This window comes from Ovis canadensis, chromosome 4, assembly GCF_042477335.2.
Source record: "Ovis canadensis isolate MfBH-ARS-UI-01 breed Bighorn chromosome 4, ARS-UI_OviCan_v2, whole genome shotgun sequence".
NCBI lineage: Eukaryota > Metazoa > Chordata > Mammalia > Artiodactyla > Bovidae > Ovis > Ovis canadensis.
In genome coordinates, this window is record NC_091248.1 from 81,889,714 (window position 1) to 82,885,821 (window position 996,108).

Consider the following 996,108-nt stretch of genomic DNA (forward strand, 5'->3'; position numbering starts at 1 on the left):
GGGCAATTAATGCCACGCAGTACAACTATGAAGCCTGTGCTCTACAGCCTGCAAGTCACAACTACTGAACCCTGTGTGCCTAGAGCCCAAGCTCTGAAACAAGAGAAGCCACCACAACAAGAAGCACACACACTGCAGCGAGGAGCAGCGCCAGCCCTCGCCAGAACTAGAGAAAGCCCACGCGCAGCAACAAAGACCCAGCGCAGCCAAAAATGAATGCATAAATAAATAAATTTTAAAAGGTGGGAACCTTTGATAGCTCAAAGAATGCCATTCGAGGACAGCACATTAATTCCTTCCACAATATTTACTGAGACTATATTATACATCAGGTGCTGTTCTGGGTACTTGCAATACATTATTGAACAAAAACAACAAAACATGTCCTACTCCCTTGAACTTATATTCTAGCATAATAAAGAGTGAATTACAGTTAGCAAAGGGAATTAAGATAGCAGGAGATAAGTGCTATGGAAATAAACAGAACAGGGTCAAAGGGGTCAATAATCCTGGGGTGGGCACTATGAGAAGGGATCAACAGGGTGGTCAAGGACATCTCACTGAGAAGGTGACAACTGAGGAAATTCTCCAAGGAGGTGAAAGAGGGCCAAGAGAACTTGTGGGAAGACTGTGTTTAATACTAGATACTCCATTTTTCCACTCTGCTGAGGGACTTTATTATTGGCACCTTCCCTGCCTCCAGCCTTCTGAGAGATCTCAATCTGCCAGGGAAGTGAGCCACTGCTTCTCCTTGAAACAAAATTGAGAAATTCTGTGTGTCCATCTCAATTTTGTGCACTGATGTGGATTTCATATCTTTTGCCATTTCACATTTAACACCAAGATACAGTGCTTGTGTTTAAGTAAAGACGAATTGCCTTAATTTTATTGTTGCTTGTCATTATCACATTAACACGTCATTTCCAGTTAATGCTTGCTTGTGAGAACTGTAACCTGGACAACATCATGGGAATGATTAGTCCTTGAAAAGTAAGCTGAACCAAATGCACTGCATTTAAGATTTGGATAAATTATAAATTCTACCAAAATTTAGAAAACATTTGCGAAGCTGTCATGATTCTACCCTAACATTCTCTAAGTGAGACTTTCCAGTTAAGCAGGAAAAAAGAACAGTCTTGTTTTGGAGTGAGTCCTACACTTTTCAGTTGTGTCACTGCTTTTTAGGTAAACTCAGTGGGCCTCCGAGTCCTTTTCTGTAAAATAAAGAGCTGGATTGGTTGATCTGTGTGATCCCTTCCAGCTCCCAGATCCTTTGACTCTAAATAATCATTTCATCAAGCTATGCACAGATTCCACCTTCTGCTTCTTTTAAGGGGCTTCCCTGGTGGCTCAGTGGTAAAGAATCCATATGCAATGCAGGAGACACAGAAGATGTGGGTTCGATACCTGGATCAGGAAAATCCCCTGACGAAGGAAATGGCAACCCCCTCCAATATTCTTGCCTAGAAAATTCCATGGACAGAGGAGCCTAGTGGGCTAGTCCACAGAGTCTCAAAGAGTAGGACTCAACTGAACCCACATGCATGCTTCTTTGAAGGAGACATTTATTTTGGCCAAAACTGCATTTTCAAAAGATTCGAATATAATTTCCAGTTACCTTGCTTGCTTTCCAAACTGTTAGTCTTAAGGTAGTGATCATTAGCAGTTTGTTTATACATAATACAGATTAATTGCGTATCACAACACCATGGGATTCAGGATCAATTCAATGATAGTACATGATATGTTAAAAAATAAAACCCATTTTAAATGCTCTACTTTTTAAAAAGAATAGGTGTTTGGTTTTTTTTTAAATTATTTCTGATGCAGCCATCAGCTCAGAGAGTCTTCAAACTCCACCATCCAAAGCACATGCATCTAGAGAAATTCACCCTACATTCAGGACTAGTGGGCTCTGTGATTTCAGGGTGCTATAGAGATTTGGGAGCCAAACCCCAGTCTTACTCAAACAGCTGTGGATCCTGGAAAAATCATTTAACCTCTTTGCTCAGTTTCCTCTTCCACAGATTGAGGGAGCTGAAGGGGATGATACTTAAGTCCGTTTCTGGTCTAAATTCTGTGATTCCTGAATAAACCACACTCCTGCTTACAGGAATCTGCAGCAGGTTCTTCTCACCTGCTCTGGAAGACGTCCTTACTCCCTGCAGCCCAGAAGAACAACACTCACAAATACTAAAGAGCCATCTAATGACTGTCTGTGTGTGTGTGCATGCATGTTCAATCGTGCCTGCCTCTTTGCGACCCCATGGACTATACACAGCCCACCAGGCTTCTCTGGCTATGGAATTTTCCAGGCAAGAATACTGGAGTGGGTTGCCATTTCCTTCACCAGGGGATCTTCCCTACCCAGGGATCAAACCCATGTCTCCTGCATTGGAAGGCAGATTCTTTCACTACTGCACCACCTGGGAAGCTGACTTAATTTGGGCAGCAAGATTTTGATTTCCTTTTATGGAACATTCCCTGGGGTAAAGTGTACTATCCAGTGGAATAACAGCATAGGATATTTTGATTGCTGGAGGATATTTCATCTGGAAATCAGGCTTCAGTTACATTCCTTTGATAGTTTTCACTTTCAGAACAAAGTGAAAACCCCCAAAGGAATGTTTATACTTAGAGTTTAAATCTATTGGAATATGAAAAGTATCTAAGAGTTAAGCATCTGTAAATATTTAAGACAAGGTGAAATCACAAACACTATTTCTAATAATCTCTTTTAAGTTTGAGTAGAATCCAAAAGGAATGAACAAAATCCTGGGAACACTTTGATGTTAAACTGTTAACTCAAATCATTTCTAATAACTCAAATTGTAACAGAGAGTTGGAGGAAATGCATAAATTGTCCGTACAAATACACAACACTACATATAAGAAAGTGGATCATGTAGAAAAATCAGACTTACTGCCTGAATTTTCATGATTTAGCTATCCTACCAGGCCTCCCTGGTGGTTGAAACAGTAAAGAAACTGCCTGCAATGCAGGAGGCCCAGGTTTGATCCCTGGGTTGAGAAGATCCCCCAGAGAAGGGAATGGCTAAGCACTCCAGTATTCCTGCCTGGAGAATTCCATGGACAGAGGAGCCTGACAGGCTATAGTCTATCACAGTATATATTTAATCTTCTCAATAACCCATAAAAGTAATAATCGTTTGCCCTATTACAAGATGGTGGAAACTGAGGTCCCAACAGGTTATATGAATATTGTAAACTGCTTTCCCTTCAAATTCCAAAGAACATAAAGATAGTCCTTGATCAGAGTCATTCATTCAGTCATTTATTCATTCAAATAGAAACTCCTATTTCTAACATACACTGCTGTAAGGTAAGCATCCTCTAAACCCACCCACTTCCCTTTTTTGACTCAGTTTTCACTGAATATGGGAACTCAGAGAAATGATTAGCTCTCTTGTATATTTGCCTCCATTATCTGATTACCCCTCTATCCTGCCTTTTCCCAGGATAAATTATAAAATTTCCTTTCTGCTTCTTTTTGGAACCATTTTTCCAAAAGACATCTTCTCTTTTAGGAGCAGAATTGCAAACGAGAAAGAGTAGTTTAGGAGAGAAACGTAAAACAAAAAGATTACCACAGCGTTTTTCCATTAGCACCATGACATTTCTAATAATCTACACAGAAGGATTTTTTTTTCAGCATCCTCCTAAGTGCCTCTTGAAAACCTCTGTGACATACACGATAGCTACTGACTAATTTGTTCTGGCAGAAAAATGAGTTCAGTATTACTGAAAATATGTTTCCTATCACTAGATCTTATTCAGGTCATTGAGTGGCTTTTCACTGGTAGAAGGGAGTAGAATTTACCTTTAATGAAATATTATTGAGAAGAGAGGGAAAAATAACATTTTGACCTACTCCAACATTAGCAAAATGCAAATCATAGTCAATTTTCCGGGAGGCGGTATTTCAATAGTTTACATTTCTGTGGTTTTGCATCAATCTGAATATTTTTTTAAAACAAGGTGAATGAAGGGTGGAAACAGACTGTGAATAAACAACTGTGAAAAACTAACTTTAAGCAGCTTTCAGCTTAGTGATTGAGATAATGCCATTTCTCCAGAGAAGTTCTAAATATGGAGGAATAATGGAGAGCAGTTTACCTCAAGCTGTGTAGCTCCCTAAACGAGCAGGGGCTGGGCATTGACGAGGGGAGGACTGTACAGTTCCCACAGCAATTTCGGATTGATTAAGGATGTACTAGAGACAGGTTTCAGTGGGTGTGGTGCGGTGGGGGGTGGGGCGTCACATCTCATTCTCCCATTTTTTTTTTTCTCTTCCTGTGCAGAGGTGTGGGTAGCTACCATGTAAATTGTAGATGTGGGTGATTAGGATGTTAAGTGGAAGAAAGGAGAGCTCTTCATTATTCTTCTTTTGGAAATAAAAAGGGATACAATTCAGCAATCATTTGCCTACAATTTGTCAGCACGGCTAGGATGCCAGCTTCCTTTCCGTAGGTGAGATTACTTCCTGCTGACACCAAGAGGAAGCAGGATGGACAAATGCGTGAAAAAGAAAATTAACCTCAAAGGGTAGCTGGTTTTTTTTTTGATGGTGGCAAGACGTTTTTTCTTGCATTAAAATTAGATGTATTGATGACTGGCAGTGACAGAATTTTAACACTGAGAATTCAGGGTACACAGATTCTCAGGTGCATAAGACCAGCGTTAGTTTTGAGAGACAGCTCCAACTACTTGGATTTTGTCTTTAGCTATGCAGAACCGAAAAATCTGAACATTTAGCAGAATGCCTTCGGTAAAGTATGCCACGAAGTAAGAGTCACTTCTGTACTCATAAAAAGCTCCACGGTCAAAATCATATCAATAAATGCATGTTTAATTAGAGTTTATAGCCAGAGAAAAAATTCAAAGATTCTTTCCTAGATGACATTTTTAAGAGATGTCTTATTCTAAATGCCTCATGGCAAAATTTCAACCCAAATGAAATAAAATATGAGAGGTGGCTGGTTATTTAGCAAGATCATTGTCATTACACAGAATTGGACTTTTTTTTCAGTTAGAGCTTTATATATATTTTGGAGGTGGTTTACTGATACAGTGGCTTATATTTATAATTTTCTAATTAAAATGTATCATTCATATCAATTTTAGAGAAGTAACCAGCTTAATCCATGGCATTTAATCATTCGGATTTGTTCTGACATTTTTAGAACATGAAACCTAATACAGAGGTATGATTACTTTGCAAAAGATTTGCAAGGAAGGTGACATGCCACATGAGATTTTACAGAGGGAAAATGGACTAGTTTGGTAGGGTAAGAGAAAGAAAAGATCTCAATGTCAATTCTAAGTACATGCGTGATTTTCAAATCACCTCTCTCTGAAGTCTAGGAATAACCTTTTATGTAAACTTTCCTCCATTTTATCACATTCACTGTTCTACCCTGTCCCTCTTTAGATTTAAGAGGAAAAAACAAGGTTAAATGTGCAAGTAACTTTGCTAACCAACAGCCAAAGGGTGAATGCTTGATCCACTCAGTAGGAGCGTGTGGGCTCCTCTGGACCCATCACCTCATGGCTTCTTGCCTGACGCTCAGACTCTGACAGGATGCCCTAATACTGTCTCAACACAAACAGAGGGTATTTAAGAAGTGTCCTCTCCAGCCGCTCTGTACCTTATAAGAAATTTACCACAAAGAAGAGACTAATACATCTAATTTTAACACAAGAATAAAACGTAAGACAAACATCAAGAAAAAAAAAGAAGTCAACTGGTCCCCTCCAGCCAGACTAACTTTCTGGTCCCAGGTGAGGGAGGGCTGTGTGCTGGTGACTTTGCTAAAGGGACAGGATTTAGAAATAGGGAAGTAAAGCAGGTGAAGTAAATAATCCAATTATTTATTTTAAGCTTCAGAATGGAGGCTACTAGACATAGATGTGAAAAGACAGTATCAGATAGGCCTCAATTTGAATCTTGATTCTGACACTTGACCTTGGAAGAATGATTGAATATCTCTGTTCTGCAGTTAATTCTGTTATAGAACCAAGAATATGATACCTACCTTTTAAGGTTAGTGTGAGGTCTAAATGAGATAATGTGCGTGATATATTGAGCATGGTTTTTGACTGACAGTAAGGGCTCAATATCATTTGGGTATTTTTAGGGCTCAACCGGAGAAGGCAATGGCAACCCACTCCAGTACTCTTGCCTGGAAAATCCCATGGACAGAGGAGCCTGCTAGGCTGCAGTCCATGAGGTCGCAAAGAGCGACTTCACTTTCACTTTCCACTTTCATGCATCGGAGAAGGAAATGGCAACCCACTCCAGTGTTCTTGCCTGGAGAATCCCAGGGACGGGGGAGCCTGGTGGGCTGCTGTCTATGGGGCCGCACAGAGTCGGACACGACTGAAGCGACTTAGCAGCAGCAGCAGCAGCGGCAGGGCTCAACATATTTTTTTTGTTTTTGCTTTTAGAGAGCAATACCTTTTAATATTCAAGGACCAGAGGGTCTTCGTCTTCCCTTCTAGCTTTGAAAAGGATTTTTTTTTTTTGATAATTGCTTTTTTATTTAGGCTGTTAAAATGTATTTGTTTTCTCCGAAATGGTATAAACCAAGTTTAAACGATAATAATAGCACTTTATATGTTGGTCAGATGTGCACTGATTGGTCACACCCGGAGTAGAAGAAATACCCTATGTCTTTATATTGTTGGAAAAGAATCCAGTTTGAGCTTACCCTTGCTGAATTTGAAGAGATGTCCAAAAATGACTGGTTAAAGGGACAGGGAAAAGGGATGGGGAATCTCCTTTTACCCTCCTCCCCCTTAGACTTTAGAACATGCTAGCAGTTATTCCTGGTATATAGAAGGGAAAGGATTAGAATATATAGAATATAGAATCCTCCGGATTCAGTCTCTCTGGCCCTTGTTCTGTTGGTTACTTGGTAAAGCTGACTGGTGCCCCTTCTCCATGTGTCAACATCCTGCCCCAGACAGATTACAGAGATGCCCCAGGGCAGCCCTCACCACGGAACACAGTCACATTCTCAGAGGCTCCCAGCACTGCTTGTTGGGTTTAGCCTGCACTGGCATCCATGCTGCCATTTTTTCACCTGATCAGTTACACCTACAGAGGTTCTGCAACTGAGAAACCCACTATGCTGATGTAATAGCCAGATAAATCGGGCTATGATGGCCCCAAATATTAGTAACTTGAGTCAACAAAGGTTCATTTCTTTCTAAGCCCAGAGTACAGATGGAGGTCCAAGTATTATATGTCTAAGTATTTAAAACTTGTCAACCAAAGTAACAAATGAAATGTGTTCTATCCTCTGGTATGGCTGTTAGCATAACCAACACCATCTTGGGCTTGTTCTGTTCCTCCTGTCCTTCCACTAACCCTACCTAGGTCTGTACTGTGTAGTAAATCTCTTCTCTATTGGCAAGGGTTTTGCCCTTAATAGATAGATTTTAGTGTTCATTAGTTGTGGGTGGCCTGTATGCTCTGTTAGTCCCCAAACAATGATACTGACACATTTCTGGCAACCACAAAACTAGTCACCCGTCATAAGTCAGATACAGTTATGACATAGGAATACATTCCTTGTCTCTGAGCATGTACCCTCATATCCTAGTTTCAGTTCAGTTCAGTAGTTCAGTCGTTCAGTCGTGTCTGACTCTTTGCCACTCCATGGACTGCAGCACGCCAGGCCTCTCTGTCCATCACCAACTCCCAGAGTCTACTCAAACTCATGTCCATTGAGTCGGTGATGCCATTCAACCATCTCATCCTCTGTTGTCCCCTTCTCCTCCTGCCTTCCGTCTATCCTAGCATCAGGGTCTTTTCCAATGAGTCAGCTCTTCGCATCAGGTGGCTAAAGTATTGGAGTTTCAGCTTCAACATCAGTCCTTCCAATGAACATTCAGGACTGACCTCCTTTAGGATGGACTGGTTGGATCTCCTTGCAGTCCAAGGGACTCTCAAGAGTCTTCTCCAACACTACGGTTCAAAAGCATTAATGCTTCGGCACTCAGCTTTCTTTATAGTCCAACTATCACATTTATACATGACTACTGGAAAAACCATAGCCTTGACTAGATGGACCTTTGTTGGCAAAGTAATGTCTCTGCTTTTCAATATGCTATCTAGGTTGGTCATAACTTTTCTTCCAAGGAGTAAGCGTCTTTTAATTTCATGGCTGCAAATCACCATCTGCAGTGCTTCTGGAGCCCAGAAAAATAAAGTCTTGCCACTGTTACCACTGTTTCTCCATCTATTTGCCATGAAGTGATGGGACCGGATGCCATGATCTTCGTTTTCTGAATGTTGAGCTTTAAGCAAACTTTTTCACTCTCCTCTTTCACTTTCATCAAGAGGCTTTTTAGCTCCTCTTTACTTTCTGCCATAAGAGTGGTGTCATCTGCATATCTGAGGTTATTGATATTTCTCCTGGCAATCTTGATTCCAGCTTGTGCTTCATCCAGCCCAGTGTTTCTCATGATGTACTCTGCATAGAAGTTAAATAAGCAGGGTGACAATATACAGCCTTGCTGTACTCCTTTTCCTATTTGGAACCAGTCTGTTGTTCCATGCCCAGTTCTAACTGTTGCTTCTTGGCCTGCATACAGATTTCTCAAGAGGCAGGTCAGGTGGTCTGGTATTCCCATCTCTCGAAGAATTTTCCACAGTTTATTATGATCCACACAGTCAAAGGCTTTGGCATAGTCAATAAAGCAGAAATAGATGTTTTTCTGGAACTCTCTTGCTTTTTTGATGATCCAGTGGATGTTGGCAACTTGACTGGTGGTTCCTCTGCCTTTTCTAAAACCATCTTGAGCATCAGGAAGTTCACGGTTCACGTATTGCTGAAGCGTGGCTTAGAGAATTTTGAGCATTACTTTACTAGCATGTGAGATGAGTGCAATTGTGTGGTGATTTGTTTATTCTTTGGCATTCCCTTTCTTTGGGATTGGAATGAAAACTGACCTTTTCCAGTCCTGTGGCCACTGCTGAATTTTCCACATTTGCTGGCATATTGAGTGCAGCACTTTAACAGCATCACCTTTTAGGATTTGAAATAGCTCAACTGGAATTCCATCAACTCCACTAGCTTTGTTCATAGTGATGCTTTCTAAGGCACACTTGACTTCACATTCCAGGATGTCTGGCTCTAGGTAAGTGATCACACCATCTTGATTATCTGGGTCATGAAAATCTTTTTTGTATAGTTCTTCTGTGTATTCTTGCCACCTCTTCTTAATATCTTCTGCTTCTGTTAGATCCATACATTTCTATCCTTTATTGAGCCCATCTTTGCATGAAATGTTCCCTTGGTATCTCTAATTTTCTTGAAGAGATCTCTAATCTTTCCTGTTCTATTGTTTTCCTCTATTTCTTTGCATTGATTGCTGAGGAAGGCTTTCTTATCTCTTCTTGCTATTCTTTGGAACTCTGCATTCAAACGGGTATTTCTTTCCTTTTCTCCTTTGCGCTTCTCTTCTTTTCACAGCTATTTGTAAGGCCTCCTCAGACAACCATTTGGCTTTTCTGCATTTCTTTTTGTTGGGGATGGTCTTGCTCCCTGTCTCCTGTACAGTGTTATGAACCTCCAACCATAGTTCATCAGGCACTCTGACTATCAGATCTAATCCTTTGAATCTATTTGTCACTTCCACTGTATAATCGTAAGGGATTTGAGTTAGGTCATACCTGAATGGTCTAGTGGTTTTCCCTACTTTCTTCAATTTAAGTCTGAATTTGGCAATAAGGAGTTCATGATCTGAGCCACAGTTAGCTCCCAGTCTTGTTTTTGCTGACTATATAGAGCTTCTTCAGCTTTGACTGCAAAGAATATAATCAATCTGTTTTTGGTGTTGACCATCTGTTATTGTCCATGTGTAGAGTCTTCTCTTGTGTTGTTGGAAGAGGGTGTTTGCTATGACCAGTGCATTCTCTTGGCACAACTCTGTTATCCTTTCTTCTGCTTCATTCTGTACTCCAAGGCCAAATATCCTAGTTGAAGTATAGAAATGTCCCAAAGGCCCTTCAACTGCACAGAGAATTACAGTACAATCAGGGATACTGCTGTCTGTCTAGTTCCACTCTGTATGTAATTCATGCTATAATAAATTGATCCATTGACTATGTGCAACTGCCTACCTTGTTTTTCGGTCTCAAGATACTTTCTTAGTTCAGTGATAGGTACTTTTTGTTCCCTCTGATTTCAGATATTTCTTAACTTGAGAAATATAACTTTACAACAACCTGTAAAACAAGACTTTAATTTAGAGTTCTGAGATGCTTTCTTACAGTTCTGTGTTAGAACTTGGTAGTAAACAGCATGATAGCCTTTTAGCCCGTCCAGCTCCTTTACACCTTATCTTACACATGCAAGATCTGTAAGCGCTCTTTGACATTTCCCAAAGGGAGCATAAAACCAGAAAAGATTAGCATGCAGACTCTGGAATCAGACTTGTAGACTTTTGGGCAAGGAATTCTGAGAGCCCTGTTCTCTAAACCACAGAGGTGAATTTGCAAACATGGAATCCACAAAGAATGAAGAGTGACTATATTTTGATTTGTTTGTGTTCAGAATTTCCTGAGAGAAATGAACAACTGGGTACACAGAAAGAGGCAAGGTGGGATTAGTAACTCTTCTGACCATCCTGGTGCAGGGGAGCCCAGATTTTAATAACCTAGTGTTGAGTTCTTCGGAGAAGGAAAAGGGATCACTTCTTTTCCTTTTTGCTGACAGATCTCTGTGTGGGTGGAGGAGGACCAATTAAGCTCAGGCAGTTTACATCACACTGGTGATCACTGTGCCATCCATGACATGCACTGCACAGTTAATTAGCCCAGCGCATTCTTACTCCCTAGTTCACTTAGTCGTCCATTACCACCCAGTGGGGTAAGCACAGCATGAGGGCAGAAGGAGCCAATGAGTTGTTACAATAGCTGCTTTCAGATGAGGAAACCAGGGTTGAGAGAAAGGCTATAATGTCACTTAATTCTTGAAACTCCTGGAAGTCTTCAAGAGGTTATAGAACCAGAAAGGTAGAGAGTCACTTTTCTAGACCATCTCTGCATTGAATCATGCAATCAATCATAGGCACAATATTTTGTTAGTAAGGAGAGCCTGAACAAATCACTATTGATAATAAAGGAAAATAAAATAAAACCTGAATAAAAGAAAAAGAGGCGACACCACATGCCACTTCACTGATTTGATTTCTTTGATCTCTGATTATCATTTGTAAAACTTGCCTTCAGCAAATGAATGACTTGCTTGCTATGGGTAAGACATTGCACATACTAGCTCTATGTGCAAGTTAGTAAATCCTCAAATCAGCCCTGTAGGGCTCTCCTCTTTCCATATATGAGAAAGTGAAGGCTTAGGGAGGTTAATTAACACAGCAAAGGTCACACTGCTAATAAGCAGCTGAGCTGGGATTCAAATCCCCATCCATCTTCTCTATAAGCTGGGCTGTGCCCTTAATCAGATATTTTAGTGATCATACTGGCAGGTTCATCATAATATCAATATATACGTTGCAGGGCTGGCGTGCAAATTAAAGAGATGATATATACGAAAAGTGTTCAGCAAACCATGAGTCCTTGCAAAGCTTCGCTGTGATTATTTCTCACAGTTTTACACAGAGCCAGCTCTGCTGTCCTTAGTGGCCAAATCTATATTAATCCCATAATTCATCCTTAATCCACCAAAGTCTTGTTTGGCTGGCTTTCTCTATAACCAAAGGGATGTTGAAAGTATGCCTTTTGTAAGAAAGATTTAACACCTGCTGCCAAAAGGAGCTGGATAATCAGAGGAGAATAGATTCACTTACAAAAGATATAGATTAATTTGGACATTATTTCCCTACATAACCAGGCACAAGGAGGCAGACAATCCAGGGAGGGATAATCATTCTGAGAGTGGAAGCACTTATTATAAATAATTACCATGTAATTATCCTCAAGTTCCCTGAGTCTGTAGTATGTTGCTGGTTTTAGGAGGTGGCCCTTCCTTACTAACTGTAAGGAGACAGTTTCCATCAATTTATCAGGGCATGCGTCTGTGCCTTACAGCTGGGTCATCACCACTTGGGCCTACTTCTCAAAGCTGATGGCACAACAGTTGTGGGGTCCCTTCCACTGGATCCATTCTGCTCTTCTCTCCTCATAGCACAGTGACTTTTTTTTAAATTTGCAAGTGTGTGAATGTGACACATCTGACTTCTTTTCTGAAGCAACATGTTTATAGAGCAAGTTCATATCAAACCAGTCCATCCTAAAGGAAATCAACCCTGAATAGTCTTTGGAAGGACCGATGCTGAAGCTGAAGCTCCAATACTTTGGCCACCTGATGCAAAGCACCAACTCATTGATGCTGGGAAAGATTCAGGGCAAGAGGACAAGAGGGCAACAGAGGATGAAATGGTTGGATGGCACCATCGACTCAAAGCACATGAGTTTGAGCAAACTCTGGGAGATAGTGAGGGACAGGGAAGCCTGACGTGCTGCAGTTTATGGGGTCACAAAGAGTCAGACACAACTGAGCAACTGAACAACAACAGCAATACAATGGGTAGACTGTGATGTTCCTGTTTCTGATGCTGCCTCCAAGCTGTGTTCTCAAGCCATGAGGCGCCATAGAAGATACATAACAATACTTAAAAGGAACAATGGCAGAAGCCGTGACAAGTGAAGGGAAAGACACAGCCACTTCCAACAGGGACGTGGCTCTGTACAAGGTCAATTCCTCTGATTTTCATTCTAGGTCTGCATTATCTTGGTAGCAGCAGCTACAAATGTGAAAGCCAAGATGACTGGAATTGTATTTATCTGCTTGAGTCGTGGAAATGAGCTATTCTGCGTCTTCTTAGTTGGAAAGTAAGACTGCAAAGCTCTGGTCACAGATCAGTGAGGGACGTGCTTTTCTATGTGTCCAGATACAGTGGGAGACACTGGGCGAGAAGACACAGTTCAGTGTCTGGGGTAACTCAAAGCATGACAGTCACAGGCCTGGAACCTCACAGACTGAATCTCACAGAGTGTCATCATCACTACTGCTATAGCTATGGTTTCTTGGGCCCATTCTATATGACAAGTACTTTATGGACACTCTCTCATTTCACCCTTTTAACAACATGGTTTCTTGGGCCCATTCTATATGACAAGTACTTTATGGACACTCTCTCATTTCACCCTTTTAACAACACTGTGAGATAGCTAATATTATTATTTACCATGAATGAAAGAAAAAGCTGAGATTAAATAACTTCGTTGAGGTCACCAGATGGCAGGTTCTAGATTTGAACCAGGGTCCAACTCATGCTCTGAACCAACAGGGCTTAACAAACCAGAAGCTCCCCTAGGATGTGCAGATACAGAGAACTCAGGGCTCAGGGGAACCCTGAAGTCATCTGGACCGATCGACTGGCCAATTTAAAGCTGCTCTCAGAAAAGCCAGTCAGTGAGACTTCCCTCTGGATTGTGCTAAAAGATACTGAATTGTGTCTTCTCCCTCAGTGTCTTTCACTGTATCTGGATGCATGGAAAAGCATTTCTCTCATGATGGTGCAGTAGCTAAGACTCCACACTCCCAATATATGGGGCCCAGGTTCAATCCCTGATCAGGGAACTATATCCCACATGCTGAAACTAAGAGTTTGCATGCTGCAGCTAAGACCAAACATCCCTAGTGCCACAACTAAGACCTGGCAGAGCCAAATAAATATATATTACAAAAAAGAAGAAGAAAACTCAATCAAAGAAGCAGCCTTAATCAATCTTTCTACAAAGCCATTCTTTTGCCCATCTTTGAGAACTCCTGATACAAGGAATGGGTTAAAAATATTATTTCTAGCAGTTTGATCCTCCTATGCATGTCATATATTTTTTTTTTCAGCTGTAAAGTTGATTACATTTATGGTCATTTGGAAAAAATGTAAAGAAATACTCTTTAAAGTACTAGAAATATTTGACCAGCTATGCCAAAATAAGCCAGTGAATAGTGTAGAAAAGGAATACATTTGTCCTTAAAGAAAGAAATGCACCAATTCTCTCCCATTTAATTGTTGATTATACCTGTGCAGTCTGGATGCAAGCACAGCCTACAGATGACCTCCTCCACTGAAGTGTGGTTTCCAAACAGAATTTACTCATTGGTTCACTAAATGGGTTATTTCAGAAGCCGCAGGTCACTAGACAATGGATATTAATAAAGAGAGGGAAACTATTATTTCATGAAAATGTATAGATTCATCCTTTTTGCCCATCCCATGGTTAGCCATCCCCAAATCCTCTCAAGGTACCCAAGTATCTTTCCAAGTTGTACCCTCCTTTCCATAGGGACTGTAGTGTGTTGACTAAGGCCTCCCGCCTTAAAATTCATATCCACCCAAAATCTCAGAATGTGACCTTATTTGGAAATAGGGTCTCTGTAGATGGAACGGGCTTCCCTCGTGGCTGAGTAAAGAATCCACCTGCCAATGCAGGAGACTTAGGTTCAACCCCTGGGCTGGGAAAATCCCCTGGAGGAGGGAATGGCAACCCACTGCAGTATTCTTGCCAGGAAAATCCCATGGGCAGAGGAGCCTGTTGGGCTACAGTCCATGGGGTCACAAAAGAGCTGGATACACCTTAGCAATTGAGCACAGTAGACGGAACAAGTTAAGACGATGTCATATTGGATTACAGGGGTCCTATATCCCGTGACTTGTGTCTGCAGAGAAAGAAGAGAAGACATGAGACACACAGAGAAAAAGCCATGCAAATGTGGAGCAGATATTGCAGTGATGCAGTTACAGGGAAGAAGTTTGAGGGATTTCTGGGAGCTGGAGAAGGCAAGGAGGAATCCCTCCCCCAGAGCTTCAGGAGAGAGCTGACCTGCCACCATCTTGATTTTAGACCTCTCCAGAAATGTGAGAATAAATTTCTGTTGTTTTAAAGCACCCAGTTTGTGGTCATTTATTACAGAAGCTCCCCTCATCTTTTGCACGGGATTATTTTTAGTGAATTAATAGCAAGGAAAAATTGGAATCAACCCAAATGACCAAATGTTGGAAAATGGTTGATTAAATCATAGTATACTCATATAATTGAACATTATGTAGCCATTAATATGTTTTTGAATTAACAATGTGTGAAAATAATTGGGATATAATATGCTAACCGCTAAAGAAGAACACATATCTCCGTAAGATTCCAATTTTGTTTTAAACATATGTTTGTTCAGATAAAGATTAGACAAAAATATACCATTTGGTTATCTCTAAGGAGTCACAATGGGATTTTTATCTGATCTTTTAATATAGCCTCATAGTTGTATAAGGATCATGTATTACACTTATAATAAAAAAAAAATAAGCGATACAGCTTACTTGAAAAATTTAGAAGACTTTCCAGTTCAGTGGCTTTCAATTTATTTTGACCACATCTTCTAGTAAAAAATATAATTTGCATTATGACTACAATAGGCTGAATAATGCCACTATTTCCAAAGATGTTTGAATCCTAACTTCCAGAACCTGTAAATGTCACTGTTGGAAAAAGAAAAAAAAATTCATTCTAGGTTCTTCTGATTGGTAAGAATTAACCTGACGTAAGACAGATTAATAGGAGAAAGTCAAATTTAATCATGTATAGACAGAGGTCCCATAAGAAAAATGGGGTAAATAGACAAGTTAGGTAATTTAAGAGTTACATGCCATCAGAGAAAAGGAGAAGAGAGTAGGAATTTGGGATCTCAAAACAAGGAAAGGAAATTCACAAGGAGATGAAAACAAATGTTCGGTAAACAAATGTTTGCTATGCAAACGTTTGATCTTAAGGCCCTACTTGGTTTCCATACCACTCCTAACGTGTATTCTTTGTAGATATCTCTGGTGATGGTGCTCTTCCTGGACCAGGCCCCTGATCTAAATTCTTTTAGGCAGGTTAAGGAAGAGGTTTTTTTTTTTTTTTTTTTTTTTTAAAGACTTCCAGAGTCTTCTGCTTCTTAAAGACAATCAACCTAAAATAATCCTCATGCCAAAGAAACACAATTTAGGCTGGCAAATCTGGCTTCCTTACAGTTTTGCCTTTGAAACTTCCTCAAGAAGTTTCACAGTCCAGAAGTTCAGTTGGTAGACTGCTCTATCTCGTTGAACCAGTTTCTTAGTACTGACAATAGGTCACTTCAGTTAAACCCACTTCAGGAGATGCTGATTTAGGTGGGCTCCCCAGACTTACAGTGCAAGCAATCAGGTGTTTAACAAGAGGCACCTCTACGGAAACACCTCTACGAAATGGAGGGGCAGATCATCAAGGAGTTTGAATCTGGTCTTTGAGGTCATGACAAAGTCCTATTTGTCAAGGTAGGAAGGTTGAATCTATTTTATTTAATAGTTTGTTAAGGGTGGTCTGACCTTGGTCTTAAAGGAAGAATTTTTTTCCCACCAATGAAATTTTTCTCCAGAAAAAGATAAGTGTGTAGAATTTAGTTCCTTACATAGTGTCAGTTCAATTCAGTCGTTCAGTCGTGTCTGACTTTAAGACCCCATGGACTGCAGCATGCCAGGCCTCTCTGTCCATCACCAACTCCCAGAGTTTACCCAAACTCATGTCCATTGAGTTAGTGATGCCATCCAACCATCTCATCCTCTGTCGTCCCCTTCTCCTCCCACCCTCAATCTTTCCCAGCATCAGGGTCTTTTCCAATGAGTCAGTTATTCGCATCAGGTGGCCAAAGTATTGGAGTTTCAGCTTCAACATCAGTCTTTCCTAAAGGACTGACCTCCTTTAGGATGGACTGGTTGGATTTCCTTGCAGTCCAAGGGACTCTCAAGAGTCTTGTCCAACACCATAGTTCAAAAGCATAAGAGATAGTGATGGCCTCAGCACATACTCTGGTACATTACATTTAGTGCCCACCACAACCCAATGAAGTAAGTACTTATGAGAAAACCGAGACTCAGTGACATTAAGCAATTTGTTCCAGATCCGAAAGTTAATGCTACGGTTACCCTTAGCTGCATAACAAACTCTCCCAAACTGAAGTGACTTAAAATAACAGTGAATTTTTTCCCCGATTGGTGGGCTGGCTGGGCTGTTTCACTGCTGACACGTGCAGCTGCATTCTGGCTGAGGGTGGGCTGAGCTGGAAGGTCCCAATGGCTTCTCTCACCAGGCTCCCAGTTGGTGCTCTTGTCCCTGAAATGCCTCGGTTCTCCTGCACCTGACCTCTCACTCTACAGAGCCATACCAGCTTCTGGTCATGGCGGTCCCAAGGAGGCTGTCTCAGGGTAGAAATTGCAAGGCCTTTTGATCCTAGGAAGAAACTGGCACTTGCCCACATTCTAATGGTCAAAACAGGTGCCAAAGCCAGTCCTGATATAAGGGGAGGGAAGGATATTTCACCTCTTGATGGGAGGAATGGCTAAGTCACCTTGCAAAGGAGCATGGTGACCTTGTTTTGGCCATCTTTAAAAACAATGGATCAGAGTTAGTAGCTTTAGAGCAGAGCCAGGATTCAAAGTCAGGTGGCTTGGCTAAGAGGCTTTCATAATTGCCATTTCTGAACCATGGGACATGTCGGGGACATGGAAATGATGACACTCCTGTATTTTTTCTTATCTCTGTGCTCCTGCAATCTCCTTATCTTTTTAGACTTAAGAAAAACAAAATTCAACTGATTAAAGATCTAATTGGTTTTATTAAACGATTCCTGAACTGGGCAGCACCCCATCTAACAAAAAGAAAGGAGTCTCAAAAAGCTGCAGAAAAGCAAAGGTTCTTAAAGGCACAGGAAGGGAGGGACAGGAAGTCATAAATGAAAAAAATGAATTATTTTAGGCAAGGTCGTCTACTTTGGGGGGACAAAAGAGTCTACCAAGTGAATTATCTCACTGGTGCTGACCAGGGAATTCCAGACTGATTGGTTGAGATTATGTTAAAAGGGAGGGGAGGTTGGACTTGCAACTAGGTTAGGTATTAAGTCTTGGTTTGGTGACATGAGCTTAGCACAAGTGACACCATTGTGGGTCTGTTGTTTCTTTTTCTTAAACAAGTCTCTGTCTTCCCCCTAGTGTCTGGCTCAGTGGCCTGAACCTAATGGTGGTTAAAACTGCCTACTCAGGTAGGCCCCTTAAAAGAGATGGCCCTGAATGGGCTACTTAACCTCTCCAAGTCTCAGTTTCTTGAGTGCAAAGTGGGGACAGTTATAACACAGAGTACATCCAGTTGCTCTAATATTCTGATGCAGTACTGCAGAGAAAGCACTTGAGAATGCACAGTGCTGGTTCTCAGTGCGCCCCCAGCGTTAGTGCTACTACCGTGTGGAATAACTATCTAGGAATGTATGTTGGGCATTTAAACAGGGGGAGTAAAATACCACCCTGCTTCCAGATGCAAACAACAGATTTGCAAGCACCAGCTTGGGGAAATTATTTCAAAATACTGTGGAAATTCTAAGATAGCAGCTTCAAAAAGGTGGGAGAGAAAATCAAAACGCACAAAGGAACAAACAAATCAAATGGAGCTGCACCGCACGGTCAATCTTCCTCGGTTCATTGTTAATATCTCACGCTGAGATTGCTGGTTTCTTTCAGGATGGAAAAACGCTGATGGGGCGCGGCCAGATCGCGGGGAGACATGGGTGGGGACGTACCTCTGGCCCCTTAGGTCTAGGTCACGTGGGTCTCCTCCTCCTGAAAGGGGCACTCTAAACCTCGCGGTCTGCAGGACACTGGGGGACTACGAGGGGCAAGGGAGAAAGCCGCCTTACTTCTTCCGGAGTCGGGAACCCTGAGAGATCGGTTCTTCGTGCACTCCGAAGCCGGGAGGAGCGCGGTCTGGCCTGCGTAAGTGCGCGGCTCCGCGGAGGTCGCTAGTCCCGGGACTCACCGGCGCCGGGAGGGCGGTCTCATCAGCCTTTGGCACCGAAAAGGAAGACAGCTCGGTGGCGTAAGATGGGGTCGGGAGATCTTGGCTGGCTGGTAGTTTCCAAGTTGGATAATTCTTTGCGTGCGCTCAGCCGGGAACACGCTCCCGAAGGCTCCTGATTTCAGTGCAATCTGAGGACATCGCCCCTGGGCTTCTTCCAAGCCATGGGCGCTTCAGGGAGGCTCAATGCTGTGGGGTCCTCAGTTATTCTCAGTAAGAGGGGTGGGAGGGACACGCCCTCCTCCTTCAGCAAGTCTCTTTGGGATGTTTTGATTTCATGGATCTTATGGAAGAAAGTGGAAAATGCCTTCGGTTAGTGCGTGTCCCACAAAAGGAGACTTGGCTTGAGCGAAGCAAGGAAGGCACACGAAAAGGCTCTTTTTCCTGGAATACAGAACTAGGAGGAAACCAAGGCCACGGGGCAGGTGGAACGAGCTCCCTGCCAAGTGGATTTGGTCCCTGCAGGGAAATTCATAGGCGCCAGGGGGACATGCAGAGGTGTGTGAAATGGAAGCATCCAGTGCCTTTCCGGTCCCCTTGATGTCCTGGGGGAAAAGTACTTTGGCATATGTATGGATTTGAATCCTAGCATTGCCTTTGGCTAAGTGGTGACCCTGAGCAAATTATTTATGCTTACTAAGCTTCTGTCTCTCCATTTAAAAGATACTTGTCCTTTCCACATCCCCTTAAATGTGCAATGAAAACTTTTTACTTTTTCTTTTTTGTTGTTGTTGTGGGATGAGTAAGAACACAGATTTAAGGAGGAAAAAAAAAAGTCCTGTGGGAGTTTGATTAACTTGAAAAAATACTTTTAAGAAAGTTGTTCAAAATAGGGATTGGAAAAATAGGGATTTGGGAAAGTAACTGCACTGGCTTTGTTGGCATATGAATAAGTCTGAAAAGTTGTCAAAACCCTTTAGCTGATTAGGCTTTCTATATTTGTACTCCAGGCTAATCTAAGTCCAGTGGAAACCCTTTATAATGTAATGCAAGTGTTCTTAGCAAGAAGCAGTCTTACTCTTCTTTCACAGGAGTTGGTTCTTTGGGATGGGCATAAGTGGCTCCACAATATATGTGAATCCCATTTATAAACTAATTTAGAGTGGAGTTTTACTAGTCTTAATTTATAGCCTGAGAAATAAGTGAGCTTTGACTGACAGGCAGTTCAAATGACTTAGAAGAGTGGTAAGGGAAGTCCCCTGGGTTTATCATCAGTTCACTCCCCTTGGTGAGGGAAACAAGATGCAAACACCATGATAGTATTTTGTTACTGACTTTTTGTTGTGGAAAATGTTTGGTTTGTTGGAGGGGGAAATTGTGTTGAATATTACCCTGGTATGCATGGAATTAAGACAGCAAGAGAGGAAGGACTTAGTTACTGCCCCAGATAACATCAGACTCCCCTATATCTTTCTCCAAATACCCAAGTTGAATAGGTACCGACCCATTCTTAATAGGAAGTATAGTTCATTTTAAAGAGCAAACATGTTTATTTAACATTCCCAGGGGTTTAATGATGTGGGATTTTCAGGGACTGAACTAAGAACATCTTAAAAGAACTTAAGTAGGGAAGTGTGTGAAAGTTTTGTGTCTGACTCTTTGCGACCCTATGGACTGTGGTCCTCCAGGCTCCTCTGTCCATAGAATTTTCCAAGCAAGAATAAAGTTATGCATAATTAGAAAGGTGCCTCTAGAAGAACAAATCATTAATATCTATACTGATTTGGGAGAGATGTAAGCTGTAAGAGGGCTAAGAACTATACTTTGTTGGTCAAAATCAGTAATAGAGTTTGAATTTTCATGCTGTGCAGTTGCAAGTTCAAAGATTTAAGCAATAGACTGAGTTCACAGGAGAGTGGTCAGGTGCTTTCTTCATAAAACCTATGCTGCTGAGTATAAGCACACCAAAACCAGAGTACTGAGATTCCTCTCTCTTGGAAATATTGCAGGTACTGCCTTGAATGAAGCCACATGCTTTACTTTTACTGCTTTAACCTAGAATCTGAGAGCAAGATGGGGGTGGGGGGACTAACTGCATGCATTAACCTGAACAAGCAAATTCTTAGCATTACATCTTTCCAGTATCCTTAGGTCTTATCTTCTAACTTTTTCTCTGTGTTCTGATTCTAGTTAGTGGCAGTTTTAAATTGCTAGGGTTGTTTACCGGCCAAAATAATTATTTAGGCATCCCGGGGCCAGCTCTTCCTCCTTTCCCTCTTGGAACTCCATATTTTGTTACTCATCTGTCAGAAAGACCCTTTGGCATATCTTCTTGTACCTGTATGGTTATCTGGAGAGAAGAACCCAGCTCTCAAGAGAGTCATTCCTTCATCTTACATGGGCTAATATTTTTCCCAATGTCTGACTTTGAAAGTTTTCAAACATTCAGAAAGGTTGAGAGAATTTTACAGTGTATTGTATACTCCCACTTAGATTCTATTGTCATTGAACTGATACTGATTTGATGTCTCCTATTTGCCTAGAGCTATGCTTACCTGTAAAGACGTAGAAAGCAAAGTAAAGCTGGGAATAAAAAAAGACTTGATTTGGTGGGAGAATACATTTTATGAAGGGGTCATATCACTTTGGCCTGCAAAGTTATGCCAGAATCACATTGTGGGAGACATTGAATTTCATGGCAGGAAGTTTATACTTTATTCTGATTGCATTTGGGAACCAATGAAGGCATTTGAGGAGAGAAATGTCTTGTGCTTTAGAAGTTCAGTCACGCAGTCGTGTCCGACTCTTTGCGACCCCATGAATTGCAGCACGCCAGGCTTCCTTGTCCATCACCAACTCCCAGAGTTCACTCAAACTCACGTCCATCGGGTCGGTGATTCCATCCAGCCATCTCATCCTCTGTCATCCCCTTTTCTTCCTACACCCAATCGCTCCCAGCATCAGAGTCTTTTCCAATGAGTCAGCTCTTTGCATGAGGTGGGCAAAGTACTGGAGTTTCAGCTTTAGCATCATTCCTTCCAAAGAAATCCCAGGGCTGATCTCCTTTAGAATGGACTGGTTGGATCTCCTTGCAGTCCAAGGGACTCTCAAGAGTCTTCCCCAACACCACACTTCAAAACCATCAATTCTCCGGTGCTTAGCTTTCTTCACGGTCCAACTCTCACATCCATATATGACCACTGGGAAAACCATAGCCTTGACTAGATGGACCTTTGTTGGCAAAGTAATGTCTCTGCTTTTGAATATGCTATCTAGGTTGGTCATAACCTTCCTTCCAAGGAGTAAGCATCTTTTAATTTCATGGCTGCAGTCACCATCTGCAGTGATTTAGGAACCCCTCAAAATAAAGTCTGACACTGTTTCCACTGTTTCCCCATCTATTTGCCATGAAGTGATGGGACCAGATGCCATGATCTTAGCTTTCTGAATGTTGAGATTTAAGCCAACTTTTTCACTCTCCTCTTTCACTTTCATCAAGAGGCTTTTTAGCTCCTCTTCACCTTCTGCCATAAGGGTGGTGTCATCTGTATATCTGGGGTTATTGATATTTCTCCTGGCAATCTTGATTCCAGCTTGTGCTTCTTCCAGCCCAGCATTTCTCATGATGTACTCTGCATAGAAGTTAAATAAGCAGGGTGACAACATACAGCCTTGACGTCCTCCTTTTCCTATTTGGAACCAGTCTGTTGTTCCATGTCCAGTTCTAACTGTTGCTTCCTGACCTGCATACAGGTTTCTCAAGAGGCAGGTCAGGTGGTCTGGTATTCCCATCTCTTGAATTTTCCACAGTTTATTGTGATCCACAGAGTCAAAGGCTTTGGCATAGTCAATAAAGCAGAAATAGATGTTTTTGTGGAACTCTCTTGCTTTTTCCATGATCCAGCAGATGTTGGCAATTTGATCTCTGGTCCCTCTGCCTTTTCTAAAACCAGCTTGAACATCAGGGAGTTCACGGTTCATGTATTGCTGAAGCTTGGCTTGGAGAATTTTGAGCATTACTTTACTAGCGTGTGAGATGAGTGCAATTGTGCGGTAGTTTCAGCATTCTTTGGCATTGCCTTTCTTTGGGATTGGAATGAAAACTGACCTTTTCCAGTGCTATGGCCACTGCTGAGTTTTCCAAATTTGTTGGCATATTGAGTGCAGCACTTTAACAGCATCATCTTTTAGGATTTGAAATAGCTCAACTGGAATTCCATCACCTCCACTAGCTTTGTTCATAGTGATGCTTTCTAAGGCCCACTTGACTTCACTTTCTAGGATGTCTGGCTCTAGGTGAGTGATCACACCATCATGATTATGTGGGTCATGAAGATCTTTTTTGTACAGTTCTGTGTTTTCTTGCCACCTCTTCTTAATATCTTCTGCTTCTGTTAGATCCATACCATTTCTATCCTTTATCGAGCCCATCTTTGCATGAAATGTTCCCTTGGTATTTCTAATTTTCTTGAAGAGATCTCTAGTCTTTCCCATTCTGTTGTTTTCCTCTATTTCTTTGCATTGATCACTGAGGAAGGCTTTCTTATCTCTTCTTGCTATTCTTTGGAACTCTGCATTCAGATGCTTATATCTTTCCTTTTCTCCTTTGCTTTTCACTTCTCTTCTTTTTACAGCTATCTGTAAAGCCTCCTCAGACAGCCATTTTGCTTTTTTGCATTTCTTTTCCATGGGGATGGTCTTGATCCCTGTCTCCTGTACAGTGTCATGAACCTCAGTCCATAGTTCATCAGGCACTCTATCTATCAGATCTAGTCCCTTAAATCTATTTCTCACTTCCACTGTATAATCATAAGGGGTTTGATTTAGGTCATACCTGAATGGTCTAGTGGTTTTCCCTACTTTCTTCAATTTCAGTCTGAATCTGGCAATAAGGAGTTCATGATCTGAGCCACAGTCAGCTCCTGGTCTTGTTTTTGCTGACTGTATAGAGCTTCTCCATCTTTGGCTACAAAGTATATAATCAGTCTGATTTCAGTGTTGACCATCTGGTGATGTCCAGGTGTAGAGTCTTCTCTTGTGTCGTTGGAAGACAGTGTTTGCTATGACCAGTGCATTCTCTTGGCAAAACTCTGTTATCCTTTGCCCTGTTTCATTCCATATTCCAAGGCCAAATTTGCCTGTTACTCCAGGTGTTTCTTAACTTCGTACTTTTGCATTCCAGTCCCCTGTAATGAAAAGGACATCTTTTTTGGGTGTTAGTTGTAAAAGGTCTTGTAGGTCTTCATAGAACCGTTCAACTTCAGCTTCTTCATTGTTACTGGTTGGGACATAGACTTGGATTACTGTGATATTGAATGGTTTGGCTTGGAAACGAACTGAGATCATTCTGTTCTTTTTGAGATTGCATCCAAGTACTGCATTTTGGACTCTTCTGTTGACCATGATGGCTACTCCATTTCTTCTAAGGGATTCCTGCCCATATAGTAGATATAATGGTCATCTGAGTTAAATTCAACCAATCCAGTCCATTTTAGTTCATAGATTCCTAGAATGTCAGTGTTCACTCTTGCCATCTCCTGTTTGACCACTTCCAATTTGCCTTGATTCATGGATCTAATATTCCAGGTTCCTATGCAATATTGTTCTTTACAGCATCGGACCTTGCTTCTATCACTAGTCACATCCACAACTGAGTATTGATTTTGCTTTGGCTCCATACCTTCATTCTTTCTGGAGTTATTTCTCCACTGATCTCCAGTAGCATATTGGGCACCTACCGACCTGGGGAGTTCTCTTTCAATATCCTATCATTTTGCCTTTTCATACTGTTCATGGGGTTCTCAAGGCAAGAATACTGAAGTGGTTTGCCATTCCCTTCTCCAGTGGACCATATTCTGTCAGACCTCTCCACCATGACCCTCCCGTCTTGGGTGGCCCCACATGGCATGGCTCAGTTTCATTGAGTTAGACAAGGCTGTGGTCCATGTGATTAGATTGACTATTTTTTGTGATTATGGTTTCAGTGTGTCTGCCCTCTGATGCCCTCTTGCAACACCTACCGTCTTACTTGGGTTTCTCTTACCTTGGGCGTGGGGTATCTCTTCACAGCTGCTCCAGCAAAGTGCAGCCGCTGCTCCTTACCTCGGACGAGGGGTATCTCCTTACCACTGCCCCTCCTGACCTTGAACGTGGAATTGCTCCTCTCAGCCCTCCTGTGCTCGTTCCCTTAAGCATCAGTGTTAGGCTGAATTGGTGTGGAGGGGACCTGAAGTCTTACAGACAAGTTAGGAGGCTTGACATAAGTCCTCAGGGCGCGTGAAAGTTGACTTGTACACCAAATGTGAAAAAGAGGAAGAAGGACGGGACTTTGCCTGTAACTTGACATTTGGACTCAGTTTTAGAGCCTTGGGTGCCATTAAGAATTGGGAAATCAGAGGAGGGGGTAGTTCAAGAGGGATGTTAATGTTTTGTCATAAGACTCCATGGGTTTGAGGGACCAATTGCGTACCCATGTGGAGGAGCCCCTACTGAGAGTGGGGAACCCAGTAGCAAGGTGAGGACGAAACAAAATTCTGGACTAGCAGTTAGTGATCCAGGGGGTGGTTGAATGAAAGTGTACGATGGAGAAAAAAAGGACAAGACCTTGGAGAAAATCTGACTATGTGTGAATTCTTGGAACAGAAAAACATATAGATGTTCAATGATCAATTTGCATTCAATATTTTAGTGATGATTCTACCTACAGCATTGTTGTAGCCCCTGTTCTTGACAGCTTACAACAGTCAATCTAAAGAGCATACCTATTTAAGTAGAGTGATGTTTTTCCTGTTCCCACTGCAGGAGGCGTGGTGTGGAGAAAGGCTGTGAAAAGAGGGTGGAGAATGAAATGACAGGGTAGGGAAGAGAGAAAGTGAAATACTATTTTATCTAAGACTTTTAGAGTATACAGTGCTTTATCCGTGTAAGCCATTTCTGAATACCAGGCATCTAGGTAATCTAATGAATTCGTCTATCTTTCACAAAGCAGCTCCTACTTAATCTGGGAGCCATATCACCCTGTCATGATGGTGGTCATACTTTCCAGACAAAACCTCAGGTGGGACACATATTCTGAATGCCTGGTCACCAAACCTTTATCCAACTGTTTAGCAACCAAAACTTTCCTCTCCCTTTTTATATTAGTACTTTTGTATGTGCTCTATGTGATGAATAAATAAATGCTCAGCTCTGTAAACCCATCTTATTATAATTTACCACTGACTAAGCAAGGGAAATTAGATTTAATTAGCATCTATTCCGTGGTTAGGGGCTGTTTTTCAGTCTCAATTAGAAACCGAGGGCAGGGACTGTCTTTTGTCTCTCTACAGTATTGCGTATGAATTCATATATGTACATGTATCATTGCCATCATAACAATGAGTGGTAGTATAGGTCCACTTGTACACAGGTACTTTGTCTAATGGTACAGTTTTTAGGCGGCGGAGCCACATTTGAAGTTGTGTCTAAATTCTTTGTGTTCCTCCCATTGGACTGTATTACCTTCCCAAATGCTGACTGACTGCGTGCCTGGCATTATATCACATGTTTGAACATGTGAGTTCCTTCCTATCACCCCTCTGATTTAGCAGATAAGTCATAGGAAAGCTCAAATCAAAACTGGTTATTTTTAGTGGGGTATCTGCCCTCTGGCACTGTCTTATTTTCACTTAACTTCTTTTTTAAAAATGTATTTCATTGAAATATAGTTGAGTTACATTGTCGTGCAGATTCGTGCTGTACAGCAGAGTGATCCAGTTGTATATATACACATTTTTTTCACTTTTTTCCATTATGGTTTATCCTAGGATATCGAATATAGTTCCCTGTGCTATACAGTAGGACCTTGTTTATCCATCCTGTATGTAATAGTTTGCCTCCCACACTCTGAGTCCATCCCAGCCCCACCCACTTTTCTATTGGTGACTACCAATCTGTTCTCGCTGTCTGTGTCACCCAGCTTCTTTAACTCTGCAGGAAGCGTCAAACCTTCTCAGAAATCCCACCTGCTCAGGTTCAGTTTAACAATCACTTTACTAATTCTTCTGAAGATCACACCTTCAGTCCTCTATGCTATGCTGAGTTTCTTTGGTCCTGTCTGGCTCTTTGCAACCCTATGGACTGTAGGTTCCCAGGCTCCTCTGCCCACGGGATTCTCCAGGCAAGAATACTTGAGTGGGTTGCCATACCCTACTCCAGATGATCTTCCCAACCCGGGGCTCAAACCCATGTCTCTTATGTCTCCTGCATTGGCAGGCAGGTTCTTTACTACTAGCACCTGGGAAGCGCTAAGAGAGAAAAAGTCTCTTTTTTATTTGTTTACCTGCTTGTTTCACTCCATCAGTCTTCTGTTTTTCCCATTGTCCCACTTGCTTACATACCTAAAGTCATGTTCCCTTTCGTTCCTTACTTTCCTTCCATCCAAAAGCTTTGGAGAGAGAGTGGAATAGGATATGGGGCTTACAGCAGAATTTATATTGACTCTGTAATTTATTGTAATTGACTCTGACGTGTCTATCTGTTCTCTTTATCCTTTGTTCTTGAAGTTGGAAGTAGCCAGCGGCACAGTGAGCAATAGGCTTGGCATTGGGAGTGAGGTAATCAGCCAGTGAGTAAGCCTTGTGTTGATTAGTAGTGGTTTGGAGGATGATGTTTCTTGTCTCTTACTGCAGAACTCAAGCAGTCTGCCTGCAGATACTGGGTTTTGTGCATGCCTGCCTTCTTTTCCTGAAGGTAAGTTCTATACCTTTTTAATCTTTGACACCTCCACAAGTTTTAGCAAAGTATTTTGTGCTTTAGTTTATGCCCAGAAAAATCCTTAATGCATTGAGTTCTGTTAAAGAAGAGAAAACTCTTTGTATGGAGAAAGAATGTGGAGAGGCCTCCACCTTTGCAGGATCCAGAAATGTGATTGTTGCAGGGAAAGCCCTAACTGGGTAAAGCCGGTAAGCTCCCAAGGTGGGCCACAAAAAATGTAGAAAGTTAACCTTTGTATAATGAGATGTAAAATTAGAGATGACGAATCTGTGTAAATTGATTATTTGCCATTACTGTTCTAATAATGGTCAACACTATATCTAAAGTGTCTGTGGTTTGTCTGTATGATGTTTAACTTTCACTTTAAACCACACAGAATAAATTAAAATGAAAAAAAAAATGAACCAGTCTGGAGCCTTGTAGAGTTTATATTTGACACATGGGGAAGGCAGTAATAGCTAGTTCTTAAAACGAAATAGTTTCTGCCTAAGTTTCTTGATGAAGAATGTTATTGTTGTTGTTTAGTCCTAAATCATGTCCTATTCTTTTGCGACCCTGTGCGCTGTAGCCCTCCAGGGTCCTCTGTCCTTGGGATTTCCCAGGCAAGAATACTGGAGTAGGTTGCCATTTCCTTCAAAGAATGTTATTAGCAATCAAGAAATCATCTGGAAATAATTTGGTTTTTTTTTTTTCTCCTCCTCTGAGTACCGGAATGTTTGTAGAATTAACTTGGCTTGGAGGAGAGTGAACCCCTTGTACTATTGCACAGGCACTTTCAGAACTGGGAGACTACGGCACTTGCTATGAAACCAAGATTCTTTCTGCAGTTCACTGTAACCCAGCACCTAAATGTTAGTATCTAGAAAGTCTGAGACTTCTGTTTCTAAACTTACTGGAAGCCACTGATTTGGAATTTGGTGATAGGTTTTAAAAAAATTCTATGCTCAGTAAACATAAATGTCTTGTAGCATAGACCAAAAAATAGCCTTTCACCAATTTCCAGCCTTGCAGACACTCAAATGTTAAGTTCACCCGACACAGACATGAAAGTTCTTTCATTGAGGTAGCCTGCAGGAATCATCACTGTGACTCAGAACCTGCAGCAGTTTTATCCCTATGCTTGGCTGCTTTTTAGAATCCTAGAAATTCCTAGACAGGAGGGCATGTTGGGAATTAGATAGTACATCTAATCCCCATAATTTGCAAATGAAGGAAGTGAAGTCTAGAGAGAGAAGTGAATTGATTTGCCTAAGGATGTACCTTTGACAGAGTGGTTTTGGTGTCAGGGTAATGCTAGCCTCATAGAATGAGTTTGGAAATATTCTCTCCTCTTCACCTGATGTGAAGAGCTGGCTCATTTAAAAAGACCCTGATGCTGGGAAAGATTGAGGGCAGGAGAAGGGGATGCCAGAGGATGAGATGGTTGGATGGCATCACTGTCTCAATGGACGTGGATTTGAGTGAACTCCAGGAGTTGGTGATGGACAGGGAGGCCTGGCGTGCTGTGGTTCATGGGGTCGCAAAGAGTCTGACACGACTGAGCGACTGAACTGAACTGAACTTCAACTTTTTGGAATAGTTTGAGAAGGATATAAAGTCTTCTATAAATGTTTGTTAGAATTCCCCTGTGAAGTCATCTGTCCTGGACCTTTGTTTATTGGGAGGCTTTTGATTACTGGTCAATGTCATCACTAGTAATTGGTCTGTCCAGATTTTTTCTTTCTTCCTGACTCAGTCTTGGAAGATTGTATGTTTCTAGGAATCAATCTATTTCTTCTAGATTGACCAATATGTTGGTATATAATTTTCCAGAGTGTTCTCTTATGATTATTTTTATTTCTGTGATATTGACAGTAATGTCTTCCTCTCTCATTTTAAATGTTACTTAGTTGGACCCCCCATCTCTCTTTCTCTCTCTTTTCTTTTTTTTTTTGATGAGTCAGGCTAAAAGTCTGTCAATTTGATTTATCTTTTCAAAAATCCAGCTCCTAGTTTCAGTGATCTAAGTCTCTGTTTCATTTATTTCCGCCCTAATATTTGTTCTTTTTTCTGATTTTGATGTTTGTCAGCATAATTCACCTACATAAATTAAAAATCCAAGTCTTATTAAAATTTTCATAACAAACAATTTTAGTCCCCTATCTGACCACTCCCCAACCTTCCCTTATCTCTGAGGTCTCCTTCCATACTCTTTTATACTGGTCAATGTCATCACAAGTAATTGGTCTGTCCAGACTTTCTCTTTCTTCCTGACTCAGTCTTGGAAGATTGTATGTTTCTAGGAATCAATCCATTTCTTCTAGATTGACCAATATGTTTCTTCTAGTCTTTAACTTCACATTTCTAAATAATGTGCTTAGTCTGTTTCTCGATGTATTGGTTTTAGAGTTACACTTTTTATCAGTCTGAGGTATTTTCTATTAATTCCTACTAAGCAAAGTCAGAATTTAGCATTCTAACATACATTATACCCCAGCTTTCCTACCCTCTGCCCTGTTCAAAGCATTACAGAGTTTTTTGTTGCTGCTATAATCCATATCTTCTGTTTACTATACTGATTGTGTAAGTATTGCTCACTACTGAGCTAAGGAGTGTACACTGGTTGCAGTGCCTTTCTTGTATGATTTGATATTCTTCATTGAGTTAATAATTGCCTCTTTTCAGATTGTTTAGTTTTCCATGCCACTATCAGAACTTCTGTTCACTGAGAGAACTCTAGTATCCTTAGATACGATTTTTCACAAAACTCATGAAGTAATCAGTCATATATATATTTTTATATGTGTGTGTGAGAGAGAGAGAGAGAGAGAGAGAGAGAGAGAGAGAGAGAGAGAATGTCAGTCATTCAGTCCTGCCCAACTCTTTGAGAATCCACAGTCTGGAGCCCACCAGATTCTCTCGCCATGGGACTCTCCAGGCAAGAATAATAGAGTGGGTTGCCATTTCCTTCTCCAGGGGATCTTCCCGACCCAGGGGTGGAACCATATCAATATCTACTGACTTTTATTTTTTTCTGAAGGGTCTTCCCTGGATTCTTCTGTGTCACTGCTTCAGTCTGCATTGGTTTTCCTTCAGGCATACAGCCGTCATCTTGGGAGCGCTCCTTTGTTAGTTCCCCTGCTCGCGGGATCCCGTGTTTTTCCCCTTTGGGTTTCACTTTCTCGTGTTAGTGGAACATATGTGTTGGTAGCTTTCTGACAAGTGATATATGAGTCAACTTTTTGAGGCTTTATGTGTACTTGAATGTTTCTTTAATTTATGATCATTTTTGTTTGATAGTTTGGCTGAGTATACAATTCTAGTTTGAAAATGATTTTCCTCTAAGCATTTTAAAGGCATTTTTTTCCTACAGTGTCTTTTAGCTGCCGTTGCTGCTGTTTAGTCCAGTGCCATTTTTGTTCTTGATTCTTTTTATATACTATCTCTGTCTTTTCCTCTGTCTCTCTTTTTTCTCTCACGTTTGCTGTAGTCTCTTTATTTTTGAAATTTGTTCTATGTCTTTTTGTTCCTTGATCTAAGAACCTGATGATTCTTCTAAATCTGGAAATTATGTCTATACCTCTGTATTATTCCTTTAATAATTTCATACCCTGAATTTTACCTGCCTTCTCTTTCTAGTGCTTCCCTTAGTCAGAGATTGGCCTTCACAAGATTTCTTTGACTTTACTGTTCCACTCTTTTATCAAAATTTTAAAATTACTATGACCTAGTTTTAATTTTCAGGAGCACATTCTTGCTGTTTGTTCCTTCTTCATATAACATTCTATTATTTAATGAATGCAATGTTTTTTCTTACCTCCTGAAAGATATTTTTTGTTTTTGAAGAGCTATTCAGTTCTATGCATTACAGTTTTTTCCTGAGTTTTTTTTTTCTTCAAATAGTTTCTTTCTTTCCTTTTCAAATTAAAGGCTTTCTTCCAATGTCCAGTGGCTCTTTGCAGTCTGGTTTATATTAAGTATGAGAAATTGAGCTCGTGGTTGGAAGCCCCATTGTGTTGAAGGGATTTTTCAGAAAGTCCCTGAAATTGATTGGTGGGTCCAGGAATTTTCATTGGAGGACCTCACGTGTCCATATATATAGGTCCTTTCTCTAAGATGCTTCACTTATTCCAGAGAAGAATCCTTCAGTCTCCTGCACAGGGTGAAAGATGGAGACATGGAGAGCTTCAGAGACAGTTTTCTTAGAGCTGAGTGTTAAGGGGCATGTTTGGGGTATATCAGTAGGTAGAGTTTCTCTTAGTTTTCAATTGAGTGCCTCATTCCCAACTTTTTCTGTTTCATATTCCCAATACAAGAATTTCTCTAGCTTAATTTCCCAAAGAATAACTTTTCTATAGACTCTTTTCTTTCCCCTGATGGAGTGGGGAAGGGTATCTGAAGCTCTACCTGCTGTTACAGAGTTTCCTCAGTTCTTCTGTTTTCAGCTGCACGCAGTTTCATCAATTCTGTTTTCAGCCGCACGCCTCACTGTTACCCTCTTTGTATCCAGTACTATTTTTGAACCTTTCTGTGTTTGTAATGTGAATTAATTAGTTTGTTTCTCGTTGGTATTCTGGCTTCATTATCTGCAAATGATTTGTTCACTTTTTAAAATTTTTATTTTATATTGGAGCACAGTTGATTAACACTATTGTGTCCGTTTCAGGTGTACAGCAGAGTGGTTCAGTTTTATGTAATTCTTTCCCCATTCAGGATATTTAGGGAGCAGAGGTCCCTGTGCTATACAAAAGGTTCTTGTTTATCTGTTTCAAATTTAGCAATGCGCATGTGTGAGGGCTTCCCCAGTGGGTCAGTAGTAAAGAATCTGTGTGCATTGCAGGAGATACAGGGGACATGAGTTTGATCCCTGGGTTGGGAAGATCCCTTGGAGGAGGAAATGGCAACCCACTCCAGTATTCTTGCCTGAAAAATCCCCTGGACACAGAAGCCTGGTGGGCTACAGTCCATGGGGTCACAAAGAGTCGGACACGACTGAGCACACATGCATGGACACACATGTACACCGTGTACATGTTAGTCCCACACTCCATCTGACAACAACAAAGTCTGATGTGCTGTATTTGCTTTTGTTGTTTCTATTTGGGCGGGCATGGGATTTATACCTTTGAAAGTATCTTTTTCACTTTAACAGGGTTTCATGAAGGAGCAGAAACAAATGTGTTCAGTTCACTGTTTTAACAGACAAATTAGGCTCCATTTTGACAAGCTAGTTTAATATGCTCATGGGACATCAGGTGAAAATGTTCAGCAGGCAGTTGAATAGCTGAGTTCCTTTTAATAGGAACTATTATTTTGAGCGGTGTCAATAGAAAGTGCTACTCAAAGTGATGAGACCACCACGGAGAGAGTGTGTGGAGTGAGATAAGCTGTGGACCAAGAATAGATTCCTGACAAACCCGGTATTTAAAGGAAGACAGAAGAAGAAGAAACCATGAAGGAGAACATTCTAGAATTTACCAAAGGGGTAATGTCAATGTGTCAAAGAAGTCAATTGAGATAGTGGCCAAAACTTTTTTTCTTTTGCAAAGTGGGGAACATGGACATCACTAATGACTTTGGCAGGATGGTGTGGACAAGTCCGAATGCAGCAAATAAGAGAATAAAAATAGTTTTGTTTTGTTTTGCTTTCAGTAATCACTAAAGAAGCAGTAATGGGGGTGTTTCCATGGTTCAAGAACCAGATGAACAAGTCTGTGGGCTTTTTCTGTTGTCTCCTCTTGGGATGCTGTCACACTTAATTTTAGGATATTTAATGAGATGATTCAGAACTGCAACCTTTTGTTATTGCTGAATAGTCTGGTTGTGACTTTGCTGCCCTTTTATTATCTGTGTGTAGATATTTCAAATGGTTTGATTTTAGAAATAATTTTTCACCATCCATTTTCATAACTTTCCAAGGCTGGTGTGGGCAAGCCAAACTGTTAGGTACTTCAAATTCTGAATATGTGAGTGAAGCTGATACTAGTAACCACTTCTTTTTTCAATCACATATATGATGAAATGTTTGCAGAATAATAGAGACAGAGGGGTGTAGTGGGAAAAAATTCCAGCCCATTACCCTTAGCATAAAGCCCAAATTCCATTCTATTGGAGTTTCTGAAGGAGCCTCCCCAAATAGCAAACTTTTTGCTGTTGCCTGAGGTATGGGGTAATTGAGAAGACAAAGGAACAAGGCAGGTGGAGAGTAAAATATTACCTTTCTTACTAAAAGTGACTGGGTTGGGTTGGTGCTCTCACTTCTAGGCAAGTGAACTAAAGCCCAGACTAGAGAAGACTTGCACAGACATGCACAGCCCACGTGTGGAGATAGAAAGCACTATTTCCTGCGGAAACACTGGGAGAGCTGAGCCCAACATGCCCAATTTATCCACATTTATCTATCTGATAAATCTTTCTACCTCTCCTCCTACCCTCCTCAGAATGAACAAGAGGGTGGCAAGAGGCCAGCCTTACCAATGATGGAAACATCAGAGCTGGGAAGAAGTGAGCCCCCCAAATACATGTTGGCCTTCAACACCCTGCATGGTCTGATACCTGATCCCATTTGTACCACCCTCCCCATCACTCTCACACTGCTACCATCCTGGCTTCCATCCTGGCTTCCATCCTGATTTCTCTAGAGGAGGGGTCTTTGCAGTCACTATTCTCCAGCCCTGGATAAGGAAATGGCAACCCACTTCAGTATTCTTGCCTAGAGAATCCCCTGGACAGAGGGGCCTGGTGGGCTTCCGTCCATAGGGTTGCACAGAGTCGGACACGACTGAAGTGACTTAGCATGAGTGCATGCACTGGAGAAGGAAGTGGCAACCCACTCCAGCATTCTTGCCTGGAGGATCTTGCCTGGAGGAGCCTGGTGGGCTGCCGTCTAGGGGGTCGCACAGTTGGACACGACTAAAGCGACTTAGCAGCAGCAGCATTCTCCAGCCTGAAACTCTTCTCTCTAGATAGTCACTTGAAACTCTCCAGTACCTTCAGATCTTCCCATGTGTCACCTCTTCAGAGGGACCTCCCCTTCCACCCGACCCAAAAATGCCACTCCCCCACCATCCCTCTCTAACCCTTTACCCTGCTTTGATTCTCTTAATAGCTTTCCTCTTTCTTGTCTCCTTTACGTGGGAAGCTTCGTGAAGGCAGACACTTTGTCTCTTTCGTTTTCTGTGCCTGCATTGGAGTCTTGCGCATAGTAGAGCTAAACTCCATAGGAGCTAACATATATTTGTTTATCAAATGAATGACCAGTCCTGTGAACTTGGGGTCCGTCCCAGCTCTGCTACTGACTAGAGTGTCACTCCTTGGGAATTTGCTCCATCCACCTGAGTCTCTGTTGAAGAGCTGCATTAACTCCTTTCAAGAGTGATGGTGAGGATACAATGAGATAATGTGTGCAGAAGAGATGAGGGAAACACTGAAATGATCTAAGTTCTTGCATAGGGATTGCTCCCAATGACAACACTGTCTCTTTTGGAATCAAGGAGGAGTTAATTTCTTGTCACCTTAGTGACAAGTGATGGCTTAAGGTGATGACATTGAAAGATTTCCCAGGACCATCCTCACACAAAATACTCTTATCCATTATACCCAGTTTTATCCTTGTATTTGCCACATTGTGTTTCCTGATTTTTTTATGAAAAATTTAGTCATAATAGATAGCAAAAAGGAGGTTCATTCTAAAAAAATAGGAATACATTTACTTCAAAAAAAAGAATTTCTCAGTGGAAAACATTTCTTTTGCCATGAGTCTTAAAGGATTGAGGGCTTCAGCCATTCCCCTAAAATTATTTTCCAAGTGGAAGGAAGCTAGAAATTAATTTTGAAGCAATTTCTGAGCATGTGAGTTTCACTTTTTTGCAAATAAACATGCCCTTAAATCACTCACAATTTCAGCACCTATAAATCTTGCCAATGGCATGCCAAGATAATCCAGTTAACCCAGAATTCTGCTTTTTTGTCAAAAGTTGCATGGAGGCAGATTTTGTTGTATTATGTTATTTACATAATGATATATATGAAATCAACCCTGAATATTCATTGGAAGGAGTGATGCTGAAGCTGAAGCTCCAATACTTTGGCCATCTGATGTGAAGAGCCGACTCGTTGGAAAAGGTCCTGATGCTGGGAAAGATTGAGGGCAGGAGAAGGGAGGATGAGATGGTTGAATGGGATCACCAAATCAACGGACATGAATTTCAGCAAACTCTGGGAGATAGTGAAGGACAGGGAAGCCTGGCATGCTGCAGTCCATGGGATTGCAAAGAGCTGGATACGACATAGCAACTGAACAACAACAATATGAAAAGTGTATGGACTTTGGACTCATCTAGATCTGGCTTCAAATTTGAGCTTTTACTGTTTAATGGTTGAGTTGAGAGCTTGAAAAAATTAACCTCATACTTGAGAAACTAGTCAACCTAAGATTAAGTTTCCTCATCTGAGCATGTCTTATATAAACCTTGAGACTTAAGGCCTTTCTAAGAAGAGTGATACAGATATAAATGAAATAAATAAAACACATGCTGTCCATGAGCAAGTGAGAGGCTCTGAAACGTTCATTATATAACCAGGAAACCCATTTTAATTTGTTTGGCCCAGATTGTCCTAAACTTTTATCCTTATAAAACCTAATAATACCTTGCTGAATCAGTATTCTATAGAGGATTGTGTAGGAAATCCCGGCTTGCCAGAATGCCAGACATATCTTAAATGTAAAATCCATTTATCTTCCCTTTCCCATTTTATTGCTGACCTCTCAGAATTTTCACCCAGATGCTTAATACTAACTTAAAGTAGAACAGTTTAAGTTCTACTATTTATTCCTTTATCCCCTCCACCTTGGCTTATTCCACAGTCGTCCCGACTATCCAGGTAGTAGTTTTATAGCAGTGCTATAGCAAAGTACCACACATTGGGTGGCTTAACTCATCACAGATTTATTGTTTGAGACTTCTGCAGCCTAGAAGTCCAAAATCATAGTGTTGGTGGGGCCTTGTTCCCTCTGAAACCTTTAGGGAAGAATGTTCCCTCGTCCTCATTTACCTTCTGGCAAAAATTTTATTTTCTTATGTTATTTCCAAACTCACCTGAGTAGGGAGATAAGATCCTGGTGCACATCGCTCATTTTGGAGATGCTGTTAATAGTATTATGGGCTTCCCTTGTGGCTCAGATGGTGAAGAATCTGCCTGCAATGCAGGAGACCCAGGTTTGATCCCTGGGTCAGGAAGATCCTCTGGAGGAGGCAATGGCAACCCACTCCAGTATTCTTGCCTGGAGATTCCACGGACAGAGGACTCTGACGGGCTACAGTCCATGGGGTCACAGAGTCAGACACAACTAAGAAATTAACACAACATTAGCAATATTGGAATTATTGAATGGTCTTTGAAAATTGATTGGTATTGGCCTCACTTCTTTGCTGTACTGCTTACTACCTGTGTGATTCTGGGCAAGTAACTTAAATTCTCTGAGGATCAATTTTTCATCTGTAAAATGGGATAAAATATAAAGTAGTTGGCACAGTTCTGATACATGGAGTGCATTTAATGATGGGACTTTTACTGATATCATTATCATGAGGATGCCTTGGATCATGGGGGCGGCCTTCCTATTTCAACTGTTATTAACGTTTTGGGACATTGGCTACTTTCACTTCCTACCTCCATTCAAATTTTCTTTCTGGTTAGCATGAGATTTCAAAGTAAAGCCCCCTATTATAGTGTCAGATAGTTTAAGTTCCTCCTCTTCCTGATTCTTTTCATTCACCACCTGCCACATGTGTTGAGTTTGTCTCCCTTTCCTGTGAGCCCAAGGATATGGTGGCAGAGATAGGGATGACTAATTCAATTAGCAAGATGAGACACCACTGTCTGATGCCAGAGGGGGAGCCTGTGGAAAGGAGATAGGCATGTAAGTCTCAGGACCCCTTCAGCAGAAGCTTGCTCATCGCCTTGTATATCATGTACTATGTCCTCTCTGGGGAAACAGTGCTTCAAATATCAACTTTAGAAATTAAAATGATGCCTTAAGGAGAACGAATACTGGATCCTTTGAAATAAAGGTTTTCTTCTACCATTTGTTTTCGTGGAAATCCTTAGCAAAAAATAGCTAGATTTGGGGTTTGGGTTGGTATTTAATTCAGGGTTGCACGATAGCCCTTCAAGATTCAAATGCTTTGGATATGCCTGAATAATCTTGAGAGGTGACTGAATCCTTTTTAATAGGGGGACCACTTTTAGGTACCTTTCTTTAATCGCAAATTTTGTGGAAATGTCTGTTACTAGTTGGCCTGTTTTTTGTTTGTTTGTCCGGGGGAATGTTTTTCTTGTTATGGGAGTACTCAAGGCAGTTAAATATGTGAGAGGACTCCAAATAAATATTTTAATTGCAGCTATGACATTTATTACATGAACGACTTTTATCCTTTAGAATTACCTATAATGTAAAATGCAGAAGTGGGAAGGAGAGAAGAAAACATAGGGCTACTTAACATGTTTGCTCTTTGTCCTCATTCTGGAGTTTTTGTTTCTAACTCTTCTTTTCACTGGTAGAACATGCACTTTCCGGTGGCTTTCTCGGATTTCTTTTCTCAAAGCCTTGCCTATCTGAGCATATTAACTGGTTGCTTCTACACACAGGTGACAGCTTGGCAGGATTTCCCCCTTTTGTCTCTTCTAATCATTTCCATTGGAACTGGGATGTGAGTTGATGGAAAGTAGTTTCCAGATCAGTTTTCAAGTAAGAAACATGAGACTCACATGAGCAGGTAATAAAATGTTGAATATTTGTGGTGTTTGCTGATTTCTATGGTATAAATATTCCCATCATGGCTGATTTCAGGCTACAAGATGTTACTCAACACCAAGTTGCAAAGAAATGCACAGTAGCAAACCATTATATAATCTTTCAATTAGATAAATATGAAAAATATAACTCCAGAGCATAGATGATAGAAAACATAGTAAACATGGTAAAATAGTTCAGTAGTGATGAGTTTTGAGTATTTATCACTTATTTTTTAATATAACATATTTAATGGTAAAGCTTCTATACTCTAATTTTGAACAATAGCTGCATTGAACAGCTGACTCTCACAGTTCCTGGAGATCTAACCATTGGTTTTAACATATTGACTGGGACCCAGAAAAGTCATTGTCCCATCCAAGGTTCAGTGAATGAGTCATGTTAGAACCTGGATTAGTACAAGTCATTTCTAAAACCCAAATTTCTCTGGAAAGACTTACTTATTGACGTATCTGTTTATTCATTTGTTTATTTATTTGTACTACATGCTTTAAAGATCTAATGAAAGAAATTTAGACTGTAGCAGACCATTACTATCTATTGAGACAATAAGAGGCAAAATATTTAAATATATATAATTACAACCACAGATGGGCGAGTGGAAAGCAGATTAGATTTAGGGCCATAAGTGAATCCTGGCTTTGAGTCTTGATTTTGCTGCTCAGCAGCTTACAACATATTTTATTCTCTAGTTCCAGTTGTCTAGACTGTGAGATGAAGGAATTGGACCATATGAACATATACTACCTCCTGTATGTCTAACATATCATGATTCATTATTTAGACCCATCAGTTCAACAGCTATTTGCTTAGAACCAATTATATTCTCATTTGTTATGGACTCTACTCCAGGCAGAACTGGATATAAATGCAGTCAGATGAATTATTATTAGAACAGCATCTCATGTTAATGCAGAGCCTTTTAATTCAACAAAGAGAAACTTTACTTTGAGTCTCTGAGGTTCTATGACAGTATGAGATCAGGACACATCTTCACAGAATGTTAGCGAGAGCAGAACCTATTCTGAAAGGACAAACAGAACTCTTACTCCTAGGAAACGCAAGAGGTCATAACCAGGTAGTAATAAGGAATAAGGAACAAGCCATGCCTACCAGTTGCTTCACTGATAAAAAAGCAAAATCAAAAATGACTTTCTTCTAATTATAAGATTAGTTATTATAGAAAATTTAGAAATTATTAATGAGTATTAAATAAGGACAATATACTTTACACCCAATTTAATAGCTTCCTTTTCTTTACCTAATATTTTAGTATATTTTATAAAACATTCTCAGTAGAGTCATTTTAATTGCTGTATATGATTCCATTTTTTAAATGTACAGTAACTTATCTTAAATTGTTTACATTGTTGACAGTTTATTATTCTAAATAATACTGTGATAAATACCTTTGTTGATATAAAAAAATTGTCTCTTGTACACATGATTTCCAGTTGTAATATTTTAGGTTTTTAGTAAGGTTTTGGGCTTCACAAGTGGCGCTAGTGGTAAAGAACTTGCCTGCCAGTGCAGGGAACACAAGAGATGTGAGTTCAATCCCTGGGTCGGGAAGATCCTCTGGAGGAGGGCATGGCAACCCACTTCAGTATTCTTGCCTAGAGAATCCCCATGGCAGGAGAGCCTGGCAGGCTATAGTCCATAGGGTCACAAAGAGTCAAACACGACTGAAGTGACTTAGCACATACATGCAGTAAGGTAGTTATAGTGAATCACAGATTTTGACCTTTAGCATATTTGATTCTGCCAATATTGTTTTGAACTTGCATATATTTTATTCTGTTTCTGAACATTCATTAAGAGGAGCAGTTTGCCTGTATCCTTCAGTAAGATGTATTTGAACTGGAAATAACACCAATGTTTTCATATCACTTCAAGTAGATACATAATACAGTGTAGGGTTAATAATTTTTTTACTCTCTGCGGGCAATAACTTCCAATACAGAGTTTATTAGTTTAGAAAGGACTCAATAAATGTTCAATAAATGAAAAGATTTTGGCTAATTTAGGATAGGCAAAATACATTAGTGAAAGATGTGAAGAAAGAAAATACTCCATTCATGATATGGCTTTCATTTTCATCAGGAGAGATGACAGCTAAGCACAGTCCAGGAACTCTGACCATTAAATGAAACAGTGAAATGAAGTATGTTGTTTTTTTAATTCACCTACATGGGAAACCATGACTCTAATAGTTATTTGATTAAATGTTAATGGGGGCTCCTAAGTTGACCCAGCTCTTGCTTTTGTGTGTTGGATTTATGTCAGTTAAAACAAGACCAATTTCACCTTTCTTTCTTTAACATCTTTGAGTCAACATTTGCTGACAAAAGAAGTTGTAACTACCCTGGTTATTTAAATATTAATGATTTCCATTAAAGGGGGCTGGATGTTTACAGCAGAATGATTGAGAAATTAGCTGGTATGATTAGTTCCTTGTTTCTGCCTGCAGGAAAAAGCCTCTTAATGGAAGAGCTCCTTCCAATGTTTTTCATACCACAGATTTTTTTTCCCCATGAACCAGAGAGTAAGATTGTTGACTTCAAGCATTCCTTGAAAGCAGCTGTTATTAAAACATTAGCATAACAAGTTCTTATAATTAAAAAAAAATCTTTCATCAGTGCTATAGTGGTCATAATACTTGGGCTTCTTGGGAACTTAATTTCAGTTTCTAAAGTCATTTTGTTCCTTATTATAGTAAATAGACAAAACCACTCTTAAGTACATGGTCTATTTGGTTGGGCTTGTTTACCTTAAGTCTGGGGAATTCTATTAAGTTAACCACGAAAGATTTGACAAAGGTCATGTATTCAATCAAATTATAGTTATAAACTTTTATCTTATTGGAGAAATGTGGCTGAGAACCTTTCTAAATTTGCTAGAACCAATATTTTCCTATTATGCTAAATTGGCTTGTGATTAGCATGTGGTTAATAGATTACAACACCTTGTATGTTTTTAAGGTATATTAATGACTTGGTATATTAAGGCACTGAACAATCAAGCCAAGCATTGTATTTGCCTATATTGTATATTTCTCTTTGCATCCAGAATCTGAGTGAGCAGAGTATTTAACTAGCGGTAGTACAGAGTCATTTAATAGCACTGGTGCAAGAATCATATTACTTAATAGAGTCAGGATTAACAGAAGCAATTGAGGCACCTGCCTTGGATGTAAAATCTAAGAGTGCCAAAAAACTCAGTAATCAAGATAAATAATATTTAATGCAATACTTGAAAAAATCAAAGTCAACTCAAAAAAATCCTTGATGGACAAAATTTCAAAATTAAAAAAAAGAAAAGGTCCCACTTTACATCTACATCAGACTCACTTTACCCTCAGCCCAGCCCTGACTGCATACTAGTTCTGATTTCTCTGTTTTGATGTCTGTAGATAAGGTACTCCTTTGAGTCAAATTTTCCGTGTCTAAGATTGATGATGATAACCCTTGTTTTCCTGGCTATCAGGAAGTTCAAATCAGCTAAAAATACATTGGAAAAACCCATTGTAAATACAATTTACATGTTTACAAGTTTAGGGAATTCACCACACATTTTTTCAGCAAACATCAGGTTAGAAGATCCTTGAAAAGCTTTGTGTTAATAAAGTGTGAGGTCTAACTTTTGAGTTCACTGGACAGCCTGCTATAGGGGTAAGGGCCTGTAAATGGTTGTAGGATCTTCTGTCTCTTCTTTCTTTTTTTTTTTTGAATGCAAAGTTTGGTGATTTGTAAGAGATAAAAAGCTGGCCAGAAATTATTTTAAATTTCCCTGCAAAACACCCGTGGACAAGTCAGGTCTCACCTTTTCTCAGGCTTTGCCTTCCACCAGTGATGCCTTCCCCATTTCTCCTGCCTAACTGAGCTCCACCCACCTTTTACTCAGCTTCTACCTTGGTAAGGTCTTCCTTCCTAGGTTCTCCTGTCCTGAAATATGTTCTGAATCCTCTGCCTGGAGTAGATGACTGTCGCTCCCACTCTGTGATTTGTTTAGAGTCCCTGTTGTCTTCTTGGTTCCTGTAATCCTTCATAGAATTTATTTTCCAGACCACAGTTTTAGAAATAGAAGCTGTTGTGCTTGTTATATTGCCAATCACTTAAATAGCCTTCCATTAGATTGTTAATTTCAGGATGAGCAAGGACTGGGTTGATCTTATTTAGGCTGTATCTAAGGTACTTAGCTGGTGAAGGCGATGGCACCCCACTCCAGTACTCTTGCCTGGAAAATCCCATGGACGGAGGAGCTTAGTGGGCTGCAGTCCATGGGGTCGCTGAGTCAGAGACGACTGAGCGACTTCACTTTCACTTTTCACTTTGATGCATTGGAGAAGGAAATGGCAACCCTCTTCAGTGTTCTTGCCTGGAGAATCCCAGGGACAGAGGAGCCTGGTGGGCTGCTGTCTCTGGGGTCGCACAGAGTCGGACACGACTGACTCGACTTAGCAGCAGCAGCAGCAAGGTACTTAGCAGAGAGCTTTATGTGTATTTTTTGAGTGACTAAATGAGTGTTTTGCATATAAAGGGGTTTGGTAAATATTTACTCTTTGGATTCATTTGTGGAAAGTTATTGTTTTCATTCTAGGCCCAGAGGGAACGGTTGGTGCCATGTGGAAGGCACTTTTTTTGCTGGTTTTGTTGGCGCTTAGCCCTGGTGCTGATGGGCTGTTTCGCTCCTTGTACAGAAAAGCCCATGTTTCCAGACCACGTAAAGGAGACCCAGGACAGCGGTTATTTCTGACTCCTTATATTGAAAGTGGGAAACTTACAAAAGGTAAGCCTAAATCTGAAACCGCTGAAACTGTATAGTTTCAACAGTTGTTGTTTTAGCAGATGTCTCACAGGATCCAAAGACAATATATTTTACTCAATTGTTTCATTTCATATATTAACAATTTGATATCATATAGTATCCGAGTTTTGAGCCAAAAAGAAAGTTCATCAGGGTCAGATTAACTAGTAGTTGAGTCTCCACATATCTATTTATAAAACTAGTATATTGCCTGTCTACAACTGGTCATTTAATGAAAGAGAAAGTGAAGTCACTCAGTCATGTCTGACTCTTTGCGACCGCATGGACTGTAGCCCACCAGGCTCCTCCATCCATGGGATTCTCCGGACAAGAATACTGGAGTGGGTTGCCATTTCCCTCTCCAGGAGATCTTCCCAACCCAGGGATCTAACCCAGGTCTCCCGCATTGCGGGCAGACACTTTAACCTCTGAGCCACCAGGGAAGCCTGCTCATTTAATAGGGCTAATAATAACCTCAGAACTTACTCTGTGTCAGTTATTGCTTCCAAGCATTGGATATAAAATCATTTAAGTATCTCAACAACCTATTTAAGCTTCTTTACACAGAAGATAACTAAAGCAGGAAGAAATAGTTACTTGCCAGTCATGCAGACACCAGCTGGTAGATGCAAGGGTCACATCCAGACAGCTTCATTCCAGAGTCTAAGCTCATAGCCATTGTGCTTGGCCCCTTTGCCTGAGAAGTTATCTGAGTCTTAGGACTCATTTTCCTCATTGATTAGATGGAGATAAAACAATTCACCCAAGTCACAGAGATGTTAAAAATATCAGATTAAAAAATGTACATGAAAACTCTTTGTAACCTGTAAGTTGCTCTCTAAATACCTGTATTCGCTGATGGCTTTTATTTAGAGATTGTCCTAATACCAGTACAAAAAGTGTCATTTGGTGTCATCAGAGTCTAAAATTTATGACCTGCCTCTGCTATTAATGCTTCTTCATGCTTAGGGAAATCACTGTATAAGATAAATGATGTAATCTTTCTGGACCTCATGATGCTCCTAAACTATAAAATAGTATATAGACAGCTATCCTGAAGAGCTGTTTGTGAAAGGAAGCAGAGAAATGGGGTGGTGGATGAGGAGAGTTATGGAGTCAGGAAGGGTCATTAAGAGAGTAAGAGATAATGACAAGAGTGGTCCAGTAGAGAAGGGAAAGGTGATGGGATGGGACATCGCATGGTGGAGCGTATCTTGGAGATGAGCATCCGTAGATGGAGGTTTTGGTGTTTGCTTTGGATTTTATCCCTAGTCACATGTAGGAAGGCAGACTTAATGCTTGTGAAGCTGATATGCTGGTAGATTTCATGGGCATGTGGAACTCAAACTAGAGATTTTAGGGAAGTGATCATTTTAAAGGTAAAAAATAAATGCATATACTCTGTATGGAAGTTTAAAATAAAGCAACTTTTCTTCATTTGAAGAGATCTCATAGTCAATAGACTGTCTTCATTTTTTTTTAAAATTTAAAGCCAAAACATTTTCCCTTCTTATGTGTGCATTTGAGTTCTGTTCATATATCTTTGCCTGAAATATCCATTGATTCCATGTTTCATGGTTTTTTTTGGTAAGAAAAGATGAAAAACTTTGATAATATAGTCAATGATAATATAATGAGGCAATGCAGTCTTTTTTTAAAAGACTCAATTTTGCTTGATGTAGAAGAGTCATGAAAATATGGCAGCCCAGCGGTACAGGCTGATGTCACTGGATGTAAATGAAGAGGCAAATTATCATTAATCTAAATCCACCCAATTGAGTCATGTGCATTGCTTTTCAGTTCAGCTCAGTTGCTCAGTCGTGTCCGACTCTTTGTGACCCCATGAATCACAGCACACCAGGCCTCCCTGTCCATCACCAACTCCCGGAGTTCACTCAGACTCACGTCCATTGAGTCCATGATGCCATCCAGCCATCTCTTCCTCTGTCGTCCCCTTCTCCCCCTGCCCCCAATCCCTCCCACCATCAGAGTCTTTTCCAATGAGTCAACTCTTCACATGAGGTGGCCAAAGTACTGGAGTTTCAGCTTTAGCATCATTCCTTCCAAAGAAATCTCAAGGTTGATCTCCTTCAGAATGGACTGGTTGGATCTCCTTGCAGTCCAAGGGACTCTCAAGAGTCTTCTCCAACACCACACTTCAAAAGCATCAATTCTTCGGTGCTCAGCCTTCTTCACAGTCCAACTCTCACATCCATACATGACCACAGGAAAAACCATAGCCTTGACTAGATGGACCTTAGTCGGCAAAGTAATGTCTCTGCTTTTGAATATACTGTCTAGGTTGGTCCTAACTTTTCTTCCAAGAAGTAAGTGTCTTTTAATTTCATGGCTGCAATCACCATCTGCAGTGATTGTGGAGCCCCCAAAAATAAAGGGTGACACTGTTTCCACTGTTTCCCCATCTATTTCCCATGAAGTGATGGGACCGGATGCCATGATCTTCGTTTTCTGAATGTTGAGCTTTAGGCCAACTTTTTCACTCTCCACTTTCACTTTCATCAAGAGGCTTTTTAGTTCCTCTTCACTTTCTGCCATAAGGGTGGTGTCATCTGTATATCTGAGGTTATTGATATCTCTCCCGGCAATCTTGATTCCAGCTTGTGCTTCTTCCAGCCCAGTGTTTCTCATGATGTACTCTGCATAGAAGTTAAATAAGCAGGGTGGCAATATACAGCCTTGACGTACTCCTTTTCCTATTTGGAACCAGTCTGTTGTTCCATGTCCAGTTCTAACTGTTGCTTCCTGGCCTGCATACAGATTTCTCAAGAGGCAGGTCAGGTGGTCTGGTATTCCCATCTCTTTCAGAATTTTCCAGAGCTTATTGTGATCCACACAGTCAAAGGCTTTGGCATAGTCAATAAAGCAGAAATAGATGTTTTTCTGGAACTCTCTTGCTTTAGCTTCTTCAATAAGTGGATACTGATGACTGAGATTATGTTCATTCACAAAGCAGAGTCAAATACTCATCACCAAACCCTACCAATCCACAGATGAGGGGCTTGAGACTCAAATATTTTACATGACTTGCCCAAGAGGACACAGGTAATAGTAGCAGAGATGGGATCAAGATCCAAATTTTCTGCCTTCTGCTCTGTAATTTGCCTACTATAATTTATTTTCCTTTGTTTAAAAAACTTGTCCTCTTCTGGAATAATCAGATGCACACACATGAAACAAGGAATCAGGCAATGCACGCTAAAGTGCTAAAGGATTACATTTGAGGTAGATATGCTGTAATTTTTTAGAAGGAAGCTATCCCTGTTGGTTGGCATAATGAGGTAGAAAATAGTAGTAGTAGTAATAGTAGTAGTAAGAAATAAATAGCTAACATTTAGTAGTAATTATATCCCCTGTTCCTGTCACAGTGCCTGTATGTAATAGGCACTCAATAAATATTTGTAGAATTTGATATGAGACCTAACTATGTTCCTGGAATTATGCTTTATACACATTATCTCTTTTAATCCTTAGAGCAACCCTAATGAAGGATGAATAGTTATTGTTCCCATTTTATAGATGAGAAAACTGAGGCCTAGAGAAATTAAGTATCTTGCCCAGGGCTATGTAAAGCTAGTAAGTGGCAAATCTGACTTTAAAACCTATCTGCTGACTCATGATTCCTGGGTCAGGAAGATCCCCTGGAATAAGAAATGGCAATCTACTTCAATATTCTTGCCTGGAAAATTCTGTGGGCAGAGGAACCTGGCAGGCTATAGCCCATGGAGTGGCAAAAAGTCAGACACAACCGAGCACGTGCACACGTGTGTGCACGCACACCTGCGTGTATGCACGCACACACACACACACACACACACACACACACACACACACACACTGCTGACTCACAGCTCAAGGTAGGAACCGCTGTGCTATGTGGCCAGACTTGAAGATATAGGGTGAGATTTGGACAAGTAAGAAAGAGTCTGCACATCCTGAAAGAGGAAGACAGCTTAATCAGCATTAAGGGAAAGTGTCTTTGAATTGTACATCAGGTAGAACCAAGTGCAGAGAATATAGAGAAATCTGCCTGAGATTGTCCGCATCTCTCCCATTCCTGGATTTCTTGCCTATGAGCATTTCCCTCTTATGGATGTTAACGGTAGTAAAGAAAGATTTCAAGGGAAGTAGTTTTATCTTCTATCCTTTTGTGCCAACCCTGTTAGATCACCATCTGATAAGTGACAACATTTAAAATATTAAATCTGGTGTAACATCACTTTCTAAAGTTCTGTTACATAGTCAAAAATTTTTAAATGGAATTTTAAATGGCTGATCCAAAGTCTGGTACATCTGGGTATTCAAATGTAGCCCTGACAACATAATTAAGGATAATCTTATTCATTCGCTTTACTGAAAGTTCAGGAAGCTTTGGACAGATGGTCAGCTCCCTCCCCTGAATCCCTTTTGTGCATCAAGTCTGTTGAAATCTTAGGGACATGAGTCTTAATATCGCAACAAAACATTTCTGAGATAAACAATAGTTCACAATAAGACACAGAAAATTTTAATTTCTTTTAAATTCCCAGTTAACTAGCTTAGTTTTACATAGTTGTAATTGTGTGTTTGCTTTCTCTGCAGCTTGAATAAACTGTCACTCCCTGAAACAAAATGAATAAAATTAATAATTTTAATTAAAATTAAAATAATTTTAGTGTACTTCCAAATGCTGCCTTTTCATAAACTTTAAAGAATATTTTGCTATTGGCTCTTAATTTATTAAAAATTATGGCCTGGTAGTGTCCTGCCCATCCAGATGATGTTACAAGTCTTTGCAAATATGGAGTGCCTGATTAGCTGGCTCAAGCCCTTCTTTGGTCATGCTCCAATCTTTTTGGATTGGAAGTGTTACTATCACAAGCACCAGTCACCACAGTAAGAAGTAGGAAGTGAAGCCACTTCAAAGAAAACCTTTTTCCTTTTTTCAGCTGTTTCAAACATTTGTATTATGAGTCATGGTTCCAGGAAGAAAGAAACTCCTACATCTTGGGAGTTTATTTTCCACATTCCATTAACAGATTCTGAAAGGATGAATGGGACATTTGAAAATGCCAAAAAAAAAAAAAGAAATCAATTTATTTGAGAGAACTTTTAATCATTTTACTGTGGTATAGTTAGAGGAAATTTAAAATTCAAAACAAGGCGAAACTCTTCCTTGTGGGCCAGAGAAAAGTTTTTCTGAATTTCCCAAGATCTTAATAAGGCCTGCCTGCCTTAGGAGGTTTTTGTAGAAATGAGCTGGTCCAAGTGCATTGCCAGCGTGTCATGTTTTACTTGGTTAATTCACATTTATTCATTAACAAGTATGTATCGAATGTCTTAAGTGTTTCAATCAGCATGCTGTGCCCCTGGGGGTACAAAGGTAAGCAAAACAAATGCCCTGCTTTCCAATAGCCCCTGATCTAGAAAGGAAGGTAGAAAATATACCCCCGTGAGTTCAAGGCAACAGAGATAGAACTTTGAGATGCTCAGAAAGGGTCAGTAAGAGAGGACCAGGTAAGCATCTGAGTCATCTTCAGAGCAGGCCAGCGGACCTCGTGTTGTGCTGGTCTCAGAGAGAGAAATTGATTCAATCATCCATCTCCCGAAGTCCATTTCCTCCTGCTCCTTTCTATTACATGTTTTCTCTTCTTCTCATTTTACTCTGACCTTTCTCATTTTTCTCTGTCTTTCTTGAATGCCCATTTACTCCTCTGGGATTTACTTCTCACTCATTCCCAACCCTTCAGTCTTCAGTTCTCTGCTCTCCTTTTTTTGAGAGGGTCTCTGCTGGATTTTGAGAAGGTTAATAGTTTTGTGAAAAATATTTCAAAAGTGTTTTAGGTACAAACTTCCAACTCCAAAAGATAGGATGTGGGCTGTGATGTATGTCATAGTAAGAAGAGTTAATAAACTGTCTTGCATAGAAAGTTGCTAAGAGAGTCAATCTTAAAAGTCCTCATCACAAGAATAAAAATTGTAGCTGTCGGGGGTGATGGATGTTAACTAGACTTACTGTGGTGATCTCATCACAACATATAGTGTATGAATATTCAATCATGTTGTACATCTGAAACCAGTATCATGTTGTATGTCAATTATATCTCAAAAAGTGGCCAAAAGAATTGTTTTAAAGACTGCCCAGCCCTGGAGTTGATTTTTCTTTGGGCTAACTGAGAGTGGAAGCAAACACGGGAAGAGGGAACGGTGGGGGAATGGAAATGGGCAGGTACTCACTATTTTCCCCTAGCATCTCTCTTTTCTGTACAATCTTTCTTTTGTCTTTGCCCCCTCCCTTTTTTTTTCAGTTGGGAGGGATATATCTCATGGGGAAGAAAATGGGGAAGGGGTAGAGAGGTTGAATTAATCCTTCCTGGGGGAACTACACCGAGTCCAAAAAATGCAAAGTCTTCTAGACTATTCTTGGGGTGGCCCACGGGCTTATGAGAATCACCCCTTTCTTTGCCAGAGCCCTTATTTTATGTGCATCTCTGTGCTCAGGGGTCATATGCATGCTTTCATTTGATCCTCACATGAAGTCCAGGGTGGACAGATCAATATCCACATTTATACCATGGCTTACCACGTGCTGTCAGTGATGTCACTGAATACCAAGTTGGGAAGAGATGCTGTCAATCGGCATTCCAGGGCCCGTGGGCTCCGGCAACCCACTGGAGACATCTCTAGTTGGTAGCACATGTATAGGATCGAGCTTCCTTATCTACTCTCTACTAGCCAGTCTCCAACTTAGCAAGTCTCAGACTTAAGTAGCTATTCTTGAACAATCCATTTTTAGCAGGGACACTTGCTTTGTTCCCCCTAAAGGTCTCCTCTTCACCCAGACTTCGACACCACCCCCTGCTTCCTACCTGCTTACTATCCCTTCTCCACTCCTTTCTTATTCACTGCTTCCCCCTCCACTCCCTGCTGCCTACACCTTCTGACTGACTCTCTAGCTGAGGTGCCTTGTAGCAGGGTAGGGGCAGGAGCTATCTCTGCAGCCTGACTGCTGGGTTTAAATTCCAGCCCTCTTTTACTATATGTGACCTTGGGCGAGTTACTTAACCCCTCTGTGCTTTTAGCTTTCTCATCTGTAAAGCAGGAGTAATAATTATGCCACATAATATAAAACCCTTGTTATATCGGCCTTGGAAATGTTAGTTCTATCGGTTTTGTTTACTCCTGGGCGGCCTCAGCTATCTGAGTGTTAGCTCTTTCTCCCTCCCTGTCCTTTTGCTGCCATAAGAAGACCAGGACCTGTGCCTTTCACAACTCTCCCCTGTCCTGTTTGGCTCCCTCTGGGTGGCCTCACGATCACCCCCAGTCCCACTGCCTGCCTCTCCCCACCCTCCTTAGCCATCCCTAAGTATCCCCACTCCCCACACGCCTCACTTCATTTCCCTTAGTGGAAGTGTCAGGCCCTTTGCTCTCAACATCAGAAGAGTGTGGAGAACACAGGCCTTCCCTAGGCTGAGAGCTCGTTCGCTGTGTTATTTCTCTTGCACCCCTCACCCCGACCTTTTGGAATTAGGTGACTTTATCCTGCCCTGGCCCTCCAGGTGGCCCAGTGTGAACACCTTGATTTAACTTTGGAGTGGAGTTGAGTATAGCTGATTTTCTTCTTGGCTAAAAGGTGAATGTTGAATATGTGGACCTGGCCAGGGCAGTAAGCACCTGTATGGCAATCCCCCTGTAGCTTTTCTGATCACTGATTCCAGACCTGGCCCCTGGGAGAAGTCTGGCCAAGATGGAGATGGCCAGCGCTGCGTTTATTTTTTGTCTAATCCTTATACATTTTTCCCCCACTAGGGAGACAGTTGAGTTTGGTACCTCCTTTCCCAGGATGGAATTTGACAAGCTATTCCGGTTACATCACCGTGAATAAGACTTACAACAGCAACATTTTCTTCTGGTTCTTTCCGGCAAAGGTAGGCCTGCAGCAGTGCCCACACAGGACCCTGCTGCTCAAGAGCTGACTCTGTTGCTCCAGGTGGAAACATCGGTCTACAATCAACCCAAGGGTGTTGGTTTTTTTTTTTAATCTTTTAGATTATTTTTTTTTCTAAAAATAAGTGCCAATGATTCCATGTAGTGTTCCTGTTTATGTGCAGGAAACAAATGCTACTGGGGGAGGTCCAACTTTTAAATTCCTTGCAACCTAATTCGGAGTATTAGTGCCGCTATTCTCTTCCTGCCACGATCTTCTTCCTATCTTTTTGTTGCTTTATTCTAAAAATATTTGGGGGCAGGGATGGGTGGTGGGGAGCAAGGAAGGACAGGGAGTGGGGAGATTCCTGAAGTTCACAGGGAATGCATGTCTAAGCCTGTCTACATTTAGTCAGGGATTGACTGCTCTGTCTGTGGATTTTACTGTACTGATTTTTGTTCTTATACTCCTTTGTGCATCCAATACCCACTTACTGTGTAGATCTTTGTGGGGACACAAAGAAGAGAGAACTGAACTCACTCTGTGGGCCATTAGGGGAGGGCTGGGAAGGACTGGTGACCCAGGATGGCTCCGAGGAGGGGTCTCTTCACCTCACATCCATACAGACATATGTCCTTGTACTTTACCAGCTGTGTTTAGCTCAGTTCAAGGTTCCACAGTGCTTCAGCATTGACAAATCCCTTTAGGCTTATGGATACTATTGGGGGTTATTGTAAGAGGTACTGAGATGAATACATAAATCTTATCCTACCACAGGGTAATTTTCTGTTTTTATTTTCCAAATTGAGTTTGCTTCAGAAGCCAGAGAAAACAAAGGAAAAGTTATCCCTGTGGAGGGTGGTGTTTATTTTTGCATAAAATTTGCAAATTTTATGCATATAACAGCACTGTATATGTAATGACTGCGTAAATTGCTTAAAGTTTCTTCTCTTGGTACTGTGGGGTTGTGTTTTCTTGACTTTTCATTTCTGCTTTCTCAGCCATGGCCTCTGATTGTTCATCAGGTGGTTGTGTGAGGGGTGTGGAGAAGGCATGTGAGAAATGGTGAGGAATTCAGGTTCTTTGTGATGGGGTCTCATAGTAGTTTGCAGGCTGTCATCACTCTGGGATGCCTCTCCTGGACCCCTTATTTCTTCCTCACTGTACTCTTGAGTGAGGCAAGGAAGGTTCCTAAAGCACAAAATTTAAGGACTCACTTTCATGGGTGAGCACCTACGAACTGATGCTTTTGAACTGCAGTGTTGGAAAAGACTCCTGAGAGTCCCTTGGACTGCAAGGAGATCAAACCAGTCAATTGTAAAGGAAAGCAGTCCTGAATATTCATTGGAAGGACTGATGCTGAAGCTAAAGCTCCAATACTTTGGCCACCTGATGTGAAGAACTGACTCACTGGAAAAGACCCTGATGCTGGGAAAGATTGAAGGCAGGAGGAGAAGGAGATGGCAGAGGATGAGATGGTTGGATGGCATCACTGACTTGATGGACATGAGTTTGAGCAAGCTCCAGGAGTTGGTGATGGAAAGAGAAGCCTGGCGTGCTGCAGTCCATGGGGTCACAAATAGTTGGACATGACTGAGAGACTGAATTAAACTGAACTCATGGGTTTACACGTGCAAGGCTGGCACTTGACTATCTCTAGACTCCTGCTGGAACCCCTCTTGGGGGAACCCAACTGGAAACCAGAGGGCAAGGGAGTCTGGCCCATTGAGGTCTGCCTACCAGGGCACAGAGCCAAGTGGAGACTGGATTTTCAGAAGTGGTCAAGAAAATATCTGAATCTCCAGCACGATATTGAGGACAGTTGGTATAAATTGAGCCTAGAAAGATGACCTATTTTTGACAGGTGGGAAATTTCCTTGTGTTCTTAGAAGTCTCTTAAACTTTATGCCTTTCAGAAACCATACTGTATGGTTTGTGATATCACATCTGTCTATATAATATGCAAATGCAGGCATTTATCATGAATAGCAGTTGTACATTGTACAATTGCCATTGTACAAATTTAATCACTTAAAAAAAACACAGATTTATTATTTCACAGTTCTAGAGATCAGAAGTCCAATACAGGTCTCACTGGCCTAAAGTCAAGTTGTTGGCAGGGCTGCGGTCCTTCTGGAGGCTACAGGGGAGAATCAGTTTCCTTGTCTTTTGCAGTTTCTAGAGCTGCTGGCATTCCTTGAATCAATGGCTCCTTTTACTGTCTTTATAGCCCACATCAGTGAGCTGAATACTTTGCACATTGCATCACTTTGGCCAACTCCTTATTCATCACCTTCCCTACTCTTGTATGTTGCCTCTCTCTTCATATAAGGACCTGGGATAACTTTGGACCCACCTGGATAATCCAAGATAAATCTCCCTATTTTAATGTCAGTTGAATAGCAACCTTAATTCCATCTACAACCTTATTCTTCTTAAGAATTAACATATTCACATGTTCTGGGGATTTGGATGTGTACATCTTTTAAGGCCATTCAGTTCAGTTCAGTTCAGTTCAGTCGCTCAGTCGTGTCCGACTCTTTGCAACCCCATGAATCGCAGCATGCCAAGGCCTCCCTGTCCATCACCAACTCCCGGAGTTCACCCAGACTCAAGTCCATCGAGTCCATGATGACATCCAGCCATCTCATCCTCGGTCGTCCCCTTCTCCTCCTGCCCCCAATCCCTCCCAGCATCAGGGTCTTTTCCAGTGAGTCAACTCCTCGCATGAGGTGGCCAAAGTACTGGAGTTTCAGCTTTAGCATCATTCCTTCCAAAGAAATCCCAGGGCTGATCTCCTTCAGAATGGACTGGTTGGATCTCCTTGCAGTCCAAGGGACTCTCAAGAGTCTTCTCCAACACCACACTTCAAAAGCATCAATTCTTCGGCTCCCAGCCTTCTTCACAGTCCAACTCTCACATCCATACATGACCACAGGAAAAACCATAGCCTTGACTAGACGGACCTTTGTTGGCAAAGTAATGTCTCTGCTTTTGAATATGCTATCTAGGTTGGTCATAACTTTCCTTTCAAGGAGTAAGCGTATTTTAATTTCATGGCTACAGTCACCATCTGCAGTGATTTTGGAGCCCCCAAAAATAAAGTCAGCCACTGCTTCCACTGTTTCCCCATCTATTTCCCATGAAGTGATGGGACCAGATGCCATGATCTTCGTTTTCTGAATGTTGAGCTTTAAGCCAGCTTTTTCACTCTCCACTTTCACTTTTATCAAGAGGCTTTTTAGCTCCTCTTCACTTTCTGCCATAAGGGTGGTGGCAATCTTGATTCCAGCTTGTGCTTCTTCCAGTCCAGCATTTCTCATGATGTACTCTGCATAGAAATTAAATAAGCAGGGTGACAATATACAGCCTTGACGTACTCCTTTTCCTATTTGGAACCAGTCTGTTGTTCTGTGCAAAATGGATACTTGAAAAATTAACCCGGATTAGTGATTCACAATATGTTCTTTTATTTTATTATACTTAAGAATGATCTTCAAATTCCCCAGAGATTCTGACTCATAAACTAGGAGAGGCTAGCAAGTTGTAGGATTAGCAGGTGGACCATGCTTCAGAAATCATTGCTTCAGCCTATAGGCTACTATCCTGGATTCAGTGTTCCTGACCCCAAAGTGACTCACACTTCATTTGCCAGAAAGAAACAGCCAGAGCAGGGAAACCCCGATGGAGGTGGGTGTGTTATTCCATGCACTTACCTAGGATGAAGGCTGGAATGGGAGACTGAGGAGGTGAATGCAGCCTTTGGGGTCAGCTCTCCTAATCCTGCCACTGCCAGGTCTCCAAATCCAATGCGCTCTGTCTCTCCACCCTCACCCTAGTCCTGCCTGATCCCTTACTCTCTCTTCTGCTTTGGTGGCTGGTTATGATACCAGTGAGCTCCTCATTGATTTCTGCATGATGTCTTTTTTTTTTTTTTTTTTTGGTAATGATCCAGATTTGTGAAAACAGGGAAGTGATCAAACAAAACGAAGACTCAGTCTTTTCCTTTTTAGGTTGCCTCTAAGCAGGTGGACAGCTTTATCGAGGAGACTGGCGATGCTCTGGGACTGTAAAGCTGGTCAGGGAAAAGGGCTTAGGGTTTATACTCACTCCTAGTTGCTGGACTGAAACCCCTTGCAGTAAAATAACTGGACTGTTGGGGCCCCCCTTTAGTTAAAGAAGACCTGCCTATGCACCCCCAGAGTATGTTCTCTGGGGGTCCAGAATTGTAGCCTTAAACACATTCTAAGATGATCCCAGAAGACTTGAAACTGAGGCCACTGCGGCATGAAAGATGCTTAAGAACGTGGTGTCCTATTGGAAGTGATAGACTATGCTTCAGGAGAGAGGCACAGCGAGATGAAAAGACGGTTCTGTTGACAGGTTATCACCACATGGCAGCTGGGATAGATAGTTCCAAGACCTCCTTCTGGGGAGCCCACACACACAGCCAGGTCTCCAAGGCCCCAAAGCAACCTTTCCTGCCTAGGCAGTCAGGCTATAAATTATGGACCAGGCCATTTTGGGTGAAGGAGATAAAGCATGCGACAAGGAGAAGCAGTGGTCACTGAGATGGGAGACAGTTCCTTTCATTTGGCAGAAATAATAGTTTGTTGCCTGTCACAGGGGAACAGCTGATATGATCATCAGGAGAGAAATGACCCCTTACGAAAATTGAAGGTAGAGAAAATAAGAGACCCAGGAAGGATGCCACACTTGTAATAGCCCCTGGGTAATTTTTTGGACTGCTGTTTCTCAAATTAATTGTGTTTCCTGTTATTTCTGTGAATCTTCCCTCTTATTATATACAAATCAATGAATAATGGGTTCCAGAACTTGAAATTGGTGTGCAGTTGGGGGACACAATCAACATGAGAAATGAACAGTCATTTTTCATAGAATAAAAAGTACAATGAAACCAATAAAAATGTAACAATTATAACAGCTGCTCTTGATTGAACATTGACTATGTGCTAATAAGTACTGGGCATTTTTCTTTAATCCTTATGAAAACCACATGAGGAAGGAATTACTATCTTCATTTTACAGTTGGAAGAGAATTGCAGAGATTAGATAATTAGCTCCAAGTTTCCCAACTAGAACTGGGCAGAATTAGATTTTAAAACAAAATCTCTGTTGGAGAAATATTTGCTCTTGATCACCCCAGGTTGACTGTGAGAAAACAAATCATGGAGGGCAATAAATTACAATTGTTAAAAGTAAGGCTCTTGAGTCAGGCTTGGATAAAACCTTGGCTCCACTTCTTATGCCAAATGTGACCTTAGGCATGTTCTTAACTTCTCTGAGCGTTGGTTTCCTTATTTTAAAATGAGGCTCAAATTACCTACTGAACAATGGTTTTGAGAAAATGAGATAATATGATAAAGTCTCAGAATGGTGTTTGATATCTAATAAGTAGAGTTGCTATTATTATTTCATTATCAGTATTATCACTGTCATTACTAGTTTTTCTAGTATTAACACAAATACTCTACGGAACAAAACCAGACATAATTTGGGAGATTAAAGATGTCAGGAGATAAGGAGCAATTCCAAATTGGAAGGAGTCGGATGCCAGCCAAGAATGTGGATTAATTGTTACTGGGAAAGGAAATTACAAAGTGGAATTGGGATTTTTCATGTTTAAGAAGGTAAAAAATCATGTATTGTTTGCAACCCCATGGACTGTAGCCTACCAGGCTTCTCCATCCATGGGATTTTCCAGGCAAGGATACTGGAGTGGGTTGCCATTTCCTTCTCCAGGGGATCTTCCTGACCCAGGAATTGAATCCGGGTCTCCTGCATTGCAGGCAGATGCTTTACCCTCTGAGCCACCAGGGAAGCCCATTTTTTGAAATTAGCATCCTTTTCATTAGAAAAACTATCCAGCATTTAAGTTTTTCTTATAGATAAAGGAGTAATTTGTGGGATGCATTTATCTAAAACCTGTAGATTATTCAACTGCCATAGAGTCAAAATCTGAAATGTTTAGAGTTGAGTCTAAGCCCCTTTGGGCTGCCCCAGTGGCTCAGCAATGAAGAATCCACCTGCATTGCAGGAAAGGCAGGACACATGGGTTCAATCCCTGGGTTGGGAAGATCCCCTGGAGTAGGAGATGGAAACCCACTCCAGTATTCTTGTCTGGAGAATCCCATGGACAGAGGCCTATAGTCCACGGGATTGCAAAGAGTCAGACATGAATTAGTGACTGAGCACACGTACACGCTGCTGCTGCTGCTGCTGCTGCTAAGTCGCTTCAGTCGTGTCCAACTCTGTGCGACCCCATAGATGGCAGCCCACCAGGCTCCACCATCCCTGGTATTCTCCAGGCAAGAACACTGGAGTGGGTTGCCATTTCATTCTCCAATGCATGAAAGTGAAAAGCAAAAGTGAAGTCGCTCAGTCCTGCCCGACTTAGCGACCCCATGGACTGCAGCCTACCAGGCCCCTCTATCCATGGGATTTTCCAGGCAAGAGTACTGGAGTGGGTTGCCAGTGCCTTCTCAAGCACCCTTTACTCAGGTCCCTACCTCGTTCCTCAGGCCAAGGAGAATGACTGGTGTCCCTGGAATCTGACTATCTGGTGATGGAGAAAGGTCAGTCTCATATTGAGGAGTCAGCAAGGCCGGGATAGAGTGAGGCATGGGAGGTGCCAGGAGGCAACATTTGAGATGATCCCTCCCTCTCAGGGTCCTGCAGGTGCTGACCCTGCTTACCCGGACGCCAGGAAAAGCATGAGTGCAGGGGATTAGATGAACACAGTCCCTGCATCCACAGTGCGATGCACAGGCAATGAGCCACTCTGATGCTTGTGGCCAAAGCAAAAGGCATTCTCTCTGGGAGCAGGAGAGCAGGTCCCCAAGGGTCCCTGGAAGCCAGCAGACAGCCAACCCTGGGAGTGCAGACACAGGGCCTTCGCACACACTCAGGTCACTTCCTCCTTTGGATGTTTAGACTGCTTCAGTAACAGAATGGCACAGAGCAGTAGCTGCCAAACTTGCGACTGCACGTCAGACATAACTTGGGAGCTTTACAAATATGACAGATCCTCCAGCTCAGTATGTGATGTCTCCCAGCAGAGATCTGATTTGTTTGGTCTGGAGAGGGCCCAGGGATCAGTGTTTCTAACAAGTTCCACAGTGATTCCAGTGCAGCTAGTCAGTTCTTTGAATTTGGAAAGAGAGAACTAAAGGTCAGGGCACTTTCTCCAGTGTAATCTCCAGACATATTTTCTCATACTCCCTGTGCTCAAATGGTATCTGACCAATTTAACAAGTATTGAATTTTCAGCGAACACGATATTTAGCTTTGTCAGTAGAGGGTGCTGGAGGGACATTGCAGGAGGAAGTTGACGTCTCTTCTTGGTCCCTTGTGCATTTTGCTTTCTCTTGGCCCTGCTGCCCAGGCCGTCAGCAGTGTATGTGGAAGGACAATCAGTGGTGCTCTGCCTTAGCAGGGCACCCAGACCACGAAGACGCTCAGCAAGTTTATAGACTGGACTCCATCCCAGTGACCACCTGTCTGTGGCCCTCACAGACAGGTCTCACCAGTAAGCAGGCTTCCTACAGCCTAGGCTTCCTACTTTCTCTGGCACCCTCTCATCAGCCTGGACTACCTGCCTCCCAGAGGGTCACTTCCAGCAGCCTTCCTGGCATGGACACCATGCGATTCTGGTTGTCCATGCCCTTCAAGCAAGCAGCCTCCCAACATCCTGACTTCCTCTGCATTCCTGGCCCCTGCCAGCCGTAGCCTGCTGTCCTGCAGGCCTTTCCTTGCCCAGCGGTTGTTGGCCTGCTTTGCCTGGGCACCTCAGTGAATTTCTCAGCCCCTCAATGGTCTGGAACCATAGCTTCTCCAACGAGATCTGGACTGTGGCCTTGGGAAGGGCCACACCCCACCTTATGAGTTCGTCCATCCGCCGTCCCCCGTGGACATTCTCCCTCAGCCCAGATACCCTTTAGAGTTCTCTTTACATATTTATGGTTATCCTTCCATTATAATGAACATCCATTTACACTAAAATATGGACACAGGAAGCCTACCCAGCATGCTGGCATTTGGCCAACACCAACGAAGTGGCTCAGTGGGGAAGAAGACCCTCTGGTATTCCAACCCCACCCTTGTCCTGAGCTGGATGAACATGGCTAATGGAGGCCAGAGCAAACACTAGGACTTGTAATGGTATTGAAGGTCGGTGTTTTCAAGTTAAAAAAAATTTTGAAAAACAGAAAAATTTAAGAGTTAAAATTTACTGCGTGGTTATGGAGAAGCTGTCAGGACCCGCAGCAGCTGGTCTTTCTGCCTCAATCTTATTCTGCTAAGACCAGTGAATTACTCATTTGTGCTTCGTTGCAGATCAGCTTGCCTTGCTTCTTCAGGCATTTAATAGAAGATGGCTACCCTGCAGTTTCCTAGTCCATCTGTCCTTGGACCATGCGGTAAACAGAGATTAACTAGCACTTCTCCTGGGGGCAGAGTGTGGTTGGCCCAGTTTGGATCAGGTGTTCTTCCTCAGTCCTATGAGCTAAGACTGAGGGTGCTGGGTCATGTGATAATTAACATGGCTAATGGGCTCTTTCCATTGGTGAATGGACTTAGAGAAGGGGATGTAATTTGGACAAATCTCTTAAAATGTGTCTACCACTGATGGCTACAAATACACCAATAATGCAGTAAAGATGTGGAGGTCACAGACACTTGTCTTCTTTAAATATTCACTGTTTATCTTCTCTTGGCTATGCACTGATAACATCAGGGATCTGGGAAAACAGAAGGTAGGTGAGTGAGACAAATCAAAAAGAAAGTAGCTAAAAATGACAAATTATGGATCATCCCATCCATAGGTATGCTCAGGCTCTGCGGAAACCTTGATATGCCCCACTGCCTTTGAGAAATGAAATTTTAATATGGAGAAACAAGTAAACTTTCAGCCATTTCTTCTGTGCATCAAGAAAGGAAAGTCAGTAATTTTCTCCAACACCCTTACCTCATTCTTTTAATGTCCAGCGTTTTGGAAGACGGCATGAACAGAGAAGCTAGAACTTTCTAGTGAAGAATTAACAGCCAGGTAGAAAGGTTAGGAAGGAGAAAGGTAAAGACAATTCTAGTGGGGTGTGAGCTGGCTCAAATGAATGAGACAATCCAAAGCTTGATGAGAGTCAGTGGGAACTTGGAAGGGATATGAGGAGGCTTCAGGACAGAAAAAAAGTTTTAAAAAGTTAATTGTCCATATGATGGTACGGTGGCAACTATCATAGTATAGGAAGTTTTTAGAGAGTGTTCGGAATGAACCACTATGAGTAAAATTCCCCTGAAAAGCACTGAATGTCTTGAGTAAGTTATTTTTATGTGTTGGGAATATATCTGTATAATTAAAATGTTATTGAGTATCTAGTTAACAGTTCTAATCACAAAACCAATTGCTTTAAATAAAAAACCTCTGCCTTCATTAGTATCATTAGTGTTGCAGCTGAAATACCAGCTGAACTGGGACCTGGGTGGCAAAATGGGAGTCCATTCAAACATACTCGGGGGAATTTTCAAGACAGTTACATGGGGTTCTAATGACTTCAATTACAACAGAACGCATTACTTAAACCAAGCAAATGATCAGCCTCTGCATATAGAAGTGTGAAGGGAGCCTTAATTAATTTACTAATTGCACTTCTTATTTTAAGTGGTACCATTGGTTTGGGTCTATAGTGGTTAGGTTGCTGTTTTCTCTTACAGAGTGTGGTGTTCCTCTGTGGGGCTGGAGAAAGGGAGTATGTCCCCAGGCCTAGGCATTGGCAGATTGCGCCAATACTTATTGGGTACCTAAGATTCCCTAGGGTTACTCCAATAAGTCCTCTGTCTACAGTATAGTACTGAAATCTGCAAGTGTTTACTGCATCCCCAGCCCCAGTGTACGAACGTACTGCTTCAGTGATTATGTAAGGTTGGAAGGTTATCTACCACGTGATGTAGAGGGGGGCCCAGAGGGATGGAGTGAAAGATGGGTATTGTTTGATGGGGAACAGGGTGAAAAGGAAGACTCAAAGTATAAGCGAATGCTACTCATGTGGGAAGCAGTAGGGCAGGAAGGTTTCATTTCATTAGTGTTTTCATATAGAGTCCTCTATGCTCACTTTGAGAGTTGGACTATGAAGAAAGCTGAGCGCTAAAGAATTGATGCTTTTGAACTGTGGTGTTGGAGAAGACTCTTGAGAGTCCCTTGGACTGCAAGGAGATCCAACCAGTCCATCCTAAAGGAGATCAGTCCTGGGTGTTCTTTGGAAGGACTGATCTAAAGCTGAAACTCCAATACTTTGGCCACCTGATACGAAGAGCTGACTCACTTGAAAAGACCCTAATCCTGGGAAAGATTGAGGGCAGGAGGAGAAGGGGATGACAGAGGATGAGATGATTGGATGGCATCACCAACTCGATGGACATGGGTTTGGGTGGACTCCGGGTGTTGGTGATGGACAGGGAGGCCTGGCATGCTGCGATTCATGGGGTTGCAAAGAGTCGGACACGACTGAGCGACTGAACTGAACTGAACTGATGCTCACTTAGAAGCAAGGAGGAAGAAGCTGGGTGTTTTTGAAGAATCTCTTTATGTACAGAAAGAAAGAAAATGAAGTTGCTCAGTTGTGCCCAATTCTTTGCGACCCCGTGGATAGTAGCCTGCACCAAGCTCCTCCGTCCGTAGGATTTTCAAGGCAAGAGTACTGGAGTGGGTTGCCATTTCCTTCTCCAGGGAATCTTCCCAACCCAGGGATCGAACCCAGGTCTCTCACATTGTAGACAGAGGCTTTACCGCCTGAGCCACCAGGGAAGTCCTTATGAACAGAATGTTAAATCAAATACATGAGTTTTAATACTTCAAATGACAATCTGTTAAGACCTAGGGTATTTTTTCACCATCATAGTGAATGAATAATGGAATGCGCTAATGTGAGAGATTGTGAAATTTTCTTCAGTAGAGATCTAAAAATTAATTGCTAAACTACCTCTTTCTGGGCTCTTCCTTTAGCAACAAACCCTGAGGAAAGAGTGTCCAAGTTCATGAATTGGCCACCAGGGGTCACCAGAAGAATTAAAAGGGCTTCTGAGGCAAAGCCATAGTTTCCTGTTCACGAAGAGGGCAATTTGTGATTCTGTTGTTAGAGACTTCTCACTTAAATATTTAGGATCGTTTTCTCCCTTCTTTTATATATAAAATTTCCTTGTCCCTTATTTTTGATCGTCAGTTCTTGCTACACTGCTCTGACCTATATGTCATTGGTAGATATTTTTCTTTTTTTTTTTTATTTTTATTTTTTTATTTTTTAAATTTTAAAATCTTTAATTCTTACATGCATTCCCAAACATGAACCCCCCTCCCACCTCCCTCCCCATAACATCTTTCTGGGTCATCCCCATGCACCAGCCCCAAGCATGCTGCATCCTGCGTCAGACATAGACTGGCGATTCAATTCACATGATAGTATACATGTTAGAATGTCATTCTCCCAAATCATCCCACCCTCTCCCTCTCCCTCTGAGTCCAAAAGTCCGTTATACACATCTGTGTCTCTTTCCCTGTCTTGCATACAGGGTCGTCATTGCCATCTTCCTAAATTCCATATATATGTGTTAGTATACTGTATTGGTGTTTTTCTTTCTGGCTTACTTCACTCTGTATAATCGGCTCCAGTTTCATCCATCTCATCAGAACTGATTCAAATGAATTCTTTTTAACCGCTGAGTAATACTCCATTGTGTATATGTACCACAGCTTTCTTATCCATTCATCTGCTGATGGACATCTAGGTTGTTTCCATGTCCTGGCTATTATAAACAGTGCTGCGATGAACATTGGGGTACATGTGTCTCTTTCAATTCTGGTTTCCTCGGTGTGTATGCCCAGAAGTGGGATTGCTGGGTCATAAGGTAGTTCTATTTGCAATTTTTTAAGGAATCTCCACACTGTTCTCCATAGTGGCTGTACTAGATATTTTTCTTTTTAATTAAATATATAAATGCTTTTTTGTAAGGTATCATTCACATTTCAAATGCTAGTCCATCACGGAGGCTGCGTTTAAGTATTCACTCTAACATCTTCCTGCTGTTCTTTTATATAACCCATTTCTTTAATTACTTATTTATTGCCTGTCTTCCCACTTTACCAGAAAAGTAGCCAGAGATAACACTTAAGTAGATACTCTAGGCACTGTTCAAGTGCTGGGCATATATTAACTCTTGAATCTGCACAACAGTCCTGTACAATAGACATTATTATTATTCTTATGTTCAAGCAGAAGACACTGAGACACAGAGAAGTTAAGTAACTTGCCCAAGGTCACACAGCTATAAAACAGCATAATTAGAATTCAGACCCTGGCAGTCTGGTGCCACAGTCCATGTTCTTCATTAACTATCCTTCCTGTCCATGAGTGGGAGCTGGCCTGCATCCCCAGCCCTAGAATAATGCCTGGTGATGTTGTATGTTAAATGAATTAATAATTCATGGTAAATTCAGAGTGTCAGACTATTCAGCCAGATGATGATATGTACTGATATATGAAGAGATTTCCACAACATGCTGTTAAGTGACTGCAGCAAATATAGAATATTATATATTGTTGTTTTTGTTCAGTTGCTAAGTCATGTAGGACTAGTTTGGGGGGAAAAAAGGTAATTATGTACATAACATATGTAACATCTATGAGATATGTGCATATGTACATGTGAGGAGGTGGGGTAGGGCATAGAGAAAAATCTGAAAGACTAAATACTCCAATGATTATCTGTAGGGAATAGGATTGATGGGCAAGGGGGATTTTTTTTATACCCTCTTTGAAAAAAAGTAAGAATAAGTATTTCCTTTATGATATGAAAAACTTTAAGTAAAAATTTTTGAATTTTTGACCAAAATAAACACACTCTCTCATTTCATACATTTTTGAATTACAGTTTCAGAATAATAAGTACTTTAAAAGTCCTTAATTTCCTAAATCTATAAATCAAGTAAAACAGTTGCTTCTTACTTCATTCGAGTCTGAATTTTGCAATTTTGTTCAGGGTGTCTTCATTTACTTTTATTCTTTTCTAAATGGGGGTAGGAGGTGGGAGAAAGGCTTCATTCCCACAACTGAGAGCTAAATATATCACCCAAGGAGTTAGATTGCCAGGGTCTGAATTCTAATTATGCTATTTTATACCTGTGTGACCTTGGGCAAGTTACTCAACTACTCTGTGTCTCAGTGTCTTCTGCTTGAACATAAGAATAATAATAATAATGTCTGTTGCATAACTTTATGCCATTATTATTGACATAATTACTGTGTGTATCATGACGTTGTGATGTCTGCATGTGTGTGTGCATGTTCAGCCACTTCAGTCATGTCTGACTCTTTGCAACCTCATGGACCTGTAGCCCACCTGTAGCCCACCTGTAGCCCACCTGTAGCCCACCAGGCTCCTCTGTCCATAGGATTCTCCAGGCAAGAATACTGGAGTGGGTTGCCACGCCCTCCTCCAAGGGATCTTCCTGACCCAGGGATTGAACCCACATCTCTGGCATCTCCTGCACTGCAGATGGATTTTTTTTACCACTGAGCCACCTGGGAAGCCTTGTGATGTCATATCATATTAAAAAAAAGTCTGAAAGCTGTGGGATTACTGACTCTTGGACTTTTTGCATTGAACACACAAACCTTTCTTTTCTAGCATTTGATTTTTGCATTTCATTCCAAATAAGGGAAATATTTTCTTCACAGTTTGGTTGGCACATCAGAGTAAGACGATGTTGGCGTGTAATTTTCTTTTTAAAAAAGTGAGCTTCTTCAAAGATTGTTGAGCTCATTCACCTCCTTCAAGAAAGTAAATTTGAGGAGCAGGGTCAGCTGAGGTTGGAGGTGTGTATGCAGATCTCTTATTATTTAAGCATGCCAAGAATGCAGTGTCCTGTGCTTCAAAGTTGCATAATAAAGATGTTTGGCACCAAGGTACCAGACTTGACTTTGTAGTGTGGCCTCTCAGGGTCAGCCTGTTTTTCTGACAGCCTGGAAGTCCCATCATTGTGCCAGGTCACAGGAAGAGACATGAAAAGCAGGGGAGGATGGAGTGCAGAGCAGAGGGCCCAGGGCATCCGAGAGGGCAGAACTCTCTATTACCCTCACAGCTTCTCGGCCCTGCCTGCACATTTAACCACCTCAGTTTGGTTCAGTTCAGTCGCTCAGTCGTGTCTGACTCTTTGCGACTCCATGAATTACAGAGCGCCAGGCCTCCCTGTCCATCACCAACTCCCGGAGTTCACTCAAACTCATGTCCATTGAGCCAGTGATGCCATCCAGCCATCTCATCCTCTGTCGTCCCCTTCTCCTCCTGCCCCCAATCCCTCCCAGCATCAGAGTCTTTTCCAATGAGTCAGGTCTTCGCATCAGGGAGCCTAAGTATTGGAGTTTCAGCCTCAGCATCAGTCCTTCCAAAGAACACCCAGGACTGATCTCCTTTAGGATGGACTGGTTGGATCTCCTTGCAGTCCAAGGGACTCTCAAGAGTCTTCTCCACCACAGTTCAAAAGCATCAATGCTTCCCTTCGGCCCTCAGCTTTCTTCACAGTCCAACTCTCACATCCATACATGAACTCTGGAAAAACCATAGCCTTGACTAGATGGACCTTTGTTGGCAAAGTAATGTCTCTGCTTTTCAATATGCTATCTAGGTTGGTCATAACTTTCCTTCCAAGGAGCAAGCGTCTTTTAATTTCATGGCTCCAATCATCATCTGGAGTGATTTTGGAGCCCCTCAAAATAAAGTCTGACACTGTTTCCACTGTTTCCCCATCCATTTCCCATGAAGTGATGGGACCAGATGCCATGATCTTAGTTTTCTGAATGTTGAGCTTTAAGCCAACTTTTTCCACTCTCCTCTTTCACTTTCATCAAGAGGCTTTTTAGCTCCACTTCACTTTCTGCCATAAGGGGGGTATCATCTGTATATCTGAGGTTATTGATATTTCTCCCAGCAATCTTGATTCCAGCTTGTGCTTCTTCCAGCCCAGCGTTTCTCATGATGTACTCTGCATATAAGTTAAATAAGCAGGGTGACAGTATACAGCCTTGCTGTACTCCTTTTCTATTTGGAACCAGTCTGTTGTTCCATGTCCAGTTCTAACTGTTGCTTCCTGACCTGCATACAGGTTTCTCAAGAGGCAGGTCAGGTGGTCTGGTATTCCCATCTCTTTCAGAATCTTCCACAGTTTATTGTGATCCACAGAGTCAAAGGCTTTGGCATAGTCAATAAAGCAGAAATAGATGTTTTTCTGGAACTCTCTTGCTTTTTCCATGATCCAGCGGATGTTGGCAATTTGATCTCTGGTTCCTCTGCCTTTTCTACAACCAGCTTGAACATCTGGAAGTTCACAGTTCATGTATTGCTGAAGCCTGGCTTGGAAAATTTTGAGCATTACTTTACTAGCATGTGAGACGAGTGCAATTGTGTGGTAGTTTGAGCATTCTTTGGCATTGCCTTTCTTTGGGATTGGGATGAAAACTGACCTTTTCCAGTCCTGTGTCCACTGCTGAGTTTTCCAAATTTGCTGGCATATTGAGTGCAGCACTTTCACAGCATCATCTTTCAAGATTTGAAATAGCTCAACTGGAATTCCATCACCTCCACTAGCTTTGATGCTTCGTAGTGATGCTCTCTAAGGCGCACTTGACTTCACATTCCAGGATGTCTGGCTCTAGGTGGCATTGTGATTATCTTGGTCATGAAGATCTTTTTTGTACAATTCTTTTGTGTATTCTTGCCAATTCTTCTTAATATCTTCTGTTAGGTCCATACCATTTCTGTCTTTTATCGAGCCCATCTTTGCATGAAATGTTCCCTTGGTGTCTCTAATTTTCTTGAAGAGATCTCTAGCCTTTCCCATTCTATTGTTTTCCTAAATTTCTTTGCATTGATCACCGAGGAAGGCTTTCTTATCTTCTTCTTGCTATTCTTCAGAACTCTGCATTCAGATGCTTATATCTTTCCTTTTCTCCTTTGCTTTTTGCTTCTCTTCTTTTCACAGCTATTTGTAAGGCCTCCCCAGACAGTCATTTTGCTTTTTTGCATTTCTTTTTCTTGGGGATGGTCTTGATCCCTGTCTCCTGTACAATGTCACAAACCTCCATCCATCGTTCATCAGGCACTCTATCTATCAGATCTAGGCCCTTGAATCTATTTCTCACTTCCACTGTATAATCATAAGGGATTTGACTTAGGTCATACCTGAATGGTCTAATGGTTTTCCCTACTTTCTTCAGTTTCAGTCTGAATTTGGCAATAAGGAGTTCATGATTTGAGCCACAGTCAGCTGCCTGTCTTGTTTTTGTTGACTGTATAGAGCTTCTCCGTCTTTGGCTGCAAAGAATATAATCAGTCTGATTACAGTGTTGACCGTCTGGTGATATCCATGTGTAGAGTCTCCTCTTATGTTGTTGGAAGAGGGTGTTTGCTATGACCAGTGCGTTCTCTTGGCAAAACTCTATTAGCCTTTGCCCCGCTTTATTCGGTATTCCAAGGCCAAATTTGCCTGTTACCCCAGGTGTTTCTTGACTTCCTACTTTTGCATTCCAGTCCCCTATAATGAAAAGGACATCTTTTTTGGGTGTTAGTTCTAAAAGGTCTTGTAGATCTTCACAGAACCATTCAGCTTCAGCTTCTTCAGTGTTACTGGTCAGGGCATAGACTTGGATTACTGTGATATTGAATGGTTTGCCTTGGAAATGAACAGAGATCATTCTGTCATTTTGAGATTGCATCCAAGTACTGCATTTCTGACCCTTGTTGACTGTGATGACTACTCCATTTCTTTTAAGGGATTCTTGCCCACAGTAGTAGATATAATGGTCATCTGAGTTAAATTCACCCATTCCAGTCCATTTTAGCTTGCTGATTCCTAGAATGTTGACGTTCACTCTTGCCATCCCCTGTTTGACCACTTCCAATTTGCCTTGATTCATGGACCTAATATTCCAGGTCCCTATGCAATATTTATTGCTCTTTACAGCATTGGACCTTGCTTCTATCACTAGTCACATCCACAACTGGGTATTGTTTTTGCTTTAGCTCCATCCCTTCATTCTTTCTGGAGTTATTTCTCCATTGAATTCCAGTAGCATATTGGGCACCTACCAACCCGGGAGTTCATCTTTCAGTGTCCTATCTTTTTGCCTTTTCATACTGTTCATGTGGTTCTCAAGGCAAAAATACTGAAGTGGTTTGCCATTCCCTTCTCCAGTGGACCATATTCTGTCAGACCTCTCCACCATGACCTGTCCGTCTTGGGCGGCCCCACGTGGCATGGCTTAGTTTCATTGAGTTCGACAAGGCTGTGGTCCGTGTGATTAGATTGACTAGTTTTCTGTGAGTATAGTTTCAGTGTGTCTGCCCTCTGATGCCCTCTCTCAGTGCCTACCATCTTACTTGGGTTTCTCTTACCTTGGACGTGGGGTATCTCTTCACAGTTGCTCCAGCAAAGTGCAGGTGCTGCTTCTGACCTTGGACATGGGGTAGGTCCTCATGGCTGCTACTCCTGAGGATATACAAAGGCAACTCTTTGATCATTCCTGGGTATTCTGGCTAACAGAGAGAAAAACCTAACTGCACAAGATAGATACCAGCATATGAAATAAATACTAATTCTAAACAAGAAATGACAGTGCTTTACTTCTGTAGAGAGTGGTCATGGGGAAGGTTTGATGAGACTTAGTCAAGGCTGTGAAAGACAGGATTTAGGTGAGTTTGCCTGGGTATTTTCTGAAGCCTTAGCACTCTGTACTCACTGGGTTCTTTGTCCTTTCCAGGTAGAGCCGGAGAACGCGCCAGTTGTCCTTTGGCTGCAAGGTGGGCCAGGAGGCTCATCCATGTTTGGTCTCTTTGTGGAACATGGACCTTACATTGTCAGCAAAAATATGACTTGTAAGTATTGCTTGGACTCTGGTTTCCCATGGAGAGTTCTTCCTTTGACCCTTGTATCTGCTTTAGAAATAACTTAGTGTGTACAATGAACCCCTAGAAATAGCTTTACAGTTTCAGATTATGAAAACACAATTTTCTGGCAGTGTCTGTCCAAGAAGGAGGAGCCAACAGGGTGAGTGTCCTGACTGGGCTGCTTTCTGCCTTGAAATTTGGATGAAATGTTCCACACTTTGTTCTGTTAATCTACTGCTGACTCAAGCAATCCAGACTTATGAAAATAGTTGGCATTTATTACTGTCTGGGTGAGACCTTTTGCGTAGGGCAAGTGGATGGAATTATATCCCTAATTATTCATACAAACTGAAAGGCGTAGTTCAGCCACACAAATGATCAGATATCTTGGAAGCAAGGTGCTGAGGACTGAGGGCCGCAGGAAGGAATGGAGAAGGAGCTACATCCAGCTCTAACCCAGGCTTATCTCCACCTCAGTTTTAGGGGAGGGGAGATTGTTTACTTTCCCCAGGTCAGAATTTGGAGTGTGAACGAGTTTGTGACTCAGTATACTTCTGTCCACAATTCTGTCGAAGTTGTGGGTCTCTTCAATGTTGGATGGGAGGGAAGATTCTGGAGAATCAGAGGTTAAAGAGGATTCACTCAATTGGACAGATAGGTTTATTGCATCTGTGGGTGATGGGTATTTCTGCATGAGGCAGTTGCATGGGGTTTTGTTTCCAACGTTCATCTTAGATGTAGAAATTCTCTGGTTCTGGGAAAAGTAAAGGAGAGGAGGGGAAGAGGAAAAAGCAGCTGGTGTCCGTACCTGCTGCAGGACAGTGATGCAGGGTCAGAGGGACACAAAGTGTTCCCCAAACTGGAGGGGACAGGTGGGAGTGTTGGGCTCCAAACTAGAGCTAGACATTAGGTGGAATGTGTTAATAAGGACTCAGTCTCAAGCCTCTTCTCTGCTTTACTAGTGTTTGCCAGAGACTTTCCCTGGACTACTACGTTTTCCATGCTCTACGTTGATAATCCCGTAAGTACCCGGGGTCCTGTGAAATGGCAGTGTTGACCTCTGTAGTCTTTTTTCTTTCATTAAGTACATTTATTAAACAGAAAGACACCAGATTTTTTTCTTTTTAACTATAATTGTCTATTTTCTTTTAAAAAAAAATTTTATTGGGCTGCTCCAGGTCTTGGTTATGGCCTTAATGGGATCTTAGTTGCCATGTGCAGGATCTAGTTCCCTGACCAGGGTTCCCACCTGGTTTCCCTGCATTGGGAGCACTAAGTCTTAACCCTTGGAGCACCAAGGAAGCCCCTATAATTGTCTATTTAAAAAACACATTTGATTCAATTTGTCCCACCCTCTCCTTCAGCATTGAAACACGTACATGGCCATATATAAAATAGAGAGCTAACTAAGGAAGTTGCTGCGTAACACAAGGAGCTGGTGCTCTGTGCTCTGTGACAACCTAGAGGGGTGGGACGGGATACAGGATGAGGGGTAGGCACATATGTATACCTATGGCTGATTTATATTGTTGTATGGCAGAAGCCAACACAATAAAATAGTTATCCTCTGATTAAAAAGTTTTTTTTGATTGAGATTTAATTTTTCTAATATGTACCATTATATCCAAGTTTGGGGGTTTTCCTTGCTGCTTTCTCTCCTTCCCTCATTTCTGGTCTTATGAAATGTCCTCTTCACTGAGTTATACCGTTCAGGAAGGGATGACTTTCTCTCTAGTGATAATATGGGTTTCTCTATAACTTGGGTGTTTTTTTTATAGCATGGGAACACCTAATCTTTCAAATAGAGCTCTGATATAAAAAGTCAAAACTAGCCCCTTTCACTTATCACAGTGAGCTGAATGCCTCATTTCAGGGAGAGCAAAAGGTAGAATTCTCCTTGGGAAGTTTTATGAAATCAAATCAAATAAACTACAATATAGGAGAGTAACTTTGGGGTCAACTCCTACAGATTGGGAGTATCTGTCCTCTAATCTCTCTAACTTCTTTCACTTCCCAGATGGTTCAAAGAGAAAACAGAAAAATAGGAAGGAAAAAAATCCAACATTCTTGCCCCCCATCATGTTTTGTCAGCCATCTTCTTTTTTAGTCTATAATTCCATGTTTACATTAAAGTCAAATTAAATGTCCTGTTCCCTTGGCTGTTTGGAAAAAAAAAATTTACAACTGATGTATATGGTGGGGGTGCATTCCTTGTATATATTGTTGACCCAAAATAAGTAGTAGCTTTTGCTATTGATTTACTCAGTTGACTATGAACTTCCAGGAATAAGGAACTATTAGTTTAAAGCTAATCTTTATTTTAAAACCCCTTATCTGCTGAAGGTGAAAGGGCTTAGTGGCCATATTTATCACAAGTAAAGAAATGGGGAAAAGAACTGCACACACACAGAGGTAGCTTTTATCTTTGGCCAATAGAGAGTTCCTTCTTAGCAGGACAGAGCAGTGCACCTTCCAGGTTTCAGAGAGGAGACAACTTTGAGTCTTTTGATACTGTAGCAGAGGCCAGGAAAGGTGAGTTTCTCATCCTTAAATAATCATCTGGCACGGTTCCCACTGCAGGATCAGAGAAGAGCTTTGCATTGCTAGTTTATTTGGGCTCAGCAGAGGGAAGGGGGACATGGCGACATGCAGCATCCTTCTGTGAGCATGGATGAGTGCACATGGGGGATGCCAAAAAGCTGAGGCCAAAGGCATGACCTTGGGAATAGTGTTGATTTCCTTCTCATGCGGTGTCTCTCAGCAAGATGTGTGTTTCTCTCTGTTTATACCTGCTTATTTATTTCACCTTCAGGTGGGCACAGGTTTCAGTTTTACCGACCATGTCCACGGATATGCGATAGATGAGGATGACGTGGCTCAAAACTTATACAGGTAAAAGGCCCTGGCGCTCTTTTGACCATCTTCAAACCAAATGATTTTCTATTTCAATATGAAAATTCCTCCAGTGGTAGAAGTATTATTGATTGGTCATCATAGTCTAGTTCTTGAAGATCTTTTAAGAATACTTCTACATGAGGAGTGTGCGCACACACACACACATACATACATGGCCTGTTTTCCATTTTGTTATGTTATAATTGATAACTGTGCAGTGGCCAGCAGAGAAAGTAGCAAGAAGAACCGACATCTTAAGGTGTAATTTTGTAAAAATATCCTTTGAAAAACAATAGAAACAGCAGAATTATTCAACCAAATATACTTTTCCAACCTTTCAACTAGCTGCCTGAGAGGTTTCTGCTTGCTTCCAACATTATTTGTATATTGAACTTTGGATTGTTTGTTTTCTTTCCCAGGAGTCCTCCTTTTGTGGCCATCACAAAATGCAGTTTTTCACTCCTGTGTTTCTCCTTCATGCCTTTTCCAAGCTGAAAGCTCAGCTTGCTAGCTAGTTTCTTACTTTTCCTTTCAGATTACAAAGTTATTCTTTTACACAAAAAATTAAGGAAAATGTGAAGTTGCAAACCTGATCAAACAGTATACATATAATATCTTCCTTTCTCTTTTCTTACATTCATTATAGCTATTTTTAGTACATTTTCTTAAAGTGACCTTTCTTATTTGGTTATTTTTTTTCCCAGTCTGTAAATTATTATTAGAGACCAGGTCCTGGATTCTTTCCCATCACTAGGGCTCCCCCCAACCCCCGGCCCTACACATTGTAATAATTTGCTGAAACAATCCTAGTCGCCAAAAAGAGGTAACCAACTCCTCTATGCTGCCCCCTTACTTTCACCAAACACCCTGTCTGCTAATCGGTGAGCAAACCCAACCAATCCCCAAAGTGAAAGTGAATCTAATAGGAGTCAGTGTTTTTTGATCTCTGGCAAAAGCTTTCCATTTTATTCTTTCTCCCCAAGGCGATGGCTGGGAGGGGTGGGGGCAGGGGAGAGGAAAGAGGCTTAACTTTCGGCCTCTCTCCCAGAGATATTTCTTCTCTGCTGCCCCAGAAAATGACATGGCTGGTGTCTGTCTTGCATGCTTTTGTTTGCCACATGTCCCGTTATTTTAACACAGTCACTCAGTCTCCAGGTGAGCTGACTAGGACCCACACTTCTGCTTCCAGATCCTATGGGTCCTTAGCCAGATCCTGGCAGGGGTCCCTCCGCTGCCACCAGCTCAAATACCTCCTTTTCCCCCCGCCACAGACATAATCCTGACGGCAGTCCTTACAAGTTAACTCAAGGGCCACGTCTTCCTCATTTAGTACTGACTGTGAGCTCTCCTTTTTCAAGTCGGAAACATACGTCCCCCATACCCTCCTCCTCCAACCCTCTTTTGGCTTAACTCCAAACAACCTCAGTTGTTTAATTAGCAAATACCCTGAGGGCGGAGGGTCTGTATGAAAGAAATACATCAGATCCTCTAAGCCAGAGCCTTGCACCCCTGCCCTTCCTCTTCTGGCTCTCCAGCCCCTCCCCCAAGGATGGTCACAGCTTCCAGTTGACCCTCCGACTGGATATTTACTGCTGACATGTGGTTCATCTCCTCTTGCAAGACATGTAAAGAGAACCTATTTCAAAGCATCCATTGTTTATAGCTGTTTTAGTTCTTTTTGCTTCAGGCTCTTAGAACTGGAAAATAGCTAATCAAGGGGCAGAAAACTGATTTCAGCTGTTTCCTTTATGGTTTATACTATTTGTTTCCCTTTGTGACTGCACTCTTCTCCCCAGCTGTCTAGATGGGTGTTTGGAATAAGAAGGTCGCTTTGAAACCTGTAAACAGGCTACTACAGGTTTAAAGAGTAGAACTTTCTTTTTCTCCTGAAAACCATCTTTCTTTTTTTCTGAAAATCCCACTGCATTTCACTAGTATTAGTGCTCAGCTGAGAGGATGTCTAAAAAGACATTTGACATTTACATTTAGGCTACTTTTCTTTGTTTGAAAATGAAACTTTTTCTGCAAACTAAGATGCTTAGACTTTTTTTTTTTTTTTTTTTTTGCTGTGTTATTCGCTCAGTCCTGTCTGACTCTTTGTGACCCAATGGACTGTAGCCACCAGGCTCCTCTGTCCATGGAATTCTCCATACAAGAACACTGGAGTGAGTAGCCATTCCCTTCTCCACGGGAATCTTACCAACCCAGGGATTGAACTTGTGTCTCCTGCATTGCAAGAAGATTCTTTACCATCCGAGCCACCAGGGAAGCCCATTGCTAAATAAAACTTCATAACAATGTGACTATGAAACAGTTTTATATATTAAATTGAGAACTGCACTGAATGAAGGGTGAAGGTGAGATCATGGCCCGGCCACACTAGATGTGGAATGAATGAATGCTCAGGATAGCTCCCCATCTGATGCAAGAGAGCAAAACCACTGGGATCCTTGTCGCTATGCTTCTTTCAGCCAGACTGTCAGTGACTAAATGTATACCTTGTCTGGCTTTTGTTGGTATGGAGCTTTTGCTAAGATTATTTTCACCTCGGTTCTCCTGAATGTCTTGTATTTCTATGATCCTGACTCCACTAGAGCAGACCAGAGTCCAGAGCTGTCCTTCGATCTGTAATGTGTTATCATTTACATCCACCTTCTCTGCCCTGAGCCCATCTTCTCTTTAATAAAATTATCTGAGGGGTGGTTTCTCCTGATCATTCACCCTTGCCTTCTGTGTTTCATCCTGTTATCTCTTAATGTAACTTTCTGCCACTGAGTAGCCTTTGACTAAAATTCTACTTATTTGATAAGGCCTTGACACGATGCCAGCAAGGTTGCAAATGGAAAGTCATGGAAGAGAGATATGCTTTGTGTGCCATATAGCTCTTGTGCCTGAATAAATGCATGGAGTGTGCACGCGTGCACACACACACGTATGCTATGTATTGGGTTGATCAAAAATTTGTTCAGGTTTTTCCGTAACATCTTACAGACAAACCCAAATGAACTTTTTGGCCAACCTGATATTATTATATGCTTTAGCAGTTGTACTTACAAAGTTTGAAGTTTAAGGTGAGGATGATTCTAGATTTTATTTTTGAACAACCCTTTACCATGTAACGGTCTAATCCTTGATGACAACACAGTTCAATGAACAAATGGCATATGTACCTCCAACTTACCAAATTTACCTTTTTCATTTTTCATTCCCATTTAAGAAAGACCTACTAAGGCATTGCTATGATTAGCCAAGCTTTTGTTCAGATCCTACTGTGAAATTAAAATTTCATGATAACTTCCTCAACTCGGACCTTGCCTTGGAGACGTCAACTAGAGAATCCTGTTTTTTCAAGCTAGAAGTAAGCTGGGAGATTATCTCCTTCAACTAAGATTATCAGATAAAATACAGAATGCCGGTTAAATTTGAATTTCAGATAAACAGTGAATAATTTTTTAATCTAAGTATGTCCTATGCAATATTTGGGACAGACTTATACTCAAGTATTATTTGTTGTTTATCTGAAATTCAAATTTAGTTAGACATCTGGTATTTTATTTGCTAAATCTGGCAACCCCAACAACTCTCCAACAAATTCTTTAAGGAAATAAGTTTTAAGCTAAAGCACAAGGCTTAATTGAGATTTACTATATTAAATTGCCTATTGCCATTCCAACTAGCAGGAAGAGAGAAAGAGAAGTAATTTTTAGCCTGAAGGTTAAAGAGGCAAGGGTGGAGAATAAACTCCTATTTTTATCTTAGCTCTAAAGGCAGCGTATTGCCAGCACAAACATGGAGGCTATGTAATGCACTTTCCAGATTTAGTTGCTACAAAGATTTCAGTTACTATAAATAATAAATAAATACACTGAAACTCTACAGTAGAGTTTAATGTTGGCTTTTTTTTTTTCAAGATTATTTTTATGTGGACCATTTTAAAAGTCTTTATGAATTTGTTACAGTATTGGTTCTGTTTTATGTTTTGGTTTTTTGGCTGTAAGGTGTGTGGGATCATAGGTTCCTGACAGGGATCGAACCCTCACCCCTTGCACTGGAAGGTGAAGCGCTAACCACTGGACCACCAGAGAGGTTCCGATGCTGGGTTCTTAATGGAGCCTTTGAAAATTAAGTTATTGCCAGGATTGTGGCGATTGCAATGACCCAGTTTTGCCTCTGTGTAACCCTTGAACTTTCTGCTCCTGGTTTTGCAGGGCCTCCTTGCCTTTTATCTTCACTGGCTAGTTCACGGCTTTTAGTCCCTCAGCAGGAAACTGGAACAAAAACCCTGCCCAGCTTCTCAGGCATTGCAATGTAGGTCAAGACATTCATAAGGCTTCGGAGTTTCACAAGTTTTTGTCTCCTTTATGAAAGATTCTGTTCAAGTAGAGAATCGTTTAATAATCCACCCTTTTCTTGCTTGTTATGAAATAATTTCTTGAGTCTGTTTAAATCTATTTCAGCATACCAAAGTGGCTGTTGGCAATCTTTAGTAAATGTGGATATTTTGAGCCCAGAGGCCACTTTGCATTTACTTCCATATCTGTGGGCATTTGGTGATTTTCCTTTAGACTATAGTCATTTTAGGGGGCTTCCCAGGTGGCTTAGCGGTAAAGAATCTACCTGCAATTGTAGCAGACACAAGAGACATGGGTTCGATCCCTGGGTCAGGAAGATCCCCTGGAGTAGGAAATGGAAACCCACTCCAGTATTCTTGCCTGGAAAACTCCATGGACAGAGCAGCCTGACAGGCTACACTCCATGGGGCTGCAAAGAGTCAAGCACACTTGAGTGACTGAACACATACACAACCAGTCAGTTTACAGTTTTTCTGTTCTTTGGTTATTAAAGCACTGAAATTCTAAGGGCCCCATTAGAATATAGAAGTGTTCAGTGTTCCCCACAGAGAGAGGTTGGTAAGCAACTGAGGTTCCCATTGCCTCCCCACAAACTGGGGTTAGTGGGACTATAATGTTTGTAGAGCAAACTCCGCAAATTGCTAAATGAGAGGTGAAAGCCTGGGGCACTTTGCTCAAGGGTCCCCTCAACAGGCAAGTGATTCAAGTTGGTAACCCAGGGATTTAGAAACCTTTCCAGAGTGTTGATGTTCACTTGTATGAACTTCTGAGTATCACAGAGCAAGCCTACAAGTATTTTTCTAACCATCCACAGAGTATGGAGTGTCATACACTCATGAGACTTTGAAAACGATACCTCCAGAAGCTTATAGCATAATGGTTTCTTAATTCAATGCGAAACCTCTTGTCTGAGGGTGAAACTGGGTAGCATAGTATGATTCCATGTAATTTTTATTGTTGCTTTTCTTTTTCAGTGCATTAATTCAGTTTTTCGAGTTGTTCTCTGACTATAGAGACAATGACTTTTATGTCACTGGGGAGGTAAGTTGAAATCATGTTTTCTTGTGTGCTTCCAACATCGTCAGGACTGGAATATATTATGATACCTGTGGTTTATCCATTCAGTGTGTACACACACATTAATATTAATTCAATCCATATAAAAAATTCTCAAATCATTCCCTACTATGTCTGAGGCTTTGGATAAGTATTAAAAATTCAGTGATGAATAAGATATTAATTCTGCCATAAATCTGAGAGTCTAATAATAAATACAACACAGAATGAAAAGTACAATTAGGAAAGTAGCTGTAAAGACAAGTAGCTTAAGGTGAGCAAAGAGCTACAAGGTGTGGTCCGCAGGAAAAGTCAGACAGAGGAGGCAAGAATTAAACTGGATTTTGAAGGATGAATATGGGTGTATTAGTCAAGGCTCTTCTGCTTACAAGTGACAAAAACCCTATTCAAAGTGGCTTAAGTAAAACAGGGGATTGACTTGTTGGCATCAGGCATGGCTGGATCTGGGTGCTCAAACTTTATCATCAGGATTTTGTATCACATTCTCTTGATCTAGTCGTTTGGCTTTGCCCATGTCTGGTTTCATCCTCAGGTAAGTTCTTTTCACCCGTGCCCTCGCCTCTCCAATCCACTCCAGAGCTCTAGAGATAGCCTACAGGCTAAACTTCTCCCTCGTCAGAATTCCACCACATTTCTAAATCCCGTTGTCCATTTGGAGCCCATGCCCATTCTAGGGGTCAGGGGGATGGAGTATACAGATTGACCAGAATGGTGCCTAAGGCCCACTGCAATGCCCTAGGAAGCAGCGAATCATCTTGAAGCCTTTACACCTGAGCCGCAAGCTTGAGAATGGGAGATGAGCGGTCTCCAGAGGAAGATCTGAGTGATGATACCAGAGGGAGGGCTGGAAGGATGCAAGCACAGACCACAGGTTTCCATTGTAAGGGTGTCAAAGTGGAAAGTGGTCTCAGCTTTTCCAAGGGAATGGCAAGTTAATGGAACTAGGATCTTCCCTCTCTTCACCTTCTTTCTCCTTTTTCTAAACTGTCTAGAAAGGATATCCTGACTATTTAGCTTGTTACACTTAAGTCTTTTTAAAAGACCGATACCTTTAGGATTTTTTAGGACCTCTACCAGTAATTCCCTGCTGTTTCTTCCCTTTTAACCCATTTCAGAAGCAGCATGGGAAGGAAGAAGGAAGCGACATCCCTGTCATTTTGGTAGCAACCTTGGAAAACACCCAGTCAGCAGAATGATCTGCTTAGAGTGTAATTCCTTGTCTTGTGAATAATGTGACAATGTTGTTAACCGTGATGTTGAACTTTTCAGCAAAGCTGCCAAATTTTCAACAAAAAACTTGACTTGTCTACTTCATGTCAGTCTGGTGGTTTCATGCATGTAATTTCTGAATGTGTGCAGGAAAGGACAGTTTTCTTTTTACATTCTCTGCTGCCAGGATGAATACTTTTAAAGAAACCTGTGCCTTCAAAGTGATGAAGGAAGATGGGAATGAGGGCAGGCAGGGGCTAGGGTGGAGATGCCCTTGCCAGGCAGCAGCATCTCTGTAAGAACCATGCAGGAGATGTTAGATCAGGGACACACCTTTTTCTAGAAGGAAGAGCACTCAGTAGTGCCTGATGGTTTATTATTTGCAGAACGTGGTGTTTCTCTTTAGTTTGTTCCATCTGGTCTTCTGTTAAGGCTAGGAGGAAGGATGGAGAAGTGGAAGGAATTCTGCATTAATAATTAGGAGACCTGAGGTTCATCACTGGCTTTGTCTCTCTCTGTATGATTCCAGACAATTTCTTTAACTTCTCTGGGCCTCTGCATTTCATCTTACTATCAGAAGGGTTGGTTTTTAAATTAGATCACTTCCAGGGATATTTTGCTTTACTGGATGTTTAACCATAGTTACCTTAGACATACCCTTAAAGCATCTGTATATAAATGCAGTTTTAACATAATACCAACGCCACCCTCCCTGTGTCCACCGCCAAAAAAAATGTTGTAATAGGGGAATCTTTTCTCTTGTGAACTCGTAATTTCTTCATACTTTTGGGAGAGGTTGAAAATAATGCTGCTAGATTTGTAGAACTGTTCTTGGAAAATAAATGCATAAACTCAGAAATGGTTTTCTGCTTCTCATTGCAAATGTGAAAGTGTTAGTTGCTCAGTCATGTCTCACTCTTTGCGACTCTTTGGACTGTAGCCCACCAGGCTCCTCTGTCCATGAAATTCTCCAGGCAAAAATACTGGAGTAGATATCCATTCCCTTCTCCAGGGGATCTTCCCAACCCAGGGATCAAACCTGGGTCTCCCACAGGTGGATTCTTTACCATCTGAGCCACCAGGGAAGCCTATTGCAAATAAATATCTTCCACTTTTGTGCGCTGTGAATGAGAGTAGCCTGTTGCTCTAAGCGACTTGAGCAGCTGTTCAGCGCCCTGAATTTGTTGTAAAGGAGTCTGGAAGTAATAACAGTACCTTCTGTATAGGGTTGGTTTGAGCATTTAATTAGATAATCCTCCTCAAATATTTAACAGAGTAACTGGCTATAGAGAGTACCCAACACATGATGACTATTACTACCATTCATGTTGAAAAGTTGGATTAATATATTATTGCTCCAAAGCATATGGCCTAATGCATGTAAGCAGGGGCTGAGATGTTTGAAGAGCTCTGCTCACTTGTTTTGGGGGTGTGGCATTGTCTCCCCTCTTATTTTGAAATCTGTAAAAGAAGTTGTTCACTTCATGAGAAGATGATGGTGGACCTTAGCCGCTTTGGATAGTAGCAAAATGTGTGTGGACCAACCGAGGGCCCTCGCCCCTGCCGTGTGGACCATGGCGAGGCCACAACAAAGTGTGGTGGGGACCCGCATTTGAAGCAGTGGAGAAGGAAGAATTGCTTTGTCTCCTTCCCTTCTCTCTGCTTCTGCCCGGAACACCAACTGGAATTAATTTTCTCTAAAGAGAGACAAATGTGTCTGTAAATCACCCTCCTCGAGGCATGAAAAAAATGTACTTCAAAAAGAGAAACAAGCTGCATTTAATTCACATAATTAACTTTCTTCATAAGTGTTATCCTTTCTGAGCCAGTAACTATTAGTGAGATTGCTCTTTTTCATGAGGTTCAGACACTCTTTAGAATCCGCTCAAATGTACGTGGGCCCAGCTAGAAATTAAAGTAAAACAGCCCTGGTGCGTGAAGGCAGGGAGGTGGCAGGAGTGAGGGGTCCGTCCACTGTGCTCTGTTCCCGTGGTTTTCAGTCCACTCATGGAAAAGATCCAGTGCGTAGGGGCGGTTGTGCTAATGGGTGAGATTTGAATGGGTGCTTGTGAATGGCATTTGAAAAACCTGATCATCTCTTTTTGATCAGCAGGAGGGGGGCTGCTTTCCCTAGAAGCAGTTTGCAACCAGGGTTTATTTGAGGCAAAACTTTGAAGCTATTTAAAAAGTAGCAAGCTTAATAGGATACTTTATCTTCATCCACATGAGCAAAATCCTGCTGGGTTCACAGAGTCTGATTTCTTCATTGAAATCATCATGGTCCAATGGGTTCAGAGGGACAGGATCCCAGGAGTCAAGACCTAGGTTTGCCTAATTTGTTTCATACAATACTAGGCACAGTGTTTAATGGATGTTATAGAGTGGCTTCAAGCAAGGCATTTGCCAGATAAAAATATCAATGACACTACTCTTTGGCTTTTTTTGGTCTCCCTTTCATGGTTCTTCTCTCCCTGTACAGTGCCCTAACTCCCACTCTCAGCCTTCCTTTCCTTGGCTGTATGTGTTTGGTCCTGGTTCTCCCATGCTTCTTCCGTCCCCATGATGATTATTCTGTTTCTCTCCCCAGTTCTAACTTGTTACCAACTCACTGTCCATTAGAGAAAATTAGATTAAGCATACTCCCAGCATGCTGCTGCTGCTGATTAGTCCCTTCAGTTGTGTCCGACTCTGTGTGATGCTATAGACTGCAATTCACCAGGCTCCTCTGTCCATGGGATTCTCGAGGCAAGAGTACTGAAGTGGATTGCCATGCCCTTCTCCAGGGGATCTTCCTGACCCAGGGATCGAACTCACGTCCCTCCTGCATTGTTGGCAGATTCTTTATCACAGAGCCACCAGGGAAGCATTTTCCCAATATACTTGTCTTTGAATAGAGGATAGAGCCTAAGCTGTAGAAGGATACTTGTAATAGGGGAATTTCAAGCACTGACACGCTTGTAAAGGGGCAGGCTGGGAGAACTATCCAAGTGATAGGTTTATACTTGTTTATGAAAGCCACACCTTTGTCTTAGCCACACCTTTGTCTCCTTGAATTTGGTAGGTAGAAAGGGACCTTCTGGAGAAGGAAATTGCAACCCATTCCAGTATTCTTGTGGGAAATTCCAAGAACAGAGGAGCCTGGCGGGCACACAGAAGAGTTGGACACAACTGAGTGACTAAACAACAAAGGGGACCTTCTAGAGTGTTTAGTCACTTTGTTTTATTTGTAGATCTTATTTGAGAATATTTATTGAGAGTGGATCATATGACAGGTATGATGCTGAGCACAGTTTCATGCATTTCCTTATTTAATACTCACAACTGCCTTATGAAGCTAGTGCTGTTATCATATACCCATTTTACAGCTGAGATAAATGAGGCTTGGAGAGGTTACAAGCTCATCCAGCCCAGAATTAGAACCTCAGCAGCTGGACTCCAGAACCCAAGGACTGTGGTCAAGGGACAAGCTAAGGGTTATAACCCCCTTCATAGAGATGCTTTCTGGAGCCTGGCTGCACTCTCCTCTCAAACTGCACTTCTCCGGAACCCACCTATTCCCTCAGAATAGATTTGCCTGTACAAGGGAATCAAACATCCTTTCTAAATTTTGTGCAGTCTCTAAGCGTTACTGCTGCTGCTGCTGCTGCTAAGTTGCCTTAGTTGTGTCCGACTCTCTGCGACCCCATAGATGGCAGCCCACCAGGTTCCTCTGTCCCTGGGATTCTCCAGGCAAGAACACTGGAGTGGGTTGCCATTTCCTTCTCCAATGCATGAAAGTGAAAAGTGAAAGTGAAGTCGCTCAGTCTCTCCGACTCTTAGCGACCCCGACTCTTAGCGACCCCATGGACTGCAGCCTACCAGGCTCCTCTGCCCCTGGGATTTTCCAGGCAAGAGTACTGGAGTGGGTTGCCATTGCCTTCTCCGCTAAGGGTTACTAACCTTATACACACAGTAAAGAAGTTCCCAGTTTCTTGGATTTCTGGTCAAGACTTCATTTTAATCATAAAGGCTTGGCTTTGATCATAAAGTTTTATGGGGTAAATGGAGGTTTCAAGTGATCTAAAGGCTTGAGGTCCTTGGAATGTAATTATTTCTCAAAGCATGGAACTTGCTGAATTTTATTAGATAACATTTGAGCTGCTTTAACTCTTGAGCTCATGACAGATGTCTATTTTCAGTTATGTTCTTCTGACTTGCCAATATTTTCTTTTAGAATTGAAAACGGATTTTGACTATTTAATGTGTTTAATATTAGAAAAGTCAAGGTTTAAGCCGCAACCTGAAGAATTGAATGGGGGCATATGGAAATGGTTGCAAATTGGGCCTCAGGCTTTTGGATAGCATATCTAAGTCAAATCAGCACATATTTACTGATTCTTTAGTTACATGGAAAAGAATATGAGTAAATGAGAAGTAATTATAAACTTTGTCTGAAGTGAGCTACCATGCTGGACCAAGCAGGATGGCGACACAAATAATACCTGATTGGAGGAGATGTGTTGGCTGAGGACCGGAAATACTAAATTAAATCTATTATGCACAGCTTTAGCCTTCTGAGTTCTATCTACAGTGAGCAAATGAAGGATTCAGTTTGTTGACTGTGGTCCAGTATGTTCATGCTCTTTATTTAAAAGTTGAATTAACTACAGTCTCTAAACAAAAGTGTTTACTCCTCTGATCAAATCACCTGGCTTCAAGCTGGGTTTGAATTTCTCTAAAATCAGCACCGAGGTCAGAGTTAGGGGGAGGTAAGGTGCATCTTTTTCACTAATTTTAGTCACTGATGGAATTATTTTTCAAAGAAGCATCATCTCAAAACGAATAGAAACATATCATTTGGAAGGCAGTAGATACTTTTTCATAAATTTATGTGACTAAAAGTTGGATACAGATCAAAGTGTTTTTCTTATGTCTAGCCCTGTAGATTCTGCATTTCTTTTTAAGCCCATAGTCAAGAGAAATAGCTATTTAGATAAAACCATATTAGAAGCCCCCCCCCTTTTTTTTAATCACTGCAGTGTGGTCTTGAAATTAGATGATGCATGGTCTAGCAATGTCTAGGAAGTTGTAGAGATTACCACAATCTATTGTATAGAAACCGAAGTGCTAGTTTACCCCATTCATTAATTTTCTGAACTAGCTGTGTTAAGGCTACCCCTCTTCTCTCTTCAGTAGAAAAATGGTGCTGAGTGAAGTAAGATTTTGTCCCAAGGCTAGATGAAGTCAAGGTTGTCCTAGCTTAATCCGGTCCTCTTGACTGCTGTGTCCTGTGTGACTCCATGCAGCTTAGGCTTTTCACCAATTTTTTTTTTTTTTTTTGGTGGCAAAATTCTCTTCAAGGCATGTCCCCCTCTTAAAGGCATGTTCACTTTGATCACCCTCATACTTGGGAGTAGCTCCACCACAATCTGTACTTGGGGACAGCTAGATGAAATGAAACTGGTGTGACTCTGTCCACAAGGAGAGCTCACCTGTTTTTCTCCTGAGCATGGAAGGGTTCTCACCAGCCCTGAAGTGAATTCTTTAGGTACGTTCATCCCACCTGGTGTGGCTGGGGACTTGGTGTCAGAGCAGGGAAAAGGGCGTTATGACCCTGACCATCCTCATTGTGTCATTGCTGAAGCTGACGACTGCCTTTTTCCACTTCCAAGCAGAGGTAAGGGGCTAGGGACAGTAAATAGTGACACTTGGTAACCAGATCTGAGAGCCATTACTCATTATCACTGATAAAGTTTCTGTAAGTTTTACCATAAAGGTATACTTAGAAGCAAGTCAGAGAATGAATATAACAGCGTCTACTTTAGTAAGAAATGTAGACGATGGAGAGTAGCTTACACCATAGTAACTGCTAACATATGTGAAGTTTCTGTCAGAGGACATTGTTTCCATTAAAGTATTATTCTCTGACATGGTTTTTTTTTTTCTTCTGGAGGAGCTGATTGAAACTTGATTTTTAGATATAATTTTTTTCCTTCCTTAAAAGTAAGCGGGTGGCAGGGCTGCAGTAAGTCTGCTGTGAATGTTGTTGAAACATGTAAGAAGGGAGAGATTCAGACGGAATACACAATTACAAGTTTCTCTAAGTCCAATTGCATTGTGCTTTTACACATCTGGATAATTAACCAAGCATTACATTCTCTCTAGACTATTTTTACGAGTACAGTATGCTCCTAACATGATTTCCATTAGGCTGTTCCAAATATCATTTAAGAACTCAGAAAGATTGCAGACCGAAGATTCAAAACCACTGTTCAGCTGTAATGTTGAGACCTTTTTCTCTTGTGGGAGAAATAAAAGATTGAGAGCTGAATTCGGAGAGCCTTCTGATGTCAGAGGAAAAGTCTAGGTTTGTTGCTTCTTCAAGCTCTGACAAATACAAGCACAAACAAACATACACTAATATCTCTGGCCCTTCTTGCCAGGGGTGAGCTCAAAATATGGTCTCTGTGGAGGAAAGAAACCATATCAGGACAGTGCTGGAAATCGCAACTTCTTTAAATATTGGAAAGGAGTAATTACTAGGGGCAGACTAAAGTCCTGACATGTTGATTGCTGATCGAGTTTGAATTATTATGATGGTTAAATATATTTATCTGACTGAGTTCCTCATTTGAAGGTCACGGCTGAATTCTAAAAGAGTACGTGTTTGGATAGTTTCTGGCCACACTTTTCCTCTTTCCTTTTATAATTGCTTTGATGCTGTTCCGAGCTTTTATGAGGCCAGGGTCTGATCCGAAAGTAGAAGGTTAGTGTTAACTCATAGATTTCAGGAACTTCCTTGGCCAGCTGCTGCCCATATTGGTGAAGCCCAGCCAGAGAACAGAGAAACCACAGGGCTGATAATTGTGGTTGTCGTTGCTTTATTTGTTGTTATGGGTAGAACTCAGAACAAAAGAGGCAAGAGTTCATAAAATTACAGGATCATAACTATAAGTCCTAAGGGGCCGTATAGTCCATTTCTGATCCATAAGACAACCACACCTAATTTCTCCCCACAGAGTCTGGGCTTCTATTTAAAATCATATCTGGAAAAGGGAAAACTGGGTAAAATCAAATTGGTTCAGTTTAATCGCTCAGTCGTGTCCGACTCTTTGCGACCCCATGGACTGCAGCACGCCAGGCCTCCCTGTCCATCACCAACTCCCGGAGTCCACTCAAACCCATGTCCATTGAGTCGGTGATGCCATCCAACCATCTCATCCTCTGTCGTCCCCTTCTCCTCCTGCCCTCAGTCTTTCCCAGCATCAGGGAATTTTCGCTTGATTTATTGTCTGGTTATCTTTTAAAGTGCTCGCAGTGGTCAGAGAATTGTTAAATCGAGAAATAAATGGTTCAGAAAGAATAAACAAATCTGATCTTGAAACATAAAGAAAGAAATGTGTCTCAGCAAGGAGAATGAAAATAATTGAAATTTCATTATAATGTTTCGCTGTTCGTTTTCCATAAAATAATCCTATAATTGTCTGCTGTTTTGACAGTCTGAGTCACTCAACCAGTGGAATGATTAATGAAAACAACAGGGAAGGATTTGTCACCCTGACACAGGGCAAGGAAGTGTGTGAGTCATTAAAAAGCAAAAACCAAGGCAAACATCGTCACTGCTAGGTTAGCAGATATGGACTGAACATTGAGGAGTCTGCTTTGGACGTGGTTATATTACTACCCATGTCTGCCTGCTAAGTTGCTTCAGTCGTGTCCGACTCTGCAACCCTATGGACTGTAGCCAGCGAGGCTCCTCGCTCCACAGGATTCTCCAGGCAAGAGTACTGGAGTGGGTTGTCATGCCCTTCTCCAGGCAATCCTCCCAACCCAGAGATCGAACCCGCATCTCTTTTGCCCCCTGCATTGGCAGGTGGGTTCTTTACTACTAGCAGCACCTGGGAAGCCACTTTTATGAACTACCTATATATATATACCTATATATATGTATACACACAGACATGTATAGTGACTGCAGACTGCATGTGTACTTATATATATACATATATATGTATACACACAGACACGTATAGTGACTGCAGAGTGCATGTGTGCTCATATATATACATACATATATGTATACACAGAGACACGTATAGTGACTGCAGAGTGCATGTGTGCTCGTATATATACATATGTGTATACATATATGTATATACACAGACACGTATAGTGACCACAGAGTGCATGTGTGCTCATATATATACACATATGTGTATACATATATGTATATACACAGACATGTATAGTGACCACAGAGTGCATGTGTGCTCATATATATACATATGTGTATGCATATATGTATACACACAGACACGTATAGTGACTGCAGAGTGCATGTGTGCTCATATATATACATATATAATATGTATACACACAGACATGTATACTGACTGCAGAGTGCATGTGTGCTCAGTTGTGTCTGATTCTTTTTTTTTTTATTTTAATAGGAGGCTAATTACTTTACAGTGTTGTGGTGGGTTTTGCCACACATCGACGTGAATCAGCCACAGATGCACATGTGTCCCTCCATCATGAACCCCCTCCCACCTCCCTCCCCACCCCATCCCTCTGGGTTGTCCCAGAGCACTGGCTTTGAGTGCTCTGCTTCATGCATCAAACTTGCACTGGTCATCTATTTTACATATGGTAATATACATGTTTCTATGTTATTCTCTCAAATCATCCCTCCTTCGCCTTCTCCCACATAGTCCAAAAAGTCTGTTCTTTATGTCTGTGTCTCTTTTGCTGTCTTGCATATAGGGTTGTTGTTACTGTCTTCCTAAATTCCATATATATATATGCGTTAATAAACTATATTGGTGTTTCTCTTTCTGACATACTTCACTCTGTATATTAGACTCCAGTTTCATCCACCTCATTAGAACTGACTCAAATGCATTCGTTTTTATAGCTGAGTAATATTCCACTGTGTATATGTACCACAGCTTTCTTATCCATGCGTCTCCTGATGGACATCTAGGTTGCTTCCATGTCCTGGCTATTGTAAACAGTGCTTCAATGAACACTGGGGTACACGTGTCTCTTTCAGTTCTGGTTTCCTCGGTGTGTATGCCCAGCAGTGGAATTGCTGGGTCATATAGCAGTTCTAGTTCCAGTTTTTTAAGGAATCACACAGCCTTCTCCAGAGTGGCTGTACTAGTTTGCATTCCCACCAACAGTGTAAGAGGGTTCCCTTTTCTCCACATCCTCTCCAGCATTTATTGTTTGTAGACTTTTTGATGACAGTCATTCTGACCAGTGTGAGATGGCACCTCATTTTGGTTTTGATTTGCATTTCTCTGATAATGAGTGAGTTTGAGCATCTTTTCATGCGTTTATTAGCCATCTGTATGTCTTCTTTGGAGAAATGTCTGTTTAATTCTTTGGCTCACTTTTTGATTGGGTCATTAATTTTTCTGGTTTTGAGCTGCATGGGCTGCTTGTATATTTTGGAGATTAATTCCTTGTCAGTTTCATTTGCTATTATTTTCTCCCATTCTGAAGGCTGCCTTCTCACCTTGCTTATAGTTACCTTCATTGTGAAAAAGCTTTTAAGTTTAATTAGGTCCCATTTGTTTATTTTTGTTTTTATTTCCATTACTCTGGCAGGGGGTCATAGAGGATCTTGCTGTGATTTATGTCAGAGTGTGTTCTTTCTTTGTTTTCCTGTAAGAGTTTTATAGTTTCTGGTCTTACATTTAGATCTTTAATCCATTTTGATTTTCTTTTTGTGTATGGTGTTAGAAAGTATTCTAGTTTCATTCTCTTACAGGTGGTTGACCAGTTTTCCAAGCACCACTTGTTAAAGGGATTGTCTTTTCTCCATTGTATATTTTTGCCTCCTTTGTTAAAGATAAGGTGTCCATAGGTGTGTGGATTTATCTCTGGGCTTTCTATTTTGTTCCATTGATCTATATTTCTGTCTTTGTGCCAGTACCATACTGTCTTGATGACTGTAGATATATGTTTGATTCTTTGCAACCCCCTGGACTGTAGCCTGCCAGGCGCCTCTGTCCATGGAATTTTCCAGGCAAGAATACTGGAGCAGGTTGCCATTTCCTACTGCAGGGGATCTTTTCAACCCAGGAATTGAACCTGCATCTCTTGGCAGAAATATATGTATTACCACTGAGCCACCCAGGAAGCCCAATAAAACAAAATAAAACTACCCATTTCACTTTCTTATTTTCTGTAAGTGATCCACTTGGCAAGTGTGCAGTGGCTAAATCCAAGAGTGGGTCGCAGTTTTGGGGACCAGAGATTCGCAGTCATTTCAGGACCGTTGATTGAAATGTGATTTGATGTGAGAAATGGGAAGAGTGGAGGCAGCGAAGCCCAGATAGAATTCTAAGTGGGCACATGACTGAAATGCACAGACCTTTGTTTTCATGATTTTAAGATACAGGAAGATAATGTTAACTTTACATTGGCTCACATTAGAGTAAGTGAAATAACCTGTTCATAGCAGATGCTCAGAAACTGAGAGGGTGTTCCTTCTTAATCTCCTGCCTGAATATATCTCAGAGACACATGATGATCGCAAGGGGGAAGGTGCCATAAAAATGTGACTGTTTTAGTCTTGATTTGTCATCACTACCTATAAAATACACACTCTTCTATCTCTGAAAAAGGCAAGTGAGGGGTTTTATTGCCAGGTCCTATAACAAGACAACTTGAGTGATAACATCACTGGAAGGTATACATTTTTAGCATTTGTACTAATTTCCAATAGAGAAAAAAAATGTTTAGAAATGTCAGATGAGTCATTCATCTATCAGATGTCTTTTTATGTACCTAGTATGTGCTGGGCAATGTACATGTGGTGGAAATGATAAGCCATGAAAATGGTAAACTTAGCCTTAATCACATTTGAGTCAAGTTTTCCATAATGTATTTTTCAAAGACACTGTGTTTTGTGATTTATTTATTTTTGTGTCTACTCAAGTATCTATCATTGATACCTTTGACAGAAAAGTTGCAGGATAAACCACCACTGAATGAAGAGTATATAATACATCTTTCCCAGTGAAATGAGTATTCAAAGATGTTTGCTTTTGGGGATCAAGTTACAGAAATATTACTTGATTCATTCACTGTCCCTAAAAAGAAAATAAAGCAAAATTATACAAGCCAAATTTCAGACGTGTAACCACATCTTGATAGCACCACATGGGGAAGTTACAGTGTACTCGTGAGTATGTGCCGTGCAAGTCGCTTTAGTCACGTCCGACTCTGAGACTCTTTGGACTGTAGCCCCCCAGGCTCTTCTGTCCTTGGGATTCTTTAGGCAAGAATATTGGAATGGGTTGCCGTGTCCTCCTCCAGGGGATCTTCCTATCCCAGGAATTGAACCCACATCTCTTACATCTCCTGCTCTGGCAGGTGGGTTCTTTACCACTAGTGCTACCTGGGAAGCCCACTCATGAGTGCAGTTTGATTCAACACTTTGCCTAAATATTATTACAAGAGGAGTTCATTAGTGAGGTGATTTTATATAAATTATGGAAATTACATTCTTCTTTCATAGTTTGGAGGTGGTTGAGGATTCAGAATAGGTCAGACCACATTTGGGGCTTCCCTGATAGGCCAGTGGTAAAGAATCTGCCTGCAATGCAGGAGACCTAGGTTCGATACTTGGGTTGGGAAGATCCCCTGGAGAAGGGAAAGGCTACCCACTCCAGTCTTCTCACCTAAAGAATTTTATGGACTGTATAGTTCATGGAATCTCAAAGAGTCAGACACGACTGAGCGACTTTCACTTTCACGTTTAAAATTGGGCTTCCCTGGTGGCTCAGCGGTAAAGAATTTGTATGCAATGGCAGGAGACACAGGAGACGTGGGTTTGATCCAGGGGTTGGGAAGATCCACTGGAGAAGGGATAGGCTACCTACTCCAATATTCTTGGGCTTTCCTTGTGGCTCAGCTGGTAAAGAATTGCCTGCAATGCAGGAGACCTGGGATCGATCCTGGGTTGGGAAGACCCCCTGGAGAAGGGAAAGGCTACCCACTCCAGTATTCTGGCCTGGAGAATTCCATGGACTACAGGGTCACAAAGAGTCAGACATGACTGAGCGACTTTCACTCACTCCTACACTCAGACAAGGTTTAATTCTGGCTCTACCACTTAGCTTCTTTGAGCCCCAGTGTCCTTACACTGACATGGGAATAACTCCAGCATATGATTGTGGCATGGAATAAGAATGAAAACTTTCCAGAATTCTCAGACTGTGAACTTTGGAGCCCTGGAAAGCCTTGGAAATACTGTGAAAGTTCTACAGGTCCATAGGTACCCACTTAATGCCTCTAGTCTATCTAAACCATGTGCATTGCTGATTCTCAAAGGCATGAAAGTTAATTCAAAATTCATTCATTCAGCAGCTGTTTCTTGAGCACTCACAAAAACACAGCACCAGGCACAGGGGAAACATTCATAAACAAAATAGACATATCTCTGTGTTCATGGATCTTCTGTTCTAGTGTGGGTAGAGGATAACAATACACAAGATAATAAAAGTCTGTTGGAGAATGATAAAGATTAAGACGAAAAAGGAGAGAAAGGGAGTCTAAAATATCAAAAAGCAGTGTTACAATTTTAGATAGGGCGGCCAGGGAGGGCAGCTCTGAGAAAGCCTCCCTTAAGGAAGTGAGGGAATAAGCAGATGGATATCGGGGAAAGAGCATCCCAGGGACAAGAACAACTAATGCAAGGGAAGGAATAGTGCAGATCACAGGTAAGACTTGGTCTGAGACGGGCTGGAGATGATGAGCAAGAGAACAGCAGAGGATAAGGTGAGGGAAGTGACCAAATCATGTCAGCCCTTATGCCTCAGAAAAAGGACTTGGCTTTTGCTTTGAGGGAGATGGGAAGTCATTAGCGGGTTTGAGCAGAGGAGTTGCTTGATCTTATTTGACAGACCACTGTCTTGAAATTAAACTGGAAGAGCAAAAACAGAGGCCCACTGAGGAGGCTATTGCAAGAATCTAGGCAAGAGATGATGGTGACCTGGGGCAAGGTAATAAAGTACGGATGTGGAAAGACACTGGATTCTGCATTTGTCTTGATAGAATAGGTAGAGTTGATGAGATTCACTGATGGACTTTTGTGAGGTCTGAGTGAAAGAGGACAAGAATAGCACCAAGTGTGTTGGCCTGAGCAGTTAGAAGAACAAAGTTAACATTAATGGAAAGGGAGGCTGCAGGGAGGGTTGGAGGGTTGGAGCTTCATTTTGAACATAGGAAGTTTAATACTAGACACACAAGTGGAGATGTCAGGAAGGCAGCTTTTTCATGGAAGGAATACAGAACTATTTTTAAATATCACAACCAATAATAGCTCTTTTCAGCATAATCTAAAAGAAGAATTATTATCATGTTCATGTCCACAAAATATTTCAAAATTTAAAAAGAGCCTTTTACTGTAAAAGGCCGAAAAGAGAGGTAAGTTCAAGTGACCATTCTAGTGGCCAATAAATATTTTTCCTTTTCCTCTTCCTTTAATACATATTGATTTCAAATTTTGGCATCATTATACAGATTTTGAAATCTTAACTTTGGCCTTTAGATTTTTTTTTTTTAAATAAAACTTGCAATGGAACTTTCTGGTAAGAGAAACCCTAAGGATGGCAGAATTGTGTTCACTGGTGTTCATGTTATTTTCTTTTGGAAAGAAATTAGAATGTTCACTTAGGGCATGTTCACTTAGTATTTATTGTGCTTCTAACCTGTAACTTGCACATCACTTGGTACTGTTTGGGATGACAAAAGAAAGAAGGGACTGAGCTCAGTGCTGTTGTGAAATTTGCAGTGTAAGGTTAAGAATAAAATACATGGTGCAAGTCTTGTGGAAATCCTGCTTGTTTGATTGTGATTTTAATTCACCTAAATGTGCCATTTTAGTAGCACCGATATGTGATGGTTTGTTTTAATGTCTGTCCTTCTCAGTCTTATGCTGGGAAGTATGTGCCAGCCATTGCCCACTACATCCACACACTCAACCCTGTGACGACCATGAAGATCAACCTGAAGGGAATTGCTCTCGGAGACGCGTATTCTGATCCCAAGTCGGTAGGTGGCTCTTCTTTTCTTTCCATTCTGTTCCTTAAGGAGATGTAATCCCCTTTAATCAGACAGCTGCTGCTGCTGCTAAGCTGCTTCAGTCATGTCCAACTCTGTGCGACCCCATAGACGGCAGCCCACCAGGCTTCCCCGTCCCAGGGATTCTCCAGGCAAGAACACTGGAGTGGGTTGCCATTTCCTTCTCCTTAGTCAGACAGAGGCTCCTCTCAACCCTAGAGACCTAACTTCATAAAGGGAAATACTGTTGCTCGAATGGCTTTCTAATAATTTAAATCTTCTAATTTTTACCAAATGTTCTATGGCATCAACTTACTGTGTCAGCCTAGGTTGGCTGTGCGTGCAAGTGTCAGTATGTGTGTGTGCCTGTGCTTGGTGTGTTTGTGTGTATTTTGTATATGTATGTGTTATATGGGTGTGTGTGTGTGTTGTGTGGTTATGTGGTATATGTGTGCATGTGTGTGTGATGTATTTGCATATGTTGTGTGGTAGGTGATGCCTGTGACGTATGTTTGTGTGTTTGTATTTTTATGTCTGTGTGGGTGTGGAGTGTTGTGTATGCATTGTGTGTGTTGCGTGTGGGTTGTGTGTGTGTTGTCCTGCTCCACTAATTAACAGGTTACAGAGTTACTTCTCAAGCAGACGGGCTCCCCTCACATCCCTTTCTCTCCCTGTTGTGTCTGTGTTTGCCTCTTTTCTCCTCAGATCATAGAGGGCTACCCATCATTCCTGTTCCAAATTGGCTTGTTGGATGAGCAGGAGAAAAAGTACTTCCAGAAGCAGTGCAATGACTGCGTGAAACTCATCCACCAGGAGAAGTGGCTTCAAGCCTTTGAAGTGAGTTCTGGGTCCCGCGCTGCCCTGGAGCAATAAGCACCATCTGAGAAGGTCTGGAAGCATCGAGGTGCCTGGCCTGGTGTTTTATTGTTAGAGAAGCTGTATCCGGGGTGCTGTCACAGGTCAGGAGGCGAGACGAGCGGGCTCATAAGGAAGAAAAGGCCCATCTGAGTTTCTTTGAATTTACTTTGGCAATATTTTAAACCTGAGATCACTTCGGGGTGTTTATATAACTGTGTCTTTCATTAACTGTTTTGGTTTCTGTACATGCTGTGTCGCCCTCGAGGCATCCCTACTATAGGGAAATCAAAAGAAAGGCAACCTGGAAAGTGGATGCATATGCGTCCACATGTGCTCTAAGCCCTTCAGAGGGGAATATCTGCACACGGGGCTCCAGCTGGGGAAGTGGCCACAGTTTAACAAATGTCACATGTGCCTGTGTGTCTGGAACAAAGAGTATAAACGGTGGTGTGGTCGTTTGCAACTTTTGCAAAGAGCTGTTGGCTTTGTAAATATCATCACATCACTCTCCTAAAATTGAATTTGAGGATCCAATAATATGATTATGTTCTTGAACCATTTTTTTTGGTTGTTTAAAGCCTAAGACTCTACTAAATATTAGGATATGCGGGGGGGGGCACTTTGTTTGTTTGCTGGCCTGTGCAAACAAAGACCATGTGTAAGCAGTCTTCCTTGGGGGTTATGCCACCTTTGCCATAGAGCCATGATGTTTGACCCAGGAAATGTGGTGTGACTGAATTTTGAGGCCTTTAATCTTGTTATTGAAGGCACAGCCTGTCACTGTTAACGTAACAGCATTGTTATTATTAAAGCTGAGGCCTGATATTAATAGACTTAAGGCGCTGCAGGTCAGCTGGTTCAGATCAAAACAGGAGACATACAAATTTATGGAGAAGAGTTGGGTAACAAAATGATGCTCCATTTTACAAATAGGGTGCCAGGGCACTACCTGAAAATCCCCAGGGAGTGATGCTGTGAATTCTGACAGCACAAGCTGTGTGAGTGCGGGAACTCAGGAAGTCCTGGGTCACCCTGCAGGACCCTGGTGGGCTCCCCTCTCTGTTCCAGGACCCTTGATATGGCTGCAATGTGCATACAGGATTTCTTATGCAATTGTGAATGCGATGGAAGAAGGATCTTATCGGAGACATGTTGGATCATCCTTCAACTTGCAATCACAGTATTTTTAAGACTGGTTTTAGGCTATTTAGGCAGGAAGGGTAAAAAGTACTAAACTTTCAGAATTTAGAATTAATATGAAATATAACATTAGATGAGGCCCAGCTGCACATGAGACATGCAATGTGTTTTGGAAGAAGTATACAGGGATTAAGCAATATCAAGAGCAAGAACATTTGATAGATTCAAAGGAATAAAGAGGGACTTCTCTGGCAGTCCTGGGGCTTCCCTGAGAGCTCAGTTAGTAAAGAATCCGCCTATAATGCAGGAGACCCTGGTTGGATTCCTGGGTCAGGAAGATCCACTGAAGAAGGGATAGGCTACCCACTCCAGTATTCTTGGGCTTCCCTTGTGGCTCAGCTGGTAAAGAATCTGCCTGCAATGGGGGGACCTGGGTTTGATCCCTGGGTTTGGAAGATTCCCTGGAGAAGGGAAAGGCTACCCACTCCAGTATTCTGGCCTGGAGAATTCCATGGATTCTATGGTCCATAGGGTCGCAAAGAGTCGGACATGACTGAGCGACTTTCACTTTCCCTGGCAGCTCAGTGGTTAAGATTTTGCTTTGCAATGCAGGGGGTGGGTGTGAGATCCTCGGTGGGGGAGCTAAGATCCCACATGCCTCAGGGCCAAAATACCAAAACATGAAACAGAAGCAATATTGTAACAAATTCAATAAAGACTTGAAAAATGGTCCACATATTTTTTTTTAAAGGTGGGGGGGGTGGGTGGGTAAATAAAGCAGATAGATGTCTGTGGTGTATGCTCCAGCAGCCTAAGCACCCACAGAATTAGTGAAACTGCTGAGAAGTTCAGGTGTTTCGTATATTCCGAGACAATGAGAAAATGGCATACGAGTCTCTCCCAAACCAAATTCACCAGAAAAAAGAGAACCACCCCCCTGCGCTCCCCCCAAAAATCCTGAAGGTATGCAGTGTTTCTGTGGATCACTGGTCCAAAATCTTGAGTAATAAATGAAAACACTTTTGCTTTTTCAAGGGAAATAAAGTGGTACTTAGGTAAGTCAGCAAGTACTGGGAAATGTGTTTCAACTTATGTAATCAGTTTAGTTCAGTTCAGACACTCAGTCGTGTCAGACTCTTTGTGACCCCATGGACTGCAGCATGCCAGGCTTACGTGTCGGTCATCAACTCCCGGAGCTTACTCAGAGTCACGTCCATCGAGTTGGTAATGCCATCTAACCATCTCATCCTCTGTCGTCCCCTTCTCCTCCTGTCTTCAATCTTTCCCAGCATCAGGGTCTTTTCAAATGAGTCAGTTCTTTGCATTAGGTGGCCAAAGGATTGGAGTTTCAGCTTCAGCCTCAGTCCTTCCAATGAATATTCAGGACTGATTTCCTTTAGGATAGACTGGTTGAATCTCCTTACAATCCAAGGGACTCTCAAGAGTCTTCTCCAACACCACAGTTGAAAAGCACTCAGCTTTCCTTATAGTCCAACTCTCACATCCATACATGACTACTGAAAAAACCATAGCTTTTTTGACTAGATGGACCTTTCTTTGCAAAGTAATGTCTCTGCTTCTTAATATGCTGTCTAGGTTGGTCATAATTTTTCTTCTAAGGAGCAAGCATCTTTTAATTTCATGGCTGCAATCACCATCTGCAGTGATTTTGGAGCCCCCCAAAATAAAGTCTGCCACTGTTCCCACTGTTTCCCCATCTACTTGCCATGAAGTAATGGGACTGGATGCCATGATCTTAGTTTTCTGAATGTTGAGTTTTAAGCCAACTTTTTCACTCTCCTCTTTCATCAAAAGGCTCTTTAGTTATTCTTTGCTTTCTGCCATAAGTGTGGTGTCATCTGCATATCTCAGGTTATTGATATTTCTCCCGGCATTCTTGATTTCAGCTTGTACTTCATCCAGTCCAGCATTTCTCATGATGTACCCTGCATATAAGTTAAGTAAGCAGGGTGACAATATACAGCCTTGATGTACTCCTTTCCTGATTTGGAACCAGTCTGTTGTTCCATGTCCAATTCTAACTGTTGCTTCTTGACCTGCATACAGATTTCTCAGGAGACAGGTCAGGTGGTCTGGTATTCCCATCTCTTGAAAAATTTTCCACAGTTTGTTGTGATCCACAGTCAAAGGCTTTGGCATAGTCAATAAAGCAGAAGTAGATGTTTTTCTGGAACTCTTGCTTTTACGGTGATACAATGGATGTTTGCAGTATCTCTGGTTCCTCTGCCTTTTCTAAAACCAGCTTGAACATCTGAAAGTTCATGGCTCATGTACTGTTGAAGCTTGGCTTGAAGAATTTTGAGCATTACTTTGCTAGTGTGTGAGATGAGTGCAATTGAGTGGTAGTTTGAGTATTATTTGGCATTGCCTTTTTTGGGAACTGGAATGAAAACTGACTTTTTCCAGTCCTGTGGCCACTGCTGAGTTTTCCAAATTTGCTGGCATATTGAGTGCAGCACTTTCACAGCATCATCTTTCAGGATTTGAAATAGCTCAACTGGAATTCCATCACCTCCACTAGCTTTGTTCGTAATGGTGCTTCCTAAGGCCAGCTTGACTTCACATTCCAGGTTGTCTGGCTCTAGGTGAGTAATCACACCATCATGATTATCTGGGTCATGAAGATCTTTTTTGTATAGTTCTGTGTATTCTTGCCACCTCTTCTTAATATCTTCTGCTTCTGTTAGGTCCATACCATTTATGTCCTTTATCGAGCCCATCTTTGCATGAAATGTTCCCTTGGTATCTCTAATTTTCTTGAAGAGATCTCTAGTCTTTCCCATTCTATTGTTTTCCTCTATTTCTTTGCATTGATCGCCGAGGAAGGCTTTCTTATCTTTCCTTGCTATTCTTTGGAACTTTGCATTCAAATGGGTGTATCTTTCCTTTCTCCTTTGCCTTTTGATTTTCTTCTTTTCACAGCTATTTGTAAGGCCTCCTCAGAAAACCATTCTGCCTTTTTGCATTTCTTTTTCTTGGGGATGGTCTTGATCCCTGTCTCCTCTACAGTGTCACAAACCTCCATCCATAGTTCTTCAGCCACTCTATCAGACCTAATCCCTTGAATCTATTTCTCACTTCCACTCTATAGTCATAAGGGATTTTATTTAGGTCATACCTGAATGGTCTAGTGGTTTTCCCTACTTTCTTCAATTTCAGTCTGAATTTGGCAATAAGGAGTTCATAATCTGAGCCACAGTCAGCTCCTGGTCTTGTTTTTGCTGACTGTACAGAGCTTCTCTCTTTCCTTCTCCATCATTACTTTGCCAACAAAGGTCTGTTTAGTCAAACCTATGGTTTTTCCAGTAGTCATGTATAGATGTGAGAGTTGGACTGTAAAGAAAGCTGAGCACTGAAGAATTGATGCTTTTGAACTGTGGTGTTGGAGAAGACTCTTGAGAGTCCCTTGGACTGCAAGGAGATCCAACCAGTCCATCCTAAAGGAGATCAGTCCTGAATATTCATTGGAAGGACTGATGCTGAAGCCGAAACTCCAATACTTTGGCCACCTGATGCAAAGAACTGACTCATTTGAAAAGACCCTGATGCTGGGAAAGATTGAAGGTGGGAGGCGAAGCAGATGACTGAAGACGGGTGGCATCAACGGATGTGAGATTGAGTAAACTCTGGGAGTTGGTAATGGATAGAGAGGCCTGGCGTGCTGCAGTGCATGGGGTCATAAAGAGTCAGACTGAGCGACTGAGCTACTGAACTCACTCACTCACTCCCTCAGTTTTAGTCTCTGAATAGTTCCCTTGTTCTCTTTACCTTAGTTGCTCATTCCCTTTTCCACCTGCAAAAAAATGCTGGCAATCACTCCACAATCTCAGATGCAACAGATTCAAACTCTTCCCCCACCTGCTACCTCTGGTCCTCCCAGCTCATTTCTCCAAACATACCAATGTGAACTGTCGCCCTACAACTGCACTCTCTTTCGACCCCTGGTTCCTACTGCTCCTTCACGGCCCCCTACTCCTGCAAGTCTTAACCCAATGTAAACCCACGCTCAGTCCTGCATATTCTCAACCTGTGCCCCCTTTGCCCGTCCTCCAACTCCTTTGGCCAAACCACAGTCCTGGCTAAATGCCCCTCTCCACCACTTCATGCCTGCCATCGTGCAGCTCAGCATGACCTGAGAAAAACACACCATATGCCAATTGTTCTCACTCCTGGTTGATGACTGGGTTTTCAATGCCAGCAGTCCAAAGCTTACTTCCACCAGTTTTAAGCACCTGGAGGTATGTCTCCTGCCCCCTCTTACCTGGGTGAGTGGTCAGTGGTCATATTACAATAACCCTTCCCACAAGGCTCACTCTTGCAGTTGGGGCCTTTGGGCCTGCTGTTTTCTCTCCTTGGAGTATTCTTTTCCTAGATATCTGCATGCCTTGCTTCTTCCCTCCAACAGGTCTTTACTTAAATGCCACCTCTTAAGTGCAGCCTGTTCCTCCTCTCTGCAGTGTCCCCTCCACCCAGCACCAGGCACACACACATGCCCACAGACATCCATGACACTTCCTCTTCCCCTTCTCCTTGTTAGTTTTCTCCTTTGCCCTCACTACTCTATAATACGGTGCATGTTTTGCCTATTAATGCTTGTTTAATATTCTTTCTAGAATATAAGCAGTTTTGATCTGTCTTGCTCACCACTGTTTCCCCAATGCCTTCGACAGTGTTTATAGCACAGAGAATATGTGCGGTGAGTGACTGTTGAATGAAGCAATGTGGGAATGACATAGTTATTGAATAAATGAAAAACAAATGCTTGTACTTATTTACCTACCCTGATGTTTTCCTCGTTTCTTTATCTCCTCTCTCCCAACCTAGTTACTGGACCGACTACTAGATGGCGGCTTAATAAGTGAACCTTCTTACTTCCAGAATGTTACAGGATGTTCTAATTACTACAACCTTTTACTGTGCACGGTAATGACAACATTTAAAAAACCATAATAGTGTTTGCTCAAAACTTTTGGCATAACCAAACTTCCTCAGATTTGGGAAATATTATAGTTGACTTTATACTAGAAAAACATGTCCAAACTATATTGCATTATTTGGTCTACTAATCTATAGGATCTTTTACCTTGCCAATGTTGTATACTGTATAATCTGACCATTGAGAATGTGTGATATTCCGGATAACTCAAAAAGAAAAATCTCTGATTAATGCAATTTCCCCCCCAGTAGAGCTTGTTATACAGAAGTTCTTTTGTGAAGGAGAAAGGCCAGGATTGCTACTCTGGGTACCAGGCCCCAGAGCTCCAGGCTTGTAGTGAGTTTCTTGAAAATGCCCACATTATTTGTTCTGTACTTAAGACAGCTTGGATAACCCAAACTGCCAAAGCCTTTATAAAAATATTGGCTTTGTCTTACTTTTAACTTAAGATTTTTAATTCATTTAGTATGGCCCTCACTTTAAGCCCTTTGGAATATTCTCAAAGTATTCAAGTAGTTTCTTTCATAAAAATATGCCAAAGTTGATGTCTATTGTGTAGCTTTAATCGAATAAGACAAAGGGAGCCAGAGTAGGGATTTGAAATTGTATAATCCAAGTCTAGGGTATATGACTATGCATTCTGCTTTTAAAATTGCCTTATTTATGAACTATTTCATATATAATATAAAAGCTAATTTCAATGGAATTTGCCAATGCTGGGGTTTTGGACTTAGATTTGACCAAGAGAAAAACATTTGCTAGGCAAGAAAGAAGCAAAATTTGAAACTATGTTTTTTTCTTCACAAAGTAATGTATTCACAGTTAGCAAAAAATATTGGTGATTCACAAAATTGTTGATTTCAAACTTTAACAGTTTTTTAATTCTTTCATAACTTTTTGGAAAAAAAAAAACAGCATTTAGTCCTTTTTTTCCTTTTAGCTTAATGAATCTTACAGAGACTTTTATGCAATGTTTTTAAAAAATAAGGCTCATGACACATTTTCTTTTGATTTATGTCCTTCATAAAGTATCATCTATTTTTACACTTGATATGTTTTTCCTCTTAAATTATGGAATCCCAGGGACAGAGGAGCCTGATGGGCTGCCGTCTATGGGGTCGCACAGAGTCGGACACAACTAATGCAATTTAGCAGCAGCAGCAGAGTATTTTGTGTGTGTGTTTTTAATAAACAGCAGAACACGAAAAAGAAATCTTCATCTTTTAATCTACCACATCATTTCCCTGGCTCCTTGTGGTCCATTGCACCCTCTTTCCCAAGAGCCTCCAACAAGGAGCAAGTTGTCTTTGACAATCTCACCTCTTCATCTTCCCTATCTTTGTCATGAAGGGAGTTTTTAATTGGAGTCACAGATGGCCAAATACTAGTTACAAAAAGGAAAATCCAGCATTTGCTAATTGGATATTGGCTCTGAGAGTATCAGATCATCCAGACTCTTTGGATAAAATGTGAAGTGAAGTGAAGTGAAGTCGCTCAGTCATGTCTGACTCTTTGTGACCCCGTGGGCTGTAGCCCACCAGGCTCCTCAGTCCATGGGATTCTCCAGGCAATAATACTGGAGTGGGTTGCCATTTCCTTCTCCAGGGGATCTTCCCAGCCCAGGGATCAAACCCAGGTCTCCTGCACTGCAGGCAGACGCTTTAACCTCTGAGCTAAATCTCCTCAAAACCCCCAAGTCAAAATGTTTGGGATGAAGACCAGTTAATAGTCATGTCGTATCTTGTTCATTGTGGTATGGAAAAGAAAATGTTAGTCACTCAGTTGCTCCACTGTGTTTGACTTTTTGTGATCCCATAGATTGTAACCTATCAAGTTCCTCTTTCTATGGAATTCTCCAGGCAAGAATACTGGAGTGTGTAGCCATTCCCTTCTCCAGGGGATCTTCCTGACCCAGTGATCAAACCCGGGTCTCCTGCATTACAGGTGGATTCTACCACCCGAGCCACCAGGGGAACCTTCATTGTGGTATATGTTAGGAAAAATCTGAAGTGTTCCCCAGCATGGTGTTCCCACCCAGTTGTATTTCCTAATGTCTTTTTGATGCCCCTTCTGCCAGGAGCCTGAGGATCAAAGTTACTTTGGGAAATTTTTGTCCCTCCCCCATGTGAGACAAGCCATCCACGTGGGAAACCAGACTTTTAGTGATGGAGCCAAAGTTGAAGAGTACTTGCGAGAAGATACAGTCAAGTCAGTGAAACCATGGTTAACTGAAATCATGAATAATTACAAGGTAAGAGGGCTACTTCAGTTGCTATCTAACTTTTCAGATTACCCAGAGTAGAAGTGACCTTCTTTTACTCGTAATTCAACTCCTACCATTTTTCACTCTTCTGATATCTTACAAATGTAAATAACAACCACTGTATTGTTTGATTTCTTTGAATTAAAAGTTCTTTTTTTTCCTTTTAATTAAATCACTTTCCCCTACTAGTTCCTAAAAATGAAATTCTCTTTGGCACATGCCACCTCTCATCATTTCTTGAGAAAAGAGGGATAACAGAGCCGGGAAGACGACTCGCCTTGTGTAAGCCAATTTCCCCCTATTTGCTTTATATTATTAATCCCAATGAAGTCAGGGATAAATGAAATCAACTGGTTATTCAAAAAATGCTTTTTGTTTGATAATTGCATTCATTCAGATCACTCAGCCACAGTTTCTTCAGTGTCTATTTCAAACCAAGTGTTGTACTAGGCTGTCAGGTTGAAGTGATGAATGAGACAAGGTCCCTGTTTTGAGGCATGTAGAGTCAAGCACTGTAGTATCTGACTGAGATGTTCTGCCTGCCTCGATGCTGAAGGTACCAGAGGTTCAAGCAGAGGAGCTATGACCCCTAGAACTCTCACCGAGAGGGAAGGACTCCACGAGCAGGTGACAGAGAGAAAGTTACCTTGTGCATTTCTTTGCCCTTTCCTTCTCTTCTCACCTTCTCCTCTGATCTTCTAGGACTGTTAGCTTTGATCCTAGGCATGGTTTGGGAACAGCCCAGCAGGGTAAGTGTGCTAATGACAAAGAAGATCACCGCCAGAGGTGATCTACTTTTTCTCTGTTTCCTGGCAGTGGCAAGAGTAATGATTGGGATGAAAAAAAAAGAAAAAAACCATGGCATCCAGTAACCAACAAGTGAATTAGACAAATGGTAATCTGTACTCAAGTACTTTATTTCTATCTAAAAAATTGTGCTGATATACTGCTTTTATTTGAACCAGACTCTTTCCTGCCATTTTGCAACATAAGGAATACATATTTCAGCAATGTCTATGCTGGGACTGTTCAGTGTACAACCTTTAGTACTGTGCAGGGAGTCCTTGGCCTAATGCATCCTTACTAGATTGTATTTCAGAATATGCCCTACCTAAAAGACCTATTTTCTGGTCCTGCCTGTAGTACAAAGAGTTTCAGTCCAGTCCCTGGACATACAACTTTTATTCCAAATAATCTAAGGTCAATGGTATGCAGACTCTACACACCCATTATAAATCTGGAGAACTTGACGAAATACTTTCTAGGCAAGAAAGAGTCTAACTAGATGAGGTCAGACTTTCAACCACTCTTATCTTTGGTTCTGTTGGGAAAATGTAGTCAGTGGTTCTTAGTGCTTGCCTGCTTGGAGCCTTCACTGAGCAACTTCCCAATGCTCTGCTGGTTGTCCTCTGAACTCTCTGACCATGTGGCCTCTACCGTTGGGAGCACGCTTAGCACACTGTACTACCATTATGGGCTGTCAGGTGTAGCACCAGCCTCAAGCAGACATCAATAATGCATAAATGGATAAATGGATGAATGAAAAATCAGTTCTTTAAACTAGTGCTATATCAAAAATATATCTATTAACTTGTTCATAATTCATCATATATTTATTACCCACAAATTTATTAAACCAAAAAGAAACCCACATCAGTTTCTGTATAGACTACTTAGCATTTATGTCTTCAAGATGAAAACAATTGGCTATAACATTAAGGAATGCACAATGATTTTCTTGAGTAGAGAGTGGAAAAAAAAGTTTCCATGTATATTCTTTGTGCCCTTGGAAGATCACTTTTCTCGCTCTGTAAATTTAACTAGATATGATTCCTTTCTCAACCAAGTGAGGATAGCATGGGGCATGTAGTTCACTTGATGATATAAAACTCTTGATACTGGCTTATCGCCATATAGTGTCCACTTGATTGATGAAGAAGAATATGCTGATTAAAGATGAGCCTGCGTTTTGATATTTAAACATATCTGTCTCTGTTTCCCATGGATCCTAAGCCTGCCAATATGAATCCCAATGAAATCGGAATATTTTCTGAACTCTCAAACTCTCAGTTGCAGAAAAAGAGAATAGATTTGTGATGCAGATAAACCATATTTCCAGAAAGAAAGAGAACAAGGTATGCAGTCAGTCTGAGTGCGGACCAGAAAGTGGCTGCTGCTAGAACAGACTGCACATTCCTGGCTAGAGCTGGCATAGGCCACAGGGTGGTGATTATCTTTGGCTTGTCTGTCCATGGTGGTGAACCTCAGTATGTATGCAGTGGAATCAGAACAACCTAGGCTGGCTTAAAACATTAGTACCCTCGAGGATATATTTATGTAAGACTCAGTACTAATTTGTCCTAGAAAATAGTGCACATGTTTCTATTCATAAGAACCTGGAAGTCTTTTTCTGGTACTAGATTCATTTTAGCCAATGTGGAGTATTCTCTGATGGGCTGAGGAAGACCTACATTGGTTTCTGGAAACTTATAGAACTCTTTGCAGCACATCAGTTTCTGTGTAGACTATGTGAAGATATAACCCTTTTCTTGTGATGACCTACTTGGGATGTGTACTTAAAGTCATTCTCTTTTCAGTAATTTTAGATGTTTGTATGGTAAATTTGAAATATATTAGCAGTTTCCAAGACAACTAAAAGAAGAAATAATCTGTTGGACTATTGGAGTTACTGATGATTAAATCAGATCATGGTTAAATATAAATCTTATTAGGAGTAACACAACCTAATCCACCAATGAATAAAAAAGATCAGGTTGAGTTGACCTCATAAATGCAAGAACATTTTTGCATTAGAAGTTCCATCATGTAATGTATCACCTAAAACATTGAAAAAATAATAAAAAAATTCATCTTAATAGATGCAAAAACTGAATTTGACAAAATCAAAACCCATTTAGGATAAAAGTTTAATTTTTTTTTAATTTATTCATTTATTTATTTGGATGTACTGTCTTAGTTGCTGCATGTGAGATCTTAGTTCCCTAATCAGGGACTAATGCTGTAGCTGAAACTCCAATACTTTGGCCACCTGATGGAAAGAACTGACTCATCTGAAAAGACCCTGATGCTAGGAAAGATTGAAGGTGGGAGGAGAAGGGGATGACAGAGGATGAGATGGTTGGATGGCATCACTCATCAATGGACATGAGTTTGAGTAAACTCTGGGAGTTGGCGATGAATGAGGAAGCCTGATGTGCTGCAGCCTATGGGGTCGCAAAGACTTGGACACGACTGAGCAACCGAACTGAACTGAAGTGAACTGAACCAGGAATGGAACTCAGGACCCCTATGTTGGGAGCATGAAGTCTTAGCCACTGGCCACTAGGAAAGTCCTAGGATGAAAGTTTTTAGCAAACTAAGAATGGTAGTATCTGTATTAGATTCCTATGCTTGCTGTAATGAATTACCACAATCTTGATAGTGTAAACTACAGAAATTTATTTTCTCACTATCTAGAGGTTAGAAATATGAAGCTACTCTCACTGGGCTGAAACCAAGGTGTCAGTAGGACGACTCTAATGGGACAATCCATTCTGGCTTCTGGTGGCTGTTGGTGTTCCTTGGCTTGTGGGTATATGATTCCAACATCTCCCTCTGTGCTCACATCACCTTCTCTTCTGTGATCAAACATCCTATTGCCTTCCTCTTAGAAATATTCATGAGGCTGCATTTAGCGATCTCCTGGATAATCTCCCTATCTTAAGATGCTTAAGTTAATCAAATCTGCAAAATATTTATTTTCTAATTAATTAATTAACACTGTATAACACATTCACTGATTCCAGCGATTAGGACTAGATATGTTTTCAGTTCAGTTCAGTCGCTTAGTCATGTCCAACTCTTTGCGACCCCATGAATTGCAGCACGCCAGGCCTCCCTGTCCATCACCAACACCCAGAGTTCACTCAGACTCACGTCCATCGAGTCAGTGATGCCATCCAGCCATCTCATCTTCGGTCGTCCTCTTCTCCTCTTGCCCCCAATCCCTCCCAGAGTCTTTTCCAATGAGTCAACTCTTCGCATGAGGTGGCCATGAGTTTCAGCTTTAGCATCATTCCCTCCAAAGAAATCCCAGGGCTGATCTCCTTCAGAATATACTGATTGGATCTCCTTGCAGTCCAAGGGACTCTCAAGAGTCTTCTCCAACACCACAGTTCAAAAGCATCAATTCTTCGGCACTCAGCCTTCTTCACAGTCCAACTCTCACATCCATACATGACCACAGGAAAAACCATAGCCTTGACTAGACGGACCTTAGTCGTCAAAGTAATGTTTCAGCAGAGCAGTATTTAGCCTACCATACTATGAGCCTTTCTTGACCTAATAAAAACCTACATGTGTAAAATAGATAGCTAGTGATAAATTGCTGTATAACACAGGGAGCTCAGCCTGGTACTGTGTGACGACTAGAGTGGTGGGATGGAGGATTGGAAGGGAGGCCCAAGAGGGAGGGAATATAGGTAAACTTATGGCTGATTCACTTGTTGTACAGCAGAAACCAATACAACATTCTTCCAATTTAAAGAAAAAACCTACTAATAAGCATTATTCTGGTTTTAAAACTTAAGACCAGACTTAATGCATAAAACTTAATATGCATTCTCTTTAAAATCAGGGTTATCATGATACAAACATATATAAAATGAAAAGGAGGAAAATCCAATTAATAAATGTATAAGAAATAATGGAATAAAAAATTATTATCTGATGAATAGTACAATAATAATTGTTTCAGGAAAGAATCATCAGTGGATACTAACATCAGTTAGTGAAAGTAAGATGAGAATCAGAATATTTACCTGATCTCAAAGTATCCCCTTTCAAAATGTCTATGATGAAGGAGAAAATAGTAACTTTATAGTGGAGAATCCTGGCACATGAATGTATATGTGCTGTTGCTCAGTCATGTCCAGCTCTTTGCAACCCCGTGGACTGTAGCCCTCCAGGCTTCTCTGTCCATGGGATTTTTCAGGCAAGGATATTGGAGTGGGTTGCCACTTCTTACTCCAGGGGACCTTCTTGACCCAAGTCTTCCTCATTGGCAGGCAGGTTTCACTGCTGAGCCACCTGGGAGTTCCTAGTGACGGGACAGAGCTACATTGTGTGTCTCCTGATGTGCCATACTGAGGACACAGCAATGCTAATGTGTGTTGCCAAAAGCGTATGGCAGGGGACCTCCCTGGCGGTCCAGTGGTTTAGAATCCACCTGTCAACGCAGGAGACACGGGTTCAATTCCTGGTCAGGGAAGATTCCACGTGCTGTGGAGAAACCAAGCCTATGTACCACAACTACTGAGGCTGCGTGATAAACCCTGGTTGCTGCAGCTATGAAGCTCCCCTGCCGCAACTACTGAAACCCTTGTGCCTAAAGCATATGCTCCACAACAAGAGAAGCCACCCCGGTGGGAAGCCCGAGCACCGCGATTAGAGAGTAGCCTCCTCTCACCGCAACTAGAGAAAGGCTGCTGACAGCAACAAAGACCCACCACAACCATAAATAGATAAATGAAAATTTAAAAAAAGAATGCACAGCATGGATTTGATCATGAGACAACAGTGGACAAACTCGAATCAGGGGACAGATTTAGCCACAAAATAACTGGCTAGTGCTTGTCAAAAGGTTATGAAAGAAACACACACATGCACACACATGCAAAGACTGAGGGATTAAGGAGACTTTACCACTATATATATATAACATGTGCTTTTTATTGCATCCAGGACCAGAAAAAGTATATTAAGGAAAAACTGAAAATTTTTAAAATAAAATTTGTGGTAAGAAAATAGTATTATATCAGTGTTAATTTTCTAGCTTTGATGATTATATGATGGTTATTTAAAATGTTAATATTTTGAAGGCTACATAAAGAATCTGCATGACTTCTTTATACTATTTATCTAACAACTTTATTGAAAATATATTTCACATACTACAGAATTCAAATTTGTAGTTTTTAAATATTCATAAATTTTTGCAGCCACCATCACTATTTAATTTTAGAACATTTTTGTCACATTCCCCCCAAATTCCCTATGCTTTAGGAGTAATTCTCATTTATACATTGATTGTAAGTAAGTTGTATCTTGATTTTCAAAGTAATAAAATGCAATGGGGAATGGATAGCTAGGTGGATAGATAGATAGATTAGGGCATCTCTAAAGTCTAGGAAATATAGCCCATATCCTATAAAAGCTATTGGCTTTAACTCCCTTGCTCTTTATAGAAGTCCCCTGGTCCTTAAATATTTTCTGATAAAGAGGTTACACATTTTTCTTATGAAGATTCTTGCTAAAGATTCTGAATATGTTGTCAACTTCCTTTTTTCTGTTTGGCTACAGTTCTTGCCTGTGTAAAAATATACTCTTTTCAAAGACTAAAGAGTACAGGAGAGAGAGGGAGAATGTGATTGTGTATGAGTGTGTGTGGTACATTTCCTGTATGAAACTACTATTTCAAAAAAACTGGAGCTACAGCTATATATATAGAGGCCATTTGTATCCAAAGCAAAACATTGCCCTTGGATTAAGGTTGCCGTTGTTGCTAAATTGTCTGCAAGGCCACTGCAGTTTTAAGAAGGACCATCTCCAAAGGCCAATACCTCCATATGCTTTTGCTTTTAAAGGTTAAATTGCCCTTGGGTAGGGCTTAGTTTGCTGTGTTTAAAAGTTCATCTAGTCAGGAAATTGTAAATATAAAGTTACATTTCCCTGTCACTTATCATTCTGCAGCTCATTAAGTTTCAACTAATTGCATCTTCAGAATTCAGAATCTTAGAGTTTCTCAGCTTTACCACCAGACTGAAATCTTAACACCCAGGTCGTTAAAGTTTTATTTACTTATCCTAGACTATCAAAAGATCTTCCTTTAGAAACTGGCAATTCCTGGTTAATGGATGTGACTCAGGACTTTGAAAGGTAAATATTTCTAGTAATCTAATTCGTTTTAGCAGTCATTTTAATTGCTTGTGGCATTTTCCTTAATAACATTTTCTGATGGCAAAATGTCTATGGTAATATTGCCAGGAAACTAGATTTGATAAATGTCTAGCATACCAATAAAAATTTAACACTTAAATGGGCCGGATTCTTCAGCAGCTAAATTGGACTCTGAGCTTTTGTCAAACTCTGATGACCATAATCTGATGTGATCACTTTTCTTCCAAACCCTTTGAAGACCTTAAGGAGAATGCCAGTACCATTCTGTGACAGACTTCTGTGGGGAGGGAATAATTCTTAGAGAAGCATAGCAGAGGAGAGGGAAGCTAATCCTGAGACATTTGCTTTATGTAATCATACTATCGATAAGGAATGATCACTTGGCAAGCAAATAAAAAGTGCGCGTTTGAAAATCAGTTTTACTGCAGAGTGCCTCGCAAATTACTTTCACCTATTTTAGTTCAAGTCAAGAGTAGAACTAACTTTTTTTATTTAATGAGGCACGCTTCTTCTAGGCCTCTTTTTTAAGCATTTCGGTGAATAAAGGGGAAAAGAATACCCATAAATTATTTTTTCTTTTATTATCCGTAAATTATTAAAGAGACTTTGATTTCATCCCAAATTGCCATGCTAGTGCCAAACACCTTTTCTTGTTTGTCCTTTAAATTAATGTTGGGGTGAAATATGCAAATGACAACCAGCATATATTTTCATTTACTCTTACTTGTTTTTTTAAGGCATTTGATAATTCTACTGTGTGAACTGGCGTATTTTAAATTGCTTTGCTTGGTGAGCAAGTCATCATTTTGTTGTTGTCGTTCGTTCACTCAGTTGTGTCTTACTGTTTGTACCCCATGGGCTGTAGCATGCCAAGTGTCCCTGTCCTTCACCGTCTCCCAGAGTTTGCTCAAACTCATGTCCATTGAGTCAGTGATGCCATCCAACCATCTCATCCTCTGTCGCCCCCTTCTCCTCCTGCCCTCAATCTTTTCCAGCATCAGGGTATTTTCCAACGAATCAGCTCTTTGCATCAGGTGGCCAAAATATTGGAGCTTTAGCATCAGTCCTCCAGTGAATATTCCTGGATGATTTCTTTTAGGATTGACTGGTTTGATCTCTCTGCAGTCCAAGGGACTCTCAAGAGTCTTCTCCAGGACCGTAATTCAAAGGCATCAGTTCTTCAGTGCTCAGCCTTCTTTACGGTCCAACTTCTTTATGGTCACATCCGTACTTGACTACTGGAAAAACCATCGCTTTGACTATATGGATCTTTGTTGGCAAAGCAATGTCTCTGCTTTTTAATACACTCATAATTTTGCCAAGGCTTTATTTTGTTGCATTCAAAGGTACCTCATGTTGAAAACATTAGAAGGTACATTTGTGATTTATGGCAACATAAATGTGGAATTTAATCTTGAGCCATCTAAATACAGCAGAGTGAGGGTGGTAAGAGAAGAAAGATATTAAATGCTGATACCATTGGTTATGTAGATTCCAAGGACCTAAAAATCAGCAAGCTTAGAAATGCACATTTAAATCCAGTTGCTGTGAAATTCAGTTGTTATGAAACACAAGCAATTACATCAGTTGACTTTGAAAAGATGAATATGGAAAGAATGAGAGGAGTACTGCTTTCTGGATACAGTGAGGACTCCTTCTTGTGCAATAGATGTCACCACGCTGCAGTAGCTTCTCAGTCTTTACTCCTTGTGTCTTAGTAAAACAGAAGATGCTTAGTTATGATAATACATTCTAACTGATGGGACCACTGGACACCAGTGGTCTTCAAAGCAGTGTGTGCCCACCACCATACCCTGGGTCATGGGAGGGAAAAGTGTACATTAATATTTTTTAAAGGAAATTTAAAAGTAAGCATTATTTATGTTTAATAGATGGGTTGGCACTAGGGCACTTATTTATCTCTGTGATAGTCACATTAGATGTGATAGAGCCAGAGTGCAAAGCCAGGATTTGGATTTGGGTTTGGGTTTTTCTAATCAAGGAGCCATTGCAACCCACTCCAGTATTCTTGCCTGGAGAATCCCATGGACAGAGGAGCCTGGTGGGCTACAGTCCATGGGGTCGCAAAGAGTTGGAGATGACAGAGCGACTTCACACACACACGCACACACACACACACACACACAATCATAGTCATCATCATTTAAGTCCATTTGCCACAAAATCTGACTCCAGGGGCAGTTCTCTGACTGCTGTTCCTTTCCTCCCCTGTAAATGTGAGTAACTTAATCCAGCAGTTGTTGGCCTTGGCCTTTTGGTCCAGTAGGGAAAGCAGCATTTGCATACTTCCCACCACCTGAGGAAGCTGCAATTGCAACCTCTAGGGCTTTTCCCACTGGCTTTTCACCACCAAATTTGCCTGGCCTGCCTTGTAGAAGTGATCTAACCATGCCCTCATCATGGGGCAGCCTATGCCATCTCCTTGCTTATTATGAGTGTGAGCAGCTTCTAATGTTGTCACCAAGTAGACAGTGCTTCAGCGCAGCACTCCTGTGCGGAGCAACGTGACTGAATGAAAGCCAGAAGGACCTTCAACCGAGCTTTCAAAAGAATTGCTCTGAGCAGGAGCCCTTGACTGCCTTTGTCTTGATTTTCCTCACCTTGTGCTCTGTTCACTCTGCATATTCACATCTGTTTCTTCAGCATCTCAGCAGTCCACATTGAGTGACAATGATAATGTCAGGGAACAGGGAGCTGGAAGGGGGACTGATGGCAAGAGGTTTTCCTGCAGCTCTTGTGTATTTCTGCTGGAACTAAAAGTGCTTCCGCCTGCCAATGCCGGAGACAGATTCAATCCCTGGGTCAGGAAGATCCCCTGGAAGAGGAAATGGCAACCTACTCCAGTGTTCTTGCCTGGAAAATTCCATGGACAGAGGAGCCTGGTGGGCTACACTCCATGGGGTCACACAGAATCGGACATGACTGAGCACAACACAACCAATAACCATAGGTGAGAGGTGATGTCAGAGGTGAGGGGATCAGAAAGGGGTATGAGCACAGACCCCGAAACAAGCTGAGCAAAGGACCCCCTAGAGTGGGCCCCCAGGACTCTTCAAATGAGACAAAAATATTCTGGACATTATTAAAGCTCATTTTAAGTGTGATGTTCTGGGTAGTTAAACATTTTTCTCAGATCCCTGGATTGGAGTGATGGCTTAGTGGATTATTTTCAAGTTGGCTTTACTTACTGTTCCATTCTAAAAGCAACTAAATTATTTAGAGTGAAGCTGCAATTTCATTTCATTTCAAGTTAAGTTACATGAAATTAAAAAATACTTGCTCCTTGGAAGGCAAGCTGTGACAACCGAGAAAGCATGTTAAAAAGCAGAGACGTCACTTTGCCAACAAAAGTCCATATAGTCAAAACTACTGGTTTTTCCAGTAGTAATGTATGGATGTTAGAATTGGACCATAAAAAAGGCTGAGCACCAGAGAACTGATGCTTTTGAATTGTGGTGCTGGAGAAGACTGCTGAGAATCCCTTGGACTGCAAGGAGATCAAACCTGTCAATCCTAAAGGAAATCAACCCTGAATATTCATCCAAGGAACTGATGCTGAAGTTAAAACTCCAATACTTTGGGCACCTAATGCAAAGAGCCAACTCTCTAGAAAAGACCCTGATGCTGGGCAAGATTGAAGGCAGGAGGAGAAGGGGGTGACAGAGGATGAGATGGTTGGATAGCATCACTGACTCAGTGAACATGAGTTTGAGCAAACTTCGGGAGATAGTGAAGGACTGGGAAGCCTGATGGGCTGCAGTCCATGGGGTCACAAATTCTGACACGACTTAGCAACTAAACAACAACACCAAAAGTTGCAAGAAAGCAGAAATAACTTTCTTTGACAGAAAGACATTTTATTTGTGTTATCGCTGGACACTCACTCAAGCTCCCTGCCCCACTTTCATTATTCTTCAGTCATCTTGGCAAAACCAAGTGGTAGGAGAATGGCAGGAACACTCTAAGAGTGTTCATTCCAAGTTCGTTTTTTTTCTCTTTCTTTCTTTGTCTTCCTTAAACTTGGAAGCCAAATTTGTCTCATTTGAAGAACGACTTGGTTGCAGAAATGGCTACTGTTTCGTTCAATGGTTGCATTATTTTTCTGTCAAGTCTCCTCCAGGCGGGCTCTGGGGACTCTGGCTTCCATAGTATTACAGCGCTATATCTCTGCAAAGTCACCAGGAACTAAGAGGCCCAAAAGTGCAAACAATGGGCGACTGGGGCCCAGGCATTGTCCCTGGAAGGATAACAAGTTGGCCTCCAGTGGGGAACATTGCTAAACATTATACTCCACAGCTGAGATTGTTTTTCTTTTGCAGCTGAGCTTTTGAGAAACCCTTGGGAATTGCCCCTGGGTTGAGTTGGATATTAGTGAAATTAATTCTCAGCTATTCAGGAGAAAGTTACTCTAGGTGGGTCATGCTAATTGCTCCAGGCAGAAAGAACTCCCCGGTATGTTGGGGTTTGTAATAGAAGAATGATAAGTAAAGCAGCCAGAAGAGGAAGTGTGGAGGGCTGCTTTGTAGGAGTTTCATTGATTTAGCATCTGTAAGGAAAGTTTATTTTTTAAAAAAATTCTTTTTTTTTATTAGTGAACAGGAGAACATTCAAAACTAAGACAGATAGCAGCCAACCGGGAATGCTGTGCAGTTTGGAATAGCTTAGGCTGCTGTTCAATCATTTCCCCAAACAGGAAACCACAAAATGTTAGAGATTAAGGTCACTGGATCATTGGGAAAAGAGCATAACTTTGTCTGCAAAGTATTATGGTGGATTGTAAATGGGCCAAAATGTAAGCATAAATCTTTCGTCTAAAAATGCAACAACAAAAATCCAGCCTTCTCACAAAAGCTCAGTTTGCTTTCCCGTTGTACCAAGAGACTGAAGCCTCTTCCTGTGGCATTTCTGTAATTTTCCTAATAAGTAGAGGGGTAATTGGGGAAATAAACAGAAATGCTTTGTATGGTCTGTCCTCAATACGTGTGTTTCGGTTTGGATTTTTAAAAACGGTTAAAGTTTAGATCAGAAAGTGGCCCTTGTGTGATTTATTTTCAATCTTAAGCTCTAATATGGGTGACAGTGAAAATATAACAAAATGCACATTTATATACGTTTCTGCCCCCAAACTCCTTCTTTCAAGTGTTTGGTTATATGCATGCTAAGTTGCTTCAGTTGTGTCCGACTCTGTGCAACCCCATGAACTGTAGCCCGCCAGGCTCCTCTGTCCAAGGAATTCTGCAGGCAAGAGTCCTGGAGTGGGTTGCCATTGCCTCCTCCAAGTTTGGTTGTATAGGAACCATTAAAAGCACAGGTATCTTTTCTCTCCTTTGAGTGTCATGTGCCCCTCCTACCAACATAACTTAAAGTAAAAATCTGAGTTTAGAGGCTGTGAGTTCTTCTTAGATGAGTCAGCAAGTAAACCGGTCTGTAGATATCTATAGTTGACACAGTTGGTTGTTCTATGTCTGCCTGGAAAATATTTATCCTTCAGAAGCATTTACTATGTAAAATAAGGATTAATCATCATCTGATTGTGTTCACTGGATTTTTCCTAGAGGGAGGTTTTCTTGCTAAGAGAAGTTAAATTACGAAGAAACTACTGACTTATGTGCGTGCAGAACCTGAAAAGTTTATGCTTTGGAATATTAAAATGAGTAGATTTGAGAAAGATTAAAGTGAAACCGACTTTTTTAACCCCTCTTTTTAAGGAAAACTTAAAGAATGAAATGGAGAAGGAAATGGCAGCCCACTCCAATATTCTTGCCTGGAAAATCCCAGGGACAGAGGAGCCTGGTGGGCTACAGTCCACGGGGGTCACAAAGAGTTGGACATGACTGAGTGACTTCAATTTCATTTATTAATTTCAGAGAATGAAAGAGTAAAAACCTGCCTTTCTTCCTCTGATTATTCACTCTTTCGAAAAGTTTTTTAAAATCTAGGGTTATTAGGAGGACAGGAGGCACATCTTTTCATGTCTGTTCTCTTGGTGCCCAATCCTTTGGCTCTCCATAAAGATTTGAAAGTGAAAGTGAAAGTCAGGCGCTCAGTCATGTCTGATTCTTTGCGATCCTTTGGACTACACAGTCCATGGAATTCCAGGCAAGAATACTGGAGTGGGTAGCCGTTCCCTTCTCCAGGGGATCTTCTCAACCCAGGGATTGAAACCAGGTCTCTCACACTGCAGGCAGATTCTTTATCAGGTGAGCCACCAGGCTAAATAGAAATTTCATGGGAGCAGATTAAGCAAATACTTGCCATGTATAAGTGAGCACACACTCCTTTCTCTAACTCAGACCAAAGGCCACTTCCCTTCCATTTCAGATGGAAGTGAAACTTAGCTGCCTGTGGATCGAGGAAGGAAATAAAATAAATGAGTAGTGTTGGACTGTGACACACTGATCTTTCTTTCTATCTATGACAGAGACATGGATACAAAGGAATATTTTTTTCTAAGAGCAACAGTGGCTTAAGCATTGAATAAATGACAGCTGCTCCTGCGCCTCTGTTGGGGGTGGAGGAAGACACTCAGGAAGGGGGAGGACTGTGTCTTAGGGGGACAACTACTGCCCAGCCTTTGCCCCTAGTAGTCAGGTGGAAATATGGGCCAGTGTGGTCCGATCTGCCAGTATTTAAACGCCAGCATCTAATTACAAAAACAACAACACCCTGTGGACTAGATGGATATGTCTGCAAGCTAAATGTAGGCCCCTGGCAGCCAATTTAAAACTTTTGCACTCCACTGTGGTGGGATTACTTTGGAAGGAATGATGCTAAAGCTGAAACTCCAGTACTTTGGCCACCTCATGCGAAGAGTTGACTCATTGGAAAAGACTCTGATGCTGGGAGGAACTGGGGGCAGAAGGAGAAGGGGACAACAGAGGATGAGATGGCTGGATGGCATCACGGACTCGATGGACGTGAGTCTGAGTGAACTCTGGGAGTTGGTGATGGACAGGGAGGCCTGGCGTGCTGCAATTCATGGGGTCGCAGAGTCGGACATGACTGAGTGACTGAACTGAACTGAACTGAACTGAACTGATGGAAGTTTATTTTTCAGATTATTCTTGGTAGAAAGTAACAAAAACATGAATGAAGCCTTGCTGTTCAGGTTACAGGATATTTTTACAACTTGTATCCCGTTTGGTCCTCCCAAGAACTAGGATATTCCATTTCACAGAAGACAAAAACTAAGGCTCAGAATGGATAGATGACATCTCCAGGGTCACTCAGTAGCCCCGGCTTTGGGAAGCTGAGCCAGGTCTGGAGCTCAAGGCTCCTTTTTGCAGGTGTCATAGTAACGTTTATAAGCCCCTGATGTTTGTTTCATCCAATTGATGATTTTGTGCAGTTATGTTAGAACTCCTATATCTTAAGAGTTATTCTAACTCTTACATCCCAAATCACAGTTATAATTCACAGGCAACATCTCACTTGGAAATAATGAAGCTATTTGAATAGCTATGTTGAATTATTCTAATGTGATGATAATAATAGCCAGCATTAACTGAATACTTACTATCTGCCTGGGATATGAAGAGCTTTATATGCATTATGTTATGTAATTCTCCCAATGACCTTCCCTCATAGATGTTTCTCTTCTATTCATTTTACAAATGAGGAAACTGAGCTCTAGACAGGCTAAGTAACTTAATATCAAGATAATCTTGCTAGTAAGTGGCAGAGCTCAGTTCATACCCAGCCACAGGGCCTGTGCTCTTAATTCTAAACATGTATCCTTCATTCCAAAGAGTCACACTTACATGTAAGTGTGCTCCTTGCATATGTAATTACAAATAAAGAACAAACTACCTGTTCTGTGTCCTCTGAGCAGGGGATGGTGGTAGTGACTAAGGCAGTGTGGAAGAGGGGTTAGGAGCACACAGTTTGGATTCAGGCAGATCTGAACTTGATCCATGTCACCAGTTGGCTCACTTCCCTACACCTCTGTCCCTTTGTTCCTAAAATGGATAAATAAGACTTGCCTTTGAGGGATATTATGAAATCACGGATGTAAAATGCTTAGCACAGTTCCTGCAGCATGGTAAGAAGAATAAGAGCATTCTACTATTAATATTATTCCAAAATGTCCCATTAAAAGCTATACTCTTAACCATACTTTTCTAGCATTTCAAGTATGGGGAAATTCCATGGAATCTTGAATCCCAAGCTATAAAATTAAGGATTCCTTTCAAAGGGTAATTTGTAGACTTATGGCTCTGACTATCAAGAAAAGACTGCTGAGACACCATGCCCAATGTGTGTAAAATTAGTCTTGAAAGGCATGTTATCTCATCCATTTGAGTTCGTAGAGTTCAGATTTACTCTGCCTGGGTTCCCTCCTACTTGTCGGCCTTTGTCAGAAAGAGTGAAATTGGCAACCAAGGATTTGATACAGAAAGACCATCTGAATACTCTGAAGGTTTGTTTTAGAAGAAGTGTTTTTTTGAGTGAGTCTTCCAAGTCATTATCACATTATCAACCTAGTTGCAGAGGAGGAGAACTCTATTTACCTAACTCCCCCAATTTGTGTGCTGTGCTCAGAATCCTGTTCACATTTTCTCATTAATTCTCACTGCAGTAAGATGTAGGTCTTACATCTACATGTCCTGAAGAGGGAACCACAACTCGTGGAGGGTGAGCCATGTGTCCAGGGACTCCCAGTCACTTCATGCTGTGGCATGTGAGGCACGGGTCCAGTGATGTGTGAGCTTGGATTTCATGCTTTTAGCAACAGCAGCGACTCTGGTTACCTGAAGCACCAAAGGAACTGATCAGAAGACAGGATACATCACAGAATTCATGGACAAACCGAAGAACTCGCATGAGAAAAGATAGGGGCCGGGGAAAATTCTGGGAATCAAGGTAGCAAAATTAATGGACAGACTCATCAGGGACCCTTGTGTCACTACTCACAATCCAAAGTCTAGGGAAAGAGCATTTGAGGGTCCTAGCTTAGGTCACATGCTCATCCCTTGCGTGGAGGAGGAAGGACACTGATCGACAGCCTTCAGGAGCCTCCCTTGAGGGAATGGCAGTACAGTTACCAGGAGACAGGGGAGTGGACCTAAGCAAGCCAGAATGGCAGACAGTCACTATAAGCACTACAGAATCCTTTAAAGAGTGCAGTTGACTCCACCCTGTAAGTGTTGATACGTCTTATGGGGTACTGGCACTATGCAAGAGCTGTGGGTGGACCAGTGGCTAGGAGGGCTCCATTCTCCACAAGCTGAGGCTCTTCCATAGCTGCTTAATCATGGCCATTCCCTGCAACAGAAGTGAAGTGTCTGTCGGCAGCTGAGTAACGGCCTTGCATACATCCTGGTTCATAGAGCCAAAGTTACAGAGAGATGCTGGACAAACAGACTTGAGATTGTTTCTAAGCTGGACATGTGAATGATGTCTCCTTCCCCACTGACTGTTTCCTACAGCTTGAGTAGTAATTATAGAGCTTCTGTATAGAGTAATTATGGGCTTCCCTGGTGGCTCAGATAGTAAAGAATCTGCCTGCAATGTGGGAGACCTCGGTTCGATCCCTGGATTGGGAAGAGCCCCTGGAGGAGGGCATGACAACCTACTCTAGTATTCTTGCCTGGAGAATCCCATGGACAAAGGAGCCTGGTGGGCTACAGTCCATGGGGTTGCAAAGAGTTGGACATGACTGAGCGACTAAGAATACACACACAATTATAGAGCAGCAACAGTGGGATCATAGTTTTTTAATAAGAAGTATTTTATCATGTCTTTGCATCACCATCAATTTCAACAAACTAACCAGTAGGACATAGTAAAAGAGAAGAAAATTCTCCAAAAGGAATGGCTCTGCTCTTTCACTGGGGCCTCACAGCTGACCAGAAAGGAAAGTGAGGACACTGGCTATTCAGGGGTGCTGCCTGCTGTGTCCCTGGAAACCTACTCCACCAGCACTTTCCCTGCCCCTTGTTTTGTTAAGAGTCACTCCTGACAAGGGAAGTGTAGCTAAAAGCTGCATTCATTTCTGTCTCCTCCTCTCAATCTTTAGACCCTGTTGCTTAAAATACCAGTAAGCCTCAGGGGAAGGTTTGCCCCAGACTGTCCCAGTTTTAGCCTGCAAACCCTGCATCCTGGGAAACTCCTCCATCCTGGGCAAACTGGGACAGCAGATCGCCCACCAGGAAGAAGTGGGCATGTGTACACATCCTTCATCAGTGGCCAACCCGCTGGGGCTTAAGCTTTGTCCTAGCACTTCTCTGACTCTCAGGATGCGGGTGGCCAACACGTGCCCTCTGACTTCAGGACCACCCACCCCTGTGCTACACCCACCTGGCTTCTTAGTTCACTGTCACCGGATCTGGGGATTTCTCGCCCACTCACCCAGCCCTGGAGGCACCCAACTGGGATATTCCTGTGGGGGCTGAAGAGAGTAAATATGACATTTAAATTAAAATGGCAGCTCTGAAATTTCTTATATTTAAGGCAGCCTTAAATGTCAGCTCTGAAATCACTTCGCTTGATCGTTACTAATCTGATTTCTTTTTTGTTGTTATTGTTATATTTGGCTTATGTGCCCTGTAGAAGTTAAAAATGTTTTCCTTGCTTTTTTGCAAAGGAAGAATTTCTATTTGCCCTGCAAAGTAGGCTTCTGCACACCACATGCACAAAATCATGCAGTCCGGCCCTTTACTTGCCTTACTCTGGAGAATTTGTACTCTTGTTTAAAATGAGTCTGGAGAAACAAGAGAAATGGCTCAGGGATGGGCTTTATTTCCATTCAGTTCAGCAAATGCATACATATCACTCTGTTTTTGCTGTAGCCTGTGGATTTTGCTATCATCCCTCAAAACTGAAGATTCAAATCTATTTCAGTAAATACCCTGATAAAGTAAGGTAGCAAGTGACACTCAGAAAGGTGCAGGCTTCACAGAGTGGTGACAAAGAGGGAAAATGGCTAGGTACATTTGTGTGTGTGCTAATCAGCATCTTTTCATCGATTTCTAGCAGAAAAATTACTTTATAAAGATTGTGTTCATTAATCAGCTATAATCAGCCCTTCCTAGAATGGTGGAGTATTTAAGCCTTGTTTGCTGGTACAGATCATGTGTAATTGTTTCCATATTGTTGGTAAAACAGCTGTAGGAGTTTTGCATGGGCCGTAAGTACTCAAGGTCTTCGAGGCAATTTCTTTGTATAAACAATGCAAATTTTTATTGCTATAGTTGAATTTTTTAAAGAGGCTTTAAATCCATGAGGACACTTTTTTTGAGAGGAGGGGTTCTTCATAGGAGAGCGGAGGTGGTGATGGTGACTGAATAGCATGAAAGACCCTGTGTTCTTATAGGGGAGGCCCAGGGCCCTTTCATCTCAGGCTGAATCCTGGCCCACTGCTGCTTGAGGATTTGGAGTGTGTAAAAGTCCTGGGCTTTTTAATTATGTGTAAGCCTTTTAAGACGCCTGTACCAGGAGAGCACAGATGGAAACATGCAATGTAACATTTTATGTCCAGTTTGAGGATTTGACCAGAGGTCTTCACTTGAGTTAAACCAGAGCTTCCACATAGATGAAAGGTGGCGTGGAGTTGAAGACAATCTCTTTGTGGTCGTGGAGTGACAATACCTCATGAGAATCAAGGATTGCAAAAAAAAATAGCCTAAGAAGAATAGAAAACAAAAGGGGAAATTATTCACATCTCCACCGGCAAAATTAATCAACTCTATTCCTTTTTTAAAGTTTCATTCCATATTTGTAAATAAATATATCAATTGTATATATATATATATAATAATTGTGATATATGTTTGGCATTCATCTTTCTTTTTTCATCTAGCTGTAGAAATGATTTATGTACTTATGTTAGTATTTGTTTTGCTGCGCTGGGCCTTTCTTGCTGCTTGGGCTTTCCTCTAGTTGCGGAAAGCAGGGGCTACTTCTAGTGCAGTGCTCAGATTTCTCTCTGTGATGGCGTCTCTTGTTTCGGAACAAGGGCTCTGAGGCCTGATGGCTTCCGTAGCTGTGGCGCGCGGGCTCAGTAGTTGTGGCTCCTGGGCTCTAGAGCGCAGGCTCAATAGTTGTAGCCGATGGGTTCATTTGCTCCACAGCATGCGGGATCTTCCTGGGTCAGGGGTTGAACCCATGTCTCCTGCACTGGCAGGTGAATTCTTTACCACTGAGCCACCAGGGAAGCCCAGCATTCAGGTTTCATACTTAATATTGTATGATCAGTATTTTCCACACTGCTTCATGGTTTAGTCAGACAGTTGAAGTGGCTTTGAAATATCCCATAGAATATCTGTACTGTGGTGATTTAACTACTCACTAATATGGAACTTTTAGACGGTGTTCAAATTTGTCTTTATAAAAATTCAATGAATATAGTTATTTTTTTTTATTTCTTTGGGTTTAGTTTCATAGAACTTATTCCACAAACTGGGATTAACTGGGACAAAGAGTCTCAACATTTTAAAGTCTTTGCATTAAACAGTGACCATTGCTTTCCTGAAGAGTAATACCATTGTACACTGTCCCCAGTAGCTTCACAACTTCAGCAGCACTGGGTATTATCTGAATTCTTGTTCAAACAACTAAAATGTTGTTTGGGAAGAAAAGAGTTGCCTCAGAGTTTCTCCTACAGTACCCATCAACTTGGCTTAAAAATGTATTCTAGGCACTTTGAAGGACATTCCTCATTGTTGACAAATAGCTATCATATTTAAGAATGGAGGCCTTTGGAAGGACATGGCAGACATTGCTGCCTCCAACAAATAGGAGACTTGAGACACCTGTGTCTATCTGTCTGCCTCAGAAAATTATAGTTGCCACTGAAATGTAGGAGGGGAAAGTAATATGGATTAGCATCAGCTGATGGAATTCCCAGCTTGCCAGCTGCTGCAGGGCCTGAAAGTGAAAACAATGAAATGCAGGCTTCATGAAAGTCCTAGAATATGGTATCCCTTAGATCCACTGAAATATAACCACAGTCTTCTTCCTTCACACAGCCATAAGTAAAACCTATAGTGCCAGGTAATACAGCACAAATGCTTTTGCATTTGTAGAGGTATACATAGAGCTGTACATGAAGATTCCTATGAAGAATCAAACTTTTGGAAGAATGCAATGGTTGAGACAAGGTTGAGTTTATTTCAGGTTGTTGGTATTTGTAACCAACTGGAAGAAAATGATCCTACTGAGTTCCTGGGCTGGCCTCTCTGAGCAGTACATCAGAGAAGCTTACATCCCCTTTTGTGTCTCATCCCCTCTCTCATTACCTAGACACACGACTGGCTTCCCCTGCTGAATCCTGCATTTGCCCACGGCTCAATTTCGTTTCAGGTTCTAATCTACAATGGCCAACTGGACGTCGTTGTGGCAGCTTCCCTAACAGAGCGCTCCTTGATGGCCATGGACTGGAAAGGATCCCAGAAATACAAGAAGGCAGAGAAAAAAGTTTGGAAGATTCTTAAATCTGATCTTGAAGTGGCTGGTTATGTACGGCAAGTGGATAATTTCTGTCAGGTATGAAAATGCTTCTGGGCACGCAGATTGTGGAAATGGGATGGTGGGATTGAAACTGAAGCCCGAGAGACTTCCCTGGTGATCCAGTGGTTAAGACTCTGTGCTCCCACTGCAGGGGGCACAGGTTTGATCCTTGTTTGGGGAACTAAGATCCTGCACACGGCTTGGCATGGCCAAAAAATCAAGCAATAAAACAGAGGGTATATATGAGAGGAATTAGACTTACGGGAAAAAAATAAAAGAAGAAACTAAAGCCCGAAAACCCATTAAGGCATGGTCAACCTTAAGCAAAGACATACAGCAGCCAAAATACATGTCCCTCCTTTCCACAGAGAAGGACGGTCTCAGTTCATATTAACATACAAACACTCCATGTTAAGACAAAAGTTGATAGACACAAATGTAGGTATTGTTTAAGAGATAAGGTGACAATGAAAAATATAAAGTCTGTGTGCTTAGCCGCTCAGTCATGTCTGACTCTTTGCGACCCCATGGACTGTAGCCCCCCAGTCTCCTTTGTCATGGAGATTCTCCAGGCAAGAATACTGGAGTAGGTTGTCATGCCCTCTTCCAAGGGATCTTCCTGACCCAGAGATCGAACCCAGGTCTCCCACATTGCAAGAGGATTCTGGTGGGCTACAGCCCATTGGGTCACAAAGAGTTGGGCATGACTGAGTGACTAACACACATGTTTTCATAAATAGTTAACTCTAAAGTCAGATTCCAAAATATTGGACAAGTGGATGCTCTTTGGTTGCAGAAAATAATCTGGACTTAATTTTTCTTGTCTGTTTGTCCCTAAAAATTTTTAAGTTCTTTGAATTAAATTCAAAATTTTTTTAAAAAGAAAAAATCAACAATTTCAACACCTGAAATTGCATTTTAACTGATGCCTTTGTACACAGGTAAAATTTTGTACATAATTTTAACAGTGAAATGTGAGATTGATTCTGCTTTGGTACTTTAAAAAATCTTATTGAGTTATAATATAGAAAAGTTAATGAGTCACAAAACAGGTAAATGAAATTTCACAAAGTGAACATATCCATGTGACAGTCACCTAGATAAAGCAATAAAATAGAACCAATGCCAGTTGCCCCTCAGTCACTACCCCCTCCTCTCCAAGGTAACCACTGTCCTGACTTCTTATGGCCTAGATTATTTTTGCAAGTTTTTGAATTTTTATAAATGGACACATTCAATTTGTACTCTTTCCTGTGTGGTATTTTTGCTCAGTTTTATGTTCATGAGATTTATTTATACTCTTTTTTATGGCAATTTGATTCTTTTTCCTGATATGCCTACGAGTTTGAATGTCAGACATTAAACAGGTCAAGTTATGGAGAGAGTTTGAGTTTTTGGCTGATGATATTTACCTTCAAAGAGATTTTGCTTTGCTTCTGTCAGGCAATTAGAATACAAGCAAGCACCTTTATTAAGTCTGGAACTGTGTGTATTTTTGGAGATGGCAATGGCAACCCACTCCAGTACTCTTGCCTGGAAAATCCCATGGATGGAGGAGCCTGGTAGGCTGCAGTCCATGGAGTCACTGGGAGTCGGGACCAAGTGACTTCACTTTCACTTTTCACTTTCATGCATTGAAGAAGGAGATGGCAACCCACTCCAGTGTTCTTGCCTGGAGAATCCCAGGGACGGGGGAGCCTGGTGGGCTGCCATCTTTGGGTTCACACAGAGTGACTGAAGCAACTTAGCAGCAGCAAAACTGTATTTTAGCCGGCCTATTTCCATGGCCCTAAATTGACATTTGTGGTATTAACCAGGGGCTCTACTCTTTGGCAGAGCACGAACACCAATATTTGTTTCCCAAAGCTCCTTTCAAGTTTCCAGTCTCTTAACTACCACTTTATTCTTGGTTTTGTTGCCTCTTGGCCCCTGAATCAATCATTGCTTTGATGCAGACAGGGTTAGAGAATGTCACACTCAGCTTGTTGCACACACGCGCACAAAGAAACCTTTCCCTTAATCTCTGGAACCTGTCAACGTGTTGTATCATATGGAAAGAAGGAATTAAGGCTACATATGGAAATAAGGTTGCTAATCATCTGACCTAGAGATGGGGAGATTATTCTGGATTATCCAGATCAGCCCGATATAATCACAGAGATCCTGATAAGTGAATGAGGGGAGAGGTGAGTCAGAGTTTCGAAGGTGCTGCACTGCTGTATTTGAAGGAAGGACCATGAACTAAGGAATGCAGGCAGCCTCTGGAAAACTAGAAAACACAAAGAAACAGATTCTCCCCTAGAGTCTCCAGAAGCAAGGGAATCTTGGCAGCATCTTAGTTAGCTTGCAGCTATCTGCAAGCAGGGAAGAGAACCCTTACCAGAAACCCAGTCAACTAGCACCTTGATCTTGGACTTCCCAGACACCAAAACTGTGAGAAATTTCTGTGGTTTAAGCCACTCAGTCTACAGTATTCTCATAGGATTATTGAGGGGACTTAATAAGCTAAGCAACTTAAAGCAGCCCCTGACTCACAAGAAATATTTGCTAGTGTTATTATTACTGTGGATCACTTACAAGGATATATTTAACAAAAGGGAAATCATAAATAGTAAAAATCAAGATCAGAGAAAATGTTGGATTTTTCCCTTAGAGGAAATCAACCCTTAGAGGAAAGTTGGGATATTACTATTCAGATGCATGCCGAGTGACCAGGGCACAATGCTGGGTATGTCTTTGCCCCGGTCTGCTGCACTGCTTTATGATGAGAATCCCACCAGGCACACCCAGCATGTCCTCCACATCCTCTGATGGCTGCCTCAGCCACCTGTTATCTTACGTCCCCCAGACCAGCATTCTGAATGCCTCCAGTGCCTGGCATCACACGTGTGTCCTGCTCAGCATCGTGCATGGAATGCCCAGCATAGGGGGTGAGACTGGGGCTGCAGGGCGGCGTGAGCCACAGCGGTGGGAAGAGGGATGTTGACTTTCACTCAGAAACTTGCAGCAAATGTCACGCTGAGCCCACTGACTCTTCTGGTGAATGCAAAACGCATTGAGAGATGAAATGGCACTCCTCTGACTGCCAAAAACTGGGTAACAAAAGAAGCGAGGCCCACATATGTTTGTGATAGAAGTGTTTTACCGCACGGTGAGGGAGCTGCATTTTATGTAGGTGATTTTACAACGTTGGCAGCGCTCCTCTCCCCTAATGCCTCCACGTAGGATTGGAGGTGGCTTGTGGAGATGGGGGAGGGCGGGGAAGAAGGGTGGAAAAGAACTCTGATGTTCACAAAGGCATTCTCTGTGGATTAGGGATACCGTTCAAATGTCAGGCGTCTGATAATGAAAAAAACGGGCTTCAGCCGTGGACTCGGCTTTTTACATTTGACACACAAAACAGAAGCATGTGTCTGTGTCTGCCAAGAGAGAAACCTCGCTCTCTGCCAAACTCCACAGCTCTTAATTTAAAAATTGAAACCAAAGTAGACTTGTCTCTGAATGGTTCCTTAAAATGTCCACTTAGAGGAATGACGGCTCTCCCAGAGGAGCAGCAAGGTACCGAGATGAGGGAGCATTTCTCCATCAAGGGATGCCCAGGGACACCAGCCAGCTCCATCCACCCCTCAGAGATCAGATGAAGAATGAGTCTGCTGGTTGCTCTTTGCTGCTCTGGCTGCTTGTATCTGTACAGTTCTCAGAATCAGACTCTCCCTTCTTATATCATCTGCGAAGTAATGGGCTTTTCTCAACCTCAATTTGTTCATCTGTAAATTACAAGGTTTGAACCAAGTTATCTCTAAAGTGAAAGTGTTAGTCATTCAGTCGTGTCCAACTCTTTGCAACCCCATGCTGTAGCCCGCCAGGCTCCTCTGTCCAGGGGATTCTCCAGGCAAGAATACTGGAGCGGATTTGTCATTTCCTTCTCCAGAGGATCTTCCCTCCCCAGGGACTGAACTTGGATCTCTTGCATTACAGGCAGATTCTTCACCATCTGAGCCATAGGGAAGATATCTTTAAAGAAAGATCTGAAATAGATTTTTATTAATGTCCAGAGAGGCTCAGTTTGCAAGCAGAATAGATAGTGGCCTTCAGTGAGAGAGAGAGAGAGAGAGTGTGTGTGTGTGTGTGTGTGTGTGTGTGACTCAGTAACATTACAGCATAGATCAAAGGTCTAATCCTCTCTTTGCTTGGCTGGTGACAATCCATGTCCATCACTGTCAAGACCACCTTGCTGCACGCTTTGGGGTCTTTCTCTGCCTTTCTCCAGAAATCACAGCTGCTGTTCATGATCTGTTTTGATGGCATCACTGCTTTTGAAATGCAGGATGTTTTTGTTCTTACCTCATTGAATCATCAACTCCAAACATGCCAAGATGCCACATTTATAAATATAAAATTTTCATCAGAATAATAACACTGATGAATTCTTTAAAAACAGCTTTCTAGAAAAAACTTCATGAAGCTACATTTTCTGGGGAAAAAAAGCATTTTTTAAATATCTTTATTTCACTGAAAATATTTTTATGGAGAATAATTATTTTTCATTTAGAGATTAAAAGGGAGACATGAGTCACCAGTCTGTTCTCATTCCTGTGCAATCATAGTGAGTGCAGTTTCTTCTACCATGAATTTTGCATTATTTCCAACAAGTCTCTTTTTCCTGATTGCAACTTGAGATATCATAATTTTTGTTTTCATTATCAGTATCAGCTTAGGCTATTCAATAAATAATTTTCTCTCTCCTGTAGGTAAAATTTTCCAGCTGGAGCAAATTTTAGATCTCATTTTCCAGGTGGAGAAACTAAAGCCTGGAGGTTAAATGACTGTCCCAAAGTCCCGTATCCATTTCATGTCTGAAATTAAGTTCGATTTCAGGTCCCCTGGCTTCCAGCTCAGTAGTTTTCTACTTCACAAGGGCACCCACCTCTGGAATGATGGACTGGCAGCAGTAAGCTAGTACGCTTGAAACTGGAGCCTGCATGCACATCTGCCGTAATTAAAGCAGGCCTGAGAAAGAGTGCATTTTACTTCTAGTGTTCTTGAGTTACATGCATGTGCCTTTCTATAGACAGAGTATCAGGGATTTTTTTAAAAGGTAGGTGGTGCTTAGTAGGTGGTGAGGCAAGGCTCATCCAGTGTTAAGAAGCGTTATAGATTTACCTGGGGAGTTCTCATGTTAGTAAAAGAATCAACGCTGAAATTGGCTAAAATGAGCAGAGAAGAAGCATGGTGGGCAGAGCCTCAGAATGGGAGCATACAGAGCAGGACACAGGCAGAGCACACAGTCTGGTTTCTATTCTGGTGCCTGGAGGGTGCAAGCTGGGAGAGAAACTGGAAAGGGATCATGGAGCCTCGATAGTAGGCAAAGGGGTGAGTGTTCCATTGTCTTAAGCAGTAGGAGGGGTGGGAATTGAATAATTTTTTTTTCCAAATTTTTTTTATTGTGATAAAATATACATTGAAAACTTGCCATCTTAACCATTTTTAAGTATACAGTTGAGTGGTATTAAGTGCATACATATGATTATGTACCATCCATCTCTACAGCTCTTTTCATCTTGTAAACCTGAAACTCTGTAATTTTCAACGCCAGCTCTCCATTCCCCCTTCCCCAACCCTTGGCAACCACTATATGAATTTGAGTGCTCTAAGTATCTCATATAAGTGGAAGCATACAGTGTTTGTTGCCATGGAAGATAATTAAGCACATTTTCAAAGCTTTGGAAAGTTTAAATTGGCAGCAGTAGGATGAATTCAGGGCGGAAATAGGTCAGAGAAGAAGGAAAGTGAAGTGAAAGTGAAAGTCCATGGAATTCTCCAGGCCAGAATACTGGAGTGGGTAGCCTTTCCCTTCTCCAGGGGATCTTCCCAACCCAAGGATCAAACCCAGGTCTTCCACGTTTCTGGCAGATTCTTTACCAGCTGAGCCACCAGGGAAGCCCCAGAAAATAGGAGTACCCCCAGGAAATAGAGAGTCATGTTAGTACTGGAAGAAGGTTCTTCATCTACTTCCCGAGATCACCTTCTTGGTGCTTGATCCTGAGGTCCCAAAATAGAGGAGATAAACTTTATAATGTCCAAGCTGTGAGGACCGATTCCTATTTGAAAAATAGTGTTTAATGTGCAGTTAAATGAACTTGAAAGCTAAATACCCACAAGGAGTGCCTGGCATGCTGGTGTCATCCTGGTGCCCTCCTCAGGCTCACAGCAAGCCTCCCAGTCTCCAAAAGCACAAGCCCTGAGCCACGACTTATATTTTGACCTTGACTCATGTTTGGCCTTGTGAAGTTCTCAGGCCTATAGTTTGCCACACTCTTCTCAGGGGTTTCTCCCTGAGTTTCCAAAAGGAGTGAGACTTTCCACTGGGGGATACAGAGAAGCCAAAGGGGAGGAGCCCACCACCCTTGAAGCTTGACTGTTTTGGAGAGTCAAGATTGACAGGAGATGGTTTGGGATAATGAGAGGAAGGTGGACTGTGCAGTCAGACCAGCCTGTGTGAATTTCAGTCTTGCCACTTACTAGGCGTGGTTGTTGGTTCATGCGGGTGTCAGGAAGGCCAAAAGAGACGCCAGGGATGGCTACTGACCCTCCAGCATTTGCAAGCCCTCAAGCCAGTGGTCTGCTACACACTTTCTTAGCCACAATTTTATAGAATATTGGTAGCTCCCCTCTAAATTATGTGATTGTACTTACTAATTTATAAATAAAGAAACAGAAGTTTCACCTGAGAAACTTCCTTAGGGTTTCAAGCAGCAGTCATACCAGGGATTTAACAGTCCGCATCTTGCTCTTTCCTCTGCACCACCGTGCTTAAATACCTGTGAAGGCTACAGAGCGGGAAGGATAGAATACTCCAGTTGCCCGCCAGACCTCAGCTACAAGTCTCGCCTCAGGGTGTGTATGTGATGGTGGTGACAAATGTGGGTGGAGTGTTGGTGGTGGCCAGTGTATTTGGCAGCACATCCAGTCCCCACAGAAGAAGCTATTTTCTAAAGGGAAGCAGAGTGCTTACAAGGAGGAGGAGGATGGGGAAAGCCTGGTGTGCAGACAGAAAGCAGTAATAACCACAGCTTCTTCATTGTGCTAACATTAACTGTTTTGTTCCTTTGACTACATGCAACTGAAAAATGGAGAAAAGAATAACCATAGTCCTTTGAGTGGAAGGGAAGCTCAGGCTAGGATTTCAACATGTCCACGGATAATCCGCAAAGGGAATGAGAGAGAGTCGGCCACCTGCCTCTCTTGACCTTCCTGCTAACAATTCATTTTTTTTTTTAATTTAGAATTTTAAACAGCTTAGGGAGCATTAGAAACTATTTTTGAAGGAACCAACAGTTTCCAGAAAGGGCTTCAGCAAGTCCTTGGTTGCACTGACAACGATCAGAGTAAGCAAACAGCAATAAATGTCACTTTTGCATTCGACTAGTTGATAGGGGATGAGAAGTTAAAACAATATTTAATGGAGGAAAGTAACTGTTAAACAGATTTGAGACAATGATTACCAAATGCAGCTAATTCCAGGGAAAATGTTTTGGCTATGTTACAGAAATTGTTAAACAGAATCTTCATCTCTATCCCAGCTGTGTTGATTTCTACAAAAAGGGATGGCCTTATCCATGGGTTCTTTGTTTCCATCTTCCAGACCTGGGGAAGGCTCTTCTGTCTATTTATGGGAATCAAACTATGGGCAGACAATCAGAATATAGCCATCAAACCATCCCCTGCCCTCACTAATAAGACTTGCCATTATTAGAGAGTTTTATGGCAATTACAAGTTAGATTCTCCAGAAGCAGATATTGAGGCAGACTTTGGGGTACAAGATGTTCATTAGGGATTAACACCTGAGAAAGGAAGGAGTAGGAATCAGCATTGGCAGAGGAGGAAATCAAACTATGATGCGGGCCTGACAAACCTTGGCCAACCTGGGAGGGAGGTCCAAAGAGAGTAGTTTCCATCAGAGTATCTTACATCAGACAAAAATGATCGGCCTTTATACACCCCCCACCTCACTTAGTCACCAAATGTGGGATGCTCCAAGAAGGGCATCATTTTGGGAGAGGTTGTGCTGTGCAGCTGAGGCAGACCCTGAAGGAGCTGACAGCTGGAGGCTGTCTGCTGACTGGATTTCCCACAGCTGGACCGCAAGTCCATCCTTGAAGGAGGATCTGATGATGCATTTCTCTGTCTACCACAAAGGCCACCCAGATGGTGCAGTTGCAAGCTCTCAGGATTTGCAGGGGGGATAGGTGGGGGTGGTAGACAGCAGTAGGAGCTGGTGGTTTGCCTAAGACCACATGGGGTACTAGTCTTCCTTTGTTTGCATAATATGCACTTTCGCTTAAGCTGTCATGTCATTATGTCTTCTCTCTTCATTAGAAAGATGAATCCAGTCTTGCTTTTCAATTTACATCAAGATTCCAAGATAGGAATAACAAATCTTTCAGGGGAAAAAAATTAAGAGTTCTTAGTAAATATTTCCTTCTTACAGTTATTTGTTACAGAATAAGGAATCACTCTAAAACTTCCTGGCTTGACCCAATAACAATGTATTATTTCTCACAATTATGTGGGTGGAATGGGCTCAGCAAGGAGGTTTTTCTGATTGGGGTAGTTCACACCTGCAGCTGCATTCAGTTGAGAGTTTGGCTATAGCTGGAACATCCAAGTGAGTCTCTTCTCCTCTAGCGCTCTCTCCATATGACCTCTAACCATGCGGTGTCCTGGCCTAGACTTCCCAGCATGGCGGCAGGTCTCCTAAACTGAGAAGCAAGAGATGCCCATCCTTTTAAGGCTAGGGTTCAAAAGTCCCAGACTGCATTTTCACTGCATCATCTTGGTCAAAGCAAATCACAGAGCAAGGCGAGATTCCTCTTGCTAACAAGAATGGCAAAGAACTTGGGATCATTCCTTTCCGTTACGGTTTCCTAATCCAGTGTTTCTCAATGCTAGCAAATATAGATTCCCAAGGCCTGTTTCCAGATATTCTGACTTTATTGGTCTAGGGTTAAGACATGAGCATCAATATTTAAGCTTCTTGGGGAAGTTAATATGCAGCTGGTTTGGGGACATAAACTGTATGTCTTTTGTTCCTTTATTGATACTGAAATGGCTCCCACCTATCTCATAGGAATCCTGTGTGGCTTATGTTTGGATAAACTTCTGTTCTGATTCCTAGAGGGTGCTCTAAATCCTGAGCTATTTTACTTACTTACCAGCCGACCAGAAACCTGAGAACATAGATTTACTCTTAACAAACCAGCCATTGATCTGAAGCATCACATTTAGAAAAGTGTCTTCTAGTCAACAGTATTTACTGACGTGGCTCTGATTCTCTGAAATCCTCAGCCAAAACCTTAAACTAAGTTTTAAACTTTAGTTCCCTGCCATGTATTGTAGGTTGACAAGTGGTCTTTGTTCTGTCAAAACACTGATAGACTGTTGGTAATTTAGATTCATAGAAAAACTTTTTTATTTACTCAAAACATTAGCTTCCTTTTCCCAGCAGCATTCTGTCCTATACCGAAATGATGTGGTCCTCATGTGCGGCGTCTTCAGATAGTAGTGCCTTCTTATTACTTTCCAACAAGGATACAACTAGGTCAAGCAAGATCTCCTGTAAACATCATCCAGAGAGTTCTCAGCAAGGATGTCCACTAGTCACAGTTTGTTTCTGGATATTAATTATTGATCCAATAATATATTAGATAGATATGATTAGTTCTGTGCCAAAGCAAAAATAAAATTGCAATGATTTAGACTGAAGCCTTATCAGGAGTAAACTTAATGCTTAATAGATTGCCAACCTGGGGTGAGGCTTTTTGGTTAGGATTTAAGAGGTCAGTGAACTTATAAGGGGGAAAAATTGCATCTTTATTTTCACTAACCTCTAACTGGAACATCATTTCCTCCTATTATGAATTATGAAATTTAGCATTTCCTTCCATTATGAATGTAGGCAACAAACCACAGCAGTATTAGCAGTGCCTTTGACTTTGTCACCATAGAAAGCAGAGATAGTTTCATATCAAATACAGATGCTGTTGCAAATAGCTAGAAACAGTGCTTATGCCTAAAGTTATAGAAGTTATCAGACCCACAACATATGCTCTTTTGTTATGTGTTCATATAGAAGGACATATGTTGATGTGTCACAAATTCATGTTTTTTATTTTGTGTTTTTTAATATTTATTTGTATTCATTTTATTTATTTGGCTGTGCTGGGTGTTAGTTGTGGCATGTGGGATCTAGTTCCCTGACCAGGGATCGAACCCAGAACTCCTGCTCTGGGAGGGAGTGCAGAGTTTTAACCACTGGACCACCAGTGAAGTCCCATGTTTAACTGTTTTGATAATGTCAATCTGTAATTTTAATTTGCAATCTATGATACATATGTATCATAATATATATGGGTGAATCATGTATTTAAAAACATTGTTCTGAGAGGTATTTATAGGTGACACTAAACAGCCATAGGGGTCTATGGCACAAAAAGACAAAGAACCTGTGCGTTAGACTATTTGAATTGTTGATAATAATTCGTAGACCTTCACATGTACCCAAACATGGGCCATCTTCTCAAGCTGAGAAATTATGAACTTGAATTTTATTTATTACCTTGGTGATTCTCACTACTTCTACTATCACCATACTCAAGTGACCCTGAAGTGTAGGAATTAGGAGAGTGGATACTGTGTTCAACCTGGATTAGCTCCTAGCTCCACCACTTAGTAACTGCATGACCTTGGGCAAATTTCTTAACCTCTCTAAGAAGTTCCTCATCGTAATATTAATACCTAATTCTCTTGCAGAAGGATTCATTATTAGGATTAATTAAGATAATGCTTATGTATTCCTTGATACTCTGGGACCTAGTAAGCATGTAATAAATATTAATTTTATTGTCTTTATTGATGTCTCCTAGCATGAATCTGTTTTCACAGGATAAGAAGCTCCCCCCAGCCCCGTCTAATACAGTCCTTATGAGATACTATGTCTTAAAGGCTCAGATGATGAAATGGGGTATTATTCATCAGATAGACCTAGAAATATTTCCACTGTATCTAGTGTTTACTTTACCATAACATGGAAACAGTCTTGATGAGAGATGGAAGAAGTGGAGGGGCCTGCACATTTTGTTCATGGCAGTCTAACAACAGTATATGAAAGTTGCTAAATTGAGTGATGAGATGTTTCTAAAGCATTTGAGTCCCTTCTAGTTTAAAAGTGATCTGAAACATCCCTGTTGACAATAAATGAAGCATCCAGCCTTTATTTTATTCTGGTGTTTCCCGCCCCCCCAACTTATACTGAGCTTCTAACATACAGAAACAGGGAAGAAGGGGAATATATAGGCTTAGATTTAGAGAATAAAAAATAATCTAGCAAAACAAAAAAATGTTTGGCAACTTCTTGCTCTTCTGCTCTCCAGCATGGAGATGTGGGTGTTTATTTTTGTTCCTCTATTTATTATTATTATTATTATTTATGCAGCAACTGGAGTCCCAAGGTTTCCATTGTGGTACCAGTTCTGTCTTCTTGGAGCCACTTGCCAGAAGGGGACTTCCCACTTTTGCATTTGTTTCGTTCAATTGCTTCTCCGTATTCTCCCCACTTACCATGTTTAGACATATGGTCCATTTCATTGTCTCTGTGTTGGGCGGAAGGGAAAAGCACAACAGAGAACATATTAAATTTCTTACAGATTCATTTTTATGAGTTTGGCAGTATCAATAGGTGGGTTTCTTCTTTTCTAATTAAAAGTTGAAGAATTACCAAAAATATGTATTATACTTGTATAAGATCAAACAAACAATGATAAATGACTACTCCTATGCTTACAAGTCATTTAGGAAATGTAGCATTACCAGCAGCCTACGCTCCCAATCCCATTCTCTTCCCTCACTGGCCCTGGAGGTAAACCACTGCCCTGGGTTTTGTTTCTACCATCCTTTTTTAAAAATTTATAGTTTTACTACAGATAAACATCTCCATAAACAATATTTTACTTTTCATGTTTCAGTTCAGTTCAGTTCAGTCACTCAGTCGTGTCCGACTCTTTGCAACTCCATGAATCACAGCACGCCAGGCCTCCCTGTCCGTCACCATCTCCCAGAGTTCACTCAGACTCATGTGCATCGAGTCAGTGATGCCATCCAGCCATTTCATCCTCTGCCGTCCCCTTCTCCTCCTGCCCCCAATCCCTCCCAGCATCAGGGTCTTTTCCAATGAGTCAGCTCTTTGCATGAGGTGGCCAAAGTATTGGAGTTTCAGCTTTAGCATCAGTCCTTCCAATGAACACCCAGGACTGATCTCCTTTAGAAAGGACTGGTTGGACCTCCTTGCAGTTCAAGGGACTCTCAAGAGTCTTCTCCAACACCACAGTTCAAAAGCATCAATTCTTCAGCACTCAGCTTTCTTCACAGTCCAACTTTCACATCCATACACGACCACAGGAAAAACCATAGCCTTGAGTAGACGGACCTTTGTTGACAAAGTAATGTCTCTGCTTTTGAATATGCTATCTAGGTTGGTCATAACTTTCCTTCCAAAGAGTAAGCGTCTTTTAATTTCATGGCTGCAATCACCATCTGCAGTGATTTTGGAGCCCCCAAAATAAAGTCTGACACTGTTTCCACTGTTTCCACATCTATTTCCCATGAAGTGATGGGACCAGATGCCATGATCTTCGTTTTCTGAATGTTGAGCTTTAGGCCAACTTTTTCACTCTCCTCTTTCACTTTTATCAAGAGGCTCTTTAGTTCCTCTTCACTTTCTGCCATAAAGGTGGTGTCATCTGCATATCTGAGGTTATTGATATTTCTCCCAGAATCTTGATTCCAGCTTGTGCTTCTTCCAGTCCAGCGGTTCCCATGATGTACTCTGCATATAAGTTAAATAAGCAGGGTGACAATATACAGCCTTGACATACTCCTTTTCCTATTTGGAACCAGTCTGTTGTTCCATGTCCATTTCTAACTGTTGCTTCCTGACCTGCATATAGGTTTCTCAAGAGGCAGGTTAGGTGGTCTGGTATTCACATCTCTTTCAGAATTTTCCACAGTTTATTGTGATCCACACAGTCAAAGCAGAAGTCAATAAAGCAGAAATAGATGTTTTTCTGGAACTCTCTTGCTTTTTTAATGATCCAGTTCTACATAAAAATAATTCTTCTATATATATTTTGCAACACTGTACTTTTGCTCTTCAATATTTTGAGATTCACCCATGTTGATATGTTCAGGATTGTGCTTTGTTCCTTTTCACTGCTGAATAGCATTCTATCATATGATTACATCATTCATCCATTCCACTGTTGATGGGCATTTGGGTTGTTTCCAGCTTTCTGTTACTATAAATATTGCTGCTATGAACAATATTACTGCACATATCTCCTTGAGCCTGCATGCTAGAGTTTCTCTTAAGAATAATGCATAGAGGTAGAACAGATGACTTAATAGTGTTTGAACCTCTTTAGCTTCCTTAGGTAACGCCAAATTGTTTTCCCAGTTGATTGTATTCTTGCCAGTAATATACAAGACTTCTGATTATTCCACTGTATCACCAACTCCTGGACTTGTTTCTGGGCATCTTTCACCTGAGCTTGTGAAGTGGAAAGGGGCCTAATGTCTAACATTCATAGTCTAGCTTCCTTTTCTCTCGCTCTCATTCCCATATTCTTCTCTGGCTATTGTCAATTAAAAGACTGTAGCATCCACACCCAGTAAAAGGATGGAATGGACGTGTCATGTCTAAGTCTTAGTGCTCCTCTAGTTGGGAGATGCAATTTTCTTTTTGGATGACCTGGGTTAATGTTGGCTATCAAAATACCCAGCTTAAAGCAATTAGAAATTTAGTCTTTCAGCACCTTTTTGCCTCAGCTTACCAACAGTGGCTTAGTATAAGAAGCAACTAATAAAAGAGACATTTCAACATATGTCTGGATTTGCAGGCAAGCTCTGGACTACAGGGAGAAAAATCTGAATCTTTTTCTAACACTTCCATCACTTTTCCACTGAAAGAACAAGGAAATGGTTTAGCCAGTTGCTTTGCTGTGAGTCTTACCAGAAAATTAAGAATAGCTATTGGATTACAGGAGAAAAACTATTAAAAATTCCAACATATGGAGGTTGAACAACACACTTCTGAATAACCAGCAAATCACAGAAGAAATCAAAAAAGAAATAAAAATATGCATAGAAACTAATGAAAATGAAAACACAACAACCCAAAACCTGTGGGACACTATAAAAGCAGTGCTAAGAGGAAAGTTCATAGCAATACAGGCATACCTCAAGAAACAAGAAAAAAGTCAAATAAATAACCTAACTCTACACCTAAAGCAACTAGAAAAGGAAGAATTGGAGAACCCCAGAGTTAGTAGAAGGAAAGAAATCTTAAAAATTAGGGCAGAAATAAATGCAAAAGAAACAAAAGAGACCATAGCAAAAATCAACAAAACCAAAAGCTGGTTCTTTGAAAGGATAAATAAAATTGACAAACCATTAGCCAGACTCATCAAGAAGCAAAGAGAGAAAAATCAAATCAATAAAATTAGAAATGAAAATGGAGAAATCACAACAGACAACAGAGAAATACAAAGGATCATAAGAGACTACTATCAGCAATTATATGCCAATAAAATGGACAACGTGGAAGAAATGGACAAACTCTTAGAAAAATACAATTTTCCAAAACTGAACCAGGAAGAAATAGAAAATCTTAACAGACCTATCACAAGCACGGAAATTGAAACTGTAATTAGAAATCTTCCAGCAAACAAAAGCCCAGGTCCAGATGGCTTCACAGCTGAATTCTACCAAAAATTTCGAGAAGAGCTAACACCTATCCTCCTCAAACTCTTCCAGAAAATTGCAGAGGAAGGTAAACTTCCAAACTCATTCTATGAGGCCACCATCACCCTAATACCAAAATCTGACAAAGATACTACAAAAAAAGAAAACTACAGGCCAATATCACTGATGAACATAGATGCAAAAATCCTCAACAAAATTCTAGCAATCAGAATCCAACAACACATTAAAAAGATCATACACCATGACCAAGTGGGCTTTATCCCAGGGATGTAAGGATTCTTCAATATCCGCAGATCAATCAATGTAATTCACCACAGTAACAAATTGAAAAATAAAAGCCATATGATTATCTCAATAGATGCAGAGAAGGCCTTTGACAATTCAACATCCATTTATGATAAAACTCTCCAGAAAGCAGGAATAGAAGGAACATACCTCAACATAATAAAAGCTATATATGACAAACCCCCAGCAAACATTATCCTCAATGGTGAAAAATTGAAAGCATTTCCCCTAAAGGCAGGAACAAGACAAGGGTGCCCACTTTCACCGCTACTATTCAACATAGTTCTGGAAGTTTTGGCCACAGCAATCAGAGCAGAAAAAGAAATAAAAGGAATCCAAATTGGAAAAGAAGAAGTAAAACTTTGACTGTTTGCAGATGACATGATCCTCTATATAAAAAACCCTAAAGACTCCACCAGAAAATTACTAGAGCTAATCAATGAATATAGTAAAGTTGCAGGATATAAAATCAACATTCAGAAATCCCTTGCATTCCTATACACTAATAATGAGAAAGTAGAAAAAGAAATTAAGGAAACAATTCCATTCACCATTGCAACGAAAAGAATAAAATACTTAGGAATATATCTACCTAAAGAAACTAAAGACCTATATATAGAAAACTATAAAACACTGATGAAAGAAATCAAAGAGGACACTAATAGATGGAGAAATATACCATGGTCATGGATCGGAAGAATCAATATAGTGAAAATGAGTATACTACCCAAAGCAATTTACAAATTCAATGCAATCCCTATCAAGCTACCAGCTATATTTTTCACAGAACTAGAACAAATAATTTCAAGATTTGTATGGAAATACATAAAACCTCGAATAGCCAAAGCAATCTTGAGAAAGAAGAATGGAACTGGAGGAATCAACTTGCCTGACTTCAGGCTCTACTGCAAAGCCACAGTCATCAAGACAGTATGGTACTGGCACAAAGACAGACATATAGATCAATGGAACAAAATAGAAAGCCCAGAGATAAATCCACACACATATGGACACCTTATCTTTGACAAAGGAAGCAAGAATATACAATGGAGTAAAGACAATCTCTTTAACAAGTGGTGCTGGGAAAACTGGTCAACCACTTGTAAAAGAATGAAACTAGATCACTTTCTAACACCGCACACAAAAATAAACTCAAAATGGATTAAAGATCTAAATGTAAGACCAGAAACTATAAAACTCCTAGAGGAGAACATAGGCAAAACACTCTCTGACATAAATCACAGCAGGATCCTCTATGATCCACCCCCCAGAATTCTGGAAATAAAAGCAAAAATAAACAAATAGGGTCTAATTAAAATTAAAAGCTTCTGCACAACAAAGGAAAATATAAGCAAGGTGAAAAGACAGCCTTCTGAATGGGAGAAAATAATAGCAAATGAAACAATTGACAAACAACTAATCTCAAAAATATACAAGCAATTTATGCAGCTCAATTCCAGAAAAATAAACGACCCAATCAAAAAATGGGTCAAAGAACTAAATAGACATTTCTCCAAAGAAGACATACGGATGGCTAACAGACACATGAAAAGATGCTCAACATCACTCATTATTAGAGAAATGCAAATCAAAACCACAATGAGGTACCACTTCACACCAGTCAGAATGTCTTTGATCCAAAAATCTGCAAGCAATAAATGCTGGAGAGGGTGTGGAGAAAAGGGAACCCTCCTACACTGTTGTTGGGAATGCAAACTAGTACAACCACTATGGAGAACAGTGTGGAGATTCCTTAAAAAATTGCAAATAGAACTGCCTTATGACCCAGCAATCCCACTGCTGGGCATACACACTGAGGAAACCAGAATTGAAAGAGACACATGTACCCCAATGTTCATCGCAGCACTGTTTATAATAGCCAGGACATGGAAACAACCTAGATGTCCATCAGCAGATGAATGGATAAGAAAGCTGTGGTATATATACACAATGGAGTATTACTCAGCCGTTAAAAAGAATACATTTGAATCAGTTCTGATGAGATGGATGAAACTGGAGCCGATTATACAGAATGAAGTAAGCCAGAAAGAAAAACACCAATACAGTATACTAACACATATATATGGAATTTAGAAAGATGGCAATGACGACCCTGTATGCAAGACAGCAAAAAAGACACAGATGTGTATAGCGGACTTTTGGACTCAGAGGGAGAGGGAGAGGGTTGGATGATTTGGGAGAATGGCATTGAAACATGTATACTATCATGTAAGAATCGAATCACCAGTCTATGTCCGATGTAGGATACAGAATGCTTGGGGCTGTTGCACGGTGATGGCCCAGAGAGATGTTATGGGGAGGGAGGTGGGAGGGGGGTTCATGTTTGGGAACGCATGTACACCCATGGTGGATTCATGTCAATATATGGCAAAACCAGTACAGTATCGTAAAGTAAAATAAAGTTGTTAAAAAAAAAAGAAGCTATAAACCAAAAGAAAAAGAAAAAAAGAATAGCTATTGGCAAATACGACTCACCCCGTTCTTTAGCTAGCCTTTCTTGCATTTGGTTTATAGTACCCTTCTCATTGACTTGATTTTACTCACTTCCTAGTGCTTGACACAGAAACCACAAAGAACTACTTGAAAAACACTAATTTTATACAAACCAATTAGAAAACATACAGCATTTTGGAGGATATAAAAAAATTGGCTATACTACGTTATGATTTCTTAAGTGAAACAGTTTTTGCTTTGTGGTGTTTTAAGAACAGGCACAAATTTTGAAAGATGCTGTTCAGGAACACTCTGAATATGTGTTTTAACTTGTTGTTTAAACTTTTTCCTTTTAAAATAGCCTCCTTAGCTGGTCTTAACTAGTATTCTTCCTCTCTAACCTACCCTTCTCTTTGTGCTTTTTCCAGAATGTAAGTCCAATCCAGTTTTATCCTTGTCTAAAATCTCTCACTAACTCCCTGAAGAATGAAGTCCGAACCCTATACACACATAAGTAAGGCTACTTGATCTGGCCTGTGCTTCCTTCCCCAACCTGGATTCTCACTCTCCCTCTTTCTTAATTAGAATCCTGAAAAACAAAGCAAAACATGTTATAGTTCCCCAAACACACCTTACTATTTTGTCAGCCAGTAATTCCCATGGGATTCCCTCTGCTTTTCATACCAGGCCCTTCTTCCTCCTCCAACTGCCTGGAAAACCCCCATTTGCTTTTCAGAGCTAAATGCCAGTATCACCTCTAGGAAGCCCTTCTCCCAGAATTCCTCCTTTTCTGCATCTCTATGTCCAGCTCCTGTTGCAGGCACCCCCCCAGGGGTTTCATTTACCTTTCTCCCCTATTTGACATGGAGCTCCTTGAGGACAGGAATGATATCTGATTTATGTTTGTAGCAAGCCCCTTAGCACAGTTCCTAGCACCCAGGAAATTTCAGTGAATTAGAATTAAAATCAAGTTGGCCCCTACCTTATGCCCACACCCCTCTCACAACTGTGTGTATTCAAATACTACAGTCTCAAGGAATGTAGTAGTGGCTCACCACTTGTACACACCAGAATTTCTTCTAGGAAATAGACTAGACATGCTGAGATAATGAATAGTTCAAAACAATTCCCATCAAGCGAAAGGATGCATTGTTTATGTCCACCGAAGACTATTTCCTTTCTGTGTTACATAAAAGAAAAACGGAGAAATATTCTGGGAAACAAAAATTTATGGAAGGAGTTGTAGAAGTTTGATTATCTCAGTGGCTGACTCGTGTGTCCTCTCCAAAAAAAAATTGAATTCTCGGTATTTGATGATTTTTTTTTCCCTTTTCTTAAAAAAACACACACACACACAGAGCTTGCTTCCTGAAAACAAAGGAAATAATAAACAATAGCAACTCCCAATTTTACTCTGACTGTTTGCCAAGAGTCGGTTTAGTTCATGTGATTCTATTTCATTAGGGAGGACTGATTAGCATAAAAAGAATGCTTCTAAATTAAGCTACCCAAATATGCACTTAGTTAATACTCAGGGAGCTAATTTATTGTGTTATCTAAAATATAAATTGGATAGCAGATCTATTTGCTGAGGTATAACAACTAAGCAATGATGCATAATTTTCTCTTAGCTGCTAAGTTGTTTTTTTTTTAATAACCTATTGAAATTTAACAGAGAACCATTTCATTATGGAAAGTGAATAAATACTAAGAAGGCTAACATTTAAAGTATTATCCACACATGGAGAATGGGTTTTAAAAATTAATGATATTTGAGGAACAAAGGGAATTGGGGTTTGCTTTTTAAACAGTAACTTTTTGTTGTTTTAGTTTGAAGTGTAACCAGATTTACTTATCTGGTTGCTTATAGGAACCAAGTTGCTTATGGGAATATTAAATGGAGCCAACATGGTACAGTGTAGAGTGGGTAGAGAAATGAAGGAACAAAATAAGGTTGTGTTGTGATATTGCTGCATTGTCAGCTGGACTACAGGCACTATTTTTGCCTGCACTTTTTGGTTTATCAGTAAAGACGGTGTAGATTGGAAGCAGGCAGATATTACTATTCTTGTTGTTCAGTCGCTAAGTCATGTCTGACTCTTTTTGCAACCTCATAGGCTTCCCTGGTGGCTCAGAGGTTAAAGCGTCTGCCTGGAATGCAGGAGACCTGGGTTCGATCCCTGGGTTGGGAAGATCCCCTGGAGAAGGAAACGGCAACCCACTCCAGTACTCTTGCCTGGAGAATCCCATGGAGGGAGGAGCCTGGTAGGCTACAGTCCTTGGGGTCACAAGGAGTCGGACACGACTGAGTGACTTCACTTCACTTCACTTCAGACTGTGGCCCACCAGGTTCCTCTGTCCATGGGATTCCCCAGGTAGGAATACTGGAGTGGGTTGCCATTTCTTTTTCCAGAGGATCTTCCCAACCGAGGGCTCAAACCTGCATCTCCTGCATTAGCAGACAGATTCTTTACCACTGGGCCACCAGGAAAGTCCATTAATATTCTTACCTTCTTGCAAATATTTGAAACCCAGCCCATCTGATATCCTGAGCCAAGGTTTCAGAGATTTGGGCCTTATAATTTATGTATTTGAATGAATATTTCTTTTGCTTTGGGAAAGAGGAAGAATGGCCTAAGATTTCATGTTTCCCCAGGAGAGTCAAAGTATCAGAGAACCAGTGGTCTGAGGTAAACTAGCTTGGAGAGGAAGGGAGACCCAGATCTCTAGTGCTTGCTGATTTCCATGGTGTAAGCTGTCCCACCATGGCTGATTTCAGGGTACCAACATGATGTCTCTGAATGTGAAGTAGATCAGCAATGTGCTCATTAATCCAATCTCCTGAGCCAGTGGAAAAGAACTTCAGAGCACCACTGCTGGAGCCAACCCACACTGCTGTTTGCAGGAAGCCAGATTTTGGCAAGTCGGCTGGCCCTTGTTTCCATGTTACCCAGCAGACAGTGAGTCAGGATCTAAGTCCTCACACCACTCCTGGCAGAGAGCATTTGCTGCTCTAACCTCTGCCCTCTCCTCCACTCTCAGTCTCTCCTCCAAAAGAAAACTACAAACTGTATGTAGCTCATAAAGTTAGATACTGAGGAAGGTAATTAATGAACTGGATTGTGCTTTTTATTCCCTTGTGGATATCAAGTATAAAAACTGGACATGAAGGAAGTAAAAATTTGATTACTTTTTAACTGCATCAAATCCTGTGTTATAAAGTGTGTTCTTAAAAGGCAAAAAAGACAGTGGCTTTTTGCCATTCTGCTAAGACAAGTAAGGTCTTGCTTGCTTGACATTTCTGTGTGGAGAGAAAAGGGTGTTTGGCATTGCATGTGGTGAAAGGGGGTGGAGGGAAAGAATGGGATGGATCTTGGTGTTGGCAGGCTTAAGGGATACAGTTTGCTCTAGACAGGTAAGAATATTGACAAAGGTTTGATTTCTTATTTAAGTTGCTTCCTTACTTTAATTGGGACCTTCTTTCCCATGGAAGGAAGGATTGATAGCATGGAAATAAAAGAAGTCTGGTAGAGAAATATATCCCTTCCTAAAGAAAATATTGTGATCTATCTTTCTGAAAAAGTATAGTAATAAAGTTTACAGTTCTTAGTAACTTCTAATCTTTCTCTGCTCTTAAAAGGAAAACATACTCAGTTGACTATTAAAATTCAGATAATGACACTCTGGCTAAGTGCTTATTATTTGCCTATATGCTACGTGGTACGAGCTTAATATGCATCTGTGGACTGAGTGCCATCGGATATTTTATATGCACCGTTTCTCTGAATTCTCACAGAAAGGTTACTTTTTTTTTTTTAGTTTTTTATTTTTTAAATTTTAAAATCTTTAATTCTTACATGCATTCCCAAACATGAACCCCCCTCCCACCTCCCTCCCCATAACATCTTTCTGGGTCATCCCCATGCACCAGCCCCAAGCATGCTGCATCCTGCGTCAGACATAGACTGGCGATTCAATTCACATGATAGTATACATGTTAGAATGTCATTCTCCCAAATCATCCCACCCTCTCCCTCTCCCTCTGAGTCCAAAAGTCCGTTATACACATCTGTGTCTCTTTCCCTGTCTTGCATACAGGGTCGTCATTGCCATCTTCCTAAATTCCATATATATGTGTTAGTATACTGTATTGGCGTTTTTCTTTCTGGCTTACTTCACTCTGTATAATCGGCTCCAGTTTCATCCATCTCATCAGAACTGATTCAAATGAATTCTTTTTAACGGCTGAGTAATACTCCATTGTGTATATATACCACAGCTTTCTTATCCATTCATCTGCTGATGGACATCTAGGTTGTTTCCATGTCCTGGCTATTATAAACAGTGCTGCGATGAACATTGGGGTACATGTGTCTCTTTCAATTCTGGTTTCCTCGGTGTGTATGCCCAGCAGTGGGATTGCTGGGTCATAAGGTAGTTCTATTTGCAATTTTTTAAGGAATCTCCACACTGTTCTCCATAGTGGCTGTACTAGTTTGCATTCCCACCAACAGTGTAGGAGAGTTCCCTTTTCTCCACACCCTCTCCAGCATTTATTGCTTGCAGATTTTTGGATCACAGACATTCTGACTGGTGTGAAGTGGTACCTCATTGTGGTTTTGATTTGCATTTCTCTAATAATGAGTGATGTTGAGCATCTTTTCATGTGTTTGTTAGCCATCCGTATGTCTTCTTTGGAGAAATGTCTATTTAGTTCTTTGGCCCATTTTTTGATTGGGTCGTTTATTTTTCTGGAGTTGAGCTGCATAAGTTGCTTGTATATTTTTGAGATTAGTTGTTTGTCAGTTGCTTCATTTGCTATTATTTTCTCCCATTCAGAAGGCTGTCTTTTCACCTTGCTTATATTTTCCTTTGTTGTGCAGAAGCTTTTAATTTTAATTAGATCCCATTTGTTTATTTTTGCTTTTATTTCCAGAATTCTGGGAGGTGGATCATAGAGGATTCTGCTGTGATTTATGTCTGAGAGTGTTTTGCCTATGTTCTCCTCTAGGAGTTTTATAGTTTCTGATCTTACATTTAGATCTTTAATCCATTTTGAGTTTATTTTCGTGTGCGGTGTTAGAAAGTGATCTAGTTTCATTCTTTTACAAGTGGTTGACCAGTTTTCCCAGCACCACTTGTTAAAGAGATTGTCTTTACTCCATTGTATATTCTTGCCTCCTTTGTCAAAGATAAGGTGTCCATATGTGTGTGGATTTATCTCTGGGCTTTCTATTTTGTTCCATTGATCTATATGTCTGTCTTTGTGCCAGTACCATACTGTCTTGATGACTGTGGCTTTGTAGTAGAGCCTGAAGTCAGGCAAGTTGATTCCTCCAGTTCCATTCTTCTTTCTCAAGATTGCTTTGGCTATTCGAGGTTTTTTGTATTTCCATACAAATCTTGAAATTATTTGTTCTAGTTCTGTGAAAAATGTGGCTGGTAGCTTGATAGGGATTGCATTGAATTTGTAAATTGCTTTGGGTAGTATACTCATTTTCACTATATTGATTCTTCCAATCCATGAACATGGTATATTTCTCCATCTATTAGTGTCCTCTTTGATTTCTTTCATCAGTGTTTTATAGTTTTCTATATATAGGTCTTTAGTTTCTTTAGGTAGATATATTCCTAAGTATTTTATTCTTTTCGTTGCAATGGTGAAAGGTTACTTTTCTTATGGTGACTAACCATTCCAGATTTCAGCATTAGCGCTAAAGGTTCTATGCTCCTAATAACTTCTCAGTCCTGGGTAAACTGAGACAACTGGTTGCCTTAATTCCTATCTCCATTTTACAGATGGGAAAATAGGGATAATTAAGTCATTGTGCCCAAGTCACAGAACTAGGCTCAAATCTAGATCTGCTGACTCATGATTCCATGATCTTAAGTTTTTATTGTTGTTTTTAATAGTGGCATTGGTTTGGCACATGCTATTAATGTGTCATAATGAAAAGTAGAAATCCTAAATTATGATTTTGTTTCAATTGATTAAGTTAGATGGTGCACCTGGAAAGCACCTTGGAACTGTAAGGTAGCACCAAAGTTATGTATTGACTACTCTAGAAATGATGCCGCTGCTGTGGCTATATTTAGGTCAGCTAAAGCCGTCTATGGGGTCGCACAGAGTCGGACACGACTAAAGCGACTTAGCAGCAGCAGCAGCAGCAAAGTACCTTTTTGCCTCCATGATCATTTGCTATAGTAGAGCTTACAGTAGTAAATGTGAAGGAGTCTTCCCAGAGTGTTGTGGGAGCAACACTGAGCCTTGATCTTGGCTTTTTTTCTTTTATTGAAAGTGATTTGCCTCACTCTTTTGTTATGAGGTGGCTGCTAGCAAGCTTTGGCTTATTTTTTATTCTTATTCCCAAGTACCTTTTCTTTTTAGTATACATTTTAGTTGAATGCCTATTTATTTAACTTATACTCAGGGTTCACCTCTGAAAGTGAAAAGGTAAACATTTGTAAATGTGGAATGGAATAAAAATAATAAAAGAACTTAATGTAAGTCACAAACAAACAAGATGATCTTGAGTGTCTCCATCAATCTGTAGTAGAAAACAAGAACTAGAAATCTGTCCTCTTTAAAATAAATAAATAAATAAAAATTTTTTGAAAATAATAATTCTCTGTATAACTTGAGCTTAATCCTTAATTTTAAGGTATTTATTAGAATAAATTCCTTTAAAGTGAAAAAAAAAATGATGAACTGCTGATGAGAAATGGCAGAAGGACTTTGTGGCTGTGGATGAAATCTTAAATTTTGATTTTTGGAATCGAGTGGGAGAAGGTAGGTAAGACTTAAATCAAGACACCCAAGCTCCAGCCTGACACTGTCACTCACAAGCTGTATGGCCTGAAGTCAGGCACCAAAACCTCCTCTGTGAATCGGAGGAGAGGGAAACTAATCTGGATGAACTCTCAGATTCTCGCGCTCTACTACATGAAGTGGCAAGGGTGATGTTTGCCACTTGCCTCATGGTGATGTCAGGAAGATGTGTTCTAAAGCCAGGGTTGGCCAACTCTGCCTCTCTGCCTGTGGCACACAAGCCAAATGGCACCGCACTCCAGTACTCTTGCCTGGAAAATCCCATGGACAGAGGAGCCTGGTGGGCTGCAGTCCATGGGGTTGCTAAGAGTTGGACGTGACTGAGCAACTTCACTTTCACTTTTCACTTTCATGCATTGGAGAAGGAAATGGCAACCCACTCCAGTGTTCTTGCCTGGAGAATCCCAGGGACGGGGGAGCCTGGTGGGCTGCCGTCTATGGGGTCGCACAGAGTCGGACACGACTGAAGCGACTTAGCAGCAGCAGCAGCAGCAATGTTTGAAAAAAAAGAATATGATTTTTGTTTCACGTAACAGTTGTATGAAATTCTAATTTCAGTGTCCAGTTTTATTGGCACACAGCCACAGTCATCCATAAAAAAAAAAAAACAACTGCCCTCTTTCACCTGCCTCCTGACCTGCTTTGGCCGTGTGCCTCTTGGTTAATAACCAAGCTGCATGTTCAGAAGCCTGGAATGGGAAGGATGTTCATGTGTTGGGGAGCAGGGAGAGAGTTTTCCACTTAACTTTATACCTGATTAATCACTAATTTTTCAGGTTCAACCCCAACATCCCTCTTCTCTCGCCTTCTTACCATCTCTGCTTCACATCATTTCTCACCTGAACAGCTAGTCTCCTAACTTGCCTCCTTGCCCCAGTATCATTTCCTTCATACCAGCCCCCTCAGTGGCTATGAAGTCATCTTCCTTTAATGCAGATCTGAGCATATCACTATTCTGCTTAAACCTCTCAAGGATATACCCAGAATAGGCAACAAAAACATAGAAACAAAAAGTAGGTTAGTGATTGTCAGAGACTGGCAGGGAGACAGGAATGGAAAGTGATTGCTAATGGGTACAGGTTTCCTTTGCAGTGATGAAAATATTCTGCAACTGGATAGTGGTGATGGTTGCTCAACATTGTGAATATATTAAACGTTACTGAATTGTTCATAGTAAAATGGTTAGAGTGATAATTTTATGTTATGTGTATTTTAACACACACACACAAATCCTGTATGAAAAGGTCCCAGCAGCATGTCATATGGGGTTTACCTGTTCAGCTGCTCCTTCTGCTTTCCTTCTAATTCCTCATAACTGGAACTCCTTTCAGATTCTTGCATGTGCAATGCAGTTTCATGCCCCACTGTTTCTGAACGCAGTTTCCTGTCTTTACTGCATCTCTTTCCTCCTCCCCACTCACCACTGTCTGTCCAGTGATCTGCTCCTCCTTGACCCCCCCTGAAGTCTCCCATGACACATCTGTGTCAACACACCCATTGTGAATTTCCCCTTATATTTCATCTCAAAAGGCACAGTTGATAAATCTTTATTGCCCGGTCCATGTTTCTAGTTCCATGGAGAATCATATTCTTTTCTAAAACATAAAGTGGAATGAAGCTTTAAAGTGTTTTGTATAACCCTTTTAAAATTCATGACCTCTGGAACACATGAGTTTAGCAGTTTCAGTTCTAATGTGAAAGCACCCAAAATATCCAGTTTCTGGTGATGAGACCATTTCTATCCAGGGAGGCTCAAGATTAGTCTGGTCACATTTAAATATATAATCATGGCCCTGTCACATACACACCTCTAAAAACTCTGGAGTGGTTTGTGTCCTTGATTTGTGAGTGGTGAGTGGCGTGGCTATTACAACAGAGTAGTTTATTTTTTCAGCACTCATAAATTCATTTTTGAGGTTAACTTCAGGAAAATGCTATATGGGAATCTGCTAGAGAACATACTTTGAGAATTTTGTGGCATGTGAAAAAGACTTTGTTCTTAAATGAGCTTTTCTTTCCAATCTTAATGACACCATTTATGATGTCATTTGGTCATTACGTATGGCAGCTCAGAACTGGATCAAGGATCAGGCAAGTCACTGAGAATAAGAATTGTAACACCTAACCCCTGTCACTGTCATCTCTTCTTCACTACTTGATTATCATGGATGTAGAAGGGTGTGTGTGTGTGTGTTTGTGTGTGTGTAGAAGGGTGTGTGTGTGTGTCTGTGTGTGTGTGTATAAACACCAGGAGAGCAGATGATTAGAAAAAAATACACTAAGGTGAGGTCATTAGTAGATGTTACACAAATTTTTCTTTGTGATTTCCCTTGATGTAAAAACAGAACAACCTGCCACAAAATAGGAAGTTCTTTTAAATAGAGGTCCTCAAAGAGTAGTCTTTGGACCGACAGCACCAGAATTACTGTGCAATTGTTAGAAGTGCAAATTCTTAGTCCCTGGCTGGGACCTTCAGAACTGGGAGGTCTAAGGGTGAGAACCTAGCAATTTACTTTAACGAGCTTGGGTAATTTTATTCCCCTTTAGGTTTGAGAACAACTGTTCTTAACAACTCCCTTAAACCAAGATTTTTATGCTAATGTAGGAACATGATGTTCTACGTTAGTTATGTTGGTTACATGAATTTTGATCTTACATTTTGAGTAGAGATAATTATTGGAAGAATAATTACAACAACTAATATTTCTCAAGAACCATCCCAGGCCAGGCACTGTGCTGTGTTCCATGGATATCAGCCCTTTAATTCCTTATACAACTATCTCAGGACATAATATTTCATTCCCTGTTGTACCGTTAAGAAAACTGAAACACAGAGATGTTAAGTTGCTTGCCCAAGGTCATACAGTTTGCGGTGCCTCTGGTCACGCTCCTGTCCTCCGACTCCCAAGCCCAGGCCATGAAGCACTGTGCTGGCCCTCCATTAGCAGTAGCCCTGGTCGGGGAGGGAGGCAGGATGACCTTTAGCTCCTGAGTATTCAGTTTCTTACTGTTCTGGACGATTGCTGCCAAACTCATTTCCAGCTGAAGCAGCTGGGTTTTGTCATAAACACGACTTCGTTGTGTCCTCAGCTGAGCTGAAGTTGCATGAAAATCGCTCATCTGATTCCTGCCGAGGCTGGAGGACTGGATGGGAAACCACAGGAGGAGAATTCTAGCCTGGGGTCGTGGGGGCCGCAGAAGTCTTTCTCCAGGGTCACGTGCTTGGGCTCCTGTCACAGATGTGTTCGCTTTCGGTCTGTGACAAAGAAGGGAACATGCTGGGTTTCCAAATGAGAGCTGGAACACAAATGTAGATGGGCACTGCTGTCATAGCAGCAAGGCACAGCTGACTGCTGGTGGAGGGTAGCATGAAGCAGTTGTCTCCAAAGGCCAATGAGGGGTAAGTCCATCTCATAGTCCTTGCTGCTGCTGCTGCTGCTGCTGCTGCTAAGTCGCTTCAGTCATGTCAGACTCTGTGCAACCCCACAGACGGCAGCCCACCAGGCTCCCCGGTCCCTGGGATTCTCTCGGCAAGAACACTGGAGTGGGTGCCATTTCCTTCTCCCTCATAGTCCTTAACTATCTCAAAAGTATGTGGAGAGATGGGTGAAACATTCTGTGACCAAGCCGTAAAGTTCCCTTCACAGTAAGAAATTATTGTGAAAGTACTGGAATTTGATTTAAAACACTAGTGTTTACCTCAGAAGCCAGGGTTCTAGCTACTTCCCCCACTTAACAATTGTATGACCTGGTTGTTGTTGTTGAGTCACTCACTAAGTCAGGTCCAACTCTGCAACTTCATGGACTGTGGCCCATCAGGCTCCTCTGTCCATGGGATTCTCCGGGCAAAAATACTGGAGTGGGTTGCCATTTCCTTCTCCAGGGGATCTTCCCGACCCAGGGATCAACTGGCATCTCCTGCATTGCAGGCAGATTCTTTACTGTCTGAGCCAATAGGGAAGCCACCGGAGAATCCCACTGTATGTCAATTTTACACAGAATTTGGGAGGAGTATACTGACATCCCCATCTTACTCTGAAATGTGTCAAGAAGATAAGGTGGATTAATAGATGGGCAGTGAGATGCAGCTGTAAGAAAACGAGTAAAGTGTTAATGAGAGTATCTAAATGGTGTGTATATGAAATTCTTTCAAATCTGCTATATGTTTGAAAATGTTTTATAATAAAATCTTGGAAAAATAGAATTCTAATTTTTTGCTGCTCAAAAAAATTTTAGGCCTTCTAAAATTTCAGGTGTCAAGTTCTTTTTTGTTGTTTTAATTTTTTTGAGACTCAAAATATCTCCTTTATTACTGGTAAAGACTAAGGTAGAAGATGTAATTAAGGTAAAAGGTGTAGCTTAGTGTGAAGGCCAATGGACCAGCTTACTGAACAGTAGAATTAGGTACATTTCTCTACCTAGTTGCAACCAGAGCTGGTCTAGGATAGGTCTCCCAACCTCAGGCCCCTAACAAGGTAAGAGTTATAGCACAGCATGGAGAAGCAGACAGCTCCCACCTAAAAAAAGACAAAGAAAAATTTTCCAGTTTCATACACATGAAAGATGGATGCAATTTGGTGTAAAATCAAATAACTACACAATTTGAAAACTTTCTTACCTTAAGGTACCTATTATTAATGCTATCAAAAGCAGACAATCAGCATATCCAAAAGCATGGACCGATACACTATGTTCTTTATTTCATGTAAGCTTTAAGAACATTTTAATCCAAATTAAAGGTTTCCATGTATTTAGAATATCCAGTTTTCTAAATTTCAGCTTTTCTTCTGTTTTTCTTCTTTAAGGTAATTGTTCGAGGTGGAGGCCACATTTTGCCCTATGACCAGCCTCTGCGATCTTTTGACATGATTAATCGATTCATTTTTGGAAGAGGATGGGATCCTTACTGATGGATAAGCTGCTTTCCTAAAGGAGACCATCATGGCTTTTAATCTTTGAAAAGAAAATTTTTAAGACATAAAATGTTACATAAATAACAAAATTATCCTTTTAAAACTGCAAAATGTTCCTCAGCAATAAAAATTATCCTTAAAACAAATGAGGCTCTGTTTTGGGGGAGAGATGGTTCATTACAAAATTAACTGTAAGAAAATGTTCTGCATGAGTGAGAATTACATCATTTATCTTAACGGGTACAAAGAATGGATTCTGAGACACCAATTCAGATAGAAATGGATAAATAAATGGGATGTTGGGGCCTTGAATAAGAACTTTAACTTCCTTCTCTAATGATGTGAAAAGTGCAATAAATGAACAGAGTTGTAACTATCTTGTTCTGTAAATAACAGAAAAGTTTATCATACCATGTATCTGAAGGTGTTGCATAAATATTAGATAAGGACATCTGAATTATCATTCCAAATGAATAGATGAACTTATAATAGTGGTGAGAAAGGGACTTCAGAATGTAGAAAGTCTTAGCAAGAAAGGTGGCTTGCAATTCTTTGAATTAAAAATCTTATATGTAAAAGAAATAATGTATCTGTATCTACTTATTGATGATAAGCAGAGAATCTTATTCAGAGAACATACTAAATCTTTGCCTATTCTTTCTTTGTTCTCTTTTTTTTTTTTTAGTTCATAGGTTTATTTTAAGTATGCACATTTATCAAACAGCCTGCAGGCCATATTAGTTATGAGCTGTTTTTACCTTGAGTTTTAAATTCTGTACTTCTTTAGCCAAATAAGGAATAACTTAATTTTGTATAATTGTTGGAATATTAAAAAAATGAGATCCTTTTGCATCAAAATACATTTATAAATATGCATACATTAGTAACTTTCCAACTAAAATACCACATCTCGGCACATCTTTCCTATTTATGCATTTATACATCACATGATCACATCTCTAATTCCACAGCACATTTGCCTTTTTCCACATCATTTCCCCCTCATTATACCCATCTATGAATTGGCTCACTGGGGAACTTAAATTTTAAAAAGTCAAAGCCTATTCTCGCTGCAAATATTTTATTGAGTTCTTTTAATATCTCATTTCATTCAGGATTGAGATTTTCCTTTTTTAATATACATGTTGTTCATTGTGCCCATATACTATAAGACCTCAAATGGAACATTCTCATCAAAAGCAAATTTTTATTATTGCAGAGAATAATCTGGAGGAAGTGTGCACAAAGTTTTGCATATAGTGCCACCAGCAAGTTAAAATTGTTGCATTTGGTCCCAATAACATGTGATGGAAAGGGCAACAACTGGGTATAAGAGACCTAGACTCTCGTTCCAGGTGTATCACACATGCGATGGATGTTTTTGGATAAGTTACCTCACTATACTATCCTCCCAAAGTCTCAAAGAAAGTAGCCGGAAGAGATTTCTGAGGTTCCTTCCAGCTCAGGTATCATTGTCAAAGTGACTATTTCACCAAGGAAGCCGCATTATTAGTGGGTTCTATATTTGCATCACTTACTAATTAAAATTGATCTGTAATCCTCAAATCAATACTTGCTCACTTTGTGGTCATGCATGAGTATGTGCAGAGTGATGAAAAATTTGAGTTACCCAATCGGCACATTCTCAGCAGAGGGCAAATGAGGCAACATTGCCTTCTTGTTTCAGCTCTCCTAACGTAAACACATGTCCTTTTGGCAGTCTATTCAGTGCCACATTTTCTGCATCTTTGTGCTTTTTTGTTGGTGATTTTGCTGTTTAAAAGGGCTCCCATGCATAGTGCTGAAGTGCCGTCTAGTGTTCTTGAGCACAAGAAGGCTATGATATGCCTTATGGAGAAAAGTGTGAGTTAGATTTTGTTTAGGCATGTGTTGTATGCTGTTGGCCATGAATTTAATATTATTGCAGCAACAATATATGTTAAATAAGGTTTCTTTAACACACATAAAACAAGGTTACCTAATGTTTGGTTGAGCCAAATGTTGTGATCAGAATCTATTAAGAAACAAATCCTGCATTTCCCTGGAAGAGGTGTTTCAGAACTAATTCAGTGTTTAGGGAGATGTTATAGAAAATACCTATAGTGAACAGAGAGAATGGACTGTTTTTATGGAACACTTAAGAGTAGGGATCAACACAATATCGTTGCTTAATAAATGGAAGTGGCCAGACATTGTTATTTTGACCATCTACCTGCCTCAGGCACTGGGAGTGGGCCAGTGGGGACTGCTGAGGATAACTTGCCAGACCTTCCCAGAACAACCCTAGTGAAGTCCCTTGAGGATACAGTGCTGTGGAGACTGAGTCTGGGAGGTATTTTCATTAAAAGAAGGAAGGGAGGACTTCCCTGGTGGTCCAGGGGTTAGGAATCCATGCTTCCATTGCAGCAGGTACAGGTTCCATCTTAAGGTCAGGAACTAAGATCCCACATGCCATGTGGTGCGGCAAAAAAGAAAGAAGGAAGAGAGGGACAGTTCACAGAGTAAAGAACAAAATAAAGCTTTTTTGAATTTAATGGAAGAGAGTCCTTTGTGGAGAGAATCTCCAGGTGGGGTACACATCCTCCATGGGATACATCAGTTCATTAAGGTGCCCTCCCTTAGTCCAGACAAGAGGCAGGCAGAGGGTCTCACCTGGCTGCAGTTACTGCAAGCAGACAACTTACAGAGAGAGAGGGAGTTGCGGTGAGGACAGGTGAGGCGTCTTCTCATGCTTCTGGGTCCAGCGCACCGCCAGTGATTGCCTGCAGGATGTTAACCATGCCAAAGTTCACATGCCTGTGGGTGTTATCAATGTGGTTCATTTCATAAAAACAAAGTCTTCAGCTAGGAGGAACTTTATAACTCTTCACCACGCGATGGGGAGTGGCCACGTACTCACAAGCTGTCTCAGGGCAGTGTATTTAAAGAAACTGTAGAACTGAGCATGGGTCCGGCATTCTTTCTTTCTTTCACAAAAAGACAAGGGTTGCAGATGAGCAAGTGGCCATTGTTAACATGTCATCTAAGTGAAAACCGCTCAGTTGTGTCCGACTCTTTGCGACCCCATGGACTACACAGTCCGTGAAATTCTCCAGGCCAGAACACTGGAGTGGGTAGCCTTTCCCTTCTCCAGGGGATCTTCTCAACCCAGGAATTGAACCCAGGTCTCCTGAATTGCAGGCAGATTCTTTACCAACTGACCTATCAGGGAAGCCCCAATATGTCATCTAGCACATTTTTTTTAAGTAAAGTACTAATAGTACGCCCTAAGTAGAAGTGATACTTTAACATTTAGTGAGAAAGTAATTTCTTTCCAAAAGAAATTTAATCTATGGCAAGAGCATTTTGAAAACAGATGTTTGGAAATGTTCCCATTTACTCTGTGTGTATTACCAAAAAAAAAAAAAACAACACCAAACCCTTAACTCAGGAAAAAATTTCAACAAATGTCTTTACATAAAAGATGGTATTGAAAAATGCATGTTGGGAGTTAATAAAGCTTATCTAATGAGGTATTATTTCCTTTTGGATCTACATCTCTGTAATGTGTCTTTTTCAGCTCTGATGGACTTTGAAACCAAGTACCAAAATATACTGAACATATAACCAGACAGTTGAATGTTATCTCACAAAAGGATCACCCCAAATTTTCAGACATGACAAAGCATATTCAACACATTGATCCTATTAAAAATACTAATAGTAATACTTTAGAAAGCACAAATATTATATACTAATCAAATTTTAAAAATTAAGTATTCAAATTTTCATCCTGATTTTATTTTCTATTTTAATATTTCATAATATAAATGTTACTAGTAATTAGTAAATTAATATTTCATAATATAAATGTTACTAGCGACATGGTTATACTTTATAAATGAGTGAATAATTACATATTTTTTGTGTGCCTTAGGAAATTTTTTAATGATAGGGGAGACAAAGCATAAAGGTTTGGAGAACACTGAGAGGACAGAAAAAGTCTAAATTTAGCAGTGGCCTTAAACTATGCACCGATTTTAATTAAGTTAAATTATGTTTCATTTACAAGAAAGGGAGAAAGAAGGGGGAAAGGAAGAAAGGGAAATAAACAAATCAAGATGGGAGGGAGGGAGAGAGATACACACACGGAAGTTTTTAAAGGAATAGAGAGCACCTTTGGCTTCCCAGGTGTCAAGAAGGGACCGTCTTGGCCCAGTGTCATCAAGAACCCACCTGCCAATGCAGGAGATGCGGGTTCAATCCCTGGGTCATACAGATCCCCTGGAGAAGGAAATGGCTACCCACTTCAGTATTCTTGCCTGGGAAGTCCCATGGACAGAGGAACCTGGCAGGCTACAGTCCATGGGGTCACAGAGTTGGACATGACTTAGTGACTAAACAACACAACGGGAAAGATAAATAAGAAACCAATACCAGTAAGCAAGGAAGGACTATATGTTGCTGGGCATGGGTGGGAGGGAGACAATTTTCTAAAGTATATTTTGATTTTTATACCATTTTGTGCTTATGTTACTTAGTCGCTCAGTCGTGTCCAACTCTTTGCAACCCCATGGACTGTAGCCTATCAGGCACCTCCGTCCATGGCATTTTCCAGGCAAGAGTGCTGGAGTGGATTGCCATTTCCTTCTCCAGGGGATCTTCCCGACCCAGGAATCGAACCCAGGTCTCCCGCATTGCAGGCAGACGCTTTACCTTCTGAGCCACCAGGACTTAGATGTTACTTATGTAAATATTAAAAATCTAGTCCCAGGAATCTCAGAGAAATAACTTCTTTCTGTGTTAGCCGAACCCAGAGGATAGGCCCTGTGGACTAAACCTGCTCAGCAGAAGGCCAGAGGGAGTGTTCGGGTTCCCTGGGCAGCCTGACAGTAGAGAGGAAATGGTGCCAAAAATTCAAGAAAAGGAGGGGGGCTCAAGGAGGTAAAAAAGGGAGACTCTGGCCACATGTTGGCTGAGATCAGAGAAATTTAGAAGTCTGCAAAATCTTTAACTAGAAGTAATGTTAGCCCTGCCCTCCCGGCTCCCACTACACAGAAAGTATGGGAGGTTTGCTTAGTGCTATAGTTGCATTGTGCTAGTGGGCTGGGGTGGGGAGTGAGTTGATTTGATCTTTGAGTTACAAATATCAACAGGCAGAAAAGCACTTCTGTTGAAAAGGAGTCTATTGGGAGGCCCATAAGTAGGTCTGGAAGACCTAGCCTCAACCTCTGACATTGTTACCACATGGTGAAACAGGCATTCCCTGGAGGTTCACTTCAGCTGTAGATACCCAATTCTGCAAAATCAGAAGTAACAATAACAGCTACCCTTTTTAAGTCTCTAACATGTACTGGATGTTCACCAAGACATCACCAGGTAGATGGTTTTCCCATTTCACAGAGGAGGTCATGGAACTTCATTGTTACAAAGAGACTTGCCTGAGTTCCTACAGCCAATGGCAGAGCCAGTCCAGATTCAAACTCAAATGTCTCTCCTTAAACTCCATCCTCTCTCCATGAAGAAGGCACTCTGCCTCCTGATCCTGAAGTTCTTTCTCATCTGATAACATCGACGGGTAAGTATCAGGTGACCCCACCGGGGGTTAGGGTGTATACCAGCATTAAAAATGTGCTTCATTTTAAACATTACATATACCAGTTATTGGAAACTAGATGCTGTATCTGCTCCACCCAAGAGGAACTAGTTTAAATTTGAATCCTGCTTCTCTGGAAAGTATTAAGAGCTTTCATATGATTACTTATTTGTGTGAAGTTCTTCGGCCATCTTTTCTCATGCTACACAAACATGGCAGATAAGGCCAGAAACCAAAGACAGACCCTGAGACAGACTGCTTGACTTGAGCCTTGATTTGTTTTGGAAAGTTTCTGGCATTCCCTTTCTTTCTTCTTGTGAACTTGGAAAAGACCCCTCCTCTTACTGCTGATGATACATGGGCCACGGCTGTGTCGATCTTTATGCCATGTAAGCTGCCGGTTCTAAGCTCAGAAACCATTTCATTCTTCATGCTGAACCCTTTCAGGGTCACTCTTGTCCATGGGACTAGCTGCAAAGATGAGTGATAGGGGCCCATTCAACTCCATCATCACACAGGAAGTTTGTATCCTGGGATGAAATACAGCTACCAGGACAGATGTGTTTACTTTTCTTGCATACGGTAATGGTTCTTGCTATTATAATTTAGGAGATTTAAAAAACATCCAGAAAACAAACCTGAGAGTGATTGATTCCGCTGCCCCTAAGACAAGGAGTCAGGAATTGAAAGCAGTCCGCTGTGATTTATAGCCTCTCAACCCCAAGGAAAGACATCTGTTCAATCATTTTACAGGGATTTTTGGCAACTTCAGGAGTGTGACGTGGGCTGTCTACATTCTCCTGGGACTCTGCAGTTGAGTAGAAGAGGCCAGGCCTCTGGTTGCTGTTCAAACTGATTTAACAGGAAAATTCATTGCATCCAGCCAGATCTTCTGGGTCAATGTTACTCTTTTTTTAAATCTTTAATTTGAAAACTGTTCATTGTAAAAGTTAAGTAAAAAACATCCCTTCCCCAACCCCACACTGTACCAGTAGTGACCACTGATAATGCATCCCAGGCTAAGGGAGGGTGGGCTACCTTGAATCAGTATCACCAAGACTGCGCCCAATGGGGGAAGACAACTACCTCCCCACTTCAAGAAAAACAAAACAAGATGTTGTTACTAGAAGAAAGGAAGCTTGAACACCAGGCAGTCAAGAGCCAAAAAATGTCTGCCATGTACAGGAGTCAAAGCTCAACAGAAATAGTAAAGCAAGCCTCAACATTTTGACATGCAGTAGGAATGTGTTGCTTCAGTCATGTCTGATTCTTTGCAACTCTATGGACCATAGCCTGCCAGGCTGCTCTGTCCATGGGGTTCTTCAGGCAAGTGCAGTAGGAATACACATTGGTAGTTTTCCTAATTTCCCAATGAATATTTATAATCAAAACTCACATGTACCGTGTAATTTTTGCTGATACTTAAATTTTTTCTTACATGAATCCAAGGGGAGAAAAGAAGTAAGTGGCCGACAGAATTGAAGAGCGGGAGAGGGAAGTATTGTGTGAAAAGTGAAAGTTGCTCAGTTGTGTCTGACTCTGCAACCCCGTGGACTACACAGTGCGTGGAATTCTCCAGGTCAGAATACTGCAGTGGGTAGCCTTTCCCTTCTCCAGGGGATCTTCCCAATGTAGGGATCGAACCCAGGTTAGAACCCAGGTTTCCCCTGTTGCAGGTGGATTCTTTACCAGCTGAGCCACAGGGGAAGCTGAAGAATACTGGAGTGGGTAGCCTATCCCTTCTCCAGCAGATCTTCTTGACCCAGTGTGAAGAGAACAGGAAAATCCAGATACTCATTTGCACACAATGAACAGGAGTTCACCAGGATCCCTGACCCCATGACCTCCGCCATCGTGGCTGCACTAGGCTGTGTCAACACTACACCTCTGGTGACAAGGATACAGAGACAGTTTTGGCCCACTCCCCTGCCCCTGAGACCCTGTAAATGGGAGAGAGGAGCATGGGAAAGGTGGGTGACCACTGCAAAATTAAACACAGTCCCAGACTGCTAAGTACTTTGGTAGAGGAAGGTACAAAGCGCTCTGAGAGCAGAGAACTGGAAGCGATGAACAGGGAAGGGGATTTTTCCAAACTGAGGGACAGGAGGAAGGCTGGAGGTCCAGAAGTCAAGAAGAGCGCTGACCTGGCTTAAAGCGTGAGTGTAAGTGTGCTGGGGAAATGTGGGACTCTGAGCACTCCCTGCCTTCTCTCCTCTTGTTTTTATTGTCTCACTTCTGTTAGTTCAATTATTTTGTTGCAAAATCTGAATTCTCAAAGGACTGTTCTAATCTTCTGTAATGGAAATAGTAGAAGGGCTGATTCCTGTATTCAGCTGATTTGAGTAAACCCCTAAGAACCTGGTTTTCGTTTTTCCACCTTGTCTACAGTGAGGGAAAGATCTAGAAGGCTGTCTCCCTGTAAGTCCATCCATCAAGTGGCTTTGGTGACAGATGAAATGACATTTCTTTATTAGAATCCCCACATGCTATTCAGTAACATATTGGGACAGGCTGCTTATACCAATTTCCCATCTACTCTGGGAAGAGAAACATCCTGTAAGAAGGTCATCTTGAGATGGTCCCACAGTGTGACTCACTGGAGGGAAATGCCAAAAGCTTTGGGGCAAAAATAAACAAAAGTGAAAAAATATGTCCATTCTACTAAAAAAAAACAAAAACAGCCAGGAGTGGTGCTGCACTGGCAAACTGAAGCTGATCTTGGGCAGGGTGGAGGGTATAGTGAAGAGGGATTTTGTTTAGTAAATTAGATATTGGGTAGTTTGTTGAGGGCTCAATTTCACCAGCATATACTTTTCTGGGTAGGGCTGTGAAGGACAGAGGGAAAGGAATCTCTAATGAGACATGGCTCCCTCAAAAGAGCTCCTTCTGCCCTTATAAATCTTAACATCCATTAGCCTAGAGCCTAAGTTCTACGAGTCTTTCAGAGTTCTAGTTCTAATGTCTTCAAGAGTTGCAGTTTCTTCTGCATTGAGAAATGCAATTCTCTTTTGGCCTCTTAAGTAAATAAATCAAACTCTATGCAGCTTTGCCTCTACATCATATTCTTCCCTTGCTGGGTGGTCAGAGAGTTAAAAAGACGTACCAGCCCAGGGGGCACGTAATTTTCAACTCCAACTCCAAATTTCCTGGGATTTTCAACTCTTTAGGGAAATTTTTTCTGGTCCCTGGGCTTGAATAGACAGTCACATATTTAATTTAATAATACAACGACAAAAAAATTTCAATAAGCTGGAGATATGATAAACTGGAATTGGGTGGTTTAAAAACACTAGGGTCAATAATGCCCAAGGACTTTGTCTTTTGATGAAGACAATACTGGTAAGATTAAGAATGCAGACAGATTCCTATTAGTATTTCTTACTTCTTCAGTTCAGTTCAGTTCAGTCACTCAGTCGTGTCTGACTCTTTGAGACCCCATGAACCATAGCACGCCAGGCCTCCCTGTCCATCACCACCTCCCAGAGTCCACCCAAACTCATGTCCATTGAGTCGGTGATGCCATCTAACCATCTCATCCTCTGTCATCCCCTTCTCCTCCTGCCCTCAATCTTTCCCAGCATCAGGGTCTTTTAAGTGAGTCAGCTCTTTGCATCAAGTGGCCCAAGTATTTGAGTTTCAGCTTCAACATCAGTCCTTCCAATGAACACCCAGGACTGATCTCCTTCAGAATGGACTGGCTGGATCTCTTTGCAGTTGAAGGGACTCTCAAGAGTCTTCTCCAACACCACACTTCAAAACCATCAATTCTTCGGCACTCAGCTTTCTTCACAGTCCAACTCTCACATCCATACATGAACTCTGGAAAAACCATAGCCTTGGCTAGATGGACCTTTGTTACAAAGTAATGTCTCTGCTTTTGAATATGCTATCTAGGTTGGTCATAACTTTCCTTCCAAGGAGTAAGCATCTTTTAATTTCATGGCTGCAATCACCAACTGCAGTGATTTTGGAGCCCCCAAAAATAAAGTCTGACACTGTTTCCACTGTTTCCCCATCTATTTCCCATGAAGTGATGGGACCAGATGCCATGATCTTCGTTTTCTGAATGTTGAGCTTTAAGCAAACTTTTTCACTCTCCTCTTTCACTTTCATCAACAGGCTCTTTAGTTCCTCTTCACTTTCTGCCATAAGGGGGGGTGTCATCTGCATATCTGAGGTTATTGATATTTCTCCTGGCAATCTTGATTCCAGCTTGTGCTTCTTCCAGCCCGGCGTTTCTCAGGATGTACTCTGCATAGACGTTAAATAAGCAGGGTGACAATATACAGCCTTGATGCACTCCTTTTCCTATTTGGAAACAGTCTGTTGTTCCATGTCCAGTTCTAACCATTGTTTCCTGACCTGCATATAGGTTTCTCAAGAGGCAAGTCAGGTGGTCTGCTATTCCTATCTCTCTCAGAATTTTCCACCATTTATTGTGATCCACACAGTCAAAGGCTTTGGCATAGTCAATAAAGCAGAAATAGATGTTTTTATGGAACTCTCTTGCGTTTTCCATGACCCAGCGGATGCTGGCAATTTGACCTCTGGTTTCTCTGCCTTTTCTAAAACCAGCTTGAACATCTGGAAGTTCACAGTTCATGTATTGCTGCAGCCTGGCTTGGAGAATTTTAAGCATTACTTTCCTAGTATGTGAGATGAGTGCAAATGTGCAGTAGTTTGAGCATTCTTTGGCATATTCTTTCTTTGGGATTGGAATGAAAACTGACCTTTTCCAGTCCTGTGGTCACTGCTGAGTGTTCCAAATTTGCTGGCATATTGAGTGTAGCACTTTCACAGCATCACCTTTCAGGATTTGAAATAGCTCAACTGGAATTCCATCACCTCCACTAGCTTTCTTCGTAGTCATGCTTCCTATGGGCCTCTTGACTTCACACTCCAGGATGTCTGGCTCTAGGTGAGTGATCACAGCATCGTGATTATCTGGTCGTGAAGATCTTTTTTGTACAGTTCTTCTGTGTATTCTTGCCACCTCTTCTTAATATCTTCTGCTTCTGTTAGGTCCCTACCATTTCTGTCCTTTATTGAGCCCATCTTTGCATGAAATGTTCCCTTGGTATCTCTAATTTTCTTGAAGAGATCTCTATTCTTTTCCATTCTATTGTTTTCCTCTATTTCTTTGCACTGATCACTGAGGAAGGCTTTCTTATCTCTCCTTGCTATTCTCTGGAATTCTGCATTCAAATAGGTATCTCTTTCCTTTTCTCCTTTGCTTTTTGCTTCCCTTCTTTTCACAACTATTTGTAAGGCCTCCTCAGACAGCCATTTTGCTTTTTTGCATTTCTTTTTCTTGGGGATGGTCTTGATTCGTATCTCCTTACTTCTTACTCCACACAAATCCCTAAATTCCCAACAGAGGTACCATAAAAAAAAAAAAAGACCAGATTTAGAGAGATAGGGGTGGCATGCTTATCAGTTCAGTTCAGTTCAGTTCAGTCTCTCAGTCATGTCCGACTCTTTGTGACCCCATGAATTGCAGCACACCAGGCCTCCCTGTCCATCACCAACTCCCAGAGTTCACTCAAACTCATGTCCATTGAGTCAGTGATGCCATCCAGCCATCTCATCCTCTGTCGTCCCCTTCTCCTCCTGCCTCCAATCCCTCCCAGCATCAGAGTTTTTTCCAATGAGTCAACTCTTCGCATGAGGTGGCCAAAGTACTGGAGTTTCAGCTTTAGCATCATTCCTTCCAAAGAACACCCAGAACCGATCTCCTTTATAATGGACTGGTTGGATCTCCTTGCAGTCCAAGGGACTCTCAAGAGTCTTCTCTAACACCACAGCATGCTTATAAAAGACCACAAAAAGAGGTCAATAGAGATGGGTCCTGAACCACCAGAGGGCAGCATGTGGTGGCTGTCCCAGGGAATGAAATGTATTTTAGGGTCCCCCATTTCCCCCTGCTTCCCTTGTAGATGCAACAGCTGCCTGGAAACCACAAGTACGGCTGGTCTTCACGATGAACTCTTTTTCCCCTTCTGCCCCACACCATCAGTACAGAAAACAACTTGGCCTTAAGACTGGGGGGCAGGTGATGATGGGCTACCCTGAGGACAGACATACAGCTTGGAGAAAGCAGCACAGAGTTGGGAATGTGGGCAATGAATAGTCGCTACTTTTCTGTGTTTAAGATGATGAGGGATTCTGGCATCTTATGAAGTCCCCCAAAAAACAAATTTCCAATGAATGGCATAACAATTGTCTAGCAGAGAGAGTAACTCATTAGAAAAGGCCCAGATGCAGGGAAAGATTGAGGGCAGGAGGAGAAGGGGACAACAGACGACAAGATGGTTGGATGGCATCACTGACTCAGTGGACATGAGTTTGGGTGGGCTCCAGGAGATGGTGAAGGACAGGGAAGCCTGGCGTGCTGCAGTCCATGGGGTCACAAAGAATCGGGACACAACTTAGCAAATGAACAACAACAACAATGCCTTAAACAAGATATACAATGTGAAAGCTATTTCTTCTCACATCTGCCTGGATAGATTTCATAAAACTACCATAAAAGTATTCTGTATTTACTGGAGAGAAAACTTGATGCTGTGTGGGTCTGCCCTACTCTTCTTCAGGAATTGACTATATATTCACCAGAGCATCTGTTACAAACTGTTCCTATGATCAAACTCCAAATGACACACTGACCGTTTCCCTTATTCTCAGCAAGTGGCCTTGCCTCTTACTCTACTGAGATGATCAAAAGAATCCGACACTGGATCCCTTAGTTTTGCTCCTTCACCCCAAAACATTGCTGCAGCCTTATTACACATATTCTCTTTCTACCTTGGGAAAGTCGTGAGCTCTCTTCTGAGCCCCTTATCCACAGCCCCAACTGTCCTGATGGAAGCTCAGACTTAATGTGACTATTCTGGTCCTCTTTTCCCCAAATTAGAGGCTCCTCTTGGTTTTCTTTGCCTGCTGAGAACACCCCCGTTCTTGTAATCACCATCCTTCTCTTGCTTTCTCTTCTCTTCATCTGTTGCTGCTGCTGCTTAGTCGCTTCTGTCACGTCTGACTCTGTGCAACGCTATGGCCTGCAGCCTGCCAGGGTCCTCTGTCCATGCGATTCTCTAGGCAAGGGTACTAGAGTGGGTTGCCATGCTCTCCTCCAAGGGATCTTCCCAACCCAGGGATCAAAACCAGGTCTCCTGCATTGCAGGCAGATTCTTTACCACTGAGCCACCAGGGAAGCCCCTCTCCTATTCAGTTCAGTTCAGTTCAGTCTCTCAGTCGTGTCCGACTCTTTGCAACCCCATGAATCGCAGCACACCAGGCCTCCCTGTCCATCACCATCTCCTGGAGTTCACTCAGACTCATGTCCATTGAGTCAGTGATGCCATCCAGCCATCTCATCCTCGGTCGTCCTCTTCTCCTCTTGCCCCCAATCCCTCCCAGAGTCTTTTCCAATGAGTCAACTCTTCGCATGAGGTGGCCAAAGTACTGGAGTTTCAGCTTTAGCATCATTCCTTCCAAAGAAATCCCAGGGCTGATCTCTTTCAGAATGGACTGGTTGGATCTCCTTGCAGTCCAAGAGACTCTCAAGAGTCTTCTCCAACACCACAGTTCAGAAGCATCAATTCTTTGACACTCAGCCTTTTTCACAGTCCAACTCTCACATCCATACATGACCACAGGAAAAACCATAGCCTTGACTAGATGGACCTTAGTCGGCAAAGTAATGTCTCTGCTTTTGAATATGCTATCTAGGTTGGTCGTAACTTTTCTTCCAAGGAGCAAGTGTCTTTTAATTTCATGGCTGCAGTCACCATCTGCAGTGATTCTGGAGCCCAAAAAAATAAAGTCTGACACTGTTTCCACTGTTTCCCCATCTATTTCCCATGAAGTGATGGGACCGGATGCCATGATCTTCGTTTTCTGAATGTTGAGCTTTAAGCAAACTTTTTCACTCTCCTCTTTCACTTTCATCAAGAGGCTTTTTAGTTCCTCTTCACTTTCTGCCATAAGGGTGGTGTCATCTGCATATCTGAGGTTATTGATATTTCTCCCAGCAATCTTGATTCAGCTTGTGTTTCTTCCAGTCCAGCATTTCTCATGATGTACTCTGCATATAAGTTAAATAAGCAGGGTGACAATATACAGCCTTGACGTACTCCTTTTCCTATTTGAAACCAGTCTGTTGTTCCAACCAGTGGTCAAATCCTATTTACTCTACTTCAGCAATATCTTTTGCATCTCCATCCTCTTTTTCCTTTCTATTTCTAAACTACTTCTCAGCCTGCTAAGGGTTCTTTCTGCTTCTAGCCTTCCCATCACCAGTTCCAACTATTAATCTATCCTAGACGGTGTTGCTATTTCCTAATGCACAACTGTAATCTATCTACTGACCCAATAGCTGCCAAATACTGTCAAGTTAATATCAAAACATCCTGACTTTTAAGCCTTGTCACAAGCTGATTCTACCTATTTTGGGGAGGGGGATCTTTTCCCATTGCTCAAATACAACAGTCATATCAGGCTATTTGCTGTCCCGTATATACCGTCTCCATTTTATCTTTGCTCATGCCTCTGTTTTCTATCCATCACACTCTGAAATGAAATACTCCAAGCCTTCAAGGCTCATTCCAAAGCACAAGATGCCTTAAGCCTTCCTCCTGGCTTGGTTTCTCTCTTCCCACTCCTGCCTGAAAAGGACCACTTTCTTCCCTGCAATGACTGCTTCACTCCTTTAACATACATTTCTGTCTTGTGTCAGAGTTGTCCAAAGTTGTTCTTGTTCGTTCCCCATTTAAGCAGGTAGCAGACTCCACATCCCTTGCTTCAGGGAGGTCAGGGGCAGAATGAAAAACAGAATAATTTCTGGCTCTTTTTAAAAGCCAGAGGCCCATGGGGAGAATAGAGTTTTCGAGAAGGTTAGTGGCTTGGAAAAACAGGAGAAAAACATCAGGCTAAAAGGAAATTCTTCCAATTAGAGGTGGAAGCAACTTCTGCAGATTCTGCTAACTGGCAGGGGCCATGGTGGGGAAAGACCTTGAGAGGAAGAGCTTTTGGATGAAGCATCTGGGGAGCTGGGGCCATGGGCAGTAACATTTTCAGTCTTGCCCAGAAGCAGCAGATAGCCAACAGGTGTGAAGGCACCATGGTGAGGCACACAATGGGATGGGCTCCTCAGCAGTGGACCTTTCCCAAAGCCCTTATTACTGCATAAGATTCTTGAAAACTTACAACAAGTCCCCCACACATCCCTGTTGATGGGAGGAATGGAGCAGAGCAAAAGATGGGATGAAATTTCCCACCAACCCAGCAGGGTAGAGGTGCAGAGTTTTAAAATTATTGTAAAAACCATCTCTTTATCACCTGAATTTGTGGACTGATATTCATTCTTGATTTATTTAAATATACATATCACAACTTCTCCCTTGAGGAAAATTCAATTCAACAATATTTAATGAGTGCCCACTATGTGACAGGCACCCTTCTAGATGGACAGAGATACAGCAGTGAACAAGCCTGAAGACCCCTCCTCCAAGGCATTACATTTTGGTGGGAGGTCGGTGTTCAAGTACACACACGCCTAGAGGGATACCTGTTGATATGAGCCACAAAAAATCAAAGCACTACAGGGAATCCAGTGTGGTGGGAAGTGAGGGCAGGATTACATAGGTGGTGGGAAAAGCCCTCCTGACATGCCGCCATTAGAGCTGGGTCTGAAGGAAGGGCAGGAGCGAGCCCACCTGTATCTGAGCAAGTACACTACCAGCGCTGCGGGACCAGCCAGGAAAGCCGGCCCACGAAAAGCTCAGGCTCTGAACCAAGAGGAGGGGCCGCTGCCCTCAGAGACATGAGGGCGTGGATCAAGGTGAAGATCTGGAATTCTCTCGGCTTTGCTCCCTCTGCAGGGTGCCACACTCAGAATGTGTGCTCAGGAAATATTTAACTGAATGAAGGGGGAGCCGAGCATCAAGCATCACTATTTATACCACAATGAGAAGTTATAGCTAATGCATAAAAATATGCATATATATATATATGACACGAAAATGATCCATAAGCTCACAGCCAGACATAACCAATTTTAAATTTTAAATACTAGTCCTACTGGTCTTTTATTATTTGTAGACCCTGGTTTTTTCACATTTGAGACAACATATGTCCTGTTTTCTTCACTTAATCCTATTGTGATTTGTAATATTATCCATTAACTCATTGAAGTGACACTGATGTGCATCCCTAGCTGGTTTCAATACCTTGGACAAAGTGGTAACAAGGCGACTGACTTTTTATTAAGGGCCACAAGGGGTGCTCAGAAGCCACTGAATTTTATGAGGAGGGGGATCCATGGGCCAGCAAACTTGTAGACAGAGAAAGCGTTAACGGCATGGATATCCTGGCTCTAGGATGCCCGCTGCTAACAGAGGGAACATCCTGGCTTGGCCACCACTAGCAAGATGGTGCTTGTGAATTCTCCCCTGTCCCTCTGGGTTTGAGGCATTGGAACAGCTCCTAAAAGAGTCATTTTGTTCCTCTCAGGTTTCTGTTTTACTCTAGTAACTGCCCCCACCTGTTCCTAATGTTCTCTCTGGAGGGAAAATTCAGCTTGATTCAGCATCTATAACCTGTGGCATTCTAAAAGAGCCAGACCGCGTTGTAACACGAGGAAATGTAGCTCAAACTCCTAATATAATAACCATACATTAGAAAATATAAAACGTATTTATTTTCAGTGTCCAGGATTATAAACTCTTCAACTAAGAAAATAAAACATGTGCCTAGGTTTAAAAAAAAAAATCAGAAAGGACTTAATCGAAATCAAGCCTAAGCTCTTCTCTGATGCAGCTTCATTTCCTTCCGTCTGCTTTGGGAATGGCTCTTTCTGGAAAAACTGTAATGCCTGTGCTAGGGTATCCTCTTAGCCCCCAGAGGAATCTAATGGGCGTGTTCATGGCCAAAAAGGAAGACCCTATTACGTGTTTTTGGAGTAAATGCATATTTTTACAAATGAATCATCACTGCTATAGCTTGAGGATGATTTAGGCTGGTTGCTGCAGCTGCTTTTTTGCCCATGAGCAACAAATTAATTTATTCAAGACCTGCATTACTGAAAGGAAAACAAAACGGAGGCAGGACAAAATTAATGGGAAACTTAAGAAACTCACAACCACCAACAAACAACCCTCAGTTTGGCTGAGATCATTAGAGCCAGATGGAGGAGGGAGCCCAGGTAACCAGATGGTTAGGACGCATCTAAGGACAGAAACGGCTGTGCATCAGCCAGCACAGTCCGAAACCTTCAAATCACTTGGAATAGCAAAGAACATTTCCTTTTTTCCTCTTTCTCTTCCCTCCACTTTTCTTCCTCTTTCCCCTTTCCCTATAGCAATGGGGATGTTCCACGTTGGAGCTCTTCTAAACACGAAGGCACAGTGAGATGGGTCTGGGCACCAAAACCAAGGTGCAGGGGTAGACGGAACAGAGCAAAGCGTCCGGGACTTTAGTCACAATCATTCTCCCCAAACTCTGGGTTTCAAAATAGGACTCCCATCCGAGGGATAATAAAAGGCACATTCAGCTGTTCTAAGCCTGTCCTACAATTTCTGGTGGGCTGTTAGACGCTTTGAGCTTAACCAGACCTGTGTGTATCCTCTGTCTAATTCTATCATGTGGCTTCTAATGCCTTCATATGTAGCCTCTGGCAACAAAGCCATTTTCCAATTGCTAATATCCTCTCCCTTCAGCACTCATCCTGCCAGAATCATTTACAGCTCTGTGTCTGAATCTCCCCAGAAAACAGATTTTTTTTTTCCTTTGGCGAGATGGTTTCCGGAAAACAACCCTCTCCACAGGACAAATGAATATAGAAGTTCTGTTCACAACAATCAGCACAATAGTGAAGAAATTCAGGGATATTGATGCCTCATTAAGGACAAGAAAGTTGCAGAAGTTCTTTATGTAGTATTTTAAAATTTACGGCTCATATCACATTTGTGACTTCCCCCATTTAGTGAAGAACACTAGTTTGTTCATCTTATCAACACTTTTTAATGTTTCAATTAAATTTGAAACATGAAATATTAAACTGCAGAAACCCTTATGAGAAACTGCACGAGCTCTACAAAGATAAGGACTTTGGTCTATTGTGTTCAACTCCATGCTTACAGTTTCTAATATAGTAGCTGGCACTTCAAAAGTATTAATATTTAATGTTTAATGAACCAAGGTATTTTCCATTGGGAAACCAAAAGTCTGGCCATCTTTTGATTTGTGGTGTTCTGTGTGAAACAAGTGTTTATCTATCTTGGGGTTAAGAAGGAAAATTCTGACCTAGTTTCTCTTAGGAAACAACAAAACTCTTAAAATAGATTTCTATCTAGCTTATTTTAAATGTGCAAACTACCACTAGGTATTTAGAAAGTTGATCTTTTCTTCCATTACAAATAAAAATTCCATCTTGTGTCAGAGCAGTACTCCATTATCAGCTACACGCTAAGCCCTACCTGCAATAACAACAGATTGCTCACCTTATGCTATGCCTAACAAGAAGATTCTGGACTCCAAAAGAAGGGCAAACTTCAAGATACATATGCTAAGATGGCATTTTCTCACTTCTCTCCATCTTTGGGGAAACAAAATTCCAAAAATACTCCATATTGTTTTATTTTTAATCATTCTTAGCTATTTGATAGAGTGGCTGAGGATTTGAGCAAATATAAAATTTCCACCTCTGCTTTTCACTGTTAGAAAAAACCCTGATTTCATAGAACTCTAACAACTGTTGGCCAAATTCCAGATGACGCTGTGCAGTGATTAGGAACTGACTTTTTAAAATTCCCTTTTATAATGAAATGATAAACTATAATCCAGGCTGCTATAAAATCTTTTCCAGAGAACAACAGTCTGTTCCAAATATGCTGTCAGCTAGAGAGAAAACCAGTGGTGCTCCCAACAGGAAAAGTGGGCTTGGATGAAAGAGGCAGAACTGAATCCTATGAAATTCAGATGGAGATCTAAGAGTTTTCTGGGTTTTCTTTGAAGCTGAGCATAGGGAAATGTACCAGCAAGAGGTAAAACCAATTCATGATCATGTCAGACCTGGTGCTTCTGAGAGTGCCTCACAGATTGCATGTGGAATTCCCAAGAAAAGGAAAGCACCTGCATTAAGAAATCTCCAATGTGCCATTGAGGATTTGGGAATGGTATTTCCATGTACTTCCTGTTTTGATAGTTTTAAAACCAATTACCATGAAATGTGGATATGATCCAGTTGTGGACTTAGCCTGTGGGTGTGGTTATCAAGAAAATGAGGAAATCAATGGACCATTTATCTCAGACAACTGCTGTCTCATCTATTAAATGTTCAGTAGAAACTATTTTGTTGATTTTTGGATCGCAGCCATTCTGACTGGTGTGAAGTGGTACCTCATTGTGGTTTTGATTTGCATTTCTCTAATAATGAGTGATGTTGAGCATCTTTTCATGTGTTTGTTAGCCATCCGTATGTCTTCTTTGGAGAAATGTCTATTTAGTTCTTTGGCCCATTTTTTGATTGGGTCGTTTATTTTTCTGGAATTGAGCTGCATAAGTTGCTTGTATATTTTTGAGATTAGTTGTTTGTCAGTTGCTTCATTTGCTATTATTTTCTCCCATTCAGAAGGCTGTCTTTTCACCTTGCTTATATTTTCCTTTGTTGTGCAGAAGCTTTTAATTTTAATTAGATCCCATTTGTTTATTTTTGCTTTTATTTCCAGAATTCTGGGAGGTGGATCATAGAGGATCCTGCTGTGATTTATGTCTGAGAGTGTTTTGCCTATGTTCTCCTCTAGGAGTTTTATAGTTTCTGATCTTACATTTAGATCTTTAATCCATTTTGAGTTTATTTTTGTGTACGGTGTTAGAAAGTGATCTAGTTTCAATAAATGCTGGAGGGGGTGTGGAGAAAAGGGAACTCTCCTACACTGTTGGTGGGAATGCAAACTAGTACAGCCACTATGGAGAACAGTGTGGAGATTCCTTAAAAAATTGCAAATAGAACTACCTTATGACCCAGCAATCCCACTGCTGGGCATACACACCGAGGAAACCAGAATTGAAAGAGACACATGTACCCCAATGTTCATCGCAGCACTGTTTATAATAGCCAGGACATGGAAACAACCTAGATGTCCATCAGCAGATGAATGGATAAGAAAGCTGTGGTACATATACACAATGGAGTATTACTCAGCAGTTAAAAAGAATTCATTTGAATCAGTTCTGATGAGATGGATGAAACTGGAGCCGATTATACAGAGTGAAGTAAGCCAGAAAGAAAAACACCAATACAGTATACTAACACATATATATGGAATTTAGGAAGATGGCAATGACGACCCTGTATGCAAGACAGGGAAAGAGACACAGATGTGTATAATGGACTTTTGGACTCAGAGGGAGAGGGAGAGGGTGGGATGATTTGGGAGAATGACATTCTAACATGTATACTATCATGTGAATTGAATCGCCAGTCTATGTCTGACGCAGGATGCAGCAAGCTTGGGGCTGGTGCATGGGGATGACCCAGAAAGATGTTATGGGGAGGGAGGTGGGAGGGGGATTCATGTTTGGGAATGCATGTAAGAATTAAAGATTTTAAAATTTAAAAAATAAAAAACTAAAATTAAAAAAAAATAAATAAAGATGAACAAATCCCCCCCCCAAAAAAAAAGAAAGAAACTATTTTGTTAACTGTAGTAGGAGTGATCATAAATCATTGTTATTTGTGACTATTACTGAAATGTAAAACGTTAAAATTTTTCCTCTTCATGTCTTCTCACTTTGGGGTACTGTTTGGAAATATGCTTCATGCATATCTTCCCAGGTTCAGCCCCATAAACAGGAAATGTGATTTACAGCATTTAAGCTTGCTTCCAGGTGGCCCTAGTGGTACAGGACCTGCCAATGCAGGAGACATAAGAGATGTGGGTTCGATTTCTGGGTCGGGAAGATCCCCTGGAGGTGAGCATGGCAACCCACTCCTGTATTCTTGCCCGTAGAATTCTATGGACAGAGGAGCCTGGTGGGCCATAGTCTATAGGGTTGCAAAGAGTCGGACACAATTGAACAAATTAGCAGGCATGCACACAAGCTTTTGAGAGCTAAATGGGCTTGGCTATTGATTTCTTACCGCATTACCTGGGTTATTGGAAATGTATTTGTTAATTTGACTGACAATGAGGTTGACAGTATAACAGTATTACCACCAAAAGCAGCTTTGATTTTTGCCTTTAATTAGAATTTTCATACCATAGCAGCTTGGATTTGTCAGGGATTCGTGCTTTAAAGGGATTATGTTGAAGATTATAAAAGTAGAACCCTTGTGAAAAGAGCCTGGATATCCATCTTAGGAACTGCAGTCCCATACCCTGTTGGCCAAGTTGCTTATGAATGTTTAAGGATTCCTGCCACACTTTAAGTTGCTGTGAAAGTGTAGAGCAACTAGAAAAATCCTCCCAAGGAAAAGGCTGATTGGGAGTTGGCATGGCAACTGTAAACACAACCCAACCTTCCCATTTTAGAGAACTCAAACAAACCTTAAGAGCTGGAAGGAGAATGCCAGAATGATCGGAATACCTAAAAGATGAGAAGATAACAAAAGTGCTGTTTAATTAAAGAAGATACAATCAGAAAACAGTAGAAGGATGGTGTCAGCAAAGAGCTAAAGAGCCTTTCATTCTTTAGTCTAGCGGAAGCAGAATATCAGATGGCTGAGATGGGAGTGAGGCAGCCCCGTGCAGATGAGGGCATTGTGCGGAGCTGGGCAGCCTTCCAGCCCCGAGGTGGACCAAGCGGACAGGGTGCACAGACTGAATTAGAGCACTGCCCACAAATCAATTAAAATATTTCATAACTGAGGGGAAATGGTTTCTAAGGAGCACTGCCTCCATGAAAGGGATCTGGAATGAGACCAATAATAAAATTAACCGGACCTCGATTTGAGCCACTGCACTCTGTGGCAGCGTTGACTGTGTCATCTGCTTCAACCTCAAGAGAAAACCTATGTTTATATGAAGGGATACAGGGCTTTTCCCAGACTACCAATCGGATGACATTAATCATAAGGGAAGAGGCACTACTAACGTCTCTCCCATCCCACCCCCATGTCATATTTACATATTCAAAAGGTGATATAAGGTCAAGCCTCAAGGTGATTGAAATTCATTTGGAAAGGATAAGGCTAGAATATACATGGACAATACATTAGACCACCTATGAAGCATGTATAACTAGCTAAATGTGGACACTCTCTAGATTTCAGAGTCTAGTTTAATCCCATTTCAGCTATTTAGATCCCTGCATAAGAACTTTAGCAGGCATCATTCCAGATTGAGGAAGAGATGACTATTGCCAAATACATGCCTTGACAATGCTTTCCTAAAATGGAAATGTCTTTAATACCCTTACAGATTAAAAAGCAAAATTGAGAGAAACTTAAATATCCATTATCTGGGTCTTCTTATATAAATATGATGCATTCCTCTTTATTTTTCTAAATTAGAGAATGAGGAAGTTCACTTTGTTCTGATACAGAAAAATCTGTAGCATTTGGCATCCAAACAAGAGAGTAGAAACCACCATATACATTTCAAGTAGAGAAGGATGCAATGTAGGGAACTGGTTAAAAACTGCTGGAAGGGCTGAGGAGCAAAGAAAAAAGGCAGCTGTAACTTAAAGACTGGAAGCTGCCACTGTCCTTTGGCTGGATCCTGTGAGTGGATACTCGCTGCCAATGTTGCTGAAACCACCCCCAGGCTGGTGGAGCTTGTACCACAAGCAGTCAAGCCCAGATGCATGTCCCTGCTGCTTCCAGTAGCATGAAAGAAAGTGAAAGTCACTTAGTTGTGTCTGATTCTTTGCGACTGTATAGTCCATGGAATTCTCCAGACCACAATACTGGAGTTGGTAGCCTTTCCCTTTTCCAGGGCATCTTTCCAACCCAGGGATTGAACCCAGGTCTCCCACACTGCAGACAGATTCTTTACCAGCTGAGCCACCAGGGAAGCCCACGAACACTGGAGTGCTTAGCCTATCTCTTTTCCAGTGGATCTTCCCGACCCAGGAATCGAACCGGGGTCTCCTGCATTACAAGGGAAATTATTAATCTCTTTCCTCTACACTGAAAAGTACCATCTATGCCTTCCATTGAAAGAAGCTAACATGAAATCGGTTAAATGAGTGAGTCTGGAAAAGGGGCTGGAGATTATCTAGAAGGATGAATTTGGACCTAACAAGAGACACAATCTGTTACATCTACTCTTTTGCTGCTCATGTTCCATTGTATCCACTCAACATCATACTTCTACCTAACAGAAAGCAAAGATATTGACCATATAAATGAATTCAGGTTTACTCTGTCTCCAAAAGGGGGGAACACAAAGTGAGACCACTATAAGGAGGCAGCTTCAGTCACTGTGTTCACCTCTGGGTGATGTCATTTCTTCTTTTATTTTAATCACCATAGCACCTTGGATTTGAGAAGGAAATGGCAACCCACTCCAATATTCTTGCCTGGAGAATCCGTGGACGGAAAAGCCTGGTGGGCTGCTGTCCATGGGGTCACACAGAGTTAGACACGACTGAAGCGACGTTCCATGCAAGCATGCATTGGAGAAGGAAATGGCAACCCACTCCAATGTTCTTGCCTAGAGAATCCCAGGGACGGGGGAGCCTGGTGGGCTGCCATCTATGGGGTCACACAGAGTCAGACATGACTGAAGCGACTTTGCATGCAAGCATGCATCGGAGAAAGAAATGGCAACCCACTCCAATGTTCTTGCCTGAAGGATCCCAGGGACAGAGGACCCTGGTGGGCTGCCGTCTATGGGGTCGCACAGAGTCAGACATGACTGAAGCGACTTAGCAGCAGCAGCACCTTGGATATTCTGTAACCTAAAGACTAAACTGGTTGGATCTCCTTGCAGTCCAAGGGACTCTCAAGAGTCTTCTCCAACACCACAGCTCAAAAGCATCAATTCTCCAGCACTCAGCCTTCTTCACAGTCCAACTCTCACATCCATATATGACCACTGGAAAAACCATAGCCTTGACTAGATGGACCTTAGTCAGCAAAGTAATGTCTCTGCTTTTGAATATACTATCTAGGTTGGTCATAACTTTTCTTCCAAGGAGTAAGCGTCTTTTAATTTCATGGCTGCAATCACCATCTGCAGTGATTTTGGAGCCCAAAAAATAAAGTCTGACACTGTTTCCACTGTTTCCCCATCTATTTCCCATGAAGTGATGGGACCGGATGCCATGATCTTCATTTTCTGAATGTTGAGCTTTAGGGCAACTTTTTCACTCTCCACTTTCACTTTCATCAAGAGGCTCTTTAGTTCCTCTTCACTTTCTGCCATAAGGGTGGTGTCATCTGCATATCTGAGGTTATTGATATTTCTCCCGGCAATCTTGATTCAGCTTGTGTTTCTTCCAGTCCAGCGTTTCTCATGATGTACTCTGCATATAAGTTAAATAAGCAGGGTGACAATATACAGCCTTGACGTACTCCTTTTCCTATTTGGAACCAGTCTGTTGTTCCATGTCCAGTTCTAACTGCTGAACTGTGGTGTTGGAGAAGACTCTTGAGAGTCCCTTGGACTGCAAGGAGATCCAACCAGTCCATTCTGAAGGAGATCAGCCCTGGGATTTCTTTGGAAGGAATGATGCTAAAGCTGAAACTCTAGTACTTCGGCCACCTCATGCGAAGAGTTGACTCATTGGAAAAGACTCTGATGCTGGGAGGGATTGGGGGCAGGAGGAGAAGGGGACAATGGAGGATGAGATGGTTGGATGGCATCACTGACTCGATGGACTTGAGTCTGAGTGAACTCCGGGAGTTGGTGATGGACAGGGAGGCCTGGCGTACTGCGATTCATGGGGTCACAAAGAGTCGGACACGACTGAGCGACTGAACTGTAAGACTAAACTGTAAACTTAACCACCAGTGACACTCAATGTTACACTTAACAAAGCAAAAAGTACACATAGCTGCTATAGTTCTTGTTTTAGTAACTGATTACAAAAATAATTGAATGATAATGGTAAGAGTTGAATAATAACTGTTACTGAGCTTCTTCCATTATCTAGCCCATGTTCCATCTGCCTTAAATTGACACCTCAGTTGTGTGGGGTTCGTTCCTGCCAAGACAATTTAAACCCTCCTTTCTTAAGGGTCTGAGTTTTTAGTAGTCTTGCAGGTTGCAGTACTATTCCAAAAATTGTTTTTCCATAAAGGAAAGTGTTCAATGTAGTAACTGACTGGTGGCTGGCTGGTCCCCCTGGGGAATGAGGCCACTTCAGGTCTCTGCTGTCCAGCAGGCTAGGTACCCAGCAGTGACAGTAGCCTCTGTCACTGGAGTGACATTGCCATATGCAGGGGAAGTCCATACTGCTGAGCCCGTGCACGACTTCCATTCTTGCCACGATGGCCACAGTTTACATGGGCCTACTGAGCACACCTCAGGGTGGCTGGGAAAGGGGCTGACTGGTCCACAGAGTGGGCATCCTGTCCAGCTGGTTACCGAGAGCCTCATGGCAGGTGCCCTATGGTGAGCTTTCACATATGGAGTCACCCATATGGAGAGACTCATCTGCAAACCTCTTCCTTAGACTTGTGCAATATACCAACCAAACCACTAGACACCCATGAATTGGTGTACAGCCCTCCCTCTGGCCATCTCTCCATCCAAAGTGGACAACTGCTTTACCCTACTCCTGCTCCAGACTATTAATGTCTCTGTAGTACACAGCCTTCTGGTACCTTCAAATTGTAAGTGGCCATCCATGAACCTGATTCAAACATTTTCTTCTCAGTCATCTGTCAACCCCAAAATGACAAGAGGCAGGTGCTCTGGGAATAGGAACTCACTTGTACACTCAGGACCTCCTCGGGTCCAGTCTGGAATATGCTCTTTACACTAGATGAGGATTGCTGCTTTGCACGCCAATCGTATGGCTGGTGGACCCGTGTATTGCTGCAAAACAAATTATCCCGAAACTGAGCAACGAGCACTTATTATCTGTCATGGTTTCTGGGATTCAGGAATCCAGGTTAATTAAAAAGATCTAGCTCAGGGTCTCTTCACAAGATTGCAGTCAAGTGCCAGCCAGTCCTTCCCTTGAGGTTTTCCTAGACATGCTATCGGCCAGTGGTTCTCAAATGGGGGAGCAATTTGGGAGTAGAAATGGGGGAAGAGCTGCTGCTGGAATCTAATGGGTAGAGGCCAAGGATGCTGCTAGACATCCTACCATTCTCAGATAGCCTCCCACATCAAAGAACTTTGTCCCCAGATGTCCACACTGCTGAGGTTGAGACACTTTGCTAGGGAGCCTTGTTCTGCTCTGGTCCCCACACAAAACTTGGCAGCTTTATGCATTACTCAGATGTGGCTTTGATCAATACACTCAAAAAGAGCATACGTTATCTCAAAAATCAAGAGGTAGAGAACACTGCTCTTATTCAGTGATAGGTGGGTACAGAGTGTACAATTTGCCTTTCAGTTTGCAGAGGAAATGCCACCATTTCCCAGACCACTGGACCCCTAGACACTTCACTGAGGTCGCAGGCCTTTGACTATTCTTGGAGTCTCTCTCCCACCCTCTGGCATACATGTGTCTCATCAAGGCTTCGAGGGCATGTGCTACTTCTGCTCATCATGTCAATAATGTAATATATCAGCATTGTGTTCTGGGGAATATCAAGATGATCAAGGTCCCTGCAGACTAGATCTTGTCAGACAGCAGAAGAATCACATGGGCCAAAGAGAAGCCAGGGAGGGTGTTTTGCTGATCCTGCTAATTGAGAACAAACTCCATCTGGTGTTCTTTGTTAGTTTGGTATCAAGAAAAAAAAAAAAAAGCATCTGCCAGATCAATAGTTGCCTTCAAAGTGCCAGAAGCTCTGCTCTGTTATCCAACAAAGACTACATCTGGTCCAGTACCTGAATAATTCTTCGACAATCCACAGTCATTCTCCAATAACCACCACCGCTGCTGGTGCTGCTAAGTCGCTTCAGTTGTGTCCGACTCTGTGCGACCCCATAGATGGCCTCCCACCAGGTTCTCCCGTCCCTGGGATTCTCCAGGCAAGAACACTGGAGTGGGTTGCCATTTCCTTCTCCAATGCATGAAAGTGAAAAGCGAAAGTGAAGTCGTGTCCAACTCTTCGCGACCCCATGGACTGCAGCTCACCAGGCTCCTCCATCCATGGGATTTTCCAGGCAAGAGTACTGGAGTGGGGTGCCACTGCCTTCTCCGAATAACCACCACAGTCATTCTCTAATAACCACCTTCCTTCTGCCACACCAAACAGGTAAGTTAAATGAAAATGTGGCAGGACAACCCCTGCATTGTCCAAGTATTAGATGGAAATAATAATCTCTGCAACCCCCTCAAGGATGTGGTATTGCTTTCAGTTTACTCTTACTCTTATGTAAGAAGAGGAAATTCCAGGAAGCTTCTGCAAGGTCCTGCCTACCATAATAAAGCTCACCACACAGGTCAGGGAATCAATACAGGGGAATCAATAATCTTTTAGTTATTGAGGACACTTATCACAACTCTATTCAGGGATGGGAAAATAACCATAGTGGATTAAGTGGACACACTGAGAGGCAGCCACAGGCCAGAGTTTCATTTTTCACCTGAGCAAGTGACCTCTACACCCTTCATGTCCCAGAAGTATGTTGGGGCTTTGACTCAGAACTAATGTCCAGAAAATCCCCAAAGGCCTGGATAGTCCCCCTTCCTCAGTGCACTTTGGGGAAGAGTTAAAGGAAGATTTACGCTAGATACTTGGGCTTCCATGGTGGTACAGCAGTTAAAAGAATCCATCTACAATTCAGAAGCTGCAGGAGATGTGGGTTTGATCCCTGGGTCAGGAAGATATCCAGGAAGAGGATGTGGCAACCCACTCCAGTATTCTTGCCTGGAGAATCCTTTGAACAGAGGAGCCTGGCAGGCTACAGTCTATAGCGTCACAAAGAGTCAGACACGACTAAAGTGACTTAGCACACAGGCATGCTAGATACTTACAGCAATGTTACAGGGTCCCTTCTCGAGGCTTCCCAGCCTCTTCCTCACTTAATATCAGGGCTCTCAAACCCTGGCATGCATAGGAATCAGCTGAAGTGCCAGCCAAAACAAAGACTGCTGAACCCCCACCCCCAGAGTGTTGGTGTCCCTTGGGCTAGAGGAGGGTCTGAAAATTTGCATTTCTAACAAATTCCCAGGTGCTGTTGCTGCTGTTACTCCTTGGACACAGCTGCAAAATCAATCATCCGGGGATTTCTACGTCTTTGAACTGATTCAGATCTGAGACTTGGGTAATGAGCTATTACTCTACATTGAACAACTAAGGTTTCTATTCACTGGACCTAGAGATTTTCCAGTTACACAAGTCAAATAACTCTTAGTAGACCTCCTATCTGTTTTGGTCCTCAAGATACCATGAAAAATAAACAAACATCAAAGATTCTTATGTTCTGAAATACTCTGATTACTGCCCCAGACATTCTGCCCATGATAGCAACTGCACCCACCTTGTTGCCAGCTGATAAGAGCTGCCACTTGGCTCTGCCCTTCCAGAAGCCTGCCACTGATGGATGTCAAGAAGTCTATTTTAATGAAAGTGTCTTCTTTCATTGGTGAGATTCGTAAGAACCCCCAAACAAGAGACCTTAAAACATCTGCTGAGTCTAGAGAAAATTGACCACAATAATATCAATCAGGAAAGACATTTTCCATTCTTCTCAACAAGCTGTCTCCCAAAATCTCTATCTTGGAGAAGCTAGAAACTGTGGTTAGCATGATAGGGTGATAAGAGTAGACACCTTGCTTGGGCAAAAGGAGAAAAAGCTCATCACAACTTCACCACTACTACATGCTTAGAAGATGAGAAGATTAAGCAGGGTTCTGGTTATTAATGGAATTAAGGTGATTCTGGAATTTAAGGTGGCTCAGAGAGTAAAGAATCTGCCTGCAATGCCAGGAGACTTGGGTTTGATCCCTGGGTCAGGAAGATCCTCTGGAGAAGGGAATGGCTACACACTCCAGCATTCTTGCCTGGAGAATGGACACAGGAGCCTGGTGGGCTACAGTCCATGGGGTTGCAAAAAGTCGGACATAACTGAGCAACTAACATTTTCACAATTTTTAACTCAATGACTAAAATGAGTGGGTTCTTGTGATTTAAAGTGTCTAACTGGAGGCCCATTTGTATTATTCAAGAGTCACCAGAGAACTCAGAGGTCTGCCTGAATTTCCATCCAGGTGATGGTAAAGAAAATCCCATGGAGTAGATTATAGAAGATACTGAGAAATCCAAATAATGTTGCTTGGCAATTGAAGCTTCTAAGACCTGCTTGTTAAATGTGGAAGTTATAATGGCAAATGATGTGGAAACACATGGAGGTGATTATATCTCTATGGAGAAGGCAGGAGATAAGCCATCATGCTACCAGACACAGTCACAGCTTCCCAGATCACCAAAAGAGACAGGCAGCTGTGGATGGTACGATCTGAAGCACTAAGGGTTCCATTGTAGCCTAGAATCACACTCTTGGACTTTTATACCCTCCTGGCCCTCCCTCACACCCTTTTGTTCCAGAGACTTTGCTTATGTGCCTACAGACTCATGGGGTGCAAAACACCCCCCATGTGGTTGAGTGTTAACTAGGAGACTGGATGAAATGAAACACAATACCATAGAATATTATCCAGGAGGCTCAGACTTTAGATTTGCCTGTGTTTCATTCGTGAATGTCCCAAAACCATTTCTTGGAAAATACATCATTTTCCCTCTCTTCATTAAACACTAAAACAAGCATTTTAAATAAAGCATTTAAATATATAGATAAGTCCATTTCTGGATCCTGTTCTTTGTTTCCCTTAGATCCCTTAGCTTTATGCCTGCACTGGTACAAGAAGAATAGCAAAAAGGCTAATGGGACTAGAACAGAGAGAGAGAGGAGCAGAGTAACCAGAGATGAGATCAGAGAGGAATCTTCTCAGGGGGTAAGGGGGAGAGTTACATTCTGCCTTTAAACTTTGTGAGCCATGGAAGGGTTTTGAGCAGCGGGTGATGTGATTTGACAGGTAATAACAAGATCACTCCAACTGCTGTGTTGTTCTATGCAGAACAGATGGCAGGGGGCAAGAATGGAAGTGGGAAGTTATTGAAATAATTCAGGTGAGAGATGACAGCTGCCTGGACTGGGGTCTTGGAGGTGGAAGTGCTGAGACGTGGTCAGACTCTGAATCTGTTCTGAAGGTAGAGCCAATAAGATGTCCTAGTAGGCTGGATATGAAGTGGGAACAAAAGCATGAGGTCAATAATAATTCTGAGGTTTTTTGGTCTGAGTAACCAGAAGGATGGAATGACTATCACCTGAAATGTAATAGAGTGTAGAAGGAAGAAGTTTCAGGGGAACAACACTATTTTAGACATGTCTAATTTGAGATCTCCCAGATACGCAAGTAGAGATATCAAGCAGGTAGTTCAACGCACAAGCTTGTGTTTAGGAGAGAGATCCAGGTCAGGGATCAGCCAGACGATTTGCAGTCTTTGGGACAGACACAGTATTTATTTAGTGCCATGTGATTGTACTGGATTGCCACAGGAGAGGCACACACAGGGCGGGGATCCAAAGACTGGGACCTGGGGCACTCCAACACCAAGATGTCATGGAGATGTGAAGAAACCAACAAAGGAAACTGAGAAGAAGCAGCTTATATGACTGGAGGAGAGTGTGGCAACACTGAAGCCAAGAGAAGACAGTGGTCCAGGGAAAACGGACGCATCAATCCTATCAAAGGCTGCAGACAAGCAGAGCAAGATGAAGACTGATAATTCACCACTATAGCAGTGGGCATTGGCTACTTGCTGGAAGCAGTGTTGGTAAAGTGGCTGAGAGTTCTAACTGGAGAAGATTCAAGAAGACAGGAAAAAGACTTCCCTGGTGGTCCAGTGGTTAAGACTCCATGCTTCCAGTGCAAGGGGCGTAGATTCAACCCCTGGTCAGGGAACTAAGAACCCACAGAAAAGAGACAGACAGAAAAGAGAAGGACTAGAGACGGTAACTATAGACATCTTTTTCTAGCAATTTTGTGGTAAAGGGGAAGCAGCCATGTGGGGCAGTAATGGATGGGGAAAGTGGGTTCAATAAATAGGCTTTTCTTTTAAGACGCAAGAAATGACAGCATATTCATATTTCAGTTGAATGGTCCAGTAGTGCAGGAGACACTGATGATGTGAGAGAGTAAGGAATGAACTGCTAAAATGATGAATGGGTACCCATTCAGGCCAACAGGCACCCTCAAACCCTTCTGGGGATACTGCATACTGGTTCAAGCAAAGGGAAATATGGCATTAAGTATCAAAATTATACATGCACATATTCTTGGACACAGCAGTTTTATTTCCAAGATCCTATTCTATAGACATACTAGCATCTAGATGCAAAGACACAATTTCATGTTATTTATTAGAACACTGTATATAATATCAACAGCCTTCCCTGGTGGTTCAGTTGGTAAAGTGTCTGCCTGCAATACAGGAGACTCAGGTCGATCCCTGGGTGAGGAAGATCTCCTGGAGAAGAAAATGGTTACCTACTCCAGTATTCTTGCCTGGAGAAGCCCATGGACAGAGGAGCCAGTCAGGCTACAGTCCATGGGGTCTCAAGAGTCAGACGTGATTTAGCAACCAAACCACCACTATATAATATCAAAAGCCCAGAAAAAACTTAAATGTGGATGTTTGGTGGATGATTAAATTCATACCTGGAATACCATGAAGCATTGAAAAATGAGGTTGATCTACATGTACTGTTCTGGAAGAAACCTCCAAAATTACTTAAGTGAAAAATATCAAGGTAAAGAAGAGTACAAGATACCTGTGGGGAAAAAAAGCAGAGTATCATTTTATGATACACAAAGATTTGGGTTATATACAAAGCATATATTTATATGTGCATGAAATATTTCTGAGAGATGTGGACTTACTTCCCACTGGACATTCTTTTCTAATGTTTTCCATTGTTTACGGCTCAGTTGGTAGAGATCCTGCCTATAATGCAGGAGACTTGGGTTCAATCCTTGGGTCAGGGATTTTCCTTCCTTGGAGAAGGAAATGGCAATCCACTCCCGTATTCCTGCCTAGAGAATTCTATGGACAGAGGAGCCTGGCAGTATATATATAGCCCATGGGGTTGCAAAGAGTTGGACGTGACTGAGTGACTTTCACTTTAGGGTATATTTATTATTTTTCATTAAAATTTAATAAAAAGAGAAAAAACTTTATTAAAAGGATAAAAGTAAATTTACCAATTCTGTCTGTCCATTACTAATGTAAAGAAAATTTTCTTGTATAATGTTTATGGAGAAATGGTATTATCTTCTAGGTTTTGGAAAGTAATGGAAAAAAATCCTTTTAAATTGATTTTTACTGAACCAGCAAGGTCTTTATTCCATAATTTGAAATACTGGGATATAAATTCTCATGGGCTTCCATGGTGGCTCAAATGGTAAAGAATCTACCTATAATGCAGGAGACCCAGGTTTCATCCCTGGGTTGGGAAGATCCCCTGGAGAAGGGAATGGTAACCCACTCCAGCTTTCTTGCCTGGAGAATTCCATGGACAGAGGAACCTGCTGGGGTACAGTCTATGGGGTTGCAAAGAGCCAGACACAACTGCACACGTACCTAACACACATACCCACTATAAAAGATTTTTACTTTCAAATATAATATTTTAAAACAAGTAAATTCAATTAGGACAAAAGACTGTTAGTTTCAAAGTGTATTTCTGTTGGGCAACAATAGGCATCCTATAAAAACATTTTAGGTTGAATCGGATCACTAATTAGATGAATGTCAACCCTATGCCCTGGGAAATGGGATTTAAATACAAAACATTATTGAGGCTCCCTTCTCTCAAAGGTGAGTTTGTAGGTGCGTATATATGTATGTGTACTTAATACAGATTAGCATCTTTCCTTTTTAGTTTTTGGAAAGAACATAAGGGTGCTATGAACTCAAGCAGGAAGTCATTTTGATACAGTTTAGCAAATGATTTAACCATATCATTAGCAAAGAGTAAGTTATCACTACGAACAGAAAGGAAAATGAGGAGAATAATCTCCAGTAGTAGAAATTCTCCTTGAGGCTGGAGTTTAAAAACATACCTATACTGAATCCCGAGGGTATTTTAAACATAAAAGTTCTCATATTAATAGTTCTTAAAAATAAAGAACTATATCCATTAGGTGCTTTCTGAAAAGGGAAAGTGGAAATTCATCATTTTTAGTGTGTCGGTCTGGAATCTCTTATTTAGTACTTTCATGAGCCGCATTTATATTGAAGACCACACTGACAAGACCTTGAACTGCCTTCTGAAATATCAGGTAAGACTGCATTCCTTTCTATATTTTTAGTATTAAGCATACTTATAGTAATAAAATATTTTGAAACCTACCACTCTATGCCATACGTATAATAATCTTCTCATTTCCCAACCTTAAGGGTATGCTAAGCATTAGGAATTCTCTGCTGTTTGTTTAAACTTGCATGTTTTTGCTTTCCCCAGTTTACTGATTTATTAGTCACTCAGTATTCATGCTCCATGATAAGTGCCACTTCTCTTTCGCAGTTGGAGGACAAGTATCTTATTCTGTTTCATTATCAATTTTAAAGCTCATCTGAAGCTAAGAAGCAATCACTCACTGTGATGAAATTTCTGGGATGGTAGTATATTTTCAAAAACACTGGGATTTTGTTTTTAACATTGGGTCTATTTGCTGCTTTTTTGTTCGTTAATAGACAGTGATATATAGGCAATACATAAAATCTTTACACTAAGGTGCAATTATTTGTAGGCAAGACCTGCACCTTGTCAGGCTTCCAAGATGAAAACAAAAAAGCTGAAATTTGATTTGCTGACAAAATGTTCAACTATTTGAATTTAAACAGGAATTGATTGATGGAACATTTTAATACTTATATGCAAGTCCATGCAAGATGCTGCAGACCAGCATTTTTCAAACCTTATGGTGTGAAGGAATCAGCTGGCAATTTTGTTAACATGCAAATCTGGATTCATCAATCTAGGATGGGACCAGAGATTCTATGTTTCTAACAAGCTGATGCTGTTGGTCCACAGAACTCACCTCAAACAGGAAGGTACACAGTAGAGGTCCTCAACCCGGACTGCATGCCATGGGAGAACCTAGAAGAAACAGAGTCCAGGTTCCACTTCAGATCAAGAGAACCAGGACATATGGGCATGAGATTCAAGTACTGCTAACTTATTTCAATGTTCTCAAGTGCTATCGGAGAAGGCAATGGCATCCCACTCCAGTACTCTTGCCTGGAAAATCCCACGGACAGAGGAGCCTGGTAGGCTGCAGTCCATGGGGTCGCTACTAGTCGAACACAACTGAGCGACTTCACTTTCACTCTTCACTTTCCTGCATTGGAGAAGGAAATGGGAACCCACTCCAGTGTTCTTGCCTGGAGAATCCCAGGGACGGGGGAGCCTGGTGGGCTTCCGTCTATGGGGTTGTACAGAGTTGGACACAACTGAAGCGACTTAGCAGCAGCAGCAGCAGCCAGTGCTATGCTTGGACATGGACCACTGAAATGCACATGTTGAAGCTATAACCCCAATTTGACAGCATTTGGAGATGTGGCCTTTGGGAGGTAACCAGGCTTGGATGAAGTGATGAGGTGAGGACTTCGTAGTGGCATTTGTGTCCTTATAAGATATACCAGAAAGCTTGCTCTTCTGCTCAGCCACGTGAGACACAGTGAGAAGACAGCCAGAAGAAGCCTCACCAGAACCTGACTATGCTGGTATTCTGATCCTGCACTTTCAGCTTCCAGAACTGTGAGAAAATAAGTCTCTCTTGTTTAAGCCACACGTGTGCCTGCTCAGCTGCTTCCGTTGGGTCCGACCCTTTGAGACCCTTTGGACTGTAGTCCACCAGGTTCCTCTGTCCAGGGGATTTTTCAGGCAAGAATACTGGAGTGGGTTGCCATTTCCTCCTCCAGGGGATCCTCCCCACCCAGGGACTGAACCCAAGTCTCCTGCGTCTCCTGCACTGCATGCAGATTCCTTACCCGCTGAGCCATGGGGGCAGCTCCTGCACATCTGTATGGTATTAAAGTAAACCCATGCAGAATACTTTCTGGTTACAGAGGACTAACCTCCCTCTATAGCAGTAAGCTCAGGCTGCCATCCCATAACCAGAAGAAAGTCTGAATTTCAGTATCTAAGGGTAGAAGCCAGATGGTGTGCACCTCCTCATGGAGTGCCACATGAAACACACAACAGCATCCAAAATGAATTCTAGACAAAACTTATTAATGTGACTCGACCAAGCTCTTTGATGTAACTTCCGATTTACAGGAAATACAGGGAACAGAGGAGCAAGCTAGGTGATCACATGAGGAAGCAATCAGAAAAACACTGAGAAGGAAAATTAGTAGTTGAAAAAAAGGACTATTTTAGATTTAAAATACCTATGGGACATACAAACCATTAAAAATGCTTGGCCCAGAACTAAATCCTGAGTTGGACAAACCAGCTTTAAGGAAATAGTTGGGGAACAACTAGGGTAATTTCAATATGACTGCAGTATTATCTGCTATGAAAATTTACTGATAGGGAAAGAGACAGATTATTAAAGGAAAACAAGCTGTTTATAACATCATGATAGTTTTAGTAAAAAAAAAACTTATGTGTGTATAAAAATATAAAATGTGTATATAAAAAAATTAACATATAACAGTTTCTGGTTAGTGACATATTAGTTTTCTATTGTTGCCACACAAATAACCAAAATTTGGTGGATTAAAACAATAAAAGTTTACTAGCTCACAGTTCTGTAAGTCAGAAGTCCACATGGTCTCATCTCACTGGACTAAAACCAAGGTGTTGGTAAGGCTGCATGCTTTCTGGAGATTCTAAGGGTAATCCATTTCCCTGCTTTTTCCAGCTTCTAGAAGCTGCCCACATCCCCCGGCTCACGGTCCTTCCTTCATCTTCAGAGCCAGCTGCAGCAGCCTGAGCCTTTCTCACACCGCATCACCCTCGACTTTTCTTCTGCATCCCTCTTCCACTTCTTAGGACCTTTGTGGCAATCAGGCCCATCAGTATAACCCAGGATACCCACCCATCTCAATGTCAGCTATTAGCAACCTTAATTTCATCTGCAACCATATTTCCCCTCTGCCACGTAATTTAACATGTTCACAAGTTCTGGGGATCGGACATAGATGTCTTTGAAGGACCATTACCAGCCTACCACAGTGAGAACATGGGGTTTATTTTCTTATTGTTGCTTATTTGTATATCTGGCTTTCCCCAATGCATATATATTCCTGTAATGACAAAAGTCTGTTATTCATTGAAAAATAAGTACAGTGATGGAGAGGAAATAATACCATAAGCAGTAATATCATGAAATCATGGCTGTACACCTATAGTAGGAATTTTTAAAAATGTGACCTAATTATATGTGAATACGTATTCGTGACTTGGAAATTTTCCACTGATGGAATCATATTAAAAAATGCTACAACTCAATGTATATGAAATGGCAGATGACATATTCTGGAAAATGGTGTGTATCTGGAAAATGGCGTGTATCTGAAAAATGACTCTAACTGATGACAAAGATTCATGTGAAAAGCATGAATGACAATTCTCATAAAGTTCTCTCATGAGTTCAAGTCCCAGCTCTGTCAGTCACCAGCTGTGCGGTCTTGTGCCAGTTATTTAACCTCTTCTTGCTTCTACTTCATTACCTATAAAATGAAGCTAATAACTGTACTTTCCTCACGGGATTATTGAAGGATTAAATAATTAAAAACCTGTACAGAGCTTAGAACTATGTCTGGCACATAACAAACACTCTGTAAATGCTAGTCATTTTTGCTTATTATTCTGGCAGGTGTTTGTAGCCATCTGTCTCGAATGGAAACTCACTCTGGAATTTTAGTTGTGCTGGTACTTATAGTCTGTCACCTCTAAAAATCATGAAAGCCGTGCACGGATTATCAATGGGGTTCTTACACCCCAGGATACTAGAATAATTACTCTGAGGGTTTCAGTACTGGAGTTTTTCCCAAATGGCTGAGTTCCCAGGAAACACCCCATCAGTGCTGGCACAGTGGCTAAATAATAATTGTGAAGCATCAACAGTTACTTAGCCCAGAATTATCAATATGACAAATGACATTTACAACTATGGGATTCTAACACCTGCATCTTGTTAGACAGAAAAGTCTAATAATTTGTTAGTTTTGACAATTTGAGGGGAAAGACAACAAGTCTTCCAGGAGGATGAGAGACTGGAGACAACTTCAGTATATATCATTCTGCTTACTGTGAATTAGAATTAAACCAACAGGGTACTGGGAGTTGTTGAGATCAGTTCAGTTCAGTTCAGTCGCTCAGTTGTGTCCAACTCTTTGTGACCCCATGAATTGTAGCACGCCAGGCCTCCCTGTCCATCATCAACTCCTGGAGTTTACCCAAACTCATGTCCATCGAGTCGGTGATGCCATCCAGCCATCTCATCCTCTGATGTCCCCTTCTCCTCCTCCCCTAATCCCTCCCAGAGTCAGGGTCTTTTCCAATCAAGCACAAATGAAACACCACATTTGAAGAACTTTATCATTAATAAATCCTAGTGATATTGAATAATGTTCCATGGAAGAAAGGCAACAGATTCCTTAACGTTGAAAGCTGGACAGGATCTTAATGATCATTTTAAACCAGTGTGTCTCAGACTAGATTCATGTTCCTCTTTGCTACCTCTCATTTCTCTTGTGTTCTGCAGGATTTTTTCCCAAGGCTTTAACATGTTTTTGTACGCTGTGACTCTTGAAAACCAAGACCTGCTATATGACCCATCTTCACCACAGAACCTCCCTTTAGCCCTTATAATTTTTTAACTTCACAAGGGCCACTACTGATGATAAAAACCCTCTGGGTAAACACTGATGTATTATGACCACACTTCATCAAGCTTGACACTCAGAGCAGCCAAATGATTCATGGGTGAACTAAATGTTCACAGAGCTAGGTCAGAATCTAGGCCTTTTTGTACAGCTATCTGGAGAGAACCTGTGTCCTGCAGACCTTGGGCCCTGGGCCTGGGCAGCCTGGAATAGAGCAAGGGAACAATGAAAAGATGGAAACAACACACAAGGAAAGGGAGAAGAGACTGTCACCTGAAAATGTGCCTTCCTCCTCTTCACCTTTCTGCTCAGCCAAACACTATCACAGGTCTACATTAAGAAAGATGCTGCTGTGTGTTATAGAGGATGCCAAAAAGCTGCACGTAACACCTGGTCTTGCCCTGGAGGACCTTAAGATTATCACTGAAAAAGCACACACGAAGTTGAAATGCTAGCAACAAGCATATTTTTTCTAATTTTCCTAACACTTAAGAGTCTGTTCAGTTCAGTTGCTCAAGTCATGTCCGACTCTTTGCGACCCCATGAATCACAGCACACCAGGCCTCCCTGTCCATCACCAACTCCTGGAGTTCACTCAGATTCACGTCCATCGAGTCAGTGATGCCATCCAGCCATCTCATCCTCGGTCGTCCCCTTCTCCTCCTGCCCCCAATCCCTCCCAGCATCAGAGTCTTTTCCAATGAGTCAACTCTTCGCATGAGGTGGCCAAAGTACTGGAGTTTCAGCTTTAGCATCATTCCTTCCAAAGAAATCCCAGGTTGATCTCCTTCAGAATGGACTGGTTGGATCTCCTTGCAGTCCAAGGGACTCTCAAGAGTCTTCTCCAACACCACACTTCAAAACCATCAATTCTTTGGCGCTCAGTCTTCTTCACAGTCCAACTCTCACATCCATACATGATCACAGGAAAAACCATAGTCTTGACTAGATGGACTTTAGTCGCCAAAGTAATGTCTCTGCTTTTGAATATACTATCTAGGTTGGTCATAACTTTTCTTCCAAGGAGTAAGTGTCTTTTAATTTCATGGCTGCATTCACCATCTGCAGTGATTTTGGAGCCCCCAAAATAAAGTCTGACACTGTTTCCCCATCTATTTCCCATGAAATGATGGGACCGGATGCCATGATCTTCGTTTTCTGAATGTTGAGCTTTAAGCAAACTTTTTCACTCTCCTCTTTCACTTTCATCAAGAGGCTTTTTAGCTCCTCTTCAATTTCTGCCATAAGGGTGGTGTCATCTGCATATCTGAGGTTATTGATATTTCTCCCAGCAATCTTGATTCCAGCTTGTGTTTCTTCCAGTCCAGCATTTCTCATGATGTACTCTGCATAGACGTTAAATAAGCAGGGTGACAATATACAGCTTTGACATATTCCTTTTCCTATTTGGAACCAGTCTGTCGTTCCATGTCCAGTTCTAACTGTTGCTTCCTGACCTGCATACAGATTTCTCAAGAGGCAGGTCAGGTGGTCTGGTATTCCCATCTCTTTCAGAATTTTCCACAGTTTACTGTGATCCACATAGTCAAAGGCTTTGGCATGGTCAATAAAGCAGAAATAGATGTTTTTCTGGAACTCTCTTGCTTTTTCAATGATCCAGCGAATGTTGGCAATTTGATCTCTGGTTCCTCTGCCTTTTCTAAAACCAGCTTGAACATCAGGGAGTTCACGGTTCACGTATTGCTGAAGCCTGGCTTGGAGAATTTTGAGCATTAGTTTACTAGCATGTGCGATGAGTGCAATTGTGTGGTACTTTGAGCATTCTTTGGCATTGCCTTTCTTTGGGATTGGGATGAAAACTGACCTTTTCCAGTCCTGTGGCCACTGCTGAGTTTTCCAAATTTGCTGGCATATTGAGTGCAGCACTTTCACAGCATCATCTTTCAGGATTTGAAATAGCTCAACTGGAATGCCATCACCTCCACTGGCTTTGTTCATAGTGATGCTTTCTAAGGCCCACTTGACTTCACATTCCAGGATGTCTGGCTCTAGATGAGTGATCACACCATCGTGATAAGCACTTTCAAATCATTTTCCCAAAATGTGTACTTTGGGCAAGTATGATTTGTCCCTTTTTATACATGAGAAAATGAACTGCTGATCAGACAGACTACGACATGGTTCAAGGTCAGAGTCTTAGCAAGTGGTCTCCATCTTCTGATCACCCCATACTGATCATATGGGTGTTTCAGGACAAATCTTTGGATTTTGATGAAACCTGCATATGTTTTGGGTGTCATTGTTTTTTTTTTACACTGCATAGAGTAAATTGTTTGACTATATCCAAGATTTTTTAGATCATTAAGACTGATTTTTTTAAAGGCTTGTAAGAAAAACTATTTGTAATAAGAGAATGAAGACAGGGCAGGGCAATGGACAAAGCAAGTGTGAATATCATATCATGTACTCTTTTTACCAAAGATTTTTAAATGCAAAAACACATGCTTATCATAGAAAATTTTGACTGCAGAGAAAAGTAGAATAAAAAAAAATCTGTTCTCATCAACTAATGCAAAGCAGTGTTCAGCCATCCCTCACTCCCCTAATTTTTAAAGTTATACAAACTATAAAACTGACAATTCACATAAAGATTTTGAAGATTTTTTAGTTCTAAATATCTTTAAGTGGTAACAACCTTTTTTTTTTTTTTGCAATCTACAATGTATCATAGCAGACCATGAAAAAAGCATTCAAGTTTGAGGTATATCAATTATATTTTGGAAATTAAATAGGGATGCATAGAAGCTGGAGGAGTGTCCTTACAGATCCATTAGCATTCTACCAACAGAAATGTTTGATCCTACTTACAATGCTGGGACTGAAACCTTTGATCTTGAGTCCCACTCCAGCATATGGTGCTACTAAGCATAATCAAAGTGCAAATCTTTATAGAAATTACAGAGACTAAAAAGAGGATGGAGGCTTCCTTCCTCTAATTTCCTTTCCTGCCATGTCTCTGGTCCTAAATAAAAAACATTTGGTCTTTTGATGAAATCTGTAAATAGTTTGAGGGTATTTTACACTGTATATAGTCAATTACTTGACTGTACAGGATGATTTCCATTACTGAGATTGACAATGTTTCTCGCCAGGATAATCGAGTCCCAGTTTTTGAAACTGCTTCCCTTATTTTGGCCCCATATAGTGACATGAAAATAAGGAGATATCTATATTTCTGGAGGACTTCTTTTTTGGAAGGGGTACTTGACATGTGTACATCCAGATTCTGCTAAGAAGTCTTTGAACATTTACAGGATGAGTTGCTAACTCTTGAAGACAATACACTTCAAAAGAGCTGTCCCCCTGCAAATATTTTTAAGCCATTACTGACAACAATTCAGATGAAGTTGTGAAAAAATGGCATTTTTATGAAATCCCCTTCAGATACTTCTCTCAGCCCACTAAAGAGAGTGGGAGGCAATTTCTGATTTAAAATTTGTAAACAAAACTCGTGTTCTGTTAAGGTGAATGTCTTTGCCCTCTTCCCAACATCACGTTGTTCAGTCTGAGTGACTGTGATGCACCTGGATTCAGACAGACAGGCCTCAGGCAAGTCTGCAGTTTGGAAGAACATGGACCCAGGATGACTCTGTGTGTTGTTTCTCATGGTGACTGATTACTGCGCCCAAGTCTTACTCAAATTGTTTTTAATAATGTAGTTATTAAGGAAAAAAGACTAAAGCACCATTGGAAAAGTTTAGTCAAGTGCAGGCAAGTCCACTCTCAGCTAGTGGGCACTGGTTGGCCTCTGTCTGCCCTGACTGGGCAGTGCCAAACCTGGTTGGTTGGTGCTCTTATTGGATGAGTTGCTAAGTATTTTAACTATCACTTTGAACTGGCCTCATTAGTTGTACATATAGGCATGTATCAACATGGCACCCAGCAAGGTCCAACTATAAAGTCCTGGGGTCAGAAGTCAAAGGTTTAGATTGTGATCTGAATTCTGTCATTACAGTGGTGGATCATCCCAGAAGTTAGCCAACTCCTTTAATTCTTAGCATCCTTGGCTCCAATTAGGGATATGAGTGCTGCTGGGTGCTTACTTGCTCAGTCATGTCCAACTCTTTGCAATCCCATGGATTGAACCATGGGCTGCACCTGTACCCTGCCAGGCTCCTCTGTCCATGGGATTCTCCAGGCAAGAATATTGGAATGGGTTACAGTTTTCTTCTCCAGGAAATCTTCCTGACCCAGGGATTGAACCCATGTCTCCTGCATCTCCTGCACTGGCAGGCAGATTCTTTACCACTGAGCACACTGGGGCTTCCTGGGGATATGACTAATCCTCACTTAGTCGCCTTATGAGACTTAGGTTGAGGTTGAAACCAGATATTAGATGTGAAAGCATTCATTTTTAAAATGTTTTATTAATTCAAAGAAATCTGTAGTAATTGTACATCATTTGGAAAATGCCCAAGTGTAGGATGTGAACAATTATTCATTTTCTCACCATGTAAAGAACACCTGTGAACATTTCAAAAAGTTTCTTTTAGCTTTTTATAAAAACCGTTTGACAATTCAACAATAGTTGCTGGTTCCACAAAAACGAAATAAAACAAGGGTGATGTCTTCCAGCTGGGTGGGGATAGCAAATGGTTCAGTTCAGTTCAGTTCAGTCGCTCAGTCGTGTCCGACTCTTTGCAACCCCATGAATCGCAGCACACCAGGCCTCCCTGTCCATCACCAACTCCCAGAGTTCACTCAAACTCACGTCCATTGAGTCGGTGATGCCATCCAGCCATCTCATCCTGTCGTACCCTTCTCCTCTTGCCCCCAAACCCTCCCAGCATCAGGGTCTTTTCCAATGAGTCAGCTCTTCGCATCAGGCAGCCAAAGTATTGGAGTTTCAGCTTTAGCATCAGTCCTTCCAATGAACACCCAGGACTGATCTCCCTCAGGATGGACTAGTTGGACCTCCTTGCAGTCCAAGGGACTCTCAAGAGTCTTCTCCAACACCACAGTTCAAAAGCATCAATTCTTCAGTGCTCAGCTTTCTTTATAGTCCAAGAAATCCAAATGAAAGAATGGTGAAAAGCTGTCCCATATCATGCAACTACAGGTCTGATTCCTGGAAGTGACAAATATTTCAGTATTTAGGAATTTGTTGTTGTTGTTGTTCAGTCGCTCAGTTGTGTCTGACTCTTTGTGACCCCATGGACTACAGCACACCAGGCTTCCCTGTTCTTCACCATCTCCCAGAGCTTGCTCAAACCCATGTCCATTGAGTTGGTGATGCCATCCAACCATCTCATCCTCTGTCATCTGCTTCTCCTCTTGCCTTAGGAAAAAGGAACACTTTTATACCTAAATCATTTCCTTATGCTACTGACTTGATTGTATTTTAGGGAGAACATCATTAAATTACTGCTATAAAATTTCAGGTACACAAAAATACTCTATGCTGTAACCATAAACAATATGTGTGTGTGTGTTCAGTCACTCAGTTGTGTCCAACTCTTAGTAGCCTACTAGGCTCCTCTGTCCATGGGCTTTCCCAGGCAAGAATATTGGAATGGGTTGCCATTTTCCCCTCCAGGAGATTTTCCCAACCCAGGGATCGAACCTGCATTGATAGGCAGATTCTTTACCACTGAGCCATGTGGGAAGCCCCCAAAATATGTGAATTTGACTTATTTCCTAAGTTATTATGCTCAGCTAATAACCATCTCTCCCCTTTTAGCTTGCCAGAGGGCCCACATTTTACTGTAGTTTTATAGATAGGCAATCTGTTTGTACATGTTGGTTTCAAATAATCAGGCATCTCTGAAATGATGGATAAGGACATTCCTTGGACATAAATCCTTGGACTTTTTCTGAAGACGTAATTTTCTTGAACTGTTAGAAACACCTTGTAAATGGCCTTAGACACAGACAGTATTATATGGACTGATACTTTATACAAAGATTTTACTTCATTACTTTCTTCTCAAAAGATAATTGCTATGAGCATAGCATATGGCACTCGTGTGTTTATTTATGATGACACCGTCCTCCTAAATTATCGTCTTAAATACATTTAACTCCCCAAACATCCTGAGCTCCCAGAAGGCATGGGCTTTGTCTACTCTGTCCATCCCCAAGCTCCTAGCAAAGAAGACACTGAAATGTTTGAATAAGCATGTAAGAATTCTTGTTCAGTCACAATACCTAAGATGATATCTGGGAATGTGCTAAATAAAGATCCCTAGGCCCTATTCTGGAGGTTCTGAATCAGATTGTCTGATGGTGGGCCTAGGGTCCTGTATTTTTAATAAGCTCCTTGGTTTCTTCCTTGTAAAATGGGGATAAAAGTAGGCCCTACCTCACAAGGTAATTGTGGAAATGAATGAGTTATTTCATGCAGTGTTCAGACCACTGCCTGGCCCTTAGCACTACACCAGTGCCCATGTTACTACTGTTGTTATTAGGATATGATCAGCCCATCATGAACAGGTGCTCAGGAAATAGTGTCTATTAACTTTCTCAAACTTAAGTGTGCATAAACATCAGCCAATGGCTTATCAATGCAGGTGCTGGGGCCTTGCCCCCTGAGATTCTGATTTAATAAGGCTAATACCTAGCCAGGAATCTGCATTCCTATATTCCCTATATAAGGGAAAATAGAGAATCAGCAGATAAACTATAAACCAGTAATTCTCTTATTCACATTCCTAACCCTCAAGGCAAAGAAACTTGCCTTTCCGACTGGGGCTAAAAGGGGGCTCAATTCAGATAAAGAAAGCTTTTTTTGGGGGTGGGGTTCATCTGATAGCATGCCAAGGGACCACTGGGACTCTCGACTTACTTCATCTGTGTCTGTCTGGCATTGGCTCATGAGGGGTGAAGAGACAGCTGCCTTCCCTGAGTACACTGGGGATGCTGCTCCAGCAGAGCTTGGCAAATCCACCTCTCCCTGCAGTGGGGAGCAAGGCCTGAGCTCTCCTCCCCCTAACCTGTCCTGCCCCAGAGCAGCCTGGGCCAACTCACACCAGCTCCAGAGGCTGCTGAAGACAGGGCCTGGAATCCTTCCCACCTCTAGAGCTGAAATTCAAGGGAACCACAGTTGCTTGAGAAGAAAGTGTGTACATCCCTGGCAAGCCCAAGATTCCAAGTCTGGGCAAGAAGAGCCAAAATCCCTCATGCCACATATATGCATCATGGAACCAGCCCAGACTTGCTTTTGCTTCTGACCTCTGCAAATTCCCCCCAGTGTGCCTGAGATTTAAAGGGCAAAGTTTCCAAAAGTAAAATGACAGTGCTCTTGTTTCTCTTACAAATAGCTTTCCTTCCTGGATTTCTCTTTCTTGTGATTATGCAAATTATACACTTAAGCATAATCAATACTTGACTCTCCTGGAACCTGATCAAGCTGGGATCCATCCATAAACAGAGACATTACATACTTAAGAGATAGGCATTTAAATGGAGACAACTCTGTCCTTGCTCTAGCTAAAAATTATTGCTTTTTATAGAAAATGAGGTATAGGCTATGTTATAATAAAGTAGAATTTACATTTTTAAAAATGCTTTCAACTTCTGTAATTTTTCTCCTTGTTCTTTAATCCAAGTACATGTTCTTTCTTCTCCTAAAATGCTACAGAGGAACAGACCTGTGTCCAATGTTTGAAAAGGTTGAGGTTAGAGCACTGGTCCATGGTTCCTCCTCTTAGCTCTGGCTCCTGGAATGTCACGAGGAGTTTCCTGGAGGCCTCCCAGGCATTAGAGTGGAAATCCTAGCCCACACCTCCATATTCTTTTGACAGCAGCCCTTTAGCCTCCTCTTGACCCTAGGGATATATTCACTTGTGGCATGACTGGTCTCCAAGAGGACAGAAAGTCCTGCAGAGAATTGGACAATTAAGTAAAGAACTCCAGGGTCTCAGGAACCCTGAACAGGAGTGGGGACGTAGGCAGTGGGTAGGTACATATCTCTGGAAGCCTGAAATCCACATCCTGCTCTTATGGGGAGGAATACAACCAGAGAAAGATTGGACACAGCCCTCTAAAGTCCAGGGTCAAGTGCAGGTCCAGGAGTGGTACCATATATGTGGTTATCTATACAATGCTTGCAAGTTGTATTATATAAGTGAATACCTTAGTCTAGATGGTCCATCAACACATGCCCCAGAGAAACCTCTGTCAGAGATTCCAAGGTTTGAAATGTCAAGAACTAGATAGATAACATTTTCTTTGCGGAGCACTGGGAGAGGTATCTCTTGATGTTGCCCTGCAAATGTGATTATGTCAACTCCCAGCTGAAAACCTTAAAGGGGAATAAGGCTCTATTTATTTGGAAGTCATTGTATGAGCAAGGTTTCTTGTTACTGTTTAAAAAACACAGATGTCGGGTGCTTCTCTGGTTGTCCAGTGGTTGAGATATTGCTTTCCAATACAGGGGGTACAGGTTCAATCCCTGGGCAGGGAGCTAGGATCCCACATGCCTCCCAGCCAAAAAAAAACCCAAAACATAAAACAGAAGCAAAGTGCAACAAATTCAGTAAAGACTTTAAAAATGGTCCACATCAAAAACGTATTTAAAAAATAAAAATAAAAGGTTTAAAAAACAAACAAACAGCAACAACAAAAAAACACAGATGTCAAAAGAATTTCACCAACAAAGATTTAGACAGAAGATCTGAAGGTTTCTAAGTCACTCTCTGGCACTGGTTCCCCAGGTTTCGCCTCCTCCTTCCCCGCTAGCCATCACGTAGGTAGTACTCAGCACTGACCTCCTCTGAAAGGCTTCCTCAAGCCCTCAGTCCAGCCAGGTGCTCCTCCTCAGGGCTCCCACAGCTCTTAGCACCTGGCACTGCAATTGCTCCCCGCCCGGCAGCCTCTCCACCCTCCTAAATTGCTACACCCTGAGGTCTGGCCCTGTGTCTTACCAGCACTGCATTCCCACGGCTCATGCTGAGATTTGACACATGCGAAATTCTCACTAAATACTTCTTGCCTGATCACCAACAGCAATATGGAGCTGCTTTTATAGCTCTTCACTACCAGAGGCTCTAAGTACTAAAGAATTCAGGTAAAATTTTAACTCCCGGAAGAGACAGATGGTCTGAAAATAAATCAAACACTTGAACATGTAGCATCGCAGACATGGAGACCACTGGGGGCACGTACAGATATCACATATGTGTGCTTTGCAGTTTTTAATCTCATTCATTTGTTAAGCTGACTTCAGGTTACATGCCTTAAAAAAGGAAGCATTTCTTAAAAAGTTGGCAATCATACTTCTTCATAAAGAACATATATGTACCTATACACACGCACACACTCACTCACACACACACTTCATCTGCAGATTTCAAAATTTTACCCTTACTGAAATTAGATTGACGGTGCTAGGGACACCTATCAGAAACTTTCTAGTCACTTGAAATTTGGCACACTATACCTATTTTAAACAATGTTAACCACAAGGGGCAGATGGGTTACTTCAAGAAAACAGAGTGCTATGGAAAACCAGTTGTCCTTTGACATGAAACCACAGATGATATTATTTCTATCTGTAATCCAGGACTACTGGTAGAAATATTAAGCACTGGGCAATAAAAAATACTGAACATCTGCAGGGGTCTGACAGCAACCCACTCCAGTATTCTTGCCTGGAGAACCCCATGGACAGAGAGGCCTGGTGGGCTACAGTCCATAGGGTTGCAAAGAGTCAGACATGACTGAAGTGACTTAGCATGGCACCTCACAGCAAGACTCTGATAACTGTGTACAACTCACTTAAGTGTTAGTCACTCAGTCGTGTTCGACTCTTTGTGACCCCATGGACTATAGCCCACCACACTCCTCCATCCATGGAATTCTCCAGGCAAGAATACTGGAGTGGGTTGCTATTTCCTTCTCCAGGACAACTCACTTAGAGGCATCTAAATATAAAGGAAAGCCATTCTCAGCTGAGTAAGTGATTAGTCCAAACTGCAGTGGCCTCTGGGGGAATGACCCTGCTGTCCTCCTTTGTGCTGTGCTGTGCTTAGCTGCTTCAGTCATGTCCAACTCTTTGTGACCCCATGGACTGTAGCCTGCCAGGCTCCTCTGTCCATGGGATTCTCCAGGCAAGAATATTGGAGTGGGTTGCTATGCCTTCCTCCAAGGGATCTTCCCAACCCAGGCTCGAACCCAGGTCCCCTGTATTGCAGGAGGACTCTTTATCATCTGAGTCACCAAGGAAGCCCAAGAATACTGAAATGAACAGCCTTCACTCTGGATATTTTCCTGCAAGAGCCAGGAGAAGAAAAGAAGAGTCTGATTTCTGCTGCTGCTTCTTCCACGTCACACCTCTTAGTCTCTGACCTCTTTCCTGCTCAGAAGGCTGCCATCCCCATGCTGGGGACTCAAAAGTAGATGCTGCCACAGCTCCATCCCAGATAGTGGCTCAACTGGAAAGCTAGCAGCTTCTTAGTTTTTTTCCCTCTGAAAAGTTGAGTGACCTCTGTTGCCAGCAAGCATTGAGGCTCTTCCAGAAGCTTCTGGGGCCCAGATTAGGAGAACTTGTTCTACATGGTGCAAGCTTGGGCCTTACCCTCTAGGGCACCAGACCTTCATAAGGAGGACTGGAGTCAAGAACTAAAAGATTTCAGAGGTTTCTCACAATGAGAACTAAAACCCCAAATACCAAACCACCTGACCAACTTCATCTTTTCATCTTGTTCAGAAAGACACTTTTTACTTCCTCAAGTTTATCTTTTACTAGAAATCTCACAACAAATACAAGCAAACTTTCCCTGCTCACTGTGCCCTGAATGGACATTTTACTACCTACCTACCTTCCATTTTCCAGTGCCATCTCTCTGGTCCCTGCTCATCCATAACTCCTCACTGACTACGCTGCCAATGGTCTCATCTTTCTATAAATTCACCTGCCTGCATGAGTTGCTAAATGAGGCAATTAATCAGCATCAACACTGGAATTATTTAAAATCACCTGTATCTCAGCAGCTTTCTCATTCTACAGCCTTAGTTTCTTATTTAATCTTTCCTGTCTTGTCCCCCTTACTAGATTGTCAGCCTCTTCAGGTGAAGATATGTCTGCTTTAATTTTCCATACAGTAGGTCCTTAAAATCTTTTTTTCTGAACACCCTGGGATGAAGGTAAGGGATAGCTTTCAGGAACAAACAGTAATTAAGAGCTCTTCCTTGCCCTTCTCATTCTCAGTGGGGGCTGCCCTGAATGGAGCCATTAATAAATACTCCACTCCCCATGGATAATAAATGTTCAGACTTCCCCAACCGAATCAGGTCTGAAAAACCGGGGGGCCAAAAAACTTTGAAGATTGCTGCAAGCCCAGGCATAAAGGGGGAGGGCCCAGCTATAGGAGTAACCAGAGGGTCTGTGCAGGTTAGTATACACACAAACACGTACGTGTAGGGCTTGTCCCAAGGGCTCTAAGACTACAGGAGAATTAATGGGACTAAATCACCAAAATGTGACAAGACACTTTCACGGTGGTAGAACCAGTTCTGAGGTTTCTTCACGTTCTTGCCTACAGCAACGCAAAGCAGCTACTCTGTTCAGATCCCTAAAAGGTGGGCGATGCCTCTCCTGGACTGTCGGCCACCAGTACAAGGATGTCAAAAACCCAAACACACAACCTAGCCACTTCCGACAGTGGCCCACCGGCGGCTCTTGGCAGACAGCCTTGTGCACCCCAAACTTCGCGGAGATCGCTGGCGGATTCCGTGTTGCCCGAACTTCTTGCAAGGGGCCACCCGGAAGAGCAAGTGTCTTAAAAATGAATAAGACGAGCTGTGCTCCCACTGCTTCGAAGCGACTGGTGTGTTAGTCTAAAATAAAAAGGTTTCTGTCTGCAAATCCCGTTTGCTCCCCCGGTAATCCATCCCCGCCCCCAGTCCGGCGTGTCCGACCCGTACAGCTGTTTTTAATCCCTACTTTTCTCACTTGGCGTCCCTGGCTAGCGTTGACCAGACGCGGAGCCCCACTTAGCGTTTCCTCCTCCCCCTACCCGGGTCTGTCCTCCCTCCGCCGTCTCCTTTTTCTCCGCCTGCATCCCCGGGGGCAGAGTGTGGGAAGAACGAATTTCCGCCCGGTTTGCTCTCCACTCGCCGACTTGGGTCCCTTCCGGACGCAGCCTGCACACCCCCGGCTCCTCCCGGGGCTGTTCCACCGAGGTTGCGCTATCGCTCCCGCACCCGGAGCGAAGAGGCGCGGGCTGCTGGGGCTAAGCCGCCGGGGCTCAGCAGCCAAGCCTCGCCCGGAGGAGCTCTTGGAAGGGCTCCCGCCTGCAGCTGGGGAATCCGCTCGGCAGGGAGAATCCGTGCCAGGGAATCCAGCTCTCCGGACTCAAGCTGCAAACAAAAAGCTCAGGTCTTGCTCCCTCCCTCTGTTTCCCCCACCCCCACCCCGACGCGCACCCGAAGAAACAGTTTTCGGCAGAAATGCAACAAGTAGCACCCGGAGCTCGCAGAGCGCCCTGCGCCGCCTGACTTGGCCCGGCAAAGCCCGCCTGCAGAGACCCGGGCCAGCCACCGGACAAAGGGCGGAGGAGGGGCTGGACAGCACTGCGAAGTCCGAAAGAGGCCATTTAGCGACTCTGGCCAGGCCAAGGGGAATGCAGAGGAGACACAGAGCCGGCGGGCCAAGAGGACGATCCGGCCGCAGCACGCAGGGCGGGCGGCGATGGAGGCTGCCCGCGCCTTGCGCTTCCTCCTCGTGGTGTGCGGCTGCCTTGCGCTCCCGCCGTGGGCCCAGCCGGTGTGTCCGGAGCGCTGCGACTGCCAGCACCCCCAGCACCTCCTGTGCACCAACAGAGGGCTCCGCGCCGTGCCCAAGACCAGCTCGCTACCGAGCCCACAGGACGTGCTCACCTACAGCCTCGGGGGCAACTTCATAACCAACATCACGGCCTTCGACTTCCACCGCCTGGGGCAGCTCAGACGGCTGGACCTGCAGTACAACCAGATCCGCTCGCTGCACCCCAAGACCTTCGAGAAGCTCTCGCGGCTGGAGGAGCTCTACCTGGGCAACAATCTCTTGCAGGCGCTCGCCCCGGGCACCCTGGCCCCGCTGCGCAAGCTGCGCATCCTCTACGCCAACGGGAACGAGATCGGTCGCCTCAGCCGCGGTTCCTTCGAGGGCCTGGAGAGCCTGGTCAAGTTGCGACTGGACGGGAACGCCCTGGGGGCGCTGCCGGATGCCGTCTTTGCCCCCCTGGGTAACTTGCTCTACCTACATCTGGAGTCCAACCGGATCCGCTTTCTGGGCAAGAACGCCTTCGCCCAACTGGGGAAGCTGCGCTTTCTCAACCTCTCTGCCAACGAGCTGCAGCCCTCCCTACGCCATGCGGCCACCTTCGCACCGCTGCGCTCCCTCTCCACCCTCATCCTCTCGGCCAACAACCTGCAGCACCTAGGGCCGCGCGTCTTCCAGCACCTGTCGCGCCTCGGCCTACTTTCACTCAGGGGCAACCAGCTCACGCACCTCGCGCCCGAGGCTTTTTGGGGGTTAGAGGCCTTACGCGAGCTGCGCCTGGAGGGCAATCGGCTGAGCCAGCTGCCTGTGGCACTGCTGGAACCTCTGCATAGCCTGGAGGCGCTGGACCTGAGCGGCAATGAGCTGTCGGCTCTGCACCCCACTGTCTTTGGCCGCTTGGGCCGGCTGCGTGAGCTCAGCTTGCGCGACAACGCGCTCAGCGCTCTCTCCGGGGACATCTTCGCAGCCAGCCCGGCCCTCTACCGGCTGGATCTAGACGGCAATGGCTGGACCTGTGACTGCCGGCTGCGGGGTCTGAAGCGCTGGATGGGCGACTGGCACTCACAGGGCCGGCTCCTCACCGTTTTCGTGCAGTGTCGCCACCCTCCGGCCCTGCGGGGCAAGTACCTGGATTATCTGGATGACCAGCAACTGCAGAACGGGTCTTGCACAGATCCCGCGTCCTCGGTTCCCCCGATTGCCGACAACAAGCGGCGGCCCCTACCCACAGCTCCAGGAGAGGCGGTGGCGCCCCCTGCAGGTGCCCTCGCGGAGGAGCTGCTGCCGCAGCCACAGCCACAGCAGCGGAGTCGAGTTCTGCCAGGGATGGCCTGGGATGGGGCGGCCAGGGAGCTTTCGGGTAACCGCAGCTCCCTAAGGCTGAGTCGGCGGGGCCCAGGCCTCCAGCAGCCGGGCTCCAACGCCGCTGCTGCCGCGGGCACGGCGCCACACCCTCTGGACCTCCTCGAGAAGCCTGAGCGGGCACATCCGACTCCGTCGGATCCTGGCCCCGCGGAACCCACCCAGACGGCCACGCTCTCCTCTGCGCCCGCCGGCGACCCCTGGCAGCGCGCGGCGAAACAGCGCCTGGAGGCGCAGCAGCAGGAGAGCGCCGCCCAGTCCGACGGCGGGGTCGGCCTGCCGCCGCTGGTATCCGACCCATGTGACTTCAATAAGTTCATCCTGTGCAACCTGACGGTGGAGGCAGTGGGCGCCGACAGCGCCTCGGTACGCTGGGCTGTGCGCGAGCACCGCAGCCCAAGGCCGCTGGGCGGCGCGCGCTTCCGCCTGCTCTTCGACCGCTTTGGCCAGCAGCCTAAATTCCACCGCTTCGTCTACCTGCCCGAGCGCAGCGACTCGGCCACGCTGCGCGAGCTGCGCGGAGACACCCCCTACCTGGTGTGCGTGGAGGGCGTGCTCGGTGGTCGGGTCTGCCCGGTGGCTCCCCGCGACCACTGCGCGGGGCTGGTCACCCTGCCAGAGCCTGGGAGCCAGGGTGGCGTTGACTACCAACTGCTGACCTTGGCCCTGCTGGCCGTCAACGCGCTGCTGGTGCTCCTGGCCTTGGCAGCCTGGGCGTCGCGCTGGCTGCGGAGGAAGCTGCGGGCTAGGCGGAAGGGCGGGGCTCCCGTCCACGTTCGCCACATGTACTCTACCCGACGACCTCTGCGCTCCATGGGCACTGGCGTGTCCGCAGACTTCTCTGGCTTCCAGGCGCACCGGCCGCGCACCACCGTGTGCGCGCTCAGCGAAGCGGACCTCATCGAGTTCCCGTGCGACCGCTTCATGGACAGCGGGGGCGGCGGCGCAGGCGGCAGCCTCCGGCGGGAGGACCATCTCCTGCAGCGGTTTGCTGACTAGGTAGATCCAGGGCCTCCAGGGGCTGTGGAGACCATTTCCTTGGCCCTGGGGAGCCGCCTATCCGCGGGCCCCAGCAACCCACCTCAGGGGAAGATCTCCTTTTATCAGACCTTCTCTCTTCTCCCTTTTGAGTATTTGCCAGAAGGGCCAAAGAATGATAGCAGCTAAATCCGCACCACCCGCCAAATCCTGAGACTCGCTCATGAAGTAAATGGTTGGTGTTGGTGGTCAAGACCAAGAATAAGGGACAGATGGACGGTGGGGTCAAGAGACTGGAAGCCTTCTTTTCTACGTTGGTGCAGCTGTGAGAATGGACTTGTTTAATGCAGTAGTCTGGCCTCTGGGGTAGAAAAGGGTACTCGTTGCCCCCTACGTGGCCATGAAAGAATTGGATGCTTGTGTTTTTGTTTGTTGGAGTTTTGTTTCTATTTAAGGAAAAAAAGAACGTATTACCATTACAAAGGTAGCTTGGCAACTGACTCCACTGGTCTGGTGGTCTCTGCCTAGAAGGGTGATGTTGTAAACAGGTGGTGAAGTTTAACACACTCATGGAGGGACTCTTGTTGACTGATAGAACGTTCAGGATAACTTAATGTTTAAATAATTAGAGATGCTACTTTTTTTTTTTTTTTCAAAAATGTGAAGATTTCTGACATTTAACAAACTGACCAGTAAACTCAAGGACCGTTTTAGTTGAGCAGGGCAGTTCAACTATTTTTCTTTTAACATTAACACCACGAAAACATTTGCTGACCTTTGGGTTAATTAAGATTACAAAGTTTCTCAGGAGGAGGCTGCATGCAAGACTTCTCTGTAGGGGTTGCTCCTGTGGCTTTTTAAATTTTATTTTTTAAACTTTCATGTGGAAAAGGAAATTTCAATGTCAGACTCCATAAAAGAATGTAAGGTGTACATAACTGATGACCCAATAGAGAATACCATCATTCTAGTTCGCTTTACCACATCTCTGATGACCTGTCCAGGTTGGAATAAATGTGATGTGGTACTTCTCATGTTTTTATCAGTAACACGCAGTTAACTGTGCCATACTTTTCTTGAACTGCACAGTTAAGTGATCAAGGTAATTTCCTGATAGGAGGTGAGCAAAAGGTGACTTGCAATTGATAGTGAAGTGTTTGATCACGTTATTGTCTTATATGAAAGAGTGGGGAGGGGTGAAAAAAATGTACATCAGTGGTTGTATGTTTCTACTAAAACCAGATTGTTAGGAATACTTAAACCTCACTGTGAAATAATTATATATTTTGCAAATTAATCCCTCCACTACCCAGTGGTTTTTTTTTCCCCCCATGTTATTAAAACTTACCTTTTAGTTAATAATTGCAGTATTTTTTTTTAAATGTTTTTGTTTTAAACTTAGGGTTAGTCTTTATTTGTTCAGTTGTTTTCAACTCTTTGGGATACTTTCATTCCTTGATATTTATGAAAGTAGATGTTTATCACTAGATGTAGTGCTTTGGTTTACATGAATAATTTTGTGTGTGGTCTAAAAACACAGTCACTTAGAAGATGTACAAGATGGTTTTATTCAGCGTGGTTACAGATTCATTGGCAGCAGGGTGCTGGGGAAGCCACTGCAAAGGTGCTAAGGCTAACAGTGAATTTTCTGTTTAGGGCCTTAAGCCCCCGAGGGTCCTGAAGACTCAGGGAATCTGTCATATTCCAGAGGTCCTTCAACCCCGCTTCACCCCTTTTCCGTTTCGTCTCCACTGAACCAGGCCTGCCTTGTCCCAACAGCTGAGTAGGAACACAGGGATTTTAATGAACTGATCTTTGTTTATGTTCAGATGAGTAAATGTCCAGACCACTTAAAGTACAGCTGCTTTTCTGGCAGTCTTATCTGTGAGGCCCAAACTTAATAAACCACAGGAAATAGACTGTCATTCTTAGTTTGTGGCCAAGGCTTGCTTCAGATTTTGAGCCTTGGGAGAAGTGGAGTTTGCTCTTATTTGCAACCTTGTGGTTATCTTGCACCTTTTGTGCTCCTACCTTTTTCATTCAGAGAGCAATTGCATTTCTTAGCTCTTGCTTTTTTTACCCAGCAATGTAATAAAGTGAGTCCCTTTGAAAGTCTGAAACAGACCTCTGGTTCTTCCTACCACCTACCCTTTCAACTGCAGAAATCACTGAAAATGGTTAATGCCTGAATCCATGTAAAAACACTTTCACTGGAAAGTCTTTCAGTGGGAAATAAATAAATGTTATACATTGTTATGTTCAGTTATGTCAATAAACCCACTTACTAATGGAGATGTTTTCTTGTTGGAGTTTCCAAATATTTTACAGCCTTTCATAATGGTACACTGAATTTTTATACAGCAGTTTTCATCAATGAAGATGAAACAAACTGGAAGTCTTTCTGTCCTCTTTCACTGTCTTTTAGTTTCCATTTCCAAGCAGAGTGTGGGCTTTCTTTTTAAGAAATGCTTGTGACTTTCTTCCCAAAGAAACAATGAGATGGCTTTAGAAGCAGGTGGTCCGCCATGATGTGAAAATGCTGTCAAAACACCAGTGACAGCAAAATAATGGGTCTCAGCAGGTTCCAGTTGTTTAAAAAACACTGATTAAAAGTCAAGCTCTTGCACGCTCAAGGTCAAAAATAAGAAATTTTCTTGACCTAGAGGCCATCTTTGCCATTAAAAAGTACATCAAAAATAAAATTCCTAAAGAAAAAAAGAAAACTTTGGGAAAGTTAGGAGTGTTCAGTTAAAGAGCCATTGATGAAGTCTGGAATGTGTTGGGGTCATCAGCTCAGCCAGTAAGACTATTGCTTTCATAAGGCAGATCATTTTATGATGCTGCCAGTTAATAATTAGCATGTGTTCAGAACACCTTCACTAATTTGCCAAACATCTGGTTTTTCTCAGAAGTACAGTAACATGGGCAGCTACTGCATATTAAGAAACTATTACAGTAGACACTGGGTTACCTGGTGTTTGTACTTAACCACTTCCTCCTCTGCTTCTGAGACTTGGAGATAAGTGACTGAAGCATTCTAGTGCCACAGATGTATTCACAATTCCAGACCATGACCCAGGATCAAAACATTCTTATAGGCCTCCTATCTTCACCATCTCAGAGAATTATAGCATCACTAAAATTCAGAACGATTTTAAGGAAGTGATGAAAGAATTTCAAGTCATCTGAGATTACTTTCTGTTTACTTAATCACTTTGTGTTTGAACTTCTACAGCAGTGAAAATGAGGATCCTGGGTCTTGACTGCATGGCGCTATTTTAAGGAATAAGTAAAAAACATTAGCACCAGTTATAAGGCAGATCTTCATAAGCAGTTCTTCAATGTACCAATAATACATAACAGATGTATTATTGGTATTATTGGTAGCAGTATGACCCTATGGCAGGGTATGACACATTTAGAAGTTATATGATACATTTTAGAAGTTTCATGGGCAGGTGATGGGCTTAAGCCCTTAACCAATCAAAGTTCAGATAATACTACCACAGTGACTTCTCCTTGTTTTGGTTAATTGAAGCTCTTCTATGATTTAGTGTAGAAGGATAGCTCTTGAAATATTTTCTCATTATTTAAAAAAGAAGTGAATATACTAGTATTTGAGCAACATGTCCTATGTTTGTTAAACTCGACATAAATTCATCTTTTAGATCAGAACTAAGACTGTAAATGGTCTTGCTTATATAGTGCCCCCCTACTTCCCATTAACTTAGTGATAGCATCTCCAAGTGTTCTTTTACACTTAGTTTACTTAAAAGGATACTTTGCATTCACAACTGCTTTTTCTTAGGGATTTAAAGTCACTTTATCCTCCCCAATCATCTGGCAAATAGTATTTATTTCGCATGGGAAACAGAGGTATTTAGAGGTTATACTTATTTGACTACTGAAATAATTTAGGGGAAAAAGTAGCTTCCTGATACCTGGTTGCTTTATCTTGGGGCAGAATGCCAAAATATCCCACTGCATCTGAGAGATTTTAAGCTACAGACATTGTGATTCCTTATGGCACAGAAACGGGGCTCTGTAATTTGGCTGTCTAGCATCAGACAGACAAATTGTCACGTACTAACACTGTAAGCAATAGCATCTCCTGAATCTGTAACAATACAAATTTGTTTCAAATTCACCAAATGTTCATAAATGCTAGTCCTGTGCCATAGTTAATGCTGAGACAGCCATATCGTTTTAGGTTAAGACCAGCTGTAGCCAAGTAGCAATTACTCACTTTTCCAAGTTAAAGGTTTTGATGAACTGATGCTTACCCCGCAACTAACTGTCTACTTAACTGTTAGTATATGTACACACTTTTAATGGTGATCATGCATTTTTTTTTTTCTCAGTTGTGGTGTCCTTCTAAGGATTTTTACTTTAGGAAATGAAAATGAGTGCAAATAATAACAAATACCCATATTGATTCAGTTCAGTTCCTCAGTCATGTCCGACTCTTGGAGGCCTGATGGACTGCAGCACACCAGGCTTCCTTGTTCATCACCAACTCCCAGAGCTTGCTGAAACTAATGTCCATCAAGTCAGTGATGCCATCCAACCAACTCATCCTGTCATCCCCTTCTCCTCCTGCCTTCAATCTTGCCCAGCATCAGGGTCTTTTCCAATGAGTCAGTTCTTCGCATCAGGTGGCCAAAGTATTGAAGCTTCAACTTCAGCATCAGTCCTTCCAATAAATACAGATGGACTTTGTTGGGAAAGTAATGTCTCTGCTTTTTAATATGCTGTCTAGGTTGGTCTTAGCTTTTCTTCCAAGGAGCAAGCGTCTTTTAATTTCATCGCTGCAGTCACCATCTGCAGTGATTTTTGGAGCCCCCAAAAATAAAGTCTCTCACTGTTTCTATTGTTTCCCCATCTATTTGCCATGAAGTAATAGAACCGGATGCCATGATCTTCGTTTTTTGAATGTTGAATATTAAGCCAATTTTTTTTTCACTCTCATCAAGAGGCTTTTTAGTTCCTCTTCACTTTCTGCCATAAGGGTGGTGTCATCTGCATATCTGAGGTTATTGATATTTCTCCCGGCAATCTTGATTCAGCTTGTGTTTCTTCCAGTCCAGCGTTTTTCATGATGTACTCTGCATATAAGTTAAATAAGCAGGGTGACAATATACAGCCTTGACGTACTCCTTTTCCTATTTGGAACAGTCTGTTGTTCTATGTCCGTTTCTAACTGTTGCTTCTTGACCTGCATACAAATTTCTCAGGAGGCAAGTAAGGTGGTCTGATATTCCCATCTCTTGAAGAATTTTCCACAGTTTGTTGGGAAACTATACAAAAAAGATCTTCATGACCCAGATAATCATGATGGTGTAAGCACTCACCTAGAGCCAGACAACCTGGAATGCGAAGTCAAGCAGGCCTTAGGAAGCATCACTATGAACAAAGCTAGTGGAGGTGATGGAATTCCAGTTGAGCTATTTCAAATCCTGAAAGATGATGCTGTGAAAGTGCTGCACTCAATGTGCCAGCAAATTTGGAAAACTCAGTGGTGGCCACAGGATTGGCAAAGGGTAGTTTTCATTCCAATCCCAAAGAAAGGCAATGCCAAAGAATGTTCAAACTACTACACGATTGCACTCATCTCACATGCTAGCAAAGCAGTGCTCAAAATTCTCCAAGCCAAGCTTCAACAATATGTGAACCAAGAACTTCCAGATGTTCAAGCTGGATTTAGAAAAAGAGGAAACAGAGATCAAATTGCAGCATCCATTGAATCATCAAAAAAGCAAAAGAGTTCCAGAAAACCATCTATTTCTGCTTTATTGACTATGCCAAAGCCTTTGACTGTGTGGATCACAACACCCATATAGCACCACTCAATAACAGTTCACATTTTGCAGTGTTTGTTTTCAGCCTTAATAAATGCCTGATTGACAAAGCCCCTGACTTTCTTTCCCAGCTACCATTGTGAGATTGATGTGTGTCCTTCTGACAGTCAGCTCTCCTTTTTCACAGAAGTTATGTTGTGTAAGGTCACAGCAAACATTAAGTTATCAGACACTGAACTATTGCTCCCAGGGGAAATTCAGGGTTAGCTTCCTGTGTGTCTCTGGCCACAACATTTTCATCAGTTCATCAATATATAACCTTATTTTATGTGTGCTTCTGTTTAAAGATACCATATTTAGTACGTATCATTGACTCATTAACCTTGAACTCATGGCTCACCGCACTATAATCTATGCCTGAAGGAAGTGTATCTAACACATATATTTTCTCCCCAAGACTCATCACAGCCTTTCAGGCCTTCCTTAGGGGCACTAGCCAGCACTTCTGCACTATGCTTGGGAGCCCTTTCAAACCACAAAAACACCAACAAAAAGCACAAAAACTTAAAAAAAAAAAAAGTAGCACTAAATAGACTGTGAAAAGGACACTTGTTTAGAATATGAGATAGGAAACAAGAAAGCAAAACAGTGTTTTGTTCAGCACCAGCTGGGAACACATCTACTCCACGTGTGTTGGCCAGCGGCTGTGAAAGTGCCGCAGAGCAGAGATTCTGGGGTTACAGATAAGTTCAGGTGACTAGGTGAGCTTACAAACAAATAACCTGTGAATAATGAAGATCAACCATACATTTCATCTCCCCCATCCTCCTCCTGTACCCACGACCCCTTTTCTCAACGCCATAAATTAACTCTTCTATCCTTTGAGCAATCTTTTTTAAAGTAAAATTGGTACATACTATTAGTTTCAAGTGTACAACATAATCCTTGGATATTTGTATACAAGGTACACTACAGAGTAGCTACCACAATAAGTCTAGTTACTATGGTCACCATGCAATTGACTGCCTTCACCCATTTCACCCACCTTCCAACCCCCTTCCCCTCAGATACCCATCAATCTGTCCTCTGTATCTCAGAGTTCTGTCTGATTTATCTCACTTAGCATGATATCCTCAAATTCCACCCATGTTGTAAAAAAATGGCAATGGCAAGATTCCTTTCTCTTTATGGCCGAGTAATACTCCACAGTATATGTATATCACATCTTCTGTATCCATTCATCTGTTGATGGTCACTTAGGTGGTTTCCATATTTTGGCTATTGTAAATAATGCTGCAGTGAACATAGGGGTGCACTTTTCTTTTTAAGTTACTGTTTTTTGTTTTTGTGGAATAAATAAAAACCCAGAAGTGGGTAGCTGGATAATATAGTTCTATTTTTAGCGTTTTCTCTTTTGCATGGTAACCACATAGATGTGGTTGTATTGTTGATGACAGTGGCTTTGTGGGTGTGTGCTGAGGATGGAAATGGAAGGGCTGCTTTCTTTTTCTTTTTAGACAATTTTAGTTTGGTATTTTCTAGCGATTGTCTCTGAAGTGTTTTGCTCTTTTGCTACATGTGCACAATCTCTGTTTCTTCTTTGATGCTATTTATCATACACTAAAAATGTACCTACTTATGTATCTTTTCTTACCTTTGCACATTTATTACTTCCCCAATTTTCAGGCAGTGTGCCGCAAAAAGAGGAAAAGTCTAAGTGCATCCCAGGGCTAAGTATATCCCAGACCTAAGTACATCCTGGGGTTAAGCGCATCCCTGATCCCATCTACTCTATCCCCTTTTCCAGTTCATTCAATTTTATTAATTTATGTTCTTATCATCATCATCATTCTCAACTTTTTCCTTGCTTTTGATCTCTTCTTTTTCTAGTTTCTTAATGTAAAATCTTTAGGTTATTGTGACCTTTTTTTCCTACTAATATAGTGATTTGATTCTATAAAGGTCATCAAGTTCCCTACAGATTTTGTTATGTTGCATTTCAATTTTTACTCAACTGAAAATATTTTCTGATTTCCAGATGGTTTCTCCTGTGATCCTTGAATTATTTAGAAGTTCAGTTCAGTTGCTCAGTCATGTCCGACTCTTTGTGATCCCATGAACCGCAGCACACCAGGCCTCCCTGTCCATCACCAACTCCCAGAGTCCACCCAAACCCATGTCCATTGAGTCGGTGATGCAACCCAACCATCTCATCCTCTGTTAACCCCTTCTCTTCCTGCCCTCAATCTTTCCCAGCATCAGGGTCTTTTCAAATGAGTCAGCTCTTTCCATCAGGGCAAAGTGTGTTGTTTCATTTCCAAATATTTGGAGATTTTCCAGACATCATTCTGTTGTTGATTTCTAGCTTGATTCCTCTGTGGTCAGAGATTTCAGTTCTTTAAAACTTGTTAAACTTTGTTTTATGACCCAGAATACTTTCTGTATCGATAAATGTTCCATGTGCACATGAAAAGAATTTATATATTCTGCTATTTTCATGTAAAGTATCTTGTAAATGTTAATTAAACATAGCTGGTTGATAGTTTTGTTCAACTCTTCTGTTTTGTTACTGATTCTTTTGTCTACCTACTCAATTAAGATAACGAGAAAGAAATGTGGATTTGTCTATATCTCTTTTCAGTTATCTCAATTTTTTTGTGTGTATTTTGAGGTTTCCTGTTTTGGATTGTTATATCTTATTATATACTAGTCCCTTTGTATTGTATAATATCTCCATCCCTGCTGAAAATATAACCAGTTCAGTTTTTTTTGAGGGAAAAAAATAGAAGGAAAGAAAATACATACACACATATATATGTGTATATATACCTATATATGTGTATATATATATACATATATATGTATATATATATATACACACACATATATCTATATGTATACATAGATATAAAATAATATATATACTTACGTATATAACATATTGTGATATACGTTCTCTTTAAAAAAATAATTCCTGGTGCCTGTAACTTGGGTGGTAAGTCCCAGTTTCTATATGATATTGTACTCCTGCCTGAAGAACTTCCTTTAACGTTTCTTGTAGTGGAATTCTGTTGGCAATGAATGATCTCATCTTTCTCAGAAAACGTTTTTGTTTTACAAGAATGTTTTTTGTTGGTGTTAGAGATTTCTTCATTGACTTTGCTTTTCTCTCAGTGCATCAGAAATGTTTCCCACTGTTGTCTAGCTTGCTTAGCTTCTGGCAAGGGGTCTGCTCCAATTACGCGGGATTCTCTGTATGATGCCGCTCTTTGTTCTGGCTGCATGCGAGATGTTCTCTTTAAGCTGTCTTCCAGCAGTTTGCTTGTGATGTGTCCATGTGTTTAAAACGTTGTTCTAACTGCTTACGTCTCTTTGAGCTTCTTGCATCTGTGGTTGTCTTTCAGTAGTTTTAGGAAATTGAGTCATTTGAAATAATTCTTTAAATATTTCTTCTGTCCTGCTTTTTTTTTCCCTCTTTTTTATATGGAAATTTAATTACACATATGTTAAACTGCTTGATTTTGTCCTCTTGGATATTATGTACTTTTTTTTTTTCTTTTACACATTTAAAATCTTTGTAATTCTGCTTAGATCATCTCTATTGGCCTACCTTTAAGTTTACTAATCATTTTCCAACTGGTTGCAGTCTGCTAATTAGCCCTTTAAGGAATTATTCATCTCTGATACCTTTTTTTTCCTAGCTGGGTTTTTAATTTTTTGGTTTGTTTCTATTTGTTGAAATTCCATATCTGTCCATACATGTTGTGTAATTTTCCAGTAGATCTTTTAATATATTAATTCTTAGTTATAGTAAAGTTTTTGTCTAATAGTTTCTGCATCTAGACATCTCTGAATATAGTTTTATTGATTGCTTTTTATTTAAACAATAGGCTATTTTTCATGCTTTTTTATTATAAGCATTATAAGTCTTGTAAGTTTTATTTGAATGCTAGACTTTGTGTCAGAAGAATACTCAAGACCAAGACAAATATTCCTTACGCCCAGGAGAGACAACTCTTCTGTCAGACTATACCAAAACAGTACTTTAAAAATCATCTCACAGTAATTTGGCCTTTATGTGTTGCCTGTTTCCCTTATTATGTATCATATGTCCAGGGCAATACCCAGAGTTACATTATTCTTCTGTAAATATTTGATGATTGACACGCAGTCCATCTCACAGCCGCAACTGCTTCCCGCTGTCTTGACATGGACGGGTCACTATCTTGCGCTATGAGGTTAGTCCTTTCCACTAGTGTGTGAGCTCCCTTAGGACAAAAATCCCATTTTACATTTCTCTGTTTCTCCACAGAGCCTGACTGGCTTAGAGTTCCTGGCTACCTGCTTATCGATGAGTTTACAAGGCAGCTGTTCAACCTTTCCCTCTGAGACACACATGCCAGACTGTTCACGTAAGTCATCACTCCTGTGCTGCGGCAAGTCACTAAATAGCTGTAATCCCACCAACTGTACATGTATATAAGAACAGTTGAAAGCTGATTTGGGTGCTGTAAGATGGTATGTTTGACTGGGGGTACCATATGATCTTACTTTTTCTACCTTTAATATAGGAACATAGTTCTCAAAAAATGAACATCTGGGAAATTTAACATATGTTTCTTCCCTTTGTGTGCTATGTAGAGATTTCATGTTGCTGAGGATAAATCTGGAATTGTGTCCTATTTATGTTCGTATTCCCATCATAGCATATTCCTGCATAGTGCGTTTCACATAGTAGGTTCTCAATATATCCCAGTGGATTTATTTTTCTTAAATTTTAAGCGTTAGTCCTATTAGGAAGGGAATATGATAGGAGGAGTTCGAAGCCTGAGTCTGGGCTTCTTAGGATGTGGAACAGGATATTGTTGTCAACACACTGATGTTATTTTCCACCTGGTCCCTGTTTTTTAGTAACTTCTTCCCCTACAAAATTATGACTGAGACTTTAAAAAATCCAAGGCAAAACAATCATGTTTGAATTTCTTTGTGCACCAGAAAGGCACAATAAGACAAGTGTTTTTGTGAGATAAGGAGTGTTTCAGTGACATGGTGAAGCATGAATTGAAGTGTAGGCCACTAGTCCCACCAGGTGAATGATTATCTGCAGTTGCCAGAGTGAGCAGCTTCCACGGCTGATGAAGCTGCTGACCTTGGCATATTTATCATCATTACCTTAGGGGACAGAAACCAATATCTCTATTCTCATGAATATACATCCATAAAAGGAGACGCAGCTAGTTGAAAATAATTTGTGTGTATAGGTGTTGTGTCCGTGTGTGTGTTGATAAAAGCATGGTGGGGTGGGGAGTGAGAAATGGTTGCTTACATTTTCTTTCCTCTTTTAACTTTTTCCTGTTTTTACTGAAAAGAGAAGATGACATCAGTCTCTCATCTGCAAGCTTGAATTTATAATAGATACTCCAGTCTGCAAGACTTCTAGGGGCATAGTTTTTCCTTATAAGGGAGCTAAATAAGGCTGCAAAACATGGATAATCTGTGTTATCATCTCTCAGGCTATGATTGCCATCCGATTAGGGAGGCCAGGGGTGAGGGATGTGACCTTGGATGACGCTGGATGCTGTCTCCCCCAGCCCCCTACCCCAGCATGGTACTAACTGCTTCCTGGCCTGGAGTTTGGAGGCAGGCTTCGGGACATGAGTCCACAGACAGCACCAAGCCTGCCAGGAAGCTGTTTGGGAGAAGGGGGTATGGGTGGCAGGGCTCTAGGTGCTCAGGCCAAACCAGTCCTGGAACAAGGTGAAGGACATAAAAGAGGCTTTATTTCCTGAACGAAGTGATTGCCCTATGTTTGGGTTTGCTAGGGCTGCTGTAACAAAGTTCCATGGACTGGCTGGCTTGAACAGCAGAGGTGTATTGCTACATAGTTCTGGAGGCCGAAATCCAAGTTCAAGGTATCAGCCAGGCTGGTTCCCTCTCAAGGCTATGGGAAAGAACAAGTTCCACATCCCTCTTCCAGCTGCTTGTGGTTTTCTGACAATCTTGGGCTTTCCTTGGCTTGTAAATGCATCAACTCAATCTCTGCTTTCATTTTCAAGTGATGCTCTCCCTGTGTGTGTCTAAATTTCCTCCTTTTATAAGGAGACCAATCATGTTAAAGTAAAAGCCCACCCTACTTGCATATGACCTCATCTTAATTGCAGTTACGACTGCAATGACCCAATTCCCAAATAATGTCACATTGTGAGGTACTGGGGGTTAGGACCTCAACATCTGAATTTTGGAGTTGAGGGGGGGTACACAACCCCACCCTTAAGAGAATTCATCCTGTTGATGGTTGATTCAGTTGGGAGTATTTTCTTGATTATTAAAGGCAATAGGGACGGGACATGGGAACAGGGGAGGAAATGGTGGAGCAGGTTTTTTTTTTTTTTCCTGACAAAGAATCAGTACCTGGGAGCTTGAAGCCTGCAGGGAGAAGTGTTAGGACTCCTTCACTGTGCCTCAGGATAGTCATATTTTTGAAGACACAGACAGTATCTGTGTTGAAGTATGATCCGTGAGTCAGAGCACCTAAGTCCCCGTAACTTTTCCAAACTTGCCAGTGGTATGTGAGTTTCAGCCACCCAGGCAAAATTACCCAGAGTTCCTGTGTGATGCCTTCAGAAGTTTTGGGGTGCTCTCCTGAGGAGCCTTTCTCCTTTCCTGGGCTCTGGAATATGGTGGGAACTATCTGAGGAGCAGGTCCATTGGAAAAGTCCTGACCTTCCAGCCACTTGTTTTCCTAATAGTATAGTGTTTATGGCATCACTGACTTGATGGACATGAGTTTGAGCAAGCTCTGGGAGTTGGTGATAGAAAAGGAAGCCTGGCGTGCTGCAGTCCATAGGGTCTCAAAGAGTCGGACATGACTGAGTGACTGAACTGAACTGATAATAAGTGTTTTCAAAACAAATTATCTATTTCCTTAACAAATGCCAAGGTGGGATGGTGTGTCGCTAAGACCAGGCACTGGAAACTTTGTGAGATATAATGTATGCATTATGTTAGTCATTAGAGAAACCCATAATAGTATTATTCCCATTTTTCAGATGAAGCAATCAAGGCTTGTCCAGGAGCTCAAAGGCATCAAGTGACAGTCAATTTCTATCTGTATTCTTTCACTCTTCCTCCATGCTGTCCTAAGTTTTTGAAGGTAAGTCTCTGAAAGTGGATTTTTTAAAAAAACAAATCTTAAATACCACACTGAGATAAGACTTCACTTTTTTTTTTCCTTTGAGCCTCCATTATAAAATGAGGAGACTGGATTTATTCAGATGATCACAATGGGTACACGTAGCCCTAAAATGCATCTAATATTATGATTTAGTTTTCCTATTTGGATATAAAAAAGAGGGGATGTAGGCTGTCGATCTGCCTTTTTTTTTTTTAAGATGGAATTTCAGCATCTCCTTGTGGAATTTCCTGGTTCTCAACCAAATATGTAGATCCCGCCTCTCAGAATCTCGTCTATTTTGGACAGCAGTAGGATAATAATCTGGTTATTTAGGGGATCTGGTCTTTGGATCCTTATGGTATTATTTTTTTCTCTTCTTCCTCTGTCTCTTACCACTCCCACAGATGTTCAGAGCTGACCACTTTCAGCCTCCCTGGCACTGCAGTAGCCAGTCTCCCTGGCCAGGGAAACATGGTCGCCCTTCTGTACTGAGATCAGCTCCCACTATGGGCACATCTCCTGTGAGCCAACCAACAGGCTTTGACTGATTGAGTTCAGGAAGACTTGCTTGTTTGTGGATATGGTAATGACGCCAGTAAAATTCAATTACTGGATCCCAGAGGACTGTAGCGAGCGATAATATATTAGGAAACATGAGCTTTGGAGTATCTGAGCCGAAATTATAATGGGGCTATTGAAAAACAAACAAACAAAAATCCTAGGCCTTCATTTAATAATAGACGCTGCTGCTCTCCCCACGAAAAATTAGTTCATCAACTAACCCTTTGTTCTTGTCATAAAAAGAATGTGCCCGAGACAAAGCCAAGGACATTTTGTCTTAATTACTTGGTATTGTTGTCACCCCCAGAGCCCACCTGGCTTCAGGGTAACTGGTGCACAGGGAGGAAGCAGCCGCCTGGAGGGGCCTCCCAAGGCCACGGCACTAATCCATGCTGGGCTCACAGATGCTCGCTGCCCATGGCCTTGGGTTTCAGGTTGCCATTCTGGGAGGAGGTCTGAATGGAGGTTGTAACCTCAGAAGGTCCGGCTAGCACTTAACCACTGACATCCATCAAGAATGTCAAGGCTCGCATTGTCTCATTAATTTGAACCAGTTTTCCTGCCATCAGATCCTTTTTCATTCCTAACCTTTCTGCTGTGTCTTTCTTCCTTTGTGAGAAGTTTATGGCCTCCATTGTTTATGCCCTTTGCCTGTGAGTTGTACCCTGGAAGGCCAATCTTAGGGGAAAGGCACATTTTCCCTCCTCTATGCCGTAAGTGGGACTTGCAGAATTGATTGACGTTTCTTCCCCAGGATGAGTTTCAAGTGTGTGAAAGAACATCTAAGGCAATCTGGATGTCTCTGTAGACTCTGTTTTGCAGATAATCTTAAAACTTAAACCAAAAAAATTATTTGGCTCCATTGGGTTTTCGTTGCTATGTGTGGGCTTTTCTCTAGTTACGTTGAACAAGGGCTACCCTCTAGTTGCAGAGTATGGGCTTCTTGTTGCGGTAGCGTCTCCTCTTGCAGAGCACACGCTTCAGGCACACAGGCTTAGTAGTTGTGGCTTGCAGACTCTAGAGTGCAGGCTTATTAGCTGTGGTTCACAAGCTTAGTTGCTCCAGAGCATGTGGGATCTTCCCAGACCAGGGATCAAACTAGTGAATCTGCGTTGCAAGGTAGACTCTTAACCACTGAACCACCAGGGAAGCCTCAGTCTTAAAGTTAAAATGGTTTGTCATTGCTGTCTTCCTTTACCTTATTTCCTTTTCAACCAGATCCCAACCGTCAAGTGTAGACCACAGAACTGATGAACAGGAGGTATGGAAAGATGGCAAAGGTGCAAAAAAAAAAAAAAAATTCTGACCTAGCAGCACAGTATTTTCACTTGCAATAAATATCTTTTTGAGGTATCTATTGAGACCAAGTCCTTTTCTTGCCGAATTGGTCCTGACCCCTCACACCACTGAAGGACTATAAGTGTAGAATGCTTACTTTATGTGACCCCACAAGGCTGGTCAACTCATGACCCAAGCTGGGCACAGTAGACTCTTGCTCTAAGAGCTGGAAAGTGAGCTGATTGTTAGGTTGGGATGGAGCTTGGAGAAGGCAGAGGTCTGGAGTTTGGGCCTCCATTTTCAGCCATATGTCCAGAGAGGTGGAAAGTTAGAGGAGGGGGGAAATTTGCCATGACTCAGAGAAGTTAAGGGAAGAAGATACCAGAGACTGTCCATCCCTGGAGAGACAGGAAAGTCACTCCCTTGGTTCAGAGTGAGTCCATTTTCTACTTTCAGACTGTTGTGAAGCCTGACTGCATTTCACTGGGGACCCTAAGAGTCTCCCAATAGAGTCTCCTTTTCTCTTCGGTTGATCTCCATATGTTAGGGGGTGTGTGTGCTCGAATGCATGTTTAAACTACAACATTACCATCTAACATGTCCTTGGGCTTGGATGACGTTTGAGGACAGTGTCATGAATGGCTGTCCAGCACGAGATGTGGAATATAGCAGGTTGTCCACATGACATATATTGAAAGGATGTAAAATAGCCCTGGCAGCAAGGCGGTCTCGCTGTAGAAGTGGAACCCTTCTGTAAAGGGTGACCCTTCATTTCCTTTGCTCTTCCCCCAAATCTTGCATGTGTCCTCTCTATAAGACCCTCCGCTGGGTGCGGCCTCTTTAGCTTCGTATCTTTATCACTTCTTTATCTCATTCGCCTTTTGGCAATTCCTGCAACGTGTCCCTCTTCTCAGCACGTTGAAAATTGTTTTTTCTAAGATGCTTAGGGATGATCAAAATGTAAATGTATGATTTCATCAGGGGTGAGGGAACTGGCCGTTTGTGGCACACTGTCTTAGGACTTGTCTAAATTAGGGGTGATTCTAAGACAGAAGTTTCAGACATCCAGAGGCAAAAAGCAGACAAAGGATTTTACTGTCTTTTTATTTCTCATGAAATAAAATGCCTAGCAGTGTTCGTATCTTACCCACACTGCTTCCTGACCTCTGCTGAAGAGGCATTTGCACCAACGCCCCAGGGTTTTTTGGCCTGTGCTGGAGTGGCTGGCAGGGAAGGGGGACATCCAGAAGGGTTTTACTCTGACCACAACTGTGCCTGGGGCCTCTGTGCAGACAATCAAGTAATCTTCCCTCAGGGAAAAAGCCTCTGGAAGTCTATCTAGACTTTTGGCACAGTGAGGAGCAATTGTCTCCATTCGTCTATCAGAAGACGAACCATCAAGCACAATCTCTAAATAAAGGGACACTAAAGAGATGACATTTTTTTCTTTTCTTGGTGTTAGTTATCTCCTGGGAAAAAAGGCATGGGTCGTGGTGTGTGTGTGTGTGTGCTTAGTCGCATCCAATTCTTTGCAACCCCATGGATTGTAGCCTGCCAGGCTTCTCTGTCCACAGCATTGTCCGGGCAAGAATACTGGAGGGGACCGTCATTTCCTCCTCTAAGAAATCTTGCTGACTTGGAGATCGACCCCGCATCTCCTGCAACTCCTGCATCAGCAGGCAAATTCTTTACCACTGAACCACCTGGAAAACCCAGCCTCAGGTTCACCTGCTTCTTTATACTAGTTCCACTCACTCTAATACATTATTTACCAAATTTGCCTGACAAGACTTCTCAGGGTGAGTGCTTATTCAAAATCCCTTCCTGGGACTCACTACAGATTGAATGAATCAGAATCTTCTAGAAATGGGTAGAAGAATTCATCCCAGGTGAAGGTTTTCAGGCAAGTTAGATAAATGCTGCTGTCATGCTTTAAAGGCTTTTTTCCCCCTTAATAACTCAGTGAGTCTTGGCAAGGTGGGCATTAAGAAAGGTTTTCTCTTTTTAAATAGGCTTTTTATTTTGTAATAATTTTAGATTTACATATAATTTGCAAAGGCAATACAGAGAGGTCCCATATCCCTTTTCTAAACTGTTTTCCTCAGATGTTGAGATCTTACACAACCACATTACACCTGTCAAACAAGGAAACTAACCCTGATCAGTTAGTAAGAACTGTATGAGGTCACCACTTATCTTGGAAACAAGGACAGAGAAGAAAAGGGAAAGGCAGGACAGCCCATAGTTCCTCTTTCTTTCCTTATTCCTCAGCAAGCCAAAGGTAGAGAGTTGGTAGAAGGCCTCTGGTTAAGAAGCAATTTGAGTTCATGGTGAAGTATTTCCACCATTCTGGTGAGGATGAAATACAAATGCATGTATGAACTACCAAATGAAAACTGTTAATTTTGGTGGTCTCATGTATAGAAGTTAAACGTACACATTGTTGTTGTTCAGAGGTTATGTCTGACTCTTTGTGACCCCATGGACTGCTGCATGCCAGGCTCCTCTGTCCTCCACTATCTCCCTGAGTTTGCTCAAATTCATGTCCATTGAGTCAGTGATGCTATGTAACCATCTCATCCTCTGTCGCCCCCTTCTCCTGTTGCTTTCAATCTTTCCCAACATCAGGGTCTTATTCGCCTTTAAAACTAGCATTATGTAAAGATAAACAGTGAAATTCAAACTAACAGTTAAAAACTTTAAGTTTTATTTACTTGCCATAACATTAAATAGCTCATTAAAAACAAGTTGAAGCATTAAAAGCAAGTTGAAATGGAGACTGGAGAAGGGAAAACATTTGTATTTTAGTTCGACTGCACATTTTTCCTACTCTTTGGACAAAGGGGCCCACATTTTCACTTTGCACTCACTGGGTGGGACAAAACAGCCAGTCCTATTGAGCCCTAGTCAAGAACCCCTGTCTTAACTTAATGAAGCCACCAATGGTGGCACCCAGGCAGATGTGTGGAAAGATGTCGAGGGCAGAGAACTTTCTGCCATTCTAGGTGATGATAGCCCTGGAGGGGGCTTATTCTCCTATGTTAACCAGCCCTGCCTGCCCAGATGGCTACGGGCTCTTCCCGATGATTCCTGTTATTTGAGTACTTCTACCTTTGGCCCAAGGGCAGGAGGATTCCTGTTGCATCTTCTCAGTGGCCAAGCACTTTCTGATGCAGAAAGTGTAACAGCAGATGCCACATCAGGAAGCAGTTACACCCTCGACCTGCCCCAGGCATGTAGCTTTTGCAGGACCACTCTCCATTGTAATGCATGATTTCTGTACTCCAGTGGGCAGTTTTTCTTGTTTTGCTTCAGTATTAAATCAAAGAAATACCTTCTACACCTACACAGCTTGCTAACTCATTCACCAAGGAACAGGGAGTTTGTGTGAAGGGGCAGCTCAGTGGGCTGAAAATAGCAGCTTTAATTTATATCTGAAAACAAATTAGCCTAATGGAGCAGAACGGATACAAATGGCTGTACAGCAGCTTGCCCCATCTAACACACAATGTGGCTCTGGTAATTAACAGACAGTGGCATTCTCCTCTACTTGGAAATGTTCACTGCAATGTGCCTTTTTGGATAGGGTGTTCCTTTTAAAATAAGAACGATTTCCAGCTGGTGGTGTAGGTGCATCCTTCTCTTGAGAGTGAGGCCGTGATATGTAACGTGTGGAGAGATGCTGAGCAGTAGGAGGAAACTTCCCTGTGCTAAGGTGGCTGCTGGCAGCCCTGGGTGTGGTTGGCCCTTCTTTCCTGGTGAGAGAGTTGTGTCCCCAGTGGTAAGATATGTGACCAAGGATCGGGCAGGGTTAGTAGGTGGCCAACTCAAACATGCCCTATAACCTTCCCTTCTGTGGGAATCAGCATAGGAGAGCCATCGGATGAAAATGGTCCTTTACAAACCTGTGGTTTGATGGTTTGGATCCTCTGATTAAAATCCATTGTTTTCATAGTTGTGAGAACAAATGTTTTCCTCTTGATATGCAAGGTCCTAAAAGCTCTTTCCAGAATAGTCTTCCTCCAACTACCAGCAAAGCTCATTCCTTTCTTCCTTCAGAATATGTTTCAAATACTCAAACTGAAACTAATGCCCTTGACACTCCTTATCCCGCCCCCGCCGCCCCCAGTCGCTATACCCCTCCCCACTGGCGTGTTTTGCTACTGTACTTGTCAGCTCGTTGGCTGATAGACTGGATCTTCATCTGTCTTCTTTACTGTCTTTTTCTTTACCTGCGCCAATGTAATTTCTGCCAAGTCGGATATTTTTCTCTATTTTGTTTGCTGCTGTATCCTGTCTGATAGTTATTTGTTGAGAGAATCATCAATGGATCTGAGCCTCGTCTGCTTCTCCAGCTGTGCTCCCTGCCACATCCCTAACCCTTCCCCCCACCCCCTTACTCCAGCCACAAGTTAGATCCATGAAACTCTATATCACACCTCCGTAAATTTGTTCATGCAGTTTCTTCCCCTTGCAATACTTATCTCCCTTTTCTACAAATGCTACGTTCTGCTTCATCGTTCTGCATTCCCCTGGAGCCTCAGCAACCCCATCATGCCTTCCATAATGCAGTGCTGGACCACGCTAAGTGAGGCTTGGTTAGTCAGCATCTTCTCCCAGAGATGCTCAGCAACCCCAGGGCCAGACGGTGCCATTTGGATCTCTCTCTCCACCCTGGTGCTTCAGTCGTTTGATGAATAAACACACAAATGAGATGTTCAAAGACAGACAACAACTTAGTGGCAAGGACCAGAGTGCAAGCATGCATGCTAAGATGCTTCAGTCATGTTCAGCTCTTTGCCACCCTACGGACCCTAGTCTGCCAGGCTTCTCTGTCCCTAAGATTCTCCAGGGAAGAATCCTGGAGTGGGTTGCCATGCCCTTCTCCAGGGACTTTTCCCTACCCAGGGATTGAATCTGCATCTCTTATATCTCGTGCATTGACAGGCCAGTTCTTTACCACTAGTGCCACCTGGGAAGCCCCAAGGACCAGAGTAGTGCCCAGGTGTTCTGGTCTTCCCCCGCATGGTAGTTTATTTCCATCAAAGAGCTCCTTTGAGAAGACATTCTGCCAACCTCCTGAAAAACAGAAGACAGTTTCTGCCCTTTAGATCCTCCAGCTTCCTAGTACCCAGCCTCTAATTTTTTTTTTCCAGAAACAAATTTTTCTTAATTTGTCATTCTCCTAACTCCCCACATTAATAATGATGTCATCTGATTAATTTTCACAAAGTGGCTGTTAAGGAGAGAGAGACTTTAGGCATGAAGATTTTGTTGAGATTTGCAGCTATTTTGAAGTTACTCAAGTCAAAGTCCTGGGCACATTTGCACGCTTTTGTTTTCTGTTCATTTGCTTCTTTTTGGTGTCTGTTCTAGGAATACATTTTATTTTTCATGAAAAATCTCAAACACACATAAAAGCAGCAGGAATAGTACAAGCCTCAAAGATTCATCACTCAGATAAACAGTTATCAATGGACTTCCAAGGCAGCCCAATGATAAAGACTTCGCCTTCCAATGCAGGGGGTTCAGGTGTCAATTCTTAGTCAGGGAGATTAGATCTCTTTTTGCCTTGAGGCCAAAAAGCCAAACCATAAAGCAGAAGAAAATATTTTAACAAATTCAAGGAAGGTTTACAAACTTTAAAAAGTTATGAATGATTTGAAACATTTCCTTTTTCTTTTTTATTGAATTATTTGAAAGCTTATTCCACACACCACATCATCTTATCCCACTTTTAAAAAAAGATAAACACAGTACCTTTATCACCCTCAACAAAATTAAAAATAATTTTCATGGATTTATTTGAGGTGCAGCTTCCCTGTTCCTCTCTAATTGTGTAGCAGAACAGAAATAACCCATACTAAGGAAGGACAGGAGTATCCATTTTACCTCCTCATACTGTTTAGATGGAAGTTTGAAATGGCCCATGCTTTCTCATCTGGATGAGTGGGGCTTCTCTGGGTCTTTATGTTGTTCAGCCGCTAAGTTGTCTCTGACTGTTTGCGACCCCATGGGCTGCAGCATGCCAGGTTCCTCTGTCCTTCACTATCTCCCAGAGTTGGCTCAAGTTCACATCCACTCAATCGGTGACGCTATCTAACCATCTCATCCTCTGCTGCCCCCTTCTCCCATTGCCTTCAATCTTTCCCAGCGTCAGGGTCTTTCCCAGTGAGTCAGGTTTTCGCATCAGGTGGCCAAAGCTTTCTTATTACTCTGGATTTTCTTCTCTCAAGTGTCTTAATAGACCTTGGCTTTGGGGAGTCTCGTTGTCCCTCCAGCCCGTCCTCGGGCCGTGCTTCCACAATCTAGTCCCTTTGAGGGCTGGCTGTTCTGCTCACCATCTGCAGGCTGCTATATGCCAAGGTTATGTTGGACTCAGATGACCAGGGATTACCATTTCTATTTTCTTTGTGGGCTCTGGCACATCATAATCATAGTGACCAGTTGGCTCTGTGGTAAAGAATCCGCCTGCAGTGAAGGAGAAAGTGAAAGGAAAGTGAAAGTGAAGTCGCTCAGTCATGTTGGACTCTTTGCGACGCCAGGGACTGTAGCTACCAGGCTCCTCCCTCTATGGGGTTTTCCAGGCAAGAGTACTGGAGTGGGTTGCCATTTTCTTCTCCAGGGGATCTTCCCGACCCAGAGATCGAACCCGGGTCTCCCACATTCCAGGCAGATGCTTTAACCTCTGAGCCAGAGGTGCAGGAGACCTGGGTTCAATCCCTGGGTCAGAAAGATCTCCTGGAGAAGGAAACGGCCACCCACTCCAGTATTCTTTCCTGGAGGATCCCATGGACAAAGGAGCCTGGAAGACTACAGTCCATACGGTCACAAAGAGCAGGACATGACTGAACAACTAACACTACTATTAGTTGATTAGTTAAGTGAATAGCATTCAAGTTCAAACTTTCAAAATCCCAACATCACCTACACCATCCATATGGGGCCAGAGAGAGAGCACCAAAGAGACACAGAATCTGAACGTCAAAACATCCTGTAGTCTTTCTTGCTTTAGAAGAAAACACTTAGTGGTGGGCGTGTCCTCCCCACAAGATCCTCTCCAAGTGCATGCCTGCAGGGGTCAAAGGACACTGTTGCCCACCCTGCTCACACACTCCCAGATCTGCCAGGACCCAACCCCTCCTGTGCCTGCCCTCCTTCTTCCACCCACCCTGAGGCTCATTTCCCTTCCTTCTGGAGAGCCACTTGTTTCCCCTGTTGCTAAGCAGCCTTGTGCACTCAGGCAGTGCTGGCTGTCGCCTGCCTGTCCACCCCTGCCTGATTCAGATTATTCAGATTAACCCTGTGAAGCCGGACATAGCTTAAAAACCTGGGGCTATGTGACAATCCAAAGAACTACATGGGGGAGTCAATAGCAGCCCACACTTCCCTTTCGCTAGCAGCCTGTCCTTTCTGGGAGGCAAGGGAACATGGTGGCTGCAGTCTCTGTGGCTGCATGCACTTGACTTTGAGCTCTGGCCCCACCGCTTAGTAACCAATTGACTTACCAACTTCTAGGAAGTTACTCACTCTTTCCAGCCGAGTCTCGGTTTTCTCATCAGTGTAAGGGGATAATAATATCATGGTTACTGCGTTGTCTGCTCTGAGGATTAAATGACTTCACGTGCACAGGCCACGCAGGAGCCTGTCTGCCTTGTAGGAAGAACTCAAGACACGTTAGCCAGTAGCAATACAACTTGTACTTCCATAGCTATCGTCTGCTTTCACCACAGTATTAGTTACTCAGTTGGAGTAAGAGTTAATCCCCCATTTTGGGGGATGGAAAACACAGGGGGTAAAATAACTTGCCCAAAGACAAACAGTTACACTCACATTAGAATCAGACTTGTTTCGTGTGTTTCCTACTTTGTCACGGGGCCCCAAAGATATCTAAGTCTGAAGATCAATCTTTCCAGCCCTTTAGAGAAGAGAGCTTATGTAGAAGCAGCTGACTCCTCGGGCCTTGTTTCCTACCTTGAAACAATATGTTTTGATTAATATTAAATCATCCCCGAGATGAAACTATGTGTGTCTATTCCCATGTCTTTTGTATTGAGAGTGAACAAATAGTTTGGACTTCAATCCGAATCAGAACATGAAGATAGAAAAATGAAAAATTAGTCTTGAAGTTGTGGTACTGAGGCATATATGCAGTCCATAGACATGACAAGGCTATAAGAAAGCTGAGTTTTACGAAAGAAAAAGTAGTAAGAGTATATCATGCTGCCCAAGGAAAAGTAGATAATTTTTTCTCTTCTTCCAGCCTCCTAATGATTCTAATTATACTGCTTCTAATGTTTACAGTTGTTAATTCAGCTGGTTTCCAAGGAGGCAGAGGCTCAGATTTAGTGCCCCAAATGCCTGTCTCCCTCCATTCTGTTTTGTAGCCCCAGACTGCCTGTGACCCCAGCCTGGTCCTGGTCATTCAGGGGAGATCCAGTGAGGGCCAGAGGGGCCTGCTCTCAACTATTTTGGAAGTTCAGTTCTAAGACTCTACAACACTAAGTGGCATTTGAGTACCACTTTCAAAATCTTGTCAGGTATTGAACCCTTATTTAGTTAACATTTTCTTTAAATTTGTGCATTATACTTAAATTCTTTTTAAATTTATTGGATTAGTCAGTATACGAGGGGCTTTGTTGCAGTAATAAATAAACCCTGGTATCTAAATGGCTTAACACAGCAAAGGGTTATTTTTTCTCTTATATAAAATCTAGTATGAGTCAGATGACTTTCTAGGGCAGCTGTTTTGAAAATGACCCAGACAGTGATTCTTACTTGTAGGCTCCCTCTATCTGCAATGCTACCTTCTCATGGACATGCTGCCCCTAAACGTGCCACTTTGATGTACTGAGTATTTTGAACTGAAACAGCAAATTCAGGATTTTCCTGGTCATCCAGTGGTTAAGAATCTGCCTTCAAATGCAGAGGATGCAGATTCGATCCCTGGTCAGAGAACTGTGATCCCACATGCCTCGGGGTAGCTAAGCCCTTACACAGCAGCTACTGAGCCCAAGCACTCTAGATCCTGCCACAACCAGGACCTGATGCATAAATAAATATATATTTAAAAAACAAAGCTGAAAATGCAGGGAGAGACTTTCTCTGAACTTCCCTTATCTGCCTAAAGACAGATCCTCAGAAAGGAACTCTATTGTTGTGAATCCCCTCCTCCAGAGTTTTCGTCAACCGGGGAAGATTGAGGAGGAGAGGAGGGGAGACGAGGTGAATACCACATCCAGACACAGTGTCACAAATGATCATACCACCCATCCATCCTTCTAAGGGCTCATTCATCTTTCCCAAAACTCATTTATTCTCCTCTGAGTCAACACGCCCCTTCCCCTATCAAGAAGGTGTGTGTGTGCGCGCTAGTCACTCAGTTATGTCCCACTCTTTGCAACCCCACAGATAGACTATAGCCCGCCAGGCTCTTCTGTCCAGGGAATTCTCCAGGAAAGAATACTGGAGTGGATTGCCATTTCCTACTCCAGGGGATCATCCTGACCCAGGGATGGAACCCAGATCTCCTTCATTGCTGGCAGATTCCTTACCATCTGCGCCACCAGGGAAGCCCCATTATATAGTCCAGTGTTGTCAATACCTTGTCCATGTCCTATCTAAAATCGTCTCTGTTTCTACTTAAAATCTAAAGGGACAGCAGTGGTGCACGCGTCACAGTCTGGGAAACATTGTCCTCGTGGGCCTGGGTCCACATCGCCATCCAAGGCAGCAGCCGATATCTGTAAGATTTGCTGTGTGCCTGGCACTGCCCTCTGGCTGCTGTGCGCACCGGGTTCATGGCGACCACCCCTGCCTCAGATTCCGCGGGATGGACAGACAGAGAAACAAGCCAGCAGTGTACGAAATGCATTTGGGAAGTACGAGTTGGGATTAGAGGGACCTTTGAAGGACAGCAGGGTTTTAAACAATTCCAAAATGTCCTTCTTGTGTTGTATTTACTGTTTGATTTTGTTTTTGATTTTGATTTTGTTTCCTTTTAATTTTTCTTTCGTGTGGTATTTATGGTATTCTAAAAGAGCCTCTTGATGAAGGTGAAAGAGGAAAGTGAAAAAACTGACTTGAAACTCAACATAAAAAAAAACTAAGATCATGACATCTGGTCCCATTAATCTGTGGCAACTGAGAGGGAAAAAGTGGAAACAGTGTCAGGTTTCATTTTCTTGGGCTTCAAAATCATTGCAGACAGTGACTGCAGTCATGAAATTAAAAGATGCTTGCTCTTTGGAAGAAAAGCTATGACAAACCTAGACAGTGTATTAAAAAGCAGAAACATCACTTAGCTGACAAAGGTCCATATAGTCAAAGCTATGGCTTTTCCCAGTAGTCACATATGGATGTGAGAGGTGGAACATAAAGAAGGCTGAGTGCCAAAGAATTGATGCTTTTGAACTGTGGGGTTGGAGAAGGCTCTTTAGAGTCCCTTGGACTGCAAGGAGATCTAACCAGTCCTTCCTAAGGGAAATCAGTCCTGAATACTCATTGGAAGGACTGATGCTGAAGCTGAAACTCCAATACTTTGGCCACCTGATGGGAAGAATTGACTCATTTGAAAAGACCCTGATGCTGGGAAAGACTGAAGGCAAAAGAAGTGGGCAGCAGAAGATGAGATGTTTTGATAGCATCACCAACCCAATGGACATGAATTTGAGCAAACTTTGGGAGAGAGTGGAGGACAGAAGAGCCTGGGGTGCTACAGTCCAGGGGGTTGCAGAGAATCTTACCAGGACTTACCAAATGAACAACAACAACAGCAAATTCAAGGCAAAACCTGTGGTTAGAAGAAAAAAATTCAGCTAATATTTTCTTGATACTTTGAATTTTGTGTCCCTTGAGACATCAAACATCCTCACAGGGCCTCATGATTATAAACGTGATGCTGCTTCAGGATGTAGAAAAATGGGTTGCAGGTCGTGGAGAAGGCTAATAACAATGTCAGATCAATACCACAGTTATTGAATTCACTAAATGGAGGGAGAAGGACTGCCAGCTGTGGGTCCAGTCCAGGTCCTGCTCTGCCTCCCTCTGAACAGGGCAAGCCTGACTCCGCTGTGCTCAAGTTGTCTTCTTGGTAAAATTAGTGGATTGGACTAAACATTCGTGTCCTGCACAGGAATGTTCATAGTTGGAAGGGAAGCTTTCCCCCCCATGGAGAAGGGATGGCCTTGGAGTTCTTGCCCTCTAAGTGTAGCCTCAGCCATTCCATCGCCCTGGCACATTTGGCTTCTGGTTGGATATTGGGGAAATAGGATTAACCACATCACTGTTGTTTTCATTTATGTGTATCTTACTTAGTACTTGGGCTTCCCTTGTAGCTCAGCTGGTAAAGAATCTGCCTACAATGCTGGAGACCTGGGTTTGATCCCTGGGTTGGGAAGATCCCCTGGAGAAGGGAAAGGCTAACCACTCCAGTATCCTGTGCTGGAGAATTCCATGGACTATATAGTCCATGGGGTTGCAGAGTTGGACACGACTGAGTGACTTTCACTGCTTAGTACTTGCTATGTGCCAGGCACTGCCCTTTGCACTTTAACAATATTAACTTAATCTTATAACAGTGGGTTATCATAGCCATTTTAGAGGGGGAAAACTGGGACCCAGGGAGGTTAAGGAACTTGTTCAAGAGCAAAAATCTAGAGAGGGGCAGAGAGATATCCAGTCTCAGGCAGTCAGCCTTGGGCCAGAGTTCGCGATCACTGCTCTGCACTGTCTGTGGGCAAAATAGTTGAAAGTGCTGATTATAAGGCAACACAGACAGTAATGACACACAAAATAAGTATGTTTTAAAACAACTAAATGTTGAGGCAATGACAGAGGTTGCACACGCCCTTGGGTGAAATCCTGTGAGAGAAGAAAGCGGATCCAAGAGTGGGTCCTGGGAGACAGAAGGGGGAAATGCCTTGCGTGGTTGCAGACCTACTGGGATTGATGTATGTGAGCTCATCGGCTCCTCACAACACCCTTACGGGGCTGGTGCAGTTATCGACCCCAGTTTGCAGATGAGGCTAAGTGACTTGTTTAAGGTCACACAACTGGCAAGCAGGGGAAGCCAGGTGCCTTGGGGGCAGAGTTGGTCTCTGGCCCACCGCCTGGCCACCTGGGGGGCGTGGGGCCAGGAGATCTGCTGCTGTCAGTCCAGGACCCAGGAGTCCGGGTGTGGTGAGGGGGCAGCTGGTGACAGCTCTTGTGGGGACGTGGAGGCCGTCCCCAGCGCTTCACCACTCCTGTGATGAAGGAGTGGAAGAGTGAAGTGCAGCGGAGAGGTCTCGTGGGGCTGGCAGGAATCTGCAAAACCGGCTTCTCTGAGCAATGCGTTTCAGTCAGACTGACAGGTCTACTTAGGGAAAAGATGTGCAGTGCATAGGAGATACATGTAGACAACAAGGAGAATGTGCCTGGTTTAAAATGCTGCAGCACTGGATTATATCCCTGTTGGGAAGAAATGCATTTAAAGGCAAGCCATGGACCACTATTCCTCGGCCTCAGTGCTCTCGATGTTTTAAGGAGAAAAACCCTGCTGGTTGAGCTCCACTTCTTTGATTGTGTAATTTGCACTTAAGAGCAGAGAATGCTTCCAGAAAGTAAACTGTTTTGAGTTTGATGAGTGGAGATTTTCTCTAAAATTCCTTCTAATTCTCAGAACCTGAGAGAGAGGGAGGGGAAAAAAAAAGAGATGGATTAGCATCTGCAGTACCTTATCACTCAGTTGGTTTCTGACATTTTGGTGAGTGTATAGAGAAGAAGGACTGGTAGCACATTTCTTTATGAGAACTGTTTTATTTATCTCTGTGGCTGTCACTTCACCTCATTGTGAGATCAAGCTCTTGGCTTGCACCATAGTGCCCTCTAGCGGCCACCACGTTTTGTAGTCTACAGAAGAGAGGCGTTCAAGAAAATGCTTTTAAGAATGAAGCCAAGGAGGGGAAGTGGGCGGGTGCAAAGAACACCGAATAGCTTCTGGCTCAGTCTCCTTGTGATCCGCGGAAGTCTCCTTCCAGCCGCTCCCTTTCCTCCTGGAGCCCCACTAGGTCTTCCTGCGATCCCACTCCTACACGTCCCAGAACCCGGTGACCTCTTACTCTTTCCCGCCGGTGTTCTGGGTATATTCCCTGCGCGGAGAATTCAAAGCTGCTTCCATTTTAAATAAAAAGAACATCCTGTGGCTAGAAATATCCGACGAGAAGCGTTTTATGAATGCCCCGAAGAGAGTGGCTACGTGAAAAATACTTATGATTCAGCTGGGGAAATATAGATAATTTGTTGTTCGTTATTTCTAACCTGGACCGCACGAACCAGGATGTCTTCCCTCCCCAGTGGAGAGCGCTGCTTCGCAAGGACCCCTGTACCCTCCGCGCCCTCCTCCAGACCATTTAGTTAACCCCCTGGGACAGGAGCTGCTCTACAAATGCGTGTATTTGTCATCTTAAGAGCTTGGCAAGCCAACTTGAATTTCAGATAACTAGAGACCATACTAATGGCTTTCTTCTGTCAATGGGTGACATGGGGTAATTAGTAATCCTATAAAGCTTTTGAGGGGAGCTTTATTGAAAAAAATAACAAACGATGAAAATCAAGAGAATGGAGACAAAGAAAACTACTCTGCAGAGTTAAACCTCATCTTCAGGGAGGCTATTTTTTAAATTAATTGTACATCTACATGTGGGCTTCAGTTATATACTTACGTATGTCAAAATATAATGCTCAAACATAACTTACCCAAGCTTGGATGGTGAATTCATGATAGTTATTTACTTCTTCTTTTTCTTTTTTTTGCAAAGGGTGGTTTCTATTTCCATAAAATAAATTTTTGTATAAGACTATGGGAGCTAAAATTTATCTTAACAATTAGGTAAAACAGATGACCAAAGAATTTGATTGTATACTGGGACTGCTACTGCTTGTCTGAGTTTAGGCCATACTAACAAAGAACAATAGATAACAAAGCGCTTGGAAGATCAGATATAATGGACATGGAATCTGCAGAAGCCTTGGGAATGGGCAGCAGCTGGGTTTCCTTAAGAGTTACAGGCCTAATAGAATAAGCCTGTGTTTGCTTGCTTCTACTTTATATGAACATACACCAGATGAAGACCCTCCACTACTTCCTTCAAATGCCCCACATTTGGAAAACATCTCTCCTTGTTTCTTTTTGTCTCTTAATATGAATGACTTAATTAAGCAGCAGGTTGTGTTTTCAGGCTATAAAACATACATAGATGTTTTACTTAAAAAGTGGGAAGAATAGGCATTTTTATATGTCTGTTTATATTTCTGAAGCTTATTTAAGCTTTTTTCCTTTCATGTATGACACCCCAAGTTGACATGAGCTTGAGCCTCAGTACTCTGGTGATCAATACTACTGAAAAGAAAAAAATGACATCTGTGGAGGTGTAAAAGAAGGACTATCATCAATGAACTTGACAATGTGGTCAGCAGAGATCACCATCACCAACCCAGGTAGATCGGGCCAATGAAGTACGCACAGCAATTGAATTACTCATCCTTAGACCCAAGGAACTAAATGACACTTATAGCTTTGTAAACACAGCACCCAAGCTGACCAGGGGCAGCTACTATGTGACAAAGGAGTCAGGGGTCTGCTGCAAACTTCCAGAGCAAGTGGCTGAATTGCTTAAGGAATTTCAAGACCCTTCAGCTAGATGAGGGCAAAATAATACATGACTAAAAATCATACAGAATAATTCAGTTACTATAATCAGGTGATTCTTGTTAACAAAATGTCCAACAAATCACAGGAAAAGAGTCTAATCTTGTCTCTAGCTATACAGAGGCCCTGATAAATTGAGCCTTTTGGCTTACTGTATATCCGTCTAGTCAAGGCTATGGTTTTTCCAGTGGTCATGTATGGATGTGAGAGTTGGACTATAAAGAAAACTGAAGGCTGAAGAACTGATGCTTTGAACTGGAGTGTTGGAGGAGACTCTTGAGAGTCCCTTGGACAGCAAGAAGATCCAACCAGTCCATCCTAAAGATCAGTCTGGGTGTTCATTGGAAGGACTGATGTTGAAGCTGAAACTCCAATACCTTGGCCACCTGATGCGAAGAGCTGACTCATTGGAAAAGACCCTGGTGCTGGGAAAGATGGAGGGCAGGAGGAGAAGGGGACAACGGAGGATGAGATGGTTGGATGGCATCACCGACTCAACGGATATGGGTTTGGGTGGACTCCGGGAGTTGGTGATAGACAGGGAGGCCTGGTGTGCTGAGGTTTATGGGGTCACAAAGAGTCGGACGTGACTGAACTGAACTGAACTGGACTGGATGTCTATTGAGACTGTTGGAAGTATGTTAGAAGTATCAGAAGAGCAGAGATCCAGTTTACTTAAAAGGTAGCTTACCAAAAAAAAGATGCTCTTAGTACTGATGCTCCCTCCATGGAGCAAACCGAGCCTGTCCATTTCCTTCTTCTCTCTATTCCTTTCTTCTCTCCTTCTCTCTATCTTTCTAGGACAGCTGTCCTAGACAACTTGAAGATTTGTGAGAAATTGTTTCAGCCTTTTAGGAGATGAGAAGCAAAATATTTAACATCAAAAGCACAAGCAGGGGCAGATCCCGACTCTGTGGAGCTTGAAGCTTATACAATTTGGGGAAATCTCTTTTTAAAAAAAAGCTACACAAAGATAAATACAAAATTAGACACAATAGAGAATATTTGCTGAGAATGCAAAAATAAATCACAACAAATTATTAGAAGTTTAGAGGCTTAGGTCCTTCCTCTTGAAGATCTGTTTAGTCAGTACACCAAAGATGCTTCACTAGAATAGCTTTCTGATGGCAGCCTGGCTTCCTCTGCTGCTGTGAAGCCTCCAGTGACTCCTAGAACTCACAGTGTCCTGAGCTAAAGAGGGCCAGAGGCTTCAGCTTCATTTACTTCTTTGAATTCCACATCTTGTCTCAGGAGCCATCACTCAGAGTAGTCAGCAGCTGAAAGCAGCCTCTGACCAGGGACAAAGATCCTGAACAGCATCAGAGTGTCTGTCCCAGAAGCACACTGGGAGGGAGTGTAGTTCATGGTCAAGAATAGAGGTCTGGTTGTGCTTGGCAAGATGGGTTCCAAGTCCTGTTTGTCTGAACTTCACTTCTTGGAACCTCTTTTTTTATGTCTGTAAAACTAGGGTGATTAAAAGAGATGAAGTATATAAAGCACGCAGCCAAGTGCCTGGCATAGAGCAAATAGCCTTTGCCTGATGGAAAGATTTATTTGAAAGTTTGATATGGAAAGTTATTTGTGTGTCTCTTTGCATTTGTCTCACCCCCACCTCCCTTCACTGTTGACTACAGGAGACGTTGAATATCAGTGAAAAATCCATTCCCTAGTTAATGTTCTCCAGCTTTCCTTTTATACTGTCTGTCGGATTCAATCCATCATGTATGTAATCATATTATACGTTGCCTTCTCTATGAATAAGAAATGAGGGGATGGTAGTTTGATTTCTGCAGTCCCCTATCATGAGACTAGATGCAGGATGCAGATTTCAGCTCCATGGCTGAAGGGAGGGTGCAGATAATAAATCATTTCACATTTCTGGGATGGAAGATGGGTTCCTCTGGGGATTCTGTAATTGCTGAAGCTGTGGTCTTCATGATCAACACTGTCTATGTAGCCTGTGCTGGCCAATGGGGAATGAATGCAAAACTTAGGATACAGCCAGTTCATCCTGGGTGGGGTTCAGGGAACACTCCAGAGCCAGAGTACCCAGTGGCTTAGGTGAAATGCCTGTGGAATTTACACTACCTCACAGACATCAGTGACTTCCCTTTCACTTTTCACTTTCATGCATTGGAGAAGGAAATGGCAACCCACTCCAGTGTTCTTGCCTGGAGAATCCCAGGGACGGGGGAGCCTGGTGGGCTGCCGTCTCTGGGGTCGCACAGAGTCGGACACGACTGAACCGACTTAGCAGCAGCAGCAGCACAGACATCAGTGTCCTAGAGAAGGAAATGGGAACCCACTCCAGTGTTCTTTGCTTGGCGAATTCCATGGAGTGAGGAGCCTGGGGTTGCTGCAGTCCATGGGGTTGCAAACCCCTTGTTGGACATGACTGAGCGACTAACACTTTTCACAGACATCAGTAAGATGTTAGGACCCCAAACACTCCTCAGTGCTGCAGAAGGTTTTGCAGTCTTTGAATGCCAGGAACTATCACTTCTTAATCTTTCAGTTCCTTACTTGGAAATGGGTATAAAATCTCCCTTGCCTGTCTCCCCGGAAGAACAAAATATAACAGTGTTAGTGGAAATTCCTTGTACGTGTGGAGAGAGCTATAAAATAAAATAGTACTATTACAGGCAATAGTGTAAGTTAGCCTTATGGAGCCTTTTAATTTCTAACTCATTTTTCAGCAATGCAATTTCCTCATACTTCTTACATTTGCATTTTGGTGCTATTTTTGGTTACATAGCTTATAGAAATTAATTTAAAGCAAATTCTACTGGATTCTTTCCTTCAATTTGGGATAATACTACGAAGGTGATTCATTCACATACTGTCACAGTCTCCTGTTGTCACCAGAGTTGTTTTTAGCATTTCTCAAGTCAGTGAAATAGTGCCACCGTGTGGCCACACAGGTTACTGTCCATCTCCCATTTAAACCTTTGAATTTTCAATTGTAAATACAGGCAGATAGGGCTTCTCAGGTGAATCAAGTGGTGAAGAATCCACCTGCCAATGCAGAGATGTAGGCAGGAGACTTGGGTTCAGTCCCTGGGTCGGGAAGATCCCCTGGAGAAGGAGACGGCAACCCACTCCAGTATTCTTGCCTGGAAAATCCCATGGACAGAGGAGCCTGGAGGGCTATAGTCCATGGGGTCTCAAGGAGCTGGCATGACCTGGGGAGTGAGCACTGCACAATATTTGCAGATAAGTATCAAAAGTCTATTTTATGCTTAAATTCAAACACATTTACCTGTGTTTACCTGTAAAATATATGGACATAATGGAAATTTTTAAAAAATTCAGTGGAAACTCTCCTCTTCTCCATTTATTAATAGCTACTTTTATGAATTATTTCTCTGAAAGAAAGTTTCCATTCGTTCTTAGCGTGAACGTGGTTGAATAATGTTTGTGAGTGGTAACTAGCTCCATCTCAGCCACAATTTTGCCTCTGTGATGGTGGTATCTAAGAAAATGCACTTTTAAAAGGATGCCGTGCTGTGCTCTGCTCAGTCATGTCTGACTCTGAGACACTTTGAACTGTAGCCTACCAGGCTCTGTCCATGGGAGTTGTTAGCTAAGGATACTGGAGTGGGTAGTCATTTCCTCCTTCTGGGGATTTTCCAGAGCTGGGGATCAAACCTGAGTCTCCGGTGTCTCCTGCATTCCGGTGGATTCTTTTACCCCCGAGACACTGGGGAAGCCCTAGAGTATGTGTAATATGTATATTCCACAAAATAAATTTTAATTGGCTAGAAATACATAGGGTAATAAACCTTTAACAAGAAATGAGACTCAAAACAAAAATTTAAGGTAATACATCTTTAACAAGAGATGAGACTCAGCTAGATGCACTCATCTATCCTTGAATTAATCAGTTCAAGGCAGAAGCACTTTTGGAAATGATGCAATAACCCTACATTGGCCCAATATTAAGTATAAGATCATGGCAGGGATATATATGTTAGGGAGAATATCAGAGCAAGGGATGGTTCTGGTGTTTTTTTTGTTTTGTTTTGTTTTGTTTTTACCATGGAATAAGCCAATGCAGGAGACTTTAGAGATGCAGGTTCAATCTCTGGGTCGAAAAGATCCCCTGGAGAAGGGCATGACAACCCACTCCTGTATTCTTGCCTGGAGAAGCCCGTGGACAGAGGAGTCTGGTGGACCACTCAGAGCTGCAGGGTTGCGGAGCTGGACACGACTGAAGCGACTTAGCACAGCACAGCACAAGAGTGGAGATAGTAAGCGTTTATTTAGCAATGCATTATGTAAAACGCTTTACCTGCATGGTTGCATTCAGTAACTGGGGGTGTGGTCAGGCAAGTCCCTTTAACACTATAAGATAATTTTTTAAAAAGCACAAAAACTAGGCATTGTGAGCGCAAGCAAGCCTTCAAGCTAGGTACCTGCTGTGCTGGGGGGCTCAATAACTTTGAATGCTCTGGGTGGTTGATGCCCTCTGGTGGCGATTGTGGGAATTTACTAATTTAACACAAATAAGGCAGTAACAAATGCTAGCACCCAGGATGCCTGTTGTTGGCATTTGTGTGTGTGGACACAGAGGAAATTTCAGAATGATAGACATAAAATGATCAATAATCCTAACCTCTGGGGATGAAGATGAGGGCAACAAAAGAAGACTTTTACTTCATCATTCGTTCATATGTTAATACAAACTTGTATATCTTTCATAATAATACAATTTTAAATAAAAGATACAGATTAAAAATGAAGAACCAAACATATGCCCATGTGAAACATAGCATACCCTGAAAAGTACAATAGGCAGGTTAGGGAAATGTAATTTATTTTATTATTTAAAACTTCAAATATATATATATTGGTTTTGGTGGAATTTGTATTAATTCCCCAGTATTTTCCTTGCTCCTTCAGGTGAAACAGAAGCTTCCTTGACCACAGATCTAAAATATTTTCTTTCCCTGTGGAGGAGTGTGACCCAGCAGTGCAAGCAAGAAGTTTGGATTCCTTTTTCTAAGTTCCAATGTCACTATTTCCATATTTGTTGATCTTGTTTTAAAATGTCCTTTTTAAGGCAAATGATATTTTATAGACTACAATTATGAAAAGTCATTCTGGTGCCATTTATTTATACCAGGCCTCTGGGTGAAAGTATTTAAGATGGATTTTGAAATCTATATAGAATACAGAATAACAGAAAATTAAAATAGGTGCACAGCATGAGGAAGGAGAGAAGGAAAGGGGCATGAAACAGAAGTCCAGACTGCAGACAACCCACAGAGCTCACTACGGAAAACGACGTTCTGTGAAACTTTTGGTGAATCATAGGTTTAGTTTGGAGTTTGCTAGCGGAGAAGGCAATGGCACCCCACTCCAGTACTCTTGCCTGGAAAATCCTATGGACGGCGGAGCCTGGTGGGCTGCAGTCCATGGAGTCGCTAAGAGTTGGACACGACTGAGCGACTTCACTTTCACTTTTCACTTTCATGCATTGGAGAAGGAAATGGCAACCCACTCCAGTGTTCATGCCTGGAGAATCCCGGGGGTCGGGGGAGCCTGGTGGGCTGCCGTCCATGGGGTCGCACAGAGTCGGACACGACTGAAGCGACTTAGCAGCAGCAGCAACTGAAACAAAGATGAAACACGATAAGTTCCAGGAGTCCCTGACCCTTGGGACAAAAACTGATCAGGAGTGAAGGAGAAACAACAGATTCTGGACTGTTAAGACAAGAAACAAATGGTCCCTGCTTGATCGGCTTCTAGATGAGTTTAAGATCTTATTCATCCGTCCCAGAGGAAAACGGAATACAAGTGCTGAAATACTCCATTATCCTGGGCTTCAGGGGAGGCATCTACTGATAATTAATCCTCCGGAAGTTTTCATTGTCTGTTTTTAGCTTTCTCCACTTCCTGTCTGCCCAGATCTGGACCCCAAACTTATTCTCTGCTTCCGGGGCCCTGACATATACTCCATTTCTTTCTGGCCAGTCTGTGCTCAATGGAATGGCTACTATAAGGCACTTTAATATTTCTATGCTTGCTGTTCAGTTGCTCCGTTGTGTCCAGCTCTTTGCAACCCCATGGACTGCAGCACACCAGACTTCCTTGTCCTTCACCATCGCCCAGAGCTTGTTCAGACTCATGTCCATGAGTTGGTGATGCCCTAGAGGTCAATAATACAATTGTGCCCCTTCCCCACCTATGTATTTGTGTGTATTTTTTGTTCTCTTAAAGTGGCAGCTGGGCAGGTGGGTGTCATTATTCATTTTTATAACAGTTGTTCCCTTTCACTCTGTTAGCATCTCCTCTGGCTTTTTACAGTATTTACAAGTTCTCCTTTAGCCACAAAGATCACAAGTGAACCCCTCTGATTAAATATGTTAGCTTTATTTAATGCATGCCAGTGCTATCTTCCACATATTTCACTCTAGACTTGTTTATTTCCTTACAGCCGTCACCCACTGATATTCAGGATAGGGTCTACTACCACCCCATCGTCTTTTAAATCAGTCTTGAAATAAGCCCGTTCGTTCCCACCGGCTGTCATCCCTGCATTGCCTCCCCCACTTTAAGTGTTCATATAGCATCCAAGTTCACACGTAAAAACACATGGCGCAATGACAGACTGTGATGTCCTAACCCAGGGCAATAAATGGACTATTCATCTCACCAGCGTCTTGGCCTCTGAAGCAGACTTGAAAGGAAAATAAACAAAGTTGTGAGTTGGTGTGGGTGGAACCCTCCACATTTCCTTTCCCAGACAGCACAAGAAAATTAGGCCAAATGCCCAAAGTGTAGGCACTGACACTCTCTGCGTCTACAGTTTCCCTGTGCATAAGACAGGAAAGTGGTAGCGGGTCTATTATGTTTCATACACCAGGTAATGGATGGGCCAGTTCAAGACTGGAAGTTTTCTTGAAAACCAGCATTCCCTCTAGCTATGTTTGGTCATGAGTGCATGATCAAGCAACAGGTTTTGCAAAGTGGGCACACACGGACCAAAAATCAGTGCTGGCATTGGGGAGAAATGAAAGCTGCCAGATGCCCTGAAAACCTCTTGTCCCTCTCTGGCCCAAGTGTGTGTGTGTGTGTTTGTGTGTGTGTGCGCATGCTTAGTCATATCTGACTCTTTGTGACCCTTTGGACTACAGCCCACCAGGCTTCTTCGTCCATGGGATTTTTCAGCTGGAGTAGGCTGCCATTTCCTCTTCCAGGAGATCTTCCTAACATCAGGATTGAACCTGCAACTCCTGTGTCTCCTGCACTGCATGCAAACTCTTGACCCACTGAGCTACTGGGGAGGCCCTACAGCCTCATCTCTGCTGTGTCACCTCCCGTCCCAAGTGTGTGGTGAACAGGGAGAACCAATGGCCAGCCCTCCTCTAGAGCAGGTCCACGTACGTTGGACCTGCCGACATCAAGTAAATGGTTGGTCTTCATGAGAAACAGAGCTGTACTAGGTTGCAAGTTTTTTGATCAAAGAGGTGGAATTAGCCTTAGTGAGTGTAAATTCAAGTTGTAAACCCTCCTCTGCCACTGTTAATTATCATGTATGTGTTTATAAATGGAAATCTGCGTGACATACCTAACAATATTGTTTTGGTAAATTTTTGAAGATTTTACTTACTATAACTTGATTTTAGTTCATTTGATGCACAGAGGTTTGCAACTGATTACCTTGATGGTGGACTGATCTGTTGACAGTATAAAATGACATTCTTCAATTCATGTAATACTGCATGCCCTGAAATAGCCTTTTCTGATGGTATGATTGCTTCCTCTGCTTACTTGTAGTTTGTATTTGCTAGAAAAACCTGACTATAATTTGTTTTTAACATTTAAAATATATATTGAAGTATAACATATATATAGAAATCAGAATATAAAAACTTGATGGATTTAAAACAGTGAACTGCCTGGTATAAGCAGTTCCCAGGTCAAGAAATGGAATATCACCAGTATCCTGAAAGGTTCTCTCAAGCTTCCCCCTGTTACAACCCCACACCAAAGATAAACATTAATCTGACTCCTAACTCCAAAGAATTAGAGAGTGATGGACAGAGAAGCCTGACATGCTGCAGTTCATGGGGTCACAAGGAGTCGGACACAACTTACTGACTGACCAACAACAAAATTCCAAAGATCAGCTTTACCTATTTTTGTACTTTTATAAATGAAATCATATAGTTGTACTGTTTCGTGTTTGACTCTCTCATTCATCTTTGTGCTTCTGATATCCATTCATGTGGTGGCAGGGAGAAAGAGCGCATTCTTATTGCTGAATAGAAATCCATGTGCAAGATGGCACTGGGATAGTAACACTTTTCTTTTGCTGTTTAAATAACTCCGTAAAAAAATAAAATAATTTTTTTTAATGTTCAAAGACATTTTTGGAAAGATTTTAGTGTTGTCTCCAAAAAGATTTTTGCAGTCCACCATGGGAATGATTTTAACATCAAAGACATTGTTTCCAGCCTGTAAAACACCATTTTTACCCACAATGAAGCAAAGTTTAATCCTCAGAAAAGCAGGGTTAGCACAGACTGGTGGTATTTTAGTACCAGAGGTTCTTGGAAATGATCTGGAAGATTTATAAAAAGGCTCTACCGTGAATTCAGAGGAAGGTGAAATGAAATGTATCTAACACTCTGGCCAGGCTGCAGTCGCCTTGCATCCTAAATGAGAGGCAGGTGTTGCTCTGGAGCCAGGTGAGACAGTGATCATAAAACACACGTATCTGTTCAAAAATTGCAGGGCACATGACCATTTACATCAAAGTTTTGCAGTGATCCTCAGCCAGGCTGTGCAGACACACACAGGTAGGAATATTTTTAAAACAAAAAAGGTGATGCAACTTTTCAAACAAGAGGCTTCTGTTTTGAGGTTCTTTTTAAAATCAAAAAATTTAAGGTGATATAAAAATATGCAAAAATGTAGCATCAAAGGAAAAGCAGTACAACACATATTTTAAAATCTGTCAGCAAGAGTTGTCCCTTTCTAAACAAAACATTGTCAAATGTTTGCATTAGGGAGAATTTTAGAGATTAACCTCTGTGTCACGTTTATTTAGGCCACAAATATTTATATATTCAGCCTTCCTCTGCACCAGGCAGAAGAGAAAACTAAGACAGAGAAGTATTAAACGGTTTTACCAGTATCACACAGAATCTAATAGTCATCTATGTAGGTTACAAATTACTCCCAAATTTAGGAGCCTAAAACAGCTTACTATTTTGAAGTTTCTGTTCATCTAGCATCTAGAATAGTTTACCCTGACCCTCTACTTCAAGGACTCCTCAGAAGGCTGCAGTCAAAGTATCAGCAGGGTTGGGGTTTCATCCGAAAGCTTGCATGGGGAAGAGTCCCCTTTCCAAGCTCATTTGTACAGTTGTTGGCAGAATCCAGATCCTTGAGGTGGTTGGACTGAGGACTTCAGTTTCTCACTGGTTGTTGGCTGGAAGCTCCCCTAATCTCTTGCCACATGAGCCTCTTCAAGGTGCAGTTTTCTTCATCAAAATCAGCAAAACAGTGTGTCTACTAACAAAAAGGAAGTCGTACCTTTTGTAACCTAATCACAAAGTCCTGACCCTCCCCTGCTGTCAACCCCCCTCCCCTGACCAGCCCAGCCTATCATAACCTTTCTCATATTCAATTGATTAGAAGCAAGTCACTTGGTCCAGCCAAGCAGAGAGGATTTATGAGAATGCTCAAGGGATGGGGATTATATAGGGTATAATTCCAGGAGGGCTTCCCTGGTGGCGCAGAAGTTAAAGCGTCTGCCTGCAGTGTGGGAGACCTGGGTTCGATCCCTGGGTCAGGAAGATCCCCTGGAGAAGGAAATGGCAACTCACTCCAGTATTCTTGCCTGGAGAATCCCATGGATGGAGGAGCTTGGTGGGCTACAGTCCATGGCGTCTCAAAGAGTCAGACACGACTGAGTGAGCGACTTAACTTAATTTCAGGAGGTGGGGATCATTGAAGACTATCCTTGATGTTTACCTACACCACAGAGTAAATGGTAAGACATAAAATAGACTACGATGTGTTTTCTACCCCATGGACAACATAGTTTGGGCAAATAACAGAGGAGAAATTTTTTTTTTCTTTTCCTTTTTGAGCCATGTAGAGTGGTATTTGCAGAGAAATCCAGTCGATTTCCAAAAAAAGTTTTTAATATCCTATCAATTACCTATATTTTGAGGAGGTGGTCAAAAATATTTTCAGCAAACAGTCATAATCCAAGGGACCCTGTTTCTCATTCCCCACTTTAATCCACCTATATTAAGGAGGGTAACTATATAATTTATCATTTGAACTAGGATGGTTTTGATAGAGAAAGGGTTTTGATAGAGAAAGTATGATATTAGAAACTACGGGAGTGAACCAAAGCCATCTCTGATAAACCTGACCATGGAGCCCCCCTACTTATATCCACAATGGAAGAACAATCCTCCTCCAATTGGGACACTCAGAGGAAGGAGAGACAGGGAATCAACCTTGATTACTCATGTGGGTTCTTCATCTAGCTGCATGAGCTCTGTAGCTGTGGCGCACAGGCTCCAGAAAGTATGGGCTCAGTAATTGTGATGGATAGGCTTAGTTGTCCTGAGGCATGTGGGATCTCAGTTCCTCGACCATGGATCAAACCCATGTCCCCTGCATTGGAAGGCAGATTCATAACCCTTGGACCACCAGGGAAGTCCCCAGAAGAGATTCTTGATGCTCTTCCATTGCTTGCCCTCACTGCCACTTCTCATTCCTTTCTCCATTAATTTTATGAACAAATATGAGATGCACCTTGCCTTTTCCTAGTTTTGTGATAGCTCTGCTGTTCTTCCGTTCTTTTACTTCATTTTTAGTATTCCAGATACAGCTAATGCAGGACAGATGGCCAGGTTTGCCGATGACTGGTGTTTGGATGAGGAGGTTATTACTTGAAATAACACTGACGATAGATTCTCAATAGAAAAATGATAATACAGTGTTTCATCAAGTGTTTACTTAAAAGTGAAAATCTGTAACACAATTGTCTTCGATTCCTCTTCCTGTTTTAACACTTAACATCTTATACTTTTACATTAAATTTATAGAACTTAAGTTGATTAATTGAAGACAGCAAGCCTTTGCAAATATTTGTCAAAACTCATGGATATTCTGCCTATAAAGCAAGCACTTTTTGGTAAAAAAAAAAAATTGTTGAAATGAATACCTTCACTGAGAAACAAAAGCTATAAAACATTTACTTTGAATCAATGTATTATTACTTTGAACAGAGTTCTAAACATGAAAATCATTTCTTTATACTCAGGGCATCAGTTAAAACTGAGGTCAGACAGAAAGACAAATATATGATCTCACTTATAGGTGCAATTATAAAGATCATGCTCACAGTTACAGAGAAAAGATTGGTTTTGCCAGAGGTAGGGGTTGGGGGTGGGTAAAATGGGTGAAGGTAGTCAAAGGGGCAAACTTCCAGTTATAAGATTAAAAAGTCCTGGGGATGTAATGTATAGCATGGCGACTATAGTATATGTTTTTAATGAAGTCTATTTCAAATCCTGAAATATGATGCTGTGAAAGTGCTGCACTCAATATGCCAGCAAATTTGGAAAACTCAGCAGTGGCCATGAGACTGGAAAATGTCAGTTTTCACTCCAATCCCAAAGAAAGGAAATGCAAAAGAATGATCAAACTACCACACAGTTGCACTCATCTCACATGCTAGTAAAGTAATGCTCAAAATTCTCCAAGCCAGGCTTCAGCAATACATGAACCGTGAACTTCCAGATGTTCAAGCTGGTTGTAGAAAAGGCAGAGGAACCAGAGATCAAATTGCCAACATCTGCTGGATCATGGAAAAAAGCAAGAGAGTTCCAGAAAAACATCTATTTCTGCTTTATTGACCATGCCAAATCCTTTGACTGTGTGGATTACAATAAACTGTGGAAGATTCTGAAAGAGATGGGAATACCAGACCACCTGGCCTGCCTCTTGAGAAATCTGTATGCAGGTCAGGAAGCAACAGTTAGAACTGGACATAGAACAACAGACTGGTTCCAAATAGGAAAAGGAGTATGTCAAAGCTGTATATTGTCACCCTGCTTATTTAACTTATATGCAGAGTACATCATGAAAAACGCTGGACTGGAAGAAACACAAGCTGGAATCAAGATTGCCAGGAGAAATATCAATAACCTCAGATATACAGATGATACCACCCTTATGGCAGAAAGTGAAGAGGAACTAAAAAGCCTCTTGATGAAAGTGAAAGAGGAGAATGAAAAAGTTTGCTTAAAGCTCAACATTCAGAAAATGAAGATCATGGCATCTGGTCCCATCACTTCATGGGAAATAGATGGGGAAACAGTGGAAACAGTGTCAGACTTTATTTTGGGGGGCTCCAAAATCACTGCAGATGGTGATTGCAGCCATGAAATTAAAAGACGCTTAGTCCTTGGAAGGAAAGTTACGACCAACCTAGATAGCATATTCAAAAGCAGAGACATTACTTTGCCAACAAAGGTCCGTCTAGTCAAGGCTATGGTTTTTCCAGTGGTCATGTATGGATGTGAGAGTTGGACTGTGAAGAAATCTGAGCGCTGAAGAATTGATGCTTTTGAAGTGTGGTGTTGGAGAAGACTCTTGAGAGTCCCTTGGATTGCAAGGAGATCCAACCAGTCCATCCTAAAGGAGATTAGTCCTGGGTGTTCACTGGAAGGACTGATCTAAAGCTGAAACTCCGGTACTTTGGCCACCTCATGTGAAGAGTTGACTCATTGGAAAAGACTCTGATGCTGGGAGGGATTGGGGGCAGGAGGAGAAAGGGACGACAGAAGATGAGATGGGTGGATGGCATCACCAACTTGATGGACATGGGTTTGGGTGAACTCTGGGAGTTGGTGATGGACAGGGAGGCCTGGCGTGCTGCAGTTCATGGGGTCACAGTCGGACATGACTGAGCGACTGAACTAAACTAAGGACAATTTCTCCTATGAAAGAATTCCAGGAGTACAATATATGCATGATTGAACTTGCCCTCTGGTGACTTCTTATAGGACAGCACTCCCTCCATATCTAAGCTGTCCATCAGGGGGTCCTGTATTGTTTTTCAGCCACATAAACAAAAGAACCAGGGCAATGTTCACAATTCCACCTTCATCCCAATCTGAGCATCTCTGCATTTTTTCTTGAATATATATATATATATATATATATATATATATATATATACTATATATATATATAAAACATACACTCAAACACATATTACAATCTGATTTCTTAGAGCAACCATAGTTTTGTTGTTCTTCAGTCACTAAGTTGTGTCCAACTCTTTGTAACCCCATGAACTGAAGCATACCAGGCTTCCCTATCCTTCACTATCTCCTGAAGTTTGCTTAAACTCATGTCCATTGAGTCGGTGATGCCATCCAACCATCTCATGCTCCATTGCCCCTTCTCCTCCTAGTCTCAATCTTTCCCAACATCAGTGTCTTTTCAATGAGTTGGCTCTTTGCATCAGGTGGCCAAAGTATTGGAACTTAAGCATAAGCCCTTCTAATGAATATCCAGGGTTGATTTCCTTCAGGATTGACTGGTTTGATCTTCTTGCTGTCCAGGGGACTCTCAAGAATCTTCTCCACCACTCCAGCTCAAAGCATTAGTTCTTCAGCCTTCAGTCTTCTTTATGGTCCAACTCTCACATCCATACATGACTACTGGAAAAACCATAGCTTTGACTTTATGGGGTTTCCCTGGTGGCTCAGATGGTAAAGCGTCTGCCTGCAATGTGGAAGACCTGGGTTCAAGCCCTGGGTTGGGAAGATCCCCCAGAGAAGGAAATGGCAACCCACTCCAGTACTCTTGCCTGGAGAATCCCACAGATGGAGGAGCCTGGTAGGCTACATTCCGTGAGGTCACAAAGAGTCGGACATGACTGAGCGACTTCACTTTCTTTCTTTTTCTTTCTTCTTGACTGTGTGGACCTTTATCAGCAAAGTAATGTCTTTGCTTTTTAATATGCTGTTAGTGATTTCTTGTGTATCCTTCCAGCTTTTTCTATGTACATACAAGTATATAAACATTTGCATGTATGTTTCTTTCTTTCTCTTTTTTTTGCACAAGAGGGAGAAAATTATCATACTTAAAGAAAAAACAAATTCGAACTTCACACTGTACTTTGACATTCTTTCCAAGTCAATATTTGTTGATTTGGCTCATCACATCTAGCAATGTCGTAAGTATTTCACAAATGCATGCATCATATTAATGTAGCCAGGCCTAAACATTCAGGTTGTCTCCGATTATTAAAAACTTGCTGTCTATCTATTTGTAAACTCTTAGAAGTAGAGCTGCTTAAGCCAAGGATATATACATTTTTATCCTGCTAAATATTGCCAAACTGATTAAGTCTATTTCCACTCAGACTGTCTCCAAATACACAGCCAACTCACAGAGAATAAACACGCCATTCCCCTACATCTCTAACTTGTGTTCATCATTGCTTATCTCATTGGTGAAAAACATACTTTTTTTTTCTGATTTGATTTTCTTTCATTATGATTATGGTCAAGTATCTTTTCAAATATTTGTATTCTCCTTATACTTCATTTTCTATGAAGAGCATGCTTTCAGATTACTTGCCCATTTTTCTGTCAGATTGGTGGTTTTCCCCACTCTGAAATTTGAAAAGTTCCACTAGCTTTGGGTGGAGTTTTCATATAGATATATTGCAAATTTATATAATACATACTGAATCCTGGATCAAGTTTTCCTGGGAACAGTCTGACCACCATAATGTTCTTATGTGCAGTTTTTATTACCCTTTAGCTGCTATGGTTTTGGGCTTTAAAAAATACACAAGGCCTGTCTTTTGCAGAATGGATTTCAATTTTTAATGTCAGCTCTTAAGAAGGCCTCACTCCTATCTTCCCTTAATGATGTGCTGGCACTCGGCGTCAGCAAAGGGCATTTGTTCTATGAAAGCATTTAACTCTCTCTGGTCCTCATTTTCACTGGCCTTCTCTGAATTGCTGTCAAATACCATAGTAACAATAAAAGTAATTCAGTGCGCCCCTTTGAAGTGTTAAAGTTGAGGGTCACTAGGAGAGACTGGTTTTATTTGGCCAACGTGGAAAGGCCTTTTGAAACTGGGGCACATAGGTTTGTCTTGATCTGGCTAATGCACCTCTTCAGAGTGGCTATGCAAATAGAATATATTTATCCATTCTTTTGATTTATATGCTTTCTTAAAGATAATGATTTACATTCTGGTTCTCTATCTCTCCTAATGTTGCCTTCTGAGAAATGCAAAACCTGTGGGGAGAAAGAACTGGATTCCAGGATCTGGCTTTTGTGAGATTTTCAAATGTAGCTCCCATTAGTATCACTGGAGATGGGGCTCCCCCCTCTTTCCCTCTTACCCCAGCCAAATGCCTGGAGGGTAATGGATTATCTTCCTCTCAGCAGACTCCATGGGAGATATTCTCAATGGTTTATGCATTCTGGCCGGAAAATACTCCCTGCAGACAAACGGGGAGATTTCTTCCTGTGTTCTCCAGCAGAGGTCCGCTGGGATTGAATCTGGCTCATGAAGTGTAAACCCCATGTACTGTAAAAAGAAGATCAAGGGCAGCGTTGGCACTAAGTGGTTGTTCAAAAGTTTCCAACTGTTCTAACTTTTCAAAAACAGAGAGTGAGTTCTTGTTGCTTTAGCCTTAGGGAATACTTGAAGAAGGTGTCTTTAAACACCCACTCAAAATGCCCAGATTTTAGGAGAAGGAAAGAAAACTATAATGGGAACAAAGTTATTGGTTTCACATTTGGATAAGGAAACAGAAAGGCAAGAGGGGGTGAAATGCAAAATCTTTCAGAACAGGCTTTTCTGTTTGTCTGTTACAAAACGCATTTTCAAATTGAAAGCCAAACAACGGGTAACCAAAAAATTATGTGGTAGCTCCAAAATATTTCCTTGACGTGTAATTGCATTGCATTAGAGTTTAGGTATCTATAACATCTTTTGTGATGAAACAAGGGGAAAGCTCACTAAATTAATAATGCACTTTTGGAAAATCAGCAAGAAAATCTTTGAGTGTAATCCAAAGAAACAAAAGAGCTTTCTAAAAAAAATCTTCGGGGTGGAGTTGTTTCTGCTTTTCAAATCCTGGATTGGGGCTATTGGAAGATTGATGCCATTATCCAGTGCACATTGAACCAGGGCAACTTCATCACGTAATGTTTTTCTGGTTGTTCCACAGAGCTTAAAGGACAAAAGGTTAGCAAACACTTAAATTACCAGTCACATTAAGCTTTTGTTTTGTGATTCTTAGGCTCCAGGGAGGCCTACAATTTTGGACTTGAGTTGATAAAAGGCAGATTCAGGGAATTATTTATTTCTCTCTCTCTCTCTCTCTCTCTTTTTTTTTTTTTTTTCCAATCTGGGCTTCCACATTAATTGAATGGATTCATTTGGTGCCATTTTTGTTCCCTCTAGAATTTTGGTCATGAAAATTGAGAATCATAACTCTCATATCTCACACAGTCTGTGAGTAATGGCAGGATGCTTTATTGCTCTGACCTTTCCAGTTTTCTAAGTTTTGATTTGCTGAGTTCTTTCCTTCTCTCTCTTGCAGTTTACTTATTATGATTATTAATGAGGAAGCAGAAAAATGACCGTTCAGTCAAACTTTAGGGAATGGGGCATAATAAATAGTCTCTGACTAAGGTCTCACATCTGCCCCTAAATACAGTAATTATTAGGTTGCCTGATGATGTACTGAATTTTACAAGGCTCTTATTAGGGAAAGAAAAAGAACATAATAAATCCACTAATGTGGGTAATGACTGGTATGGACATTGAAAATGGTTCAAAATTAACCCACTCCTTTTTTTCCATCTTCTAAATGCCCCCTGGATCCTAATATTATTCATCATATAAGTATACTTGCTTTTCTCTCATTTCAATTAGTCCTACATTGCCAAGAAGCTCCAGAATTATTTGCAATTAGATGCTATCTGGCCTTACCCAAGCACTGCCAACAAATTAAATGGAATCTAAGGAAAAATACAACAAACGTGCATTAGCAGATTGATTCCAAAACTGGACTATAAGCCCTTTGTGTCTTAGTCATTGCTAGTTCCCTGGCACTCTGAAACACACTGGAACTGAGAGACACTCAATGAGTGGAAATTCTTAGTATTATCACTGTGTACTCAGTAATGACCGCTAAAGGGTTGAACAGTATAGTTTTCTTTTGGGGCTTTTTTACTTCCATGTGAAAAGATAGTCTTATATTGGCTGTAACACTTTCTATTTGTCTTTTGCTGCTGCTGTTGCTAAGTTGCTTCAGTTGTGTCCAACTCTGTGCGACCCCATAGATGGCAGCCCACCAAACTCCCCCATCCTTGGGATTCTCCAGGCAAGAACACTGGAGTGGGTTGCCAGTTCCTTCTCCAATGCATGAAAGTGAGAAGTGAAAGTGAAGTTGCTCAGTCGTGTCCAACTCTTCGCGACCCCATGGACTGCAGCCTACCAGGCTCCTCCGTCCATGGGATTTTCCAGGCAAGAGTACTGGAGTGGGGTGCCATTGCCTTCTCTATTTGTCTTTTAAAGAAGCCCAAATAGGGGGCATGGTGAAGATTTAGACAGAGAGTATAAAGGAATGTTTTCTATTTCATGGTTTAAAGAATATTTGAGGTCTAATTGTTACATTTGGCAGTGCTATTGTCTACCTTTCAGGTTGTGTAAAACTCGTTTGTAAAATTCATCTTTGGAATATATTCCATGTCATTCACAAACATAATTATTTGTTGAGGATAAAACTGAAAAACATAGTGGGATTGAAAAAGACCTACCGTCTTCCATGCGCCTACTGCTGCTGCTGCTGCTGCAAAGTCACTTCAGTCGTGTCCGACTCTGTCCGATCCCATAGATGGCAGCCCACCAGGCTCCCCGGTCCCTGGGATTCTCCAGGCAAGAACACTGGAGTGGGTTGCCATTTCCTTCTCCAATGCATGAAAGTGAAAAGCGAAAGTGAAGTCGCTCAGTCATGTCCGACTCTTAGCGACCCCATGGACTGCAGCCCACCAGGCTCCTCCACCCATGGGATTTTCCAGGCAAGAGTACTGGAGTGGGGTGCCAGTGCCTTCTCCACCACGTGCCTACAAATGCACCCAAAAATATGCAAGACTTTAAAAATGAAAATATGATAAAATTCTACTCAGAGATATTTAAAAAATTTAAATAAACAAAAATGTACCATGTTCTTGAACAGGAAAAAAATAATTTGTAAAAATAATAATCTTGTCCTGAAATAAGTCTAAAACTTCAATTTAATTCCTATGAAGTTTTCACCCAGCTGTTTTTATGAAGATTGTTAGTAGGATGAACTTTTTGTGTTACTTTGTATATGTTTTTCTATTTGCTTGAATATTTTTAAAAAATATTTATTTATTTATTTTGGCTGCTCTGGGTCTAGCTGTGGCACGCAGGATCTTTGGTCTTTGTTGTGGCATGCAGGATCTTTGGTTTTGGCATGCTAACTCAGTTGGGTTATGTGGCATCTGGTTCCCTGATCAGGGATCGAACCTGGGCCCCCTGCATTGGGAATGCAGAGTCTTAGCCAGTGGACACCAGGGAAGTCCCTAAATATTTTTATAATGGGAATTAATTTTTAAATTACTTAACTTGATAAATTACTAAATTATTAATACTTAATAACAATAAACTGACCCAAGCACATACACAAACGGACATTTTGAGTTGAGCAGAACAGAATTCATAACTATTTACCACTGGTGGGTGTTTTCAAAATTCTCCTGTCCAACAGAATCCAAAGCAACATTAATTCAATTTCTTTTCTCTCTGCTGTTTGCTTTCATAAGGAATGTGAATTGATGCTCTGATCAATCGGCAGAGTGATGTGAAATTAAAAGGAGTAACTAGAGAAAGCATCTCCCAGCTCTGTCTAAGGAGATATCATTAATGGAGGACTTGCTGTCTTTCCAGTTACTTTCCACCTACCCCTGTTCTTATGATCCCAGGAGCTGTCAGTGAGGAGACTGGGGCAGCAGCTGGCCCTGAGGCTTAAATTAAGCCCCATTTGTCCAGAAGCTCAGAACTGGCAGAGCTTGGCAGGAAATGAAGCTGGTGATCTGGGAACCCCAGCCTGGCAAAGCTTCAATCCCTACCCTCCACAGCCTGAATATGTGTGGTTGCCCTCAAAAGAAACTTAGTTAGCAGTATAGCATTCAGTCATTATCGGACATGCCATAGTTTAAATACGAGCAAAAATAAATGATTGGTTTGTTCAATCAAGTATGGCTTTTAAGGCCACTGCTTATTCAACTAAGATTTATGTTTTTAAAATTCCAGACAGTTTTCCTCCCATAGAAACTGCCACAGGGAGGAGTATAGGTACAAAAGAAAGCCATGAGAACTTAATGTCAACATAACATGAAGATTCTCAGGAGATAAAAATTTGCAATCAACATTTAAAAGATGTGTCATGGTGGATTAAAGAGTAAGGATTGTGGAGCTGTCCAAAGGAGGTGGGATTTGAGCTGCAATTTCTGTAACATGGCTGAATGTCCAGGGGTTGAAGTGAAATAATCAGAAAGAAGGAGGCTATATAAGGAAAACAGAAGCAAAGACTTGGGGTTTGAGTGTGTGTGCCCATTGAGAGTGATATGCACACAGAGGCAAGTGTTAGTTGAGGAGTAGGGCTGCTGATAGAAAGTACTTCTGTCTTTTGTGTGAGTTAAGCTGATTTTCTAGTATTTCTGTCCCTTTTCTCCATCTGAAAGTATCGCATATAATACCGGCCTCCCACCTTAAAAACATCATGAGAATTAATTAATTCAATCTGTATTACACTGTGAAATATCAATATCTTTATAAATTTTAAGTTGTTTTTTTCTTTTTTACAGATTGAAGAAACACTTTCTGCCAGTTTTTCAGTTGTCTTTTGGCTTTTTAAAAATTGTATTTTGTTTTTGTCATGCAAAACCTTTTAATTATTATTAGTCAAATTTATTTTTTGTCTCATAATACCTTTGGATTTTGAGTCATAGTTAAGAAGCCTTTCCTACATTAAAGCCAAAGAAGAATTGACCCATATAAATTTGTAGTACTTTATAGTTTCATTTCTTTTTCTTTATGTCCCCTGACCATTTGGAATTTATTCTCATGTAGGATATGAGATATGGTTTAATTTTATCTTTTTCCAAAGTGGCTACTCAGTTGTCCAGCATCATTTATTTAAAAATCCATCTTTACTCAAGTGGTTTCAAATGCCACTGTTTTCGTATACTAAATTTTGATATGTTTTTATTTCTTGATTTTCTATTCTATTCTATTGGCCTTGTGCCAGTACCACACTGTTTTAATTATAGAGACTTTATAGTATGTTTCAGTGTCTGCTAGTTCCCCCCTCATAAATATTTATTTCCAATGTTTCCTGGCTGTTCATGCATGTTTGTTTTTCCATATAAACTTTGGTATCAACTTAACTCCATAAAATAGCTTGTTGGTATTTTTATTGGGATTACACTGCACATGTAAAGTAACTTAGGGAAAACTCGCATCTTTGTAATGTTAAGCTATCCTGTCTGAGAAAAGAAGATATCTTTCCTTTTGTTCAAATCTATTTTTTAGTCTTTCAGGAGTTTCTAACTTTAGATTGTTTGTATATATGAAAGCTGTTGATTTTTAATGTTGATTTTACATCCTGCTACATTCCTGAATGGTTTTATTGTTTAGGTTCGTTTCATCATTGATTCCCTGCAGCTTTGCTAGTGTACTTTTCTATCATCTTCAGATAGAAATCATTTTAGTCCTTCTTATACATTTGGTTTCTCTTGTCTGATTACACTGGCTAATAATTCTAGTATAATGTTGAATAGAAAAGAGAGTGGTCATCCTTGCTTTATTCCTTATTTGATGAAAATGCCTATTGATCTTTTATGAAAGATCATGGACACCACATATGAAAAAGTGTAGAGAATCTGGGTTCTGTTATCTTTCTGAACTTGGACATTAATTTTCTTCTGGCAAGCATATAGCATATTAAAAAATCACCTTGATTCAGTTGGGGACTGTGTAATTCTTACTTGCTCTTATTTTAAGGTGTAGCACTTTTAGGCCTTTCAACTAAAAATCACTGGAGACTCCTTTTTCTGGGCTCAGAGCTCTAATTTTGTCTCCCTAGTCCTGTGAAACTGTCAAGTCTCTACCCAGCAAGTGCTTCAGGTTTAGCTACACAAATTTCACCCTGCATATATACATCTTAGAAGTCAGTAAATACCTTGGGGGACAACCAATACGAAGTACTGGGCTCTCCTCAGTGCGTGCTTTCTCTCTCCAGGATCTGAGCACCTCAAGTCCTCTTTTCTTTGGATACTCTCTGATAGCTTCAAATAGCTTTTTTTTTTTTTTTTCTTTGTAGCTTATCCAACTTGACCGCTGTTCCCAGCAGGAGGGATAGTTTGATACCAGGTGTGTCATTAAGCTGGAAGCAGAAGTCATCTTCATATTATCTTTTTTAAAGTGAATGTTATTCTCTTGTGACATTTGAAGACCCTGTCAGTCTAAATTTTGAATACAATTGAGTCCTCACATTGGGGATTTATTTTTTTACTCAAACTTATTACAACACTGTCATGCAAGAAATACTATTGCCTCAGGTCACTTATATTGAAAATCTTAATAGCTATGTACAAGTAGATTTTAGTTTCAGCAGATCTATTTGAAGTTATCATATATTCTCTGGGTTATAATACTCAGATTAGAAACCTTACATGTTTTAAATTCTCTCCACTTCTTCACCTGTCTTATTTAGTCAGTCTTAAAGATCAAGGAAAGTTATGACCAACCTAGATAGCATATTCAAAAGCAGAGACATTACTTTGCCAACAAAGGTCCGTCTAGTCAAGGCTATGGTTTTTTCAGTGGTCATGTATGGATGTGAAAGTTGGACTGTGAAGAAATCTGAGCGCCGAAGAATTGATGCTTTTGAACTGATGTTGGAGAAGTCTGTTGGACTTGAGAGTCCCTTGGACTGCAAGGAGATCCAACCAGTCCATTCTAAAGGAGATCAGCCCTGGGTGTTCTTTGGAAGGAATGATGCTAAAGCTGAAACTCCAGTACTTTGGCCACCTCATGTGAAGAGTTGATTCATTGGAAAAGACTCTGATGCTGGGAGGGATTGAGGGCAGGAGGAGAAGGGGATGACAGAGGATGAGATGGCTGGATGGCATCACCGACTCGATGGACATGAGTTTGGGTGAACTCCGGGAGTTGGTGATGGACAGGGAGGCCTGGTGTGCTGCGATTCATGGGGTCACAAAGAGTCGGACACGACTGAGCAACTGAACTGAACTGAAAGATCTATTGATTCTACCTCTTCAATGATTGATTCTACCCTTCAATGACTTTTTTGTTTTTTATTTAAACAACATTTTAATTGGAGCATAATTGTTTTACAAGGCTGTGTTAGTTTCTGCTGTACAACAACGTGAATCAGCCATAAGTATATATATATTCACTCCCTCTTGAGCCTCCTTCCCACCCTCACCCCCATCGCACCCCTCTAGGTTGTCACCTGCCAAGTTGAGCACCAAGCTGAGCGCCCTGTGCTGTACACAGCTTCCCGCTAGCTGGCGACTCGGCACATAGTAGTATCTGTGTGTCAGTGCCACTTCTCAGTTCGTCCCACCCTCTCCTTACCCCACGTCATGTGTCCACAGGTTTGTTCTCTCCAGTCTGCGTCTCTCTTCCTGCAATGACTCTTGTAACCTTCGCTTTCCATCAGCAGTGATGATGCCCAGATTCAGACCCTGTTATTCTTTTCCTGGCCTTGGCAGTGGTCACCCATCTGGATTCCCAGCCTCTCACTTCACACATGTCCCCCCTTTAATCTACCCTGTTTCCTGCTACCAGAAGTGGGCAACCTCATACACAGCTCAGAGTATGAAAATCTCCTTAGAAACCTCTTCACTGCTGAATGAGTGGAGTCTAAACTCACAAGTGTGGCATTCACTCTCTGATCTCACAGTGTGTTACCTTCTACTTCTCCCATTCTTATTTCATGCATCTGTGGTCTAGATATTCTGTCCTTGAAATTGCCACACAATAGCTCACCTTCATACTTCACGCCTGTAGTTTTCTCTGATGAAACCATCCCTTTAAAATCTCAAGTTCTTGAAATGTTCAGTTCAGTTCAGTTGCTCAGTCGTGTCCAGCTCTTTGTGACCCCGTGGATCACAGCACGCCACAGTACTCATCCTGAATAACCCAGCTTAAGTGCCATTACCTTTTTGAAATTTTCCCTATTCCTCCAAGTCAGAATTGTTTCTTCCTTTGTTTTCCCACAGCACTGCTTGTAACAATATTTAGCATTTACCTTATGTAATATTAAGAGTTAACATATATTCAGTGCTTACTGTATGCCAGAGAGGGAGTTGTGCTCTTAAAAAACATATCTTGTTTATCCCTCTAAATTCAATGAGAAAAGGACTATTGCAATATCCATGTCGCTTGAGGTACAGAACTAGCTGATAAATTAACAGCTGCTATCCTAGTGCCCTATCTAAAGTAGACTCCTACTAAATCAATTTTGCTGAAAAAATGATATTTTTGGATGACCTTTTGTTGGCCTGAAAGTCTTATGAACAAGAGGTCAATTCCTCTCTTCAAGAAACTATACCAAGGAAACATTTATTGACCACTTATGATAGCTCAGACAATAAACCATCTGCCGGCAATGCAGAAGACCTAGGTTCTATCCTTGGGTCAGGACGATCCCCTGGACAACGGAACAGCTACCCACTCCAGTATTCTTGCCTGAGAATCTCATGGACAGAGGAGCCTGGTGGACTACAGTCATGGGGTCACAAACAGTCAGACAGGACTGAGTGACCAACACTTTATCATGTAAACACTTGTGTATTTCATATAATCTTTGACACAGGTTCTATTATATTTCCCATTTCATAGTTGAGGAATCTGAGGTTTTAAGGTAATTAAATAACTGCTTATGGCCACACAACTAGTGCGTGGGAGAACCCAAACTAGAACTCATGCTTTCCTGCCTCCAGACCAAGAACATCTGGCCATCAGACTATGCTGCCTTGAAGAACTTGTTCCAAAGTTGATACCTCAGAGAACCTCTTCAGTTCAATTCAGTTCAGTCACTCAGTCGTGTCCGACTCTTTGCGACCCCATGAATTGCAGCATGCCCGGCCTCCCTGTCCATCACCATCTCCTGGAGTTCACTCAGACTCACGTCCATTGAGTCTGTGATGCCATCCACCCATCTCATCCTCTGTCATCCCCTTCTCCTCCTGCCCCCAATCCCTCCCAGCATCAGAGTCTTTTCCAATGAGTCAACTCTTTGCATGAGGTGGCCAAAGTACTGGAGTTTCAGCTTTAGCATCATTCCTTCCAAAGAAATCCCAGGGTTAATCTCCTTCAGAATGGACTGGTTGGATCTCCTTGCAGTCCAAGGGACTCTCAAGAGTCTTCTCCAACACCACACTTCAAAAGCATCAATTCTTCGGTGCTCAGCCTTCTTCACAGTCCAACTCTCACATCCATACGTGACCACTGGAAAAACCATAGCCTTGACTAGACGGACCTTTGTTGGCAAAGTAATGTTTCTGCTTTTGAATATGCTATCTAGGTTGGTCATAACTTTTCTTCCAAGGAGTAAGCGTCTTTTAATTTCATGGCTGCAGTTACCACCTGCAGTGATTTTGGAGCCCCAAAAAATAAAGTCTGACACTGTTTCCACTGTTTCCCCATCTATTTCCCATGAAATGATGGGACCAGATGCCATGATCTTCGTTTTCTGAATGTTGAGCTTTAAGCAAACTTTTTTGCTCTCCTCTTTCACTTTCAAGAGGCTTTTTAGCTCCTCTTCACTTTCTCCCATAAGGGTGGTGTCATCTGCATATCTGAGGTTATTGATATTTCTCCCGGCAATCTTGATTCCAGTTTGTGTTTCTTCCAGTCCAGCGTTTCTCATGATGTGCTCTGCATATAAGTTAAATAAGCAGGGTGACAATATACAGCCTTGACGTCCTCCTTTTCCTATTTGGAACCAGTCTGTTGTTCTATGTCCAGTTCTAACTGTTGCTTCCTGACCTGCATACAGATTTCTCAAGAGGCAGGTTAGGTGGTCTGGTATTCCCATCTCTTTCAGAATTTTCCACAGTTTATTGTAATCCACACAGTCAAAGGCTTTGGCATGGTCAATAAAGCAGAGATAGATGTTTTTCTGGAACTCTCTTGCTTTTTCCATGATCCAGCAGATGCTGGCAATTTGATCTCTGCTTCCTGTGCCTTTTCTAAAACCAGCTTGAACATCAGGGAGTTCATGGTTCATGTATTGCTGAAGCTTGGCTTGGAGAATTTTGAGCATTACTTTACTAGCATGTGAGATGAGTGCAATTGTGCGGTAGTTTGAGCATTCTTTTGCATTTCCTTTCTTTGGGATTGGAATGAAAACTGACCTTTTCCAGTCCTGTGGCCACTGCTCAGTTTTCCAAATTTGCTGGCATATTGAGTGCAGCACTTTCACAGCATCATCTTTCAGGATTTGAAACAGCTCAACTGGAATTCCATCACCTCCACTAGCTCTGTTTGTAGTGATGCTTTCTAAGGCCCACTTGACTTCACTTTCCAATTCCCCCCACCTTTCTTCCTGGGAACATGGCTTCCTAGCTGGAGATTAAATTTCCCAGACTCCTTTGTAGTTCAGAATAGCTCTGTGGCTATTTTTCACCAATGAAATTTAAGCTTCAGTGATGTGAACAACTTCCACCTCACCTAACTGAAAGAAAATAGTCAGCCTTCTATTTCCTCTCTTTCCCTTTCCCAAGAGTTAGGCAAACCAATAACCTGGATTCAGTCATTTAAACAAAGATAATATTTTAAGGATGGCACAGCAGCAAGATAAAATGAAAATGAACCCCTCAATGAATCTGAGCAGAACTGCTCTGCTCAGATTTAAGTGAGAAAGAAATAAAATCTAATCTTACTCAAGCCATTGAACTTGAGGGGTGTCTCTTTGTTGCAGAAGCTTAGCCTTTATAACCCTAACTAAATGTACCATCTATTTTAAACTGATGCTCTCCATGGTTTTCTGAGGACAATTTGAAGTTTCTTGTCATGAGATTCTCAGCGGAGGGGATGGCTATGGACCAGGCAGGTACTTATGAATGCATCAGTAACAAACCAAGGATCAATGAATAAATTACAATACCAACAACACAGTTGAAATATTTTCCATCATGCTTTCTGAACCCCAGCTAGAATCTCTTCCCATTGTAAACTTCATTTCTACAACCAATATACTGTAATTTATATTAGCTTGCAATTTAGTCACAGAAAATGTTTTTCTTCAGGTAATATGGAGCAAGCCGTGAGAACTTAATGAAATAACCAGCTGGGTGACACTAAATATATTCTTCTTGGTTCTCTGAATACACAAAGGGGAGAAGAAAACTGCCCCAGCAGGAATAAAAGTGGGAAGACACCTGGCTGGAAGATAATGAGAACCACTCCAGCCTGGAGAAGGGAGTACAGGCTCCAGAGGATTGTTCAAATTCTGAAGTGTCAGAATATGAAAACTGTCCAAGGGAAAAATTGTGTTTATCCTATATATGCCATGAGCCAAGGTGGGGACTGATTTGAAAGACTAAAGAGATTTCAGTCGAGGGTGGGGGAAGAGTGGGTTGAGAATGAAAAGATGAGAGCAAGAAAAAAAGATAGGAAGGAAGAAAAGAAGGAAGGAAGGGAAGGAAAAACACAAAGGAAAGGGAATATATGGAGAAAAGTAAAAAAAAAAAATAAGCTTCACAAACTGTATAGATAGGTTAGTTCATGTTCCTCCCTTAGAGGTCATAAAACTTTCCTGTGGGGCCTCCCTCTGCAGATGTGTGACACGCCCAAAGGAAGTCCAGTGTGGGAGTTCAATGACACAGAATCACACCTCATCTCACAGTCCTTCCAGCTTCTGGCAAGGCTTTTTGTGAACTTTACACTTAGGCAGAGTTTCATTTCTTAGGCAGGCACCTCCCTTGTACAAGTAGGAAAAAGAGCCAGAAGCAACAGAGAAGCATCTTTGCTTCAAGGTCTAGCTTCTTTGGGGAGTTTATGTTTTCCAATGGTACACCAGCCATTGTACACCATTTATGTTCATGGTGGTTAAATCTTGGAAGGGCTAAGAACTCCCACAGAAAGTTTGCTTCTTTGTCTGTCAAGGAAAGCAAGAGGTGGACCAGGATATTGACAGACCTTTGCAATGGAAGAGCAATGGAAGAGCAGATCTGATGTGGAACATGAGAGGAGAGCTGAAAGAGACAGAAAGGGCTCAATGAACATGTGTAAGAAAGACCATGCTGTGACCTGCGGGTGGGTGAAGGGAATACAAGGGTTACAAGTGATTGGAAGAGAGTCAGAGAGTGGACAGGGGACAATAAAAGTGAATCCAGAGGCTGGCTTTCTTTGGCATCAGGATAGAGAAGAAAAGCTTGGGAAGCCAGCGGAGGTGAGTGGAATCTGCAGCAGAAAGATGGGCTAAAAGAGGTTTTTAGAAAGAGAGCTCAAGTGAAGACCTCTTTTACCTTACCTTTCAAGACACTGAAAAGTATTTTTTGGAAGAAGGGCAAAAATGCCCAGTTTTATTCCAGCTACCCACAGAAGGTACTCTATTTAGGGCTGTCAAATAAATTATAGGATGCCCAGTTAAATTTGAATTTTACATAAACAAAAATACTTTTTTAGGGTTATTATATCTTAAATATTGCATGGGACTATTAGAGGATAAAGTGAGGCATGTTAAAAATATTAAGAGTTTCTTTGAGCAAAAATCAGTTAGAATTGGGTAGCGAGGAACTGAAAGTGGCTGGGAGTGTTTCACCACCAGGAGTTGGGGAAAGAGTTTTATGGGAAAAAGACAGAAGCAAAGCAAGGAAACTATTGACTAGCTTTGACTTAATATTCAGTTGGCTGTTTGTGATCGGTTGCCTTTAGCATTTCACTTTTGTGACCTTGAGGAATTTATAGGCTTAGATTTTGGTTTCCTTACAGAGGTCACCACAGCAGGGGAGCTATATCTGTCTAATGGTCTTGTTTAATTTTAATTTAACAAGACATATTACAAGTAGTTGTTTATATGCAATTTATTTAACCAGGAATCCTGTATTTTTACTTGCTAAATCTTACAATCCTATTAATATAAGAATTATAAATGACATGGAAGACTATCACAGCATCACCGTCATTTATTCCTTGTGGTGCTCACATACACTTTAGTATATATAAATAAGATATAAACCTTCTAAAAATAATACTTATTTTACTGTGGCCAGCATGCTTCTAAATGCACAATCTGTGTGACTAATACACTGCTGGGTGAAGAGATTGTCCGGGGTTGTAGGGCAATGAGAGAGCTGTTGTAAAGGAAGTTTTGCAAGTGGGGAAGGAGGCAAGTTTTTAGGAGCTTTGGAAGCCTGAGTGGTAGAAAAGAGAAGATGGGAGACAACACCCAACACAAACTTTGGGGCATGGTTTTTGGGCTACTCATAATGTGAAACTACAGCAAACCAAACTTCCTCTTACTGCCTTTCTTCCAGCTAAAGCTCATTAATTTGTGACTGGTTTTCTACCTCAGTGTACACTAAAAGTGTTGCCCAAGCCAAAATTACTAAAAAAATCATCTTCCTATCATTCAAACACTTACATTTGTTGTGGAAGAGGCTTCTTGATTACTGATTGCAATTCTGCTTTTTTTTTTCATTATGTTATCTTCTTGCCTAGATGTATTTCTTGCCTCTATTTCATTTTCTTATTTTTATCCACTTTCTTCTTTCTAAGCTATTGATACCTGCTCTTCAACCAAGAGTAGGTTCTCTAGTAGATGGTTCTTAAATGTATATTGCAATTCTCTGCTATTTTTATATTATTTTGTAAACCAATTTTCAAATTTCTTTAAACTACACATTTATATAGCACATTTAACATGTCCAGGGCTACTTTTTATGTGCTCTACCAGGTACTAGACCAAATCATGAGCACTGTGTACATGATAATGTCTTTCTTTCTGCACATTCACAGAGAATATAAAACCTCATTTATAAACATGACTTACAGTACATCCTGGGCATCACATTTAAACAATTCTTTAATTTGTATAACTGTATCTCCAATGAGGAAGTCCAAATAAACAGCCTAAAGAGTCAATGTCACCACTAAAAGGAATTTATTCAACATTCACTGGATGGAAAATGCTCAAAAGATGTAAGCTGTTTATACAGAATGAGTTATGAAATGTGTGGTCCATAGAGAGCAGAGAGTTTATAGCAGAGTCCCTAAGACCCCCTCCCTGCTGAGGAAATTTCAAGTTCATCCAATCACCTTGTCTTAGCTCTATAAACATGAAGCCCTGTGTAAATAACCCTGAAGTAATGCAAAGACATGCCACAGCATTAGAGATACTTGAGAATAAACACAAAAGTAACATTTTCCCGTGGCCTCATTTTCTAAGGGTCAAAAAGGGCTAATCATTTCTGCAACATATCTCAGCTGAGGCCTTGAAGCAAAAACAGAAAATTAAAGTCAAATTTCACCACTTTCATCTGAATCACTGGGAAGTCTGACTTACTTTTGTACATCAGCTAGAATCATTAACATCCATTTCCAATGACAGCAATCTTAGTATAGCCTTAAGAAACAGTAGCTAATAAAAGATATTATTTTTAAGTAAACAGTGGGCTAGGATCTTTAATATGTTTTCTCTTATTCTCCTAATTAGAATTTTGAAACTCATTCTTTGCTCCAAAGCCAAGTTGTAACCTAATTACCAGGAGGTCCTACCTAATTACCAGGTCCAATAGTCATGTATGGATGTGAGAGTTGGACCATAAGAAAGGTTGAACGCTGAAGAATTGATGCTTTTGAGCTGTGGTGTTGAAGAAGACTCTTGAGAGTCCCTTGGACTGCAAGGAGATCCAACCAATCAATACTGAAGGAAATCAGTCCTGAATATTCATTGGAAGGACTGATGCTGAAGCTGAAGCTCTAATACTTAGGCCACCTGATGTGAAGAGCTGACTCATTAGAAAAGACCCTGATGCTGGGAAAGATTGAAGGCAGGAGGAGAAGGGGATGACAGAGGATGAGATGGTTGGATGGCATCACTGACTCAGTGGACATGAGTTTGAGCAAGCTCTGGGAGACGGTGAAGGACAGGGAAGCCTGGTATGTTGCAGTCCATGGGGTGGCAAAGAGTCAGACATGACTGAGCAACTGAACAACAACCCAACAGATATCAAGATTTATTATAAAGCCAGAGTAATTGAGATGTGATAATTTAGATATAGGAAAAGACATATTGATTGATCAATGCAACATCCCCTGTACATGAGGCAGCCTTGTTACTTGGAAGAGGTGGCTTTGCAGATGACTAAGGAGGTGGATGGGTGGGGGAGTCACTATCATTAAATATGTTGAGATAATTGGTTATACACATGAAAGAAATTCTTTCAGATCCCTGCCTCACACCATAGCTTCACCCCTCCCCATTCCCAAATCCCAAATAGATCAAAAACTTAGGTTTTCAAAGCAAAACTTTAAGACTTCTAGGAGACAAATGAAGAGTAGATCTTTATGAGCTTGGGACAGGGATGTATCTCTTTAAGAAAACAAAATGAAAAATTTGAGGTAGTTTGACTATCTCAAAGCTGAAAGTATCTGTTTGTCAAAAGACACCATAAAACAAATAGAAAAACAAGCCACACAATGGGAAAATATATTTGCACTATGTATAACTGGCAAGAGATTAGTATCCAGTATTTATGATGAACTACAATAAATCAATTAAACAAGAATATAAGCAAAAGAAATAAACATCTCTCTGAAGGGAAAACATGCATGGTAAATTACACCATGAATAAATGCTCCACCAGTAATCAAGAAATATAAATTTAAACTACAGTGGGATTTGTTTTCTACCTGCTCGATTGTCAAAAATTTAGAAATCTGACAATATACAGTATTGGTGAAAATATGGTTCTACAAGAACTCTAATAACTTGCTAGTGGCCTATAAACTAAAAGAAATACTTTGGAATAAAATTTCAAACAATGGTTTAAAAGCTTTTAAATCAGAATTTCCACTCTGAATTACATATCCCAGAGAAATTCTTGGACACGTGTATCTGGAGACACATCCAAATTACAGAATTGCCTGTAATAGCAAAATGAAACAGCTTAAAAATGTTTATGAACAGGAGAATTAATAAATAAACTGTGGTATATTTCTAATAAAGTATATTGTATACTTAATATTGAATAAACCTTAGTGACTCCAAACCATGAAGAAGTTCAGGGACATAATAATGACAAGGTACAAGAGATTACATGTAACGTGATGCCATATTTATAAAACTCAAATACCAGGAAAACTAAATATTTTCTCCTGCATATTCAGGAGTTCAGGATATGACATTTTTTTTAAGCAAGAGAATTATCAATATGACATTTCAAGAGTGATTTCCTTCATCTTTCTCTCTGACTGCCTCCAGGGACTCTTGCCCCAGGCAATCCTTGCATCCTCAGTGATACTGATAAATACTCAAGTTGGACATACCCAGTTCCTCTAAGACCTCTGCCTCAGCTAGAGGGCTCTAAGTCTGACTGCCCGGGAGAAGCAGCTGGACAGCAGGCCCCAAGCATGGCAAGACCGAGAGAAGCATCAGCCGACAGTCCAACTGAACAGTCCTAATGCCCTGGGCAAAGGAATACAAGGGGACTCGTAGACCATTAACTAATATATTTAGTAAATCCTTAGAGCTGTTTCAAGAGTGTATACTTTATTTAGCCCAGACTTGGGCAGATTCTGAACAAGCAGGGATAAGAGTAATAAAATTTTATTGTCACAATCCTACATTGACTGAAACTGAATTCATGGTGCCAGGGGTCTGTGAATTATTTGAACAGACCGATTAAAATTTTTATTGTATGTTCCAATCCTGGATTTTACACATGGCTTATGGGATAGTGACTAATTGGTTCCATTTCTTCATTCTTTCTGATATCAACCATTTTTGCCATTTGGCTTTGCAGTTCTCACTAGAGATGGAGGGAGAATCCCTGCCTCTTGAGTAGTGGGCAGGCATGTAACTCGGTGATGCACAGGGGAACATTCTGCCTCCACCACGAGAGGATTCTGCTGCTGGCAGCCTGCTCATCTCAGACAGAGGAAAGCTCCCTGTGGAGGACTGACCTGAGAGCACGGGCTGGAGCCAAACCTAAATGAGGTCAGCAAAGCTGCCCAGTCAACCTACAGATGCATATGATAGAATACATGCTTGCTGTTGTATGTCACTGAATTTTGAGTGGTTAATACAGCATTGCTGTGTCACCGTGTGACTGATACACTGGCCTAAGGATTACCATAGCTTTCCAAGAGATAGCAAGTACTACAGGGACTACTTGGCACAATTTTCACCACCATCACCACCACCACCATCCTTTTATCATTGTCATTATTAGGAAAGAGTAATTGCTATGAGCAGGAAGTAATTTCCGAGTTTGATTCCTAGTTCTGCTTCTTAATAGTGCTGTAATCCTGGGCAAGTTCCTGCTTTAAACCCCCAGTTTTCTTATCTACTTACTTTGTCTACCTCTTGGGGATCCCAGTGCTTCTTAACACAATAAAGTCTCTGAGAAGCTCTTTAATAAAGAAAGCTTTAACTTTCTTTAATCTGGTTTTATCCAAAGTTTTTTAACCATGAAATCCTTTTATTTGCAGAAAACCATTTAATATTTCTCAGAACCCACATCACTTGGGACAAGGGAGCTGGTTTTCAAGTGTTTCTTAGTGGCCAGTAACAAGGTCAAATGCCCTCCACGGAGGGGAGTCTTTGCCTGGTTCTAAAATATTTCCTTTTTAGCGACAGTAGAACTTTTCTGTCCTTTTCTCATTTTCTGCTTAATATAACAATGATCAGCAAAGCCTTGCTTTAACCATCCGATTTAAGGACTCGGTCTTTGGATAACTTTTAAAATGTGAGACAGAACTGTGGAAGATTAAAGTCAAAATTATACTGCTTACAGGATCCCCAATTTTCCTTCTTCTTTTTTTTTTTCACGTCAAAGCACATTGTTCCAAAAGCCAAAACCTCATCTCTGAGCCTTTGCCAGAGTACCAGATCCACATTTTCATCCTTCTGCTGGATAGTCTTACCAGCACTTGAAACTTAGAAGGTCCAGAATAAAACCAACAATTAAGTGAAACTGTTCTGATTTCTTTAGTGTAGTTCATGACAATATCATCTTGCTGGGACTTGGGCTAAGAACCTTGAGGTTATTGGTCCCTTCTCTTTCTCTCTCTATTTCCGTAAGCCCTAGAATTTACTGTGGTCTTACAGATTTGACCTCTATCCTGTCTTTTACATCAGTTACTTCCTTCTTCTTTCTGATGCTCTGGGTCAGGGATAGCAAGCTTTAAATGTAGAGGGACAGATAGTAGGTATTTTAGGTTTTGCAGGGTCATATGGTTTCTATAGCAACCACTCATCTCTGCCATTGTCGCCTGAAAGCAGCCATAAACAATGTCTAAATGCACAGGTATGGCTATGTTCCAATAGCACTTGATTTGCAACAAAAGAAAAAAGGCTAACTAAATATGGTGGGTTGTAGCTTACTAGCTCCTGCTCTGGCCAACTTTCTTTATACTCACAGCTAAAACCTTCATTTGTTTAGGGATTTATAGATTGCTTTGTGTGTGTGTGTGTGTGTGTGTGTGTGTGTAATGCTTTGCAAATTCACAGTCAATCCACACCGCAAATATTATCTTAGTTGGCAGAAGGAAAAGTTGAGTTTGGAGGGATTATGTGACTCCAGACTCAAAGTCCCAGAGATAGTAAGTGGCAGAACCAGGATTCAAACCTAAGTTTTCTGCCAAACAATCTAATGCTCTGCTGATGAGAGTTATCTGGACCACCAGCTCCTCTGTGAACTCCCAAACTTCTGCCTCTGTCTTCAGCATTTGTCCTTATAAATGACCACACCACTTTATAAGTTATAGCCTGCTTCATGTTGCGTCTCTCCTAAAGCCTTCAGTGGAACTCCATTTCTCATCTGGGTACAAATTCCTTGTCTAGTTTTCAAGACCTTCTATAGCAGAGTCACAGTTGCCTTTTCAACAATAACTACATCGTTGTCCTATTGGAATCATACTTGTCATCCAAGACCTATTTCATGGGCCATTTTTCTTTGAGGAATTTTCAAATCTACCCAGCTGCCCTGGGTTGACTTCTTTGGCAAGTAATCTCTGAGCCAGAGCTTAGCATGTAGGATTATATTAAGGAGTGTCTTTGGGGTCAACCCTTGTAGAAGGCAGGGAATGAAAGGAGCTATTGTGAAGGTGCAACCGATTCAGCCAACACATGGGGATCTCTGGAGCCATGGTGGTCCTTAAGCACTACCCAAATTGAGTCAAGATGTCCAAGCTTTTGCTTCCACATCGAACATTCGACTGATGTGGCTCCTTGAGTGAAGGTGTAACTTTGGGCAAGGTAGCTCTCTGTAGATGGGACAGTCCCTGAAGGGACTGACAGCTGAAGAGTGTACGTCATCAGTGCCCCTAGTGCCTGAGACAAGGAGTCTGTTGTTGAAAGAGAATAATGACAATGTCCACCTCATCAACTGTCCGTTGAATTTCTTTGTATCTCTTTGATTTGATATTTCTTACATGATTTACTATAATCTGGTCTGTTTTACAGTTTTGTGTATGCTTGCATTTCCAAACCTGTATTATCCCCTTTTTTGCAAGTTAAAGGACACTCTATGGAAAGAGCATGGACTTCAGATATACCTGACTTGAATCTCAGTTCTGCCTCTTACTATCTGTGACCCTGGGCCAACTCCTGAACCTGACTGGGCTCCTGCTTCCTGATGTGGAAAATCATAACCCCATAGTATCACAGAATTATCATGAAAATGGTAGGAAATGACAAATACAAAATGCTTGGCTCAAAGGAGTGCTTGATAAATACTAGCTTCCTTCATTTTGAGGGAAGAAACTCTTTTTGGTTTCCACCAAAGCAATTACTATAGTGCCATAAACATACAAGGCATTTGATACATCTTTTAAGAACCTTTGAAAGCTTCCTTTAAATTCATTCCTACTACTAATATGAATTCCTCATATGTATGTGGTCTATTCATGTTGGATCTAATGTACAGATTTTGGAAAAAGAACTGAATGAAAGAGAGCAAGAGGTGGGGGGTCGAGAGAAGGAAGATAAAGGCTCTTTTAATGTTTCCTTGTATGGGTTTGAGTGTCTGTATATGCATGAGGCCATTGGGACCACTGGGTAAACACTTCTTGAGTGTCTCTTGTTGAAAATTCATCATTTAAAAACCATCTGTCTTAAGAACCATAGGACAGTAACAGAATCACAAAAAAATTAACCAAGGCCTTTGTTCTCATAGCTGGCAGTGCTTAATGACAGTTCTGGCCCTCTCCTTGGGGCTACAATCTCTTTTGCAGCAAACAGCAGTAAATGTCAACTCTGAAAGCCACCTAGTTTGACAACAAATGATTTAAGCACCAAGGGTGACAAGAAGACCATATTTTATTGAGCCATTGAGCTAGCTTTGAGGACTTACTTGCTGGTATTTTATATCAGATGGGCAAAAATGCCTACAGTAGCAGATGGAAAGTGTCTGCCTGGGAGTTCATATTTTTAAAAAAATCTCAGCTTGCAACAAAGGAGAAAAATTGGAGCTGACTTCCCACATGCCTTTCAAAAAGAATTTTGGAAAATTCTCATGACCCATGTTCATCTAAGTATAAAATTCCAGAATGTCATATGAGTCTCATCCTAATTAGAACCTAATTGTGCATTTTGGATGCTAAAAACTTTCCAAGAAACCTCTGAGACTGGGAGTAATTTCTTGATTTATCTAAAAATTCATCATTTCAGTGGAATATTATCAGTGGCATTTGCAACAACAACAAAAAATGAAGCTTACTAACACATAATGCCTCATTTCTTATCACTGTTGTTGCTTTGAATGCAAAGCACACGCACATTTGTGCAGGCCCTTTATAAATGTACCCATCCAGGTAAGTGAGTGGGGGCGGAAGCCAGGTTTTTAGATATCAAGCTCTGGCTGCATCCATCACAAGTAGACACCTTTTTCTAAAAGCTCAAATGCTTTCATTGAAGGCAGCTAATTTTCATAATTTGATTTCTCCTTATTATGCATAAACGCTCAAAGGAAAATAGATTCCCTACAGGGAAGGGAGAAGAAAAGAGTAGATGTGATTATTAAAGAGTTACATAAGCATTCTGTAACTTGACTGTGGTGATAGACACACAAATAAACGCGCATGCGGTAAAGTTGCATGGAACTTTGCGCACACACACACACGAGTACAAGCGAACTGAGAAATCTGAATAATATCAGTGTCAATAATCTTACTTAAATATTGTTCTATAGTTTTTGCAAGATGCTATTTTTAGGGGCAACTGGGTACGGAGTGTATGGAAGCTCTGTTATTTCTTACAACTTCATGTGAATCTACAGTTACTTCAAATTAAAATGTTTAATTAAAAAAATAGATACCCCAGACTTCACAACAGGCTATGCCTTTTACAGGGTGGTCCTCTTCCTCTTTATGGCCAGGCTTCAATTTTCTCAGTTAGTGGGAAAAGATGAATGACTTGCCCTGTTTTATTAATAATAACATGACTTGGCTGGGACTGGGGGAAAATGATCCTTGATCACTGTCTGTGTGCATTACGATGACCTTATCACAAAGATTTTTTTCCATTGACATTTAAGAGAGAATATAAATATGGGTGTGAACGTTTTAAACAAGCCCCAAGAGACAGGAGCTGGAGATTACAAATCTTCAGAAGTGTTTTAATAGTCTGTCAAACTCAGTTGACAATGTTTTATCAATTATGGAAGCTATTTCCATAATGATAAAATTAATGGCTGAGAAGGAGATGGAGAATTTCTTTGACATCTAAGCACAAAAATCATCCCAGGGGTTTTTACAGATAAATCAAACCCAGTGTTCCCTTTGTTAACGAAGAGAACCCATATCAAGAAGATACTTCGGTTCCAGAAACATCATTAGTAGGGAAGGAAATAATAAAGAAGAAACAGGGAAATGTTCCAGGATGTCAGATAAAAGGCAGTACAGATTAAGAAAATGTTAAATAGTAACTAAAATGAAGCCAAACACACAGAAAGCACACATCACTGTGGCAATTGTTCAGACTACAGTTGTCATGCTGTTTATATCTTTATATTTGCACATAAGATTTCAGGTGACAGAGAGACTCCTCACCAAAAGGAGAGTGTGTACTATATTGTCTCTCTACCCATGCCTCCACAACTCCACACTCAGCTCATTTTCACTTTTGGAGAAATAATATCATAAGCACATAAACATGAGTATGTTTGAGACCATATTAAGAAACCAGTTTTTAAATATTGTAAATGTACCACACATGATACAATCCTCTTTTCACATCTTAATTCTGCCTCCTTTTATCCCATGCCTATTATGTCTTCCAGATTTATTTGATAATGTTTCACCAAAGCAGGAGGAAACTTTAAAGATGAGCCCTTTATCACTTAAATAGCTTTAAGATCAAATAACTTTAAAGTCAAATAAATAAATATACATTTTCCAGTAGTCACATATGGAAGTGAGAGTTGGACTATGAAGAAAGCTGAGCACTGAAGAATTGATGCTTTTGAACTCTGGTGTTGGAGAAGACTCTTGAGAGTCCCTTGGACTGCAAGGAGATCCAACCAGTCAATCTTAAAGGAAATCAGTCCTGAATATTCATTGGAAGGACTGATGCTGAAGCTGAAACTCCAATACTTTGGCCACCTGATGCAAAAAACTCACTCATTAGAAAAGACCCTGATGTTGGGAAAGATTGAAGGTGGGAGGAGAAGGGGATGACAGAGGATGAAATGGTTGGATGGCATAACTAACTTGATGGACATGAATTTGAGCAAGCTCCAGGAGTTGGTGATGGACAGGGAAGCCTGGTATGCTGCAGTCCATGGGGTTGCAGAGAGTTGGACATGACTGAGTGACTGAACTGAACTGAAATGTCTGACACAAAATAACAGTTTTTATTTTCCCAAGCTATTTCAGGGAGGGATAATGACCCTCACATAGAAAGCACTAACTGTCCTCATGCTTCTATGGTAAAATTGTTAGTTTCCTTTATTATATTAATAATTAATGCTAGCAGTGAACTTGGCCTCTGGGCTTGTTCAGATCAAACAAACCCAGAGCCTTTCATTACAAAACCTCATCAGGCACAGCTGATCTTATAAGAAGAAGATGGCAGGTGAGTTTCTTCTCCATCTGCCATCTTAGAATCACAGAAAAATTTTAATCATTGAAGAATGTTCCTTTATTATTTGAGAATAGTGGGGTTCAATAGATTAGTTTGGGGCTATCCAGGGATCATTGGAAAGATAGTTCAGGAAGGCTACCTTGTGAAAAAACTACTTTTTGGAGCCTTTGGCCAGGAATCATTTGTTGGTACCATGTACATTTTCGTTTATTCAGCCAGTGGGACTTTTTGGCTTTGTTGTTGTTCAGTCGCTCAGTCATGTCCGACTCTTTGCCACCCGATGGACTGCAGTATGACAGGCCTCTCTGTCCTTCCCTATTTCTCAGAGCTTGCTCAAACTCATGTCCATCAAGTCAATGATGCCATCCGACCATCTCATCCTCCGTCCTCCCCTTCTCCTCATGCCCTCCATCTTTCCCAGAATCAGGGTCTTTTCCAATGAGTTGGTTCTTCCTATCGGGCCAAAGTATTGGACCTTCAGTTTCAGCATCAGTCCTTTCAAGGAATATTCAGGGTTGATTTCCTTCAGGATTGACTGGTTGGATCTTCTTGCTGTCCAAGAGACTCTCAAGAGTCTTCTCCAGCACCACAATTCAAAAGCATCAATTCTTTGGCACTTAGCCTTCTTTATGGTCCAACTCTCACATCTGTACATGACTACTGGAAAAACCATAGCTATGACCTTAAAAAAACTCTGTTGGCAAAGTGATATCTCTGCTTTTTAATAGCTGTCTAGGTTTGTCATAGCTTTCCTTCCAAGTTGCAAGCATCTTTTAATTTCATGGCTGAAGTCATCATCCACAGTGATTTCGGAGCCTGAGAAAATAAAATCTGTCTCTGCTTCCACTTTCCCCCTTATACTTGCCATGAAGTGATGGGAGTGGATGCCATAAGCTTACTTTTTTTTAATATTGAGTTCCAAGCCAGCTTTTTCACTCTCCTCTTTTACCTTCATCAAGAGGCTCTTCAGTTCTTCAATTTCTACTATTAGAGTGGTATTATCGGGCTTCCCTGGTGGCTCAGAGGGTAAAGCGTCTGCCTGCAATGCAGGAGACGTGGGTTCGATCCCTGCGTCAGGAAGATCCCCTGGAGAAGGAAATGACAACCCATCCAGTATTCTTGCCTGGAGAATCCCATGGACAGAGGTGCCTGGTGGGCTACAGTCCATGGGGTCGCAAAGAGTCGGACACGACTGAGCGATTTCACTTTCACTTTCTATCCATATATCTGAGGTTGATAATATTTTTTCCACCAATCTTGTTAAGGACGTAACAATGGACAAACCACTATAAATTCCTGCCTTCAGGGAGCTTGAGTTCTGTATTTGAAAATAAATATTTAAGCTGGTACTAGTGTGCAGAAAAGTAAAGGAGGATGAGAGGGAGACAGTACTGGGAGTGTGGTTTTAGATGGGCTGGTTAGGAAGACCTCTTTGATGGGGTAGTGACTTGAATGAGGAAAGGGAGAAGCCTTGTGAATCCTGGAGCAACAGCCTCCCAGGCTGAAGGAAGAGCAAGTTCAGAGGCCCCTAGGCAGCAGCATGCTTGGTGGGGGAACAGTTTAAGAAGAATGCAAATGGCTTCCCCAGATGTGGGAGATTTCATCTTAGTGCTCACCCGTGGGTTCTCTCCTGCCTTCTCTGGGAGAGTTCTCTTGGGCCTGGTGAGGGAAGGCTGTGCTTTTTTAAGCCAAGAGGAATCTCAGTTTCCTCTAGAAAGGTTCCAGCAACCAGGAGCTTTGGGGAGCCTTGCACCTGATTCTGTTTTCACTCTGACTTATTGTTCATCCACCTTTCTCTTTGGGTTGTTTTCGTCTCCCCCTTCATGCCTGATCTCCTTCAGCACCCTTGCCATCTCTTGACTGTGACAATCATCCCAGGGCTGCCAGGTTGACCTGACCTGGGATCAGGTTCTTCACGGCACAGACTCCCTCTCAGGGGTGCTTCCTCAGGTTTTATTAGGGTCTTGGAGCAGAACCAGCTTAGTTTAGCAATCAGCAGTCCTTGCCAATGTGTTATCTGATAGGCTGTTACTGTTAGTCCTCCAGAGGAATCACTGTCAAAAATATTTGAGTAATGTCCAAAACTAAAGGCATGCTTCTTAAAAGGGTTCAGAAGACATTGCAATGTAAGGGGGGGGGGTCCTTTCTGCTTAGCATGCTTGAGTCACGTCCCTGATCTAGTCTCTATATTGTCAGAACTTTGCAGTTGACTTCAGTGTCATTGACCGTCCTGTCTCTCCCAGGAGAAGGAATTCAAGGCCAACAGTGGCTCCCGAGGTCTGTTCTGACTGAAACATCTATAGAAAAGTGTGTGGAGAAAAAGCCACCCCTCCCTTAGAAATATACCTTAATGTTCAGTGACAATCTGGAATCTCTCTGGCTGCTTTCAGTCTTTCCTCTGGAATTCAACAACTGTTTGCATTTCTTTTAAGAAGACACTGTTAATCTCAAGACACATAAAAGATGTAGTTCCATGGTAGTCTGGCTTTTAACAAATACCACTAATCATTTCTAATGGACGATGGATAGGATTGTAGCAAGGGTGTAGATGGAGAGAGTCATGAAGCCACTGTTTATTATTGCCCTAACAAGCTGTGAAAATAAACTCAAATATTGTAGCAGAGAGAAATAATAACACATTCCTGGCTTGGATAAGACAGAAAGAATTAAATGCTTAAAGGTTCTTATAGAACCCAGTGTATAGGCATCAGCTATTAAATTACAGGTGAGAACTAGGATTCCATATGCACACAAGGTATAAGAGTGCATTTGAAAAGAATAGCAAAATCCTCTCATCATCTTTCTTCCAGCCATAGTTTAAGTTCCATGGTTAGTGTGCATCAATTATCAAGTTATTGATAGAAAGTGTTTTTATTAATACTTCTTTGTTCAACCTAAGAGTTGATTATTCGAGCAAGAGTTTTTTATTATATAGGACTTAGCAATATATCAAAACAAAATTTATTAAACCTTGGCAAATGATGCATTATACTGATGTCTATTCCTTTGTTCATATATCTAATTTGTTCTATTGAAAATATAGTGTTTAGAGATGAAGGACTCTTTGGGGGTTGCAAAGAGTCGGGCATGACTGAGTGACTGGGTGTATGTGCACACATCCACAGACATACACGTATACACTAGGATCTTTATTTGCTGTTTAACTGAAGACAAAGAGTATTAATGACCATATATAATTTATCTGATGAACACAGAGAGCGAGAGTATAACAGAAATTTAAGTAATAAAAGTTCCACATTTATGCATTTAGGTTATGATATAATTTACAAAATGAATGAATGTACATTAAAAAATAAACAAAATATAAATGGGTTGAACTCTATGGGTGGCATTATTCCACTATGGCTGCCCTTTCTTACTGGCACTCTGGTTTCCTTTGAGGATATTATGGAATCTCATGGCAAGTCTCCCAGGAGATGTGTGGTGATTTATTTCTTTGTGATTTATGCTTTCAGCTTGAATTTGCCAGAATTTTCTCTTCCTTTTAGCCAAGAATCTCCACTGATGTATACTTAATGAAGAACAAGGAAAAGAAGGAAATAAATATTACTCAGAATTTCAGACCATACCTTATTGTCAATGATTTCAGTTCAGTTCAGTTCAGTTGCTCAGTTGTGTCCAACTTTTGTGACCCCATGAATCGCAGCACACCAGGCCTCCCTGTCCATCACCAACTCCCGGAGTTCACTCAGACTCGCATCCATCGAGTCAGTGATGCCATCCTCTGTCGTCCCCTTCTCCTCCTGCCCCCAATCTCTCCCAGCATCAGAGTCTTTTCCAGTGAGTCAACTCTTTGCATGAGGTGGCCAAAGTACTGGAGTTTCAGTTTCAGCACCATTCCTTCCAAAGAACACCCAGGGCTGATCTCCTTCAAAATGGACTGGTTGGATCTCCTTGCAGTCCAAGGGACTCTCAAGAGTCTTCTCCAACACCACAGTTCAAAAGCATCAATTCTTCGGCCCTCAGATTTCTTCACAGTCCAACTCTCACATCCATACATGACCACAGGAAAAACCATAGCCTTGACTAGACGGACTTTTGTTGGCAAAGTAATGTCTTTGCTTTTGAATATGCTATCTAGGTTGGTCATAACTTTTCATCCAAGGAGTAAGCATCTTTTAATTTCATGGCTGCAATCACCATCTGCAGTGATTTTGGAGCCCCCAAAAATGAAGTCTGACACTGTTTCCACTGTTTCCCCATCTATTTCCCATGAAGTGATGGGGCCAGATGCCATGATCTTCGTTTTCTGAATGTTGAGCTTTAAGCCAACTTTTTTGCTCTCCTCTTTCACTTTCATCAAGAGGCTTTTTAGTTCCTCTTCACTTTCTGCCATAAGGGTGGTGTCATCTGCATATCTGAGGTTATTGATATCTCTCCAGGCAATCTTGATTCCAGCTTGTGCTTCTTCCAGCCCAGAGTCTCTCATGATGTGCTCTGCATATAAGTTAAATAAGCATAATCACAGAAAACTAGTCAATCTAATCACACAGACCACAGCCTTGTCTAACTCAGTGAAACAAAGCCACGCCCTGTGGGGCCACCCAAGACGGATGGGCATGGTGGAGAGGTCTGACACAATGTGGTCCACTGGAGAAGGGAATGGCAAACCACTTCAGTATTCTTGCCTTGAGAACCCATGAACAGTATGAAAAGGCAAAATGATAGGATACTGAAAGAGGAACTCCCCAGGTCAGTAGGTGCCCAATACGCTACTGGAGATCAATGGAGAAATAACTCCAGAAAGAATGAAGGGATGGAGCCAAAGCAAAAACAATACCCAGTTGTGGATGTGACTGGTGATAGAAGCAAGGTCCGATGCTAAAAGGGGAATATTGCATAGGAACCTGGAATGTCAGGTCCATGAATCAAGGCAAATTGGAAGTGGTCAAACAGGAGATGGCAAGAGTGAATGTTGACATTCTAGGAATCAGCAAACTAAAATGGACTGGAATGGGTGAATTTAACTCAGATGACCATTATATCCACTACTGTGGGCAGGAATCCCTTAGAAGAAATGGAGTCAACAGAAGAGTCACAGTCAACAAGAGTCCAAAATGCAGTACTTGGATGCAATCTCAAAAATGACAGAATGATCTCTGTTCATTTCCAAGGCAAACCATTCAAATCACAGTAATCCAAGTCTATGTCCAAGCCAGTAATGCTGAAGAAGCTGAAGTTGAACGGTTCTATGAAGACCTACAAGACCTTTTAGAACTAACACCCCAAAAAGATGTCCTTTTCATCATAGGGGACTGGAATGCAAAAGTAGGAAGTCAAGAAACACCTGGAGTAACAGGCAAATTTGGCCTTGGAATATGGAATGAAGCAGGGCAAAGACTAATAGAGTTTTGCCAAGAAAATGCACTGGTCATAGCAAACACCCTCTTTCAATGACACAAGAGAAGACTCTACACATGGAAATAACCAGATGGTCAACACCGAAATCAGATTGATTATATTCTTTGCAGCCAAAGATGGAGAAGCTCTATACAGTCAGCAAAAAAAAGACCAGGAGCTGACTGTGGCTCAGATCATGAACTCCTTATTGCCAGATTCAGACTGAAATTGAAGAAAGTAGGGAAAACCACTAGACCATTCAGGTATGACCTAAATCAAATCTCTTATGATTATACAGTGGAAGTGAGAAATAGATTTAATGGACTAGATCTGATAAACAGAGTGCCTGATGAACTACAGACGGAGGTTCGTGACATTGTACAGGAGACAGGGATCAAGACCATCCCCATGGAAAAGAAATGCAAAAAAGCAAAATGGCTGTCTGAGGAGGCTTTACAGATAGCTGTAAAAAGAAGAGAAGTGAAAAGCAAAGGAGAAAAGGAAAGATATAAGCATCTGAATGCAGAGTTCCAAAGAATAGCAAGAAGAGATAAGAAAGCCTTCCTCAGCGATCAATGCAAAGAAATAGGGGAAAACAACAGAATGGGAAAGACTAGAGATCTCTTCAAGAAAATTAGAAATACCAAGGGAACATTTCATGCAAAGATGGGCTCGATAAAGGAAATAAATTGTAGGGACCTAACAGAAGCAGAAGATATTAAGAAGAGGTGGCAAGAATACACAGAAGAACTGTACAAAAAAGATCTTCATGACCAAGATAATCATGATGGTGTGATCACTCACCTAAGGCCAGACATCCTGGAATATGAAGTCAAGTGGGCCTTAGAAAATATCACTATGAACAAAGCTAGTGGAGGTGATGGAATTCCAGTTGAGCTATTTCAAATCCTGAAAGATGATGCTGTGAAAGTGCTGCACTCAATATGCCAGCAAATTTGGAAAACTCGGCAGTGGCCACAGGACTGGGAAAGGTCAGTTTTCATTCCAAACCCAAAGAAAGGCAATACCAAAGAATGATCAAACTACTGCACAATTGCACTCATCTCACATGCTAGTAAAGTAATGATCAAAATTCTCCAAGCCAGGCTTCAGCAATACACGAACCATGAACTTCCAGATGTTCAAGCTGGTTTTAGAAAAGGCAGAGGAACCAGAGATCAAATTGCCAACATCCATTGTATCATCGAAGAAGCAAGAGAGTTCCAGAAAAACATCTATTTCTGCTTTATTGACTATGTCAAATCCTTTGACTGCGTGGATCACAATAAACTGTGGAAAATTCTGAAAGAGATGGGAATACCAGACCACCTGATCTGCCTCTTGGGAAACCTATATGCAGGTCAGGAAGCAACAGTTAGAACTGGACATGGAACAACAGACTGGTTCCAAATAGGAAAAGGAGTACGTCAAGGCTGTCAATGATTAGGGTAGCATTTATTAATATCAATGAACATCGTAGAAATAAATGGGCTAATATCCATGCTTTGTATTAAATGTCTTTGGATGGAAAGTGCTTCCTTAGGACAGCAGATTACTATTAGTGAATACTCACTAGAGTATGAGGGACAGAAAAAAAAAAATCAATAGTCAGTAACTGCCTTAGTCAGTAGGGGCTTCCCTGGTAGCTCAGCTGGTAAAGAATCTGCCTGCAATGCAGAAGACCCCAGTTCAAGTCCTTGGTTGGAACGATCCCCTGGAGAAGGGATAGGCTACCTGGGGCTTCCCTGGTGGCTCAGATGGTAAAGAATCTGCTTGCAATGTGGGAGACCTGGGTTTGATCCCTGGGTTGAGAAGATCCCCAGGAGAAGGGAATGGCTACCCACTCCAGTATTCTTGCCTAGAAAATGTCATGGACAGAGGAGCCTGGCAGACTACAGTCCATGGAGTCACAAAGAGTCGGACACGACTGAATGACTTTCACTCCTTGGTCATTAGTGTTTTCTAAATCCCTATGTAGTCTAAGCTGTATTATTTCACTTTTTAAAACTGGCAGTCATGAACCAAAAAAGTAACCAATGAAGTAAGGTGCTTCTAACATTAAGAAAAATACTTCCTATTTATTCTTCTCAATTGTTTACTCATCAAAACCCTGTGTGTTTTCACTCTTTTCAAATGTAGCCTCTCTCTGTCAAGGGGTGTGTGTTTCAGAGTCCTTCTTGCACCATCAATGGGGCTGAATGACCTGGCTCTGGAGCAGATCTGGGTTTGGGGGGGTGTTGGGGAACTGCTGCTTCCCTCCCCCACTGCACACTTAAATTTAGCCACAGGAGCGTCTTCTCCATGGGCTACCAAGATAATGAGCCGTTCCCTCATTGTATCCTTCGTGATCCGTTGCAAGTTAGATGGGAAGTGTACTGTAGACATCATTTGGTTTAACCCTGTCACATTTTGGAGAAAACAGAAGCTAGTCGAAAATAACACAGTTAATTTGGGTGTAAGAGGGGAGACTGGATTTTCATTTCTAGGCGTGACTTCAATCTTTTCATTGAAGCCATTGACTTTCTCCCACAGAAATCATTTTAAGGCACAGTGCTGTGGGCAGTGCCCTATTTAGTAAAACCATATATTTGTTTACTGCTGTAGGCATCACTCTCTTATAGACTTTCCTGCCATGATGGCAACAATCAACATTGATATGACTCATGGCTACTTGCAATGTGGCTGGCATGGCTGAGAAACTGAGTTTTCTTTAACTTTTCATTGTGTGAACACAGAGAGTTCATTATATCCTTCTCCCAGCTTCTCCTGACATCAACAAGTTACCTTACCCATTACACTTGTCAACATGAAGAAATCAACCTTGATTCAATACTATGAACTCATCTACAGGCTTTATTCCCTGGAGAAGGAAATGGCAACCCACTCCAGTATTCTTGCCTAGAGAATCCTGTGGACAGAGGAGCCTGGTGGGCTGCTGTCCATAGGGTCACACAGAGTTGGACATGACTGAAGCAACTTAGCATGCATGCATGCATTGAAGAAGGAAATGGCAACCCACTGCAGTATTCTTGCCTGGAGAATCCCAGGGATGGAGGAGCCTCGTGGGATGCCATCTATGGGGTTGCAGAGTCGGACACGACTGAAACGACTTAGCAGCAGCAGCAGCACAGGCTTTATTCAGATATCACCAGTTTTTTTCTACTAGAGTCTGTTTTTCTGTTCTAGGATCCAGTCCAGGATCCTGTATTGTAGTTACTCATCGTGTCTTCTTAGTCTTAAAGGACTGAGTATTTATTTGATTTCAGTTTAAATAGCCACATGTGGCTAGAAACTAGTATAAGAGACAGGGCAGCTGCGAATGTTCAGAATATATTCACATTCATTGCTTTCTTTAATTCTGATGACAGCCCAAATCTGTGACTTATCACATTGCTAGTAAGTGGCAAAGTGGCTGAAAGCTTCCAGGGTTTTCTGACCCTCAGCTTCAAGCACGCATTTTTTACTAACCCACAGCTGCTTCCCCACAGTGACACATGTGACTTAAAACTCACAGGAGACTCTGATGTAACATTTATTACTAAGATATGTGGGAAAATCTATATGTCTTAGAACATCTTTTAAAAAGCAAACCGCCCTTTGGAGTGGAAAAGGTCTCAATATTCTGGAGGAACGACTCCTCTTCTTGCTGACCTCGAGATAGATGTTGGATCCCAGACCCCAGACTTGGGACCTCTTCTGTATTTACACACTCTGTCTAAGTGATCTCATTCTGCTCCCTGGCTTTAAATAACATTTATAAACTGATGGGCCCCAAATTTATATCTCCAGGCCAAACCTTGCCCTGAAACTCCACCTGCTTCCCTCCTATCGTCATGTGAATGTCTCACGGCAGCTCAAACTGAGAATTTTGCACTCTCTTCAATGCCCTGAATCTGGGCTTCTCCAAGTCTTCTCAGCTCTGTAAACAACACCACTATTGACTGGTAATGAACTATTCGTTACTCAAGCTGAAAGCCTAGAAGCTGTCCTTTCTTCCTTTCTCTCCTATTCTCATTTGCAACATCCAAACTATCAGCAAGAGCTGTTTTTCTCCAAAATATAACCGCAGTCGTCCACCTCCTCTGCAGCTCCATCCTTTCTTACCTGAGCTGCTGCCACAGCTTCCTACCAGTCAGTCTCCAATCAAATCTTATAACTTCTCTCTTTTGAATCATCTAACAGCTTCCCATTGCCCTTAAAATAAAATCCAGCCACCTCCAGATGTCTTTAAAGGTCCTGAAGGATCTGCCATTTACTCTCTGATTTCATCCTCTGTATCCTTAATTCCTAACATCCCAGCCAAATTGGACTTCTGTCAAACTGAAAACTCAAACCCATCAAATAAGAACGCATCCATCTCAGGGCTTTGCAACTACTGTTTCCTCTGCCTGGAAGTTCCATCTCCAGACCTTTGCATGGCTGGTTCCTAGTCTTAGGGTCTTAGCTTAACTGTTACCTTCTCATAGAGACCTTCCCTGACCACCCAATCACTTTCTACCATATCTCCCCAATTATTTTCTTAGTAGCAGTTATCTACTCTCTGAAATAATCTGATTTGTTCTTTTCACTCCCTTGGTTATCTCCAACCAGGATGTCAGCTCCATGAGACCTTTGGGCATTGTATTTCCAGGGCCTGTTTGTTTCTACATGGTAGAACCTCAATAAGCACCAGTGAGTGAATGAATGAAAGAGGGTTCACACACTGACATTTATGTGTTGGGTCCTCAGTAAATCCACTCCTAGTGCCTGGTTAATGATTTTCAGAGTGGCATTCAGGGTCAGCCCATTATTGGGTCAATCTCTCTGGGCCTCATAATCATATGGGTAACACAATGACACACCGCAAGTCACAGCCATCGTGTTAGACAGGCTAGGCCAAAAAAAGCTACAGTAGCAAATACCCTCAAAGCCTCAGTAACTAAATACAGCAAAAGGTTTTTACTCATGCAAACTCTCATGTGTGAGAGAGACTCTGACTTATTATAAGGGGGCTTGCAATATGGAGGAGGGAATGACTGTTTGGTGAAGAAAATGTCTGTACAACAGTCTATACTTGAACATGCATGAAACAAGTCATACCCGTCCAAGGGAGATGATGTAAAGTCCCACCTAGTCACCGTATCCAGCTCTAAGTCCTGGATCTCCAGGGGACGTGCTGTATGTAGCATCTCTATTGGGTCAGGATGAAGCTCATCATGGTCCAGAGACCTGTGAACTAAAATGACAAGTTATCTTCCCCTCCTCTCTACACTCAATATATGATAGTGGTGCAGGGTCAGGGCAACCACAAAGCACCCTCCCTTTTGGAAGAGAAGATTGTAAAACACACTGTAGTATCTGGTCAGTAACAGAGTCCAGGTTCTTCATAGCCTTTAGCTCCACCTCTGGAAGTTTCTTCCTTTTTTTTTTTTTATTATTTTCCTTGGTCCAATATGAAGTGAGTGTTAAGGAACATGCCCTGTTAGAGAGATACATGGCTTTCTCAGCCCATTTTCTGCTCCAGAATATTAACTTTCAAATAATCTCTTTCAACCCAATAGCAGTTTCCTCCTCTGTCTGTGTCCGGTTGATTCTATGAGCCAGCAATCATGCCCATTGCTCTGTAAGAGAAATGATCTAATCATTATTTCCCTCCTTGCATTTTTACCTCCATGGTCCTTCATGTCTCAGCTTCATGGTACTTTCTGCTTTGCTGGGAAAGCCACTCCTTTCATAGACTCTCCACCCTGAGTTTTTGTATCCAACAGAAAGGTTTCACTGAGCACTGCACCATTAGTCTGATTTTTTCCATGAGTTGCTTTGGGTCTTTGTTGTGTGACTGTTTTCTCAGAAATATTAGGAATCCAGAAGTGGTCTCTTGATCAACTTTATCAGGCCTCCAGTTTCTGGAATGTATTTCTTTTCCTTTCTGTTTGTAAAATGGCCAGTTCTTTCTTGAGCTCATTGCTTTCATCTACCACTTTGCTGCACAGAGTCGACAGCAACCTGTTCTCTGGGAGTGGGAGGCTCACGGCCCTGCGATGACCTCCATGATTGTCTCCTATGTTATTGCGGCTGATAGACTGCATAGCACGGAGGACCATTTCCCCCAGATTTCACGTTTGTTTCCTCACTGTCCACTGCTTAACCGTTGAGGCACTGCCACAGATTTCCCTCTTGAGTTCTTCTGTGATGGCAGCACAGAGACTAGCTGATCTCCCAGATCCTTCCAAACCATCATGTTCCAAAATTCCAAGACAATGCACCTTGGTCTCTCCTACAGGAAATTGCTGTTGTTGGAACACTATTGATGACACTATTGAACACTATTTTTTTTTTTTTAATTTTAAAATCTTTAATTCTTACATGCGTTCCCAAACATGACCCCCCCTCCCACCTCCCTCCCCACAACATCTCTCTGGGTCACTATTGAAAGCACATACATTACATCTATAAAGAAATCAGTATACAGAGTAAATACGGATGTGTATTTTCCTTCTATGATTGCCTTACAAAGACAGAGCAGGTGAATAAAGGGGCAGTAGTGTGGTCTTGAATTGCAAGTCTTATGTATTGTGGGGAGTAATATCATGTCAATCCAACAGAGAAAGAGCAAGAGATGGAGAGCAATGGAAAAAGCCATCCAGCATGATGAGGAGAGGCCAGGAACACAGTGCTAAAATGTGTAATTGAGAGGAATCCTTCCTATAGTCAAAGAGGGTGTGGCGGCCAGAGGTTGGAGGGGCTCCATTTTTTGAGTCTCCGGCAGCTGCTCAGGCAGAGAATTTATGACCAACTTCAGGAAATGACTCAAGAAAGAAGCAAGGTTGGCAATGAAAGCTCAGGGTTTTAGAGAGCACTGGTAATGCCAGGCTTCAACAACTTTCTTTAGGGGTATTTGAAATTCTATTAATCCTGGGCTTTGTAAGAGCCATAGCTAATAAGGGATGGGAACTGGTGATGCCGTGAGAACAGCATGACCCAGAGGGTATTTGACTTTGGGCAAGTTACTTAACCCTTCTCAGTGTAACTTTCTTCATCTGTAAACGGAGGATAATAAAAATACTTAGCTTGTGGTGAGTAATAAACAAGATAATGTACATAAATAGCATACAGTTAGTACTCACCAATTGCCAACACTGGTAGCGATGATGACGCTGATGATAATGATGCCTTGTAGGAGATAATGGAGGTTCTCAGCCTCATCTGTATATCATAAGCACCCAGGAGCTTTTAACAACTCACTGCCTAGGAGGTATCTCACCCATTAAATAGGAGTTGCTGGAGGTGGAATCCAGATATTAGCCCTCTAATATCTCCCCAGTGGATTCCAATGTGCAGTCAACATAGAGAGCCACTAGTTAAGGGTAATGACTCTGGAGAACAGAGATAACTTAGTGGAATCAAATACCCTTAAAAGCATTGTACATTAATTGGCAAATTTTCAGGAGATAATATTTCACAGTAATGAGGAATGACCCACAGGAGTCATGAGTGTGGATCCAGCCACGCATACAATCTTTTAAATGTTTACTCAGTCCCTTTATTTCTCTCTGGCAAGTCCTGGGGGTTCACAGATGAACAAGAGAGGGAAACTATCATTGGGAAGTTAATAATCAAGTGTAAGAGCAGCAAAAAAATCAACCCCAAACTCTTAACAGCAGCGGCTTTAATGCTAGATGAGTCACAAATTGATCTCAACTATTTTTATCATGGCTAATTTCTTTGAAAAAGAAGTGTTGGAATCAATACATCAAAGGTTTGTTCAATTTGGGTGGTGAGTTTGTTGGTATTTTTCATATTATTTTTGGCACTTTTCTCTCCTTGAAATAGTGCATTAAAGAAGACAATGATACTGTGTAAAGGGGGAGATTACAAGGCAGTGAGAGCAAAGAAGGGGGCTACCCATCAGCTAGCCGGGGTGGAAGTGGGAGGGAAGGGAGAGGGTCAGGGAAGCCTTTTAGGAAACCACTGACACTTCTTAAATGGGAAAATGTCGCAAGAGGATTTGCATTCTAGAAAACTGAATGGAAGAGAAAGCAAAGACATGGAGGCAAAGATATCATTAGAAGACTATTTGCTCCAGATGTGAACTTTGTAAGGTTTAGACTAAGGCACTTCCAATGCGTATGGGAAAGAGGAGCAGGGACCAGAGACATTCTGCAATGGGCTGATAAAGGTCAGCTTACCAACTGAATGAACAAAGTAAGCAGGAGGAAAGCTGGAATGCCTCTTGAGTTCCTAGAGTGGGCTTTTGGGTAGACATAATTCTCAACACCATTAACTCAGCTAGGGCTCTCAGGATGGGTAACAGATTGGAAGTGAAGGAAAGAAGATGCTGAATTCTTTGGGGAAACTGGTGCTCGTGTGATACCCAAGTGTCCACAGCAATAGAATACGAGGACTCAGGAGAGCGGTGCGTGCACCCAGATGAGATATGGAACCATCAGTGTATGGTTCATCTCTTGAGGTGAGGAAATAGATTCAGACAACAAGGTGACTGATACAGAGTTTTGAATACACTTACTTCATAATCATGAGAAGTGGAATTGTTGCAGAGAGGTGCCAATTCTGTCTTCATGTTGCATCTGTTTCTTTGATTTTAACCTTTGCTTTTCATTGCTTTTGTTATCATAATCATACATAATGGCCTGCCTAGGAGAACCCTGCCCCTCTGCCTGACTGTTAAACTAAAGTGCCTTTGTTTGGGGCACAGAAAGACAATCTGACTCTGCCCATCTGTGAATGGCTGCAGAGAAGAAATGAACACATCCCCTCCTATTTTGCAAAATTGTTGTTGTTCAGTCACTAAGTTGTGTCCAAGTCTTTGCGAACTGTAGCACTCCAGACTTCCCTGTGCTTCAGGATCTCCTGGTGTTTACACAAACTCATGTCTATTGAGTAAATGGCCTTTTTGCTTTACTTCCTCACTTCCTTTCCCTCTCAGTTCTGTAAAAGAAACTGGTGTCCAGACCCTGATAAGATGGTTATTTAGACACATTAGTCTGCTATCTCCTTGGTTAGCTGGCTCTCTGAATAAAGTCGCATTCCTTACCTCAACACCTCACCTCTCAGATTTATTGGCCTGTTGCGAAGTGGGAAGAATGAGCTTGGACTCGATAACAGGGTGAGAAGGAAATCCTTCCAGAGAGGGCTGAGACAAAGCCAACAGGAAGTAAAATCAGGAAAGAGTTCTGACCCAACCCGAGGGAAGGTATGAATATCAAAGAGAAAATCACCCAAAAGATTAAAAAAAAAAAAAAGAAAAGAAAAACAAAGAGAGAGAGAAGTCAATAGGATATCCATGAAATTATCAGCAAATATAGCAATTCATTTGCAGGCCAATGGTGATAACAAAAGCTATTTCAGGATGCAAGATTCTAAAAGTAAACTTGTAGCATGGAAGGTACTCATCAAACATTCGTTGGATTGAAATGCACTGGGTTCCTGCCATCATGGGATAGGCGATGAGCCTTGAGGCAGGGGTAGGAGATGCTAAAGGAAGAATGAGGTCTTTTACTGGACTTTTCAGTTTGGCTTAGGACCAGAGGTTCTGCTGATGAATCTAGAGAGGAGCCTTCTTTTTCCCAGCCTGAGTTGAGCTTGCTTTTGCCAACATTCTGCAGCTCTGATCCATTATCAGTAAGTGTCACCCCTTTGCCATATATAGAAACAGTAAGGGCAAAGAAAACGCACTGTGGGGGCGGATGACTCAGGATGTTTGGCAATAGGATAAATGAGCATTTTACCTTTTGTAGTGATAGATGGAGGGCCCTACAGGCAAAGACTGCTGTCTGCCTCTCCTCCTTGGCGTCCTCCTCCTACTAGGCTTTTGTATAGCTCCAAGCACGCCGCGGGTACCCACAACAAACCATTCATTAAAGCTTGCTTCTGGTCCAGGTTTGAAAAGACCAAAGTTGCCATATGGAGCTGGATTTGTTTGTGTGTGTGTGAGAGAGACAGAGAGAAAGAGAGGGTATGAGAGCGAGCGAGCTGCAGAATAAAGGAAAAAAACCTTGTCAGTTCTGTTCTCAGTCACATCTCCAGAGTACAGCGCCTTGTCTCTGCCACCAAGAGATTTCCAGAAACTATCTATTGGATGACAGTTGAGATGAACTGGGCTGGAATTTTCTGGCACTGTGAATTTCCCTGATACTTTTTTCTCTCATTTGGGCCATGTGATTTGTATCATCTGGGATTCAACCAAGCACAGAACCAATACATTTATATATTAAGAGATTTATTATGAGGAATCAGCTTATACTACTGTGGGAGCTGGCAGAGCAACTCCAAAATTTGTAGGGCGTCAATCAAGAAGAGATGATTGCAAGCCGAGTAGGACTGTGTAGGCATGGATGAAGCACTTTTCCATGGGAGACATTTCTTCTCCATGTCTCTGTCTCTCTCTAGGGAGTCTCAGCCTTGCTTTTAAGGGCTTCCAAGTGATTAAGCCAGGCCCACCTAGATCGTTCATTATTTAAGGCCAACCCAGTAGTGACTTTGGACCGGGGAGCCTAGTGGGCTGCCGTCTATGGGGTCGCACAGAGTCGGACACGACTGAAGCAACTTAGCAGCAGCAGCAGCGGTAGTAGTGTTAGTCACTCAGTCATGTCTGACTCTTTGCGACCCCATGAACTGTAACCCGCCAGGCTTCTCTGTCCATGGGATTCTCCAGGCAAGAATACTGGAGTGGATTGACATTCCCTTCTCCAGAGGATCTCCTCGACCCAGGGATCGAACCCGGGTCTCCTGCATTGCGGGCAGATTCTTTACCATATGAGCTACAGGGAAGATCCATTACTGACTTTAATGACATCTGCAAACCCCCTACTCAGTCACATCTAGATTAGTGCCCGATGGAATAACAGGGACTTCAGCTTAGCCAAGATGACATCACAAAAGCTAACATATGGGTTTAAGAATGTGTTGGGAGATCCTGTGGATGAGTGAAGAAAATAGGTGTGTGTGTGCGTGTTTAGATGGAGCTGGGGGCGTGGGGCCAGTGAGGAGGTTGGGGGAGCCAGAAATGGTGGGATCTTTTGCTCTCCTTTTTAAATCTGAGGTCCCAGGAATGTCTGTTTGGGGAAGGTCACTAGCTACTAACATATAGCCCCGGGAAGCCATGACCTTTGGTTCTGTCACCTTGACACACTGAGCAAGAGCCCAGTCATACGTATTAAGTAGGTGGCCGTCCGGTCCACCAGAACCGCGCCCACTTTGCTTCCTTTCTTGCCAAAAGCCAGAGCTCAATTTTCTCCGACAGCCCCCTCGACCCCGCCCCGCGCCAGGTGAATTCTCCATATGGCCGCCAGAGGGCGCGCGAGCTGAGGAAAATGCCTCAAGGCTCCCAAGCTGCGATACGGGCGAATCTGGGGCGGCGACCCCTGGCATGAGTACCTCTCCTTCCGCGGGACCCCTACCAAGACTGCCACCCTTATGTACACCTTTTAGAGAGGGGCATGCGAGACTTCTGGGAGGGAAGAGAGCTCATAGATTCACTCTCCTTTGTAAGGGTCGGGAGGGTGGGCTTGCAAGGAAGAGAGGTCGCTCGGCGCCAGTTCAAGGGAGAGACGGGAGATGTCTCCTACTTCACTTGTCAAACCAACCCGCGGGCAAAATGTCTCGGCGCTCCGGGCGTCAGAAGGCCCGCTGTCCCCAGAAGAAGGCACCTGGCTTCCGTTCCTGTCCCATGGGTGCGCGCGGACCCTCCTGGGCGCGGCCAGGTGGCCCCGCGTAGGGAACAGCCCGGCGCCTGCAGACACAGAGTTGCAGCGGGATATCCATGCCTCTCGCGGAACAGCAGCTCTCCCCAGCCGTGCAACCCCAGCTAAAAGTCAGGGCCCAAGGCAAAGAGGCAGTTCTTTCCTGTAGTTTCTATCTTTAATCTTAGGATTAAAAAGGATGTCTGCCGCAGCTGACTAATGACACCCGTCTCTCCTTTCTCTTTCCTCCTTAAAAACACAGCCTTAATGAAATGCTTTTAAAAGCAATATAGATTTCGAGGGAAAGAAAAATCACTAGAGGACGTCAACCAAGGTTTTAATACAACAGCATTATTAAAAATAATAACGGGCCTGGCTTTTTGCGACTCTCAAAGGTGGATGGTGAACAAGGACAAATAGAGTAGATCAGACAGTTGAAAATTAAAAAGAGTGGCTGCTGCACTCATAATTTGCACTCAAAGCACTCATAATTCGCACAATAGGGACATTTAAACACTCAGCGAGACTGAGCAATAAACACATTTCTCACTCAAACATAACCGAGGTCAGGGTGGGAAACCGCGGCCTTCTTTTCTTGTCTGATGCAGGCACCTTGTGGCCTCAGTTTATGTGTGGTTTTGGAAAAGTCTGACAGGAATGAGTGTCTGGGAGACTTCTCAGTTGTCAAGAAGCTTCTTATGTTTCCTAAAGAAACTCAACCTAGATTCATTAAGCCATGTCACAGAGCAAAGAGAATTAAATATTTTTTTAAGACTGCAACTAATCCTAAAACTGAAATATAGGGGAAAGAAACTACATATGAAAGGTCTGTGAAATTTTTACAAGAAATGTGCAAAGATGTTGTGTTTAAATATCCTCAGAAGAGAAAAAAATTGCGATCCCCCCACCTGCCCCCAAACTCAAATGATTTTCGGTCATCTACTCCCAGACCTCTCCTCATAGACTTAAATAAAATAATATCATTTGAGTCATTTAGGAAAATATTTATGTATCAGTGAAATCAAGGAGATTCTTTGAACGATGTTGCTAATGTATATTTGAGTAAGGCCAAACCTTGTATTTATGCTTTTGTTTTTTTTTTTGAAATTGTAGGCTCACGCTAAGAATTTTTCCCTCCCTTTATAAACATCAGCATAGTGCCATAATTTCCTTTATTTGCAATCAGTATATCCCATGGTTAACAAAGAACTTTTTCAAAGAAAAAATTGTGCCCTAATGAAATTCAGTACTTCTTTATAAAAAGAAAAAAGAATCTTTTATATGCATTTTTATATGCGCTAAATATATAAGCATAGTGTGTACCTGGTAAAGTTGATTTCTGCTGACGGGGTAACCCAGGTAAATCAACATAGAGTCCACAGCACATTATAGGGTGCACTTTATTGAGTTTTACCTTCAGGTAAAGACTTCTATTAAAAATGTACAAGTGCCTGCATACCTAGCCTGCCTTGTTTTCCACAGTGCTGTATACATAATCTCTTAAATTTTTTTAAAATCAAAGCTTGCTATATTGAATACATTTAATTGGAATCCAGTGGTTAAAAAATATAAAAATTTACTGCTGTAGAAAAGTTTTGATTAGTACTTTCCATTAGCAAGTGTTATTGAGCAAACCCTCTAACAGTCTATTTGCATTCAGACAAGAACTAACTTAGCAAAACAGGTGATGCTTTCAACTGTACAAATATATTATTTCCCATAAATACTCCTAATGAAAGAGGTGGTCTGTTTCAGAGGAAGTAACTGCAAGGAAGACTTTTAAATAATAATGAAAAAATCGTTCCCAACCCTGATAAGTACAGGCATGAACGCTTGAAGGGTGAATTATTAGGTGTGGAAAGGCAGAGTCTAGAAACCTCTCCCACGTACATTTTAAAGTAAGCTGCCCTAAAGCGTGGCAGAAAGCCTCTGGAAAGCATGGCCTTTCTCTTACATCAGAATCTCACCCTTTCTTCCCCCATCCAAAAAAAATGAACTCAAATACAAAGAAATGGTGTTCTACCCTAATGAAACGTTTGGGGACGATGCAGGAATTTCTTGACTTGATGGTGCTAATTTTCTTTTAATAAAAAAAAACAAAAGATAGAAAATATTGATACTTTTAAACAAAATTAAAATGTAAAATAAGTTCAGTTTTACAGAATTTTCTGACAAATACAAATTTATCAGAATCTGCGGATTAATCTTTCTCTGATGTTTAGTTAGCAATTTGGACTTTATTTAACAACAAAAATATAAAGAAGATTTAGGTTGGAAAGGGCAGTTTTGGTCCCCCTGTCCCATTTATGATTCTTCAAGGAGTTCTGCATTCCTCTTCAGTTGTTTGTCTAAATCTAGAACCAAGATAGGAGTCGTTACACCACTGGATGTTTAGTGTTTCACAGAAGATGACAGACCTCTGACTTGACATAATGAAGCCTGGAAAAGCCCCACTGTTTCTGCCAGAGGTCTGAATCTAGATTTTTCTGGTACATCATTTCAGACTATTCTTCAGAGTTAAGTGCATGAATATCTTCAATTTTTTAAAAAATCTGACTGTTACGTTTTGGTAATTTCTTAGCTACTACAATGCTGTATGTGTATATGTGAGTGTATGTGTGATGGAAAAGGGGGCAAACGGGACAGAGCTACGTTGGGAGTAAGGAAGAAGATGTACTGGGGAGGCAAAAGCCTCTGCTTTGGGATATTACATGTTCTTTCCAGTATCTTATTCACGATGAATTTAAAGAAGGATATTCTTTAGGGAAGTAAATCTCTGCTTTCAACATTGGTCACAGTTATAGAAGACTATTCTGTTTCATTATTGTTCAGATGTAATGTTTCTATTCTATGGCTTATTCTGTGTGCCTCACACACACACACACACACACACACACACATAACTTTTCTTTCTCTTTCAGTATCATCACTGTTGGCTAATAATGAAATTGTGAATAACATCTCACTTTTTGTTGCATCCCAATATTCTTTATTTGCAAATTTGAAATGAGTGTAATTCAATGACAGCAGCAAACAATAGCAGTTACAATGCTGTGCAGGATAAGAATACTTTGCAGGAGAATGACGTTTCAAATTAGAATTATTTGATTTGATTGGGATGAAAAGAAAATGGTAATGTATTCTAATCAAATAGTAAGCAGTCAAAAGAAGCAAAATATGGAAAAGAATCTGAATATTCAGGTGAAATGTATTTGACTACTACTACTTCATTTGATGTTTTCTACTAGTTTAAATCTTGTTAATCAAATCTAAAGTTATATAACCCATTAATCTCATAGGTTAATCAGGGTAAGAAATCTAGTTCAAAGCCTGAATAGAATGCAGTTGTATTACTTTTTGGTATTTAAAAAAAAAAAACAAAACACCCTTTTTGCAGTGTTACATCCAAATGAGTTTGACAGAATGGCTGTTCATAACTTCCATTTATAAGGAACAGCCTTATTTGCATGTAAGGAATGTACTGTGAGTACATTACATTAATGCAGTATGTAATAAAATAATAAAACCCTTTTGTTGAGCACCTACAATGTCTTGTACTGCACAGAATGGCCTTACCTAAGAATTAAGAAGGATGTGGTTTGTCTCCTGGAAAGCACAATCCAAATGGCTCTTTTAAGAAAGTTAAAGAATTACTTGTTGTTTAATGTCTTTCTTAATAAAAAACTTTCAAAAGATAACTTCCACTCAGTTCCAAAACACTTTTTACAAATTCTGAATCTGTGGAATCTAAATTAATAAAATGTTTTATAATAATTCCCCAAACTGTTTAGGTTGAGAATTTTAAAATACCCTGGATATATGGTCTGTTCACTGCTTCTTGCCAGCCTTATGTCTTGAATCTGTTTTTATCACCTATAGATTTGTCTTCCCTGCCTTTCCCTGCAGAAGTGTCTGAGGGCAGACACCTTCCTAGCCAGCCCAGACTCTTCAGTGTTGAATGACAGAATGAGCTAATACAGTGTAGAAATGTGTTAAGAATCCACGTTTTAAGGAAACATTTTAATTGAAAATATCGTTTTTACTACAAAGTAATAGATATTCTGAGTTAAAATAAAGTCATACCATAAATAAAAGTGTAAAGAAGAGAATAAATAACTCTGATCATTCCACCCAAAACTCAGGAATAAGAGTTGCTACCTAGACATTTAACAGTCTTTTGACATATGTTTGTCCAGACATTTTTCTGTGGGTCTACACATCTCTTTAAATCATCAAAATATGCATTATGTTATACAATCTAATCTACTTTTTCACTTAACAATGTATCATGAGCATTCTTTGCTATGGACAAGAACAGAAATCATTGCCATTTTAAAAGGCTTTTAAGCATTACACCATATAAATATATTAAAAGGAATTCAATGAACTTTTCATAATTAACAATTTATGTTGTTTTCAGGTCTTTTTTTTTTTTTGGTATGAAATACAATTTAAAAACAGTGACTTTGTGCTTTATCTCTCCCCAGAAGGGACAGTTTGAAAAACCCCATGTGAACAATCAAGAGGCTTTTTGTAGCCACATCATTATTCCGTGTAGGTTCCTAGATTATTCCAAGGATCTTCTCCTGAAGGTCTATAGTTCTTAAGTAAATTCAATTTCTTTAATATTTGGAGTGTCGAGAAAAGAAATCATGGAGTGCATGAGCTCTGCTAGCCTTCCTCATTAGTCTGGGGATCAATCTGCCTGTACACAGAGCAGCACACTCAGCAAGCTTTTCCCAAAGGATCAGAAAATACTGACAATTTAAGATTCCAGTGAAACCACGTAGTGATATAAGAAAAAAATCTATTTCTAAAATCTATTTCCTTTTTATCCAGGCAGGCAGCACTGATGGAGTGTTTGGGAAAGCATGTAAGAATTAAAGATTTTAAAATTTAAAAAACTAAAAAAAAAAAAAAAATAGAATGTGCTGATCATTGTGTTAAGTGATTTAATCATAAAATATTGTTAACTCTGCTCAGCAACATTATAGTGGATGTTTGGGGGGGAAAAAAAGTGAAACTGTTAGTTACTTAGTGGTATCTTTGCTGTTGTGTCCAACTCTTTGTGACCTCTGTCTATAAGTTCTCCAGGCAAGTGTATGTTTAAGGTAAGGTAAAAAAAAAGAAAAAAAAAAAAGGAAAGTAAAAAATAAAAAAACAAAAAAATTATAAAAATATAAAATTATAAAAAAATAAAAAATTTTATAAATTTATTTATAAATGACGCATGATGGATATAAAGGACTTTTCGAAAGAGCCGATGTTTTATAAATGTCCAAGTCACACAATGATTGTTTAAAAAAGTCAAGAAAGCTAAAAGAAAACTGGATGACTAGAACATTTCACTAATTGCCTTTATTTTTTATCTCATCCCACAGAGCTGTGGAGGAATAACAGAACTGCCTTCCTCTGCTCTCCCCTTTCTGCTCATTTCCTGTCACAGGAGATGTGAGTTTTCAGTGGTGGTCTCTGTAGCCATTCACCCATGGCTGCTTGATCAGAATCCTGACATTATCTACCAATCTATGAAGCAAAAGGCATCCAAGACCCACTCCCTAGGGTGGGTGATGGTGTGCCAAGAAGGGTACACCATCATAAGGGAAACGATAATCTCTCATCAGAGCTCTGTTCCTTGTGTGCAGAAAATGCTAGAAAGAATAAGATGTTTCTAAGTGCCCCTGATTGATTGTAAATTCTGATTCTGTTATGGAATTTTCTTATTTCTTTGATAGGCAGTGGTAGGATGGATTGAAACTGCTGTCCATAAGTGAAGCTCCAGACTTCAGTGGGACGGGTAAGCAGGCTGATTCTCCCTGCCTCGTCGCTTCTGCCTCTGTCACCCCACTGAGGACCTGCCTGGTGTGTCAGGCCATAGTTGGCTTGCCATCATAAGCATGATGACTCCAGCCCAGGGTTGCCTGAATAACATCTTTCTCCATCATATTTTGATAGTTCCCTACTGTTTTTCTAACACAGATGAGGAAGGGTGAGCCTCTGAGGGGAAGTTACTGTTTCTTTCCTGAGATGCTCAGTGAGGACGATGAATGTGGGCCAGGGTGGGGCGAGGACCCGGCTGAAATCTTGGCGAGAACCTGCGAGGGGACCCCACCTACAAGCTGACGGAACACAAGGTCCTGGTCCAAGCTGTTCTGCACATGTAAGCCGTTGCCTCCCAGTTCCAGCTGATCTGGCTTTAGTGGATGAAATGGCATCTTTCCCTTAGGAACCTCTGTTCCTGAAATTTCACTCAAGAGATCTGCTGCTTGTGATAACAGTGTGTCAGATAAGACAGCTTTTTACATCCAGTCCTTGGGTGACCTCTGATTCGGGAGACTATTCAGGAGTCCTGTCTTTGGTGAGAGCAGGCTCCTAGGAGGGCAGGGTGCCCTCCTTGTTTGTGGTGACCACTCGTGTCCCCCACAGAACATGGTGACTTGTGTGGGCAGCCCAGCCCCCTGGCCTGAGGGCCTGAGGGGAAGTGCTGGTGTGCGTGGTGGGGCTGCCGATGTGCTTATTTATTATTTCACTGAGTTATTGCTGAGTGACAAGGGCTCCTTGGGTCCTAGCAGGCTGGCATCCGTGGAACATATTTTTAACATGAATCGCAAAAGAAATAACAAAAATATGAAATGGCTAATTAGAGAGCCATTTCACAAAGGTCCTGCCTGATGACAAGTTTTTTGGTCAGTCTTGCCATTCGCTAATTTCCAAGTGGAGTGAAATCAGACTCCTTGAATCCAGGACTCAAAGCTGGGGCTAGGGCTGGGGCTGGATGGGGGCAGGGAAAGAAGACAGAAGGCTGAACTATTTGGTCTGTTTTCCCACCCTCCTCGCATTTGGGGTGATTTCATTGCATTTTGAAAAGCTCTGGGGAGCACCTCAGTGTTTGGTGGGAGGTGTGGACCCATAGTCACACAGCAAGTAATTCTAACTTATTCCGCTATTTCTAAGACGAAACGAGTCTCCGCTTAATGTAAAACTCAATGCCCTTAGCTGATTTTTTTCCTCTTTCATATTAACGGTGCATAAAAACTTGTGACTCTTTCCCTGCAGTGCAGTGAAATATTACAGTGTTCTCTGGGAGATTTTAAAAGCCTTCAAAGTAGGTAATCATGCTTCTGGGGTCACATGCGCGATGAATACCCAAGTTGCTATTAACCTGTGTGCAAGTATGCCTTTGGAGTTTATGGCAAAGATGAAAATGAACAAAAAGGGTTTTCTCCATTGTTTGACAGGCTAACACTTAAACAGCTCCTTTATTTCAAGGTTGGGCGCTGGAAAGACAATACCCAAGCAGCTTCCACAAAATATCGTTTACACATTAGGAAGGAATGTTACAAATTGCTGTATTATTTGCCGCTGACCTACATAAAGGGAGGAGATCAGTCCCAGAGTGGAATGGAAGCGTACACGAAACAGTAGAGAACACAAAGGGACTTGAGTTTCTCTTTTATCTCAAAATTTATGGGCTCACAAGATGATAACCTAAGTCATGTCAGGATCCTGTTTCCCTGAGCATCATATACCCACCTCAGAACCTCTGTATTTCAGTAAGTGATCCCCAAACCTAGTGGCTTAAACCAACCATTTTATTTTGCTCCACAGTTTTGTGAGTTAGCATTCAGGAAAGTATTGGCTGGGCCATTCATCTCTGATCTACGTGAAGTCAGCTGGGGCAGCTGGGGCTGAAGGATCTTTCCCAAGATGGCGTCTTCACTCATGGGCCTGGAACCCTGGGCTTCCCCCACCCCTCCTTCTCCTCTATCTTCTTTTCCCTCTCTCTTTCTCTTTTTCTCTCCCTCTTTCTCTTTCCTCTGACCTCTTATCGTCTAGGGTCTCTCCAACTGGATGTGGCTTGACCTTTTCATGATGTGGTGGGCTCCTCAAGAGTCACACTTCTTACAAGGGGGTTGGCTTTCAAAAGGTAAGATGTGAAAGAAACCAAGCCAGTGAAGGCCTGCACTTGGAACAACCTCAGGTTATTTCAGTGTTCTGCTGGTGAAAGCAGTCCCAGGGCTTATCTGCATTCAAGGACTGTAGATACAGACGCCTCCTCTTAAGTAGAGATGACCAAGATTAGCAATTAGAGATGACGGTGCAGAGGGGTGTGTGGAATAGGACACACTGCTGTCACTTTTAGAAACTATGATCGGTCACAGGTGTGTGTGTGTGTGTGTGTGCATGTGTTTGCTCAGTAACTCAGTTGTGCCCAACTCTTTGAGACCCTATGGACTGTAGCCCACCAGGCTCCTCTGCCCATGGAATTTTCCAGGCATGAGTACTGAAGTGGGGTGCCATTTCCTATTCCAGGGGATCTCCCCACCCCAGGAATCAAACCTGTGTCTCTTGCATCTCCTGCATTGGCAGGCAGATTCTTTACCATCTGAGCCACCAGTGAAGCCCCATAATCTGTCATAGTGGAAAACAAAAGCCTAAAGCTATGCTCCAGAAACTTTTTTTGTTGGAACTTCAATGATTGTTCACACACTTTTGTGTTACTGATTTTATTCCCTCAGAATGATTAAACAAATATATCTATGATTTTAAACTGAAAAAAAAAAAAGTTTTGTTGCTGTTAAGTCATGATCTATAAAGTCTTCATTTTACATTCCAATATCCAGAGTTCAACTTCTATCTTAAATTCTACTGCTTTGGACTCTGCGGCCAAGTGAAGTCTCCATGCAGGTCACCTCTACTCCAGCCTCCCTGCCTGTGTGAAGCCCAGAAGGCAGATTGCCATGCCTCTTCAGGGTGCAGCACTGGGTTCATCTCTAATGTCACCTGTCAGCCTCTTCTCCTGCTACCTATCCATCCTCATGGATGGTCTGTGAATTGAGGCACGACCTCCACATTACGATCTCTATGCTTTTAAAATTTTAGCTCAGTTGAATTATGTTGATTGACTTAATAAATGAATAAATGTCACCCTGATTCCAGGAACTTGGGCTTGTAGGTTGACTGAAAGAACCAATAAAAGAAAAACCTGGGGCTATGGCCAAGAAGACTTCTTCCTACTTGGAATCTGGGGTGAACCAAGTCCACACCTTCTTAAACCTCTACCACCACAGATGAGAGAAGCTGAAGAGCTGTGAATAGCAGCTAAATGGTGTATTTATTTCCAGAAAATAGGATTTTAATTAAACACATTCTCTTCAACAGCTCTTACCAATCAAAGGATTAGAACTGTTCTGGTTGCCAAGCACAAACTCTACAGAGGAAATGGCCTGGAAGAAAAATAATTTTCTCCACCTCAAAAATAGGAGTAGGAAAAATATGAAAATAAATATTTTCAGTCTTATATTTAGTAATTTTAAAATTCCATACTCAGCTCTCCAGTGTCTATTTCTTTCCTTTAGACTGAATGTCATGTTTACTCAGTGGGTTTTAATGTAATTTGGGGGGTGTTTAATCACATTTCTGCAGTTTATCACCTTGGAGGTTTGCTCAGCGTCTAGAATGAAGAGTTTATTTGCTAAATTGAGGAAAATGTAGACAAATGTTTGTATGTGCTCATTGGTAAACAGATTAGGATGTCCAGATCACAAGGGCAAGTTGGTAGTCTGCTCTGAGCAGGGCTCTGCAGCCACATCTGTGGGAATTCAAGAGGGTCAACCCAAGGGGAGACTTAGGAAGCTCTTCCCAACTTGAATAACAATTCGTGGGTTAATCTGGCAAAGATTGTTATACTGAGGCCAGCTGTTGGGTAGGAATCAGAAAATGGCTGATTTGGAAGAAAACTACTCACTGAATCAAAGATATGAAATCATAGTTAGGGTTGAAATGCAAACCTGGGAACCCAATTTGACTGGAAGAAATGTTCCCAACTCCAAGCTGTTTCTGCATGCTGCACGACAGGACAATAAATCTGAGAGATGAGGTGTTGAGGCAAGGAATACAACTTTATTTGGAAAGCCAGCTAACCAAGAATATGGCAGACAAAATCAACCCTGAATAGTCCTTGATGCTGAAGCTGAAGCTTCAATACTTTGGCCACCTGATGTGAAGAGCTGACTCATTGGAAAAGACCTTGATTCTGGGAAAGATTGAGGGCAAGGAGAAGGGGGTGACAGAGAATCAGATGGTTGGATGGCATCATTGACTCGATGAACCTGAGTTTGAGCAGACTCTGGGAGATGGTGAACAATGGGGAAACCTGGTGTGCTGCAATCCATGGGGTCACAAAGAGTGGAACCTGACTGAGCGACTGCACAACAACGAATGTCTGTAAATAACCATCTTATCAAGGCCTGGGTGCCAGGTTCTTTTATAGAACTGAGTAGGGGTAGGTGAGGCAGTAAAGTAAAAATGGCCACTAATCTTACAAATATCTCCTAGAATGGCAAGCCTCAGGGAGGGGAGGGACATGTTAATTTCTTCCTTCCTGTAGCCACCCACAGATGGACAGGGACAGGAACAAAAGCCTTTTGGTTTAACATTTAGGCAGAGGAGCAGCGTTCCCTGAGGCAGGAAATTATGCTGACAGAATCCTTTTAGTGAACCAAGGCAATCTGAAGCAAAGGTTAAAGTGAAAGAAACAGATTCAACATGGAGTCAGTTCTGCCCTGTAACAGAAGGAACACACCCACGTGGACTGGGGTGGAGAGCTCTGCTGGGCTCCTGGAATGGCTCTCCCAACTTGGAGTCAGCGCCCTTCACCAGGGATACAACGAGGAGCTGTGCTGTGCATTTCCATCTCTGTGTACTTTTCAGGAGCTTGCGAGTTTTATGTTCTTCCTGTGACTAATTTATTAATTGCCTGAGGAAGTTACATGAGAAAAATAAAGGCCATGGGCTGCACATCATTTGACGAGATATTCTGATATATGGATATGAGAGTTGTAGGTAAAATTTTTATTTTGATTTGGGGCCAAATGTGTGCATGAGTGTGTGTGTGTGTGTGTGTGTGTGTGCATGAGAGAGAGAGAACATGTTTGTCTCTGACACTATATAGAAGTCATGGCATAGATGCAAACACATTTCCCAGCTCTTCCTCAGTGCTAATTAACTGAGTGCCAAGCCATATGGGATTATAGAAAGGAGTAAAACATGAGACTGATAATGCCATCATCTAGTGGGAGAGATAGCACGTGTAAATATTGATATGAGGCCCAGTGCGCTGTGATCAGAATAAGACGAAAGCAGTGAGAGCGGGGTAGTGGTGTGGGTGCATTCTAGCTGCAGCCTCTGGGAAAGGCTTTGTGGAGGCATGGCAGCAGCGGCCAGGGCTCAGAGGAGGAGTGAGCTGGGCAGGCTCCCTCCAGGAAGAGGGAAAGGATTCCTGGCAGAGGGAACTGTCTGCATGGTCATCCAGGAGAAGGTGCAGACTCTGTGTGGGGAAAGGTGATGGGAGCCCTGTAGGGGTGGGGAGGAGGATGTGGAAAGATGGAAGGAAAGGGTAGTTTAAAGTGACACTGGGGAACCCTATCTGGGTGCATCAAGTTACTAAATCTGGACTTGGCTTATTTCACAGTGAAGAGCTGTTGGAAGTGTAGGAGTTGGGGCAGGAGTGTATGTGTGTGAGAGTATGTGTGTGTGTGTATGTGTGTGTATATCTGCATGCATGAAGGAAGGGCAGAGGCAATCTGTGCTTTAAAAAGGAAGTGGGTTGGCAATTGGGATCATGCAAGGACATGGATGGAAGCAGAGGCCAGTTAGCAGGATATTGCAGTGACCCTGCTCAGAGAAGCTGGAGTTCTACAGGAGGCAAGTGGGCAAGGTGAAGAGGAGGGAGATTCAAGTTTTATTATGAAGGCAAAGTAATCAGGGTTTGCCAAATAATTAGAACTGGGGATTAGAGAAGGGGGTGAAGGCATACAAAATGTGTTCAGGGGCTCTTTGGCATCACACTGGCCTGGGATGGGGAAGGAGAAGAAGGAACCACTTTGCATATCTGCATATTCATTTATTAATGCACAAAGAAATTGTTATAGAGCACATGTAGGCACTGAGTGAGGGACTGGGATACAATGGACTAAGACAGTGATGGAATTAGGGTCAGGAAATCATGACAGTAATTAGCGATTCATGGGGTCGCAAAGAGTCGGACACGACTGAGCGACTGAACTGAACTGAACTGAATTAGGTTCTATGTTATAGTCTTAGGAATTGTCCTTAATCCAGCCAGGGGACTGAATCAAGGAGGAAGTTCACCAGTGAGAAGGTCTTATAAAATTATCTGATCCTGCAATCCTCAAAGTTTCATTTAGTGTGATTTACAATTTCAATGCTAAATATTTATTCTTTCTTAAGTAAAGTTACCTAGGTTCAGTGCTGCTTGAATCTAATTAAATGAACGAGTCAGTTAAAGAATCACTTTTCAAGAAGGGCCTGGGGTATTTGGGCTCTGAACTTGCAGGAGTCCACACTTTGGAATCTCTCAATGCAGGTCAGGTCCATAGTCATCGCTGGATTATTTTCTCCATCCTTGGAGACTGGACCTGATCAGGTTCACTAATGGCTGCACTCTTCTTGGTATTTGCTTACATAACACTATCAGGACACATGTCTTAAATATTTTATCAGGTTTAAAGGGTAGTTTTCATAACACAGCATTGTATGACCTGCAGAACAGACAAGTGGGGAGGATGAAGGGTCCTGGCATGTACTCAGTGACCTACTTTTAATATGCATTCTGATATTAATAATTTGATTAACTTATAACAGGACTGCAGGTATTAAGTGTTGATTTTCCCTGAATCATAAAGAGATACTACAGCACAGTGCACTTTACTTAAGTGCCTCTCTCTTAACTCCTGAACATAAAACTCATGTAGTCCTGACCTGTGTCTAGGCTACCCCTGGTTTATGGGAACTGAGCATGAGCTAATTGCAGGATTGGTTGTTGTAAACCAAAGCGAAGTCGAAATGCTTCTTTTGACAATTGAACACTTGGAAGATGGGGTGGAAATTTATCCATTAGCTGAAAAAACTGAATGCACTATAGGATACAGAAGAGCCTCTTTCTTCAATTATTAAGTGTTTAGTAATCTGAAAGTATAAGTTAATGAGAGTAAAGTGATGTGACCCAGGAGCAGACTTTTAATAAACATTAAAAGCAGACAAACAGAACCACCAGAAAAATTGCCAGGATCCTTTTTAATCTTTTCTAGGCTGCTAGCTGGTTATGAAACTGTGTCTGCTTTGAAAAATATCCTCGTATAAATGAATATTTGAATGTTTGCACCAATTAAAATCACCCTAGGAAACAGGTATTTCTACTTGACTCAATGGAATCCCTCATGTTTTGCCTTTGACTAAGCCGGCTCTGAGGATGACAGTCATGCTCGTAGTTGGAAATAGTTGCTGTGAGTATGTTTTGTTTTTTGTTTCTGTGAAAGCTCCTTGGGTGTTTTTTTGGCTTGATCTATCTTCCTGATGGGTTTATCTGTTCTTAAATTATATTAGTAATTTTAAAATTCAAGTGGGCATCAGAATCACCTGGAGGGCTTTTAAAGACACACATCAACCGGACCTCACTCCCAGAGTTTCTGGTTTAAAAAGTCTAAGGTGAGGCCTGAGATTCTGTATTTCTTACAGGTTCCCAGGTGATGTTGTTGAGCTGGTACCCGGATCACACTTTCAGAACCACTGAATTTGGTGTTTCCTAGATCTCTCAGTGGCTCCGAAAAATTCAGTGAACTCAGAGGAGGCTTTTCTGTCATGATAACTGATCAATTAAAAATAATGAAACCTTTCCTGATAGCTTGTTAATCAGAAAACTATCTGATCTCAACTAGAAAGCAGATTTTTCACAAGTGCATTTGTATAGAATAAGTGGTGGAATATTTGTGACAACATGGATGGACTTTGAGGTCATTATTTTCAGTGAGATAAACCAGGCAGAGAAAGATCAATTCCATATCATCTCACTTATAGTTGAAATCTCAATAAACCAAACTCATAAAGGCAGCTGAAGCGCCAATAGTTTGGCCATCTGATACAAACACCCAGCTCATTGGAAAGGATCCTGATGCTGGGAAAGATTGAGAGCAGGAGGAAAAGAGAGCAGTAGAGGATGAGATGGTTGGATAGCATCATCGACTCAATGGACATGAGTTTGAACAAACTCCAGGATATAGTGAAAGACAGGGAATCCTGGCGTGCTGCAATCCATGGGGTTGCAAAGAGTCAGACAACAACTTAGCGACTGAAAAATGAACAACATAAAGACATAGAGTAAGTAGTGGTTACCATGAATTGGGGGTCGGTGGGAGTAAAGGAGAAATGTGATTTAAGGGTGCAAACTTATAACTAGTGCATAAAAATGCCTACAGATCTAATGCACTGCATAGTGACTATTTTATTTAATTTTAAAATATTTATTTTTTGGCTGCTGCATGTTTCAACTGCGGCATGCAGGATCTTTCATTGCGGCCCTTGGGTGTCTCTCTAGTTGTGGTGCATGAATTTAGTTGCCTCTCAGCATGTGGGATCTTAGGTCCTTGACCAGGGATTGAACCTGCCTCCCCTGCATTGGAAGGGGGATTCTTAACCACTGGACCACCAGGGAAGTCACTTGCATAGTAATTAGAGACAATAATACTGTATTATAATCGTCAAACTTGCTAAGAGACTAGATCTTAATTAGTCCAACCACACACACACACACACACACAAATGTAATGGGATAGAGGAGCCAACAGCCAGTACAATGGCAGTCATACTACAATATATAGTCATTCCAAATCAACATGGTTTGATTAAGCTATACCTTAAATTTATACAATGTAGTTAGTCAAACATATTTTAGTTATAAATAAACATTTTAAAATTAAAAAAAAGCGATAGAGTGATATAACTTTAAATGTTGGCTTTTATTACCAAGAAAAAGGCTGACCAACTGTTGAGCTTCTTACTTGTGAGTTTTGTTCATCAGCAGAATGAGGTTGCTGCTTTACCAAAAATTTAAAGTCGTGATCAATATTGATAGTATTTCCCCTTTATGTAGACTGGAGGCCTAAGGTAGAGCTAAATGGTATTATTATATGAAAGGAAAGTCTGAGGCAAGTGTAGGAGTGTAGCAGAAAAGAAGTAAAAAAAAGCTGAATTGAAAATAAGCAGTGGAGGCTATGTGTTTACAAGTGAAAGAAACCTGTATCAGCACCAATGAGTAGATGTGGTCTTCTTAGACCCTTTGGTTCCTTTTCTTTTACTTTCTTTCATGACCAAGATCTCCAAATCAAAGCTACCAGCTGGAATAGGTCTACTTTAAAGAGCACTTTTCAAACTTTAACTGCTCTGTCAATGACCCGAGATTCTTATCAAAATGAAGGTTCTGGGTCGTTAGGTCTGGGGTGAGGCCTGAGATTCTGCATTTCTAACCAGCTCCAGGTGATTCCAGGGTGGCTGTTCCCTGATCTTGGGCATGCATCCGTGCATCATGCGGTGCACCCCTTCATTCAGGTGAAGCCTTAAAGCATCACATTACTTTCTTCTGATTTACCTTCTTAGCTTACAGCCCTGCTGTCAAATGTTGGTTGGCTTACATGACTGCTGCCGCATACCAAGCTGGAGAGTTAGTTGCTCTCCTTCTGTTTAGTAGCTCAGTCATGTCCGACTCTTTGCAGCCCCATGGACGGTAGCTTGCCTGGCTCCTCTGTCCATGGAATTCTCCAGGCAAGAATACTGGAGTGAGTACCCATTCCCTTCTCCAGAGGATCTTCCCAACCTGGGATTGAACCCAGGTCTCCTGCATTGCAGGCAAATTCTTTACCACAGAGCCACCAGGGAAGCCCCTATTTGTTTAAGTGATCCTGATACTGCCTACTTTGTATCTTGAGATGGTTTAGCAAATGCTCTCATTCACTGTTTTTCAACTCTCTAAGAGATGTACCTTTTTCTTGGGCTAAATTGTTAGTCTGACTTCATTATTCAAATGAATCTTCTTATTCTGGGTTTTGAAATCAACTCTAGTTTCCTGAATCTTCCCCTTGATTCTGGGCCACAAAGGTGAAACAGAACAAAGCAGGTGGTGATCCTCATGGCTAACTTTGAATCACTAGTAGTCGCTAGCCTAAAATTCTCATGATATCTGGTGATTCTTTTTACATGACAGACCAGCTTTCTTCATTTGCACAATTTCAACCTTTTTCAATGCCTGATGTGTATCCAATGTCAGGATGGTTTAATATACTTTTATTGAGCACCTTATATATTTGAGAGCTTCCCAAGTGGCACTAGTGGTAAAGAATCTGCCTGCCAATGCAGGAGACATGAGTTCGATCCCTGGTTGGGAAGATCCCCTGAGGAGGAAATGGCAACCCACTCCAGTATTCTTTCCTGGAAAAATCCATGAACAGAAGATCCTGGCAAGCTATAGTCCATGGTATTATGAAGAGTTGGACATGACTGAGCATATAGCCCTTTGAGGCACTGATGGGATCCCCAGTCGAGGTTTTCAGTTGGTTATAACCCAGGAGAAAAACTTGGATGGAAGGGGAATTACTTTAGGTGAAGACTGAGAAAGTGTGTTCTACTGAGCAACAAACCAGCAAGTAAGGACACATTGCTGGTGTAATAACAAGGGCCTTGTAAGAATCAGGATTCTTCCTCCTGATCCTTTCAGAAGCCTCCCAACCCTCCAGTTTTCAGCATCCATTTTAGGCAAATTAGATTTGGCTACTTCCTTGGGATTTACGATTTTTATAACTTTTCCTATAGTCAACATATTCAGTGATTATGTTTTGTAACTAGCCCTTCTTAGTCTGAAGGCTCTCATTTCCTGAGCACTGTGGCTGGCCTTCATGCAATGTCTCATGGACACCTCGTACATGCTCAGTCAGGTCCAACTCTTTGCAGCCCAAAGGACTATAGCCTTCCAGGGTGTCCATGGAAGTTTTCAGGCAAGAATACTGGAGAAGGTTGCCTTTTCCTCCTCCAGGGGATCTTCACAACCCAGCAATCAAACTCGCTTCTCCTGCACCTCCTGCATTGGCAGACAGATTCTTTACCACTAGCGTCAGCTGGGAAGCCCTTGGACACCTCATGCAATGTATATTGTTGTCTTGATCTTGCGGATACAGTAACTGAGGTCTTGAGAAGTTAATCTGCCAGGTAAAGCAGCTGGTAACAGAGTCAGCATTGAGGCTTGGAAACGCTGACTTCAAGTCCATTGTACTGACTCATGGATTTTTTATACTTCATATGATTCATTTGACGAGTAGAAAAGGGTAGACAACTGAGAGGAAGGAAGAGCCATAGGTACAAGATTTAAGGTGATCAAGGCAGACTCAGCACCGCACCACCCCTCACCCATGAGATGCAGATTAAATGGTGTTGCACAAGACATAGGCAATGGCACCCCACTCCAGTACTCTTGCCTGGAAAATCCCATGGACGGAGGAGCCTGGTGGGCTGCAGTCCCTGGGGTTGCTAAGAGTCGGACACGACTGAGCGACTTCACTTTCACGTTTCACTTTCATGCATTGGAGAAGGAAATGGCAACCCACTCCAGTGTTCTTGCCTGGAGAATCCCAGGGACGGGAGAGCCTGGTGGGCTGCCGTCTATGGGGTCGCACAGAGTCGGACACAACTGAAGCAACTTAGCAGCAGCAGCAGCAGCAGCACAAGGCATTGTTCTCTTGAAACTCTTTGTTCTCAGAGGCTGGAAGATGTCAAAGGAACAAGAAATAGGGTAGCCATCCCAGTTCAGCTGGAAAGCTTCACTTATGTCTAGAAAAATATTCTATTCAAAATAGTTAGTTTGTAATATTGGTATTAAGGTAATTGGACCATATACCTGAGATATACCTGGAGGAAAAACTTATGCGCAGAGAGACTTCATTTAATCACTTTGTATAAGAGGCCAAGTCTTAGCTTATCTTTAAGTGAGAGCTAAGGGAATGAGCATATACAGCTATTTGATGCTCTGAATTCAACAATGGAAACTCATAACCTATTGTGGCAGATGCTGTTTGCTGCCCAAAGGCCTTTATCCACCAAGTCTTCTTTACAAAAGTGACCTCAGCATGTTTAGGATGGTAGTGTGCTCACCTCTGGGGATCTCAGCCAGTGCTTCCAAATGTTTTTCATGGCTTGGTACATAGAAAATGATTAAATTTGCACAATACGCTGTGCTGACCTGGAGGAAATTTGGAGACATCATATGAGGCTTGAAAGAAAGCAAATCTGTTATATTCTTCTCATATTATGTAATTATGATAAGAAAAATGGAATATAAATATTTAGAGAGACAATTTATTAAATTTGGATGATATTTCCAAATAAGATATTTCCTAATTTTTTAAAATAAGAAACTCAATCTTATTTCCACAAACCTAAAATTTAATAATCAGATTTTAGGCTTGAAAACATTGGTTAAACATAATGTAATTTCTCTTTTAGATTTTCTCTTCAAGTTCTTGATCATCATCACAATTTCTGCTTACACAAACTGGTGAATAAAAAATATTAGAACCATATTTACAACCATTCAAAATTGTAATCATTGAAAGAAATTTAAAACCTAATGTTTCTTTGAAAAATATAATATTAAAGTTTTATGTGATAATGTGAATATATTTCAAATCCAGGAAAACATTCCATTATAAAATGTCAAAAAATTATGATGAAGTTCTAATCTGGAGAATTATAGCTGGCCTGTAGGTAGGTTGGATGGTAGTAAAATAATACATCAATTGCCCGAGGACAGAAGTTCCTGATAGAGGTAAAGGCTAAGATTTGGGGTGGTCAACCAGAGTGGGGCCAACTGAGAGCTCATATTTGACTTCCTTGATCCCCAGCCTCTAATGACCACACCTTGGGTTATGCAATCTCCTTCTTGGATGCCTGACACAGGTGCCTCTTGGGAACCCCTTGTCCCTTAGAAACCTGTCCAGTGGCCCACAGGCTCCTTCTTCCTTGCATCATTGCAGACTCTGCACCTGGCTTCTCTAGTACACGCTAGGTGGGGCAGCACCTTTGTAGCCATGCTCATCTGTTTTCAGCAAGCACCAGATATTGCACCTTGTGAAGAGACCACCCTTCAGGCGCACACCCTGTAAGAAGCTCTGAAAGACCATGCTAATACTAGCCAAGGACAACCAGCCAGAAGGCTTCTGCCATACCAAGAAATGAGGGGGTCAGTTTTACGTGGCTTTACTCTAACCCATAGGTCTTACACAACAAGCACTCTAGTTGGGAAGCATGGGTCTAAGCAAGCATGATGACTTGGTTCCCCACTATTGTAGCTTCTGTGAAAGCTCAGTTCAGTTCAATTGCTCAGTCATGTGACTCTTTGTGACCCCATGGACTGCAGCACGCCAGGCTTCCTTGTCCATCACCAACTCTCAGAGCTTGCTCAAACTCATGTCCACTGAGTTGGTGATGCTATCCAATTATCTCATCCTCTGTCATCCCCTCTGTCATCCTCTGTCGTCTTAGCTATCTTTGAAAGCTAAGAGATGCTAAATGACCTAGTTTGGCCAAGGAAACACAAGTGGTTTGCCTGGGAATAGGAGTAGTTCAGGGACAGGTTTTGTTTTCCAAGTAAAAGAGAACAAAAATGAATGTGCCTGGTACTGATCCTCCTCCCATCCTTTCTTCCTGGATTGGGGAGAGCTTCTGGACTCCAGAACTTCGGGAACCATCTTGTGGCTAAGAGGTAAGAGGCATCTGGGAGGGGCCAGAAGTACTGGGAGCTGCTAGTACTGCTCTCATTTCCAGATCAATGCCAAGAGCACTATCTCCAGATTTCCTATTACAAAAGAAAACTAAATCCCTATTTGTTTAAGCCACTGGAAGTTGAATCATCTATGTGTTGAGTGTGCATGCTCAGTTACTTCAGTTGTATCTGATTCTTTGAGACCCCCATGGACTGTAGCCTGCCAGGCTCCTGTGTCCATAGGACTCTCCAGGCAAGAATACTGGAGTAGATTGCTGTGACCACCTCCAGGGGACCTTCCCAACCCAGGGATAGAACCAGCATCTCCTGTGTCTCCTGCATGGCAGGCTGATTCTTTACCACTGAGCCTCTAGGGAAGCCCAAGTCATCCATAAATGGTTGTCAGAAGTATTATTTACATGTTTATTTTACTATGCATCTAAAGACACAGAGGGAATGAAGGAAATTAGAGTTCTTTATCTGTCTGACAAAATATCGGAAACAATTCCTTCATTGGCAAGTATGATGCTAGTTTTGCAAACATTTCTTAAGAAGAAGAACTTAAAATCGACTTATCGTCTGTGACATAGGTGTGAGTATCTTTCAGCACTTGCAGCTTGTAGGTCTGTGGAGTTACCTGTGATGTATATTCAAGTGTGGCAGTACCCTGGTGGGTGGAGTTCGAATGAACTGCGACTGCTCACAGTGGTCAGGAATGCACATCTTCTTTCCTGTGTTGTACAGCAGAGCCTTGAATGGCTGGAGAAGCCCTTTGCATGGCTTCTGGGGATAGAGCATTAAATCAATCTCCGTTGCTTCCAAGAAACCCACCTAGCTTAAGCGAAAGGGGAGATTTATCTGAGGGATCTTGGACTATTTTACAGTAAAACCATGCAGTGGGGAGGGATGTGTTTGCCATGAGCCATTAACGACCACTTTAAGAGGAAATAATCACCTCCAGAGCTCTCTTTTTGCCTCTTCCTTCTGCAGTTTTGATTTTATTTATCTGTCTTGCTAAGGACTAGTTGCCTTACTTGGCAGAAACTTGACTCCTGGTAGCTTCCAAGTTTACATCTTTCAAATATGAAGTGGCGGGGGGAGCTGACTCTCTAGGTCCCCTGTCCCTTTATCCAGTTGAAAGTGTTAGTCGCTCAGTCATGTCTGAACTCTTTGCAATCCCATGGGCTGTAGCCCACCACGCTCCTCTGTTCATGGGATTTTCCTGGAAAGAATACTGGAGTGGGGTGCCATTTCCTCCTCCAGGGGATCTTCCCCACCCAGGGATTGAACTTGCCTCTCCTGTATTTCAGGCAGATTCTTTACCATCTGAGCCACCTAGGAAGCCTATTTGCTAGAGCTCATTGTTCATAGGTCACCAGGAGCAGAGTATTAGATCAAGAAGCTACGGCTGGAGGGTTAGGCCATCATTTTCCACCAGAGCCAGAAGGATGCAGTAAAGGGAAGAGAAATTTCCAGCGAAAGGTATGGTAGCTGTATTGAGCAGAGTTCCCTCTGCAGCCAGCACAGAAATAATCCCCACCTCACTCTGTGTATATTTATACTGACAATGGAGATAAGGAAAAGACAACTGTGTTGGTGTAATGTTATTCAGGAAATCAATAGACAGTTTAGAATGAAAATGAAGAACTATTCATTCTTACTCATTCTTAGGCTGTTATGTTCACTTATTCTAGCCTTTTTTTGGTAGTAATTCTCATTGCTTTCTTGGAGGCTTGTTGATAAGGATTGCCCTATTTCCTTGTCATAAGGTCTTCTTTAGATAGTTACTACAGTACCTGGCAGGAGTTTTAGGAGAAGAGTGTTTCCTAACCTCATTCTGGAGACATTATGCCAACATCCTTACAAACACAGACACACTGGAATCGCCTATGGAGAATATAATAAAAATAGAGCTTACTATACACTTATCAGGAAAGTGTAAGTGTAATCGTAATCAGTCAGTTTAAAGCAAGAGTGCGAATTTGTAAAACATGACAAGCAAACCCTTTCTCTTGTTGATGGTTAGTTTTTATATTTTGGATATTATGGCCTTACAAGCTGAGCCATACATAGTATCCAGAAAAATTCTTAACTTTGTAAAATTATTTTTTATTGTTTAATGAACATTCAATTTGTTTTAGTTCCAAGCTTCCAATAACACATGGATTTATTAACCATTAATTCAGTCAACACACACTTGTTAACATAGCTCTGTGCCCACCTTTGCATTATCTCCTCACTGCACTTTTTCCTCTTAGAAAGTTTTTGGGGTAAATGGCTAGATTTCTTGAGGTGGTTTTAGAAATAACAACTCTTTTTCTTTAGCAATCATCTTCTCCCCACTCCCTTTTTGGAAATCTTGGTCTGCCCCCAGAAGTTTGCATGCTCAGTTGCGTCCAACGCTTTGCGGCCCCATGGGCCGTAGCTCCTCTGCCCATGTAATCTTCCAGGCAAGAATACTGGAGTGGGTTGCCATTTCCTATTCCAAGGAATATTCCTGGCCCAGGGATAGAATCTGTGTCTCTTGTATTGGCAAGAGGATTCTTTACCACTAGTGCCAGCTGTGAAGCCAACCTGGGAAGCCCCCAGAAGCAGGAGCTTTAAATTCACTTCACCGTCCTGCCCCAGCCGTAGTTGATTGTACCAGGGATAAAGCCTGACCTGATATGGTAAATCAGATTCTCTCTCCTGAGGAATTGGAATAGAAATACAGAAATTGAGTCGGTGTTAGGTGTTATAACTGAAATACCATTTATATGCTGGAGGCTGAGGCTGTCACTTTGGAGCAGAAATGATGGGTCCTCACAGAAGCAATTAAGTGAGTATACTAACTAGTTTGGAAAAAGAGAGAGAGATGGAGCAGAATGAGAAGACATCTGGCCTCAGAGACAAAGACAAGCTGAAAGATTAGCTGTTTAATGACTTTGCAGATTCGTTGTCACAGTTGTTCCCATACCTGGCTGGGCTCCGTGAGCTGCCTCTTGCACCCTTCTAAGGATTTCGCCTTCACTCAAGCCTGCTTGACAGGGCGCCTCTTTCTTTAAGCAAATCTCCTCTGACCAGGAGTTGCCTGGATGAAGGTCAGTCAGTGTGTGTGTGTGTGTGTGTGTGTGCTCAGTCATGTCACACTCTGCAACCCCGTGGACTGTAGCCTGCCAGGCTCAGAATCAGAGAGCTAATTTAAACACGAAGTGCTCCATTTAAGGTAACTCGAATGTAATAATAATAGAGCAAGGACTTACCCTGTGCAAAGGCTATACAAATGATCATGTTTAGATACTCAGAACAATTTTCTTGCTGTAAGAGTATTGAGGAATTAGAACACATTGCCAATGTAGGATCTTCCCTTCTAAAATTCATTTAAGAGAACATGTAGAAAGGAACTTTCTCTTTCTAGAAGGTGAAAGCAACTTATGGGAGAAATTTTATAGCCCACTGTGTCTATGTTGTAGTCATACCTGTTTCAAGAAATTTATGGAAGATCATTGATAATTGTGCAGTTCAGCCTCCAATTTGTTCAAGGAAATGTGATGTAAGCAAAGACACAGTATAGAATGAAACTTAGTGATTACTAAAAGTTTTATGACTTAACTTCCAGGTTTAAATATAACCAACAACAATAATAATAGTTTTGCTAGATCTACCAGCTAAAAGACTATTTTTCAGATGTTATTATTTATCCAACTTTTCAGTCATTTTGAAAAATCATCTACAATTGCCAAAAGGCAGTAACTTCTGAAGTGGGCATATCTAAACCCAAACTCTATAATTTCTAAAAATCAGTATATTTTCTCTTTTGCAGCCAAATTTTCATACCTGCTCTGCTAAAATTGATGTTACTACCATGGGAATAGGTCTCACAAAGTGCCTTGCTTTCAATTATTTTAAAAAGGAGGCCACTGTGCTCCAGAATTTTATGATCTCATAATGAAGATACTTAGGTACCAAATCACGTGGAAGGTTGTCTTGCTAAAAAACTGTTTTTCTCGGATAAGAAAATATGGAACACAAAACTAAAATGTGATCCAACCAGCTAATAATCAACCACAATAGCAAGTGTGAGATAAAAGGACATTATGAAGCCCCAGAGACACACAGGGATGAAAGGCATGGTGGAGATTAGAGTTGTCTATCCTCAAAGTATAAATGTGGGATCATAACAATTTTTTTAACCAATAGTAATGGCTTTAAAATTGCAAATAAGTGTGGGATGGGTATTACAAAGCCTCTCTTGGGAACTATGAGTGTGCTGAGTGGTCTTAATGCAAATGTAACAGATGGGGTTGCCATTAGAACAGCAGCCATCCCCCATATCCCAAATTGTTTTTGTCCCAATTTCAAATATCCTGTCCCAATGTCAGGCTAGGTGTCAGATGACGTGCCCTGGAACTTGATTTTAAAATCCAACTGCTGTGCCTGCAGAATCAGGTGGCTGGGTTGGAGCGTTCTGACAACAAGGGAACAGGCACAAAGGAAATAACAGATCATCTATCTTGCAAATGTTTCTGGTGTGCCCATTGTATAGCCACTGTTCTAGGTCTTGGGTCATAAGGGTGAAGAAAAAAGAAAATGCCCTTACTCTTGTGGAGCTTACATTCTACTGGGTGGGGGCGTAGGGTTGGGGGGGTGGAGACTGACAATAAAAACTCATAACTAAATATAAATTACATTGCGCATGTGTGCTAAGTCGCTTCAGTCATGTCCGACTCTTTGCAACCCTATGGGCCAAAACCTGCCAGACTCCTCTGTCCATGGGATTCTCTAGGCAAGAATACTGGAGAGGGTTGCCAAGCCCTCCTCCAGGGGATCTTCTCAACCCAGGGATCTAACCCATGTCTCTTACATCTCCTTCATTGGTGGGTGGGTTCTTTACTACTAGCACCACCTGGGAAGCCATATAAATTATGTTAGGTGGCAGTAAATGCTATAGAAAATTTAGTCTAAAGAAGACAAATGAGAATGAAGAGTAGGGGTGATATAATTTTAGATAAGATGGAACAAGGCTTGACTGAGAGGGAGACAGGTGAAAAAGTGAGCTAGGTTGACATCTGGGGGAGGAATATTCTGGATGAAGGGAATGAACAATTTATGAAAAGGTTCTCCAGTAGAAGTGTGAGAATGTTTGAGGAACTTCAAAGATATTAATGGAGATGGAGAGGTGTGAGTGGAGAAGGAAAATGGTAAGAGACAAGTTCAGAGAATGAACAGGGTGAGGTCAGGTGGCACCTTTGCAGAACCTGATAGTAAAGAATTTGGCTTTTGCTCTGAATGAGTAGAGAAGTCTTTGCAGGGTTTTAAGTGGTATAAGAACACCATCTGATTTCCATTTTCAGAGGCTCCCTGTGGTTGCCAGTTAGAAGAACACTGAGATAATCCAGATGAGAGATGTTGGTAGTCTGGACGGAATTGCAACAGTAACATTGGTGATAAATGATGGTTGGATTCTGTCATGCTGAGAGATCAGATGGAGTGTAAGAAAAAGACGAGTGTGAATAAAAAAATAATAAGAGAATAAGGGAGAGGAAGAAAGGCAGGAAGAAGAGGAAGATTGGGGTTAGTGGCTATATGTACAAGTGCATGTATACAGGGGCTAGCTAACACGTTGTTAGGGCTTCTCTGGAGGTCAAGTAAAGAATGCCAGGACTTGAGTGCCAGCATGTGATTCCTTGTTTCTAGACATAACTGAAACACAAATTTACACTTGGCTGCATTTCTTGAGTGTTAAATCCCGAAGTGAAGTTTAGTTGTGTGGTTAGGGTTAGGGTTAGAGTACCCACTGTAAATGTGTTAGACTAGTGGCCTCCATTGGGAAGTTGGGTGGGCGAAGCAGTAGGAGAGCAGTGAAAATTTGGGAAGGAGAAAATCTTACCTGCTTCTCTCTCCAGATGATGGTCACCTTGGAGCCTAAGCCTTGGTTTCCAAGGCATGGATAAGATCTTGTGAAGATACATGTCATTATCCCCCAATTCAAATTTCATCATACAAAGGGTAGTACATATGTTATTTGCATTTAAGTGCTTTATTATATTGGAATTGCAGTGATATTATTAACATTTGTACAAATGCACAAAATCTTGTCTCTTCTTGCTAGAAAGAGATGTAAAAATCTGACCTAGTTGAACAGTCTTAATGAACTCATTGTCCATTGGTAATAGTAAATGTCTTCACGATGCAACAAAAAGCTTAACATAAAATTAAACATATTAAATGCTGCTGCAAGTATTTACATGTATGTACCCCCAAGTGTTTCTCCTTCCAGTAAGGAAGGTGGTTGCTTTACAAATAGACAAACAAACACAAATGCTTTGCTGTTTACAATTCCAAACAAGCCCACCCGCCCCAAGTGACAGCACCATTTTTTGAGGGCTTCCTTAGTTAACACTTAGGAAAATGCTAACTTTGTTTTCTTCTTTTAATTCTATTTTTGGACAATATTTATATTCCAATTGTCCTAGAACACTGTGTTCGAATTGATCCATTTTTTTTTCCTGGGGCTTTTTGGAAGATCCCAAATCCCATGTCCTCTCTAGGGAGAACATTTCAAGCTTATCTTTTCTCCAAGACAAACCTCAAAGGCAGAACTCCTCTCTCTATGAGGCAGGTGTGGATTTAGCAGAACGAAGAAGGAAAAAGGGTGAGTAGGTCTTCTGTTCTACTGGCTGGCTGGTGGGGAAGGGCCCTTTCTCTGAAACCCCCTCCACTTCAGCATGGTTGATACCTTTCATCATGTCCTGTAGCATCTATAGACTTGGTATTCTAAAGGAGCAAACTAGATTCTAATGAGCTTATTGTGCATAAGATTTTAATGATGTATTTAAAGCTAATTTATTCAGGCTCTCCACATTCTCAGTCCTGAGGCTAAAATGATTCTGTTAAAAAAAAAAAATCCTAGAAAGTTCTATAAAATGAAACTCAATGTAAGAAAATCTTCAATGGCTTCGGAAGAGCTTTCCAAATCCTGGCTTCTAATGAGCTAGATATTGTAAGTTGGTCTAAATAGAACAGCTGATAATTATTGATCCCCCTGTGATGATAAACTTGGAAAGGTATCAGAGCGCCACTTAAGAGTATTAATCTTTTAACAAATGCTGGCGATTTGGCCTTACCCCCACCCTCTTCAACTTGTGGTTAAATAGCTTTTTTTTTTTTAAAAATAGACAATTTTATAAGAAAAAAAAAATATAAATGTTCTTTAAGCAATTTGGCTATAAGCATTACATCACTGAAAAACTCCGCAAGAAATAGTAAAATATTTTGAGTGGACATACACTTCTTCAATTTCACAACATGATGAGCAAGGGTTTTTTGTTTGTTTGTTCTTTCCTTTGTTTTGGTATTGGATTTTACTTGTAAATTTATTGCTTCCGTGTCTTCTTGTCCTTTCTTAGATTATAATTGTAGAAAAGAGGTGCTGTCCCTAATTACGGTACAAGGCAACACTGTAGTTTTGAAACCAAGAATGAAATAGTTAGGGCCACAGTGTTTTCAGCAGCCCAGAGAGACGATGGTGAGGACCTCAGTCCAACATGCACAGTGACGCACAAAAGAATAAGTCTCCTGGCTCCTTTAGGACACTTTGGTTTGGAGGATGAGATAGAAAATTCTTAAGTATAGCATAGGTGCTGCTTCACGTCTGTTACATAACATTTGAAAAAATAATGCTATGAATAAAGGGATAAAGAGTATAAACTGGCTCTTTTCCTTGGCATTCTCGTAGCAGGCTTCATCTAGGCGGATGTGAGTAACGCGTCTTGGCTATGCTACTGGTGAATGCACGCAAATGTACCTGGGGCACATATTCCATAAAGTATTTTAAATGATGCAGTTCAGAGCCTTAGAGGAAGCTTGGGGGAGGTAGGGGGCTGGGAAGGAAAGAGAGAAGGCAAGTTTGAGGACAGGGAGGAGGTTTGAAAGAGAACGAGAGAAACTGACAGGGATTACAAACGCTAAAGTGCAATTTTAAAATATAAATTATTTTAAAAGCAGAAGAGAGATTCTAAGTCGCTACTGTTCGCATAGGCACATTTTTATTCCAATTTAAACATGTCGTTTCCTTTCCCTTCTGATACACTGCATAATGGAACTTAAATGGCTTAAAGCTACTGCACACGGTTTGCGAAGGGACAAGAAAAGCACCAACAAAGCTAAATAGTGCAAGGCATTCTAGGAAGTTGGAGTGCAGTGGGGAGAAGCAGAGATGAAGCTGTTTTTACACTTTAACAAGAGAGCTGTTCCAGTTATAGTTACAGATTCCCTTTAGCTGAACTCTGCTTCCTAAAGGAAAGAGCTTACTTTACAAGTGAAAAAAAAAGAAATAGATGATTTACAACTGTTCTGAACATAGATTAAAAAACAACTCACAGAACAATAAAAATCCTTGAAATTTCTATGCACAGAGATCTAAACAGACATTTCCACCAGATGATGGAGAATAGCCATTTGAAACCCTGAAAAAGGAAGATACACATATCTAGAGTAGTTAATTATGAACTAATCCTTTAAAAACAAGTAGATCCTACAGAAGAATATTGTTCAAATGGAATGTTTAAAAATAACATTTATTAATAAATATCTTATAAAATTCTAAATTAATAGATTCCTGTTCAAATTTTGCTTTGGTCCTTGAATTCCACTGTATACACACATACATACATATATATTTTCTTAGATGGTTTTTATTCACCAGAAAGAAGCACATTCTATCCTAACTGGATGGCTAGGTTTATAGCAGTTATAGATGCTTAAAACCCCCCAGCCAATGGCTGGTCTTTTCTCACAGCTGGTTGATTTTAATGACAAACTCAACTGACACACGATGATTTACTGAACTAACAGAGCACGACTACCTGAACATTCACCATGGATGCCCCTCCGTTCAGAACATTTGCTGCATTTGATTTCATGAACCCGACAGGCTCCAAACAGCAACTGCTCCGAGTAAGTAACCCTTGTGATAAGGGCGCAGGCAGTGACAGCATACAAATTGCTCATTCCCACAGGCCGTGTAGAGACTCCGATGGGTGAACACTGATGTGGAGACAGGAGAGGGCTGAGGGGAAGGGAAAAGGTGAAACATTCAACCTCACACCAGGTGTTAAAACGCGTGCATTCATCCACAGGGAGGATTTCCACTCTACTGTCTCCATATATGTTGAAAAATGTCTTTAGGAGAAACAATTGAGATGGGAATAGCTCAGAGTAGGTGACAACCAACCTGGCAGAAACACTATCAGGCGTCCCTATCTTGGAAGCTAGTTCCCATCACAGGAGGCAGGGGAGGTGCTGTGGAAGTTTCCAGGCCAAGTTGGTAGTGACTTCAAAGGCAGATCCTGCTGATAGCAACCCACCTGGGAACGAGGAGAGGCAGCTCATTGCTGCCAGCCCTCCTGCCTTAGCATGGGTGCTCTGAAGGTCACTGCAACCCATCTATGACAATATGAGTGGGTGACCCAGGAGCTGGATAGGAGGGGAGAACAGGGCAGAATGTTTCCTCAGATTGGCAAAAAGTGTGGGGCAAGAAGGAAAGATGTTCAGGCAGACCAATGATTCTATGATGGTCTGGTGAAAGCCAGGCCTTCAAGTGAAATATTTCATATTGATAAGCTGAGTGCTAGGTTTGACCAGTGAGCCTTTCTGCTCAGGATTTCAAGAAGCGCTGACGACTCACTGGCATCTTCCATTTAATCTATTTCCACACCGCTAATGAACATACCTAAAGGCCCTGAGTATAACAAGAAGACAGTGTATTCTAATTATACGTTGAGGCCCATTTGCTAACGTGTGTGTGGTTGGTTTGCCTACTTAGCATAAAAAACAGACATAATTGAGCTATACATAATGCACATCAGTCAAACTGTCAAGTTGCTGAATTAAGAAAACTCAGGCAAGTTCTTAACTGCAGAGGCTTTCGGTTTCACAACTAAATATTTCAATTAAGAGGTGGAACAGAAGTAAAGTAAACCATAATTTTAGTGACAGCCCACTCCTTGGACATTCTGATATCACCAGTGGATTTTTAAAAAATCCATTTCATTAAGTGCTATGCATGCAGGAAAGAAAGAAAATATTTTTCACTTAAAGCAAAACAAAAATAAAATAAAAGTTAAAAACCCAAACAAATATTTCAATGAGCTCTTTCTCCTTTTTAGGGGGACACCTAAATGGTCCTAGGAAGGAGTTTATAAAAAAATTATTTTTGATTTCAAAATAGAGATAAGGATATTAACTACTTTTTGAGCTAAATCTTAAACTTCTTATGAAGCCAGTTTGGTTCAACCATTCAGCTAGTCCTGCTGGGATTCAAAACAAAATAAAACGATAATGAATTCAGTATTTAAAATACTTAAAAATGATATGTTTGTCTAAAATATAATAGAAAATCCTTTTCTTGTTTGCATTTTTTTTCCTTTTTTCTCTTTTCTTTCTTTTTTTTTTTGCTTTTGTCTTTGTTTTGATTTTTTTAGATCATATCTCCAAGTTATGAGTTTTCCTGGAAACTCAAAACTTTCTTTTTGAAAGCACTGCATACATGAAAAGATTGTTGATAAATATTGATTTAAAAAGCAAGTTATTAGATAAAACTAAAACTAGTTATAAAAACCATGCTTCATGACCCTTATATTTTCTTTTTTTCTCCAAAATAGATTATTATACTATAGTGAGAGAAAAAAATCACATCCTTCCCTATTCTGAACTCTTAAAAAAGCTACACATTTTGTAAAATACTGTTCTTTTAAATCCCATAATCTTCCCCTCTCTCTGTCTGTCTGTCTGTCTCTCTCTCTCTCACACACACACACACACACACACACACACACTCACACACACTCATGTTTGGAGGTCAAACATTCACATAGAGATGAAACACCAGCACCCGCCTAGACCACTAGAGAAAAACATTAGCCCTGTTACTTGTGAGTTCTGATATGAAAACCTTCACCAAGTAAAATGGCTTGTTTCAAGGAGGCACAACTGTCTGCTTTTTATAATGGGAAAGTCCAGAAAAGTTGCTGAAAATATAAACCAGGATTAGCAGAAGAGTGGAGCAGCCATATCCATGGGATTCTTTCAACAGCCAGAGTGCTTTAGCTGTGGTGGAAGGGCTGAGAGCAGCTCTATGGAAGCACGAGGTTTTCTTTCTCTCTCTGTTCCTCCAGTAATTTGTCTACTTTCACCCACCAGAACAGCAAAGACGGTTCCATAGGCTTAAGAAAAAAACAATAATAAATCTTAGGCTATTAGCAGCTGATGACTGAACAATGTAATCCGTGTAGTGAATAGAGCCCTTCTGCATTATTATATAGTACATGGATTTTCAACATTATAGACAGGCCATATAAAACCAGTTGTAATTCGAGGGTGTGATGTTATAACCTTGCATCATAATTTGGACTTTCACAATTGAGGCTTATAAAGCTCCCTTCCCTAGTGTCTCCACAGCTGGCATTCAACAGTGCTTCACCTATGGCTAAGCCACCTTTTATTTGTTCTGATTATTAAAAACATTAAATCAGGCACATTAAATGTCTCCTGGTTACTCTTGTGTAAAAAGCAAGAGTTGAATGAACTCCAGCTGTGGGTCACATGCAAGGGAAGCCATGGCTAGGTCCACATTAGCTTTTTTTTTTTTTCCTTTAAACATTTTTTTCTTCTTTACATGCAATGCTAAAGGGAAAAAATAAAACAGAAGAAAGTAACAATAAAAAGTCAACAGGGAGCCGAGGTAAAAGTGGAAATGGAAAGGAAAATGGGGCAGTCAAGGAAGTGGACCAAGAGGAGGAGGAGGAGGAGTGGTGAAATCCTTGCTGATTTTATTTGGACATCAGTGGAGCTTCTATTAATATTTTTTTAATAGTAAGAGAAACAGTTGTGGAAAAGGCTCTATGTTTGCCTGGCATTCTGGTGACATCATAGCGCAAACTCAACATGAGTTATGATGTCATCAGACTCCACCTCCCAGTCGCCTTGCAATCTGTTTACTGGACATCTATGTACGCCTCATTTTGGCTAAAAGCTGCGGTTTAACAAGATTCAACATTTTCAGGCAAAGGGTTTGACTGATAAGAATGAAACCATGACTATGTACAGAGAGAGTTCAGTTTATAAACAAGTAACTGGTACCAGAAAATTGGAGGAAAGCACCAAAGCATTTCCCAAGCTGATAGATTATTAATTGCATAACTCCCTTTTTTCTTATATAACTAAGTATAAAAGACAACATTTCCATAATAACTATAAAAATGAAAGCCAGTCTTTGAAGGGCTGAGGAGTCTTCCAGGTCTGAGTTAGTTCTAAAAATGCCCTTAAAAGAAAGGACGCAGGATATGCAACAGCTCTTCTTGAAGGCAAGGTGTGACCCACAGATTTTAGAGGATGGGGTTCAGGTCTGTTCTGTGAGTGGTGAGCTGGCTGAGGGTGGAGCTTCCTACCACCTCGCTGACTGCCGAGGAAGTGGTGATGGTGTTATGCTGGATGACCTGCTGCTGTGAGCATGTCGGGGCGGGACTTGCAGGAGGGCTACTCTCCGGACCTAGGAAAAAGCACACACACACACCAATATAGCACTTTCCTGGGGTGGGCTCGGAGACCACTCAAAAATGTTGCTAGGTGTTTGCTAGAAATAGAATGTGTGTCACGCATTTTCTCTGGGAGGTTAATTTCAAAACTTTCAACTGTTGGTCACAAAGCTATGCCTTCCCAGTTTACAGCTACCAACAAACCCATGCCTTCTAGGTCAGCAACATGATTGGATGTGTTTGAGTCACGGCCTGTGAAGTCCCTATCCTGTCTTTTCAAAGATCCATACATATAGCAAATGTGGAAAAATACTCACATGTGGTGGGAGAATCTGTGCTGCTCAATCTAAAAAACTATTTGAAAAGAAAATGACCTTCAGCCGTAAATCTCCGCTCCTCCCACTGTTCTCTACTGAATTAGCATTGAACCTATTGATGTTCCAGGTGCTGATATTGGGATCTAGAAAAAAGGATCCACTTTACCTATTGGTAAACTGAGACAAGCTCACTTGCTTTTCAGCTCAGTGAATAACATGCAGTGTATCCTGGGGCACTGGATATGATTCATCTGAAGCCTGTTTCCCAGCCCATAAAAACTGCTAGCCCACTGGTAATTGAGCTCCTACTGGCTGCAAAATTGGAATTTGGTGGGATTTTTACAACATGAAATGCCAGGGAATGTCTAGCCATAAATGATCAAGAGGTGGTGGGCGTGGTGATGAACAAGGGTCAGAAAAGAAGGATTCCCCCTCGTGTAGTAGTCTGGCAGCTGCTCAAGAATTTTAGCACCTTATCCACCCAGGTGTGCAGTCTAGACTTTACTTTTGTTCTTTCAATAAATACAATGCGAAATTAGTGGCAAAAACCTGGACACTTTAAAAAAAAGCACAAAAGGCAATGGCTTACTGAGATATCCTTGTGACTCTTTCTGCATGGCTGTTATGGGGCAGTCTTTATGTGTTAACAACAGCTGCTTCAGCTGTGCCACCTCATTCTTCAACATGGACACTTCGTTCTGGAAAGAGACAGATCAGCATCATGTTAAGAAGACCAGAGAAGACAAACCAAAGGCCCCATGCACTTTCAGCACTGAACTGGTACACTTCTGTTACATCTGAATGACAGTAATACTATTATTATACAACAGGATTCACCTGGAAATGTGGAGCTTGCCTTCAATTTGTCCCTCAGGCTTACCAGGGGCTTTCTGAAGAGACTAGGTTTTCAATCAAGAGCTGAATTCTATGAAAAGTTACTTGGGTGGGAACTCTCCATTGTACACTGACTGCGTGACTCTAGGCAGGTGACATAACCCAGCTAACTTCCAACAACCTTGAGTGGGGATGAAAATAGCAGAAAGTTCTTTGAGTTGTTGTGGGGATTAAATGAGGTGATAGAAGCAAATATGCAAAGCAATGTCTAATATATACTATGCATTCAGAAATTTAGCTCTCATAGCAATCATCTTCATGCTACCTTATGGGCTAACACTGATCATGAGTAGAAGGTGAAGCTGAGACACTGGGAAGAATTGTGTGGCAGGATGAGTCACTTCAAACTTAAATGCCCTCAGAATAAGCTGATTCCCGCAAAGAAGTTCTTAATAGGCTACAGTTCAACAGAGCACATCCCTATGCCTGATGCCACTTAGGAGAAGGCATGGAAGGATATGGTATATGGTGCAAATGCTGGTCCTCTACTAGTGGGATCGGGTTAGTCCAGGCAGGCAAAGGACAACAGAGCTTAGGACCGTAATGGAATTAATTTGATTGGTTCATTAATTAGTTTGGCTAATTTCAGTCTATAAACTCCTTTCCCCCTCAATATCAGGGTATTGTGGATTGTGTGCGCATCTTAAAAATTGACTTAGGTAAGTGTCTCACATCTCCACTTGACATAGCAATTTTAAAAGACAGGTTCAAGGTTCATAGTTTGAATAATGTACGTGGCACCATTGTCTACAAGCACAGTTGTCTACTACTATGTGGATTTTTCCATAGATACTGTGCGACATGATTAGCAGTTGACTGAATCTGAGGATGCAGAACCACGGATACAGAGGGCTGACTATGGGACTTGAGCAGAAATGCATTATGGTATCTGAGGCTAGCCAATACCCTGCTGACACCCAGGGACAACTGTATAAACGTAGAATAGACTCTTCCAAGGTGCTTCCGCTTGATAAAAGTAAACTGTAAATGTAGCACTAGCTCACATAAGCCGTTTTACAGTTGTGATAAATAATACCCTCTCTTTGACCAGTGTTCTTTGTGGCTGCCAGGCATTACATGCCACATGAAAGAGACCTTAAAAAAGCATGCACATAGAAAAAGGTGTTTTAACATTGCTGTCATTAAGTTGTATCTACACTTTCAATATGAACTTGGCTTTTCAGGCATGTATTTATCACCTAGGAAAGTGAGTTTGGAATTCTAGAAGTTAATTAAAAAATTTTTTGGAAACTTGTTTCAAAGAATACTTCCTATTTCCAAATTCATTTGCAAAATACATTATAAGCAATCAAATGTTGAGTAGCATAAGTAAAAAAAAAAAAAATCTCATCTACAAAGGCTTTTCTCTTTCTCCTCTGAACTAAACAAAATACAAATGTCTATCAGATGAAAGGGTGGAGGGAGGAATCAACTAGGAGACTGGGATAAACATAAATACACTACTATATAAAAAATAACTAATAAAGACCTACTTTAGAGCAGAGGGAACTCTACTCAATATTCTGTAAAAACTTACATGGGAAGAGAATCTAAAAAAGAATGGATATATGTGTGTGTATAGTAGAGTCACTGCTGTACACCCGACACTAACACAACATTGTAAAGTAACTACAATAAAATTTTTAAAAGAATGCCTATCTGATAAAATAGCATTAATGATGAATACATCACTTAATTTCACAGGAAAATTACTCTTAAATTTGAGAACGTTCAGGAAGGTGAGCTGCGCTTCCACCTCCAAATAAGTATGATTGATAATGGGCCCTGTCAAAGCTGAAAGTGACCCTTGTCACTTTGGGGGTCAACAGGACAACTTTATATATAGGACAATTTATTTCAGCCTTAAACATGATTTTTTCCCCTCTGATTTTATGCTCATGTAAATTCAGACAGTCTTCCTTGCTTTTCCCAGATCTCCTTCTGCTTAAAATAGCCTGTGTAAAAGAAAGGTACTTTTAGACCATCAGGTAGAAGGCAACCCCTGATTAAAAACAAAACAGTCAAAAACTGAACAAAAAAATGAGAAAAAGAAGATTAAGATGTATGAATGTGTATATGCTGCTGCTGCTAAGTCACTTCAGTCGTGTCCAACTCTGTGTGACCCCACAGACGGCAGCCCACCAGGCTCCCTCGTCCCTGGGATTCTCCAGGCAAGAACATTGGAGTGGGTTGCCATTTCCTTCTCCAATGCATGAAAGTGAAAAGTGAAAGTGAAGTCACTGAGTCGTGTCCGACTCTTAGGGACCCCACGGACTGCAGCCTACCAGGCTCCTCTGTCCATGGGATTTTCCAGGAAAGAGTACTGGAGTGGGGTGCCATTGCCTTCTCTGTGAATGTGTATATATTTGGCCTCAAAATGAAATGTGATGATTTTAGTGGCATTTTTGTCTATGGATAGCAAAGCACTTTATTAATAAACCAATATGTTGTAAGTATAGAACCTGTAGCCCTGGGGGTAGTGAGAGTCTGTAAAAATATAGGAACCTGGAGATGACTAACCATTATTTAAAATCACAGTGATGATTGACCATCATTTAAAGATATATGTGAATATGGACATATTTCTTAATGTAATATATAATCATTTAGCAATGTTATAATTGGAAAATGAATGTCAGTTAATATTCTCCGTAGATAGAACTATCAGCCTCTGTCTCATTTATATCATGCACACATAAGTATGTTGCTGATAAGGACTAAATAAAAGTCTAATGGTCATAAAAACAACAGAAATTCATGGGGGAACTTCCAGCAGAAAAAGGAACTCTCAAATGAGGGTTGAGAATAATAAGGTTTGGCTTTCACAATTGCTACACCAACCTAGTGTAAAACAAGGTGGTTGGACTAGTTTTCTAATTACTTTCTGTAAGATAGTTTTTTATTCTTATTTCCCAGACCTGGGATTGAACCTGTGTCCCCTGCAGTGGAAGCATGAAGTATTAACCACTGATCTCTAGGGAAGTCCCAGTTTTTTATTCTATGTTTCTGTGTCGCTTTCTATTGAGAATGCTAATTACGTAATAATCTAAGGAATGTCTCCATCTTGATTTTTAACTCACTTTAACTGCTTTTGGTATTCTCAAATGGCCTTAGATATCAAGTCTTATGTTTCCTAAGGGAGACAGTTCTAGCATCCCCTTTACTTCCACAGCTTATCAGGGCAGATTCCAAAGGAATATTTATGGTTTCACTTTTGTGGAAAATTTCAAGTCCATATCTCACATATACATTGTGAGAGTCTATTAGAGCCTTCCTCAGATTCCATAAGGGAGCCTCTGAGTTAAGAAAGGTTGAGAATCACTGCCCAAGAGGAAGCGGAGTTCACTGTGTACAAGCATCGTCAATACATATTGAAAGGTACTGATAGATATCACTCTATACTGATAGACCAAATGATGTAGGAAATACACAAACACTAGACTACATTTCAAACAAAAATTCTTTTCAAGGTAACATTACTAGAAGTCACCTTGAATACATTTTGGAAGAGAACAATCAGACAGCAAATGTTTCAAAATGCATGAAAGAAATCAAAAGTGGCCTGCAGTTCTGGTAGGGAAATTAAGAAAAACACACACACAGGACTTCTGCAGGCATTTTCTTATTCTGAATTACCTTGCTTTATGAACTGAGGCAAATCACCAATTTTTTTACTCCCCTGTGGAGGTTATAACTATAGGTCTTCATACATAAGCACTTTGCAAGAGCAAAGTATTAATAATAAGTATTGAGGGGCTTCCCAGGTGGCTCAAAGGTAAAGAATCTGCCTGCAATGCGGGAGACCTGGGTTTGATCCCTGGGTTGGGAAGATCCCCTGGAGAAGGGAATGACTACCCACTTTAGTGTTCTTGCCTGGAGAATTCCATGGACAGAGGAGCCTGGCGGGCTATAGTCCATGGGGTCGCAAAGAGTCAGACACGACTGAGAGACTAACACTTTCTTTTGTAACTATTGATTCTCCTGCTGAAATCAGCCTTTAATTTTTTTTTGTCTTTTTTCTAAACCAGTTTGGGTTTGCTACTTAAAAGCTTAGCTATTTAAATAGGGACTGTGAGAGTATAGATGTGATTAGATTAATCTGTTCTTAAATCCATAAAGTTGCCTTGGGATGAAGTAGCACCCCTAGAGAGACATTCAACACTATAGCAACATACTTGAAATAAGGACTCCAAGAAGTCCCTAATACCTACATTTTTTTTCAGTTTTTGGCTTTGGGGGATGTCATTTTGTTAATATGATAAACTCAGAATGCTTTTTGATGCAAGCAGTAGTCCATGCCAAGAACATAATCATCAAAATGATCCCTACAACATAGCCCCCCGGCCTGTTGTTGTTGTTTTTTCATATAGATTAACTGAGGCCAGGTTTTGTTCATTCTAAAACAAAGGACTTTCGATTTGTACAGCAACAGTTCCCATCTGGCCTTTTCTTGTGCCAAGTCCCAAACCTGGGCTTGTGTGTCGAAAATTTCAGCAGCGACTTAGGCCATGTGTCTTTGCACTGAAAAAGAAAAGCAATTATTTCCATGGGTGACCAGATGATTTCCATATCATCTACTGAACACAAGCAATCCACTGAGTAGCACATTAGCAGTTGGTGAAGTTAGAACTGATCTTAGCCACTCTCTCAGTGAAAAGAATGTGGATTCTTTTGTAGTTTAAGAACTTTCTAGAATGAAAGATCACAGAGCAGTGGGTTAGGTCAAGAGAAGCCTTGCTTGGGTCTTCATCCTACTACTTGCTTGTTGTGTGACTTTTGGGAAAACTCCTCATGTCCTCCGAGCCTCAGTTTCTTCCTAAATAAAATGTAAAATTGGTGGTTTTTAATATTCCCCTTAATTCCTATACTTGCATTGACCTCTTGGGCAGAGATTTGTTGTGAGACGAGGAAATGAAGTTTGGGAGTTGATTTTGTTTGCTCAGCTCTGATTTTTCCAATCTGAAGCTCTGCAGCCTAACCAGAAGGTTCTATGCTGGAAAACAACTCAAAGGTGGCAGCTGGCCATCCAGACCTTGGATATTCCTTTTGGCGAGAGTTTGTTTGTTTAGCACCTTCCATTTCTGTTTACTTAAAATTTGACTCACTGGATCAGCCTCAAGAGAGACACCTTTTTCTTTTGACAAAGGTCCAGTGAGAGGGAGAGGGGTCATTCAAAGGTAGCAGAATCTGCATCTCCTCTCCAGCATCACATGGCCTGATATAGAGCTCTCAGCATCCCCGAAGACATGGAACCCTTGTGGTTTCTGTCCCTCTGAAGCAAAGCAGTGGTTGGAAAATACCAACAACTCAGTCTTTTCAGAGACTGTCCTTCCTCAGGCACTGCGTTAACAACCAAAAATATTGGTGCCTGTTGAATGAGACTTTTTTTCTGGTTTTCAGAGATTAGACTTCTAGTATCTTTTATCCTTAGCCATTTTGGCTCTTAGAATGTGATAATTAATGTGATAATTCCTGTTCTCATAAAGGAAATGTTTACCTTATAGGTTAAGTAAATGCTAAAACATATATGCCTATGTGAAGGCATGAACCCATCTGACCTCAAAGTAACCAACATCCTTTGTCTCCCTGGCTCTCTGCTATGACCACCCCCTGCCCCATGTCTTCAGGCTCTAGGGTGACAGTCAATACCCTGGAGTCCTTCTGCAAGGACTCATTTTAGTTAAAACTGATATAAAATTTCTCAGCATCTGATTACATGTCAGCTGGCTACTCAGGGCTCCTCCATCTAACTCAGTGGGTTTCAATCAGGGGTAATTTTAACCTCTCCCCCAGAGGATATTTGACAATGTCTAGAGGCTTTTTGGTTGTCAAAATTTAGGGGTGGGGTGGAGGGTGCTACTGATATCTAGTGGGTAGAGGTCAAGGGTATTGGTAAATATGTACAATGCACAGCAGATAACAAAGAATAAATGACAATTATTATTCTCAGTAATAGTGCCAAGATTGAGAAAACCTGCACCCATTCACGGTCATCTTGCAGACCTCAGAACTGGTAGCAAATTCCAGGGATGCTTACATTCCAGTCATTAGAAAACCACTGCTGTGATATTTGCTAGGTCACATTCACCAGAACTTTTATTTACTTAACATGTTTGTACAAATTAACTCATTTTTAAAAATGATTTAGCCTGGCCCTGACCAAAAATAATCTGTGAAATTCAAGTTTTGATGTTCTGATTACATTTTTCAATACGCATAAAAATTAAAAGATGAATATTAATGTTAAAAGTGCCTACCCACATTCCACCTAAAAGCTTCTCACATATGACTATGCCTGCCAGATTCTAGAATTACAGACTGTCAAGTCAGAGTGGCTTTAGAGATGTCTGTGTTCAGCCAAACTCTGTGGCTTGATTCCCTTAAATCACATCTTTGCCAAGTAGTCAGGCAGCTAGTTCTTGGACACTCCAGTGATGGGGAGCTCATTCATTTATTCAACAAACAAATATTGAGTACAGACACTCAGGAACTCTTCAGGCTAGACCTAACACTAGAAAAAGGGGGTAGGTGGTCGGGGAAGAGGGTAAGAATAGGGTCTCCACCTTTATCCAAGGTTCGTACAAGCTAGTGGGACTTCCCCCATATCTACTGTATATGTTTCCCAGTTTCTTTCTCGTGTCCATCATTAAAAGAACGATAAATTTGAGGGGAGGAGAGAGTGAACATTCATAAATTACAAGAGTCAGTCCATGAATAACCTAAACTTTCTTGTACACTTTCAATTTGTACACTGAATGTCCTAAGGTCATTTCCATTTAATGGAATTAAACATGCAAAGGCTTTGGAGGTTTGGCGCCCTAATTGCTCCTTTCTAAAGATCCGCAGAGGATGTGGGAGTGGGTGAAGGTGACCTATGAACTCCGGAGGAGCAGACTCTCTCTTGTGGGCATTCTTTCCCCTCTTATCTCCATCTTTGGCTGTTATCTCAACTCCTGGAAGCACTGGGCTCTAATCTACAGTTTTCCTCTTATCCTTGGACTGCTTGTCACACATCTAATACTTGTGTTTTTCTTCTGCTGGTGAACAGTGTCCTCCCTTCTGTGTGAGAACAAATGCCCTGATTTGCATCTTCTGTATGACACGAAGCCTGCTGGAGAAGCCCCAGGTACCACAGTTTCTCAAATGCTCCTAGAATTGGCCCTGTTATGAAATGTCCCTCACTGAGCCACCCATGAGAAAGCAAAATAACGCAAGATTCAGATCGTGGCAAGTCTGAAAATGAGGTAGAAACGTGCCTTTTCTTATGAAGCAAAATAATCTACACAAACTTTTCTTCCATTAAACAAAAACACAGACAATCTAGTGTAAGCTGAAGCAACCCCCTCAGCCAGGAAACAGAAAGGGCTGCCTTCCAGTTGAAGACTTACTATGTGCCAGGCATCGTGCAAACAGTTTTGCAGACCATTAGTTCATTTATTGCTCCCAACAATTTTATGAGGTTATTATTCCCATTTCACAGATGAGGAAACTAAGAGCTAGAGAGATTTAACACTGCAAGTAGGTGCTGAACAGGGGTCTCAACCTCTGTCTGACCAAAGCTTCTGTTCTCAGCCCTAAAACTTAGCTGGGCAGGGTCTCCCTCCTCAGCACAGATGCACTGAAAACTGAATGGTGGTTTTGTTTTGCAGAGCGTCTAAGAATTAATCAAGCCTGGGAAGTAAGCCTGCAGCCGCTCTGTGGCTTAGATCAACAAGTGCCTGCCGGGCCAGGAAATGCCAATGGTACACAGGGCCTTTGAGTCCCGGGAAAGAGACAGTGGCCTGCACCTGAAGCTGCATGTTTGTCTGGGTGAGTTCTTCTGCTTTCTTTTCCAGTGACATCACCCAGACCTTCCTCTTCTGTCTGCAGCGGGTGGCGGCCGCCCGGTTCCGTTCCAGAAATTTCCGCCGCCTCTCGTCAGGATCCTCATCCACCACCCTTCGCCGGCGCCCCCCTGTGGGCTGGGGCGGCTGTATTGTCTGGGTGGGCTGCATCTGTTGTGTTGCTGGTGAAACCTGCTGGGGAAGACAGAGAGGAGGTGATGGGGAGAGAGAATGGATGGTTGGGTAAGGTGTTGAAATGTGAAGTACAGGCAACCCCTTGCTTTAGTTAGCACATCAAACTTGTTTTGCTAAGAGTGAAGTCACACTCATGAAGAGGAAAAGCATCATCCAGCTATCTCCTATGATATTTTGGCAAGATACAGGGATGACGTGCGAAAAGAGAGTCAAGTAGATTCCCCACCTCCGTTGACTGGCATTTGGCTGAATCATGATGAAAGAAACACTTTTCTTCCTCCTTAGATGTTAAAAATGTTTTACTTAAGGTGCTTTGTAAAATTTGAAAGTGCCCACGTATGGTGATGGATGAAAACAGAGAGGTAGGGGTGACTGTCACTGTACTGATGGGTCTGCTGTCATCTGCAGAAATCTCCTTCAGGGCAGGTTGTGAATGCCTTTCATTCCAATGGTGTTAAAACCCTGTTCCTAGAATACACCTCAGGGATGGCATCACCACTGTGACTCTTATCAAAAGAACCCTGTGAAGCCTGGAAAGCACCTGAAATCCTTTTGTCACAACATCACAGTTCTTAATGTAAAGGTCTTGTGGGACCAAACTCCATTTGGGTCTCTCTCCTCCTCCGAGCCTGACTAAGGCTGAAGGGATTATAGGAGATGGTGAGTGGGTGAATTTCTAGGTGACTGGGAAGCGTGACCTTTGAAAGCCCATCCTGAAGCAGCACTGAGCCCTGTTAATACATGGTGTCTACTGACACGGAGGGATGGTTGTATAGCACCATCTATTACATTATAAGGAAATCCCAGGAGTGGCAAAGCACTTTATTAAAATGTTTTACTATGCTTCTAAATTCCTTGTAAGGTCTGCAAGAGGCTCAGCAACCCCCACACATATAGCTTTATTTCCCTTCATACGGCAGACACTCAGCACCTAGTGAAATTTCTATGGCTGACTCTTTATGTGTCTGAACACCTAATGCTTCCCTAATGCACTTCACTCCTTCCCCTTTCTTCATTCTCAATAAAGGGTTTTTTTTTTTTTTCTCCTTCCCTCTCATTGCTCAGTCACTCAGGCTTATGGTGTAATACCTATAAATTTGTTTTACAAGAGGCATTTAACCTGCAGAAATAACAGGCAAAAAGTTTTAAAAATGAAACCCAGCCACCTTTTCTACCACATTCCAGCCCTATGATTGAAACCAATCAGAACAACTATACTTGTACTAATAATGGCTCCTGGTTGCCCATCAGCTGAGTAACGATATACTTTAATCCTAAACGCTATCAAACCATACATTACTAAAGAATTAGGCTTAGGACTGAGGTTGGATTGCATCTCAGTAATTTTTTTAAGCAAATACATTTTCTAAAACTGTTTATTGGCAATTCCTCTCCTGACGATCATAAAGGAATAACAAAATAAACTGTCTAAGATCTTACTCACCAAAGCGGCTGCTGAAGATTTAATCCTTGTTATTGGCAAATGTTTAGCACTAGTCATTTCAGAGGCAGTAACCTCTGAGCTAACCACTGCAAAGCAAAGCACTAGGAAAGAATGCGCTAACCTGGCTATTTTTGCCTTTACTATTTCTTTGTGTGAATCAACAATCTCTCATTGCCAGCCCTAGACAGGACTCTCAAGTAGGCAAAAACTAGGGTTTAACCTTCACTATGGAGACCTCTCTTTCAATGCTGTATTCTCCCATGCTAACTTTAACCAACATTTATCCCTTGATTCTTTTCCTCTGCTTTAACCCAAATGGGTAAGGTACATGGTGATTTCAGGCTTTGTCCAGGTTCAGGGTCAAGGTGTGGCTTGATTAAGTGACCTAGGAGTGATACCAGGACTCTGAAATTATATCCTGATATGCAAGTGAATTACAAGAAGCCAAGAGAAATTGCAAATGCAAGCCTAAGACCAGAATTTGTGTCTCTGATAATTATTGTTACTTAGCATTATTTTCTTAAATGGCATTCTGTCGGGGGTAGGGTGGGAGGGATACATTTGGAATATGGGATTAACAGATGCATACTACCATATATAAAATAGATTAACAAGAAAGATTTACTGTATACTACAGGAAACTATGTTCATAGTTCTTGTAATGAATTATAATAGAAAAGAATAAGAAAGAATATAGATATATACATATATGCACAACCAAATTACCTTGTACACCTGAAACTAACACAATATTGTAAGTCAACTATACTTCAGTAATAAATAAATAAATAGAATGGCATTATGTTGACACAGATTCTCTGAAAATTTTGATCAAAAACAATTATAATTTCAAGAAGAATTTATTCCAAGTCATTTTAGAATCTCAGAGTTGGATGACCTTAGTGAACTTCTACTCCTGGTGTTCTGACCATCCGAATTTCATTTCATCAACCAAGTTAATACATTTTAAGAGGAGCATTTTGAATATGTTCTAAATAATTTTGTTCAAATTTCAACAAGACTAACCTGGTTTTGTTGAAAAAAGCAACTTTATGTAGCCAATTATAAAAGCAATTAACTGATTGCATATACAATTGGCCACTGATTGACTTGAAATGCAGGCCAGTTGGCTAATTGGTAATTAGCTAATGAATGCCTTTTATATTTAATGAACTCTTAAACTTGTCTATGAAGTAACCTGCCCATAAATTCAACCAAAACTTACGCTATCCATTTAAAAAGAAAAAAAGAAAGTACACATGTGAATCTATCTTCTATCTTTGATCTTGTAGTTTTCTTTTTCCCCTTCTAAATATATGACCTACATTGGCACATGATTAAAAAGGTGCTTTGGATAGCATTTTATTGATTGCTAAACTATGTGCTAAGCTTCTATCACATCATTTCAGTTTGAAATTAATCCTGGCTAACATGTAGTGAAAACTGTGCTAAGGGCTAAACATTCTCTTATTTAATATTCCTAAGTCTCTGGGCTTAGTCTATTATTGCCCCATTTTGCAGACGGAAAAACTGACACTTAGGGAGGTTCTTCTACTGACCTCAGTCACACAAGTAAGGTGGGAAAAGGATAAAAGTTTTCTCATTCCGAAGCCTGATTCTTATTTGCTATGTAGAATACTTCTAAGAGTCTTTGCAAAAGTAAGCTTACCTAACAAATAATCTTAACTATTGAACAGATTAGAAAGCTGCTTATGGGTAACCCAGTTTGTGGGTGGCTTTCTAGGTTTGGTATGTGTTGGAGGAGGCAGGAATATACAAGCTCTAGAAGCTGCCTGATGAGAGGCACAGAGTCAGATGATGAAAGAGACAGTGAATAAGTGTTACTTGGTGATCCTAAGCTTCCGACATCATTCTGACCCAACTGGTTGGAACCTGGGTGGGTGGAAGGAACTGACAAAGGTCATTTCACTTGAAGGTTCAAAGTGCCCAGGGCGAGCCATGCTCCTAGACATGCCCTTCATCCACTTACTGAAACTCACTCGGGTACATGGACCCGCCTCTCTTCTTGGGCTGGGTGACATAACGTCTGCCTGGTCCCCCGACCCTCTTCCAGTTGTGTCTAAATGCTGGCTTTCTTTCTAGCCACTCTTGGTGACTTTCCACCTCTGGGGTTTGGCCTTTCTCTTGAACTGATCATCTACAGAGCTTGGCTCTCTGTCTGCTCCCTCCAACGCATTTCTCATTGGGTGGGATGAGTCATCTCTCTTCAACATTCACAAAGCACCTTACACTCTAACATCCATCACCGAACCTTTGTCTGCCTGAAATTGTTACTCTTTATATTTTTAATATTTACTCTTATTTAGAAGATTGCCCACTGTATTTAATTTCCATTTTACAGGTGACACAAGTGGGTCTCTAAGATGTTATAAAGCACTGCAGCTAGAACCATGGTTAGAATGAACTTACCTTCCTCATTCTTTATTCACTTCTTTCATTACATGCTTAAATTCCTAATCCTCCATTGGTGTTACAGTTTTAGGGTTAACTTTGTAATATACTACAAAAATAGATTCTGGAGAACTTAAGTTTCCCTTTTCCCTTAGAAACTAGACTTGATATTTATCATATTAGTTATGGAAAGTGCGATCTGGGAGGGTCCTATGGGTAACCATTACCTCCTAGGAAATGAACAGAGTCCCTCAGAGTGTTAGAACACGTGGGCTTGTCAAGTAAGGTTGCTGCCAACGAGCCCCTCATTAGAGCCGGCACTGTTAATGAGAAGAGGGAAAGAGATAATGAAAAAGGTCTACCTGTGCTTGGTTGCCGGAGTGCAGGGGTGGGTGTGGCGAGGTCTGGTGGTGTGCTGGGTGTGCATGAAGGTGGGAGTGGGAGTGATGATGTGGGTGGTTCTGCTGGTGATGGGGCTGAGGATGAGGGTGGTGCGCTGGGTGCTGGTGCTGGTGCGGGTAGGGGTGGTGGGCCGGCAGTGTCTGATGCTGGTGCGGGTGTGAGTGCATGTGATGGTGCGGCGTCTGGTCCTGCCGGGAGCCCATCATTTCCATCATGTGTCCCATGGTGTTCATATTCCCATTCGACATGGCGGCAGGGTGGTGAGTCAATGCAGCCTTCAGCCTCTGAAAAGAACAAAAGGAGAGGGGACGGACACAGTCAGCTGTGTATACAACAGGGATTTCAAATCAAAATGACTCATAGTTTCAAGTTTATAATATTTAGCAGCTTCCCGGGTGGCTCAAGTGGTAAAGAATATGCCTGCCAATGCAGGAGGCACAGGCGGTGCAAGTTTGATCTCTGGGTCAGGAAGATTCCCCTGGAGGAGAAAATGGAAACCCATTCCAGTATTCTTGCCTGGATAATCCCCATAGACAGAGGAGCCTAGTGGGCTACAGTCCATGGGGTTGCAAAGAGTCACAACTGAGGGGACTTAGCATGAACATGTAATGATACTATTATTAACATTTTTTTCTTACTGGGTAGCAGTATGGCTTTTATATAAATTTCAAATTTTCATATGTATTAGAGTAGGTAAGTGTGTCAATGTCAGCCAGGAATGTTAATTAATTCAACTGACACTGCAAATGAGCAGGATACCCTAGACACTTTACTAAAAGGTATTTCCTACTATCCAATTGTTCGCTATATCCTATTGACAGCCAAGTGCAAGTATAAACCCAATGGAATCATTCAATATGACAATATCAGTGAACAAAAGGCCCATATGAAATGGCACTGTCTCAAGAATAAAAGATTTTTGCTTTTCAAAAGATTTCTCAGACCCAAAGAGGAAAGAATTTCAAATTTCAGAATCTAGGAACAATTTTAATATTATTTTAAGTCTTCAAATTAGATTAGAAATCCACAACTTTGGGAGGCAATGTAGATCTTTCCATTTGTTCCTATGACACTTCTCATAATCCCTCTGATAATCTAATTTTCTCACACAATAATGTTCTTCTGATTTTAAAGTTAAAGAATATGGACCATTGCACTTCTACAGCTTCTGTGATGACCATACCACAGGGCAGGTACAAAATCATCAACCATCAACAAGCAAACAGACATTTACACAATTAAATTCTCCCTGAATCTAACCCCTAAGCAGGGGTCAGCAAGCTTTTCAATAAAGAAGTCAGATAGTAAATATTTCCATCATTGCATGCCTTAAGGTCTCTCACAACTACTCAGCTCAGCCCTTTCAGCACAAAAACAGATATGGACATTCTGTAAACATATGACCATGCCATGTTTCAACACAATTTTACTTAGGGACAGGATATCTGAATTTCATATAACTTCCACATGTCACAAAATACTATGCTACTTTTGATTTTCTTTTTCAATCATTTTAAAATGTCAAACATTTTTAGCTCCTGTGCTGTGCAAAATTAGGCCGTGGTAAAGAATCAGTTGGTAGTCAAGTTGTTTGCAGTCTTATACCCAGACAATTATCGTCATACCCTGAGGGGCACAGTGTACTAAGTATTGTATAATACAGTTACTCCTTGGAAATGTATCTTCTGCAGAGATGATAGTCTAGTTGGCAAGCTTATGTTGGCCTCATGAAGTATTTACTAGGGAACTCAAAGTTCTCTCCTGATTTGCATTCTTATCTGATTGATGATGATAGCCTGTAATCACTGCAAATGGAAGAGCGGTATTTAAATGACGATCAAAGCTACCATGTGCCAGCCCTATGCAATATTAATGATTCTCAACTGGGCAGAGTAAACTATTGACAAGGATAAATTCAATCCATAAAAATCTTTACTTAAATATAAAGAGCCTCCACTTGTTTAAAAAAAAAAAAACAAACATAAAAAACAGGCCGGCAGGCAGGGGTAGGGCCAGGTAGAGGTTGACAAACCATATGTTAATATTCAATAATCATTGAATACATTTCCTGCATCTGATGCAGCAACCACTGAGCGCAACTGCCTCCCCCTTCACAAGCAACATCTGCTACACAGGAGCTACTGAACTGCATCAGTATCCTAAAGAAGTTAGGCTTCCTGAATCCCTGGGAAAGATTAGGTGCTGCGTATTGTGTTTATTACTAAACAGAAAAGTGAACAGATACTCCTCACCTCCAAGCTTTAGAAATGAGTTCATTGTTTTTATAAAAACGCTCATTATAAAAAACTCAAGTGACACTTAAAAGTACAGTGAAGTCAGTAACCAGTGAACCAAGTGTATTGCTTAAATTTGGTGGGTGGACGGTATTCCAGACAGCTCTCTCTGTAGAGATGGAGCAACAAGTCGAGTCATTTCATAACAGCACGATCACCATGGCACATGGTGTCAGAAAACCCTTATTTGAAGAGAACATAAGCAAAAGAAGCAAGAATTGGATGAATTGCTGGACTTCAGATATATGTTTCTTAAATCCAAGAAAACTCTGTAAGTGATACATTCAAACTTCAAAGTGAAGAAAATTATGAAAAAATATATTGAGATCATTATTTTGAAATTGACATACCAAATAGTATTGATGGATTTTCTATACTATTCTTTATAATTTTATTATTATAAAATATAAAGCTGCATAGTAAAAAAAACAAACTACTACAAGACTATGTGGTGAAAAAGTAAAAGCCACCTGCCTACCTTCTTCTTTCTTAGCCCCATTCCTCAGATGTAACTACCAAGTATCTGCTGACATATCCTCAGCATTTATCAGAACGTGTTGTGTAAGCTCTTTATAATGATATATGATTTTGTATCTTGCTTTTTTTCTACTTCAACAATATATATCTTTGACAACATGCCCTATCAATAATAGCTAATAATAATGTCTGGCATCAATTGAGCACTCACTCTGGGCCACTCCTCATTCTGTGTTGTATGAATATTAACTCACTTAATCCTCAGAACAATCCGGCAAGGCACAAAGACAGACTAATCCATGTGCCCAAGCTCTTGCCACTGGAGAGGAGCAGAGGTGAGCTACCTCCAGACCTGTTCTCTACACCAGGACAGAAGGAGCTGGAAGGCTTGCCATGCACACTTTGTCAAAAATGGGAAAAAACTGTATTGTGCCACCTCCCTATCATCAAAAGGAAACGCAAAAAGAAGAGCAGCGCCCAGAAAAAAAAATGACAAGATTATTTCTGCACAGTGTAGCACACAAGTGGAGACCCAGTGTATCTTGCTTGTTCTGAAACTTGGCAGAGGTAAGGGGGGGGGAGGTAACAATCTCCAGGCAGCTCAACTGCAGCAAAGGACCATCCAGAGCTTAGCATCATCATCTCTTGTGTTATATTTATTAAGAATGGGTACTTATATTCCACCCCCAAACACAGATCTGACAAGGTCCAGGTATATTTTCTCCCTGGCCCCACTTCCTAACCTTCAGGTATATGACTGTCCTATCTTCTCCCAGCCCCACTTCCTAACCTTCAGGTATATGACTGTCCTATCTTCTCCCGGCCCCACTTCCTAACCTTCACGTGTATGACTGTTGTAGGTCTTTTCAATGTTCAGGGGATGAAGTTCAAGCCCTTAACACAGCCTATGCATAGGCACTAAGGAGTGTGGCCTGGCACTCCCACCAACGCTTCCATTTCATTGTCTTTTTGCCTGGGACGATCTTTCCTTTTCCTCAGACACTCTAGAGCTTTAAGCAGCAGGACCCTCTTTAGTAAAATTCTCCCTGGTCTCTGCTCTAAACCAATTCCTATTGTTACAAAGTCCCAGAAGAACCATATTCCTCTTTGTAAAACTCAGTGTGTAGTTGTAGTTTTTAGTATGATCATTCAATTAATATCCACCAACCATCCCAGATTATAAGCATCATGACTGCAGGAACCACACTGGTTTTGCTTGATATTAAATTCATAACTTTAGCACAGAACCTGGTATACATATTGGGCACTCAATTCATATTTCTGGAATGAATCAATGAATGAATGAAACTTTGTAAGGCTTATGATAAGAATGTAGCATTTTCATTTTGGGTCTTTGGTGGTGGTATTTGTAAGAAAGGATAATTTTACCAGTCATTGAAGGTCAAGAGAATGACTGCAGAAGTCATACAGGCAGGTGGGCTATAAAAGTACTGTCAAAAGACCTCCCTGCTCCATCCCCAGTCTGCCCTCTGAAAATGATAACAGAAAAGAAAAAAGAAGAAAAGAAAACACACACACACAAAAGGAATGTGCATTAACTTCATCTTGGTATATTTTCCCTGAAAGACTGGCAAGGAAAATTGAAAAGCTGTTAAACAGTGGGTCATTATGTTATCCCTTCAATGCTACAAACAACTTTTTCACCTTTAATTAGGTGCAAATGTTGCCTGACAAATAAATACTATGCACCAGATCTTCATCTCTCAAATAATTAGCTTGTACTGTTAAGGGAAATTACTTGATTGCCTCAAGTCTATTCTTGCAGGTTTCCTGCCAAGGCCATAATACTAATAAGGCTTATAACATTCCATTTAACTATTCATTCAACAAATATTTACTGGGCACTAATGTTAGGCACATTATTATTTGCCCACTACCTGAAGGAAATCGGAGATGTATAAAAACCAAAGCTTTTCCAAAGTGCTGGAAAGAAAACACACACACTCAAGTGTGGAAATGAAGACTTTTTAAGAATCCCTTAGAGCAGTGGTCCCCAACCCTTTGGGCACCAGAGCCTGGTTTTGTGGAAGACAATTTTTCCACAGACCAGGGGTGGCAGGGATGGTTTCAGGAGGATTTCAAGCACATTATATTTACTGTGCCTTTTTTATACTGTTCATGGGATTCTTGTGGCAAGACTACTGGAGTGGTTGGCCATTCCCTCCTCCAGTGGACCACATTTTGTCAGAAATCTCCACTATGGCCCGTCCATCTTGGGTGGCCCTGCACAGTATGGCTCATAGCTTCATTGAGTTATGCAAGCCCTTTAGCCACGACAAGGCTGTGATCCATGAAGCAGAGGATGAGATGATTGGATAGCATCACTGACTCAATGGGCATGAACTTGGGCAAACTCTGGGAGATGGTGAGGGACAGGGAGGCCTGGCATGCTGCAGTCCAGAAGGTCACAAAGAGTTGGACACGACTTAGTGATTGAACAATAAAATGAAAGTGAAAGTCACTCAGTCGTGTCCGACTCCTTGTGATCCCGTGGACTATATACTCCATGGAATTCTCCAGGCCAGAACACTTCTCTTCACCAGCAGATCTTCCCAATCCAGGGACTGAACCCGTATCTCCTGCATTGCAGGTGGATTCTTTACCAGCTGAGTCACCAGGGAAGCCAACAACATATTTATTGTGCACTTTATTTCTATTATTACATCAATTCCACTCAGATCATGGGGCATTAGATCCTGGAGGATGAGAACCCCTGGCTTAGAGAATCCCAGGCCTGTGGGCTGAGTCCACTCCCAGAGAAGCAGCTGGCATCATCTTTAAAGAGAAATGACTATAGGGCTGCTCTGCATATGCTACATTTAATATTTTCCATGTCATTTCTAGACAGTGTGGGGGCACTTCTCAAAGTCCTAAAGAGCCTGCTGCTTCTCTGGTGCCAACAAGAGTCATCGCCCTGTAAATCATTAAAAAACACCAAATAAAGATATTTGTATCCCACTCTCTCAGGGATGATAAATGACCAGCAAATGAGTCCAAGCTGTATTTTGCAGAATGATTCTTTCTTTTTGAAACTGAACTGTGTCTTATTTTAAATAGCATTCTACCCAATGCCAAGAAAAGGCAAGGGAGAGAGGGAAATTAATGAGCAAATAAACATATATTTTTCAACTGTAAAAACCAAGGCTATTATGGAGGTGCGACAGCAAGAAAGGAAAAGAAAAAGATTCTGTTTACTTTCTCTCGTCCTCTACCATATCCATTTATTTGAAAGAGCAAATCAGGAGAGACAGCAAGAAGCCTGACACAGCTGGTTTCAGTCAACAGGGGTCATTTTCATTCAGTCTGTGTATTTTATAAGCTCCTTGTACACTGTTCCTGATGGAAGGGTGGGCCTGCTGCCTGGGATCCGAGTCCTGGTGAGAAACTAGCTATCTACTTCATCCCATACCCTGCACAACTCCTGCCATGATGACCCGGGCCCAGTGCCCCTCCGGCTCAGCTCAGCTTTGTATGGCAGCATGTCTTGTGAAGGCCAGGTATATGCAAACGTCATCACCTCCACATGAGTGCATACATGTAGGCCTGCGTGAGCTCGCACACACGACGCACCCACCCACACCCACCCCAGGCAATTTATCTCCCATTAACAACTCAGTCTGGCCAATTAGAAACATTTGTGAAACTGTAAAAACATTTCTTCTCCATCTTCAGCTCAGCAGATTGCTCATGCTTTACAGACTCTGAAAGCCAAACCAAATTAAACAATTATTTGAAATTCAGTTGGGTGGGGGGGGGCAGTTTTAATTAAAAACAGCTCTGGGTTTTCTTCCCAAAGAGAATGTGGTAACATCAAAATGTAGTGTTGCTGAGTTGACCGCAAGCATGAGACTATCTATATGAAAATAAAATAAAACCCATCTTTGTATTTCCTTTTGAATACAAAACAATTACCATCAGTGGCCACCCAAAGGTATTTCTGTAAATGTAATGTCTTCATCCTTTCTCCTTCTCAAACACAGCAGATTGGCTGAGGTGTAACACAGGCTTCTGAATGGTCCAACTGGTCAGTGGTGTGACACCCCAGAACTTTCCACGGAAGGAGGGCTGCAATATCGATTATTACTGACTTGCTGTAGGTATCAAGAACTTCTGAAACTGTCTCTGAATTCACAAAAAAGTAATTGATATTTATCCACTGAATTTTATGACTATACATGCATGGTCAGTTTGGATCCCCAAATCCTTCCCAAAGTTGGAGAGAGGTAGGGATGAGAGGGTGCCATGGAGAAGTTATACCAACTTTGACCTTCATTCTGTCAAAGTAGAAATTGTTTGCTTGTTTGGCCAAGCTGCATGTGGGATCTTAGTTCCTTGACCAGGGCTCGAACCCGCGTCCCCTGCATTAGAAGGGTGAAGTCGTAACCACTTAACCACTTGACCCCTGCATTAGAAGGGTGAAGTCTTAACCACTTGACCACCAGAAGGGGAAGTCTCTAAGGCAAGTATAGTTTTAATGCCCAGATTCACATCTCAGCTTCAGGATGTCTATTGAGAATGATCGTATAACTCTAATAGCAGGTGGATCTTAAAATCCACATCTATTTCAGAATCACTGTTAAGACAATTAACTAAAATCACATTTGGCTTAATTACTTGGCATCAAATATGCTCCTTTCAAAACTTTCATAATGCAATTCAGCTCTGATGGTTTCACAATTTAAGTATTCTTCTGCTTTAGATTTTGGTTTGGTAGTAAAATTCCAAATGATCCTACAGGTTGGCCGTAGAGATTACCAGGGAAAGGGGAGGATGCCACAGGATCTGGGAGGAAGGATATTCATACTCTGTCACTTGTCATTAAAAAGTATTAATTCTGAACATAGTAGAAATGATATAATTAATAAAAAACCACAAAGGAACTGCATTATACATTAATACTCCAGTCCATTGGAAAATGGTGTGAGGAAATTTCAAAAATATGGATGGTACCTCAGAAAAGTGGAACTTCAGCAGTTCCAAAGTAACCAAGGAGAAGAATTTGATGTCTGATTTCACTCTCTCATTGTCCACTTATGGGTCTAACTTATAAAGTGAGGTAAAGTAGACCCAGGTGCTAGGTGACATGCTAAACTTTGGTGGTTAAAAAAAGCCAATCAAACCCCAGAGACAGATCTTGATCAATTTCCCTGCCAGTCTTTTTATATTAACATGTAAATCACATATTAATAATTATAGTTCTGCAAGAGAGAGGCTTTGATTTACTCTTGGTAACTGAAGAAATTAATGAATGCACATTGATAGAATTGTTTTATTTCAGATACCACTTCCCTGAATCTCTTCAGCTCAGGGGCTGTCCTTTACAGTTCAGCAGGCTGATAAGCATTTTAAGAGGCTCTGCATTTTAGTGAATTTCAGAACCAATCGCTATTCTGAGAGCAGGAGTTAGTCTTCATTTTGTGAAGACAGCTTTTTTTGTGAAAGACAGCTTTAAATAAGCACTTAGATAAGTAAACTGCTTGGCTCTACATGTTCTGATCTACCAAACAAATGAGGCAAGATCCCAAATTCTCTATTCCATGAGAAAGCGGTCTGAGTTGATGTCTGCTAAGAGATAGGAATCTATTGGAGAAGTGAGTTGTATACATGCCTAAAATAAGAAAAATCATTGTTTCAGAGAACTTCAGAAGAGCAGAAGACTTGGAGTAAGAAATCTACCACCTTGAAAACCTTGCTCTACCATCTTGATCAGTCACTTTAAGCTTCAAATTCTTCAAAATAATAATCTCTTATCTTTTAAGAGGGTGCTAATAGAAACTCTTGACTTTATCTGAGAAAGACTGATGTTCATTATGGTGTCACCTTAAGTAGAACACTGTATTGGGAACAAAAGAAGCCAAAAAGATACTTTACCATAGAATGCATAAGGACAAAGTCAGGTTTTCAGTTTATTTCATGGAATCTGACTCCTCTGCAAAACACTGGTACACACACACTCTCTCTCTTTTTTAAACAACTCTATCATCTCCTGGAGCTTCCCTAGTGTCTCAGTAGTAAAGAACCCACCTGCCGATGCAGGAGATGTGGGTTCAATCCCTGGATCGAGAAGATCCCTTGGAGAAGGAAGTGGCAACCCACTCCAGTATTCTTGCTTTGGAAATCCCATGGACAGAGAAGCCTGGCAGGCTACAGTCCACGGGGTCATAGAAGAATCAGATATAACTTATCAACTAAACAACAACAACAATCATCTCCTAGTTGGCTTAGAACTAAACAGAAAATGCAGAAGCCACAGCCGTCAACTGTGTATGATACAAAGCTAGTAGAAGGTATTAATACACTGGATGAGGAACCAGTATCCAAAAAAATCTTGGCAGACTAGCATCAAGGAATCCAATAAGAGAAATTTAATGAGGGGTCAGTGTGACATATGCTTTGTTAACATAAACAAAAACAAAGCACAAAAATACACCAGCACTGTCCAGTGAAAATCAAGGGAGATGTAGCTTGTCAGTTACATATATATCAGAGGATTCAGGGATTTCATGTGACCTTGTAAAGCACAGCTATGTAAAGCACACATGAAAACAACTAACGCTGGCTTTTCAGTTGCATCAGCAAAACTAGATCAGAGAATTTAATGCAAGAGAGTGATAGTCCTGTTCACCTCTGCACAGGCTGGAATGTGCGCTGTACAAGCCCATGTCCCGTATCTCTACCCCCACCCCAAAGATCTCACATCATGCGTCATAGGTGTTGGATTTTCTCTAAGGGAGTATCCCAACTTTCAGTTGTATTCCACACATGCCAATATCATTTTTCCATCTCTAATGACACTGTAGATGTCCCTGATTGCTCAGTTGGTAAAGAATCTGCCTGCAATGCAGGAGACCCCGGTTCGATTCCTGGGTTGGGAAGATCCGCTGGAGAAGGGATAGGCTACCCACTCCAGTATTCTTGGGCTTCCCTTGTGGCTCAACTGGTAAAGAATCCACCTGCAATGGGGGAGACCTGGGTTTGATCCCTGGGTTGGGAAGATCCACTAGAGAAGGGAAAGGCTGCCCACTCCAGGATTCTGGCCTGGAGAATTCCATGGACGGAAAGTATAATCCATGGGGTTGCAAAGAGTTGGACACGACCGAGCGACTTTCACAATGACACTGTGAGGAACATCCTTGTATCTGCACATCTTGGCATAGTTGCCCAGCTACTTCTATGTGTTCATTATTTTTTTAAAAAACTGATGACTTGATCCATCCTGTTGGGTTCAACTTCTGGGAAGAGGTGATGATGACGATGAATGGTAGGAACAGTGCAGGTCTGTGTGTTAGCAGCTTGTACATGTCTGTTAATGCACGTATGTGTCTGTGTGTTATGTGTAGGGAATGGTAACTTGGTGTTAAGGGAGATGGAAAAGATGGGGGTGGAGGCAACTGTTCAGAATCAGTTTTAGTTAATGAGCCTTTTCTTGGGTCTTATTTTCCTATTCTATCAATATCCCCATACCCAGGTGAGACATTGCCATATTATATCTTTAAGGTCCCCTGCTCCTTTCAGATTACTGAGCTCCTTAAGCATTATGGAATGATTTTGGGTAGTAACTTGGCCCAATTTAAATCACTAAGTTGTGTCTGACTCCTTTGCAACCCCCTAGACTGTAGTCCACCAGGTTCCTCTATTCATGGTATTTTCCAGGTAAGAATACCTAAATGGGTTGCCATTCCTTTTCCAGGGGATCTTCTCAAACCAGGGATTGAACTCATGTCCCCTGCATTGCAGGAGGTACACCTTACCACTGAGCTACCAGGGAAACGCCCTAACAGATATTATATGCTCTTGGCTGGTTTCCCGGGCAATTTTAAAAGTGCTGAATACACAGTGGCCTTAGAATAAACGTTTGTTGATTGCCTGCCTGCCTGCCGCCTGCAAGTCTCCAGGAGTGGTGCCTAGCCGTGGAATGTCTTTGAAGCGCCAGCCTATGTTTTCCTCACAGAAAGAACACCTTCTGGTGGTGGTTGCAGGGAGAATAATGCCCTTTGTCTTGCTAGTGAACACTACACACCTCCCAAAGACCCAGCACCTGCAAGCCTGGGTAATTTTAGGTGAGGGCTTATTTCCAGCTTTTATAGAAGAAAGTTCTATTGGAAAAAAGTAATCCTTTGTTATTTTATTTTGGACGAGCTTTTAATCAGAAACATAGGCAGTAACATATGTTAGAAAAGGACATATGAAACATAGAACTTTGCATTTATAACTCACTATGGAAAATCCATGTTAAAGCAACACTAAATTTGGGGTCTTAATTGCACAGAAGTCAGGAAATTCAGATTCAAGTTCCCACAACAAACTTGACTCCATATGTACATCCAAGGAACCTTCCTGAGGGGGGTAACCTAATTATTTGGCAAAAAAAGTTATAAAATGAAAAGTGATGGAAATAATTTCTCCTCACTGCTACACTTCCCATCATCCCAAGAAAGATGGATGGCAGGCAACATTAGCTACATCAACTGCGCTGTTTTTAATGCACAGACATCCTTGGGTGTGTGCTTGGTGACCATCATGAAGAGTCATCACTCTGCAGTGCCGGAGCAGGGAGGTCCATGACTTGATGGTGTGCTGTTTGGGTGGAGTAGCCGGTCACCCCATCACCAGTTCTCCATCAGATCCTTCCCCACACCCTTCTGAGAGCAGCTGTGTTCCATGGGCACATGGAACATCACCCCCGCGCCATCCCCAGAGGACACCTCTCAGTTACTCAGATGCTCAAATTCCTGCATCTGAATGTCTGACTAAAGGGCCTTCCTAGACACACCTCTGTCTGGTCCTGGGAAGGCTTCTCAGGATAGCTGTTCCAGATTGCTGTCTTCTAGCTTTATTCCACTTGTTGGGAGATGGCGAGACGTGTGCTATTCTGGGTGGAGACATTAGTCATCTGCCCAAGGGGGCCTCAAGCTCATTATAGGTAAAAAGTGTCCATGTATTTCTCTTATATTGTGGGTAGTAGATTGTATGGAAGTATAAGTTATCCTGCCCCTTGGTATCAATATCCACACCCAACTATCATGTGGTGTATGTCCAGTTCTGTTTCTCTTCCTGGTAAAATGGTGCAGTACGTTCTGTTCTCCATGCTCTCTTTTACCTCTGGCCTGATCCCTGCTTGAGTTTCCCCAAACATGTCAACAAATATATGGGAGGAGAGTGAAGGGGGGAAGTGGGGAAGAGAGAGAGTATAATAATCTCTGAGTATTAAGTGCCGCTTATTTTGGGATGCTTTGTAACTGTTTGTGGTCCAAAGCCTCTAACTAATAGCCCAATCAGCTTGCTGTGATGGCTCTATCTTCCTCCTAAAAGAGAGTTCCAGGTCTGCCTGTGAGTGGTCTGGATCTGATGGTGCTCAACTCTGCTGCCCTGGGACAACACAGCCAACACATCCACCAATAGCCCCCCGGGCTCTGAGCACACTGAGAATCAGTGATGCCATTTGTCAATGGCCTGTTCTCATTGAGCAGGAAGGATCAGGAATAACCCAGGAGAGTCTCAAGATGAAGGAGCACCATCATAAATAAAAACTTCTATCATAATACAATCTTTGGTTTTTTAGGCAAACCATACCAGGGAGAATAAAGCTGTGCATGGGGAAACAAACAGAATGCAAAATCTTTTCTTTTGGTTGCATGTCTACATTTAAGGCAGTTTTTTTTTTTTTTATAATGAATGTCTACATTTAAGGCATTTTCAAGAGAAACCATTTATAATTTATGAAGATTCTGGTTGCTTGTGTGTTTATAAAAAGTTATGCCTAAGGAGAACTTTTGAGTTATGCCCAAGAAGATGATGAGTCCAGCCAAAAATGAGGAACAACATTTTTTTTTTCTGAGCAATGTGCATCCAAATCATGTTGATCCTCACATGCATTTTGAAAATCCCATTGATAACTGGTTGTTGAAGAATAAGTTTTCTGCACTCTTTTCTAATTTTTCTTTTTGTTTCAGGAGGTATGACCAACAGAATACATTAACTATTTGGTGCTTTTTTAAGAGCGAAACTACAGTCCTTTGCTAAGCTATCTTTTTACCTTTTCATTTCTATTGTCTCCATGGTGTACAAGTCAATAAACTGGATATCTAAATCTACTATTTTACTGCGTACAACCCAAGTAATAGGGGTGGTGGGGTGGGGAATATGGAACCATCTCTTTAAATCACATTGTCACAACTGAGTACCTTCTAAAAACACCAAATAGAAAGCTTTCTGGTTGATTTATTCATTGAAAATGGCCTGTCTAAGAATTTATCTTCTAACAAGCTTAAGATATCATTTTCATGATCTGTCTTCTTTTTTAGCCTAAGCAATTTCTTTTCTGCCTCCCAATTTCTTCTTAAGCAACTGCTTACCAGCGACTGACAATAATATAGTAGCTTGCCCTAAATCAGTGCCTTCCTTTTACACAACAAAGTTCTCTGCAGATATTAAACGTCTGAAGTAGGTGATGAAGATCATTCCCTATGTTTTGAAGGTGTAGGAAATTCCTCTGAAGAAATAAGTGCTAACTCACCTTGAGAGCCAGTGTAGACAAGGCATTGAATTTGATGTTGTTCTTTGTGGTGCAGCCTGACAGTCTGGGTAGTTAGAAGATGATGGTGGATAATACAAAAAGCAAGTAGAAAAGGCATAAAGGAAGGAAAGAGGCAAAAAGTCAGAGGGAAGGGAAAAAGATATATAAGAGGAAAGCAGGAGGGAAAGCAAGTCAGTTCAACTGGAGGTGGAAAGCATGCTCTACCCAAGGGGTCTGATATTGTATTTATTAACACACAATGATCAAGCAGGATCATTGTAAAAGAGAAGTGGATACAAGACTGAATCAAAGGACTCCAAACTCAAACAAGCTCAATTCCCCTTTTTAGAGAATTGTCCACTCCACCGTACTTTCCAGATAAGTTAATCACCAAAGGATGTTTTTCAATAATTTCTTCCTTTCACTAAATGCCAACTGAAGAGAGTCTGGATTTGGTATGGCAGATAGGGAAAGCATTGCATCTTGTAGGGTTGTTTTTATATGAATAACACTATATATAGACATTTTCCCACTTCTGTAAGGTTTTCAAACCATGCGTGGTTAACCAAAGGCTAACAAAATGGTTAACCAAACGTGTCACCCACTAAGCCCAGTGGAAACAGTGATGGCAGCTCCAGCAATGGGGAGTTGTTTTTCCATTTCTGTGACATATTCCACCCAGCATCCAGCCTGATTTCCAAGAATGGCATCATGCTTTGAAGAGCATATTGGAGGCTGCAAGCCCAGCTGATCAGGGGAAGGGTCATCTACATTTACAGACTATTGCTCATGTCAGAGAGTAGGCTTAATTTTGCACACTTTTCATGTGCAGAGATGGTAAGCCCTCTAAAAGGACTTTCTCCATTCCACTACTCTTGGCCTAATTTTGATCTCAGGTAAAACTCAGATCTAGCTAACATCAGTTGTCAATTAAGTATATTATCAAAAAGATACCACAGCAGATAACCTTTCACCCAGTGTTGCAGCTCTGGGTATAGATTGAGGAGTTGTTCCAAAGTTTCCACATTATGTAAGTGCAACTGCTGGGGATCAAGCCCATCAAGTGGGAATCTAGACGTTCACTCATAGAAGAATGGATAAAAAAATTGCAGTATATATATATGCAATGGAATATTACTTAGCCATAAAAAGGAATGAATCTGAATCAGTTGAAGTGAGGTGGATGAACCTAGAGTCTGTTATACAGAGTGAAGTAAATCAGAAAAACAAATATCATATGTCAATGCATATATATATAGAATCCAGAAAAATGGTACTGATGAACCTGTTTACAGGGCAGGAATAGACATGCAGACATAAGACAGACTTGTGGACACAGCAGGGGAAAGAGAGGATGGGATGAATGGAGAAAGCAGCACTGAAACATAGATATCACCATATGTAAAGCAGATAGCTAGTGGGGAGTTGCTGTATAACAGGGAGCTCAATCTGGTGCTCTCTGATGAAGTAGAAGGGAGAGGGAGAAGCTCAAGAGGGAGGGAACATATGTATACCGATGGCTGATTCATGTTGCTTTATAGCAGAAACCAACACAACATTGTAAAGCAATTATTCTCCAATTAAAAATAAAATAAAATCCATGTTCATATAAAAAAATAAAGGGCATAGACTGCTGCTACATTTTCACTTCCTTTCTTTCTTTTGTTCAAAAATATCCTTTGATTTCCTTCCAAAACCCATTCATTACAGGAAGTACTTCACTATTAGGCTCCCTTAGTAGGATATTCTTCTGGACAAGGAAATGGCAACCCATTCCAGTATTCTTGCCTGGAAAATCCCATGGATGGAGGAGCCTGGTAGGCTACAGTCCACAGGGCCGCAAAGAGTCGGACACGACTGAGCGAATTCATTCACTTCACTCAGTAGGATATTACATATTGTACACTTTATCATAAAGGACAATTGTCAATAGTCAAACACTCAACTTATTTCAGTTGTGTAACATTTGCTATTTAGAATAGGACTGTTTTAAAGATGAGCTGATTTCATTTCATTATTTAGCAGCTTTGAATCTTTTCTAGAAGTAGGAGGGATACGTACTAAAATTCATTTTATAAACAAATATATATTATATTCTTTGCAACCAACCCCAGCTATTTTCCCCGGGGTGGAGGTATGGAATCTTTAAATTAGATTCGAAGAAGAAAAAATATTCCAAATCTTAAACTCCCTCTGGATAAACGATATTGTCTTCCTTGGTGTTCTTGGATGGAAGACTGGGGAGATACAGACAGAAGGAAAATGAATGGAAAGAAGCACATATTCATTCTTTCAAGTCTTTCTTTTATCATCCCAAGTTTAAACTTTTTAAACTAGTTTCTGTTTTTTCGCTTAAAGATAGAGCATGTATCACAGGATAAGAATCAGGGACTCAACGAACATGTATTCAAGACACATGCTGAGCACACTGGTACTTACTACTATATTAAACTACCTTCTGAAATAACAGTTGTCCCTCTTTCTGAATCCTACTTTTGCACACTCTTCATGTGCAGGTAAACCCTCTGAAAGCACTCTTTCCATCCCACTGCTTAACATTAGTTGCCAATTAAGTATATTATCAAAAAGACACCTCAGCAGAGAACTTCTCACCCAGTGCTAATTAGGTAATTTTTTCCAAAGCTCTTGCCATTAGAATTTTGAAACAGACACTCCACAGTGAAGTGTGGAGATGGGGCTGTAAGATTATCAGCCTGGTTGATTTTCTTCTGAATGACAATAATTACCCAGGTAAGAGGCAAAACTCCTCATATTAAATCAATTTTGATCATTTCTGAACTTAATGGTTACAAAATAATATTAACTAAAATCTACGTGAAGTTAAAAGATGCTTGCTCCTTAGAAGAAAAGCTATGACAAACCTAGACAGCGTATCAAAAAGAAGAGACGTTACTTTGCCGACAAAGGTCTGTATGGTAAAAGCTATGGTTTTTCTAGTAGTCATGTATGGATGTGAGGATTAGACCATAAAGAAGGCTGAGCACTGAAGAAATTGATGCTTTCAAACTGTGGTGTTGGAGAAGACTCTTGAGAGACCCTTGGACTGCCAGGAGATCAAACCAGTCCATCCTGAAGGAAATCAATCCTGAATATTCATGGGAAGGACTGATGCTGAAGCTGAAACTCCAATACTCTGGCCACCTGATGCAAAGAGCTGACTCACTGGAAAAGACCTTAATACTGGGAAAGATTGAAGGCAGAAAGAGAAGAGGGCAACAGAGGATGAGATGGCTGGATGGCATCACTGACTTAATGGACATGAGTTTGAGCAAGCTCTAGGAGGTGGTGAAGGACAGGGAGGCCTGCTGTGCTGCAGTCCACAGGGTCCCAAAGAGCTGGACGTGACTGAGCGACTGAACAACAGCAGCAAATGTCAAGAATCAGACCAGATGATTGCATTAAATAATCTGTGAATTTAGATTTAATGTTGTTCAGAATTTGAAGGTTGGTTCAAAGAACACCCTCAAAACAGCAGACATGAAAACAAACTTGATGTATTGCTTATGTCTCTGGAGACAGACTCGGGTGAATTCTGTCTACTCGGAGAAAAGACACTTGTCAGGACAACGGAGTGAGACATTTCAAATGCAATTTAAGGTCACACTCTAAGTGCATTAGGAAAAACAGTGAGGCTACCAGTTTAAGAAGAAGGTTAACATGTTAGATGCACCTATGAGATTTGCATATCCCACACTGCCAAAATACATGGCGATTTAGGAATACGATGACTAAAAGTAACTGAATCCTTCACTCTTACATGCTCTTGGGGAGCACGGGTGATATTCATAGTTTGGGCTCTGATGCACTATGACTGGTCATTAAATGTTCCATGATATTTTTTTCTTTAATCAGAACAGAGTTTTAACCTGGCTCCATTTCAGCTAGGGTAATGGCAAAGATTCCCTCCCAAAGATTCCTTCTACCCCTCCAACTGGCCAACACTTGATTCATTTTCTCCTGCAGAATAAAGATCACCCAGAATGACTGGCTGGGCATAAGTGCAGCTCCTCCAACTCCCACTGTTTGAGGGAAAGTTGTTTATTCTTTCAGCTTATGTTTAATGAGCAATTATTATGTGCACAGTAAGATATACAAAGATGATTCTGCTGATTTCCAAAAAGATTGAAATCTAGGAGATTCCTTTATTCTGAGGTCCTGGGACATTATGGATTAAATGGGCTAGTTCTAGTGATATTTCAGATCAAGGTTAGATTGTTCTAACACGAACCTATAGATACCGCTGGTGTTCTAGGGCTAACTAGCATTTTCAGATTGTAGCATATTAAATATAGTTAAACCTGACCTAAACTGGGACTTTTAGTCATGATTCAATTCAGTGGTTCTCAACAGAGGGTGATTTTGTCCCCTGGGGGACATGGCAATATTTGGAGACATTTTTGACTGTTACCACTTGGAGGAGGGGCTGCTATTGGCATCTAGTGGGTACAGCCTACAAACACTACTGAACATTTAATAATACACAGGACAGTCTGTCACAACAAAGAATGCTCCAGCCCCAAATAACAATAATGCTGAAGTTGAGAAACACTGCCTAACCTGACTGCTAGGTTAACTAAACCAGAACTCAGTGCCAATTACCAACCAGTTATTTATTTTATTATATTGAAGGAGACACTAAAAGACCATTGTGATGTGGATATTAAAATGAGCTGCTGGTAAAATCCAAGCTAATAAAAAAATACCCTGTATGTGATATTTCCTCTCTGTCCTTATGAAATTCATCAACTCATGCTGGCTCAGGAATGGCAGTGATGAGAGCGACATGGAGAATTACTTTCTATAACCATTGGCCCTAATAACTGGAAGAGTTTGGGGGCCCATCTGGACCAAAACACAGACTACATCTTATTTATTTCTTCATTAAGATTTCTTTCACAGATTAAAAAACTGAGCCTTAGTGAGATTAAAAAGCCATTGTGGTTCCACTGCAAAGTTCAAGGTTGAAGGTAAATTCAAACCCAGGCCTCCCGACTGCCAATCCAAACTTCCTCTGGAGACTAATATGGGATTCAGCTGTGCCTCGAATTTAAATAAGAAACAGAGATGACATCTGAAAACACTAACAGCCCATGTGCTGTGTATTTTCCGTGGTGCTGAGACAATGCGTTCTGAGGCTGGCTACTTGTCAGGAGCCACAGCGATAGTATTAGCCACTGTGATCTGGGGGAACTAGGAGCAGAGTTTGTTAAACTGGCAGGCATCTGCATCTCCTCAGCTGGAGGTGGGTACTCCTGGTAGGATCTGCCACACTAGTAGGCAAGGGCAGATCCCAAGACTTTCTGGGGAGTGTTAGTAAGGCCTAACAATATTCTCCTTTCCCACTAGCAGCTGGGGTTGCTTCTCCCAGTTTTCTCCCTCTGGCTTAAATGGTTATTGGATTGTATTCTGTTATCTTTCAAATGTGGCTCAGGTCAATGTGCTAAAGAATCTGCCTGTAATGCCGGAGACTCGAGTTTGATTCTGGTGTTGGGAAGATCCCTGTATTGGGACGATCCCCTGGAGAAGGGAATGGCTACCCACTCCAGTCTTCCTGCCTGGAGAATTTCAAGGACAGAGGAACCTAACAGGCTACAGTCCACGGGGTCACAAAGAGTCAGAAACCACTGAGTAACTTAACACACTTCACTTTTTTCAAAGGTCTTTAAAGGGAATTATGTAAAGCTTCAGCCCTGAATTCTCCTTTCAGTAAATTCTTGGGTTTGCACATGGAATTTGGTGTGCAGGGTGGGAGAAGAGATACTTACTCTATTTGTCTGCAGAAAACTAATCCTAGTCGACTCTGAATTCAATAGTGAATTTAATACTTCTACTTTCAAATAATTAACCAAAATCCAGAAATTCCAATAAACATTCTCATAAACCTTTTTAGTACAGTCCACCTTGACTTAATCATTAAGAGTTGGGAGGAGGCCTTCCCTCCCACCCGCATCCTACTTTGTGTCTATAAAGAATTTTAAAAGGGGGGCCTGGAAATATGGAAATTGAAGTATGTACATAACTACCCCTTCTTTTCTCTTTTCAGATCTTCTGTAAAATAAAACAAAGTATTTTAAAGAAAAATGGAAGCTTGAATTTTCTGTCGCATGTTTTCTTTGAAGTGTTGGAGATGAAGCATGTAACCTGGGTGGTCACAAGGCTTCATGTAAGTTAGTTGACTCCTCTTTCAGATTTTTGAAAAAATCACTAGTATGCTCCTTGAAACTACCACCATCTGTCTATACCATTGGAATCTGCCTTATGACCAAGGAAATGGAACACAGCAGGGGGTCAGTGTATCTGTGTGTGTGTGCTATGTGTAGAGCATGAAGATGGGGTAAGGGATGAGGAAGGATACAATGGTATGTGATCAGGCCCCAGAAATAATTCACAAGTCTGACTGGAGATTTTCCTATGGCCCTTTAAACAGGATCCTTGTTGGAATTTTTGGATTCTGTCCCATGGAGTTCAAGTGCATTCTTCAGGGCAGCCAGTTACTGTTCCACAGAGGTGTGAATGTCCTGGAGTTTCACAAGCACAATACTTCACATTGTTGGTTCAGAATTACTTTAATTTCTCTTTCCACCACCCCACCCCCATCCCCATTAAGAGACTGTTGGATCCACAGAGAAGTCCAGCATAGCCAGGGTTGAAAATACCAATGAAAGCAAGAAAAAGGACTGTAGTAAACATTCTAGTGTAAGGCTATAATAAAATTTTTGCTTATTTTTTGCCTGATAATGATCAAGGTATGACTTTAGGAACTCCATGAAGTTTACCAAAAAAGCTTTGTTTTTCTAAAGAATGAAAAAAAAAAAAGGCATCATTTTATCTTGTCTTCATGCAACTGTATTTAAAAGGTAGTGGATTAAGGTTCTGCTCTATACAGACAATAAAGCACATATGTTCTGGAAAAAGTTCTTTGGAAGTGTAAGTGTTTGGAAGCCCATGAATCAAACAGATCAAGAACCCCTGCATTCCCCAGTCTACATCTGTTGCCAGTTCCAGACCATTCTCTGTGGATAACTTGTATATTATTACACAAGGCAATGTCCTAAAATGAAAGCACCTCTCAGAGAATTACGGTGTTAAACTGGGATATACAATCCAGACGCTTTCCAACACAGGTGAACCACAGGAGGTCTCCACCCCAGACAGAATGAGACGTAGCAGAAAAGCCCTAATGATGCCTCCACATGGATTTAACCTGATGGGGACTGTTTATTTATCTGACTTTGAGAAACTTCACTGGGGACCAGCTGAGAAATGAATAAGGAAAAGTCCTCTTAAATTGTACAGAATCTTTAATTCTGAAGAGTAGCTTCTAAACGTCAAAACTTTAACAGAAGTGACTTGATACTAGGTCTTAGGATACAAAGAAAAGAGGATGCGAGGAGATACCAAAGAAAACTGCCAAGGTACAAAAAAGGGTGAAAAGTGATTATCACTGCTTACATTCCTGAAGCTTCTGGAGAGCCCTTTGCATTCATTCCAGAAAGGCCCCAAAGCTGTTTGGCATTAGAGGTGGGCAAGAAAAAGCAGACATCACAACACTTTGCTCGCGAACCACATCACACTCCCCTCCCTTAATGAGAATCTTGTGGCTCAAAACCACAGGCTCATAACCAAACGTTCCCTGCCAGGGCAGCAGACAAATCTTTCTTTCCCACAGGCTGCCTCGGCATTTTAGCATCCCACCACAGTGCCTGGGCTTAAGGATCCATCATCAAGGGCAGCCAAATATGCTTCTCCACCCATAGCAACTCTGTCCTGGACCACAGCCAAAGTGAGAAGATCAGGGATGGGGTAAAATCCTATAGCAAAGCAAACGGAGCAGGAAGGCTGGGAGCAGTAAGAAAGGCTTAAAGTGGCTAATTTTTCCAAGCACCCCCTCCCTCCCTGCCTCCCTGCTGTGGGTAAAGCAGTGACAGATAATTTATCACACATTTTGATTGCATGCCAGCTGGCTGTTAAAAAAAAAAAAAAGAAAGAGTTGTTTATTAATTCAATTAGCTGGCTTATTTATCAGGGCTGGGTTAGCAGGAGCGGTGAGAAGGCCAAGGGATGTCCGTGTCAAGCTGTCTCTTGCAGGCCCTACAGGCAAATGCAGACACGCATTCTTACCCTGCAGGACTCGGAGTGTCGCACTCACTAGCTGTGTTTACCCTGAATGCTTGGTGTGCAACAAGAATGCCCATCAACTGTAATGAAATATAGAGGTGGGAAGATGCTCAGAACAGGAAAAAGTCATCTGAGTGATGACAATCATTAGAACTTATCACCCATTCAGGGGCCATTTTCAGAGACAATATGGTGTCCTTTCTGTACTCATTTTGGTGGTTGCTTTTGTTGCTCTCTCATTCACTGGTGGATATTTATACCCAAGGCTGCCGGTGTATCAGCAGTTTGTCCAGACCAGCATGGCCCAGGATCAGAGGAATCATTCATTCATTCAATAAGTGGCTTATTAAAGAAAAACTAAGTAAGTAAGCTGCCTTGTGCCAAGATCTGTTTGTGGCGCTTTTTCTGAAGTCACTGGTTAAATTGGATCTTCATGTGGTACATAAGATTTGAGCCCCATTTTACCATGAACCAGCTATGGCAGAGATTTTAATTGATTCACCCAAGGTTTCCCTCAACGCTCTGAAACCAGGTGTTCCTCAAGGTCCCCCTCATTTATAGCAGCTGTCCACACTCTTGACCCTATTCTTGGCCAGTCTATGCCAAATGTTTATGTGGTGACCCAGAGGGCACATTTTCTGTGGATCTGGTGGGTGGCAAGCAGAAAAGAAGGGGGAAAAAGAAGAGATGTCTACAATTTTATTTCAGAATAACCTAATCATAACAAATGGTTATAAGGTATACATTTGGGGACTTCCCTGCTGGCCCAGTGCCTAAGACTCCACACTCCCAATGCAAGGGGCCCAAGTTTGATACCTGGTCAGGGAACTAGATCCTACATGCCACAACTAAAGATCCTGCACACACCAGGGAAGATCAAAGATCCAGGGTGCCACACTAAGACCTAGGGCAGCCAAATAAATAAATAAATATATTTTAAAAGTATCCATTTGATTTTGCTTTCATTCAGAATGAAATCAGCCTTACAAATAAAGTGTTTTACAAATTTGAAGGAAGATGACTTTAGGACCAATATATGTCTACTAATTTTCACATATAATTTAGAAAAAAAGTGATATTTTAGATAAAAATAGAGAAGAGGAACCATAATATAAGGATGTGATAAATAATTCTGGTTCACCAGCTAGTTAATCAGCATAGTAAATGTGACATGAAGATGGTACCAATGATAAGACCAAGTCAGCCCCTTTAGTGGGGACATTGCCTACTAAGGGGAAATGTGATGTGTGAGCCTATATAATGAAGGCTAGGCCAGAGCGTGAGATAAGGGAGACACCTGAGGATTCCACTGAGAGTGAGGATTCTGGAGGTCTGTTATTGCTAGCTTTGCTGTCTCATGCTAAGAGTTAGAACCTCTTCACTGTTCATATCAACCGCTAATTTTATGGGGGCAAGGGTTTCCCACTAACTTTTGGAAATGACTAATCATCCTTATCTTTTCTTTCTTTCCTCCATCCCTCCTTCTCGTCTTTCCTTCACTTGAAGTGCCAAGTGAAACAAAACCTCGGGTGCACCAGAGAGGTCTGCAAGACCTCAGAGCAGTATCACCATGCCTCCACTGGCTCCTCTATTCCATACAGTCTGTGAAAGAGCCTAAGGTACCACCCCCCAAGTCCCGCCACTGGCTAACTCAGTCTCCGGCTCGCTCGTTGAACTTGACTTCTCCATCAACAATTTGCTCATTTCTAAAATTCCCCAGGGAATACCAAATCCTTAATTCAAACTCTTCTTGACATTTTTAACACGTATCTTCTAGCATTAACCGCCCCCACCAAAATGTCTATTGAGTTGGATAAAATCAAGTGGAGTTAAATTCAATCTTCCTATTAACATCTTTTGTTCCTTTAGCTGTGACTAGTTGGGAGTTGGTTCTTTCAAAAATGGGAAGGAAGTTTATGTGAGGGTGCACCAGCGTTTCTTTCATTTCTTTTTATTTTCAGATTAAATTAAGTAAAAAAAAATTTTTTTAAACTGATATAATTTATCTAACTTTCGACAGTCTAGTTTTGATACATGTTCGGATTTACCAGTTAAGCATGCCAATCTCCATTTCTGCTGCTGATGGTGTATCAATATGAGACTTTACAAAATTTATATGATAGTTATATCTTGAGATGATGAGGACAACATAACGATCATCCTGACAGCATTTCCTTAACTTTTATATCTTAAAAGATGCTATGTCAAACTTTCTAAAACTTTCTTCAGCAGGCTTAATCAAAAACATTCTTGCTATATTTCCACCAAAATAACAGACAGCTATACATGTATGCATTCACATCTATTTTTAGTTTAGTTTTTTCATATACAGGAAAAATTGCTTAATTTAAAGTTTCACATTGTTGAAGTCTCATGTCTTTTTTGGATTCAGCAATGTCTCTAGTAAAAGTCAGTTTCTAAAGTTCATTTTTCAAATTGTAGAAAGGCCCAAACCCTCTGCCTTAGCACAGTTTAAGCACCAAATACACTACTTCCAAAAAGTAAATATGTTGTATAAAACAATAAACTATAAAAATTTCATGGAAGAATTCATAGCTACTCTTGGTAACTATCTTGTCTGACTTCTCAATTTATTTCAAATGATGACATTATACTTTTACAAAGGTGAGAGAAATACCCTAAAAATGAGGAAAATATCTTTATATTGTGTGGTAGCCACTTTAATGCTGAAGATCTGTCACGTTGGGTTAGAAAGGCTGTGAACAACTTATCCCAGAGCACTGCTTGAACTTCTACAAAGGTATTTCTCAGATTAAATTCTAGACTTTACTTCCAGGAGGTTCTTATGACTAAAGACAAATTTTACATTTCAAACTCAATTCCTTTTGGAAAAGGAAACACTGGGAGATAATTCCATTCATGGAGATTTATTAAGACCACATATCAGCATTTCAGAAATTCCTTTACCCATCATAGTCTGTTTAATGGCCCTGTGCAAATAAGATATAATCTCCATCTAAAGCAGGCAAGTGAGGGATTTGTCAGGATTTCTCTTCATAGCTTCCCTAGAGAATGGGTATCCCATCTGTGTCGCTGAATGGAAGATAATCAAAGGGCACTGATCTCTCCAAATGGGTTCATTCATGACTGTCTCCGGATCCTATAGAGCAGGAAAGTCATTGTGGCTATACTCTGGCCTCCCATACATTATAATGCAGCACATCCATCTCTTCTTCAGGATGGAAAATGTTTGGCACTTTGGATGTAAAAATGTTTGGTCTTTTAGGATGTAAAATGTTTGACATGCATGAATATCCCTCCCCTCAGAGTTCAATGTTACAAAAATAATTATATTCCTCAAGTTTCAATTTAATATGCACTCAGAATCTAGCCCTATGTTGACTAAAACAGTTTGAATCTGTGTTATTCTTCTGCCATCACAAATGTAAACCATAGTGCAAAAGGGGAGAAAGTAGGCTGTAGCTACTGAATGCTGAGAAACACACAAACACACACTGTCTTATATGCTGGAGATATGCTTCAGTATATTTCAAAGAACAGCAGTGGAGAGAACCACTAAGAATCCGAGTACAGGTGCTCTAAACAGGTTTGATTTTGAATAATTCTAATATGGCATTAATTATGCCTTTTCTATTACTCAATTAAAGGCCATTGCCTTCATTTAGGATGGGAAAATTGTGTTTGTGTGCTATAGAGGATAGCCATCAGGGGATGGTCTGGATGGTTTAATTGACGTTCAGCTTCCTCCTCTTATGTCAAGGCAGAAGCGTTATACTGCAGACTGCAGTTTCGTTGCCTGAGATAAAGGAACCAAACCGACAGGCTGGCGGCATGGGAAAGATGGCAGGCAGTGAAGAAAAGCCGAAGACCTGGCTCCTACCTTCAAGAAACTTACTGTCTAGTTGAGAGAATAAAGAGTGTACATATCAAAGCCCAAGCACCAATGGGAGGGACAGAAAATAAGAGTTAGAGAGCTAACAGCATCTGCGGTGGCAGGAAGGTGAGTCAGAGCTGAACAGTTTTCAGCTGGATCTTACAGGATGCTTTGAGGCGGATGAGTTCTAACAAGGCTTAGAGACCTTATCTAGATAACCAACCATATGACCCTCTTGGAGGAATCCCCTTTGCTTCCTCTATTCATTACCAGCACTCCTTTGGTGACTCCAGCTGTTGACTACGTATGTAGGTTTACTCATCTCTTTCACTAACTAAAAGCAGGTTATGCCTTTGGTCAATTTCATCTATTAAACAGAAAAACCTGGACACAGCCACCAACTGATGTCAGTCATGGTAAGCAGGCTTGGATGAGGGAACCAGCATAATTTAGAAAAATGCATTTATTTGTGTCATAAGAATACTCATTTTTCTCCCTTCTCCTTTACCTAAGACAGGTTATGCAGAAACTAATTCGAGTTAATAAATATCCCAGGATAACAAGTCTGGTGAGCCTGTTTCTTTGATTTTTAAACTGCGGACTTTTTCTTTTTTTTTTTTGGTGTCTACCCACCCCCCTTTCTTTTCCTCTGAAGCAGAGCAGGATATGGCAGGCTGCGTTTCAAAACAGTACCCTTTACTCTTCTTCCAGGAAAGAACATTTCAAATAAGGTCCTAAAGGCTCATACAGTATTAGTGAGCACACATACACCTACACATGGTTGACACTTGCCAACTCCTGACATGGGAATTCTCAGAAGCACACCAAAGTCTCTGTTTGATTTAAATTTATTTTTAATCACATAAAGTCCAATTTGGAAAATTGATGCATGGGATTTTCTGAGTCACCAGAAGCTCCTCATAAGATTGCAAATGCAGTGAGAAGGAAAAACTCTTTCTTGGCATGGCTAGTATTTCATAACAACAGTAAAAATGTTTCAGGAGAGAATGAATGAGATGGGCTTTAAAATCTATAAGAGTATGCTATTAAATCTTAACATAAAATCAAGATATATTTGACTCATGGGGAAGAACTGAAGGGGAAAAGTAGTCAGCATTTTGAAGTAAGTTTATTTTGCTAACTTTTTTCTTCAGTCTTGTTTAATTACCCAAGTGATATTTATTATTCTGGATTATATTAATTAATTATAAAAATGATCTTTATTCTCTACTCCCAGTCATTTTTTGGTTATTGTTTTTGGCAATACACTAGGACATTTTCCATTTCCTTAAAGAGTTTCCAAAAATAATAATGATAAATGTAATTTGAATTCATTTCATACTCATACTCCTTATTACTTATATGCCCATGGAAATTGTCCCTGTATCTGTAAGTGGTTTTCATGAAGGAAAGCACGAAGTTTTTATTAAATTTAACTAGTGTTACATATCCAACATGATCAAGAATCACAGATTTATAACAATAATCAGTTCTAATAACCATTAGTGATATTCTAAGAGGAATGGTAGGGATTATATCTTTAATATATTAATACCCCAAATCCTTAAAGTGTTATTTGGCCTCTTTCTATGCACAAGCTACCATAATCCTCCACTGTTAAATTAAAACCAATTGCTTTGTCACTATTAGACATAAGTATTAGGCAGCTTTTTAATTATAATTAAATTACAAAGTACTACTAGAAAACTATTTACATGAAGATGTTTTTCTCATTCCTACAAGTTTCAGTATTTTCTTATGAAGATTTCTTGTTTCCTATTCTTTCCATGAGAAGACTAGGTAACTTCTGTACGCCTGGGTCATCTTTCCCACCAAAATGTGAAAACAAGTTAAAGGCATTCACAATTCAGCATGGAAACATCAACAAACAATACAGAAAAGATCAACAAGCTGTCCTCCATCAGGGGGATGGCCCCATAAATCATAATACATTTATATGAAGACATGTCATTAAGCCAGAGAAACCATATTTTCAAAGAATATTTAAGCATAGACAAGAAACTGAAAGAAAGTAGTCATCTGTTGAAAGTAGTTGAAAGTAGTCATCTCTGAGTAACTGGGTTATAGGTTTTACTTTTGTTTATTTTTCACTTTTTTTCCTATATATATTTTCTGCATTTCCTAAAAATTGTTTTTTTGGCATTAACACGTGCCTTTTAATCAGAAAAAATAAACACAACTTAAAAAATTCACCAAGCATCAAAAAATTTAAAAGAAACAGTGCGGAGGCTTATATTTGTGCAATTAAAAAAAGCCTCCAAAACAGAGATGAGTCACAAGTTCCAGAACTTTTGATGGACAAACATCTGGAAAGCAGATTAATTTGTTCTTGTTCTGATTGTTTTGTGGTGGTATTTGCAGGACTTCACACTTCCCACTGTCATATTTTTTGTTTTCATTCAAATATGAATTGCCTACACTATTACTATGATGCAGTTACATGGAAAATTCTGTATTTTAAAACCAGGGGGTATTTTTGTGCTCATTTTTTTATACCAGAGTCATTTAAGTTTGCTAGATAAAACAAACTTGGGAGGGAAATTACTACGAGGATTTTTCATTACAATGAAACCATGCCAAATTGAGGTTAATATATAAATGCAACCTGGAATGACACTGCTTCATTCACAACTGAAAGGGTAAGAATGAGAAATTAATTTAGAGAAATACAAGCACAGTGGCACCAGGGGATAATACAGTGAGGTCAGACATTGTTTTAAAATGTAGAACATCCAATGGGAGACCACACTGATAATAAATAAGCTAGGAATGTCTTTGGAGTGTTGAGCTTCCGTATAAGGATCTACTATGTAAAATGGTACAGCTGCTCTGGAAAACAGTTTGCCAAGTCTTCAAAAAATTAAACACAGAGTTACAGTATGACCCAGAAATTTTACTCACAGGTATATACCCAAGAGAGTTGAAAACATATGTTTACAGAAAAACTTGAACATGAAGGTTCAAAGCAGCATTATTCATAATAGTAAAAAAATAGAAATAAGCCAAATGTCCATCAGTTGACCAACCGATGTATAAAGTGTGGTATAAATATAATGGAATATCATTTGACAGTAAAAAAGAGAAAAAGTGCTGATACATGATACAATCTTTAAAAGGCTCATGGATGAACCCTGAAAACATTATACTAGGTGGAAGGAGCCAGTCACACAAGACCACATACTGTATGTTTCCACTGATATGAGATATCCAAAATAAGCAAGTCTTCAGAGACAGTAAGTATGTTAGTGGTTTCCAGGAGATGAAAATGGGAGAAGAAGGAGTGACTGCTATTGGATAAAGGCTTTCCTTTTTTTTTTTTTTTTCTTTTTGGGTGTTGAAAATGTTCCAAAATTAGATAGTATTGATGCACAACTCTGTAAATATACTAAAAAACCACTGAACTGTATATTTTTAACTGGTAAACTTTATGGTATATGAATTATAGCTCAGTTTAAAAACTTTTTAATTCAATCACATTTTATTATTATGAGATGCAGTTCCTTCAGATGAAAAGCAGAGATAATGCGATTTTTCAACTTTTTTCAAAGAAGTTTCAAATTCTAGACTAAAAAATTCAGAGTCTTGTGAATATATTTTGATAGAAATATAGAGATTAAAAACAATTCTGGTCTTCTCTAGTGAATGAGAATGGTTTTTAAGATAGCACTGCTTAACTTTCTAGTCAAGGGAACTGCGGGATCTAATGTCTAAGCTCATGGGACAGTTACATGGTGTTAGTTTCCTAATTTATTTTTTTAAAAAGTGATACCTTCTGGCTGTCTTGTAGGGATTTGATTCAAAAGAACAAACACACATGGATCATAGACTGGCTTCATGGGATTTTAGCAGGGATCGCAACAAATATAAAGATGAAGAAAACAAGGTCTTTGCCCTCAAGAAAACTTTAATCTCATAGAGGATAAAGCAATATATAAATAAATAATCTTAAGATACACTAGTAGTGTCATAATAGTGATTTAGAAATTTTTATGGGCTCAGGTGAAAACACTGTAAATGTGCACCAACAGAGATAAATAAATTTTGATGATGGAATACCGTATAGCAGTAGAAATGAATAAACTATGAAAATCAACATGATAAATCTGATAAACCTAAATGTGAGCCTCCTCTTCCTAATAATCAAGTTTAAAATAATATTAATATAAAATATCTGATAATGTTTTTATATAGAATATATGCTTATATCATATATATATCATATACACTATATTTATATTATATAAAATATGTAAAATATATCATTATATGAGAACAACCATGGGAATAATAAATACTAAAATCAGATAGTGGTTCTTCTAGTACTCAGGGGGTTTCTACCCCTTGGGTGCTGGGCAAATTGGTGATGATCGTATTATTTCTTGTATGGTTTTGTGTATCATTAACACTGCATGAAATTTTTAAAAAAACTGGATTAGAGAAAAATTTATAGGTCAGCGGCTAGTGGGTGAAACTAGGGGATAGGAGAAGACTTCTAGGAGGAGGTGCTTGAACCAGACCAAAAAGGATGCATGATTTTCACAGGCAGAGAGGAAGGGAAGGCACTGTGGATGAAGTGAACAGTGTAAGCAAAGGAAAAAATAGCAAAGTTTTGAAGTTAGGGACCACAAGGTTTCCTTAAGCTACACAAAGCATTTTAGATCTCTAGCTTCTTATAGGTTTTTCAACCTCAGGACACAAAAGAAAAGATTTTCATGAATACATTAAAAACAAAACCTAACTAGAATCTCAAACAGTGTTTGGAGAGTGGCAAACTTGTTTTTTCTTTTTAATAGTGAGAACAAGTTGGGATCCCTGGAATATACCACTTGGGAGATGGTGGGAGAATAATTTCATCCACAAGTATTAAGTTGTTGCCTGAGGACAGCTGAGTAAACAGTTTGCTGAAGTCTGTTTGAGGACTGCCAGCTAGTTACACCCATAATTTCATCTCTATTAACAAAAACAACTCATACTGTTGCAGTGCCCTGCTTTGGCTACCCCGTGGTTTGCAGAATTTGAATTATGGAGTGTCACTTGAGTAACATTCTATAGCAATGGGGGCTGTGTTTTGATGTCCTTTCGTTACCCACCCCCACTCTGCTGATTTATGGCAATGCACGCAGAGACTTAAATCAAAACTCAAAAATACGTGTGAAATAATGCAAAACAGAGTCTTAGGGTTGGCAATTCTGTAATTATACCTAAAGGGAAAATAATTATGTAATACCTTATGGCAAGAGTAAGTCTCAGAATAACAAATGTCCATACTGTAAATGTAGAATTCTGGGAAGAACATGCAGGGTCTTTGAAAAGAAGCCGAGGAAAAAGTTGCCTTTTAAAAAGGACCCAGAGACAACTTTGTGAATGATATTTGGCCTCTGATAATGCTCTCATGGTCCAGGAAATAAAGGCCCAAGTAAGTGAAGTGACATGGCCCTGAAATGAATCCCCCTCTCCTCAAATGGGACAAAATTCCAGTCATTTATTATCTCAGCTCAGGCTCAACTACTACTTGCAGAAGCCATTGGTTTTTATCTACCAGTTAAAATTCTGAAAGTGTGAAGCAACTTATTGATAAAAAACAGAAAACTCCCCAAGTTTTGACACCAACTATGAAATGGAAACAACCAAACCAAACCAAACCAAAAAGTCCTCATACTGGATAACTTTCAGTTAAAAAAAAAGAAAGATGAAAGAATTCCTCAGTGGTCAAGAGCATGAAACTCTCCCCTCTGTCTATCAGTTAATGAACAACCTCTGAAGTAGATGGAAATATGAGAGAAATGACCTGGGCAATATTCCAGCTTAAATCTTCATGTTGGAAAACAACTCTCCATCCACCCCTATATTGTAAAGCCCTGGCATGGGAACTGAAATGAAAGATGCTAGGAAAAGATTAGGTGACTAAAGCTCTTACAGGCCGACTACATTCATTAAAAATTAGCTCTGAATTTAAGTGTTCCCTAAGTCCCTCAAGCCATTCACTAGGGTGGAGCCATACTAGGTAAAATTGTGTGAGCTCAAGGTGTCAGTTAAAACCACTCCAAACAGGGAAATCAGGAAAAGATATGGGTTTCTTTAAGACAGGAGTTGGCAAACTACTGCCCTTCGGCCAAATCTGCCAGCTGTCTGATTTTGTAAATAAAGCTTTATTGGAACACAGCCATGCCCATTTATTCATGTATTGTGGATGACTGTTTTTGAGATATAGCAGATATAGGAATCTTCAGGCACCAACGAAGCCAAAATATTGATTATCTGGCCCTTTCCTGAAACAGTTTACTCACCTCTGCTTCAATTTACCAGTTATCTGGAATAGCTTCAGTTGTTAAAAATCTTTTAGAGGGACAACTTATCAGAATGATTATCTAACTGGGCACAGCCTTTAGATATTTATGCTTAAGCTTTAGAGCAAAAAAATCTTAGAACAGACCCATATCATAAGACTTATTTTCAAATCCAAATGCTTTCCATTCTCCACGGTGCCTGGCCAGGCAGTGAATCTTAGAAGGAGTGCTTGCTTTGGAAAGCTGAGTTCTTTTATCTTAAATCTGAGTGAGCTTGGACAAGTCTTTCAGTCTCTCCGGTTCTCAGTTAATTTATCAAAAAATGAGTGATCATGTTCTACAAAAGGCTTTACTGCTTTGCTCTATGAAAAATCATAATTGAGAATTTTACTGTATGTAGTTTTTTTTTTAGTAGGTCTCTAAAAGAGGATTTAGCTTACTGTGTTCCATTTGTTTACAACAATTCTTAACTCCTTTCTCAACTATTTGGCTGGATAAATTAGTAGTTCCATGCCTGGGGTGAGTTGGTGGTGGACACACTAGCTCCCACCTCTCTTTACTTTCTGCTGCTCCTGGGAAGTCAGGGTTTTGGGGATCTCATCTCATGGCCTCTGTTGATGAGTTTATCTTCACATCTGCCAGGGCCCTCGTAGGCACCCTGCCCTCCCATTCAGTTTTTCCCCAAGCAGTTACCTGCTTCTGCCCACCCAGGTCACACTGCTGCCTTCATTCCTCTTTTGTACCAGCTTCCAGCACTTTTTGGCCATTAACCTGAGCCCACACGTCCTGGTGTCTGGCAGCCTGAAGTGGCCTCTCTCTAGTGAGAGATTCTGCCAAATTCAGAAAACTTCACCAGAGTCGCTCTCTGAGGAAGTGGATTTTGTAAGTAAAACTACTACATGTCCCTTAAAGCCCAGGCTAGGCAGCTAAAGGTAAGAGGCTGCACAAGAAAGCAGGCAAATTTCAGCCATGTGAACTGCCCTTTGCGGTCTGGTTTCTACCAGGCAAGGAAAAAAGAGGCGACCTGCCTGCCCTGAGAAATGCATTGTCTGGGGGAAAAGAAGCTCACACACCAGCCATGTAGAGGCCTGGAATGTTCAGACTCTGCAGAGAACAGGCACTCAAACTTTTTTGAAATGACCAAAGAAAAAAGTTACAAGCATGAAAGATGTCTTCTCCTGAGAAACTGGACCCCAGTCTCCCACTTACCCATATACCCACACACCTACCCATGGGGAACTATAATCATGTTACTGACATAACAAATTGCCAGTCAGTGCTTTAAACATTATGCAGTGTCAGGTCTGGGGCTATGTACAGATCCTTTTTAAAGCACTTGCCACTTAAAAATATACTTGGAAGCTTCTGGAAGGGGTAGAGCTATAGACGTAATGCCCACACAGAGAGAATATGATAAGAGAAGGATGCCCTGGTTCTAACATGTGCCAGGAGCCTGATAAGAATCATTTTGTGCACTTACACAACTCTCTGAGGTGGATATCATTATCTTCTTATCAAAGATGAAGCGGGGCGCTAAGAGGAGAAGGAACTTGCTCAGGCTCATTTGAGTAGAATCCTTGTATTCTAACCCCATGACAAAGCAACATTAATTGACAAAGCATTTTCCCTGGAAACTTCTCAGAATTACGGCCATGGAATTTCAAATCTTTTATGCCTTCCCTAAAGGAAAAGGGGTTCCCAGGTGGCTCAATGGGTGAAGAATCTACCTACGATGCAGAAGGCACAGGAGACGTGCATTCGATCCCTGGATCAGGAAGATCCCCTGGAGGAGGGCATGGCAACCCATTCCAGTACTCTTGCCTGGAGAATCCCATGGACAGAGGAGCCTGGTGGGCTATAGTTCATGGGGATCCAAAAGAGTAGGACGTGATTCGAGTGACTAAGCACAGCACACTAAACGAAGAGCCTTTTTTTTCTTTTTGCTTACAGAACCACTGAAGCCTTGAGAGTTCAGTTCACCCAAACCCCTTCACACAACAAAGACAGAAACTGAGCTATAGATATGCAGGGTGATTTAGTCAAAGACTGAAACTAATAGGGGACAAAGCTCTTCTTTTTGGCCCCGTTACTACTGCATAACTTTTTTAAATGTATGAGAGCGCTCCCCCATTAGTAGGAGAAAGAAAACAGCACTGGCAGTGTTGTGAGTCAGAACTGAAGGTCTACCACATTTTGCTCACAGGCAAAAACTATCAGTAGATTATCAACTATAGTCTCTTCACTGATGTGACTGTCATTACCAAAACTGGATTTCTTCTCTTCTATCTTAGTTATTTTTCTGGTTATTGTAAGTGGACTAAGGAGTGAAAAAAATGAATCATGCTGAAAAGTCTAAAATGTATCCCTTCATAGCCAATAAAAGTTATTTTCTCATTTCCATAGTTTATTCAGGAAGTTTGGCAAAAAAAAAAAAAAACAACAAGTAGTTGGATTAAAAAATGACAGACGACCTGAATAAACATTTTTCCAAAGAAGACATACAGATGGCCAACCGGTACATGAAAAGATGCTCAACATCACTAATCAGCAGGGAAATGGAAATCAAAACCACAATGAGAAACCACCTCACACCTGTCAGAATGGTTATCATCAAAAAGACTCAAAATAACAAGCTTTGGTGAGGATGTGGACAAAAGGGAACCCTTGTGCACTATTGGTGGGACTATAAATTGGTGCAGCTACTATGGAAAACAGTACAGAGGTTTCTCATAAAATTAAAAATAGAACTACCTACCATACAACTCAGCTATTCTACTTCTGGGTATTTATTCAAAGAAAATTGACACTAACTCAGAAAGAAATATGAACTCCCATGTTCATTATAGCATTATTTAAAATAACCAAGATATGGAGACTACATAAGTGTTCATCAAGAGATGAATGGATAAAGAAATTGTGGTGGATATATACACAATGAAATACTACTCAGCCATAAAAAAAGAATGAAATCTTGCCATTTGCAACAACATCTTGGACCTCAAGAGCATTATGTTAAGTGAAATGTCAGACAGAGAAAGATAAATACTGTATGATCTCTCTTACATATGGAAGCTAAAAAAACACACCAACAAAACAAATCAAGCTCACATATACAAAGAATGGATTGGTGGTTTGCTAGAAGTGGAGGGCGGAGGGAGAAATGGATGAATTGTTTTTTATTTTAAATTGAGTACTTTAAGGAATGAAGATAAATGCCCCCTTTTTAAACCTCTGTAACTCTTTGCATGTCAATGCTTGGTCATTCAGTTCTCTTTAGAGTATCAGTTCAGTTCAGTCGCTCATGTCCGACTCTTTGTGACCCCATGAATTGCAACACACCAGGCCTCCCTGTCCATCACCAACTCCCGGAGTTCACTCAGACTCGCGTCCATCGAGTCAGTGATGCCATCCAGCCATCTCATCCTCTGTCGTCCCCTTCTGAATTCCCACCCAAGCATTCATGGTCAGAAGTCTCCGCTCACTGATTATAGAACAATCTTAAGAATAGTTCGGAAGAATGAGAATGGTCTTGCTTTGCCCAGGAGGCTTCCTGAGAAGAAGCTTGAGTTGAGACTGACCAAAGGTTATCCTCAATGAAAACTGTTCAACTCAGATCTTATCAACTGATTGAAATTGCTTTCTTCTGGGAATATGGCCCACACGGTTAATTCATTTGGGTAGGAGGAATTTCTCTATGGAATATCAAAAACGGTGTACTAGATTGGGGCTCCCGGCCAAATTTCAGTGTTTATAGGATTCTCTTGCTCTCTCTCCAGAAGTGAGTGGTTGAAACCTTAACTTATTCATAAAGAACTAGGACTAGAAGAGACTCTATTCAGGCATCCTTTCCCCCCAAACACATACATAGTACCCTCAGAAGGTTACAATTTCATCCTTGATCCAGAAAGGAAAGCTCCCTGACCATGAGGCAGCTTATTCCACCCTGAGGGAAGATCTGTCTTCCCGAAATTCTAACTCCTCCTATACAGTGAAGAACTTCAAATATATAAAGATAACTGTCACATCTCAGATTAGGGATTGGGAGCCTTTCAACCCTTCTTCAGGCAGCGTGGGTTTCAGATTCTTTACCCATACAGGTGAGCTGAAGCTTCCCCCCAGAACTTCACTGCCCTTCTACGTCTGTGAGACTAACACATGGGATGTAAGAGCCTTCAACTGTCCTTGGTCATCTCCTTCCAATTTCTCTATATTCACACCCTCTCACCTCCCACCAGAGGTGGGAGGAAAACAGCACAGAGGTTTCTCAAAAAATTAAAAATAGAACTACCATAGAACTCAGCTATTCTACTTCTGGGTATTTATTCAAAGGAAATGACACTAACTCTACCTAAATGACTAGAAATGACACTAACTTTCTTTCTTTTTAAAAACTATTTATTTTGTATTAGGGTATAGCAATTAACAATGTTGTGATAGTTTTAGGTGAACAGTGAAGCCATACTTATACATGTATCCATTCTTCCCCAAGTGCCTGCTCCTAAGGAGTCTTTTTCTTCACTGCCTTTTTCTCTTTCTTTTCCAAGGAAAGGGAAGAAGTGTCCCTGTCTTCACCTCCATATGGTTCCCTCCACACTCTTGAATTTGCTCCCTCTGACTCACTCCTCCCCTCTCTCATGATACATCTAATTCAGACTTAATTCTACATTTTTAACCAAATGAGTCTAATATATGCAAAATCCAAAGATTTTACAAATGACAGTACTGTTTTTTTCTATCCTGATGGGGATCTTTTTCAATTGACCAACTTTCAAATATACTTTAAGGATATTCAGAGAGTTTCTCTAAAATACCTTTCTTTGCATTTTAATTTTTCCTTTTTAAACTAAAATTTAACATACTTGTAGACCACCTTGAATAAATATAAAATCCCTTACATAGGAGTTACATTTAGATGGGTCATGAGTAGATGGTGCTATAGGAAACTGCTCTTGGTTGAAGAGGCTTTAGACAGCATGCGCTGCTTCTGTCCCCAAGTTGGGAACATTGAATCAGGGGCTGGGATACAGATGCTTTGCAGCTTTATAATTTTAAAAGAAACTGCCACATGGAAAAAGCCGCAGAAATAAAATCAAGGTTGGTAGAAAGGGTGTTTGTCAATTCACAGTGTCTCTTCTCTCCCCACTCCCAGATTAAAGGTTAAAAATGTTCATCAGTCTATGCTATGTCTGCCCTGATTCATCCTGGAAACTCTGAGTCTTTAGGGCCGTGTTGAGCTGAATGGTTATTTTGCAACATCTCTAATCAGGACTATTGCCAGGTTCAAAATGAATGCACATTTGTTAAAATATTTACCAACAGGATGATTCCTGAAAGGACAGAGAAAAGCTCAACCAAAGAAAGCAATGTGAATACAGCAATGGAAGAGAGCCTGGCTAACCCATCTCAGAATGTCTACTCTTTTTCCCTTTGATATGATTTCTGACTTGTCAATGTCATACTGCCTGAGCTGAATCTGGTACACACAGTCACAATGAAAAGAAATTAAAAAATTCAAACACAGAGGAGGGCAGGAAAAGAATTTTAAAATGGACTAAGTTACTTGGGTACATAAATCTCGAAGAAAGGCATTTTGACTTTTAAAAAATTATATCATGATATGAAGACAAAACAAAGGGTCCCAGAGCAATTCTCCTTCCAGAATTTTTCTTCTAGCATGTAGTTTAAAACCAAGTGTGTATTGCTCTTTGTAAAAACAAATACACAAAAGAAGCACACCTAGTCATCAGTATAGAAATAATGTTCAGGATTGGTATTTAAATTGAGGCACAAGTGACTTCCACATGCTTCATATTTATTAAGGTTCAAAGCATTATATCACCTTGACTCCAAGAGTTATCTTGTAAATTAAACATTGCTCAGGAGGCATGGTCGTCCCTATGGTTTCCACTGGAGATTAGTAGGCAAGGGTGCTGAAAGTTCAGGTTTACCAAGCCTGGCTGGCCTGGAGCCTAATGAAGGGTCTTTCTCATGGTTATTTAAAGCTTAATTATTCATGAAAGCCATTCCCAGGTCTTCATCTCAACAAATAGCCACAGATGATGGGCCATCTTCAATCTTCAGGCTGAAAACTTGACATCCCCACCTAGATTTCCAAGTGTTTGCTGTACTCTCACCAATTCAGTTTCTCCTGCATTTTCCAGAGGAAGCTAAACAACAATTACAAAGGATTCAAGAAGTCTGCTTAAAACCCTTACCAAGAACCAAATGGAGAATTTAGCAAAATCCTGGGACATGAAGCACCACTTCTTCTTTTCATTAGAAAGTGTTTAATTTCTCATTTATTTAATCAAATTATTTTTATGTAACTTTAAAGAGATCATGTGTAACATAAAGAAAATGAATTCTTATGCACTAGGCATTTGCTAAGGAACATACAAATAATATCTCATGTAATTTTTTCACTGGGTATGCAATTAGGACTTATGGGCTTTCCCAATAGCTCAGCAATAAAGAATCCACTTGCCAATGCAGGAAACTTGGGTTGGTTCCCTGAGTTGGGAATATCCACTTGAGAAGGAAATGGCAAACTGCTCCAGTATTCTTGCCTGGGAAATCCCATGCACAGAGGAGCCTGGTGGGCTACAATTCATAGGGCTGCAAAGAATCAGACATGGCTGAGCAACTAAACAACAACAATTAGGGGTTCTAGTTTACTCTCTGGAAAACTGTAGCTCCAAGTCTAAGTCAGTTGTCCAAGCTGGTAAACTCTCATTTGTCTGATTTCAAAGCTGTTGCTTTTTCCCATTGTACCACCCAAGAAAACTTCTGAGATTAGAATCAGTGATGACTTGGGGTTAATTCTCAAAATGACCTGCATGCAAGCATTGGCTGCAGCCGTGTGCCACCAGCTTGGTACAGAGAAGAGTCTGAAGCACAGTGATGGCCACATTTGGAAACACACTCCATCTGTTACCCCATTTACTCTCTAAGGACACATATTAAATGCCCATCATAAATACTGCTGGGTTTGAGATCTGGTGAAATGTATGAGAAACAGATTTTTTGCTGTAGATACCAACAGTCAAAGAAGAGATTCCTTTTCTTCAGCCATTCATGTCTTGACCAATATTTTTCTCCCCTTTTATTACTAGTGCTGACTCATTTTTTCAGTTGTTTTTCTGTTTTTATCCTTCCTTTTTTTTTTTTAACCTTTCCTATCTAGTTAAGTCATCCCATTCAGTTTAGTCACTCAGTTGTGTCTGATTCTTTGTGACCCCATGGACTGCAGTATGCCAAGCTTCCCTGTCCATCACCAACTCCCGGAGCTTGCTCAAACTCATCTTTGCAAGAAAGATTAAAAATAGATGTATATGCAAAGATATGGGTAAGACAAATGTGATTTTGTGGCCTTTGCTCTACTGAGAGAGAAGAACACCAAAGGAAGAAAAACAAATATTCAAATACACATGCAAAATGCAGTCATGGTTCTTTAAATGAAAAGTTTACATAGAATCTTGAATAAATGGTTTTAAATTGTAAAGTGACAGTTTGTACAAGGGTAAAACATCTAGGAAATACTGACTCTTGTGTTATTACCGACTGTTGCCAAAAGCTCAGATTGTATTGCAGAAAATAGGAGCAGACCATGGAAAAGGTAAACATATCTACCACTGCCTCCACTTTTTACGATTTCTACCGTGACAACAAGTGACAATATTTCACCAAAAATAGGTGAAATATTCAAAGGCTAATTTGCAATAAACTCTCCTATCAGGTATTTTATAATTTAAAATAATAAAAATGTTACATAAATAACAATGAGATGATCAGCTCATCTTTGCCACCATTTTGATGACAGTGTTTTAGCTATTTCATGGCTATGTAAGCAGAGAATTTAAGTATAAACTTCAGGTATAGATCTATGAAAGATTCTTGAAGGCAACATTGTGTTTGGTCAGATAAGACACTGAAGTGACTAAAGATGATTTATGTGAAATCAATAGTAGAAATGACCCTTCTAAATCTTGTCATCCTCAGAAACAAATACTTTACAACACGAGAAACAGAAATTACCATCAACATTTATATCTAGCTGCTAAGAAAGAGAATAAGAGAAATCCTCACTTATTTTTTAAAACATGTAAAACTGACCCAAATTTTAAAATGTAATAGTCAATCCATGGTAAGGGATTTTATTTCTCACAGGAAGATAACAATTTTACAAAGGAGTAATATTTGCAAAGAGTTTTAAAAAGTGGAAAAGCATACTATGAAAATAGAAAACAAATAATAAAGTATGGCCCAGACTTTCTTTTAACCCACTGGAATCCAATGTTCTAAGACCATCCAACAGGAATATTTGCACTAAGCAAATATTTGTACATATAAACCCTCTCGTTTTAGTTTTGATCTTTCTCTTAAACATCATGAATTTTACAGCTTGGCAAAGTGTTATGTTTGCCATCCAAAGGCCAGATGGCTAGTGGTAGACTGAAAGTGTCAACTTCTAGGTCACTCTTCTTAAAGGAAAATCAGGGCCATCTTTGCATTTTGCTCTGCTTATAACACTGTGCAATTTGTTATAATGTTAACACTATCTCATTCATAGTTCGGTTGAGGTTTTTAAAAATTATGAGTGACATAAGAAAATGATAGAGAACTTAGGGGCAAATTCAGGTCAGTTAAAAAAATGGTTTTTAAATCGATTAAGGACACATCTCTAGCTCCATGAATGTATTTCTATACTACCTTCACCAAATAAAATAATCTCTACATTTCTGGCTATATCCTGCTTTCAAATCTTATGAATAAGGAAAAAGTATCAATAAATATTTCTAATAGAAATATGTCTATTAGTAATCATGAAACCCTTCAGAATAAGAGCAGGATAATTCATAGGGATATTAAGAATCCACTGAAAATATCCTCAAGGGCCCTTCTTACTGTCTGGCTTATGCTGTAAAGTGGCTAAGCACAGGAGAAAGAAAAGTTGTGCCTTGCATCAGTGCCAATGTTAAAGGCTAAAGTTTGGCAGGATAATGGGGGTTGGGAGTGGAGAGTGTTTAATTAGCTGTAAGGGGAACTTCAGAGATTTCTTGACAATATTAAAGCTTAAGAAGTCCAAGACTTTCATATTCTCAAAGACTAAAATTTTCTCCTCGTCCTAAGTTCATTAAGAAATAGTGACCTATCTTGAAAAACAAATTATAGAAAGAAAAGGGGACTCCCTTTGAAATAGCACCTATCACATTCCTGAAAAAAGACAGATATGTTTACCCAGTGGAGATACATTGCAGAATGTAAATATCTGTTGGCAAAGTACTGAGCATACAGAGGACCATGGAAAAGCTGTTCTTGGTTGTGAGAGTCAGCATGTTTTCGTATTAAAGAGGAGAACAGATCATCGGGAAAAGCTCACAGGGAAAACAAGGGAACTTCTGATCACTCTCAAGAAGCTCTGGGGCTGAGGAAAGCATTGAATGATGCTCTAAGCAAAGGAAGGGCTCCATTACAATTTCAGCTTTATCTGAAACTCCTGACAATCTGTATCTTCCCTGGGTAAGGAAAGATACCCTCTGCAAAGGTAAGAAACAAGCCCCATATTTCAGTTGAATACTTTAATAAATAAGACCCTCTGGGAGTCTGCATTTATATGAACTAATGATTAAAGCCAAGAATTTCTAGCAGATTTATTACATCTCTCAGTTCCAAGGCAAAATGAAGTTCTAAAGTAGTATGAGGAAGTAAAGTGAATGAAAAGAAATGTGCTATCTCTTAGTTTCATACTGCCTAGAGGTCATCTGAGAGTCTAAGAACATGGTCAAGAATTAAAATTTAGGATAGATAACTGGCTGAAAGAAAGAAAAATCTACTTAGGTTTTACCAAGTTTTTGTCTTATTTTCTTTTGTGTTGAGCAGGATAGAGGGTTCAAGACACAGAGTGTTCTCAATTCTGAGCATGGAGTGGAAGACAATTTTAAAATGATCCCTAAAATTATGTCACAGTATTATTTTGGTTAAATTTCATTGCATTAGTCATGTTTCAGCAGGATATTTGCATTTAATGCTATATATACAATTTCAAGTTCTTGTCAGCATTGATAATAACAACAAAAGATAGTAAGTTTTGGCCAGAAAGTTCAAGCTACCAAACACAATGTACTGAAAATTCCTTTAAAATTACAAGTAATTTCATCTACCTGACAGAAAAATTTGAGCACATCATTCTGACATTTAAATCTGTAAAATTTTGTTCATATTAAATATTTTTGGTAATTTTTTTCATTTTTTAAAAATTTATTTTAATTGGAGGCTAATTACTTTACAATATTGTGGTGGTTTTTGCCATACATTCACATGAATCAGCCATGGCTGTACATGTGTTCCCCATCCTGACCCTCTATTTTTGGTGAAATTATTCTTTACTTTCTCCTTAGGATTTTATTTGACTTGTAGGTGTTTAAGATAACTGACCCAAACTGACTATCAAAATAATAGTTTATGCCAAATGCGGTAAACAAATTAAACAAAAATTGTGTTGCATCATTGCAAAGATACATGGATTATTTGGGGAAAATCTCTACAGCTTTAATTTAAATGTTTTGGCTGCCAAGCTTATGTTTCTCCTCACTACAAACTTTCTTCCTCAAGAAGTCTGAGAATGAGGTCAGTTTTATCCTCAACCAATTATGTTATAGTTTAGACACAGATGTTTCTCACTATTTCATATTATGTCACAAATTCATTTCTAAAAATTAGTCTGCTTCCAAAAACAACAAAGATCATACACTTTAAAAAAAATGACAAATACTTAAGGAATCACTGAAATCTTCTCAACTCTTGGCATATACAATTGGCTTATTTTCCTGAAATTATCATTTTTATTCCACACACAAATATTTCCATAAGACAAATGATAAACACACATATACGCACATCACACATGTTTCAAAGAACTACATATAGGAGAACATATGAATCTCTCTCCATCATATTAAATGTTAGCCACATGACTTTCTCCAGCTGAAAAAGCCCCCAACCCTATTTGCATCTTGAGACAGCACATGAGAGAGAAATCTTTAATTAAGACTTGAGTCTAAATGTAATTAGATAAACGTACTGCCTGGAGATTTATACCACGTTGCAGCGCAGTGGCTAAAGAGGTAGCCACATAGAAAACATTTCTGCCAAGAACCTTCTGAGGAATGGAGACCTGCCTGCTGACTCACCATTTACGTCAAGCAGAAACCCATGAATTTGAGGGGAAAAGGGACCTCAGAGATCTTGTCTGACGTTCACAATTTTATAGGCAAGGAAACTTCTAGAGCAGGTAATAACTTGCCTGAGGGCCCACTGCTGGGTAATTGAGAACGTGGAATCCCATCTACAATCTCCTCCCTGCTCTCAGGAACATATTTCATACCTAAGCAAACAAATACTTTAAAAAATATATATATTTTTTCTATTGGTAATTTTTCTCTTCTTGAATATGAGGTCATCAGACATACACAGATTTATTTGGTATTTCTGGATATCAGAATCCATTCTTTTTTTTGTCTGTTTCTAACACTGTAAGCTGTGCCATGCCATAGTTTCCCACTTGACAATATTCACTTAGGTTTAACGTGTGGGAAGCAGGGGGATAGACAGAGACCCCCCAGAATCATCCTGGAGGGGAGCACCGTATATGTGGTACTCTCAGCACAAGTTGAGGAGTGGACATTCCTGCCTCTTAGAAATATTACAGATTAATTAGTTAACATTTGTAAAGTGCTTTGAAAATGAAAAGTGCTATTATTACACCTAATTAAATTTCTCTCTTCTATATTCAGCAACAATTTCATTTGTATTTGTTTCTGTGCCAAAAAAGTAGCTGTGTAGGCTTTACACAGGCATGAATATGAACACTAGTCAAATGTAGCTTTTGATTCTTTCTTCTTTTTAAAAATTTCTGTTCTTTTATCATGTTTTCTTCTTTCTAGACACAGATCTGCCCTGAAAGGACACATATTCATAAGTCAATGCTATATTTCAGAGAGTGAAAGTCACTCAGTTGTGTCCGACTCTTTGCAACTCCATGGACTCTAGCCCACCAGGCTCCTCTGTCCATGGAATTCTTCAGGCAAGAATACTGGAGTGGGTAGCCATTCCCTTCTTCCTGACGCAGGAACCAAATCTGGGTCTCTGCATTGCCGGCAGATTCTTAACCGTCTGAGCTACCAGGGAAGTCCAATTTTGGAGTGAAAGGCCTTTTAATAAACAGTGTTGTTGTGTGTGGTAAAACAGGCTACTTCCAAGCTAAATGCTGATTCACGAAGAGACGGCCACAAATGATAATATACACCCCACATAAACTATGGCAAGGCTGCCCATCAGATGAACACAGACATGCAGAGGCAGCATTGGTGGAAGCTAAAACTTTGGTGGGTCTGAATCATCCCCTCGGATCTTCGAGGTGGTATCATCAGTAGGACCTTGTAAACATCTTTCCCCACTGGTTAGGCTACTGTCTTAACCTGTCAGGATGTATCAGAAATGCAGAATAATTTGGTTGGTCCGGTTTTGCTGCCACGTGTAGATACCCAACGGAGTCTCCAGGGAGAGGAGAGAGAGGTGTGTGTGTGGAAACTCAATCTGATTTAGAAATCAACTCTCCTGTAGGTAATTTTGTGTTCTAATAAAGACCTGGAAATACAGACTCAGAGGGTGTAATTAACAGAGTTGGGAAACTGTTGATAGAGAAGTATTTCTATTGTTCAAAACATGTTTTGTGCGTTGGGAAAACAAAACCAAATTCTTTCTCTTGGCATTTACCTTGAAAAGCACATCAGCTAATGAAGGGGGCACTGGGTTGACATCATAGCATAACCCGCAGCCTGAGACCTATTTGTATGTGGTTAGAAGCTAAGTTCCAGCTTACTGCTGATGTCATTACTCAGACTTGCATTAGTGATGTGGATTGGCAAGCTTTCCGCTTCTTCCACATAATAAACAACCACGACACACCACAGAAAAACATAAACTTGACCATGTCATGCATTCTGAAAAATTGCGTGGTATGTACATTCCCAGCAATTCCCACTGCCAGGGCTGCAGAAGCAGAGACAATTTAGAGTGATGACACATGACCCTCCTATTTTGCATCTTCCATACAAAGGCAAGTGACCCTCCATCCTGGCCCAAGCACAAATGAACGGAAACAGTTTTGCAGCAAAACTGCTTAGCTAAAAGTGCTGGCAGCTAATGCTCCACTTGGTAAACTCAGTAGGAAATAAAGAAAACTGATCTCTCATTTAAGGAACCAAGTTTGATTGACAGGATTATGTAAAGAATCTATTTGTGCATCTTTAATTTCTGGTAGACTGCACACACACGTCTACTATAAAAAAACCTCAAAAGTTTACTGTGCATCTGCTCTGGCTATTGAAATTCGGAGATAACATTCTTCAAACACAATATTCTAAGAAATCCCATGTAAGTATACACAACCCAAGTCAGACCTCACATATCTGGCAAAAGTACCTGTCAGAATACAGTAAATCCATATTTTACTGCTCCTTCTCTTTATTTTGGAGCTATTTCCTTTCTCCTTGGCAAGATATACAGTACCTTAGCCCAAACCCAGTGGAGTTTCCAATACAATCTCAGTGACATATATGTGCACAGAATTACACTGGGTGGGTACTCCAAAAGCTCGATTTATCTTTTATTTTCCTTGTTTTAAGAAAATATGATACGTTCATGTTTATGTGTGCATGTGTGTGCTGGTTCACGTTCACACAAACGCACACATCCACAGCTGGAATGATCTCCAGAGGTTTCTACTGAAGTGTGTTCTTACAATGGAAGCAGTCGAGTTAATGACCTCCAGTACAAATTAGGGGTGCTCAGGACAGACCATTTGCTCTCCCATTGGCCTCCTGACAGTGTGTGCTTTTCATTAATGTTGTTCCCTCAGTGGAATTACTGAAGTCTCACTTTAAATACACTTTTCTGTAAGTCAACTAACAAAACTAATTAGGAACTGTGAAAGGCTATATTGATAGAGTAAAAATATATAAAACTGCTCTGACAATTCTCCTGGAGGACTCCATACATCATGAGACTTGGTGCTCAACCCTGGACTCTTTTTGGCTAGAATGTAAATAAACGAAAGTAAAATCTCAGGTTTTAAAATGACTCTTAAGAACCACATATTTCCTGAAAGAACCATTTTCAAATTACATATAAACGTGCTTAATCAGTCTTTACCGCTCTAAGTGGTGGCGGGGTGGGGGTACTTCACAGGGGCTTGACTTGGTGACCTATAGACTGGTGGCTCAGACCCTGGCAGGGTCTACATGAGGCTACTGGGGTTGATCTGTGTCACTGAATCCACAAGCTAGGCAGTTCAGTAACAACTAATTTGGCTGCTGCTGGCTGGCTTTCCCCAAAGGACTCCCTCCCCTTCACGTACCAGCCCTCCCATTCACTAGCAACACCCCAGCGAACCGGTAGCTTAAATAAGACAGAGATTCAACCAAGAATAACAACCATCACAAACCACTCAAACACCACAGAGGTCAGGGTGGCATTGCCAAAACAATCGCCGTTGAGTATTTGGTATGAGCGTATCTGAGCAGTGACTTCTAAAGGCTACAGAAACAGCTATTTCTCATCTGTTCATCCAAAGAGATAGCAAAGGGTGCAGATACATGTGGGCACAAGCCCTGTCCTCAACTTGCTAGTTACTAGACTTTTCTAAGCCACCATACCCTTGTCTCTGAAAGGAGAATGTAGAAACGAGGATGGCAGAGACCATCATGGCTGCAACCGTGATACTAGTATTTCTACAACACGACAATGTTACCACCGCCACCACCACCAACAGCAGCACTACCACGGCAGTCCTGCTAACTGCCACTACCAACATCGCCACCATCACCACTGTTACAGCAGTACTGCTACAATACTTTGGCCACCATTACCACCACTAACTATTACAACCAGCTACTACTACTGCAACCAGCTGCTACTACTATAACCAGCTGCTACTGCTATACCACTGGTACAATATCACTGATACCATAGTACTACAACACAACTGCAACAGTGCTACTACCGCCACTATTAACGTTACAGCTGCGACACTGTGATGACTGTAACACTACAACTGCAACATGCAGCTACTATTAGTTCCATCCTGCTACCGCTGCTGCTATAAAACTACTCCGCCTGGCACTGTTAATACTGTTACTCTCTGTATTTCTTTACTCATATTGCTTCCTACTGTTACGGCAGCACAGGGGTTAAAGACATAAGTTCTAGCAGTGGACTCCTAGGTTTAAATGTCAATTCTGCTACTGACCGTGACTTTGTGTGACTGCGCGACTTTGAAAAGCTATTTAACCTGGAAGGAAACTTATGACCAACCTAGACAGCATATTAAAAAGCAGAGACATTACTTTGCCAACAAAAGTCCATCTGGTCAAGGCTATGGTTTTTCCAGTAGTCATGTACGGATGTGAGAGTTGGACCATAAAGAAAGCTGAGTGCAGAAGAATTGATGCTTTTGAATTGTAATGTCGGAGAAGACTCTTGAGAGTCCCTTGGACTGCAAGGAGATTCAACCAGTCCATTCTAAAGGAGATCAGTCCTGGGTGTTCATTGCAAGGACTGATGCTGAAGCTGAAACTCCAATACTTTGGCCACCTGATGCGGAGAGCTGACTCATTGGAAAAGACCCTGATGCTGGGAAAGACTGAAGGCAGGAGGAGAACGGGACGACAGAGGATGAGATGGTTGGATGGCATCACCGACTCAATGGACATGGGTCGGGTGGACTCCAGGAGTTGGTAATGGACAGGGAGGCCTGGCATGCTGCGGTTCATGGGATGGCAAAGAGTCATACACGACTGAGCGACTGAACTGGACTGAACTGAACTGATGCCTCAGGTTCCTCTTCTATAAAATAAGGATGGAATTAGTAAATATTTCATAGGGATTGTTATAAGGATGCAATAAGTATTCAGAACAGTGCCTGGCTCAGAGAATAGTGAAAAGTGAAAGTGTTAGTCCCTCAGTCATGTCTGACTCTCTGCCACCCCATGGACTATAGCCTCCAGTCTTCTCTGTCTATGGAATTCTCTAGGCAAGAATATTGGAGTGGGTGGCCATTTCCTTCTCCAGGGGATCTTCCTGACCTAGGGATCAAACCTGGTCTCCAAATTGGCAGGTGGATTCTTTACTGTCTGAGCCACCAGGGAAACCCAGAGAAAAACACTATTTAACAGTATGCTAACAAAATTAGTATGAGTAATTGATAACTGGCAATAATACAACATGATGGGCACTAACTATGTTTAACATGAGACCTGTAAACAACATATTGCAGATTGTCAAAATTCTTTTATTAATGGTTGATTGTACAGTCTTAGAAAGGTGAGTGCCTAAACCAATTATCCATAAAACCACTGACTTATAACCAGTGATTTAAATATGATGCAAGCATAGCCAATTGACCTCTCTCTCCACCTCTCTGAAAACTGCTCTTAGCTTCCAACAAACATCTCTGAACATCAGTTATATACTTTAAAGTATATGGTTGTGCTGAAAATAATAACCAGGGAAGAGGGGCCACTTTACAGAACACCAGTGGTACACATGTTGGTGAGGGAAGTTTGGGTTCTCAATTAAAATTTCGGGTAAAGATTCCTTTCTAAGTGCAAAATAAACAGGCTTCCATCCACTGAAATACAAGGGCTACTTAGACACAATTTACTTTCGCCCTAGGAAGGGAGCTGGAAGGCTCTTCCTCTGGCTGTGACTTGCCTTCCACCACCCTTCTCTCTCTTAGATGCAGGGCTACAGAGGAAGTGATGCTCTGCAAGGCCAGTGAGCGCTTACTAACAGGTGAGTAAGTCACTCAAGGGAAGAGGGCTTACATACAGTGGGACTACATCTGCTGCAAATTCTGAGCTTCTGTACCTTTGAACGTTCTGCACTAAAAATTTATAAAAATCAGATATAGTTTTGTTTTTCTTTTGACCTCCAGGGCCTCTCACGGCACCCAGCACACAGTAGGTTTGAACTTACGAATGTTTGATAATTGAATGAATGAATGAATGGACTTGAAGATCTCCAAAACATTTTGGAAATGCACTTTAGCCCCTTAGAGATACAGATTTTAGAGGCTACCTGAGGGGTAGTTGAGTATCTGGCTGGCGCCATCCATTTAATTCTTCTCATAGTGAGCAGCTGCCTGGATCAATGTTCTGCAGCCACCACCAGAAATGAGCAAGAATTAATTATTTAATCATGATCTAACACTGTCTAGCATGGAACCTATAATACTCCTAACTCAGTGTGGTGGTTTCCTTATTACGATTAGCTGATATGTTTCTTGCATATCATTGCAAGATTCATCTCTCAGAAAAGCTGATTTCATTGAGTCCCTCCCTATTCCTAATCCTCAGTGACTCATTCTTGCCTAAAAGATAATGACCATTTCCTGAGGCTGGCATTCTAGAGCCTCCAGGGACTGGCTGGCACCCAGTGCCCTATCAACGAGACCTCCCATCTTGCTCACAGAGAGCAACTTCTCAGCTCAACAGGTATACTTATGCCCACATCCCAGAACACAGAGTTGGTCACCTGTCTATTTGGGGAATGTGTATCTTTTTAAATCTAATTTTTATTTTATATATTGGGGTATACTTGATTTACAATGCTGTGTTAATTTCAGGCGTACAGCAAAGTGACCCAGTTACACATATACATGTGTCTATGCTATCTTGAGCAGCTGTTAGGAATAAAGCATCAGCCACCTCTCTCTCCATACTGGTTTTCTCAGCTAGAGAAGTCAAAGCCTGTTCCCCCTTCAATGCCTTATACACTGCCTGCTTCCTTGACCAGGCCTTCTCTCCGAAAGTCCACAACGTCCAGGAGTACATTTTCCTTCTCTGAATTTCTATATCACTTCCTCCTGATTGCATGTCTGTGGTACAGTGATCACATGCAGCGTTCTGCATTATTTAACTTCCTGATCCTCCACTTCAGTGGGGCTAAAACCTCATCAGGGACATGGATCATGTAACCCTCATATTGCTTGTTCTGGTCAACCTTAAGCTTTCATTTATCCTCAGCACTGAATTCTGGATGTGATCTATAGGACACAGTAATTTTAAAGAGGGAGAGGGTGGGATGATTTGGGAGAATGGCATTGAAACATGTATAATATATAAGAAATGAATTGCTAATCTAGGTTCTATGCAGGATACAGAATGCTTGGGGCTGGTGCACTGGGATGACCCAGAGAGATGGTATGGGGAGGGAGGTGGGAGGGGGGTTCAGGACTGGGAACACTAGTACACCTGTGGTGGATTCATGTTGATGTATGGCAAAACCAATACAATATTGTAAAGTAAAAAAAAAAAAAAAGCAAATTGAAAAAAAAAAAAGAATCAACCTTACCCACTCTCACAGTTTAGATTCAGAGAGGGCTACCATTTTATGTGTTGGGGGTTTATAAGCTTGACCTCAGATGAGAGAGTTTTCCTGGAGAGCTGTTAAAAGCTGTCATTAATTTTGATATCATAGTACCTACTGATGGAGAAGGCTATGGCGACCCATTCCAGTACTCTTGCCTGGAAAATCCCATGGATGGCGGAGCCTGATAGGCTGCAGTCCATGGGGTCACTAAGAGTCAGACATGACTGAGCGACTTCACTTTCACTTATCACTTTCATGCATTGGAAAAGGAAATGGCAACTCACTCCATCGTTCTTGCCTGGAGAATCCCAGGAATGGGGTAGCCTGGTGGGCTGCCATCTATGGGGTCACACAGAGTCGGACACGACTGAAGTGACTTAGCAGCAGCAGCAGCCATACCTACCGAGGCAGGTACAAGCAAAGGCTTGGTATCCATATCTTCAAAATAGCTTATTATTTAAATTGGATGCTGCTCAATGCCAAGCAGAGAGTGAAAGATTCCTCTCCATTATAAAGCAGGAGGTAAAAATTTTGGACAGCTTATTGGGGGCAAAAAGGAGTGGGTTTTCTTTTTTCAAGTTCTCACAGCTCTAATAAGATGGTTTTGGCAAGGGACTGCTTGCCAGCGTACTCTTGGCAACCGACATATTCCTCTAAGTTAGTAGGAACTTTAGATAAATTATGAACAGACACGCATCTTTAACCAAACTTCTGGTGGCTTAGCCTTGAGATGTCAGCCTGCAACTGCTTGGGAGGCGACATCACAGTGGGATAGCATAACTACAGCAGAGATTCCTCCTAGGTCTTGTGAGTGAGCAGTAGGAAATGGAAGAGACTTTTTTTTCCCAAGCAGGTGGCCAACATGGATGTTCAAAGGACACAAACTATACACCCCTGTAGTTCTGGCCACAGATACTCCTTGCACCTCTGGCTCTCTCTTGGAACACTTGAATTATTCAGGGCACATGGCATATCCCTGCACACAGGCGAGCCGTGTAGCAGCCCAGGGCAAACAAACTGAGGGCCTTTGGTGTGAGAATGGCAGTTCTGTGGCTTTAAGAAGGAGCTGGTGCGCCCCGCAGCAGAAAAGCCTGTAGACTCAGCTGTGTTCTTACCTCACTTTCCCTTCTGCAGTGACCTCACCCTGCCACAATGCTACTATTCATGCAGATGGAGTGAAACACTGCATACAAAAGTTTCATTTAGTCACATCAACATGACTATTTAGCCTGTTTGATTAAAAATGAAAGCTAGATATTTGGCTTTCTGCAATTTGATGGGGTTAAATAAGTGATTATTTTTTTAAAAAAAGTTTAATTTTAAATAGTACCCTTGAAAAAAATTATAGAAAAAATATCCAGCACCCCTTCCACCTTTTCTGGGGTGGGGTCGGTGGGCGGGAGCTATACTGCCTGGTAGGATTACCCTTCTCTCGTCTTTTTTTGTATTACAGTCCTTAGATTCCTACAGATTTTTCTGTGTACTGTTAGAAAGTCAACCATAGGAAATATAGACAATGAAATTTTTTCTTGAAAGACAAATGTCATTTTTAAGCTTTCATTGGCTTTATTTAACCAAGAAGTTCATATAAGTCTCTGAATGTGTATATGAAAACACATGCAATTAAATATTAAGAATAAACTCAGAAAGTGGATTTAGTTGCTTTCAAAATTGTAACCTACATAGGGTTGAAAAGAGGACTTGGAAAGAGATTTCTAAGAATCCAGTTCCCCAAATAGCACCTGTGGAATTATTGCTAGTTTTAATTTTTCAAAAATTTATTTTTCTTTTTAATAAAAGAAACAGAGTAAAAGAGCTGAAAAACAAGCATAAAGAAGAAAATGGGTATCACTCATGATTCTAACACCTAAAGATAACATTCTAATATATTCCTAAAAGGTGGGTGTGTGTATATACGTATGTGTGTGAGAGAGAGAGAGAGAGGGAAAGAAAGACAGAGAGATTAGAGATATACTGCATAAATAGTAATATTTCTATCTTTCTACATAGTACATTTCTGTGATCACCAGGGCATTTTATCCTGACATTGTTTCTTAAAAACATGATTTTAATTGTTGTACAGCATTAAACTATTTACTTATTTGGGGGCTTTTATATTATTTCCAATTAATTATTTCCAAGCTGATCACTTCCACAGCTCTGCATGATTTATTCCTGAACATAAATCTCTGCTTAGTTCTGCGATTATTTTGTTGAATTGATTTTTTTTTTTAGGTAGAACTGAAGGATACAGACATCTTTAAGACTAACAATCTCAAAGGACTTGGTACACTTTCCCAATTCAGTTTCCAGAGAATAGAATCATGTGTGGCATATAATTAATATTCTCTTAGCCTATTTACTTTGGTATAAGGCACGTTGGTATAAAATAGCATCTCTTAAAACATGCTCCATTCCCAGATATATTTTTTTAACCTCCTATTTCTGACAAAGAAAAGACCCCTTCAGAAAAGGATAAAGAATGGAAGATAAACTCGAGTTTCTTCTTTCAACAATGTACCAGATATGAGAAATTCTACCTATCTTTCTAATCATATAAGGAGATGAGAATATATTCATGCATCATTGGAGAAGATATATATTATCCTAAAGGAAGACCCTATAGTAGACACTGTCTCAAAGAGATGTATAATCCAATGCTTATTAGGTGAGACATATTTTTAAAGTAGTAGAGCTGAGATCGCTATTTAATATGAAATCTTGGGGTGAATCCTTTAGGGAAATGAAGAATCCTTTGTTAATGAAAGAAGTTACATAAGTATTTATTTCGCAAGTTCAGATGTCTATGTGAAGATTTTCCTCAACACTGGGAGGAGTACCTTTGTCTCAAAATATTCTGCGGAGACAAACATTATCTGCAAGGGGAAAGACAGTAATTTTATGGTGGAGAAACCTGACAGATATCACCTTAACCAAATGCTCAAGGTTCACCAGTAACAAGATTTATCATTACGATGTACCCCTGATGAGACACACTGAAAAGGACACAGCATCACCTCCAGGTGCTCTTCAGACATACTTAACTTTAATAATCAGAAAAGTCCCAGACAAACACACATTGGGTGGCATCTTATAACGTGACTGACTCAAAAATATCAGGTTCCTACAAGACTGAAGACAGAGAAACTGTCACAGGGTAGAGAGACCAAGGAGATATGACAACCAACTGCAATGTGAGACCTTCAGGGGCTGGAACAGAAAGAAGCTGTAGGTAGGGAAGGGGTGGAAAAATATGAATATAGTCTATAGTTTAGCCAGTATCATTGTACCCATGTTAATTTTCTGATTTGGGTCATTTTACCATAGTTTTAGAAGATGTTAACATTGGGGAAAGTTTGATGAAGGGTATATGGGAACTCTGCATATTCTTGCAACTTTCCTATAAGTCTAAAATTATTTCAAAATGAAAAGAAGAAACTTTAAAAAATTATGACATTAACAATGAAAAGAAAAAAAAATGCACCTCTAACACACACATTTCACGTAAAAAGGCAAGTCCTCTCTGGAAGGCATTGAATCCTCCTGGATATTTGCAGACTACAAGTAACTCCATGATTGAGGAGAAAAACCAGCCTCAGTTCTGAAATGGCTAATTTAACCTGTCTTTATAGAAACCTGAGAACATGTTATAGACAAAATCCACTGGATTTTCACATGGACAGGATGTAAATTCCAAATATGTCAGTTTTTATTTTCTGAAAAATGATTATCGTGGCTATCCCTTTCAACAGAGTTGTGGTTTTCCTAGAACGCTGAGAACGGCATCATAGTGAATAAATATATAGAGAGAAGAAGGAGCATCTGTTGCCTCCACTGCATCCCCACTGATCCATGCTCAGTCTGCTTGTGCTACCCGACACTTTCCAGGTTTGTGGGCAGCAGAATTGTTTCCTTTGTTGGCTAATGAGGAAGGAAAAAAACGTCTTGATATTTAGGGCAAGCCTAGAGAATGTAAACCAAAACGTTTCATCCAGGGATGTGCCATTTAATTCTTGATGAGATTATCAACTATTCTATTTCAGCCCTTAAAAACATTTTTAGAATCTGTATTCAACCAGATGGATAACTGAAAGATTCCATAGGGATAATGATGCCTATGTTTAGAACAGTCCTGAAAGCTAATGGAAGCCTGAAATTTCATTACCTGATAAATTCATTCCAAAAAATTATATTCAACTCATGACACTTCAATTACATATTTAAAATAAGTATTTAATTTGATAATTATTACATGTTAATTAGGTATATCCTGGAAAATATATCTTCTTGTGGGTTTAATTACCACATTGCAAAAACATCAAAATAAAACTTAACTCATATGTTTTAATCACCTTTTACTAATTAAAATATAATAAGTATGGAAACTACAAGCATCTCCAACTCTAATAGGGAAGAATTACATATCTTACATTAGGCTTAAAATGTATTTCTTATATTTCTTGTATGTCAGATACCTATGATATGGGGTTAAAGTGTTTAACATACAGCCAAGCAATTCTTTAAAATGATATTCCTGAGTTTTCTTATCAGAAATTTGTTATATTAAATGAAAAAGCAAGTCTAGATAATTCCATGTAAGAACCATTCCAAATAAAGCTTAAAGATAGGCAAAATTAAATATTATTGCTAAAACATTCACACATGCATAATAAAAGTATTTTGTTAGATACTAGGAAATAATGAGCCCAAATCTCAGAACAGTAGTGTCCTAGGGTGAGGCAGGAGAACGGGATGTGGAAGAGCACACAGGTAGTGACAAATGACTGGTGATCTAGTTCTGGGGCTGGGTGGTGGGTTCATAGGTATTTGTTATATCATTTTTGCTTTGTAAAATACATGTGTACTACATAACCTCTCGTTTTAAGAATACTAAGGGGAAAAAAGAAAAAAAATTATTCCATTTTAAATGTTGTCTATTACTATGACCAGCAGTTAGGAAAAGTACTTGATCATTTGCATATATAGATTTATTATTAAAAGTTATATTTTGGGCTTAGTATTATATCTAGAAAAGATACAGTGTACTTTTTATATTATGCATATTAAAAAAAGATTAGCTTCCAAGAATGATGTCAAATTTCAATCCTTAGCCAACTTCTTGGCCAACTGGATTCTACTTCTGAGACATGTAAAACTATTTATCTTGCAGAAAAATCTGGCAACTGCATTAAACACTTCTACTCATACTGATGTATTAGGTACCCGTAGCAACCTAACAAACATGAAATAACCTTAAAGATTGCCTTGAAAAATCAGCTGATTCCACCATCATGGACATTGTTGTCATAAGACCTAGAAAGTGCAGATGACATTTGATAGAACTCAAAACAATAAAGTCTGAATTAATACCAGCATCTATGGGCTTTTGTTTTAATAAAGGCAACATAAATGAACATATGGAAACTGATCAGATTTGGCCCATGTACAAATTGCCCTCATAATTTGTAATATACAGTGATTTCCTTGTTCAAAAATAATTTCCTCCCAGTTTCTTATACCCAACTCACTTCTTTCACTGTCCCTTTAAGCAGGTAGACCTTCTAATAGCTGGGTGCCACCCATGGGGCCTGATGCAGAAGAGGCAAGAGTGACTCAGATCAGAGGATAGCCTTGTAAGTCAGCCACATGTAGCACTGAGACACCCATCAGGGTGGTGTGCCCTTTCTCCATTGCTGCAGTCATGAAGTCATGGGCCGGCCATGGGGCTAACTTATTATTAAAATAAATCACTGGCCTGGAGACTTAAGTTTAAATGCCAATTAACTCATAAGTAAATGGGAAGGAACTGACTTGTCTCATCCAGAATACTCTTCAGAGAAGTTGTTGAAATTACCACTCTGTGTTGAGGCTTCGGCTCTCACAGATGCTGAAATGCCTAGAGAATAGGGGGCTGGAGCATGCACCTTATAAAGCCATGCTTGAATTCTGCTCACAAATTGCCCCTTGCTATTTTTTTCCTCAAGGATAGTTGCAACTGGCTCAAGGTAGCTTCAGTAGAAGCATGAGATTTCCAGAGCAGTACAGCCTTCTTGATTGTTAAATAAAACAAATTAAAAAAATCACAGCCACCTGCTCTTTGGTTGCTTTCTTTGTCTCTACACAAAGGCAGCTGTGTCACTGAAAGAAAAATAGCATTGAGATTTTCTCTTTCACTTTGCTCCTTTCCAGGCAGCATCTACAGAGATATACACAAGCCCACTGTCTACAAGAGCCAAGACCTACAAGCCATTCTGAAATTCTAATTGCATGCTGGGACATAAGCAGGCTTCTTTACCTCTCTGGCATCCCGTCCATAGCAAGCCAAGTGTAGAGGCTTCCCTGCTCAACAGTATCCTCCACAGACAATGAAGTCTTACTTCTCAAGAATGAAGTAGCCTCTACAAAGCCTGCTCAAGGCATCTGAAGAGTCTTCTCAGAGCTCTGAGATTCTTCTTGTTTCATGACATTGAGCTCTAGTAACTCATCCTCCATGACTAGGACATGTGTTCTCTCATTGAAATAGCATCATGCTCAAAATGAAGTCTTTGTTTTTGAGTAAAGAGGTTTCCCCTACCTGTACATTGTTCTTTCTCATGATGACAGCCAGTTATAACTTGGATTTCAAAGAAGCCTTACACATTTATTTGCTTGCCTCATCATAAAAAGCCAAGATGCCCACAGATCAAGGGATTTACCACTAAATGTGTTTTGTAGAGGGGTTTCCCAGGTGGCACTAGTGGTAAAGAATCCACCTGCCAATGCAGGAGGCATAAGAGACTGCTTTGGGAAGATCCCCTGAAGGAGGACGTGGCAACCCACTCTAGTATTCTTTCCTGGAGAATCCCATGGACAGAGGAGCCTGGAGGAGTATGGTCCATAAGGTCACAAAGAGCTGGACATGACTGAAGCGACTTAGCACACAGGCATGCATGCATATGTCTCGTATAGACTGACTTGCTTAGATTACAGCCCAGCCTGTAGGAAAACAAAACACTCCAGCTTAGCTCTTCACTGTCCCTGTTCCAAGTGACCTACAGACATGTTATTAAAACATGGTCTATTAAGTCATTATTTTTTATCTGCTTATCCAATGCCATCAGGTAACAAGCCACCATCTGAAGCCAGCCACATGGCCACAGGCCCAACTGGAATACATCCATTGACCTTGTCATATTGTACTGGCTTTTCTCCTAGAGGAACAGACAATACCACACCATCTGGAACAGCAATTCTAGAAGGGTTTTTCCCGTACCTTTCAGGATCGTCTCCATCTCCTAAAACCAGTTACAAAAGCTTATTCCTTTATGGACAGGCACCATTAACAAATGAAAGGACAAAATTGGTAGACAATGGTTGCTTTTCATCATCCAGTACTGCTAACAGGCTTTGATCTTTGTGTCAAACAAAATAAGGTCAAGCTCTCCTGATCAATTACAGGACAGGCCTCAAGTGTCATGTCAGCAGCTAGCCCAGTCCATCTCTGAATCTTCCTCAGAGAATGAAGCTGGGAATAATGTGCTAGGATGGACATCTAGCTTGAGTGGGCACCTCCTTGTCTGAGTTCTAGTTTCAAGTTAGGGTTCAAGAGCGTGTGTGTGTCTTCTCTCTGCTCGGCTGTGGAAAGAGGAAGGTGAGTCCCTTCACCACCACAGGATTCCAACAGCTGCCAGCAAACCCGAATGCCATTGCTGCCTCCCTCACTTAAAGGGAACTGGCTGTGCCTTGCCTTGGATAGAATTCTGCCTCATTGCAGGTAGCCATCTTGTTGTTCAACCACTCTGCAGTTCCAAATGCTTCTTTCTCATTGTGGGATTCATTCCGGCTTTAGCCTTAATTACTAATGATGGATGCATCTATTGTCTATTATAGAAATTATGCTGCTGAGAATATTTAAAATACAATTGAAGACCATCAAATCATCAAGCAGGTACTCTGTGTACACACGTGCAGGCATGTCCCTTTTTTCGTCCTCTCCACCTACCCTTCTTTTTCACGTAAGACCATACAGATTGAAAACCCTCATATTATTTACTTACAGCAAAAGTAAGGAGTTTCAGAACTGCCTCAGGAAAAGAGTCTTATTTCTAATATGGAAAATGAGAAGATAGGAGCTTAGAAAATAAAGTGTAAAAAAAAGCTTATAAATAAGGTACAAAAAATAAGGCATAACATGTTTTAGTGAAAAAAAAAAAATCAGACCTGTTTTGAACTGAAACTATTTTCTACACTGAAGTCTAAAGCTTCTAGCTTTAAATTCCATCAGCTTCCCCTCTGTAGAATCCTAAGAAATGTCTGTAAACCAGTAACATTTTCTCATGGGATTTCATTACTGAAAGGGCTCATTAGGAAAGACATTAAAATACGAATTACCTCATAAACTATTTAGTTGTGTACCCAGTGGGAGTGTGTACTTACCAGGGCCTGAGCATTTCGCAAATAGAGCTAATCAATTAAGCTTCATTAGAAACTGAAGGGGTCTTACAAAGATTGGATAAGTCAGGGACCAATGACAAAAGGACTTGACAGGAAAACAAACATCTTCTGTAACAGACTTACTAAAGTTAATCCGAAGCTTTTGGGTAGAGTGGATAATTCAAAATATTCCTGTCTTGAGCCAGAATCTCCTCAGGTTCAATAGTTCCTAAATCACCTTAGTAGGCCTCGGACTTGCGTGGGGACCTTATTTAAATGCACGTTTGCATTTAGTTAGTTGGAGGTGAGGTCTGAAATCCTGAATTCCCAGGTGAGGCTAATGCTGTGGGTTCAGAAACACCACTGTGAGCAGCAAGGTCTCAGATGATTTAGCCCTAGGACGCAATTTACGTAGCCTTCATGGTGTTACAATAGGGCTTCCCTGTTGGCTTAGCAGTAAAGAATCCACCTGCAGTGCAGGAGACACAGGTCAGAGCCCTGGATAAGGAAGGTCTCCTGAAGAAGGAAAGGGCAACCCACTCGAGTATTATTGCTTGGAAAAATCCCATGAACAGAGGAGCCTCGTGGGCTACAGTCCACGGGGTTGCAAAGAGTCAGATGTGACTGGGCGACTAAACAACAGTAACAACAGGTGGATGCCATGTTGAACAGAGGAGCCTCGTGGGCTACAGTCCACGGGGTTGCAAAGAGTCAGACGTGACTGGGCGACTAAACAACAGTAACAACAGGTGGATGCCATGTTGAACCTACTTTTTCTTGCCGTTCCATGTGGCAAGATAGAATGAAAAAGTTACAGCAGACTGCCCTTACACTGAAATCTCTTCTTCATGTTTCTGGAGAATTTATCTTCACTAATATTATTGGTGAAACTTTCACGTTAACACTAAAAAAGAAGGGGCTTGTTGGAAAGCTTTGTATCTTTGAGATCAACTTCTAAAGGAAATTCTAATGCACATTTTTAATAGTTAGAGGGAGGGTAGAGATACTTTTTATTTTCGCCTCAGAACAAGGAAACGCTTAGGCTCTACAAATTCCCATCAAGGCACTGAGCTAGCATGGAGCTGGGTTTCCTCCAGGAGCACTCCTGCGGGCTCTAAAAGGAAGTATGGGTTCTTAGGCTGGAGCTGAAGGGTCCTGTGTAGCATGAAAATGTTAATCCTGAAACCCTTGGACTGAGCTGTCCTTGCCAGTCTCTTAGAAAACAGCAGAGTTCACTGCCTTGCTGATCATGCCACTTCTGGAAGAACATCAGCGTTGCTTCAGTGGTCAGGTCAGTCACTGCAGGGGCAAGAAGGAAACCTCCCTCCTGTCTAGACAGCTCCAAGCCAGTCGCTAGAGCAGCAGCTGGCTGTGGCAATGTGGCCACATCTCTCCGTGTCTCGGGGCTCTGCTCTGGCATGGTAGAAACATGGCAGCAGAGAGGTTTCTCAAGTTCATGGTCAAGGCAACAGCCAGGGGCAGAGATGAGGGTGCCTCTGCCTTCTCAGTTCTCAAAACTCAGCTGATACAATCCCTAAACCCTCAGCACATTCTGAGCCTGGGCATAGACGCACACAAAGGGATAATAGTGTGTTAGTCATTCAGTCATGTTTGACTGTTTGTGGCTGTTTGCGGCTACTCGTGGACTGTAGCCCATCAGGCTACTCTGTCCATGGAATTCTCCAGGCAAGAATACTGGAGTGGGTAGCCATGCCCTTCTCCAGGGGAACTTCCCTATCTAGGGATCAAACCCAGGTCTTCTTATGGCAGGTAGATACTTTACCATCTGAGCCACCAGGGAAGCCCCAAAGGGACAACGAATCTTCCCAAATTCTGTGTGGTTCTCCAGGGCACTGAGGACGTGGCTGAGAATACAGCCAAACAAGAGCAGGGCTGCCGCTGGATCACAAATGCAGAGACACAGCACAAGGACCTCAAAATCTATTCCTGGTTCAGTGGCTGTCACCGACAACAAGGCGAGGACTCAGGATCCGTATTCACTGCCCCCACCACTGCTAATCACACTTCCCATTACTTCTGAGAACACTTAAGCACTAGGTGCTTGCCAGGACATAGCTAAAGGAGCTATGTGAATGCGACACAGGGACAGCTTCCTCGAAGCAGTGCTGGGACTAAGGTGAGGAAGGGAAGGGACTCAGGATACCACTCTTAAGGGGATACTCACTCTCAAAATTGTGTAAATGCATCAGTGCAAAGTCATCACTTTCACAACCCCGAGAGTGAGTGCCCTGGGCACCCTTCTTGTTTCATCATCCCAATCCTAGCTCTGCTTTCAAGTTTCAAAAGTGGACCAATCTGCAAACTTCTATGTTTACCGAGAGAGAGCTCTTCATTGGAGAGGCCAACCTGATACTGCAGGGCTTTACAGGATCCCAGGAAGCTCCGCTGGAATTTGATTTTGCAAGGCTCCATCATGGGGTTGCGATCAGGGTTTTGTTTAAGATTCTAAGATTTAGATAATCCTTAGATAACCTCTGGAAACAAATATGGGCTGAACTGTGCAGACAACATTGAAGTCCAAACGCTCAATACCTCTGAAAGTGACTATATTTGGAGATGGGACCTTTATGGCAACCTACGCCAGTACTCTTGCCTGGAAACTCCCATGGACGGAGGAGCCTGGTGGGCTGCAGTCCATGGGGTAGCTAAGAGTCAGGCATGATTGAGCGACTTCACTTTCACTTTTCACTTGCATGCATTGGAGAAGGAAATGGCAACCCGCTCCAGTGTCCTTGCCTGGAGAATCCCAGGGATGGGGGAGCCTGGCGGGCTGCCGTCTATGGGGTCGCACAGAGTCGGACACGACTGAGGCAACTTAGCAGCCGCAGCAGCAAGGTAAAATGAAGTCCTATGAGTGGGCTCTAAAATCTAATATGATTGACATCCTTATAAGGAGAGGAGATTAGGATACAGACACACAGAGGAATACCATGTGAAAACACAGGGAGAAGGTGGCTGCCTATAAGCCAAAAAGAAAGGCCTGGAACAGAGCCTTTTTTCACATCCTTCAGGAGGAACCAGGCCTGCTGACACCTCGATCATGGACTTCTACCCTTCAGCACTGAGAGACAATACACTTCTCTTGTTTAAGTTACCCAGTCTGTGGTACTATGTTATGGCATCTCTAAGAAACCAATAGAGAAACTGTTTCCTAAGTGTTCTAATGTCCAGTTTTTCTTTCTTCTTTCAAAAATAGCCTTGATCACTAAGGACTATTAGACATAGTCTTTGGGGTCTAAACTTTCATCCAAGTCTTAACTCTCTGACATGCTCAGTCCCTCAGCTGTGTCTGACTCTTTGTGGCTCCATGGACTATACCCACCAGGTCTCTCTGTCCATGGGATTTCCCAGGCAAGAATACTGGAGTGGGTTGCCACTTCTTACTCCGGGGAATCTTCCCCACCCAGGGGTCAAACCTGTGTCTCTTGCATCTGCTCCATTGACAGGCAGATACTTTACCACTAGCACCACTTGGGAAGCCCTCAACGTTCACTCAGATAGTGAAAGCAAAGCAAGAAAAAGCAATAGTCTGTGATACTGGTTGAAAATTTCCCAAGTATATCATTATAGATGAATGACAGCTAGTGGGGTAGTAATTTATATTTCAAGAACTCATAGACATAATTTCTAGGTGGAAAAAAATGTTAGAAAATGGCAGTGTTATTAATGATGAGGAGGAGATGAAGGGCTTGTTCTCTGAGAGGAAACAAGAATATAGAATCACTTCAATTATTTCAGCCCTGGCAGGGTAAGATTTCTTCTTCCTCTAGGTCATCTCCATCACTCCTGTCCTTGGTTTTGGTGCTAAAAAGAATCAAGTAATTGCTCTGACATCAAAAAGTCACAATATATCAATCAAATGTGAGAATGGTGCACTGCGGCTATTTTTAAGGGCTATGAATATGTCAGTATCAAGCCAGTAAAAGATAGATGCCTGTCAGTATCAAGCCAGCAAAAGATAGATGCCTGTCTTCGCTCATGACGAATCCTAGGGTCACTGATTTCTATGGTCATGTGATCATCATTCCTCTGGTTTCTAAATCCAGTAATGATGTGAAATAGTCATAATGGAGCCCACAGTAATAAAAGAAGAGAAAGTTCAAAACAAACTTCACTTTGGAGATTATTGAGTTGTCTTTAAAAAAAATAATATTGGATTGGCCAAAAAGGTTCATTTGAGTTGTTCTATTTTTGGCGAACCCAATACATCTTGACTTTGTAGTGGTTCACTCTATAAATACCTATATTAGGGATAGCTCCAGGGATATGTCCCCCTCAGAGAGAAATGTGTTTCCTTTTCTTCACAGTGAAGCCCAGGTGGCTGCCTCTACAGCAAGTAAAAAGCATTGTCTCCAGGGATGGTGGGAGGGGACTCTTGTTCATACTACCCCATTCTTCTCTCAACACATGTGGATGAACTCTTTCAGATACATTATGGAATAAAAGGCTTTTGTGGGCAGTCCTGGGAAAGCAACCATCTCTGGCATTTCTTATGAAAAAAAAAAAAAAGTGTTTTGAGTTCTGAATGACTGACTTTTAAACACACTTTGGGAAACCAGTCCTGTGTGAGAGTCAGGAATGGCTTGAAGGCAGAACTGCTTGCTGAAGATCCATCTCGGAGTTCCAAAAGCAACACTACACACTTTTGAAAGGTGCTCAACCCCACAGCACTTTGGGTAACTCAACAAGCTGCAGTCAGATAGAAATGTATTAGTTTAACAAGTGTGTAGAAAATCCACTGCGTGGCCAAGTAATGTGTTCATCATAATGTGTTCTTGGTCTTGAAAAACTCAAAGCCTAAAATCCAGACAGAATTCTGTTCTTTTAAATTTTATTTGCTTGAATAAATATCAAACTACATGTAATTAAATTTTAGAAATTACCTGCCAAGTGATAATGGGAAAAAAAAATTTCTCGTTTTCTCCCCAAACATTCACGCCATTTTTCCAATTAGCTTTTTGTTTTCTTAAGAGTGAGACGTATAAAAGGGTTTTCTACTGAAAAAGGACTTAAAAAGCAAGGGGATTTTAAATAGAGATCTGCAAAACTGTTTTACCTTTTTCTTGTTCATCATTTAACACAATTTCTAAAGCCCGGATCTCCACATGAGTTTCACACACTTTAGAGTAGTTTTTGTTAAGGAAATCTTCATTTGTCGATCCCTTGAATCCATCTCTTCCTTCAAACAGATTTCTGTGTTTGAAGGAAGAGATGTTATTTGTGTTTCCCAAACAACAAAGTACATTATAATCTTGGAAATGGAAGGCCAAGTGGCTTTTGTGATAAACAAGACCTCAGAGGAAAAACAGAAAAGGGAAGTGCTCATTGCCTGTAGCTTCAGGGAATAAGTGGCTAAGGGTGAATTTTATGAGATCTGATTGTACCATTCAGAGAATAGAATTTATATATGTACATAATCAGTTACCGATATTTTCATTGGATCTGCCTAAGTCATCATGCCTAGAACTGCATCCAAGTTCCCTCACCAAGTGGCGTGTAAAAGCTGCTTTTACAAAAGTCTCCAGTTTTCAGCCTACATATCAGCCAGTGATTTGCATAATCCTTAATACCCACCCCCCAAGTCCTTTTTTCAGCCACCGGCTGCAAACAAGATCTGGTTCAGTCTTCCCTAAACTAATCCATGCTAACACCATTTAGAAGGGAGACTATTCCGTGTAAGTTGGCACAGCTGAATAAGCTCCGCATTGTATAAACGGCAGTATTAGGAGAAAGACATTAATGAATATGCCAGTGGGCAGAGTCCTCAGCTACTCAGTTGCTTGCTGGACCCTAACTCTGGAAGAAACTTGAATGCCTTTTTTTAACCAAGGTAAGGAATTTGTCTACCTCCCTGTCTGAATCCTAATAGCTCTTCAAGACCCAGATCAAAGCAACAACTTCATGAAGACTAAACTGGCCTGACCCTCTAAGTCTCCTTCTTGATACCCAATAATCAGTCTCTCTTTTGACCTCAAATACAGGTATTGGTAATTTTTCTTTTTTTTATGACCCCTCTCCCCAAATGTGCTCAATATATGTTATTTAGAGGCTGGCACTGTGTCTTTGCAAAATCTATAACTGTAGCTTAAACAGTACTTGCTTCCTGAGTACATACATACATGTATGCATACACACATGTTTTAGGTAATTTTATTTTCCTAATGCTGTTTATATTCTAGCATCTCCAGGACTTTGGTCACTCTGTTTATTCTCCCTGCAAAACCCTTCCTTCTCACCCTTCTGATTTGCTTAAGTGTTAGTTGCTCAGTTGTGTTCAACCCTTTGCAACTTCATGGACTGTAACTCTCCAGGCTCCTCTGTCTGTTCTTGTCCAGGCAAGAATACTGGAGTGGGTTGCCTTTTCCTACTCCAGCAGATCTTCCTGACCCAAGGATTAAACCTGGGTCTCAAGCATTGCAGGGTCCTTTCACATTGCGGACAGATGCTTTACCTTCTGAGCCACCAGGAAAGCTCTTCTGACTTGCTTAGACCAGTGCTATGAGGTAGAAATTTCTATGATGATGGAAACGTTCCTTATTTGTATCTTCTAATATTGTAGTCACTGGCCACATGTGGCGACTAAACACATAAAATGCAGCTAGTGAAACTCAGAATTGGAGTTTTTATTTTATTTTAATGAATTTAAAATTTAAATAGCCACTTGTAGCTAGAGGCCACTGTGCTGAAGAGCACAGTAGCTTGACTCATTTAAGAGATCCTCCTGGAGAGCCGCTCTGGAGTTCTCAGCACCAGCACCGTGAAGGTGGATTTGACATACACTTTGTACTTTACTTTATCATAATATATATCACAATATACTTAGCTATCTATATATTTACCAGATTCCCTCATTGGACTGTAAGTTCCTATAGTTAAGTCTTAATCACAGTTTTATCTCCAAAAACCAAATATAACACGGGTATTTTGGAGGGGCTCCATAGTGTTTTCAATGAAAGGATGAATAAAAGAACTAATGGCTTGGTGGACTGGTAGAGACACATTTACATATATAACTAATCTCCAAAGCAGATCTCTTGGAACCAAGTGAGCTGTGGGAACTAAGGGATTGATGGTAGCGACGTGACAAATTATCTTTGTCTAAGAAACATGCACGGCTCTTTAGCTTATCTTTCCTTACAAATGCAGGCCCTGTCTTCTGCATCACTGGAGCTGAGGAACAGTGCTTGTAGAGCTCCTGGTCATTAAGCCATGACTCTGTCCAGACTTGCTCTCTAAGAAAATTCCCAGGAGATAAAGTTCACTGCAATGATGGAGTGAGATAAACATGCTTTTGCTGTGATCCCAAGTTCTCACATACCCCATACTGATCTATAGAACAGCTGGGATCATTCATCAGATTTGAAAATAATCAGGTCTTCACACTCTGTTATCACGGGTATGGTTGTTCCAAAGGGTATGTTGGCAAAGCGCCTTCTTAACCACATACTAGAGACTCAACCACCTCCATCCAAGTGACTGACTGGAGAGCTCTCCTTCCCCAGCATTTCTTCCAAACCCATTTGCAAAGCAAAAGGGAAATTCTCATTTAAACCAATAACGATCCTTGGTGTTTTGGAAGAAAATAAATGCTGAAAGTTGGCATGGTACTGCTCATGTCATTTTAGGGTACATAGTTGAGTCTCGTGGCTAGACATATCCCAAATATTTGTATAATTTCAAGTAATTTGTACAGACATACTAAAAGTCTATTTTAGGCAGTGGAATTTAATATATATTTCTTGGTGAGCCTTTCGTCTTTTCTGTAATTTTAGCCCTAATATTTTAACATGAAAATATTTAATGTTACAAAAATGTTTTCATATTCATATGTTTGTGAACCTCCAAACCATAAAACAAGAACATGTGTTTGAGATTCAAAAGTATGCTGCATTGAACTCTGCTTTCTAAAATAAGCTTTTAACTATTTAAAAACCTTTTTATAAGTCATTTTTATTTTTACATATTTCAATTAATTGGTGAATTCAAAGCAACAGCTGTGTAACTCCCATGGGTTTCCATATCTAAGTCCCTTTAAGGAGCAGAGTAATTTAGTGCATTAATCAAAACTAGGAGTTGAATTCTATAACTGAGTTTACCACGACTTTGCTGAATGATCAAAGGTAAGGTACTTAATCTCTCTTAGTCTCAGTTTTCTCTTTTATGAGACTATGGACTTTGTACAAGTATGTTTTAAATATCATGAATTAAACCCAGTAAAAGAAAGAGGAGGATCCTTTGAAGCAGGGGGAAAATAGGAAAGAAAATAATATATAAAGAGAATTACTGTGTGCCAGGGATTGTGTCAGACGATTTCCCTATAGTACCTCACATAATCCTGAAAATAACTCTGTAAGTGAGTCCCTACCATTATCCCCATTTTATAGAAAAGAAAATGAGGAACAGAGAGTTAAGCATTCAGGTTGTGCAGCTAGGATATAGAGCCAGGCAATCTGATTGGAGGGTCTTTGTTCTCAACCAATAGTTTATTCTACTTCTCAAAGAAAAGACAAAAAGCAAACTCATCTTGTTCTTAATTCCAGTTGAGAGCCATAAAACCCATAAGAGGCTAGCTTGATTGACTATCTGTGTGAAAGGTGGGAAATATTCTACAGATTTTAAATTATGAGCAATCAATCATTATTAACATTATTGTTAAAGACACAGAGATCTGGTATTATCTAATTTAACATTCAAGGTTTCAAATATTAAAAAATTACCCTCAAATTCCAAGACCTAAAGTAGTTTGAACTTTTGCTGGGGTGCAGATTTAAACTACAGTTGCTCCAAAGCTCTGAGAAGGACCCTCCATCTGATGCGGTTTCTCTGCCAGTTTTCCCGGGTACATGGAGGTGACTTGCTACCTCCATGGGTTTGGGGATTCAAAACAATGCCAGGCAAAACTCTCAGAAATGTCAGGAGTCTACTGCTTGAAAAAAAAAGGGGGGGGCTTAGTACATAGTTGACACTAATAATAAATATTTGCCAGTTAATTAACACAGCTTCCACCCCTACTAGAATAGTCAACATGCTGTTTTTAGATTGCTAAAACAGAGATCCAGCATGAGGGTCAGATTTCAGAGTAGGGTTCAAATTCTCAGTCTGTCTTGGGTTGGCTTAGTGATCTTGGGCACTGTTCTCTGACATGAGGAGGGCATGGCAACCCCCTCCAGTATTCTTGCCTAGAGAATCCCATGGACAGAGGAGCCTGGCAGGCTACAGTCCGTAGGGTCACAGAGTCGGACACGACTGAAGCAACCTAGCATGCTAGGTATGGTGCTGGTGGTAAAGAATCTGCCCTCCAATGAAGGAAACAAGAGACCTGGCTTTGATCCCTGGGTCAGGAAGATCCCCTGGAGTAGGAAATGGCAACCCACTCCAGTACTCTTGCCTGGAAATTTCCATGGACAGAGGAGCCTGGTAGGCTACAGCCCATAGGGCTGCAAAGAGTCAGACACAACTGAGCACAGACACACTGATGGCCTATGCAGGAGCTCTGATATACATCTCACATGTACAGATCTGAAATCCGATATCCACACATGCATACACCGGAATCACTGTGCTATATACCGGAAACTAACACAACACTGTAAATCAACTATACTTCCATAAACACACAAGCAAACCACAACAGAGATACTACCTCCTAGGACAGTTGTGAGGACGGAATAAGCTGAGGATACATGTAAATGCCTACTCTGAGAGCTTTATGTGCAGTTCCTCCCTGAATCTCTACAACATAAAAATCACATGGTCACACGGCCCATAATCAGCATTCAATGCCTGTTTGATATTATTATACAATTAGTTACTCACACTCACTGATTTGACAAACAGACATTTTGTGCCAACTCTGTGTTAGGTAGTCAGATACTTCCTCTGAGGGAGCCTAGGCACTATGAAGGAGGTTACAGTCTGGCTAACATAGGACTCATGCAACCTTAAAATAATACTCCATTAATATCACTCCATGAGAATTAAGCTACTTTATATTTTCAGTTTAACTTTCTTGCTTGAGAATAGATTCAGTGACATTTAACCATCCAGTGGTAACATATATCCAGCAGTAATGATCAAATTCAATCAGTATAAATCCATATACTTCCCTCATGTGGGTGAAATAAGAATGGTCAGAGGTTGATGTCTCTTAAAGGGGATAAGAGTAGGATCCATATAATCCTATCTCAGGTAAATGTGAGAGACACAAACGTAACTTCAGTTTATTTAAGGTACTCAGGTTTATATTTAAATAAGCAAAGGCTTGGTTAGGTAAACACAGAAAATGCGGAAGAAATACATTCATATTCCCAGGGGAGCCAACACTTTTGCAATAAATAAGTCAAATAACTATGAAAATCAGAAAGGGTAAGGAGATTTCTTAAACCCTCCAAACACTGTGCATCCAAGCAAAAAAGTCATATGAACAAAACTACTAAATATATTTTGAGACATGCATTGAGTTTTAGAAACAAAAATATAATTAGTAAAGTAAGGTGGTAAGGGCAGCTAACTATTAAGAACTTGAAAAAATGCAGCAGAGAAAGGATAACCTGCTCTATCGTTTGTTCCCTGCATTCCAATACTCACCCCAATGAAGAAAAATTGCCTGAAAGTGCAGAAATGTAACCAAAGAGAAAAATCAAGTTGCAAACAAATATAGAAAAAGATGTGTAAACTTATTATAATGTAAGAAATGCAAATCAAAACTAAGATTCTGTTTAGAAATGAGAATGTTTAATAATTCTGAAAATGCTATAAGACAGATATCCTCCTATGTAACAGGAATTAATGAAAATTAGTGTAAATTTTAAGAAATTTGGTGTATATATATATATATATATATATATATATACCAAGTCTTTAAAATGCATATTCCTTTTGACTTGGTAATCCTAATTCTGGGAATCTATTCTAAGGAAATAATCAAAGATGTAATTAAATAATTTCAGATCAGCTTTTTGTTTGATTTATTTTTCTAATCAAAGGGTTAATTCTAGTAGAGAAAATCTAAATACCCAGAAATAGAAATAAAGTGAATTTTTTAATGTGATAGCCATAGGATAAATTATACAATTAATAAGATATTTTCAAAAGATATTGTGTGATATGAGCAAATGCTCATAATAGCATGTGAAATTTTTTAAAAGCAGGACATACACCAGAAGTCGCAGGCAGGGCTTCTCTGCAGAGCTGCACTTGACTGTGGTAGGAAGAAGCCCAGATACCAATGCAGGGATTTGGGAAATTGTGGGAAGGATTCTCACCTGCTCAAATATCTCTCTCCCACCCACTTGTCATGGGTCCTGAAATTCTACTACTGGTGAATCAATCATCTGAGTTATGTCCTACCTTATCCCTGGAACTTAAAAAAAAAAAAAAAAAAAAGCCCAAGTGTACTGGGCAGCATAGTAAGTCACAGTAATATTTCCATCTAAATTGGTTTATCAGCTTTTCTTTCCTTCATTTTATCAATAAACGTTTTTACTGGGCACCTAGAACACACAGGAAAGATGCCAGCCCTGGGACATGGCATGACATTGGCCTCTATACTCAAGGAATTCACAGGTTGGCAGTGAGGCAGGGACACAGGCAATAAAGCCTCTACAAAGAAGCGATAAGCAAGGTTCAAATGGAGTCTACCCCAGCAGAAGGCATGGCTTCTGCCTACCTGAGGCAGTTGAGAAGACTTTGCTGGAAATGTACATTTGAACTAAGTCTTATTTTAAAAAGTGGAGTACTGTTTGCAGGCAGAGGAAATAGGATAGGAGAGGCAAGGCAGCCAGAGAGAGCCAGAAGCCCTCAGAACATCGCCAGGCTCCTGGGAGGGCCTTTCAGAGAGTGATCGTGATACTTGGAGCTGAGCGGAACAGGAGGGGCTGGGAGGGACACAGGACTGGTACCCTGGAAACACGGGCACATTCCCATGCAGCGGTGCCAAAAGGGAGAAGAAGGACAGTCTAGGGAAGGGTGCAAGTGAAACACTTGCCAGCTCTGAAATTCTATCCAAGTGTGCTCCTGTTCCCTCCTTTTCCTCAGATGATGGCTTGCTACTGAAATCAGGTTACTGCCTTGTCTCTGCACTTTTAATCTCTAGAATCCAAGGCCACAGTTGGATGAAAATCTTGTCCTTAAACACATCTTCTGTCTGGTGACAGTAAATAGGATTTCAAAATAAAAAATACTTAATGTATTTATTCTTATTGTTGGGACTCACCGATTCAGAGAACCTAATGATTCATCTTATTCATACTAAGGCAAACAAAATATATAAAATATGGAGTACTACAGTACAGCTAGATTTTCCAACAAACAAGGGATAGAAAGACCATTCTAAAGGATACCAATAGGAAAAATACACTCCTGGTTAGTTTTGGATTTGAAGACGGGATTTTCTCATTTACTTTCTTTTCTTAACAAAAGAAAAATCCCAAACCTTTAGAAAAACTTTTCCTCCTCTGTCTGCCCCCATGCTCTGCTTTCCATCCCCCCCCCAAGGCACAACTTTTCTGACAGATCTGCTGTATTTGCCACATAAAACACCAAATCAAGGCAGAACCATCATCCCAAAGTACAAAGCAAACTTTCGTTATTAGTTGTGCTGGCAAAAATCTTGGAAAGGGTAAGCAACATAAAGTCCAAGAAAAAGACCAAAATATATCACTGCAAAGCAGAACTTCTTGTAACAAGGTTTATAAAATATCCTTTTTTCCCCCTTGGCTATTCTTACACAAGCTGAACTTATTTGTACAGCGTTGCAAAGCAGACAAGGAAACACGCGCACACACACACGTACACAAATACACAAAGAAGACGTGCCTGAAGACTGTCTGAGAGGGGGTGTTCCGAACCAGACTGACCGTGCACAGCGTCCTTGCCCAGATGCATTTGACTTCAGGCTTGGGAACGTTAAACAAACACAAAAACAAGAGCCGGCGATGCGCGTGCTGGGCTGGGTGACAGAGGCAGCGAGCAAATATTGGGATTGTGTTTCACCCGTTGCCATGGTTACCAAAACAGGGTGGATACTTGCAGAAAGAGAAAGAAAGAAAACTGGGAAGACAATGAGTCCTAGGAGACCGTCTGAGTGTGTGTATGTGAAGACTCTACTGAGGGTGGAGGAAGGGAGAGCCCAGAGAGAGTCGATGGAAAGGGACATTTCAATACTGCTTTGTGCTGGGTGCTTGGAGAGCTCTGTCACTGCTCCACACCAACGAGAAACATATCTCCAAAAGCCCAAGTAAGGTCCACGCAGTCCCAAAACACACAGCAATGAGATGTGGGAACTTTACTTTTGCTCAGTGGCAGGCAAAATCAAGGCAGTTTATACCGAATACCAAGAGATGCAATACTCATTATGAATCCACACTCTGCGTGATCAAGAATAGCTTAGTGGTCTCATGCTGAGAACCCCCAGGTCTCAGGAATAATTATAGAAAACTGAACCCATTCATTCAGGCATTTGGATGACGAACTTCAACTCCTATTTGATATAAAAGGGAAAAGCTGACTGATCCTCTTCTTCCCAGGTACTTTGCCTCACTAACCAAACGCTATAGCCAATGCTTCGGGAGACTTAGAAAGTTCACTGTCACGGCAACCAGCAAATGGCTTTCTCTGTCAATTCCTGACTGGCACATGGAGAGTGAAGTACTAAACTGAAAACCTGGAATCCGGGTTCTAATTCCCCTTCTTTTGCTAATTAGCTATGTGACCTTAGACCAGGTATTAACTGGAACTTCAGACTGTTGTTTCTCAAAGGAAAGAATTTTGCTAAAATAATCCTTGAGCTCCTTTCCTGCTTTAGAATTTGGTGATTCATAAGCAATTGATCATCTCTCAAATTCTCATTTTCAAAACAAATACAATCAAATGTATAATCCCATATATTTAGGATCCTGATTAGCACAAGGAATGTAAACACTGTAGGAATTTATTCTGTTCTATGGCAATATAAATAAATGGTTGTTAGCACCTATCAATGATCTTACAATCTAACCGTTTACATTGTACCAAAAAAGATGATATATTCCCCAACTAAGCTTTCTACAGTTTAAATGGGTGAAGTGGTAATAGCATGTGAAAGGTTATATTTCAGCCAAGAAAAAGGACTCAGGGCTTCTATGAGCTCTCAGATTTGTTGCTTTTAGTCCTTTAATTCAGCACGTGTCCTGGCCAGACAGAAATATGAATCAGCCTTCTCTCCAGTGTTTCGATGATGAGGACTAGAGAAGTTAATAGGTTACCCGGCCTAGCAATTAATTTGCGTCTCATCCCCCTTTAATACCACTGAGTTTTACTTTTATAAGGACTTGCTTTGATTCAGAATAAGTTATCATGAGGACTCCAGGGTCAGGGATGTTATAGTAGAAACAGGACAAAAATCAAAGACTTGGGCTCAGGGCCTGCTTATGCTACTGAATCATGATGTAAAGTCACTTAGAAAACTCTCCGTGTCTATAAAACGAAGATGGTAATACTTCCCTGTTGACCTTATAGGGGTTGCTATCAGGCTCCAAGGAGACAATGTATACTTTACAGTTTGGAAAGTGCTCTACTAATACAAATTCAAAAGACGAACATTCCCACTGCTGGCAAAACATTATTGTTTAGGGTCAGGAGCAAGAGCCCAATACCTGGGTTAACATCCCAACACCATTGTTTTCTTCTTAATCAGCTTGTATGTTCTTCACAAATTACTCAGTCTCTTAGTTTATCCATTTATAAAGCAAGATTGAGAATAGTACCTCCCTCAGGGGATTGTTTCAAGAATTAAATGAAATAATGTACTGTAAGATGCTTAACATAATTTCTGCCACCACATAACAAGTGATTAATTAATGTTAACAATTATTGTTTTCTACTGCGGTGTTTTATACTGCCCTTAAAATGATATCCGTCAAGAGTTCAGATTTTTGCTGTTGTTGTCACAGAATCTTACCTAATTCCTATTCACCTTCATACTGGACAGTGTTTTTTCATAGCACCAAAGGAGCAGGATTCTGAAAAGAGTGGTCTCCTTGGATTAGCCTATCATCACATTTTGATCACTGGCTACAGGGCCACATAGCTGCTGGCAAGTGAAGGAGGGCGTCTTTCAAGTCAACAGCATTTCCTGCCTTGCCACAAAGCTTTTGAGAAGCAGACAGCCTATTTATTCCCTGCTTTTTTATTCCTAGACATTTAGGAAGTGAAGCTGGGGATGATTAAAGCAAATAGGGAAATCGAAGGACTGCATTTCTCAAGAGTGCCAGAGAGATGTTACCTGGAGACTGTCTTTTCATGTGTATAAATTTTCCAGGCAACTCCATATGGAGCCAGACTTCTCTGTGATTTATCTATTGGACAGTGGGTGGCCAAAGGGCACTGTAGGCAAACAGTTATCCAGCTCGATAATTAGGGAGGGAAAAGGCAAACACAAACACACCCAGGTTGACATTCAAAACAAAGTAGAGATTTAACCATGGATTGCTCACTATGCCACCCCGGTTCTCATCTGCCAATCTGCCAGGAAGAAACTATTAGCCAAAAAAAGAAGCACTGTTAGTAATTTATTGGTACAGCTGATGGCAAAAGCACAATTCTGTGTAGAAGGCTGAAGGCCTGAGTTGGGGCCCAGCTTTGTGTTTAAATGATAGCTTGATCTCCTGAAGTCTTTGCCAGGTTTTTCTGTCCTTACTTAGGAAATGAGGAATTGGGGCAAGCACCTTCTATCTCTAAAAGGCCTTGACACTCCAATCCTATGGTTTCTTTCATTCATTCATTAATGCATATATTTATATATTCATTCAATGAACAATAAACCTAACTGGATGAGGTATTGACTGTTGGTGACCAAAACACAGCACAGTCAGTCCATCACAATGGAAGAAACAGCCTTTAGTACTGATTGCTCTCAATTCCTCAGAGGGCAATGATATTCCCAGTTCTGTTTTCTAAGGAACAGATGTACTGCTTCCCTCTCAAGGAAAAAAAATAAGACGGCTATTGTTTCTAGATGTCTCTCAAACAAATCAAATGTAGATAGCTACTCTTTACAACCTGAATACTTAGCTAAGCATTTAAATAATGTTTTCCTACCCTTCTTAGCCCCATCATTGCCCCCTACCCACTCCATCTCATTCTCATTTCCAGGGCTAGGGTTTGGTCCCTTCTCATAATTTTAATTCAATTCAAGTCAATTAAATTCAGTTCTCATTCATGGGGCCTTTCTCAGTACAAAGAGCTTACACAATGCAAGGATTATTATCAAGGAGCTTCCAATCAATCAAATCGGGGAGACACACATGTAAAACGAGAAATGTCACGATTAAAATGAGTTGGAATGAGGCAGTGAGGTTGGACCAATCAGTACAGCCATAGAGCTTTGGTTAAACTAAGCAGTAAGGTCCATACTAACCAACGACTCCACATTTTTACAGGTTATCTAGAGGTCTATACTGTCCTAGCCATCCTTGTCTCCCATTTGTCTGTACATATAAATTAACCTAAAATGAATTTGATTTAATCTGCTGCTTACCAACACCTGGAACCTGTATATTTTTATCTAAAGGATCAGTGTTGTGATGAAAATGCTTTGCCATTAGAGTCTGAAACTTTAGCTTTTGCTAAGTGATATGTCATTGGGCCAGTTTTTTTTTTTAACTAGTTAAAGCTCGTTCTGAGTTATAAAATGGGGACAATATCCCTGTTATGGGGCCATCCTGAGAATAATTTCAGGTCAGAGCTATACATAACTTCTCCTTGGCATCACTGTTTCCTAGGCTTCCTACCCCTATCCAAACCGATGGTGACTCCTGGGCAGAGTGGCCAGTGCCCTCTATGAAAGGCTGTTTATATGCCATCCTCATCATCAGTTTCAATATAATAGTTGTTATCTCATCGTATATGAGACTCCAGACAGATGTTTGGACAAGCTCTCCCCATGCTTTACTTATTTTCCAAACCCTATTATTGACTTCTTTAAAAAAGAAAAGATAAACCTGTGAAACAATTAGATAGAATTGGTCTAATTTTCACCAATAGGAATGAGCACAAATCTACAGACTGAGAGCACCGCATCTACATCATTGCAGAGCCACGCACACCCACCAAAGGCTGGAAACAGGATCCCAGTCTGGTTTGCATTTCCTACCCGTTCTGTCTCCTTCTTCCTTCCCTTTCTCTCTGCTCATCCCCCTCCTTCTCTCTCGTTCCCCTTTGAGTGTTAAAACTGTCTACCAGATTTCCAGTGAAAAATTCCTTCTGCTGCTGCTGCTGCTGCTGCTAAGTTGCTTCAATAGTGTCCGACTCTGTGCGACCCCATAGATGGAAGCCCACCGGGCTCCCCGTCCCTGGGATTCTCCAGGCAAGAACACTGGAGTGGGTTGCCATTTCCTTCTCCAATGCATGAAAGTGAAAAGTGAAAGTGAAGTGGCTCAGTCGTGTCCGACTCTTAGCGACCCCATGGACTGCAGCCTACCAGGCTCCTCCATCCATGGGATTTTCCAGGCAAGAGTACTGGAGTGGGGTGCCATTGCCTTCTCCGAAATTTCCTTCTAGCAGACCTATTTTCATGAAAGACACCCACTGATCCTAGGAATCTGGGAGGAAGAGCCTACCGTCCTGTGTAGTTAGAAAGGTGGGAGGCTCTCACACCTCTGAATCTGCTCTGACCCTGAGACAAAAATCCAGTATGCACATATCTACTTGTATTATTGTGAAGCCATATGTTTGTTGGCTTAATTCTTCAGAAGAAATATCCGTAACACTAAATTATCATTTGCCAGACCTATGATAAAATCAGCTTGGACAGATGTGACTACAGTCCACCAAAGTGCACGGCTTGATACTAATACACATTAAATCAAAAGAGGAACACGTGTGATTTCAATTTAGGATGTCGCAGACTAATGCCCTGGAGAGTTTACTGGGGACACTGGTTTGCTCTCTCCCAGAGGTGAAATGACCCATTTGGGGCAAGGAGAATGGATGCATTCTATCGAACAATCAGTTATCAGCTTCTAACAAAGCTGTACATGGAAAGCAATCCTGCCTTATGCTTCTGTCCACCTCCAGGACCTCTGAGTTTCACCAGAGATTCGGGATGATGACATCTGTCAGTGGCCAAAAGGGACTATAAAATGGACAGCCTGGTCCCAAGGGGAGAGGTCTGCAGCGTCGTGGGGTGGGCAATACCTCCCAGGCGGCTCTCTGGCTGCTCGTGCGCTCTGAGCACACACCCCACAGAGTGCCTTCATCACAATAGCCCATGTGTGACCTCTGGAAAAGTCCTTGAAAACAGTGAAACAAGAGTCTTAGCTGAAATCTGGAATCCATTCCAGCTTTTACACAGGAAGAAAATTAGGCATAGAACAACAAAGCCCGTAGTTCTGAGAAACCTGTGGAGGCTCTGGCTGACATTAATATCAGGGAGGATTTTTTTTTTTTCTTCTCTACTTTCTATTTCATGAAAACTTTTTGTCTAAGCAACCCAAAGCTGCTAGAAAATACTGTACAGTGAGTAGGTAGCAATAACTAGTTTCTCCAGTGAATAAAGTGAGCAGAAATCGGAACAGGGATGCTGAGTAATGTATTAAAAGCCATTTACTTAACGCTTTTCCAAGCTACTAGGTAAATGCTATTCTTCCAAAATATAAGTGGCCAATATTACAATTTTTCCCTTTGGATGAACAGGAATCCAACTTTGTATTGGCAAAAACAGGGTTAGGAGGTGGGAGTTTGGAGCAGAGGGAAAAGCTGTATCAGCTCTATGATACAGTTCATTTGCCCAGACATCATGGATCTGGAAATATTCATTCACTTAGAACATGAATCAGCAGAGGAGTATGCCTGCTCAAAATTTAACTTGACAAACATTTGCAGGGTAACACTATTTTTATAAGCACAGTCCAATTCCCTTTTGTCTCCTGCTGATATTATTCACTATTAATCTGCCCTATCATATGTTCTTATTTCATGCATATAAATAACTGTAAACCTGGACTCCCTTTGGAAGCATTTTCCTTCTTTGCCAGCAAGAAGAGGGAGAGGATACTTCTGAGTCGAACGGTGGCATACAATTCAGGAAAATTCAACTGGCAGGGAAATTTCATTTGGAATTGTGTTTTAGAATCTCCTTCAAGTTTGTCTGGTGGGGTCTCTCAAAAGAGATACAGACCCTGAACTAAACTAGGTGATTTAGAAATAATCCGGCTGAAGAAGTAGCATTTAATGTTTTAGACCCAGAACACTTATTCATACACATGAATAACTTAATTTTGTTTCTTGCTTAAGTACCTTCACAGTTCATTTTTTATTTTCCTCTAAAAAAATGTAAATGGCATTACTCTGGTCTCCAAAACAGATGCCAGTTTGGATTTTACTCTGCCAGCAATTATTTGGTTTGGCTCAGCAGGGCTTGAGTTGAAAAAATATTTGCCGATTCCAAAAAGATTTAACGAGCTTTGCTGAAGATGCTGGTGCCATTTGGCATGTCACAGGGACTGTGGCCCAGCAAAGAGACCTCTCCCAACCACAGACTTTATGTGCCCAGGGTAGCCAACACTGGGAGTTCAGTTGCTTCCTTGGGTTAAGAAGGTGCAAGTCAAATGAGAGAAATTTCCAAGAGAAAGCGACCAAAGCCAGCGTCCAAAACACTTACTGTCATTAAAGACAAAGTCTCTGGATTTTGATGGCTAATTTTCAGAGGTGTCAATAACATCCAACCTCAGCCTTCCGACATGGTCCCTATGCTGTCACTCAGCAAAGCAAAAAAATCTCCAGCTTCTAGCAAAAGCTATCTTTACCCAACATCAGATACAAAAAACTTTGCTGCAGTGCATTTTGTTGGCATCTGACACCTTACCAACTGTGGTGTCAGAATGTATACAAAAACTGAATTATTCCTTCAAGTAATTTTGCTAAATGTAACCAGAAAATTGACTTTATATGGCCAAGACCAACAGGCATTGCTTTTATTAATATTTAGTAGGATATAAATGCATGAATCTATCACTTTGATTGGAAAGAATGACTTCAGTGCACATCAATCTCATATGTTAAAAGTCACTAAATGTCACCTGAAATCGTACATTTCAATGTGAGCTGCAGTTACCCCAGGAGAAAACAAGACTCTGGTCTTTTCAAATCAATGTCACATCTGATGACTATAACACAAAAAAATGAAAATATTTTCATACTACTTGTATGTTTAAAAATTACATCTATTTTGGTGGCTCTGGCGACAGGAAGAGTGGCACTGAAATGGTGACTACGTTGAAGGAGAGAAACTCTGGATTGTTCTGTTAATTTCAGTTCCTGAACAAATATACACATATTTGGGTGTATCCTACCTCAACTCTTATGGATCTCCCCAAACTTCTAAAAGTCCCTTTCACTAAGGCCACACACTGATCCAATGCTTGTTACATGAGCATCCCATGCCAAGGTTCAGTAACTAATAGCCTCAAAAGGAGGGCCAAATTCTGCACTGCTTTTCCACAGAAAGACCTATTCATTGAAAACAAAGACAGAGCCATCTACCTCATTTAACTGGAGTTTGGAAGTCAGAGCAGAAATCAAAAGAAAAAGTCATACAGTAAGAAAAGGATGATTATAATTGTTATTTACCATCTTAGCTTCTGAATGCATTGGCTGGACTTGGGGAGAAGCACAGGGGTTGCTGAGATTTGGACCTTGCATTCCCAGGAGGTTGGAGTTCACTGACATTTGTCTCTCCATCTAAGAGAAAGGAAAGTAACAGAATCAGAAGTCTGAGAAAGGCAGTTGAGATCATAGACAAAGCTGCATTTCTCTTTCAAATGGATTGTGTAGAATTTCTGTGAATAAATCCAGGGAAAACCTGCAGTTTTGGTAAAGGGTAAGCAAGGTACTGCTAAGTCTTGAACTCAGGCACAGCAAAGAATCATCCAAAGCCACGTGTTCTAGAGCAGAAGTCCAATGCAAAAGAGAACAACATTGTGATGGGAGATCATTTCCAAACAAAAGCAGGCAATACTTCCACAAAACCATGCAACACTTCCACAAAGTGTTCACTTTGTGAACACTCTGAATACTACTCATCAAGCTTATTTTCATAGCTTCTGCTGCTGCTGCTAAGTCGCTTCAGTTGTATCCGACTCTGTGCGACCCCACAGACGGCAGCCCACCAGGCTCCACCGTCCCTGGGAATCTCCAGGCAAGAACACTGGAGTGGGTTGCCATTTCCTTCTCCAATGTGTGAAAGTGAAGTCGCTCAGTCGTGTCCTACTCTTAGGGACCCCAATAGAAATCCATGGGATTTTCTATTTCACAGCTATAAAGAGAATAACATATGCCTAGAAAAATCCTGGAAGGATATAGAATATACCAAATGGTTATCTCAAGATAGCTGCAGCTTTTGTGTTCTCCCCAAATTTTATAGTGCAATGTGAGTCATTTTAGCAGTAAGAAAAAATTCATTTTAAAAGCCACCCCCTTAAAGATGATATGTCTTTCTGTCGCTCTAACTCATGACCACCATCAAAATGGTCCAGCAGGAGCGGCTGCCCAGGGCACATCTTCTCTCCCCTGTTAACCTTGTCTGACTCTACACAGCAGCAGTTTTAGGCCTCCCAGCAGGGTTAGAGCTCTGGGAGGTAAAGAAAGCAGTGTGGGTACTGAAGACATGTGATCAACGCCCCCCACTGCCCTTTTAGCCTACCCTTGTGTCTAGAATTAACATTTGATTATCAATATCTGAATTGAGTTCTGGCTTTTGTCTCCAGGGTGTCCCTGTTAAAAAATGAATCAGTAAAACAAATCTCTTTTTCAGTCAGAAAGACTGTGTCTGACAAACATTTTCCATTTAGTAGAAAACTAACACTTTTTGAAGAACAGGAATAATGCAAGTGTACTTAATACTGAAATCATACAGAAAATAATTAAACTTGCCTCAAGAGAGAAATAGTTTCTTCAGTGCAAAAGTTTTCCATTTGCCAAAGTATGGAAATGGAAACAACGTTAGGAAATTTTAGGGAACAAGGTTTCCGCTCAAAGTTAGCCTAGGTAGTCTTAGAAAATAGAGTTCCTTATCAAAGGAGCTCATCAAACAGTGTAGAATAGAAACCTCACAGATAAGAGTTGAGAGTAATAGTTGAACAAAATGACCCTTCAAGGTCCCTTCCATCGCTGAGATTATCACTGCGATTCCTGCTGTGTCCACCCCAAGGGCAGGGTTATTGTTAGGATACCAATGTGTGGACGAGCAGAGGTACTTGCTAAAAGCCTTGTCAAGAATGATTGGGGCACACTTCCTATCACATCACAGTGAAGTATCATCAGCCATACCTTAGCCAGAATTAGTTTATCAGTTATCTAGCAGTGTATGGCTTTGTGAAACTGTTGCAAAAGGAGCTATTTAATGATGGCGAACTTTCTAGACCACTCTAGCAAAACCTTTTGTGTGCACCAGTTCAGCAAAATAAAATAGAGTTGCCCCTCAATATTCTCCAGGGATTGGTTCCAGGACCCCTCTCTGACACTAAATTTCAAGGTACCTAAGTCTCATATAAAAGGCATCAGTTCAGTTCAGTTTAGTCGCTCAGTTGTGTCCGATTCTGCGACCCCATGAATTGCAGCACACTAGGCCTCCCTGTCCATCACCAACTCCCGGAGTTCACTCAAACTCATATCCATCGAGTCGGTGATGCCATCCAGCCATCTCATCCTCTGTCGTCCCCTTTTCCTCCTGCCCCCAATCCCTCCCGGCGTCAGAGTCTTTTCCAATGAGTCAACTCTTTGCATGAGGTGGCCAAAGTACTGGAGTTTCAGCTTTAGCATCATTCCTTCCAAAGAACACCCAGGGCTGATCTCCTTTAGAATGGACTGCTTGGATCTCCGTGCACCCTTCCCTATAGTTTAAATCATCTCCAGATCCCCTAAAACACCTAATACAATGTAAATACTTTGCAAATCCAAATGATGCTTTTTGGAATTGTCTGGAATTAAAGTATATGGGCTGGCTACATTCATTCTCATATTCCCCTACATCTTCAAGCAGCCTGGGTATTCTAATTATTTTAAATTATTTTTTAAATCATCATAAAATATACATAACTTAAAATTTACCAGTTTAACTCTTTTTAAGTGTACAGTTCAGTGCCATAAAGTACATTTGTGTACTCTAATTGTTAAGTCATGGAGATTTCTCTAAAAAACGCTTATTACTTATAACTTCCACTTTCCAGAGGCTGGTGGGTAGGAGAATGGGATTAGCATTTGACCCTTTATTCAAATTAGTGACCTTCTCCTAAAGAGAAATAAAGCCCAAAGGAGTTTCTGCTTTCAGTTTTTGGAAGGAGGATTGTTCAGAAGGACACATGATTGTCCAGGGCTTTCCATCATGCTTCGGAGCCACCATTTTACAAAGAAGTGAGAGTAGCCTGCTTTCTGCTTCTGGATTCAGAGTCAGCCATGCTGCCTACTTTTTGGAAAAGTTACAGGCTATGACTGTTTCTACCTTATGACTCACAAATTAAACAGAATACTAAAAACAGGGCTGGTTTCTCTATCTTAAAAAAATTGCATTTTTCCCCGTAAGTAATTATATGGGGTTACCAAGAGCCTCTTCAAAACAACTATTTGGTGCTATGTGCTAATAAACGCTCTGCCCATGAGTGTGGCTTTAATGAGTGGACTAGAAAGAAGAGGTCAGAAGACGGGAGTGGCTTTGCTGAATACTAAGCAATACTGAGCACTGTATGTAAAACATCCAGGTAAAGGATATCATCTTTTTTGAGCTTCTTCTTTTTCCTTGAAATAAGTTGGAAAACAGGAGCCAAAAATGTCTGCAGTCCACTGGGCTTTTGTAATCATAAATGGCTGTTCATATCCCCAAATAATTTCAGCTTTTGACTTTCAAAATCACAAATCCTGACCCAGTGAACTCCTGGAAGGCAGTGCCTATTTTCTCCTTCACCACATTTTCAGCATCTAGCACAGAGCTTGGCCCTTAGAAGGAGCTCAACAAAAGTTTAAGAAATAAATGAATGAACAGAGTCATCATTTATTTCAGACCTAGGGCTTTGTGAAATATGTAGCCTAACAGCATGTACCACAAATCAGTTAAGAATCTCACCTTCACCTATAGATATAAACTAATCTTTTTATGCCAGGGGACACAAGAACTCTACAGAAAGTCCCTGCTTGACAAGCTAAAATTATAGCACAGGGGCTGGCAACCCAATAATGAGGAAGAAAGGGCCCAAATTTCTAGGCCCTAAAACTCTTAGTATGTGCTTTTAGATATCTTACATTCATTTTCATTAGTTACATTAATGTCACTTCAGATCATGGCTTCCCAATCTTGGCACTATTGACATTTTGAGCCAAATAATTCTTTGTCCTGGTAACTGTCCTATGCATTGTACAGTGTTTAGCATCCCTGACCTCAACCCACTAGATGCCCACAGCACTTACCCCAAGTTGTGACAATGACCAGTGTCTTTAGATATTGCCAAACATTCCTTGGAGGACAAAACTGATTCCAGTTAAAAGTCACTACTCTGGATGGACACTGTTTTCATGACAGCTGTACACATCACTGACGTGGGTTTGAACTCTGACTCTGTTATCTACACTGGCTCTTTACCATGTACCTGATCCTTTGCTTCTATTCTGAAGCATCAACAGTTTTTAAAAATTTCAAGTACATGACTTCTCTGTTAAAACTTTAAAGACTCTTTTTCTGTTCTACTCCTCCATTGTACAATGAAGTGATATGGTGGAAACCAATGCCAGGCACCCTTTTCTCTGGGTCTTTGCAGCCTAAATGCCCCACCTTTGCCCCTGGGAATGGTACACAGTTTATTCAAATTGGGAAAAAAGGTCACTGCAGTGATATTTTTCTGGACAATGCATAGAATTTCTGAAAGGAAGCAGTTTTAAATGAGAAGGATTTAAAGCCTGGATGAAAATGGCTTGTGGTAGAAGTCTCTTGCCATTAGTGAGGCTGAATGAAATCCGGGATTGCAGTATGGATGGTGCTGCTTTCCTTCATCCAAAACATTTAAGGTGAGTGAGGCAGGTAGTCAGCCAGCTCAGCTGTCCTTCTGACAACATTTTGCAAATAATCTTTCTAGCCTGAACTACCTGACACTGAACAGTGGGAAGACCTAGGTTGCTACAGTTGGGCCATCAAGCCTTTCTCCATCTCCCTGCTTCCAGATAAATGAGTAAATTCCTCATTCTGGGATGATCTGGGCTGCAAAACATGAGGAGAGATGCGTATCCTAGTCACTTGTAACTTGTAACTCTTCCGTTACAAGCTGTGTGACATTAGACAAATCCCTCCAATGTTGTACTCCTCAGCTTCCCATTGGTAAAGTAAGTATATTGATAATGGCTGCAGTCATATTCCCACAGGACTGCTGTGAGAACAAAATGAAATAACAAATGTAGACAGTTCCTTAGAATGCTAAAAACATTCTGCAAAATATTCCTGATATTGTTGTGGGAGGATTTTAATTGAATTGTCATGTCACCTCTAGGGCTTTTGAGAACCCAATGGCCCTGAAAATGGTAACACTAGGCATGTGCACTGAGGCACAATGCCAGAGAGGAAGAAGATGTACACAGTGGGGATCCCGCGGCAGGAGAGCAGGTTAGCTCTAAAACAGTCTGAATCTTCATTCTATGTGAATCTATTGTTTTCAGGGAGGTATAGTGTAATAACTTAGAAGTCAGACCACCTGGATCTAAAACCTGATTCTGTCACTCGCTTGCTCTTATTGATGCTGAAACCGAAGCACCAACACTTTGGCCACCTGATGCAAAGAGCTGACTCACTGGAAAAGGCCCTGATGCTGGGAAAGATTGAGGGTGAGAGGAGAAGGGGGTCACAGAGGATGAGATGGTTGGATGGCATCACTGACTCAAGGGACATGAGTTTGAGCAAACTCAGGGAGATAGTGAAGGACAGGGAAGCCTGGCGTGCTGCAGTTCATGGGGTCACAAAGAATCGGACACAACTTAGTGAGTGAACAACAATAAGCTCTTACTGACTTAGTCACTTAACCAAGTTTCTCAGCCTCTTGTGCCTTGGTTTCCTCTTCTGCAAAGTAAGGGTAAGAGCAGTGCATACCTCAAAGGTTTCTTGTGAGAGTGAAAGGAGAGAATGTATGGATCATGTAGGGGTTGAGAGAGAACTCCTAGGTTCAAAACTCAATGGCACTGCTCCTCAGCCAAGCTTGTTTTTTGCCTTACTTTCTTCATTCAAAAATGGGGATAGTAATAGTATGTACCTGAGAGGGTTGTTTCACAGGTTAATGAGGTGGTTAGAGAGTGATCGGCACAAGGTAAGCATTCAGTAAATGCTGCTAGCATCATTAATAAAACATAATATGTATGCATATGTGTTAGCACCTATTATGTACCATCATTATTATTGTTATTATTGACACATCACTCTGAGTCCCAGCTAAACCACTCACTGGCAATTTAGGACACTATACGTAACCCAAGCTATAGACTTTGGAGTAGTCATACACTCCCATGTCCCGGGACAAATCCCATTCCCTGAGTATTACAAACTCACTTGTCACCAGCAAGAAGATGAAACCATGCCTCATTATGGAAGCACTGAAGGATGGAGAAGCCAGCAAGATCCCCAAGGATACACAACTAGGCACTTAGAGCAAACTGGCACCCAGCTCAACTCTCCATCCATAAGAAGCTCTTCTCTTTCCCATCAGCTTAGATCTGCATACTTCCTGTACTTTTTCAAATGGGACAAGCCTCAGCAGAAAGAAGCACTTACTGGCATCAAGACGGCAGAAGAACCCGGCATTGTAGGGTTGGGCAGGGTCCCAGGCATGGAGGCTGGCATGGGCTGTCTCTGTCTGTTGTGAAGATGGAGCAGAGAAGATAGAGAGCCTGGGACAGGCCTGGGAACAAAAAAGAAAAAAGAAAAGAAAAAACAGCAAACATTATTCCTGATACTCTAGGCAGGGGATTCACTGCCAGTTTTTCAAGTCCAGAACCAGTGGGGACAATACCATTACATGAGCAGCAGATCAGATTCCCTGATGGGAGCCACATAATTGAGGATATTAGGGAAATAATAACAAATAAAATACAAGCCTGGCTTCCTTTGCTGCTTCCTAGTTAATACATCAAATTCCACTTCATTTCCTGACCTCTGTTATCTAACTGATAGTCAATAGACAACAAGCCAGTAAATCTCCCACAACCCTTGCCTCTTAGGAAAGAGAAGGGACCTGGTAGTGAAATCCTGTATGTTTACTCTGAGGTCTCTGCCCCCTGGAGGATCCTAGAGCCTGAGACGTGTGTACATTTGTTTGATAACATTCTTCCGTACTTCTGCCTGGAAGCCTGCCTGGCTTTCCTCTGGATATACTTTCACTATCTGGATTTGCAGAGCCAACTTCATTCATAATTTCCAAATAGAAATCTGTTTTGACTTTTCCATAATTCTCCACTTCGAGTGGGAAAAAAACACAAAGCCAGGTCACAAACCAAAGTAGCTAGATCACGGTTCACACGATGCAACAAGTCTTTCTTGGGTCGAGTCTGAGGCCCAGCCCCCAGTTACTGACCCCTCATTTTGTAATAACTCAAGGTGTTAGACTCTTTGACAGAAATTGATTTCAGCCTGATCTGCAGGTCTCAGGTAAGCTTTCCTTGGGGAAGTACATAGTTCTTTTGCTTCAGTTTGCCAGAAAAAAATTTAAGAGCCTTAAATTGATTTAATGAGCCAGGGAATGTGGGGCTGAGGGAAAAGGGGAATTATTTGTGTTTATTAAAAATGGCAAACAAATAACCTCCTTGGCTCAATTCTCAATCTCCTGATGCTCTTACTCTGGGGAGCCGTATAAATGTCAAAACATTGAAGTAATGACTTAACAAGCAAAACAAACAAATAAATAACCGCTCAGAACCTCTGAGTCTTCCATGTTAAAGCATCTTATCCTGAATACCATGATAGGAAAATAGTGCTTCCCAAATTAATGAATTTTCTTAAAAAAAAAAAAATCGCTTAAGCTAAGAGCTGGGTAAAGATTGCAGAGAGATGTTCTTTTCAGGGCAATGCCTTCCTGTGTTTCAGGGAAGGACAGCATGAAGAACCTCTTCTTTGGAGCTCATGTGCCTCCCATGGGTGACTCACAGAGCCTGAACTGGGGGAAAGAAGGCCAAGATATTCTTCCTTCACATTGCTGTTACGATTCCAAAGGAGATTAAGTTTTCCAGTCTTTTCGCCTGAAATCTCCCTTGGAAACACGGCTAGCTATCACAGTCACACATATCATAGAAGGATTAGTCCTAAGTTAGTCCTAGATTTATATGTTTAGGAAGTTGTGTATATGAAAATATAAGAAAATATAAAAGTTTTGCACAGAGTTTATGGCGATGTACACAAATCACAACCAGTTCTATTAACAGGATGTGTGTGAGTGGTTACATAGATAGGCTAAGGTGAGAAGCTGGTAACAATGACATGGGTGTTTTTAGAAAAGCAAATGAAGTACTATGGATATTTCTTGACACGTACACTTGGGACCTCTGTAGTACAGATGAACAGTAAGGATTAGTAAGGTCTTTGACGGCCCTTCAGCTTTTATAAGTCTAGGAAATGGCTTCTTTCAATCGCTCCAAATTTCTATGGTTGTAATATCACTGGGTCAAAAGTCTCTGATACTCAGAGCTCAAGTCAGAGAAGTATAAAATGCTGCTTGATCAACAGACAACTTTTGTTTTATATTCTCCAGTCTTAATGTTTTGTTTGGGACCTTTGCTAAAAAGAAAATAGCTATATATCAAAGTGTAGCATGTTTAATAATGGTCACTTCTTCTAAGTACAAGATTAATACTCTGAACTCCCCAGTTTCATAATGAGACCCTACAGATAGTTATATATACATCCATCCATTCATTTAAAAATATCCAGATAGATAGATATAGATATCTATATACACGCATACATATCATACATAAATCTATATATACATACATACAGTCTTCAACCATATGTCTGCCCCTCTAGTCACCAGGGTAACAATTTGAGTATAGACGGTTAGGGCCACTTGAAAACTGTTATCAAAAACAACTAAAAATATTTGATTATGTTGATGTGAAGTATCATTCTTATAAGCAAGGGCAACACATTATCACCATTTACATTTTGTTTCCAACATATTAATGACAATCCTGGTTATCAGCTTCTATTGACGGTCTATTTTTTTTAAAGAAATCAATTAAACAACTTAATGGTGATGCAAATGAATATGAAAAAGCAATTAAATTTAAGATAAGTTTTCATTCTTCTCCCAGACTGTGGGAAACTCCCAGTTGTAGAGAATAATTGGGGAATAGTATGTTTCATTTAATTCAGTGTTCTTATTAGGTTAGTTATTTCCACACCATGCATAAATCTCCTAGATTTTTAAGTATTAAATATTCCTTCATTAATTAAGAAAACTTTTCAGGGTATGAGGTTCCCCTGGGACTATAATAATAATTACCTATGATACCAATCAGACAAATTGGCAAAGTACAGTGGAAGGGAAAATAGTTATTTGGGAAGCCTATATGTTTGAATTCTGAATAATTTTGAATTACTGTTTTACACAGATTCCTTAAGTAATTTCCCCAATCCCATCTACAAAACCAATAGAATTTCCTAGACTTCTTACATAGGCTTTTAAACAAAAAAAAAAACTGCAACAGCAACAAAAAAAACCCTATGCCTACCCAATCACTAGCTATACAAAGGCCTAGAATGAGGTAATTATGTAGCTTGGCTTGAGAAATAATCATTTGTCCAGAATATTTAGATCACTGACGCTAAGACGCTAAGTCACTTCAGTCGTGTCCGACTCTGTGCGACCCCACAGATGGCAGCCCACCAGGCTCCTCAGTCCCTGGGATTCTCCAGGCAGGAACACTGGAGTGGGTTGCCATTTCCTTCTCCAATGCATGAAAGTGAAAAGTGAAAGTGAAGTCGCTCAGTCGTGCCCGACTCTTAGCGACCCCATGGACTGCAGCCTACCAGGCTCCTCCGTCCATGGGATTTTCCAGGCAAGAGTACTGGAGTGGGTTGCCATTGCCTTCTCCATTAGATCACTGAAGCAAAATGTTACTGGAATACTTGCATTGTTTAATTCCCTTCATACATATAAAAATAGTTATTATTTAATATACTCATAAAATTTTTATATTGCACTTATACATTGCTTCATATTTTTCTAAATATTTTCACCTTCATGGGACTTGAAACAATGCAATGTGGTAGGTAGGTCCTATTACTCCCATGTTACTCAGGAGTAAGATGAATTCAGAAACATTTACGTTTGCCCAAGGTCAAATGGGTCATGAAAAACAGTACGACTTACACTCAACTTGCAATAGAGGGCTTCCTCCATCACACCTTGATGCCTCCCATAACTAAGGTATTATTGATTTTTTTATACTAAAATAAATCCATGGCCCATTTCCTTTGATATTCACACTGCTCCATGAACTTTCCAGTGAAGTAGTAAAATTCTGCCGACATGAGAAGTCACTCATCCATGTGAAATTTTGTTTTATTCCTTTAAAGAAAAAAAACTTCCCAAACAACGCATCAGCAAGGCTCTGAAAATAAGATGGCAAATTGTGGTAAAGTTGTGAAAACAAAGACTCAACAGTTTTGCTCCAGTGCAGGCTTGTTGCCATGAGCTAATAATTCCAGACTTTGAGCAAGCCGAGCCTCCTTTTTAATAAGCATATGCCTCTAGGTAAAGAATTTCTACTAAAAATTATTGAGGCATGGAACAAGGTAAGATGTGTGAGCTCATGTTGGATTGTTCAGTTATGAAACTGAGTCCTGTAGCATTAAGAGTGTTCCAACTTGACAGACTATTCCTCTTGTATACACTTGTATAAACATACTGCTTACGGCTGAAATCTATGTAAGATTTTCTTTCAATTAAGATGTCAGGGATGACAGACTGTTTTCATTGTCCTTAGCAGAATGATAAGTACCACAGCAAGAGATTTCATGTCCTTGTTTTTCCCTCCAAAGGATGTCATCCAGTCTAGGAGTATCAGTAAAGTCTGCTGGTCTTGTGCAAGACCACTATCTTTAAGGAGCTAAGGGCCATTGTTTTTGTTTGCAAGATCCCAGGAGAGTCACAGCAGACTGCTCTTCTTTCCCAATTCTTCACGAGATCCATTACCTCCTGGGATCAGTTATTAAACTCTTAAGACAGGCAGATAGGCCACATATGTGGACAGGCAAAGGGAAAAAATAAATGATGAAAAAAATTAGGTTGGAAAATTGGAAGAGCAATATTAGCATCAAAGTCAGGGCACAGCCATCTAAGAAATCTTGAGTAGATAAAACAAAACAAAACAACAACAACAACAAAAGAACCTGGTGTTGGGGGTGGGGGCCAGACTTTAAAAAACCTTGAAAGCAATAAAATGGCAGGAATGGTGGGCAAGGAGCAGGCGATACAGACACCGTTGCTATTAAGGTTTCTGATTCTGGAGAAGAAACTTTCTTAGTTAACTTTTAGGCTTTCCATCTCATCATCTGTTTCATGAATGGATCAGACTACAGGCTATCTGGAAATCCCCTGAAGCTCTAAAATTCAGATTCTAGGACTTGAACTGAAAGTGATATGTTCTTAATCTAGTGAGGCTCTGTGTTTTATTATGATAAGGGTACTCTTTACTGCTCACTGGTGTGTCCACAGCACTTAACCTGGCACCTGGCACAAAGAAGGTGGTCAGTGTATCTATAGTAAATGAAATTAGGTTCATACAGCGCTTAGTTCTTAAATTCCAAATAGAAGGTGTCCCTAAAAAGTGAGAGAAATTCTTGAAAATGGACCCAATCCATTCTATGGAGCCCACACTTCATTCTCGTTTAAATATAACATGAGTTCACACACAGATTAGAGAAAGTTTGCTGCCCACTATCTTTGTATTTGCTTATGAAAAGAAAAGTGTGTTTCTTTTGAATCTTCTTAAATGAACTGTTGTGGCCTAATTGACCACACTAATTTCTGTCTGGGATACAGACACTGAAGAGTTAAAGAGGGGAATGCAAAACTCTTAAATCTAAAGAGAAGGCAGTTTGTAGTGAGAAATATTTATTCTTCTCCTAAGTGAAATTTTTTAAAGAAATATAAATTCTTATTTTGTAAAGAAAGCAAATTGCCAGGATAATCAAATAGAATGTGAAATGGAATGACCGTATAGCTGATTTCTTCCCTAGGTACTAAATATATTATAAAATGGGGTACTGAGGAACATAGGCTTTGGAGCTAGTCTGCTAAAACTGGAATGTCAGCTCTGCCACTTATTAGCTAGGAAACCTTGGGCAGAGTTACTTGACTTCTCTGTGCCTCTGTTTTCTCAACTGTAAAATGGGGGTGATACTTACCTCATGGCATTAAATGAGTTATCATATGTTACGTATATTGATTAAAAATTAGTTGTGGTTATTTTTGTTTTTATTATTATTATTCTGAGACACTACCCAAACATCAGATTAATCACTATACTCAATCAAGAAACTGTGGCTTAAGGCTAGAATCTTTTGTTGTGTTTATATGTGTTGGGGGGAGATCTTAGTTCCCCTACCAGGGACTGAATCCAGACCCCCAACAGTGAAAGCGGTGAGTAAGGCTGTAATCTTAAAGAACATCCATCCTTAGCTTTAACTGAAGAACTATAATCTAACAAATGTAAAAATGTCCCAAACTCCATACATATATATTTGTTTTAAAATGCATTAACTTTAGAATCCCAAACTCTTCTATGAAAGCAAATGGATTCTTCCCACCAATGATTTTACAGAATTGCAAAATAACTTCACAGTATTTCTCAGAAAGGAGCCTTGAAAATAATTCCTCAAAACTAGTTCCCGAGAGATCAGTCCTCAGCATCTTGTTTTTCCTGAAAACAATGACAGAAATCCAACAGAAGTCATAACTGGGGAAACAAGAAAGCTATCTGGCCCCCATTCTCAAAGACATCATATTACTTGTATCTTTTAGAATGAGCTCATGCTCTGTACCAGGTCTTATAGCCAAGCTTCTGAAACTGGCTGGCAAATATAGTATTTCCCCTTTTAATAAATAAGGATTTTGAAAGTAGAAATTCTACAAAGAAGTAGAAATAGTTGGCTTGAGAAAAGGTACCAAAGTATCAGCAGAATTCAATTAAAATATATTTCCCTTTTTAAGCTTCCTCAGGCTCAAGAGAGGACCTCTGATAAAGATTGGGAATCTCCCTGAGAGAACTGTCCCTCTGTCCCTTTTCCTTTGGTGACAAAACATTTGGGCATCCAGGAAGAGAATCCTGCCTTAGTATTTTCATCTTATCCTCGACCCAGCCCCTCGCCTCTGTCATGTCTTGAAAAGCTAGTACACTAGCCAAAGCAAAACAGCAAATGCTCTGGCTCATCAGAGATGCTAGTAAGCCCATATCCTTGCGACAGAACTCAACGCAGCTCCACGGCCCTGAACCGTCTGGTCCCTCACTACCTCCCCAGCTCATGGCCATGAGCTCCACACATCTGCCGTAATGATCTTCTTCCAGCTTTATGAAAGCACCGTCTTTCTTCCTGCCACAGACCATTGACATAAGTAATCCTACAATCTTCTCTGGGCGATTACACCAGGATGGGTGAAGTAATAACTGGGAAAACAAGCACTTTTTTGTAGTGCTCTTTAGTGTCCTTTGCACTCTTCCCTGGTAATACTTATCCTCATTTATTCAATCAATCATCAAAAGATCAACTGAGCACCTAATATATTTTGGACGCTATACACTTTAATTTCAGAGGGGAAAACTTGTTTGGTAAATCAGATCACTTGCATAAGAATTCATTTACATATGTCCAATTGGCAACAATAGGATGATGAACAAAATAGATGTATTTCATGGCCTTTTGGAGTTTACCATCTCTGCTTCTCCATTACAATTCATTAAAAATTTTGAGTGAATTTTTTTAAATGTCTCTGCTCCCAACTAGACCATATACCTCATAAGTCAGAGACTGTATCTGCTTTGTTTACCTGTGTAGACACAACTGAAATTTAAGAAAGTATATGATACCAAATAGATGTTTAATAAGTATTTCTCAAATTAATGAAAACATAGATATTAAGGATATCTTTGTCTAGCAAAAGACATGGCAAGAACAGTGTTCAGTAAATTATCTCTGCTAATTAATATGAACTTAATTGGTTTACAAATTGTGAAACTCCAATTTATATTAGCAACTTAATATAACCCATTTCTGTTCTTGAACAGCATAACTGGCTACCTCCAAGGTAATCTGTACTTTTTATCAGTGTCCTTTAGATTAAACTCAAGCTTTCAGGTGAGCTCTAGACCCACTTATTTTTGCCTGAATTAAATTAACTTCCATTTGAAATTACATTTGGGGCATTTCATAAGAAAAGGCTATGAATAATTCAGGAACACTCATCTGTCCCTAATCTATATAATATTTAAAAAAACAGGATACCTGCCTTGCAATAAGGTTGCACTTTATAATGTTCAGAGCTCTGGGCTCAGAGGTACCAGTGACACCCACATCATGGTCAACTGAACATCTCTGCTTTGCACTGACTTATCGATACAAGAACACTTTTGTCATCATTATCACCAGGGATATTGGAAATTAATTTTTATTAAATTAAATTAAATTTACCATGCACTTTCCATTTTTCTTTTAGAAAAATCAATTTGGTATTACTGCAATATATGCACTGTATTATATAATAGATGTAGTATGTGATATCTTGGAAATGTAACTTCTTTTTTTTTTTTTCAATGAAAGTCTGACTGCAAGAGAGTCGACAGTAGTAATACAATGTCATACAGCTAACAGAGCTGTATTCCACTGGAGCCTTTGCTGGGTTTTACAGCATGCTTGCTGCACCTACTCAGGCAGAGGAGGTGTTTACTAATGCTTTCAAATGTTTCAAACAGAGAAAGTAGTACTAGAAGGGGAGAGGTGAATTTATGGCCATTCTGCTGAGACTAGTAGATCAACCTTTTTTCTTCTTCTTTAATGACTGATTTCTGCACCATTAATCTGAATTAGTCATGCAGTCGGCCTGATTCATTTAAGTTAACCAAAAACATGGTGGGATTGGTTTCTGAAGTACTTTTGTAAAAAAAAAATTCATTTTCAAATTCTGATATTTTTTTCTTTGTAAAGAGTTAAAGGCTCTTTTCTTTATAAAGACCCTTTATAAAATATCCTAAATGCCTGAATAGTTTGGCTTTAACCATGGATCAGACTTAAAGACATGAAGGGATGGTTTTTCAATTAGCCAATAATTTGTCAGTTGTTATCAATTATTCATAAAGTTACACTTAGAAAAGGCAAGTAAATGCAACTCAAAGGACATAATATAAAAGATGGTTTTAAATGCAGGCTCAAATAAATGATATATATCTCTTTGGCTGGCTGGAGGGAGATTTTTTCTCCATAGAAACATATCTCTCTAAGTAAAATTTCTTCCTGTTTGTGAGATGTTAATAAGCTTCCTCCTTGCTTCCTAAGGACAAATAAGTAGCCCTCTGATTATGAGCCTTGTCATTTACAAGGGACTGCTGCTTGCATTCATTCACCATAAATGAATAATTCATGAAAACATTCACTAACACACTTGCTTGGATGTTGTGTAGAGGCAGAGAGCTCCCTTTGCTTAGAGATACCCCCTTCCCCCAACTCAAGTCAGCAATTTGGTTTTGATTTCTTCTGGACTCTCAGCTTGTCGACTACAATAGTTCAATGAGTAATTTGTAGCGGAATCCACACCCAGCACAATCCCCCAATACCTATGTTCCAAACAGACTGCTTAGTTTTGCTGCTGAATGACAGAAGCTCCAATTGCAAAAGATTTCAGCCAGAGAAAACAGAAGAGCCCTCGAAAAGATCATATGGGCAACCTGAACTCATCCTTGCATTTTGAAGCCTCCCCACTAGGTCACCCTGACTAATGTCTTTATCTAACCTCTTCTTGGATTGTGAGGCATAGTCTCTTAGGCAGTTTTCAAATACCTCTCCGGGGAAACCAAATTTATGACAGCCCTTCCACCCACCTCCCCACAGCCACTTGCCAGGGTGATTTCAGCTCTTTAGGAGGAGGTGATAGAAATGATTAACTCCACAGATACACTGGCGGGAGAGAGGATGTGTCAGCGATGTAGAGTGGGTTCGGGCCGCTGAGATGACACCCACAGACTCTGTGACACGCGCACACTCTACAACCTTAGGCTGCTACAAGCTTGATTTCTCAAGTTCTGTTTTCAATGATAAAGTACCTGGAATGCTCCAGGGTAACTTACTGGTTCTCCAGGGAAACACATACAAGGAAAGAGACATTGCTTTAGGTTTGGCAAACTCCTCACTGGGTTACATGCTAACAGACAGCTGCAAATTCTAAACCTAGGCTGTAACAAAAATACATGGGATAGGGTGTGAGGGGTTGGGGGAGGCAGAAGGGGAAGGTATGGAGGAATTAGAGAAGGTTCTAAAGAAACACCGAAAAATACTGAAGGGCCAGAAGGGAAGACCTACATGGGAAAGTAAAAGGAACAAGAAGACAGGGAGATGATGATAAAGATCTTCAAATTTTTAAATGACTATATTAGAGAATGGTGACCAGTTACTTTCAAATCCAACTGAAGCAGAATAACAATACTAAGACAGCAGCACACGGGATTTAAGTCAAAAGACAGAATATTTCCTGAGAATAAACAGTGTAAAACAATTAAATGGCTTACTGAGGTTTTGGAATTTCCTCTTACTAGACTCTTAAGAAATAGATTCGTCCCCATCTGGCAGGGTTTCTAGGGAGGAGGAGGAAGAACTGGCAGGCCTCTCCTAGTCCTAAATTAGGTCTATTATTTTCACTTATTTCAGTCAGAGTGGCTGACAGAAATGATAGAGATAATGTTGGCTGCCATCATTAACTAGTAAATCGCATAAAGCAGCCTTGTGCAGCAGCTAAGCTCTGTGTCGCCTGCTGGCCCTGCCGCAGACCACAAGTGTGTGCTCTGCACAAATCCTTTAGCCTCTCTACTTTCTCAGAGGCAAAAGAGGGTTGACCACCCCCACTTCACAGGTGTGCTGGGAGGATGATCCAACAATCATATATGAGATAGTATTGAGTGGGCACTTGGCTCTTGGAGGATGGTCAGTGTATATTCTATTCAAGATATGATTTGTCTATCTTAGAAAATAAAATTATTGCTACTGTCATTTTAATACACAAAGTAAAGCTATATTCTCCTAAGTTGCAAGGTGATGCGGTTTGGGGAAAAGACAGAAAAACACAGCCTCTCTGAGGCATCTGAATGTCTTTCCCATTCCTGTGAGTCCTGGTGTATCCTGCTGGATCATCTTAGAGAAACCTACTGCTTTCTCCAGCCCAGGCTAGTCTCTGCTTTGTGCTCTCAGAGCATGTCTCAGTTTCCCCCTTAAACTGGAGAGAGAGTGTCCTCTGGGATGGACCCGGCACACAGTAGGAGCCTTGTGGAAGTTTGTTGAACGACTTAATCCCTGTACATGTTGACTTAATCCCTGTACATGATGTCTCATTTCCTGGCAGCAGTAGCCCCATGACACATCCAGACAGGCCTTCTTTTTAAGGACCGTGATGACCTGAAATACTATTCTGAAGGGACAGTCAACTTATCATTGACTTGAAAAAGGGGGATTGGGGGAGGGGTAGAGTTTCTAGGAAACTTGTGTGTCCTCCTTGGGCAATCTTTCCCAAGCCTCCTTTCAAGTTCTCCCACTTTATAGCACTTAACAGGAAGCTAAATTGATATTCGTCTGAAACACTTAATAAAATAGTAGCAATAAAGTTCATAATAATGACACTTGGCATGCACTTTGCTCTTTGCATCCAAGGATCTCAAAGGGCCTTGCAACTGGGCTTTTGCTATTTTCAAAGCTACACATGGACTGGACATGAGCAAAGAAGCCACTGAGTTATAGCTTCCCTTTGGACAGAGTTGATTCTAAACTCAGAGATTGAGATTGTGACCATATTACGTGCATAAACACATCTACTGCACACAAACACCCACAGATGGCAGATAACTACATGTTAAACGCAGAAGTGATATAAAGACTTTTGGTCCCAAACATGCTTTTGTCTGTAATAGCCGGGTCAAACTCTGGAACGCAGGCTTGCATTTTGGTAGGCTTGTTTTATTGTGATATTTCTTTCAACCCCCTTCTCAGTGTTTTTATAAAAACAATTGGAACATCTGTGTCTGTTCTTTAAAGGCATGGAAGTTTTAAAGGGCTTATTTTTCCTTTAAGTTCATTCCGGAGGAAATTTTGTTTAGGCTTAAATGATTAGTTAAAAGCCACACAGGGGTTTATGTATAAAGCATCTCTTCTAAGGCACTTTTCCCTTCCCCGGTGGCCTTCCACTTTGCCAAAGAGAGTGACTTGCTCAGTTTCCCATATTATTCCCCAGACAGCCCTATTCATACTCCCAAACAAATGTGGTATTTGGGGTTTCAAGTTTAAATGTAATTTGGTATCATTTCAGATGTCTTCTTACAGCTTAATAAACATCTTCCCCAGAGGGGCACGGATCTGATTTTAATTTGTGGTAGGGTTATAGCCACAGGAAATGTCAATTTTAGCCATCGACAGTCAGTCCCTACTAGAAACAGAAATAGAAAGTGACTGTCAGTGCATCTAAGGGACACGTGCCACAGGATGCTTGCTCACAGGAGTTCACTGTTCTCCCAAGAAATCCCTGCAGTGACCTGTGACGACAGCTTGGTTTCTCCTTGGGCCCTGGGAAACCAGTGGCTCACCAGAACAGAATGTGTCAGTCTAAAGATGATAAAAAGATGCAGTGAGGTAGCTGAGTCCTTGGCTTTGAATCTGAATATCCCAGAAAGTATGCCACTTTCTCAGCTACCGGTTTGTCTGAGGATCATGGGCTGTGTCCTCAAGAGTTTCATTTCTTCATGGATAAAATAAAGAGGCTGAGCTAACAATCTTCAAGGACATTTTGACTCTAAAAGTATATGGTTAGATATGATCAAGAGAGGGTAACTTGGCTTATGGAGAGGCCCAGAACTGTTTATTTCAGGGACGCAGTGCATCAGCTGTGAGGGGCTTTTCCTCAAAGCAGGGGACAAATGGGTAATTCAACACTAGCCTTTTCTGTGCATTCCCTTTTTCCTGAACAAGAGGCAGGCTCCAAAGATGCCGGGATGTGGGTACTATTTAGCTAAGGAGGGCAGGAACCACAAATCCTGAGGGGCAGGTGAGGGGGTAGTTCCTTCTCGCATATGAAAAATGATCAGTTTAATCAGCATAAAATAAAGGTTTCACTCTTCTGTAAACTAGAATCAGTCAATTATTACACAAATAATATTCTTTGAGAAAGGTAGGCCAGGTCCCCAAATAAGCAGTTCTGTCTTTTCACTGGGGTGCATGAGGCCCTTGGAACAGTTCGGAGAATGACAAAAATCCTTCAAGTCTGTGACTTGCTAGGAAAAACATTTTCACTACTGAGGAGTAAGTGTTATCTGACCCTACTCATTTAAGAGCTAAGATAGTATTCCCTAAATGCCAAGGTTGAGCCCTATGGCACCCGGTCTGTGGTGCCTGGGATGGTAATTTTATGTGTTGACTTGACTGGGCCGTGGATGTGCAAATATCTGGTTAAACATTATTTCTGAGTGTGTCTGTGAAGGTGTTTCTGGAAGAAACCAGCATTTGAATTGGTGAATGAGTAAAGCAGATTGCCCTCCTCATGGTATATAAGCATCATTCAACCTGCTGAAGGCCTAAAAAGAACAAAAAAGGAAAAGGCTGACTATACCTCCTTTCCCCACCCCTCTGTCAGACTGGTTGAGCTGGGACATCAGCCTTTTCCAGCCCCTGGACCGACACTAACCATACCAGTGTTCCTGATTTTCAGAGGTGTGAATTTGGACTGAAATTTTGCATTACCAGCTTTTCTAGGACTTTAGCTAGCAGGGAAAAGAGCACGGGACTTCTTGGCCTCTATGATTGTTGTAAGCCAGTTTTTTTTTAACGTCATATAAATATTTTCATAGTGTATTGCCTATTGGTTCTTTTTTTCCTGCTGCTGCCGCTGAGTTGCTTCAGTCGTGTCAGACTCTGTGCGCCCCCATAGATGGCAGCCCACCAGGCTCCCCTGTCCCTGGGATTCTAGAGACTCCTAAATAATACAATGTATCCTCTTTAGAACCTTTTCCCTGAAAAGTGTCCTATATTTCCTTAAATATATTTGATAGCAGTGAATTCTTGGAGTCCAGGCATTAACTTTCACATCCTTCATCCTCTGCTTCAAGTCATTCACCAAGTTCTATTCTCTCCACTCTCAAAATAGACCTGGACTCCATCCACTTGGCTCTGTCCCCACTACCAAGATCCTAGTCCAAAATACCATCTTCTCTCGCTTGGTTCTTCCCACATGTTCTACCTCCCATTTTACTCCTCTCCACTCCAACCTCGGCATCATAGCCAGAATGACCTAATCATGACATTTCCCTCCTCAACCTTCTTCCGTGACTTTGCTCAGCATTTAGAATTTAATAAAAACATCTTCTAAGCATTCTACCTCTTTTATATCTGCAGGGCTACTCTCCAACCTGACTTGATACATTTCACCCATTCTGGCTTTCATTCATTTCCTAGAATGTGTTAAGTTCTTTCCTACCCAACAACCTCAATACATCCTAATGCCTTTACCTGGAATGCGTACCCATCTGCTCTTTAACTGACCAGCTCTTACTTATCTTTTCAATCGCAGTTTAAATATTACTTTCTTAAAGTTTTCTCTGACCCTCAAATTCCAGGTGCCTCTAATTTAGAAAGTTGCATATTTCCATGTGCTTTTCCTTCATGCTATGTCTAACAATATTTTTACAGGTATGATTATTTAGTGTCAATCTTTCCCATTAGACCCTAGCTTCCTGATGGCAGGGGCTATATGTATCTTTTGACTGTCAAAGGTAAAGTGATTCTGATTTTTTTTTTTTTTAACCATTGAGAAACTATGCTCTAACTTTCTGGAATGTTCCACTCCATTTACATGGAAGAGAAAAGAGAATACCATAATATAGCTGCAAAGGTTTCTAGAAGTTAAGATGATTGATTCAAAGTAAGTGAGTATCAGGATATTCACCTACATGCTCTTAGTAATAGATCTTTCTGATAGTCTGACAGTTGAGGCTATTTCTTTTGAAAAGCACAAAAGCCTAATGGGGATGCTCGTTCCAGGGCTTCTAATTTTTGCTTTAGGTTAATGTTGAAGCTTTCTTGTGATAATTAGGTATTTTCCTCTTTTGCCAATTATTTCAATTATTGAAACTCTCCAGAGGGTCAAAAGCCATAACTTCTATGTAAGGTTCCCAAGCATCAAATATATATGCCAAGAAAACTTGCTTAGTTAAAATAAGACAAGAAGAACTATAGTTATAAATGCTGTGAACTGGTTTCCTTATAAGGCAGAAAACGGAAAAAAGATCTTCTGGTTTTTCACTCAAAAACAAAGTAAACAAAATCAGTGATTTCCAAGTCCAGTGCAGCTGAGAGAATTCATTTTCTTAATATGGAGTGGGCTCAGGAGTGATGAGGGAGAGAGTGGACATTCAAGAATGACTGTCTACTGCAGACTTCTGGCAGACTCTCCGGCCTATTGGTCCACAGCCAGTGTTTTTTTTCATAAATGAATTCCACATCTTTATTAAGTTAAGAATTTCTTTTTTTTATTATTTGAAACATACTTTAAATATTTTGTTTTATGACGTCCTGGAAATTGATACAATTCCTTCCAGATCAAGGAAGATGGAAAAATCAATTACATTTTTTTTTTTACATTTAGAGAGATTACACAAAAATTAGGCCCCAATTTAATTTATCCATTACTCTGAATATCATTTGACGTCATATGTGAACTCAAGACTGCCAGAATTGAAGGTGTCCTTCTGATTAGATGAATCAGTTATTTTTGCAGAAAAGCCCTAAATGATTATTAAATAGAAATATACCCCTACTGTGAGTTGATTTAGAAAAGACTACACAGTTAGAATTATAGATTTTAAGTTAGAATGAACCTTTTATAAGAAAAATCCATGCAAGAATAAACAGAAATACATCAGAAGCCTGATGTGAGCTTCTGATGTCAGATTCTTTACACAAACAAGTTACAGTTTGTAACCCAGAGAATGAACCTTATTAAAATGAACTTTATCTGACGTGGATAGAATTTCAAAGTTGGCCCATTTACAGATGAGTTAATTGGCTTTATCCGAAAGCAGAGAAACTTTCAGGACCATTTAAATCATGAGAATCGGCGGTTCAGAATGCAGGGATGGGCTAGGGAAAGAAATGAAGCCTAGACCTCAGCAGAAACTAGAGTTGTCTTCCCCACTCTTCAAAACCAAGTTCTCAAAGCCTGCTAATGGGTTTCACTGTTTTCTTTCCAGTGCTTATCATAATCAGGGAACCACACATTTGCATCCCTAATGGACCCCTTTCAAAAGTGTGTTGACATTTCAGTAGGTTTTGAATAGCTTGTAATGCTTCTCTCAATTTGGGCAGGTGCCCACAAATCTCCTTATATGGGCCTCAACATATAGACTGTCTGCTTTACTCACTTTGTTTAATCCCTGGGAACCTATCTTAATTATACTCTTAAAAAAGTGAAAACTCAGAAGTCAGATGACTCAGAAAATGAACATCTAGCTGGACATCCACATGCAGGGCAGCATCTTAGCTGTATCTGTGAACTCAGGCTTGGGCTAAAGGTATCATCCTTCGTGTGCTAAATTCACTTTTTTGAGCTTCTATTTTTATCGAAAGGAAATAGATATAAATAAGACCCTGAAGATAAACATAGGTTAGGAGAGAAAGTTGAAATGAAGCAGGGAGCTCATCATCTGAGCAAAAACTCCACTGTACTTTACTGCTTGCATTTTCTGCGAGGACCAAGAACCCAAGAGGGCCTGTGGAGGGGAAATTTCAGTCCCACCTACTTTTTGTGGCTTCAGTAAAAATACATTCCAACAGAAACACAACTAAAATTATTTTTTAAGTTTATTTTTTTAAAACATTTTACTCAGTTCCTGAGACGTTTCAAGAACTGTGCTGGGAGCCCAGAGTGAATAAAAGATCACCCCTGCCCTTAAGAAATCCATCCTGTCGTAAGGAAAACAAACAAGCCACCGCAAGTCAGCACAGGCATAATGGGAGAATCCCTCAACAGATATCTGACATCCTAGGGGTTTCGAGGGAGAGATCCCAGGAAAGGGGACACATGAATTGTTCCAGGGAAGATGAGAAGTTAGCCCCCTCACTGCATGTGTACACGTGTGGGTGGCTCATGTACATACGTGTGTGAGAGTGAAAGAGAGGGGTTATCAGTGGTAGGGGCTCCAACCGGAGTTAACTCTGAGCAAAGCAGGTTGTTAAAGTACATCAACACAGACCAAGAAGACGTTAAATAATTATTGTTGTTCATAGCTTAACGTGAGATGAGAGCAATCTCCTTGAGTGATAACCACCCCTATCTAGGAACACATGCTCTCTGATGTGTGTCCATTCTGCCTGATCTGTAGAGAACAAACTGGGTGTGTAGGTTGACTGCATACATTTAGACTTTTAAAAAATGAGTCCTCCAGTATTTCATGTAGGTGTCTGAGTTACAAATGAAAAGAACCATTCGATAGACTATACTGCATGAATCTGATCCTTTTTGAATTAGAGGGCAGTACAATAAAAGGGAGAGAGAGATTTAGGGTAAGCGGCAGGGAGGCACTGAGCTGTGGACAAGGCTTCAGCATTTTCCAGAGTCAATGAAGCCCTTCTTGGTCCTATTATCCCATATTAAGCTGCTTCAGAAAAGGTAAAAATGGAGCCAGACGGGCCCTGCTTTTTCTGTTCTGAAGTCCTCCAAGACTTCAGATACCAGAAAGCTAGTATCATTGAATTTCTTTCCAGCATTCCTAGTTTTCATTTATTTCTCACTTTGAGCTCAATAAATATAAATAGGCATTAGATGGGGAGGGGGTGTATATTTTAACAATCACTGGTATGAGGTATTTTCACTGGAAGGCCTGAAGATGGTTTTCTGGGTTTTATGTGACTGTTACTCTCCTTCTGGTGCTCTTTTTGCAACAAATTACTTTTCATTTTCCTGGAGAGGAAGGTCCTACCTCCAAACATGGTGTCAGATGCTATACCAACAAGATAATAAATAGATTCCCCATTACTTCCAGCACAGAGTTAAAACATATAGATTTAAAGATAGCATAGCTTTTTTTGTGGTCTACATTGACTTGAAACCTTTTGAAAAGTACATTGTTGTTCCCTAGTTTCTAAATCGATATTGGCAGTCACTGAATGCATCCTTTCTTTCAAAGGAAAAGAAAGGAAGGAAGGAAGCAGGCAAGCAAACCTTGGTCATCCTGGCTTAAACAGGAAAATGAAACAGGGGCCGAAGACAACGTCGCTACACGGAGCAAATGGCCTGGCCCAAGCCTTCTCACCCAGGCTTCTTCCTTCACTTGCTGTGTGCAGCTTAGCCCAAACCCACTCTGTCTGTGCTTTTGCATGTGAAAAATGAGAGACTGTGAAAGTGTCAGCCGGCATCTGTCAGCAGTAGCCAGTAAAAAAGAATGAGAGGGCATGGAATACACAGGGTGCACAGCTCTTATAAGATAATCAATCCATGAGTCTTCTCCATGTTGCACCTGAGTTTCCTCATGCCAGTAAAAATTCAAAAGTGCGGAGAAGTTCTCATTTAGCTTATTAAATAAAGAAGCTACAACAGAATTCAAGTTTCCAAGACCATTCCCAGCAACTTGAAAACCTCAACACATGCCCTGCCTCTCTAATATATAGCATTTCCATGGTGCGGCCGTTTTAATAAACCAATGACTATTTTCCTCCAATCTGTTTGCTTTTAGTGGGCTTTTTTCTTCCGTCCCCAAAGAAGCTGGCACACTAATGTCAGACAAATGACTAGAGTAACTGTGGACTGCTCTAGACACAAGTGAATAAAATATATCAAATACTCCACATCCCCAGAGTATATTATTCTACTTAGAAAATGGTATAATTGACTTTGGGTAGTATGGGAGAAAAAAATCCAAGATTTTTGAGTGGTGGGGTTATTTTCTGGTAATTGCTTGACTTGAAACTTTAGCTTGTCAATCAGACAGCTCTCCTAGCCCTATAAATGTGGGGCTTTTTGGTAAAGGGAGGGGGGTTATCAAAAGAGAACGGACAAAATGGCTAAAGCCCCACAGGCCTTTCTTCTTGTCATAAAGTTGTTGTCAAAAAGATTCGCTATTATGTCTGGGATGGGTGAACTCCGTGGCAATTTGTGTTCAGCTAAAAACATCTCAAACCATTTTTCAAACATTTTGAGGTTTGGCAAAAACCTGAAATCCATCTTGCCAAGCACTCCCCCCTCCCTTAATTCTTAAACCCATGTGTCTTTCAAGGGAAATTTAATCCGTATGTTTCTGATTCATTTACACTTAACTCATCAAAATGGTGTTTTGTAAGAGCTATTTGATGTTCAAGAAGTCTTATGAGCTTCTCTTTTTATAAATCTGAAAAGCCTTTCTTTCGGAGAACCAGAAAATTGTATTTTACCAGCTGTAAGCCAAATGATTTGAGCTGTGTTAAGAGTTAAGAACCTGCTGAATTTAGGAGGCAAGAAAACAGACACAATGACATAAATAAGCGTCCTCATATCTGCCTGCTTACACTTCCACCAAAGGCCTTTCAAACTCACTTTCCCCTGAAGAAGCCTATGTCACAAGGCTTGAGAACAAGTCGCAAAGCTAAAGCAAGAAAGAACCCTGGTCCTACGGCGAAAATGCCTTTTGATTCTGGAGATGACCAACTGAAAATCCCTAGCTGAGCATCAGTAGAAGTAAACCAGGTGTGTTTCATTAGATAAACCCGTTACCAAGAGAATAAAATAATCAGTGAATGACAGAACAAGAAGAGACTTAGGAGATTTCTGGCCTAGGAGTATTTAGATCGGGTTCCAAGGACTTCTGGGTGGAGGTGGGGACGTGAGTTGAGGGAAGAGATGTGGGCCAGTCAGTAGCTCTATTTTTCGCACTGGGTTTCTACATAAGAAGACTTTTGGTAAGTACTCCGGGGGTAAATTCAGTTTGAAAACAAATTCCTTAATTTTATATGAGGACACTGAGGTCTGGGGACAGAATCTTGGAGTTGGGACAGAGGTAGCAATACAACCCTGGTCTTCTGACCCTAGTCCAGCACTCCACTGACCTTTCCACTATGCCTGTGCTTTCTGAACTCTGGCTGAGGTTCATTAGAGGGTACTAGTGAGGTATTAGTGAGGAACTGGTGAAATCAGTTTAATCCAACATGACTAGTATTTTTTAGGATGTGATCTCCAAGAAGTCAAGACACAGTAAAGACTAAGTATTGATTTATCAAACTATACATACATGCACATGTGTAAACACACACATATGTAAACACACATGCAAGCACACATATGTAAACACACACATATGTGAACATACACATGTTCAATCTATTAGGCTGCAATATAAAATATATCCCTTACTGTTGTTCATATCAAAAAAGTTTTGAAACCCCTTTATCATACAGAAAACTGTGTTCCTTTTCCTGGCAGTTCAGCCAATAGTAATTTTCAATTTGCCTCATTAAAGACCACGTGGCTAGATGAGCCTTCTCACTTCCTGGAAGAAATCCTAAGACTCATCAGGCTATCTCACTGAAGGCAACTTAATACAGATTGGGAGAGAACGGAACAAAGAACAAATGTGTGATGGGGGAGGGATGTGAGGACAGATACCTCGTTGAGAAAAGAAGGCATCATATTCATCTTTGTACGATTTACAAACAGCAAGAATGATGTTCGACTCGTATACTGGCCAGCTGCACAGTGTAAAATCCAGACATATTAGCACCAGCATATTTCCAAAGTGCATCTTCCAAGCACTTAACAATCATTAATTAGTTAGAAACATCCTTCCAAGGTTGGGAGGCACAATAGTTCATCTCCACACCATGGAGCTTTGGAGACTTCAGGGAAACTGAATAAAACAGCACCTGGACAATTACTGTGGAAAGATTAATTGGGTTAACCGGCTGTGAAGGATCTTGTGATAAAGCATTATGAAAAATGCTGTCCCCCCTGTGCACTCTTAGACGTCAGCGCTGGTGTCTTTTGTGCCTAAGAGCCGAAAGTTGCTTCCACGGCAAAGGATGCAAAGTCATTAAAACAACTATGAATTACCCTTTGCTCTTTTTTTTTTTTCCCCCTTTTTCAGAATCCTAATGAAGTGACAAGTTTTCTGTGGTCACAAAGTGCCAGAGTCTCTTTGGGATTAAAGTGCAAAGTGAGGCTGGACTGGGAATTGTGGTCTAAAACAGTTCCCTATGTGGGGAGGGAGAGGGAGGAAGCAGTGAGTTTCAGAGCCCAGAGGTCACATCCTGCAGGTGGGTGGGTGCTGTTTCTGGGGTGGTTTCCAAGCTTTGTCCTCATTGGACATGGACAGGCACTCGGCTGGTAGGAGAGGGAGGAAGGGAGAGAGCAGTGGGAAGCACAGAGAGCCTGACTCCTGGACGGTTACCCCATCTCACTTACAGACAGGGACGACAGGACGCCCCACCCACTAACTAGACACCGGGGAGCTTTTGGCTGGAGGCAGAAAGCAGACTATCTGTCTGCTTCTCCACCCCTCCCTCCAGACCAGAGGGTGGAGTGTTTGCACAGCCAGGTGCCTGAATGACTCCCAGTTTCTCCCAGCCTGCCAGCGGCTCTTTTGTGCCCCTGTACCTCAGAGTCTTTCTTTGCACTCTCCCCACTGCACCATCCCAAGATGGTGAACTCAAAAGGGGAACTAGAAGCATTTGAGCAAGAAGATGCAATTCCTGGGTCCAGGAAGTCCAAGAGCCTGGCAGGGTGGAAATGTGCTCCTCACGCCTTGGAGCCGGATTCTGGCACTGCCATCAAATAGCTTTAGAATATCAGATACTTTGTTACATTTCGGAGAGGCCTTAATTTCTGAATTGGTAAGGTGAGCGGGTTGGGTTTAGGGATTTTTAAAATTTCCGCCTCATCCAGGCGTTTAGAATGATAGAATTATTATTCTATAGCTAAGTAAGTTCTAGATGCTGAGCATAAAGGCAAAGCAAATGCCATCCCTTGTGACCTGTACATAAGCGCTTCCTCTTTACTCTTGGTGGAAGGAAATGGCAACAAGCAGCTTCACACTGAGCTAAGGGAAGGTCTGAATTAGGAAAATGATTTGGCCCACGAGAGGCCACTTCATAACCCGTATCAGGGTGGGTGCTGGCGAAAGCAGAACTGAAGGTGAAAACGCAACACGGGAGTAATTTACATGTGCATTTATACTAAATGTGTCTAGCATAATTGCTGTCATTATGATTAATTCCAGAGGAATTAAAGGAGATCAGCCCTTTTTTGCAGAGTGTTGCTGAGCTGACTGAAGTATTATGATAAATAAGAAGGTAAAGAAGAGGCAGATGCAAAGGAAAAATTGCCTTATGCCATCTAAAAAAGAAATCTGTGCATGCTAAGTTGCGTCAGTCGTATTTGATTCTTCATGACCTTATGAATGGTAGCTCGCCAGGCTCCTCTGTCCATGGGATTTCCCAGGTAAGAATACTAGAGTGGTTCTTTTGTATATCTAAAATGTCTACTTTATACACTTAATACCAGCTATGTATTCTTATATCCTACACATTTTCTTGAATTATAAACATAATTTATTTATTCAGTATATATCTATTGAGCATCTGTTGCATGTCAATTGTAGAGCAAATAAACTTTGTATTTATAGGAAAAAAAAAAAAAGAATACTAGAGTGGGTAGCCATTTCCTCCTCCAGGGGATATTCCCGATCCAGGGATTGAACCCATGTCTCTTATGTTTCCTATCTACTACTTAACTAAAAGACGTGGGGTGGGGGAGACCCAGAGCCTCTTAACTCTGAAATAAAATGTTTCAAAGTGAGATTTTAAGCCTTATTTTCTGGCCAGTGAAGAAATGGTCCCACAGCCAGTGTTACACTTCTCTCCTCACCTGTCCTGTTCACAGCCTCCCTGGCCTTCCATGACTCAGTTTACCTTTCTGGAAAGGAACTGCTAAATAACGGTGTTTCTCTCTACACTATGATGCCCCTCAAAGACCATTACCCAGACTTCCAAACAAAGTCAGCCAGTCTCATCATTAAATAACTAATACCTATGGAACATTTGTTAATTCCATGCTCAGTGCATTATAGTCATTATCTCATGGACTCCACTTCATAGATGAAGTAACCAAAGATCAGAAGCATTCAACAGATCAGAATCACACAGCTACACGTGGTAAAGCCAGAGTTTGAACACAGATCTGTCTGACTCCAAAGCAATGGATAGGACGCAATTACATGGGATGTAATGATTTCGAATAATGAGGCTCCACTTCTGCAAAGAAGCTTGCTTTGCAACCTCTCCTTAGCAGTGATATAGGTTCCACTGAGGGCAGAAGGGCAGAGCCAAATGGGCAGTGAGACTCATAAGGCTACAAGAGGCCCAGCTGGCCCCTCTGCCATGTTAGCACACTTATCCAACTCCACATGACTTTAAGCCTTTTAAGATCTTTGATTTTAAAAGTTCATAGGCTCCTAAAACACAGTAATTGATGATAGGCATTCCAGCTTATAGAACACTGCCTCTTGGCCCCATTTCCCATCTCCCATTAAGATGAGTGATTGAGTCTATGCATTAATAGATAGCTTGGCATTCCTTTGAAGCCTTCCTGTTTTTTCCTAGGCTTTGCTGTGTTTGACACATCCAGTTCTATTTCAGTCATTAAAGACAACAAGGAAAAAAAATGGATAAGGTAGAATTCAATTTTGGGTATCATGTGGAGGAAAGGAAGACCCTGCTGATAGCTAGGTGGGTCTTGGCTACTGTATAACTACTGTCGCACTCTCCATAATCATTGCAAACTATTGATTAATTCTTCTTGGGTGCAGCGTTGCTTCATCAATCATTAAATAAGCTCTCCTGCCAGGGTAGGCACAGGAAGAAAGATGTATGGACTTGTTATAAAGTGTATGTGTACTGCGTCATGGACTTTGGAGTGCTCAGTCAAGTCAATTTCAGGTTTCAAGGATGTAAGTAGTTAAGGAACTGCTGTGGTTGCAACCAAAATTCATGAAATACACACTGCTGAAAGCACCAAACTGTACTACAATTTGATCAGACTAGCAAAGTCTGTTTAAACATTATAAGCTTCAGAGACTTCCCCAGCGGTCCAGTGGTTAAGACACTGAGCTTCCATTGCAGATGGCACAGGTTCAGTGCCTGGTTGGGGAACTAAGATCCCGCATGCTGCACGGCACAGCCAGAATATAGGAAAACGTTTATAAACTTAAAGTTTGGACCACAGAGTTTTTATTGAGGTGGCTGACTCATTGGAAAAGACCCCGAAGCTGGGAAAGACTGAAGGCAGAAGGAGAAGAGGGTGACAGAGGATGAGATGTTTGTATGGCATCACTGATTCAAGGGACATGAACTTGGGCAAATTCCAGGAGATGGTGAGGGACAGGGAGGCCTGGAGTGCTGTAGTCCATGAGATCGCAAAGAGCTTGGCGGCTGAACAACAACAACTACCCCATCTATCAATGCCACCCATGTGCCTTCCTTCTCTCAACTATTTCCCACACCCCCGTGTGATGCCCATGGCCCCTGGCACAGGCACTCATACACACATCCTTCAAAAATCCAATGCAAAAGGAGTTTCCCTTCAAAGGTCCGAGGCCCACAAAGACCAAATAGAAAGAGAGCAGAAAGAAGAAGCCTGCATTCAACCCACTGCTTCTACTTTTTTCTGTGCAGTTTCAGAAGTGACCACCCTACTTTCCTTCGGGCTCGTGACAGCACTCTGCCTCAAGTCCACACTAATTTCTGTCTCTGGATGTTGACCTGGCCTCCCTGACCAACATGTACTTAGTAAACCGGAGACATTTTCATCATGCAGCTTGAGACATCCTGAAGTCTGTTTCCAGCAGAGGCCTGGAGCCCCTGGGATGAAACTGTTGCTATAAGTCTTGGGCTCCATCACTGTAATAGAAACCCACCAAGTTCGCTATCACCCTTTGTTGTGGTTGTTCAGTTGCTAAGTCATGTCCCTTGTCACCTTGGAAAACTCCTTTTCAATCTCTAAAACATCATTTTTGCCGCCAGAAAAGACACAAGAGAGGAAATAACGAGCCTAAAAGGTAGTGTCACCTGACTATAAATATGCATTACATGCATGAACTATTGCAAATAGAAATTCTCTTAGTCCAGTCCAGAATGGAATCCAGTTCTCATGACTGAATTTGCTCTTCTCCATTTCACTCCATTTTCCCATTCACAAAGCCACAGCTGAGCATGAATGGGAATGCAAGAGTCTTTTTTCCAACCTGCATTGTTCTCATCTCTCCCTCCACTCAGGTCACTGGGAATTTGGCAGATTTTATCAGCACTAGTCCTCACCTCACTTTAATCAGAACAGTACATTTACTTCTGTTTCAAGTACCTGACTTGATCTCAGACCTGCTTGATTTTCTGAATAAAAAGAAGACATAAGGGAAGAAAGGCTGGCAAAGGAAGCAGCCTGAGTGATGCTGGGAATAGGATGATCAGTTAGAATCTGCAGTCAGTCACCCGCACAGACTCCTGGGAGGACCCTTTCCTGCATCCTCATGAACGCAGCAGCTGAAACATGATTCCTGTGATCTCGTTGAGTGCTGGGGCCCTTAAAGAATGTCTCCAACCCTGATGACTCTACATGGTAGGTATGGCTATCCTCACTTTACAAAGATAGAGACTATGGCACAGTGAGGTTAGGTGGCTTGCCAAAGTCATATAACCAGTGATTGGAGGAGTGACTGACTTGAACTCAAGTCTTTTGACCCCCAACTCCATGCTCTTTTCAAAAGATCACAGTCCTTCTCTGATCAGTAGCTGTCTGGTTTTCTGATGTCACCCCCTTCCTTCATGTTGAAGATGTGTCTACCAGGGGAGAAATGGCAGGGGAAGAGGAAGAAGGCTGAGTTCAGTACTAACTTAGCGTAGGGGTAGACAGTGGATATCCCCCTGCTCTGTGCCTGGAATACGGATGGAATATATTTATACCTCTTCTCTTACGCCATCGAAGCCCTGCCTCCTCCTTCACCTGCTAATATGTGAAGCGTGGCAGTAGGGACCCCCATGGAGGGCAAAGCTGCCACTCAGACCACGCCTCAAGGAAATGTAAAACAAGGGCAATGTCACAGGGATAGCTCATTGCCAAGCACAGCCATGAGGCCCCTGATGGTCCTGAGGATGGAGAAAAGTTTGTCAGTGATGGCAAGCTAGACTTTGTATGGATTGGACTTGAGGCGTTAAAGCTTGTGTGAACTGTGGCAAGTCTAAACCTCAGTTTTCACATTCATAAAGGCAACACACACACACACACAAATAAGTACAAATAAATAAGAACACTAAATAACATCAGCCAGTTGTGATCATTGCCAGTATCCAGGTTGTGATATTTACTAGAGTTTTGTCAGATGTCACCAGAATGGGTAAGGGGTGCATGGGAGCTCTGTATTATTCCTTACAAATACATGCATGTCAACAAGTACCTCAATACACATTTCAATTAGAACACAACAGTAATCAAAACAAAAACTCCAAACAAAACAATTACCAAACAGCAGAGCTAAGGATTCCTATTCTTCTGGGTTATCATGGGGAGAAAGTGAGGTAATAAAAGTCTGACTGAGGATCCCAGTGAGGCTCACACTCCTAGCCCTGCCTCTTTGTCAGTCATTTCAGGACCTTTCTGATTATAGGTGAACACCTTGGAGCCAAATCAACACAAACGGTAATGCTCTAAAAAAAGAAATCATGCTCTCTTTATTCCTGAAGAGTCTCAAGCACATACTTGGCACTCATCAATCTCTGCACAATGACTAATAACTTCACCAGTGGTTTCGTTTCAGTTCTGGGTAATCGACCTTCCCCGGCCCCCACCCCGCCACTGCCACCCGTAACAGGCGCAATTTTCCCTGTGCACAATTAAACTAGGTCCATAAATACATACTTGACAATAAGGCTACTATCCTGGAATTTGGCAGAAGAATAGGGATATTGTTTAGTAAAATTATATTTCTTACAAGCACATATAGTTTTGCCTTTCAAGTTTTTGAGGATTTTAAATAGCCTTCAATCTCATCTAAAAACTTGAATTTATGTTGAAATTACAGAAAGCTATCAAGAAGTTATATAGTTTTGGGGGGGTGGAAATCACTAAAAATACCGTTTTGAATATGAATATGAGTGGATGAAACATGTATGTCTCCTGTATTTTTAGCACCATTTTATGCATTTGAGGGACTTGTGGGGTCTTTCAGAAACATTTACTCTTTCTTGGATTTCTCCATCATTCTTTTTGACAGACTCACCTAAGTAATTATCTCTCATTGAGGACTCCTTACAGGCTACAAGTGGAAACAGAATTTCACAAGAGGCACATTCATGCCAAAAAGCAAAAGAAACAAAAAAACAAAAACCAACTTTTCAAGTGAGGAAAGACGTTCCCCTTCACCCTCCTCCATTCATTTCTTTCAACGCACTAATTCATTTTGAATTCAAACCTCCGTTTCTCTGAAAAGCTATGCCAAATACCTTTGAAAGAACACGGACACAGACACAGAGCTTTTGAGCTTGAAGGGACTTCAGAGATCACCTTAGATTGGTTCCACACAGGGAGGAGGGGCTTGTCTCCCACCTTGTCTACTCCCTCATTTCCAAATGAAGCCCAGATGCTTTAAGGGGCTTGCTCAAGGTCACCAGGATTAGCACTCAGGCCTCCTGACCTCTACCACATCACACTGTTTCTTCCAAAACTTACTTCCTCCTTCCCTTTCCCTTCCATCTCTGCCCCAAAAAGGAGAAAGGGGAGAAGATCCATAAAAAGTCATGATTAATGATACCCCAAACATGCATTAAATAAACATAAACACCTTTCTGGTATGTGCCCCATGCCTCAATATGCATCCAGCTCTATGATGGTCCAGACTAACTGAGCCAGAGAAGTTTTGGAGTAGCCAAGAGTCAGGGATCTCTCACTGGACTGGCTTTCTAGTTGTGGAGGGCTTCAGCTGAGAACTGTCTAATAAAGCTGGCTGGTTTTAGAAAGCATTCAGCGCAGGCCGAGCATCACAGCACTAAATGTATTTTATGAAACACACAGAAACGAGGTAATAATTTTCAAAACGTCAAAGTCTCTCCCTCTGGGTACCCTGGATCCTTAGAGCATTAAGAACACCATCAACTGTCTCTCTCTCCATCTATTCTGTGTTAATTCCTTACTCGCAAATATTAGCTAGCTGCTTTTAGACAAATCAATCCGGAAGTTTTCATCGTCGCCCCCACGACCACAGAATCTCATCTTGAAAATAACTGAAGAGCATACAGGTTTTAAAGTTAGCACCCGGATTAACTGTCACGTGAAAGAGCATGAAGTTAAAATTAACTGCTGTTAAGCATTAGCTGAGATAATAGGTGAAAGACTATAGTTACTTTTGAGGATCATCATCTATGACTTTAAAAACCAACAGTACATTCTCTAGAATAAATGCAATAGTACAACTCTTCCTACTCAGCAGGACACACCAAAGAGTTCACCAGGCATTTACAATTCACTGGTTACACTCAAAAAGCCACCCCCTCTCCCACCATCACTTCAGTTCAACCTTTTATGAAAAGACAACAGTTTTGAGCCATTTAAGAGAAAAGGGAGAGAGAATCCCGGTGGAAAATAATACACAGCTGTGATAATATCATGTTTTTTTTTAAATACCATAATATAGTTTTACTTTTAATAATAAAAGATAAAAAAGGGGCGTCTGTGAATAATTAGAGATTGCAGTCTGAAGCCAGTTACAGTCACTGCAATTGATAATAAACTGAAAACCCCTTGAGAGCAGGTAAATGCTTTGCAACCCTGACCCCCTTGCTCTCACATTACTTAACTACCCTGCGGTTCTTGCATTACATCACCATTCAAGCGATTGGTTCCTGCATTTTAACTCTCTCCCTGTCTCCTCCGATTAGCAGCGACACTGCAGGCAGAGAAACTTCGCCTGAGTTTGCTCTGTCTCGCTTCGCTTTTTATTCGTGGCTCTTTTGCTCCAATCCCTCTGGCTCCCTCTGCTTTAAAAAAAAAAATTGTGCCCAACCCAGCCTCGGTTCAACTCATTCAGGTCGCTATACTAGAACAAAAACTCTGATCCAAGTGAAAAGAAATGCCTCTTCGGGACCAGAAGAGGAGCCCAGCAGAGGGGCTGGGGAAAGAGGAGAAGGAAGAAGAGAAACAAAGCCGGGCAGAAAGGGGAGATGGGGCGAGAGAAAGAGGAGGAGGAAGGGTATAAAGACTCAAGAAAAGAAGGCGGTAGGGGCCAAAAAAAAAAAAAAATTATAAAATCGGGAAAAAAAGAAAATAAAATTAAAAACAAACCTCATGGACATCACTGAGGCTGAATTCCCTCCTGAGGTGCAGAACATGAGAGCTCTGGAATGAGTGTGTGTAGAATTTGAGCCAAAGCTTAACTAGCCTGAGTGACTCACATCCTTCCCACTTGATTCCAGGCCAAGCGATGATGTAATGTGCTGGCCCTTCTCTAGCGCCCGGCTCTGGCTCTCTCCCTCCGGCTCGCTCGCTCGCTCTCTTTCTCCTGGGTTCGCCCTCCTCCCCCTTCTTCTTTTTAGCTCAGTGCTGGTGAAGTCACCATTTAAATCTGGCAGAACTGAAGCAAAAACTTCAATGTAACCAAAACAGCCCCAGGCCGAGTTCCAGACTCAGGGAGCCTTAGTGGTGCAATTGCCCTTAGAAACGAGTAAACAGAGCAAGGAAACAGTACCGCCTGGGGATGGCCCAGCTGCCTGGGACTCATAGAGGGACCCCGAGTTCTGTGGGCAGGGGTCCACTGGTTCTGATTTTTTTTTTTTTCTTAATGCTGATTTTAAAAAAGGTCCCTGAGTTTGGAGAAAGGACAACAGTGGAGATGCAGGCAGAGATGGAGATGAAAGAGCAGGTTGGAAAGATGAGCAAGAAAAACTAAGACAGGCCACCAGCCCAGGCTTTCTTCAGAACCAGATGGTCCGTCTCCAGGGCCTCACTGCGCCTCTGTGTCCTGGAGCTGGATAGGGTTTTCTGTCGCTCAATGTCAACCGCCGGCTCTCCACCAGAGATCGGTCACGCCTGACCTCCCTGTCAGCAAGGGCAAACCTACTTTTGGGCCAAACACTTGCCTGCGTGAGGAGCCGTCCAGAAGTGCAAATCGTGGTCCCTACTCTCGTGGCCCCCGTTGATCACTCTTTGTGTGTGTGTGTGTGTGTAGAAGAGAGAAGGACCCTCGTTGCAAAACACAGAGCTTGTCTTCCCAAGATTAGCACTCCACTCTCAGGTGAGTCGTCATCAGAAGAAGAGGGAGTTAGAAGAGCTTCACCCCCCAAATGAAGACAATCTGTGGGTTCCGCCACTGGCTGGGGAGCAGTGGTGCGGGTGGGGTTGTCTGCGAGTTTTAAAGGATACACGGAGAACAGTGTGTGTGTCTCTTTCTTAATTACAGAGGGAGGAATAACAGCCTGGGGTGGTTGAGAGGGGAGTCAAACATTATCCTTCACAAATGACAGTGAAGCCCTTTTGTAATTGCAGAATTCCACCTCTCACTGCACACCTCTCCTGCTCAGCATTCTGCCTAGAACATCCAGACACTTGGCCATTTTGTTAGCACAGCATTTTAACTCTATCTTCTCTCTGTTTTCTCATTCCCTTACCCTAATGTCTCCTTCAAAAAAGAAAAAAAAAAATAGTAATTTTTAAAAATGGGAAGTTTGCTAGAATTTTTTTTTTTTTTTTGGAAATACCACAAAAGCAGAAGAAAGGCATGGGGTTGCATTTTTTTTTTTCAAAAATATTTGTAGCTTTTGCCCAAGCCTATTGCCTCTCATTCCTTTTTGCAATCAGTGAATTAACTAGGTGATACAAACATTTTGTTTCTCTGCATGTTGTCAGGCAGAGAAGATCCCAACTTCTAAACTCTGTTTTCAGAGAGATTTCTTAGTTTATTAAAGGTATCTGCTGCCAGGGGACAGGGCTGTTCATCTGAGTCCCTTGGAGTTTAAATCAGAGTGTTAGGGACTATCGCCAAACTCAGGGTGAAAAGTTAAAAAGCAAGAGTTGCCCAGAAGTCTCCTGACCCTGGGGGCTGGGGAGGGGAAGAGCTTTCTCCAGCAGTTTTCCTGGAGCATGACACCCCTAATCGACACTGATGCCACAGTTGCTCCAGTGACACCTTTATCAAGGCAGGCAGCTCTGAATTAGAGGTGATCAGCCATAATTACAGCTGGCGCCACTGAAGCCCGTGGCCTGACAGCGGCAAATATGGTTGTTATAAAGTTTGGTCCACTATGTCAGTGGCCTGTATAACTCACTTACGTCTGACTCGCCAGGCAGCTATTGATTTTTCTTCTGATGCAGGGAATAAATAAAACAAAATCTTCAGTCACTCCTACCAGCCTTTCCACTTCAGGGCAGGATGATAAGATTTTATATCAAGGATTTTCTCCTTTTTATACATGCCATTGATCACACTGGTTAATATAAAGCTAAGGACTTTCACTTTTCCTTCTCTGCTCCCTACATCTCACCTTGATTTTGTATTTAAAAATTATTTTGTGTTCAGTCATATCCGACTCTTTGCGACCCTTTGGAATGTAGCTCTGTAGCCTGCCAGGCTGCTCTGCCCATGGGGTTTTTCAGGCAAGAATACTGGAGTGGGTTGCCATTTTCTCCTCCAAGGGATCTTCCTGACCCAGGGATTGAACCCACATCTCCTAGTCTCCTGCACTGCACATGGATTCTTTACCTGCTGAGCCATGGATATATGGTGCCAGTTTCCAAAGTGTAGCCTTCCTGGAACCACAAGGAGACACTCGCTTAGGACTTTTCTTAGACCATGTCCCAGGGGCTAGATTAAGCTCCTAGAAAGTACACCCTACTTTTTTTTTTTTTTTCACTGAAATAATTGAAAGGGACCGTCTGCTGTAGGGAAAGATTATTTAAAGGTATCTTTCTTGTGCCTTCCTTGGAAAGTAACAGAGGCGATGGCAGTTTTGGCCAAAGACAGACACAGACCTCTCATGAGACACACAAGCATTTTTGCTTCTGCCAGGAGGAGGAAGAGGCCTAAGGTTCCAAGACGGAGAGGGTGCTTCTGATCAAGGGTGTTGCGGCCAGTGGGTTCAGTGCTCCTAGCCAAACTCCGAGGGCCCCATACCTGATGGTGGTGATGCCACCAGGCCAGCAACGCACAGGACACACTGACGCTATAATGAAACTTCTTTGGATGGCTGGCTGGAGTCAGAATCAATTTCAGAGTTCAAAGGCGTCTGAGTATTTACATTTGCCTTCCAAACATAAGTACCCACCTTCCCCACCATTCCAAATCCAGCATTTTCACTGGCTGCTGGGTTTCCCCCACTTGAAAAGAAACCCTGTTTTCCTATTTCCCTTCCTGTGAGCAGCTAATGATAGAGAATATCCTGTTCCCAAAAGAAAATTCCCTTCCGACTCAAGAGCTTCCTTTTCACCCATTTGGCCCTCTCGTCGCCTCTCCCCCCTCTCCCAGCCCCCTCCATCTCCTAGCTGCTCTTCTGAACAAGGGGGACTTTGCACATCAGGGTTATAAGATGCTGTAATTCCAGCGGGAGCCTTCTTAGAAGTAGGCCCTGGCCAACCAGCTAGGCCTCAGATTAGCTGGCTCGCTCAGGAATGTTTACAACACCCTCCTTTCAGAACGTGTCATCCTTGGGGAGAGGGTGGTGGGTACCTCACAGCTGTTCGGTGTAACTCACATACTCTCAGCTCCTGATGAAATGTTCGGCTCCGAACAAGTGAAAACCTCTGAGATTTGAGCTCAGAGTTCAGAACACATTTGGACTATCTCCAAATCAACCCACTAGAAAAGAACAACTTGGACCGCAGGATTGAAGGGCGCAACAGCCGACTCAAGTAAATTGTGTGTGCCTGGGTGAATTTCTAAGCTCAAACACATTATGGAAACACACAATAAATATAAGAAATGATAACAATCCTTTCTAGACAGAGCTGATTTTTTTTAAAGTCTGAATTTATTCTCTTCAAGGAAAAGCATATCATCTTCTTTCAGACATTGTATTTTAAAATTTAACCCACGATTCCTGCAGTCCCAGTGGAGTTTGAGGGGCCAGATAATTTCAGAGTTAAATAAGCTCTAATGACTATCACATGTACCCAGCCATAAACCTAGTATTAAAAATTATTCGGAAAAAAGTGGCATCTCTTCCTTTTTTAATTTACAATAACCATCCAGGTGGTTTTCTAAGGCCTCCTTTGCAAATTGCTTCCAGCGAACCTTCCGGTCACAGACCACTGCACACCCACGTGGTGTCATTCAGCATTCCCTTCAACTTGGGTGTGCTGTGTTTTCACAGTGGACAGAGGTTGAGAGGCTGTCTGGGTCAACCTGAGCAGCATGCAGGCGGGATTCACTGTTTAGACGGCTGGGTCTGTTATAGCCAGCTCCTGGCACTCCCAGGGAGAAAGTAAGACAGTGGTCAGTCCCTTGGTTACTTCTGTCTTCTACCTACTGTAATTCCAACATCCCAGGTCTGGCTCCAAGTACCCTCAGGCAACTTGCTGGCCTTCCTTGTGTCAAAATCTATTTCTGATGTTCTGAAGTGGTGTTACTGAAAGTGACGGACAAAGGAATGAATATCTAATGATGGAAGCATCAGGAAACCTTGGGAGTAGGTAGGTACTGGGAAGTTATGAGATCCCTTTGATCAGCTGTAAAATATTATAAATTTTGCCTACCCATTATGTACTTTTCCCCTAACTTCTCCATTTTAAAAATGTGTATGTCATTTTATCACTCAAACCCATCACAGTGTCTGAAAAGCAGTTGATATTCAATGAGTATTTGTTGGATAATTGAATGAATGAATGAACTCCTGATTTCAGGCATTACCTTTTCCATGAACAGCATGCTGGATTACCAGGCTGGGCTAGGAGTGTCCCTTTCTCTGGGCTCCTGAGGCATCATGGATCAGATTCTATGCCAGCAATAAGCCAGTTACCTCCGCAGGAACTGTGAGCTTCTTCAGGGCAGAGGCTGGGTGGATCCATCTGAGTGCCCCTAGCACTTAGCAAGCAATTGACTCCCACACAGTAGGTTCTCAAAAAATGTGACTGAACAGAGCTATGGCACCACGGGCTTCTCAGTCTTCCCTGAATATTTCCCCTCTTAAAAGTCTTTTTCCCCTTTTGCATTCTTACTCACAACTCTTCTGTGGCTTCTTTAAGATCTGGACATTCTAGAAGACCTGGAAAAATCATCATAATAATAAATCCTGGAAAATACACTGGTTGGCCTTGTCCATCTCTGCACTAGGCCATTTTTTTCTCAAGGGGACTCAGATTCCTCTTGCTCCCCTTTCCCAGAACCCATATGGCAGCAGTGCCAGAATGAGCACCCTGAGGTTTTTATGATCAGAGCAGCTGACATTAGACTATTTCCGCCAATTTCTTATATATATATAAAGCATCTAGGGGAATTGAAACTCTAGGTGAAAGGAACTGGCATTCTCCTATTGGTTGGGGTGTTTCTCGTGTGGTTGCTGGGGTGTCCTAAGGGAAGGAAGACTGCCCCCAGGACTTACTCATTCCCCAAAATGGTAGCGTGTTAGATTTTTTTCTTTTTTTTCAGCTTTATTGTTTTATTGAGAAGGAATTGACATATATCACTGAAAAGGTTTAAGACAGCATGAGGATTTGATTCACATGCATTGTGGAGTGCTTGGGTGATATCATTTCTAACCAGCAGAGCATGCTGGGTCTTCCAAGTTCACAGGGATGAAAATGTGTGCCCACCAGAACCTGACCATCATTTGCTGCAAATTCCTATCTGGAATGTTACCTCTTTGCATAGTTTTAATTCAAACACTGGGGTGTCTACTTTCTCAATAGTCACCCCCAAAGTATACTTTGCAGTTGCACAAAAAGGCTTTCTGAAAAAGATGACTTAATTTGTCTGGATATTAGCCCTGAAAATATACCCTATTAGCTGTTTTCATTGTAAAACATGTTAAAATGAAAACAAACAAACAAACAAAAACTCTGCAAAAGTAATAATGGATTTGAAGAGGTTTTGAGGGTACTAGAAATAAAAAAGGAAGGCTTAAACTCAGAAATTGTATTTGTGGTTATTTTTCTTTTTACAGAGATTCCAGCTATAGGGCTCTGTGTGTATTTAATAACTGACCTCCCCCTACTCTGAGCAGAGAAGTTCACCAGCACTAATTTATTCAAAGGGTTCTGCAAGAGGAATCAGCCCTCCAGTACTTTTGCCTGGAGGGGATGAGATGAATTTTTTTTAACCCCGAATATGAAGCTCTTGGGCCTTCCAAATGAAATTATCTATGTTTTTATTAACAAAAGCCCCTGAGTTAAAAAGTTGGTTTTGATAAGTAAGAATAAATGGAAGAGAAAACTGCTGACATAATATTTTGGCTTCCAAACCCACTTCCACATTCTACTGTCCCTCTCAGGCCTGTACATGACTCTGGTGTCGGTATTTACATCAGAAATCCCAGAGAAAGGTGCAGTTAATCCTGCCTTATGCTGAAATTCAGACCTAGACCTTTAAGAAAACGATCATACTGACACTTTCATATGCATGGCTATGTGTTTTTGTCTTTCTAGACGTGTAGCACTGTATGATTCATAAATAACTTAGTGTTATCCTTTCCATTCATCTGAGAGGGACAGTAGACGTTATGAAGTCCAAGAGGTCTATAGGTTTGGAGGTAAAAAAATTCTAAATTTCTCATTCTTCAGAAACTTTAGAATTTCCTTTGACATGAATAGAAATAGGAAAGAATGAGAGATTCAAGCACCATCTGGGCCAATCTGAGTGCTCAATGTTCCCACCCAAACTGGAAAGCATGCCTTTAAGTTGGTGTTGGAACATGCCTTTCCTGAGTAATGATCCTCCTTGAGAATCTCATAAAAACTGGAAACTCTCCTTTTAACCATAGACCCCAGGTTAAAAATTCCCAGGAAAAAAGCATGTTCTCTGTGCATTAAATTTAAGCTATACTCTTTTACAGGAAAAGAAAAGCAGGAATGCACAGATGACTCTCAATGCTTTGAAGGCTAACTCCCAGTCAGGCACTATAACCAACCAGCAGACCACGGCCTTTTTCTAGCTCAGTGGTTTTCAGAATGAGTGTACCTGAGAACAGACTAACATGCAGATTCCCAGGTGCTGCCCCAAAGATTCCAACAGCCATCCTGGGGCCTAAGTATATTTTTAAGCAAAACTCCCTAGAGATTTTGATGCTAGTGCTCCATACACTACACTTCAAGAAAGGGTGAATTCTAGGTGGTCATCCTCAGTCACAGAAATATTGAAAGTGAAAGTGAAAGTCGCTCAGTCACATCCGACTTTTTGCAAACCCCATGGATAGTAGCCCGCCAGGCATCTCTGTTTATGGAATTCTCCAGGCCAGAATGCTGGAGTGACCGTTTCCTTCTCCAGAGGATCTTTACAACCCAAGGACTGAACCCAGGTCTCCTGCATTGCAGGCGGATTCTTTGCTGCCTGAGCTACCAGAGAAGCCCACAGAAATATTACAACCAAATGAGCTAAATAAGTAAAACAAATAGAAATAAATGTGTACTTTCCCATTGTTCAGGCTCTAAAGGAGCCGTGGTGTTCTTTCACCTTTTTTTAAGGTAAAAAATAGAATAATCTGCCCTAAAATGATCAAGCCTTTAAAAACCAGCTTTTCCAAAACAGGATGCCTTTAAAAAAGGACAAAAAGAAAACATATGTGTTCACAGTAACATAATGCCATCCAAACAGTCTATGGAACTATGGTCTCCAGGACCCCGATAAGATTAGGGTTTCCTGACCTGCGGCTGGCTCAGCAAGGCATTTCTCTCCTATGTTTACTATCAATACTTCCAGATGTTTACTTTGCAATATTCCCAGTCTCCGAATGACTATCACAGGGAGGGGACCTCAGGGAGAGGAGGGGAATATTGGTGTAACTAACAAGCCTACTGCATGACACCAGCTCACCACAACGCTGGTGGTTATCTTCTAGAACTTCAACTAAACATCCAGCAGTGGTCTTGGTTCAGATATGCTACAGAATGCTACAGATTTCTGCACAGGGTACCCGTCTCCAGGGTTCTTTACCCATTTCTTTCTAAAGGATGTTATCAAAGTTTTTCAGAAGTCTTTCATTTTTAACCTTGTAAAGTGCCTATCCATCCGCAGACCCAAAAACAAGAGTGACCGATGAAGGGGAATGAGGATCATGACCTCATGAGTCATCAATGGATGCATCTACTGTTAAGTGGGAATTAAGTGTCTGAATTACAATGATGCTCCTTGTAATTTCTGTTGCACCAACTCTTTCACATTAATATGGTCATAGCACCACTGAAACAGCTACTGAAAGAGACACCATACACCTGAGCATGGGACAGACAGAAGGAAAAACCTTGGGAGGTGCTGAATGTCTGAGAAATAATGCAGCAATGGAGATGGCAATGTTCTCAGAGATAGAGTAGAGAACATCAAAAATAATGATGTGCTATGCCCAAAGCAAAGAGGTCTCTTAAGTCTTTGCTCACTTATTACCCTTCCAAACAGGGACCATCATGCCCCTTTCATTCTGACACTTGTTGAAGCTTTTTACATCCATTTACTCAGAGAAGCTTTCTGACAGAAAAGAAAGACCTCTAAGATTTAGGGAATGAAGAGATACTAGTCATTATTAATGACTCTCATCTTTGAATGAAATAGTTTGGGTGTAGCTGTTTTCTTAAAGTTCTGGATACTTTCAGAAATGAATATGCTGCTGCTGCTACTAAGTCACTTCAGTTGTGTCCAACTCTGTGCGGCCCCATAGACGGCAGCCCACCAGGCTCCTCTGTCCCTGGGATGCCCCAGGCAAGAAAACTGGAGGGGGTTGCCATTTCCTTCTCCAATGCATGCATGCATACTAAGCTGCTTCAGTCATGTCCAACTCTGTGCGACCCTATGGACAGCAGCCCTCCAGGCTCCTCTGTCCACAGGATTCTCCAGGCAAGAATACTGGAGTGGGTTGCCATTTCCTTCTCCAGAAATGAATATAATCATTTATGAATATAATGCATTTTATCATATAATGAATATAATCACTGTCAGCAAACTGCCTTTTCATTTTGGTGAAAAAAAAAAAAATTATTCTTTTTGGTTTCTCATAGTCCAACCTGGAGTTTTCTCTGTCTCAAATCTGAGATGTCTTTGTGTATGAGCGTGCATGTGTACCTTATCCCAAACTGAAACCGCATCCTCAATGCTAGGTTGCATAGGGTAGCATACTTTTACAAAGTTAGATGGTTTCAAGCCTGGAAGGCCCCATAACTCAGTCTGGGGCAGTTACATTTTAATTTGTCAAAGTTTCTGTTATTTTAACAAAGGCTATTTGATGTTATCTGATATCTCTTGGCCTGGCCAAACCTCAGCAAAATTAAGATCCTTTTGTTTCTCTCTCGTCTCCCCTTTCAATATCTGTCTATATTTCTTGACGCCCTTTTGTTCTTAACTGGTTTCAACTCATTTCACAAAAGACTTTAGCAGATAAAGGCAAATTCACTGTACAGTGTATGCTGAAAAGTCAAGGAAATGCAAAGCCATGCGGTCTCATGTGAGTAGCAGAGGTACCAGCACAGAAAATGGGAGGGAACTGTATCTGCAGAAGGATGCTGCTGAGTCTTAGGTTCTAGATTTCAGAGAAACAGCAGAAAGCAAAACCAACAAGGTCTCAGACCTCAGGGAGACGGCATTCTAATGAACGGAAAGACATGATAAATTAGTAAAGGAGCAAGCAAATAATGACAGACACTGACAACTGCTACGAAGCAAATAAAACCTGGTGAGGAGATGGGGGTTGTGGTGAAGTCTTTCACATAAAGCATTCAGGGAAGATTGCTTCAAAGAGTTGACATCTTACCTGAGAATCAAATAATGACACACAGAGGTGTAGGTGTAGATATGGGAGACAAAGTGTGCAGAGGAAACAAGGTGGGTTGATGGGCTAAGACAGGAAAGGACTGCGTGTGCTTCCTGCACAAAGAGGAAGAATATCATGAGGGAAGGAGAAGGAGAAAGTAAAGAGAGAACCTGAGAGAGGCAGGTAGGGGTCTTGCAGACCATAGCAAAATTTTTCTAATTTATTGTAAGGCAGAGAGAAGCCATTGGTAAGTCTAGAGAAGAAACTGTCATAATCTGATTTGTGTTAACGGCTAAATGGAAAATGGACTGTCAGAGGATAAGAATTCAAGTTTGGGGAACAGTAGAGAGATTTTTCAATAGTCTGGAGGAGTGGTGATGGACACTTGCACTAGGCTGGTAGCAGAAAACATGGGTGAGAAGAGGATAGAGTCAGAAACTGAGTGGAGCCCGCAGCACCTGAATAGCCACAGGAGCAAGGAAGAGGAGGCAAGGACCACTCACATTTCTGACCCGATCAAGTGGGTAAATGCTGTTTCTATTGACCTTGATGAACAAGACTGATATTGCAGAAGCCTTGGGGAAGGGGTAGACTTTTGCTCTGGACAAGTTAAATCTGAGATGTCTAGTGACATACAGATGGAAAAATCAGGAAGGCAGAGGGGTAGGAACGTCTGAGCTCAGCAGGGCAGTTATGGCTAAGACATCCATTGGGAATCAATTCTGATGGACTGTCTTCAAAGCCACAGACTGGGGGAGTCTCAGAAGTGAGTCATAAAGGCCGCTCTTACAGTAAGAGGTGGGCAGAGGAAGATCAGTTAGTGAGGTGGGAGAAAAACCAGGAAAGACGCAGGGGAGAGTCCTAAAGTCAGTGTAAGTGCAATGGTTACTTCAGATCACCAAAGAGGATGAATTTGTTCAGAATCACCTATCCAATCCTTCCTGTGGCTGTGCTCTGCCTACAAAAAGATGGACAGGCAACAGAGTCAGCTGATAGAACAGTCCTTCCAATGCCCTATCACCTTTCTGCAAGCACTCTGCCCTGTCTCCCCATGCTTGCGAACATCAAGAAAGAAATTACCGTAATGCAGAGAATTTGACGGTTTTATTTGCAAACAACAAAAGATAAGGAGCTTAAACAAATTCTATCTGGGGCCAAAGCTTTTAGATACTCTCTGCCTGGGTACCTTACCCTTCACAATTCACTGTTCCTGAGGGAGCTAAACCATGGCTCTAACACCCAGATAAATATGTGCAATTTTTATTAGCGAGAGATAAACTTCCTGCCAACAGAGGTTTCTGCTTTATCCATTACCATGTTTGAGACTTAGCAGAAATGGTAAAATTGAAATTATGCATGGGCTTTTAGAGGGAGAACTTCTTTTGTCTCAAAAGCCAGGGAGCAAGATTAAAAAGAAAATCCTAAAACATGTTTTTAAACAACAAACTTTACTAATGTATGTGATTTTAAGACCTCTAAGACATTTCTCACTTGGAGATGGTCCCAGGGTGGTTTGGGAATGTAGGCTGCCCAATAGGGTATAAGAGCTGCTTTCCAATAGACATTTTCTTAAGAAAACAGGTAGCCTGGGATACATTTTTAAATGGTGGGGAGGATCCTTTTGGAATGTATGATGTTATCCTTTCTATTAGACTGAGAGGACCTAGTTGTTTTTTTTTTTTTAATGGAGAAACTTGAGAAATTTACTACCCCAAATTTCCAAAATCAAATGAAACCTCTTAAAATTTGAAAGCTAAATTGTGGATGTTTTTATGAAAATCCTTAAAGTGTTCCAGGTAAACCCAAATTTCCCTGAACAGTGCCTCCTCTGAAGATGGCCTATACTGATTTAGAAGGGGCAATGGAGGAGCGGGATGGTGGCAGTCGGTACTGGGGTTCAGGAAGCCAAAGTAATTGTGAGGCTAAGTGCTACAATGTTTAAATATAGGGGAAATGCAAGAACATATCCTAAAGTTTTCAGGGTATTTGTTAACACAACCTCATAGGGTTGTTAGACCATGAAGATTCCAAAGTCCTACTTTTCTCATTTTGCAGGTGAGAAAACTGAAGTACAGAAAAGGGTCAGGAGCTCAAAGTCACCCCAAGCCCCTATTTCAGAGCTCTTTCTGCTGCACCCTGGGCAGAAGGCCTGGTATCTCTGGGTTGTAAAGCGAGCGTCTCATTGGGTGATTTTCCTTAATTCGTTCTTGGCTTTGGGCTCTTGGGAATGGAGGCTGTGCTCTGAACACAGTGTCAGCTGAGGGGCATTGGTAATGGCCCACTGAATCAACAGCTGGGACCCAGGGCATTTCCCCTTAACTGAGTCAAGATGGCCAGTCTCTGTCAATCAGAATTTGTCAGGGCCTACTTCATAGCACATTATTAAATGCCCTGATGTTTTGGTAACCAAATAAAGGCATTACAAACAGGACACTTTTCCTGCAGTTCTGTACAACATCCTGGCTCTGTTCATAGAAGTGAATAAAAAGCAAAAGGGACTCTGGCCACAATCATGCCAATTTATATGTGTGGCAAAGCAATCGCTTACCTCATTTAATCCTCCTAGGACTTTTCCCAAGGAGAAAGCTGTAGTCAAAATGGTGTAAGGACCAGGCCATGAGCAGAGTTACTAAATAGATTCCAGGTTTTCTGACATCTTGTGCCTGTGTTTAGTTGCGTCAGTCGTGTCTGACTCTTTGTGATCCTATAGACTATAGCCTGCTGGGCCCCTCTGTCCCTGGGATTCTTCAGGCAAGAATACTGGAGTGGGTTGCTATGCCATAGTCGGATGTTTTTCCCGTAATATAATTTTTCTTCTTGTCTAACCTCCTGAATATGTGTTCTTTAATTCTGAAAAGTGATTTTTGCATTTGGTTGGCTGGGGTGGTTGGAACTCTATCCTTTTTTTCCCATTCACCATGTTTTGTTTTTTCAAATTGTGATAAAATAGACATAACAAAATTTACGATTTTAACTTTTTTTTTTTTGAGAAGCATGAAAAAACATTTTTATTGTGGGAGGCTACATGTAGGGAGATTAAATCAACTCAGTTGACACAGACAAACCATATACACAAAAATGTTAAGCACCCTGTAGAGGAGACATTGGAGAAGGAAATGGCAACCCACTCCAGTATTCTTGCCTGGATAATTCCATGGACAGAGGAGCCTGGTAGGCTAAAGTCCGTGGGGTCACAAAGAGTCGGACACTGAAGTGACTGAGAAGAGGAGATATTAGTTTGTAGAACCTGGTCTTGGGCCCTGGCTGCTTTGATTTATTTGATTCATGGTCATTTTTACTTATTTTAATCTTTTTTAAGTTGTACAGTTCAGTGGCATGAGGTACATGGTTGAATTTTGGAGGTAGGAAAGCATAGGAAAGTGTAATAATAATTATTATAAACATAAAAACTGATCAGTAAATCCTTACTACATGCCACTAATGTGCTAAGAGATAATCTGCAATTTCTCACTAAATAAATGAAACCTTGCTACAACTTTCATCCTTCTTTCACAGATGAAGAAACAAAAGTTCAGAGAGGTTAAGTAACTTGCTCAAGATCACACAGCTGGCACGTGACAGAGTCAAGTCCCAAATCCAGGCAGTTGACTGATGTATTCTCACTCTAATCCACCGTACCTTGTGGCTTTTTCTTTGGGACCACTGTTACACAAAACAAAGAAGACTTGAACGGCTCAATTCTTCTTTCTTGGCTTCGCTATCTGGTTTGAACCCTCACATGAAGATTGGCAGCTGAGTAACCCAAGTATTACTAGAATTTCAGAAGTACCAGAGACAGGGAAGAAGACCAAAAATCTTTTGCTTGTCTCCTGACCATCTGCAAAATTGGGATTAAAGTGAAAGTGAATTCGCTCAGTTGTGTCAGACTCTTTGCAACCCCATGGACTATGGCCTACCAGGCTCCTCCATCCATGGGATTTTCCAGGCAAGAGTACTAGAGTGGGGGATTGCTCTCTTCTAATTGAAGCTAGCAACATCTAAGACTGGCCCAGGATACCCAAAGTATGCTTATGCTAAAGCTAACTGTAAGAGAGCCTCAGTTTTTTGAGAAGAGATCATGGCAAGCAGGAAACATATTTCTAAATAGGAAGTGTCTGTATTCATTTTGCAATAAATGTCACTAAATAACTCAAGCAATTGAGTACACACTTTTGGATAAGAGACTGTTGTAGGAAATGTAATTATAACTTCATCAACAAAGCAGGCTGCTATAGACTGGTGGAAAGCACACACACACACACACCGTATAAATACGCACATACCTGTGTATTTCTGTGAGTGAACTTCTGTTGTCTTGACTTGTATTGATCTGTCCTCTCCGGCTTTTAGATGGCACATAGGAGATAGGGGGAATGAAAAACAAACTCTAGACAATAACTTCATATAAGCTACTCTGGATACAAGTGTTCATGTATGAAATATGTTTATTTTATGTTTGGACAAACTTTCAGCGTCTCAATCTGCATTAATTACTACAAAAAAATATTTCCAGTGACAGAAACATAGTAACCAAACTCAGGTACATGGTCTTAATGGAGATGTACACTTAAAATCACCTATTAAAAGTCAGTGAACTCAAGCATTTTTCAAATTATGTGCTAACTGGTCTTAAAAACATTTTACTTTCTATCGTATGCAGCAAGAATATTCAGAGTGACATCAAGGGAAGGTGATGGGGGACAAGAGGCACAGAAAGCAAGAAAAGAAGCCCCAGGGAGCTAGGAGTCCACCCTGGATCAGATGCCTGGGTCCCTAGAGCCTCCCTCGGCTTCCAGCTGAGAGGTACATCCTTATGGAAGGCACAGGAAGAAGCAGACCCAAGCAGCAGGTGAAATTACAGAAACAAAGACTCTTGACGCAGGAAACAGACTTCCAGAGCTTACAGCAAAACAACAAATGCTTTACTTCTGTTCTAGGAGCTTGGCTTGTGGCCACAACCAAACCATCCCCTGACAGCCCTGATATGAGGGTCCTGTGTTGGAGATAAAGTCCCATAAGGATGTTTTATTATTGTTTCTTTCTTCTTCTTTTTTAATATTTTTACTGCATTGCATGGCATGTGGGATCTTAGTTGGCTAACTAGGAATCAAACACACACCTTCTGCATTGGAAGCATGGAATCTTAACCACTGGACTACCAGGAAGTCCCTGTCGTTTCTTTTTATTTTGAAATAATTTCCAATTTTCAGAGGAGTCGCAAAGATAATACAGAGCCTTCCTGTACATCCCACTTGGAGCTCTCCCAAATATTCACATCTTATTTAACTCTAGCATATTTATCAAAACTAAGAAACTAACACTGATGTGATACTATTAACTCATAGACTTATCAGTTCTTTGTTTTTTGGTTTTTTTTTTCTACTAATATCTCATCTTTTCCAGGGTACCATCACAATGGGGCTTTCATAATTTTATTTCTTTACTCAAAAACAAGCTCTCAATTGCTAATTGAAGTAAAGTTTTGTTATTCTGTTGCAGCCTATATTTTTAGAATCATCTGCCACTGTTGAGCAACATGTATTCTACGTTTTGATTAGAGTCAAATTGGAGATGCTTGATTTCTCTCAAGGCGGTCTATCCTAACCTTTCTCACATCCACCACTTTGCTCGCGCTGTTCCCTCTACTTGAAACATCTTCCAGGGCTCATGGCTCTATCCTTTCTTCAAGGCTCAAATCAAGTACTTTCTACTTTAAGAAGCACTCCTGGTGCCTCAAGTCGGATGTGTTCTTTCTGGCCTAAGGATCTCTGGTGGGGGGCACTGGTACATTTCTTGTGCTATGTACTGGAAAGGGTCCCACTAAATGGGACATCAGAGCAGGGCAGGGTGGAAGGTCAAGGCCTGGGCAGCTGAGGTCAGTAAGAAAGGAGACCTTGACCCCTGAAGAGGGAGGGAACAGGAGTCCCTCAATGTATGTATTGCTGTGAATTTGAAAAAACCAAAAACAAAACTTCACACTCTCACCCACCAGTAAAATTCAGTGCCTTAGAGTGATTGAGGCATAACAATAGACGTGGTTCCAATATAGACTGAAATCATATCATAAAAATAATACAAAAAGAGCAGAGTATTTCCTACATTCCATTACTTAAACTGGAATAAAGCTTGTTTTCACCCAAACTCTGTTTAAAGGAAAACCTAACTCTGTAAACTTTTTTGTTCCAATTTTTGCATTTGGTCCTCCTTTCCTTATGATATTAAAGATTATAATAGATAATTTTTTCTTCTGTAGCCATGCTTTAGGGGTAAACATGTAAGTATCACTAACTATAGCAACTGTTTCACACCTCTATAATTCTGCATTCAGACTTGCATAATTACAATAGAACTTTGTATAGTCATCAATATATAATAAATATGATTACTACAAAATAAAGTTTGACATAGCCAGAGAGGTTTCCAAAACCCAGACAAGGGAAGGGAATGTATGACATGACCCCTCATATTGGAATGCAGAACACTGATTTTTTTCTGCAAATGAAAAGATGTGATATGCTTTTTATTAGTTTTCTTATATTTTTTAGCATTGTTAGTGAAGAAATTTAATAAAAACTGAACAGCATAAAGAGAGATCATGCATTAGACCTAGAAAGGGAAACTTCATGAATTTTCTTTATATATTCTCACAATGAACTCTGAAACAAATAGAGCTTAATAGAGATTAAAATATGATATAACCTGACTATAGAGCATTTTATGAAAAAGTTTGATTTTTGTATATGACTGCAATATTCAAGGTTGGGGAAATTAGTCAAGAAGACATATGATTAACTTCATGTGACTAAAAGGCAGACATGAAGTTTTTAAGTCTCTAATTATCTTATTCACTATAACGTCTTTTTAAAGGCAAAGCAAAAGTTTAGAAAAATCTATTAATAATAATTGAGTAACACTTTTAGCTTTTTAAAAATGTAACACATCCTTCCAATAACAGTATAAACATGGACTAATTTCAACTCCATTGAACAGATATTTGTTTTTGTTTCCTGGGCTTTGTCATCTTAAGGAGACAGGCTGGATGTGACTTCAAAAACAACTGTATAGAAAAATGTTTATTTTATTTGCAAACTTAGAAATATTTTGCAAGTTTACAAATAAACAGAACAAATTCTTGTCTTATGCAACACTGAGGGTTTTTTTTTTAACTGTTTCATCTTTTTTTTCTTTTATTATTGTTTTATATCATCCAATGGGATTTACTTAGAAAATGATTCCTATCCCAAAGAAAATATTTAGGCAGATTTATTCATATCCTTGCTTTAATATGGATAGAGGCAGCCTAAGCATATTTCATTGAAGAAAGGAAATATATTTACAGTTCCTCTTACATATTAACATATTACATTACTCCAAGAAGCTCAGAACATTCTATATATTTAAGAATTTAAACATCCTCAAAACAGCAGCTCCTAGAGAGGGGCACAGTAGCATTTTAATTGCCAACAACAAAGCCTGATGGTAGTTTCAAGCAACTAGAAGGCCAGGGAACATGCTTACAAGGACACACACCAAGGACTAGCATCTTTGATGACTCTGATTGGCGTTGGTCACCCTGGGACTGATCAGGTTCACCCCAAGTGACAGCACACTTCTGAGAACTTTTAAATGGGGCTGTGCAAATCTTCCGGGTTTGTCTAGAGTAGATCATTCAAGGGGAAGTCAGAACTTTCTACAGGATCCCAAGAGCACCAATCCTTGTTTCTCTCGCCACATCAAAGCAGATCCTGAAATCTTGTTGCTGGTGACCCACTCAATTCAAGAAAAATTGATGACAACCAGGCCCCACTACTGTCAAATGATTTGGGGCATCCTTGTGAGTTTTTTGAAATGGTATTTGGCATGAAAGGGATAATGTCTCTCCAGCTTCTGCCACTCCCTTCCTTTTCCTCTTCCCTTTCTTTGGGTCACCCCCTGCCCTGACTTTTCCTTTAAAATTAAAAAAAAATTTTTTTTAAGCAGAAAAAAGAGGCTTTGGACCAATTCTCAAAAAAGCTGCACCTGTGTATGTAAAGGACCCGTTAACACCAGGAAAGGAAAGTGATTTGGGACTGACTCAAGTCAGAGTACTACCCACTGAATCATCGCTGACACCTCCAGGGTTTCTTTGGAGGTCTCCCATAAGAACACCGACCTAACCCGGCCCTGTTCAGCTTATGAGAGCTTAGCTGAAGGTGGTATGGCCGCCAGCCACATTACTCATTGGGGATATTGAGTCATATACATTTATAAAGGGTGGGCACAGAACATTAAATATCCCTAAGGTGTTTTGCAGCTGGAATGATGCTGCTGAGCCACAGAGTGATGAAGCTCAACTGCTAGTTCTGAGTCTAACAGGCACGCTTCATCTTTGCCACACGCGTTTCTTATTTATGACCTAAACTTTTGGCAATTGCCCCTTATAACGACTTTCACACAATTCCAAATAAGAATGTTTACTTTTTTTTTTTTGAAAGATGGATGTGAAAAAAGAGAATACAAAGTACATTTCCTTAGACAGTTTAGACCATTTGATCCATCATGGCTGGAATGCCCTTGAGGTGGGATTTTGTATATGTTTAAGTTGTAAGAGTGAACTCCGGAAGTTGGTGATGGACAGGGAGGCCTGGCGTGCTGCGATTCATGGGGTCGCAAAGAGTTGGACATGACTGAGTGACTGAACTGAACTGAACTGAAGTTGTAGGAAACATTCTTTGTACTTCCTTGTACTTTAGACTTGCCTCTTAATTCTACTTGGGTAAGTTAATCTCAGAAGTTAGATCACGTCCGCAGTAATGTGCATGAGATTCTATCAGGTACCTCTGTCTTGCTCTCCATTCAGATTGAGGGTAATCTCTGAATAATGGCATAGCAAGAAGTGGAAGAAATATGTTTCTCAACCACTATTTGCTAAGACTTATCAGTTTAAACCATTCCCCCATACCCTTCCCAAATTCCTTTCTTACCAAAAGAAAAAAAAAACAAACTGATAGAGCTTGCTTGTCTGTTCCCCACCACCCCCGCCACCTTCTTTATAAAGTTCCTAAACACATTCTTTCAAGTTTCATTTAAACTGAGGCATTTGGTAAGCTGATAGTTATAGCATGCTCACAGCTGTGGGAAAACTAACATAAAAAATAACCAGCTTAGAAAAATGGCCCATGGACAACATCTTTGAGTTTTCATGTTTTATTAGCAATTTGGACTCATTACTATTTGGGGGAGGAAGGAAGGGAGGTAGATGTTTCTGCAAGTTGTTTCTTTAATGTATTAAGCAGAGTTTTCCAATCAGGTTTAAGGCAGCTTAGCCCAGTCCCTTTTACCTGGGTTACAGGAGATCCAGGAAACGATGACCATTGGCTCCCATTCTCTTCCACCCTACAACCCCCTCACCCATACCTTTCACTCCTCCCCCGTTTCTCATCACTGAAATTCATGACTGCAGAGCAGAGGTCAAACTGAGTATTTCATGAAGCTTCCACAGAAAAATGAGATAACCTCCTTATCTCAGCCCAATATGCTCTCTGATCTTTCTTAACTTCTGTCTTCTTCGTAGTCTTCTGGCAAAGGCAAGATTTCCACTTATAGCTACCACGGTATCGCTGCAGTTTTGAATTATGACAGCCAGAAAGAGCTGGGTAATATTTAATAGCTTGAGATCACAGACTTCCCTGACACCATACTTAGCCAGGTCTGTCTTTCTTTCAGAACTCTCATTATTTGTACATGTTCTATGACTTCTGGAGAGACTATACTACCCCGAAAACTCTCTTCTCCTTTCCTTTTTGCTCTTCCAGTATTAATCACCTCCACCTCCCCACCCACTCTCCTGAAAAAGCTGCCCATTTTGCTATGGAAAAACATTAATATAGACTAGGAGGGTTCTGTTTCTAATCTTTTATGCCTCTTGGTGAATCTTTGGGATATAAAAACAAACTGCATGCCGAAATAGACTCTGTGGCAAGCCTCAGGAAAATCACCAATTATCACATTTGAGAAAATGTTAAATATACAGGCATCATGTTTTCCAACTCAATTGCTACTCTTTGCCTAGGAACACAGGAAGGAGGATGATGGAAACATGGCAGGCACAAGAGGAATCAGAAGAATGAAATAGGAAAAATCATTTACTTAAACCCTTACTTTCAGAGGACGGAAGGAAGGAAGAGGGGAAGGAGGGAGGTAGGAGAGAGGGAGGCAAAGAAGAATAAAAGGAGGTGAGGAGGAAGGAAAAAACAACTTGCATTTTTTTCTTTCCCTAGACAAAAACTATCTTTAAAGTCCTATAAGGAATTGAACCTGGAAAACAACTTGGAATCTGAGATACTAAATTGTACTTGGGCTGAATTAGTTCAATGTTCCTTGATTTGACACATAGCTGGGAGACAAGAATATGGATTCCACCTCTATCAGCACAAAAACTGGTTCAGCTTGTTTTTCATGACAAGGTTGATGGCTCTCAGAAGGAAAGATATTAGAAACTAAGTAAGCAGAAATGTCCTGTATGATGAACAGCTCTTAATTGAGGTCCTGGGACCAGTACCATCAGCACCTGGGAACTTGTCAGAAATGCAAATTCTTGGGTCCCACTCCAGAACAATGAATCGGGATCTGTAAGGGTGGGACCCAGGAATCTGTGTAATTGCCTTCCAGGTAATTCTTCTGCAGGCTGTTTGAGAGGCACTGTAAACACCCCTCCCCCCAAAGACTTTAGCCTGAACTTGGGAAGGAATAGTAATTATCAGCCCTTGTTTGATGAAACTGTAGTAGTACTAAAGCGCAAGAGAGAATAGAAGACCACGTGTAGAAGAATGCTTTTCCCCAATGGGGAGGTGAAGAGGGGGAGGGATAGACTGGGAGCTGGGGATTAATAGATGCAAACTATTATATTTAGAATGGATAAACAGCAAGGTCCTACTGCACAGCACAGGGAATCTTCTAGGATAAACTGCAGTGGAAAATAATATTAAAAAGAATGTATATATGTGTATAACTGAGTTACTTTGCTGGAAAGCAAAAATTACCACAACATTGTAAATAAACTACACTTCGGTTTAAAAAATGAAAAAAAAATTTCTTATGAGCAAAGGAGATAAGATGATAGAATAAATGGGCACACACACACACATACACATACAGAGAAGATTAGAATCATTAAATCATAATATCAGAAAAATAAATACCACAAATATATGGGGAGAAAAATCAAATCACTACATGAGAACAAGTTTTCTGTCTTTGATACCTCGGCCTAGAAACCAGAGATGGTTCCAAATGGAAAATGTAAATACGGAATCTTAAACCAAAGACTTATGATCCCATCTTGACTTGAGAGATTCCTTGAGGCTTCACACACCAGGGGGGAGATATTCTTCCAGGTGACATCCTATCCATTATATAGACACACATCAGAAGTGGATTTTACTATTAATAATAGGTGAAACTGTGATCTTGCAACTATACTCAGGCCCTCACATATATATTTCTCCACAGCAGTCAGTATTAACTAGTAAACCTGATAGTGAAACCAAATGGGCAAATAATTGTTAACTCATGAACCAAAGACTCTTATCATCCTTTCATTATCTTCTTTGGGAGAAGTGGAAACAGAACTTGTCCAGGGCAGAAGGCTCCAGAGAAGCTTCCTCGCACATCTCACAGCATATTCATGGATCAGCACCTCAGGGCTGGTGTGTGTGTGTGTGTGTGTGTGTGTGTGTGTGTGTGCGTGTGTGTGTGTATGTGTCCTGCACGTGCATATGTGTGTGGAAGGGTCATCATTCACAGGTAAGTGCTTAAATCAAACCTCAGGGAGAGATGACAAGTCAGCTTTATGGTTTGGCGCCCAAAGACTTGCTGCGGAGAGCAAAAGATCAACAACCCTGCAACTGTGCAGGTTTCAGCGGGCCAAGTTTAACCACCACCGTTTCCTGCTGGGGGCCGGCACGAGAGCACACTTACCCACATCGTGTTTGGCACACCTCTCGCTGGTGGCGTAAAATTCTGAGCTGCGGTGAAGCCACCTGGTGGTCACCCACCATGAGAATTTTGTAGGTACTTAGGGGGTTCCCTGCTTCATAAAAGCCCAGGCCCCTGGAATATCATCTAAGGTTTTCTTTTCACCTTTTTAATGAAAGTTAGTGGCTGACTGGAGCCGGAAGACAGCTTGTTTAACCTCCAAGACTGTCAGAGGAATGACCAGGCTTTTCTTCCACTTGCTTGCTTTGGTTTCCCCCAGTGTGATGTGACTGTTCTCTAGGTGATCGGCCACCTGAAAGGGCAGCCTGTTTCCTTGCTGTTCACTACAGGACAGCCACGTTGTCCCAGGGGCTGGCATCCACAGACCTAATGTGAAACACACTCGTAGGAAGTGGATCCAAACAAAGAACTGTGTTTGTCTGTGACATGATGTTTCTGCCCAAGTACAGCATGTTAGTTTCCTCCACAGCTGGCGTGTTTGCCTATTATGACAGGAAAAGCAGTGGTCACTTATAAAGTTTACAATTTCTCTGCAGCTTTTATATTCAGTCCTCATTATCCTCCTCTTAAAAGTAATGTGTTCCATTTCAAATCCTGTATAGAAGGGTTGTGACCTGGGCAGGATCCCCCTGACAAGGACAGGAGAATGAGTGTGACTTAAAGCTGGAAAGAGTCAGAATGAACTTGAAAAATCATCTGTGGCTTACTTAAGAGAGAAATAAAATTCAGAAACTATCAGAGCTTTAATGAATTCTGTGACTCTACTTCAATAAAGACAGGGAGTTTCATTTATGAAGTTTAGTCTCTCTAAACCTAGCAAGTAATTTATGCTGACAGATATGCAAACAGCCAAGAGAAAACAGATAAACAGTTGAGAATTTTTTTTTTTTTAATTTCACGCAGATAGAGGGAGAAGTAGTTTCTAATGACAGAGACTGGGTTCTGTGGAAGTTAGTGGGGGAAGTGTGGAGAAAAGAATAGAGAATATTCAAGGGAAAATCTTGATGCCCATTCAGTATATTAATTTAAGAAACATCGAGCATCCAGCAAAAGTGATACATAGGTTATAAATAATTATGACAATAAATGCTATGGGAGCATACAATGATGTGTCATTGTAAAGACCACTGGGAATACGGGTTGAAGAAGAAAGAGGCAATTAAAGAAGGCTATACTGAGGAGGCAACATCTGAACTGGAGTTTGGAAGCCAGGGAGAACAATATCAGAATCAGGAGTCAATACGATCACTGAATAAAGGACCATGGTTTTATTTTCAACAGCTCACTCCCACCCCTCAACTAGCAAAAGCTCAACTGGTACTAGGTGAATGGGTATTGAAAGGCATTCAGACAGTGAAGACAGCAGTGAAGAAGACAACGTGAGACTCTTTTCCCTCTGTTCTGATCATATTGTCTATATGTAGTTTTTTCTTATTTCAAGAGGAGGTAGGTGTATGCACTTGCTTTGCTGTCTTGAACCACTGTGTTTGTATTCCATTTTTGTTTTTTAAACACATCACTTATCAGAGATATCCAAATCATACTGAAATTTAATTCAATTTAATCTAATCCATACTGAAACAGATTTTCTTGTGTGTGTGTGTGTAAATTAAGAAGCAGCTTAAAAACTAAAAATAATTGTAAAATGTGTTGTCACAAAATGACGTGTATTTTTATGACTTGATTTCCCGCTCCTTCTGCCAAAGCAGACCATGAGAATTAACAATAAACTTTTGGTCAAAGGCTTTGGGCTCCTTGTACGCTAGGCATATGGGACTACAGGACAGTGTTATGGCATACAGAATTAAAAAATAACTGCTGAAATGGGCTTAGGAAGTGTGTAGCTGATATCCTAAACTTCCTCCTCAGTGGAAAAAAGTGCCTGTTGCCTCTTTCGGAGCCCGGGTTGCCCTCCTTTGCTTAAAATATCTGACATCCTATAAGGCATTTGACTCTAAACACCATTTCCATCTTCTAAAGTGCCACAGGAACCAAATCCAGCTGCTGGGGGACTTTCCAGATATTAAATAATCGCCTGCAAAGGCTTTCCTCATGCGTGCCTAATAAACAGGAAAAACTCCATCCGCCCAGCACACTTACTCAGTAATGTGTGTAAAACACTGATTCTCTTGCACATTTGTGAAAGGGATGAGTCAGGAGGTCACCATCCTGCGGCAGAGGACCAAATAACATGCTCAGTCTCATGTTGGAGTTCCCTCCACCTGAAGGCTTATGATAAATTATCTCACAGAAGTCATTTTTAGTGCCTATGTATGCATATTGGGTAAACAGTGAGACTTACAGGTGAGTGAGTGAGTTAGTGTTATTGCTCAGTCATGTCTGACTCTTCGCGACCCCATGGACTATAGCCTGCCAGGCTATAGTCTCAACTCTCATCCTCTGTCCAAGGGATTCTCCAGAATTCTCGAGAAAGAATACTGGAGTGGGCACCCATTGCCTTCTGCAGGGGATCTTCCCGATCCAGGGATTGAACCTGGGACTCCCGTATTGCAGGTAGATTCTTTACCATCTGAGCCTCCAGTGAGAAATCTAGTCAAGTGAGGGACTATCAAGAAAATAGGCATCTATGACAATAGTCTAGAGCAGGGGTCCCCAGTCTCCAGGATCTAATGCCTGATAATCTGAGATGGAGTTGATGTAATAACTCCATAGAAATAAAGTGCACAATAAATGTAATATGCTTGAATCATCCCCAACCCACAGTCCCCACCCTGGTCCATGGAAAAACTGTCTTCCATGAGAACAGTCCCTGGTGCCAAAAAGGTTGGGGACCGCTGGTCTAGACCATATCTCTTTGCTGTTTTTCTTACAACAGGAGGCTGCTATCTCTACCCATGTCTGTCTCCAGTTATGCAGCAGCTGTCAGCCCTTTACTTATCCCCCTCCCCAAACTAGAGACTCAACATGGCCTTCCCATCACCCCTTGCTTTAATCAGCTCAAAGTCTGAGAAAGCCAGGCTGCATCCTCCTGGGAACGCCGGGAACTGCTGGTGGGCCACTTGGCCAGACCTCAGCAAGCCGTCTATATGATAGTGTCTCTCACGTTTCTCTGTGCATGAGTGCAAACGTGCTTTATTCAAGGATGCCTGAGCTCCCCAGTGCAGCTGCAAGGAAAGACTTCTCTCGTAATGAAGAAAATTGCTGTAAGCACAGAATAGAGACTCTTGCCTCTACCACCAATGTGAAGCATCTCAAGCCTGTGTGTAAACCCCAAACTAGAGTCAATCTAACAAAAGAAGCCTTTAATACAAAAACAAACACTCCAATCAGTTCAGGCGCAGAGGTAGAGAGGAAGCACTGTTTTGACCCTAATTCTGTTTCTTTCTAGATTCAACCAACCACAGAGCTTGTCATCAAATGAATTTTTACTCCTTGACTTTGTAATTTCTACCCTTCTTCTTTGGAAAAGAAAAGTCCGGGCCATGCATGGGAGAAATGGTTACAAAAAAGCAATTGAAAAATCCTATCATTTGTCTGGAGCCATAGTTATCCCTCATGTGCAAGCCATGTTCCACGCTTATCAGTGCTTTTGTTCATACTGCATGCTCTGTATTAAGGACAAAGGTGTTGAGTAAACGCTGTTCATAGTCACCAACACTGTTTACAGAAGAATAGCCCAAGATAGACCATGATGTGCTTACTCAGCGAGCAGAAAAGAAATGGAACCGGCAGTTCATCATTTTGTTCAGTGTTCTCTGTGTGCAGAGATTTATACACACAATAAAGCAATAAAAACATCCTTCAGAATATTTCTATCAATGAGTTTATGACTGCACTCTAATGAGCCATGCCGGCATATATCTAAGCAGCTGGCTTAGGATAGCTGATTGGTTCCACTACTTTACAAAGGAGACACAATGACTAGAATAGAGAGCTTTGGAGTCTTTTTTTTAAGTGTAGCCAAGGGGTGGGGTTAGGAAGGGGTGATGAGGAGTAGAATTGCAGAAACCATGGGGACTGAGGATCGATTCAACTCTCATGCCATGAGGGAGCTGTCAAAGCAGATTCTGGCTTAGTCTGGAATTCCTCCCAACCTGAAAGGTTGTTTGAAAACCAGTTGTCCAGAGATCTCTCTTTGTAACTTTGAATTGGTCACTCACTTCTCATGGCACAAAAATTCTTTTTTATAGTCATATCCACCATACCTTTAAGACCTTTTGTCAGTGTGGCAGATGCGTGTGATAAAGTTGGTGATTTGCAGATGGGACAGGCGTGCTTTCAGAAGGGATTATGTGTGTTTGGGATGATGTCTGCCTGGAAACATATCCTATGCATCCCATGATTTGAAATTCTCTAGAAAAGCTCTTTTTCCTCTACTTTTCTTTACTCTATATAATCTCATGTAGTAGGAGATTGTCCCATGAGTTGGCTATTTTGCAATATTTTTCAAAAAAGGACTAAAAAAGTGTTAAAATCTTATATGCAGATGTACAGTGTAAGGAAACTGGTTTGTTAACAATCAAGGAGGAATGCATTACAAATGAAGTATCCTAGAATAAAATGGCAATAATTTCCCCCTTTAAACCCCAGGATGAGTGAAGGTGCTGACAGAGTAGAGATGCACTTTCTCAGCTCTCTCCTGTTCGTTCACTCCCTGGGTCCCTCCTCCTCAGAGAGAAGACCAGTAGCCTGTACTGACAAATTTTGTGTCGTTCAAATCCCAGTGAGCCTAGTTGGGTCATTAGTATTCACCATCTTAGTCTTTGAATCTGGAGTTCAAATCATGTATACATCACGCTGCTGTCAAAATCATCTGATTTTAATTAAGAATACAGCCTTTCTTAGAGCAATGGAAGAAATCATTAGGTACAAACAAATAAGAGTGATTTCTTTTTAGTTCATAAGAACGCTGCACCTAGTGACTTCATCCAAGAACCTAACCCCATGACCATACTGGTTCTGGGAATGAGAAATGCTATGCCAATGAAGGAACACATTCTTTTAGGCATAAGGAGTTATCTCAATAAAACCTCTCCCTATCCTCATCTCCATAAAATATTTTCTTTATTGCTTTCATTTTCAGAAAGGGACGATGGAGGGTGAGATGGCTGGATGGCATCATCAACTCAATGGACATGAGTCTGAGTAAAATCTGGGAGTTGGTGATGCACAGGGAGGCCTTGCGTGCTGCAGTCCATGGGGTCGCAAAGAGTCAACACAACTGAGCGACTGAACTGAACTGGCTGAACTTTAAAATAAAGATATATTTAGAGTCCAATAGAAAGTCCAGTTAGAGTCCAATTTTTGTCACTAGTGCCTTACCAGTGATCGCTATGAGGAACTGTAACGACACTGTTATATGACCAGCCCACAGAGAGGCATAGCTGGGTTGAATTTTAGACAAGTTCCCAAATATATCTCTATTTCTTTTGTCTCTTAGTCAATAGAAGTGTTATAACATAGGCTACATTTCAAAAATGTTTTAATGAACATTTTAATGAGATGTGTTAATGAGCTGTTGACTTTGATGGGGATTGATTAAACCCCGGCTGTTATTCCTGTTATGGTCTTTGCACAAAGTCCAGTTGACTGAGGACATTTAGAGCTCCCCAAACTGTGACTGTAGAAAGCAAAGACACAAGCAAAAACTGTTCATTCACTGGAAAATATGACACCATTATAAAAGCTTAGCTGACCCATATCGTGACTAACAGAAACCTTTAAATTTTTTTTTGGGGGGGGGCCATGTGGCATGTGGGATCTTAGTTCCCCAACCAGGTATTGAGCCCACAGCCCCTGCATTGGAAGTTCAGAGTCTTAATCACTGGACTGCCAAGAAAGTCCCTACATTTTAATTTGATTTAAGGACTTCTTGGTATAAATTTTCAGAAAGAAATTTTAAAAAGTATACAACAAAAACCTCAGTACCCACCACTGAAAATGAGAAATAAAATGCTACAAATAGAATTGGGTTTTCACACATATCCCCCTCCCAAGTCCTAATCACTCCTCTCCTCAACCTATAGCGGTCATAGGTTCTTGGGTTTGATGATGAGCATCCTATGTCTTGTTGTTTAGTCGCTAAGTCATGTCTAACTTTTATGACCCTCATGGACTGTATGTAGCCTTCCAGGCTTCTCTGTCCATGGGATTCCAGAATACTGGAGGGGATTGCCATTTCCTTCTCCAGGGGATCTTCCTGATCCAGGGGTCAAACCCACATCTCCTGCGTTGGCAGGCAGAGTCTTTACCACTGAGCCATCAGGGAAGCCCATCCTATGTTTACCATTATACATTTATTTTACATGTTTGTACTTTGAGCAAACATTTAAAATCTTCAGAAGGATTGAAGGCAGGAGGAGAAGGGGACTACAGAGAATGAGATGGTTGAATGGCATCACCAACTGGATGGAGATGAGTTTGAGCAAGCTCCGGAAGTTGGTGATGGGCAGGGAAGCCTGGTGTGCTGCCATTTATGGGGTCGCAAAGAGCTGGACATGACTGAGTGATTGAACAACTTTGAATCTCTCGCTTTTCAGCCAGGATACCTATTTGATATTCATTGTGATGCTTGGTTCATTGGGACATATTAAAATAGTTATTTTCTAGTTTGAAAGAATATTGCTCATACACCACCCCATGTCTTCAAACCATTTGCAATCCTATCACTGGTGACCCATTCTCCAAACATATAAAGCAAACTACAGCAAAGGGAAATGAATTACCCAGGGTCACACGACATCTCGGTAGCAGAATGAAGAAGAAAACAGTATGGAGGCCTCCCACCCATGCCTCCCACTAGTCTAGGATGCTGCTGTGCTCTAGTGCTTCATAATATATTTATAAGCACTTCACATATGTAATAAATCATTATGTATTGATTTAAACAGTGCCATTTGCGAGCCTCAAAGTGCTTTACTATATTAATACGTAAAGGGATCAAATCACTCCACCAGTCACCGACAGGCAGGCAGTACTTGACTAGTAGACGGGTATTAGCAAAACTCTAAGGCAAGCTGAGAACCAGGAGAGGAGTGAGTTGCATTGACTCCTGTAAGTAGCAAATCTTGGCTAATTGCGGAGGAAACACGTGCTAGTATATCTTATTTTTAACTGGTTGGATAGAGAGAAAATCTTTTATTTGCATAAATCGATGTTTTCACTAGAGGTCCACTGTGTCAGAAACTTCAGAAGGTAATGGATATTGGCTACTGGAAAAGAAAGACTGCTTTAACCCATGCAGGAAAGGCAAGTGCATGGGAAAAACCCACATGTTCTTATATGCAGCCTTGAGTAACAGAGCTGTCAGTTTCTTTAAAATGCCTTTGGAGCCCCCAAAATTTTCAATAGTCAGGGTGTGAGATTTTAAAACTCACTCTAAAGGCTGTGATGTGCTTTGGGGAAGCCAGTTGTTAAATATTCAGGAATCCTGTAAACGCTTCCTAAACTGTTGGTATGTTGAAATGGACAATCCATTCAGTTCAGTTCAGTTCAGTTCAGTTCAGTTCAGTTCAGTCACTCAGTCATGTCCGACTCTTTGTGACCCCATGAACTGCAGCACGCCAGGCCTCCCTGTCCATCACCAACTCTCGGAGTTTACCCAAACCCATGTCGATTGAGTCGGTGATGCTATCCAACCATCTTATCCTCTGTCGTCCCCTTCTCCTCCTGCCCTCAATCTTTCCCAGCATCAGGGTCTTTTCCAATGAGTCAACTCTTCGCATCAGGTGGCTAAAGTATTGGCGTTTCAGCTTTAACATCAGTCCTAACAATGAACACCCAGGACTGATCTCCTTTAGGATGGACTGGATTAGGAGCACATTAATTCGTAAACCCTACAAATCAGGACTATCCCCTGCAGGAAGCTGATTTACCAGCACACCACTGCTTCTAAACATCCTTTGGGTGGTGGAGTTTGCACTTGAACTTAATTTTTACTGGATTCTGAAATGAGTCTTTGGAACAGCCTATAGATTCATTCCTAGACAGTTGTTATGGGTTAATATCTTTGCGCCTGATTGGCAAATAATATGATGTGATGTCTCCCATGTTCTCTTGGATACTTTGGAAACTCATATTTTCCCAAAGTGTAAACCAGGAAATGGCGATCATGGAAATAGCTGCTTCTAAAGAAATAAAATAAATGTATAATGAATGTTTTCACCCACATTCAGTCAGGCTCAATAAAACACTATTTGCCTTCATGCTGGAAATCGGAAAGGGCATGCCCTGTCAACACACTGACAAGTTACAAAATTAATTTTGTTCCCAAGAAAATCACTGGCACCTTAATATTCTATCAACCCAAATGTCTCAAAGGGAAAAGGTTCATAGATGTTTAGTGAAAACACCCAGTTTTACTTTTCAAATGGTAACTAATTATTTATGGATGGCTCTTCCAGAATAAAAGTCACTGTCCAAGTGGTACCTTCACATCTTCTGATTAAAAGAAATATTTTCTATTCAATGTTAATATTTTGCATGGAAATTGTCCAAGGTAATTATTCCAACTCTCTGCCAAATCAAACACATTGGGTTACTTATTTTCCTAATTTTAGTTTCTTCCCAATTTTGGTTCCTTCCTAAACTTTGTTTCATTCATGTCTAGGGGTAAAGGCCTCAATGTCCTACCAAGTTTCACTGAAAAAGACTTGTCATAGAGAGAAGAAACAAGACTGAATTTGGATATCTGTCACCACATTTTTCACTCTGGGGGCATATGTGCAAAGGCAGTTGGACACCAATCATCTTTTTTTGAATTGGATTTTCCCTGAACTTACATGACAGCCTGCAATGAAACTATATGTTTTGAGCATCACACTAGCAAGCAATACCTAAGCGAGCAGATGGGGGTGGGGGGGATAGTTATGTAATAACATTTTATTGAGCATCTATTCTGTGTACAAAGCATCCTGTATGCATTCTCGCTAACCTTTACAACATTGCTCAAGTTATTATTAGACCCTGTTTATAGATGGAGAAATTAATGGCTCTAAGAAAGTAGAGGGACCACATGGAAAGTATAGGAAACAGAATTCAGACCTGCTCTAGCTAGCTTTTTTCCTCTATAACACCCTTCTCAATGTAATGCTGTCTTAACTGGATCACAGAATAGTCCTCTCCTTTCTGTATGTTTTTCATAAATAAGCATGCTTTGATATTCATAAAACTAGAACCATTAAGAGTTTAGGGTACAAGAATAAACTTCTCTGAAACCATAATGAGAAAACATTTCCATTAGATCTGTAAAGCAATTTTAAAATGGGAGTTTCCACATTAGAAGCAAAACTGTGAATTATGAAATGTCATCTGATTTTTCTAACTGTAAGAACTATTATTAAGAGTATAAAAGTCATTATTTAAAACAGTATATATGAGAAATTAACATATAATTTGCAATAGGGCTTGCTATAAGTTTAACTTTAAAATAAACTTGTTTTTAATTATTTGGGGAGCAAAAGATTACTCCATAACAAAGTACACTGGCTATTTTTACAAATTTGCATAATAACATCATCAGTGTCTTTCACTTTTAACCACGAAAAGCAAGTAGGTCAAATATCATTTATCTTATTTTACAAACAAGGAATTAAGTAAGGCTCAGGGGTAGTAGCAGAGTGGATTGAAGGTCAATTCTTAAGTTTCTCATCCAGTGCTTTCTTCACATGTCACACAGAATAGCAAACTTATAAAAGTTTCAAACAGTGGAAGCCCTAGAGACAAGTGTAGCACTGCTTATGAAAGAACAACAATTCCAGCTCAAAATTAACCTGCAATGTTCATAATGCAAATAGCACATTGAACAGGTAAGTTGTGATGGAAAGAAAGAAAGTTAAGCAAAATCTTAGGTCTGGCACAGGTTGGTACCCAGTGCCTGGTGGATGAAAGTGGACCAGAAAAAGGTGAAACAGAAATAAGAAAGTCCCTGAAGTCTTTCTAAACCTGTGATTCAAGGTCATTTAAGGCTTGTTCTCTATGTTGCTATACGTCCACTGCTACAAAATTAATAAGGCATCTGGTGAGGCTACTTTTTTAATGTATTCACTGAGAAACATGCTTTGTCTCCATTTGCCCCTTCCCCCAAGAATACAGTCTTTTGTGTTATTTTTAGCACAGTCTCCACCACCATCTAAAAAGACAGCAACAGTAAATTGGCCTCTAGTCACTACCATAATTTTCAATAAAATTTACCTGGCCCATATTAAAGTCTATTTGTTAAAGCATATTATTTGTTTTACAGGTTATTTTGCCAGGAGGTGCAAATCTGCTTTTCCTACTAATTGAAAAAAAAAAAAAAAACAGCAAAGCAAAAGCAAAATCATGTCCTCCCACAGTGAGCTGTCTTTATATTCCCAGTCCTCCTTTATTGCTACCACCACTGCAAGTAACCTGGATAGCGGGTTTTGTTCCCATTCAGCATGGATTTTTGCTTTTCCAGGCTGTCTTTGTGTTACCCAAGTAAACACATCAGAAAACTTCAGTTCAATATACTATCTAATAATCAAAGATGATTAAAATCACCATTTATTTTCTCTTTTTAAAAAATGTCATTGAATTTGAGATCTAAAGAGCCACCTGCTACCAAAGGTATTTTACCAATGCTGGTGAATGCATACTTAGTTTCAGGAACAACTGGTGATATTCTATTTCATTGTTATTAAGAAATATGGGGCTTCCCTGATGGCTCAGTGGTAAAGAATCCACTTGCCAATGCAGGAGACACTGGTTGAATCCCTTATTTGAGAAGATCCCACATGCTTCAGAGCAACTAAGTCCATGCACCACAACTATTGAGTCTGTGCTCTAGAGCCAGACAGTGGCAACTACTGAAGCCCGTGCACCCTAGAGCCCAAGCTCCCCAACAAGAGAAGCCACTGCAAAGAGAAGCCTGTGCATTGCAACTAAAGAGTAGCCCCTGCTCACAACTAGGACAAACCCAGGCAGCAAAGACCCAGCACAGCTAAAAATAAATAAAAGAAATTTTAAAAAGAAATATGCATTCCAGAAATTTCTGATTTTGTATATACTGAACAACATAACCTTCTGATGATTTGTTTCCTATTACTCTTAACATTAATTTGCTATGAAATTAAAAAATACTAGGTTAATTCTTCCGAGCCTGGTGTTTTGATGTTGTAATGTTCCATTTGAAGGGGTTGAGACTACCTGGGTCTACATGATTGAAACAGCATGACTGTAGCCTGGCAGAAGCAATCAGTTGAAGAAGCTAAATGATGTGTAAATGGAAATGACCACACAATTGATTTGACTAAGACAATCAATATTGCTTATGGAGATAGCAAAAAATGAACAGATCTGCTGGGCTACGGTCCCATTCAGTGGCCACAAGTAGATACAATTTACAAAGAATGTGTACAGAAAACCTTGCTCCAGAGAATCTAGATTTCCAGGTGCCCCAGTTGACTCCTGGCTCAGAGAAGGTATGTGAATATCACTTTCCCCCACTTTATTCTGGTCATGATATTTTTTCAAGTATTTGATTGATTATGCATTTTCAGGATCAAGTACCACTGTCAAAAGCAGATATGTTGTTATTGTTATGTACACAACTCAGCTGATGGAAACAGGTGTAAATGGAACCCAAAGAGCTACCTATTGATTTTGAATATTATGTGGGACATGGCCATCAGTCAGCACATTTTCAAATCCAACGGTTAGCTAATTTTCAATTCAGAGAGCTTCTTCTGTTACACTTTACTATTCTTGAAATTGTCCTTTTTTCTACTAATTAGCTGACATATTAAATCACTACTTCAGGACTATAATAATTCTGATATTTCATATGTGGTAATAAAAAAATAGGTAATTTGTTCCAAAACACTATGTGTGTATGTATGTATATATCTATCATATATCTTTATATTTTCATTCACTCCATCATTCATCAAGCAACAATTGATTACCTTCTATTTGTGAGGCTCTACAGAAGACATAAGGTATACTAAGACATGGTCTATTCCTCAAAAAGGTTATTATCAGTTTAGTGGGAGAATGGTGGAAAACAGTCTCAAATGTAAAGGCAAAATTATCTTTTCTGATCCTGATTCAAACATCTTCCAAGTAGGTTGAATATCCTCTGGTGGTTTGGAGGATGACCCACACTTTACATCATCTCCAAGGTGAGGGATTGGTAAAATTTTTCTGTAAAGTGCCATCTTTTCCAGACACATGGTTTCTATTGCAACCATTCTACCCTGTAGCAGTAAACAGTTTGCTGATGAAATGAATTGGGATGTGTCCCAATAAAACTTTACTTGTAGACCTAAAGTTTGAATTTCATATAAGTTTTCCATATCATGAAATAAAATTCTTTTGATTTTTCTAATCATTTAAAAATGTAAAAGCAATTTCAAGTTCATGAGCCATATAAAAGCAAGTGGCAGGCTGAATGTGGCCCAGAGCTATAGTTTATCAACGACTGTCCTAGGCTGATGAAAGGCCTTTTGGTGCCTCTAGCTCAAAGCTATGATGATAATGATGGTAAAACCTGATGCACTGACTCTTCCTATGTGCTAGTCACTTTCCAGACTTGTTAGTAGTGGTAGTGTTAGTTGCTCAGTTGTGTCCAACTCTATGACACCCCATGGACTGAAGCCCACCAGGCTCCTCTACCCATGGAACTCTACAGGCAAGAATATTGGAGTGGGTTGCCATTCCCAACCCAGGGATTGAACCCGGGTCTCCTGCACTGCAGGCAGATTCCTTACCACTTGAGTCACCAGTGAAGCCCCTGTCCAGGCTCCTTACCTGTATTATCTTATTTAGTCTCACAACACCTGTGGAAGTCAGTACTGACCTCCCATTATAGATACTCAGACACGGACAGAGAAGACGTAACCTTCCTAAGGTTAACCTTAATGAACTTAACCTTCCATTCAATTCAGAGAGGATATGTGTCTGAGATTTTAAGTGTATGTTGAGGAGGGAGTGGCCAGAGGTCTCCATGGGAATAGGGTGTGCACCACAAGTGAACACAGAACGAAAAGTTCCACTCTAGCTGGTTAGGAATGGAACAGAAGTGCCAAATACACAAAGCCACCTAGAAATTTGACCCAAACACTCCAACCCTTTCAGTGACCTTGGATGAATATGCCCTAAAATTAGCTGGAAGATTCCTTTGGGGAATCCATAAGTGTTTTTAGAAATTCCCAGGATAGCTGGTTCCAGGGGCAGATCTAGGACTCTGCTGGATTTTTAGATACACTCACATTATTGTATCAGTTGACTGAGGGAGGAGTTCATAAAGTCTTAAAGTTCAATGCAGTTGCTGTCGAGTACCTTCAGAACCTGACAAGTGAAAATTTAATCTTGAGAAAAGCTTCCTCCTCATGAGGTGTCTGGAACTTTGGAAGCCAGCCAGACCAGGGTGTATGTGTGTGTGTATGTTTGTGTAGAGGAGGAAGTTGACTGCTCAACAGTAATGCCCCAACATGAAAAACAAGGTTAAAATCTCCCCTTCCTGCAAATTTTGAACAACGTCTATGTAAACTCTGGGCCGAGGCTTAGGCATGCTTGCTTTTATTCACCTTAACAAAAATGCTAGTTATTATATATGCACATTTCCATCTGCTTCAGTCTTTATTCTGATCACATAAAAAATCTTACAGAGGACAGTTTAGTCAGCTAGAGCTGCAAGTCTCTTTACAGAACTGGGATGAGGCTAATATGTAAAAAAAAAAGTGTAAAGTACTTAGTCATTCAGTCATGTCTGACTCTTTGTGACCCCATAGACTGTAGCCTGCCAGACACTTCTGTCCATGGGATTCTCCAGGCAAGAATACTGGAGTGCATAGCCATTCCTTTCTGCAGGTAATCTTCCTGACCCAGGGATCAAACCCAGGTCCCCTGCATTGCAGGCAGATTCTTCACTGTTTGAGCCATCAGGGAAGCCTGAGGTTAATATATAAGCCATCAACTAGACCATTTTCAGCAGAAGGAGTGAAGTATACATCTGAAGTGTACACAGTGATCCTGAGAAGTATGGCCCCATGGCTGGCCAACATGTCTACTCCTTAACAGCTATTAACAGGCCGATTGGCAAATCATATGAAAGCACTTACATCGAGAAAAGGCCTTTGTATGTGAAATAGCAAAATAAAGTTCAGCTTGCACTATTTAAAGAAAAAAATGAAGTTGGCAAATGCATGATTCTGTTGCACTAAATAGTTATGTTAGTATTAGTAACAGCTTCTCACTTTCTGGAGTTTTAATTATGTCTCTTGGGACTGGAAGAAGGGTGAGGGCGGGGGATACAGATTTTAACAGCTTATTTGGTTGCTGTCCCTACCTTTACTGCTATTGAACTAAAAAAAAAAAATCTCCACAGGCTAAAATTCTTTACATTGCAAATAAAATAGTTTTTCCCTGGTTTTTATCAGCATGGGTCCCACAAGGAACCGACAGCCGGTTTATGTCAGTGAACAAGACTTATTGTTTTCAGATTTATTTTTTTATAGCAAAAAAAAAAAAAAAGTTGGTGCTGAGCTTGAAACAAAGGCAACAAAGAACAATTCAGACTCTAATTTGGGGTTCCAGCACAATTGCTGGGTTGAATACAGGGCACCTTGCACCCAGTTATTTGAGGAGGACTCATTAATTTTGGGCCTCCTCTTGAAGTTGCTACACATCATGGCCTGCACACACATGAACACAGACTTACTCATGTACACACAAGCTTTTCTTTTTACCCAATGGGCATATGTGTTTGCTGTGTGTGTGTGTTTCCGGTCTCCATGATCCATTCCTAAAAACAAATGGGATAGGGACTGGAGATCAGAGAAGCAGCAAGTAAAGAACAAAAGAGAAATCTTGAAAGACTTAAAATATTTTGTCTGGGACAAAAACAAGAGGTGACAACACTCCTCATTAAGCTAGCTTTATAAAAAGCTTTCCTTATTTCAGTCTAACTCACCTTTTCCTTTCCCCTGGAGAGAACGATGTTGCTAGGAATGTGGGAAACTTAAAGCACAAAGTTGGGTTTATTTTTCTAGGGCTTCCCTAGGGGCTCAGCTGGTAAAGAATCTGCCTGCAATGCTGGAGACCTGGGTTTGATCCCTGGGTTGGGAAGATCCCCTGGAGAACGGAAAGGCTACCCACTCCAGTATTCTGGCCTGGAGAATTCCAGGGACTGTATATCCATGGGGTCACAAAGAGTCGGACATGGCTAAGCAACTTTCACTTTCACTTTTCCAGAAATCAATGGTGTCTGGAAGTCTCTGGTGGAGGGGTAGATTAGGGGTGGCCTGCTGCAGGGTTGGGGGCACAGTCTGTAGCAGCACATGCCTGGGATATTTTGAGGAAGGTCACCATTATCTTCATCACCTCCACCATAGTTTGGCCCCAGGTAAATAGCAGGGAGGGAACACAGCTCTACCCATCAACAGAAAAGTGGAATAAAGATTTACTGAGCATGGCCCTACCCATAGAACATGACCCAGTATCCCCCTCAGTCACTCTATCCCATCAGGAAGTTTCCATAAGCCTCTTATCCTTCTCCATCAGAGGGCAGACAGACTAAAAACCACAGTCACAGAAAACTAACCAGTCTAATCACGTGGACCACAGCCTTGTCTAACTCAATGAAACTATGAGCCATGCCATGTAGGGCCACCCAAGACCAATGGGTCACGGTGAAGAGTTCTGACAAAATGTGGTCCACTGAAGAAGAGAATGGCAAACCACTTCAGTATTCCTGCCTTGAGAATCCCATGAACAGTATGAAAAGGAAAAAAGATAGGACACTGAAAGATGGACTCCCCAGGTTGGTAGGTGCCCAATATGCTACTGGAGATCAGTGGAGAAATAACTCCAAAAAGAATGAAGAGATGGAGCCAAAGCAAAAACAACACCCAGTTGTGGATGTGGAAGCAAGGTCCGATGCTGTAAAGAGCAATATTGCAGAGGAACCTGGAATGTTAGGTCCATGAATCAAGGCAAATTGGAAGTGGTCAAACAGGAGATGGCAAGAGTGAATGTCGACATTCTAGGAATCAGTGAACTAAATGGACTGGAATGGGTGAATTTAACTCAGATGACCATTATATCTATATCACTGGGCAAGAATCCCTTACAAGAAATGGAGTAGCCATCAGAGTCAACAAAAGAGTCCGAAATGCCGTACTTGGATGCAATCTCAAAAATGACCTAGTGATCTCTGTTCATTTCCAAGGCAAACCATTCAATATCACAGTAATCCAAGTCTATGCCCCAACCAGTAATGCTGAAGAAGCTGAAGTTGAATGGTTCTATGAAGACCTACAAGATCTTCTAGAGTCAACACCCCCCAAAAATATGCCCTTTTCATTATAGGGGACTGGAATGCAAAAGTAGGAAGTCAAGAAACACCTGGAGTAACAGGCAGATTTGGCTTTGGAGTACAGAATGAAGCAGGGCAAAGGCTAATAGAGTTCTGCCAAGAGAATGCACTGGTCATAGCAAACACCTTCTTCCAACAACACAAAAGAAGACTCTACACATGGACATCACCGGATGGTCAACACCGAAATCAGATTGATTATATTCTTTGCACCCACCAAGGGAGAAGATCTATACAGTCAGCAAAAACAAGAGCAGGAGCTGACTGGCTCAGATCATGAACTCATTCATGTATGACCTAAGTCAAACCCCTAACGATTATACAGTGAAAGTGAGAAATAGATTTAAGGGACTAGATCTGATAGACAGAGTGCCTGATGAACTATGGACGGAGGTTCGTGACATGGTACAGGAGACAGGGATCAAGACCATCCCCAGAAAAAGAAATGCAAAAAAGCAAAACGGCTATCTGAGGAGGCCTTACAAATAGCTGTGAAAAGAAGAGAGGACAAAAGCAAAGGAGCAAAGGAAAGATATACCCATCTGAATGCAGAGTTCCAAAGAATAGCAAGGAGAGATGAGAAAGCCCCCCTCCATGATCAGTGCAAAGAAACAGAGGAAAACAATAGAATGGGAAAGACTAGAGATCTCAAGAAAATTAGAGATACCAAGGGAACATTTCATGCAAAGATGGGCTCATTAAAGGACAGAAATGGTATGGACCTAACAGCAGCAGAAGAGGTGGCAAGAATACACAGAAGAACTATACAAAAAGATCTTCATGACCTAGATAATCACGATGGTGAGATAACACACCTAGAGCCAGACATCTTGAAATGTGAAGTCAAGTGGGCCTTAGGAAGCATCACGATGAACAAAGCTAGTGGAGGTGATGGAATTCCAGTTGAGCTCGTTCAAATCCTAAAAGATGATGCTGTGAAAGCACTCGATATGCCAGCAAATTTGGAAAACTCAGCAGTGGCCACAGGACTGGAAAAGATCAGTTTTCATTCCAATCCCAAAGGAAAGCAATGCCTAAAAATGCTCAAACTAGCACACAATTGCACTCATCTCACACGCTAGTAAAGTAATGCTCAAAATTCTCCAAGCCAGGCTTCAGCAATACATGAACTATGAACTTCCAGATGTTCAAGTTGGTTTTAAAAAAGGCAGAGAAACCAGAGATCAAATTGCCAACATCTGCTGGATCATAGAAAAAGCAAGAGAGTTCCAGAAAAACATCTATTTCTGCTTTATTGACTATGCCAAAGCCTTTGACTGTGTGGATCACAATAAACTGTGGAAAATTCTGAAACAGATGGGAATAAATACCAGACCACCTGACCTGCCTCTTGAGAAATCTGTATGCAGGTCAGGAAGCAACAGTTAAAACTGGACATGGGACAACAGACTGGTTCCAAATAGGAAAAGGAGTACAGCAAGGCTGTATATTGTCATCCTGCTTATTTAACTTATATGCAGAGTACATCATGAGAAACACTGGGCTTGATAAAGCACAAGCTGGAGTCAAGATTACTGGGAGAAATATCAATAACCTCAGACATACAGATGACACCACCCTTATGGCAGAAAGTGAAGAACTAAAGAGCCTATTGATGAAAGTGAAAGAGGAGAGTGAAAAAGTTGGCTTAAAGTTCAACATTCAGAAAACGAAGATCATGGCATCCAGTCCCATCACTTCATGGCAAATAGATGGGGAAACAGTGGAAACAGTGTCAGACTTTATTTTTTGGGGCTCCAAAATCACTGCAGATGGTGACTGCAGCCATGAAATTAAAAGATGCTTACTCCTTGGAAGGAAAGTTATTACCAACCTAGATAGCATATTCAAAACCAGAGACATTACTTTGCCAACAAAGGTCCATCTGGGCAAGTTTATGGTTTTTCCAGTGGTCATGTATGGATGTGAGAGTTGGACTATAAAGAAAGCTGAGCACCGAAGAATTGATGCTTTTGAACTGTGGTGTTGGAGAAGACTCTTGAGAATCCCTTGGACTGCAAGGAGATCCAACCAGCTCATCCTGAAGGAGATCAGTCCTGGGTGTTCGCTGGAAGGCCTAACGTGAAGCTGAAACTCCAATTCTTTGGCCACCTCATGTGAAGAGTTGACTCATTAGAAAAGACCCTGATGCTGGGAAAGATTGAAGGCAGGAGGAGAAGGGGATGACAGAGGATGGGATGGTTGGATGGCATCACCGACTCAATGGACATGAGTTTGAGCAAGCTCCAGGAGCTGGTGATGGACAGGGTAGCCTGGTGTGCTGCAGTCCATGGGGTCGCAAAGAGTCGGACACGACTGAGTGACTGAACTGAAGTGAACTGTACTCCTCTACCTGTGCCATGCTTGAAGTTAAGTTCCTTCTGGCAGAATGGAAAGAGCATGGATTGGAAGTCAGGAGACTGAGGTGCTGTTCTGGCTCATCACCAATTTGCTACCTCGATTCTGGCAAAACACCAAACTCTTTGATCCCAGTATTTTTGTATCTGAACAATGACTTTTCCAATGCCCTTGTCTGGGTCCAATATTTACTGGACCATGGTTTCCTCTTTGAAAATGTAGCCCCAACTTTCATAACTCAAATACAGTCCCTCCAGCTATCATCTGATGGGGGCTCATTGTCATGACCCTTCTAAGGTAGCTTCTGGATTATTCCCTTAGAACTTACTAACCGTCAAGTCCTGAGTTGTATGGGAGTTGCCTGGGACAAATAATCTCTGCCAGGGTATTAACTAACATTGACCTGAGGTTCTTAGCCCCCAGGGACACTGTGTTTCCACTAGGGATTCATAGAGGCCAGAATGTGCCTTCTCTAATAAAGAAATTTTGGATTGTGACTTGAGGTGAAGGGGAGGAGTAGTTTTGGGTGATGTCTTTTGGTATGACACTAACCAATCATTTGGAGAAAACTAACGTTCTGAAAGGAACCCCAGCTGTGCCAATGATTTAGAATTGGAAAAAGCAGTAAGATGTTTTTCAGAATGGATTTTTAGCACTATCAATGAAGCCCTGAGGAAAAGCAGAACTAGATATTAAAATTCCTTCTCAGGGTCATGCTGCCACAATGACCAATGAACTGAAGGTGAGGAAATAATTTTCTCTCAGTACACTAGGGGTGGGGGTCTCACTCTGGGGAGCTAGGTAGGAATTATCAGCTTGAAGAGGGGGAGACATGAGTTTCATGCCTTTACAGGGGGTATATAATTTTAAAATGCTCTCTTGTCACATTCCCAATGTCAAGACTCATTTTCTTCCAGCATGTGGCCAGCTCATATTTTGTAATCCCTTTTAATTATAGAACTCACTGTATGAAAGTTACTTTCACAGTTCTTCCTAAGATCTCTGTAAATTTCTTTTAAAATGCTCTACATTTTTTAACCTAATTTTGTCACAAGAAATTAGTTGACAGAAATAATATAAAAGAAGCATTTTTTTCCCAAATGGTGAAATGAGCAGCTAAGTATGTGTAGTTTGGGGCAGTAGTTGCTGAAATTGCTATTTCTGCATGGTTGCTGTTGCTTTGAAAGATATCTGATCAACTGTTTACCAACAACACAGAGTTTTGGCATTCTTTTAGGCCATATGTGATCACTGTCAAAATACCCCAGAGGTGTTATCATTGAGTTCATGTCGTAAAAATGGAAAATGTCTAAGTAGTATCAGTTAAGTGAAGGCTGCTCATCACATTTTTTCTTGGTGTGAGTAGCTTGGTGAAGAATTAGGCTCTGTGGTTCAGGCTCTTGATTTACTACCTAGAACTTCACAGTTTGGTGCTGAGCTAACCGAACAGTATTTCCTGCTCATTTTCCTCTGATGCTCTAGTGCAGGTAATCACTGTTGCTGCTGCTAAGTCGCTTCAGTTGTGTCCGACTCTGTGCGACCCCACAGACGGCAGCCCACCAGGCTCTGCCGTCCCTGGGATTCTCCAGGCAAGAACACTGGAGTGGGTTGCCATTTCCTTCTCCAATGCATGAAAGTGAAAAGTGAAAGTGAAGTCACTCAGTTGTACCTGACTCTTAGCAGGTAATCACTAAGGTTAGCATTTTCAACCAAATTCTAACCAGATCTGAGACTGTGCAGCCAAGTTTTATCCTGTATGCAGTGGATACAGAGGATTATACTTCTCTGCTACGCCCAACTGGTATGTGCGTGTGTGTGTGTGTGTGTGTGTGTGTGCATGCACACGTGTATGTTAGTGCACTGGCAAGTTTTTACAGCAGTGAGTACATGGAAGGTATGACTAGTTGTGAGTTGCTGCAGTCTCCTGAAGGCTTGAGAGGCATCTGTTTTGACTAGACAGCACCACTGCTGGCCTCAGGGTTGAAATTCTTTTAAGTATCAAATAAACCTCCTTTATAACTAACTTTAGCCTGTCCTAGTTCAAACTTGGTGGAGAACTGGGTTCTCTTACATAGCAGGTGAGACAGAACATCAGGATCTCTTCTCATCCGCTCTGGGTGAGCTTCACATAAGGTTTGGTGTGGTCTTTGAGTCCATGTTTAATGCTCAGTTGCATCATTCAAGTTCCAATGAGAAACCAACAGAAGGAATGATGGATACTTTGCTTTGAATTTTCCCACATACTAAAAAACTGAAATATGGATTCCTTTTATTAAAGTTAGATATATGTTCATTGCTCACTTTTCAGACATAAAAAGTATACAGTTGAGGTAGAACTTAATAAATACTACAGAAAACTATATTTCTGTTTCTTAGTTCACATCTCTTGTGACATAAAAATTAAACATACTGAAACGCTTACTCCCTTTTCTAGAGCTAAGTGTCTGCTAACGTTTTAGTGCAGTATATTTGTTTTAAGGAATTTTGTTTTATTGTACACTGATTTGAGAAGGGGTTGAGACTCATGCTTGCATTAGAATGTTGAACTTATTCTAGAAAATACTCAAAGCCAAATAAAGATAAAACTAGGCCAAGAAACTTATCAGATCCTAGTTGAGTATCAGGAGAGATTGAAATAATTATGCTGAGTCATTAGCTGTTCCAGAGAAGCAAATGCTATGACGCATTCTTCCAGTTGAGCAGGGAGGCTACGGGGCTAGGTGTGGGCATTGCACATTCTCAGTCCAATATACTCCATTATTAGTTTTTCAAAAAGTATATACTTATACAAATAAATAGAGGTGATAATTTTCCTCTTATGCAATATCAAGTCAGGATGAAAAGAAAAGAATGTAGACATTTTCAGTTCAGTTCAGTAGCTCAGTCGTGTCCGACTCTTTGCGATCCCATGAACCGAAGCATGCCAGGCCTCCCTGTCCATCACCAACCCTGGAGTCCACACAAACCCATGTCCATTGAGTCGGTGATGCCATTCAACCGTCTCATCCTCTGTCGTCCCCTTCTCCTCCTGCCCTCAATCTTTCCCAGCATCAGGGTCTTTTCCAATGAGTCAGCTCTTTGCATCAGGTGGCCAAAGTATTGGAGTTTCAGCTTCAACATCAGTCCTTCCAATGAACACCCAGGACTGATCTCTCCTAGGATGGACTGGTTGGATCATTTTATTTTACCTCTCTGAAATTTGGGATGTACATAAAGTGTTCCCTACTTACCATCTAACCTCATGTTCAAAGGAGACAAAATGTCCATGTTTGGTTATGTAATTTGCTATGTGAATTGGAAAAACAAAACAAAACAAAACATTGGCAGGTGACCAGTCTCAGAAAAACTAAAATTAAAAAAAATAAAAAAAAATGCATCTGCAAAATGGATTAATTTTTAAAGGCTATGTGAAGTATATTATTATTGATATAAGTTGTAATAGGAGCAATTGAATTGAAATAGTCTTTTTAAGATTAAGAGAGAAAGAATGTGTATATCCTGCTAGCAAGCAGTTTGCCTTCATGTGTTATATGATATATGTTGTATATGATACATGTATTTTGGATCTCTTTATTGAAAACAGTAAGTCAAATGAAGACTGGACCAAGATTTTGTTGACCAATGCTATAGGGACTGTTACATACTCCAGGTGTTTCATCTGTTTCTTTGCTGATATACTGCACAAAACCCCTTACATCAGAATACACAAGCTCAGAAATTCGACAAACACTGGAAAAATACAGCAAAGCCATTGATTAAATGTCTTAAGTCAATGTTTATACTAAGGGAAGGGAATCCTGCGGCTAAGGAACAAATAGGAAAGATTCCAAAAGATGTATGGTAATTTTCAAAAGAAAATGCACCAGGCTGTAAATGGCTAAGACCATGGATAAGACCATGCAGTCTGAGAGCTTCCGTGGTGGCTCAGAGAGTAAAGAATCCACCTACAATGCAGGATACCTGCATTCGATCCCTGGGTTTATCTGCTGAAGGAGGGCATGGTAACCCACTCCAGTGTTCTTGCCTTGAGAATCCCCATGGACAGAGGAGCCTGACAGGCTACAGTCCATGGGGTCACAAAGAGTTGGACACAATTGAGCAACTAAACACACACATGAGTCTGAGGCACTGAGCTATCTGAATTCTTAATTTCCAGACCTAGGATCTGTTAGTCTTCCTTGGTCAAACTATTTACCAAGTGTTGTTGGAAAAACACAGTGGCACAGTAAAAAATAAAAACTGTAAATCACCCAATACTTTACATTTAAACATAAGCTCTTAAGTGATTGACTGTAGAACTAGAAGGATTCAGTATCTACAGCGACACCTTCAATTCACAGACTGAAGAATGCAAGTTCTTTTCCACCAAAGGGCATTCATCCCCTGTTCCTTTTGTGTAAATCCTTTTCTCTCTGTGTCTTCACATGGAGCTCTTTCTATTCCAAAGGGTCTCATCTGAAACGTCACATTTCAGATAAGTGTTTCCTACATGAGTGCATGCATGCTAAGTTCCTTTAGTCATGTCTGACTCTTTGTAATGATATGGACCATAGCCTGCCAGGTTTCTCTGTCCACGGGGTTCTCCAGGCAAGAACACTGGAGTGGGTTGCCATGCCCTCCCTCCAGAGGATCTTCCAGACCCAGGGATTGAACCCACATCTCTTATGTCTCCTGCATTGGCAGGAGGGTTCTTTACCACCAGCGCCACCCACACAATCTGTCTAAGTCTCTCTCTCTCCCTTGTTCTTTGTCTCCTTATTAGTCTCCTTTTTATCACCTTAGTTGTTTCCTTTGCACTTACTGTCATCACAAATGGTGATTAGATATTTAATGTTTTATATTTGTTTATCAGCAGTCGTCTTCAGTAGTCCACAAGCTCCTTGAGAACAACTATTATATTAACCTCTATGTAGAAAGCCTCTCATACAGGGCCTACAAAATGATAGCCTCTCAAAAACCATTTCTAGGGTGAATGAATGAATGAAAATCACAGGACACCATGAAGCCTGTGATATTATAAACTCAGAAGTATCATGTGATCAAGTTTGTGTTTGAGAAAAGTAACTTCAGCTGAAAAGCATGGAGGCTGGGTAAGGAAGATCACTTAGGAGACTAGAGACAGGGTGATGAAGGGCTGAACTAAGGCAATTACGGTAGGAATAAAGACAAAAGAACAAACATGAGACTTTCAAAATCAGTAAATACTATATAGAATACAAACTACCAGGCCGGAAGTTATGTAGAAGAGGTTTAGATGACTGTGGTGATTTATCCATTCCACAAATAACTGGTGATATAGGAGGCAGGCATTATATCTGTCCGCATGGAGTTTATAATTTAGGAGAGGGGGCTTAAAATAAATAATTGTATATAAATAATTTTATCATTGATGCTTTTGAACTGTGGTGTTGGAGAAGACTCTTGAGAGTCCCTTGGACTGCAAGGAGATCCAACCAGTCCATTCTGAAGGAGATCAGCCCTGGGATTTCTTTGGAAGGAATGATGCTAAAGCTGAAACTCCAGTACTTTGGCCACCTCATGTGAAGAGTTGACTCACTGGAAAAGACTCTGATGCTGGCAGGGATTGGGGGCAGGAGGAGAAGGGGATGACCGAGGATGAGATGGCTGGATGGCATCACTGACTCGATGGACGTGAATCTGAGTGAACTCCGGGAGTTGGCGATGGACAGGGAGGCCTGGCGTGCTGCGATTCATGGGGTCGCAAAGAGTCGGACACGACTGAGCGACTGAACTGAACTGAACTGAATTTTATCATAGCTGAAGAGTCACACAGAAAGAAGCTGACCAGTTGTATGGTGTGGCTCTCACTGAATCAGGCAATGCAGGAGATGCAAATCCAGAGGAAGAAGATAAAAGTTCATAAGTAATGTGGTCTTAAAAACCCTTGCCAATCCTTTCAAATGTGATGGTCACATGTGCAAAAGCTCTAAACATATTCCACAGATGAAGCCTGTTACTATTACTCCTCTGCGTCCTTTATCTCCCCAGCAGAGAGCCCCATACGTGGTCCTTCTAAAGAGTATAGGGCATGAACCAGAAGCACAAAAATGGCTTCTGATCACTCACTATCTGTGTGATCTTGCTCTTCATTTTCCTCTCTTGTTAAATGAAGGGTATTTTGTGAATTCATTTGCTTATAAAATATGAAAAGAGAAAATTTTCTTTAGAAAAGAGGAAATTGGAACAGATGATCTCTCAGGTTTCATCCAAGTCTGCAATCCTACATTTTTGTTGCTCAATAACTATTTGTTGATTTTGTTTGATTCCTTTGGCATGCTCAGTTGACCAGTGGCTGGATATGCTTTGTTCATCTCTTCAGAAAGTCTGGCACGGGTCTCAGCTACATGCAATAATGGCACGGCCTAAGAGCAACTGAGAATTTTCAGGTGGGCTGCCAAGAGTTTGGGATGTACCATGTTAACTGCACATGCCTTTCTGGAATGTGACTGGACCCAGAAAACCACATGAATGAAAGAATAAAAGAATCAACAGAGATCTTGTAAAGTGGAAAACTAAAATCTGTTGATCTAAAAATTAACAACCCTAAAATTAGCAAACCAAAATAAATATACATAGATGATAGAGACTTTCAAAGTCAGAAAATAACATGTAGAACAAGCTACCAGGTTGTGTTATGTACAAGAGTTTTGGGTGACTATGGTGGTTTATTTATTTCACAAATAATTAGACATATAACAGGCAGGCATTATTCCAGTCATCATGGAGTTTATTGTCTAGGAGAGGGCACAAAGAGTGCACAGAAGTATAAAGTTGAAATATTGTTGACTAAGTTTGGGAGTTTATGGTTTTAAAATGGCTAATATCTCCTGCTTCAGCAGTTTGTCAGTTGAGTCAAACATTCTAATAACTCTTTCATGATGACAAAGAAAGACTGAATCTGTCAAGATTGGTCTATTGATTTAAATACATGTTAAGTGTTTCTTTTTTGTTGTTATTTAATTTAAAACATTTTAAATTGAAGTATAGTTGATTTAAATATTCTATTAGTTTCAAGTGAACAACACAGTGATTCAATATTTTTACAGATTATACTCCATTTAAAGTTATCATAAAATATTGGCTATATTCCCTGTGTTATGCAGTATACTCTTATAGCTTAAAAGTGTTAGTTGCACAGTCATGTCTGACTCTCTGCAATTCTATGGACTGCAACCTGCCAGGCTCCTCTGTCCTTGGGATTCTTCAGGCAAGAATAGTGGAGTGGGTAGCCATTTCCTTCTCTAGGGGATCTTCCCAACCCAGGGATCAAATCCGGACCTCCTGCGTTGCAGGCAGGTATTTGATCATCTGAGTCACCAGGGAAGCTCTACCCTGATAGCTTATTTATTTTATATTGACAAATAGTAGTTTGTGCCTCTTAATCCATTACCCCTATTTTGCCCCTCCTTCCTTCCCTCTCCCCATCAGTAACCACTAATTTGTTCTCTACATCTGTGAGTCTGTTTCTGCCTTATCATATTCATTTGTTTTATTTTTTAGATTCTACATACAAATTATAGCAGACAGTGTTTGCCTTTCTCTGACTTATTTCACTAGGCATAATACTCTCTAGGTCCATCCAGGTTGCTGCAAATGACAGAATTTCATTCTTTTTTTATGACTGAGTAGTATTCAATTGTATATACACCACATCTTCTGTATCCACTCACCTGTTGATGGACACTTAGGTTGCTCCCCTATCTTAGCCATTGTAATTAATGCTGCTATAAACATTGGGCTGCATGTATCTTTTTGAACTAGTATTTTTGTTTTCATTGGATATATACTCAAGAGTACAATTAATGGATCATGGTACTTCTGTTTTTAGTTTTTTGAAGAACCTCCATACTGTTTTCCATACTGGCTGCAACAATTTACATCTCTGCCAACAATGTACAGGATTTCCTTTTTTCCATGTCCTTGTCAACATTTGTTATTTGTGGATTTTTGATGATAGCCATGCTGACCGGTGTGAGGAAATATTTCATTTTAATTTTGATGGTAAGTGATGTTGAGCATTTTTTCATGCATTTGTTGGACATCTACATATCTTCTTTGGAAAAAATACCTACATAGGTCTTCTGCCTATTTATAATTGAGTTATGTTTTTGATACTGAGCTGCATGACCTGTTTATATATTTTGGGTATTAATCCCTTACCTGTCATACCACCTGCAAATACTTTCTCCCATTCAGTGGCTGTTTTTTTGTTTTGTCAATGGTTTCTTTTGCTATGTAAAAGTTTTAAAATTTAAGTCCAATTTATTTATATTTGCTTTTATTTTCTTTGCCTTAGAAGACAAATACAGAAAATATTCCTATGATTTATGACAAACACTGGTCTGCCTGGTTTTTTCTAGGAGCTTTATTGTCTTTGGTCTACATGTAGGTCTTTAATCCATGCTGAGTTTATTTTTATATATGGTGTGAGAGGATGTTCTGATTTTATTCTTTTACAAGCAACTGTCTAGTTTCCCCAGCATAACATATTAAAGAAATTATCTTTTCTCCTTGTAATTTCTTGCTTCCTTTGTCATAAATTAATTTATCTTGGTGTGTGGTTTTATTTCTGGGCTTTCTATTCTGTTCCATCGATTTGTGTCTGTTTTGTGCTGGTATCATACTGTGTTGATTACTATAGCTTTGTAGTATAGTCAGAAGTCAGGGAACATGACACTTCCAGTTTTGTTCTTTTTTCTCAAGATTGCTTTGGCTATTTGGGGTTGAATGTTTCTTGTTCCATGAGAACAATAAACCCCTTTTCCTAGTTTTTCTTACTTGAAGGTAAATGATTACTAACTGAGAGAGTGCTCTAACCTTAAGCTGCTTATGTCTCCTTGAAAAGGCAATTGTAATAGCAGAAAACATTTTTTAAAGGTCAAACTATAAAAGCAAACGAGGATATTAGAGATATGAATTCCTCTAAGAGTTCAGAAAGTAATATGGACTAGAGTTAGAAAGTGAGGGGAAAAGGTGGAATTTGAAGGATAGGCAGTGGGATTTTGGCTTACAGATAAAAAAGAGAGAAGAAGTATATAATCAAAGCTCTGTGTGTGAGTCACTGAGGAGAACCAGTCTGACAACTGAAGAAAGAAGGTAAGATACACACGGGAGGGCTTGCAAGGTCCTTAGACATCAGGCCATGTACATTTTTTAAGCAGTGAACAATACAATGAAAAAGCAGTTCTGTGATGTACAGCTCATAAAAATTTTAAAATTATAATCATCAAAATGATTGTACAGTAGTAAATATTTTTCCCTAAGGAAAGAGTGAAGCACATAATGAGGAGATCTGGGCTTTTTTTTTTTTTTTTCCCTTCCTAAAAATACCAGTTTTAATTCATGAGTATGCATTTATCTGTTCAACTGGTCTGAAAGGGAAATGGCATGATTAAAGCTTTGGTTGAAAATAGTTTTTCTGTTTTCAAGAAACTACTTCAGAGCGAAAAGATTCCAGTGGCTGTTCAGAGGCAGGCTGGATGTGTAGACTAAAGTTCAAATGAAACTCATGTGGAAATCTGTACACCATTTTATGAGGCCATCATGGGATAAACCAACATCATACTTTAAAAACACTGCCAATCTCTGAGAAAAAGATGAAGCACAAAATTGTCATCAATTACCTTCATTTTACATTTTTTTTTCCCTGGGAATCTTAACTGATCAGATAGCCAAGAAGACAGGCTAAGGTTTCAGACTCATCGATTTTCTTTTCACTCTTTTGTTTAAGAGCCAGACTCCTGGCTTCAGATAACAGTGATTTAGAGATTTGGTCTCATTTTATAGGCAGCATGGACTTCGTGGTGTCCAATAACTGGAGACAGGCTAGATCATTATCTTTTAGATTTGAAGATGCAAGACCAAAGGGACTCAAAGAGAGATGCAGGACCACTGCCTCTGTATTTATTTCTTTGGACAAGCTCATGACGCCCATACATTCATAATCTTCCTTCCCCATTCCACCAGCCTGAGTCCTCACCATTGCCACCATCACTATTAGATCCATACATCAAGTGACCAGCAAATCAAAAGATGTCAGGAAGTTCCTGAAACCATTCTTGGCCTGGCTGGACGATTGTATGAGCACCCTGCACAGGGTAGACATGGTATTTGTTATAGAAGAAACACTTCCTTTAGTTTTTCTTCAGATGTTCTCAAAAGTATTTTTCTAAGTGTGAGATGTAGGAAGAAACAAAGGTGATTTCTGGTAGTCCAAGAGTTCAGGCTAAAACAATCTTCATTGTTGTTCACTCACTGACATGTTTGACTCTTTTGTGACCTCATGGACTGTAGCCTTCCAGGTTCCTCTGTGCATGGCATTTCCCAGGCAAGAATACTGGAGTGGGTTGCCATTTCCTTCTATAGGAGATCTTCCTGATCCAGGGATTGAAGCTATGTCTCCTGTATTGGCAGGCAGATTTTTTACCACTGACCCACCAAGAAATCCCTAAAAAAAAAATTCACAGTACCAAATTTTCTGTATCTCTTTCCTTCACACACACACACACACACACACACACACACTTGAATTTTCCTTTTGCTAAAGTGATGAAGCATCTTATTTGTGGAAAATAGTTTTGTCTCAAAGAGTTTTATTTTGTTTTGATATCATGGATATTTCTTTTGGAACAACATGTTCTATGGAATATCAGTGTAGTGGATTAAAGTGTAGATTCTAGAGCCAGACAGAGTTTGAATGCTAGTTTGGGCACTTATTATGTCAGCTTGGGCAAAACACACCATTTCTCTGTGCCTTAGTTTACTCATCTACAAGTAGGAATAATACTAATGCCTACCTCCTGTGTTTATCAAAAGGATTAAGTGAATTAAGATGTTTAAAGCACTTGGAGGAGTGCCTAGAAGTTGATGAGAGCTATGGAAGTGATCACTGTCATTATTAAAACTTGATCTATAGCTACATTCATCAGTCAGCCACTGAGTAACCATTATACGATAGACACTGTTTTAAAAGCTGGATACATGGTGAACAGGATGGTTGAGTGCCTGGAATTTAGGATGCTTATGTTGTAGTTGGGGAGATAGACAATAAATAGAAAAAATAAGCAATAACATTTCAGAGACTGATAAATGCTGTACGGAAAGTGACAATGTCAGAGAGGATGACTAAGGTCAGAGAGGATAACTAAGGTCAGACACTGGATAACTTTCAAAGGGGTGGGCAGAAAAATATCTTGCTGAGACTTCAGTTATGCCTCCCATGTAAGGAACATTAAGTAGAAAAAACCATAGCATTCTCTGTTTTCCAAGGATTCCCTTATGATAGGTCCTTCCTGCATTAACATTACCAGTGTTCCTTATGTACCATAGATATATTTAAGGATGGTGCACAAAATATTTAAACATCAAAACATTTGGAAAAAAGCCTAGGAGCTCAGTGCTACTGACAGTCACCTCCGATTCCAGGTGCCAACAGGAGAGAGGGAGCAGAGAATCAGACAGGGACCCTCCTGGCTTCTTTTTTAACATCTCGTCCTAGCTCTAGTCAGGCAGTTCAAACTCCAGACACCCATGTCCTGTCATCAGTCAACTGCAGGAAATTTTTAGAAATTGTTGCCCAATCTGCAAGGACAGGAGGTGGAGGAAATGGAAAAGTGAGAGAGGGAGGAAGTTCTGCTCCTTGGTAGATGATGGAAATCAAGGAAAACATTAGTGCTTGTGTTTTTTCAGTCCAGGCACCTAAAATTTTGGTGTGGGGGGATAAAGGCCGTTATCTTGTGGAAATGGAACAAACTTCCCTGGGTTGGAATGTTAATCTTGATTCTTGTGGGACGTATACAGTCTGAGCTGGATTTTGCAGATGGCCAATGCTATATTTTCATTTGCAACTGAAGCTTTTTACACGGGTTTATCCTAACTTGATTTACAAAGTGACTTCAGACACAAATATGATAAGTGTTTATTTACTCCTATTTCCCAGCTCCCAGCCTGTAAAGATGCCATTCCTAGATCTGAAATTCTCCTTGTTCTTCACTTGGCAGGCATCTCCTCAACTTTTGGACACATTTTCCCAGAGAGACCATCCCTGGCTGCCTTAACTAAGTGGGAGCTCCCGCCCACTCAATTTTCCAATGCTGAGCTCTTTCCCTTCCTCCAAAACCCTCATCCCAACTTTCAGTTATTCAAGTGCTTGCTTACTTCTTGTCTAGCTGCCCCACGTGGCTGCAGGTTCTATAAAAAGGGAAGAGCCACACTATTTTATCTAATAGTTTATATCCCAAACTTCACCAAGTGCTTGGCACATCCAACACGGTCAACATTTGTTAGAGTCATAGAATCCTTACCACGAACTTGGGAGGTGGGTATTTTTACCAAAGAAGAAAACTGAATTTCAAGGGATGAATTGCCTTGTTGGGAGTTACACAGCTCTTCTCTGATGGAGCTAGGACTCTGACTCAGGAATTCTGATGCTGTTTTAGAGTTCTTTCTACTACACACCTGCTTTCCAGGTGGCGCTAGTGGTAAAGAACCCACCTGCCAATGCAGGTAAGAGATGGTGGTTTGATCTCTGGGTCGGGAAGATCCCTTGGAGGAAAGCATGGCAACCCACCCCTGTATTCTTGCCTGAAGAATCCCATGGACAGAGGAGCCTGGCGGGCCATGATCCATGGGGCTGCAGAGCTGGACGTGACTGAAGTGACGTAGCATGCATGCACTACGACACACTGCACAGAAAGCAATGCCACGGGACTGTCAGGGCACGAGAGGGAACTATGGGATTTTCAAGTATCCCATTGGGAAGCTGTGATACTGTGGCTTTAAAAAAAGGAACATGTATTTAGTCTTCACCCCTGGGTTCTGACACAGAGCTTTTAAAGCCCTTGGGATTTCCTAAGGTGTCCTTCGTTCTGTTAATGAGCTGACTTTTGGACCTCAAGATATGGATGGTAGCTAGGCAACCAACCAAGAGATTATGAGGGTTGAAACTTTCAATCTGACCTCCAGACTTCCCTGGAGGATAAAGGAGTTGAAGACTGAACAGTTGCCAGTTGCCAATTGCCAATGACAATCATGCCTATAGAAGGAGGCTTCCAAGGAAACCCAAAAGGACAGGTTTCAGAGAGCTGCTGGATTGGAGGTTTGGAGAGAGTGGCATACCTGGAGAGGGTGGGGAAGCTCCAAGCCCCTTCTCACATGCTTGCCTGGTGCATCTCTTCCATCTGGCTGTTCTTGAGTTATATTCTTGTATAATAAGCCAGTGATCTAGTAAGTAAAATGTTTTGCTGAGTTCTGTGAGCCACTCCAGCTAATTAACTGAAGCCAAAGAGGGGATCATGGAGATCTCTGACCCATAGCCAGTCAGTCAGAAGCAGAAAGGATATCCAGGACTAGCAACTGTTGTCTGAAGGGGCTGGAAGGGCTGTCTTGTGGGACTGAACCCTTATCCTGTGGGATCTGACACTATCTTTGTGTAGTGTCAGAACTGAGTTGAATTGTAGGATACCCAGTGGGTGCTGGAGAATTGCTTTGGATGCCTGGCGAGAAATCCTACACTTTGGAATTGATGTGCAGAAATTTTAGAGGCAGATAAAAACCAATAACGCTCTAGCATCTGTATCCTGAAATCCTTCCAACAGAGAAGAAGAACAAATGATCCTCCTCAAGGTACAGTCAGCAGCTCAGGGCTGAAAGGCTTTCACGTCTGCTCATCCCTCTGTTGGTGCTGGGTGGCCGTTGAGACCACGTACTTATTTTGTGACCAGATCGCTGGTTCTAACCCCAGTACAACCATCTACTAGGTGCATAACTTTGGGTAAGTTATTAATGTTTGTACCTGGTTTTCTCTTCTGTAACAAGAAGAAAATAGTCATGTATACCTCCTAGTGTTAATACTCTGCCTGGAATTAAGAGAGGTGTTCAATACAAAAATGTCAAATTAATACTGAAGGAACTTACAGACATATCTGTTCTATGTACAAAAAGTCATTGTCTTGGCTAGCTGGGTGATGAACAAGGTGAAAAGCGGTTAAAAATGTATTTGTGAGATTTCCCTGGCAGCCAGTGGTTTGGAAGACTTCACCTTCCAAAGCCAGGGGTGCGGATTCAATCCCTGGGTTGGGGAGCTAAGATCCCACATGCCTCGCAGCCAAAAACACCAAAACATAGAAACAGAAACAGTATTGTAACAGATATAATAAAGACTTTTAATAAAGTCCACATCACAAAATAATTTTTAAAATTTTTTGGAAATTTTTGAGACTTTTTAAAAATTTATTTTTTACTAAAGGTAATTGCTTTACAGAATTTTGCTGTTTTCTCTCAAACCTCAACATGAATCAGCCAGACTTTTAACCACACTATTGTCCTTTTATATGGTAAGCTATACAACCAGGATGATTCCAACCCACACGCCATGCACCAAGCTGCTTTATGCACTGAACATTTTGCTCTACCGCGTGTCCCTGTATCGCTCTAGTTTTGAGTGGCTACAATTTTTTCAAACATTTTCAGCTGCTGCACACCCAGCATGATGCCTTAAGATGCAATATGTCAGGTGAAAATGAAAAACACATGTTTTTTCAGCACTTGGTTTCAAGTGTTATTGGGTTTCCAAAAAACACAGACTTGAGAATCAGGATTTCAAACAGACTATACTGAAATGTAGATATTCAATTGTTCCCGAAGTTGCTATTAGGAATAGGTAATTAATCAGCTGGTATTAGAAGTGAGCAACATTTCAGAGAAGAGATACATGGATTTGGTGTTATGTCAAATGAGTAGTTCTTAGTCTTACCATAGAAATCCAGGAAAACATAATTACCTCCATAGAAGTGATACTTTCTAACATTTAAGCTGTCCAATTAGCCATCACAGGAGGAAGGTGCTGTAGGAGCTAGTAAGTTCAGGGCCTCATAGAATGGCTTGGGCAGAAGCTAGGCAGCTACCTCTAAGGGCTGCTTGGAAGTTATCTATTGAATGGACAGCTTGGACTAGGAGACCTCTGAGGATCCTATCAACCTTGGAAGTTCACATTTTCTAAATGTGACACAGAAATACATCTTTCTAAATCTATGTTCCTTAATTCAGCATCGGTCAAAGTTCTATGTTTATAGAAACATAACCAATACTGATGGTATTCTCTGATGGTAGAGTCAGCTCAACTTGGCAAAGAGCTTTTACATGTTAATGATGTCTCTGATAAACAAAAATTAATTTTCAAAATGTATTAGATATCATATTCCTTATACAAAGCTGAGATAAGCTGTCAGAACAACTGAATCAGGAAGGTTCAAAGCTTTGGGAAGACTTGAGACACCAAAGAGGTAAAGGAGAGTGTCGTGGCCCTCTGTGTCAGGGTCATGACTGACTCTGAAAGGCCAGCGAGTTTTCTGAAAGCAGCACAGATCGTTCAAACCCTGACTGTCCCACTATCTTCTGGAGCAAAGAAACTCTCCACTTTGCAGCTGCCTGCTCAACAGCGAATACAGAGTTGTTTGCTGGCTGTCCCAGAGCCTCTGTGATCTGTCTATCGAGGCCAGAAAGAAGAATTCAGGGGCCAGCAAAAGCTGAGCAGCTTGGCTGACCTGTACACCGGGTGCATGATTCCAGAACAACTCTCTGAGGGAAGGGAGGAGATGGAAGGAGAATGGGGCAATAAATTAGTCATTTGGATTTCCCTATAGGGCCTGCCTCCATGTGTCCATCCTCACACTCTCTTTCTTAACATAGTCCAGTGGATTAATACTAACAATCTAAGCGATGTTGAGTGCTTAGCTTACTATGTGCTAAACACTTTTCTAAGGATTTTGCATGTATTATCTCATTCAATCTCCACAACAATCTGTAAATATTTTTATGATGTCAATTTTCAGAGAAGTAAAGTGAATTATCATCTAGCCTCAAATCACACAGCAAGTGGCGAATCCACCATTTAAATAGATATCCTCATTTGGAAGTCTAGGCTCTTAACTATTATCAACTAGGTAAGTGGGAAAAAAGTTCAAGCAGGTAGATCAAAATTTTGGAATAAATTCTGTTATTTAATTTGTAAACAATCCTGTAAGGCAAGCATCAGTAGATCTTGCCTTTTTATATATGATTTTATATATGAGGAACCAGATTCATCTCCAATGTCATACAGTAACAGTAACCCCTGCATTATGTACTAAGCCACGGACAAATTTTGATTTCTTGAACACCCAGAATGACCAGGCACTAACATGAAAATGACTTCTGGTGGTTGTGCTGGTTTGTTTTGGTGCTGAAGAGATGCTGAAACATCTCAGCCATGGAACACTTGGGCCTATTGTAAAGGATGTAGCCAGAGATGCCTAGGGTTCGGGGGACACTTTGGCATGAACTTCATCCTTTCCCTTTAATCTGGGGATGACCATGCTGTAGAGCAAAAACTCCCTTTTCACATGTTAGCAGGTAGGTTAAAACAGACAGGAACTGGTTAAAACAACAGGAACAATTGTCCATTTAAATGAGTTGAGTATATTTCTGAGCCAAGGCCTTTCAGGGCCTTGGTATTCAAATTTAAGCCAAAAGATTAATTTAGTCCAATGTTTCTCAACCATGACCTCATTAAAAAAAAAGAATAGAAAAGCTGATGCCTGGGGCTCCACCCCAGAAGAAATGATTCAAACATTCTGGGGGTGGAGTCCATGTACTGGTATTTTTTAAAAGTGAGAGTCCCAGGTAGCCAGCGGTGAGCCACACTTTAAGGAACCAGGTGCTATCTCATCTAAAACTGAAGCTCAAGTTGATGCGACAGTTCAAGGAGATCTTACCTTTTTCTCCTTGGAATATTGATTATCAGAAACTCCAAACAGATAATAACAGGGAAAACTGTGATGGAGATCTGGGGAAGAAAGTGCCCAGCAGCCACGGCTGAAGACAGGGAAAGATTATCAGAATCACCATGCTAATTATGGAAAACCAGACTCTCTGGCAGAAGGCCAGGGGCGTGGCAGAATGCATAGGGGTGGAGGGCAGGAGAAATTTTAGGAAATTAGAAATTTTAATAACTTTGGCTGTCAAGGGTTGCAATTAGATACTGAACTGTTTCTACCTTATTGCAAGCCTTGAGAGCAAAAACAGATCAGAAAAGAAACTCCTGTAGCGCATTCTAGCTGCTTTTCTTTTCTCAAGCTCAAGAACAAAAAGAAAATGAAGCATTTCCAGGGTTGTTTTCTGATGAAGGGCCCCCATAGGCACCCTTTCTGAACACCAGGGGGAGTAACACATAGTCGACCTCCTTTACCAGGCCTTTCAATACAGCATGAGAAAGAACAAATTCTTGCTTATTGTTTAGATCCCTGCCTAAATAAGCTCTTCCTTCTCTCTCTGGCTAAAGATAACAATCCATTTGTATTCATTTAAGAGAGTAAGTAAATGTTCTTTAAAAATAATAAAGTGGATTGGATCACCCCATAGTTGAAGTCACACAAAAGGAGCAGAGTAAAGGCCCGATCCCCCTTGGGTTTGAATCCCAGAAACAGCACTTAGTAGCTGTGTCACCAAGGGCAAGTTTCTTAATTTCTCATGCCTCAATTTTCCTGTTTGTAAAATGAGCACGTCATAGGATGGTTATGAGAGCCAATGAATACAGATAAGCTTGAAACAAAGCCTGGCGTATAGTAAGTCATCAATCAGTATTAGCTAGTGCTCGTACCAAGGAGACCACCAGAAGATTTTAATTTTAGATTTAAATTCTTCCATACTTCAACAATCTCAAGTACTTTATATTAAAAATCATTCAACTCAAAAATGGTAAAGCCACTGGAGCCTTTGAAAGAAAGTGATATTTAAAGATAGAACTAAGTATCATTTTTTTTAAATTTAAAAAAAAATTTTTTTGAGTGTCATTTTTCATATACATCAAAGATCACTTATTCTAGTAATCCATGATAAGAATATACAGAAAATACTGACTTAGTACTATCATAAAATGGCCAATACAAATTTTAAATATACAAAAATGCACCCACAAAGGATGAACTAATAAAGTGAGTGTGTCATAATGAAGAAACACAATGATCTGTTAGAATATCAGGATCGTAAAATTTCCTCAGAGGATGTGAGAAATTAGGTGAAGAAAAGGAGCATATGGTACTTATGGACAAGTTATATGCATTTTTAGTCTAACAACCGTCCAAAAGACTCTAGCAGTAGTTATTTCACTAAAATGCATGTACTTTAATCATCCACAAAATTGTTTTGATTGTAATAGATGGTCCTCTACAAAGCGAGGTCATTTTAACAAAATGAGCAGCCAGTAAGAAAGCTCTGGGTTGGGTTTTCCCCCACAAGAACTGATGGCACCTTTACCACGGATGGAGGCCGTGGAATAAACACGGCTGTTCCAAACATTCCTGACAATGACGGAGAACTCTGCTTGCATGTTTTTTCATACTAGTGCACATAACTTTTTTCCCCAGTGGATCTTCAGCGAGGCAAGGCAGTTGCCTGGGTTGTATGGAATTCAGCAAACAGAAATGCATGACCAGTGACCACACACTTGCATCTGGATAAGGTTTTGGCCGACTGTGCTTTGGGATTTTAACGCTAGCCACTAACAAGGATCCCCTTCTTTTTGACTATATAAGTCAACTCTGAGAGGCACAGGGTAGAGTGAATTTTTTAGTAGCTTCTTCCATGTCTACCAAGCACTGAGACTGTAGGTGGCAGAGACTGACTCTTCTCATCTGTACTGCTTGCTGTTGGAGAGACCAGAGCCTGGCAAGAAATCAGAATGATGGGGGAGAGGACTGACTTCAGGAGTGAAGTGGAACTCACTCTTTTTAGCATCCTAGTAACATGTGTGGGGAAAATGGATACGGATATCTGACAGAATGACCCAGAGGTCAAAAACATGGTCTCAACCTGGGCTTGAATCCAGCTCCACATCTACCAGACCTGTAACTTGGATTCATTTATTTAACCTCATTCATAACCTCCTTAAGCTGTATTTCCTCATTCTGTAAGTTGGGGTGATAGTAGCCTCTTCCTTACAAGGTGGTCATGGGAATGAAAAAAGATGATGCTTACAAAATGCTTCATCTTGTAGTGTATTTTAAAATCCTCCCCACCTCCCCTGAGGTAGATATTATTGTACTCATTTGCTGATGGGAAATTGAGGCTCAGAGACATTCTATAACTGGCCCCACAAGCACCCAGCAGGTAAGTGAAGGAAGCTAGACATGAGCCCAGGATTGCTCTAAAGCTGATGCTCATCACCACTGCTCTATGCACTCATTGGCCTGCATGGCAAACTCCCAAAAAGACCAGACTCATAGGTTCTCAGCCCCAGTGAGACAGCCCTTCCTTTTAGAGGAAATAAATAACATTAAGAACAGCTCAGTGATCAGAATGAACAAACTTAAACTAAACTCAAGGGTGGAAGGTGAGTATAAGAAATCAGTTCTAAAGATTCTTTGCCTAGCAGTTTTTCCTCTGTTGGTTCATATCCCCAGCAAGGAAGAGTAAAGGGTAAATTAAGGAAAATGTTCAATTCAGATACTAAAATAACAAGAGTATTGACAGGGGTGCGGCAGAAGTAGAAGGGTAGAGATGGAGCCAGGCAGACCCTCTTTTTCTTTTTTTCCCCAAAGCCTGTTAGTTTCTAAAAATGTTGGTTGAATGTGATATAAAAGCCAAACTTTTTGAAATACAAACAAATGTAATGTTTCTAGACCTATTGTTATTCATTAATTGTTCATTAACTACCATTAAATACCTTATCCATAAATAACATGTCTTAACCAAACCAGAGGACAATTAGCTTTTTCAACTGTCAGCAGAAAATTATGATAGCAGACACTTTTTCAAGTGTCCATGAACTCCCAGTTGGTCTTTCTTGCTTCTGCCATTGGCCTCATATATACACATTCAAAAACTCAGAAGAGAAATGTAAAATAAATGAATTACTGAATCCTTGCTTCTTCTTTGGCTTCAGAATTTATACAAATTAGACCTGTAGAGCATAAAGTTTTACTTATTTCACCAGCTTTAATATTCAACTTGCATGTATTCACTGGTCTGTGTAATTGAGATTGCTTTACCCATTTGTGCGATTTTAATACTATATGGTTTAGACTGCATACCTGTAGAGGGCAGCATGCCATATTTATTTAATGGATGGATCCAGAATCTCTCCTAAAAGTGGTGGTGCTTATCAACGTCCTCACTCACTACCCTCATCACCATCACTGGCATCATCACCATTATCATTACCATCATTGTGCTTAGTCATATTCCTGGGTTTTCACCTTAGAGAAAATTTCTATTACAAAGTTGAAAGGTAGGTAATTGTACTCTTTATTTCCCAACATTCTTTTCCTTAAAATGCAAAAGGCTCTGCCACTTGCACATCACAAAACTTCTCTACTATGTAAGATATTGGCATAAAGTTCTGCCAGTCTACTATTTAAATAATTTGAAACATTTTAATACAATATGCAAAGGCCTAGCACAAGCAGAGAGCTGTAGGCAGAGGAATCAAGAAGAAAGAAAGTTCCTCACCAAGATAAGTTTTCCTTCGAGTTACCCTGTGGTCTGACAAACACTCCCTGTTGAATCTGTTTCTTTAAGATGCTAAAAATAAATTGATCTGTAAGTGACTTTGCTGTAATACATACAGTGACTCAGATCAAGGAGTAAGAGCCATTTATAGAATGTGAACTAAACACTGGCCTGAGACAACCATTTAACCCTCGCCAAACAGGGAAGTGACATTTCAGATTGTCCAGAGTTTGATCTGCAAGGCTATTTTGAAGTAGAAAGATTTCTTTATTATAACTTTAGCTAAAAATATTAGAATATGACCAGAGGCTGCCACAAGGTCAAAATATTTGGTAACAGGACCACCAGTGTAAGAGTGTGCAAGTGTCCATCTATGGGATCTTGGGCATGCTCAGGCCTAACATATGATAAGCCATTCATATTCATACATATATAAGTACAGACTGCATTTGGTACAGAACAACAAGTTGCCATTCTATACACTCCTATTTTGGCTTATATTACACAGTGGTTTAGAGTGGGATTTGTGAGTGTCATTAAACATCTCAGCCTCAGTTTCTTCATCTGTAAAATGGAAATACAGTCCCTACCTTAAGACATTGATATCATTCATAATTAACTAAGAAAATGTATATAAAACACTCAGCAGACATAATACAGTTTTAAGAAATGCCAGTTACAATTCTGCTCTCTTCAGCTGTAGTTGTTACAAGATGATACAGTCTCCTTCCTCTCTGGGTGCCCCTTCATTGCTTGAGTACCTCTTCATAGTCTTGTAAACAGCTGCACTAGCAGGCAGGTCTGATGGTTACAAGTTGGCAAGAGTTTTCTTTTCCTTCCACTGTGACTGCTATAATGAACATCTTTAAGGGGACATATAATTGGAGAGAGGAAGGCTGTGTGTGAGAGAGAGAGAGAAGAGAGATAATCTGTTTATGTGTATCAGAGTTCACCTGGCGACGAGGGGAACTTGCCACTCTCTCCTCCCCGGAGTTTCACTCACAGGGAACATTCAACATTGCCTGCATACTGATCTCCAACCTGGCACATTGCAAAGAGCTGCACTGCAAGGCATATGACGTCATATCACAATGTTCATCGCTGACCTCCACCCTCATAATAAGATTCTTTTTGGCCCTTGTGTGATTAGCATCCACCTGAGACTTCCTAACCATCTACTTGATAGCAAATTGGCAGCAAATATCAGGAAATTCCACGCTGGTGTTGGATGAATCTTCTCCATTGATATCGTTTATCTGAATTACTGGCACTTCCTCAATTATAACAATACATCAACCATTTCAAGTTTTTCTTTCACCTCCAGATACATGTTGCCCTTAATAAATGAAGCTGAAGTCAGAATGCATGCTGGTATGACGACACCATCCTGTCTTCCAGGTGTGGTTTCAGGGTCACACTGAACACTTGCGTCTGCAAGACTGACTTCAGCGCACTGCATGGCCACATTCTGCTACTCAGGGTGGTGAGATCATGGTGCTGGCATGAATCTATCGCTCGTTTAAATGAATGGGGTTGAATTCAATCTGCTGACCTTGATTGGGACACTAGTGATACAGGCTGTGTAAAACAAAACAAGGCAAAATAAACAAGGGAAAACCACAGTATATGCAGCTACTTGGTTCAGAAGGTGACACTACTGAATTTGGTCTGTGAAGGTCTTGTCACATGAAAGTCTAGAAATAGCTATGACCTAAACATGGGGGTAGGAGACGACCCATTTAGAAATGAATGGATGCATTCCATTGTGCTTGTAGAGTGTTTAGAATCTATTTTGGGGCAAAAGGGATATTGTAAATACTTTCCTTTGTTCATAACCATCATAACCCAAACTTTCTGGCTCTTGGCATTTATCTGTAACCCTGCATGCCAATAGTTTTTTACACACTGCCTGACAAGGCAAACATTATTCTACCAGAGACGCAGGATTCCCTGTGACCCCTCTGAATCTCCAGGGCCAGCCAAGCCTGGATTAGATTCTGACTAATCCTAGTCTGGACATCTCTAGGGGCTGCTCTAGTCTCACTACACAATTCCAAGGCCACTCAGCTCTGAGGGCCCTTGGGAGATGCTGCCATATTAGGCATGTGGAAATGTCCACGTCATTCTGAAATTATTTTGGAAATAGTCATTTAATATAACTTTTTCGATTAGCATTCAATTCCAAATTTGGGACTAGATTTTAGATAAAATTAATTCTAGGGACTTCTCATTGGTTTTGTAAAATGTTAATGCCAGCAAGCATTCCTTCATCTTCAAAAGCAACTGGATCACAGATTTTCATTTCATTCTCTCTTTTTTTTATTTGATTCTCTCTTTCGTTAACAGCATTTCTATGGCAGAGGACAGGCAATCTTTTATAGATACCTCTTGTCTCAAAAGTGGCTGACTGGATAGGCATATTCTTAAATGCAGGTTAATCTGTGGCCTCCTTCCTCTTCACCATGATGGCTCTGGATGCCAATGAGGGGGTCACAAGGGAGGAGCCTGGGGCCAGGTATGGAAAAGCGAATGGAATAGGCATTTTCTAGATGTATGGTTTGTTTGTGTTTGTTTTTTAGTCACTCAGTTATATCTGACTCTTTGTGACCCCATGGACTGTAGCCCACCAGGCTCCTCCATCCATGGGATTTTCTAGGCAAGAATACTGGAGGGAGTTGCTATTCCCTTCTTCAGGGGAATCTTCCCAGGCCAGGGATGGAACCCTTGTCTCCTGCATTGCAGATAGATTCTTTCCCATCTGAGCCACCAGGGAAGCCCATATGGTTCTTAGTATCCCCATAAGATGAAGTATAAATTGTAGTTAGAAACTTTTACCCTGTGAACACCTTCATCATCTAAAGATGATTCCTTCTGGAGACAATCATGATCTTTATTAGGTACCAGGCCTGTGTGAAAATCTAGAGATACCAAGACATGATCTTGATGGGTGTGACTTCATAGGGAAAGTGGGCTTTAAAATGCTCCCTTTAATAGTAGGATTCTTTTGTAACGCTATTCACTAATACACTTGGTATAAATGAAACTACTTCTTCCAAATGAACTTAGTCATTGAAGAAATCAAAGAAATTCCTTCCAAGGTAGCTTTTCTCATCAGATGGCTCCAAAACAAAGACCTCAACAATATTAGCATAAATGGTTCAGGAATCGTGATTTTGGGCATTTCCAAAGAGAAGTTCCCTTCTATTTCTGCTACTTCAATAACAGAGCATAAATCAGAGACTTGGCATTTACTACTCCACTGAGCTATTAATTTTAAGTCTTTTACTGATTCAGTTCCAGGTATATGTATGATGGAGATAACTTTTATTTATTGTTCAAATCATACAATAATCCAAGCAAACTCATCAGTTCAAGGATATTAAATCAAAATCTATTTTCTATTGAGTAGGATTTAGTTTAAGATAGAAGCTTCCTGGAGAGCCAAATCTGGGGTTTAGTGAGACCATCTTATTCTAGAAATGATGTCAGAAGACTGTTTGGGTGCTTACCTAGGAAGGTACCAGGGTTCTGTTACTGATCAATCTGTACAAAATAATGTATCATGTCAATACCTTTTCTTCCTCCTATCCAATTACTTTTTATTGATGAATTTCTTATTTTAGCATTATCAAAAGGTCATGAGCCAGTACTATATCTAATTCAAAAAGGCATTATTAGGCTTACATCATATCAACCTTAAGAACTGACCAGTTCTGTGAGGATAATCTGAATAGCCATATTGGAACATATTTTTTCACAAATTTAGAAACAATGTCAGACCTTCCCAACTTTTCAGACCATTTTTACTTTAGAATTAAAAAAAAAAAAACTTTCTTGTTGTGAGAACATTTAACACAAGATATAACATCTTAACAAACTTTTAAGTATATTATTACATTTTATACACTTTATTACATATTATTACTACACTTTATACATTATTGTTGACCATCGGTATAATGTTGTACAGCAGGTCTCTAGAGCTTATTCGTCTTTCTTGACTGATAGATCCTGCATGCTGGTTGACTAGTAACTAACTCCCTTTTTCCTTTTCCTCTGAGCTCCTGGCAACCATCACTCCACTCTGATTCTATAAACTCAACTATTTTAGGCACTTCATATTGAGAGAAACATGTTGTATTTGTCTTTCTGTGACTGGCTTATTTCACTTAACATAACTTTATGGCCAGCATGTATATGAAAAAAATGCTCAATACCACTAATCATCAGAGAAATGAAAATCAGAACCACAATGGGACTAACATGACACACCAGTCATGATGACTAGTATCAAAGAAAAACCAAAGACTAGTGCTGGCGACGGAGAAGGCGATGGCACCCCACTCCAGTACTCTTGCCTGGAAAATCCCATGGATGGAGAAGCCTGGTAGGCTGCAGTCCATGGAGTCGCGAAGAGTCGGACACGACTGAGCGACTTCACTTTCATGCATTGGAGAAGGAAATGGCAACCCGCTCCAGTGTTCTTGCCTGGAGAATCCCAGGGACGGGGGAGCCTGGTGGGCTGCCATCTATGGGGTCACACAGAGTTGGACACGACTGAAGCTACTTAGCAGCAGCAGCAGCAGTGCTGGTGAGGCTGCAGAGAAGTTGTAACACCTGTATATTATTGGTGGGGATACAGAATGGTGAAGCTCAATAGAAAACAGTACAGAGTAGTAGTAGCAGTTGGGTGCTCAGTCATGTCCAGCTCTTTGCGACCCCATGGGCTGTAGCCTGCCAGGCTCCTCTGTCCATGGGATTCTCCAGGCAAGAGTACTGGAGTGGATTGCCATTCCTTTCTCCAGAGGATTTTCCCAACCCAGGGATTGAACCTGGGTCTCCTGCATTGCAGGCAGATTCTCTATCATTTGAGCTACAGGGAAGTCCTAAAAATGTACAGAAGTTTCAAATACACACACACACACAGACACACACACATTTGGGGCTTCCCAGGAGGCACCAGTGGTAAAGAACCCACCTACCGATGCAGATGACACAAGACATGCAGTTCAATCCTTGGGTTGGGAACATTTATACATCTATCTACCATATGATCCCCGAATTCCACTGCTGGGTATTTATTCAAAAGAATGAGAATCAAGATCTCAGATCTCAAAGAGATACTAGCACACCCATAACCATAGAAGCATTATTCGCAATAGCTATGATGTGTAAACAACCTAAATGTCCATTGACAAATGAATAAAGAAAATATGGTGTATTCAGGCCAAAAGAAGGGAATTCTGTAGTATGCAAATTTTTTTTAGAAAAAGCTAACAATTTTTGAGCATTTACCATGCTAAATGCTCACATACATTATTTTATTTAATCCTCATAAACACCTATATAATTAATTATTATTATGTACCCATTTTTCAGGTGAGGAAAAGAGACCAAGTGCAGCTCAAAAATCTGCCTAAGGTCTCAGAACAGTAAGTGGTGGAGCCAGAACTCAAGCCTGACTCTTCTGACTGGTGATAAGTTCTGTTTCTCCCTGAAGCCCACATACTCTTCACTAGCATGCAATATTGTTTCCATTCATCAAGATTTATTTAACTCAAAAGCAAATCTTTTCAAAACTGAAATCTTTTCAAATCTTAAAAGTTTGACTCATTTGGAATTTACTAGAAGAATATATGAGAAAATCACAAAAGTTGTTTCTCTCCTCTATACAGATTAAATATATCTTTGGCTCAAACCATAATGGGTGAATTATTGTACCAGCCTTAAAGTTATTGTTTTGAGAATCTTTAATAAATCAAGCTCATTTCATTATAATAATGCCTAAATTGTGCAGAAACTTACAAACTGTTTTGGAATCTCTTTTTTAAAAAATTTCTTGCATTGAAGTACAAGAATAAGCTTTGAGGGAAAAAAAAAAAAACACAACAAATTATGGCTATAAACTGGAAAGGACGATAGTAGCTCACCACATTCGTATGGTATGCTACAGATTTCATACTAATCCTTATAATCTTCTTTTTTTTTTTTAACATGATACAGGCAGAAGAGTCACTACTTGATACAGTTGAGGCTCAGAGAGGTGCAACAACTAGTCCACGGTCACACCTTTAGCCCATGACCACAATCCAGGTTTTCTAGTGCTGTGTCCACTGTTGTTTCCCCATGAGCCTCTGCTCTGCACAAAACATGGAAACATCCTCTCATTCCCAGAGAATGCTTCATTATCATCCTGGAGAAACAGGGAAGGGCTTAGACGTGTGGTTTTCTGACTGGAAATGATGGTGTCTATCTCAATGTCAAATGACAGGGGGAAATAAGCAGGCACCAAACAATTTTCTCTTCTAGAGTTATCTCAAAATTTACCCAAGTTAGGGCCTTCCCTGGTGGCTCAACGGTAAAGAATCCACCTGCCAATGCAGGGTGTGATGCCTGATCCAGGAAGATGCCACACACCAAGGAGCAACTAAGCCCATGAGCCACAACTGCTGAGCCTGTGCTCTAGAGTCCAGGAGCCACAGTTACTGAGCCCATGTGCTGTGACTACTGAAGCCCACACTCTAGACACTGCGCTCTGCAACAAGTGAAGCCACCATAATGAGAAGCCGGCACACTGCAACTAAAGAAGCTTCCGCACAGCAATGAAGACCCAGCACAGCCAAACAAACAGACAAAATCTATCCAAGTTAAAGTACTTTGGCCACCTGATGCACAGTCAACTCACTGGAAAAGACCCTGATGCTGGGGAAGATTGAAGGCACGAGGAGAAGAGGACAGGGGATGAGATAGTTGGATGGCATCACCAACTTACTTGATATGAGTTTGAGCAAACTCTGGGAGATGGTGAAGGACAGGATAACCTGGTGTGCTGCAGTCCTTGGGGTCACAAAGAGTCAGACACAACTGAGCTGCTGAACAACAACAAGGATAGAGAAGGTGTTTGAAGGCATTTGTCTAGCAGAAACGTTTGCCATGGGGACACATGATATTCAGGAATTCTCTTGGCTGGGTCAGTGGTAGATCTGGATAAGCACTGTCTTTCAGATCCAGGCTATGGGCCACCTAGTGCTCCCTTGGAGCCATGCTGGGCAAGTCTTCTCCAGAAATTAGCTGTGGGCCTTTGAGCAAACTATAGAACTCCTCTGTGCGTGTTTCTTTCAGCAGCGAAATGAGGACAACCATCTACCTTGCAGAATTCAGGGGCTTTGATGAGTTGAATGTAAAGTGCTTCAGACAAAACATGGAGATGTGCCCAGATGAGAGCCATGATTTTTACTATATTAATGAATGGGCCTCTCTATTTCTTTATACATAAAGTGGGAATAATGATAAATCCTGTAACAAGAATCAAATTGGATCCTGTCTTTGAAAGTTCCTGATAAATCATAAAATGTTCTGTGCATCTAGAGAGTGGCTGTTGTTGTCTTGAAGAGAAAGTTACAATGTCTGAATTATACCTGCATCCCCTTTGCAAGTAATTTCCCCTTTCTTCTCAAACTGGGAAAGAAAGTGATTGACATTTTGATCCCTAGCCTAACCCCATTGGTAGTTTGTGAAGCAGGAATCAAATTGTTAGTGTTTAGCCAGTGGGGTGGGGCAGTGTTTACCTACAATCTGGTGAGTCGCCACATCTCAGGGGAGCCTAGGGTGGGAGGCCTGCCCTCTTTGTGAGTGGCTGTACCAATGTAGAGATCTAGAATCCCAGAGCCCTACTGGCCTTGCAGGATTACCTGGGCAAAGGCACAGGATGCCTGGAACCCTGAAAAGTAGGACAACTGCTCACCATGTGGGTGGCTACTCAGGGGAGCCTAGGGCAACACCAGTCCTAAAATCAGAGCTGCATCTGACAGAGAAGCAGATGTGTTGATGCAGGGTAAAAAATAGAATGAAATGAGTTTGTTTGTTTTTTTCAGAATCTGAGATGAATGTGATTTCTGGCAAGATCAGTAGGAGTGCAGTTGACACAAATGAGGGAAACATAAAGCATATCTCCTTTTGATATAGCATCGTGGTCTCAACCAGGGCCATACACAAGGATTCCAAGCTCAAACATCTTTAGGAATTCACAGATGCCAAGTGGGGAAGCTGTTCCCCATGCCTTACCCTGGCTCACTGTGGATGCTCCGTCCTCAACCCCTCCTTCCTCCTCCCTGCTGCCTTCTCCTGCTAGAATTCTCCCCAGTTGTCCATGTTTGGTCTCAATGCCATCTCCTTTACTAGGCTGCCTCTCAATCTCCACCTAGAACTAATCTCTTCCTACCATGTCCTCATATCAGTTGTACCCCTTTCATGCAGAGCTATCAAAGTCTACCTCGTTTCATAATGATTTGGGCAAACTGTCTCTGTCTTTTGCTTATAAGGGACTGCTTCTTGTCATCTCCATGTCAGGGTGACACCAACACTGCATGCTGCTCAAAGGAGCCCCTTGATAAATATTCATCAAGGGAATAAATAAATATTTGTTGGTGATAATTAACCTGAACTGAGAACTTCATGGCCTCTAAGAAAGGCTCTGAATTTGTTAAATGAAGCACCGCTCTTTTTTTTGCCCCCTCTTATTCTTCAGGCTGTTTCATAACATCTCCTGCCAGGAACTGCTCCCACTATTAAATTATTAAGTGCCAGAGAAGCAGCAGCACCTTCTATGATTAAGTACTGAGTGAAACTGTGAGGAAGGGAAGCCCGCATTGCGCCTAGTTTCAGAGGTGAGAACTGTCGAGTTTATTTTTATGCTGCCTCTGTCACGAGCCAGTGTGATTCCAGTGATGGATTCTGGGATTGTGTTTTCCGCTTTCCTCCTTCTACTCACCCCCTTGACATGAGCCACTTTGGTTTCTTTGTTTATTTTAAATATTTTCTTCACTTTATTGAGAAAAGAGTTTCTGTTTTTTTCTTTTCTTTTTTTGGCTGCAATGCACAGCATGAGGGATCTTAGTTCCCAAACAGAGATCAAACTGGTGTCCCCTGCGGTGGACGTGTGGAGTCTCTACCACCGAACCTTCAGGGAAGTCCCTGTCAACCTGAACCACTTTGAATACACATACCCAGAGCAAAATTTCAGGGGCACTAATGAGAAAGCAGAGTCTATATTTCCTACCTGGAACCTGGGACTGTGCTAAAACCAGACTTAATGCTTGTAATCTATATTCACTCATTAGCTGTGTGGATGAGACTTCTCTTCACAAAGAACTGAAGGACAGTTGGATGAGGAGTTTGGAAGCAAGATCATTGATCAAATTTTTCCCTATGATTTGAGATTAACTTGATCACGTAAACAATTAGTGAGAGTTCTTCAGATGTCCTTCTAAATTGCTTTCCCTCTTAGGAATATTGTCAAATACCCCCGACACTGGCTCCTCCATGGAGTCTTTCCATAAGGAAAATTCCAAACTCATCTGTCAAGTACATGGACTCATTCTTATGGATGATATCAATAAACACTTTCAAGAACCCCAGCATCCTTTCCCCAACTCTCTGATCCTCAGGCTTCAAGGATAGTACCCCCAGGAAATCCCCTAAAGGTTACTGCTCACAATACCCACTTTCAAGCTTTAGATGTTAAAGAGACTTAGATAGCATAAAGCCTTGTTTAAAGACTAAAAATACAAATGAACTACTGCATTAATGGGTGAATGAATGAAATAACACATTCTTAGAAATAACACTTAGTTCTTCTTGGTCCTTGGCTCCTAAATATCCTGATGTGGACTTATAGGCTTTGTCTTATCCTAAATGAAAATCATAAAATATCTTCACTGAAAGAGACTTTAGTGATAGAAAGCCATGGTCTCACAAATGAACTTATCTATGAAACAGAAACAGACTCACAGACATAGAGAACAAACTTGTGGTTGCCAAGGAAAAGTGGGGGTGGGGGGGGGATGAACTGGGAGTTTGGGGTCAATAGATGCTAATTATTATGTATAGAATGGATAAAGTCCTCTTATATAGCACAAGGAACTATATTTAATATCCTGTGATAAACCACACTGGAAAAGAATATGAAAAAGAAAGCATACACATTCTGAATCATTTTGCTGTACAGTAGAAATTAACATGACATTATAAATCAACTATATTTCAATAAAATATTGATAAAATTATTTTAAAAGTCATGGTCTGATTTGTTCAAAGGAAATTAGGGAAAAACTGCTTCTCTGGTTGAAGTGTAGGTAGGGGCTCGGAACCTCCAGCTCTAAGAAATGACACAGTTTGTCCAACATCAATACAGATCTCAGAGACAGAGCCTTGACTTCTGAGCCCCTGGCTTGTTTCTTCCTGCTACATGCTATCTCCTTTTATGGATGAAGTGTTGTTTCTGGATACTTACTGGATAAAAGGACATTTCTCTGTCTCTAAAACAAATGAGCCATAGGCTACAGGAAGTTTTTCTTGTTGCTGTTGTTTTGCCTCTGTCCTCTGAAACATTTTATTTGTACATATTATATTCCTAGAAAAAGAATCCAAGGATTTTCCCTTCTTCATGGGCCCTGATGCCAGCTGAGGTTGTCGGTACAATGCAACCAAACTGAAGGGATGAGAGCAGGCTATTCTGCCATTTTTCTGGATCTTTGAATTGTGCATCAAATCTGGGGGTGATCACTCCACACTTGTTTAGCCTGCCAGTGAGGTTCACAGTTTTCCCAGCCGTGTGATGATCAATGATATCAAATTCACCAGGGCAACCATGCTTCATTATCATAGTTAGAAACACGATGATAACTTTGGAGCATGGCTTAATAAGCAACTGGCATTTGCCGCTCTTTTCAGCATTGTGGATACTCTTGAGAGCATCAGCCAGGACATTCATGTGCACCATAATGGCAGCAAGGAAAGATGGCGGAAAGAGCTAAAGGAAGTTTTGAACTGGGCTTCAAGGTAGTCACATAGTTGAATGTAGGTCCTCCTTACAGACGTATTCCAGCTACAAAATGAAGCAGAGATGATAGAACTGTACTTCACTATTTTGCAGTTTCCAAAGTAATGGATCTAGGCAAGGACTGTCAAAGAGTGTCAGATTCCTAAAGAATTTGGTGCCTCCCGACAGAAGTACTCCACATTGTCTATGAAGTACTCTTTCCAAAAAAATGAACTGGATGCTAAATCAAGCCAAGAAAGTCTAAACTGCCAATTTATGGGAAATATAAGAAACAAAGGAACTTGTTAAACTGGTAGCATAGGAATGGAATCAACAATACTCACAGTCTGCAAAACTCTACATACTCTTTAGCAAACAAATTTCAAGGCAAAAAAGAAAAAAAAAGGAGGGGAAGGGAGCAGAATGTGTTGTAAAAGCATCACGAAAGACACGTCAATCAATTTTAATGTATAGAGAGTATTTCAGTCCCAATTAAAATAAAGTACACTTGTTAAATGGGAAAACACCAAATGGAACAGACACACTGGGGCCCTGGAGTAGGAAGCAGCAGCCCAGTCCACATCACTGAGGTGGAGAAATCAAGGCCAAGCTGGGCTCCTGGTCAAGGACAGGAAGACCAAATTCCTGGATGAGATTTCTCTCTTCTCCATGCCCATCACAGAATCTGAAATCACCAACTTTCTCCTGGGGATGTGCCTCAAGGATGAGGTGTTGAAGATAATATCCACCAAAGCAGACCTATGCTAGCCATTGGACCAGGTTCAAGGTATCTGTTGCCATCTGGACTACAATGGGCATGTCAATCTGAGTGTTAGTGCTCAAAAGAAGTCATCATGGCCATCGTAGGGGTTGTCATCCTGCTCAAGCTCTCCACTGTCCAAGTGTGGCAATGCTCCTGGAAGAACAAGACAGGCAAGTACCACACTGTCCCTACAAGACGCCCACCTGCATGGTGAGTGTCTTTTTCCACCCCAGAGACACTGGGGTCATCTTGGCCTCTGCACTCAAGAAGTCACTACTGATGGCCAGTATGGATGACTGCCACACCTCGGCTGGGGGCTGCACTGCCAATCTTGACCACTATGATTCCATCTCCAAGACTTACAGCTGACCTTTGAAAAGAGACTGTGATCACCAAGCTTCCCTGTCAGGAATCCAATGACCATCTCCTATAGATTCACACCAGAGTTTCCCTGCAGAGAACTCAGGCTCCATCTGTGGCCACCACTGTTGCAATTCTATATGAGAAACATAAAGTGAATTAATTAATAAAAAATAAAGGGCAAAAATCCTACGGAACAAATAAGGATGTCTGAAAGATGTTTAAAAATACTAAACTATGGGTGAATTTTTAGGTGAAAGTATGGTATCATGGTTGTGTGCTATTCTGTGCCAGGTTGCTTCAGTTGTGTCTGACTCTTTGTGACCCCCTGCACTATAGCTCGCCAGGCTCCTCTGTCCATGGGATTCTCCAGGCAAGAATACTGGAGTGGGTTGCCATGCCCTCCTCTAGGGATCTTCTTGACCCAGGGATTGAACCTACATCTCCTGCACTGGCAGGCAGGTTTTTTTTTTTTTTTTTTTTTTTTTTTATCATTAGCATCACCTGGAAAGCCTGGTATCATGGTTACTTCTCTTTAAAAACTTTAATGAACTTATCTTTCATACTTATATTCCAAATACTTATGGGTAAAGTACTATGATATATAGGATATTGCTTCTAATAACCTTGGGAGTGGCTGGAAATGGGTAGATACACAAATGAAATGTGACCAGTTATGGGCTGATAACTGGTTAAGTTGTGTGGGAGGTCCACGCTGGGTCTCTTACCATGACTTTTGTACTTCTATAATGTCTGAAATGTTTGTGATTGAAATATTTAAGAAGTTTTGTTCACAATTAGAACAAAAGGTAGTTCTTTCTAATTGTTAAAGAAAAAAAAAAAAAAGAGAGCGAGAGAGAGAGAGAGTTTTAGGCCAGGAATGGAAGGAATGGTTTCACATGAAGGCAAGAAGTTTTTGGAAATGAATGGGTTTCTCATTATGACTGAAGCATGAGGAATCTCCCAGAAGTGATAACAAGAGTATCCAATCTGTTCTGACTGAAGCTTGCTAGATCAGGACAGGCAGCCTGCTGGTGGTGAAGGTGGCATCTCATGAAAAAGGCATGGTCTCACTGACTAGGTCTTGATCTCACTATATATGTTGTGGGTGATGACAGCAGCTTAGCCACTGTTACAACTAACTCACAACAGGATATTAATAAGTTATATATTTTGCAATGCAATTAAGAAACCATTCCATAACAGCAAGATCAAATCTCAAATGGACAGCACAAATGACTGCCATACTACCCCAAAGCAATCTATAGATTCAACACAATACCTATCAAGCTACCAATGGTATTTTTCACAGAACTAGAACAAATAATTTCAGTTTGTATGGAAACACAAAAAAAACCTTGAATAGCCAAAGCAATCTTGAGAAAGAAGACTAGAACTGAAGGAATCAACCTTCCTGACTTCAGACTATACCACAAAGTGATAATCATCAAGACAGTATGATCAATGGAACAAAATGGAAAGCCCAGAGATAAATCCATGCACCTATGGACACCTTATCTTCAACAAAGAAGGCAAAAATACACAATGGAAAAAAGACAATCTTTAACAAGTGGTGCTGGGAAAACTGGTCAACCACTTATAAAAGAATGAAACTAGAATATCTTCTAACACCACACACGAAAATAAACTCAAAATGGATTAAAGATCTAAATGTAAGATCAGAAACTATAAAACTCTTAGAGGAACACATAGGCAGAACACTCTTTGACATAAATTACAGCGAGATCTTCTATGACCCACCTTCTTCCCAGGGTAATGGAAATAAAAACAAAATTAAACAAATGGGACCTAATTAAACTTAAAAGCTTTTATACAGTGAAGGAAACTATAAGCAAGGTGAAAAGGCAGCCTTCAGAATGGGAGAAAATAATAGCAAATGAAGCAACTGACAAAGAACTAATCTCCAAAATATACAAGCAGCTCATGCAGCTCAATACCAGAAAAATAAACAACCCAATCAAAAAGCAGGCCAGTGTTTCAGTGGAATCATTGTGGTATCCTCCTGGAGGCCAAAGAACTAAACAGATATTTCTACAAAGAAGACATATAGATGGTTAATAAACACATGAAAAGATGCTTAACCTCATTTCTCATTATCAGAGAAATGAAAATCAAAACCACAATGAGGTATCATCTCACACCAGTCAGAATGGCTGCCATCAAAAAGGCTACAAACAATAAATGCTGGAGAGGGTGTGGAGAAAAGGGAACTCTCTACACTGATGGTGGGAATACAAACTGGTACAGCCACTATGGAGAACAGTGTAGAGATTTCTTTACAAACTGGAAATAGAACTGCCATATGACCCAAAAATCCCACTGCTGGGCATGCACACCAAGGAAACCAGAACTGAAAGAGACACATGTACCCTAATGTTCACTGCAGCAGAGTTTACAATAGCTAGGACACAGAAGCAACCTAGATGTCTATCGTCAGACAAATGGATAAGGAAGTTGTGGTACATATACACAATGGGATATTTTTCAGCTATGAAAAAGGATGCATTTGAGTCAGCTCTAATGAGTTGGATGAAATTGGAGCCTATTATACAGAGTGAAGTAAGTCAGAAGGAGAAAAACCAATACAGTATAATAATGCATATATATGGAATTTTAGAAAGATGGTGGCGACGATCCTATAAGTGAGGCAGCAAAAGAGACACAGACGTAGAGAACAGACTTTTGGACTCTGAGGGAGAAGGTGAGGGTGGGATGATTTGAGAGAATAGCACTGAAGCATGCATATTACCAAGTGTAAAATAGATGAGCGGTGTGAGTTCAATGCATGAAGCAGGGCACTCAAAGCTGATGCTCTGGGGCAACCCAGAGGGATGGGGTGGGGAGGGAGGTGGGAAGGGGGTTCAGGGTAAGGGGTTCAGGATGTGCACCCATGGCTGGTCCATGTAGATATGTGGCAGGGGCCACCACAATGCTGTGAACTGTTGTCCTCCAATTAAAATAAATAAAATTTTAAAAAATGTCACTGTGCTTACCCCCAATACACCATTCCTGAAGCAGATCAGAATGCTCCAGGCTGGCAATCAGCCCCTCTGGATTCTAAGTAGCCCCCAAAGGATGCAGTGGCTTGCACACTGGAAAATTTATCTATGACCCTAAGCCACCCCCAAGACCATTTGTAAATTACTGCTTGAGTAATTTACAAATATTGAGATTTGATGACCTGAAGAAATAAAGGTTTCCACTAATGCCTACTATGCTCAGGCAATCAGTCACTCACTGGCAAGATCTTGTTTGAATGTCATGAAGTCAAATAGGTCATTAAATATGACAATTTCCAAAAGCGACCCAGGACAGCTAATGATCAGTCATCAAGCAGTGAAATCAAAGTGCATGGAGGGACCCCAAAGCTTACCTCTGACTTTGTCTTTCACAAACCCAAATCCAATGCAGCGATCACACTTCATTCAGTTCACATAAAGTCAAAATGATCTTTTATTCTAGGGGTAATGACTTGATGATTTGACACCTATGAGTCATAAGCAGCCCTTAGCGAAAAGCCCCGTGACAATGTGTTAGCTCACATTTAAACCTTAGTTATGTTTTTCACTCTGCTCCCAGTAGTCCCCATCTTCACTGCATCTGGGGTAGGGTTCTGGGCCCTGGCTCAGTGAGTGGACTCAGTTTCAGACCAAATATATTGCAATGAACCTTAAAAATTCACACATTTGCTATGAGACTTTCTTCAAGGGGAAAATACATTTTCAGTTATTTGGCCAAAACAAGCAAAATGCTCAAAATGTTGAAACAGGGAGGCCCCCACTATTTCATTACTGCATTGCTGAGGCAAAGAAGTGAAGACATTTTTCTTTGTGGCTCCAGTAAGCAGGCAGACATTTATCAATTGGGACACTCTACAATGGATGTCTAATCAGATACACTAGTCCTCTGGGTAATTCCAAATTCCTGCAGAGAAAGTTTGGCTTCTTTTCCTTAATGAGTGCATTTGGAGTATGAACTAAAATGGTCAAAATTTTCAATACATCTTTGAGAAGGGTTAAGCACAAAAATCCTGTTAAACAATAATGGGATTTGTGTGTGAAACATGACACTCTTTGAACACTTTTGAGAAAGTTGCTCTGCTCTTTCCCCTCCGACTAATAACAATTCAACATTATTTAACATAATCCTACTGACAGGTAATTTCTGACATGAAATTTATTACTGACTTGCCCTTGGAGGGCATGTTTCACTATTAATGTTTCCTTTTAAAAGCTATAGCATGCGTTAGATTCTCCTACAGCGTTTCCCCATGTTTTCCTTGGAAACCCCCATTTTCTGTGGTATTTTACACTGCCCAAGTCTGTTTTAACTCTGTATCCTTACATACACACAGACACACCCCTACTCTTCGGAAATATGAACAGAAATATACTTAACATTGAAACATTTATTCTACCATTATTAGGTTTAGCTATAACTAAATAAACAACATTAGTCATGTATAAATTTGAATCAGTTTCTTCTGTACCTAACTGGGTATGTGATTGAGCGAGCTAGAGGGCTTGACTTCAACAGGACTATGCCAGGAACTGGGAGTGCGGCAGACTGAGGCTGATATCCATATAGGGCCAGTGAGACCTGCAAGTGTCTGCCCTCATTGGTGCTTTCAGCCTTTCACAATGCAGGACATGTGAGACTGTTCAGAACACATTTGTGATTCTGACTCATCCAGAGAAATGATTTTTTACCTGGTGAGTCAGCATGAAGCTAGGTATTTCCCTACCTGTGCTAACCATACAAGGGCATTGCTACCTGGAAGGTTAGGTCATCTGCCCCAGAAGGAAACACACACCATCTTTGCTTTTTCTGCAACAGCTTTACTGGCATCATGAGCTCACAGGCCAGAGCTGATGACATGGTGTCCTTCCTTTGAAAGAGAAACGTGGTCTAAATGACTCGCTGGCTGGCAAAGCAGCAAGGAGACAAGTGAAAAAAATTCACTCATTCACTCATCCATCCATCCATTCATTCTTTCTTTACTCATCTGTAGTTTTAGGGAGGCCAGGTGTATTGAGTTATAATTTACAAATGCTAAAGTTCACCCTTTTTAATACTGCAATTCATATAGTCATGTAACTACTACCACAACCAAGATAAAGAAGACCTTCATCACCTCAAAAATCCCCTTGCCCCCTTAGTAGTTGACCCCTTTCCCCAGTCACCATATTTATTTAAAGAGAATATTCAGATGATTTACAACAGAAACACAAATTCACCTGCATGTTGTAACTTGTTCTTAATGTAGTGGCAAGATTTACTGGTAACGAGCTTCAGGGACCCTCCATCCCACTGGAAGTCTGAGAATGTTCTGGGCGAAACCTAGTGCTTCACAGTGGCCCTAATGAATAACCTATTTCTGCAGAGAAACACCCGCAGCAGTGACTCGACTAGGAGATTTCCTAAGCTTCCTAACTCTTCTTCCCCTATGTTTCAAAAGACTAAGGTCTCTTCAGTCTCCCAGCAAAGTCTAACTGGAAAACGCTGGGGATACATACATTCTCCCCAGCCTTGGCCCCTGCCTCTCCTCCCAGAGACTGATACACACAGGCAATTCTCTCTCTCTCTTTTACACACACAAACAACAGACACAACAACAACAACAAAAAACTGCCAAGACAGTCTGTCTTCCAAGGTGGTCGTTAAATCTCTAAGGCCACAATGGGACCTTCTGGGCCCAGACACATGCAGAAGCCTGGGGTGAAAATCCTCTACCCCGAGAAGCTGGAACTGATCCGAAGGTCTTGCACATTAGGGAAGAGTTACATTCCTAGGTTACTGGGCCATTAGCAGCTCCACCATCCATTTTTCATTTGAAGGAACCTTTTTAAAGGTTGAATTCTTATCTTTGGGAGGCCTGTAAATGCAGTTCTTGTGTTTTCATTGGGTTTATTTAGCCTAGGGGATTTAGGTCCCTCTGTTTAAGTAGTAAATTTTCCCCTTTGTGTAAATGTATGTGGTTAATATACTTAAAAATCCATCAGGCAAGGCTAACAAAAATGCAGCCGCCTTTACACAGCAGTTTTTGGCAAGAATATAGTCACTCAGGATGGCTGTGCGGTGCTTATAATTGAATTGTGGTCACTAAGCCGAATGCTATCAACTTCTGGAAAAACCCAAAGCCAGATAGCTCTGAGCACTCCTTTCACCACCTTACCTCTGGCCCCTCTCCTTGCTGCCAGCTCCTCCTGATCACCCAGCTGGCAGAGTGGGACGCAGAAAGAAGCCCAAGGTGAATAAATAGGACACACTGCTACAGTCTTTAAACACGTACTAGAAAAGATGGGTTCCAGACCGGAAAGGACAAAACTGAAGCCCTGATGGCATGAGCTGCAACACTTGGAAGGCCAGTGACAGAGAAGCTGCTCAAGAAAAGGAAAATGACAAAGGTCCTCGAAGATGCCCTTCCAGCTTTCAGTTCTTGCTTGAGAATAACACTAACCTTTGGCCACTCGAATCAACATTATCAGACACTAGGGCACAGATTCCAGCCCCCTCCGACGGTTGCCCTCACAATGGTAACCTTGGGTGATCTACAGTCCATTAGTTGATATTTTCTCTTTCCTTCTCTGACACTACATGCTCACCCCTCTGCCTTTTCCCTCCCCAACACTTGTGGCAGAGCCTAGTCAAGCATGCTGGGTTCAGAAGCTGTGGGCTCTGACCATGACAAGCATGAAGCCTTCTCACTTAGCTACCACTGTTGCCAGTGGCAGGAGACCAAGTGACCACCATGCACCCCAGGGCATCCAACTCAACCAGGTGGCCTTGGGCCATGACAGATATGAACCAAAAGGAGAAAGCCCACTCACTGCACAGAGTTGTGACAGGAGAAAAGAAAAAACCCTGCCATACAACTCTCTCTTACCTAAACAGAGAAACAATCAAAACACACATAAGAGGGTTTTTCTACTTAAAAACTGTCTTTTAGGGAATTCCCTAGCAATCTAGTGGTTAAAACATGTGCTTTCACTGCTCTAGGCCTGGGTTTGAACCCTGGTTGGGGAACTAAGATCCTGTAAACCACATGCTGTGACAAAAATAATACTAATAAAGAAGTGAAAAAAAATGGACTTTTAAAAAACAATCTTTTAAAAGAAATAAATAAAAATAAAAACTGCCTTTTTCATTAGGCTCAATATTTCCTATCCCTCCCAGGCGCTGTGCTCATTCAACAAATACTCTATAAATGGGCACTTCTTAAAAATACCAATCGTGCCTAGGTTCTTTGGGTGCATGAACCCATCCCATATACCATGGAAAGCACTGAAGAAACACTTTGGACTCAACTACCATTCTAGACTAAATGCTGGAGAAAATGTGCTCCTGGAACTAAGGAGCCTAGGAGCAGGTAAACTCACGGCCTAGAAATTGGTCAAGAGGGAAACTACAGGTGGTTTAGCACAAATGGCTTCAGAGAAAAGGACCAATCAGCTCATAGAACTCAGACCTAAAAGAAAGCTATGTCTAAACTGCATGAGTCAGAAGAGTACTTGTTTCTCAAAAGGTAAACACACAACCTACTACTCAAGAACTACTGTGCTAGTTCAAATTATTGCTCCTTTATGCAGACAGTGGTTGTGTAACTATCTCAGGTACATCTGAAAGGCCATTTAAAGTTGTACCTTGGGACTTTCTGGCAGTGCAGTGGTAAAGAATCCTCTTTGCAATGTAAGTGATGAGAATTTGATCCTTGCTCATGCAAGATCCCACATGCCTCAGGGCAACTCACCCACACACCTCAACCAGAGAGTCCCAGTGCCACAAAGAAAGATCCCATGTGTCCAAAAAGACCTAATGCAAAAAAGACACAAGTACCCCAATATTCCAGTGATGGAAGCAAGGTCCGATGCTATATAGAGCAATACTGCATAGGAACCTGGAATGTTAGGTCCATGAATCAAGGTAAATTGGAAGTGGTCAAACAAGAGATGGCAAGAATGAACATCAACATTCTAGGAATCAGAGAACTAAAATGGACTGGAATGGTCAATTTAACTCAGATGACCATTATATCTACTACTGTGGGCGAGAATCCCTTACAAGAAATGGAGTAGCCATCATAGTCAAGAAAAGGGTCTGAAGTGCGGTACTTGGATGCAATCTCAAAAATGACAGAATGATCTCTGTTAATTTCCAAAGCAAACCATTCAATATCACGGTAATCCAAGTATATGCCCCGACCAGTAACGCTGAAGAAGCTGAAGTTGAACGGTTCTATGAAGACTTACAAGAACTTTTAGAATTAAAACCCCCCCAGAATATGCCATTTTCATTATAGGGGACTGGAATGCAAAAGTAGGAAGTCATGAAACACCTGGAGTAACAGGCAAATTTGGCCTTGGAGTACAGAATGAAGCAGGACAAAGGCTAATAGAGCTTTGCCAAGAGAACACTGGTCATAGCAAACACCTTCTTCCAACAACACAAGAGAAGACTCTACACATGGACATCACCAGATGATCAACACTGAAATCAGATTGATTATATTCTTTGTAGCCAAAGATGAAGAAACTCTATACAGTCAGCAAGAACAAGACTGGGAGCTGACTGTGGCTCATATCCTTATTGCCAAATTCAGACTTAAATTGAAAAAAGTGGGGAAAACCACTAGACCCTTCAGGTATGACCTAAATCAAACCCCTTATGATAATACAGTGGAAGTGAGAAATAGATTTAAGGGATTAGATCTGATAGACAGAGTGCCTGATGAACTATGGACAGAGGTTCATGACATTCTACAAGACACAGGAAGTAAGACCATCCCCAAGAAAGAGAAATGCAAAAAGGCAAAATGGCTATCTGAGGAGGCCTAACAAATAGCTGTGAAAAGAAGAGAAGACAAAAGCAGAGGAGGAAAGGTAAGATATAAGTATCTGAATACAGAGTTCCAAAGAAGAGCAAGGAGAGATAAGAAAGTCTCCCTCAGTGATCAGTGCAAAGAAATAGAGGAAAACAATATAATGGGAAAGGCTAGAGATCTCTTCAAGAAAATTGGAGATACCAAGGGAACATTTCATGCAAAGATGGGCTCAATAAAGGACAGAAATGGAATGGACCTAACAGAAGCAGAAGATATTAAGAGGAGGTGGCAAGAATACACAGAAGAACTGTACAAAAAAGATCTTCATGACCCAGATAATCACGATGGTGAGATAACTCACCTAGATCCAGATATCCTGAGATGTGAAGTCAAGTGGGCCTTAGGAAGCATCACTATGAACAATGCTAGTGGAGGTGATGGAATTCCAGTTGAGCTAGTTCAAATCCTAAAAGATGATGCTGTGAAAGTACTGCATTCAATATGCCAGCACATTTGGAAAACTCAGCAGTGGCCACAGGACTGGAAAAGGTCAGTTTTCATTCCAATTCCAAAGAAAAGCAATGCCAAAGAATGCTCAAACACAACTGCACTCATCTCAAATGCTAGTAAAGTAATGCTCAAAATTCTCCAAGCCAGGCTTCAGCAATACATGAACCCTGAACTTCCAGATGTTCAAGCTGGTTTTAGAAAAGGCAGAGGAACCAGAGATCAAATTGCCAACATCCGCTGGATTATTGAAAAAGCAAGAGAGTTCCAGAAAAACATCTATTTCTGCTTTATTGACTATGCCAAAGCCTTTGACTGTGTGGATCACAATAAACTGTGGAAAATTCTGAAACAGATGGGAATACCAGACCACCTGACCTGCCTCTTGAGAAACCTGTATGCAGGTCAGGAAGCAACAGATAGAACTGGACATGGCACAACAGACTGATTTCAAATAGGAAAAGTAGTACATTAAGGCTGTATATTGTCACCTTGCTTATTTAACTTATATGCAGAGTACATCATGAGAAACGCTGGGCTGGATGAAGCACAAGCTGGAATCAAGATTGCCAGGAGAAATATCAATAACCTCATATATGCAGATGACACCACCCCTATGGCAGAAAGTGAAGAGGAACTAAAGAGCCTATTGATGAAAGTGAAAGAAGACAGTGAAAAAGTTGGCTTAAAGCTCAGCATTCAGAAAACAAAGATAATGGCATCCGGTCCCATCACTTCATGGCAAATAGATGGGGAAACAGTGGAAACAGTGGCTGACTTTATTTTGGGGGCTCCAAAATGCAGATGGTGATTGCAGCCATGAAATTAAAAGACACTTACTCCTTGGAAGGAAAGTTATGACCAACCTAGACAGCATATTAAAAAGCAGAGACATTACTTTGCCAACAAAGGTCCATCTAGTCAAGGCTATGGTTTTTCCAGTGGTCATGTATGGATATGAGAGTTGGACTGTGAAGAAAGCTGGGTGCAGAAGAACTGATGCTTCTGAACTGTGGTGTTGGAGAAGACGCTGGAGAGTCCCTTGGACTACAAGGAGATCCAACCAGTCCATCCTGAAGGAGATCAGTCCTGGGTGTTCATTGGAAGGACTGATGCTGAAGCTGCAACTCCAATATTCTGGCCACCTGATGTGAAGAGTTGACTCACTGGAAAAGACCTTGATGCTGGGAAAGATTGAGGACAGAAGGAGAAGGGAACAACAAAGGATGAGATTGTTAGACAGCATCACTGACTCAATGGACATAGATTTGGGTGGACTCCGGGAGTTGGTGATGGACAGGGAGGCCTGGCATGCTGCGGTCCATGGGGTCGCAAAGAGTAGGACATGACTGAGCGACTGAACTGAACTGATCTGATACAAGGAATGAATTTAAATTAGTTCTAGTGAGGTGGGTGAACCTAGAGCCTGTTATACAGAGTGAAATAAGCCAGAAGAGAAGAATAAATCTTGTATATTAATGCATATACATGGGATCTAGAAAAATGGAACTGATGAACCTATTTGCAGGGCAGAAATAGATATACTCAGACATAGAGAACAGATTTATGGACACAGCGGAGAAAGGAGAGAATGGGAGAAACTGAGAGAGTAGCACTGAAATAGATATATTACCACGCATAAAATGGAAGTTGCTGTACAGCACAGGGAACTCAGCCTGGTGCTCTGTGACAACCTAGAGGGACGGGATGGGGTGGAAGATGGGAGGGAGGTTCAAGAGGGAAAAGACATATGTACGCCTATGGCTGATTCATGTTGATGTATGGCAGAAACCAACACAAAGTTGTAAAGCAATTATCCTCCAATTTATTTATTAAATTAATAAATTTATTTATTTAAAATAAATAACAGTTCTTCCCCATCAATTTAATAAAGTTTACAATATTTCCAGCGTAGAAAAGGCCCAATGAAGATAAATAAATAAATAAAAGCACATACTGAAACGTGATAACTCAGTTGGTAAAGAATCTGCCTGTAATGCGGGAGACACAGATTCAGTTCCTGGGTAGGGAAGATCCCCTGGAGAAGGGATAGGCTACCCACTCCAGCATTCTTGGGCTTCCCTTGTGGCTCAGCTACAAAAGAATCCACCTACAATGTGGGAGACGTGGGTTTGAGCCCTGGGTTGGGAAGGTCCCCTGGAGAAGGGAAAGGCTACCCACTCCAGTATTCTGGCCTGGAGAATTCCATGGACTATTATAGTCCATGGGGTTGGAAAGAGTTGGACACAACTGAGCCACTTTCACTTCACATATTAAAAAAAATAAAGTTATACCTCTGACATCCTGCTTTAAATGGTAAGCTCCAGGAGGTATTATTTGACTTTCTTGTTATAACCATAGTTACTGCATGATATACAGGTAGGTCATAGAGTATAAATGAACACAGATGAGTCATTACTATTGATTAATATTTATGCCAATAACTACAAAATTTCTCCTTTTAAATTAAGGTAATTTAAGAGGAAATGTAGAGATCCTATTCTTTTCACATTTGAGCCAGGCAATACTTAAGCTTACATGTAACCAACCATCCCTATCATTAACTTTTATTGATCTAAAGATTACTCATGTATCAGTCCATATCAAACCATCAAGTTGCCTCATGCGTGTGTGCATGCTCAGTTGCTTCAGTTGTGTCCAGCTCTTTGCGACCCTGGGGACTGTAGACCGCCAAGCTTGTCTGTCCATGGGATTCTCCAAGCAAGGACACTGGAGTAGGTAGCCACGCCCTCCTACAGGGGATCTTCCTAACTCAGGGATCAAACACACATCTCCTGCACCTCCTGCATTGCAGGCAGATTCTTTACTGCTGAGCCACTGGGGAAGCCCAAGTTGCCCCATACCCTCAGGAATTTCAGAGCCCTGGTTTTAAGAAAAGCAGTAATGACTTCTACAGGAGTAAACAATGAAATTTGATTTTCTAAAATAGTTTTAGGGTCACTGATCTAAGTCCTTACATTCTGGCTTTTAACATGCTTGCGAGCTGTTCCATGGGGATGGAGGAAATCAGGAGCCAGGGAGGCAGGAAGACTGGGATTGATATCAAATGACATTTTAAAGCAGCATCCCTGACAGCCAAATTTTGCCTGGCTTTAACCACAGGCTAGTTAGCAGCTTCAATTACATAGCATTTCCTCTTTAACATTTCTCTCCCACCAACCCGTACTTTAAAACGTAGCATTTAATTTTACTGCCAAAAGGATCTTTCTGGCATTTTACTGCTAAAGTCCTATCTTTTTACCTATACTCCTTGACCTCCCCAACCTTCACTATTAAGAAATCACAACTGAAAGAAAAAGGAAAATATGAAACCTGTGAACACACATAAGGGGGAAATATTCCTTGCCCTGCTTTTTCCTAAAGAGTGAGGAAATACAATAAAAATGAAGGGCAAAAGGAGCTTGAGTGTGTGTGTGTGTGGGTGCATGTGTGTGTGTGTGTGTGTAATCTGTATGGCACAAGAGGAAGCCATATAAGATCTCTCAGTGCCCTAATGTCATGCTTACTAAACAAAGCTCACGGCCAGTGACATTTCCCAGGAAATACCATGTCCTGTGCTGTTCAGTGTTGGTTTCAAAGGTCTAAGTCTGGAGGAAAACAAAGGAAGCTAAAGGGAGGAAGAAAAATTTAGTTTAACTGTACTGCTGTGAGCTCTAAAAGCAAGTCAAATCCCTAGCCTGCTTTTTTTTTATTTTGTTAGGAGAAAATCTTTTCAAGTATGCGCATGATTAAAAAAAAACAACACCTATAGGCATTGTTCTTTTAGGGGGATAAGTCAGAGGTCTTTATCATTTTGTAGCTGAACAAATAAAAAGCATTAAACCACTTCCCTTCCAATGCATCACATGTCCAGAGTTTGGTCCCATAACTAATGCAGAGTTGTGTACTTCATTAAAACTTAAGATCCTCCCTGGCTTAAGGTTTTACAGATCCACAAGGCAGCAGTTGAAATATGGTACAATTTTCTCACATGGCAGGCAGCAAAGTGAATCCAGCCTGTCCTTATGGATTGGATCCTCCTGGCAATGCTAGACGAATTTGCATTTCCCAGGCCATGGTAGGCCTCACTTGCCCCTAGCACATGTACATCCACCCTGCTTCGCACCCACTCCCAGGACATGCTACACAGGGTCTTTCTTCTTCCTACTTCTCCTTACATCAGTCACGTGGTCCCACATTTTACACACTGGTGGTGTTTTACTCGCTAAGTCGTGTCTGACTCTTGCGACCCCATAGACGGTAGCCCCCAGGTTCTGCTGTCCGTGGGATTTCCCAGGCAAGAATACTGGAGTGGGTTGCCATTTCCTTCTCCAGGGGATCTTCCCAACCCAGGAAGAACCCGGGTCTCCTGCACAGTAGGCGGATTCTTTACCAACTGAGCTATGAAGGAATTCCTTTACACATTACTGGAGTAGATTTATCCTCCAGTTCCAATGCACATATATTGGGTATTTTTTGACCATCTTCACTAATTTGTTCCCTTCATCTCCCCAACTCCTATCTCCACTCTGGCAATCATCAGTTCATTCTCTCTATCTATGAGTTAGTTTTTTAAGTCTTTCTTCATTGTTACAAGCGGCAGGATTTCCTTCTTTGTTATGGCTGAATTATTCTTCATTGTACAGCTGTCCCCTGAACAATGTAGGGGGCATTGTCAACCCTCCATATGATTGAAAATCGGCTATAACTTTTAGCTGGCCCTCCTTACCTGTGGTTCCTTCATATTCAACCTTTTGCATCCATGGATTCAACCAACTGTGGATCAAGTCATACAGCAGTATTTACTATCGAAAAAAATCTATGCAAGCGGACCCATGCAGTTCACATCCATGTTGTTCAGGACTCAACTGTGTGTGTGTGTGTGTGTGTGTGTGTGTATGTGTGTGTATGTATGTGCCTCATCTCATTTATCCATTTGTTGATGGACACTTAGGTTGTTTCTATGTCTTGGCTATTGTAAATAAACATGTGGGTACATGTATCTTTTCGAAATTCATATATTTTAAATACTAGTTAAAGGGTTGTCATTTACCTAGAACCTCTCTGAAATAATGGGGAAATCACAACTTTTATATTTGCCTCTAAAGTCTAACTGTAGCAACCACAATCTAGTTTTTCAAAGGGATCATTGTATTTGTCACATGCAAATCTCTTATTTATTTCTACCTTATATGAATAATGTAGATGGTATGTCTGAGACAGTTAAAGAGAGAAAAAGGACATAGCGACAAGGAAAAGCCTTGCTGTACCTAACAAAATTTGCAAAGGCTTAATAAGAATCAGTTCTGATTAGGAACATTTTGTAATCAAGAAGCAGAGGGCAAATGAATATGAATCATTTCTGCTTGCCAAGGACTCTTTTCTAGGGATGAGAGGCTCTTCTCATACCAAAGGTATCAAGAAGCCCATACAAAGTTGAGTGATTTGAATCAAGGGAACATGAGGGTAAATCATTGGGTGATTATCCACACACTCTTAGCAAAGCAACAATGAAATTAATATGCAAATATTTTTAAGTCAAATGAATATTTATACCCATAGGTAGAAATAGGTATATTTCTATATTTCATAGGCACAGGATACTTTGAGGAACAGAACTTTAACATCTCTAATTAGTTAGAGTGATCCTGCTCCATGAGATAAATTTTCTTTTGGTGGTATTACATGGACATTTTAATCTTATAAAACATAAAAAGTGGTGTTTGCTATCAAAATATTGTCCCCAAATATTGTCATTTCTTGTGTCCTGAAAACAAAATTAAAAGGACAAGCAGGGGGATGGCAGTAATGATTTTCAAGTTGTATTCTAATTACAATTTTTTTAAATTTACTGAGATAAAAATTACATATGATAAAATTTATCCATTTCATGTGGAAAATCATTGCGTGTTGACAAGTGTCTACATCTGTGTCACCACCAACAGAAGTCAAGAGGTAAGGTATTTTTGTCACCCAAAAGGTTGTCTCATGTCCCTTTGCTGGCAGTCTCCTCCCACCACTGACATGCTTTCTGCTTCTGAAGGGCATTTTGCCTGTTCTAGAATTTCATGAAGTAGAATCATAACGAATGCATTCTTTAGTGTCTGGTGCCTCTAATCTCAATTTACCAAACCCTCCATTTTACCAAAACCTTATCCCCCTCACTTCTGCATCCCATGGGCAGGAAGTCAGCTTTGACTCTGATAACCAGCTCAGGGATGGACGAGTGCCATTTTTGAGAAAGTCACCAGAATAGCAGGAAATAAGGAGCAGGAAGTACCAAAGGTCAGTTCCAGTTCATTTCCTTTTGGAGTATTAAATTTAGCACATTGTTTGGGATTCCCCAAAAAGATATTTTTGGAATAAGGGGATTCCAATCCTGAAGACTAAAAATAGAAAAGAAGATGACCCTTCTGATACTCTCTCCCACATGTGCCTTAATGTGTTAGGTCTCTGACCAAACGGATGCAGGGTGCATGCTTGATGATGACACCAGAGAGTGGAGAAAGAGACAGGCTTTCTCATAATATCTAGAGGAATTCAGGGAAATACTAAAGCACAAAGCAATTCTCACTTTAAGCAGAATTTTCCTGGGTCTACAAATTAGAAATTTTCACTTACCTCCACTTAACACCAAACACAAATACTTTCTTCTCGTTCTTAGGACTAAGCAAGGATGTTTTCGTTGTGTGAGACACCTAGTTGTCTAGGGACCTGATACTCTCTATATAAGCCATCCCAGCATCAGAAGAATCCTAATTATCAAAATTATCAGGCTATTCTGTTTCCTGATGTCCTCTAAGACCTTCCTGTGTGACTCAACTTTTTTTTTTTTCAAATAAGAAAAGGCATAAATTGTTCTGTGTCCTAAGTCTTTATGTAAACATCAGCTCCTGGGTTCTATTTGTCCTTCAAGCTGCTGTCCATAATGATTAGAAAATATTAATTCTTCCAGGGCTGTGGGGTATAATGCAAGCAATAAATCAATTTACATCATTTTTTAAATAAAGCAAAGGGATAAATTAGTTTAAAATGATTTATTTAAGAGTAATATTTGTTATTAAAACATTTCTACTTCAACTGAAACAATTTTGATCCCAATGATGAGATTATTTTAATCTATGGTATAGTAATATGAAAAAACTAGGCAAAAACAGAAGACAACCAACATGATGCATATTGAGAAGAATTATAGAGAGGGCTTTGCCATAACTATTTTATGATTTTATTACTTAATATTTATTATTTTATCATTTAGTGAGAAACTGGGGCTTCCCTGGGGTCTCAGATGGTAATAAATCTGTCCACAACACGGGAGACCTGGGTTCGATCCCTGGGTCAGGAAGATCTCCTGGAGAAGGTAATAGCAGCCCACTCCAGTCTTCTTGCCTGGAGAATTTCATGGGCAGAAGAGTCTGGTGGGCTAAGTCCTTGGGGTCACAAAGAGTCAGACACAACTGAGTAACTAACACTTTCACTTTTCACTTTCAGTGAGAAACTGATTGTTGGATTCTTGCCCTAAACAGAGCAATACTTCCTTCATTAGACAGATTATCTGACCCATGAAAGAACCAAGGAGTAAGGTAATCAAACCATTAAAACAGAATGAATATTCAAGAGAAGAAAGTTTTGATTCTTCTGAATGGTAAGTCAACATCAGGCACTATTTAAGTAGGCAACCTGATCTTACATTATCTAGTTCTATAGGGGGAAAAAAGGGTTTATAAACTCTTTTAATCATATATTCAAAAGATCAATGATCATAAAAATGATTCCTTCACTGACATTTCTCAAGGCCAATCTCTCATCCACGTAAGCCTCTGATGTAGAAAATAAACCCAGATCTCACCATAAATTCTTTCCAATATCTAAAGTCAATGTAAAAGAGAAATGGAATGCTTCATAGTTCTTCAGCATCAAGAGTATGTGCAGAGGCAGTGGGTTCCAGCGAAAAGAGCACGAAAACGAACATTTTATAACTAGTCCTTGATGCCTCCCTTACTACAGTAGGGGCTTTGAATAAGTAATAGCCCTTCTAATCTTCTTTTTATCTTTACTTGTTTAACAAGTGTAGTTGAAGGTTATCTGATACTCCTGCTCCATCTGGAGTGAGATAACAAAAAGATGCACATGAACTGGTTTGAAAACATCTTAAATGTCACACAAATGCAGAGGACTACCACTCTTTTATGCATAAGTGAAAAGAAAGTGAAGTTGCTCGGTCGTGTCCAACTCTTTGCGACACCATGGACTGTAGCCTTCCAGGCTCTTCCATCCATGGGATTTTCCAGGTAAGAATACTGGAGTGGGGTGCCATTTCCTTCTCCAGGAGATCTTCCCGACCCAGGGATTGAACCTGGGTCTCCCGCATTGTAGGCAGACACTTTACCATCTGAGCTACCAGGCAAGTCTTTAAGCATATCATCTCTCTAAATACTGTATGCTACACGCACTTGTACATAAGCACTGCTCTTAAATTTGTGAAACATTCTGGCTCTGGCCACAGATCTCCTGAGGAAATGTTCCTTCCTACATCAGCCATCATATTCACAAATTACCTCAAGACCCCCGAAACTACAGCAAAACCTTCCACACTCTTGGTTTCTAAACTAAAAACACAGCTGGCTGCAACTTAACCAGCAAGCTCAACTGACTAACCAGCTAACTAAAACCTAAGGATATAAAGCAACATGTTCAGTAAGCTTACCAGGTTTAAATGGGAATGGAAAAAGAAAAATCCAAATTTAAAATATGGGCAGAAAAGGGCCCAGACAAATCAGTTATTATTCCTCAAGAACATCACACTCCTTGGAAGATCTACAAGCTAAACACAAACTCCCACAGCAGGATGTCACACACACTCAGATTGTAGTCATTGCTCAGTGGCGGCCACAGCCAACAAAGACCTTCTTTGAGACAACTTCCACCTGGTTAGGGTGCCCCAGTTCTGAACACTCTATTGCAGCCAAATGTCTCTCCTCCCTGTTTGGCCATCTGGTTGAGATAGAAAGGTTACAGGCATAGTGATAAGAGAGCTGGTACGACATGGAACAAGGATTCAGATGAGTGACTTCCCAATTCCTCTTTAAATATGATCAAAAGACCTCAACAGATAGGTCATGATCTAAACAAAATACTTAGGCTCAAACTGGCTAAGTTCTCAAAGGATGTGAACAAATTATTTTGCATATTTATTAGAGTCCAGCTAATGACACATAAAGGTTTCTGTCACAAAATCTTCATCTGGAAGCCATGGAATACAGTGAATTTATGAATTTCAGGGTAATATGTTGATCCCAATATGCTCACATTCAAAAAGCAGTTTCATGATTATTGTGGGTGCCTGAAAAGGGAGAAACTTATTTTGTCATGGAAGGATTCTTTAAATCAAGTGACTTAAAATCAAATGAGAAATAAATACATCTTTGATTTTTTCAATTTTGGGGATGGGGGAAATAATTATAGATTCACAAAATGTTGGAAAAATTTGCACAGGGAGGTCCAGTGTACTCTTTACTCAGTTTCCTCCAGTGGTAACATCTTGCATGATTATAGTGCAACAGAAAAATTAGGAAGTTGACACTGGTCCAATCTACAGAGATTATTTCACCACTTACATGTACTCATTGTGTGTGTGTGTGTTTAATTCTCTAAAATTTAACATACATGTAAATTTGTGTGGTCACCACTACAATCAAGACAGAGACTATTTCATCACCAAAATGATTACTCATGATACCTCTTTATAGCCACTTCCAGCCCCTCCACCAGCCTTAGCTCTCAGCCACCACTAATCAGTTCTCCATCTCTATAGTTTTGTCATATCGAGACTGTTATATTAATGGAATCATACAGTATGTAATCTTTTGAGATTAGCTTTTATCATTAACTATAATTCCCCTGAGATCCACCCAGGTACTGCATGTATCAATAGTTTGTTACCTTTTACTGCTGAGTAATATTCCATGGTATGGATGTACTAGTATTTGGTTAACCATTTACCACTGAAGGACATTTGGAAACACATTCTTATTTTAAAATAGTCCAAATTTGTGAATTCTGACACAAATCCAGTTGTATAAAGAGAAAAGATCTGTACTTACTAGATGAAGTTATGCCATAGAATAACCTATTCACAAATTGACTATACATAAATATTTTACATTTACTTTTTGGCTTTTACCTTTTGGTAACCATATGACACTTTTAATGTGTGTGTGTATGCTAGGTTGCTTCAGTTGTGTCCAATTCTTTGCAACCCTATAGACTGTAGCCTACCAAGTTCCTCTATCCATGGGATTTTCCCAGCAAGAATACTGGAGTGAGTTGCCATGCCCAACCCCAGGGGATCTTTCAGACCCAGGGATCGAACTCGTGTCTCTTATGTCTGCTGCACTAGCAGACAGGTTCTTTACCACTAAGTGCCACCTGGGTATCCCTTATGTCCCGATTTTTATTGTGCTTAAAAAAGCTCTAGCAAAAACTTACTGCCCAGACACATTTTTTGTCCTAGATTTTTACAGTAATGCTTCAAAGGCCTCTACAGTCTCCAGAATTTTAAGACAGACTCTAACAATCGCTAAGATTTGACTTAGAGATTGTTAATTCAATTCTTTGAGCTGGAGAAAATAGATTCTGTCTTAAAATTCTGGATGCTGTAGAGGCCTTTGAAGCATTACTGTAAAAAATCTAGGATTTCTGAGTGGTTTTGATCTGTCTTGCTTAAATTTTCCACCATGTTATGCACTGAAATATTCCCAATGCAACAAAAGTTCCAAGTACAGAGCTCTCTTTCCTTTTCTGTCATTTAAAGCTCTTAAGACACTGTCCATAATAGTGAACCTAGAATGAGCACTTGCCATGGGCCCAGGACTTGTGGGTTGATGCGTCCATACATTACAAATGCCCTTTAAAATTGGGTCCCTTATTATTTCCATTTCACAGATGAAGAAACTGAGACCCAGAGGGGCCAAGGTATGTTTTTCCCAGTGGCACATTTGGCAAATTGTGTACTCAGATTTCAAATCCTGGGGTCTAGTTCTAGCACCTGCATTTTTTTTTTTTAAATTTAGAACATACAGGACAATTTGTTGAAGTCAGTCTCAAGCAAAATCTAAAATCAGTGGAATTTCATTAAAACTCTTTCTAAATCAATTCTCACAGAAGTAAAAAATACATTTGAACCCCAAAGCATTTGTAAAATAAAAATGATAATGTTTCAGTAAATATAATGTACAAAAATTATATGTTCCTACCAACACACACAGTAATAAGAAGCTTAAATATTACAGGCAATCCTAGTACACTGTAACTAGTCAACAATAACCTATCTATACACAGGTTAACCAAGCTTTACACATTTCACACTATGCAATAAAACATAGGCCAATTCACAAAATCCCCAAAATATCATATATGTTGAAGTCTACGTGGCAACATCAAGTCATTATATAGCGATACTCCAGTGGAACACCTCCAGGGAAAATGAACATTAACCCTTAGTGTCAGGAGTCTCTAGCCAATTCAAAAGAGATGGACTTCCGTGAGTATCGATGCTTTATTGTTAAAGACTCTTTAATGCGGTGCCCCCACTGCTTTCTCACCTTCCAAAACTGCAACCTTGCTTATCCAGGTTGCTTAATGCCTTTTTCAGTTCCCTACTCCTTCTATATTTATTTCACATAGCTCCAACCTTTGTGTTTTTTCTTGTTATTATCTTCTATATCTCTAGAATAATTCCTATCTTATCCTGAAAGTGAAAAAGTGAAGTCGCTCAGTCATGTCCGACTCTTTGCGACCCCGTGGACTGTAGCCCACTAGGCTTCTCTGTCCATGGGATTCTCCAGGCAAGAATACTGGAGTGGGTTGCCATTTCCTTCTCCAGGAGATGTTCCCGACCCAGAGATTGAACCCAGCTCTCCCGCATTGCAGGCAAACACAGGCAGATGCTTTAACCTCTGAGCCACCAGGGAAGCCCCTTTTTTTTTTTTCCTACACCCACCCCCCATACACTAGACACTGTCCACTGAAGTTTACTATTTAGAACCAGGCCTCAGCTCCCTTCCCCAAAAATAGTTATATAAAAAGGTCTAGAGATCCTCTAGATAAAGACCAACATGGTGATTCTTTGAAGGGAGACACTCTGTTCTCAGGAATTTTACATGCTCCTTTCATAGGTCCATTGATTCTCTCACTTTCGGTTGAACATACCAGAATGGATGGAGGAAAAAGAAAGAACAAGAAACTCATGTTAGTTGAAATGACCCTTTACAGAAGTTCTGGTGGGGTAGGGCGGGGCATGGGGAGCAGAGAGGCTGTCGTAAGTATTAGCTGAAATGTGTTAACTTGGGCAGAGCTATTTATCGGTCTGTGTGGCTCCTGAGTCCCACAACTCCTCTAGAGGAGAACACATATTTAAAGGCCCTAGGATAGGTATGGACAGTATTTTTCGCCAACTCCCATTCCTGTCCCTCACATCTTTGGCTTTTATACAACAGGGGACAGTGCCCCTGGTTCAAGTCTTTCCCATTTTACCCATCACCTGTAGTAGAATAGGAATAAAATGAAACATCTGCCTTTGCCTCACACCTAATCTTAGGAAAAAGCTTCGAAGGACCATCTGGATTACAAAATGCTTCTCTCACATAAACCACGTACTAGCCAGTTCCTTCTATTCTCCACTCCCTCCCTACCATCCTTGCCTCTCATATAATTAAACAACCACAGACATTTGCCTGTTATAGTGAGTTTTGTCACAAAAAGGGATTCTTGGGAAAACCATGTGAAAATCTTGGCGTATATGAAATTGCTCATTAGGCCTGCTGTCTGATCTTCATGCAGCTACTCTGATGAATGTTAAGTCTTTCCCGGGTGCTTGGCTGGGCGCGCAGAGGAAATGGACAGAACGTCTGCACTGCTCCTCTACTTCCTGCTCAGCAACTCCTGGGTTCAAATAGCATTTTCTCTCCAAACCACCAAGGCACACTAGGGAACTCAGGGGGAAGTGAGTATTAAGGAATGGAGGATACAAGGCAGGTCTAGGCATCCAGGGATACAAAGGTGGGGGTATGGAATTGGGGATGGGGAGAGAGGACTGGGAGGAAGAAGGAGTCACTACTTATAATGTGCTACCTACTTATACCATCCCTCAAGCCCCCTTCCTACACACTAACTCCTACCACAAATGCCTCGGTCCCCAACCTCTCAAAATGGCATGGTTTCTTTAAATAAGTCCATTTGTCCCCTGTGAACTTCACAAGAAGCAGTAATTAAATCATAGGTGGCACTTCTATCAAGACAGGCATATCAAAAAAGAATGGACGATAAGTATCTTAAAGTTCATCATGGAACAATTCTCACATCCAGGCACCTGACCTGTTAGATGACTTATAAGGACAATATGATGATCAAAGAATGAAGTTTTAGGTAAAACAAGCAAGAAAAACTGGGCCTGCCCTGCAACCTTAAAAACTAAAGTCCCTTACTCATGAAATAGAAATTGACTTTGGAATTTTACTAATTGTCAATAGTGCAGACCTGGGGACACCTGTCATTATACACTTAGGGATTCATCATTGACAGAGGCTCTGCTATGAAATGGGATGCTGACTTTGACTGGATGAATTATCTGTGAAAGAACTTCTAATGCATTCCCCACATGCACCAGGTACAGTCTGTTGTTAATAACAGACCAAAATGCTTGCAAATATCATCTTGTAAAATTATTTTAATATTTCCAGGCATTCTAATGGATGCAGTTTTAAGTAGTGGGAAAGAATAAAATCCAAGAATATGTGGGCTTATTTTCACATCTTCTATAATTAGTATTACTTGAGAAAGAAAATTTCAAATAAAATAAAATCTGAGATAATATACCATATTTGTTACAATCTTTCTCTCTTTCATCTTTCTTGTATATACTTCAAATCAAATTAAAATGAAATTTAAAGACAGAGACTCCAGCTATAGAAATTAGTTCAAAGCTGAAGCTTCAATCACCTCCTACAGATCAAATTGCCAATACAATATGAAGAAAAGGGAATGTTCCTAATCTCTTATAATTTAATGGCAAAAACAAGCATCTTTATCTAACAGAAAATTCTCTTCAAAATCTGTCAGTCAACAAAACAGGAGGAGAGCTGAAGTTGTGTATCAGAACATACTGTCAGAAAAGCTCTGAGTTTTATTTTGCCTTCTCTAAGTGGCTTCAGATACTAAAAAGAAAAGTGAGCTATGCCTTACTTATTGAAAAAAAAATGAAACTTCTTTCTACTAAAACATACCATAGAGTATAAAGGTAATCATGCCCTACTTTAAATCAAAACCCCCTTTAAATTCATTAGGAAAATTCCACAGTTGTACCTACGCTGAGCTTTTTCACACCATCAGGTCACCACACAATGCAAATTGAGCAAGGCCAATTCGACAGAGGAAGCAGAATTCAGATAAAGCAATGATGGATAGAGTGAGGTAAAGAAGGTGTGTGGCCCTCAAGATGCTCAATCACAAGTTCTGGGTGAGGGGTGAGCGATATTACATGGGCTTAATGGACTTGCCAGTGCTAATTAACCTGGGACACAAGGAATAGCCAAATGCGTCATGAGAAGTTGTTATAATTCTTCAATTAAGTCTAATGATCAGAGAAATAATTCACCAGACCAAGTGTCTGATGATGCTCGAGGGTAGCTTTAAAAACATTTCACCACACACAAAAGATCCTTCTAGCCATCAGCATGGTTACACACCCTTTTCACACATCTTCTCTTACAGGAGATAACTCACTAAAGTGCCAAGTTCACATAGATAAATAAATCTTAGCTGTATCTCCCTTCCCTGCCTTTTCCTTCGAAGGGAAATCAACATCCATTTGCCAAAGAAGTATTATTCTGGCTCCATTTTCCCACCTTCTTAGAACTCAACTGTAGTGAACAAGTATTGCTTCTTTTCCTCTGATGGAAGGCAGCCCAACGAGGCATTCTATTTCTTTCCTCTCCACTTTGCTCTCCCATGTCTTGGAGAGCATCCTTCCTCCCACACAGGCTGAGAATCCTTGCCAAAGCAGAACCAGAAAGACTCAGTTAAGCTGTAGCTCATCAGGGTCCCAAAGTCAGGAGAATGAGGAGGTTCTAGCCTTGAGGCAGGGGCTGATGTGGTCCCAGGATGGGAATGAAGACAGCTATTCACTCCCCTTAACCTGGTCCAATGCCAAATTAAAAGAAACATCCAAACCTAAGTTGGATCCTTCCCAGAATTATTTGCATGAAACAAGACTTGCATCTAGGCCAGACTCTCCAGGTCCACTGCTTCACTTGCCTGATGTGGAATCATGTCGATCTAAACATTCCTCAGGGTATTGTTATCTCATTTTATTGGCTGAGAGTGCACCAGAAAGGACATACCATTCAGCGTCCCCAGTGGACATCTGAAAACCCTTGTGGAAGAATAAGCAGGCCCAAGAGATGAGCTTACCACTTGCAAAGAGGGATGCTCCTCTGCCTGGCTCCTGGGAGCACATCTGCTCCTGGTGCCGAATGTCCATACTTCATCAGAAAGCAATAACAAAGGCTCCAGTGGAAGGCTTCATGCAACCCATACCAACCTAACCCTTGGGTTCCAGGCTGTCCTGTTAACATGCATTTCGTAGCTGAGGAAGGAAAAGAGCTGCACTGCTGATCCTGCCAAGGAGATAATGGATCCAGTAATTTCTGAGCTTGCCTCAGGAAGGTTTAACTATGCATTAACCACATTCTTACGTTCAGGCTAGAACATCACGCATTTTGGGTTTCATACTATATCATGGACATGGTCCCAGTGCAAATCTAAACAGTGGGTGTGTTGGGACCAGTATCATATGGCACTATCCTAGCCCCAAGGCTCACAAGTCACCAAAAAACTGGGATCCTTAAGCTACTGAATATCACTGTCACATGCTAATAATAATAGCAAATAATTCTGTGTCCTTATAGGGGCTTCCTTGAAGGCTCAAAGTAAAGAAACCACCTGCAATGCAGGAGACACAGGTTCCATCCCCTGATGGGGAAGATCCCCTGGAGGAGGGAATGGCAACCAACTCCAGTATTCTTGCTGGGAAAATCCCATGGATAAAGGAGCTTGGCAGGCTACAGTCCATAAGGACGCAGAGTTGGACATGACTGAAGTGACTGAGCACAGAGCACAGTTATGTTTTTATAATGAACACAATTCTAAATTCTCTATGTATGTTTTATCTCATTTATTTCTTATGGAAGCTATGTGAGTTGATTGCTGATATCCACACCCTAATGATGATGTAACTGAGGCAGGGAGGAAGTAAGAACATCAAAGGTCACAGAGCTGTTGGGCCAGGACTTGAACCCAGGCCTATCTAGCTGTAAGTTCGTGCTCTTAATCCATTCAAAAGGCTTCACATATGTCAAAAAGAACTTGTTTTATATGGACAGAAAAACAGGACAAGTTCATTTCTAGTGCATTCTTTCAATAGTTCAATATAAACTGTTCGAAGTGAGCAACTGAGATGCTTCTAAGCATCTGTGACTCACTTCTTCTGGATCCAGGAGTACATCTAGTGAAATAAGTGGCAGGGCAGAGCATACTTTCCTTCTAATATACACAATGCAAGAAATTCAGCTCTGAGATATTCAGGGTAGCTGGCTCCTTTTTGCCCTTTGGGAAGAGTAAAATTTCAGTTTGTTTTATTTAAAGCATCTCTAACCTTGATGTGCGGAGAAGGCAATGGCACCCCACTCCAGTACTCTTGCCTGGAAAATCCCATGGATGGAGGAGCCTGGTGGGCTGCAGTCCATGGGGTCACGAAGAGTCGGACATGACTGAGCGACTTCACTTTCACTTTTCACTTTCATGCATTGGAGAAGGAAATGGCAACCCACTCCAGTGTTCTTGCCTAGAGAATCCAAGGGACGGAGGAGCCTGGTGGGCTGCCATCTATGGGGTCGCACAGAGTCGGACACAACTGAGGCGACTTAGCAGCAGCACCAGCAACCTTGATGTGATCACCTTTATCTCAGTCCCCCATTGGCCTGGCTGCCCAAATATTTAGTAAAAGCGTTTTGGGGTGGTTTCACTCATCATGTATGATTTGGGAGGATATTAGTCATCATTGCTATGGAGCTGCCACATACCCCAAAGTCTCATAAAAACTGCACCATACTGTCTCAGAGAAGAATCTCCCAGTCAGAAAGGTGGTCCCTTTGGGAGGCATCATTTGAAATCCCGACATTTAGGTCCATTGGATGGAGGGGGTTGCATGACGCTGAGATTGAGGAGGTCTTGGCCTAAAGCGCTGTGGTAGGCATGATGAAAGCGAGGCCAAGGATCAGATTTCCTAAGGAACTCAGAACACCATACCAGAGGTAGGCGTATGATATCCGTCTGCTGAACTTGTGACGCCAGAGAACTTCAACTGCAGTCACATGAAAACTGGCCTGGCCCCTCCAATTTCAAAAGCATCCGTTTCTATCCCCTTTGCTTTGATGGTGTGCAAAATGGGTCTGAAATGTGATCTCTAAATTATTCCCAAGGTTGCTGCTGCCAAAAGAAAGAGCCATAAGCCAGATCCTTTTGCACGTTCAATCTTCATCACCAGCTTTGAAATTAAGACCATGTTGGTGGGAAGGGTTGAGAAGTAGAAAGAGGGGGCCTCTTTTGGTCCAACCTTTGGCTAAAGTTAAAAGTGACTTATTCTTTATGCACAGCTGGGTGCTTGCTGTATAAAATGGGAGATATACATAGAACCCACCCAAAAAAGTAGTATACCATGGGACTTGAGGTAAAAGTAGAAAGGGATACTGAACTATTAAAACTATTTCAAATATATATATATATATATCCAACACTATAATTAAAGTTTGAGTGAGTTTACTGTGGTATGATGATACCTTCAACTTTCAAAATTTCCCAGAAAAATTTTCCTTGACTTTTCTATTAAAGCCGAGCTCTTCTACTAGATGTTTTCATAGCAACATGCATTTGTAATTAAGAAGGTGACAATTTAGAGGTATTTGTGTAAATTTTTGATTCATGTCCATCATCCTCACTAGACTATGTGTTCCATGAACATGTCTGTTTATTTTTCTCTCCATTATGTTCACAGAGCCTAGCACAGTACCTGGCACATAATATGATACAAATATAAAAGATATATGTTAAAATATATAGTATTTATTTTATTAGCTATTTACCTAATTGACCCTGGAACAATACAGGTTTAGACTGCACGGGTCCACTTATATGGAGATATCTGTCATACATTTATTAGAAAATGTTTTATAGATTTGCCAAAAGTTGAAAAAACTTGCAGACAAACTGCAAAGCCTAAAAATAAGCAAAAAATTAAGAGAAAGTTGCTGTCATGAATGCATACAATATAGGTAAATATATGCATAACATACAGAACATGTGTTAATCAGGTTTATGCTGTCAATAGGCTTCTGGTGAACAGCAGGTTATTAGTTGTTAAGTTTTTGTCACGCCAAAAATTATATCTGGATTTTTGACTGTGTAGAGAGAGGGAAGATTGGCATTCCCAGAACCTGCATTGTTCAATGTTCAACTGTATATATAAAATATATATGAAAAATATACATGTAAAACATATTATTTTCATAGAGGAGAACACAGACACTGGATTGTGGCAGGGTTGAGGGACAGGAATGCTCAAGAAATATTTACTGAATGACTAGAGTTAGAAATAACTTAAGCATTTTTAAGGACTCAAGTAGGGGGTAAGGAGATCTTTTGATAACTCGTGTTTCTGAAACACCCAGTTTCAGAAAATGTCCTCATATAGCTAGAGTGGCTTATAGAGGCTGATAAAGAGAAATTTTAAATTCTGGCAGAGAAGACTGAATGAGAAGGAAGAATTCACTTAAAACTGTCTGGAAGTCAAGGGATTTGGTTATCTGGGCCATATACAGATGAAGGAGCCTATCACAGGTTGGGCTCTCTGAAAACAGGTGCTGAGACAGAGTTTTAAATGAAAAATCCTTATTAGAAAGAAAATAGATTTTTATCCTTAATGTTAATCAAGATTCCCTTCTGCCTGCTCTGGTCACCATGTACGCTTCACTGATTATTTAGTCATCTATGGAGCTCCAGGCACGTGAGCTCCAGCTGGGTGCATGGCCTACTAAAAGTCACACGGGTGTGCCACAGGAAGAGAGCAGGGTCGGCCTGGAGAAATCGGGAGGACCTGAGACTTTTCTAGAAAGCCAATTGTAACTAAACCAATAAACTGAAGAATGTTTAGAAGACTAGGCAGCCAGTGTTTATCCAGGCCTTAAAGAGAGTTAAGTGGACTGTAATCCTTGAAACCAGAGTTGTTGGGGGAGGTAAACTGGATTTCCTTTACCTTTAAGCCAAAGAGATAATATTTTCATCAAGCGTCTGAATCCTCTCCTCTGTTAACGACAGAATGTGCATCTGTGCTAAGTTGCTTTAGTCGTTGTCTGACTCTTTGCGGCCCTATGGACTATAGCCTACCAGGCTCCTCTCTCTGTCCATGGGACTCTCCAGGCAAGAATGCTAGAACAGATTGCCATGCCCTTTCCTCCAGAGTAACAGAACAGAGGCTGGGAAAGCAGTTGCTTAACAAATACTTAGTTAAAGTACTTTAATTAACCCTTTGACTTTATCTATGAGGTTAAGAAAAAGAAACCTGTGATAGGCTTTTACCTTTTTATTTATACTTAATAATTATATTTTGTTCAGGGGATCTAGCTAGCAACATAGACACTAGTTTTCATTTTAAAAGAAGAAAGGAGGAAGATTTCTCATCCTCTGGGGAGGAGTGTTTGTGAAGGTCAGGCAGATGAACTTGGCACTGCCTGCAGAAGAGATTGACAGCCAGCTTCCCACTGCTCCGGAAGGAACCCAAACTCAGGGGGGTTCAGCGGAGCCCCTTTGCCCACCAGTGATTATTCGGCTCCCTGCTGCTGGTGATAACCCCTCAGGAGTTTGCAAATAAAGTTTCTTCCTGTAGTTTTACTCTTTCCCACTTGGCAGGCTTTCTGTTGCTAATGGATCTGAAATTACAGGTCCTTTCTTCCTTGCTCCCTTGGATCTCTGACAAAGTCAGCATGCTCTGGGAAATGGGGTAGGCAGCCAGTTATCACCTATGGCACTTGTCACAGGGCTGGGCCCAAGCTCCCCTCCTCACACCCCATGGCTCTCCCTTCAAGTGCCTAGAATTACATGGAAATAAATCCAAAGCACGTTCACCATCTCTTTTAGACTTTATTCACAGAAATTTTTCTATCCATGGATGGAACATGGCAACCACACATAGGAGGCATCTTCTATGTGTGTATAAAATCCAATTCAACCAACACAAACGCAGCGATCACTGTGGAGCACGCATGGTACACTGTGACGTCTGGGCGTAGCTATGGTGCAGTCAATCCTCTTTGGGTTGCTGCTGCTGCTGCTGCCGAGTCGCGTCAGTCGTGTCCGACTCTGTGCGACCCCATAGACGGCAGCCCACCAGGCTCCCCCATCCCTGGGATTCTCCAGGCAAGAACACTGGAGTGGGTTGCCATTGCCTTCTCCAATGCATGAAAGTGAAAAGTGAAAGGGAAGTCGCTCAGTCGTGTCTGACTCTTTGTGACCCCATGGACTGCAGACCCCCAGGCTCCTCTGTCCGTGGGATTTTCCAGGCAAGAGTACTGGAGTGGGGTGCCATCGCCTTCTCCGCCTCTTTGGGCAAGAGGCCAATAACTAAGGTTGAGGCTTATTACATTTGCTCCCATGATCCACAACTGAATTTGTCTTCAAGTTCCTTAACTTGCTGCAGGAGTATGTTGTGGTGGTGCTGCAGCTATTCATACCAGACTACCAGCATTTGAATCCTGGTCCTGCCATTTATTATCTATGCAACCTTAGGAAAGTAATTAAACTTTTCTGTGCCTCATCTCCTCATCTGTAAAATGAGAATCATAATTCTGTCCCCATTTTACAGATAAGAAAACTGAGGCACAGATGAATTCAGTAGCCAGGTTAGGTATGTGGCCTTGAATGCACCCAGAATAGTGTCTGGTACATGGAACACATCAACTGATCACTACTGTTATTTCTGCTTCTCTTTCTTCTGCAGACACTTGGGAGGTAGAGGCTACAGCAAGCACTCAAACAGGTTTCACTTCCCTACCTCCTCCAGTATGAGGCTAAGGGACCCACGTAGGATTGAACTCTTGACCTCTGTAGGCTTACAACCGTGCCATGTCCACTGACCATCTTAGCAGGGGGAATGCAGAGCTACTCACTACCAAATTATCAGTTCTAAAGGATGTCAAGCCCCTTTGCTCCCCTATCCCAAATCTCTTCAAGATTTAAGTATCGCTTCTAAGTTGATCTGTTTCAAACATTTGCTTAAGAAATAAAAGGAGTCAAAGTGCCTGCTGCTTTACTCAAAGTTGAAAATGGAGATACCAGTCTCTTCCCCCGCGGGTCCGGCATTCTATTCTCCCCAAGTTCTTTGCAAGGGAAAAAAAATTATGTTGGCCGCAGTTGCAATCAGCTTTAATTCATTCTTTATTGCTGCTCTGGTTTTGTGTTATTTGAGCTGGTTTAACTGTTAAAAGCGTTTCAAATGTTCACATGGTCTGCATTAGGTTACCGAATTAAAACAGGAACAGCCCACCAAATGTAGCTTTCTGAAATGCAAACCACATGAGTTTGATTTCTTTGTGGTATAACTTTAACTGGGTTCAGAGGTCTCCGAGACTTACCTGTCTATCTGCTCCGTGACGGCCTGATCTGATAAGACTAACTTAAAGGGTCTGAAGGATCCGAATGGCTTCAGCTCTGCTTTCAGAACACACACTGCCCATACGACAGCTCCATCCCATTTATGACTCTCTAAACTCAGCTGGTTTGGAAATCGCCTCATACTCCCTCAGGGCATCTTCACTTGCTCTACTAGCAAGTGTCTGGCACACGCAGAGCACACAGGTTCCACACACAGATTGCTGGGAAATTGCTAATGTAGTATTAGTCACATGTCAGAATTGCCACTTTCCTTCACTGTCCACAGCCCATGATCCCCAACATCTGTGCTTTTCTGACTCAACAGAAAAGAAGGTTCAGGTTGTCCTATTGTGTGTCTTTTGATGCCACTCCGTAGCCAGTCTTCCTTGGACAGTGTCCATCTTCTAGAACGGCTTTCACAGCTTGTAAGTTCTCCTAAACTGGTCCTCCTATCACCGCTGAAGGCAGGTGGAAGCAGCAAGTAACTGTGGTTTAGTTCCTAGAAAGAGCTGCACTTTCCCCATGTAGGTTTCTGAGAAATAGCCACAGGACACAAGCAAATGGACAGACATTTTCTGAGTGTTACCATGCAAGCCACCAAAATACATGAGGCTTGGAGGGGAAACAGGGAGAAAATTCAGTCTAATATGTGGCTGATAGGAGATGGAAGGCAGTGGAGAGAAGCCAGGGGACTATTGGGTTTAGGTCTGGCTGCTTGAAGAAACAGTATTGTGGTTGAGCACAAAAGAAACTGGGCTTCCCTGATGGCTCAGTGGTTAAAAACCCATCTGCCAATGCAGTAGACGTGGGTTCGATCCCTAGGTCAGAAAGAACCTCAGGAGAAGGAACTAGCAACCCACTCCAGAATTCTCGCCTGGAAAATCCCATGGACAGAGGAGCCTGGCAGGCTGCAGTCCATGGGGTCGCAAAAGAGTCAGACATGACTTAGTGACGGAGCATTACTATACGCAAAAGAAACCCCTTGTGACTTCAGGTTACAGAGATAAGCCTGGGAGCTGTGTGGAGGAAACATAATGTCCTTTGGCTCTTACTCGGGCCTTCCTAGGTAATGCATGACCCTGGGGACACTAGATAGTGATCCTGTGAGGAAAAGCCAATGACTATCCTGTCTGAAGTCAAAGTAGACATCTCAGTTGACACTGAATTGTGCTCATTTCTGTTAAAACTGCTGGGAAAATACATTTTCAGTATTTCCTCAAAAGTTCCTTGATCACAAAAGATTCACTTTGGTAATCTGAAAACTGAAGATTACCAAATTAAAGTCTTTCTAAATTAACTATACACATATGCACTTATCTCTAACCATACACCAAGCTGGTATTTCGGTGGTAATAATGATACAAATGAACATCATTGAACATGCACTATGTACCAGACAACCTTCATCCATTATCTCGCTGAATTATCATGACCTTAGAACTGAACTGAACTGGATAGTAACAGTATCCTCATTTTGAGCTTCCCAGGTGACTCAGATGGTAAAGAATCCACCTGCAATGCAGGAGACCCAGGTTCAATCCCTGGACTGGGAAGATCCCTTGGAGAAAGGAAGAGCAATCCATTCCAGTATTCTTGCCTGGAGAATTCTATGGACAGAGGAGCCTGGCGGGCTACCATCCGTGGGGTGGCAAAGAGTCAGACAGATGAAAGACTAACACTTTCCCTTTCATTAGCATCATTTTAACAGAAGAGGGAACAGACACACTGTTGTTTTGTTGTTGTTCAGTTGCTCAATTGTGTCCAGTTCTTTGGGACCCCATAGACTGCAGCACACCAGGCTTCTCTGTCCTGCACTATCTCCTGGAACTTGCTCAAACTCATGTCCACTGAATCAATGATGCCATCCAACCATCTCATCCTCTGTCACTCCCTTCTCCTCCTGCCCTCAGTCTTTCCCAGCATTAGGGTCTTTTCCAATGAGTGGCTCTTTGCATCTGGTGGCCAAAGTATTGGAGTTTCAACTTCAGCATCAGTCCCTCTAATGAATATTCAGGACTGATCTCCGTTAGGATTGACTGGTTTGACCTCCTTGCTGTCCAAGGGACTCTCCAGAGTCTTCTCCAGCACCACAGTTCGAAGCATCAATTCTTTGCAACTCAGCCTTCTTTATGGCCCAACTCTCACATCCATTTATGACTACTGGAAAAACCATAGCTTTGACTAGATGGACCTTTGTCAGCAACTGAGCAATGAGCAATGAGTAAATATAACTTGCCCAAGGTCAGTGTAACTAGAGTTTGAATTTAGGCTCTGTGATGCCAAAACTTGTGTCCTTTACCACCATGTAAACAGCCTCTCCTACTATTGCAGCATCAAGGGAATGAATATAAAGAAAGTGAACACAGAGAAGGTAGAGGAACTCTTAGTCTGTCTACAAAGTGAGGCCTTTAACATACAAGCCTCACACACTCCTATTCTCTTCCTGCTCCTTTCTGACTAGAACAAATATTGCCAGGTAAAAAAATGTTATAGGAATACTCACCACCTAAATATACTACCGTTGGATATTACAGAATTTTTTTTTTAATCTTCATGATTAGTTACTGACAATGAGGAAAAACTAGAAAACAAAACAATATTCAACATTAGAGGTAGCCGTTAATGTACTTAAGATCTGTGCATTTCACTCTTTATAAACTTCAACAACAATAAAGAACCATAACTAAATAATTAATTCTATTTAGTGATACAGATGCCAAAGCAGTTAGGGGTAAAATGACTGATGTCTCCAACTGGCTTTGAAAAGGATTAAAAAATAAGATGGATTTATGGATGGATAGATAAATCTATAAGCAAAAACAAGTATAGCGAAATGGCTATTGTAGAATCTGGGTGGTAAATAAACAACTCTTGAAGATTTTTAAGTTTGAAAATTCTCACAATAGAATGTCAGGAAGAAAGTGACCATAAAGTGAGGCTCACATTTCTAGGCTACTAATTTCCTGTTATCACACTTGAGTTATTTAGAAAGCTAGGTGGGCAAGTGAGAAGACAAAAGACTACCTCCCCAAGGAGAAAGCCATCAGAAGCTAAGAATCAGGTTGCCCCTTCCAGGGAAAACAGCAGCTTGAAGAATAACTCTTTGACCACGTGTAGCCCAGATCCACAGCCTTGAGAAAGACTCTCATGCCAAGAGAAAAGAAAAGAACAGGTATGAAAATACAGTGGAGGCAAAGAGAAGATGCCAGAGTTCAACGTCACTGCATCCTATATCACAAGTAGAGCTGGGAATGGAACTAGACTGTGGACCATATTTTTTGGTTTTTATAACCTAGACTTGGAAGGCTTGTGTTTCTTGAGGGGGAAAAAACGAAAAAGGTCCCTGACAAATGTTTCCTGAATGAATGACCGATGCATATTTTGTTGAATAGTAGTGAAGAAAATACAAACATCCAGGCAACTAATTCTCTCTCCCTGCTGATCTCTTACTGGTTAAATTAAGACACTCAGCGTATATATGTCTCATTTCATTTCCCTTTACATCCACAGGTATAAGCGCATCTTCAGTGATACAGTCCTCCATATTAGGTAACATTTTGAGTGTTGTAGGAGATATACCAGAAACTTTGTTTTAAGGACTTAAAGCCTAGAGGGAGAGACAAATAGCAGGTAACTACAAGACAAGGTCTGGGGACTTCCCTGGTGGTCCAGCTAAAAGTCCACCTTCTAATGCTAAGGATGCAGGTTTGACCCCTGGTCAGGGAACCAGGATCCCACATGCCACAGGTCAACTAAGCCTAAGCTCTGCAACTAGGGAAGCCAACAAGCCACAGTGAAGCATCCCACATGTCACAACAAAGGTCCCACCTGCTGCAACTGAGACCCAACCCAGACAAATAAATAAATAAACACATTTTTTTAAAAAGACAAGGTCTGCCACAAATAACAGAGAGTCCTACCTATTTTATTAAGGTCTTACAAAATAGGTCCTACATACTATATTCAAGTCATCAAAACACTATCAATATATATATAGGAAATGATCCCATCCTAGAGTAGGTGTGATCCAGGACATCAGAAGCCAACATTAGAACTCAGTACTGCAAATTAGAGCCCTCAGAAGGGCCTGAGGTGGTTTCTCCATTTTAACTGGAAGGGTGGAATTATCCCTTTGTGTCAAGAATTTGAGATTTCATATAGGGTTCAGGCCTGCCCAAGACAGTCTTGTTCGAGTCCTGATCTGCAGTGAAGAGGCCGTGTAGCATCCTTAGGTGCACGAACTGATGTCACTGGACAGGTGTTGCTAAAACCAGGTGATGCAGAAGTACTCAGGAACTGGATAGGAAAAAGACGAAGTCAGCGCCCATGATGAAACCTGAGGCACTGAAAAGGAGGTAATGTTTTCCACCTAAGGGCATCCAGTTGGAGACTGGTCTGAGCTGGTTCTCGTTTTATAACCTCTCGACACATGTGTGTAGTCAAGGCTGAATTTAAAACCTATACCGTGAACCTTAGGAAAATAAACCACATTAAACAAGCACAAATTGAAAATATTACACAAGAGATTTCACAGGAAATTGGTCCAAATTTAGCCTCGCTCTTTATGTATTTAAGCCTCTTATTCGTTGCTTAGAACTTTATATCAAGATTTTAATACGAGTCTGCCCTCCCTTCCACCCCCTCAGTCCACCTCCACAATGGCCTGCTTAGTTTTACAAAACTTATTTTTTTTAAATTCCCAAAGAATCTTGCTACCTCTAGCCTGCTTTTTCAGTGCTCATAAACACATGTTCCAAAACTGTACAGTGATGGTGTATAGCACCCGTGGTTAGAAGTTGAACATATACCTAAAAAAAACCCATTGCAGAGCCAAAAACAAGCTTCATTTCTCTCCTAAAAGTTGATGACTTCTATAAGAAGAGCTCTGTGCCAACAGACTCAGGCACTGCTTTTTACTTAAAAGACGGTAGCAATCAAGACAAATGTCGTCAGCAACAAAACTATCTCGTGTCTTTGTTTCATTTAGGATTTTCTCATACTGCTTTCCTTTCTTTCATAGATTTTGTGTTTGTTAGTTTTTAATATTGTCGTAGTGTGCTTTGTGTAAGTCTCCTTAAGTCCCTTTTTGGAACAAAGTCAAGCATAGATAAATAACTGAACTATTTAGAATCCTATGGACTTAATAATTCAACTTTTACAACAACATTTGAGCTGATCTTATGTATGGTTGGTCACATAGCAAGAGGCTCACTGCCAGAAGCCAGGCTGGACCACTCTCTCCACTTTGGGTCTGGTTTTCTGCCATCAGAAATGCCCTGTGGGGTGCTACCAGGACATGCCAGGCTGCAGCCCTTCTGAGCTAGGCAGTTGCCAGGTGAGAAAAAGGATGCCAGACCAGAAGGTAGTTTTGTGGGATGAACAAACATGCCCTAAGGCCATGCTGTGCTATCCCATTCTTTCCCACTTGTTGCCACCAGCCAGAGTGTGATTACTGCTGCTGTGCTTACAAACTACTTTTGAGAAGACTTAGAAAGTAAAAACTTATTTTGTATTTAGGTTGGATTTTTTTTTTTTCTAGTCATTTCAAAGTCTGAGATTCATGATGCCTTCCTGCTTCTCTTTATCACACCGGAGAAAAATGCTTGCTGGTGAAAGTGATCAAATTATCCTGATCTGCATTCTTCACCCTTATCACCCTCTACTCTGATGGACATGATAAAGCACAAAAGGGTAGAATAAGCCACGCAAAGAGTTCAACTGTTAGATCTCAGCTGCGGCAGGAGTCATCAGAGTGTGGACGGCAACAATCACCCCGCTGCTTTCTCTGGTCTGAACTGCAGGAAGTATTCACAGTTATTATTATTTGACCAAAACTATCAGAACATCCTGGATCCCTCCCAGAGTTTTGAGCATCTCTAGCGAACTCTCCAAGAGAAGGCAATGGCACCCCACTCCAGTATTCCTGCCTGGAAAATCCCATGGATGGAGAAGCCTGGTAGGCTGCAGTCCGTGGGGTCGCTGAGGGTCGGACACGACTGAGCGACTTCCCTTTCACTTTTCACTTTCATGCATTGGAGAAGGAAATGGCAACCCACTCCAGTGTTCTTGCCTAGAGAATCCCAGGGACAGGGGAGCCTGGTGGGCTGCCGTCTATGGGGTCACACAGAGTCGGACACGACTGAAGTGACTTAGCAGCAGCAGCAGCAGCAGCAGCAACTCTGCTTCCTCCCCTTTCCTCCTTGCCACAGCAGCCACCGTGCTCACCTATGGGACTTTCATCAGACCCAGAGAGGAACCCAATTTTGGAAAACACCCAACCAGAGTTCTGACGGATAAGAATGAAGACCCCAAACACCACAAGCTTGAGGAAGAGTCACAGCACATCAGCTCAGTAGACTGGCCAGGGGAACTGCTTCAGTTATCAGGTTTATTAAAAATACAAGGGAGTCAAGGCAACAGAGTGATTTGACTGAGACCATTGAGAAAAAGAAAACCCAGGATCCATCCAGGTCCAAAAAAACCCCACAAAGTTCCCAAGGCATGAAAATTCAAACAAAGCTGTGGTGATGGGGTGGTGTGAAAGGCAAGAAGAGCCTTGTAGCTTAATACTGAGGAGTGAACAAACTTTCCCAATTGCAAATAAAAAGCTTGTGAATGGAGAGTGAGAGTCTCGTCCCACCTTCACAGTGATCTGTAGCCGGCAAATCCTATTCAGTGGTAGACTGAGCAGGTATCAGTCTGCTTGCTTTAAATGCCCTCCTATCCGGGCTCTCGCTCTGGGTGGTCATCTCATACCCCTTCGCCCCCCGACACAATTCTGGCAGTGGGCTTTATTGGATTTCTCGGAGCATTAGGTTTCTTGGAGCATATAAACTCCAGGATTTTTCCTTTAAATCACTGAGAGCCAGAGATGGAGGCAGAAGGATGCTTCAGAAAGAATTAAGAAAAGTTACCAGATCAAAAGAACAGTGCTGCCTCATAAGCTACTTCCTTTCTCAAAAACATGTATTAGGAGAACAGCAGCTAAAAACCTGATCAGTCATGAAAATGAGCACCAGCCCGTGGGCTGGAGGGCTGAAAGGAATTAGGTACCACCTAAAAGAAACCTCTTTGTGATGAAGCTCACTATCTGAAGAAACACACACACACAGGGAAACAAAACCGAAAACCCATCACCCTGGACTCTCCTTTCTCAGATGAGTCATGGGTGCCCTTGCCTTCAGTGTTCAGAAAATATAAGTAGCTGCTAAAGACTTCTGGGAGGTTGAATGTAACGGTCTCTATGTGCATGCATGCTAAATCACTTGTCATGTCCAATTCATTGTGATCCTATGAACCATAGTCTGCCAGGCTCCTCTGTCCATGAGATTTTCCAGGCAAGAATACTTGGGTGGATTACCATGCCCTCCTCCAGGGGACCTCCCCAACCCAGGGAACAAACCCTTGTCTCTGGCATCTCCTACACTGGCAAGAGGATTCTTTACCACTAGAAAAGCCCCCATGCCTATATGCAATGCTGATGTTCCCTCCATTGCAAATTATAGAGTAGACAGGTTAAACAATAAAAAGTGTATAATTCAGAATCCAGCAGATACCACTGAGCAGAGAATGCACGGCTAAGGAAAAACTCTCCCCTGTTCCTCTCAAAGTAGATTTTTATGGCAATGCAGGCTTGAAACCCAGGTAAATGCATCTCTAATAATATCTTTCATCAGAAGATATTAACTGGGGACCTGTTTGATGGAGAACAGGCCTCTTCATTCCCTCTCTGGACAAATGGAGACTTGGTGGTGTCCCACCAAACAGGTCCTTACTCCAAGATACTAGCTCTCCAGAGACTAGTTTTACTTTTATTCTCAGTTAGCTTTTTTCTCTTAATGTTTTTATCCATACATCTGTTACAGTTGAATAAAAAGAGAATGGAGTAAGAATTGTTTTTTAACCACAGTACTATTGGCAAAACAAATAGGTCCATAATTACATGAAGACACATGTATTAGTTTCCAAGGGCTGTCATAACAAATCTCCACAATCTGGGTGGCTTAAAATCAACAGAAATTGATTCTCTAACAGTTCTGGAGACTAGACATCAGAAATCAAGGGGTCACAGGGTTGGTTTCTCTGGGGGGCTCTCAGGGAGAATCTGTGCCCCCCACTCTCCCCTGGCTGCCTCGGTTGCTGACCGACCTTCTCTCTCCTTGGCTTGTATTTGCATCACCCCAGTCTCTGCCTGCGCCATTGCAAGCTGTCCTCTAGGTGTCTTCTCACGGCCTTCTCCTAAGGACGCCAGTCACTGGGCTTAGGGCCCCCCAGAAGCCAGTATAACCTCATCTTAACTTGGTTACATCTGCAAAGATCCTATTTATAATTAAGGTCACATTCTGAGGTACTTCGGGTTTAGGATTTCAACAGATCTTTTGCGGGGATGCAATTTGACTCAAAACAACAGATGCACCATAGTTAAAGATGGAAAGAACTGAATTTTGCCTGTGAGATAGGCCATGCTGAGCCTGCGAAGGAGGAGGAAGTAAGGGATTGTCCTATGGGCTGAGCACTGGGGTGGGGGTATCCGAGGAAGTTGCCTTTTCACTCCTCTAGGTATGCCTAGTGGAGAAGGCAATGGCACCCCACTCCAGTACTCTTGCCTGGAAAAATCCCATGGACAGAGGAGCCTGGTAGGCTGCAGTCCATAAGGTTGCTAAGAGTCAGACACGACTGAGTGACTTCACTTTCACTTTTCACTTTCATGCATTGGAGAAGGAAATGGCAACCCACTCCAGTGTTCTTGCCTGGAGAATCCAGGACAGGGGAGCCTGGTGGGCTGCCGTCTATGGGGTCGCACAGAGTCGGACACGACTGAAGCGACTTAGCAACAGCAGCAGCAGCAGCAGGTATGCCTAGAGGTCAGGATGGACCATGAGAAGGGTAAAATTGTGAAAGAGAGAAAAAATCATAGTGAAGTCCTAGAGACCTAAACCAAGTCAAAGAGAGAGGAGTCTGCAGGTTGAAGTTGGATAGGGTGATGCAAGGGCGTCTGGAGTCTTTGGTTTATTGGTGCTGCCTCTCTAGCCTTATTAAGTTTCAACACCTCAGACCCTGTGATTGCAAGTGTTCAAGCATCTATCTAAAAGAGTGAACTGAAAAAGTACAATTTCATCTGCTACTGCATCTTTTCCTGTGGGATTCAAATGAACGGATTCCTGTGAAATCTGTGTGTTTCGTTTGGATGGTTTCCTCCCCTCCCATCCAGTCGCTATTAGTTCTTTCATGTGTTATTCCTCTCACTGCCACCCCCCATCACTCCAGAAACCATGGCCTGTTTCTCCAATCTCATCTGCCTCCACAATGGCAAAGGTGTTACTATTTCTTTGGGGAATTGGTCTTTAAGATGGTGTCTGCATCAGCATACCCAAGAATTCACTTTTTCTTTCCTAGTACATATACAGAAAATAATCTCCTAACCCTATAGTTTTCAAACGTTTTTCTTGCTGTAGAACTCTTTATTCAAAGAAGTACTTATGTAGAAACTCAATTAAATGAATAAATGTGGAACTGCTCTGGGTGAGGGGTAATGGGGAGACAGGATGACCTGCCCACCAGGTCAGTCTCCACATCGCTTGTCTTTGGCAGCCCCTGAACACGCACTTAGAGCCCAGTTTAGTGGATTCTGTTTAGTATTCTAATTCATCTTTATAATGTGGTATACAGACATCACGTGATAAGTGCTGGTGTCTACTGCTCATCTTTTAGACCAGGTAGTCATTTTTTTTGTTTAAAGGAGAAATCTCTGTGCAGCTGAGAAAACAGCTGTTTCCCTGGTGATGTTACCTCTTCTCCCTTGGGGTCTGCCATTTAATGTGACTGTTGCCTCTGACAGTATCCAGTTCTGTTTGGAAGTGCCCTCAAACTCACCATGCACCTTATTTGGAACAAATAACAGAATTTGCAAGCTCTTTTCATTGCTTGACTGTAGAAAAGGACTTAAAGTTAAGTCAATTAATAGAGAGACAACATTTAGCAGAAGATCAGATCCATCACTAGAAAAACCAAGGTACAACAATTAGCTTTGGGGAAACTCCAGAGAAATTCATGACAAAGCATGAAGGACGAAATGCTTTCTGCAGAAAGCAATATCCTTAAAACAAGCACTTACTGTCGTAAGACAATAAAGGACTCGGTACAACAGGATCTCTGAATAAAAAGTAACAATGCCATGTATTAAGGACTGATATAAATAATATACTCTAGAGTTTTGTAAAAAAAAAAAAAAAAAGTGGTTCCTTGTGAAGATTACCATTGAAAATGAACAAGTTAAGGCTCCAACTTTATTAAACTCCATGCACATGGATGACATTCCCCTGGCCTCTGTCTACCCCTAAATTCCGAAAACAAATGAAAAGTGAAAAAGCAGTCATTCTACACTCTCAGGAAATCTTATCTGAAGACAAGCTTTTACTACTACTGAGAAAGTGCGGGATTTCTTTTCCTCTACAGCATGATTTTGCCATCTTTTATGAAAACCCAGACAGGAATGCTCCTTTGTGATATTTTCCCTGCTGAACAGTCTTCATACATGTGTTATCCAGGACCACAGGTCCCTGGAAATCACTATAATGGAACTTCTACTTGCTTCTCATTTGTACAGAGGGATTCACCCAAGGAACCTGTCTGATGAAGTATAATAACAAAAGAAGTCTCTTTTCAAGGCCTAGGACAGGATCCCATCCGGGCACCACATCTGGGAGAAGGTGAGTAACCAGTTGCCTCCATTCTTTGACCGACTGAGGAATGCTTACATTGAAGACATGGTGCCTCCCTCCCTCCCAGTTCTGACCCTGTCTAGGGATCACAGTTGGTTAGACAATGGAGGACAGACCCTTTGGGTGTCTGAAGACAAAGCTGCCATTCACTCAGGTGTGTTGGGTCTGACCCTTCAAATGGAGCCTGTTGGGTTTTTTCCTTCTTCTGTTTCAGCAGTTTTGAGGAGGCTCTCGAGGGGTCTGATTCAGCAGCTTTTGCTATAAATTTCCATTCTGGGAGAAGGAGGTTACGGGGAGAGGACAGACCCCCCACATAGAGGGTGTGGGCTCTTCTAAGTACACTCAGGTCGGTGATTAGTATAGACTTTGGCAAGAAAGGACTTCCCTGGTGGCTCAGATGGTAAAGCGTCTTGCTTACAATGCAGGAGACCTGGGTTCAATCCCTGGGTCAGGAAAATCCTCTAGAGAAGGAAATGGCAACCCACTCCAGTACTCTTGCCTGGAAAATCCCACGGACAGAGGGGCGTGGTGGGCTACAGTCCAGGGGGTCGCAAAGAGTCAGACATGACTGAGCAACTTCACTTTCACTTTGGCAGGAAATCAACAAAATCTTATGGGAAAAATGACGTCTGAAAGAACATCTTGTTGTTCAGTCATTAAGCTGTGCATGACTCTTTGTGACCCCATGGCTTTGTGACCCCATGACCCCCTTCAGGCTCTTCTGCCCATGGGATTTCCCAAGCAAGAATACTAGAGTGGGTTGTCATTTTCTTCTCCAGGGGGATGAACATCTTGTCCTGCTATTTCTTCTTTAATGACCTGGTGAACCCTTCCACCGGGAACAGCTTCTGTTGTGAGCACTCCAGGATTCAAAAGACTTGGTCACATCCTACCCAAGGTCCCCAAGGAGGGCAGAGGCGATACCTGTGGCCAGTTATTGCAAAATGATAAGGCAAAAGCACAAGGAAACAATATAGAATCTGGAGTCTGGAGGGTGTGTGGGCAAGGAGACAACACAAATCAGGGGAAAGAAATCAAAATTAAGGTTGCAATTATTCTCCCTCCTATATGAACTTGCTGCCTTGCCATGTGGTGTTACTGCCTTTCTTCTACTGTTTCCTCTTCTACCATTTCAAGCTCAGCCTCTAACTGAAGACTTATCGTATCATTTATTTTTCTCTTTTAATTAAAGGAAGAGGGTGGAATGAAAAGAAAACATCTCCACACTGAGAAAAGCCAAGAATCGCAGCATCCATTCAAAAAAGCTTTTGGAGTGCAGGCTCTCGTTCACGCTGGTTTTGTGTCTGATAAACTTTTCCTTCAATTTGAAGCTCAATGTGTCTGAAATCCAATGAAGTGAACCAAGTAAGGGATGTCGTCCAAACATGTTGAAGCACTTGTGGGTGAATCTCGGCCTCTGTGTGTGTGCTTCTGCTCCTGTGAGAAGCCTCAGTCTCAGGCAGACTCCAAACTGCCAACTCGACAAGGCAAATAATAATTACTCTTAATGGCAATAATAATTATGGAACGCGGTGGACCCAATATAAGGTTGATTATCTGTGGCTTTGGCGGGGCAGCCAAAGTTTCACACACTGGTTTTATAAAAATCAATCTCTCTGTCTCTGTCTCTGTCTCTGTCTCTCTCTCTCACATACACACACAAATACACATACACATTTGCCAAAAGAGATCTGGACAAACTCATTCCTCTGGTTTCCTGCAAAGTGCTTGACTACAGACCTAAATTAAATAAATAGCGGCTATCCGCACAATGAGGGGGGATTGGGACATGTTGAGTAATTGATACCACACACACACACAGACACACACACACACACACACACACACACACACAGAGTCTCCCATTTTCCTTTTAGTTAAGCTTTAAACTTTCTCCCCAGACTTTTACTGAGAGTCATGGCCTAATGTCAGACGTGATGAATAATTGGAGGTATTCCTCCTTCTTTCTAAGGGAGATGGGAAGGAAAGGGAAGAAAGAAAGGAGAGAGGAAGAAAAGAAAGCCAGGGTCCTAGATGAATGTCCTGCCATACCCATTCTACTTCAGCTATGAATCAGAAGAATCTCCCAACAGATCAGAGCCTTCTTGGTGAAGCCCCAAGCCTACAGTTAGTGCCACAGCCAGTTCTCTATGAGATACTCACCTTGCTCCTCCCAGGAAGCGAGTTACCCCCTGAGCTGGGGCTCTCTCTCCCCCATTCTAGATCTGGCTGTCACCACCTTCCAGGGACATCTGCATTAGCACTTAGGTATCTCACCCCACAAACCAGTGATGTCAAGGTGTCAGAGAAATAAAAAGTGGCTGCTCCTGAAAACATAATCCATCAACCAAACAGTCATTTTGTAGATAATGAGGAATTGTTTCAATTTTCTGAAAAACTAGGTTAAGGGTCTAAGGTGAATCTACATGAGTTTTGCTTTTTTTAAAAAAACTTATTATGCGTGTTAATCATTGTGACTATTCTTTAAAACTGGTTGCAAGGGGCTGGTGTAGTTTATTGTCATGTAAGAAGGGGTTATAAAGGACATTCAGGACATGCCGTGTGGAATACACAGAATATACCTGGAAAATTTCTTCAAAGGTTTTGAATAATGTTTATACATGCCAAATGGCTTAAATGATGTTCCAGCAAAGCAAATTATCATGACGTGGGTGTATACATATACATCACTCACACATACACAATTTTCATTTGGATGAAATTGGACATTAAAATTCCCCAGTCTCCTTTAATAATATACAATTTAGTTACGATTATTGTTAAATACATTCTTTCAAAATTTGAGAGGCTGTGATTTGAAATAAGCATCTAAAATTTGCATTTTTGTTTAGTTTTGTCATTGAAAAATACACCCTGACTCAATACAGAGTTACAGAAAGCTTCAGGGGGAGACTCTAGCTTCACTGAGTTTGCACTTCAACAAAAATGGCATCTCTCATACCACCCAAACACTACTGCAGTGGAAGCAGACTCTAGTTCTCTTCAATCCAGCACTTGATTGCTTATCTCTTTGGGCATTCAATTTGAACCAAGACTCTCAAGTGAGAAAAAATGGCACACTAAGCAGTGATCCCCAAGAGTCTGCCAAACACTTGGCCTCCAGCCCCTATAGACACTGAGAACACCATTGGGCACTTGACAAGTGTCCAGTGGCTTGCTGACTTGGGGATGGGTTTTCATTGCGGCAGTCATCATTATGATTGTCTATGTAGAAATGTTTATGGGTTTTATGGACTGAAAATAATATACTGGAGGTCAGTGGTAAACTGCTGTGTATTTGGCTTATGAATTATCCTATCTGAACCAATATATGATGAGTATGCTCAGGAAGTCATTTCTGGCATTTCAAAGATTTCTGGGGCCATCTGTTCTCTGCAAAGACCTGCACCTCTGCAAAAGCCAGCCAAGCACATTCTGGCATGTCTGTACCCCCCACACTCACAAGGGTCCTATCATTTTACAGACTTTACCGACCTATTCACCAGCCAGAATGCACTTTGCCAAAGGGGGTGGGGGGAAACTATAAAACTCCAAATTCTTTTAAATGTGTCTGGTACCATTAAGAATGTTTATTGCTCTATAGAAATTTTACCGTTGATATTTACCAAAAGCACAACATACTTGGTAAACAGATTACTGGATTGTCTGCTAAATGTGATGTATCTGTTTTTATGAAATTTCTTCTTCCATAATCCCTACCAGCCAAGCAGTATCGTGGGAGAGTGTTAGTCATGATAAGGAAACAAATATGTTCATAAGAGCTAGAAAAGGGCACTGGTTAGACAATCCAGTTTCATTCTTTCATTTTATAAGATGGAAAAGTAGGGCCCTGAGAGGTCAAGGGAGCTGTTCAAAGTCCCATAACTTGTGAGTGATGGAGTCAAAACCACCAGCAATTGCTCTCAATCTCCAGCAATGACTTGTACTGTCTCACTGAAATAGGATTCCATCTGTATGTAACTGAAACTTAACATAAGGGATTCCCTTCATATCCAAAATCCAAGACCAAATTGGTTATTTCTGTGATATTCTCATCCAACCAAAGGTAAAAAGTCCACAGGATTTGTATCTCCTTCAACTAAATCCTCCACAAAAAGAATATTAAAAACGAGAGTAGAAAAAATCCATTTGGTCTAATATTATTGAAAAATACATATAAGAGGACCTACTGAATCATTTACCTTTTAAATCCTAAAGTGTCCAGTTATATGACTACATAGTATTGCAGTGAGGACCACAGACTATCTGCAGTTCTTGTCTTTTAACTCAGAAACTACTTATCTATCAGAACAGGTAAGTTATTTATACTTTGTGAAACATATAGTCTTTAAGAATTTGAAAGTTACAAATGATCAGAAATGTCCACTGGGACACAGCCATGCTACCTGTACATGCTCAGTCCTCAAAAAAGCAAAGTGTACTCCCAGTTGCAAAGTACCATCTCTGCTTTACCAGATTCGTTTCTCCTAAGACAGTCACCTTGGAGAGCACAGCACACACCAGTCCTTTCCCCATGTCACTGTCCCTTTTGGCGTTCTTGGAGGAATGGGTACATTTAGTCCTGGGACTCATTCTAAACACAACACTGGGACTCATGTAAACCTACAGTGGCGAGCCAGCTCGGTGTTCTGGCCCTAAAAACAGAAAATAATGAGCCAGTTCCCGTGTAGGAACTATGACAAGCATAGAAAGGTGCAGTTAATCATTGAATTTTATATTAAGATAAACATATATCCTCAATTTCCAATGTTTAATTATTTGGCACCTTACCCAAGGTTTTCCCCTTGGAAAATACTAAATACTGATATAAGCTAGACTTTTATGTTTCAGGTCTTCTATAAAGTAACCCCCCAAATAATAAATCCAGAAAAGAAGACAGTGGACTGCGTTTTTCCATAAAGCTATGTCTGGCAATATAATTGTTCCAATTTCTTGTATTACATTTGTATTATATCTTTCACTGTTGTGCTGTTGTCTAGGTGTTTTTCTAGTGAGCTCTTCGGCAATAAGTCACTTTTAGTAAAATGAGAATAAAAGGACAATTTGCTGACAGGATTAATTCAAGGGAGGAAACTCCATAGTCGTGCATACAGTCCTGAGCCCCCAAGGAACTTGCCTTCCAAGTAGTTTTCAAAATTACACTCATTATGAAAACCATCAGCCTTTTAGCACAGGATAAGGCTTGAGGATTTTCTAGTGATGCCTCCTCATTGTACATGTAAGGAAGGTAAAACATGGAGAAGTCAACTTCATTTGGACCCATGGGACAGTGACTTGGCTTCCAGTTTCAGCACTTACCTTTATCCGTATAACGTGGGGCAAGCCACATAATCACTGAACCTCACTTTACTCAGCTGTAAAATGGGTATAAAGTCTCCATGTAACAGAATTATAAATTTGTTGTGATTCACCTAGGAGTTGAACCTGGAAGTCAAGTCTCTCTGTCTTCATAGGTTAGGACCCTTGTCTTGACTGCACTGGTCTCCCCTTCCCAAACATTCCCAGTCCCTACTCTGTTCTTACGCACATGAGTATGAGAATGCCTCCTGAAATTCAGATAATCAAGAACCCCAAACTCAGCTCCTAGAGGAAAACAAACCAAAAGAGAAAAGAAATTTGAGACAGAAAAGAAGCAATGAATGAGGATTGTGTTGCTGAGAGTGATTTGTAATCAGCTGGTTAACCTTTTAAAGTGTAGACGAAGGAAGGGGGACCCAGGGCAATTGTGCACTTGGCCAAGGTTATAAAGTTTTTTGACTGGCAGAGCCTAAACCCATGACCTCTAAACCTGTGGTCAATACTTTTGCAAGACTCCCCTCTAACCTGACTTGGTTTGGCTCTGAGTAAGCTTGTCTTTTCCAGGCATATCTTTTCAATATGCCACACAAAAGAACAAGTGTCTAGATTTACAACAGACACAGACTGAATGATCCTGGGCTATTTTCTCCAGAGCAGACCTGTGCCTTGTTGTTGTTCAGTTGCTAAGTCACGTCCTACTCTTTTTGACCCCATGGACTGCAGCATACTGGCTTCCTTGTCCTTCACTGTCTCCTGGAGTTTGTTTAAACTCATGTCCCCTAGCTGGTGATGCCATCCAACCATCTCATCCTCTGTTATTCCCTTCTCCTGCTTTCAATCCTTCCCAGCATCAGGATCTTTTCCAAAGAGTCAGCTCTTTGTGTGGTGACTCATTGGTGTGCCTAGCTGTTCTAAAAATGGGAGGGGACAGTCAAAATACAGAGACACTTATATGGAAGGTTCTGGAACTCTGTGAGCAGAGCTTCTAAGATCCAGAAACGAGACTCTCCCGCAATAAGTCATCACAGGCAAAGTCACCTATCCACACAGGAATCAGAATAGCCTGGAAGTCACACTTCATCTGGTCAGGGCACAGGTTCTTCCTATAAACCACGAAGCCAAATGTAAAGCAACCAAATGGTTGGAGAAAGGACAGCCACTCTCAAGCAGGAATCTGGTTTTCTTAATAGTGAGAGGATTTGGCCAAGAGATCTCCCAGGTACAGGCTCTCTCTCTCTGTATCCATGTGCTCTCACAACCTGCAAACTCCCTTTCTGAGGGCCAGGGAACTCCTGTATTTTTCTCCTGAAGGATTTAAGCAGCTGCTGAAAACTCAGTGTGTCTACCTCTGCCCTTGACCAGCCTGTAGGTATGTGAAGGAAGCACGTCACACTGTAACCAGAGGCTAAGCACTAACCAACTCATGTGGGCAGATGGCTCTCCCAAATGGTCAAACACGCTCACGTATCTTTCATGGCACTGGGAGTGCTACAGGCGGGAGCACAGGGAAAGCATGTGCTTTGAAGTCCAACAGAACCACATTCAAACTCTGCTCATCTCACTGGCTGAGTGACTTTGGATAAGTTACTTCTCTTCCTTGAGCAGTAAAACTCGAGCAAATAATGCCTGCCTCTCCAGACTCTTGCAGAATGATAGAAAGCAACATGCAAAGATAAATCAGTGCTCTGCACATAGATGATGCTGGATAAATGTTAGCTCCCTTTCTTCTCTTTATTATCAGCCTGCTAATCCCAAACTTCTCTAACAAATAGCTTGAGCCACTAAAGAGTGACTTTTCAATTTTCTTTCCCAAGAAGACTAGCTTTTACAAACTGAATGTGTCTCCCTCCAAATTCATATGTTGTTTTAGTCACTCAGTCATATCTGACTCTTTGCAAACCCATAGGCTGTAGCCCACCAGGCTACTCTCTGTCCATGGAATTCTCCAGGTAAGAATACTAGAGTGGATTGGCATTCCCTTCAATGAGGTCATGAGTCCCTAAAACAGGATTAGTGTCCTAAGAGGAGGAAGAGATACCAGAGGTCTCACTTTCTGTCTTTTTCTCCTCTCTCTGAAGTGAAGAAGTGAAATTCGCTCAGTTGTGTCCAACTCTTTGCTATCTCATGGACGATATGGTCCATGGAAATCGCCAGGCGAGAATACCGGAGTGGGTAGCTATTCCCTTCTCCAGGGGATCTTCCTAAACCAGGGATCGAACCTGCATCTCCCACATTGCAAGTAGATTCTTTACCAACTGAGCCACAAGGGAAGCCCAAGAATACTGGAGTGGGTAGCCTATCCCTTCTCCAGCGGATCTTCCCGACCCAGGAATTGAACCAGGGTCTCGCGCATGGCTGGTGGATTCTTTACCAACTGAGCTATCAGGGAAGCCCTCTCCTCTCTCTGTCAATCTGCCTGTCGCTCTCTCTGTATGCACAGAGAAGTGATCAGGTGAGCACACAGTGAGATGACAGTCGTCTGTGAGTCAGGAAGAGGGCCCTCACCGAGAACCAAATCTGCCAGCACCTTGACCTTGGACTTTCCAGCCTCCAAAACTGTGGAAAGTAGACATCTATTGTTTAAGTGAAGATACCTGCCTTGCTGTGTTCCAGGTGAGGAACTGAGACACTAAGACACAACAAAGCTGGCCTGAGGGATCACAGGCAAGAACCAGGCGAGGAGAAGAGAGCAGGGGTGCTTTTTTCTGCTTCTTGGAAGATGTAGCCATGTGCTCTGGCATCCTGGCTCTGGCCCCCTTCATCTGGCCACAATACCTTGTGGTATTACAACTTTCAAATGTTAAGAAACCTTATATTTCCTCAAGTATCAGTACTTAATGTTTCGTTCCACACATAAAACTCTTTGACTAGAAAGCTGCTGGCCCTCTTGTCAGAGGTGATTTCTCAAGGCTCTGCACAGGATTTAACGGGAGCCATATGGTTAAGTCCGTCAACCCTCCCAGAAAGCACTCCCCTGAAAGGCCTCATAAATGTTCTCGGGGCTGTGAAAGACCCAGCAACTTTCTAACAATAAAGCAATGTTCATGGCCGTGATATTCTGCAACACACAAAGCAGGAAATAATGGCTTCGGGTCTGAATTACTTAAAGGGGGCTTCAAGCTGTCCTGGAGAGGGGTTGTGGGCGTGGGGGCAGGGAGTGATAAGCCGGGACCTGCTGGCTGCTGCATCCAGGAGGAAGAAGGTTGTCTTGCACCCTGCTAGCACTGGCCTGCGGTGGGCAGCGACAGTCTAATTCATGCTGTTGATTTGTGGAGTTTAAGAAAACTCTTCATAATGGATGTATACACCTATGCATATACAGAACAAGCATACTCAAACTGTGAAATGTGAAAGTGAAAGTGTTGGTCGCTTAGTCATGTCCAATTCTTTCTGACCCCATGGACTGTAGCCCGCTAGGCTCCTCTGTCCATGAACTCTTGCAGGCAAGAATACTGGAGTGAGTAGCCATTCCCTTCTCCAGGGGATCTTCCCAACCCAGGGACTGAACCCGGGTCTCCTGCATTGCAGGCAAATTCTTTACAGTAAGAGTCAACTGTAAGCTGATGTTTCACATGTTTTCTTTAAGCAGTGCCTTTTTGTGATGGCATCATTTACTGACCTTTCCCCTCCCTTTTTTCAGAACACCAGACACAGAAATCCTTGAATCAATTAACATTCCCATCTCAATGGACACCTCAAGCATCGACAGCAACTCATACAAAAAAATCACATGACTTTCTCCAACAGGCAAAGCGGCATTGTTTTTTACATCAATGAGTTTTGAGATGTGATAAGCTCTTCTTTTATTACTATTATTTTTAAAAAAAAAAAAAGCTCAGAAAGGGTGAGAGAAATACAATTTTTGATGAGTATCAGCTCCTTTTTATTTTTACAAGATTTGCTATATTTTCTATAAATTTCTAGCCAAGTCTTAGATCTACATTGCCTAAATAAAGCTTTATGCAAATAGGGTATATGATGAAACAGCTAATATACCTACAAACATACATGTGCCAAGACTAAAACTGGCATAAAATCAGAGAGAGGTTTTATATATACATGCTGTTGAACATATTTTCAAATTTCTTGATATCCTAACTAGAACATTCCAGAAAAGACCAGATATCTTCTTTTCAAATATCAGTCTTGGTAGGAACATTTGTATATCCTGACGTTAGATATATCACATCTACACTTTAAACAACGACTGGCAAATAATTTTTTTTGCCAATAATCTAACAAGCTTATGCATTTGCCAATTCCATAGGGGGAACTAAATCTATAGAACATTCTGAATACAGGAAGAAATTTTGTGGACTATTTGTGCCTCTCACAACCTGTCAGAACTCTGTACTGATATCCATTGTTGTAGATCACCTCATTCCATATTACTTTCATTGTCTTCCTAAAAAGTTACCAAGCATGAATTACCTAATGACATTGGTCCATAAAGAGAAGTAGGTTTCTCTAGGAATTTGCTGTTGTTCAGTTGCTATATCATGACCAACTCTTTTGCAACCCCATAGAATGTCGCCTGCCAGGCTCCTCTGTCCATGGGATTATCCCAGACAAGACTACTGGAGTGGGTTGCCATTTCCTTCTCTAGAAGATCTTCCTAATATAGGGATCAAACCTGTGTCTCCCGCTTGCCAGACGGATTCTTAAGTACTGAACCACCAAGGAAAGCTAGGATTTATTAAAATTGTAGCCAACTTCTCAACTGACTGCTGGCCCCTACAAAAATTTCTCATATGAGGAAAGAGAGAGAGAGACAGAATTAGATAGAAAGAGAGAACTTATACTACTGATACCTGCTCTTCCACCACTCTCTCAGGAGTTGCAGACTGGATCCTGAATTAATGAGCCTGTTATGTGATCTCTAATAAAAAAAAAAAATTACTAGAGGAGAGATACTGCTTGGAATCTGCCACATATTTGGTCCAAGGCAGAATCGATTTCATCTGTATTTAACACATGCTTGTTTTCTATCTCGCTTGTCTCCCCCACACCCTATGGCTCCCTCTTTTTCTTTTTCCATCTGGAAAACTTATCTCCTAAAACGCTACCATCAATCAGCCAAAGGCACTCTTCTCAACAGGGTGTCTGCCAGTTTGACTAAGCACAAGCAGTCACTAGTTTGGGGATGCCTCCCACACTCTCCAACACTGTGTTTTTCTAGCCTGCCTAACCACACGAGTGCAGTTTGGGATATTTATACTTACCTCCAGTTTTTATCGAGATAAAAAGCACTACTTGGACAGAAGTGGGCATTGGCAATGGAAGCAGGTGATAGAGGACAGACTGAAGTTTGCACACGTGGTTTGTCTATCTCAGAATGTTGCATTTCCACCCATTTGGTCCTACGTTGACTCAGTGCCTGCTTCAAAAATATGAAAATCAAATGCTCACAAGGATGCCTACACTTGGTCCTCCAAATCTTCCTTAGGAGCAGGCACTTCCCATTTCCAATCCTTCATGTCAATATCACTCCCAATACATTCAAACCTCTAAGTTTAAATACAGCATGAAGGGGGGATGGTGGCAGAAAGGAGAATAAAAGTGGGATTGGCAACAGAAACCCAGCACTGGTCAAAGGGAAGAAAAGGGGGGAACGGGAGATGGGTGCCCCCCCCTCTCCCGCAAAGTTCTATTTGTGAACACGCCCACTGGCCACAGCAAAAAAGCCCTGTGCGTGGGCACAGGTGGGTCCCAGCCTCTCTGGCTGGGTGCAGCTTAAGCGCGGAGCCTGAATGAAGACTTTCATTGCTGTTTGCTGCTTTTGTTGGCCAGTAGCCATGGCAAACATTTGCAGGTGGCTTGGCCAGATTTTGACACTTAAATATTTGAGGTTGTGATAAAAATCAGAATATTACTACAATATGGTTCTGTGCAGCCTCAGAGAAAAAAAAAAAGAAAACTATCTGCAGTTTCAAATGCTCATTTAAAGACACAGTCTCCAGAGGGAACTCATGTTTTAAAGTAAGTACTCATTTCCTCTTTGCTGAGAGAAATAAAAGAGTCAGCCATCCCCAAATGTTACCACCTAGAGTTTCATTCTGAATCCACTAGTGAGATGGGTTGCTGAGCCCCCATGATCATCCGGGCAAGGTTTTAGATGGGTCACATGGAGAAAAATGGAAATGACAGGGTGTGGAGTTTGGAATCAACATGGCAAACACAACAGGGAAGGATTTGAAGCAAGAAACAGCCTCCCTCAAGTTTGGCAATGAGACAGAGTCCTAAAAGTGACAATTATCTCCTAGAAAACACCAGGAGAAACACATGACACCCCAGGACTGGGAATAAACGGGAAGACAGAGTGGGTCGGGAGATGGCATATACCCCCACCTGACAGGGCATAGTGACACAGCCTAGAAATGTCATCCAGCTGTACAGCCCTGGCCAGCTGGGAAATTATTGACAGAGTCAACACCCATCTTAGAATTTAGTGCTAACCCTTAAAAGATTGTTTCACAAAAACCACCATTGTACTAACAATGGCCAAATACTAAGGGCCTCCAAAAGGGAAGCTGGGGGGCAGGAGGCAGAAGAACTCCAGGGGAGAAGGAATGCTGTAAAAATGCTAATAAAATCTAGCACATTTTATGTTTTTTCCCCTTGAAAGAAAAATAAAATAATTATAATTAGCTCGCCTAACTGTGAATTGTTTGCCCAAAGCCAAGCCACTGGCGTGAAGGAGTCCCCTTGAGACTGAGATGCTGTCTTTAATGACCCCACCTTCTTAGTATATTACAGGTTATTGCTTTGGACGGAGAAGCATTTACTCCCATAGACGTTTGAGAAAAAAAGGATTCTTTCACAGACACACTTGCAACTTTAGTGATGGCTTATTCCAACAAAGCCAAGCATTCAAATGGCCAGATTAATTTTCTGTTTCTTGAATGGGAAACCAAAGATTCCCATGGCAAACTCACAACACAGTTATTACCCCCAACTCTCATTTGTTAAGATTTGTCTTTGTATGTCACAACCCATCCTGATGAGTTGAGAAATGTGAGAGACAAGGTACCCTTTCTAGTGTATTCTGAGGAGGGATAAGCCATTGTCCCTAGCGCTCTCTCTGGGTGGGGAATTCTTACACACATTTAAAACAAGGAAGGGAAAAGACATAACTGACAGAGTGAGATAGCTTCTAGTTTTTTCTTAAAATCACCATATCTACTATTCAGTGGAATATTCTAACTAAATTCTGATATGCACACCAAACACAGCAAGTTCCCTTTCCTATTTTAAACAGAGAATTCTAGGAACAAGGAGCAAGCAGTTCTCAGCATCCAGTAACATAAATTTATCATAGCTCCTTAGCTTAAGTTACTACTTTTTCTTCCTAAGATCCCAAGCACTCTTAAATCTTTTATTTCCTTTTCACATTAGTCTTGTGAGGGTGGAGAGAAGAGACACCATCCTCATTCTTGAGAGCAGGAAGCTGGGCCAGAAGTGTGCATTTCTAAGAAGCTCCTGGGTAATACCCAGGCTGCCAGTCCTCAGACCACACTCTGAGTAACAAGGACCGAGAGCTATCACATGATACTCAGGAGTGAGTGCTTGTTCCATGCCATGATACAGTGTCTGCGAACATTCTACCTATTTTTCTCAATGCCTCAGTATTCTTTTTTATATAAATGAGAAGGATAGGATCTGCCTTCTTCGTTTCGTCTTCTCCAGGAATGAATATGAACCAGTGCAGAAAGAGGTGAGCTAATGAGAAGGTATTAATATTAACAAGGGAGAGAAGAAAGAAGAATCATCAGAGAGAAGGAGGACTGTGGAAACATACCAGAGACACGGGTGACTGGTCTTAGGAATGGAGGCACATACTCTGTTAGTGAGGAAGCTGGGCAGGTGACACTTCCCTCCACCATCCTCAAGCATTTGTCCTGAGAACTACACTCTGCTCCCAACGTCCAAGGAGTTTCCCCACAGTCACCTTAAAGTTCAAGAATCTTCTCTGAAGGAACAATGACACAGAACGACTTGCCCTTCTCTCTAGATCCAAGGTCAAAGAGCTTCTACCAAACAGAGACTCCCTCTAGCTGTCTCCCATCAAAAACATCACTCTGAGCTCTAGGCAGTATCACACCAGCCAGGAAAACCAACTTCTGTCTTATCCAACCTGCAGACTAGAAGCCGGAAGAGAGTCCAGAAGCTTCCCTGAGCTCCGGCCAGGACCCAGAGACAACCAAGGAGATCTCCTTACCCGATCTGGCGGTTGGTGGAAGGGGCCTGCGTGATGACAGAGCTGGACTGGGGTGACGGCATGGCTTGCTGAATCACGACGCTGGTGTCATGGTTGGGCATCCGGGCGCTGCCGAGCTGGTGAGCTCCAGGCCCCGCCATGACCCCACCAACGGGGTTATGCATCGAGATATTCTGCCCAGAGAAGACAGGAGGGGAAGGGTCAGAAGAGGTTAGTGCTTTATTCTGCTCTCAGGCTTTCAAAGGCCAAACTGGGGAATCTGGTCATGTCAACTAAATACAGAGTTATGGCTTCTGGCAAGCCATAGGTCCATTTATTTTGTTATAAGTTACAGCTTCAAGGAGATGAAAAATAACTATTCGCCTTAAGAGTAAAGCACATAAGAAAATACCTGGAAGTTCACTAATCACCCTGCCACCTCCCCATGTGAGGTTTAGTGCATATCTGCTCTGACTTGGGGTGATATATATTCCATTTGAAAATGATTTCTGTGGTAAGTGCATAACATTATGATTTAGTGAAAAGCCATTCAGCACCCTGCTTTGAATGACAAGCACACTTGTTATTTTTTCTTTTTCAGTGCTATAAGAGTAACCACCTCTTTTTTCCCCCAGGAAACTACTTTTCTAACTCATAATCTGAGTATGCGTGACCCAAGCTCAACAACCTAGGAAGTGAGGATATTGACTGTGAAAGACAACAGGGTGTCTGGGGTTCAGTGACGAGCGTGAGAGTTACAACTCTCTATTGTTTTTCCATAAGATAAATCTCCAATACTTTGGTTGAATCAGGGAATACTGACGACACTGGTCCACCTGTTCACTTGTTCACTGTCTTTTCCTCTAGAACATACAATGTTTGTGTTCATGACTCTATCCCATGGGGACTGGAGCACAGCAGGCACTCAGCAGACATACATACATACATACATGAATATAGTAGGGAAGAAAATAACAGCACAGCTGAGTCACTTGAGTGACTTGACATCCTGTCTTTACTTCTGGTGACTTGAGTGAAGGCTTCTTTGCTTAAAATTCAAAAGTAAGGTAAAGTATGGGCTTCTCAGGTGGCATTAGTGGTAAAGAACCTGCCTGCCAATTCAGGAGACATAAGAGACACAGGTTCAGTCCCTGGGTTGGGAAGATCCCCTGGAAGAGGGAAACCCACTCCACTGTTCTTGCATGGAGAATCCCATGGACAGAGGAGCCTGGAGGGCTACAATCCATAGGGTCGCAAAGAGTTGCACATGACTGAAATGACTTAGCATGTACGCAAGGTAAAATATGCATGATAAAGCCAGCTTAAAAGACAGTGCTTTGTGTGGTTTTTTTTTTTTTTTTTGGAGGATAATTGCTTTACAGTGTTACAGTGGTCTCTGCCATGCACCAATGCAAATCAGTCATAATTATTTATATATATATATATATATATATGTATGTATGTATGTATGTATATGTATATCCCCTCCCTGTTGAGCCCCCCTCCTCCCGCCATCCCAACTCTTTAAGTCATCACAGAGTGCGAGGCTGGGCTTCCTGTGCTATACAGCAGCTTTATGCTAGTTATCTATTTCACATGTGATAGTGTATATAAGCCAATGCTTAGAAAAGAATGTCACTGGGGCAAGAAGAGAGGATTCACACTGAGGCATAAGAGGGCTGAAATGTGAGAAATTCAGAACCTAGAAAAGAAAAAGAAAGTAGCGGACAAAGTTACATAAGTCAGTGGGCCACTGAAAACATCCAAGTACAGCTCTTTAGCCTAGAAGGGTATGGAAATCTGAGAGGTCAGTTGGACAGTGGGCTGAGGATGACAGGAAAGAAATGGAGTGTCACTAGCAATTTACTAGAGGAAAAATATCTATCTGTCTGTGCTTTGGGGTTAGCAAAGAAGAAAATAAACAGTACCCAGGAGAACAGGAAGTGGTTCTTTGAAGTTCTTCTGCAAAGAACAGGATTTCCTGCACTATGTGTTAAATGATGGTGATAACATATATGGTGGCGGGGGTGGCTGTGTCCATCACTTTGCACCTTTCCCAGGTTTCTGATTTCTAAATCCTGACCACACAGTCTGTCCAGAGTCCAGATGGCAACTGGGCACCTGGCTTAGACTGTGAGCTGACTGTGTTGTCGTGAGGTCCCAAAGGCATGAACAGGTTTAAACACACACACACACATGATCCAAAGGCTCCTCTTATATACTGGAAGGTTTTTCTGACATGGGAAAATATTGTGGTTGGTTAAAGTAAGATGGAAGGAAATAGTGATTTGTATTGGGGTGGCAGCACAGGGATACGCTTGAGTTATTTTTATGGGAACTAGAGGTATAAAGAATCAAATGAAAAGTAATACTGAAAATAAAGATTATCATTATTTCTTTCAAAAGTAAACCTCAACAAACTCATTTTTCTAGGTCTTAGCATGAGGTTGTGATGAAGTAAACGTTGCAAGTATTATTTTTAAATCCTTTGTTTAGATCCTTCAAGATACATTTTTTTCATCTTGTTCACAGTCACTTATTTTGTTAATAACAGATCTCAGGCACAGGAGGATTTCTGACTTTCGTTTTATTATTTCTGTTGTGCTAGTGAAAGTTATCAACAGAGCCATATGATTTTAAAAATAATCTTCTTTAAGTTCATGACAATAATATAAAATGTCTAAGCCCTTCTTGAGTTCCCTTTGGCATCTCTTTTCTATCACCCCCACGTGGAGTCCCCAAGTACCATAAATTCAATGCAAGCATCATTCTCCTCTTTCTGTCTCTTCTTCCACCAACTTCTACCCAACCATCATCATCTTCTTTCCTGGATTCAACAATCACTCTCCAAACCGGTCCCCCGTCACTCACTTTGACTTCCTTTCCTCCTTCCCATACTACAGCCACAGTCACCTTTTCAAAAGGCAAAACCAAGCACCTACAGATCCCTCTACATTGCCCACCCTCTCCAGGCTGCTTAGATGGCTTCTCATGGTTCAGAAGACCCTGACAGCACTCTTTCCTTGATCTTCAAGGCCTTCATGAGAGCCTTCTGGTCTCCCCAGCTCATCTCACACCACCTTCACTCTCGCTGTCTGTGATTCACTCCACCTGCAGGACTTTCCCTGCTCTCATCCTGAATGTGCTCCATATGTCGGTACAGAGCTGAACATGCTGTTTCTGCTACCTGTGCTCTTTCCCTACCTGCACCTTCAAATCACAAACTGAGCATCACGTGAGAACGCCTTTCCTGACCTCTCCAAGAATGAGCACCATCTCCCCCTCCTTCGCAGCACTTTACACAAGTTCACAATTGTCTTCGATTATTTGACCAATATCTGTTGCTCCCTCTAAGCACAATGAGAGAAGGGACTAAATTTGACTTTACTCCCCACTGAGTCTCTGTTGCCCAGATCAGTGCCCAGCATAAGGTAGGCACACAGCAAACTACGCAGAATGAGTAAACTATAAAATGACGCTCCTAAAATTTTCAGTATGATGAAATCTTATCTTTTATTTCCTGAGTGAATTCTGAGAATGTGAGCGCTCTTGTCTGCTTACCTTAAAATCTCAAAGTATGCTCACAATAAGAGATGTTAAGATACATTAGATATTAAGGTACCTGTTTGATTATGGGATAGAGAAATAGGATCAGAATTAAGAAGAAAGCCACAAGCATGGAACATACGCTGGAAATCAAAGTCTTTGAGAAGACATTGAATGAGCCCTTGAAGGAAAGTACTAAGAAATGAACTTCAAGTCTTTGAGCACTTTGGCTCAAGTGATATGTCCATAACAATTCTTTACCTTCACCATGAAAACCAAGAAAATCTTTGTTCAAAGTTTTTGAAACGTGATACAAAGAAATTGGCTTGATTTATTCAGAGTGAAGCATCTTAAATGAGAGAGAGAAATACCTATGCCCTCAAAAAGTCTAGGAATGTTGTCTGAGAATCATTAAAAAGAATAAAAACGACTACCAGGAATACACTTCACACACATCCCCACCAACATTTTAAAGAGATCTCTTTGTCTCTGTGATATCCTTCAGAGATGGAAAAAACTCCTAAAAGTTATGCTGTTTTTCAAAAATCTCTTTTCTCCCCCACATATGAAATCTGCAAATTCTCCAGCCTCCTCCCCCAAGACCCAGAGAGTAATTTCAAAACATTTTGGAAAAATAAACAAATTTAAGCAAGCATTATCATTTTGCATTAAAAGAAGATGATTTTTTTTCTTTCAGCATTACATAGTAACTCAAACATGAAATTACTTTCTGAATTCACATTTTCCTAATTATGGGTTCAAAACCTGTCTTCCTTGATAAAAGAATGGCATTTTATCTTTAGATGAATTAAATATCCAATTTCAAAAACACAAAGAATGACTGTATCTCACCGAGTTATTTTTGTTAGTATAGGTGCGTAGACTTGGAGCTGGTGAAATAATGTCACCAACCAGTGATGGATGTCAATATACAGTGAAGAATCTGGGGGTTCAACCTTTGGCCTTCTCTTGTTCAACATTTTTATCAACAGCTTGGTTGAAGATGTAAATTCATGCTTGTCAAATCTGTGGTTGACACAATATTGGGAGGCATCACTAACATTCTGGATAGTAGAACACAGTTTTACTCGAGCCAACTGTATGATCTGGCCTCCAAAAATGCTAACATAAATCTAGGTTGCTGTAGGAGAAGTGCAAAGTCCAGATCAAGGGAAGTAATTATTTCACTGTCGAGCACATCGGACTGACCACATTTGGCCACCACATTTTAAGGGGGAAATTGACAAATAGGCGGGAATGAAAGCAATGGAGGCATCCAAAATACATCACAGGAAAGAGTGGTAGAAGAATCAGGGAATATTTAGTCTGAAGAAAAGAAGGCTTAGAGGTCATGCTAACTGCCTTCAAATATTTGCGGTATTAGACATAGTCTATGTTGCTCCAGAGGGCATAATTTCAAAAAATGGGATCAAGATGATAAAAGCCAACAACAACTACAATTTGAGTACCTATTGAAGCAGCTATTATGATAGATGCTTTATAAACTGCTCCTCTAATCCTCCCAAAGGTGGCTCAGAGGTTAAAGCATCTGCCTGCAATGCAGGAGACCTGGGTTCGAACCCTGGGTTGGGAAGATCCCCTGGAGAAGGAAATGGCAACCCACTCCAGTATTCTTGCCTGGAGAATCCCATAGATGGAGGAGCCTGGTGGGCTACAGTCCACGGGGTCACAAAAAGTCGAACACAACTGAGCAACTTCACTTCACTTCACTAATCCTCACAGTGACACTGTAAGATAGGCATTACTATTCTAATTTTAAGATGAGAAAAAGAGTAAAAGTCTACACCATTGCTAATACCATTCCACCTCCCTCTGGCCACAGTCAGTCCTTCTGGACTGGCACTTTAAAAATAGAAATGTGACCTTTAGTTGGGATAAATTTACCAATATGTAGGGATAACCAAAGACAAAACAAGTTGCCTTATAAAGTACTGAGCTTCCAAGCATCAGATTTAAGCTGGTAGGGACTAGTGGACATCTGTAAAGGATGCCGCCAAGAGGATTCTTACAGCCGGAGGGAGATGGCACTAAATGATCTCTAAGGTCTCTTCTTGCTAAGATTCCCTCACAATACATGGTTCATAATTTGGCTCAGATGCTTCCCAATAATTAGTAAGCTGTGATAATTTTGAAAATACACTGCCTTAGGAGTTAGGAGGTCTCTTCCAGTTCAGTCTTTCCACCCCTCCTCATCGTCATATAACCTGCATAAATCATTCAGCTCCCCTTGACTTCACAGCCTATCACTACAAGGGGTACAGCGGACCACACGGTCTCCATGACCTTTTCCAGCTCTGCTATTCTACACATCTTTCTATGTTACATTTTATGAGACACTAAATATCCAAACAGACTTTTTAGACTTGATTCAAGGGCGTACAAACATTGATTTTCCTCCATAACCATAAGGTTTTGCAGAAATGAGCTTTCCAAAAATTATAGCTTTCCACCAGACCCAAGGGATCACGATTGAGGGAACAGACCTAACAAAATAAAATTTCACAAACACCAAAGATGAAAAAGCTTCTCGGAAGAAACCATTTTCACCTAAATCTCCCCCTCTTTAGTTTAGATTTCTCTGCATGTCCTTGGCCTTCCTCTTTTCCTATGCCCTGAAATATACCTTGCTCTCCATTCACTGTTGTTCTGAGATATAAAGGGTATGTGAATGGGATGAGAACTGGGGTAATAATGAGTCTTGATTGCATAGTCAGTGAGTTTGAGGTAGAGCGGTAATTGGTCTACATGCATGGGCTTGGAAACCAATATTGAAGAAACAACCTGATGTATATGAACATAAGTCCATATTCTTACAAATAACTATAATTTGGGGGTGTGGTAATGCAGGATGAAGGGAGGTGGACCACAGATGAAAGTGAAGGTTGGAGCACACAGACAACATGATGTTGATTCCCATAAAGTCCCCAAATGTTATCTTCAAATCTATATTCTTCCCAACTGCCAAGGTGTGGAGACTTTATAAGCCACGCGTTTACAAGATGAGTTGTGCAATCTTAGAATTGTCTGCATCTTAATGACGCCCGGGCAGTTAGGAAGACTTTCAGAACTTCTCCAGTGTAAACATCCATGAACTGCATCCAAAAGATGTCTGAGACTTTGACATAATAACAAAGGTTCTAACCTTCTGGAAGGTTCTAGGTTCTCCGGAAGTGTTAGAGAGACTCTAGAGGGTCTTGACTCCTATCTGGTGCTCTTGAGAGCTGTAATGGTATGAGTATTTTGAATCCTACTGAGAAGGTGGGCTCTTCCATGACAAAGGAGACAGCATGGAATTATGAGGCATGGCTGGGGTGGAGGAGAACTGGGCCCATGCAGCCTGCTTCTCTTTCCTTAGCATAGTCGCACAGTACAAGATGGACCACAGAAGAGAAGACATTATCTCAGGCAACCTCTTCATGAGAGGGAGGGAGAGGAGATCACAGGACACTGTGGAAACTCCAGCTTTGACGTGCACCTTTAATTCTGTTTTGTCAGAGTTTGCCACTTATCCCTGGAGAATTCTAAGGAGGAACAGCTTACACAAAGGAAACGTGAGCTCTGCCATCGAGCTCAGGTTCACTCGAGCTCTGTACCACCTGGGACGTGGTATTTAAGTTTTCGGAGCCATACCTTCTTCATCTTTAAAATGGAGATAACCATCCAGTGGACAGGATTGCAGTGAGTTTCACATGCGATAATACTCCATCATAGTACATGACAGCAAATGTGCACTTCTTCCCTTTCAGTAAAGTTCAGAATGTGAGGCTCAGACAGTAAATGGTTAATTCTGGGTGGCTACTCCCTATGACTGATTATTAACATAAATATTATAAGTAATGGCTAACACACAACCTGAACATATGTCCAAAATCTCATTTAATCCTTATCATCAGTCTAGAAGTTTGGTATGATTATTACCTCCATTTAAATTGATGCATAGAGAGGTTAAGAGTCCTCAAAGTCACACAGTGAGGAAGTGGACAAGCTGGGAACTAGGCAGCTTGGCTTCAGTGTACACACTGCCTCTATAGTCTCTCTTTAAAATATTTTCTAGCGGAAACTGACACAGTAAAATATAAAGTAGATCTGCTATCATTTCTATGGATGTTAAAAGAAGTGACCAACTGATGCTAGTATATGATCCTGAGAATTAGAGTCTATCTGTCATGCCACTAATTTGGATCAATGTCATCACCACAGCCTTCACAGCTAGCAAAGCCTGGGAATACACCATTAATTCATTTCAAAGTGATTGATCAGTAACCCTCGTCTCAAGGTCATTTTGGCTGCATTGGCATTTCTAAACTGATTTACTATGAAGAGTACAGATTAGAACTAGGGAGGGAAGACTGTAGTTCAAAAAGCGTTGATCAATACTTTCACCAAATTATCGAAGCAAACAACCAACCATGACTAGCTCACTCTATGATGAGGGTTCACCTTCCTTAAAAGTTTCCCAGAGCTCAGGGAAAGCCTGAGAAAGAGATAATGTTTCTGACAGTTGTATCAAGTTCGACTTCTAAGTCAACTTCTCTTGCAACGGGTGGAAAGGCAGCTCACACAGTGATGTAACCCTCAGTGGTCTTAGCCCACTCCCACATTTCCAGGAAGCAGGCCGCACCTCCCAACTGGGGCTCTCGATGTCAGTCTGCAGGACACACAGCAGCAATATCTGATCCATCTGACTGGTCCACACTCCCCTCCAATCCCAGACCTCTGTCATCCTTTCTAATACTGGGTTTCAGGCAACAGAGCCCTGAAGCACTCCTGTAAGCATTTTATAGCTATTCATTTAACATTGTTGTAAAATGTTTAAGACAATACACCTCTTCTTAGAAGCCACCCATGACTGTGAGAAACAGTTTTTGGGTCTGTCTCAAAGATTTTGCTCCTTCCTGTTCAGATTCTCAGGGCCTTGAACTGTTCATGTCTCTGTTCTCATCTCCCACGTGACTGTCTTGATTGCACCTGCTAAATACAATCATATGGAAAAGAAATGAAATGGTGCTAGGACAGCATTCAGCTTACTAGAATCACAGTGGAGCAAATTTCTGGTGTTTCTGTATTTACAGATAGTCCTGGAAGTTAGAAACTCATCTAACACCACGGAAAATGATACTGTCAGTATGCTGTCTCGTAAGGTTCCTCCTTTCTCAAAGAACTTCTTCCAGAAAGCTGCGCATTCATTCCATCATGGCATCAGCCTACTTAAACACTTCCACTGGCCATCCATGACCTCCTTCAAGTTGATTTCAGCATTTTACATTACGGCTGCCATCAATCCTTCCCACTTCACCTCCTGCCAACCCATCTTCCCCATCCTCTCCCCTACCAGTGACACACACAGACTTTGATGTTTTTTGACTATCCGAGATCATTTCACGTCTCTTTTCTACCTTTGCACATAACGTTTCCTCTCTGAAGTCAACCCAAGCATCAAGGTCCAGCTCCAATGCTCCCTCCTCCGTGCAGCCTTCCACCACTTCTGGCTCTGTTAATTCCCTGCTCTGCTCCCCCACAGTGCCTTATCCACACCTCCATCAGAAAGCCTGACTTATTTTAACAAATGCTTCCTCCAGGAAACTTGGAGAAGGGAATATTCCATGTTCATCTGAGAACTGCCAGTGCCATGAACTTCAGAGATATGCAATAAATTCAATTATTCAGTGAATAAAGGAACAATGTGTGATCTTGAGCAAGTTGATAGCTTCTCTTTGCTTTAGTTTTCTCAGTCATTACACAGGAACAACCCTGCCTTGTAGGATTTTTTATAAAGATTAAGTTAGGTAATATAAATACAGAGCTGAGTGAAATATTGGATACGTTAAATGTCCAATAAAAGTTAGTAGTCATTATTATAATTATCATTATTATTATCATGATTACTACAATGCTAACACTACCTCCCTAACTAAGGATATGCTCCCTGTTATTTTCATCCTCAGCACCCAGATCTTTTCCTTTATAGCCTCTCTCAATGAGCAACTGTGATAATCATTATTTCCAGGTCACAATATTATAATCAATTGACCTCTCCTTTGTCCTCCATCTTATCCCATACATACTTCTTTCAAAGTTCCTATAACACACAGGTACATTTATTTCTATAATTCAGGTCAGTTTCCCCTTCCAGCTATGAACACTCTAGTGACAGGGACAGGTCTGATTTCATATCATTGTCCTCAGGGCCTAATGCAATGGCTATCACGTAGACGCTTGCTGAGTGAATAAATAGTAAGTATAGCCAATGTTGAGGAAAGAGGGGGAAAAAAAAAGAAAAAGTAAGTGCTCTTTTAAAGGACCTACAGTTTCGAGAAAATATGGAAATTTAGGGAAAGAAGGGGATGAAAAACAAATGAATCAGAAAAATATTTTTATATACATACATACAAGAAAGAAGGAAAGACATCATCCAAAGCTGATGAGACCACAGAATGGAGAGCAAAGGGCTAGTCAACAGGTCAGAGTTTCCATCTGATCCACCATTAAGCACGTGATCTTGCTTAACTTCTTCAGTCTGTTGATTCTGCCTGCATAATGAATCCCACAGCTGTTTTCTCTGCTTTCCCACCAGCTCCAGAACTTCATCATCACCTATCCTGATCACATAGTAACTTCCTATTTCCAGAGCACCATATTATAAATTCCAGGAAGCAAGGACAGTGCCTGTCTCATTTTCTCTTCTATTGCTAGTGCCTAAGCTCCATGCCTGGGCTACCTGGGCTTCCCAGGTAGCACTAGTGGTAAAGAACCTGCCTGCCAATGCAGGAGACCCAGGTTCGCTCCCTGGGTGGGGAAGGTCCCCTGGGGGGGTGCGGGTATGGCAACCCACTGCAGTATACTTGCCTGGAGAATCCCATGGACAGCGGAGCCTGGTGGGCTAAAGTCCACGGGGTCACAAAGAGTCAGACACAACTGAAGCAACTGAAGATGCACACACGCAAGCTCCATGCCTGGCACAGAGCAAGATGACCAATGACTAGATGGATGAGTGAATTATGACTTCTGAGGTGATGAGATGGAAATAAAGAGCAATCAATCTATAATTTCCTCGTCTATGTTGGGCACATGGCTGTCGTAGCCTGAGATATAAAGAGAGACCACCTGTGAATTTGGGTCCTCATTAAGTCCTTATCAACACACAGAGGCCAGGACACAGCTCAACAGTCTCCTGGTCAACTCAAACCAGAGCACCCTGGTTGAACATAGGCCATCCTTAGCAACTAGGAAACAGGGCCCAAAAGTCAGAGCTAAGTGATTAAAAACAAGTAAAACCCTGGGGCCCTGGGACAGGTAAGGAAAGGTAAGCAGATGGCACCAATGCTATTGCCAGGCTCGTGCTTCTGTGTGGCCTGGGGAAGTTTTGAAAGGGGGCTTTAATATGAAAGCAATGCTAAGTACATAGGAAAATTCTGAGAAGTCATCCTGAGTGCCTGGTTTGGCTGTGTAGGAGGCAAGTGGTCCATTTTAGAATCACTAAACAAATTTCTCTCCCTGCCTTATTGAAAAAGTAAAACTACTAAAAATAACTGCATGTAAAACTCCTACAGGGATGATGAAGGTCTATTTCTTCAGCATTTCTTTGTTTTTTTTTAAGATTTTTTTCTGATGTGGACCATTTTTAAAGTCATTATCGAATTTGTTACAATATTGTTTCTGTTTTATGTTTGTTTGTTTATTTGTTTGTTTCTTTTTTAGGCTGCGAGGCATGGGGGAATCATCTCCCTGACTAGGGATCGAACCCACACCCTCTGCATTGGAAGGTGAAGTCTTAACCACTGGCCTACCAGGGAAGTTCCCTTCAACATTTCTAAGCAAATCAAATACTTGCTTAATGGCCAGAAATATAAAGGTGGCACTCTCTAGCACAGGTCTAAGGAGAAACTCTCCCTAGCCTTTGCCAGGCCCCACATCCCCCAGTTCTTCTCTCACAGCCAAAAGAGGCAGAAGGCAGGGCTGGCCGCAAAAATGGATTTGCCTGAAAACTCCCCTAACTGGAGCGCTGGTTGGGCATCTGCATTCCTGAATATTTGGCAACAGTATGCTCTGAACATAACATAGAAATGTGATCTTCAGCGGGAAGGAAAAAGTACTACAAGATAGACTTCCTCCTGTGAAACAATAGAGAATGAGGAGGCTCCCACTTCATGTTGCTGCTGGTGGAACCCGTCAGGTGACTCTCCGTGAATGAACTTGCTTTGGAAATTGTTTAGTGCTTCACAAACCTAAGTTTCTGCGAGGCTATCCTAAGGATCAGTATTAATAAAGCAGCATATTTCTATCCTGGGAAGTGGCTCTTGGATAAGTACCTTTTGAATCGCCACTGCTTCCAAGGAAACTGAATCATAGCTACCAGTGTTTCAAATCTTAAGACAAAACCCAAATGCCATCATCCAACACAAAAAATTGGTGAGAGATGAAGTTTATCTTATTCGATGGAATCCTGATATAAAGAGAGAACATTTCTCTCGACTACAGAGAACCAAACAGCACTTGTGTGGTGCAGGGGAACTGGCCACAGCAGGATGTGACAGTCCCCAAAGAAGCTTCTGGAAATCCTGTCTGAATATTAAGAGGCCAATTTCTTAAAAATGTTCTAGTGGGAACTTGGGTTCTCTGGATCCTCAGGTGTCCAGAGGAGCACAATGGGGGTCAATGAGATGGTTTCCGTGTTTACAGAGTCTGCGAGGTACATCCCCAAACCTATGAGACATCACCCACCACTGTGACCTCATTTCCTACCACCTCTCACCTTATTCACTCTGTTCCAGACTTGCACTGACCTCCCTGATGCTCTGCTAGCACATGGGAGCCCTGACGCCACCACCCCGACAGGCTAGAGGCGTCTTTACATTATTCTCATAGCTACCTCCCTCACCTCTTCCAAATGTTTGCTCAAACATTACCTCCCAGTGAGGCCTATGTCTGAGGCCTGGCCACACTGTTTGCTATTACAAGTCTGCCTCCTTGAGTCCATACCTCCCTTACTTCATCCATTCATTCCCATTCATAACACCCATTCCTCTCTCGCTCGTTTCAATCCAAAAGCACCAGACCATTTCAGATCCTAATTCTTAAAACAAGAACTCAAGAAAAGAAAAATACACAAAAAATCCAATGACTTTACTTATTTATTTATTTTTGACCACCAAGAATCTCTTTTATGGCTTTCCTTCCTTGGATCTCATACTTCTAAAACACTTCCTTAAAAGTCTGAATTCATTTTTCTATACAACTTGTCTTTTGAAGCTTTTACATCCCTGGATTACTAAAATCCCATTTCACTCCATTGTACCATCAGATACTATTTCACAATGTTGATAAAATCCTAGTCAAACAGAAGGAAGCTCATGCTTTAGGTTATCTGGCGGACTTACTACAGATAAAGGCACAATTTCAATTAGAATGTTGGACCTCTGCATCACTTGAGGTCCCAATAGGAAACAGAAACGGCGTGCTCAAAACGGGTAATTCTAGGAGTGATTAATAAAGGAATCTGGCTTCCCAGGTGGCACTCCTGCCAATGCAGGAGACGTGGGTTCAATCCCTGGGTTGGTAAGATGCCCTGGAAGAGAGCAAGGCAACCCACTGCAATATTCTTGCCTGGAGAATCCCATGGACAGAGGAGCCTGACAGGCTACAGTCCACAGGGGCACAAAGAGTTGGACACGACTGAAGCGACTTAGCACGCACCCACAATAAAGGAACTAGTTGCGAAGTTGTAGACAGAATGCAGAAAAGCACAAGCCACAGTGTAGTACCCTGGGGCCAGTTTCAGCAGGGAGCTGTTAGCATTCCCAGGCTTCCAAGAGTGAGAGAAACGGCAGGCTTATGTTTGCATTGAGATCAGAGGAGAGAAGAGGTTAGCAGGACCAGGGGAGGAGAGAGAGCTGTGTGGAGAGGGCACCTGGCCAGAACTGTGACCCTCAGTCAAAAGAGGCAACTAACCAAAGGAGCTGGGAGAACAGACCCACAGGCTCTCCTTCCTCCCTCTCCGGAAACCTGTCATAATGCCCCTGTGGCCATAGGCCCAGATCAGTGGCAAAGCACAGGTTAAAGGTGTTCATTCATGCAGTGTAAACAGGTCAGCCTTGCAAGGAAGACAGTGGAATGGAAAAGGGGGAAATGGGCCTGGATGGACAGTCAGAAATTATGCAGCACAACTATGTTCTGATTAAGTTTGCATTATTTTATGTTTACATATAAATACTATTATATTATTATTAATAATATGTATTTATATGTACATTATGATATCCAAGGGACCTAAAAGATTAGAAACCCCAGTTTGGAACCCATGACATTTTTCACTCCATCCCACCTACTAAAAAAAAAAAACAAAAACAAAAAACCAGAGTTATCTGTACCCTTATTTCCTTTCCTTTGATTTGAGCCATCTAAGGGCAGGACTTGACTAACTGAACTTGCTCTGCATTTACCCATGTGCCTAACAAGCCATGATTGGACTGATGAAAACAACAGAAGGCAGAGCTAAGACGCACCCATCTCACATGTGCCCAGGTAACCCAGCTCCACCCCACAACGATGAGCCGGGACAAGCACGGCTCCTCTGAACCCAGATACACACCTTCAACACAAGGTCTTACTTTTAGGCCACAGCTTCCGATTCATCTACATTCCTCCTGGTAAAACAATCAGGTTTGGAATAAGAACAGTTTTCTGTGTGGGAGTCACAGAAGGAAGAATTTGGCACCTGGTGTATATGTACCATAAAGCCATTACCGTGCTGAGCTCAACTCTCCTTCTGCCAGCTATTGGATGGGAGGGAAGTAAGTACATTTAGAAGCTGCATTTTTCTACCCTGGACAGTCAGGATTTATGGGCTGGCTTGCTAAGTCAGCACTAAAAGCCAATGAAATATTTGTATATAGATGATCTCCCCCGGCAACCTCTTATTCTTGTGTTAGGACATCAAATCTTCAGGGCCTTCATCTTCAGCAACTCAAACATTCTATAATTTGCCATCTTGGATTCATTTTTGTCCTTTGTGCCATTTCTCCACTGACAGGTTTAAGGTGGAATAAATATACTGATTAGTTGATAGGCTAAGAAACAGTATTTCAAAACCTAAAAGAAAGATGAGATCTCAGGAGAGTCAGAGACCCACATGGGAAACACACCAAGGTATGTGGGTGGTTCAGTGGTAGAATTCTCACTTGCCACTTGGGACACTGGGTTCAATTCTAAGCTCATGCCAAAAAAAAGAGAGAAGATATACACACAAATTGTAGGAGTTTTTAATGAGTCCTTGGACAAAAGGCCTACATCTTTCCCTTTGCACACACTTATATCCTCAAGCTGATGATACATATAAGTTTGTTTACTTTTTGCCCCACAAGTATATATGTATATCGGTACATATATATGTGTATATATATGTACACATATATATGACTATTGTCTGATTACTTTGAAAGAAACCCAACTGTAGGCCTAAATATTAAAAAAAAATACATATATTTTTCACAGGTGTTTTCATACGTATGTTGTTTACTAGTCACTTTATGAAATAGTTTCAAACCCTTATAGATAAATTCAGAAACATAAATAGAATCTCAGTATACAAAGCTACTTTAAAGGTTTATCATCATTAGTAAAAGGCATATTCATCAGGGCTTCTCAGCTGGCACAGTGGTGGAGAATCCGCCTGCCAGTGCAGGAGACACAGGAGATGCAGATTCAAACCCTGGGTCGGGAAGATCCCCTGGAGAAGGAAATGGCTACCCATTCCAGTATTCTTGCCTGGAAAAATCCCATGGACAGAGGAGCCTGCTGGGCTACAGTCCATGGGGTAAAGAGTTGGACATGACATGACTGAGCAAAAAATGCACATTCAGGGCAAAAGATGAAAGACACATTATTTGAATTGCTTGTATTACCTTCACCCTGATTAAGCAGCTTTGACTACAAGTAGGTTCTGTATTTATACATAATACCTGTTTCTCTGGGTAGATAATTCTCCATCCCATTTTTAATGGCACAACAACAACATTTAGGCATCAAATCTAATCATCTGCTGGCAGAAGAGACCACTCCCCCAAGCCTTGTCCTGTGTATCGCTCCATTTATTCCAACATTCTTTCACATCTCCGCATCTGATGGAGGTGTAGGCTCCAATGTCTGAAGAAGTGCTAACATGGTTCCTTTTCTCTCTTCTCTCTTATTTACTGGGATGAGAACCATCAAGAATTCTTCTTAAAGGTCTGTTTCAGTGGTAGCTAAGGGAAAAGACCTAACAGATGCTGAGGTCTTCTCTGTGCAGAGAGAATTCAGGAACCCTATCTTTTCAGTACATGTAAGCTTTGGGGAAGCTCCCTACACACACACACACACACACACACACACACACACACAAACATAGTGCTGCCCACTCTTCCCAAAACAACTCCAGTACACTGAGCTCCAGCATAGGCTGAACAATATTCAAGTGGAGGCTGAAGAGTGTGTGTTGGGGGCAGATGGGTGCTCAGACAACGTTGGAAGGTGGAGGGTGAAATGCTTAGTCTTTTATCTTAACTTTTGTGATATGATCCAATTACATCTATCCAACCAGTTCAGTTCAATTCAGTCGCTCAGTTGTGTCCAACTCTTTTCGACCCCATGGACTACAGCAAGCCAGGTTTCCCAGTCCATCACCAACTCCTGGAGCTTGCTCAAACTCATGTCCATTGAGTCGGTGATGCTATCTAATCATCTCACCCTCTTTCGTCCCCTTCTCCACCTGCCTTCGATCTTTCCCAGCATCAGGATCTTTTCCAATGAGTCAGTTCTTTGCATGAGGTAGCCAAAGTATTGGAGTTTCAGCTTCAGCACCAGTCTTTCCAATGAATATTCAGGACTGATTGCCTTTAGGATTGACTGGTTTGATGTCCTTGCAGTCCAAGGGACTCTCAAGAGTCTTCTCCAACACCACAGTTCAAAAGCATCAATTCTTCGGCACTCAGTTTTCTTTATGGTCCAACTCTCACATCCATACATGACTACTGGAAAAACCATAGCTTTGACTAGATGGACTTTTGTTGGCAGAGTAATGTCTATGCTTTTTAATATTCTGTCTAGGTTGGTTGTAGCTTTTCTTCCAAGAAGCAAGCATGTGAGATGAGTGCAATTGTGCGGTAGTTTGAGCATTCTTTGGCATTGCCTTTCTTTGGGATTGGAATGAAAACTGACCTTTTCCAGTCCTGTGGCCACTGCTGAGTTTTCCAAATTTGCTGGCATATTGAGTGTAGGACTTTCACAGCATCATCTTTTAGGATCTGAAATAGTTCAGCTGGAATTCCATCACCTCCACTAGCTTTGTTCACAGTGATGCTTCCTAAGGCTCACTTGACTTCAAATTTCAGGGTCTCTGGCCCCAAGTGAGTGATCACACCATTGTAATTATCTGAGTCACGAAGATCTTTTTTGTACAGTTCTGTGTATTCTTGCCACCTCTTCTTTATATCTTCTGCTACTGTTAGGGCCATGCCATCTTGGCATGAAATGTTCCCTTGGTATCTCTAATTTTCTTGAAGAGATCTCTAGTCTTTCCCATTCTGTTGTTTTCCTCTATTTCTTTGCATTGATCACTGAGGAACGCTTTCTTATCTCTCCTTGCCATTCTTTGGAACTCTGCATTCAAATGTGTATATCTTTCCTTTTCTCCTTTGCCTTTAGTGTCTCTTCTTTTCACAGCTATTTGTAAGGCCTCCTCAGACAAGCTTTTGCCTTTTTGCATTTTTTTTTTAACTGGGAATAGTCTTGATTACTGCCTCCTGTACAATATCAGGAACCTCTGTCCATAGTTCTTCAGGCACTCTGTCTATCAGATCTAGTCCCTTGAATCTATTAGTCACTTCTACTGTATAATCATAAGGGATGTGATTTAGGTCATTCTTGAATGGTGTAGTGGTTTTCCCTATTTTCTTCAATTTAAGTTTGAATTTTGCAACAAGGAGTTCATGATCTGAGCCACAGACAGCTCCCAGTCTTGTTTTTGCTGGCTGTATAGAGCTTCTCCATCTTTGGCTGCAAAGAATATAATCAAGTCTGATTTCAGTATTGACCATCTGGTGATGTCCATGTGTAAAGTCTTCTCTTGTGCTGTTGGAAGAGGGTGTTTGCTATGACCAGTGCGTTCTCTTGGCAAAACTCTGTTAGCATTGCCATGCTTCATTTTGTACTCCAAGGCCAAATTTGCCTGTTACTCCAGGTATCTCTCAACTTCCTACTTTTGCATTCCAGTCCCCTATAATGAAAAGGGCATATTTTTTGGGTGATAGTTCTAGAAGGTCTTATAGGTCTTCACAGAATCATTCAACTTCAGCTTCTTCAGCATTACTGGTTGGGGCATAGACTTGGATTACTGTGATATTGAATGGTTTGCCTTGGAAATGAACAAAGATCATTCTGTCATTTTTGAGATTGCACTCAAGTACTGCATTTTGGACTCTTTTGTTGTCTATGAGGGCCACTCCATTTCTTCTAAGAGATTCTTGCCCACAGTAGTAGATATAATGGTCATCTGAGTTAAATTCACCCATTCCAGTCCACTTTAGTTCACTGATTCATAAAATGTCAATGTTCACTCTTGCCATCTCCTGTTTGACCACTTTCAATGTATCTTGGTTCATGGATTTAACATTCCAGGTTCCTATGCAATATCATTCTTTACAGCATCAGACTTAACTTCCATCACTAGTCACATCCACAACTGGGTGTTGTTTTTGCTTTGGCTCTGTCTCTTCATTCTTTCTGGAGTTATTTCTCCATTCTTCTCCAGTAGCATGTTGGGCACATATAGACCTGGGGAGTTCCTCTTTCAGTGTCATCTTTTTGCCTATTCATACTGTTCATGGGCTTCTCAAGGCAAGAATACTGATGTGGTTTGCCATTCCCTTCTCTAGTAGTCCACATTTTGTCAGAACTCTCCCCCATGACCCATCCATCTTGGGTGGCCCTACATGGCATGGCTCAGTTTCACTGAGTTAGACAAGGCTGTGGTCCATGTGATCCGTTTGATTAGCTTTCTGTGATTGTGGCTTTCATTCTATCTGCCCTCTGAGGGATAAGGATAAGAGGCTTATGGAAGCTTTCTGATGGGAGAGACTAACTGTGGGGGAAACTAGGTCTTGTTCTTATGGGCAGAGTCATGCTCAGTAAATCTTTAATTCAATTTTCTGTTGATGGGTGGGGCTGTATTCCTTCCCAGTTCTTTGACCGAGACCAAACTATGGTGGAGGTAATAAAGATAATGATGACCTCCTTCAAAAGATCCCCTGCATGCACTGCCACACTCAGTGCCCCTGACTCTGCAGGAGGCCCCTGCCAACCCACGCCTCTGCTGGAGATTCCTGGACACTCACAGGCAAGTCTGGATCAGTCTCTTGTGGGGTCACTGCTCCTTTCTCCTGGGTCCTGGTGCACACAAGGTTTTGTTTCTGCCCTCCAAGAGTGTTTCCCCAGTCCTGTGTAAGTTCTGGTGGCTCTATGGAGGGGTTAATGGTGACCTCCTCCAAGAAGGCTTATGCCATACTCAAGTCTGCTGCACCAAGAGCCTCTGCCCCTGTGGCAGGCCACTGCCCTATCCAATCAGTTCAGTTCAGTTGCTCAGTTGTGTCCGACTCTTTGCGACCCCATGAACTGCAGCACACCAGGCCTCCCTGTCCATCACCAACTCCCGGAGTTCACTCAAACTCATGTCCATTGAGTTGGTGATGCCATCCGGCCATCTCATCCTGTCGTCCCCTTCTCCTCCTGCCCCCAATCCCTCCCAGCATCAGAGTCTCTTCCAATGAGTTAACTCTTCTCATGAGGTGGCCAAAGTACAGGAGTTTAAGCTTTAGCACCAGTCCTTCCAATGAACACCCAGGACTGATCTCCTTTAGAATGGACTGGTTGGATCTCCTTGCAGTCCAAGGGACTCTCAAGAGTCTCCAATAGGACGCTCTAATTACTAGCAGAGATGAATAATGAAAGATTCCCCCTGTATTTACGGTACCCCTGCCCCACCAAATCAGCTTCCCTCTTTGACTCATTGTGTGAACAGTCTAGATTTAAACACAGAGTATCCCAAGAGCTTTCAGCATGCTCAGCAAAATAAAGTCACTTAAAAAAAAATGGGAAAAACTTCAGGGCTTCTATAAGAAGCTATGACTACAGGCTGACCCTGCACATGGCAGGATGGGACGGGAAAGGGACCCTATCCTGCCTCCAGGCACAGTTCTGTAACCAAAGAGACACTAATTCTGTTGGCCAGCAGAATCATGCAGGATTTAATTGTTAGGTTTCAATGGTAATTTAGGAAGATGAAAAGGAACAAAGAAAACGCAGATCCACGGAAGTCAAAATCATTACTGAAATAGTGGAAACTGGGGCCGTGAAAAGGAGGGATGAAGTTAATGTCCACTCATCAGGCATAGATACAGAATGACAGATGAATAAACCCAAAACAGGAGATCCAGCTTGGATGTAGGCTGGGAAGACAGGAAAGAAGAAACTTCTGGTTAGAGGAGAAGACTGTTTTCTTAATTGGAGGATAACTGCTTTACAATGTTATGTTGGTTTCTGCCCTGTGTGTGTGTGTGTGTATGTGCTTGTGTGTGGATGCACTTAGTCGCTCAATCATGTCTGACTCCTTGCGACCCATGACTATAGCCTGCCAGGCTCCTCTGTCCATGAGACTGTCGTTGCCATTTCCTCCTCCAGGGGATCCTCCTGACCTGGAGTTTCTGCCATACAACAACATGAATCAGCCATAACTATACATTTGTCTCCTCCCTCTTGAACCTTCCTCCCATCAACCCCCTATCTCATGTCACCCCTCTAGGCTGTCACAGAGCACCAGGTTCAGCTCCCTGTGTTATACAGCAACTTCCCTCTAGCTATCTATTTTACATACGGTAATAAATATGTTTCAGTGCTACTCTCTCAACTCATCCCACCCTCTCCTTTGAGGAGATTTTATGGTGATGATAAGTACCTGCTCTCAGACCTTGGGCTTTGAAATATACCATAGAAAGCCTGGAATCCAACTCCTTGATTTTACAGAGAAAAAATGAAGGTCAGAGAAGGAGAGGCAAGCAGACCAGAAGCCCACATCTAAATGGAGGTAGAAACAGGACTAGAATCTAGATCTCCTTTTGTGAAGCAGAGAAACTTTATCTCAGGGTCCCCTTTGGACCTGAATATGTTGGACATCTTGGGGAAGAGAAAAGCAGATGGACACTCAAACAAGGCAGGAGTGAGAGTCAAGTTTAGAGGATGGCCACCTCCTCACATCACCACTGGGAGTCTAGAGCAAAAGGGAAGGGGTTCTCTCTGATGATGGACTTTCATGTCCTGCTCCTCATCCCCCAGCCCCTCGGAATCTCTGACAGCAGAGGGCCTCAGGATACTCAATTATGTTGCAAGGCCGCTGTGAGCCTCCCCAGAGCACAGCACATTTATAGGGCTGAGTCTCAGCTAGTTGCTTCAAGTGCTTTCTAAAAAAACAACAAAACAAAAACAAAAACCCAGCAAAGACCTCCTTTTGTTCTGACAATGCTTCCTCACACTTGAAGTGCCCGGCACAATTAGGAACATTCATTCTGTGCACACTTCGATAATGCGCTGATTAAAAAAAAAAAAAAAAAAAGCACTTAAACTGCAGAGCATGGCTGCAGGGACAGGAAAACACTATTGCCTCCATGGTTTCAGATACAGATTGTGTCATACTTAATGCTGAAATCATAAACTATCTGTTTTTTCCCCCTCCAAGCTGCCTATTGTGTGCTTATAAACAGGAACCTGGCTGCATGTCAGGGGTGCAGATTGATTTCCTTTCCCAAATAAAATTTTAAAAAGCAAATAAACAAGGTTATGTTGGCTAATGAAACATTACATGCCAGGCTGTGGAGAATTCTTTTAAAATGTATTTTCTTGAGCAAAGGGCAACACAAAGCATCCATAAAAGCTTCCTTCATAAACAACATGTTTACACAGACATGCATTACTTGAAAGAATGGAAAGTAATGGTGTATCTCCCATGATATATTTAGCTGGTGTTTTAAGAAATGAATTAGGAAATTAACTAAAGCCACTCAGAAGTAAGATGAAGTTGTTCTTGTCTGTCAACTTTTTGATCTTAGGATTTTTATAATTTATCATTAAGGCATAAGAGGCGCCCTTGGAGTATATCTTCTTGGCACAAGAAAAGCTGGGAGAGAAAACTGAATCATGTGCCCCACCACTGCCGCCCCAAACTTAGTGATAGGTGTGTAGTGAGCCTGGCAGACTGGCATCAATGGAAACCTCTCCTGCAGAGTGGCCTATTTCCCAGCAGAGATGCCTGGACCAGCTTAAAGCAGTTTAAGTCATCTATGTGAAAAACGTATCTCCTGGATCCTGCCTGCCTTCACAACAGAGAATGAATTTCAACCCAGCCCCAGAGTCAAAGCCATCCCAAGTGGACTGCGAGGTCCAGGTCAAAGCCCTCCTCGACCATCTTTCTGCTGATGAACCCAGTTAGCAGGAACCCTGATGCACCCCACTGCAGCACAACGTGCAGCCCAAAGGATGGGGCTGAAAAGGCAGAGGGGCAACCTAAGGACCACCCAGTTGAGAGGTGATGGCTACTGCTGATGGCGTTAAATGAGCAGAGGGCATTTTGCCAATTCTCCCAAACCCCAGTGATGCTTCCTTCTCTCACAGTTATTGCTTGTCCTCCAGGGATTGGTATGTTGTAGCCTACAGGCACGAGCTGAAAATTTCCCATCATCTTAAGATGGCCCTGATTGTAATGAAAGAAAGGTAACCTTTTAATCCTATTCAGAATTCGTATAGAGAACAAAATACTCAGAGATCACAAAGGTGACCCCGAGATCCTGCAGACCCAAAGGCCCTACCCTGAGAGTTTTAGGGGTGTTCTTGGGTGAGAAGGTGCAAGGTCTGGGGGCTGGAACAGTGCCTGAGATGGCAGGTCCTCTCCCTCTCTCCGCCGTGACTCACCAAGCAACCTTGGTTAGGTCCCCAGGCCACTCGGAGCTTTCTTTTTTCCACTGCTTTTAATATAAGGCAAACACTGTCAGTCTGATGGTTGCAGTGATTAATGAGGTAACATGTGTAAAATGCTAAGAGCTTTCCAGAACTCAAATGCGAATACTTTTGACCAAATACTCTGGATAATAGTTAAAACACAAAAAGGTTTAGTCACCAGTTGGCTGAGGATATGAACCTGGGAAGGAATGGCAGAAGCGGTGTGTTTCGTGAAAGGCTTTGACCGGGGCTGGGTGCACATCAGGGGGAAGAGAAAAAAAGCAGGGGAAAGCTTTAGGGTTTCAAAACCTGAAACACAAATTATTTCACTTCCAAAAGAGGCCATTAACTTTTAAAACTCTACACCCTTTCAACAACACCAAAGATAATGTAATTCCACAAAATCTTTTTCTATACACATAATCCTATGGGGTATAATACCAAGTGTGAGAGTAGATTACGCTGAAACTTTTGTTCTTATCCCAAGAAAATGATACATTATCCTCTGGGGGCCATATACCAATTGACTTGGCACTTGTAACCATCAACTTTACTTCCCTCATTTTCTGTGCAAATGGAAGAATCAAATTAATCATTGGCAAATCTGATAACAGATGTGTTTCTCAGTGAATCCACATCAAGCACTCAGAAAGTAATTACCCCCTGAAGCTTGTTGTGTTCCTGGGTACATTTGGCATCAACTAAAGACTTCAGTCACTTTGTTTTTATCTGACGTGAAGTTAAAGCCTTGGGGTGATACTCCTAGTGCTGCTTTAGATTATAAAGTCTTAACAGCCCCTCGCTTTAGGGCACCGTGTTTATTGATGCTATGTAAGCAATTTACAGTCCCTGAAGAGTGCATCCACCACAATGCTACAGTGTTTAACTTGTTAAATTATATTTAGAGCTTCGGGGAAAATTACCTCATTGGCTTCGCCGGCATGGGTTACTGATATCACACAGGAGTTACGGCAGCCTCCACCTGACCAGGTCAGTGGCGAGAACATTTACAGGCTGGAGTCAAAGGTGGAATGCAGAATTTGGGTGGAGAAGTTGAGAGGGTAAAGGACAGATGAGAGAATGGAGGCTGGGGTGGGGGCAGTGCAGCAGGGAAGGAGTTAGGAAAGGCAGGGAGGATGGAGGCAAGCAGGGGTCAGCATCCAAGAGAGTCATTTGTTTGGTTGCAAGGCGAAACAAATTGCCAACGAAGGCCATTTTGATTCCAGCTTTGTCTTAAGCTACCTTCACAACTAGAGAGTGTTTCTATTCCCAGCCCCCCTGTCTGTTGGAAAGATGTTCTGGGTCCAGGGACCTGGGAGACACCATGGACCTCCAGTTGCTGTAGCCACTCATCCAACAGGCTTTGTGTTTAGAGCCCTTCAAGGCTCAGATATTGTAATGGGAATATTGGATACATTCGTTAGGAAAATGAGGAGTAGGTGATGGTAGAGAAGGGGGCAGAGAAGGAGGAGGAAAACAGAAAAGGATGTGAAGGAGAAACAAGAGCTGCAGCAATAACAGCAGAAGCAACAGGAGCAGAATCTTTATTAGAATAAAGACAGACATAAAGTAAGGCTAAAATATCATTGAACCTGAAACTTAGTGATGTCATGAGCCGACTTCAGAAAAGCAGCCAAAGGCCATGGCATTAAAATCCAGTGCAGAGGCGAGAGCACAGGCTCACGAAAGCAAGCAAGTGGCTGATACTCTCTGGGGTCTCAGTTCATGTGACATCTTCTGGTTCACAAATGGCTAAGGGTTTGAAGCAAAGCATCAGAAATGACAAGTGTGTAACCTCTATGAGAAAACACTGTTTTCTCTTTCCCCATATGTAGCTTCTGTACAAGGTTTCTCATGCTTAGGATACTTAATAATTACTAAACCAAATAAAACAGAAATCAGACAGTGCAAAAATAACAGGCACCCAATAAAATAAACAACAGTGCTGGCCAGGCTGTTTTAGCATATATGAGTGTTGACAAGGAATAAGGGTGGGGCATCGCAAAGTGCACGTCTTTCAAAAACTAGAGAATGAAAAGGAAGAGTGAGAGAAATGCTACCCTGCATATAAGCATCTAACTTCCTATGAAAATGAAAAACAGCTAGGTGGATAGGTATAAATCTCAGAATATGACTCCTTGAAGAGAAATTTTAGTCTTAAGGACAAATCAGAAAGTCCCATTCCTCCTAGATTTAACAGACTTTTAATGTTCTAGCTAATAACTCACATTTAATGCCTAGGGTTGCATTTCCCAAACCGTATGCTGAGCTGCCCCAGGGTGCCACACTGAACTCACAGGGTTGCTGCAGGATCTTGAAAAGTTTGAGGGAAAGGTGGCAATCTGCTGGACAAGGCACAAACTTGAGGCCATTGATGCTTCCACATTAGATCCTGTTACATTCCTTTGATTAAATCACATCTTTGCAAAGCTGGATTTCGGTTGATTGCCATGATAAAGAGCAAATATCAGGCAAAAACAAGTGTGGGACAGAAAACAAGGGTAGTGATAGCCAGTCTGACTCTAAAGTTTGAGAACTTGTGGGAAGTCCAGCAGGTACAAACACCCCATTAATAATGACAGTTATTTAAGAATGGAATAAAAGCTTTTTTTTTTTTTAACTTCCAATAAGAGGGCATGGCAACCCACTCCAGTCTTCTTGCCTGGAGAATTCCATGGACAGAGGAGCCTGGTGGGCTACAGTCCATGGGGTCAAAAAGAGTCGGACAAGACTGCGTGATTAAGCATAGCACGTCTATGTATTATTTATTTCAAATAGCTTCTGAGATGTTTGTACACTTATGATGTCATTTGGACCTAAGCACCTAAAGGTAGAATGACCTGGTACTTCTTTCGGCCAAGGTGTGCCGTGAAAAAATTACTGAAACACTAAGAGTGCCTGATCCTGAGAAAGTATGTGTTCCCCTGGTCTAGGGGAAACTGATAGAGAAAATAATATGTGGTAATATTCAACAAAGAACTAACTAGGAAAAAAAAATATGATTTGGGTGAATTAGCCCTTAGGATAGTTGGCCTTGTGGGTAAAAGAAGAATCTGCTATGTTTTACAAAGGATAGCAAAGAGTCAGATGTTCTGGAAACTTTACTGAGCTAGCTAGCATCATGGGTGGGGATTTCTAGGCTCTGAATTGTGGAAAGTTCCCAACACACTTAAAACCTAGAGTCATAAGCTTCTGTATACTTAGTCTCTATACCACCATTCTGCCCCACCAATGCCCTGGCACTCAAAACTGTCTGAGGGCAATTATTCTTTGCTTTTAGGGGGTACCACAAATATCATCTGTCACTGACAACAGTCATTCTATTGTGTAAGCTGGAGACAGTTTAATACATCATAGAAGACATTTTGCCAATAACTAGGAAAACCACAGAGCTTGCTCCAGTACACTGCTTTTCACCAAAGATGAGATCCAACACCTCCAAATATATAGTGGCATCATGAATTTAATTGTCTAGGATATGGAAAAGGAAGCTAAAAACGGTTAGACAAGATGGAGTAGAAAGAATTGGAAGGAACTCTCAAGACACAAAACGTCCCACCAATAACCAGGTACTTCAGGTGTGAAAAAGACCGGAGGAACATCAAATTCACAGGTTAGTTTCAGAGTTTAAACTCAAGTTGATACCACAGAAGGGAACTGAAATGTCCACCTGGCCAAAAAATCTGCCCCAACTAAACTTCCAACATCTGGAGAATTTGTTGAAATCTTTTGTTTGTAACTGAGAGGGCAAAAAGAAATGGATGCAAAATACCAAAGATCAATTCTTAACTCTAAATATTTACTTTGAAATATTTTCAAAAAACCGCTTTTTCTGTGCATTCATTTTTGGGCAACTGTTTACTAAGCATGACATATAAATTACCCCAGTAGGCATTCTGGGGAACCCACTGGAAGTATAAGATATGATCCCTGCCTTCAGGAAGTTGGCAAGACAAACCATACACACTTAGGCAAAGTTAAATGTCAAAAGAGATGATGCCAGACATCATTAGTCTGCATATGATTGCAGGCCAAGTGACTAGTTCGAGTCCAGAGGTATGATGGTAAACTCTATATGTCAACTATCTTAGCCTTTAATGACCAGTTGTTTGGTTCAATATCAGTCCAGATGTTGCTGTGGAGGTATTAATATTTTTTTAAAATGAACACTAAAATCAACAGGCTTTGAGTAAAGCAGATTACCCTCCATAATGGGAGTGGGACTCATGAAATCAGTTGAAGGCCTTAAAAATAAAGACTCAGGTTCCCCTAAGAAGAAGTAATTCTGCCTCAAGACTACAATATGGAAATTCTGAGTTTCCAGCTTATAGATTTTGGACTCAAGGTCAGCATCAACTCCTATCTGAATTTCCAGGCTGCCAACCTGGAAAATGCAGATTTTCTAATCATTCTACTTTTCTTTTGTCTCTTATGTCCCCTCTTTCTATAGATCTAGAGATAGAAGTGGAGATAGAGAGATAACTATCTCCTACTGGTTCTGTTTCTCTGGAGAACCCTGACTAATACTCAGTTCAGTCGCTCAGTTGTGTCCGACTCTTTGCAGCCCCATGGTCTGCAGCATACCAGGCTCCCCTGTCTATCACCAACTCCCAGAGCTTGCTCAAACTCATGTCCATTGAGTCAGTGATGCCATCCAACCATCTCATCCTCTGTTATCCCCTTCCCCTCCTGCCTTCAGTATTTCCCAGCATCAGGGTCTTTTCCAATGAGTCAGTTCTTCACATCAGGTGGCCAAAGTATTGGAGTTTCAACTTCAGCATCAGTCCTTCCAATGACTGACTTCCTTTAGGATTGACTGGTTTGATGTTCTTGTAGTCCAAAGGACACTCAAGAGTCTTCTCCAACATCACAGTTCAAAAGCATCAATTCTTCAGTGCTCAGCTTTCTTTATGGCCCAACTCTCACATCCATATATGACTACTGGGAAAAACCATAGTTTTTGACTAGATGGACCTTTGTCAGCAAAGTAATGTCTCTGCTTTTTAATACGCTGTCTAGGCTTGTCATAGCTTTTCTTCCAAGGAGCAAGCATCTTTTAATTTCATAGCTACAGACACCATCAGCAGTGATTTTGGAGCCCAAGAAGATAGTTTGTCACTGTTTCCATTGTTTCCTATCTATTTGTCATGAAGTGATAGGACCAGATGCCATGATCTTAGTTTTTTGAATGTTGAGTTTCAAGCCAGCTTTTTCATGAGTTGAAACTCTAATACAAGAGGATAAAATGGTGATTGCTGACAGGCACAGTCAGGGAGCATTTCAATAAGGAACTAAAGATGGATTTTGAATTATATTTGGATGAGGGTGAGCTTCTCCTCTGTCATACTCACTGTTAAGGGTTAGAACAATACAAATGAGACCATGGTGGGCCCTCCTGACCTACAGAGAAAGCAAAATAGAAGAGATGACACTTATAAATGGATACTATTCCAAAAGGGAAGATTGAGGAAATCATGTTAGCTAAAGAGAACCTAGTGATGTCAAAGGAATTCTTGTGGATACTTTCTCAGAAGGTCTCTGCTTGAATCCTTCTTCCAGCTCTGGCCCAGAGTGACAGGGCCACAACAAGCAGCTTTATTAGCCTTCACAACCCTTCTACCAAATGCAAGCAAAGCAACACCCAGCAGTATTGATACATCTTTGCCATCCCTTGCAAACACTGCCTCCTAAGCAACAGGGATAAAGGGGAGGAGGGAGCGGGTGGAAGGGGAGATCTCCTTCACATTCACATGCATTTCAGGCAAGACTGTTTTCCAGCTTATTCCTAAGAAGAGAAAAGCATGATCTGAACTGAAAGGCAGCAATCTAGAAAGACACATTCTGAATGTATGTAACTGTAAGGTCTAGACTCCTGGGGATCCATGTTGGAGATGATCCACCATGTATGTCTCTCATATATATCCCCATGTGGGTATGTATACAGTTTTTTTAAGGTAATAAACACTGACATTTATCAAAGACTACTGTTTTTTTCTGTCTCCGTTGCAATTTTAAAGTCATTGGCCTTTTTCTTTCTCTCTTTCTATACAAACACACACACACACACACACACACACACACACATCCTGAGAACAAACAAAAAAAGAGATAACAAACCCATGAGAAAATAGAAACAAAATATAAAGAGGGATTCAAAAAAAGATAAAAGTCCACATGTCCAAAAGGTATATGGGAAAATGTTCAACTTTACAAATAACCATAAAAATATAAATTAAGATGAGAGTAGTATAAAATAGAAAGGTGAATAATTACAAGTGCTGGTGTTGATATGGGGACCTGGGAACCATATGCTATCACAGTGTAAATTTCTGTGATTGATTTCTGGAATTCAACCTGTATCAACTCAGGGAAACTAAGTATGCATAGGCTATATGTCTCTATATTCTCATGTAGGTGCATACAAGGATCACGGGTCATGACTGGTCCCTTTCTATGTGTGGGATGCATGGCAAGAATACAAATGGAGGTCTATATCCTACCTGACTAAATTAAAGTTACAAATCAACTTACAGATATGTTCTACCTCCTATCTTGATAAATGTATAATTCACATCATAATGTAAATTTACATGTGAATGAATAAATCTCAACTTCCTGAGGCTCTCAGCCTCTACATGTTTGGAACTCCCTGGACCCTTTTTCTTTCTACCTTCAGCTCTATCCACACCCAGAGAGGCCCAATATGTATGCATGTAACTTATCAATGAGGAAACCAATTTACTCAAGATCACAGAGTGAGTGGCAGAATTATAGCTTGAATTCAGGTTTCCCTACCCCAATCCTGCATAGCTTAGTTATTTTCAGTGGACAAAATGAACTGCTTATTAAGTAATCTTACCATTGAGCTGTTGAGATGACTTAGGTGACCTGAGATGATAGTCACTGCCATAAAGAGACTTCAGCCTACATATAACACATAAGCTCCATGCACACCCTCCCTTCCCCCTCAAAAAACAAGGTCTTGGCCACCCATCAGGGCAGGATAGTCTGTCCTTTCAAGAATGAACCCTAATTGAAACCCTCAGACTATTCGGATTCTAAAATGGTGCAGCCACTTTGGAAAACAGTCTGGCAGTTCATCAAAAAGTTAAACATAGAGTTACCATAGAACCCAGCAATTCCACTCCTAGGTAGACTCTCAAGAGATACAAAAAAATGTATGCCCATACAAAAATGTGTGTCCAAATGTTCATATCAGCATAATTTATAATAAGTGAAAAGTGGAAACAACACAAATGTCCATTGTCTCATGAATGAACAAAATGTGGTCTATCCATACAATGGACTATTATTTGGATATAAAAAGTACTGATAACATGATACAAAATAGATGGACCTTGAAAACATTATGGTAAATGAAAGAAGTCAGTCTCAAAATCCCCTGTATTATATGATTCCATTGATATGCAATGTCCAGAAAAGACAAATCCACAGAGACAGAAAGTGGATTATGGTTACCTAGGACAGGACAGATGGAGGATGGGGAAGAATGTCTGATAGGCATGAGGCTGCCTTCCAGGGTGAGGAATGTTCTAAAATTGATTGTGGTAATAGATAAATAAAATGAGTGGATTCATACCATGAAATGTTACGTAACAGAAGAAATGAAGAACTGTGCAGCAAGGATAAATCTTTATAAGAATGTTGTATGAAAAATGTAACAGCAGAGATTAATAGCACATTGCCACTCAATACACACACACACACACACACACACAGATACACACAACTCTATTTTTACAAGGATACATGAGGACTTAAAAATATACAATGAGTACACTGCAGTGGGGAACGAGAGAGGAATGGGACCTGAAGACAGAGAGGAGAAGATACGATATTTGTGTTTCTCTTTCTGATTCACTTCACTCTGTATGTTCGTCTCTAGTTCCATCGATGCCTCCACAAATGACCCAATTTCATTCCTTCCTATGGCTGAGTAATGTTCCATTGTATATATGCACCATATCTTCTTTATCCATTCATTTGTTGATGAACATTTAGCCATGTCTTGTCTATTGTAAACAGTGCTGCAATGAACATTGGAGTGCACGTGTTTTTTTGAATTTTGGTTTTCTCAGGGCATATGCCCAGTAGTGGGATTGCTGGGGTCATATGGTAGCACTATTTTTAGTTTTTTAAGGAACCTCCATACCATTCTCCATAGTGGTTGTATCAGTTAACATTCCCACCAACAGTGTAAGAGGTTCCAGAGGGGGAGAATACAGACACGGCAAGAGTAGGTATTGTCCCAGACAGTGATGATAATCACCTTGACTAGAAAAAGGAGATCCAACCAGTCCATTTTGAAGGAGATCAGCCCTGGGTTTTCTCTGGAAGGAATGATGCTAAAGCTGAAACTCCAGTACTTTGGCCACCTCATGCGAAGAGTTGACTCATTGGAAAAGACTCTGATGCCGGGAGGGGTTGGGGGCAGGAGGAAAAGGGGACAACAGAGAATGAGATGGCTGGATAGCATCACCGACTCAGTGGACGTGAGTCTGAGTGAACTCCAGGAGTTGGTGATAGACAAGGAGGCCTGGCATGCTGGGGTTCATAGGGTCGCAAAGAGTCGGACATGACTGAGTAACTGAACTGAACTGAACTGAATGCTACTCAGCAATTGAAGTTTGAAGGAAAATTTAATAAAGATAAAGAAAGCAAAAAAAAAAAAGAGCTTTAAAAAAATATATGGTAACCACAGAGGATGGTTGTCTCCTAAGTTTCTGAAAATCACACAAGCAGCAAAATATCCGGAGGAAAACATCCCTGCTGTAGCATCCTTTTCTGTATAGGTGAGTGTAGTGCTTAGGTCAGAAGAAAAGACATATATCTTAGCTTCTCCACAGAAAAAATACGGTAGTGCTTGCACAACAGGTAGGCAGAGTGAAGTCATTTAGACAAATGAATCACCCAGAGACACACCAGTCAAAAGATAATAGTCCTCAATGTTCCAGAAGGAGTTTCCAAAAGTCAGTGGTGAGAGTAGGTGAGTGAAGAGAAAAAAAACCTTCTTCTCTTCTTTTATACTTATTTTATTTTGTTTGCTGGGGTTTGGAGGGGAGTGGGGAGAGACGAGTGAAGTAGACTTTTGATATTTTGTTTTGAAGGAAGGAATTTTTCAAAAATGGAAATTTTACTCACTTGGAGAGGGCTGTCTCTGGAGCTGTAATTTATCTATGCAGTGGTGAGATGACAAACAAAACACTGCCCACCCCACCCCTCATCCTTTATCTGCTTCTCCCGACCATCCCCATGGCTTGCACTCACAGAGCGAGGCTGACCCTGCCAGCCAATTACATTATGCTAATTTGTCTGTTAACTCTAACTCCTGCAGGGGCATTCAGCACTCAGAGCAGTTCCCAGATTTATATTGTCTCTGGCCGACCCTGCACACCAACCGGGTTAATGGAGCTCTCCACCCCGCCCCCGCGCTCCCTTCTCTGCTTCCAGCTTGGGATTCGTGGCAGTATCTTTGGGAGACAACAGTGTACTTTCTAAATGGCAGTTCTGCAAGCTCAGGCCTATGCAGGAGCGAGCCCAGGCCTTATCCTGTACATCTTTCCAGAGCACACTGTTTATCTTAGGAGACCGGTCCTCTGGAAAAACTTGTTTTAAAAGAAAATATATTGGTGCTTAAAACAACAACAACAACGACAGAATGCAAACTACTAGGTAAATGTGTCAGCCTGCTGATTCTGTGTTTCACAGATCACACATTCACTCACAGAAAGTCTATCAAAGCAAAAGGTAAATTAAAAAGTCATGCAATACTAGGAAACCCATATTAGACTGTTCTCTGTTAGAAAAGAGAAGCAACAAGAGTTTTAGAAAGTGGGTTGGAACATGTAAACTTTTCTCCCAGAGTCAGGAATTCTTGAAAATCTTTCTGTAGCTAGCATCCCAACACAACACCCAAATTTCACAAATCTCTGAATCAACCAGGCTTACAAAGCAACTACATGTGCTGGGCTTTGAGAGAGAAAATAACACATAATAAGATAAAGCAAGAAGAACAGCTCCTATAAGTCACATTTCAAAATCAATTTCATTACATTAGAAGTTTGCAATCTATGGGACAGCAAAAAATGTTCAGTTATGGAAACACAAGAGCTGTAAAAAAATTCTGCCTCCTCTAAAGAAAGCTACTTCATCAGCTATAAATAGTGAAGTAGCCTTAGAATACTCATAAAACCATTTATCAAGACCAAAAATAAGCATCTCTTTTAATGACCACAGCACTCATATGAGGTAGATGTAATTAATCCCATTTTACAAGTGAGAAAACTGAGCTCAGAGGGGTTAAGTAATTTGCCCAACATTGTGAATCAGCAACAGAGATGGAAGTGAAGATGGGCCCATGTTTTTAACACTCATTCAGCCTCTATTAGATCTATTGAACGTCTCCATTTCGCAGATGGAGAAACTGAGATCTAGACAAAAGTACTTGCCCACACCCTCAAATATGAAACAGAGGCCCAGAGAGGCTCAAGGTTATATGGCTAGTCTGCATACCCCTGGTCCAGAATGCCTCCCATAACATCATGCCTACTCCCTGTCTCAACTCTGCCCAGCCACATAGGAATGTGGCATTGCATGACATTTTCAGGAGGTTTCACTTTAACCCAGAATATAGGAAATCACTTACAAAACAAAAAATCAATTTCCTTTTCCCCCCAGGAGAATGGATTGAGATCTGTCCTGGCAAGATCTGGGTAATGTTAGGCCTATCTCTTCAACCTGAGGCAACTTTGACTCACATTTTATAACCTAAAATAATATCTGGAAGACAGACTATTCTGTGATGGCTACAAAAATGAGGGAAGCTATGTGTAAGGATATGTAAAGATATCTAGGATATATAATTAAGTATTTTAAAACAAAATGGGGCAAATCATCTCCCATTTGGATAAACAGAAAAGGAGAGATGGACAGATAAATGAACAGACAAGCAGAGAAATGCATACTGTTTTTCTAAGAGCTATAAATTATGGTATGTGAATAATTTTTTGGAATGATATAAAAGAAACTATTAACAGGGATCACCTGTGGGAGAGACACACCAGGAAGGCAAAAGGAAAAGAAACTTTACATTTCATTTTATGCCTTCCTGCCCCGTCTGAAAAGTTCCAATGTGCACACATTGCTTTTCTTCCTAAAAGACGCCTATGGACATTTGTTCCATATAACACAAATAACTAAAGTTCAGATGTTCCAGGAGAGAGAAAAAAAGCAACTGTTAAGGTTCTTATGAGGCTACCAGGATCATGAATGAGAAGAAAGAGCATTCTGTAACCTAACCTAAAGGTCTATGGATACAAGACACTCATCACGAGGATGAGCAAGGTAATTAGGAAAAAGAAAATGATAACCAAGGATCCAAAATTATGGGGCGGCTGGGATGCCACTACGAAATAGAGCCAGATGGTATCAGCCAATTTGTTTTTAACAGGATTTAACATTAAGTAATGTACCCCCTAAAACGTACACCCAGTAAATTAAGGCTGTAATTCCATCTTGGTGTTATGGTGACATGAAAATCCACTCAAGCTTTTCTGTCAGGGTTTATGAAGTTATCAAAGCCCCTTGATGGAATTACAACACTATTATGTATAGCTGGAGGGACATTACTCCTTATCTGAATAGCAGTTAAAAGCACAATGGCACCAAAGGGCACTAAAATACCAGTTCCTCATTAGTGAGCCGCAAGGAAGGAAGACACTCGGGCGCGCGTGCATACACACACGCACACACACAGCCCCGCCCATCTGCATTAATGGTTATTGGTCTGAGGTGCAAAGTCCTGCATACTCCTCTCTGCCTTTTGAAAGGCAAGATTTAACAGCATTGTTCTCAGATAACATGGTGTCTGAAACAATGTTTTATCACCTTCTGGACATAAAGGAATAGAGGAAGGTAGTCAGTTTTGCTCCCCAGCATCCCTGTCCCCCAAAAGGAGCCATACAAATAAGCCATAAAAATGACGTAAGATATTTAAAAAATAAGTTTCATGTGGTTACAAGCACAGGGTCAATCTGGTTCTATCATCCACTGTGTTACTTTGGACAACACACTTTCCCTTTATATGTCTCAATGGCCTAGAAAATGGAGACAGTAATGAAGCCTACTTTTTTGGTTGTTGTGAGGATGAAGTGAGATAATACTTGTTAATTAGTAAAGAGTCTGGGTACAAAGTAAGCTCTTGGAGTTCCACATAAAGAAGAACAACAGGGACTTTCTTAATACAGTAAAAGCCACTGAGACAAAGTAGTTAGTTGATTAACTAAAAACCTAAATAAAGAGAGGAGTATAAACACAATAGTATACTTTAAGCATCCTGTTAACTTAAAATATATAAAAGCAAATGCACTGCTGACCTGATGGAGGACTAGTGCCTTTTCTGAGTGTGGGTGTGCTGGTGGAGATCTGCATGTTCCTTCTGGCATAAACCACACCCTAAATGTATAGTCAAAGGCTTCCGGTTTTACATCTTCAACAGCAGAGCAAGAACTTAAAAGATCACAGAGAAGCAATCTGAGTGCAGAACTTCTCTGCATTTCCACAAATACATTCCCAATCGTTCTTGCCCATACTTAATTTGATAACATTTCTAAGAGATTCTCCTAAGTCTTTGCCAACATTCAAATTAGGTCTTGGCTTCCATGCTCTTATTTTATTCATGTGTACATTACTTAAATTATGGGATTACAACAATAGATATAATCAGCATTGACTAGAAATAAATACAATGGCCATCTGGTAAGCAGTAAAGAACTCGCAGTCGTGAGCATTCAAAGTATCATGGGCATCAGCAGCTTTGTTTTACCTACAGAATAAAGCGCATCCGGTAACCTATCAGGTAGGTGCAGGGCAGGTTCCATGAAGAGAAGTTCTGCACAGGTTCGTCAGTATCAAGCACAAAGAGGCAATGAGCTGAAAGAGCCCTAGGTGTCTTCCACAGTGATAGTTCTAAAAGACATTCTTAAAATTCCCTCACTTTCCTGTTCTCAACTCTTCCTTGTCATCAACACTAGATACAACCCCAAAAGCTGTCCAAGACCAGGGATGAATATACAAACCAGAAAAAGAGCAATTTTTATCATAAACTCAGAATATTGTGATATGACGGTAAAGACGTTACTTCTAAAGGTTTACAGCAATTATCTAATTAAGCGGCATTTGGCTGTGCAGTTAACAGGATGTGGGCAGAGGCAGACTCAGGCAAAACATGAAGCTTCCTTGGCTACCACATGCTCGGCCTCAGCAGACAGGGTTCTTTCACCGAGCACCCCCAAGCCCAGATGCCCATTGTACCTAAATCCTCCTCCATCTCCCCTGCCCCTCCTCCATTTGAACCTAAACAAGCTCTCTGTAGACAATCTAATAACCCCACTCATCCAGAGTATGAACAATTAATGGAATTTAATGTTATCTTTTTCAATGGATTGTATACTAGAACTAATAAAGTAGCAACGTGACATGTTAAAGGAATAGGGAATAAAATTGTGCAATTACAGGACATCCAGGGAGATTTGGATATGCAGAAGAATTATACCAGCCCCTCTGAAATCACCCTACACAAGAGGCCAGGTGCTGCAAGTCATAAAATACATTGAGAAATTAGTACCAATATGGTTTTGGAAATGCCATCTATGAAATATGGTAAAATCTTCAATGTTCCTTGAAAATACAAACCAGTCTCTCAAGACTATAGGCTTGATGTCAAATCTCCCTGAAAGACCCCCACATTACACGTGTACCATGCATCCTTGGAAACAGCCATAACAATTTATGCCCAATGAGTGGGAAAGAATGTTGATTTCACTGGCTTTATGACTGAGGTGATGGTGGGCTGGTAATCAAAAATGTCTGTGCTTATTTTCAAAACTGATACCATGACGGTCTATCAGCCACTATTTGTTGAATTCCCACAAGGTGATGACGCTGGATTTTGTTTTTGGAGGGTTTTAAGGGCTGGGAACCTAGAAGTATTTACAGCTCTCCAGGACTCTGCCTTTTTTCAGACTGAAATTGAGTGGTTGAGGTGAGACAAACCTACAAATTAGGGGACAGACTGGCCTGAGGATGCATATATCCACAGGGAATATCCAACAAAAACTTCAACCCCAATACTACTTGATCACAAAATTATTACTTATTTATTTGTATGGAATAAAATATGATACAGGAATATAGATGTGAACTAAGGACAGGATGTTGCTAACATCTTAAGAAACAGAGTTTTCTATTCAAGACTAGTTTGTAGGTTAACCTCCAAATTGGTAGAACACAGATATTAATAGTACATACCTCTTGGGAATGCTATGCGACTTTGGTGATGTTTAAGACTCATTCCTTACAGTTTAACAGCAAATGAGAGCAGACAGGCAAGGTGGGCTGCCTGAGCACATGTGTGCTAAATCGCTTCATGCATGTCCGACTCTTTGCAACCCTATGGAGTGTAGTCCGTCAGGCTCCTCTCTCCCTGGGATTCTCCAGGCAAGAATACTGGAATGAGTTGCCATGCCCTCCTTCAGGAGATCTTCCCAACCCAGGATGGGATACTGACAGGCAATGATGCTTATATTAGAGCTAACACAAGAACCAATAATAAAATTAATTAATAATAGCTAACATTTATTGATGGTGCCAAGTACTTATGTCTCAGGTACTGGTTTTAATATGTTACCAAACTTAATGCTCTCAAGATTTCTTTGAGAAAAATATTATTATTATCTCCATTTTACAGACAAGAAATTACAGAGAGGTTAAGCAACTTCTCTGAGCACAATGAAATCAAGCTAGAATAAGCAACAGAAGGATGACTAGAAAATTCCCAAATATTTGGTATTGAAACAATATTACTTCTAAATAACTAACGGGTTAAAAAGGAAATCACAATGAAAATTAGAAAATATTTTTCATTGAATGATAATGAAAACAATATATCAAAACTTGCGGAATATAGCGAAATATGTGTTTAGATGAAAATGTATAGCTTTAAGTGTATTGTTAGAAAGGAAGAATGGTTGAAATCACAATTGATCTAAGTGTCCATCTCAAGTAGTTACAAAAAGAAGGGCAAACTATACTCAAAGAAAGTACAATAAAATTATGAAAAATAAAAGTAGTAATCAAGGAAATAAGGAACACATACAGTGAAGAAAACTGACAAAGCCAAAGCTTGATCCTTGGGAAACATTGACAAAACTGATTGGCTCCCATCAAAACCAATCAAGGAAAAAAAAATGAGGCATACTTTACATCAGGAATGGAAAAAGCCTATTGCCATATATGCCATGGAAAATGAAAAGAGAAAGAGGATATTTTCTAAACTTTATGCCAATAAATTTGGAATTTTACTTGAGGATAAGTTCCTAAATAATATTGGTTTATAAAATTGATACCAAAAGATATAGAACATCTTGTTAGATGGAGACAGAAGACATTTTTCCCCCCAGTCTTTTAAAATGCTGTTCTGCAAAGGAAGGGTATAACTATATCTTGACCACTGCCAAAATATTATTACAGAATCACATCTGAAGTAGTTGCAAGCATTTTCAGACAGGCAAAATCACTTTCCATGCCATTATCTGTGGCAAAATCACCTAGCTTTGAATACTAGGGTTTTACTTAAAAGGAAATTAAAATACAAGTCAAGTTTTCTCCTTAGTCCCAGTCAGTCTAAAATCATTTTAATCTCATTCCTCACATGTCCAGAAAAGACGTGGCATCTACATCCCTTTAATCTAAAGTTTATAGGTCTTAAAATTATGATGTTGGATGTTACTCTTTTCTCTCAATCTCTGTAGATCATAGGAGAGTTTTTAGAGTTTAAATAGACAGAGTATTACTGTTGCCCATTTGATCAATACTTCACAATTTAAGCAATTTGTCCAAGGTTCCAGTGGCCACTGATTAATGGAGCTAGAACTGGAGCACAGACCTTCAGACTCCCAGAGTCACTGACACATTGCTAGAGGAGCCAAAACACAGCCAGGTTACCCTGCGAATTTTCAACCTGTTCAGAGCTGGCACAAAGTGAATTAGAGTTTTGGTGTAAGTATAGCCATCTGTCAGCTGGGGCTGTAGGAAGCTGGTTCTCAGGATTGGTGTTTTCTATAGGTTTCTGCAAATAAAATTTTCTCCAATGACTGATGCCCCAGAATAATACATGGGGCTTTATTCCCTTCATAGCACAGTATAACATAAAGACAGTGTCTAGTCTGGAGTTAGGCTCACCTGGGTTCAAATCCCAGTTCTGCCATTAACCAGTTATATGAATTCGAGCATGCTCCTTAATCTTTCTCAGTTTTCTTATCTGTAAAATGGGAATGACAATAGCACCCATCTTATAGGTGTTCTCTGTTTTTTTTTTTGTTTGTTTTTGGTGGTTTGTTTTCATTTTTGTTTTTAACGAGAAGAAACACAAAAGCACCTAGAACAATAACTGGCACATGGTTAAGCTCACCACCTCTAACTTTACCTTGGTTTTAAACTTTAAAAACAAAAGTCTATTTTTACTCACTGTTCTTTAAAGCAAAATATTGGCATTTGAGCCAAAATGTCCCTCTGAATACTTACATGGTGCCCAGAGTAGAGGATTTGCAGCTTAGAAATGATGTTAGCTGCACTAGAAATACTTTCAGGGAATGGCAATGTGGAAGACTTCAGTGTAGGGCTGGGTCCATGTGCCTAGTTGAAAGGAGTTAAGAAAGCATGGAGGCAACATATAGATTTTCCTCCCCCCCCCCCAGTATTTCTGTAAGTGACATTTAAAAATATTTCACTAGAATTTGGTCATATTCATTTACAGAGATTTATAAGTGAAAGGTACATAAGGTAGGCAATGACCAGTACGTACATGGTTAGACACACAAACTTCACCCAAAACTGCTTAATATAAAAGCAAGATTGAATCAGAAAAAGAAGGATGTCCATATATCAAGTATGATTGGAGGGATTTAAACTGAGATTCAGTTCTCCTTTCTCATGACAGACTACTGACCTTCTTTGGGGCCTCTGACAAATCAGTTATGAATTTGCAAGATTTGTAAACAAATCTGGAAATCTTGTTGGGAGTTCATGTTCTTCTCCGGAATCTTTCCCTCTTTTGCACTCACAGGAATATCAAGCAACCACTCATTTCTGACTCACTGAGCTCCCCCTGTATTCATCAAAATAGACTATGTTTCCACTTTCTCCAGTAATCCTAGCAGTCTGCACCTTCTCTGAGTCCATTCCCAGGCATCCACATCAGGTGCATTTGTCTCAGGGTATAATTTTAAACGACCATGTGCTCAAAATAAATGCAGACACTCTGCTATCTTGAAAAACAGAAAGTCTTTAAATGGATGTTATAGAAACTTCTTTTGTGTTTTGGTGGTGAAGTTCAGAGCTGTTCTAAACATTTATTGGGCTTCAGTGGCTATACCAGAGTGGTCATTTTCCACCTCTAACCCTCAGTTTCCTTAGCTGAAAAATGGAGTCAGTCCTCCCATCTTGCAAGATGATTATGAGGATTAAATCAAACACACATGAAACTTCCGGCACAGTTATGGGACATGGTGCATGTGTAATGCTTGGTAGCCAGTACTGTTGAAGGTATAACGATGGAGGAAAACAAACCAGGGTCAGTTAGACTTCCAAGTACTGGTAGAGTGACCTTAAGCAAGTTACTTAATCACCCCAGGTTTCAGTCTCCTCATCTGAAAAATGGGCATCAAATAGCTCCTTTTTAGGGTTGTGTGAGGATTGCTACTGCTAAGTCACTTTAGTCGTGTCCGACTCTGTGCGACCCCATGGACGGCAGCCTACCAAGCTCCCCCATCCCTGGGATTCTCCAGGCAAGAACACTGGAGTGGGTTGCCATTTCCTTCTCCAATGTATGAAAGTGAAAAGTGAAAGTGAAGTCGCTCAGTCATGTCCAACTCTTAGCGACCCCATGGACTGCAGCCTACCAGGCTCCTCCGTCCATGGGATTTTCCAGGCAAGAGTACTGGAGTGGGGTACCATTGCCTTCTCTGTGTGAGGATTAAGTGAAACTAAGTAAGACTGTGTGCATAAATACTACTGAACAGGCAGTAGGTAACACTCACAAGCAATTAGTATGTTCACAGCATCTGATGAATGTTCAGTAACCAGTGGTAGATATTACTTGAAATGGTACTGATGCTATAAATAATATGAATAATTTAAGACTGATGACTGTCTCTGTACTGGAATGCTGGAACTGAGCCTTATTCAGTAAGTGATTCCACAAACCCCTGGCTGGTCAGGCCAGCCCACTGCTGCCTCCTGAAGGTGTCAAATCTTACTGCAAGGGACTTGAGATCTGAGCTGGATCAGGCCCTAGAAACAGCAGAGATAGCATGCCCATGACTGGGAGAATCACCGAGTTTGGGGGCTGGAAGGGAATTCAGTACTTGGCAGGCAGCAAAGACAACATTCCATGAAGATGCACCTCGCGATGGAAAAGAAGAGAAGAAGCAAAAGGAGAAACAGATGCCAAGAAGGGATGGAGAAATACAGATGCCATGGCATAGAACCTCTGCAGACTCTGCAGGCGCACATTCCCTTCTGTTCTCTTGAAATGATTCTGTCTCTGAAGTAGAGGAGGCCAGAAAAAGGCCCCCTCGTGTGCCCTCCAGGTCAGCGGCTTCTTGAGCACTGTTCTGCTCGTGTCCCAGGCAGGTTATGTGTTATCCTACAAGGAAATCAGACACTCCATGAGGAGTGACTTTAGACACTAAACATTTTGGCAGCCCCAAGAACGTCTCCGGGTCTCTGAGGGCCCCTTTACAGCTCTGGGCTCAGAACCTTGAATTGGTCCGATGTGTTTCACTTAAGTTGCTACATTATTTTCCATTCCTTCTTTCTAGAGAGGAAACCTGGAGAAGGTAACCAGGCTTCCAAATGTAGTTTTAGTGTGGCAGAAGTTAGCACGTCCCAGTCCAGGGGGATCAGAAGCGTGCTGCCCAAATGGTCAGGTTTAGGAGGCCTGAAAGAATATCATCCCTGAAAAATTCATGGTAACCCAGACAATGAATATTCTATTCTGCCTTCTTCCTTCCTTCCCATTCGTTCCCTCCCTTTTCCCCTCCTTTTTTCTCTTCTTTTCCTCTCCCTCCCTCCCTCCCTTCTTTCCTTTCCCCTTCTTCTCTCTCTCTCCCTCCCTTCTTTCTATTTATCCTTCCTTCCATCCTTCTTCCCTTCTTTTCTCCTTCCTTTCCCCTTCCTTCCCTCCCTTCTCCTTCCTTTCTCTTTCCCTCCATCTACTTTTCCTAAAGAAACTAAGCTTAACTCTGGAGGACTTTGATATTTGCAGCCAGCAGGGAACAGAGCCTCCACTTCTGTATATTAGATTCACATCCATGGATTCAACCAACTGTGGATGAAAACTTGAGGGAGGGGATCAGAAGTTCTGAAAAACACAACCTTGGATCTTGGATTTGCCACATACTGCCAACTAGTTACATAGCATTTACGTTGTATTTACAACAATTTATACCATGTTTACGTTGTATTATGTGTTAGAAGTAATCTCAAGATGATTTAAAGAACGTGGAGGATGTGCTTAAGTTTTATGGAAATATAGTCTATATAGAAGGGACTTGAGGAGCCTCAGATTTTGGTATCTTCAGGGCTTCTGGAACCAAACACCTGCAGATACTGAGGAAGGGCTGTATTCCTGCAAAAAGTGTGAATCTGTTATCAAATCAGGCCTGATCTAGCATTCCTAGCAGGGCTCCCCCTGTGGGGCTGGGCTGGGCCTTATTTAAGAAGGTATACATAGATGAGGGGGGATTTTGCTGTTGGCAAAGCCTTCACTTTATTTCACCGAATAATTCACCCAGAACTGGGAGGAACCTGAAATGGGAGCTGTGACACACAAGCCCTTCAGTAAAAAAAACAAATTATTAGGAAAGAATGAATTTCTAAAGAGAAATAAATAATATGAGGGGAGCAATGTGGGACACCAGAGGTAGGAGAACTCAGATTCTACAGTCTGACCAGTTGGGGTCAACTCTGGGCTTGGTGACCCTGGGAAAGTCACTTCACCTCTCTGTGCCTCAGTTTTCTAATCTCTAAAGTGGGGAGATGAGCTGAGCTGGTTGGATGGCATCACCAATTCAATGGACATGAACTTGGGCAAATCTCGGGAGATGATAGAGGGCAAGGAAGCCTGGCATGCTGTACTCCATGGGGTCATGAAGAGTCGGACATGACCTGGCAACTGAACAACCAAAGAAAAGGGGAAAGCAGTAGCACTTGTCTCATGGGGCTGTCGTGAAGTCTAGATGAATTAACATGGAAGCGCTACATAAATGTTTGCTATGAAAACAAGGAAGGTGGCTATCCAAAAATCCAGGCCTTTTAAATGAGCAGAAGTGAAGGAAGGCAAGATGAATGAAAGACGAAGTGGACATGAAGAGAAGAAAATGTTATCTGAGACTTCTCCCCTTCGAAAATTCTCACATTTTGAGAAAAGTGGGTAAACAAGGAGCGGCCCCTCCCACTGGAATTCTCTCCTGGAAGTCTCCTGCTACAGTAATAGTTGTGTAAGAGGCCCCCTGGTCAGGGGAAGGATTGCTTTAGTTGTTACTTAGTTTAAATCTCATTCCCCTTCCAGCCGAAGTAGTCAAGGGGTCACCATGGTCTTTCTCCTTCCACTGGGAAAGGAAGGAGCCCTCGAAGGAGAGGCGGGGCTAAGACACAGAGGCCAGAGGGTAGCCTCCGTCTACCCTTCCTAAAAGCCAGGGCCTCCCCTTTCTGTGTAATAAAGAGTTCCTTGTCTCTCCGTGTACAGAGTAATCTCTGAAAGACTGCACTCCAACTTGAGAATGAGCCAAGAGCCAGTGGGAAATTTTCTAGCAAATTGGACAGGAACACAATATGAAGGGCAATTGGATCAAAATGCCTCTCTCTCTTTCTTTGTTTCGGTTTTTTTTTCTTCTAGAAATTCCTATCCCTGAGCCCTGAGGCACTGTTGATCTGGATGTCTTTTCACCAGAAGTTGTCAGGATAATACAGATTTGCTTTTCCAGGGTTGAGTGACAGGATCTGAGTTCCTGGAATGTAACTGAAAAATCCTGTGACAAAAGCAAATATTGGAATCCCAAACTTGACTTGCCATTGTGATACCTAGACTTTGACACTGGGTTTAATTTTTACAGATATTGACTCAGCCTGTGTAGTACCATCTAAGAGAAGGAGGGGAGGGAGGGGGCTGAGGAGGAGGACAAAGACCAACCGCTCAGGGCATTGGTTCAGGATGGGCACCCCACAACATGCTCAGGTGTGGTTACTGTACCAGGAAGTAAGACCCAGTACAGGAATTTCAAGCTCCTTTAGAACAAAAAAGGAGGCTGTCTCTACCTAATACAAGACTAAGTCCACTGAAGGCTTCTCAGAAAGTGTCAAATAAAATGCAGAGCACAAAATCCTATAAACATATCCTTTAGCCTTTCAGACATTAAGAATTTCTTATCAAGCAGAGTTTAAAACACTGTGTCCTTCAGGAAATCCTTGTGGCACTTTCTGATATGATTTCCCGACAATGTATGATAGGTCACCACCTCCATTTAAATGTAGGTATAAATGAAAGGAAAGTTAGTTGCACAGTTGTCCGACTCTCTGGGATTCCATAGACTGTATGTAGCCTGTCCCACTGCTCTGTCCACAGAATTCTCCAGGCAAGAGTACTGGAGTGGGTTGCCATTTCCTTCTCCAATGAAAGGAAAGAAAGACAGCAATTCTGCTGGGAGTGATGTGGCAATTGGGGTTTCCATGAGTCTCATAGCCCTGAACATCATCTGCCATCAGTGTCTCTTCTGTAACTTACAGACAGTTGCCTTTCCTCCTGAAGTTTATTATGTTCACATATATCTAAAGGTTGAGGAAGGTAGATTATGAAAGCATGGTCTTAGCTTCATCACACAAGTTCTGAGTTCCCATTTCCTGTGAAGTTGCCTCTTTCAACATGTGTCATAGCTCCAATATGGGACATTTCATGTTATCTTCCCTCCCCTGTGTTCTCAAAATTAGGAACTTAATCTTACTGTGTGCCAGACACAGTTAGTTATTGCCTTCATTAACTCTTTTCTATGAGGTGGATACTCTTATACTTATTTCATTTTACAGATGAGAAAACTAAAACTGGGAGGTACAGCAATTACCCCAGGATCACATAGCTGGTAAAAGTTGGGATTTGAGTACAGACAGCTTGATTCAGAACTCTGTACTCTTCCCATTTTACTATCCTGCAGCTGAAGTGAACAAAACTGCCATTTCTGGCCAAAATTGCTTGTAGTTAATAAACTATATTTATTTTTAATTGCATTGGAAGTACATTTGTTCTATTTCCTTTAAAAAAAAAAAAAAGGAAAGCAAATAAATACAACCAGAAAAATTTCTTACCCCTAAGACCTGTGTCACTGTCGGCTTAACTTTCCTTCTCGGTGTTGTCAGGATAATGCCATTCACAAAGTAGATACAGATTGGGTTTTCCATGGTTGGGGGTAACAGGGAAGCTCTAATAGATCTCTGTTACTACATAACAAATTAACCCCAAACTCAGTTTCTGAAAACAATAAACATTTAGAATCTCATAGGAGAAGGCAATGGCACCCCACTCCAGTATTCTTGCCTGGGAAATCCCATGGACAGAGGAGCCTGGTAAGCTGCAGTCCATGGGGTCGCTAAGAGTCAGACATGACTAAGTGGCTTCACTTTCACTTTTCACTTTCATGCACTGGAGAAGGGAATAGCAACCCACTCCAGTGTTCTTGCTGGAGAATCCCAGGGACGGGGAAGCCTAGTGGGCTGCCGTCTTATGGGGTCGCAAAGAGTCGGACACAAATGAAGTGACTCAGCAACAGCAGCAGCAGTTTCTCCAGATTAGGAATTTGGTAGCAGTGTGGCTGAATGATTCTGGCTCAGGATCTCTTGTGAGATTACAGGCAAGATGTTAGCTGGGGCTGTTCTCATCTAAAGGTTTGACTGGGGCAGGAGGGGCAGTTTTCAAGATGGTTCACTCAGAGTTGTCTTGACAGGAGGACTCATGTCCTGGCCACATGGGACTCTACACAGGATTTTAAAGCGTCCTCATGATACACTCCCCTCAAGCCCTACAAAACTCCGCCTCATGAGCAAATGCTAAAGTCTCAAACACAATGAGTAACTTTACACTGATAAAATTTCAGCTTCAGTTTTCAGTTGGGATCTCCACACTCCTCTGTTGGCTAAATTTCAGAATTACGGAGTAAAAGAGAACTTGGAGAAGTCCTTCTGATGATGTTATGTGTTGAATTGTGAAGTGAAAAAAAGTGTTAGTTGCTCAGTTGTGTCTGACACTTTGTGACCCCATGGATTATAGCCCTCCAGGCTCTTCCCAGTCCGGGAATTGAGCCCAGGTGTCCAACACTGCAGTCAGATTCTTTACAGTCTGAGCCACCAGGGAAGCCATGTTGAATTGTACCCCTCCCCAAATTCATTTGCTGATATTCTAAGCCCTAATATCCCTGTGACCTTATTTGGGAACAGGGTAGTTACAGATATGATTAGTTAAGATAGAGTAGGATAGGCCCCTAATGTAATATGATTAGTATCCTGATAAAAAGGGGATAGCTGGTGGGAAATAGATGGGGAAACAGTGGAAACAGTGTCAGACTTTATTTTGGGGGCTCCAAAATCACTGCAGATGGTGATTACAGCCATGAAATTAAAAGACGCTTACTCCTTGGAAGGAAAGTTATAACCAACCTAGATAGTATATTCAAAAGCAGAGACATTACTTTGCCAACTAAGGTCCATCTAGTCAAGGCTTTGGTTTTTCCTGTGGTCATGTATGGATGTGAGAGTTGGACTGTGAAGAAGGCTGAGCGCCAAAGAATTGATGCTTTTGAACTGTGGTGTTGGAGAAGACTCTTGAGAGTCCCTTGGACTGCAAGGAGATCAAGCCAGTCTGTTCTGAAGGAGATTAGCCCTGGGATTTCTTTGGAAGGAATGATGCTAAAGCTGAAATTCCAGTATTTTGGCCACCTCATGCGAAGAGTTGACTCATTGGAAAAGACTCTGATGCTGGGAGGGATTGGGGGCAGGAGGAGAAGGGGACGACCGAGGATGAGATGGCTGGATGGCATCACGGACTCGATGGACGTGAGTCTGAGTGAACTCCGGGAGATGGTGATGAACAGGGAGGCCTGGCATGCTGCGATTCATGGGGTCGCAAAGAGTCGGACACGACTGAGCGACTGAACTGAACTGGATAGAGACATATCCACACGGTGAACACTATATGAATGAAGGTGGACATACAGACCAAGGAACACCCCCAAATTGGAACAAATCATCAGAACCTAGGAGGAGGGCATGGAACAGAGTCTCCTTCACAACTCTCGGAAGGAATCAACCCTGTTGACATCTTAATCTTGGATTTCCAGGCTTCAGAACTGTCAGACAATATATATCTGTTATTCTAAGCCACCTGGTTCATGTACTTTGTTACAGAAGCCCTGGGAAGCTAATACAGATGGTAAGGGGGGAAAAAAAAGCTTGACATCTCTAGAAGAGATCTCTAAAGGACAGGAGGCGTGGTTCTTCTGCATCCATGGGTCGACCATGGGGCTTTCCTCAAAAGATTATATTGTGTCTTTTTCCTGCCACCCATTAAAAGGAAAAAACCATTTGACCTTCCAAAAGCACGTTCCTGAGTAAAACTGGCAAAAACTCTGAATGGACAGTCAAGGTTTCCTGATCTTGCCCAAGAAAGCGGATATTTTATTACTCTTTCATGACCACAAGGTATTTCCTAAGCTCATTAAGCACATTTTTCCTGAGCAAGATCTTGTCTTAATAAGGCCACCGACACCCATTCCTCCAGCCTCCGTCATCAGGCAGGATAAAAGGCTGAAGTGCGGGTGGAGATGAGAGGAGGCTCTGGAGAGTTCCAACTCTGCTTGTTTATTTTGAGACACACTTGTGTCTCCAACGTGGGCCATCACAATTGTGGTCAAAGCATTAGGAATCTGAAGAACACAAACAAAGCTAACTGTGGCGAAGGGCCAGGGTAAAGGAAGGGCCAGGGTGAGGTTTTCTTCAACATTGTACAAGGAGGGCAATTTTGCATAGCCTTTTATATGATAATCACAGCCCTTTCGTTGGTATTGAACTTTGCAGCAAGAAGGAAAAATAAATAAATAAGGCTGACTAATGGCTTGTTTCCCCAGAGGCGGCTTTTTATGGGATCATATGTTTTTTCAGCTTTTCAGTCACAGTTTCCTGCTTGGATGTTAGGAGCCCTTGACATTGGCTATGGCTTAGTGCACTCTGGACAGCAGCCCAAGCCACCTCAGAGCAGCTGCAGAGGGGTCCAGCTGGACCACAGCACCTTCCCAGGTCACAGCAACGGCGACCCCGGTCCCCTTCGATGAGCTGCGCCCAGTGCCAGGTCTCTCAGCACCTTCCAGGCCAGGCGTGACCCTCCTTAGCCAGTTGTAGTGAGGCAAACAAGGGTCGGGTGGATGGGGAGCCTGTGACAAACAGTCTGGAGGCATTCACAAGCAAGAACAGCAGCTCTGAACTGCTTTTGTTCCTGTTCCATTCATAGCTGCTCCTTCCCAGGATCAGAAAGGACTTTTAGAATTGGACCGTCCTGAATTTTTAAATCTTTGCTCTGCCCACTGGGTGACTAAGAGCAAATAACTGACTTTCTGAGCTCCCTTTCTTATCAGTAAAATTATAAGTTATAAAACCTGTCTTATGGGCCTCTTATCAGGATAAGAGATAATGTTTGGAAGACACCTGGCAGACTGTAGGTGCCAAGCAAGAAGTAGCTAGTGCTGTGATCAAGTGTCCTAAACCCTGCCCCTGCTCCACCATCAAAGCAACTTCCCTGGCAGATTACCGTACTGAAAGGTAGTAATGCAAAGTGTGCTGGAGCCGAAAATATCCTGAAGTTGGGCTGAGTAAACAAATAAGCAAAAACCATAATCTTCCAGCTCCCCCTCTGCGGTTTTCACTTTATTTCACTACCTTTGAGTGGAAGGAAATTACTCTGGAATGCCTTCTGTTCTGCTCCCCTTTGGAGAAGGCCATATTAGCAAGGGAATCAGGATGGGAGAAGGGAGAGAGATGGTTTGTGCCTTTATTTTTGCCACCTTGGACTGGGTGGTGGAGGGACTGAAAAGGTTGATTAAAATGCACCACCCTCTTGGTCTTGGATAATTGCAATTTAATTATACTTGGGGCAGTGGTTTTATCATATTAAATTTGGGGGAAAGGCACAAGATGAGTCATGGAAAATTTTCTGATAAAATTGTGGAAACTTGGGACATCTGTGATTTTTTTCCCCCTTGCCTCACTCCTTTCCTACTTTCCTGATCCGCCCTCTTCTGCCTGCCAAGAGGGCTCCCTGCAGGGACCCATACTGGGAAGGCTCCCTTCCCTCCCTCAGCATCCACTCCCTAGGCCTCAGGTTTTGCTGAGTCCCACAGTCAATCATCCTCGTCCCTGTATTTTGGGAACATTGGAGCCCATCTCCTTCCAGGGGGCCAGCGGGTCACACAGTTAATTTATGGAAACCTGTTGCATGCTCCAGACCATAGCTCCCCAGTTGCTCCCACTGAAGAACCAAAAATCAGCTGCCTTTCCTCATAAATCACAGTCCCCCGTCTCCAAGTTTGTTGCGTCAGAAGGACTGAGGTGTGACCCCGGTTACGGGGAGTTATTGAAAGCCACCTGATACTCTACCCTCTCACTGCCTCTCTGAGGTCCACTCTTGAAGTGACAGGCCCATAGATAGCCCAGAAAGTTGTAGAGGTTCCCCTCAAAGATATTATGAGACAGACAATAGTCAGAGGATGGCCAAAGAAGGGGAAGACATATCATATTTTTCCTTGAAAATATCATATTCTTCCCTTCCAGAGAAACACACCAATTCTGCGATGACAAGCCTTTTTTTTTAACCTAGAACATTTGTTAAGGTAATAATAATCATAATCACACTCACTCATTTTTATAGCACACTGAGGCATACACATTTCTTTTACATAATTTAGAATCAAAATGCTATTTACGCTTAATGTCACAGCATTCTCAAAAACCATCCTGCTGGCTGTTTTTCTTCATCATGAAACTATTTCCCTTGACAATTACAGAACAATTGGTGCTGACTCAATTAGAGCCCGGGCTTCCCAGGTGGTGCTAGTGGTAAAGAACCCACCTGCTGATGCAGGAGGCGTAAGAGATGTGGGTTCGATCCCTGGATTGGGAAGATCCCTTGAAGGCAGGCATGGCAATCCACTCCAGTATTCTTGCCTGGAGAATCCCATGGACAGAGGAGCCTGGTGGGCTGCAGTCTATAGAGTCGCAAAGAGCGGACACGACTGAAGCAACTTAGCACACACAAGAGTTAGAGCTCACATCAAGAAGATCTGCTCACCTGAAGACTGACACTAAGAGCCCACATTTCAAGAAATCTTTGGACACATTCAAAATGTCCCAGAGTGACCATACATTAAAAGAGAATGTGGGTGGAACAAATGTCAACACAGCCCCGACGTGAGCTAGACGAAACATACTTTCCACTTATTGAGTATATTCTATGTGTCAAGCTATTTGCTAGACCCTTTACATGTAATTATACCTAAACCTCCCCATAACTTTATGAGGTAGATAGAAACAGAAGCTCAGACTAGACAGGTGACTTGGTAAGGCCATAAAACCAGTAAGTCAGGGTATCTCAAGCTCTTTCCATGGCAGTCATGCAAAGATGGTTTCAAAGGATTCTAGCTCCATGGAATATTAAGGGCTCTTCCACAGAAAGAAAAGGGTTCTGTGGTCAAATTAGAAGCTAGAAAAATGGTGGGCTGACCAAGGCTTCTTTCACTCAGGACCTCTTCAAGCCCTTAAAATGCCAATGTACATTGTGAACCCCTAAGAGAAGGATGAAGTTAAACAAATAGTGCACCTCTTGACAAAGGACTGCATAGAGCAGCAGTTCCTTACAAGAGTGGTTTCCAAAGTACAGTCTCCAGACCAGTGATATCACCCTTTGGGACTTGCCGTGCTCAGACTTAGAGAATCGGTCTGGAGTGGGGCCCCAGATTTTGTCCTTTCAGCAAGTTCCCAGGTGATACTGATGATGCTGGTGATTCTGATGCAGCCTATTTCTCAGGAGCAGTTTTCCAGGGAAGGCATTTTGATAAACCATAAAATAGAAGTACTACGTGGCACTGACCTTGGTATTTGGTTCTAGCAGCAAAAGGAAAGAAAGGATGGCAGGCTCTTTTTGCTTTTACGATTTTTTTTTTTTAATGCGAACCATTTTTAAAGTGTTTATTGAATTTGTTACAATTTGTTTCTGTTTCATGTTTTGGTTTTTTGGCCACGAAACATGTGGAATCTTAGCTCCCCAACCAGGGATTGAACCTGTACCCCTTGCATTGGAAGGTGAAATCTTAACCACTGAACTGCAAAGGAAGTCCCAAGGACAGGCTTTTATTGGGGCAAAAGGCTGGTCTTTCAGCTCATAATTAGGAAGGGATAATAATAATCGTGGTTGTGATGGTTCCAAACTACTTCTTTGAAACTGGAAAAGCCCATTTCAGCAAGAATCACTGCAACTGGTCAGGGTGCATATCACGTCTCAGCTCTAATTCCCTGATGGAATTGTCCTCCTTTGATACAAGGTGAAAGAGTAAACATTCTGCCATCATCATGGATTTAATATTTCCCAGTTTTCTCATTATTGGTAAAGGGTGTAGAGTCTGGGTCCTAAGGAAAAGAAAGAGAAGTTGCTCAGTCATGTCCGACTCTTTGTGACCCCATGGACTGTAGCCTACCATGCTCCTCCATGCATGGGAATTTCCAGGCAAATGGACTGGGTAGCCATTTCCTTCTCCAGGGGATCTTCCCAACCCAGGGATTGAACCCAGGTCTCCTACATTGCAGGCAGACACTTTACCTACTGAGCTACCGAGGTTAGAGTCTAGGTCTTAAAGTGTGGATAAATTAAATACCACATGTAGAGAGTAGAGGGCCTCACTGGGTCCATAATATTCATAGCAAAAGAGAAAACAAGAATGAATGAACTGCATGGTTCATGCCTGTGCTCCAAGCTGCTGTGGACCTTGAACATATCCATATTCTCCCCTGGACCACTTCCCCAGAAGGACCAGGACTAGCAGCCAAGCAGCACCTCTCTAGTGTGTAGCTGGCTTTGAAATGTCCAGCATGCCCAGGCCACATGGCCACGCAGACTGTTTTTTCCAATCAGGTCAAACTTGCCTAAACTATGGACTCATAGTTTGGCAAGATCAACCTTGATGGTAGATCTGCCCCAAAGAAGGTTTATTTATTTTTTTTACCAGCAATGTTCTACAGTAACCAAAATTCTGATGGTTCTCAACACCCAGACACTGGAAGAAACACATCATTCCAGGAAGCTACTTAAATGCCAAAGAAGACTATGTAAGATGGTATCTGTGAGATCAGCAATTCTGTGGATAAATAACTGAGGAACAGATGACTGTGTTCTAGAGATGATAAAGTTTCACTCCAATCTGTTCCATGGGAACTTCTATTACATTGCTTGGAAGAAAGCATCCTTGAACAATTCTTCTGACCTGGAAGTCAGCCTAGCCCACATCTGCTAAATCTTCCTAAAAATAAATAGTGGGTATACTCAGTACCTGGGTAGTGAAAGGAAATTTGTGGGAAGCTCTGAGACTCTGGATTTATATAAGAATCACCTATAACAACAAGAGACTATCTCCTGCTGGGTATGGATCATAGACACCAAACCCACCTCTGAGTTGTGACTAAAGCCTTTGGAAGGTTTTAGTCTCTTGGCCCATTGCAGTGATGAAAGGCACTTCTGAGTCACAACTACCACTTAAAATCCAGTAAAAATTTTGGGAACAGTGTATATGCTTAATTTCCATCACAGATTTGGCACTAAAGTCTCAGCAGCCTCTGATCCTTGGGTATACATATACTGAAGGGAAAGAAAATAAGAATTATTGAGTACCACTGCATTAACATTACAGTGCTTTACATAGCAAGTTCATCCATCTTCAAGAACACCTTAGGAGATAAATAATTAGTTTCGCCATCTTACAGTTGAGAAAACCAAGGCTCACAATGTTAGGTTAATTAACCTACCTAACCTACCACTCTACCTCACACTCACATACACACAATAATGCATTAAGAAATCTTTAGCTTTGGACTATTTTACTACTACAGCAAAAAACATTTTATTGTAAATGCTGACATCTTAAATGATACCTTATATATTCCAATGACTGACAGCTATAAAACACTGCTGAACAAACAGATGAATTTCTCATTCACAGCCTTCTTGCTTTCAACTCAAGATTCTCTACACAGTATTGCTATTAACACATAACTATGTTCTTGGAGAACATAGATTTAAGGGACTAGATCTGATACAGAGTGCCTGAGGAAATATGGACAGAGGTTCGTGACACTGTTCAGGAGACAGGGATCAAGACCATCTCCATGGAAAAGAAATGCAAAAAAGCAAAATGGCTGTCTGAGGAGGACTTACAAATAGCTGTGAAAAGAAGAGAAGTGAAAAGCAAAGGAGAAAAGGAAAGATATACCCATCTGAATGCAGAGTTCCAAAGAATAGCAAGGAGAGATAAGAAAGCCTTCCTCAGTGATCAATGCAAAGAAATAGAGGAAAACAACAGAATGGGAAAGACAGAGATCTCTTCAAGAAAATTAGAGATACTAAGGGAACATTTCATGCAAAGATGGGCTTGATAAAGGACAGAAATGGTATGGACCTAACAGAAGCAGAAGATATTAAGAAGAGGTGGCAAGAATATACAGAAGACCTGTACAAAAAAGAGTTTCACGACCCAGATAATCATGATGGTGTGATAACTCACCTGGAGCCAGACATCCTGGAATGTGAAGTCAAGTGGGCCTTAGGAAGCATCATTACGAACAAAGCTAGTGGAGGTGATGGAATTCCACTTAAGCTATTTCAAATCCTAAAAGATGATGCTGCGAAAGTGCTGCACTCAATATGCCAGCAAGTTTGGAAAACTCAGCAGTGGCCACAGGACTGGAAAAGGTCAGTTTTCATTCCAATCCCAAATAAAGGCAATGCCACAGAATGCTCAAACTACCACACAATTGCACTCATCTCACACCCTAGGGAAGTAATGCTCAAAATTCTCCAAGCCAGGCTTCAGCAATACATGAACCGTGAACTTCCAGATGGTCAAGCTGATTTTAGATAAGGCAGAGGAAATGAGCTCAAACTGCCAACATCTGCTAGATCATCAAAAAAGCAAGACAGTTCCAGAAAAACATCTATTTCTGCTGTATTAACTATGCCAAAGCCTTTGACTGTGTGGATCACAATAAACTGTGGGAAATTCTGAAAGAGATGGGAATACCAGACCACCTGACCTCCCTCCTGAGAAACCTATATGCAGGTCAGGAAGCAACAGTTAGAACTGAACATGGAACAACAGACTGGTTCCAAATAGGAAAAGGAGTAAGTCAAGGCTGTATATTGTCACCCTGCTTATTTAACTTATATGCAGAGTACATCATGAGAAACACTGGACTGGAAGAAACACAAGCTGGAATCAAGATTGCCGGGAGAAATATCAATAACCTCAGATATGCAGATGACACCACCATTATGGCAGAAAGTGAAGAGGAACTAAAAAGCCTCTTGATGAAAGTGAAAGAGGAGAGTGAAAAAGTTGGCTTAAAGCTCAACATTCAGAAAACGAAGATCATGGCATCTGGTCCCATCACTTCATGGGAAATAGAAGGAGAAACAGTGGAAGCAGTGTCAGACTTTATTTTTTGGGCTCCAAAATCACTGCAGATGGTGATTGCAGCCATGAAATTAAAAGACGCTACTCCTTGGAAAGAAAGATATGACCAACCTAGATAGCATATTCAAAAGCAGAGACATTACTTTGCCAACAAAGGTCCATCTGGTCAAGGCTATGGTTATTCCTGTGGTCATGTATGGATGTGATAGTTGGACTGTGAAGAAGACTGAGTGCCGAAGAATTGATGCTTTTGATCTGCGGTGTTGGAGAAGACTCTTGAGAGTCCCTTGGACTGCAAGGAGATCCAACCAGTCCATCCTAAAGGAGATGAGTCCTGGGTGTTCTTTGGAAGGACTGATGCTGAAGCTGAAACTCAAATACTTTGGCCACCTCATGTGAAGAGTTGACTCACTGGAAAAGACCCTGATGCTGGGAGGGATTGGGGGCAGGAGGAGAAGGGGATGACAGAGGATGAGATGGCCAGATAGCATGACTGATTTGATGCACATGAGTTTGGATAAACTCCAGGAGTTGGTGATGGACAGGGAGGCCTGACACGCTGCAACTCATGGGGTTGCAAACAGTCGGACACGACTGAGCGACTGAACTGAACTGATGTTCTTGGATATTTTTCATCCTAGTCATCCTAGCTCTTTCATGAATTAGCAAATTTCTTAAAAGGAAAATGGATACTGAAACTCTTTAAGACATCTCTCAAAATGCTGTAGAAGGCACTTCAGCTCCCCTTGCCGCAGATAAGCCAGGTAATCTTGCTGCACGAAGACATTCATTCATGCGTGCATTCATGTTCATTTATTCACTCATTCTAATAATTCTTCATGAAACTTCTTCCACAAGTGAGACAATGGTGCTGGGAGTGATGGAAGGGATAGGCAGTACCTTGCAACAACATAGCTTACAGTTCAGGGGAGATGGGAAAATGCAGTAAATATGAGAACATGAGATAGGCAGGGAGAAGTGCCATAAGAAGTGCTTGAAAAGCAACGTGGGAATTCAGAGGAGGCCAAGGTCGCATCAGGTGGGGAGGAATTAGAGAAGGCTTCATGGGGGTGGCATCTGACATAGGCTTTCACAGATGGGTTAGAGTTGGTCAAAGATGAGCGGAGGGGGAAACCTTCCAGGTGAAGATAACTGTGTACTTAAGCACAATGAGGTGGGGAAGGCACAGACAGATTTAGGGAGCGACAGTTGCTCAGTCGTGTCCAACTCTGCGACCCTGTGGACTGTAGCCTGCCAGGCTTCTCTGTCCATGGAATTATCTAAGCAAGGATACTGGAGTGGGTTGCCATTTCCTCCTCCAGACGATCTTCCTGACCCAGGGATCGAATCTGGGTCTCCTGCATTGCAGGCAGATTCTTTATTGTCTGAGCTACTAGGAATTTAGGGAAGGGAGGTCTTATTCCATTTTTCTGGAGCAAAAAACACATGAGAGAAAATAACACAAAAAAAGAAAACTGGTAAATTAAGTAAGGGTCAGGTCATGAAGAATCTGCAGATAAACTGAGCTGCCACAGTCACTGTTATTTCCATTGTACCCCTGATTCCACAGGAGCTTAGGACCCATCAAGAAGGCCAAACCTACCCCCTAGACCCTTAGACTAGCGGCTCCCCTACTGGAACATAGCCTTGGCACCTGTCCCACCTAGTACAACACCTGGGACATATTAAGCCTTCAATAAAAGTTTGTTGGATTGAATCAGGAGGACAGAAGAGAAATATTTCCAGTGGAGGAAGTTGAAGTTGGAGGGAGGTTCATGGCAAAGCTTTCTTTTAAAATCCAACGGTTAAATATAAATATAACACTGACCACAGCCTACGTATCAGAAATTACTCTATCCTGCTACCCCAATTCCTATCACACCCAGAAATAATGATGTAGCAACCCACATTGCCCAATCCAAAGCAATCCTAAGAGACCACAGCAGCATTCTCTTTAGTGTGCTCTCTCCTCAGGGGCAGTCATTCCTCCAGGTATTACTCTATTACAATCTAATGTAAACTCCAAATACAGCCCCACTCAGCAAATGTTCATTTTATTCCAGGAAAACAGAGGTCATCAAGACCAGGCATGGAAGGAAATATCCCACAGCAGGAGCATGTTACAACACTAGAGATGAGAAGATTGTCCCAGGTCTGGTTTGGACCGGGAATTATGCATTTTGGTAAGCAAGGCAGTGATGGTGGACTGTGTGACCTCAGTGACATTGATAAATGTATTATGGAGAGAAGCAGCCTTTTTTTTTCCCCCTGAGATTTCAGGGTCATCTGTGTTACTGCAACCACTGCTACAGAACATGGAAGAATTTGGGGCCGAGACTGGAGGCCTAAAGGAGAATTTTTAAAGACCAGGGTAGAGTGGGTGGGTGCACTCAAGATTTTTTCATGTATTTGTGCAGATCAAGCAGAGTGTGATGCTTTGCAAAGCTTCTTCTGAGCATTTTTTAAAAATTAGCACGTATGTTAAAACACACAGGTACCATAAGGGAATGAAGATAGAGGCAATAGAGGTGATCTGAAATAATGGGAAACACAGGAATTTTCCAGCTGACTGTGTGTGTGTGTGTGTGTGTTAGTCTCTCAGTCGTGTCTGAATTTTTGCAACCCTATGGACTATAGCCCACTAGGTTCCTCTGTCCATGGGATTCTCTAGGCAAGACTCCTGGAGTGGGTTGCCACTTCCTTCTCCATCCAGCAGACAGACCTATGTACAAATACTGGATCTGCAACTCTGAGCTTGGTCACTTTCAGTAAACTAAACTCTTAAGCTTTAGCTTCTTATTATGTTAAATGAAGGTAAAAACCATCATAGTATTGTTGTAATGATTAGGGAATATTGCAAACAAAACTTCTATCACTGTGCCTGACAAATAGTAGGGACCCATAAATAAATGGTAGTGAATTTTATGATTACTAGTTCATAATCTCAATTCCAATTCATTTGGTGTCAGGTATCCCCACTCTGTCTAAATTTGTATAAAATGGGCTTTTCCTGTATCTTTATCTCTGAACTCAGTTTTCAGAGAAATCATGAAAACTGAGTTGCAAAGAAACTCAGGAGTCATAGAACCCAACATGGATGTACTCCTAAAGGATAAATTAATATCCTTTCCTAAAACATCTTCCTGGCATAAAAACTCTCTCTGTGCACCAAAATCAGCCCTAATTTATATGATCAAAAACACAAGATTCTGGGGAGGGAGGGTCATAGAAACACTCTGAAGAATGCCAAGTTAGATTCACCAATACATGGCTCCTCTGTGGAAGGTAAATGCTAAGTCACTTCAGTCGTGTCTGACTCTGTGTGACCCCATAGACGGCAGCCCACCAGGCTACCCTATCCCTGAGATTCTCCAGGCAAGAATACTGGAGTGGGGTGCCATTGCCTTCTCCAATGCATGAAAGTGAAAAGTGAAAGTGAAGTCGCTCAGTGGTGTCTGACCCTCAGCAACCCCATGGACTGCAGCCTTCCAGGCTCCTCCGTCCATGGGCTTTTCCAGGCAAGAGTACTGGAGTGGGGAGCCATTGAAAAGACATCCATTAATTTGGTAAAGGCTATCACTGTTTTAAAAATCTATTAAATACAATGATTGGCACAGTAGAAGGGGTTATAAATAAACAAATCATGCAATTATTACTGTTTGAATTTTGGCAAGATAATAAAAAGAGCAGGGGTATAATCAGGAAATAATAGAAAAGATCTGCAAGGCACCCCTGCAATTAGTGATAAACAGAACTTGGCTCCAAGTTGGAGCCCCAATATGTCTCTCATTAAAGAGCCCTGGGACCTGTTCCTGGGGCAGACCTCTGCTAGCTTGGGGAGAAGTGAGGTAACCAGAATGTCAGTGCACACTCCCCCGTATTCAGATAATCTTTTACTACAGTATTATAACCACCTGGGCTGAAATGACTACCTTATGCTGAGTGAAGACCAATCCACAGTCTTCCGAAACTCTAATTGAGATGTTTCCTGTTCTCAGCTTTTTGACTCTTTCCTTTGTAATACCATAAACACACACACACACACACACACACACACACACACACACACACACACAGAGGCATTGTGCAATGGGCCCCTTCACTCATGTTTCCTTCCCCCTTTCACCTTCTTTTATTAATGGTACCTCTTAAAGAGATAAATGCTCCCACACAAGTGATACCACTTAAACAGATAAACAGTCCACACTGGAGAGACACAGAGAGCATGAGAGAAAATCCTGTCTTATTAGACTAGAAACAGACACACTATATTAATGCAAAAAAATCAGCATATGGTTCTAATAGGCTTTCTTAAAATGATTTATCAGCTGTGATTAAGCCCTCAACCAGCATGTCTATCTTCATAAATAAAGCAGAAGTGTACCTTGCTCTCAAATGTATCTGCAGTATCTTATTACCTAGCCCTGCACAGTGCACTCCACTTACAACACGGCTCTGGGGAGCCAAGAATTTGTGTGCAATCACAAAGTGTGTGCTCTAAAGAGACTGCCAAGATTTAGGACTCTTATCTCTGAGATAGTCTTACTAAAAATCCATTACAATGAAGGTTTATCCCCTCTCTCAGTGCCATGGAGCTCGGCATGGCTGAAATATGAACAGGTAATTAAAAGGATATGCCTGATTTTACAGTGAGCCCAGTGACACAGAATCACCAAACAGCTGTTGGGAAAGGCATTTGGCACAGGGCGCAGGTTACCTCTGTTGGGGTTGGGGGGCGGGGAATGTAGAAAACGAAGACCATTTGAAGAATCAGAATTGGTCTCTTAATTCTTTTCTATGGAATGGAAAGACAAATGCAAATATTAGTTATCTTGGTCTAGACCACATTCTCTGGTTGGCTAATATGTCAGATGGTCTCAGGGTCACCCATGAAAAGGGCTTGACGAACATCCCCCACCCCCAACAGGGGATGAGGAAGTCAGGGCTAGGACTTCCAAACGAAGGAGCAGGAACTGGGTGAAAGAGTTGTGAGCAGAGTAAGCCATCAACAAATGTTTGAAAACTATAGAGAATCAACCATTCCATATGCACAGGGCATGGTCCTGTTGGAGCGGAATTTACTCTTTAATTAAAAGCCAGTAAGTCTGGAGGATGAATAAATCCCACAAAGAGTCCAAGTAAAGCATCTGACTGGCAAACTTCCTTTCAAGCCATTCCTAACATACACCCAAAGCCCCCGTCATATTCTCTCCCTTCTAACACCCACCTGTAGGCTCAGATCAGAAACATATAGGATGTCCCCTGTTCTGTAAGCATTTCTCGGGCTTTTCTCTACACTTTCAGTTTGACCGAGATAGAAATGTGTGATCTGCATGTTCTCTGACAGCCACAAACCACTGTTGATTCAGGCATGCTTGCTGTAGCATCATCAGATTCTGCCGAAAGGCAGTAGACATTAGGAGGGGCAACACCTAAAATCTCACAAGAGAAAATAGTGCTTGGACTCTTCAATGTTATTAACAGATTTTTCTCTGTAAAATGCACCCGGGTAGCTGTAGTCTGTGAATATTAGACTCAATTAGGAGAACGGCACTAATGAGGTCAAAGCAGCTCCTCTCTCCTGTGATCACAGACTGCACCCCTGGCCCTGGCCAGCTGTCTGGCAATATGTGCTTCTGGTCACAAGGGGGTCCATGGGAGGGTGTGTGTGTGTATGTGTGTGTGTGTTTCTATCTGTGCACATCCATCACCATTAATGGGAAATCAGCTCTAAGTTCACACCCAGTTGAGGGACAGATCAGGCATGCTACCTTCAAAATCAGAGGGCAGCAGGCAGCTGTACTTGGGACATCAAAAGTCTCTTTTATCTGGTGTTGAACTGGACACAGGGAGCAATCCGCAGTAATAGTCAGAAAAGCCCTTGCTTATTCACAAAGCCTGATGGCCCACTCTGCCTAAGACATGTACTTGTGAATGTGTGCATGACTATGATACAAATAAAAATGTCTAGCAGAAATCTGGATCCAGGAGCTGTCCCCCTCCTCCCGCTGTGCAGGGGAGAAACGCTCTTTGACGCTGCGACATCACTGCTGCTGAACTGACTCTGTGAGAGCACACTTGCCCAGAACCCCTTTCAGGACACTTCTTTCGGGCAACAGGAGAAAAAAAGTACAAGGTGAGATGCAATCGTAGTATGTGAATCTAACACCATCTATTTAAGAATTAGCTTTATTTTCTATGCTCCAGATGTCAATATAGTTGAACTACATATGCTTATAACTCCAAGGTAGCTAAAAAGTCCAGTTTACTGGTGAGAAAATTAAGTCACACAAGACTTTTAGAAAGTGATGGGACGGAGTCTGGGTTTCTTGCTCTCATCCTAAATTTAGACAACACTCCGCCTTAGTTCTCCACAATCCACACCGGGGCTGTTGCAGTGAGCACAGGAGGAGCTGGGAAGCCGTTTTCAGGGGGAGCAGCCGCACAGAGATAGCACAGTGCAAGTCACATTTTGGCACAGCACACCACAAGAGAGGCTGCCAGGATTTTGGACTGTCTTGTTCCCTTTCGGTCACTTGGGGACCAATCAAATGGGGCTGGAAGGGTGGGGTTCATAGGCACTCTGCTTCGAAGAGCACAGCAGATTCCAGGTTTGCCCTGAAAAGTACAGGAATGCCTGAACCAACTGTGCCACTGAATCCAGCAATTGCTCACATTTGTAAACCTTCTGGGAAAGCTCCTAAGCTCTGTGCATAACAAGAAATTCCAAGAGAAGCCAGGAAGGGGATGACTTCTTTGAGAGCGGCTATGATTCAAAATGCCGGGCACTGCTTCATCTGTAGTCAATCACCTGGACAGGCGCACCAAAAACATGACTGCTTTTCTTCTTTGGGAACTGGACTGTCTGCAGAGCCCAAATAAGTCCCCACCCAAACATAAAGCCACAGGGAACGGAGGCACCTGGCACCAGCTCTGGCAGGAGCGGTCAGCACTGTGATCAGCTTTCAAAGTTTTCATGTAACAGATGGTGTGCTCTGCCCGTGACTCAGATCTCAGGGATGCTTGGGCTGCAGCCACATGGAACCCAAATGCAGGGTTCACCCCACTTCACGAAGAAGACTGGGGAAGCATCCACCAAGCCAGACAATGAAGGGAGAGCTTGCAGGTGGGAAGATCCATTCTTCTAGCACCAAAGCTGTCCAATAAAACAGCTCACATTCGCCTTCAGGTCAAAAGGCAAAACATCATCTATGTACACAAGAGTCTGATTCTGCCAATACTAGTGAGTAGAGGAGACACTGAATGTAAAGACCTTTCAGCATTTCATTTCACTCTGGAGACAAATGAGAAACTGGTCCCATCAGATAGAAGAGCCCCAAGTTCACCTGGGCTAAAAATAGACTTTCATATCCCAGAAAGCAGAGAACAAAGGGATGCCCAGCAGTGTTCTGGGGAAGACTGCAGTCGATATTCCTGGGATGCGAGGATCATCCCAGTCCTAGAGGGAAGCACCAGCAGGTGACACTGTGCCTGGCTACCCAGGGAATGTCCTGACCCCGCTCCAATCCAAATAGCTTATGAGCCCCTCTGGGTCAGCAGGACAACCAGCTCCTCAAAGTGTAGGAAGGTGTTTCCAGGGGAGAAAATCCACCATTTCATAAACCCCTAGGCTTTTGGGTTTCGGTGGTAGTTGGTTTAAACAAGGAAAATGTCCCTCCAGGGTTCTGACACTAAAATCAGTCAATATCTCAGGTTTGAGTTGACAGTCAATGTGCTGGAAATATGGACAGGAAGAATGTATGGAATCTCAGTGCCTGGCCCCAGCCTTATCAGTATGGAAATAACTTAACAGCACACAAATGCTAAACTGGGGTTCCCAGAGTAAATCACTCCCATACCTGCTCCTAACCACACTTAACGTTCACCTGGATTTATGAGATGATAGAAGCAGAGACTCTCACAACTATTATATTCTTTTCCTTTTCTCTTTCACAGGGTCAGTTTTTTTTCTCATGTCTCTGTGAGGGGCCCAGGTAAGTGATTCTTAGCTGCAGACGCTCAGCGCCAACTAACATGTGGTCCAATTTTCTAAATGTGAGCGTTGTTTTTTTGCCTAGAACGGAAGCTTCATCTTTTAGTCATTTTGTTTTAATTCAGCCCAGAAAACAGATCTGTTTCCCTGCTTGCTTTCAGAAGCATGAATGCAGGGCCTCATGGAGGACAAGACTCATTCCCTCAGCAGACACCAAGCCTTCTGCCCCTGGTACACACCCGCCAACCTATCTGGTGGGTTTTGAGTTTGGAATCACTCAGCTACAAATAGATTCTTTCAGAGGAGAGTGTCCATTTGCCATTGTGATTCCACTTGGATTAGTACTTTGAAATCCCAGCTTGGCTTTACTACCTTCTAGACAGGTAAATAGTGACTATAACCAGCTGAGATCCCAACCAAACCCCAAATGGGAAAACTACCCCATGAGAAAGTCTCCAGCTGGGAAAAGCTGCCCTTTTCTCGACTCTTAAAGCTGAGATTCGTAATTATTTTAGTGAGTAGCCTCCCAGACAAATAATTCAATTGGGCTAATTTTCAGCTACAGTCAGGCATCCTGATGGGAAGGCAGGCCAAACAAGCCATCTGCACAACCCGAGTCTGGGTTGCCTGGGGAGCATCAGGGCTCCATTGTGTTCGGGGCCATTTTCAGCTTCTTTTCTCAGTCATTTTTAAAGTGCCTCTTCCTGTCCCACCCCATCCCTGCTTTTGTGTGTGTTTGTGTGGTATATGTGCTTGATCACTCAGCTATGTCCAACTCTTTGAGGCCCCATGGACTGTAGCCCACCAGCCTCCTCTGCCCATGGGATTTTCCAGGCAAGACTACTGGAGCAGGTTGCCATTTCCTACTCCAGGGGATCTCCCTGACCCAGGGACCAAACGTATCTCTCTTGCTTCTCCTGCACTGGCAGGGAGATTCTTTACCACTACTGCCACCTGGGAAGCCCCATCTCCGCTTAGGAACTTTTAGATGCATTCCATGCATAGAGCCTCCTAGAATCAAAACTGTATTTAACAGGTCCCAACGCACTCCCTTTTATACTGATGACATCCGACACCAACCCCTCTACCTGTTAACAAAGACAATACCTGGAGGAACTTTCAACTTCACCACAAGCAAACACTTTCAACAGCAATTTTTTTTTTAACAGATAAACATTTCAGTTTGTTTTCACTTGTTAAAAAATACATCTAATTTTGTGATAATACTTAAATCTAGGTATCTCTTTAAAGTTGGGTTAAAAATCAAAACATCTTAGAATGCTCAGGGGTAACTCAGTAGGAAGTAAAGATGGGCTAGACTTGAAGTGATAGAAATGGAAAATAAAGAGAAGTCATGAGGACTTTGGCCTAAGGAAGTTGACGGGACCCAGTGAGGGGGGCAAAGGACAGAGGGGAGATAAAGCTGCCCCCTAAGATGGATGAGGGTTTCCCAGGTGGCACTGGTGGTAAAGAATCCGCCTGCCAATGCAGGGGTCATAACAGACACAGGTTTGATCCCTGGGTCGGAACGATTCCCTGGAGGAGGGCATAGCAACCCGCTCCAGTAGTCTTGCCTGGGGAATCCCCTGGACAGAGGAGCCTGGCAGGCTGTAGTCCATAGGGTCGTGCAGAGTCAGACACAACTGAAGTGACTTAGCATGCATGCACAGGTGGATGAACTGTGCCTCTGATGGACCCAGACAGAGAATGGGGCTCATTGTGGCAGTGAGTTTGTACAGGAAAGCTTTGAGCACAGTACTGGGCATAATGAGTTATAAACACCAGGGGCATATTCAAATGAGAATGCTAATAACAGCTGGAGCGTAGAGATGGTGAGGACGAGATGCACAGGTAAAGGAACTGTTGGGTAGGGTTGATGGTTGGGTTATGAAAACATATGAGTTTTCTGAAGAAAAGGTGTAAACAAAAACCACCTGGAAGTGGATACAGCAAAACACAAGGAAGCAGAGAGAGGACAGGGAAGGTAGGAGAAAAGCCAGAATACATCATCCCTACCGCTGGCCCCCCTTAAGGAGCACCTATCAACTCTTCTTGTCTCTAAGTAGTTTATTCTTCTGTATTTAACATGGGGAACATAGCACTGCCATAACCACCTATAATCACTCCCTGTTAACAAAAGGGACCAAAATCAAAGTTATCATTAACAACATGTTCAAAATGTCAGAGGTGTCAGATATGCTTCAAAGGTATAGAAATACTTTGATTATTACCATACCTAGTCACAACTGAACAGGAAATCCTGGTGTGAGAAAACACTGCTGTATTCCTCAACATTTCCAACACAAATAGGGGTTCCCAAAATCAATGCCAAGTTTCCTCTAGCAATCTTCATGCTGTATCTTATAATCTAATCTTCCAAATCTCTTCTACTTCTCACCTTCAAATGACAGCATCAGCACCTCTTAGGAAAATACTCATTTCTGCATGGAATGAATACAAACCTTTCTAATCAAACTTAAGCCTCTGAAAAGCTCGTTTGGTTCTCAGAAAGACTCGGGCAGATACCTCAATCTTGCCAGAACAAACATCATGTGATAGCAAATATAAATAAGACCCATGACAAAAAAGAAAATCAACTCAAGGACAATAAAATCTGCCATTCACAAGCTAAGAGAAATTTATTTACCATTATAAATACCACCATTCCCTAATAAATTGGCTCCTAACACTGGCTAAAGGCGCGACCATGAATGGCCAGATGATTTAGCATTAGAAAGTAAACGTGCAGCCTCAAGAGATGTTTTGTCTATAATGTGAAGGTTATGTTGTGAAGACTCATCCATTAAGGTCCAAGTTAGACAAATATACAAACTGTCTAAGGGGGGAGATGAGCAAACCCCCAGTACTCGTCTGGGTCAGTTCTCCTCCAAGCCATGGGCCTTCCTCATCATTCACGTAAAAGGGACTTGATTTTATGTGCTCACTCTTTGCAAGGCAAAGACGATGGATTTTGCAACTCTGAGGATACCATGACTTTCCACCAAAAAAAAAAAAAACAACTTCACAACACAAACAGATGAAAAAATCAACTCTGTGAGTTGTTTTCCATTTCCACTCCATTGTAAATTGAGGCTGAGCCTGAGATCACCTCATGATTCACTGACATATGTGCAAGTGGATACCAACTCTTAATAATCTCTATTGAGATTGTGCTCATTAATCCTAAATCCCAGGGAATCAAAACTCATGAACTAGCTTCCAGTTCATCCACTGGTTTAGTCATTCTCCTGAGTGGGATGCAAAGACCAAGCCAACTTCTCTTCCAGCATCAAATTCCATCTAAGCTGAGGGCAAAATTTAAATCTATAAGGAGAAAGCGGAAAGTGCTTACATGACTAGTGTGCTGAAATGGAGGGGGAGGACAAGAGAATCCTTACGATATAAGGGTTAGATTTTCCAGTTATTGGGGTGGGGGAAGAAATAGGCCGTCATCTCTCATAATGTTCCCAATGGGTGTTTCCTTTCAGTCATGCTGATTTTTTTTTTTAAGGCACAAAAAGATGAAAAACAATCTCATCTACTAGAATTTAGAGAACATGGTGGCATTTTCAAAACTAGGATAAAACCAAGTTTAGATTTCAGAATTTTCTTTTTCTCCAGACTTGTAAGGCAGGGGCTAGGGAGAAAAGCCAGGGAGAGGGGCTGTATTGCATAAATATAGAAGCAACATGTTAACATAACTGGAAATATACAGCTGTTGCAAGTTTTCTCAATGTGCTATCTCTTATTTTTCACCCTGTGCCACCCACACGTGGCCACTCACACCTCCCCCAAAGAGCAACCATGCCCACTAGTAGCTGATACGGCAAGACTGTAACGAAGGCAAAGCACCTCCCTCTCTGCCCCCTCTCTCCCCAAGTAACTGGTGGTGTCGGGTAACATGATTTCCAGGTACAGAATATAATCAGATTGAGCAGCTGACTTTTCTGAGCTGAGGCTGACCTGGCTATGCCCTGTTCCATGACTCCTGTTGAGCTGGGATCCAAGATCTTACGATTGTAGCTTGTCCCCTGTTCCCATGTGTTAAACAGTCAACACCCTCTGGGAATAGACTGCACTTTTCATCATTTGGGTAGGAATTCTAGAGGACGGAAATGTCCTAATTTGCTATTGCTGCATCAGCATAATGAGTCAGATGTAGATCCTAGGGGAGAATAACAACACTTAGCACTTATATACCATGCTTTTCATCTTCAGGGTCCTTCCCTATGTTAGGCTGTAATGTTATATTTCTCTCAGCAAGATAAAGGAGCTCATTTCTAGTACTTTCAACTCCTCTTCCTTTCTTAAACACACACACACACACACTCACACACAACTGTTATCACATGATGAAGCTCTCTCTCTCCTCCTAGATAGGCACTGTTGGAGCTCTTCTGTAAAAAAGAAATCAAATGTGAGAGGTCAATTCATCCTTTAAAAAAATCTTTTGTTTTTGTTTTTTCCACTAGTGCAGAACATGAGATCAACATGCAGATTGTCAGTTACTGGTATCTATTCAGTATCACTGCCTGGGTTCCCATACTTGACTCTCCATGTCTCATAGTCTTCTGTGTCATCTCTGACCACTGAGGAGAGTTGAAGACTGTCTTGGAGGATTCTGGAGGACTCTGCCAAGTTCCATACTCAGACCTCTTCTCTACCTCATCTCCATTCACCCCTAGCCCAGGTCATTCCCTTGAGTCTCATGCATTTAAACACCACCTCCCAGGTGGCTCAGTGGTAAAGAATCTGCCTGCCAGTGCAGGAGACATGGGTTTGATCCCTGAGTTGGGAAGATTCCTTAGGTCAGGAAGATCCCCTGGAGAAGGAAAAGGCAACCCATTCCAGTATTCTTGTCTGGGAAATCCCATGGATAGAGGAGCCTGGAAAGCTACAGTCCATGGGGTTGCAAAGTAGCTGAACACGAATTAGTGACTAAACAACAATAACGACATGCCAATGACCCACCAATTTATATTTTTAGACAGGTCCTATATTATGTATTTATATATTCATCTGCCCAGTAGATATTTCCCCTTAACAAGTTTGCAAACAATCTCTTCAATTTGCCCTTCAAACTTGTTTTTCCCACAGGCAACGCCATCCTTTCAGTTGCTGAGGTCAAAAACCTGGTTTTATCCTGAATTCCATCTATTACTTCCCAGACCTAATTCATCACCAATTCCTGTTGGCTCTATCTTCCAATTAATCCAGAATCGAACTACCCCTTCCATCTGCACCTTGGACCAATCTGTCATCATCTTTAACCTAGATTCTTTAAATACCCTCCTAACTGGTCTCATTTTGTTATTTCCTTCCAATAATTCACTTTCAACTTGGCAGCCAAGTAAACTTTGTTACACAGTAAGTCCCCTATATAGAAACCTTCAAGTTGTGAAATTTCAAAGATTCAAACACGTATTTGCGTGTCCAATCATGTAGGTTAGTTCACGTGTTGGTCACGTGTGCATCCTCTGCAGGCGGTTGTGCTTTTGTGCACTTTACTGTAGAGTACTGTGTAGATTTCAGTACTGCAGTGTCTTTATTTCAAGCCCAGGATGTCCACAAACATGTATAAAAGCAGTGGTGATACAGATGGCACTGCTAAGAAGTACCAGCTGTTGTACTGTACTACTGAACTTTTCAAGGTACTGTACTGTAAGATTTAAAATATTTTCTTTATTTGGGGGGTTTGTTTTTTATGCATTATTGTGTGAAACCTATTACAGTACAGTACTATATAAGTGCTTGTGTTAGCTGGGTATCAAGGCTAACTTTATTGGACTTAGAAACAAATTGGACTTACGCTCTCTGGGAATGGAACTTGTTGGTCTATAGGAGATCTGCTGTATGTAAGTCAGATGCTATGATACCTCTCCTTACAGTTGTCCTATGGTTCTCCATCTCACTTAGACTGAAGCCTACTCAGCTTTCTTGGATATGACCCTGCATGCCCACTCTGCCCACCACTGCACACCCTGCTCTTTGCTGTTTCTCCAGCAAAGAGCACCCTCCAGCCTCAGGGCATTGCACCTACTGCTCTCTCTACTCTCCTCCCCAGTACACAACTGGTTCTGACTTCTTCCTCCTTCAGGTTACAGCTGCATGTTCGCTCACCAGTGATGCCCCTTAGATCACTCCCAACACTCCCCGTGCCCCTTCCCTGAAATATTTTTCTCTACCGCACTTTTCGCCTTCAGACATGTTCTATATTCTATTGGTTTTACTTGTTTACTATTTGTCTTGCCCATGAGAAGTAAGCAACCTGAAGTCAGGGATTTTTTGTTTTCTGTTTTAAAATCAGCTTTAGTCCATAGACCAGTGCCTTGGACAGTGCCTAGCACATGATGGGCTCTCAAAAATATTTATTGTGTGAATAAATGATGAACAAAAGTTTCTCGTCTGTTTCAGAACATGCACTAGCCTGACTAGGCAAGTTGAGATCCGTGATACTGCTAGTGAGGAATGCTTTTTCAAGAGAAAAAATACATCTCTAATTAAAGAGTTTTGAAGCTATGGGTTTATGCTAAGGTGGAAGGTTGAGGCAATTATGGAACGCGTCATCTGCTATATAATATATGCTGTGGATACAGACACTGGGGCTTTTCCATTGGTCATTACCTGCCTCTAGCCTGTCCTCACTCTATACACATATTGGAATACTTTTGGAAATGTATCAGGATTAAAGATAGTCTGTCAAACAGAATTTTTCCCAACAGATAGCCACACAGGCTAAACAACAACCAACTACCTATTTGCTCTTTGATAGAATTTTCTAGACCAAACTTCAGCTAGAATTTTAAAGGAGAAGGAAAGGACCAGTTCAGTCCTTCTAACATTTCTGTATAAAGTATTTAGCAAGTTCAAGCAAAAATCTTTTTAAACCAAATTTTCCATATAAACAAATCCATCTCCCACTTTACAAAATAAAACTTGCTGAGGGAACTAATGGGCTTCCCAAGTGGTGCCAGTGGTAAAGAACACACCTGCCAGTGCAGGAGACATAAGAGACACGGGTTTGATCCCTGGGTTGGAAGGACCCCCTGGAAGAGGGCATGGCAACCCACTGCATTCTTGCCTGGGGAATCCCACGGACAGAGGAGCCTGGCAGCCTATGGTCCATAGCATCACAAAGACTCAGACAGAACTGAACTGATTTAGCATGAGGGAACTATTGCAAATCTTCTATTAACAGTCTCAGAGGAAAATAAATTAGAAGAGAGTTAGAATGCAGAATTAAAAAGGAATTGTTATCTGAATGTGCAGCAAAAGGGACAAAGGAGGAGACAGAACTTAATGATGACAAGGTATGCCCTGAAAAACACCTTGTATTCCAGGACTTCCCTGGGGGTTCACTGTTTAAGACTCCATGCTTCCAATACTAGGGGCACAGGTTTACTCCCTGGTCAGGGAACTAAGATCCCACACACCTCCCAACCGAAAGATTTTTTTTTTAAAAAAAGAACTCGTATTCCTACTATTCAAGCAGGGAACAAATAAATGAAGTAGGAGCTGGTGGTGACAGTGTGCCAAGGATGTTGGAAGCTGGAGAAATGTGGAGGCAGGGATGAGTAGAAATATGTTGGCAGACGAGAGAGCATCTCCTACTCCACATTCCCCATCATGTGGCTTCCAAGGAAATCACCAACACACCAACATACACAAGAAGTCACCAACAGCTCATCTGGCCGTTGGATGAGTCACCTGCCTGAGGCCCCAAGAAAGTGCCTACTTGTGTAGTCACGGCCACCGAGGCTGGATTTGGCCCACTGGTTTGAACAAGGCAGTGGAAGAGGAAACTTCAACAGTCTGAATGCTGTCCAACTTCCAGTGCGTGCAAGTGAAGTTGGGGTGTGAGACACTGGTCTCCTGAGGGGCCCACCCCAAAACCATGGGGGAAGCTGGCTGCAGGATCCCCCACCCACATACCCTTCTCAAAGTCATCACATGACTAATGTTGCTAAGAGCAACATTTGAAAGAGAAGAAAAACATATTTCTTCAATGGCAGTAGTCCTCCTCAACTTTGTTTGCCTGAATATTTTAACACTTTTTTGTACTCAACCCACAGAGAATCAAAAGCAACTCACATACACAAAGAAAATGTAGATCATGAAAATGTCACTCTACATTAAAAACTGGGGCCAGAGGAAATATAAACTGGAACTGAAAGTCTAGTCTGTGGGGAAGTAAAATGCTCATTACCGTGTTCTAAAAAGTTCTCAGTCAGTTTGGCTTCGTGTTAATCAAGCAGTCAAAGCAAAAAGAGAAACAGAACTGGTTACAAAATTCTCATGTCCACAAGGAGAAAATATTTCAGTTCCTCAGGGGAAGCAAACTGTTTCCTGGAATTCAGATCTGTAAGAATTTCCTCCCCTGGGGCTTCATATAGGAGATGGTGAGTACTATGCAAAGAAGATCTAAAACCACAACCCGATCATGGGCTTCTAAAGCTGCTGTTCTTGGTAAATGTCTTCAGGAAAATCAAGGGCATACATTTTGACTAAAACCCTCCTGTCAGAAATGAAGACAATATGGACCAAGTATACACCTTACTTATAGCTCAGAAGAAGCCGGTCTTAACTATCTCAAGGAATAAATGAACTTAATCTCTCAGTTGTCTACATATGTCATGTCCATCAGGAAAGCTAAATTTATTACTCAACCAGAGTAAATTTACTAGACTTTTTGGTTCCTCTCTTCCTTGCTATTTTTATGGTTTTTAAAAATCTATTTCTATTGCAATGAAATATAGAATGCATGCCTTCTATTTTTATTTAGTTAAAAATTTTAAGTACTCAGAACAGCATCTGGCAAAAAAGTGCTAAATAAGTGTTTGTTTTAAAAAAAGAAAAAAGAAAGTCCCTTCACTGGGTTAGGGCTGGGGAGGTAGGAGATGGTCAAGTACGAATAACTAATTATAAATAAAATGAGTTGCTTGAGATTTTATGTCCCTCTTGTGACCTATTTTCAGGATTTTTCCTAAAGCAGTACAGACTGAATACAGACCCTCGGCTATCGTGATGTGAGAATGTGACATGAAAAATCTGGTGGAGAGGGATTATTCTAATTTCACATAGAGGGAGATTCAAAGGTTTTGAAACACTTAGAGAAATATCAGAGCCTTTTAAAATTTCTTCTCCGGATGCAACAGCTGGAAATTCAGAATCCATTACAATGTAGCTGGTACCTCCTTTCAACCCGCTTTCACAGTTTAAGTCTCTGGGCATGGGATATGTCTAATGTGTTGTTTAGTACAGTGTGGGCATTCAATAATGGTCTATAAAAACAAACTAAAAATACTAAAAGGCTTCATTATCTTATTTACTTGTGCCTCCATTTCTTTTCCTTAATCTGATACAGTGATTTTTTAAATGCCGGCACAACATTACAATAAAAAAAGAGTATATTCTGGAGGGATTCATAAAGTAGATTTTCTACATTTGTAAGAACAAATAATGCACACTTATAGTGAACCTATTTATTTCAACAACAACAAATACACGATAATATGGTCAAGAAGGAACTGTGAAATGTGGTAGAGAGACACCAGGAAGATGACAGAAATCAGATAGTTATAGCCTGGGTCAAGATCAGATGAAACCCTCTCTCCTGCTGCTATGATCCTTCACTTGTCATCTTACCCTCTGGTCCTTGTCTTCTGCACTTACCACCCATGGAAATCTTGCTATTATTCAGCAAAGGAAAACAACTAGTTTTGAATGGAAAATTCCATGAGTTTATCTGACTCAAGTCAAGAATAATTATGATCCATCTGATGTATGGCAGAGACCACCACAACACTGTAAAGCAATTATCCTCCAATTAAAAAAAAGAATCAGGATAATTTTTTGGCTTGAATTCCATATTTCATATAATCTGCTTTTCCCATGATTTTTCTACCACAACCAGAGATTCATCCATTAAAAAAAAAAAAAAACATAAAGCACTTGTAAATGGATAAAATGCTGTTTTAAAGCCACATCAGCACAAGAATGCCACCTAGTTTCAACACAGACGTGTCTAGCAGGTGCTAGAGGAAACACTTATCCAGGCATCCAAGTGAACCTACCCGCTTGCTGCTCTCTTCCTCCTGAGCCTTCCTAAACTCATGCTCTAGGGAGCAGTCCAACTCACTGAAGAGCCCCACCTCCTCGCAGTTCTTCAGGAATCTCGTTGGGGTTGGAGTCTGATCTGAAAACAAAGACCAAATGATTAGACAGGGGATCGTTTCCTTAAAAGCCAATGGCAAGCACGACCTAAATTCACTAATCCCCTCCACTAGCCTTAATGACAACGCCAAGTGGCCATCCATAACTTTCCAGCCCTTTACATAAAATTAGAATATGGAATAAAATAAAACCATAAAGCCCAGAGAAAGAATATGATGTGTAGAAGCCTGCAGCACATGAGGGGTTCCCTCTGGAAAACTTCAGTTGAGGAGAAGCCACTGTTGACTTTCTGGGGTTCATATCATTTGAATACATGTCACAATGTGTAGAATTTTTTAATTGGAAAAAACAATTTTGCTCAAATAAGGCCAAAAAAAATCTAGAGTCAATGTTAAGCCTGACTTTAGGGAGCTGGGAGGATAAAATATTTAATAAATGTTTATATTAAACAAAAAGAGGGAAGCACGCATTTGATTCCTTTTTCTTAATGGAGAATAAAGATTTAGCAATTCTCTCTCTCATTTTGAGAGTCACAGAAGGATGATGAATGGTTCCAAGACAAACACATTCAGCTTCCATCCCTCAAAAATATACTTACTAATTTTATTTTCCTCTGCTATAGCCAAAAGAATGTTCAGAGAAGACATTTTAAAAGGAATAGAATTTCTTTCATGTTCTTGATGGTCTGGAGAGTTTACCACTTCAAAAACTGGAGGATCTAAAACCACTATTTGTGTCTTAATATTATGTACACATTCTCTAGACTCTAGGTCTCATAAGATCCTATAGGTAAGCAGTGTAGAATCACACTTTTGTAATTATTAAAGGTAGTTATATTCCTAGTAAAAGTATACTTACATGAATAAGAATAAAATTGTGTTAACTGCACTTCTCTCAGTAACAAAAGATTAAAAAAACCAGAGAGGACCACTTCCCAGTGGGAAGCCTGGCCATGTCAATTGTTTTGCAAGTGAAGAAACCTGAAGCTCTAAGTGATTAAGGGTCTTATTCAAGATCTTCCGGGTAGATGTAGCAACCCTGGTATTGTAACCAAGGGCTTGGTGCTATTTCCATTATGTACATGCATTATTCCCATCTGAGTCTATGGCAGACACTGCTAGATGGATTACAACATTGTCCAATGATCTACATTCAGCCTCAAATCTCTTTCTGGACAGTCCTCTTAGTCATCAACACCAGTCAACTGCAGAAAGTCCCCAAGTTGCAATGAAATTGTAGTTTCAGCATTCTCTTTATATGTTACTATATGACCAGAAACTAGAATCCTATTTCATTTTCTAAATCATAGAGTAGTTAATTTTAGTAAATTATCCATTGAAAGTCAAAGCATAATCTTAATATCTATGAAGCTGAAAAAGACTTGATATTTCCATTTAATGAGCCTTTCCAAGGCAATGTCTCCTGATACACTATGGGTATGGGGCTTTCCTACCTGTTAAGGACCCAAATGGTGGACTTGGATTCAAATGCAACAAAATATCTACCTGCATTCTTCCCCATTCTTAGTCTAGTCTCCAAGATCTTGAGCTCCCTTTGTAGTACATGGAGAGCCAGTAGGAGAGCCAGATGATTATAAACTGGACAGTACAGATAAAAGATATGCAAAGGATTGGGTTTGGCTAAAAATGGTTTTATTAAAATGTACATTCATTTATTAAGCTATACATATATTCCTACATGGGCTTCCCTAGTGGCGCTAGCATCAAAGAATCTTCCTGCCTATGCAGAAGACATAAGAGATGCGGGTTTGATCCCTGGGTTGGGAAGATCCCCTGGAGGAGGGCATGGCAATCCACTCCAATATTGTTACCTGGAGAATCCCAGGGACAGAGGAGCCTGGCATAGGGTCCATAGAGTCCATAGGGTCACAAAGAGCAATTTAGCAACAACTGAAGCAACTTAGCACACATGGACACATATACCTACATATCCATACACATCTATAACAGTTATATATACCACACAGTGTTTATAATAAAATTAGTATTTATTCAGCATTTTGCAGTTCACAAACATTTTCACCCACATTGTCTAGAACCCACATCTCACAAGATCCTATGAGGTAAGCAGGGTACATATTATTTTAAAACAGGAGAAATAAGTACTTTGCACAAGGTCACATGATTTATAACCATCTTATCACTATTAAGTCCTCTCTTACCTATGACCATAATCCTTCCTCAATCTAAATCCCATGCTTTGCCCAGACTCTCCTTATATGTCCAAAGGTCTTGGGTACAAGAGTAAAAGACAATATTGACAACTCAGAAATCTAGATTTGATAATCGTGTGATTTAGGGAAAATTTCCTACATTCTCTGGACATGCTCATCATCTTTCAAACACGGTTTGGATCATAAAATCACCACCATAACCAGGTTCCATTCGAAAGTCACTGTAGTAGGTCAAAGATACGTATGACCATGTAAAGAACAGTAGGACAGGAACACCAGTAACAACTGGTTAGATACTAGAAATTGGGCCAGAGTAAGGGCTAGACAGAGTTTTATAAACAGAGGGTGTAAATGGACAGGAACCGAGAGCGGAAATAAAAGTGTGTGTGTGAGTTCATGTGTATGGCTGTACCTTTACTGGATGCTTATTCCATTCCAAACTGTAAATAATCTGCCTACCACACAGGAGACCCAGGTTCGATCCTTGGATGGGGAAGATCCCATGGAGAAGGGAACTGCAATACACTCCAGTATTCTTGCCTAGAGAATTCCATGGATAGAGGAGCCTGGCAGGTTATAGTCCATGGGGTTGCAAAGAGTCGGAAAAGACTGACTAACTAATCCTTTCACACTGTTCCATGCCAAACATACTGCTAAGTATTTTGTTGCATCATCTCATTAATTTTCACACCAACCACATTAGGTAAAAATTACCTCCTCCTCCTCCATTTTACTTACAAGGAAACTGAAACTCACCTTGGGCACCATTTAGAAATGGAGTCATATAATTGTATTGGTAATGAACAATCCTTACAATCCTTGGTCCTTCTGAAATATCTTGCAATCATTTATATCCTTCACACAATGGAACTACACTACTGCACTACAAGCCTACAGACTCTTCACTATCCAGCAAGAACATTTTTGTGACTAAAAAAACCTGAGAAAGTATCACATAACAGAACTGAAATATTAGACCACTTGTCATCAGTAGGAATTTCGTTTGCCAGGTTTTATTTTTCCTTTTATTTCGCTATGCTTCTATGTTGGAGATTTAGAAGTTGAGGGCCATGATTCCGGGTAAAGAGAATAGTAATCCTAGAAGCTCTATAAGACTCCTGAACTCTGGGACAAGTTCATGAGATGGTCCATAAAATTGAATTCAGGTTGGCATTTGGGGACCCAAGCCCCAAGCAAAGTTGAGAGATGTTTTCTATCTTCGCTAAAGCAAAATTATTCCCAGATACCCACATACACCCACATACATCAACAAAGGAGAGTGAAGGAGCATGGCACAGGGTAGCAACAGCACCATCCATCATGACGAACATCTCTGCAGCAATAGGGAGACAAAGCTGTGGAACAAGAGCAGCCATGGGCAGTAAAGACAGCCGGCCCCCTCCTCCCCAGATCCAAAGACCCAGAGGAGGGCCCCAGAGTTGTTACCAAATGTGACTTTCTTTGCTGTATGATAAGAGTGAAGGGAAGGCAAAACATTTATCTATATTCACATTTGGAATAGATAAGGCACACTGTTCTGAATATTTAATTCATTCTCTTCTTGTGAATGAGCTATTCTTTCCAGTTACAACAGGAACCAGAAAATGGAGCTTAACTTTTGTTTTAACATTTATTAGAATTAATACAGGGTCTCAAGTCATCTTTGATCCCACATGGTACCAGTTCGAAGTAAGCCAGGAAATGTGCAAATCTTCAAAAGAGGGAACAGCTAAATCTATCAGCAGCTTAAATAAAAGAGGCAGAGTTTCTCGGCCACATGAATGCCTTGTCAAGTAACTATTCCAGCTGAGATCAGACCAGAAATAAGTGAGTAATATCCATGGCCAAAGTTAAAATTCTTCTAATCTATGCCTTATTTAGAACCAAGAGCATACACCAGTTATCTATAGCGGCAGCAGTTTCTATGTCCTGAATAACAGTGACTGATGCTCTATCTGTGGATAATATCGAAGGTGTGTTCAGTAGTGACGAGTTAAACTCCAAGGACTTATAGGAACTGGTTCCACTCAGAACTCAGAGTTGACATGATCATTTAAGGACTTCTGCTCTCCTTTCTTTTAGTGCTTTCACTCCAGTGGGGACCATCTGAATGAGAGATGGAGACTCTCAATCCCAAATCCCAAACTAAAAGTTAATAGTTTTTGAGTCTGAATGCTACCTGAGTTGTAGCTATAACCTTTGTAAATCTGCATGGGAGCTGCAGCTTGTGTGCCACCTTCTCACAGTCTACAAAGAGCACATTAAGCCAAGGTCTCAGGAGACCTAGACACCCAGGGCCAGTGCAAGCAAGAAATCTTAGCCTCTTCTACTCCTCTCAAGCATCCTTGGGGATATATTTACCAACCAGACAAGAAAGATTTGTACCAAAAGGGATAAAATATCTTTTGTAAAGTTTGTCATATTTCAATATCTACTTCCCTTCCTGGAATGATGAGTCTATTTCTTGAAAATGGAGCATCTTCTCATAAAATCACTGCCTCTGTAAATAGCTCATTAAAGGATATTTGCCAACAGAGCAGACACTCTATTTGCCTATCTGCCAGGAAAAGGACCACAAACATGGCATTATGAGTTAGGCATTTACCCATCATTTCTGTGATAAAAAATCCTGCATCACATTACATCTCACCTGGGAAGGACCACAAGTGTATGGCTAGAACTAATAGGGAAAAAAGCAACTCACTAAGTTTTCAGTCAATCCATAGTCTGCCTACCATCAAGTGCTTCAGTCCCAGCAAGTATGATTATTCCAAAACCTAAATGACAAGCACAAAGCTAAAGCATGAAACCCAATTCTTTTAAAAAAGTGTTCAGTCTGGTTTACATTTAATAATAGGTTGCTACTTTATTCAGTTTCAGAGCTGTGTTTGAGTTATATGTCTGTCTATGTTTCTTTTTTTTTTATAAAAAAGGCAAGGTGACAAGTCATCAATTTAAGAAAAAGGGAAAAGCAGATTTCCCATCATATACCAGAGGAGAAAAAAATGTGAGTCACCTAAGCAAAATTTTTTTCCTATTGGTCTGATAGTCTCAGTGATGGTATTACTAAAGGACTCTATAAAGTAATTTTATATCATTCTGTATTAAATCAATACTATACAAGCCTCACTTATTCAGACAAGTTATAAGAAAGATCAGTTTGAATTAGTGACCATTCTAACTGTAGGGTATTTTTTAAAAGGCAATGCATTTTTATAATTTGTGTGACTCAATTTCAGCCAACAAAATGTGGCTTAATGGAATTCCTTAAGAATGCTGCTCAAATCAATAGAAAAAAAATATTATAAGTAGCCTATCTATTTTGGTAAGAGTTAGGGTTCTCAAAAAAGGCATCTCTCTTAGAGATTTTTAATATTCTTTTTATAGTCAGATTTATCCCACTATTTTCAACCAATGCTTTCATAGAAATATTCTTATCCCTTACCTGCATTTTAATAGAGTTCTAGTTAAGAAAGTTTACATTAAATGAATTTTAAAATACATAATCCTTCATAAGAGCAATAATCAGTAACAACCGACAGAATTCCACAGAATTCTAGACAGGCTTCTTTGCAATAAATGTGCCTTTTATTGAGTGTGAATATACAATAGGAGCAATAAGGTCCTCTCAGTGACACTGACATCTGTCCTAAGAGGCAGTGCTCCTATGGAACAAACCAAAGCAACTTTGGCTTTTAACAACAGCTGTGGGATACTTAAAAACTGACCTGGACTGGGGTGATCCAGATCAGTAAGAGGTGAGACACACTCTCACACTCTTGACTAACATGCTACAATCCATTCACTGTCAAGGTAGAGAGCTGGTGGACTAGACACCCTTAGAGAGGATATGAGTCAACCAGAGCATGCTCTGATAAGGGCATCTCTTACGACACATGGTTCCAGAAGACAGCAGTATGGATTTAAAAATACAAGTCTATTTTCCACACCTGCATGCTATCAGCCACGGCCTAACTCTAAGTGTTTCAACAGCCATTAAGTCACAACTTTAATTCTGTTTAGAGGAGCTAAGCCAGTAAAAAGTGTTACTAACACTGTGAAACCATATTTTCGCTGGCCACGTAAATGAAGGGGTCAAAATCTGCCCTGAATAGTGGAATCGAAAGCTTAATGCTTCCACTTAGTCACTAATTGCCCAAGTTCTCCTACACTCTTTGTCAAAAGGAATTGAGTTCCAGATTAAATAGACTAGAAGTCAATTTTTCATATATAAAAGGAGATTTTCAATCAAGGCCTCTGACATATTCAGGTGAATTTTTAAAATTCTACTTTGCTTGACCAATTAAAAACATGAATAACAAGCTGACCTAGCCTAGACGCCGGTAGTAACTTATCACAGTGGATGAGAAAATCTGATTTAAAAACACAACTCTTCATTCCTCTAAATGCTAATGCATTGTTATAATTTCCTTCTAAAAATGTTTGACTCTTCTTCCCATTTGATGACTGCTAAAAAGCCTCTTGATGAAAGTGAAAGAGAAGAGTGAAAAAGTTGGCTTAAAGCTCGACATTCAGAAAACGAAGATCATGGCATCTGGTCCCATCACTTCATGGGAAATAGATGGGGAAACAGTGGAAACAGTGTCAGACTTTATTTTTCGGGGCTCCAAAATCACTGCAGATGGTGACTGCAGCCATGAAATTAAAAGACGCTTACTCCTTGAAAGGAAAGTTATAACCAACCTAGATAGCATATTGAAAAGCAGAGACATTACTTTGCCAACAAAGGTCCGTCTAGTCAAGACTATGGTTTTTCCTGTGGTCATGTATGGATGTGAGAGTTGGACTGTGAAGAAGGCTGAGCACCGAAGAATTGATGCTTTTGAACTGTGGTGTTGGAGAAGACTCTTGAGAGTCCCTTGGACTGCAAGGAGATCCAACCAGTCCATTCTGAAGGAGATCAGCCCTGGGATTTCTTTGGAAGGAATGATGCTGAAGCTGAAACTCCAGTACTTTGGCCTCCCCATGGGATGAGTTGACTCATTGGAAAAGACTCTGATGCTGGGAGGGATTGGGGGCAGGAAGAGAAGGGGACAACCGAGGATGAGATGGCTGGATGGCATCACTGACTCGATGGACGTGAATTTGAGTGAACTCTGGGAGGTGGTGATCGACAGGGAGGCCTGGCGTGCTGCGATTCATGGGGTCACAAAAAGTTGGACACAACTGAGTGACTGAACTGAACTGAAGAGATAAATCAATAATATAATGAAAAGCAGTTCATAGACTTATATCCAAACATAAATCTCAGGCTGAAATATGCTAAAAATAATATGCTGCTGCTGCTGCTGCTGCTGCTGCTAAGCCGCTTCAGTCGTGTCCGACTCTGTGCGACCCCAGAGTATATCTCACCAAATCTAGATGTATAGTAAGAAAAATATAGATAGGGACTTTGGACAAATTGCTTATCCTCTTGATGTTTTTCACTCATATGAAAAAAAAAGTGGCCAGGATTAAATGACAGTGTATATAAAGCAGCGGCCACAATTACTGGCATAAGATATGGCAATAAGTGGTAGCTATTGCTATTATCATGCTGCCCTCTGGTGCAAGCCATCTCCACCACCCTCTGTTCCATGAAGATCTGATTGATTTCCATAGTGAGAAATCACTATGTAACTTTGCCACTGATGGAAGAGAAAGAAGGGAAGCATGGGCTGTGTTTGTGTGTGTGTGTGTATGTGTGTGTGTGTGTATTTATTTACTTTTTATATCCCAGTGCATTCCAAAAAGAATTTGCAGTGATATGTCACCTTTCCTCTGATTTTCTATTAAAATGTTCTTGGATTGTTAAGTAGGGTTTACAGCAAAGAGCCATGGGCAGTAGATTTGGATTCTGAGATTGTCTAGCTGATTACAGTTTCTTGGAAAGAAAAGTTCTACTTCATTGAAAACATTTTGCTTTCTCCACTGTAAGAATTAGGTTCTGAATCTGGAACTAGGCTGTACTTCTCAACCTAATCCAGATCTCAGCTGAGTTCTGAAGGGTTATAGTGTCCTTTATATACCTCTCCTCTGTGTGTCAGTACAAGACACAGTCAGCGGCACCGCCTCTGGTGTTGGGGTTTTACCACTTCCAGCCCCACCACACTCAGAGGTCAGGGAGAAAGAACCCCTGAGCCTGGGGTACTGAACACCAGGTCTTGGCTGAAATGCCATACCCATCCGGAAACGGCCTTTCCTGACCTCCCTTCAGACAGCCTGCTGGCCACTGATGTCACACTATCATGTTTTTAATCTTCGTCAGAGTACTTGTCCCTAACTGATATTTTCTTATTTATTTATCTGGGGGCAGGGGGTTGTTTTGTTTTGTTTGCCTATTATCTCTCTTCCTCCCCACTCTGAATAGCATAAAATCGGCTCTATGGAAGAGCAGCTTCATCTGTCTGGTTTAATACCACATCCCCAGCACCCAACACGATAGGATCTTTGCAGGCACTCATCAAATGTTTGTTAAATAAATGAATGGTGGTGAAGGGGCAGCTTCAGATCCTCTTTCTACACCTCAGCAGGTGCCTGTCCTAACTTCTCTACAAGCACATTCCCTTTGCCTGTGGCATTAATCAGATTAAGATGTCTAGTGGGGGAACTGACCGGGCATTTAAAGGCAGTCTGTGTCTCTTCCCACCTGAGTGTTGATAGGGCTTTACCTTTTGGGAAAGGTCTGTGATACTCTTGAACTTCATCTTCCCTTTAATGAAATAAAATCTATCATCTTCTAGGTCAATCCACAACACACAACACATACACACAGAGTTCTCATTTAGAGTATTATCTGCTTATTATTTGTTCAGCTGCAAATTGCACTTTGATTCTTATTCTGTTTTTCCAGAACCCTGTAAAAAATGGAGGTGGGGATGTCTGATAGGGCAAGATGGGGGAATTCCAGGATACCAAGCCATAATACCATTAATGTAGACCCAAACACATATCTCTAATGCTTCAGTATCTCTAATACTGAAATTTGATCATCATTTGCAAACCCAATAGATCTGCTGTGATATGGTAGTTGGTAATTTTGCAACCTGTGTGTGAAACCTTTGCTATCACCACTTTCCTCACCAAGAAATTACCACCTATCAGATTAAGAATAGCTAAAGGGAATGATTCATGCCCCTGATCACATCAGGAACTCTGGACATGTATCATATGGCCCAAATAAGGGTGGAAGGACCAAGGTGGGAGGGGATGGAAGTCTTTGCCCTCAGTATCCAACACCACCACTCCTATTCATGTCCCTACTAGTACTGACCCCTTAGAAAGAAAGGTTTTATGTTTACTCTCCATTCATAAAAGCAGACTCATCTTAATAAAACACCATGACTGCCACTGGTATTAACCTGACTTGTGATGTGTCGAAGATTGTTTACAGTCATTTTGAGTGGTAAATTCTACCTGCCCTAAATAAAATGGGCTCTATGGCAAAGCTATGAAATTATTTCAGATCTTACAATTCTTTGGATATTTATCCATTAAGAATATATCTGTGGTATCTTAATAACTTCCCTAACATGGAACAACAGACTGGTTCCAAATAGGAAAAGGAGTACATCAAGGCTGTGTATTGTCACCCTGCTTATTTAACTTATATGCAGAGTACATCATGAGAAACGCTGGACTGGAAGAAACACAAGCTGGAATCAAGATTGCCAGGAGAAATATCAATAACCTCAGATATGCAGATGACATCACCCTTATGGCAGAAAGTGAAGAGGAACTAAAGAGCCTCTTGATGAAAGTAAAAGAGGAGAGTGAAAAAGTTGGCTTAAAGCTCAACATTCAGAAAATGAAGATCATGGCATCCGATCCCATCACTTCATGGGAAATAGATGGGGAAACAGTGGAAACAGTATCAGACTTTATTTTTTTGGGCTCCAAAATCACTGCAGATGGTGACTGCAGCCATGAAATTAAAAGACACTTACTTCTTGGAAGAAAAGTTATGACCAACCTAGAGAGCATATTCAAAAGCAGAGATTACTTTGCTGACTAAGGTCCATCTAGTCAAGGCTATGGTTTTTCCTGTGGTCATGTATGGATGTGAGAGTTGGACTGTGAAGAAGGCTGAGCGCAGAAGAATTGATGCTTTTGAACTGTGGTGTTGGAGAAGACTCTTGAGAGTCCATTGGACTACAAGGAGATCCAACCAGTCCATTCTGAAGGAGATCAGTCCTGGGTGTTCTTTTGAAGGAATGATGCTAAGGCTGAAACTCCAGTACTTTGGCCACCTCATGCAAAGAGTTGACTCATTGGAAAAGACCCTGATGCTGGGAGGGATTGGGGACAGGAGGAAAAGGGGACAACAGAGGATGAGATGGCTGGATGGCATCACCGACTCGATGGACGTGAGTCTGGGTGAACTCCGGGAGTTGGTGATGGACAGGGAGGCTTGGCATGCTGCAATTCATGGGTTTGCAAAGAGTCAGACACAACTGAGCGACTGAACTGAACTGAACTGAACTGAACTGCAATATTTGCAATTAATGAAGGATGAAGTGGTTTTCCAAAAATTTAAGTTAGCCAGATATCCTGAAATCAGTGATAAACATACCTACCATACATTATCTCCTTAATATATGTCAAACTCCTATTCATCTGAAATAAAATTTTGTATAATCAAATATTGCTTGAAAAAAAATAGCCCAGGAGGGACTTAAACATTTTTGCCCTGATGATGCTCACTGATTTAAGATTTGATTTATGCTATTTTTATTTTTACTATATTTCAAGCTGTAAAAAATTATTAATGTTTATGAGAGGCCACAAAATAGACTTAAGGTACATTAAGAAATAAAATCTTAATGAACATATTTTAATAAAAATATATTCTGAAACTTTTGATAAATTCAAATCCAAGTAATCAAGATATACACAAGTAAAATTTCAGTCATATTTACAATCATAATCTAGTATGCTAAAACTGTATTTGAGATGAACATATATAAAGACTTTCTTGAGAAAAAATGGCAAGGCAAAAATATCCAGTAAATAGCCTATTACAATTCACTGTGGACAAACTGACGTATGATGTGTAGTTGACCTCAACCCCTGGAGTTGGACTGGATAGCTCTGCATTCTGTTCCAGCAAGAAAATTCTGCAAGATTACAAACATGCAGCGTGGGTAGCACATTTTAAAATTTAACACTCAATTTCATTGGGAGTATGAAATGGCCTCCTACCAGCTTCAACATAAAACCTGAGAAAGCAAAAAAATATATACCTTTATATTATTCATGCTATTTTTCCTCATTTATTTCTCTCTTCATTTTCTTATTCCAAGTTCAATATAATAAAAATCAGAGTGACTTTTCTCTCAATAATTTTCCATCTGACACTGCCAATTATCACCAGCAACAATTCTTTTCAAACTAGTAAGAATCTGGTAAGAATGACTGAAAAGGGCTTCATCAAAGATCTGATCATAGAAAATCTACAGACATGCTCACACATCTTTAGCTTTTTTTTCAGACCTTCAGATGGGCCTCCCTTTAGGGTCACCCTAGCAATCTGTCTGAGAGACACTAGAGTAATTCTTATCTCTATCTCTGAAAATCTCCAGATATTCACCATTCCCTCTTCCCTGATGGCTCAGATGGTAAAGAATCCGCCTGCAATGTGGGAGACCTGGGTTCTATCCCTGGGTTGGGAAGATCCCTGGAAGAGGGCATGGCAACCCACTCCAGTATTCTTGCCTGGAGAATCCCAAGGACAGAGGAGCCTGGCGGGCTATAGTCCATAGGGTTGCAAAGAATGGGACATGACTGAGCGACTAAGCACAGCATCCTCACACTCAACCTACCACTCCCTACCCCAAGGCAGCCTATTTTAAGGATCCTGTTTAGGATAAAATAAAGGGTGAACTGATTATTTTAAAATATTGGGGATTCCAAAGTCTAATGCCTTGCTATTTGCATATATATGTTCACTGTTGAACTGTAAGGTAACACCACATGTGACTCTACAGAACTTAATAAATGATCAAAACAAAAGAACAGACCACCCTTCCTAATCCTTCTAGGCTCTCATAATTCTTGGAAATTTGAGTTTCTGCATCTCTGTTTCTAGACTTAAGGAAAGACAAAGCTGTTTCTGAAGAGCCAGCTAGTTCAATGAAAACAAACAGACTGAGAGAGGTACTGGGGAAGGGTGTGGGGGGAGGGTTGAAGGAAAAGGCTGCCTTTGAACTCAAGAGTCTTCCAAACTATAGTACATCTGCACTATTAACAAGTACAGGCCGGACTGTGAACATGTGTGGACGGTCCCATCACTGAAAGTATTTGATCATATGTATCAGCTGAGGAAGCCTGACAGTGCAGTAGCTGGTGTGGGTCAGAGGGCTAGAAGTGCAGGATCAGGGGCTCTATTTCTGCCCTGTTGGGAGGCCTGGCATGCTGCAGTCCATGGGGTCACACAGTCTGACGCGACTGAGCAAAACTGAACTGAACTGGGGAGTTTGGGAGAGCTGTTCCCTCTGCCGCGTCCCTCCACCTCTTTAGTAAAATGTGGGTTGTAATAATAACCTGTCTGACAAAACTCTCAGAGGGTTTACTGATAATAGTGATAATAAAATACTTGTAAATTTTAAGTGCCATAGAAATGCTCAATTATTGGAACCAGTTTTGCCTGGGCAGTCAGTTTCTCTTCTGATTATCTTTTAAAACATGTTGATGGGTCTATGATTTTTTTCACAACGCCAGGGAGACAGCGGTTTGAGCAAATTATTTCTAGCCTAAGAAGGGCAACAGGAAATGCTTTAATTACCCTGTTTGGGCTCATGAAATACTTTCACTTAATACTTTCATTGTGTCTGGGCAGATAAAATCATTCCCATTTTATAGAAAAAGAAACTGAAGCCCAGAAGTGTTCACCAACTTACTCAAGTTCATCTGGCCAGACTAGAATTCAAGTTTTCTCACTCTTTGCACTCTTTCCTTACTCCTGGCACTCTTTTGTCAAAATGGGACAGAATGGCAATTGATAGATAAGCCTTATTTATTTCTGCTCACATTTGCCGACTACTCGTTATATTTCCACCATTATCTCATTTAATTTCCTAATTATGAAGCAGGTACTGTTTCTTAAGGAAACTTTCACTGATTAGCTCAACCAGAAAGAGAGCTCCTTCTACTAAAGTCACATAGCATTCTTCCTTACAATGCTCTTTTGATACATATCATGGACAGTCTTCCATTTTAGCTAAGTTTTCACACACACCCACACACACACACACTACATTATGATATCCTCAAAAATAGTAATCATATCAATCTTTGAGGCTCCATGGCACTCAGAATGGTGCAGAGTACATTCAGTTCAGTTCATTCAGTCGCTCAGTCGTGTCCCACTCTTTGCGACCCCATGAACCGCAGCATGCCAGGCCTCCCTGTCCATCACCAACTGCCGGAGTCTACCCAAACCCATGTCCATTGAGTCGGTGATGCCATCCAACCATCTCATCCTCTGTCGTTCCCTTCTCCTTCCACCCTCAATCTTTCCCAGCATCAGGGTCTTTTCAAATGAGTCAGCTCTTCGCATCAAGTGGCCAAAGTATTGGAGTTTCAATTTCAACATCAGTCCTTCCAATGAACACCCAGGACTGATCTCCTTTAGGATGGACTGGTTGGATCTCCTTGCAGTCCAAGGGACTCTCAAGAGTCTTCTCTAATACCACAGTTCAAAAGCATCAATTCTTCGGTGCTCAGCTTTCTTTATAGTCCAACTCTCACATCCATACATGACCACTGGAAAAACCATAGCCTTGACTAGATGGACCTTTGTTGACAAAGTAATGTCTCTGCTTTTTATGCAGAGTGCATTACCGATGCTCAATTAATATTTGTTGTTTGAGTAATTACAGGTATGTGATTAAAAAAATACATGGATATAAGTTTCATAGCAATAAATATTTCACATTACAGAAAAATGAGAAGTCATAGAGCTCCAATTATTTTAGTAAACACTACATTAGCTGATTACATTTCTTCTTACCATTATTTTAAGTCTCAGCTATATCTTAGAAATGTATATTTTCAAGGCTCAGAATTTGCCAGTGGAAAATCATTCTATTACGCAGCACAAGTACCTCACATGTGGCTGATCTGCTCACCCAAGCCTCTTTGCCTGATGGCTCCTTACCTGATAACATATTGTCTGTTTTTATTGAGGGAAACTTCAAAGTCATTTCATGCTTGTGCCTATGAATCATCAGATGATCCTCTGTTGGGAAGCGCTGTCAGACAAAATATAAAAGGGAGAGAGGAGAGGAGCCATTCAGTTTTATAATAAATATTTGCCATCACAGAGAAAAAGATTTATTCAGCATTGCAAATGTGACAGGCAAAACAAAAAGTTAGTTCTGAAAAAGTGTGAAAGCATGGTTGGTAGTAAAATGACAAATTATTTTATGCAAGCACATATGCATTCATGTCAGACTTTGGAAAAGAATTCCATGTCATGCTTAATTATTTGCTGTATATCTACAAATGTACCCCATGACATTTGCATACTATGTTTCTGTATATGAAGACACTGAACACTGATTATCTCAGTAATCATAATTATATATATGATATATAGTAACAAGACAAATTGCTTTTAATGTTCTATACTCCCTACAGTGTAGTAAACCAACACTTTAGTTTTAATTTTCAGAGAATGACACTATTATTGTCAAAATGCTGTGCCCAAATGTATTGAATTGTCTGGCTTCAGGTCATATGATGGGATTAGATTTCTTGGCCCTCTTGTGGTTGGGTGGGGCCAGATGAGTGGTTCTGCCCAGTGAGTCATGAATGGAAGTAACATGTCACCCAGATGTGAGCATTACCTCCCTGGGGCAAGATCCTTTCCCTTTTAGCATGGCCATTCACAGTGCCCCCTCAATCATCCTAAATCTCTGGAGGATTATGAAGAGCATCTCCAAATTCTAAAGAATTATGAAAAATGTCCTGTCAGTCTATAACTGAACTGTATGCTTGGGCAACTGAAATCAGTCTTTACTGTGTCAAGCCACTGAAGCTTTGAGCTGATTTGTTATTGCAGCAGAGCCTAGCTTATCCTGACTCACAATGGTACATTTTAATAACTAAAATTAACTGAGTATTTGCCTCATCAAAGTCAAATGAAAATACAACAAAAGACAATTAGGTCTGCTAGATATTTCCTAGGCTTTGACAATTTAGAAAATCTTTCAGAGCATCCCAGCTCCACAGGATAGTGGCTATAAATTTCAATTACCATTGTATACTAGAATAGAAATCTTTTCTGCAAATAATATAATTTGTATTCAAGGGAATGAGAGGATTCACTAGGCTAAATTCATTGGAATATTTCAAAAGTAGTTCTTCAAATAAATATCACTCATTTCTTTGTCATTTGTATAACATAAATTGGAGAGTAGAGAAGCTGCAAAGCATGGTGATAATGCCACATTTCTGAATACATGGAAGTCTCCGTGACGTGTGGGTTTTTCCTGCAGGATCATCTATTTTCTTGGTCCTCTAACACCACAGTAGAATGACTGCATCAAATATGTTACAATACCACGTGTGACTTAGACACATAAAGTTCTTAAAGTCTTTCTGTCAAAAGCCTTGTCGTAAGTTTTCAATAATATATAACCAAAAAACAACATGGTAGCAGGCTTCATTTGCAGCCATTTGGGCAGCCATTTTTGGCTCCATAAAATAATAGCCTAAAATAGAATATAAACAGAAAAAATAGAATATAAATTTATTATATACTAATAATAATTTCCATAATATATCATAGTAACTATAATCATCTTCCAAAAGGACAATATAGGATATCTTGAATTTTCTTTTTACATTTGGTAGGAAAGAAAAAAAGAAAGTTAAAGTGTTAGTTGCTCAGTTGTGTCTGACTCTTTACAACCCCATGGATTGTAGCCCACCAGGCCCCTCATTCCATAGAATTCTCCAGACACAATACTGAAGTAGGTAGCTATTCCCTTCTCCAGGGGATTTTCCCAACCCAGGGATGGAACCCAGGTCTCCTGAATTGTAGGCAGATTCTTTATCATTTGAGCCTTTCCATAATATCTCATATTAACTATAATAATGTTCCAAAAGAGACAATATAGGACATCTTGAATTTTTTTTTAAGTTTGGTAGGAAAAGAGCAGCAAATTGTAAATAGCCAAAATGAACAGTTTGCAACAGACACAGAGCTGAGAGAGGCCAATGGAACTTAAAACATGGTTAATGCAGAGAGCAAAGGAACACCGAAATTAACATTGGACTTTGTGAGATTAGAAAGAGCATAAGAAACTTGTCTCTCTTCTCTTGTGGGACACAGTTAATTTATAAGGAGCCATAACACATATATAAAAATCTCCCAGATATTACAAGCTGTTCCTAATAGAGCAAAGGTTCTTTCCAACTAGGGAAAAGGGTGGGGGAATCCATCCATCACCTCCAACACAGTGCAAGCACTCATAATCCATACTTACTTCGATTTCCAATTCCCAGCCATCCCTTCTTCTCCATGCAGTTTCTCAGGCTATGGAGTGCAGCTAAAGAAAATGTCATGATGGACTGATTCCCTAACACCCCAACAGGAGACCCTTGGAATCACTGACCAACAACTATATATTCTTAACTCTAATTTCCCTTCAACTGGAAGATGCTCATATTTTTATAACAGCTTGTCAAGAAAAAACACTTCCACATTAAAGAGAGACATCAAGTTACAGGTTTATCTTCACATTCAAATTTAGAGGGTGTTGAAAGAAGAGGCTTGGAATTTTACCTTAAAACCAGGAAACTGTGCAAATTCTTATTTCTCATGTTTGTCCAACTATTTCGTCAGTTCACTCAGCCTTCTCAAGGGAATGACCTGCTTTCACTGAAGCTGAAGATCATTTGAAATGCACCCCTCCAACCTTTATTATCACCTCCATCTTAGAATCTGCATTAACTTCATAGGTTCTATTTCCATTCTCTCCTGTCTCAGGAATGAGCACCCCCATCTCCTTCACAGGATCCTCTACACCCCTGTCTCCTGAGGATGGACAGTCAAGCTGTGATCCTTCAAGTCAGCACGCTCACTCCTCCTTGCCCTTGACAAAATCCAGCCTGGAGAGCCCTCACTTTAAAAAGAACCTTTTTCAAGCTGCTTCCTTCTCTGGCTACCATTATATCACTCTGCTTTCCGTCACTCCCTAGCACTCTTGAAAGACTCCTCTATGCTGGCCACCTCCACTTCCTCACCACCCACTCGCTCAGTAATCCCTTCCAATCTGGCCCCCAACCGGACTCCTCTTTCATAGGTCGCCGGCAGGCACCCAACTGCCAAACCCAACAGCCCCTGCTCAGGCCTCTCGCTATCCCAGCTCTAGCAGCATCTGACACCAGTGACTACACGTCTGTAACATTTGTTTATTTATACCCTGCCTGATTCCAAGAAGGAGAGAAGATGGCTTGTAGCAATACCTAAAATAGAAAGGGAGAGCATCACGTAGAAGTAGGTGATCCCCCCAAAAGAAACAGATCCAAAAAGAAACAAGGCTAAAGCCGAAATGCAAAGCATTGGGGTGTCACTCTTAACAGGGGCAATTTAGCTCCCGAGGGGACATTTAGTAATGTCTGGAAACATTTCTGGTTGTTACAACTGAGGAGTGCTCATGGGATCTACCAAGTAGAGTTCAACAATGCTGCTAAGGATCCTATAGTGCACAGGGTGGGCCTCCCCAGTGGCTCACTGGGTAAAGAATCTGCCTACAATGCAGGAAACACGGCAGGAGCCATGGGTTCAATCCCTGGATCAGAATGGTCCCCTGAAGAAGGAAACGGCAATCCACTCCAGTATTCTTACTTGGAAAATCCCATGGACAGTGGAGCCTGGCAGGCTACAGTCCAGGGGGTCGCAAAGAGTTAGATACAACTTAGTGTCTAAAATAACAACAATCCTTTAAAAGCACATGTTCTTAGTTACCACCATCACAAAGGCAGAGTTGTGACCGAGATTGAGTTTGTTATCACTCACAGACATTATTTGAGCCTTTCCATGCCAAGGACAAATGGAAACTTTCTTTCACTAACAAGTAGTTCACAAAGGCAGCAACTTAGCGAAGAAACAACGACACAACAGTGCATAGGGAAGCCCCCCTAACACCACCACAACAGAGAATTATTCAGCCCCAAATGTCGGTAGGGTCGAAAATGGGAAATTTCCACCACACTGTCCAGCAGCCACTGTGCACTTTTCTCTCTGACTTATCCAAATGCTGGATGCAACCAAACCTTCCTCAAAGACTCTCTCTACCATCACTCACAACCCTGGAATATCCTGAAACCCTAACTCTCCATGAACCCTCTTTGGCCTTTGGTAGATCTCTTGAGGATCCCTTTCCCTTAAATGCCCCTTCCACAAAGGAAACCCCATTATCCTCCCCCAAGTAAAGTAAATCCCCCTATGATATTTTTCAGGGTGACCTGTGCTCTCCTTTCATGGAAAATTGCAGTTCATTAATTAATTGATGATGTGATCATGTGGTTCCACAGATGATGGTTAGCCTAGAAGCTCTGTGGGGGCAGGATGCATGGGTTTTATTTACACAGCCGACCCCTCAAAAGTGTGTTGAGTGTCTCAAATTGAACAAAACTTAATGTCACGTTTTCACAGCCAAAACAAAGCAAACTACTCAAATTATTGGATTTTTTCTGGCAATCAAAACTCCTCCTTAAGAAAACTAGGTGGAAATCAGTTTTAACTTAGATAAGGCAACTTTCTGCATTCACAATGGAGAGTCATGGTCTAGCAGAATTTTATCCAGTACAACAACCTATCTATATCTTCCCAGTGTTTCCTATTTCAAAGGGACCTCCAAAACCAGCCCCAAATAGCTGAATTTCAAAATAATTTTCTCCGCTGCTTTCCTTATTTGTAGAGTGAAAACCAGCATTCATAGAAAGCCCTTGCAGAATCTACTAGAATCCAAGCAAGGGATGCTGGTTTCTTAGCCAGGGTCTGATGCCACCAGCAGCATCACAGCGCAGTAACATTTCATGTTCCCATGGCATCTTCCTCCCAGGAAGCTTCCAGAACCCTCCTCACACTCTCTGGGGAGATAAAATGAAAGGGTCCTTAATGGACATCGCCTCTCATTGACTCACAGACATGGTTCCACGCTGTGCCACCAACCCCACAATATTAGCAGACAAAAATATGGGGCCTGATTCCACTTGAAACTACTGGGCACTTTAGAGAAAGACAGCATAACTACCCACATGCCTGTGCTCTGAGTTCTAAGCTTGCTGTTTATCCCATAAAACGAAGATCTTGGCATGAGAGCACCATGTGTAGTCATTTTCCAATGACTAGAACTTGGAGATATCCAAAGGGTCAAGGGTAGAAAAAGTCTCCATCAAGTTCCAAAGGGAAAATGCCAAACTCTGATTTTAGATCATGGATGTTTCCAATTTCTTTCAAAGACAGGGGTTCTCGTATACGAATAGGCGCAGTTGTCATAGCAACAGTGGATCTTAATTGAGCACAATGTGCTGGTCCTTTATTAACACTCTGCACATAGAACTTCATCTAAGCCTCACATCTAATCCACTTGATAGGAACCACTGGAGGCCAAAAGAGGGTTAATCCAGCACAGTAGGCCAACTTCATCTCTTAAAGATAAGTGGAAAAACTGTGGGTTCTAGTAGAGTCTAGGAGTTTTATTTTACTCAAGTGGGAAAACAAAACAAAATCGAATTCAGTCTCTGCCGGTGAGCTATTTCACCAGTAATCCAATGGCCCAGAATTTAAGTGGCTATTGTCAAAGCAGGCACCCTCTTTCCCCTAGTCTGAAATATCAATCCTGAACATCTGGTGGGCAGGATTCGGCTGGCTTACTTCCCGGGGAAAGTTATGGGGGGAAATGGCCAACACCAATGTATCGCAGAGGCTGGGCGGGAAGTAGTTCAAACTATTCAAAGTGGAAAATGATGATGATGGTGGTGGCGGTGGTGAGAATATCCTGGTATAAGAAGGAAAGTCCGCAGCAGGCATGATGGCCAAGTGAGAGGTGCCTCCCTGTGGGAAGGTACTGTGTCCCCTGCCGGCAGAGCAGAGGACCCCCCACACTCACCTGGGAGCAGCCTGGGGCACTGCAGACAAACGGCCTCTCCTGCTCCAAATTCATCTTGGACTCCTCATAAATCTGAAGGGTCAGGGAGAAAGGGAGGAAGGAAAACAGAAAGTCATGAATATCTCCTGCTTCTGCCTGAGGAACATGAGAAAAGCCGCAGTTCGGAGCCCTCTCCTCTGCTAATTCCCCCATTAGATGAGGAAAACATGAGCACGAGTAATAGGTCCTGCCTGCCTGAGGTGTATTAGGCTCCCTGAAGCCTGAGTTCCTGTTATATTTCTCGAGTGCATATTTGCTGCACTTTGAGGGGAAAACTGCCAACAAAATGCAACTCCAAAAATGTCTGTTACCGCAGAAATTCTGTCTGTAATAACACCCACCAGGTGTTATTTCCAGGTAAGACCCTTCACCTGTGCAGGAAGATTCCTAGGCAAAGATTGCATCAGTCCTTTGGGGTTGGCTGCTTAAGAGAGCAAGAGGAGGGTAGTTACTGAGCAATCATCAGTGTGAGGACCAACCCTGAACATCAAATTATTCTCCCATGATCACCCCACTGAGCTTTCATATGAACAAGGTAGCCCTACTACCAGCTTAGCAAATGACCCTGGCAGTGAGCCACGGCCTTAAATTCCCTTTCATTTTAGGCATTTGATGATACCTCAACAAAAACTATCCAAGTTGTGCAAGGGTGAAACCAGAAACTACAAAAAGCATTACCTTAAATATTCCATTAATTTGGTTTTACAGGCTGATTTGAAATTAAAATTAGATTAAAGGGGCTGCCTCGCTGATCTAGATAAGTTATCTGGAATAAGGTAGCTTTGTAGGGAAAAAACTTACGTTATGATCACAGACACATGTTAAATTATAGCGGGGTCTTTTCTTAAGTAGGGCTTAGGCTCTAAGGTAAGTTCATTAGGCAAAAATTGAGTATAATCAAAATTATCTTTGCAAATCCCCCCCAAACCAATAAAAGTACAGTATACAAGACTGTGTAGTTACTAATCTACATAGCAATATAATTTTTAAAAAATATATCATAAGAAGTACTAAGCAGTTGAAGTTCCTCAGTTTAAATAGTTTTCTAAATCATAATTTTCTTTTTGCCAATTTGGAACTGAGTTTAAAGAAGTTCCACGTGCTGCTGGTGGGACATGGCTTTATTATGGAACTAAAACCTACTGTTTTGTCTCTGAACAAAGGAAGTGATGTGCTTCCTTAAAATGCTACTTGTAAGTGATTCCAAGAGTCTCAAGTCACCTTCACTCTTGACAGAGGAAACTCGGCTTCACTCATGGAATAGTTACCCTTCATCCAAGAAAACTCTATTTATCATCTTGCAAAAACAACCAATTTTAATTTGTACATCATTAAACCCTTCCCCAGACACTAATATATCCACATATATTCTTTGGAAAATAGAGGCGTACTTTCACTTATCTGAAACACAATGGGAAAAAGACTTGCCTTAGATAATACTCCCAGTTAGACATTAAAAAGAAAACAAATTTTACAATGTAAACTGTCTTCATATCACTATTTATCCTCATACAACTTTCAGCAAGTAATACCCTTTCCACTCTCCATTTGAAATGACTAGTCACCTACCAAGGCAGTAACGTAGCATAATTTTACAACTTTTTTATTTTATGCATATTACTTAAGCTTTTTTACCCTATTATATTTACATGAAGAAAAACTACAAATATCTTCAGAAGCTTTCCACTTGTTCTTGTCTGAGGAAAGTCATGAGCAACTAAAATGATTTCTCACGTCTCATTGTTCAAAAATTTTGCCATCACTTATCCTAGAGCATCCCTCTTCACCCCTGTAAGTGCCGACAACTTACTTCTAAGCCTCCAAATAAAGACTGACTTTAACACTGAGAAAATTATTTTGATCCAAGATAGTACTAACAGCAAGGTAATTGGGTTACCATTAATATTAAATATGCCTTGATTTTTTTTCTAGTGAACTTTTTAAAACACTTGGAATTTTTCTATCTCTGTGTCCATGATCTGCCTGACCATTACCAGGTCACTCAACTGTTTCATACCTCAATTTCCCCTCCTTTACAATGGGGATATGAATATCAGTCTTCAGCTCCTTCATCCTTGTTATCACATAGACCAGTTAGGGAGCCTTTTACAAGTTATGGAGAAAGGTCTGCGTATTTAAGTGTGTGTGTTTGGAAGTGGTGGGAGGAGACTTTGTGGACAAGTATTATGGAACCTCACTCTAATATTAACTATTCCTTATGTATAAAAGAGAAGTTGCTGTAAGGTAAGTCTTTCTTGGACATCATTTAAGAACTTTAGCTGCTAAGGTAACCAAAGAATGCCAGTATTAGTCATTTTATTAACCAATATTAAGATTACATGACAGTAAAATGAAAAAGTTCTGAAAAAGTGCCATATAAATACATGTATGGCTTACATCGGAAAGAAGCAGTGATGATCATTAATGTCCAGCCAATAGAAGTGGTCAAGATTGGAAGTGCTACTGCTGGAGGTTAAAGGGATTAATTAATAAGCTAAAGAGAAGAAAGAGACTGACCAGGCCTTGTCACATCAGTATGACAAAGAAGTATTTTTCAGCTATATTCACAACTCTATCCCAAACCTTAGTCCACCTAAATGCTGACTTTTCCCATAAATTCAGGCCCTTAACAGTAATAGTTTAGCAATTCTGTTTTATGTCAACATGACCTAACCTATTTTAATTATTGGGTATAGTTTGCATATGAACTGCAGTAAATATCATGGTCATATGATGCTAGTGGTAGGAGACTAGAACAACGTTCGGTTTTCTTAAAAAAGTTCAGCGCTATAGATTTACGCCATCTTATCAAGCCTTCATCATCTGAACACCACATTTAGAGGAATAGGGCTGATTAGCAGACTGCTGAGTCTGGCTTCAAATAGAGTTCAGTTTATCATGTTCAACTGAGTTATCAGTCATTGTATTATTTTATTATTGAAACATAAACGAATCTGTGTCAATATAGTACATGCTCTAGATCTATGAAAAAAAGGTTTTGGCAATGCACTACTAGAATAATATTCCTAAGGTAGAATGGCAATTGTTAAAGAAGTTTTCAGTGATTAATAGGGTCTGAGTGGGTGTATATAGATGTGTGTGTGTGTGTGTGTGTGTGAAACTCAACTTCTTTTTTCTGATGCTCTGCATTCCCACATTTACCCTCTGTAAACAGCACACCCTTGCTCATTCCATTCTGTGTGGGTGTCGGTGAAAGTTTTACTAAATAGTAGCACTCTACCACAAGGCTTCATTACTTTTATCAACCAGCATGATCTGGTCTGCTGTATTAGTCAAGAGCCGTGATCTATTTTTATGGTCTATCATTATGGTTCTTTTTAAGCACATATTGTAATAATTATTCTCTCAAACAGACTTCTACTAAAGCCCTGTGTATATTCTTTTATCATACATCAAGTAGGGGGCAAATTACTCAGACATGATTTTAGCCAGGTTGTTCCGCATTTGGTCCTCAGAAGTCAGGCCTCATCTTCTCATTTCCCATTCAGTTGTTTTACTAGCTGGGATGTTTTAATGAACCTGGTTTTGCTTGGCAACCGCCATACTCCAGGCTTCACTTGCATAGAGCTGCCATAGTAGGCGTTCAATAAATATTTGTGGAATGGGTAATGAATCCTGAATCATCACAATAAACCGTCTCAAACAGCTTGCTTTTTTCTTCCTCCTAAGGCAGTGGTCCTCAAGCTTTTTGGCCCATAGCCAAGTTTTCAGCAAGGCAAGAGGTTGTGCAGGCCTATAATTCCACCTGTTCCCAGTTATGACCAGAGAAAAAAATCTCACCAGATTCAGTGGAAAAAAAAAAGTCAAAGTTGCTTTTGGTGAAAATAACAGGCTAGTTCTCATTAAATTGCACATGTAAATTATTAATTCATTATGAATTCAGTCTATTAATACTGTCATAGACACTGAAACCACTGGAGTCCAGTCTATTAACCATGTGTGGATTGTGTATGGCACCCAGAGAGGGTCTTTTGAGTAATACTGAGTGAGCCCATATCTTTGGTTAAATATAGACGTAATTGTGGAGGGAGCTGTCTAATCATTTAAGAGTTTCTTTACGAATAGTACTACTTTTTTGTTCCTCTTTTCCAAAGTTCAGCTTCAGTGAACAAACGCCTCAAGAGTCTAATTTCCCTTCAAATTTTTGGAAAACAATACAAAACCTTAATAACAAACCCTAATGTTGTATAAAGCAGTGAGTAGAGGTTGTTCACAGTCCACAAGGAGATGACAGGTTTGATTTACAATTCAAACCCTAAACTGCCACTGGATTCCGCTGGCCTCTCAATGAGCAAGAAACTCTTTCATTGTTCAGTGTTTGACCCCACAAATTCCTCCTGGTCTAAAATGGGAAATCTTCCACAATGGCTGATGCAATCCATTCAAATGCTTTGCCAGGCATTTAGGGATATACTTGGCATTACCACTTCATGGAGGGGAAACACTGCAAAACACAAATGCTATAAAAAAAGAAAAACACGTGTATACTCTATATAAAATACTGTCAATATGTCTTTTAAAACTTACAAATCACAACTGAGCCCAAAGGGGAAAAACCCACATCATCTGTTTTGCTGGAATCAACCAAGACTGATGCCTCTCCATCTAAATCATGGTAGGCCATTACTGATTCTTGCTGCTGCTGCTGCTGCTAAGTTGCTTCAATTGCATCCGACTCTGTGAGACCCCAGAGACGGCAGCCCACCAGGCTCCCCCGTCCCTGGGATTCTCCAGGCAAGAACACTGGAGTGGGTTGCCATTTCCTTCTCCAATGCATGAAAGTGAAAAGTGAAAGTGAAGTCGCTCAGTTGTGTCCGACTCTTCACGACCCCATGGACTGCAGCCCACCAGGCTCCTCCGTCCAGGGGATTTTCCAGGCAAGAGTACTGGAGTGGGGTGCCATTGTCTTCTCTGATTACTGATTCTTAGTTCACAGCAAACTCCAATCTCAGTGGAATGGTCCAAATTTCCCCAATAACAGCAAATAGATTCATACAGTGATATGGGATTTGGAATAGTAAAACACTAAAAATGTTGTTTTAATCTGAAAATCTGGCATGCGCTTTTATCAACACCAAAAGCTCTGGGAACTCCAAAGCCACAAACTGTAAACATAAATAAGTACAGATAATACTGACACAGCCTCATCAGCTTTGGTACTTTTAATCTGGACATGAATGCATTTAGAGATCTGAAAGGGGGCTTGCATTTTAATAGTGATGTTAACAACCTCCCTCAGCCTTTATTGCCCTATCATGAGCCTGGAATGAGTCGTCTTGGCAAGACTCCTGAAACAGATCTTCTCTACCCCACTGAGGACTGCAGAAAGGGTTCTCGAGGAGGAAACAGGTCCTTCCTAAAATGCCAAGGTCAGGGGACAAACATCTTAAGTTCATCACACTGTATGAGAGTCCATATCAGTCTTACTTTGTTTCTGCAAACAAAGGGGATTTATTAAAACTAAATTAGTTAATGGCATAGCCAATTTATACTTTGTGTTTCTGAAAAAAAAGCAAATATGTCTCTCAATGTCTTGGTTAGAAAGGCAAAGATCCACACCTGATAATAACCCAACACAAATTCACTAAATGCACACACTCAAGTATTTTATTCTAAGATGCCTGATTCTACTAAAAGCCAGGGTGCAGGATGATTCTTTCGACATGCGGCTAGCTATTGGAAATGAATTACATATTTAATTTGAGGTTGACATTATTGAAAGATATGAAAGATATGGTACCTTTGAAAGGTATGAAAGATATGGTACCTTTCACTGTTTTATCTGCTCATCTGAAAAACAGGACCATTTTAGGAAAACATTGTAAAATAGGGCCATTTACAGAGATATTAATTGAAAAAATGAAAATTTGAAATTATTTTAATATTACTATTATTTGAATATCATATCTTCAAATAGAAAAATAAATACACTTGAATCTCAGTCCAAGAAAATCAATTACTTTGTGAGTGTGCCTTTGTATCCCTCTGCATGTGTGTGTGTCTCTTTGTTTTACTGTCTGTATCTTCTCTCTTGAAAATTCTATGTCTCTGTGTCTGTTTCTCTGTATCTTTGTCTTGTTATATATGTCTTTGTGTGTCTGTCTGTCCGACGCACATACACACACACACACACACACACACACACACATTTTATCAGATGTGCTCTTACTAGCTTTACTGGTAAAAAGATCTGGTATGCTTGTTTCCTGTTTCAGTGTTATTCTTGAAGTGGGCTGCAGCTAGAATCTGAATTTCATTGGGCTATTATTATTTGCAGCTGTGTGACCTTTTTAACCCTGCTTTTAAAGTGACATTTCAACCCACAAGCTTGAAACGCCTTGAATGCTGCAAAGTTTTCAAACCAGAGATTTACGCAGGGAAGAAGACCAAGGGTGGGACTCTACCTTCTAAGCAAAAATTTCAACAGAACTTGGTGACAATGGGGTGTGTTGTTGGGCTGTTTACATCCCCAGGAGTCCTCAGCTTTATACATACCACTTGCAGCCATCCCATTCCAACCAGAATATCATTGACCTTAAAAGATTTCCACCATCCACTGGTATCTCAAAAGTTCAGAGTCCCACAGCCTGAATCACAGACCTCTTTAAGGTTGTTTCACAGGCTGCATCATTCTGAAGGGACTGTCCAAAGGTCCTTTCAAACCAAGCCCACGGTTCCCAGGAGGAGGATTTATTTACAGCTTTTGTCTCTAGAAACTCACGGGGCCTTCCAACCTGGTCTTCACAGGAGAGAGAGCTGGGGACTCACGTCCTCTCGTGTACTTTAGCAGAGGGTTGTGGTTTTATTTATGTGGCATTTATACTGTGTATGAAAAAACATTCCAGTGGGATTGGGTTTTCATATGTTAGAGTCCTCTTTTTTTCTTAAGTTTTCCATATGTTTCTTTGGATACGAGCTCTTTTCAAAGTTACCGGCTAATTTCCACTTATGTTTCACACAGTTCTGTCTCACAGCTTTCCTACCTATGGGTTCAGAAGTTCAGAACATACTTGCTAAGCAACAGTGTGGGGCCTTAGATGTGTTAGTCTCCGCAGGGTGTGTGTCTGTGCCCAAGGCCGTATATCTAAGCCCCTGTTCCTCTTCCTGCTTTCACCTAGCACAATACATTTTTGGCAGGACACACCCCATCTCCATGAAAAGTTTATTTGACACGCAGGTGGTTAACTAAACACTAGCTTAGAGATTCTCAGGTTTTGAAGGAAATACTGAATGTAACCAAATCACCTGCTTTGTTTCTATCTAATGAGAGTGAACACAACATCCAAAGGCAGGCTGAAAACCAAAGTCTTCCTTTTTCCCTACTCCCAATATGAACAAACTGATGAGAAAAGAAGAAAAAAAAATGGAACAAGAGGTGATTGAGGGTTCAGCTGACCTTGTCATCTGTACCTTCCCAAAGAGTCTTCCCCTGCTATTTAAAATAATTGCCCTAAAAGATAAAATAATTGCCCTATGAAACTCTGAGGACAAACTATGATAGCAAAGAAATTAATGCAAAACTGGGTATATCCTTCATTCTGGTCCAAAGCAACTTGCCTTTAGAAATTCAAGTACAAGTTAGCAGTAGAAAGAAAAAGTTCTTTCTTTTCCTTTCTTGCTCTACTATAGTAAAATTTGACTTTAAAATTGTAACCCATTCCCAAATGGGATTACTCTGTCTCTGGGTAATCTTTCAGACATTTTGAGTGCATGTGGTTTTTAAACTGTTTTCATTTAAAATGATTATTTTAAAATATTCTGAAAAATCACAGCTCTCTAGTCTTGGCTTGCTTTTCACAGATTCAAATGATTTTTATTGGTTAGAACTGTTTTCTTTATATCTTTATTCTATGTAAGTATCCTTACATTTCCAGCAACAATATATGCTTGGTCCATCTAATGCATGGGCTGAAGTATTCTTTATCAAAACATCTGAGAAGTTTCCTTCTTGTGCATGAATCAGGGCTACAGAATGTGACACTGTGTATGAAATACAGCACTGATCACGCCAGAACCTATCTGCTTTCTGCAAGGCCTATTTCATCTGAGTATCACATCTTATGATTACCATTGCTGACTTATTAGGAAAAGACATTTGAGAGTTATGGTATCAAACTGAATGCTTTTTTCCCTTGACTTAGACTAAAGCAAGGCATTCCCAAGTCCTACCTAAAACAGCCAGCAGTTATGTTCAGAGCCAGAGCCCACCCCATCTCACTGTGTTAGTTAAATACAAGGTAAAAATACACTCAAAAGACTTGATTCAGACTCAAACCAGTCTATGTGTCAAATGTCAAGCATATCAACATTTGACAGGACTAGCAGGTCACTTATGGAGAAAGCAATGGCACCCCACTCCAGTACTCCTGCCTGGAAAATCCCATGGATGGAGAAGCCTGGAAGGCTGCAGTCCATGGGGTCGCTGAGGGTCGGACACGACTGAGCGACTTCATTTTCACTTTTCACTTTCATGCACTGGAGAAGGAAATGGCAATCCACTCCAGTGTTCTTGCCTGGAGAATCTCAGGGATGGGGGAGCCTGGTGAGCTGCCGTCTGTGGGGTCGCACAGAGTTGGACACGACTGAAGTGACTTAGCAGCAGCAGCAGCAGCAGGTCACTTAAAGGCCACATTATGGCAAAAATCTTCAGGCATCTGAAGAGTTTGTCATCATTCTAATAAAGTTCCCTCTCTAAAAACAGGCAAAAGGCACATTCTCATGTGTCTTCCTAGAGAAGGCATAATTTTCTTGCATGGCCCAGCAAGAGGACTTGTAAACATGCGAAGCCAAGTTTTAATTACTGCTGTTTCTGGGGGTCACCCCAGTGTCATTAAATAGGTGGGGGGTCAGGGATACAAAACATTCTGTGATGTGCAGAATGGGTAGCCCTGTGCAACACGAAAATTTCCCGACCCAATAGCTAATAGTGCAGCTTTTGCAAGAGTAAATCATAATGAGTCCTACTGCCCTCTGGTTTAGAGGTAAAAAGCAGATAATAAGAAAATAGTAAGAGGGAGACAATAAAAACAAAGTCAACATAGAGCTGAGGAAATGAAAATAAGAGACTTGACACATACCCACGTCTTTATACTTTGCAAACAGCTCTGGAAAATGCAGGCTGAGTTAAGCTAAGGATGAGGCTAGATTCTATGCCAATAAAAACTTTATGAATATTCAAAAAAGTATGTGAAATTATCATTCCCTCTCAGTGTGAAGGAGGACTGGGGACTTTTGCCAAAATTTAACCAAGCATAAGCATACGCTTTCAGGTTCAATCCAGAGCAGAGACAGATGAGTAAGCTAGAGGAGACTTTTTAAGTGAATTACCTCGCTTAGTTACCTACAGCTCCACTTTCCCATCCATTCACCACATCATTCTAAGCAGTACTGACTCAACAGTAGCAAAAAAAGCCTTGGCCCAAGGTGGAGATGGCTTTTGTTCAGATGCCCTTTCACTCTTGATAATTGCCTTGTTTATTTTATATTATTGCTGAGGACAGTGTCATCAAAAAGACCATATTTTGTTTGGTTTTGATTTTCTTTTCCTTTTAAGTAGAGAGTGTCTTAAGCTTCTAAATTGTTTTCATGTTACTAGTTATCATCAGTCATCAGCTCATAGAATACATACTAGGGGAACACTGGCCTCCTAACCAACTTCAATCCTTATTAATAGGCCAAAAACATGTTCATTGATGCGTATCCCCTGATGACTTAGATGGCAAAGAATCTGCCTGCAATGAGGGAGACCTGGGTTCCATCTCTGGGTCAGGAAGATCCCTTGAAGAAGAGAACAGCTACCCACTCCAGTATTCTTGCCTAGAGAATTCCATGGACAGAGAGGAGCCTGGTGGGCTATAGTCCATGCAGTCACAAAGAGTCAGACCCAACTGAGCGACTTTCACTTTCACTTTTTTTCATATATATATATGTATATGTGTGTACATATATATATATACATACATACAAATACATATATAAAAAAACACACATACACACAACTCTTTCCTCTTTTGGTCTAAGTTTACTTACTGATAAGCTGGAGTATGTATGTGTGTGTATATATATATATACTCATACACATATTACAGAGATTATTTCATCTCCATAAACTAGCTCAAAACCGAGGCCGAGCCCAAAACATAAACCCAAGGAGGCCACTGAGCTCCAAGGAGGCAGAAGGAGAAAAATCAGGTCTGGCTCACAGCATAAGTTCACCACAGTTAAGGATCATTAAGCTTGTATTTTAAAAGTGCAGAAATTAGATGTATTTCTGAGAATCAGTAAGTCATTTCCACAGACTAGAGAAGTCCTTCATGTCTTTCTCAACTTCCTATTAAACAAAAGAGCTACTCACTGAAGCCTATAAACCCACTGCAACAACCTGGAAAAAAGGACACGGGAAAAAAAGGCCCTTTCCTTGAACCACCACCCACGAGAGGTTACACTGTACCAGACTCCAATTCATCAAAAGGTCCGAACCATTAACAAAGAGGGGCCAACTCCTTCTCTCCCCAGGGCTCACCCCTAGACAACAGCTCCATTTTTCAGTCAACACTCCAAATCGGCACGGGAAAGGAAAAGGACTTTTTTTTTAAATGCCCCTGCTCTCTCAAACCTGGGACCTTTCCCCCCAGCTTGACTGTGGGCTCTCCGCTCAGGGGATGGAGGTCAGGTCCTGGGAAACACCCTGAACCTCGACTCTTTGGAGAGGGAGAGTGAAGGAAGGCGGGGTGCAAGTGGCATCCAGAAGGAATCTAGAGGGGGGCCCGTCAGACATTTCCATTGAAAGGCTTGGTAAAGAGGAAGGAGAAGCCCCCGTGCGTGAACTCCAGATCTTCAACGATCCAATTCTAGGATCATCACAAGGCTTTGTTCACCAGTGCTTCAGGGAAGCACAATGATTGATTACCTGTCACCCTGAACTTGTTCCAAAGTGATTCAACTTTGGCAAGATCAGAAACCAAGGACACTGGTCTCATTCATTCAGTCTCTCCTTGCACAGTTACTAGGCACTTAGCAAGCACTAAGCTCCATGCTAAGAACAAGAAGGCTCCACAAAAACAGCCCCTGCCCTTGCAGCAGCGACCATACAGCAGGGAGGGGATGCCTGTACAGATGTCTATAGAGAAGGCAGAATTTTAAAGGCCATAAATTAGTTTTAGCAAAGTGCTATGACAGGTCAGAGGCTGTGAGAAAACACGGCTATTTCATTATCTCTATCAGCTACAGCTAAACATTCCTCTTGATAAGATATCAATTCAAGGAACAAATATACACATAAAAGCACACACACACACCTTGAAGCAATCTTTTAATTGTACTAGAAGTAAGGGTGTTTTGTTTGTTTTAATTTGGGCATTATTTTGCTTTTAATTCTGATACGTAAGACTACATTGGGCTTCCCTAGTGGCTCAGTTCAGTTCAGTTCAGTCGCTCAGTCGTGTCCGACTCTTTGCGACCCCATGAATCGCAGCACGCCAGGCCTCCCTGTTCATCACCATCTCCCAGAGTTCACTCAGACTCACGTCCATCGAGTGCATGATGCCATCCAGCCATCTCATCCTCGGTTGTCCCCTTCTCTTCCTGCCCCCAATCCCTCCCAGCATCAGAGTCTTTTCCAATGAGTCAATTCTTCTCATGAGGTGGCCAAATACTGGAGTTTCAGCTTTAGCATCATTCCTTGATCTCCTTCGGAATGGACTGGTTGGATCTCCTTGCAGTCCGAGGGACTCTCAAGAGTCTTCTCCAACACCACAGTTCGAAAGCATCAATTCTTCAGCGCTCAGCCTTCTTCACAGTCAAACTCTCACATCCACACATGACCACAGGAAAAACCATAGCCTTGACTAGATGGACCTTAGTCGGCAAAGTAATGTCTCTGCTTTTGAATGTGCTCTCTAGGTTGGTCATAACTTTTCTTCCAAGGAGTAAGCATCTTTTAGTTTCATGGCTGCAGTCACCATCTGCAGTGATTTTGGAGCCCCCCAAAATAAAGTCTGACACTGTTTCCACTGTTTCCCCATCTATTTCCCATGAAATGATGGGACCGGATGCCATGATCTTTGTTTTTTGAATGACGAGCTTTAGGCCAACTTTTTCGCTCTCCTCTTTCACTTTCATCAAGAGGTTTTTTAGCTCCTCTTCACTTTCTGCCATAAGGGTGGTGTCATCTGCATATCTGAGGTGATTGATATTTCTCCCAGCAATCTTGATTCCAGCTTGTGTTTCTTCCAGTCCAGTGTTTCTCATGATGTACTCTGCATAGAAGTTAAATAAGCAGGGTGACAATATACAGCCTTGACGTACTCCTTTTCCTATCTGGAACCAGTCTGTTGTTCCATGTCCAGTTCTAACTGTTGCTTCCTGACCTGCATACAGATTTCTCAAGAGGCAGGGCATGTGGTCTGGTATTCCCATCTCTTGAAGAATTTTCCACCGTTTATTCACACAGTCAAAGGCTTTGGCATAGTCAATAAAGCAGAAATAGATGTTTTTCTGGAACTCTCTTGCTTTTTCCATGATCCAGCGGATATTGGCAATTTGATCTCTGGTTCCTCTGCCTTTTCTAAAACCAGCTTGAACGTCAGGGAGTTCACGGTTCACGTATTGCTGAAGCCTGGCTTGGAGAATTTTGAGCATTACTTTACTAGCATGTGAGATGAGTGCAATTGTGCAGTAGTTTGAACATTCTTTGGCATTGCCTTTCTTTGGGATTGGGATGAAAATCGACCTTTTCCAGTCCTGTGGCCACTGCTGAGTTTTCCAAATTTGCTGGCATATTGAGTGCAGCACTTTCACAACATCATCTTTCAGGATTTGAAACAGTTCAATTGGAATTCCATCACCTCCACTAGCTTTGTTCATAGTGATGCTTTCTAAGGCCCACTTGACTTCACATTCCAAGATGTCTGGTTCTAGATTAGTGATCACATCATCATGACTATCTGGGTCGTGAAGATCTTTTTTGTACAGTTCTTCCATGTATTCTTGCCACCTCTTCTTAATATTTTCTGCTTCTGTTAGGTCCATACCATTTCTGAATGGCAAGCCACTTCAGTATTCTTGCCTTGAGAACCCCATGAACAGTATGAAAAGGCAATATGATAGGATACCAAAAGAGGAACTCCCCAGGTCATTAGGTGCCCAATATACTACTGGAGATCAGAGGAGAAATAAATACAGAAAGAACGAAGGGATGGAGCCAAAGCAAAAACAATACCCAGTTGTGGATGTGACTGGTGATAGAAGCAAGATCCGATGCTATAAAGAGCAATATTGCATAGGAACCTGGAATGTCAGGTCCATGAATCAAGGCAAATTGGAAGTGGTCAAACAAGAGATGGCAAGGGTGAACATCGACATTCTAGGAATCAGCGAACTAAAATGAACTGGAATGGGTGAATTTAACTCAGATGACCATTATATCTACTACTGCGTGCAGGAATCCCTCAGAAGAAATGGAGTAGCCGTCATTGTCAACAAAAGAGTCCGAAATGCAGTACTTGGATGCAATCTCAAAAATGACAGAATGATCTCTGTTCATCTCCAAGGCAAACCATTCAATATCACAGTTATCCAAGTCTATGCCCAAAACAGTAACGCTGAAGAAGCTGAAGTCGAACGGTTTTATGAAGACCTACAAGACCTTTTAGAACTAACACCCAAAAAAGATGTCCTTTTCATGATAGGGGACTGGAAAGCAAAAGTAGGAAGTCAAGAAACACCTGGAGTAACAGGCAAATTTGGCCTTGGAATGCAGAATGAAGCAGGGCAAAGACTAATAGAGTTTTGCCAAGAAAATGCACTGGTCATAGCAAACACCCTCTTCCAACAACACAAGAGAAGACTCTACACATGGATATCACCAGTTGGTCAACACCGAAATCAGAGTGATTATATTCTATGCAGCCAAAGATGGAGAAGCTCTATACAGTCAACAAAAACAAGACCAGGAGCTGACTGTGGCTCAGATCATGAACTGCTTATTGCCAAATTCAGACTCAATTTGAAGAAAGTAGGGAAAACCACTAGACCATTCAGGTATGACCTAAATCAAATCCCTTATGATTATACAGTGGAAGTGAGAAATAGATTTAAGAGCCTAGATCTGATAGATAGAGTGCCTGATGAACTATGGAATGAAGTTCGTGAAATTGTGCAGGAGACAGGGATCAAGACCATCCCCTAGTGGCTCAGTTGGTAAGAAATCTGCTTGCAATGCAGGAGAAATGGGTTCAGTCCCTGGGTTGGGAAGATCCCGTGGAGAAGGAAATGGCAACCCACTCCAATACTCCCTTGCCTGGAGAATCCCATGAACAGAGAAGTCAAGTAGGCTACAGTCCATGGAATCACAAAGAGTTAGACACAACTGTGAAATTAACTTTCAACTTTTTTTTTTTTGCAAGACTACATTATTTACCATAAGCCTAACACTGTGGCCAGGGGACCAGATTTATGTTAGGAAATCAATAGTTGAATCTCAGTTCCCTTGCTTATTAGCTGTGTGATTCTGGGCAAATTACTTAAACTTCTCTGAACATTACTTTTCTCAGTAAAAGAGGGACTATAGATAATATCGGCATCAAGTGCCTCTGGGGATACTGAGGTGATCAAATGGATGATATTTCAAAAGCACGACATAAACTGTAAAGTGCTATGAAATGCCGGCTACTGTTTTTTTCGGTCACCTTGTAGTAAGCGCATCAATTGCTGAGGTAATGGGCGGTGCAAAGAGTTATATCTACACTTGACAGCATGTGCAGAGAGATGAAGGATTCTAAAAGATGTTGGAGGGGATGATCGTCAGAGAGATCCTGACCTTCTATGCTTCTCGGATGACCTAGCAACTACCAAGCCAAACCTTTACTATCTATCAGCTTTTTACTCGTAGGCTCCCAAGTAGACTTACTTTCTTGGTCTTCCAATTGAGATGCAATGTCAAGAAATGCTGTGGAGTCTGGTCAGTGTTCAAATGTCAGCTCTGTGACATGCCAGCTGACCTATAAGCTTGGGTCATGGGTCACTTGACCCTAGGGCAAACTTGGCTATTGCTGGCTGAGCAAATCAGGGAGCATCAGGTACCTTGGCCTGGGCCTGGAGGAGCCAGAGCTAGAGAGGCAGATGAATTTGTTTACCTTCCTGGAGTACTGCTCCTAAACACACACATGATGGGAAAGCTCCTTGCTAGGCAAGCCCACCGCTAGAGCCTGGCCACGCTGTCCCTACCATCCAGACTCCAGTCATACTCATGCCAGGAAAAGAGTGGAATCTGGAAGGCACTTGGAATAAACTGAGAAACTCAGTGTCTTCTTATCAATGGGTGCTTTTAGGCTCACCTGAAGTCATCAGAAATAAGACTAATACAGACTAAAAAGATTAATATAAAATTAAAGGGTAAAGGGGGGCAAAAGATCAAAAAATGCAGTTGATGTAAAACAGACACAAAATTTGACAATATATATTATATATATATGTTTATATATGTGCTAAAATAAAGTCTGAAAAAAAAATAAGAGTAATACAGATTATGACAATGTTTACATGTGCTCTCCACTTGGGCTACCAAAGAAGAAATCGAACCCTCCTTTTATCATTAAATTTTCTTCAGCAAATTATATTTTCTTCATCATCTTATTGCCTATTCTTGTTCTTGCTCTTCTTATTTTTTCTTTCTTCTCTCTCTCTTTTTTTTAATTCCCTAAATATCCCAGGTGATATTTAATAAAAATACTTTGGATGGCAAAGAGATCCAATCAGTCAATCCTAAAGGAAATCAGTCCTGAATATTCATTGGAAGGACTGATGTTGAAGCTGAAACTCCAATACTCTGGCCACCTGATGCAAAGAACTGACTCACTGGAAAAGACTCTGATGCTGGGAAAGATTGAAGGCAGGAGAAGGTGAGGACAGAGGATGAGATGGTTGGATGGCATCACTGACTCTATGGACATGAGTTTGAGCTTCGGGGGTTGATGACAGGGAAGCCTGGTGTGCTGTAGTCCATGGGGTTGCAAAGAGTCAGACACGACTGAGTGACTGAACTGAACTTTGAATAAGGCAGCAAGAGTCAGCTGTGGGAAAAAAAAAGTCACAGCACAAATAAAAAATCTGGTCAATTCAACCACTTGGGAAAATGGAGAGATGACACGTCAATAAGAGCAACACTTCCTAACCCAGGACGCTGGGTTGTTCAAGATGATTAGACCTCTGTCCCTGAAAGCAGATCACTGGCCCTCCAACTAGCTCCAGCCTCGTACTGGCAGAAAGGTCAGTATGTATGGAAAGACTGAAAAATTTTGAGGTGTTTTTTTTTTTTCTTAATGCTTGAGAATAGTGAGAATTTTATTTAATGAAAATATCTCTTCCATGTACCACCACATCCTAAGTTGTCAGCCATTTTTAATCTCAGAAAAGCATTTTGCATCAAGGCTGAAAGAAAACCTTGATGAGATACAGCTTTGATTTATCTTCTCCACTAAGTGCCTCTATAGGGAATACAACCGGATAAAGCTGTTCAAATAGGAATTAAGACGGCAAAATTCTCAGTAATTTCCAAAATCTTCAGTTTTCCTATCCACCTTTATGACACCCACATCAAAAGATTTCTGGTACTCTTTAAGTGTAAATTATGTAAATAATGACATCATGCTAATGTTGGTAAGATGCTTCAAGGAACTCGAACAGAAGTTGAAAGTAGTAATATCTTTGTTATTTCTTCATCTGTCCTCTACTGTTTCCAAAGAAACAGAAACAACCTCTTACACAAACACACACACACAAATCTTCCGGACACCCAAGTTAGCCAATGTCTCCTTTCTTCCCTAACCGCCAATCAGCCAGTCACCAGGCAAACACCTCAAGCACCAGGCAAGGAAAACATGTTATTTTTCTGGGCAAGCCTTAACTTCACTGCCTACAAAACACGGCCCCACGGGGCACATCCCACACATGCTGAGATTAAGGCTCCCTCTCTCTCACTGGAAACCAATAGTTACCCGTCAACACCCGCGGAACCTGAGGTCAGGATTCACGAGCAAGCACCCAAAGTCCAAGCTCACTGATTCTCAAGCCTTCTTACCCAGACCAGTACTCACACTTAAGCTATCACTGCAAGGCTTCTGCTGCTAAGAATACGCAAAGAAAGCTTAAAAAGGAGTAGCAGACGAGAGAGCTTCTCTCCAGAGTCTCATCCCCCAGCCCCTCAAAACCCAGGAGACGCCTGAGATTTCTCTCAGAATGATTTGCATTTCCCTAATAATTAGTGGTGTTAAACATCTTTTCATGTGCCTCTTGGTCAGGGCTGGACAGTGAGTCAAGCCGGTGTCTTGATGTCCCCTGAACCAGGCAATTCAGTGAGCTAAGATAAGAAAAGGAAAGCAAAACAAACAACAAAACCAGGCTTCAGATAATCCCTTAAAAATGAGACTGAAAGCGAAAGTGTTAGTTACTCAGTGCTGTCTGACTCTCGGTGGCTCCATGGACTGGGTGGACCCCATGGACTGTAGCCCTCCAGGCTCTTCTGTCCCTGGGATTTCACAGGCAAGAATACTGGAATAGGTAGCCATTCTCTCCTGTAGGGGATCTTCCCGACCCAAGATCGAACTCACATCTCTTATGTCTCCTGCATTGACAAGGGGGTTCTTTACCAGCTGAGTCACTAGGGAAGCCCTAAAATGAGGCTTTCAGGAGCCAACTTCCACAGTGCACACAGCCACTTTAAGGCACACCCCACAGCACTCATCAGAAATCTTCAAAGTACAAAGTCACAGGCCAGGGTCAAGGACCCAAAGGTGACAATGAGACACTCCCAAGAACATCTGGCCAAATAAGCTGGGCTCGAGGCCTTTCCTAACGGTGGACAGTGGCCTGTGTCTTCACTAATCTGCTGACCTCAGATTCCTGTCCTAGGGCCGGTTGCTTTGAGCACAGATCTCACTTATCCAAGCCCAGTGCAGGGTTCAGGTTTTAAGCGGACTGAAGAGTCACTTTCTTCCCTTATATTCTGTCTGCCTTCAGAAGACTAGTCAGTCTTCCAGCATATGTCTCTGGAGGACATCAGTAGGTGAGCATGAGGGAAAGAGTAGGAAAGGAGATAGATGAGGTCCCGGTTCTCACGGAGAATAAAAAAAAGAAAGTAAGAAAACACCACAGAAAGTAAGGGAAATCCACCAGCACACAAATGAAGTAAGTGACCAAGAAAAACAACTGCACATTTTGGAAAGTTCACTGAGAGAGATAAAGAGGGCAATGTGATAGAGAAAAAGGTGGACTGAAAGAACATTTTTGAAGCAAAAATAACAAGTGGGGCTGCTGCTGCTAAGTCACTTCAGTCGTGTCCAAATCTGTGCGACCCCATAGACAGCAGCCCACCAGGCTCCCCCATCCCTGGGATTCTCCAGGCAAGAACACCGGAGTGGGTTGCCATTTCCTTCTCCAATGCATGAAAGTGAAAAGAGAAAGTGAAGTCACTCAGTCGTGTCTGACTCTTGGTGACCCTGTGGACTGCAGCCTGCCAGGCTCCTCCATCCATGGGATTTTCTAGGCAAGAGTACTGGAGTGGGGTGCCATTGCCTTCTCCAACAAGTGGGGCTACATAAACCTAAAAAGCATCTGCACAGCAAAGGACACTATCAACAAAATGAAAAGACAACCTATTAAATGGGAGAAGATATTTGAAAATCACATATCAGATAAGGTTTTATTAATAAATATTCAAAATATATTATGACCTCATACAACTGAACGACAAAAAACAACCCAATTAAAAACTGTCAGAGATGAAAAGATATTTTTCCAAAGAAGACATACAAATGACCAAGAGGCACATGAAAAGATGTTTAACACCACTAATTATTAGGGAAATGCAAATCAAAACTACAGTGAGTTACCACCCCATACCTGCTAGAATGACTATTATCAAAAGGGCAAGAAATACAAGGGTTGGCAAGGATGTGGAGAAAATGGAACCCTTATACATTGTTGGTGGGAAGGTAAACTAGTACAGCCACTATGGAAAATAGTATGGAGATTCCTCAAAAAATTAAGAACTACCCTATGATTCAAAAACTCCACTTCTGGGTAGTTACCTAAATAATATGAAAACACTAATTCAAAAAGATATACGTACCCTTATGCTCACTGAAAAGCATAGGCAAAATGATAGGATACTGAAAGAGGAACTCCCCAGGTCAGTAGGTGCCCAATATGTTACTGGAGATCAGTGGAAAAATAACTCCAGAAAGAATGAAGGGTTGGAGCCAAAGCAAAAACAATACTCAGCTGTGGATGTGACTGGTGATAGAAACAAGGTCTGATGCTTATGGCAGAAAGTAAAGAGGAACTAAAAAGCCTCTTGATGAAAGTGAAAGTGGAGAGTGAAAAAGTTGGCTTAAAGCTCAACATTCAGAAAACTAAGATCATGGCATCTGGTCCCATCATTTCATGGGAAATAGATGGGGAAACAGTGGAAACAGTGTCAGACTTTATTTTTTGGGGCTCCACAATCACTGCAGATTGTGATTGCAGCCATAAAATTAAAAGACACTTACTCCTTGGAAGGAAAGTTATGACCAACCTAGATAGAATATTCAAAAGCAGAGACATTACTTTGCCAACAAAGGTCCATCTAGTCAAGGCTATGGTTTTTCCAGGGGTCATGTATGGATGTGAGAGTTGGACTGTGAAGAAGGCTGAGCACCGAAGAATTGAGGCTTTTGAACTGTGGTGTTGGAGAAGACTCTTAAGAGTCCCTTGGACTGCAAGGAGATCCAACCACCCCATTCTAAAGGAGATCAGCCCTGGAATTTCTTTGGAAGGAATGATGCTAAAGCTGAAACTCCAGTACTTTGCCCACCTCATGCGAAGAGTTGACTCATTGGAAAAGACTCATGCTGGGAGGGATTGGGGGCAGGAGGAGAAGGGGACGACCAAGGATGAGATGGCTGGATGGCATCATGGACTCGATGGACGTGAGTCTGAGTGAACTCCAGGAGTTGGTGATGGACAGAAAGGCCTGGTGTGCTGTGATTCATGGGGTCACAGAGTCGGACACGACTGAGCGACTGAACTGAACTGACTGATGCTCACTGAAGCATTATTTACAATAGCTAAGATGTAAAAGAGGAGAGTGAAAAAGTTGGCTTAAAGCTCAACATTCAGAAAACGAAGATCATGGCATCCGGTTCCATCACTCCATGGGAAATACATGGAGAAGCAGTGGAAACAGTGTCAGACTTTATTTTGGGGGCTCCAAAATCACTGCAGATGGTGATTGCAGCCATGAAATTAAAAGACGCTTACTCCTTGGAAGAAAAGTTATGACCAACCTAGATAGCATTTTCAAAAGCAGAGACATTACTTTGCCGACTAAGGTCCGTCTAGTCAAGGCTATGGTTTTTCCAGGGGTCATGTATGGATGTGAGAGTTGGACTGTGAAGAAGGCTGAGCACCGAAGAATTGAGGCTTTTGAACTGTGGTGTTGGAGAAGACTCTTGAGAGTCCCTTGGACTGCAAGGAGATCCAACCAGTCCATTCTGAAGGAGGTCAGCCCTGGGATTTCTTTGGAAGGAACGATACTAAAGCTGAAACTCCAATACTTTGGCCACCTCATGCGAAGAGTTGACTCATTGGAAAAGACTTTGATGCTGGGAGGGATTGGGGGCAGGAGGAAAAGGGGACGACCGAGGATGAGATGGCTGGATGGCATCACGGACTCAATGGACGTGAGTCTGAGTGAACTCCAGGAGTTGGTGATGGACAGGAAGGCCTGGTGTGCTGCGATTCATGGGCTCACAAAGAATCGGACACGACTGAGCAACTGAACTGAACTGAACTGAAGATAAGGAAACAACCTAAGTGTCAATGAATGAATGAATAAAGATGTGAGATAGATAAATATAGATATATAGATTTTACATACACATACCTAGTGATATATATGTGTACAATATGCATACACACAAATGGAATACACTCAGTCATTAAAGATGATATCTTGCCATTTGCAACAACATGGATGGCCTCGAGGGCTTTATCCTAACTGGAATAAGTCAGGTACAGAAAGACAAATACTGTAAGATCTCACTGATATATAGAATACAAAATAAATAAAATAAACAAACACAAACCAAGCAAAAACAAACACACAGATACTGAGAATAGAGTAGTTGTTACCAGAGGGGAAGGGGCAGAGGTAGAGCAAAAGGGGCAAAGAGGGTCAACTGTATGGTGACAGATGAAAACTAAAAATTTGGTGGTAAGCATGCTAGAGCATATATAGAAGTGGAAATATACATGGCACACACTTGAAACTTATGTAGTATTATAAATCAATGTAAAGCTCAATAAAAATAATTTTTTAGAAAAGACCATTTTCATTAGGATAAAAAAAGTGTATCAAATATAATTTTAGTTTCTCAATAGGTCAGGTTTATTTTGGTTTGGTTTCATTTTTACAGAGTTGATTATTTCAAATGTAAAGAAAAGTTATCCATTGAAAGTTCATCAAGAAAACTCTTAAGAGTCCATGAACTTCCCTTGACTTTTGCAGGCAAGTTCTATCTTCAGCAAATTTCTAAGCATCCCTAAATTTTAGGGTTTATTAACTTGTTAGATGAACAAAACAATTCTTTTCATACAGCATTGTGGTAAAGACTGAATGAGGCATATAGTGACTACTTAATAAATCACAGCTCCATAGTACTCTGTAGTGTTTAAGAGTATTTGGGTTCAAATATTTTCTTTCATTAATTATCTGCATGACCTTAGATAAGTCATTTAACCTCTCTGTGCCTCAATTTCCTCATATTTTCTAATAATGGCACTTTCCTTATATGGATATAAGAGTATATGAGGATTAAAGGAGTTAACATATGTAAACAATTTGGAACAGTGCCTGGCACATGGTAAATGCTATGTAACTGCCAGTTCTCATTACTATTATGAAATCTAAATCTAAAACTTCTGAAAAGCATATGGTTACATAATCATGTAAATATGGTTTATTTTATGGTGACAAAAATAACAAGCAAGAATAGCATGGCATTTTAGTATCACTCATTGGCACAGACATTAATTTTTATTTATGTATAAACTTGTTATGTTTATGTGACAAGGAAAATCAAAGTCCTAATTTTTTGTTTCTATATATTAAACACAAGCTATAATTTTAGGACTACCCAGCCAACTTAATTGCCCAATTTCTCCAATGAGAATTTTCTTTGTCTTCATTCTTTTTGTTATTCCTCCAGTGTAGAACAGAATTCAGTAAATCTCCATGTGATTTGGTTAATGTACGTAGTCACACCACACACACAAAGGGGACTCAGGTTGTTGGTATGTGCGTGCTTAGTCACTAAGTCATGTCTGACTATTTTCAACCCTGTGGACTGTATCCTACCAGTCTTATGTCCATGGGATTCTCCAGGCAAGAATACTGGAGGGAGTTACCATTTCCTCCCTCAGGGAATCTTCAGGCAGATTCTTTACCACTGAGCCACCTGGAAAGCTTCTCAGGTCATTCATTACATATCAAACACAATTTTTACTGGAAGCCTAATAAATTACAGATTGGTTAGGCAGATCTGCCATTGCCTGAGACAAGTAAGACCCCATCCCTTTGCCTCTAATCCGAGACCCAATCAAAGCTTACTCTCATCCTCATCAAATGAGATCAAGCTTATCTTGTCCAACCACACAAGCCATGCTTGGTTCTATCTAACAACTTTCCGAAGAACTCACCAACCAGAGGCAGATGAGGACCTGCAGTGATGGTAACCATGCCCCCATGAAGGATTAGAGGCCACCTTTAAGATGATGAGCAGCGTCAGCACCCAGGTCTCAATTCAGGCCTCTGAAGCAACCTGAGACAAATAAAATCCATCCCAGAAATGAGCTGAGCACCCTGTGCCCATAGCTTATCAGCCACAGCAGTTCAGAACCTCATGTCTATTCTGTAGTAAGCTCTGCTGGTCAGACACTCATGACTTCTGTTCAGGGCACTGGACACTGTCTCACTCTGTTCCCAGGCTCTCTGCCCAGATCTACTCTCTGCCACAGCTTCTTGAGTACTGACCTTTGAATTGAACAGTTCCTTGCAGAAGCGTGTAATGACTGCATAAGGCCACCTGCCAATCTTCATATGCTCTCATGGTTTAAGGGCTTCCTCATCCTAGGGAACAAAACTCCATCTCCCAGTAACTGCAAGTTATCCCATCCCAGGGGCCCATCTTGAAGTATAACCTTGTTTTTAACATGGCAGAGTTTCAAATATCTTCAGGCCAATCAAAACTGCCTGCCACTCCCTACTTCTCTTAGAAGGACCAAACAGCTCCAAGTTGCTTGTGCTGCTGGCCTTTAAGATGTTCCTGCTTTAATCCAACCTCTTTCCTAGGATGCAGCCTGACCAACTTCACATGAGCAGCTTTTCTCTGCCATCAATCCTAAGGAACCTCCACAGTAACTTCAACACAGTGGCCCCCAAAAGTTGACAATGTGGGAAATTCTGGCTGATGGGTAGGCTGCTGATGCGATCTAGGGTGACTTCTATACACTTCATATCAGCCCACAAGAGAAATTCCTCATCTGTCTACAGAAGGAAAATAAAGAATTGCAAGCGTTACCGGGAGCAATAACCCATTTTCATAAATCCTCAAAGAGGTCTTGAAACAGACGCTGTATCTGAACTATGTACTGCCAGAATTGTGGCCAAGAATGCAAGGAAGCAGAAGACAGGATTTCTCAGATTCAAACCTGGGTAGTATGAAATCTTTTCCTTTCTAGATGTGTAAAAGGACAGGGAAAAAAAAAGCAGGGGGGGTGGGATAAAAGTTTGTACTTGTGTGTGCTACCCTTGCCCATGGTTCTAGGACTGGAGTCGATCTGCATAATGCCAGCATCAGCCCTAAGGACCCTCCCTCACTGAGAGGATGGTTCTTCTCTTCCTCTCCCCCTCCAGATCCATTCTCTGCACCCCCACCATGTCCCAGGAGGCCACCCTTTGCCAACTGCCCCCAAATCTCCTTAACTGAAGGGAGGAACCAGAGAGGAGTCAAGGGTCCACTCAATGGCACTGGGGTTTGAGTGGCAGTGATGGTGTTCTCCACATATGGCAGGCAGCCCCTTCCCAGACCAAAGGAATCCTCCGTGGGTTCTTCCCTTGGCCCCCTGGTCCCTCCAGGTTCCCTGGTAGCCTGCCCACAGCTGTGAAGTAGTCCCCTCACTACACTTCCTTTCATTATCCCCCGGAGAGTGCCATCTGTTCTCACGGCAACCCTAGCAGATACAGCGGTCTGTCTGAGGACTGCTTAATCATGTTCTCATGCCTAGAACTACCGTGACCATGAATTCTCCTAGATCAGAGCCCAGATTTGCAAGGCCTTGACCTAGAGACTCAGAGGATTTCAGAATTCTCTGGAGAAGTCAGTAGACCAGAGAAATGTTGTTTAACCACCCTGTAAGGGCAGCTCTCAGAATCCCAGATGAAAAGTCAGATGCTTGAGAAACATTTAGAATGAGAGAGAAAAACTGGTTTGGAAATGTTTTCTCAGTAAGTGATGTTGGTCTTACAATACAAAAAGCTAAATCAAAAAAAGAAGGCAGGGAAGGCAATAAAGATTTATTGCTGTTTACTTAGTCTTCATCACAACCCTACTGAAAAAGTATTTTATTCTCCCTACTTTACAGATGAGAAAATCTGAGGAAAATAACTTCTCCAAGGACCCAACTAGGAGAAAGGGACCAGGAACCAAACACAATGTATCATCTACCAACCCTAATACCAGCCGTCTTTCCTCCACTCGAACTGCATTTTTCTTTTAAGCCTGATTGAAACTTTCCCAAAATCATCGGTGAATCATAGTAGCCATAACAGATACTAGATATGACATTATCTTGAGAAACATCATCATTCTCAATTTTCACAAAGTATCAGGCTGAAAATGTCAGAGCTTTTGTTTTTCAGTCATACACTTAGGATAAAAGTGATCAGGTAATAACTAGATGGAATTTTCTAGAAAAACCACAAAAGAAACATAAGAACCTATTTATTTTAAGAATGCTTTTTATAAATGAAGGTGTTTTTTATGCCCTCCAGGTCTGTTTTTATTTCATTTCTCCAACTTGTCCAAGTCTGGTTTCTCAGTTGTCCTTATTTTGACTATTTCTGCCCCAGGAAGGTGCTGCAGGTTCTGTGAAATCATTGCCTTTACAGCTGTGCTTGCTACCTTGCAGAGAGGCAAGAGAAATACAGTCTCTCTGCTTCCTTTTTAAAACCTGACAGTCACACTTTCTCCACTTCAAAGCCACACCGTATGACCTCAGCAGGCTGACATAAATGGACACTCAAGTAAGAGATTATTCATTCAGTGGCTTTTTCCATATGGGGGAGAAAAAGAGCCATTCGTTAACTTTTGTAAGGTTTAACAGTTTACAAAGCCACTTTCCATACATTAATTTAATTTGGAACTTAGAATGATTTATGAGATGTATTTTTTTTTCTCATTTTGCAGATGATGAAACTGAGATTTAGAGAGGGAAAGTAATATGACTAAGGTCACACCATGAGTGAAAAGCAAAGCTAGGACTTGAATTCGGGCCCTCTGCCCCTTATTTCTAGGCTATTCTTACAACAGAGGAGAGCAACCAATTTGCCAGTGTTTCTGCCCTTGGGGGAATTACACACCAGTGGCTCCTGAAAATACATTTATGATACAATTATACACGTATTACTCTAGAAAGCTCTAGGCCCTATGGGTGTTTCCAAAGATGGGGAGGAAGTTGCGCTCTTACCTTGGAAGCTGGAGAAACCATATCAAGCACCTTTCCAGCACCCTCTGCCCTGGATCAAGCTGCAAAACCCTCTGTGCTGTATCCCCATTCCATGCTCCTAGCATAACCCAGAGACCTAAGCTTAAGGCAGACTGTAGAGAATAATCTGGGTAAATTCAAAGCATCCTCCTGTCCTGCTTTCTACCTCTGCAGTACCTACCACAGTCTCCTGAAACTTCAGGAGTCATGACATCTCTCCACTCAGCATCCTGTCCTTGGGACCTTAAGACATTCTATATGAAGAGGTGACTTTGAAATTCTCTTCTCCCAAGCTAACACTTGGATGGAACTCAGTACCTCTTTCTAAAGAATTCTACTCTAAGTGTCCAGGTTATCTGGGTACAGTTACTAGTCCCACTACATGCCAATTGCATAACCAATGTGAGCCTCCATTTCCAGATAACACACTACCTATCTCAGAATGTTGTTGTAACACATGAAAGCACAAGTAAAAAGTAGTTAGCAAACTGTTCAGCACATAGTAAGTACTCTGTAACAGTTATTATCACAGGCCTGTGCCCAGAGCAACATAGATACGTCTTGTAGAAGCTCCTATTTTCAAAAAGTATAACTTTTCATAATTGAAACAAAAGTACATGTGTTATAAAAAACTGTACGTGAACAAGTTAGATAACCTAGATGAAATGGAAAAATTCCTAGAAAAACTCAAACTACCAAAGATGACTCAAGAGAAAATAGAAAATCTGACTAAAACTACAACAAATAAAGAGACTAAATTGATCATTTAAAAAACAAACAAACAGAAACTTTCCACAAAGAAAAGCTCAAGCCTACATGGATTCAGTGGTCAGTTCTACCAAATGTTTCAAGAACTAACACCAGCTCTTCTCAAAGTCTTCCAAAAATATAAAGAAAAAGGGACATTCTCCAACTTATTCTATGAAGCTATTATTATCCTGATACCAAAACAGACAAGGACATCACAACAAGGGGAAAAAATGCACCAGCATTTCTTATATAGATGCAAAAATCCTCAACAAAATGCAAGTCAATCAAATCTAGCAACATATAAAAGTATTGTATCCCATGACCAAGTGGAATTTCTCTGGAATGCAAAGTTAGTTTATCTTCTGAAAATCAATCACAATAACATCAAATTAACAGAATAAACAGAAAAAAAAAACTGATTATCTCCATAGACAAAGAAAAAGCATTTGACAAAATCCAACTCTTCCATAATAAAACATTCAAAAACTTAGGAATAGAGGGTGACTTCCTCAACATGACAACGGAAATTTACTCCCAAACCCCCACAGCTGATATCATATGTGATGGTGAAAGATTAAAGATTTTACCCCAGGATCAAGAAGAAAAGAATGATATAAGATCTTATCACTTCTATTTCACCAGAGGTCTAGCCAGGATATTTAGGCAAGAAAGCAAAATTGAAGTCATCCAGATTTGAAAGAAAGAAACAAAATGATCTCTAATCACAGATGACATAATCTTGTATACAGAAAATATTAAGGAACACGTCAATTTAAAAAGCCTATTAGAACTAATAAATATGTTCAACAAGTTTGTATGATACAAGTGAATATATAAAATTCATTTGTATTTCTATATGCTCTGATCAGAAAATAAAATTAAGAAAACAATATACCTTACAATAGCATCAAAATAATAAAATGGTAATAAATTTAACAAGATATACAAGAAGAGTATACTAAAAAATCAATATACCATTGAAAGAAATTAAAGGATAAATAAATATATGGAAAGATATTTCAAGTTTATAAATTGCAAATATGTTAAATAACAAGTTCATCTTCAGATTCAATGCAATCCTAGTCATGATCCCAGATGCCTTTTTTGCCAATATTGACAAGTTGATCCTTAAATTCATATGGAAATTCAAGAAACCCCGTGTAGCCAAAACAATCTTGAAAACAGAAGAACAAAGTTGAAGGATTCACGCATCCTAATTTCAGAACTTACTACAAAGCAGCTGTAATCAAGACACACAGATCAATGAAACAAAGAGTTTAGAAATAAACCATTACATTTATGGTTAGTTGCTTTTCAGGAAGGATATCAAAAACATTCAATAGAGAAAGAAGCCTTTTCAACAAAAGGTACTAGGACAACCAGATATTCACATGGGAAACAATAAGTCTGGACTCCTACTTCACACCATATACAAAAATTAACTCAAAATGGATCATAAAACTGAATATAAGAACTAAAACTATAAAACTGACAAGAAAACATAGATTTTCATGACCTTAAATTAGACAATAAATTTTTAGATATGACACCAAAAGCATAAGCAACAAAACAGAAGATAAACTAGACTTTGTCAAAATTTACAACTTTTGTGTTTCAAAGGACACCATCAAGAAAGTGAACACAACCCATACAATGGGAGAAGGTATTTGCAAGTCATATTCTCAATAAGGGTCAAGTATCCAAAATAAATAAAGAACTCTTAGAACGCAACAATAAAAAGACAGATAAACCAATTAGAAAGAGGACAAGTGATATGAATATGCATTTCGCTAAAGAAGATATCCAAATGAAGCAAAAACACATGAAAAAATGTTCAATATTGTTTGTCACTAGAAAAGTGCAAATCAAAAGCAGAGTGAGAAATCACATCATACCCACACGATAGCTAAAATTAAAAAGACACAAACAAGTGTTGGTAAGGTAGAGAGACTGCAAACCCCCATACACTGGCAGTGGGACTATAAAATGAGGCAGCTACTTTGGAAAAGTTTGCTAGTTTCCCCAAACATGAAACATAGAGTTACCATATGATTTAGCAGTTCCACTCTTGGGTCTACACCTAAGAGAAATGAAAATATATGTCCAGACAGAAGCTTGTATGCTTGTACATGAATGTTCACAGCAGCATGCTTGGTAACAACCACAAAGTGGAAACTATCTAAATGTCTATCAGCTAATGACTGGATAAAAAAAATGTTGTCTATTCTCATGTTTAATCATTTGGCCATAAAAAGGGAAGAAAGTACTGATACATGCTACAACATAAATGAACCTTAAAAATATACTGAGTGAAAGAACCCAGACACAAAAGGCCACATATTGTATGATTCCATTTACATGAAATATCCAGCACAGGCAAATCCCGTATTGAGAGAAAGTAGATTCATGGTTGCCAGGAGTTGGGAGGTAGGGAATAACATGCAGTGACTGCTAATGGACACAGGGTTTCTTTTTACGGTGATGAAATGTTCTAAAATTAGACAGTGTGATGGTTACACAAGTCTGTGAATATATTAAAAAAACACTAAACTATATACTTTAAAAGGGGGAGTTTTATAATATGTGAATTATATCTCAATAAAGCTGTTTTATATACATTTTAAAGTCTACAAGTGGGTTCAATTTGAAAACTGGCAATGGATTTACAAGTTAAGCTCAAAAGGCTATAAGGCCCATATCTTCCGAAAATCAGGATACATTCTGACGTAAGAAATTTCTGCTTTTTAATTTAATTAAATGAAAAAGCCTACCCATTCAATCACAATGAACCATTTTACAAGTCATCTGTCGGGAAAGTGTTACAACGACACAGAAATGGAGGTGTCACAGAAAATTCTAGAGTGGCCTCATGTGTCAGTCATCAAACCACATGAAATATACATACTCCACTATTCAAAAAACACACACTAATTACTGAACTCTAACCATGATGAGTTCATGGAAAATTGTGACTACAAAAAGGTATTTATGTAGGAAAGCATCACTCATTTTCTACTCTAAACTCAAAGTATGAACATTTAAAGACCACCAAAGCTAAAACAAACACCCATCCAAAAAATGCAATAATCAGACTATCTTGCATTGTTGATTGATGTCTAGTATAAAAAGTACTGCATAAACAAACAATGGTTGAATGAATAAGTGGATTTTTCCCTCATCAAATCACAAGTGCTCTTTCTCGCTGGAGTATTTCCTTTATCTATCTCCTCCTGTGATTACAGCTTTGCTAACACTGGGTATTCTTACAGGCTCTACATCTCTTTGATATCCCTTCCCCCACTCCTTCCCTTTCCATGCTTTCTTCTCCTGTTTCTACTACACCTCTCTTCTCACAGCTCTCTCTTCCTCTCCTCTCTAAACCACGACATCGGATCAAAGGTCAGTGTTAGTCACCCAGTCGTATCGGCTCTTTGCGACCCCATAGACTGTGTTCCGTCAGGTTCCTCTGTCCATTGGATTCTCTGGACAAGAATACTAGAATGGGTTGCATTTCCTCCTCCAGGGAGGAAGTAGGTTCTCCTGACCCAGCAACAGAACCTACATTTCTTGCATCTCCTGCACTGCAGGTAGGTTCTTTACCACTGAGCCACTAGGGAAAGTTAAAGTCACTCAGTCGTGTCCGACACTTTGCAACCCCATGGAGCCACTAGGGAAGCCCCCTCTGATTAATGGTCAGTTCAGTTCAGTTCAGTCACTCAGTCGTGTCTGACTCTTTGAGACCCCATGAATCGCATTAATGGTCAAATCTTCTCATTTTGACTTCTCTTAAACCTGTCTACTCTCTCCATTTCCATGGCCACCATCCCAGGTAAACCATGTTCATCCTTAACTGTTTTCTTGAAGCAGCTCATAGTATGCACTGCTGGCCTCTATGAAGCACTTACTGTGCAAAACAGCTCTCATTTCATCCTCAAGGTAACCTTCCTAAGTATATCTTGTCATTATTCTTTGTTTTTAAGATAAGAAAATAAAGACCCAGACAGGTATTGACAGTTGAGTCTGTCCGACTCCACAGCCTTCATTCTCTTTCATCATCCCATCCTGCCATATGGCCATGTGGCTATCTGGATGATATTTCTAAAACTCAAAGCTGAACATGGTCCTCCCCTACATACAATCCTTCATTGCCCTCTAGGGTAAACTATAGGCTCCTTAAGAAGGTTCTGCCTGGTGGTGTTCTTCTTAACCCTCCTGTCTTACTTACTGCCAATTCCCAAGAGTCCTTTAAAAATCACCTTAGCTGTCACCACCTCCATGATAGACACCACATCTGAAAAATTAGCTAGGAGACCCTTTCATGAGTTTCCTAGCCCCTTGCCCTCACCTCTGAAAGCCACTGGAAGGCTGAACATCAAATAATCAGAGATAAAATTGCAGGCTTCTGAGTTAGACTTTGGCTGACCAGGTCTGCTGCTTATCAGGAATGTGATCTTGTGCAATATACTGAACCTCTCTGTGCCTCAGTTTCCTCATCTCTAAATTATGGGTAAATAATTGCACCTGCATGGACTTCGTTGGCTTGTAACACATGTGAAGCAATTAGATATCTATAGAAGCACATATATATTCATACGTAGTTTTCCTTTTTAACTGTTTCTCTTTTATCCATTTTTATTTATCTCTGCTATTTCTGCCAACTTTCATTTCCTTTATATGAAGTTTCATATTAGTGGTACTTCCCTGATGGTCCAGGGTTTAAGAGTTTGCCTTGGAATGCAGGGCATGTGGGTTCAACTCCTGGTTGGGGAACTAAGCTCCTACACACCATGGAGCAACTAAGCCCACATGCCACAACCAGAGAGTCTGAGCGCAGCAAAGAAAGATCCTTCGTGATGCCACAAAGATCCTGTGTGCTGCAACTAATACTCATGGCAGAAAAATCAATCAATTAATTTTACGACATCATATTAGTGAGTTTCCTTATGTTTGTAAAGGACTTAGTTCTTTTCCAATTTTTTTTCTCCTCAGCAGTTCCTCAATTCTAATTCCTCAGGCAATTTTGTGAAGTAAGCAGGACAAATTATTTTATAAAGACATCAAACGTCTTCATAAATGAATGCAGCGGGCCAGTTGTAAGGGGCAGATGGTGAGGTCTGATAAGGGCAAGGGCTGTAGAAGACACAATGACAGTGGCAGGCACTGCAGCTGGAGGAAAATCATTTCAAAGTCCTCTTCGTGCCGCTCATCAGCTTCTCTGAGCCTCGTGTGTAAAATGAGGATAATGACACATACTTTATAAGATCTGTAGTGAGGATTAAACCAGATAACATATACGAAGCATCTGTTCCATGCTAGGAACACAGTAAACATTGTTTACTATGTAATACTAGATAGCAAACGTTAGACAACGACAACTGTACTTGACTAGGGCAGAGTCACTGCCAGTCAAAGGCGACGGCGGCACAAACCCAAGTTGGACTCCACAATTTCCAGTGTGTCAGCCCACCTTTCCACATGCACAGAGCCTGGTCACATTTTCAGCAGAATGAGTCAGCCCCTAAATGTGTATCCTGCCTGCCTTCTGCTTCACCTGGAGGAAAAACAAGGCACTTTGGTGGGGGCAAAAGGGTAGCAGATGGGATTTCATGCATCTCATGATGACCCAATTCCAGAACCTAAAACCTCACCATGAGAAACATCAGAGCTACATGACTCCGATCCAACAGCCAAGTCTCACTTTTCTGAGGGTCCAGGCAATAGGGGAAAAAAAAAGGCCTCTTTTCCTGATTTTCACTTCCTGTGCTCTCCCACTCCTCCAAATCAGAAGAAAGAATGGTCAAGATGTAAACAAATTCTGCCTGATGAAACAGGAACCTGGATGCCTGGGTGAAGGATGAGAGTGTTAGGGTTTGCAGAAGTGGCTGGGAGGTGCTCTCTTGCTAAGAACATGACCATTCCAGAGCAACAGGCTGAATTTTCCAAGAGGACGTGAGTAAAGCCTGGTTCCTGTGGAGGGGCCAGCTCCAACAAGTACGGTCCTTCTTGGCACTGAGGGTGACAGGGTGTGGGTGTTCTGTCATCAGATCTCCACGACATTGACCCAGCCCATTACGTCAGCAAGAATAGCATCACTCAGGGAGCACAAGGATGAGGCCCATCGGGGCCATCAAATCCCAGAGCAAGGCATTAAAAGCCTTTTGCCTCTCTCCTTCACAGTTAGTTCTTTTGGCACTCTATGTGGTAATTGCCATTCCCATGGCCCACTAGGTCTCAGGCACCACCTAAGTATTAAACTTATATTAAAACATTATATTCGTGCAACACCCCTTCCAGGAATGAAATAGTATCCATATTTTAAGGGTGATTAAGTTGGGCTCAGAGAGGTGAAGTTATTGGCCATGATCACATAATTAATATTTAGCAAAGTTGAGATTCAAACCCAGATCTATCTGAAACCACAGCCCATGTTTCATTTTGTTTTGTTTTTTCTTTTTTCACCAGAATACATAGCTTCCAGAGAAAGTTCAAGACCCTGCTCTTGACATAGCCATTTCTTTTCTGCCTATTTTGTGTATTACATAACCTCAATATTAGTTAAAGGATTTTTTTTAATGTTACTGTAAACTTAAATTCAACTTTAGATAAGCTTTCATTGCTTTTTAACATTCTTAAAACACCACCCAGGCCACTCCCATTGCAATCCATTACTCAGTGAGTACTATACTATCAGGCATCTTGCTAGACACAAGAAGATATACAATGAATGAGACACAGTCTCAGGCCTTCCTCCAAGATCCAAAGCTAAGCGTGATCTCATGGAGGGGTTCTTTAAGGAGTGATTGCCTGAATTTTAGACATGAATTATTTGCCTCACTGCTAATGTGTCCTAATCTTATACCCCAGTTAAAAACCTGGGCTTCTTTATGCCCAGAGAGCAAGACTCCCAATTTTAGATTTCTTCTCAAGGGTTCCATATTGATTCCATCTTCCAGTCAAGTGACTAGAGGCAAGGGTCAGACCATGCTCCTCTAAGTCCCCCTTCCAGGCCTGGAGTCCTGTCCAAAGGCACAGGATCTGAGAATCCAAAGGCACCATTCATTCTGTGATCTCAGTCTGTCTGCTTGCTGAGAAACCTCATCCCCTCTGTTGGGTTCCCATTGCAAACCTCTCATCAGGACCACACCAGTTACTGCCGTGGACACTGGGCTAAACCTTTAACCAGGCAGGCTGACCAGAGTTTGTTCTGAGGCTGGCGGTAAACCCAGTTCTAAGCCCACCTATCACCAATCTCGCTTGTGCAAGTGACCGAGCTGTGTTCAGCTGAGTCCCCACACAAGGCAGAAATGGCCCCTTTGTTTCTCTGTCTGAAAGCCCATCTTGTACAGACTTAAGCTCTTCTGGCACCCTCGCATGGTCCACTGGAAGGAATTTTAAATTCAGTTGTTTACTTTTTGTGCAGCACCTTCTCAAATTTAAAAACAAATGTTAAAATGATTTTGAAAGAAGACAGATGTGAACTGCTTTCAGGTCAAGTACTCCCCAATTCCACAAATGTGTATTACCTGTCTATCACAGGCAGGACACAGGCAAGGACCTTGTCCCTGGTATATTGAAGAAATATGCCATTCGGTATATACAGATTTAGACCCCTGGGATTAGTAGGCTAGTCCAAAATCTATTCAGAATCTTAGCGACAAGTTTTACTGGGCACCGATTGTTCTGACCAGCCAAACAAGAAAAGAGTATGTCTCAGGCCCAATTCTCTAAAGAGAATAAAAAATAAAATCGCTGAGGTCTATCCACATGCAAAACGGCGGATGCAACAGTCATATTTAATGAAGACTTGCTGACATGTCTCTCTGCTAAAGGGACATAATCTTCAGAGGTTTTTTCATTTACCTAAGAAGTCCATAAAGACTTTGGAACTATACCACCATCTAGGGCTCTCTTCTGGAGAGAATGATTGCATTACCAAAAGGATCTTTAAAAGCCGAACTTTGGCTCAGGGTGCAATGCTCCCACCGGCAGGCAGTCCATCACGGTGGAGGCCCCTCGGCCAAGGACCATTGTCACATGGCTGCCAGCGACCAATCCCTACCCATAAGTGACAGTATTAAAAACAGCACATGAGAGATGTGTTTTCCAAGAGCAAAGGAAACAAACTAGGAGACAACTCTCCAAAGACCCAACATTCACAACCAGCAAATGCCTGCTGGAAATTTATATGCTGTGAGCGTAAAAGCAGTGAAATTCGATAATCTCCAAGCCACAGATTTGTAACTTGCACTTATGTAAATATTTATGGATTCTTTGGAGGGAAAAAAATCAATCCTCTTAGCCTTTCTCTTTAGTACATGCTTCAGAGGGAACATTTTTTTCCCTCTCAAGATGAGGATGTAAACTCTAGCTATTGCTTAGAAACATTAAGTCAGCGGCCTGCCTAAGAATAATCTGAATTCCATTTATGATTTCACACTAACGGATTATATCACCTTCTCTTCCCAGCACCAGTGAGAGCACAGAAAAAAAAAAAATTCGATCATCCCCTCTATGGTCTGGGCTCAGTGAGACTGAGAGGTGAAAAGTTGACCAGGTCAGTAATACGTCTCACATAGTAAGAAAAGAAATAAAGGTATCAGTCATTCCTCCAACATCACTGAGAAGGAAAATGCATGTAGTTCTCCACTCATATCTGCCATGAGCACACACAGAACTTCTGCTCACATCATCTTGGCCAGAGCTATTAAGTAGCCCATTAACCATTTCTTTCCTGCTTCCTTACCTCTAATCCCTCTTTCACACTGCACAAGGGTGATCTTCTTAGAATTATGGTTTTAGTGTGTTTGCCCCCTCCTCAGTGCCCATCTGAAGCATCAAAGCCCCCAAATTCAATCTATGCTCCTTGGCAGGTTGGTGAAGGTGCTTTGCTGTCCATATTGTCCCCAACTTTTATCCGCTGCCAGGGTCAGAGTTGCATAAATCCTACATATCTGCCATCCTGAAACTCTTGCCAGTAATTGGGTCAACCACAAAATTTAAGCAATTAATTTACAAATAGTATTTTTCTCATGTTAAGCCAGCAGCACCCTCTCAGTCACAGCACCCTTTCTCCTTTCTTTATCAAAATCTTGTATTACCTTCAAGACTTGATTCAAGTGCCCCCATAAAAAAAGTGCCCCCATAAAAAAAAAAACATCTATCCCCTCTCTCCCCTCGGTCTACTTCCAAATCATTCTGATCTGCTCTGTTAGCCTGATTCATTCCCAGACAGTAAGCACTCTCAGTCTTGTCCATCTCTACAGTTCTGTGGAGTTTAGCCTAGAATGTTCTATATTTTGCATGGCAAAATATGTCTTGGGATTGACATATGACTACTAATAAATGAACAGTTTTAATGCCTCAACACATGTAACTGATGACTTGAACAGGCTTCATGTGCAGCTTTACCTCCCACCCATTTCTGCCAAATGCTATGTTTAAAGCTTTTGTTCATCATCTGATTACGAGAACCGAAGGTGAAAGAAGCGCTGTCTTAATGTACATTAAGGGGGTGATCAGATGCCACTGCAGAATTATAAGGGAGCCTCATTCAAAGACAATTGAGGTGGTGTGCCAAACCCACATTAAGGTTATCCCTTCAGCATCCATGGCAGAAAAGGAAGGGGAAGTAGGTATCAGTACACACAACCCTCCATGGCTGACTATGGCTATGTTAATTAAAGCACATTCCATTGTAATTGGTCAGATTCTCCATGCGATGAAGATATACTGTGGAAATGGCATATCAGCTATTTCAAATTCTAAAACAGCACTGGCCTACTAGCATCTCAGTCATTTAGAAAGGAATTTTAGGTGCTTAATAGCATGCACAGTATGTGCGAAGTCATTTCAGTCTTATCCAACCCTTTGCGACGCTATGGACTGTAACCCACCAGGCGTCTCTGTCCATGGGTTTCTCCAGGCAAGAATACTGGCATGGGTTGCCATGCCCTCCTCCAGGGATCTTCCTGGCCTAGGGATCAAACTCCCATCTCCTGTGTCATTGGCAGGTGGATTCTTTACCACTAAGCCAACTGGAAAGCCCACTTAATAGCATATCCTAAGAATAATATACACTCCAGTGGGACTTGGACCCTGAGACCCAGATGCTGAGAAATGTCATAGTAATAAGGGGAAGGTAGAGCCACAGGTAGACCAGTCATGACTGGTAACCCAATTATGTCTTATGTCATGACATCAACAGTGGTACAGCTTATTAAGCTCAGGTGGAGGTATGGTACCCATAGATGCTAGGGGGAGAGGCTGCACAGCCAACACAGATGAGAAGGGAAACTGGAAGTGAACAGTCCTGGGAGAAGACTGAGAAATGCTGATGGGTGGCAGAGCAGCAGGGCCTCAGATTCTGGTACCTGTTATCACAAGTGCCTCAAGAGCCCACATTCAGACTAATCTGATATTCTAGAAAGCAGTGGCTCAGCCAATTTAGCTATGAATACACAATTTTGACAGGGTTTCCCAGGTGGCTCAGTGGTAAAGAATCCGTGTGCCAGTGAAAGAGACGTGCATTCAATCCCTGGGTCAGGAAGATCCCCTGGAGGAGGAAATGGCAACCCACTCCAGCATCCTTGCCTGGAGAATCCCATGGACAGAGGAGCCTGGTGGGCTACAGCCCTTGGGGACACCACTGAGCAACTGAGTGACATGCACACAGCTTTGGTGGAGGAGGATGTGCTCATTATGCACACATTAGGAGAAAAGTGATGAGGGAACCTTTATAGGAATAAGAATTGGAAGAGAGTCTCTTTCAGATAGCAACTAGCCTGGACCACATCCTCCCCCAGAAAAATGGTTTACAGAACCTGCTCACCCAGCAAGGTGAAGAAGGCAGCATTTTAATTTGTTTTATGCCAACTGCACTGGAGGAAACTTGTACCTCAAGCAATTTTGTGGGTGATGACATAGTAATGTGACCCCATGAACTGCAGCCCAGCAGGCCCCTTCGATTCTCCAGGCAAGAATACTGTAGTGGGTTGCTGCACCCTCCCCCAGGGGATCTTCCTGACTCAGGAATGGAACCCATATCTCTTTATGTCCCCTGCATAGGCAGGTGGGTTCTTTACCACTGGCGCCATCTGAGAAGCCCAGTAAATGACACCAGGAATAGCTAAAGCAGTGGCAGCTAACAGGATAGACCCCAGCCTGAGGGCATTTTGAACACTGTTGGGCGCTTCCTTTTGTTTCTTCCTGTGACTGGAGGGGTGCTGTGAGCATTTACTTAGAGGGTAGGGGTCAACCATCCTATAATAGACAAGATACTCCTGCTGAGCAGATACTTGCCCTGCACCCCCACAGGCAACTCAAGTGCCATTAATGTAGAAGAAAAAATAGACTTAAAATTATGTGAGAAACTAACTCAATTTTATAGGTATAAACAAAATGTATTTTTGCATGATTTAATATATGCTGAAGTTATTTTTTTAGAAAAGCAACCTGGAAAGAGAAAATTGGATTTGGTTTAATTTAGAACTTTACCGAAAGTTGTTTGCCATTTGAGAACATCAGAGTTCCAAACACAATGCAAAACATTTGTCACATTCCCGTATTCCCTGAGAAATCCCACACCAAAGTTCGAGGACTTGACCCTTCATTAAACCCTCCAGTGTCAAGGCAGCTGGCAGGTGCATACTGAAACAGTGTGCTAGTTTCTACCTGTGCCCCACCCCACCTGGATCCATTCTCTGGTCTTCTCTCTTTTTTCCATTAGGAGGCTGAGCTCTGGGGAGTTCATCCCGCAGGCTTCCTGACCCTCGGGCCTCTAGCATCCAGCCAATGAGAGGCAGAGGCAGAGGCAGATCCCAGGGTGAGAGGTGGGAGAGACTAGGGTATCTACTCACCGCCTCCCTCCTTCCTAATCCTAAGAGTGAAGATGTGTCTGTCTCCCACTTTCCAGCTCCAGATTCCACTCTCTCAAGCGGCTCCTGCAGGCCTAGGGGTTGGTAAGTGCTTCCAGCTGTTCTGGTCTCTGAGTCCCTTACTCTGGTTGGTTGGTTCCCTTAACCCTGAACCTCACATTCATTGAAGTCTTTTCAGTTTAAAAACAGCTCTTGCTAACTGTGTTCTTTCCTGTCAGGACCTTGATTGATAAAAAGAAAAAAAATTTAATTTTTATTAAAATTATCTTCCTTTAATTTCTTTATTATATTTATGGTAGTTTTAGTAATCAAGTCTAGAGCAGGTTTTTTATCTATAAGGTTTACTGTAAAATTGTAGCAGCTTATTATAAAATATTTGTCATAAGGAGGTATCATTTCACCCGATAAGGCCAGAGATGATGAGGGCATGGAAACGGGGAAACACAACCTCGAGTAACTGGAGGCCAAGAGCCAACTGCGGAGTGATGTTAATATCCACGATAGAAAGAAATCACCAGTCCAAGATGGGCTGGAGTGGCTCAGAGACGAACTGACAGATGAGGCAGGAAAAACAGAGGGTGGGAGCAGGGCCCTACTTCCTTGCCAGGAGGGGCTGGCAGCTAGTGCCAGAGCACGCAGCAGCGACACCTACACACAGCTTGCAGTTGCTGTACATGTACGTCTGTTCTATGTGTGTACACTTTAAAATACACGTTTGGGAAGCCCTGTGGATGTCAGTCAAGAATGTGAGCTCAGGGATCCTCACACAGTCCATCAGCTGTTTAAAAAGTAAGCCGACTGTACTGCACATAAACCCAAACCACATTTATATTCAAGTTCCCAGGACCCAAGATAGAAAGACCAGGTTAGCATCACTCTCTCAAGAGTGGTTTCCCAAGTAGGGATGGCTCCTGTAGGAACACCGTACCTCTGTGCACACACAACTTTGATCTTCCTTGTCCCACCTCACTGTATATCCACAGCACACACACACACATACATACCATGCCACTTCTAGGTAAATTCAGATGCCATTCCTTTTAAGCTACAGCCCCACAACCAGCTTCACCTAAGACTAATTTTCCAGGGGGAGAAATACATACACACACACACACAAACACACATACACACACATTCGGCAAAAAGACAAAATAGCATCCCAGAAAAGTGGTTGGAGTCTAGATCAAGTGAAAAGACCAGAATGGCCTGGGCTCTACTTGTTAGGCCCAAACCACAGAAAGGCTTACTGAAAGCTGAACACAGATGGTGTTAACTTTAGGACTGAGGAACATTATATGCCAGTCACAACATAGACTAGCTTCTTTCATGAATGATATTTCTCTTGGGAGAAGGATTCCTTAGCAGAGACCCTCCCAATCACATTCTCACTTCTGCTCTCTTTGCATGTCTCCACCCACTCCATACACAGACCACAGACTCCTATAGTTTTCCACATTGTAACTAGTGCTAGGGTACTTATGAAGCCCATTAGAAGATTTTTTTTGCCCAAATCACTACTTCATCATTAACAGCTTTAAACACCCAATCACATCAAAAAGAAAATCAGTTTCAAAAGTACTTATGAGCAAGCAACCTATATGCCGATCGACAGATGAATGGATAAAGATGTGGGGTATATACACAATGGAATATTACTCACTCATAAAAAAGAATTAAATAGTTCCATTTGCAGCAACATGGATGGGCCCAGAGATTATCATACCAAGTGAAGTAATTCAGACAAAGACAAATATGTGATATCATTTACATGTGGAATCTAAAACGATGAACAAATTAATTTATTTACAAAACAGAAATAGACTCACAGACATAGAAAACAAATTTATAATTACCAAAGGGGAAAGGAATGGAGGAATAAATGAGGAGTATGGAATTAACAGATACACACTGCTATATACAAAATAGATAAACAACAAGGACCTACTATACAGCACAGCAGACTATATTCAATATCTTATAATAAACTATAATGGAAAAGAATCTGCTGAAAGTATGTCTGAGTCAATTTGCTATACACTTGAAACTGACACATTACAAATCAACTCTACTTCAATAAAAATTTTTAAAAAGTAATTTAAAAAGAACCATTTAGAGTGAGTAAAAAGGACTTATGAACTGTGGGGGATATACGTTAAGACCCAGCTTCAACATTTTGCCAAAACTTGAGAAAAATGTAGAGAGCCAGTTTTCATCTCCTGCTACCCCACACTGTCTTCTCCCATGAAAGATCCACAGAGAGAGAGACAGAAAGGGATAAATGCCAGGAAGAGGTGGAGAATCTGGCCAAGCAGATTCAGCTCCTGTGGCAATCCATTATCTGGGGGAAATTATGGTTTAACATCAACCATTTGAGTTGCTGCTAATACTTTTTTTCTAAATCTATGCTGGGTGTTTCCTAATTGCATATTTTCTTCAGCATGAGAAATTGCATGCTTGGTAAATTATCTATTTCAGTATTCCACATAATATACAAATCAAGTATCAGAATGGTCATTTAGAGCAGCAGGTATCACACTTTCAAATGGGGATAATTTTTTGAGAATTTCTAGGCTCTTCCTCAAGTAGCCGTTTCTAGTGATGTATGATATAAAGCCCTCAGATACCCACTAATTGATCTAAAACTCAGTTAGGCATATTATAAATACCCTTGGGCTTTTTATTATCTTAATCCAACAGAAAGCATCAGAATCACTATTATCAATCACAACAGGATCCATCAAACAAACAGCATCTATTATATTGACATCCTCCTTTGGGAAGAGAACATCAAAAATAAATAAATAGACAAAGAAAATTAAACTCATCAGCAATATCAATTGATTCTCCAAAATAACAGCTTCTCTTACTATTACAGGGCACACATGGTTCCATGCTAGTTATCCAAAGGAAGGCCAAAGAATCAATGGCATCCCTGACTCAGCATACCTCATAGATTACATCTCCAAATTCTGAGATTCTAAGCCTAAGAAAACTGAACAGTACTTGACTCTATTTTCTGTGAAGTGTAAGAGGGAGCTAGAAGAAAGCAGCATAGAAAACACTGGAGAAAAGCCTTACAGGGACCTTCTCAGAAGACACTGACAGAGGTATCAATCTTGGTCTAATGATTTTAAGCAACCAATGAAACATTTTATTAAAAAAAAAAAAAGCCAGTCATGACCATGATGTTAGGAATATTCTTCTTTGACAAGCCCGCACCCCACTCCAGTACTCTTGCCTGGAAAATCCCATGGACGGAGGAGCCTGGTGGGCTGCAGTCCATGCGGCCGCTGAGAGTCAGACTCGACTGAGCGACTTCACTTTCACTTTTCACTTTCATGCATTGGAGAAGGAAATGGCAGCCCACTCCAGTGTTCTTGCCTGGAGAATCCCAGGGACAGAAGAGCCTGATGGGCTACCATCTATGGGGTCGCACAGAGCTGGACACGACTGAAACGACTTAGCAGCAAGTTATGACATTAAGTCCTTTAGAGAAAATTGTAATACATTATTTACCCAAGCAACAAAGAGCAATTGCATAGTCTCAATATATAGATGCTATTCGTTGGTTTCCCACTTTTCTTGCTTTTGTTGTTGCTCAGTCGCTAAGTCATGTCCAACTCTTTCCAACCTCGTGGACTGTAGCCCACCAGGCTCCTCTGTCCATGGGATTCTCCAGGCAAGAATACTGGAGTGGATTGCCATGCTCTCCTCCAGGGGATTCTCCCAACCCAGGGATTGAACCCACATCTCTTGAGTCTCCTGCATTGGCAGGCAGGTTCTTTACCACTAGCACCACCTGGGAAGCCAACTTTCACTCATCAGCCACAGCTTACATTCTCTCTTTCATCAAACAACTTCTTGAATGCACACCCTCACAGCCACATGCAGCTAGCTCTGCTGCTGCTGCTGCTAAGTCGCTTCAGTCGTGTCCGATCCTGTGCAACCCCAGAGACGGCAGCCCACCAGGCTCCCCTGTCCCTGGGATTCTCCAGGCAAGAACACTGGAGTGGGTTGCCATTTCCTTCTCCAATGCGTGAAAGTGAAGATGCTCAGTCGTGTCTGACTCTTAGCGACCCCGTGGACTGCAGCCTACCAGGCTCCTAGCTCTAGTTTTCCCCTAAGAATCACCTCTAGATCTATATTCTTTTTTTTAGGTAGTGTCCTTCACTATCTCCTGGAGTTTGCTCAAATTTATGTTTATAGAGTCAGTGATGTTATCTAACCATCTCATCCTCCACCACCACCTTCTTTTGCCTTCAGGCCTTCTCAGCATCAGGGTCATTTTTAGAGTTAACCAAAGCATAGAAGCCATGACTGTGGTTACAAGAAAGAATGGAAAGGAAACTCACCTGAACAAGGTAAGAGTAACTTGGAGCTGACAAAAGGTGGTGTGTGGAAGGGGACAGGGCAAGGAGTGAGTCTCCGAAGGGCTCAGAACTCCATCTTAGGAAAACTGGTTGAAATTTGACAAGGCAAAGTGAAGGTGCAAGTTACATTTAAAGGTACTGCTGACCAAAAGGAGTAAAAGTCATCATGGAACACTGAGAGAAAGTGGGGGTAGAGAAGAAGCAGGACAACAGAGCTCAATCCCCATTTTCAAACAATAGATGCTGTAAAAATATGATAAGGGAAGAAACATAGATATGAGTGTATTATTTAAAGTTTGGCAGTCACTTCCAGAAAAAACCCAAAACAGAACCAGTTAGAAAAAGATCACCTCTGGTGAGTGACCAGGGGAAATGCTGGTTTTTCAACTTAAGTTTTTTTTCATGTGATTTACTTTGCTTCCAGGTGCACATAGGACAAGTGAGAGGAGAAGGAGAAGAAACTTAGCCAAGAGGAAGAGCTGTAAAACTCCATTTTTAAAAAGTAAGAGGGTTTGACAATCGGTGAAAAAAATTGGATAAGAAGCCAGTTTCTGCCTCAGTCAAGGATAGGTATGCACGTGGACGAGAACAGAAAGAACCCTGAAAGAAGGCATCACAAGGCCTGAAACCCAGCTGTGACTCTGCTCCTGGCACTGTGACCAGAAGCAAGTTATCTGACCCCCACTTGGGCCTCAGTTCCCACATCTGTAAAATGGGAAGATTAGACTGAATCATCTCAAATGCTCCCTGCTCACGGGGTCCATATAACTAGATTTGCATTCAAATCCTGAAAACAAAACCCAAATAATTATGAAAGTAGCACTTCACATGTTGTTTGTTGGAATTTTGTTTTGTTTTTATTTATGTGAGTGTAAATGCAGCAATAAGCCCTACTGATTTACCAATTATCCCCCACCGACCCCATCTCCCCCAGATCTGTCAACCCCCTAGGGACTAAAGGATTCAGGGAACGCATGATTTGGAAGTCACAGCCAGCAACCTGTCAAGCCATCCAAAGAATTTAGCAGGTTAAAGGCTCACTTCAGTATCTGAGAAGTCCCCCAGAAGACACACACAGACTAGATGAAGGCTCCCCCAGCAGGTGCTGGTGTGGGGTCCCTGTCCCAGTGACTTGCTGAGTGAACATTCTCTGCTTTCTCTCTACCATCAATATGGCTAAGGATCACTGCGCCTGGGCTCAGCTGAAACAAACGGCTATATGAAGGCACAAACGCCCTAAGACACTGAGTTAGTTGGTCCATTATTTCTCCTTTTGTAGGTTTATAATGGCTGAAATAACAAATGCGTATGAAGAGAACCTTCACCATTAAACTCCCTCTGGAAAACCCCTATCTTCCTGTCTTGGGATCAACCCCAATGAGACACACCATAGTAATCTGCCATATCTGAAGGGAAAGACTTGCTGAAGACGGATTATGGAAAATGGAACTAGCATTTGTTGAGCACTTACTATTTGCTACTACTGCTGCTAAGTCACTTCAGTCTTGTCTGACTCTGTGCAACCCCAGAGACTGCAGCCCACCAGGCTCCCCCATCCCTGGGATTCTCCAGGCAAGAACACTGGGGTGGGTTGCCATTTCCTTTTCCAATGCATGAAGGTGAAAGGTGAAAGTGAAGTTGCTCAGTCGTCTCCAACTCCTAGCGACCCCATGGACTGCAGCCTACCAAGCTCCTCCGTCCATGGGATTTTCCAGGCAAGAGTACTGGAGTGGGTTGCCATTGCCTACTCCGACTTACTGTTTACTATATTTCAAAAGACAGATGTGTGCCAGGCACTGGGCTTACAAGTAACAACCATTGCTGACATTCACGGAGCGACTTCCAAGCCTTGGGCTATGCATAAAAGCCTATTTAGTTCCTAGGAGAACTCTCTGAGGCAGGTGCTGTCGTGATTGATGCTTTCTAGGTGAAAGGTTAGTAACTTGCCCAAAGTCACAGAGCTAGCAAGGGACAGCATCAAGATCCAAGCCCAGTGGGAGTAAGAAATGGTCCTGCCTTTGAGGAACTCAGGTTTCAGTAGAGGTGCTACTTCACCACACTCTCTGCCATGTAATAGGGACTCAATAAATGACTTTGTTTGACCCCAATGGCACCTTTATGAAGCAAGTAAGACAACTGCTATTTTATAATAAAGAATTATGTTCAAAGATACCACCCAGCAATTAAGAGACCCAGCCAGGATCAAGACCCAAAACTGTCTAGTTCTTTCGTGCTCTCTGCTCTCAGAGCGAAGCGTGATGAAGACTTCACACCCTAGCATACAAGAAACATTTGGTTCATATTTTCACTGGTGTCATATTTTAGAAGCTGCCAGCACTCACATTATCCTGCCAAGTCAGCTCCAAATGCTCCAGTGTGTGTACAGCTTCCTGGAGCTGGGGGAGGGGGCGGTGCATGTGTGGCGGGGGAACCCAAAACAAACAGATCAACCAAAAACAACAACAAGGAAACTTGGGTGGACCTATCAAGAGGAACAAAGGAGGCGGGGGAGATGGTCTGCACTGAAGGTTCCCTTGGAGCCATGCAAGGACATCTTGTATGGCTACCTCAAGGAAAGGTGGCCTGGCTGCTCTAAGGGGCTGGGGCTGGGGGAGGAAGGAGCAGAATCAAGTAATTAGGAAAGTAACACATCACCCATTGTTGGGCTTTTGTCTGGTTTTTATTTATTGAGGTTGTTTTGCCACGGCCATGAACAGGCCTCGGATATTCGGAGCAAAGCAGCAAACATTTTTTTTTCTTCACGCCATCACATATACTTAGAGAACATTAGCTCCTGAGGCCCACTTTCATTCTTAAGTAAAACTCAGTTCCAAAAATTCCTATTTTTCCCTTCCAATTGACTTTGCTGCTCAGGTGCATAAGGTAATTTCCTCTCTCTGCAAGCCTAGTCTGGAATCAGATAGAGTCTGTCTGAAGAGAGATTCCATTTGCAAAATAAGTGGTTCTAGAATCCTCTGCTCAGAACGAGGCCCAGCTCCATCACAGAGTCTGTGCATGAACTTTCTTTCTTAACTTTTAAAATTAGGAAGTGACCCCTTACAGTGAGGGTCTCACAAGGAAGTCATGGTCCCACTCTGCTGAGGTTTTGAGGTGGCAGAGTTCTCTCCAAAATTCCTTGTTTCAAATTCTTCACTAATTAGATTTTCTCTGGCATCAAAGGGAGTTGAAACAAGCTCAGGAAACAGGGCCAATAGCTTCAGGTGCTGAGGAGTAGGCCAGCAGGAGAGAATTGCTCACTGTGTTATGCTAATCCATGAACACAGTGGCAGGGCTAAGTGAACATCCAGGCAGGCATCTTTCTTTCATTTTTTTTAAGGTACAGCTTCCCCTCTGGTGGAGAGATGCCAGCAGAAGAATGTTTGCCCCAAGGTCTCTTGGTTGAAAGAGGCAAAGGTTGACCAGTTCGGTTTCACTTTATTTGTTCAATACCAGCCCTCTTCATTGTCCAGTGCCCACCATTATTCTTTTTCATTTTTAATTTTTAGTGGCGTGTAGTTGCTTTAGGCTTCCCTGGTGGCTCAGTGGTAAAGAATCTGCCTGCCAATGCAGGAGACACAGGTTCGATCCTTGGGTCAGGAAGATCCCTTGGAGAAGGAAATGGCAAGCCACTCCAGCATTCTTGCCTGGGAAATCTCATGGACAAAGGATCCTGGAGGGCTACAGTGCTGGTGTCCCAAAGAGTTGGACACGACTTAGCGACTGAACAACAATATAGTTGCTTTACAATGTCGTGTTAGTTTCTGCTGCACAGCAAAGCGAATCAGCTATATGTATACATATATCCCCTCTTGTTTTGGATCTCCTTCCCATTTATGTCACCATAGAACCTGAGTCGGCTTCCCATGTGGCTCCCTGGTAAAGAATCCACCTGCTAATGCAGGAGGCGCAGGAGAGGTGGGTTCCATCCCTGGGTCAGGGAAGATCCCCTGGAGGAGGAAATGGCAGGCCACTCCAGTATTCTTGCCTGGAGAATCCCATGGACAGAGGAACCTGGCCACATACAGTCCACAGGGTCACAAAGAGTCAGATATGACTAAACAACTGAGCACACACACACACACACACACACACAGAGTACTGAGTAGAGTTCCCTGTGCTCACAATAGATTCCCACTAGTTATCTATTTTATAGATACTACCAACAGTATATATGTCACCCCCAATCTTCTAATTCATCTTAACCCTCCTTTCCCCACTTGGGTCCAACCCACATTCTTTTCCTAGGAAAACTGCCAAACTAGCTCTCTTAGGGGAGTCTGTTACAGAAAAGTAACACCCTAGGACACCTTCCCACGGAGTAGAGACCTCTTTGGAAATAATGCTTCTGGTCAGATTATTGTCAAGACTTTTTTCTTTTCCCCAGATTCCAATTTCATAATCACTTAATATTTCCTGAAGGACTGATTCAGAAACATGGCAAGAGGAATCCCACAAGCTAGCATGCTGCTGCTGCTGCTGCTGCTGCTACTAAGTCACTTCAGTCGTGTCCAACTCTGTGCGACCCCATAGACAGCAGCCCACCAGGCTCCCCCGTCCCTGGGATTCTCCAGGCAAGAACACTGGAGTGGGTTGCCATTTCCTTCTCCAATGCATGAAAGTGAAAAGTGAAAGTGAAGTTGCTCAGTCATGCCCGACTCTCAGCATGGGCACTACCAAAACATGGAGTCATTTCATGGCATCATTATACAAACACAAACTAATGCTGATGAACTAGAAGAGGGAGCAACAAGGAAAAAGAACCTTCTCAATTTTACACAGAGACCAAATTATTCAAAAGTTCCAAAACTAAATTTTTCATTGCAAAATGACTCAAATTTAACTGTCTAATCACCCAGCACCATTGACTTTCATGTGACGCTAAATAGGACCTCTGACTTCCTCGGGGGCTGCTAATACCATGCTCACATCTCAGGCAACCCCGCTGCATCTGGGTTTCTAGGGCTGGGTCAAGCTGCAGAGGGAACATCTGATGGCAGGAAACATATGTGTCTCAAAGGGTTGTTATCATCTTACGTTAATCACCATTTCATATCATTGGTCCTTAGGTGGGGAGGCAAAATGGATAATGACTGAGAAGGTGAGGGGTAAGTGGGTCAGGGGACAAGTTAATGACTTAGAGCCTGTGTTGGCTGCTCCTCTCCTCCATTGTTTGGCTGTGTGACCTTAACACATACAGGTGCTCAATAGATATTTCTGGAATGAATGAATGACTAAAGCTCTCTAAGCCCAGATTCCTTGTCTGTAAAATGGAGACTAGCCTCTTGAGATAATGTATGTCTTAGAAGCAGAGGCACTGATGGCTGGTACTTTTCTAACATATTTGTATAGAAAACAGTGAGATAGATGCAGTGTCCATCTGGAGCACAGGGCAGGTTTGCTTACTGTCCAATATAATAAAGATAATGTCTGTTTCTGGGGCAAGGGTCAGGCAAGGTTTCTTACCACAGTATTAAAAGAGATGGACTTCTGAGCTTGGGGTTATCTCCTTAGCTATAACATAAACCCACGTGGGCCAGTGCACATCAGCCTAGTAGGATCTGGGGGCCAGGGGAAACTGATGCAGGGATGAAGCTGATGCTGTCTGCTGGCTGTCAGTAATAACTTCATTTCTGCTTCAGGAGTTTCATAACTTCTTCCAGCATCCATGAAACAGGAGGCTAGTTTGCTAGCCTGCAAATAGAGTAAAATCTCAGATCTTCACAGCTCTTGATAATAACAGTCTCTACCTCAAAGAGTTGCTGTGAGGATAAAGGCAATGAACACATAGCGAGCTCTGCAGTGTCTAGTCCAAAGTGGGCATTCAGTTAAAATTAGCTTCTCTGCTAAACCATGTAATGAATGATCTTTTAATATGCACCTAATCAAACAGGATAATATTATATATGCATTCACTCTATTCAATAAGAGAATGTAACAGAAAATCTAAGTGGCCTTAACCACGTGTGTGAGTGCGTGTCTGGGCCTGTTCCCATCACTCAGTCGTATCTGCCTCTCTGTGACGTTATGGACTGTAGCCTGCCAGGCTCCTCTGTCCATGGAATTTTCTAGGCAAGAATACTGGAGCAGACTGCCATTTCTTCTTCCAGGGGATCATCCCAACCCAGGAATCGAACCTATGTCTCCTGTGTCTTCCACACTGGCAAGCAGATTCTTTACCACTGAGCCACCTGGGAAGTCCAACCACATGGATAGACTCAGTTAATTTTCAAGATAAACTTTGACATTATGTCAACATCACAATGATTAATATGGCTTCAACCATATACTTACTGTACAACTTATTGGCTAAAACCCATAAAGGGCTAGATTTACATTCCAGCTCTTCCACATAATATAAGACCTTGGGTAAATGATGTAGAAGAGTTTTACCTTCCAAAATGTAGAAATGTAAAGTATCTGCTCTTTCCAGATACTATGAAGATTAAACAAGATTGCAATTTGTAAAATATCTAACATAGTACCTGGCACATGATCAACACTGACCAAAGGTTGAGTATCTATTATTTTATTCAAGGAATACTAACGTCAAGAAAAGAGATGTAATTCTACTTGTGGAGCTATTTGTGTTTTCCAAAGTATTTTCATATGAGCTCTTTTAATCCTCTAATTCTGAGGGAAGCAGGACAAAGATGTCACAACTTTACAGATGGGGAAAGTGAAGCGAAGGGAGGTGAAGCGGCTTTCCCAAGTTCAAAGAGCTGGCAAATATCAGGCATTTTATTTTTCAGAGTTTCTTTCCAGGTACACAGCCACCAGAGATTATCAAAAGGTAAAGATCTCTTTATACTCTTGAGGAACAGAGCTCACACGTTACTAGGAGCTGGAGAATTCATTTGGCCCAGCTTAACAGCCTTATGGGCTTAGAGCTTTCAACCAAATGCAGACTTTTGGTGTGTGTGCATTTAGGTTTTGCCAAAAGTAGATGACTTTCTATTTTTAAAAAGGAAAGGGAAAAAACACTAGAAGGTATTTAAATCAAGCTCTAAAATCTTCTTGAACATCAAATAACTCTTAGAGAACAACATTTTGATGAGTTAAGTATAAATGAATCAAAAACATATGGACGAAATTTCCCTTGAAATACACAAAGGTCTGAAAATTACAGGGGGAAATGCATTGATAAAATACATTTGGGATTTTATTGAAACCAAAACATTTACAAAACCATTACACATCCAGATTCACCCAACCTCAGTGTGTTCTCTTTAATAGCCAGGGCCAGCCTCCTTGGACCTCCCTAGTAACAGACTGCCAAATATTTCCTTTCTTGCCAAAAAGTTCTCTGGACTCCAAATCAACCCACAGCAAGGTTTGGATCCTGTCTCGTGTGTGGTTGATGAAACACCTTCAGCCCAAATACTGTGAACTCCAATTCTCCTGTATTTTGAATTATCAGCCTTGATGAAATGGCTCTGTGTGCCTATCATATTGAAGGCCTAGTAACCAATTTCTGCCTAAACGGTTTTATAAGTGGCTATTAAATTAAGCTTCCAACTTGCAACCCTAAAGCTAGGAAACCATCAACTTATTCTCCAGCCTTGCAAAATGAGCTAAAGATGAATTTAAAAGCTGGGGCAGAGGATGGCACAGAGAAATAGGACTAGGGTATATCATGCAACTATGGGCATCACTATAGCAGCTTCTAGCAAGCTGGCAATAAACATGTGATATTAACTGAAGCCCTTAATTTAAGGAAACAAGATCAACCAACTAGTAATTAACAAATTATTCTTAAACAGACTTCGCTTAAAAATTAAGTCGAACTACCATTTTTCTATAATGCATCAGGAAAATGCTGACTGGTGCTTAAAGTAAACACAACTTAAGCAGATGGTGAGCTCTCACAGAGCACCAAACCTATACTTAAATAAATCAGCGTTGTCAGACTGGAGTGCTACATGGCTGCTCAGCAGAATTCATGGGCATCTTTGCAGGATTTGGAAATGATTTACTGTCATGTGAAGATGACAGCTCTAAGTTTTCCTGCTGGAATGTTCTACACCCATGAGACAGGTAAAGTCTACTGGAAGAAAGTGTTTTTCAACTGATATCCCAGCAGCATGTCATAGAAGGAAAGACAATCCTGACCCACCTGAGTACAGATAAGTATTTCTGTGTTTGTTCATTCACTCTTCATTCTCTCATTGAAGAAATAAATCTATTAAGTGTTTACCTGGTGGCAGGCAATTTGCCAGGCCCTGAGCACATGAAACTGAATGATGCTCAGAATTACTCACAAATCACAAAGGCACAGAAAAAAAAAAACAAAATAATAATTCAACTTGCTAGATTCTATTACTAGACTGCTTTAGAAAGCACTTTGGAAATCCTAAGAATGAAAGAGGTTACTCCACTTGAGGAATTTAGGAACATTGTCAACTTTGTACATGCAGCTTAGAGAAGGGGGAGTGTGGTACAGGGGTTGAGGATACAGGTACAGAAGTGATGGGCTGTACAGGTTCAAATCCTGGCTCCACCACTTATTGGCTATGTGATTTTGGGAAGTTTACTTATCCTCTCTGGGCCAGGTTCCTCCTCTGCAAAAGGGTACTGATAATGTCAACTACCTCATTGTAAAGATTGAATGAGTGTCTGGCACATAATAATTACTATTATCTGAGCCAGATATTGTAGGAACGTATGCAACAAAGATTGAGCAGCAAAACATCTTCCAAATAGCATGTGTAAAGGCAATGGTTAATGAAAGATCTGGTAGTTGCAAGTATGATGAAAAATTCAGCATTAGCAGGTTCATAATGCATGTGTGGAGATGAATCAGGGGTAGATTAGGGTCATGTTGTCAAAGACCTTCTACATCAAGCTAAGGAGGTTAGATTTTATCCCCATGGGTAGTTGAGACCCAACAGGGGTTTTGATATAGTCGGCTTTGGCTTTCCCTATCATTCTGTCCACAGTGTGGGGCCTGGGCTAAAGAGGTGTGTAAGGTCCACTCCAGATGTAAAGGGTTTGGTTTTGTTTGGTTGTTTGTTTTAATCACAAGCAGAATTGACTGTGGTCAAGGGTGACAAAGTAGACACTGCTATTTCTGGTTGCTTTCCAAGGAAAACTGTGGGGCACACCCAAAGCATAGCCACTGCCACTTATTTACCTTGCTCTCCAAATTCTGGGCGGGGTGGGGGCGCATCTAATTTTGCTTCTTCCTCCACCCCAGAAAATGTCAGACCTGGATTTCAAAACGTTGTTGGGATTACATTTGCAACTCATCCGTTTTGTTAGCTCTAATGGTGTTCCCAAATCACAGAATGTGAGAAGTTGAAGGGAATTAACAGCAATTACTAAATCCAATTGCTCCCCACTTAGGGGTCTCTGGATTCCTAAGGAGTCTGTGAAAGTAGTAACAGAGATGACTTCTATTTTCAGAATTTCCAAAAGCTTAACATGTATTTAAACATTTAGTAATTTACCAAAAAAGCTCTTACATGCCAAGGAAAATATCAGATTTACTTCTGGCTGGAAGCTCTTTGATTCAGTGTGGTAACATCAGTCAGCTGATGACTGTCACAGTTTTGGAATGACAATTGTGAAAGTCCTTCGTTTTAAAGAAAACTGATTAATTAATACTTATGGAGTAGGAAAAAAAAACTTTCAAATATAAAAGTAAAAAAAACCAAAGAGACCCTTTATGGTGTAAAGCTGGGGATCAGCGATCTCTTGCTCACCCTCACCTGCCCTCTCCCAAAACCCTCTTAACAATAACTTGCTGGTTACTGTTAATACCTTCTTTCCCATCCCACCTCCTGCTCATCTTTAAAGTGCAAAACATATTCTTTGGCATGACTATTTATTGAAAGGGAAAATAGTAACCAGCATGTTAGGGGTTATCTAAATGTGAAAGGAAACTCTGAACTTCAACTCTCAGGAAACGAATGAGTTAAACCATATCTACTCACCGATGAAATTTTATTACATAACAGTAAATGTGTCTCTAGTTAGTTAGGGCTTTAGGCAGGGTTCTGGAGCTTTGTCTCTTGCCTCAGTAAACACTTAAGGCACTGCATAAATGATGCATCACAATGCATCCTGACCACAAATGGTTCCTGAATAAAAGCCTTTTTGGATAACTGGGAAATAATGCAGGGATGAATGCCAGGGTGTGTAAATTCGCCCTGGGTCTGAAAGTTACCAGATTCTAATCCCACAAATGCCTATACTCTTTTTCTGTTCCAGAACAGATTTAGGACTGTAATTCCAAAAACAGTCATACAAAGACTCCTGAACTTATTAATCATTGAGTGACTGCATTTAAGCAGTGGCATGATATTACAGTGATCATAGGTAAGAGGAGTGTATCTTTAAACACAACTATTAAGACTATTAATAACATCGCTTGCAATTTCACTTAGTTAGACTGTAATACCAACTGCACCTTAATTTTTGTGTTGTTAGATGACAATAGCAACCCACTCCAGTACTCTTGCCTGGAAAATCCCATGGACAGAGGAGCCTGATAGGTTGCAGTCTACGGGGTCGCGAAGAGTCAGACACGACTGAGCGACTTCACTTTCACTTCTCCTTTCCATGCATTGGAGAAGGAAATGGCAACCCACTCCAGTGTTCTTGCCTGGAGAATCCCAGGGATGGCGGAGCCTGGTGGCCTGCCGTCTATGGGGTCGCACAGAGTCAAACACGACTGAAGCGACTTAGCAGCAGCAGCAGCAGATGACATGCACTATACTTTTATTGTATTTCTTGAAATCAGTGACCTCTTCAAATTAGGATTCTGTAGGCACTCAGTAAAATATTTGGTGACAGAACTAAAAAGCATCTTGTATTGGTAGAAGGTGACAGAAGGAAGATCTTTGGATCCAAAACCTCAGTGATATTTTGGCTGTACAGATAGCTTCATCTGAAGAAGATGGAATGGTGATCTCTCTGGGGAAGCTTTACAAATCTTTCCCTATGCTCCTAATACTGTACAAGGAAAGAAAGCACCCACGACAGAGAGTGAATGCTGGCTCTGCCACTTAATAGATATGTGATCTTGGGTAAATTTTCAGTCTCACTGAACTTCAGTTTCTTCATCAGTAAAGAGATAATAATTACACCTACTAAATAAAACAGTGTAAGTAAAGTATTGAACACAATGCTTAGCATATAGTAGGCACTGATCATATTTATTGATGAATAACAAACAGTAGTAACAAGTCTTTAGCCATGCCCCTAAGAAGCCTTTCTATTGATCATACAAGCGGGACTTTGTGAGTAAGAGCTGAGACCTCTGAGAAGATGCTGTCCTACTGATTCGGTGACATCAGACAAAATCATGACTGGACTGCACCAAACCAAAGACCTTCTGATGCTTCCTCTCCTCTTAAAACTGAGGGAAGGGCAACTGGGGACAGTTCACCATTTGCTCTAACACAAGCTTTCAGTTACCTCACCAGCATAGTATACAATTCAACTCAGGGACTTTTACAGAGCAGAATAAATGTAGTCTCTTTCCCCAAATGCCACCCTTTTGGTAACACATCCTTAAATTCCAGTCAATTGCTGTAACCAGCAAGGTTGATCCCATTTATCCAAGGCAATGATTAGTTCAAGGAGAATCTGTGACTTCCAGAATCTTTCCTCCACTTTGGAGCCTAATCCTAAAATTCAACATTTGATTATTTCCTAGAAGAAACCTGCAATGGAAACTCCACTGGGCAAAGAAAAATAAGTGCATCTAAGCACAGGCAAATAATTAGCCGTCACGAGTCTCAGACTCTTTGTACTTGGCCAATTTAAGAAAAAATAATTCAAGTCTGAAGGTGAACTAAATGGTTTTCAACGCTGCTATCCCTCCAGAAATCCATCTTCTTCAGATGTTCTTGCTACCCCGACCCAAAATAACACATAGATGAGTAACAAAGTGGTGCTTTTCTGCACCCACTCCCCAGGGCAAATACTGGGAGGAAAAAAAAAAAGCACCCTCTGCTGTTCTGATCATATACACAGAGAGGCTAAACATAAGCAGACAGATTGTTTGTAGCAGGGTTGAGATCTCAGATATGCTTCAGAAACATCAGAAAACATGGGGTGATGAAAGGCCAAATGTGCAAATGCATACAACGGACACAGGCTACATAAGACCTCTGCAGCTTGAGCAGCAAGGGCACGAAGCATTGATTTTCACTGGAGAGGGCATATCGGGTTACAGGAATGCACACATTTAATTTTTATGAGACTGAAGGCTCACAGGAACAACAACAAAAAAATTCCCACTTTGTGACACATTAATGTAGCCAGTAAGGGTAACTTAGGGCTACATTAATAAAAAAAAATAAATAAATAAAACAAAGGGAAAGGCTTAATTATGTTATCAAAAGGCCTTTGAAAATAAACTGTAATGCCACAAGCCGTTTAGACATGTTCTGTGACACTTTTAGTCTCTTGGCAAGAGAAAGGCTGGACCCAGGTCACATTCACGAATCCTCTTTTTTATATAAATAAGTATAGATGGGATTACTCACCCCTTTCAGGTTTCTCTAAAGAACAGTTTCCATTTTCTAGGTAAAGACTCACCCATCTTCCAGCTCTCAGCCCCAACCCAAGAAGAGCAAGTAAGCAAGACAGAAATGTGGTTTCATACCAGAGCATCTTCTTCCAGCCAAATGTAATTTACAGCAGAGTGTTTGGCTCATCTGTCACAGGAGAATTATACACCCTCGCCACTTACCCTGAAAATAAATATGCACTCCTCATTCAGGTAAATGAGATCGTTTCAGAAATAAATTGACTCCCCCACTAAAACTCGCTTTCTGCAAAGAAAATAAATGTTTGAGATGTTTCTCCTGATGAAGACGATACCACTGACATAAATTAAGAGGCTGATTGTACAGCCCTCGTTCATATGAAGGCCAGCCCAGGAGAAGCGAGAGGCCATGAGAGCCGGAAACATCAGATAATAACTCTGCTACATCAACTCTCAGCTCTTATCAGTATGCAAAAATCTCCCAGGCAGAAATGGAGGAGAAGAGGTCAAAACGTATGTCTCCACTGACAATCATACATCTGGAAATAAAACAACTTTACAAAATGACACTGATTTTTTACTAACCCACACAAAGCTCCTGACCACTTCACAACAGGCTTGTAAATTAAAGAAGGTATGATTTTCCAATTTAGACATTGGGAAACTGAGGCGGCAAGCAGTTACCTAAGTGTTCAAAGACTCACAGCTGATGACAGGTTGAGCTGGGTGAAAAAAGCCAGGTGGCCCAGGTGATAATTCCAGCATTCATTCAATCCCTCTGCTTTCAGAAGAAGTATAACACATGGTCTCTACTCTTAAGGTGCATATGACTTAATTAGAAAAATAAGACGATTACACACTAAATCAAACAGTGCAACTGAAGAAAAATCACCAATGCTAAGCATATACCCTTTTCACCCTTTCCAACTCAAAACCATATTCATTTTCTGAATTTATGGAATTAACAAAAAGATTTTGAATTAGTCAACACATAGTTTCAAACTTAAAGCTGCACAATAAGAACCAAGGCCACTGGTCAGAATATGTCATTTGTTAAATTATTTATGCCCATATGATTCTCTTGTTCAATATCTAGGTAACTGTAATAGTCTTAGATATAATTATTTACCAATGACGAGATTAAAATGTCTCACCTTTAAGAAAAAAGAATTTAACATGGTTTAAAAACAACAGTCTCAAATATTTAGCTCTTAATATTTTTATTAGTGAGTTACAATGATCTGTGGAGATACTAATATAAAACTTTGTAATTTAAATTATTTAATTTCATAAAATTTTTTGGCATTCCCTCTCCTTGGAACTTCAACATTTCTAAATATTTTCAACAGACTTCCAAATTGCTACATTTTAAAGACTTCATTTAGCATAGGGCAAAATAGACATAAAGAAGCCCTGAAACAGCAAGCCAACAAAAGTCACCACTAACTAAATCCGGGTGTTGAATTTTTGGCATTTGATTGAAATTCCATAAAAGGAATGAAGAATTAATGATCTAATAGTTGTCATAATTAGCAATTATATTTTCAGAGGCTCTAAGAAAAATTAATTAGAGCATACCTTTGAGGTATTATTATCTCCATTATAAAACGAGGAGCGGAGATGGAGCCGGGATGAACCGGTTGCCTCTGGCCACAGGCAGAAAAAGAGAGCGGGCTGACGGATACCTGAAATTCCTGAGCCCCGAGGCCTCCGCACTAAGCCTGCTCATTCTGAGCTGGCATCAGGAAGTTCATTCTCTCCATGGCATAAACAAGAAGCTGTCTTTGCTCTCTCATGGACTATTCCTCTCGCTAGAACTACCGACCCCCTTCAGTGCTCCCATGAGATTCTTTGCAGATTTGGTTTCCTTGGCGAGCTGCCACCTAAAAGTGTAGTTGAATAAAGTGAGATAAGTAGAAGTCTGGATCTTAAAAAAAAAAAAATTTATTACAGGAGAAGGAAGAGGGAAACAGGCAGAAATATATAAGGAAGATTCATGTAACTGAACATATACCAAGCAGAAGTAACATTATTCTAAAAGTAAACTGTTTATATATTTTACCGACTCATATATAAACCACTGTATCAGGAATTAAGAACCACAAAAAAAATTTAAACCTTTTTATACGCTAGATGTCATGGCTATATTTATGTCTCTAAATTTTTAAGATAAAGAGTGCATACCCTTGCCATATTCATAAATGTAAATTTCAATAAGCAATAACAGTAGTAGTATAGGAGAAAAATGGCCAAAAGGCACAGACAGACGTCAACAGACAATTGACAAACTGCCAGCAAACAAACGGAAATAATGTTCAACATCCCTTTTAATCAAATAAAAGCAAATTAAAACAATTTTGACCTAATAAACTGGCAAATATCTCTTTTTTTTAGTGACTATCTAAATACTGGTTTAGAGGTCAAGTTTGATAGGCACTCTGAATAGCCTTGATGATGATGAGGCAATTGGTCCAGGCTGTTTGAAAGCAATTTAATAAAATGTATCAGAATCCATTTGTTGGATTAATTCCTTTGGGAAAATGAGAGATGCAGATGAAGAGTTATGTGTAAGAAGAGTCATAAAATGCTATGCATTACCAAGGGAAAATTCCAAATGGACTAAGCACCTAATAATAAGCAGAAAAGCTTAAGTAAATTAAGGAAAACAGAAGACAGTACAGCCATTAAAATCATATTTTCAAAAAAATATATCATGATTTTGGGGAAATGACCACAAAAAAATATATAACATAGAAAACAAACCCAAACACAAAACTGCAAATACTCTATGAATTACAGCTACTGGATTCGGATGGATAGACACAGATTATATGAAGGATACACATCAAAATCACCAACAGTGATTATTTTCTGTAAGAATTTTCTTCTTTACATGTTTTTGTCTTTTCTGTGAGTTTTTTTCTTAAATCAGAAAACAGCACATTTATCTCTAAATTTTTTTTAAAAGCCAAGTAAGAGAATCTTTGAACTTCAGATCTAATTAAAAATGTTTCACCATTTTTTTCCAAGGCAGCTAAAATTTGTCTTGACTCAGAAAGGAACACACTAGTAAATAGATTTTAGCATTAGGATGGGCTGATTTCCAATGTTAAAACTTTGGAACTTTCCTTTCCCAGTTACCCTTTTAGGAAAAAAAAGATGCCCTATTGTTCCTCTTCAGGGTATTTTTCTTACAAGGCCAGCTTCAGGGGAAATTTGGAGGAAAGAGAAGTTACTGAGACCACTATTTTAAACAGTGTGCTCTAATTTTACAGTTCCAGATGACATTGCCAAGCTGCCTCGCGGTGCCTGCCGGCTTAGAAAAGAGCCCCAGGACTACATACAGGCACCAGCCATAAATGACACAACCGAAAAGTGATTGCTGCTTGTTTGAGAAAATATGCACAGAATATGCCAAAAGGACTCCTACACTGGATGTTTTTCTGAATGAATTTCTTGTAAGTTCTGTCACATGAAACTAATGTAATACTAGGAATCCCTATGATACGAGGACCTCATTCCAAATGCATCTACCACATTGCTTTTGCCATTGGCTGGTTGAAATACACAACACTTCAACTCTGTGTTAAACACATTGCCTAATTCAAACATCCTATTATAAAGTTTCAGTGCTTGTTTTATCTTTGCCCAAGCATGGCTTTTAGTTAACAGATTTCAGAATCTTCCTTTCAAAAACAGCTAAAATCACACACACGAAAAAATTATTGCCGTTTGCCATCATCCCAAACTGTGCAATGGCTCTCCACTGCATTTAGATTATAATCTAAACTCCTAACCTGGCTTAGTACACCTCACCTCCAGCGTCATCTTGTAGCATTTAATCCCTTGCTCACTATATTGTGGACATACTAGTCTTTATTCTGTTTCTCAATCCTGGCAAGCTTATTTCCATAGCACTAGGTTTTGTCTACATTTTAAGAGAATATGCTTCCCTGGTGGCTCAGATATTGAAGCATCTGCCTCCAATGCGGGAGACCTGGGTTCGATCCCTGGGTCGGGAAGATCCCCTGGAGAAGGAAATGGCAACCCACTCCAGTATTCTTGCCTGGAGAATCCCATGGACGGAGGAGCCTGGTAGGCTACAGTCCACAGGGTGGCAAAGAGTCGGACATGACTGAGCGACTTCACCTTCATAATCGCGGAATGATTAGACCAGCTTTGTTTTCAGGTCAAGGTTAACAGTAATCAAGTAAACAATGGAAACATCTTAAATGCCCATTGACAGATCAATGGATAAAGAAGATAGGGTACATATATACAATGGAATACTACTCACCATAAAAAAGAACGAAATAGTGCCATTTGCAGCAATATGGATGGACCCAGAGACTGTCATATTAAGTCAGAAAAACAAATATACGATATCCCTTACATGTGGAATCTAATATATGACACAAATGAACTTAACTACAAAATAGAAGCAGACTCACAGACATAGAGAATAGATTTGTGGTGGCATATGGGAGGGATGGGCTAGGAGATTGGGACTAGCAGCTACACACTATTTCTATAGAATGGATAAACAGGAAGGTCCTACTGTAGAGCACAGGGAGCTATATTCAATATTCTGTGATAAACCATAATGGAAAGGAATATGAAAAACAATATATATATGTATAACTGGATTACTTTGCTATACAGCAGAAATTAACACAACATTGTTAATCACCTATACTTTAATAACTTAATCTTTTAAAAAAGTAATCAAGTGAAATGATGTGAAGTGACTTAATCATGTGAAACGGCAAATAACATTTTTTAATTTGGTATTCTTGCTTAGGAAAGACTGACCTTTGGTTATGTCCAGTATTTACCTGGAACCTTTCAAATGCTTTCCTAAAAAACACAGAGGTTATAAATGTCCAGGCATGAGCTCACAGCAGAAGCAAACGAATGAACCAGGATTTGTTACTGGTCACAACTGAAAATCTAGAAGGCTCCAACATCAGTCTCCCTTGTCTGTCTAATTATTGTGTCTTAAGGAAGCGATGGTGCTTATGTCCCTATTTCTTTCCTTTAAAAAGGTGTAACATTTTTAATACCACAGCTATAGCATTAACTCATAGCATTATCACTATCTCAGTCAGTCTTTGAGATATCTCCTAATCAACGCAATCTTGTATACACATGTGCAATCTCATCCCCTGAGTACGGATGAGGCCTACTGACTTGTTTCTAACAAGGGGAATATGGCAAATGTGGGAATTCCCTGGCAATCCAGTGGTTGAGTCTTGTTTTCACTGCTGGAGGCCCACACTTAATTCCTGCTTGTGGAACTAAGATCCTACCAGTCATGCGGAGGAACCAAAAACAAATAAATATTTTAAAAAGAATATGGCAAATTTAATGGGATGTCATATCTAAAGTTAGATTACCAAAAACGACTGCAATTTCCATCTCTCTCTTTCTCACTCTTAGAACCCTTTCTTACTCTTACCCTGCCGAAAGCCAAACAAATAAGCCTGCATGTAGAGTTTCAAAAGCATGTAACAGCCATGTGAGTTTAGAAGTAGATCCTCTCCCAGCTGAGACCCAAGATGACTGCATCCCTGGCCAACATCCTGATTACAGCCTTGTGAGACCTTAAGCCAGAGGACCCAGCTAAGCCATACCCAGATTCCTGACCCACAGAAACTCGGACTTAACAAATACATGGCAGGGTGGTGCGGGGAGCTAGTTTGTTACACAGCAATAGCTAACTAATACAACACTTTAAAACACAAACTATATTGTGACATTTTCTTTTCTTACAGTTAGGACTGTAATGAAAGAAAATTTAGCTCCCCAAATTATAAGGAAAAAATCAAGTTGTATGGGGATGTAAAATATTCAGAAGTGTCAATAATTAATCCAGATTTGTTCTGAAAGGTAATAATAACTATATTTGGTATATCAATCATAGTAGACACTCAATTTACACAGCATTTTAAAATTCAACTGGTATTTTCATATTCAGGGGCATTTCAGTTCCGTTCAGTTCAGTCGCCCAGTCGTGTCCGACTCTTTGCGACCCCATGAATCGCAGCACACCAGGCCTCTCTGTCCATCACCATGTCCCAGAATTCACTCAGACTCACGTCCATCGAGTCCGTGATGCCATCCAGCCATCTCATCCTCAGTCATCCCCTTCTCCTCCTGCCCCCAATCCCTCCCAGCATCAGAGTCTTTTCCAGTGAGTCAGCTCTTCGCATGAGGTGGCCAAAGTACTGGAGCTTCAGCTTTAGCATCATTCCTTCCAAAGAACACCCAGGGCTGATTTCCTTTAGAATGGACTGGTTGGATCTCCTTGTAGTCCAAGGGACTCTCAAGAGTCTTCTCCAAAGTAGGTATTATTATGATCTCATCTTACAGATGAGGAGAATGAGACTAGGTAGATTTCATGACTTGCACGAAGGCAAAGAACTTGTCTAGCTTGTTCACCACTTTTTCCCAAGGTCTAGCACTCAACATATATTTGTTGAGTGGATGTCTCCCAAAACAATATTATATATAAAGATGGTGACTTTTTTCATGAAGTGCTCCAATGGACATATATCAATCAATCAATCAACCAATCAGTTTCTATGTATATCTGTGTAACACACAAATATATATTCATGGAACCAATATATGTGTTTCCCAAACAACACAGTCTCCTCTGAAAGTTCACTCTAGCTTTAAAGACAATAAAGAGATAAATCCCAATTTAATCCTGTTTTTCATACAGTTCAACACCACCAAAAACAGAAACTCAGAGCAAACAACCCTTTCTTGGTAAATCAAATCTCTTCCCTCACATATCATTTCCTATAATCTTCCAGGATGAGGCTGGAAATAACAGACCTTTCTGAGAGTCACCAAAGGACTCTCAGAAGTCAACTCTGCCAACTCAGACCCCGTCATCTCCCACAACACTCTCATCCCTTCTTTGCCATGCCTGGCCTCTGTCCCCCCATAAACATGGTGAGTAGGAAGTAATAGGTCTTGTCAAAGGTCACTATAAAATAACCTCAGGCAATGCTGGATAGAGGAGTCCATAGAAATGCAACAAAACTGCTGACAAGGAAACAGGAGGTGGAGGGATTTCAATTGGGAAGTTTGTGTAAGCCTTAAATTCCTTTTCTTTTCAAACTTTCACAGTCAAGTTACCCATTCCGTTTTCAATCACAGGCCAATCTCTACTCAGTACCACCTAATTAAAAAAATGTTTGATCACAAAAAACACATGGAGCCATTAAATAATAAATTAGTCTATATTTTAAGAAGATAAAATCATTAGGTACAATTACCCTTGGAATTGTATGATTACAAATGGAGGAACTCCAACATATCACATATAAGCTAATAAATTAGTAACAGTTATCTACTTATTCAGCAAATTTTGAGTAAGTGCCTACGACGTGCCAGCGCTAGATGTGGGGAAAATGTTGATGAACTAATCAAGCATGACCCTCAACATTTCAGAATTTAGATTCCAGTGAGACATATGGATTTTTATTTTTAAAAAATTAAAAATCACTTAAAGGAATATACATTTGAAAACAAATGAATGAAGGAAAAGTTCAGGGTAACCTGAATATTTCACTGGGGGACCTAATTTAGATTGAGGTTCCTAGATAGCTCAGTGGTAAAGAACCTGCCTGCCAATGCAGGAGACATGGGTTCGATCCCTGGTTCTGGAAGATCCCCAGAAGAAGGAGATAGCAACCCACTCCAGTATTTTTGACTGGAAAATCCCACAGACAGAGGAGCCTGGCTGGCTATAGTCCACGGGGTCGCAAAGAGTCAGACACGTGATTTAGATCAGGGAACGAGGGAAAAGCAGCAGTTATCCAGGCTGGAATGGTCTAGGCAGAGGGCATAGCACATGCAAAAACCCCTAAAGTTAACAAGGACTTGGTGCTTTTAAGCACCTGAAATTCCAGTGTGTTTGGGGTTGTGTGTTGTTAGGAGGAGGCTGGCCTACATGATGCCAATCCTGGCTCTTTATCTGAAGCCCCAAAACCTTCTCTGAGAGGCATCATCCCACTGACTCCTGGACGTCTCCTCACATATAACATCAAAGCTCAAACTCAAGTTCTTTGTCTTTCCCACCAAACATTCCATGTGTCATCTGCTCCTTCTCAGTTGATGGCAAATCCATCCTCCCAGGGTCTCAGGTCAAAAACCTCAGCACCCTCCCTGACTTCCTGCTTAGCCACACCACCCAATCTATCAGCAATTCATTTCAGCCTTAACCTCTAAAATAAGCCAAACTCCTTCTCACAATCATCTAGTTCAAGCCACCATGGTCTGTTCCTTCTAACAGGTCTCCCTGCTGCCCCCCACCTGCTATATAGTCTGTTCTTCAACCATAACAAGGGAGGTTTTTAGAAGTGATGAATTCTCTTCTCAGAACTCTCCATGGCTTGCTTTATTGCTGAAGTTAATACCCAACGTTCAGAACATGGTTCTCAAGCCCTACATGATCTAGCCATCCACTATCTCCTTATTGTCTCCATCCCTGCTTACACACCAGGGCCTTAGTATGAGCAGCTCCCTTTGCCTGAAAGATTTTTCTCCAGATCTCCCCAGGAATTGCTCCCTCATGTCAAAAGCTCTCAAAATGGCATTCCCTGACTATTCCAGCTGGAAAGATGAAAGAGAACACCATATCCACCCACTTTCTTTTTAAGCACTTAAATGCTGTGTGATGCATCTCTACTTCCAAAGAAATGTTGTCTATTGATGCACTGCCATGCCCTTAGAACTTGAAGAGTTCCAGTTAAAGAAGGTACCTTTAATGATGCACTTTGCTGGGCTACCACATGGTCATTTCTAGATCAGATAAAATTACAAACTCTTAGGAAATTAATGGCACCCCACTCCAGTACTCTTGCCTGGAAAATCCCATGGATGGAGGAGCCTGGTGGGCTGCAGTCCATGGGGTCGCTAAGAGTCGGACATGACTGAGCGACTTCACTTTCACTTTTCACTTTCATGCATTGGAGAAGGAACTGGCAACCCACTCCAGTATTCTTGCCTAGAGAATCCCAGGGATGGGGGAGCCTGGTGGGCTGCCGTCTATGGGGTCGCACAGAGTCGGACACGACTGAAGCGACTTAGCAGCAGCAGCAGCAATATCTTACCAAGATAGAGGTTCTAGAGAAAGAAGAGAAGGCCTATGTGAGTGCGTGCTCAGTCACTTCAGTGACTTTGCAACACCATGGACTGTACCTTGCCAGGCCCCTCTGTCCATGGAATTCTCCAGGCAAAAAATACTGGAATGGGTTGCTATGCCTTCCTCCAAGGGGTCTTCCTCACAAAGGGACTGAACCTGTGTCTTTCTGCAGCTCTTGCGTTGCAGGCATATTCTTTACCCACTGCACCACCTGAGAAGCCCAGGTGAAAGCATTAGTCACTCAGTTGTGCCCAACTCTTTGCCACCCCATGGACTGTAGCCTACCACTCTCCTCTGTTCGTGGAATTCTCCAGACAAGAATACTGGAGTGGGTTGCCATACCCTTCTCCAGAATCTTGCCTATGCTCAACTGAGTTTTCAACCAGCTTAAGGGGAAGGAGATTAAGGTCTTCTGAGTACATATTTCTCTTGCCAAAAGATTACTCATGTGTTTTTCTATAATCATAAGAAAAAAAAAATCCACAGCAAACTTAAATGGCAAACAATAGGGGATGGTTTGGAAATTATGGTATAGCAACTCAATGGAATATGATGCATAATCATAGTTTTGAAAACTATGTAGCAACATGAAAAAATGTCTGTGGTATAGTTTTAAGTGAAGGAAGCAGAATTTTAAACTATGTCTATGTTCTGATTGAAACTTTTAAAATTATGTTAATTTCTGGACAAATGAAAAATCAGTGATTCCCTAGAGTGGTGAAAACCTCACTGATTTCACATTTTTGTAGTTCAAAACACTATTTCAGTTTTCAGGCTATGGGTGTTTTAGTCACTCAGCCATGTCTGACTGTTTGCAACTCCATGAGCTGAAGTCTGTCACCCTTCTCTGTCCATGGAATTCTCCAGGCAAGAATACTGGAGTGAGTAGCCATACCCTTCTTCAGGGGATCTTCCCAGTCCAGGGATTGAACCAGGTATCCTACATTGCAGACAGGTTTTTTACTGTCTGAGCCACTGGGGAAGCCCCATGGGAACATCCATCAATATACCTAAAGAATCTCCCTACACTGGTCTTCCCAAGGACACTCCCAGACATCAAACATCTCATGCTGGTAACAGGAAATTCATGACAAAGAACAATGCTTGAGTATCCCTATAATCAATTCACTCAGGATTAACTAACTCTGTGTAAGGGACTATATGCTAGGTTCTATGAGGGAAATCAAAACTGTGCAAGAGTCAACTCTTGCTGTGATGGGGCTGATGATCCAGGAGAAGGAATTTATGACAAACTCCAAACACCCACAATATAAGACTTTTTAATCCTGAGAAAAAAATATTAACATAGCACTAAGAAGGCAATGGCACCCCACTCCAGTACTCTTGCCTGGAAAATCCCATGGACTGAGGAGCCTGGTGGGCTGCAGTCCATGGGTTCGATAAGAGTCGGACATGGCTGAGCGACTTCCCTTTCCCTTTTCACTTTCATAAATTGGAGAAGGAAATGGCAACCCACTCTAGTGTTCTTGCCTGGAGAATCCCAGGGACGGGGGAGCCTGGTGGGCTGCTGTCTATGGGGTCGCACAGAGTCGGATACAACTGAAGCGACTTAGCAGCAGCAGCAAGGAATTAACTAGTTTTGCATTCAGTCTTTGCTTTGAGAGATCCAGAGACGAGTGTTTCCAGAGGTGAGGACTTAGGGGACAAGAGTAGATGTTCCAGGAAGATGAGATTCTGAACATGGCAGAGAGGCACTCAGCAAAATAAGAGCCGATTATGGGTTTGGCTTTAATAGGGCTTCCCTGGTGGGGAAGAATCTACCTGCTATTCAGGAGACTCGGGTTTGATCCCTGGGTCAGGAAGAGCCCCTGGAGAAGGGAACAGAAACCCACTCCAGGATTCTTTCCTTGAGAATCCCATAGACAGAGATGCCTGGGGTGCGACAGTCCATGGGGTTGCAAGAGTTGGCCACGATTTAGTGACTAAACCACCCACTACCACCTGGCATAAATGTTGGGTATACTCACAGGGATTGTGGCTAGGGTTGGCTTTATGAACAAATGCTCATAAAGGCTCTTGAGCAGAAAAATGAGAAGTTCAAAGTGATAGAGTAGAAAATCTTGTTTAGTAGCTGGAAAGAGTTCAAGCTCAGGGACCAAACAAAACAGTTCCAAACTCCAACTCCTCCATGTACTCTTTTTGCCACATTATCTGGTTTGCCACCTAACCTCTGAGCTTCACTTTCCTTATCTATAAAAAGGGATAACTCCAGCTCCTCGATAGGCTTGTTAGGAAAGTTGACATGGTAGAACAAGAGAGGAGCTTCAGTAAAGACTCAATAAATCATTTTGTCCCTCTCAATTTTCAGTTCTGAGAAGGAACTGATGGAGAAAACAAGGCAAAAGGATGCAGATCACAGGACATGTTTCACGTGGGACCTAGCAGACTGGGGGGTGACATGATCATGATGGCTAAGGGAAAAGGCAAAGTCAGCAACTGTCATGAAGATTCAAGACAAGAGATCAGGGGATGATGATGGCCCCCCAGTGAAATGGGTATGATAGAAGGAGAAATGGTATGGAGATGGCTTGTGTTTGAACAATTTAAAAACTAAGGAACAGCAGCAGTCCATCTAGCAAAAAATAGCCAACGTGAAGTTGGAAGTCAAGATTCATGGCCCGGGATAAAAGTATGGGCTGGAGACCCGTGGCATACACTGTAAGATTTTTAGTAGTTGACTGTTCCTGTTACCAACATCTGTAATGCTCCTATCCACCCTTCTCTACAGCTCATTATTATATGGCCCAAATGTACAGAGAAGTTGCTGGACCAAAAACCCTACTTGACATATATTCCAACTAAATTTAGCATCATATATTTTCCTCCATGTGTTTTTTTTAACAGTTCAATTCAGTTCAGTTCAGTCACTCAGTCGTGTCTGACTCTTTGTGACCCCATGAACCGCAGCACGCCAGGCCTCCCTGTCCATCACCAACTCCTGGAGTTCACTCAGACTCACGTCCATCAAGTCAGTGATGCCATCCAGCCATCTCATCCTCTGTCGTCCCCTTCTCCTCCTGCCCTCAATCCCTCCCAGCATCAGAGTCTTTTCCAATGAATCAACTCTTTGCATGAGGTGGCCAAAGTACTGGAGTTTCAGCTTTAGCATCATTCCTTCCAAAGAAATCCCAGGGTTGATCTCCTTCAGAATGGACTGGTTGGATCTCCTTGTAGTCCAAGGGACCCTCAAGAGTCTTCTCCAACACCACAGTTCAAAAGCATCAATTCTTTGGCGCTCAGCCTTCTTCACAGTCCAACTCTCACATCCATACAGTTAGAAGTACGTAATTCACATGTCATACAATTCACCCACATAAAGTTTATAATTCAATGGCCTTAGAATATTCACAGATCTGTGCAACCATCACCACAATCAATTTTAGAAGATTTTCATCATCTAAAGAGGAAAACACGTTTTTCCCTCAGCAGTCATTCCCAAGTCCCCAGCCCCACCCTCAGTCTTAGGCAACCACGAATCTATACTTTCTCTCCATAGATTTGGCTATTCTGGACCTTTCACATAAATTAATCATACAGTGTAGAGTCCTTTGTATCTGGCTTCTATTTCTCAGCACAATGTTTTCAAGATTCATGTAAGCTGCAGTATGCAGCATTATTTCATTTATTTTTAGGACCAAACAATTCCCCAACATATAGATATACCACAGTTTGTTTATCCACTCATCAATAGATGAACTTTGGGTTACTTCCATGTTTTGGCTACTGTGAATAACCCTGCTGTGGGCATTGATATTCAAGCTTTTGTGTGGACATGTTTTCAGATCTCCTGGATGTATACTGAGGAGTGGAATTGCTGGGTCATAAGGTTTATGTTTAATTTTTTCAGGAACTGCCAGACTGTGTTCCAAAGTGACTATAGCATTTGACAGTCCCACCAGCAATGTATGAGGGCTCCTACTTCTTCACATCCTCATCGACACTGGCTATTGTTGGTCTTTTTTTTATAGTCATCCTAATAGGTATGAAGTGGAATCTCACTGTGGTTTTGATTTGCATTTCCCTGATAGCTAGTGATGTTGAACATCTTTTCATGTGCTTATCGTCCATTTGTATATCACCTTTGTAAAATTGTCCATTCAGATTCTTTGCCCATTTTTAAATTGGCTATTTGTCTTTTTATGATGATACGTTTTTAGATCACGGAATTGTGTCTTCTGTGCTTTCACTGTGTAAAACAGAGGTAGCACATAGGCATAAATTATCCATCAACTATTAGAAAAGCAGAATTACTTTTCTTCCTGCTTGAAACATCTATGTTCAACTTGGTGTGTCTGTGGTTTATAGGAACTGATGGCTTTTGTCCTTGTCAGTAAATATTAGCACGTCACAACAATGGCTGTTACGCCTGGCAGGGTGACAAACTACAGCTGTATTTCATTCTTTGTTCTCAAGGTCAAAGTTGGTACTGCCCTTTTGGCATTTCTCTTTCACAAACTCTGAAGACGAATTCAAGGCCAAACCAAGGACAATGACTACATCAGCAAGTTCACTCACCAATGTAATATATATACATCTATTCTAATGTATAGACTTGTTTTGTTGGTTTTGTCCATTCCTGGTAATGTATAGATCCCCATCTCTGAAGACTTGTTCTGAATTTTTCTGGGAGTCCATAAAAGTTTATTTTAAACACCTGCTTTAAAAATTGTCAGGTTATGAGTCACAACTCCCAACCTGCCAGCTCCTATAGGGTCCCATACTACTTGTCCTGGGGCCAGTAGTATGGGCATACTTACTGTTTTGGGCTGAACTGCATCTCCCAAATCTCCAACACCCTAGAATGTGACTTTAATAGGACCACCTATTACAGAGGTGGTCATAGTAAGATGAGGTCCTTAGGGTGGGCCCTAATCTAGTATGACTGGTGTCTTTATAAAAATGGAACTTTGAACACAGAGGCAAACTCACATAGAAGGAAGTCAGGGAGAAGAGAGACACAGGGAGAAGACAGCCATTTAAAAGCTAAAGAGAGAGACAAGAAACAACTTTCCCCCACAGACCTCAGAAGGAACTAACCCTGCTGACACCTGGATCTGGGACTTCTAGAGTTTTCCTGGTTGCACAGATGGCAAAGAATCTGCCTACAATGTGGGAGACCCAGGTTCAGTCCTTAGGGTGGGAAGATCCCTGGAGAAGGGAATGGCAACCCACTCCAGCATTCTTGCTTGAGAATTTCATGGACAGAGGAGCCTGGAGGGCTACAGTCCTTAGGGTCACAAAGAGTCGGACACAACTGAGCGACTGACTAACACTTTTTAGTTTCAGCCTCCAAAACTGTGAGAGAATAAGTTCCTGTTGCTCAAGCCACCAAGTATATGGTACTTGAGTACAGCAGCCCCAGGAAACTAACACGTCTGGCAGTGGACTTCCTGCTGAGTGCCAAAGCCGAGGCTGTCTTAGGAGGAGGGTGCCTCTCCCTCTGACATAAAGACCAAAACTGCATTGCCTTGCAACCCAACAACTGCACTTGCAGTTTTTCGTCATAGCTGCTCTTTGAGTTTTTGTTCACAGTTATTTTCTGTTCTCTGTCGAGGATTCTGACACCAGCCCATGCATGGGGCACTGGGCCAGAAACCCTCCCCTCTTCTACCACCCCAAAGGACAATCCAGGCTTCGTAACTGGGTCAGGCTTCTCCTGCCTGGCTCCCTCTTCCCTGACAATGAGTAAACCCTCTCCCTTTCCTATCTTCAGTTAATCAATCCTCCAGTCGTATCAATCCTACTTTTTAAATGGCTTTTGAATCTGGCTATAGCTCAAGCCACTATGGCTCAAGCCAGTATCATCTCTTCCCTGGACAACCACACTAACCCTCTCACTGGACTTTCCACCTCCAGATCTATACTCCCTCACCCTCCCACAACATTCTGTTGCAGTGACCTATTTGGTGTCTCTCCTACCAGTAAGATCTAGGAGGAGAGGGACTGTGTCCGGTTTTGATCATGTATCCCTACTACCGGGCACATAATAGATGCTTGACAAATGGCTGACAAAGGAAGGAAGGAAAGGTGGGGGAGAGGCGGAAATGATATGTAGGTTTTATTTCCTTTCATAAACTAGCTCCCTGATAACTCAGTTGGTAAAGACTCCACCTGCAATTCAGGAGACACCAGTTCGATTCCTGGGCTGGGTAGATCCACCGGATAAGGGATAGGCTACCCACTCCAGTATTCTTGGGCTTCCCTTGTGGCTCAGCTGGTAAAGAATTCACCTGCAATGCGGGAGACCTAGGTTCAATCCCTGGGTTGGGAAGATCCCCAAGAGAAGAGAAAGACTACCCACTCCAGTATTCTGGCCTATAGAATTCCATGGATTGCATAGTCCTTGCAAGGAGTCAGACATGACTAAGCGACTTTCATTTCACTTCACTTCATAAACTAAAGGCCATGGTTCTTCCTTGCTCTCAGTTGAGCACATCCTTGCACTAAGAAAAGCAATCAAGTCAATACAAGCAGAGATATTCAAATAGTGCCAAATGGTGTGTGGTTTTCAAATTATATGACACAGCTTTCTATACACAGAATCCATCTAGATCTGAGCTGGTCTCCAGAAAAGAGGCACTTTGAGCCCTGTGCCTAGCTGCTGTCCTCCCTGGATCATCCAACATCTCAGAATCACATCACACACCCATCACTTCTCTTCATTTGCATGAAATTCAAAAGTCCTCTTTACACTTTTATTCCTCCCAGTAACACACTAAGGCTTAGTGTTCATGACAGCTCGGAACAAGTGGCTTATGCATTCTATTTCTCCATCCTGCAAATGGGTATGAGCAACATTTATCCCTCCTTTTTAAAATAAATCATAAATTACACATAATAAAATTCCCTATGTTAACAATGTTTAAGTACATAGTTCTTAGTATATATATATATACACCTATGGCTGATTTACGTTGAGATTTGACAGAAAACAACAAAATTCTGTAAAGCAACTATCTTTCAATTAAAAAATATATTAACTTAAAAAAAAGATTAAGCATCCATTTATAGCCTTCTTTTTAAAGATAATATAATTTTTGTCCTTCAGGATTGAAAAAAAAATTTATTTCCTGGAAAGAGTAAAAATGAATCTTGGATTAAAGGGTTGACTTGTCTGTCTTAAGAATGTCCATTCCTAAGGGCAGATCAAGCAATTCCATGTAATTTTTTTCCTCCCTGATTTTTGCGAGTGCTTCTGAGGCACATGAAGAAAGAATTGTGCTTCTTTGCCAGTGCTCTGTCCGTCCAACAGAGAGACATCACCGTTCTATTTTTTTTTAACGTCTTGAATGGTTTGGAGATTAGTGTGGGTATTTAGCAAAAAGTACAGTTTCAAATTACATGCTGCTTCGTGGTGCCAAAACACTGCACCATCATCTTTGATGATGTCTACCAACACAGCACTAAGAATGGTGGTTGTCAGTCATCTTGCCTTGCAAAGCTGCAAGATGAAATTGCAAACAATGTGTGCTTGCTGCTGCTGCTGCTGTCGTGTCTGACTCTGTGCGACCCCATAGACGCAGCCCACCAGGCTCCTCCATCCCTGGGATTCTCTAGGCAAGAACACTGGAGTCGGTTGCCATTTCCTTCTCCAATGCATGAAAGTGAAAAGTGAAAGTGAAGTCACTGAGTCTTGTCCAACTCTCAGCGACCCCATGGACTGCAGCCTACCAGGCTCCTCCGTCCATGGGATTTTCCAGGCAAAAGTATTAGACAAGCCTTATTAGAAGAGTGTCTTAAAGATCATTTCATTTTTTTTAACCTAGCAATCTCTTTTAATCACCAAGGCGCGTGTGCTTGCTAAATTGTTTCAGTCGTGTCCAACTCTTTGTGACCCTATAGACTTTAGCTCTCCAGGTTCCTCTGTTCATGGGATTCTCCAGACAAGAATACTGGAGTGGGTTGCCATGCCCTCCTACAGGGGATCTTCCTGACCCAGGGATCAAACCTGCATCTCTTAAGTCTCCTGCATTGGTAGGTGGGTTCTTTACCCCTAGCAATGACTGGAAAACCCTTAATCACCAATTGTGTATCTAAATCAATGTGACAAATAGATACTTGCTCAAAAGGAGGAATAATTATCCATGGGCATCCTTAAAAAGATAATCACATTTACAAGTATATATGTTAGTAACATTCTGGTCTTCATTGGCTGAGGTTCTTGTTTATATATGTTTAACCACGTATTTGTGTAGATATTAAGATTTCTTTAATGTTAGTATAATACTTGGAAAAGGAACCAAAGTGACCCCTCCCTGGCACTGGTAACAGATCATGCAATTAATCCCAGCTTGTATCTCCCCCATTGAAGAAACAGAGGTGTAGACAAAGATTATAAATGACTAAGTCCAACTCTAGTCATTACTAGGAGAAAACAAAAACAAAGTACTCCAAAGAAGATGGCTCCAGGTCAAGTGTGAAGACAGAACACTGGTAAAACAAGAGTTAAAATGTTTTATTAAAGACAGTTTAGGAGCTAGGACTAGAGTCTGCCTTGCTCAACAAATGAATACCTAAAACAACTCACATCTTTAATCTCACCGTCTCTCCACAAAGTCCTCTGACAGTCAATCACAAAGAAGCCTGAAGAAAGGTTCCCTAGATACCACCAAAAACACAGGTTTGCAACAGATGTCTCCACGCAACTTTCAGAACAGATTCCATGTTAAGAGGCTGATAAACCCATATGTATTTGTTAATCAATCCAGGTCTGTACTTGCAGCTTGAAGCTGGGAAGTAAGAGTTATTAGCAGAGAAGTCATCGATGTACAAATAATGCATGAAAAAGTATCAGAAAAACATTATTTATAAATTCAAAGGCAAATGCAATAATATACACAATTGGGAAGTCCCCACCTGGAAGCCATCCAGACCAGTGCTTCTATTTAGGCACTAACTGATGTGCAAATAATGCAAGGAAAAGTACAGGAAAAAAAACTTCATTTATGAATTCAAAGATGAATGCAATAATATACACAGTTGGGAACTCCTCACCTGGAAGCTATCCGGAATGCTTATATTTAGGCACTAATAAATGTGAGCTTTTTGCTCACACTGACCACCCTCCTAATTAAGGAACACAGTGTCAATCTCTGTTTCCCCACCTATACAATAGGAAACCATGCTGTGTGTTAATGAGTGGAGGTTAAAATTCTCCCAGGGAATGATATTACAGAAAACACAAATGTTATCACCATAAAATGTAGCGAAAGGTATAGTTTTGAACCTAAAAGCAGTTTAAGTCACGTTTTGAAAGAACACGGCCAGAGAAACATGTACTTGGAACCAAGTTGCTATGCAGGGGATAAGGAGAGAGGTTCAGGGTGAAATGACTCACGAATGCGGGAATGCAGGGGCTCTAGGAAATATGAAGTCACAAGGGACCGTCCCTGAGGTCTCTCCTCCCCTCCACAAACAATGCAGTGTTCAAAAGAAGATGGGTGAGGAGTTTGGAAATGATTATTTTTTGTTTTGGGGGATTCTTCACATCATTTACCAAAAGTACAGGCTGGTATATTGTTCAAAAAATCATTAAAGGAAAACATCCTGATGTGTACTAAGAAATAGTGATTTTTCTAATACTTAAAGGATAACAAATAGAAGGAACACTTTAATTCTAGGGGTTTGTAACTAACACTTTGACATGAGCAGAGAGCAAGTTTGGTCTGACACGAAGCTTGTTAAAAGTTTAGAGGGCAGAAATACAAGGGTATCCAGATGTCTCAAACAGTCAGAGCATCTCTTCAAAACCAGCTAAAGGCAGGGAGCATCTGGGGCAAAGAAGCAAGCTAGCAAAATACCTGAAATGTGGTGATCTTGACCTTTTCCAAAATGGAAGCTTTCTGAGAGTCTGCGTGCAAACCAAATCCTACCTTAAGATTTCTCTGGAAGCAAACCACTTAAAACAATCCACATTGAAACTTACACAAAAAGGAGCTCATCCGTGGTTCAAAGAATTATCTTCTAAAAGCTTCATGTTTTTTAATGACACCTTCTTAAACATGTTTCGCAGCGTGCAGCAGCACACCAATAAAAACCACTTGCTGCCCTTTGAACTCTGAATGCTCCACTGCAATCTCTTTCCTTAAATAGAATCATGGAATATTAGAGTAGAAGATTCCTCAGCGATCAGTTAGAATTGCAGTTCTCAACCCTGGCTAAACTTTATAAGCATTTCTGGAGCTTTTAAAAAATATAGAGACCCCAGGTCCCCAACCCAAACAAATTAAATCAGAATGGAGGGTAAGTATTAGTATTTTTTAAAAAATAAACTCCACAGGTAGTTTTATAGGGCTGCCAGGATTAGAACCATCGATATAGCCTATAGATTTACATTGCCCAATATCATAATCACTGGTACACGAAATATGACTTGTGAGCACTTGAAATCTGACTAATCTGAATTGAAATGTGGCATAATTATAAACACATACAGGATTTCAAAGATCTACTACCTCCCCAAATCACAAAGTATCTCATCAACATTTTAATATTGATTGTATACTGCTAATATTTCAGATATAAATTGGGTTAAATAAAATTATTAAAATTAACATCACCTTAAAAAAATATTTTTAATGTGGCTATAGGAACACTTAAAATTACATGTGCAGCTTGCATTTGTGGTTCCTGCCATTGGACTGTGCTGGTCAAGACCAACACTCTAATTACAAAAGAAGAAACTGAGGCAGAGAGCATCATGAGTTCAAGGCAGCACTTTGGAGTCTTAAACTCTCTTCTGGCCTCAGGCTTGTCCCGTTGCCTTAAAGCTCACTGTTGCAGAGCTAGGAATGGCAGAGCCCAGGAAACTACCATTGGGGTTTCAAACCTTTCTTTCTTTTATCTTGCTGGCTGTTTCCTCTAAGATTTGATATGGAAATCTATTTCCCTTATGAAAAAATGTTCCCTCTCTGCTGTGCACACACTTGTGATTTGTCCTTGTAGGGTTAAAAAAACTTTTCATGACTGGGTCATGAAAGCCCAGTCACAAGAAAGAATGTTAAAAATAAATCTAGAAAAACATTAGCATAAAGGAAATGCAGAAAATAAATGAAGACTATTAAGGCTTTTACGATGTAGATGGTCAAGTTCTATCCCGTGAATGTTTTACCCTGTTGCAGTTTAATAAATAACCCTGGAGACCCTCAGCATTCCAAAGTTCATCCTCAGCACAGCATCCCAGTCTCCACTCAGAATTTAGAAGCCTGAGCCTGTAATATTTTCTTTCCTCCCAAAGGCAATGTTTTTCTGGCCTCTGTTGTCACTCAGTGAGGCAAACAGACTCTTCCAAATGGCACACCTCATCACACGTAGATACCTTTCTAGAAGTGGACTTTATCCTCAAAGCCTTCTGTCTCTGCTGCATGGATTAGTACTTGGTCATTCCGAAGTCAAATAGCATCGCAGTTGACTTAGAGAAAAAAATCTTGTTTTGATAATGTAAAGTGGTCCCACCAGATCTGGCAAATGGAGATAAAATGTATTTCTTCTAATAATCAGCTAATTCAAACAAAAACAGAGATGTTTTTTGTTCCATGTGGTTTTTCCCCCCTTGGGAAGCCAGCAGAGAGAGAATTGCATAAAACTGGCTGAAATGTGTTATATTTGAGAAATCATGCAACACAGAGGCTCCTCAGTGTAATCAAAGAATAAAAGAGACCTGAATTCTGATAGAAAGTGTTCATGCAAAGAGCTGGAAAGGAAAACTATGGGTCAAGCCAAACAACACATACAGTAGATACATTCAAGATTTCTGTTGAGATATTTTTGTGCTCCATCCTAAATACAGCAAAACCAAAACATCATCTTAAATCAATGTTTGGTGCTCTGGAGCCCCCTATGTTGCATGCATGATTTCAATTTGCTGTGATCAGTCAAATTTTGCCAGTCAAACCTCAAAGACCATACTTTCAGGTCCAACTCACTCCTTATGTAGTAATATTCACCTGTAAACAATCTCAAATACACCAGCTCGTAAAGATAATATATTAGAGACAGATCTTAGGCAAAAAACGTATCTGCCAGAGTGAAAATAGTACTTGTTACTCTATTCAACATAAAGAAGGACAAAGGTATTTTAACTTTAAGAAATTTTTTTGGATTCCTTCCTCAGAGACGAAAAAAAAAGGAAAGGAAATTTATGAAAGGAAAAGGACAAGAAAGTAAAGAAAGTTACTGCCTTTACTGAGATGATCCTATAGACCGTTTTTAGTCTCAAATTAAGTCTGGATGATGTAGTTTTACAGGGCATGTATAATTACAATGGTGAAGATGAGTGGCCTTCAAATAAGGAAACCAATATCAGAAAAATTAACATTGCAGATATATAAGAATAACCAGAATAAAAACTACAGTTTATATGGTCAAGATATTCATTCAAAAGATCTGATAAATTTGAAAGGTTAGTGGTCAAAAGGCTTGAAAAGAGCAAAGCATTCGAAGCCATGGCTATGCTTCCTTCAGGACAAGGGCAATTATGACAGCCTGACACTTGGAAAGACCCCCTGACCTGGAAGTAAAGACCCTGCTTCTAGGCTGGGTTCGGCATTCTCCAACTCTAGGCCTCAGATGAGCCAGAAGAACCACCAGGCCGAAGGTTGTCCTCTGCAAAGGGACGAAGCTGGCCGATCAACGAGAAGACACCCCCTGCCCCACCAATTCCAGCTCTGCCAAATGCTATCACAAAAGCCTTTCTCACATCTGAACCCCTAAGCCAAAAGGAACTTCTCACTACAATTAGGTGTGTGTGCTTAGTTGCTCAGTTATATCTGATTCTTTGCGACCCCATGGACTGTAGCCTGCCAGGCTCCTCTGTCCATGGGGATTCTCCAGGCAAGAATACCGGAGTGGGAAGCCAAATGCCAACATGGCAGTTTTCAATCCTTGTTAATTTTAGGGTAGAGGTTACAAATGTGAACCTTGAGGAAGTAGGAGGAAGCAGCTAAAATATGTACTTTTTTAACGTTAAAGTTGATTCTGATCTATTTCTCAGAAAACGTAAATGGGCAACAGAGTGAGCTTGGAGGTAAGAAATATGGAAATGTCACTGTAACATATTATACATTCAAGAATTTATCCTAAACTTTTAAATTTTTTTTTGAAGGTCCTAGAGTCTCAATAAGAGTTTCAAAATTTTTACTTTTGTTTTGTAATAGTATCATCAGTATTACCTGGAAACTTGTAAAAGCCTTCTCTCTCTTCTCTTTTCTTACATTAAATCCATGATTTGTGATTCCCAACAATGGAATATTAATGGATCCTCAAAAAGCACTAATTGTCCATTTTTTTCCTAATTACAAAATGTAAGAACCCTTTATTGAAAACATTCAACATGATGTCATTTTTAAAGTGCCAGAGTTTCTATTTAAAGCAATGCCATAAAGTAGATAGCTTATATAGTTTACAAATAGCAATACAAAAAGGTTCTTTAAGTCTGCTTAGCATATCTGAAAGTGCTTCTTTCTCACATTTAAATATGTGGGGCCATTGCCCCCCCTCTCCAAGTTTATTACCTTATCTCAGCTGTATAATTTTCTTAAGTAGGATTCAGAGAAATAGTCCTAGATTTAAATTTTTAAACACTAACTTATAAAAGCATGGGTTGATTCCCATAATACAGCTGGTAGTCAAACTGGACAAGATAATGAATTGACTGAGATCATTGTTCCATCTTCATCCAAGAAAGCTGCCTCTAAAAAAAGATCTTAAATTGCTGTGGAAATCCAATTTGTAAGAAGCAAAAGAAGCATATAGATGGGAAACACCAGCCATGATCACATTAATTTTGTGGCTAACAGCACTGCTTTGAAGTGAAGAAGAAGAAGGGGGAAAAAAGATGACAAAAATAATAAGTCTACTCAAATCCCCAATTTATTCTAATAGCATAACCAGAAGAAAACCAACTACAGACACAAAGTTTACATCTCGGTGATAAAGCAAACATCACACCCCCACAAAATAATTTTCAGCTTAATAAAAAGTAAAGGAAAGCTAAAGGAAATACTATTGGACGGTGATGCATCATTGCCAAAAAAGCAAATTTTAGTAAGAAATCAGGAGACCAGGAACCTGACATTAATATGAACAGCCATGGAAAGTCCACAATTGATTGGTTTTGAATCCATAGGTGAGGGAAACTGACAAATAACTGTAACCAAAATCTTCAACTTACTGTAACTGAAAAGCTATATAAGAAAAATCTCTCTAACAAGCTACCATTCACTGAACCTCTTGTTCAAATAAAAGCTGCAACACCAGAAAGATATAAAAATAAAAGCACTGTTTCTATTTTTTTGTGAGAATGTCCTAATTAACTATTTGTGACTATATAAGGTCACAACTGACTTTTCATTGACAGGCAATATGGGGGTATCAGCCATTTATATTCAAAACCAGTTGGCTTCAAGATACGATCAACTGAGTAGACATAGTCTGAGCAAAGTTGAAAAATAAAAATCACTATGAATTAGACAGGATTTAAATATAACATGTATATAACATGCTACAAGCAACAGAAAATGAGAAAACTTACAGGGAAGCACAATAAAGAAAGGAGTTCTTTAATTGCTTTCTTTTTAAGTTTTATAACTAAAGTAGTAGCTGATATTCCATCAACAGCATCCTTCTTCAGGGAATACTCATCTAGGATGGTTTTTGTTTTATTTTTAATTTTTAGGTTTCTTTTTAAATTAAAACTTAAGTAGCTACTGAAGTGATTCATGAAATCTTAGGGGGAAAGTGCATTCTTACCTGGCATATCATTTCACATGTTTCGTAGCTCCCTTACTGCAGTGCCCATGCTCACAAACATTATTTTACCCAGGAAATAATGGTCTTATTCACACACACAAACACACACAAGCTTCCAATCAAATGTTATCAAGTCTCAGGAAACTACAACAGCAACATTAAAAGTCAGTGTAAAATAAGAATTCCACTTACGAATCTCATCTATGAAAATACAAGATGGTTCTCCTGGAACCAACTACAAAGTTCCCTTTCTCCTTAATAAGCATAATAAACATCATCTTACCATTATCTGTAGAATAAAATCAACACCGTGTTGCTTTCTGCAGCCACCAAATCAAGTTTTTCCTTCCTTTCTTTCTAGTAAATTCTTTTTCACCAGCAAGATTAGGAAGAAAATAAAGCTTTAAGTATTTGCCTCAGTAATTCAGACCACAACACTGAGAAACCAGCTCTTAGTAAAAGAAAAAAAAAAGAAAAAAAAGAACAGGTCTGGTATTTTACAATCACTTCTGCAATCCACAGGTACCTCCTGGACTCCCGAATCTCCTCTTCTTTCTGGTTCTAAGTTTCTTTTAGTAATGAGACTAACTTTTCCAGTAGCCTTGAACTCCCCAGATTTAACTGACATGGAAAATGTGACTAAAAACTTGTAGAACTGTCTAGCCTCCAACCCTACAAAGAATCAACTTTGTTGGAAGTGTTGAAGAACACTTCGCAAGCAGCTACTTGCTCCTTTAGACTCCTGCACGACACAGCACAGAACACCAAATAACACTGCGCCATCTAGTTAGCAAGCTGCACTCTCCATTCTAAAAGGGGGGACACCTTCAAACTCTGGGACTTAAGGACTTGTCAGGGTTCAGCTGCTCTAAAGGTCCAATTGTTTATTTAAATAAAAAAAAATATCGCTACTGAGATAATCCACATCTAGTGGATATGGGAAAATTTAGGTTATAATGGCACTACAAACTTTTACATCTAACTTTGATTTACAAGATAAAAGCAAGTTTTAAATTAAAAGGGCTTTCTGTTAATAGAGCTTATTATTCTGAAGACGGGGAATGATTTTCTTCGAAAGTTGTCCCTGGGTGCATGCCTATTATCTGTGCTTTTCCCCTTCCACTAATGAGCATTTATCTAAAGAGCCTGTTAATCCTCTGATGTGTGCTTCTGGTCAGAGGTAACAGTTTGAATAAAACCACTAATCACTGATCACTAAATCACTGATCATTAATCACACTCTCCAGTGCTGGTGACCCGGGCCATTTTCCCCTTTAGGTCTATGTATGCATCACAAACAAGAAGTTTTAACATTTCAGATGCACATGTATTGTGTGTGGGGTCATACTATTTCATCTCTAGATGTGAATAAATAATAAATACTGCCACAAACTTGGGGAATGATGTCAATTAGACTCCAGACATGAGTTTCACAAATGCCTACTCTACAGCATGGCTTTCACTCTGAAGAAAGTAGATCTGATTATAACAAAACATGTGTTCTTCAAGAAATTCCCACATACTCAGAATATAAATTTTCCTGTATTTAGCTTTCACCAGCTTCAAATCAGAGAGCACTCAGCTCTTCTGCACCCCCTCTATTCAAAAGCCTGTTAAGAAATCTTTTATTTAATTTCTGCTACACTGCAGCCCCACCCCCACCCCACCCGGAGTTCTTTTTACTTTTATCCCTTAAACATGTCATATACAGTATTTTTATTCAACTGCCAGAAACGGGGATTCTGACTCAATTCAATGACGTACGTATTTAACTTTCTATTTAAATACAGAAAGTTAATGTTAAGAGAAAAAAAGTAACCCATGCACCACTCTATTGTACGATATTTTGAGTTCAACGACTTACATTCCCTCACTTTGGAAATGAAACGTTTAATCTCGAGCCTTCCAGCCAAATTTGATTTAGTCAGCACCCTCAGCCATCCCTCTTCGGAAAACCGGTCTGTCTGAGGAAGGCGCTGTGTAAAATTAAGTACTTTGCTTAACAGTGAGTGTGTTGTTTTCCTAAGTCACCACAGGGACACGGTACTATCATAGTGTCTCTAAACATTTCCTGAGACGCCTTTTCTATCAGAGTTGAGCAGTTTGCCCTGGAGAAGAGGGTTCACTGGTGCCTTTCTTAAATAATAGAAAAGGGCAGATTGTGTGTGCGTCGATCAGGTACTGCGCTCCCTCAGCCACCAGAAGCTCTCACCCACACTCCAGGGACTGTGATCGCCCCAGGGAAAGCAGTCAAAGGCGGAGGCGGGGCCAGAGTGATAACGGTGTGGGCGGTAGAGTGGGTGGAGAAGGAGGGATCCGGGAGGAGAGGGCAATAACGATGCCCAGGGAATCAGAGATTGTACGAGTATGTTGGGGGTTGGGGATGGAAAGCCTTGCCTTGTCAGCACTTCTAAGGCCCCCAACCCTTGAGTATCTGAAGCTGTTAATCAAACACTTATTGGTCTGCAGAATGACGTAATGGACCTGTATCCAGCCTTTATTCCTTGACACATGTCAGAGAAGGAGGGAAAAATAAAAATCAAACACTCTGTAGACTCTGACAACGAAATATACAAGTAGCCCACTTCAGTTCCAGGCCTTGAACAAGTCTCAAGTGGGGGCGGCACTTGTTCAGGGAAAGTTAGGGTGGACAAGATCTTTATCTACCAGATACTCAACCCCCACCCCAGAAATAAATCTATGGCAAAGGAAAAGCGGGATGCAGCCGCCGGGAGAAAACATCTCCTTGGTTCCTTCGTGAGTCTTGCCCCTCTAAGAACGTCGTGAAAAGTTTTGAGTTATTCCGTGGAGAATCTGGTGGAGAGGAAGGCTCCGCCGCCGTGCTCTGAGAACTGCAGCCGCGTCGAAGGCGGGAGCTGTCATTTGGGGCAGCGGCGGGGAAGAGGTAACGATGCCAACGAGAACCGGACAGAGGCAAGAGGCGGCTGCAGGAGTGAAGACGAGGAGAGCCTCGCCACTGTCGAGCCTTCCACGCCTGCAGTGAAAGGCAAGTGCCCTCCGAGGGTGATGGCCCCCTCATTCCCTGGCGCGCGCGCCCACCACCTGCGGTGGGCAGCCCTGCAAAAGGTGGCAGCAGCAGGCTTGGGGCCCGGGAGGGAGCTAGCCCCCAGTGCGCCCGCCCGTCCGCCCCCTAGGTGACCCGGCGTCCTCGCCGCACCCGCTGGAAGTTTGCAAACTTTCTCCGGGGGTTCCGCCGCATCACAGGGAAGTTGGGGACGCGGGGGGGAGGTTCCTGTCTCGCCGTCTCCGCTGCTGCCGCCTCTGCCGCCGCTTGACCGCACTTCTGGAGGGTTCCGCACCTTGCCAGGTCTCTGGAGGCAAACACACACCCCCGATTCATAACTGTTCCCCGTGTCAGGGAAACACACGCGCGCTCCTACACACGCACGCACGCTGGGGCGGACACGGCGCTCGCTCCACGTTAGCATCCCTCCAGTCGCACGGCGCGGCGGCCACCAAGACGCGCTCCGGGACGGACACGGCGTGGGGTCTCTGGGGTAGCCTCAGGACACGGCTGATTCCACAATCCACCAGTATTTGGGGCCTGACTTCCCTCTGGTCCGTCAAAGTGTTTACAAACACAGATCATCCTCCAAAAAGAAAATGCATCGCATCTTCCCTACTCCTTGCCCTGCGACCTGCCCACTGGACCAAGTAACCTCGCGGCTGCTGCCGAGAACCAACCCCTGCAAACAACTACACTCCCGAGACGGCTCCCGCGGCAAGTGCAACAAAAGTGACTAAATGCAAAAGCCCCAGAAGTGGCCTAGCCGTATTTTTAGGAACTTACCAAACAAGTGTGGAGAAGGCAAGAGCAGAGCCCGGGTGAAGGGACCACGTTGGACTGAGCAAAGATTACAATACATTCTATTTAGAGTGCATTACATCACCCCCCCGGTGACGTCACGTGGGATTCCTGAACTTCTAAATCATTGCGGTCCGTGGGGGAGGGAGGAAGGGAGGGGCGGGGCCGTCGCGCCGAGGGGGCGGGCTCCGCCCCAGCCCCGCCCCGCTCCCGCGCCACGAGCGGACCCTGGTGCACCCGCGGGGAAGCGGCGGCGGCAGCGGCGACCGCGCAAGCAACAGCTTGCAGAGCCCAGCGCCGTGTGACACGGCTCCCTGACTTTAGTGGTGTGAGTCAGCTTGGAAACAATCCTCAAGGTTTCAGAAAGGACCACGGAGGAGGCAGGGACACGGGCCCTCCCGTGAGTAGGGCCTGGTAGCATTTAAAAAGGTGTGGGGATGGGGCGAGGTGGAGAGGGGTGCCGAAGAGCGCAGGGAAGAGACTGTCTCCGAACAGAAATGCGGGACGCTCCCCCTTCCCCCACCAGCAGATGTCCAGCTCCGTTTTGCTGCGACAGTCATGACCTCATTACAGTGTTCCCTGCATCCTGGCTTTTCAGAGCACTCACTGGACACCCCTTTTCACCTCCCGCCCCCGCCCCTCTCCAGCTCACTTCCAAGGAAATAACTTCTTTATTGTGCAAACTCATGTGGAATACACTGCCCCCACCCTTTCCAAGACCCCTGCTTCTCGAGTCTAAGAGCTGGAAAAAGAGTTACTCCTGGAAGGGAAAGGTGTATCACGGCTAGAGCCAAGTGATGAGCCTGATTTAGACTCAGCGTCAGAGCCGGAAGGGCCATTGGCGATCATTCCAGAGCCTCGTCTGTAACTTGCCCAAGCTCCCCGGCTGACAAGTGGCAGAGCAGGAGCCAAAGGGAGGGAAAGAGCCCCTGGTCTGCAGTACCTTCCCCACAGCTCCGTGAGAGAAGGAGCCTGGAGCTTTCAGGATCAGCCAAGACACCCTCCCCATCACTATCCTCGGCTTGACTTCCATTCAGATGTTCTTTCAGTGAGCCAGACTCATAGAGAAGGCATAGAGTAATTTCCAGTGGATCCTAGCCACCCCAGACCACCACTGTCATCCCTGCCGCAGCTCACAGTGTACAAAGCCTTCACACCCACGTGGAACTCCCTTGATTCTCACAACCAGCACAAGGAGGGCAAGCGTTATCATTATCCCCATTTTACAGGTGAGCCAAGGCAAAATCCACAAGGTTAGGGAGCTGGCCTGAAGCTGCTTGAGTAAGTGGTGGCACTGGCACCACCCCAAATCCTGTTTTCAAACCTCAGATCCCAACTGGGCTCTTCTAGAACCAAGGTTGTTTTCCCTTCTCATGGGTTATTGGTGGTTAGAACCTTTGCTAAGGATTGGAGCTTTGCTTAGGAACAATTTAGCCCCTGTTAACAAACAATTGAACTTCCCTGGTGGCTCAGAAGTGAAGAGTCTACCTGCAATGTGGGAGACCCAGGTTCAATCCCTGGGTTGGGAAGATATCCTGGAGAAGGAAATGGCAACCCACTCCTGTGTTCTTGCCTGGAAAATCCCATGAATGAAAGAGTCTGGAGAGCTATAGTCCATGGAGTCTCAAAGAGTCGGACACGACTGAGTAACTAACACACACACAACAAACAATAATCTTTCCTGACGTTTATGTAACATTTGACATTCATATAGCACCTCTCATCCCAATGCATCAAAACCATGACTGTGCAGTTTGCCAGAGAATCGTGACTGGACTGGCTAGAAATTGTAATGCTCTGCCTGGATTGTCACATACTTCTGAACTGGTTTTGATACACTAAATGGAAGAGCTTTGTGTTTCCTTTCTGGTTTTAAGTGTTTAACTCTCTTCCCTTCAGTGTTTCTTGAGGCCACAGGGACTGCTGACTTTGGATTTCTCACCGTCTTATTCAGAACTCATCACTGAGTTTCCTATTTGCTGTCTTCCACATGTGGCCCTAAAGGAATTGCAAAAGAAGGGCTCCAGTCCTAACTTGAATCTTAACCAATAAAACTTTAAATATGACAGCTCAATTACTTGGGTTGACAGAAGGAAGCAACAGCCACCTTGCCCACATTCCCACTCAATTATCAGGACATCCTTTACCAGTAAAGCAGGTATCTACTTCTCTCAAAAGAAAAAAGTGTGAGCCACATCAGGAGCAAACTTGAGGCAGGAAAGGGATGCAGCTTGACAAAGCAGTACGAAGTCTGAGAGCTCATCTTTTTTCTCAGCTAATAGGTGTGGCTCAAAGGTGCATAATGGAGAATTGAATAAGCAAAGCTGAGGTGATAACCAAAATATTTAAAAACCTGTAAGTAATTAATCATCATCTAAATTTAAAACATTTACTTCCCAGTATTCTCTAACAGAAGCATATATGTGGGTTTTAAGCAGTATTTCATCAGCTTCTAATACTATTCAAATCAGTTGTCAGTCTTTAAAAATTGTTGCTGATCTTTTGTTTGATATGCTATTACCAGGTAAACAATGCCTCCCCCTCCAAGCCATGGTTGACACAGGAATACACGTGGAACTTTTCCAATGCTCTCTCCAATAATTTAATAATCATTACGTTAATTGGAATTTCAATGGGCAGATAATTTCTCCACATCAGCAATATTGTTCATGGTGCTGACTCATATCTCTGCTTCTGCTGAACTGATAACAATTTCATTCACAATGTTTCTAAGCCATTGTATTACAGTTTTCTATATATTATAGATCTCTGTGACCAAGTAAGTCACACACACACACAAAATTATTTTTAATGTAAACTGAAGAAGAGAGGTAGTGTTTGTAAGTGTGGACTCTAATGTCAGGCTGGCAGAGTTCAGATTGTGGCTCTGCTCAGTTCAGTTCAGTCGCTCAGTTGTGTCCGACTCTTTGCGACCCCATGTATTGCAGCACGCCAGGCCTCCCTGTCCATCACCATCTCCTGGAGTTCGCTCAGACTCACGTCCATCGAGTCCGTGATGCCATCCAGCCATCTCATCCTCTGTCATCCCCTTCTCCTCCTGCCCCCAATCTTGAACTTTAATCTTTGGGTCTTAGTTTCCTCATCTATATAATGGGACTGGTGATGATAATTATAATAACTCAAATGAGTTGAGAATTGTGTTTGGCACAGGACAAATACTACATAAATATTTGCCCTCACTTTTATCAGTGAAAATAATGCCACTAATGCCATGACAGGAAGATATTCCGTGATTTTGGCAAACTTGACCAAACGAATGAAAGGACACCCTGTTTCCCCATACTTTTCCCAGCCTCACACTAGCCCCTGCATCCACCCTCTATACCAAGCAGGCTCTCCTGTGTCAAAGCGTGCCAACAGAGCCCTTGTGTTTATGGACTCAAATTTCTACATGCCTTGTGCTCACCCTGTCTCGTTCAGGATCTCTCAGAGCCAAAGTCCCATGGAGGCTGCAGTTCCCAGAAGAAGCCCTGCGAGAGCATCTCTAGGGGCACCTCCACTGGTGATAGCCATAACCTGTGGCAATCGCCAGCTGGGGCGCCAGCACCACCTCCAAGAATGCCACTTCACCCACTAGGACTCCACCCAGCATGGCCCGGGAGATATGTGGAGGCAAGGGCCCTTACACTAGAGCCGGGGTAAATTAGCTGAGGTGCTACCCACCCAGGGTTCTCCCCCACCACCTCCAAGGGTAGGGGCATAGGCAGGGCACAGTTCTGCCTGTAAGGCACCACATCCCCACATTCATTGAACCTATGAAAAACTGGCTCAGCACCTACACTGACCTATGAGAATAGATGAGATGCCTGTTAGACCAGAGATTAACCCCTTAGTTGCTGGATCACAGGGCAGTTCAAGAATGAGGCCTGGGCAGCTGGGTCAGTGGGGGTAGCACAGAGGTCAGAGCAGTGGGTATTTACTGGCCTTACTCAGTGATCAATGCAAAGAAGTAGAGGAAAACAATAGAATGGGAAAGATCTCTTCAAGAAAATTAGAGATACCAAGGGAACATTTCATGCAAAGATGGGCTCAATAAAGAGGGAGCTAACAGAACCAGAAGATATTAAGAAAAGGTGGCAAGAATACACAGAAGAACTGTACAAAAAAGATATTCACAACCCAGATAATCACGATGGTGTGATCATACACCTAGAACCAGACATCCTGGAATGTGAAGTCAGGTGGGCCTTAGAAAGCATCACTACGAACAAAACTAGTGGAGGTGATGGCATTCCAGTTGAACTATTTCAGATCCTAACTATGTGCTGTGAAAGTGCTACACTCAATATGCCAGCACATTTGGAAAATTCAGCAGTGGCCACAGGACTGGAAAAGGTCAGTTTTCATTCCAATCCCAAAGAAAGGCAATGCCAAAGAATACTCAAACTACCGCATAATTGCACTCATCTCACATGCTAGTAAAGTGATGCTCAAAATTCTCCAAGCCAGGCTTCAGCAATACATGAAGCATGAACTTCCAGATGTTCAAGCTGGTTTTAGAAATGGCAGAGGAACCAGAGATCAAATTGCCAACATCCGCTGGATCATGGAAAAAGCAAGAGAGTTCCAGAAAAACATCTATTTCTGCTTTATTGACTATGTCAAAGCCTTTGACTGTGTGGATCACAATAAACTGTGGAAAATTCTTCAAGAGATGGGAATACCAGATCACCTAACCTGCCTCTTGAGAAATCTGTATGCAGGTCAGGAAGTAACAGTTAGAACTGGACGTGGAACAACAGACTGGTTCCAAATAGGAAAAGGAGTATGTCAAGGCTATATATTGTCACCCTGCTTATTTAACTTATATGCAGAGTACATCATGAGAAACGCTGGGCTGGAAGAAACACAAGCTGGAATCAAGATTGCCTGGAGAACTATCAATAACCTCAGATATGCAGATGACACCACCCTTATGGCAGAAAGTGAAGAAGAACTAAAGAGCCTCTTGATGAAAGTGAAAGAGGAGAATGAAAAAGTTGGCTTAAAGCTCAACATTCAGAAAACAAAGATCATGGCATCTGGTCCCATCACTTCATGGCAAATAAATGGGGAAAAAGTGGAAACAGTGGCTGTCTTTATTTTCCTGGGCTCCAAAATCACTGCAGATGGTGATTACAGTTATGAAATTAAAAGATGCTTACTCCTTGGAAGGAAAGTTATGACCAACCTAAACAGAATATTAAAAAGCAGAGACATTACTTTGTCAACAAAGGTCCATCTAGTCAAGGCTATGGATTTTCCAGTGGTCATGTAGGGATGTGAGAGTTGGACTATAAAGAAAGCTGAGCGCCGAAGAATTGATGCTTTTGAAGTGTGTTGTTGGAGAAGACCCTTGAGAGTCCCTTGGACTACAAGGATATCCAACCAGTCCATCCTAAAGGAGATCAGTCCTGGGTGTTCATTGGGAAGGACTGATGTTGAAGCTGAAACTCCAGTACTTCGGCCACCTGATGCGAAGAGCTGACTCATTTGGAAAGACCCTGATGCTAGAAAATATTGAATGCAGGAGGAGAAGGGGGTGACAGAGGATAAGATGGTTGGATGGCATGACCAACTCAATGGACATGGGTTTGGGTGGACTCCAGCTGTTGGTGATGGACAGGGAGGCCTGGCATGCTGTGATTCATGGGGTTGTGAAGAGTCAGACATGACTGAACTGAACTCAACTGAGGGAAGAATTTTAATATTTTAACAAACTTACAGCCTTACCAGTACTTATGCACTGAATATGAGGCCAGAGTAGAACCATCCCAAGGGTCCTCAGAGGGTAAGAAGCCCTTTTGCGCATGCTTTGGATTTTTTGGATTCAGTCATTTCTCCAACATTCAGCAAAGGCTGATAGGTCTGCCCAGTACTGAGGAGGAAAAAAACAAGTGTCTCCTTTTCAGCTGTCTCCTAGACTCCCACCGAAGTTCTCAAACTTAATGGCATAAGCAGCACTTAGGTAACTTGTTAAAGACAGTTTCTTGGGTCAGGCATCCCCGGGGGATTTCTGTTCAAGGATCTGGCATTGGGCCCAGGATTCTGCATTTGTGATTCTGATGCAAGTGTCTGGAGACCCCAGTTTGAGTGATTCTTGTCTAGTGAATTCATAGATGGGCAGTTACCTGGGAGGACGCCAGGGATGGAACAGGAAGAGTCTGCAGCCTGCAGCACTAAAAAATTTAAAAATTAAAGAAAAAAAAACAGTCTCTTGCTTAAAATCAATCCTCCAGCTGCTTCCCATAATCCTAGAGGATTCCTCTTCTCCCTTCCACATACACCACTCAGAGGGAGTTTTACCATTTCTTTTGCATTCAAGGCTTTTCTTAACAGTGTTAACAATGGTAATAAGATTGTGGCTGTCTTTGTGGTTAAACACCTTGCTATGAGACCACTGGGAAGTTTCCATTTCTTTTAAAATGAATCTTCACTATCTTATTTGAAGGGATGCTGCTGCTGCTGCTGCTAAGTTGCTTCAGTCGTGTCTGACTCTGTGTGACCCCATAGACGGGAGACCACCAGGCTCTGCCGACCCTGGGATTCTCCAGGCAAGAACACTGGAGTGGGTTGCCATTTCCTTCTCCAATGCATGAAAGTGAAAAGTGAAAGTGAAGTCGCTCAGTCGTGTCTGACTTTCAGCGACCCCATGGAGTGCAGCCCACCAGGCTCCTCTGTATTTGAAGGGATAAAGATGTTCAAATAAACGGAACTGGAAAATTCATCCAAAGACAGAAACAACCACAGAACCGCTGGCTAACACTTACTAAGCATTTACTCTTTGCCAAGGCTTATGCTCAGAGCTTTATGTGCTTTCTTTCAGTTACTCCTCAGAATAATCCTACGAGGTTGTTGAACCCATTCTCATTTGCCATGAAGAGATCAAATCTTGGAGCAGTGAGCAGCTTGCCAAAGATCATGCAGCTGGGTCAAGGCCAAGAGAATTGAGGGACCCAGACCACTTTAGAGCTAGTACAAACGCCTCCGGGAAGACCCTTGGCCCACAGAGCATGCACCAGAACACAGGCTTTCAGCCTCTCAGGTGTCCACTGTTCCCTCCCACTTCATTTGCATGGAGCAGCTTATGCACAAAATTCTGGTGGACCTGTGGTGCATGGGAGTCAGTGAGATGCTAAGTAACCAGGAGGTAAGCCTTTTTCCTTTGCTGTAGGTGGAATGGGGGTGAAGTGGACACTGTCGGCCCTGAGAGGGCATGCTTTCCTTTCAAACTGGAACTTTGTTGGAACTCAGCAAAAAAGGCAAAGGTGCTTTGTGCTGTGTTAAGTCACTTCATTGTGTCCGCCTCTCTGTGACCCCATGGACTATAGCCCTCCAGGCTCCTCTGTCCGTGGGATTCTCCAGGCAAGAATACTGGAGTGGGTTGCCATGCCCTCCTCCAGGGAATCTTCTCGACCCAGGGATCAAAACCCTTCTTTCTTACATCTTCTGCACTGGCAGGTGGGCTGTTTATCACTTGTGCCACCTGGGAAGCCCAAAGGCTCTCTAAGACATCCAAAAAAACTTAGGAAAACTGTCTTAACTTCTGTTAGTCTCTGTGTTGGGCAACTAATCTCTCACACTGAAAATGATGACATAGATGGAAAGGGAAAGATAGAACCACGCTTACTTCTCTTCAGTCTTTCCTTATAAGTAAACAGAAGGCAGAATATTTGTAGACTGTGTACACTCTAAGAAGTGAAATACAGTTGAGTTCATTTTATGCAGCATTTCCACTGTGCAGGTAAGAACAAAATTCATATACACATAGGAATTGTGTGAATTCAGTGATTCCACATACAAGTGAACATATTTACATTCAAAACTGGCATTATACAATATAAATGCAAATGGTAAAATGAGTGTTAATAATTTAATATTTTAATTTTTTGTTACTTTGCATGACGTTAAATAGCAGATTAAAAACACCATGACAAGTGGAGAGACTATGACAGAGAGGAAAACCTTTCTATTTAGTACCTTTAATGACATTTTCCCCCAGTCTTTTGAACAAAGGGCCCTGCATTTTCAGTTAAGCCGGGTCTGAGAATTATGTAGCCAGCCCTGCAAGTGCTCTAAGTCGCTTAAGTTATGTCTGACTCTTTCCAGCCCTATGGACTGTAGCCCACCAGTCTCTTCTTTCCATGGGGATTCTCCAGGCAAGAATATTGGAGTGGTTTGTCATGCCCTCCTCCAGGGGATCTTCCCAACCCAGGGATCAAACTCACATCTCTTATGTCTCCTACATTGGCAGGTGGGTTCTTTACCACTAGCACCACCTGGGAAGCCCTGCAACCAACCCTACCTAAATGAAGGAAGCAATCTGCTGTGCCCTCAGACCCATGCTCCCCATGTGCAGAGTAAGGGCAAGCGGATCAGGAGTCTAACAACCTTCTGTCACTTAGTGTGTGGCCCTGACTGCTTTTTGACTTCTCTAAACTTCAGATCCTTCATCTGTAAAGTGGAGCTAATGTTAGTATCTATCTCCTAGGATATTGCAAGGATTCAATGACTTAATATACATAAAGTGCCTAAAACAATGCCTGGCACATAATAATTACTGGAAAAGTGTTAGAAACCCTTATCCCCTGATAAGATTCGGTGAAGAATTTCATAAAATAATCCATGTCAAGTGCTTAGCAACTAGGTATGTCATTTAGAATATGCTCAGCAAATGTTCGTTACATAAAATTGCATGTAAGCTCTAATCCTGAAGTTCTATGGATTAAAATGGAGGAATCGATCCCATTTGTCCTCAAATTAATGGCCTTCAGATAAGCCACTTGTATTTGAAGGATAGTTAGATGAACAAATCCATCTTGAGTTTGTGGGCAACAGAGCAATTTTATACAGGCTGATATTCTGGTTGAAACCATCACAATTTTCCCTTCCTTAACATACAAATGCCTTCTTAAACCACCAGTTGTATAATTATTAATTCTTGTGTGGTTTAGATTTTCTGTAATCACTTCTTAAAATCCTAAAAGGTGTAGCTCAAAAGACACCATACTCTTGCATTGGAGGGGGGGATGCGTTTCAACTCTGAAATGTTAACAAAGGACAGCCTGGTCACTTGGTTCAACCTTGGATGACTTCTTTTGAAAGAGTATCAGTTACTGATTGCCTTGACCTATTCCTTTAGGGAATTACTGTATCCCCCATATTATAAAATTTAATGTTTTCTCTTGAACTGGGCTGAAACTCAGAAGTGTTCACTTGTCCCAAAGAGTATCATTAGAGTGTTAACATCCCTATGAAAGTTACACTTATCTTATAAATGAAAAACTACTCTTCCTTTTTTTCCCCCCTGGCATTGGGATTAAGTGAAAGAGATTGACACCTGCTCTGAATAATGACCCAGAATAATAGTGCTGTGTCAGCACACTGGAAAAGTTTTAGTCATTTCCTTAAGATCAATGGTAAGTGGAAAGTAACGGTTTTACAATAATTAGGAGTGTTTTATATGGGGAAGGTTCATTTAGACTAAAACAGTATTGATATCACATAAATTAATATTGAGTGCCACCTCACATGAACTGATATTTCACACACCACCTCTTTTTATATTATCGTTAACCACATGTTTAACTCATGTACTGCTGACGTGGAAGGTTACTCTCATCTCTTCAGGGGCATTTATTTATAAGTACCTTATTTAAATGATTCTAGAGAATTTCAGTAGCTTTTAAACCTAATTGATCAGCGATTCCTCCTCATTCTTACATGATACAGAATATTTAAAACCTGGAAAGTTATTTTCAACCTCATTTGAGTCATGAAAATTGCCCACTGAAGGAGTCAGAAAATATAAAACTTCCCCATCCCCCTTCCTCATGCTAGTTTTAAAATATTCTGTCTGTAGCTTTCACAACAGTGCCCTAACTTGACACTTAAAGAGAATGCAGCACAAGCAGTACACTGGAACATTGTGCTGTTTAGAAAAACCATCTATTTTCAAGACTGCTGTGTCTGTTCGGTGCAATGCTGAAGTCTGAGAGGACGGAAAGGAGAGGATTATTTGTGAGCACTAACTATGGTTCAAGTTATATATTTTATCTCATTGAATCTTGACAACTCTGGGTGGAAGATGTTGTTACTTCTATTTTATTGATGGGTGTATTAAAACTCAGAGAGGCTAAGTAATTTGACCAAGGTCACACAGCGAATAAGTAAGGCAGCTCCAGAATCCCCAGTGTCCATTACATCCTGCTGCAGCGGCTTTTATTTCAAGATGTTCCATCTCTCCTTTCACTGTCTTGCATCACATTATTTTGTTTTGTTGAGCAACCCACCTCCCCCCCCCCCCCCCCCCCCCCCCCCCCGCCCACACACACACACGCAAAAGGTTGGAAGCTGCCATGTCTCTCAGTGATCATTTTGTGGAAGCTGAATCCTTTCAGAGGCTGAATCCTGTGTTCAGGAAGCAGTAGACCTGTTTGATGAAGAACAGCAGACCCTGGCCTAGCAAGATCCTGGCTATCATGGGTGATCCAAGCATATCCCTTATGGCTTCTCTTTCATTTTTCTTTAATGGAAATATTTTTATTGTTTCTGCAGGTTAGAAAAGTAATACATGCTTGTAAAAACCTCAAGTAACACAAAAGTGTTTAAAATAGAAGGTAAATTTCTCCCTACAATCCCATGTGGACATAACTACTGTAAAAGTTGGATGAATATGCTTCTAGAAATTGTACTATACATGTAAACATAAATTGCATGAATGTGGTCAAATTATATATTCTGTTCTCAAACTGCCTTTTCCTACAATTTAGTTTTAAATTTTACAATTTATTGTGACATCTGTCCAGGAATATTATAATATGGCATCATCCTTTTTCATGGTTATATAAGATTTTATTGTTTGGGTTTAGTTAATCCATTCACTATGAATGGATATCCATATAGTTTCCAATATGCTGATATTATAAACAGTTCTACAGTGAATACCTGTTACTTGCGCATACATATATGACTAATTTTCATAGAAATGGTATTGCAGGGCCACAGGTTATACCTGTTTTAAATGTTGTTACATATTGCTTAATGGCCCTTCAGAATTGTAGGACACCAATTAGTGTCCAGCCTACAAGAAGCAAGAGTGCCCCCTGTCCCCACATTCTTATCAGCAGGGGCATCTTTTAAGAGTAAAGTCTTACTTATTTCAAACGGATGTTAGTCTGTCTTATAAGCAAAATTGAAATTGGTGGTATCTACACAGAATCCAAATGCAAGACATTTTGACAACGGAATTCACACTCATAAATCATCAGACAACAGTTAACTTTGATTGTTAGTAATTAATGTAAGTCTTTCCCACACATCTCATTCTTTTAAGATAACCCAGCTAGTATCATTTCTATCCTCCTCTTCCATTCTGGAGGAAACTGGATTATATAGAGGTACAGGAAACTTGCCTAAATGTCTGACAAGAAGTGAAACTGGGATTCATTTTTTTCATTTTTTTAAATTGATATATGGTGGTGGTGGTTTAGTTGCTAAGTTGTGTCCGACACTTGCAATCCTGTGGACTAGAGCCTGCCAGGCTCCTCTGTCCATGGGATTCCCCAGGCAAGAATACTGGAGTGGGTTGCCGTTTCTTCTCCAGGGGATCTTCTCGACCTAGGAATTAAACCCAGGTCTCCTGCATTGCAGGCAGATGATTTACCAACTGAGCTATGAGAGAAGCCCTTAACTGATATATAGTTGATGTGTAATAATATATGTTTCAGGTATACAAAATGGATTCACAATTTGTGAAGGTTGTATTCCATTTAGAGTTATTATAAAATATTGGCTCTATTTCCTATGTTGAACTACATATCCTTGTAGCTTCTTCATTTTAAACCTAGTAGTTTGTACCTTTTAATTTCCCACTTTGTCTTGCCTCTCTCTGCCCTGGTCTCCCCACTAGTAACCACTAATTTGTTCTCTGTATCTGTGAGTCTGTTTCTGTTTTTTTTATCTCCACTAGTTTGTTTTATTTTTTAGATTCCACCTATAAATGATAACATATAGTATTTGTCTGTCTCTGTCTGATGTATTTCACTGAGTATAATAGCCTCTAAGTCTACCCATGTCATTGAAAATGGCAAGTTTTCATTTTTATGGCTGAGTAATATTCCTCTGTGTGTATGTGTGTGAATATATAATCTTCTTTATCCATTTATGTGCTGATGGACATGAACATTGCTTCCATATCTTGGCAAGTGTAGACAATGCTGCTATGAATTTTGGGGTCATGTACCTTTTCAAATTAGTGTTTCTGGTTTTGGAGGTGGGTTGAATAAATACTCAAGAGTGGAATTGCTGGATCTTATGGTACTTCTGTTTTCAGTTCTTCAAGAAATCTCCATTCTGTTTTCCATAGTGCCTGCACAAATTTACATTTCTACTAACAGTGTAGGAGGATTCCCTTTTCTCCACATCCTTGCCAACATTTATTGCGGTAAATATATAGAACATAAAACAAATTACCTTTTAAGTAATTTTTAAGTATTCAATTTGATGTCACTAAGTACATTCATTCTGTATAATGATCACCACTGTTTATCTATTTTCAGAACCTTTTCCCCATCCTAAATGGAAACTTGTATATACTAGGCAATAAGTCATTTCCTCTTCCCCTGGAACTGGAATCTCAACTCATGAAACCTGAGGTTAAAGTCCAAGGCTTATATACCAGAGTCTAACTGCTTTAACTGGTTCTACCATTTTGAATCAAACCCAGATCTTAGTGTTTTCTTGTTCTAAGTAAGGTCTTGTGTGGTAAAGGAATAGCAGACGTAGACCCTTTCCAGAATAATGGGAGGCTTTGTGGCAAAGGTCGGATTGTGAGGGCATGAGTCAAGCCTTAGCATTGCTGACTTACCATTACTGAACCCACCGCTGGTCATTCTAATTGCTAAACATGAAGACCAGGGTCTTGTGTGAGGCTGATGAATGAACTTAAAAAAAAAAAAAAAAAAAAAAGAGGAACCATTTCTACCCTGATTCACTAAGTCAAATAAACGGGCAAAAGGGGCAGCTGTGGCAGGTATGGGTCTCCTTGGTGCAGATCCTCAATATCTCACAAACTGGAAGAGAAAGGAGCTGATGGATCCTCCAGAGGCTGGCTCCAACCCAAGAGGTCCAGACAGATGCAGTCCTTATGTCTTCCCCCATCTCGTTATACTGGTCCCACCCTAGCCTAAATTTTGCTTCTCCAAATAGATCCATCTGGAATACAATATCCATCACTCAGAGTATTGTCAAGGGGTAAATAGGTGCCTTTTTGGAGAGGGATCCCACTCTGTAAATCAACCACCAGGTACTGTTTACCCATTGATGGATGTCACACATCCACACATATGGGACCTAAATCAAAACTATGGTCTTTTTTCCAATCCACATTTTAGATTTTTCTCTATATTTTCAATTTATTACATTACTGTTTAAGAATGAGTTATTTTTAGGAAACCATGTTCCATATATTATTTTACCCTATGATCCAAGGCAGTCTCCCAAACAAGAAAATTCTTCAAATATATATATATATATATATATACATATTTATATGTATATATATCCTTGTGGCATTTAAAATATAAGGTAATTTGTTCTCGTAAAATAAGACCCAGAGTTTTTCCTCTTTTTGTATGCCCAATGAAATGAATAAGGGTAAATAATCAAGAATATAAAGAAGAGGAGAAGGAAAAAGGAGACAGGCATAGATCAAGACAAGGACAAAACAGAAGAATACAGAAGTTGTGGCTTCATTCTTACAATGTTACCTGGTATTCTTCAGCTTGCCAAAATAAAAAGAATCAATAGCATCCAAGAATTACGGTCCTGTTTTACAAATAAAAGGAAATTGCAGTTAAAGTGATTGAACAAAGTAGAACAGAAACAGGAAACCTATAGAAACAAGGATATTTTTTGTACACTAAGACTTCCCATTAAATGCTTAAATAATATCTTCCTGACATCATGCCTGTAGAAGTAACATGTTGCTTTCATATTTATGACATCAAGAGATTATATTACTAGTTTATGAAAAAATATGTTCAACTTGCCATTTTTAAATGATACTGATATGGATTCGTATATATTATAGGATTAGAGACATATGCTGTATTATCTAGTTATATATTTTAATATAAACATCCCCAACAGGTGCAACAATACCACCTAAAGTAAAACAAAAGATAATGTATCTTATGACAAGAAAAACATATTTGCCTTGTATCCGAAAAGAAAGGAAAGTGTATGTATATTCCCATCCTACATTTCTCTTTTTAGGGCTTTATCTAACTCCGGCACAGTGCCGTGGATCTATATGCCCTTGTATCTTCTGATTAAAAGAAAATAAGTGTAGAATCATGTTTGCTACAGTCTGCTGCCAAAAGCCCATGTCTATAATCCATCATTAAAATGTGACAGTGTATGGCTACAAAGAAAGAAAAAAAAATCTCAGTTGTCATGCTCATTTGCAAATGTTCCAGGGGCTGGAGATTGTTTGGCAATCCTGCTGTTTCTAGGTTATTTGTGGAATAACCAGTTTAATTGAGCTGATGATTGCCTTGTGCCTGTATTGCTCTTCTGACTTAAGTCTTTATTTTCTGCAGTTGGCATCAGTTTGTGCTACGTGGCAAGGGAATGGCATGCATTCAGCAAGCCCAGATTCCGGAGTTCCAGCCCACCCCTTGTCTGCCCTTGCCAATCTGATTTCTGAGGAATTTGCCTAGAGTTGTTACAGGAAAAAAGAAAAAATGGGAAAGGAACTCCTCGCCCTACTTTGCAGACCATTTCATAGAATACCTCCTTTGGCTTGACATTCTTGGCCCCAGTAAGGAAAAGGGATTTTATGTCTTTATTGAAATGAAGTGTTGTTTAGGATGTTCTCTGTAATTGGAGCACATCCCACTGCATGTAGTGTACAATGTCTACCAACCTGTTGCAACCTGGAGTGCAAGTCAGATATTTGCTACCCACTGGAGCCAGTTGGGAAAAGAAAAGGGTGGGGGGAAACTGGGTTAACACCAACCTTGTCCTGACATGCACCAGGGCTATAGCGTGAAGGAAAATTGAAAACAGAATCATCGGGAAGATCAGTGAGAAGACAGGGCCTCTCCTTCTTTCTTTACTTTGTTCCTAACAAATGTTCATCTTCACCCACTCTAAATCAAGTCACTTGACTGAAGACTATATAAAAGGGAAGTTCATACTGCACAGCCAGTGTGGAGAGAAACTGCCCTTGACCACTAATGGAAATGGTTATATCCTGCCTCAGAGTGGGCTTGTTCCCATGGAGAGGAGGTGAGTACCCACAAGATAGTTGAATCTTGGAATCTGAGATTATGATGAGATCAACAGACATCATTTAAAAGGGTTTGTATTTATCTTCCATGAGAAAAAAAGCCTAATATAGGCCCTTTGCCAAAGAAAATTTAGACAGTGTTCCCAGGTACATGGTGAATTTCACCTAAAAGCCTCCAAATAGTTTCCTCTTAACACCCTCTCCCGAGGGAATTAATTGCGGTCCTTTTACTCTTTCAGAGAAGAGAGAAAATCTCTAGCATTTCAAAATAGTAAGGCAGATAACTTTGATGAATATCTCAAATACATAAAAGTCATTACAATTCAAAGAAGACATAAAACCAACAAGTATGCTAAAACAAAACAGGAATGGATGATAATTCTTTTACTCTTTCTCTACCTAAATAAAAATGCAAGGGTTAGAAGATGAATATTCAAAAGGCTTCTTTTCATGATAAAATTTTGAGCAATAATGCTTGATCCATCATGAAGCCAAATCAGACCAGAACACTCAACATACATGATATATCACTGAATTACAGAAAGAAAGTAAAGTTGCTCAGTCGTGTCCAACTCTGCAACCTCATGGACTGTAGCCTGTCAGGCTCCTCTGTCCATGGAATTTTCCAGGCAAGAATACTGGAGTGGGTTGCCATTTCCTTCTCCAGGGGATGTTCCTGACCCAGGGATTGAACCTGGGTCTCCAGCACTGCAGGAAGACTCTTTACTGTCTGAGTCACCAGGGAAGCCAAAAGAATTATTCTTACTCCTATAATTGCCAAGGTTCCTCTGTCCATGGAATTCTCCAGGCAAGAAAGCTGGAGTGGGTTGCCATGTCCTCCTCCAGGGGATCTTCCCAATCCCGGGATCGAGCTCAGGTCTCCCACAATGCAGGCAGATTCTTTACCATCTGAGCCACCAGGCAAGCCCAAAGGACACAATCAAATGCAGGTGAAACTTGTGCCAAATGTTGAAAGATGGGGAACTCTCTCTTAATATGAATTCTATGAGAAGAAAACAAAGACTTTTAAAGCATATCTGACTTTATTACTTATGTTAAGAACTAATTCATCTGAAATAGCTACTCTACTTTTAACTAGTGTTCAAAGGCAACCCACTCCAGTGTTCTTGCCTGGAGAATCCCAGGGACAGGGGAGCCTGGTGGGCTGCCGTCTATGGGGTCGCACAGAGTCGGTCATAACTGAAGCAACTTAGCAGCAGCAGCAGCAGCATGATATGGAGAAGGAAATGGCAACCACTCCAGCGTTCTTGCCTGGAGAACCCCGGGGATGGAGGAGCCTGGTAGGTTGCCGTCTATGGGGTCACACAGAGTTGGACACGATTGAAGTGACTTAGCAGCAGCAGCAGCAGCATGATATGGGGGCTTCCCTTGTGGCTCAGTCAGTAAGAAATCCGCCTGCAATGCAAGAGACCCAGGTTTGAACCCAGGGTCAGGAAGATCCCTGGAGAAGGAAATGGCAACCCACTCTAGTATGCTTGCCTGGAGAATCCCATGGACAGAGGAGCCTGGTGGGCTACAGTCCATTGAGTTGCAAAGAGTCAGACACAACTGAAGCAACTGAGCACAGACACAGCATGATACATCTTTCCCCGATCTTATTTTTAATCTATATCTGTCTATATTTAACATACATTTCTTATAGACAACATAGGGTGAGGTCTTATCTCTTTTATCTGTTTTGACAGTCTCTGTCTTTTAATTGGACTATTCACATTTAAAGTGATTTTTGATGTAGTTGGAATTCTATCTACCATATTTGCAACTATTTTATATTTGTTGCTTGTTCTTTGATTCTTTTTTTTTGGTCTTCCACTCTTTCTGCTTTTTCTGCTTTTAATTGAGAATTTTATGATTCCATTTCTCTTTTCTCTTTAGCATATCAATTATACTTTAAAAACAAAATTTTAGTAGTTTCCCTAGAATTTGCAATATACATTTACATCTTAATTCAAGTCTGTCTTAACACTATACTGCTTCACGGGTAGTTGTAGTCCAGGCATGTTATAATAGAAAATTCCTCCTTCCCATTCCTTATAACTTTGTTTTCCTTTCTCTTAACCATAAGCTATAATTATTCAATGTGTTGTTGCTATTATTATTTTGAACAAATTATTTTCTGTTAGATGATTGTTAGTTTTCAGTTGTTAGGATGGGATTGATGATTTCCAATCTCTTTTTATACTGGATTGGAAGCCGGAAGTTGACCTTAATTTATATCACATTTACAAGACTAGGAGAGACCAGAAGAAGGGTCATTAAGATCTAACAGGCAAGATAATGAGACTAGAATCCATGATCAATCATCAGAATATCAAAGTAACAGAGAAGAGTTGAAACAAGTGGAGAGATGGGTGGAAATGTAGCAGAGAGAAGGGAAAGGAGAAGAGATGTTTGAAAATCTAAAACTTTGTTGCTTTCGTTATGAAATACAGAGTCTGAGGAAATAAGGTTTCTGAGAAGAGACTTTGATCCAATAGAAATATGTGATGCTTCTTGGCTAAAAAGCCTCACTACTTTGTGGGTTGAGGAAGATTTCTGTACTTAAAAATAACAAATGAAAAAAAGAATCAGCATTAAGCTCAAACTCACCAAAGCTGAAATAGTGTCATGAGACAGACAAGATCTGAGTTATGAGCTGAGGTGTCACCTGCATCTAGAAAGTGTCTTGGCCATTCCTAGCCTCCTTTCCTGCACCTTTGAAGATGAGGATATGACTAGATAAACTATAAGATTGCTCTGTACTGAAATTCTAAGATTCTATGAAGGGTTAGATACGCAGTGGAAATACCAATCTCTCATCAGTAAAGGGCAAGAGTGTTTTAAAAAGACCCAAGGGTGAAAACTTGCAAGAGAAATATTACATAACCCAGCAAATACAGTGGCATATAATCCAAGGCCATCAAAAGCAAGGGTATGGTGTGTAGAATAAACCCTCCACTTAAGAATCAAAGAAGAGGCAACTCCAGCAGGGAGTGCCAGAAGCCAGAATCTCCTGAACAGTGCAGTCCCCCTGATGGAGAATGGGAAGAATAGGAGTTCATTGGATATTCTTAAAACAGCCACTTTAGGAAAAGAAGGATGCCTCCTGGATAGACCCTGGCTAGAAATGCAAAGGTTACTGAACAGCACACCCCAAAAGATACCAAAAAAAAATTGCTGCCCAGCACAGGGAAGGTGAGTGCTAAGAACACTAGAGTAGAGAAACAGGAAAATTAAAAGGAGATAGAGATGGGAGGTTCATTTGTTGTTCTGATATTAGAAAAACCACAGCCGATCACTCCTGAAGCCACAGAAATACGTGGTGAGGTAAAAGAGTGTCTTTTAGGCAGCTGTCACCAAGGAGGGCGCTGTGGGCCACCAGCTGATGGCCCATTGGAATTTGAGTAGGCCTTACAGCAAAGCTCCGGGTGGCACAGAGCCTTCTCTGGGCAATTCTTCAATGGCCAAGTTGATCTGACTTGATTTTTTTCATGTTGTAATTATATTGGAAAGCATGAAAATACTTTAATTATGTTCCAAGAGATTCATTCTACATCATGTAATGGCATATTAGTAGTGACAAATGAAAGCCAATTAAGATCAGGGAAAGAAGAGGGAGAAAAAGGAGAAACACTGTTGAGGGCTTATATGTCAGGCACTCTGCTAGGCTATTCAGATGGAGTCATTTAATCCTGGCGTTGTCCTTTTGAGACAGGTGGATTGTTCTTACACGTGAAAACAGTGCCTAATTCCTGAGGCCATGTGTAAATTGCACTTACTGAAATCTGTAAGAGGTCTGAAGACCACACCGACACATATGAAAAATGCTTTGATAAAATTATGATATAATACTAAATTTGAATAGAATATCAAACTAGAACAGAAAACAGTGATAATACAAATATACTTCTATCCAGTAAATAATTTTTACCTGAAAAAGATCGACAGCAAAGGCATTAAGGTGATGGATGAGACTCTAAGTGGATTGCTTTCTTTTCTCTATTAAAAAAAAAATCTAAAAAAACAAAATTATCAATAAAGACTTTTCAAAATTCAATCAATAATAAAACAAATATAGCAGGAGGAATGTAACGCATACTATAGTATCTTCAACCCATCTTTCAAAGAGTTAAAAATGCATAAGGAAAGTCTAAGTTAGAATCCAAATCATAAACTTGACTTGAACTCTGTTGTCAATTGCCAGGGAAAGCATTCCAGACTCTAAGAAACTTTGATTTTTTTTTTTTTCTCTTCATAGCATCAGGAAAATGCTGGAGGGCTTAGGGGGCCCCTGGCATGTAAATTGTAGCCATCAGGAGAAAAACTCACTGTATTAGCCAGTGATGCTTTCAGAGTCATTTTCTTACAGTCCCTTACATTGCTGCCACAGAGACAGGGTAAAGACAAGACAAAGAATTCTTCTGGTTTGAAATCACCCAAGTGATGCAGAGGAAAAAAGAAGCACTGTGCCAAAAATTCCGAGATTAAAAGTAACCAAGAGAGAGGTATCTGTCAGCATCCAGAAGAGTTTTGTAAACAATAGATGCAAGACATCAGAACCTCGGAAAGAAAAGATGTCTTTTCAGTTCCCGTTCTGGAGAGTGATCAGTAATGTATTTTATTTCAGTTTAATAAGGTTATTAACAATTTCTTTTTTAAAAAAGAAGAGCAAAGTAATATTTTCTGTGAAGGTTGGCTGATAAGCATTCAAGTAAGAATTGTATGCCTTTTAAAGAACATTCTCATGGTAGAATAAAACTCTATCTGCATGAGCTTTCACACAGCAGAGCAATTAATTAACTTATCTCCGTGAACACTGTTCTCACTGAAACTTATTAAAAGTCTGATTCATCCACAAAGCCCCAAGCAATCATCAATTGCCTCATAATAATACAAAAGAAAAATAAGCTATGGTTATGTTCTCATTTAATATCCGAAGGGGATCCTCTTTGCCCTCTGTCTTTGTTTGGAAGTATCTCTATTAAGAGTTTTTAAAGAAAAAAAAAGAAAAGAAACCTCCCCCTTGACATGAAATATGTTATGGCAGGGAACTGTGGGAGTAAATTACAGAGCCTCCACGATACCAGATTAAGAAGAGAAGCTGGACTTTCTCAAAGACACACAAATCATTCAACATGTAGCACAACAGGGCATACAGTGTGTTATCGATGCCGAGTTCCAAGCACCATTGTTAATACAGACCAGAAGAGGAATTGTTCATTAAATAATAAAGGGGGAGGGGAGAGAACCTTCAGACTCCAGTGTTAAAAGCCAGAGGAATGCCCGGTTTCACAAGTATTAAACAGCTTAAGAATTATTAGTCTGCTTAAGGTTTTGGTTTGATTCAACTCTCCCAAATATCAACCTAATGACTTCTAAGCAGAGTCTATAGTACTTTTTTTTTTTTTAATGTTTAGCATAGTTGACCATATCAATAGCGCCCTCTACAGGAAGTTTCAAACCCTCAACAGGTTTTCTTAAATTTTAAAAAAGGCTAAGCAAGGTAAGCACCGTCTGAGAACAAGATGAAAATTGAATAAAATTGATAAAATTGAAGAAAAATGTGAAATTTGGATGACATCTCCATTTCATGGAGATTTATGAATTTGGCATGAAACAACGCAAAACCACAGCTGATAGCTATAGGTCATTTTATCTTGGTATGTATACATATATATTTTTTGGCAGTGGTGGTGGTTTGTTAACATGCAGTCGTTTGAGACAGGAACACTGAAATTCTGAATGTCTGTCTTTTTTCTGTGGAAACCTCAAAAACACTGGGGATTCTCTGGTAGCTCAGCTGATAAAGAATCTGCCTGCAATCCAGGAGACCCCGGTTCGATTCCTGGGTTGGGGAGATCTGCTGGAGAAGGATAGGCTACCCTCTCCAGTATTCTTGGGCTTCCCTAGTGGCTCAGCTGGTAAAGAATCCACCTGCAATGCGGGAGACATGAGTTCAGTCTCTGGGTTGGGAAGATCCCCTGGAGAAGGGAAAGGCTACCCACTCCAGTATTCTGGCCTGGAGAATTCCATGGACTGTATAGTCCATTGGATCCCAGAGTCAGACATGACTGAGTGACTTTCACTTCACTTCACTTCAAAAACATATTGCTTTCCCTATTCTAAGATTTTCTAGTTACAGTGTTCTACAATATGATGCATTCAATTTAATAGTTTACTTTTTTGAGAATGCATAAATAAATAATGTACATATCTTTCAAATTATACTTATTTTCTTAATATGAAGTAAAGATGTTTCACTTGGGGTTTCACCTGTGAGAAAGTCCTGATGCTTAGAAGATATGCCTGTTGTTGATGAGATTATTCAGTCGCTAAATTGTGTCCGACTCTCTGCAACCCCACGAACTACAGCATGCCAGGCTTCCCTGTCCTTCACTATATCCCAGAGTTTGCTCAAACTCACGTCCATTGAGTCAGTGATGCCATTCAACCATCTTATTCTCTGATGCCCCTTCTCCATCTGCCCTCAATCTTTCCCATTATCAGGGTCTTTTCCAGAGAGTCAGCTCTTTGCATCAGGTGGCTAAAGTATTGGAGCTTCAGCTTCAGCGTCAGTCCTTCCAATAAATATTAAGCATTGATTTCCTTTAGGATTGACCGGTTTGATGTCCTTACTGTCCAAGGGACTCTAAAGAGTCTTCTCCAGCACCACAGATTGAAAGCATCAAGTCTTTGGTGCTCAGCCTTTTTTATGATCCAACTCTCACAGCCATACATGACTACTGGAAAAACCATAACTCTGACTATATGGCCCTTTGTCAGCAGTGATGTCTCTGCTTTTTAATATGCTGTCTACGTTTGTCATAGCTTTTCTTCCAAGGAGCAAGTGTCTTTTAACATTCATGGTTGCAGTCACTGTCCACAGTAATTTTGGAGCCCAAGAGAATAAAATCTGTCACTGCTTCCACATTTTCCCCATCTATTTGCCATGAAGTAATGGGACCAGATGCCATGATCTTTGTTTTTTGAATGTTAAATTTTAAGTCAGTTTTTTCACTCTCTTCACCCTTATCAAGTGGTTTTTTATTTGCTCTTCACTTCCTGCTATTTGAGCGGTATCATCTGCACATCTGAGGTTGTTGATATTTCTCCTGAAAATCTTGATTCCAGCTTGTGACTCACCAGCCTGGCATTTCACATGATGTACTCTGCATATAAGTAAAATAAGCAGGGTGACAATATACAGCCTTGACGTACTACTTTCCCGATTTGGAATGAGTCTGTTGTTCCACATCTGGTTATAACTGTTGCTTCTTGACCTACATAGAGATTTCTCAAAAGACAGGTAAAGTAGTATGGTATTCCTGTCTCTAAGAATTTTCCATGGTTTGTTGTGATCCACACAGTCAAAGGCTTTTGCCTGGTCAACGAATTGGAAGTAGATGTTTTCCTGGAATTCCCTTGCTTTTTCTATGATCCAACAGATGTTGGTAATTTGATCTCTGGTTCCTCTGCCTTTCCTAAATCCAGCTTGTACATCTGGAAGTTCTTGGTTGATATACTGCGGAAGTCTAGCTTGAAGGATTTTTAGCATTGCCTTGCTAGCATGTGAGGTGAGTGCACTTGTGCAGTAGTTTGAACATTCTTTGACGCTGCCCTTCTTTGGGATTGGAATGAAAACTGTTGACCTTTTCCAGTCCTGTGGCCACTGCTGAATTTCCCAAATTTGCTGGTGTATTGAGTGCAGCACTTTCCCAGCATCATCTTTTAGGATTTGAAATAGCTCAGCTGGAATTCCATCACCTCCACTAGCTTTGTTTATAGTAATACCTCCTAAGGCCCCCTTGACTTTTTGTATAGTTCTTCTGTGTATTCTTGCCAGCTCTTCTTAATCTCATCTGCTTCTGTTAGGTCCTAGCTGTTTCTGTCCTTTATTGTGCCCACCTGTGCATGAAATGTTCCCTTAGAATCTCCAGTTTTCTTGAAGAGATCACTAGTCTTTCCCATTCTGTTGTTTTCCTCTGTTTCTTTGCATTGATCACTTAAGAAGGCTTTCTTATCTCTCCTTGCTATTCTCTGGAACTCTGCATTCAGTTCAGTGTATCTTTCTCTTTCTCCTTTGCCTTTGGCTTCTCTTCTTTTCTCAGCTACTTGTAAAGCCTCCTCAGACAACCACTTTGCCTTCTTACATTTGTTTTCCTTTGGGATAGTTTTTGTCACCACCTCCTGTACAATGTTATGAACCTCATATTTCTTCAGGCACCCTGTCTACCAGATCTAATCCCTTGAATCTATTTGTCACTTCCACTACATAATCATAAGGGATTTGACTTAGGTTATACTTGAATGGCCTCGGAGAAGGCAATGGCAACCCACTCCAGTAGTCTTGCCTGGAAAATCTCATGAATGGAGGAGCCTGGTAGGCTGCAGTCCATGGGGTCGCTAAGTCAGACACGACTGAGCGACTTCACTTTCACTTTTCACTTTCATGCATTGGAGAAGGAAATAGCAACCCACTCCAGTGTTCTTGCCTGGAGAATTGCAGGGACGGGGGAGCCTGGTGGGCTGCTGTCTATGGGGTCGCACAAGTCAGACACAACTGAAGCAACTTAGCAGCAGCAGCAGCATACTTGAATGGCCTAGTGGTTTCCCCTCCTTTCTTCAATTTAAGCCTGAATTTTGCAATAAGGAGCTGATGATCTGAGTCACAGTCAGCTTCAGGTCTTTTTTTTTTTTTTTGCTGACTGTGTAGAGCTTCTCTACCTTCAGCTGCAAAAGAATATAATCAATCTGATTTTGGTATTATCTGGTTATGTCCATGTGTAGAGTCATCTCTCATTGGAGGGTGTTTGCTTTAATGAGCATGCTCTCTTGGCAAAACTGTTAGCGATTGTCCTGCTTCGTTTTTTTCTCCAAGGCCAAACTTGCCTGTTACCCCAGGTATCTCTTGACTTCCTACTTTTGCATTCCAATCCCCTATGATAAAAATGACATCTTTCTTTTTATTTGATGTTTGCTCTAGAAGGTCTTGTAGGTCTTCACAGAATGTTCAACTTTAGCTTCCTCAGCATTAGTGGTTGGGACATAGACTTGAATTACTATGATACTGAATGGTTTGCCTTGAAAACAAACTGAAATCATTCTGTCATTTTTGAGACTGTACCCAAATACTGCATTTCAGACTCTTTTGTGACCATGAGGGCTACTCCGTTTCTTCTAAGGGATTCTTGTCCAGGGTAATAGATAAAATGGTCATCTGAATTGAATCCACCCATTCCTGTCCATTTTAGTTCACTGATTCCTAAAATATCAATGTTCACTCTTGCCATCTCCTGCTTGACTACATCCAATTTACCATGGACCTAATGTTACAGATTCCTATGCAGTATTGTTCTTTATAGCATCAGACTTTACTTTCACCACCAGACATAACTGTAACTGAGCATCATATCCACTTTGGCTCAGCCTCTTCATTCTTTCTGAACCAATTTTCTGTTCTTCCCCAGTAGCATAATGGACACCTACTGACCTGGGGGACTCATCTTCCAGTGTCATATCTTTTTGCCTTTTCATACTGTTCATGGGGTTCTTGAGGCAAGAACATGGAGTGGTTTGCCATTCCCTTCTCCAGTGGGCCAATTTTGTCTGGGAAGAAGAGATACCTATATGGATCCTAAAAATGTGCCTGTTTCATAACTATGGATCCTTTCCCTCCATGATCAGTGGTTTCAAACCCAGATTTAGAAGCCAGAACATGCTTTAAGAAATTGTTACACCTAAAATTTCTGCTCTTATCACTATATCCTTGGAAGTCAGACACACAGGCTTCTTATCTCACACTTGTAATACATCAAATGATTTGACAGTGATTTAATTTCACCTTATTTTAGCAAGTTGTCACAGTTTGGGGAAAATTGACTTCTGATTTCAGAGTTATTTCAAGAGTTACTAGGAGTGACACCACAAATGTCAACTTTAAGGGTGGTGAGACTGTTACTTTGTGTGATCCATGAAGACATGAAAAGGGAGGTTGGAAAATCAGTTTGAGTTTCCACTTGGCTGCACCTTTTTAAAGTCAATGAACTTTTTCAGGTCTTAGTTTCATCAGAAAAAATAATAAGAAACTCCTGTCTGGAGAAATATTTATAACTGGATATCTAAAAGTGCTTGATGAAATAGTGTAAATATCTCTTTAATAATTGAACTATTAAGTAAGGACGGGTAAACAAATAGCTGAGCTGAAGAGAGCTAGAAAACAGGTGTTAGCTGAATCTGAGGTCATCCTGCCAATCTTTATAACCAAGAGGCTTAGATTTTAGTGGCCACACAGGACCTAAGTAAGATGAGGAATTGGAACTGAGCCCTCATGTAAAGCCAGAATAATAAAGAGATGCACCTTCCAAAGTAAACTATGTGAAGGGAAATAACAAGGAAGTCTCTCTCAGCCTAGGTTCCAGGTTGGAATAATACATCTTCCCTGAAAATGTGTAACCCCAAGCCTGTCCTATGAAGGTATGGGGTTAAACTGATAGTCAGGAAGATCCCCTGGAGTAGGAAATGGTAACCCAATCCAGTATTCTTGCCTAGAAAAACTCTATGGAAGGAGCCTGACCGGCTACAGTCCATGGGGCTGCAAAGAGCTAGACATGACTGAGGACTTGTCAGAAGCAGCAGTGGAATCCAGAAAACCTGAGTTCAAGAGGTTAACCCAATGTGAACCCAGATGAGTAGTAAGCTGCAGCACCTGGCAGAGGTCAACACAGATTCCCTGTGAGGGCCTCACCTTCATCTCAGGCCTTGCAGGCTTCATACAGACAAAGCTCAAAGGCAGTCAGAATCCAAAATTATGAAGAATATGAGGAAACACATCTCATGGGTGAGAGTCAGAAGAAACAATAAAAGCTGACTTAGACCACCAAGAATTTTGAATATTGGAATGGATAATCCAGAACATAAAATAACCAGGTATAAAATGTTAATGAAATAAATACAGAATGAAATGAATGAAATAAACTCAAGAAGCAATGATACTTTAGAACACTAGGCCAATTTGGAAAAGAGTCAAATATCTAAAAGAACTAAAAATGTAATTTAAAAGCACAATACATAACTTCATGAGGTTAATCATAATTGAAAAACTAATTGGCAAAATGGAGGATAACATTCAGGAAATTAACCAAAACACAGGAAGGAGAGAGAGGCAAAGAAATGGTAACTGAGAAAGGATATTTATGAGAAATGAGGGTAGAATAAGACACCTGATAAATGTCTAACTGAAGTTCATGATGTTTTCAAAGAAAATGCCAGTAATAATGGCATAGAATTTTTGAGAATAGATGCAAGATGTGAATGTTCAGATTCAGAAAGCACAAATCCCAAGGAGGATATATAATTTTTTAAAAGCTCATATGAAGACCCATCACAGTAAAGATGCAAAACACCAAAGACATGAAGACAATATTGAAAACATCTAGAGGAAAAACAGACAGATTATCCATAAAAGGATAGTTAAACTAGCAGCAGACTTTTCAACAGCCACAAAAAAGACCAGACTACAGTGAAATAAAATCTATGAAATGTTTAGAGAAACAATCAACCTAGAATTTTACATATGGCAAAAATGTAAGAGTGAAATAAAGACATTCCTAAAAGTGATGCCGTGTATGTCTGGGAGACACTCAATCGAGGAAATTTGAAGGTTAAACTTCAGAAAGGATAATGAACATAGGAGGAAGTTCTGAGACAGGTTCTGAGAAAGGGAGATAGACAAAGAGAATGCAAATAAATGGATGAATCTAAATAAACATTGACTGCATAGTATTAATGTTTAAGAGACTTCTGTACTTGTTGTTGTTGTTTCTGTTTAGTTGCTAAGTCCTGTCCAACTCTTTTGCTACCCCATGGACTTGTAGCCCGTCAGACTCCACTATCCATGGGATTTCCCAGGCAAGAATACTGAAGTGGGTTGCCACTTCCTTCTCCAGGGAATCTTCTTAGACCAGGAATCAAACCTGGGTCTCCTGCAATGGCAGGAGGATTCTTTACCCCTGAGCCACTGGGGAAGCCCCATGTTTGAGTCAGGAAAGTTGAAAAAGGTGGCCCCAAAATAGTGGACAACAGTGTTATTAGATACAAGAGGAATGATCAGAGTAAGCAGATACACAGATATATAAATCTATTACAGATCATTTTGAATGGAGCTCTTCTGGTGGATGTGAAGGCAGGTGATTCCTACCAGCTGGGGTTCACCCAGGAGCTTTAATCATGAAGACACAGGGCTCTAAATAATGAGCTGGAAACTCAGTAGACTGTATTATATCTGTTGCAGTGCTACATTCTGTATCTGTTATGGAAGAACATTGTTACAGATAACATTCTCTATCTGTTATTTTGGTTTTTGTAATATTCATACTTTTATTCTAAAAATGGTTATTAAAAACCATCTACTCTAACTCTTTTTTCATTCTCATACACAGGGCTTCTGCCATTGACTTTAAAAGAGGACAATTTAGCTCAACAGAGCTTCACGGGAATCATGTCTGTGGTCACTGGGTTCACTAGGAAAGGTGATGATCCATGAGTAAGATTCTTGATTTTTATTTTTTAAGTCTGACTTAAAAACACAACTCTGCTGCCAGGCAAGAATTGCTTTCAGAGAACATCAATACTCTTTATCTTTCAACTATTTAACAGATAATGCAGTTTAAAAGTGAACTAAATGTGTGTGTTTGCTGTAGTGCTATTTTATCATTGTTTCTTTTATACTCTGAGTTATATTTATTTTAAAAAATACAGGTGCACGTAATCAGTGAAAGACCCATCTCCTCAAAGAAAACTAATGTTCCTACTTTTGTTGTTGCTGTTGTTGTTATTTTAAAGAGAAATCTTCATTACATAAGCTCTGGTTTGGTATTTTTCAATAAATTTAAAATATTAAACACCTCTAGATTAATGGGAAGGAAATCCAAAAAAGAGGGGATATATGTATATGTATGGCTGATTCCCTTTGCTATACAGCAGAAACTAACACACGAAGGCAATGGCAACCCACTCCAGTACTCTTACCTGGAAACTCCCCTGGATGGAAGAGCCTGGTAGGCTGCAGTCCACTGGGGTCACTAAGAGTCAGACACAACTGAGCGACTTCACTTTCACTTTTCACTTTCATGCATTGGAGAAGGAAATGGCAACCCACTCCAGTGTTCTTGCCTGGAGAATCCCAGGGATGGGGGAGGCTGGTGGGCTGCCGTCTACGGGGTCGCACAGAGTCAGACACGACTGAAGCGACTTAGCAGCAGCAGCAGCAGCAGAAACTAACACAACATTGTAAAGCAACTATACTCCAATAAATTTTTTTTTTAAGTCAAATGAAACTTTTGGAGGCATTACACATATTTGCAATCTTGATCATGGTGACAATTTCATAAGCCAATGTGCCAAATTTATATTATATCAAACTTACCAAATGTAGGCATTTTTTTAATTTTATGTCAGTTATACTTGCCAATTAAAAGAGATCTCAATGAAGATAAAAAGAGGTACAATTTGAATCTTTCGTATATAATTATTTTAGTTTTAACCAAGAAGCTAACAATATTTGTGTTTCAATCAATCACAGCATTCAATGGCAAAGGGTTTCACAGGAACTCAGGTTAGTTCTTTTAATTTACTTCAGTAGGAAAAATAAAAAGCTGAAAATACTTCTCAGCTGGCCTTGTTTTGATGTCCTGCTTTTCCATTTGCATTAAATATGTTGCGTCTCTCCAATGATTGCTAAATATAACTCCTTGCCACATTGCAGCTAGTAAACAGAACATATGTTCACTCTTATGTTCCTGAGATAATTATTAAATGAATAACTAATCTTTTGTTTTTGAGGTTAGCAGAGGTAACTACTCTAAGAGTTCAGGTTCTTTTTAAAATGAAATTATCTGTTTTCGAGTATGAAGATCCTAATGCTTGTTCATGCCTGGAGGGCAAGGATGAAAACTCTCATTGGAAGCATAATGCTGGAATACTTGGATAGGCAGCATAATTTTAAACCACTAAATTTGTGGTAATCTGTTACAGCAGCAATAGGAAACCAATACAGACACCGTTCAAAAGATGCTTGTAAAGCTGTCACACTGTGGGCTTTGAAAGCAAATTTGCTGCCTTTTCTTCCTCTGTTATGATATCATGCGCTTGTTTCCACTAGCAGTAATGCACACTGGGGTTGCCATTGTTAATCTTGAAATTGTACTTTTCCAGTTAAAGACATGAGACCTTTGGCCTCTTTTTCATTCCCAGGGTGTCCAGTGGGTGGCCTGTGATGTCTCCCTGCTAACCCTAGACGATATTTCATCCTATCTAACATGCACTCAGCTCAGATGGTCGTCTGTGCAAGTGCCACAAGGAAAGCTCCCATGGGACCCAGAAAAGTATTCATTTTCCAAAGAGAATTAAAACCCACATTGATAGCATATAAAACAAGAATGCTTTAAAATGTGAAGAGTGATGAGGTTATTTCACCCTTAAGTTATATTTCTAGTAAAAAGCAGAATTTAAATCTTAAGAGATCTGTGTGCCCGCTTGACACTTCAAAAAAAGAGAAATCCAGCTAATGAAATGTAACCTAACGTCCTTCCCCAGCTTCTGTACTCCCCAGATTGCTACCCTTTTCAAATTAACTTTTCCATTCTTCTGCTAATTATCTGATCTAGAAGCTGTGGAGTGATATTTTCCTCCCTCTGATTCAGCCCTTAGAAGACATTCTCATCTCATCTTCGGTGTCTTTGGGGCCCCTGTTTCTCAGCATCAATATGCATGCGCCTCACAGCTCTGTATGCAGCGGCTGGCTCACCTGTTGGAGCGTGGATTCATTCTATCCCGTCTGCATCTCTTTCTGTCTGCACTTCCGCACCACTCACTCCACACTCTACACAGCTCCCTGCTGCTCACCTTAAGTGTTAATCCTTCTACTTAGTTTCCAAGGCCTGACTATCCAGCTTTGCTCCCCAAGCCTCTCCACATTCCTTCCTTCTTTCAGATGGCCAGGCAATTTCCATGGATTCATAAAATTCAGTTTCCTCTTTTCTTGGTAACTCAGGAGAAAGGAAAAGAACTGAATCAGACGTTGACCCCTTTGACAAATATATAGCTTTGTGGGAATGGGGTATGGGGAGACAAATACAAAAGCTAGTTGGGGTTTTAGGTACTATTGCAAATGAGTTCTGTGAGCATGCCAAGAGGGGCGAAAAGATCTTCAGGTGAGGGCACGGTAGGAAAGGCTTTGGTGAGTAGGAGATAATAGAAAAATGAGTTGTCATTTTGAGTACAGACTTTTCTTTTTCTTTTTTTCATTTTGCAACATGGTGTGTGGGATCTTAGTTCCCAAACCAGGGATTGAACCTGTGCCCCGCTGTAGTAGGAGTGTAGAGTCTTCACCACTGAACCACTGGGGAAGTCTGAGAGCTGTTTTCTAGAACATTATGTGATGTAGATTCTATTAATGTTCATGCAAATAACGTGATAATGTTACCTACCCTTTCAAGTCAGGCCCTAACAAAGATCTTCCTGCCCTGTGTCACTTGCACCAATAGAATAAGACCCAGTTCAGTTCAGAAGCAAAACAATGTTTTGTTTTTTGGTCAGAGAATGAAGAGGTATGGACTCACACTCTCCGCTCCGGGACAGGTTGTAGTTGGTGCTGCTTCTTAGATTTCCCCTTCTGGGGAAGGAGGGTAGAGTTCTTGCGAAACGGACAGGCTGAAAGCAGTGTCACCAAACCCCTGCCATCTTGAATCACAACATCTTGTGAGAAGCTTCTGCACACAGCCCCCAAGCTGAGGTGTCAAGTGGCACTGTTTGATGCCAGGATCTATGGTCTGAAGGGCTTTGTGCGAGGCCTCTGCACGCAGCATCCTGTGAGCAAGTGAAAGTGGGTGTTATACCTTATCGCCTGGATTCAGTCTTATTTTTCCTGGAGGCCTCAGTGGGCTTCACCTGTGACAAGAGGTAAGCAAAATTTAACCACTACTGACTTCCTCCTGGGAGAAAATACCCACCTCCATACAGTTCTGTTTTGTACTTAGGAGTAATTATCATTTAATAATAGGTTATTGGCAGCTTTTAAAATGTCAAATTTTATTAGGAATTAACCAGTCAGCAGACCCATGTGGCTAATCCTGCTATGGTATTTATGGTTTTTTTCAACCATGAGTAGAGAAATGTTCCCAATAGTTGTATGGCCCTGCAACTAGGCAGAGATTTGAAAACAAACATTTTTTTTTTTCTGTTTAATTCTTCTGAGAATCTATATAACTCTCTGGGAAATCAAAGTCTGAAATCTATGTGATGTTTTTCTTTTTTCTTTTCTTTCTATGTGATGTTTTGAGGGGCTCTGGGAAAAAATATTCCCCTTCCCTACAGCCAGACAGAGTTTCTTAAATTCCACCATTGATTTCCTTATCCTTAAAATGGAGTGATAGCCGCACCTCTTCTGAGGATTAAATGAACATTAAGAGGAAAGTAAACTGCCTGTTCTGAGGAAGGCACTCAATATGTGTAAGTTCCCTTTCTTCCTGAGGGTTAATGGATGTTCCAATACTGTTAAATTGCATCTCAATTGAAAACTCTAACACATGAAGGAGTTCTAAGACATATATACCCTAATCTTGATTAGCTTGTTCCTCTCTTCCAGCTGATGGGTAAGTGGAAATGAATATCAAAAGAGTAAAAAGAAACCAAGATTTTAGATAAAGGAGAAGGATGCCATGGGTAAAAAAGGAAGTTTCTAGAACCAGGATCAGATGAGGCTCTACAGACAAACATTCTGCTCCATAGTTTTGCTAAGGCCTCATTAACTAAACACAAAACTGATTTCATGGCTAAGAGGGAATAGAGAGCTCGAAGCTTTCTGTGTAGCTTACCTGCCAGCTCCTGCAGCTTTAGAGAGCTTTAATTGGCCTCAGACCAGACGTTTTCAGGGTCGATAGCACTTGACAGGGCAATCTTTTTTCCAGGAGAAAAGAAAGCCTAGAACAGGCTTTCAACCTAAGTTCTCAAACCTTGGTATATATCCAACTCACCTGGAGGGCTTGTTAAAACAGTTTCCTGAGCTTCTCCTTTGCAGTTTCTGATTCTGTGGATTGGAACAGATTGGAGGCAGCAGGATTGGGGGACGCAGAGTGAAAATTTGCATTTTAACAAGTTCCAGGTGATGCTGATGCTGCTGGTCTGAACTCCACTTTCAGAATTATTGGCTATATATTAGAATCCCCTGCAGAGCTTTTAAAAATACTGACACCCATCCACACCCAAGCCAGTAATCCAAATTTCTGAGAATGTGATCTGGAGACCAGGGTTTTAAAGCTTCCAGGTGATTCCAGCTTGGGAGCCATTGGCTTGGGATCTTTGAAAGCCAAGCCTTGTCCTGCTTGATGAGCCCTAAGGCTTGAGCAGAGGAAGCATCCTGACATCTGCTTTTCCTAATAGAAGAGAAAATGTTTATGATTCTTAGTGGAAAAGCATTTAGCTGTTCTAGACTTTAAGACAAAATAAACTGTGGATATCTCAAAGATAATAGCTTCCAGAACCTTACAGAACATTAAGAGTCAACAGAGAACGAAATGTAATAAACAAATTCCGTTGCTTTGAGGGAGCAAATGGCTTAAACTGGTGGACAGAACGTATTTGAGGGGTAGATTACGTCTTTATCCAGGCCCCTGGCATCACACAAATTTATCCTTTAACTTCATGCATCATTATTCATCATCACCTTTTATTACTGTGGCTCAGCTTACTTAAAAGCCTGTTATTTCTCATTTTCAATCCAATGTGAACTTAATTTTCAAGCATACTTTAGTTAAGACAATTGTTCCAATTTTCAGAAAGATGTTAGAGAATGAGGGATGTAGCTTCCAAGAACTACAGCCCTGTGGGTTTGATGTCAAACCTCTAGCAAAATTCTCGAACAAACTATTTAAAAACTTGTGAGAACTGATTGCTGGGAACCAGTATAGGTTCCTCAAATCAGTCTTTCACCAAACCAGTCACATTTCCCTTTCTGACACACTTACAGGTCATGGAGATCACAGGAATATCACAGACAAAAATATATCTTAATCTCAGCAAAGAATTTGACATCCTGTGGACAAGAATGATGTGAATGACATACAGTTGAGTCGATTTGTAGCTAATTGAACAGCTTCATTCAAAGAATGTCGGCAGCTTAATGAATCATTGCCTACCCGAAGGGATGTCACAGTGACAGACTCCCAAGTGCTGGCTATAGTTTATCCAGTCCAAAGTTTCAGTTAATGATGGATGAAGACCCAAAAGACATGCTTATCAAAGCTGCAGGTGTGACAAAGCTGAGAGCAGCCGAATTCATTAAGTGTCAAATGAAACCGAGAGGCAAAAGGTCTTAATAAACTAAAAGAATAGGCTGACATGAATAAGAATAAACTTAATAGGGATAAATGTAAAATCATTCATTAAAAAATTCAAAGGCAAAACATGGAGTATGGAAGCTTGTGATAAAAAATGGTTTTGTGAGAAGACATCCCAGGACTTTTAATTGTTTATAGCCTAAACACCTGCCAGTAGATCTTAGATCTCTGGAAAATCTATGAAAGCATGGACAAAAAAAGTGTTGCCTGCCATTTCAGTAAACAAGAAACGTTGCCCTTCATCAAGCCGTCAACCGCTGTAGGTGCCCTCCCTGGAGATGGTGCCCCGCCTCAGAGGAACTCAGGATGGAGAAAAACAGGATACTCACCCTAGATAGTTAAGACGCATATCTAAGGAATAATTTTAATGGGCTCAGACTTTTTTCATCTTTTCATACATAGGAAAGCACTAAAATCATTAACTCAAGATGTCTTTTTTTTTTGTGATGAGCTGTACTCTTTTGATGTTCAAAGACATGTTTATTTGTTTTCAACAGAACCTTCTATATATTCTGGCTCCTCCCTTACCTCTTTGGAGCAGTATCTCGGGGCTATCTGAGAGCCTGTTTCCCAGGCTGTAGTACTCAGTTAACTCCCTGAATAAAATTTAACTTGCAACTTTTAGCTTGTGTGGTTGTTTTGTGTTGTTTTTTTTTTTTTTCAGTCAATGAACGCTAAAGACTATCTCATAGATAAATGCCCTTGGTCATAAAATTTTGTTTACAATTTCAGCTGGAGTCCATCTGTGACCACCAGGGGTCACAGACCCCAAGTTAAGAATCCTTGAATAACATAATTGGGCCACATAAAAACTTCAGCAAGCTGTGTAAAAAGTATAATATCAAAACAATGGAGATAATAGCCCCAAAGGGCTTGTTACACCCTACTCATAGTTTTCAGTTTACAGTATTCCACTGAATGTAGAAACCAAAAAAATGGAATATATAAATGGAGAAAGGTCTAGAAATTATGTTAAGTAAAGAGCACTGAAGGAACTTGAGACATTTACTTAAAAACAAAAAATTAGAGGAAACATAAGAGCAGTTTTCCAGAATCTGAAGGCTGCCTTTTAGTAAGAGGCTACAGACTTAAAATACTCTACAGCAGTGCTATCCAGTAGAAATAAAATGATCATCACATATGTAATTTCAAATTTTCTAATCACCACATTTTAAAGTAAAAAAGTAAAGTAAAAAGAAACAGGTGAAATTAATTTTAATAATGTATTATATTTAACCCAATATTCTAAGACAGTATCATTTTGATGTGTAATCAGTGGAAAACTTTTTCATGTGGAGTTTTTGAAATATGTGTATTTTACATTTACATCACATTTCAATTAGTATGAGCCACATTTCAAGTGCTCCATTGCCATATGTGACTGGTGGCTACCATTTTGGACTGCACAGCTCTTTAGCTTCCCAGGGCAGATGAGGGTCAGTTAAGAGATGTTACATATGGAGATCTTTCTAATAGTACTGCCCTCCAAATGGAACGAGACCCCTCAAAGAATGCTGAGGTCTGTGTCATTGCATATGTTCTAACTCAGACTAGGTGACCCCTTGTCAAGGGTTATTTAGGCATTTCTACATAGGGCAGGGGTTGGGATGGATAATACTGAAGTTCACTCTCATTCTGAGGCTATAATTCTATGACTGTCAGATTTGGGCATTGAACCACCCAATTTGAACCACCAATTTTATGATATTCTGGGACAAGTGGGCAGCCAGCCTTTCCTAAGAAGATCTTGCCAATCTAGTTATGCAAATGCATGCCAGGTCATAGCTACAGAGCTAATTTGCCTATGCCCCTTCTGTCGTGGAGCTGCAGCCCATGTTATCCATGAAGACAGCCCATATGCTTGGCTCAAGCTCTGACATGCAGCTGAAGAAAGGCTATTATCACATCACTGAGCTAAGCTCAGTCTGGAAATAACCCACCCAAACATGTGTCTAACACACCCACTTAATTTTTGTGCTCATGCAACTTGTTTACCTTTAGCTCTAGTTCTGCATTCTGCATTCACAGAAAAATTAAGTAGTAACTATGTTAAGAATATAAAGGTACTTCTCTGGAGAGAATCTCAAGGTGCTATTCAAAAGAGAAAGCAATCCACAAAAAAAAGGCCGTTTACTTACATTTAACCAGTCACAGTGCTAGCCCTCAAGGTCTGCAACAGCTGACGACTGGCACTCTGAATCAAACTGAATAATCAACCAGTGTTCAAGGAGCCTGCCCCAGGGTTTTTGTAATCCATGTACAACTGCAATCTAGAGAAGCTGGAAAAGGCATGGGGAGAGAGGAGGAGCTCTGGGGCTGACTACTTGAATTCAAGGCACAGCTATGCCTCTCACTAGCTATGTGATCTTGGATGAGTAACAAGCAGTATCCTTGGTAGCCTGGAATTCACTCTTTTTACCTGAGGTACTGATCTGTTCCTGTCAATTATTTTAGTGTCAATAAAATTAAAATTATGCGTAGAATGAAAAAAAACAAGTGTTTGGTAGAGTTTGGTTCACTGATGACACTTTATAAACTACAAAGGATGCTATTTTTATGTGTTTTTATTTTTTGTGAATATATGAATATGTATATGCATATGATATATATTCATTACAAACAAAAAGTTTGGAAAATATATAAAGTACTTAGAAAAAAATTTGAATGACCCGTTGTCTTACCACCCAGAGCAAATCACTTTTTAACATTTGATCCCTTCTGTACTGGAGAAGGCAATGGCACCCCACTCCAGTACTCTTGCCTGGAGAATCCCATGGACAGAGGAGCCTCATAGGCTGCAGTCCATGGGGTTGCGAAGAGTCAGACACGACTGAGCGACTTCACTTTCACTTTTCACTTTCATGCATTGGAGAAGGAAATGGCAACCCACTCCAGTGTTCTTGCCTGGAGAATCCCGGGGACGGGGGAGCCTGGTGGGCTGCCGTCTGTGAGGTCGCAGAGAGTCGGAGACGACTGAAGCGACCTACCAGCAGCAGCAGCACTTCCGTACATTTTTTTTTTTAACATAATGGGCATCATTTTTCAAAATTACAGCTTTCTAAAAACATCACTTTCTCATATGCTTCTAAGTTCCAAGATAACAAAGAGTAACTTTCCTATTGAAATCTCTGAAGTCATGTCTTTTTTCCTACTATCCTGACTGTTTTAGGAGGGACATACCCCTATTATCATGGTGTTCCATTCAGAAGGGAAATCATGAGTCTAGACTTGACTCTATGAGAGAAAATAAGAATCGGGTCCTAGTCAGAGCCCCAATCCTGCATTTAACAAGTGGGGAAACTGGAGCCCTGAGAACAGACCAATTCCTACAACCGACTATTCAGCAGTACTTAAAAGTTGGTGTATCTTTACCCCACAAAAGCACCTTCTCACTTCACCACGCTGCTTCATGGAGCATAATTCAATCTTACATATTCTAGCTACTTTGGAGCCCACTTTCTGCTAGGCATCTCTCTATATGAAGATCAAATGCTTAGTTACAATTTTTAAAATAGTTGCATGGTACTCAGCTTGACAATGGGAAAGTCATTTATTCCACAAAGGGCACTTTATGAGGCTGTCTTTCCAAAGAAAAAGCTCAGAAGAATTCTCTTAGCCATGTGCAAAATATCTGCTTAATCAACATGAACACTCATATTACTAGGCAATTAAAATGATTTATTCAAAGAGCTTTATAGTCATGCCTTAATACTAATCTATAATAAGCAGGAGAAATAAGAGCAATAATACTTACTATCGTCCTAGTTAAATATAGGCACCATAAATAATATTTGCACTTTTAAGCAATTCATATATCCTTCCCAAATAATAAGATTGTAATGTGGAGCTTTTGCTTTTCAATGGGATAAAATATATTGCTGAGCTTTATTTTGTTTGGTTGTTTTTTCTTTGTGCAAGACTAACACTCAGGGAAGGACTTTTCCTGGTCTATTTGGACTATTTGTATCCTTGAGAAATAAATAACTTTAAAATAATAGGAATATATGAAAGAATGTTAGTTGCTCAGTCATGTTCTACTCTTTGTGACCCCATGGACTATAGCCTACCAGGCTCCTTTGTCTATGGAATTCTCCAGGCAAGAATACTGGAGTGGGTTGCCATTTCCTTCTCCAGGGGATCTTCCTGACCCAGGGATCGAACTCGGGTCTTCCCATATTTCAGGCAGTACTTTACCATCTGAGCCGCCAGGAAAGCCTATCTGTTCCTTACCATATGCAGAAATGTTACCCCCTAACTCCCAGTTCCCATACTTTATATTACCTGCTGCATTGTATTATAATGTATTTATTGTTTATTAGTAATATGTTTATCTGCTTCTCATTAAATCATCCATCTGACTTTCTTGAGGGCAGAGTTTGCTGTGAGGATTAACTAACGATATATGTGAGGCATTCAGCACAGCTCCCGGCACAGAGCAGGCATGACCTGATATAACCCTTGTTAGCGTCATCTTTATTATTGACTTTAAATGCTCACCACTGCCCAGAACAGAGTTTGACACACTCAAAAACAGATGGAAGTGTGGGTCCTTGGAATATCTGTTGTCTTAATCATCTAAGTACTGAGCCATTAAAATTGTACAGCCTCAGATGAAGATTCTCCCTAACTTCTTAAGCAGATTTTAGTTAGAAATGGTGTATGCCAGGCCAACTCTTAAGCACTGAGTTTGTAAAGATGGCCTTCCCTCAAAGAGCTCAGCAGTGAATATTGGAGGAATACTTGAGTACTGTGTCTTAGGACCAGAGTAAGGAGACAAGTGCAGATGCAGAGAAAAGGGACTTACAAGTCTGTTTAGAGGACAAACAAAGAATTAAAGATATTAAAATTTTAAAAAAAAAATTAAATTAAATTAAATTTAAAAAAAAAAAGAAATAGCAACCTTTGCTCTGCATGTTGAAGATTTTTCCTGGGGAGGCTGTTCCAAGTCCCAGAGGACAAGCAATGATAGTAAACCTTTTATTTTCTCTAATGAAAATAGAGAAACCAGGCTATTTCCATGTGTGGCTCCTGGAGAGGGAGAGAGGAGACATTTTATGCGTATCATGCTGCCTTCAGGGGGCGCTGAGGAGTGTGCTCTACAGAAAAGGAGGACCGGTACCGGCTTCCTGCCTGGCCTCAGCATTTCTGGGGTTTTATTGAATGTTTTGCTCTTGCCAGCTCCCTCTGCCTCTTCTGGTTTCCTCAGTTATCATTGCCACTTTCTTAACCTTTCTGCTCTTGCTTTCTTTGCTCATCTTATCTTTTCTGTCCCCCGTCATTTTTTGTTTTTGGCTTCTTTGCTTTGCCCAATCCCTTCGAAGTGCTTCCTTCCTTTTCTCTAGGGAATAACTCATTCCCAAGGTTCTAAGTTACCTTCAAGTTGTGGGTTCCTTGAACTCTGGGGTTCCCAATTTCATGACTACCTCCTGTACAAAATGTCTCTCGTTGCCACCATGAAAAGTGTTCATTTTTCTTATTTCTGAGTTTGGTGGTGTTTGAGGTGCCAAAGTGCAACCTTTGAATAATTAAAGCCTTATGTAGGCAGCTCTGGGGGACTTTTATGGCTAATAAATTCTACGAAATATTGTTAATTTAACACCACTAAATAGTTCTCTGAAGTCACAGGAGCTATAGTATATCTGTGTATTTTATCATTTACAAAGTACTTCTATCTTACTGTTTTTGAGTGTGAGAAACATGTTTTCCACAAAAATAATTCTTTGAAACACAATGCATGTGACTAACACATTTCACTCTGTTTCTACACATTTAAAGAGGCTCTCATTTGTGCAGTATCACAATGCCTTCACTTGCGATTCCTGAACTAACCAGAATGTCACTTTTCAACCTCAAACACCCTACCTTTATGATGTGTTTTATAATTACCAAGCTCTTTCACATACAAGATTTCATTTACTTCTTTCAACAGCTCTGTGTTATTTTTTCTCATTTTACAATTGACAAAAACGAGGCAGGCGATGTTGAGTATTTCTCCCCAGGCCTCACAGCCTTGCTCTGAGTGGCAGTGGCCTCTTTAATGCAGGATTTCTGAGGCTCAGACTATGGCACTCTCTTGTTGCTGTTGTTTAGTTGCTCAGTCGTATCTGACTCTTTTGTGGCCCCATGGACTGTAGCCCACCAGGCCCCTCTGTCCATGGAATTCTCCAGGCAAGAGTACTGGAGTGGGCTGCCAGTCCCTTCTCCAGGAGATCTGCCTCCTGCTACCTTAGATGTCATTTGAAGATCAGTTCAGTTCAGTCACTCCGTTGTGTCCAACTCTTTGCAACCCCATGGACGGCAGCATGCCAGGCTTCCCTGTCCATTACCAATTCCCAGAACTTGCTCAAACTCATGTCCATCAAGTTGGTGATGCCATCCAACCATCTCATCCTCTGTCGTCCCCTTCTCCTCCCACCTTCAATCTGTCCTAGCATCAGGGTCTTTGCCAATGAGTCAGTTCTTAGAATCAAGTGGCCAAAGTATTGGAGCTTCAGCTTCAGCATCAGTCCCTCCAATATATATCCAGGGCTGATTTCCTTTAGGATGGACTGGTTGGATCTCCTTGCAGTCCAAGGGACTCCCAAGAGTCTTCTGCAACACCGCAGTTCAAAAGCATCAATTCTTCGGCACTCAGCTTTCTTTATAGTCCAACTCTCACATCCATACGTGACTACTGGAAAAAACCATAGCTCATTAGAAGATAGAAAGGCCTAACTTTTCAGCTCTGTGGCTTTGCCTACTATTCCTTTAATGAGAAATGTAATGACTTCTCCTTTTTATTCTTTCTTATTCTAAAACTGAGTGGCTCCTCCAATCATCATTAGACTAATGCAAAGACATCATGATAATTCTGTTTTAAATAATGCTCCTACTATGAGCAAGTAAATATAACTAATGGACTTGGCATTACCAGAAAAAAATTAGCTGCCAGGTTATAAACTCCATAAATATCTTCTCATCGAACAAAAGGTGATAACCACTGCTGTAATCAAATTCCATAGATACAGCTTGAGATGGGGATTCAGGCACATATTACTTTTTAAGGCATTCAGTTCAGTTCAGTTCAGTCGCTCAGTCATGTCCGACTCTTTGGGACCCCATAGACTGCAGCATGCCAGGCCTCCCTGTCCATCACCAACTCCCGGAGTTTACTCCAAGAAAAAATTTTTTCAGGAAAAACTGATAGGGCATGAAGGAATCAGGATCAGAGATGTATGTTTGGGAGCTTCAGTTTATTGACAGTACTGGAAGCACCGGGGCTAAGATCATCAAGGGAAGACATGGCCTGCTGCAGGGTGTGAAGGGAGCCCAGGAATGTTGGCCAGGGCCCTCAAACATTGAGAGGTAAGCAGAGGAGAAACAATCAGCCAAGGGACTGAGAAGGCAAGGCTACTGAGTTAGGAGGAAAACCATAGGTCTTTGGAGTATGCAAATATTTAGGAGGGAATACTATCCCATGGACGGAGGAGCCTGGTAGACTGCAGTCCATGGGGTCACTAGGAGTCGGACATGACTGAGTGACTTCACTTCCACTTTTCACCTTCATGCACTGGAGAAGGAAGTGGCAACCCACTCCAGTGTTCTTGCCTGGAGAATCCCAGGGACAGGGGAGCCTGGTGGGCTGCCGTCTATGGGGTCGCACAGAGTCGGACACAACTGACGCGACTTAGCATCAGCAGCAGCAGCATAGATAGTTCTGTGGAAAGTGATTTCCAGATCCTCAACTTCTTAGTCACTCTCTCCAAAAATTCACCTGCCTGAGGATGTGCCAACTGAAAGTAAAAGCTTCTCCAGCCATTTCCTTTCAGTCACTTGTCTCCCTCTCCTTTCTCTCTCAGATCCTAAAACAGAGCAGTACCCAGAAATGTAAAAATGTCCAGGGCACAAAAAAGAAACAATTAGTAATACTAGTGTCAGTTTGATAAAGTTCATGACTGTAATATCTAGCTAATCTTATGTGAGCCAAGTGATGTCCAATATTTTGCTTTTCACAGAGTTGGAGAACTTAATTGGGTTGAGAACTGATGGATTATTTAAAAATTTTTTGTGATAAATTACTCTGTGATTTTTGGCATATAAGTCAGGAGTTCAAAGAATTGCATACAGTTCTAAAGAATATTCTATCAAATTATTTGTATAAATGGGTTTTCTCAGAGCATAAGTCTTCAAAAAAATTAAAATAGGAAGGTAATTGATGCTGAATTATGTTTCATTATAACACTAAGTTGTAGTATCTGTGGAAATACGAACTAATTGGAAAAAAATAAGCCCTAATCAACTCATAAGAATTTATGTTTATAATAAAATTTTCTTTTTTAGGTTAATACTTTTTCATCAAAACATGTAATATACAATGCTTACATTATTTTGATCAAGTTTATAAATAAATAATTGCAATAACTGAATCTAAAAGAAATGTTTTATTTTTTAGAACTTATAGTAATAAAAATTTTAAGTTTTTTTATCAATTAATATACATAATTGAGTTACAAAATTGATAGAGTGATAAAATATATTGGGAAAATTTTTTGTGCAGCGAGCTGAATGGAAATGTAAATTCAAAAGGAAATGGGAACTATGTAAAATATCTGTTAAAAAGGCTTCCCAGATGGCTCTAATAGTACAGAATCCACCTGCCAATACATGAGATGTAAGAGACACAGATTCTTTCCCTGGGTCAGGAAGATTCCCTGGAGAAGGGCATGGCAACCCACTCCAGTATTCGTGCCTGGAGAAGCCTTTGGACAGAGGAGCCTGGCAGACTACAGTCCATAGTGTCACAAAGAGTTGGACACAACTGAAGTGACTTAGCACAGCACAGGAACTGTTTAAAAAAAAAAAAAGCCTTTGTATTTTCTAAATGGTTGATAGTGAATGGGTTTAGATTCTACTGGACACATTTAATAAGAGCAATATAACAGTTTTATTTTAAGATGTCAATATTTATAGTATACTAGACAGTCTCTCTCTCTAGCAACTGTTTAAACTTATGGTGAAAAATATAGATGTCAATTCTAAAAAGTACAAGGGTCTACAAAATTGTACTAAAAATATTCAGGGGCTATATGAATAAAAGTGTTTGAAAATGATACATGTAATCCAAGAGGAAAAAAGATTTCAGAGAGACAGTGGTCAGCTGTATGAATGTTCTGGGGGATAGCATGAAAATACAATCGGACTGGCAACAGTCACTGACCACCTTGATTGGAGCAGGTTCAGTATAGTGCAGGAGCTAGAAACCTAGTTGGAGTAGGTTGAAATGAGAATGGAAGGTGAGGAAATAGAGACTGCAAATAAAGACAACTTTGAATAAACATTCCTGTGAAGGAGAGCAGAGAAAGGGATTAGTAAACTGGAAGGATGAGGGGCAACTGAGAGAAGGTAGGTATAGAAAGTAGATACTAGAATGTGTTTGAATGCAGATGGGAAGAATCAAGTAGAGAAGAAAAAACTGATACTGCTTGAGAGGAGGAGATACTAGGAGCAAATGTGAGAGAATCTGGAGCATGGTGAAACACCAATATAACTTCCTTTGTCATAGCAAAGAAGGCAGAGGAGGTGGGGATAGAAGCCAGCGCTGTTATATTTATAGATGAAGAGGGTGACAGATGTGAAAAATGCTATCGCATCAAGGGATTGGGCATGCTGATAAGGCCAAGAAATTATTGGAGTGAAGATAATAGAATAAATGAGATAGAAGAATAGAGGCATTGGAGAGAAGGGTGTTTGAAACCAATATTTTAGAAGAGAGAACAGTTACTGGTTTGATCAAGGGAATTGGTGACAAGGTCGAGTAGAGGAAAGGGTAATTAGAGGTGACGAAGTTAAGTAGTTTAAGGCCCAGGATATTGGATATATCGCTCACGTGGATATCGAAGTCATCAAGAATAACAGAAGTAGAATGAAGAAGACCTTGAATCAGGTGCCAGTCTTACAAACAAAGGGATTAACTGGGAGGCTAAAAGAAGAAGGCTATAATAGAATGTTGGGTAGAATAGTACTATGTTATGAGCTTTATAAGATTATGGTTTCTGAAAGCTGAAGGAAGGCAAATAGTTTCTAGTGAGTAATGGTAACTAGGAGAACAGAACATCTGTCCTATGTCAATGCCCCAGAGTATATGGAACTTGAGAAAGAAAGTAGCCACCACTTGAGAAAAATGGTGGGGAGGTAGATGCAGGCACAGCGGGAGGGCCAAGGGTGATTCAGTGAAGAGGCTGAGGATTCAAGGAAGTTTGCTGATGACAGACTGAGAGCGGGAGCATGAGCAATAGAAGGACTTAGGAAGGAATCTGAATGATGATGGATGGGTGAGGAAATTTGTGCTTCTGCTGGAAATACCAGTGATGGAATTTTCCCTCTTGGCAAAGCATGCGATCAGTACATTCTGAAGTCCAAAGGACTTAGCTAGAAGATGCAAGGGCAAGTGTACACTCAGACCCTTCCATGTTTCCCATATAGAAAACTGTGGAACTATTTGTTGTCCTTATTCAGTCACTAAGTTGCATGTGACCCTCTGTGACCCCATGGACTGCAGCACACCAGGCTCCTCTGTCCTTCACTATCTCCTGGAGTTTGCTCAAATTCATGTCCATTGAGTTGGTGATGCTATTTAACCATCTCATCCTCTGCCACCCCCTTCTTCTGTTTTCTTCAATCTTTCCCAGCATCAGGGTCTTTTTCAATGAGTCAGCTCTTCACATCAGGTTGCCAAGTATTGGAGCTTTGGCTTCAGTCCTTCCAATGAACATTCAGGGTTGATTTCCTTTAGGATTGACTAGTATCATCTCCCTGCTGTCCACAGGACTCTCAAGAGTCTTCTCCAGCACCACAATTTGAAGGCATCAATTATTCATTACCAGCCTTCTTTATGGTCCAGCTCTCACATCCATACATGACTATTGGAAAAACCATAGCTTTGATTATATGGATCTTTGTCAGCAAAGTGATGTCTCTGCTTTTTAATATGCTGTGTTTGTCATAGCTCTCCTTCCAAGGAGTATCTTTTAATTTCATGGCTGCAGTCACTGTCCACCATGATTTTGGAGGCCAAAAATTAAAATCTGCCACTGTTTTCATTTTTTCCCCTTCTATTTGCCGTGAAGTGATGGGACCAGATGCTATGGTCTTAGTTTTTAATGTTGAGTTTCAAGTACTTGTAGGCTTCCCTAGTAGCTTAAACAGTAAAGAATCTGCCTGCAATACAGAAGTCCCTAGGTTGGGAAGATCCCCTGGAGAAAGGAATGGATACCCACTCTAGTATTCTTTCCTAGAGAATTCCATGTACAGAGAAGCCTGGTGGTCTACAGTCCATAGAGTCTCAAATAGTCGGACATGACTGAGCAACTGAACAACAACAAATTCATTATGAGATAAACTAAAAATATCAATCATTAAACCATTCATTAATGAGACTGAGAGCAAATATTAGAGAAATAAGCAGTTAGGTAGATTTCCACTTTTCCATTTCAACTTACTTAACCATTAGATCTAAGCCTTATTTGGTTCACAGTTTTTCATGCCTTTTACTTTTTTTATGCCTTTACTACACACCCTGTTCTTTTAAGTATAGAGTCAAAACCTTTTTTGTGCAAATCAATGAAGTCAGAAATAATGCATATCAAAGGAGTATGAAAGAAAAAAATTATAATATTTGAGACCTAGAATAATTCTTTGAAATCCTGTTAGATAAGCTTTTTTTTTTCACAGATGAAAAAAAGGCATTTAGAGAGAGTAAATAACATTCTGGGGGTAACATGGCTAGGTAGTAAGATGCCAGTTTTTGTGACCTCCAAAGTCCAGGCTCTTCCTCCTTCAATGTCACAGTGCTACTTTATGTGAGACATTATGTTGAGACTAGAGAGGATACGAAAACAAGTATGACATGGTTCACATCATCAGGGTGTTTATAACCTAGTGGAGGTTCAGACCCACTGTAAGTTCCATAAATAACTTTAAACCCATTCTCCTGTGGATGAGTTCAAAGCTTCTTGAAGGATTAGAAAAGACTACAGTAGCCCAATAGGGAAGGAAATGGCAACCCACTCCAGTACTCTTGCCTGGAGAATCCCAGAGACAGAGGAGCCTGGCTGGCTATAGTCCATGGGGTCACAAAGAGTTGGGCATGACTGAAGTGACTTAGCATGCATGCACAGCAGCCCAAACTTAGGTCACTAGCCAATTTTCTTTGACTGCATCCAAGCTGATTGATGGAAAATTATGTGTTTGCTTTCATGTCCTAAGACCAAAAGCATCTGCTTTGTGTTGCCATGTTGGGGAGGGAGGGAGAGGGGTTAGAGAAGTGGAAAGAGCTAGATGTTTTCACTAGGCCACGAATATTGGAAAAGACCAAGGTCTCTCCAGTCCTCGATTTCCTTCTGAAATATGTGGCTACTCTAAAGTTGTTATTCATAACATGTTTTCTCTTTTAATTGACCCAGAGTGATATACAGTGGTTGTTTCTAATGCTTAGTTGAGTTTTTTCTTGGCAAACTGTCTTAACCGACAAAATACCTCTTCCCCCAGCATTAGAAATTATAAAATCATTGTCTATAACCAAACCCTTCAAATAAATTTGAAACTCCATACACACATGGTCTAATTTAATCAAACAACCAGCTGAAATAATTACTATTATTGCCCCCACTTTAGAGACAGGAAAACTGAGCCTCAGGGCTCAGTTGAACTTCTAATTGGCTTCCTCAGAGACTTAATGATCTTATTTTCTAATTTGCATGAAGAGAATTGTACTCAATATCTTGTGATTATCTATAAGGGAAAGAATTTGAAAAAGAGATAGATACATATATATATACACACACACATATATATAACTGAATCACTTTGCTGTACACCTGAAAATAACACATTATAAACCTTCTTCACTTCAATTAAAATATAAATTTTTAAAATTTGTGAAGTTTATTTATCCAGTTTTCATTTTTATGCCTCTACTCAGTGATCGTGCAGATGGAAACTACAACCATGGGCACATGTAAATGCATGATTTGACTTTACAAATACATATAAATATGATCTTGCTATCCAACCTAAACTTGGAATAACTGTTAGTACTGAGGAAGAATGACAAATTCAAGAACTGAAGCTCTGAATTTTTGTTTCAAATATTGTCTTTTCTACCCTGAGAAAATCAAAGCTCCTTAGACTTCTCATTTGAATTTCCAATGAGAAAACATATACATGCTCAATATTCTTTGCAAACTGAAAAATACTCAGTCCTCAGATTGATTCAAATAAAAATTTCCATTTCTTTCTTTAAAAAAAAAAGCCTTACAAATTTTAAACCACTGAACAAATATAAGCTATTTTAAGCTATTGTTTTAAATCAGAAAGTTAAGCTCATTGGATGTTTTTGTTTTCTCAAACAGTCACACTTCTAGTTCAGACAAACAACCTAAGGACAACAGTTAATAAATATGTTAATTGTTCTTCCTCATACTTATCACTAGCCAGTGGCATTGCTTGGCAGCACTATTCCCAAATGGACACAAAATATAAGTCTCAGTTCTATACATATATTAAAATAAGGTCTGGCAAACACATAAGACAAAATGGGGAAAAAAAGAGACAGTCTCAAATGTGTATTTTACAATAAATGTACCATGTACTTCTGAGAATTTGCTTAAATCAATATTTTAAGTCATATTGTTGCCCAATTCTTTTAGCCAAATGTAAAGGGTTCACCACAAGACAGAGTTAATACACTTTGCTAATTTATGTTTATTGATAAGGACTTGGCTGAAGGAGGAAGAGTCAGCTATTACTTTGATAAAGAATGTGAGCTCTAGAAATTGAAACTGAGTATTGGTACAATGCTACTGGGAAAATTACATTTAGAAGCTCTTCCCTGTTTTGCTACCATCTTGGCTTCTGACCCTTGTCCCCATCCTTATCTCCTCTACCAACAGACACGATACTTACACTCCTATGGTTCTATTCATTGGGTCATTGGTGGATAAGTGATCGGTCAAGAGTTTCAATTGCCACAAAAAGAACCAATTCTGGAAATGTATTGGAAGGCTGTGGGAACACTAGTGGGTCCCCCAGAGGCTGAAGAACAGTCACTGGAAAAGACGGGAACCAAGGGACTCTGGAGTGGGGAAGCAGACATACATGTAGCAGCAAGAACCTCAAGACCAGCACACTGCTACAATTTTTCATCACTTCTTAAGCTCAGGTGTCAACCTCCTGGAAGAGACTGGTTGATTGGCCAAGGTCAGGTCATATGACCACTCTCCAGCTGTGCATGGATAGGGAGAAGAAGAATATAGCCTCTTTCACATCTTTAAGAGAGAAATGTCTAGTTTAATATTCCCACCAGGAACTCATAAAATTGAGAAAAAGAAGTTCTCGAAAAAGAAACTGGTGTGGTCTTAAAGAGGGGCAATGAATACTGGGCAGCCACAGCTATATGAATATTCACTGATGTAAATCTAGGAAGGATCGATAGTTAAGGGTTGCAAACAAGGAGAAAGGATTCTGGGGAGAGCAAACTACAGGGACTTTGAGCACAGAATAGCTTCCATGAGCACTTAATGTATGCTAGACGCTCAGCTACAATTTAGATGTGTTACTTTATTCAACATGCATGACAACTCTGTGCAATAAATACTCTATTATTTCTGTCTTACCTTAAGATGAAATAAAAACTGAGGTTTTTAAAGAGAAAGTAGCGTTTTTTTAATGTGGGCATTTTCATACTGAACTCAGATAATCTTTGTTATGGAGGCTGTCCTGGGCACTATGGTATGTCCAGCAGCAATCCTAGCCTTTGCACATTAGATGCTGCAGCATCCTACCTTCCAAGGTGCAACAACCAAAAATGTCTCCAGACATAGCTAAACATCCCTGGGACAGCATAAAATTGCCCCAAGTTAAGAACCACTAAGATCAGTTTCCCAAGTCACGCCGCATAAGGCTTGGTCCCAGACCCGTCTGAAGGCAGAACCTAAGCTACCAACCATGTTCTTGGCACACTGTAGTTTACCAAGTATTTTCACACAGATTACTTCATGAGTGTCTGATAAAACTCCTGTAGAGGAGGTGCACAGAGAAGCCAATGGCAACCCATTCCAGACTCTTGCCTGGAAAATCCCATGGACAGAGGAGCCTGGTGGGCTGCAGTCCATGGGGTTGCGAAGAGTCGGACACGACTGAGCGACTTCACTTTCACTGCTCACGTTCATGCATTGCAGAAGGAACTGGCAACCCACTCCAGTGTTCTCGCCTGGAGAATCCCAAGGATGGGGGAGCCTGGTGGGCTGCCGTCCATGGGGTCGCACAGAGTCGGACACGACTGAAGCGGCTTAGCAGCAGGAGCAGCAGCAGCAGAGAAGGTTTGGCTGTCTTTGTGTTTCCTTTGGAGAAATGAAGTTGCATCAACTTTGTGTCTTGCCTGAGAGTTTTCAGTTCTCCATTTGTCAAGTCACCATTCAGAAACCTTTTGTGTTTGTTTGGTTTCGGGTTTGTTTGGTTTTGTTTATTTGCTTCTAACCCAGTATTTTTTTCCATTCTACCCAGTTTTACTAAACAACACAATTGATATTAGGAATAAGTTCCTTGATCAAACTGTTAAGGAGAAATATAAATTCTTCTTGAATGATCAAGTTTTACTATTTTGAAACAAGTAAAAAGTCAAAAAGAGTGAAGGAAGGAAAGAAAGGAAGAAGGGAGGGAGGGAAGAAAGAAGGGAAAATGACTTCTGGCTGCTCCAGAGTTTTATTCTTACTGTCACCAAAAAACAGACTCTCAATATACATTACAAGTCACTTCAGATCCCAGAAGAATGAAAGGAGAAGAGTTCTTTGGGTTTCATCATAGGTTGGCCCCATATTCCCTCTAACATGCTGAGGCATTGTTTTATTTCTGACTCAGAGGGAAGACTGACTCACAAATACCGCTTTACCACTTAGCCTTTCACTGAAGTTCTCATGGCCAAGACCAGGTCAAATTTGAGGCAGCTTGGAGTAAGAGATCAGATGAGTTCATGGCCCAAGGCAGGATGGCTGCAGATGTTTGGTAAGGAAAGACTTTGACAGCTGGGATGTTCGTGACTTAAAAGCAAAACAAATCTCCTGGCTAATTGGGAACCAAGACAATGCCTAAAAAGAAAATGACAGGCCTTGGTTAACCACTAGAGCTCCTAGGCCTTGTCCCATCTGCTAGGAAGTGGCGACCAGCATTGATATCCAAGAACCACTAAAGATCCTGCCGCTTGCCATGCATCATCACTGGCCTCCTCAGCTGCTAAAGCCCATGTCAAGTCCTGGAGACACAGCAGCTGGCCCAGTTTTGAGGAGAGTGTAACTGCTGGGAGTGGGAGATGTGAGGGCTATGAGCAGGCTGCTGCTGCTGCCACTGCTAAGTCGCTTCAGTCGTGTCCGACTCTGTGCGACCCCATAGACGGCAGTCCACCAGGCTCCCCCGTCCCTGGGATTCTCCAGGCAAGAACACTGGAGTGGGTTGCCATTTCCTTCTCCAATGCATGAAAGTGAAAAGTGAAAGTGAAGTCGCTCAGTCGTGTCTGACTCTTAACGACCGCATGGACTGCAGCCCACCAGGCTCCTCTGTCCATGGGATTTTCCAGGCAAGAGTACTGGAGTGGGGTGCCATTGCCTTCTCCAGCTATGAGCAGGAGCCCCAGGTTAAACCATTTGACCAGCTCGTCTTTTCTGCCTCTCTTGTGTCAAACCCTGTGAGGAAACAGTAGACAGAGCCTGTGAAGTCAGCAGACTATATTCAAGCCCCAGTTTTTACTTTCTCTTTCATTTCTTTTGGTCTCAGTTTTTTCATCTGTGAAACTAGATAATTGTGCTTGTGTGAAGCCTAACTGAAGGTCTGTTTCTGAGACACCTCGGAGAATATATACCATTCAGCAGGTGCTCAGTAAAAGGCTATCAGCTCCTTTACTGTAGAATCCAACATGGGTTTCCTTCACCTGGCTTCCTCCTCTGCTGTCAGTCAACACACACTGAATATGGTGATGTGAGCTTGAAGTCTGCTCATCTCCCCTGCTCAGCTCATCACTCCCCAGTATGCCCTCTCCTTTCATTTTAGAAATCTTTCCTCCCTTTTATGAGCTATAGCTGCTTCCGAGAATTCTTCAGTGAAAGCTCTGACTTGGATAGAATGGCACTAAATGCTGTTCCAAGCAATTGCTTCCGCAACGAACTCCTGGCACAATACTGTATTTACTTAGCTCTTGTCATACATAAAATAATTCTAATGCATACACTCCATGCCCTCAAAGTGCATTTCCTAACTGATATATACTCACACAAACGAAGTCATGCATCTCTAAACAGAGAAATAAAAACTCAGCAGGAAAGGAAGAGACGGTTTAGGGTACTATTTTCTACTTTATCATTTAATTGCTTAAGCGAAAAAAGACTCCATGGAAAAAAGTGTTCCTTTAAAAAATAAAAAAACCCAGGTTAATAAAATTCTTAACCAAAGACTGAGAATAGCCAAATCCTAAAAAAATTCATATAAATATCTAATTTAATATACCTCCCTTCATCTCCAATAAATTAGATAGGCAGCCCCAACCTCATTTTCTTCTAATAAAGACTTCTGCTCTCAAGAATAGATAGGAAACTCAGAAAACCCATTCAAATTAAAGTGTAAAAAGCTGATAGACATTAAAAGTTATTCCTAGAGGAAGTTGCTTTTTATCTAGACTCACACTGAAGAAAGATGTGTGATGGAATTTGGACATCAGCAAAGTAAGGTTTGGAAAGAAGGAACCAGCAGGGCAGCCTTCCCATCACCCCTCTCTGGAGAGTAAGAAAAATTCTTCCATTTAAGATTTGTTTCTTGGCCTACATCAAGTATCTCTTTCTGTGGTTTTAGTGAGGGATTTAGGTAAAGAATGAGGAAAATGGGAATAGTCCAGGGAAGGAGGAGGTTTTATCTATTACAAGCTACAAAACAGCTTTCTTCCCCAGTAGGAACATGGATGCAGAGCTTCCCAGTAGTCCTCTCAGTATCCATGTTCGCTTCTTTATAGTAATAACATTCTTTGCCTCCAGGGATGGAGACACATCATTATCCCTTCGCAGCTAGATATAACCATACGACTTAGCTCTGGCCGGTGACAAGTGTCACATGGCGGCTTCCAGGAAACCGACCAAGAAACATGCAGGTGTGCCCTTGTCAGTTCTCCATTCTGTTGCTGAAGCACAGCACTCACTGTCATGACCCTGGGGTGTAGACCATCCATGGTGAAACAGCACAGCACAGAAAGTCTGGCTACCTGACCCCCTGAGCATCATAGGTGCCCCAAACATCTGCATATATTTTCACAGGAGACAGAAAGGAATTTCCATCAGTCCAAGCTGTTATCTTGGTTTTTCTCTCACTTACAGCTGAATGCAAGTCTACCTACCTACAATAGATGAGTGTATCTTCTCAGGTTAACTGATGTCCACAAGCCTATTAATTGCCCAGTGGGTTTATTTGTGTTCCAGTTCAGCTTATCTTTGGTGGGCTAGCTTGGGTAAATAATCAGCGTGTTTATCCATTCTCTAGTTAAATGCCAGAGTGCCAAACCATTGACAAAAAAGAATGTCGTAACATAAAATTTATTGATAAGTTGAGGGAGGCTTGCATACAAACCCATATAAGCACACAGCTATGTGTGTTGTAACCATATACACACTTTCCATTGAGATAGCAGCTGTAGAGGTGGAAAGCCTTCTTTCCAGCGTGCCACATCTGGGTAAACTCCAAGAGCCAATTGCCTTTTTCACTTTGTCAAGGAGTAGAAAATGACTCATTGTATCCAAAGCAGGCTTAAGTGCCCCCTGATTTATTTACCTATCTGCATTCAATTAGAAAAGTGCCGTTATTTTCTATTTATTTATGGACGTCATTTTGGTTATGCCGGTGCTTTACTATATGTTGTTCACTTCCCTCGAACAGAGAGGCATGTTTACAAAGCCCTTACCCGTAATTAGTGTCACTCAGAGGAACAAGGCACCTCTGTTTGGTACCTGCCACAGCTGTCATGCTTTCTTCAGAACAAATTGCACTGATGGACGACTTGAGTCACTAGTTTCTTTAGAAAGTAGCATAAAAAGTGTTATTGCAGCGGGTCTGGTGCTCAAGGAAGCCATATCAGGTGTTACTCTCTGTGACAGCCCACGCTCAGAGAGAGCTTCCTCCATTACGTTTCCAGTTAATTATTCCTGTACTTTTCAATAGCTCCATGTCATAAAAACATGGCATGCAGTCGATTCGGATTAGCTTTATCCCGTCAGGTGATGGCAAACCTCAGACGACACATTATTCAGTGGAGTTGGCTCGGGTATTCTCTACACATGACTGTCGGCCATATTTAACTTGTGTGGGTAGGGTGCAGGGAACGCACTTTTTATGGGTATACATTTCATTAAATAAAGGTGCTGTGTCTGTTTGAGAAAAATATAACATGCCCCACTGCTGTGTCTAATTTTTCTTTAGGATACTTTTCTATTAACATAAATTGCTTAAAGGAAAAGCATGTTGTAATATTTTTTTCCAAACATGAAGCCTTATTAAAACTTCAAGATGCTTTAAAAAAACAAAAACTTCATGATCCTCACTACTATTGCTCGTGGTCCCTCAGATCCAGTCACAGGCCAGATGGACTTCATTGCAATGCCATGCCAAGAGTGGGCAGCAAGAAATGGAGCCACAGCTGAAGGAGCTGACCAGGCCTTCTCCAGACTGGCCAAACAGGTACTGCCCTGCACATGCACATTTTATCCTGAAGGGAGTGGAAGCGCTGTAGACTTCTTCCAATCTCTCAGTGTAAGGAGCACACTCTTAAAACTTCTTTCTCTTGAGTGAAGAATTTGAAAAGTGTATACACAATCAAAATGAAATAGAAAATTGAAAATCCCTTATATTGGATTAATGCGTGCCACTTTCCTAGGAATGATTTTTGGCATGGGTAACAGAAGAGGTCGCCAAAAGTAACTTAAGCCATAAGCACATTTATTGCTTGCTAAACAAGGTAGCCTCTTTGGTTTGAAGAATTTGTGATGTTAACAGGGACCTAGGCCCCTTCCATCCTTCTGCTTAGTGTAGGCATTCATCCTTAGTCACGTCTCTTCAGGGTTCAAAAGATGGCTCCAGGCAAGAAAGTAAACTCTTCCAGAAGCCCATAGTCAAACTGACCACCTGTAGATGAACGGCTGGAAAAGTAAACATCTGAATTTTTCAGTCTCTAAAGTGGGGAGAAGGCAGTGGCACCCTACTCCAGTACTCTTGCCTGGAAAATCCCATGGATGGAGAAGAGTGGTAGCTGCAGTCCATGCTAAGGGTCGGACACAACTTGTAGAAGGCAATGGCAACCCACTCCAGTGTTCTTGCCTGGAGAATCCCAGGGACGGGGGAGCCTGGTGGGCTGCCATCTATGGGGTCGCACGGAGTCGGACATGACCGAAGTGACTTAGCAGCAGCAGTAGTAGAGTGGGGTGTGGACAGGGAACTGGGAATGGCTGATGAGTCGGCCAAAAGAGTCAGCCGCAGGAGGGCCCCAGGTAGTACTCAAAGATGAGGCACTTAAATTAGCCAGCTATTGGCCCTCCTCCTCCTGTGTTAACACCACCTTAATACTACAGGAGTCCACTCTCCACCCTGCAAGTCAGTGAGATCTTGCCAAAATTTTATTCTGATAAAGTCTTCTTCTGATAAAAATTCTTAATCAGTCACCATTGATATCAGGATGTAGTTCAAACTCCTTAATATGCTTAATAATATCTTTAATGGTTCATTTCTTTTTACCTCCAGAGTCTTATCTCTCAACTATATCAGGCTTTGTGTTTGACACAGGTTATTCTGAGCTATTGGTTTGGCCAAAAGTTCATTTGGGTTTTCCCACTAAAAGCCCAAATGAACTTTTTGGCCAACCCAATACTTTAAGTTTTCCAATTGTGCCCCATTCGCCCATTTTTTTATGCTGCTCCCTCTCCCTAAAACCCTTTATCCAACAGATATGCACACACACACTTTTCCACCCAGATAATTTTTCTTTTTAAAGATATAATTGACATAAAATATTAGTTTACAGTATACAACATAATGGTTAAATATATGCATATATTGTGAAATAAATCTTGTTAACATTCACCACCACACACATTACACATTTTTTAAATCTCATGAGAACTTTTAAGACCTATTCCCTTAGCAACTTTTAAATATACAATACAGTATTATAAACTGTAGTTCACAATATTGTACATTACATCCCCACGAGTTATTTTATAAAGTTAACCTTCTGTGTTCTTCATATCTCAGTAGAAATACTGTAACACTTCTTCTGGGAAACTACCCTTGCTCCAAGCTCAAGTTCATTGCCCCTCTCATAGATTCTCCTAGAATCCTGTACACGTGGGATCCAGGACTGGCCCTGGGGAGAGGCACTTCTAAGGGGAAAAATTAAAATGGGAAAAAGTAAAAACAGCTTTTACCTATTTCTTTCACTTAAACTGACTCTATCCAAGTCCCCATTCAGAGTTAGGAAACTATTTACCATGGCCAAGCAATTTGTTGCAATAGGTAAGAACAGGTACTATAAAGTCAAACTGCCTTAGTTCAAACCCCAGCTTTACCACTTACTAGCAGAGAGAGGCTGGGTGTGTTACTTAACTTTTCTCAGTTTCAGTTTCCTTATCCATGAAACGAGGATAATGGTAAGGTCTACCTATAGTATATATAATTGACTGTCTACTCAACATCTGTCCCCACCCTCTCTCCATGCCATACCATAAAAATCTTCTGCAAAAGGCAGAAGCTGGCTCTAAAAAAAAAAAAGATGCAAGGAAAACTGGGTCCTCTCTGATTCCTCTGGGAGTTGACATGAAGAATGCAACCCCTGAGATTGTGGTAGTCATCTTGTGACCCTGAAGGGGGCCAACCCAAAGACAGTGTCACACACTGCAAGCAGTTGAGCAAAGAGACAAGAATCCAGGTTCTTAATGGTGTCAAGTGATAAATTCACCAATCCTGAAGATGCTCTACCTTTAGAACTTCCCTAGAGACAACTCATTGGTTTTTTTTTTTTTTTATCACTTAGGAAGTCATTTCTAGTTGACATTTTTTGTCCTTACAACTGAAAAAAAACTTATGAAATACACTCCCTTTAAAGACTGTGAGAATGAAAAGAATGCATATAAAGAGCTGAGTGCAGGACCTGGCCCAGAAAAAGCCCTTGAAACATGATGTCAGTCATCATCATCAGCCAAGGAACTCTTCTGGGTCAGCGAAGAGAGACTGATCCCAGTGTAGCTCAGGCCAGGGCAGATAGTTGTAGAGGATAAATTCCTCAAAGGAAGGGACCTTGTCTGGGTAAAACTCACTAATTCCTATCATTATCTAGGCCAATGCCAAAGACTCTATTCGAATAATTAGAATAATTTTTGCGGCAGTCTCAGCAGCTCTGTGATTGTCAAATGATACCAGAATGTTAAGCTTCAAATCATGTCTATTTGGGTTTTTTTTTTTAATTTTTTTAAGGAAACTAAAATCAGACACTTGGAAACTAGCAATTATAACTAGTTGCATGTGGTTGCCATGAATGGCCCGCTTCTCTAAACTGTTTGATTTATTTGGGGGAATGTTAATTTACATTTGTCCCTTTCACTCATCACTATTCCTTTATTACCAAACTTTATTACTCTGGACTATAAATTCCTACGTAGCATATGGACCACATAACTTTCTTGGATACCTAATTAACAAGGATTTTTTTCTAAACTGTAATTATAACAAAATATGGTACATTTAGCTTAATTTTCAATTTAATGCTTGAAGGTGCATAGGAAATTTAGCTCCATGGCTCAGAGATGGGGAAAGCTGCCATGTATACACTCAATTCTAAAGAGCGGGTCTGGGAAACAGATGTTCGAAGGAGCAAAAGAGAGATGAGGATAATGAAAAAGTGTATATGAAATGATATCAATGATTAAAGGCCAGGATGTAGTTCATGCTCATTAATAGATGAGGAGAAAGGAATAGGAAAGGGAAATCTCAGAGTTATCAAAGAACATAAAAGACGCTCCATTCTTGGCACAGGCAACCTGTCTTCTTCCTGGCTCCTTCATAAACATCTTTCTTCCTCCTTCATGCAGCCCAGCAGGGGACCTGCACCTCCTTGGAAGTGTGTCCTGGAAGGGACCTAATTCCTATGAGTGAGAAAGAGCATGAAACACATTGAGAAACTTAATATTAGTAACTGTGTAGAGCTGGGATTGTTCTTCTAGGAGATACGTTTTATGCAAATACTCAGGAGAGTGGAGGCTATTCCAGAAAATCATAAGTTACCCACCTCCCCAAATCTCAAATGCTTTGAACAATCCCAAATGTTTCTACTTCTCCCTGTCACCCCAGCCACTTATCACAGTTAGCTCTTAATTTGTATGAGCAGAAATGTATATAATCTACTTTTGCATTGTATTTATGAGTGCCTATGGAATGCACTTTACTTCTATCATTATATAAAGGTATCTGATGGAAATTCTGGAAGAGTTCAAAATCCATGGTACTTATTGGGACTCTTTATGTCATGTGTGTGTCTATGTGTCATAGATGGCATCACCAACTCAGTGGACATGAGTTTGAGTAAACTCCGGGAGTTGGTGATGGACAGGGAGGCCTGGCTTGCTGCGGTCCATGGGATCGAAAAGAGTCGGACACAACTGAGCGACTAAACTGAACTGAACTGATGTGTCATAACTGATACAGAGTCCAATTCAAACGGATTAAAGCAAAAAAGGAAATGTATTGGCTCACGTGATTGGAAAGTCCAGTGATAATTCTAACGGGGGTAAGTCTTGGTCTAGAAACTCAAACAGAATTAATGGCCAACAGGCACGTGAAACATGCTCAATATTGCTAGTTATCAGAGAAATGCAAATCAAACCCACAGTGAGATATCACCTCAGTTAAGTTCAGTCTCTCAGTCATGTCTCACTCTGCAACCCCATGGACTGCAGCACGCCAGGCCTCCCTGTCCATCACCAACTCCCAGAGCTCACTCAAACTCATGTCCATTGAGTCGGTGATGCCATCCAACCATCTCATCCTCTGTTTTCCTCTTCTCCTCTGCCTTCAATCTGTCCCAGCTTCAGGGTCTTTTCCAATGAGTCAGTGCTTCGCATCAGGTGGCCAAAGGATTGGAGCTTCAGCTTCAGCATCAGCCCTTCCAATAAATATTCAGGACTGATTTCCTTGAGGATTGACTGGTTGGATCTCCTTGCAATCCAAGGGACTCTCAAGAGTCTTCTCCAACACCATGATTCAAAAGCATCAATTCTTTGGCGCTCAGTTTTCTTTATAGTCCAACTCTCACATCCATACATGACCACTGGAAAAACCATAGCTTTGACTATACAGACCTTTTCTGGCAAAGGATTGTCTCTGCTTTTTAATATGCTGTGTAGGTTGGTCATAGCTTTTCTCCCAAGGAGCAAAAGTCTTTTAATTTCGTGGCTGCAGTCACCAACTTCAGTGAGCTCACATCTGTCAAAACAGCTACCATAAAAAGGAACACAAGTAACAAATGTTGGCAAGGATACGGAGAAAAGGAAATCCTAGTACAGAGTTGTGAATTCATTGTGAATTGTGAATTCATCCAGTCATTGTGTAAAACAGTATGGAGGATCCTCAAAAAACTGAAAGTAGAACTACCACATAATCCAGCAATTCCACAGCTGAGTGTATATCCAAAGAAAACAAAACCATTAATTTGAAAAAATTCACACACCACAGTGTTCAGAGCAGCCGTATTTACAATAACCAAGATATTTAACAGTTGAATGGATAAAGAAGATGTATTCTATATACCTGCAATAGAATATTACTTAGCCATAAAAAATAATGAAATTCTGTCATTTGCAACAGCATAGATAGAACTACAGGGTATTGCTTAATGAAATAAGTCAAGGAAAACAAATACTTTGTTATCACTTATTATAGAATCTAAAAAATAAAACAAATGTATATGACAAAACCAAAGCAGACTCGCAGATACAGCTGACAAACTTGTGGGTCCCAGTGGGAGAGGGAAGGGGAGAATGAGATATGGGTAAGGGATTAAAAGATACAAGCTACTATGTATAAAATAAATAAGCAAGAAAGATATATTATACAAGAAAATAGTCATTATATTGTTGTTGTTGAGGCACTAAGTTGTGTCTGACTCTTTGTGATCCCATGAACTGCAGCGTGCCAGGCTTTCCTGTCCTTCACTGTCTCCCAGAGTTTGCTCAAATTCACAGCCATTGAGTTGCTGATGCCATCCAACCATCTCGTCCTCTGTCACCCACTTCTCCTGCCCCCAATTTTTCCCAGCATCAGAGTCTTGTCCAATGAGTCAGCTCTTTACATCAGGTGGCCAAAGTTTTGGAGCTTTAGCTTCAGTCCTTCTGATGAATATTCAGGGTTGATTTCTTTTAGGATTGACTGGTTTGATCTCCTTGCTTTCCAGGGGACTCTCAAGAATCTTCTCCAGGCACCACAATTTGAAAGCATCAATCCTTTGGTTCTCGGCCTTCTTTATGGTCCAACTCTCACATCCATACATGACTATTGGAAACCACAGCTTTGACTATATGGGCCTTTGTCAGCAAAGTGATGTCTCTGCTTTTTAATACACTAAGTTTGGCATAGCTTTCCTTCCGAGGAGCAAGTGTCTTTTAAATTCATGGCTGCGGTCACCATTTGCCATGATTTTGGAACCCAAGGGAAAAAAAAATTGTCACTGTTTCCACTTTTTCCCTATCTATTTGCCATGAAGTGATGGGACCAGATGCCATGATCTTAGTTTTCTCAATGTTGAATTTTTAAGCCAGCTTTTTCACTCTCCTCTTTCACTTGGATCAACAGGCTCTTTAGTTTCTCTTTACTTTTCTGCCGTTAGAGTAGTATCATCTGTGTATCTGAGGTTGTTGATATTTCTCCTGGAAATCTTTATTCTAGCTTGTGATTAATCACTATTTTTTAATAACTTTAAATTGAGTATAATCTATAAAAATAATCAAATCACTGGGTTGTACTCTTGAAATTAATATAATGTTGTAAATCAACTGTTCTTCAATTTTAAAACAACCAGTATCACAAAGGATTAGGCTTCTCTCCATTTTTCAGCTATTCCTTCTATGCCCTCACCCCCTCCACAGTGTCCTTTTCTCCCCGTGTCACCCCTGAAGCTAAGGGCTTTCCCTGGGATGGCAAAATAAACGTCTCCATTCTTACAAACTACACCATACAATCTAATGGATTCTATGGAGGAAAGAAAGGAATCTAATCTCTTTTTTCTAGAAATTTTAGCAAAGGTTTTCTCTCATCTCAATGGATATTACTGGATTAACAGTCTCTCCCCGAAGCAATACTATGAGAAAACAGAATGATTGCTTTAAGCCAATTAAGACAATCCTATGAAATTTTTGAGTTAATTTACTTTGAGCTGGATCTCTGTTGTGGTGTGCAGGCACTCTGTGGCAGCGCAAGGGCTCTAGAGCACAGAGGTTCAGTAGTTGCAGCATGCAGACTTTCTAGTTGCCTCATGGCATGTGGGATCTTAGTTCCCTGACCAGGGATTGAACCGGTGTCCCCTGCATTGGAAGGCAGATTCTTAACCACTGGACCACCAGGAAAGTCCCCTCCCATGGAATTTTAAGGGAGTTAAAATTCCACCCATATCACGTGGCAGAAATGGAGGAAGGGAGCTTTCTCAAAGGAAATTTGAAGGACTCGAACCAGGAGGAGACGCAAAGTGTGTTAAGCAGTAACATCACATCTACTCGGGTAGCTTATACTCAACAAGTAGCTACTGTTCTCCATCTCAGAGATATCATAGAATGTAGCACTTTGGAGGGTGTCAGACAAGGAGACAATGAAGTATCCTTAAAAAGATGTATATATATATATTACATATGGATATGAACATGGATATAGATATGTTAGTATACTCCTTAGGTTAAACTTTGTGACTATGGAGGACAAAAGTCAGCACTTGCCCTGCATCCCACCATTGATGGTTGAATGCTGGTATCCATAAGGGAAATCCAAGGGTGTTAACTTTCCTCTCTTATTGCCTCCATATAACATGCAGTATATAATTTAAAAGGCCTTGACTAGAGCCAATAGCAATAATTTCATTAGGTGATTCACCTGCAAATAAAATTAGAATTGATGATTTTTTGGTGGACATCACAGCACACTTGCTCCAGAGCCACCACATGGGAAACAAAATTCACAGCTATTTCTCCAGTGTTTGGCACAGTGTATGTCACATAGTAGAATGTGAACAAATATTGGAACAGATATTTCTTTACTTGAATGAGTGATTAAGGTACAAATCCAGGTATCAAAGTAAAAAGGGACTTGGTCAGAGTCCCAAGCTGTACATCATCTCCTGGCATCCCTCCATCCCTAAGCTTACAGTCCCTGATGAAGCAGATGACCATCACACTGACACGGCTTTAAAAAATATTTGATTTAAGTCCCACTGAGCCAATTATGGGCCTACTTTCTCAGTTGGTCCATAAGGGGTAAGGACTTGGAGCAAAAACAAAATTATAAAAGTTCATACCTTTCTTATTGGCCCTTTCTCTCAAAATCAATGCCAAGACTTACACCCCTCTTTCCCTTTTCCTACTACAAAAAGATACTAGATAGACTAGGGATGGGGAGAATTTGGATCAGAATAATCTGTAAAACCCATTACCTTTGAAGTGTGGCTCCAACATGTTATGAATTTGACTTGAAAACTGGGGAAAGATAAGAATAAAAGACCATTTTATCTAAGCTTCTTCAGATGAAGGGTGAAATAAGAGGCCAAAAAATTAGAAATAGTCCTAGGTACTCCTTCATATCGGAGATGGCAATGGCACCCCACTCCAGTACTCTTGCCTGGAAAATCCCATGGACGGAGGAGCCTGGTGGGCTGCAGTCCATGGGGTCGCTAATAATAGGGCACGACTGAGTGACTTCACTTTCACTTTTCACTTTCACGCATTGGAGAAAGAAATGGCAACCCACTCCAGTGTTCTTGCCTGGAGAATCCCAGGGACAGGGGAGCCTGGTGGGCTGCTGTCTCTGGGGTTGCACAGAGTCGGACACGACTGAAGCAACTTAGCAGCAGCAGCAACTCCTTTATATACATATATTTTTCTTTTTGCTTTACTTCTGAGATTATAACCACTGTCAGGGTACCCTGCTGAGAGTGCTCACAACTTAAAAATTATACAAAAATCAGATTGTTGCTCTTTGCCTAGCTGTCACTGACATGCTATGGACTGTCTTCACTTAGGGCAGTTCTTGCCACCCTGGAGCTGGGAATTACAAAGCCAACAATAAACTGACAAGGTCCGGCACAATCAGAATAAGTGAGTCTGCACCTGGCAACGTTTGTCTGTGGAATTCAGTTTCCTACATTGTGTGTCTTACCCCGGCACTAATACTATCATTTAAAAAATGAGAACAAGAGCTAGGCCAAAGGCAGAGTTGGTTAGGCCATAAATAATCTCATGTTCGAAGCAATTTATGCAGCTGCCTGGTGAGCCAGGCCCGAGAGGCTGGCATATGCGGCCGCTGAGTGTAAGGCCCAGTTGGGGAGTGTTCTGTGCATGGAATGTGGCTATTGGCACAGCTTTGTTCTGTACCTGGACCGGCTTGAATTGCTGACTCATTGCCAGGAAACCTAGCAGACCTTTGGGAACCCATTAGGAAGAAAGCCATATATTTCATCTGTCTTGGGAATGGAAAGATGGATGCTGTCAGCATGCCCTTTTTTACTGCCAGATTGGGCATAAGATGATCATAATGGGGATTTAGATTATACAGAAAGAGCCTTTTCATAGACTTTATTTAGTTATAGCTAACAGTTATAATAATTGCTAGGTGGTGGTTTAGTCGCTAAGTCGTGTCTGACTCTTGCAATCCCGTGGACTGTAGCCTGTCATGCTCCTCTGTCCATGGGATTCTCCAAGCAATAATACTGGAGTGGGTTGCCGTTTCCTTCTCCAGGGGATCTTCCCAACCCAGGAATTGAACGAGGGTCTCCTGCATTGCAGACAGATGATTTATCATCTGAGCTATGAGGGAAGCCCTAATTTCTAGGTGTTGGGTATCTATTATGCGCCAGGTAGTATGCTGACCCTCTTAGACATATTATCTCTAATTCTTACCATTACTATATAAGGTGATTGAGTGTGTGTGTGTGTTTGATCATTTTATAAACAAGGAAGCTGATGTTCAGAGAAATTAAACAACTTGCTTAAGGCTAGAAATGTGCCAACAATGAGACACAGACCTAGTTTCCTTCAGGCCCCCAAGTTCTCGTTTTTCTCCCTAATTCACACTGTCTCCTGACACCGCCAGCTTCTGCCCATGTGCAATAGGAAGTCACCAAATAACTGGTGATCCTATGAGCACAAACTTCTGGATTGACCGGTGGGAGTGTTTGGATGACTAACACAAATCTCAGCACATGGACAGCCTGTGCCCAACCCAAAACAGTATTTCATCCCTTCTCATTTGCAAAGCATCCCTTCAAACAACTTCCCTAGTCGGAGCACCGAGTCACAAAATGATATTTTCAAACCAGGTGGATGTGGACAGTTTGGAACACAACGGTCTTCAAGGATACCAGTCCTCTCTAGCTCAAGATAGAGAGCTTCACTCACAAATGGTTTGAATTAGAGGGAATTTGAATGTGTTCTCTTTTCTTGGACAGAGTCGATGCAATTATGAAATAACCCCATTTTAAAAGTGTGTTGTCCAGATGCCGCTACAGCTGAGTCTTTTCACGAACAGCAGACTCCTGACCATTTCTTGTGGAGTCACACCCCCACATGAGAAGTGGACATCCATAATCTGTGACAAGATTCCAAACTGAAATTGACACCATTGCATTGAAAATTCAGGCTATTGACACCTAGACCATCCTGCTTGGGGAGGGGGCAGAGTTAATATTATTTAGAAAAGAAACAACAGCTGTTTAAAGATACCTTAGGAATTAGAAAAATTTCGTAATTTGCCAAGATGAGCCAAATGTTGTGACATGTGAAATACTGACATTGAAACATGCTCTAATATGAGTTCCCCACTGCTTACTCACTTCATTTTTTTTTAAGGGGAAAGTTTTTTTGGTATAAGAATTTTCTATTCTTGGACTCAATCTAAACAATTTTTCCCTTGGCCCTATTTTCCAAGTGGTATTAAATCAAAAACTACTCTGAGCTCTGCAGAGAGGAGATGAGTCTCTCTAAAAATAAATTAATTAATAGAAAACCTCCTGCTCTGCTCTTGAAACACAAAATGCCTGGAACAACACAATGGAAATCTAACAATAAGAGAATATTCATTTGGGCCTAAGAAAGAGAATTGCATCAATGCCTTGACAAATACTTCTTAAAATTAAAATTGCGTGTTTGTCCATGGTGACTGGATTTGACTGTTTGAACATTTTTATGGCATTATAAGCCCCAGGGTCATGATGTACAAGATTTGCTAGAATGAATGGGGAGAGATGGCTCACAGATATCCACAGAGGCCCTTTTTATTTCCCAATCTCTGTCTCCCTCAGCTTCTCATAGCTGGAATCACTGAGCCTTTAACCTATGTAAACTTGGCCACCATTGTCCTCCTCTCCCCTACATCCCACCCCAGGGTCCAGAGCAACTGGGTGCAGAGAATGTAAGTATGCAAATAGTAAAGGACAGTCCCTCTCATCTTTCATAACCGCCCCCTTACCCTGGCCTCCCATCAGGGTCATTTCAATGAAATTAAATATAATTTTTTCTTTCATGTTGATCAAAGTTCTAATATCCACATTCTATCATTCATGGCTATTGGGCAGTGTTATCCCCCAGGCTGTAACTTACTGAATGGATGTTATGATGTGCTCCCCAAAAGGAGGAAGGAAGAACTTATTCCCCCAGCTGCTGAGAGTGTAGCCAGAAGATGGCCCTCAGCTGTTAGCCATTTCTGAGAATTGCTTCTGTTGAAGAAAAGTGGCCCAAAGCCACTCCTCCTCCCAGTGGCAGCTGGCACCTAATGACTGACCAGTGTAGGAGTAGAAAAGCCTGACCCCCTTGGGTCTCTCCCTCCAACCCAAGCTGAGGAGTTTCCCCAAGTTTTCTCATGAGGTCAGCCAAGGCCTTTGCTGGGACATCATCTCAGCTAATCTCCCTCTCCTTTCAATCTCAGTTCCCATCTTGTCCTTCCACAGATGTTGGTCCCAAGAGCATTTCCAGATTAATGCCTGCATGCTGATATTAGTCTCAGAATCTGCTTCCTTGGGGGAAGTCACCCTGTGACATGCATTCCTCAATGGCCCCCTCTGGTAAGGTGTTGTCTGTATCGAAATCTTGAGTTTGCAGTTTGCCTGGCTGGTCTTCTGCTTGGAGCACCATCCTGAGGTGGTCTGTGTTCCACTGCTTCAGCAGCCCTTGGTCAATTGCCAGACCTACGTGGCACATCAGTGGTTCCCACCCTGCCAGTTGGCAACTCCTTCACCTCCACATTGACCCCTTGCTGAGCATCTGCCCAATTCAAGACAGGCTACTGCTACCTCCTGACCCCTTGAACCACTATGTATGCTTGATTCCACCACCCGGCTGAACATCTGCAATGAACAGGACATGCCCCCCCAGCACCTCCCCCACAAGGGCTTGTTCTATTCTAAAGAATGAGTTGAGACCAAGCCTACCTCCTTCCAGCACCACTTGACCCCATCACAACAAACCCTGTCATGCAACAAGTGACACAGAGAGCTCAATGCAACCTTAAAAGTGAAAACTGAAACTCAGATACTGTTTGGATCCTGCTATAACCTGTGACTGCCAAGAAAGGACAGGGAGAGAGATTGCAGATATATACATGGGGTGATATTGAGCAGTAATGAGCAGCTCTTTTTTGGCCCTTACAACTTTATAGAAGTTTGAAACTCAAGAAATCTTAAACTCAGCACCTCCAATGCTGCATAATGAGCAGTGTTGCAGAGGCAAGCATTTGTTAGAGTGACTCAATACCTACAACTCACTTTTCTTTTCCTAAGGATTCAGTAATTCATACTTTGCCTTTCTACTTGTATTAGCACTAATTAGTCTGAATCAATGAGCTTTATCTCCAAAATAGTTACTTTCTTAATCACTCCCAGCTCTTGACAGAAAGGGTACCACGTTGGTCTTCCTACTCACCCCCTCCTATCATTTTACATCATGGCTAGGCACCACATCTAGAAATGAACAATGGTAATAACAAGTATATTTTGCATATTTGAGGTTTTACATTTAAAGATGATGGGATTAGTGAAATCTTGGCTGAGAAAGCATCAGAACCACCTTGCAAAGGGAATGTGGTATAAGAAGCAGAGAATGGCTGGGCTTCCTCTGCTTCTCCATCTAGGTCCCTGGGGACATAGGCCATTCTCTGCTTCCACGATTACATTCAGTTTCTCAAGGTTATCCTAGTGCTCTCTTAACCAAGATTTCACTAACATAAAACTATATTCTGTGTCTGTGAACAATTCTGTCTTCCAACCACATTTACCACATAGAGACTCTGATCTCCAAATGGCCTCTCCTTCTCTTCTCTCTACTCATATCATACCTGTCCATCAACGCCAACTTGAAGCCCCACTTCCTGCATAAAGCTTTCCCAGCTCCTGACTTTCAAGAAAGGAGTAAAAGTGGATATAATCCAGTGAGCTTGGCATCAATCCCTTGTGAATTCCAGAAATGGATTATTGAATAGATGATTAATGAGCAAGTGCAAGAGAAAGTGCTGATTGCTAGGAGGCTGTATGGATCCACCACATGGAATTCATTATAGTCTTGGGGACCATTCAGTTTAAAACAACAAATGTTAATGGACATCTCTTATGTTCCACATCAGGCACTGTACTAAGTATTACAGAGAATGCAAGACAAAGAGACACAAGTCCTGTCCTGAAGGGGTGAAGACAAAAGCCACTATAATCTTATAGGGGTATTGTAAGGGAGGAGAATAATGGAAGACAAGATGTTCGCTAGGAGTTTAATAACAACTTGGAAGGAAGCCTTTTGAGGGAAGAGTCAAATTTCTGCCTCTTACCTAGTACTATGCAACACTGCAATCCCTAAGATAGACGAAAAAATAAAATGCAGGTATGCCTCATTTTATTGCACGTAGGAGGTATTGCATTTTTTACAAATTGAAGTTTTGTGGCCACCCCATGTCAAGCTTGTGGCTCAGATGGTGAAGAATCTGCCTCCAATGCAAGAGGCCTGAGTTCAATTCCTGGGTTGGGAAGATCCTCTGGAGGAGGGCATGGCAACCAACTCCAGTATTCTTGCCTGGAGAAACTCCATGGACAGAGGAGCCTGACGGGCTACAGTCCATATGACCGCAAAGAGTTGGACACGATGAGCCACTAAGCACATGGCACATGTCAAGCAAGTCTATTAGTGACATTTTTCTAACAGCATTTGCTCATGTCTCTGTGTCACATTTTGGTCCAACTCTGTGCAACCCCAGAGACGACAGCCCACCAGGCTCCCCCGTCCCTGGGATTCTCCAGGCAAGAGCACTGCAGTGGGTTGCCATTTCCTTCTCCAATGCATGAAAGTGAAAAGTGAAAGTGAAGTTGCTCAGTCGTGTCCGACTCTTAGCGACCCCATGGACTGCAGCCCACAAGGCTCCTCCATCCATGGGATTTTCCAGGCAAGGGTACTGGAGTGGGGTGCCATTGCCTTCTCCGCACATTTTGGTAATTCTTATAATAATTCAAACTTCGTTATTATTTTTTGCTATATTTATTGTAGTGATCTGTGATCAGTGACCTTTGATGCTATTGTCATGATTTGTTGAAAGTTCCCATGATGGTTAGCATTTCTTAGCATTAAAATATTTTAAAATTAAGATATATACATTGCTTTTTCAGGCATAATGCTATTGCACACTTAATAGACCTTCATAGAATATTTGTTGTTGTTCAGTCACTCAGTCATGTCTGATTCTTTGCAACCCCATGGACTACAGCACACCAAGCTTCCCTGTCCTTCACTATCGCCTGGAGCTTACTCAAACTCATGTCCGTTGAATCAGAGATGCCATCCAACCATCCACATCCTCTGTCATCCCCTTCTCCTTCTGCCTTCCATCTTTCCCAGTATTTGGGGTCTTTTTTATTGAGGCAGCTCATCAGGGTCTTCTTCCCTTGAATTGACTGGTTTGATCTCCTTGCAGTTCAAAGGCCTCTCAAGAGTCTTCTCCAACACCACAGTTCAAAAGCATCAATTCTTCAATGCTCAGCCTTCTTTATGGTCCAACACTCACATCTGTACTTACTACTGGAAAAACCATAGCTCTGACTATACGGACCTTTGTTGGCAAATTGATGTGTCTGCTTTTCAATATGCTGTCTAAGTTTGTCAGAGCTTTCCTTCCAAGATGCAAGCATCTTTTAATTTCATGGCTCCTGTCATTGTCCACAGTGATTTTGGACCCCAAGAAAGTAAATCTGTTACTGCTTCTACCTTTTCCCCTTTGATTTGCCATAAAGTGATGGGACCAGATGCCATGATCTTCATTTTTTGAATGTTGAGTTTTAAGCTAGCTTTTTCACTCTCTTATTTCACTTTCATCAAGAGGCTTATTAGTTCCTTTTCGCTTTCTGACATAAGGGTGGTGTCATCTGCATATCTGAGGTTATTGATATTTCTCCCAGCAATCTTGATCCCAGCTTGTGCTTTATCCAGCCCAGCAATTCTCATGATGTACTCTGCATAAAAGTTAAATAAGCAGGGTGACAATATACAGCCTTGTCATACTCCTTTCCCAGTTTGGAACCAGTTCATTGTTCCATGTCTGGTTTTAACTGTTGCTTCTTGACCTGCCTATAGGTTTCACAGGAGGCAGGTAAGATGGTTGGTATTCCTATCTCTTTAAGAATTTTCCAGTTTGTTGTGATCCACACAGTCAAAGGCTTTAGTGTAGTCAATGAAGCAGAAGTAGATGTTTTTCTGGAATTCTCTTGCCTTTTCTATGATCCAATGGATGTTGACAATTTGATCTAATAGACTGTAGTATAGTGTGAACATAATTTTATATGCACTGGGAAACCAAAAAAATTCATGTGGCTCACTTCATTATGATATTTGCTTTATTGCAATGCTGCTGCTGCTGCTGCTAAGTTGCTTCAGTTGTGTCCAACTCTGTGCGACCCCAGAGATGGTAGCCCACCAGGCTGCCCTGTCCCTGGGATCCTCCAGGCAAGAACACTGGAATGGGTTGCAATTTCCTTCTCCAGTGCATGAAAGCGAAAAGTGAAAGTGAAGTCGCTCAGTCGTGTCTGAAACTAAATCCAAAATATCTCGGAGGTGTGCCTGGACCTGCTTATCATGTGTGGATGATGACTGTGTGTGTGCATGTGTGCTCAGCCACTTCAGTTGCATCCAACTCTTTGCAACCCTATGGGCTGTAGCCCTCCAACCTCCTCTGTCCATGGGGATTCTCAAGGCAAGATTACTGGAGTGGGTGGCCATGCCCACCTCCAGGGGATCTTCCTGACCCAGGAACTGAACCTGCATCTCTTATGTCTTCTGCGTTGGCAGTCAGGTTCTTTACCACTAGTGCTACCGGAGAAGGAATCACTTGTCTAACGGAGCACAAAATGTTGCTCCAGAGTTATCTCAGTGGTCTGAAGTCATAGGATAAAATCCGTTTCTCTCAATAATAAACAGAAATGTAAAATCTTCAAAAATTTGAAGTCAATAGTGTATTTTAAAATGTTTGCAACATAGAGTCCAATTTAAAAGAAGAAATAAGACCATGCATAAACTACGATTTGTTGTTGTTGTTCAGTTGCTAAGTTGATTCCAACTTTTTTAAGCCCCTGGATGATAGCACACTAGTCTCTGTTCTCCACTATCTCCTGGAGTTTTCTCAAGTTCTTGAGTTGTTGATGCCCTCTAACCATCTCATCCTCTGCCTTCCCCTTCTCATTTTACCCTCAGTCTTTCCCAACATCAGAGTCTTTTCCAATGAGTAGGCTCTTTGAACGAAGTGGGCAGTGTTGGAGCTTCAGCTTCAGCATCATTCCTTCCAATGAATATTCAGGATTGATTTGCTTTAAAATTGACTGGTTTGATCTCCTTGCTGCCCAAAGGACTATGGTTAAGTATATGTAAAACTCCCACATGGATTATTTTAATATATATATAATCAATTTCTCAAATACATATTTAGGAACACTTCACTTCATTACTATTCAGGTTAAAAGACATAGGGACTTTAATCACAAGGTCAAAAGAAGACAGCAATATGTTATCAAAAAAGAAAAAGTAGCAACTAGCTCACAAAGCTAATGAAACAATCTGCCACATTAGAATAAGTATAATGTTTAAGTCAAAAGCAATAATGGTTCCGCTCTATTAGTATCGCCAGATTTACAGTACCCTATGTCAAAACAGATATTCCATTTTAAGAGAGACTTTGGCATCCATCAATAGGAGATTGCTTAAATAAATTATAGTAATCCATACAATGGAAACCCAGGTAGCTATTAAAATGGGTAGCTACATTGACTAACATGGAAAGATGCCCATGACATGTTATTTAACGAGAAGAAAAGGCAGTTACAGGATAACCTGTATAATATTATCCAGTTTATATGAAGTTATGTGTGTTTATATTTTTTAACATTTTTACATTTTAAAATTTGTTTTACTTTTGGCTGTGCTGGGTCTTCATTACTGCATGCAGCATTTCCCTAACTGTGGCAAGCGGAGGCTACTCTCTAATTGTGGCGTGCAGGCTTCTCATTGCAGTAGCTTCTCCTGCTGCACAGCGCAAGCTCTAGGTGTGTGGGCTCAGTAGTTGTGGCGCCCAGACTCTGTAGCTGTGGCTCGCAGGTCCTAGAGTATGAGGGCTGCAGTAGTTGTGGGGCGATGGCTTAATTGCTCTGAGGCACATGGAATCTTCCCAGGCCAGGGATCAAACTCATGTCCCCTGCACCAGCAGGCAGATTCTTAACCACCGAACTACCAGGAAAGTCCCATTTTTACATTTTTAAAATGCATGTTTCCAAACATGTAAATGTAAGATATGGGACTGTTTGGCCTACTCAGGACAAGATTGTTGGGGAGAGCAGGGGGAAGGGAGGGAGTGCATCGCTGTAGCCCTCCAAAACTTGCATCTGGCAGAGGAAGCAGTAAGCTTGGAGTTGCTTCTCACTCACTGTTCCTACTGTGCAAATAAACTGAGCACAGGCTCTGTGTCAGTCACCAGGCTACGCACTAGGACCATACAGATGAACAAGACTGTGTGTATGCCCGGAGGAGGAGGAAAGATGGCTTATTTGTTTGCTGTGGCTGCAAACAACAGAAATTTATTCTCTCGAGTTCTGAAGGCCAAAAGTCAAAAGTCAAAGTTTTGGACAGGTCACACCCCCTGCAGAGGCTTGAGGGCAGACCCTCTCCCGGCTTCGCGTGGCTGGTGGCGTTCCTGGGTTTACATCGCTCCAGTCTCTGTCTCCATCTCCTGTGCCCTTCTGTTTTGTGCCTGGGTCAAATCTCTCTGCCTTTCTCTCATAAGGACACTTATCATTGGATTTAGGGCCCATCCAAATGATCTTGGATGATCTCATCCTGAAATCCTGAACTTAATTATATCTGCAAAGACCATTTCTTCCAAATAAGGTTACATTCACAGGTTCCTGGTAGGTTCATCCTTTTGTGATGAATGGGGGAAGTAATTATCAACCCACTAGGAATGGTTAAACACATACTTAAAATGATATATGCAGTCTTTCTAGAAGTTTGTGCAAGGTGTGGGTACAAGAGAGGGCAGAGAATAAGGCAGAGGAGAGTGTGCTCTGGCGGATAAATCAGGGTTTAGCTATTTGTTCGTATATCTGCCGTCCCCACAAGGTCATTTTACTTTTTTAAAATGCATGTTTCTAAACATGAAAATGTAAAATATGGAACTCTTTGGCCTAAGCCTATGCATTCTATACCAACTCAGACTATACATTCTTAGTTGGGGTGCTGTTCCCCTCATGGAGCAGAAATTCATTCTTAAAGAGCAAAAAAACCATTACTTTTCTATTGCAAAAACACAAATATACATATAGTATATAATCAGATATACAGTATATGTGTCATATTAAAATTTCATTAGTTTATGTTTGAAATACATGAAATAAAATACTTTGAAAAATTTTAAAAATAAAATTTCATGAGAGGATGGCAACTAGGAAAAAATGTCTAAAAGGGGTTCTGAAGGAATAATAATGAAGAAAGAGCTGAATACTAACCAAGAACAGAACCTCCTCAAAACCAAAGACTACCTCGTAACCATCAACATGTAGAAGAAGTAACTGCTAATTCATTAAATGACCAGATGAATGAGGCTTTAAGGAGACAAATTTGGCCTCACTGGTGAGGAGAAGATTCTACAAACGTAACTGGCTGTTAATGAACTAGGTCCGCCCCAGGATAGTGAGTACCCTATCCTTAGAAATAGCAAAGTCTTGGCCAAGTGAGGATTTTCAGTTGATAAATGTCAAAACTGGTACAGAAATATTTGCTAAGCTTCACCAGTACTGACACAAAAATATCACAATACCATGAACTCCATTGTGTATTTGCTCAGCTGCTTTGGCTTCTAGACAAACCAAGTCCAATTACTGCTAGTCTAAATGTTGATGACCATATGTAAGCCTTAACCATCACTTTAAAATTTCTACCAAGAAGGAAAGTACAGCAGCCTAGTGAAAACTGGTTGTGTTGCTTTCAACTTGCTCTTCAGCTGGGAGACCTAGCTCATCATCTGAGGTTGTTTCTTTTCTTTTGCTACTTCAGTTTCATTATTCTATTTTGGGGGAAAAAAAAAAAACGCTCGATTCTAAAGATACTACAAATTCAGTGAATTAGCAGAGTGAGAATCTGAGATAAAGCACACTATATTGTTTTCAGCCTGCCATTGGCGACATTTCCAGTTTGCTTTAGCGACAAAGCACTAGCTAGGGGGTTAATATCATCAGAGAGATAAGACCCCACTGCTAAAGCAAATTAAATAAGAAAAACAAAGTCGAGGCTCTATCTATAGCACTTCCTAAAGGCTGGATTTTCTAAAATTAAGTCTTGTATTTACATAAGGGGATGGTTCAACCCTCTTCTCAATTATCCAGGAACTGGTAAGATAATTGATCAAAGGGTCTATAAATTCAAGTCACTTAAAGCAGCTGGTGTTTCACAGTCGATGTGTAAGATACCAAGGAAACCTTCAAAACAGGAAATATCAGACTCAACTCGAGAGAGTCGGGCTGTGGTGAATTTGTACTTTTTGGTTTTGCACAATGATTTGCAGATGTCTTCTGAAACTTGTAGCCAAGTGAGGGCGGCTTAGGCCACGCTAGCCCTTCACTGGACCTAACCTTGCCGGCACTGAGAACAGAAGAGGCCCCATGGAGCTGCTTAGCCCCTGCCTGAATGGATGAACTAGCGGGAAAGGTGTTTCAAATTATTCTCTCCTTAAGCGAAAACAGTTCCACACAGCCATCGGTTTAAAAAGTACTTAAGCATCTGCTCTTAGTGAATGTGTTTGGTTCGGTTTTACTTCTCTGACCAGAGCCACATGGGATGGCACAGCCAGAGTTGTGAGGTCTACTCCTGTCTTAACCTGGGGAGAATTTATACCCCTCAGCCCTGTTAACACCGTAGGATGCCAAGGGCATAAATCGTCACATTATGTGCAGAGAATTGCAGTTTTATCATTGACAAAGAAAGAGCAGCACCCTTTCATGACTAAAACCTGACACAAAATTTCTCACTCTGAGGAATTTTTTTTTCAAGAAAGAGAAAAGAAAAAATGTTGGCTCTAAAAATCTCACACACCATATTCTAGCAATTTGATTTGAAAAAAGGAAAGGAAGAAAGAAAAAAGGTTAAACATGTTGGCAGCAGGTCAAAAATATCACCATTCTGATTTTTATGAATGTTTAAAATTTGAATCTGGGTTTGTTTTTCTGAGCGCAGGCGCCTTGGGCCCAGAGCCAGCCTGAGAATCAACAGCCCCAATTCAAAGACTCTTCTCCCCAGTGTCACCCCCGTCTTGTAGCTGGCAGGCAAGTGCAAGGGTGAACTCCCCATAGACCAAGGCTTCTGGAAACACTAACGCAAACACAGCACCACCCCACCCCCGCTATGACCCACTAGCAGCACAGCTATAGCCATATTTATGATGGAAACCAGAAAATAACACAGGACAAGGGGACACGATGATTTCAGCTGGTAGATTCCAGCAGTCGTCATTGTCTTGTGACGTGAGAATGATTGCTCCCTTTCTGTGAGAAATCTCACGTTTGCTAATCCATATGAATCCATTAGAGGGTGGTTATGTATTCACATAAGAAATGTATTCTTAACCTTACAGAATAAACCACTAAGATCCTGCTTTGAATAGAGAGCTTTGCTGTTTCTATTCAACTGCTGTTTACAAACATCAAATCAGAAATGCTTCACAGAAAGGATAATGTCAGTCACAGACTTCACCACAGAATCCTGCCTGTGACTTCTGTCTTGGCTTCACCAAGAATGTATTTGCAGATAGCTTCCCAGGAACGTTGTTTGTCACATGAAGATGCCGATGGTGACAGCCGAGAGTCCCCTCAATACCCTAAACAATGTTTTTCTAGGTAAGGTCCATCACAACAGAATTAGACCAGGAGCTTGTGAAAAATGCGAATTACTGAGCCCCATTCTAGACATGCAAACCATGTTTAGATTTGGTGGAGACCTGGATCTGCACTTGAAGTACTCTCCCAAGTGATTAATTTTGGTAAAGCTTGAGGAATACTTCCAAAGCAGAACTTCTGCTGGTAGTATATGTGGTACATTTAGAGGGGCTCCATCTCAACTTGGAAGAATCTATACAGACAATAAAGTGAAAGTGTTAGTTGCTCCGTTGTGTCAGACTCTTTGAGACCCATGGACTGTAGCCCACCAGACTCTTCTGTGCATGGAATTCTCCAGGCAAGAATACTGGAGTGGGTAGCCATTTCCTTCTCCAGTGGATCTTCCCAACCCAGGGATGGAATCCAGATCGCCTGCATCGCAGACAGTTTCTTTACTGTTTGAGCTACCTGGGAGGCTGTACAGACAATAAGTGCTCACAAATCTTGCTGCTATCATCATTTCAAATGAGCATTTAGGAGCCTTTTGACAGTAAGGGCATCTTCGTGCGTTAGAAAAAATGCCAGGTGGAAACCCAGCCACATCTTGGTAATACAGAGCACTCGGGTATTCTCAGACCTTGGTTGAAGACTTCTCTTGCTGAAGATCCTGAAACCATCTGAAAGTGAGGTCTTTCCTCACCAAAAATGACAGTGGCTGCACAGTCTTAACATTTGTCTGTCTCAATTGCTGTGTTTCTTACTTCCTTTTCTGTGGCCAACAACCATAGGCATAACATGTAATGAAAATAAAGTTGATAAATTGAATTTTACTAAAAAGGGAAGCTGAAACCAATGAGGACTTCAGGGTTAGGTTGAATACAGTTACAGAAAGCTGCCATCCAAAAAGAGTGGCTTGCTCTCATCCACTCCTCAGTATTTGCTGGATGTAGCAGACGACTAACTCTAGTTTACAGGAAATCCAAGAAGCAAATAGGAGATAGGCCCACATGTTTGAGGGGTGTTGCAGTTATTTAAACAGTATGCTTCAAAACAGGAATGCTTATTTTTATTTTTTGATCTTTCAGCTGGTAATTTTGATGGATTATGAGAACAGAAGCTAGATGTAATAAGGGGTCTGAACAAAACCAGATTTGTTGTGGGATTTTTTTGTTTTGTTTTAAAAAAAGGAAATGGGATATAAAGTAACTCACTTATCCCCAAATCGAGTCTCTAAGAAGCCATCTTATCCTCCACAAATCCGGCCTCATAAATAATTTCTAATATCTGTGTTAGCATTTTCTCTCTCAAGGGGAAATATAAAAATTATTTCACTAAAATTCTGAAAACCTATATTAACAGATGTTAAATTGGAAGAATATTTTTGCCAAGACTCTTCAGCAGGATGTGTGCCCACAGAAAATAGAAAAATGAAAGAAATAATTAGAAGTTCTCGAAGGGTTGGATTACAAAGCAACAGAAATGTTAAACTGTGGAAGAAATGGGAAATGAGGAAGAAATAACTGTTAATGTGTCATAACAGTACATTGTATATATAACAAAACTTTTTAAAAATATGTATTTACTTATTTGGCAGGGTTGGGTATTAATTGTGCCATAAGGGTTCTTTTAGTTGCATCATGTGGAATCTAGTTCCATGACCAGGGATGGAACCCAGTCCCCTTGCATTGGAACCATTGAGTCTTAACCACTGGACCACCAGGGAATTCCCTATATATAAAACTGCTAATTAGGTTCAGTTCAGTTCAGTCCAGTCCAGTCGCTCAGTCGTGTCCAACTCTTTGTGACCCCATGAATTGCAACACGCCAGGCCTCCCTGTCCATCACCACCTCCCGGAGTTCACTCAAATTCACATCCATCGAGACGGTGATGACATCCAGCCATCTCATCCTTGGTTGTCCCCTTCTCCTCCTGCCCCCAATCCCTCCCAGCATCAGAGTCTTTTCCAGTGAGTCAACTCTTCGCATGAAGTGGCCAAAGTACTGGAGCTTCAGCTTTGGCATCATTCCTTGCAAAGAAATCCCAGGACTGATCTCCTTCAGAATGGACAGGCTGGATCTCCTTGCAGTCCAGGGGACTCTCAAGAGTCTTCTCCAACACCACAGTTCAAAAGTATCAATTCTTCGGTGCTCAGCTTTCTTCACAGTCCAACTCTCACATCCATACATGATTACTGGACAAGCCATAGCCTTGACTAGACGGAAGTTTGTTGGCAAAGTAATGTCTCTGCTTTTGAATATGTTATCTAGGTTGCTCATAACTTTCCTTCCAAGGAGTAAGCATCTTTTAATTTCATGGCTGCAATCACCATCTGCAGCGATTTTGGAGCCCCCCAAAATAAAGTCTGACACTGTTTCCACTGTTTCCCCATCTATTTGCCATGAAATGATGGGACCAGATGCCATGATCTTTGTTTTCTGAATGTTGAGCTTTAAGCCAACTTTTTCACTCTCCTCTTTCACTTTCATCAAGAGGCTTTTGAGTTCCTCTTCACTTTCTGCCATAATGGTGGTGTCATCTGCCTATCTGAGGTTATTGATATTTCTCCTGGCAATCTTGATTCCAGCTTGTGCTTCTTCCAGCCCAGTGTTTCTCATGATGTACTCTGCATATAAGTTAAATAAGCAGGGTGACAATATACAGCCTTGACGTACTCCTTTTTCCTATTTGGAACTAGTCTGTTGTTCCATGTCCAGTTCTAACTGTTGCTTCCTGACCTGCATACAGGTTTTATATATATATATATATATATATATATATATATATATATGTATACATATACATATATGTGTGTGTATATATATATACATAAAACTTATAATTAAGGTAACCAATTGTTTGTTTTTTTTAAAAAAAAAACTATGTTCAAGGGACACTGATGACTTGCAGATGAGTATTAGGGTCATATGTTTAAATTTCATTTCCTTTTTAAGAGCACATTGGTTTTTTTAAATTATAATGAAACAGGTCATTAAGTAACTCTGAGATATGTGACAAAATGCAGATTTACAGATTTGAAGCATTTCTTGGAGCCAAACTGTATAAACTCTTGGGTGTGGTTAACACATAACATACCAGGGAGGAATAAGCATTGCTTACTTGGTTATGCCTATTCTGTGTTTCAGAATTAGAGTCAGTCTTACCAAATAAGACGTCCATATGTTTATGCACATGTATCTACCTAGAACGTTCTTTAACTTGGGACTGCATGGAGGCTGCAAAAAGATATATGCAGCGTGGCTGAGCCCTAATTCTGGAATAAGAATTATACATAATATAGGTATATGAAATTAAAAGACGCTTACTCCTTGGAGGAAAAGTTATGACGAACCTAGATAGTATATTCAAAAGCAGAGACATTACTTTGCCAACTAAGGTCCATCTAGTCAAGGCTATGGTTTTTCCTGTGGTCATGTATGGATGTGAGAGTTGGACTGGGAAGAAGGCTGAGCACCAAAGAATTGATGCTTTTGAACTGTGGTGTTGGAGAAGACACTTGAGAGTCCCTTGGACTGCAAGGAGATCCAACCAGTCCATTCTGAAGGAGATCAACCCTGGGATTTCTTTGGAAGGAATGATGCTAAAGCTGAAACTCCAGTACTTTGGCCACCTCATGTGAAGAGTTGACTCATTGGAAAAGACTCTGATGATGGGAGGAATTGGGGGCAGGAGGAGAAGGGGACGACAGAGGGTGAGATGGCTGGATGGCATCACAGACTCAATGGGTGTGAGTCTGAGTGAACTCCGGGAGATGGTGATGGGCAGGGAGGCCTGGCATGCTGGGATTCATGGGGTCGGAAAGAGTCGGACACAACTGAGCGACTGAACTGAACTGAACTGAACTGATAGGTATATAGGTACACTTGTGTACAACAAACTTTAAGTCTAACAAAAGCACATATGTCTAGAACAGAGACACACAGTCTAGGGTAATAACCCTGAGGGCAAATATCCCAGCTGCCTCGGTCATTGTGATATATACAGCATTCAACGTCGTGCCTAACATAGGGTAGATACTCAATAAACATTTGTTAAATGGACAAATGAAAAAAATGACTGAATGAATAAATACGTACTGGAAAGTTATAAAAGTAATTTAGAACAGTAGGGCTAGGAGCATGGGTTTTCAACTTGCATGAATTTTAGTGTGATCAAGGGGACAGTCTGTGGCCAGATTAGCTACATACAGTTCAGGTCAGTGGCTCTCTCAGTCGTGTCTAACTCTTTGCAACCCCATGGACTGCAGCAGGCCAGGCTTTCCTGTCCATCACCAACTCCCAGAGCTTGCTCAAACTCATGTCCATCGAGTTAGTGATGCCATCCAACCATCACATCCTCCATGGTCCCCTTCTCCTCCTGCCTTCAATCTTTTCCTCCAGCATCAGGGTCTTTACCAATTATTCAGTTCTTTACATCAGGTGGCCAAAGTATTGGAGTTGCAGCTTCAGCAGCAGTCTTTACAATGAATATTTGGGACTGATTTCCTTTAGGATTGACTGGTTTGATGTCCTTGCAATCCAAGGGACTCTCAAGTGTCTTCTCCAACACCACACTTCAAAAGCATCAATTCTTCAGCATTCAGCTTTCTTTATAATCCAACTCTCATATCCACACATGACTAATTGGAAAACCATAGCTTTGACTAGACAGACCTTTGTCAGCAATGTCTCTGCTTTTTAATAAGGTGTCTAGGTTGATCATAGCTTTTCTTCCAAGGAGCAAGAGTCTTTTAATTTCATGGCTGCAATCACCATCTGCAGTGATTTTGAAGCCCAAGAAAATAAAGGCTTTTACTGTTTCCACTGTTTTTCCATCTATTTGCCGTGGAGTGATAGGACCGGATGCCATGATTTTAGTTTTTTGAATGTTGAGTTTTAAGCCAACTTTCTCACTCTCCTCTTTCACTTTCATCAAGAGGCTATTTAGTTCTTCTTTACTTTCTGCCATAAAGGTGGTGTCATCTGCGTATCTGAGGTTATTGATATTTCTCCCTGTAATCTTGATTCCAGCTTGTGCTTCATCCAGCCTGGCATTTCACATGATGTACTTTGCATATAAGTTAAATAAACAGGGTGACAATATACAGCCTTGATGTACCCCTTTCCCAATTTCAAACCTGTCCATTGTTCCATGTCTAGTTCTAACTGTTGCTCTTGATCTGCATACAGATTTTTCAGAAGGCTGGTAAGGTGGTCTGGTATTTGCATCTCTTGAAGAATTTTCCAGTTTGATGTGATCCATACAGTCAAAGGCTTTGGTGTGATCAATAAAGCAGAAGTAGATGTTTTTCTGGAATTCTCTTGCTTTTTGTATGATCCAACGTATGTTGGCAATTTGATCTCTGGTTCCTCTGCCTTTAATAAATCCTGCTTGAACATCTGGAAGTTCACAGTTCATGTACTGTTGAAGCCTGGCTTGGAGATTTTTGAGGATTACTTTGCTGGCGTGTGAAATGAGTGCAATTGTGGAGTAGTCTGAAAATTCTTTGGCATTGCCTTTCTTTGGGATTGGAATGAAAACGGACCTTTTCAGTCTGTGGCCACTGCTGAGTTTTCCAAATCTGCTGGCATATTGAGTGCAACACGTTAACAACATAATCTTTTAGGATTTGGAATAGCTCCACTGGAATTCCATCACCTCCACTAGCTTTGTTCGTTGTGATGCTTCCTAAAGCCCACTTGACTTCGCATTCCAGGATGTCTGGCTCTAGGTGAGTGATCTCACCATTGTGGTTATCTGGGTCATGCAGATCTTTTTTGTATAATTCTTCTGTGTATTCTTGCCATCTCTTCTTAATATCTTCTGCTTCTGTTAGGTCTATACCATTTCTGTCCTTTATTGAGCCCATCTTTGCATGAAGTGTTCACTTGGTATCTCTAATTTTCTTGAAATAATATAGTAGGTATTAGCTACCTAGTAGTAGTAACTACATACAGTAGGATTGAGCAAATAACTATATCAAACACAATGGGTTTCCCATTGTTGTAAAAGAGAACTACAAATAAAGAAAAGGAAATGGCTGGAATGAAATATGTAGTATTAGACTGTAATTGTGGGTATCCAGTGTGAACTCATGACTAGATGAATAGATGATAGATATATGTATATCCTAGCTCTGTCTACAGAGAAGGCTTAACAATAATAATACATGAATAACAATGACCATACCTAGACCCCATATCTTGGCTACTAAATACCAATCTCCACTAAAAGCAGTCAACGTTCCTCAGAGAAATGGCTGATTCAAAAGAAAGTATAAAATGAGCCTGAAATATACTTTTGTGCCAGCACATAATAAAATACTCAAAGGAGAACAGAGACTTCTCAAAAGTATATTTGGAGAGATTCTTAATGGCCAAGTCTAGAACAATTTGAGCAGCACAATGAAAAATTCTAGTAATTGATCATAGCACTTTGAATAAGAAAAGAATTTGTGATTCCATAGTGATATAAATAACAAGTGACACTTAAGCTAACATTTGAGTGAAAAGAAGAAGCCTCTGAATGAAAAGGGTCATAAGAATTCTGGGTAGTAAGAACAACTACGAGAAGGATTTCTTGATTAATATGACCTTGGTACATTTGAGGAACAAAGAAGGCCAGCATGGCTGAAGTATATAGTGGGCACATAAAGAGTTATATGAGATAGATGGAGGCATTGATAGGCTCTAGAGCAGATAGAGTTTATAACCAGCACAAGAAAATTGGGATTTATTCCCAGTGTCATAGGAAGACTTCAACATGTTTTAAGCATGCTCTGATTTAGATTTTTTAAGAAGACATCTCTCTGATTGCTATATAGAGAAAGGATTATAATGATACAAGAGTGGGGGCAAAGAAATTAACTGGGGAGTTATTGCAATTTGTCAATCTAGAGAGGATGATGGCATGTGTTAGAGCAGTGGTATTGGAAGTGGAAAAAGTGGGCAGTTTAGGGATGTATTCTAAAGGAAGTGTTGACAGTTCTTGCTGATAGATTTGACATGGAATAGTAAAGAAAAGAGAAAATCAAGATAATTCTTAGATTTTTGGCCTCAGCAGCTAAGTGAATGTCAAAGCTGACATGGAATGATTTAGAGAGAAGCAGATTAGGGGAGTAAGAAAAATATCAACAGTTCCAATGGACATGATAATTTTGAGCTCTTTATCAAATATCCATGTGATGATGTCATATAGATGGTTAGTTATAGAAAATCTGAAATTCTAAGTAAAGGTCAGAGCTACTGATACAGTTTTGGTAATCATTGAAATGTAGGTTAGATTGAAGACCTTAAAGTTAGATGAGATCACCCACAGGGAAAAAAAAAATTTATATATGTATATATATTGCTTGAGATTAAATGAGGATCCAAGAAAGAGCTCCAGAAACCTCCAGTTCTTAGAGATCATCAATCTAGCAGGGAGGAGGAGACAGCGAAGGAGACAGAGAAAGAATAGCCAACAAGGTAAGAGGAAGACCAGGAGCATGTAACATCATAGAAGTCAAGATTTTTTTAAATGGATTTTAAAAATTAAGAGCTATCATATAATGTAAAACCACTGGGTTTGGTAACATGGAAATAATGGTGCCCTTGACAAGAGCATGTCAGTAGGAGTAATAGGGACAGAAACCCAACTGGAATAGTGAAGCAAAGAATGTGGGACGAGAAAGTGGAGACAAAGGTTGTAGGCAACTCTTTAAGAAAAAGATTTGCTGGGAGGGGAAGCAGAACAATGCAGCAGAAACTAGAAAGATAAATGAAATCAAGGAGGTTTTTTTTTTCATTTTGTTGTTTAGATAGGAGATATTCCATTTTGGGGGGGAGGGTGCTAGTTGTGTATCCCCTAGAGAGTAGGAACATTTGTGACCCAGTGATACAGAAGAAGAGATTTGCAAGAGTTAATTTGAAAAGTAAGGGGACAGCTACAGAGTACAAATCAATCTCTGATATGATAAAGCAAGGACACTATGATGATATAAGGTGGGAACGGAAAGAGGATGTATATATTAACTGATGAAAAAAAGAATTCCTACCTGGCCACTTCTATTGATATTTTCCCAATGAAGAGTGAGACAGGGTCACAAGATAAGAATAGGGAGGGCGTGAGGAGAAGGCATAGAATAGTAACTTTGAAGACTGGGAAAGCAAAATAAATATGATTGCTGCTTTGCTGAATGTCCATTTACAATTTGAGACCAAGAATTCAAAGTGAGAACAGTTAGCACAGATGTGAGTTTCTCCAGCCAAGTGCCAGCACACAGTAGGTTCTAACAGTTTTAACCAGGATTATTCAGGGAGGTTGATATGTAAGAATTAAGGATATTAGTAATATCCATTATGATGAAATATGACATTTAACCTGGAGATGAAGGGAAGTGAGGACACTCTTGGAGGTGATTCAAAGTGATGGTCAATGGTTTGGAAAACTCAACCAGGTCAATAAGTTTCTAGTAAATACTAAAGTAGGTGCTCAATCCCTTCATCAAGTCCAACTCTTTGTGACCCTGTAGTCCACCAGACTCCTCTGTCCATGGGATTCTCCAGGCAAGAATACTCGCATGGGTTGCCATGCCCTCCTCCAAGGGATCTTCCTGACCCAGGGATCAAACCTGGGTCTCCTGCATTGCAGGTGAATTCTTTACCACTGAGCCACCAAGGAGAAAAAAAGGAGAGGGTCAGAAATATAGTCTTGGCAGTGAATAGCCATGGAAGGTGAAAGAATAGATCGTTGGTTGAATAACTGTGAGACCAAGTTTAATTAGAAGATAAATTCATTCTTAAATTTGATAACATCTGTCTTCTAAATGGACTGCTTCTTTTTTTTTTTCATGTTTCTCTGCTCCTTCCAAAATCTAAAAATAATAATTAGAAAAGAGTAAAATATAAGGTAAATAATCAGGTAAAATATAAAATATAAGGTAAAAAGAAGTTGGTGTGTAGCTGCTAAATCATGTCGGACTTGTGACCCTATGAACTGCAGCATACCAGGCTTCCCTGTCCTTCACTATCTCCCAGAGTTTGCTCTAATTCATGTCTATTGAGTCATTGATGCCGTCCAACTAAGTCATTACTCCCTTCTCCTCTTGCTCAATCTTTCCCAGCATCAGGGTCTTTTCTAATGAGTTGGCTCTTCAAACCAGGTGGCCAGAGTATTGGAGCTTCAGCATCAATCCTTTCAATGAATATTCAGGATTAATTTCCTTTATAATTGACTGGTTTGATCTCCTTGCTGTCCAAGAGTCTCTCAAGAATCTTTTCCAATACCACAGTTTGAAAGCATCAATTCTTCGGCGCTCAGCCTTCTTCATGGTCCAGCTCTCACATCCATACACGACCACTGGCAAAACCATAGCTTTGACTATATGGATCTTTATTGGCAAAGTGATGTCTCTGCTTTTTAAAATGCTGTCTAGGTTGGTCATAGCTTTTCTTCCAAGAAGCAATCATCTTTTAATTTCATGGCTGTAGTCACTGCAGGGATTTTGGAGCCTAAGAAATTTAAGTCTGTCACTGTTTCCGCTTTTTCCCCACATATTTGCTATGAATTGATGCGACCAGATGGCATGATCTTCACTTTTTTGAATGTTGAGTTTTAAACCAGCTTTTTCACTCTCCTCTTTCCCCTTCATCAAGAGTCTCTTTAGTTCCTCTTCACTTTCTGCCACTAAAGTGGTATCATCTGCATACCTGAGATTGTTGGTATTTCTCCTGGCAATCTTTATTCCAGCTTGTGAGTCATCCAGCCTGCCATTTTGCATGATGTACTCTGCATAGAAGTTAAATAAGCAGGATGACAATATACAGCCTTGATGTACTCCTTCCCCAATTTTGAACCTGTCTGTTGTTCCACATCAGGTTCTAACTGCTGCTTCTTGTCCTGTGCACAGGTTTTTCAGGAGGCAAATAAGGTGGTCTGGTATTCCCATCTCTTTAAGAATTTTCCATAGTTTGTTGTGATCCACACAAAGGCTTTAACATAGTCAATGAAGCAGAAGTAGATTTTTTTGGAATTCCCTTGATTTTTCTATGCCTTGAGAACCCCATGAACACAATGAAAAGGCAAAAAACATTTAGCCCTATTAAGTAAGAAGTGTTGATATGATTTGATTTTTAAACTCAATTAATTTTGTGTTACCCAGTAACTCATTTTTCCTTTCAGAACCCTTTTCTCAAGTATTACACTTTGGAAAATGCTGACCTAATGCTTTTGGTTAGAAGAGTACAAAGATTTTTGTGAAATTTACTTTATAACTAGATCTCTGGAGCAGACAAGTTGATTAATACATACATACATACCTTTTACTCCTTCACCATGAGTTTCATAAATGGATAAATTGATTGAACTGTTTGCGTTGGCCTTACCAAAACTGGGAACAAATTCCACTTTGTCCATCTTAAACCAGTCTCTTGATAATCAAAATGGAGTTTTAATTGACTGCTAAGGAATTTCACATCTGTTCAGTTATTTTCTGGGCTGACTTCATGGACATGTCACACAGGGACTCATGTTCAGAATGGGGCCCACACTTGTGGCTTTAATGCTCTGTGATGCCTATCCTGAAATTTCTTAATAAATGAATGTGTTTTTTATAGATGAAGGCCAATAAGACAATGATGCATTTCCCAGGGTTTCAGGCCTCTGCTTATGTGTAGTCCCTCCTCCTCCCATCTCCCTGCCTCCCCAGAAAAAAATCTCTGCCATCACACTCCCCACTCCTGCCCAGTGACTTGTCAACCCCCGCCCCTGGAGAGAGGCTGGACTCAAGCATAAGGAGGGTCAGTCACTAAGTTATAGGGAGGATCCCCAGGCTTTTGTGAGGGTCTGCACGGACCGTAGGAATAGGCTTGTTCTTGAAAAGAGCCATGTTATTCAGTAGTGAATAAACAGCACCATGATAGGTGAGAGAGAGACCGCAAAAGAAAGGAAAAAGCTTTTTTCCTGATTTTGGACAAGAGACCCTGAAATTTCATTTTATACTGTGCCTGCAAATTAAATGGCAGCCCTTGCCATTTCATGTGGATGATAATGATACTGAAGAAAAATAAAAAGGGGAGGGAAGGGACAAGAAAAAAAGAGGAAGACAAAAAGAATGCTCTTACTAAAAAGTTCATACTTTTATAGCACCAACTGTAAGGCAGTGTTCCATGCACTTTATTTAAAGCTCTCAATAGTCCTTTAAGATAAGTACTATAGTTGCTACATTTTATAGATGAGGTGAAAGTGAGGCCCAGGGAGGTAAAATAATTGGCCCCGGGTCTCCCAGGTGGTAAGGGGCAATGTGAGGATTCATAACCAGCTAGTCTTGCTCCAGAGTATCTATCCTCCAAATCTTTCCCGTTCAACCTCTCTGTATTTTTTATCAATTATATATACTTATACTTGTATCTTTATTATTGAAAGATGTTATTTTTATTAGAACTTTCAGAATATGAATTCACTTTGCTTCTGTTTCCCCTCTTACACATAAAACCTTATTTAATTATTTACTACTTAATATAAGGATTGTCTTCAGCTATAGCAACCCACACAAATTCATGTGTTAAATAATCTTGACTCTAGTGTGAAGCGAGAGTTCTGATATTTAAAATGTTATCTTTGCAAGTATAGGCATGCATAATTTATTCACTCGCCAGTAATTATATCTGCTGAGGATATGGGCCTGCAGTTGGCCTGAAACCTTAATGTAGAACAGTCATCACCATGTTAACTAAATTCTGGAATTAGTTATTCACATGAGACAGGAACTTTATGCAAAACAGGCCATTAGGACTCGGACAGGATCTGGAACTATAATTCAGCAGAAGGGAAGGGAAGCCTGACAAGGAAGTCCATGGTAGTAGACTCCTATGTGGCCAATGTTTTTGTATGTTTTTTTCCAAACTACTAGCTTTTATCTCTGCAACTACCAGCTTTCCTGGGACCCTCTAGGGTTTTGGTCTCTGGATTTCCTGTTGTGGAATTTCCTTCTCTTTGAGAAGAGAATCATTTCCTCATCAGACGTGACACATGACACTCTCTATAATCTCTATAATATGAGGTCAGTGTTACTTTGAGATTAAAGAAAAAAAATGTAGTAAATACTTATAGAGGTGAATTCTTTCTGTTAGCATAAATATTTTAAAATATAGCTATTAATATATTACTAGGCCCCTGCCACCCAAAAACTTTGATCAATTAACAGTCTCCAAACACGTGGAGTAATACTTGAAGCAGACTACGTAAATAATAAATGAAGAAGCAAACAACAGGGTGATCACTTCTGCCTTCATGGGACTAATCCTGGGCTTGGCGAGGAAGTCGTGGGGTGTTTCTAAGTAGGGTGGGTTGGGCAGTGGAAAAGGGTCAGAGAGAGGCTTCAATCATATCCACCTCTGTCAACTCCAAATGGATATATTCAGATTCTTATGAAGGACTAAAAGTCCAGCCTCCTCTTTGTCCTTTGTCCAGAAAGCAACAAAAATTAAAAAATAAAATAAAATAAATGTCATCCACCTTCCACTAGGAATATTGAGAGTCACAAGGTAACACACTTTCATTATCCAAGACTACCCTGTAACTTACTAATACTGGTGAAAATACTCCAACTCTCCAACTTATGGGTAAAGATATCCTATGAAATGAGTGTAGAAGAGAAGAATAAATAGGCAAATAGGGATTAATCTGTAAGAGACACAAACCCCCTTTGCCTCAACGATGAGCAAAACCCAGCGATTAGTTGTTCAGTTGCCCTTCGCCTTCTCTATGGTTCAGGTACTATGGCAGACCTAACAGGCGTGCCTTTTTTTCCTTTTCTCCTCTGAGCTTTTAGCCTATGGCTCCTTGTCCTTCCCAAGTTAGAGCCCAGGTCTTGGAGTATGTTGTAGCCCCTGATCTCAAAGAAACTAGAAAAGAGGATAAGAATGACCTTATGTGTGAGTCCACCATCTGAATTAGCACATTTTTTCACACAGATAAGCTGCTTCCTTCAGTTGAATTGATTGAAATACTGCAGATAAGAACATCAGCCCAGAATTGGAATCAATTGAGCAGAGGATTCCAACTGGGAGGACTTGTCTCACACTTTTCAGTTTTGTTCCCCACATAATCATTTCAAGATGCTATATTATCAATCTGCAAAAGCCAAAGCAATTAGATTTTCATGAACTACAAAACTGCCCCTTTCCAACATAGCAGCTTAGAATTGAGAATGGTATCACGTGTCTCTTCTACGAGTCTAATATTTAACTCTGTGAAGTTAAATACAGGACATTTTTTGGTACAGGCCCTGGAACAGAAACTGGCCCTGCCTCTCAGTCTCTCCCAGCCACACACACCCCCTAGGGCCGAGTCAAGTGGCTCAGCTCTTCTCTGCGGCAAGTCTGAGAATGAAGCCTTACAGAGAATCAGTGGGGTTGAAAAATGTGTGTATTGTTAATAATACATTTTTTAAAATAAATAGTACCTCCATTTTCTTTTATCCCACTGATACCTCAAGGTGTGCAATATGTCTGCTTTTTAACTTAGAAAGACATTTCACATACTCCTACAAATAGCGCTTATTTTTGCGATTCACTTTTTGCTGGAACAGCTTTTGCTGGAACATCTGTACCTCGTTTGCTGCAGCTTCATTATTGTCGCCTATTCTTGGAACCAACAGATTGCAGATTGGCTCTACCAGTGAAACAACCTTGATGCCTCATATGGAACACCCCTCTGTGGTTCTGAACTGCGGGAGTGAGCTTAATATAAGAATTTATGGAAAAGACACCTAGGCTGTGGTAACTGCAAATGCCAGAACCATGCCAAACTTTAAAATCCTAGGGATAAATACCAGGAATGTCTGGCAGGTTTTAAAACTAGATAACTTCATTTATCTGGAAAAATCAGCTGGAAATACTAAGAATTTACTAGAAAATGCCACTGTTACAGTATCACTGGCAAATTCCAGAAATATGTCTGGAACTTTTAAAAAATGCCTTAAAAAGTCTTAAGTAGGTTCTGGGCCCATCTTCCTTTGCTAATGGTTGACTTTGCTTTGTCATTTGAGACCAAAGCTTAAATGACCATCTATATTGTGTGGTCAGTCAGTGCTATGGTCACCTCATGTGGGACTCAAGAAACCTAAGATGAAATTCTCCTAAAGGTACTTAAACCTGAAACAAAGAAATTAATGTTACACATACCAAACAATGATCTAAAACACACTGTACATTATTACTCAAATACATGTATCAAAGAGTTACTAATCTGCAATATACTGTGCAAAATATTTACATGTATCCCTAACTAGGATAAGGAAGCTGGTAGGAAGGAAAGTAAATGAATATGCCCCACACCACATCCCTGTTGCCTGTAAAGCTGAGCTTCGAACATGTCTGTCTGAATAAGAACACAGCCATTGCTTTCATCTCCTGCGTTCTGCCCCCTAACACACGCAGCACAGCGTTAGCTGTCAGTGCTGCAGGAGTTCAGAGGGGCAGGAAGTCAAGGATATTAGGAAGATACCTCTTCCCCTGCTCACCCAAAGTGTGTTTTGAAGTTTTGTGTTTTGAGATTCGAAGTTTATGGGATGCCCCTAGTGGAATAAGGGAGAAGCAAGCTATTTGCTCTCTGACACACGGGAAACAGCCAGAAATCCATCTCTGATTCAAAGGTCATCACTGCTGTGCCCACTCTGGTTTCGTGCTGGTGGGGATATCTCCACGTGACAATCTCATAGGATAATCTGAACCTTGTGCACAGCATTTCTCAATCTTCCTGTGAGTTGGCAATTTAGCACTGTGCAACGACAGGGAGGGGAAAACTGAAGCACAGACATAAGTGGCAGAGACCAGATAATCACCAGATAAATACTGTCAAAGGAGGAAATGGAGTGGGTCTCATTAAAACACGGGGTCTTCTTATGTTCCTACCAAATACCTATATAGATGTCAACTCCATAAGCATGCCAGCCTCTTAAATCATGACTTATCTTCAGAATGAAAAGTTGGCACTAGATGAGAGGCAAAATCATAATTTATTGCTGGCCCTACTGTGGGCCAGCTCTTTCAACAACTTTGCAAGACAAGTATTTTTATCCCCATTTTGAAGATTAGGGTATTGAGGCTTGGAGAAGCCCCAGGCACTCAGCTGCCTTCTACCACAAGCATTCTACACTGTGAATCAACAAGAATTTTTAAAGTATTTTTAAATGTAACCACAGCAACAGCTGTTGAATCAACTGTGCTGTACTAAGCAGCAGAAATGTCTGCTATAAAATAGTAAGTAATACTGCCAGTTACCTCCTAAGAGCAGTGAAATACCCTAGATGAGGAAACCTATGAAACCACATCCTGGGCACTTCTCAGGTCTTGTTGCTAAGCTAAAGCCAGCCTGGTGTGACAGGAGCAATTTGAGATGCCCCATGTACACAAACACTGCTGGTGCTGGAATCCGGCTGTGTCTCTATAACATTCATTGACTGCTGATAAAAGCAATATTAACTCTCAAGCTCTTGATCCTGATTGATTTTCCTCTCCCCATCCCCCTTTTTTTTTCTCAGCTTTGAGATTCAAAGTTAAATTATAAACTGTTTATTACTGACAGCCTTTATTCCCCAGTCCAGCAGTCTCCCAGGTGATCTGTTCAGTTCAGGTTTTTCCAGGCATTATCCGGCTTATCTGTGGCTCCATTAACTCTTGTATTTGTCTTCCACTGCTCCAGGCAGATGTCTGAAAATCACCTACTGAGAGATTTATGTTCATCAACCTCTAAACCACCCTCCACCCCCACCCCAAAACCATGTAGTGCTTGTGGGTGAAAGCACTTGGAGGCCAAGTGCACCAAGTCCTCTTGTGCACATGCATGAGCAAAGACACGGAACTGCAGTGGCATCCTGCCGGACTGCCCTCCCTCCACTATGTTTCCTTAATAAACCCGGACTCCTCAGCAACGCACGTTTCCCTGGCCTGCTTTCTTCCCAAGATCTGGAAAGAGTTGGGTCTCCCGGCTTTTGAAACAAGATTAAAAGATCTCTTTTATAGCACTCTCGGAAAAACTCCTCAGAGGAAACGTGGTTGGCAGGTAGAAAAACCGGGACCTGTCTCCCTGAAAATCACAGCTGTGTTATCTTTTTCCTCCACTGATCGCTTCCAGATTATCGTTCGGGGCAGCCAGCCAATTAGCCAGCTCTCCATGTCACAGAGCCCGTCTCTGGCAACAGCTCATTTCTCCTCAGAAGGGAACATGTTTGAAGACGTGTAGCTGGGCGATGTGCAGAGCCCAGGGAGGGAAAACTCGTGAGCATGTCCTTGCCATGTCAAGTCCGCACATGAACGTGAATCAAGAGCTGGCAAAGGCAGGAAGTTTATCAAAGCCTCCAGACAAGGCCAAACACAAAAGATTCCTTTCTCAAAGGAAACAGGATTGAAACTGCAGGGGAAAATAAAATAAAAACACACCCCATGTGAACCTTGCAGTGATGAAACCTGTTGTTGGAGAACAGAACTCTTTATTCAGTGTCTCCTGTCTGCCTTTGGTGAACAATTTCTTTGCAGAGCCCCACTGGAAACATCTTATTCGTCATTATTCTCTGGCACCTGGACACCACTCAGGTCTCACCTAGGGAAGTGATAAACAAAAGGCAGTCACCACAGGTTTGGACAACTGCGTTGAACAGCCCTCATAGTGACTTCTGCAGAAGGATTGGTCAGATTGAGACCTTGGTGAGCCCAAAGTTTGTTCAGTGAAGTTCTTCCACTTGGCAGCATCATAAGAACGGGAGCTTATAGGGGGAGATTTGATCTGTATTCCTTGTTCTTGGCATTGCATGGTGACAATGCAAACAAGTTGTGGCCCAGGAAGTCAATGTTTTGGCAAGAATCATCAGTAAATTGACATATACATACAAACCACATATTTCCATATCTACTAGGGACTGGGACCTCACAAAGCACCAAGACAAAGTCCTATCTTCTATAGTTCAGTTCAGTTCAGTTGCCCAGTCATGTCCAATTCTTTGCAACCCCATGGACTGCAGCATGCCAGGCTTCCCTGTCCATTGCCAACTCCCAGAGCTTCCTCAAACTCATGTCCATCAAGTCAGAGATGCCATCCAACCACCTCATCCTCTGTTATCCCCTCCTCCTCCTGCCTTCAATCTTTCCCACCATCAGGGTCTTTTCCAGTGAGTCAGTTTTTCACATCAGGTGGCCAAAGTATTGGAGTTTCAGCTTCAGCATCAGTACTTCCCATGAATATTCAGGACTGATTTTCTTTGGGATTGACTGGTTGGATCTCCTTGCAGTCCAAGGGACTCTCAGAAGTCTTCTCCAACACCACAGTTCAAAAGCATCAATTCTTTGGAGCTCAGCTTTCTTCACAGTGCAACTCTCACATCCATACATGACTACTGGAAAACCATAGCTTTGACTAGACGGGCCTTTGTCGGCAAAGTAATGTCTCTGCTTTATAATATGCTGTCATAGCTTTTCTAGGTTGGTCATAGCTTTTCTTCCAAGGAACAAGTGTCTTTTAATTTCATGCCTGCAGCCACCATCTGCAATAATTTTGGAGCCAAAGAAAATAAAGTCTGTCACTGTTTCCATTGTTTCCCCATCTATTTGCCATGAAATGATGGGACAGGATGCATGATCTTAGTTTTTATAAGCAGCTCCCAAACTGTGCCTTGAGGGGTACAAGTGTCACACAGGTATTAATAATTTCCTCAAGAAAATAGGTTCCTACCACTGGAATAAGTTTAGAAAATGCTTCCTTAAACAAAGTGGAACAGGTTTCATTACTGTTGGGCTCTTCACAAACCTTAATATGCTAATATGCTCGTTAGCAGCAGTTGCCAAATGAATCTACCCTAGAGCCCTTTTTCTTCACAGCATACTTCTTAAGGTTTAATTGGACCCCAGTGATCCAGGAAATGGAGTTTGGGAAGAACTGCTATTGGCTCTTACTGAAGAGATGGTGGAGACCTGGAACAAAATGCCTTCTCAGAAAGTGATTATCTACTTTTCTTTTCCTTGGGAAAATATATCTCTGCTCACTGACCCTTACCCCAAAGTGCATGAACTGCTACAGAGCGGTTTGTTGCTCACCAGGCTAGGTATGCTGAGTGTGTCATGTACAGCGTCACATTATATCTCATAACAATCTTCGGGGCAGTTATTACTTGCTGATTTTGAAGGACAGTGAAAATGAAGCTCAGAGATGTTAAGGTCTCAAAGGAGCGGTACTTCAGAGCTTTAGACCTAAGGGACAAAGATTCATACGCCACAATCGACAAGAAATCAACCATCTTGGGCCAAGTGCCACGATGAGAAATGAGGACAGTTCCATCTCCAAGAGGAAAATGCCTAGTTGCCTGATACTTAACTTTCCATCCTTTGAACGCAAAAAAGCAGTCATTTCACCTTAAAATATTTTCCTAAAACATGTCTAACAAGGCTATTGTACCTCTAATTATTAATTAGGATTTTTCACCAAATAGGCATGAAACAACATCTATGATCTTTCATCACATAGCTGCAAGAAGGAGCAGGATAGAAAGCCTCACTTCAAAGACAGCAAATACCTAATCTTTCCTTGGAGACATAGATGTTTCCTTAAAAACAAGGCCCTGGTTGAAGCTCCACTAAAAAAAATCAACCCCTAATAATCCTTTTCTGAAACATTCTGCAAACTTTTATGGGGGTTGTTTTGGCTTGGTCAGTATTTTTTCAGTGGTGTCAAGGTTTTCTGCTTACCTATTCCTATTAAAATTATATATTTTTGCAGTTTCCAATAAAACTCATTGTATGGTATGCTAGAATAAATCTCAAAATCTCCCTCAAGTGCTAGAAACTTTCAAATATATGTCTATTAAAATTTTATTTCTTGACCAAGTTGCAAAGGTGCCAAAATATGCATTTAATTGCTAGAAATGGTCATAAGTCCACAAAACTGTGGTAGAACCATCAAGGAGCCCTGATTGGTCCATCACTGAAAATCTATATCCATCACCTGGGAGTAGCTATTCCAGCCTTCCAAAGGAATTCCTGAAGTGGCGGTTCACCTGTGTATCTCCTGCTCCTGAAACACACTGGGCCCTCAAAATATGTTTGTTCAGTTGAAATTGTTATCCCAGAAGTAGAAGACCAGATATTGTCCCCCTTCAAATGGCTGAAAGCTTTTACCGTATCTCCAGAGTATCAATACAGTCAGGTTTTTTTTTTACCCTCAGAATAGTGAATCATAAACCAAAACTAATAAAAAAAAAACTTTTTGTTAAGTCTAAAATAAATCATTTTAAACTCTGTCAAAGAGGCAAAACAAAGAGCCTTTCAGTATAAGGAGAGGAAGACAGATTTTAGGTTAATGTCAGAAAGAACTTTCTAACAGATTGTGTGTCAGTGTTAACAGTCTATCAAAAGGTAGGTGAACAAGCTCATGAGGTAGGAAGTTCTTTGTCCCTGGAGATTTTCAAGTATTGTCTAGATCAGCAGTTCTCAAAGTGTGGCCCCCAGACCAGCAACATCACCATCACCTGGGAACATTTCAGAGGTGAAAATTCCCAAGACCCATCCAGACCTATGGATTCAGAGACTCTTGTCTTGAAGCTCAGAAGTCTGAGTTTTAACAGACCTTCCAGATAACTCTGATGCCCGCTAAAGTTGTAAACACTAGCCTAAACTACAGTTTGGCAAGAATAATACATAGAGGATACAACAGGCAGATGACTGGTCTGGATGGCCATTCAACCCTGTAATTTCATGAGTCTAATTCACCCTGCTTATTTACCTTATATGCAGAGTACATCATGAGAAACGCTGGGCTGGAAGAAGCGCAAGCTGGAATCAAGATTGCCAGGAGAAATATCAATAACCTCAGATATGCAGATGACACCACCATTATGGCAGAAAGTGAAGAGGAACTAAGAAGCCTCTTGATGAAAGTGAAAGAGGAGAGTGAAAAAGTAGGCTTAAAGCTCAACATTCAGAAAATGAAGATCATGGCATCTGATCCCATCATTTCATGGCAAATAGATGGGGAAACAGTGAAAACAGTATCAGACTTTATTTTAGGGGGCTCCAAAATCACTGCAGATGGTGATTGCAGCTGTGAAATTAAAAGATGCTTACTCCTTGGAAGGAAAGTTATGAGCAACCTAGATAGCATATTGAAAAGCAGAGACATTACTTTGCCAACAAAGTTCCGTCTAGTCAAGGCTATGGTTTGTCCAGTAATCATGTATGGATGTGAGAGTTCGACTGTGAAGAAAGCTGAGCACCAAAGAACTGATGCTTTTGAACTATGGTGTTGGAGAAGACTCTTGAGAGTCCCTTGGACTGCAAGGAGATCCAACCAGTCCATTCTGAAGATCAACCCTGGGATTGCTTTGGAAGGAATGATGCTAAAGCTGAAACTCCAGTACTTTGGCCACCTCATGCGAAGAGTTGACTCATTGGAAAAGGCTCTGATGTTGGGAGGGATTGGGGGCAGGAGGAGAAGGGGACGACAGAGGATGAGATGGCTGGATGTCATCACCGACTCGATGGACGTGAGTTTGAGTGAATTCCAGGAGTTGGTGATGGACAGGGAGGCTGCTGTGCTGCGATTCATGGAGTCACAAAAAGTCAGACACAACTGAGCAACTGAACTGAACTGAATAAGGTTCTTGGGACTGCACTATTTCCTTTTTGGAAATGAGGAACCAAAGGCCTACCAACATTCATGCCTGACCCCTGGGCAATACTCAGAATTATGTAAAGGAACTGAAATGTATTATCACAGCTGTTGTAAATCCTGACATTCAAATAGCCTGAGGAGCTTTCTTAAATAGCCAATACTAACCACCCAGAATCTCTAGAGATAGGGTGCCAGACCTACCTTTTACCAGGTGCTTTCATATAATTATCTCATTTAGACCTCAAAAATCTTATGAGATGTGTATTGTTAACATCCTCATTTTTACAGATGAAAACAGGCTTGAAGTGATTAAGTGACTTGTCCATTTTCACAGAGCCATGAAATGTCTGAAAGTGAAAGTTGCTCAGTTGTGTCCGACTCTTTGCAACCCCCTGGACTGTAGTCTGCCAGGCTCCTCTGTCCATGGGATTCTCCAGGCAAGAATACTGGAGTGGGTTGCCATGCCCTTCTCCAGGGTGAAATGGCTGAACTGGGAATCAAGCCTGAGTCTTAACACACACATTCTTTCTCTTTCATGAACTTTACTCCCTCTTCCCAATTCAGAGACCTTCCAGGTGCAGGTAGTCCCCCAAGCCACCATGCTGCCCTCTGGGTGCACAGGTCTTATCACAGCAGCCCCCAGCTCACACCCACCATTTCTTGCAGCTCTCTATACCTACCCCTGTATGAAATTCTGGTGCTGGGTATTTCATCCCCTCACAAAGATGCTTTCAGTTGGCTGCCCTCAAACCCACCCTCCATGAGTAAAATAAGAGACTGCCTTTGGGTTGTGATATGAGGGTGACCAGAAGGCTCTTATAAACCAACTGGACCCTGGTAACTAAAATTCTCCTATTTTCTTGATTATACATATGTTCATCCCCTAAAATGAAAGTGACCCCAAGGAGGAGCACATTAAGTTGGTAAACAGTCAGTGACATCTCAGAGTCTGAATTCACTAAGTAGATCTTTTCATCCCTAAAGAGGTCTCTGTGTGAGGCAGAGGAAGAAAGAGGAACCGAGCACTGAGCCCTTCCAAGCAGGACCAGCTTGGAAGGAGGTGGAAGGATGGAGAGAACAGCCCAGAACCCCAAAGGAAGTACAGAAGGCCTGTGGAAGGACCACACAAGGAGGGAAACTGTCACTGAAATGGGAAGGGTGAGCACAGCAAAGACAAAGCCTGCCACTGGAGGACTTTGCTAAGGAGAAGGTTCTGGTCAGCTCCAGCATGCTTTGGTTGTTAGAGTCGGGCTCTTTAATTACAAGCAGCAAAAGTACAGATAGGTGTTGTAACTTACCCAAGATCACGCTGAGCAGGTATGTCAGAGCTAGAACCAGCTCCCAGGGCTCCTGACCTCCTGTTTTTCTAAAGGAATGTGCTTTAACATGGAACTGAGTCAGAGTCAGTGGGAAACTGAAGAAAATTAAAGAAGGAAAACAAGCATTTCAGTGTCTACACTCATGTACTGGAATAGAATATAAAGTGCATTCTATATGATTTAAAAAAAATGTGTAATTTAAAGGGAAGACAGCCCCAAAGGACTGTTTCTTATCACTGTTCCAAAGATGAGTGACAAGACCATAGAGATATTTTCAAAGAACTGCATAATATTTTGACTGCTTGATTTAGATGTAGCCGCAGCTAAAACTCTGTATATTTCTTTGAAAATAAGTCCTAAGGGCCCACGAGCCCATGAAAAAGACCTGAGAGAATCTGTACCTGCCTTCCTCAGGCGGGAAACCAACCAAGGAGTGCCTGGTCACAATGCTATTTGCAGTGTCTCCTTAAATGCTGCTTAACCTCACCCTCACTGATCTCACTTTTTTATTTTAAAAAGAACACTTTTTGCTTTTTTAACTATAGTTGATTTCCAATGTCATGTTAGTTTCAGGTGTACAGCAACGTGATTCAGGTTCCTTTCCATTATAGGTTATTACAAGATATTCAGTATAGTTCTATGTGCTTGTTGTTTATGCATTTTATATGGAGTGCAGGGCATGGTGGCACACCTGTAATCGCAGCTACTCTGGAGGCTGAGGCTGGAGGATCACTTGAGCTCAGGAGTTCTGGGCTGCAGTGCACTATGCAGATCGGGTGTCTGCGCTAAGTTCAGCATCAGTATGGGGACCGCCCGGGAGCAGGAGACCACCAGGTTGCCTAGTTTACATATTTTATATGTAGTGTGTATATGTTAATCCCAAACTCCTAATTTATCCCTCCCCACTTTCCCCTTTGGTAACAATAAATTTGTTTTCTATGTCTGTGGGTCTTTTTCTGTTTTGTAAATAAGTTCATTTGTATCATTTTTTTCCAGATTCTACATATAAGCAGTTTCATTTGATATTTGTCTGGCTTACTTCACCAAGTATGATAATCTCCAGATCCATCCATGTTGCTGCACACAGCATTATTTCATTCTTTTTTATGGCTGAGTACACTAAGAGTCGGATACGACTGAGCAACTTGACTTTCACTTTTCACTTTCATGCATGGGAGAAGGAAATGGCAACCCACTCCAGTGTTCTTGCCTGGAGAATCCCAGGGACAGGGGAGCCTGGTGGGCTGTGGTCTATGGGATCGCACAGAGTCAGACATGACTGAAGTGACTTAGCAGCAGCAGCAGCAGCACAGAGAAGGCAATGGCATCCCACTCCAGTACTCTTGCCTGGAAAATCCCATGGCTGGAGGAGCCTGGTAGGCTGCAGTCCATGGGGTGAATAAGAGTCGGGCACAACTGAGCAACTTCACTTTCACTTTTCACTTTCATGCGTTAGAGAAGGAAATGGCAACCCACTCCAGTTCTTGCCTGGAGAATCCCAGGGACGGGGGAGCCTGGTGGGCTCCTGTCTATGGGGTCACACAGAGTCGGACATGACTGAAGCAACTTAGCAGCAGCAGCAATATCTATTACACACACACACACACACACACACACACAACATCTTCCTTATCTGTTCATCTGTCTATGGATGTTTAGGTTGTTTCCATGTCTTGGTTATCATAAATAGTGCTACAGTGAACATTAGAATATGGGTATCTCTTTGAATTATATACCTAGGAGTGGAACTGTTGGATCATATGGTAACTCTATTTTTTGTTTTTTAAGGAACCTTCATACTGTTCTCAATATTGGCTACACCAGTTTACATCCCTACCAACAGTGTAGGAGGGTTCCCTTTTCTCCACACCCTCTCCAGCCTTTATTACTTGTATGCTTTTGGATGATGCCCATACTGACAGTGTGAGGTAATACCTCACTGTAGATTTCACTTGCATTTCTCTAATAACTAGTGATGTTGAGCACTTTTTCATGTGCCTCTTGGCCATCTGTATGTCTTCTTTGGAGAAAAGTGTATTTAGATCTTCTGCCCATTTTTTCTTTGGATTTTTTTTTTTTTTGAGCTATATGAGCTGTTTGGATATTTTGGAAATTAATCTCATCAGTCACATCATTTACAAGTATTTTCTCCAATTCTGTAGATGATCTTTTCATTTTGTTTGTGGTTTCCTTTGCTATGCCAAAGCTTTTAAGTTTAATTAGGTCCCATTTGTTTGCTTTGTTTTTATTTCTGTTACTCTAGGAGACTGATGCAAAAAGATATTGCTGTAATTTATGTCAAAGAGTTTTCTGCCTATGTTTTCCTCTAGGAGTTTTATGGTGTCTGGTCTTAGTTTTATGTTTTTGATCCATTTTGAGTTTATTTTGTATATGGTATTAGAAAATGTTCTAATTTCATTCCTTTACATGTAGCTGTCCAATTTTCCCAGCACAATTTGTTTAAGAGACTGTCTGTTCTCCATTGTATATTCTTACCTTCTTTGTTGTAAATTAATTGGCTGTAGGTGTATGGGTTTATTTCTGGGCTTTCTATCCTGTTTGATTGATCTGTATGTCCTTTTTTGTGCCAGAATTATACTGCTTTGATTACTGAAGCTTTGTAATATAGTCTGAAGTCAGGGAGCATGATTCCTCCAGTTCCATTTTTCTTTCTCAAGATTGCTTTGGCTATTTGGGATCTTTTCACAAGAACACTTTTGTCTGCATTTTAAAATATCTGTTCTTTAAAACAGGTTAAAGAGATGTAGCAACCAAAAGTCACGTGTGTATCCTGATTCAAATAAAACAGTAATCATTTATTTTTAAGACAATGGGAAAACATGATCTGAATTTTACATGATATATTTTTTTTTTAAAATTTTAAAATCTTTAATTCTTACATGCATTCCCAAACATGAACCCCCCTCCCACCTCCCTCCCCATAACATCTTTCTGGGTCATCCCCATGCACCAGCCCCAAGCATGCTGCATCCTGCGTCAGACACAGACTGGCGATTCAATTCACATGATAGTATACATGTTAGAATGGCATTCTCCCAAATCATCCCACCCTCTCCCTCTCCCTCTGAGTCCAAAAGTCCGTTATACACATCTGTGTCTCTTTCCCTGTCTTGCATACAGGGTCGTCATTGCCATCTTCCTAAATTCCATATATATGTGTTAGTATACTGTATTGGTGTTTTTCTTTCTGGCTTACTTCACTCTGTATAATCGGCTCCAGTTTCATCCATCTCAACAGAACTGATTCAAATGAATTCTTTTTAACGGCTGAGTAATACTCCATTGTGTATATGTACCACAGCTTTCTTATCCATTCATCTGCTGATGGACATCTAGGTTGTTTCCATGTCCTGGCTATTATAAACAGTGCTGCGATGAACATTGGGGTACATGTGTCTCTTTCAATTCTGGTTTCCTCGGTGTGTATGCCCAGCAGTGGGATTGCTGGGTCATAAGGTAGTTCTATTTGCAATTTTTTAAGGAATGTCCACACTGTTCTCCATAGTGGCTGTACTAGTTTGCATTCCCACCAACAGTGTAGGAGGGTTCCCTTTTCTCCACACCCTCTCCAGCATTTATTGCTTGCAGAATTTTGGATCGCAGCCATTCTGACTGGTGTGAAGTGGTACCTCATTGTGGTTTTGATTTGCATTTCTCTAATAATGAGTGATGTTGAGCATCTTTTCATGTGTTTGTTAGCCATCCGTATGTCTTCTTTGGAGAAATGTCTATTTAGTTCTTTGGCCCATTTTTTGATTGGGTCGTTTATTTTTCTGGAGTTGAGCTGCAGAAGTTGCTTGTATATTTTTGAGATTAGTTGTTTGTCAGTTGCTTCATTTGCTATTATTTTCTCCCATTCAGAAGACTGTCTTTTCACCTTGATTATAGTTTCCTTTGTTGTGCAGAAGCTTTTAATTTTAATTAGATCCCATTTGTTTAGTTTTGCTTTTATTTCCAGAATTCTGGGAGGTGGATCATAGAGGATCCTGCTGTGATTTATGTCTGAGAGTGTTTTGCCTATGTTCTCCTCTAGGAGTTTTATAGTTTCTGATCTTACATTTAGATCTTTAATCCATTTTGAGTTTATTTTTGTGTGCGGTGTTAGAAAGTGATCTAGTTTCATTCTTTTACAAGTGGTTGACCAGTTTTCCCAGCACCACTTGTTAAAGAGATTGTCTTTACTCCATTGTATATTCTTGCCTCCTTTGTCAAAGATAAGGTGTCCATATGTGTGTGGATTTATCACTGGGCTTTCTATTTTGTTCCATTGATCTATATGTCTGTCTTTGTGCCAGTACCATACTGTCTTGATGACTGTGGCTTTGTAGTAGAGCCTGAAGTCAGGCAAGTTGATTCCTCCAGTTCCATTCTTCTTTCTCAAGATTGCTTTGGCTATTCGAGGTTTTTTGTATTTCCATACAAATCTTGAAATTATTTGTTCTAGTTCTGTGAAAAATGTGGCTGGTAGCTTGATAGGGATTGCATTGAATTTGTAAATTGCTTTGGGTAGTATACTCATTTTCACTATATTGATTCTTCCAATCCATGAACATGGTATATTTCTCCATCTATTAGTGTCCTCTTTGATTTCTTTCATCAGTGTTTTATAGTTTTCTATATATAGGTCTTTAGTTTCTTTAGGAAGATATATTCCTAAGTATTTTATTCTTTTCGTTGCAATGGTGAATGGAATTGTTTCCTTAATTTCTTTTTCTACTTTCTCATTATTCGTGTATAGGAATGCAAGGGATTTCTGTGTGTTGATTTTATATCCTGCAACTTTACTATATTCATTGATGAGCTCTAGTAATTTTCTGGTGGAGTCTTTAGGGTTTTCCATGTAGAGGATCATGTCATCTGCAAACAGTGAGAGTTTTACTTCTTCTTTTCCAATGTGGATTCCTTTTATTTCTTTTTCTGCTCTGATTGCTGTGGCCAAAACTTCCAGAACTATGTTGAATAGTAGCGGTGAAAGTGGACACCCTTGTCTTGTTCCTGACTTTAGGGGAAATGCTTTCAATTTTTCACCATTGAGGATAATGTTTGCTGTGGGTTTGTCATAGATAGCTTTTATTATGTTGAGGTATGTTCCTTCTATTCCTGCTTTCTGGAGAGTTTTTATCATAAATGGATGTTGAATTTTGTCAAAGGCCTTCTCTGCATCTATTGAGATAATCATATGGTTTTTATTTTTCAATTTGTTAATGTGGTGAATTACATTGATTGATTTGCGGATATTGAAGAATCCTTGCATCCCTGGGATAAAGCCCACTTGGTCATGGTGTATGATCTTTTTAATGTGTTGTTGGATTCTGATTGCTAGAATTTTGTTGAGGATTTTTGCATCTATGTTCATCAGAGATATTGGCCTGTAGTTTTCTTTTTTTGTGACATCTTTGTCAGGTTTTGGTATTAGGGTGATGGTGGCCTCATAGAATGAGTTTGGAAGTTTACCTTCCTCTGCAATTTTCTGGAAGAGTTTGAGTAGGATAGGTGTTAGCTCTTCTCGAAATTTTTGGTAGAATTCAGCTGTGAAGCCATCTGGACCTGGGCTTTTGTTTGCTGGAAGATTTCTGATTACAGTATCAATTTCCGTGCTTGTGATGGGTCTGTTAAGATTTTCTATTTCTTCCTGGTTCAGTTTTGGAAAATTGTACTTTTCTAAGAATTTGTCCATTTCTTCCACGTTGTCCATTTTATTGGCATACAACTGCTGATAGTAGTCTCTTAAAGTTTTTTTCTTTTTGTTAAATGTAATAATGACTTTGTAGTTTTTTAATGTCTAAATATTTTGGAAGCATATAGGTCTGGAGGTGAAATGATATGATGTCAGTGTTTTAAAGTAATTCAACCAAAAAGAAAGGAGTTGGGGGAGAAATAGATGAAGAAAATATAGTAAGATCTTAACAACTGGGTAAATATACTTTTGTGTATGTTGGAAACTTTATAATTTAAAAAATCCTTATATAAATATATATGTAAACATGTAACTCTGCTCTCATAATTACTCCTGAGAGCAAAAATTTATATCAAATTCTTAAAGCTTCAATTCTGAAAAAAATGTTAGACTTTATCCAGTTCACTCCACCCATCCCTGCTTCCCAGATGAGGGATCTGAGATCCCTCCAAAGTTCTTCCAATTCTTTAGTGGATCTGTCAGGACTGGAATCTGGTCCTTCAGACTCTCAGGCCAACGCTCCTACACTAAACAGCCATCCCCCAAACTGTGAAAACATTGCTTTCAAGTCCTTGTGTTATAAACGTTGGGACAAGTTACCTTGCTGTGATTATTCTGCAGAAGTGAATCTGGTCAGGAGACAAAGGAACATTTCGTTTCTTATTCTGGGTAAATTTTTGCATTAAATGAGCCTCTAACATTCTTCCTAGACTTACCCACCCCTCTCTCAGTTCCATCCTTTCCTCATTCTCCAGGACTCTCTAATGTCCAGCCTCTTTGCATCCTTTGTTGCTTTGAGCTCAGGCTCCATTGTTGAAGTGTCTGTGTCCAATCTCCAGTGTCTAGCTCATCCTGTTGAAATCTGGTTTAGGAAGCCCAGCAGAATTCAGCCACTTCCATAAAGTCCTTCTCCCTTCTCCAATGGAAAGCGTTTTCTCCCTTCTCTGGACACCCTCAGTCATTGGTCTGAGCCCCTGTTGTAGTCTACATGGCCTCCCTTCTTCCTGGCTAGGTGCATGTATATCCTACTCTTCTGATGGCCTCGGTCAGGCATATGAGACTGAAGTGGCAGAAGTCAGAGGAGAAAGGAAGGAGCCAGGACCAAAGAGGTCCACATAGAGCTAGAAACTCCAGCTCTGCGCTTGCTCTGGAAATGGCACACAAAGGAGGTAGAGCTTTGGCCCAAAATCCAAATGGGATTTCCAATGGGTATAAGGAACTCTGAATGTTTCTTAACATGAAGAATCAGGATCCAAGAGGAGCCAGCCTCAGAACTAGAAAGGCTTGCCAGTGGGCTCTTGCAGCGCTGGCAAAATCCCATAGGGTAGCTCAGTAATTGGGTGCCAGGGCAACACCAACCAGGCCAGAAAAGTTAAAGAGGGTTAAACAGGATGCCAGCTAAGAGGCCTGGGTCAAGGACAAGCCTCTACCCTGGCAGAAGACATTAGGCATGAATTAGGAACACAAGACCCAAAGCCAGGCAAACAAGCTAGGCATGTGTGGTGGAACTAGGAGAAAAGAGGATACCTGGGAATACCTGGAGGCTAAGGCTCTATGGGCAGGTACCCCCAAGCTTGTTAATGCCACTCATATTTATTGAACATGTACTCTGAGCAAATGCTAGGCATGTATTCGTCACCCTTTTCCAGAAAAATGGAACCATAAGATGTGTGTATATAGAGAGAGGAAGATTTATTATATGGAATTGACTCACACAAATGTGGAGGCTGGCAAGTCCAAAACCTACACCATGGGCTGGCAGTCTACAGACTCAAGAGATCTGATATTCCAGTCTGAGTCTAGACACTGTAAGATTCCCTCTTGCTCAGAGTTCTAGTTTTTTGTTATTTTTCTATTCAGGTCTTCAACGTATTGGGTAAAGCCCACTCACCCAACTACAGAGGGCTTTTTTTTTTTTTTACTCAAAGTCCACTGAGTTAAATGTTAATCTCACCTCAAAACACACTCAAAGGAATATCCAGAATAACAGTTAACCAAATATCTGGTAGCCCCAGATATTTGGGGCCCCAGTCAGGCTGCCGTCTGTGGGGTTGCACAGAGTCAGACACGACTGAAGCGACTTAGCAGCCTCAGCAGCAGTCAACCCAAGCTGACTCATAAAATTAACCATCTAAGGGAGTTTGATGGTTAAGAAGAAGTCTCAGCTAACTTCAGGAACTGGAAAACTAATGATAGCCCCTACATTCGAATGAAAATGCAGGTCATGATATGATTCCTGCCATGGTTAGGAAAGAATTAACCCAGGAGCTGGTGGGGCTGGGCCTGAGGGTGCCTATAAGGGCCAGCTCATATCCCTTCCCACCCTCAGTGTCTTTTTCTGAAAAATGAGGACATACAAAAGAGTAACAGCAGGCACATAGAGACCACTTAGTAAATGATAACTATATAATAGCTAGTACCCAGTTTGACAGGCTTCCCTGATGACTCAGATAGTAAAACATCCACTTGCCAGTGTAAGAGATACCGGTTTGATACCTGGGTAGGGAAGATTCTGTGAAGGGAATGGCAATCCACTCCAGTATTCTTGCCTGGAGAATCTCATGGACAGAGGAGCCTGGTGGGCTACAGTCCATGGGGTCACAAAGAGTCAGACAGGACTGAGCGACTTACACTACTACTATTACTACTACTACTACTACTACTATCCAGTTTGACAGATGGTGCATTTCTGCTGTCTATAGATATAAACAGCAACAGCTACAATTTATTTCACTTTGGCTGGCTATACCCAGAGCCTAGGAAGGAATCTGGCTTTCTCAAACTGGTGGCACAAAAGTATCATATAGGGATATTCACTACAACATCAGTTGTTATAATGAGAAACTGCAGTTAACCTAAATTACTATCAGCACCAGAATGACTAAATAAAAGCAAGTTATAGAAAAAAAAAAAGGGGGGGTCATTTTTGAAAGATCTTTCTTGAAAAAAAAGTTTTTTAACTGTGTCCATTTATGCAAAAATGCAGGGAAACATGCATACATATATAGTATTTTGGATGTGTAGACAAATATCTAGAAAGATTCCCATATAATATTAATTGTGTCTTCTAAGGAAACCTTATATACTTTTGTATCATTTGAATTGGTTAAAAAAGTAACATATTACCTCATCAGTCAATCAACCAATAAATGAATGAATGAATGAATAATGGTTCTGAACCCAATTCCAATGTTTTTTCCCACACCACCAAGCAATGCTCCAACACCAGCTAGGTGTTCTGCCATTCAACTCAAATCTGAAACTATCTACCCACATATTTCTTCAGATCTCATAGGTTAAGGGATCAATCCTACAAGACAGCCCCCAACCTTAAGATGCCAATTGCAAGTCTGGTTGTCGCTTGTGCTTTTCTGACCTGCAGACTATAGACTGGAGGTTCCAACAACCCTTCCTTGAGTTCAATTAATTTGCTAGACTGGCTCACAGAACTCAAAGAAGTATTGTATTTACCAGATTACCAGTTTACTATGAAAGGATATCACTCAGGAAGATCCAGATAGAAGAGATATGAATGGGGCAATGAATGGGGAAAGGGCCCTGAGCTTCCATGTTCCCTCTGATTGGATGAGCCTCCCCAAATCTCCACCTGTTCACTAACCCAGAAACCCTCTGAACCACATTCATTTGGGCTTTTATAGAGGCTTCATTATAGGCTTCCCAGGTGGCTTAGTGGTAAAGAATCCACCTGCCAAATCAGGTGACACAGGGCTGATCCCTGGGTCAGGAAGATCCCCTGGAGAAGGGAATGGCAACCCACGCCAGTATTCTTGCCTGGAGAATCCCATGGACAGAGGAGCCTGGCAGGCTACAGTCCATGGAGTTGCAAAGAGTAGGACATGACTTAGCTGCTGAACAACAACAAATAGACAAAGAGGCTTCATTACTTAGGCATTGATTAAATCACTGGCCATTGGTGATTCATTCCAACCCCTCTTTCCTCCTAGGAGGTCAGGAGATGGGACTGGAAGTCCCAAATTTCTATCACAAGATTGGGTCTTCTGACAGCCAGGCCCACCTTCAGGTGATCTAGGGACTTTCCAAAGGTCATGTCATTGGTACTACAGAAGACTCGCTTATCACTCTCATCGCTTAGAAAATTCCAAGTGTTTTGGGAGCTCTGTGCCAGAAAAATGAGGAAGACAGAATATGTGTGTGTGTATATATATATATATATATATGTGTGTATGTGTGTGTATCTATATGCATAATAATTTCATTATTTTATTTTAATTGACTTTTTAATTGTGATAGTGTGATTTCATATATGAATAAAATAATGAAGTTTTAAAATAAGTCAAGGAATAGGTGATATTCACCATGAAGGCTAACACTGAAGAAGTCAGTAAAAGATGGAAAAGTGTTGCTATTGGAAAACATGAATGAATGAGTCACCAAAAATTCAATGAAGTCACTTCAGGAGGCCTTGACGTGTCAGCAAGTCGATTCCTGTGGTTATTCTCTTCCCCGCATCACACCAGGAAAGCCCAAAGGGAAGACAACAGCTTTGGGTTGAATACCCACGCCTTCTCAAAACTGCTTGGGCAACTTCACTGAACTACAGAGAAAATTCCCAGATTGAAGCTGGTTACTTTGATATCTGCCCTGATATTAAAGGAAGCACAGGGTTGTCGTCCAGATTTTGTTCAGTAGAAGGAAAGCATGTTTTCTTGGAATGTTGTCTGAGGACACTCAGAGAAGAAGAAAAGAGTAAAAGGCTGGAAAAGTGAAGGTGAAAAGATTGGAGATGAAAAAGCCAAGGGGTGGATTCAGAACTGTGTTCCAACATGACAAAAAGCAGGAGAGGCTATGAAGATGAATTATACAAGAAGGGAACTTGAACATCACTGAAAGAGGAACGCTAAATATTCCTAGGTTATATTTTAGGATTGGATGGCAACTCATAGCTTGGTAATTTAGGACAGGAGATTGTTTTTTAAACAAGAAAAACTTGTTAAAAAGTTGTTTTGCTCTTTGTAATTTGACAAGCATGTTGCAAATTTAGGAAATATGAAAAAAATCTCAGTGAAGGAAATCATACATAAATAAACTGCCCAGAGATAGTCACTGTACACATTTTGATGAGTATAATTCTAGCCTTTTATTTCTACAAATGTGTATGAGTTTTTTATCAAACTTGAAGTCATACAGTATTTACTGTCTTATAGCCTGTTTTTTTCCCATGTAATTGTATATCATGAAAAAGGTTCCATTCAAATAAATCTTCCACAGTGTGAATTTTAATAACTATATAGTTTTCCATGATATAGGTATTTATAATTTATCTACTTGTCCCCAATTATTGGATATTTATGTTGTTTCTTCTTTTTCAACTTATAAATACTATTAATGTTTACACATGCCTCTCATTTTTTTAGAGATTTCCTAGGTAGGAGAGATATGAACAAGTTTGCAGTTTTCCATAAATTTGCCCGATTATACTTCAGAAAAGAACAAATTGACATTCCTACCAACAGGGTAGGAAAAATGTTTTTCCTTCCATCCTTCCATACTGATCAAAACTGGATATTAGCATTTGCTTTGGAGTAGAGGGTGGAGGAGGAAGAGGAGGAAGAGGAGCAATTTAATAAGGAGGAAAAACAATAGCTTGTTTAAATGATGATTTCTTTGCTTACTTGCGAAGTGGAGCATTTTCCACATGCTGGTCATTAGGTGGATTTTCACATAGTCCTATGATTAAGACAAGGAGTTGAATGCTTGGTGGGAAAGGATTTCAGTATAAAGTGGAACCCAAGTATAGGAAATGGAGAATTTCGTACATTTACCCTCCAGATGAACAAACTTTGTTACTGATTCCTGAAGACTGATTTCCTGGGAATACAGGATTTACAGAAGACCTAGACTAATCTCCTGACTGATGAACATCTGCCAAAAATCTCTCCCATCCTCAAGCCAATGAACTTCCTGCTTGGCCTCTGGCTAGACTTGCCCCTCTTTGCACTGCTTACCTGTGAATATGGCCAGTACCAAACTTTCAAAGATAACTTGCTTCATAGTTTGTTTTCCAAATGGCAATTTCTCTGCTGTTCCCAAATAAACTCACTTTCTGATAATTTGAGCTTGCCTCAGTTTACCTCTTTATTTAGGTTGACACTGAGATTCACATCTTTAATAAAAAACTTTTAGATAAAGAAAACAGCATGAAGTCCTCTGTTTATTCTTGCTATGGCTATGTACTATAATAACACTATTTCATTTGTGTGTTCGAACTGGATTATAGCATTTTGAATGCCAATATTAGACTCATAAAAAAGCAGCTGTTCTTTTGAGCTATTTATTCTCTTATTAACAAGATTGCCTGATTTTTATATTAAAACTATATTTATTTTATTTCAGTTTTATTGCCAATGTAAATTAAATGGGTATTTTTCTTTGCATTTATTTAAACTTTATTTTTGAACAGTTGTGCATAAGATATTATAAAATCCAGGTAACATTAATCAGGTCCACATTTCTCAAATTCTTATTTGCAATATCATTAAGTTAAATATGCATGTATATGTGTATATTTTGGACTGCTTCCATAAGGTTTTAGCGAGAAAGGCAAAACTGGATATTTATATCAATCCTATTCTTTTACTGACTCATAGAAGTTCCAACACAATATACAATTCCTATTCAACTTGAACAACCATGCAAATATTTGTGTCAAACAGCCTAATCAGAAGGCATGTATACATTTATTAGGTCTTTGTATATTTTTACATATGGCAAAAGTTAGGAAATCAGGAAGAAGAGTCTCTCTACATTAGAAAGCTAAAGGTTTAACTTGATAAAGGCTGAATAATTCCTCCCTCTTGATTACTGTTATAGTATTTTTAAAGAATGTTTTATTGCTTTTTCCTTATGGTAAAATGAAACTGTAATCATACATTACTTTGTTTTTCTATAGGGTTTTAGTTAACTGTGCCAACATGTAAGTGAGGGCCCAAATTTTTTAACTGGCCTCAAAATTATGCCTATGAACTGGGCCAGTCAAATATTATATTTCCAAGGGCCAACAGCCCAAAGAGATAAGACTCTTGATAAGTCTGATACTAAACTGATATTGTACAAACATTTGGGATTGGACAAGCTGCAAATAATTCTAAAACTAGACTAGCAAATTAGATTGCTGCTCCAAAATAAAGAGAAAAAAAAAAAAGATCAGTGAGGAAAGGTGGGGGAATAGCCCTATATTCTGCCATCATATTGTAAAATAGCATAACAGCTTTTCCTTTCTTTCAAGTTTGATTTTTACAGTAATTTAATCACCATAATCTGTGGGCAAAGAAGAGGTGATTTCTGTAATTCTTGTGGGTCCAAATCCAAACAGATGTGGTTTTCTGTTCTCTTGACTTGATTTTCCACATTGGACTTTAAAAGTGGTGCTTTGGAGCCTGCTTTCTGTGCTGCAAAGAGGCGCTGACTCTTCACAGAACGTGAAAGGTCATGCTTTACAAACTCCTTAGCAGGACACTCAGTCCTGCCTCACTTAGCCTCCACCGGCCCCATGCCAATCTCAGCTGTCTGGCCTGGGAAAAGGCAGGAAAATGTTCTGTCTTCAACTATAAAGTGAAGGGATTGGACTCAGCATCCAAGATCTCTTCAACTCGAAATTCTATGAAGTTATTAAAAGAAAAGCCTACGGTTTAGAGAATTATGTTTTATAAAGTGGGATTTTTTTTAATTAAACATAATAAAAACAGTTTAAGTTCACTGCTAATTTTAGCCCTTATTCTGTATGATACAATCAAACTAAGACAGATTTTCAACTTGTGATATTCACTGATGCTGCTGCTAAGTCACTTCAGTCGTGTCCGACTCTGTGCGACCCCAGAGACAGCAGCCCACCAGGCTCCCCCGTCCCTGGGACACTCCAGGCAAGAACACTGGAGCGGGTTGCCATTTCCTTCTCCAATGAGTGAAAGTGAAGTCACTTAGTCATGTCCGACTCTCAGCAACCCCTTGGGCTGCAGCCTACCAGGCTCCTCCGTCCATGGGATTTTCCAGGCAAGAGTACTGGAGTGCCATTGCCTTCTCCGGTGATATTCACTAAAGAGAATTATATATGATATGTTTATTTCTGAAATAACTTGACATTAGTACTTCACAGTAGAAGGTAAAAATCAATCCTCTAAAACCCTCAAAGTATTAATTAAATGCTTAATATAATGTGAAATAAGCAGCATTTTAATTTGCTATTTACTTCATTTAGTTTAATTTTCAACTTAAATAATTACCACATATTTAGATTAAATAATATATAACATTTAATGTAAAAGAAATTAAAATTTCTAGTTCATTAAAATATTCTCTGAGTTTGTTTCTTTAAATTTCCAACCCAATCACATTATTATGTTCTGAAGCAATTCTTAAGAAAAAGTTAGATCAAAGATTTAACTCCAGTTACTTTTCCTGTTTAGCAAACCTCCAAGGGATTTTGTCTCAAGGTGAAATTTTTTAGGAATAAACCCCAAATTCAAAGAAAATGTATTATAAAAACTTTACTGACAATTAACAAATATTGTGCCGCTGTTGTTCAGCGTCTCAGTTGGGTCTGACTCTTTGCAATCCCATGGACTGCAGCAATGCCAGGCTCTCTGGTCCTTCACCATCTCCCAGAGGTTACTCAAACTGGTGTCCATTGAGTTGGTGATGCCATCCAACCATCTCATCCTCTGTCATCCCCTTCTTCCCTGCCTTCTATCTTTTCCAGCATCAGGGTCTTTTCCAATGAGTCAGCTCTTCACATCAGGTGGCCAAGTATTAGAGTTTCAGCTTCAGCATCAGTCCTTCCCATGAACATTCAGGTTTGATTTCCTTTAGTTGACTGGCTTGATCTTCTTGCACTCCAAAGGACTCTCAAGAGTCTTCTCCAGTACCACAGTTCAAAAGCATCAATTCATCAGCATTCAGCCTTCTTTATGGCCCAGCTCTCACATCATACATGACTACTGGAAAAACCATAACTTTGACAATATGGACCTTTATTGGCAAAGATATGTCTCTGCTTTTTAATATGCTGTCTAGGTTGGTCATAGCTTTTCTTCCAAGGAGCTAGCATCTTTTAATTTCATGGCTGCAGTCACCATTTGCAGTGATTTGGGAGCCCAAGAAAATAAAGGCTGTCACTGTTTCCATTGTTTCCCCATCTATTGCCATGAAGTGATGGAACTGGATGCCATGATCTTAGTTTTCTGAATGTCAAGTTTTAAGCCAGTTTTTTTTTTTCACTCTCCTCTTTCACTTTCACCAAGAGACTCTTTAGTTCCTCTTCACTTTCTGCCATGAAGGTGGTGTCATCTGCATATCTGAAGTTATTGATATTTCTCCCAGCAAACTTGATTCCGGCTTGCACTTCATCCAGCCTGGTATTTTTCATGATATAGAAATTAAATAAGATATATTGATATAGAAGTTAAATAAACTTCTCTGCACAGAAGTTGAATAAGCAGGGGTGACCATATACAGCTTTGACATACTCCTTTTCCAATTTGGAACCAGTCCATTGTTCCATGTCTAGTTCTAACCATTTCTTCTTGACCTGTATACAGGTTTCTCAGGAGGCAGAGAAGGTGGTCTGGTATTCCCATCTCCTGAAGAATTTTCTACAGTTTGTTGTGATCCACATAGTCAAAGGCTTTAGTGTAGTCAATGAAGCAGGTGTTTTTTTGGAATTCTCTCACTTTTTCTATGATCCAACGAATGTTGGCAATTTGATCTCTAGTCCTCCTGCCTTTTACATATCCAGCTTGAACATCTGGAAGTTCTCTGTTCACATACTGTTGAAGGCTAGCTTGGAGCATTTTGAGCATTACTTTGTGAGTGTGTGAGATGAATGTGATTGTGCAGTAGTCTGAACATTCTTTGGTATGCTTTTCTTTGGAATTGGATGAAAACTGACCTTTTCCAGTCCTGTGGCCACTGCTGAGTTTTCCAAATTTGCTGGCATATTGAGTGCAGCACTTTCACAGCATCCTCTTTCAGGATTTGAAATAGCTCAGCTGGAATTCCATCACCTCCACTAGCTTTGTTCATGGTGATGCTTCCTAAGTCCCACTTGACTTCACACTGCAGAATGTCTGACTCTAGGTGAGTGATCGCACCATCATGGTTATCTGGGTCTTGGATATGTTTAAGGTGTGCAACATGTTAACTAGATATACATATACATTGCTAAATGCTAAGTTGCTTCAGTCATGTCTGACTCTGTGTGACCCCATGGACTGCAGCCTACCAGGCTCCTCCGTCCATGGGATGTGCCAGGCAAGAGTACTAGAGTGGGTTGCCATTGCCTTCTCCATACACATACATTACAGTGTGGTAAAGAATGTGCCTATAATGCAGGAGACGCAGGAGACACAGGAGACGTGAGTTTGATCCCTGGATCAGGAAGATACCCTGGAGGAGGAAACAGCAACCCACTCCAGTATTCTTGCCTGGAGAATCCCATTGACAGAGAAGCCTGGCGGGCTACAGTCCATTGAGTCACAAAGAGTTGCACACAGCTGAGAGACAGAGCCCTCACTCACATACATTGTTACCAAGATCAAGGTAATTAACACATTTATCACTTCACATAGTTAACTTTTTTTTTTAAAGAAAGTATTTCTTAATGATAGCTTCTGTCACATTAAGCAGCAACTCCAGGACCTTAATCATATCACTACACCTCAGGCATCCTCCTCTTCTAGGAGATAAAAAACAAACCATAGCCCAATAAAAATTCATCTCAAGGCTGTATCTTCCAGAAATTACAATGTTTTTTTTTTCTTCTAAGAGTACAGAGTGCCTTTAGACAATAGGAATCCTATTAAAACGTAGATCTTGATTCAGTAGGTCTGAAGTTGGATCTCAGTCTTAATTTCTAACTTATTACACAAAGCCTCTAAGGCAGCAGCATCAATATCACCTGGAAGTTTCTTGGAAATGCAGGATCTCAGGCCCAGCCCAGATTATAAGGGGATTATTTCCCAACAGGCTTTAGTCAATTCTGAATTTTGCTCCCATACACCCTAGACTAGAGTGAGCTGGTTCCTCCCCTCATACACTTTAAAGTAAATCAACCCTAAACATTCACTGAAAGGACTGATGCTAAAGCTGAAGCTCCAATACTTTGGCCACCTGATGCAAAGAGCCGACTCATTAGAAAAGACCCTGAAGCTGGGAAAGATTGAAGGCAGGAGGAGAAGAGAGCAACAGAGGATGAGATAGGTGAAGGGCATCACCGACTCAATGCACATGAGTTTGAGCAAGCCCTGGGAGATGTTGAAGGACAGGGAAGCCTGGTGTGCTGCAGTCTCTGGGGTCTCACAGTCAGACACGACTGAGTGACTGAACAACATGAACTTTAAAATCATGAAAGTCCCTTTCTGACAGTTTGACCACAATCGAAGGACAACTGACGCGACTGGTTCTCTGGTGTCAGGCCATCCTAAACAGTTCCAAATCAAAAGGGAATTTTGACCAACTTCTCTCCTAGTGCTGCTGCTGCTGCTAAGTCACTCAGTCATATCCGGCTCTGTGAGACCCTAGAGACGGCAGCCCACCAGGCTCCCCAGTACCTGGGATTCTCCATGGAAGAACACTGGAGTGGGTTGCCATTTCCTTCTCCAATGCGTGAAAGTGAAAAGTAAAAGTGAAGTCGCTCAGTCATGTCTGACTCTTAGCAACCTGATGGACTACAGCCCACCAGGTTCCTCCATCCATGGGATTTTCCAGGCAAGAGTACTGGAGTAGGGTGCCATCGCCTTCTCCATCTCTCCTAGTGCAGTTCAGTTCAGTCTCTCAGTCGTGTCCAACTCTTTGTGACCCCATGAATCACAGCACGTCAGGCCTCCCTGTCTATCACCAACTCCCGGAGTTCACTCAGACTCACGTCCATCGAGTCCGTGATGCCATCCAGCCATCTCATCCTCTGTCGTCCCCTTCTCCTCCTGCCCCCAATCCCTCCCAACATCAGAGTCTTTTCCAATGAGTCAACTCTTCTCATGAGGTAGCCAAAATACTGGAGTTTCAGCTTTAGCATCATTCCGTCCAAAGAAATCCCAGGGCTGATCTCCTTTAGAATGGACTGGTTGGATCTCCTTGCAGTCCAAGGGATTCTCAAGAGTCTTCTCCAATACCACAGTTCAAAAGTACCAATTCATTGGCACTCAGTTTTCTTCACAGTCCAACTCTCACATCCATACATGACCACTGGAAAAACCATAGCCTTGATCAGAGTGAACTTTGTTGCCAAAGTAATGTCTCTACTTTTGAATATGCTATCTAGGTTGGTCATAACTTTCCTTCCAAAGAGTAAGCATCTTTTAATTTCATGGCTGCAGTCACCATCTGCAGTGATTTTGGAGCCCCAAAAAATAAAGTCTGATACTGTTTCCACTGTTTCCCTATCTGTTTGCCATGAAGTGATGGGACCAGGTGCCATGATCTTCGTTTTCTAAATGTTGAGCTTTAAGCCAAATTTTTCACTCTCTTCTTTCACTTTCATCAAGAGGCTTTTTAGTTCCTCTTCACTTTCTGCCATAAGGGTGGTGTCATCTGCATATCTGAGGTTATTGATATTTCTCCTTGTGCAGAAGTTCTCAAATCTGTCTCCACCTTAGAATAACCTGAAGAGCCTTTAAAAAGACCAGAACTTAGATTATGCCTCAGACTGAGTCAATCAAAACTCCTAGAGCTGTGATTCTGAAATTTCCTGAGCATCTGAATCACAGAAGGGCTTGCTAAAACAGGTTGCTGGGCTTCAAACCCTGTCTCTGATTCTATAGGTCTGGGATGGAGCCTGAGAATCTGCATTTCTACAGGTTTCTAGATTATGCTCATGTTCGTTGTCTCTGGAGTGTGCTTGGAACCACTGCTCAGGAAGTCTGCCCTGAGTATCAGTATTGTTTTTAAAAGCTCTTCAAGAGATTCCATTGAGAAATCGAGTTTGATAACTATTGTCCTAGAGAAAGATGAGATGAGTATTAAAAGAGATTGGGTTCCCATACGTTTCATGAGACCTATTTCATCACGTTAAATTACACACCCTAACACTCAACTAATTTTGCTACAGGCTATCCACAGTTCCAAAATTTCTTAGCAAAATAGAACGGTCAGAGGACTTTTTTTTAATGTGGGTCTTTTTGCCACGTGTATATGAACCCCTTGAAAGTGAGGAGTAAGTCTTGAATACAAATACCTTTATACCCCTAGGTACCAAACTGGCTGCTGCCGCTTAGTCACTCAGTCCTGTCCAACTCTTGGCGACCCCATATACTGTGGCCCACCAGGTTCCTCTGCCCATGGGAATTCTCCAGGAAAGAGCACTGGAGTGGGTTGCCATGTTCTTCCAGGGGATCCTACCAACTCAGGGATCAAACCCAGGTCTCCCACATCACAAGTGGATTCTTTACCGCCTGAGCCACCAGAGAAGCACAAGACCCTGGAGTAGGAAGTTTATCCCTTCTTCAGGGGATCTTCCTGACCCAGGAGTCAAACCAGGTTCTCCCACATTGCGTTCTTTACCAGATGAGCTACCAGGGAAGCAGAGGTACCAAGCATGGGGCTGACACAAAAGATGTGCAATAACTTTCGACAGAGCTGAATCCATCTATCATCCTGATGCTGGGAAAGTGACAGATGACGAGATGACTGGATGGAGTCACTGACTTAATGGACATGAGTTTGAGCAAACTCCCGGAGGTAGTGTAGGACAGGGAAGCCTGGCATGCTGCATTCCCTGAGGTGACAAATAGTCAGACACAGCTGAGCTAATGAACAACAAAATCATCTGTCAGTCACCATTCACCAGGAGATGGGCATACATTCTGTCAAGAAAAGGACACAATCGCTTGAAATTTTCATTTTTCACCGGAAGCATGTAAACATCATCAAAACTTAGATGAGCAGATTATCTTCTCACAGACTGTATAGTCAGCATGTAAACGTGATACCCTCAACGGGAGCTAGAGCTTGAGAACCACCAGTAGGAGGGGAAGGTGGGAAGCAAGTTTGAGCAGTCCTTTTGAGATAATGAAGAGTCAAAGGTTGAGAAAGGGGAGCACCCCTTTCTGCATGACTGAAATGAAACACCTACAGTTCAAAAAAAGCAGTATAAAGAACACAGTGGGTAGGGATCGAAAAGACATCATTTCAAAAAGACCACACATAATCTAAAAATGGACCTGGAGAGACTAGGATTCAATGAATATTTACATTAACTATCAAAATCTTAAGCATAGAGATTCTGAACTGATTCTTATAATATATACTATGCAAATTCAGTGTTAAGATAACTTTGATATCAATCAAACATATTATCATATATATATACATATAAAAATCTATCTTTGATCCTAAACTTCAGTAACACAATGTTGAAGGATTGCAGAATATGTCTATTTAAGATTGGGTAAATATTAAGCAAATGTGTGTTGGTTCAAATTGCACAATCAATGCTAGTGAATAACTCTCCCCAAGGACCTTAGGTTGCAAGAGCAGAAAACATCCACAATTTTCTATTCTTTAGAAGACTATAAGAAAAGGATATTAGCAGCCATGTCCAATAGAATTTTTTTTGTGATGATGGAAATGTTCTCTACTTGCACAGTAGAATACAATAGCCACTAGTCACGTTAAGCTATTGAGTAATTGAAATGTAGCTAATATGACTAGAAGCCTGAATTTTCTCTTTTTGTTTTTGTTGCACAGCTTGGCTTGTGTGATCTTAGATCCCCAACTAGGGATTGAACCTGGGCCCTTGTCAGAGAAAGTGCAGAGTTTATCCACTGGACTACTAGGGAATTCCCCTGAATTTTCAATTTAATTCATTTTAATGAATATGAACTTGAATTTAAATAGCAACATGAAATTGGTGTCTACTATCCTCAGTTCAGTTCAGTTCAGTTCAGTCGCTCAGTCATGTCCGACTCTTTGTGATCCCATGGACTGCAGTACACTAGGCCTCCCTGTCCATCACCGACTCCTGGAGTTTACTCAAACTCATGTCCATTGAGTCGGGGATTCCATCCAACCATCTCATCCTCTGTTGTCCCCTTCTCCTCTGCCTTCAATCTTTCCCAGCATCAGGGTCTTTTCAAATGAGTCATTTCTTAGTATCATGTGGCCAAAGTATTGGAGTTTCAGTTTCAACATCAGTCCTTCCAATATTCAGGACTGATTTCCTTTAGGATGGACTGGTTGGATCTCCTTGCAGTCCAAGGGACCCTCAAGAGTCTTCCCCAACACCACAGTTCAAAAGCATCAGTTCTTCTGCACTCAGATTTCTTTTAGTCCAACTCTCACATCCATACATGACCACTGGAAAAGACCACCACATATAAAGAATCATGCCAGAACGCATTAATAAAAATTGTGGCTACGTTCTCTGCAAACAAGCTTGTAACCATGTTCAAAATCTGCCTCTTGCTCTATGAATTGCATTTACCAGATCAAAAAGAAGACAAATCTAAATCCAGTTAATTTCGTAGAGAATAACCACACAAAGACTTCCCCTGTGAAATTCACACTCTTTGAAAAGCCACAGTCGTCCCTCACTGTTTTAAACAGTCCCCAAGAAAAAGCAATCACAATAGGCAGCAGCTTTTGTGTTTATAAATCCCTGTCCGTAGGAGGGAGTGAGGAGTACTCTTTTAAAGCCCAGATCTCTTTACAGACTTCCAATTGTGCCACCCAGTGGCTGGATGCTTGGTTAAATTTTTGACTCCAGCAGGATCCTTTCTAACCGGGGAAAAGTCCTGCCCAGTCAGGATGCTAAGTGGTGCCAGAATGACGATGCCCTGTGTTATCTACCCTTCCACTTCACACCATAATTTTGTCACAGTTATTTCCATCTTAAGTGGATCATTTCTTTGTTTTGTAACCCTTTTAAAGAAGAAATACAAAATAGCAGTGATTCAAGAAGATTCTAAACTCTCTCAGACTGAAGTATTTACTTTACAATAAATTTATTTTCCACTGGACAGCTACATGCAAAAGAATGAAACTGGACCACTTTCTTACACCATATACAAAATACAAAAATAAACTTAAATGGATTAAAGACTTAAATATTAAGACATGAAACCATAAAGCTTCTGGCAATAAACTCCTCCGTATCAGTCTTGGCACTATATTTTTTGGATATGTCTCCTCAGTCAAGGGCCACAAAAGCAAAAATAAACAATCAGGAATATATCAAACTTAAAAGCTTTTGCACAGCGAAGGAAACCACCAGCTAAATAAAAAAGCAACCTACTGAATAGGAGAAGATATTTGCAAGTGATAGATCCGCTAAAAGGTTGATATTCAAAATATATTTTAAAGACTCATGCAACTTTACATTAAATAGCAATCTGATTAAAAAACAAGCAGAGGGACTGAATAGATGTTTTTCCAAAGAAGACATCCAGATAGCCAACAAATACGTGAAAAGGTGCTCAACATCACTCATCATCAGGGAAATACAAATCGAAACAATGAGATACCACCTCACACCTGTCAGAATGGCTGTTTTCAAAGAGAAAACACATAGCAAGCCTTGATGAGGATGTGGAGAAAAGAAAACCTTCTTAAACTTTTGGTGAGAATGTAAATTGGTACAGCTACTGAGAAAAACAGTATAGAGGTTCCTTAAAATCCTAAAAATCGAACTACCATGTGATTCAGCAGCTCCATGTCTGGGCACTTATCTGAAGAAAACAAAAACAGCAATTTAGAAAAGATATATGTACTTCTATGTTCATAGCAGCCCATTTACAATAGCCAAGATATGGAAGCAACCTAAGTGTCAATCCATAGATGAATGAATAAAGATGTTATAAATAATATATATTACATATATTGTTGTTATTATTCAGTTGCTCAGTTGTGTCTGCCTCTTTGTGACGCCGTGGACTGCAGCACTCCAGGCTTCGCAGTCCCTCACTATATTATACATACACACACACACACACACACACACACATATGTATACTATATACATACATATATATATGTATACTATATATACTATATATGTATGTATACTTGGAATTACAATGGAATATGTAATGAAATTTTGCCATTTGGGCAATATTGATGGACTTGGAGGGTATTATGCTAAAAAAAATAAGTCAGATGGAGAAAAACACATACTGTAAGATTATACTTATATGTGGAATTGAAAAACACCAAACAGATCAAAAACAGACTCATTAGATACAGAGAACACATTACTGGTTGCCAGAGGGCAGGGGATGAGGGGAACAGATGTAATAGGTGAAAGGAATTAAGAGGTACAAACTTCCAGCTATAAAATAAGTAAATCCCAGGAATGGAATGTACAAATAGGGAATATAGTCAATAATATTGTAACAACTTTGTATGGTGACAAATAACTGATCTTATTGTGGTGATCATTTCATAACATATAAAACTATCAAGTCACTATGTTGTACATGTGAAACTAATATAATATTGTATGTTAATTATAACTCAGTTTTAAAAGACATTTATTTCCAACTCATCTAATTTTATACGAAGACTAATATTAGATAGGTCTTTGTCTTTGATTACGAATTTTTAGAAACATAGCACTTAGTGAGCCAGAAACGTTTGGTAATATCTTTTACTGAAAGTTTAAAAACACTTCAACATAAAATTAAATGCAGATGTATAATTTAAGAGTTTGTGAATCATCAGTTTATGTACATTTATAATTACACTAAACTTAAGTGTTCTAGAAACCACATTAATCTCTACTGTATAGAAAAGCCGTCGATATCTGCGTCTTAATTTTGTGTCCTGCACTTTACTGAATTTACTGATGAGCTCTAGTAGTTTCCTAGCGGTGTCTGTAGGATTTTCTATATATAGTATCATGTCATATGCAAAAAGTGACAATTTTATCTCTTCCTTTCCAATTTGGGTTTCTTTTATTTCTTCTTGGATTGCCATGGCTAGGCCTTCCAAAACTATGCTGAGTAAAAGTGATGAGAATGGGCATCCTTGTCTTGTTCCTGATCTTAGGGAAAATGCTTTTAGCCTTTCATTATTAAGCATAATGTTACCTGTGGGTTTGTCATATATGGCCTTTATTATGTTAAGGTATGTTCCTTCTATGCCCACTTTCTGGAGAGCTTTTATCATAAATGAATGTTGAATTTTATCAAAAGCTTTTTCTACATCTGTTGAGATGATCATATGATTTTTATTCTTCAGTTTGTTAATGTGGTATATCACATTGATTAATTTGTGGAAATTGAAAAATACTTGCATCCCTGGGATAAATCCCACTTGATCATGGGATCTTTTTAATGTATTGTTAGATTCAGTTTGCTAGTATTTTGTTGAAGGTAAAGAATCCACCTGCCATGCAGGAACCCTGGGTTCAATTCCTAGGTCATGAAGATCCCTGGAGAAGGGAATGGCTACCCATTCCAGTATTCCTGCATGGAGAATTCCATGGGCTTAGGAGCCTGGTGGGCTACAAACCATGGGGTCGCAAGAATCAGAGATGACTGAGCATTTAACATTTTCAGTGGATTCAGTTTGCTAGTATTTTGTTGAGGATCTTTGCGGCTATGCTCACCAGTGATATGGGCCTGTAATTTTCTTTTCTATGATGACTTTGACTGTTTTGGTATCAGGGTGATGCTGTCCTCATCTGGCTATTGTAGGTCATCCTCTGGTAAAGGGTTTGAATGGCATTCTGGTGTTGCATTTTACTTAGATTACACTGTTACAGAATTATGTGTAGGATTAGTCAGTTTTTTCTATTTAGAATTTCCTCAACTGGGAAAAAATGCTCAATATGAGGCAGCTTAAATTCCCTATAGATGTACATTCCAAGAAACACATGTCTAATGAGCAAAATTTTAGAACAACTGAAAATAATCAATAGCATCCAGGGTTCACTGTCATTGTAAGGTAGGCAGCTGGCATAACTCAAGAGAGCCTGATTCTGAGCTAAGTTTAACAGAGAATTATGCTGGTGTTCAAGGTTTCACAAAATGTAACAGGGGACATTTTCATAGAGACAGAAGCTGCAAATCTTCCCTGGAACAGATGCACACCAAGAGTGAGCATAAACATAAGAAAATAACATGAATATAACATCGGCCCAGTTGGCATGGGTTGACGCTTTTGCTGGAAGTTTTTAACAGAAAGGAAAAGACTAGTGACACAGGAAGCCTTTTAAAAAAAATCTTACAGTGTGGAGAGGAAAGTGCTGCATTTGTTATACTTAGATTTGCACACTTAAGTAAGGTAAAGGCTGTTGTTACCTCCTAAGGATTTCTGAGTACTCCTCAGAAGGGATCTTCTTCAGGTTCTTCAGCATCCCAGGATCTGTTTTCAGGACACACACAGTGGGTGCTCGGCAAACTTGTCTCTTGAACTAGGAATTAATTCTTAGATGACTCCATCATTTAGTGTCTGTATGGCTTTGGGCAGGCCACTTATGTTCAGTTCAGTTCAGTCGCTCAGTCGTGTCCGACTCTTTGCCACCCCATGAATCGCAGCACACCAGGCCTCCCTGTCCATCACCAACTCCTGGAGTTCACTCAGACTCACGTCCATCGAGTCAGTGATGCTATCCAGCCATCTCATCCTCTGTTGTCCCCTTCTCCTCCTGCCCCCAATCCCTCCCAGTATCAGAGTCTTTTCCAATGAGTCAACTCTTTGCGTGAGGTGGCCAAAGTATTGGAGTTTCAGCTTTAGCATCAGTCCTTCCAGTGAACACCCAGAGTTGATCTCCTTTAAAATGGACTGGTTGGATCTCCTTGCAGTCCAAGGGACTCTCAAGCAGATATGAAGCATTCATCAGATTATCTAAGTAGTTCATGACTCCAAAGAAGGTACAAACTATTGTACGAGTTTGTTTTTTTGGATCCTGTGACTACACTAGGGAAAGGGAAGAAGAAGATTTAAATGTGAGGCTACAGGCTGATTTGGAGTTTAGGTAGGGATGCTCCTATAACAAGAAACAAGAACTGAGGAGGTGGATTTAGCAGTGAGGATGTGAGGACATCCCTGAACCCTCCCAGGTACCCCTCACTTTGCATACTGGGCAAACTTTTTTCAAAGCACTTATCTTATATCCTAATGATTGATGATTTATTCCTCTGTCTCCCCCTCCCAAAAAAGCTTTATCTCAATTGTATGTTTATGCCCCAAATTTATGATAATCCTTCTGCCTCGGTGATGAACAAATGTTTGTTAAATACATTCATATTGTATAGAACCCTGTCATCTGGACTCTCAAATAGCAGCACCATTTAAAAACTCACTATCTTCCCTTTGGATATATTCTTTATTCAGAATAGATTAGGGGTAATTTGTAAAACAGGATAAAACATTCAGAACTTTGTGACCGAGTTGAAATGTAGTTGGAATATTCCAGTGATATTGATGTAGCTGAGTTAGAGGAAAACAATTCAGCCATTAAGGAGAATTCATAAGAGTAACATTTAAGACCTAGCACAAAAGAAAGGAAGGAAATAAGGAAGGAAAGGGGAAATGAGGAGGAAGGAGGAGGAGAAGGAAAGAAGGAAAGGAAGAAAGAACAGTCTCAGACCTGGACTTCAATTTTTTTTAATCCTGAATATAATATTAACCAATAGAATCTAGCAGCACTTTTAAGAACAAAGCTGAAGGACTCACACTTACTGACTTCAAAATTTACTACAAAGCCACAAGAATCAAATCATTGTGGTACTAGTATAAAGACAGACATACAGATCAGTGGAATAGAATAGAGAGCTTAGATATAAACCCTCCAATATCAAGCTAAATGATTTTTGATAAAAATTCCAAAACCATTCCCCGGGGAAATTATAGTTTTTTCAACAAATAGTGCTGGGAAAACTGACTCTTCACATGCGAAAGAATGAAGTTAGACCCTTACCTAACACCATATGCAAAAATTAACTCAAGATGGATCAAAGACCTAAATGTAAGACATAAAGTGTAAAATTCTCAGAAAAGAACACTTGAGAAATGCTTCATGACATTGAATTTGGCAATGATTTCTTGGATATGAACCAAAGGTACAGTAACAAAAGAAAAAATAGCCTAATTGGACTTCATGAAAATGTAAAAAATTTGTACATCAAAAGACACTATCACAGAGTAACAAAGGCAGCCCACAGAATGGAAGAAAATATTTACATATCATATATCTAGTAAAGGATTAATATCTAAAACATATGGAGAACTTTTAAATTGCAACAACAACAAAAACTTTACTTAAAAATGGGCAAAGAACTTAAATAGACATTTCTCCAAGGAAGATTACAAAAGAAAAGAAGTTTAACATCACTGTCATTAGGGAATACAAATCAAAACTGCAATGATAAGCCACCTCGTATCCATTACAATGTCTACGATCAAAAAAACTAGAAAACAGCAAATGTTGGTCAGGATGTGGAATAGTTAGAACCCTTGTGCACTGTTGGTGTGACTATAAAATGGTACAAACACTATGGAAAACAGTATGGCAGTTCCTCAGAAAATTAAAAGTAGAATTATTGTGCAATTCAGAAATTCTACTTCAGGTGTATACTCAAAGAATTAAAATCAGGGTCTCAAAAAGGTATTTGAACACTCACGTTCATAGCAGCAGATAGCAGCATTATTCAAAACAGCCAAAAGGTAGACACAACCCAATTTCCATTGACGGATGAATGAGTATGCAGAAAGTGGTAATTATAATAAGGAAACGGCAACCCACTCCAGTGTGTGCCTGGAAAATCCCATGGACAGAGGAGTCTGGTGGGCAACAGTCAATGGGTCGCAAAGAGTCAGGCATGACTGAGCACATGCACACACATACAATGAAGCTTTATCCAGCCTCAAAAAGGAAGGAGATCTGGCATACGCTACAGCATGGATGTACCTTGAAGATATTATGCCAAGTGAAATAAGTCCATCAGTCACAAAAAAACAAATACTGTATGATTCCGCTTATATGTGACGCTGAGAATAGTCAAAATCGAGACAAAAAGTGGAATGGTGGTTTTCAGGGTCCGAGGTAGGGGGTGGGCAGTGTGCTAAGTAGGGGGTTATCAGTTTTACAGGATGAAAAGAGTTCTGGAGATGGATAGTGGTGATGGTTACACAACATTACAGATGTGTTTAATATCACTGAACTGTACATTTTTAAATGGTTAAGATGGTAACTTTTATGTTAAAAAAAGAATTTAGAAAGAACCTATCAGCACTTTCAACTCCAGTACTCTTGCCTGGAAAATCCCATGGATGGAGGAGCCTGGTAGGCTGCGGTCATGGAGTCGCTAAGAGTCAAACACGACTGAGCGACTTCACTTTCACTTTTCATTTTCATGCATTGGAGAAGGAAATGGCAACCCACTCTAGTGTTCTTGCCTGGAGAATCCCAGGGATTCTCCCAGGGATGGGGGAGCCTGGTGGGCTGCCATCTATGGGGTCACACAGAGTCAGACACGACTGAAGCAACTTAGCAGCAGCAGCAACAGCACTTTGAAAGAATTCCACTATTACCTAAGAGGAGTTAATTTGAGAAAAGCAGAAATTACTCCATATTAGGTGCTCTATTAACTTAATTCACCAAATTTTTAATTCAAAAGGGAAATTCAAAAATTGCAGATAGAGCTGCCTTATGACCCAGCAATCCCACTGCTGGGCATACACACCAAGGAAACCAGAATTGAAAGAGACACATGTACCCCAATGTTCATCACAGCACTGTTTATAATAGCCAGGACATGGAAACAACCTAGATGTCCATCAGCAGATGAATGGATAAGAAAGCTGTGGTACATATACACAATGGAGTAATACTCAGACATTAAAAAGAATACATTTGAATCAGTTCTAATGAGATGGATGAAACTGGAGCCGATTATACAGAGTGAAGCAAGCCAGAAAGAAAAACACCAATACAGTATACTGACACATATATACGGAATTTAGAAAGATGGTAATGATGACCCTGTATGCGAGACAGCAAAAGAGACACAGATGTATAGAACGGACTTTTGGACTCTGAGGGAGAGGGAGAGGGTGGGATGATTTGGGAGAATGGCATTGAAACATGTATACTATCATGTAAGAAACGAAGTGCCAGTCTGTTCGATACAGGATACAGGATGCTTGGGGCTGGTGCATGGGGATGATCCAGAGAGATGATATGAGGTGGGAGGTGGGAGGGGGATTCAGGATTGGGAGCTTGTATACACCCATGGTGGATTCATGTCAATGTATGGCAAAACCAATACAGTATTGTAAAGTAAAATAAAGTAAAAATAAAATTTTTAAAAATAATATTAATTAATTAATTAATTAACTTTAAAAAAGGGAAATTCATACCATTTTTGTAGATGCTGAAAATATGTTTGATAAATCTCAATATCCACTCTATCTTATTGTGGTAAAATATACACAACATAAAATTTACCATTTTAACCTTTTTTTTTTTTCAAAACAGTATGGTACTGGCACAAAACCAGAAGTATGAATCAATGAAACAGGATAGGAAATCCAAAGATAAACCTACACACCTGTGGTCACCTAATCTATGACAAAGGAGGTAATAGTATACAATAGAAAAAAGGCAGTCTCTTTAATAAGTGGTGCAGGGCAGCTACATGTAAATGAATAAACACTCCGTAACACTATACACAAAAATAAACTCAAAATGGATTAACAATCTAAATGTAAGTCAGGATACTATAAAACTATTGGAGGAAAACATGGGCAGAACACTCTTTGCCATAACCATCTCTAAGTGTGCAGTTCAGTGGTACTAAGCACAGTCACAGGGTTGCGGAACCATCACAACTATCCGTCTCCAGGACTTTCTCATCTGCCCAAAATGAAACACTGTACCAAGTAAACAATAATTCCACATTCCCTCTCCACCAGCCCCTGGCAACCACCATTCTAATTTCTGTCTCTGTGAATCTGACCACTCTAAGTACCCTATAAAAAGTGGAATCATATAGTATTTTCCTTTACTGACTAATTAGGCTTAATATAATGTGTTCAAGATGTACCTATGTTATAAGCATGTGTCCAAATTTCCTTCCTCTTTAAAGCTGAGTAATAGTCCATCATATTTAACCCAAGAGAATCAGCTAAAGAACTATAGTAAAGAGTAAGAGAATGCAATAAGTTAGCTAGGTACAACTATTAGTAATTCTCACATATACAAATAATCACCACTTGGAAGAATATCAATATAATTGCACAGAATGTGAAAGGAAAGAAAAAGAACCATGATGACATGAAACACAAGACAACTTTCAAACAATTATATAAGAGATATGTAAATTTTAAAAAAGACCAACAATTGCATCTACGTCAAATTTCCCCTCTTCTGTCCATGCGTTGATCTCTTTGTTTATCCAGTAGACATATGCTACATGCCTGCTATGCATTGTTTATGTACCCTGTGTGTAGCTCTGGAACAAAGAGCTCTGGACTGAAATACAGGATGACTGGGTTCTATCTAGATTTAGCTCCCCTACCCCCCCACCCTGAAATCAGATTGATTATATTCTTTGCAGCCAAAGATGGAGAAGCTCTATACAGTCAGCAAAAACAAGACCAGGAGCTGTGGCTCAGATCATGAACTCCTTATTACCAAATTCAGACTTAAATAGAAGAAAGTAGGGAAAACCTCTAGACCATTCAGGTATGACCTCAACCAAATTCCTTATGATTATACAGTGGAAGTGAGAAATAGATTTAAGGGCCTAGATCTAATAGATAGAGAGCCTGATGAACTATGGAATGAGGTTCGTGACATTTTATAGGAGACAGGGATCAAAACCATCCCCATGGAAAAGAAATGCAAAAAAACAAAATGGCTGTCTGGAGAGGCCTTACAAAGAGCTGTGAAAAGAAGAGAGGTGAAAAACAAAGGGGAAAAGGAAACATATAAGCATCTGAATGCAGAGTTCCAAAGAATAGCAAGAAGAAATAAGAAAGCCTTCATCAGTGATCAATGCAAAGAAATAGAGGAAAACAATAGAATGGGAAAGACTAGCGATCTCTTCAAGAAAATTAGAAATACCAAGGGAACATTTCATGCAAAGATGGACTCGATAAAGGACAGAAATGGTATGGACCTAACTGAAGCAGAAGATATTAAGAAGAGATGGCAAGAATACACAGAAGAACTGTACAAAAAAGATCTTCGCAACCAAGATAATCACAATGGTGTGATCACTCATCTAGAGCCAGACATCCTGGAATGTGAAGTCAAGTGAGCCTTAGAAAGCATCACTAGGAACAAAGCTAGTGGAGGTGATGGAATTCCAGTTGAGCTATTTCAAATCCTGAAAGAGGATGCTGTGAAAGTGCTGCCCTCAATATGCCAGCAAATTTGGAAAACTCAGCAGTGGCCACAGGACTGGAAAAGGTCAGTTTTCATTCCAATCCCAAAGAAAGGCAATGCCAAAAAATGCTCAAACTACCGCACAATTGCACTCATCTCACATGCTAGTAAAGTAATGCTCAAAATTCTCCAAGCCAGGCTTCAGCAATACGTGAACCGTGAACTCCCTGATGTTCAAGCTGGTTTTAGAAAAGGCAGAGGAACCAGAGATCAAATTGCCAACATCTGCTGGATCATCAAAAAAGCAAAAGAGTTCCAGAAAAACATCTATTTCTGCTTTATTGACTATGCCAAAACCTTTGACTGTGTGGATCACAATAAACTGTGGAATATTCTGAGAGAGATGGGAATACCAGACAACCTGCCTCTTGAGAAATCTGTATGCAGGTCAGGAAGCAACAGTTAGAACTGGACATGGAACAACAGACTGGTTCCAAATAGGAAAAGGAGTACATCAAGGCTGTATATTGTCACCCTGCTTATTTAACTTATATGCAGAGTACATCATGAGAAACGCTAGGCTAGAGAAAGCATAAGCTGGAATCAAGATTGCCAGGAGAAATATCAATAACCTCACATATGCAGATGACGCCACTCTTATGGCAGAAAGTGAGGAAGAACTAAAGAGCCTCTTGATGAAAGTGAAAAAGGAGAGTGAAAAAGTTGGCTTAAAGCTCAACATTCAGAAAACGAAGATCATGGCATCCGGTCCCATCATTTCATGGCAAATAGATGGGGAAACAGTGGAAACAGTGTCAGACTTTAGTTTTTTGGGCTCCAAAATCACTGCAGATGGTGACTGCAGCCATGAAATTAAAAGATGCTTACTCCTTAGAGGAAAAGTTATGACCAACCTAGACAGCATATTCAAAAGCAGAGACATTATTACTTTGCCGACTAAGGTCCGTCTAGTCAAGGCTATGGTTTTTCCAGTAGTCATGTATGGATGTGAGAGTTGGACTGTGAAGAAGGCTGAGCACTGAAGAATTGATGCTTTTGAAGTGTGGTGTTGGAGAAGACTCTTGAGAGTCCCTTGGACTGCAAGGTGATCCAACCAGTCCATTCTGAAGGAGATCAACCCTGGGATTTCTTCAGAAGGAATGATGCTAAAGCTGAAACTCCAGTACTTTGGCCACTTCATGCAAAGAGTTGACTCATTGGAAAAGACTCTGATGCTGGGAGGGATTGGGGGCAGGAGGAGAAGGGGACGACAAAGGATGAGATGGCTGGATGGCATCATTGACTCGATGGAAGTGAATCTGAGTGAACTCCGAGAGTTGGTGATGGACAGGGAGGCCTGGCGTGCTGCGATTCATGGGATTGCAAAAAGTCAGACACGACTGAGTGACTAAACTGAACTGATCCCCCCACCACCAAGGTCACTGAGATACAGCTTTCCCCTCTCAGACTGGCAAAAAGGCTGATATAATAACATACTATGTTGGAATAGATATGGATATGGAGAAACAGAAACATACATTATTGGTGAAGTACAGTAATACAGCCCCTGTGAGCAACTTGATAATGTTGATCAGAATTAAAAATTTACCTTACTTTTGGACTGGTCTCAATAAGGAAGGTGACATTTATGCAAAGTAACCCATTGCACATTGTTTACATTAATAAAGACAGGAAACAAATCCATTGATAAGGAACTGGTTAAATCATAGTACATCCACAACAATGGAATACTTGGGAGTCATTTAAAAGAATAGAATAATCTCATTTAATATGTGAAATCTAAAAAAGACCAAAGTCACAGATACAGAAAACAGATTGCCAGAGATGAGAGAGGGAGCACAACGTAGGAAGTGGGCGGCCAAACAGATGAAGGCAATTAAAAGATACACACAGCCAGTTATAAGAAATAAGTTCTAGAGATGCAGTGTACAGCATGGTGACTATAGATAGCAATACTGTATTACTTTGAAAGTTACTAAGAGAGTAGATCTTGAAAATTCTCCTCACAAGAAAAAAAAAGGGGGAGGTTAACTAAGTTTGGTCATGGATGTTAAACTTACTGTGGTGACCATTTCCTAATACATCAAATCATCATGTGGTATACTTTGAATCAGTATAATGTTGTATGTCAATTATCTCTCAGTTAAACAAAACAACAACAAGGAAAGAACAGGATGAGGATGCATATTTCTTTGTTCTGATAGGCAAGAATCTCTGTGCTTGCAGGTTTAGTTGCTCAGTCATTTCCAACTCTTTGCAACCCCATGGACTGTAGCCCACCAGGCTCCTCTGTCAGTGGAATTTTCCAGGCAAGAATACTGGAGTGGGTTGCCATTTCCTTCTCCAGGGGATCTTCCCAACCCAGGGATCAAACCTATGTCTCTTGTGTCTCCCGCCTTGCAGCCAGATTCTTTCAAGAATCTCCAAGAACCATTATTATTTGAAAAACACAATCAGAGCAAGAAATGTGTCACATTTGCATTTTTTAAAAAAGAGAAAACACAATACATTGTTTTTTTAATATTTCTGGAAGGACATTAGGAAACTAGAGACAGTGGAGACTTTTAGGGATCAAGGTGGTATCCTAGAGAATGAGATGGAAGGGAGATATTTTACTTTATACCTTTTGTACCTTTCAGGCTTTTGCAACATGTCACCTTATCACCTATTTTTAAATTAATTTTTAAAAGAAGTATCTACCTAGATACATAGGTATCTCCTTGGACAACAAGGAGATCAAACCAGTCAATCCTACTGGAAGGACTGATGTTGAAATTGAAGCTCCAATAATTTAGCTACCTGATGTGAACACCCAACTCACTGAAAAAGACCCAGATGCTAGGAAAGATTGAAGGAGAAGAAGGTGGCAGAGGATGAGATGGTTGGATAACATCATCAATTCAATGGACATGAACTTGGGCAAACTCTGGGAGATCGTGAGGGACAAGGAAGCCTGGCATGCTGCATTCCATAGGGTCACAAAGAGTCAGACCCAACAGTGACTGACCAACAACTACCTAAACACTGAGCTAAATTATAAAAAGCACTTTCATCCACATTCAATGACTCTGGTGTTGTTCAGTCACTCAGTTGTGTACAACTCTTGAAAAAAAATTCAATTGGTAAAACAGCAGTTTTAGGTTAAATAAATTCTTCTAGTTGACTTTTTCCAAACTGTTGTCAAGACAACCTTCCTTTTCTCCACAACATTGAGAGAATTAGGTGTTAACCTGGCATCTGGACAGAAATAGCTGCTTAATTCCAAGCATAGATGGGTCAAGAAGGCCGCAGAGTTACCGTGCTTATAGATCCATGTAACACCTTGTAAATACTTCTGACCCAGTGGGGGCTCAATAAATGTTGCTGACTCATCTGTCACAGAGAAGCAATATTAACTCCAAAGGACTAACTGAAGTCATTTAATCAGAAAATCAATTTCACTTTTCTTGTCATGGGGAAAATATTTCCGCTAAGCTGAGAAATATGCAGAGGTGATTATATCGTGTCAAGGATTCAAATGGGAAACCAGGAGTTAAAATGGTGTGAACAAAACAGAGGCAAATCAATTTGCTTTGCACTACAGTTGGCAGTTTTGAGCACACTTGGCCACATATGGAAGCCATGCTTTCTATTTCAAGAACATAGTATCACTTTACAATGCTTAATATTCAAAGGCCCACACTATTATTGCTTTTGTGCAATTTTTGAGCAATTTCTGAGCCAAGGTTTGGCATCAGGGTTACAAAACCCTAGAATAATTGCAAACTTGCTCTCCCCACCTTGTACATTACTTCTTGTGGTCCTAAAACCATGATTGTATCTGATATTAATCTGCAACTCAACCGCCAAGTGGATTTTATTGAAGCTGCTGTAATTCCACCGCCAGAAAACATGACAAATAGCCAACATGTCACTGAAGATTTATGTTTGGTTTTGAAACCCATTATCTTTTAGGAAATACTACACAGCATGATTCACTGAGTGGTAGCAGTCTCATATAACCCAAGGTTTCTCTATATCGATTTCCCAGAGTCATTATTAGAGACGCAAGTGTCTATGCTCTGCTAGGCTCACACAGTTAAAACCAAAATCAGCTTCAGGGATCATTAGCAAGAAATACGTGCACCCTGCAATACAAAGACTCCCAGAATGAGCCTCAACATGCTGAGAATAATGCAGCCTACGTTTCCCCACTCCACTTAAGGCAAACTCAAGAAGGGCAAATATGTTGCCTTGACTAAATTTTCCAAACAAGTGGGTGGCATGCTGAGTTTTACTGCTGGTAAATGAAATGGAACCACTGACATCTAGGCAATATTGGAGTCTGAAGAAACCTTAAAAGATCCTTCAGTTCAAAACCCTCACTTAACATAAACTGGGGCTCAAAGAAATGAAATGACTCCATGTCAACACTCTATCCTTTTGCCACGTCCAGCAGCTCTGCTTATATTTACTGTGGTGAGGGGATGATGTAGAAAGGAGGTGACTCAAGGGACCATGGACACAGATAGAGCAAGACCATGTTCCTGTCAACCTTTCCTCCCCCTTTCACTTGGGGAAATCTGCTTGATTGGGAGAGGGTATTAATTAACACCTTTTGAATGATGAAAATTCAGGGCTTTGCAATCACAGTGAGATGGAGAAGGAAGTGCAAAAAGATGGAAGTAGCAGAGGATATTCCAAGGCACATTTAGGGGCCATTTCAACAGCTTCCCAGATGGCAATGAAGATCTGGGCTTGATCCCTGGATTGGGAAGATCCCCTGGAGAAGAGAATGGCTACACACTCCAGAATTTTTGCCTAGAGAATTCCATGGACAGAGAAGCCTGGTGGTCTATCTCTGGTCCATAGGGTAGCAGAGTCAGATATGACTGAGCAACTAACACTTCCACTTTTCACAACTTGCAGTTAATCCAGATATTGCAACCAAGGTGCAAACCCTTTGTGTTGCTACACTGAGGCTCCTGGATTCCTGTTCCTTTGTCAGCCAGATTTTACGAGTTTCAGAATCTAGTCTCCATTCTCTTCGCTTCACTATCTTGACTTCACTAGACCTCTCCTCAGCTTTAGGCACAGCTGACCAGTCTCTCCTGCTTAAAATACTTTCCCCTCTTTGCTTTCTTGACCCTACAGTCTACTTGTTTCCCTCTATATTGGGGGCAATTCCTTCTCAATCAGATTTTCTCTCCCCCCTTGATCTCTTCTATCTTCTGACCTGCTCTCTCCACTAAATGATTGATAAGCATATTATACTTAACATATCTATGAAAGAACTCATCATATATCCTTCCCCACGGTAGAACTTACCCCATTTCACACTCCATTCTTTCCCCCACCTTAGTAAATTCAGTATCTTCTACTCAGCTCCTCAAACCAAAAACCTAGCAGTCATCACAGCTTTTCCCTTCCCCTCACATCCTACCCCACATGCAAATCATCAGTAAATCCTATTGCATTTACTTAAACTACATCTCAATGGTAAAGAATCTGCCTTCCTGTGCAGGAGACCAGGGTTTGATCCCTGGGTTGGGAAGATCCCCTGGAGAAGGGAATGGCAACCCACTCCAGTATTCTTGCCTGGAAAATCCCACAGACTGAGAAGCCTAGTAGGCTACAGTCCATGGGGTTACAAAGAGCTGGACATGACTGAGCAACTAACAAAGTACATCTCAAAGCTGTTGTACCTCCTTGCTACTGCTCTTGACTAATCCAGCCTTCTCTCAGACTAGATTGTGAGCTTTAACTCTTGCCTACCCTCTGTTCGCAAAACAGAGGAATCTAGAATATAAACCAGATCATGTTACTCCCGTTTCCTCTTAGAGTAAAATCTAAACGCCTTCTGCTGACTCACAAAGCCCAGGGAGATCTTGACCCCCAGGGTTCTGTTCCTCCTCCTGCTCATTCTCTGGCCTCCAACAGAAGCCAACCCATCCCCATCTAAGACCTCTGCATGCTGTTCCCTCTACCTGAAAAATACTTCCTCCACTCCTTCACACAGTCATGTCTTTGTCATTTAAGTCATAGCCCAAATCTACTTCCTCAGAGAAGTCTTCAGACTCTTTGCAAGCCCATGGACTACAGCCCACCAGGCTCCTCTGTCCTTGGAATTCTCTAGGCAAGAATACTAGAGTGGGTAGCCATTCCCTTGTACAGAGGATCTTCCTGACCCAGGGATCAAGCCTAGGTCTCCCACATTTCAGGCAGATTCTTTACCATCTGATCCACCAGGGAAGACCCTCACTATCACACACAATATTTTATTTTCCTCAGAGCAATTTTCATAATCTGAAATTATCTTGTCCATTTACTTCTTAATACACCCTCTTTCATAAAAAAGAATAAAAATGCCATTTGCAGCAACATGAATGGACCTAGAGATTATCATACTAAGTGAAGTAAGGCAGATAAAGAAAGACAAATATATCTCTTATATGTAGAATCTTTAAAAAATGATACAATGAACTTACATAAAACAGAAATAGACCAATAGACATAGAAAATAAACTTATGCTTACCAAAGAGGAAAGAGTAGAGGGAGAGATAAATTAGGAGTTTGGGATTAAATATATAAACTATTATATATATAATAGATAATCAACAAGGGCTTACTGTATAGCATGGGGAACTATACTCAATATTTTATTATAACCTATAAGGGAAAGGAATTTGAAAAACCAGATATTTATGTATGACTGATTGAATCACTTTGGTGTACATCTAACACCAGCACAACATTGTAAATTAATTACACTTCAATTTACAAAAATACATCCTCTCTCCATTAGACCACAAGCTCCATGAAAGCAAGAAAACTTTCATCTTGTTTAGCACTGTATGTCCAGTGCCAGAATGTACCTTTTGGTACAGTGACTGTGAATGAATGCAAAAATGATGTCTAATCATATATATCTATGTGAGTATGAGACCTGTGAAACTAGCCACTGCTTCTTACTTATACCATTGGTCTGGAACCCCAGTCACTCTCTGGAGTTAGTGGGGGACATGTCATGATACACACTTTTTATCATTTTTAAAAATTGTATTCATTTATTGCTTGTGCTGGGTCTTTGTTGCTGCGCCCGGTCTTTCTCTAGTTGCAGCAAACTGGGGCTACTCTTCATTGCACTGCTCGGGTTTCTCACTGCGGTGGCCTCTGCTGCTGGGGACCACAGGCTCACGGGCTTCAGTAGTTGTGACACATGGGCTTCGGTGCTCCTCACGTGGAATCTTCCTGGACCGGGGATCGAACCTGTGCCCCCTACACTGGCAGATGGATTCCTAACTATCATGCCACAGAGAAGTCCCAATATTTTTTATCTTTTAATTGAGGTTAAGAGTAAGTCATCACTGATTACACAGTGTATGCATAAAGGCCAAAAAGAAAAGGTCCCACATTTGAAATAGAGCTTATGTTTGGGGACTTTATAATTAGAGAGGGATCATTGAGCAATATTTGAGAATTTACAGTGATGGGGAATAAAACAAATGAAATATTAATTCCTAGAGAATCAATTATGGTGTAGAGCAAAGCGCGCTGGATTTGGTGTCAGAAGCCCTGGTTTGAGTCCTGAATCTGCCACTAAGTTGCTATGCAATGGAAACACATCACTCTTTTCCTGAATATCAATTTCCTTATCAAGAAAAAAGAGGTAGTGTCTGTTTCTTATTTTCCAGTTACAAATATTGGCCAATACTAATTCCCTCCAAAGCCTAAAAGAGATTCCAGAGTAGGCAAAGTCCCAACTAGCGATCAATTCATTAAAAATTAGGATTATTTTCACTTGATGTTTCCTGGTTATCATCAAGAGCAGGTATAGGTGTGGTAGACAATATCACCATTTAACAATAACTGTCTCCTGTTAGGATTATAGAACAAATTTCTAAAAACACACTTGGCTTATTTTGGGTTTTCCTCCAACATATCCATGGACAATGTTTGTTGGAATTTGGCTTAGATTCCAGTTATTTTCCAATAATAATACATGGAAGTGAAGGCACACTCACATCTTTAACTTGGGCAAGCCCTCAGAGTGAGAACAAATTTAGGAATGAGAATACCTCAGGGAACCATGTACTCAACCCTCAAATGTGCCTCATTCCTACCGGAGAGAGGACGAGTTTGCAGAAATCACTTGCTTGCCTGGGCCCTCGTCGGGTGAAGGCTTTGATTCCTCCCGGAGTCAAATTGGCTTTTAAAAGCACAGTCTACAATGTTAACTATTTGTAGAATGTGGCACATTTGTAACATGAAACTCAACCTGGTTTGATGTGTGTGAAGAAATAGCTCTAACTCATGAGAGCATGAATTGGAGAAGGAAATGGCAACCCACTCCAGTACTCTTGCCTGGAGAATCCCATGGACAGAGGAGCTTGGTGGGCTATAGTCCACGGGTCACAAAGAGTCGGACACAACTGAGCGACTTCACTTCACTTTCACTTTCAGGAGAGCATGAGACCACCCACCACTAAGTAAAGCAGCAAAAAAGCTATTTCTTAGTTAAGGAAAGAGTTTTTCCAGAAAAACAACAGGCCAGGAAGCTCACTATTGACATTAAAAGTGGAAATGAAAGTCGCTCATTTGTGTCCGACTCTTCGATCCCATGGTCTATACAGTTCATGGAATTCTCCAGGCCAGAATACTGGAGTGGGTAGCCTTTCCCTTCTCCAGGGGATTTTCCCAACCCAGGGGTCAAACCCAGGTCTCCCTCATTGCAGGCAGATTCTTTACCAGCTGCGCCACCAGGGAAGCACAAAAGAGGGAGGGGAAAAGTAGAAGGCCATCAGAGGAAAAAGCTTCATTTAAGTTATGACCAACCTAGATAACATATTGAAAAGCAGAGACATTACTTTGCCAACACAGGTCTGGCTAGTCAAGGCTATGGTTTTTCCAGTGGTCATGTATGGATGTGAGAGTTGGACTGTGAAGAAAACTGAGCGCCAAAGAATTGATGCTTTTGAACTGTGGTGTTGGAGAAGACTCTTGAGAGTCCCTTGGACTGCAAGGAGATCCAACCAGCCCATTCTAAAGGAGATCAGCCCTGGGATTTCTTTGGAAGGACTGATGCTAAAGCTCAAACTCCAGTACTTTGGCCACCTCATGCGAAGAGTTGACTCACTGGAAAAGACTCTGATGTTTGGGAGGGAATGGGGGCAGGAGGAAAAGGGGACGACAGAGGATGAGATGGCTGGATGGCATCACTGACTCGATGGATGTGAGTTTGAGTGAATTCTGGGAGTTGGTGACAGACAGGGAGGCCTGGAGTGCTGCAGTTCATGGGGTCACAGAGTCGGACACGACTGAGCGGCTGAATTGGACGGAACTGAAGAACACTGTCAGCGAGCAGTGCGGCTTCATGTTTTCCAATGTCATCTGCTGCGTGTAACTGAGAATAGGAGCAATGCTGAGGCTTTACTGCAGGGGGTGTTTTTCAGAGCAAATCAGTATCAAGAGTCAGTAGGCATGTAGAATGAAGGGGGTTGGGAGAGGGAAGTTGGGGCTCATGGTAATAGATACACTTCTCACCTGAAGCACTATTTGATGGTCTGAATTGCAAAACTTACTCTCCAACGTCATTCACAAGCCTGGAAATAACCATGCCCCAAATACGTCTCACCTACGGTTTCTCAACCTCGACACCATTGACAGTGAGTCAGATAATTATTTGTTGTGGAGGACTGTCTTGTGCACTGTAGGATATTTACATATATAGCATAACTAACCTCTTCCCACTAGACAGCTACAACTCTGCTCTGTAGAGACAATCAGAAATGTCTCCAGACCATGTCAAATCTCCCCTGGGGGCAAAATCACCCCCAACTGGGACCACTGCTGTAAGTTTATTGAAGCTCTCAAGAGAGAGTCCTAGAGAAGTATCTTGGGTCTTATTTCCTATGTCAAAGTTTACTGGGAGTACTCCTGGAAACAGCACCTGAAGGGAATGGAAGAAGCAAGCTTGGGCAGAGGGAAATGTTGAACAGAGATGTGGTTTCAGTAAAGGTGGCTATGGATTCCTCGGGGAGCTCTGGGACCCTTTGAGATTGTCTCAAATCCAGGCAAGATGCCGAGTCCTCCTTCTCCTACTCATTGCATATGGCACGACCTTGACAAGCCTCCCTTCCACAGAGGGTGGTGCCCGAGGAGAACTCAGTTGTAAGCTGTACTCCTGGCATCGGCAGAATGAGCCCCAGCCCATGAGGGAGCTCTGAGCACAGCACCATGGTGCCCACAGACAGAAGGGCAGAGCTTCAGACATCTCAAAGCCATGGTCGTAAAGACTGAGCTTGGCCGCTGTTAAAATGAATTGCTAGAAGGCCCCAGTTTCACAATCACAACGTTCTTTCATTATCCAGAGCTGTAACCCTCCAAGAAAATTAAAAGAGCTATGTCTGACGCCAGTCATTTTTTAAACATATCTGCGTGCAGTTTTCACAGATTTATAAGTTGGTTTTTAAAGGTTGGAGTACAGACAACATTCACGTAAACCTGCCCTAAACCATGCTAACTAGAGCTCTTTTTCAAGAAAGTGTTTCAAGTTCCCTTGGAAATGATTGGCAGGTACTGAGTTTGATTTGTTTTGTGAAGGGATAAAGTTAGAAATTTCCTCTGAGTCTCTGAGCCAAACTGAGTGTTCCACAAGATGACAGAAGTCTTCCAAATCACTCCTGGCAAAATGCTTCCTGTGTTGGTTGTGACAAGCTAGAACTTGCCTGTTAACATAATTTAGTGTCGTCTACTCAAAATATAATCCTTAAACAGCCCCAGTCCATGGGGTTGCAGAGAGTCGGACACGACTGAGCAATTGACACTTTGGTTCACTTCAAACAGCAAAACACAGCACCAAGTGCTCTGCCTTAATTGTAAAATAACAACTCTGGGATCATCTGAGGCAGTGTTCTTACTCCCATTTTATGGGGGAGAAAACTGAGGCTGAGAGGGTTTCTTTACACTGAGTCACTCAGTTAGCCTGGTAAGTGGCCAGGCTGGCATTCAAATCCTGCTCTGCTGACTGCAAAGCTTCAGCTTTTAGTTTCTTGGGGGAAATCTCTTGCATCATGGTATGGCTGGTTTTCTTTGTATGCAAACCTCTAGACCCTGAAATTACTGAAAGAAGAAGTACCACGACAAGCACTGACTTTTGTTCATCAGCCAGACACATATTCCTCAGCCATTCTCTTGAAATTTTGCAAGAGAGAAGGAGATATTAATTCGGTCCCCAAAATTTTTCCCATATTTTTTTTTCAGTCCTCACAACAACCCTCTGAGGTAGGGCAGAGTGTCCTGACATCTTGCATGTGAAGTCGCTTCAGTCATGTCTGACTGTTTGAGACCCCATTAACCGTAGCCTGCTAGACTCGTCTGTCCATGGGATTCTCCAGGCAAGAATACTGGAGCAGGCTGCCATTCCCTCCTCCAGGGGATCTTTCCGATCCAGGTATCAAACCCACATCTCTTATGTCTCCTGAACTGGCAGGCAGGTTCCTTACCACTAGCGCCCCCTGGGAACCCCCTGACATGTTAGGTGATGAGAAAAGGCCCAGGGAGGGGACTTGGTCAGTCAGCTGCTGAGTGGTGCTGAGGCTTGTTTCCAAGGTCTGGTGTCTCGGCACCAGCAGCAGCAGTGTCTGTTCAGTCCTTTCAGGAGAACCCTTCCCAAGATGAGTGCTGTTTGGAAGTTGGCCAGATCTCCTCTTGTACCATTGGCTCCATGTTTGGAGATGGTGGTGACTGCTTTGATCTGGCTGTTGTTTCTATGGCACCTATAACTAAATAAATACCCTATCAAACTGGAGCAGGGTGTAGAAATGTTTACTTTCAGCTTTACTCAGCACTAATAGCATAAATTGTGCTGTGGAAAGAAAACCTAGAGAAGGATTTTATGTGAGGCCTCAGAGACCAGGTAATGGAGGGAGAAAAAGCAAACAGGCCAATCTGAGTTCTGTGCCCTTTCCCGCGTGCTGTGTTCTAACTGCAAGATGCAGGCAAAGTAATGCATTTGACTTTTCTGTGAGAATGAAAATAATGAGAATTTTGCCCTGTTTTCAAATTCTTGGAATTGAAAAGGAGCAGGAAAACCTTTCACTGTGATCACACAGAGAAATTGTCTCCATAAGCAAAAGGGGGAAAAGGGAAAATGATGTGGCTTTGAAATTCAAAGATGTGGATTCTATGGAGAAGGCAATGGCAGCCCACTCCAGTACTCTTGCTGAAATAACCGCATATTGTGTGTGAGCACACACGTGCGCTCAGAGCTGACATTTATTGCACACATACTCCATCAGGCACTGGTCAAAGCGCTTTCAATCTTTTCATGCGCAGTTTCCTATGAATGGTGATATTATTTTGCCCATTATACAGGTGAGGAAATTAAAACCCAGAGGAAATAAATGACTTGCCCACAATCTCTTAGTTAGTAAGTAGCAAAGCAGGGATTTAAATCTAGTTCTCCTGGCTCTAAAATCTACACTCTTAACCTCCATGCTGCTGCTGCTGCTGCTAAGTTGCTTCAGTCGTGTCCAACTCTGTGCGACCCCATAGACGGCAGCCCATCAGGCTTCCCAGTTCCTGGGATTCTCCAGGCAAGAACAGAGATAATCTCTTTGCTAGGGATGGAACTTGCTTTGTAGACTTGCCTCATGAGCATACAATCTGTGCCAGGCATAGGGCCCTGGGCTCAGAAGGACCCACGTTTAGTTTAGTGCCTTGCTTGCACTGTCTTGAAATTCTGAACAGTTTTGAACAAGGGACCCTGCAATTCCATTTTTGTACTAGGCCCAGAATTTATGCAGTTGATTCTGGATGTGCGTGTGTGCTTAGTCACTCAGTCATGTCCGACTCTGTGACCCCATGGACTGCAGCCCACCAGGCTCTTCTGTCCATGGGATTTCCCAGGCAAGCATACTGAAGTGGGTTGCCATTCCCTTCTCCAGGAGATCTTCCCAATGCAGGGATCAAACTCAGGTATTCTGTACTGCAGGTGGATTTTTTACCTCTAAGTCAGCAGGGAAGCCCAGTTGTTTCTGGATAGGTAATACTTATTAGCAGAATTATTCCTTAAGAACATTACTTAATTTTATATTATCTTCTTTAATTATTTGGGATTAAAAAAAAGAGTGGTGATATTATTTTTCCCATTATACAGGTGAGGAAATTAAAACCCAGAGGAAATAAATATCTTGCCCACAGTCTCTTAGTTAGTAAGTAGCAAAGCAGGGATTTAAATCTAGTTCTCTTCGTATCTGTCTTCATACCTGTTATCAGTACTCTTGATGTGCTTGAATTTGTGGAAATATATTTTTAAAAATTTAATTTTATAAAGATTTGTTTTTCCCCAAAAATATGAATTCTAATTCACTAGCTTTGTAATAGCTTCCTCCCTACAGACATTAGTCTCTATTCGGCCATAGGCAGGGGCACATAATAGATAGGAACCAGACCATCTCTCCAGGTTACACTTAGAGTCTTGGTTAAGGCCTGAAGAGGAAGGGACCTCCAAAGAACATTTTGTCCAGATGGACAACATGCAGGAGCAAGTTGGCAGTGGGAAGGGCTTATTAAAAAACTGGCCATTCCCTAGGAGGCCAAAGCTGTAAGCAACGTTCTCCTTCAAGAGTCACTGGCTATGTTCTCTGTATGAGTAAGGACTAAAGTTGTACCCTATTGTGCATAGACATGAAGAAGTAATATATTTGGTGAAAGGTTGAAAGCCACCTCAAAGAAAGTGATTGTGGACTAACAGAGACCAGTATTTTAATAAAACATTCAGAAGGAACCACCAATCTTCGGACCATGCCAAAGGGGAAGATAGAGAAGTAACACAGCTCACCTTTGCGAAGTTAAAACAAGAATCTCCAGAGAGGCTAAGGAGATCATTGAGTTCCTGAAGGAAAGATAGTTTCAAAAATCAAGTTCTAAGATTCCATGGAATTTTCTCTCTGAAACTTTTTATATGAAAACTCATTCATGTGTTTCCATAAATTTGATCCAGAGTTCATTTTTTTTTAACATGGTATTTGGTCTACAGAGCAGAATATGTTATTGGATCTCTACCAAAGTATTAGAATTCCTTTGATGGGTGATACAGCAGATCTCTGCATTCAATTCTTACCCAAATCAAAGACAGAAAAAAAAAAAAAGCCCTCTTGTATAAAAAAGACTTCAGCCAACAAAATATACAGAATAGCCTTTCAACCATGAAAAATGGTGGATGGCCTGGGACTTAAGTACAGCTGGGACATTTTCCCTTCATATCATAAGCTTGTGTGGAAGTGACCAATGGTATGTAAATGGTGTATTAGAATACTAACTGTTTCTGTTTATATGAGTCACTGTATTTTTTAATAGAACGAAAAGTTTGAAATTCAAAGCAGGTTATTCTCACTCGTTCAATAAGAATTTTTTATTTACTTTTAACTGTATAAGAAATAAGATTATTATGCCATGTTTTAAATATCCATATAAATTTTTTTAATAAGTCAAAGCAAATTGGAAAGGGAAACACAATTAACATTTTGGTATTTTATCTTTCTGAATGTTCTCCTCATTAGAGAACAACATAAAAATACATATCATACATATTTTACTTTTACAAAAATATATGATCACAGAAATTATGTCAACTAATATATCAGTTTGAGTGCCTACATAAAATTATTATAATGTATAAAGCATAGTTTGTTAAACTGACCATGTTTAGACATTTTTCCCACTTTATTGCTATTATTTGGCTATTATTTAAGTTGAATGTTACTAGTCTTAACACATATCCCTAATTATTTTCTTGAAATATATTCCTGGGATTGCTAATTAAAAGATTATTCTCATTTATAAGAAGTTTGGCCTATTTTGCCAAACATATCTCCATTTATTCAGTCAGCAGCTTTACACTGAGAGCCTGCTATATATTCAGTTCCATAACGGAGTCTGGGTTACAGCAGGGAGTAAAATATGGATAGTACTCACCTTTGGCTTCCCAGGTGGCACAATGGTAAAGAATCCATCTGCCAATGCAGGAGACAGAAGAGACACGGGTTCGATCCCTGGGTCGGGAAGATGTCCCGGAGGAGGAATGGCAACCCACTCTAGTATTCTTGTCTGGAAAATTCCATGAACAAAGGAGCCTGGCGGGCTACAGTTCATGGGGTCTCAAAGAGTTGGACACGAATGAGCAGTTATGCACATTTGGTTTACAGAAGTTAGTTTAGAGAGAGTGAGGCATTAAGCACTCAAATATAATAAATAGTAAGGGAAAAATGAGAGCACCATGAGAAAACCTACCCTAAGCAAGGCTAGAGGAGGCATGCCAAGGCAGTAACACTGACTGTGCTGCTAAGACCTGACTACGGGGAGTGGAAGGACAAGCCTCCTGAGAGAGAGCCTAGTCAAGTGTCAGGCCCTAGAGAGAAGAGCCCCATGGAGGAGCTGGAAGAAGCCCTTGTTGAGTTCAGTGACTGGGAGGGAGGGAGCCTTGACAGGGGTGATCATAACTGCTATCATTCAAGGGTTTTCAGCAGAAGACTACCATGGTCTGATTTATGTTTTTTTAAAGATTCTTTTTGGCTGCTTTAAGCAAAATAAGTCACAAGACCACTTAGAAGATAATTCAGTTGCCCAGAAGGTCAGTGATGGCATCTTAGAAAGAGGCAGCAGCAGAAGACATAGAAAGACTTAAAATATATTTAGAGGTCAAATCCATAGGCAATGAGGGCTCAAGTGTACAAGAGGGACCGTTTTCCTGAACCCTCATAATACTATTCTATTTTTTATAAAAAAAAACTAATTTATATTAGTAAAATAAATATAATAATAGTGATAAAACAATTTAAATAGAAATTCTATGTTGGTTCCATTTATATCGTGTTGATTATTCACCTCTGAACATTTTTTACGTTTATGGCCGTTTGCATTTATTCTTTTGTGCACTGTCTAAAGGGAGTTTTTCCCCCTTTGCTATTAAATTGTTCTTTTCCTGTTGCATGTATTTGTTTCCTAGAGCTGCCATAACAAAACACAACAAACTAGGTGGCTTAAACAATAGGAATCTATTCTTTCACGATCTGGAGACTGCAGTCCAGGATCAGGGTGGTGGCAGAACTGTGCTCCTTCCCTCTCGCCTCTTCCAGCTCCTGGCAGCCCAAGCGTTTGTTGGCCTGTAGATACACCATTTCAATCTCTTCGTCCATCTCCAGAGACGTTTCCCCCCATGTGTCTATCTATATCCCCTTGACTGTAAGGACACCAGTCATACTGGATTTACAGACCACCTTATCTGAATAGTTCCTCATTTCAACTAATTATATCAGAGGTGAACTTGTATCCATTTAGGGCTACATTCTGAGGTACTGGAGGTTAAGATTTCAATATTATCTTTTGGGGTACACCATTCAACCCACAACAGCTAATAAGAGATCTTTACATGCTGCAAATATTTTTCTTAGCATGTCAATTGCTTTTTTATCTATTTTATGATATTTAGGTTACAGGTGGTTAAAACTTTATTTTCTGATTTACTTTGTCAATCTTTTTTTATTCAGTAAATACCTGTTGAGTGCCTACTGTTCAGCTGCTAGTCTAAATGCCTTCAATCCAAAGATGAATGAGAGTGGATCCCTTACCCTGTGTGCTCACAATCTAGGAGGTAGAAATGCACATAAATATAATCCAGTATGACCACTGAAATAATAGAGATTTGAACTAAGTAGAGAGTGGCAAAAAATGAGGAAATGTCCAGCTGAGTTTGGGCAGCTGAGAAAGCTGAACAGAGGAATAGCTAAGGAATACCCAATTTCACTAATTATCCTCAAGCAGCAAGGTTCTTGGCCAGCCCTGCATAAAGTAGTCTACTCACAATGTGCCCCATGGACCACAGCAGCAGCGTCACCTGGGAGCCTGTTAGAAATGCAGGATCTCAGGCCCCACCCCAGCCCTACTGAATCAAAATTTGCATTTAAACAACGTCCACACATGATTTGTATACACATGAAAGTTTGAGAAGCACTGCCCTGTTCTTTGGAACTTATTTTTTCAAGTTCAGTCGCAGACCTCTGTCTCCAATTGTAAGGACATAATTAGAAACTACCCTAGAAGCTTTGCAATACAAAGGCAAACTTTTAAACTCTTCCCATGTGTTATGTCAAGATGCTGATTAGTACATCAAATGAGCAGCCTTCACCAAATAGCTTCATAATCCATGGGAAAAGAGACCCAGTTTGCACATTTCAGAGTAAGCTCAGTGGAAGCCAAGGGACGATTTGCTCTAGGGATGACCCTGGCATGACCCTGTGATTCAGACCGACGATAAGCCTCCAAATCCATGCCCTAGATCAGCTGTTCAAAGGGGATTTGTCTCCTGGGTTATAATTGGTCTCCTGCTTGTATTTTGAGCAGGTGGCTCAGGGAAAAGGGAAACTCTGTTTTATTTGTTTAAGCAGTTGAATAAAGGAAGCGTCTCTTTGGGAAAAGAGAGAGACAGAGCGGTTTCTGGTGTGGTAATCGGGTAGAGTAAGCCAGAGGAGGTGGGGAAGAAGAGCAAGTGATGGGGAGAGGAGAACTCTCTCACCAAAGCATAACAGCTGCTGGGTCACTCAAAGTGACGAAAGGGAAGAGACACGATGAAGATGACTAGGTTGTAGGTGTCAGATGCCTCAGTCTGCAGATAGAAATTGTTTCTCAGAAAACATGCAATATATCTGAAGCAAGCCTCCTGGCACTCTGCAGAGTGCACATGACCTGCCCCATACAAACTCTTCCTTGCTTAACTCATTTATGGTTTTTAATAGAACAAAGATTAGCATCTGTCTTAAAATATGCTGAAAGATATCGTAGACGTCTTTCCACTTGTAACTGCCCTCCTCATATGCATTCTGTCCGTCAAGAACTCGCCACTAATTCTAAAGGGAATCTATGGGAATTCATTTCAACTCAACAAATAAATATCAAGACTTGCTGCCTGCAATTTACTGTGGAGCTGAGGACCACCATGTCCAACTGGACAGATAGACACTGCTTCACAGCAGGCACATTTAGAGTTGTTGTTGTTCGGTTGCTCAGTCACGTCTGACCTTTTGTGATTCCATGGACTGCAGGCTTCCCTGTCCTTCACCATCTCCTGGAGCTTGCTCAAATTCATGTCTATTGCTTGGAGATACCATCCAACCATCTCGCCCTCTGTTGTCACTTTCTCCTACTGCCTTCAACCTTTCCCAGCATCAAGGTCTTTTCTAATGAGTTGGCTCTTTGCATCAGGTGGCCAAATTATTGGAGCTTCAGCTTCAGCATCAGTCTTTCCAATGAATATTCAGGATTGATGTCCTTTAGAATTTCCTTTAGAATCCAGGTGGGATTCTAAAGGAAATTGTGTATTACAACAATCCAGATCATCACACACCACTGGAAGTTGGAGAAAAACAAAGGTGATTGAGACAAGATGCCTATATTTAAAGACTTACAATTTGATATAAAAATAAATATCCAGAAAAATACATCTAAGAGACAGAGAAAGACAAAAATTTCTTATGACTTATGAAATGGGAACTAGAAACTTTAAAAAAACATTCATCTTCATATAGTGTGCATAAAAATTTATTTTGGGCTATATATTGAATGCTTTTAGTTGGATATTTCAAATTCTGTTACTTTTGAATTGTCTGTTTGTTTGAAATGTATAATCTACCCTTTTATGACTGTTTATAGCTTTCTTGTTGCTAGGGCAATGGGGATAAGGAATGCTTTGCCATGCAGAATGTCACAGGCAGCAGGCATCTGATGACTCCATTATCAGATCATTTTATTAAGAGAAAAGTTCACTTTGTTGCCATATTTCTTTTTCTAATTCAGTCTAAGAAATATGAACATGAAAGGATCAATTTAAACATCTAGTTTATGGATACATAAATCTTGAAGCAACACATATTAGGAGTTTGAAAGCTATTAGTTTATTATGAGTATAAACTTATTTTTAATATATTTTTAAAAATTTTATTCTTAAAAATATCATGTGCCCCTATTTACACCATGTACAAAAATTAACTCAATGTGGATCATGAGTGCTAAGTTGCTTCATAATGTCCAGCTCTTTGTGACTCTATAACTGTAGCCCACCAGGCTCCTCTATCCATGGGATTCTCTAAGCAAGAATACTGAAGAGGTTGGCCATTTCCTCCCCCAGAGGATCTTGCTGATCCAGAGACTGAGCCTGTGTCTTGAATGTCTCCTGCCCTGGCAGGAGGGCTCTTGACCGCTAGCGCCACCTGGGAAGCCCCATGTGGATCATAGACACAAATCTAAGGTCACTAAGATTTATGTTTATGTTTTCTTCTGGAAAAGATCTTAGATTGGGCAGTGGCTTCTTAGAGATCCCCAAAGCAGAAGTGACAAAAGAAAAATAAGTTAATTGGACTTCATTAAAATTAAAAATGTCTTGTGATTCAAAAGACAAGACATCACCATCAAGAAAGTGAAAAGACAACATACAGAAGGGGAGAAAAATATTTCAGATCATATATCTGATAAAGGACTTGTATTCAGAGTACACAAAGAACTCTTACAACTCAACAATGAAGAGACAAATAACCCACTCAAAATGGGCAAAGGATTTGAATAGGCATTTCTTTAAAGAAGTATACAAATGTTCAATATCATTAGCTATTAGAGAAATGTAAATAAAATTTCAGTGAGATACCACTTCACACGCACTAGCATGGCTATAATTAAAAAGGTGGATAATCACAAGTACTGTTGATATGTGAATAAACTGGAACCCTCATATGATGCTAGTGGGATTGTAAAATGGTGCAGCCATTTGAAAAATCAGTCTGCTAGTTCCTCAGAAATGTCCCTCAAAAGATTAAATATAGAGTTACCATATGACTCATTCCACTCTGAGGTGTATACTCAAGAGAACTAAAATATACGTTCACACAAAAACTTGTACATGAATGTTCACAGCAGGTTTATTCATAATGTCCAAGAAATGGAAACAACCTGCATATCCACCAACTGATAATCAGTTGGATATATGAGTATAGTGAATCCATATGGTGAATATCCATATGGATAAATCCTAGTGAGCCATAAAAATGAATGAAGAACTGATACACACCACAGTGTAGATAGGGCTTCCCTGGTGGCTCAGACTGTAAAGAATCCACCTGCAATGCAGGAGACCTGGGTTTGACCCCTGGGTTGGGAAGATCCCTTGGAACGAGGGCATGGCAACACACTCCAGTATTCTTGTCTGGAGAATTCTCAAGGACAGAGGAGCCTGGCGGGCTACAGTCCATGGGGTCTCAAAGAATCGGACATGACTGAGGGACTAAGCATACACAGCACAGCACAGATAAACAAGCTCAGATATGCAGATGATACCACTCTAATGGCAACAAGCAAAGAGGAACTGAAGAGCCTCTTGATGAAGGTAGAGGAGGAGAGTGAAGAAGCTGGCTTAAAACTCAACATTGAGAACACTAAGATCATGGCACCTGGTCCCATCACTGCATGGTAAATAGATGGGGAAAATGTGGAAATAGTAACAGATTTTAGTTTCTTGGGTTCCAAAATCACTGTGGATGCTGTCTGCAGTCACAAAATTAAAAAACACTTGCTCCTTGGAAGAAAAGCCTTGACAAACCTAGACAGTGTATTAAAAAGTGGAGACATCGTTTTGCCCACAAAGGTCCATATAATCAAAGCTATGGTTTTTCCAGTAGTCATGAATGGATATGAGCATTGGACTGTAAAGAAGACTGAGCACTGAAGAACTGATGCTTTTGCACTATGGTATTGGAGAAGATTCTTGAGAGTCCCTTGGACTGCAAGGAGATCAAACCAGTCAATCCTAAAGGAAATCAACCCTGAATATTCATTGGAAGGACTGATGCTGAAGCTCCAATACTTTGGCCGCCTGATGGAAAGAGCTGACTCATTGGAAGGTTGGTAAACATTAAGGGCAAAAGGAGAAGGGAGCTACAGAGAATGAGATGATTGGATGGCATCACCAAATCAATGGACATGAGTCTGAGCGAATTCCAGGAGACAGTGAAGGACAGGGGAGCCTGACGTGCTGCAGTTCATTGGGTTGCAAAGAGTCAGACATGACAGCAACTGAACAGCAACATAGATGAACATTATAAACGTAATGTTCAGTGCAAGAAGGCAGACATAAAAAGTCACACATTATATGACTCCATTTCTATGAAACATCCAGAACTGGCAAATCTATAGAGACAGAAAGTAAATTTAGTGATTGCCAAAGACTAAAGAAAGAAGTGAATGGGAACCTGTTAACGGGTGCTGAGTATTTTGGGGTGATGAAAAGGTTCTCTAATCAGATAGTGGTGATAATAACCATGTGAATAGACTGGAAAACATTTAATTATACACTTTATTTTTTAATTTTCTTCCTAGTTTTATTGAGATATAATTGACAGCACTGTTTAAGTTATACAGTATACTGATTTGACTTACATACACCATGAAATGCCAAGCATAAGATGTTTAGTGAACGTTCACTGTCTTATATAGGTACAAAATTAAAGAAAAAAATCTTTCCCTTGTGATGAGAAGCTTCAGGATGAACATTCTCAACAAGTTTCATATATAACAAAAAGTAGTGTTATTTATGTTTATCATATTGTAATTATATACTTTAAAGGGATGAATTTTATGTTGCATGAATAATATCTCAGTAAAGCTATTTTTTAAATGTACGTCTATTTCAGAAAAGGAAAAAATTCACCTCAGATCCTAACATACAAAAATTCTCCTGTTCTTCTTTCAGAAAAATGAAAAAAACTAAAAAGATGCATAATTTGTCAATTTATAGTTCAAAAATGACTAGATAATGCCACAAACAACACATTCAAGTGAATTCTATGTGGAAAAGACCCTGAGAACTCTTCATGAAGCTTCAGTACACCTACAATGAGGCTTCTATAAAAGGTGTGCTTACCTACTGAGAAATTTAAAAATACAGAATCATATCTACAACCTACTTTCAAATTGTTCAGCAATAACAAAAAACAAGAATAAGTAACATACAGAGACAGATAAAGAAAGTTTGGGAACAATAAGTGATGAATCGAAGTTGAAGGTATGTGGTAATTCATCACTCCATTCATACAACTGTCCTCTAAATTTGAGTTTTGTTTACAAAATAAAATATTAAAAAATAAGATGGATTAATAAGGTAACTTTTATTTTGAAGGCCTAACACAAGGTCCCTAAAATTTACTATGTGCATTCACCTGTTACTTGAAAAATTAGATGACATGGCAGCAAAGGGCAGTAAAAAGAGTCCCCACCATCCCTCCTTCATAATCTTGGTTAATGATGTGGGCTTCTTGGTTATGGGTGGCATTTGAGGAGGAAAACGTATCCTGTCCCAACTAGTAACTTAAGAGCATCCCAGTCTTAGGATGGACCACTTTGAAGTACTATCATATATGCTTTCATCTGGGTTTCTTCTGCTGCTCCTTTATTCCGAAATTACTTTTAAGGGGTAAATCTGTGTTGTAAAAAATGTATTTCTAGACACTTAAGAAAAGGATACCCACTAAACTGGCAGGGGAGGGAATGGAGAGAGATAAAAAGGGATTTCTACTTTCTACTTCATGTATTGAAGTGTGTCTACATTGTTTTAGTTAAGTTCCATGTTCATCATGAGCAAGTACTACTTTTACAATTTAAAAACACGGCTCAAGTTTCTGGGATGAAATTGTTGTTGTTCAGTCACTAAGTCCTGTCTGGCTCTTTGAGACCCCGTGAACTGTAGCACTCCAGGTTCCTCTGTCCTCTAGTATCTGCTGGAGTTTTCTCAGATTCGTTGATCTCTGGTTCCTCTCCCTTTTCTAAATCTAGCTTTTGTACCTGGAAGTCCTTGGTTCACTTACTGAGGAAGCCTAGCTTGAAGGTTTGGAGCATAACCTATAATTGTGAAATGAGCACAATCATACAGTCATTTGAACATTCTTTGGCATTGGTCATCTTTGGGATTGGAATGAAAACTGATCTTTTTCAGTCCATAGTCACTGCTGAGTTTTCCAAATTCGCTGGCCAATTCAGTGCAGCACTTTAACAGCAACATCTTTTAGGATTTGAAATATCTCAGCTGGAATTTCATCACCTCCACTAGCTTTGTTTATAGTAACGCTTCCTAAGGCCCATTTGACTTCACATTCCTTGATTTCTGGCTCTAGACAAGTGATCATACCATCATAGTTATCCAGGTCATTAAGATCTTTTTTTTCAGTTCTTCTGTGTATTCTTGCCACCTCTTCTTAATCTCTTCTTTTTCTGATAGGTCCCTACCATTTCTGTCTTTTATCGTGCCCATTTTGCATGAAATGTACCCTTGGTGCTCCAATTTTCTTGACGAGATCTCTAAGTCTTTCCCATTCTATTGTTTTCCTCTCTTTCTTTGCTCATTTAAGAAGGCCTTCTTATCTCTCCTTGCTATTCTCTGGAACTCTGGAATTCAGTTCGGTATATCTTTCCCTTTCTCCCTTGCCTTTTGCTTCTCGTCTTTCCTCAGCTATTTGTAAAGCCTCATCAGACAACAACTTTGCCTTCTTGCATTTCTTTTTCTTTGGTATGGGTTTGGTCACTACCTCCTGTACAATGTTAGGAACCTCTGTCCTTAGCTCTTCAGGTACTCTGTCTACCAGATCTAATCCCTTGAATCTATTTGTCACTTCCACTGCATAATCATAAGGTATTTGATTTGGTCATATGTGAATGGCCTAGTGGTTTTCCCTACCTTTTTCAATTTAAGCCTGAATTTTGAAATAAGGAGTAGATGATCTGAGCCACAGTTAGCTCCAGGTCTTGTTTTTACTAACTATCTAGAGTTTCTCCATCTTTAAAAACATAATCAATCTAATATTGGTATTGACTGATTTTGGTGATGTCCATGTGTAGAGTTGTCTCTTGTGTTATTGAAAAAGGGTGTCTGCTGTTACCAGTATGTTCTTTTGACAAAACTCAGCTTTTGCACTGCTTAATTTTGTCCTCCAAGCCCAAACTTGCCTGTTATTCCAGGTATCTCTTGACTTTCTACTTTTGCATTCCAAACCCCCATGGTGAAAAAGACATCTAGGTCTTCACAGAACCATTCAACTTCAGCTCCTTTGGCATTAGTGGTTGGGCATAGATTCGGATTACTCTGGAGTTGAATGATTTGCCTTGGAAATAAACCGAGATCATTCTGTTGTTTTTGAGAGCATTTTAGACTCTTTTGTTGCCTGTGAGAGCTGCTCCATTTCTTCTAAGGAATTCTTGCTAACATTGGTAGATATAATGGTCATCTAAATTGAATTTGCCCATTCCCGTACATTTTATTTCACTGATTCCTAAGATGTCAGTATTCATTCTTGCCATCTCCTGTTTGACCAGGTCCAATTTACCTTTATTCATGGACATAACACTCCAGATTCCTATGCAATATTGTTCTTTACAGCACTGGAGTTTATGTTCACCGCCAGACACATCCACAACTGAGTGTGGTTTCCCCTTTGGCCCAGCTGCTTCTTTCTTTCTGGATCTATTAGTAATTTCCCTCCTCTCTTCCCCAGTAATGTATTGGACACCTTCCAACCTGGGGGCGGGGGGCGGGGGGGGGCTCATCTTCTGCTGTCATATCTTTTTGCCTTTTCATATTGCCCATGGGGTTCTTCAGCCAAAAATACTGGAATGGGTTGCCATTTCTTCCTTCAATGGGCCACGTTTTGTCAGAACTCTTTACTTTGACCTATTTTGGGTGGCCCTGATCTGCACTGATCATAGCTTTATTGAGTTACAAAAGCCCCTTAGCCACAACAAGGCTATGATCCACAAAGGGAGAGGAGGGGGATCAAATTACACGATCTTAATCATTTGCTTTAAAATATTTCAGCAAAGAATAAACAGAGAAAGATATAAATGTGGCAAAATCTTGATAATTGTTGAATCTATGGGGTGTGCATATGGACATATTGTACTCTCTACTTTTGTATATATTTAAATTTCTTATAATAAATACTTTAAAAAATACCACTGTGAAAAAAATGATTTTTTAAGAGCAAGAGAATAAGGAAGAAGAAGAAAGTTACTCCCCTCCCACTAAACTATATGAAAATTAATTTTGTCTTATTTTTGAAGAATATTTAAGGGTATTGGAAAATGCTTATCCTATGTCAGAGATTGGCAAATGCTTTCTCTAAAGGGCTTAATAGTAAATATTTTAGACTTTGCAGGATTATAGTCTCTGCTTTAACTACTCAGTTCTACTACTGTGCTAGAAAAACAGCCATAGATAACACATGCAGCTGTGTTCTAATCAAACTTTATTATGAACACTGAATTTGAATTGATATAATTTTCAAATGTCACAAAATGTGCGTTTGATTTTTTTTCAACAATTAAAAAATGTAAAACCATTCTTAGCCTGTAGGCCAAATAAAAACATGCTATGAGCTAGATTTGGCCCCCAGGCCATATTTTGCAAACCCACTTCTGTACTACCTGAAAACCCTTACCTTATTAAATGTACAATGCTAAAGTGTATACATAACTTCTCTCCATCAAAAAATACTTGGAGAGGTTAAACTAAAATGTGAATAGTGACTATGCTTAGGTGATAGGGTTATAGGTGATTTTCATTTTATTCTTCAGCATCTTCCAAATTTTTACATTAAGTACATATTTCTGATAAATAATGTTTTTAAAACAGTAATTTCACTGACTGCAACAAGAGAGACAGGAAGATATAACACGGAGATTAAGCTCCTGCCCATCTGTCCTGAATGTCTTCTGGAGTCCAAATCGAATTAAAAAAACTTCTGAAGATTTCCTTCCTGTTCTGGGATTCGGCCGCCTCACACAATCAAATGCCTGTAACATAATTCCCTTCAATTTTGAAAGCAATCCTCTCTCGCTTCACTATGAAAGTAAATTTCGGAAATTAAGTCTCGTAGGCTGAGAGCCCTCCTCCCCCTATTTGGGCAAATGTGATTAGCCATCGCATCTGGTGTTCAGGAAACCAGGCAGTCTTGCTACTCTAAACCAGCCTGGAAATGTGAAACACAGTAGAAAAAATACCCCATGAAAGGCCACAAGGGGGCAGAGAACCTGCAACCCAAAGATAAAGCAGGCTTGGCCCCAGAAAGAACATACTCTTTTGTAAATTGCCCCAATTATCTAAAGCCCTTTCAGAAACCGAATTAAGAATACTATAAAGACTTCGATTTGTTCACATGAAATGGTAATTTACAAAATTGAGTGTGCCTTTAACTAGGGTCTTTCAAAAAGGCCAAGGCAAGTTGTTGTGTTTCTTTTTCCCTCATGATCCAAGGTTAAGGGTTCTGGAAAATTTACACATTTTCCCTCCCCAAACAAGATTTGTTTTAGCTCACAAGCAACCATTGCTTTACAAAGATAATCTTTTTCATTTTTCATATGCAACAAAAATCAACCAAGTCAAATTTAGAGGAGGGGGGATATCCCATTTTTACAAGTTCCTCAATAAGAAAAAAAATCTGATAATCAAATGAAATAGAGATATAGACAAAGGAACCATAATGAAATCTGTTTAACCATATAAGTTACTCTAATAAATTATCCTAGTACTGTTTCCAAAGTGTGATATTGAGATTTACCGTAAGAATTATATATATTTGGCCTTGGTCTCCTGTTTTGGGCATAAGAGTTCTAAAGGCTTAGATTTTCTTGAAGAGAGGGGTTAAGGTGTTTTTGTTATGTTAATGAGTGACTTTCAGAACTGCCTGAGGATGGAGGCTGGTTACCAGGAGAGCAAACCCAGTGATGTGCGTGGGTGCTCACAAGCTAAGTTGCTTCAGTGGTGTCCAACTCTTTGCTACCCCATGGACTGTAGCCCGCCAGGCTCCTTGGTCCATGGGATTCTCCAGGCAAGAATACTGCGGTGGGTTGCCATGCGCTCTTCCAGGGGATCTTCCTGACCCACGGATCAAACCCAGCGATCAGAGGGTTGGAACTTTCAGTCTCACCCACTCAAAGAGGAAAACTGTGTAAGATTTCTTATATTCACAAACATAATTCTTCATAAATATGAATAAGCTTGGATCACAATACAAAAACAGAAGAGCTGACTTCACCTCCACCTTCAGCTGTGCCCCATTTTTGCCATACCATCACAGAAAATCTCCTTGAACATTTCTCTACTTGCTTTCTCTAATTTCTCTTCCCCATTCTATCTCCTTTTAATTCCAAAAATTTTTTAATTGTAATAAGTACACATAAGATAAAAATTACCATCTTAGCCACTTTAAGTGTACAGTCTAATAGTATTACACTTCACAATTCACAGTATTGTTATGCCAATCTCCAGACCTTTTTCATCCTCCCAAACTTAAACCCATACCCATGAAACAACTCCTCATTCTCCCTGCTCTCAGGCCGCAGCGAACCACCATTCTATTATCTATCTCTTTGAGTCTAACTATTCTTGATACCTCATACACATGGAATCATGCAATATTTATGTTTTTCTTGTGTGACTGGCTTATTTAACTTACCGTTTCTGCAAGGTTCATCCATGTTGTAGCATATGACAGAATTTCCTTTCTTTTTAAGGCTCAATGATATTCCACTGGGTTTGAGTTTATCCCTTCAGTCATAATGGAGACTTGGGTTTTAACAAGCCTTGTAGGAGATCCTGAGGCAAGCTAAATTTTAAGGACCATTACTCTAAAAGTTCCAACTGGATTTTTTTTCTTGTTTCTTTTTTACACTTTTCCCTGAAATACTCCCCTGAGTAGGACTCTGGTAATGGAAGTATGAGGAGTCAGAACAAAGTTATCTATTTGGTGAATCATTTGTAGGTGTTTGCATTTTGGGAAGTATACATGTATTTTAAATAATTAAGCTAAAAAGGAAGAAGAAAGACCTTGAGGTCAGATTTTACTCCAAAGTCAGTGTTACCATTTTATTCATGTTATTGAATGCTTTGGACTGCCTCCCTGTAAAAGGGACTCTTATAAAATTTTCTCCACAGAAGATTGTATTTCTCCAAGTTCCCTTCTTTCTAACGGGCCTCCTGCACAAAATAAATTTAGAAATTGTTTTGCAGCAATACTGATGTCAACAATAATAGCCTCTTTTATACTAAAAGGAAATGTGTGGAGACTTGTTTAGAACTGTAATATATCTGCTGCAAAGATCCGCTTTTGAAGACATAAATTTATGATGTCTAGTGCTGCCAGAAAGATAAATGTGCATGTATGGAAAGAATAAACTTAATAATATTAGGCAAAAATGAGACTAAAATGTCTTCCAAAGAATCCTAAACATTTGCAAAAGTGTGAATTATCCTTTGTGGTAACTCCTGCCAAACTGTATTAAGTTGTGATTTTCTGAAAAGTTGTTTGGAAAATGTGTGCTCAAGGAAATAACTTATTTGAAAGAGAAAGCATTGCAATCACAGTATGAAAAGACAGAAGACAAATGAGATGTGTAAAGAGCAGTGGTAGAAGAGAGAGACAGTAAAACTCTTCCAACAACATGATGGTAAATCCCAGCAAAATTTTTCTAGTCCCTCAAGTTGAAACAAGTCAAAACACTCCAGTAAATCAGCCCTAACTGATGCGTGATATTATTAGGTGCTGAAATGAAGTAATTGGTAATGTGGCTGCCTTCGTCTGATAAAAATTAACATCCTTCTCATTCCCATCCCTTTTCTTTAGAAATGCCATTGTTTTCTTGTCCATTATTTTTCAATTACTCTTTGCTCTGAGGTTTCAGCTTCCTGTTTTGTTTGTTGAGTACTAATAGTCTGCATTTACTGAGCCTTTGCTCTGGGCCAGACACTGCACTGAGGATTGCTCTCACGATGTCATTCAGTTCTCCCAATGTTCTTGTGAAGTGGGTCTTGTGAAGTGGGAGGTGATGCCCTCCTGGCAGATGAGGGACTGGAAGATAGATTAGGAAACTTGCCCAAGGTCTTACTGCGGTAACTGGTATAACTACTACCAGGAAGCAAAAAGTGATCTGTCTTAATTGTGGTCAATGTTCCTAACCAAATTTTTAAAAACAAAACAAAATGCCAGATCCCTAAACTAGAGATGAACTGTCTGAGAAGTACTTACAGAGATGAAGTCAAGTCATAAAAGGAGAGTTTAATTCAATTAAAGGGATCAAGTTGTTTGCAAGGAGCACTGTAGTTCCCAGGAAACCACAGGAAGGCTGGGTTCCTCACAAAGACAGAGAGGAGGAGGGAGGAATTTTCCTCCATGTAATCACCATGAACTGTGCAAGCCCTGAGAGCAGTGGTTCTCAAAGTGCAGCCTCTGGAACAGCCACCTCAAAGAGCTCGTCAGGAAGGAAAACTCTAAGGCTCCACTCCAGAACCAGTGAATTACAAACTCTGGGGTGAGGCCGAGCAACCTGCATTTTAACAAGCCCTCCTGCTGATCTGACGTAAGCTCCAGTTTGAGAGCCACTGCTTTAGCGTTCATTTTGTCAACTACTAGGAACCCTGATCAACTTATTACAAACTGGATTAGCATGTTTAAGTTTTGTACCTGTCTACATGACACATTTGGGCTTACCTTGTGGCTCAGCTGGTAAAGAATCTGCCTGCAATGCAGGACACCTGAGTTCAATCCCTGGGTTGGGAAGATCCCCTGGAGAAGGGAAAGGCTACCCACTCCAGTATTCTGGCCTGGAGAATCCCATGGGGTGAATAGTCCATGGGGTCAAAAAGAGTCAGACACAACTGAGCCACTTTCACTTTTACATGAAACATTCATCTTAACAAATTTGAGAATGTTCATCCAATTCAACCAGCTGCTTTTCCACCAATACCTAACCTAATGCTTGGATCCCCCAGATTAAAATAACAGTTGCAAGCTTTCAGGGACTTACTATATGCCAGGTGCTGTTCTAAGTATCTTAAATTGATTAGCTCCTTTAGTCTTCATAACAATCTGTAAGATATGTGCTATTCTTACTCTCTCTTGGACTGAAAGAGGTTAAGTAACCTGCCCAGGCCACTGAGTAAGAGCTGAACCCAGATTACTTGAGTCCAGAGTCCCAGTTTCTAAATACTGCACTATCTTGCAGACAAAACCTTTTTCAAAGAAATCTATTTAATGGAGTGTTTTAGGCAAAATAAAATTTTTCTTCTCCTAAGGAGTGTGAATATTGAACAATAGTTATCCTGTTTGTCAAAACAGTCAATCTGTAAGAGGCAAATATCAGAGTCCCTCTAAATATATTATTGTGATACTCAAAAAGTCTTCAGAATCATTCATTACTTTCTTGGGAAATTTAGAAGAGATGTTATACTTAGGTGATTTTGTGCATCTACTTGTTTTAAGATTCAATGAGGCTATTTCTGAAGCAACTTTTCTTTTCTTCTATCTCCACATGATACTCCAGTATTCACCATGCAGCCATGCATTTATCACCAAGTATAACACAGAACCACACCTGAAAGCATACTGTGCCAATAGATTAAACATCCACTCCATTTGTCATAGTTTGGCCTAGACAATGAATATATTAATAGTAAGTAAAGAGAAAGATTTGCAAGTCCAATGACTTTTTAAAATTGAAATGTAGTTGATTTACAATGTTGTGCTAATTTCTGCTGTTCAGTGAAGATAGTTACACATACATTCTTTTTCATATTCTTTTCCATTACAGTTTATCCCAGGAGACTGAATATAGTTCCCTATGCGATACAGTAGGACTTTATTGTTTATCCATTCTATATGTAATAGTTTGCATCTACTAATCCCAGTCTCTTAACTCATCCCCCTCCTTCCCCCACTCCTTGGCAACAAGTCTGTTCTCTATGTCTGTAAGTCTATTTCTGTTTTGTAGATAGGTTCAGCAAGTCCCGTGACTTCTATTTGCAACATTTAATTATGTTGGTATTTTTCCAGTCCCCTTCTAGATAACTGGCTTACTGGCTCTATAGGGATTTTAACTACTGACTTATTAACATGTATGTAGTTAACTATGCACATAAGCAAGAGGGTTGTGAAATCAAGACACTTGAGAAGCTTTGCACTGGCCCCTCTCTATCCTATGGACTTTCTGAAGAGGCTTTGCCTCATTCTAGGGTAAAAGCTGAGTATCTTCATCACAGTTGCTTTGTAACACAGGTCAGTTCTTGAGTAAGGGGGAGGAGAGGGAAAGCTGGGATAGCATGTGGGTGCTAGGAAGGATGGGCCCAGACAACCCTAGGCAAGTCTCTCCACATTCAAGATAATGTGTTAGGATTTTGTTCTGTGTGAAAAGATGGGATACGCCTGCTTAAAATTATGTCTCACATGACAAGAGTGTTTCCTCTGCACAATCACCAACTCCACCACTGCATCTAGGACTTCTTGACACACATAGAATAAAAATGATCAGCCACTGTGGAAGGAGAAGGATGATATTGCAGGTCATTTGCTCGGATTAGAAAGTAAAGAGGCCTCTGGAGTCACTTGTCTCGTCCTGTTTCTTTAGCCAATGCTCAGTCTTCTGTCCTGCTTAAGTGAGATCTTTCCCAGATCCACAGTGAGATCTTTGGAGTCTCCCTACTGCAAACAAAAGACACGCGCTTCTTCCCTCACACTGGAAACTGCCGAGTGACTTTGCTTTCCCAAAGCCAGTCCTGCTCTTGCCCTGGTCTCACCTGGAATACAAGCCGAACATATTATTGTCACATCCAAAAAATTACCCACAAATCCACCTCAAAAATCACAAACTGGGGAGCTTGCTGAAGAGTTCTAGGAAAAGGGATTTCATGGCACAACTTTAGTAGGGTAGGCTAATGAAGACCATTTTCAAATGGCAACATTTGTACTGAGACCTAAGTGAAGGACTCAGGAGTGGAGTAATCTGGAAAGAACACCCAGGAAGAAGAAACAGTAGGTTTGAAACAGAGAGGAGGCTGGCATTCTTGAGAAGTAGAAGGTGGGTGTGGCTGAACTGGAACTGCTCAGTGTCTTCTGCAACCAAGTGAGGAATTTGTGCCAGAAAATCAAAGTGCTTACTACTCCTTCATCAAGGAAGCTTTGCTACTCCAAAAAAGAAAAAAGAAGAAGAGAGCTGAGCTACACAGTGTATTTTGTGATATGATTGCTTCCCTTTGGGCACATATTCTTTTTTTTTGGTTTTGCAGAAATATATAAAGAATACTGAAGAAGCAGATTTAAGATTATACAAATTTGATATAATTATTATTGTTTAGCAATTTAAAGATACTCTAATATCTTTTATTGCTAAAAAATTGATTAAACAACAATTCAGTATTTTATAAATGTATAATCACTACTACACTTTTATTTTTCACGGCATTCCATTCTTTGTTCCTATACGTATATATCTTTAAGCAGTTTCAGTCATACAGTTTCACACATACTTCTGCTTTTTCAGTTAGTACTGAACTACATGCAGTTTATAAACCTATAAATAGAAATAATAAATGTCACTTTAACAACTACGCAACAGTCCTTTGGGTTTTTAACAATTGACTTAAGCATCTACTACCTTTCATGAGACTGTCTCCTTTTTTCTCCCCTCTATTATAAATAACCTGGCTATGCAAATCTAAGTGCACACTGCTTTTCCTTCTTTTAGATTATATCCTTCAAACATCCACAGAAGATGAATTACTGAGAAAAAGTATCTTTAAATGTGAGTTGAAAGGACCTGCCTTTGCTTGCTATGTATTATCTCAATATACATAATATTACTATCAAAAATTTGCAGTTTTATCTGCAAAGCTTTTAGTGCAAAGCAAGACAGCTGCATGAGTGCTCAGTGGCTTCAGTTGTGTCCAACTATTGGCGACCCTATGGACTATAGCCCACCAGGCTCCTCTGTCCATGGGATTCTGTAGGCAAGAATACTGCAGTGGGCTGCCATGTCCTCCCCCAGGAGCTCTTTCTGACCCAGGGGTCAAATCCAAGTCTCCTGCATCTCCTGCGTTGCAGGCGAATTCATTACTCACTGAGCCATCTGGGAAGCCCATGCAAGACAATTGGTACCTATTAAACTTTTTTCTTTAAACTCCTCAATTCTAAAAGAATTGCCATCCAAAAATGAGTTTATGCTGAATATTTCGTTTTACTTTATTTTTTAAACTAAAATCTATAAAGTTTATTGGATCTGGGAATGTTGAGGAAGTTACGTGTGGAGCAATCACAACATTTCCAATTACCTAGGGACATGTTTCTAGTGGAGTTATAATTTAGGGATCTGGGTTTTAGGATAGCACATACTTCCCAGGTATTCCTGATAGAGGATAACTGTGATAGACAGACAAAAGTGGCCCTTAAAAAATGCCCACATCCTAACTCCTGGAACCTGTGAATATGTTATGCTACATGGCAAGGAAAATTTTAGGTTACAGATAAAATTAAGGTTGTTAATCAGCTGACTTTAACATAGGAAAATATTCTAAATTATCCTGATTTATTATTGTGTTGTTTAGTTGCTCAGTCATGTCCAGCTCTTTGCGATCAGACCTTTGGACTATAGCCCACCAGGCTCATCTATGTATGAGATTCCCCAGGCAAGAATACTAGAGTGGGTTGCCATTTCCTTCTCCAGGGAAAATATATGCATAGCAGTTGAAGCTAGTGTTAGTCATTTAGTCGTATCCAACTCTTTGCAACCTCATGGACTATAGCCTGCCAGGCTCCTGTGTCCATGGAATTCTCCAGGCAAGAATACTGGAGTGGTTAGTGGGTAGCCATCCCTTTCTCCAGGGGATCTTCTCCACCCAGGGATCGAACCTGGGTCTCCTATATTGCAGATAGATTCTTACCATCTGAGCCACCAGCAAAGCCTTATATATGCATATATTTCTATAATTCAGTTAAAATAATTAAATTCCCTATTGCAAAAATTCCTGAGAAACTAGTTATTAACATCAGAAATTTTAAGTACTCAAAAAAACAGATACAATTCTGTAAGAGCCATTGGGCCTTCTGGAGCCTTTCTGTAATCCTGATATTTTAAAGGCACAGTCACATATACCAGTCACCAGGATGAACTCAGGTTGTGACCTCAAATTCACTCTACTGCAAGTGAGGCAGGCTTACACCTGCAGAACTGGGAAGAGTCTAATTTATGGCACATGGAAATCAGGAAATCAGAGACGTTAAAGAATTTGCCTAGATGCACCCAGGGACAAGCCAACCAAACAAATTAAAAAGGGAGAAAATTTACTTAATCCCATCTATTTTTAACTTAATCCTATACTTTTTTTAATAGTAACTATTTAGTTTTGATGTATTAACTAAATTACAGAGCTGAACACAAAGATTCAGCTTCTGTTTAGTCTTTTAAAGACATCAAGATCCTAACTGTTCTTTCATTAGTAACAGTATCATGGAATTTCAAAGGGAGTCTTTTCTTTTCATGACTTCCTAGTCACCAACAGTTGTGGCAGGCCCACACAGGTAGAAGCAAGAGATGTCAATGGCCCCCTGTCTGATCTCTGTTCCCCATGACTCTAAAAAGAAGACATAATTTAAAGAGAGCCGGGCCCAAAGCCAAAATGTGATGATATTGGTTTCCCCTTCATATCAGCATTCCAGGCCCATTTTGGCTTTTATCAACCCTGAAAAGGAATTTGCTGCATTCAGCAGACAATTTATGTAGATACCATGCTGAGCATTCAATAACATCCTTCCCTCTGTTCTGCATGTGACTTTGACACTAACTCCTTATTAAATCCAATATGTAAAGGGTAGAAAATATCACTTTTCCATGGGAGTGTTTACTTGTGGGCTTCTGCAAAGAGCACGTCAAGTGTTGCTTGCCACCTGCCACGGTTATCATTTCAAACTGTAAGTTACACTGTACTTTGAAGAAACTTCCCAGGAAAGACTGACCAGAGGTATAGCTTTAGCAGGGCTGAATGGAGTTGCTATTTGTAGACAAGAAATTCATGCCAACGACGAGACCAAGAGGCAATATCAAACAGCAAGAGGCCCTTTAGATAACAGACTCTTCAACTATAGTCACAATCAAAGGCCTGGCTCCCCAGGGGCTTAAAGTGGACAAACTTCTCATTTCCATTAGGCACACATAGGCAGTCACAAGCAAGTACCTGAACACACAAACATACACATATACCCATATACACAGCCAGAAATCTTACAAGATAATGGTTGATAGAAAAAATTAAGGCCCATGCACAGTCCACTGCTATCTGGCCTTGCCATCAACAAAATAGCAGGCAGGCTTTACTAAAGAGAGGTTTCTTTCTGAACCTGTATCAGATAAAATTTATTACAAAATATCTCTCTTGAGCATTTATTTTTTAAATCCGTTTGTTGAGAAAATAGGAATTTTAAGGAAAAGGAAATAAATAGAAGGTTATTTCTATTAAAATTTAAAAAGTGAAACAAGTCAGATATTTTTGAGATTCATGTGTTTAATTCAATAACATCAAGTGTTTTTATATTTAGAATCAAGATTTTTCTCTGCACTTGGAAATACTCTGATAGTTTGCATGCTAGCAAAGAAATTGACTAATGGGTAGATTGTTTTGTTTCATTCATTTTTTAATACAACTTAAAAAAATACATTCCATTTACAGTTATTGCAAACACAGGCTATATTCCCTGTGTTGGACAATATATCTTTGTAGCATATCTTACACCTGATTGCTTCTACCTCCCACGCAGCCACCACTGTGTTGCCCCACCCCCGCCACTGTTCTCTATATCTGTGAGTAGTCTTCCTTTTTGTTATATTCACTAGTTTATTATAATTTTTAATTTCCACATATAAGTGATGTGTGCTGTGATTAGTCTCTCAGTCGTGTTCAATTCTTTGTGACCCATAGACTGTAGCCCACCAGGCTCCTCTGTCCACGGGGGTCTATGAGGATTCTCCAGAAAGAACACTAGACGGGGTTGCCACGTCTTCCTCCAGGGGATCTTTTCAATCCAGAGATCGAACCCAGATCTCTCACATTGCAGGCAGGTTCTTTATCAGCTGAGCTACCCAGGGAAGCCCATACTAATGATACCATTATACTATTTGTCTTTCTCTTATTTGACTTAGCATACTACCCTCCAAGGTCATCCATGTTGCCACAAATGGAAAAATTTTATTCTTTTTTAATGGCTGAGAAGTATTCCATCATATATATATATGCATATATATTTTTCCCCCTAGAGCCAGACATCCTGCAATGTGAAGTCAAGTGGGCCTTAGAAAGCATCACTATGAACAAAGATAGTGGAGGTGATGGAATTCCAGTTGAGGTATTTCAAATCCTAAAAAATGATGCTGTGAAAGTGTTGCACTCAATATGCCAGCACATTTGGAAAATTCAGCAGTGGCCACAGGACTGGAAAAGGTCAGTTTTCATTCCAATCCCAAAGAAAGGCAATGTCAAAGAATGTTCAAACTACCACACAGTTGCACTCATCTCACACACTAGTAAAGTAATGCTCAAAATTCTGCAACCTAGGCTTCAACAGTACATGAACCGTGAACTTCCAGATGTTTAAGCTGGTTTTAGAAAAGGCAGAGGAACCAAAGATCAAATTGCTAGTATCCACTGGATCATGGAAAAAGCAAGAGAGTTCCAGAAAAACATCTATTTCTGCTTTACTAACTATGCCAAAGCCTTTGACTGTGTGGATCACAATAAACTGTGGAAAATTCTAAGAGATGGGAATATCAGACCACGTGACCTGCCTCTTGAGAAATCTACATGCAGGTCAAGAAGCAACAGTTAGAACTGGACATGGAACAATAGACTGCTTCCAAATCGAGAAAGGAGTACGTCAATTCTGTATATTGCCACCCTGCTTATTTAACTTCTATGAAGAGTACATCATGAGAAACACTGTGGTGGAAGAAGCACAAGCTGGAATCAAGATTGCCAGGAGAAATATCAATCACCTCAGATATGCAGATGACACCACCCTTATGGCAGAAAGTAAAGAAGAACTAAAGAGCCTCTTGAGGCTCTCCCGGCGCGGCCGAGGTCCAGGCTGCAGCACGCCGCCTGGGTCTCTGGGCGATCCATGGGCTGCAGCGAGGGCCGCGATGACAGATTACGGCGAGGAGCAGTGCAACGAGCTGGAGGCTCTGGAGTCCATCTACCCTGACTCCTTCACAGTATTATCAGAAAATCCACCCAGCTTCACCATTACTGTGACATCTGAGGCTGGAGAAAATGATGAAACTGTCCAGACAACCCTCAAGTTTACATACAGTGAAAAATACCCAGATGAAGCTCCCCTTTATGAAATATTCGCCCAGTTAAATCTAGAAGATAATGATATAGCAGACATTTTAAAATTATTAGCATTACAGGCAGAAGAAAACCTTGGAATGGTGATGATCTTCACCTTAGTGACAGCTGTGCAAGAAAAATTAAATGAAATAGTAGATCAAATAAAAACTAGACGAGAAGAAGAAAAGAAACAAAAAGAAAAAGAAGCAGAAGAAGCTGAAAAGCAATTATTCCATGGTACTCCTGTTACAATTGAGAATTTCTTAAATTGGAAGGCCAAGTTTGATGCAGAACTCTTGGAAATTAAAAAGAAACGGATGAAGGAAGAAGAGCAAGCAGGAAAAAATAAATTAAGCGGGAGACAACTATTTGAAACAGATCATAATCTCGACACATCTGATATCCAGTTCTTGGAAGATGCTGGAAACAACGTGGAGGTAGATGAGTCTTTGTTCCAGGAAATGGATGACTTGGAGCTGGAGGACGATGACGATGATCCAGACTACAATCCTGCTGACCGGGAGAGTGACTTGACCGACTGATGGACTCTTCCCGTCTGCAGAGAGGCTTGACTGCCACAGCATCTGTGGCTATGCTGAGAGGGTGTTGATTTTCCTTTCTTTTTTCTAAGAAAAAAATAATTTTCAGGAGAATATTCTTCTGATGGCTTTCATCATTGAACTTAATAAATTGATCTTAAAAATTTCAAAAAAAAAAAAAAAAATAAAGAGCCTCTTGATGAAAGTGAAAGAGGAGAGTGGAAAAGTTGGCTTAAAGCTCAACATTTAGAAAACTAAGATCATGGCATCTGGTCCCATCATTTCATGGGAAATAGATGGGGAGACAGTGTCAGACCTTATTTTCTGGGGCTCCAAAATCACTGCAGATGGTGACTGCAGCCATGAAATTAAAAGACTTACTCCTTGGAAGGAAAGTTATGACCAACCTAGACAGCGTATTAAAAAACAGACACATTACTTTGCCAACAAAAGTCCATCTAGTCAAGGCTATGGTTTTTCCAGTAGTCATGTATGGATACGAGAGTTGGACTATAAAGAAAGTTGAGCACCGAAGAATTGATGCTTTTGAACTGTGGTGTTGGAGAAGACTCTTGGGAGTCCCTTGGATTGCAAGGAGATCCAACCAGTTCATCCTAAAGGAGATCAGTCCTGAGTGTTCACTGGAAGGACTGATGTTGAAGCTGAAACTCCAATACTTTGGCCACCTGATGCAAAGAGCTGACTCATTTGAGAAGACCTTGATGCTGGGAAAGATTGAAGGTGGGAGGAGAAGGAGACGACAGCAGATGAGATGGTTGGATGGCATCACTGACTCAATGGACACGAGTTTGGGTAATCTCTGGGAGTTGGTGATGGACAGGGAAGCCTGGCATGCTGTAGTCCATGGGGTCACAAAGAGTTGGACATGACTGAGTGATGGAACTGAATCTGTTTTTTGAGTTTTTAAAATTGAAGTATAATTGATTTATAATGTTATGTTCATTTCTACTGTATAGCAAAGTAATTCATGCACATATATACACATTCTCTTTTATATTCTTTTCCATTACTGCTTATCACCAGAAGTTGAATATAGTTCCCTGTGCTATATAGTAGGACCTTGTTATTTATCTATTCTATATACACTAGCTTGCATTTGCTAACCCCAAACACCCACCCCATCTTCCCCCACCTTTTCTCCCCCTTGGCAACCACATCTGTTCTCTATGTCTATATGCCTGTTTCTGTTTCATAAATACGTTCCTTTGTGTCATATTTTAGATTCCATATATGTGATATCATATGGTATTTGCCTTTCTCTTTTTGACTTACTTCACTTAGCTTGATAGTCTCTCAGTCCATCCATGTTGCTGCAAATGGCATTGTTTCATTATTTTTATGGTTTAATAGTGTTCCTTAGTTTATATGTACCACACCTTCTTCATCCATTTATCTGTTGCTGAACACTTACATTGTTTCCATGTCCTGACTACTGTGAATAGTGGTGCTATGAACATAGGGGTACGTGTGTCTTTTTGAAATATACTTTTGTCTGGATATATGCCCAGGAGAGGGATTACTAGACCATATGGTAGATATATTTTTAGTTTTTTAAGGAACCTCCATACTGTTTTGCATAATGGCTGCACCAGTTTACATTCCTACCAACAGTGTAGGAGGGTTCCCTTTTCTCCACATCCTCACCAACATTTGTTATTTGTGTTCTTTTTGATGAAAGCTATTCTGACATGAGTGAGGTAATACCTCATTGTGAGTCTGATTCGCACAGAAAACTAAGATCATGGCATCTGGTCCCATCACTTCATGGCAAATAGAAGGGTAAATAGTGGAAACAGTGTCAGACTTTATTTTTCGAGGCTCCAAAATCACTGCAGATGGCGATTGCAGCCATGAAATTAAAAGACGCTTACTCCTTGGAAGGAAAGTTATGACCAACCTAGATGGCATATTGAAAAGCAGAGATATTACTTTGCCAGCAAGGGTCTGTCTAGTCAAGGCTATAGTTTTTTCAGTGGTCATGTATGGATCTGAGAGTTGGATTGTGAAAAAAGCTGAGCACTGAAGAATTGATGCTTTTGAACCGTGGTGTTGGAGAAGACTCTTGAGAGTCCCTTGGACTGCAAGGAGGTCCAACCAGTCCATTCTAAAGGAGATCAGTCCTGGGTGTTCACTGGAAGGACTGATGCTAAAGCTGAAACTCCAATACTTTGGCCACCTCATGCAAAGAGTTGACTCATTGGAAAAGACCCTGATGCTGGGAGGGATTGGGGGCAGGAGGAAAAGGGGACTACAGAGGATGAGATGACTGGATGGCATCACTGACTCGATGGATGTGAGTCTGAGTGAACTCTGGGAGTTGGTGATGGACAGGGAGGCCTGGCGTGCTGCAATTCATGGGGTTGCAAAGAGTCAGACACAACTGAGCGAATGAACTGAACTGAACTGAACCGAATAATTAGTGACATGAGCATCTTCATGTGTCTGTTGGCCATCTTCATTTCCTCTTTGGAAAAATGTCTATTCAGTTCTTCTGCCTGTTTCTAAATCAGGTTGTTTGTTTTTTTTTGATGTTGAGTTGTATGAGCTGTTTACCTATGATGGCTATTAATCCCATATCAGTCATATCATTTGTTTGGCAATGTAAATATCAGTGATTAAACAATAAAGGAAAGGAGGAAATGATAACAAAATTCAGAGATGTGGTTAACTTTAAATGAAGGAGAAGAGGGAGGGAATTATAAGTAATTTTCTATTTCTTAGCCTGGGTAACAGGTTCACACAGCTTCATTATTATATAAAGTGTATACATGTGTTTTATACATTCTTGGGTTTACAATTGTGTTAGCTCAGCTTTCTAAGAAGTCAAGATGATGTTAAACATGCCAGAGATTTATGAAGTAGATGCCTAAAAGGACCAAGATGCAGATCTGACACTTGGAAAGGAGAGGGGGAAAGAAGCAGGGTTGGGCAGAAAGAGCCTTGGACAGCAGCACAGTTGTAAAAACGTTTCAGCCAGGCCAGTGAGGAGCCATGGGCACCCAGTAAGAAGTCCCCATCTTGCCGGGGCAGTGTTCTTGCCGTCAGGCACTGGTTGGGGTCAACCCAGGAAGCATGACCTTGGCGTGAATTTGGAGGAGCTGTCAAAAGGCAGTAGCTGGACTGTCAGTCAATTCCAATTCCTCACAACAAGAGATCTGAAAGGTGCATTTTTGTGGTGATATAGTTCAGTGATATATTTCAACAAATTTTTTTAATTGTAAGAAAATGAAAATTTACAAAGGATATCAAGGAAGAAAGGAAAGCTCTTTGTTACAGAAGAATGCATTCAAATGCATGTAGAAGCAATAAGATATTAGAAAAATCATCTTTTTTTAATCTCTAAAGTAATAATTGATTTTGCAAAGATTATCAATGGATGCTAAAACACAGTGGGAACAAAGTTTCACCCCACAGATTACTAACTAAATGCAAGGGGGAAACTGATGTTCCCAATGTAGAGATCCAGTGGTTACCACCTTATCCGAGTGGTCAAACCTGAGAGCTGGTTCCCATGGAGAGACCTGAGCATGTACCTCACGTTTTCCTGGTATCCAGGAACATTTGGCCTGGAGCCCAAAAACACACGGAGGGCCACATGCAATCTCTAAACATTAAAGCTTGTGAATTAAGCCGCCGGCTTTCATAAAGTATATTTTATTCTCAGACCTTGACACATACAACTTTGTAATGTTTATAAGTACAAAGCTATGATTTTTACACAGGGACTTTTAAATGACTGAAACCTGGAAAAATATCAAATACAATTGAATTTAATTTTTATTGTACCTATGTGAGTTTTATTTGATGCACTGTGATGTATGTTGTAATGAAGACATACATAATTTTATTATATTTATTTTGATATATTAATGTTTATTGCCTTTGTTTTGGTAAAATCAAATTTGTTACAATCAGTAATTTGACAAAAAAATTCATCCTATTGATAGTAATAATCTAAAGAATTAGAAATATAAAATGAAACTGCTTATGCAAAACTTGAAGTAGCTTCAAAATTGATGATGATGATAATGATAACAATAATAGTGGTAGCAACAGCATCAGGTCCTAATCTGACTCAGACACTGTTCAAAGTGCTTTACATATGTTAACTCATTTCATCTTCACAACGACACTCTGAAGATTTTAATATTGTTCCCATTTTACAGGCTGGAAGCTAACATAAAGATTGATGAGCAATTTGCCTAAACTCCTAGAATTAATAAGCAGCAGGGCTGGGATTTGAACCCAGGCAGTAGCTAGGGATGAACCGGAAATAAGGGCAGAGCAAAGGAAGCACAGGCAAATGTGAGAGCAACTGACTTTGTATAATGAGCTACTTACACTGAAAACACGAAAAATCCAGCATGAGAGGCTGGATTCATTTTACATGCATAGGGTAAAATATTGCAAGATTGTTCAAGCAAGATTCAAAGTAATATTCAAAAAGCTAATGTCAAAGTAAAAGACTCCACCACAATGAACTCTGAAATGAAATGTTCACTTTAAAATGTTGTTGAGGGAATTCAGACTCTACGCTCCCAGTACATGGGGCTAGAGTCTGATCCCTGGTCAGAGGGCTAGATCCAACATGTCTTGGAGAAAATCAAAGATATCAAGTGCTGCAACTAAGATCCTTGCACAGCCAAATAAATAAACAAATATTTTTAAAAAACAAAGAAACCAAAACTGCACTGTTGTTCAAAGAGAAGAAAAAAGCAATTAAGAAATCCAGATTGTACCTCACGTTTACCAGAGTTGGAAGAACTGAGACTCATTTCTACATGTTTGGCAGAAACTTCCCATATCATATAAAAAAAAATAAGAGTAAAAAGTAACTCAGCCATTATTATTAGACCTAATTTTCACTCTAGTATCCTACCTTTCTTGATCTTTCCTATAAAGTAAAGAGAACTATAAACCAGAAAACAACAAACATGAAATTGAACTAAAATATTCTTATTCACATAAAGAGAATACCTCTATGCAGTCATAGTTTTTGGTAATGTCAGAAGTTCTGTCTGCAGCCCATTCATAACTTCTCTATCTTCTAAGTCCTGTATGAAATTCTGTAGTGAAACAGACCCATAAGCATGTGGATACTATGCACATAGAATTGAAAATGTGAATAAAAAGTCTCAACAGGAAGAAAAATGTAATGTAGTTCAAAGTATCCAAAATTTGAATGTATTTTATCAAAAATACAACATATAAATAAAGATATAGAAATTTTTAATTTATTTTTATATATGCTTTCCATAAATATTGTTTTATTCTAAATATTCAACATAACATATTGAAAGGCAACTGTAATTAAATATCAACAAATAACAGAACTTCAATGAACAGTGTGTAAAGCTGACATTTAATTTTTGAAAATGTGATGAAAGCTTATTAAATGTTTGTAAAAATAATTTTTTGTAATGCTTGTGTTCTTTATTCATCCAGATACCTTTGTAAATATTAGTATCATATTCATGCATATATAAAAACTGATAATGCAAAATTTACAACTTACAAACACCACATGAATTTTTGAGGATTTCTAGAACCTCAAATTCCAATGTGAAGAGAAGCAAGAAAATGGATGCTTGGCAATGCTTTTTGCCTTATAAGTATTTATAATACAAATTATGCAAGAATTTTTTACACTCATGCTGAGAAAAATGATTCTATGAATTAATTTTTAGCTTCTCCCAAATGAGTACTTCTACCCCTCACCTCCTCCTCACAATCTAAAGCAGTGTCCCTCCATCACTGACTGTAGGGGCAGCTCTAAACTTGCAGGGCATTCAGTCAGACTCACTTTGTGTTCCAAGGACAAAGATGTGGAGAAGCATTTCTGTAGAACCTCAACGGTGTCTGACACAGCAGGACATAACACACTGAACTGAAGATGGTGAACTTCCTGTAAGATGGTTGGCTTGGCCTCCTCAAAGTTAACGTGGATAAGAAGTGTGAAGAGACTATGCTAGATCAAGAAACTGAGGAAATACATCAGTCAGTCACAACAGGTGAAGCTTGATCTACAACTGGTTTTTAGAAGTATAACATTTATAGAAAATTTGGGAGAATTAGGGAAATTTGAGTAGAATGATAGTATGAAATTATTGTTGATGTCCACAGATACATTCATGACATTGTGGTTACACAGGAGAATGTTTTTTTTTAGAAGATGTATGCTGAGCTCTTTAGGGATAACATCATGTTAGGATGTTAGCTAGTTACTTTCAAACAGCTGAGTAAAATATGTTTCTTACCTAAGAGACTGGTAAGCATCCATGTCATGGTGAATAAGTTGTGGGTAAACAGACACTGTTACATTCCTCTCAGGTGTGTAAACTGACAAGACCAGTGTCAAATGTGTAAATACACAGATCTTTGAATGCAAATCCCACCCCTAGGAATTTTTCCTACAGATATATGTGCAAAATGATACATGTCCATCAGTAGGGAAGCGATTCAATTAATTATGGTACATCCATGCAGTGGAGAACTATGCAGAAAAAAAATGTAGGTTTTCAGTTAGCAATGTGGAAAGATCCCTAACATCCATTACTAAGGGGGAAAAACAACAAGGCTCTGAACAGTATTGCAGTATGCTCTTATTGGCTTAAGAGGGGGGAAATGTTTGTGCATAAACTCTTTCTTGGCAGGATACACAGGAAGTTAAACTGGTTGCCTGGGAGGAGGAGAATTAGGTTGCTGGTGAGACAAGGATAAGAGCTTTTCCCTGATGACCTTTTACACTTTCTGAATTTTAAACACGTGAATGAATCACTTATTCAAAACAGTTTTTAAAGCTATCAACCAAATTAAACAGTGCATACCAACATGAATGTCAAAGATTTTATAACTGTAATATACAGAGAATTTTATAGACCAACAAGAAAAAAGGGAAGAAGTGGGAGTGGTCAGCCTTGACTAAGGTGGATGGGGGGGGGGTATTTTATTATCTTTATGATGATAAGATCATTTTAAGATCATTTTATGATCTTATTTAGAATGCTGGTACAGAATGACTCTTAGTAGGTTTTTTTATTAGGTAAAAATTGTCTAAACCTGAAGTAGCTGTTTTCTTTCCCCTGCCTTTAATATGCCAATGTACCAATTCACACATTGGAAAAAGGAGAAAGAGAAGGGAGAGAGGAAGAAAAAAGAAAAGCCAGATCAAAATGCGTTCAATTTTATTAGGAACTGAAATGCAAACTAAAACATTCATGAAATAATCTTTTTCATCTGGCAAAAAATAGTTTTTAAAAAATAATATAGCAGCAAGTGAATGAAGAAGCAAGAATGCAGGATTTTTACATTTACAGTTTTAGATGATCATGTCCACTGACCTCATTATTCCATTTCTGGAAATTTAGCTAAAGAAAGGAATCGGAGACGGGAACAGAAGTACTATTTACAATAGCAAAAAATGGCCATAATATGAAATTAGATATTTATATCTACATATGCAAAATGGTACATTCAGTACAAACAATGCTATAAAATAATGTTAAATGACTTGGAAATGTTAAGAAGACAATTATAACCATATGTATAGAAAGAAACCATTTTTGTGGCAAACTTTCCATTACATAAAATGTACCATTTTGATAATTTTTAAGTGAGTATTTCTGTGGCATTAAGTACATTCACAGTGTTACTGCAACCGTCACTATCATCTATCTTCAGAACTTTCTTCATCTGGAAAAACAAACTCAAATGACCCTTAAGCAACAACTTCTCATTCCCCCATCCCTCCAGTCCCTGGAAATCACTATCATTTCTGTCTCCATGAATTTTACTATTCTAGGTACCGTATGAGCTTCCCAGATAGCTCAATGGTAAAGAATTCACCTGCCAATGCAGAATACATGTGTTCAATCCCTGGGTCAGAAAGACCCCCTGGAAAAGGAAATGGCAACCTACTGCAGGATTCTTTCTTGGGAAATCCCATGCATAGAAGAGCCTGGCAGGCTAAAAAAGGGAGTTGCAAAAGAGTTGGACACAACTTAGCAATTAAAACAACAAGGGACATTATTTAAGTGGAATCACACCATGTTTGTTCTTTGGTGATGAATTTATTTCACTTACCATAATGTCTTCAAGGTTCATCCACACCATAGTGTGTGTCTGAATTTCCTTCCTTTTGTAGCTGAATAGTATGACATTGGATGGAGGTATCACATTTTGTTTATCCATTTATAGACATTTGGGTTGCTTCCACCTTTCGGCTATTGTAAATTATGCTACTGTGAGCATGGGTGTACAAATAACTATTTCAGTCCCAGCTTTCAATTCTTTTGGGTATACACTTAGAAGGGCTTCCCAAGGGGCGCTAGTGGTAAAGAACCTGCCTGCCAGTGCAGGAGAGATAAAGAGACTCCAGTTCCATCCCTGGGTCAGGAAGATTCCCTGGAAGAGAGCATGGCAACCCACTCTAGCCTGGAGAATCCCATGGACAGAGGAGCCTGGTGGGCTATAGTCCATAGGATTGCAAAGAGTCAAACACAATTGAAGTGACTTAGCACACACATATACACCCAGAAATGGACTTACTGGATCATATGGCAACTCTACTTTTAATTTTTTGAGGAACCACTATAGTGTTTTCCACAGCTCAGTTCAGTTCAGTTCAGTCACTCAGTCATGTCCAACTCTTTGTGACCCCATGAATCGCAGCACGCCAGGTCTCCCCGTCCATCACCATCTCCCGGAGTTCACTCATACTCAAGTCCATTGAGTCCGTGATGCCATCCAGCCATCTCATCCTGGGTCGTCCCCTTCTCCTCCTGCCCCCAGTCTCTCCCAGCATCAGAGTCTTTTCCAATGAGTCAGTTCTTCGCATGAGGTGTCCAAAGTATTGGAGCTTCAGCTTTAGCATCATTCCTTCCAAAGAACACCCAGGGCTGATCTCCTTCAGAATGGACTGGTTGGATCTCCTTGCAGTCCAAGGGACCCTCAAGAGTCTTCTCCAACACCACAGTTCACAGCTGCTATACCATTTTTCTTTCCTACTGGCAGTGCAGAAAGGTTCCAATTTCTCTATATCCTCAGTAACACTTGTCATTTTCCATTTTTTTAATAATAGTCACTCTGATGTTTGTGATGTGTTATTTCATTGTGGTTTTGATTTGCATTTCCCTAATGATTAAATTATATTGAACAGCTTTTCATGTACTGATTGGAAAGAAACCATTCTTATAAAAGAAATAAAATTTTATATAAAAATCTATTACATAGAAGAGGAAAAACATCAAAATGTTTTCAATGTGCTGAAATACTATCCAGCAAGTCTTGACTCCCTTCCCCAGTATCACCATGGGAGCATAGACTTCCCTACCCTGCAGTTGGACTTCTTGTACCCTGTTTTGGCCACCAGTGGAACATAGATAGAAGCAGCAGTGTACCTACCAGGTCTGACCTCAGGTCTTAGAAATGTCACAAGAGTGTATGCCCCTCGGTTTTTGTCTCATCACAAAAAGATTTGAAATGACGGGCATTAAAGCCCCCTCGGCATGTCACAGGTCTCGGGTCTTGGATAGACCGTGTTATAGCTCTCAGGTCTCAAAAGGACCTTGTTATAGTTCTTAGACAAATCAGTGTTACAGCTCTGTTTTATTTAGAAGATAGCAGGAAAATCCATCTTTGAGGCGTGAGGGCGCATCGATCCAAAGACGCGAAGGGAAGAGCGCCCCAGCGCGCAGGAGAGAGAGAGAGCTTTGGCTTCTCTATTTATATGTTTTTTCTCTTCCTGGGCCTGTCCTATGTAAATTGGGCCAGCCAGGAGTGTTGTTCGTTTTACCTGAGGTCCTCATTCCGGTCCTTGGACCTTCCTTTGTTCTATTTTCGCCGGCTTTTTCCTTCCTTGTCTTTTAGCCACCGCCATTTTGGACTCCTTTTCCCTATTCTGCCTACCTAACAGAAACATCACATGTTCTGCCTCATCGTCTGCAGAGACATTCTCCAGGTAACCACTGAGCCTGAGCCAAAATGACAACTGTGGAGTAAAGACCCACAGCCTTAAACAGCTGCTGGAACTGACCCAAGGAATTGTGATCAAAAAGTAATTGCTAGTTGTTGTATGCCAGTGAGATGTTTGAGGCCATTTGTTACACTGGAAAGGCCACCTGGTACACAGAGGTCATCTCTGAATAGTGAGAGTGAGTGATTTTTTTCCTCTTTATTTGTATTTTTAAAGTACTTTCCAAATTTTCTACAATTATTTATAAATGACTAAAAAAAATAACCTGGAATATTTCATACTAAATTATTAACTGTGGTTATTATTGTTACTAACCACACAGTTTTAAATGGTTTTACTTAAATTTCAAATTTGTTTCACAATGAACATTTTAGGAAAAAAAAAATCTTTTTTTCCTAAACTAATGGCCATTCAAAAATACCAAAAGGGGCTTCCAGGAGTTAGTAGTAAAGCCAACCAAGTAGGAAAGGATAAAACATTCTTCCTTATTGGTTATCTGGGCTGGGAGCAGGAAGGAGGAATGACTACATATGGGCACTGGGATGTTTGGGAATTTTAGAAATGCTCTACAATTGGATTGCAGTTACACTTGTTCAGTTCAGTTCAGTACTCAGTCATGTCCAACTCTTTGCGACCCCATGAATTGCAGCATGACAGGCCTCCCTGTCCATCACCAACTCCCAGAGTTCACTCAAACTCATGTCCATTGAGTCAGTGATGCCATCCAGCCATCTCATCCTCTGTTGTCCCCTTCTCCTCCTGCCCCCAATCCCTCCCAACATCAGAGTCTTTCCCGATGAGTCAACCCTTCACATGAAGTGGCCAAAGTATTGGAGTTTCAGCTTTAGCATCAATCCTTCCAATGAACACCCAGGACTGATCTCCTTTAGGATGGCCTGGTTGGATCTCCTTGCAGTCCAAGGGGCTCTCAAGAGTCTTCTCCAACACCACGGTTCAAAAGCATCAATTCTTCAGCACTCAGCCTTTTTCCCAGTCTAACTCTCACATCCGTACATGACCACTGGAAAAACCATACCCTTGACTAGACAGACCTTTGTTGGCAAAGTAATGCCTCTGCTTCTTAATATGCTATCTAAGTTGGTCATAACTTTCCTTCCAAGGAGTAAGCGTCTTTTAATTTCATGGCTGCAATCACCATATGCAGTGATTTTGGAGCCCAAAAAAATAAAGTCTGACACTGTTTCCACTGTTTCCTCATCTATTTCCAATGAAGTGATGGGACCAGATGCCATGATCTTAGTTTTCTGAATGTTGAGCTTTAAGCCAACTTTTTCACTCTCCTCTTCGACTTTTCATCAAGAGGCTCTTTAGTTCTTCTTCAATTTCTGCCATAAGGCTGGCATCATCTGCATATCTGAGGTTATTGATATTACTCCTCGCAATCTTGATTCCAGCTTGTGCTTCTTCCAGTCCAGTGTTTCTCATGATGTTCTCTGCATAGAAGTTAAATAAGCAGGGTGACAATATACAGCCTTGATGTACTCCTTTTCGTGTTTGGAAACAATCTGCTGTTCCATATCCAGTTCTAACTGTTGCTTCCTGACCTGCATACAGATTTCTCAAGAGGCAGGTCAGGTGCTCTGCTCTGGTATTCCCATCTCTTTTAGAATTTTCCACAGTGTATTGCACCATAAAGCAGAAATAGATGATTTTCTGGAACTCTCTTGCTTTTTCCATGATCCAGCAGATGTTGGCAATTTGATCTCTGATTCCTCTGCCTTTTCTAAAACCAGCTTGAATATCTGGAAGTTCACAGTTCATGTATTGCTGAAGCCTGGCTTGGAGAATTTTGAGCATTACTTTACTAGCGTGTGAGATGAGCGCAATGGTGCGGTAGTTTGAGCATTCTTTGGCATTGCCTTTCTTTGGGATTGGAATGAAAACTGACCTTTTCCAGTGCTGTGGCCACTGCTGAGTTTTCCAAATTTGCTGGCATATTGAGTGCAGCACTTTCACAGCATCCTCTTTCAGGATTTGAAATAGCTCTACTGGAATTCCATCACCTCCAGTAGCTTTGTTCATAGTGATGCTTTCTAAGGCCCACTTGGCTTCACAGTCCAGGATGTCTGACTCTAGGTGAGTGATCACACCATTGTCATTATCTTGGTCATGAAGATCTTTTTTGTACAGTTCTTCTGTGTATTCTTGCCACCTCTTCTTAATATCTTCTTCTTCTGTTAGGTCCATACCATTTCTGTCCTTTATCGAGCCCATCTTTGCATGAAATGTTCCCTTGGTATCTCTAATTTTCTTGAAGAGCTCTCTAGTCTTTCCCATTCTGTTGTTTTCCTCTATTTCTTTGCATTGATCTCTGAGGAAGGCTTTCTTATCTCTCCTTGCTATTCTTTGGAACTCTGCATTCAGATGCTTATATCCTTCCTTTTCGCCTTTGTTTTTTGCCTCTCTTCTTTACACAGCTATTTGTAAGACCTCCCCAGACAGCCATTTTGCTTTTTTTCATTTCTTTTCCATGGGGATGGTCTTGATCCCTGTCTCCTGTACAACGTCACGAATCTCCGTCCATAGTTCATCAGGCACTCTGGTCTATCAAATCTAGTCCCTTAAATCTACTTCTCATTTCCACTGTATTCATAAGGGATTTGATTTAGGTCATACCTGAATGGTCTAATAGTTTTCCCTACTTTCTTCAATTTAAGTCTGAATTTGGCAATAAGGAGTTCATGATCTGAGCCACAGTCAGCTCCTGGTCTTGTTTTTGCTGATTGTATAGAGCTTCTCCATCTTTGGCTGCAAAGAATATAATCAACTCCGTAAGTATGCTAAAGTCACTGAATTATATACTTTAAAAGAGTGAAATTTAAATAATTATATATAAACTGAATATGTTAAAAATTCTTTCCCACATGACAATTTAAAGCAATAGTCTTTAGCATCAAGAGCTAGAACCACAGATAACTCTCCCAACAACAATGCAAACTATAACAACATTAAAGAATAAATATACAAACTCTCACTGAAGAAGTAAAATAATTAAAAGGCAAATTTGAGTGAGAATATGAAGCAAAGAGTCTTTGGGAAAAAAGGTTCCTAAATTTAACAGGAGCATTTTACTTTCACTGAGGAAATCGTGATTTTCCAATTATAGTCTATCACATACAAGGGTCAGGCTTCGGGGCAGAGGGATAGCAATGAGATCAATTCCTGTTCTTGAAGCCAGCAAAACTTGAGGATAGGAGAGGATAGGAGACAAAAGTTCAGTAGCACCCAACTTAGTAACAACAATTGCAATATGACAAGTAACTTTCCCTCCCCCATATCCATGGGCTAACTTGTCAGCTGCTAGTTGAAACTCAAAGAATATAAATGTGTACATTGGGTCCGTTGTAGGAACTTGGGCTATAACCAAATACTCCATGGTCACTTCAGAGGTGAACTTTTGTGAACTGAAATGATTTACAAATTATGTAAACTAGTTTCAAGTACAGTAAAAGCCCTGTGTCCCAGCCCAAAAGTACTAAATCAGCCTCTCTGTCTGGAAGTCATCTGCTTGTCAAACCTCTAGGCTAACAGCTAGCTCTTGCAACATGAAAGTTGTCATGACAACTGAGGGGAAAGTTTTGGTCAACAGATTATAATCCAAAACCATTTAAAAAAAAAAATCAAGCCTTTGAGCAGCTTCTCTAAGCAAATGGGGATTCAGATGATACATACCCGAAAAGCACCATGTTTCACAGGTATAAAACCTGGGGGTCACGAGGCAAGAAACAACTAATAGTGGAGTAAGTGGACAAAGCAGGAAGCATGGCTGCCCAAGCACCTCCTTATCTCTGGCATCTTGAACATAAGGTGTCCAAGTCATGTCTGTTGGCTTGATCCGCTTGGGCTCCAAATCCTTATATCATGCCCCAAAGAAGAATGAACTTGTCTCATTTGAGCTAAAACCCAAACACCAAAAGAGCATGGATTTCCAGAAATCCCAGAACTTGAAATGATTAAGCTATTATTGCTACATTTCCTCAACTACCCTAGATGTAGCATTTGATTTGAGCTCAGTTCAAGGGAAAACTGCTTTTGCAAAAATTAAATTCAGTTAAGAAAAAATGGAAAGGGAAATATTTAAAAATAAGTAGTTTGGGGGGAAATGCTTTCTCTGTATATAATGAGAATTTGCTTATTTTTCTGCGCCCTATCTATTCTCTCCTCATCTGACAACTGCCTCTGATTTCTCATCTCCCATTTTCAACTGTGTGATTCAGGGGAGCTGATTCCTTCTGTTCTGTTTCTGGAAGCTAATGTGCGTAGGGTGGTCAAATCAGAAACTTTACCCTCTCCTGGCCATAATGATTGATTCAGGTTTGCACACATGACCTGCTCAGAACTGACAGAGTCGACTCTGGACCTTTCACTGAAGAAACTGAAAGAGTCGTTATAACATCTTCAAGTCCCCTTAGGTTGAAGGGCACTGCGGCAGACTGCGGCAGACCCCTGACTGAAAGCCTTGTTTTAAGGCCCTGGTTCCTACAACCTGTGTGACCTTAGACAAATCATTTAACTTTCTTCAGTCTCATTTTACTCATCAAAAATTCCTTGAGGGTTTCTGTGAAGATTTTATAAAGGATGTATACGTGAAGGCGTGCTATAAATTGCAAAACCTTACAGAAATATAAGACCTTGCCTTTTGCTTTCCTAGCAGACAAAACTGGAGTAAGCAGGTAGAGATGTTTGGGCCTGTTCAATGCACTGGAAAACAAAGAACATTACCGAAGAAGAGAATATGAAGCCTCAGAATATCAGAGCCAGAAAAAGACCTTGGAGGATATCTGATCCAACCACTTCATTTCACAGATGAGGAAACTTGCTCTATCTCCCCTTGAAAGGGAGGAAATGAGATAAGAATAACTATTGCAACCATTCAGCTAGGGTCCCCACATTAAATTAAAGCAATCAGATAATAAACTGTGGCCTCTAAGCCAGAACCAAGCCTGTGTTTGAATAATATGATTATCTTCTCCCCATTGTAAACAGCCTCGCCTCCAGGGAAATGACAACTACAGAAAAATAAAAAGCATTTACCAAAGAGTTCACCTCCTCCACACAACTCAATCCTTTGAGTTCTAAGATAGGAGGAAAAGAATTTTGCAGTTGGAAAAATTGCTGAACCATGTGTCTGAAATGCTTAACAAATCACAGTGGGGACTTTATTTAATAATTTTTTTTTCATTTTTCCCTGTTGGTGAGAACCACTCCTGCCAAGAAATTATTTGCCAAATGGTGACTTCATTTATGATGCCGGCAGTGTGATGTTTAACAGCTGACATTTGACTACTTTAAAAAAACTCATCCGTTAGCTTATATAGCAACAGAGTGTTGCAAAAATTTAGAGATGCACATGTAATGTTCAGTAATTTTGTACAGATAAGAAGCTATAGAAGAAATCATATCTGGTCAATATTTTAAAATATTATAATAATAAAAACATCTAGTATTTTATGTAAATTAAATAATCCCCAGAGTAACTCCAAGTGGTAGGTACACTTTTTAGCATCTAGAGGCACAGAAGTGAGGCACAGAGAGGTTGAAAAACTTTGGCAAATCACTCAGCCAGTGAACAGAATAACTGGCATTTGAACCTTGGCAAACTGTATACGCTGACTGCTTAACCACCCTGCTAGACTAACCTGATGGTAATCTTTTGCACAGAATGTCTTATATGTTTTTAAATAACTGGCCTAAGATAAGTTAAAACATCTACCCAAATTTATCTTTCTAAAGCACAGTTTCAATCACATTATCAAGAGAAAGCAGAGTGACATGAGTGAGAATGCAAGCTTTGGAGCCAGGTTCAATTGAACTCGAGGGTAGTGACCGGCATACTTGTTATGATCTTGGGCAAGTTCCTAAACCTCTCTGTGCCTCAGTTTCTTCATCTGGAGAGTAGGGATAATAATATTACTTAAATCCTGGAGTAAATCCATATAATCCCACTGGGGTGCTGGGGTTATATGAGATGGTTTATGTAAAGTACATATCCCAATATCTGGCACATAGAATGTCCTCAAGAATCACCATTCATTATCATTACTAAAATCAGTATCATTATTACCCTGGGTATCAGATACCACTTCAGCTCTGCTTGCCTATTTCTTGTTCTAGCACACCCACCTTTCATCCCCTGTACCCCAATCCTGCAGAGGCTCCAACCTGCTTCCCCTGTCCGCTAACTCCCAGGGCTTCAACTTAAACCCAGCTGTGCCCCTGGCACCCTCTGCCCTAGGACATCCCTGTGGACAGTGCCTGAGACCCTGAGGAAACTGCTTGACACTGGAGCATATACAACCCAAAAGTGCTAGCAGGGAGCCCTCCCAGGCAAACTTTGACCCTTTCTTCTCCCTTGTCAAGGATGCATTTGTTTGCTAGGGGTATATCATAACAAAGCACCACAGACGGAATGGCTTGAGGAGCAGAAATTTATTGTTGCGAAGTTCTGGAGGCCTGAAGTTCAAGATTCAATTGTCCGCAGGATTGGTTTCTTCTGGACCTCTCTCTTGGCTTGTAGAGATCCATCTTCTCTTGGTGTCCTCACATGCTCTTTCTCCTCTGTGCATATCCATCCCTGGTGACTCTATGTTTCCAAGTTTTCCTCATCTTAAAAGGACAACAGTCAAATCGGATTAGGAGCCACCCTAACAGTCTCAAATTAACTTAATCACTTCTATAGGGACTTCCTTGATGGTCCATTGGTTAAAAATCCATCTTCCTTCAAACCTGTGAGGGACATGGGTTCTATCCCTGGTTGGGGACCTAGGATCCCGCATGCCACAGGGCAACTGAGCCCACGTGCCACAGCTACAGAGAAGCCCACGTGCCGCAACAAAAGACCCTGCATGCTACAGCTAAGACCCAACACAGTCAAAAATAAATAATGTGTTTTTAAATCACTTCTTTAAAGACCTTATCTCCAAGTACAGTCCCAGTCTGAAATACTTGTAGTTAGGATTTCAGTGTATAAATCTGGGGGGACACAATTCAGCCCAAAACAGAGGGTCCTGAGATGCATTTTATTAGGCTCTTCAGAAGATCCTGAGATAAAGCAGCCAGTTGACCCTAGTGCTGGCCAATTTGAAGTATACCCTTCTGCTTGCTTTGTATCTCCACCCTTCTTTGGGATTACACCCACCAATGAAGTCCTTATGTATATGCCTTGGCCTCAGGTTCATCTCTCTGGGGAATCTGACATAAGTTAGCTGGTGGAAACTGTGGATGTTGTCCCATCAGAGGGCCAATCAAACTGATCCCATGTGGCCCCAGCAGTCCTTTCAGACCTCCCTGTCCAGCCAGCCTGGGGCTCAGTGTGATCAAGCCACCATGAACTATTCATTCTCACTTATTCTTTCCAGGACATGAGTCCTTATCTTCAAATGACAGGGCTAGGTCCTTTCCTCCCTTTTGAGTTCTATAAGAAAGCTCTTTTACCTTCCTATGAATGACCTTTATTGCCTTCCTGAAATGAGTTATTAACTCCACATAATTTTAAAATAAATACACATTCTGGGCTTAATTAGGAAGATTAAAATGCTCTTTTTTTGCACAAAAAAGAGAGGAAATCACAGTTCTTCAGAAAGTATCTAAATTAGTGCTTGAGAATTACATAGGAAAAGTTAACAGATGTACAGCTAGCCAATCCCAGATTTTAATTAAAACCCATCTTTTATTGGTCAAAACATTACTAGTATGACAGCCAAGCCAGAAGAGAGAGCTAGATTAAGGCACACATGCTCTCACACACATATACAAACACGTACTTAGCATTCTGTTATTTTATACTATGTAGGAGCAGCAGGATGTGGAGACAAATGGATTTTTCATGTATTTCTCTTGGCATTATGGCCATATTTAATGTAGCATCCAGTAAAGTCAAAATTTTAATTAAGTTTATGGTCTGACCATCTGTATTTGTTTGGAATTTCTGCCTCTTCAAAGCAAAAATGTGAACCTGGCTTTAGACCTGGAAATATCTCAGGCTGCAACCAAATGCATTATCAACAAACTAAGAATGTGTGGTCTGAAATAAAAAATAAGATTAGAAGAAGGGAAGCCCAATATCAAAATATCACAAAATACTTGGATGTGAATTATCCTGTCATCAGTTTATTCTGACAGGCTTCAGGAGAGATAAAAGGGAAATTTTGTAGTTTTTCAATGAAAAATGAGTCTTAACATCAACAAACTACCAAAGAATCAATCAGATGTATTTTATTTGTTTTTATAAGTTTGGATGCTACTTTTCTTTTCATCTTCACTTCTTGCATTTTATAACCAGATAAACCAATATAAAATCTAGGTCCAAGTGATTTAGTTAGTCTTTTAGGCTCCAAGGGCTTCCCAGGTGGCACTAGTGATAAAGAACCCACCTGCCAGTGCAGGAGACACAAGAGACATGGGTTCAATCCCTGGGTAGGGAAGATCCCCTGGAGCAGAAAATGGCAACCCACTCCAGTATTCCTGCTGGAAAATTCCAGGGCCGAGGAGCCTGGCAGGCTATAGTACAAGGAGCCCCAAGAGTTGGACATGACTAAGCACCAACCTTCCTTCCTTAGGCTCCAAATGCACTAATGTACACCAAATAAAAGGTATTTGTATGTACTCGGGAACCATAACAAAATATTTTTGTAAAATCTTCTGTAGTGCAGATAGAACATAGACCTGTAGTCTCTTGCCTGCCCTTTGTGGGATGAATGGAGCTGCCTCTAGCCTACTTTTTCATTCTCTGTGAGGTGTTCATTAAGTCAATTAAAAGTATGAGTCCAGTTCGAAATGGCAAGTCTGGGTAACAATCCTGAAACAGCTTTGCCCCTTCCTACTGAAAGTCATATGAAGACCCAGGAAATAAGAATTTACAATACTGAAAACAAGGACAGTCAACCAAGTGCCAGAATATTGTAGGTCTTCCCAGTTCTTACCTCTTGAAAATGAGATTGTCTATGTAGGTAGAGATGCATTTATCCTTTCACCACCATCTTGCCCTACAAATGCAAGTCAGTTCAAGCAGAAAAGGAGGAGTTCTGTCCTATTCTATGACTGCTGCTTTTTGAGGTAGTCAGAGCCCTGTCTCTCCCACTAACCTTCCCATTTCCAAACTAACTCTTTCAAACTTGTCCATTGGATACATTCCTAAATTTGCTCAACAATTGTTCATTGCAAGCCTATGATGTGCTACGCCAGGCATTGTTCTAGAAGCTAGGGATAGAGGAGTGAACCAAAAAAAATTACACTCTTCTGAAGCTTCCATCAAGCAAAACACATGTCGGTTTTATGTCCGTTTTGAGACTGACACTCAGAAGACAACTCAGCAGGAGGTGAGAGAGGGAGAAGGGAGTGACAGTGTGCCCTGGGAGGTGTGGCCCCAACAAAGAAGCGCTATGGGGGGACACAGAAATTTCAAGCTCTTCTTGTGTTCCATACATTCAGAGTGATGAAGACTTGAAAAGTGGGTCTAGTAAAGTCCAACAAAGCAGAAAGAAGCCTTCTAGGCAACATTAGAGGTGAGCCTGTTCTATGTTGGTTGGGATATGTGCTATGGAGATCAAAGCAAGGTGAGGAGACAGGAATGCAGGGAAAGGATGGGGATGGGAGTGGGGACAGGGTGGTCAGGGAAAGCCTCCTTGAGGAGGTGAAACGTGAGCAGAGCCCTGAAGGAAGTGAGGAGGTGAGCCGTGCAGGTGTTAGAAAGAGCAGTCCCAGCCTGCGTGTGAGCATCAGCCTCCACCTGCAGGTCCTAGAGTGACTCCTGGTGTGTTCTTCCAGTTTAGTCAAGGCCCAGGTGTTTCTGTCAAGAGCATCTCCACAACATGGCTTTATCCTTCAGGGCTCTGCAGCCTCCTTGAATCCTGGGAATCAGGCTTCCTGCCCAGCCTTCAAGAGAAAGGAAAAAAATAATAAACCAGATGGCACAGAGGGAAAATATATCCAGGAGCTTTACAAAAATAGTATTTCATTATACATATTCTAGAAAAATCATTAAATTAAAAATAAAAAGCAATCCAAACAAGCAGAGAGAACGAAAGGTTACCTACAGAAGTGTACAAATCAGCTCACCGCAGACTTGGTCTCTGCAGTAGCCAGTTCTAGAAGACAACAAAGACATGTCTACAGACTTTAGGAAATAACTGTGACACCAGAATTTCACATCTTTATGTAATTGTATGTGTATATTATATCTCACAACATGAATCATTCCTCTATCTTACTTGAGGAAATTTCTAGAAGATGTATTCAGATGACCAAGGTATCAACAAAAATTAAGAATTCCAAAAAGAGGAAGTTATAATTGAAAGTTCAGAAGCTCTTTCATTGACTCAGGTCAAACCTGAAATCAGGAGCTCCAGCAGGGGGTCCGAGTGCAGATGCAAAGCTTGGCCCAACTGTGCTTCCTTCAACGCGGCCTCTCCTGTGACGTCACTCTCCACTTTCCAGTGCCAGGAAATGGGTTCATTGAGCCATATCCTCCAGCTTTCAGATCAGAGGAAATCTTCTGCCTACTTAGTGGTCACTGACAGCAGTAGTGGACTGTGTTCTCTCCCAGCACTTGCTAACCATGGCTGCACTGGTCACTGTTAAGAAACTGAACCAGAAGACTTACATTTTAAAGATGCTTTCTCTGCACAAAAGCAGAATGACGTAGTGTATCATAATGGCCACTTTTTTTTTTCTGCCATGGAACATGAATGATGAATTTCTGTACCTTTCAAAGTCATACTGAGAGTCCTGAGTCATTGAGGTTTGATTGGGAAAGACTACTAAACCACTAAGTAACAGATCGGATATGTCAATGAACCTCTTCACACCCTTTCCTACAGGATCTGCAAACGTTCCTGAATTAACAGATCTTTAATCCAACATAAGCAATCATGTGGGGGGGAAATGTATGGTAAAGGAATTGCGAGGAAATGCATCCAAAGTAAGTCTGGGCAGTGAACTTCGAAGTGATTTTTTTCATGCTTCATATAGTTAGCAGATTTTTTTCTGCATAATTGAATCTCTGGTGTATTTTTTTTTAATTGAAGAGTAATTGATTTACAATACTGTGTTAGTTTCAGGTGTACTGCAAAGTTTTATATATGTGTGTGTGTGTGTGTGTGTATCTATACATATACACTATTTTTCAGATTCTTTTTCTATTATAGGTTATGACAAGATATTTAACATAGTTCCCTGTGCTATACAGCAAATCCTTGCTGTTTATCTCTTTTATATATAGTAGTGTGTATATGTTAATCCCAAATTCCTAATTTATCCGTTCTCCTCTCCTTTCCCCTTTGTGCGTGCTAGGCAAGAACACTGAAGTGGTTTGCCATTTCCTTCTCCAGGGGATCTTCCTGACCCACAGATCAAAACTGCATCTCTTGCGTCTCCTGCCTTGGCAGGTGGGTTCTTTACCACTAGTGCCACCTGCAAAGTAAATTTGTCTTCTATGTCCAAGAGTCTGTTTGTTTTATAAATAAATTCATTTGTATCATTTTCTTAGATTCTACATATAAGTGATATCATATAATACTTGTCTTTGTCTGACTCACTATGATAATCTTTAGGTCCATCTACATTGCTGCAAATGACAATATTTCATTCTTTTTTATGGCTGAGTAATATTCTGGATTTTATCACACTTCTTTATCCATTCACCTATTGATGCACACTTAAGTAGTTAGCAGATATTTTTTAAAAAGATTTTTAAGAAACTAGCATATGTAATTTTTTATATACCATGTGATTGCAATTATGTAAAGATATATACACGGAAAGGAATATACATCACAAAGTATTTATATGTGAGACTATCAATACTTTTTCCTTCTATTTTATTTTTAAATTTTCAATAAGAACAGGTATTACATCTGTAATGGAAAATTTTTTTCTTAAATTAAAAAAAGATGGTGATCTCACTTAAAGAGAGCAAATAGATTGCTATGTGGATGCCAAAAAACTAACTGCTAATTACACATAATTCTCACTTTCATCAAAACTAATCAGTCAGTTTCTACTTATACTTCTAGCAGAAGCCAATGTTTTTAGCTGGAAAGAGTGGAATTTTGTTTATAATATTTTAAAGTTCAAACTGCTCACATAAGCTCTTCAAGAGCATTAGTGAAAAATCTGCACTGAGAAGTCCACATTAAAAAAAGATTTTCTATAGGGGGAAGGGGAACAGACCATCATTTGCAACCTTTAGAGGGATTAAACACTCAGATCTTTGTAGGCCCAAAGCAGATCCTACCAGGTGCTCAGAAAGATTGCTGGTTTTTCATATAAACCCCCTCATATAGCTTGGTCCAATTTGGACACCAACTTATTCCGTAATTCTCTTCAGACCTCAAGGCTAACATTAGAAAGAATCATAGAAGTAGGATGCCAAGTTCATTGTCGTACCTTAGAAAATGGTGTTGACTCAACATTTAGGAGCTGAAAAGTCTGCCAAATGTACTCACTTTTACTGAAGGACTGGAAATAACAACCAAAAACACCAGAGTCATAAAAAAGAGCCCCTCCAAACAGGAGTCACCTGCTAGCTCTATCTCTCTCATCCCTGGCCTGAAGCACCATCTTGCAATGGCTGGTGCCTTCCCCCAAATGGACACCCTAGACCAGTTTTCTTCTGCCGGAGCCCAGGCCTCAGCCAGTGCTTGCATGAGGATCTTACAGTGGAAGATCTTCTACCTACTGGAATGGCTAACTGTCCAAGAAGCCCTGACCTTCAGGAAGACCTCGCTCCTATCGCCAACAGGACAATGAATCAGGATCCACCCTGACAGGGTACCTTTTCCAAAGTTCGGGACATTTTGTCTACAGTAACACCGAAGGGAGTCTGCACAGAACTAAAGGTGTTGGGCTTTGCCATTTTTAGTCCTACTCCCACTCTTGGCAGGCTTCACACCTGCAAAAACAATCTAGACTTTCTTTCCTCCTGATCCTGTTCATCTCTGCTCCAGTTCTCCTAGTGAAACTATTCGATAATTCTTTGGGAAGTGAAATAGTCCAGATTCATAGCAGTCTAAATCTGCATTAAGAACAATCACTTCCTACAGAAAACAATCCGCCAAAATTCTGCATCTCACTCACAATGAAGACAGCCCTTAATTTTACTTTGCTCATCTATTTAGGTTTCATTGTCTTAAATCTTTCCACTTCTGAGTTTTTCCTTTGAATTTTTTTTTCCCCTTAGAATTACCAAAAGGCTCATTAAAGAGACTTTCCCAAAATAGTGTATTCTCAAAGTGAAAATCAAGGCACACTTTCTCCAGCCATGTTTCTTAGTTTGTCCACAGATGTTTTGCCTCAGAACGACCAGGGTGCTTTTTAAAAATACAGATTCCTAGGTCTGGATTCCAAGGTCTTCTCCATCAAAATTTGTTAGGAAAGGGCCCCAGACATTGCATTTAAAAACAAATTTCCTGAGGAAAGAATATATGTGTCTCAAGCATGTTTGTAATTAGTATGTGATGAATAAATTAACAGAGAAAGGGGCAAAGTTTTCTCAGTGCTTCTATTGCAAACTGAAGCATAAGAACCTCTGCTTTCTCTAGAAAAATAAACTGCAGTTTAAAAAATTTGGTCTGTTCTAAACACCCTCTCTTCAATGTTTTTCCATTCATTCCAAATTATTAGAGTTCAGACTCAGCTCAAGAACCCTCTTGTATTCTACTTTACAGATAGGAAATGAGATTGAGGACATGCTGTTGTACAGAAATCACAGCTTCAAAGGCATCTGACTTCAGAGGCATAGTGACAACAGCCAGTATTTATCAAGCACTGAGTGGATCCAGAGTCCTTTACAGACAATATCATGTGCAATCCACACTATAAAAAGATAAAATCTTACAAAATAGATGCCATTATTTCCATTTTGTACTTGAAGAAACTGACACTTGGAAAGAATTTGAACCCAGGTGTTTTCTGATGCCTGCGCCCACCTCAAGGTTTCTCTTCCTTTGTTTTGCCCAAATATATTCTATATGCTCACCAGTGCCTTCAATTGCTTGTTTAGAGTTAGCCCTTTAACTTAAAGCTCTGTTTTCTGCTGAAGTTGGCATTTTATTACTCTCTGGGCATTACTATCAGATTGGTAATTGAAAAACCATTGAAAAGCAAAGGGTAGGAGAAGTGTAGGAGGCTGGATGCAGACAGTGGGAAGGAACCTGTGACATCGTCTAGGAGAGGGGGCACCATTGATCAGTGGCTATTATGCTCACAGTTTTACCCAGGACCTTCTTGTCCTGAAAGCCTGATCTCTTAAGGTCCATGCTCGCTGAGGACAATCCTATGAAGCCAATAATGAAGCTTGTCAAAGGATTTCTGTATATGTACGATGGAGGAGGGTGGGGGTGCTAACCACCTAACCAGAGACGAAGATTACATTGATATCAACCAAAATCTCAATAACCTCAGATATGCAGAGGATACCACCCTTATGGGAGAAAGTAAAGAGGAACTAAAAAGCCTCTTGATGAAAGTGAAAGAGGAGAGTGAAAAAGTTGGCTTAAAGCTCAACATTCAGAAAACGAAGATCATGGCATCTGGTCCCATCGCTTCACGGCAAATAGATGGGGAAACAGTGGAAACAGTGTCAGACTTTATTTTGGGGGGCTCCAAAATCACTGCAGATGGTGACTGCAGCCATGAAATTAAAAGACGCTTACTCCTTGGAAGGAAAGTTATGACCAACCTAGATAGCATATTGAAAAGCAGAGACATTACTTTGCCAACAAAGGTCTGGCTAGTCAAGGCTATGGTTTTTCCTGTGGTCATGTATGGATGTGACAGTTGGACTGTGAAGAAAGCTGAGCACCAAAGAATTGATGCTTTTGAACTGTGGTGTTGGAGAAGACTGTTGAGAGCCCCTTGGACTGCAAGGAGACCCAACCAGGCCATTCTAAAGGAGATCAGCCCTGGGATTTCTTTGGAAGGAATGATGCTAAAGCTGAAACTCCAGTACTTTGACCACCTCATGCGAAGAGTTGACTCATTGGAAAAGACTCTGATGCTGGGAGGGATCGGGGGCAGGAGGAGAAGGGGATGACAGAGGATGAGATGGCTGGATGGCATCACTGACTCGATGGACATGAGTTTGAGTAAACTCCGGGAGATGGTGATGGACAGGGAGGCCTGGCGTGCTGCGATTCATGGGGTCGCAAAGAGTCGGACACGACTGAGCGACTGAACTGAACTGAACTGAAAACAGGTATGTTTGTTATTCATGCTCCTTCTCTGTTGATCTCTGTTATTAAAAGGGTGCATTGGAAGTCTGATTCAACGTGCCAAATCACTTTTAAGAAATTTTCTTTGAAAGTTAGGCCCGTACCCACCCCCATCCCTTTTTTCCGTAAAGGAAGTGAACTAAAAAAGGTGGCTTAGCATCTGAGAAGACAATGGAAAGGGGAAAAGATCCTGTAGAAGTCTGGTCATTTGCTTCTTAATTTCATTCTTTCCATTAGAGTATGGTTTTTGGTTACAGGTTCTGTGAGTTCAGGAAAGGCTCTGTCTGGCTCGCTGGCACCTAGCCCTGTAACTAGACCACAGAAGGTGCTCAGTAAACATTTGTGATGAATGTTGTATTTGAAGCCTTTCAGAAAATCCTATGTTGGCTTTGTTACAGTGATTTTTGTATTTTCTAATCTCTTACAGAGCAATAGAATTGAATGCAGTAACAATGTCTGAGTTGTTTAAATAACTGAGCCTGTATGTAAGATTTCAAACATTCCTTTTTGTTATTAAAGATCCAGCTAGAAAAATGGAATAAAACAGAAAGTATGATAGATTAGAACAATGTTGAAATATCAAATCAATCCAAATTTTAAAATCACAACGTTTGTTACTATTTTTCTCTTTCCTTTTGTTCCAGAATGATATTACTTGGCTCTAGGAACAATGAATCATTTGTCATCTGCATTATGCTTTCTTCCAAATAAAAGAGTTACATAGGGTAGATTTATAGACAAAGGCTTCTTAAGTCTAAAGACATGCTAGAATAGCATGTTTAAAACTGGTGATTAATAGCAGTTATAGGAATGTCTTACTTATATTTTAAAATCTAAAAATAATCAGTCTTTAGGTTGCTCCAAGTTTGTTCCTAAGGATCATACACATGGAAAATATATTACTTCTTTATATAGGTATAACTTTTAAACTGACTTTGTTTTGTTTTCAAAGTGTGTTAGTCACTTAGCCGTTCTCCAATTCTTTGTGACTCCATGATCTGTTTGTGGAATTCACCAGGCAAGAATACTGGAATGGGTTGTCATTACCTTCTCCAGGGGATCTTCCCGACTCAGGGATCAAACCTGGGTCTTCTGCATTGCAGGCAGATTCTTTATCAGATGCAAAGTCATAAGCAATCTGTTTAATTATCATGGTTTATGCTTATCCTACAAGAATCATTGAGACTTCCATAATCTTCCACTGTTGCATAGGGTGTTTCCAATCTCATGTTATTATAGAGATATGATGTACCTATTTATACATATATCTTCATACACATTCTGATAAATTTCTTGAAGTAGACTTACTGGGTCAGAGGGCATACATGTTTTTAGAACTTTTTATCATATTGCTTAGCCCATAATATGTGTATCAACAAGGCCCATGCCTTATGAGCTTTTGAAGTCTTTTCTAACATTATTATTCTATAATTATCCCATTCTAATGTGTAATTATCAATGATTCTTGTAGAGGTTAGAAATGGTAAGGGGTGGCTCAGAGGTTAAAGCGTCTGCCTCCAATGCAAGAGACCCAGGTTCAATCCCTGGGTTGGGAAGATCCTCTGGAGAAGGAAATGGCAACCCACTCCAGTATTCTTGCCTGGAGAATCCCATGGATGGAGAAGCCTGGTAGGCTACAGTCCACGGGGATCACAAAGAGTCGGACACGACTGAGCGACTTCACTCATATATAACATTAGGACAAATATTTTTGTCTGCAGTGTAAAAACACACACATATAATTATATTAACCCCAACAATAAATGTATGGGACCCATATATCAAGAGCTGCCAAATTTTCTGAGGGATATGAGTCTTAGAAAAATGGAGGGACTACCATGTGAAGGACCTGGAATCCTTAACCTAATTCCCTTTCCACCTATGATAGGGTCAGGGATTCTTTTAAACCCTCAATAGTTACAATGCAGGGCTTCAGACAATCTTCAGTTTGCCTCTTTCCCATTTGCTTTGTCTGTAGTTTCTAGGTGTGTGTGTACTATATATATATAGTACACATATATACGTGTGCACACACAAAAATGTATGTATACATAACACATAAAATCATAACTATGGAAAGAAATACATCTAAAGGTTTAAAAAGTCTAGGTGTCGTAGATTTATAGTGACATTTTCTTCTTTGTAGTTTTTCCATTTTCTAAAATAAAGCTACGTTTTATATTACTTCTATAATCAGAAAAGAAATATTTAAAGTCAAATTCAAATGGGACAAACAGTTTTAGGCTCTCAGGTACTTATGCCTAAGTTCTCTCCCCTCAAGCCTGTATCACTCCCACCGGATTGCCATCTTCAAACTTCCATCATCAAGTACAAGGTACCTGGGGTTCTAGACTTCATAAATCTAGCCTATGTCGGTGGCAGCAATGGTCACAACAGAGAAGTTTAGAAGCTACATAGCTGAAATGGAAGTGTGGCTAAGCAATGTCTTGGAGTCTGAGAGATGCTGAGAGAATTCAGTGGCAGAGAGCTGCTCTTTTCCTAGGCAACTGGTTTATCTGGGGCTGGTTTATATTTCCCTCTTTCCTGAGGGTGTAATTCATGGCACAACTTTCCATGAGATCTTAAAGCATATATTTTTGGAAGGTATATATTTTGCTTGCTCATAGATTCTCTTTGATCTGATTATCTTTTTATTTTTGGCATTATTGTACTGTATTTTATGTCTCTGTATATAATCTGCCTGAAATCACTTTTGGAAGAGAAAGGACACAAAAATCAACAAACTAAATAGAGTCAGGAACACACTGAGTTCTAAGACTCAGGGAGTTCCCTGAAATGCTCTGCTCAGTGCAATAAAAAGAATTTAATGGGGAAAGGAAGACCAGTTTCTTAAAATGCCCTTCTCCCAAGTGAGCTCTCAGTCAGTGGCTTAACTTCCCTGGACCACAGTGTATGGGAGATTTGCTTTCTTCCCCAAATTCTTTGGAACTTTCTCTTGTCCTGGCTTCCCTGACTTGTAGAAGTCATATGTATTACCTGCCGTAAAGTAAATATGGATGCTAAGGGTCACCATTTAACAAACATTCTATGGGGATGTGTACGTAGGGCCATGTGGGTTGTTAAAATCTTCATACTCTTTACCCTAAAACCCAACTTCTCTGATTTAATGCTGAGAATTCCTTTCAAGACCAACTTGAAAGAAAGAACAACTTTATAACAGTTTCATTCATAATGGCAGAAATTTTTGATACAGCATAAATATTCAACTATAGGGAACCAGGATAAGTAGTTTCTCAAATGGAATTTTAAAAGCATAAATATTAAGATGATATGGAAATGGCAAAAATAATATGTGTAGTATAAACAAAAAGCAAAACTGTATTGTTTAAATACATATATGCATATTGTATATGCGTGCATGCATGCTAAGATACTTTAGTTGTGTCTGACTCTGTACAATCCTATGGACTACAGTCTGCCAGGCTCCTCTGTCCATGGGTTTCTCCAGGCAAGAATACTGGAGTGGGTTGCTGTGCCCTCCTCCAGGGGATCTTCCCGACCGAGGGATCAAAGCCGTGTCTCTTATGTCTACCTGTTCTTTACCACTAGGTGGGTTCTTTACCAATAGGGCCACCGGGGAAGCCCACGAATTATATATATATGTATGTATATATGTATGTACATATTATATAGTCAGTATGACTGCACAGGAATTTAAATGACTGAGTTTGAAGTAGAGTTATAGGTATATATTGGGGGGATGACAGGTAGGAAAGAATGATTCTTGCTAATATCAAGTCATTGATTGCTTTAAACCTTTAAGTTTAAAATTTTGGATAGACTTTTATTTATGCTAGTGTTAGTGCCCATGAGTGTGTCCAACCATAAATTCTTCATCCACGGATCTGATTATCATTTGAGAAAATGTCAAGGTAAATTATTGCCTCATGAACAACTTTGGACCGCTTCACTAACAATTTTAACAGTTTTCAGCTATTTTTGGCTTTAACAGGACTTAAGTTTTTTTCCAAGCATTCTTTTGCTTCTGTTGCTTATTCTTCACTGTATGTCATAATTTTCTGTTTGTAGCAAAATAATCATTTCCATAGCAACCAACTGAGCTGTCTCAAGGAGAAGACTATGACTTCAGGAAAGGAATAAACAACAGGAGAGAATGAATAATGACAATAATCATAATTCCTATTCTCAATAAAAATAGAACATTAGGATGAGAAAGTGTGTTATAGGTCTTTCAGAATTGTTGCTGCATTAAAAAAAAAAAGCCTACTTCAGCACAGTCTTCCAGGAGTCATCAGTTGTTCCAGGAGGTGGCTCCTCCCATATCAGAGACCACTGCATACATAAACGAGGTTGGGGTTGGAGGCAAGCCTAATAAAGTCACCTTAACAGTTTGATTTACTATTATGTATTTGAAAGAAATGCATAGCTATATGTAAGTACACTATAGGCACAGAGCTCAACTACTGTATTTTTAAATTTGCTCTTTTCTAGAACAAAAGGAATTCATGAGGAGTAGAACAAAGAAGAGTAATCCATTTGAAGACTGTTTAAATGAAGCATGGATTAATTTGGTCTGCACTTTTCCTGTTAAAAAATGTTCTGGAGGAAGAAAATACCCCCAAACAATTATTGATATAATGTACTTTTGAGTCATCTCTATTTTAGAGCAAGTATTACATAGTAAAGTGATTAATAACATGTCATGTAGGCAACCCTAAACATATAGCACTTCAACAAACAGCAATTTGCCCTTCGGCCTCTATGCTAGAACTACCTGCATTGTCAGTCACCTCAGCCAGCCAGCCAGCCAACGCCGCTAAATGAGGAAAGATAGCCCATTAGGAGACCAGGAAATGTTTTTTTGAATTTGTTTTCATTGTGGTATATTTTGTAGATGGTAAAATGCACATATATGAATTGAATAATCCTAGGAGTTAGACAAATATATGCGTGTCCAGGTGAATAACACCCGAATCAAGATAGACATTTCTATCATCCCCAAAAGCTCCCGCATGTCCCCTTCCTCCCCTCTTACCTCTACCAAGGTAACCAGCATTCAGATTGCTTTCATCTTAGATGAATTTTACCTGTTCAAAAACATTGTAAAAATGGAATCATATGGTATATACCCTGTGTCTAGCGTATTTACTCAGTAGATTTTGAGAGTTTTTAAGATTCATCCACATGGCTGCATATATCAGTAATTCCTCCCTTTCTGTTGCTGAGTAGTATCCCATTGTATGAATAGTTCATTTTAAGTTGTGCATGCTGACTGATCTTTGTGATCTGTCCGCATCATAGAAATTGTAAACCACAAGCCAGCCAGCTTATATGACCTACATTTCTTCTCTCATCTGATGATCAATAAAACTCTATAATTTGTAGTGATAGAAAAAGTCAAAAGGAGAGAAGTTTTTTTTAACAATGTCTCATTACTTTCATATTTATACCTAAACTACTAACTACCCTTAGTGCAAAGCGGAGATTTCTTCTCAGGACTACTTTAATGAATCCACAGGGATTTTAATTAGCACATCAATTACTTCAGTGCTACCATGGGGCAAATTTTGTGGAGCAGGCAAAGTTTGGTTTGGAAATCTACCCCTATCACCCACTTCGTTGCCCTCTCTTCCTTCTCAGGGCTCATTACTCAGGGCCCTCCCCAGGAAGGTGATCCCAACTCCAGTCTCACGTGGCCTTGACCACAGCTGGCTATGACAGATGGAAATGGTTCTAGGGGTTAGATAATGAGGACTTAAGTGGTTTTCCTTGCCAATGGAAATTTACATTTTAAAAAGGGAACACTTGGAAAGCAATGCCTAGTGTGTGGAAGGTAATCAATAAATGTTATCGCCATTCCCTTGAAGAACCAAAGTTATGAGACTTTATAAGTAAAATTAGAGGACCAAAAAAAGATGTTTTCTACTCAGTTGCTAAGTCGTGCCAACTCTTTGCAACCACATGGACTGTAGCCCATCAGAGTCCTCTGTCCATGGAATTTCTCAGGCAAAGATACTGGAGTGGGTTGCCATTTCCTTCTCCAGGAGCAGCCTTTGAACTCTACTGAATTCTACTGACAACATTGTTGTGGAACTGCCAGCGAGCATCTTACTGTTGTGGAAAGACAAGCAGAAGAGTGGATTGTGGCACAGAGGGGAGCAGCCTGAGAAATCATCCAAGCCCTGGGTTTGGACATCCCTTGGACTTCATTTGCTAAAGCTCCAGCTATGGCTATGTGTGATCTTCACAAATAGGGATGAGTGGAACTTTGAAATACTAACTGATGCTCTTTCTTTTCCTCATATCCCAAGCTATCCCCACCCTTCCCTCAATTCATGCAGCAGAGGATATGTATATGAGCATGCCCATATGTGTGTGTGTGTGTGTGTGTGTGCGTGCACACTCATGCCCTCAGAGTAAGGTTGCCATTAACAGAAATGCAAAGAGGTAGAAAAGAGATGCTAACTTTCAAAATGGACTTTTGAAACTAGAGACAATAGTTTGAGATAAAGCATTTTTGAGTTTTAAAAACCTGAATTATCAGAATCAAGACCAAGATCCTTAAGGACTAGAGGCGTAAAGTTTATCCTATTATTCACAAATTTGCGGAAAAAACCTTTTCCAAAGGAGATACAGACTTTTCAAGCTGAGAGAAGAGGAAAAATAAAGCTATTTAGACACTGATGGGTGTCACAAAGAAGGAGTCAAATAGGGAGAGCCTACTGAGGAATGTGGGGATCTGAGAGCAATCAATGGCTGTGTCTCACTCCTTAGCTGGGCAGCAATGAAACAGCAAATCCTGCTGTGATCTCCCACACTGGCCGAGTAGGACTGCAGCGGTAGACAAAGTACAATCTGTCTGGGCAGAGAGAGCCTTAGGCACCCTGAGGCTCCAAGTCATTCAGGAGAGTATTTGAAAGTCTTTGATTTGCCCCTAAAATCATAAGGGAAATTACCTTGATGCCATGGCATCCTCTAACTATACCAACAAGAAAGTTCCCCCAGCAGTGCTGGATTAGAAAGGCTCAGAGACCACACTAAGATGTGCAAATCACACAATTTATTAAACCAATTTAAACTATACAACAAGAAACAAAGAGAAAGAGGTGGGATCAGGTAGGATACTTAGGAAAGAGTGTGAACAAGATGGAAGGACCACCCTACCTAAAACCTGGATTATGCAATGCTCATAGGACCCCTCTCCCTGTCCTTTCAGCATTTGCTGCTGCTGATGGTATGGCTACAAGGACCAAAGGTGAGGTCTGAGCAAAGAGATCCAAGAGACAGAAGATGCCTGGGACTCACACAGACACTAGTTTGTAAGAGAGACACAGAGGGGTGTAGACCTGGCCAAAGCTGTGGCTCACCAGTTAGCCTGATGGGCAGCTGTGGGTTTTATCTGGCAGAGGACATCTGGGGCTGGAACCGGTGTCACATGAATATCCAGTGCTTCATACCTCCTGTGTATGTAGCACGTTGTGAAGATTAGGTGACACTGCTGCCCCACGCATATCGGCTGTTTCATGACAATTAGGCATATCCTGGTTCTCGCCTTTCTTCTCATATGTTTTCAGCACACATAAACCTCACTTTATCTATGTTTAACATGTCTCACAAGCTGCTAACATAGTTTTCTGTATGTAACACATTTAAATACAGTGTTAACCCATTTCTTTTTCTGTAACAGAATTAAATATTCTCAGATATTAGACAAGTGCATATTCACACATTACACACATACCCACACACACCACAAGGTCACAAATAATACTTCTGGGTTCACCCAGCAAAATAGAAGTGACAGTCAACTAAGAGACCAACGACCAGAAACCAAGAAAGAACTCAGACATCTCAGCAAATGACAGTGGGAAGGCAGAGCCAGAGACCCCCAGGGAGCCTCGTCAAGCTTAGATGCAACCAATGGCATAAAGAGAGGATAGGGCCTCATTGAACTGACCGAGAAATCCTGACTTTGACTAAGTTCGCCCAACATTGATTATGTTTTCAACATCTGGGAAGCATAGGAGCTCTGGGTCTGTGCTGTTTAAGACAGCAAATGGCTACTATACTAGACAGTGGCAATATATGACATTTCCATCACCTCAGAAAGCTCTGTGGGACAGCACTGCTCTAGATACAAATTCAGTTCAGTTCAGTTCAGCCGCTGAGTATTGTCTGACTCGTTGCAACCCCATGAACTGCAGCACGTCAGGCCTCCCTGTCCATCACCAACTCCCGGAGTTCACTCAGACTCATGTCCATTGAGTCGGTGATGCCATCCAGCCCTCTCATCCTCTGTCGTCCCCTTCTCCTCCTGCCCCCGATCCCTCCCAGCATCAGTCTTTTCCAATGAGTCAACTCTTCGCATGAGATACAAATTAAGTTATAGGAAATAGAGCACATCCCTGGAACACCTGGTTTTATAGACACATTGTTACTTAAATATATAAACATTCATTACTGGAGTATCATCACACAGTTCTTCTTTCTGCTTTATTTTCTGTTTGTTTTTAGCAAATAGAAATACTCTGATTCAGCCACTTACTCTTGCTTATTATTTTCTGTGTTCAGTGGCCAATATTTTCAAGAGAGCTAGCTGCAGGAAAAGAATTCATACAGGACAGAGTGAAACAAACCCTGGTAAAAGAAAGAGAATCATGGTATCACTTGCTGTACAAGGTCATACCTGGGAGAAAATATTAAGACTTTACCTTTTTTCTCTGGGTGGGATGGGAGACCATGTGTTACAAATAATCCAGGCCAAAATGCTGGCTGCTTGGTCCAGGGTTTTGGTAATAGAGATATTGAGAAGTGGTCTTCTGAATATACCCAAAGAGAGAGCTGCACTGTTGCTGATGGATTGCAGCGGGGGTGGGAGAAGAATCAGGGTAAATCCATGTGCTTTGGACTAGGAAGAAGGAAATGGCAACCCATTCCAGCACTCTTGCCTGGAAAATCCCATGGAGGGAGGAGCCGGGTAGGCTACAGTCTATGGGGTCGCAAAGAGTCAGACACAACTGAGCGACTTCACTTTCACTTTCACTTTGGACTAGGCAGCTAAGAATGTTTCCATTTATTGAATTAGGAAAGCCTGCAAAAGAATATGGGTTGGCAGGGAAAGTGTTTTGGAATGTGTCAAATTTTGAAATGACTATTTATTCATCAGGCAAGAAGAGAACTTTGTAGGCAGCTGAAAGTACAAGTCAGCAGTTCAGATAAAGTTGAATGTTATCAGCCATGTGAAGTCATGAGCCTTGGATCAGATCATTTCCAGAATGAGTAGGTGAGTGTAGCTAGAGAGGAGAGGAAGTTTGAGAACTGATCCCTGAGGTATCTGATGTTTAGAAGTGGGACCAAAAAGAGAGCTGAAAAGAAAAAATCAGCAAAGTCTGAAAATCAAGGTGGTGGGGTCCTGGGAGCCAAGGGAAGATGGTGAAAGAGTAAATGATCAGCTGGGGTTGCTAGGTTGCACAGATGCACCATGAATTGACCATTGAGGCTGGAAACCCAAAGGTCATTAGGGCTTGAAGAGGTGGGTTTTGGACGGTGATGAGGCTGACAGCCTGATTGGAATGTGACTCAAGCTTCCTGGGATGCCTGGTCATCACTGTGAACTGTAAAAACAGAATTTAGAGCACTGAAGGAACTCATAGGTATTATTGATTTGGACTGACCAAGTGAAACAAATCTATAGAGAGGTACATTTCGTACCTTGGGGAAAAGGCAAGAGCAACTCAAAATTAGACAAGAAAAGTAACGAGACAATCAAAGATTTTGTGATATTAACTTACACTGAAAATATATCAATTATTGAGGCTTTGGAAACACTCGAGATTATTTGTGTTGCTGTCAGATGAATATTCCTCATATTTAATTCCCTGGCATTTCCTCTTAAAACTCCTGGGTTTTCAGATTTACTCATAAACTGTAGCTGATACTTTTAGAGGGATCAAATTAGTGAGATAAAAAAGTGAGATTAATAGAGACTATAAATTGCTTCATAAGAAGGCTGTTGATTAAAAAAACACTTTATTTTGTTTGTTTGTGGTCACACTGTGAAACCTGTGGGATCTTAGTTCTCTGATCAGGTATCAAACCCAGACCCTTGGCAATGAAAGCATGGAGTACTAATCTCTGGACCACCAGGGAATTTCCAGTATTTTTTTTTTAAGTACAGAAAAGTGTTTAATTAAAAGTTCCACCCTGACCATCTCATCAGAGTAAATTTCTTCTAATTATTTCTGGTTTTGGTTATTTTTACACGATAAGCTTATCTTTCTTTCCAAAACTTCATCATTTTAAGAGATTATCATTCAAATGATTCAAAATCATTCAAGAGATTGCCAAAAAGGGATGGAGACTTAATTCATTTTAATTAATCTTTTCTCCCCTTGGAAAAGTTGATGACTACTTCTTTAATTCTTTGTATAAGGTACTTGGATATCTATTTAAATAAACTTTCAAGGTTTTCATATTAACTTTAACCATTACCTCCCGACTCACTGCTTTGATAGCTAAGATAGATAAGTATATTAGGACTGTTTTAGAAGTGTTTCCAGATACACCTGATAAAAATAATTTTAAGAGCATGATCATTTGAGATGAGGGAGGGAATTACTTTTACTCCTCTCCCTCAATCCCATCAATACCCATCTATCTCTTTATTCCCATTTTTATCACCTTACTTCAAACCACCAATCCCCACTATTTCTCACCTGGATTATTAAAATAGCATCTTAAATGCTTTCCCTCAGTCCTTTCATATTTTCTAATCCACTGGCCCTAAAATTCTAGTGTGCATCAGAATTACCTGGCAGGGTTCCACTCCCAATGTTTTTGATTCAGCAAATGTGGAGTAAAGCTTGAAAATGTGCATTGGTAACAGCTTCTGGAATGAGGCTGATACTGCTGGTCCAAGGTCACACTTTGAGAATCACTGTTCTATTTCTTCTCCACACTTGACCCCAAACCCCTACGCACCAGCATAAAAGGTCCTTCATAATCTGGACACAAATTGTTTCCTTTTTAAAATAGCTTTATTGAGATGTAGTACACATACCACACAATTCACCCATTGAAGTATACAATTCAATAACTTTTAGTATAGTCACAGCATTGTGCATCCATTAGCACAATTTTAGAATTAAAAAAGAAACCCCACATCCTTCAGCCATCACCCCCAATTTCCCCTGTCCCCTACTCAGCCCTAAGCAACATTAAACTAGTCTCTGTCCCTGTCTAAAAGACTCTCTGTCTCTTTAGATTCACCTTTTCTAGACATTTCATACCATCGGAATCACACAATATGTGGTCCTTTGAGATCAGCATCTTTCACTTAGCATGATGTTTTCAAGGTTCATCCTATTAGAGCATGTATCAGTACTTCATTTCTTTTCATTGCGGAGCTATATTCTATTGTATGGATCGCCATTCTGTTTCTCCATTTGTCAGCTGATGGACATTTGGGTTGTTCTCATGTTGAGGCTACTGGAAAAACCATAACCTTGACTAGATGAACCTTTGTTGGCAAAGTAATGTCTCTGCTTTTCAATATGCTATCTAGGTTGGTCATGACTTTCCTTCCAAGGAGTCTTCTGCAGTCACCATCTGCAGTGATTTTGGAGCCCCCAAAAATAAAGTCTGACACTGTTTCCACTGTTTCCCCATCTATTTCCCATGAAGTGATGGGACCAGAATTGATGCTTTTGAACTGTGGTGTTGGAGAAGACTCTTGAGAGTCCCTTGGACTGCAAGGAGATCCAACCAGTCCATTCTGAAGATCAGCCCTGGGATTTCTTTGGAAGAAATGATGCTAAAGCTGAAACTCCAGTACTTTGGCCACCTCCTGCGAAGAGTTGACTCATTGGAGAAGACTCTGATGCTGGGAGGGATTGGGGGCAGGAGGAGAAGGGGACGACAGAGGATGAGATGGCTGGATGGCATCACTGACTCGATGGACGTGAGTCTGAGTGAACTCCGGGAGTTGGTGATGGGCAGGGAGGCCTGGCGTGCTGCGATTCATGGGGTCGCACAGAGTTGGACATGACTGAGCAACTGAAATGAACTGAACTGAACATGTTGGGGCTATTACAAATAATGCTGCTTCGAATGTCTGTGTACAACTTTTAAACAAGTTTGTGTGGACTTATGTTTTCATTTCTCTTGGGCAATTCCTAGGAGTGGAATTTCTGGATCAAATGGTAATTCTTCGTTTAACTTTATGAGGAACTGCCAGACTGTTTCCCAAAGCTGTTAGGCTGAGTTACCTTCCCAGCAGCAGTGTCTTTCTCCACATACTCACCAACCCTGATCTTTTTGAGTAGAGCAATGCTAATGGGTGTGAATTGGTATCTTATTGTAACTGTGATTTACATTTTCTTAGTGATTAATAATGTTGAGCATTTAAGTTTTACATATTGGTCATTTGCATAACTCCTCTGGAAAAATGTCTATTCTGATCCTTTACCCATCTTTTAATTTGGTTATTTGTCTTTTTATTATTAGTGAATTGTAAGATTTCTCTATATATTTTGGATACTATTCCTTCTTCAGGTGTGCCATTTGCAAAAAATTTTTCCTATTCTCTCGGAGTAACTTTCTTAATGGTGTCCTTTGATGCATGATTTTTAAAAATTTTGATGAAGCCCAGCTCAAATTGTGTCTTATTACTCTTTGTATCCCAAGCACTTAACATAGTGCCAGGCATACAATAGGCATCAACCTGTATTTGTCAAATGAATGAAAAAATTCAATCAATTTAGTTGATAGGCTAAGATTCTACAATATAATAAAGAAGCATAGACTATATTAGAGCAAATAGTGTTAGCTCTCGGAGCATGCTTCCCACTCTCCCTTGTAATAATCAGCCATGTGACTAAGATCTGACTTCAACTGAAATAGAAATACTATGCAAAACAGCTGAAGTGTTCCCAAAGGAAAGGGACCACAGTTTTTTAGCCTTCCCTTAATCCTGATGACTGGAATTAGGATGTGATATCTGGAACTCTACCAACCACCTTGGACAATGAGAAAAAAGAAACAGAAAGCTGGAAGGACCACCCCCCCAACCCTGAAAACCAATGCGTTTCCTACCATTTTCTACATACAAAATAAATATACTTCTAATTTTTAAGCCACTGTTCTTGGAATTTCAATTATTCTGAGACTAATCTAATTCTCCCTGATTTATAAAAGCCCATTCTCTTTTCACTACGTTACAGGATTCAAGGCACAAAAATGTCTCTGCCATTATTTAGCATACTCTTAGTAATCATCTATTAGTATTCCTTTGAGCATCCCTTGAACTTGGGGTCAATGCCAAAGTTTCCCAGTCTCTTGGAGTAGCTCTGATTCATTGAAAGATGAGGGGACCTGCAGTCATAACAAGACCCTTTGACTAGAGACCCCATAGCTAGACTTGCAGGCTAGCTAAGAAGATGAAAGGAGCTGAGACATGTTAAGCAGACAGTAGCTGACACATAGCATTTGGGGTCTCTCTAGAGAGCTCAGTTCAGAAATTAGTTAATTTGAGATGTCCTTGGGTATTTCATGGAGCCCGCAGAAGACATGAGACAACTATGATCTAGAAGAACTTGAATAGGATTTTAAATTCCATGAGGACAGGGACTGTCTTATTTACTGCTATGTACCTGTTGTCAAGGGATATTGGCTGAATGAATGAATAAGAGTGTGTAAGTTCCATGGCCCCAATGCTTCAGAACCAATATGTCCCTGAATGTAACCCAGACTACATACAGGCCACTGTTTTATGTGAAAGTGACCAATCAGACCATATTAGGATCTTCTCAGGCCTGTGCCAGAACAACCTCCAAAACATCCCCTATAGCTGTTTCAGGGTTCTTGAATTCTACAACCTAAAAGAAGGGCCAAGATGCTCAACCGTCAATAATAAACAGTAAGCAATGGATGCAAGTAAAAGTCACAGCACGGCAAAACAGAGCCAACCTGGTAAAAATCGACTTAAATCCCAGATGCCAGAGAAGATTAAAATTCCCTTTCTTTCTTTTTTTGCCACTTTTCTTTCTCTTCTTGGGGAGAATCTGACAGAGGGTGTAAATTCTGTACCCAGGTCCTGCTTTACCTGCTCTGTTAAAAAAATAAAAAATAAAACAACCTCTTCTTACCTCCAGAGCTCTTAGGAGCTAATTACTTAAAATTGCTGTGAGAGCCTTTAGCAAAAATAATATCGCTGTAGAGATACTAGTAAATGCCTCAGGGGTAAAGCAGCAATCTCTCTCTTGACTATTTTTACATTTTAAAAGGTTTAAATAAAGCTCCTTGCAGTCCCCCTGGAAATTCCCTCCTAAAGTCTGTGAATAAACTGGAAATAGCTACCAGCATCTCTGACTTCAGATATTCATTCTGAAAAACAGGTGCAAGATGCATATCAAAGACCAGTGTCAGTTTTGATCCACACAAAATTTTAAGGAAGCAGATTTTACAGAGGAGGTAAATTCAATATGTGGGGAAATTTTGGAGCCAAAAGCATGAGAAGTAGGGAAAGATGAAAAAATACGGCCTTCCTCTCCCTGGCAGTGTATTTACTGTCTTAGCTGGGCCCTCGCTACTCTGAGAGCGAGGACCAGGGCACTTTCTCACTGTGGCACCCACCAGTAAAAAGTTCTGGGCATGACAGCTCACCAATCCTGTCCTTCATTTACTTCCTTACTTTCGTGGTCTGTCCATCTCCATTACTTTATTATTAAAGGAAAGAAATGCTGACACATTCTGTTAATACATGAATGAACTTTGAAAGCATTAGGTGGAGTGAAAAAACCAGGTTTTAAAAAGTCATCTGTTATACGATTTCTTTTCTATGAAATATCTAGAATAGGCAATCTATAGAAATAGAAAGTGTATTCATGATTACTTAGGACTGGAGTGAGGGTGGAATGGAACAAAGGAGGAGAGTTAGCTAAAGGCATAGATTTCTTTTTGAGATGGTGAAAGTATTCTAAGATTGACTATGGTGATGTTTGCACAACTCTTAATATCCAAAAATCCATTGAATTATACACTTTAGATGAGTGATTTGTATAGTATGTGCATTGTATCTCAAGAACGCTATTATCAAAAAAAAAAAAAAGGGCAAAAAATCCTTTATGGCTACTTTTAAATCACATTATGCTTTATGTAAAAACAATGAAATATCAGGAAGAGAAATTAAGCAAACAATTCCATTTACCATTGAAACAAAAAATAAAATAAAATACCTGGAATAAGCTACCTAAGGCAACAGACCTGTACTGTAAAAACTATAAAATGCTGTTGAAAGAAATTGAAGATGACATAATCAGAAAGAAAAATATACCATGTTCTTGGATTAGAAGAATCAATATTGCTAAAATGGCCGTACTACCCAAGGCAATCTACAGATTCAATGGAACCCCTATCAAATTATCAGTGACATTTTTCTCAGAATTAAAACAAAGAATTTTTAAATTTGTATGGAAATATATAGGGGAGCTTCCCTGTGGCTCAGACAGTAAAAGTGTCTGCAATGCCAGAGACCCAGGAAGATGCCCTGGAGAAGGAAATGGCAACCCAATCTAGTACTCTTGCCTGGAAAATTTCATGGATGGAGGAACCTCATAGGCTACAGTCCATGGGACTGCAAAGAGTCGGACATGACTTCACTTCCACTTTCATGGAAATATAAAAGATTCTGAATAATCAAAGTAACAATTTTCTTGATTCTGTCTCCCAGAGTGAGGGAAACAAAAGCAAAAATAAATAAATGGGACCTAATTAAACTTAGAAACTTTTGCACAGCCATGGAAACCATATACAAAGTGAAGGACAGCCTACAGAATGGGAGAAAATACCTGCAAATGATGTGACCAACAGATATTAATTTCCAAAATAGGTTAACAGCCCATACAGCTTAATATCAAAAAAAAACAAACAAACCACCCAATCAAAAATGGGGAGAAGACCTAAACATTTCTCCAGAGAAGACATACAAATAGCAAACATGAAAAGATGGTACATGAAAAGATGCTCAGTGTCACTAATTATCAGAGAAATGCAAATCGAAACTACAATGAGGTATCACCTCACACTAGTCAAAGTTGCCATCATCAAAAAGTCTATAAATAATAAATGCTGGAGAGGGCCTGGAGAAGAGGGAATCCTCCTACCCTGATGGTAGAATTGTAAATTGGTACAGTGACTATGAAGAACAGCATGGAAATTCCTTAAAAATCTAAAAATAGAACTAACATGATTCAGCAGTCCCACTCCTTGGTATATATCAAAAGAAAACTCTTAATTAAAAAAGATACATAACCTCAGTGCTCATAGCAGCTCTATGAACAATAGCCAAGACAAGGAAGCAACTTAAGTATCTATCAACAGATGAATGGATACACATATCTTCAGTTCAGTTAAGTTCAGTTCAGTCTCTCAGTCGTGTCCGACTCTTTGCGACTCCATGAATCGCAGCACGCCAGGCCTCCCTGTCCATCACCATCTCCCAGAGTTCACTCAGACTCACGTCCATCCAGTCGGTGATGCCATCCAGCCATCTTATCCTCTGTCATCCCCTTCTCCTCCTGCCCCCAATCCCTCCCAGCATCAGAGTCTTCTCCAATGAGTCAACTCTTCGCATGAGGTGGCCAAAGTATTGGAGTTTCAGCTTTAGCATCATTCCTTCCAAAGAAATCCCAGGGCTGATCTCCTTCAGAATGGACTGGTTGGATCTCCTTGCAGTCCAAGGGACTCTCAAGAGTCTTCTCCAACACCACAATTCAAAAGCATCAATTCTTCGGCGCTCAGCCTTCTTCACAGTCCAACTCTCACTTTCCATACATGACCACAGGAAAAACCATAGCCTTGACTAGACAGACCTTAGTCAGAAAAGTAATGTCTCTTCTTTTAAATATGCTATCTAGGTTGGTCATAACTTTCCTTCCAAGGAGTAAGTGTCTTTTAATTTCATGGCTGCAATCACCATCTGCAGTGATTTTGGAGCCCAAAAAAATAAAGTCTGACACTGTTTCCACTGTTTCCCCATCTATTTCCCATGAAGTGATGGGACCAGATGCCATGATCTTCGTTTTCTGAATGTTGAGCTTTAAGCCAACTTTTTCACTCTCCACTTTGACTTTCATCAAGAGGCTTTTTAGTTCCTCTTCACTTTCTGCCATAAGGGTGGCATCATCTGCATATCTGAGGTTATTGATATTTCTCCCAGCAATCTTGATTGCAGCTTGTGCTTCATCCAGTCCAGCATTTCGTATGATGTACTATGCATAGAAGTTAAATAAGCAGGATGACAATATACAGCCTTGACATATTCCTTTTCCTATTTGGAACCAGTCTGTTGTTTCATGTCCAGTTCTAACTGTTGCTTCCTGACCTGCATACAGATTTCTCAACACACATCTTACATATATATATATATATAGGCTTCCCTCGCAGCTCTGTAAGCAAAAGAATCTGCCTGTGCTGTACAGACTCAATCTTTGGGTCAGGAAGATCCCCCGGAGAAGGAAATGGCAATTCACTCCTGTTAATTGGTATAATAATAATTAATTTTTAAAAGGCTCCATAGTCAAAGCAATTTGGGAATGACAGAGTTAAATAAACTTAAACAGGACCTTTACTGTTGCTCAGAGTTTTAGCAGGCTGACATGCAATGTGAATCTCCACGAGCAGGATAAGAGCACGCATAGTTTACCAAACCGGTTTAATCTTGAAACATTTCATCATTGAGCATCGTGCCGAATCAGTCTTCCATGACGTTATGCTGGTAAATGCTGGTATAAGTCTCTAATCTCAACAGGAAACCCTGGAAACAAACGTTATTACATAAAAATTAATCCAGGCCTTCACACAGTTGAAATATATTTCCAATTACATGCCTGCATCCGTTTTTAAAATTTCTGTCACAAACGTTTTGCTTTCCAAATTCTTTTCATTCTATATTTAAGATCTGTAAACATCATGAGTGTGGTTTGGAGTAAAAATTCACTTCTTTACTAAATCAGTAATTCTCTGGTCTGATTCCACTTGCTTGTGTGAAATGAATGTGTATTATTTTCCTCCTGAAATAGAAAGGCATTCTAAGAACATATAAAAATCCTCAGTAATCCTTCTGTCCCTGACCCAAAGATCAAATCATTCTCTCAGAATTCCACTGACTGCATTTCTCAGCAACGATGTATTGGCAAGTGAAATGGGAGAGGTTTCAAGTTACTCAGGCTTTAGTAATTTCACAGAATATGCTTTGAAGTACTAAAACAATAATTAAAATTGAGGGGCACATTTGAAATTAGTGAGCAAATGTGTGAGGGCATTACTCTTTCTACCCTATTGTTCTCTACTGACGACAGTACAGAAAATAGTCATCCAGGTTACATCTTTCCTTCTTTATTGTTTGGTTCCATTGCCCAGACTGATTTAGAAATAACGATTTAAGAGGAAAGGGAAGGAGACTAATGATTACTGAGCATAAGAACTCAAAAGAGAGAAGTATGAAGAAAGAGCCCTCTAGCCTGAGGAAGCCACCAAGTTGAGAAACTTTAAATGACTCTTCGCAGTAGCTCTCTTGGGTGTCTAAAAACAGATAGCATTCCTAGGATTTTCCAGTGTATGAAGCACTGTCACATGCAAAATCTTACTTATCCCTCAAATCAACCATGAGAGGTGAGCCTTCTCTCTCCATTTTACACATAGGGACACTGGGGCCCAGAGATTAAGAAACCAACCAAAGATTCTCAGATAGAAAGAATATCGTGGTACAGCGATTTGACTCTGATATTTATGGATTCAAAATGTACGACCCCTCTTTCCACTGATACTCAACCAGGAGAAGTTAGAAAGCTAGGCTGGCAAGAGGTTGTGAAGGTCTTTGAACAGCAGAGCAGTTTATACTTTATCCTACAGGCAATATGACTAATTATGTTATCTTACCCAAATGCTTACAGATATGCTTGGACAAATGGATCGGCCATTTCTGATTCTCCTACGAAAAGTTCCTGAGTATGCCTAACCTTCAAATAAGTTCAGATAATCACAATAAGCATCATATATTTTACTTGCCAGTTTTACAAACGTTCATTGTAAAATTAGGAGCAGCTAGCAAGTGGTCGATATCAGTCATTCACAAAGGATACAGTCTATTTCCTAGTATGTCTAATCCTCTCTAAGTTTTATACTGGAACAGATGGCTTAAGTCCAGCTTTATGTTTTAATTTACTAATATGTTCAACACACATTAAATGAGCACCTATTATGTGTTAGGCCCCAGGTCAGGAGCAGGGCATCCAATAAATGAAGATGATAGGCTCTATCTTTATAGATCTTACAGTCAGCTACATATGGGAAAGATTACAGGCAAATACAGTGTTGTGTAATAAAGAATATCATAGGGAAAATAGAGAGGGGCATAAGAGGACATAACTTAGAACTAGAGGATGGCGAGGTGCCCCAGGAAGTGGTGTAAAGGTTAAATGCCCTACAATGGTGTCAGGACTGGATGCAGGGATTTCAATCCTGGCTTTGCAGTAGACTCACCTAGGAAATTTTTTAAACTACTGCTATCCAGACCCTACTCATGCCAATTCAACCTGAATCTCTGTGAGTGAGGACCAGGCAATGATTCTTATAAACCTTCCTAGAGGATTCTAATGTGTGTGCAGGATTGATAATGTCTGACTTACACAGTTACTAAAAAGTTTTTCAAAGCGAAAACTATGTAACCCATCTCTAAATTCAGATTTAAGTCCCATGTAAATTCAGAAGGAAATCATTTTAAAATGATTTTCTCAGTTGCTATATGGGACCTTTATCTTCATTATCTTGGAGTTCAAAATTATTTGTGGCTACAAGGAGATAATAAATTTCTTTACCAAAATAGTGAATCTGAATGGTCTATTGTTAGCTTTTCCTGACAGTGGGGAGAAAATGCTTTGTGGTAGTTACCCTCGTGTTTACCAGTATTTTCTACTCTCCTCTCAGAGGCAATGTGGAGGATCATTATTTGCCCTTGAAATGATAAGTGGTCACGTGACTTTCTCTAATCAATAAATAGTGAGAAGAACTGACATGTGTCCCTTCCATAACAAAGTGCTTCAGAGTTCGTCAACTATGCTCTTTCCCTGCCTCGGAGGTCCCTGAAGGCTAGTGTTGATACAGGAGCATCAGATGATGGAGGGACAATGAGGTTAAAGCAGAGTTACTGAAAAAAGAGCAGTCATCTTGCAGAGCCACACAAGAGGGACTGAAGAAATAAATGTTTGTTATCAAGGGCTAAGATGTTAGGGTTGTTTATCACTGCAGCATAACCTAGCCTCACCTGACTTATACTGCGTTCTCAATCAGGTGGATCCCTATTGTTGTATTTTCTTTCTCTGATTCACAGACTTTCTATTTATATATTATACTTACACATAATCAGTATTATAATTCATATCCATCCCTCCTTCCTCTCTTCCATCCATTCCCCCTTCCTTCTTTCCCTGCTTAGTAGTTAATTTAAAAACTCATTAGGGAGGCCCAAGTAAGAAGGACAGCAAGAAAGCAGTTGAATGAATGGTGGCCCAGGAGGTTAGAGGCTTCGTTGCATATAGGTGGATTGAGCAAATAAGTAAATATACTGAGGATCATGGAGCCAGATTTCTTGTTGTCAGAAAAGGGAATTATAAGTATAAAAAGGGAGGAGGATAAGGAACCCTGAAGTATTGTGTTTGAATTGAACTGAAAATACTCTTGGCAACCCACTACAGTGTTCTTGCCTAGAGATTCTATGGACAAAGTCTGGCGTGCTACGATCCATAGGGTTGCAAAGAGTTGGACACTACTGAAGCGACTATGCACGAACGTACACACGGAAATACTCTTGCGAATTCATTTTAGAAGATAGGTAGAAATATGAATACAGAGGTATCTCTGTTCTGTTGTAGTTCTGCCTACCAAGAGTTCCTGGAAGCTGCAACAGCCCATAGCCGTAAACATACTCAGCATGCAGAATCTTGATTTTTAGAAACCATTTTCCACTGACAATGGAATTAGATGAGGAGGTCTTAGAGAAAACGACTGATTTCAATACTAGAGCAGAAAAAGCGCAAGATGAGTATGAAGGTTAATTTAATGTCTCCAAGTAATGAAGTACACAAAAATGATAGGGGCAAGTCAAAAGTACACAGGAGCCACTTTGAAGAGTCAACCACTGGGAAAACCTGGGACAACATGAGATCAAAATCAACAGTGATAGGAACGGATTATACTCCACTGAATAATCTATCCTTTTAGCTCTTGCAGGTTTAAACAGACAAATGAATAAACGGGAAAAGAAAAAGCTCTTCTGTTTAGTAGGTTATTGTTGCTGTTTAGTTAAGTTGTGTCTGACTCTTTTTTCGACCCCATGGACTGTAGCCTGGCCAGGCTCCTCTGTCTGTGGGATTTCCCAGGCAAAAATACTGGAGTGGGTTGCAATTTCCTTCTCCAGGGGCTCTTCTTGACTCAGGGATTGAACCTGTGTCTCCTGCATTGGCAAGCAGATTCTTTACCACTGAGCCACCAGAGTATTAAATGTAAGAGGAATTAAAAAATTCATGGTTATGCAACAATCTTAGCAATAATCAATTCAGGCAACAAATATCAATGGATGCTACAACTCCTGGGTAAAAGACAAATAGAATATTTATATAGCCTCAAAGTATCTCCCCATAAAAGACTTTATAAGTAAGTGGGAAAAGTAGCTTTCCACTGACATAAAAATAGCAGCAGACACTACCTTATTCAAGTGTAACGTTAAATGTAACATCACCAGATCGAAAGCATATGCACCTGACAAGATTCAAGGGGAATTTAGCATTGTTTTTGTAATATTCCTGCCAGAAAGCACACATAACCTGAATCTAAGTGTAAGGAAATATCAGACCACCCTAAATCGAGGAGCATTCTATAAAATAACTTGCTTGTTGTCTGTAAAAATGTTTTAGCTCTGAAAGCCAAGGAAGGACTTGTGGAATTGTTCTAGATTGAAAAAGACTGAAGCATGTTGACAACTTAAGACAAAGATGATGCTGTATTGGATCATTTTGCTATGAAGGACACTACCCAGGACACATTGTGAAACGTGACTAGGGTCTCTGATTGATGGATAGATAGGAGGTCTTAATTCCTACACCTTTACTGTGCTTTTGTAATTATTTCAAAACTAAAAAGTATTAGTATTATTGCAATGTGAAATACTTTCATAAACTTCCACTATAGCTGAACCAAGCGATTTGAACTTTCTCTCAAACTTCCCACATCTTTTCACTTTATAGTGTAAACCTGTGTGTTTTATCTTTTTTGTTTGTTTGTTTTTAAATAAAGTACGGTAAGTTAGGGGTTTTGATTTTTGTAAGTTTGTCTTCTACATTTAAGTTTGCAAATCTCTAATGCTTTCAGAATTATAATGGATTCTAGGGAAATGCAGGTATGGCAGTTAGGCATGTATATAATACAAAAGATTTATGAAGAAACTATTTTCATCTAGGTCTTTAGCAATTTGAATGGATATCCAGAGCAGAGCATATGTCAACAGAATATGACTGAAGGGTCCTATATTTTACAATATTGTGTATATTTAAATTCAAAATATGAAAGAAAAACAGACTGTAAACGTTAAGCCCTTTCTCTATGCTTAACGTAAGTAAATTTCTTTGGCCAGAAGAACATCAAATGAAGAATTTTTAAAAATCCTCCTCAAAAAATGTAAAATATTATGTTTTTTCATAAGCACTCTGTAAAATAAACAATAAGAAATTTTATTAAGCAAATAAAAGTTATTTTTTCTATCTCAATAAACCTATGTTAGATAGTTTACAAATTGTGCTCCCAAAGGCTGTGCTTCACCTTGCTAGTGAGCAGATATCCTGTTGATGATCCAAGCAGGCCTCTCCTAATACCTGCTGAGCCAAATTCTACCCCCAACTACTGAAGCACACACAACAGGGGGTTCAAAATCTTGACCTAATATCTAGGGGTTGGTCTTTAAGTGAGCCTCAGATTGCCTTCATCCACAGAAGCGCGTACAGTTTATCCGCTCAATCACCCAGTCACCCAGGGAGGCATCTGTATTGAATGTCTACCTGTGCCAGGGACCCTGTCCATGACCCATCCAGGACCAACCTGGACATTATGGCCAACACAGTACAAAGAGAACCATAAGTCTGACTTGCAACCATATTGAAAAGTTCTAGTTATCAATATATGTTATGCCATTTCGTATCACACTGCTTTCATAAAAAGCAAACATAAGAATATATCACAGTTCTGAAAGTTTCACGAAAATTTTATCTCAAACTTGAATGACTTTGTAGACTCCTTAAGAAGTGTATTAAGTAGAGCAGAGACAAGGCAAGTATTGACAAGTTATCAAATAAGTTCCCACTCATGATATTTTCTTGATCTCAAAGCTGTGATATAAAATCAGGCATGATACACAATTCCTTGACCATCTCTGACTGTGTTTATGTGCTAAGGTGGCCACAACAAAGTACCACAGACAGTGTGGGGTGAACAAGAGAAATTTATTTTCTCATGATTCTGGAGGCTGAAGTCTAAGGCCAAGGTGTCAGCAGAGCTGGTTGCTTCCGTGATCTCTCTCCTTGGCTTGCAGGTGGCCATCTCCTCCCTGTTTCTTTGCAAGGTGTTCCCTCTGTGCATGTTCCTGGTGTCTAATCTCTTCTTATAAGTACACCAGAAGATTTAAGGTTCACCCTAATGACCTCATTTAACCTTAAGTACCTCTTTAAAGGCATATCTCCAAATACATTCTGAGATAACGGGGATTAGGACTTCAGCAAAGGAATAGGGGTGGGGGTGGGGCACAGTTCAGTCCATGATACTAAGTGTTGCTTAAGAATTGTTCCTGTTGCCTGGATTCAGACTTTTATCAGTAATATGCACACCTTTTCAGAAGAGATAAAGTTTATCCCATGATGAGTTTCTAGAAAATTTTCACAGCCTTCTGGACAAATTCAGTGTTGGAAAGATCACATTTCCTAGCCCCCAATTCAGAGCTGGCTCAGGTCACTCTGCACTAGACCTTTGGGAAATGAGCAGTATCATTAAATTCCAGCTTCATCTTTGTCCTTCATGGCCTTACAGTTTTTGTTTAAGTCAAGACACTACAGGGCACAAGGATATGATTAAACACTCAGTATTCATTCTAAGATGGGTTGTAAGAGGAGTCGTGGTCCACCCTTAGTAGGTCCCACCTTGATCACAATCTCATGGCCACAACTTCTAGACAAGCTAAGACAGCATTTGAGAACATAGTTTTAAGAGCTGCCTTCCTCCAAGTTCAAAAAGTATTATAACACTCAAGAAGGTAATGATGAAACCATCACACATTGTTAGTACATTGGTGTGTAACTGGGCGATAACTATCAAAAGTAAAATTTTATGATATGTGCTGGTCCTGATATCCATTTCTGAGCATTTATGCTACAGAAATATATATATATTATACACACACACATACATTATATGTGTATTATATATATCAATGGTAGAGGTAGAAATTTGATTGTTGCAGATTTATAAGACCAAAAGATTAGAAAAAAAGTCCCTCATAAGAAAGCGATTAAATTGCTCTGGTGTATTTGTATATCAGGAAAGTACGTAGTTGTTAAAACTAAATAGGTAATCATACTGCTATTTTTGATAATAGCAAGCTAGGTTAGTCACAACAACCCTGCCACTGAAAGCAATTAAAAATAATGGGGAAACATTTTTAAAAAACATATCCCTTAAGACAAGGAAGATCTATCAAACAATAATTATATATATATAAGCAAAAGCCAGTAAGCAAGAGAGAAGTGAGTGAAACAGCTTCTTGTACCCTGAGATTGTTCGTCACTCACAGCAACTTTGAAATTGTCTTTGTTGTGTTGAAAGAAAGGAGAGAAAGTGAAGTCTTAACCCCACCCCAAGTTGAGAATATAACAGAAAACCCCCACAATAAGAAAGAACAACGTGGTAAGACCTAACCAGAAGTAAAACTGACACATTCCCACCCCAGGGGAGGCAAGGAAATTGCCTTCAAGCTGGGCTGAGCAGGGGGGAAACCCATCCTGAGATTGTTTTTAACCACAAAATAGCCCTCACAAAGAATTTTACCTCAAATTTACATCCTGTGGGTGGTCCAAAAGAACCTCACACCATGGGTTTAGTTTAAAGTAATCCCAGACAGACAATAGTTATTCATGTGGCAACAACAAAGGCAGCTTCTTTCTAGAAGCAGCATCTTTACTCTTGGCCTCAAAGAACCCCCATATATAATTTTTCAAAGGCAAGGAGAAGCACATAGTCAAAGTAACCAAACACCCAAGGAAGTTAGGCATCATATGTGAGAACAGCAGAAACAACAGAAAGTAGAAACAGACCCACAAATAACCGAGGTCAAGGAATTATTAAGCACAAGTGACAGATATGAAAAAAAAACCACACACAAAAAGTGATCTAGCATATTTGAAAAAGAAGTAAATTGAATGTCTTGAAACTAGTAACTCAAATTGAAAATTTTACAGATGGGGTTAACAGCTGTATTAGACAAAGTCTCTGGAACGTAGCAGGGGGAATATGGGGGGGGAAATGGAAGAGAGATGAAAAGGCACCGAGCACAGAGTGATAAGGTCTGTATGTGTCAAGTCGCTGTAGTTGTATCCAACTCTGCGTGACCCCACGGACTGTAGCCTGCCAGGCTCCTCTGTCCATGGGATTCTCCAGGTGAGAATACTGGAGTGGGTGGCCATGCCCTCCTCCAGGGGATCTTCCTCACCCGGGGATCAATAAGATCTAATATATATTCAATAAAAATGATATTTTCTGTGTGCTGAAAGAATATAGCTACCAATGTAGAATTTTACTTACTTCCTAGTGAAAATAACTTTCAATAGTGAGAGCAATAATGACCTTTGTAAAGAAACAAAAGCAGATCACTTATTACCAGCTGACCTTCATTCAGAGAAATTCAAAAGGTTACTGCAGTCAGAATGTAAGTGACGTCAGATGGAAGGTTTGAGGTGTAGGAAGGAGTTAACCATAAGAAAAAGAGAGAGGAGGTAAGAAAGTCAACCAGAAAGGTGGGAGAGGGGTGATAACATAGGGGGATAAAACACGAGAGGTGGACAAAGCCTTTGGGTAAACTCAGCCCACATCTACAGCATCTTCTTTCTTGGTCCCTCACAATTTTTGGAGCGGAATTGACAAGTGCCTAAATTTAGAATTAGTCATAACAAAACTAAAACCGCCAGTTAGAAACTAAGATAACAGGAGACAGTGACGTTAATTTGTAGGCAAGGAAAGGGGTGATTGTCAAACATCCTGAACTGATGATATGGAAAAAGGGAATAAAAATGAAATGAACACCAGCAACAACACTGAAAATAGTGGGACTAACCTATGTAAAAGTGGTTGTGAATCTTGCCAAAAAGTAAGTAAAAAGTTGCCGTCCTCATCTGGAAATGAGAGAGGAAAAAGATGAAGACGTCATCTGTGCAGGCTGGCTGGCATGTCACTGCACCCTCAGAGGTGACTGGCCCATGCTCTTGTCACCACCCCTCAGGTCTTAGCCTCAATTCTGCAGGTCCCCAGACCACAATTTGTCAGTAGACCCAAAGCAAACAGTTCTTTTTGACCTCGGCTCTCAGTTGCCCATTTATTCAAGTATAGCTTCTCCAGTGACCAGAATGTTTGCATCCACTTTCAAAGTCATCTGATACTACCAGAATGAAGGTGAAATAAGCATGTATATTTAAATGTTCTTGTGTGTAGCTGAAGAAACTCTGAATGGATGGCCTCTGTATGTTGGACGCTAACTAGCTAGGGGACAGGAATGAAGGCTTTCTAGCATATAAATTTACATGGTTCAATAATGTTTGAGTCATGTGCTGCTGCTGCTGCTGCTCCTAAGTTGCTGCAGTCATGTCCGACTCTGTGCAACCCCATAGACGGCCTATAAATTCCTTTAAAGCTATTTATTCTCCTTCTCTGAAAACTCTTAAAGGCATAGACATTCTTTGCAACACAGTGCCTGACAGAGGTAAGTGGTAAGGGATCCTCTCTGTTCTTATTCTGCTACATAAATCTCAACCATATCTGCCTTTCTGCCTTAAATTGCACACAGCCTGTCACCTGCCACTTATCCACCAAACAACCTGAATCCTTCACTGCTGCCTCCCCTGGACCTGCCAGGGAAGCGACCCCTCCTGAGCCACGAACAAGCCTGCAATCAGATTCCCTGCAGGGATGGAGAGATGAGCTGCCACTAGAGAGGCCAACTCATCCTAGTTTGCCCAGGACTCTCCCAGATTTCTCACCGGAAGTCTCATCCCTAGGGAAACCTCTTAGTCTCAGGCAAATTGCAGCAATTGGTCACACTAGCTGCCACCAGCTAGGCTCTTGTTTCCTTTGGGAGCTCAGATAACGTCATGAAAACATAAACCTGGTTGAATAGAACTGAAATAGTAATAATACCAAACAGTACGTATGTAACAGTCATCGCATGCTAGACACTATTCTAGGCAATCCATTCATGCAGACTCATTTAACCTGTCATAATAATTTTAACTCCATTTCAAGGATGAGAAAACTGAGGCCTAAGTTAAGGAACTTGCCTGGGTTCCTGGAGATAGTATGTGGCAGAGGTAGCATTCAAAGCCAGGTAGCCTGGCTTCAGAGAACAGAACACATGCTCTAACTACTTCACTATAAATACTGCCTTGCTGATGTTATGTTCCCCACCTAATTCCTGCTTCCTAAATGTTGTACCCCCTTCTACCATTATTTCTCTCTGTTGTCCTTGCTACTTAGATCTTGGCTCTGGGTCATGTATACATCTCCCCTTTACTTCTAACTATTGATTGATTCCACAAACATTTTTGATGCACCTACTGAATGCCAGGCTGCCTTCAAGAGCTTGTGGTCTAGAGGGGGTAACAGACATATAAGTGGACGACAAAATAGTACAGAAGTTTCCAAACTTTCTCTCAGTTCATAGTACCTTTAGCATAATATTATGCTAATAATATTAGTAATATTTCACACTGCCCCTATATCAAAAGAAATATCTAATGTTTTTATTTATTAGTTTAGTTCCAAACAAATTAAGAGCAGGAGTTTAAGTGGTGTCTTTGTATGTGTCTTCGTATTTCCCTTAACAATTAAAAGCTCCTGCCATGGTCTTTAGTTCCCTGTGGTTTCTGGAGCATCTCAGCACACAGCTTGGGAAATGTGACCACAATGATTTTCTAGAGTCAGTTGCTTGGATTCAAACTGTGGCCTTTGCCCTGCAGTGTGAGCTTAGACATGGAATGAGGCTTCCCTGAGCTTTACTTTTCCTCACTGGTAACAGGGATTATAACAATAGGTGCCTCACAAGTCCATGACCAGAATTTCATGAGTGTATATAAAGCCTCTGGACAAATACCTAGCATTTAGTCAATAGAATACAAGTTGCACAAGAGTGGAATTTGGGGTCCATTCTGTCTACTGCTGTTATCTCCAGGGCCTTTTTTTCTTTACATTTTTTTTTTCTGTATTTTAAATAAGACACACACACACACAAAGGGCTGTCCTGAATTTAATGTAATTAGCAAGGGGCAAACCACAAAGAAAGTAGACTTCTATAACACATAAAAAGCAAGAACAAATTTTGTGCTAAAGACCAAATGTCCAAGCCCCTCAAAATTCATGTGTTGAAACCTAATCCCCAATGTGATGGTATCTGGAAGTGGGCTTTGGGAGATGAGTAGGTCTTGAGAGCGGAACCCCAACACAGGAATAGTGCCCTTATAAGAAGAGACTCCAGAGAGCTCTTTCATCCTTTCTGCCACGTGAGCACACAGCAAGGAGACAGCCCTCACCAGACACTGAATCAGTCAGAGCCATGATCTCGGGTCATGGGTCCAGCCTCCAGAACTGTGAGAAATGTAAGCCACCGCTCTATGGTATTCTACTACAGCAGCCCAAACGGATTAAGACAGTCTGGATCCAGTTCCTGAGTAGAAACATCATCTTCACTATGGAAATTAAGGAGGCATGCTGTTCTTTGCACTGGACCCCTCACTCGTGGTGTATCTTACTATATAAGCTAGTGTTTTTCTGGGTCTTCCTCTGTGGGCTTTATCAGTGAGTCCCTCCTGTGCTATCTTCAAGTTTCATCAGGCTAACTCATAGCCCAGACAATGTGGGGAGAGGTGGAAAAGACAGGTTCTCTAGGAGCCCCATTCCCAGTGGCAGACTTAAGGCAGCTATCACCATAATGTGGTAAGGCATTTGCCTCACCAGGATAAGCTGGGTTATTGTCTCCTATAGCCTTTCATTCTCCAGAAGGCCCTCTCTGATGAAGTTATAGCAATCCTGTTTCTCTCTGAATAACTGGCTTTTTTCTTACAACTGGTGTCATTTGTTTAGTTTATTTGTTGAAATGTACCATTCAGTGGTTTTTAGTATATTCACAAAGTTATTCAACCATCACCACTATCTATCGGACATCATCCCCCAAAGAAACCCCCTAACCACTAGCCCATTGCCTTCCTCCCCACTTCTCCAGGCTCAGTCCCTGACAACCTTTAATTTACTTTCTGTCTCTATAGATTTGCTTATTATGGACATTTGATAATAATGGAATCATACTATATTATTTTACTTAATGTTTTTAATGTTTATTGTTGTGGCATGTATTAATACTTCATTTCTTTTTATTTACTTAGTTTCTTACTTAAACTAAGATATACTGCAATGTTTTCATCTATGAAGTTTATATTTTTATTTCTTATATGTAGGTCCTTAATTATTTTCAAGTTAATATTTGTATATAGTATGAGATAGGTCTAACTTTATTCTTTTCATGTGGTATTGTTAGTTGTTCCAATACCATTTGTTGAAACCTCTGTTATCTCATTCAGTGGACCATTGTTGAAAATCACTTGACCATAAATGTAGGAGTTTGTTTCTACCCTCTCAGTTCTATTCTACTGATCTATGTGTCTATACTTAAGTCAGCACCACAATGGGTTAATTAGAGTAAATTTGTAGTAAGTTTTGAATTAAGAAGCATTGGTCCTCCAACTTTCTTCTTCTTTTTCAAGGTTGTTTTGACTGCTCTAGACTTTCTGAATTTCCATATGATCTTTAGGATCAGCTTGTAAATTCAAAAAAAAAATGGCAGCTGGGATTTTGTTAGGAATTAAGCTGATAAGTTTGGGTTGTATTATTATAGATGACTTTGAGGAGTAATGTTATCTTAACAATATTATGTCTTCCAATGAGATGTCTTAATCATTTAGTTATATCTTAACTTCTTTCAATAATATTTTATTTCTTTCAACGTAGTTTCCCATGTCCACACCTTGTACTTCTTTTGTTAAATTTATTACTAAGTATTTCATTCTTTTTGATGCTATTGTAAATGGAATTGTTTTCTTAATTTCAGTTTTAATTATTCATTGCTAGTATACAGAAATACAATTGATTTTTGTATATTGATCTTGTGTCCTGCAACCTTGCTGAACTCATTTATTAGTACCAATAGATGTGTGTGTATGTGAATTCCTTAAGATTTTCTATGTATGAGATCATGTCATCTGTGAATAAACAATTGACTTTTGAATGTTAAATTTGCCAGTCAAAAGTCCTGCCTGCACTGGAGTCCAGGAAGGCTTGCCAGTAAGCAGCAAAATGCCTATCTTGTTATTCAAGACAGAAAGAAAATTTTCATCTTAGGGTTTTGCTGGAATGTTTGATTAAGCAGCTGTTCTTGAACAGAGGAGATTTTGCCCCAGGGGACATTTGGCAATGTCTAAAGACATTTTTGGTCTTCACAACTTGATTGGGGTGGGGGTGTGGCTATGATACTAGCATCGTACATAGAAACCAGGCATACTGGTAAACATCATATAATAAACAGGACAGCCTCCAACCTCACCCTCCATCAGAGAATTATCTGGCACAACGTGTCAATAGTGCTGAGACTGAGGTGCCTTGGATTACAGGAATGGCTTCCAAAAATGATCTCTTTTCTCATTGGTGCCTGAGCCACTCTTCTCAGATCTGAAGGGTTTTTAAAGAACAAGTTTAGAGTGGAGTTCAGGGAATGATTTCTCAGCCCACAAGGCCGCCCAACAGAGGTGGAGACAGTGTCCTGCACCCTGGATCAGCAAGTCCATGAACAACTGGACCAAATCGTACACAATCCCCAGCAAGACAGAGATCATCACTCAGCACAGAACACATTGCAGCTGCCTGGTGCCAATGACTCTGTGTGATAATTACTATGACACCAGCAAGGCATATTAGGTTTTGTGGAGCTTGATGCTTATAAGGGTGGGAGGGGGAGCACTTTAAGAATACTGCATTTAGTCAGATACGGGGACTTGGTAGAGACTCATGTAAGTTCCAGGGCCCTGAAACGGAAGCGTCATTAGCTTTAGGGTGCACCTGCCTCGGAGCAGCGGTGGTACTGAGCGTGGTAGGACCACCTACAAATTGCTTCATCCTTCCTGCTTTTGTGAAGGTCACTGTAGTCAATTTGCACTAAGGAAACTATAAGCAGTACGGTGTGTTTTATTCTCTTACTCATATATATTTTTTAACATTTTATTTGCTGAAAACAATCTAAAGTCCTGCAGCTTGGCTTTAAGATCGAAGTTGACAGTTGCAGAAAGATAAACAACAGTCCTAGACACTGAAAAGCAGGTGCTAAGTTAGAACAACAAATGGCTTTGATAAAATGTATTTCCAAATGTTGTATGATGCATTTAGTACTGAAGCAGTAGACTTCACGGATACAAATGAGTCAAGTAACCCATACTGCAATAAAAGCAATGAACTGCACATTTTTATACTTCAAAGCATTACTATTTCACGTTTATATAGCACTTTGTATCTGCTGGATGTTCCTTTAATTATTTCTTTTAATGATCTAGGGAGGCCAGTCCTAGTGAGTATTAGTATCATTTCAAAGATAGGAAGAAGAGGAAGTGGTTACCAAAAAAAAAAAAAAAAGGAAGAGGTAGGAAGAGGGGAATGTCATAGGACAGACTCAGGAGCAGGAGAATGGGAGAAAAACCCGGAGGAAGGCATGACTGAAATGGCTGCAACTGTGACCATCATGAAACTCTGAATTTCTTGCAGGTGAAGAGGGAGAATCTTTCAGAATTTGAGAGGGAGAGCATCAGAATCAATAAAAGCACATATTGCTTGTCTCACTTATAAGTAAGCACACGGAGCAGGAAGAAGTTGTACTTGGCCAAATATGTGAAATGGATTTGGCCAAATTTACGAATGACCAAGCTGTGGCTAACTACCATGAGAGTATAAAATTCTGTCCATGTCAGAGAGGAAATCCAGGCTGTCTGACTACACATTCCCTCACTGCCACTGTCCCATCCAGGGTCCGGGGAGGGCAGGCTGGGGCCCTGAACCAGGACAGCCATGTGCACGTCACACCTGTCTCACTGACTGGTCAGACCTGGATAGATTCCTGCAAACCACTGAACTCCTGCATGGTCTGTCCAGAACCAACTGAAACATTTAGATTCTTTCCAGGTATCTGAAATTCCAGCATTACAGTTATTCATGTTTACGTAATAATAATAATGACTGGCACTAAATACTCAGTAAGTGCCAGATCCTGTCCTAAATACTTAAAGACATTAATTCATGTAATCCTCCTAATAATGTTATGACATATATACTAATTTAAGGGATGAGAAAACTGAGGCCCAGAGGGGTTAAGTAATATGTCCAAGGTCACACAGCTAGTAAATAGTGAAGTCTGAATTTGAGCCCCATGTGGCCTGGCTGCAGGGCCTGTGCTATCATCTTTTCTCCATAATGTCTTATTAAGAGGTTTTAAAATGCTTAATTTTGTTATTTACAAATAAAATACCAAAGAACAGTCCAACATTTCAATACCATTAGAAAAAATGGACAACGAGCAAGCTATTTTTAAAGATGGGAGAATAGCTTTTAAATTATTGTCTTCAGGATCATTCACACACTGCATGTGCTTCTTTTGTGCCCCTAAATTGCTTTGGAATTTATTATAGTAATTGTTATTTTCTCAGTTATAGTTAGTTGGTATTCCTGGGCTGGGTCCAATAAACACTTTTGTTTTCCTCCATTGATTTCTGACCTACCTGAGACAGGGACCTTTAAAAAAACTCATCTTGGACTTCCCTGGTGATCCAGTGGCTAAGACTCTGAGCTCCCAATGCAGGGTACCTGGATTCAATCCCTGGTCAGGGAACTAGATGCCTGATGCTGCAACTAAGAGTTTTCATGCTGCAACTAAAGATTCCTTGTGCTGCAACAAAGACTGAAGATCCTGTGTGCCACAACTAAGACCCAGCAGCCAAATAAATAAATAAAAATAAGTATTACCCAAAAAGCCATCATCTTATGCTTTGCACAAGATAGACATTCAATTAATTTTCACTGAATTAATGGAATTAAGTGTGGTTTAGGCAGTGGGTTGGTTCTAATTTGATAGACGATCAAAGGATCACTGTGTAGTACCACTGTCCAGTGGAACCTTCTGCAATGAAGGAAGTGGTCTATATCTGCACTGTCTGATGTGCTAGCCTCAAGCCACGTGTGACTGTTGGGCACTTGAAATATGGCCAGTGTGTGACTGAGGAACTAAATATTAAATTGTACTTAATTTTGATTAACTTTACATTTAAATAGCTACAGCTTTATATATTAGGTGTTCAGCCAAACACATTAATGAGTCCCTATTTTTAAAGTTGTTGCCCAAGATTCATAGCCTTTGTTAAAGCCGAGAACCCAGTCCTAGCCATCATAGATAAGAAGCCAAAGAGAGTGAAATTATATTACCTTCTAAAGGATTTTTGCTGGAGCAGCCGTGAAGAGATACCCCACGCCCAAGGTAAGAGAAACCCAAGTAAGATGGTAGGTGTTGCAAGAGGGCATCAGAGGGCAGACACACTGAAACCATACTCACAGGAAACTAGTCAATCTAATCACACTAGGACCACAGCCTTGTCTAACTCAATGAAACCAAGCCATCCCTGTGGGGCAACCCAAGACGGGTGGGTCTTGGTGGAGAGGTCTGACAGAAAAATGGCAAGCCACTTCAGTATTCTTGCCTTGAGAACCCCATGAACAGTATGAAAAGGCAAAATGATAGGATACCAAAAGAGGAACTCCCCAGGTCAGTAGGTGCCCAATCCAATATGCTACTGGAGATCAGTGGAGAAATAACTCCAGAAAGAATGAAGCTGCTGCTGCTGTGCTTCAGTCGTGTCCGACTCTGTGCGACCCCATAGATGGTGGCCCACCAGGCTCCCCCTGGGATTCTCCATGCAAGAACACTGGAGTGGGTTGCCATTTCCTTCTCCAGAAAGAATGAAGGGATGGAGCCAAAGCAAAACAATACCCAGTTGTGGATGTGACTGGTGATAGAAGCAAGATCTGATGCTGTAAAGAGCAATATTGCATAGGAACCTGGAATGTCAGGTCCATGAATCAAGGCAAATTGGAAGTGGTCAAACAAGAGATGGCAAGGGTGAACACTGACATTCTAGGAATCAGCGAACTAAAATGGACTGGAATGGGTGAATTTAACTCAGATGACCACTATATCTACGACTGCGGGCAGCAATCCCTCAGAAGAAATGGAGTAGCCATCATGGTCAACAAAAGAGTCTGAAATGCAGTACTTGGATGCAATCTCAAAAACGACAGAATGATCTCTGTTCGTCTCCAAGGCAAACCATTCAATATCACAGTAATCCAAGTCTATGCCCCAACCAGTAACGCTGAAGAAACTGAAGTTGAACAGTTTTATGAAGACCTACAAGGCCTTTTAGAACTAACATCCAAAAAAGATGTCCTTTTCATTATAGGGGACTGGAATGCAAAAGTAGGATGTCAAGAAACACCTGGAGTAACAGGCAAATTTGGCTTTGGAATGCAGAATGAAGCAGGGCAAAGACTAATAGAGTTTTGCCAAGAAAATGCACTGGTCATAGCAAACACCCTCTTCCAACAACACAAGAGAAGACTCTACACATGGACATCACCAGATGGTCAACACTGAAATCAGATTGATTATATTCTTTGCAGCCAAAGATGGAGAAGCTCTATACAGTCAACAAAAAACAAGACCAGGAGCTGACTGTGGCTCAGATCATGAACTCCTTATTACCAAATTCAGACTCAAATTGAAGAAAATAGGGAAAACCGCTAGACCATTCAGGTATGACCTAAATCAAATCCCTTATGATTATACAGTGGAAGTGAGAAATAGATTTAAGGGCCTAGATCTGATAGATAGAGTGCCTAATGAACTATGGAATGAGGTTCATGACATTGCACAGGAGACAGGGATCAAGACCATCCCCATGGAAAAGAAATGCAAAAAAGCAAAATGGCTGTCTGGAGAGGCCTTACAAATAGCTGTGAAAAGAAGAGAGGCAAAAAGCAAAGGAGAAAAGGAAAGATATAAGCATCTGAATGCAGAGTTTCAAAGAATAGCAAGGAGAGATTAGAAAGCCTTCTTCAGCAATCAATGCAAAGAAATAGAGGAAAAGAATAGAATGGGAAAGACTAGAGATCTCTTCAAGAAAATTAGAGCTACCAAGGGAACATTTCATGCAAAGATGGGCTTGATAAAGGACAGAAATGGTCTGGACCTAACAGAAGCAGAAGATATTAAGAAGAGGTAGCAAGAATACACGGAAGAACTGTACAAAAAAGATCTTCACGACCCAGATAATCACAATGGTATGATCACTCACCTAGAGTCAGACATCCTGGAATGTGAAGTCAAGTGGGCCTTAGAAAGCATCACTACGAACAAAGCTAGTGGAGGTGATGGAATTCCAGTTGAGCTATTTCAAATCCTGAAAGATGACGCTGTGAAAGAGCTGCATTCAATATGCCAGCAAATTTGGAAAACTCAGCAGTGGCCACAGGACTGGAAAAGATCAGTTTTCATTCCAATCCCAAAGAAAGGCAATGCCAAAGAATGCTCAAACTACCACACAATTGCATTCATCTCACATGCTAGTAAAGTAATGTTCAAAATTCTCCAAGCCAGGCTTCAGCAATACGTGAACCATGAACACCCTGATGTTCAAGCTGGTTTTAGAAAAGGCAGAGGAACCAGAGATCAAATTGCCAACATCTGCTGGATCATGGAAAAAGCAAGAGAGTTCCAGAAAAACATCTATTTCTGCTGTATTAACTATGCCAAAGCCTTTGACTGTGTGGATCACAATAAACTGTGGAAAATTCTGAAAGAGATGGGAATACCAAACCACCTAACCTGCCTCTTGAGAAATCTGTATGCAGGTCAGGAAGCAACAGTTAGAACTGGACGTGGAACAACAGACTGGTTCCAAATAGGAAAAGGAGTACGTCAAGGCTGTATATTGTCACCCTGCTTATTTAACTTATATGCAGAGTACACCATGAGAAACGCTGGACTGGAAGAAGCACAAGCTGGAATCAAGATTGCTGGGAGAAATATCAATAACCTCAGATATGCAGATAACACCACCCTTATGGCAGAAAGTGAAGAGGAGCTAAAAAGCCTCTTGATGAAAGTGAAACAGGAGAGCGAAAAAGTTGGCTTAAAGCTCAACATTCAGAAAACGAAGATCATGGCATCCGGTCCGATCACTTCATGGGAAATAGATGAGGAAACAGTAGAAACAGTGTCAGACTTTATTTTTTGTGGCTCCAAAATCACTGCAGATGGTGACTGCAGCCATGAAATTAAAAGACGCTTACTCCTGGGAAGAAAAGTTATGACCAACCTAGATCGTATATTCAAAAGCAGAGACGTTACTTTGCCGACTAAGGTCCATCTAGTCAAGGCTATGGTTTTTCCTGTGGTCATGTATGGATGTGAGAGTTGGACTGTGAAGAAAGCTTAGCGCCGAAGAATTGATGCTTTTGAACTGTGGTGTTGGAGAAGACTCTTGAGAGCCCCTTGGACTGCAAGGAGATCCAACCAGTCCATTCTGAAGGAGATCAACCTTGGGATTTCTTTGGAAGGACTGATGCTAAAGCTGAAACTCCAGTACTTTGGCCACCTCATGCGAAGAGTTGACTCATTGGAAAAGACTCTGATGCTGGGAGGGATTGGGGGCAGGAGGAGAAGGGGATGACCGAGGATGAGATGGCTGGATGGCATCACGGACTCGATGGATGTGAGTCTGATTGAACTCCAGGAGATGGTGATGGACAGGGAGGCCTGGGGGGCTGCGATTCATGGGGTTGCAAAGAGTCGGACACGACTGAGCTACTGAACTGAACTGAACTGAAATGATTTTACGACAGTTGTGCCTTCAGAAGTATCTCAAATGCCTTCAGAAGTATCTCGAGTACTTTTTTAACAACAGTGACAAAGATATATCAAAATTTCAAATGCACATCACCTTTGAAATTGTAACTCACCTTCAAGGAGTTGCTTCTATTCTTACACATTGTGTAAGGCATATGTACAAGGAGAGTCATTAAGTTACTGCTTATAATAATAACAAAAGACAATCTAAAATTCCATATTGAGGAAGCAAAATGGAGGTAAGCAGGTGGCATTAGTGGTAAAGAAACGTGCCTGCTAAGGCAGGAGACGTAAGAAACAAGGGTTCGATTCCTGCATCAGGAAGATCCTCTGGAGGAGGGCATGGCAACTCACTCCAGTTCTTGCCTGGAGAATCCCATGAGCAAAGGAGCCTGGCGGGCTGCAGTCCATGGGGTCACAAGGAGCTGGACACGACTGAAGCGACTTAGCACGCATGCCAGTAGAATAATGGCCCTCCAAAGATGTCAACATGCTAATCCCTGGAATCTGTGAACATGTTACTTTACGTGGCAAAAGGGACTTTTCAGATGTACTTTAGTTAAGCATCTTGAGTTGAGGAGAGTATCCTGGATTACCCAGATGGGCCTAATGATACCACAAGTCCTAATACAGGGAGGCAGAAGGGTCAGAGTCAGACAGAACAAGATGTGGTGACAGCCACAGAAGTCAGAGCGACGCAGTTGCTGACTGGGCCCACAAGCCAAGGAATGGGGTGGCCTCTAGAAGACGAAAGAGACACAAAACAGATTCTGCCTGGAGCCTCCAGATGGAGCACAGCCCTGACAACACCTTGACTTTAGCCCAGTAAGGCCAGTTTTGGAATGCTGACCTCCAAAACTGGAAGGAAATTGATTTGTGTTGTTTCAAGCCACTAAATGTTGATAATTTGTTATAGCAGCAATAGGAAACTAAGGCAGGTATCTTCATACACAGCAGAATACTGTGCAACCTTGAAAAAGAATGAAGATCACCTATATGTTTTCATATGGAAAGATCACCAAGATATGTTACTAAATGAAAAAAAAATTAAGGTCCAAAACATTGTGTATATCATGGTACCCCTCAGTTATAAAGGGTACCCCAAGTCCTATGTATTTCTGGAACACAAAACAAAAAATTGGTGATAGCAACTTCCTCTGGGAAAGGGCAAGCTGGGGAAGGGGTTAGAAGAGAGACTTGCTTTTCACAGTGTGCTTATCAAAACCATAATATATTGTGAAAAAATCAATTTTCACACCAAATTCTTTGGCAGATGAGATAAAGAAACCACATGAAGCTCTCTGGGCCTTTTGCAGTTGGGTGGCTCTGAATCTCAGGGAAGAGTAGATAGATAATATTTTCTGACATGAGCAATTAGCTGCTGGGTGTGAGAACTGCTAATGTGTGCTCCTGAGCAGCCAAACTTGACGGTCAAACGGAAGGGAAGAGAAAAAGCTCCAAGATCAGTGTGGGAAATATAGACACTAATTCCACGTCCAGAATAAGACCATCAGAAGTAGGAGATTGTGATACTTTCCCAGAGGTGTGCTAAGTCAGAGGGGGATTTGAGTTCTGTGAGCCGGGAAAACCGAACTGGAAGCCCAAGAAGGTGGTGAGGCTACAGCTCATTATTAAGTGTGAACTGCAGAAGAGAAGAAACCGCCGGTAGCCACTCCTGCAAACAGGTGCGGTCATCACCTAACACCCACATAGCTGAACAAAGGAGCAAGCGCGCAGACGGTTCCGCCGGCTATTAGCCGGCACTGCGCTCCTCCCTCTGCGGGGAGGCACGTCGCATCCCCTGGAGGTTTTCACCGCGAAGCCTGGGGGAACCTGGGAGAGAGAAGGAGCCTGACTGGGAGAGGATGAAGGGAGTTAGCTTTAGGAAAAGGCTAACGAATGGATCTGCAGTTTAAGTTTGAAGTGTGGAGAAAAGACTTGAAAGCCCTGATACTAGTTGGGGAAGAAAGGTTACCAACTTTTCTCCAGGCTGTGGGATCTAAGGCTTCTCAGAGTAAGGGAGAAAAGGAGAGAAATCTCTGAGGTCCTCAAATGCACAGTTACTTAACACTTGAATCATTTAATCCTTCTAAACCACCGTTTCTTTATCTGTCAGATAGCACTTACTTCTATGGCTCAGATGGTAATCTACCGCAGTGCAGGAGACCCAGGTTTGATCCCTGGGTTGGGAAGACCCCCTGGAGAACAGAATGGTTACCCACTCCAGTATTCTTGCCTAGAGAATTCCATGGACAGAAGATTCTGGCAGGCTATAGTCCATGGGATCTCAAAGAGTTGGACACGACTGAGCAACTAACGCTACTACTTCCCTGGGGAGGGTTAACAAAGCTTGTCACCATGCTGGGAAAACTCAGTTACACTCACTATGTTAATGTACACACTGCATTGTTAGCTCCCTTAATTTCCATAGCAGTCTTGTATGGCAGGCTTGTTGTTGTCCCCATTTTACAGGTGAAGAAACTGAGGTGCAAAGCACTCAAGTGCCATATTTACCCAGGGATCCAGTAGTAGAGGCAGGATTTAACTCTAGCCAGTCTGACATTGCAGGTCGTACACCTCTTGTAGGTAATGGGGAAAAATGGAATTGTGGTTGTAGTGATATAATGGCTGTGAGCAGCAAAGGCACCGTGATTCCCATCTTAGCAGCGGAACTGAAGTTAAGGAGGAGTGGGTGACTCAAATGTTAAGTAGCTGCATTTTTGAGATCTTATGTCAGGGGCTCAGCTGCCCCCACTAAGGGGATCCAGATGCCTGCCGCCTGCCCCAGTGACAGCTCCTGTGTGGCTGGGAGGGCTGGTGAGAGCCAGAGAAAAGGGACCACCTAAGCACATCTGGAGAGGGGACAGTTCCTGGGGCAGTATGAGGTACCCTGTGCTGTTGGGACTCCCCACCCTCGCTGGTGTTCCCAGGGTGAAGGGGGCCTCAATGCGCCTGGTGTGGCTCCAGGCTGAGGCCAGAGCAGAGTGGCACTGTGGTAGCACAGAGACCCTACAAAAGCCACAGGACTCCCCAGGGAAAGCTGCCAGGAGCAGACATTGACATGGGAATGGAAGATGATCTAGGGCTCTCAGTGATTCCCTGTCTGTCGGCTCAGGAGGAGGAGACATATATGGGGGCAGACTCAGAGCACAGGCTCCATTCCTCATCAGGACTTTGCCTCTACACCTGCCTTGGCGGTCTGGGACACAGCTCCTAAAGCTCCCCTTAAAGTTCATGCACATTAAGGTGGTCTTTGAGTTAAATGTAGTTTGCAAAGTTTATCTCCGGCTCAGCTTCAGAAACCACAGGGGACTGAAAAGTTTAAAGCTACATGATTACTAAAATAACTGTAGTATTAAGGGAGATGGCTCAGGTAATTAATTTCATAACCAACAGGATGTAGGAAATGTCCTTGTTTTGGAAATGGGCTCATTTATTTGCCAGGCTGGTAGATTAGGCTTGCTTTTGTTTGTTTTCCCAGTAATTGATATACATGTTGTATAAATTTAAACTACACAAAATAATGATTCAATCCTGTGAAATGATCAGTACAATAAGTATAGTTAATATCCATCACCTGACAGAATTCCAAAGATTCTTTTTCCCTTACGATAAGAACTTTTAAGATCTATTCCCTAAGAAACTTTTAAATAACAGTATTATTCCCTATAGGCATCCCCAGAACTTATCTTAAAACTGGAAGTTTGTACCTTTAGAAAACCTTCCTGCAGTTCCCTCTCCCTCACACCCCACCTCTGGAACCACAAATCTGATCTTTGTTTCTAGAGGTTTAAATCTGAACTCATTTCTTTTTCTCTTTCTTCTTTTCCTGCCTTAGTCTTCATTTTGCTTTAGCTTTGTGCCTCTCTAAATTGCTTTTTGGACGTTTACTTTACAGAAATGTCTCAGTATACTATTGACCTTTTTTGTTGGTTTCTGTAAACATTTTCTATTGGCAAACATTTTGGTTTTCTTAAGCAAATGATGATTTCGGGAAAGGAAATGAAAAAGGAGGGGGCGAGGAATAGAGATTGAGTAGGAACGATTCTGGCCCCAGTCGTCAGGTTCACTGCTGACTGCAGGGACATTTCCACTAGCGGGGTTATTGGGGTAGGGGTGGGGGCTGGAGAAACACCCCTAGTCCAAGGGCAGGTGAAGGAAGGCAGATGCAGCGAGGGGTCCATGAGCTCCTTATAGAATTATTTTATACCTCCCAGAAAATCTTGACATTTAGATTCAGGGGGCCTGATTAAACAAGGAGGCCCACAAGGCTCAGTGTAGAGACAGGAGGAAGTCTCATATCTGTTCTCACATATTGCCATGGATATATCTTTGCTGCCATGACAATAGGCTGAGAGCTCTGTTATGATAACTCTCAGAACTCAGCTTTTGATTCTGCCTTGTGGACTGCCCCAGAGCAGTACTGCCCCAGAGCAGGACTTGCCCTGCCACTTAGTCCCCAGTTTCATAGTAGATAAATCAGCATGGTAGGGCCTTTAAAGCTTAATTTTTCATGATCCAGGACAGGAACCTGAATGAGCTGTACATATTTCTGTTGTGTATGGCTTCTGTTCGAAGACAGTTATAAAATGTTGAACAAATCAAATGGAGGATCTCACTAAATGAATTGTTTGAATACCAGAGTTGCATTTGACTATGAGTAATAGAAATCAGAGAAGCAGTGGTTTAAATAAGACAAGAATTAATTTTTCTCACAAAAGGAAAATTCCAGAAGTAGGCATCCATGGCTAATGTGGCAGTTCTAGATCCTCCCCCTAGAGTGCTATTCATGAGATAGCTGCTAGAACTCCAGCTATCGCATCATGTTCTTCTTGGAAGTGAAAAGGAAGAAGGCCAGGTGAAAAGGGTGCCTAGCAGTTGATTCTGTATGCTTTTTAAGAAGCTGATGCCGAACGTTCAGCTTCTCTATACTCTAGTGCCAAATCGAATCTTGGAGACAGAATTTGGGGTGAAGTAGAAAAGAGTAGCTTTAGTGCTTTGCCAGGCAAAAGCAGGCTAATGCCTTCAAAACCATGTATCCCAGCTTGGGGAAGATAGGTTTATAGTAATTGTTCAAAGAGGGTGTGATCTGCTTATGGATATTATTTTGATGGGTTGGTGGTGAGGTAAGAAGGCGTCAACATCATCAACCTTCAGGTCCAACTGGTCTGGGGTCTACATGCTTGTGGGCAGCATACATCATTAATCATTAACTTCTCCCACCTAGAGGGATTTTCAATATCTTCAAAATAGCTCAAAGATATTGTTGTGTATCTGTTGAAGGGGAACCAGGACCTTGCCCCAGGGCTGCTCTTGACAGTTCATTCCCCCTGGCCTTGCATCCCCTCCCTTCCCTAATTAACAACTGCTTGAATCTGCCCACTGGAACTCAGGGAAGGTCTGGAGGCTAAATGAATGCTGTTTCTTATAATCAAAGAAATGGGGGACACAGAAAGACCCTGTGCCCAGGAGCCCCTCAGGGCCCTGTGCAGGATCAAAGCCTTCCTAGAATCCCCATCCAAAAACATTCACTTATATCTCAGTGGCCAGAATTTAGTCATAAGGCTAGCACTATCTGCAAGGGAGACTGGGGAATGTTGGGTTTAATTTGAACACATTGTTTCCCTTGACAAAATCTGTTACTAAGGAGCAAGGAGAAGGTGGCTATTGGCTAGGCACCTAGAAGTCTCTATGGTGAGATGACTGTTAATGAATGAAAACTGAGTTGCTGAAAATGACCAAAAATGAGGTGGTAAGAATGAGGCCATGGAAGAAGCCAGGATTTTCTGAGGTCTGCTCATTAGCTCCCAAAGGCTAGCAGATAGTACTGACTGCTAATCATGCCACTAGTCTAGCATTTATGACAAGTCTGTATGGTAGGACATTGCATTTGGGAACAAAGAAATCAATTCATGGGGTTACCACCCCTTACTCCAAGGATGAAAGGTAACATAGGAATCTATTAGGGGCTAGTTGAATGAATCTGTACAGTTTTGTTGGTTTGCATGTTTATTTATTTTCAGTAAAAACATATTTAAATGAGAATAAATGCCAGTTAAATTTATGTCAGCTCTTCACCATTTTCAGGTAAATCTTTCATGCTTAATAAGCTATGGCCACTGGTTAACTAAGCCTAAGTTGATGAATCTTTTAGATAACTGAAATGCTATTTTAAGCAACAATTAGCAAAAAATTCCAAGCGTTAGCGGACACTATACGATATCTTACTGCCTGTTTCATTAACATATATAGAATAATTTAATGTAATGGAACATTTTTGACTGACTGCCTCTTGTGCAGAAGACAGTTTTTCTTATCATTCTTCACCTGTTCACCTGCCACACACAGATGCACACACCACAACCACAACTAAACATAAGGAAGGGAAATTTTGACACAGTGCTGATTTACCCCTGGACAATTTTGATCCAGTGGATAGTCAGGCACTTGGGTTATACTTGCGTTTTTTCTGATAACTTAATGAAGATAATTAAAATGTATTTACCTCTAAATCACCTCTCTAAATTACTATGCTACTTGAATTTGTATGCTTTTGTGTGATTGTGTGGGTGTGTGTACTTTTTTTTTTTTTGGTGTGTCTTATTCTAGCAGCAACCTTTTAATTTGCTATTTGTAAATGGGTGTGCTCTGTCTGGTAAAGCCAGAACATCTCATTTATTAGCCTACGGGCAAAGTCAAAGTAAGAGGCTCTGGGAACTGTCAAACATTGATGGTGAGTATGTAAATTGGTAAATCCATTTTGGAAAATGGTTTGGCAGCATCTACTAAAACTGAACATAGGCATATTCATGGACCATTCTCCTGACCACCAACCTATTGACACAGCTTTATCCCCCCATTTTAAGATAACTCCAGCCTTCCTTTTCCCGCGACAACACAGGCCTTGGTGTTGATACCCACTCCAGTGGTGCTCTATCCATCAGTTTAATCTTAGGCAGACTGCCTCAGCCGATCAGAGGCACGTTCACAACCGTGAATCTATGCAGGCAAGATTAGGAGACTTGGGTAGCTTTACTCTCAGTAAAATCCTTGAACCCTATGTGACATTCCCATCCCTTCTCTGGAAACCTTCCAACTTTCTGCGATTTAGAATGACTTCTCCATCGGTATCTATAAGGCCCAACACAAACTGGCTTATACAGTAAAGTTGAGTCACTGGCTTGTATAAATGCAAAGACCAATGTGGGCTTCAGGCACAGTTATATCAGAGCTCTTTTTCAGTTTCTTGGAAATCTCTCAAACTCTGTTCTGTCAGGTTGGTTTTATCCTTGGGCAGAAGTTCCTCATGGTCATAGAGGCCTGCTGGCATCAGCTGGGTAACATGCTTGTTCAGATGAGGAGAGAGCAGGTCTTTATCCAGATAATAACTGGTCTAAGCACAGCTCTTGAGATCTTCTGGGTCCACCCTCCTGAACCAGTCATTTTGGTAGCAAGACCCCCATCTGCCTGCAGACTTGAAGCCCCAAGCCTTAGTTAAGCAAACAGAACAAATAAAAAATGACTCCTATTGCAAATTTTCCCGGAGTAATGGGTGCCTGCTCTTAACATGGCAACCCACTCCAGTACTCTTGCCTGGAAAATCCCATGGCTGCAGTTCTTGGGGTCGTTAAGAGTCGGGCACGACTGAGCAACTTCACTTTCACTTTTCACTTTCATGGATTGGAGAAGAAAATGGCAACCCACTCCAGTGTTCTTGCCTGGAGAATCCGAGGGACGGGGGAGCCTGGTGGGCTGCCATCTATGGGGTTGTACAGAGTCGGACACAACTGAAGCAACTTAGCAGCAGCTCTTAACATGCCTACATAACTATTGATAAAAAGTCGACAATTTAAAATACCAACTTCCCTTCTAAAACATAAAATTCTGCCTCTCTGCTATACCAGATGGTACCACCCTGTTCTCTAAGAATTCCAAGGACATTTGGTGAGAAGAGATGATGCAGGCCACAGCATCTGCAGAACTGGACACAGGATAATAGTAATAATAAAGTTTCATCTTTGATTAATATTTTACAGTTTCTAGTGTTTTCCCATGCAGTATCTCATTTTATCCCTGAGAGCTGGGTACACTCTGTACTGTTATATCCAGCTTATAGATAAGGAAGTCTCATAGAGATTGAATGGCTGACTTAGCCAAGGTCAACGGCCTATACAAGTGACAGAGCTGGCATTTCTTTTTGTTGTTAAACTTTGGTGGGGACCTTTCCTCTGATTAGTCTTTTAGACCAGGGTACAGAGTGAAAAAGATAAGTCAGATGTAAATTTGATTGTGTGAGGCTGAGGAGGGGTTGTCTGAAAGGAGGATTCCTCTGCTGCAGGACTTTGGTGTACATGAGAGAGAAGACAGAAAAGATCTTTTCAACCTCTGCTTTTATCCTTTTTGCATTTTCTTTCCCAATTACCTTTTTATTGTGTTTCTTTCTCAAATTCTCTTCTCTGGTACAACTTTCTTAAATATAGTACCAAACACTTTTCATGCACAGGCCTTATGCAAGAATCAGTCCTGAAAAGGAATCCCAGGGTGGATGTGAGGGGACAAGGTGGGGTATGGTGGGAGGTTTATAAAATTGGGAAGTAGTGTGAGAAAGGGGGATGGCGTAAGGAAGAGAAAAGAGAAACAAGACTGAAGTCACGAGTTGGCTCTGACACCAAAGATTAACTGTAATATAAAATGTTTAGATTATTTAGTACATTTTTTAAAAGAACTAATGCCTTCAAGGCAATGTGACCCTGAAGTGGGAACCCAGGAGTGGGAAGACTCATAGATTGCGAAGGGTGTTTCCCTGGTGGTCCAGTGGTGAAGAATCCACTTTGCAGCGCTGGACGCTGGTTATCCCAGGTTGGGGAGCTCGGATCCCAGGTGCTGTGCACCATGGCTACTGAGCCCATTCACTCACTCTAGAGCCCTTTGAGATGGTGTTCAGCAGGCAGTCTGTTCTATGACTCAGGAAATTAAAACTGCAACAGAAAATACAATTATACCGAACAATTGGATGAAAAGAAACCTAATTAGAGTTATTACAGACTGGAGACAAAGGCAAAGAGCATGACAAACACAAAAAAGAGTTACCTTGCCACATGATAGGTGACTCCTGTGTTCCCCTACCCAGCCCCAAAATAAACAGTAGGAAGGTACACAATGAATGCATAAGTCAGGAACTGGCTGAAGAACAAAACAAGGGTATCTTTTCCAAGTCTTACTTCCCTATAAAGTTCAATTTTAAAATCAGGTACTTAAGGCCTGTAAATGAGCTTGGCAACAGCAATGAAAGAACCTTCCAAAGGAGACAGAAATGGGAAAGACAAGCCAAGTTTCTCAATACCTGTTGGAGGTCCCAGGCCCCCTCCATCATCAATACCCTGTCCTGACACCCAGGACCCAATCCTAAGTACAGTTAGCAAAGTATGACAATGTTGCCCCTCAGTCTTAGTGTTTTGATGTATGTGAGCCTAATCCTGCCTGTGGCCAAGAACCCAACTTCTCCCCAGATTCAAGGGGAGAGGAGGAAAATGTTCAAGAATACCCCAATTCAAGTAGGAACCTCATGTTGAGAGCCGAGATGCTAGAATCAGACAGCCTGAAGCTTAAAACTTAGTTCCCACACTTATTAGCTTTATGGACCTCAGTAAGTTACCTCATTTCCCTGGGTCTTGTTTTTTTTCTCATCCATAATCTGGGCATAATGTATTTATCTATCTCATAGGGTTTAAAAACAGATCTGTGTTAAGACATCTAGTCCAACAGTGCCTGACCCAACAGTAGGCACTGGGATGAATCGTGGTAATTGTTATGTAAAATAATCATCATAATAAACCTGAACATCTGTGAAAGGGAAAGGGGTCCTAGTCAGTGAAATAAAAGGAGAGCTAGTGTCAGATCTCATGTCATGGCTCAATGCTTCCCTGCTTATCTCTGTCCAACTGAGCAGCTTTGTCTGCATTAGCAGAGCCTAGGAAACGAGCGCCATCAAAACCAATGAGACAAGCATTTTGTAAGTGCCTGTTAGGGGCACAGGGCAGTGACACTGCTAGACCTGAAAAGAGGTCTCACTAAAGGTTGGGCCATGATCATGGGATATAACTGTTGGGGTATAACTGTTGTAATCTACCCAAGGTGAGAGATGACTGAATACTTTCTCTGATGTTGCATAAGAGAACAGTAACAGATTGTTGGAAATTGCTTCAGCATTGAAAACTGAAGTTTTAGTGCGCTGCTTATCACAGCGCTGAGTTATATGCTGTACAACTTGTACTGAGCCCTGTGTACAGGCACGGTGAGAGATAGCCTTCTTTTTCATGGAGACTACAATCAGTCACCTCCAAGGTGGAATGCGTTCAACCCAGGATGTGGGTCAAACAATACTCTGGGGTATGGGGTGAAGATATTAGACCTTCCATTTCTGTTTTTTAAAAAGGATCTTCTGAAAGCATCTGACTTACTTTATAATATACATGCTATGTTTGAGTAGTAGTATCTATATATAATTTATAAATAAAAGACATGAATGTTCATGTGATCACATTTTGTTTTTATTGGTGGGGTTCTTGATTTAAAACCGTTGGGAATGACTGGTCTAGAGGAGAAGGAAGACCAGTAAGCCATCAAAATTAATGCAGAGGGAGCTTAGGTGGAGCACAGATGATAAGCATGTAGCTCAACAGGGAAGAAAGAGGCGATAGGATGCAGAGAAGGCTTCCTGGAGAAGGTGACAGGATGAGCTGCTGCATGTGTTTGGTGAGGGGAGATGGAAGGAGGGAAGGCTGTTTCAGGCAGACTACAAAACACATGTAAAGGCAAGGTGGCTTGTGTGTGTACAGTGAATGCATTTTGAAAACAAATAATCTGATCCATCTTGAACTGTTGGTGTAAAGAGGGAACTACAGGAGGTAAGGCTGGAAGACTTCTGCAGAGATCCAGTTATTGAAGGTCATTGAATAGAAAGCTTAGTCTCATGGTGCAGGCCAGCACTGCAGGATTCCAGCAGGGGAGGGGAGATCATGGAGCAGTATTCCCAACTTGATCCCTTCATCCATTCTCCATCAATACTTGTCCGAGTCCTAAAGGTTGTACTTATGGAAGCTGATGAAACCTCAAAAGGCTAGGACAAAAAAGATGATAGAAGTCTTTGAAGGGATAGAAAATCTTCAATACTGGGCACTGCTGGATAAGCATCACTGGTGCCTAAAGATGTATCTCTGGGCAAAAAGGCTGTGCAGTCTTATGCAAGCATTAGTGCTTTAGTGGCTCCAATATGGTCAAGAGCAACAAGAGTTACCATCTGAGTGGCCAGAGCTGGAAAGGAGGGAAATGGCAGACACCAGAGCAACCAAGAGGACATATGTGGAGTCCACTGAGCTGCCCTAGGCAGGCTTTAGGAACCCGTTCAGGAGGACTTGCAAAGTCTTTGGCGTTCCCTCACGAGAAGAGGCTGTACTTATTCCAATTGTATCCCCCATGTGCTGCATGGCAGATCAGGCTCCAGGGTTCACAAATCTTGAAGTCACCGTCCAGGCAGTTCTTCTATGAATATTCCTTTGAGAGTTGTACAATAGGAGCCTGGCATAGATTTTTGATCAAGATGTCAGGAATGAATAAAATAGTGATTGGCTGGCTGCTTTCATGACTGTATTTAAACCGCAGACTGGGCTGGCCAAATCCCACCAGAGTTGAGTGTGGAGCTATTATTTGGGTGCATGTGGCAGACTGCAGTAGGGGAATAAAGCCAGGAGCTCAGTTAGAATGACAGTCAATGGCTGGGTATTTTATCACCTTATTCTGGAGAAATCTTACAAAAAACTAGAAATGTAATGCCATAACTATGTATACAGTCAGTAAGGCAGAAGCATAGGGTAGAGAGATACAGGGTAACATCCATGAGGACTAGTCACTGGTGTTGTCCAACTAGAGAACCCCTGTTACTCATTCTAAGGTTAATGCTAAATTCTAGGCAGAATGAGACTAGGGGCTAAAATGAGAATTAATCACCAAAAAAGCAGATAAAACTGATTCATTTCTGAGCTGAGAACTTGAAAACTTGGTTACATGCATATTAAACAAGAAAACCTGGAATAGACATTGTCCTCCCTGGAAGAAGGTGGGAACCTCAATAAAACATCCTGTTGAGGCAAAGGTGGTTGTTGGCAGAACTGGAAGCCTGAGTCTTTAGAGAGCATCATTCATTCTTAGAAGTGGTCAAACTGGCATGAGCTGAAGAAGACCTATCTGGGTTCATGATCTACCCAGTCTACATAGTGCTGGCAGTAATGGGAGTGTCTCAAGGCCTTATGGGCTGGTTTATGCCCAGTAAACCTGAAAAGCTCCTTAAGCGGACTTTGAAGAATGACCCAGAAAACTTAAGAGCTGAAGGCAGTATGGAGAGTTAATAGGATCTAATGCTCATAGACATACTCTTGTAGTGCTAACAGATGTCCATGCAGGACACAGAAAGTGCACGCTTTTGATGATCAGTGTATCCCTAAATTAACCTAATCCTTTGGTGGCTTTGGCTGGCTCCGTTAGACCAACAGATTCACACCTTCTTGGCAGCTGCCCCCATCCTGTGGGCAATGGCCATGCTGGATTTTGGTGATTGCTACTGTATCCACAATAAACTGTGGAAAATTCTGAAAGAGATGGGAATACCAGACCTACTAACCTGCCTCTTGAGAAATCTGTATGCAGGTCAGGAAGCAACAGTTAGAACTGGACATGGAACAACAGACTGGTTCCAAACAGGAAAAGGAGTACGTCAAGGCTGTATATTGTCACCCTGTTTATTTAACTTATATGCAGAGTACACCATGAGAAATGCTGGACTGGAAGAAACACAAGCTGGAATCAAGATTGCTGGGAGAAATATCAAAACCTCACATATGCAGATGACACCACCCTTATGGCAGAAAGTGAAGAGGAGCTAAAAAGCCTCTTGATGAAAGTGAAACAGGAGAGCGAAAAAGTTGGCTTAAAGCTCAACATTCAGAAAACGAAGATCATGGCATCTGGTCCCATCACTTCATGGGAAATAGATGGGGAAACAGTGGAAACAGTGTCAGACTATTTTTTTGGGCTCCAAAATCACTGCAGATGGTGACTGCAGCCATGAAATTAAAAGACGCTTACTCCTTGGAAGAAAAGTTATGACCAACCTAGATAGTATATTCAAAAGCAGAGACATTACTTTGCCGACTAAGGTCCATCCATTCAAGGCTATGGTTTTTCCTGTGGTCATATATGGATGTGAGAGTTGGACTGTGAAGAAGGCTGAGCGCTGAAGAATTGATGCTTTTGAACTATGGTGTTGGAGAAGACTCTTGAGAATCCCTTGGACTGCAAGGAGATCCAACCAGTCCATTCTGAAGGAGATCAGCTCTAGGATTTCTTTGGAAGGACTGATGCTAAAGCTGAAACTCCAGTACTTTGGCCACCTCATGCGAAGAGTTGACTCATTGGAAAAGACTCTGATGCTGGGAGGGATTGGGGGCAGGAGGAGAAGGGGATGACAGAGGATGAGATAGCTGGATGGCATCAGGGACTCAATGGATGTGAGTCTGAGTGAACTCTGGGAGATGGTGATGGACAGGGAGGCCTGGCGTGCTGCGATTCATGGAGTCGCAAAGAGTCGGACACGACTGAGCGACTGAACTGAACCGAACTGAACTGGATCCCAAAGCATTTGTAATGCTAAGCACCACGCTATGGGGCTACTATATGCCTGCATTTTGTGTGGGCCTTCACTTCATTTCCTTGGAGAAGGAAATGGCAACCCACTCCAGTATTCTTGCCTGGAGAATCCCATGGACGGAGGAGCTTGGTGGGCTACAGTCCACGGGTCGCAAAGAGTCGGACACGACTGAGCGACTTCACTTCACTTCAAAAGGCACAGAGATCTGGGGAGAGGCAAATGGTTTCCAAGAAAGGGATCTTAAGCCAGAGAGCACTTCTAGTCTGCAATCACCATCATCTCTTTCTGCCTCCTCAGTTCTCTTACTGTCCCTTTCATTTGACTACCTTCACTATTCAAATCAGGTAAACAAATATTTTTTGTAAGTATCAACCATCATCTTCTCTGGGACCCAACAGATTGAAATGTTTGTTCTATATATTCTTATACCTTTAGGCTGACTTTATATGAAAGGACACCCTTGAAACAAACATTTCTATAAATCCTAATACTGGATTAGCCAAAAAGTCTGTTGTTTTTCAGTAAAAATAAAAGATGCAGTGTTCATGTTCACCAAGTTAATGATTTCAGTTAATGTAATCATTAACTGAATGAACTTTTTGGCCAAACTAATACATAAGGGTGAGTATGACATTGTAAGGCATTTTTCAAAAAGTGTGTCTGTATTACCATATCTTTGTCTTTCAGTTTTTTATTGATGCCTTAACTGAATGCATTAAGAACACAGAGGGGAAAGTTGGCTGTGTGTACTTGGAAAGAATTCACTCTATGCCCCTGACCTCAGTTTATCACATCTACAAAATCAGTGAGTCTGCTGGCCAGAGCATCTTCCAGATCTAAAAGACTATGATTATGTATCTAAAGGAAGGCCAGAAATGCCTAGAGTGGGCAGATTTTTTAAAAATGCAATGGGCAGTATGTCATATAAGCAGAGCTTCAATTCATACATGAAGAATTAGGGTAGGTTATTTTATGCAAAATAAACTGAGTCCTTACAAAATATTAATGATTGCCATAGATAAAGAAAAAATTCTAATCTTAAAAATTAACATTTTTATTCATTTTACAGGTTATTTTGGCTTGTTCCATTTTAAAAACTATTTATTAAATTTGGCATATGAAGTTTTTATTTTAGGAATACTGAAACAGTATAGACTTAAACATTCATGAAACCCAGTCTCCTATCTTCATCTTTTACCTGCATATTTCTGGCACTTTCCGGCTGTGAGATCCCTTGTCTGAACTACCTCTGTGCCTCTCCACACTCTCTCTAAAGTTCATAATTCCACATGGACAGTTTTCCCTCCAGAGGACAGAAATGCTACTTCTCTAAAGCTCTCAGTGCTTCCTAAATGCTGCCTCATGGTGGAGGTACCAAACACTCATCTCTAGAGGGAAGCTGTTTTGGCATCGCTTTGGCTGAAGGATTTGCATTGCATTGCCCTGTTGGTGGTACTTGGTGTGGTGTGTATTCTGCCTGCTGTAGCTAAAAGCCTTCCCAGATTGGGCAGCTGAATGCACTGCACAGCTGCCAAAATTCTAATTCTGCTCTTTAGACCCTTGTCTGGCCCTCGCTCCAGTCTCCCGCCAACTGGGTCCCTGGCTCATTATCAGGCCCACCCGGGCCCTGTCTCCACCCCCAAGCGGGCCCAGGAAATCATTCTTGGCACCAAACTGAACTTTAACCACATAACTGCCCCAACCTCATTCAACCCAACTCTCATCTCAACAAAAGTTTGTTACCCTGTGAGCTGGCAGACAAGAAGAGAGGGGCCAGAAAAGAGGAAATGCCACGGGTGAGGGCACTCATCACTCTCAATCACTGTGACTCTCAGATTGTAAAACATTTTGTGGAGCCTTTCTTCTAAATTCTCAAATGAAAAAAATCAAGAATCCTACTAGAAAATA

General features: G+C 41.1%; 3 protein-coding genes, 1 long non-coding RNA gene, 1 other non-coding gene and 2 pseudogenes across 33 annotated transcripts; 6 read left to right on the forward strand and 1 right to left on the reverse strand.

The window, feature by feature from the left end:
* The first annotated feature begins 18,609 nt into the window (after positions 1-18,609).
* Positions 18,610-151,762, forward strand: CPVL (carboxypeptidase vitellogenic like). Of its 9 annotated transcripts, XM_069586761.1 has the most exons (15): positions 18,679-18,834; positions 27,526-27,586; positions 38,240-38,367; positions 43,005-43,193; positions 51,018-51,136; positions 68,958-69,072; positions 70,047-70,105; positions 71,897-71,976; positions 77,306-77,372; positions 92,541-92,663; positions 93,378-93,509; positions 99,516-99,614; positions 101,705-101,878; positions 122,171-122,353; positions 151,509-151,762. In XM_069586761.1, the coding sequence occupies exons 4-15, from the start codon at positions 43,028-43,030 to the stop codon at positions 151,611-151,613; spliced, it is 1,422 nt and encodes a 473-aa protein (XP_069442862.1). In that variant the 5' UTR covers positions 18,679-18,834; positions 27,526-27,586; positions 38,240-38,367; positions 43,005-43,027; the 3' UTR covers positions 151,614-151,762. The 9 variants fall into 9 exon arrangements, with proteins under 9 accessions (XP_069442857.1, XP_069442856.1, XP_069442862.1 ...); XM_069586756.1 differs by lacking the exon at positions 27,526-27,586 and having other exon boundaries at positions 18,610-18,834; XM_069586755.1 differs by lacking the exon at positions 38,240-38,367 and having other exon boundaries at positions 18,626-18,834.
* TRNAS-GGA (transfer RNA serine (anticodon GGA)) lies at positions 141,995-142,066 on the forward strand. Its single transcript has one exon. It is a non-coding gene; the product is annotated as a tRNA-Ser (tRNA).
* A 49,968-nt stretch (positions 151,763-201,730) lies between the features above and the next one.
* On the forward strand, positions 201,731-360,636 carry TRIL (TLR4 interactor with leucine rich repeats). Of its 14 annotated transcripts, none has more exons than XM_069586731.1 (9): positions 201,731-204,251; positions 214,341-214,440; positions 217,078-217,181; positions 294,901-294,962; positions 329,543-329,620; positions 330,144-330,303; positions 354,143-354,262; positions 356,483-356,578; positions 359,960-360,636. In XM_069586731.1, exon 1 carries the CDS (start codon positions 201,819-201,821, stop codon positions 204,249-204,251), a length of 2,433 nt encoding a protein of 810 aa, XP_069442832.1. In that variant the 5' UTR covers positions 201,731-201,818; the 3' UTR covers positions 214,341-214,440; positions 217,078-217,181; positions 294,901-294,962; positions 329,543-329,620; positions 330,144-330,303; positions 354,143-354,262; positions 356,483-356,578; positions 359,960-360,636. The 14 variants fall into 14 exon arrangements, with proteins under 14 accessions (XP_069442832.1, XP_069442839.1, XP_069442831.1 ...); XM_069586738.1 differs by lacking the exons at positions 217,078-217,181; positions 294,901-294,962 and adding exons at positions 341,543-341,655; positions 357,724-357,836; XM_069586730.1 differs by lacking the exon at positions 294,901-294,962.
* CREB5 (cAMP responsive element binding protein 5) lies at positions 318,722-752,956 on the reverse strand. Of its 8 annotated transcripts, none has more exons than XM_069586746.1 (11): positions 752,848-752,956; positions 669,756-669,827; positions 663,788-663,881; positions 649,337-649,458; positions 576,864-577,036; positions 420,017-420,143; positions 413,851-413,961; positions 334,731-335,054; positions 330,282-330,509; positions 322,190-322,298; positions 318,722-321,297 (listed from the first exon to the last, which is right to left on the reverse strand). In XM_069586746.1, the coding sequence occupies exons 2-11, from the start codon at positions 669,807-669,809 to the stop codon at positions 321,134-321,136; spliced, it is 1,506 nt and encodes a 501-aa protein (XP_069442847.1). In that variant the 5' UTR covers positions 669,810-669,827; positions 752,848-752,956; the 3' UTR covers positions 318,722-321,133. The 8 variants fall into 8 exon arrangements, with proteins under 8 accessions (XP_069442847.1, XP_069442846.1, XP_069442853.1 ...); XM_069586745.1 differs by having other exon boundaries at positions 330,282-330,512; positions 752,848-752,951; XM_069586752.1 differs by lacking the exon at positions 413,851-413,961 and having other exon boundaries at positions 752,848-752,951.
* On the forward strand, positions 520,353-521,660 carry LOC138439041 (small ribosomal subunit protein uS5 pseudogene; annotated as a pseudogene).
* A 31,538-nt stretch (positions 752,957-784,494) lies between the features above and the next one.
* Positions 784,495-787,170, forward strand: LOC138439704 (uncharacterized). The gene is made up of 2 exons (XR_011256800.1): positions 784,495-784,663; positions 786,180-787,170. It is a non-coding gene; the product is annotated as an uncharacterized lncRNA (long non-coding RNA).
* Positions 787,171-917,144: 129,974 nt separating this feature from the next.
* LOC138438821 (RWD domain-containing protein 1 pseudogene) lies at positions 917,145-918,139 on the forward strand (annotated as a pseudogene).
* Positions 918,140-996,108: the final 77,969 nt, after the last annotated feature.

Coding starts and splice junctions, on each gene's coding strand:
- CPVL (XM_069586756.1), top strand. CDS start 43,028: ATGTGGAAGGCACTTTTTTTGCTGGTTTTGTTGGCGCTTAGCCCTGGT. Junction 99,615..101,704: donor ACAACCTTTTACTGTGCACG/GTAATGACAACA, acceptor CCCTTCTGCCAG/GAGCCTGAGGATCAAAGTTA. Junction 122,354..151,508: donor AAGTGGATAATTTCTGTCAG/GTATGAAAATGC, acceptor TTCTTCTTTAAG/GTAATTGTTCGAGGTGGAGG.
- TRIL (XM_069586731.1), top strand. CDS start 201,819: ATGGAGGCTGCCCGCGCCTTGCGCTTCCTCCTCGTGGTGTGCGGCTGC.
- CREB5 (XM_069586745.1), bottom strand. CDS start 669,809: ATGAATTTGGAGCAGGAGAGGCCGTTTGTCTGCAGTGCCCCAGGCTGC. Junction 577,037..649,336: donor AGGAAGAGAGCAGCAAGCGG/GTAGGTTCACTT, acceptor TTCTCTGGGCAG/AATATCTCGATGCATAACCC. Junction 321,298..322,189: donor AGAGTCACAAGGATATCTCA/GTAAGCCATTGC, acceptor GCTTTTTCCTAG/GTCCGGAGAGTAGCCCTCCT.